The 1,153,433-nt window shown below is 37.5% G+C and overlaps 1 protein-coding gene and 1 long non-coding RNA gene across 13 annotated transcripts; both read right to left on the reverse strand.

Annotated features, from left to right (window-relative positions):
- Window positions 1–10,122: 10,122 nt before the first annotated feature.
- On the reverse strand, window positions 10,123–523,637 carry ADGRB3 (adhesion G protein-coupled receptor B3). 10 transcript variants are annotated; one of them, XM_033054195.2, is made up of 32 exons: window positions 523,254–523,624; window positions 519,748–520,516; window positions 344,824–344,934; window positions 339,513–339,674; window positions 332,327–332,491; window positions 329,347–329,511; window positions 328,334–328,498; window positions 321,662–321,763; window positions 321,009–321,115; window positions 305,156–305,350; window positions 298,668–298,736; window positions 294,288–294,396; window positions 257,539–257,685; window positions 256,907–256,982; window positions 252,048–252,150; window positions 246,130–246,173; window positions 165,049–165,175; window positions 163,321–163,424; window positions 160,544–160,646; window positions 111,265–111,415; window positions 110,634–110,703; window positions 105,780–105,846; window positions 103,560–103,645; window positions 100,017–100,115; window positions 99,529–99,700; window positions 92,097–92,192; window positions 90,708–90,747; window positions 87,554–88,197; window positions 87,285–87,398; window positions 77,948–77,983; window positions 69,645–69,749; window positions 66,892–67,711 (listed from the first exon to the last, which is right to left on the reverse strand). In XM_033054195.2, the coding sequence occupies exons 2-32, from the start codon at window positions 520,499–520,501 to the stop codon at window positions 67,523–67,525; spliced, it is 4,677 nt and encodes a 1,558-aa protein (XP_032910086.1). In that variant the 5' UTR covers window positions 520,502–520,516; window positions 523,254–523,624; the 3' UTR covers window positions 66,892–67,522. The 10 variants fall into 10 exon arrangements, 8 of the variants coding, with proteins under 8 accessions (XP_032910094.1, XP_032910086.1, XP_032910087.1 ...); XM_033054196.2 differs by lacking the exon at window positions 523,254–523,624 and adding an exon at window positions 523,003–523,216; XM_033054198.2 differs by lacking the exon at window positions 100,017–100,115 and having other exon boundaries at window positions 523,254–523,626.
- A 66,770-nt stretch (window positions 523,638–590,407) lies between these two features.
- On the reverse strand, window positions 590,408–605,049 carry LOC116993281. Of its 3 annotated transcripts, none has more exons than XR_004417250.1 (4): window positions 604,967–605,049; window positions 601,926–602,024; window positions 590,610–593,582; window positions 590,408–590,505 (listed from the first exon to the last, which is right to left on the reverse strand). It is a non-coding gene; the product is annotated as an uncharacterized LOC116993281 (long non-coding RNA). The 3 variants fall into 3 exon arrangements; XR_004417251.1 differs by lacking the exon at window positions 604,967–605,049 and adding an exon at window positions 602,989–603,142; XR_004417249.1 differs by lacking the exon at window positions 604,967–605,049 and adding an exon at window positions 602,597–602,632.
- Window positions 605,050–1,153,433: the final 548,384 nt, after the last annotated feature.

The following is a 1,153,433-nucleotide window of genomic DNA, read 5'->3' on the forward strand; positions in this document are numbered from 1 at the left end:
TTCTCTCAGAGAGAAGTAGCATTCTCTGTGAGATAACATTCCTACAGAAAAGACTACCTCTGTAGTGAAGCTAGGGAAAATTCGTTTATATCTTTGCTCTGTAGCTTGATTATAAGATGCAAAGATAACAAGATTAAAGCAAATTCAAATTAAATTTTGAATCTTCATGCATTTTAAGCCTGAAGACATATACAGTACTACCAATGCTGAATAAATTAATTGGAGCTTTTTGGGAGGATTCAAAAGCAAGATGTGCAGCATGTAGGAGGTGAGTGGTGTGGACAGAAATAGGAAATGACAGGCAATGTTAAATTGCAGAAGTAAAAATATTTAATTGAATTTTTGCGATTTAAATAACCCTTCACTGAATGTTGAGGCCTGGACTTTGGTGCAGAAAAAAAGTATTTCAGGTAGAAATGAAAGCGGATCTGTTTTTTAGGGCAAGGACCAGAACCTCAGTCCAATAAAGGGATACCTCATGCTTAAATCCATGGGTATGGGCAGCTTTTTTTATTTGGTTTTGATTTTTGTTTTCCTATTATCTTAGATTTTTTTTAAAAAAGGCAGCTAGAAAGTTCTTAAGGTAGTATTTAAAAATATCTACTCTTTTTTTTTTTTTTTCAGAACAGACATAGAAACACTACATATGACACAATTTTTTCCAACATTGGAACATTCACTTAATTTCCAAATGTGTTCTTTGTCTTTATGTTTTCCTATATTAAAAAAAAAATAGAATTGGTGCTTACAGTTTGTTTCTTTAAACTTTGCAATGACAAATCTCAGCTATATCTACTTCACAACTTTTCCCAAAGTAGTATTAATGCAAGACATTTAAATAGTCAATTTATGTATTTCATCATCTAAAGTAACATCCTAGATTTCCAGAACCCTGGGTGCAGCTATTTTTTCACACCTGTGGATTGCAATCCTGTAGCTCTGGCTGTAAATTCTCTCTTTCAGGAACATAATGTGTTGCACAGATGCCGAAATCCACCTGTAATCTTTGCAAGCGTGATTTTTTAATAACCCTTATTCCCACCATGGTAGGAAGACTAGATTCCAAAGAGAAGGTAGTTTTGGCTATGCCATGGAGATGGCCAAGAAATTCCCATGCAGGCCAGAACCTCTGAGTTGAGACACTCAAAGGCATCAACTGTATTAGTGTTTGAGTTCAAACAAGGAATAGACTTTGGTTATAAGCCCAAACATGTTAAGTTCCTACTTACCAGGCTTGGAGTTCCACTGTGGAGAAGTTTTGGCCTGTGTTGACTGAAATGAAATCTAAGGTGTGCTCCAGCCATGAGAAAGTGTTCACTCTGTTGACCACATCAGAAGCAGACTGAATCAAAACCTTCAAAATTCCAGTGCTGGGGACACATATATTCTCAGCACCAAATAACTAAAATTCTACAAATTTGAATTGTAGGGATTCTACAAATCCATCCTGTTGCACAGAACTACTTTTCAACGTAGATATAGCCTGCCAAATCTCTGTTTCTGTCTGATCTCTTTGCTTATTGCTAAAGGAGGAATGAACACAGTAGGCATGATTCCTTCCTCCAAGTCCTATTTGATTAGAACTAACCATTTTTGAGGTGCCCCATTAAGAGCAAACCACAACCTGTGCACCCCTGACTGCGTGAAAACTGCAGTAGAAGTTTAAAAGCAAAACCTTGTTTCATCATTTAGGATTTAACCTTGCCATAACCACTCAGCACTTAAGAGGAAGAGAGAAAATTGTTTACAATTAACCTCATTCAAAATACATGAAGTCATCTTTATAGTGATGCAAAGGAAACAAAAAGAAGCCAGTGTTGCAAATTTTTCTTGTTATTCACTGAAATATTTTGTCTCCTGTTGCCACTTGGCCAAGTGGCAAAATGTTACTGAGATAAATTAGTCCCTTAATGGATTTTTAGGACACTAATCAGATGTTTTAAGAGGACTTTATTGGCACAACTTTAGTGACTGAGTCCCTTAGCAAAAAGAAAATAATACAAGCATTACTTTGTTACCAAGTTTGCTTTCACTTTGCAAGCGCAGGGAAGCATTCTTCAGAAAAATTTGCCTGCTTTGTGATAGCTTTTTCAGTGATATTTCATGAACTCTGCCACACTAAGAGTGAAGCAGTTTAATTTGTTTCTAGTTCCTAATTCGAGTACTGCATATAGCAATATTGTCACTAGCAATCCATAGCACCCTGCTGTAGAAAATGGACCCTTGTTCCACTTAAAAGATGTCCTGAGGCTGGGAACCAGCATGAGACTCTAATTATTTGGGACCTCTGTGCACACCACTAGCTCCTCCTGGTGTGAGAGGTACCAGCTCTTCCCCTTTCTTTGTGTTTTCTGGTAACAGCAAAAACTCCTTTTTATTCCTCTTAAAGGAAAAAAAGAAATGAACAAACAAAAACAACCGCCCCACCCCCACCCTTGATGTACCTTGGGAAGAAAAGGGTGTTTTGCTGCTGCAACCTGTTTCAAATGGGCGCCCTAAGAAGGGAAGAGATAATACCTGTTTTTCTCCTGAACAACTTGGGCCATGCACTCAGGGAACACGCTTGGAGTGTAGGGCAGGATGGGCTGGGACAACCTACAAGACAACCCTGCATTTCTATGGTCTCCACAGAAAAATGTTGTTGGCAGGAATACACTTGTTAACAGACTTAATAAAATCTTTTATTCCTTCTCTAGATGAATTTTTACTACTAACAATTATATAATATATTTTAATTGTGTCATAATAAGGTTTTTTGTCTACAGGAGGAGCACAGTGGAATAAAGGGCATAATTTAATTGCAAGTCTTTGACCTGTTGAAGACCCTACCCTAATACTACAAAGTCCTCTCTATGTCCCCAGCCCTGAAGGAGGAAGATGGTATCTGCTTTTTTCCATCCTGCACATTTTTTGTTGGTAAAGAGAAACTTAGGCTTGGAGTTTTTGTCCTAGCTCTTGTACACATCCAGTAATAGCTGATTTTTTCTTAGAAAACAGCAGAGGATGTAAAAGACCTTTTATTGCGATAGTAACAGACTTTCCATTTCAGTTTGTGTTTTCTGAATCCCCAAACCACCAAGTCAAACAAGACTTTTGTAGCCAGAGGACAGAACGAACCACAGAAGTTATTTTTGTCTTAAGTGGTAAGTAGAAGTGAAAACACTTTGCTTATCCTGCTAACATAAGCCTTGAGTTTGTGTCAGCAGAGCAGGACTGAAGTTCACTGTACAGCACCATGGGAACCCATATGAAAACTACGAGAACTTCTTTCAAACACATCCAGACCTTGTGTGAACCTGATTCTGAGTTCCTTTGCACTGGGAGGGCTGTGATTGAACCTGTGAGGATTTACATGCGCTGCCTTTGGCTTTCTGCCTGAGCTGTTTGCCCTTTCAGTCTTTGAGTGAGAATGTGCATAAGCAGCTAAAAGATGATGGCTGTAACCTGAAGATTACAGGGGTCAGAGGGATTTAGTGCTGCCTGTAATGGGGACTTGTGCTAGAAAGTTTGTCAACAATTTCTCACTCAACTTCAACCAGAATTGTCAATTCCACTTCTCCTGCTTGAGGCTGCGTTGTCTCAAAGGGTCACAGAGATGACCCCATATGGTTGAACCAAGGTCCCAGCTCAGCCAGCACACACAGTGTTAGCCACTGAAGGTGTCTGGAAACTTTCAGAAAGCAGAATAGAACTTACCTGATTAGTACCCTGTCAAGACTCAGAAAATTATGACATGAGGTTGGTATTGAGTTACTTATGATGATGCATTTAGATGTATCAGAATACACACCCTCTGACAATACCCTTTTCACTCTTCTGCCTTTGTGGCCCATTTTCAATCTTTTCCCTGTAAGCAGAAGGATCAGGAATAGAAAGTGTGTTTCTTGGTTTTTTTTTGTTTCTCTTTTCTTTTCTTTTCTTTTCTTTTCTTTTCTTTTCTTTTCTTTTCTTTTCTTTTCTTTTCTTTTCTTGGTGTCGTTTGTTTGGGGTTTTTCGTTGGTTTTTTGTTTCTTTTGCCTTGTTTTATTTGGTTGTGGATTTTTTTGGTAGGTTTTTTTGTAGTTTTTCTTTGTTTTGTTTTGTTTTGTTTTGTTTTGTTTTGTTTTGTTTTGTTTTGTTTTGTTTTGTTTTGTTTTGTTTTGTTTTGTTTTTCCCCTGGCTTTGCTTTTAAAACTTAATTTGAATTGGTAGTAATGTTTTGGTGTCTTCAGACAGTAACAAATCTAAAGTTTTAAGATAAAGCCCCATCATTAAAATCTATGAACTGGCAACACTAAAAATTGGATACAAATGTTGTAATTTACAGTAATTTCACTACTATAAGGCGCACCCTTTCGACTAAAATTTTGGTCTGAACCCGGAAGTGCGCCTTACAGTCTGGTGCGCCTTATATAATGTACAAAGTTGCGAAATTTGCCAACCCAGAAGTGCGAGCTGCAATCCGAGTCAGGAACCACAGGAGCCTCAGTTGCCGGGCAGAGGGACGCCAGGACACGGTGCGGCTGCTGGCTGGGGGGACGCGGTGCGGGCGCCGGCCGGTGAGAAGCGGGGGGAAGCAGTGACAAGCAGCGCAGCTGCGGGGAAGCGGGGAGAAGTGGTGAGAAGCGCTGCTGCCACCCCAGGAAAGCGGCGAGAAGAGGCGCTGCCGCCGGCCCAGGGGAAGCCGGGACGCAGTATGGCTGCACGGTGGGAGCTGGGAGCCATGCCAGCCGGCGCTGGGGGTGGGGGCGTGAGTGCTGGGGCCCACTGCAGGGGAGGGTGCCTGGGACTGCGTTTAAAGGCTACACCGATCTTTGAAAAATGTTTGCAAATTGAGCACCTGCCAGAAATTCGTTACTTTGTTGCGCGCTGCACAGCTCCTCGCTGCAAAAAAATAGTACGCCTCATAGTCCGGTGAGTCTTATGTGATTACAAAGTTGCGAAATTTGCCAACTCCCAGGGGGCGCGCCTTATTGTCCAGTGCGCCTTATGGTCTTGAAATTACTGTAGTCTTATTTCAGATATAATTTATTTGGTCATCCAATGTAATTCTTATGTCTATAATCATGGTTCCTCTTAATTTACTGCTTAGCAAGTGATTATTCTATTAATTACTGGTCTTTAATATCTGTAATAAAATAATGTTTGCTTTCTCTTTTCTGAGATATTCGTTGGCTCCAGTAAGCATGGCCAAAGTTTTCTCAACAGCACAGATAAAAAGCTCTATCAGTTTAGATTTTGTACTTAAGTAGCAGACTAGTTAAAATTTAAATTATCCATTTGCAGGGTGAATTATTATTTGAATATTTATGCTTAGAGCCATACATTCAATGTTTATATCTGATGCCAAGTTGCAGGAAAATACTCCTGACAATGTTTTCCTTGTGCCCTGTACTGACTGATTGAAATTTACAGCTGACCTCCCTGACAATTATTCTGTCAGAGGATCAGTCCTTCAGGCAAATTGCCAGCTCAGACATGAAAGTCAGAAATGGAAGAATGCAGAAAGCATTTTCCTTTAAAACTGTAGAGATGTAAATTTTCCCTGACAAAGCTGGCATTGTGGCTTCTTCTGCAGCTTTTTCCTTTGTCATTTTTCTTCCAACTGAGGAGGGGAAAATGATACTTTTCTTCTTCCAGAGCATGTCCAATCGTACTAAAATGCAATTGTACTAAATGCCAAGGACTCATCACTGTTCTTGAAAATTTGTCTCTGTAATGGAAATTTGTGGCCTCTGAGAAAGTTGCAGTTAGTTCCCAATTCCAGGTATCAAAATTACTTCATAATGTCAAAGTAGAAGAGTTTCATTGTGAATTAATCTAAGGGAAAGATTGTTCTCAGTGTGGGGCTTTACTGGTTGGTCACGGCCCTAAAGAGCTTTATGGCTATCAAGTACAATGTACTGTAAAAAGTCCCAGTGATTCATTAGGACACAGTTTTTTATTAACAAATTGATATATGGGACAATTTTATAGGCATTATGCTGCTGAAGGTGCTGTTTTTTAAGCTGGAAAACACATTCAGCTATGAAACTATGTTCTGCCTTATTCACTTATAGCGCAATTAACAATTTACTTCTCTACCCTAGTTCTGTAACCAGACTGTTGCTGTGTCCTGTAGAATAACTATTGTGTATCAAAGATCAAGAAAATGAATCCAGAATTTAATGAATAATTAACACACAGATTTCATAGGTGAGGTGCCTTGGACACCCCAGGGATGAAAAGTACAGTAGTTTCACGAATACAAGCCGCACGGATTATAAGCCGCACCCCCGGTGCCTCGACAATGTTGCTGTCTTTGTCAATAGATAAGCCGCACCCCGAATATTAGCCGCACTTTCGTTCGTAGCGAGAATCCGTGTGCAGCTTTCACAAATTGGCCAATTAGCAACAGGATCGCGGCATAGCGGGCTTTACTGGCTCGGGGCGGGGCCAGGCAGGCTCGGCCCGCTCATGGTTGCCGATAGGGGTGGATGGCCCGGCTCGGCGCTACGGCTTGGCTGGGCCGGTCGGGCGGTGTTGCTGCTGCCGCCGCCGCCAGGCTCCCTGCTCCCGTCTGCACTGCCACTGCTGCGTTTGCTTGCCCTGTGGGCGGTGCTGCTGCCGCCGCCGCTGCCAGACTCCCTGGCTCCCCGCTCCCGTCTGCACCGCCGCTGCCATGTTGGCTCGCCCTGGCCGGCACTGCTGGCCGCCGCACCGCCGGGCTCCCCCACGCTGCTAGCCCTGGTTCCCGTGGGCTCCCGTGCACTGCCAGCCCTGCTTCTAGGGGGCTTTTCCCCGCCGCCGGGCAGCCCCGCGCCGCCGGGCTTCCTGCTTCTGCTATCTTCCCCTATGCAGTCGGGCTCCCCTGCACTGCCAGCCCTGCTTCTGCCGACTCCCCCGCCATGCTGGCCCAGGCTCTGCCGCCCCCCTGCCCCGCCCTGCTGGCTCAGGCTCAGCCGCCCGCCCCCCGCACTGCTGGCCCCGCCTCTGCCAGGCTTTCCCACCTCTGCCGGGGCCGGCCGGGCTCCAGCTTGGCTTGGGGCTGCCGCGGGCTCTCACTTCCGTGTTGGTAGCTTTTAGAATTTTGTTAATGTATTAGCCGCCCCGGAATATTGGCCGCACGTCCGGGTTTCCACCAAAATTTTGGTCAAATTGGTGCGGCTTGTATTCGTGAAATTACTGTACTATGGAGAAGAACTACTCTGACAGTTTGGGTGAATTTATATTGAACGCAGACATGATCTCAGTTCAATTCCTGTTTCTTTTGGACCCTTCCCAAGTAGTTGCAGGTAATTTATTTAGACTCAGGTCTTTGTGTCTGGTCCCTGTAATAGACCACTGCCCTCATGAAGGTGTTCTTCACAGAAGCAGTCAGGAAGATGAAATAGGATCCCTTAGAAAGGCCAAAAATCTAACAGAAAACTCCCCCAAGCAAGAAGCAGCAGATGATGCACTCAAATTTATTTTTCTTGTTTACCAAAAGGGAAGACATTATACATGCACATATATATATATATATATATAGGACAAAGAATTTATTGTTATTCTGTTGAATACCTTAAAAAACAACCCAAAATGCATCAAACATTTACTATTAGTCCAGTTTCATTGTCCACATTGATTGAAAAAATTAAAAAAATTGCTTTAACACACTTACATAAGAAAAGCTTACAAATACAGATCTTTTTCCTTGGGTATCATGCTTATCCTTCCAATGCAGCTTGGCCAATGCAGGCTGACAGCTTCCTACCTCCTGGAGCAGAGGGGCAGAACGTGTTGTGACAAAGCGCCAGCATCCTGCTGTCCTCAGCACGAGGAGAATGATGGTCATGGTGGGGCTTTCTTCTCCTCAGTGGTTTCCTTCTCCTGAGCTGCCAACTGCAGCCTGGCAGTGGCCCCAGCCACACACAAATGGCTATGTTTTGTCAGGCAGTGGGGGACAGGGGCTGTGTGTGTGTCCCCTCCTCCCCAGCAGAGCCATCGCCAGGGCTAGAGCTGGAGCTCGGGAGGCAGCAGTCCCTGACCCCAGCCCAGGGCTTAAACCAGCAACACTGATCAGGTTCTCCTTCCTTCTCTCTACTTTAGGTTATTCTTTTGTTAGCTTTTCACTAGTAGATTTGGAACTGAACCACAGATTTGTGATTAACTCAGGTTTTGCTGATCTAAGCTTATAGTTCTGGCCAGTCTCTTGTTTGGCAGCAGCAGTGTTTATTTCATTGTCTGATTTAAATAATGTCAAGACTTGCTTGGAAAGCATAAGCACTGCTTAGGTAGTTCAAAATATATGACAAGTGATATCCACAACATAAAAATCAAAGATTGTGTTTCTAACCTGAACAGTTCAGTTCCTGTCACTTCAAAATAAAAGTTGCTTACAGGTAATGATTATGTCCTTCCTCTAGGGGAAACTTCAGTGGAATTCAAAACTCCTCAGGAAGTTTTCATTTGACAGCTGGGTGCAATATAGGGAGTCAGGCTGGAGAGGAGGCCACTGAAATAGCTGTAGAGCTTCACCTGTGCTTGCAGCAGGTCACACAAGGAAAGGCCCTGGTTACCTTTGGGCTTTGCTGTCACAGGGCAGGAGGTGAGATACCAAGATGCTGATAAGGACACTGGGCCTGATGAGAAGCACTGGCCACTGCTGCCCCTGAGGTCTGTCCTAGGGTGACTTCAGGGACAATACACGATGGTCTTTCCAACAAGTGTTATCACCTGAGCTTACCCTCCTATTTTCTACAATAGGAATGACACAGCCCTTTATGCCATGTTAACATTCAAAATTATCTCCTTTGCCCCTTCTAGCTTAGGAAAAAACCCTTAGTTCCGTATAGAGGCTTTGCTTTCTTCTATCCTCAAGATTTTCGGTGTAATTATATGTATCTTAAATTGCTTCTCCTGGAAACTTAATTGACCTGGAAACTGTGTTCTGAAGAGAGGTGCTTGATTAACTGCTTCCAAATAATGAAAATCAAATAATTTTAAGATTTGTCTGCTTCATGGCAGAGAAAGACCTAGCTAGGTTTCTTTCTTTGTATATTTCATGTTGAATGTCAGACACTCATCCAGGATGCAGAACACTTGGTTCTACTCTCTCAAGGAAAAGGATTTCAATTCCATCTATTCCGAGTCCCATCTCCTTAGAGAATATCTCACTGCTGGACTGTTGGGGGCTGAGAAAAGGAATTCAATTCTCTGCCCTAGAAATTCTGTCACTGACATAAGTACTCAAATCCTTGTGCCTCCAAGTGTGGCATAGCTGTGTATTCTACCTGGTTTTCACAGCTCTCTCTCTCTCTCTCTCTATGTGGGAGAAAGCCTAGCTTTGAATTCTGCACCTGGGTGAATAATATTTTTATAGAACATTCATCATTAAATTAATAGAGAGACCTATAGACACATACAGAGGTCTTTATTTTTTGTATGCTTATTGGAAATATGCAATAAACATCAGAAATCACAAACCTGAATCAATGGAAATCAGTCATAGGGATATATATATGGTGTGTAAAAGAACCTCCATCCATTTTTCTTTATCTACATCATATTAAAGTCCATGTAGAAAGTACAGGTATTTTGGTATAGTCTTCAATCAACAGTTTTATGTGACCAAATATAAAGGAATTAAACTGAAAAAAGACTATTTAATTTATTGATTTATCTTCATTTAAAATCTTGCTAGAGCAGATTAGTCACTGTGGTAAGTGGTAGAATGTTCTGAGCCCCTGAATTCTGCATTTTGGGTGAAAAAAAATACACTGATGGTAAAAAAAATCAGTGGAACCTGAACAATCAAATGAGATTTAATAACAAAACTTGCTCATTTTCCTGTACAAATAGTTCTATTGACTTTTGCAAAACTACTATGAAGTGAAACTAGTAATTATAGCTGTCAATTTCTAAAGGATTAATCTCTTTCTGCAACAGAGAGCTGTCCTTTCTTCTCCTGTGAAATAAAGTTAAATAACATCCATTTCCAATAGGTTGATTTTTCTGCAAAGGATTATTTCTGACTTACTTGTACTCTTAGAAGTGTATTGTAATAATAAGGGTAGGTTTAAGCAAGATATTAGGAAGAAATTCTTTACTGGGAGGAGGGTGGGGCACTAGAACAGGTTGCCCAAAGCAGTTGTGGATGCCTCATCCCTGAAGGTGTTCAAGGCCAGGTTGGATGGGGCTTTGAGCAGCCCAGTCTAGTGGAAGTGTCCCTGCCCATAGTGGAGGGGTTGGGACTGGACAGTCTGTAAGGTCCCTTCCCACCCACAACATTCTGTCGTGCTCTGTTCACAGTGCTGATGCTCTGGGCTCACACACTGACGGTCTGTCCCAGCTTCTTAAGATAGCACCATGACAGATGTCTGAGCTCTGTAAGACTGTCCCCTTGCAAATGCTATTTCTGTCCCTTGTTGCTTACAACTATTCCATAACTATCTCTTTTGTGCTTTTGAACCTCTATTGTTAAAGAAAGGAGAAACAAATGAACCAGACAACTACAAACCCTGATGCCTGGATTCAACAGTGTGCCACACTTTAGGAGTAATTCTGATGAAAACCATAATTGAAAAGTTGGAGGTGAAAAGGGGTAAAATCAAAATTATGCAGATTAGGCAGCAGTAGGGTCTGTGTTGGGTCTCCTGTGAGGAGAGACTGGAGCTGCTGGGCACAACTAAGCCTGCAGCTGAGGTGCTGATGCCTTGAAGAAAACATATTTAAGAAAGGGCAAAAGGTGTCCCAGGGAAAGGAGGAGGGGACATAAAGTCAGAGGAAGAGGAGGTGCTCCATGGCAGAACAGTTATCCAGGCTGCAGCCCGTTGCCAAAGCAGATGAATATGGCCTAAAGCAGCTGCAACCCATGCAAAGTCCACACTGGAGCAGAGGAAAGAGTGACAAGGAAGGAGTAGCTAAGAGGAGCTGTTGGGGTCTGACCCCAAACATCATTCCCTATCCCCCTGGGTGGCTTAGGGTGAAGGAAAGGTGAAAAAATTGAGAGGGAAGGAGGTAACTGTAGGTGTGGAGTCAGCCTGGAAATTGGGGGCAGTGGGGTACAGGAAGGGTGTTTTTTTAATGTCCTTTTTTTTTCCCCCATCCCACTGACTGGAGGGGAAACAGGAGGATGAGAAGCTGGGTGCAGGTTTGGCTTAGCCAAGGCTAATTCCCCACACAGATTAATCTTATACCTTCTTTAACTTTCTTACCTTTAGTACTGGAGTCAGAACTTAAAGTCCTGCAAAAACTCTATTAATTTTACTTCTCCATCAGTTTGTCATGACTGTGTGTGCAAATCCAGTTTGTATTCTGAGCAGCAAGGGAAGAGGTTACTGAGATTTTTTTTCACAGAATCATAGGATATCTGAGGTTGAAGGGACCTCTGGAGGTCATCTGGTCCAACATCTCTGCTCAAGCAGCTTTTCCTAGAGTTACTTGCCCAGATTTGTATGCAGACAACTTTTGAACATCTCGAAGGATGAGGAGCTGCCACAACCTCACTGGGCAACCTGCTGGGTCACTCTCACAGGACAACTTTTTCCTTATGTCCAGACAGTACCTCCTGTGTTTCAGTTTGTGCCTATTGCCTCTGTCTCTGGCATCACAGAAAAGAGCCTGGTTCATCTTCTGTACACACCCCCTTCAGGCATTCATATTCATTGATGAGATTCCCTGCTGAGGCTCCTGTTCTCCAGCCTGGGCACGCACAGCTCTGTGCTTTTCCTCACAAAGCAGGTGCTCCAGTCCCTTCATTATCTTTACAACCCTTTGCTAGACTTTCTATTGTATCTCTCGCATGGAGGGCAGCCCACAACTGGACACAGCATCTCAGGTATTGCATCACCTCTGCTGGGTGGAGCGAAAGGATTGCCTCCAAGGACCAGCTGGCAGCACTCCTCCTAATGCCTCTCAGATGCTTCCAGCCTTCTTTGCCACAAGGGTGCATTGCTGGCTTGTCCTCAGTGTCCACCATGTCCTCCAGAGCCTTTTCTGCGAGGTGGTTTTCCTGCTGGTGGTTCCTCAGCATACATTGGTACCTGGGATTGTTTCTTTCCAGCTGGAGGATTTTGTGTCTCCCTTTGTTCTTTATGTGATGATCTCTGTCAGCCCATTTCTCCTGCCTGTTTAGCTCCTTCTAGATGGCATCACAAACTTATGGCACTTCTTTTAGAGAAAAAAAAGAGAATCAAAGCTGTTGGAGCATTCAAAGTAGGCAGTTTTCACTGGAGAGGGAATTCTACACCAGCCACAAATGGCACAAATCCCATTTGAAATTCAGTTCGGTAAGGTTTAGAAAGTTTTGTTAGGAATTTGTTTTGCCTTTGGAGTAACAAAGTAGTTTTTGTTCATGCTGGTTATCATAAGAATAAAATGTTCATCTGGCAAAGGGTCTATATCACAATTTGCCCAATTGAGTCAGGGAGCTAAATGAGAAACTCAAACCTTAATGTTACAGAAATGCAGCCAGGAAAAATGTAGACCTGAACCACACCTGGTGTGAGTTGCATACTAAGTATACTGAAACACAAGTCACCTTGTCTTCTAGAATAAGCTGGCAATTTTAGTTAAAGACAAATAAAACCAATATATTTGTGTTTGATTTTGTAAGAATTGTTTGATATGGGAAATTGCAAGGGGAATATTGACATGGCAACACATTAACGTGTTGACACCAGCTTGGTGAAGACAATTTCCATAATTAATCATATAATTCTTAAATTAACACATTTGGTAGACAAATTAAAATGAAAAACTATGAAAAAGATAGTGATTTTAAGGAGTTTTTCTATCATTAGTGCTCCTGGACATTGTGAATTCTTTCTGCTAGAACATGTTAAGGTAAAATAGGTAGCCACATCTAGACACTGAGCAGTAAATTAGGTTCTTAGGTTCCTGCAGTGTTTGCAATAACTTTATTCTGCACTGTCAGTGACAAATCCATCTGGTGTAATTGATGTTTTGTGAGCCCTGTCTAACCCCATTCTAGTTGGAGCACAGCAGAGGAAGAGTCTCCCCCTAATGCGAAGGAGCATCCTAGGTCTTGTAAGTGAATCTGCACAGCCAAAGAGCTACAAGGTGTTGACAGATTGGATGTGGAGGCAGCTCTGAGGGGCTGAACAGTGTAGAGGTGACTTGATCCAATCAAGCTCCTTGTTTAGGAAATTGAATGCTGCCTTAAAGGGGTGGAATGCTTGCAGGATGGACAAGTACTGTGTACTAGATAACTCTACTAACAAAGATAAATTAAAATCCTGCATAGTCATGGTTTGTGCTGATTTTGTTTTCAGAGGCAATATCGAGGTAGTTTAGCTGAGCCCTTTGTTGATGTTGACAGGATGCTTGCAAAGAATAGTTATTTCTGCTTTAACACATTCAGACCAAAGTTTCATGTGGTGAGTTAGAAATATATGGAAGAAACATGATAATCTACAGTGGTGAAAGTAGTATCATAGATCTATACACTAGGAGTGATATTTCTGGACTTACAAGCCAAATTCAGAAATGATCTGCTGAAGTATTAGTGGGGGAATTTTTATCTTCATTATATGCTCTAGTATATGATCTGTATCTCCTAGGCTAGGTATATTGCAACCTTGTTTCATGCCATTTTTTAAATTGGATCACTGCTTGAACTAGAGTTTTAGAATTTACTTGTTCAGAGTCTAGCAGAATGGTGTGAGACAATCAAAGCAGAATAGCATTAATTTAAAGAATGGTCCTGGAGTTTCTTGTGTTCTTCTTTAGCATGGGAACATATACACCAGCAGAGATAACTTTGTTATTACATGTAGTGAGCCAAATTTAAAAGGTCAGGTTTAAAGGTTGCAGTGTAAATTAATCAGATTCTGTAGGAGTAGAGAAGAAATCAATGTAATAGCAGCTCAGTCTCTCTTGCACCCATTTGCATTCACCTCTCTTTTAAGCTCGGTGAAGATGGATTTTAATGAACCATGCACTCTGGTTTTAAAACACTAATGTAAACTCTTCCAGGTTTGATTAGCAGCGACAGCAAGGTATTAATTTTTAAATGGGATGTTCTGTGTGAGGAAGATTTCTGCCAAAGTGTAAAGTCCTACTTAAGATGGAAATCTAAACAAGGTGCCAAAGGAAAAAATGAAATAGAATTGTCAGCTAAATTTTACTAGACAAGATTATATAATGAAGACTGTAATATTACATTACAGTGGAGTTCTACGCTAGGAATTACTAATAAAATGCTAAAACATTTATTAGGCTCAATTATGCATATCTGAAACCATTTTGTGGAGCTCTTCATTTGGCCATAGCATTTAAATGAGTAAGATTGAATGGATGCATTAACTCCCTTGTCCACTTCCCAAACCTTTATTCCATCATTAGGTTTGCTAAACTGAACTCTTCTGTGCTTCTACAAGCCTCCTCTCAGAGGATAGATTCAGAGTTGGATATGGGCACCTCTCAGTCTGCACAAGGGCTTAGACAGCATCAGCAGTGGCAGCATGCCACACGTTGGCTCTGCCCATGCTTTGTCTTGTGGTGCTGCTGGTTCCTCACAGGCTGTTTGCTCTGAGTCATTGTACAGTTTAAGAAATGGATGGCTGTTTAAAGCTCATTTGAAATTTAATGGCCACCATGACAGGGATGAATCTAAAGCAAATGGTAAGTTCTTGAGTGTACAGAGGGTCATATTGAGAAAGGGATTCAGTGTTTTGACAGAAAATGAATTTTTCCTCACACCTAGACAATCACATCTTGCAGTTTAAAGTTTGACCTTGTTTCAATTGTGATAAAGAATTTTCATGTTGGTTCTTTTATGAAGATCACTATGTCCGATTCAGTTTAAAACTTCCTTAACAGTTTATAATTTGGAGCCATCTGTCAGTGGCCTGGTAATGCATAATGACTATTTTCTGTTCTCAGGCATTAATACATTACTCTGAAGCATCTTTCTCCGAAGCCATATAAGTCATTATAATTTACCCTACATCCATTATGCTTTAATTACCTTATCATCTGTGCAGATTATGGTTCAGTATTAAAAATAAAAGGGAGATTCACGATGTTTGTCAGAAGCAAGTGCCCTTTTTGCATCTTCACCTGCTGTTTATGTTTGCTACAAATTAGGCTGAGGTTCATAATTGGAAAAATGAAAGAGGTTGTGTGGACTGAAAATCAATTTGGTACACAGAAACACATGGCACAAAGAATGCTTTCTTATGACACATTTTTGGGTTTTGCCTTTTTGTGTTCTTGCAATAATTTGTACTAATTATAACTAAAATATCTCTCCCTTACATGCACATGAGGCTGGCAATTAGACATGACCTCCAAACCCAGAAATTTGTAAGAAACAAGTTAGAATTAGAATGATGCATCCAGGTCTGTATTGTCCTGGAGCAAAGGCAGCGTTCTTTCTCCACTATGCAGAAGCAGAGTTCCAATTTAGAGCAAAGGAATTGGCTCTTCTAGTTATATGCTGTCCATTTATATCATCAGAGAACATGTTTTAAACCCCCTTTTGGCTGAATTTAAGCCAGATCCTTAGCTGGATAAATTGCCTTATCTCTGAATCCAGCGGTGTTGTGTTCATGTACCAGCTGAAGGTCTTGATGGATTATGAGTTATTGAAAGTATCTGATTACCTTCCCTGTTTCCTCATTCTCCTGTTCTCATCTTTGCTTGGGAAAGCATCTCATCCCAAAGATTTAGGCTATGTCCTTATCAGGTCGAAGAGTCAAGACCAACAGCATTTTAGTGCAAGGTCGTAGCAAAATTCCTGCCATGTAATTTTGAATCATGCATTAAAATATGCCCTAAGGACCTTGAAATAAAAAACCACACTTCTGAGACAATATTGGTATAGGAGGTAATATGAAATCTGTTCATTAATTGGAGGCCTCCAAGTCCAGATAAGGAAAAGTGCCTGCCCCATATAGGGCGAATATAGCTTTATAAGTTTAGGAAATTAGCATAATTGAAAAGAATTCCCAATTAGAAGCTCAAGTAATGAGGTAATTCCTGCTTCTGGTTCCATCTCTTCTGGAATGCCCCCTTTCTTGCTATTAGCTGTACTAGCTGTTCTTTGTTTATGAGAAAATATCTTGAGAAGCTGGTTTTAACCTTGGTCCTCAGAGGAGGCAAGACAGAAGAGGAGCCTTTGGAATTTGTTTTGTCCCTCTGCCTGTCAGGGTAGGAAAACTACTGGAGTTAGCCAGGAACTATATAAATATACAACAGTAATCTACAGAGCTACGAATATGTATGAAGGAAATATAAAAGCAAAAATCATTTTGGTATCACTATCAAGAAACAAAGAAGGATCTGCAGAAGTATATTCTTTACTACCTTATTTAGAAAACTAAGTCAATTAAAGCAACTACAGTAATACAGATAAAATTTTTAATTTTTTTTTTTTTTGCTTTGGGCAGTGGCAGACAGTACCAAAATTATGGTGTGTTATTCAGGACAATGCTCTGTTTGTTCAGCCTCATCAATAGTTTTCACTCAAATTTAGTTGATGGGGTAGAGATGTGCAAGAAATATGATAATGTCAAGAAGTGAAATTATTCTTTTCCCTGTAACATATGGAAGCAGCCTTTGACCTCCCAAGTCCTACACTTGAGAGGATGGAGAGGTGTTAATACTAAAATCTTGCCTGTTCCACATGCTGCTCACTTCATGCTGTGACTGTAACTGCTTTACAGGACATGCCCACTGTGTCATTGCTCACCACATTGTTGCATCTTCACCATTCTAGTCCTGTATGTTTTGACTGCTGGTTTTTTTGGTTTTTTGTTTTTTTATTCTGTCACATCAGTTCTGGTGGATTGTAGGGGCTAGATGTATCTTGATGCAAATGGGAGACAGGAAGGCCACAATCATGTCCTTTTAGACAGACACCTTGTCAAAAAAGGATTGAGGCAGGCCTGTGACATAAATCAATTTTGATTGCCAATAGAATATTTTGGAGAAGAGTAGGATTGCTTGTAGATTTTGTGAGAAATCCTACAGATGTGCATAATGACATATTTCTGATAACATTCTTGGCTACAATGCTGTTACTGTCATAAAATAATAGATTTGTAAGTACTTCAAGGTCTGAGGGCCATGTTACATGGATGAAACAGTTCCTTTGACTGTAATGATTGGAATAGTTTCATAGTCAAAAGAAATCATACTTGATAGCCTTTACTAGACTACCTAGAGTGCTTCATATTGTCATGTAAAATTGAATTTTTCTTGTAAAGATATATGGTGAGGAGAAGTATCATATGATAGGCCAGTAGCTGGAGTTATGCACTAACTTCAGACCTGCTGTACTACTGTGTCAGTTTTTCGGTTAAAATAGCAAATGTATTTGCTTAATTAAAGATTGAAGTTTGTACATACTATGGTAATGAGACATAAATGTTCTTAAAATTAGGTATTCCCCGCTATTCAAGATTATATGTATAGAGTAAACTTCTGAAGTGCAGTAAAGGCAAATCCAAATTGGCACTGCAAGAGCCAGCTGGGATCTAGAAACCCTGTCTCTCCTTTTTTGCACAATGCACATGCAAGCTGCGACTGCCTGTTGATTTGGATAAAGTGTCACATGACTTATTCTATCTTCAGCTCTTGGTTGGATGTCCATATTATATTTAAATTGTACCATATAGGATGACAGCCTTGTTCTTCCTTGGTGTGCAGAGATCTTTACATCACCCTTTACAAATGAAAGCAAGTGAAATGTTTTTTTTTTTTTAATTGAGTAGTGTTAGCCCGATGTGGATTACAAGGGAATAGATTCCAATCTCTATTAAAATGAAAAAATGCTTCTAGCTTTATCCCATTATATATATATATATCTGACTTTGATTTATATTATTTTTGAGGTATTTATGAGGTACAATGAGATGGGTCATATTGAATATTCAGAAAAAATTGTATTTTTCCTTGGATTATATTTCTCTGTATTGGATATTGGATTTTGCAGATACACTTTAGGTGAGGGACCTGTTACTGTGTGCCAGTTTGAAAGAAAGTAGACTTTAAGGAGTACTATAATAAACAGACCCAAAAAATTGTTGTAAGGGACCGAGTAACTGGCGAACAAACAGTTGTTGGAATAATAAACATATAATTAGTATAAATTAAAATTCATAATATTCCATGATAGTTCTAAAAGACCATATTCTGAGGAAAAATGAGTAAAATGAGAAGGTAAATTAATGACTAGTTGCTTGGCAAGATTAAATAAATTAACGATAAAGAATGGAAACACAACTTTTATCAATCTGACTTAGCCCTATCTCTTCTTACACAGATAAATAACCACAAAACCTCCCCCACAAACTTCCCTTTTAAAATCTTCACCAGTATCAAGAACTTGCTTCACCAATAACTTTGTGAGACTGAGTGTCCTAAACACTCAGAAAACACTGTGCTGGAGATAATAAAATAGTGACTCAATGCTTTGGCACATTCCTGAAAATGTGAACAGTTGGGACTCCAGCTATCAGCAACAGATGGGGAGTGCTCAAGCTTTGAATGTTCAGTAGGAGACCACAGTAATTCTGTAACCATGCCAAGGAAAACATCAAACTCTAAGAAACAATTATTAGATTTGTGGTCTTGTAGGCTCTTTAATCCTCAAACTTAATATTCAATGCTTTCCTTCATGTCCACCTGATTTTTGGGCCTTCATGATCTTTTCTTATGAAAAGCAGTGGCAAAACTCACACCAGATGAGAAGTACCTCTCATTTTCCTACATCCTTTAAGACTGTCAGCTTATGCTGTCTTGTTTGGAGATTGGCTGAGAACATTTCATGTGGAAGTTGTAAAGTGTATGGACAGCTTATTATTGACAATATTAAAATCATTTTACAGGGCTGGCGATACTTTTCTCACAGCACGGTTTATTAATGTCGCCAGCAGTTTCATTTCTAATTTGCCCATTTCTACCAAGCTGTGTGCTGAACATCCAATCTCTGTATTGGGCCAGAAGAACGGGTAACAATGTGGAAAAAACTGCAGCGATTTTGATGTTCTACCGACACTCAGCTTTCTATCACCATGCCAACCTAAGACACTAAACACTGAGGCCGTCATCCAGGGATGGTGGAGGCACATTTGACAGCTGGCCAGGTAGGGACCATACTGTGCTTATGCTAGCAACCTGGATAAAGCATTGGTCAGGGAGGAGAGGCTGAGATGGCACTTTTGACACCTTTTAGACAAGACTTGTGATTTCATGTTGCATGTGGCTGCAACACTGAATCCTTATTTTCTTTGGATAATCATTTTGCAGCACCCAGGGTAGGATTTTGTGGGCCTTATTCTGTTTTCTGTGTGTAGACCTTGCCCCTGAGCCATCAACCATTGAATCAACATTTTCAAGGCTTCATTAGCCCTGGAGGTGTAACTACAAGTTTAACTTTTTCAAAACATAAACAGCTATGACAGGTGCAGCTCACCCATGAAGTAGAGCCTTGCAGTGCAGCTTCTTTCAAGGCTACCCAAACTGTTTGGTGGTTTCCAGATGATTGCAAGATATCAGTTTTCACTAACAGAACACACACTATGTGTGAGTAGTCAACTGGAAATTAGAAAGGCGGGATTCAGCCCAGGTTATTGGAAACCTAATCAGTACAGACAACAAAGTTTAAAATGCAATTTATCTAACCAAATCCAGATGTCTAAGTGATTTGAACTAATCCTGAGTCCTCACCGACTCTACTGGATAGATCTTCCTTGACCACAGTAGGAATTTGGACGTGTTGTGTATTTGTAGACACTTGTGTACACATGTAAAGGTAGGTGTTTTACTCTGATGTCTAATCACACTTTGTCTTTCTGGGTCATGTACTGTTAGAGTACAGAGAGTAGGACAGAGATAAACTTTTACTGAAAAACTAAAGCCTTTTAAGCTAGAATTATTTTTCCTAAGCTTATATTTCAGTTTCAGATTTAGAATATACTGTGTCCTGTGAAATTCCATGTTTTGTAAAGACATCCCCTTTAGTGGGTACCATAAGAAGACCAAGCAAAAGTAGTATTTCTGACTAATTGTTTAACTGTTTATGTTTGTATTCTTTATCTTGGAAAATTCTGAATTTAAGCTTAGAGTAAGAAATCGTTCATTTCAACTTGTGAAATTAACAGCAAAAATAAGACTGCATTTGGGAAGTGCGTATGTATGCATAGCTAAATCTATACCTTTATGTAATTAGGCATAGCTTTCTAATAACTAATCATTGGTGGTTTTTTCCCAAGTGGTATTTTGGAAAAATATATTAGACTGACTTGTCACAATATAGAGAACAATAACTTTTCTGTGAGTCTCATCAGTTTGTTGGTTAAGTGCTCCAGCTGTCAGGAACCTGAATGGACTCAGCTCCAAAATCTACCATAACACACTGTAGTGTGCATTCTGGATATTGTGTTCCCCTTGTGGTGGGCAGAGGGAGCACTACAAGCTATATCTGCCTCCATGGCAGCTTAGTCCCTTCCTGCAGAGGGATGTGCAGAGAGCTGAAATGGTCTTTCCCTTGAAGAGCATGTGATAAATAGTCATGACAGCAGTCAAAGGAAGGAAGATATTTTTAACTTTTGTTCAGGCACACAGCTTAAGTAATCTTGTGCAAGACAACGGAGAAAATCTGTGGTGGAACAGGAAAATTACTTTTGATACCCTGAGTCACAGCTCAAGGCCTTGCCAAGAACATGCTTTCCCTTTAGGGAAAGTTTCCTCTTTTTCCATAAGAATATATGTCCTGTAAAAGTAGGATGATGTCAGTTCCCTGTTGCTTTTTAATATTCCTGCTATTATGCTACTGCTGGTCAGACAAAGAATTTCAAATAAATAAAACCACCTCCACATGTCAGTAATGTAGTCTTTTATTAACCATACTGAAGGTAATTATTTTAAATTAAATCTGAGGTGGTGCATTTTTCTAGCTTTTCAGGTTTGTGAAAGAAAAAACATTAATTCCAGCATAGAAAATAAGTTAGTAAAGGATAAAAATTATCTGAAACCTATGTATTCTACAAGGAATGAAAAAAAATAATTTGCCAGTCTGTTAATGAGGCTGTGGGAGGTGAAAAATATCAATAAAGAGTCCAAAAGAGCTGATCTAAGCAATGATCTAATGAGCTCCTAGTTCATAGCATGAAGTTTTTTCTTTTAAAGGGACATAGTCAAATAAATAATCTTAGGCACAATCTTGTTTTACGGTCATTCTGATTTTGTGGAAATGTCCCTAGTTGTGCAAGCAGCTCTTTTGTTCCTAAAATATTTTACTTTAGGAGAAATTTGATAAAATGGAAACTGCTTATAGGCTGTTATGTCCTTATTTCCCCCCAGTATTTTTGCAGGAGCCAAGTAGTCTTTCCATATGCTTCCCTAACTCTGCCCAATTAATCTTAGTAATTTTCTTGTGATGAAACCAAATCAATTGCTTGCAATCAACTGGGAATTAAATCCAATTCAAATTTCAGTAATTTAAGTGGATCTCCTTCTGAAGTTTGGCTAATAAATAAAGAGAGGAGCATTTCATCCAGATCCAGTTAGGTCCCCAAACCTTCTTGTTTCAGAAATATAATTATAAGATTGGTGATTATATTTTGATTTTCCTTTGTTTAGGGATTGTTACTGTGATATCTGCCTAATGCCTTGAGCTAAAGTTCCACTTCCTTTCCCTAATCCTTTCCCTACATCTCTCCTTTTCCCTCTTCCTCTCTCTCTTTCTTCCTCTCTTCCTCTCTCCCTCTCTCCTTCCCTCTCTTTTCTTCCTCACCCTCTCTTGTATAGCCAGTGCTTCCAAAGACCAGAATCCTATTTTGCAACAAAGGGAGGGGACAAAATAAAGTGACCTTAGAGAAAATATTGATTCCATTTCAGTTTACTGCATAAAAAAGGAATTATTATTCCTGAAATCAGCTGCTGGTACTTCCATATGCAGCTCTGTCTGCTTCCAACATCACTGCCTTATGAAAATCAGTCTGGTGCTACTTGCACACTGCCCAGTCCACAGAGTGAGTATAAGTGAGCAGCAAAAATGGCTCAGCTTCTCTTGGGGAAGGTCAGCTCCATGCTGAAAAGGAAGGAAGCAAGGAAGAACTTCTTCTTGTCCAACCAAAAGTGAGAGGTTTCTGGAAAGGAAGTAAGAAGCAAGAAGCTGGTTGGAGCTCTGTCACAGCTGAAGGAGGAGCAGTGCAAATGCAGTTCCCACATCTGTGGCAAGGCAGAATGGAAGTGATGCCACCTGAACCTTACTTGGTCTCAGCAACACCTATACCCTGCAGGCCCAAAGGTGCTCCCAGAGGTGCTCAGAGTCCAGGGGGATGGCTGAGACATGTTTTGAGTGAGAACATGAGTCCCATTTACATGAAGGGATTTAATGCACATGGTTGGTGCCCTTTCTTACACTGACAAGCTGCACCCACAGAGGCAAATAGGACATGCAGATGGTTGTCTTGAGCTACCCTAACAGATCAGCAGAAACCTGCAGAGCTTTCCTGGCAGGAATATACATAATATACCAACTTGCAAGGGGTGGCAAATCAATAGGAATCCTATCACTGTCATTCGTGTGTGAAATCTTAAATTTCATGGTACCTTAAGCCACAGTTATGTGTCACATTTAACCTACCTTTGAGAAAGCAATAAGTTTCAAAGAGTAAGAGGTGTCTTTAAATGGAAAAATCTATCTTATAGTTGGTCAGCTATTAATCTGAACAGAGTTTAAGATTTTCAGACTTGTTGATTCATATATCAAAAGCAGGGCAGCAATGTAAAGGTTTATGGCTAAAGGCAAGGTAGGTTAATTACTAACCAATGGGCTGAATCCTAAGTACTCTGCAATGTGATTTAAGATTTAAGTTTTATATAATGGTGATTAATTAATGCAAAGTGTGGACTAAGACCAGGTAAAGGAGGGAAAAATGCTAGTGGAACAATAAAGATGATAATTTACTGTGGTTATGTGGAAACGTTCTGTTCTGTTTTTCTGAAGTGCCCAATAAGTCCCTGAGACCAGGGACTTTTTGTAAGTAAACATACCATTATTTCTACTGCCATTTGATGCATATGGCATATTTTCCAAGGTGTTTCAAGATAAGTCTCAGCCTATAAACATGAACTGTCTTCTTCAACCAGCTCTTAATTATAAAGGATTTCTAACTGCAGCCTGTTAACTTACATATGTGTCTTTAGATTTCAAGGTCTTTCTTACAGAAGTATGTTACATTTGCACCAGATTCTGCACAATGATCTCTATATAAAATTAAGGCTATTCTTAGTGGAAATAAATCCTAATTTTCAGACCAAGAAGGGATTTTACTACTGGTAATGTCTTTCAAATAACTTTGTTTTTTAACATGAACTTTAAACCGAAATGCCCTTCCTCTGCTCAGATGAGGCTATGGGAAATATAAAATGGCTGTAAACTCTGATGTTTAGTATTCAGTTTTACCAGACTAATTGATTCATTATATAGATTCCCTTCCCTTCCCTTCCCTTCCCTTCCCTTCCCTTCCCTTCCCTTCCCTTCCCTTCCCTTCCCTTCCCTTCCCTTCCCTTCCCTTCCCTTCCCTTCCCTTCCCTTCCCTTCCCTTCCCTTCCCTTCCCTTCCCTTCCCTTCCCTTCCCTTCCCTTCCCTTCCCTTCCCTTCCCTTCCCTTCCCTTCCCTTCCCTTCCCTTCCCTTCCCTTCCCTTCCCTTCCCTTCCCTTCCCTTCCCACAGAAGCAAAGCAGGAGCAGGGAGAGGGAAGCCACCACCAGCCGGCAGAGACAATAGACCGTGTTTCGTGTTCCAGCCTGCTTGTGTTAGCAGAGAAGGAAGTGACCCTTGAAGACTATATTTTCTACTAAAATAATTTTTAAATTACCCTCTGTTCTTCAACAACACTTTAGAAGCTGTGTGTTTGTTCCTATTATTCCACTTTTAAATATCCTTGGGTTTTTTTCCAAACAAATGCTGACTCTAACCTGGATTCCTTATCTTGACAGCATCTGCATCAGACCATTGCCTATCGTGAGGTCTGGCTAGTGAAACTGTAGGAGCAGCACAATCAGAGGTCACTCACCCAGCAGGAAAATAATTTGCTTCATTGGCAATGGGAGAGAATAAATTGGTGAGATAGTGAGCACAGATTGTCCCTTGTGAGTGGCTGAAGCCACCCATTTCTGAAGAACTGCCAGCAGGTAGGAGGCAGTCATTTTTAAAAAATGATTGACTGACACAGCTTTAATTTATAGAAGCAACAAATGATCATTTCAATGTATGCCATAAGGAAGGTATTCTCTAGTACAGCTTTGGATTCAATGCCCACATTGTGATTTTTTTTTTTATTCTTATGAAGGCAATATCCATAAACATTGATGGAACATATCTGGTAATTTGAAAGCAATAACTGCAATCTTGGGTGAAAATTTGCATCTTTAATGCAGCTGAAATCTTAGTAGCCATCAATAAATCAATGCAAAAAAGGCTCTAAATTGCTGTAGATATCTATAACTATTTCTTTCTGACTGCAGTCTGATCTATATTGAGAATATAAATAATGGCTTTTATGGTTTATGTGAGAACCTCTCTTTTCTGAATTCAAGAAGTATGATATACAAACATAAGTTAGATGAAGCAAGGCTGTAACTCACAGGGTTGCAGGGTTGCTTTATATTGAGCAGTCATTGAAGTTTTGGTAATTTAAATTCAAAGTGAATAAAGATGGAGTGTACACCATTTTCCTTGGGATGCCATTTCCCAGCCAAATTGATGTCAGTGTCAGAGATATTTGCTGATTCCTTGATTTTTTCCCACCTAATTGGATTCAATTTCCCCTAATTATATAGACTTCTACTATTCTAAAGAATTAATTTTCTTTTAAAGAATGTATATGGGCATTATTAGCAGGCTTTTTTTCAAAAAATAAGCTATACTGTGCCAGTTTCAAGTGGTTGTTCTGTTCAGTCTATAAAGACTGACTAATTAAAAATGTCATGCCAAATAGCCACAATATTTGAAGAAAGAATTCACAGTGTTGAATATTGCAGTGGAATGTCTCACAAAACTTAAAAGAAAGAAAAAAAAAAAAAAACTCCAGATTATTAAAGGAACTCTGCTCTGTCACTCTTAATCACTGTTTCACCTCATTTTCAATCCTAAGTGCTTCAGAGCTGAAATCCTACGCAATTTCATCTGGGAACCATTTGATGTTTGTGTTTAGAGCAGGCTCAGGGGGCCCACACAGGGGACCCTTTTCTTATCTTTATGTCAATTCACAGCCTATGATGTCTCCTGAAGCCCGTTTCTTTTTTCTTATGACATGATGGTTTGTCTTGAATATTAATTTTCCTATTAGAGGTAGCATTCAGCATACCTGGTGGAATGTGTGCCTGGGGAGGTCATAGCTAGTTCCAAACGGATTTGCCACAGCTTGAAGCACCACATGGTGCCCCAAAACTGCAGCCAGCTGGAGCAGTGTGATCCTTGGATGTGTCCAAGAAAGGATGGGAGCTGACAGAGGCAGGAGATACCTGTGAATTCACCTGAGGACACATCTGAGGACACACAGAAGGAGAGGTGCAGATGGGGACACTTGCTGGGGACACAGCTGGAGTTTCACTCCTGGGAAGGAGTGTTCTGTGGCTGAGCAAGAGTGGCCCTGAGGGGACTGTGCCCATGGGCGGCCCATGCCAGAGCAGGGACAGTCCTGAGGGGTCCAGTCATGGATAAACTCTGGATGAATAGAGGAGCAGTCAGAAGAAAATAAGAAAGGAGAGGCAGAGAAGGGCCATTACATCCAGACTCCAACCTCCTGCTCCATTCATCCTCTCAGCCAAGGGCTTAGGAGGAACAGAGCGCAGGCACACTGAAAATGAGGGAGCTGGGATGAGTAAGGGCAGAGGAAGATGCTGAAGGAAGGAGAAGATTTGGGCTGAAGCTGAACCTGGGGAAAGGAGAGGAAAATAGTTTCCACTGCTGGATTTTATTTTATTTATTAATGTTCGTCTCTGAATCACTAGATACAAGTTTATGTATGTTGCTGCTAAAGTAAACTAGGTACAATTTTATGGGTTGAGATTGTTCTGCCTGCTTTGATAAGGCTCAGCAGTGCAGGGGCTGAGCCTCATCATGATCTGGGCTGGGTTTTGCTGGTTTAAACTCAGCTGGTGCTGGTGGCTGCTGTCTCCCTGCTCCAGCTTTGGCTCCAGGCTGGCCCCTCCCCAGTCCCTGCCTGGCAAACCATTGCCCTTTGTGTGTGGGACTGGGGGGCCTGGGGCCACTGCCAAACCACAGCTGGCAGCCTGGGAGCAGGAACATCAGCAAGACCAGCACTAAGGGGAAAATGCCCCACTGTGAGCGTCGTGCTCCTCCCACTGAGGATGGCAGGGGGATTTGTCACGGTGCCTCCTGCCTCTACCGCCCAAGGGGCTGGAAGCTGTCAGTCTGCAGTCACCAAAATGTGTTGGAAGGACAGCTATGACACCCACCCAGGAAAGGGGCTCTGTATTTGTAGGCTTTCCTGTACAGCAATTGTAGAGGTATTAAACGGGCTTTTTAAAAGCCAATTTGGAAAGTAAGTGTTTGTATTCCTGAAACTGGGCTAATAGTAACTGCTATATTTTTATCTGACTGTTAAAGCATTCACCAACTTAGCAATAAATTTTTAACTCCTCAAATATAGGGTTTTTTTCCTTACGCTCTTTAAATTTTTGAGAATAGCAAAGGAGAGCAGACTTCCTGCTAGTATATTTTTCAGATGGGGCTCTGAGGAGCAGAGGTCCACTTTTTCAGCTTGCATATCTCCTGCAAGTCTGGGCTTTAGTGGCAGGATTGTCCTTTGTTTCATTGGACCTTGTCCAAAGAGTGCAGTGCCACTTCTTTAAACTGCCAATAAAAGGATGTCCACGTGGAAATTCAGGACTGGAGAAGACCTCACAGGATTATCCAGCACAATCCTCTCTTCTGAAGCAGGATAAACATTAATTCAGAGATGAATATCAGCAGCATTTCAGAACTTTGACAGAAATAATTTCTACAGCTTTCCTATGTGGCATTTCATTCTCTGTGCCCATTAAAGAGTTTGTCGTAGCAGTCAGGATATTTTTTGCCTTTTAAATGTACTTTTTTATGCATTTGTCCAGGTTTTCTAGACTGTGGGCAGCTCTGACAGAGCAATAGTGCTCTGGAGCACTAGCTCCAGTACAGATCAGTTGCAAAATTCCAAACATCTTGAAAATATAGCCATTGGACAATGTTACAATGGATTTGCAGTTCACTACGGCTGCCCAAACAAAAATGCATTTATGTACACTCTAATTCCATCTGCCCTGTACAGATTTCTAACCTAGAATTCATCTCTGCCTCTCCAGCTTGGTGTTCCCTACCTGGCCTGCTTCTCTAGGTGAGTATTTAAATCCAGATCCTACCCATATTTTTCACTGCCTCAATTTCCTCTTATCACACTTTTCTTCCTGTTTCCCTTTCTTTCATTCACTTAAACCCCTCTGAACTCTGTAGCCACATCTTCTTTCTCACCCTGCTCTTGCCTGAAGTGCTAAGCCTAAAGTGCCACATCTCACACCTACTGCTTTTGATGCCCGAGCAGCTGCTGCTGAGCATCGCTTTGAAGTGGCCCACGTGGCACTGCTGTTTGTATTTACAGTGTAAGAACCATCCATCTAGGTACTATTTCTTCAGCCTTTTCAGAAGAATGTGTCTCAAGACAGTTTCTAAGTCCTTGCTAAAGCATGATACATTATATCTACTGCTTCCCTTTAATCCATTATGCCAATTATATTGGCAGACAAGGACATTAGACAGGTTTGACATCATCAGGTCTTAATACACTCAAGTGAGCTGTCTTTTATTATCTTACTGTCTTCTGCAGCTTTTGAATTGATTGTTTAAGAGTTTGTTCCAGAATCTTTCTGGGAATTGAAGTCAAATACTCTGTAATTCTCTGGATCCTTCCCTTACTCCCTCTGCCCACACACTGCACACCTTCTCATTTTCAAAGCTTACCACTTCTAGTCCTTTGGAAATTTTGTGGTTAAAACTAGGTAGATTTCTGATAATGTTCTTAAACCCAAAGGGTGAAAATGGTTTGTCATAATTCTTTTTCCCTAGTGCTTGTGGTGAATATCATAAGACCCTGCTGAATTGAATAAATTTATTTACTAAATATTGAACCTCTTTTTTTGGCTTACTTTCCTGCTGATTGTTAAATTTAATTTTGTTAAGCCTCAACAAAGTAATTTTGGGAGGAGTGAAGCCCAGAATATAAACATTTTCAGCATCACTTATTATTGTACTTTTTTCCTGGTCCTTTAACTTTTTTTAGAGCAAGGGAATTCCTTTAATATTTGTTGAAATGTATTTTTCTCATAGAAGAAATAAATCCTATTTGACAGACTGTAATCTTCTTCATCCTTCCTCCTTCTTACATACCTAAATCTAAGCAGAGAAAATGTCCCTTAGAGATGCCTAAAACCTTACATTTGAACAAGGCAAGTGTCTAAATGTCTGGATTAAGAGAGATAATTATACAAATATGGGGAGAAAACTACTGTGTTGAGATTAGGAGTAGCATCGTCTCTTAGGCATAATCACTGGCTCCATGCTTTTTTAACACTAACTTTGGATCTCCCCTGTGGTTAGATTGCTCCCATCTTGGTACCTTTCAAATTAGCATCTCTCATAAACATAAAATCCATGTACATACTTTGATTATTTCAGTCGTACACCTGGGGGAGGGCTGAAGCAGTACCAAAAATAATCTTTCAAGTATAGAGCAAAAGTGCCATGTATGAGTCAGAAAATATTTTTGTAGGAACTACTATTCCTTTAAAATACCAATTTATATTTATGTCGCACTTTCCAGTAAAAGAACTCCATATTTTTGGAAGTGCTGGTTGACTCTGCCGTGGTGAATCCTAAGAATAAGGAAGGAAACACCTAAAGTTTAGATCAGGAGAATCAAGAAAAGAGCATAAATCACTTAGCTAATGTAATATAGAAAGCCTGTGGTGGACCAAGATTAAAAACCAGATTCACAAGTCCTGGTGTTGTTAGCCTTTTTCAATATAAATAACTGTTTATAGTAAAATTGCCTTTTTTAAAATGGAGTTAACTTCTTTGATCAAATCATATTAGGAAACTAAATAATAGTAATAGTAATAGTAATAAAATGAAATCTCCTTAGTACCCATAGTTGCAACTTCCTTTCAAGGACCTGGTCTACAGAGAAGCTTCACTGGCACGCAAGATTACTTTCTTTTAGTTAGAACATTAATATTTCCACAGTTTCCTTAGCTTCTAAGGCTAATGTTAATTCTTCCCCCTCCAGTCACTTGGCAAGGAATGTGACAACAGTATCAGGACGAGGTTTTTATGCAGGGCTTTCCAAATGACAAAACTGAAGGCTGTGTTACACCTGTCAATTATTTTTTTTGTTGTACCCATGCCGACCAACTTCACCTTATCTCTGTACCACAGGGGGATTCATTTGCTTTGCTCCTTCACTCCTCTGAGCATTATTTTCCTGTATATTGAACTGAAGTGAATTATGCAATGAAAGTCTTTTTAAAATGGTTGCAATATTGCAAATGGACTGCTGGAGTCCACTGGAATTGACAAGAGAACTGCAGATGAGTGACAGAGCCACCCTAGCCGGCAGCTCTGGGAAGCATCTGGAAAAACAGATGACAAAACCCCAAAATTACTGATAGGAGAGGGTGGAATGAATTTCATGGTGAGAGTGATAATGTAATACAACAAAAGAACATAAAAGAAATAGCAGAATGTAAGGAAAAAAAATATTAGGACTCCATTCAAGCTGTTACTCGGGCCAGAAAATATGATTAATGTTCATCTGTAAACAATTACAAGAAATAATTCCATGTGGTAAATGTGAAGTGACGTGAATAGGAAGATTTGGGTATGTGCATTTGCAGAACCCAAGGTGCAGTGATCCCTGCACTTGCTCACTCACACACTTGTGTGGACTTGAGAGGGAGCTGGGAGCCATGGGGTGGATGTGCTTTAGTGACTTGTATCCCAGCTCCACTGCTTAGGATGGGAAGAGCACAGCAGGAGTGAGACAGTGTAAGGACTGTTCTTCTATGCTCTGTAAATCTGATGTGCTTAAATATTCATACTATTTGAATAAACATGAAACAGAGCCATATCAGCCATTGTCACTATGTGCACCTTTGAGATCACAAGTCAGTCATCACATGCTTTAAATTGATACATAACTACCAGATTTTCAGCTCCAGTTTAGATGGTACAGTGTGAGGGTGTATGTTAGTGTAAGTGTGGGAGTACATACACCTGGTGTATGTTAGTGCAGGTGTGGGAGTATAAAGCATGTTTTCATTCCCCAGCATTCGAACTGGCTTGTGCTATGTCTCTCACAGGATCCAGCAGCCCCTTTCCATAGTCCTTTGCAGTTTATACTCAGACTTTCTATTTATGGAAGTGTGCACATTGCTAACTGTTAATATACTTCACATTTCTTTTAATACTTCTTACCTGAGGGCTTTCAAAATGCTTTAGAGTTTGAATGTAAAGGAATATGCATGTGCCCAAATTCTGCTTACTCTAATGTCAATTCATAACTGTGTGTACTTTAAAGGTGATGCCAGATTTACACCATTGCATGAATTCAGGATGTAAGCTGCTCACCTGCACTGATAGCTTTGCATCTGCAAGAACACAACACATAGCAATGGCTTCTCTCTTTTCCCCTGAAAGATTATCACCTCAGGAGTACAATGTGGCAACTCTAACAAAAGCAGGGTAGCTATTCAAAATGCATTAATAATCTTTTGGGAAATGGTAAAAAAAACTGTGCGATGGGTTGTCTGACTTCAAGAAGCATACAAAATATGTATTTGATTTCAGATGATTAATTATAGCAATCCATTTTGTACTGCAAGGGAGAGACATTTTAAACCACATTTTTTGTAATCTCTAAAACTGAAATTGATTTAGCATTTTGACACAATTCATTATTTAGGTACCAATACAAATTTACATGTGTTTTTTTCTATTTGAGAGAGAATACCAAGTGTCTTTAGATTCATGTGTTGTTGGCTACTGCATAAATATGTGACAGTGAAAAAAAGGAGACTTTTCATTCAAAGCCACTAAATACCTCTAGGTCAATGCCATGTTCCACTAGTTATCTCAGTAAATGTGGGGCTTAACAATGCTTTCTGAAGAATTTTTTGAAATATGAACAGATATTATCGAGTAATTTCCACATTGAAAGTAGTGAAAATGCATGCAGTACCTCTCTTGAGAAACAGGAAGAGAAGATAATCTTACAAATCGCTATGCTGGTTAATCAAACTTAGATCTGTTAAACAGTGGATTCCTAAATGAGTTTCCTTTCTCTTCTGTGGCATGTTGGGTAAAATATTTGAATGTCATAGCTCATTTGTTTCCTCTGAGTATTCTCTCCTGGTAGGCTTTGGTCATGATGTTTCCATCTGTGATTAAAGCTTTCAGCTGTGCCTAGCTGGCTGGAACTGTGTGGGCTGAGGTCAGCAGGCCTTCTAAAACTATCCTATGTTTTATACTGATTGTCACCTGTGGAAATACAATGTATTTGGCATCAGTATTCAGGAATTTCTCATTGATACACAGCACTGTGTGTTCAGTAATGCATATTATCAGTGTTGGGCCTAGAGACTTCTAGTCAGGTTCAGTATCCTGTTCCCTGCTTGCCCTTGTTCTGAGCTCAGAGTTTCTAAGGTTATGTCAGCATTGCACAGCAGAACTTGGTGCTGTGGTTCCACAGCTTGCACCAAAGCACCTAGCAGAGGGCTGGAAAATAGATGTGGTAACAGGGCAGTACATCCAAAATGACAGACTTCAGGAAACCAGCAGAGGTGCCTATAGTGGCAGGGGTGCATATGAGCTCCTGCAGAGAGAGACTTCACTGCTCTGCTCAGAGAAAGTACATGGCATGTATATTTTTCTCAACAAAACAGCTTCCAAAATCTGGCAATCTCAGAGCCTATGTTTTCTGTCTCCAGCTTCAGAGAAACCAAGGGAATAGAAACTTCAAACTTTACCATCATTGGTTTTGGTTTTTTTTTTTTTGGTTTTTTTTTTTTTTTTTTACCCTGCGTAGTGGTGGCTAACTAGGTTCTGGGATAGCAAGAATGGGATAGGCACTTCTGTGGAAGCAAGCTGGAAGGCAGCTCAGCTGTGTCAAGCCTGGCTGGTTCCTGCTTGTGTATGCTGCTTCTGGGGTTGGCTTCACCACTGGTTTTATTGAGATTGATGATGAGCTGTAGGATAACTTCTGTTCTCTTGCTTAAAAACAGCTTGTGTGACATAATGTCTATGGTCATTTTACCTAGCAGTTACCAGTTTTTAAAGGGTGGCAGCTGTCATCTCATGCTAGCTAAAATGGTTTACTTCAGAGTTTACTGCATTTCTGGTCAGATTTGAAGAGATGAGAGAATAGAATGTCCTTCCTGGTTTTGGTCCTCTATTTTCTTTCCCCCTTGCTATGCCAATTTAAGTGGCAAATACCATGCCCTTCTCTTAGAATGCCAGTCTAAATTTACTGCAGCCTGGGGTTGCTGTGTGTGTTGGTCTGACACTCTTTACCTCTTTGGGCTGTGTCAGTGCCAAGAACTGTCATCTCTGCCTGTTGCATACACTGTGTTTGTTTCCCTCGAGTCTTTAAGATAAATAAATGAAAGAATTTGTGTGGGTGTTTTGCTGTTAATTTTTTTATTAGGTTGTTGGACTTTTTTTAAACTCAGCTGTCACCTCCTTGTTAGAAATGTTCTGTTCTTGCTCTTGAGGGAGCTCTTAAATCCAGATATGGTGGGTGGCCCAGATGGTGCCTCAGCTGAAGAAGGATGTCTTGAATAGAGTGGAATATAATACTCAGCAGTGTACAGACCACTGCTGTGTCTCTCAGGCGTTAAGGGTACAATGCATTAGCCACCTCAGAACAAATTAGTAGATGAACAGAATTGCTGAGGAGAGGGCAGAGAGTACATAATTGGCATCAACTGTGTTATCAGGACATGCTTCAGATAACAGTTTTCAAAAGACATATGAGAAAATGGCCTACTTAAAAAAGACATGAGAAAAAAGTCAAAACCAGGCTTGTGCCCATTTCTGGTGGTTATTCAAGTGGAAATGTAAAGATCCCTCAGTGCTTTCTGAAGAGAAAGAAAATACAGCATTTCTGCCTGCTCTCCATTAGCCAATAAAAGTGACTTTTAAGTCAAAAACTTCATGTGAGTTACTGCCAGAGCTGCAGTAGCTATTGCAGTTGCTGGAAGAGGCATTTACAATGCTGATATCTTACTTATTCCTATGAATCCCCCTGAGATGCAGACAGCACTCCACATAACCCTAGTCTTTATTGGAAATTACATTTATAGATACACAGTTTTATGAAGCAATTCAGTTCTGTCCCCGCTTTGACACTCAACCTCTCCTTGTCGTATCAGTCTCCTGTAGGAGTAGATAGAGATGTTTCTCTGCTGCCTTCTGTACTGAGAGAAATGTTGCATCTATTACCAGAGCTTCTGATAACCTGAAAACCAAACTGAAAGGAATTCTTCCATCCAAGAAATTACAGTGGCATCCCAATAGCTTAAAATGGTTGAACTCAATTTCTCCTTAAATAATACTAAGCTTACATAAATTAAGTAACATTTATAAAAAAAACAGATAAGAATTCTTTAATACATTGTGAAACAGCTAGATAGGGACACTTCTCTCTTTTCCACTCTGGGTTAAAAATGGAGTGACACAATTAAATGCTCTTGTATTTTTACATTGCTTTCAGATTATACTGGATAACCATCAGCCTGTGTACAACTATAATATACTTACATGTGAGCACACGTGAGCAGAGCAAGTGCAACTCTGTGCACCTTTCACCTTCTGACTGTTAATTTGCTAATGAAAGCATCTTCAGTGAAAATGATGAGGGTATTCTCAATATGACAGTCTGGAATTTTCCCCATTTTCATTTGAAAACTAGTGATGTCAAGAGCTGAAAATGCTCAGGTTTGTAAAGCTTTCTTTATTCCTGGTTTTATGCAGCAGATAACACTTGATGCAGTTTCCAAAGAAGCTGCTTACAGTGCTGGTATCTGGTATATGAAAATCCCATGGCTGGTTTATGATGAAGGCTGCATTGTCAGATGTGGGCAGCATTCCTGACTGGGCTTCAAGAGTTTTCACCCTGCACTTGCAGCACTCAACACAATCAGCAACCCCTCCAACCTTGCATTATGTCAGCTGTCATCACCTGGGACACTGACACTGGGGGAAGCTGGGGGTGAGCTTGAAGGTAACAGTGAAAATTGAGACTGAGCTGGGAGACTGGATTGGGAAACCCAGTGGACATGAAGTAAAAAGGAGAAATGTGAGGAAAAATGTTACTTCAGGTGGAACCCACTTCTGAAGGAAGAGCTAAATGGCTTCTCCTATATTGTTGAACAAGTGGTGGCAAGGCTACCTGGCCCAAAAGAAACTATGTCAGAGGCAATTCTAACAATTTATGGGTATGAAGCATGGTTGAAGAACTCCTAGGATGAATGTTTATTCTATTTACTGGTACAAACAAAATCTGAAATGATACTAACTGGCTACTACAATCAGTTGTCCACTTCAGGCTACATGTGTTCATGCATTACATAATAGTTTTCCTTTTGACTTATATGACAGAAAAGGTTTCATAAGGAAAGATAAAAAAATATGTTAGAGGAGTATTTTCAAGGTTGCAAAATCAACCTCTCAAATATTTGGAAATATCAAACTACCTTTAATGGATATACATTAAGATAGCCTTTGACCACATAAATGCACACTGTTTTTCTCAAGATACTTTCCTCACTCAGTGCATACAGTAGATAACCTTGGTTTTTTTAATCATGGTATCTCCTAATAAAGAGCTTCTATTACAGTCCAGGTACATCAGTTTTTTTGCTGACCATCATGAAAACCATCTGAGGATGTCATTTTGTTAGTTTGTGTAGGGAAAATTATGAAAGCTCAACCAAAGAAAGAGATTATATATTAAGGTAAGAAAGAGCAATCTAAGTTATATTCATAGAGATGTGGTAGACACTGCTGTGGTCAGTGTGGTGTTCAGCTGGGTCAGACATTAGCTGGAAGCAGCAAGGGCGGCTGGACGCAGGAGTGTTCACTGGATAATTAACCCAGAGTAGGTGTGGTTTGGTATCAGCACAGACTCACAAAGGCAATGTGAATATGAGGGTGGTTGTGGCTGTCCCCATAGAAACATTCAGAGAACTCTGGGGGAAGCTGTCAGTGTGAGCTTGTCAATTCAGCAGTACAGTCATGCTCTGCTTGTACTCCCCTCTGTTTTTCCCTCCTTGTTTCTGGGCTGCTAAAAGGATAGAACTGCATGGCATGCAAAGAGTCAGGCTGTCTTGCCTTAGACAGTCTGCTATGAAGAAGAATTGTAGATAACAGAGAGGTTTTTATTTGTTCATTTTTTTTTCTTTGTTAATGTTACTATTAATATGTATTCTTTAAGCTATGAACACATTTTATTATTATTCACAGAATCACAGAATCAACTAGGCTGGAAAAAAACTTTGATATCATTGAGTGCAACCTATGGCTGAACATCAGCTTGTCAATTAGACCATGGCTTTGAGTGCTACATCCAGTTTATCCTTAAACACCTCCACGGATGGTAGCTTCACCTTTTCCAATGCCCAGTCACCTGTTCTGTGAATAACTTCTTCCTTATGTCTAATCTAAACCTCCCCTGGTGCAGCTTAATACTGTGTCCTCTTGTCCAGTTACTGGTGGCCTGGGAAAAGAGACTGACTCCCACTTGGCTGCAGCCTCCTTTCAGGGAGTTGTAGAAAGGCATAAGGTCTCCCCTGAGCCTCCTTTTCTTCAGGCAAAACAACCCCAGATCCCTCAGCTGCTTCTCACAGAACTTACTCTCTAGACCTTTCACTAGCCTTGTTGCCTTTCCGTGGACACACTCCAGCACCTCAACATCCTTCCTAAATTGGGGGCCCAGAACTGGACACAGCACTGTGCTGAGTACAGAAGGACAATCACTGCCCTGCTCCTGCTGGCCACACTATTGCTGATCCAGACCAGGAGCCATTGGCCTTCTTGGCCACCTGGGCACACCCTGGCTCATGTTCAGCTGGCTGTCCATCAGACCCCCAGGTCCCTTTCTGCCTGGCCACTGTCCAGTCACTCTGTCCCCAGCCTGTAGCACTGCAGGGGTTTGTTGCAGCCAAGTGCAGGACCTGGAACTTGATGTTGTAAAACCTCAAATCCTTGGATTGGGCCCTGTCTTGGGTTACAATACAGGATGTGACCAAAAATATCTATTCCATCACCATCTGTTGAGACCAGGTGGGGCAGTGATCCTTATCTCAACGGCAGATATTCTGCTAAGGGGCCATCCATTGAAACCAGGTGGAGCATTGTTCTTTATCTTTTCACACCCCATCCTTCCTCCAGGAGTTATCTTCTGCTAATGGCCCATTGAGTCCCACTGTGTGACTGATGACTCCATCCTATTAGGAGATGCTCCAGCCAGGGGGAAGAGCCAAGCCTTTCTTACCAGGATAAAAACAGAGGTTTTGGGACACTACGGTAGCCCTTTTTCCATCTGAACTTCAGAAGAAAACCAGACTTCTCCACACCACCACTGGACCTCTGGAGGGAAACTGCACCTTCTACAGGAGCACTGCTCCAACTGAACCACATCTGTCACTGCAGGAGGATGCAACCACCATTTAATGGGACTGCTACAAACACCCTGCCTGACGGGGTGTCAGGTTGTACTCTGACTTTGTCAGTGTTTGGGGTTTGTTCTTTGTAGTACTATGTTAATTTTCCTAGTAAAAAGCTGTTATTCCTAATTTCCATATCTTTTCCTGAGAGCCCCTTGATTTTAAAATTCTAATAATTTGGAGGGAGGGGGTTTACATTCTCCATTTGCAAGAAAGGGTCCTGCCTTTCTTAGCAGACATCTATCCTCCAAGCCAGGAGACGCCCATCCATGCAGCCTGTCCAGGTTCCTCTGCAGAGCCCTCCTACCCTCCAGCAGATCAACACTCCCCTCCAACTTGGTGTCATCTGCAAATTTGCTAATGGTAGACTCGATCCCCTCATCCAGATCATCAAAAAAGGCGTTAAACAAGAATGGGGACAACACTAATCCCTGAGAATACCACAAGTGACTGGCTGCAAGGTTAAAGAAGAGCCTCTACTTCTAGTATTTTTTCTCAGGGGTTTCCAAATGTTACTTATGGATCGAAGTACTGTCACCTCCTGTTTCTTGGGCCGTACCAGCATTCAAAGATCATCTAGTAAATGGGGCTTATCCGTGACAGTATGGACGTTTGTTCAAACTGCCAGTGGCTAATTCACTGGTACATGCTCTTAAATCTATTGAATTTTGCTCACTCTTTTACCTGAATACTGCTTTCCAATTTAATTAATTACTGACCAGTCCTAGCAGTATCTTTTACCTTATTAAATTAATCACCTGCTCTTTCTTCAAAGTTCAGCTGGCTTTCTATAGAAATAAAGAGTTACTTAATTTAATCTGAGCCCTTTTCCAGCGCTTATCACATTCAATCTCTCTACTAGAGTATCTGTGAAGTTGACCTGGCTTCTCAGAAAAGATTTCCTCTTTCCTTGTAAGTGATTTCTTGAGTGATGCCCTATTTTCAAGGAGACAGCATAATACTCTAATGGCTCTTTAAGAAATTAGCCCTCTTCTTATGGAAGGGCTGAAGAATTCTGGGCAGCAGCTTCTTTGTCTGGCACCCTTCCATTCCCTGCAAATGGTAGTTCTCTCCTCAAGCACTGATTCCACTACTTTGATGACTGCAGTCTTGACCTTTTTATGAACTTTTCTTCCATCTCCTGGAAAGTGTGTTTGAAAATTGCTTCAATTTATGGTGCCTTGGTTGACTGTGCAAGGCTTTTTCTGACAAACACAAAGGCCAGTTAAGTACAGTGAGGGTACTTCATTTGTCCTTCAGATTTGCATAAGAGATTGCAGTTTTGAAACAGAAATGGCTTTGAAGCAATATAACAGCTTAGAATTTTCAGGTACTATTTTTTATTATAGTTCCAACAGAATGTGAGAAATGGTCTCTCTTCCTGAAAAGCATTTAGTCCTTAGCAGCCTGTTACCATAACTAGCCTTCAGTATGAATAGTCTTCTGAAGTCCTTCACAACTCTCTAAAGTTTCCCCAGTGGTGATCCTAAATTGAGGCAAGCACAGTTTTTCAAACAGCCAATGCCTTGTGTGCAAACTTCCTGACTTTAATAGTTCATACTGAGCAGCATTCAACTTAACAGTTGGTCATTTGGCTGAATAAACAACATGAGGAGGTAGCTCAGGCGGAGTAAACTAGTGTAATATTGTTTCTGTAACTAGAGTTACAGCAGGTTAGACCAGCATAGGCTTTTGTCACACATTTTTATTTAGATTTTTTTTTCATTTACTCTGGCATTCTTAACTGTAGTAGATGGCAGCTTCACAGATATAATTCGTTCATCCAGATAGTTCCCTTGGGAACTATCCCCTAACAAGTCCCTTTAGAAAGTAGGGAGGTATGGTATTCATTTTACAGATGATCAATTAAGGAACCAAGTGATGCTTTTTAAAGACATTGTCATTTCTAAAATTTCCACTGTCGTGATGCTGTAAAAATTTGCATCACAGTACTGCAGAACCAAAGAAATATTGTTTGGAAATGACCTCAAAAACGTTGAGATTTTATCCCTACCCAAAACAGAACTGGTTTGCCATACCTTTGTCCAATCAAGTCCTGAAAACCTGTAAGCACAGAGCCCATAACCTCTCCTGACAATAGGAGTCAACACTGAATTAACCTTCTCATGATCTCCCCCCCACTATTATTTTATTTGAACTTCCTAAACCATAACTTATGGTGATTGCCAAGCTTTATATAATTTTAGCTCCAGAACTTCTGTAATTGTTTAATGTAGTCATAGACAGGTAGTTGAATACCCTGTTTCCCACTTTTGGATTAAATCAGCCCAACTTCTTCCACTTGTCCTTGCAGACCATGGGCTCTCAATCTTTTACTATCTCACTAGCTCTATACTGAACCCTCTCTGGTTTCTTAATATTGGATTTATCGGTTATATTCTGCCCTTTCTCTACCCCAATGTTTCAAAAATTCATTCCAAATACAAATACTGACTAATTTTCTCAAAGTCAACCAAGATAATTATTAGTAATATTTTCTGAGAAATTTAGGAGCCAAAAGAGATAGATATGATATTAGAAATATTTTCAAAATTACCCAGACATCCATCAGCTTCTGTAAGTGTCTAAACTAATCTTGGCCTGCTTCCTACTGACTCTCAGGCTTACTTTCCCTTACTGGTCCCTGTGTAACTGCATATGAAAGAAAAAGTGGGTGGCTATAGATTAAAATCAAGATCAGAGCATTTGTGGAGCAAGGGTACATAAAAAGGTTTGTTTGGAATGGTTTACAATGATTGATGACCTCCTAAGTATTGGATTCTATTCAATCCACCAGAGATGCACTTGACTATGCTTGCAAGTATTGTTTCAGTCTGGGTATTTGTTGGTTTGCACACAGGCTTTTAACATTCTGCAACTTTAGCCCTGTAAATATCACTAGGAATAAAACAGAGGTACTGTATGATCTTTGGATATCGTTCAATCTCTAGAATGAAATTACTAAGGTTATTAACATTGTTTAATTTATTTATACTGCCATTGCCTCTAGGAGCTGTAATCCTTAACCAGAGGATCTACTTCAACTCCATGCACTGTTTAAATGCAGAACAAAGAAATAATCCCTTGTCCAGCCTATATTCAGTGTAAGCGCGAGGAAATAGGAAACAGATGGGTATAAATACAAAAGCAGGAAAATGCCATTGGTCAGAAGGAAAAGCAGGAGTGTCAGGGTACTGGAGGATACAATGAAGTTTTGTATCACAGTATTGGAAAAGGAGTGTGGTTCTCATGTGTGAGAGAAAAATGGGATTGAAGTAAGGTCTGAGAAGAAAGAAGAGCAGCTTCACATCACATATGTTGAACAAAAACTGATAGAGCACCCATCACAGGACTTCTATGTGACAGTGTAAGGTTTTAGTAAGGACACAGTAAAGAAGATAAAATTATCTTTTATGTTTCCCTGTTGGCTGGTGTAAACAGCTGTTGGAGGTGCAAATACTTCTGCTCGGAAAGGTGGAAGCTGAGGCTACCTGTGGATAACTGCTATCTCTGAAAAAGTGAATGTATTAAAACTGGTAGATAGCAAAGAGCTGGGGGTGTGAGCAAATAATCTAGGGCAGGTTTTTGTTGCCATAGGAAAAGACAGGAAGCAGTGGGGATAACTACTTGGTAGAATACTGGTTTTGTCCCTCTTCTTTAAGGTGTGGCACTACTATAATTTCTCCCCTTTGGAGTGTTTGGCTATGTCAGCTTGACATTTCTCCTTCAACATAACAGAACCACAGAATCATGCAAATCATCAATGCTGAAAGAGTGCTTCAATACCATCCAGTTCAACCATCAACCCAGCACAATCATAATCACTCCTAAACCATGTCTCCAAGTGCCACATCCAGACATCTCTTGAGCACTTCCTGAGGTGATGATACCACCACCTCCCTCAGCAAATTATTCCAATCCCAAATCACTCAGTGAAAATTATTTTTTCTAATATCACATCTGAAGCTCTCCTGGCACAACTTTAGGCCATTTTTCCTCATCCTTTCACTTGAGACGTGGCAGAAGAGACAGATCCCCACCTCACCACAACCACCTCAGGTAGTTGTAGAAAGGAATGAGGCTCCCCCGAGCTTTCTCTTCTCCAGGTTAAACATCCCTAGCTTTCTCAGCTGCTCCTCATGGACTTGTGCTGTAGACCTTTCACCAGCTTTGTTGGCTTTCTCTGAATTTTCTCCAGCACCTCAGTGTCCTTTTTGAAGTGAGAGGCTGGGTATGAGCCCCTGGTTGTCCTGCCCATGCTGTGATGGCACTCAGGACGATCTGCTCCATGGCCTTCCATGGTACTGAGGTCAGGCTGACAGTACTCTGGATATTTCCAGCCTTTCTTCTAGATGGTGTTACCTTTGCTAATTTCCAGATTTCTGGGATTTCTCTGGTTAACCAGGACTGCTGCTAGATTCTTGAAAGTGGCTCTGCTCTTCTACCAGCTCGCTCATTACTCTCAGGTGGATCCCATCTGGACCCAAAAACCTGTGGGTGTCCAGCTGGCATACCAGGCATTTTCCATTGGAATATGGGGCCTTCACTCATCTCCCCATCTCTAGCTTCCAGCTTTGGGAGCTGAATATCCTGGGGATAACTGGTTTTGGCATTAAGGACTGAGGCTAAAAAGGCATTAAATACCTCTGCCTTTTCCTCATCTGCTGACACTTAGCTTGCCTCATTGTACACATTTTGCAGGGACTTGTGAAACCTGCAGCAGGCTGCAGTGCTCTGTAGTGCTGGAGGCATGCAATGATGGCAATAATTCTCATCCCTTTTGCTGCTGACTGCTGGGATGGTACCTAGTGCTCAGGAGCTGCAGTGAAGTTTTGATCACCTGAATAAGTTTCTGTCTCATTAACCCCTTCCATTATTTCTCAGCTCTTAACATCAGGAGGTGAGCAACAGGAAAACCACAGGCAAAGCAGACATTTAATTAACATATTAGTGCACCATCTGCCATGCCTTCCTGACTCATGAGAGTAGAGCTCTGCTCTTAGTGCTCTCACTCTCCTTACTATAAACTTTATTAAGAGTTGAGAGATAGGGTATGTTAGACATGAAATGTGGAAAAAGCCAGAGAGTTTCTTGTTCATATAATGAATGGCATGAGCAGTTATGCTAAAAGTAAGAGGTAAGAGGAAGGAAGTGGAAAACCAGAGAACAGGTCTAGTGGAAGAGTGGTGGCTGTACGAGAGGGTGAGGGTTATCCGCTGAGTACAGTAGTTTCACGAATACAAGCCGCACGGATTATAAGCCGCACCCCCGGTGCCTCGACAATGTTGCTGTCTTTGTCAATAGATAAGCCGCACCCCGAATATTAGCCGCACTTTCGTTCGTCGCGAGAATCCGTGCGCAGCTTTCACAAATTGGCCAATTAGTAACAGGATCGCGGCATAGCGGGCTTTACTGGCTCGGGGCGGGGCCAGGAAGGCTCGGCCCGCTCATGGTTGCCGACGGGGCCGGGTGGCCCAGCTCAGCGCCACGGCTCGGCGGGGCTGGCCGGGTGGTGCTGCCGCCGCCGCCGCCGGGCTCGCTGGCCCCCCTCTCCCGTCAGCACCGCCCCGCTGCCGCGTTCGCTCGCCCGGCTGGCAGGGCTGCCGCCGCCGGGCTCGCCGCCCGCCCCGCTGCCGCTTTCGCTCGCCCCGCTGCCGCTTTCGCTCGCCCTGCGCCGCGCCTCGCGAGCGCCGCGCCCGCCCCGCGGCGCTTTCGCGAGCGGCGGCGGCTCGCGGCAGCGGCTCGCGGCGGCGCTTTCGCGAGCGGCGGCGGCTCGCGGCGGCGGCTCGCGGCGGCGCTTTCGCGAGCGGCGGCTCGCGGCGGCGGCTCGCGGCGGCGGCTCGCGGCGGCGCTTTCGCGAGCGGCGAGCGGCGGCGCTTTCGCGAGTGGCGCTTTCGCTCGCCGAGCGGCGCTTTCGCGAGCGGCGCTTTCGCTCGCCGAGCGGCGCTTTCGCGAGCGCCGCTTTCGCTCGCCCCGCCGGCAGGGCTGCCGCCGCCGCCACCAGGCTCGCCGGCCGCCCCCTCCCGTCTGCACCGCCGCCGCGTTTCCTCGCCCTGGCCGGCACTGCAGGCCCCCGCACTGCCGGGCTCCCCCGCGCTGCTGGCCCCGATTCTGCTGGGCTTCCCCCGCTGCCAGGCAGCCCCGCCCGCCGGCCTTCCTGCTTCTGCCATGCTCCCCTGCACTGCTAGCCCCAGTTCTCCCGGGCTCCCCCGCCATGCTGGCTCAGGCTCTGCCGCCCTCCCTGCCCCGCCCTGCTGGCTCAGGCTCTGCCGCCCGCCCCCACACTGCTGGCCCCGCCTCTGCCAGGCTTTCCCACCTCAGCCGGGGCCGGCCGGGCTCCAGCTTGGCTTGGGGCTGCCGCGGGCTCTCACTTCCGTGTTGGCAGCTTTTAGAATTTTGTTAATGTATTAGCCGCCCCGGAATATTAGCCGCACTTCCGGGTTTCCACCAAAATTTTGGTCAAATTGGTGCGGCTTGTATTCGTGAAATTACTGTAATGCCTCTCTCAGACTTATTAGAAAAAAAAAATCGTTTTTTCTTTTGATATCAACTAGCAGGGAGCTGGGTTCCAGCTGGTCCTGGTTTGCCTGTATAAAGTATCTTTGTTGACTGAACCACTGTGAGACAATGGAAGCATCTAGGTTAATCTAACACATAAACCTAGAAATGTGCAGATGAGGTAAAAAGGGTTTTGTTCCAAATTCTAAACAACCTTCTGAAACACTGTGAGATGTATCTAGAAAATTAAATATGTCTTCCTTGTCTGGGCAGCCTATACTTGAAAATTGTTCCAGTGGAAATTGAAGTATAACTGAAAAGTTTAAACTACAGCTGTGAGTGTGGACCCTGTGCTAGCTACTGTATTGAGGAAGATTTCTTTGGTATGTTTTCTCCGGGAACACCAATAGCATTTGAATCTTCGGAACTAAGTTTTATCAGAATGTGTACACTACAGAAAATGTAGTGTGAGAAAGAACAAAAATTAAGGGGCATAGAAGGAAGACCACTACCCACAGGAAAACAGGGTCAGCTATTTGGGCATTCTCTGAGGACAAGAGTCTTTCAATGATATCCTAAATGACAGTCCCCTCTGAGTTTTGTTTGTATATCTGCTCTTTGCCTTTCTGCTGGCTCTCACTACTTTTGCACTTCCTTTTTTTCCCCCCTGAGATTTCACACCTTTCCTGAGTTATAGATGTTCTTGAGGTTCTTACCCAGACGGTCACAGGTAAGACTGAACTTTCTTGTCTTCTCAGAATGTTTTGCCTGACTCAGTCAAGAAACCACTGCTGTTAAGCTCAGGCTTACTCTTTTCTATGCAAAAGAATGACACAGAAACATACTACAAAAATTAAGAAAAAGATATGACTCGCTGTAAATGTGAAATAACATTTACCTCCAAAATCCTTGTAACATATCAGAATCCTTTTTGCATAACCTCTATATTTTGTAAATAAATGTGGATGGCAAAATTAATGAACAAACACTTACAGTTAGCTTATATTATTTTAAAATAATTTTAATTTTAAAATGACATTAAATGTTTACGGTGATAAAGCTCTTTGATCTTGAATAAGATGTAAAAGATCTGAAAAGAATATACATATTAATATGTTATTCTTACAGGTTTTGTTGAACTCTTATAACTCCAGAATAAGACAAGCATTAATGGACATGTCAAGTCACCCAGAATGTTTTTCTAGCTGAATAGTTAGTGTTGAAAGGTTATAGCAGATAAAGTTTTTCTTATTGAAAGGTAACTAGTTTTCCAAGGTGTGTGACATTTCAGATAACTTTGTGGAACAAAAAAAAGGAATTCTTATAGGATTTGTGTCAATTGTGTTGCTGAGTTTGAGGCAGAACTATGTGACAAAACTCTGAAACACACTTCTATTTGTTTCTTAACCTTATCTGAAGCTCTTAAGATTTTTTTTCCCCTGCAGTTTGTCTTTCAGAAATTTCTTTCTAGTCAGCCTTTTGTTTTTCCCTTCAATGTTATGCCTCTGACCCAGGCATCTAGCACAAAGCCTTAAGTGTCAGGTTTACACATGTAATCCCTGCTCCAGATTACCCTTTGGTTTCTAGCCAGGCTCAGGTTCTCCTACTGCTCATACATAACTTGATAGGGATAATCTTTGCTTGTCTGACCCTGACTATTTTATTCTGATCCTCCAGGCATTTTGTCTGATGTCTGATACTATCAGACATGACATTCTTTCAAGTCCTTAGAACCAATGTGCAGTTTTAGATACATTGCTCTGTCATTTCATTTCACCTTACTTTGTCTAATTTCTTCTTTCTGTGTCTGAGAGCCTCTATTCTTACACTTGGACTTACCTACTAGAGGCTTATATTAGCATATTCTAATTTTCTACCTTTTTACAAAAAAGACACTGTGTACTAAAGCTACATGTTGATTATCTGACATGAGTTTCTTATATCAACAAACAAATTATATAAGGAGCAGTCCAGTATTTAGATTTAGGAGCATATATTTCTTAAGTGTATCCTAGTTCCTCCTTCATTTAAAATGTAAAGGCACATTGTCATTTACACTCATATTTTAAAGCAGAAAGGTCAAGATAAAAGTCTTTATCTTCCCACCTCATCTAAGAATGACAGGTCTGGAAGTCTTCAAGGAGTTGAAGTTGTTCTTTATTAAAGATATTTTTTCTAGGCAAAGTATGAAAAATTAGACTGGTGAGAAGATGTTGCTTTTTTATTTGCATGAAATCAGACAAAAATATAATTAAAAGTCTAGTTAGACCATCTTCCCTGCAAAGTATTAGATGCTATTACTATCGATGCAGAGAGACAATTCCTTTTATTTATTTATTTTTTTTATCAGATACTACTCCCCTCTGTGTCTTTTAAAATCTCAGTTGTTTGCTGGAGCTGTACAGAAATCACTGCAAACTGTTGTTGAATTGCTAACATTCAAAAGTACACTAATAAAACACTTTGTTACATTCTCTTAAAAGTCACCATAGCCATAAAAAGTCAAACCTTTAAGTCATGTTGCACTTTTGAAAGTCTACAGTAATACTTCAGGAAATCAGCTCACACTGTTACCAACAGCCCTGGGGATGTTTATAATCATTTATAATACAACATGTAAGAGCAGACAGACCTTGCATTACAATTTTTGCATTTGCCTACATGCAGCAAGCAGTGCATAAGACTGATACAAAAGCATGGATATATCGAAAGAATATTCATCCTTTAACTAATGATCCCTTGAAGAGGTTTTTACATTCTTTCACGTATTTTCTTGCAGAAAGTGCCAACTTGATCTATTATATCCAATTAAGAGACCTTGTTTGCATTGACAGCTTTAGTCTTGGAAACAGACAAATGGAAACTCTTGAAATGAATGTATTGATAATGTATGGTTATCTTTATACTCTTTAGTTCTACTGTGTCAGAACCAAAACCACAAATGGTTTAAACTAATCTGAAGGCAAGCAGACCTTATTTGTGTTTTATGTGGTAATACTGACATGCTCTGCATCATAGAAAAGAAGTGAGCTGTTGCAAAGGGCTGAGACACCCTCCAGACCCAGGCTGTCAACCCTCCTGTGTCCTGGGGAGCAGCTGCTCACTGCAGGAGTCTCTCTGACTTCAGCCAGTGGGGCTAGTGAGCAAAAATTGGTGCCCACAAGTGACTAAGGACATGAAGACTTAAACCAAGGACATGAACTTAAACCAAGGACATGAACTTTTGCCTGAGGAGTGGAATATTGTAAACAACTCAAAATACAATGCAAATCAGAAAGTCTCCTGACCATGACTGTGGTGTTTCATAAAACGGTTTTGAGTGGTGTTATTCTGCCCTGAGCCCAACAGCAATGTGAGATATTGAGTAAGACCCTGGAGGTTATGTGGGTTTCAGGTGTCTCTTACCTTAGATCTTGCATTGAACATATCTCTTTAGGTCAAATTTTTAAATGCTCACTTTTTAAAAAAATTGCCATTCTTTGCTTATATACCTATGAGAACTCAAATCTTTTCAGAGCAGAAACTGAGCAGACATTGTGCAGGTATTGTAGACACATGAACTGGAGATTTATTCACAGCTCCTACTGTCAGATAAGCAATAATAATTCAAATGATTCCTGATATGCTTCATTTTCACCTTAATTTAGCGCCTAGCAGATCTCTATCTGGTTAAAAAGCTGTTTAGGCTGGACAAGTACAAAGGCTTATGCACACACAGTAATTTTTGAACAATCTAAGTATGTGAGATCTATAGCTAATAATAAGTGGCTATGTGGAAAGGGATGCATAAGGTCATTACAAAATTACAGGCTGAGTCTGCCAGCTAGTTGATGGATCTGATCAGTTCAAACATTTGGTGTTTTATCTTCATTCAAATAAATGTGTTTATACTATTCATGGCTGCCAGATGTCAGCATAGATCTGAAACCTGAAGGAGGTTTTGATGCAGAAATGACTTTGGGGAGATGTGGTAGAGCGGCATGGAGAATTAATCATTGCAGTAATTAATATAAGCAGTAATGACCTCCAGGTCAGGTAGATTCTTATACTTAATGACTGCCTGAGAGTGAGCATTGCCTCAGACCATTAGCTCCTCCAGAAATTTAAGTGAGCCTTAACTGCCAGTCATTCTTGCCCAGCATTAATGGTACTCACAATGTTTCCCAAACTCCCCCTATCATTCAGTGGCACTGAGTGCTACACCTTCTTCATCCAGAGACAGTTTAAAAGTCTGCAAGTTTATATAAAATTTCCGGAAAAAGTGATTATCTGACTAATAGTTCACAACTGACTTATGCTGTAGTAGAGCGGATCAGATATTCACCATTTTCCAATACTTAATTTAATTTGATGAGAAAATGCATGCTGAGACTAAAATATTTTGTGTGGAAACAATCTTCCTGGGATATTACAGTATGGAAAACAGCTGCAAACAAACCTGCACTAGGATGATTCACATCTATTCATATTTACCTGAGTCCATAGCAACAGAGGTTTTTGTCTTACTGGTTGAAAACTAGTACTGCCTGAGCTAATTTAATTGCTGTTTTTAAAAATGGACTCAGGTACCAGTTCCTTCTACTGTGAGAGTTTAAAGAACAGCTTAGTGTAGCATTTGTTCCTCTACAATATCTCTGCACATCTTCCTAGGACTCCTGAGAAGGAGACATAAAAGAGCTGTATTCCATCCTGCAGCAAACAAATTGAACTTATTTCAAGAGACTCAAGATTGAATGGCAAGATAACATTTTCAAAAATAATTCATGTTATCTGAAATGGAAGAGTTTGCAACTCGTGGTGATATTTCTCTTTTTACTTTGCCAGTTCAGGGTCTTCTTAAGGAGATATTAGTTGTCTGTTCTCTCAGCTATACTTTCCCTTTTGTGACAGTGCTCTTGTTTTTGAAGAGATCAAGCTGGTCTTCTCATTTTTACAGAATAACTAAATAAGCCTTTGGAGATAGCATAAAATTCAGTTAGGTAGTTAGAAGGCAAATTTTCAATAGCTACTTCAAAATTTATTTTAATGGGGTCATGACCTAATGCTTTCACATCTTGATGGGGGAATGGAAATGAGAATCAAAACCAGTCATACTAACTGGATGTTCCATTTCTGTTCTGTATAGGAAAACCAGCCACTATTTTGCTTTGTGAAGAAGTCACTCTTTCTACTACTGCTTCTTTTAATTTCCAACTTCAACTCTTCATTAACTTTCATACTTAAAGAACACAACTGTGTTATTTTTTTGTACCTCTTTGTAATACACTTCTCTGTCTCTTTAAGTTTCTTGGAGTATATTTTGACTTTTCCTGAGATGATTTCCAGCTTTTGATGACACTTTTGCATTTTTCTTCTCATAGAATATGTTTTACTTTTGACTTTATAGAATTCCTTATAATTTTTTAAAACACTCAGGACTTAAAGCTTTAATCCCAAATGCTTTTCAAAACATCTTTTGATTATATTGAACATTTATTATACTCTCATCTTTATAAACTCTTGTTTATCTGTTAAAAAAAAGAAACTGTCTCCCCTGTCCTACACCGTCACAGTTTTCTCAAGAATCTCTTGCAATTCAGAAGCATCATGGATTATACTTTTGTGAGATTGGTGGGAATGCTGGTAGGATAGGATTTCTGGAGGTCATCTTCTTCCACAGAGGTAGATCATGTGCTCTAGAACTCTGAATGTCTTGGAGACTTTCTCCACTTTCTCCTAGACTTCTGAAAGTCTTAGAAACCCTCTCTACTTTCTCCATGTCCCTCTAGAACTGTGGGGGACCACAACTAGGCACTAGAAAATATTTCAGATGCATTTCCCACTGCTGAGGAGATGGAATATTGTTTTCCTTACAAGCCGTACTCCTGCAAATGTAACCTGCAATATGAACTGCTGCTATTGTGGGAAAGTGTGCTTTTCACCTTTGTGCCCCCTCTCACCTCACCTTTGCAAAGGTTTTCAAAACACAGTCTTCTAAGTTTTTGCACTCAGAAGAGAAAAAGCAAACACATGGGAAACAGATTTGGAATATAATTAAATGATGGATCTGTACTCAAGGAGTCAGCGTTCTTTCTCTTGTGGGATGTGGAAAATTTGTTAAAAATATAGTTAATTTGAAATTATGCCTTTTTCTCTGCTCTGCGTACATAAACAATTGTTGCACCAAAGGTCGGGATTTCTTTTCCTTAATTTCATGTAGATTACTTTCTTCATGTGTGTGTCTCAGCAGCAAGGCATATTTTAAAAACACTGTCTTCAGTAGTATCAACCTGTTAGCTTCATTTGTGCTCCCAAAGCATTCAAGGACACTAGTAGTCATAGCTGTCAGAAATCACATCACTTACAAATTGTGTGTAGGTTCAGCACATCCATCGAAAGTGAGTGCTGTTAAACAAACCAGCCCCAGCAGATTTATTAAACTGTATTGTCTTACTTTAAGTTTACCAAAAGTGCCTTTTTCTGCAACCTTGGACCTGGAAAAAATAGGACTGAAAAATATTATTCAGACAGGTGAACAGCAGGCTAAGCCTTCTAACCCCCTTGGTATTGGAAGATAGTTGGGGTCATCCAAAATAAGTCAATTTAACAAGAGTTCATGTGTCGTGAGTATTGGTTCTAAGGGAGCTCTTGTATCTGTTTTGCTGAAAGGGACCAATTATTGTATTGTATTGAATTGTGCTGTATTGTGCTAAGTTTCAAGTGCCTAGATTTGGTGCCCTCTGGTTCAAGAAGAATGATGCAAAACAATTGTGAGGTAAGTTATTCTCCCTACACCTGCAATTAATGTGCACACTCCAGATTATTCACAGATTATTCACAGCTCTGAGGTCCAGAGGGCAATAGAAATGTTCTTCAAGGTTGTTAATGACTTTTCTTATCTACATAACCATTCTTATCTTTCATTATCTTCATCTCCATGACTACTACAGACTTACTTCTGAAAAGTTTTGAACTAGACCAGTATTTCTGTGGCCTCATGGCAGCATATTCCTACTGCTGTGAGTTTGGGAGGCAGGTCAAGAACAGCCCTCAGCAAACAGGACTGCTTTTGATATGAGAGGCTGAAGGAAGTGACTTTACATGTATTTGTGAAATCTCATTGTGAGCTTTTTTCGCAACCTGTTTTGCTTCCAGTTGCTTTATTTGCATGACAGCAAGTTATTTCTGGACCAACCCAGCAGAATGTGAGTTATTTTATTCAGCTCTGGGGGACAGGTTGCTGTTATTGCAGGTGACCTGTGCCTGAGCATTGCCTGGGACAAGGGCTGGATATTGAAAAGGACATGACTGCTTGTCACTAAAGAGTGTATTCACAGCTACCAGGAGTGAGCAGATAAGCCTGCAGAGATTTTAGGAATCAAGGTCTTCTATTGCCCGTATGAAAGCTTTTAAGTCTTTGTACAGGGAACAACTGAACACAGCATGAACTCACAGCATGACAGCAGGCCCATAGGATGCAGTAAGTGTGGTCAGTGTGGGTACCCTTTCAACATTAGCTTGTCCAAGGTAAGTGCCCTGTGTAGCATTAGAAGCAGGAAGAAAATTCTGTAAGTGCTCAGGCTGTGAGCAGTGCATGCCTTTATAGTAATTGAATGTTGAATGACCAGAGAGTTCCTCTCTACCCTGAGATTTTGAGCTATAGGCTGAGGATCCCTCAGTGCAAACATTAGGTTGTCTCTTTCCCAATTAGCAGTCATGTAATTTCATAGCAAGTTTTGTGATTTATGTAATACAGTTACAGTAATTTCACAATTACAAGCCACACAGATTATAAGCTGCATTTCTGGGGTGTCGGCAACGTTTAGGTCCTCGTCCATATATAAACCGCAACGGATTATTAACCGCACTTTCGTTCATAGCGAGGATCCGTGTGCAACTTTTACAAATTTGCCAATTAGTAACAGGATCGCGGCATAGCGGGGTTTACTGGCTCGGGGCGGGGCCAGGCAGGCTCAGCCCGCTCATAGTTGCCGATGGGGCCGGGTGGCCCAGCTCAGCGCTACGGCTCGGCGGGACCGCTCGGGGCCGGCCGGGTGGTGCTGCCGCCGCCGCCAGGCTCACTTGCCCCCACCTGCCGCCTGCACCGCTGCTACCACGTTTGCTCGCCCTGGCCTGGCTCTGCCGGGCTCCCCCGTGCCGCTGAGCTCCCCCGCACTGCTGGCCCCAGTTCTGCTGGTCTCCCCCACACTACTAGCCCTCATTCTGTTGGGCTTCCCCACACCGCCGGGCTCCCCCACACTGCTGGCCCGGGCTCTGCCACCCCCACCCATGCCACCGACCCCGCCTCTGCCAGGCTTTCCCACCTCTGCCGGGGCTGGCCGGGCTCCAGCTCGGCTTGGGGCTGCTATGGGCTCTCACTTCCATGTTGGCAACTTTTAGAATCTTGTTCATATGTTAGCCGCTCCAGATTACAGTCCGCACTTCCGGGTGTGGACCAAAACTGTAGTCAAAATGGTGCGGCTTGTAATCGTGAAATTACTGTATATAACATTTTATTTTATTTTTATTGTAATGAAGTATTTTGTAAAAATTCATGGTTTTCTTGAAGTATCATCTGCTTTTAATAGTTTCAAGATGTGGAGAAATATGTGTTATGGGCATTTCAGGTATGAGTTGCAACAGCAACCGGTGGAACCAAGCAGTGTTGGTTATGCTGTATCCTTGTCCTTTTCAGCTCTACCTGTGACTGACAATGTCTGTACTCCTACCTCATCTCTATTATTTTTGCATCCATGTCTTGCTCTATTGTGTACCTCCTCTACTTTAACTTTTATCATGTTATCTTGCAGAGTGCCTGGCCCAGGACCACTCTCTTTTTGCTGTCTGTTGAGTCTCCCTGACAGAACCATCATTTGTTTTCTTGTCTGTGTGTGCTATTCTCACCCTACACCTTATTATATTCATCTTCACTTAGTTGTCTATTTTTTTCCTTTTTTTTCTCTTTTTTAAGAACCTCTATGCTTGTATTCCATAAGTCACTGCAGGAAGGACACACTGATTGAAAACCTCTCCAGGCAGAATGGTAAATTGCTTTTTGTTATATGATTCAGATTTCTTGACGTCTTCAATTTTGTCTAGGTCCACTTTTATTGAAAAAAACACAACAACATCCAAAGCCAAACAGACAAATCAAAAATACCTTTTGAGAACGATATTGAAAGTAAATATTTTATTTTGCATATATCAAAGTGAAATTTATTGCAGGAGTGCAAAACTGTGTTTTTTAAAGGCAGAGCAGATATGTTTATTGCTAAAAACCCCCAGATGATTTACTAGCATGGCAAAGGAAAATGCAGGAGAATTTCAGTAGTATCTTACATGGCAGCAGTGAGGATTGTGTCTTGCCTGGTGTTCACAGTTTTGCTTGCAGCACTCTCAGAGTAGCTGGTTGTGGGATGCCTCATGCTCTTTTTTATAACTTGATTTGGTGAAGAGCCAAATGAAGAGCCCTGATGTCAGTGTACAGGAATCTGACTTTCTGGAGTTATTTGTGGAGCAAAATTGCTCCTGCACAGATGCATTTCTTTTTTTAATTCCATTGGTCATGCACTAATGAATGTCTTTCAAAAGACCAAATCACTTAGAAAGGACAAAGTTGAATTTTTATTTTATAGATGAAAAGTGATGCATTTCTTAGCCATTGAAAATCAGCATCTGTTCTTTATTCATGAAGGTATGGAATAATGAAGAAAATATTGAAATTGTTGTCAGATATGGAAGAGGTAGGAAAGCACATTTTAGTATCTTCCCTAATGTCTTTCTACAAAGACATATGCTCACAAATACATGTAAAGGTCAGGGAAAGCCTCCAGCAGCTGTGGAAGTTAATTTTGTTTCATTCCATTTTTAATTTTTTATTTTAAATTTTTTAAAGTTTACTGCAATTCTTGAGCACTTGCCCTATCTGTAAGAAGTATGGAAGCTTTAGGCAGAAAATAATTTCATAGCTTGGCCCATTTCACACACCTATTGTACATTGTCTCCTGTCCTCATGCTTGTACCAATCTGTTAGGATGGCATTGTTTCAAATTGGTCAGACTTACCCTAGGAAATTAAAGAATCTGCCAAAATTAGTATGAAGCAAGGAAGATGATACTAGTGAAATTTTCCCCTCCTCAGAACACCTCACATCTGCAGTATCAGTGTACTGGAGGCTTGTTGGGTTAACTTCTGCTCTGTGATTCTTCTGCAGAACATGAGGAGCCCATTATATATTCCCTTCCAGCTTTTCAGATTATACATGCACTGATCTGGCCTCTCAATGAGAACTTCAGCTTGATCTAAAAATCATCCAAATCTGGCATATAGCAAGTTTGATTCAAAGAAAGGTGTCTCAAATACAGAGCTCAGGTGAAAAGCTGGATTTTGTCTGCCTTCGCTCTGTTCTTGAAAATCTAACCAGTTGAGCTCTCAGTGACTGTATTCAGGGTCAGACTCTCCACAGAAATTGTTCACACTTAGTACACATTCACAGGTCTTGAAAACCCTAATGCTTGACACTTAAAGTAATAGCTTTGCTAGGCAGGCAGTGCTGTTTTTCAACTTCTGGATTTTAAAGACAGACTGAATGCATACAGTGAAAGATTACACAGATGTGTACCTGTGACATAACCTATCTAGGAAACACTGCAATTATGAAAATCTAATGCCTAGTTGTTAAAACTGTCAGAACCCTAACTGCAGGTAATATAATTATTTTTTTTTATGTTGCCTGAAAGGGAAGCTCTTAGAAAAGTTCCCAAAAAACTGAAATTCTCAATGTTTCTGGAAAGTTTCATATGGCATTTGAAACATCAGTAATGATATCTGGAGTTCAACTTCTGCCTCTTGCCAATGGGCTATCCTTGCCAGAGTGTTCTTATAGAACAGGGAAAAGAAAACAAATGTATAGATGTCTTTTTCTGATTTACATGAGAGTGCAATACACATAAAGAGACATTTATAGAATGAATTTCATCCCTTTACACGGACATCAAATGTGTAAATCTCTGTTTACACTACATGGGAAAAGAGCTAACTAGAATTTTCTTGCTTTGTTTGCACTGGTGCAAATAAGAGACACCTCTGATGAGACCTATGGATTTATTGCACATTTACCTGGTAACTAACCTGTTCTAATTTACTTATCTCTTCAGGTAAGGTGATCTACCTGCAGTTCAAGTAATTTCATTTGCAATCTTTCTTTTTTTGGGTGGGCAAAATTTTTATGGGTCTTTTGTAAAAAAGAAAGATTTTCCAATACTCAGGAACAGTCAACTTATGCATCTGCAAAAATTCTCTGCTGAAGTGAAAACCTTGAACCTGTGTATTTCAGAGAGCACCACAGCAAATGACACATCCCCTGCTGACCAGAGCAGACACTGCTGCTCCCCTGATTGAGTGGGCTCCAAATTTTGATGCTTATACCTGCATCTTGCATGTGGGAATTAATCCTCAATCTGACTGTATTAGAGCTGACAGCCCTCTAGGCCCCTCCAGCTGTCACCAAAACAAATTCTTCACCAGTCTTCCTGCCTGTCCAGAATGCCTTAGGCAATAGGGCATACATTTTTCTTGTTTTCTTGTTTGTGCCCATCTATGGTGACACAGATGACAACGTGGCTGCAATAAAGCTGAAGCATTCCCTGGCAAGATGAACTCGCTGGCTTCTTTTACTCATGCAGGTTAATTCAGTTTTCATGATATTTGACTCTGATGCTGTGGATGTACCATGAAGCTGAAAAGCCTGCTGGTTTCAAAAATAGGTGCTGCTGGTTGCAGTCAGGGTTGCTGAGTGGTGTTTCATAAACATTCACATCCTGGAGAGACCTGGGGAGTGATTTTATGAGCTTTGATGTAGAAGTGGAACTAACTAGCACACCACTGTGTGTCAGTTCACAGAGAGGGCAGATAGACATCTGGGACACAAAAAACAGCTGCTGAGATGAGGCATCCCTTTGAAATGCTAGTAAACTTTGCAATAGTCACTTCCTGAACCAGGAAATCAGTGAATTGTAATAATTTGGTTTCTGATAATTGTGAAATTCCTTTGATTACCTGAGTTGCTAAAGGATTTTTCGGAGAGGCTCTTGAGGCAAAAATGCCATTTAAACAGCCTTTCTTAAGTCCTCCTGTCTTCAGTCTATTTTAGGCTCTCCTTTTTCTCTTGTAGACCCTTTAATCTTTTCGATACTTTTCTTCAGGCCAGCAAATGAGTCCACAACAAAACTCTTAGTGATTCCATCATTCTTAATTCTTTAAGAAGAAGGATGGGATATTTGACTCCCCTTTTCCACTAAATGGCTGAGACAGTTCACTTTGTTTTCCCATCCTTCTTACGTCTAGACAATCAGTACTGCTGTCAAGAAGGTATGGCAGGAAGGTCAGTGGCAGAGGTAGAACCATCAATTTGCTTCTGCACATCCCAGATGTGTGCTGCACATCCCAAATAGTGCCAGGCACAGGGTAATGTGAACCCTTCAGCAGTTTTAGGCCTGAGAGAAGGATGGAGGATTACAGCCTTCACTAATCCTGTGCTTTGTATTAAGGACTAGCACTAACAGGATCTTCATGCTGAAGTGTAGCAAGGGTATCATCTCCCATCAGGGCCAGAAGAATGAGAGTGCACTGTGGTAGGATATGCTGGTGCTGGGATTTTTTTTTCTTCTCTCATCCAAGTGTTGCTAATTGCCTCACTTCTACACGGGCCAGCAGAAGAAGGAGATAGATTTGAGCCTGTGCCCACACCAAGGGCAGGGATTTAGAGCTGGTGGTGAAAGAACTTCAGCACAGGTGGAGAAGGGCATGTTGACAATTACCTTTGGGCACACATCTGGCTGTATTCCTAGTGGAGTTTCAGTGTGGGAGGGTAGCAGTGTACAGCTTCCGAGAAACTGGGAAAAAGAATCAGTTTCTGGAAAAATGAACAACCAACTTCCTGGTGATGGACAGGTCTGTTTCTGCTGTCATCACTTCCATGTGGCAGGGCTTCTTCCTTGGCTTTCCTTCCCTGCTTGGGCCTGGCAGCCTGCTGGACACAAAAACACACTGTGTGTTGTCCTCTGCTGTCAGACAAGGGAAAGGAAGGTTGAGCAGCCAGGATGTTCCTATGCCTAACACCTAGAGAGGTTTGATGGGAGTGGTGGACAAAGCATCCCCTGAAGTGCACACCTGCTCTGTCCTGAAACAAGCTCTGGGCACCTTGAGCTAAAGCTTTCCCTGCCCAGCCTTGGCATTTCCCACAGCAGTCTAACTGCTAATAACAATATGGTTATTGTGTAAAAATAAGATTCAAAAATATTCATCATTCATATTTGAAAATTATTATATTGCCATCCTGAAATACTATTCATATAGGATTTTTATCATTTTCTTTTAATAAGAGGTTAGCATATTTTGAAAGAGATATTTTGGAAGAATGGAGAATATATTCGTATTCATTTTCAAAAATATAAAAAACATATCTTAGTCAACAGTGCAATGAATGTTAAACCCAGTCATCTATTTTGGGTGGAAATACAATCTGGAAATTTGATAAAAGTTATAACTGTATCAATATTTACCCTATAAAAGACTAGAATCAATATCTATGTCACAGTACAGGTCACAAGTAGTCAAAACATAGTGATTAAAGAGATATAAATACATCCTGTTGTCTTTGGTCTGTGTGATAAAGTTGAATGTGGACTCAAAGCTGACAAGCATTTCCTGATAGAGCATCTGGTGTGGCAGCAACTATTTAATTAGTATTTAATTACCTGAAATACATATTTGCAATCAGACAGATTTCCTCAAATAATCTTGCTTGCTCAGTATTTTTACCTATTCAGTGGGTCTTCAAGCAATGTGTGAGCTGCAGCCTGTTCAATTCTAAATATTATCTCAGGAGAGCCATCCTTGCAGAAGTAAAATTGCAGTTTGAAGATGTGACAGCTGTAGGACCTGTTCATTTTGGTCTTATTTTTGGTAGTGATTAGATTTGAGCAATCTGGCCCAGTGGAAGGTGACCTTACCCAAGGCAGGGATATTGGAACTAAGTGATCTTATGGTCCCTTCTAGACCAGGAAATTCGATGATTCTGTAATTGTGCCCAAGCTAAGATGCCAAAAGGGATGGTAGTAGATGCATGGGAAGCCAGGTGGGTAAAAAAATTGCTGAGCTCAGAGAGTTTGTGGCTTTAGAGGCAGATTATGAATGTAACACTGCTGGGCTGTCTTTTGAGACCTGTCTATTTCAACCTCTTTGTCAAAGGTGCAAGGTAAAGCATTCTTATCAGGTTGGCAGATGACATCAAACTGGGACAAGTAGTTGGTATGTCCAAGCAGGACTGCCATGCAGAGAGATAGAAGGGATGGCCAAAAGTACTGAGAAGAAATGTGCACCTGGATCCTGGGATTTTTTTGTTTCTTTTTTTTTTTTTTTTTCAGTAAGAAACCTTTGGTTGATGCCTTATATTACAAATTATTCAAAATCAGACAACATATCTTGAGAAAAAAAAATCTCTAAGCACTAGCTTTAGAAAACTACCTGTCTCCAAAATGTCATCTGCTTATGTCTTTGCTTGCTAATACAGTGCCACAGAGCTGGCCAAGACTGGAAAAAAATGTTCTGAACACAAAATTTCAAAATTGTAAAAACATAAAAAATTACCTGTGAACCAGGGTTTTATAGTCAAGTACTTACCAGCTAATAACCCATATAAAATGTGCTATTGATTTCCATACCTGTAGTAAACTCTGTGGTGTCTTCAGATGATTGAAATTTCCAAAGTTCTCAAGTGCTTTGTGATTTTAGGTGTACTAAAAACGGAAGAAATGGGTGTCTAACAGAGGTTTCAACTTCCTATCTAGATGTAAAAACTAGATTCTCTCTTGGGAACTCATTCCAAACAAGATGAATAACGGATGTTTTTTCTAACTTTTGGAGAATTTTTGCATTGAGTTCTCAAGAAGTTCTGATGCATACTTTGAAGGCTGTCATAGGGGACCTCTTGCTATGCAAATATTAGTTGCTGGTAAAAGAATCAATAAATTTCTTTACTGTCATCACAGTTTTTGAGGAACATAAGGTGTTAAGTGACCATTGCAAACTAAACAAAAAAATTACTTAAAATCTTCTTTTAATTTAACACGTTTTTGTAATGAGCTTCTTAAAAAAATAAAATCTTCAGGTCAAAATTAGTCTCTTTGCACTTTGAATATATGTACATGTTATAATACCTTTTAATTGCCTGGATAATTGTCCCTGTTGTGATTTAACACCAGCCAGCTGCCAAGCACTGCAAAGCTGCTCACTCACTCCTCCCTACACCAGCAGGATCCAGGAGAGAGTTGGTAGGGTAAAGCTACAAAAATCACGGGTTGAGATAAAGACAATTTAACAGGGGAAGTAAGAGCCATGCACACAAGAGAAACAAAACCAGGAATTAATTCAGAGCTTCCTATGGGCAGACAGGTGCTCAGCCATCCCCAGGAGAGCAGGGCCCCATCACAGGTAACAGTGACTTGGGAAAATAAACACCATCACTCTAAATATTCCCCTTCCTCCTTCTTCCCCACACTTTACATACTGAGCATGGTGTCACATGTTCTGGAGTATCCCTTTGGTCAGTTTGGGTCACCTGTCTGGGCTGTGTCTCCTCCCAGCCTCCCATGCACCCCCAACTTCCTCACCAGGCTGGCAGTGCGAAAAGCAGAAAAGGCCTTGGCTCTGTGCAAACCCTGCTCAGCAATAACAAAAACATCTCTATAATTAATCAACCCTGCGTTCAGCACAAATCCAAAACACAACCTCATGCCAGTCACTGTGAAGAAAATGAACTCTACCCCAGCCAAAACCAGAACAATGCCCAAAACACAGCCATCAGATTGTAACATGGTGCTGAGACAGATGGTTTTCAACCTTTATTTTTTTTTAAATTATGTATACTGAAAATATGCTTAGCTATTTCAGATCAAGAATTCAGCATGTGTGTTTTGAAAGTTTGTAATATTCTCTTATTTTCTTAGTTGAGATGTAATGATTTTTTTTTTTTTTTGTGTATTTTCTGTATAGAACCTGAAAATCACCATTTGTGGCACAGATTAGGGTTGGACTGTAATACAAGACACTATTCCTTCCTTTATGCAATGATAATTGGAGGGTTTTTTATGGTGTAAGAGATTATCCTTTCTACTTCTGGGTAATCTCCTTTGAGAATTGGTTGGTTATAAATTAATTTGTTAAGGGAGCCACTGAGAAACTTTCCTCATGTTTTTGCATCAATTACAGTGTGCATTTTTTTCTCAGATAGCATGGCCTGAGTCTATCCACTAACTGCTCCTGGTTTTATCTGCTCTGAGCGGGGGGATTGTCTTGCCTTCTTCACACAATTATTTGCTGGTCAGACGAAAGCATGAGGAAGATGGAAAACTTCCCCATCCCACTCATTTGAGAAGAGTTTGAACCACCACCTTCTGAGTTCCAGGATGGCATCACACAGTATCCCTGTTAAACATACTTGTCATCTCCTCAAATCTGACCTCTGTGTAAACAGAAATAGGAGCATCAGAGGGCTAGAGTCCAAAAAATGTAGCTTGACTTTGCCCAATTGTTAGGAGAATATCATGGAGTGAAAAATCAAGACTGCAGTGCCAGGCAAGCATTCATATTCTAGCAGAACATTTGTGGCTGAAATCTAACATCAGCTCAAAGCATAACACCGTAATTTTTCTGGCTCCATAACACTGTCATGCCTGCCTGACCCATATTTAATCTTCCAGAGTGTGCTTTTTTACAGTCTACTGATATTTGGCAGCTTAAATTGTCCTGAGCTGTGGTCCTTTCCCTCTCAGGAGGATGAGAATCTGGATAATCCACATACAGTATTGAGAGGTATAGCAATAAAATTATAGGGAAAGTGAATCCTCTACTTGAACTGACATAAATGTTCAAAAGAGGGGCAGGCAAGGTAGATTCTGATTAAATAGTGGCACTGTGTGATAGTGAGGGTAGCTCAGACATTCATAAGAAGTTGGGAAATCTGACAAGGCATCCATAATCCCATGCCCCTCTGGAGTAAGAGCTGGAGGCAAGATATCCTGGAGCATCTGAGAAAATCTTCCCCTGAAGCAGGATTCCTGTGTTAAAACTAGTATTATTTTTGATGTGGTGTGAAGTTTTTGTGTCAGTGTGCAGTGCCCAGTTAAATGTTTCACAAAATGTAGACCATCTCATATTAACTGCATCCTTCTTCTAGCAAAGGGAAAGCTGAATTAGCTTTTAGACTTCATTGTTTGTATTGACCTGCTCTTCAGTGATTACAATGAGAGTTTAGACTTTAACTCACAAGTTGATGTCTAAATCCTATGAAATCTGGTGCTTAATTTAGAAGAATTTTATTGCCCTCATGAGGCTTTTAAATTCTTTGTGCAATCAATCTGTATTTAGAGAACTGGCTGGGTCTAGCTGGGCTTCAGAGGTGCTTCCCTTTTTCTTTAGGTTGGAAAAATAACCTGGACAGCTATGATAGACAGAGTTAGATTGCCCTGCAGAGTTCTGTGTTTGAAATATTGAAAAGACAATGTCAATATCTAAATTAGATAGAAAGGATTCTACCTATCTGTCTTTACAAACCATAGATAATTATTGCATGATTTAAGAACCTAATTACTAAAAAGATCTCTGAAAATCTTTTCCTAATACATAGTTCTTGAGAAGAGCAGGAAATAAAGTGGTTGGGTCCAAGGAGACACCAAATAAGAAATTGAGCATACATACTAATAAATTCCAGTTTTGTTTTGTTTTTTTTTATACTGTGAGGTCCTTCAGGCATCACCTTTTGCAATTTCCTGAATCAATAATTTAGGGACATAATCCAATAAATCATTCAACTGTTAACAGGGATAAACACTAGTTTTTTTCTGTTATTAAAACTGGATTCCAAGAAACAGATTTTAAAGTATTTCAGTTCTTGAGGATTTGATCCACAAATGGACACAGATTTTTTGATGGTCAGCACTGCACTATGTAAGGTTTAGGTGCCTGTTTCCTATGCTTGCCTCCATATGTTGAACAAGGCACATTATCTGCTTATACAGTGCATACAAAGTAAACACCTCCAGCTGGGCTTCCCAATAGCTGCCCAAGATAATCAACAAGAAAACAAACACTGAGATTGGAGCTGTTCCTTTAATCCCACCTCATTGAAGACCTTAACTCTAAGTCACAGGGATGAGCAGACACAAGCAGCAGATCCCAAGCAGATCCCTTCCCCATCTTAGATGCTCATTCTATGTTTTCAAGAAGAGAGTCAGGAAGTGGCAGGCATCATTCTGAGCACACAGCTAGAGGAAGGAGGTTTACCAAAATTGAAACAAAAACTCTGAATTCAGCACACTTCCAGGGTGTGGGAAACAGCTGCTACTACATCTGAAAGGATTCACACAGTCCTTGCTCACTTTTGGACTGTAAAACTACTCAGTGGGCTATAGAGATCTCTCTCTCTCAGTCTTGGTGCAACAGTGCAACTTAAGAAAGAAAGTTAGCCTTCACATCACCAGGGAGAAGGAGAAGCAGAAAAAAAATTTCAGTGTACTCATCAAGAGAATTATTTAAGAGAAGCTGCTGGTGCCCATTTCTTGCTCCAAGCAATGGTGGTGCCTTTTCCATTAAATGGTTAGACAAAAAAGTGAAAGTTTAAGTATTTCTGAGTTTTTGTTTTCTCTTACTGAATAAAAAGGAATTTTAGAAACTTCCTCATTGAGTTTTTCCTTTTTCTACATGAAACAAACAGAATACTCTAATGAGTTATGGATTTACTGAACTCATCTAGGAACTTTAGCAGACTTGAAAAAGCTCTGAAGGACACAGGAATAGTTGAAATTAGGGAATAACTTCTGTATGGGAACTAATTGAGCATGGGTTTGTAATCCTGAAAAAAGAGGTAACTGTGGGGCCAATAGCAGTAACTTGTATAGTCGAGGGAGGAAGTTGAATTGGTTAAAGTTATTAACTGCTCCTCATAGGAAGTAATGAGGTATAAAATGACACCAGTGAAGAACAAACAAGAGGATCACTACCGTAGCAGAGTTAACTGGAGAAACTCAGTGCTACAGGATGGTCCAATGCAGCTTAAGAGGCAATTTTGTCAAAACCAGATAAATGGCTCTCACTTTATCTTACAATTGTAATTAATGGACAGAACACTTCAGTGGGAGTGCTAGGATTGGTAGTCATGCCTATCTTATCAGTAATTGAATTTCTCTTAGTGAGGCCACTTCTGCTTTCCTTGTAAAGAAAGATTTTTCTTAAAAAGTAAGTAGAAAAGATTACAGCATTGCACTGTTTGAGACCTAGCTGGAAACAAATCACAGCTCCCCAAACACATATTCAGCTGGGTACCTTTCTGGATTCCTCCCTCAGCACATGAGAAGGGGTTTTATTGCACAAGTGAGCTCTATAACCCTTTTTTGAGAGAGAGAAATAAAGTTTGCTCATACAAACTGCTTCTGGTGCTGTATCCAGAGGTGCAGCACAGCCTCGAGCTCATGCCTGAGGAACCGAGTCTGCTACCAGTACATTTCTCCATCTAGTGATTGCCAACAGAGATTTCCATATCCCCTTATACAACCCAATGGAAAGCATAGTGCTGATGCTGTGATGGGTGCCTGCTTCCAAGAGGGAAGCAGGCCCTTTTTTAAACCTGGTCTGGCAACTATGGGAAGCAGAGACAAACCAAAGCAGTAGACAACTGACATTTCTCCTGATGCAGCTTGGGGCTTGGAAGTTTTTTGTTTCATTGTTTGATCTTGTTTATTTTTAAAAGAGATTATTCCAGTTTAATCCTGTGTAGAAAAATATTAGATGATTTATGTCTTATCATCATGGATATAAATGAAAATCTCAAAGGAGGAGTGTCGGGACAACACTTCCAAGAGCACTGATACATTGATTGAGAAGAAATTCAGACTCAGCAGTCAATTAAATGGAAAAGACCTCTAGCTCTTTGTGCCTTTTGTCCTAAATCTTCATCATAAAGAGTCATTAGCATTACATATATGCCAACCTTAAATCACTGGTATTCAAAAAGTGCATCAGAATGGTAGCACTTCTACCTCTCATCTCTTGCAGCATAATTTATACTCTCCTCCCTCCTTATTTCCAAAAGATATTCTAGAGTATGAGCTGAAGTTTAATAGTGACCAATTCATAGTTTACCTCCGAGTTTCTGGGTTAAATAACATCACTTTGGCAAAGGCCCATGTAGCAAATAATTTTGGTAGCAACACAAAACCCCTTTACACAGCCTGAGATCTGAAATCCTGGACATCTTGAATTATTGTTTGAGGGATCTCTGGCTGCTCCGCTAGATTTCCTGTATGCACTGCTTCCCTTGACTGAAAAGTCCAGGCCATAATTTGTTTAGCATTAACTTTTAAAAAAAAAAGTCTTTCCTTGAATATGCATGTAAGGAGACAGAGGAACTGCATAGTGTTTTATATACGTGTTAATGTATATTTAAACTGCTGAGAAAATGAAGCCTTTAATAAAAAATATTTTTGCCTCTTGTATATACATCTAGGGAATATGTATTTTGAGGTGCTTCTGGGTAAACTCTGGGCTGAGCTCAGCTGCCTCAGCATTCCTCCAGTGCTAGTGACAGCAACATTGGCTGAGCCCTCAAACACCTGAACCACTCTCAAACACCTGAACCTTTCTGTAGCTGCAGCTGGACCCCAGCTGAGGGAGCCAGGCCATGTAGAGTGGCACTAGATGGCAGGCAGATGCAGGGCCCCCTGTCATGTCTGTGTCTAGTGTGATTTAGGGAGTCCTGACTTAATTTTTATTTGCATATAATATAATGCCAAACATCTGCTTAGTGCTTTATCAGCATTTAAGACAGTGCATAAAAGTTTGTGCTCTCCTACTGGGCTCAGTCTGACATGCATCATTTCAGAGACACTGAGCAGAAACTGCAAGTATGTGTGGCATCTTACTTAAGGGAAACAAACTGCTTTAATAGGAATCAGTCAAATCAGTAGGCAAATATACTGTGTTTCAGCATGCTGTTTCTGAATGTGAAATATGCAAGAAAACAAAAATGCCTAGCATTTTCTGCTCAGAGCAGCATAAACTCTAATTAAAGAGACACTGAATGTTGCTGCTCATACAGTGAAAGCACATCTATGACGGCCGTGTGATACATAAACACCCAGGCTAATGCTAAACCTGAACTCATTGGGTTATTTATTAATAACAGCACAACTGGATCAGCAGCATATCGAGTGTAAACTGGTTTATCATGTTTCCTGGGTAAGTTTGCAGCCTCCCCTTAGCTTTCTACAGTTGGAACTAGATCACCATTGAATGGAAGTTAGGTGATATAAAGCTTATACAAATAATTTCTGCATTACAGTTATTGAAATACCAAGGTGTTCAAATATGAATTATGTTTAGATCAGTCAAGGAGGATGCTAAGGCTTATATCTGCATTTAGGGGTTTATGCTTCTTCATTTGGGCTTAAAAATAAGAAATTTTGTAAAACATGCTCTGAGACTTGTTATCATATGGAATGAAATCCTTAAAAAATGTGTCATTTGTGTTGTATGTAGAGAGAGGTTTTTCGTGCACTATCTGATCTGAAAAGTTAGGAGGCTGCATAGCCAGCCTTGCCATCTGCCTCCTTCTGCATCAGTCTCTTGAAAAACAGCCAGTTCTGTTTGACTGATGTACCATAGTATGGACTGATAGAATCATAGAAGCATTAAGGTTGGAAAAGACCTCCAAATCATCAAGTCCAACCTTGACTGAACACCACCTTGTCAACTAAACCACAGCACTAAATGACAAGTCCAGTCATTCCTTGAACACACCAGAGATAGAGAGTCCACTACATCCATGGGCAGCTCAGTCCAATGCTTATCCAACCTTTCTGTGAAGAAATTCTTCTTGATGTTCAACTAAACCTCCCCTGATGCAAGGGAGGCCACTTCCTCATCCTGTGGCTGATTGCCTGGGAGAAGAGACCAACCCCCACCTGCTACAACCTCCTTTCAGGGAGTTGTAGAGAGGGATAAGATCTCCCCTGAGTCTCCTTTTCTCCAGGCTAAACAAGCCCAGCTCCCTCAGATGTTCCTCACAGGACTTACTCTCTAGACTGTTCACCAGCTTCATTGCCCTTACCTGGACACACTCCAGCACCTCAACATCATTCCTAAATTGGGGGCCCAGAACTGGACACAGCACTTGAGGCGCAGCCTCACCAGTGAAGAGGGACAATCACTGCCCTGCTCCTGCTGGCTACACTATCGCTGATACAGGCCAGGATGCCATTGGCCTTCTTGGCCACCTGGGCACACACTGGCTCATGTTCGGCCTCTGTCACTAGCACTCTCAAGTCCCTTTCTGCTGGGGAGTTTTTCAGCCATTCTGCCCCCAGCCTGTAGCACTGCAGGGGGTTACTGTGACCCAAGTGCAGGACTCAGCTCTTGCCCTTGATGAGCCTCAAACCATTGGCCTCTTCCCATGGATCCAGCCTGTCCAGATCCCTCTGTAGAGTTTTCCTGCCCTCCAGCAGATCAACACACCCAATTTAGTGTTGTCTGCAAACTTACTGAGGGTGATAGTACTGCATCATCTAACCTCTAGGCACCTAAGCCTGTTACTGGACCTGGTACCAGGCTGCTGGCTAGTTATTTCTTACTTGTTTAAAGATTTAGACCCTGAGGCATTAGATTAGAGAAGTCTTCATTCAGCATGAGATGCTTACTCAAAGCAGGCAGTCAGGTTCCTTTTTTTGAATTAAATACCTTATGGCCTGGAGAAAAGATTGTCAAACTTAAACACTTTCTGAAGATTGGTCCTAAGGTTGATCCTAAGTACTTTTCTGTTAACAGATGGATGCTGATCTTCCTCTTCCAATTCTCTGGGTTAAGTTCTCGCTGACAAGCCTCTATTCTTGTCTTTTTTCTTCCTAAGCAGATTGGTGGTTGTGTTTTCTTCCTCTCTAAGATCTCTCCAGGCTACAGCATATTCACTTTTGTACAGCAGAAACCAAAATAGTTTTTGAAACTTTTCTAGAACTACGACATCTAAAGATTTGAGATATCCTTCGATCTATGTCCTACAGCTATGCTGTAGATGAGATTTTTGAAGATCTGGTTTTGATTCTATGCATGGAAAGGAGACTCAGTCTTCCTACTCCTAATTGTTTAACTGCATTTTCAATACAAAGAATAATCATACTTTGCTTGTGATTTATGATGAAACCGCTTCTGTTTTTTGGGTTTGATTCATTGTTTTATTGGGTTTTTTTTAATCTAAAGTACTTAGAAACTTTTTTATCATGAGATTATTTTTTGTTATACAGCAAGAAGATCAGGCACAAGATATAATGATTCTAAGTCAGCTTTTTCTTTGAGTTCTGTGCATTGAGACTTAACTTAATTTCCATTATTTGTCTTTCTACAACTAGAAAAAAATTCTTATAAAACAGAAAAATGGTAATAGTATTCTGACAAGTCAAATTTATGTGGTATATTGTTAGAAAAAAACCCCTAAGAAAAAATGCAGAATGGCTACGAGCCTACTAATATGATTCAGAAACTTTTTGCAGAAGCTACATACAACATGCTATTAAAACTGCAAATAAATATTCAATATTTTTGTTTTATAGAAAATGTTATAAATATTCAAATTTAAGGGAAATAATATGGAATAAAATGCACTAGGAAACTGATATGTAGACAAAGGTTTATTTACACCATACAACATTTTAAATATTTTATACACAGCTGCAGCAGAGAAAGCTGTTCTGAGCTTTCCAGAGAAAACTGCAATAATAAAGATGTGAAATATATTATTCATATAAAAGTGAGATTATTACTTTATTGCATTTAAAGCAATGAAGAATGTAGCTCAACAGACATTCATTTAATGACAAAAACTTTGCTTTTATATTATAAAGTAAAAAGTGTAGTAATGGCCAAACAGACTGTTATAAACTTTAAAAACTGCATAAATATATACATTGTGCTTCATGGTGAAGTTTTTTGAAAACTAAACCAAATGAAGCTGTTACAACATGAATCGTTGCTTGAGGTTTATCTATAAAGATTACCTTACAAATCCATTCCACGGGTACTTACAACACACGATGGTAAGAATTGTACACCTGGTTTTCCACTAGCCGCACTAGTGGGAATATACTGTACGAAAAAAACCACTGACATTTGGCACAGGAAGAGCCTGACATAAAGGAGTTGCAATGTTCAGACAGGAGTGTCAGGATCGTCAGGATTCCCAAAGTCTTTTTATTGTCAGTGCAATTAATTATTTTTACTTTGTTTCTGTTTTGTTCAATTCCTTTTTGTTAAACTTCTGTTTGAAAGTCACCTTCTTGCACATCTAAAGGCAAGTTCAGACACTTCTCCCATTCTGCTGGTCTGAGTTCTAAAGCATCTTTTGCCTCTGTGTCTAATACATTTATCGTTGTGTAGTGTTGGTAGTCACCTGTGGTTTTGAAACTGTCCCATGGAGCCTTGCTCGGTCCTGAGTTCTCCTGAAGACCAAAGAAAGAAGAATTAAAATCAAGGATGAAATAATGCATTTTCCATTTACAAGGCTGGTTGCTGATGTGCTCTCATGAGACACAGAAGCTGGAGAAAGGAAATGGCATTGCAGGGAGCCAGGCTGGCGGGTGCTCGGCACTGCTGCGGCTCTTTCTCTGTCAACAATCAACACTTTGGCAGGCTCCTCACCTGAGCTGCCAGCTAAGCCCTTTCTTTCACAAGAACCCATGTGTGAGGAATGGGCTGAGAGATCCAGTACCAATAGACATCTTTCTAAGAGTGGGAGAAAAGTGTGAGAAGAGTGTAGAAAAGAGGGAGAAGAGAGAAAGGAAGGTAAATGAGAAGAGTTTGTTGCCTGAAATATGGAGTGGTTTGAAACAGAGACTGCCAGCTGGATTTTAAACTGTGGCAGGTGCATGGCAGAATGACAGAAACCTGAAAGCCCTGTGAGAGCCACCTTGCCTTACAGGCTGATGAGCTCATGTATATTAGGATTAACTGACTGAAAGGTGGTTATTTTCTACTGATTTTTTTTTTAATGCTAGATTTTATAAGATAAAAGACTTTATGCACCAGTTTAATTAGAGATTTCTGCTGTAACATGATGGGTGGTATTTAGTTGCTGTAATCCAATATTTTTGCACCATCTAGGATGCCTTTGGACTTTCTACTTGATCTCCAACTATCTTTCATGAGAGATGCAGATCTCCTTTGAGTCTTGCATCATTGCTGCCTGCATTGTGCTATAAACCAAGACCTCTGTCTAAAATAGCCTGAGATGCCTATATTAGGGTACCTGGATCACTCTCTGGCTGTCTCACAAACAGACCATTCCTCTAGACAGCTTTTATTAGCAGACCTTTCAAAAGCACAGCACCAATGTGAAAGAGTGTAAACACAACTCTTCACTGAGATTCCCTTTGAGATTTTGAATTAATTCAAGCTTTGTGTGGACAGCAAATCTCAAGTAGGGAGACAAATGAAAACGTTACATGTCAGCTGATCTCAAAAGGGGGAGTGAGTGAGAACTTTATACAAAATAACACATATAACAGAAAAAGGTTCATCAAAGAATCAGGGCTAAGTTTCTGCTGGATTAAGATGATGTAAATGATGTAAATCCATTGGCCTCACATCTGTTTGATACCTCTTCTTCATGTCTGAGGGTAGCTCTTCTGAAAAAGTTATAGAATACAATAATTCTAGCTCAGTTCCATTTAACATACAATTTTCACATTATAAAATTATATAAAAATTATTACCAATCAAAATATTACTGATAAAAAATGTCAGACTAAATTAGCTGTTTTAATTAGGCAGAATCAACTATTTCCTTGCTCTCATCATCAGATGTAGTCAGGGTGTTATGCGTGTGTGTATGCATGTGTGTGTATAAATTTGAATTATGATGATAGCAGCCTCAACTCAGGATGATTTAATTTTTGCTTTTCCCATAGTAAATATTTATAAACCTATTATGGAAAAGACATGGTATTACAGAGATCTTATTTGCTTTCTGGACACTTGCATGTATAGGTAAATCTATCTGGACTTGTTTGTAGTATCAAATTTATTATCTCCTTGCCTAGCTAGAGGAAAAGCCTTATTGGTGAAATTATGTCAGTGAGCTGCTTTCTCAGTATAAAGGCTCTTAGACACAGTAGGCACATACAGATTTGAAATGTATTCCCTCCAGCTGAATTACTTGTCATCCATAATGATGTTAGTGAGTTAGCTGTGGTCTAATTGTAGAATGAAATGAGTCTTGTCATAGGTTGGATTGCTGAAAATAGCTTTGGTTCTCATTTCTGAGGTACCTAAAGGTGAGGTCTTCTTGGGAAATGTACTGAAGTCAAAAGGCTCTTGTTTCATTGTTGTTGTTTAGGATCCACCATATTTTAAATATAAAAGAAGGACACTTACCATACTGCCTGATTTTGGTACATCCCGAAATCTGTCCAGAGTCTGAAATTTCTGATTTAACTCTTGAAACAATTCCATATGCCTCTTTCTTGTATGCATGACCTTCTGCAAAATGGAATATACTTGCTTATATTTATAATTGAGTCTGTTTTTTTTTTTTTTTTTTGTTTTTAAAGAGAAACATTACTTTTTCCAACTTAATGAAGTAAATTGAATTTGGCAGGGCGATCTTTTCCCTATATATTTGACCAATGGAAGTGAATTGTCCTGGCCCTTCTCTCTGCTGTGGTTAATGTTCCTCCTGTGTACAAGAGACTGTTTTAACCCTATGTTTATTGAGTTCCCAGAATTAGGGGTCATTGTTTTTATGCTAGCTTGGAAGTATCCGGAAAGTAATGGCAATTTCTCAGAAGAATATTTCTCCTTCATATCATATCAAGAATATTTTCTAGAACTTCTGTTTTCAGCATGGATGCTTATATTTTAATTTCTATAGGAAAGCAACAGCACTTTTTAATGGTCTCTGTTGGAACAATTTTTACGAGAATGCTGAACTCAGAAATCTTGGCTCAAAATGGAAAATCCCAAAATGTTATGTCTTTTAAATTAGACATCTTCTTGTCATTCAAGTCATCATAAGGTGCAGTTGAAATTGCTCTCATATTAAGAAAATTAGGCACATTTTTTACAATTTTACTTGCTTTCTTATTTCATGAACAAAGAAATTGGAAACCACCCTCCCTCTAGCCCATGCCAAGGACACTCTTCCACAGCAACTAATTATATGACACTCCTGTGGAAGAGGGGGAGACCACAAAGAACCCCCACAATTCTCACACCTCAGTGCCTGGGCCTCAGCCACTTGGAGAATGAAGCAGGTTTTCAAGCCTAGACTGTAAACTATGCCCATCAGAGCTGTTTTCAAAGGAATTTATGCTCAGTTATGGATTCAGAGCAGCCTCTGGAGCCAAGATGAAGGCTGCTTACAGTTTGACCAGTCTCATGGCTCTGTGGTCCGAATGGCCTGGGGATGGGAGGGTGTGAGGATGCTTCACCTCACACAGTGATGGGCTTGGCTTTCCTTTTCTTAAGCTTTGTAACTGCTTGAACTTGAATTACACCCAGGGCAGCAGCCAGGAATTCTGACAGACGAGGTGCAGGACACAGGCCTTTGTGCACGTCCTGATTTTGTGTCAAGCCTGATTTTCCCTTATGTATGATGTGCCTGAGCATGACCTTTCTATCAAGTAACACCCCTGCCAAGCCTAGGTTAGTACCTTTTAAAATGGAGTGGCAAAAGCTGGCTCTCAATATTCCTTCATCGGTGCCAACTTTATCTTTCATTTGCATTATGTCTTTAGAGATTTCAGGAAACATGGCTGCTCTTTTGGCCAGGCATTTCTACTGCTGTGCTGTAATACCCGTCTTAACCTCAATATAGCCCCACAGTAGCTTGAGAATTTGTTCACTTCTGAAAAAGGGAGTTTGGCAATATGTCTCACAAAGAGACCTGAGACATCAGCAATTAAAGATCTATTAGCTTGAGTTGTAAGGTGAATAAGGGAAAACCTTTTGCAATATTTGGCAATAAACTCCTTGGAAAAGGTAATTTAACTAGACATAGCTATCTAAATTTATGAGGGGAGTTTCACTTAAGTGACTTCCTGGGGATTCTTTTAAGATATTGCTGCTATGGTAGACAGGAGTATATAGCAGTATTTATATACATAAAATTAAAAAAAAAAAAAGGTTCTACCTCAAAGATTATTATTGGTTTAAATAAGGAGATGTGGTCAAGGGAATAAAACAATTTGGTGGGTTAAAAAGCTAGCTCTAAAAAGCAGGAGATAACATAAGGCTGTGAAACAAGTATCGCCATTTGGAAACTTTTTAGTAGAAAGCTGGGAATGTAGAGAATGCTACTTTCTGATATATTTTCCTTAATCATGTACCCAAGATGTCATTAAATAGCAAATATGAATAATGCAAATGTCTTATTCAGTTCATTACATTATTTCTGAGGAGAAGCAGGTGGGAGGAGAAATAAAATACTTGCACCGGGAAGTCTGCCAGAAAAAAAAAATCTTTACATTTTATTCTCAATAGCAGCATGACTGGTAAGAACATGTACCCATGGATCTTTTGGTTACTTTGTGTTTTCCTGGCTTCCATTCCAAAATTCCTACCCACTGACACCCACTCCCTCCCTATTGCTTATAAAGAACAATCTGAACTGAAGGTGCAGCAACTTAAATTTCTAACTTTGACTCTCAATTTCTAGACTTCTTTTAAATTTCTGGTTGGAAAGCACCAGCTTATCTCCTTCCTAGAAAATATGCTTTGTTGGGTAACTCTTTATCTTTTATGAGAAAACAACCTACAAAGTATTTTTAGGGTGTTATTCTGTCTTTATTAAATAGGCAATGTGGACAACACCCCTTTACTAATCATAGAAATACTAAGTTTTAACAATACAAAGCTCAAGATCTTGACCACTAATACTAGGATGACTGTAGTAGCATGAGGATCTGAAAAGGATGGAAACTGAACTTGCACTGCCCTTTTTTCTTTAGGTGCAGCTCTGCAGTTGCCCATTGATGCTGCATCCCTGCCAGAAGCACCAGTCAGCCACCAGGCTGCAGACACAGATCTTCTTGTGGTGTCTCCTGAAGGTTTTGTAACTCTTGTGCCCCACACCCTAAAGGTGGTCAAGCTGAATTGACACTCCTTCCACATTCCTATCCCCACTCTTAAGCCAGATAGCGTGTGTGTTTTGAAGATACTATGCCTTACTCTGATGATCACCTACTCGCAGAAAAGAATTCAGTGTGGATGGCTGACAGCAAGATGGGGAGAAGTTCCAACATAACCCTGTGCCCAGCTCCCTTTTTTATTTATGATAGGGCTTTAGCTGAACTCTAACTCAAGACAAATATACTCATGAATATTTCATGAGACCCCACCTGCAGTACTGTATTCAGCTTTGGGGTTCCCAACATAAGATCCATGTCCCATTGGAGTGATTGTAGTTCAGGGTGACAAAGATGATCAGAGGGCTGGAGGACCTCTCCTATGAATTCAGACTGAGCGAACTGGGGCTATTCAGCCTGGAGATGAGAAGACTTTGGGAAGATCTTACAGCAGCCTTATAGTACCTAAGGGGGGGCCTAGAAGAAAGCTAGAGAAGGACTTTTTAGAAGAACATAGAGTGACAGGACAAGTAGTGATGGCTTTAAGGTGAAAGAGGGTAGATTAGATATAGAAAAAAGACTTTTATGATGAAGGTGATGAGACACTGGAACAGGTTGCCAGAGAAGTTCTGGATGCCCCATTCCTGGAAGTGCTAAAGGCCAGGTTGGATAAGGCTCAGCCTGGTCTAGTGGAATGTGTTTCTGCCAGTGGCTGGGGTTTGGCTCTAGATGATCTTTAAGGCTTCTTTCAACCTAAGGCTATTCAGTTATTCTATGATTTTTGGCCAATCTCATAAATAACAATATCGTCATCATCATCACCACCACTACTACCAGGTAAGTTAATTTGCCTTGGAGATTTTCTACAGTGTCACAGTTAAAAATATTCTCTCTCAAATCTTGTACAAAGCAGCTAAGTTCAACGAACTGATAGGAGAATGCCTTCCCAGCCCTCTAATGGAAATATTTTTTTCAAGATGTTATAGGTATGATCAGTTGTCAAACTTGGTAACAGGAAATAATTTTTCCCTGAAGGCATTTTTTTACCTTTGCCTTCAAAAGATTAGTAAGATTCAGGTTAGTAAGATAATTATTTTAAAATTTTATGAGTTATAATAGTATTATAATAAATAGCTATGGCAGGTAGAATTCTGAAAGAATGCAGCTCCAGCAATCAGTGATCAATTTAGCATTATTGTTGATCTGTAATTACTGATCTGTGGAAAGCAAAGAAGACAGTCTAGTATTCACACTTGTCCTGTGTACCCTTTCTCTCCCTCAGAGCAAGAGATGACTTGAATCCTTGGGGTCAGGGCAATAAGGCATTTTCTGAATTATTTGGCATAAATGTTGTTGACAGAGTAGATCCAATGAATGGCTGATAGAAATGAGAGAGTGGGGTGCCTGGGGAAATCCTAAAGTCAGACCCTTTCATAGTATTTAAAGGTATTTGTGATCTTGAATCCTAAATCACATGCCAATAGTACTGTTTAGCTCTCCTGTACTTTTTTTGTAATTGCCAGCATACACCTATTATAAAGCCCTCCAGGGAATTTCTACAGCATCTGTATTTCTGTTCAACATAATTAGAATGAATTTTATTTGATCTGACAGCTAACTGTTAGTGCTGAGACTTAATGAAAAAGCTACCTGTCCAGCTCTAGAGAAAAAATGACAGGAGTTGGAGGGCACTTATCTGGGATTAGCACAGCCTGTGGCAGCAAGGATCCAAAATGTCCAGACCAATAATTTTGCTCATGTTTTGGACACCAGACTGATGAATGAGTCCAAACTTACCTTTATTAATAGCAAGAAAACAGCTGTAAAGTTGTTTTATGTTGACCATTTAGCAAACTTCAAAGTTCAACTAGATTAGTTGGTGTTTTACAAAATCTAACTGAGGACAGTATATAATGTAGCAGAAATACTTACTGCTGACACACTACGCCCTGATTGTTACACTCGGTCATTTTTATTGGTTTTTTGGGGTTTTTTCCCCCAGATGAATGGATAATTTAAGGATGTAATGACAAGCTGTTTAAAAAGGGAAAACAAGACACAGGTACCCAGTTTTGGAACCCCTCCTCTCTAACCAGCTTGAGATCTATGGTAAGTGCTTGCCAGTTTTGATAGCATTCTTTTCTCTCTCCCTTTCTTTTGACTTGAGACATGTTTTCCATAACAGAACCCACACAGACACAGGACTTTAATTATTTATAATCCATTGCAAAGGCCCTTAAAACAACATCTGTATTTCTGTATGTGTTGAGGATAACAGAGACAGAGAGTATTTTGCGGTATGTAGTCTTAGTCTAGCTGTGTTCACATTGCATAGCAGCTGGCTTTGTATTTCTTCTGTGGCTCTTGGAGAAAAATGGCCTTTCTTATGTTTCTTTAATGTATTTTTATTGCTTTTCTTTCAAATTATTTATATTAAGGTGAATGTTCCATTAGAAGCCTCTAGAATAGTCGTACTCTTTTTTTTTTTTTTTTTATATGAAACCATGAGTATATAGTAATAAGTCAAGCATGTCCAAGACTACTCTCTGGCAACATCTAACATGGAATATTCTCCATGAATACTAAATTCTCTTAGTGTCTCAAATAGAAAGTCTAAAACCAAATTGTCCATTGTGAATGGTACCCAGATTGAACCGAGACCCTTAATTACACTTAAGAACTTCTTGGAGAGACAATGGTGCTCCAGACTAAAATAGTGAAAGTCTTTCTAAAAATTAATCCATATAAAGTCTGGCATTTTTGGCACCCAGGAATATCCCCTCAAATGTCTAATTTATTAAGATAGACACAGCCTGAGTATTTGTCTTGAATGCATACAGAGACACGTGTAAAAAGGCAGAGGGTGTAGAGACTGCAGAGGGAGCATTAAAAGGAAAAGGACAGAGGTAGCCAAACTTGTCCCATCTTTGTCCACTCTGCATACCTAACATTTGTTATCTTCAGAACCACATCCATGTCATTCTGTGATGTGGTATCCTCAGGAATACGGAAGTGCATTATCTCAGAGAGCGCCAGCTGGCACTGGTCACAGACAAAACAGAGAAAGTGATAAACATTTAAGTAGTATGTTCAATCCTTTGGCTCGATCTTACTTCCAGACTGCATTCCATTTTGCAGTCAAGCTGCTTTGGAGTATCCAAAGAGCAACATTTTGGCCACCGCACATCATCTCAACATTTTTTGGCTTTTTTATTTCATTTTACCCTAGACAACCATGCTGTGTGTAAGGATTCAGGAAAGCCCACAGACTTAATCAGAAGAATCATAAAGCTGGGGGGTGAGATGGGGTTAGTCTGCATCAGTACTTGTAAACCACAGTAATAACTCGCACAGTATTGCTGCTTCTCTGAGTTCCTCAGTTCCAGTCACTCCCAGTGGCCCCATCCTTTCCTTTTTACAAAAAAAAAAATTCCTGCATTTTAGTAGTTATTCTAAAAATACTAGGCCATGGAACAACAATATTGCAAACAAGTTAAGAAAAAGGTGTAAATAACCAACAACACAAAACTGGGAGGAGTGGTTGATACCTCAGAGGACTGTGCAGCCCTTCAGAAGGACCAGGACAAGTTGGAGAGACAGGCAGAGAACTGTCTGAACTGAACAAAAGCAAATGCAGGGTCCTGCACCTGGGGAAGAATAATCCCCTGCATCAGGACAGGCTGGGCGCTGACCTGCTGGAAAGTAGCTCTGCGGAGAAAGACCTGCAGATCCTGGTGGACAACAAGCTCTCTGTGAGCCAGCAGTGCCCTTGTGGCCAAGAAGGCCAGTGGTGTCCTGGTGTCCTGGTGCATCACGATCATTGCCAGCAGGTTGAGGGATGTGATCCTACTCATCTGTTCATCCCTGGTGAGGCCACATCTGGATTGCTGTGTCCAGCTCTGGGCTCCTCAGGATGAGACAGACATGGAGCTCCTGGAGCAGGTCCAGGGGAGGGCAACAAAGATGACTGAGGGATTGGAGCATCTCTCTTTTGAGGAAAGATTGAGGGAATTGGGCCTGTTCAGCCTTGAAAACAGACAACTGAGTGGACCTTATCATTGATGATACTGTCTATCAGTATCTAAAAGCTGGTGTTGATGAGATTTCAAGGCTCTTCTTGGTGGTGCCAAGCAATAGGACAAGACGTAAAGTTCCATCTGAATGTGAGGAAGAATTTCTTTGCTGTGCCGGTGACCTTGCACTGGCAAAGACTGCCGAGAGAGAGTGTGGAGTCTCCCTCACTGGAGCTATTCAAGAGCCATCTGGACATAATCTTGTGCTCTAGGATGACCCTGCCTAAGCAGTGAGGTTGGACCAGATGACCCACTGCGGTCCCTTCCAACATGACCCATTCTGTGACTCTGTGAAACCATGTGAGTCAAGAGAAAATATGTAATGGGAATCCTGTTTCTTGTGACCACAATGCTTACCACATTGTTGGCATTTATTTGGTGTTGGATTATGTTCCTGAGGAACAGGAGGAATGTTTTAGTATCTGTTGCCACAGAGAATGCTCTCATTGTCATATTTCTACTTTTCAATGACAAAACCAGTAACATTTAGAAATCTTTATATCACCACAGTTGTAAAATATCTGATTGAATTTAATTTTAGAGCTGCTTGCTCATCAGAATTCTATTACTGTTTCATGTTTTTCTTCTTCCTTTCTATGCCTTTATCCTAAAGCATATTTAGGGTAATTGCAAACAGAGGAGTTTTTGATGTTATGGTTGATATGTGCTGATCACAGGCTTTCAAATTTTAGCCCACGATCCGTAGGTTCCATACAAATATAATCGTTCCGCGTCTTTGGAGATACACATAATGAATTATATCAGACTACTTCTATGCATGAAGAGTCAACCTATGTGAAAACCCCACATTATGAACAGTCCCTTGAAACCTAACTGCTGTCTTCCTTCTGGTAGAAAACAAAGGAAAAAACTTCAAACATATCTGTTAGAGACTTAATCATATGGACTGAGATAGATGGTCATTAATGTACACAATAAAATCTTCTCACTCAACAGGATCTAAGTCGGACATTATGCATATCCAACCTAAAGAACCTTATATGAACTTAATTTTTCATATAGCACGTGATCCACAAGCTTTGACACCTACAACACTACATCATTCAAAATTTGACACATTCATAATCATTACTTGGATGTGAAAGTCATATTTCAGTAAAGTAGTATTGAAGAAAGAAAAAAGAAATTATTGAAAATCTCTTGAACAAAGCAAACGTCTGCTGTGATTTAGCCTGTCCTATAAAAGTGTCACGCTTTTTCAGGAAGTAGATAGCCAGAAAAAAAAAGGAAAAAAAAATTCAAAAAAACCAAACCCAGATGAAAATGAAGAGGCAAAGAATTTAAAAACTGAAATCATGATGGTTAATATTGCAATATGACAGTTTGATCTCAGAATATTTTGCAAACAAGTTGCACCAAAGTAGTTTTAATGAATTGTTCATCATGTTCTGTACAGTACCAATTGAACAACCCTATCACATCTACTGTGCCAGAAGGCTAAAATCTGCTAAAATGAACACTTCACATTTACTTTTAGGAAAATACTTTTAATATTCAGGAATAATGCAGTAAAACTTACTTCAAAGTCAAGGTCCGAATAACGTGATTTTCTTCTCTATTAAGCAGTAAAAAAAAAGAAAAAAGAGGTTTTATTAACAAGGGGACTATTCAAATCATATTAATGAGTCTAAATAACATTCTTGTTTTCCTATCAGGTGTATATTAGGTATTTTGTAAGAAGATAGAGATTTTATCTTAATAATTTAATTGTGAGACTTTGCAAAGTTTATTAGACCAGTATTATCATATTTTCTCTGATAAAAAACAGACTGGATTTCACTGGGATGCACAATGTGCATGTTATTTGCATGCAATCGAACCTGATGGTGTATAAAATAGTTCTATACTTTTTGTGATATTTGAAAATTATCATCATATTTATACATTTTTACACAGGTGCCTATACATATCTATGATTTAGACTTTTTATAGGTTTATAGAATTTGATTATTTCCTACATCAGGCTTACATTGGTACAACTCCATTGATTTTAATGGAATAAATGACAGCAAAATCAAGCCGAAGCCATAGTTTCAGCTTGTTTGTTTGCAATGGCAATCTGAATGGAGAAAGCAATGACTTTGTTTTAAACTCATGACAAATCTGATTCAAAGCATCTGATATAAAGCAAGAATGATTTACTAGTGAAGTAATCTCTCGTATAAAATGCAACAGAATATGATTGCTTAGACATGTTACAAATAATTTAGCACAGAATTTTTTAGATTCAAAAAGAAACCAATTATAAAGTCAAATTATATAAAAAAGAAGCAGAAATATTATAAAGAAGGGATAAAAATATCTTTTTTCGTTTAAAGTTGGAAATTAAATGGCTGGCAATAGATTAAAGAGATGTAGAAAGAAGAAGCTAGGTTGTGAGAGCTGAAAAGAATGCAAAAAAACTTGAGAATGAAATAAAAAGATACATTCATCTTCAGGAAGGAAGGTTAAAGAAGAAAAAAAGTACTCCAAAACTCAAAAAGTCTTGCTGCTGAAGTTTAACCCTAATTTTAATGATAGGGTATGATGACTTTAAGTCACGGTGAAGGAACTTTTTCACACTGCACTTAATTTCTTCAGTGAAGAAAAACCAAACTCACTAAGTCAAGAGGAAGAATGTTTCTGATTTTGATTTGGTTTAACAAACCTCCAGGTTTTAGTAAGCTGCTTTGTTCTCCTGAAATTGAAAGGAATGATTTTACAAGTCTTCCAGCTGTAAAAAGCAGAAGATGTTTGGTCTCTGAGCCCTTGATTATACCACTTTGTGACATATTGTCTGGTTTTGTAGTAAAATTTTAATGCACCAATCCACAATAATATGAGGAATATTACTGCAACACTGTTGACACTTTGATGCCTAAAGGGCTCTGAGACTCTATAAAATAACAGTCTTAAAACAACCAACAAAACAAGCTTTGGAGAAGCTACCTTTAATCATCAAGGCCTGATTTAAAGAGAATCTATGCATTTGTGATGAGGAATGATCTACTTTTAAGGTACAATTAGACCATATCCACCACTGAAAAGACTCAGTGGTTACAAAATAAGAAACATGTACAACACATAATGAGGTGAAGTTTATGGGAATAACTTTGAAAAATGTTTGAAAAATCTATTTTTAAGCTATTTTTAAAGTTCAGTAATAAACTTGCTACCATTGAATCCTAAGTAAAAATATAGCTAACTTAGGTTAAAATGTGCAGTTTGCTAGGTACTGTGATTTGTAAATTTGAAACATTAATATACTGCTTGACTGCAGTGAAAATATTCCTGGCATAGCTGGATTATTAGGTTTTGCACCCAGACAACTCTATCACTGTTTACATGGTTAAAATACATATCCAACAGACTGCAAAATACTCAATTGTGCTACTGTCAGAGAGGCAAGTGTTGCTATTTTGCTGTTAGTTCACACCAGTTATGAACCAAAGGGTCATATACCACAGGTTTCTCTCAGTGAGGATTTTTCTAGGACTCAACAACAACCTATCACAGAAACATTTATTTTAAACTTATACAGTAAGGAACATCTGTTCTGCGCTTGTGTTTCAATTTTTTTGCATGGCTGCATACAATGAAATGTAGCGTATTCTCCTAAAAGATAAAATCTGTAATTGCCACAGAGGTAGCAAAGTTCTGCAAGTTTTAAAAACCAAAGGATGCTGGTTATGAATGTGATCCTGAACCACAGAAAGTTATTTGCAATATTGTCACAGACACCACTAGGTACAAAATGAGGTCCTTCTGACTGGTACATGATTGTCCTGAAATGGCAGCAGTGCTATTTTTTGAGAGAGGGAATATAAACAGAAACGTGTAGTCATTGGGAAACTTACAAGGATGCAGGAGTTTCCCTTCAGTCTCAATCGGAAGTTGAATATTTACTCAATTGTTCTAGTTTCTGGATGGTATATAAGAGCCATGAAAATAATTACACTAATTGCAACTGCATATATTCTTTCTTCTTATGTGAAGTTTGTTATGTCTCTTTTAGCTGAGGAAAATTGAGTTTTCCACACATACCTAAATGCTTTCAGAAATCAACCACCCAGCTCATTCTACACCTTAAACTGACAAAAGGCAACTGAGTGGAGTAAGGGGGAAAATTTCCTTGTGGCAAAGGAACTGCTAAACTGGTCACACCAATACGTTTCTTTTCAAAAAGCTGTTGACTTTATGAACCTGCAAAATGGAGAATTATTTTAGCAATATAAAAATTACACTGGAAGCTGGTGGGCTTTTTCCAAGGATCAGTTGGAGATTCACTTGAGTATAATGTTAAAAAAATACAAGTAACAAAAAACTGTAAAGGATATATTCTATGGTCTACCTCATTTAGTATTTTGCATTTGACCAAGTTCTGTTATAATGTTTCAGGAATGACAGAGAGAAGGGCAATGACACTTCTACTACAATACCTTTTGTAAGTCTTCAGTAGTTTAAGAATTTCCTTGGGAGAAGCATATTCTAAAATCTAAAATGTGCTGGGGTAGTGAATTCCACAATTTAAGTATGTAAAACATGACAAAGGAAATTATGATGTTTATCCCTTTGACATTTGCTTTGATGTTCCTCTTTTGGATATTATAGGAGATATGAAAAATAGTTTGCTTTTCACTCCTCACTCGTCTGTTCTCCAATCTCCAAGCCCCAAATGCTGGAGAACTGCAAGGGTAAATAATGTAGGGACTATACCAAATGGTATAAAAAACTGGAGATCCATGCAGTCAGCGGCTGGGAGTTAGCTGGTATAATTCTGAAAAAAATGAGGGGTATGGGTCAACTCCAACCCATGTACAATTACAAATGCTACAAAAAAGAGATCAATTTAAGCAGGCAAGGGTGTGATAGACCTCTTTGTCAACTCCAGTGACAGTTCTGCGTTGCTGCTCGACACTGGAAGAAGCCAAATCATGCCTGTAAACTGGGAAAAATTCAGAGAGTAGCAGAAAAAAGTGCTTTTAGGAGGAAAGGATAAAACAGTGGTGCAAAATTGTGTAACTTTGTCTCTGGAAGAAGCAAACACAGAAGCTTTTACAAAATCCGTAGAAAGATATAAACACTGATAAACAAAACTGGTATGGGAAAAACCTGGAAAAAATCAGAATTGGTATTGGGAAAAAGTAAGTTTATGTAACTATGCAGTAATTTCTAAAGGCAACAGTGGAAGCCCTTCACTCTAGTCTTGAAAGTGAAGTTTGACTATATTTCATAGAAATACATCATACAAAGTGTTCTTGCATTGATAGAAAAGATGACCTGACAAGAATTTTTCCATCTCTGATTTCTATGTCTCTTTAATCTTAATTGATAAAACCCATTTTATGTAGGAAAAAACCCCTACCCTTCATGTCAGAGCCAAAATAAAACTCTGTGAAAAGAGATTTGTGGTAGTAATTTATTATAAATCAATTTTACTTTGTGCTAATCGTGTATAGCTTCTCTATGTAATTCCAGAACAACTTTAAACTCTGCTGAGGACAAAAATAGAATTTCGAAGAATAATTTCCATACACCACCACACTAATCTGCTTGCACCAGGAAAGAGCTGCTCCTACTAAAAGACTAATAAAATCCCTCTCCATGTCTGTAAAACGAAAACTGCGTTTTTCTCCTTATTCTATTCTGCATTACACCACTATCTGATTAATTACATCAGATACTCCTGAAGATATATTGCATTGTGCAAAGCATAATTGAAACCAGAGATATGATATTATAGTGAGGGCTATTACCATGCTTCCATTTATATAAATTCTTATTATCAGCAGTTTATAATTCACTCTGAGATGAGATTTGACATACAAGATCTTAGCCTGAGGAGGATTTTTTTCCCAGAACAAAAATAAAGAAAAATCTTTTTTGGACCTCAGAGATATAATGGTGGAATGTGAGTAGATATTTTTGATTTAAAATGCCTTTCGTGTGTATATAACTGAAAAACACTCTAGTTTTTATAAAGAAGGCTGTTGGCTATTAGTCCACACCATGAGCTAGACATAAAGCCAGCAGATTTTCATGAAAAAGTGAATTTAATGTGGAAATTTTAAGTCTTTAAAACATGCTTACAAATTTAGTACACCAACACACAGCACAAACATAACTTCAAAGATCTCACTTTAAAAGCAGTCTGAACAAATTATTGTGGCCTGCTTCTCCCTGTTCTTATAGGCCAGCCTCCATATTTATTTACTCAATCAACTAGTACAAATTGTTTTGTATTTCTGAATGCTTTGAGTGAAAATGTAGCACTTGTTAAATAGACAATGATAATATGAAGCCTGCAATATACGCTGAACTTTAGAAGACTGACTAAAATTTCAGTTCGTCACATCTTCAGTTACTACAAAAAACTCTGACTCATTCTACCCCACTTCTGTAAAGTAACCTGAAAATAAGCTGCATCAATTTCTGAAGTCAGAGGACTCTGAGAACTACTCACTCAAGTGAAAGGGTTGTTATAGGGCTAGACTTGATTTTATTGAGAATCACAAAATTGGCAAGAGCTGTCTCCACAGCTTATTGAAAAATGAAATGAGGAATGGGAGGGATAGAAATCTGAGATACAGAATGCCTGAAAATAAATGCAATGTGGAAACATGATAAATAAGAAATTCTTATGGTGCTTGTCTCTCTATTTTTGTTCTTTTTTTTTACTTCTCATGTCATAAATCAAAATTACTTCACACCACTTTGCTTTTGTTCTGCCTGATGCTCTGGTACTTTATTGATGAGACTGACTATTTTAACTTTGTATTTTTTCTCTCCTTTCCTGGTTTGGGGATAATATTATTATTATTATTATTATTATTATTATTATTATTATAGACCTTGTTCCTTCTCTATTGTTTTTATTTCATTCTTCCTAATACATATTTTTCTTCCATTTCTGCCATATTTCCCACACTTTTTTAATGTCTTTTTTTCTTCTCTTTACCTATCTTTACCTTTGCACTTCACTGTCTTTAACATATCCCTCTATTTTCTCAGCTCTAACAGTATTTTCTCCCTTAAGTCTCCTATCAGTGATTTGGTCAAGGACCTACAGAGTTGACCATCTTTGAATGTATTAAGAGCTCTCATAAACGAATACAGAAGGATTATTTTGGTCACACAATCAACTTACTACACATAAAGATCTCACAGATTCTCAGTGAGTATCTGAGACAGAAAAAAGAAGAAGATATGAGGCTGGATAGAGAATTCCAATTCTTTATGTGACAAATAATTTGTGAAGTCCTTTCCTTCCTCTTCTTATAAAGCAGATGATTATTTCCCTCCTTTAATAAATACTTTCATTGCCTGTCTTTGCATGTTCTTAATTTTATAATTTTTTTTTAGTTTTTGCCTTCTTTCAGCTGGTTTCCATTTCTGCTTACACTACACTAACCATACTCCCCTTCAAAGAACCATTCAGTCTTCCACAAAGGTAACAATGCAAGCTTCTTCAAGGGTATCTACTTCTTTGTCCATTTTATTTTCCCAATAAAAAGAGATGAATTTTTTATCCTGGAGATATGTTTCCCAGACCAGCTTCTTCCTCCACATTTAAACCTCCTAACTTTTTTCTGTATTTAAGTGTCTGGGAATGCAATACTTCACTTCAAAGTAATTTCATTTTAATGAGCACAACACTTAGTGTACATTTTCAAAACAAAAACCATTTCAAAATGTATTGAGTGTTTTCTTCATTAAAATCAAAACACTTTGAACTGAAGGAACATACTCCAAGCAACTTTGATGCCAAGGTAGCAAAGCCAGTTTTAATCCATGCATATAAGGGATGTTCAGGAGATTAACCAGATGTTAGATTAGTCCTCCTCAGAAACTCCGTGATGTGCTAATACGCCTGCCTGTGCCTATAATCACATAAGTACTGTTGGGTACGCACCAAATAAAATACAAATCACTGATTTGCACATTGCAGATCTTCACATCCTTAAATTTATACTTATCTGGGTAATACTTGTATGTAAATATTATAGCATTCTCAAACTATCTTTAAAAACTAAAATTCTTCCAGACATAATAAAGCATTTATTGTTTATATCGAAGCATTGCCTTCAGGAAAAAAAAAATAGATATAAAAGTTTTAGAAGAAAGCTTGTAACACACAGTTGGACTCATCTGACTAAATTTAGGACATCAAGATTTTTGATGCCTGTGTTTGAGCTACTCATTCTGGCTTCCTCTACGGAATCTGAAAAGAGACACCTGCACTGAGGCTTGTCATTTACCTCATCCTGGAGCAGATATCTAAAAGTGGCCTAAAAATGGCTATTTGTCTCAATTGACTCTACAGGGGAGCCAAATGTGAAGAGCTCTTTTTCCATTTCAGAAGGGGAATGTCTACATTTAGGTATTTAATGGTAGGGGTGGTGGGTCCTCCCTTCAGAGTCAGAAGTCAGGATATAAGTTTTTTGTGCTGATACAGTAGTTTTGTTCCAACTACAAGCTGATAGGAGGAGGAAGCTTTCCGCTGCTCAGGATCTTCTCCTTTTGAGCTCGCCTACTGGTCTATCCTGCTCTGTCAGGATAAGGGGTGGGCAGGGAGAGCTTAAATGTCCTGTTGCAGGTTTTGCTACTCCATGTCTGACAATGCCCTGTCTTTTGAAAGTCTTCTAAAAAGCAAATCCCTTGCCCTCCCATTTTTGATTTTTTTACGGGAGCCACAGAAGTTAATCCAGCTGGTCAGTTCCAGGCAATAACATTTTGGGCTTTACCTCAACCCTTGCTTCTTACACACTGCATATGTAAAAACACAATCACACTCTTTATCTGGCTGGATCTGCTTATCAGGATCTGCTTGAGACTCTGATTTTCTTCTATATACAATTTTCTTTCATGTTCCTATCTTCAATTCAGTGCAGCACATCCTTATCTTCAATTTAGTGCAGCATATCCTCATAATAAAGTAATGTTGGGAATCACAAAGGCAGACACAAAAGCTGAAACAGTTTCTTTCATTTCTGACCTGCCCTCATATCTGTGGTTTTTCCCTAATTCATAGGATTATGCTGTGCTTGATGAGGTTTACAAACATAACTAGCTTTCTGGACCAAAATACAGCCTGCTAAACCTAGTATGCCTCCCAAGTTAGAAGAGACTACATATTTACTATCTTCCTGTACTTTATTGCAATTTCTACTACATACTTAGTAGTTTTTTCTGAGCATAAAAATGATACACAGAATGGTGACTGAGATTCTATGCCTACATCCCATCTTAGAGGTAAAGTTAAAATATGATATAAATAGAGTTAGAAAAACAAGTTTAAAGGAGCAGTACATTATACTGATAGATATTCCAAAGTGGTGTCAGTAACTATAATTTTGTGTATGATGAAGTAACTATTGACACGATTTTTATAACTTAACTAAGATCTGCTTTTTTTTTTTTTTTTTTTTTTTTTTTTTTTAGGTGTTCTACATGAACTCTGTCACCAATGGAGGAATAGGCATCACCAGATATTAATTTAGACTGGATTGTGTCATGGCATATATATCCATTTTCTCAAAGAATTATGAATCTGCCTCACATACCTGTATTTCAAATATTAACTGGACTGGATTTAAGCCTCTATATCTGACAAAAATGATCTGAAAAATGGTATTGTAGATAGGTGGGAGAGGATACTGCTGGAAGGTGACCTTAGCTATTCTGCTTCTGGGGTTGCATTAAATTTGAAAACTCCTGTGCATCACCTAAGATATATTAGCTAATATACCTGAATTGAGGGCAGTAATTTCTTTAACAATACAGACTTGTTTTGAAAGAGCCTGTCTACCTAAGCACTGAAAGGGCAAGCACTTAAACTATCTTCTAGAAATTATCCAAAACATGGATAATTTTTGACTCCTTGCAGATCCCCCCACTTCATTTTCTATTATTTTTAAAGATAAATCAAGTCTTGTAAAAACGTATGGTAGCACACACACAATACAAAAGGCATGGAAAATATTTTGATTTCAAACCTGTAAAGATATCTCTTGAAAATAAACTAAATTCAGATCTTCTGCCCAAACTCTTCATAAAACTCCACCTACATAAAACTCAACTCCATTTAAAAAGAAATATCCGAAAGTATCCACCATTTATGAAGTATCAGCTAGTTGCATCTAAAAATTGAAAAATCAGGCCAAGCCTCTGTTTCCCTACACAGATGGGTCCAGACATTGTAGAGCTAATGGTTTCAAGTTTGCACATACAGTAGACTTTTTTTTTCCATGTGTAACTTCATTCAGAGAATGAGTGAGTACCATGTTTTTCTCATTTGTCTTTCTCTGTCCCACAAAACGCCATGTTTCACAGCATTTGACATGCTGGTGAGATGTTATTCCCAGTTCTTAAGGAGATCCAAGTATGAAATTAACTCCAGCTCACTCCTGGCTTTCAAAGGTAAAAGCTAAATAGGAATGGCAGTGCTTGAAGCTTAGGTTTTAACAATTTATTTCAATAGTTTTCACTTTGAAAATACCTAAATCCCACAGACAGATTTTAGTAATAACTGAAAGTCTTTTAAAGACTTTTCTGTTCACTTTTGCAATCTGACTGAAATCTATGATACTCCACACAAAGCCCACCTGTACCTATTGCACACATCAGTTGTACCAATGCCTGCATGCACATGCAAACAAAACTAAATCAGTAAACAGTGAACTTGGAAGAATCCAAGATTTACACCAATGAGAGCAGAAGCAGATCTATCATATCTGAGACAGATATGATTGTCAGCAATAAGAAGGCAAATATTTTCAACTGCATGTGCTTGCAGGTAGGGCCAATGATTAGCACTTGTATCTTGCAGGAATAGCTTTTCTTCTCATAGCAACACAGACTTTTCCAGTGGACTTTACCTGGTAGGTCACGAAATCCTCGGCAGTCGTGTGGAATGTTAAATCTCCAGAACTATATTGTTTCATACAGACTGGCTCTGAAACTTTAGTCTTGTTTTCTAGGTATAAACACTTCTGATAATAAGAGAAATATGAACAGCAGTGTATGATCCCAAACAATAATTTATACTGAATTAAAACATTAGATTCACCCCTTAGGCACAAGACACAATTTATCGTCTTATAAAATTAGAACAACAGAGCATGCAATTTGTTTATGTACCACTGACCTCTAAAGAGCTCAATGATATTGTGGATCCAGTTTCGCTTCTCGATAATCCTGCATTGTCATCCAGCTCTGATGCAATGAAATTCTTCACTGCTGTGCGGGGCTCAAATGGCAAACTCTGCATATGTTCTTGAGTGGGAAGATGCTGGTCTAAATTGATATTAAATTGGTCCATTACAGAGGGATTCATATTGAATTCGGGATTAACTTTGTAGTGCAACAGCCTTTCATGAGGCAAGGTATCCATGCCTATATTCATTTTGCTTTCATCCTTCAGTGATGGCTGGGTATTTACGGAGCCCCGGGGCATGACTATGTAGTCGCTTTCTATCATCCGTTCTTGAGGATGGACTATGTCCATGTCTGCACCTCTCAAATTATCGTCAGTGCATAAATACACGGTCCTCCGCAGCTCACTGTTGTCTTTTTTCAAGCACTGATTGGCCAGTTCACTCATACTCATAGGCATGTGGAGACCTGTTGGTTGCTGGATGATGACTTTGGAGATGATGTTTCCAGGCAAGGTTGAATAGCTCATTCCTTCAGGGTTTGGTCCCTTTTCCTCCTCTTCATCATTTAGTGAAATTCTAGAAAGGGTTCCTGTTATAGTGGCTGCTCTGCAAGGTCCAATGTCTTTATGCAGAACTGTGGGTCAGAGGACAAGATTCTTATAGCATGAAACCGTATCAACCTAACACTGCTTTTTCTTGTGGTTTCATGTAGCAATGCTTCCACTACCAGTGCATCTTTTAAAATCTTTTATTTTGACTTATTAACTTTCATTTTATAAATATTGTTTTTGGAACAGCTTTTCTGTGGTTTTGGTTTTTTTTTGTTCTCTTAATCTACTGGGTATAACTGACACTGATCTCTGACTAGCTTCAGTCATTTATGAAATAAAAACAATTCATTTATTCCTACTGACTTACATAGATTTTAGTTGACTTACAGCTTAAGCACAAGCATGCCATGTGGAACTCATTAAGGGTTTTCCAAAAAAACACACTATAACATCTATACTGTTGTTATTAACTCCACATAACCTCTTGGAAAATGTCAAACAGATTGTAAGGCAGAATTATTTTGTCAATCCATTGTAATGACCTATCATAAGATTATAACTATGAGCATGTGTTCATAAACTTCTAAATGTTCCTTTTCACTGGCTTTTAAAAACTCCTCTCTCTTAAATTATGTTTTAAATAGAAATGATAAAGAATTACCACACTGGTAAGAAATTCCAGTGATATCAAAAATAATATTTTACTGTGTCTGGAAAGTTTATAAAGAATATAAACATGTTTTATAGCAGAGTCATAATCCACTTTTTTCCTAGGTCTAGACCTCCCTGATCAAACTTGTAGCAACAATATTCATTGGGGTGAGGTAAAAGTTACTTATCCTGTCATAAAATTCAAAATTTCCGGAAGCATTGAAGAATGGCTTCAAAAGCAAAGCATCTATTAAATCACAATTATTCATCTTAAAAATAATAAAAAAAGCAAGTCTATAATCCAACATCTGTAATGAAAGAAAAAAGGTTGATAGAAAAAAATTGAAGTAACCAATTACTGGGCTTATTCTAGCTGGCTGAAGAGATTTTCTGGTCCAGGTTGAAAATTCACACCAGTGCTATTTTTTACAACCAAACCCTGTTCATGGGCTGAGACAGAAAGAGAACTTGAAGTATCTAGGTATTGCATTTACATCTCTTCTGGTTGCCCAAGGGCTCTGATGACCCAGATCCCCTAGTACCTGCCTGTCAGTTCACTGCCTTTTTCCCCAGCAAGCAGCTCATAAGACATCTGACTCTCTTCCCTCACAATAAACTACCTCTCATTTTTTCCATTATGAAAAGAATAATTCGCTTCTAAAAAAGTGTGTACAAATACCTGAATTCAGTGGCTGTTTCATTGTTTCCAGTGACACTTGTTCAGACATTTCAGTGATCTTAAATTTTTCACTATCAGAAAGTGAGTTCAAATGCTTATTTAGTAAAGCCTGTTCATAACTGTATTCAGAGTCAATCTCCTTTAGGACACCTCTGACAAGGCCCTCTGTGCTGCAGAGCTTTGTTATCAAGGGTGAGAAGTGGGAACTGCGTGGGTCAATGCTGAATTTTATCTGCATTGGATGGTGACACACAGGCATTTGTGCTACAATGCACTATCCGGATTCCTCCAAAACACATGTGCATATTAAAACTGATCTGCAAGGAAGAACTATGTCTATATAGCAAGAAACTCAGTTGGCAGTTTGTTAAAGGTGGGTGACTGGAAACTCAAACTTCACCTTTATGAGATCAGCTTTCTTGGCTCCACATACAGCCAGTGAAGAGAGAGTGTCCTTCAGGTGGCTGGTGCAGAACAGCTAAATCAGGCTTCTGCTCTGACTCACTCTGTGGAGAGGACACACTCTCTCTTTCTCCTTCCCTTTGCTGAAAACTGAGGGTATTTAGGCAAGACTTTTTCCCAAGGAAAAAATGTCCTTTGGAAATATCTCCTAGATTAAAAAAAAATCTGTAGAATTTAAATAGTAATTTATTTTACACCGCACTATTTAAACAAGGTTGGCAAATAAAAAGCTCAAAATGTGTTGTCTTTAATAGATGAAAACAAACATAGCCAACTGATTAAAGATCACACAACTGAAATACCTTAAAAAAACCCACAACTTTTCTCATTAAAGTTGAATAAAACTTAATTTTCTTAAACTATTGTTGGTTTCACTTAGAGTCCTAAAAAATCATACCCTCTTTAAAATGAATGCAAATTGATGCATCCTTCATATACACAGCTGTCAAGATACACTATTTTAAATTTTTTTTGTTAAAATAAAATTATGTTTTCACTTTTGCTTGTGTACTGGGGAAGGAAAATGTTTTAAGAATTATCTTCATTCCACAACTATTTGCTTTCTAATAGACAGTCACACCTTTGACTACTTTCAAAATGCTGAATTCTAGTTAATGGCCTTGGTAACAAAATTAAATAAATGTATTCATACAGTGACATAAATTTTCAAATTTCTTTTATTTAAATTAAGAAATATTTCCAATAAACAGCTAACCCCCAATATTTTTTCTGGTTTTCACTTCATAAGGAACTCGTACGAGACTATTTTTTGTTGGCTAAATACTCTTTCAATGTTCTTACCTGACCGACAAGCAATGTCCACATCCTTCTCAAAATCAGTCTGTAACAAGAGACAGTGAAACAGAACAGCCATTATTCAACAAACCATAATTCCTTTTTGCCAACTAGTGCTTCCAAAATGTCCTACTTACAGGGTCATAGTCTCTTAAAAGCGGTTTCTTGCTGCTGAGAAGGTGAAGTGTATTGTTTTACAACAGCAGAGTTTTACAAAGTTTCCTAAAGTATAACTGTGTGGTTTTCAAAGTGTGCTGCCTGACCAGAAAAAAATCAAATAGGTGGAAGTAGAGTATGTAATTTTAATAAAATGATACCGTGTATAGTTTTTAATGCATATGGAAGAATAACTTCTATATTTCATCAAAGGATCTTCTTTAAGGAAGCTTTTCATGGTAATGCCATGAAAAGAAGTATGAAAACCAGCCTGCAATACAAATTACTGTGAATAAGTGTAATTAAAATAGTTCATCCTGTTTGAAACTTCATTAATTTGTTGTGAAGTGCTTATTTGTTATGAAACATTCTATCATTTCTTGCTACTAATGTAGTCATATAAAATTTTTGCGCTCCCCAAAAACAAATATTATTTGTTTCATTGTGCAAAAGTTAATTGTGAGAACTAAGAAATTTAACAGTTGGAAATCAAAGCACATCTTTCCTAGTTAAACAAAGCTATTTATTCTCTTAGAGAATTTATTTAGTTTTATATTTTTATTTTCACAAGAAGTTTATTCCATACTAAATGTTCAGTAAAACTGATCTCTTTCTTGATTTTGAAGTCAAAACATTAAATCAGGTTTTTTTTGAGTCATCATTTTGAAGGGCATCTGCTTGATGTACCTTACATTTTTGCTAAGCCTTGCATGTCTTTAGGGCCTGATTCTGACCCCATTATAGTCAATGACAAATTTTTGCTCAATGTGAAGAGACCAATATGTTGTCTTAGTAAATTACGTAAAAATATTAGCAAAATTCATTATCTCTTAATTTAACACACTAAATAGATTCCCCCTGTAAAATGCCTAGCACTTTCTCCTTATCTTGTTTGACACCATTTTTCCAGATCTCATGAAGGGAAATACATTAATACTATTTACACCAACACTAGAAAAAGTCACAATATATTATTAAATTATTTTTTATTCCCTAATATAATAATCTTTTGTCCTAAAGAACACTGGTGGAAGATACTAATTCACGGTCCTCCACAAAATAATCACATCAGTAATTTAAAACTATTTAAGATATTTAAACAAGCAGATGATAACGTAAACAGACTTTTGCTTAGGTGTTAATATTTCAGCTATGCAAACTTGCCACATATAATACAGAAAGTTTTTCTTTTTGTTAGGAATACTAAATTCATAGTCAAATAAGAAAATAAAAGCTAACCATGATTTGAGCATGTCCATTAGGAAAAGAACTTGAAGAATCTGCATTGATTGGATCCTGGCAATTTCTTAGCCGACATCTGAATGCATCTTGAACCTGTGAAAAAAATAGCTTATACTGATTCTTGTGTAACATCATAGACTCCTATTAGAGATTAAATTATATCATATGGAATACAATGCATGACCTTTCTTTACAACACTTCATAAATCAGAGGAAATAAACATAAATGCCTAGTTTTTTAATTTCATACATTTGTTATATTTTGTGGCTGCAATAAATTTGTCTATCACATGATTAGTTTTATGTATGGCCAGAATTAGCTACCAGACCGTTATTATATGTTATTTAAGCCAGTTCTGTCTTGGTGATAGCCTTTGGCTTTGTCTTATTCACTTTGGTAGACATCTGATAACAAGATTAATAGATATACTGCTAACCATAACATACTGCAAGAAAAAGTGTACCTTCTTGATAAAAGTATGATTCTTGAAAGACAGTTCTTTACAGTTATTATAATCAGACAGTTATTGAAATTGGTTCTAACAATTATTGTCATTTGTACATTAAACAATAAGTCTATTTGACAGATATACTGATTCCAATGATAATCTTTAGCTCCATGTACAGGAAATCTAATGCATCTCTTCTAGGAGTAAAACTCTTCAGATGAGATAAATATCTTCAGTGTGACACACGAAGAAAAGTGGACTTTTTGCACATAGACAGATTTTTTGAAAATACAAAAGGAAGTTAGCAGAAATTACTCTTTATTTATATGATCCATAAAGTAAATTTTAAGACTTCTCCCTAAAACACAGTATATTTGAGGAATAATTTTTTATAGGAAATGCTATCTTTGCATTCCTTTTGGACAGAGTGCATGTCTAAAGAAAAAGTATTATTCACCACTACTGTTAGAAATGCACTTCAACAGAGGGGTGCATTCAGAGAAAATGCAGTTTCTGTTTGCTGACAGTAGAATGCAAGCATATTTTACTGTTTTCTCTAAACAACAAGGATTTCAAGGCAACTTTTGGAATATAATGTTTTACAATGTGAATTTTAGTGCCAGAAATGCAAGTGTCTATACTAAATACATAATCATATTCCTGATTGCAAGATGTAACTTGGAAAACAGGAACTTGGTTGGGTGATACAATTTCTTGTTCAAATATAAAAGTACTATGAATGAAATGCCTATAAAAAACTACATTCTATTTATTATCGGTAAAAATTACTTGATGTCTCATTCAGAATAATTAAAAGGGAGAAAATTGTCTTCTACTCATGGACATTTTGAGAACAGAAGAGGATAATTCATCAATTGTTGCTGATGAGGAGCTATCCCCTTTAAATGTATCATATTCTCATGTAAGTTGTTTAGAAGCTATCACAAAAGCAAAATTGAAATTTAAAAATATTCTAATTAGAAAGCATTTTTTAAAGGGCTCAACCCCTAAACAAATAGGAGTGCTCTGCAGTCTTGATAAGTGACTGTTGAAGGTGGAGGGAGACAAAAATAGGGCAGAAAGAAGACTGAAGCAAGGTGGGAAGGTTTGGGTTGATTTCAAAACACTGAGACTTACCACATGTTGTAATTTAAAGTGTGCTCAATTGAAACTCAGATTCTGATTTTAGGTCACTACACTTGCTTTGGTTTTCCATGTGTTTGATGTTAATTTAATTTGGCATCTCCCAGTTGCTTCAAATTTAATCCAAGTCTTCTCTCACTTTATCAATGCTGAAGTTAGGTCGCACTTCAGAGTTTTATACTCTTGGATAACCACTGGCACAGTGATTTGACAAAAAATATAATAAAAAATGCCTCCTTCAAAGCATGCCCAGCTGTGCTGAATCTCATCTCAAGGCATATGATGCTTGACCCCAAAGCATTGCTACTTCAGAACACACTGTTTGTCTTACTGCACTTTATGCAGTGGCCTCCTAATTTTTGAGACTCTGTGTTCATGGAGGTTCCCCAGTTCTAATATCTCCAGAAGATCTCAAGAATCTCATGTCAGACTTTCAGTCCCCTCTACGTTAAAGCAATGAACCTTGATTTTAGGATCCTCTTAAATGTGCATGTTTCTTACAATGCTTCTGAAGTGCAAGCAGCATATGATCTGAACATGTTAACAGAATGTCAAATGTATCCATGATACTGACATATGTTGTAATTTCTAGATGTCCTCACCCAAGTGAGAATCAAAATGGTTGAACTTTCTAAATACCAGCTTGCTCTTCTAAACTGCTTGTTCAAAATTGTTATTTGAGTATGTAAAGACTGTGCTGTCTTTACACTTTTCATTGAAATATAATCTTGTTTTCCCCCCTGCCTTTTAACATCAAGTTACAAGATTTTCTTAGAGCCGGGCATAGAAGGAGAGACAGATGTGATGAACGTGCGGCTACCAGGGAAGTAGTTTCCTTAGCAACAGTAACCAGCTCCAAGCTTTTATAACTTACCCTTGCCCTACTCATGTACTTTTTATTTTTCTCCTGCAATTCTGAAATGTGGGCTATAGATGCCAATGATGAATTTAATCCAAATGCTCTCTACTCCGCAGAACACAGCTAAAGAAAATATTTCATGTGGGTTCCTCCCATCACCAGCATTAACATAAGTTACTAAGAGTGATTCAAATCAGCTTGAAAGCGCCTTGTGTTCAAGCAGATCAGGCAAACTGTTTTGCTGAGACACATAGGCTTCAATGCTGACCCCTTGTATCATTCCATGACACATTCATCACCCTCTTCCAATCTCAATTAGGTGTTTAGAGAGCAAAGTGAGGGAAAAATAGAACAACTCTAGGCTCTCTGGGCTAGCAAGGCAAAATAAAGCAATAATATCTATCTACCTTGCATTTTTCTTCCAAAACTTCCAAATAGTCTATCCTTAAAAAGTATCATATTCATTTTAGAGGTTAGGAAATAGAAGTACAGAAAAATTGAATGTCTTTCCAAAAGACACTGAATTGATGGTGGACAGAAATAGATGACACATCACTTAATTCTCTTCCAGTTAGTTGGTGAAAATCCCTGGCTTCCTAATTCAGACCCTGCCCCAAAAGGTCTTCAACACAGTGTGTTAGAGGAAGTAACAAATATTTCCATCATTTATGTTTATATCAATACAACTAAGAGAAAAAAAGGAGCTTTTACATATAATTGTAGAAGTCTGTCTCTTTTTGTGATGCAATGACAATAAAAGCATAGTAAAGCAGGGCTGTCCTCTTTGTTTGAATTTTATGGAGATATATTCCTCCCCAAATTTCTTTCCCCTGACAGTCAGAATTATTGTTTTGCCTGTGGTGGCATGCTATAAATATTAGATCACTCTTATAGGCTATAACTGAGATAGCTTTCTAGTCGTCATCAAGAGTGACAAATATGCTGGCAGGATTTCCTTGACAGGCACTGGCAGAGCTAAATGCTTTTGCAGACAACCAAAAGTACCAGACTATTCTTTCAGCTGGGAGGCACCATGTGCAGTGCACAGATGGCATTGCCCACTCTACATGATGGCCACTCCCTTGGCCTGTACTCACCTGGGGGTCTCTGGGGTTGGAAAGCCAGACTCCAGAGTCAGACAGAAACATACCTTGCTGGACTTACATGTCTTTCTGTGTAGTAGACAGCTATGACTTTGCTGCAGCAAAATGAACCAAATAATTGCAGACCATACACATTTTTGAAATTAAAAGTGATTCAACTTTTACTTCTTTGTGCTTCTTGAAGAAATTTCTATGAATGATCTTTTCTCATATGAAAAATATTGCCTTAATTAATTCCTCAAGTGTTTTGACCAGTTTGCAATTTAAATCTGGAGGACTAAAGAAAATTAAATGTGTTCTGTCAAATAGAGTTCAATCAGCAATATACCTAGGCTTTTTTGTCTTCCACAAACGTCACTACCATTGTTTTGGCTAGAGATAATCTACTGATTAGTGAATAAGTTGTCTCTGTACATTTACTTCTGCCTAAGTTGTCATGGCTGAAGAAGAAACATCCCCTCCATTTTGATAAGGCAGAACCTGGTCAAACATTGGTGCTTTTTGGGACTCACTGGGAAGTCTTCTCATGAGGTAATTTTTTAAAAATACCATGTAAATAGATTATTTAGCTGCTTTATAAAATGCCTTTCTTCTAGAATTTCCATGTTAGAACTGCGATGTGTCACTGCTAAGACTGACTCGCTGGAGCAACTTTATTAGTTGCTAAACAGAGTAATGATTCTTTGCAGTTAGATTATCTATATATCTATCAATCTCTATCTAGTTATATCTATCTATCTATCTATCTATCTATCTATCTATCTATCTATCTATCTATCTATCTATCTATCTATATCTCTATCTCATCTATATCTATATATCTATCTATATCTATCTATCTATATATCTATATCTATATCTATATCTATATCTATATCTATATCTATATCTATATCTATATCTAATCTATATCTATATCTATATCTATATCTATATCTATATCTATATCTATATCTATATCTATATCTATATCTATATCTATATCTATATCTAATCTATATCTATATCATCTATATCTATATCTATCTATATCTATATCTATATCTATATCTATCTATATCTATCTATATCTATATCTATATCTATATCATCTATATCTATATATCTATATCTATATCTATATCTATCTATCTATCTATATCTATATCTATATCATCTATATCTATATCTATATCTATATCTAATCTATCTACATCATCTATATCATCTGTATCTACATCTAATCTATCTATGTTTTGCTAAACAAGGAGTGAACAAAATAAACCGTAACTAGCTAATTAGCTGATTTCCTACACATAAACCTAAATAAAAGATTCCTATATAAACATACTTATAATGCAATATTGACTACATTAGAAGCAGTGAGCTAAAAGTGGTTACAGTCAAAGTATCCTATGAAATTGGAAATTGAGTTTACATACAGAAAAGATTAATTTCACCTCAACCACCACAGTCCTACCAGCGAGTTTGGTCAGACAATAGTGTTTCTATGAAATTTTCATCATTATTGAAACATTCCCTGGGAATGGAGCATTTGCAGAAAAGAGCTGCCATTAGAATAGGAAATTCATCTTTAATTCAAGGTTTAGTGCATTGTTGGAAGATGTCTGTTCTTAATCTTTCTTCAACAGTCAAAATACATTTTTTTCCAAATAAACTCCTGCATTACTGCACTGATGCAAACTTAACTGCTGCTTTATTATTATTTTATTTTATTTTATTTTACACTGTGCTATGTTATTTTATATTAAGAATTTCTCACAGATTTTGGTCTTTTTGCCAAAATCAATGTCTAGTAACCGGGTATATGTTTTAGCCTCTCTGGATCCTTACAAAAGACACAAGAAAATGGAACTAGGACAGAAGGAAATGGAATTAGAACATGAGGAAATGAAATTAATAGAGGAATTCAGATTGGATATTAGAAAAAGGTTCTTTGCCCTGAGGTTGGTCAGTCACTGGAACATACTTAGTCATGGCTCCAAGTCAAGGTCAGAGTTTGAGGAGTGTCTGGAAAACTCATAGTCATATGGTTTAGTTTTAGGTAGGTTAGGTAGTGAGGAGCAGGGAGTTGGACTCAATGATCCTTATGGGTCTCCTCCTACTGACAATATTCTATGACTCTGTGAAAGATAATGTTATTCATACTGCTTTAGTTTTGAACATTTCACATGCAACCTCAAGCAAGAGGTACATATTCCAAAATAAAAATGATTCTCTGGGACAGTAAGTGGGAGGCTAATTAATAAATCCCAATGGATACAAAAATTTCACACTATGAAACCACTATTCTTTCTACTGAAAATAGATGCAATGTCTTACCATTAGACTAAAAGAATATATTAAATGATTGCTTTCGGATTTCCAGATGAGCCTACCCTACCCCAGATGTAAATCATATTGGAAAAGAAATTGCTGAAGAAAATAAGGCGATTGCAAGACAGTTCTACATAAAATAGATTTTTCTTGAGTATTATCTCTTATTGTGCACATATTATCCTGAACAAAGGGAAAAGTCAAAGGAGAAAAAATAAAAGGTATTAAATGAGGTAAGGTCCCTCCAATACGAGAGCTGATAAACCAAGAAATAAAAAAGTTCATTGCCTCTAACAGTGTGATTAAAGTGAGAAGGAATCAGCACAATGTAAGGTACTAATTTCTGCAAGATATTGATTTTTTCTTTAAAAATTGAAAACTTCATTATTTGATAAGACAATCACATATGCATACTGTGAAGGATAGTGATATAAATCTCATGCAAAGTGGTACAATGCTGAAAAAATTGAATAAATTATGTCACTCAATATTATTTTTCATTAATATACTGAATTTCAGGGTTTAAAGGGTGTCAGTGGTGAAAAAGGAAACTCTTGTGTGAGATTCCTCACTCACTATTGACAATAAACCTTTTTTGAAACATCTTCCTATTTTTTGTGGGTTTTTTTCAGTCCTGAGGTTTTCAAATATCTCTTGTCCATCCCAGGGAAATATGCTGGACATTATAATCTAGTTTACTGGTGTGGTAAATATCCTGAAGTTGATAAATTACTAGCACACACGTATGCCCATGGACCAAGAACTACTCTCCAGTCCAGCTCCACCTGCTCATTTTTGATGGAGGGCCCCATTACCACAGATCTGCCAACAAAGCACTACTGCTCTGAAACCCATCTCAATAGAATGTGGGGTTAGTTAGCAGGTTAGGCAGGTTAGAGAAGCTGTCACCAGAGCCAGATTAAAGAGCACTTGTGTAGGAGCTTTGCCATCAGATTTCAGAGGTGATGAATCCTGTGGCAGGTGGCACTGAGCTGTGAAGGGCAGGCCAGGGTCCTGCTAGTCCTCACTGTTCTCACAGCACTCATGGGCTTCATCCTTGCTGTCCCCATAACTTTAGCAAGTACCTGAGTTTGTAGATCTGAAATGGAAGATCTTCACCAACATAACACATCATCTCCTTGTGTCCTCTTTCAGGGTCATTATAAGATGAAGAAATGTCGCATTTGAATCTGTTTTAGAGAGCCTAAAAATCTATAGTTTTTGGTCCTCAGAAGGACATTCATGTTCACCTTTTCCTATACTCCTTGGGAAGGACTGACATTTAGAAATCAACTTTACTTGGGACTGATTAAAAGACACCTTGAATTAAATTGGTTAAGTTTTATATGGACATTTTCCACTTGGAATTAAATTAAATTCCCTGTCTCTTTCACTTTTTCTCTTTTCCTCATTCACTTGTTCCTACACATTTCACCATAAATTATTTTTCTCTTTCCATGAAATATATTTCTGCAGAGCAAGCTGTATATAACATTAAAGAGCAGTTGAGAGATTAATAGGAGCACAGCCCTTTGGAAAACTGGGAAGCCATTCCTCACCTCCCTTCGAAGAATACAATGGACCATGACAATAACAAAGCCTTGTAATGAATCAAATACTGCAAAAAGTATCTGAAATAATATAGATCTTTTGTCTGTCATGGCCAGAACTGCAGACATCCAAGTCAGTGCTAGAAGTGGCAACACCACACAGGAGCTCCAAAGGGATGCCCTATTGAAAAAAAGAGAAAAGCAGCATTGTAATATTGAAAAAAAACAAAAAAGCTCGCTACTAAAAAAAATTATTTAAAGATGTCACTTTACGAATTTAACTTGAAAGTCATAGACAAGACTGTAACAGTTGTACTTTATGTTCTAAAGAATATCCTGTATTCAGTTAATAAACACATTTGCAATTTTTAAGAAAATATTTAAATGTGCTTAGCACTTTATACAGTGTTAGCAAACACAGTTGTCATCATCAAACTATTGTCTCACATGCACTGTATAAGATTTGTAACAAGAAGATGTAAATGATCAGGACTAACATGGCATTACTGGCGGTGGTGGCTGACAAAGCTGTTGTTGAAACTACTCCACACTTGGCACATTTGAGCGTCAAACCGCTATGAGGCTCACTCATCTGACTGCAAACAAACAGAACACCCACAAAAAGAACAAAATATTGAATTGTCACCAAAAAACGTTGCTACTGAAATTTAGCTTTTAAATATGACGTCATGCAGAAAAAGTAGACTTATTCAAGGTGAATGCTCTATATTGTTGCAAAACTGTATTTTTACTTTACATTATTGTTAGCTTTATACATTAATGCTATGGGGCTTAATTTCATGCAACTCTATTTTTTCCATTTAACCTAAAAAAGGCCCCAAATGTGATCAAAAACTGCTCAGTACACTGAAGTAAACATAAGCACGTGCTAAGGTAGACACACAAAGTGAAATCCCTCTATTCAGACCTGATGAAAGACTGTTGCATTTAAACATGTTTGAGAAATAGCTCAGGACACTTAAAAGAGGGGTGTGAAGTATGGACCATTACGGAGCATTAATAGGGAATGAAACCTGCAAAATTTATTCAAGCATCAAATCAGTATGTGCATACTGTATAGTCAGAATTGTACTAGTGACCTCAGGGCCCACTAATATCTGGAACAGTTTTATTCATGTCATATAAAGGTCTGAATACAGGGCTTGAAATGTATGGAATCAGATGAAATAAATATCAGTTGGTATTAAAAAGGGTGGCCTGTTTTGTCTTTTAATAAAACACAGTACACAAGCATTAAGCTCAAAGTGTTTTGTATAGACAATTGTACCTCTGCACCTGTCAGAAGAGTTAAAGGACAAAACCTGGAATTTAAGTTTTCCACACAGCATGCATTCAGCTTCTCGAATCAAATAAATAGATATCTTTCCTATTGTTTCTCTTTCTGCTATCAGAACTGGTAGTAACCACAGCTGAATAAGATGCGATACAGACAGGAAGGATGCTTTACCTATTCCAGCTGGAAAGTGGTCAACGTGATGAAGATAAGTAACATTTTGGGTTTTTTCCCAGTTATTTCGACCAACTTAAGTCTTTGCTATTGCCAAACCCAGCACTCACAAGACTTTTAATATACTGTCCAAAACAACATTTAACTCCAGTGTTTTTCACTTTGATAAACCAAATGATCCACTAAATTGATTTTCCACTAAAAAGTACAAACTGTATTTCTCATAAAAAGGTGGTTTCCTCCGTAAGAAAAAAGTGAGAACTGAGATCTTTTATAAGATGATTTTGGGGTGAGAAAATAACTCAGTGAATCCACATCAGTAGACACCAATTAAAAATATAGATTAAAGAATGAACTAGAAAAATGCCTTGGTTAAGTATAAACTAGGCTTATGAAAGTACTTTCTGTCTTTGCCTGGCAGTACTTCAGCATTATTAAACTGAATTATTCTCTTTACCTCTACAAAACTGCTCTGGATCTTGCAAATAAAAATAGAACTTAATGTGTGTATAAGTCAAATGTAAATTTTCAGCCTGGGCATTTTCATATGCTTCCTCTTTTACCAGGAAAAGGATCGAGGTCATGATTGAGATCCGGCAACATATTTTTTTCCTACTTGTTGATTCTCCATATGCTTATTAAGGTGATAAATCATATAGAGTTAGTATATTTTGCCCCATTCACTTGTTTTAAATCCTAGGGCCAATCCTTTCACTGAAATTTTGACAAATACAAGTTCAATGTTTGCCAGGAAGAATGAAGCTGCCTTCCTGAGCATGGCTGGCAAAAGATACTTGAGGAATGAGTGACAATCACCTTTCTAGAGGAGATCAAATGATGAACCAATTTCTATGCCCCAAAGAATGACCGAAGAGATGTCATCTGCCAAGTAGTATCAAGGAATGCTGTTGCCAAGCCACCATCTCATGTTATCACACAAGTTAAGATTGTTTCTCATTAGGGTAGCTACATCTTTTCCCCAAATAGCTGGGTTATTTCTAACAGAACAATCTCTCATTCTTTATCCATTTATTTAAAAGATGGATTATTTTAAAATAAAATATTTCTTTATTAAGTCATGCAATTAGAAAACAAGCTATTTGTTTCATCAATAAAATAAAGTATATGCAAATAGATTTATACAGCCTACAACTGAGTAGCTGGAGAAAAAAAAGCAGTTAAATCTAAGTTTGAATATCCCTACAAAATGTACAAAGACAAACCTGTGACTGTTCCAGCTCTTTATATCACTGGGATTAGAACATATGTGAATTTGAATTGGTGACTACTAAGTGATTGCTACTTTTGAAATAATCTGGGTAGTTTTATAACATTTTTTTTATTTCACTACTGTTATTACAGAGTTCAGAATGTTGATGGAAAAATGCAGGTTATGAGATTAATACTTTCTAATGAAAAAAGATGAAAATAGAAGAAATAGAATTACAGGGTTTAGTACATGTTTGTCAAAATGATGGTAGAAGAACTGAAAACCAGAAAGACTTGATTGAATTAATATGAAATGCAAATCACACCGGCTAAAGTATTTATTATAAGTGTATTCATCAAACTTATTAGGAATGCTACTGTTAGTTACATGGCAAAATAATTAAAAGTGAATCTGCAATAAATTTGCCTATAGCAGTAACACATAGAAAAATGAAGGTACCATCATTTATCATTGTTAGAAATGCAGATATTGGTGGAGTCAAACTACAACCCGGCCCAAAATATAACACTAGAAAATATAACTGTAAAAAATCATTATTCAAAGTTTAAGTACAATTTCATAAGCATTAGGAAGGTGATGATGCAGTTGTGAAACATTTTTCTCCAATACCAATGAATCTAAGTTTGCTGCTGCAGCTGTCACCCACTGCAGAACAGTTTCTGATACCACCACTGTGATAATATTTTCTTCTTATGATAATAAAGAGAATTTTAATGTAAATGCATGTAAATAATCAATAAGACACATTTACCTTTTTTTTTCTTTTTTAACCATTGAACCATGAAGATTTTTAAACTTTGATGTTCTTTTACACTAATTTAGAAAATACACCTATGTAGATGTTATGTGGATGTAAGAACAAAGACAAATTCTTAATGTAGTCAAAATGGCACAATAATATTGACCTAAGTATGGGATATATTGCTGTAAAATATATTTTATAACAATTAACAGGAATAACATTTGTTTCCATAGTAATTAATTTGACATCTAGACAAAAATAATCAGTTCCTTCAGAATATACAGATCATAAAACTGCTATCCAAACTGCAACAGCTTTACACATGTAACCATCTTGTGAAACCTCTGCTCAGATTTGTTAAATCCTTGTTCTTATTAACTTAATACTGTTGTACTTGTGTTTTATTATATTTGGTTTGTTTCGTTGCATTCCCTCAGGATAATGCAACAGCAGCTTTTGAGATTAATGGAATCTGTTAGAAACACTTACACTGATATAAAAGTTCACAGCACAATCAAAAGCATTTTTGGTGAATATCTGTAATTAAAAATTGGTGATAAAATTTTAATATGCTTTAAAATAACCCAGTTATTGCTTACCCCGCTCTGTGTTTGAGTTTTTTATCTAGGATTCCATCTCTGGAAACAAGTTTATTAAATACCAAAATGCCAATCACCATGTTGACCTGTCAAACAGAAAACAAAGAGTTGATCTTTCAGTGCCTAAAAATATTGTATCCTGGCTGTATTGTATTACAGGCCTGCAAAATGCCTCCTGTTACATGTCTGAGAATTCCTTCAAAAACTGTGTAGTAACATCCCTGAACACATCAAAAGGCTGTATTCTCAAAAAGGTGACATGTACACACACCCTGCAACAGGCTCATTTGGGAACCTTGAATTCTGCCTGGTATGAAGTTATACATGGGTGCATGTCTGATGGCCAAAAGCTTGACTAATATAATATTTTGTCAGTTTTAATTGCAACAATATATATATCCTATTCCAGGAAAACCACTGCAATTTGAGTTCTCTGCACAGCAAGAGCTAGTCAGACCACAGTTCCTTTTTAAACATTTATGGCCCATGTGGGTGTTCCCACTTATGCAGAACTAGCCTGTGGCTTTCCAGATCTTCCTGCACATAAATCATTGTCTATGCCATTCACCAAAATGTCAGTTTTGAGCCTCATTTGGCTGAAATTTGCTATTTTTGTGGACCAGATGAATTCCTGGGATGTAAGTTTAGCCCCATTAAAGCAAATGGTGTTATGATCACATACACGGACAAAAGATCTAACCTAAAAAAATAGCTGTTGGACTTTAGTACTTAATGGACATATTAATGGCATTTAATGGACAACTAAATGACTGTTATTATCCATTTGTATTATTGAACTGAACTCTATTAACCTTCCTCTGCATAGTCCTATAAATAGGTAATACTAGTTTTTGAATCTATTAAATGAATGTTCCTTTTTTTATTTATTAGAGAAGGACAATCCTTTTTTCCTTTCAAACTGTTTTATCAAAACCTGTACCAAAATACCTAATTGTCGCTAGTGTGCCCTGCCAATTCTATTTCAACTTTATTTTCAGCATTAACATTTTTCAGCTGATGTTACATAATTCCTTGGCTTCATACACTTAGGCTTAAGTGGCTGCAAGGAACAGCTCCTTTCCACAGCTACCAGCTAATGGAAGGGCAAACTGTGACTGTGAACTTCCAACATCTCCGAACAAAGACTTGCCAATTAAACAGAGAACATACAGTTACTTCCATGTGAAAATTATAACTGGCTTTTTGTAAACATCCTTGGCTCCTCTACCATGACAGGGACTGTGAGCTGTACAAAAGGATCCTGGCTTGACTCCAGGCAATGATGAGAAAAACTCCATGGGAGTAGTAAACATCCATTTCAGGAAAATTCACGTAGATGAATAGCTATATCTTTGATGACTAATAACACTGATTCTCTTTTACAAGAGAAAACCAGAAATAACCAGTGCTATAGAGTTATCACAGTATGAAATTTCTGGAATGGAAAGAGGAATTAGATTCAAAATCTGTAAGGGAAAAATGCTAAATAAATTGTTGTGAAAAATCCATACAGACTGCAAAACAGATGTTTGATAGCTGATGGCACAGGTAGGATGTAATTCATCTTACCCTGAAGTAGACATCTGAAATACTTTTGATAGTTTGATCTCTAAAAGTATGCATTTTCTTCACTGACAATGAAATATGGCTAGGAAAACAGACTTGGATGCAGAAATCTACATTGCAGATAGCTACAATTAGGCAGAAATGAATCCTGCACCTAAATGCATGTCCAGAGATGTGGAAGATTAAAATACAAACAAGTAACATTTCCCAGCTATGACAATTTTTTCTTTGCCTTCAAAAGCAGTAGCCATGGAGAACTTGCTGGCAGGTTCCAGTCCTTCTGTTGCTTTTGCTGGCACAGCAATCCACTGCCAAGCAGCACTCTATCAAGACTGTCACTGAGTTTCACAAGGCAGTGACAATTGCGTAGATGCTGCTGATAATAACTCAGTGATGCCTGTAACAAGTTTTCTGTGCCACTAATCAGTACATTATTCTTTCACAGCTTACCGTGTAAGCATGGAGAGATAATTAGTATAAAGAAGTGATATAATCATATTAATCATGCATTCAAAATACTGAAGGTATGTTAAACAACAGTGATCTCAGTATTTACAGCAAAATGCAATGTTGCTTTATATCTAAGCTTTTATAGTGGAAGCAGCACTGTCTATAATTTCATACAAAAATGGTGGGAATTATATTAATGTTTACCAAGACAACAGCAGCTGCAGGTCCAACGAAAGCATAGAGTAACCCTCCTTCCAGAGACAGCCAGCAGCTGGAAAGAACATTAGAGAAGAACTAACACAAATTAAAAATAAGTATAACACATTGTCAAGAAAGCATTAATAATTACTGCACACATTTTTATGATATATGGGATTCATATGGACACACAAAAAAGAATTGCTTTTTTGATATGATGAAGTAGAGAGCTGAAAGATATTTCTGTTACCAGTGGTTAACATTCCAAAATATTTAATGTGAGTTGTACATAAACTGAAATTGCCAAAATGTATAAAGAGCACAGTAGAAAGTAAGTTTGCAAATACTTGCTGAATCTTCTCTAACCATGTATGATGAGTTAACTGAACAGGCCTTGCCAAGTAGGTATCTAGAAACATTTCTAGTTTACCATATCTGATAGTGCTATACTTGAAAGTGATGAAATGGTCAAGTATCTGTAATATAGGACTTCAGGAAAAAAAAAAAGGTTTCTACATATACTGTCATTTAATAATAGCTATTGGAACAGCACCTTAAAGACAATATTTCCATTAGATAAAAATCATATATGATATATGCTCTGTATTCTCTCTAATATTTTGCAAACAATCTAAATGTATATTTTAAAGCATCTGAAAACTGTATTTTCTAGAGACCTCCTAATCTCAGAGAGTTTGTCACTCTGCATCAGGGCTTTCACTGAAAAGCAACAGATTTCCAAACACAGAGCACTTACAGAATCAAATTCCAAATATTTGACATACTATGATGTAAAGCTTTTCATATCTGCAAAAGAACAGTAGCTTAACACACTGAAGTAAATGCAGCTGTGCTATTTTCCCAGTGATTACACATTCAAAGAACAGCATGCTTATTTGAATGCATGATCACACCTACATATAAGGACACTCCAGTATATAGATTCAAATAACTTACTTGGATTTCATATCCAGAAACATTCACATCAGAATCACACATATCTTCTTTATTTTCCAGTAGTGCTTTTGTACTTTTTAAAACCAAGTAAAATAAATGTAAGCACACCATAATATTAATGGTCTGTTAGGGCTGGTATTCTCACCGGAAAAAATAAAAGCGTTTTCCATTGCAATGAACCCATGTGAAAACTGTCACATGAATGGCACCAGTGTGCTAAATTCTGGAATAATAAATGGATGCAAATAATTCCTATCTGCCTCAAGTTAAAAAGGTAGTACATGCCAAGCTATTGTACGTCCTACCTCAAAAACCACCTACAACACTAATGTCCAATTTATTTTTGCAGTGTCAAAGAAAAATGATTTCAAAATTTTCTGCAGTTTTTCCTACTATTTTTTCAAAAGCTAGGCTATTATTCTCAGTCTGGGAACACAGATTTCTGAGAGGAGGAAATGCATTCATAGTGCACTTCCTTACCAATATGAACTTATGAATTAGTGAAGATGACCAGTTTAAGTAATTAGGACTTGTAATTAAAATTTTCATAGTTTGGAAGACAATAGAAGCAGTTCATAAAAATAGTTGATGTATTGTAGTTTGAGCATAACTTCAGTTTCCTGTGCTGAAAAAAGGGTCAAGAACAGTTTTTACTAAATAAAAAATACAAAACAGCTTCTACTACAACACCCTTTGAGACCATAGGAAAAAAATTTCCCTCTCTTTTTCATGCTATCAAGTAAAATGGCTGCTCAAAAGAGTGATTTCCACTTAGAGGCAGAGTTGGAAAAAAATGCAGAGGTTGGCCTTTCATCACTTAACCCCTTTTTTATGCAATCTGAATTTTCAACAGTCTGGATCGTCACCAATGTGGGACATCATTATTGCAATATATTCAACTTTTCCTGGTTGATGAATAAAATCAAATTTTCGTCCATCTTCTGCTGTTGAAGACTGTCTGCAGACATATTTTTAGGTGCCTTCCTACACCACAAGGCAATTCTTTTTGATATTTTACTATTTTTTCCTTCTCCTCTTTCTTTGCTCTGACAGTTCAGGGTTTTTTTCTGTGTTTTATGGTTGTTTTTATTTTGTTCTCCTGTTCTGTCTTCTTTCTCCCCAATGTACACATAGCAGAGAGTCATATAAATTGATTAGTGTTAAGAGCAGCCACCAGTGGCTTTATGGGTCCATATTACATGGTCATAAAATTCTGCTGAGTGATGAAGCATCTGTACACTTGCTCCTGTGTCCTGTACATTTTGAGAGATGTTTGATACTCTCCAGGGGATTGGTTCCTTTGCTTAAGAAAGCATGGCAAGAGAATGACTATGACAGAATTTTAATTTTTGCTGATGCAATAAATTCCTGGAGTTTATCTGCACTGTATGTTAACATGAGCAGTTCACACACTTCATTAAATATAAGCTTAAGCAGTGATACTTGGATTGTCTGAAGAAAGATAGCAACAATGTTTATTGGATAAATGTCTGGAAGAAGTTATTAAGCTTTCAGACACACTAATGTTTTCCAGATAACCTGAAATATCTAGAAACTTGTCTCTGTGGTTTTAAAAATTATTTTTAGGAAATTCCTTCAGCCTCTGTATCTCTATCACTACAAGTGTCTGGGTGAAATATTTTTCTTGTGTAGTTTTAAAAATACAGAAATATACCTGTTTAATAATTAGGACTCAAAAAAAAAGACAGAAATCAGAGACTGATGACCACAGAAATGGCTCCAGTGGGAACAATTCAAACACCCTTATGCATATACCATAGCAAACTGAGAGGTGCTGCAAAGATTCTTGGACCTTCTCCTTTTCCATCAATATCTTCATGTGTGGGACTATGGAACTGGAATAAATTCCCTAATTTCAACTTTTAATGTTCACCATTTAACAGTTTCATTTTCAAAATGAGCATCTTAAAGTGCATGAATAGTCTGCAGTAGGGTGTGTTTCTGATAGCAGCATTTGTGCAATTGACTGCAGCCAATTAGGCAAATGGGCAAAATATAGTGTAAGCAATTAAAAAACTTACACAAGTACATTAGTTATGGTAGGAGGAGCAGGGCATGAGCTCTGCTTTTTTACACTGCCCAACAGTTGTCATATGACACAATCCTCTGCTGCCTTCTGGAGTGGGACAGCACATCAGCTGGTGACGGAGGAGGAATCTCCATTCCTTGTCTTCACTGTTTTCTTTATGTAATTCTGATGTCAAATGCCAAGAAAATATATTTGCAAATAAGATGAGAAAGCTGAGAAACCATGAGAACTATGGTTCTATTTGTCCCTTGTACGCCTTCATTTCTTCTTTTCTCACATAGTACCATGTCAGCGGCATTTGGATCCTGGGAGAAGAGCTGTTACATGCACAGAGACCAGGTCTTTTTTACTTTCCACGTTACTCTTAATGAATGATTTGTTGCTTTGTCTGAATATTTCAGAATATCCCCTTTTAAAAATGCATTCAGCCCAGAAAGGAAGCAGGAAGCCATGTTAACTAAAGCAAGTACTCACACATGAATGATTTCAGTAGAGCAAATATAATGGGATTAATCCTGCAAGGGACAGAGCTACATACCCAATGGGGGTCTGGACATCCTTATTTTGTGATTTGTAATTCTCAAAGCCTAAATGGTTTTCCAGTTGTGGTTCAAGGACTAAATAATAAAAAAAGCCAGCAAGATGAGTACATAGTTTAAAAAGAATTCAGAGGAGTAGGTTCTCAATATAACACTCAAAAGGGGGCTAAGACCACTGTTGCACTTGCCAGCTCTAAGTGCAATTAAGCATTTCAGTTACATAAGACATTTCTCATTAAAAAACTCAAGATGCACATTGTCACATTTTATAACTACAGAGTTCAGTGGTTGGAGCTGGAGCTCAAGAGGATGTTTGGTTTTGTATTCTTACCCTCCTAGAACTGGAGTGCCAAGACAGTGAGACATACAGGAGAGGGAATCCTGATCTCACTCAGTAATGATGCTAAGAAGAATAATTAAATATTCATTGAAGTGAGGACTTGACCTAACTCATCCACATCTCTGATGAATGCCCTCATTATCAGTCTACAGAGTCATATTTCCTCTTTCTGTCCAGATGCATACTCTATTTCTTAGGCAATGTGAGGAGAACTCCAAACGGGCCAACCAAAGGAAGCACACTTGCTGGTTGATGATGGTTGGAGCACTCCACTGGTAGGAAGAAGGCTCGGCTCCTTCTTCATCAGAAGATCGAAGGGCAGCCTCTCTGAGGAGTTAATTTTCTGAGGTGCTAAATACGCACTGGAACCAGTCAGCCAACTAAAAAGGAACTGTTTAGTTGAATGTAAATGAAGCGCACAAATTTCCTCCTTTCTGTCTCTCAAATACAGCACAGTCCAGGAAATGGGCTGGATCAGGGTGTCCAGGAGAGAGGGGATGGATGGGAGAGTTGTTTTTAGATGTTTGAAGGGCTTTGGCTCCAAGCTCCTCAGGGCCATTAAAGTCGAGGTACCTGTACAGTGTGCAGAAATCTGGGTGCCAAAGAGACTCTTGCCAGTACAGTTTTGGGCATGTTTAAATGTTGGCAGAGGCTACCCATAACATTTAACATTCTCTTTTGTAAATCTACATAAATGTTAGGTGTCTAAGTGGACCTATTGCTCAGTGTTTCTTAAAAGCTTGCTATTTCAAAATCCCTAACAAAATCTTGTTGAGCTCATTCCAAGATGGCTGGACTGTTGTCCAAGACATGCTGTCTTCTCTTTGTTCTTTTGTGGATCCCTCAGTGACTGTCAGGGCAATTTCAGATGTGAATGCATACCTGTAGAACCTTTAGAGTGTGCTATGCAGCTCCTGGTGAGCTTGACAATCTTGGTAATTAAAAACATAGTTTATCATTTCAGATTGACTTACTAGTGAGCTGTTCCATATCCTTTTGTCTTGGTAAAGCCTATTGATATTGCAACCACTAATGCTGGCAGACCTGAAAAAAACCAAAACAGTAATAATCAGCAGATGTTGAGTAAAATATTGCTGTTCTGCCTGGACAAAAATGACAGGGTAAGCTAATGCAAAATGGACAATTTTACACGGAATGAATAATTTAATGAAGCACGTTGCTATTGTAGGATCTGTTTTTCTGAAGCACTGGCAGGGAGGAGGACACTGTTTTCTGCCCACGGTGTACTGCTTTGATGTAGCTAAATTACTGGTACATTTGACAGGTCTTAACTAGAAAGAGGTTTCATGAATATTCAGAGAATGTTTCTTTCTTGTTTTATTTTGATTTCTTGATATTACACTACTTTGCTGAAAATCTTGTAAAATTTTGTTAAAACATACTTAGAAAAGAATTCTACAATATACACCAGCATACCTTGAGCTTGAGATACCGTGGAAGGGCTTCTAACCTAGTTTTCCTTTTAGTAACATACTGCCTACTAGCTTTCAGTTTTACTGAAGAAGATGATGACATTCTTGACATTGCCACTGCATTAAATGATTAATTCCAGTGATTCTTAGGAAATTAATTTTACTGACTTACCCCATCCAAGGCACAGGAAACGCTTCCTTATGAGCCGTGTCCTAATTTTTCCAGTAACAGCCATATATGACTGCCACGCTTCTGTCAAAACCCAACAGAATGAAGCTAAGAAGAAGAAGTGTAAAAATGCGGTGGTTGTGGTGCAGATGCCCTGCAGGGAGCAAAGAGAAGCTCATGCTGAATACTTACGGACACTCATTTCTGTTTTCAATTCAAAGAGTTGTCATATTCTATCATCTTGACCTTTATCCTTCGCATCAACTCTCCCTTTTCTCCCTTTATGATGTGGTGGCCACAAAGAGCAAGAGAAAGGGAAATGTTGATGGGGATTAGGCAGAAGAGGTTTTGACTTGTTTTCCCAAACACTCAATGTTCTGAGCAGACACAAAAACACAAAATAAACCATGCCAGTAGATTTTTCTCTACACGTTTACTTTGACCAGGGACCATCATAAAGCCATTTTGGTAAGCCATTTACAAAATTACTGATTATAAAATCACACTGAGCTGAACAGAGGAAATGTGTGGATATAAACGCTCCTAATTGCCAGCTATATTTTATTTCTCTCCATGAAGAAATAACTTGATTATAAAATTAAAATTTTATTTTTTATTTTTTAATTAAATGTTATAGAATTGTAACCTCTTGGAATATGCTGCCTTAGATATTTTTAGGCAGGCTTAAGTATCATAAGCTTAACAATTACCCTGGATATTGTTTTTATGGATATCGGTCATGTGTCTGCAATACTGAAAAGTATTTTGAGCACATGCAATTGGCTTTCCTTTGTCACTGTAGCCCTTAATTAAACTTGACATGGTAGCTTACGTAAATGAGCTTCTTGGCATAAATGATAATCTGCACTCCACTGTGTGGCTTAAAATGCCAGTAGCAGGCCATAAAATGCAGTCTGCATGATACCCCAGAACCAAGACAACACCAGTAATGTTGAGAATATCATTAGCACAATTTATCCTTAGCACAATTTAAAGTGTCAAAATTACGTTAAGATTAAAAGAAAAAACAGTTTGCACCCCTGACATCAGTGAGGTAAATTCATGAAAAAATTAAATATGTAGATATTATTTTATTATTATTTCTTTATGCATCATACACATCTAACAGCTACTTTACCCTTAGCCTTGTGTTAAGGCTAGCTAATAGTTTTAACTAAAATCCCAGCTGAGTGAATTATTTAGGGAGAGAAAATGCACATTTCTACCTATATCTAGGTACTTGCATATATTGCTGATTCAAGGCTGATAGGAAGAATATGACATATATGACACCCATGTATTACACCACCCATGCTTTTTAGTTCATTTTACATTCTTAATTACTTGCCAGTATATTTTGGGTTGAATTTTCCGTGGTGTTAATTTTCCAGATTCTTATTTGAAATCAGTTGTGCTGGTTAGCAACTCCAATAGTTATTTTAAATAAATAGCTGATAGTTGATATCAGCTGACATTAGCATTAGCTGACATCAATCTTTAAACTTTCAAAAATGTATACACTGGAAGACCCAAAATATAATGCTTTCCTGCTTTGAATTTACAGATGTGACAAACACCTTGTTTTCAAACCCTGAGTCAAATTGTCTATTTAAATTTAGAGGAAAGGGGTTCTGTATAATTACATGCAAGAGAACTGTTGTTAATTAAAAAACAAAACAAAACAAAACAAACAACAAACCAAAAAACCAGAAACAAGTAACATGAACTGGGAAAAGAAAAAAGAGATCATGAAAAAACATTAGGTATTCCATCCTAGGCTGTGTCAGTAATTCTTATGGTTAGATGTCCCTAAGGTAAATGGATTCATAAAATCTATCCAGTTAAAGCCTGACTAATAGCAGTATTTCCTGTATAGGAAAAAAAAAGAAAAACACACCCAAAACCCCACTCATTTGAAATGTAAGTTCTGTAGTGAAACACACAATAAATAAAATAGAAAATTCATAAATGTCTTTTCTTTAACTAGCTGAGAGTTCTGTCACAGCAAGAATTTGACAACAAAATTACTTTTGAGGACCAGTACAGAATCTTTTGTGGAGGAAGAGCATAGGTTAAAACACAGCCTCAAAAATGTGAATATACTATTTCCCTTTTAAATAATGCAAATACAAACAAATCCTGATCTTTTTGGTGAAAACACTGCTAACTATTATGTTTGACTTGAGTGCACACAGTAGGATTTAACACATAATTTATCCTCTATATAGAAAAAAAGAGAAGATGATAATGTGAGGCAAATGTGGACGTGGCTACTGTGAAAGAAAGAACTGTGATAAAAATGTTAATGATCATGTTGAGCAGAAAATGAGAAGACAGAAGCAAGTTTTATGAGAAATGATCTGTGCTCTAGCTGGAAGATGTGACTGCTGATTACATCTAACTCCTCTGAGCTGCAGACAGGGGTCTTTAACGAACAACAGTGGAAAACCAAGTATCACTGATATAACAGTGTATTTGCATCACATGCCATCAGAAAGATGCAAATCAGCCTCAAAACATCACCAAACAACCGCTGTGGGATTTTGATGACAGGTTCATGTGCAGGCAGGGCTTGCAGTGAACTCAGCCTGCCTCCTGGCAAGAGGAACAGTCCTGGCAAACAAAACTGCCCCCTCCTAGGCATAGCCATGGGCTCAGCACAGTTCTCCAATACCCCACTGGAAATTTGGCTTTTATGTTCTTCCCTATGCTTTCCCTTTGATAAATAAATAAGGGAACAATGCTGTTCTGTCTGAAAAAGCACGGTATCTGGGAAGTTAATTTCCATATAGAAACAAAAATTCTTTTTCACCAAAGGTTGTTATTAAATGAGCCAACTGAATATGTCTAATTTTAGAAAGTATATATTAGCATTTTTTCTTTCTCACCAGGTTATGGACTACCGCCAACCACTCCTTCCTCTCTTCTTCCTTGGCCAGGGACCACCATCTCCCCTCACCTTCCTGCACGTGCAGCAGAATCACTTAAACAGCCATCACCCACAGAAAGCTGCAGTGTGTCAGCCTGCCTGCACCAAGAGATAGTGATACACACCTTCCCCATTGCTTTAGGAGGAGATGTTTCTCATTTGATTCTAATTCTAGTTTATTAAAACTCACTGAATTAATTACCTGTGCTGAGGACCTGTCAACCTGTAACAAAATTAATTTTAACAGCCTAATTTATTCACTATTTCTTCCCCCCTCTGAAATTCAGTAAACTTTTACTCTAACCCCATCTTCTTCCCATTATTCTTGTTCTTGGCTCCCCAAATTTACTTTTAAGTGAAGGAAAGGAGTTTTTCTGTCCTCAGAATACATAGTTTCATGAACTTCAACAGAGTCTCAGGTGTTAAGCTACCTGGAATATCTAAGATCATTCATCACTTTTTAATAAACAATATACTATCAAAAGCAAGAAATGTATCAGGCATCAAATTATTTCATTGTCTCATACTGGTAGACACCTACTTCCAATGAGTGTACTGAAGTACAGCTGAAAAATCTAAAAAACAATGGAAATTCAAAGCTACATGTTCCAGTGGTGAATTTTTTTTATATAGTAATAATGATTGAAATAGAGAATACGTCAATTTTTATTGTAGTGGAGACAATAAAAAAGTAGGGCCTGCAAAAGTAGGTCATAAATGTAGCCTCAAAATAAGAATTTATCAATATTCTTTGAGCATTTGGCTGTTGTGCCTTTTTTTTTTTTTTTACGGAACAATGGTATTTTTTAAATGGAAAAATATGTTTTTAATAGCAAGGTCCTCTGATATAGATCTTCCACACAATGCAAAGAGGGTTAAGTAAGAACACCTGAATTGTGTTCTTGCCCTGGAACCTGTTCTTTTTTCCTTCAACAGAATTGTTGACTGCCTCTGGATTCTGATAAACAGTATAACAATCAAAGCTATTTGAAGCTGAAAATGAAAAATGAAATCTGTATTGGTGATATCAAAATGAACAGGGCTAAAATGCACTCAGATGATTTAATGAAGCAGAAACAAGAGGTAGTAGAAAACCATTTAAATAATAAAATTTCTTAGAGATTGGAATCTTGCCTTTGACTTATCTCTGTGGAGATAAGCTTACGGAGATAAATTAAATGGGTGCTATTCTTATGATGTTCTGATCATGCACTGAGTTCACAAAGAGCACCTAAAGACCCAAGAATAATGAATAAATGAAACAAAGAACAAACAAAACAAAGATAATGCAAAGGACACAGTAAAACGCAGAAAATTAATTCTGTGACAAAATTTGCATATTTTATTTTCTTTTAGTGATTCTGAAGCCATCGGCTCTCAAACAGGGTATCTTTCTCTTTTTAAAATCAAAAATGCAAATTCATTAAAGAAGATACTGGTTATTATACTGAATTTTATTTTTTATTATCACCTAATTTTAAACTGATTTGGGCAATATAGTATCTTTGCCTCAGGAGTAGCAAACCGTCAAAATACAAGGATAGAGTATATTGAATGTTAGATGAAATACTGATTTATAGAGTAAAGTGGCATAAAAGACAGGCATATTCAGAGACTGTGGGACAAAGAAGTAAGAAGTTTCTTTTCAGGAGTGGTTTTCTGGATGAGAGACATATTTGCAATGAGAAAAAATCTGGCAAGGGAGGCTGTCTCTTCAGTTGCAATCATATTTCAAACTCTTAGGATCTTAAACGTCTGAGAAATCATAGCTGAAGTTTTTCAGGTGTCTCTTCCAGGATCATTAATGTTGCTGACACCATAAAGCCTTGAAGATACCATTTAAAAAATCCCATGTTCCTTTCTTTGACATACTCCAGTGCTGCTAACACCACTCGTTCAAGCAAAGAACTCAGGAAATCAGATATTGAAAATAGCAATATAATAGAAATAATTCTTCTAAAATAATGTCATTTGTGTTTTCAACCAACAGCTATGAAACTGTTTATTTTAATTAACACAATGAAAAACTTTGAGATCTTCTAAAAGTCCTTTCCAGTGTCCTTAGCAGTTGAAGACTCAAGACCATATTTTGTTCTGATATCTGACATGATAGCCCAGAATAATTATTACTTGACTTGCATTTGTGCGATGAGATATGCACAGTTAATTATTATACTGAAGGATTCTATATGCAGCACAAAACAAAATGAATGTGAGCCTTTACTTGAATTTTTAAAGCAACCTGTTGTTGCAGCAGCAGTCTTTGAATAGTGAGGTGATCTGCCTTACAAAGGCAATGAGACATAACTAAGGACATTCAATTTTTTTGTCTTCTACTCATTCATTTTGCTTACCACAACAAGCAAGATGCCTTTCAAGGTTCTGATAAATAGCATATAACTGGCTGTAAATGACCCAGCTCTTTCTGCAGTTCCTTTGATTTAGTTTACAGTTACACTCCCATCTTTATCAACAGCACAGCAATTTCACAGCAAATGTTTTTCAGTATCAAATTTTATTTTTCTTTTCTTTTTGGCATCATATACAAATTATCACAATAGTTGCTAAGTTTTGGGACCATTTAATGTGCCCAGTCTCAGGATGCAATATAATTTGTTCAGCTACTTTGATTTAAGATGTTTCTTCTCTTCTGGAATCTGTCCTTTTATCTGACAGTATAACCACAGTGATCCTAATGCAACAGTACAAGCGTATCTGGAAGTAAACTTACACTTTAAAGTGTAATTTTTCTCTGCATTTCCACATACACTTTTAATATCCTTCTTAATATTTTCTCCTGAAGTTCCTTCAGATTTTACTGACAAATTCAGTTCCTGCTTCTCTTTTACCAAGATTTACCTTGAAGGTATTTCACACTTATGAAGACTACAGTAGTTTCACGAATACAAGCCGCACGGATTATAAGCCGCACCCCCGGTCCCTCAACAATGTTGCTGTCTTTGTCAATAGATAAGACGCACCCCGAATATTAGCCGCACTTTCGTTCGTCGCGAGAATCCGTGCGCAGCTTTCACAAACTGGCCAATTAGTAACAGGATCGCGGCATAGCGGGCTTTACTGGCTCGGGGCGGGGCCAGGCAGGCTCGGCCCGCTCATGGTTGCCGACGGGGCCGGCCGGGTGGTGCTGCAGCCGCCGCCGGGCTCACTGGCCCCCCTCTCCCGTCAGCACCGCCCCGCCGCTGCGTTTACGTAGTCGCCCTGCCGGCGGGCCAGGCACTGCCGCCGCTGGCAGGCATGCCGGCCGCGTCGCCGCTGCGTTGTTTACGTACTCGCCCTGCTGGCGGGCCAGCCACTGCCGCCGCTGGCAGGCATGCCGGCCGCGTCGCCGCTGCATTGTTTACGTACTCGCCCTGCCGGCGGGCCAGGCACTGCCGCCGCTGCCAGGCTCGCCGGCCGCCCCCTCCCATCTGCACCGCCGCCGCGTTTCCTCGCCCTGGCCGGCACTGCATGCCCACGCACCGCCGGGCTCCCCTACGCTGCTGGCCCCTATTCTGCTGGGCTTCCCCCGCTGCCAGGCAGCCCCACCCGCCGGCCTTCCTGCTTCTGCCATGCTCCCCTGCACTGCTAGCCCCAGTTCTCCCCGGCTCCCGCGCCCTGCTGGCCCGGGCTCTGCCGCCCCCCTGCCCCGCCCTGCTGGCTCAGGCTCTGCCGCCCGCCCCCCACACTGCTGGCCCCGCCTCTGCCAGGCTTTCCCACCTCTACCGGGGCCGGCCGGGCTCCAGCTTGGCTTGGGGCTGCCGCGGGCTCTCACTTCCGTGTTGGCAGCTTTTAGAATTTTGTTAATGTATTAGCCGCCCCGGAATATTGGCCGCACTTCCGGGTTTCCACCAAAATTTTGGTCAAATTGGTGCGGCTTGTATTCGTGAAATTACTGTAGTCAGAATGTCTCCCATTTTTCCCAGGTGCAGAGCTCAGCCATAGAAGTGTTGTTTATATGTGGTCCACTAGAAGTATATGGAGCCTTCTTTTTAACTTCTGCCCTTTGCAGTTACTTTTCTTCAAGGTTCTCCCTTGATAGCTGTCACCTTTATCACTCAAATCAACAACCTCTGCATTTAAATCTTGTGCAGTATAGTTGTACTGCAGTATCAGTTACGTCTATGGAGAACTACTGGGTTTTATTCAAAATAATTCCTCTCCTAACCACTATTCTCCTCCAGATCTTATAATACACATAGTACAAAATATTTCTATCGACTAGATGTGAAGGGATAGTCTCCTGTCTTTTGGGGTGAAAAAGAATTCATTAAAGTTTCTAGCTGCATGTGAAAATCTCACTGTCGTGTGGCAGAATGACTACACTAGCAACTGCAAAGGTATCCTTACGGCACTATCCTTACTGCACTGGCACATGCATAAATTATTAGTGAATTCATTGGCACAGTTTTGACCTAGGCCAAAAATTGTTCTCCCAGCCCAAGCCCACGCAGGGACTGAAAGACAGCCTGGGCCAGGAACCCTTCCTGATGGTTGGCTTGCACTCAACATCCTCCTGCCCTGGAGGGCTTGGGTGTAAGGGATGGAAGCTGTGTTGTGCTAATTTGCCTTGGGGCTATAGAAATATTTGTAGCTCATTTTGGTGTCTAGGCAGGATAGGGACAAGTAGTCTAGCTGGATAATTCATATTATGCTGAGCTATGACTAATGTATGAGAACAGTAAAATTCATTCCATGTTGTTTGCAGCATTCTCGGGAGATTGTCAGTACAAAGCTCAGGTTTGTATTCTTTAACTCAGAATTGCTTTCTTGGTGACATGCCTACAGTAAATTGAAAGCCAGGGGGAAGACAATTCTCATACAATTTCCTTACACTCGTACTCATTTCAGTCCTCTGCCTGGTTTGGATTGTTATTGCCAGGCTATATTTAAGCAAATGAGTTCTGCACAAGCAGCATCACAGAACAGGTTACTAAGCGGCAATTTCATTTCTTCGATTACAAAACCTGGCAACAGAATCTGTTCCCCTTCTGCCTTTGTGCTGTGAAGGTGTGCATTTTCCTGGGCAGGCAGAAAATGAAGGAATAGGACCCTCTACTTGTTAGCAGGATTAATTCAGAAGTCAGTGGAAAGACTCCCATCAATTTAAGTGGGCTTTATACTGGGTGTTACACCTATAGAATAAGGGATGAAGCGTGCATGAGCAGAGGTTTGTGATCTTGTGTCTTAAGTGCTTTAAATGTTTACAAAGTATTGGATGAGCATTTCTTCTGGTAAGTGAATATGGCCTACTTCACATCATGAATATATTGGGTTGGCTTTCATGTTAAACACTTTAAACAAGGTAAACGTCAGCTCTTTAAGGACAAAATAACTTAATATTTTAACTGTGACCTCAAATAAGTGTGTTTTGAAGTTTATGAAGCTCAGAATGAGAGGTTTACAGGCAGATAGAAGAGAAAATAAGAAACCCTTTAAAACTCTAAAGCATAAAATAAATTTATATAATTATTTTTCAATTCCTTCCTAGCTAATTAGTCTCAAATTGCTATCACAGTGCTTTAATAGTGATGTTTCCCTGTGCCAGAGAAGAAACTTCTTTTCTAATTGTCTTATTTTCCTTGGTGGTGGTTTTTTGTTTGTTTGTTTGTTTGTTTGTTTGTTTGCTTTTTGGTTTTGGTTTTTAAAAAAAAACTCTTTTGAACACAAAGTGACCATGATCAGTTTAGGTATAAAAAGTGGAAATCACTGGTAAGCTTTCTTAAAACAACTTAATTACTGAGCTATTGAGGAATAAGAATTTAAAAATTTAATTGAAATTGATCCTATCTTGAAAAATTGCTGTATAAAAATAGCTTTGTGAGGTTTTGCATTACCAAATCTGAAAGATTTATTATTTAAAGAAGGATAAAATAAAGATTTGTGGATAAAATATAGATTTGCTTTTAGATTTGATGGCAAGGAAAATCAACCTGGTCTCTGAAAACAATTGAAAATTAGTTATGTTCTTGTACATCATTGTGGGTAACCGCAGTATAGAAGCAGAAATGAAGGTGCAGTTTGAACAGAAGGGACTGGATTCATATCACTGCATGCACAGTTTGGCCTGAAAAGTCTCTGCAACTGGATGTGACTCAGAGGAGAAAAGAGAATGCCTGCTGGCTGTCAGAATTCTTCTACTGGGCTGTCAGAAAGACTTCTACTTACTTGGGAACTATACAAATTAATGTAAAGATTATGGATCAGAAATAAAAAGGCTTCACTGATGTTATTACACTTTGGTTTTCAGCACAGTTGTTTCTCAGGAACTGTTTTTAGGCTCTGAAAATTCCATATTGCTTTAATTTTAAAATATGGAATGTGTAGCATGCTCTCTTAAATGAAGACAAATGCTTTTGGCAGATTTGAAGAGATCTAATAATGAGACAACTACACTAACAGTGAAGAAAAAGCTGTTAGGTTGTAACATACGATGTGCTGTATAATCATTTCAGCTTACTAGATAAAGATACTCAGCTCTTAAAAATCTCTCTTTGGGCTGTTGCAAGTAATACTAAGTAGTAAGAAATACTTGTTTGCATTAGCTATATGGCCACACCTGTTTGGAGAAGAATGAAGAATACAAGAGCTAGTAATCAATTAGCATGATGAACAACCCATGTTCCAAAGGTTCTGAGTCTTTCTAACTTTCATTTATTTAAAAGTTCAGGATGGGGGCTGTGTGAGTAGCTAGGGGCACTGAGCCAGGATTGGTAATGAAGAGGTGGCTGAGCTAAGCACAAGGGTTACACATGAGTCAGCAATGCCAGCAAAGAGAAGAGTGGTTCAGAACACAGTTGAGAGGGATCTCCCAACGAAGTTCTGAGTAAAAGAGGAGGAGATGTCCAGGCACAGACAAAAGCAAGGAATTGAAGGAGCTTCCTACCATAAGAGGGTAATATAATGGATACTGATATGTGAGACTTCAGATTCCTACATGAGGATCTAAATGCAGGCAGTGCAAACTGACATCCTGGTGAAACAAATTACCAGGAAAAGCTGCCATTAGACAGAAAATACTGCCTTGTATTGCCACCCAGTGCAACACAGTCTTGTAAAAAATTCTTTTCTTCTAAGAAAATGTGGTTATCACTTGAGTATCTCTACTCTTAAATTAGATAATCTGTTTTCTCTATTTTAGATTTTGATGTTATTTGCTAACAATAAAATTACTGTAATTTTAGAGTGTTTCCTAAGCAGTCAAAACGATGCCTAGAATGAGAACTTCAACAACAAAGCCTGCAGTTGTCTTTCAGTTAGTCTGACTGTGATGATTATAATCCTGCCATACAAAAACAGTCCATCTTCTTCTCTGGGGTACTGCTTTCAGCAAAGATTCCTTCTCTGCATATCTGTAAGAGTTTCATCCCTTTACACGATTGATTGCTTTCATTATTTTTTCTAGGTTTTTTGTTTGTTCCTTTGTTTGTTTGTTTTTTAATAATATCTTCAAAGTATTTATGTGAGAATAATAACATGAAAATTATGATTTTGCCCCTAAGAGCATCTTCCCTTTCAAGCATGCTCAGTTTTCCTCCAAGGACAAGGTCTTTTAGGATTAGCAGTATGGAGACAGTAAAAAATGGTCTTTTTGAAAGAAGTAGTTTAAGGCCAAAATAGAAAGAATACAGGAAAGGGAGATAGTATCTACATTATTATGGCAATCCAAAGTCTTCTCATACCACATAAGTTCTGGTTATTTTTCAAAAATAAAGCAGGTTTTTTAAAGGTATGCTATGGTTGCATCTATTTTTACTTGCTAACAAAATAGGTAAGAGCAGCATTCACTCATCCTGCAGCCAGCTGGAATGGTATAGAAAACGTCTATGTTAGTAAATTTCTTTCTACTCCAAAATCAGGTGGCCACATCCAAACTGGTCCCTTGCCAGTTCCAACTGTCCTGAGCTTGGGGATTTGACTGGGAAAATGCTAGCTAGTGTGGGACAAAATCATGCCAGGAGGCATGCTAATTATTCCAAAATATAGATGACTTGCCAATGCTTGGGGTCATGCCCACCTACAGAGAACATTTTGACTTTGTTCTCTTACCCAGTAAAACATGAAGTGGGCTTGAGCAAATGTGGTGGGCTGACCTGGGCCAGCAGCTAAGCACCCACCCAGTCACTTGATCACTCCCCCAGCAACATGGGGAAGAGAATCAGAACAGCAAAAGTGAGAAAAACCTGTGGGTCGAGATTGAAGTGGTTTAATAAGTGAAAGGAAAAAAAGCCTGCACCAAGTGATGCAAAAGCAGTCACTCACCACCTCCCACCAGCAGACTGTTGCCCAGCCAGTCTCCAAGCAACATGCACCTTTAAAAGACCAAGGCTGGGTGTATTGCTGAGCATATTGTCATAGAGTCTGGGATAACCCTTGGCCACTTGGGGTAAGCTGTCGTGACTCTGTTACCTCCCAACTTCTTGTCCACCTCAGCCAACTCACTGCCAGGGGAGCTGAGAAACAGTGAAGGTCTTGATGCTGTGTAATCACTGCTCAGCAATGGCTAAAACATCAGTGTGTTAGCAACACTTTATTCTTAAATCCAAGCCACAATACCTAAGAGGATTCTGTGAGGAAAATTAGCTCCATCTCAGCCAAACCTAGGACAGAAAACTAAAAATGAACCCAAACGCAGTCTGTGTGTTCATGTGTCCCCATACATGCTTATGAACAAAGGGGAACAGATGCTTTTGAATGTGTTCATAGAATGTGTAGACATACACATACAAACAGGCATTTATAAAAATAAAATGCAAATTATTATGAAAGTTGTTTATGGGATACATATATGTATATATGTAGTTCAACAACTTTTCTTTTAGTTGAAACCCCCCTTTCTTTTTTTCAGAAATACATATTTATTCCCTGTACCCTTAAAATCAGACCACACTATGACACAAGAAAGTGTGAGTAGAGTGGAGGTAAAGTGGCCTTTGGATGGACAATGCATTGCAAACCAATATTTTCAGCAGACAGAAGACAGAGGTGACTGCTTTACAGCTCTGTATCAGATCTTGTCGACCTGTGTTTGTGAGAGTGAATGCAGAGTGAGGAGAAAAAGAATCTCTACTTTGGGCAACTGGCAGTGTCAATGCAAGCTTATACAATAGCACCACAAATCACATTAATTCCTCTTATGGTAATTATATTAATTTCTAATGCCTTTAATGCATTAGCCATGGGTTGTTTCAGAGGCCATCCATTTTTTTGTTCATGCAGAGATACACATAATGGCAATGAAGCTGCCTCATCCTCAGGATTAAATTGTATCTGGAAGACAGAAATTCCTAGGAGAGGGCTTTATTTAATACAAAATATAGCTAAAAATAGGTTATAAATTTAGAGTCTCTCTAAATACAGAAGAGAGAAAAAATGAGTACTTATGTGTTTCTAATGATATTAATGAAATATCTGTGATTTTTCACGTAGATGGAAGACTGTAGAGCTATGCACACTGAGGACCTCAAAGGAGGCAGTTTCTTGCTATCAAGATCATGAAAAATGAGATAATTCACGGAAATTGAAAGAGAAGAGCAATAGTATCCATAACCAGAGAGAAGAGACTGTGATCACACATGTATATAGAACTTTGATTGAGAATGGAAAGGAGAACAATCGGTTAAAAAGTCAGCTAATATTTTGACATCAGTTTCTATTAATTGCTTGCACAAGAAAGAAAAATGCCAAGAATTTTTTTTCTTATAAAAGGTGAAACCATTTATGCTGTTAATACCTTTGCATTGTCTTCCAGAAAGGAGGAAAATCTGTGTGGTATCACATTCATTCAATTATCTTATCTGCTATGTTAAACCAGTAGGATAAAAGGTTCAATATTTATGACAAAGCAGTGTGAAAACTTTCCTTTAGCATGATTTAAAAATTTGTAAAGTTGTGATTAAGAACACTATGGCAACCTAGCTGTTTTAAAGGAACAAAGAATGAAACGATTTTGTAGAACACTCATACGCATCATAAGGAGTTGTAACTAATAACAGCTCCTCTACCATATTACTTCAAGCCAGGATTCTTGAATAAGGGAAAAAGCAGTATTTTTATTGGTTCTGGCTTTCATGTCTGTATTCTACTTCCCTCTGCTTCTTCTCATAGAGCCATAGACAGGGTTTAGCTGAGTTCGTCCATACTTATGGTGTAATATGTCAGCACAATCTGGAGGAGGAATCTGGGACATCATTACTTTTAGGATAGCACTGGTACCTCACAGATACCAGTAGGAAGAAGGTTCTTCCTCCTTTATGTTCTAAACACATTCTCCCTATGGAAGTCACTGCAAGGAGACTTGTGAGGACCCAAAGCCCTCTGCAAGGCCTTGTATCTACTGGTTTCACTTTTGTCTAACTCCCGGGGAGTCTAAGAACATGAGCTTCTTGCTGGGAACAAAGGAGGTTTCCAAATGAGGAAGGAAAAATTTAGTGGAGAGAGTGCATAGAGATTTCAGCAAGATGATCTACAGAGAACTAGTGCCTAGCAACATGATAGCTTTCTTCAGGAGAGCATTATCTATGCTCTTAGATAATGCTTTCCAAGGAATTTGAAGAGCTTGCCACTAAAGATGCCTACTGAAATAAAAGAATTACAGTGTCTCCATATTTCAGGAAGCAGGAGGAAACCAGAAAGTCTATGTGATCAATTTGAAGTAAATTAAATCCAATATAAATTTCTGAGCAGCGGACATCAGCCAGTGTACAAATTCCCCATTATGAACATGTGTTTAAAAGATATTTTATTCTTGTATCACTTGAAAGAAGATGACCTGGGATTCCCATAGCTATTTGGGCTATTTAATCTGCTGCTCCACTCACAGCAGAATAATGGCCACCTCAACACACACAGAGGGAAGATATTAATGTTTTATAAGAAGGCAATTTATAATGTTTTATAAGAAGGTCTCTAATAACATGTATGAGATCACTGTGTGAATGAACATGTATTTTACCAGAGAGGATGGACTCACACAATCCTACACCTTTATTTCTTTCACCTCAGTGCTGTGAACTGTATATGTTCTGTGCCAGAGTCAGGCTGCAATCTCCTTGTGAGAGGAGGCCCTGGTGCTCTCCCTCTGCCTTGGTGCTGAGCCCAGCACTCCAGGACACCTGATAAACATGATTGCCAATAACATAATCCCTCAGTGCAATGCCTTGACAGAAGTTTAATTCTTGTAGTGTCTTTACCCCAAGGGATTTAATATAGCTTTCAGCATAAATACATCAGTGAAAGTCAGGTAGGAAAGAGCAAGTGCATTTCTTGAAGTCCTGTTTTACATATTAGCAAACAGAATTGCTCAGTTTACAAAACTGCCAATTTCTCTTCACATATCTGAAGAAGGTCTGATTTTACAGTGTTACTTACCCAAATCTATCACTGCTTAATAAATTACTCATGTGTGTCTAGCTGCCTCTTGTCATTGATTTTAATTCTAGTCAGCTTTAAGTGTGCTGCTATTTCCTCATTCTTTCCTTCATTAATATTACCTTCTCAATCCATGTTAGGAATGTAGTTTCTAAAGATAAATTGTTTTCAGCCCTTGAAGGTGGCAATGCTGTGATGGCTTTATAGTAAGGGCTTGCTACTAATTGCTTTAAACTACTGTTGAATAAACTTCATCCAGATGAAGTGACTATTTATTGGCACTCTTTTTCCTCTCTCCTGTAAATAATTTTGCTAATTTTAGCCATTAACGTTTTTTAAAACTATTTTTTTACTATTTTGTTCTACATTTAGTTGGTCAATTGTAAGACAGCTTGCTGTCTATATGTGGTACAAAAGGACTGGCTGATATTATTGACATTATTTAAAAAAAAAAAAAAACTTTTCTGGTGAGAACACCCATTTTAATTACTCAGTTGATCTCAGTAATACAAATACATTTCAAAACTTCCTCTTAAGAGTTTCTTATTCTAAATCAAAAACTATCCAATATTAAATTTTCAATTAAATAAATTGCAGAGTTTATAGTATTTGTAAGAAAATTGCTGGTGCTTAAAAATATAAGCACATTCTGATGAAGCTGAAATGATGACACTTTGGCTTGTATCACAGCACTCTGGGTTTTGCACGAAACATAGCCAACAGGATGCAGCCGATCATCTGCAATTTTGTCTGAGTGTTGGATACACATGAATCAGTCTCATCTGTGGTGCTTTTTAAAATTTACTTCCAGTTATTGTGAGTGACTGTAAAGACAAACAACTCTGCTCAGGATACAAATAATGTAATTTGCATTCAAATTAAATTTTAAGTGTTAGAACTAGGATGCTCAAGCTATTATTTTATTTTTATGTCATTGATACACAACAAAAAATGAAATGTGGAATCGCTGCTTTAGGATTTGAAGGTAGCCAAAGTGATAAATGAATTTAAAGTGGATTAGAGAATAGCCTGACTGATGATTGCTTTGGATGGAGTCCTGGCTCAGAAAATCTTTAAATTGCTGACTGCAAAAAAATCATGAAGTGATATCAGAGATAGGATAATTCACTCCCTGTTTCTGTAGTCTTTCCCATATGTCTGTTAGTGTAGACAGCACAGAGAATAAGCCAGATCACTGAGCTGAGCTGATACTGCTGTTCTTACATTCTAAAGCTGGCAGGTAGCAAAATTATACTAGATAATTTTAAAAATCAGGTCACTTCATAAGGGATAAGAATTCTTCCAGTGTGGATAAAATCCCTTTCATCTACACAGTGAAAACAAGCACTCCTCTGCTGTCTGTTACACCAAGGTCTAGATCCTCAGTAAAACTCTTCTGCAGGTAGCCCAAACCAGCACCAGCTGCTTTTACTCCAATACTGCTCAGGATTATCATCCCCACTTCATTACAGCCATCACTCTTCAGTTTTGGCTTTTTTCCCTCCAATAAAGAACTTATGTTTCAGACTTACTATTCTTACATGAAACTTTGGTTTATTGTAATTGTAGCTAAATAGGAATTTCAAAAGCAAATTTCCTCTACTTTCATAAAGATTTCTTTTTCTCTGTGAGTTTACTGGCCTTTTAAGGAAGTCATTTTGGCAGCTCTTTAGGTATAGTCCTATTTTCTGCTTGTTTGTGGGCATTTTTCATACAACAGCATAAGAGAGAGGCAAGAATATACTGAGCCAGATATGTAAACCTGCCAAATAAGGAGAGCTGATGTATAAAGTGCAATATCAGAAACCACTTGTTAATGTACCAAGAATGTGTAAATCTGCTACTACAGTAAGTGAAACTGCTAGCTGGCTGGATGACTTTGGAAAACTATTTTATTTTCCTGCCTGTATTTGTCTCCCTCAACTAAAAAACGGTGATGATGACACACACACTCTTTAAATAAAAACTCAAAAAATTGTATGCCTATGCATATTTGGAGTAATTGGATTGCATGTTGAATGTATCTGTCTTTTTTTCCTAGTAACTTTTGTTCAAAGAACAGGAAAGAAGTTCAGTGGGATGTCTTTGAAATATCTATTTAAGCAAAAGGTCAAATTTAAAGCAAACAAGTGCCTATTCTTCCAAACTCGACAGGTGTTTGTATATGGACATTGTGTTTATCTTTCTATCAATATTTGTCACTCAAAAGAATAATGAAAGAAGGGAAAGGAGAGACAGAAATTTCTTTTAAAACCTAAATAGGTTAAAAAATGTTGCCATAGAGACCGATTCAGACACTATAAAAATAGCTTCATGTATTGTTGATATTGTCCTTTTGCCTTCTGCTATTCTATCTGACTGAAGATGCCCAGAGTCATCAAAGGCACAGTAAGAAGTCCCTGAAGGATCTCCCAGGTTATTTTGAATTGGCATGGCTATCTGATAATTTGAGTTTAATTACTTGATTCAGAGTCTAGTAACGTACCTTCTGGAACCCAGGCCAAGAAATCTGGCTTTTTATAGCTGTTTGGTTTTATAGGAGCTTCCTGAAAATTCTATAAATTCTCTTCTTTTAAAATTAAAAACTGCATGTGCTTATATTTTGGGGTTTGGTTTACTTTTTGTGAGTTTAAAATATTAGTAGCATTCTTGAAATTGAGGACTGATGATATTTATCTCTCATAGTCTTATTGCATATTTGTGGCCAGTCAAAGCTATTTGGAGGTTTGAGTTCAGGTTTTGTTTGGTTGGTTTTTTGTTTGTTTTTTTTTTCGTTTTATTTTTAGGAAAAGAACAAACTGATGGTAAGAACATTAATTTAGGGTAAATTTTCTGTTAACAGAAATATTGGGTTCCACGCTCAATTTTGATACAAGAATCATTGCCTGGTCTTTCTTGTATGTGATAGACACACTTCTAGACACATTTTCTGCTTCAATTTTTTTTTTTTAAATTTAATTTTTAAAGTAAGTTTTAAGGAAAGGAATTCTTCAGACACTGAAACAGACGTCTTCATAAAGAAAGGCTTACACAAATAAAAAAGGATTGTATATGTTTCTAATAAGAATGCACAACTGAAAATAGTAGCTGCACTGCTTCTCACTCTTGTGGCTTAACCCAAACAGGACCAAGTGAGCCTTGCACTTGTTTAGTATATCCCAGACATTGGACTGCTTCACCTTGCTGTAACCCCATTTTCTAGTCCCTGTTTTGAAATTTGTATGACAGGCATACCTATACATAACTTTTTCCAGAGGTGAGAGATCTGAGAAATGTGCTATGATGTGTTAACAAAGCCACTAGAATTAATGGAATTATATCTGCCAAAACATGGTGATAAATTTCAAAGAAGTGATCTTTCCATGGTGTCTGAAATTGAATGGGCCAGATCTTTGCTCTCTGTGTGCCTTTTTGTACTGGCAAGGGGATTGCTCACCATAGGAAATTCCGAAGCCATAACACAGGCAGATATTTCATCCCCTTTGCCTGTGGGGTTGAAGTCTGGTGAAGGGAGGTTTGCAAGGCTCATCTGGGCCTCACAGCTGGGCCTGGGCTTGACCTCCTGCCAGGTACAGATGGGTTTGAGTCCAATGCTCACCCTGATACACAGCTGTTGCCCATACTGTCTGCTCAAGAGATTTGTTTTGACTGTTATTCTGGTGTTGGAAAATTTCAGTTTGACCACTAAAAAGGAGTTGTGTCTTTATATCAACAGATGAAACAATGGGCTGGGCAGAGGTCTATGCAATGTTTTAGAGGAGAGGACTCCAACCCGAAGAAGGATTAAGACAGTAAGCAGAAAGAATGTCCACATTTGATAATTTTTTCAGCTGAAGCTCAAATATTAGGCATCTTTATTATATGTGGCCACCCACAGTGACACAAGGAGTGGAAACAAGCATGCTGTCCAAAGGAGGAATAAAGAAAAAGAAACCTTACAACACCAGTAGCAAGGGTGAATGAACAGGAAAAGAGGAAATTTCTGAAAGAAACCCAACTCCATCTCCCTGCAGTAATGAAGCCAAGATTACAAATGTCTGTGTCATAAAGGCTACTGTGAGGGCCTTGCTCTGTCTAGAGACGTGAGCAGCATCAGGGGCTTGTAACATAATTGGCAATATCAGGCAAACATTCTGATCCATGACACAGGTGACATTGCTGAAGACCCTATATGTCACTTCCCAGAGAGTCAATGTAAGAAAAGGATACAACACAATACAAGGGACTTTTCATATGAACATGCTAGGCAAAAAAAGATTTTATAATGCCAAATCTATTGAAGGATTCCAGGAGTAAGAGAGGGGAAAAAAGGAAACAGGATTTAGCTGCTGCAGTTCAGTCTTGCTGAACCGTGCAAAAAGAGAATGTTGAAAGCAGACACTAATAAAAGACAAGATAGCTGATAGCATCAGAGATGCTAGTTTGCCAGCACAGCTTTATTTAGACCCAGATCTCACACCAGGAAAAGTGAGGTCTCACGAAACCTTAAAAAATAGCAACGCAGTTTACATGTTAGCGGCAAAAGAGGGATTTCATCAGGCAATATTGAGGAAAAGAGAAAGTCACAACTGTGAAGAATTAACTGAAGCCCATCAGAGAAGTTGTGCACTTATAAGGACACGCAGAAAAAATAATTTGCTGCCTGTAACTCACTGGGCATTAAACTGAATGTCAGTGACCAAAGTGTTCCCACAGCCAGATGTTAGTGCAGGTTCTTGGCAAATCCACCCAGCTAAAGAATTGCTGCACACCTGCAGGAAAGCCCTTGTCAGGAAGCTGTGTATCTAATGGGTGTTGGTAATGGACCTTCACCATCTGAGCACCTCTAGAATCATCACTCAGACTGTCTAATTGCCAGTGCTTGTCCACTCTCCATAAGGAGAACCAGTCATGGCTCAGACACAGCTTCATCTATAGTTCTAAGTATCCAAGCATATGACCAGAATATGTGCATTTACAGCACAGATGTTAAAAAATACAGTATATTAGTAAATACAGGTTTCAGGTCTGAGAAATGGGTATCTCTATGACTGGAAATATGAATCAGGAAATTCATAAATAAATAGGAAATTCAGACAATTTTAGAAAGACCTTTACTATCAAGAGTGTTTTTAACATAAGATGATACCTGGCTATGATGAATAAAAGGAGAAACATTTAAAAACTATTTTAAATTCTTACATTTATAGAGTGAAACATAGGACTTTAAAAAGTTACAGAAAAATATGGAATAAAAGAATCATTCTAAGATTTTATTTTTTGCAGAGTTTTTCTGTAACAACAGCAATGTTGGGTACAGCATCTGGTAATCAGCATGCCAAGAGTTATGGCCATGTGAAAAGTCTTTAGAGAAAATGACTGATAAACAGAAGTGATAAAGAAGATACTAGCAGTCTTTTCTTTTTTTCCCCATTATAATGGAAAAAAATATGAACATTCAGTGGAATTCTCTGGTTCAAAACTTTTGCATGATATTCTACATCAGACGTCAAGATTTTGACTGAATTTTTTTAGCGCTGAATGCAAAGGCAAAAATATTTAATATAGTGGCAACTATTCACTGCTTTAATTAAGCAGCTCCCAACACAAGAAGAAAAGGCTTTAAAGAAAGATTTTCAGGTCTACATTGACCTTGTCTTGGAAAAAATCCCAGTATCTGACAATTAATTTCAGCAAATTAAGAGATGAATAACTAATGGACTAGACTTGCCAGAAATCTGCCAAATTCTGTCAAAGAGGAAAGTATTAGTGAAGTCAGCATTTAACAAACATACTATTGTTTTGGAAAGACTGAATTGATTGCACAATTGATGACCAAATATTGAAGAGACAGCACTATCTAATCTATATTGTACTTCAGAAAGAGGTCTCTTCCAAAATTTGAGTGACACCAGGATACAAGCAGAGTCAGCGCAATAAGAACGATAACCTGTATGTAGCTTGTTCTGAATGAGTTCAGACACTAGGAGAATAAGGTGATAGAAATGAGCAAACAAAAAATATACCTTGTCAGATTCTAGAAAACTCTTTGGCAAGGGGTATGGAGAGTTTTAGTGTTATTTTAGACTTTGCTTTCACACTTGTTTTTTTGTTTGGGATTTTGTTTGTCTTGGTTTGTTTTTCCAAAGAAGAAAATAGAAAAATTCCTGTAGCAGTGACTCTGCTAGATATACCAACTTGATTAAAGTTTTGAGACTTCATCACATGCCCACAAATCAAGTCATTATTTCCAAAATGCAGAGCATGATTAGACTAACAAGCTAAGGAGGGATAGGCTATAGATTCCAGTACCTGGTAGGTGACAATTCATGCTGCTGGAATGCTGTGTGGTCTTGCCATGGTCTCTGCCAAGCAAAACCACTCTGTGCAATACTCATCACACTCCTCTGGACAGCACAGGCCAAAAGGCTGCATGTATACACCTTGCTTTTTCAGGAAGGCAAGAGCTTTTTTGGGTTATCTTCAGAGCCAGAGAAGAATTCCTGGCTCATTTAATTAATTGCAGATGTATAGACAAAGCCAAAGTCTCTGAAAGCCTTGTAACAAAACACGGATCTTATTTTCTCCTCTTGAAAACATTTGATTAATGCTTCTCCTACTGCCTCAAAGCTTAATTTAGAAGCCAAAATTTTCAGAAAGTTTCCTGCAATTTCTTTTTGCTCAAACATGCCTGGGTACTTATTATATGAAATATTACTGAGAGCCTCTTTCTTCCCCTGCATTTGTGAAGTGAGAAAATATTTCCCTCCAAAAGTAATGTAAGGACAAATGCAGTGATGAATGTGAAACTTCCAGACAATAAATTATGACAACTACTTACTTTCCTTTAAGTCAGAGGATTTTAGGGAATTTTAAGACAATGACCAAACTAATGATTTTATTAATTATGACTAATATCTTCATGGAAAATTTAATAAAAACAGACAGATTGCTTTGTCCTCTTCCAGATACATGCTGTCAGGAAATAATTTATATTTCACTTACACACTTAATAAATAGCTCTTATAGTGAAAGACATATTCTTTTCAGTGTTTCCAGATTCAGCAAGAGTAAATTTGTACTTCTTCCCTTACCTTGACTTTGTATTACCTGTGTGTGTTGTGTGTTTCAACTACAGCTGCAATATGTTCAAATTTCTACTACTTGAACTTCTCTGGCCATTGCATGTCATTATGAATAAGCACTAAAAGCCTCTCTCTCCCTCTCTCTCTATGTATATATATATATATATCTTAACTCTTGTTTAATATGAGTTAGAAGTGGGAATACTGTTGTTCTCATTTTGTGTCACTTAGATCCACTTTGAACAGCAATATATGGTTATGTAAAGTCTTTGGCAAGAAACAGCCAAGCCTTTTATTTAACTCTTCTAAATAACTCCAATTTTTCATAGTGTAGAACTTTCAACTAAAATGTTTTGGATGTCCACAACGTATGTGGTAGATCCCCATTTTTTAAACACAACCTTTCTTTCATCCCTGTACTGTTGTGTGAGATTAAATAGGGATTTGGAATATAGCAAACCTCACAGTCCAAATTCGTTCAGTTTATTGCTCTTCTTAACTGCTGATGCTATGGAAGATGTATTGAGGTACTAGTGCATAGCAATTAAACTGGAATATTATGCAAAAGCACTTTCGCCTTTCTTATTAAAATATTAGGTATAAATTATTCTTTTTATTCATTGTAGATGAAACAAAAAACAATATATGGAAGCAGAAAAAATTCTCTTTATCTAATAGGAAAAAACATTTAGTCATGTATTTGCATTTACATTCCAAAGACAATAACAGAAGCATAAAAATAAGCATCAAAAATAAACACTGTTTGTACAGGTGATGATTCAACACTCGTAAAGTCATTTTAGGAGCAAAATGATGGATAATATGGAGTCAAACAAAAAACTGAAGAACTGCTATTAAAGGCTTACGTTTTGCACACAAAATGGTCTTGAGTTCTGCAGTATTCTCCTTTTTTGAAAACTGTTCTTTATATTTTAAATGGATGGCGAGTTTCAATATTAGTTCAAAAAATCAAGAGGGTAAGCAAGTCAAAATAGAGATGAGAAGACCAAATCTGCATCTATAGGCTGAACTTCTCACTGATGCACCTCTAGATGCCTAAGCACCTGTAATAGTTTGGTCTTGCCTTTGGAAAACCCCTCCATTATTACACATGTAAATCCTCTTCTTTCTAGAGGATGTGTGTGTAAGGGTGTGAGTGTTTGTTTTTGCTGCAAACTCATTTCTCATACTCTGGTGGATGGATGATGGTTGTGTCAGATGGCTGTTACAGAAGAAAAACAGGAACACTGTTTCTTCCTCTTCTACAGTAGTTGGTTTTACTGGTCAAGAGACTTCACATTTCAAATTATATTGTTCTCTCTTGATACAAAAGTTTACTGTACAGTAATGGAAAGCATCCTATTATTACAAACAAGGGGCAAGATGGCTTACTTGACGCTAAAATGTACACTGGTTAAAGTCACTTGGCTATTATTGTTATTGTTACTGCTATTTTATGCAAACACCATTTCACTGCTGCTTTACTTGATATTTGTATCTCTTATGTCTAGAATTTTATATTCTCTATTATCTGCTGCATAAAAAAAACTACAGGCTTGCCTTGAAGACAATAAAGATTGATGTCTGGCTTTGGACAGTTTTGTATATTCCCAGGGGTTTAACAAAAATTTAAAGCAGTAATATAATTCTATGTGCCTTTTACATCAACATTAACTTTTTAATTGAACTTATTTTTTTTCTCTGTTTTTAATTATTTTTCATCTAACCTTTCTAGGTTTTATTTAACCATTATTGTTCTATTCTTTCCTTTATTTCTGTTACAGCTATCAATCTCCTCTGAACAGATTCTTCAGTACTAATCTTCTCCTTCTCTCTTCTATAGTCCCTTTAGCCTCATTTACCCCTGGCAAATAAAAAAAAAAAAACCTTTAGTACCCCTTATGGAAATCTCAGATTCTTAATCAGAGGGACACAGAAAAAAAAAATCATACAGGAAAGATGAATTCTGACCAGAAAAGCCTAAGGTTTGCAAATTCTGCTGCAAGCTCCTACTCGTTCTATGTGTGTCATTGTATTTTCTCCAGAAATCAGATTTCATGAATGATGGATAACACATCAGTGCACTGGGTGCCATGACAGATAGTCAATCTGTTGGCACTCTTTCTGTATTAATGGTCCACCCACTTACTTTACATCATCTTCTCCACTTTCCCTTGAAATGCCTGAGTGTCTCTCCTGCAGTCTCACTGAATAGGAGCTGTCAAGTCCCTCAATAATCAGGGTGCTGGGCAGTCACCAGCCATATGAAGTTCAACAAAAGAGAGTGCTGGATTCTGTGCCTGGGATGGACAATCCTGGGTATAAGGACAGATTTAGGAATGGGATTATGGAAAGCAGTGCCAGCGAAAGGGACCTGGACATCTTGGTCAATGACTAGTTGAATATGAGCCAGCAGTGCCCTGCAGCCAGGAGAGCCAACCCTGTCCTGGGGGCATCAGGCACAGCATGGCCAGCCAGGCAAGGGAGGGATTGTCCTGCTCTGCTCTGAGCTGGGGCAGCCTCACCTCCAGTGCTGGGGGCAGCTCTGGGCACCACAATGTGAGACAGACATTGAACTATTAGAGAGTGTCCAAAGGAGGGCACAAAGATGGGGAAGGGCCTTGAGGGGAAGCCGTGTGAGGAGCAGCTGAGGGCACTGGGTCTGTTCAGCCTGGAGGAGACTGAGGGGAGAGCTCAGTGCACTTACAACTTCCTTGTGAGGGGAACAGGAGGGGCAGGCACTGACCTCTGCTCTGTGCTGACAGTGACAGGACAGAGGGAATGGCCTGAAGTTTTATCAGGGGAGGTTTAGGCTGGATATTAGAAAAAGGTTCTTCACCCAGAGGGTGTTTGTGCTGGAACAGGCTCCCAAGGGAAGTGATCACAGCATCAAGCGTGACAGAGTTCAAGATGCATTTGGACAATGCTCCCAGGCACATGGTGTGACTCCTAGGGGCTGTGCTGTGCAGATCCAGAAGTCAGAGTCAATGATCCTTGTGCGTCCCTTCCAACTCAGTGTATTCTGGGATTGTGCCATATTAAACTTCTTTCAATTATTATAACCATGCTGCTTAGGTATGAACTTAGGACACTTCTATTCATCTGGTTTTGGTTGTCTGGTGTACCTTGTGGCTTCAATGCTAATATATGTGATGTACTGACATTGATCAAAAACAGGAAGGAAGCATAATGGAGCCCTGGCCTTGCTTCACAGTTAGAGAAATTGCATAAAATATTAGAAAACTTCACAGATATAAACAGACTTTTGTCTAATCAATTAATTATACAGTTCTGAGGTTAAGTTGCTCCTTATTCTATTTGCGCCGGTTAATTGATAAATCTATACAAATATAAGAATCAGGTTTAAATGGTTTTCCCAAAAGCCGTCCTTGTCGAACTCTTTAATTATATGGAATTATAATGAAATACTTAAAGACCTTCTTGGTCTTGAAAATGTAATAAAAGTATAGCTAATTTCTTTAAAATGTTCAAAAAAAGTTTCCTTATTGATGAGAGTTGGGTTTTTTTATAAAACAATCCATACAACATTTTGTAATAGTCTTCAGAAAACTATGTAAATCATATTCTAGAAGATAAATGGGTAAATGAGAAGTGAAAAAATTTAATGCATCACAGCAACTCAGCCAAGAAAATGTGAGAACAGGTAGAAACCTCTTGTTTTACCTTCTGTAGAGAAGGTGGGGGAATAGTGTTCAAACTTGTAAAAGAAGGATAAATAATACTTTACATGTTAAATTTTGGGTTTTGTGCTGTAAGGTCCTTCAGTTAGTCCTATCATTAAACTGATGACTCTAAGAAGTACTTAACATTACAAAAATTCAGGGGCATCTAAGATCAAGTCATTAAAATGTTAACTGATTATATCTTTTGCAAATGTAAAGAACAAAAATTTTGCTGCCTTCCTCCCTCTGAGAAAACTCACATTCACTTTTTAGTCTTTATAAATGGTGAGCTATGAGGCTTACTTTTCCCTCACCAGATTAAACCTAAGCTAGTAAGACAAGACTGGAAAATATTTTTTGTCTTAATTTTCAAAAGAGATTATGAGTTTTTATTTCTATTTTACTTATGTGAGTGACGTGAATTTTTGTAATCGCAGAGATACAAGCATGTGTGGGCAAGCAGAAAGAAAACTGAAAGCCTGAATCTTGAAACAGAAAAGCTTGTACAATATTGTCAAGATGAGGACAAAGACTGTTATAAGCAGGGATTTGTAGGTATGAGAGAGAACACAATATTCCTGGTATTGGCAGGTGTTTCTCTCTGAGCGGCAGTCATTAGTCTCTAAGTATGTGAAAATAAACTCTCATCCTCTACTTTGGAGAGGATGAGTTTGGTATATGAAAAAAACAGAGCCAAGCTGATAGTGGGATCTCATCATTAATCTATATCATGTATAATAAGTAAATTTTGAAGAAAAAATAACCTTAAGGCTTCAAGAAATTGTCAGTGCCTGGTGTTCATTCAGAGAGATTTGCTATGCAGTTTACTCCGCAAGACTCAATATGCTTTTGTTGCAATAAGTCTTCTTTCCCAGTCGATCAAAGGGAAAATTGAGAGAGTGCGTAAAAAAATTTGCCAGCAGTTGCTGGAGTGTAATTGAGTGTAGCTGATGGACTACCAGTAACTTGCTATACATTCTTCCCTTTAAACAAGACACCGCTAATGGTTCAGGCATAACAGAAAGGAGTTTCAAAATGTCATTTACCAGCAGACCTAGCCTGTAGCTTTGAAAAGCCAGTGTTCCTAGTACTCTAGTGCTAGAATGGGGACTCTTATTGCATTTGGGTTTGAAGAGGCTCCCTCTTCCGTGGAGACTCTATGGAGCAGGTTATCTCAGACAAACTGCTCTTCCTCTGCCAGGATTGTGGCCTTATCCACAGCCTACAGCTATATGTCTTCAGGGAATATTTCACACCTGGGTCTTTTCTCAATGGGGAAGACTGAAAATTGGTATTTTTGGAATGAAACTTGAAAAGGTATTTAATTGTAGCAGAGAAGCAGGGTATATACTAGCAATAAATCTGTAAATCACTGAATAGGCATTTCCACAACTGTTGTATTGCACACAAAGCTTTGTATGGTGTTTCTCTGCTCACCAGGGCAGGTCACTAAATTAGTTTCCCCTGTTTGAATTGACAAAGAATGAAAGCAGGCAAAAAGCTAAGTGAGAGAAGCTAGTTGAGATACTAAAGTCACACTTGTTGCATCATGTTCTAATTGTGTTTGGATAGGATGGAAAAGGAAGGTATCTCCTGTTGTTTTAATGTTGAATTATGCAAACTGAGAAATCTTGCTGCCTATACAGAGGTGGATAATGACAATTGCCATTGCACAGTTGCATTCTGAAATATTATGGTATCTGGCTGTGACTTTGCTATGTTCAGGTCTTCCCTTTTTTCTGAGTTAGGTAAAAATTAATAACCTCTCTCCATTATTGTGTTAACCTATATGCTAGAAGGGATGAATGCAAATAAATGCAGAAGTGTAAGCTTAATCAATTGCTGGAGACTTAGTAAAGCTTTAAAAATGTGTAGAAGATACTAAGACTGTCCTGAAAGGAACATGGTGCCATTGATCTGATTTAGTCATAAATGGCTGTAAAGATCTGCAGTAAAAACAATATTCTTCTTACAATTTCAGTAGTTTATGCTCAGACTTGTCTTCAAGATATTTTAGAATAAACTTGACATTTATGGAAAATATTCTGGCAGCAACTGAATAATTTTGATTTTGAGAAACAGATCCTTTCAGAGTTTCCCCTTTTAAATGTCAGAATGCTTTAATCTTCATTATTTTTATACCTGGAAAGGATACTTGGAACCTCAAAGAACAGTATGATTGATATTTTTACTGATCAACTTCGAGCGCAGGAAAACTTGAAATCAATGTAGAAATATAAAACAGGAGATATAATACTGTGCTACCTACAAGATGGTTTTCTAGTTTTACTTTTTTCCCCATGAACTTTAATGACTTAAAACAATTTTTTTAGTGCAACTTTTCTTGTTAATTGCTCTTGCAAGAGGCTGGCTGTTTCATTCTGCTGTAGCTCCAGGGAGACTATCTCAGATACCAACCGAGCCTTGCTGGCTCACCTTGGCAGGGAAATGGTTAGCTCTGTCCAAAGGAGGTGGGAAAAACAATTTTTCTCAGATATCTGAGATTGTAGCCAAAGAAAGGGAGATGAAATGAGCTGGAGTTCATTGTTCATTTCTGATTAATTTTGTGCCAATACAAATTTCCAGTAATGGATGAGTTCTGATCCAGAAAAGCCCGTGTTGAGACCTTAAGGACCTTCTGTTCAGAAATTATCACTGTCTTTAATATGCTTTTTTATTTTTTAAAGACTTTAAATCATATTTTCCAAATAGGTTAATTGTCTTCTCTAGGGCTTTAACTCTACAGTTTCCATCAATACTAAGAGGCACCAAAAATTCAATAATTACCATAAAATGTACTATCATTTGTTCAAAACTCAGACTCAAAATAAGATGACAAGAATGGTCCTACACACTAATGAGTTGCATGCCGTTTGTACCTGCACACTTCCATTGCTCTGCTTGTCACTACATTTTCAAAACATGATCAGTGGTTTGATCTTATGGCCAACACAATATCCTGACAATGCATGCTCTCTGCATCCTTATGCAATTACACACTTTGTAAATATTTCCCCGCATTCTTTCACAAAAGGTGGAAATCTAGCGTATGTTTTCTCTCTTTTTCAGGACTCTGTCTTGCTTTAAGAACCACAGACCAGTCTGGTCTCAGCCTATGTATCGGTTTTGAAGTCAGTGGAATGAGCTTATTCCACATAAGTGGAAACTCTAGCACTGTGTTTTAATTCCACTGGTCACTAGAGTTCTGTGAATATTTAGTAGTCTTTATTGTACATGTAGTTAGTAAACCTCAGATGTTCCAGGACGGGTCTTCATGTGTGGTGACAGTGTATAGAGCACAATTCAGGGACAGATGCAACAGATGCATGCGCACACACGCATACACACACACACACACACACACACACGTCTTTCCCCTGTAATAAGTTTGGTGCTGCTCTACACATGACTGTTGTTGAAAAATCCTGTGAATTGGTGTACCAGAAACAGGGCTGTTATGTGTCCCACCTGGAGCCCTTGGTCACTATGGGACAGGGGCAAGGGAGGAATGCAGAACAATGTCCCCTTTTTCTTATTCCTATAGCTGGTCCAGCTGTTGACTTTCAGATTGGTTTATGCTGCTGAAATAATACCACACTGGGCTGAAAGATCATACTGAAAATGAACCTGCAAGGGCTGCTAGACATAGCCTTATGGCCATTTTAACTCTGCAGCTCGATGACAGAGGAGTGTACCATTCCAAAAAAAAAACCCCAACAAACCAAACAACGCAAAAAACCCAGCATGAGCAGCCACAGTTATTTACTAACCTAAAACTGTTAAATCAAAAGCAAAGTATGTAGACTGATGGGATGTTCTTTGTCAGATGAAATTATATAAACCAAATTTGACACTACCATAAATTGGCTCAATGCTGGCAAAGTCAATGGAATTTAGCCTGCTTATTCCAATAATCTACTTGGCTCAGTGCCTTGTGGTCTTGCCTCATGAGGCACTCACAGCACTTAAAATGCTCCATTTTAAGGAGCAGTGAGCATATATAAAAAAGTAGAAGATGTGTATTGTTGAGAATATGTCATCACCAAAAGGTACAAAAACCAGAAAAAATATATTTACATTGGTTGGTAGTTGGTGAGATCAAACACAAAGAGTCAAGGCAATTAAAAGATTTCAGTGTATTAAAATGTTGTCACAGGATAACAGTCTCCCAGTGATAGAATCTGAGGATATTTACCTTCAAAATAAGAAATATTAAACAGTAAACCATCAATTATTTTCTACTGTACTAAGGAATTAATCAATTAAAAAAGAAAGGGAATAAATTATTGGTGGTGGGTTGGTGGAGTTACCAATTAAATTAAAGATGAATGATTAGGTTGAAAAATAATGTTTTGTCTAATTAGAACTCAAGACTTGCACACAGTCGTGACAAGGCAAGATGAGAGTCAGGGACCAAATAAACATGTGAGTCTTGTTCCCCCCACAAAGTGGGAGGACTGACCTGAACTTGGAAAGGGCTCTCTGTGATTTTAGAGCAAGTAGAAGCGCTAAGCTTGCAGTGGTGACCTGCAAACCTCTCCTCAATGCTTTCTCATTTTCCAGTTTAGACGCTGCTGACTCAGCACACTGGTATCTGTGCACACTTTTTTTCAGGGCTCCCAACAATTCATACACTTTGAGCAGTGGAGTCTAACCATCTTATGTAAGGGCACAGATGGCATTAACTTCTATGGCTTTTCTGGCTAGAATCTTCCATATTACTGAATTAACACCTACATTCTTGCTGCAGATCTGGGGCTGAGATAACAAAGCTGGCTCAAACACTGCTTTATAGATGTAAAAAATATGGGATTTTAGACAGTCATTTGAATAACTCAGTACAAATTAATGTATATAACATCAGGAAACATTATGCACATGACATTTGGTTTGCATATGTCTGTGGCTCTAAAACATAGTTATTTTTTAGGTTGCTCATAATTTTAAATTCTTATGCAAGACAGTTATTAAAAAGTCATATTTTAAAAGAGTATAGTATTTATAATTCACTTATGTACAAATATATTTCTCCTATATAAAGGGGATATTTATACATGGCAAATAATTTGGCAAAAATTTAAATAAAATTTTTATTTTGGGTTTTTGATAACTCAAATAACTTGTTCTAATGTAATATACACCAAAAAGAGTTTAGAATACACTTTGAAAAACTACAGAGATCTTTCTCCTCTATGTCTTCACACATTCAAGAACAGAACTATGAGTAAAGTTCATCATAAAGTTCAGAGTCAGCAAAAACTCTCTAGAGTCTATTCTCTGTGCTACTGCATTAACAATGGTACGCTCATTTAGCATTTAACAGACGATTGTACTTGACATTATGTACAAAAAGCTCTAATCCTGAAAGCTCAAGTAATCTAAAACCTATCCCTGACAAGATTTCACTGCTGGAAGTCTAATTTCAAAATGTCAGCCAAGGCTGAGGAACCATATATTGCACGCTCATTAAATGTAATAAATGCATTACTAACTTTTCAAGATCTGCTATAATCTTGTCTGCAACCCTGGAATGGGTGTGAGACCATATAAAAAATGAAAAAACGTTGCCTTTCATGATATGTGATATATGAAAATAAGGCTAAACAAGGCTAATAGCTTTAATTTGCTTAATTGTATAGTATGTTGCCAAGTTTTATCTTTCTGCGAATTAAATGATACTTCCCAGCTATTTATGTGATTGGAAATCTATCAAAGCTCTAGCTTTGAACAAAACTGTGAAAGTTCAACATCTTAAAAGTATATCAGAGTATATCATAAGTACAAGGAAAATATAGTAATGACAAAAATTTAGAAATAATTCAAATGTCAAGAGCTTTCTTTTTCATTTAAATGAAACTTGACACTGTGTTTAAGAATCTAAACAAATCCAACACATATGTTAAATGTACCATTTCAATGGTCATATTTTGTTACAAAATATGTATAGAAACCACGCAGACCAGCTGTCATGAAAAATGGGGTATATATAGTGAGCTCTTTCATGTGCCGGGGGCAGTGCTGTGCACTAATCCCAAGGCATCCCTGGATGCAGCACTCCATCACTGGGAGCAGTGGGGCTGTGGACAAATCTTGGACCAAGGACAAGCCTAACTGCTGCTGAAGGAGAGCAGCTGATGTGTATTTATGTAAGATTGAAAACTCTCTAAATACATGATTACATCCTATTACAATCAATCAACAGTACATTCCTGTTATGGAAAGATAATTAATATCAACACTTTCATGCATAAATGCTTGGTATGTTATAATCCTTGTTTAAGAAGGTGTTACTGACAGGCAGTTTGGTTTCACACAGGATCAGAAGAGAAAAACTGTTTTAAAAATTTAAATAATCTCAAGTTGGAATTTGAATTCCACAGATGCTGCTTTGTGTAAATTAGCCCCGAGTTCTATCTTCCACTGGTTTCAGAAAAGCAGGAGACTCCTAACTGTATTTTAACATAAATACCTGTAGTACAAAACTTGACAGTGGGAACATATGAATTTATCCTTTTACCAAGAGCACAGTTTCAAAAGAGAAAAAAAAATGCAGTGTTGGGTATTTTTTGTTGGGCAGTTTGTTCCATCACTGTAGTTTTGGTGTGCTTTCAGAACACAGAACAGGTTGAGCCCTTCAGAGGTGGTGCTTGGGGGAATATCTGGTTTCTGTATCATACATGTGTTTGGAGGCAAGCAAAATGCTGAGCAGTTCAGCTCCACAGAGAGGGTACCTTTTGAAGCAAGTCTGAAATGATAACCTGGAAGTCTTGAGATATAAAAAATATATTCTTTAAAAAATTTTTAATTAAAGGTGTCTGGGTCTAATTTCCAAACATAGTGCAGTAACTTCAAGTGTTTCAGTCCTTCCAGAAAGGGCATCTAGTCTAGACTACTGATGTTGAAATGATATTTCACACATATCATTGGAAATATAACCATGGAATGTGCTTAATACTTAAAATACAAACTATTTTAAAGCCCATCGTCTATGCATCTGAGGTATCTTTTATAAGTTAAGCTGCCACAACCTAAGTGGATTTCATGACTAGTGTGCTTACATATTAGTATTTTCAATAAAAGAGTAAGTTATGAATACTATCTTATTAAGAAAACGCAAGTTAAAAGCTAAATACCATCCAAACTCTCTAGCTAGATTAATAGTAAATCAATTCTTTCTACCCTAAAGGCAGAGAGGTACCGAAACCAGGCTAAAGTCCTCTATGCTACATGAACTAGTGCTTACACGTGGCAAGAGCAGTAACAGAAAAGCTGAAAACTTAAGTAAGTTCAATGTTAGATTACAAATCTATACTAATGTTTCTTCTGCTGAGATGGAGAAATCTAGAAGCATAAAGAAAGAGGCACAGTCACTTAAGAGAGCCCAACTTGTCATTTCTTTTTGTGAAAGGATTGGAACACCCATTGTCCCCTGGGAGCCTTTAGGCAAATCAGCCCCACTAGCTGCTGAAAAATGTGAATATGGCAGCCTTGTCTGTATTGTGATTGCTCACAGAAAAACTTAATAGAAAGAGTAATAAATTCATCTGGATATAATATCACGACTACTTAACATAAGACATGACTCAGTTCTCAGATCACTGAAAAGCAACTGCATCAGTCTGCAAAATAAGATCAATTCAAGTTGCTTGCCCACAGATCTGTAACATATTCACAGTTTCTTATTGCCATAAAAATTGCTGATACTTCTAACAAAAACTAAAATTCCATGAATGTGAGACAAATCACACAGGAAAACACATGATGTATAGAACCAGGTGTCAAACACGTACAAAGATATCCAGTGTGCTGTTAGAGTAAAAACTTCACCTGCCATTGTCAGCCTTATTAAAAATCTAAACATTTTGAGTTCTGAAATATTTCTGAACAAAGGAAGGATTATTATTAACTGAATTATTCTATTTGGTTGATACTAACCTCATATGAGAATGAAGGAATATATAAATGATATTATGTATTCATATGCATTAGAATACTGCAATATTTACAATTTTTTGTTATTTTGCTTTGATTTAAAAAGAAAATAGTAATTTTAATATTTTTCAAACACACCTTCAAACAAAGGAAAAAAGCAAAATAAAACACATTACCTTTTGATTCAACAGCATATATTGTAGGTTCACCATATCCCTGTGGTCAGATATTTTTGTGAATTGGTTATATGTATCTGGCACATTTCTTTGTTTTCATTATTTGCTCATGTTGGAAATGCATCAATGTTGCATTTTGAATTCAGGATTCTGTGCCTGTTTGATCTAGTAACTAATGAATTGTATTCTACTCTCGCACACACTTGTGGATCCCATCATAAACAAAGGAAATTGTGTATTTTAAAAAAATATTATATGACGGATTCCTATTTGGAAAATCCTACACTTATCAGTGTACACAGCACACATGCACACACATATACATGCACAAAGATATGTTCCATACGAATTAAGGGAGTTTTTGATTTTTAGAGTTTATTCCAAACGGCTCTGGAATTGTGTATTTTCAAGAGATGCACTGAATATTCTCTAAAAATCTAAAACAAAGATACAATGATTTTTTAAAAGAATAATGGAAATATGAAACATTTACCCTTTTGAAAGAAACATACAGGACTTTTCATAAGGGTGTTAAATATGTGGACATGAATTACTGCTCATGAACAATGACTTAAAAACTAATTGGTTCACATAGCTGGATGATGATGGTTACTTTAGCTTTTTATACCCTGCCACAATCATTGAAACAAAAGACCTATCTTAAATGGAAGTTTTGCACAGGTCCTAGAGCTTTGGTGAGACAAGAATTTACTTCAGAATTACAGCCTGATTAAACTGTAGGTGCTATTGATGATCACATTCTGTTGATTCAATGTCCTGTTTACTATAGCTTTATACAAATGGTTAGATTTTAAATTTCAAATCCACTGTAACTCAGTACACAGAAAACTCTCCCATTAGAAAAGATGTCTTGAAAAGTATTAAGAAAGAAAAGGGATTGCTATATGCATTGCAAAGAAGAGCATCCCACAGGAAAACAAGTTAATACAATGCAAATACAAATTTTGCTTCTGTGTTGGATCTGACACAATTAGGTTTTTATGACATTTTGTAAAAGTATAGTAAAGTATGTAAGTATGCTCTTATTTTGGCAGGCATAGTCAACACAAAATGCTGTTCCTTGGATGGGTCCTATCTGCAACACCTTAATCCTGTCCCAGCAATATTTGTGAAACTCCTGGGCCTTTATCCACTCTTGCTCCAACCTATTGCTGAATAAATACCCATCATTTCCAAAGCACTGCAGGGTTTTAAGCTAAATTTCAAAGCTCTGCAGGATTTCATGTTACACAGTCCCCATTATAATCTGGGGGTATTGTGCAGCTTAGAAAGCACTGTATGGAAAATCTGTCCCTAAATGAGAGCTGGGAGGGAATAAATCCCATATTTGGAATTAGAGAAACTGAAAGAACAGCACCTATTCTGTTACTCCTTGACAAGCAGTTAGAAGAAATGAAGAAGGGTATATTTGCTAGTGTATTCAAGCTACTTTGTGCTGAGCTCTTGAAATAAAGCAATTGTAAACTAACTGCTTAACTAGGCAGCAGAGGCTTTATGGCCTGTTTGCATTTTGAAAGGAATGCAAAGGAGTTGAATAAGACTTCAGAATTGATTTTCACTGTTTTCCACTTTACATAGTGATTCATATTGATGTGTGCTGATTGTGATGGTTTTCAAGTACTTCTGCTGTTTCCCTTTTCCTGCCACTTTGCAAGACTTTACTGGTTTCAGGAATAAGTCCTGTTTAATATTTTTCAACCAGCCCATAGTTTAACATTGATCTTAAAAGGTAGATTTTACTAAACAGAGAAACATGGAAATGGCATCATGTTCTGAGCATCGATCCAATGCTCTCAATCTCTCATAAGACAGAGATAAAAAAAAGGTTTAAGATCAGCCTGGAAAGTGAGTGTTTAACAAACAATCTCTTTATTTACAGAGTTAAGTTTTGTCTCTTTAAAAATTTTCATTCTGTTAAGACATAAAAAAAAACCAAAAACAAAACCACAATTTTGTAAAAGTAGATTTGATAAAAGGTAGTGTTAGCCATAAAATAAGCAAATAATGCCTTGCCTACTTCAGAATATACCACAGTACTTGAAGATTCAAGTACAGCAAGGGAGACAGTGATGGTCAGCTCACTAAAGAAAAAAATACTATATGGTGTGATTTCCCATTATAGCATAAAGCCACACAGGACAGGACAGACACGTGCCAGAATGGATGGTTTCCTGAAGAGACTTCAGAACAGGTTCTGACATAATTAGGTTGTTTAGTTCCTGTGCATGAGGCAGTTTCTCAGTCCTACTCTGTGCCATGGGGCTGCAGGAGTGTCAGCTATGCATTAGATTTCTGTCTAGCTTAGGACACAACCCCCAGCTAGGGTTACTTAACTTTGAGTGGAAGCCTCCTTAATTGATTCCACAATATGTGAAATATACTATATAACATCATTGCATACTATAATTCTATATTAAGTACATATAGTAATATAAACTATGCACCTCACAGCCTTTTAAACTATAGCTCAATAACAGAAAGAAGAACAAAATATTTCTTATGAGAAGCACTGCAATGGAGAACTCCTCGCACACAATATATGTCCCACTGGTACATCATAAGAGTCTTACTGAGCTATCACATCTCATAACCACACCGAATTTCTCATTTTTCTATCTATGAGGCAGAGCTACTGCATTCAGTTTTTATAACTGAGCCTGAAATGTTCAACTTATCCTCACTGAGAAAGGGAATTTGATAATTTGAAGGCAACAACAGAAGAGGATAGCCATTACTCTAAAGAGATTATCTGTTGAGAAGATTGACAGTAGAGTGAAAAAGTAGACAAGAAATGTAGAGGGACAAAGTGAATAGGAAGATCTCTGCCTCTTAATTTAGAAAATAAAAGAGAGGCAGAAAAAGAGGGTGGAAATAGAACATAAAAAGAACTTCTTCTAACATGTAAATCCTTAAGGAAGTTGCTTCTGTCAGTGTCCATGTTGGAGCCTCCAACAGTCCAGGAATGTGATGAGCTCCTATGTAAGAAATGATCTAGAAACAAAACATGCCCAGCTAGCCAGAGCCACTAAAGACTTGAATACTGTAGCTGGATGATGGTTTTCTTTCTTATGAGTTTCAGCTCCTTACTACCATCAGAAACATTCTCTCCAGTGAAATACAAATACTGAAGTAAACCCATAAGATTAGAAGGTAAAGTTGGTACCCTCTAAGCTGTCTTTCTACTTGAAAAGGGAGAATCCCTGTGTAGAAGTCCATGAATTTCCAAATATTGGCTTTGATCATAATGTCAGATGACAAAAAATTGGCATGAAACAATAGAACAGATCAGAAAAGCCAAACCAAAAGCTTAAGATCACAGAGCATAAAAGCAAGGAAAGCAATTAATGAAGAAAGAAGATAGAAGGGAAGAAAAGAAAAAGCAGCAACAACTGATGAAATCAGACTATGCAATGATAATTTTTATTTCTTAGTCTTTAATTTGAAAACAGATTATTTTTTCCATATGCAGGCCTGAAAGAGAAATCTCCAGTCACTATGAACACTCTTTGCAAGGAATCATTAAGAATGGAAAATGCAGCCTTTAAAACTAGGACCATGTTCCAGAGCAGGGGCAGCGTAAAATGGTGCTTGGCTCCTACCAAGACAGTCTGGCTGAAAAATTCTCTCTTCTGCTTTCTGATAGCCAGTGAAAGATATTATACACTTACTCCTGCTCAATAATCATAAAATAGAATTGTTACAGTTGGACCTCTGCGATTACCAAGTCCAATTGTCCAAGTAGCATCACCACCATGCTCATCAGTTACCTGTATTTTTCACACTAGGAGAGTAACTAACTAGGAAATAAAACACTTTTACTGTGACTCCCTTCTCTGCAGAGTCAGAAGTACCACAGCTCTGTTTTCACAAGAAGGATTTTTCCTTGATGCTCAAGAGGAGAGGAATGGGTGGCTCTCTTGTCTACTGAGCATATTGGTTGGCTCTTCTCCACCCAAACTCTCTATGGTCTGGAAGGCACTGCATACAATTAAAGACAGAGTTGCTGTATTGCTAGGAACACATTATCTTAGTTTCTAGTATTTTTCTTCCTAATTAGAAGTCATTAGCATATATAAACATTCTTTTTCTGAAATGCTTTGAGCTCTGTTCCAATTTAGATTTTGTTATTTTGAAAGGTAAATAACCATAAAAATATTAAGCAAAATGCAACATGCCCCATGAAGCTCAAAGAAACAGAGATGTTCACCATACAGCTTCAGATGGAAAGCAAATGCTTCTGTATTGTTTTGAATGTGTGTGACTTCAAATTGTTCCTAAGTAGCAAAATTATCATTGACTGAGCCCAGGCATTTTATTATATACAAATTATGACTTATTAAAGAATGCATTAGTGGACTTTTAAAGGAAATAAAATCCATTCAGTTATTTTAATTTATTAACCACATGGCTAACCACATTATCAACCCCTGACTCTATGTCTCACTTAGTCTTATATTAAAAAATTTATTTATATGGAATGCAAACAGTTCTCATCTAAAACAATATATACTAACACATTATCTTCAGAAAAAAAATAGTGCCTCAGTGGGAGGAGATGAATTTTTATCTGGCACAGAGCTATCCATGTGGAATGCACTAATATCAGAGAACATCTAAGAGCAGGGAGCATCTCAGGGAAAGTAAAAAATGTACTCCAGTCATTGTGACCACACCTGTGGCCATCTAACTTATAATTCCTAACTTTTAACTCATAAATCACCAAAGATGTTTTTTCTGTCAGATTACAGGCTGGAGAAACAGACAAACCTTAAAATAGTCCATGAACACGGTGGTTCCTCTGTAAGATATGCCCAGTTGGCCAGAGCCACTAGAGATTTGAGTAGTGTAGTTGGATGCTGCCTCTCTTTCTTATGAGTTTTCTGTGCTTTACTGTCATCACGAAATTGTTCAATAGTGAAACTGAAATGCAGAAGAATCCTACATGATCAGAAGGTAGATCTGTTATCCTGTAAGATTTCTTCTTTATTTGAAAGTGGAAAAGGCCTGTGTAGAAGCCCCTGGATTCTGAAATGCTGGTTTTTATCATAATACTGTTATTTGCACATATAAGTTTATAGAGTAGAAGTTGTGACCTTTCTTGTCTGCTAGGTGTTTCACTGCTATATCAGCTTTTGAGGCCTAAATATTTAACCACTCTAATCTGCTCTACATGTGGAGTTCTCAGCAGGTGACACTTCCAGACCAGCCGGAAGCCTCTGCTAATGCAAAAAATTTAATTAGTTCTTTGGTTCCACTCATGTATGACTGTAATCAATAAGAGCAAAGTTTGTCCCCTTCACAGCACTACTGCCTCTAGTAGAGCTCCTCCCTGTAGGTGACCCTACCCTCACTGCTGGCTGGAAATGGAGCATCTTTTTTGCTCCTTTTTATCTGTCAGTTTCACATCCAGCCTTCTTCATAACATTCACTGTTTCTGTGTACCAATCAACATTTCTATGGCCAAAATCCTCATTAACGGAGAGAAAACAGTCTTAGTATAGCTGAACGGGTCCTCACTCTGTTTTTAAAGGACAGTTGGCAGATCTCAACGTGTTGACATTGAGAAAAGAGTGCAAGACTGATACATTTACTTAAGCCTTTTCCTTTGGGAGGGGCAAGTATGAAATAAGCGGAGGTTCTAACTGGAGGGAAAAATAAAAGAAAAATGTTTATATCCATTAATAAATCAAATGGAAATTTTTTTTGCTGTTGGAAATACTCCCAGAGCCTTAATGGTAGGTTTATTTTCATCAACAATAACAATAATTAATAATTAATGCTATATGTCTCTCAGATCCATCTTGGCAACTAAAATTATCAAGTATAAAATGTTACATTTTAAATTATATTCTTAGCGAGGATGTCTCCTACAAAATCTTCCAGACTATATCCATGTCCATCACACTCTGGATGACACGATATAGCCAAATTACCTCTGGAAAATTTATTTGTATTCTCTCTGCTCCTCTCCAGGGAATTCCCTTATTGGTGCCCTGTGACCTGCACAGATCAAATAACTCTGCCTGCAGAGCCAACAACTAAAATCAGTGCCATCCTCTGAACATGAAGCAGCATCTCTAAACCAATTGGTACTTACAGGTTTAGAGCAGTCTGGGTAATGTTTTATTATAGATCTATTCTCATATTTTAGAAGCTACAGAAAACAAAAGCCCCTAGCAAACTATGCTGAGAGAACCAGACTCTCACATAGGAGTATTGTACATATGAGTCTTATAAGATGTTTGGAGAAGGAAGCTAGGGACTGCACTGGAGGGCTACTTCTTTCGTGCATTCATAATCATCCATTTTTTATTCCCTAGTTTTCAACACCATTTAAAAAAATTCCTTCCAGAAGTTTAAGCTTTTGTAGCACACTAGCAGATTTCTGCCCATTGGTTTCTAAGGGGGACAAATGAATCCAAGTGACCTAAACCAGTTCTTCTAGATGATAAATGATGACAGGTTTAAATATAGAGAACAGAAGGACCATGAGCTGAGATTAGAAAAGCCCATCTGAGTTCTTATTATTTAACACTAGGAGAATGTCACTGACAGATACCAAGGTCTAGTTGCACTGAGTGTAGCATACACATATTTTGAATGGCAATTCTGTAAAGTGCTCCTTTGGCAAAAAAAATGAAAAACAAAACCAAAAAAACCCCTGATTTTTTTCTTTGGCTCTGCTTTGCCCCTCATACCTATCCACTGAAATATTGAAACTTCAATGAACTGAGATCTCCAGAGGCTCCAACACATAATGAAGTCATCATGGCATAACGAGTGTCATATGAGCTGTATCAATAACTTGTGTGCATGCTCCTAGCCATGGCAACTGCAAGGCAACACAATTTGGCTTAGTTCTGATTCATTTCAGGCTTTGCATTTGCTACTGGAAAAATGTGTGCACTGGGATTAATGCCACAAATAGAAGTTTTGAACACTTGCTATTTGCAATTGGCAGAAAATTTCCTACATTTAAAAAGAGTATGTTTTATTGTTTGATGCCTAATGTTTAAAAAGGACAGATACATTCTTTAGGTATTCATGGACTGTGATTGAGTCTTCTCATCAACGTTTAAAAATCTCTTTAGAATATGTTTTTACTAGTGTTAGGTACTATTGTTGAGTCTCCTTTCCAAAAGAAGGAATCCTTTAGAAATGAATGGAATCAGACACTCGACCAGGTTTAAGTCTTACATATTTGTTTCTGCAGTGATTTCATCAGCTGCAGTTTCTGAATAACTAAAAGAGACAAACTGAGTCTAACAACAGTTCTTGTCCATCATTAACGCTGTCTTGATAGCTAGATCTAACAATTATTGCTAGTAAAACCATTTTTCTTCCACTGTAGTACAACTGCAATGCCTTGTTGAATCATTCAGTTCAGTAAAATTTTATTCATATTCTTTACACTTTAAAAGATAAGCAGTGTCAAAATTAAGGTTTTATAGCAATAATTAAATTGCTAACACTCAAGCATGAATTCTGATTGACTTAAGAGGATATACAGTAAAAGACAGAGACTTAAAAGACCTCTTAAATATAAGCAGAGTAAAATCTAAATGTAAATAACAACAGCTTTACAATTAATCCCATCTTTTTAAAACCTGGGTTTCAATAGTTGTGTGTTCTGACATATGAAGTTTTGTTGTCCTGTATGGCTCAGCTAAGCTTGTTAAGGAATCCATTCTCTTTCTAATATTTCACCTAACTTTAAGTGGTATTTAAAGAATAATACATTCATTTAGATTTCCAGCTTAAAGAAATTATTTAGCAAATATGTGATAGGTTGCAAATGCAATTTTTTATTAAATGGAAAGCATAGAGCACACTGCTAATTAGGGACAGATACGTAATCACTTACTAACAACACTAACAACATTTTGTGCCAACTTTATTCATACTTCCTTCCAACTGCTGGACTCCTTGTGCCAGTTATATTTCAATTTTCTTCAGGAGAGTGATACTAACATGTTTTCCATCCTGTTTTTAAACCCAGAAGTCTAGTGCATACTGAACTTTCTTGACATTACAGGAATTCTATCAGTTTTAACAGCTTGAGGCCTTTTTATTACAAACATGCATACTTCCCTGCAGGGTTCTGGAAATCTCACAATTACATTCATTAAAAATGTCCATGATTATAGCCAAATGCATGCTTTGTAGATTCACCTTTACAGTTTCTGTTCAACAGTTATTCTGAACATAATTTTCTATTAAATTCCACAAAATACCTACTTATTCATCCACAATGTCAGTTTGATATGAATTTTGACAAAATCATTAGAAGAGAAAAATACCAGAGCACATTTACTGTCAAATTTGTCAGTAACAGGCTTAATGTCTGTGGTATGACTCACTGAGATTCGACAAAATAAGCATGTATGTCCATGAAAACAAGTATAAAAAGGTCATGTTTCAGCAGCAGTCTAAAATTAGAAGCATTACATGCCTTTTACATTAGCACCAGGAGGGTCTCTAGATCCATAATTTTGGGTCCCTGGTCATACCTAGGAGTCCCTTTATTTGACAAGCTGAGCATGCCTCTCATGACAAAATCCTGCTGTGATCCAGAGAGTCTACTAGCATTGGTATTTCTCATGTCATAAAAATGCTCAGATCACGCTTCCCAAATTTTTACTTCATTGACTAGGACACACAATGACCACCATTACTTTCTCAGAAAGAAAAAGCAGGAAAGGTGAATTTGTGTGATCATCCTTATCTTTCCATTTTATTGTTAGACTTAGTCTAGAGCAGAGATTTGCATACTGCTTGTCCCACTTCCCATGAAATTTCACTTAACATCACCTTGAAGAAAAGACAGAAAGTGGAAACAGGAATGAAACTCTGATCACACCAGTCAGAGAATCAGATCAATCCAACAGTAATTTTCTGATAAAATGGTCTCATTAGCGTGATTGCAAGATATAGGGCCTAAAAACTGTGACCTAGGAGAATAAAAGGAAAAAAATGCAAAACTGTACAAATGAACTTCACAGTGCATGTCAAGGTTAAAGCATACCATATGTTCCTAAAAATATGCAGACCCAACAGGGAGTTGTAGCGATGTTTAAATAAAAATCAGTACAATAGGTAGACAATCTATTGCAAATTTACACTATTATTTGTTAAATGATAGTCCTTTAAAAGTGATTTTGTTTTCTGTTGTTTCATTCTGTTATACAGAAAGAACAATGATGTAATTATTATTGTTGTAGGGCAGAAGATTTACATAGCAATTATCTCAGAGCTGTGATTTTTGATATATTATTTTACCAGATATCTATTAAAAAAAAAATCTTACTGTGTTTCTGTCTCTATTTAGGTTTATGTGACAAAGGCTTTCTATGCCTAGATTCTTAGAAAGGGTAATTCACATATGAAAATACATTGGAAATTCAACTTTTGTATTAGAATGAAAATAATCAAGTAACTTGGTTTCAGTGTTGCTGTTGTTATCATTCTTATTTAAACCCTTTAGTCTTGTGATGTTAATTGCCATGGTAACTCCATTTAAAAATAATTTTTACTATTGCTTAGAATTGTTCATTTTTTCCTCTTTCTTAAAAGTAAGATCATGTAAGTGAAAGACATTTAACTGTTTATAGATTGTTCTATTTCTCATTGACTAACTTCCTATTCCTATTGAAATTCAAAAAATAGGTAAAAGAGAGGTGTGAAAAAGGTGTGAAGCCCAAAAATAGCTGCTTGAGTCATCAACAGATTGTCTGAAATAATTCAGAAAGGTGTTTGTTGGAGAATGAGCTATTTTCCTTAGAGCTGCATGGATGAATCCTAGAAGAGAAAAAACACTCTAAACAGATTGTGAAGATCAAGGAGGAAAAACAACACAATTTTGGGGAGAGTAGGACAACAGAGAGCTACCTCAGGAAAGTCTGGGCTAACAGCATCTCAGAGCAACCTGTCAGTGCCTATAGAAAGGTCACCAACGGGATGAAGCCAAGTTCTTCACTGTGTAGTGGGATGACAGTGGGCATAAAGAAACCAGAGGAGGCCCATACCAAATACATGGAAACACATTTTGACCATGAGGACAGTCAAGCTGTGGATCAAGTTTTCAAGGAAGGTGTGCCATTTCCATGCTTGGAGGTTTTCAGTCATATAATTATATACTTTACTATTATAGAAAGTCCTGAGCAACCAGTTTTGACCTAACTGCTGGCCCTGCCTTGAGAATGAGGTTGGATAGATTTTCCAACCTGAACAATTCTGCTATTCTAAAATAGTTCAAATAACTTTTTAAAAGGTTCTGGGGATAGGAGACAGAGAACACATGCTCCTAAAATCTAACCAATTTCTTCCCTGTAACCTGTTTACAATCAAAATGTCTGTTTTGTTTAGATATAGCAAACTGAATGATAAATATGATGTATTTTGAGAAACAGTCTGACAGGCACTTTTGAGAAGAATGTTACCTTCTCCTCTGAGGCAGGTAACAGTAACATGAATGACAATGTTTAGTGATCTTGGGTAAGAAAGATCTGCTCCCAGAGGTTCTCTTGAGAATCTAAAAGCAGGTAGTTAATTCAGCTGATGTTAACAGGTTTTGTCAGAATTTGGCATGGTAAAACAGCATTGCTTCAACAGCCCTACTCCTGTAATAGTTATTCAGCTAAATTGGCTTTTCTCCCTTTGGTTGTTTCTGAGTTTTGAAGCACATAGCAGACAGATGTGTGTGGTGCCTTGCACTCTGACTCCTGAGCAATTTACTGGTGCATTGCTGGGATGGATGACCCATACCAGAGACTCTCTGGGTCAGCTGTTCAAAATGCTGTTACGCAAAAAAAAAAAAAAAAAAAAAGAAGACAATCAGCAGGGTGGGTGTATGAAGGGACATATTTTCCTGGGCTTCAGCTTCTTAAATGGAGGCTATTGCCTTGAAGTTCTACAGAAAGACTTGAAATATGGAGTGCTACTGCTTGACATACTGAATTTCCTACTTCCTCATTGATTTTCTAACACAACCTTAATGCTGTGTTAGCATCATTTCTCTGTTCATTCCATCTGCTCTGAGGTCTCCCCCGCTGTTTCCTAGGAGATATATTGCCATGATGCTTGCATCTGTAAGTCAGTGGCAGATATGGGGCAAGAGCCACGTGGTTAGAGGCATCATTAGTATCACCTGAACATTTGCAGGTTTCTCAAGGGATACCACCACCCACCTTCTCTCAAAACCTGAGGGAGCTCTAGTTTTGCAGTGAGCTGCTTCAGAGTGTTATGGGAATGGGATGCTTGGCTTCTCAGCTTCTTTCCACTTTTACTTGTTTCTTTCAACCTAACACCTCTATTAAAAAAAATGCCAAAAGTGGGTTATTTCTGTCCACTCAGTCTATTTAGTGAAAATTCTAATCTTATTATCTACACATTTTTATGGGGTTTTGTTTGTTTACAATGTCAGGCTACTGACAGTTTATGTTATGGTGATCAGGACAGGCCTTTTGCATATCCTTTAAGGTATGGTCTAAGAGATTAATTTCAAAACACAGTAGTAAGCATAATAAACTGGATATTGTAATTAAACATGAATGACACAGAATTTCAGGGTAACTAAATCTTGCATTAACATCTTCCCTGTTCTTTCCATAGTAGGCACACAGAAACCTGACTACGGCTAACAAAATGCACTGAGTCTTACAGCATTTTAAAAAATATGTTTTAAATATATTTAAAAGCATGACACTTTCTCACAAGTGACCCAAACATCAGCAATGAACTATTAATTATAGCCAGTATCAGATTACATTGAAAATAATGAACTTTTGTCATATGTATAACAAATTCTATTGTTTATTTCATGTTGTATTTATCTTGTTTATTTCACAGGAAAAATAGATCTACAGGAATTGTTTCTATTAAAAAACAAATGTGGAGCTTTTAGGCAAAACTGTGAACAAACCAGTATATTTTCTGAATGTATACAAAAAGAAAGAGAATTTGTTCTAAAAATCAACATAATATTAATTAATAACTTATAGGAGGTAGGGAATCTATTCATTAAATGAGATCAGAACGATAGTAAAAGTTTATAGCTTAAACATTAAAGGTCCACATATAGAAGAAATATAGCCATTTTTCTTGATGGCAAGAAGAACATTAGGAAACATAATATAGCAAGTTATGATATAGTGAAAGCTACAAATCACTGATAGATATTTCCTAAAAATACCTGTCAGTCTCTTCAAAGTAAATATTTTTACTTTGAAGTAAGTGTAATCTATAAAGTAATGCTTTTGTAGATGTTAGTGACATCTCATAAGTTTTGCGAAATAACATTTGAGCAATTAGGTTATAAATGAGAACTTTTACCCTTCCTTAATTCAGGAGACTTAATTTCAGAGTTAAAACTAAATTCAGTTGTTAAAGTGTAGCAATTGTATATTGTCAAGTATAAATATGATTATGTGACTAACATTTAATAGTGCAAAGAAAATGAGACAGAAAGACATACTAAAGTAAATTAATATTCTTCTCATGCACAGTATAACACCAACTATATTTAAACAAGATACATAATTAATTTCATAATATTTTTGTAATTTCAGCCTTCAGTGACCTGTATTTCAAAGCAGGATCTGACAAAACAGAAATCTTTTACATAGTCTGAAACACTAAGAAGGCTTCCAATAAAGTTTTGTGTTTTCAAAGGCTTAGGAAAACATAATGAAAAAACCAGAACACTGCTCAGCTGTGTCCTTCAACACAATGCACAACATGTTTTGCTAAGAAGGAACAAAGGGGCAAAGCTTTTCTGTTGACAAAAGGCTTTTTGCTATCCCAATCCAAACTTTACAAGAGAAACCTTACTCCCCTCCATAATTTCCCTCATGAACTACAAAACAAGTTGAAATGACCCACGACCTACATCTCTGTTCTACTGTTGGTATCCTCAGTTTATGTAAACTGGACAAAAAAGTCACTTTTAAACAAGTAATATGAGAAGTGGAAAATATTTAGTAATTGGAAAGAATATAAATTCCTTCTACATGTCCTCAAAAAATATTTTGTCCATTTCTGCCAATGGGAGGTGATCTTTTTTACTGAAAAAAGACAGAACTTAGTTGAAACAAAGAGAATGCAATTCAAACTTACTTAGCTGTCATTAAAAAAAGTTTTTGCAAAAACATCAGTGATATACTCAGTTTTCAAAGAGCAGAGCTAAACCTAACATTCTAGAATATCTATGATTTTTTTAAACCAGAAAAATATAACAAAAAACCTGCACTTATCTAGACCAAGACACAGTATATTTTTCTATGTCATGGATGCCACTAAAACAAGCCACAGAAATTTCTAGGAGACTGAACATCACTGAAGTTAATAAAAGTAGTTTGTAAAGTGTTTAAAGCAGATAAAGGAAACCACAAACTGCAAACAAATCAACAATATGCCATTTGGTATAAATACCTATTTGGTATGCTTAATTCACATACTGTTCAACTTTAAACTGGAATTCAGCTCTGATGACATTTACAAGGATCTACTCAAAAAGGAAATAGACACAAAAATAGAGCTACAGACAATTTAAATTCAGAGCAAAACTAAAGCACAGAAAAAGGGGATATGCTTCAGCACTGTGAATATTCACATCATCATGTGGATGTTAACTAGCTGCTCCAATAATATAAGAATAATGTAAACAGAAGAACTAGAATAGAAAAGAGTAAACAAACTCAAACTTGGCATATTATGTTTCTCAAATGTTCTCCAATATATTAAAAAAAAAGGAGAGCTCATCTTCTTGCCATAAAATACTACTTCAGCCTTTATTCACCAAACAATTTTTGTTGACTTGAATATTATATTGTCTTAATAAAACATTTCCAAGATTTTCCCAAAATTTTCAGACACTAAAAACTCACATGGTTTCACTTCCAGTAAATAATAAAATCTCAGAAAAAAAATCTAAAATATTTTTAATCTTAAATCACAGGGCAGGTCCTGATTTCTGTCTACAGTTCTCATTTATGGATTTAATTTTCCAGCTCAGCAAAATGAAAACATCTTTTTCTACAGTTGCCAGTATTGCAATCTAGATGTATGGACTAAAAATCCAACACTGCCTTCTTGGGATCATATATGATTTTGAAACTGAAAATAAAGAAAAAAAAATAGAAATTGAATTCAAATACATCTGATGCCTATACACATCCCTACTTACAAACACAGTGAATTCATACCCAGATACGATTGTTTTTATTTTAATAAACTTTCACTAAATAGTGTGTTGGCTGGCCATTTTTTTATGATGCACAGGCCAGCCACTTGGAGCTGCAATATATTCATGTATCAGTCAACATTGTGATAAAAATAGTTTTGGTTTGTAATAAGGGATGTATTCCTAGACAAATGTATTTTGCCTTTGATCCATTAGAGGGGCTCCCTGGCTAGAAGCTCCTGGTTGGTACATGCATCAAAAGTAAGATGTGGACTCAAAAAGAAAACAAGTGTAGCAAGAAGTGTTATTTTACAGTAATTTTTCAGATTGCATATTAAAAATATAAACTTTGTGATGTGTTTTTTTTTCCTGTCAATTATTTCCTTTGATATCTGCATTTTTGGATCTGTTGGTCTCAGAAACATGTCAGTGTAATATCTCTGTAGTTTGAGAAGTTCAGGAGGCAGAAGGGAGGGAGCTCAAAGAGATTAAGATTAATAGAAAGGAACTGGATTAAGGGCATGCTTAGTTCAGAGTTCCCTGAGTCAAGTATCAGAGAAAGGCTACCAGCATACCTAGGAAATATGTTATCCAACACAGTTGTCCTGATGCCCCAAAATCTGATTCTACAGTGGCAATGTACACAGGAACTTGCAGCTACTGGACCATATCTATTATTGAAATGCAAAATAAAATACTATATATATGACTATGTGTGTTAGTGCTGAAATTCTAGTGAGGATTCATTCTGTACTCTGGTATTCTGAAGTTGCTACCACATTGCTTTTTCCCCCCCCCGAAATAAAAACTGTGAGAGTTGCATAGTTTCTTCTGGAAATCTGTATTTTGTTTATTTCAAAACTTTAAAAGCACACTAATAGCTTGGCTTCAATAATTTTGTTACTGCATGTGCTGGAAATTACTATGTTTGGTTTGGATATGTTTTACAAAGTACAGCTATGGGACTTACATTGAATTTATGAGAATCTGGCATCTAAACTGCTAAGCACTTATTTAAAAAGAAGTAATGATTAATTACAGGTGTATTGTAGAAATATCAGATCCTATAGCAGATGATGAACATTATTTCATTCAATATTAGAAAAATTAAGATTAGCAATGCACTAAGTAGTTTAACACAGTGGGAAAAAGATCTACTTTACCAGCACTTACTTTCTCCAAAACTTCAGAGCATTCTATCACATATTGCCCAGTTAACTAACTACACACTACTTTCTATTCCAAGCAATCCTGCAGTTATGGTTGATTTAAAGCAACCACTTACTGCCACTTGTGAAAGCTGCCTAGCATCACCAAGCACTGGGTGATTCCTCAAAACACTGGCAAGCCTGCTGTTCTACAGGAGAGGCACAAATGACAATGATGTTCAGAGAACAGATTATTAATAAATCAGCAATACGTCACTAAGTAAGGTATGCAGGGTTATTACTTTCTTATAGCTACATCAGAGATCTAACAGTTCTATGGCTTGTTATGATGTCTATTTCTGCACATTTTCAAGAACTGTACTCCAACTTCTAAGCAATTTCTACTTGCCTTTCGAGTACCAGTGTGTTAATAAAAAGACAAAAACACTGTAGCGCAATCCTATTACAACTATTATAATGAACCAGAATTTGTGCTTTTGATGTTGAGCCTTTGAACTTTTTTGCTTTGAAAGTTAGTTATAAAACACACAAGTCTACCACAGAGAACACAGCTTATCTAGAGGGAACAATACCAAAAGGGATTTTTGGAAGGGAAAAAAAGACTATGCAAGACAGTAAATATTTTCCCTTGTCTCAATATTTTACCAAAACCACGAAGTCCTATGAGTATAGGACTAAATGGATGTAATTATTTTAAGCTAAAAACAAATAAAACAATGATATTAATCTTTAAGGGAAAATTTAATACAATCCATCTCATACCTTGTTATGTGTCTGAGTTTGTCCAACCAGTATAAGGATATTGGATGAGATAATTGACAGGCAGAAATTGATTAGAATTATGGACCTCTCAGATCTGATGTACCTGTTTAAAAAAAAAAAAAAAAAAGAGAGGGGGTACAAATTTTCAAAAAGGAAAACAACTAGAGCTTTGATTTAGTTCTTGCATTAAATACTGGAGCTATTCTGAGAGAGAAGTGTTCCCTTCCATGTGCTCAGAAAGAGTATTAGGGACCATAACAATACACAAAAACTATGGTATTTTGATAGATATTCCACAATTTCCTCTTAGTATCTTGATATATTTTAAAAACAATCTACCAACGATTCTTTTGAAAACTGCTGTCAACATGGTTCTAGCACCATACTGATAATAATGGACTCAAATGCATTCATGTCAGGAGCTTCTTATGCTCTCTGCTTGTCCCTAGGAATATCCACAGCTGGCACAGACCACTCATAATTACTAACTTCAGCAAAAATATGGTGATTTACATAAACAGAAGATTTGATCCATGATGCATAACTAAGACGTAGGTTGGGGATGATACTATGGCAGTGAATTTTGAAACACCTTATTGGGATAAGAATAACATTAAACTTGATGTTCCAATAGTACTGTAATATCTTTAAAAGACTGAATGCCAAAAAATATCTAAAAGTGTACAGAAAGATTAAATTATAGCAGTGAACATCACAGGCAATCTTGCAAACTTATCAAATTCATTTTACAAATATGTTCAAGATGAAAAAGTCAAAAAGTCTTATCGCATATTTCAAGATGGAAGTGTTCTAATTTTTCTGTATACAACCCTTTGTATAGAAAGAGAATGATTACGGTTACAAGTGAAGTACTCCTCTGATGTGATTTTTAGAGCTGTTAACAGTAAATGTTGACTACTAAAATAAATGAAAGATAAGGGTTTTCAGATCCTCTGAAGACCATGCAATATCTTCATATATTCTATGATCTATACTATATGTTTATCACTGGAGTTCAGTTAATATTGCTGTCTCCTCTTGAGATGCACACCCATATCTGACTCTGAGTAATAAAAAAGGCTGTTGAACCCACAAGAAATGCTGAGCTTTGGACATGAAATTAATTATAGTCCTTTTCACTTGCATATCAAGAGATACAGCATTACATTTTTTTAGTTAGAGAGAACAACCCTAATGCCACAATCCACATTCTTCCTTAAAATACAGCAACATTCTTAAGGCTAGTTCTATGTATTTGCAAACAAACATAAAAAGTTCAGTGCCTTCGTTCACACAGAGAGCACACTACTACTTTCTAACTTGTTAACTATTGATTCACCTGGGCCAATTCCCATCACTGAGTGCCCACGGTTTAGAAAGGATTACAAAGTGGTTGAGTAAATACAGTGCAACAGGAGCTCACAGCATTGACTTAAACCATAATGCATAACATTTCATCTCCACGTAGTAGTACACAGAATCATAGAATTGCTCATGTAGGAGGAGAACTTAAAATCATCGAGTTACAACCCCTTGCCATGGGCAGGGACACTGGACCAGGTTGCTCAAAACCCCATCCAAACTGGCTTTGAACACTTCCAGGGATGGGGCATCCACAACTTCTGTGGACAACCTGTTCCAGTGCATCACTACCCTCACAGAATTTCTTCCTTGTATCTAATTTAAATAATGGAGTAGACCAGTTCCACTGAGCATGACAGTATTTCTATCCAAGTGCTAAATATATCAGGAGTGCAAAAATAACACTATAATTCTTCAGATGGGAATTATATCCTGAAATACTCTCATTCTTAGTTTTGACAGACAAGAATTGATAATTTTTATAGTCTTTTATCATAACTTATGTAACTAGATATTCTTAATAATTATATATATTTCTAATCCCAAGTCCCTGTGGTACCTAAGAGTGATAGAGAAATGGGTGTAAAATTATCTGCTTCTAAAAGCAAAACTCTATTGGTTGATTTTATATTACTCTAGAATTTATTGTTTCATCCCCTTGTTTCTTATTACTTTCATAAGAACCTATTTTAATTTAATTTTTGAAAAAATGTTAAATGAGAATCCATGTTCACTTTTTAAACATATTTATTACTTTGCATGACTTTTCATCTTGTTTTTCTGTTTCTTCTGCACTAAGACATTATGCTATTTCTCATTACTTCTCAGATTAATTTACTCCATAAGGATTTATTGCACTTTTCAGTCAACATAATATTTTAATATTGTAAACTCAGGACAGAAAGAAAATCTATCACTGGAATGTACTACCACACTATTTAAGACTTTTAAATTTTGTGGTCTTTATTCAAACTTGTAACTGATGAGAAGAAACTCAAAATCAGTTGACTGAACCTCCCTAAATGTGACACTTCAATATTATTTTATTTATAAGTTTTATTTAAAAATGTAAATGGGAGAAAAGCAGCTAAATGTATAGGCCAGAAGTCTCACCTGAAATATATAATATATCAGAATCCTACATTTAGCACTATGAATACCCCACCAAAAGAGCAATACCATTCCCACTGAAGTGAAGAAAGGGAAGAGTGGGCAATACCATCATCAGCAGGCCAAAACAGTAAAACTGATCAATCATATCAACAAATGCATCAAAGCATGCACTACATTGTCCTCTTTTTTTCCCCCCCCTCACTTTCCAAACAATGAATGTGGGCTCTAATGCTCTCTGTAAACTGCAATTCAAATAAATATAACATTGTATTTACATTTAGCTTTCTCAACCCATTACATACCTCCATAGTGCTGCATAGACAACTGCTAGAGTGATCAAGGCCAAGCAGGAAAGACCACTGCCTACTATTAAGGTCACTGAGGGTGTACCAGATGATTCCATGATCTGTAAGTTACAACAGGCAATCATGAAGAAAAAACAGCAATTAAACCAACAAGTCAAATGAAAAAAGAGCAAAAAGAGTAAAATTAAAAGCAGACAAACTATCACAGATAGTTTCAGTCATATTGATTGTGAAGAAGAAATCAACTTAATTCCAAAACTGATCCCTAAATAACTCTGAGATCTGCTTAATACATTCCTCAGAGGCCTCTGAGCTTTAAAATGCCTTGTAATACCTGCATGATACTTTGAGAAATAAACTAGTAATATTACAGTGTAACAGGAAACTATGATGTTAGCATAAATTTAAATGACTCTCCAGTTAAGATCAACTAAAATATACACTTCTCTTCAGAAGCAGCAATATTTAGAATTGTGCATTAAACATACAGCTTGGTTTCACTTTAATATATCGAAGATCATCCAGTAATTTGTGCCACAATTTGAAGCATGCTTGTTGCAGAATGACCAAACTTTCTGACTTTTAATAACTTTGACTTCAATCCACTATTCTCACATGCTTAATTTCCTTGGGCCTATGATTGCCTAGAAGGAATGGCAGAATACCTATGGCAACAGTATCATAGGCCTTTATTTAAAAAGCTACAAATTCAGAATTATTTTATTTTTACTCTGTGTATTAGCAAAAAATGAAAATAAATGAATGACCTTGAAAAAAAACTAGCTTTCCCTGCTGTAAGGGAAACTATTATCCTCAGATATCAAGTCAGTTTTATCCTCTGTATATATATGTGCTCATGTTCTGAAATAGACATAGGTTTTTCTAATAAATATGGAAAAAATTTGGATCTAAAAGTTTTAAAGGATATCATGCCTAGTTTACTTAAATGCTTTTTAAGCTTCAGGGATGTATTGTAAATTATATTTATCAAGATATCTTTTGTCACCCAAATAGGATATAAGACAGATATACTTTTAGGCCAGATCTCAGGCAGAAAGTAGTATTTTATTTCAACCACTTTTTTCCCAAATGGATTTACTTTGCTATTAAAAAGAGTCTGTTTGCATGTTTCCAAAACCAGGAAAATGAAATCATGCTTTAGCAGGATAACTTCACAAATATTTGCTTTTCAGCTATTTTTACATTCAATAATATTGGGAGTGTCTGCTCATACACCTAATGTCCCCTCTTTCTCATGAAAACTTCATTATTTTTCTTACATCATATCAACAGACTACATAGAAAAATCTGTGCTGAAAATGTCCAATGCAGATCTGCAATCTGTTTAACTACAGTATCTAGGGTTTCCTACCAAGAGCAATAACAGAGACCTGTATGTTCCCTTAATCGTTCAATACAAAAGTTTTCTACACATTTGCACCACGATTACAAGGTTTTCTCTAAAAAGAAATTATAGAGTTCGAGGGCATGCAAATTGCACTAGGATTTAGTTGTTTCACAGAATCTGGAATTCATTTATCTGAGACACTGTAGACACCGGGAGACTAACATTTGACTACCTGCAATATTAAACAATTCCTCAATGCAACGTCTGCAATATACCTGAGAGGAAAGCTGGACCAGCTCCCCCCCACCCCCCGCAGTCCCCCCCGCATTCCCTTTTGCATTAAAGCTGGATTTTTTCTCCCCCTCTTTGTTACTTACTATTTCTCTAGGTTGCTGAGCCAAAATGGCGAAGGTAGAGAGACGATCACATAAGCATTTCGTATGGGATGCATCGGTAAGCACAGTTTTACATCCCTGGGTGGACCAGGTTCCCAAAGAGTCGTTCCTGCAAAGGAGAGAGAGAGGAGGGGGTGGGGGAAATGGGGGTGATTACGGCTGACGGCCGGTTCCGTGAGGAGACAATGCAGCGGGACGGCGAGGAGCGCGCCCGGAGTGCCGGGACAGCGGCGGGGACTTGTTGTGGGGCCGGGCAGGGCCGGGCCGGGCCGGGCCGGGCCGGGCCGGGCAGGGCAGGGCGGAGGGAGCGGAGCGGAGCTGTCCGGGCGGCGGTGCTGAGCGCCCGGGCGCTGCTGCGCGGAGCCCCGCCAGCCGCGGCAGCAGCCGCCCCCTGCGCTGCCAGCCACCTCCGAGCCTCACCAGAGCACTGCGAAAAACTCATCGGGGGAAGAGGGGGAGGCTTTGTTTCTCTCTCTCTCTCTTTTTTTTTTTTTTTTTTTTTTTTCTTCCTACCGGCTCTCTTTCTGGCCTTTTGTGAGAAATGTGATGTTCTGTAGTTGCGGTGTCTTTTTTGGTCCCTTTCTTTCTCCACTCCCCACCCCCCCTTTCGTGTGCGTGGCTAGGTTAAAAGCATGTGGTTCTCAAACGTCTGTCTGGGTTATGCCAGTTGGACCGGGAGATGCCGGATCTTCTGTTCTGACTGCTATTTTTGCTGAGGATTTGGGATTTTTTTGGTTGTTGTTTTTTAGCTAGCAGCCTTAGAAATTTCACCCTGGAAACGGCAGCATCAGATGCCTCCAACTCTTGCCTTAGCTCCAGCAGAGGGGTGGATTTCAGTACAGCAGCACACATCACCAAAGAGACACACGAGTTCGCCCTCCAGACATCACTCAGTCAACTCGCCTTTCCCTGGCTCCCTCCCCCTTCTCGGCTCTTTTTCGTGGGGTGGCAGCACCAAGCTAACCCCAAGCCAAAGCAATCGTTTGGTGGCACCTCTCACCAACCACCTCTAAACAAAACACGATGATTAACACAGCCCCCGAATTCAATTAGACATTCAATATGCTAATGCGAGGTCTGAAACCCACCCCAGCAGAACAATAAAAATGGTATCAACCCACGTTTTCTTTGTGCAAGCGAAGAGAAGGAGAGGGAGAGACAAAAAATCATATCTCCTGTTTCCTGAACTGCAGTGGGGAGGGGGAGATATTTTCTACAGGAAAAAGGGGTTGTTTTCAACTAAAGCAAACATATTATCTTTACATGTGTTATATTTAGAGAACAACTGGATTTCTTTCATCTGTTTTCCCCTCCTTTCATGTCCAAGGAGCAACTGCAGTGACTCCGCTGCGAGCAGCAGCATGTGTGCTGTCAATTCCTGTCCATTTCACCTCAGGTCACTAAATGACTTTAAAAAAAGGAAAAATGAAGGTTGAAGAAACAAGAAGGGGGAATAAAAATTTCCAGACCCTGTGACCACCCTTGTTTCACCTCTTCTACCTTGACAACACACCTCTGTAAGTGATCCTATATGCCAGGGCCCTCACGCAAAGGCAATTTGTTATCCCAGGCCTGCTCCCAGAGTGCAGTTCACCCCAGGCCACCTCAGCATTTTGTGCCACTAGTTTTTGAACACACCAGATGTAACCCTTACACACTATTGTCTTCGAAACAGAATCCTGTAATAAACAAAACAAACAGCAACTGAGGGAAACAATTGAGAGAAAATCACCAATTCTTCAAGCCACTAAAGTAGTTTATTAACTTTCCCTTGCAAATTGTGTCTTTCAGAGAGCCACAGGCTAAATCAACATCCACTTTGAAAAATAGAGTTACATATTTTAAACTCAGAAGCATTATCTTCTGGAAAACTTAAACAATTTATTTTGTAAGCTTTCTTGTCTCTTCTCTTGTTGTGGCACACAGTTAAGGCCAAATGAAATGCATTTATCTTTGCTGATTAAATATTAAGGAATGATAGCTTAAGAGGAATTGACATATTTAAAAACAAAAGGATGGTATTATTCATCCTGAGAATAAGATTTAATAAATTGAATTCACCCTATGCTGAAAAGCATTGGATGCACAATACATCCAGTCAGCACTAAATCCTTGCAGATAGTGTCCAATGCACAAGAGTTAAACAAGTTCTAATTATAAAATCACAGACACCAGTTTAGTTTAAAACAAAGCATCTGTTATAATTGTAATTATATTTAAAGTACTATAAATCATGGGCAGCCCAGCAGATTTACACTGGCTCATTCAGTTCTTCAAGTCACTTGCATAAATACAAATTTCCAGTCACAGAGTAACTGAGTCATAAATACAATATACATTTTGCAAAAAATTTTCAACACCACTGAAAATTTTGTAGAATTTTCAAAAGCAGTCTGAAATGACAAAGCAGTCTAACTGGATTCCAAAATAAGACATCATGGCAGGAGCAGAGTCAGTCTAATATGAACACATTTTTAATTTTATTTTTCATTTTTTCAGTGATACACTTCAATTTCTTGCTTCACAGTATTATGTTTTTATAGGTTGCAGATCAAAATTCATTAAATAATTTCATTCCCTCTCTTCTAATCAGTGTAGTTAAAAAGACAAAAAAAGCGTTATTAATAAATATATTTGTAGTCTGTTGAAATTACAGCTAACAGAAGCTGCACAGAATGTTACACTAAATCCATGAAAGAGACTGAGTAATGAGCAGGACCAGAAGAAAAGTGTAACTGCGATTTGTTGCATGAGGCTTATGCCAGCAGAACAGCAAAGGCATGTCTACTAATTCCCTCAGAGATGCTGGTAATTTTGAACTGTTGACATAAAGTAACGATTTGGTTTTAAGTATAAGTAAATAAGGAATGGAAATATGGGATTAAAACAGATATATTGCGTTTAGTACATCTCAGTGCAACACGTTTTATGAAGTACTCCATCTATAATCTGTCCTTCTTGTGATGCAACTCTTCTGGTCTAGCCAGAATCTATCCCATACTTAGAAGCTTCATTCCTTTTTGGTGTGATTTTCTTTGACTATGTGTCTAACATTTGGGGTTATCATATGAATATGTAAAAGGGCACCTATTATTCCTGTGGATCTTTCTTGTTATGCAGAAAGCTATAAAGGAGTGACAGGTACTATTAACACGGTCTATTTATATCAAGGGAAATTATTGAATTGAAAATATCTAGCAAATATAGATGTAGGTTCATGCCCATTATTGGCAATTTTTGTACTCTTCTACTGAGTTACGCATGATTTAATCAACCTGGCAGAACTCCCATGATAGAAGCAAAGGAATTCCCAAGAAGCATAGATTCACCATTGCAGATCTTGTGTCATCCTGCAGTTGAGGCAGGGAAAAAAGCAGGGGAATCAGGGAAATATGGGAGAAAAGGTCTAAGTAGGATGTAATTTGGGCTTACAGATCTATGGCACATGAACCAAGAACCCCTTCAGCTCCAACATTTATCTGTAAGTGTGCCCTTCTCCAAGTACTCTCACAGCTAGTGGAATGCAGGAGTGTCGTTTCAGTACCCTTTCAGAGCTTAAGGTGAACTTCCTAGTTCTATGCAACAAAAGGGATGGCCAAATGATATATAGAAAATTATTTTAATAGTGCATTATATAGAAGGAAAAAAAAAGCGAGTTTTATTCACATAATGTATTACACAATATTGCATGATTACGCTTACTACTGAAAAAATGTATATTACTATCTCAGATATCAAAATGTAAAAGTAATTCATAGGGCAATCTCTGTAAAACAAAAAATTCACTCACTACACAACTGCCTATCTGACAATGACAATCAGGCCATATTTTATATTCTAGCTACTGTTTCCCTTATTTTGCAGTATTTGTCTTGGTCTCATGACATGGTTAACCATTTACTTTTTTTTTTAATAACAATTAATAGTATTCATCTTTACTAATTGCATTGGTTTGTTACTTTAACTTCCTGATGTTTAAAAAGTCAGTTTTGACTTTGTTATCAGACACACTCACTTAATAAAGGACTTCACCTCATACCATACACTGTCTATTTATTAGTGTATTTTGAAGAAATGTTTTTCAAATGAAATATTTTAACCTTTTAATGGCGATTCTATGAGACAAATGAAGCTAACAACACCTAAGCAAACACTTTTCCCCAGATTAGCAACTAGTGATCCAAGTAGTTGCCTGGATTTTAATCATCATAAACAAAGAGTTAACATCTCACAATACATCTATGACGGTAGCCTACTCTAGTAACTTCTTTACTGATTGATAAATGTGGTTAAATTAGAAGAAAGCTTTTTGTTATATTACAGAAGTTGTTATTTAAGTATTTAATTATGGCTTTGTAGAAAGCAAACTGTACAGAATTTAAGAAATTATAATATTTTTTCTGCTCAGATGATTTGAATTCTTCTTAATTCTTGTGTATGTACATGTCTATGATTTTTTTTTTGTGTTCAACTAGAAGCTGTTTTTCCTTTAGGAGAGAGATTGGCATTCCAACTCCATTCTCAGTAAAGAATTACATACAATGATAAGAAGCCCATGGAAAAATGCAGACATCAGAATTTTTAAGCTAGCAAAAGGCAAGAAAAAAGCTCGTGGCCCTTATGAATAGCAGGTTATAAATATCACTGTGCCTGTTCAGATGTGCTAGCTGGCACATTAGTGAAGATAAAGTCCTTCCCACACCTGCTTGCTTCCTTACACCCAGACCTAACATCCCAGGGAAATCATAGGGAAGGCTCAACTGCAGGAGTCTCCTTTCAGTTGTGCATGTCCATATATCTGAGACAGGACTTTACTCTTAGCATGCACAATTTCTTCTGTGATTAGTCTTATACCTATCAGCATTATATGGCAACACCTGGTGTATTGCCACAGTCTTTCCTAAAGTGAAAAAAAAAAAAAAAAAAGAAAAAGAGGAAAAACAGGACAAAGAAAATGCGGACATGAACACACTTTCCTTAATAATGTCATACATTAAATTGCATTTCAAAAAAGTATTGGTTACCTTGAAATTGTTAATAAGATTAACATTAAGTCATTAAGACTTAGGGTTTTCTTTCCCCTCACAGAATCAAAAACAAAACTAAAAAAAAAAAAAAAAAACCCAAAAAACCAAAAACCCCACGAAATTGTGGAAGAGAAAAAAAAAATAAAGTTGAAAAAAATCCCAACTGTCTTAACACAACATGTCTAAAATACTATAAATGTCCCAAAAACGATGTTAGCATTTGCTTGGCATCAGAAGAATGAGGTGGGTGATGCATATCTTGCAACTGGATTTCCAACCAGAATGCTATAGGGAGTTCATTTTCCCAAAGACTAAGGCCACTCTCCAATTCAGACATTGAATTGTTAAATTGCCCTCAAAGACATACATGTGAATATCTTTTTTGTCAAAGAAATCAGAAATCTTTGGAAATTTAATTTTTTCGCTGCTCTTTATATTAAAAGCAAATCCTATATAAATAATTGTTTTGTAAAACAAACACGCATCTGGGCTGAAAACCAAGTTTGATTTTAATATGATTTAAACTTGAGATATTAAACACTAAAAAGTAGGATTTGTAACAGAGCCACTGTAGTTATAAGCATACATTGTTAGATTAACTTTCTAATAATATCCAACTTAAAGAAACTTCCATGGGAAGGATCAAAAATTGGCTTGGTTATGTTTGGCTACTATAAATAAATGATTCATCAAAAGGAGAGTTATGGAAGTGAGTATTAATGCTTGTGGTAATATTTTATTAATTCCTATATATCCCTGTCCATACAGTTTAAGGCATGATCTAGCACACAGTATGTTTGAACTATGCTGTAATCAACAGTTGCCCTTCTAATAGCACACTGCAAGTGTATCAATGTGTAAAATGAAAATAAATTCTATATAAATTCTATTATAAAACGGATAAAACAAATGCTAGAAGTTTCCTGCCTCCTACTGCATAATTCTTGATTAGTGGTCCTCTGTACTACTGCTACTAAACAGACTTATCATTTGAGTTATGAGATTCATTCATGTTTTTGAACAACACTGGATGAACAATAATCCTTCAGCTCTATTTCTGTGTCCGAACAAGCCTAGTTGATTGCATTTGAACAAGACCATTTGCCCCCCTTTCTCAAAATTATAGAGGAAATCTCCTAAGAAGATGGGTATTGGTCATCAAAAACTTGGAGGGAAACCAATCACTTTCCACGGCTTTATCTCTGTCTGACTCTGAGATGGTCTCAGAGAAAGTACAACTGAAGTACTGGGCATTGCTCCTGTGTGCAAACTGCCAAAGGATGTTGGTATCTATTTAGAATTTTTGAGAACTATGTCTTCTTTCCTCATGGATCTCCAGAATGACTGCTGCAGACAAGAGCCCCTACCTGCCTTCCACATTACCTTGTCCCTTTCTATCTTGTCTAGGAAATCTTTTCAAGTTCTTAGAAATTATGCAAAACAAAGCTCTTATCAAACCCAGAATTATTGCGCCAAATTGACAAGCCATACTATTTGTGAACCTGTGAACTTGGTCAGACTTAGTGTTTTAAACCACATTATTTGTGAATCTGTGTTCATTAAAGTTCTTATTGACCTTGACCAGATTCATAGTGTTGAACTGGTTAACCACACAATTGATGAATCTACAATTGAGAATGACACCCACAGTACTGGTGCATCTGAGATCTCATTGAATGCAATCATACTTACAGTGCTCAGTTGGTTATAAGCAGAAATTAAGACTAGCTGCACCCATCTTAGATCTCTGAGGACTAGCTGAAAACCAAAAGGGTTTATTTTCCACACAATTTCTATACTCTTAATGCAAAACACTCCTCACAAAATTAGTAAAATCTTTCATGTTCTTTTGTTTAGACTATAAATATGTATGTACCTTTATGATGAACTAAGGAAAAATTGTCAGGTAGTGCTTTCCAATTGATCAGCCTACAAAATCTTTCATACTGTACTATAATTCACATGGACTCCTAGCAAAAAGGAGCCCTGTAAATTGTCTATGGCCAGAGGCTGGGAAAGGTTAGGGGCTCAGAAGTTGATCCTGGAAATTAAGAATGTCAACCCCTGGTATCTATTTCTAATGTTTCTTCTGAAAGACAAGCAATAAAGCACAGTATCATTAGTGCAAGTTTCAAGGCCAGTGTGACCAGCAGGGAAAGGAACAGGTGTGACAGAATTGAGAGGAAGAGAAGAGAAGAGACTGGGCTTTCATCAGTGTTGCTGTTACAACATCCTATGCCATCCAACATTATATGGGCAGACAAAACTAAAACCATTACATGTCCAATCTCCTCAAAGCATGCTTTGGATCGAGTTCCACAGATACTGATCATAATGTAGGAAAACACTTAAGACACATAATAACAATGGCAGAAGCAAATATGTTAACTGGTCAGACATTGAAATGTTGCTCACTGCTGTGGCGATGCATGTGAGACCTGAGCTCTCATTTGGATTTAGATGCTTACACACTACCTTTCAAAATCTCCAGTTAGGATCACCTCAAAGATGAACGGTGAAGAGTCCCCCTTTTATCTCGCAGCTCAATGTTTAATTGAATTCTCTTCAATTTCATGCTGTTTTTGAGGGGTGTTGAATAGATAAAGATTTGCAGCAGAAGACCTAACCCCAACCTATAGCATATTCTGGAGTAAGAGTACCCTCACCCCTTCTTGTTGAAGCAGAATTATGCATTGGGCCAGAAGATAAAGCAAAGCATGGGCTTTGTAGCCATGGTGGAAAGAGACAGGGTTTGGTATCTGCTTTCCAGTTCCTACCCCATTCAATGTTATTTACTCTGCAGACTGAGCATTCAAACTTCAGTATTACATGGTCTCTGAAGATCCTCAGGTTTCGTATTTGTTCCTTCATATCTTAGCTGTATGACTAAGAACCCTCACAGCTGTCAGCATCTCCTCCCCTGTATCTTGTGATACCACCTGCTGCTCTTACACAATCCTACTGTGTATCCCAGAACTGTTATCCAGGGGTTCTCTGAAGAACATGCTGTAGGCTATGGATGGCAATTGGAGATAAATTATTGCCTTAGTGTACAATTTTAAAGAAAGAAGTAAAGTCCTTTTTCTCTCTCCTCACATTTGGAAAACAAACTTGAGCTAGACTGAGATAAAACAATCAACCAATCAAAATATAGGACACAGTTACAAATATTTATAAGAAAAGAAAAGAAATAAAACTGACATTTGCTCTACTGACATGGTGATCATGTCTCCCCTTTTATCCAGCCATTAGTCTGCAAGATTTCTTAAGAATTCAGTTTAAAAAGAGTTCTATTTTCTCTGTATGTTAGGCCTCAGGTTATGCTCTTTTTCTTGTGTAAGACACTTGCTTTTTATAACCAATCCTTTTTTTTGTAAGTCCTTCCCAGAAGCCTAAACAGATCTAATCTGTTTTTCTTCAAATGCATTGATTTTTTTTTTCTTATTTGGGAGATTATCTGACCACCCCTTTTAATTAAAATACGTATTCCTTTTCTTCCTTAGAGATGTTACTTTTTGAGATCAGATGTTATCTTTTGTACCTGACTGGCCAATTAACAACAGCTTCAATAAGAGTAATCCTTATCTCCCTATTCTCTCTTTGGTGAGTCAGCATGCATCCTGACCAAATCAGGCTGGTTATCAGGCTGCACATTAAAACCACATTTGATACAAATATCTCAGTAGGAAAAAGGCATATAGCTTGCTATTGGCTCCTGACTGAGATTGGACACATAGCAATAAACCAGTTTGAGTAGACAAGGGGTTGCAGGGACTGATGTTTTACATCTTAGGTTAGGTATTTTCTCTTCTGTGAAAACCTTAACTACAGAAGGTAAAACAGTAGTCTTTCCCTTGCAGATAATCAATATTTAGTTATAATAGGGAAGAACAGGATTAGTGGTGAATAGAGGGAATTAGAGTAGCCTCCTTACTCCAAAATGCCCTACAGCCTAAAGATTCAATTCTTATAGCATGGAGATTTCATTCTTACAGCACAGAAATTCATTCCTCTCAAAAAGGTTCTGAATCTTGCAATGATGAGACCCCCACCCTGGGTCTCTCCGATCCTAGGTGGGCTTTCAAACCATTGAACTATCAGACCTGCAGAAAAACCAACAGACTAGGGCTTCATACACGTGCTACGTTTTATGCATCAGCCAATTCACTCAAGTAAAGGCCACAGTCAAGACTGACAGGGATAACCAGCTTAAGTACCTTGAAGAGAGTTGATGCTAAGGTTCTTCTGCACATGTCAGAACAAAGACTTGATGACCAAAACACTTTAACATAAAACTTAAAAGAACCTCTGGATTTAAGATTCTCCAGAGTTGTACAATGGCTGGAGAGGAGGTCTGGGAAAACCCATTAAGGATTGAGTGGTGGGTATCTCCTTATCTCATATAATAACTGAAACTTCATTAAAATGGGGCAATGCAACAAATCTGAGCAAGCAGTTGATATGCACTGACTTTGTATATGCCCAGCTATGAGCAAATGGAATGCTAAACACAAAGCTTTTTTATGGTTTTTATGATCTGGTTAAAAAACAAAACTAAACAATCCAGATGTTGCCAAGCTGGTAGATGTAAGATACATATTGAAAACTCTATAATTCACATGGATAACTTCTATATCAATATAAAGTAATGCATCTTTTTTGTCTTAAAAATTTTTATTTTAAGATGTAGGAAAATCACTGTGGTTAGAGTCTAAGTCAAGTACAGATTTAGGAAATGGAGATTCTCTTGTTAAAGAAAAAGAAAATGCAAGAGACACCTCCTTAGTGCATTTTTTAGCCTCCTCTAAGTTTACCTTAGTACTGAGGATCTTGTCTTTCAGTCAGTTTAATTATCTTGGGACTTATTAATGTGTCTGCTCAGCTTCCAAACTGAAAAGGGTTTGAATGCAGCTTCTTTGGACTGCAGCCATGTGAGGTACTGCTCATCTGAATCTTCTAACCAACTACCCAGAAAGGTAAATTACAGCTAACCAATTTGTTTTTACTACCTCTTCACACCTGTGTAATGGTAGCATTGCCTAAAGAACAGCCAGCTGATGGTGATTATCTCTGGAGATAACAACTGAAGTGTTTTACTGAGGTTTTGGATAGAAGCAAATGGAAGAAGGATACGTGCGTCACACTGCACAAAACATGAAAGCAGATGCTGGGGAAAGAGTGATGGTATGCACTGTGCCATATCTGAACAGCCAGCTTTATGTACCAGGGATTGTGGCCACACAACAGTTGCAGAGGAGGCCACTGTGGTCTTCAAGGCCCACAAGTGGATTCTGTGGACATGCTTCAAATTTGATCTGCACATGTACAATATATTTGATGCATTCATAATGCAACAGATATTCTGGATATTTAGTAACAATTATATATCTGGAAGTCTCAGAAAAATTTACTACACTGAACAGGATTTAAGTCCTCTTACTCCTCTGGTAAATCCATTTCAGCTAGTCACATGCCAGCTAGAATGTTTAGACAAATGTGACTGCTGGCATTAAAAACTGAATAAATTGTTTAAGAGATTGGACAAGTGCTTTTTTTTCCCAGTCTAAAAAAAGGGGATAGAGGAGGTGTTGGGGAGTATGTGCCTTAAGTAGGTGCCAAAAGAGTGACTGTCTGAACAAATGAGTAAAGATTACTAGCCTATCCACTTTCATCTCCTCAGAAATTTTTTTGTTTGTGTGTGTCTTCCTGATGGGAAACAGCACCAATACTCTACAGGTACAAGAGTTGTAACAATGGTTCTGTCTTCTGTCCACTGACAAAGTTGTTATAGTCTTCAGCCTTCAGATATGGTAGAAAAGGACTAAAAAAAGTCTCCTACAATAATAGTGTTCGTACACTAATGATTATGTAGCTTTTGTAGCCTTTCTGAAAGCCTTGAAACAGACAGACAGTGTCACACTAAATCTCAACATAAGATATACATCAGCCCTAAGATTGAAAGCCAAAACTAAAATATGAAGGTAAATTACAGTAATTTCACGACTATAAGGCGCACCTTTTTGACTAAATTTTTTCCCTGAACCCGGAAGTGCGCCTTATAGTCCGGTGCGCCTTATCTGAGGGACAAAGTTGCGAAATTTGCCAAACCGGAAGTGCAAGCCGCAATGGGGGGGCGGTGCCGCGGGAGCACCGTGTCGCAAGCGGGGGCGGGAGCGGGCGGCCACAGCCGGCAGGAGCCAAGAGGGGAGGGAGGCAGCCAACGCCAGTCCTGGCCTGGGCGGAACAAGGACCTGGGTTGCGCCACCACAGGCGCTGGGGGAACGAGAAGCCGGGCGGCGCCGGCCCTGGCCCGGGCGAGGGGGAAACGAGAACCCGGGTGGCCCTGGCCCGGTCGCGGAGGGAACAAGAAGTGCGAGCCCGCAACAACCCTGAGCAGAGCCCGCCCGGCGGCGGCATCGGAGCAGCGGCAGTGAAGCCCCTGCGGCCGCCAAAAGGCGACGCCGGCCGAGCCGCTGCGGCCGCCATAAAGCGGCGGCAGCGAAGCCCCAGCGGCCGGTGGATCGCAGCATCGGGGAAGCCCCCGCGGTCGCCAAATTGTGGCGCCTCCGGAGCCCCTGCGGTCGCCAAATCGCGGTGCCGCCGGAGCCCCCGCAGCCGCCGAATCTTGGCGCCGCCGGAGCCCCCGCGGCCGCCGAGAAGCGGCGCTGCCGGAGCCCCCGCGGCCGCCGAGAAGCGGCGGCGGCCGAGCCCCCGCGGCCGCCGAGAAGCGGCGCCACCGGAGCCCCCGCGGCCGCCGAGAAGCGGCGGCGGGGAAGCCCCTTGCGGCCGCCGAATCGCGGTGCCACCGGAGCCCCTGCGGCCGCCGAGAAGCGGCACCGCCGGAGCCCCTGCGGCCGCCGAATCGCGGTGCCGCCGGAGCCCCCGCAGCCGCCGAGAAGCGGCGGCGGGGAAGCCCCCGCGGCCGCCGAGAAGCGGCGCCGCCGGAGCCCCCGCGGCCGCCGAGAAGACAGACGCCATGGCGCCCACACCACCGTGCCCCGAGAGGACGGGCTCCAGGGAGGCTGTGCCGCCGAGCCGAGCGGGGACGGGCACTGGGGCGGCTGTGATGCCTTGCTGAACGGGGACAGGCGCCGGGGTGGTCGCGCAGCTGTGCCGAATGGGGACAGGCACCGAGACAGCTGCACCGCCTTGCCGAGCAGGGACATGCGGCCGGGTGGCTGCACCGCCGTGCTGAGCAGGGGACAGGCGCTGGGGCGGCCGCACTGCCGTGCCCGGAGAGGACAGACGCCATGGCGCCCACGCCACCGTGCCCCAAGAGGACGGGCGCTGGGGCGGCTGCACCACCGAGCCGAGCGGGGACGGGCGCTGGGGCGGTTGCACCGCCGAGCCGAGCGGGGAAGGGCGAAAGGGTGGACGCGCCGCCTTGCCAAGTGGGGACAGGCGCTGGGGCGGCCGCACTGCCGTGCCCGGAGAGGACAGACGCCATGGCGCCCACGCCACCGTGCCCCGAGAGGACGGGTGCCAGGGAGGCTGTGCCGCCGAGCCAAGCGGGGACGGGTGCTGGGGCGGCTGCGCTGCCTTGCCGAGCGGGGACAGGTGCGGGGGTGGCTCCGCGGAGCCTCGAGGGGGAACAGCACAGCAGGAGCGTCAAGCCGAGCGAAGGAACGGCACGGCAGGAGCACCGAACCGAGCGAGGGAACGGCACAGTGGCTCCGCAGAGCCGCGAGGGGAAACAGCATCGCGGCAGCACGGAGCCGTGAGGAAGAGGCGGCCCCGCGGCTGCGCCAAGCCACGCCTGCCGGCACCAGGGGCAGGCGGGAGTGCCAGGGCCCACTGCACGAGGAGGGCGCCTGGGGCTGCCTTTGAAAGCCTACACTCTGTGAAAAATGTTTCTAAATTGTGCTCCTTCCAGTAAACTCCACAATCTCGGGTTTCCGTTACTAATTCGTTACTTTGTTGCGCATGGCTCGTATCTTTGCGGCAAAAAAAAAGTGCGCCTTATAGTCCGGTGCGCCTTATCTGATCTACAAAGTTGCAAATTTTGCCGACTCCCGGGGGGTGCGCCTTATAGTCCGGTGCGCCTTATGGTCATGAAATTACTGTACTTCTAGATTCAAAAGAAATACAACCAAATACAGTGCTATACTTATTTCCTTCTCTCTCCACATAGAGGTAGAGATGCTTGCAGCGCTTTTTATGTTTATAACACTGTATCACTTAGGATATTGAAAATACATGTATCTAAAACCTGCATAGTAAAATTATTCAGGTAATGTTGCAGTTTTTTGCTCTCCTTGGTATGAAAGGCATATCTCATGATGTCTGTGTCTGTGGTGTGTCACACAGATGTGGTAAGCTTTAGTTGAAAACTCCAAATCTGAAATTCCTTTCCCTTCAGACAGACATAGTATTGCAAAGAGAAACTGCTACACAGCCTTCTTACATTTTGAAGTAATTTACATTCTGTTATGTTCTCATGCTACTTGATGTTTTAAAAGGGCAATAAATAAAGAATACAATTAATTTGAATTACACTACTTGATCTGAATTATTCACAGACTACATAGTACATGAAACTTACTAGCTGGAACATATATCCTAGAATTTACATAATGAGAGCAGTTGCAATTATTGTCTGTGCATGTGTAGTATTCAGGGAATGTCATGAATACACTTCATGTCAGTGCATGCTATATATTGATTGGACCTGTCAACTTCAATGGAATATCCTCAGTATAACTCACATCAGAACCTGGCACTATATTTTGATCTCTCAGACAGCTAAATGATATCTAAAATTACATATAAGCAAACATCCTTCTATTGACTATGCACTGGATAAAACTCATGCGTATATTTTAATCCAAAGATGCTGGAGCATGTCAAGTACATGATGTGTTCTTCAGTTATATTAGTTTTCGGCAGAGGTTTGGAAATAGCAAAACAGAAAATATGACTACGCTGCTCTAAAAAAGTCTGCGTTATGCCCACATTTTGATTGCAGTACGCAGTTCTGATCTCTTCCTAGCTCTAACAGATCTAGTGGAACTAGAGGGATCTCTGGAGAACATGAGACAGCTTCTATAAGGTAAGTCCCTCCAGTCTGGGTAGGAAATAGTTGAGGGAGGTCTGATAATGTCTCTAAGAATGCCATGGTAAAAGCGAACCAGAAATGATTGTTATTCCGTGTAATATATGATCTAAAGGCATTAAATGAAGTTACTAAGTTGTATATTTAAAACAAACAATAGGAGGCACTTTTTTTTTCTCACAGGGCATAGTTAAATGATGGAAATTGTCACCACAGGAGGTTATAAATGACAGAAGATTATGTGAATTGAAAGAGCGATTAGATAAACTCACAGGAAAAAAATCTTTTAAGGCTACAGCACACAAAGATAAAAAATCTGCCTATACATCCCAAGTCAATTGGAATTTAGGATGCATACCAGGTAAATTGCTGCTAAATAAGTACCTTGCTATTAAGTACTCTTTTAGGCATTTGTTAACAGACTCTGTAGCAGGCAGGATGCTGGGGCTAGACTAATCTTTTGCCTGTTCAGCCCAGTTTAAGCTTAAATTATTATTCCTGGCTTAAAGGATTTGCTTTCAAATGAATCACATTTCAGTTTGCTGCTCGTTTCACATTGCCTGTAAGTCTCTGAAGTGAGCATCTCCACTGCTGGCACAAATGGCGGGGGTGCTCTCTGGCACAGTGCTCAATGGGGCTTCCCAAACCAGGGGAATATCAGGGGAGCTAAGAGAGCAGCCAGGAGCCCGCAGCTTGTGTGGTGGTGGCTGACAATTCCTAGTCAGGGCCAGAAGCAACAGTGACCAAGGCACCCCACTAACCCTAAGCCTAACCCCCTCACTCCAATAAAAGAATTCCTCAGGGAGCACTACCAGTCAGGGCATGGCATGGTGGTTGGTGCAGGGTATGCAGGAAGGCACAGAAGCCCTGAAAGCTCAACCGGGAAGCAGTGGCATCCACCTGGCAGAAAGCTACAGCCTGTCTAAGCTCTGAACCCAGCATGACTGCACAGCCAGCCATGGTGCTCCAGGGGGAACATGCTGACACTCAGGAGTCAGCTGCAGGGTGTGCTCTGCAGAAGGGAGGAGTGAGCACATCCATTGGGAGGTGCACCCATGTAGAGGAACTCCTTTGCTGACAGAGCATGAAAGAGACAGAAATACCACTGGAATTTCACCCTACTTTCCCTGTGACAGGCCTGTCAGGCAGACAGAATGCACAATGTGGAGGATTCCCTGTCCAGTTTCGCCCTGGCTGGACAAACAAGTCCTTGCCTGGGACAGCAGGCACATTTTCTCTGTGACTTTTCAGGTGCCCTGGCCTAACAGTGTGAGAATTTGCATGTGGAACTGAACAACAGCAAGGACAATGGTTGATCTAGTTTGGAAGTGTCACCAAAGTGCCAAAAGGAAAAGAAGTCCAGGTAGACCAGACATTCCTCGAGAAGGAAATCTTAAAGGTGCAGGAGCAGGTCATTACCATATGCCAAAAGACAAACTGGAGGAAAGGACTGCTCTGTTTGATCGGAGAGCTTTGGCTGGAACTCAGGGTAAAAAAGGGAGTGTATTAACTTTGAAAGAAGGGGCAGGCGACTCAGGAAGACTACAAGGATGCCATGAGGTTATATAAGGAGAAAATTAGAAGGGCCGAAGCCCAAGTAGAACTTAATCTGGCAATTGTTGTAAAAGACAACTAAAAACATATCAGCCACAGATGGAATCCACTAAAGCATACTGAGGGAGCCAGTGGAAGTGTTTACTGACACACTTAGAATTATTTACCAGCATCTCTGGTTAACCAGGGTGGTGTCAACTGAATGGAAGTTGGCAAATGTGACTTCTGGCTACAAGGTGGGCCAGAAGGAGGATACAGAGAACTACAGGCCTTTTAGCATGACCTTGATGCTGAGGAAGGTCATGGAGCAAATAGATCATCCTGAGGGCCATCACACATCAGGTAGAGGGCAATCAGAGGATGAGGTCCAGCCAACACAGGTTTAGAAAAGTCAGGTCCTGCCTAACCAACCTGATCATTTGAAACCAGGGGATCCACCTAGTGGATAAGAGAAAGGCTACAGACATGGGTTTCCTGGACATTAGTAAAGCGTTTGATACTGTCTCCCACAGGATTGTCTTGAATAAATTAACTACTTATGGATAGGATACATAAAAATTGGATGGCTTGGCCCAGAGAGTGGTGGTCAATGGAGTCAAATCCTATTTGCAGATGGTCACTAGTGGAGTTTCTCAGTTCTCAGTATTGGGGCTGATTCTGTTTGAAATCTTTATCAGTGTTCTGGATGAGGGAATTTAACTCAATTAGTTCACAGACGACACCAGTTTGGGTGGGAGTGTTGATCTGCTGGAGGGTGGGAAGGCTGTGCAGAGAGATCCTGACAGACTGAATCGGCTGAGAATGACAGCATGAGGCTCAACAAGGTAAAGTTCCAGATCCTGCACTGCTACAAGCTTGGGGTAGAGTGGCTGGAAAGATGCAGCTGAACATGAGCCAGGAGAGTGCCTGGATGGCCAAGAAGGCCAATGGCATCCTGACCTGTATCAGCAATAGTGTGGCCAGCAGGACCAGGACAGTGATTGTCCCCCTGCACTTGGCACTGGTGAGGCCACACCTCAAATCCTGTGTGCAGTTCTGGACTCCTCACTACCAGAAGGACACAGAAGTGATGGGGTGAGTCCAGAGAAAGGTAACAAGGCTTATGAAAAGTCTGGTGTACAAGTCCTGTGAGGAGTGACTGAGGAAGCTGCGGTTGTTTAGCCTGGAAAAAAGAGCTACTCTTTACAACTCCCTGAAAGGAGGGTGTTGTGAAGTGAGAGTCGGTTTCTTTTCCCAACAAATGACAGGACAAGACGAAATGGCTTGAATTTGCAGAGGGGGAGGTTCAGATTTGGCATTAGGAAAGATTAGACTAGTCAAACAGTGCCCAATAGGATGCCCAATTAAGTAAGTCTCACCCTTCCTGGAGTTTTTTAAAAGACTTTTAGATGTGGCATTTAGGGACACAGTATAATGGTGGACTTGGCAGTGATGGCTTGATAATTGAATGTGATGATTTTAGAGGTCTTTTCCAGACTTACTAACTCTATGATTCCATGATTCCATAGGCATAATAAACCCAAAACATAGTGCTGAGACAGCAGTATCTTAGCTGTGTCTCAATATAAAGTTGAGGTGCTATGACATCCTAAACCTACAAATTTAATTTCTTGGCAAACATAAGTGGATATTGAACAGAATTTAATCTTTATTACTTTGAATTAATGTTTTATCTCATATGAGAGAGAATATCTTATGTCCTTAAATTTATAGCGTAAACTTGGGATTTTACAAGTACACTCACATCCTGAAATGCATTACAGTATTCTATTGAGATGTGTATTTGTGTGCTTATATATATAAGAAATACATAATAGATGCTGCAGTAGAGATATTTGTTATTGTATATCATCTGATTTCAATATACTTCATAAGGTTTACTTTTAAGATTTACCTATTGATGGCTTCACACTTTTTATTCTATGCACAAGCTTAGCTGTTAAACACTTATAAAAATATTTGCTGCTTTTCTTCACAGTGTTGCCTTTTTCTCTACAAAATTACACCTCCTCACCCTTAGAATGGTCAAGTTTTAATCCCAAGCCAGTAACATCGACTCTGTATTTAAAAATGTCACTGCTTTTTAGTCCAATATCGCCTAGTCCTGCAGGGCTAGAGGCAATATCTTGTAAAGGGAAAAAACCTCAGCTTTGCAATTGGACTCACAGACCTTGCCTCTAACCCTGCAGGCCTGTCAGCCATCAAACTTTGAAGTCATGACATTTTAAAGAAAATGTACAGAGGAGTTATTTTATAGGAACAGAAAACCCATTTTTAACTTACCTCAGAAAACTTTTATTGCTCTTTCTTGCCCTATGCGTTCAATGAGTAAGATATCTAGTTTTACAGGTGGGTGCATATGAAAATAGCACTAGTAAATGCTTTAAAGAGTAACTTTTTCTAAAGGTTATATGATAGAAACCCATGCAAATATGTTAGCACTTTTGGAAAAATGGAGGAATGAAACACCCACTCAAGGTCAGAAATACAGAAACAATGACCTCAACTGTAACATTTTTTGTGTTTTAATGTCTATTATCTTTTTATCTTTCAGGCCATCTAACATTAAAACTAATTAAAATTATTGCAGCATTAGTTGAATTAAACTATCCTTCATTTTCAATATCTTAATTAATACTACTATGTAGTACAATGCAAACTGCAATTTCCTGCAGATTCTTGTAAAAGAATTGCAAGAATACTAGTACTAGTACTCCTTGGTGAGATTTTAAAATAGTTCTGCTTCAGAAAAATATTAATTCAATCACTTTAAAATGTCAAATATTTGACAGCTCCATTTTTCTATGTTTCACAAATTTCCAGTTTTTAGCTGAATTGATTATGAAAAAAATTTAAAATTAATAGATTTTAAACAGAATTAATTCCACTTCTACTGAAATTACTGTTTTCAAAGTCTGGACTGTTTTTCATTTAATCAATTTTAAGTCTGGAATAACTTTCTGTGAGTAAAATTCAGATTTTTAGTGTAGAAAATGGAATTTTAAAATGCCATAAACTATTGCTTCTCTGAGACCATGGATCAGCATAATATTTAAATATGTATATAAATTCATATACCAGTGATTTCAGCAGATTTGCTCATATATTCAAAAGTATTAATATGGTCAAGTTTCATGTGAAATCATGGCTATGTCCAGAATCACAAAATATCAATGCATTGAAATTCAAAAGTAAGGATCAATGGTCACATATTCTAGATTGCAAAATACTATGCTGCTGTACTTGACAATCAGAGCAGATCATTATTGAATTTTAATCCTGATGACCTTTAAAAAATGTAAATTCAAATAAATTATCTTTATAGTATTGCTATAATTTCTATTAATCGTATTAATAATATAATTTATTATTCATTATTAAACCCAGAGTGCAGGAAATACTGTAAACAGATTTATGTCAATTTAATAGCGTTTTGCAACAATTTGCAGAATTAGCAATCAATTTCAACTTGATTGCAACTTGATTTTCTGTGAAAATCACAGAAACATGACTCTCTATCAAAACATGTTTTAAAGGCTCCTCTGTACATGTAATTTAATTAATCGACCTTATCAGCCCCTCCTCTTGAACTTCTAAAAGAAAAACTACTGATAATACATTCCAACCTCTAGATCATTTCCATGATCTAGAACTATTTGTCTTGATGTTTCTCAGATGCTTCAGTTCCTCAGAGAAGTCACTCGAAGTCCAGACTACCTATACAGGATTTTTACTGCACGACTTGTGTTGAATCTCCAGGAAAAGACACCCCACCTTATTTATTTGTTGACAATATAAATAGGCAATTAAATATTTGCTAGTTGTTACAAAAAATGTTTCTTTGTTAAGCAAAGTTCATGCTAACATTGTCCCACTTAATTGTCAGTCATTAGTGTTCAATGTCATCAGGAAATGGACATTTAACTGGGAGAAATGCTGGTACAAGTCCTGGCAGAAGTCAGAGGATGGCAAGAGAGATCACGCTGCTCTTCTTTCTACCTGGATACTGTAGTTCTTCCATGAGTGAAATCATGTGAAACTCGTGTAAAGTTTCACTGATGACATGAAACATGACATGGTTTGAGTAGAGAGAGTTCCATGGAGATACCTATTAGAAAATTGAATGCTTAGAGCTGAGGAAAAAATATTATCAATGTAGCTGCCCCTGTGCTACTCATAGTGTTAAGTGAGAATTGTAGCATGAAAGGGAGGACTTGACAGAGTATAGCTGGGGATGCAAGGGTGGCAATGCAACTCAAGAAAGATCATGACCTGGAGCACCTATGAGGAAAAGAAACACTGCACTGCTTGAGATGGGCGTCAGGAAGAAGCAAAGCTTATTGCATAATGCCTCTGTGCATATTCTGTCCAAGAAATTATTTTATGTCTGCACATAGCAGATGGCACTTTAATTAAAAGTTCTGTAAACTTTCCTAAAACATCTTTGTGATTTCTGTGTTCAACATGTTTATGTACCTCCCCCATCAAATTAACAGGTTTTCAAATATCTTATCCTCATTTAAAAGTGATGTATGTGAACTTCTGCTTCACAACGAAGGACAAATCCAGCATTACCTGCATGATGTTAATATGTTTTGCTCAAACTTATATGAAAAGTGTATATGAAAGCTGATGGAAAATGTCAGGAATGTGATAAGGATATGAGGGAAAATGGTCTTGGATATGAGGAATAAATATTTAAGAGTTTTTGATAAATGAATACCAATTAAATTATTGGTTAATAACAATTTATGCTTCTAATAGCATTAGAAGTTAATTAGAAAAAAAAGAAAAATTATATTAATAGGATTTGCTCTCAAATCATGAAAAAGAAGTATTTGTAAGTACATTTTCCTCAAAACACTTAATTTCTGATTTAAAAGTCAGTTGATGTAGTCTTTTAGACAACTTTGTAAAAATTACTTTAGAGGTAAATGTAAAGACTAAAAAACAAGCTGCATCATAAGATTTCATAAATGCTTCAAAAATAGTCTGCCATTAAATCTTGTTTTTCTCTTGAAATTAAATTGTTTACATAGTATTTTTGTTCCTTTGAATTGACAACGTAGACCTTGATATACAGACACATCACTGTTCATAGAACTGAGAATCTGAGCATGCACACAGCTATGCATGTAGATAGTCCCATGTCGACATTTAAGTCCATGAAGAATGTGGTTCTAATGCTACCATCTATCAATGAAACTGTTTTTGAAAGCTGAAATGCAAATGACAGCAGAAACCTGATTGTTTGCTAATTCTGTGGATTGTTTCACAGAATTTATGTATGAATTTATCGGAGTATATTCTAGTGTAGTCAGCACAGTCTGCTTCTTTATCTGTATTCATGTTTAGAGATTTCCTGTGAAATTGCTGCCAGAACCTGCAAAGGTCACATTAAGGTTTTGTGAAGGTCTTTCTGGATACGTTGCTTCTATGTCTGTGAGGCAACATATCAAACATAGGCACAAATGCATGCACTGTAAGCATTGCTTTCTGTGACAAATAAGTCATCATATTAATGAAGGGAAGAGGCCTCCAGCTATCTTATGACTCCTACATTTTTTGTTTCACCAGCTTTGGGTCCTTTCACAAATGTACACCATGCATTATACTCAGAGAACTAGAATAATTGTTTGAACTGTTCCTTTTTTCTTTTGGGTAAATGAAAGGAGGTTGCTTCATAAAAGAAAAGACAGTATATAAAAATACCAAAGCTTTATTTTGGAAAAGAAAATTCTTCACTAACTCCCAGGGGAATTGTGTGGAAAGCTCATGCACATGCAAACAGAATGTGTGTATATTTATGACTCTAGCTATGAAGTTACAGCAACATAAGGTATTTCATTTTGTGTTCACTATCAACCAAAATTGCTTCTCTTTCCAGCTAATCTTTCATCTCTGCAGTTCCTCTTTGGAATCTCATTAGATTAATAGGTCACTAAAACATTGTTTGATCATATTTCTCAACCATTTTTTCTTCAGTTTATGAGTCAACTCTGCAACATATGAAAGCCACATCATTTCTGCACTCATTTCCTCTATCATAATTTAAAAATGTAGAGCTAAGAAAAGATCTATTTCTTCCCACCTTCTCTTCTGTGTCACAAGGTAGTAGGTATTTTAATTCAAGACAAACATGAAAAATAACAAACTAAGATTTCAAACTCATCTGACTGAAAGATGTGCAAAATCCAACATCCAACAGATAATATGGTTGGAGGATACGCAGAACAAATTAACTCTTGAAAGACAAGCAACAGCAGCATGAACTGGATTACTGGAATCTTATGATGCCTAGGCAGACCTAGGCCAATAGCTGGCATTTGGTTATATATTGTTGACAAACTTTGTGATCTGATGTTTGGATTTGCTATCTTCTATTCTGTTAGGTGTCCCAAGAGATGTGAGACATAAAATAGTCTCCTTCCTATGCAAGTCCAATGAAAATAGAAATATATATATGTCTAGAGAATATTTTGATAATTTAATCCTCTACTGAAACCAAGCATTAGGGCAATGTCCAATTTAACACACGATGCTTGATGAAAAGGCAAAACAATTGGAGAGAGCACAGCAGAGGGCAACAAAGAAGATAAAAGAACCAGAAAACATAACCTATGAGAAAAACTGTAACAACTGGAATACTCAATTGAGAAAAAAAAGAAAGCCTGAGAGGAAACATGACAACAGTTTTCTCATGTGTAAGAGATTTTAGGAAGAGAAAGTACTGTCCTGCTCTTTTCTGCCAGAGACTGGAAAAAAAAGTGCTTAGATTGAAGTAGCAGTTCCTAACGAAAACTTCCCAGCTGTAGTCACAATGAACCCTTGATCACACTGCCTTGGAGAGCTGTGGAATTGCCATCATCTCAAGTTTTTAAGCCTACAGAACAGTCTACTGGGAATGGGTCAGAGGAAAAGGCAAGTAACCTTCTTGAGTAATCTCCTTCAATATGTGCTGCGAGCCAGTGATTTCTTCTCAAGGAACTTGCACGCCTGAACCTGCTGAAGTCCTTCCCACTACCAATGAGTGCAATAGGACTGTGCTGTAGCTGGTACATTAGAGAACAAAATTGGGAACTGGACAAGGTAAAACTTGGTAGTTTATCCTCATGCCTGAGAAAGGTGTATGACTTTTTTTTTAATTGTTATATGCTTGTCTCAGGATTTGCACAGATGTGACCTATTAGATTTCAGAACGGAGCAGAGCTGTTTTAAAAATGCAAATATAAGATCCAAAACGAGCTGAAGTAAGCAGAAGAGTTTCAGCTGGCTTTGATGGCTTTGGAGCAGGTCTGCAGTTTGTGTGTTCAAGGTCATATATGGGCTTCTGTGCGTGTGTGTGTGCTGGGGAGAGGAGGAAGGAAACATTTGTACAGCCACTTACCCTGCCTTTGAAGTGTTAGTTTTGTATAATTGACTCAGGGGTGTATTTAAACTGCCTAATTTAGGAATTGAAATTACCCTGGCATTCTGGCTCAGAACAGAAAAAGTGAACCAGTCTAATCTCTGGGGTGGACAGGCTCCCCATTTGTCAGTTAAGAGACTTATTCTCTATGCTTATATGAAACACTTTTTATAATCTGAATACATACTTTACAATCAAATTGAACATGTTTTTAAGCATTGGGCTTATCTTAAGTGTCTGAAGAGTGCTTCAACAGGCATATAATATGGAACATAAACCAGAGTATCATGACTCACAAAAAAGGGAAGTTTAAACCCTTAAAAGGTCATATTTCATTTTTAGATGATGCAGAAACTATTTTATGTGTTCATAACAATCAACTGGAAACAGTTGAATTTTCTTAGTAATTTGTGAAGCTAATTAGTTGACACACTGAGAAATCCAAGCTATAAAGCATACCATAGTCAAATCAATGATAATAAGAAATATTTTTTTAGTGTTTTACTGTTCTATACAGGAATACAATAATATTGCAGAAAATTGATTTTTTTATGGAAAAGTTCCCTTGTTAAACATTGTAATCATCATATTGAAAAACAAAGAGATTTGTAAAAGGGACTAATATCAAACAGTATTAGCAAAGTTCTTTCTGCCACAGAGTTAAACCCAGTCCATGAAACTGAATCATGAAGTAGATCAGTGATCAAATGCCTAATTTTCTTACACAATGACCCCCTGTGAGGTTCAATGTTCTCTGTGAATTATTTAGAGTTGACAAGCCATATCACCTCCAGGAAGGTGATATGCACATTTTATAATTCTGAAGAAAAAAACTTTTTTTTTTTTTTTGTTTTTTTTAAATCACTGACCTCTGCAAGCAACTTCTGTTGAGTTAAATAGAAACTCTATGCACCAAAGAAAATATATGCTAATACTATAGTATATTGCATATAAACAATTAAAAAAACCCCCAAAGCCAAAGTGACTGGCAATTAGAAAGGACACTTTTTAAAGGACACTTTTAGTTGTATTTTCTTAACAAGTGTCAGAGCTCTAATTTCACCAACAGGCTTTGATTATTCTGATGAATTTATAACCGTCTTTTTCTACAAACGTCTTCTGTGGCCTCTATTCCCCCACTGCTTTCCAGAGGCTTGGCTTCCTGTGCTCAAGGTCACTGCCAGGACTGTGTGTCTTTTTGTTTGCTGCGAAAACACCTATGCCACAAGACAGAAGGTGTGAAAAGCCAGGAGCTCCCAGTACACACTTCACCTGCTGTCTCAGGGATTGCGCTGAAGCCCAGGCCCTGCCCTTGGTTCATGTCTGTGCCACGCTATTATGATGTGCTTGGCCTTGCAGCACGCCAGACCTGACGTCCCCTTGCTGACTTGACTTCCCAACTTGATCTCAGACTTGTCATATCACTGCAAGCTGTCCAGTGATCAGTGGACTATGGCTGAACCTGCACCTTTCATCAGTGGTTTTGCTGTCAGCCCCACTTCCCTTGTGGACCTACCCACTCCTGATGCTCTCTGAGGTCAAGGTGCTGTACCATAAGCCAAGTACATGTAAACAAGGGACACATATAATGAAAATTATTCCTCATTTTTTGTCTTAATCCATTGAGGGCAATAAAAAAGTTTCAGCACCTTTCTGAAGAGGCTGAGATCCTTATTAACCAGTTTTAGAAAAAACTGTTTTATCCAGTACCATGAGCAAATGTTATGCAAATTAATACAATGCATTGAACAGGGAAGGACCTTGAGATGCCTTTTTCTATGGTATTGCAAGAATGGATTGCAAATGTCCGTTCATTAATTATACTAATCACAGCTTTTCTTTTTTTTTTCTATATCACAGGAAACATTCAAGCTTTGTTTGATACCTTCATACTTTCCTTGAAATATTGGCCAGACAGCAGGATAGAGTGCTGTCACTCAAGGCTGATAAAAAATCCTTACAGATTTGCATACTAAGAGCACAATGATCATTTCCCAATGGATCCTATTCTGTAAACTGACCCCGATGTAATAGAAGTTTCATTTGTACTAGTAAGATTTCTTTTTCTTCATTTGAGAAGAATTTTCTCTATCAATCATGTTTTACACATCTATCCTGTACTCTGGTTAAAGGCAGGTCCATAAACACAGAGCTCTATCGTGATCCTATATACAATGAATCCCACAGATAGCTCCAGCATTAATATAAAGAACTGCTCTCTTAATGGAGTTAAGTATGAGGAAATTTCTCCTTTCTCCCTTATAGAACATGGTGTAGATACTAGGCATCTCTGGCTTAGCCTGTTGAGCATGATTGGAGAATGCTTAGCACCCACAGTTTGCTGTGGCAGATCTAAAGCTTTTTGGTTGGGACAGGCCCTGGATGATCCAGGACTACTGGTAGGTACTGTGTATTTATCTTGTGCTGATCTCCTTAGCACAGGAGGAAAATCAGGCACAGAAAGTCATAGTTCTGGTGTGTGTGAGGGATGTGCCCTTAATATTTGCACTGGCATTAGCACAAGGGGGAAAAAAAAAAGTTTTAAAACATCTATGTGTATTATGAAGGGGAGAGAAATTTCTCAGATTTTTGCTCTATGAGGGGACTGAGTTACCTGTATCTCACCCTCCAGGATGGTGAGCTTTGCAGTACCACACTGCAAGTAGAGCCCTAGGCACATTTCAGGTTGAAATGAACCACAGATGGAACACAAGAATTATGGAACCAGTAATTAAAGTAGATTGTACTGTCTGTAGAAATACAGGTATGCCCCATTCTTGCAATGTGAAACAGTCTTGGACTGTGGCCTGCTTTCAGGGCTATGTCAGAATTACTGCTACAGAAGATACCCAGAATGCAAACATGACGCAAACATACCCAGAATCCAGAATTTCCCCCTCATTCTGTTTTCTTGGAAATCAATTTGGCTACAGAAACAGATTTTATGCAATTTGATCGCTCTACTCCTATAAGAGCTATTTTTTTTCCAGAATTATTTAACTTCATTGACAGTAAAAGTGGTTGTGGTTGAAACTCTTCTTTGAGAAGGAAGCTCCAGGCATTCAGAGGGAAAATGAGGGTAGAATTATAGCTTCAGAAGCAAACACTCTTGAAGGCCACCACAGAGTTCATCATATAAAAGGCCATAATAAAAATTCATAATATAATATATGTGTACCTCATTGATCCTCTTTAATGAAAGCAACTATTGTCCATAAATATGTAATGTCATCTACCACTGTAAAGTATTGAATTAAGCTTCATTGAGATGTCTGATTCTCCATGCCTATTTTTTCTCATGTACCCAACATTGAAAACAAAAATATTCCAGGTACCTTTCTTCAGTATTTCATATTGTCTGATGTAGCCGTCTCTCTGTCCACTGTATTTCCTATTATGAATCACATTATGAGGCAATAGTTTCTCCCCTTCTTTGTTGATTTTGGCTTGGTTTTGGCTTTTCGTTTTCTCCTGGTTTTTTTTGGTTTTGGTGTTGAGGTTTTTTTGTTTATTTTGGTTTTGTTTTGTTTCTGTTTTGTTTGACAAATTAATTTCAATTTCTGTAACTTTTGCCTAAATTCTCATGCATGAGGCACTTGCTTGGGTATTGCTCAACTGGAACAAAGCTGGTGAAGAATATTTCAAGTCTGCCTTGAAATTCCTCCTAGCAGATAAAGAATGAAAAATGGTCTGCTGATAAACTGTGGCAAGTGTTTTCCTTTCCTTTCTCTGCAAGTGTACTGCAACATTTGATATTACAAACTGTGAAATTTTGTTTTTCTGTTTCTGAGACATGTCTGGGAATTACTTGTATCACACTTGAATGCTTCTAATAGATTTAACACCCTACAGACAAGTTTTAATCATCCATGTGGAGTCAGACTTGAGGCATCCCCAGGGTTCAATAATCAGTCCTGTGTTATCTATTATCAATGTGTAACCACTGGATATTTATCAGTCATTATCCTAATTACAACATGGGAAAATGCTTTCACTTTTGGGCATACACTTACATGGATTGATTGATTCCTCTGCTACTGGTGTAAAAACTGGAAGGTAACCTGGGAATGCTTTCTAGCGCCTGTGACAAATTGCTTTGATTTTCTTAGTAACAAAGTAACATGCTCTCATATGTTCCTATTTTTTTGGCTAGGATTTGGTACTTTCTCTCTTCAAAATAGCAGGTGATCATGTCCTTATTACTCTTCATATTTTTCCTATATCTTGTACTCAAGCTGATGGTTAAACTAAACAGTGTTTCAAACCCAAGGAAATATTCACTGTCTGGTCTTACAAGAGAAAGAGTTACCAATTGATAGATCAGAAATCATGAGGTCAGCAGGACTAGAGATTAATTGTTGCCTTATACTCGGCACTGTGAGGTCAAACCTTGAGTCCTGTGTCCAGTTCTGGGCCCCTCACTGCAAAAAGGACATTTTGGTGCTGGAGTCCAGAGAAGGGCAAAAGAGCCAATGAAGGGTCTGGAACACAAGTCCAGTCTGGAGCAACTGAGAGAGCTAGGGATTTTTGCCTGGAGAAAAGGAGGCTCAGGAGGTCCTTATTGTTTTCTGCAACTGCCTGATAGGAGGGTGTAGTATGGTGGGAGCCCATGTCTTTCCCCAAGTAACAAGTGACAGAGCAAGAGAAAATGGGCCTAAATTGCATTAGGAGAGGTTTAGAGAGGATATTACATAAAAATTCCTCACAGAAAGGATTGGTAGGCATTGGTATGGGCTGCCAAGGGCAGTGGCTAAGTCAGTATCCCTGAAGTATTTAAAAGATGTGTAGATGTGGCGCTTAGGAACATGGTTTAGTGTTGGACTTCCCACTGTTACGTTAATGGACCCAATGATTTTAGAGGTCTTTTGAAATCTAAATAATTTAATGATTTTATGTGATCTGTTAATATCCTAACTTTGCTTCAGGAAAACTTATTCATAATCATGTTAGTCACTGAAAAATTTGTATAGAACCCTGAAATTAATTTTAACTTCTATTTCTCTTATAATTAGATCATTTATTTGAGAATTTTGGTTTTTTCTACTAATTTTCTTGAACTGAAAGTTGTTTTGTTTGCCTTCTGATAGGCACTTGCTCTTTTAGGATTAGTTTGGTTTCAGATCACAATAAATTACCAAGCTTTCATTACAGTCACCAGCAGTCCCTTGAGGAACTAAGCAGAATTTTTTCTAGTTAGCCTCCAACCTGTAATAGCTGTCTTTGACATAAGTAGATAGTTAGTTCTTTGTAAGAGGTGCTTTGAAGTGTTATTTCTTGGTTCTACTTAATTCTGTATAAATGAGATTATCTTACCTCCTGTGGCTTGATCAGTTCCACAAAAATTTTTCTGCAGGTGTCACACAGGTTTCTCTTCTCAAGGCCCTGATTTTTAATCTGTACCTAGTTCTCTTTAATAATCTGATCTGTCAATGTAGGCCTAAATTTCATTTGTATGCTGATGACAGACAGATTAATGTTATAAAATTAGCCCTTAATATTCCTTCTGTCACAGCTATGTTGCCTGCATGCCAAGCAGATGACAAGGTTTGGACATTTGGAAATTTTGTACAATTTAATGCCTGAGAAATATATGATGCCTAGGGGGAATAGACACCATATTAAATCCTCATTCTTTTCTACATCTGTCATTGTGGGCTCACGATAAAGAATTCTGCAGCAGTTAGGACCGAGAATACAGATCTCATAGCACTAAAATCATATGTGCCTTTTTATACATCACGAAGTGGTGGCAAGTGTGCAGCACTAGAGTTCCAAACCAATATGGTACCCACTCAATAACAATAGAATAGCCATCGGCAATTTTGAACTGAAAAAAACTGACATTAAATTCAGTAACACTTTTGACACAATTTTCAGAGTCTCTTTTAATTTTATGTAATTATAGATAGAGGCTTTTTGAGCATGTGTTTTAAAACTTGGAGATTTCCAGTGTTCTTAAAATGATTTTTACACAATTACATTAATAGCAATATTAATATAATATTAATAGATGACATCAAACTCAGTTGAAATTCCAGTGGACATACAATGGAGAGTGTCACCAAAAGATAGTTTCTGGTAGAACTCCTTGAAGAGGTTACAGTAAAATCTGAAGCCAGGTTAATGCTTTCTGGATTTGTGTTTCATCTGAATATGAAACACAAGGCAGAACAGTTGAGTTTGGCTTCCCCAGCAATCACTTAGTTTTAATAAAAAGCAGAGGCCACTTTTTCAATTAATTCATTGCTAAAAGAACCAAACCAGCCAACATCTGAGGAATTTTTGTCTAAAATTTGAAAATCAATGTTTCTGTCAATATGGTCTTCAAGGAATTCAAGGCAGACTGAAAGTTTGCATAAAATTCACACAGTCTTCATTTCCAGCTTTCTATTTCTTTACATGTGAAATAAATTTCTAAAAAGCCCCCAAACAAGTCCATAAAAGTAATCTCTTATCTCTAGATGAAAGGAGGTCAGCTGATTATAGGTTCTCATCTCATATGTCAGAATAAGAACAGTATGTTCAGACAGTCTGCTACGAATAAATGCAACATGTATTTTTCATGTAATGAGTTTTTGCCATTCTCACATAAGGTTTACTGAATATGTAAGGTTCCCCCTACGGATTTCTAGATGAGAAATTTTTAGGTATGTTAAGTGGTTTCCTCTTTGTCAGCATGACAGAGGAATTATTTTTCTTTCTTTTTCTAAAGCATGGGTATTTTAGACCTAAAATTCCTAAATATTAACTAAAATTCACCCAAAATTCTCTAGTTATGATGCTATTGATTTCCCTTAAAGTCTATAAATTTGTCTAGAAAAATGAATTTAACCAACATTCCAAAATGAAAATTTCTACCAGCATGTCTTAGGAGCAAATATTTTTTATTGTGAGTAGTTGTTCTTTTGCTCATCCGATTAATTTTGCTAATTTCTCTTTGTAAACAGAAACAGGGAAAAATGGCTGGAAAACATAGGGAAAAAAATCCTAAAATAACTATACGGCTTGCATGTAATTTCTCACATCCCATTGCCCACTGCACTGATTTTCTTTGTGTTAAAAGCAGGGTTTACTGTTCAAATAGAACTGATGGTGGCAGAGAGCTAACTTGCAGCTGGGCTGGGAACTTCCACTGGCAGGTCAGAGGAGTAGTAGACCTTAAAACAATACATCACACCACTGCCCTTCTTTTTCCTGGTGATAAGAATGGCAACGGTCTCAGGATCTCATAAGGAAGATTGTCTGGGTCAAATCCACAGCTATAATGTGATCCTTAACTGTAAGATTTCAGGTTAAAGCCAGCAGACAAAGTGAGTAATGCAGTCATTGACTGAAACTGGACTCCCCCCGTAAAGGAGGAACTAAGAAAGCTGGGAACTAATTAATTTTATCTGCTTATAGATGTCATGCAAAAACAGAGCCATCTCGACTTCCAGGATAAACTGTAAGCATTTTGGAGTCACCTTCGGTGTGAACAAATTCTACTGGGCACTAAGTATATGCAAAAAGAATTGATCCTATGTAGTCAACCTAGACCTTAAATTTTCCATGAAAACTGTACAGACATTCGTATACATGGATATACATGGAATTTATTCATAACAGGAGTCGGTACCATCATCGACATTGCAACAAATATTTTTACACCAATTTTTGTCATCCTTAGTTTTAAATTAGCCCTAGGCGGTTCAGAGCTGCTTGGAGTTTAGGCTTGAAAGGGAGGGCAGACAGCTGGAAAGGGGCTTTACCCTTTCTCTAAGATGAAAATATTTCACTACATTTTCATCACGTATTCAGATTAAAACTCTGAACTTTTGGTTTTTATGTTAACATATTCTTTTAAAGGTAATGGAAAGTATATTCCGATGCAAAAAGAGGTTTAACAGAAGAATGAAGAATCACTCTTCCAAATACTTCTAGTTAAGAGAAGACATAGAAATCCATTTTTAGGCAGGGTCAAATAAGAATCAATACCAGGATATCTGCATATCTCCTCAATTTTGATTCTAGTTACTTAGCTGTTAAACATAATGCCTTTTTAATGTTACTTGTAACACATTGACTCAGTTTCACTGCTGTGCTTTGCTTTGTTTGTTTGTACCTCTTCAGTTATGCACAGCAGGCATGAACTGAGTTTATTCAGCTGATTAAGGTGATTGGCATCAATGGAGCACTGTGAGACAGAATGTACCAGTACGTGTGGCCCTTCCTTAAAAAAACAATGTCGAGTGTTGAGATCCCTTCTACCTCTCTAACACGCTAAGGAGGAATATATTGTTCTTTATTTTAAATATAAAGAAGGTCACATACTTGTTTAGATTTTTCTGTGACAATGGTAATATGCTTGCAGTTGAATGAAATTTTAGGCAATTTGACACATTTATGGGGAAAATCCTGTGTGTATATGGCAAACTCAAATGCCAGCATATCAGTTCAACAAAGGATGCATTCAGATTTCACTCTTCTTCCCTTACATTTCTGAGCATTCAGATGGTTTTATATAAAACTATAGAAGTGCTATGCATAAATGTTTGTGGGATGCTTCTCCATACTCTGCTTTGCAAATGTCCAGAAAATTCTGGGTCAATGGTTTCACATAAAAAATATACATAATAGGGCTCAGAATCCATCAGATTCTATCTGAATAGTAGAGAAACTGTTTTCTCTGACTTTATATTTGTTTTACGTACAAACACTGGTACACTATACACTGAGTCCTTCATAACTCAGGATAGGTTGTAGATGGACAGCAAAAATCATGTACATACATGACTAAATCTTATATTGTAAAGCCTTAAAAGAAAAGCTTCAGTATACATTCTTGCTACTGTGCAAGATAAAAGGAAGAACTGGCGAAAGAGCTGGCTCTCCAAATGCTGATCAGCTGCTGCCTCTGGCTTTCCCAGCCTAGCACAGGAGATCATCACATGGTTCTGTCAATGGTAACTACAGATGAGTTTTTGTGGGCCATATATAGAAAAATGTACAGTAATTTCACGATTATAAGCCACACCATTTTAACTAAAATCTTGGTCCGAACCTGGAAGTACGGCTTATAACCAGGTGCGGCCAATATGTGGATGAAGTTCAGAAATTTGCCAACCTGGAAGTGAGAGCCCGCAGCAGCCCCGAGCTGAGCCAGAGCCTGCCCGGCCCCGGCAGTGGGACAGCGGCAGCGCTTCCTGGCACCGGTGGTGGGGCAGCGGCGAGCCGAGCCTGCACAGCCCCGAGCCGAGCCAGTAAACCCCGCGATCCCGCGATTCTGTTACTAATTGGCAACTTTGTGAAAGTTGCACGTGGATCCTTGCAGTGAACAGAAGTGCGGCTTATAATCCAGTGCAGTTTATATACGGACAAAGAACGAAAAGTTGCTGACAGCCGAAGTGTGGCTTATAATCAGGTGTGGCTTATAATCTTGAAATTACTGTAATAACCTGCAAGTAATCTGAGGTCTATATGTATTGTGTGATAGAAAATGAAGAAAAGATATTAAAGAATTCAGCTACTCCCAAAAATACTTTGACATTCATGATAATTAAAGAGAAAGTTTTTAACATGACTGTGAAAAATTCAAGAGCATCAGAAACGGAACATATGAGTTTATATTTATGTAGTTGGTTAAGATCAGGATTTTATTTAAGGAAGGATTTAAAATGAAACTAAATTGAAATTCTAGTCATGTATATGTTATTTAATTCAGAATTATTTCAGAAGTTTTATAAGGTCTTCACTTTGGAAAGTTTAGAATTTGAATCTAGAGTACACAGCAATTTAAAGTTATTGGAATGCTTCACAAATTGGAATTCTAATTTGGAAGAATGAAGGTCTCCTAAAAATATGAAGCACACCAGTAATTTTAAATTATTTTCTCATTTGCAAGCCCAGAATCCCTACCATTTAAAAGAAAGACATGTATTACAAAAAGTGAACTACTGCAATAATTTCAGATCAGTGACTATGGTGTAGAGCCAACCTGAGGCACTGAAGTGCCCCACTTTTTTTTATGGAAGACTTTCAGTCTTAAAAAAGAAGCATGTCTAAGTGTTTCTTCTTGGCAAAACCAAAGACACAGTGAGGCTGTTTGAGATAAGCAACATCCATAATATAAAGCATTGAGTAAACCTTTCAGATGCACACAAAAAACACATAGGTATCTGTGAATACATCAGATAGCTTAGTTTTCCTTATTTATAGATGTGCTCATTTATCAACATTTGTATTATATACAAAATCAGAAGATCTGCCTACTTTTTTTATTCTCCACTAGATGTTTTTCTCTCTGTGTTAAACTCACTATTCCCCTAGTTTTGGAAACCATACGTATTTGACCTCATAATCTCTAACCTCTTATGCAAAACAAATAATTATCCCTCCCTGTTCCCTGACTAGCTCTTACAGTGTAGATTCCTTGATGGTTTTTAAATTTCAATTTCAGTCCTCACTCTGCTCAGAACATTTCTTTTACAGGTCTATCATGTGATTCTGATTATAGCTTTCTGATTTTTTTTCTTCCACTGTGTGTGATCTCAATATTATTGATCCTTCTTGAGGATCTCAAAAAAGAGGTCAATGTCTACAGCTTTTTCATCTCTTTTGAGCCTCAGCTAGCTGTTCTTTAGGCAGTTTCTTTGGAGTTCCTGTTTTCATTGCCCCATCAATTATGAAAATTTTGAAAGCTCTCCTCTTTTCTGCTGCATCTGCGTATGAGTAGCTCTGAATATCACATTCATTCAGGTCACACTGACTGCAACTTTTTCAACTAAATTTCATTTCCCCTTTACTGATTTTGAGAGAAATATTTGGAAAAAGTAACAGGGACAAAGCAGGTAAAGTAGGCCAGAGAACAAAAATCATCCTGAAGAAACTGATCACTGAGTGGAGTTAGTTTGTAACAAATCAAATATCTGTTAAAGTGAATGAACACATCATCAAAGTAACTAAAAAATGAGGGAAAACTAGTGAGTTGTACTGTGTATCTGAAAATAATTTTGCAGGTGAGGTCAACATTATTTTTATGCCAGAGATTATAAAGCTTTGGTACAGAAAAAAGGTCATTTTCCCAGCATCTTTCATTATTACTGGGAATCTAAAGTGTGTTCCCAGCCAACTGACCTCTTTGCTCAGCAATTCTGCTACAAGCGCAATCTATCCATATCACCTGCAAAAGTACAAGCTTCAGAGGAAGCAGAGACAGGAATTACACACTGTGAACAAATATTCACTGCATTCAGTAGTGAATTCCTGAGATACTCAAGAACACCAAAGCGAAAGACCAAAACTGGAATGGTAATGATGGCTTCAGTTTTCATGTTGCTGGAGAAAATAGATTTGAAAAGCACTGGAGTATATTAATGAAGAACCTGATAGGCACAATGAACTATGAACTTTTCACTTCTGAGAAACTGTACAGTTCATTCACAGTTATGTTAAAAAAAAAAAATCTCTTATGTGTATGTTTTATTTTCAAAATGGCAAAGGCTTAAGTTTAGGCCAAAGTTTATAACTGTATTCTGTTTTTCCTCTTTTTCCTAATTCCATTTTCTAATTGAAATTTTCTAATTCCAGTTTTTGCCAGCAGTGGCTAACTCTGAACTTGTTTTTCTCTCCCTCTTCCATTAATTGGATTAACACTTCTTTTCCAGGCCTTTCTACATATCTCATCTCTAAGTAGGTGCTGAAGCCTTCGCTTCTACCCCACCAATCTGGAAATGCCTCTTCATTTACTCTGAATCACTATCATTTCAAAGTTATGTCTCCTGTCTATGATCCTTTGTACAACTTATACAAAGAATAAAAGTACATACTTGGAGCATCTCTTGAATATATTACCAAAGAAACTCTTGGTGCTTGAACAAGAAAAACAGTCCTGCTCTCATAATCTTACAGTATAAGAGAGAAAAAAAATACTATCAACGATTCAGTGTCTTAAAGCAATTCAATTGATACAGGTTTTTTTTTATTTGCTTGCTTTGCTTACAACATGTTAATTTAGGTGTCTAGCTACCAGAGTCTGTTTTTCCACGGAAGTTCACACTTTGAATATTTTCTTTTCCTGAATAATTCCCAGTTAATTACAGTATGAGACACTTCTCCCACAGAGACAGGTTCTCAACCTTGCCTCTAGCACTCATTATGGTGTATTTTGTTAGCATTATGTTTGTTGTTTTCCCTGCTATGCCTGGACCCTGTCCAGCCTATTGTCTTTCTCTGAGACTGCTTTCAGCCTCACCCACCTGCTCGGTTCCTTTCGTCCTGTCTGTCTGCCACTGTGAGTTGTGCTTTTACTTCTACTGACCTAAATATTGATGACTCACCTTTTCCCGAGTTGTTCCTCCTTAGCTCCCATACAAAAATACCCTTACTTTCTTTATAGCGCATGTTTTTTCTGTGTGCTTAAGATGGTTACTATCTTTCCAAGAAGCATGCAAACAACATATATTACAAACCTTGTACTAATACAATAGAATAATAACAATACTGTAGAAGTAGTCAAAAATGTAGGTACACTTTTGTCAAAGTTACAATATAACTTCAATTAATTTTCAAAGTACAAGGAGTTTGACTACAAGGACAAAACATCAGCCCAAACTATCTGAAGCCAGTGATAGTAACATCTGTTACCAGAATCAGATCTTCGATCACCAGGTTAGTCCTACAAGCAATTAGGTACTCAGACATTCACATTTCTGTTTGGCTTTTGAGTGACCTGAAACTTGTACTTCACTGTGTTGGAAACAGATTATGACTTCTTTTGTACTTCTACCCATTTGTCTAGTATTTCCAGGTGACCTAAACACAATTCTGAAGGAATAAACTAAGAATAACTTAATATTCCTCATTTTTAGTGCAGATATGCAATATGGATCTTCAAGCATTGTTCTGACTGATATTTCTGAAGTGCAAACTCAAATTCTGCCTGTCTCAAAGCTGTTGCAAATTGATCTTACAAATGCATTGTAATACAAGGCAACTGAAGATCTGAACAAGATTCAACAGCAGTCAGCAGTAACTTTTCCATTTGTGTCTGTAAATACACATTGTGTGCTGTAGTGAAAACGTGTGCTGAAATACGAACAGTTTAGTACTCATAAAAATGAGAGTTAATTTTAAAAAAATACATTCTTTTGTTTATATATATGTTTTTAATTTTTTTTTTCATTACGATTCCATTTAGCTTTTGTTTAAATGCAATTCAACTTCATTTTAAGTATCCAATTTAGCTAGAGAAGTACACGGGAGATCCTATTGAGCCACAACCAAGGAAAATTCTATTTATATAAGCAATTTTCTGTATGTGTTTTGCTACCATTTTGCTATTTAAGGGAATAATTTTCATATATTTAAAAAAAATGTCATTAAAAAAAATCCCCAAGAATTACTTGTTATTCTTCTAGACATTTTGTGTCAGAGAAGTAGGTAATGAATCTCTTTGATCTATCTTTGGAGCACTCCAGACAACTGCAAGCAGGTTGAATCAGATGTCAGACAGATCAATAGCTTATAGGTGATGGAGTCACTACACAAGCTCAGCACTAGCAGAAGGAAACAAATGCTCACAGGAAATGTTTCTGGGGAAATAGAAGTGATTTCAAAGTAGCATAACAAAAGAAAATTAAAACTGCTGTTAAGGATAGATTCTGTAGAACTACAATATACAGTCTCTCTCCAATGTAAACTAGGTTCCCATTAAAGATGCACAGTCATTTATATAAACAGGGCTGTAAGTGAGGAACAGAAATAGGTGGGCAAAATAAAAATATAATAAACTGAGAACATTTGAAAAAAATGAGAAGTTCACATGCTGTTCACCACCTTTTTTAGTATTAGTCCTCACATCTTTGTATTAACTATATTGAGGCACCCTGGATCATCTCCAGGTTAAGTATACTTTCCTAAAACTGAGCTGACCAAAAGTTATACCTAATAAAATAAAGGTCTTAGAACACTAAATATTATACAAACACTCAATTAACTTGAAGTACACTTTTCTCATGTGGCCACTACTGTACTATCAGAACAATTTTGTGAAACAATCAGAGAGATAAGTTGTGATTAATGATGCTTGGAGATATGAACTTAGATTAATATGAACTTCTTTTTCTTTCTTTTTATGTTATAGTGTCTGTGAAAATATCCTGAAACTATTTGCAAATGCAGGTTGAATTTGCTGGGCAGATGTGCCTGGAAAAAGTATTGCAGAGAAAATTCACAAAAAAATGTAGTAGAAGAGATGTAGTTCTCTTTTTTCCTGTCCCCAGGGTTAAAGCACTGCCATAGGATACAGAAGGCCTTGGGTCCCATTCCTCTGTATTTCTGGAAGAATCTGAATGCCCTACTTCTCAACAGAGTGTCTTACTCTTCTGAAAGAGAATTTTGGAGCAAAACCTCTTAGTGCCTCAGGCTGAAACAAAAGACATCAGCAGTCAATGAAACAGAGTAGACATGTTTCACCAGCACTTTTACCTAGAAGTTAGGAGGTAATTTCCCATGTTAACAGAGAGAGGTTTATAATATATTCTCCTGTGAATCTCTAATTATAGGTATGAAACAGATCCGTAGCAATACTGACACTGAGATCATCTTCTCACTTTCATTAATTCAGCTCAGTAAGAGCTGTTTATAGTTTCAAACACATCTTTTTGCCCTTTCCATTTTCATTACTATCTCTCTTCCCTTTCTCCGTCCTCAAGATACATTCATGGTCTCAATTCAATTCACCATTGTGTAATTGTGACGTAGAGCTTTTGGGAAGTAGATTGCTGGGTTAGATCACCCACCAAGTGTGGTTATCTTAAATCCAAAGGTGCTTGTTACTTCCCAGTATCATGCTTTTCTTCATGGTACTCCATTTGCAGACTTTTGTTGTTGTTGTTTTAAACCATGGTGAGACTTGTGAGCCTTTTTCCTCCACTAGAAAGACAGTATGAAACAGTGAAACAATATAACTAAATAATGATGGCCTGATCTCTTGACATTGCAGTTCAACACGCCTAAGTAGAACAGCACTGATACACAATAATTTTGTGATACATCTATGGAACATTAAGATGCATTTATCAGTAAGTTGTAATTGGGTATCATTTCACCATGACTGGCTGCAATTTCACCCATTGATAAAGTGTCTCTTTCAGCTCTTTGAGTCCGCAGAATTCAAACTCAGTGCAACAGAATCCAACTTTCTGACAATGATGTACACAAAGTGAGTACACAAAGGGTTCTTCCGTATAAAAGCAAAAAGAGCAAGCTATTTCACTTTTTGTCAACAGGGAAATAGCACAGTTTAAAGATATCCATATCTAAAGATGCAAACTTTTACTGATAAATTCATACAAGCTGTATTTTGGCCTTCTGTGATCTGTTGTTTTGTAAGAGGAAGACAGCTTTTTATGAGCATAACCTGTCTTTAATTATAGACACTGCTACTGCACTTTATCCAAATTTTTGGGCATTCAGAGTTTTTACTTCTGTGCTCAGAATATGTTTACTGTAGCATTTCCTACCTTTGAGACCATACTTAATTTACTAGTTATAACCACACTGTGACCCAAATGAATTGTTTAATCTCTCCGATGTCCTTATGAAGGGCTACATAAGAATCACTTAACAGAAATTATGAGTCTGAAACAATTTTTCTGCTCCTATGCAGCTGGACGATCTGTCATTTCCTTCTGCAGGAGCTACTGATTACTAACTTAGTTAGAAACCTACATGGGGTCAGAGAGAGCACACCAATACAAGTGTTGTAACCAGCATTCTGCCTGCTCCCTAGTACTTTGAACACCAAGGAAATGCTTTTTGCTGAAATACACTATGAACAGTTCTGCACCAAAAAATGGTTACATTCGTGAACCCCTAATTTTATGCAATAATTTAGTTATCAAAAAAGATTTACATAAATGTTTTATCCATTTCTAAATTGATACTTTGACAAATTTTTACTAGGACATGTATTTTTAAGATTGACAGAATTCAGAATGAGTTGTCTTGATTTTAGGTTAGCCTTCAATAAGTTTGGGACAATTTAAACCAGCATCAGCTGATTTCAAGGGAATTCACCATATTCTCCAGAAAAAAAAAAAAAAAAAAAAAAAAAAAACAGTTGAGGCAACTCCAGTGATGTGTGCATTTAGTGTAACTGTGCTGTCCATTGTGGAAACAACTCCAAGATGTGTCACTTCCTGGAATGCACAGGACTGGATAGCAGGAGTCCAGGCACTGTTACATGTTTTGAGGAGATAAAATTTAGCGTGATCTATTACTGAGGTCATTCGATACCTTTCAAAAGCAGAGTGGCTTCCATGCATCCCTGAGCATAAGACCAACAACTTTGCCTGGATCTGTCATGTGGAAATAAGTGTATTTCCATACTGTACTGGTTTGGAGCTGAATGCACTATCTACATTCAAAAAGCTGAAGTTGCTCTTCAGCATTTTAAAAATGCAAATGGTTGCTACTCAGGGCAAACCACATGAGATTCACTCCACCTGCTTTGCACAGATCTGACTGTGCAATGCAGCTGGGCTTACAGATGTTCTCCATTGCTAAGACAATGAAGTACAGCCAGAGCATGCCAGAGAACTGAACTCCAAAGCTACAATTAGGATAAATAGTTCATTTGGGTATAAGAAAGTATATTTTATGCTTGATAGTTATTCTCTTGTTGGAAGAAAGAACAATAATGGGGCACAACCCTTGCCTCACTCATTTTTTTAAGTCTGGAAAAACTATGGAGGACCCCTATCAATAAAACCTGCTTCACAAAAATTTAACAGGCATTTGTTACACTGGTTGTACAGACAGGGCTAAGTGGTTAAAATATTGCAGACTAGCTTCCCTCTCTCCAAATTTAAACTACCATTGTTCTGAACAATTAAATGATCAAAGAATCAGCTTTCAAAAAATGCTTTTATGTCATCAGGATCAAGTAAGAGTCACTATTACGAGTGTGAACTCCCCACTAGTGTCTGTTTATCCATTTGTTATTAAGACAAAGTACAGTAATTTCATGACTATAAGGTGCACCCTTCTGTCTAAAATTTTGATCTGAACCCAGAAATGCGCCTTATACTGCGGAACGCCTTATATATGGACAAAGTTTGGAAATTTGCCAACCCGAAAGTGTGAACTGCGAGCCGAACCACAGCTGAAACAAACCCCAAACACTGACAAAGTGTCTTGAGTTACAATACGGGATGTGATCAAAGTATCTATTCTATCACTAAGTGTTGTGACCAGGTGGGGCAGTGATCCTTATCTCCGTGGGAGATACCCTGCTAATGGGCCATCCATCGAAACCACTAGGGCATTGTGCTTTATCTTTGCACCCCCTATCCTTCCTCCAGGGAGTTATCTTCTGCTAATGGCCCATTGAGTCCCACTGTGTGACTGATAAATTTCTTTATCCCATTGCGAGTAGCTCAAACTGAAATTCTAGGACACCGAGTAGCCCTTTCTCTACTGGACTCTAGAAAAAAAAAGAGATTTCTCCACATCACTACTAGACCTCTGGAAGGAAACTGCACCTTCTACAAGACCACTGCTTCACCACATCTGTCACTGCAAGAAGACTGCAACCACTATTTAATCAAACTGCTACCAACACCCTACTTGATGGGGTGTCAGGTTGTACTCTGACTTTGTCAGGGTTTGGAGTTTGTTTCTTTGTAGTACTGTATTTCTGTTTTAATTTCCCTAGTAAAGAACTGTTATTCCTAATTCCCATAGCTTTACCTGAGAGCCTCTTGATTTCAAAATTATAATTATAAAAAATTTGCAAGGAGGGGGTTTATATTCTCCATTTCAAAGAGAGGCTCCTGCCTTTCTTAGCAGACACCTGCCCTCCAAATAAGACACAAAGTTAGAGTACAACCTGACACCCCGTCAGGGTGACACCCGTCAGTCAGGCTGTTGGTAGCAGTCCCATTAAATGGTGGCTACAGTCCTCCTGCAGTGACAGATGTTCAGTTCAGTTCAGTTGAAGCAGTTGTCTTGTAGAAGGGGGTAGCCTTCCGCCAAAGGTCCAGTAATGATATGGAAAAAAAGTTCAGGTTTTCTCTGGAGTCCAGGGAAAAGAGGGCGACTTGGTGTCCCAGAATTTCAGTTTTTATCTAGGTAGGAAAGGCTTGGCTCTCCCCCCTGTCTGGACCAACTCTCAATGGGATAAAGTAATTTTATCAGTCACACAGTGGGACTCAATGGGCCATTAGCAGAATACAATTCCCTGGAGCAAGGATGGGGGGTGTAAAGATAAAGAACAATGCCCTAGTGGTTTCAATGGATGGCCCATTAGCAGAATATCTCCTGTGGTGATAAGGATCACTGCCCCACCTGGTCACAACAGATGGTGATAGAATAGATATTTTGACCACATCCTGTATTGTAACTCAAGACAGCACAGGAGGCGCGATTGTTACTAATTCATTACTTTGTTGCGTGCAGATCCTCACCGCAAAAAAAATGTGTACCTTATTATTTGGTGCGTCTTATATATGAACAAAGTTCAGAAATTTGCCGACTCCCAGAGGTGCACCTTATAATCCGATGCACCTTATAGTCATAAAATTATTGTAATTTGAAAGTGAAAGAAAAAAGATAAAATAGCATAGACAGGAAACACTCTGAAATGAGTATTTCACATTATTTGTATGAACATGACTCTACACAGTAGAGCAGAAAAAGGTCTAGTTTAGCTCAGCATCCTTTCTGATGCAGAACACAGCACAGAAACAAGGCAAGCCTAGCGTTATATATCTCTAGATGTCCTTTGAGGTGTCAGAGACTTGGGAACTTCGTGACCTGGAGGTGCCTTTTGAACCCACTGTACTTAATAGCATTTATAGACCTGACATCAGTGAACATGCCTAGGAGGTTTTGGAATTCATTTTGATTTTTGGCTTCTAGAACATCCAGCACATTCAGCTCCACAATTTAATTACATACTAAGTGAAAAAGTGCTTTGTTTATTTTAAACCTCTTACCTGATAATTTCATTAAGTGCCTACTCATCTTCCATTATTATGTTTTCTGCCTTTGCAGTATTTCACAGTGCTCCAGAGCCACTGCCTCTCATTTGGTTAATTGACAACATAACCTTAATGTCATATTCATTCTATTCAGGCATTAAAGTTCATTTCATAGAGACCCTATGTTACATTTTGTCATAAACTTAACCCATCCTATGTTATACTTTAAGGTAATAGTGAACCCCGCTATTATATTACCATTATCATTCACTCATAAAATTTCTGATGTATTTATTATAAAGAAAGTTGCAATTCAATTATTGCATCTTACTGCTTAGGCTCCCAAAATATACAAAGAATTACTGATACCACTAGTGTTTTACTTTTTAATTTAGTATTTTTAATTTAGTATTTTAATTTTAAGTCCATGTATTTTAGTCGGTTTTAGTCTAAATGTCTTCCCAGTTTCTGTTCTTCATACAGCAAAAGTTGATGATTCTCTACATTTGATATGGTTTCCTATGTCTTGTAAAGGAAACTGGAAGCATTTCAAGCCTTTTTACAAAGGAAATCTCACCTTTTTACATTTGGGTAGCATTATACTTTTGGGTCTTTTCTTTTACCATTTTTATTTCCAACATCCTACACATCACAGTTAGTACAGTGAAGATGATATGTAAATGGATGTTTTTGGATGCTCCAGCACATTTTCATTAAGTACAGAAGTCAGTCATCAGTAAAAACTCAAACCTGTCTGTGTGTGTTACACCAACTACTATTTACCTAAAAAATGTTCCACTCTTCTTATCAGTGAAAGCAACAAATCCATTCTGAAGGTATTTGTGTGTTCTCCATCTCTTTCAAAATATTTTCAGAATGGTCACAAGCAAATGGGATATAAAAATGTCTTCAAACAGTTTTTGGACTAAGGCATTAAATTTTTATCTAGCAGCACCAAAAATGCTTTATGACAAAATATATATATATATATATTTGTAAGACTATCTTTGAAACAGAGAGACAAATGATTCTCAGATTTTCTTACACTGATATGGATTTAAAATAAATGAATTGCTTTTTTTCCTCTCTGTATGTAAGATTTTACTTTTTCATGATCAATAACTCTACTTCTTTTAATCATAGAGATGCTCAAAAAGTCCAGTGCTCTGTTTGGAGGCTTCATTATTTGATAACTAGCACTCCAATATTTGATAACTAGAAGTATTAAGCATGTAGAACAAGCAAAAAAGGTAATTATTCAAAATTTTACAAAATTCTTCAAGGAGAACACTCCTAAGAATGTTGTAAGGAAAAGGCAATATATGAATTCAATTTATGCTGAGTCTCTTAATAAAAGGTCTGATTCAGATCAAATGGATTCTGACTGAGTACAAACACAAAGGCTCTAAGTAAACAGCAGTGATGACTTCCCATGCAACTCAACCTCTTACAACCAGAAAGAAGGCTGCTAGACATAGTGTGATTGACTTTGAGGAAAAAAGTGTTTATTAGGAAGAAATTAATATTCTTAGGGCTTCTTCACTAAAAGAATATATTTGCCTACTTTTCTCCTTGTATTTTTGGTAACAATTTCTCAATTTCAGTAATTTTCATCAATGGGCTTCCTTCAATCATATAAATGTGTCTGGGAAAATGTTTACCTTTGAAAAGATCATTAGGGTTCTTTTTAGCTGAAAATTAAAACCAGAGTATTTTTCTTTATTTAAAATTTACATGGAACCATATCTGTTTATTACCCAAAATCCACGTTGTCTTGTGAAAAGATGGCACTCATACATTAAATAATTTCTAGCTATTGCCACTTGCAACTATACTACAGTAATTACAATAGTAACAAGAACGATTAATATGAATTCTAATATTAAATAAAAACCCCACAGAAATAATATATGTTCTTGAATTACTCCTTTTGATCAATGTGCATCTAGCAGTTAAAATAAATATTAAAAATTTTATAGATGTATGATGGACAAGAATGAGATGGTATATGTGGCCACTTAGCATCCTCTCTCATTTTTCTAATTCACAATTTGTATTTTAAGAATCCAAATATCCACTAGATAGTGCTAGATGTGATTCAAAAAGAGCAGTGAAGAATCAAATCCTGTGAAGCACCAGATCATAAATGATACTTACGAGTGTCAGATGAGAAAACATGGTTGTTTTCAGACTTCATGAAAGTTGTTTTCCTTTTAGATAGTACCATTAAACTGACTGAATAAGATGGCTAGAAACATCTGTACACTCATAGGGCAGTAATGTCTCAATTTTTCTTTTGCCTTTAGTATCTTTTTCCTTAATAGTGACAGCTTACTGTTCTTTATGATATGGATTTCATAAAGCACTTTTATAAAGCATCAGTTTTTTTTATATATATGAAGCAGATACATTTATGGAACTTAGTGACAGCATAATATCAGTTGTCACATCTTAATGCAAAGTTAAGAAAGTTCTCCAAGAAGTGCTGTCATTTAGTGAGTCGGGCAGAGCAAACAAGCAGTATCTACCTGGTGACCCTGGCTGCAGTGTGTTAGGCTGAAGTATGGAAGATGAAAGTTTTGTGGTGATGGTATTTTTCAGTAAATATGCCATTATTAATAAAGGCCACAAGGTTTGTGTTAACCTGAAAGTGTGAAGTCTCAGGACAGGTCTCCCTATACTGATTTGTTTCAGTTGTGAAAGCAGTTTTAGAGCAGCCTAAATGTGCTTTTGCTTAGTTTACAGTAAATGCAAGTAGTTATTTTGTGTGTAAACTGAACTTTCTGATTGCAGAATAAAAAGGGAGAGTGGAGGCACAGAATAGTACCAGAGTTCCTGAGAAACACAAACTGCAGTTAATACAACCACAAAACACAATCACAACAAATCACAGTCAATTAGTGGTCACTACATGCTTGTGGCTTTGTAATCAAGCAAAGCCAGAAGTTGAGGTAACAGAGAACTGATTGACTGGGAACCAAACAGAAGAAAGGGCATGTGAGCAGACTGTGTTAAAACACATATAAAATAAAACCAAGCATACTCAACACCAAGGAAGCAGTTGCTTCCACCCTGAACATTGCACTTTTCCTGTTGATGCCCTAGAATGCTGATACCTCACTGTAACACTTCCCCCTGTTCTGCTTGAGGAATATAGATGACATCAGCTTAGTACACAGGAATATTGTACAGGGAATCCAATACCAGACAAAAGGTGCAGATAGCATGAATTTTTTGTATATTAATTTTTTTCTGTATTACTAATTAATCTTTTCTGCATTAATTTGGTTTGTGATTGTTGGTAGCATTGTAGCTGAACTAGTGACAGATTTTTGTCTGTTGATAAGCCTGTTAAAATTTCAATTAGATTAGCCCCTTAGCTTTTCATATGGTTGTTCCCTTTTGCCTGTAACATGAGTGTTTACACTTTGAGTGTTACAATAGATACCAATATGGGAACAGAAGAAGTTTCAAAAGTTTCTCCTGGTATTATCCACAGAGTAAATTTCAGATTATTAGTAGTACTTGCAGGGGAGAGGGACGATTCAAAGTAGCTGGCTGGAGGTAATGCATACTTCTGAGTCAGTACAATTCAGCAGAAGATGCAGACGAGAGTAGGTTCATCATTTGTATGGATGGTCCTTGATGAATTTTTTTTTTTTTTTGTTTGCTGCTATGTTTCTTTCTGAGAATGGGGCAGAACAGCTGACAGAAATGTAACTGCTTGCTTTGTCTCAGCCATCAAAGTGGCAAGAGAGTGACGAGAAGGAGGATCACTTATTGTCCAGCAGCATTTGGGCATACACAGCTGTATCTTCGACAGGTGTGACAGAAAATCTGAAAGCTCGGACAACAGGCTGCCTGGAACAAGGTTTAAGAAATCTTGAAAAGACAAGAGTAGACACAGAGAGTCTGAGGTGACATCTTAGAAATAACTTTTCTATGGACCCAGCAGGAACTACAGTTTGCTGTAATGGAGCATTTGCCTTCTTAAAAATAATAATTTTTTTAAATTTCTTGAATTACCTTAGATCACGCATACTATTGTCCTCTTTTACTTTACTCCCCTTGCTGATGGGAGATACTTAAATTTATTTAAGCACAATATTCATATTTGATTATAGCTGCATCTGCCTTTTTGAGATCCCATGTTTTCTAAGAACAATAAAACAGTCCCTACAATAATAAAGCATCCCTGGCAATATCCATTCAAGGGATGCTTTCATCATTGGAAAATAAAAAAGGTGTGGTAAATTTGTCCTAAGTATGTTCTATCATCTTTTAGGTTGAAGACTCTTCAGTGAACCAGCTGTACTCTGATCTGTTTTGGTCACTGCTTGCACATTATTTGTCTAAGCTTCGTTATTTACCCTTTCCTGTGCATGCATCTCATTTACCATTACGTCTTCCAGCCTAGTTGCATCACCTGAACTGAAGCTTGTTTTCATGCACATTTGGAGAAACTATTGTTACTGTCCCATAAAATCACTGTTATAGGTACCAATGGTAATGCATTATGGAATTTTCTGAATTCACCTTCTTTTTTATAAATACCAATGTCTGCCAACATATCAATGTTTCAGAATCTTACCTCTAGGGGAACAGGCTTTCATATTTCTAAGATGAATAGCATTTTTCAGTTTTAACTCATCTCTAATTTCTCAAGTTCCTCTTAATCTTTTTTCTTTAACTGTATGCACTCTCCTTCAAATTTAATATCATCTTCAGATTTCATTACTGTGCTTTTTTCTTTTTCTTTCAGACTACTAATGTAGACATTAAACAAATATAACTCTTGCCAACTTTTGCTATCAAATGCCAACTTTTAGATTCCTTTTCCTAATATTCTACTATTTAATATTACTGCTTTATGTACTCATTTAGGCAATTTACAGCCCTCATGGTTATGATCTTATTTAAGGCAGTACTGAATCAAATTTTAAAACTGAAAACTCTGAAGATGCCATATCAAATGCCTCACTAGAATCCAAATGTATATGATCTACTTCATTACCATTGCCCATTAATTTTGTAATCGCATCAAAATAAGAAATGATGTTTGACTGATAAATTCTAATTTTTCACTGCCTACTGCTCATGGCTGTCTTTCTCCAGCTATTAATGTTGGAATCTTTATTTCATTGCTTTACAAGGCACTCAAAAAATATTTATGGCATCATAATTGTCAGCATCAATATTTTCTTTTCAGGAAATACGTACGTTTATTTTTCTCAATCTCTTCTGTACATTTTCCTTCATCTGTAAGTTTTAGAAATGAACACTTGTAGGCTTACTGAAGTCAGTAATTCTTTTGGTCTAAAAGAAAGCATGTCCTTGCTTGTGTTTGGAGTATATCATCAACATCTTCATGAACAGAGCTTTTAGAGGGCCTTCTTTCACAGACGTGGGATGTAAGGTCAGCTCTTATATACTGAACATTAATCCATGGATATTGGGTCCTGTTTACAAATATATCAACACTCTCTTGGGAATAAACATGCCAATATTCACTTAATTGCCTTAATTGCCACATAATCTCTAAAATTTGATGGTTCTTAACTAAGCATTGGACCATGTTGCTGAGAAAGGCTGTGGAGTTTCCAGCCTTGTGGCTATTCCAGATTTAACTGGACCTCAGCAACCTGCTTTAAGTGGACCCATTCAAGCACGGGGTTGAACTAGATCACCTACTGAGGTCTCTTTCAGCTAACGATTCTGTGATTTTCTGAACTTAATTTCTTGAAGGCTTAATTTTCAGTCTCATATGTTATTGAACTTCTAGTAGTCATTCATTCTTATGTCAGTGTTACTTGTGCATACAATGCTATTCCTTTTCTGGTACTTAGTTCCCATTATAAATAAAAATATTATATATATATATATATATAGGTTTCTGCACTAGTATAATTATTAGCATAAAAAATCACAGTTTATATTTTCTGTGAGAACAGGTTTTTAAAAAGGAACTTTTTGGTTTTTTTTAAGGTATTATTAACTTTGTCTTTTTACTAATGCATTATTCCCCTCAATATTTTTTCTTTTAAAAACACTGCTAATCACTTTCAGTCACTGATATAAGACTCACTACCTAGGCTAAAAAGAATACAATACAATTGTAAGCATGCATCACTCAAATGTAAATTGAAACTTGACAATATTTTATATTCCCATATATTTTTGTGCATATTATCCACTTAGACATCTAGTATGTGCAAAAATAAGATTTGAATATGCCAATTGTTTCTAAAACATGTATTTAACTATATTACACATTTCAGAAGCATGACTTTGAATAAATAGCTGACTTAGATACTTTTTTAAGGTGTGAGAACACCCAAATTTGTGGTATATTGCATGAGTTCTCAAATAAATATCTATCTAATGATTTGGTATGATTTGATTCACAAATCAAAATGATGAGCTAGAAGAAAATCCTTTTGATACTGAACACTACCCTGCCGAAGTAAAAGGCAGCTGGTCTTGTTTCCCAAGCTGATTCTAACTGTAGATGTGTAAGGCAACCAAACTCTTATGCAACAGAAACAAAGTAAGATGTCTTTACACTGCACCTTTTGTAATTAAATTTCATAATCTTAGTCAGTTTACTGTCTTATGCTGTTGTTCCTAGATAGATTGTACTACCAGACAGTGCAAAATTGTTCTAAATCTTTTCACTGGAACTGACATAGAACCAGCTCTCTACTTAGTATCTTGACCCCTTCTGTAATGACTATTATTTTTGCCTATTAACAGCTCTCAAAATCTAGACTACATTGTAATTAGAAAACTTTTCAAATGGGAGAAATTGGTTATCTCTGCCCTTTTAAATTTGTAATTAACTGATATATGTATGCTATGTTGTCAACCCAGTTCTCTCACAGCTGATCGACTATAATCTGCAGCCTGATACATCTCTAGACTTCTTAACTGAAAACATATTGTGCAAATACAGCTCTCCATTCTTTTTATTTTTTTATGGAAGAATAGAACTAAACAGTTGAAAATTGTTGGGCTTGAGATTTGTGTATTGTAAGCATGTGAAGTTGATTTGAGACACTTGCACAAATTTAAACAGAGAAGAATGTAGTTCTTCTACTATCTTCTTCAGAGAAGAAGATAGTTCCATACCATGTACTCTGAAAGCCAGACTTGCTGAAGCATACATGAATTTTGTCTTTGAAGTTTGATATCCTATTACTTCTTCCAACAAAAGCTACTTCCATTTTTCTATATTTACCACACTTCCAAATATGAATGTAGTTATTTCTTTCATTTTGTAACACATTTATGAGATGTTCAGAGTTTGAAAGTAACATTGCAATGTATGTTAAAAAAATATTTATTTGCTAATTCTTTACTACTGACTTCTAATTTGTGCCTGCAAGCATCTTTGTGACATGATATTGTGCAACATGTAAGCACAAATCATTGAATTGAGATATAAAATTGCTCAAAACACTTCTTCTGCCAGTGTTCTTCTGCCAGTCAGGTAGTTGAATAGCTCAAGTAGAGATTTGCAGACTGTTTAAAACTCAGCTATGCAACTATGGAGAAAAATATTTTAAAACAGCCCCAACTTTACTTATGTAGAGAATCTCTTTGTTTAACATTCAGACATGCACTTTCAATCAAACCTGTTTTGATTGGATATACAAATTAAAAACTAGTCCTTATAGCTAAGTGTTCACTAGAACACTTATAGAATAAAATGTGCCTTGGTTACATTCATTAGTGGCCAAATATTATTTGAAACAAAATTACACGTCCATTGCACTTACATCAAGAGTCACTTGATTAATGAGAATATCACTGGAATTACAGTTAAAAAAGGAGAAAGCATTAAAGGTATTGTAGTGACACAGAATCTCTCCAGCATGCCTTAAGAACTATGATAGCAGAACTATAGCTGAAAATTTTCCCCAGTGCAATAATTAATTAACTGAATTCTACCGAGTCCTATCTATTTTTGGAATTTTCATATGCCTTTTGCTTAACAAGAATATAAATACTTACGATATTGTACTCTGCACAAAATTTAAGATAATTAGAAATTTATCTTAAAATTAAAAGAAAATAACCACTTTCTCTATAAGAATATTTATAAGACCCTCTATTAGGCACAAGAAGTTACTGAACTTGCAAACTGAGCAAAGTTGACATGCTAGAAACAGACCTGAAACTCTACATAATTCCTTTACCTCTTTTTCACTGCTGTGCATTTTTCTGTAGCTATAACTAACAGAAGTGCTTCTCAATACATATATTTTCAATACCTGTATGTGGAAAAAAACCATACTCTTTCAAAAGCATAAAGATGCTTAAAAGAATGAAGAAGAATTTTGCCCATATTTATCAGCATATTTATTAAAAAACAAACCTGTGTTTTCTCTGGGTATACTTTCTATTATTCAACAGTTCCTCTTCTTAATTTACAATTAAACATAATTTCATTAAATCTGGGCAAAAGTACCAGTCTAACAGTTTTGCTGAACTTCTGTGGTGAAAATTTCTGAAAAATATATATTGTGAGGTACATTTCAAAGGCAATATTTCACACTAAAGAGTAATATTTCAAAGAAATTTATGCATGTAAGTAAAAAATAAATTAGGAAAGGAAATTACTAAATAAATGTACAATTAACAAAGTCCAGCTTAAAAGCAACTGATCTTTTTTAAATGAAACAAAAACTAAGTTCAGAAGCATGAACTGACATTGTAGCACATAACAATTAAAAAATGTTCCCAACACTTAATCTCTCCTCTGCAGCGTTCAAAATTCCTGAAGTGTCCACGACATGCATTCTTACAGTGACTTAGGCTATATTTAGTGCTCTCTGCAAGAAAAAATAGATACCTTAAGGTCCCAGAAGTTAAAAAAGAAGTTTTGAGACAGATTCTGGGCATGAAATTTCTGAGAAAAATCTGGGTTGAGTCTTAGTGGTGAAGGCTGTAGTATACAAACTGCCACATTTCACCTGGCTAAAGTACACAGATCCTTGAATCAGCACCTGTGCTTTGTTGTGGAGGTGTCTTTGCATAACATGATGCCTGGGCACCTTGATGATCCAGACTGGGAATCTATTGCTTGCACCACAGGTAATTTCTGGGATTCACGTGGTGTACAAAAGGCATGTGCATCTGGCTCTGGGTATGGGACACAGGCTGGAAACATGCTTGAGAAACACTCCTGGAAACAGCTGGAAGGGGTACTGCCTGCTGAAACATACCGTGCACCAAAAATGGTTAGTAAATCCTGAACAGAAGTCTGCTTAAATAAGCCTCACTACTTGGCAGTTTCCTTGGCTACAGAACAAAAACTGAGCAGGGTAATACCATTGGAATATCTTGTGATCCTCAGAACCTTTAGTTTCAACAGAGTTCATGCTGTTAAAAAGACTTGTAAATAGATGCCTGCTCCCTGCCTCTCTTGCACTAATTTCTTTCTGAGCTCTGTGAATTTGAACTTGAATTTGAATTTTAGCTGAAACTAACTGCTGCATATATGAAAGGTATGACATTCCTGGTATACGCTTCTGTTAGGAAATCAAACCAAATTAGATGGCTTGACAACAAAGAAATAAATAGGTTATTTCAAATGTATGTATGTTGATTACTAGGATTGTAATTTGTTTCTGTATTCTTTATGTAAAGGTTATTTTAATTCCTCTTAAAGATGTTTATTAATAATATTAAGAAGTGATTAAGCACAGAATGAGAAGTTAAAAAAGAAAAAAAACCTCAAGCTTTGACCTTGCCTGGTAATACCACTACATTTTAAGTGTAGGTGATAGGGTGGTTTGGAAAGGAAAAAACACTGACTTTACTCAGTCAAAACTCATGCAAATTAATAAACTGGAGGTTTGAAAAGGGAGAATTTAGTTTCTTCTACCACCTTCTTCCTGCAAGGCTCCCCCTCCCCATTTCTGATTTCTGAGACAACAGTCCTTTTAGTCTTCATACCCTGTTGACTCATTTCTTCTTAAACCTTTTGGGAAGGACTGGTACTCCTGCTTCCCCCTTCCCGTCTCTCCCCGCCACTTCTATTTACCCTTGTTCAACAGTCTCTTTTCTATTCTCAGTTTCTCTTTGTTGCCTTCCTTTTGATGCCCCTTTTTTTCTTTCTTCCTTTTCTGGATTGCACTAAGCATATAATTTTTCAGTGTTTGCTAGAGTATTTCGTGATCTCATCTGTTCCTTGTTTGCTGTAATCTGCTTCACTTATGCCAGTGAACACAGTAGAAAACCACACCACTTGGTGGGTAATGTTTACCCAAATGCTTCAGGAAGGGGGAATGCCTGAGTACTTGCAACAGAAGATGTGTAAAAGAAAAGGGGAGTGGAAAAAGAGGAATGAAACCTGTGCAGAGCTGCAATTACTGGAACTCTTTTGACTGATGTTGTTTGATGATAAATGTCTGAATCAGAGCCTTCACGGTAACAGGTGTGTAAAGCCACCTACGCAAAGTAACTCAGATTTTTTATGTCCTTCACAAATGCTCTCAAGCTGCACTGTGGTTTGAACAACACTCACATTTACCTTTTGAAAAATGGTGTGAAGAAGAAGTATTGCCGCCACATTTACATTTTTATAGTATGGCTTGCTCTGAAACTGTTAGAGGAGATTGCCTGGCTTAAAGCCTGGCTCAATGATTCCTGGAGGATATTTTTTTCTGCAGTATCCAACTACCATATGGAGTGCCAAGAAGCATAAAAGAGATTTCAGAAGCAATTCCATGATTACAGTTACTATACATTAAAGGCACAGAAGAACTGTTGTAAATTATCTATATGGTTCTTGCATAATAAATTACTTTACTCACATCACAGGTGACAGGCTTCCATTACAGATCATTTTGTTTAAATGCACGGCAATCTTTTTAAACAAATGACTTCTAGCTTCAGAACTCCTGTGTTTCTGACACTATCTCATTCCAGACCTGCCTTAAATGCCTTCTGAGTGACCTTGAGCAAATTATTCTTCACCCCACTGTCCTGGTTATCTCACCTCCTGTGGTCTTCCTGTCTTAAGTAATCAGATAGTGACAATCCCTAGAGTAGAGAGATAATTTTATGACTTTTTAAATTCTTAATGCAATGGAGCCTATACTTGTCTGTAGGAACTTCTGCAATAAATACTTAATCATAATAATAAATCACACTAATAGGATGACTTTTGGAACACGAGTGGCAAGAAAGAGTAAGAGTCAATTATTTCAAAGATTTGGACCGGAGGATGAGCTGCAATGAGCAATGGTTGTGGACCATACAAGCAGCACCACCTGTGAAGGCTTTGATTGAAATGACTCAGCACAGGGACGACAGAGGGAAGATAAGAATTGTGTTTTCCATAGCAACCTTCAAGTCTCTTAAATATGAAACTATTCTTTTCTCTGCTGAAATTGTGTGATATTTTCTATGATCACTTATTTGTCCATTGAGAGTATTTCTGGCCACAGCCATTACCCAGCTCCTGGGTAGCATTTACTACTCCTCTTGGCAATCAGCAGACTATGTTCTATATCCTCCCCAGAGCCTCTTGGGTTTCTTTGTTTTCTATTCATAGTCTTTTGGACTGTTTCATTAATTGGACTTCTAGCTCTGTAAGTTCATGAAACCTATAAGGATTTCAGAGTTTTTTCTAGGATAATCCCAGTAAAAATGAACTCTCAAATTCCTGGAAGAAGTGAAGTAATGTTCTAAACCTCTTGATTAACTTGTCGAGGATGTGTATGTACTGAGAGATGTCATACAGCAAACAAGAAGTGCAAAATCATATAATTTAAAATTGCACCAAAGCACAAAATGACTGAATTAAGATAACACAGCTTCAATACTGTCATTTTCCAACTGTCGAGAATTCAAGTGGTCACATGAATACTAGTTCTTTTACCCTAGGATTTCTTTGTTTTACAGAGGTTCTTAGGTTTAAAAGATAAACAAGCAAGACTTCTCAACCTCTCTGTTTGAAATCCTCTTATATTTTACTGGCAATCCTCTGAAGTTTAGGAATTTTGTGGTGGTTTTTTTCCCTCAAGTTCTGAGTGGAGTGCATAACAGTAGTCAGAGCCTTTTCACTTTATAGTGTATTTTCAGTGCACTTGTTTTTCATTTCTCCTTCTCCCCACTTCTGTTGCAGTCTCCCTTCCTTAAACACCTTTTACTCCCTCCCCTCTACTGTTTCAAATCTGCCCACTTGGTTTTTCTTGCCAGCATCTCTCTCTCTCCTACTCATCATGCCAGTATTCCTTCTTTACACACCCCCAAGTTTTCCTCTTCGCTCTCAGGCTTTGAAACTAGGCTGTTTTTTCCCTGTGTATCAAGACACAGGAGTTTTCCTCTGTCAATTTTATCTAGCCAAGTTCCACACTGATATTTTGGTGCTTTCAAAAATAATTTTAAGAACACCTGTTATGCTTAGGATAGAGTTGATCTTCAATAAGTTTAGCAATCAACCACTAATAAAACTCTCCATAATATAATCTGTTATTTTTTCCCAAATTCTTGGCTTCATACCACATAATGTTTTCACTGAGGTGCCTACATGCGTTTGATACTACATATCCTATGCCATAGCATGTGAGACCTAAATCTTTTCAATGAGCTAAGTTTTAGATACCAGGGGAAAAAAAACTCCTGTAAATTCTACACAGAGAAATTACTGATAATATAGCTTAAATTTTATCCCCTTTACATTTTAGACAGAGTGCAATAACTGACATACACATAATAACCAGTCCAGTCATACTTAGACAAAGTTGTAAACAAATGAAAACTTAGTATTATATCAGAAACTAGAAAATAATTTTTAAATCAATCAATTTTAAAATTATGGGGCCACCTGTGCCCCTTAATGCTTAGATGTACACTGTAAGTATAAATTGCTTCCCACATTGTGTTACTTTCTGTACTTATCTGTGTAGCTTTTTCCTCCTGCCCCTGCACAAGCACCTGAAAACTTCTAGGGAGTTGGAGGCTGAACTGGAGGTCAGCAGGCCTTTCTCCTGAGTCCCTTCTAGCTACTGCAGTTTGTTAAGATATGAATTCCCATCTCTGAAGGACTGGCTTCTCTCCTTGCTGGAAAGAAACCATACCTGAGGAAAAGATATGGTAAGAACCAGGGCCACAAGGGCAGAGCCAGGACATCATGTCCCTGCCCTGCTATAGTCCTGGGGTTCCCTGCACCTGCCCACATAATTTCCCCTGGTCCAACAGCCCCTGCTTCAGTAACACCACAGCAAAGCTGGTGCCAGCCCCTCCCAGCCCTGCCCTGCCTGGCCTTGGTCTATGATGACCTGGGCTGTCCCCCGGGTTCACCTCCTGGCCTGGTCTCGACCCATCCTTGTCCCCATGGAGGTACTGATGCCCATGGCTGGGGCTGCCCCAGTGCATCCCAGCTGCCCTGCTCCTGCCTTAGGCAGTGGGATGGGCCCTGGTTGACAGACCCTATCTTTTGGGGACCCTTTGCTGCTCCTGGACCACAGCCCCAGGGCTGCACCCTAACACCACGAGCAGAAGCCCTGCCTGTACCTTTCACCTTGATGTTGGAAGTCTGAAACCTTAGGGAGCACTGAAGCCAAACTTTAACACTGTTGGAAATCAAATCAGTTTCTCAGAAAGGTAAGCAAAGTGATAGAAATAAAAGCCTTCCTCGTGCATTTCACATGCTGAGGAATGGTTTAGGTGATGCAGAAATAATGAATTGACTAGGCTTCAGTGATGAAAGGGAAATATTAGAAACTTGTAAGTGTAAGAAGTCATTGGAAAATTTCTTATAGATAATTATTATGATGTCATTTGACATAATGATTATTTCTCTGTTCCTGACATAAATAGAACATAATAAATAATAAGGAGAAGGTCAATGTAATGCATTCTTTATGTTGGTTTTAGTATCTGGATTCAAGAAAAAAAATAGAAATTTAGAATAGAAATAATTTTAAAGCAGCCTGGATATATGTGCACTTAGTCAAAAGGGTAAAATACACCTACATATTCACACATAACACAAACACACTTTTTATAATTCCAGACTGACTTTTAAAGTACTTTCATTTTATTGGACATAAAGGGTTTGGGTATTTAATGTGATTTTTCTGTACTCCTAAAATAATTTACCTGATTTCCTTCTAGATACACGACAGCATCTTCTAAATGGTAACACAGAGTATTTATTGCTATTTGGACAGGGAGGGTAGTCATGGTCCTAGGGACCCTCAAGAGGGAAGCTGGCAGTCAGATGATGAATACACATTGAATTATTTCCTGAAAATCATGAGAACTGAAAAAAAAAAATCTTAGTTTTCAAGACTTCAGGCTTAATATGAGAAACACAAATAATCTAAGATGACTCTTCTCTGAATCACTGCAAATACTATACATCTACTTCTTGTGGCAAGGAAGATGTATTTTTCTGTCTACAGAATCTCACATGGTTATTGTGGCAGAGAGAAAGAAATAGAAACTGAGAGAAAAGAATAGCTATTTTTTTCAGCTTTCTGGGTCTGTTGTCTTAGTGTTAAGTGGTGTAAGTAACTGCGATAAAGCTGTGAATTGCATTTATAGACACGGAGGATCTGGAATCTACAGTGAGCATTTATCAGAGAAGAAGGACCAAATTAGAATGGCAGCTTGGAATATAATTTCCAAACAAGATTACAATTGCAGTTTTCAACGTCCTCATGAAAGGAAGCAAAGAGGGAGGTACTGGTCACCCTTGCAATCAGTGATAGGACTTGAGTAAATGGCATGAAGCTGAGTTAGGGGAGGTTTAGATTGGATATCAGGAAAAGTTTCTTCATCCAAAGTGGGGTTGGGCACTGGAAGAGGCTCCCCAGGGAAGTAGTCACAGCACCAAGCCTGGCAGAATTCATAAAGAATTTGGAAAATGCTGTCAGGCACATGGTGTGATTCTTCAGGTGTCCTGTGCAGGGCCAGCAGTTGGAGTCAGTGATCCTGGTGGGTCTTTCCCAACTCGACATGTGATATGATTCCATCCCATCATTCTGTGAGAACTATCAGAATACATCTCCCTTGCAACTATGAAATAGCAGTCCATGCCAGTCATTATCTTCACCTAACTAATGAATATAACATGACTGTGGTATGGTACAACTTCTCAAGTATAACCCCAGGCAGTTAAAGTGCCTCAAACTGCTACCTGCCATCACAGCCAGGTTACTGCTCGCTTTCCCAGGGCCACAGGCAAGTGAGGAATTTGCTCCCATCTCTCAGCACAGGCTGTTTTTGCTATGAGCAGCCCATGTCACACTTTCAAGCTCCTGATTTCAGTGGAAAGATGCCCATAATAAAGTAACAGTGACAAGAGCAATAGAAATGCCACTTCCCCTCTGGAGAAATTAGGAGTGGAGAACAGAGTTTTAAACCTCGCTAGGATTGATTACTACTGACTTTTCTGAGCTAATGCATAAGGAGAAAGAATTAAATATATTGTAACTCAGATAGCTTTCACCTGACAACTGAGAACCTCTAGGACACGCAGACAAACAGGCCACATATCTGTGAACTGAAGAACTATATTGTAAGGGCTTAATCTCAGCACACTGTAGTTAATAACACTCCTTCTGGTTTCAGAAAAAAACCAAAAAAACCCAAAAAACAACTTAGGGACTTTTTCCTTCTACTCCCACTCCTATTCTCCACCTCCCACTCCTGACATATTATAAGAAAAATCTCAGACACATGATGGAACAGTTGATTTTTTTTTCTATGACCCACTCAATCAGAAATAAAAGAAGTGCCACTGGTAAAGCACCACAGTGTATAAGCAGCAGAATAAGCCTGAGTGTCTTTACCACAGCTGAGGGAGACACTGTAAATGAGCCTGTATAATTCTTCTTGTCATGTTGTAGATGCTACACAAAATTCTGCATCAAGAATTTATTTTCTTGGATTTTGTGGGAAGTGGATAATAAAAAATGATAAAAGTGGCCAGGAAGTGAATTTCACTTACATGAAAAATGTAGAATATAAATGTATCTTATCAAGTAGACAAAGTTAAGCCATCTTTCTTTCTGTCACTTTCTCACAACAAATTATGCAATAGAAAACATAAAAATCTCTCTTGTAGACAGCTATGCAGAAATATTAAATAATTCACTAGATTTCTCCAGAAGATCACCAGATTATGGTAAAGAGCAAAACCTTTTCCTTTTCTCAGTGTGACTGGGAAGAAAAAGATAATATACTAAATCTGGATTTAGCTGTATTTATTTTTAAATAAGAAATGAGGAACAATAATAAGAATTACTTTAGTAGCTCTCAAATATTTTGAGTGTAGTTTATCACTTTGCTTATGTTAAAAGGCATCTATACTACTAGTGTTTCTCTAAATGAAATTTAAATCTCTATTGAACGTGAAAAAAACTGAGAAATATAAAATGTCTTGGTCAGTCTCAGTCCATATACTTTAGAATTAATTGACATTCTCCTGCAGTTTATTTAACAGTGTAGCTCTAAATAATGGAAATTACATAGGAAAAAACCCATCTATTCAATTTAATTATTAAAAAAATTTGCATATATGCTAAGGATTTAACAGGACTTTAGTTCAAGAGAAATAAGTGCTAGGAAGTGATATAAAACTGCCATAATTTCAGGAGGAGTTGCCACTGATGACTACTGAAGAAACGAGTCAATGATTGCTTAATGAATTCCTGCTTTTCTATTCAGGCCAAGCTGTTTGATTTACTGGTTTGTTTCTCCTCCAACAATATAACTTTGCTGCATAGGCAGAAACTCTTCAAGGCAGAGATCATCACACTTGTGAAACATTGGACGTGTGTTTGTACAGGTCCTACAACAAATCTCAATCCCTTCAGTTCCACCTAGAGGCACGAGTGCACAATAGCAGCAGGAATCACCCAGCTTGTGCAGGGGCGGGGGAAAAATTAAACAAGTAAACCACGAAAATACTATTTTTATGGATTTGTGACTTGTTGTCTCATTCTCAGACCCAGACGAAGTTTTCCCTGTGTTAAAAACATTTATAAGTCTGTTTTTGGGTAGATCCTCTCGTGGTGGAAGCATCAGAGCTGACCTGCAGGTGCTCCGCTCTCATTACCCGGTCACTCAGTCATGTGAAGTCCGTAAGAAGTGACCCAACCTGCTCGGGATGGGACACGTCCAAGTACATCCAGGTACATACCCGAGCAGAGAGGAAATCAGTATAATCATGAATACCATCTCCTGAGGTCAGTTTGGTCAATCTGAAAGGTCAATTTGTCACAGGAAGCAAAGATGATTATGTTAAAAGGTCTGCTAAAATACACCTTCAGATTGATCAGGTTAAAGGTACCTTTTCTTCTGTATCTACAGAGAACTCTGGATTCCCTGACTAAGCTACTGGAAAGGAAAATGTTAAAATGATAAAGCATTTCTGTGATTTTTATGCCTGTGAAAAACACTAATTTTATCTTATAATTCCTGATTTTTCTGTATTAATGGTATCCAGCCATACCATGACCACTATAATGCTCTTTTGAATGTTGTCTTAATGATATACAATTAAATGAGCTGCCAAATGTACTCAGAAATGAGTACTCAAACCACACAGTGCCGAAGTTCACATATATTTGATTACACTTCAGACATACAGAGTTTACAGGCCACACTCCCACCTGATCTGGTCTTGTGTTACTTGGCAGATTTCAAGTTACACTTTATTGTTGCAGATTAGAATGCTCCTCCATATCTATTAAAACTGATTAAACCAAGCATGATTACTGAAGACTAGTCAATAAATACAAAAAAAAATTCCTGCATAAACCCACATCGCTTATATTTGTGGTATTTCCTATCTCTTTTATTAGATATTAGTCTTCCGTAGAGTTACTTCCTGTGGAAAGTAGAAAGACAAGAGGTATTTCAATACTTTTAATACACAACTCTTTGCATTTCAGTGTTTTTACCCTCAGCAGAAGTAAAACAGATGGTCCGGAAGCTTCTCATGCAAGGTTTGTCACAGAGAAAATTTTTCACTTAAATCTGCTCAGGTGAATAATTTTTTGGATCAGGTAAAATTTTCCATATCTTCAGTTTCAGCTGGAGAAACTTTAAGAATTAACTAGTGTCGCTATTTCCTTTTCTTAAAAGTAAATTTATGATCACTAAATCCAAGTTATTTCATGTAGGTAGTTGTTTTGCAATCAGTCTGTTTATTGCTTGCCAAAACCTACTTTTGAAATGGCAACGTATAGCATTTTGTTCATGAATACAAAAATTTTTATCAGCTCTGAAGTGTTGAAATAATGAGGTCCCACCATTTGTGCAGTACAGTTCTAAGTCATATTTTTCCCCCTACTAACTTTAAAATAGCCTCATCGAAGGTCAAATCTGACATTTGTATTTAAGAAGCATATCTAATTCTATTTCATTAGAAGATGCTTTACCAGTTTTTTACAAATCAATTTTGACTCAGATAGATTACCACTTAATTCTTTGTACTCCTCCACATCATTAAAGTGCAATATTGAATCCATGTGCCCTACTTTTGTCACTCATGCTCAAGAACATGAATTCAGATTGAAAGTGCTGTGAAGAAAGGGTTACTAGATTTTTCTCTGCCCTGACTATCTATTCTGAAAGAGAAGTTTAAATAATGCTACTTTGTTGAATCTTGCAAAAGAAAGACTGAGAGATATTTGAGAACAGCAGGTATAGTCACCAGAAAACGATGGAAAAGAGTGGTTTAACCTGGATAACACTGGCACATGGAAAAGTCACAGTCTAACAGGTTTTGTCATACAGGTTTTATAACCAAATCTTGTGATGTGATTGGCTGCCAAAACTGGTTGCAGTGACCCAAGATGCCCTGTCCAATCCTGCTAGACATAGAGTGAGAAAGCACCATGATAGTGTTGCAATTAGACTCTCTATAGTACTTTGAATTTTCACTCTCTCTTGCATTGTTTTTTAAAGACAACTGTAGTGCATGTTAATTCTTTTCTGGGTTTAATTTCTTCAAATACGAAAAACTATTAATTAATGAACCATGTACAAAGGAAACTTGTTAGCAACTTACCGCAGTAAAACAAATTTTAGGTGGTTCAAAGATGTATGTGTATTTCTGAAGAACAGTTAACTGAAAGTAAACTGGATTATGCTGTTGCATATGACCTTAAAATTCAAATCAATCTGTCTTGAAGTTCCACCTGAACATAGGTAAGGTGAAAAGTTTTATATCCCCTGCAAACATTTAATGTAACAAATAAATTAAGTTTTAACTGTGGTGAAATTTCTTACATTTGAACTTAAATTTAGGAAGAAATATTGTACAATTTAAAACAAATTTATCATAGGGAAAGCCCACTATTAAAGAGATTCAGAACATCTGGATTCAAAATTATTCAAAACCATTTCAGTGCCACCCTTGCAAAAATGTATATGGTATAATTTAATATTCGTACTGTTCTAACACCTGAAGGTGTGTGGCATGCACATTTGCATAAAAGTGTATGAAGAAAATAAAAAGTGAAAGCTGAATATTTGTCCCAATGAAAAAATGTCTTTGCCTTCACTTTGGAATAGACATATATTTAATTAGAAGATATTGTATGTACTTGTAAAATTCAAAGGGTAAGTGAAAAGAAAATGGTACATGGAAGCGTAACATTGCCTGAGCAATTCTGCAGCAGACAGTGCCAGAGGCAGTGTTGTAAGTAAGCACATCCACCAGAGGAGATAGCCACAGCAATGGATGTTTTCACAAGAGCTAGAAGAGAGAAATTTTGAATTACTGCCTTTGGGTCATGAATTTTCAGTCATGTACTGCATGTGGATTTGTACACATGGAGAGGTGTTGGGGGAAGGAGGCAGTATAAAGGTCTGATGTTCAATTCAAAGGGTTACAACATATGATACAAGCAGACAAATCTTGGTTCTGTCTTTACTTGCCTGCTAGGTAGAGAAAAAAATGCCTGTGTTTGGAAATTGGTTTAAATGCACTTAGGTAGTAATGGAGAGGGGATGAGCTACATGGAGATATTATTTGACCTTCCTAGTATGCACATGTAATGCACAGGTTTTCTACAATGTAGGTGAAAGTCACCCAAGTCACAGCTTACTGATGTTCAAATGAATCTTTCCTAAGTCAAGGGTTTTCAGTACTTTTGTAAACAGACTTAGAACTAAAATTAGTAAGAAAAAAGAGAGGAGAAGGAAATTTTAGAGTAATCTAACTTTGCATTTTTCTGCTAACAATTTTCACTTTGGTAGTAAGAGTCTGCATAATGGTCTATCAAGCATGGAGAGCTGAAAATTTTTCACAGTCGCTCACATTAAAGGCTTCCATCCATTTCTTTCACCCTCCTGCTATGTAATAAATTTACATCTCTGTATCTGTGAGTTTGGCATTTGGGGAGTATGGCTGGGTGGGAATACAATAAAATATTAGGAGAAGAATAATGCTGTGGGTACATAGCTATCTGATTTAATAATTCCAGGATTTCTAAATGGTGAATATTCCTTGAGTCAAAAATATGTACTGGACACCTTAGCTATTCCATAATTTATAAAAATAGTTATATTTACTTAACTCTACCCTTCTGAGTTGGGAATTATGCACTTTCTGCCTTTATGTTAAAGATCCACTCAAGATGTTGTAAATTACAGTGACATTTCTGCAGTTGGTTCTCTTCCTGCAATGCTGTCTCAACAACAAACTCCAAGCCCACCAGAATGATGAAGTATTTTGCCTGGTCATTTTCAATTTCTATACTAAGTTTCCATATGGCGTAGTAATAGGAAAGAAAAGACATTCTGGTATGATTGACAACCCCAGAAAGTCCTAATTAGGAGAATATATTCAGCTATTGGAATCACTCTAAGAAACTTTTAGCCAAATGTTTTCATTGTGGGGTCTTTTACCAACCATAACAAAAATACATGATGTAGCCTTGCAGAAGGGAACAATGTATTTTTTTAGGTATTTATATATTTCAGGGAGAGTGAAATTCAGTTTAAATATATTGTTCATCAGCATGAAAACCTGATAGATGAATAATATAGTTTTCTCAGATAATAAATGGACAAAGTTTGCTGTAACTTCAAGAATATTTAAGAATTGAAATAACTCTTTAAATCCTTTTCAATAATAGCAAGCAGAGAATATTTGTTCTGAGCATCAAGGCACTGATATTTAGTACTGTCTGGTTGACATTGACACATGCTTAAACTAGATCAGAAACATAGTTCACTTATTTGAATTCTCACAGCACTACAAAAGAGAGACAAAGAATAAAAATAAGTATCCATATTCTGTGAGTGAATATAAGGAAGATGTAAGTTAAAAAATTGCTACAGAAAAGTTAAGAAAATGAGAAATACAAACTTTGTACAGAAAAAGAATATTACATGTAGTTACTTGAATTACAGTCTTTGCTTGGATTTTTCTGATCCTTCCTTGAATATAAAAGCAAAGAGATAAGGATTATTTTTTTCATAATCTATTAGAAAATATGGTGGCACAACCATTGTATATTTCTAATGAATGAACCAGATTTAGTCTACTCATATACAATATAGGGGAAAGAAGTGGCCTATGGCAATGCTCATTATATATATGTCTAGTTATATTTTTTTAATAGGTTATGAATTTCAGTCATACCGTGAAATTAAATTATAAAAATTGCTGGAGTATTGCAGGCTAAAATATACATCTAGAGAAATGAGCAGATCCGAGTGTATTTTATAGTAGAGAGATAACATAATTTTATTGAAATTACATGGGAAGATTTAAGAAATACAACATGAATTGAAATCTCAGGAAAAAATATTGCTTACAGGAAATTTTGCTGATCAGAAGAAGAAAAAGTATATTTAGTACTAGCAATGGACTTTAACAGATTACTTCTTACAGAACTGCTGACTCAAGAAATTTTCTGTGTTTTCCTGCCTGAAGACCCTCTCTATAAAACCTCATCTGTCCAATTCCACCTAAGGGTTACTTTAGAGATTTTTTTGGAATGTCCACAGTATGAACATAGAAATAAACTGCAATATTAAAGTAACTTTTTTTTGAACTTCCAGATTTCCCTCTGAAGTCACTGTTGATACTCTGGAAAATATATGCTCAACATTTCTACTGATTTTATGTGGAAGACAGATAAAATCTTTTGGTATACTAAATCTCTAACTTTTGGGTTCTAATTCATATCAACTTTCTATAAACTGCTTCCATTTCTGCTGCTCTGAATCAAAGACTAAAGGAAGGCAGGCCATTTCATTGACCACATGTAGCATCTGCCATTAGATTATTTCTTTGGTGAGTATCACTCCCGCATTTAAACACTGACCTGGACCACTGACTTTCTGACAGGGGGACCTCGCTCCACAACAAAAGAAAAAGCCCAAGTAGACAGATACCAAATGTCCAATGTGAGTGCAAAGTGTGTGCACATATAAGCAGATACTAAGTTATTTGATCAGTACTTAGCAAGGTAAAAGTTGCTGTTCTTTCAGTGTCAAATATTGAATGAAATTAATTTCTCAAAATGCGTACTATATATTAATCACATACCGTAGTCTTAATCTTATATCATAAGCATGTATAGTTAAGAAATTACTATGGCCCCAAAAAGCGCATTTATTTTTAATTTAGTGTAAGAAAGAATATTCCTTTGCCATGATATAGCAGTGATTTTTCTCAGAAAAAATGGCTCCTGAAATAACTTTAGTTTACAGAACCACAGAAAATGATCCTGCCCGTGGTGAGCTGTTTCTATCACAACTTGGCAGTATGAGTATCCAAACCAGCAGCTGAAGGTAGTGTAGATATATTGACTCCACACTGCAGTACACTGCAGTGACTTGGTGTAGAAGAAGTTTATAATTATTTTTTTCCCTTTGAATCTAGATGTCTTTGGAGATAGCTGGCATCTCTAGTGATACTTGAAATATTGTGATCCATGTTACAGATCACTGGATGGGAAAATCAAGGAAACTAGAAATAGCAAAATGTGGGATGCTTCTTGGTAAGTGTTGTTTTGCAGTTCATCACAAGTCCAACACTGAAATGTTGCCATTAGTCACATACACTTGTTGCTGTTTTTATGCACACAAGAAAGGCTTAAAACTGAAAAAAAATCTTACAAACTAAATAACAACACTAGTCATCTTGGTTTTAGTACTTTCCCTTCTCAAAGGGAGGGTTTTCCTCCTTACTTTCAAAACTACCCAGAACAGGAAAACAACACAATATATAAACCAAAACATTCCCTCTGGAAGTTTGCATCTCTCTGTACACATATGGGAGAATCTAGAAGGTTTGAGGATATATGATGGAAAACGTAAAACATTTTTTCTTAATACTTCTAGTGCAATTTGTAAAAAAGCATATTAAAATTTCTAATCCCCTGTTGAAGAAAACTTCAATTGTGCAGGCTTAGAGATGATCTTGAACACTGCCTCCCTGTAGAACTCAGATAAGTATTTGTGTTTAATCAGTCTTAATCTAATGCTTTGGTGAGATATGGGTCTCAATATAAACTGAAATGGGACAGTCACATATGAGAATTATTTCTTAATGAACAAAAACCATCAGAATCTCTTTCAGTTTAATCTGATTTTTAGAAGGCACCAAATGAATAGCAGGAAAATGCCTGATTTGTATCAGATTTGGACTGATTCCAGCCCAGTGAAACTGTTGCTGTGGGGTAGGCATTAAAGACCCACATGTTTAAATAACATGGTAATCATGGCATTGAAAATAAAATTTACGAACCTGAAAGTTAGGTGTTTAAGTTTCTTTTAATAGTGAGTAAGGAGAGTTAGGTGCTTGGGGACAGTATTTGGAGCAGCTTTGAATAAAATACAGATAAATGAATCAATAGAAAACTGCCAAGTGAAATGCTAAGAATTTCACTTAGTTAATGCCTACAGGGATCAACACCTGAAGCTACTTTCCATTAATAGATTACAGCAGCATACAGATAACTGGCTGATTCCCTTTTAAATAAAGCTGCCAGAAAGACGGAAGCATGTTGTCCCAAACACCTTTTACCTCCAAGAGGGGACACCTGGATATTAGGCCCTCATCAGACAGAAGGAGTTCACAAACATCTTATCTCTGGATTTGGAAATTCTAGACTGAAGATCGCTCTTTATACAATCTGTTGCAGTGTGCTGCAGTCTGCATAAATACAATATACAAATATATAATTCATAGGGCCAGAAAATGACAAATAGGCAGATTATACTAACCAAATGATGATGTCTCTTTGGAAAGATTGGGAATCCTGCTTCAGGGACTTCTTATATATTTGACACCACAGAACCTCTGAGAGTTCACATGGACTCAGAAGTTGTGGGTTCAAGTCTACCTCTGAATTCTTACCGTTTCACCACTGTTGAAGTCAAACAAGCACATCTGGGCTTCAGATTTCTAATTTGTAAAGTGGCAATTATTTTCCTTTTAAAAATTACATTGACAAGGCCTAGCATACCAGTATCATCTTAGCAACAGCAGTACTTCTTTTACCAAAGAGACCTCTTAGAGCTGAATTAAAGCAAATGTGCAGCTTCAGTACATGAGGAATCATCTTGCGGTGCCCAGCTTTGATGCATCTTTACCAGTTCTGATAGTTCATTCCAATGGGAGGAATCATTGATTGGCAGAAAGAACACCACTGGACTTCTGAATGAAGTTTTACATTGAGAATGTGCTGCTGGTTTGTTGTTAGTCATAAACCCATCCAAAGTTAAATGAAAGTCAGAGAGAAAATATGACACTTTATAATGCCATTTTGATGCAGACTCTTTTTAGAAAAATGCTGTATTTCTTTTGCCCTTATTTGGACAAAGGGTTTCAGTTTATTAAATTCTCTCCTGTATGTATTTTTTGTTCAAGGGCTTCTAGATGTCTCACCTGGAGTTTTATTGAGGAAGGAAGCACACTATTAAAACAGAAAATGAAGACTCTGGTGGTCAGATGGTCAGTAAGACTACTACAAATATTTATTTTCCTGTAAAAGCATATCTCAGTTATAATAAAATCCAAAATTAATCTATCTCTTTATAACCTGGGTCTACTCATGTCTACTTAAACTACCAAACTTTTGGATGGTATCATTGTTCTTGCCTGAGAAATACTTTTTAAGATCGGAGTACACTTGGTATAAAATGCATCTATTTTCTTTTAAAATTTAGCCACAGCTGTGCTGTGGCCTTTAACTACCTACTGAAGTTTTCTTTCAGCAGATAAATAATAAAGGAACTTTCAGTTCAACAAGGCAGGAGCTTAAATTTAGGTAGACAATCAGTGCCAATAATTTGACAGACAAGCTCATTTAATGTGCAGATCTCAAACTAAACTCACATAGATCGAAGATCATGAACCTACTTACATTAGTAATTGGAATGGGTGCTATACAGTGTTTTGCTATATTATGGTTTTGGTTTACATTTTTTCACTAAAAAATTAGCAGTAGAGGCTAATCTGCTCTTCTCACAGTTGATGGAAAAAAATTGCAAATGCCATTGACATAGTAGCTGTAAAAAATTCTAACATTTTCACTCAGCTGGAGAGCAAGTTGAAAACGCAAAGAACATTATCTGCAGGATTAAAAAATTTCTTTATATGTCACTATCCCAAAAGATAGAGGAAAAAAACCACATAGGCTAAAGTAAAAATAACTTTAGATAGATATTTCTAAGTTACCTGATTGTATGCATAAGAGCAAAATAAGTAAATATTGAATTATTTGTTGACCAGAACTTTTTTCCCTCTAGAAAGAAATATGATCCTTATGTTACTCATTGCCTTTTTACCACTCAAGTAACTGCTTGGGAGTTTTCACACGTTTCACTGATTACATTATTGTAAAGGGCAAAATATCTCTCAGACTAAAATTTCATTATTTTTGCACATCCTTCTGGAAAGAATGCATAAAATGTAATAAAGATGTGATTTAATGATGATCAGAATTTATATCCTGTACAGCATACCGAAGAAGAGACTAAAGATGAAGTTTAAGTGAGAACAGAGAGCAAGCAAAACCCAAACTTGACAGCAATTACCCAATGCATGGCACAGAAAACCAGTTCTGGAATATTTATAAGACACAATTAATGAAAGCCTTTTTATAATGCTTCTGGTAATGTTTCACTGTTAATTAGTTTTCTTGCTTTGTAGTCCTGTTTGCTGACACAGGTAATCCCTGCAACCAGGATTTTTGTACCTAAATGGGTTCTACTTGTAGGTGTGAGTGCTAACTCACTCAATTCACATGCCAAAATATCAGTGGGTAGGTGAAAGGGGAATATGGTGTCAGACATTCATTTATAGCTTCTGTGTTTTAGAGTACACCACACACTTCAATTAAGAAAGGTTAACAAGGTTATTTCTCAGCTTTTAACCTATAGGAACTGATTTGAGAGGCAATCAAAACCATTGAGATACAATTGGTATTAAAAAATCATGGAAAGTTTGTATTCTTTATTTGTGTCACTATGCAGAATCAGACTAGATTTTCTGCTTCACAGAAGTCAGACTATCTCATTATTTAGAAAATAAAACAGAGGAACCATATAGCCAGAAGTGTTAGCCTGAGTGAATGTTTGCCTGTGTAAAGGCATAAATGATGCATTGTGACTGGAATTAAAATCTGAAAAAAATCTGAGAAACTACCTAAACCACACAAAATTTTGTGTTGCAATTGAAAATATTAAAATAAAGAAAGTGTTGGTCACATATATGAAATCCTAGGCTTGTTGTTGCTTCAGTAATACAGAATATAGGATCTACACTACTTTTAAACACATACTGGAAAGTTTGTTCAATATCAATTGTGGCATTCAAAAAGTTATGCAATATTATGGTAAATATCAGACCATTTAATTTTGCAGCTGTTATGATGAGAATGGATTGACTGTTTACCACTTAACAACTTCATTGTAATCTTTGCTTATTAACTGCAATAACATGACGGAAGGCTGATAATATATTGAAGTTTCACTTCATAAATAGGTTGGTAAAGAGGGCAGAAAATGCCCTCTGTGGTGCCAAGTGTGGTAAGATGGCAAAGCATTATTTTATTGCATCCTGATTATCAGTACAAACTATGTTTTAGAAATTAGACATTATGTTTCAGAGTATGTCTTACTCCCAATGAGGACTCATTTCTTTTTTTATTCAAAAATGTCTATCAAATTGATTTCATATTTCCTTTATTAAATTTATTGAATGCATTGCCTGTCCTCTGACAAGATACGGCTATTTTGTATGTTGCCTTTGGAGGACGTTTCCTTCAAAAAGTTACTGGTTGTCACTATGTCCTTAACAATGAATTTACAAAGCTGGAAAATGTCTATCTGGAAAAGCTAATGACATAACAATTTTTTATTTCTGAACCTCTTTCTTCTATACCCCGTTTTGGGAGTTCAATGTCAATAGCATTTTTTCAATATTTTCAATTCTAATTTTTACACAGCTTTATGAGATCATTATTTGTAGTCTGATGTCCAGGGCTATCTCCTGGAAACAAAAAGCTGTGAGAACCCCTAGTACTCCACAAAGACTTTGATTGTGGTTTGTTTTAGAAAAGGTTGTCCTTATCTCTTTATTAAGTATGTGTTTACCCCAAGGACATAATTTGAAAATCCATGTGCTGTGGTAGAAATATAGTCCAGAATTCAGTCTGATATCGAAACTTTTAAATATAAGTACCTACAGGTATGTAAAATTTCCAGGTATGTACCTACAGGTATGTAAGTTTCCATTAGTCAAAGGACATATCTTGTCAGTACAGACTGTAGAGCCTGGAGGGCAGTTTGGCTGTACATGGTACAGTGGCACTTGAAGCTATACATACCTGAGTGTTTTAATTTCCTCAACTATGTAGCAATTCTGCTGTTAGCAATTGATTAAATTTTCTACATACAGTACTACAAGAGAAGTCTTCTGGTGTGTCTCTTCCTCTGCTTTGAAAGGCATATTTTCTTTTATCTTTTGTACATATATCCTGGAATTGTTCTACATGCCTGTATTAAGGTACCTAAATTGAGACATTAATGTTAAATCCTTAAATCTAAGGCCTATTAAAACACATTAACTTATCCAGAAAATACCTCCTTTTTGGAAGAAACTAAACAAAAAAGAAATCCAGAAAAGAAATTATTACAAACATCAGCTTTAAAGTTGACCACTGATGACCTCTACTTCAAAATCAAATACAAATAGTATCAAAAATTTATTCACTTCCCTGGAACATTGACCTGGGTTTTCCTTGCTTTTGTGATATGTATTTTCTCAGAAACAATTGGATTAATCAAAGTAAACTGAAAATGCAAAGGTCTAGTCAAACCAAAAAGAACATTAGTTGTATAGGTTATAAAATGACATTTGGATAATAGTTTGAGCTGGCAGGGACACGGAGAGGTTGTAACAGAAGAGTATCTCTAAAATGGAATACCCAGTATCTATAGAAACTCCATACACAGCAGAACGTGGCAGCAAATGCCTTCTCACCTCCCAGTTCTCCCCAGTTCTTCCCCACAATTGTCTCAAGAAGCAAATTCCGTGTTTTTCAGAGATGAAGATGGCTTCTGTCTGGGATTTCATCTTATATCATCATTCTTAGGTAGCTGTGTACCTACACACTAGTCTTTCACGGCTCCTTAAAAGAACACACAAGAGATGTTTCTATTTTTGCAGGCAGGTAAGGTTGAAGCCAGGATCCTGTGGTTCCTTGCACAAGTGCTATACGTTTTTTAGACTAAACAAAGATGGGTAATTTATTGGCTAGGTCACAGGGCTGTAGACCTAAAATCACCTTGTTCTCTAATTTTGGATGAAACACTGATTATGATATTTAGAAATCCATATATTTCCTTGACTGTGAGGAAAATTTTTCTATCTACTAGAAACACCTCAGAGGAAAACAATGTTGTGAGTAATCTGATTTTTCTTGTGTAAATCAATTACAAAAATATGAGAATATTCTACTTCAGATGGAAAAAGAAAATTAAAACATATTCTAGCAGTCAACTGTACAGGCAAAGTAAATAAGGAAAGATAGACTGATGATAGATGACAGACAAAGAGAGAAAACCCGGTGGTTTTGTAAATTTAGAATTGCTTTTCTCGCATTTGCAACAAAGAAGAGGCAATACGCAAGAGGTGTTTGTTATCTAATTTAAGATCAGTATATGTTCTCCAGTATGAATTGAGAGTGTGTAGAACTTGATATCAGACAAATACACATTGCTGCAGACAGAGCATGCTTTGCTGTTTAATAAAATAATAGAATAGATGTTTAGTATTTTTAATTGTACTTCTTGAGGGGATGGTGGTAAATATTTCTACATGCTTTATTCCTCAAAGATTTTAATCTCTCTGTGTACATAAAAGGAAGAAGTACGTGTGAAAGCACATGCACAAATTGTGTACCTAAAACATCAGATGTTTGACTGCCCACTTACAAGAAAAAGGGAGAGGGAGGGGAAGAATGGGCTGAGGATGTGATGTGAATAGAAAGAGATACTATCAACTTACTCCTGTGCATGCTACAACTTTAGGAGTATAAACTGCTTAAAAAGATATTAGACTGCTTCCTGAATGCTGCTGACTTGCCCTCTTTTAAGAATTTCTGTACTAGATGCAGGGCACTATATTGGCTAAATGCAATCAAAAGTTGTTAAAATGAAATATTCTTTCTTGCTTTAAGTATTTTTTGTTTCTGTTATCTTATATTTTATATATTTACCTTTAAAGCTATTTTTATGTATTAAAACCATGACTTATTTTTGTGAATAACCATTAAAACTGAGCAGATATCAAAGAAGTACACACCAACATTTTAAAAAGATATTTAATAGCTCTATATTTCAGTCAAAATAGCAATTGTGACATAGCATAAATCCAAAGAATTTAGTTTTAAGTCTGGTAAAAATAATGTACTCTTCACAGGCTAAGCATACAAATATATCAGATTCATTATAAGCAGTAATCTTATTTTCCTAGTTCTCTATTACTCTACATGTCAGTATATGCAATCCCTTAATTATTGTCATTCATGTTGATGGAATGACTCCTGGATTTGTGTCAATACCTGAGCTGTGATTCCAGTTCTACTTTCCAAATCTGTTTTAAGCCTGGGTCTTCTAAGGATCTACTGGTAAACCTGACACTAGGATCATATCCATGTTAAGTCATTAGCTCACAGTCACATGATGGAATTTTGATGCATGTTTTTTGATATATGCAGAGATGCTTTGCTTCCATGGTTATGGGTAGATAGAACAGAAAAAACAATCACTAGAAACTGCATCATTAGGATAACACGTAGCATCAAGAATTATAATTCTAGCCTGTGAAATTTAGAATTATATTATATAGTCCATTACTTTGAATAATAGCATGGTTGCAGAATGTTATTCCCAGCCCATGCACTTGAATGTATATGTATATTACATTTAGTTAACAAGAAATTTCTCTTACTCAACATTATCAGAGAAGATGATGATAACATTAAAAACCCATCACAACTACACCATGCTTTCAGCTAAAAATCTATTTAGCCATAATCTAGCAGCTATTCAACACAACAGTTTTTCTGTGAAATTGCTTTGCTTGGAGCTCTTCATCTAGCATATTACCTTCCATTTAAACTCGCTTAAATCTTGATATACATTTGTATTATTCTCATTAAGGTCTGATCACCCTGCACAGTTTAAGCTTAATAAAAGATTTTCTATTCAAATGAAGTGATAAGTTGTACAAATATTGTGCCTGCAATCTTTAAATAATTCAGAATTTTAAGTGATAAACCCACTAACCTTATTTTTATTCTCGTTTCTGGTCATTTCAGTTTTATGGCTAATTCAATTCATATTAGATATATTCCTTTAATCAAATGCCACATTTTATCAAATTGCCCTCAAGTGATTCTGTTTTAAAGGAATTAAACCAGCCTAGCTCTTGGGAGAGAATGGTAAGTTGAGTTGTATCTTCACTAAGGAGAACTGGGTTGAATTAACTATGGTAAAAATACAGTATACGGTAAACCTCCTCCAATTATAATCTGTCACAAATTGTAAGATAAATATGGGTTGATATATACACACGTTATGCTTTCTCTGTGCTGAGACAGAGTGCATGATGAAGTAGTCTTATTTAATGACTTGATGTGCTTTTGATCTGTTTATCTGGGATGTACTGAAAAACTGCTTATACAGGATGAGATTTTAAGTACCACAGGGAAAAAATGAAATGGAAGCATGGATAACTAAGGAAAAATCAACATAAACATATAAAGAAAATTGTATATTTAATCTTAGATTTTGCAACATGATGCAAGTGCATAGCTACTTTACTAATATTTCAATGCATTTTTCTGAATATTGGGACACATCAAACCTGGAAAGTCTTAAACCTGTCTCCTGCATCCACTCTTCACTGAATTTCTTGTCTAGCTTCAAATTCAGAAAACATGACTCACAAAAATAACCCTGACTGGATTTTGTCAGTGAGGACAGACACATCGATTGACGTCACGAACAGGCACGTGAAGGTCTTTGCTTCCCTCTAGTGACTGGTCTAGGAAGACATTTAACCAAATCTGCCCATCTTACTCAACTTTGGCTCAGAGAGTCAGCAAAAGAATAACTATGTGTAAAGACCCCTGAGAGGTCAGTGAGATGCTGATGCAGCATTAGAATTTGTCTATTTGTGATAGAAATTGATAACATACAGCAAATTTACACTGGACACGTTTGACTGGTTTTGATGTAGTTTTACAGTTTTATCAGGCTGAGATACAATTTCAAAGTTGATAATTTAGGAACAACTGATAAAGTTGGAAGATGACCTCTTAAGATGAATTTCAAAACATAATTTCAAATATTTATTTCAGGTCATTTCACCAAAACCACTTCTTGTATTAAGACAGACCAGACTTCAATGAATTGCCCAATGTTCAATTTATCAGATGGAATACTTATTATTCAGGAGAATTAGAACACATTTTCAAGTAAAAATAAGCAAACCTATACCCTGCAAGTGCATAAAACCTCATTGTACTGTATTTCATTATATTATCCTTACCATATTACTAAAACTAGCTATATTTATACCAGTTGTAGTTCTGCTTTTTGGGAGGCTTTTTTGTGTCATGTTTTTGTTTTTTTTTTTTACTAACTGCAAATAAATTTTAAAGTAACAAATAATATTATTTATTTACAAGCAATTTTATGCACATGACCTATACCCCTATTTTCAAAGGAATAGGTGCATAGCTCTTCTCACATGGACAAGCAAATATTCCCCAAATTATTCAACTTCTTCGGTGGCACAAACAGATTTTGTTTTTATTTAAGGATGGTATAATACAAGCTTCTGCACTACTTCAGTTGGATAAACAGAGCTAAATTCTCCAAAATATACAACAGTCATGAGATCATCAGAATGAATGAGAGAAAAAAACGAGAAATATAATTATAAAACTATTTAAACTTCAGAGATCTGCTTCATGGAAGAAGAATGATATTAGCGTTGAGAACAGCTAGGGAACATTGTCACTTAGAACCCAGAAATTTGAAACTCTAACTCTACCAGGGTTAAATGAGTGAACTTGCATGAACAGCTTTGCTTTCATCATGCTCTAGTTTCCTGTAGATGTAAACCAGGGATGATGGTATGAACCTCTGTGTTAAATTGCCTTTAAATTTGCAGGTGTAAAAAACTTTAAGAGGTACATGACATAAATGAGAAAGGTTGCTAAACTTTTGCAGTTGCAGCTGTGCTATTTTGTTCTTTTGGAAACTGTATTCTATTTGGTAAACATTGTTTTCTCCTATAAATCAGCCCAAGGCAAGTACCATGATGGATTTCCAGGTCCTTTCTGCTGCATTTCTTGGTGAAGTTTTACAAAGAAAAAAACAATTGCATTTTATTTGACTTAGTAAGATCCATGAATTTATCTGAAAACCTAGATACAAAACCAAATTATGACTGATTTTTTTCTGTAGTGAAGTTTATTCAAACTGCTCAATTATTTTTTGTCCCCATTATATACTAAAAATCTGTCAAACGTCCAATTACAATCTCTAAATTCGATTATGAAGATATGATCACTGGTTCTTTTTAGTTACATTCCAGAATTTAAATTGCCTGATATTACAAGAAACCACTATTTTTAGTTTGTGAAAATCTACATTTACATAACAGCAATAAATAGCAATTGAGTTCTCAACAAATGGAGTTGATTAATCACACAGTGAAAATTAAAAAGTGAACTTATTACCAGGAATTAATTTGATTTCTTTTTTTTTCTCTTTTAGGTCTCAGCCTGGCATGTAAGCTCTGTTCATGGCCGTGTAGGTGTTAGTGAAGAGCAGTGTTATAAAAAAAGTACTAAATTATAAATTCCTCCCATATATACTGATTCATTTTGTGTATTACTTAAGCAAAGAAAATTTTGGTCTGACTCTTCTTCAACATAAAGAAATTCCATTTATATTGTACAATACTTCAGAATTAATTTTCTGCATTACAGTATAATCTCAGCAGTTTGTGAATTTAAAAATTTTTAAATTTCGGTCTTGCACAGCTTGCATGGTTCTCCACTTGATCTGATCTGATTCAAATCATTCAAAGACTTTTAGTTGTCTGCAAAGGAGATTGGATCAGGTTTTTCATTCCATACAGTTCTAATGAAAAAGAATGTGATTCTGTAAAGTCTTCCAAGTCTTTATGCAGGACTATCAGGAATACAATGTGCAGTGTGCTGTTACACAGGTTCCACTATGTAAAGTTCTTCATAAAAATAGGCATTCTAGTAGGCATTTAAGTTCATTAATGAACATAAGCATAGAAACTAACATGGAAAGAGAATTTTCTGCCTTGAAAAAGGTGCCAGAAGTAAAGTTTGAACTGTAAAGGTGGACCAACAAGTCTGACTGCAGCCAGTGGAAGAAGCAAAGCTTTATCTGGCATGTACTGCCAAATTATATTTATTGTCACTCAATTTCCCCAATATCTTTCAGGGGACCAAATTAATATGACTGTGAAGTAATATACAGTAAGGAGAGGTTTCTATTAATATTTTCAGAAGAAAATTCTGACTTAGGATATTCTAATGATTCGATGATTAGTCTGACAGATTTTGACAAAAGTTATAAAAAGTTGTCTTAACATACTATGTTTCAAAGGCCTGCAAGGCTAGGACAAAAAAACCAACAAAAAACAACAACAACAACAAAAAAAAATCCCAAACCTTTAGTGGTCCATTGTGCTAATTTAAAAAATCAAAGCGGAGAGGAGAGAGACACAGCAGATCAGTGCTCTCTGTCAATTTTACCACCTGGCAAAAAATTGCATAAGTTGTTTGTTGGCATGCACACAAGTTCATATTGTAAAGCTGAGTTGCAGAAAATCTCAATTAGCTGGTAGACCCTTATTTATTTGTTTTGAAGAATTCTTTTAATAGACTATTTCTCTAGACTTGTATCAAAGGACAATGGTAGAAAAATAATTAAAAGCTGTAGGGAATAATTAAAAAAAAAAATTGTAAACTTTTCCAACCCTCTTTAATGGAGAACACCACAATATGTCTAGATAGTAATCGCAAAGTTATAGAAATGTACGCATTTTGTCATTTTGTATATACTGGTATTCATACTGTCATATAGCTTAAGGGTAGAAAATCTAAACCACTGCCTATGGAAATAGTATAGTAACAGGGGAGAAAAACAGAGCAGATGTACCACTTGTCCTAACCTAAAACAGAACCAGGTCAAAATTCTTGCAATATTAAAAATTTCAGCTAATTGCATTGTACTTCTTCCAACTGTATAGTCAGCAGGTTCGAACTATCATAAGCACACATATGGTAAATAAAACTCTGTCACACTGTTATAACATCCTTCTGCAGTGACTGGCAGAGAGAGCTTCAGAATACTAAAACCCTTTCCTCTGCCAGTGCTGTGAGATGATGTGTTGCACCGCATACAGATGTGGAGCACACTAGCAACCACTGACTCTGTCCTGTGGAGAACACATGTGCTCACATTATGTCCAACACACTTCTAAAAGAACAAACACCAGCTGCACTATTTTGCTAACCAGTTGGTGACTCTGGGAACTCCCATGCCAGATGTCACTTCCTCTCTGTGTCCCAACAGATCTACCCCACGTTCCCGTGCCCTCGCTGCAGTGGTGTGAGTTGAAGGTTGCATGTGAGTGGAGTACTTCCCATATTCAGTACTGTGGCACCCACCTTTCCAGCCTTCTACGGTGTTTTGAATTCTGCACCCTGGTTCAAGATTCCAGGGGCTGGGTCCTCTAAGACAAATAACTGATTTTGTCAGGCCAGACTTACATAAATGCTAGAGATCCATTGTACTCCTTTTGACTGGGATAGAATTAATGGTCTTAATTAAGTGAATTAAGTAGCTAGTATCGGGTTATGTTTTGGATTTGTGCTGAACACAGGGTTGATAATACAGAGATGTTTTTGCTTTTGCTAAACAGGGCTTACACACAGCCAAGGCTTTTTCTGCTTTTCATGCTGCCATACTGGTGAAGAGGCTGGGAGTGTTTAGAAGGCTGGGAGGAGACATAGCCAGGACAGGTGACCCAAACTGTTGGTCGAGACTATTTTTGCTGTCTCCCTATCCTTTCTTGTTTTCCTTTCCAGAAAGCTAGGAAGGACAAAAGAAAAGCTTTCAAATTTTGTTTCTGTGGGGTAAGAAAGTCAGCACTAGTACCTGATCAACTCCTTTTCTTTCTCTTTGTGGACTGAGACCACCGACAGTTCCTGACAACAAGAACTGTTTGCTAGATAATGCAAAGAGAAAAGACACAACTCTTTCTGAATTTTTTGGTTGGTTGGTTTAAGGAACCGAATTGTTTATCCTTAGAATGTTAAGTAAAAATATTCCAAGAATTTTCCTATGAACTATACAGAGAAGCATTCAGTATGCTAAGACTTTACTGAAGGCAACATCTGATTGCATTCTCTGAAATGAGTAGGTGAAGTTATCACTCATTTCCAAGGGGGAAAAAAATCACCACTTACATACAACTGATGCTACCAGCTTTGTGTAGGGAAGCTGAAAGTATCAAAGGAAGCACCAGAAATAATAAAAAAGCCTGGTTTAAATCACTACAGAGAGATGTGTTCTATACTTTGGGATAATAAACTGAAATAAACTGTTGCATTATCGGATTGAGTTTAACATACGACATATTATTTTGTTGACTGTCTTCATATTATACACACATTTGACTAGATGCCCACAGAAAGGGCACAAGGCTGCCAGCTTGATAAATGGGAAAACTTATAATCAGAGGGAAAAATCACCAAATTTCATAGAAAGAATGGATTAAAACTGCTTTTACCGAAGTTAGGATGACCAAATTCTCACAGACACCAATGGCAGTAGAATAAGTTTGATGATCTGGTGTGATTAAACAGCTTTGATATCCAGAACTTTCTTCAAGGATGGAAGCCAGAGAACTGCAATCATTGATCAATCTTCTGAAAAGCATGTCCAAAATCCAAGTAGAAAAAGCTTTCCTTGCTTCTGAAGAATTATTAAACTGACAAGATCAGTGGAGGGAGTATCATTTACCAAATGTGAATTGCCAATGCAGATAAAGGTGTGGGGGAAGTGGCTAAAAAGGTGGAAAAATCCATTAGAAGTTGCTGCTGGCTGGAAACCAATAATAAAAGCAAACACAGTTTTCATCTGAAAACCACTTAATTTAAAACACCTGACTCATGACAGACTATTGATTAGTTAAGCACCCTCAACTAAAGCAGACTACTTTTTTGTTGGGTTTATTCCAGAATGCTTGCCAAGTCCTGGTTATGCAAAAATTATCCAGTTTGGAAGGACATGGGTACATCACAGCTCTGTAGGATTTGCGATGTGAATTAGGCTATTAATCCATCAAATCCAGTTGCCTGCTGGTGACGATAACTAATTCCTGAGACTTAGAAAAAGTAGAAAAATAAAAGAAAACCAAGCCACCAAGAACCCAACAAAATCATGAGCACCTAACCAATTGTATAGTCCCCTACATATTTATTTGTTTAGATTTATAAATTATAGTAACTGAATCAGCATTATAGAGCTTTCATAACTTAAAACTCACAATGTCAGAGTACAAATTCTGAAGTACTCCTGACCAAATACAAATACAAATAAAATGGTCCAAAGGAAAAAGAAACAAAATAACAAAAAAACGAAAATAAATTTTGAATAAGCTAACAGTAGAGATATTCTTCAAAGAGATGGGAAAAAAATAAGTAGGAGTTGGCCATTGCACATTCTAATAAGAGATAATGTCACATTCTCAAAAAATATCACACATACATGTGCAAAACAAGTGACAGTGGTGTCCATGCAGACCTTGCTGCATCACATCTTATTGGGAATATTTCAGGGCTCGTATCACTATTAAAAATGGTCACATCTCAGAGAACACCCCCAGTCTTCGCATTTTCAAACGTATTCAATAGCTACTATTAAATAATATGCCTAGAAAAGATATCCTTCAGAACACAAAAGCACATGTTTCTCCCTCAAAAACCTTAGACTATTTTATGTAAGCTTTATGTAAATTTTAGATGTTTCTAAAGTTTACTTTTTGATCTAGATTCTAAAGCATATGGAAAACAGTACTTATGTGTAGCACTGAACTTCTTCATAAAAAATACTAAGAGAAATGCAAAACAAGTGGCAAGCACAAAAGGCATTTTGTTGCCACTACTTCACACATTCATTTAAAATACCTGAATAAAATATTTTAATCACATTGTTAAATATGCAGCAGGGTGTTGTTTTTTTTATTTTTTGTAGTCTAATAATACTCAAATGTGCCTTTGATATTCTGGACAGGAACAGTGAAATCAGAGCATGTGCTCTAAATGCACAGTACTGAAAGTAACCACATAAAAAATTATAGACAAACCCCTGTACCACTCCTGTATAAGCCAAATACTGTGAAAAGAAAACAAAGAACATATTCCAAATGTTTTGCTTTTTATGAGCTCCTAATAATGCATAATATGAAGTCTCTCATGTACCTCATTCCACAGATTTCATGGAAATTGAATACTACAATATTACTGGCAAATAATGGTATGATTCTTTTGCAGAGGCAAAGATTTCAGCACTCCTTGTATTTGGAAAGATTTCTAGTATCATGTCCAAAGTTTCACATTTCTGCACTATAATGTTGTTTCTCAGCCATCAGTGTGCTGATGTAAATCCAGTATCAAGGATAAAAACACACAAAATCACAAAAATAATGCAATTTCTAACAGTGTAGATCAGTCTATGTTATAAGACATGTATAATATACCTGGATAAGAAGTACAACATCATCTTTTACAAAAATAACACGGCAACCATGCAAGGATCCCTCTTGAAACACTAAATCTGCATAAATGCAAAGTTCACCTTGATTTTAATAGGAGATTTATGTGAAAGATTAATGCAGCAAATTATAACTGCATAAACTTGGGATTAATTTTAAACCACAACTAGATTTTACCAGTTTTCTTTCTTACAGCAACATTTTCTTTTTTTACTGTAGAAGGGAAAGACTAAAAAACATAGAAGAATAATAGTAAGATTTCACTGCTTAGTATACAGCTATTATTTTAATAAACTTAAATGAAAATTTGAACCAACAAAAATGAAGATTGCTGTGGGGAATCACACTTGAAAATTGTACTTTCCCCTGCAGTAACAGAAATGGGAGTCTTCCTTAGTTATTTGTCTCATCATTTACCCACTTGCTTGTTGCCCAGCAACTACCACGAAGGAACTACAGTTCATAGCCATTCTCATTTTAATCTTGAAAAAGCAGATTAAAATTACTATGTGAGTAATCTCTTTCTGGTGAGGTATTGAAATATTTCAGCTTCTATATCTGCAAAAAGGAAGCCAAATGACTGGAGGATCCAGTACTTCTGCTCTGTCAAAGGTTCACTTTCTCTGCCCTTGTATCAACTCATTTATCGACCAACAATTTAAACAGTCAGGTATTTTGTAATATTTGAGCTATAGCAATAGAAGCAAACATCTGTCACTTACATTCTTGAATCATCCCACAGCACACAGTAGGGATTCAATGTGCCCTAAGAAGAAAACAAACAGACCAATTAGTTACCCGTATGCAAAAATATTTGTCATGCTTGACCTAAAAATGTATTTGGGTCTCCTCCTACAAATGAATTGATGCCTCTGATGAATTGATGACACTGAAATGGCAAATGCTTAAGGTTAATTCTTATAGGGCATTTTGAAGGCACTTGAACCTCAAAGCAGACTATATGTGCATTCTCTGCTTAGATAAGGAGAGCATAAAGTTGTCTATTTGTATATCCTAGTGGAAGTAAAATATGAGATACTAATTAATCTGTTAAGAGACTTGACTGAACATTTCTGGTATTTTCAGAGGAAGAACTTTAGGCCCCTTAGGAGCTTGGATGTCAAAACGAGTAATGGCTTTAAAAATTTTAAGCATATGTTGTGCAAAATGTCTTGAGATTGTGATTTCAGATTTACACACCCCACATTCAGTGTCCAAAGGTTTTGTCAATTAGGTCCTAAATCAGCAGTGTTTTTTGCTCAAAGTATATATATTTTTGTTTGTGGTTGAGTTTTACAATATTGGTTCCCATCTTGTCAAAGTCCGTGGAAGATTTCTGATTTCATTTAGAACAGAACGGGAATCTAGGTTTTTATTACAGATCACCGAAGTGTGGAAAAATTTTTGGGCAATTGAAAAATCTATAAAATTATTCATGTTTATTTTGTTGCCTAGAAAGTGTAGAGACTAAATTAAAATTCACTCAAATTGACTTAGAAGTACTTAAAAGTGCTTAATTATATTCTTGTTCACTATAAGCATTAGATGTTCCCAGGAGTCAGAACTACATTAAAAAATTATATTAAATATAGAATAAAAATGTATTTTTAAAAATCATGAGTGATTCGAAGAAACAGGTGGAGTTTACCATTTTTGGATGTCAATGCTAGTGAGCAGTGCAGATGCAGTAGATACAAAGATACTTTCATATAAACAAAGTACACCTTAATATTTTACTGCCAAAAATGATTTATTTATCAAAAAACACGGCAAGTAAAAATCTATTAAAAATTTAAATTATTCCATCTACCTCTTTATCAAAGATAAAAAAAGTCCTTCTGGAGATGCTTGTGAGAGAGGCATTTAGGGAATTGTTGAGCCTCTACTTCAGTATTTTGCTGACTGCATTGAATTTTAAGAGTAGAGTATAAATATTTAAAAGCAACATATACTTATGGCACTTTATATTTACATAGCACTGTACAAACATAAATAAAGGATGCTCCATCCCTTGAAGTATTTATAATATAAAGAAGAGGAAGTGGAACAGGGCACAGAATAAAGCAGTTGATAATAGGCTAATTGAGATTCAGAGACCAGGTCCTGCATCACTTGCCAGGAGTTTTCAGATACATTGATGGACTAAGAGATAGAAGGATAAGAAATGTGAAAATAAGAATAATGGTGCAGAATCAAATTTTCTTTAAAATGTAATTTTATAAAGAGTAATAATTTGTATAGTAAGTCTAAGTGAAGAAGTTTTACTTAAAATCTGATACAGCTATATGCATATTAAAAACATGCTTCTATAACTGCATCATAATAAGGCTTTGCATCATTCAGATCTAAGACTTGTCATTCCCAGCAGCAGACATCGTACAGCTTATGCTTGCTATTCCCACAGTGCTAACAGAATGAATACAATAACACTTTCAGAAAAAAAGTCTGTTATAAAGAAATTTACAAAATAGAGGGAAATAAAAACCTTTGCAGAAAACTGAAACACGATTAAATTGCCGTCAGATCACACATTTTTCTCTCTTTGAAATCTATTTGAATGAAAAGAGTTTGGCCATTGCAGTCACTAATAAGAGATTAGGCAGAAACACAGGAAGTAGGAAAAATAATACTCCTGTTCCAGAAGAAAGTGTTGTGGGAGGGTTTGTTCCACCAGAAGTGGCAGCTTACAAGGGCACAGCATGCTTTCAGAACTTCTTCCTCTTTTGATACTTGATCAAATACTCTTCAAGCACCGCAGGGACCACAAAGAGCTTGTTTCTCTATTTGCTTCTTTGCTTTTAATCTGTTGCTCCCTTTTTCACAGCCTTTCTGGGGTACCCCTTGCTGTACTGCTGCTGTAGAGCTGCCTCCAACAGCCACGGCTCTCTGTGAGGGCAGTGCTCTTACCAGCTAATTACTCAGCTGCAGCTAAGGAAGCAGCTACTGTGTGCAATAGCATTTACAACTGCTTAGCATAGATTTATACACTACAGTACATTACTTGGATAGCTCGAAATTGGGCATATGTGTGTGAGTGTGTGTATGTATGTATGTATGTATCTCTGTCTGGGACATAAAACTGAACTTCAGAGATATGATTGGCATCTTTGACAGCTATCCAGCACAGTGCCAACTGTGTTTCGTAGCCAGGGTTTTCAGTCACACTGAAAGCTTCTTGTCCTATGCTACTGCTGGCTGGTTATTCTAGTGGCCCTGGAGTAAGCTTCTGTGCTGTCAGAAGGTGAGAGCTCATGTTTTTTCTAGAGCAAACAGGATTCTGTTTGAGTTGCTCATTTTTAAAAGATTGCTTTGATTAAAGTGTACCATTAATCAAACTACTGGAAAAAATATGGCCATTATCCTCTATATGTTCAATGTTTGTAAGACCAAATCAGTTCTCTAAATAACAGATCACAGAATATTCTGAATTGAAAAGGATCCGGAAGGACCATCAAGACCAACTCTTAAGTGAATGGCCATTTAGGGATTGAACCCACAGCCTTGGTGCTATTTGTTATTAGCTCAGTGTTCTAACCAACTGAGCAATGATGCATTGCAAGCAGCATTCCACTCTGGTCAGCTTTCTGTTATATTTTTATTTCTCTACAAATCCAAATACCATGCAATATATGTCAAACATCACACACAATTGTGATTTGCACTTCCTCCAAAAGATAATCCTCCAATTTTATTAATAAAATTTTAAAAAATGGACAAAAAAATGAAGAAATTACTATCAATTTTGAATAGATTAGTATTTTAAGCCTGATTTTAATTAGCTATATTAACTCTTTCTAAATGATTCATTTTCCCATCTTTTTTCGTAATACCTCACTTAATTTAGTCAGTAGATAAGGAGGTGAAAGAAAAAATGTGTGAGTATACTCCTATGTACTAGTAGGCATGCTCTACAAAATGCTTAAAATATCATCATTAAATCAATTGGTAAACAAGCTGTTCTGAATAAATGAACAGCATTTCTAAGAACAAAGGTTTGGAAAGAACAAATACAACACTGAGATATTAAAAAAATTAAATGAAAGAGAACGTATTTTATTTTCTCTTTAATAATTAACCTATTTAACAGACAATGTTTAATCTGTGAGCCATTAATATATAACATTAAAATATTAAAGATATATTAACCATGGTTTTATCTTGCTGTATGTACATAAAGCTATAAATGGTAATATATTACTATATATATATGGCTATATATGGTAATATATTATAATATCATTAATCCTTATTTTCAGCTGAGGAAATTATAGCAAAGAATTAGATTCAGCCTAAAGGAATGCTCAGATTTACAAAATAGTGTTTCTGTGCATCTACAACCTTATTTCTTTAAACCAAAGTCCCATTATGAAGTCTAAGTCTTGAACACAAATGACCAATGTTTAAAGATATTAAAATTATATAACTGATTAGCATTCACAGATTTTCTGGAGCAATATATTGGCATTGTATCTGCCAATCCAACTTGTATATTCAGGTGGATTGAGATCCTACTTAAGTATAGTATGTATGAAAATTTGATCCAAGCACTTGATGCTTCTCTAGATTATATTATAGGATAAAAAATTGAACAAAAAAAGGGAAATTATCTGATATGTATTGGAAAGGTTATCTTTTTGCTTTGTCAAGACATGAGCTCATACAATATTAATTAATATTCTGTTACTGAAAGGTTGCCAGAGAAGGTGAAATCAGTGTCCCTAATCTGATGTTTTGTAATAATGAAGTTTAATTTCCAAGTTCCTCAAACTTGCCAAAAACTTGCTTTGTAAATTAATCAAAAGGACTGATAAAATAAAGATGAAAAAGAAAGCCCTCTCTAAGAATTTTGTAGGATTTCATCTTCTGGGGTTAGAAGTTCAACCTTTTGTTACTTTAGTCTTGCCTGTGTTGTGCTTGTTTTATTAGCTTGTGTTTGGTGTAGAAATATGTTCAATGCTTACTAGTATTAATTTCATATATGAATTTAAAACTTCCTTTCTTGCATGTGACCAAATTAATGAGAATTTTTTTTTACCTGTTACCCCATGTGCCTCCTTACCTGTTATTTTTGCAAGTAGTGATTTTAGTTTCAAAATATAAATGTCATATTCTGCAATTTGTGTAATAGCCCCTCAATCATTGTTAAAATAATAGTTTATAAAATCTAGCATTTAAAATTACCACAAATTTTTCCTAATAATGATCATAGTAAAATAAGTATTCTATTTCATATGTGATTGGTTTTCCCTTGATATATAGGATTAATTTGTGTTTACTTCAGCAAACACTTTGTAATATTTTTAATGAAATACCTGCCAGAAACAAGTTATGTGAAACATTGATATTTTCTCATAATATATATGATTTAATTTAGGTTTTAAAGAAAATAAAACAAAACAGAACATGAAATCTACATGTCCTAAAACATCTTGTAAATAAATTGAAACAGAGAACTATAAAATCCCAAACTGACAAAAATCTTCATCAATGCACTTTTAATGTTGTTGAAAGGTAAGGAATCAGTTCATTTCATGTTCCTACGTCCCTTTTTTCTGCCAAGCTTTCACTGAGATGTTCTTTGCATTGGTATTTTTCTGGGAACTGAATGGAAGGTCATGATGACCACTGATTGCAAAATAATTTTTTTCTAACCTTGAGTAAAATGTTAATGAAGGATGTAGAGTTCAGAAAGTATTCTTCATACTTTTGGCCAGACTCACTTATTTTGCTACTGACTGAAATACATAGGTGTACTCTAGCTGAATTGTATCTATACAAACACTTGCATAACTGTTTTTAACTTAAAAATTGCAGCTTTAACGATTCTTGCATAGCAATACTATTTTCAAAAGCTTGAATAACTGTCTCTTCTAACTGACTCTTTATGACTTTATTCAAAGCAAATTCTAGCTCTTAAGAACATAAACAGAGAGAGGTTATATATTGTGACTTCACATAAATTACTCCCATGCTTGTTATTTAACATTATTTTCCCAGTATTGTACATGAAAAAAAATATACACAAAAGATATATTTTATTTTCCCTGTGAGCACTGGGAGACTGCTAAAAACAGAAAGAAAAACAATCTTTATATTTTTCATATATTTGGAATTAAAGTACTTTTTTTTCGTATTTGGGATTAGAGATTAAATTGAAAAGTTTAGAATTTAAATGATTTTACAAAATATCACAAGCATTTATGAGGACTATAAGCTAAATTGGAACCAGAACATTTTTGTAGTCTGCTCCAATGGGTTTAGTAAAAACTAGCTTTTAGAAAATAATGAAAGAACTACTGTAGATCTATGACCTACACAGGGAGCAGAAGGTTAAGTAGTCAATACAATATTACATTTTCAATTGTAACCATGAAAGCATTTAATGGAAACTATTCACTAGAAATTGCTGTTTAACAAAACCCCTCTACATTCACAAAACAGCAATTAATTTTGTTTTGTTTATATGCACGCATGAAACAAATACACATTCCTTTTTAAGATTGTTACACTCTTCCTGGGCTTAAATTTTAGAAGGTAAACTGTATTTTATTACCTTATATTTAAAATAACACCAATTCTTTTCTCCCATGTGATCTGGAAAATATTCTTGTACAAGCATATCAACTATCCTTGTACTTACATTAGACAGGTGGGCCAGTTCTATCTCCAGGAAAGAATCTGTAGTTTTAGGCTCAGGTCGTATAGTAACAACGATGATTTTTGAATTAACAACTGTAAAATTCCTGTAAGAAAATGTAAAAATGGAAAATGTAAGTGTTTATGTGGCTTAATGAGACTTCTAATATTACATTTAAAGATTTCATCTGGTATTTTCTGTGACTTTACTTGACAAATATTAAGGGAGAATATAATTTGGGTGAAAGTGGTGAAAGCACTTATTTCCAACTATACTCAACATGCTGAAGACTGAAAAGTACCAATGATGCAGAAGTGCAATTCCTTAAAGCACAGTTTATTAATTAGAAGAATGCATTGATGACACAAACAGTCTATGCATGTTTGAGTGTATCTCATCTACTTCTTTCAACATATACACTCTAGATATGTTTTATAAAAGACGGTAATTTTTCTTCCAAAGTGCGGTGCTGGGGTTTTTTCTGTCTGTTAATGGTAGGATTGTGAAGATGAATGAGTGCAATGGGAGACTCTACAGTTCTGTTGAATCTGTGCTCATTTTAAAAACATACCTGTTCCAATTCTGAAAAAATTGTATTTGGTATATGAGTGGTCAACTTCATCAGCTGAAATACTTTTTAGAATTTAAACCACAATCATGCCCTGAGTGGAATCCTGCCAAAACCAATGAATTTTTTTCTCATACATGAGATTAGATTTGGTCTTACATTATTGTACCAGGCTATGCAGAATAATAACTTTCTGTCAATTTTTCTAATTCATCATCAATTTAGTTTTTCATGTGAAATGTGGATCGCTATGTATCATAGCAACCTTTCTAGCACAGACTAGCAATGCCAAGGTTATGCTAATACAGGCATAAAGACATATTGACACGTTCATGTTGGACATCCTTGCTTGTTATGGCCCCATCAGGTTTAGAATAACCATCAGTTATCAGCCTGACAGTTTCTGGTGATCATTATGGCATTTGCTTTGTGTGTAATGCTGCTTTCCATACCTCACAGAAATGTTATCAAAGAATGTTATCAAAAGATGTTATCAAAGAAAAAACTAAAGAGTTTAGATGTAATTATAATAGACAGTATAAATATTCTTTTGCTTCTGTTGTTGTTTAATTGCTTATTTTCTCTAGGGAGTTTGTATTTAGGAGAAAATTCCATTTTGCTGGATCATTGAAACAGGAATTGCCATGGCTACAGTAATAGAAACTTAGCTTAGCAGGCATTTCATTCAACACAAGGAATGAAATTGTACTTTTGGGGCAAGATATGAGTTCTAGTCCAATTTTAATCAGCCAAATCACATAATGAAAATATAATGGAACTGACTTTCTATTTTACTTAATTCCTATTTCTTCCCTTTGGTTACACTTTTAAGTCTCACACATTTATTGACAAAAAATGTATCTATCAGGCTAAAATTCAATGTTTAGCTAATTTTCAGTGCATTCTGTAGAATTACAGTAGCTGAATATCTGTAATTATTAAAAAGAACCAACCCACTCCCCCCCCAAGCCAAAAAAACCTCCAAATAAATAAAAACCTTGATTTCTCTAAGACATCATGAAAAGTGAAAATGGCACTTACAATGTATTCAGAGATTATGTCATTTTTGGAAATTCATGCAAACTATTGTAAATACTGCTACTTCAGTACTCTTTTACAGTCAGTCTTTGTGATTGAAAAAGTTTTCCTTTCGGTCTACCTCATTTTGGTGCAGTTCTGACAGTTCTAGGGCGAGATCTGAAAGAACATCTAAGTGCCTAGTTTGTAACTTCAGTACATTCATTTTACCTTGGTCTCATTAAAACTCTACCAATCCACTTAAATTCTCAAGAGCCCCTAGCAGACTGTTTCACAAGAAAATAAATATAACTGCCTATATTACTGTGAAATGAAAACTGCATTCCTCATTGCTCTCCTGTCTGGGCTGAATATCTACTTGCATATTTCATATTTAACTGATGGACAGTCCATGGAAGAATACAATCTGTATTCTAAAGTATATTCTAAAGTATACTCGAAACTCACATAGCATATTAAGATGCCTCTAACTTAAAGCCCAAAGCTTTGTAGTCAAAACAATTTCAAAAATTTGAAAAATATCTCAAAACCAGCGATGCAGTGCCATTGCTATCTCTGTTGAAGATCTTTCTCAAACAACAGCTGAGTTCTGAGAACAATTTTCCAGGAATTTACGTAATCAGTTTTTACAAAATGCCCTTGTATGTTTTAGTTTCAGTCCCTCTTACGTTGTGAATGACATAGAATGGAAATGATCTATCTCACTTCCTGGGCAAGTGCATTATCTTACAGCTTTTTTATAGTAGAGAGTGACTTCACCATTAGCTCCTTTTCCTTCATCAAAAGTAATCTAAAATTCAACTGTAATGAGAAATAAAGTTTTACAGGATGGTGCTCTGCTGACTGTCCAGAAAAATGCTCATCATGGTTAAGTTTTGGAATAAATTATTCAAAAACAATCTATTAAATTTCTTGGAAACTACGGTTGAATAAATCCTTGAAGATTCAAGATAGCAAAGTGATGAAGTAAAAGCTCAAGAAATGCTTTCAGAGCTGCTGTGCCCTGGAGCTTTTTTCTGATCTGAGTCAATAATGACATTAATAAAAGAGAGTTATTCTATTAAGCTGTATTCCTACCAGGGTATAAATTTTAAGGGTACTCTTTTATGTAAGGGAAATCATATTGATCCTATATGGTAGGAAATTCATGTCTTCTTCTCTTTTTAGAATGAATCCATGTTACTTAGGAAAAATGAACTTATGAATTAGGCATGTTGCTCTCTCAAGACAGCATGATCGAAGTTATAGATCAATGTGTAAAAGTTGTATGCATTACGGAAAAATTACGGATGCTAAATGTGTAATGTGAAGCAATAAAAGCCTGTATGAGACACAGCCTTAGTCTAACAAAGCTGGGCCAAAGAAATTTAAGGCCCTTTTTGGTTGTACAGCACCTGAAGTTCAGGGCTAGGGAACGATGTTTCAAATGGGTAAAGAGAACATTTCAGTGAAGAAAATCTTAGCAGGAAATTTATGGTGGCTGTTTAAGTGATGGGGAAAAAAAAAAACTTGATACAGCAAAATCATTGATTCTTTATTCTTATTTCTTAAAGGAAAATTTTAAAACTATCTTACATTATGGCAATATGCAATGTATTCCTTCAGAGTGCTCAAGAGAGAAATTATAGGTAATACCTTTTAGATGAGTTTTGTACTGAGAATCAATTTTCTGTGAACCTAACAATAACATAAGTGTGCTCAGGGGTGCAAGAGCTATGGAAAAAATACTCAGTCTAAAGTTCTGAAAATATTTGATATTTCAAAGTCTGATATTAAAAAAACTGTAAGACTTTATGAGAACAGTGCTATGCAGCAAAATATATTAGGAAATAGAATCAGATGAAGCTTATTTACTTGTGCATGGAAAAAAAAAAAATCTATTTTTTTGAGGAAGAAATTTTTTGTTTTGTTTCCCCAAGCTCTTGTTTATACACTCATGGCAAAAAATCTCTAAATGAAGATCTGAAAAGCACGTGACTGTATTGATGCTTTCCTAGGACTGGCAGATTTTTCCTAAGATCTACCAAAAAGAACTAACTCTAATAAGCCAGTTGTCACTGGTTCTTTGAGTATGGGGTAAAGAAAAAGCTTTTACAAACATCTCTTCCCTCCTGGCTAATTTCAGAAACTGGTACAACAAATGTGAAGTGCTTAGTGGGACTTTGGAAGTAGGTGAGATATCATTTATATCATGCCTTAAAGACAGATGGCCTTTGTGAGCTCTTTCAGGCTTCCAGGTGTCCTCTTAGGACATCACTCTCTACCTCAGAGACATTTCTGTCCCTAATTTACAACTCCTCATTGCTCAGCACATTGAAACTTTATTAGGAAACAGTTTTTAAATTTTTTTAGGAATTAGCCTTTTTTTGTTTTCAGATAGATTGTGGCAAAAACCTCTTGCTTTTCCTTCTTTGTTTCAAATCCTGACATTTTGGCTGAGTAAAGAAAAGTGACCCGGTGGCTTCCTTATTACTATATTTTCTAATTATTGTGAATTCATTAGCACCTGTGACACAATGTGCATTTGTTTCTTTTACTGCAAAAGGGCATGAAAAGACCACGGGTGCATAGGATCATAAAAAAATAAAATAGTATTAATGGACGATGAAATTATCATAACTGCTAATTAGAAATGAAGAGGTGAAATATTTATTTCCAAATTTTCTTTTGGTAAGGAAAGGAAACAGTGAAACAAGAGGCCTTCCTATATCTTTTTGCATGTGCATGGCACTCAAAACTTATATACTCCAGCTGTTCAGCACATGCATGTCTTGTTTCTGAAACAGATACTCTCTATAACACTGCTGTCCATTCTGAATACAATTTACACTGAAAAAATATATTCAGAAAACTACTGTTAGAGACTTTTGTAGAAGTAGAGCAGACAACTTTCGTATATCAAGTTATGATGTCATTACAAGACCATTTGCACTAAGTAGACAAGGAGTAGATTGAAGCACAAGTGGCCTGAGCACTAATGTACATCACTGCATATACTTCTGATCAAACATTACTGTAATTAAGTTTAATAAGATAACATAAAATATAAATTAAGCCAATTTGATGAAAAGGCTATTTCTATCATACAAGTAATTAAGCATGAGAGAAAGATTAATACATGCATATACATTATAAATAAAATGAAAAAACTATACAGTACTAATATGCAAATAGTCTTTCTGCTTTAATTCTGATCTATAGTATATTTATTATCTTGAAATAGTTCAATTCATGTTGTATTTATGAAATTGCTTACCTCAAAGTGGGCAAAATGAGTTCTAAATTTTTGTATAGCACTGCTCCAAGTACAAATACAGTTGATTCGTCTAGTTCTGAAAAGAGTAAAGAAAACGATTTAAAAATTCTCTTTCCCAAGGTTTCATCAGCACAAAAACCTCTGAATATCATTTATCTTTGCAATACTAGTTTTATTTTAAATAAACCATCATAATTTTTAATTATCTCCTACATGTCTGTCAGATCCATATCAAAAGATTTAAACCACCGAAATTCACGTTTTCAAAAAATCCATCATTGTATGCTGACATCCATTCTAGTTCATTTACATTTATAATTAAGTATTCTCAAAGAATGTCTGTAGAGTAAATTCTCTAATGTCAGAGATCTGCACTGCGATGTCATTTATAAATTGTACCTGAAGTTAGACTAATTTGCCTGCTGAGCTTCCTTTGGTAAGAGTTATGAACACAGCAGCTTCGAGGGGTCTAACAGAGCTTCACTTCAGCTCACCTCATATCAAACAGATTAAATCTTGTGCACAATAACTAAGTAAAGCATTGTTTCTTTGGTGTAGAAAATAATGTCTAGACTTTATGCATCACCTTTTCTTCAAGGTGCTGAAATTAACATGCTGATATGTTTTTTTACCTGTTGACATAGGAGTGAAGATATTTTTTGGAATGACAACCCTGTCTTCTGAGTTTCGTGCCCAATCAACCATTCCTTTTCTTCCTTTCATGGGGAAATTGATGTCAGTTAAAACAGATGCAGCAGGAAGCTTCTGAATGCTAGCCACTAGTAAGAAAATCATAAAACCATATAAATTTTAAAATGTTTCATATGTTAAAGCATCACAGAGTGACAGCAGTACAGCAATAACAAAACTTTTAATGATAGATTCCAAGTAAAGAAGGAATTCATAGTACATTAACTATCTCTGAAAGCATAATCTTCTGTTTATTATGCAGTTCTACTATGGATTAATTGTGCGGTATTGATCATAACACTTGTCAGCCAGATTCTGATTAAGTTTCTTAACAGGGATTATTGAATGCACCAGCTTATACCCTGAAACTCACACATAAGGACATTGTTGTGTCTTCAGAGCTAATTCTAAAATGATCAAATGTGACAATAAAAGTAAGAGGATGCTTAAAATTGCTTTGGGAAACATATCTTCTAGATACAATCTAATGGAGCAATAAAATAACTTTTATCCACTAAACAGGCACAATTTCAAGATAGATCCATAAAAGAGATTAACATATTAAAAGACCTTGCTGTTTTCACACAAAGTAAAAGTAAAGTAAAGCAGTATAGCACCTAATTTCTTTTCCTTGAAAGAATAATCTCCATTCTGAATTCTTAATTATATTTTTTTCAACAAAAAAACCCAGCATCCAAACAAGATCAGTGTATATGTATTATCTATAATACATATATCAAGACAGAAGAAATAGGTGTCAAATCTAATAATAGTCAGTTTGGAATTTGGTTTACTCATTTAGTTTTTTCCCCTGTTTTCTAACTCAACTATCACCTGGAAATCAGTTTCAGCTTTGCTGGGAAATCTAAGTACAACTCCATGGCAACACGGTCAGTGTCTAGTAAGACTCAAACTACTTTAAAGGAATTGACGGAGCTGCAAGTGTTTACATACACTCAGAGAGATGACAAACACCACATTTGGAGCCTAGCTGCATTCTTAATGTAAGCAATGTTGATAGCCATTTCCTGTGCAATGCCCTTCCTAATCAATTTATGCAGAGGCTAATGTAGTTGGAAGAGTTCGGATATCAGGACTATATTTTGATCTGCATAATGATTTAACTGCAAGGACTCTGCAAGGGGGTTAAACGTAAATACAATGGGGGACAGATGTAAAACAAGCAGAACAGCAAAATTAAAGTAGAAAACCATTATGCGTCTCATCAGAAATTTTTGTTAGAAGGAAAACTGTAATTCAAATCAAAGAGAAGAGTAAAATTTAGAAGTTAACAATATTAACTCTACAAATATATTTCTTAATAACTGACTCTTATTTTCATATTAGGTTGGTTATGTATTACAGAGTCACATTAACGAGATGGTACTTGAGGTTGTTTCAGACTTCCCATTATGAAACTATCATCAGGGTTTTATAATGCTAGATACAATCCACTCCAGGCTGCAATTGGTAAATCCATTCCCAGTACTAAGGGGATGCTCAGTCTTGTGAATTTTCAGGTGGTGTGTGGACAGAATAGAGTTCAGGTGTTTCAGAATTACTGGGCCATAAAATGGATTGCATGCTTTCACATGCAATCAATGGTTGTACAGAATATATTAACAGTGCAAAAATGTATTTTTTCCATTAGTTCTTAAAATTTAAAAATAATTTTATTTTCCCCATAAATAAAATTAAACTTAATTTTAAAAAATAAATACAGCCTGTATAAGATAATACTGGGCTGTTTTTTATTTGTACAGTATTTATCTGTATATCTACCTATCTATCTATCTAATTAGACAGTAGCGCCTTAATATTTCATCCCCTTTTTGGATGACAGTTTCCTTTATTGAAGTAGGAAATCAATGTTATTCAATGGAATTCAGTCAGCAAAACAGAAAACCACTTTAGGACTGGATAAATGGTGAGGATCTAGGACAGTACTCTCTGTACTATGTCTCTCTCTGTATTTTAAATAGAGCCATTTGTCATGGAATCTAAACAATACTCAGAACAAAAAATTCCAAAATATTTGTTATTGTTTAGGTGATGAATAACAAAAGCAAAGCGTAAAACTTAAAACTCTGACTTACGGCTTATATGGAATAAATATTAATGTATGTGTTAATTGGGCACTGTTGAGTTTACAGTTGGACTCAATTATCTCGAAGCTCTTTCCCAACATAAATGATTCTATAATCTTATATATCCCCATTCTTGGTTCAGATAATTTTATTTTACTTTCAATCAAAAAAATTCTTGCTTATCAAGCCTGATCTCCATTTATGACAAGGTAACACACCTAGCTGATCAAGGGAAGCCAGTAGATGTGATTTTCTTGGATTTTAGTCAAGCTTTTGATACCGTCTTTTACAGAATCCTTCTGGACAGAATGTCCACATTCAGCTGGATAAACACATCATGTAATGGGTGAGCAACAGGCCCACAGGTCAGGCACAAAGGGTGATGGTGGTCTGCCACCAGCAGGTTCCACAGGGCTCCATCCTCAGCCCTGTTCTTGTCAACAACTTCGCAAACGACCTGGAGGCAGGAGTGGAAGAGGCACTAAGCAAGTTCAAAAATGGTACAAAACTGGTAGGACCTGTAGAAGCTCCCTCAAAGGCAGGGAGGCCTCCCCTGCAGAGACACCTAAATCAGAGGGCTGGGCAATCACCAACCATTTGAAGTTCAACATGAGAAAGTGATGGATTTGACATGTAGGATGAGGCAAACCCTGGATTTCCATACAGACTGGGGAACAAGACTCTGCGAAGCAGTGCTATGGAAAGATACCTAGGGGTCCTGGGTGATGGAAAGTTAGCTATGAGTCAGCAGTGCATATTCTACATCCTCCAAAGTTTGCCTCTTACAGATCCACACAGATTAAAAGGTCTTTTTTTTAGATACTTTGCCGAACGGTTCCATGAGGATGTGCCTAATGTGGTTCTGATGCTCCAAGGTGTAAGAATTTAATCAAATGTGATGGAGACAACTAGTTCAGGTCTATCAACACAACAGGTGGATAAACAAAATAGTTCCCAACTCTTCAGTATCACTTTAAACTGCATTTTATATTTTAAGAAAGCTAATATACTCATTAAATATTACTCTATGACTCATTTCAATTAAATTTTGGCTCATGATCAGCTGTATTTCCATTGTGAAATTGAGGCTCTCTAACTCAGTTTTAATCTGCAGCATAAAATAATTAGTCAGTGTGAACTGAAAGTTAACAAGCCTTTTAGAGGAATATGTATATAATTCATGTGTTGGGTCATTTGTACGTCAGAAACTCAAATGCAAGCTTCTTATACATAGATAGCAAGACACCATTCACTTTGCACTTTGTTGTATTCTTTTTATGTTAGGTTTGTATTAGAAAACAATGCTTCCAATTTGATTCCGTTCTACAACTGCCACACAAGGACTGTCTTCTCATTTGAAAAAACCCAAGTTTCTCACAAGTTGTTTTTTTGGTTTTTTTTTTTTAATTATTATTTTAAATTACCATACCAATCCATCATGTCCTGAACTGGTGAGATGGAACACTTGGCAAATAAGGATACTTTTAGGCACTGTGATATGAATATTTTTGCTCATTTATGCAGACACACAAATAGTATACTACTGGAAAAATAGTCAAAGAGAACACTAATATGAATGAAAATGTAAAGTGGGGGAAAATAAGATGAAAAAAATAGAAAAAAAAAAGAAAACTAAAATTAAAATTACCTAAGTGGAATCTGAGGAAAATCTTTATGTGTCATGTTAAATTAAACTCTTCCAAAATGGAAAATTCTATTTTTATTTATTAGTATCACATCAATTCCTACGAGTCCTGCCTGCTGTTTTGGACACCAAAATATAGGAAAGACATTAAGCTACTAGAGAGTGTTCAAAGGAGGGTGAAGAGGACGGTGAAGGGTAGAAGGTGAAGCCAGATGAGGATTGGCTGAGGTCACTCAGTCTGTTCAGCCTGAAGGAGACCGAAGAGAGAATGCTGAACTCTTTGTGGTGTTCACCATCCTCATGTGGGGAAGTGGAAGGGTGGGCACCGACCTCTTTACTCTGGTGACCAGTGACAGGATCCAAGAAAATGACCTGAAGCTGTGCTAGAGGAGGTTTAGGTGAACATGAAAAAAAAGGTTCCTCACCCAGAGGGTGTTTGGGCACTGAACAGGCTCCACAGCACCAAGCCTGACTGAGTTCAAGAAGCGTTTGGACAATGCACTCAGGCTCATGGTGTGATTCTTCGGGGTGTCCTGCACAGGGCCAGGAGCTGAACTCAATGTTGGATCTGTTCCAGCTCAGCATACCCTATAATTATATCATTCTGTGATTCAGTACAGGTGCTCACTGTGCACATCTGTAGTGCAAACTGCAGGTTGAGCTCGGGGTGGTGGAAGCCTGAGACAGGAGGCTTCTTTCAGTACTTTTTGATGTACTTTGGTATAACCTACAAGACAGTCATTCAATTACACATAAAAACACATACATATTTGATAATTCCATAGTTATTATTGATTGAGGAGAATCATGTAAGTAGTCTAGTCTAATCAATTTAGTGATTGTTTTGAACTTTACTGGATTAATTCTTAATATCCTTTACAAATACTTCTTTTCCCTTTATTTCATTTTCATGTTGCTATTGCAGATAATCTGTTTGATACTGCTCTACTAAAAATTTCAGAATTGGCAACTACTAACCGATAATACTAAATCAAATTAATACAAAATATTGTTGTAACTGATTAATGCCAAGCTGGTAGGAATAGACAATTTTCCATCACTATAAAAATTACCTGGTTACACACAATAATATGTGAATGATATTTAAGCAGATTATTTAGAACAGCACAAAAGTAGTTAATTAATGTGTCAAGAAAACTTGGAGTGAAAAAAATAGCGTAGTTTCTGTATGAGTAGCTCTTGTAGATCATGGCCTAGAAAAGAAAAGCTGAAATGTACTGCCTTGATCCCTGCAACCCTGAATGAGTTACAAGCTGCCTAATGCAACTTCTAGTAGCTCTCTGATCTGGGTGGCTAAACAATAACAAAAAAGCAACCAAGTAAGTGTTATGAATCATTTCCCCCTTCTTTTTATTATTCACCCTTTAGCCTCCTGTATTCAACAAAAGCTGGCAGAATTTCAGAATTAGACCCTTGAATAATCAATTTGAACAGAAAATCAGATTCACTGAAAGGTTGTTTTTCACAGAAAAACAACTGGGTTTTCTCATGGAGTAAATGCAACTTCAGCTCTTACAACAGAGATTCAGGTTTTAAAATTACAACATGCACAGGACATCTACCCCAAGAGTCACACCATGAGTCTGAGAGCATTGTCCAAGTGCTTGCTGAACTTTGTCAAGCTTGGTGCTGTGAACACTTTGCTTGGTACTGAGATGCCTTTTCTAGTGCCCAACCACACTCTGAGTAAAGAACCTTTTCCTAATATCCAACCTAAACCCCACCAACACAGTTTCAGCCATTTCCTTGAGTCCTGTCACGGTCACCAGAGAAAAGAGTGCAGTGCCTGCCCCACTTCTTCCCCGCATGGGGGAAGCTATAGATCTGATCTATGGGTTGCTACAGACATCTCTCCTCAGTTGCAATATCGGTTCTGATTTTACTTTCTTGTAAGTGATAATATTCTGGGTATGTTGTGCTCTACAGCACAGTAACCATGTTGGTCTCTAATTTGCAATAGCTCAAGATACAGAATGCATTTCGGTTACAGACTGAACGGAGAATAACTGAGTATATTAGCAGTCTTCATTTGCTATTTTCTTATCCTATTTTGACTTGCTCATTGATGGTATACTAAATGTATATTATTCAGCATTTAGTAAACATGAGTTCATCACTTAACATATTTTGATTTTTGTAACAGACTGCCCTTCTGGAACAGCTCCTGCTAAATCTATTTCTGGGTAAAATAGTATTGCAATTGCCATAGATGATTTTCACAAAGAATATGAAAGGATTTTGTGTTGAAATTCAGAATACTGAGCATTTCTGCAAAACATCTATGTTACAATGACTAAATTAAAACAATATTTATACATTCTAGAATTATTCTTTTGACCTTAAATGTAAAACCTTTGTTTTTTATAGACTAAAGAACCTTATCTAAGTCAGCCCATGTTTGATACACGGGGAACAAAGTCTTGCCTGGATCATCACCAAAGAGCCAGATGAAGATTGAAGAATATATATATAACAGACTTTTTCTATCCACTTAAATCCAATGATTTTAAACAAAATTTGCAACCAACACAAATGGTGAAACCCCCATTTAAAGGAGACTGATTTGTGCATCTACAGATTTGCTACAGAACTCTGCATGTGAGCAGGGTTGATTAAAATCCTTCTCTCAATCCAAAGATAAACTCACTTCTTACCACCTACAAGCTTATGTATAACAGAAGGATTGTGGTGAAGTGGCATCCTCTTACATGAACATGAGAAAAACAAGGCAACTTTCCTTCTGGAAGTAATATTCATGAAATCTCCTCACTGTGAACCAAAATCAAACCATGTTCAGAAAAAGGCTCCTAAGAAAATATAACTTAACAGATCTACTACTTCTCATGGACATTCACACAGAAGCAATAAATTCTTAAATTAGAACCTACTGCTCCATGGGAAGACAAGACAGAGATGTCCCTAGAAGCCTGCTGTGCACTTGCTTTCCTGAAGCTCATCAGCCCAAAGCAGCTACTGCCTCACCATTCAAGCTTTGGGTAGCAAGACAAAGTACCAATATAAGCAAAAGTAGAAGTAGACACTTAATAGATATTTCCACTAATCAAGGAAGAACTTTGCATGAATCCTTTGGTGTCAAGCACATTGTGCCTTAAATAGGTTCACTGTTTGAAGGTTGAGAATAATGCTTCGGTTAATCAAGAAGCTACCTTAACAGTGATCTCTGAATATTTCCCTTCTGTTTTCTACAGACAATGCAGTAGGAAAAAGAGTTACCCATTACCATAATATGATCAGTATGATATATAGGACAACTTAGAAAGCAGCATAGTTTTAGGCAATGATCAGGATGCATTTAATAACTCAGATTTTTCCTGCTACTTAGATAATTTTAAAAAAACCATAGGCAGTAGGCAAGTGCTTTCTTTTGGTTGTGTGTACTTTTGCTGCTCAGTACGAAATTCTGTATTTGAGGAAAAACTCAAGAATATACAAATTTGATTGACTCATGAAATATCACATATGCATAAACAGTCTCACAAGTGATTTCCGATTGTATTGTGATAACTTTGTTCCAGGTATAGAAATAAAATCTAAAAACGAAAAGTTCAAATAATAATTAGACCATTAAAAATGGTTGTTATAGACAATAAATATTTGTTAAAAATAATTATGGAAAATATTAACATTTATTCTCTGAGAAAACTAGTGCATGGAAATAGTTGTGGCATCATAGAGTTTCTATATGTTCGAGATATGATTTCTGCTTGTTCCCTAGGGACAGGGAGTTGAGGGGAGTGGAAGCTCAGCATTTTTGCAATTTTCACCAATTTTTTACTATTTACAGTCTGGAAGTTTAATATGGCTATTTGAAGCTAGGAAATGTGGAATGTAAAGAACAAAATCAATCTGCTAATCTGAATAACAAGTTTGAAGAAAACCCAGTTGGACAATGAAAATATAAACAGTTTTTTTATTGAGCAGATAGAAGAAAATGTATTCTTGCAATAAATTGAATACTTCCTGAAATATGTGATAATTTAGAAAAAACACTTTAAACATATGGTAGGAAACTAAACTTCATTAATTAGAAGACAACTCCACCTTCTGGGCATTATTTTGAAGAAGATGACGATATGAGCAGCCAAACATCCCGAGCCACATCAAAGGTACTCTGTTTCTGAAGGAGCATTGTTTCCATTCCTCTAAGTATTGCTAAATAATAATACCTACTAAAACTGTGGTCTCAGGCAGCCTCTCCTGCCTTGTCATAAAATACTTCTTAAGGAAAAGAAAGACTTGGCATAAAGCAAGACAGAAGATGGAGACTGATGCAGGAGATAGAATGAACTCGCATTTAAGTGCATGAGTTTAATGTAGAGACATAAAGTTGAAAACCATGGGCAATACTGAGGGGGCAAGGTCACCTACAACACCATTTTAGATTGACTGGGCAGGTAAGGTGCAGAAACCAAGCATTTTTCAGTCACTAAGGTAGCTTGATAAAGTGCCTGTACTGATGTTTCTAGCTGATAACAAGAGCAAAGAGAGTGAGACTGAAGGCAATGTTAAGGTAGTGAGCTCAGAAGGTGGAAATGATGAAGCAGAGAAGGGAGAAAAAAGAAAAGCTGAGACAGAGACCATTTAGGTGTTTATTTATCAAGCTTATTAATGGTTAAATATTCAATAAAAACCATTAAAGAAAGACTTGGCAGAGGACAAGAGATCAGTTAGGAGACAAACAGATGTGAAAATCATTATCAGGGAATTGATAAAAATATTCTATGAACATTACATTGCTTGGAGTGATGCAGAACAGAGTAGAATGATTGCTTCCCAGAAGCAGTAAATTGAAACAAAGAAGAGATGGGTATTGTTTTACCTCTAGGGAAATGATAACTAAACCTATCATTCAGAAATCTATAAAGATGTGAACTAAGTTATTCAGGATATTGAAAGATGATGTAAGAAGTAAATTCACTGGCATGGAGATAGAAAATTTGATGTAGAAAAGCCACATACAGAGGAAAAAAATAAATAATGGGAATCAATATATGTTTTTAATCATAGCTTTGTGTAGCAAACTAAAACCAGATCTCTACTATATCTTATTGTTGAGCAGCTTTTTCATAATCATACAGAATGGCATTGTGAAAAACTTCCAGATAACACTAAAAGAAAATTAAAACTGAAAAAAGTGTAAATTACTCTGGCATAGAAATGCAGAGATTACTAGCATGAAAGCAGCTAGTGAATCCTGAACAGGAAAGATCGATTAAAAGCCAAATCCTGCAAAACAGTGGATATGGAGGAAATACTTACAGCTGCCTCCTGTTTTTTATAGCAATCCGCCAGAAATGCGCAAGTTTCTCCATTTTCCTTTCCAGAAGCAGAAGATATTGCTTTCTTTACACTTCAGCTTCATTAAGGTTGAGGAATTAGAGAGATAAGATCCTCGAAAAGATCAAGCCTTTAGGTACATTTACTAACCAAATTAGTCCCCTCTTTATATCCACCTTCAGTTGCTTTCTATTTTAAAACCTGGCCAAGTCAGAGAAAAAACTTACTGGTCTGACATCACTTGTTAGAATACTGAGTTTATGTTTTGAGCACTTGAAGTAGAAAGAGCTGCATGCGATTAGGATCCTCTCTGAACATGGGGCCCCCATCTGAAGGCATTATAAACCATATCTTTCGTACCTTGGATGAGAATGTCTGTTAGGATTCAAGGCTATTACCATCGAAACTTATCCAGGAGCAAAGGAAGACCAAAAACCTATTTGAATATTCATTTGATAACTGGCATAATACATAAATCAAGGGTTCAGAAGGAAGGCAGGTTTGTTCAATTCATCCCAGATAACTGTGAGATATCTCAAATTAGTGCTGTACTATATTCTTGACTCTGGTAATTTAGCACACAGAATTTAGTCACAAGTATAGCACTTCCTGGTCACCATCAGACTAATTCTCTAGTGGTTATCTACCATTCTGAGTTTTCCATTTAACATGATGCCCAAGCTGTCAGTACCAGTGCACACACACACAGACGTACACACACACCTCTACAGCTTAAGATGCAGGTACTCCAAATCAGCTGTGAATTTATGCAACTTTGTAGCTTAGATCAAACTGCAGTGAAAAAGGCTGTGAGAAGTGGGGTCCCATAGCCCCTTCACTCAGGAGCTGCACATAAGCTGGATCTGCTGTGGCTGTGTATGGCTATGAATTTTGATTTTCTGAACCCTGACCTGCGAATTCCATGTCAAGATTTAATGACCTTGGATCTAGCTTATCACTATGGGCTTTCCTGAGGACCACTGGACCAGATCCTGACCCTGATGCTTTGATTTGGTTTCTTGGCTTGATGTCAGATCTGCCTCGTCATTATGGACTTGTCTGCTGATGTGGAATATTAGCTGGGTCTGGCTACCATCACAGACCTTCTCTGTTCTTCTTGTTTGGATGCTGTGGCACCTTGCCTTTGCCAGTGGAGCTACTGTGTACACCTTGCTGTCTCTGGTCTTCTCTCACAGAGCAGCTACTCTTGCTTCCCACTGAGCCCAGCAGCTAATAAGTAAATGCTGGAATACGAAATGCCTTCTAGATAGGCTTGAGCAGAGTCACACAGAAAGTATGAAACAGAACTGTTAGAAAGAGAGATCTCCTGTGTCTCAGTTTCATGTTGAGGCCATGATTTTAACCTATCTCACAGGAGTTCACAACTAGGTCTTTGTATTCTGTAGGCATGTCTATATCATCTTGAATATTCTCCATGGAGGACATAAACTGGATTAAGATTTGCTTAAGGGATTGTAAAAGACTGTCCTGGGGCTCTGTGAAATATAATTGTCAGGATAATGCACACATGCTTTATTTAGATTGTTTACATCATGCATGGCAGAACAATACCCAGTACCTCAGTGGGACATATAGACAATATCCAACATAAGTAGTAAGTAATACTAATTAGACTGAGTTTGATTTACTTGTTCACATTGTTGAATTCTAAATTAACTTTAATAACTCGGGAGAAATATCTCAGTGTTATTATGGTCATTTCAATAAAACAACCACACAAAGAGGAGATGCTTTTAAAAAGATCTAACTAGAAAATTTGGCCTATAAAGAATAACAGAGCTTGGTTATTACGAGCTGTTATAACTCCATCACATGAATCACTATGGCATGTGGACCTTGTGTTCAGCTGTTGTTATCTAATTCTGGTCATCCCATCTCCAGCACCCCTCACTTTTTCCCTCCCACTGCCCCCAAATGAGAGGCTTTTCTTCTTGTCAAAGCTGTGGGAGAGGGAATCAAAAAGGATCCAAGTGTCTAAGAAAAAAATGGAAACAAACAGTAAACTAGTCAGCTAAATCAGATGTTATATCATTACTGTTTCCCTTGTCAGAATTCAGGTGTCTACATTTCCATTCATATTGAGTGCAGTTGACAGAGAAAGACAGAGATGCCTAATCAGGGTTGCTTGTGTTGCCTTCTCAGGGTTTTAAAAAATTGTCTGAATTTTGCTGCACAGTGAACTTAAACTGCATATAGGAATACTGGATTAACCCTTACTTGTACTGATTAGTACATAAAATGCACATTATCACTGAGTTCAATGCCAAAATAAAGCACAGAATATGGTCAAAATAATCAATTCAAGATATAAAACAGCATTATACCTGCAGCAGAGAGGCTTCTAAGTCTTAAAAAAAATCTGTTTGGATTCATAGCAAATTTTCAGAGGCCCTTAGTGTGCCTTCAGTTTTGCTTTTACATGCAGTAGAGAATGAAAAGTTCGGACAGTCAATGTGTAGAAAGTACTGTGATTAAGGAAGTATCCCAGGTTTTCCTGAGGTGTGACAGTCATAAGGAGCCACCATAGTGCCTGGCTCCAAGACACTTATATTCCTAACATAAGTACCTGATAGGACTCTGCTCTCTCTTTGGAAATACATCTTACCTGCAACCTATTTTCTGTTACACAAATTTCAATACAAATTTGGGGTTTATTGCTATTGTTCTTTCTTCAATTTAATGTGCTGTTCACTGCAGTATGCTTATCAAATATTTATTCAGAGTAGGAGTCCCCCAAACTGGAACTATAATGCTTCAGTGAAATATCCCTTACTTTTTGGAAATACTGCCTGTAGGTAGAAGTTCTGTGAAGTTAAAATGTGATTCAACACTGTGCAATATTCCAGAAAATACAATTATTCCTATGAGGAAAGGAAGAGTTTGTGCATGTTATTGCATTAAAAATCATGATGAATTGTTTTAAAAAGCAATTATCACGAACACAAAATATTGAAATAAGAAGCAGGGATATAATTTTTGTTTTCTATTGATCAACAGTTTTTGTGACCCACCAATACAACAAAATGGCCACAATTAATTTCCTGTACCTGAAAGTCCTAACAAAGAGTGACTGAATGTTAATGCCTGAGAAGTTATAAATTTAGTGAAAATGTTTGCAAATTATTTTTGAAAGTAATCTATACAGTCAGTCTTGCAAAATTATTCAGTATCAAGTATTCTACACCTGAGTCTGATTCTGCTATTACTGCCATATTTTATTTGTATAGGTATGTATATATATGTATAGGGGTAAATGTAATTATCTTCACAGCTAGATCTAGGAGATAGCCAGAAAAAAAACTAAAGATTTCTTGCCTTCCAATAGTATTTGTATTATAATCTATAGTCAAGGTGGCTTTCCTACTACAAATCATACCCTGGAGAACTGGACAATCTATATGTGCAACTTACATATGATCCTTCTTCCCCACCATATCCCAATTCTAGCATTGTTACCCAACAGTATTTTACAGGATCCTAGAAAGAAAATTGACTTTTTGCTCTTTTAGTTATTTTCCTGTCTTTGCTCTGTGTTGTTTTTTCAGTGTTTTCATAGAATATCTTTTATGTACTAAATGGGTTTTCTGTGCCTAATCCCAAAACATCTAAATGGTGCTTTATTGGAAACTAAACTGACTGCACTCTGGTGGCAAAGATTAATAATAAAATTTCCAAACTGAACAAAAAATGAACAAAGTTAGGAGTCAGTGCAAGGATGCTCAGTTATTTGATAATATTTCAGAACAGTCCCTTTTTTTCAGAAGCACAGATGTGGTCAGCATAATCTGGACCCATGTTGACATGAACTGTGGCTATTAATAAAATATTTATGACTTAAAAATCTGTATTCTACAGTTACATTAAGTTTATTGCAAAGGGACATTTGCATTGCCATGAGCCATTTTCAAAAGGTGCTCAAAGTCATCATCCAGTGCATGTGCTGAGACAAAATACTGGTTCCAACACTTGGAGAAAGAAATAAATTGGACATCGAATAATTTTGTCCCCAAAACTTACACAGTCACATCTGCAAGAAGGGTTGAAAGGAGGATCCAGAGAATTACAGGCCTGTCAGCTTGACCTCCATGTCAGGTAAGGTCTTGATTGAGCAGATCCTCTTGAGTGCCAACATGAGGCGCGTGATGGACAACATGGGGATCAGGCCCAACCAGAATGGGTTGAGGAAAGACAGGCTCTGCTTGACTGATCTGGTTCCCTTCTAAGACCTGCTTAGTAGATGGGGATATTGTCTATCTAGACCTTAGTAAAGCCTTTGGCACTGTCCCCAGCATTCTCCCGGAGAAGCTGGCAGCCCATGGCTGGGACAGGGGCACTCTTCACTGGATTAAGAACTTCCTGGGTGGCCAGACCCTGAGAATGGTGGTGAATGAAGTCACATCCAGCCAGCAGCCAGTCACTAATGGAGTTCCCCAGGGCTCAGCACTGGGGCCAGTCCTGTTTCCTGTCTTTATCCATGATGTGGGTGAGGGAATTGAGTGTACCTTCAGCCAGTATGTAAGTGATACCAAATTTGGTGTGGCTGCTGGAAGCTGAAGAAAAGGAAGCCTCTGCAGAGTGATCTGGACAATCTGAACTGATGAGCAGATTAAAATGGTATGGGGTTCAATAAGAGAAAGTGCGAAGTCCTGTACTTGGGTCACAACAATCCCATGCAATGCTACAGGTTGGGGGCAGAGTGGCTGAAAAGCTGACTGGTGGAAAATTACCTGAGGATGCTGGGCAACAGTGGCTGAACATGAGCCAGAGTGTGCCCAGTTAGCCAACAAGGCCAATGGCATCCTGGCCTGTATCAGCCACAGTGTGGCCAGCAGGAGCAGACACATGACTATCCTTCTGTACTCAGCACTGGCGAGGCTTCACTTTGAGTGCTATTTCCAGTTCTGGGCCCCTCACTGCAGGAAAGACATTGAGGTGCTGGAGCAAGCCCAGAGAAGGGCAGTAGAGCTGGTGAAGGGTTTGGTGGACACTGTTTATGAGGACCAGCTGAGGGAGCTGGGGGTGCTCAGCCTGGAGAAAAGGAGGCTTGGAGGGGAACCTTATCACTCTCTACAGCTGCCTGAAAGGAGGCTGTAGCCAGGTGAAGTCATTATCATCTCTTAAGTAACAAGTTAAAAGGCAAGAGGAGATGGCCTCAATTTACACCAGGGGAGGTTTAACTTAGATATTAGGAAAAAAAATGAATGAAAGGGTTCTGAATCACTGGAACATTCTGCTCAGGGAAGTGGTGGAGTCCCCATCCCTGAAAGATATGTAGATGAGGCACTTAGAGACACAGTTTAGTGGTGAACATGGTGATGTTAACGGTTTGACTCAATGATCTTACAGGTCTTTTCCAACATCAACACTTCTATGGTTCTATACACATTAAAAATAGAGCTGATGAGAATTTAGTAGAAGTGACAAAAGAAGTAAAATCAATAAAGTGAAACAGCTCATTTAAGCACATTGGTAGGAATAAACAAGTTTTAATATTCAACAGAGGTATAAAATATTGGGAATTATACACAAGATAGGATAAGAGGGGAATGGAAGCCTTTAAATAAAATCCGCAAGTATGTTTTAATAAGCAAATCCTCGGGCTTATTAATAATGATGCACTAAATTTAGGTTATGTTTACGGAATTTTTATATTATGCCTTATTTCACTTTTAGCTCTTTCTGCAACAGATCAATTCAATGCGGGTCCAAATGATTAAACTGAGAACAAAGAAAACTCACTTGAATAGTAACTTGACTTCATTTTTCTTACATTCCTGGGAAAATCCTAGCTACCAACTACAGAATCTTCAATATATTATAGAATAATATACTATACACAAACTTCAATATATTAAAGAATGGATCTGAATGAAAAAACATTCTACCCGTTTATATACTTCTACTAGATGAACCTATTTCAACATGGAAGATTAAGACAACAACATAAATACTAAGTCCTAAAGTTCTGTGCCTCCAAGATGTTCAAATGCTGAGAAGAAACAAAACCATATTTTGGTAATTTAACAATTTCTAGCTTGTCAGACAGCCTGTGATAATTGTCTATGTGTGGTAACATAACTTTGTTTAAGATTTTTTAGTGGAAGGTCTAGCTAGATTTCCATGAAGCACTAAATAAAAGCAAAAATTTTAAAAATATTTTTAAGAAATCTTCAAGTTAAACAATCTCATTTAATGACCAAGTATAGCTAGGAAAGACTTTAAACATTTCTAAAACCACTGACAGTGCAGAATAATGCTGAATGCAGGTAAAAATGTGGATACAGCACCTAGTGGTATCAAGAAAAATTATATCTATGGGGAAAAAAGCCATTGAAAATATGCATGTAGTTCCCTAGACAGAGACTCTGTCAAACCATGTGTTAAAAAGCTCATGAGTAAATATGCTGTTAGAGAATTTAAAGAATAAAAAAATTATGAACAGAAGAAAATATTCTAACAAATGCCTACAAGAAACAAGAATTACCAAATTCCTACACATTCACTTGTCAACCCATTTTCCCATCTTTGAAAGAAAATTCTTAAATGCATTCTCTAAGTACATTCAAAGAAACAGCACATATAGTCAGCAAACTGCATCTCATATCTTGTCAAATAAAATTAAAACCAGTATATTCATAAACACTTCAAAATCCTCTGACCTTTGCTGTTGAATATAATTTCCAAGTAGTTGTCCCATATTTGAATGTCTTGCCCTATTGATGTGCAGTCTCTATGACTTAGCTTTACGAGAGTTTTGGGTATGTATAATTTTAACTTCTGAAAATTATTTCTGAGTACAACCACAAATGTAAAATAGATGATGCAGTATAAAATCACCAGCCATGTCTTCCAGTAGTGGAACTATTCATCCAAGAAACAGGTATAAGTTCAATTTGGTAAAGTTAAATGACATTCATTTTGCAGAAATTAACTTTTCTTTGTGCATTGTTGACTGTGAATGGAGACCATTATTTTTCATTGCCTAGATAGTGATGCAATTTTCAAAGCTAAATGAGCATTAAAAACATTCATTGCATGCTTCTGCAATGAACAATCTAAGATACCTAATGGCAAAATGAGACATTCTCTTTAATCTTTATGAACATATTCTATTCCCTTGAGGTTAAAATGAGAAAGGAGGGGATAAGCTTGCTGTATTTTTGATAAATGTTTCTCTCACAAACAGGAGAAGTCCTCTGTGTGCAAATGCATTCTGCCTGCCTGCCAGTCCCTGAGGATCCACTCATCCTGATGACTGTTCTACAGTTTCTTCCCCTTGGGCAAGCCAGTCTCCTTTCATTCCTCTGCTTTATTGGAGGTGAGATTTTGGTGCCAATATAGGGATGTCCCGGTTTAAAGGGACAGTATTGCCAGGAAAAGGGAATTCAGGAACTCGCAGGCACAAAAAAGGTATAGGTTGGGAATAACAGTTCTTTACTGAAATATTTACAAGACAAACAAAAACAGCATCAGCTATACGAAAGAAAAAAAAGAAAACCAGTGACAGAACAGAATGGAATTCAGTCCCAGTCCCTTTGTCAGTCACCGATGGCTCTCCGATGGAGCAGGGCGGGCGGCGTCTCAGTCGCGGCTGCTGCAGGGGCAGGGGAGGGGGCCAGGTGACCTCACCCGCCCCGGGTGGAAGAAAAGGGTGAGAGGAAGGAAACTCTGCTCACCGTGGGCGTCCCAGTTCCCAGTTGTTCAGAGCTAGCAGAAAGCTTTAGCAGTCCAAATCCAAGAAGCCTGATCCCAACAGGAGAAACGGAACCTCTCTCCTCCAGTTCGGCCGGCGAGCTGTGTGTGCTCCTACCCCCAGTGTCCTCTTACTTGCGGAACACAAAAGCAGGACTCCACCTTTCCCTAATGGGCCATCATTGCTTCAGCAGTCCTTTATCTCCAGCTCTTAACGGCTAATAGGAGAGCCATCCCGGCTAGCTTAACATAATAATGGGAAAAATTTCTAAACCTCGCCAACCCACAACATTATCCACCCCAAATTTTTTCCATGCTAACATACTACATTAAATTAGAACCTTTAAATTACATACATACATGCAGTTACAGACACAGTATCATAGGTAGTTCACCCCAGAACAAGGTCTCCTTGGGGTATGCATCGGGTTTCTCCATCCTTTTGCATCACCCACCAGGTACAACCTGGTCCTTGAGCAAAAACCACCCCACGGACAGGATTGTCTTTGCTGGAGGCAGAGTTCACCCAAACAGTTTTCCCTAGCATACCTCTCATGTGTACCACTGGAACCTTATCCCCATCTGGTGTTCCCAAGAGCTCAGATTGGGCAGGGCCTGCTCGGTTAGTGGAACCTCGGGTATTCACTAACCATGTGGCCTTTGGTAGATTACTTTCCCAGTTCTTGAAAGTCCCCCCACCCAGTGCCTTCAAGGTGGTTTTAAGCAGGCCATTGCACCGTTCGACCTTCCCAGCTGCAGGTGCATGGTAGGGAATGTGGTACACCCACTCAATGCCGTGTTCCCTAGCCCAGCTGTTTATGAGGCTGTTCTTGAAATGAGTCCCGTTGTCTGACTCAATTCTCTCAGGGGTGCCATGTCTCCAAAGGACCTGTTTCTCAAGGCCCAGGATGGTGTTCCGAGCAGTGGCATGAGGCACAGGGTAGGTCTCCAACCATCCGGTGGTGGCTTCCACCATGGTCAGCACGTAGCGCTTGCCTTGGCGGGTCTGAGGCAGTGTGATGTAGTCAATCTGCCAGGCCTCCCCATACTTATATTTGGACCAACGCCCACCATACCAGAGGGGCTTCACTCGCTTGGCCTGTTTGATGGCAGCGCACGTATCACAGTCATGGATGACTTGAGAGATACTGTCCATGGTTAGATCCACCCCTCGGTCTCGTGCCCACTTATACGTGGCATCTCTGCCCTGATGACCTGAGGCGTCATGGGCCCATCGAGCCAGGAACAATTCTCCCTTGTGTTGCCAATCCAGGTCTATTTGTGACACCTCTATCTTTGAGGCCTGATCAACCTGCTCGTTGTGTTGGTGTTCCTCATTAGCCCGACTCTTGGGGACATGGGCATCCACGTGACGAACTTTCACAGGTAGCTTCTCTACCCGGGTGGCAATGTCTTTCCACTCGTCGGCAGCCCAGATTGGTTTTCCCCTACGTTGCCAGTTTGCCTTTTTCCACCTTTCCAGCCAACCCCACAGAGCATTGGCTACCATCCACGAGTCAGTATAAAGGTAGAGCTTTGGCCACTTCTCTCTTTCAGCAATGTCCAGGGCCAGCTGAACAGCTTTGAGTTCAGCAAATTGACTTGATCCACCTTCTCCTTCAGTAGCTTGTGCAACCTGTCGTGTGGGGCTCCATACGGCTGCTTTCCACTTCCGGTTCATTCCCACGACGCGGCAGGAGCCGTCGGTGAAAAGAGCGTAGCATGTTTCATCTGCTGGCAGTTGGTTATACGGTGGGGCTTCCTCAGCGCGGCTCACTTGTTCTTGCTCCTCATCATCGGCGAGACCAAAATTTTCACCTTCTGGCCAGTTCGTAATTATCTCCAAAATCCCAGGGCGATTTGGGTTTCCGATGCGGGCGCGTTGCGTGATGAGGGCAATCCACTTGCTCCATGTGGCGTCGGTGGCGTGGTGGGTAGAGGGAACCTTTCCTTTGAACATCCACCCCAGCACTGGTAGTCGGGGTGCCAGGAGGAGTTGTGCTTCCGTCCCAATCACCTCTGAGGCAGCTTGGACTCCTTCATAGGCAGCCAAGATCTCCTTCTCTGTGGGAGTGTAGTTGGCTTCAGACCCTCTGTAGCTCCGGCTCCAGAATCCCAGAGGTCGGCCTCGAGTCTCCCCAGCCACCTTCTGCCAAAGGCTCCAGGACAAGCCATGGTTCCCGGCTGCAGAATAAAGCACATTCTTTACCTCTGGTCCCGTCCTGACTGGGCCAAGGGCCACTGCATGAGCGATCTCCTGCTTGATCTGGGCAAAGGCTTGCTGCTGCTCAGCACCCCAGTGGAAATCGTTCTTCTTACGGGTGACCAGGTAGAGAGGGCTCACAATCTGGCTGTACTCAGGAATGTGCATTCTCCAAAAGCCTATGGCACCTAGGAAAGCTTGTGTTTCCTTCTTGCTGGTTGGTGGAGACATTGCGGTGATCTTATTGATGACCTCAGTGGGGATCTGGCGCCGTCCATCTTGCCATTTTACTCCCAGGAACTGGATCTCTCGGGCAGGTCCTTTGACTTTGCTCTTTTTAATGGCAAAGCCGGCTCTCAGCAGAATCTGGATGATCTTTTCTCCTTTCTCAAATACCTCCACTGCCGTGTTCCCCCACACAATGATGTCATCTATGTATTGCAGGTGTTCTGGAGCCTCACCCTTTTCCAGTGCAGCCTGGATCAGTCCATGACAGATGGTGGGGCTGTGTTTCCACCCCTGGGGCAGACGATTCCAGGTGTACTGCACGCCCCTCCATGTAAAGGCAAACTGAGGCCTGCACTCTGCTGCCAGGGGAATGGAGAAAAATGCGTTGGCAATGTCAATGGTGGCATACCACCTTGCTGCCTTGGACTCCAGCTCGTACTGGAGTTCCAGCATGTCCGGCACGGCAGCGCTCAGTGGTGGAGTCACTTCGTTCAACGCACGATAGTCCACAGTCAATCTCCATTCTCCATCAGACTTGCGCACGGGCCAGATGGGGCTGTTGAAGGGTGAGTGGGTTTTGCTGACCACCCCTTGGCTCTCCAGCTCACGGATCATCTTGTGGATGGGGATCACAGCATCTCGATTCGTCCGGTACTGCCGGCGGTGCACTGTTGAGGTGGCAATTGGCACTCGCTGCTCTTCCACCTTCAGAAGTCCCACTGCAGATGGGTTTTCTGACAGTCCAGGCAAGGTGTTCAACTGCTTAATGCCCTCTACCGCTACAGCAGCTATTCCAAAAGCCCATCTGTATCCCTTTGGGTCTTTGTAGTAGCCACTCCTAAGAAAATCTATGCCTAGAATGGGCGGTGCCTCTGGGCCAGTTACAATCGGATGTTTCTGCCACCCCTCTCCTGTCAGGCTCACCTCAGCTTCCAGCAAAGACAATTCCTGTGATCCCCCCGTCACCCCAACAATGGAAACACGCTCTTCCCCCACATGTTCTGATGGTATTAGAGTGCATTGTGAACCAGTATCAACTAATACCCTGTATTCTTGTGGTTCTGATGTGCCAGGCCATCGGACCCACACCATCCAATAGACTCTGTTATCCCGTGCCTCTCCCTGGCTAGAGGCAGGGCCCCTCTAGCCCTGGCTATTACTCCTTTCCTGAACATACATAGTGGAGGTTCCTTCAAGTGGGTCTGACAGATCATCCTCCCTTCTGTAATGCCCAGCACCTTGGTCATGGGAGGTTGAGGCTACCTTCACTTTAGTGTAGCTCCCTCGGTTAGCATTTCCCTCCCTGAGTTGACGCACCCGTGCTGCCAAGACAGAAGTGGGTTTCCCATCCCATTTTCCCATGTCTTCCCCATGGTCACGCAGGAAAAACCATAGGTCAGCTCGTGGGGTGTACCCTCTTCCACTAGCTGAGGGGCGTGGGGCTGTAACCTTGGGGTATGAGGCTCGCACTGGTGCTGCTTTGATCTTCCTGATCTCCTCCCTCATCTCACTTATGTCACCTCTCATCCCCCTCACCTCCCTGATCTCCTCCCTCATCCCCCTCATCTCCTGGACCACGGAAGAAACCTGGGCCTGCACTACGCCATTCATCATACTGTGAAAATCCCTAAGCTTGTTAGCAACAGAGCTCACTGTTTCTCGGTGCTCATCAGCATTAATCATTGCAATGAAGGTGGTGTATTGAGATGGCCCTCGGTTTGCCAGGTTCCACAGCATGTGACCTGTGCACCTGACCTTGTCAGGGTCATTGTCATGCTGTCCATCCCTCCCAAAGAGTACCTCCAGTACCGCCACCTCTCTCAGCTGTTGAATCCCTTCCTCAACGGTTTTCCAATGCGTTCTATTATGGTACTCCTGCATTCTTTCTTTGTTGACAAACCTCTCTCTTACACTCATTAAAAGCCGCTCCCAGAGGGGAAGTGGGCCTGGCTCCCTTACGAATATTTGGTCCACACCTGAGTCCTGGGACAAGGATCCCAAATTCCTTGCCTCTGTACCATCCAAGTGCACACCTGTACCCATAAGGTCCCAGACCCGAAGTAACCAAGTTGTCAAAGCCTCCCGGCCCCGTCGTGCAATATCTTTCCGCAGATTGCGGAGATTTTCATAAGACAGGGACTCAGTGATGATTTCAACCTCTGGCTCCCCTGCTGGTTGTGAGGGCCCTCCTCTCTGGTCCTCTTTGTCTAGGTGCCTTGCTTTCATTTTAGACTTCCTAGTTTCTACAGGGGCGACTGCTGCTGGCTGTGAGTGCCCTTGCAATTCAGCTGGACCCTGGGCAGATGTAACACCTATGGGTTCCACTACAGCATCACTGGATTCTCCCCCTTTATGGCAGGGCTTGTCACCAGCTGGGGAGAGGTACTCCTTCATCATCTGGCCCATCTCACGTATCTCCTTCACTAGAAGCCCCACCCACTCCGGCTGGTTTCTTTCTGAGATGGGCTGTGGGGCAGGGTCAGGCTCTGGGGCAGAATCCCTAGTCTCTGGAGCAGGGTCAGGCTCTGTGGCAGCATCCCTAGTCTTTGGGGCAGGGTCAGGTTCTGTGGCAGCATCCCTAGTCTCTGGAGCAGGGTCAGGCTCTGTGGCAGCATCCCTAGTCTCTGGGGCAGGGTCAGGCTCTGTGGCCGCATCCCTAGTCTCTGGAGTAGGTATCAGAGTTGTTATCCAGCTCAATCCCCCGTTATCTCTTAATGTTAAATAGGACAAGCCTATCAGTAACACCAGCCACTGTACGATATCATTAGCATTCAGAGGAAATCTGAACCCCTCAAAAACTGGTGGGGTAGACCCAAAAATTTGGGTGAGGGGTTGGGAGAAAATTTCCCCTGGTGTTATTCCCTCACAGTAGGTGCCATTATTAAAGTAATCCCAAAAACATGCATTTAGTGTGTGGTATCCCTGAATCCATGTACCCGCCGTCCAAAGGAAGTTAAAAATCCATGAATTCCTCACCTTATCAACCCATAAAGCAAGTTCGATAACAGTCACAGTAGCCTTAGTTACAGGGCCCATGCTTATGTAAGGGTTTGCAAATGGGAGATATACATGTATGAACACGTGCAGCCCAAACCAGATTAAACTGGACCACATGTTGCTAGCACACACACAAAAAAAAAACAATTTCAGGCAACTGAAGAACTGTTATTCCTTAACCTCTGCCCCACGTTCAGGCGCCAAGATCTGTCCCGGTTTAAAGGGACAGTATTGCCAGGAAAAGGGAATTCAGGAACTCGCAGGCACAAAAAAGGTATAGGTTGGGAATAACAGTTCTTTACTGAAATATTTACAAGACAAACAAAAACAGCATCAGCTATACGAAAGAAAAAAAAGAAAACCAGTGACAGAACAGAATGGAATTCAGTCCCAGTCCCTTTGTCAGTCACCGATGGCTCTCCGATGGAGCAGGGCGGGCGGCGTCTCAGTCGCGGCTGCTGCAGGGGCAGGGGAGGGGGCCAGGTGACCTCACCCGCCCCGGGTGGAAGAAAAGGGTGAGAGGAAGGAAACTCTGCTCACCGTGGGCGTCCCAGTTCCCAGTTGTTCAGAGCTAGCAGAAAGCTTTAGCAGTCCAAATCCAAGAAGCCTGATCCCAACAGGAGAAACGGAACCTCTCTCCTCCAGTTCGGCCGGCGAGCTGTGTGTGCTCCTACCCCCAGTGTCCTCTTACTTGCGGAACACAAAAGCAGGACTCCACCTTTCCCTAATGGGCCATCATTGCTTCAGCAGTCCTTTATCTCCAGCTCTTAACGGCTAATAGGAGAGCCATCCCGGCTAGCTTAACATAATAATGGGAAAAATTTCTAAATCTCGCCAACCCACAACAAGGGAAGAAATATGTTTCACCAAGAGGCACAATTCATACACAAATGGATGGGTTTCCAAGTATTTGCCTTTGATATCAGCTCACATTCTAGTTATGCTCCTCCACAACAGGACCGCAGACAGGATTTTTGGAGAAGTGACTGTACTAATATAGTATTTTCCCATAGATGTTCTTGAAATCGATCTCATTTCAAAATACTTGACTACTGCCTAACAGAAGATAGTATGAGGCCATAAGATTTTACTACCAATGTGTTACAAAAAACAGCATATAGCTAACCCTACTATTAATTAAAGTAACTGGTGACCTAAGTGGATCTTATATGTTAGAAAAAAATTTCACAAAATAATAGTCATTAAATAACATCATAAACATTGAACCACAGATTATATGAAAAATCATTCAAGCAATGAAATCAAATATCTTTTCTAGAAGACCAGTTCCCAACCCATATTAATAGAAGATTTGCAAAATAATGCTACCTAGGGCTGATTACATGTCTCCATGATTGTAAAGAGTGTTTGTTTAAACAAAAAAAAAAAAAAAAAAAAAAAAGAAAAATAATCACAACAATATCAAGCTATTTGGCACCACTGTTGGTGATTTAAGTATTTGTGCATGCATCTAATGCTATTCAAACTGCAGGCCACAGAGCTGTACCACATATTTTGGGTAAGGAAATTTCTTTCTCTGTCCCCTTCCCAGTGTAACAGAGACTTAGAGCATGGAAAAAAAGCAAAACATAAAAGTTATAATAATCTATTGTGGAATGAACCTCTGATCTTTATCACAAATCTTATCAAAGATTCTTTATCTCTGCCTTCAGAGAGAGCAACAAATAGGGTCCTAAAACTCATACCTGAAGTCAAAGGAAAGAAAACCACTGTGAAACCGATGAACTTACAGGTTCAGAAATCACAAAGCCCAAAATATACATTGGAACTTTCAGGTCCTGTTCGTGATTTTAGCCACCCAAAACCCTTTGGACCTTTTCGGATGCTTTGAACTGAACTCATTGACACTTAGCTCTGTTGGCATTATACAATCTGACCTGAACAGAATGGCAGAGATATGTGCAGTATCTTAGGTTCCATATACTGAAATCCAACTCTCCATATTAAAGAAAGAAATTTAAAAATACACTTACAAAAACACAATTGCTCAGAATTATATCTGCATATGTTTACATGGCTTTGAAGCTTGACCTCAGTATCTGACAGTCTCACTGCCAAAATACAGTAATTTCACGAATACAAGCCGCTGCAATTTGACAAAAATTTTGGTGGAAACCCGGAAGTGCGGCTAATACTCGGGGGCGGCTAATATGTGAATAATTTTCTGACATTTATAACCCCAGACGTGCCAGTCAGGGCACCTGCCAGTAAAAGCTGGCATTTCACGATTGTTACAAAGTGTTACTCTGTTGCCCTGGCTCCCTGCAGGCAGCACGGGGGGCGGGGAGAGAGGCAGGAGAGCTCTCTTCTTCCCTCCTCTGCCGCAGCCCGGGGGAGAGACGGGGGGACCCTGCGCCGCCATTGCCGCGGCTTGGGGAGCCGACGGGGGCCCCGCACCACCATTGCCGCGGCTCAGGGAGGAATTGTATTCGTGAATTTACTGTAATTATTACCATAAAAATACTTTTTTCTAATATTATTAGTTCACTAACACTCTCATGAAACTGGCTTGAAAAATGAAATATTTCTATCCAGTTTGTTACCTCAATTATTATGATACCTTCAGGCTATGCAGTTTGGAAAAGGCGGATCTTTACCACTACTTGGAATTAAAATCTATCATCATCAACAAGGAAGAAATAATACAGGTTGATTTGTCTAACATGGATGGAAGTTTTCCCCCTCCTTTTTCTGTTAGTTTTATTGATTGTTTGGTTGATTTTTTAGCTTCTTTATATTTTTTTGTTGTTGTTGCTGTTTGGAGGAGGGTTGTTTTTTTGGGTTATTTTTTTTGTTTTTTGGGTTTTTTTTGTGGGGGGGAATGTTGTAGTTTTATTATTTATTTGTTCGGGGTTTTTTTTTTTTCTTGTTTAATCTTTCCTCGCCCTCAAAAGGGCAGAAAATGAAAAAGAACTTTGGTAGTACACCATATGATTAGCTCAGTATAAACCATGCTAACTCCATATTCACAATGGAGCTTTGGGTAATAGACCTGTTTCTGACACAGTGCAAGTATTAGGCAGAGCTAATAGCTGGCTTAATTCCTGTTTTAACAGACTGATAATTTTGGGGGGTTTACTTCAATCTTATTTAATTTTCCTTCTTTCATTTTCAGTTGTGAGTAACAAAATGTTGTAGAAATCATTAAAATCTGAGGCTGAACTTTGCTGTTTGCAGTACTTAGCCACACCCTCTCTAGCTGATGTACTACCAGGCTGGACACTCAACATTGCTTTCAGGGCTAAAAAATCCCAGAATTAATGATCTTTCTGTGCAGAATTGCATCTTTTTTATTGGACTGTGGTACTCCTGTTTAAGGAAGGATTGTATTGTTTGGAATATCTTGACACTACACTTCACTGAACATGTTGTTGCCACTTGGCACTTCTTTACTATGAAACTAATTCCCTTGGGTGTGCATTGACTCCATTGCTGCACTACTGCAAAATTACCACCACGGATGCTTGATTTCTATCCCCTTAAGCCTCATTCTACCTGAAAATTGTTGGAAGTCACCTAAAGGGCCACCTGTCCGAGGCAAAGGAGTGAATAAGGTCAGGTATTTAATTTCTCAGGTCAATAGTTAAATGCGCCTGTTAAAAAATGGCCTGTCATACAAATTGATTCCTTTAGAAAACAACAGCTTTTAATTGCTAATTTGAATTATAATGGAGTTTACAGAGGTGGAAATTTAGAAATGATGCAACAATATGAGATACTGGAAAAAGGAATTTCCACAAATGGGCTGTAGATACTACTTTCTGTTCCATTTGGAGGAATTTTTTTTTAATGAGACAAAAGTCTGTATGCCAGAATTTTTTGTAGCTTCCATTTATTTAGAATATTTTACTCCACTTAAGGTAAAGAAATTATTCTAGTTTCCTATAGCACCCACTTAAAAATCCTGAATGGTTAATTTATTTAGCTTTATCTTTAAGGTTGCTTAATAAACTGTATATGTGAAACTAACTACAGAATTATGACTATTACTAGGAGTATAGCTAAGGAATCAAGTTAGGTTTTTATCCACATTTGTGAAGACTGTTTGATAAAGATTCATATAGACATTCCCATGATATTTGGAATTTTCATTCTTAAATAATAGCGAGTTGTATTTTCTCAGGATCATTGAGTATGCAGGTTTAGAAAAGAGAAAAAAAATCTACTCTTTTATGCAGTGTTCACAGCAAGTTTTCAGGGAATGTGAATCATTTAATAAGCTTATTTTATACTGAGAAAGTAATATGAGCTCTCGAGCATTTACTTCAGGCATTAAGTCAGATGCTGCAATGAACCAGACCTTCAAAATGTGCATGAAGTCCTTCTCCTTTAATTAGGGGAGAAAGCTTGAATCTTCTGAAAGCCAACATATTGATCTGATCAAGGAATTGCTGAGACTGCTGCAAAGGAAATTATATGAATATATATAGAGCAGAAGTATGTAAGAGTATATGAAAATTGCAATTGACCTTTCTCTATAGTTTCCCTATTTTATCTATCTTTTCTCTTCTGGAAGCCTTTAGCTATGGATTATTATATATGGTTTGAGCAAGTAAAGAATTCAGAAACAGGAGAGTGATACTGGCAGTGTGTAAATTCTAGGACTTGAAGGATTTTTTGAGAACTTTAAAAAAAATGTGTTAGGTGCTCCCTTTCACATAAATAGAGCATCTATTCAACCAACAGCATAGAGGTTTGGGGCAGGAAAGACTAATGGGCTACATCTGAGTGCGAAACAAAGAGGATGAGAACTAAGAGCCTAAGTCATGAATGAAAAGATATGTGGCAGAAGACAGAATTTCTCTGACCACCATGTTTGCAATCCAAGAACAAGAGTGTGACCAACTGTGCACCACAGGACAAGGAGAAAAGCATTAATTATGCCTATAAGGACTGTTTCCTCACCTGACCTGTTCCTTGAATGATTCCTCGACAATGTTTGGGTAGGTGCCACAAATTAAACAGGGCGGACAAGTATAAGACCATTTTGAAGCCTGCATTTTTTTCCTTTTTTCATGTTTATAAACAGTCATAAGAGCCAGACCTTAACCTTAAACGGGAAGATGATGGCCACAGGCTCTTTTGGGTTGTTTTGAGATGAAATGGAAACAGGCAATAGTCTATGTAGAAAAACTATGTAATAAAATATAAGAAAAAAATTTACCTAATTGTTGCTTACTTTGGTGTGTAGCTTATTAGTTATTAAAAAAATATAAATATTACATTATTTAAAGAGGAATTGTGTTTCTATATCTATTAGGAAAGTATTTCATTACAAAAGCATCCAAGTTTCACTTTATTTTTTTCTTGTGAGAATTTGTTCCTGACAAAAAACACCCATAATATGTACAGTAATTTCACAATTACAAGCCGCACTGACTATAAGCCGCATCTCCGGGTGTCAGCAACATTTAGTTCTTTTTCCATACACAAGCCGCACCTGATTATAAGCCACTCTGTCGTTCGCAACAAGGACCCACGTGCAACAAAGTTGCCAAGTAGTAACAGAATCGCGGGATCACGGGGTTTACTGGCTCAGCTCGGGCTGTGCGGGCTTGGCCCGCTCGGAGCTGCCAACGAGGCCAGGTGGCCCAGCTCGGCGAGGCAGTTTGGGGCTGGCCACTGCTGCCACCAGGCTTGCTTGCCCCAGCCCAGTGCTGCCCCGTGGCAGCAGGTGGGGACGGAGCCCACCGATACCCGCGGTGGTGGCGGCAGGAGGGGAAGGAGTCTCCCCACTCCCACGGCAGCAGGACGGGCTGGGAGCCCCCCGCTTCCCCCCCGGGCCGCGGGGATGGCAGCACGGAGCCCCCGCCTCCCTCCCCACCCCGCGCTGACAGCACAGACCCCCCCGCCTTTGCCCTGGGCCATGGGGATAGTAGCATGGAGTCCCCGCCTCCCTCCTCCCTCGCACTGCCGGCACTAAGCCCACCTCCACCCGCCGCACAACAGAGTAACCAATTTGTAACAATCGCGCAATGCCTGGTTTTACTGGCAGGTGCTCGGTATTTCGGCTGCACTTCTGGGGTTGGAAACTTCAGAAAATTTTTCACATATTAGCCGCTCCTGAGTGTAAGCCGCTTTTCCAGGGTGAGAGCAAAATTTTAGTCAAAATGGTGCGGCTTATAATCGTGAAATTACTGTATACTAATTATTACAGAGGCATTTACATATGAAGTATAACACACTAAAAGGAGTGATTCCTGTTTACCTTCTTAAACCAGTAAGAGCAATTGCTACAGTTGCTTAAAGGTGAAATTTTCCTCTGTGAAAACATGGGGTACTCTGAAATAACTTGGTGGAAACAGGACAGAAATCTGAATGGCTTTTGAGGGCCACTCTACTAGATCTGAATTTTTATTTGTCTGGTAGGTGCAATTTTCTTTCTATTAGGAGAAAATGTTGAAATATTAGCAACTGAACTTTTATTAACTATAAATACCCACTTTAAAATCCACACTGTGCTTTAGCACTACACGGACCCAGAACAAGAAGTAATTTAATTACAAATGAATTTGGAGTATCCGTGTATAAATTTATTAAAATACTTGTTTCCTGGATGAAAATTTTAGACATTTTCTTTATACCTTTGTACAAGTTAATATCAAGGCTGTGCCTTTTTTCTGTTTTCTTTAACACATTTGAAAAATGATACTTTCAAAATTTTAAATAAATTCATTCTCTTGGTATATTTTAGGCCAGTATGACATTTGTGATATATGAATCAGAGGATCTCGAGTGCTGCATTGAAGACACAAATTGCTAATTCTAATACAAAATAGACAAGCAGATTAAGGCAGATGCCATTCAGATAAGTAAGCAAACCATATAATGTGAAGAACTATCTGGAAAGTATAAACAGGATTTACAATTTACAAGGTGTAGAAGTCTTACCCTGGGATCAGGTGAATGAATACACAATAACAGACAGGAATCCAGCTTGCTTATTTTCTAGTATCCCCAAATCTCAGCATGTGTACCATTGCTCATGTCTTATAGCTACAGTAGGTACATTTTCCAAAAGGTCCCTTGGTCACAAACATTTTTAAGTGTCTCTAGCTAGAATTGGAAAATTTTAAGATACATTCCATATGCCTACAGGATTAATTAGTGTTTTTCTAAAATTTCATGGACATGAACGGGGAAAGGGAGATTGAAGTTGTAACAATAAAGTATTTTCAGAGAAAGTAGACAATGGACACTTTCAAAACATTTTCTGCCATATGGCATCCTAGACTGTCTGTGAAGGCAGAAATCAGACTTTGTTTCCTGCCAATGTTTATAAAACTTATGTAAGCAGCTCAGTTTCAAGTTTTAAATGAAATGTTAATTACTGTAATAAACCAGATTACTCATTGGAGTACCAGTGTCATAGCAGCCATTTTTAAGTTGAGAGATAACAGGTTGTTAGTTAAAAGTTGATTTATGCATGGAAATATGGTTTACACCTCTTCATTTTTTCATATAATATTATAGCTAGTTGCATTTACCATGCCAACATAAATCTACTTGTTTCTATTTCATTCCTTGTAGGACCTTGGCCTCATGCTTGTTCAGAATTAAATGTGCTACAATAGAGTTAGGAATCTTCTTTTTTTCCTGTAAGCAAGATTAAACAGAGATGTCAGTCTAGTTTCACTTGGTATTCACTTTTCAGTTGTGTACATGCCGTCCCTTTTAACAATCTGTTCTCAAATATCTGTTCCAATCATTCCAACTCTCAATCTGATTTTTAATTATTATTCTTTATTTTTCATTATTTTGTTTTGGTTTTTTTGATCATTCAGCTCTGAATGTCTCAGTGTTCATAGGTATAACTGACTCACAAAAAACCACTCCTCTTTGCTTTAGATGACATGAACCGTTGAAACAAGAGCTAGTCATTAGGGTGCCTTTACAGCCAGTGGCAGAACTTCAAGGCAACCCATGCCCTTATTTTAGATGTCTGAGATGATAGAAGTTGCTCTACTGAGCAGTACTCTCCCTTGATTTTAAAGGAAACTTAGGGTGACTTTGGCAAATTTTTTGATGTTTAAAGTAAGTAAAATGAATCTAAGCCATATAATCTCAATTGAGAAGTGCATTGCGAGTGATAGCTACTGAAATGTTTTTTGAATTCAATATTTTCTTTAGATTGCTAGTTTTGCCCACTAATGCTGTTATTTTCTCTGAATTGCTTGATCTACTCCCTCTTAAATGCTCTGTCAAAACTGAATTTAATCTGCCGGTGTATATCCTTTCCTTTTCATTTTGCTGCACCTTCTGGAAATCTTCAACCTTTCCCATCTTTGACTAGTTTAAGTAATGTGATATCTGCACATTTTATAAAACCACTGATCATTGAAACATCAATATTCATAAAATGAACATTAACAGAAAGTGGCTTTTCACTTGCTGAAAATACTAATTTGTTTTTTCCTTTCAGTTCTAAACAACATACATGAAAATATATTGCGCTTCAAGACTATTTAGTTTTTAATTATTATAATCTTAGAGCTGTAAACTTGATTTTTGACAACAGAATGTCCTTTAACCATTTTTTTTTGGTTGCTGTTCTTAAGGAAATTTATTTGACAAGACCAGGAAAATTTTCCCTTACAAAAGAATTTAAACCTGCTATAGAAATACATGACCCCTAATACTGCTCCCTATTTCCAGTTCCACATTCCTGCCATATTTTTAGACAGCTATGCCTGTGGCACTTCAATCTTTCAGTTAGAAATTTTCTTCTTAGTTAAGGGTTTAATATTTCTTAATAGTAGTTCACCCACCTTTCATTACATATCTTCAAAACTCTTAATGGTTCACTGTGATGAGAACTCAAATCAGCCAAAGAACTGAGATGATCTGCTCAGGTATTTAGTGCCCAAAGAAAAATTCAAAAGGCTATTAAAAGCCAAGATTTATTCATTAATCTAAAATCATGAACTCATCTTTTAAAACAGACAAAATTGAAAGCTATTGGTTAACAGAGAATGGTAGCATGATTGAAAAGCTTTTGTCCCACTGCATGTTGTATCCTTGCAGGTAGGTCTGTGTTTTCAGTGAATTCAGGAACTCTGAGTGATAGCAAAAGCTTCTGTTTGCTCACACTATCATTTTTGTGTACCTGCTCAGCTGGTCCGGAGGAGGAGCAAGAGGAAGAAGAAGAAGAAAAAGAGCAGGATGAGGAAGGAGGCTTCTACCTCCTATCAGAGGCTTTTATTTCACCTAATCATTTCTTAACAGAATATAATACAGAGTGCAATGATAAATCAAATACCATCTGTCTCCACCATGCATGAACAAAGAAAATTGTTGCTTTTACATTTGTTATGTTTTTTATAGTGTGTTCACTATCCTTGACAGGAAAGCTAATAGAAGATGGGCCTTGCTTTAATGGAAATGCATTTGAATTGATTGAGCTTCCTCAATAACCCAATGAAGTACAAGTATTGGGTTATCAGGATTTGAAACAAGTCTTTGATGTTTCGTTCAGAAGAAATGAAAAATTTGCGTTAAAAGCCATTACAAGGAAAAGTTTAACAGGGTCATGGCAACTGTCCTTTTGGCCTTAGCTATTTTCAAATATGTTATAATGCGGCTTATGATAACCTACCGTATAGTTAATGTACCTTTCATCACTTCCCATTTGTCATGAATTGAGAATGTGCAATGGAAAGTCATTGCAGCATGGCAGTTGTGTAGTAACATTTTAAGTCACATATACTTGTTTCTGTGCCTTGAAAGAAAGAGAAAATAAAATCCCCTCTGTGGAAGCTCTCAATGGATCAGCATATCTATGAAACACAATTAGGTGCTCAAATTTTATATCAACTACTATTCAATTAGAAATGTCATTCAATTGGCAATGAACTTGTAAACTGAAATTAGTAGAAGGAAACCAATAACTCACTGCATTACTGTGAAATTTGCAACAAAATTGGACTTTTTTCTCTGACAAGAAGAAGCAGTTAATATATAGTTCATATTTAAAATAATTTTTCTGAACTTTAAAGTGATTTGAAAATGGAAACACAGCAAAAAGCTTTTAAAGTATGCGAAGATGCTGAGAGAATATTTTATGGTAAATAATTATTGATTAAATAGGAACCCTGACAGCCTCACATCTGTGCCTGGAAATCTCACAGAATCTATTCTAAGGCAAATGGAGGACAGGGAGGTGATTAAAGACAGCAACACAGCTTCACCTTGGGCAAGTCCTGCCTAACTCTGAGTGGTCTTCTGTGGTAGAGCGACTGCATTAGTGGACAAAAGAGGAGCTACGGATGCTCTCTGGACTTCTGAAAACCTTTGACATGGTGCCAACAACACCCTTCTCTCTAAATTGGAGAAATAAGGATTTGATGGGGGCATTCTTTGAGAAAATATAATTTGGTTGATCACATGCAGAGGGTAGCAGTTCATGGCTCAGTATCCTGATGGACACTGACGACAAGTGGTGTCCCTCAGGAGTTTATGCTGGGACAAGTACTGTTTAACATCTTCATAAATGACAAAGGTATCAAATGCATTGCCAGCAAGTCTCTAGAAAGCATCTAGTTGAGTGGTGTGGTTGACACACCTGAACAATGGGCTGTCATCCAGAGGGATCTGGAAAGGCTCGAGAACTGGCCCATGGGAACCTCAAGAGGTTTAACTAGTCCAAGTGCAATCAACACAGGCTGAGAGGATGAACTGATTGAGAGCAGAAGAAGGACTGAGAAAAAGGACTTGGGGATACCAGGAGATCAAAAGCTAAACCTGATCTGGCAATGTGTGCTTGCAGCCCAGACAGCCAATTAAATCCTGAGCTGAATCAAAAGCAGCAGGGCCAGAAGGATGAGGGAGGTGACCCTGCCCCTTGACTCTGGTGAGACCTCACCTGCCATGCTGCATTCAGCTCTAGGGTCCCCAGCACAAAAAGGACATGAAAGGACATGAAAGGACATGAATCTATTCAAGTGGGTTCTTCAGCCTGGAGAAGAGAGGGTTTGGGGTAAACCTTATTGCAGCCTGTCACTATCTAAAGGGGGCTAAAAGAAAGATGAACAAACTTTTTAGCACTGGCTGTTGCAATAGGACAAGGGGGGATAGTTTTAATCTGAACAGGATAAATTTAGACTAGATATAAGGAAAAGGTTTTCTACAATACGTGTAGGTAAACACTGAAACAGGTTTCCCGGAGAGGTAGCAGAAGACACCCCATCCCTGGAAACATTCAGGGTCAGACATAATAGGGCTCTGGGCAACCAGAGTGAATTGAAAATGTACCTTCTAACCCAAGACATTCTATGATTTTATTCTATGAAATATTGGACTTTTCTGTTTAAAGATGAAGTTAGGTAAAATTTGGGTCTCATTTATGCACACTATCTGATTCCTTCTTTAAATGTGTTTGTTGACTTAAAAGAATATTGTTACAAACAAGTCTTCACACATTTATAAACTCTTATTGGTATAGAATAATTATTGCTGACCAGTCAAAAACTGCATAGTTTATTCTTTTCAGTTGAGATCAACATAATTATCCCCTAAAACTCAAGTACATAGGCAGGCAGACAGTTATGCCAATGCCCTAAGGACAACTACACTAAAACTGAATTATTCCAGATACACTCCTTTCTTGTTAGTGAAAACAAGAAATTACTCCTTGCTGAAACAGCCTTTTGTCCCCATCTCAGAATGTCACCTGAGCTCAAGTACTCTGATCAATGATTTGCACCGCAGTGACCCTGTCCTTTTTTGATGTCTGACCGAGAATAGGGAGGATAAACTCATGCCAATATATCAAGGCACAGAGCTAGCTAGTCAGATTAAACCTATAAATTCATTTTCAGTTTTCATTATTCATTTCTCAGGTTTTTTCTATTGCTTTGATGATTCTAATAGTTAAGAACAGACCTCCTAAGTGCCTAAAAATATCTTATATGTGGGAAGAGGAAGATAATCAAAAGAAAGACTGTAAAGATTCTGCAGTTATCTAAACTAGCCCGTGCACAGCACAGTTTCTGATTCAACCGGAAGGTCATTGCTGTTTCCCATGTGAAGCCATGAATATGTAGAGACACAGATTATTTGAATGCACCTTCTTAATTTGAATGCATTTTCCCGTTTGATTTTTTTTCCCACATTTTTCAGAGGACAAACAGATTAGAATGTACTACAATGTGTCAAGCAGCATGGACTGTGCTCTTTAAATAAGCTCATATTTTTATTTTGTCAGAAAAATATAATGGAACAAACATTTCAGAAAAGAGACTTTCCTTTATAAATTTCTGTGGTGTCTAGCATAATGAAGGACTGACAAGAAGGAAGAAGCTTTAAGTGGCATTAGAGTGCAAAAAGTAGTACCACGAAGATAATAAACCACTGGCTAAAATACTACTGCAATGTTTTAAACATTTTAAGACTGCCAGAGTTCTTTTTGGGGAGTTCTTTGACATGTCTGCAGTACAAGGTTGTGCCTTACAGAGATTTGCATTTACAGTCCTGTCACTCCGTAATATGAACTGAAGAACAATAATAAATATTTATTGTTGTAGAGCAGCAAGCTAAATATTCAATAGGGACAATCGAACATTTTCTTTGCTTTATTCCACCAACTACAGTAATTTCACGAATACAAGCCGCAGCAAGAAGACTAAAATTTTGGTGGAAACCCGGAAATGCGGCCAATATTCCGGTGCGGTTAATCTATGGACAAAAATGTGATATCTGCCCTTACCTAGTATCATGCTGGTCCAGTCCCGAGCCAAAACAGTCTGAAATCCATGGTTTCCCATTGTTCCGATGATGAACCAATCAAAGAACAGCTTATTGCCTGCCTGTGGATGGCGGCGTTACTGAGGGGCGGGGGTTGTTATCGGGGTGAGTTACCTCGGCAGTTCGATAAAAGTGTGTGATATTTCTCTGTACTTTTTAAAGTGTTTTCAGTCTTGTGCGGCTACAGGGCTGGCTGGGCTCGCAGGGAGAGGGCTGGGGGAGCCTCTCTCCCCGCAGGGAGAGGGGTAGAACGGCCACTCGGCTTGCAGGGAGAGGGCTACAACGGCCGCTCCCCCCGCAGGCTGCGAGGGCTACAACAGCCGCTCCCCCCGCGGGCCGCGAGGGCTACAACGGCCGCTCCTGTGCCAGCACGGAGATGTGGCTCCGCTCGGAGCTCAGCTGCCTGCCCGCGCGGCTGAGCGGCTGTTTAAAGGCAACGCGGATCCATTGGGAATGCTCGCAAAATGACCACACTATTGTTCCTGTCTTTTTCGGCTTGTAAATAAAGGGTGTGTCTTTTTTCACTTGTAAACAATGTTTCCGAGGTTGGCAGTAAGCCAGTAAGCCCCGGCGATCCCGCGATTGTGTTACTAAATGACGACTTTGTGAAAGTTCGCTGCGAACTAGAGTGCGGCTAATATTCCGGGTGCGGCTTATCTATTGACAAAGACATCAATGTTGCCAACACACCGGATATGCGGCTTATACTCCATGTGGCTTGTATTCGTGAATTTACTGTAATTTCAAAATGACCATATTTTCTTACTCATTCTAATGACTTGCTGAAGAACTGGATGACACGTATGTACCGTAAGATGCTAATTTAAAAACTGAAAAAATGTACTGACACCAGAAGTTTTGCTGTCAGACAAACACATATTTTGGATTTATTCCTTACATAAAACTTCCTAATACTTTCTTGGCACTATAAAAATGCAGCTTAAGCAAGTTAATTGAATAACAAAAGTACTAAACAAAGATGAAATTATTAGAGAACAGCTTTTCAAACAAACTTTTTTAGTTCAATTTTTAAAAAAATGCTTTCATATCGCAGCTCATTTATGACAATTAATATATGTAATTGAATTGTTAGGCATTTTTATATTTGATGTTTATTATTATATGACTATTACCTGACAACTGTCCAGTAGCAAAAACAAAGTTTGAAAAATAAATCTGAATAAAAATTTGAAACACACAGAAAAACTATTATAAGAAATTTTAGGCTTTAACTATTTTGGCAACTAATGTATGTATTTTTAAATTATTGTTTATGTATGCTGATTATTATCACACCACAGCATGTGCAAAGACAGTTGGGAGAATGGGATATTAAAAGACAACGTCAACAAAATAAACACTTCCCAAGCTATTAAGTATAAGAATATTATCTTAATTATCACAGTTTTATAAATTAGCATTTGAAACACTATGTCTCCTGGAATCATTCTGACATGTACCTACAGTTCATTGTATTTTGGTGAGTATTTTCTAAATTTTGATTCTAAAACCTTGCATTTAGATCTTGAGATATGATTGTGAAGAAATCCGACGTGTAATAATAGTCCATTCTGCATGTGCTAAATCAGAGAGTGGATAACCAAGCAACAGATAATCTGTAGGAGGAGGAGCAGACCAATCTGGATTGTGATAGAAGCAGCAACTCTATAGTACATACTCGGAACTTCTGATTTTCAATAGGTCATAAATTTGATAGAAGAAATTTCTATTTCTTACCTACATTTCCAGTCATTAGGTATGAATTCTGAAAGTCCATCATTCCCATTCCAACAATGTGTATAAAATCTTCAATCACCTGCATTAACTCCACTGAGCCTGGATAGATCTAACAAAGGAAAGCCAGACATGTCATTTACTATAGTATCAAAATGTCTACAGCTGCAAATTCAAATAAAATCCAAATACCATTAAAAGCAGATTGAGAACTAACACTCAAACAGCTCTTCCTGTGCTTCAATATGAAACACTTTCCGCTACTTTGAAATAACCATTTTGCTATTAAATCCTCATATAAACAGACACTACTGCCTGCAAAGTTATTTGAAATCAACTGTGCACTGGAACTGTGGAACTGGAACTCCAGAACTCCTGATGTAAGCAGTAATGCAAATCTTACCGTGGCCTTGCCAGTATGATAACCTTTATTGCATTAATCAACATGTAAGTAACTTAAATTTTTAGTGGTAGTACTATTTTCATAGCTGATATGAAGTAGTATAATCATAGAATATCAGAGGCTAGAAGGGGTCAGTGCAAATCATCTAGTTCAACCCTCTGTGCCAAGCAAGATCAGCTCTAGCAAACTGCCCAGGAACACATTCAGTTGGATTCTGAATGTCTCCCAGGAAGATGACCCCAGAGCTTGTCTGTGCAATGTGTTCTAGCACTGAATCACTTCTACTACCAAACAGTTTTTCTTATACATGAATGGCATTTTCTGTATTTTAATTTTTGCCCCTTGCTTTTTATTCTGTCAATGGACACCATTGAGACTTGGCTCAGTCTGATTAACTCTTTTTCCCTTTCAGGACCTTTTAATATTGTCATGTTTCCAAGCAAAACAGTGTCAGCTATTTCAGCCTATCCATGCATATCTAATGCTCTAGTCCTCTAAACAACTTCATGGAGCTCTTTTTGGGGCTCATTCCATTACTTTGTATCTTGTACTGAGGAGCCCAGAACTGGACAGAGTAAACTAAGATGAATTGCAGTAGCCTTGACATTGCTAATGCAGCCTGTCAATTTAAAAATGATAAAAACACATTTCCAAGAAATAGCATTCATTTGCAAAGCTGTAAGCTACTAAGAAAAACGTCTTCTTTATTATTTAAAAATAATGATTCATCAATAAAACAGCATTAGAGATCAAAACAGTTGTCAATAAGACTAAAAGTTCTGTTCATATCATACACGTAAAAAAAAAAATCACTTGGTTTTTATTTCCTGTTATGAACAAGAAAATTTTCAGTAACAGAGTATCTTGCAATATAAAAATAATGGATGACCTGTTCATGGTGCTTTTTTGTTCGTATCACTGAAATGTCAAAATTTCACTTTTAAGCTCTATTCAATCCATTCTTTCTACTACTGGGACTGTAGAGTCTAAAAAAAGCTTACATAGACTACAAATTCCAACATGCTGCACTCCATCTTCCTCTATCTATCTAGATTCATGATTGCTTGGTTCAGGATAGAGAATTTCACCAGGTGCTTTGTTTTCTACATGGATCTTTTTATAATAGGCATGGCAGTATTACTGTTTGGAAGAAGTTGTTGTGACAATTATGACCCTACAGGTTGCAAATGCTACTTCAGGTGACAGAGACCTAATGTCCATTTTCCTAATGATGAATTACTGAGGTAGTAAGTGTGATTTTTGCATCCATCTCATTCAAAGTACATGCACTCACAGATTACGTACTGAGGAAAAATTTCAGTGAGATATTTTAAACCTTTGTTCTTATAAAATTATATAGTAATAAACTGTTGAGCACTCAGTTGAGCAGGTACTCTGCGTTTCTATGTATCTGAAGTACTGGTTAATCAATAGGATGCTAGCCGTTCTTGATGAAGAATATGCAGAATAGCTCCCATGTTTGAAAACTCCAGTATAAACTTACACATTGTGGATTGAAATGGCTTCCTGAGTGCAGTGCTTTACATCAGCTCTTAAAAAAAGGCAAGTATTACAGTGAGTGCGGCTTATCTGAATGCTATATAACCTGTAATTAATGGTTATCAACTTTTGGCATTTCTGCTAGAAAAACAGATGTGCTGAGGCATCGCAGCAGTATACTTGATTGAAAGTCAGCAATTTGCTGACAGTAAGATTTTCTTTCCAGCAAAGCAGCTAGAAAACAGGCTGAGATCTATGCTAACAGTAGCTGTGGAGTTTAAGAAAACTATGCAGACCAGCAAAAAGGTTGGGTAAACTGCACCTAGGTTTGCAATGTTCTATTACAGAAAATTAAGTGGTGTGGTTGAACCAGAAACAGGATCACCTTTATTCACTAGTGCCTGCTCACTCATCCAAGCTGTTATGAAGAGCTACTTGCTTCCAAAGTTTCTTTGAGCGTGCTTATGTAACTGCACAAGAGTAATAAGACCAGTGGCATGGGGACATATCTCGGTAGTCTAAGATTTAGTGAATCCCCTAGCTTTGCAACCAAGAACCTATGTCCCCATTAGGCCTGTGCTCACCTCATCTTGGTTCTTTCGGTTTCTGTTGTACCTAGGTCTGTAAGATGATAATTTACCAGGCAGAGAGAAGAAGCTATGGAAAAGTAGAAATAACTTGTTCTCTCTCTGTTTTTCAACACTGCTCTTTCTACGAGCAGCAATGAAAAGAGGGCACTGGAGATTTACTGTTGCCTCTTCGTGTTCACGTTCTCAGAATTTCCTCTTAGGTCAGATGGCTGACATGGCATGGGTAAGCAGGCAAGATGGAAGTAGAAGACCAGGTCGATAACACAGGAGTGGTATCATGTCTGATTATTAGTGGGACTAAAATAATTGCTTAATATTGGTTTCCTTATCTTGGTCCTGTTTATTGAAACAGCCACAAATATGTGATTTTGTTGCTTCCATCAATCACCACTAAAAAAAATTACACACTTTGTCTCTTTTTGTGTCTGGCTCTTACAGAGACGAACAGAAAAACAGCTAAATAAAAAATATGATTCCCAGATGAATTGTATTGGGTCAGCTGCAGTGTCATGCCTACTGCAAGGCTTGAATTAGTAGCATAAAGTCTTGATCTTCCCTTTCTTAGTGATATCATAAACATGAACTTACAGAACTGAGCATAAATAGCTTCAAAGATCTTTAAGCACCTTGTGATTTATTAATAATGTCACAAAAAGTGAACAAATTTCAAGTGTATGTAGAACAAAGTCACAATGGCTGCCCAAGAGTAGAGGAAAGATCTACATAAGCTGTTTTTTTGCCTTAGACAGTGGCAAAAAGCTGATGTCTAAGGAAGAGTATAAAGGGACAGGAATATAGTGATACTTGCTTGGAAAGTCTTGCCCAGGCTTTAGAAGTTTTTTTGTCAAAACACTGCCTCAAGCAAAACTACGGCTTTTCTTTCACAAATTTGCCTATTTACTTTCTCAACTTCTGTCCTTTAAGTAGCAAGAAGTTCTGCAAGGTAGCCTTCTACAGCATAAGTATCTCCGGTACTCATTCTGAATCTGCCACTATTTGATGTCCCTTAGGTATTTTACAAGTACAAGTGAGTAGATTAAGCATTCCTGCAGCACATTCTCCAAACCAGTCTTGATTTAAAAGCTTCTATTACAAGTAAGTGCACTTGACTCTTTTCCGTATTGAAATATCTTGTTTTGTTTTATCATTCTTCATAAAGGAATGTTTCCCTGCCTTTGAGCATCCTCATAATTTTCCTCTTTACATAATTATGTTCATCCCCATTGTCAGTGTTATTTGTACCTGAATAAATTTGATAGTATTATGGTCATGTTCAATAACAAAAATCTTAATATTGTCGAGTAACCTCTTGGTATAAGCATGTATAAGCATTCTCCTATCTAAGCACAAAAAAAAAACAAAAAAAAAAAAAAAAACAAACAAAGGTTTATTTTAATTTGAATTTTAAAGTCGTTTATCATACATGTATAGACTTTCCTATTTATAAATATTATCATCGTATCATAGTCCAGAAATTTTTCAGTCCTGAGGATCACACCTGTCTTCTAAATGCAACCTTATATGAAAAGTCTACATGAAGCCTTTGGGTGAGGTCTGATGTTTTGTGTTTAGCAAAAGCAGAATTGCGGCTAGTCCTTAGCAGCATTTTTCAGAGCTTTTGTACATATTTCATTACAATGTTCAAAGCAAAGACATAGTGAATAATCCTATGGAATGTCAATAAAAATCGGTTTCTATCAAGAGAAGTAACTTATATTCTAAATTTAATTTCAATATAAGGAATTAGCTAGTGGATCCTGAAATTGCTCCTTTTTGAAAAGGATTTTTTCCCCCCAAATGTTCTCTCAGTTAGGATTTCCTTTCAACTACAGCAGGGTGCATCTTTAATCTGATTTCTGAAACCATATATTGAATTCTGTCAAATCTTACCTGTTGCGCATCTTCCCATTTCTCTTTGTTTTCTTCGTCTAAGAGATTACTTATGATTTGAAAGAAGTTCTGAAAAATCAATTAAATAAAGAAACTAAGTAAAATTATTTTAAAGATATGAGCTACCACATCCTTAATCTTTTCTTTTTCTATTACAGATACAGTTCTGCAGTCTATTTTCGGTAAGTGGAAGAGATGGCGTAGCAAAATAACACATTAGACTGATAAGAGGGCACATATTTTATGGTAAATTTTTAATTTTTGTGTATATAATCAGATTCTGTAGTACCACTTTGTATGAAACATGAACCGTTTAAAACTTGCTAAACCTCTAAGTGTGATGGTGTTCTATTTGCAAATTGCTCTCATTCCAGAAACTAGACCACCATAGATTTTGCAAAAAACCAAAGTACATTTGAGAAAGCACCAGTCTCGAGTCTTTAGTTTCTATTCAGAGTGAGAAAATGATCCTTAATAACCATACATAGGGCATTCAATGACATTTCACCAGCCAATACTGTTTCAAATCAGATGCTTTTTACTTTTATATTCACACTTGCCTCTACCCTTTTAGGAATTTCAACATAAAAGGAATATGAGTTTCTGTTTCTTTGACCTTAAGCTGTTAATTTCTTTCTCTGATTCTCCTATCCATTTAAGTATAAGGGGAAAAAATGCAGGACAGTTAGATACAAACCATACATTTAAAAAATCACTTTTCTCCATATGTTTGTGGAGAAATTTCCTTTCTAATTCTGTCTGCTCGCTCTAGCAATTTGTATTCCCAACTTCTTCATCCTTAAAAGTTAAGAATTTGTGCAGTCTGTTCTCATCTCTGTATCACATTTTGTGCAAAATGTCAATTTTGTTACAGTCTGCCAATTATAATTTATCTGTTCCTTCATAAAAGATACATGTAGTTTCCAGTAACTTTAGTTGAAGAATGCAATTAAGTTCCTCAATTTCTAAAAATGTTTAACTGGATCACCATACATGTGACCCTGCTGGAACTCAGATTACTAGTCATTATCTCACCTACGTTTACTTTTTAGCCATTTTGGGGTATAAACAAGATTAAAATAAGGTTTAAATAAAAAGCAACTTTAACTCACTATTAACAAAAGTACAAAGGATTCAACTACACAATGACTAAAATTAGAAAGGAAAAACTTCTAACATTAGTCTATGGTGGGTATGCTTGAAAAGACATTAACTTCAAAATTGAGATATCACAGACATTTTAGGTGTTTCACTACTATATAAAACATTTTAGGATGCAAAATTGAAGAAAACTTGTGAAAACTGTTTTTTTTACATAACAACATTTTACCAGAGTAACCTGGTCCTAACACTAAGCACTGGACAAGCAAGGGGATCTATTTTTGCTTAACCATTAGGAAGTTAACTATGCTAACTATAAAATTCACATGTATAAAAATTCCTTTAACTTAACCAAATTTACTCTGAAGGTGACTGACATTTTGCTGAATTTGGACAAAATAATCCTGTTCATTAATGAGGCTACAACTCTTCTCTCACTGAAGTCACTAGCAAAATACCCACAAGTTTTAGTAACACAACAAACTTCATGAAAAGAAACAAAATGGCTCAGCAAGCTCCTGTGAAGTAAGCATTTGGACAAGATGGGAATTAATAATAGGACATAAAAGAAAAATTTTTTTTGATGGTTTGGTCCAATTTGCAGCAACACTAAAGAATTTCCAGTCAAGTTAAAATTAAGAAGAGTAGATATAGTTACATGCTGCTTATATACCTGGAATACATTTAATCCCTTTCAGACATTCCATAGCAAAATAAAGCCAAAGGCAAGGAAGGAGTTACATTTGCTATTTGTTACAAAGGATTGGCTAGTTTAACCCAGTTGGATAATCACAATTATGTAAATGCAACTTCAGCAATGAAAAATCTAAATCTTCACTGGTCCCCCAAGTAAAATAAACTATATTGATCAAAGCATGACAGTTTCATGGCACTATAATCACATTTACTGTAGGGTATTGTAATTTTGGTGAAGATTTCTACTAGGCAGAGTTGGCCTTATGAAGATTTTGCCTGAAGGAAAACACTTTTCTAAACATGGTAGTTCTCAACTCTTGCAGTACGATATGGTAGAAATGCAGTGGATGGAAGTTTTAACTTTAATTTGTTAGGGCATTGGTAGCAGTCTAGCTGCAGTACCGTGGAACTCAATGTGGGATAATTTATCATACTTGAGAGTTTTTTTAAGGTAGTTTTGCATTACATTGAATACATGGATTCCCTTGCAGTCTAAGCCTTAGTTGCAAAAGTATCCATGTTTGTGTAATAAGATCCATCTGAAAGTCGCCTAGATTACATGAAGAGCAGTCAGGAGTTTAAAATGTTTCTTGTAGATGATATATTACATGGGTTTGTTAATAATGTTATGTACTAATTAAATTTTATATTTATTTTAGTTACAAAAGGCATAAAAAATACCAGTAATTGACAGAAATATATGTGGAAAAATTTATAAATAATGCTAGACAAACAAAAGATGAGTAATAAATTACCTAATATATATTTTTGCACTTGCCAATAAAGTATAAATTAAGTATATGAACTTAATAATCATAATATATTTCTTCTTGAGATATTTTTTTCTCTGTTTCTAACCCTGGTTGGTGTCATATCTATGGTAGCACTGGAGGGTGAGATATGTGCAGGTTTTTCAGTCAAAGTGATTTTTCAAAGCAATACCAGTGTTTTGTGATTAAACAAAGATGAACAAATGGATTTGCTGCTTCAATAATTAATAGATATGAGATGTACTTCAAAAATGTGACAGGGGAAGAAGGGTTAAAAAGTCTTTAGCCTACTTTGAGTACTCTCTTGTTTATTGCATTAATCATGAAAGAAACAGCATTGCCCTTTAGTAAAATGATTGACAGGTGTGAAGGCTAAATTTTAGAAGGATTATGGATGTGATCTGAGGGTATTACTGCAGTAAACACTGGACCTCTCTGTAGAATCAAGCTTCTTTATTTCATAGCCAGGCTTACATATTATTGAACTGGTCACTATAGAAAATGTTGGGACAGCCAGAACCAAATGTTGAAGTCCTTTATTTTTGCCCAGGCTTTTTTGATGATCACGCCAGTTACAGCTGGGAATGGACAACTACGTTTTCCTAATTAAATTTCCTTCCTTTCAATTTTTTTCTTCTGTAATACAATGGCTGCAGTTCTCTGATCCAGTCCAAATTCTTTGACCCTCTCTGCAGGCATAAAGCTGTCATAAATCCTTTTATACAGCTAGAGAATAATTCCTCCCTAGGAAGAATTAATGGATAGCCTTAAGTCACCTCCACTTTTGGACTTCAGCATAGTGAATGTGGGAGGGGGAAAGCGGAGTGAAAAAGGATTGGACAATCCTGTTAAATCCTGACTCATAGCAATGGTCCTTGTGGCTAATATAAAAGGGATTATATTTTTTTAACTTCTTTGGGGAGAAACCTTCTTTTCTGTTGGTTGCTGCATCAGGGGATTGTACAACTCGCTTTACCATTCTGTCTTGAAATATTACTTTCCTGCCATCCTGTCCTCAGAAGGAAGTTCAAACACTTTTAGACCAGTTCTGGATAATATTCCAAAATGTTGCTTTCATTTTGGTTATTTAAAATCTGTATTTTCTTCCTGGTAGGATCATTCTCACATAAGTGCAGTGTCTGTCTCAAAGCTCCAGTACCTACAGAGGATATTTTAAAGAATTCACATATTAAATGAAAAAACTTGTTTGCAGAAGAACTGAATGACTCTTGTCTTGCAATAATTTCTGCGACTCTACTGATATTTTCAGTCACTGATGCAGGAAACCTTCTTGTTTAACTTCATCATAAATTGTTATTTTTGTTCCTGACATTGTATGTGCAAGTATACATAGCTATTGTTGCAAAAAATGGTTAAAAGATGCAAAAGTAAAAGGAGTCATGTAATAAATAACTTGGCAACTAAATATGCACCCCTTAAAAATGTTATTTCGCTCTTGGTATTGTATGCCTAAACAAGTGGCATTTTCAATGCAGCACATTAGGCAGAAGCACCTTCATTTTGGATAATTAGCTGGAAAATTTCAAATTTGATCGCACTTTTCTGTTCATTCATTTTGTTACGACGTCTCTGAATCACAATTTTTGCACTATTTATGAATATTAATACTGGATGTAAACCAGATATTGTAGGCATTTGAAGGACTATCTAGATGGATGGAATGTATAAAAAACAAATATATTCAGACATACATACTTTTTCTTTCCCAGTCATAATTCAAATGTTCTTTTTGTGTGGATCTTAAAAAATACTGTTGTCCATAATTCATCATAAATTACTCTTCTGCTATTACACAAAATGATAAATTATGGCTTTCAGGGATTTTAAACCTCACTCATGCTTTTCTCATAATTCCTTTAAAACCAACATCCATCAACTAAGAAATTCTACTCTTTATCTAGTTAAAAAAATAGACTGTTATTAGAACACCACACAAAGCTTCTACATAAAGAAGCATTTCCATGCAATTTTAGTTTTTACCATTTTGTCACTTTGATGATGAGCTAGAAGTATGAAAGTATGTCCTAATGAAAATAAAAAAAAAATGCAGTACTACAGAGTATGGTAAAATATGACATATGTTTACATATGGAAAAATCCAGATTTCTTAGAAATTACCATCAAATTTTAAACTTTTGTTGCTGAGCTGGGATTTCACTTTATATTATCAGAAGTCAGTAAGAGGAACCGTGTTTACTATATCCCCTGAGTCAAACACATGCTTTATTCTGATTTTACTTGTTTTGCTGAATACTGTGCAGTCTTTTTTTTTGTTTGTTTGTTTGTTTGTTTGTTTGTTGCTTTGGTTTTTTTTAATTTTACCGTAAATTGATGTTTGTTCTTTTTATTTTTTTTTTAATTTTAATTTTTTTTTTTCCCTGACTTGGAGTTTGAATGTCTTTTTTAACTTGGACTGAAAAACTCTGTATTTAGGCATGCAAATACAGAAATATAGTTATTTTTCTTTGCTATGAATTTTTATATTTTTTAATTTCTTAATTTCTAAATTATTAATTAAAATTCTTAAAACAATATTTAATAACATTGTTAAATTCTGCCAGAATACTATTAGAATTTTACAATTAAGCAAAACTTTTGTCACTATCATCAGTGTTAAAATAATCAAATTCTCTCTAAAGTATGTAAGCTGCAAATGACTTGATCTGCTAGGCTCATCAAAATCACTTGTATCAAGCACTGATTCTAACAAAGACTAGTGTCTGGGAACCATGAAGAAGTCACACTAGGCTGATTGTTGATTGCATGAAAAAATTTCAGTGAATAACATCATACTTAATAGTAAAACTATTAATGACTAGATACTGACTCTCATTCAATTAAAAAAGAGAATGTTTGTTCAGCAAATATACTTTTTGAAAACCATTGTTTTGAAAAAAACATTTTCAGCTGGCTATAGGCCAACACAAGAAATGTTGATTTTACTGTGGAAGTTAATTGTTCTTTGTGCATAGAAAAACTAGCAAAGTGAAAATATAATAGCAAGTCTTGAAATCTTAACTGTGAAAAAATGTCTTTTCCAAGATACCTCCCTTCATTCGCAAGCATGTATTCAAAAGTGTATTTAAAATTTATGCTTACCTTTACACGAATACATATACATGACCTGCATTAATAACTTCATTAGTAATTTATGAATGATCATTAAGCACTCTTTTTCATAAATATTATACACATCTGCCTTCTTAGTATTCTTTTTCAGTAATCTACAATCTTTGAAAAGTGTCTAAAATTTTCAGATATAAGAGGAAACCAATATCCTTAATAATATTTATTTCAATCAACAGTATGCAAAGAGTTGTGCAGCCCACTATGTATAAATAATTATAGACGTTTTAGCTCTGACAGCATTTTATTTGTCCTCTTGCACAAGAAGAGTTAATGTAACATGTGAAATAGAGAATGGATATGAAATGCACTATCCATCACTCCTATGCACTTTTAATGAGCTTTATTTATCTGAAATGAGGAAGCAATGCCAGAATTACATAACATTGTGGATAGGTTTTGAACTGAAATCAACTAGTTTTGAACTGAGATGAACTGGAACGAAGAACACTACCAAAATGCTTAGTGCCAAAAAATACTAACACCTCCTATCAATTAGACCAAACCTTGAAAGACAAAGATACTGAAATGCTACAAAGAAAGTATTTTACATTTTTCACTTGCTGCATTGGTTTGGATATTCGTGTTACTGAATGTAGTTAAGTCTTCTTCCTATTTTACACTTGGATCTCAGTTTTATGTGAAGAATGCTTATGTCTATCATGCAGAAGACTTTCTTTCCTCAGTAGGCAAGACACTTGCCATGCAGTATACTGCAATATACAGACATAAACTCCATCCATTGAAACATTACCTTTACGGTGTTCCACTTACCTGGACCCCATCAGACGCAGGGATATAACTCGCTCTTTTAAATGTGTCTGTAACATTTCTGAGAATTTCCACAGAAATTAGAAGGTCTCCAGCATAAAAATTTTTCCTTTGCGTTAAATCCAATAGTGTCTTGGTTACTTGGGACATGCCATCACCAGCCAGCATCCTCTGACCTTTGGCAAGATGCTCTTTAATCTGTACCAAAAAAACCAATCTATTATCAGACCTACTTTACTGAGAAGAATGTATGATAAATTCTAAAACCAGTCAAAATATTAAGTGTTAACACTAGTTAAAAAAAAAAAAAAAAAAAAAAAAGAAGAAGAAGAAAAAAGAAAAAGTCCTGTTAAAGATAAGAAGATAAGACAAAATTAGTAATCTATGGTGATAGAAATATAAGTCTTATCAGAGCATCATCTATTTTAGACTGAAAGCTTCTGAATTTCTTGTGTTTCACACATTTTCTTCTTGGAACTCCATGGGTTGGACTGCAGCTTTAATTTGTTGTCATGATGCAACAAGGAACTGCCCTTCCTCAGAGGAACATCTGCACAATCACAGCTGCCCCTCATTTAACAACTAAGACCTCTGAAAGGAATAAATGCTAAGGCAGTATTTGTTATAATCTAATTTACTATAGGAGTGTAGACCTTTCACCTCTGCCAGTCCAGCTTGGCTAGTAAGTGCAAGAGAGGTGCTTTAGTTGAAAGCTGGTTATGGTGTTCTTTTCCGCACCATGAGCAAAAAGGAGTTAACTTGGAACAATCCTGTTTGGTTTTTCCATGAAATGCAAATTAAATTATGAATAGCTCCTGTGTGCCAGGATAGCTTCTATCTGCCAAAAGAGCATACTGTAGCAGTAGTTCTCCCAGCAGATGTGTTCAGGGCTAGTGATCCAAAACAAATATGCTAGAAGTACCCTCCTGATAAGAACCTGAACTTGTGGATCTGGTTAATTCTCAAAGCTGACTCAGCATCTCAGGAAGAGTATAGAATATATATGTGAATAGAGTATCACAAACATAGGACAAGGCCAGACAAAGCTAAAAGAAAGAGCACATGAGTTAAACAACCTCTTTTTAAATATACATAATAATTATGTATAGAAGTGCAAGTTCTAATGATGTGGAAACTAAAATATCATAGAATCATAAAATAGCCTGAATTTTAAGGTTTTTTGATGGAAGAGAATTACCTAAGACAGACTTCACTCTAAGCAGGAGGGCTGAAAAATACTATGCAACTGACAACAGATATGTTGTCATGGTCTTTAAAAATACGCCTTCAATTGCTTTTTAACTTGTCTTATTACTGACATATATAGGAAAAATTACTAATGTAATATACAGTTTTACTAGATGATATTGAACGTCTCTTCCAGCCTTGATGACCCTGTGATAATAGGATGGTGATGTGGAAAGAAGAGCATAAAGATACTTTATGCCACTTCCAGGTCTCCCCAGACACTTTGTGTCAATATGCAGGCCTTCGTTATAACAAATAATATATAAGGATACACTATATAATAAATTGTTTAAAAGGGTTCAAAATAAGTCCCATGAAAGCAACTTTAAAAATGCAATCATCGTCTGACATACTAATTCTAAGGAGCGTGGGTTTTTTTCATGCTGTTGGTTCATATTTTGGCTACATTCTCAAATAGTTGTCAGGAAAAATGAGATATATGTAACATAGATAGTCCTGGGCAAAGTGGCTGCTTCAGGCTTCCTCCATGACCTTAAATCATCTCTAAGAGTAGCTGGGGATTTTTGTGAACCATAAGTGCCCTGACAAAAACCTAGAAATACCTAAGACTTGGGAGAATACTGACCTGCTGCATCATGGACAGGAAGTGAATCTATTCTATACCATGAGTACAGAGGCACAAGCATAATAATATTATTACTATATTGAAAAAAAAATCAGTGAAAATGAGGACCACTAATCGGTTTGTTTGGTTGGTTGCATTTTGTAGGCAAATATTTCAGCAGAAATAACTCCCTTAGTCTTCAGAATACTGAAATTCATAATCAGGCAAGAAGCTAGCTAATTTCACAATTATAAGCCGCACTGAGTATAAGCCGCACTTCTGGGTGTCAGCAACTTTTTGTTCTTTGTCCATACATAAGTTGCACCTGATTATAAGACGCACATTACAATACGGAGTGTGATAAAAGGTATCTATTCTATCACCATCTGTTGAGGGCGGGGGCAGCGATCCTTATCTCCACGGGAGATATTCTGCTAATGGCCATCCATTGAAACCAGGAGGGGCATTGTTCTTTATCTTTTCACACACCCCATCCTTCCTCCAGCGAGTCATTTTCTGCTAATGGCCATTGAGTCCCACTGTGTGACTGATAAAATTACTTCATCCCATTGGAAGTTGCTCCAGCCAGGGGGAAGAGCCCAACATTTCTTACCGAGATAAAACAGAGGTTTTGGGACACTAAGGTAGCCCCTTTCTCCACTGGACTCCAGAGGAAAACCGGATTTCTCCGCATCACCACTGGACCTTTAGAGGGAAACTGCACCTTCTGCAGGAGCACTGCTCCAACTGAATCACATCTGTCACTGCAGGAGGATGCAGTCACCATTTAATGGGACTGCTACCAACACCCTGCCTGACAGGGTGTCAGGTTGTACTCTGACTTTGTCAGGGTTTGGAGTTTCTTTGTAGTACTGTATTTCTATTTTAATTTCCCTAGAAAAGAACTGTTATTCCTAATTCCCGTATTTTTGCCTGAAAGCCCTTTGGTTTCAAAATTATAATAATTTGGAGGGAGGGGGTTTACATTCTCCATTTCAAAGAGAAGCTCCTGCCTTTCTCAGCAGACACCTGTCCTCCAAACTAAAACAGCAACTTTTCGTTCTTTGTCCATATATAAGCTGCACCTGATTATAAGCTGCACTTCTGGATTTGGACCAAAATTTTAGTCAAAATGGTGCAGCTTATAATTGTGAAATTACTGTAATTTCATGCCGCTTCTACTCTTTTTGGAAGGAGATTTTGAATATAATTGTGTAGGAAAATAATAGTGAAGAAAAAGGTGCGAGAATGGAAGGAAAGGAATTTCAGTAAATTCAGGAATCTGACACTGCACACATAACATTATGAACTACTTTCATGGGAACAAGTAAAAGCAAACACGAACTTGATTTGTGCAGTTTTGCTGAGAAAATGTTCTTGTGAAATGTTGCCATTTGTCTCATCTGCTCACAGATTGTGTCTCAGTAGCAAGTGAAAAGAGCATCAGCCAGCACAGTAACACTAAAGAGTAGAACTTTTGCTGTAACTCATCCACCTGTTTCTTACACCAGAACATATTTTCATATTCTGATGATTAACAATACTGAGTGTACCATTAGTCAAGCCCAAAAGACATACAACCAAAAAGACCGTTCATATAGCTGAAGTCCCCAAACTAATGTGTGCCTTGGAATGTACTATGGTAAAGGCATCACACAACTTGAAGGCAGGGTTTAAGAGAGAAAAAAAGATGTTATTTTAATATCAGTAATAACAGCAATTGATCAGTTCTCATAAAAACTCTGCTGTGCTGCTATGCCTGTGTAAACACTGGTGGGAAAGCCATTGAAGTATTCAGCAAGCTATTTTTGTTTGCCTCCCATTTGTTTTGCCATCCTCCTGTAAGACTAAATTCACATTTTAAGGATGGCAGCTGTGATGGTTTTGGGACATACAAGGCAGAAATCTTGGCTTCAGCTGCTTTTGGAATGCAAATAATAAATTGAAATAATCCTACTTATGACCAGTTTTTACACTTTCAAGTAAGTAAAGGTCTGGTTCTTTTGCAGATCTCTAATAGCAGAAGTGAGAACTGTAGTATGGCCTTTACTGCTTTCAGGAAGACATTTTGGTTACTTTTTGGACACAGTGATAAAGGTCTAGCAAGTGCCCACAATGTCAAGGGACTGAGTTACTACACCTGCTTCAAAAGTAGCCAGGGGTGTGATGCAGGTGGTTCAAAGTATCTCACAATTTGCTGGCTCTTAAAAATTACAGCTCAGTATGGAACTCTGGTTTTTTTTTGTTAAATTACATACCCAGAAAACTCAATTTCCCAGCCCAAGGATTCTTTCTCCCTCATACACACCACTTATACATAGTTCCAAGAGCACCTTTCTTTTCATCCTCAAGCTCCAACATGGAAGGTTATTTCTCCAATCCTTAGCTACCTCTCCAGACTCACACTGCCTCGAGTTAGATTAGCAGTATATCCTTAGAAACAGCACAGCATAACAGAATGATGCAATGTTTTTAGCTAAGAAAATGGGTGAAAATTAGAGTTAATTAAGAGAATTTTTTCTAAGATAAGAAAGCAATGTGCAGGGAAAAATTAACAGCCTCTTTAGTATCTGTTTCTTATATCATGTATTTTCTTGTAAAACAGCTTAAACACAACTTGAAAATCACAGACCGTTCACTTGGTGTAAACTGGCACAATACCATCAAAGACACTGAAGATGTTCAGATTAGTATAAACTGAAGGTAGCAAATTATTACACAGCTATCAAAATAATTTTTTGCACAAAAATACAGAATATTCTCTTCAGTAGTAAGTATAATGTCTTTCTCATCATACTGCTTATTTTCTGTGCTATGGACACTGTAATATTATGCACTGCCCAAGAAAGCTATTTTGGTCACCACTCTAGGTCCTTGTAGTTCTCTGTGTGAAGGTCATTTTTTAGTGGTCTTACAGGCAGGCTCATTAAAAATAAAGTTTATGAGCCGAGAGATAGTGAAATGAAGCAGCTGTTAAACTGACACTTCAGTCGTCAGCCCAGCCTCTATCTGCCTGCACTACATGGCTGCATACTTGAAAAATTACTAAAATGTTTAACTGGACTTTGACTCAGGGTCCAACTGCCTTTGTCCCCCGATTTATCAGAAAGTATGATATAATAAAAATGCCTCTTTACAAAGTCAGATCTCCTAGGCCACCAGCATTGGACTACAATTTATTACTGCACAGTAATTACTGCAAACTTAACTGCTAGATGTGGTTTAAAAGGACAGAAAACAATGAACCCTCAAGAAACCTATAAAAGACTGAAAAGAATTATTAATTTGAAGAGTAACTACACCATCAACCATTTTTCATTATTTTTAAGATGATGTTGGATTCATGGCCATGTATTACTAATGATGTCATAAATACATTTTATGGTTGGGGGGATTATAAGAACCCAAATTAGTAAGCCTTACACAGAAGTGTGGAAAGGTCATTTGAAATAAAAATACATCCTGAAATTGATCATAATCTGCAAACCACTTTTCTTTTTAACTTCAGAACTCAAGACTAATATTTGCAAAACATAGTGCTCTTTAGATGTAGAAATTGTAAGAATATTCACACCACACCTGTAATGTGATGCCATTGTGAGAAAGCTGTTCATATTTGATGAAATCTTCATTACAGGCTTTTTTTCCCCCGATAATCAATAGACAGTTCTTTAACTGTTTTGGCACAGAACTTTATTTCCCCTCAATATAATAAATTATTTATAATTTATTTGTCTATTTTCAGGCTGTTTCAGTGCTTGAGAATATAATTTCATCCATCTTTTAAAAGAAACAGAGTAAGGTTTAAAGATAGGGCTATGCATTTTCAGGTGTGCATTCAAATATTTGCAACTTAATGCCATGCAAGAGATGTTTCCTATATATTCAGTATTTTATGAAAGAAGTGCCTCAAGCAATACAAAGTAATTTTCCACTTTGTCATCAGTGAAATTAGTTAGTAGTCTCAAATTCAATCATGATAACACACTATTAAATAAACATTTTGTTCAAAGAAGAAGGCAATCATATATTCCCTTTGTGTATAGCAGAAAACGGAAAAGGTAATTTGTATATATTGTGTCATGGAAGATTATGGATACAAATTAAGGAAAACTTTACAGCTGTAAAGGAAATACAGCCTATGAAGATTTCCATACTGGAGGTCTTGATAAAAGGCAAGAAAAATAAAAAGCTGGAATAACACAAGTATAGCTGATTCTGATAGGATACAGGTTTGGGCTGGATGATCTCATGAATTTCCTTTCAGTTCTGTAATTCTGTAACACACCCCTGCAAATCTGAAACCCCAGCTAAAGCCTCCTATAATTCACCCCAACCAGAAAAGTCAAAGTTTAAGGAGTGCCCTGAAATTGAACTCTAGTCCTCCTGCATTTATACAATCATGGTGTGCAATCTTCTGGACCACATTTTTCAGAAACTGTGCTTCAATCTGTGCCTCTGTGCATACAGCTGAAACCACTAAAACCCAGTGCCTTAAGGAACTTATTCAAAAAGAAAAAAAAATTACAGGTGAAAAAAAATTAGGATCACTTAATTATTTTGAAACAGTTATTTTACTGTCATAAACTTCCAAATATTTTTTTAAGCAAAATGTTCCTTAAAATAGGGATTTAGTTTTAGAGAAAAGAAGATGGATTAATTACACAGAATCTTTGTTATTTTAAACATGAATGTGAAGCCAACTGAATATCTGCACAAATGAAATTGCATGTGCTCTTCCATATGTGATCAGGTTTATAGAATAATCTTTGAAAAGAAAATCTAGTATGTGTGGAGGTCAAAAATGTATTTAGACAAATGTAAACAGCTCAGAGGAATGCTTCACTCTTTCAGAACCTTTTTTTTCTCTGCCCTCTTCTACAAGAAGATTTCTATTTTGTTGTTAATGAGATTTTTTTACCACTTTAGCCCATTACATGATTCCTTTTTAAAATCAACATCATCATCATCAATATTGTCAGTTCTAATCCTTGAGCTATAGCCACTACACAGGTAACAGAGAGAAAGTAATTACACATTTTCAGTATTTTGATTTTTGCATGGATCCAACAAAACATTTTAATGGATGTTTTGAATTGATAGGACTGCTCTCAGTAGAATAACAAATAAGTCTTGGTATTAGGAATGAATAATCATTGAACAGATCACTTTGGGGTTTTTTTTCTTATACTTATTTTTGTGTTTGTTGACTAGGGCTGATATTACTACTTTATTAAGTACTGCTCTTACATGTTCCAATTATCTGTGACTAAATCCTGCTCGTATTGGCATGTTGTGTGAGAGATCTTGCTGTTGTTATTGTTGTTTCTGTTTTTAACTAGAGGGCATGTCTTCAAGATTTGTGTTATCTATGCATAATGCGACCTGACAAGAGCAAGAGTTGAGAGGAAAAAGAGAATGACGACTCTGAAAGGGTTGTTTTCATTTTATGACAGACATAACATTGCTTGGGGTAAAGTCTCCTGGTCCTCCATGCTGACTGAATGGCTGAGGCTACAGGTCACAAAGAGACATACTACAAATGAGTTGACTTTCATTTTTCATGCTACATGGTCACCCTTGTAAGTATACGTCCCTAAACCATATAATGTTTCTGATAAAGGCTTCAATTGAAATGCTTATTTGATTTTTACCAATTTCTATACTTATTTCATTTTGCTTCTATACAGTCGTTTCCATTACACTCACTTTTATTTGCAGGACAAACCAAGAAGGTTTTTTCAAGGAAATTAGCATTATTTGGAAGCCTTAATTTCTGCATGAGTGTGCTGTGTAAAATAATACGAAAGAGAAAAATCCTTTTACCCTCATATACTTAAACAATGGTGGGGGAATGCAGCAAATGAAGTAGTGGAAAATGGAAGGGAATGTTTGTGTGAGATGCTGTGACCACTTCTTTGTCTTCTGCTGCCAAGTCAAACTCTTGCAGTAATTTTGCAGCTAGTGCCACATTCAGTTGGTGTGAAGGTTCCAGCAGTTCTTTAAGGGAAAATCTTTTTTTTATTGAGCTTTTAAATGCTTTTCCATTGTTTTACCTCTGGCCATTCCCTAGCGAAGGTCATCTGTGGCTGCAGTGCTGGTTGTTTGGCTGGGAATATCAATGTGATTAGGGAACACTCAGCTGCTCACTACTGCAGAAGACACAGCAGCAGCAGCAAACACAGGAGCACATTTCATTTAACATATACATTAATCTTTGGTAACTATATGTGTTCCAGATATGGAAAAATTATTATGGACCCTGAAATGATAGTGGGGACTTTTATTTGAATTTAACAAGTAGGATTGATTGGTTGGCTATTAAAAACAGATATTCAAAAACAGAAAGGAAGAAAAGTTGAACTAAGTTGTGACGTGCTTGCGCAGAAAAGAAGACAAAGGTTTTCTCACACTGTATAGCATCTCTAAGATTGAGGTGCACATATATGTTGGAAAGATCATAAAATCACAGAATTATTTATTATTTAGAATTATTTACATGGGAAAGGATCTTTAATATCAACGAGTCCAACTGTTACCTCCTCACTGCGAAATCTACCACTAAGCCATGTCCCCAAGTGCCACATCTATACGTCTTTTAAATACCTCCAGGGTTTGGGGCTTGACAATACTTTCCAGGAAGAAGTTTTCCTAAGATCTAGAATAAAGCTTCCCTAGTGCAACTTCAGGTCATTTCTTCTTATGCTAACACTTGTTACTTGGGAGAAGAGACCTCCTTTCAGGTAGTTGCAGAACGCCCTCACCATCAAGTCAGCAGTGATACCAAAGTCATTAGCTTTACCCCCACTAAAGTTTTAATCATCTCCTGCGTAGAATGGGAAAAAGCAAGTGAGGCAGGAGAAAACTGTAGCCTGTCAAAACCTCTTGATCAGTTGCTCTCTGAGAGAGAAGTCTGTCATCCTCCAGACAGGATAACGGAAGTGACAAAACGGAGCTGCAGATTCTGGTGTTACAAGGCCAAGGGAATCAAGGAAAGGAAAGCAGATGATTTACTGATACTCCTGCCTATTAAAAGCTGTAAAGGTGAAGAGGAATAGTTGGCATATATCAATATAAGTATAGATTGAGGAAGAAAAAAAATGTTGTTTTTGAGGCCTCTGCATTCAAATCTATAAAACTAAGCCTGGCTGCTTTGCTCTGCAGCTATATAAAAAGAAATGAAGCACTAAACTAGAAAAAAAAAAAAAAAAAAAAGCAGTAAATTTTTTAGGAGGAAGCCTTTCATTCCCCAGAGTACAGCAGTCATTTCAGTGAGGAGTACATGGACAGGCTGATATGCTGCCCTTGTAATATAATTTGGAAAAACAAAATCATCTCTAATGAGCTGCAGCTGAGTAAATCATTATTCACCTCAAAGCTCTTTTTATCAAATTATATTTTAGCCAAGCACTTGCAAAATTGTGAATAACGCTGCTGTGGAAAATGTTGAAACAAAATTACAGTATGAGCAGAAGCAGCGGGAATGCATTTTTACGGCTGTAATATTAGTTTGGTATTTAAAGATTCACCTGCATAAGTTCCCATGCTCTTTTGCAAGTGTTAGTATTTTGACATCAATGTGATATTTCATATGATTTTTCTCTTCTAACTCTCAAGAGTTAAGAGATATTTTAGTTTTCCAACTTTCTGAATAAAACCAGCCCATTTTGCATGAATGCACGTTACATTAGATGTTATTTCACTAAAAGTGGCACTGAGTTCTGGGATCCTCATCACACAAAGGGCATAGACCTATGGGAGTCCAGAGAAGGAGAGAGATGAGCAACACTCCTATGAGGAATGGCTGAGAGAATTGGGATTATTCAAGTGGGGAGAAGGCTCTAGAAAGATCTGACAGAAGCCTTCCAGTACCTTTTTACAAGAACATGTAGTGACAGGACAAGGGGGAATGGTTTCAATCTGAAAAATTGTAGATTAAGATTAGATATTAGGGAGAAATTCTTTACTGTAAATGTGGTTAGGCACTGGAACAAGTCACCTGGAGAAGTTGTGGATTCCCTGTCACTGGAGGTGTTCAAGGCCAGGTTGGATGGGGCTTTGAGGGACCTGATCTTCTGAAATGTGTCCTGTCTATGGCGGGGGAATGGAACTAGATGTTTTTTACGATACTTTTCAACCCAGACCATTCTATGATTCTATTAAATTACTGCCTTATTTTTATCACAGTAACTAAATTTAGAATTCCATCATCCAGGCTAGAAAACTGTGCTACACAGGTTTATAAAATGGTCTGTATTAGTAGAAATTTTCTGATACTATTGGAGATGTCTTTCAGGAACAAAGTTTCTTAATAACAGGCTTTAGTCCTCATCACTATCTACGAGCATAGTTCAAATCTCTTCCAAACTAGAGCATCCAAAACACATGTAGAGGAAAACTCAGGGCTATTTCAGTGTGTGGTAAGACAATAATACATTACTAATACTTTTTACTGATTCCTTAAAAAATTATGCTTTTTTTTTAATTCAGTAAATCCTACTTCTTTGTATGCATGCATAACAGAGTAGAAAATAGAAATACTTTATGCATTCAAGCATTCTAGTATTTCCCCCATTTTCACAAAATAAATTTCTAATGCTCCATGGTAAGATTTTATGCATTAATGGTTTTCATTTAAAATGGTCAGAAAAACTTCAATATTCAATTCCCAAAAAGCCCATTAAATTTTAAATCTCATTGCTCTTCCACACCTCACTATTTTAATCTCATTTAAATTTTTTTCGTAAGTCCCCATTCAAGTCTTTTCTTTCCTGGTTTTTAGATTTTGGACAGCTGGGGATGAGGTGAGTGGTGTCTTGTTTCAGTTTGTTTAGATTAGTTTTGTTTTGTTTTGTTTATGTTGCTCTATTTTTTTCTAATTTAGGTGGCTATTATCCATACAATGTATTAAAAATCGATGAAGAATTCTTCGTGCTTCTTGGAAGCATGATAATGTAGGATGTTCCCAATTCTGAAGTCTTACTTCTTAGTCTTATTGCTTATAACATACCAAATTCAACAGGGTTCAAGAGCATATGAAAGCAAAATGTACTCTTATTTGAGGTAATTTAGTATTTTTTTTTTCTTGGATACCATCTGAAGTAGGCCTGCAGGGTCTTAATCACTGATTCTATTCTTGGTCCTGCAGTCACTCATATCCACAGTACAAATAAATTTCTAAGTCCCAGGAAAGATTTTACCCTGTTTATCCTATTAAAGTAAAAAAACCCTCAAACCACACCTCAGAAAACACTAGTCCAGACTAGCCAAGTGCTGGGTAAAGTAGACAATTCTATGCAAAATAATTAGGCCCATCATTTTCTGCTTCCAGATCAAAAGAAGATAATGAGCAATGAGGAACATATTTCATAATATTATACAGACTAAGTTTGGATCATTAGATCATCATCTAATCTGCCTTTCTACATATAACAGTCCATTAAGCTAGCAACAGATAGACTTTAAAGACATTAAAATATTCTAGTTGGACCGAAGTAGTTCAGTTTTCAGAAAATGAAACTATATGCCAAGGTTAGAAAGAGAGAACAGGCTTCAGCAAGGTCCGTAACTGTTGCTGTAGCAGTAATTGATTGGTAAAATGGTCTGAAAACCCAAATTATGTCTGTCCTACAGAAGGGGAAAAGCCTCCAAATTCTCAGAATTTAATATAGAATTAAAGAAAGGAAGGAAATTCCTCATTATTAATAAAACTCTGGTGATCAGTATGTGACCAAAAACTTTCCAGAAGGAACTGAAGAAAGGATATCCTGTGACACTAGAGTTTATTAAACCTTATAACTTTGCTTCATCTCCATCCACAATATAAAGACACTGGGAAGAATTTCTTGTTGTAATCTCATCTTTCTCAAGAATACATGTAACAAGTTGCACATAATTGGGCAAAATATTCTTCTCAGCTACAATGGCTGGTAACAGACTCAAGACACCATGTTTGACTAAGAACATTTTCTTAATGCAAAGCTGTAGACACTGCAAACACATTAAAAAAATTCAAGAAAACCAGAACAAAATCTGGCATATGATCTGTGATGTTTCATTTTCTGCTCACCAAGCTTTTGCTTGATCCTCTAGGTTATGATTCCAGGAGGGAAGGTATACCTATTTATCACTCTGAATTTTCCACTTATAGTGCTTCAGGAAGAATAATCCTAATTAGCTTCTTTAAATATTATTATTAGAGCTAAGCAAATAATTTCCTAAAGGTTTATTTCATGGATTTGGGCATTTTTGTCCCTTAATATGTTCAGTGAATAAATTTACTTATTAGCCTACCAGCTGTATAAGCTGGTCAAACAGTATTTATTGAAATAATTTGATGATTGATTTGGACCAAATGTAGGATAAATTTTTCATGACTAACTGGTTCTGTTACTCAAACAGATCTAATTATCATCCCTAGCTTTAAAAGGGACCTGTACTCTGTAGTGCACAAGGTAAAATAAACTAACAGAAGTACAGGCTGTACACTTGTTGCACAACTGACATGCACAATTCTCTTAACTGCTTTTCCTCAAACTCCTATCGAGTAGGACAAGATGCCTTTGAAAGACATAAACCGTGTTGATCTCCTCAAGTCAAATCATCCCCCTCTACTATTTCATCATGTTCAAGTGCATAGTCTCTTTAGAGGCCCCGTGGTTCTTGTATTTTTACTATGCCAGGAATTTCTGAGTTGTCCCATGGAGGTGTAGGAATATTAAGAAGGAACAGTGGCTAGGCACTAATTCAGAAGACTTGAGATAAATTTCTGCTGAAGTGGTCTCAGCTCTCCATCAACAAAAAGTGGAGATGTAGTACAGACTCATCTGAAAAATATATTGAGGAGATATATTAATTTAAGATTGGGAATTATTTTGAAACAATTGCAATAGAACATTAAGCATAATATTGATCTATGTATCAAAAAGTGGTCCACAAGTCCAGACAATGTAACTCAACTCAGTTTTCCCTGAGGTGCCATAACCTACATCTGAAGTGCCAGGGAATGCAGAAGAGGAAGTCTGCCTTGGCATATTCTGTAAATGATTGGAAAAAGCCATCTTGTTCATGGTGCTGGAGATTATGAACCAAGTATATTATCTTCAGCATTATGTGTGTATTTTTAGCTTTAATGACTCTCCATCTTTACAAGTAGACTTTCAAATGGATTTCAAGATTAAAATATGGCACCATTCTAGCATGATTTACAGAGCTACCACGTTGGTCTCAGTACAAATCTTGAGTCAAGCTGAAGAATACACAGCACTAGATGGGTTTCAGCTTCTTTAATACTGCTTATTAAGAGTTGAATTTTGTCCCATGTCAATTCCAGATGAGTAGCAGAAAAAACTGTAAAAATACAAGTAGTTTTGTGCATGAATCTGTGAATCTACAGAAGTTACATACAGTCTTCAGGGGTCAAACACCTGTGGTTATGTGGTAAAATTCTACACTATATATAGCAAAGAATTGTGGTTTCCCCACATTAAACTCTCTATCCTCCCTCTGTCCCAGAAAATCAAGCTTTTATTGCCTGTTGACAATGGTCTCTCTGCTATGCTATCCTCCAAAGAATGGTAGGCATTGTTTGGGAGAGTGCTCACTGGTATGGTTTGAAATAGTCAGGGAGCATGCTAACACATACACGGTCAAACAGTGCAAAGTACTACAAGGACAGCTTAAGCTTAGGTTTATTCACCAGTATAACTATAAGCTTCCAGTTCAGCATCTGTGTAGCCAGGTTATCAGGGTCTATTGCCAAGGAAATCTTCCCTGGCTCCCATCATAGTAAACACTTTTGTTTAGATAATATTTTCTTAGGTACAGCATCATGTGAATTCTAGTATGTAATTTCTGGTTCTAGATCATATGCAGCTTGTTTGGAGGGCAAAAAGACAGGAACTTGACTGTATTGTATGTTTTAATGTACGAAAGATTGTATTTAAGCATATTAACTGCTTTATATCAACTTCAGGAATATAATTTTTTGAAGACTGTGCATTTAATTTTCTTTTATATATTTCAGTTAAAAAATGAAAGGGATTCAGTTCAGATTTTACGGGAATATTCAGAGAACTGAGTGATATCCCCCTCTATTCCTGGTCTGAGTTGGTAAAATAACTTTATTGGTAAGTTAAGTACACTGAGACAACTCATGAATGCTTTCATAAGAACACATATTTATTATAGCAACACCGTCTGTCAGCAACTTCCTTATAAAGCTCTATTTTCAGGGATTTATGGAACTGACATATGTATCGTGGGGGGATAAGCCTACATTTGCAGGGCGATGACCTTATAGGTCTTTATCTCTATTTTCTCTGATTCTTTAAATATGCTGCATTGTTCACTTTGAGAAGTAGAAAGATGTAAGACAGACCAATTTTCTTTGTGAACAACTCCCAAGTGTAAAAGAAATCCAATTTTCTCATTTTGTATGCACATGAGCTAGACTTAAATTTTGCGCAGCAAAAAAATATATCTAGGTGTTTGTGTGATTTTAAAAGATTACCTATTTTTAAATGTTCTTTGGCAGAAAGGACATTTCACAGTGCAATTTACTCATAATTAATATTTCCAAAAAAGGAAATATAGAAAAAAAGGATAAATCTGCTCTAGGTTGGAAAGCTCTTTTATTTTTCAACAAGTCAGACTTGCAGCTCTTGAATAATTACCAGTGCCTACCAAAGCCAGGTAAGTCAAACCATTGAACAGCATGAAACAGCATTTTGCACAGTTGAGTTGCAAATTAGCATACACATAACAAATGAAATTGTTGCAACAGAATAAAATACCAAAAATATTAAATGCAAAAATATTACAGCCAATTTAATGTGTTGTTTGAGTACGAACAGTAAAGATAGAGATGAATGTGCAGGCAGCTGTGTAAAATAGAAGCTTCTGTGTAGTGGGGAGAATTCCTTTGACAATCTATTCTGTCCTATTTTAAAAAGAATTCTTGCTTTGGTCTACCCTGAAACTGAATCCTGTGCCTCAGATAAATTGGGTCTAACAAAACAGAAATGTAACTCAAAAGAATTAATCAAAATGTCCTCTAAGTAGCAATCCAGATCTGAGGAATGGTAGCCAGGCTATTGCTTTTCAAGCCACCAAAGAATTTCAAATATGTTACAGAAGTGTTGCACTTGGTTGAGAAGTTGGGAAGTTATGAAGCACAGAGCTGTATTAGCGTGCCTCTGCTGAATGATAAACGGAGCAGTGGCCTTTGGAAAAGGATGCAGAGTAATAAGAATGTCAGTAGAATATATCATGCAGGGAAAACCCATTGTCCATTAGAATCTTCAAAGGCTCATTTCCCACTACAGTATTAACCTGGCTGAATGCTTCAGCTAGGGACATAGAGGGTAACTAATATACCTAACATATACCATGGTAGCATATTTATAAAGCAATATATGTAATGCATTCCACCTATCCATATAAACATATTTAGGCCGTACATAATTGTATAATGCCTATGCTTAGTAAAAAAACTTTATTTAGGTTTTTTTGAAAAAAACCCACGTAGTATTTCTTCATCTAGAGTTACTCTACCTTTTCCAAGACACTGCAATAGATTTACCCTATAATCATTGCCTATTGTTACATTTGAAGGTGAAGTTCTCAATTTGATAGCAAAAAGAACTATTCCTGGCTTCCTACTCTGCAATTATAGGATTCACAGTATTATAAAATTCTCAGCAAGTTGCTCTTCCAGTAAATCTCATTTATTCGCATCTCATTTTCTAATAAACTAAAATACGTCTTGCCTCTGAGCCCTATATAAAATTTCATGCAGTGGGCATGAAAGAAGGGAATCTGATTCATTTTTCCACTTCTACAGTAAGACAAGGCTTATTTCACAAACACCAGCATTATACAAGATCAAAATAATACCCATTAACATAAATTACTCTTTCTCAGATCTGTTTTCCTCTTGGTATTGCTTAACAGAAACCTAAGAGTAAATAAGTAAGTTTCTTTTTACGCCAATGATTAGTAATGAATAAACAGAGCAAGTACTAAAGCTGACTTTGCACCTACTGAATGCTGCAAGTGTCTGTACTCGTTTGATATGCATCTAGCAAAGCTTGGTTGTTCCCAAAAGGCCACTCCATGAACACTGAGAGAGCAGCGTCTGCTAGTGGTGCCTATAAGACACAAAGAAGACAGAAAATAAGTGAGAGTAACTTGAGAGAATAAACCTTTTTAATCTATATTCCATCTTATTTGAAAGGCACACAGAGAAACAATTTCATGCAATGATCATTGATATATAGAGAGTAGTATAAGATCCTGAAACACATTTCAATGTCTACTTGATTGCTTTTTAGCCGTGCTTTCCCAATTAAAAAGATTTTATGTTTCCCCTCATTTTCATCACTTTGACTGATAGATCCAGTCAAACTGGTTTCTTGTCAGCTTTTTCTCTGTGGCTTATATGTATGTGTGTACATATGTATGTACACAGATACATGTACATACACCAAAGGTGCATGCATATATGTAAGCTGTAAGAGACAGCATATGCACATGGGTATATTTGCATGCATATGCATAAGTAAATACGTGAGCTTTATATAGATATATTCACATATAGGCATATTTTTATGAGTCTAGTAATAATTTATCTAGGACAGAAAGTAAAATATTTCTCCTCTTTTTCATCATCATAAGATTTCAAAGTAGCACTGTACCTGTAGCATTGAGAGGACATCGATTGAATGCCATGTCCCCAGCTGGGGTCCTTTTCCACACCATTGACATCAGATAATCCTCAGGACATATTTCATAAGGTGCTGTCATTTATAAATGAGAATTTAAATATAAACATTAAGGTATCTTGCATCAGAAAAATAAGTGTTAAATTCCATCCTACTTTTTCCTGAGATGTGTGCATAACTTGGGTTAATTTTAAGTTTGAAGTACAAAAATGAGAAGCCTGAAATTTTGCATATCTGTCTTTGTGATGGTATTTATTTCACATAACCCATGGCTTTATTCTCCCCAGCAAACAGGTACTTTTTATGTTGCAGTTACAATGTTAATAGGTTTGAATCTTTCCCTGTTGCTCTATTTTGATCAATAATACTAAGAAACTATCAGAAGATGATGAGACTTAAACTGTGATAAGTTATAATGCTAATCTTAAACTAAAATTTGTAATGACTTTTCTAAAATTGAGTCTTTATGTGAAAGAATCAGTTCTGAAGACAGTTGAAACATTAAATGTGCTAAAGGTGCTTAACGAGAGCTGTATATTTGGAAGGTTATTATAAAACCAGGTTATTTCTTTGAAATGTGTTTCAGTACAAGTTGGTAATTAAGAAAGTATAGTCAATAATATGGAGCTGAGTGTCTATAAAGCAAAATAACCTTTTACTGGTTATTGCAATACCATTTAAAGGGAAAAATATTGTCACAATTTTATAGTAACAGGACTGCATGGGGAAAAATAAACTTCAGCAAATGCTTCATGTTTATTTTTGTTTATGATCACAACTACAGATTCCTTTTGCTCATTGTATGTTAGTGTAGATTACAGTTTATGATTTTTGAGTAAATTAGATTACCACAGAAAACTTCTGGCTGAAGTCATCTCACAACTCACATCACTGACATATTAGTTACTGAAATCTAATTCACTCCAAGTTCAACAGAAAAAATCAGGAATTGTTTATTATTTTATGTATTTCCAGGAAAAAAAAATTAACCCTGCTGTATTACAGCAAAGTGGTTACAAAACAAGAAAAAGAAAAGAGAAAGGAAATTCATTCTAGCAGATGGTGTGATAAGGCAGAAAGCAATTCAATGATTCACTCATGGTTGCATGGGAAATCTCTAGCAGAGGCAGGAACAGACTACAGATTTTGCCCATCCCATTATCTAAGCCATAAAATCCTCCATCATCCCTGTTTTGTACCTCTGCTGACGGAAGTGTGAGCAAGGGAACGGAGTAGACTTCTGCACAAAGCTGCACCATCTCTTTGTAGAGGACAAAGAATACCTAGCAGATGGCTCAGTAATACTAATATGAATCACAGTTGGGCAGAAAAATTGCTTGCTAAATTTGCCTCACCATCAGCATTCCTGAATCATAAATCAAGACAGTTGGTGCTGCTAAAAAAGCAAGAGATCCATTAATGGCAGAACCCAAAGAAAGTCAGTTATATTCACAATCTAGAATACTAGCCCTGCTTCAGATATGCCCACAGAGTGAATTCATCAGGACAGTGTTACACTGGGAAAAACCAGATTTTGATAAACATAAGCCATCTGGTGACATAAGCAAAAGCAATTACCATTCTATTATGACCTTATAAACAAACAAAATGTTCTGTTTTGAGGATCGTAAATTAACATAATAAGGAGGTAATATTATAAATTACATAAATTTGCTAGAGCTTAGAGCTCTCTGAGAACTATATCTGCTATGCAGCTGTGGCCATTTCAAATGTGTTGTGTTCACTAATCACCACTTTAGGTGCTGATTCTCAGAACTTAAACTCTTCTTCCCTTCACATACTCAATGTTAAATGTGAGGTGTTTTGCTGGGAAAAAATATATATATGCATCCATATGCACACTTAAATACACCATATTTTCTCTTTTACATTAGCAAGACACAGGTAATATCAGATATTTCCTATATATTTGGAAGCCCGTGCTTTTAAATTAAAGTTTTCAGAACTCAAGATTGTATTGAAACTTTAACATAGTGCCAGAGATAAACAGTGCACTTGTGTGTTGTGTTCAAAGTAGAAGGCACTCCCAAGACACAGAGTTATCAGGAAAGAGGTGTGGGAGCCTCTGAAACTTGGAATAAGTTTCACTTAGCCCAGGGAAAGACCTTTTCCTGGTCTCCAGCTGACTCTTAGCCTTTTAATACCTCGAACAAGGACCAAGGAATGTTGTGGATAAAAACAAACTCCTTCTTCCCAAAGCTAAAACCTATCTGGCAGAGCTTGCTCATCAGGCATCCACCCACATTAAAGCATCTGTGAGGCTGCAACCTGTGTCACTGATAGAAGCACTATAGTCACACTGGAGTGGTCCCATATCTGAGTTAAAATCCTTGTTGAACTTGCTGGCTGAGGACCAGTTCAAGAATTTCTGTAATTATGCCACAATTAATTCATAACACACTGACAGATATATATGAATTTGCTGTACAAAATCATAGAGAACTACTAGAATTTAGAAGCAAACAGAAAATACTGAGGTAAAATTTACTATCATTGGCAAATAAAAGGTCTCTTTCAGTCATGATGTGAATCAGCAGCATCTTTCCACATAGAGCATGCATTCAAATGTACCACTTTACACACTTTTAATGAGAGGCCTGGATTCATCCCCCGTGAACACAAATATTCAACAAAGTCAATGGTCTAGAAGCATAGTCTTTTGATATGACTGGAGAGAAGATGTGCATCTCCCAGAGCCAACTGGCCCAAGCGGGATCTGTGGAAGCTCAGTACAACAAAGCGAGAGACACGCATGCCACCTCAAAGTTTGCCATCTACATGGGCAGATAACAAATATGGGAAAGGGTAACAAAAGCGTGAGGCAAGTTAGCCTACAGCTCAAATGATAGTAGAACTACAACTCCTCTCTTGAATCCTAATTCAATGCCCCTGGCAAAATTATCATAAACAAAGGCAACAGGTAAAAAGCTTTTGGATGTCTTATAGAATAGTGTTGTAATCAGAAAAAATTCCAGAGGTTTAATTTTATTATTTAGCTGAATATAATTTGAATCTTCTCCCTTCTATTAGATCTTATCTATCTAATACTGCTGAGAAAAAAAATTCTACCATCAGTGGGAAATGATTAGCTAGTCTTTGGTTGTTGTGCATTCTTGTCTTTCTTTTAACTAACAAGATAGCCTAGCATTGTTTTCAGTTATACTTTGGTCTAAAGGGTTCCCATATTAGGCTTTATGCTATTGAAAATATCCTTATGAGGAAAATGCTGAGAATCTTTTCTGAGTAAAATCCAGGTAAAGCATTAATATTGGAAACATGTATAGAGTTAATACAGATTTAACTATTAGGGAATTAGGTATTTCTGGAAACCAACACTGTATTGTTGAAACATGATATATTCTTAAAGCTGTCATAAGAACATAGTCCTATTTTCACAAAAATAAATTTACAAAAGTCTATCCTGTATACTGCTGCACTTTGATTTTGGTTCTCCCATGTCTTAATTTTTACTGACACATTTGGTGGAAATTTCTGTATTTCTCTTACATATTCTTCAAGTTTCTGATCATCTTGCCATGTAACTCCTTATCAGATGCAATTTCTTTTGTTAGCTGGCTGTCTCCATTATTCTTAGGGGACAGACACAGTCTTCATTCATCTTGTGTAAGTTTTCTGCCATGATTCCTGAGTGACCAGCCACTTACCAAATATAGAAGCTTTTTTTTACTTTCTCAGATTTGTTTCCAATTTTCTGAAGTTATCCTTCTCAGAAAAATATTTTGAGTTCAGAGTACTGTTGACCTACCAGAAGTGAAATTTAACTTTAGACATTTGGGATGCAACAAAGCAGCAATAACTGAACCCAAAATATCTTCAGATTTCTGTTTTTTATTCCCAGATTATTATTATACGATGGAAGGAAAAAACCAGCAGTTTTAAAATTCATAGCCGTGAACAAAAAGAAATCACAAAGAAAGATAGTCAAAATTGATTCAGAAACCAAAGTTTTTTAAGAAACCAAATAACCAAATTTCAGATAGTTGTTGTGTATAGGTAAAACGTTACAAGGGGAAGGTCTTGGAAAATCATGGCTCAGGCCTGCCACTTTGGCTAAGCAGAAAAGGACTATGGGAAAGTGACTCGGCTGAATTAGAGGTAGAAAAACAACTTATGTAACTATCGTATTCTCTTTGTGGTACAGGGTGGTTGATTGAACTGTGTTTGTCATGATTTAAAACTGTGTAGCTGGTAACTGGCTAATTGCTTAAAAAGGACAGACTTTTGGAATAAAGCAGCTCTCCTTTGCACCTGCCTGGGGAATCTGTGTCACTTTGGACCCCCACCTCAGACGGTGCTTCCGAGTCTGCCTCTCTTAATTGTGCTGAAAGTAGCTCAGTCCATGCCCCAGCCCATTTGAAAAGAATCACTGAGAAACTACAAAGAAAATTTTGTATAATATTCAGACAATGCAGAACTCAAATAACAGTATGTCCAGGCAAGATTTCAGTCATCAAGTAAAGAGTTCTGTTTGTGAAGTACCTTATTAACATCAGTCACCATAATGGGAAAAGGCTTTATTGGCCTTTTGCTTATACAGTTTAAAGCAGCTATGATTTAATTTTTTGAAGTCTGTATAGACCTGTGGGTGTTGCAAGCAGGTGCAGCTTCATACACTTAATAAAAATATGCTGCAGTTTTACACACCTGAGGATCTTGTTTTTGCAAAGCAATGCTAATACATGAAAAAGGATCAACACTGTAGTTTCTCACATTTTTCAGTGGCTTACATAGAACAAGAAACCAGTGAGACAAACATAGCTTTTCTGAGCTACTTTAGTGCTAGGACAAAAAAAATACAAATAATGAAATTTGTTTATACGTTGAACAACTCTGTATAGTACTTTTCAATTTTACTTCTTGTTTATAGAATGGAAATCTGTATATAGTTTTGTAAAATTTTGGTAGCTTATCCATTCTCTACATTTAAATCTGAGACTATTTCAGTAAATGTCAGTCTAGAGGCAAATAAATCTGTAATTCATGTCTAATAGTTTACACAAGCGTAGCTTGTTAAAAGGTGCTTTAGGTTATAGCTTGTATAAGCACACTAAATCTAATCTGGAATTAATCAAGTAAATAAATAAATTCACCAAATGGTAAATAAAGCTCTGTGTGCATTTGACTTGTAAATATCTTGTATCTGTAAAATATTTTATTAACAGCAGGTGGCAACCTTTGAAAATTGGACTGCAGCAGTATGGTTTTACTTTTAAATATACAAAAGCAAATTATTTCAAGAATGGTTTTATAAGCAGCATGTAGTTCATCTGACTGTTTATTGATAAGATTCATATTAATCTTTTATAGAGGAAGTCTGCGTTACCTATGGAAATTAGTTTGCTTAGGAATCCAATGCAAATACTATTTTTACTGCTTTTCAAATAATGAAGTTTTTATTAAAATTAAAGAGATCATTTAAAAAGCAAGTTAAATTCCTTGTAGAGTATAGTGTTGTAACTTTCTAACTACAAATAGTCTTTTTGTTGTTCTTCGAATGCAATGAGATTAATTGTTCTACTGTACTACAAATACCTTGAAAACTGTTTTTTGATGACTGTCAAGGGATAAACATGCTGCCTATGAAAAATAAGGGCTTGATTACATAAAATTCACATCTGATAAATTTCTCATTTCCTGACCCAAAGCATCCCTGCTATTTAAGTCTTTCTCCGACAACCAGAGAACACAGCCAGCAAAATGTCCAGAAGTCAGATTGCTAGATTGATTTTTTGCTGCTTCCTGGCTTGCAGTTCAGATTATATAATTTCCCAAGTGGATGGCTAAAACATCCTACCTGACTAACACCGTATTTTTTATCTTTCACCTATCCAATCTATCCATTCTTTTAGTTTAGGACAATGTATGTTTAAGATAAATATTATCTGATTCACCAGATATTGTTCTTTATTCATCATTTTTTAAGAAGCTCAAAAGTACACTTTCATTAACTTTTAGTGGGAAAGACTTAAATCTTTTGGGAAGGCAAAGTAAAAAGTTATACAAAGCGTTATTAAAAAATGATATTTAAGCAATATATTAATGCTTAATAATAGAAAGATGTGTCTTTCTTTTAAAATTACTTTCCTTTTTATAAAATGCTTCTCAAATATTCATTCATTCATTCTCTACACTATGGTAGTGTATCCTTTATCCTTTATTTTTACTGTACTGGAATTTACCCCAAAAGTATTAGAGATGTCACTTGTATGCTAGATAAAAGAAATTGCAAATTACAAAACCAGCTCTCATAGTCTCAGATACAGTGCATTCAAAGAGATTTTCTGCAGCAAATTGTTCATGCTCCAAGTACTATAGGCATTCCTAGGCAATCTTTTTTTTTTTAATGGCAACTATTTTTACAATGGTATTTTGTTTTATTGAAAACATGATGCATTGCTCATGTGTCTAATAGGGCTAATTTGCACCTAGCTGTATAAACAGAAATCTACTGAGAAAACCAGCAGTGACTTGTCTAAACAAGGCCAGATATGGCTCTTTATGGTTATTACTCTATAGACATTGATCTTGTCTCTCCTAAAGATGTCCATTGAAGTAAGCCATATTGCAGTGAAAATAATATCAGCAATTATAATTTCATCTCACCAGGACACCTCTGCTCACTGCACCGTCTGACTTCCTCTCCGGCTCCTTCACACTGCTGCCCAGTCACAGCAGCACCCTGACAGATCCTTATGCGCCTCTCCCAGCCACCATCACAGGATTTGGAACAGCCACTCCAGTGGCCCCACTGGTTCCATTGGCCATTTGCTGTTTGGAAAAATATAATTACAGTGGTGATATGATGACAGTAATAATGAAGAATTACTCTTTTTAAAAATTTATTTGTATAGTGCTGTCGTACAGTAACAATATAAATTTACAATATGCCTAAGTACCCTTAAAAGAAACTAAGTAAAAACATTTTTGCATGTGATATTCTAAGATCTTGATTTTTACATACTCTGACAAAGAAAATGAGGTTTAAAGGTAAGTCCATATAGAACCTACACGCCCTGGAAGGCTGCTTTTGTACTGTCAGAGGACCATGAAGTAGTCTCAGCACAAAAGGGAATCAGTTCATACATATTCACTTTCTAGGTTCATGAAAAACATAAGTTCTTTAGGCTTCAAAAATACCTGCCTAAAACTGCTGTACATCCTTCAACCAGCAAGAAAACCAAAAAGCTGATGTGCAGCCTTCATGCAGCCTTTCAGGGCACATTCTTCAGTTTTTTCTGCCCTCAGGTAAGTAAGAATGAGGTCCCAGGACTCGCAAAATTGCAGAACTCTCAGGGTTGGAAGGGACCTCTGGAGATCATCCAGTCCAGCATCCCTGCCAAGGCAGGGTCACCTAGAGCAGGTGAGGCAGGAACACCTCCAGGAGGGTTTTGGATATCTCGAGAGAGAGAGAATCCACAGCCACCCTGGGCAGCCTGTTCAGCACTCTGCCACCCTCACCGCAATCACATTCTTACTGGCGTTGACATGGAGCTTCTTGTGCTGTAGCTAATGGCGTTTCTTTCAGGCTCTGCCACAGCAGCCTGCTGAGGCCAGGCCTGTCCGCCGCTCCAGTTGGGAGTTGCCCGCCCGGCCGGAGCCCTGGCTGCTTTACTCACCCGTGCACTCGGGGTTGTGGCACTCCCGGCTCTCGGCCCAGGGCCCTCGGCACTCGGAGCCGCCGTGGGCCGCCGCCGTGCACTGCCTGCTCCGCTGCTGGGTGCCATTGGAACAGGTCACCGAGCACTGGCTCCACGGGCTCCACTCCTGCCACTGTCCGTCCACTGCCGCGGCGGTCACAAAAGAGATGGACACAGCAGAGTTACCACTGCAGCCAGGCAGGTGACCGCAGCCCCTCGGGCTGGGCCCAGCCTGGCTTCTTACGGCAATCCATTACAGAAACCAACACTATGAGCTACTTTAAACTAATACAAAACTGTTTTCCTTTTTCGTCAAGTAAAGAGCATCCCATCTCCTCTAATTGTACGCTGATATCAAAAAGGAGAAATGAGGCATGTACAGTTTGAAGGGTCTTATTAAAAACTAGGCCTTGTAAAAAGACTGGTCTGTTTAGGCAAAAGTCAGGGCCATTCTTGTATAATGTAAATGAACCCTGAGCCCTCTGGAGTGATTTATAAGAGCTGCAGTTATAGTTCAGATAGGTCAGATTATGAAGTTATTGGTCCTGACGGTGAAACTAATCTTTAGTTGAACAGGAGAAGGAAAACGGGAGTTGCTACTTTGCCTCACATGCAGTATCTCTTCTCTGTATTCACAATGTTCAATAATTTTTTATCATTCGTTCTCCCTTACTGTAAGGTAAGTGATGCCAGTTCTTCAACATTCTTTTGAGATAAAATTTAGCAGGACAGAAACCGCCTGCCTTCCTTCCTTCCTTTATTATCAGATCTGCTGTTGTGTTTGCATATTACATAATCCTCTCTGAATTTGTCAAGTTAAATGTCTGAACAAAATGGAAACGGTGGAAATGGCTTTGAATTTAGTAATTCATATTTGCCCATGCACTTGAGTTGGAATGAATATTCTCCTGAGTAAAGGTTAATGACTGTTATTAATAATTTTGTATACCAGAAAGGTTCTTGAAGTAAATGAAAATATTAAAAATCAAGACAAGGAAAAACATAAAGCAATTATGCCTCCGTACAAGTTAAAAATTATATGGTCCATAATAATAGGACTAGACAGTATGTTTAAAAACAGGCAAACATTATGAAACATGTTATGACTAATTGTGCTAATTCAGGATCCTGCATTCATAAAGATTGCGGCAATCATCAGTTCCTCATTGCCCCTGCAGTTAAATATAATCTCAAAATGTAGGTTCTAATATATTTTTGATTAATATTTGTCCTTGAAAACCTGGTTCTATAACTATTAGTGCTATATAAGCACCACAACGCCAAACAAGGAATTTCACTTGGTGCACTTGCCAAACCCTGTTTCCAGGATTCTTCTACAGGGGAGTTGGAATAGCAGCTCCCTAAGCTGATGGTGTTAATATCTAAAATAGAAAGCAGAATCTTTAAGTCAGTCAGTAAACATACTGTTCTGTATGGGTGCATCACTGTTCAGTGAAAAATGGTATTAAACTATTTTGCTAATGTCAGACATTAACAACAGAACATTTCAAAGATACTATCCATATCCTGAGCCCAGGATCTCAGTACCAGTGAATTAAAAGAAGAGATTTTTGGAAGCTTTTCCCTAAAGTTCTGTATTAAATATTCTATGTAATGCCTGGTTGTAAACCACTTCTCAATGCAGATGCCTCTGAAGCTATGAAGCTGCGCCCTGATAATTTATTCAGAAGAAAATGGAAATCTTTCCAAACATGGATGCTAGTTCCCCTCATTAATCGTAAAAGGTTTATGTGAAGAGGAAAACATTATGGAAATTACATTTCAATGCACCCTCTTCAGTTTTATTCATTGCTATATAGTATTATTTAGGGTCGGAAAGATCAAATCAATTATTACACTGTCTTTGGAGAAAACTCATTCCATGGCTTCTCATATATATTTCATACATCTTTCTTATTTATCTTTAGGAGAAAATAGCATGTGAGTTTTCTACTTCAGAAACACCCTTAAAAATATAGAATTCAACATGAAGATTCCCTTAATAAATTGAAAATGCAAATTGCAGCAAATCTTAATATTGAGCAAAGACTTAAAGTGTTATTTTAAATGTAACAGTATAGAAGTGCCCCTAAAAGTCATTTAGGTACAAATGATGGTTCAAAATCCAAAGTTTTCAAACAATTGCATATTTTGACAGATTATATGTAATATCTTTTGTTTTTCTTCACAATACTGAAGTGAATTGGATTCATTATATGTATATACATTTTGAAAAATGTCTAAATTAATCACAATCTAAAGACAAGAATTTAAAGATCAATTTTGAAAGAATATTTTTTTACTACACTTTAATTTTAGTGGATGGACAGTTTAAAATGAAGCCCATGCATTGTTTATTTGGTTAGTGGCAATTTTTTAAAATTGGTTTTAACTACCAAAAATAAGGCACTTAAAATCTGTACAAGAACTTCAAAGGATTCAAAGAATGCCCTAGCTTGTGTGAGCCTTTCTGTCTATACACATGTAAATAATATCCATTTTGAATATACTAGCAATTTAAATACTATAGTTTCACAAATACACTTGTCACATGATGAAGAAATAATTCCAGGAAACCTCTAAGCAAACTTAATTCATACAGGTATGGTGGAGGTAAACTAAGTGACATCTGAATGTCTCTCTTTAAGCCACACTCAGGAAGTTGTTTGCCTTTTCGGTTCTCTGAGACCCATCCTGAATCAAGACTTCCTACACAACATATTGTGCCCTACAGAGAGAGTACTTCAAAGAAATTGAACACTGTATGCATCTATGTTGAACAGTCACCATCCTGACTATACACTGTAACCACTACAGTCAGAATTATGAACAATATTGCTCAAACTAGTCACTTTGGATAATGGCTTTTTTTCCTATATGCAAAGGGCTATAAAAGAAATCACAAACAACCCACATTAAATGCACTGTAACAAAGCAGAGAGTTGCTGTATGAGCTCACCAGGGCAGAGTGCAATATTGCAAGGTTTGTGCTGTGTTTCAGGTCCGTCACATGATCTTCCCCCATACTGGGGAGGTATACATGACCTTGTCCTAGTTCTTTGGCCTCGACCACATGTGAATGAACACAAACTCCAAGGTGACCATTCCTCCCAAACGCCATGTACTGCAACAAACCATACAGATTTTAACCAGAAACAGACAAACAAGTAACGAAAGGATTTCAAAACAAACAAGATCAATATTTCAAATAGGAGTTATTTTGTCACCTTCAAGGAAATCAGTACAAAGGTAAGCTTTATCATATGAAAACACATACTTTTTAAAACTTAGTTAATTCTACTTTAATTATATTTTCTCTAAAGTATATTTAGAAATATACTTTGAAATAATTTCTGTAATCTTTAAACTAATCTCACTACCACAGTTTCTCTTCTTTGACTGTTTTATGCAAGATGACTTTCCTTTTCAGAAGTTAGTTATGACATCTTTCAGGAGGCTAGTTTTTGTGAAAGTCATGTATATACTTTCTGTATCAAGGCAACTCTAAAATTGAGAAGAAATCAAAATATAGCTCTCTTTTGAAATTATAGGAATAAATTCAGTAATTTATTACTATGTCAGTATCACAAATTGGGGAAGTAATCTTAAATTTTTTTCAATTATTTAAATTCTGGTGGAAATATGGTAGCAGATTATCAGATTATCATATTATGTGCTTGATCATCTTCCTCAAAAATTCCAAGACCACATAAGTAAAAGAGGTATGTACCATTTCCTTACATGAACATATTCATCGATTTAACAGACCGTAAGACATGCTTTACTCTTGGGAAAACATTCAGCAAATACCTTCAGAGTTCTCAATACATTACAAACTTATACCACAGTTTTTATATACAAATATTTTGATAATATAAGGAATCATAGAAGATTAATCTTTCTCTAATTTAAACATTTCCTACTACAGGACAAACTGATATACAACATCCATGTGAGCTTACAGACCATATGCAACTCCTTTAAAGAAAAATTCAGTGAAATTTTCAGAAAGTTCTCTACACATACATTCATAAAACAGTTCTATATAAATTGAATTATACTGCAAAGCAAACTTTACCTATTTTTCTTCTGCTTAAATAAGAGCAGTTGCACAAATTTCAATTAGGCAATGTGAGAGCAAGAATTTAGGGATGAGAATTGCACTAATGTTAAGCATTTAAGAGAAATCCAAAGATCTGGTATCCAGACTGTACATCTCACTCAGTACCACATAATTCTATTTCTGATGCCTTGTCTGTTTGAAGGGTGTCTGGAGGGGCAAACTGTGTATAACATCTGAGTGTAAGAGTGGTAATGATTCCCAACATTACAGAAGAAATAGATTTTCTGTTTTGTCCTCACTTTTTTCATCACTGTTAAAGAACTTCTTATATATAGGTTTCCTTTGCCCTGAAGGCACGTATCACCTGCCCAGTTTCTATGAATACAACCCTTTTCTTTCAGGAATCAGAATAACATTTCCTGAGGTGAAATTCAGTTGCAAGGCTATGGAAGGACATTCAGCTCCCCGGCATATTATCACAAATTCATCAGTAAGATCAAGGGGAATTCAGCAAGTAAGTTCTATTGCCTTTCATTAAAAGTAAGAAAAATTGTCATTTCAGACACTGTGTTGAGATAAAAAGTTTGTTAGTTAACTTCTGAGAAATTGTACCTGACAGAAAATGTCAAAATTTATTCAGGGAAGATTTTAACCCACTGGACAACAGCTCAGTTGATTAAAGGTTTTCATTTGGTCACGTAAAAGTCAAAAAGACCACATCCTACATTCTTATTACCTTACTCTAAATATCACATCCATCTGCATTATATTAAAAAAATAACCCTCAGGAACAGTCCAAATTAATGCTAAAGTGACAGATTTTTGTCTAGTCAGTTTAGAAACCTTGATTAATTGTGACATTTTGGTCAAAACCAGAAAGTCTAGCATGTCTAAAACCAGCAAATGTATTACTATACCTGCACATAACTCTTTTTGTTTCATCTGTTCTCAAAAAGTACTGTACTTCTACAGTTATTTTGATTCAGCTTTATAATCCAAATAATTTTTTTTCTTGTTGGCAAAGTATTAGATTACAAATCCAGATGCATCTCTAAGATTCCCAATTTTTATCATATGAGCAGAATTAAGGAGAAAACAGTTTTTCAGATCAGATTCCAAACGATAACCAGTAATAACAATGACATAATTTCATCTCCTGATACCACAATGGCTGGTTAAAATGTTCAGATGCAGCAAGAATTTTAAAAAGTAGAAAATTTAGCTAAACAAAATCCAAATTCTAAAAAAATATTCAGTAGACAAATAGTAAATTAGAAAGGTCTTGACACTATGGAGACACAGAGTGAGGCTTTTCAGGGCACATATAAGCCTAATAAAGCCTATTGCTTAATTTGGAATTTTGATTCCATGCTGTCAAAATGTTCTAAGCTGGTTATCTTTATTTGAAAATTAAAAAAAAACAAACAAAAATATGTGTTTAATGGCTCTTTAAAGGCACTGTCTTTAACCAGTGTATATTTGGATGTATATTTTTTCTGGCTAGAGTTGATCGCATGCTAGCAGCAACACTGAACAATTCTTATGTGATTTTGGAACTAAACATAAGCCAAAACAAAGCATTCCATTTTGGGTGGACTGAAAGCAGCCTCTATCTGTTCATGGTTTAAATTAGCCTGTGCCAAAAATCATCTTCCATGACAAATTTTATCTCTTTAAGTAAAAATTTCTCAGTACCTTCTTGCTTTTATAGACTTTTATATCTGAAACTAGTAGTCTGATAATAAGGTCAAGGATGGAATAGGTGTAACACTAAAACAACACATTATCAAATTGCCCAGTATTATCCAGATTATCTGTAAAAGAACATTTTAATTTAAAGTTCCTTACTGCTGAGTTTTCTTTCTGGTATTTTATTTACATCTTCTTTCTTTAACACTATTTTCTAAATGCAAAAAAATACCCTATAGCATCTGATGAATTATAGCCAGATGAGCTATGCCAAATTACACCAGATGGAGAGCTGGCCCGCAGAGGAGTTACTGTTTTCTATAACACAGTTTCAGATGCAAGATTCATTATTTGGGACAAAAATATTCAGATTATTGCCAGCTTCTCTGTCAAAAAACACTGCTAGCACAACAAGTTTGGATTACTGCAAAGCATCTTTCCCATCTCTCTGCCACTCTGTGAACCTAATCATGTTGAAGTGAACACCCACAGTGTTCACAACACACAACTGCTGTGAAGTGGAAGGAGGCGTTAGGCCATGCTGGCCTTCATCCTACAAACAGATTTTGTGAGATTTTTACTGGGGTTTAAATGCTTTTGATTTGTTCAGCTTTAAATTGAACAGATATTGCAAAAATATTTTGTCCATTGACACGATGCAGATAGGTCCAGTACTGTCTAATATCTTTGTCAATGACACAGAAATTGGGATTGAGCACACCCTCAGGAAGTCTGCAGACAGCACAAAGCTGAGTGGTGTGGCTGACAAATCTGAGGGACAGGTTGTCATCCAGAGAGGTCTGGACAAGCTGTAGAAGCAGGTCTATGTAAACACTATTAGGTCCAATAAAGTCCTACACATGACTGGGGGGCAACCTGGTTTCAACACAGGATGGGAGATAAATGGATTGAGAGAAGCCCAGCAAAGAAGGACTTCAGGTTGCTTGTGAATGAGATGTTGGACTTGAGCCAGCACTGGGCATTTGCAGCCCAGAAAGCCAAACACATCTTGGGCTGCAGCAAAAGCATCATGGTAAGCGGAGTGAAGGAGGAGATTCTGCCCCTGTACTCCACTCTGGTGTGGAGTGTTGCATCCAGCTCTGGGATCCTTATAGAAAGACATGAGCCTGTTGGGGCTGGTCCAGAGCACTGCAACAGAGATGATCAGAGGGATGGAATATCTTTCCTATGAAGACAGGATAGAAGAGTTTGGGTTGTTCAGCCTGGAAAAGAGGTCTCCATGAAGACCTAAAAGGGGGCCTCTAAGAAAGATGTAGACAAGCTTTTTTCAGGCCCTGTTGAGTAAGATAAGGGAGTGAAAATAGGGAGGTAAGTAAAAGTACCTTAGCAAATAACACCAGCCAAAGTGTGGCATTTGAGAATACAGAAGTTTGAAATGGCTTAATATGTTCCTGCTCCTGCCATGTCTTGCTTTACCCATAAGCCTGAAAATGCTAAGCTACAGCTAAATTTTGTGGCAAAAGATGTTGAAGACAATGGAGAAGGAGAAACAGAAGCTGAGACGATCTGCAGGCATGGAAATCCCATGTTCTTTCCCCTTAAGTTTTAGCTGTGTTAGAAATTATTCACTAAACTAAAATGAATCAGTAGCACTGCAGTAATGCACCTTGAGGTGTCCTCTCTCACAAAAGAACCAGTGACAATAAAAATTACTTGAGCTATGCTTTGTTGTCTATTATGCTGCACTTCTCTAGAATAGTATTAGTTGGAAATAAATACAAATAACCCCAAAATTAGGTAAAAAGTGGTTCCTTCATTATTTTGCTTTTGAACTATTAGTAATGCTATTTTGAAATTTAAAGTTCTATTCCAATACATAAATATATATGAAGCTGGTGAATCCCATTTTCCAAATTTTCCAGGACACTGAGAACACAGACAAATTTGTTCTCTGACATTCCAGTGAGTATTGTGGACAGCATATAAAATGAGTTAAAGTGTATACAAAGAATATCTAAAGGCAGTTGAAAAAAATAGCCTGAAAGCTTTGCATTAGTATTTGCAAGTGCAACAGGTTCCTCGGCAGCCTATAGATAGATGCATGCAATACAGTAGGTCATCCTGCATACTTTTTTATGTTGAAGATGCAACTTTTTGATTAGGAAACATTCCAGCTCTCACAATGCCCTCCCCCCACCCCATAAATTTACTAATCATTTTGTCAAATGTGTGTTTTAAAAACATTCATATACAGGCCATATATTTTTTATGGATGGATCAGGGATAATCCTGAACTATGCAACTTTCTGCATCAGGATAGATAATAGAATGAGGACAGAGGATATTTGGGCTAATAATTAAAGGGATGCTTGAAAAATTAACGGAGCTGTGCCTGGGAAAAGCATATTTCTAAATTGCTAATCTTGAACACTGCTACACAGGAGTGACCCTGTAGTCAGACAGAGAACAACATAAATTAATAAGGTTATTGTAACTGTACAGAACAATATGCAAGATTAACCCCAGAAGACTAATTATTTAGGAAAGGTAACTAAAGATACATTGAGATTATCAGAATCAGCTGTGGTTAGCTGAAAAAGAAAATACCTTGGCAGTGACTAAGAATTGGTAGCCTTTGCTCATGCTGGGTATCTGCAAACAAAAGCTGGATCCCAAAGTGTGAGGATATAAAGAAACATCTCCTTTGTGACATGAGAAATATTGAGCAGTGTTTTGGGATGGGTATTGTTATAAGCTTGTTTGACCATATCATATCTAAGAATTAACTTTCTTTTACTTTGTTTTTGTATGAAAACTTCATATCTCTTTCTGGAGAGAATGAAGATAAAATTCTGAAAGTTAGGTGATATAATCCTCTTTCCTCTTCTTAGTTAATACTAATTAGTAAGAAATCAGGCAGAACTCATTGTGAGAGATGGACTGTGTTTTCATGTTCATTCTTCACACAGCTTCAAATGAATATTTAAATATATCTGATTGTATGCAGTGTTTGTTCATTTCTTTTATAGTTCCCCTCTTTCACTTCCTATTTTTGTGCTTGAGAGTTCTTCTGTGGTATTTCCCACCTCTAAGCTACTTTAACTGTTTTAGAAATACCTGCCATTTTTGTATGGAAACACTTCCATGTGCAAAGTTTTACCACTTCTAAAGTATTAAAATTCAGCTCAATTTAGGCCTTTCTACTCTGAAATATTAGAAAATTTTATGTGAATTGCTTAACTTAAGCACAATATAAAAGCATTAGGTGTTGAAATCAATTCTTGTTACCATTGTGCATTATCTAGAGACAATCTTGTAAGTTGCTTTCCACTACAGAAGCTCCCTAAATACTTATAATGCTGATACACAAACACTGATGGGGTAACATGCACTTCCCATTTCAACACACAGTATGAGTTTAATTCTACTCATATTACTGCTCATTGAGATAAAGTCCAAGACTTCTCTGTGTATGACAATTTAGTTTACTTCAGAAATGTACTGAGCTTCTCCTTTCTCCAGAAGCTGAAGATGGCTCACCACCCTCTTGGGATCAAATGTTACAGAGACCTGTAACATCTGAAGGATGGTATATAGTCCTTTTTCTTTTTTATTTCTTTTCTTTTTTTTGCATTTCAGTCACAGCAGAGGAAAAATGAAGTAGGCATATGCCCTCCCTTTTGCTTCCCATCATAGATTAATCAGATCCACAGGTAGAGTCTAAAGAAAGATGTGCCCTTTCCGCAGCTAACTTGAATATGCCTGTCTCTTCTCCTTAGTGTATAAATACAGCTGAACTCCAACGATGTCCAGATCTCTCAGACAAAAGGAGTAGGAAAACTGTGATGCAAGACACTGATGACCTTTACCATGTGTCAGATGTAAAAGAGTTACTTTTGTCTGATCTTTTTTCCTTTGATAGGTAGCTGTTGCCCTTTCTTGCCAGAACAATGTAAAGGGAAGTCCATGAAGACATAACTGTGCATAGAGATTGTCTGGCCCATTGCCTAGAAGAGAGTATTCTAAATAGCAAAACAAATGCAGTGTCAAATAATATATGATAACCCTCTTAATTAGTCTCTGCTCCTTAATGTATTAATGATCTGGATTTCTTCCCTAGTTTATCTTTGTACTCATGCTACCTTCTCTCTTCTGAGTGAAAATGAGAAAATATAGACTTTTTTGAAAAAAATATGAAACTGTCAGTAAAAAATGTGCTCTTGTTCCATATCTTGACTGTTCTGAAAATAAAAATAATAACCTACATGGAAAAAATTCACAGGTGAATAGAATTACAATTCTCTGCTTTAATTGAAATGCCCCTATATAATCCATGTTATTATCAATAAAAAAAAATATATATAGTTTCAAATTCTTATCATTATACAGTTCAAAAACATCCACAGTTTTATTTATTGGCTGCTAACACTACCTGGACAGAGGGCAGTGTTATTGCAAACCCTTGATTCTCTTAAAGGGCCGCTGCAGTGTGTCCCGTAAGGTGATACACAAGTTCTGGTTCGCACCTGCGACCCTTGACCACAAGTAACAGAACACGTACTCCACTGGGCCCACTCTTCAACACCAGATTCACCTGTATTCAAGACAACAAACAAACATGAATATAGACATAAGTATTAATGACACAATATTTTTTTTATTTTGCTGAAGCTCATTATCATTTGCTCTTATAAATCAAAGGAAAAGGTACCACACCAATATAAATATTTAAAGGTTTATGGAGTAAAGCAGCTGTGAAAATGTGCAATGAATAGAAAACAAAGACACCTACAATGCTGCAATCACATAATGCCTGTCAGAGGGGAGCACTTTGATGTCTTAGCATCATTTACAACTTTATGAGAATGAGAACTACTGCCCTTCAACACTTCAGAAACAACACTATCCTCAGGATTCTGTAAGTATATAGACAACTGTTTTTATATAATAGCAAAGGATTTATCTTTGATATTTGTACTTATCCCTCTAGAATCAAGGTTCAGTAACAGTTTAAGGAAACCTACCAGTAAGGGAATTCCAACAAAAAAAAACCCAGACAAGTTAACCCCTAATGTCTTACATTTTCTTCAGCAGAGTCGTATAGCATTTGAAAGTTCCCTGACAAAGAAAAACATTTTGTTTACCAAATTTCAACCTGAAATGTGGGATGATAATTTGCTGCACAGATCTACTCCTTGCTTTTGACCTACAGGTTTGCTGAATTCTTGGGTATGTCACACTTCATTACTACATGTAATACATACTATGTTCAAAATTGTCAGATGTGATTTATTAATACTGTATATTAGAAAAGAGGATTTTTTTTAAAAAAAGTTGAGAGATAGAATGTAATATTTTTATTTTTTGAAAGCAAGTAATGCATAAAGTTTTCTTGCATGGATGCTCTGGAAAGAATGCTTGAATTTAATTCTCATGAACAACTACACACACAATTCTGGAATTCCTTTCCCAAAGGAATTCCTGTTCAGAAAAATAGATCCCTTGAGTGTTCTCAGAAAGCAAATGCAAAAATAATGTGAATATATGAATATACCTCACTGAATAATTTCACTAAACAATTGTGCATTGATGTTTAGCTTCTTCCATTAAAAATCAGCATGTAATGTTAAATGGCAGCTGAAACCCTTATTGCATGCTTTATTTTAAAGTGTAAGTCCTTTCTGAAACAGACGGGATTTCTGTTTTAAAATCAGTGGCATGATAAAATCTGTAGACTTGAAGAGCTTGCTTGAAATTTCAGTTATCTCAGTATGTTTCTAGTCTTCCAAAAGTTTTGATACTGATCACAATCAAGGGATTGTCTGCAAACCAGGAATATTCTGGTACTATCTTCCAAGAATGCAGTAAATGACATACAATTTCTTCAAACTGTGCTTTGAATCTTTGATTCTCTCCAAGCTGTCTTTCTTTTGGTTGTTTTTTATTTCCCCAGAGGTCACGCATGAAACCTTTGCAAAATGATTGTTTCTTCTAGACTTCTAAGATTCAATTCTGAGGCATTCAACACTTAAAAAAACCCCGAAAAAGTCCTTCTTATTCACTAAAAACACAGAATGTTCTCTAATTAGTACACAAATCCCTCTGTTTTTAATAGAATTATATGCAATGCTAAAAATTTCTATGGAAAAGCACAAATTTATGAGATTTCTAAACAGAAAAATTAACCAGTGACTTTTGTAGACCTTTTCTTTATTGTTAAGTGAAAAAAATGGAAAAAAATCACTGATTATTGTTTTAATAGTTCTTGTGACATGAATTTAGCACTTTGATTATACAGTTAGATGAGTTCAGATTAGATAATATAACACGTTAAATATATTTAATATGTGTATAGACATTAACAATTATAAAATACATACTATAAGCCCTATATGCATGGTAAAAAGACTTGCATTACTGTGGGTTTGCTAATATTTTTATCTTTTCCTACATGTTTGAAGTTTGACTTTGCCTTTGTTAAAACAGTTTAGATAAAAGGTCAAATAGCAGAAAAAGTCTAAACTGTGTTTCTCAAGATGTTCCTCATTATGTAAAATGATTATATAACACTCAGGGTCAATGATCCATTATTCAACACAGACATGTTGACAGTGCCCAGCTAATAAAATACAGAAATTAAAATTTTTTTTTTTTTTAATATCCTAAAGTGATAAAAATGTTACTCTTAACACTAGGAATATGATGGAAAACACCAGCAACATGATTATTAGACTATTGTCAGACTGCTGTGTGACTGCATTGAGTGAATTTTTAAATTAGTATTAATTATTAGAGATGCTGAGAATATACATAATGTTCATTCACAAAAGGCATTATCTCTTAATATACACCATCATATGTAAAGAAGGCTTAAGCATTTCCTGGAGACAGATCCTCCATATTAACATGCTGTACAATGCAAAAAGAGTAAAATGAAAACAAAATAAAGTACACACTTATCTCACCAGCTGCTTTGCTTCCTTTCATACAATGTATTATGATTTCTTGGTAATTTTTAAATTTTCAGAGTCCTTTTTATTGCTTTCGGGATGATTATTACTTATTTAAAAAGATTTTAAAGAAGGGAAATAACTTCACACATATATAGCATTATTAATTTACCATTTTAATTTAAGCACATATATTTTCTAGAATAAGTCTAGATGGAATACATAATCTGTAAATATATCTTCCATTGTTTGCTTTTCTCTTATCCATTTTTTCTTTTCTGAAATGAAAATTTTGAAAGGGCTACTTTTTATTTATCTTCTTGTTTTCTGTTATTTGAAAACTAAAAATTTTTATATTAATCATATTAAACCTACAATCTCAAATTATCTCTTAGCAAGCTATCAAACTCTCATTCTCCCCTGATGCTTGACACGTAAGAGGAAACATAACTTACTGTATGGAAGGCCTCATTGATCTGCGCAAAACTTACCTGCGTTATACTCTCTAAATCCCATAACACCTAAGGGAAGGATCAGTCCAAACATATAAAATGACAAATATAGAACAAGAAATTATTCACACAGTATATTTTAATAAATGCTTTTACTGCCTCATAACACTCTCCAAAACCAGAAAAATGCATATTTCAGTACCACATTTTGAAATTCTTCAATTTTCAGCAAAATTTGGTGGATTAAGTCCACAATATTAAATGTTTTTCATAAATTTTTCCAGGAAATTTCTCTATTCCTAGCTGTCTGCCTTTTGAAAACATACAAACATTTTGTTGCACTTTTGTATTTGTTTTACTATTACACAAAATAAAATATCAAGGCTTAAAGTATAATACCCCATAAACTCAGTAACCAATTACTATTAATATTTCTTAGAGGGTAAATTAATGAGATAGACATGTTAGAAGAAAACCTGATGGATCAGTTTAGGAAGATATCACAATCATTTTATTGCAAGAAAAATGAAGGCATTACAGGTGAAGAAAATATGCAATGATCACTACAAAGGAAAAACAAAATGAAGAGATGAAAATTAGTATGTCCAGAAAGAGCACAAGTATTACTTAAAATGTGTTAACCTGCAGCATGGAAAATATAGATTCTCCAAACTTTGGCATCTAAATTTATATGCTCATACATCTCACATGCTTTCAGAACAGGACCTTGAATACCAATCTTGTATAATTTTGAACGTTCAGCTCCCACTCCACACACACAATGTATTGGAAGGTGATGGTATAAGTGCTGCATTTGTAATGCAGTTCTCTAACACCCATAATAGATGCACTGCAATGCATGAGTAAAAATAATCAAATACAAGATTTGCATAATATTATTAAAGTTTTGGGGATTAATATGGGGAAAAAACCCAGAGAATTCTACTGATTTTTTGAGTAATTGTATGAATTCAAGAAGCAGCACAAAAGCAAAGGTGTTATTCTATGTAGTAAGCAACTAACATTATATGTCTGAGCTAGGTATGTAAGTGATAAGTTCTACTTTCCTAAACAAAAACTGCATGGAGACCTAGAGAATTCCAGGCTCCCTTTTTCCACTGCATTTGCTTACAGTAGTATCTGGGAGTTAGCCATAAAAGCAATCCTATAGATTAATATGAGGGAAATAGACTTTTTCCCATTCTAAATTTGTTACCAAACAGATCTAAACTGATTGGCTATACACGTACTTAGATTGCTTAATACATTGATTTCTGTAAATCTGTTAAGTAAAGCACCCTACCACTAAGGAAGTCAACATGCAGCATAACCAGAAGCAATTACAGACCTTTTACTGACGTGCATAAAAACTGGAAGCATTCTCTACAACTGATGCAGGCATATATTCTAGGTTAGTTACTATGGAATACAGAGAAAGTTGTTTCAAATCCATACAAAAAGTTACGGGGCACAAGATTGTCAACTCAGCAACTTACTGGAACGGATTGTGTAGGGTACCAATATAGAGTTAGCTTTTACCAACAGATACATGGATCATTATTGAAGTCAAAATGGGCAGTAGTTTTGGTTTATGAGAGCTTAATTCAACTCACCACTAACATTTTATCATTGACCTCAAAGACAGCTGTGGTAACTGTTGGTAAACAGGCTAATCAGCCTATTTTTAAATTTATTTATTTTTTAAAAAATTACTTCAGTTCCAGGTTTCCAATATCATCTTGGTATCTTTAGATAAAGATGAAGTTGCTCAAACAAAATTAGAAAACATGTTTTAGATGAAAAACTGTTAGATAATTTGCACATTCAATTAAAAACTACTTACGGCCAATTTCATTTAGCAATTACGAATCTGGAAACTATGGAACAGAGCATCGTGCTGGGCCAAAGATAGTAAATGTTGAACACATGCACATTAAAGTCACCCCAGTAATTAATTAATTTGATAAATGCCTAAATCTGGGATTAGATAGTCTATTTATAAAGAAATTCTGAAGCATGTTTTTTAACATCTTTGAAAAAAAGTTATCGTCACAGTGAGCTGTCCTGTGTTTTGTACATGTGAGACTGCTTTTACTACTAAAGAAATTCATGCTTACACAAAATTATTCAGTATTCACATTCACAGTGCATGTTTTTCCATGATCTACCTAATTCTTAGCTACTTTATTTATGGACTTTAACTGGTGAAAAAAAAATAAATGATTCAAAAAAAGTATCAGCTTAGAAAACTGACAAATATGCAGCAAAAGATTATGGAAACATGCAGTGGTCTTGCTAAAATTAACAACAGTAAATAGAAAAAATGTAACTGATGTATTACCAGTTTGTGCCATAAATTTAGCAGCATCAGCTTGTTCCTGAGGGACCCTTTTCTCATGAACAGATCGAGGTCGCTGACTTTTAATTGTATGATCTCCCATCATTCCAAATTCTAAAGACAGAATAAAGGTTTATGAAAGCTTATGTGTAGACATTTCTCAAAAGACACATACTGTCTCATGCAATATGTTCCTAAACATACCTGGAAGTTGCTGGCAAGAGTCAGGCAAGTGATCATGGCAGTTAACATCAACTTAACTTTGCTACACTCAGCCTTCAATAAATACTTAAATTTATGTCTGCAGATTTTCCAATATGATTTTATGAACCAACATTCAATAGTGACACATACTGTAAATCAGCTGCATGACATCGGACAAAAACAGTTATTCAATTGCAGACATTCTATTTCTTTATTTTAAATCAGTGCAAACCACACCAGGAAATTACTGTGACAGTGTTAGACATTGCTGTTCTGTGGCAGAGCCTGCTGCTCCTCCAGAGGACTTCTATTTCTGCACTCATCTTTCAAGCTACAACAGAGATAACAAGTCATCTTTGGGAATGGTGACAATGGGAAATTGCAATAATTTAGCAAATGAACTGTTTAATTTTTAGGCTGAATACAGCAGAACAAGTGCTTGTGATCTGTTTCCTTCCTAAAACCTCTCAGTTAAAAGAACTACAGATTGCATCTTACTCTCCACATTGCTTTTAATAGGGAAAACCTATGAAAATCAGTGACATCAAGGCCCAGAGTGTGGGAAACAAGCATGCTTTAATTGTTTATCCTGTTATCGCTGTGTTCATTTTCCCTCTCTTGTCCTGTGCAAACCTCCTAGACTTCTATCTTAGCTCCACTTTTCATTTTTGTAATGAAATGCAAAATGTCTTTTGCACTTAGAGGGGGACTGCTGTGTCTTCAGCACAGTTCCCTATGAGATCCTCCCAGGCACACACAGCTGTCTGCAGCTCAGTGCTAAATATTCTGTAAAAAATACAAACTGGGACTCTAATTCAGGAGTGGGTGCTGGGAAATGTGGGTTAACTTTGAAACTACTTCAATTACAATCACATAAAGTTTCTGATGAGGCAGAAGGTGTCTGAAACACAAGGAACAAAAGCATTAAAAAATATCTTTCTGCTGGAAGGTTACCTTGCAAATTCAAAATTCTCCCCAATTTGTAAAGGCATGAAGATAATAAAACTTACCTTTCTGCCTCAAAAACCACAAAACATTATATGAGATGTAAATATCACTAATAAATAATATTTGCAAACACATTGTCTTGATAAATCATTAAAAACATTAAAATTTCTATTTAAAGAAACAATAAAAGGTATACTTATTTTAAGGGGTCAATCAGAAGAAAGATGTTTTTTCCTTTCAAGTAAACTATTAATGTATTTATTTCGCCAAATTAGCGTTTCTGTTTGTAAATATTAATTAGTGGCACCATTTAAAATATATATTTAATTATTCATTTGAGAACAGCAATGCAGTTCCCTTTCTAAAGAGAATATTTGAAAATATAATTAATAAAATATATCTTGAAGATTAAACATTCAACATTTTAATACATCCCAGAAATAAATATAAAATATAATTAAATTATATACATATATACACATGAAAATATAAAATATATATGTATGTGTATATATACATTAGTGTGTTAAAAATTTTATGAATAAATTTTTACAAAATACACCTCTTCTACAGCTCCTCTGATTTAATAGTTTTTTTATTCTGTGGAAAATCTCTTACTACAATCAATATTCTAATGCAAATTATTATTAGAATATTTTTACCATTTTTACAAGGTGCAGTACAGATGACACATTTAAACTGTAATTAATAACATGGTAATGGCAGGAGACTGTACACAGCTTTTCTCCCGAAGAGGCTGTCACAGCAAGGCATGTGTACTCTGAGTTTGCTGCCTGCATGATCTCTGCTTGTCAGGCAATTTAGAGGGCATGACACCATTCTTGCAGAAGACTTAGTTCTACTTTTTAAGTTACAGAGTGCTAATGGGAGACTTTTGCTAGAGGAAGGCTTTCCAGAGGCATACAGGGAGGTGGTGAATGTTCTGGTCCCAGTCCTGCAGCAACTTGTGCTGGGTGCGGGCACATGCAGTGTCCTGCAGGACAGAGACTGCTGGTGAAGAGGCAGAGGGATGTCTGGGAGATCAGTTCTCTGCATAATAATAATCATAATAATACCTGATGTAGCTCCAGTCACAACGATGGAGTTACAAATACCACTGAGCATGATTATAATGCCTCATTTTTTTTCATTTTTCCACTTAAGCCACAACACATTTTCAATTCACTTCAACTATTGCTGATGGTCTTTGAGATGCACTTTTCAGCTAATCTCCCTTTGATATATTAAGCATTTATACAGTAAGTATATATTAAAGATAATTTTTTCATTACCCAGATAAAAATATTTTTTATAAGTTTTGTCAAAAAAATGGATCCAGACTTATGCAATGCTCTTATTTTCATATTCAGCTGAAGTACTTAACCAAATGCCACAAAAGAACAAAAGTGGTACCAGGAAATGCAATGTACTGGCATGGGTGAGACCTCATTAAAATTCAGGCCCCATGAGAAAAAAAAAAAAGGGGGTAAGAACATTTTTCTAATGGGATCCAAAATGTTCACTTTCTGTGAATAAGTACAAAAAATAGTCTCAAAAGTGTTTAATCTAAGAAGCTTAAGAAAAACGCATTTTTATGAAGCATTTCTAATATAATATCTTATTTAAGTTTACAATAAATACTAAATAGAATGAAACTTTCCTTTATTTTCACATCCTAGGTAATAAACATAGAAGGTGAACCCATTATACAGATTATTTCCCTTAATACTTCACAGAGAAGCAGTATCTAAATGCTTTCTGGGCTGGGAAAGCATTTTAAGTCAGCCTAGAGTGTGACTAAATGGCACAGTAATTTCAAGGATCTGTTTGTGTGGGAAAAGTGGTAAGAACCATCGTAATGTAGGCAGTATCTGGCACAGAGGTGTCATGCAAGGTCAAGTCAGCATGATTCAAGACCTGATATTTCGATATAATATTGGATATCTGAATTGACATTCTGAGTAAATTAATTCTTATCATTCTCACTCTTCTTACCTAGTTCTTGCTGCTGAAAATAAGTTTTCTAACCCAGAAGAAGGTATTTTTGTAGACATTAGTTTCTGAAGAGAATTTTTTTGGTGATGTCTGTCCTAAATTTTATTTGGGTGAAACAGGACAGTTTGTCTCTGCTTTTACCTCAAACATTGAGAGTAATCATATTGTTTCAATAAATAAAGGGGGAAAGCAAATCCTTTCAGCAACAAATAGGTGCGCGGTCTAATTCAGAAATTCACAGAGTGACTCTAAGTTAGGCCTGGAAATATGCAAGGATTTTAAGCCTTTTTTATTACATTTTTAATGCCATCATCTACACAGCATGAAGATAAAATCTACAAATACCTCAAAATGCAAATAAAAATAGCATTATGGGGACCTTGAACCATTTTAACCAGACCAAGACTTGTAACAAATCACAACACATTTCAGATATTTGCAGTAGAAAACCTGAGCTTTGATTGTCTGATAAAAGAATTTATTCTGCTATCAGTGGTCCTTTGGTGGCCATGAAAGTACAAGGGATCCCTGCAATAGGATGCCTATTTTATCACTGCTCAGCTGCTCATAATAGATCAATACTTCAAATTATTTTAGCAATGCATATATTTTAATATGGATGTGATGTATCATTTGGTTAAGCATTGGAACTGACTGCCCAGGGAGGTGGTAAAGTCACCATCTCTGGATGGTTCAAAAATGACTGCATGTGGCACCTAGTGCTGTGGTTTAGTTGGCATAGTGGTGTTTGGTCAAAGGTTGATGATCTTGGAGGGCTTTTTCAACCTAAATGTTTATCTGATTCCATTATTTCATTTTACATATAAGCTGAGACATGTAATATAGTTCCATGCCTTCTAGGACAGTAAAAAAAAAAAAAAAATTACAATTCCAAAGCTTACAGTTTGATTTTATTTACAGCTCTTAACATTAGTCCCATTAGTTTCACCTTTATTGTTATGCTATGTTATGTTATGTTATGCTATGTGAATTTTTATTCCTATTAAGTAACCTTTTTAGTTTTTAAAGGAGAAGCTAAAATCTTGCGGCCAGTGTAGGTGTACGTTTTTAGGAGAGAAGAGAGGTGCCATGTGCTCTCTGTAGGAATAAAGAAGAAAAAAGTCTGTTAACAGTGCAAAAATGCAAACTAGGACAACTGAGAAATACAAAAGAAAAATACTGGCTTTGCCATGCTCTACTCACCAATGCTAGTCTTTGCTTTTTGACAAGTGTATATTCTTTAAAATTAAGGTAAATATCAAACAAATTTTATGCCTAGGCAGTTTTATCATATTTGTAACATATATATTTGTTACATATATATCCTAGTCATCAGATGACATTATAAACCATGTTGCTTTGGCTTTTATGGCTATATTTTATCTCGTGTCACGGGAACTTCACAGTGCAGATGTATCATGATGTATCATCTACTATGAATTGTGCTATTTATGGTGCAGGACACACTGGCATTAATATAAAAAGCCTTTTTCATCATAGAAGTTGGTGATGACATCATTAATGAGCTGAAAAAAAAAAAGTGATTCTGAGACCTCTAGGGTTACCCCCTTAGGACATGTATAATGTCAGGAAACTTCTGAGAGCTGCTGAGCGTTGTCAGCTTGTACAGAACTGCCTGGAAAGTAAGAGCAGTTTCCTGAAAGCTTTTCAGAACCTTAAAAGCACAAAGAGGCAGTTGACTCCCCAAAGTGACTGTCATCTTCTTTCACCCACAGCGCTCCAGCAGTGTGATTCATACCATCCTACCCACTCCTGAACTGTAACTAGCCAAATGAGTGTTTTCATTTACTCTTGACTACGAAATGAACTGAATAGGTCTTGCAGCCAGAAAGTGCAATAATGCAAGCTGTCTCACATGCAGCAGCACGGCATCCTCTCTGTGCTAACATACAAATGTTTCCCAGAAATTATGCAAAATGCTAATGTAAGTCCCAGGTGAAGGGGGAGGAGAAGAAGGGGAAATGAAGAAAGAAGACTACAGAATTTATAAAGAATCAGTTTCCTTGAATCAAATTTTGTCTGTTTGTTTAAGTCAAATTTAGTTGCTGAAATTAACTAATTTCAGTAGATCTGAAAAATTTCTGACATTCAGGACCTTGAAAAAGTTTCCTGCATATTTGTTTTTAGCCCATTCTAGAGGTTCTCCCACAAAGATACACAGCAGTAGCAGTATTTGGGGTTTCTCATCACATTGGCAACTGGTCACTACAATTTCTTCTGGTCACTAGATGGCAGAATGTGTGTTGACTTAGAAGCACAATTTCACAATTTTGCATTGACTTGAGAAGCTGTGACTTTCTGTTTCATTTTAACTATAACATTTTCTCTCATATATATACATTAAAAATGTCACAACATTCAAACCACTGAGAGTTTTTTGTTTCCTTCTTTATTTTTAGTTCTGTTTTTTTGTAGGACTGAAGATTAATAAAACCCCATCAAACCAAAAAAAAAAAAAAAAAAAAAAAAAAAGCACGAGTTGCAGGGGTTTTTTTTTGTTTGTTTTTTTTTTTTTATTTTTCCCCCTTACAGTTAGCCCTATGACAGAAGAAAATCTGAGGAGCATTCTTTTCCCTATCTCCAGCAGTTTCACTGGGTACCAAGGCCCCACAAGGAAGCACTTGTTCTCTAATGCTGCATTGGCAGGACACAGAGCTTCAGGGCATTAGTGAATACCATCACTCTGCAGTACAGATTTAAGCTATAGCTTTCTATGGGAACCCCTTAAAATGATATTTCCTCATGAGGCAGGCAAGTTGCCAAAAGGGTAACGTTAACTATTAGCTGAATTAGATTTCCATGGGAACCTCTTCTTAGTGAATGTGGAAAATGTTCTTAAAACAGCCTTTGCTTACTTCCTATGTAGATCCTGGTCCCACAGAAAGTCCCCTTTTGGCTCTCCAAAACAGAATAGAAGAGCTTTGATCAGTTTCAAACTGAATGGCATAATTTCTTTCACTAGAATGAATTAAGATCTGAACTGAGCTGTATTCATGAACACAGTGAGAAAAATACGCTATTACTCATGCAAACATGGGAAGGATTTTATGACAATGATTTAGATAGAAAGGCAAAAGCATTTGAACTAACAGTATATTTTTAAAATTGTACTAAATTATTACATTTTCTCAAGTAAAATACAGGTAAACATTTTTAGGATATTATATGCATTATTTCCTTTCTCTTGCACACAGAGATATCCTAATACATATATGTATGCATTCTTTCATCTCTCAAAAAATTAGGGAAATTAATTATGTATTCTAAACAGTCAACATATTGTACAAAGGTAATTAGTTTATATTCATCTCTAGGGAGACCCATTTACTCCTAGGACATAACTTTGGATTTGCTGGTATTTTCAATGACATAAGAAATGAAATAAGAAATGAAATATTGCTGAATTAAAATACAAATGATAGCACAAATCCCAAGGAGCTAGACTTTCTCATGGCAATGCAATCTGCTGTCTCTCTGTGCATCTCTGCAGTGACTCTCTTGGCCAGCCATTATCTTTATTGGGATCTAAACCTGTTTATTTATGGTTACAGATTTGATCAGTAAAGAATATCATAAAGATATAATATTTCTTTAGTTTCAATGTGCAGAGAATGTTGAAACCATGCAAACTCTATTACTTGCCTTCCTGGTCCCAATTGCTAATCACATACACCTAGGCAGGAGAAACTGAGCATAAAAATCTAGTGAAGAGACTCATACCTGTTCAAAATTAATGGAAAATCTCACCATAGCAGGTATTGTATTTTCACATGTGCTTTGAAGAATTATAACTAAGCAAAGAGGAAAAGGAGGGGTGTATGGAAGCCCAAACTGCAGCTTTACCCTTTTTTATATCTACCAAATCCGACATTTGTAATAATCACGGGGCAGAAGATGCTCTGTAGTTCACATTTTTCCCATTCAAATATTTCCCTAGTAATCCATCCCAAAATAAAATTACCAATACTGATAAAAAGCACTTTACATTTTCAAGTTTAACATTTAAATCCTGTAAATTCAGTGTTACCCTGTTCTCTCATATTCCATATCATTCTCTCGAAAGATTCATGGATGTAATAATACATTAAAGAATGAAAGTACAGTGGCTTACCTTTATATATTTTTGCTTTTTAAAATGAAAGACTTTTAATGAATTCTCTTGTAGTACTCTTATCATTTTAATGTTTCTACTATAATAACTTATTCATGTGTAGCCTTTAAAAATTTAAATCATGGTATAATAATAATAATAATTCTTTAGTATCTTCATTTCTTCTTTATATTTCATACTATTTTACGTACTTCTGCATTAAGTATTTTGCATTTGTCATATATTTACTACTGGAATTGCTGATATGGTAAGCCAGTGCAGGATTTATTTCAGAATGGCATCATTTTTATATAAACACTCTCTTTCCTGCAGCAAGTTATGTAGTTATTGCACACAGGCTAGTATGTGCCTCTTTATTGTTCTGTGCAATTAAAAGTCAAGAGATGATGACTGATAATAAACTGTAATTTCCTAAGCTATTCTTGAATTCAATAATTCTTATTTTCTGTTCTAGAAAGACTGAAAAATAAGTAAACCGTAGAAAGCAGGACTCACAAGGACATCCAGACTATTTCCTAGTCCTGCAACTATTTACCACAGACATTTCTGCAGATGATTGCCTAATCTTTTCTAAATTATAGAAGCACTCATTAAAATATGAGATGAATTATCTATGAATTATTGACAGGGAAGTTTACACTCAGTGAAAGATTCTAAAGCTGTATGAAGAGAAGGAACAAGAATCAGTATTTTAAATAACAGGTACTGCAAACTGTAATCACTAAGAACGGTTAAACTGAGTGTAGATTTTTTTTTAGAATGGTAAAGCTCTTAGGTGAAACTAAGTGATATTGCATGCCTTTTTAAGAGCATTTTCTTGTCCTTTTTAAAGTCTCCTAAATTCTTTTTATGAGAAAATAATAAAAAATGGAAGAAGTGTGTTAGATGTGAATTTTGCACATTACATATTTATTGTTTGTGATACCACAAAGCTGGATGTTTTGTATACAGACACCACGGATAGCTGCTAAATTTTATGTAGCAAAGAGAAGAATAAAAGTAAAGGACAAGAGGTTTGGCTGCTGTAAAATGGCCTGCCACCCAGGCAGACTAAAGTTTGTAAGCTGAGAAGGCGCACTAGAAGCTCTTTACCAAAACCAGTGACCTACTCTGACTGAAAAGGGTTATATAACTAGTTCACAATGGTGTCTGCCCCTGCTAACTGTCATTTGCAGGTTAATGATCACACACATGCAATTTCAAACATGTTCATTGTGGGAGATCCATGGAACCTCTTAAAAGGTATCTTATGGTGCCATAAGTCCTCTTTGAACTCCTATGGGACATCTGTGGTCTCAAATGAGAGTCATAAATAACTCCTCTCTAGTCTAAAATAACCTTAATGGGAAAAGACACCACAGATGAGAGGAAACCCAGTGGTTCAAATTTAAACCTCAGATAAAATTTTCACAATCACAGAATCACAGAATTGTTAAGATCGGAAAAGGCATCTAAGAGCACCAAATCCAGCCATCATCCCAGCACCTTTATGATGTTCACCTCTAAACCACGTCCTTGAGTGCCCATATCCACACGTTTTTTAACACTTCCAAGGATGGTGACTCCATCACTTCCCTAGACAGCCTGTTCTAAAGCTAAATAACTAAAACTGAATCCTAAAAAAAATGTAAATCCTTCCTTCAGAAATGCATTCATGGGATTTTAAGCAGGAAAGCACACAAGAGAGATAACCAAAAACTATCAATGAAGATCTCTTGGACCTAGATCTTTCAGGATATTTTTGAAATATATTAGATGCTTTCACTGGCTTTAGTAAAATCACTTTTCTATGTCTCTGAAATTCTGATTTCAGAGTCAGACCCAGCAATTCATTTAATGTTTTTAAGGAGTCAAATATCTCGCTGAGGCTAGAGCCCAGTGTTCTCCTTCAATCTTACTGCATAATCCACACTTGGAAAAAGTATCTCAGTGCACCTGCTGACTTGTCCTTCCTAGCTCTATGGGCCACTGTCAGAGAGTATCATGGATTATTTTACAGGTGTCACCCATGCAATGCTTCTATAAAAGCAAGCTAACAGTTCAGCTGCAGATTGGAGCTAAACAAAGCACATTTTGTCAAACATCTTTTACAGAAGTTCATCCTGAAGCCTGCATTAAAGAACAACTGAAGTGCAGAATTTCTCACCTACTTAAGACCAGAACAAATACTGACTGCCAAAACATTAAGAAAAAAAAAAAAAAAAGCAGAAAATGGGCAAATGTATTCCACGGGCCTAATCCATCTGATCATGGTGTGCTACTCTTAACACAGGAACAGCACTTTACTGGACTGAGCAGATGAATCCATTAGAATTATTGAGATTATGATAACGATGCTTTGCAGGTCCACCAAGCACATATATTACTCTGAGACCTATCAACATAATGCTGGTTTTTGCAACGTACATAGTTTTTTAATAAACTTTTTAAAATTCTGTTTTTCAGCCTAGTCAGAGATTTCTATTCTGTCAAAGCAAAGTGCCTTCTGGGCCACTTCACTGATTAAATTAGAAAGCAATAGAAAACACAATCTAGTTGACACAACATTGATATTCATAGGAAATGATACAAAGCACAGTCATGGGGATGACACTACTGAAGTGGTATATCCTCAGAGGTGGAAAGGCATGCTTGTTTTTCATCAATAATCATCAAACTAATTGATTTTAGTATTCTTATTCTTCCTACATTCTGGTGTGATACTACAAACTTGAATCACTTAAAATTCTCATGCATGTCCTAAAAATATTACTGCAACAATCTATACCTTTTGACCTCCACAATGATTTATTGAAGTGGACGCTATAGAGTTCCTCCTACACATCTCAATAATAAGGATCTTTTATAAGTGTCTATTCCATGATGTCTACACGGGATACAACTTATATAATTCATTTCAGCTTGTCAGCAAATCATACAATGTGGCTACCTAAAAGCTGTCTTAGCTCACCATGGTCCATCATTTGGGGAAATTATGCCAATAGTCAAGATATATGAATATCTGGAGATTGCAAGCAGGGATTTTTCAGTGAAAGTGTTGAGTTCTGGACTTAGAACTATAGAGTTTGCAATACTCATTACTCTGAGAGCTCTGACTTACATAATGCATCCTCAGAATGGCCTGTAGTGTAGCTTATGGGCATAAAAAAACTAATATATTTTGGACAAGTCTGCAGTTTGTTATGTTTCACTTAGAGCAAACGGACTTTCCCTTAACAGCTAGAAACCTGTAACTCGGATGTGTATCATGGCTCTCTAAGAGAGGCTTACAACTTCCATCTCATCCAGCTGCTCCTAACTAGAAACCTCTTTTTCAATCATCTACAGTGCTACTTACACATCTGCCCACAGATTGCCTATAAATCTCTGCAAATGCCCCTACTCAGCGGCCTAGAAAGGGCTGGAAAAGAATGGGCTCACTACGGAGCTCAATAAAATAGCTTTTATACAAAGCTATTTTCAAACAAAAAATTGAATTTGGCTCAAATTAGGCCTTTGCCTCTTTTGTGTTAGCTCTCTAAAAATATCTTTATTATTTAGTTACCTGAAAGAAGTCTACTGTAGACATGTAGAGCAGAATATTACATTAAAAAAATCTGAATCTGTAAATTCAATTATGCTCACTAGAAAACTTACTTTGATTGTCCAACCAATAGCAGAACTGTAAGTATGTACTTAGATGACCATGGATCCAACACTACTACCCTAATGAACAAATTAGATCTATTTCATATTCACTCAAGTGATTAACAGGTAACTTCAAAAACATAATAAGGCAGAGGAGATCATAAGTTCAGAAATTTCAGAAAAAACCTCACTATCTTGACCACAAAAGTTATACAGCATTCAGTCAAGACCATGTCATCAACAGCATGTTAAGTAGGCTGAAAAGCTTATGTTGAAGCTCATAAGGTAGCAGTTCTCAAAAGACCAGAAAAAGAATTCTAGCTTTAGACCTAATACAGACTGCTCATTCTGCATTGATCTTGTGGAATTTTTTTTTAATATTTTCCCTGATATATTTAAGTTTGATCTATTTTTATTTAAAATGTTACTTCAACTTGATATTCATTCACATCTTAGAGTGAATAAAGGATTTCTAAAGACTAAAATCTTATGATTTTAGCAACAACTTTCAGCAAATGAAAATACATTTTTGGTTTTTAAAACTCATTATTTCATACATAAGCAGCAAACTCAACTAAAACCTGTTTAAGGAATCCTAGGTTATAAAAGTAACATGCTATTAGTTTTAATGAAGGTTTTGAAAGGAATGCAGCAATAGGTCTGCAAAGCCTGACTGGAGTGCTCTGTGCCAGAACTGGCTCTGAAGCCCCAAGGTACTTACATCTGCAGTCAGAGTAGTTTATTTCCCAGGATGACAGCAGAACCCATTGATGCAAGACATGGTTCTACAAATGCCCACATGCTAACATATGAAAAACATCTCCAAAGGATAGCCTGGGTGCACAAGGTCTACCTCTGGGAAAAGGGCTTGGTGCCATACAACTGCACATGGAAACAATCTAGACCATAGAACAGATGTTTCCATTTTGTCCTTTCATGCAAGTTATGCTTTTCAAAAATCATTAAAGGTTCCCAAAAGACATGAAGAAGCAATTTTTTATGTAACAGATTTTGTCCAAAAGTAAGTCATTACTGCTAATGTACAGACCCCTATACTGGTAATCCAAGTTAGCATATATATAATTTTGATCACCTTAGGGTGGCTTTCAATTATTTCCCACTATCAAAAGAATAGACTTGTCTATTCTATTCTACCTCATGTTGGGATTTTAATACATTAGAGTAACATCACCTACAAATTACAATACTTTGACCTCCACCAGTGTAAATCAAAAGTAATGAAATAACAGAATTAAATGTGCATATAACTGCTGTGCGAGCAGAACTGGCTCCAGACAGATTAATTTCTCTAGTTTTGAGCAGAACACAGGACTGCCAGACCCATAATAATGATTTTCCAGCTTCTAACTTTATGTTCTGTTAGATCACGAGTGTTCTTCTGCATATCCATACCATTTAATGCTTTAGATTATAGGAACAATTGCAGCTAGTTAGAGTGATTTCACTAAATCCTTACTCATTATGAGGTCAGCTTGGATTTTCCTCTAAGTAGCAGTTTTTAAAAAATGTAATCACAATAAATTATTCCCAGTATTAAAAATGAGACAGTGCAATAATCCAGGACAAAAAGTGCCAGCTGGGACAATGTTTTTCTTGTTGCTGTTCTCTTCCTTTCCCAAGGACCATCACTGTTACTGACTTGAAATGTCATGCTTGCATTCACTGGGCATGTACTAAACTGCAGTTAGGAATATCTGCCACTACATCTTTTAAGCATTTCCATGGCAGGGCCTGAGTAGTCTGATAAAAAAGCAAGAATGTATTAAAAATAATAAAACATTTGTGAAAAGTAAAATTATTATACAGGACCACTGGTGAATTGGTGCTCTTCCGAACGAACGCCTGTAGCAATAGAGAAGTACACAAATTTTAGTCTGAAAAGAAGGTGCTATTCAAAGTACATAAATAAAACTTAAAAAAACCCCCACCTTCACCCTAGAGACAACTATTTTTTTTTTTTTGTGTAAGGAAGGATGAATCCCTTATTTATACAATTTTTCTGTAAGGAAGGATGAATCCCTGGTATTTATAGTTGAAGCAAATTTTAAATCCCACACCAGTTTCAAAAACAAGCTCTGGACTTGAGACTAATAGTTGGGGAGATGCATTATTTCCATGGTTATTTAATTACCTAACTCTGATAGTCAAAACATAGCTTAGGAATTCTGAGTTAAAAGACTTATAAACTGAGAATCCAGGGAATGTTTATGACTTATTTGTAAAGAGTCTGCATAAATACTACTCTTTTAAGATGGAAATTGTTGGCATAGAGTTCTTTCTGGTTTATCTCCTTACTGCTGCAAGGAGTAGGCTCTCTGACAGGTCTCGGAACTCTTGTAAATAGAAATTTATTTGTTGGACACAAAGTTTGGTTTGCAGAAAGGAGACTTCTGCAGGCTTCAGAACATGAGGAAAAAGTAGCAGTCCTAAGCATTAACTAAACAATATCTAAAGAAGAAGATCAGCCAAGCAGAAAAATGGATGAAGAAAAAAACCTACAACCAACCAACAAAACAAACAAGCAAACAAACAAAAAAAACCACAACAAAACAACCACAAAAAAAAAAAAAAAAAAAAAAAAAAAACAAACAAAAAAACTTAAAAGCACATCTCTCCAGAAGCAAACAAATCACATATTCTTACATGTCTGATAAGGGACAGTCTGACTCTCCTCAATCCAGGAAGATTATAGGGTTGAGGAAGACAGAATAAATTAATCATCAGGGCTTCTGTTTTCATTGGTTGTTTATGAACTTAATTCAGAGCATCCTCAAGGTATATAAGATGAATGGTACCTGGTTTTAACTGCTCTGCTTTTAACTAAAACTTTAGTATGTTATATATATATATAAACATTTAATTTTATTTACATCATTGTTTACTATTATCTCTAAGCTAAATAGCATCTTTTTAAAATGTCAAGAAAATGGCATGTGATTATATTGATTCATTTTAACATGATACAGTAAAAGAACAGGCAAACACTAAATCTAATTCAGGAGAGACTGTATCAATAGGGAATTCCACTGGGCAATCAGTGAAATTTTTCATATAAAGAACTTATTTCATAAGAAAAAGCTGTTTCAAGGCCAGACTTACTGCATAATGTAAACTAAGATAAGCGTTTCAGACAAAAGGGAAGAAAGGACAAAGCATGAAAAAGAGCAATTTGAAAAAGTGAAAAAAAGCTTTATTTGTGTTATAGCTAAAATTTTAATTTTAATTTTAAAAAAAGCCCTTTCTCAGCTACACATTTAAGTCAGCGCCATATATATTTGTGTCATGAAGCAAAATATCAGTTATTCCAGAAATTATATCAGTGAATAAATTTGGAAAACATATTAGAAAAAAAAAATATTGCATCTATTCAAGCACACTAGGATTTACAGTAAAAGTAAAATATTGCTTCCTACATTAGGGTTCTTCACAATAAAAAAAATCAACTTAGTGAAAAAAGAAATAAAAGAATTATAATTATGTGGGATGTAATCCAAGAATCATAATTACATTGAGCACGTAGAGGGACAAAATGTTAAAGACAACAACCAAATGATAAGCAGCTTTGAACCTGCTCATACCATCCCCTAAGGCTGTTAAGACATTAACAATTCTAAATTTATATCAAGTAGGAAACAGCAGCTAAGAATCTTTGAAAGCTATGCATCTCTTCACAGTTCCTATTCTATATAATAATGTACTGATGGAGAAGTTGTTGATAATTTCTGCATGTGCTGAGGATGAATAAATGGAGCCACCAGGAAAGTGAGCACCTAAAACCAGTCATCTTATTCAGCTTCAGACCTGGCATTCTGTTTCATGGCTGTGAATTCTTATCATGTTCAAGCTATTGAGGCTGCTGCTTGTCAGCTGCAGTTCTCATTAGGAAAAAGGAGTTTCAGCTGACTGTAAGGTTTGTAGGAGCTCATAAATATTCTGCTGCAGTGAACTGAAGGCATACATATAGACGCATTTTTGATCCCACAAGAAATTTAAGCTATTAGCCTATAAAGCATGATCATTCAACATGTTAATTAAAGAATAAAGCCTATCAAATTAAATATGGCATATTTCTTCTGACCTGGTTGAAGGCAAAATAGTAATTCAGTTCTTGAAGTTTTTGCTTCTAATGAGATGCTCTGCATCTTCACAACCCTTTCAATGGGATTTCTCTGCATACAGTCTTTGGAATGGTTTTATAACAGAAGGTGTGAATAGTGGAGGTTTGTCTCCACTGCTACTGCTTCCTTTGGTGAGTTCAGCAGAGAGCTGACCTGTGATCCTGTGGGGCCATGGGACTTAGTGCAGTGCTCTGCATGGCAAGACTGAAGGCTGAGTGCCCTCAAGAATCTTGTTCTGAGGCCACTGACAGCCTGGTAGGACATTTTCCTTGATCATCAACATCATGTTCCCTAAGCATCTTCTGCTTGTACATCATTCTAAGGTCACTTTGATATAAATAACCAGTGACAGATGAGGCCTGCGGGGTGCTTGTTAGAGAGCCTGCGGTAGATATTTTATTCTAAGTCTGATCAATTGTGGCACAGCAAGGTTCTGGAGATCTGTGCATGCCACTGTAGAACCATAATAAGACCTTTTCTTCTTCAACCACTGAGTAGTCCACAAGCTGTGAACAAGGGCTTGTATTCTGCTTACAGAGAGTTAGGTCAATCCAGTTGTCTTCACCTTGAGACAGCAATTTATCCAAGCTTGGCAGGAGAGCACTGTCTGTCTTCCTTGTGAATAAGAACAATCTCATTTGGACCAAGATGACCAAAGTTAGGGAGGCAGATCTGACTGTGAAAATGAGAGCAATGTCCTCTCTTCTCTCAAGGCAGTCAGTTTGGCTGTCAAAGAATCCTGGATAGCTCCTGCACCAGGACAACAGAAAGGTTCACACCTGCAGAAAGCTGCCACTGCAATAGCTCTTGGATATTAGGAAGGACAAAACATAAAACTGTTCAGTGCTGTTTGCTATAAGTAACAAACACAAGGGAATATTAATTTAGAAATATGTCACATGACAGAGAAGCTGGACCTCAGAAAGACAAATAGAGATTTTTTTCAAAAATAGTGTTTTGTTTGGGTTTTTTTCTTAAAAATAGGAGGTGGCCTGTTTTCTTCTACTTATGTTTTTATTATTCACTCTTTTAGAAGACAATCATCCCAGCAGTAGTGCTTGAGATTTGTTTGTGTCATTTAGAAATCTTTCCTTTTAATAAATGTAACACATGTATTCATGTGATTGTTTCACTGGAAAATTGTTGTCCAGCCAACTCAGGCTGTGTAGACTAAATTCTGAACAGTGGAAGTTGACCTTAATTTAATATTTTAATTCCTCCATGTTACTTTCATCCTACTGACATTTATTTCATTCATTACTGTTATAGTTTTCTATAATCACTTAATTTCAGAGACTTTTTCTCTGCATCTTCTCCAGCTGTCAGTTTTCTATTATAAGTAAGAGCCTCTGAGCCATGCAGAGTTTTACTTGTTACCAGGTGTGGCCATGAAAATACCTCATGTCCTCCAGCTCAGACTCTACCAGCCCCCTAACTTGCTGTTTGTACACCTAAAATCTCTTTCTGCCCCTTCAGGTACTGGCATCACACTGTGTTCACATTAATTAACCTAAATGGCCCTATTAACCCATTATTTTCTCTGAATTCTCAGGCACATGTATTCAATTCAATTCTCAGGCACTAGATTCAATTAGTAAAGCAAAGTGCACCAAGATACTCAAGTCATCCAGAAAGACTGCTCCATTTTTAGAATTACTTGTTTTGGTCAGCTGTGGCTGTATCTTTATTCCTCCTGAAATACTGAAAAGACTCAGATGTGGTACTGAATACTGTGGATACCCAGTGTTAATCATGCTGCCTTAAGACCTGCTGACGGCTCAAGTTGAATATAATTTAATTTTAATGTATCTTTTTATCAACAACATCTAAGATAACTGAAAATGTACAACTGCAAAAGTAAAACTTTTGCATCTTATTTTCTGTTTCACAAACGGCAATAGCTCTATTCTTGCAAAGAAAACAGTATTAAAAACTCCACAGTAAAACTATACTTCTATATTTTTATGAAAATATGTATCGTATTTCAGAAATGTGTCCTGATAGACACTTTGGGTTATTAAAACTTGGGTGGCAAACTATAGAAAATGTGAAAAAAAAGGAGTCACATAAAAATCAGTTTTCTGTCAGATTTTTTTAGACATTTCCTCTAATATCAGTGTCAGCACTGTAGTATTTCATTATTTACATATTCTTTATTCTCCTTTGAAGCATTTTTTAACTGAAGATCTTTTAAACAAGCACACTTGCTAAGATATGCCAGGGTTAGAATAAAGTATTAGTTGGAAATTATGCATTAAAACTGTAATTAAGAACTCACATGAAAATTACCAAAATTACTTTAGGTAGGAGTGGTTAAGCAAAGTCTAAACATTTAAGTTATCACAGTGTGTTAAACAGTATAAACTATTCATTTTTTCTGTTAGAAGACTGCCAAAATGAAAGAAATGAGCCAGCTGGAATGCACAGGCTATCTGAAAAGAATGGGAAATGACACTGTACTACAGCAGCAAATGCAGAAAGAACAATTTCATGTTTACTGACTACTTTGATCATGTAAGGGGAGGAGGAAAAGCGATGTTCAGCATCAAAATGAGGGAAAAGGAAGGAATGAAAGTATATTATTTTTGGTGCATAGGAACATAAAATTAGTCCTCCTTGCTAGAATTCATGAAATATGACCGAAGTTACTACTTGTAACAGAAATGGTATACTAACAGTGGTAGCATTTTTTATGTAATTTCCAATGATAAATGTTTCTCATCTACCAATCTATAAAAAATATTAGGACACACCCTCATTAGACAATAAGAGAAAATTTATTCTTGGTCGGTCAGTTCCATTTCCACAAAGGCTTTCTGCAACCTCCTTCCAGGGAAAGCAGCTGATGGTTACTTGCCCACCTAACTTCATTAGGCCTCAGAAAATTAAAGAAAAGCTCCACATTTGTGTTTAGCACACAATACATAGATCTTAGTAACAGGAAATTTTCTTGTAAACTTTCAAAAGCTATATATGCACATATTTTAAGAGCCCTAGGCTTCTACTAATATCAACACATCCTGTATGTATAGCACATACTCAGGGGATTCTTTCTTGAAAACATATTTAATTTTATTTTATTTTTTTGTCTATTGAACAGTCTTGCTTATTCAATCAAGATAAATCCTTCATATGCTACAGAGTACCTGTGACACAGAAATATAGATAAAAAATACCCAGAAATAGAAAGCCACTCAGCAGAGAAAAGTTAGAGCTGTAACTTTCCTTTCAGTTGCCCAGTAAGTAGAATATACACATAATGAAGAATATACACATGGTCATAAGAAACCTATGAGAAAGAAGCACTCCTTGATGGGAAGAATTGAATTTTTGGAATATTTCCTGCTCAATTGGTATAGAGAAAAAAAAGTGAGATGACTAAAGTGGAGAACAGGAAGTTCTTATAAAGCAGGCAAGGAGCTATAAAAGGTGGTCAATGGGGATGATTTTGAAATGGTAAAAAAAAAAAGAAAATAATTTTGTATTAAATTTGCAGTGATCCTGCCCCATATAGGCCAGCTAAAGTGAATAAATGAAGTTGGTTGGAATTAAATACTGGCAGCTCTGTATCTCTTTCTCTTCTCTTTTCTCTTGCCTTAGTCATGATGATCATACCGAGATGACTAAAAGAAAAAGGAACAATGTAATGGGAGCAATACCATCAGTTTACAAAAATGACATCTATTTTTGAGTTTTCTTTAGGTTTTGTCTTCATGTGTCCCTATGTGCATTTGCTCACTCACATCTATTTGAGATTTTTATATTTGTTTATATTTGGGAAGCACATAAGTAGTTCTTATTACTTCAAGGTATATGTATTTTGTTCCTGTTTTGTAAAAATAGAGTAAATATATGAGAAATTTTCTTCTTTTTCACAATACGTTTCCTCCATGATCACAGTTCATTTTATTGTAGTATTACAGAGAAATATGCCTATGATGATATTTGGAATAAATTAAACTCCTTTTTCCAAAGGTATATCAGATCAGGACTTTGATTTTAAGAACATGATGTCACGGGTCATTAAGTACATTAATTATTTAAGACTATTCAAAATATACTAGCTGGAATGTGAGCCAGAGCTGATAGTTAAATTAATAAATACTACAGAAATGGCAGCTGTGTAGGTGATGAGCACAGAACATTCACTTGCCTCAAAAAAAAGCGAGTGATTTTTCCTTCATGTACTGCAAAAGCCTTTCACACTACTGTATCCTCCACTGAAATCATGAAAGAAACATATTTAAGACTCCCACAGCTGAATCACGGCTTTATTTACATAACTATTGCTTCAGACCTGGCAGATGTTTGCCTATAAACACATAAATTTTCAGGACAAATTCCTTAAGCCTTTTGAATAATTCTATGCTTTGCACAACTAGATTTTAGGATACTGTCTATAAAAATAATAAAAGCTAAGATACAGTAATAAACATAATGACATTAACCCATTATGCATGGCCCTGTATCACACTTGTCAGCATGGCTGACATTAATTCCAGTGATGCCACACCTGATTGACAGTGGTATAAATATGTAAGCAATCAAGAGAAATGTGAATACTGCAACTACATTCTTTAGCAACATTTACTACTTCATAGGAGAGTTTCCCATCTTTACCGCATGTTACTGTCTCTAAAATTGCCAGAGAAGTTAAGATACTGCATATTCTACATGCCAATGAAGTCATCATGTTAATCTCATTCTCTGAACATCTATCATCTAAGTTAAAGGGAAAACAACTAATATGCATATTAATATACTTTTTGTGCATCTCATGTGACCAAATGGGTAAAAAGGTTCTATATTGTCATTCCAATATGTATGTAGCTCTGATTCTTCCTTGTCTCACAACTCCTTCACATAACTCCATCTGACTTACCATACAGCTTTCTAAATATGTAATTATGTGTTCTCTTGCAGTAAAGATATATGCTGACACTGAGGATGAAATTAGAGAGAAAGTCAAGTACTGTATTTAATGGCATAAAATGTTGGGTCTTAAACCTGTAAAAATTATGTATTTGTAGATAGCAGGTTTCTCAATGAATGTTAGACTTGGTTAGTTAAGTACATATCTGAGAAATCATATATTAACCACTAGTGAGAAAAATATAATTCAGAAGAGATAACTTTTCAACTTCATTTAGATTGCTTTTTGTAGTTGCAAATGCAAATGAAAAGGACAAGTATACTCTGTCTCTTGCTGCCTACAGCCACTGCCCATTAAACAGTCTAGATGCTAGGCTTGGGTTAGCTCATGAATAACTACCAAAGCATTTCACTTAAATTGGTGGACTAAATTATTCATGCAGAATTAAAATGACCCTAATTCATTTTAGCTTACTTGGTAAATTAAGCTAAAAAGAATTAAAACCATTCTAACTCTGAATGAGACTTGTCCACGAAGTAGAGTAAGTACTTTATTTCAGGGTCACACCTTCAGCTGATGCTGAATTTTTTAACGGCATTCCCACAAAGACAAATCTGAAATCTGTCTCCGTATCTCACTGCATGCATTCCTTATTTATTCCAAGGCATCTGTGTTTTTTGGGTTTTTTTTAATGTTTTATACTAGTATATTTAGATGTGGACATCTAAATGACAGACTTAAATATCTATGATTTGCAAAGCAGTAACAGGCAGAGACATCAAGTAACTAGTGGGAAGCCTGCCTATGTCTGATTTATTTTTCTTCCATGCAACCTCATGGTTTTTTGTCACCAAACTGCTGCAGCATTTTGATATAGTTCTCAAAAGAATACAAAGCTGAATGCTTATCTTTAACATTCCCTTTGTTTCAGTATCAGGCTCTTATGTAAGATGGAAATAAAAGTTAGGAGAAAAAAAAAAAAAGAGTCAAACTTTTAGTGTATTAATCATTATTTTGTCATGGTCACAAACTTTCTTTTTTGATCCTTTTAACACAACCCTGCATAACAAAGCCACCAAGATAGAAAATATTAGTTGGGCAAAAGTTATGATGAAACCAAGTCTGTTTTTAGCTTTTCTCTTTTGAGTCAAAGTACATCAACAAAACAGATTGAAACAATACTATCTCAAAATTACCAGGTTGACGTTTTCTTTCTTTTTTATTTTATTTTTTTTCTTTTTTGATGCTAATAGATTGACCTGGATCTCATGTTCTCCTGTTCCTACAGGAAATAGACATGTAGCTCTCCTCAGAAAAGTTCTACTACTATTTGGTAAGTGACCTTCTTCGCATTGTGAAGCAGACCCTCAAAATCTTGCTAGGTTATTTTTTTTTTCTTTGTGTGTGTAGTTCAACCAGCAAATTCTAGCACAGAGACATGTAGCTCATCAACTTGTTAAAGCCTATGTAGCCTAAATTACAATTATATAGTCAGGTCTCTAACTTTCAGCATTTGAAGAATTATTTGCAAATGTGATTTATTTGAATTCTGCATGGTTATGTAGTGACCAAGAAGCAATTTAATGCATTTAAACTTAGAACAAGTCAGATTTAGGGAAGATATCAGGAAGAAGCATATATACTGAAATAGAAGTTATCTTCTACTAGTGTAAGGACACAAAATTCCTCTCTTACATTCATTAGAGATTATGTCTGTCAAATGAAATGTAGCAGTACTGATGTTCACTCTGCTCATCCCACACCTCTCCACTGCACATGAACATCCCAATCTCCAGAAAGCCAAGGATGTATCTTTTTTGACTACCTATTGCCACGAGATACAATGTGTATGAGAAATTATACATAAATCTTGTAGGTACGAGGAATACATAACACAACATGAGATACACACTGTTCATTTAGTTTTCAGTGAATTAAAAGAGAAAAAAGTTTTGTGTATGTTTTAAAAATAACTTGTTGATCAGACCATATTCAGGGAACTGCGATTTAGGCATCCTAAAGAGACTGAAAGATAACTAAAATGCAGGCTAAATTCAAGACCCTTTACTTCTCATTTCTTTCTTAGATAATAATTGCTTTTTAGGAAAAAAAATAAAAAGGAAGGAAGGAAGGAAGGAAGGAAGGAAGAAAGGAAGGAAGGAAGGGTGAGCAAGCAGCAATAGGATAAAGGATTTCACATTCAGTAAATCAGAGAAAAAATTCTATTTTGATTCAAAGCATTTTCAAATCTGTGTATGTACATGCACTGGTAGAAACACACTTCTGTACAAAAAATACATAAGTTAGAGCAGAAGTGTTAAGAACGAAATGGTAATGTACAAGTATATTTTTTAACATTTTGAATGGTTCTGTATAAGCTTTGCTGCGAATTGCATATTGAGCAGAGCACCTACATTCCTGGTCCCGTCTATTTATAATTCTTGCCCACGGGTAGCATTCTAGATGGTGGTCAGCCCACTACAACTACAACTGTTCTCAAATGCTGCCACCTAAAGGCTAAACCGAAGTACAGCTAGAAAGAAAACAACCCAAACCGGTAAAAACGAGCAAATGGGAAAAGGTTCCCGAACGTACAATATAGAAGTAATCTGCAACATAGCAGTTGCTGCCTGTATACCACATACCGAACGCATCTGTGTTTATTCCTTCGTACAGTATTACCTGAAGATAGTTTGGGAGTATACTTATAAAAATATTAAGTATATAATCACTAGGTTTTTTATGAAAGAAGAAAACTAAGCTCTGTGTTTGGAGGAAATTAATGGATGAGAAGTCTAAAAGTGCAAAGTTCATTGTATCCCTCCTGATTTTAGAATAAAAATAAAGCAAGTTCTGCAGATAGAGGTAAAATCTCTTATTACACCAAATAATGAAGCTAGAAAACATCAATACAGCTCTGAGATTTTGCACTGAAGAAACCTCCCCAACCCCTCCCAGCCCCTTTTTTATAAATTGTTTTAAACCATCCCTATAAATTCCTGACTCATCTGCTGCTGAGAATACATTTTAGACCAGAGTAGTTGACATTCACTGCAGTATTTTCCTAGTCCTGACTGATCCCTATATGTCAGTGTCCTGTTTCACAGTGGCACACTTGACTATGTGTAAGGCAAAATAAAATCTGATGGAAACCAAACAAGTGGTTGAGGTGTTTGGGTGTTTTAAAATTGCAATTATCCAGTTGCATAGGTATTGAAAACTGTGTCAAATATGTCCAATTTTACCACTCCCATTTCCAGTTTTCTGATATGTAAAAACTGAGTTTAGGAATAACAGTATCCAGATTTATTTAATTGTGGGCTAAAATGAAATTTGAATTTAATTTTGTATGAAGAAAGGCTATATATATATAGACATAAAATTTCACTGGTTATGCTTCATTATTTTCTTGATGATTTTAGCAAGTTATTTCCAATAAATACTTTGAAATCAAAAGAATAGTTAATTCTGCAAAAATGTATCATGCAGCCAACCAACGTAAAATGGAATTTAATGAAAAGTTGTGAAAACCCTTGTTCATTAGGAGAAAATGTTAATTTTTTGGTATATCTATACCTTTATTAAATCACTACAGTGATAACAGTCTCTACAGGACTGCCATTCTGTATATGAATACCCTGGTGTCCTTCATCTGTCAAGAAATATACGCTTTATTTTCATTTCAGTTCTAGCTTCCTGCTAGGGCAGTAGCCAAGCTACCACTCCTTACCAAAAGAAGCACAGCTGCAAACACATACAATAAGGAGGGTCCGGATTTAATGAAAGAAATTCTGCCTCTGGAAGACTAAGTAATTAGGGATGCTTTATGAATGCTACTCTACTGATTCTGATACTGGAGGTGCTCAGGAAGAATTACCTGGACACTTCTGCACACAGCACAGCCACAGAACACAAATTTCAGAGTGTGTGTTGCATGTAGACATATTTAATGGAAGGAATAAGAAGGTCTTAATCTCTTCTTTGTACAATTGAAATAGTTCTGACTTGATCCTTTTCATGATAACCACCGTGAGATTTGAGGTGTTTCAAGTAGCTACAGCTAACAGAGGACTGAAGAAAACAAAGCAAAACTAAAAAGTAAGTGTCCTCTGCTACACTGCAGTTAGAGATATTTTCCCACAAGCTTTTTTTCTGTAAAACCTGTATTGTTTTGATAGTATACTGTGAAAGACTGATAAGCAATCCTGTAGCCTTATTCTGAAATCCATCTTCTGGTTTCTAGAAGGGATGTCCTCTAGGTGCTTAGAAATAACTATGAGCTTCTCTCTGATTTCTGTGGATGTATTTCATACACTTCTTTCAAGTGTCATATGGTACCTTTCTAATTATGTTTTGTGGGGAACACACTTACACTGTAAATTAATTTTCTTCTACTCATTAGCCGTTTCCATCACAAAGAAGAAACAGCAGAAAGCATAGTTAATTGCATAGGAGGCCAATTCAGGACAAATGCAGTGTTTCCCCATCACATCTCATCACACAAGGTTGCCATTTCTCCACTTCTTAAATGTCTATCCCTAGCTGCTAACACACAAAATTGAACACTGCCTGTGGCATTTACTGTACCTTCATCTGCTGGATTTAATGTTGTCTCAGCTGCTCTACTCTGTCCCTCAGGGACCAAACCCGTTGCCATTCAGAATACTCATAGCAGTAGATACAGAAGAACACCAATCTCTCATCCAAACTAACAGCATAAAGGTGATAGCTCACTACAATACTAGCTTATTCACCTTTTGCCTCATTCTTTTTTGTTTTCCTCCTAGTTTATAGCCTTTTTGGTATCAAGCAGGGACCTGAAAGATTAACCACTCTTTACAATTCCTGACCACATTTTTTTAGAAATGAGACAGAACCCAGATCTGCTGCTGGGCAGAGCTGTGTCAAGGATGGAAATTTTATTTCACATAGGATTAACAGACATACAGCCTAAGAAGACAGGGCAATGGCTCAGTGATCCAGGAAATGTTTCTGGTAAGATGAAACCTTTCCATCTTACATTACTACTCTGGAGATTTCAAGTCTGACTTGATTCAAAGTCATAATGGACAGCAACAAATTTCCAAGTTGTCCATGGAGAAAAAAAAATAATGCTTTCGAGTGTTTTAGTTGAAACTGCTTCTTGTGCAATTTGATGAAAGAATCATTTGGGGAATTGGCTTTGGACATCTTTCAGTTGCCTCACTGACTTCTACCCCACATAATTCTGAGAAAAGTGACTGGATTTCATCCCAGTTAAGACAGAGGAGTTTACTTCAGTGGTATGCAACGGTGCTCAATTTTCCAGAGGAGTTTCACAAAGATACAAAAATGGAGAAAAGCTGCAGCACTTTAATAAACCAAATTAAACTCTGCAACCAGATACTGCACTGGTGCTGGGAACAACACTGAAACTCTGTGACTTGAACTTGGAACAAGCTATTTGCAACATACACAGCATCAATTTATTTCACTCCAAAATTTTTAAAGAGTAAAATTTTTTTAACTTGAAATTCCTGAACTTCATTAAACTTCAATTAATTTTTCAAAATTATCATCTGTCTTTTATCTGACTAATTTCAACCATAACCTAAAGCAAGAAAAAGAAACCATGAGGGAAGCTATGCGGATCATGGAGAACACTGGAAGCATTACAAAGAAGTCTAATCTCATTACACTTCAGTACTGTTTCAGAACCAAAACCTTGGTATGACCATCATAAAAACCTGCAATATGCAAATAACACAGGAGTCACTGAAGCACGTGGACTAACTTTTGCCTCTCCCCATTTGCTTACCTACTGATTCACATAACAGATATAAATCAACACATTCTCAGAGGAGTTCAGACCCTGATCCCCTTCATTGTGTAAATTTCTGGTTGATTTTATTTGGGTGTTTTTTCCAAAGCTGATGCAGTTGAAAACAAAAGTACAAGTGGCACGACCTTGCAAACAGTCACTCACATTTTTGGACAGGAATCCTATTATGAAGTCCTACAGCCAGTGCAGATATGTGATGTCTGCTGTCTACCTTCGTACTCATCTCAACTTCAAAGCACAGTGCTTGTTTACAAGTTCATCAAACCCTTCCCCGGGGATACAGGTGTCAAGCAATGAAAGGTGACTGCTTAGATGCCAGTGAATGATCTGTTTAGAAAGGAAACATTTCCAAAATGATGAACAAGAATTGAAGAGTTTCTCTTGTCTGTTATGTTAGTTCAAGTTAGCAATTATGACGGATCCTCAAAACATATAACCAGTTTGTAAATAAATTTTTGTTTTACGTATAGATGGTACTCAAACATTATTTAGGCATAATTTCCCAAAAGGTTTGTTGCTCTTTTGCATTTTCTCGTCAACCTTGAATAACCTTGTGTGAAGTGTACTTGCTGATTATCTTCTACTTCTGAACACCTAGTTTTGCTTTATCATCTGAGGTTCTGTTGAATTCATTACACTACCATCAGAAAAAAACCCCCTTCGCTATTATCTGTCTCACCTTTCCATTTCTCCCTTAAGTTTCTCTGTCCTTTCTCAATATTTGGTGGTTCTGAGCTTCCCTATGACATGTCACACATTATTCATTTCTTATTCTCCTCTCTCCTCCTCATTTAATATTTCCTTATGAAGCCCAGTCACCCTCACTTCTCATCCACCTTTTTTTCCTCCTGCCAGCTGGAATGTGGCTTTTTTTTTTTCACTTGTTCTGTTATGAAACTGTTCTCACTGTATTTCATGAAAATAACATCAGAGTCTTCCAGCAGTTTTCATCTTATTTTTCAGATTCTGGTTGAGTGGGAAGGGTAAGAACAGAAGGAAAAAGTCTGACTCTAACCAGAAACTACTGCTAACCATAAAATCTCTCACCCTCTTAAAAAATAGTCCTTTTAAGGACTTGTGCAAACTTTTACCCATCATCACTGCTGCTCCCTATCATGGATAATCACACCTGTTGATTGGGTACCTGCCAAAAAACAGTAGCATAAGAAAGTGAAATCTGGATTTTATACACAATTGAGAATGCCAGTATAGCAGACTGATTTACAGCAGGTGCTTCAGTGACTCATGATGGCCACCTGACTCTGCCAAAAATGTATTGAGCATGGTATCCTTTGTGGAAGCATCCCTCCTGCTGACAACAATACCAGCTGCTGACATGCACTGCAAAGGAGTAAATCTAGCTGACTTCAGTTTACAAGTTTTCGTTGTTTAAAAAAGTTCAGTAGCAGAGGAGAAGCTGGCTGCTTAGAGCTACGGTAAATTAACCAATTTCAAATGGGTCAGAATTTTGCACTTTAACAATTCTCAGGTAGGATGAAGTTGCATCTTGCAACACCACCTCTCCCCCTTCCTACAGGGCTTCAGGAAACAAGTAGATGAAGCCACACAAATTTAGACGTTCAAGTGCCAAATGTGTTGAACCTGAAAGGATGAGTACAAGGGTAAAAAGTACAACCAGTTGAATGTGGTAAAAGCTAGTTTTAAAAGGGAAAATCCATCTACAGCCTTATTGAATAACTGCACAGTGCCTTACATAATGGGCTTGAATCTCAGTTGTCCCTAGGCACTACCACAAACCACTTGATTAATAATTCATCATTAGCAATATACATGTTAGACTCACTTTATAGCTGCCTGAGTAATTCTGATTTAGTGGAGCAGTGCTGGAAATAGAAACACAAGAGTACACACTAGCCTAAGGATGCCAGTGAAACTTAGACCAGAGACCAAGCGTAGCAGGTTATCGTCTGAGATGGCATCAAACAGACCTGTTAGCTCAGAGGCAGCAGAAAGGCAACCCTGGTATTTTGTCTTTTTCATTATGATCAGCTATGGAGTTATTGTCAAAGCGACCTTTGTGTGCCTATTTTTGATGTGTTAATGTCACTGTTTTTTCAAAGTGAACTCTTGGGTCAGGCTGATTTTAATAGTATAGATGTAGTTATTGATTTGGAATTATGACCTTGTATGCCAGGATAGTTAGACTGGAGAATTCTAGACAGCTTCTGTATCTTTGAGTGTGTTTTGAATCAGCATCAATTGTGACCTCTTTGAATGTTTACGCTATTTACATTTATAGTTGTTCTACAATAATTCTTATTGTGCAAACTTCAAATCTGTGTAACTTTAAAGCTGGAAATTTAAATTACTTCTGAAAAATTCATAGAGCACCTGTCTTCTTACAGGTGTTGACTTAATAGTAACTTGAACGACCAAGAACTAACTCCTCTACTTCAGGGTTATCTTGCCAGCAATCGGCCAAAGTAATTGCTAGAACATAGCAATGTTGACCTCTTTGGTCTTCTCTTTAGATCTTTTAGTCTGATTTGGTACCATAGCACTGGATTTTTAATCAAAATCTATGGGAGGTCTGCTTGTACAGGTGCAGAACATGTGCTTGGCAACTTTTAGTATTGACAATTACCAAATGTGGATGTGCATGACAGTTCAATACCTAAGTTTGCTTTTCAAATAAAGTTCATATGAAAAAATATTTATATGAAAGAACAGTATAAAATAGTCTTCATAAAACACTAGGAGAAAAAAATAAGAGCTAAATTCTGAAGATGTTGCTTTAAAAATGCTATGAGCTTTCCCTCTCATTTGCAATATTTATAAATTAGTTGTCAAATTGTTTTTGCTATGTAAATATTGTTTACTCCTTGTCACTGTCACCCTTCAGTTCCTATCACCATGAGCTGAGCACTTAAAATCAAGCTTTGAAGCTTCTGAACAAATGTTAAAAATGTTTTCCACCCTGGAAAATCCAAGGCTCCCCACTACTAATTAGTGCTGCTAATATATTTGTGGCTTTTTTCTTTTTCAAACAGTGCTTGAAAAACACTTGGAAGTGCCTCATATATTTCACCAATCAAAATTATCATGTGTATTATCTTTTTGTATCTTTGATCAAAAGCAGCATTATACAAATAAAACCAGCACTCATCAAGTAAATTTAATTTAGAAACCAGCTGTAGCAGACACTATATCAACATGCTAAGATACAGTCAGTATTCACAAGAAATATAAAAATAAAACCAAAACCTCTGAGACAATTTTCATATTCCCCTTTTCCATTCTTACATAAATGTACTATAAACAGGAACTAGATAACTTATTCCTCTAACAAATGAATTCTGGACTAATAGAATTGCAAACTTCCTAAAACTGCTCTCTTCCTAATATGCTTCTTCTCCAGCACACTCATTTATCCACAACAAGCTCCACTGGCAGGTCTCTATACGTCCTGTGGCTTCAATTGTTTTGATTTTATGGTCACAAAAAGACCATGTGCCACCTTGAAAAATGTGCATGAATTGAGTCATAAAGTGGATATACAATGCATGAAGATGTTCTTCAATGCTCTCAGTAATGTTAGTGGTTTGTGCTTGTAATTCGGAAGCAGTCTGTTGAAGGTAGTGGATCCTCACAGGACTGATCTTTCAATAGCTTAATACTTTCTAAACTATTTCCACCTGGACAAAGTGAGCATAGAAAGCACGCAAACAAGATTTCTCTGTTCACTGCCAATTCATTCTCACTTGCCATGTTTATGAGAAAAGGATACGAGAAGCAGAACAGTGGGGAAACAGACCCAGAGTACATTTCTGTTTTCTCCTGAAACATGTACCAGCAAAAACCTGATTAGGAAGAAAAATTCATTCTGCCTAATAGGAGCTAGCAAGGAACATATGGCATGACATAGATTGTACACATTGAGACATCAGTCAACATGGCAAGAAGCTGAAGCAATATCCACAAATTACAACCTTAATTGCTAAAAATAATTAAACAGATTGGCAGACATTTTAAAAATCACACATAGGCACCCAGTAGCCATGGAAAATGAGTAGGACTTGGTGATGTAAACAATGATGTCATTTATAGTTTTAAAGTTTTACCTGTTATTTGAAATATCTGTACTCAAGAATTTGAAAAACATTCAAGTTCTATTATGCCCAACGGTGACTGGGATAATCTTCACTAATGCACAGAGTAATTTTAACTCATTCCTTTCTATCACTGTACCTCTGCATACTGTATTCTGATTTTAAATCTGTTGGGTATTTATGTTGTTCCAAGTTTTCCTAAGTATTATGCATCATAGTTACCTATAAACATGCAAAGTATTGTAATTTTTAGAGGATAGAAAAAAGAAGAATTTTTCTGAAAGGTAAAAGCAAAAGTTATTTTCATTAACTATCAGGAATTAAAACCAAAATGGATCTTCTAAGATGGATCTTGGGGTTTTTTTTTCCCAACTATAGCCTAATGAAAGCTGATTTTTAAGAAAAAGGGACAAAAAGGATCAAAAGTTTTCCTTGTATCTTTTATTGGAGAAGTGAACATGTTTAAAGAAGAAGCAACTATATGCAATTAAAAAAAAAAAAAGTTTAAATAACTGTCTCAGAGATAAAAGGAACTATGGACAATTGCACATGCTTCCCTGAAAAGACAGCATAGTGTTATACATATAACAGCTGAGTCCAGATAGAGAAACACCGATAATTTACTAAAAAAAGGTAATACCTAAGATTCAGCTTTCCAGTAAACTTTATCATTGCTGAATTAAATGTGAACATCACGATAAATGAATAAAATAGAGCTGCATGACAACAGCAATACTGAATGCCTCCCTATTTCTTTGGGAAGAAGCCCCCGCCAAATAAGACTTGTCCATATTCATGACCTCTTTTTCCTCCAGCTCTTCATGAATATTCAGTAAACAACTTTTCTTCAATAGAATATTCATGGTTACGAAAAATCTCTGCAAATCAGTATATGTAGGAGTATTTGCACTAGTATGCTGGCATATTGAGGAGCTCTTTTATTATTTGCACAATAAACTCATTAACTGATTAAGAACATTCAGTTCAATTAAAAATAGAGGGGTCCTTCACCTACTTGGAAAGCTTGGGTCATCCAACCAGAGAGTGCAACTGTGCCACATGGCTTAGAAATCAGTCTAAGAAATAAATAATACAAATTAAATGATCGGGGTTAGCACACTATCTAAAACATTTCTGTGGGATCCATCTATCGAGCCACTCAGAGCAATTTGATTAAAAAAAAAAGAAAAATTAAAAATAAAGCGCAGCCTGCCCACGGAGGATTCGGGAACAGACAAGGGCTTTCTTGGCTCCTTAGCAAGCAGCCGTCACAGCTCTACCGCAAACCTGGAGCCGCGACCGCGGGCGGAATGCAGCGTCCCCACCCCCACACCGCAGTTCCCGCTCCCGCACCGCTCCCGCTCCGCACCGCTCCCACCCCCGCACCGCTCCCGCTCCCGCACCGCTCCCACCCCCGCACCGCAGAGTTCCCGCACCCACCCCCGCACCGCCCCCACTCCCACCCCCGCAGCGCTGCCCCCGGCCCGGCCACCGCTAGTCGGAGCCGGCAGACCGCGCACGGCCGCCGCCTGCCCTGCCTCGCGGTCCGGAGGACGGTGGCATCCCTCCCTCCCACTGCTTTTGGACCACTCGTGGCTGTAACCGGAGAGAAAAAAAAAAATCCTGTTTGCTGTTTCATAATTAGAGAGTTATGGCCTGAAAAGAATCACAAGTGGATTTTTTAATATGAGATAAGTCATCATGCTCTAGTGATTTCTAGATGTTTCTCTTTCTAGCCTCGCTTCAGTTTTAGAGCATCCCAGTGCTCCAGTGTCACAACTTCAGTCTGAGTGACAGCAGGCCTAGAAAGGATTGGTTTGGTTTCTGTGGGGAGGCTCTGGTGGTGTCCTCACTGTGGAATCTGGCCCGCTGTTAATTTAACACTTCGTTGACTTTCAAAGTGTTAATAGAATGACAGCTGATGTTTACGAAGGATACTGAAAGGAAATTCAGAACTAAATGTAGTTCTTAGTATGTGCAAAAGGTTTTGTTAATTTATACTGTTCCTTGTTCCCAAAACTCTTACAAGATTTTATGGAGGTGTTGGGAAAAAACCCTCTAGCTTAAAAGCCCATATGACCACCAGACAGAGCCATCTGAGTACAATTGCTCAATAACAATTTTAATACCATTTCTGAGATAAAATCTGCACTCATAAAAATGAAAGCTGGATTTCAGGTGCCTTGTTCTAATAATGTATTTCAGAAATTTAATTTACTAACTGCAGCACTTTATGTTAGTATGTTTGTGAGAAACATAACCTACACTCATATTCAATTATTTACCTTATTATTATGGTTCCTGGAAATAAAAACACTGTTTAAAAGTAATAATGAAAGATACTTATTTACAATTTTCACATGCATATGGCTAGTAAGGAATAATTTATTATTATTATTATTACTATTACTACTACTACTACTATTACTATTATTTGAGATTCTCTTGAACGTTAAAGAATTATCAGAGCTGGGGATGAACAAAGGAATAACAGAGCTAAAACATGTCAGAAGACACACGTTCAGTACAAAGGATGTGTTGAAATGGAACTGTTGAGATTAGAAAAGAAAGCTGTCACAGACTGATAATTTTTCCCTGAGAGAAAATCAGACACCTGTGGTTTCACTGTTACCTTGTACTCCTGAAACACAGTACTGCTATCACTAGGATGAGACCATAAGCTTTGTACTGAGTCTGCAAGGCCTTGGTCTTGCCCTGTCTGAACTCTGACTTGCCTGAAGCTGGGTTTTTTCCTACAGAATTTTTTTTTTTGGTAGGAGAAGGATAGATCAGGAGCCTACAGCAAATGACAAGTTACTCCCCTTACATTGACACCCTGCTGAAGGTACTGGCTTTAAGACATGGAAGATGAGTGGAAGGACGAACATAATGCCAGGAAAAAGGGTTGAAACCGGCGACAGTGCATTTAACAATTTTAACTAGACTATGACTTTTTTAAACTTTGTCTGTATAGAATTTTTTTTTTCTGTAATGGTGTTAGGGAGACACTAGCTGATTGTGTTCCAAGAAGGGTAAGTACAAAAATCAAGTCCAGGCAAGCAGGGAACATAGAAATCTTTTGACAGGTTTCAGTGGAGGGAAAAAAGGAGGCATACAGAATAGAAAGCAACGTCAGAAGTTCTCAATTTAAAATAAGTCAGCAATACATTAGCAGTAAAGAAAGAAGAACTGTCCATAGAGATTACTTAAGAAATTATCTTGAAAATTACTGAAATATCACAGTGATTGAAATGTTTGCATTCTTGTGGTTTTAGGGTGTCTTAAACATTTCCTGTTTAAGATAAGTGCCTACAGGAGATCTCCACTGAGCTGTAACTAGTGCTTGTCCTGAAAAAGGACAAGGCATTCTGAAACTGTTGGTGAAAATGGATCTCTTACTCATATCCTCAAGGGGCAGGATTGAAATAGACTTTTTTTTCTAGAGCTCCCTGTAGCTGTGGAAAATTCAGCCCACAGTCCTTCCTTTTCCTGTTGATAACCGGGAATTTGCGCACCACGCATAGCTGAATCTGCCATATTGCTCACTGGGTCTGAGAAGTTTCCTCTAATACACGGCTTTGGTCTCACTTGTCACTTCTAGATACCCTCTAGGATAAAACTGCATCTAAAGAAACTAAGGCAAGGAATAAGTGGGATGAAAACAGTTACTCCACGACAGTAAAGTTGTTCTAGATATAAAGGTACTACCAAGATACAAATCTGTTAGTCAATGCTAAGCCAGAATTTACTGAAGGCTATCCTAATCAAGCAGAAAGGGCCAAAGCACAAGATCAAGTTCCTGTGAACTGTCCAGGCAGTGCTTGACACGTCTTTGACCAGATCATGCAATCCCAGTCCCCTCCTGGGCATGGCTGAAAGAATAACATGGGTGCCAAGGGGAAGCCAGGTACCACCTGCAGAATTTTACTTCAATTGCTAATCAACACAAATTGCTGATTACTCTTCTAAGTACTGGGAGAGAAGCACAAACAACTAGGCAAATATCTATCCTTGTCCCTCCACAAACTCAGCTTGCTGTATTTACTTCACCAGGTACATCCAGTTCTCCAAAATTCCACGGGAGAGGGGGCAGACAGTGGGGAAGGTGAGCTGATATGCATGTAATTTACTGCTGCTCTAAGCAGAATATTTTACACACAGACCCTTTGGCCTGTGGCTCTCTCCCACATATACCTGAGCAGGGCCACGAGCTTCTCAGTCTCAAAGGTTGTTTAATGCTTAGTGGGATTTCTTGCTGTTTTTTTCCATTGGTCCAAGTTTTGAAGGGAAGAGCACTTAGCCAATGAATGAAAACTCTCATGCTGTGTTCCCTCAGGGTCAGAGCAGATCCTGATCTTCAAGGTTTACTAATACAGACACAGTCATGATGACTGGCTAGTATATTCTAAATACTTTGACTACATACTCAAATCACTTGCTGCTTAAATTTATGTTAGCTGCAAAGGCTTATGTAATGGGTTTAAAACATGAGTGTTTTGCCTCTTCCGGGCATGCCCAAGGAGTTAGGTCATTGCTATAAAAATAAATATTTCTGTGTACATATAAATATACATATTACATAAGAAGAATCAAGTGTCTTGGAAACATTCATTAAGTGTTGAGACAGCTGGGTACTGATCAAGAAAACAACCATCCCAGGCAGACATCTGATAACCAGCCTTCTTTTGGGGTGTGACACAAAGATCCTTCCTCCTTGCTTGATATTTGATAGACACATGCAATAGGCTGCTTAGGTGTATGGGCTGCTTTCTCATACGCAGCTTAACCCTCATTCATAAACACTATCTCATAGCTCTGAGTAAATTGAAGTTGAAATAGACCTTTGTTTATATTTTATGTTTCCTTTATGACTCGTTCAGATTTTTATTTCTGTACAAAGTGATGTGAGATCAAACAAAATAGGATATAATCAAACTGTCAAAGGTTATACCCCTAGGGTGATGCTCAGTTTCATAATGATGAGTTGTATTTATTTTTCCCAAGATTAAAATAAAAAACCTAATTTTTTCAGCCCTAACAAATAAAATGCCCAGATATTTCAGTGAAGAGTTCAAGACTATAAATTATGAAATATTATTGTTCTCTTACCCCTGTTGCTGATGATAGTTAAGAATGCATTGCTGTGCATAATAGTACATTCACTCAGTCTTCTGCACTGTACAGTACTAGGTCTTGACCTTCATGTTGCAGACAATTTCAGTACTTTTGCTTTGTATTCACCTAATATTTTATTTTAATTTTTATTTCTCCAGGGACTACCATCCTGTTAAGATTTTTCCAAATATTTTTTTAACAAGTGGTGAATAATTGTTCTTTCTCATTATAAAGATCCTTTTGAAGTCTTTAGTTATAACTGTATCATGTTTTATGACTTTGATTCCTTTTACTTATCCTCTTAATTTTTCATTATTAGAAATTTGATTTTATCAAACATTCAATAAAAGTATCTTTCAGATTTAATGAAATGCCAGTAATTAAGTTTATATTTTTGGTATTCTAAGAACCCAGTCTGCCTTCCCAGACTTCTGGTGCATAAAGAATGACTCATTTGTGTATGGTTTTTCTCACCTTATTAACTATACAACAGACCTGACAGTTATTGTGAGATTTCTATTTGTTATTTAATGCTGTAAGTCAGGGCTATATGTATTTGTTCCTGGTGCCGAAACTGTAGTAGTTTGGTTTTTTTCCTTGGTATGTATAGCCAAAGAATCTATCAAGTGAAAAACAGAAGTCACATATCTACTTAGAGAAAAATAGAACACAGTTATAAAAAGCAACTGAAAAAGTAATTCTTCCATCTATCCTAGTGACCTAAATAATTCCTGATAGGTATTTGTCTAACCTTTTCTTAAAAGCATCCAGTAACAGAAATTCTACATCACTGCACTCTACTCAAAATCCAATCAGTCTGTCCTTTAGAATGGTTTTCCCAATGTCCCGTGCTGCCCTTGAAGACTGTTATTTGAGAGAAATGTATCTCTTTTCTCATCATAGCATCTACTTACTTATTCAAAGACTGCTATGATATCTTCTCCCCTTTTTTTTCTCAAGACTTAACAGCCTCAAATACCTTCCTCAGCAGCCATAATTTACCAGACCAGACCTATGGCCAGTTTCATTGCTTTTCTCTGGACTCTGTAATTGCTTTATGTCTTTACCGAAGCTTGATGGAGTACTTGAGCTGAAACCTTACTTTTGCATTAAGTAGGATAGAAGGATTACTCCTACAGGTTATATTCCTGTTGACAAATCCCAGTAGGATATTTGCCTTGTTTGCAGCAGCTTAATAACATTGAGTCACACAGAATTTGCCATTCGCTCTGAATCTGAGATATTTTCCTGCAGAACTTCTACCCACTTAGTTGTTTACCTTCTTGCACTAAATAGATGATGAGTCCTGCAAACATCCAGAACTTTACATTCCTCTTTGCTGAACTCTATCTACTACATCCATAAGATTTATTGACAAGAAGTATACACTTCTGATTCCAGTATCTATAGATGCTCTTTGGGGAGCAATAACAAAACATTATAATAAAATCCTATCATGGAAGCCCAGCTTTCAATTTCATTGCTTATGCTGATATCAATAAAGCTTTAAGGTATTGAAAAAACAAGAATGGGAAATCAGTTAATATATCTGGAAGGGACCACCATTAAGGCTAGAAGGCTTGGTGTCAAGGTTTTTTTGGTACCTTTTTATTTCACAAAAAATTGCTGAAGTGATAGCCTTGGGCAGCTAAGTCTTATTCATCTACAGAAAAATTCTGCCTGAGCAGTGAGAACATACATTTCTCCACTAATGTGTTTTGAGTCTTGACCCCAGAGAAACAACTCCTTGAAGTATGAAGTCAATTCATTTTCTATATGCACTCAGTTCCTGGTCAGTCTGTCAGGACAGCAAGGATTTTGGAACATGGATAATGGTTCTGTAAGGACCATGTTAAATGAACAAGACTGTGCATTTTTAAGGCTGGTGTGCACAGAAACCTTGCACTATTTTAACAATACTGATGCAGTTGAACTGTTGTGACTTTTTAGTATGGACTCACTGTATTTTTACCATCAATAGAGCCAAAATTAAAGGCAGCAGGGACACTCTCTTGATTTAATTCTACATTATTATGTTCCATATTTGCATGGTCAATATGGTTTAAGGGGTTTCAAACCCCCTACCTCTGTGAATTCCCCCAGCCCTGCTCTGCACCTCTTTGTACTTCCCCACCCTCCTTTACCATGATGTAAGCTTTTTGAAACTGCATTGCAAAGTACATCAGTGCTAAAATTAGAGGAGGTAATGGAGCCAGGTTTTGGAGGGCTCCACTGCTCCTATTTGCAGCTCAGCCATGCAAGAATTGCCAAGAAAAAAACGAAAGGGGGTAACTTGGAATGCCTGGTGAGAAACCATGGATAAAAGAGGCAAGTAGTGATAACCTTCTAAAACACATTCCCTGCTGCAGAACTTTTAATATCATGCTGCTGACTTGACTCTCTAATCCACCTGTTAAACTGCACAGCTGGGAGGATGGAAATCAGTATCAAAGTTTTACTTCAATAAATAGTTAATTGTGCAAAAAGAAACAGCAACAAAAATGACAGGGACTGAAAAAAAATTACCTCCACAGAACCTAATAGTTTAGCTGTCTGGTGGCTGCAAACCTGTTTGAAATCATACCAGTGAACCAGTTGAAAACTGGCATCTTTTACCACTGGGTACAACAGGTAGGAACTATCTCTTTCTCAGGAAAGATGTGATCTGGCTTTCATGCATAATCCAAATGCCCTGAGCAGTCACATGCCTTACTTTGACCTTCAAAGGGCAGAGTTTATCCCCATTTCCTTTCATGGTGTTTTCTATAGAGTGGTTCAATCAGGTCCTTACTCAGAACCACGTTGAGTTTCATCAGGCCCATTGTCAGTATCTGGCTTTACTGCAGAGTCTGACAGTGCTGTGTGAAGATATCAAAGTCCATTTTAAATGCTTCCTACTGCAGGGAGCCTATATTCTCAAGGCACATTACTCTGCACAACATGCTGTACAGTGGACTTTTTCAGTATCCAAGTTAGGTCTTTCTACACTGGAAATCTGAAGGACACAAACATAACATAAACATACCTTTACCCCAGGTGCCTCTCCCCTGTGAGGCATTGAGCAGGGACTCTGGACATCTAATTCAGGGGAAATGATCTGATTCTGTTAACCAGTGGGATACCTAAAAATGTAAAATTACACCAACTTTCTTGCACAATTACTTTCTTTTTATGGAACACAGTGGTATTGAAGAATTTAAGTCCTATGTTTTTCAATAAGATTTAGCATCCTAGAAACTGTGATACTTAAAGATAGAGAATTTCTTCTGAACAAGTGAGAGACTAATACTCTAACAGAGCTATACCTCTGAGATCTGGGTTTTATAGATGACATTGAAATAAGGGCATAGGCATGTAAAGTGGGACATAACCAGGATTTAGGAACTGAAATATAAAACACAGACACCTGAAATAGCTAATTTGCTGCTGCCTACTCATGTCTGAAATCTTCAGAGCTCTAAGTTTCCCATATCAAAGCTCTCATGGCACCTGAAGTTCTTCTTTGGGATTTACTAATGAGTGAAGCACTGATCTTAGACTAAGTCCTATCAGGCTTCACAAAATAGATTATTCTCTACTATGTTTGAAGAAAGGCCTCAATCTCTTAAACTTTACCAGAGCAGACCTACTGTACTCTGTTTTTTCTAATTAAGCTGATATGTGGAGTGGAATTTGAAGAGTTAAAGCACTCAGTCACATCAGAGGTTACAGAAGCTTTCCTTCCCATACCTGTCAGAGGAAATTTTAACCCTTCTATAAAAGCATTTTACACAATAGCTATACGTTAATGGGTGGTCAGGGTAGAAGGTGGGAGAGAAAAGAAAGGAATCATCCCATTACAGATGAGGCTTTTCCACTTTGCATCCAGAACACATGAAGTATGACCATAACTCTCAAACAGTGGCTTAAAAAACAGATCTTGCAAAACAGTAAAATAGAAAAATATTTAGATGAGGGAAATGAAGCTCTCCTGTATCCCAAGCCACCCTGTAACCATTAGAACACTCCATACACTAGTGAAACCATCTATGTTCAGCTTTAATGTAAAATTTATTTTACATTCATAGATTATTTACAATAAATAGTTCAATAATAATTTTTAAAAATATGAGTACTCTGAATATGGGCTCTATGGCTCCCTATAATTAAAGAGTCTGTTTTCTGCTAAGGCAAAAGGCAAAAGCAATCTGGATAATAATTAAAAATAGGCTAAAAGTTACAAAAAAGTTCCACTTCCTGCCCTCATTTTCCTGGTGCCTTCACCTCCACCTGTGCTCCCATCCACAGCTCCCAGTGGAGTTAACAGAAGGACTGAGTGTGTTCTGAACAGAGAGTGAGGAGCTAAAGGATGTGGTGAGAGGGCACCTTCCCCTTTTCTGACTGCCAGTGATAACTGGTCAGTAGTGGGAAAACCCAATTTTATTACAGTGCTCAAGCACATGATTACTTGTTGTGAAAGAGGCTAGAATTGAAACATGCCTGAAACTGACTGCATTAGCTATGTTCCTGAACAGGCCATGTTGACACCTCACATTTCATAACCAGGTCAGTAAAAAACCTGGGTTTTTTTGCTGGTTTAAACAGCAACTTTTCTTAGAGGTCTAATGCTTCAATTGGCAAAGTGAATTATTTTTTCTCACAGAATAATCTTTCAAGGGGAAGGCTAAGATACTGTATTAGAGAAGCGCATCATCATTGCTGTACAGCCTGTTGCAGGGACCAATATAAGCCTTCCATTTCCAATGCTGTCTATATCACAGCGTGCCTTGATGCTAACTTGAAAATCATGCCTTTGTATATATTAAGGATGTTTTTTTCCTTCATTGACATTCACTGTGATATGAATGAAAACTAATAAAACTAACTCTGCCCAATTTCCAAAGAAATCTCTCAGTCTGTCATTTTGAAGAGTTAAGAACAGTTTGTTTGGCTCATTACTTCCAATTATAACACACTGCTGCTGCAAATACAGTGACACACCCTTAAGCAGTTGTGTGTTGTAAGGTGAAATTCAACTTTAATGAAGCAGACAAGTTTCTTAGAAATAGTGAGCTCTACTGGAAACATGGTTGCATGCTTCATCTTTTTTTACTTAGCTATGTTTAAAAAAAAATATTAAAAAAATATAAGTTAGTTACTGCACCTGAGAGTTCCCACAAAACAAGAAGGAACAGTAAGAGACAACAAACCAAGAAAGTGATAGCAGCAAGCCATCCAAATGCAAGCATTCAAACAACTTAAACTCGTGGATTTGAACTTCTTTTCTTATTGCCTGAGCAAACATCCCAGTGATGAAAATATGTCAGATAACCCAATTGAGTATGTTGATACTTTAACCTATATGTACTAGCACAATATATTACGTTTTCATCTTGAAACAAGAGTAGGAATCATCTGATTAAATGTGGATTCCCTTTACAAAGTTGAGCTACCTAACTAGACTAATTTTATAATCAGTGAAGAGAAAATTGCACTTTTAGGGTCTGATTCACCTTGTGATTCATTTTGTGTTGAGGAAAGCAAACCACATATCATCCATAAAACCTGCTGGAGGCCTTAAGTGTAAGTCTAAATTCTAGCACATAGACAACTGACATATGTTATAGATTATTATGTTTACACAGACGTGTATGTCACTTTTACTGAAAGCATATTAGGCAGTAATAATATTTACAGTGTCACATAGCTTTTTCTACTCTGTTACTTTAATTCTGTAAAAAAACAAGATGTGTCAAAACCATTAGCAAGGAAGGAACAATTTTTCTAACCTGTAAGCTATTGAGTACAAAGAGAAGTACCAACTTCATTTGCTTGGATACCTTTTTTTTTTCCTGTTGGATATTTTCTGTGAATCACCTGTAGTTCAAAGATGACTATAAACAATACATCAATACATTTTCCAAATAAACTATTAGGAAAAAAAACAACAACCAAACAAGGCATCAGTTTAGTCTTACATAAATCAAATTGAATCTGCTCAAGATTAATTAGCATTTTATCCAAAATTAATTTTATATGCTTTGCGATTATACAGTGCTCTAAGGAACTTCAAAATAATCAATATATGAAACTACCCACTATTTCAGCATTTAAAATGTTCCAAAGTTTTCTTAAACTTTTTCATGATTCATAGATTATGTATCATGCTACAGCTTTAATGACGGTATTAAGATAATAAGTTATAATAGAATTTCAATAATTTTATAGAGAAACTTCCTGCCATTCTCTTATTTACATGCTAAGCTGTCTGGCTCCCCAAAATAAATCCAGAAGTCCTTCAGTGGTTCCTCTGACACTCACCCTCACTGACTTTGCTGCCCCAATGTGCTGTGGATGAGCACGGCCATTAGCAGCCAAAGTTGAAAGAACAGCATTTCATGCAGAGTAGCACTCTGAAGGACCAGGCTGTTTACCTAGAATGTGAGTTACATTTTACCTGCATAACAACAGTCAGATGATATTATAAATACAAATTTGTTGACCTTCCTTTCTTTCTCCTTGCTACATGAAACTTTCTACTTTCAATCTTGCCATCTTCTGAAATACTGTCATCTTTCACATTGCTAAGTAGCACCAGAAATATTGCCAGTATTCATAAAAAAAAAGGTGACAGTAAAATCTGGAGTAGCATTTGCTATTGAAAAATCCAGTCTGTGTAAAAATGTGATTTTAAGGGCTAAGCTGAAAAATGCATAGAACATTTTTGCAGATGAAAATGCTTAAGAAATGATGATTTGAATGCACATTTCCATCATAAATATTATCTCTCCAGCAGAGGTGACTAGAGCAGTGAAAACCTGCCCCCTGTTCACTACTGCTGCACTGTTCACAGCACAACAGACAACAGAAAATAAACCAATTACAGACTAGTCTGGCTGCAACATTACAGAGCTACCAGTAGCTACTCACTCATGAATAGGAAGTGCCTTCATGCAAATTGGAGACCTACCACAAAATATTAGTGACAGTCTAGTGAGTATGTTCAAGGTTCTATGAAGCAACATGTAAACATTTATGGAAATACAGATTTCTTCACCATTAAATTTTGTTAATGCATTACAAATTTTAATCCTGATTAGTTTCTTCACTCTTTTCCACACAGGACTGAACAGTGAGAGCAAAACACCCCACCAAGGTTATTACTTTATATTCCAGTCACATTTGGGGACATGGCTTCCCAGTCTTGGCATTTCAGCCTGTTGAGTCTAAAGAAGTAACTGTTATTATTCTGCACTCAAAGCCAACATTTTCCACTTGAGACACAATTCAAAAAAAATTAGTGTCAGATGAGAAAAGCATTAATTCGTTTTCCGAGTAAATTGGTTATCTATTTTTTGAGATCTTGTATTGTTTCTGTGTGCAATGCTGCAGCCAAGAAAACTCTTAAAAGGGGAAAAAAAAAAAGGGAGGAGAGATATTCTGCTGTTGAAACATGCACAGAGAGCATTATAGGCAGAGCAGGCTACTTTAAAAAAAAAAATCACTGTTCCTTTTTTGGCACTGGCCCTAGCACAAGTGGATTGTATCTGCATTTTGGATTTTATTAATAAAAAAAAAAAAAAAATCTGTATCCATCAGTTATAAGGAAGGCTTAAGTATATTTATTTAACTCCATTGAAAAGTAATTCCTGATAGATTGTGATTCTTTTGTCAACCATATGACAATTTTTTTTTCTCTCGTAAAACATTATCCTAAACTACAGCAAGACTTGAGAAGCAATGAATACAGAAGCCTTATCTGAAAATAATTCTTGCTTCATCACTTCACCTAAGTAATTTTTTTATGTATACATTTCCTTCATAAAATCTAAATATCACTTGCAACTTTTTATTGAGTGTCTTTATAAAGTGTTTTCAAGTTTTCCTTTAGTAATTGTTTAGACTACCATAATGAATCAAATTATTTATTTTGTCTCTCATATGAATATGACTATTGTGAATGTTGCACAAATAAGACATTATTAAAAAAACAAAAACAAAAAAACCAAAAAAAAAAACCCCTGGCAATTAAGAGGTCTTCACTGCTGGTTTACAATTCCAGCTATGTTTTAAATACTTTATACAGAAAGAGGAAAATTGCAACTAGTAGGCCCATTACAAAATTATCAAATATAAAATTAGCATTTAGCAATACCTTCCTGGGCTGAAAAAATAAGGCCATTTGAAAAGGAAAATTATAGTAAAATAATCATTATAGTAAAATATAATATTCTCCCACTAGAAGATATAGTTATGAAACCAGTGAATTTACCAGGTTATTCACTTTAAAAAAGCTCCCCCCAACCCCCCCAAAAAAACCCAAAAACCCAAATCTCAACATCCCCCAAAATAGCAAAAAGCAACAACAAAAAAGCTAAACTAAAACTCTTACAGTAATTATATATTACACTATTGAATTTCAGCAAATTCAGTGAAAAAATCAAGAAGACACAAGACCTAGCTGAAGATCTCTATCTGAAGTAGCCTATGCAATCTAAATAAATTTTTTATACAAATTGCTTTTATCTACATTTTCTCATTGTGTATTATGAACAATGCAACTTCAGTGCTAGGATGTGAAGAAAAAGAAATGTGTTCATATTTTTATCTGCGGATTCATATTTAATAGTACACCTAGACACCAGGATTGTGTATCATATGTGAAATGTGTATTATGTGAAATGAAGCCAAGTAATGGGAAAACAAATGTCTTTATTACAATTCCATATGCATTTTTCACAGGAATAGCAGTGTTATTCATGGAGCCTTGACTAAATTTTAATATGGAAACATCTGCAAATCTAAATTTGTCCTGCAACTTGAATAATGCAATTTTTATTTCTCTGAAGGAATTATTAAACTGTTGGAGATGGGCACAGGAGAATTCATGCTTGTGTTTCAGTATTGGCTAATTAATCACATCCCCAAACATTCCTGTAAAGTGACTATTCCAGTCTTTAGACGCAGAAACTGATATAAAGGGGTAATTGACTTATTTGAAGAGAATCAAATATTTTAATAGCAATACAGCATTAATTAAAATACAATTAAAAACTAAGCTTCCAGTTCCTCAAGTGATAAGAAACTGCTAGTTATGGCCTTTTACTAAAAGGATATTGCTGGAAGCATGTCAGAAGGAAAGTTCAATCTGAACTGTATGCTAGCGAGAGCCAATATTTTAACAGTTTGCAAAAAGAAGAAAACAACCTTTGTTATTCCCCAAAATGCAGGAAACTACCTCCCATTATAGCAGCAATTACCAACCTGGCCAGCTCATGGGCAGCTCACTGACACATGCTGCAAGCAAAATCATAATTTACTCTTCTATTTAATTTCCTGTGGATATGATAGTGTAGGAGGGTTTCATGGACAATATCTTTCATGTGAGTTGTGTGTCAGGTTTATTAGATGAGTAATACAGTTTTTTTGGGTTTTTTTCCTAGTTTATGGCCACTGTGCAATATGCTATACACAGACTTTCAATTCTGGAGTACCTGGTCATGAAGACATTTTGCAAATTGTGGCAAGTTATTGTTTCCAGCTGATCCAACATGAGATACTATTGATTGCAGACAGACAAATCCTGTGCATATTTCCCACTTCTCATATCTCTGTTGACTTCACAAGCCATGTTCCAACTAAATGATGGGATGAGACACCAGTATGCATCAATGCTCCTGCTCTCCGAGACTCTCTCAGGAAGGGAGAAACAAACTTGGAAGACAATGACAAGCACTGCCTGACCTGAATAACCAAGAAATCAGGACTACAGGGGCTGTAAAACATGTCTTCCCTAACATGTAGATATATCCACAGATGCTATCAGGGAGATAAATATATTACTTAAAATAATTTCAATAACTTTAGTCTAGAAAGAAATGAAACTGTTTAGTTTCCAAGTGTTATGAAGCATAACGACACGTAGTAACGTAGGCCTTGCATCAAAAAAGAAAAGACGTATTCTTTAAAAATAATATTAAAAAAAATCAGTTTTTGACATGATCTATACCTTTAGCAAGATTCCAAGGCAGACTTGTGTTCTCCAAAATGGAAATGTATGTATAAACTCAGTTCATGAGGTAAATGAACCTTTCAAGATCTGCTGCATTCCAGAGCCTCTTCCCAAGCACAACACTCAAGTTGATTTCATATTTGATGACCAGCAGATGATGTGAATGCCTGGGGGCAACTGTGGCCTATCCATGCTCCCCCAGCTGGCTCATAATGGATTTTCAGTCTAGTAAACATCGTTCAGTCTCAGTTCTGCAGAACTTTACTGAAGAAATACCATCCCATATTTGTCTTGGAGAACACAAGAAATTAGAAAATTAGGACTGAAAATTCCACTGTGCATCTGATTTGTCCCTTTCTAAGTAATGCAATTCTAGTCCTGGGTTCCTCTGTTCCTGGTGATGGACACATGTCATACAGGTGCATGTTTTTCTTTGAAATCTGAAACTTTGAATTTTAGTTTACAAAGGCTTAAAAGACCAGATCAAAAGCGCTTATAGTCTGATTTTAAAAGATCACAAGTAAAATTACCACTTAGTTTACCTGTAAGTATTGGTACACTAATCTAGGGCAGTGATGAGCTATATGAATTAATTATACAGAAAAGATGGCCACAGTTATTCACTGCGGTGAGACTATGCATTATTAATGAGGCTGATATGCAAATGAATCAGTCAGTAAAAAAATTATATGAACTCTTTGCCAAAAACTTGATGCAAATCAACATCTGGTTCAGTCATGGAGGAGAGACAGTCCCATCTGGCTGAAAGTAAACCATCAGATTTTAAAAAACTTAAAAATCAGAAAGGAGCCTTTAATTCCCTTCTTTCCTATAAGGAAATCAGTCCTGAGGACCAAAAAACAATGATGCTAAGGCTTGAACTACTCAAACTGAAAGACTGTTATTAAAAAAAAAAAAAAAAAAAGTTGAAAAACTCAGCTGTGTTTCCATGGATAGGTTCATTTTGATGAGCCTCTTGATCCCCGAGTTAAAAACCTTTACAGCTGATGCAAGACATGTGGATGGAAAAAAAAGCAATTACAGGGCACCCCTGCTAGAAAGGGTTATTTTTTAAAAGCATTCTGTGATTCTCAGTCCTTCTTTCCTTTTCTCAAGAACCAGATATTTGCCCAATCTAAACCCCTGAATACCCCATGTTTTCACATCAGGATTCCCTTTCACCTCACTTCCAGTTAAACAGCTCTCACAAACGTTTTGTTGCCTCCTGAGCTTGATTATGGTTCTGAGCAGACATTTAACTTTCATCAATAATGTTAGACAGAAATCCATAGTATTTTCTTCTCAGATTCCCCACAGGTTTCAATGATTCCCTTCTCCTTTACTGGGGAGACAAATCAGAGACCTGGGCTCTGGTGCTCTCAATATTCTCCTGTCGATGGGCTGGTAAATGTCTAGACAGTTGTTGTGCATCTGTACTGCATTACAACACAGACAAGATATATCTTGTGTGTGTAGATGGAAAGTGACTCATTTAGCTGAATCTTGACTCTTCTGAAAAGTGAATCATGAGGAAATTTCTCTATGTTAATATATTTAACTCTAATGTGCTTCCTATATATGAAATGGTTACTTTTAATTTCAAAAATGCGGCACTAAGGAGAAGTTACAGATTGCAATAAGGTTGCCAAGAAGCATTACAGCATTATTTACAGTAATTTTTATTATAAACTTCTTTTCTCAGTTGAAATTTCAGAAAGGTTTTAATTTATGTCTTCAAAGATGCATAACTTTAATACTTTTCTATTTAAAAATATCTTTTGGAGAAAGAATTAGTATTTTACAAACAAAAAAATGAAATTCAGAAGATCGGAAATAATACAGAATTATGTAAGAGTGTAGACTGATGCAATTTCTTTTGAAAAATCATTCTTCTAATAATTTTTCTCTAAACAATCACTGCTTCAGATAAGTGACTGGCCTCATATGTCAAGATTGAAGATGCGATGCAAAGGATAGTGTCAAAAAGGGAGTGGCTTTTCCAAAAATACTAAAATATTACTTTTAGATAGTGTGCAAATTATTTAAGGTAAATTATCTATTTCATGTAGCAAGGCTATAATCCTAGCCTGTATACACAGGTAACTTTCATTTGCTAAGTCAGAATTTGTGTTCATGCCCCTGGTGCTAGTACATCAAATATGTTCCTGTGTTATATGGATTGTTAACCTTTAGCATTGGAGGCTTAGAGAAAGTAAAAAATCTCTCCCCAATGATATCCCTTAACCAAACCTAAATGCCTAAGATCACTAAACACTGTGCAAATATGAATGCTTCCAGATTTGCTGTAGACCTCGTTATCCCATTTAAATATGGGTAGTGAAAAACAACATATCCAATTAAGTAACTTTCAGACAAAAGAAATTAATCTATATAATTTTCTATAGCACTGTCTTAAAGCCTGAGCACAAAGCGGTTATGTGGTTAAACAAAGAATATAACTCAAGCCTATGACTGAATGGATTAGAAAGTATTGGTACATAGCTGTATCAGACCAGCCACATTGATCCCACAGCTGTTGTAAGATTTAAGTACCAAATCAGCATCATTAATTTATTTTTCTCCACTAGCCCTTCCAGAAGAATTCTATCAGCAAAACAGAAATGAGAAGGCCTTGATGAAAAATAGATGATAAATTCCACTTCAAAATGCATAGAGGCAATTTCCTATACAGGTAAATCCAGACCTGAACACTTCAGCTCTGCCTGATATTTCAAAACATTTTGTGTTGATTAGCTCTAGCAATTGTTTAAGAATTGAAAACAATCAGTTAAAATTCAAATAATTTTTGCAGAAAATATATTAAATGTGTGAACTGTGCAAATCTATCTGCTTCTGTAAAAATCTGTGTAGTGAAGATTATTTTTTCTTTTGCTATGGGGAGTGTCCATTATGCTTTAGCTAAACATAAACATTTTCTATTCTACAGGAGTGTCACTAACATTTTAACATCACAAAAGAAAGGTAGGTTACTACCATACTTTACAATAAATTCTCATAACATGGAGTGATTTTTATAGGGGCATATTTAACTCATTGTCTTATCTCTAACGCACTTAAATTTTCTTTGCCCTGGACACATGAACGAATAATTTCTGATATGAAAAATTCATTTCAGAAAAGGAGAAAAGAGCCAATCCAATGTTGAAAAGCTTACCTTCTCAGCCCCTTAATTTGACATGTAATCACAAGTTTAAAGACTTCTCAGACTGTAGTATCTTTCCTTTTTAAGGAAGAAGAGAAAATCCTCATAAAATATTAGTGGATGATGGTAAAATGAATAAACTACATCATGTGGATACATTACAAACACCCCTTTTTTTCATATGGACCTCTCTTTCTGTGTATATTCCTTTTCTAGGATGCACAAAAATGCACATTCTATTGGTTATATAACTTTATGACTTAGGAATTCACATTTTTCTCTGGTATTGTTTTCTCCTAACCCATCTAAAGTGTACAATCCTGTATGTTTCTGGTTAACTACTCACCTACCCGATGTCATCATCTCTTCCCTAGTTTTGCTAATGGCTACTTATGTTTAATATATCCTCCCTATATGAATTTAATTATTCTCAGTAGAAAGAAGTCTAATCAAAGCATCACTTAAATTATTGGAATACTGATATGTCCTTAGGATAACTACATTTACATTCAGTAAATATTTTTAACCACTAAGTTTCACTGTCTTTTGACGACTGCTTTGGAAAAAAAGTTGTTTAGCCACTTTCAGAAGAGGATTTAAATTTAATTGCTTGCTATAAACTGTAAGCAAAGAGAACAAAAAGACAGTATATTGTTGTAGTTCTGGAATGAGTCTATCTACTGGATACCTATTTTGTACGCATGCAATATGTATTATATTAAACAAGCTATATATATAGATATATCTTCATTATTATTGAAAGATCTTTGTGTTCAGTCAGCTAGAACTCCCAGTCAAGGCAAATTCATAGCCCCTAATCCTGTCATCATACCTCACTCAAGAGCCAAGTGTGCAGGCCACAGGTTCATGCTTTTGTGTTTTCCAGGTAGAGATGTAGTTGCAGCGGAAGATTGATTTCTCTCCTGTTATTTCAAGCATGTATATAATTTCTTTTAAGAGTACAGTGATATTACTTCTGTGAGTTCAATTACTTTAAAATAAGTGAAACATTAATAAAACAAAGGTAATTATACAACATCTTTAACTCATTGTCTTGGCTCCCAAGCATTTATATTTACTTCGCCCTGGATCCATGAATGAGTAATTTCTGATATGAAAGATTAATTTCAGAAAAGAAGAAAAAAGACAATCAAAATAGAAAGGTTTACCTTCTTAACCCCTTAATTTGACATGTAATTACAATAAGATTAAAGATATCTTAAAATATTACAGCTTTTTAATGTTTATATCCTAACATGAAGCAGAATCTGGCAATGGTGACTTCTGACATTCTTCTCCTGGATTTAGTCTTTCATGACATATCTGGAACAAGATATCTGCTTTTCCAATTCTCATGCTGGAAAACTTCAAAATTCATTTGATTGAGAATTTTTTATGTGATGGTCTATAAGTGTCAGTTCCACTTCAATGTAAAGACACTTAAGCTACTAGAAGCAAAATTACAAACCTGAACTCTTTGGAAACTGCAGGGTAGAAAATCCAGGTATCAACCTGCCTGTAACCACAGACCTGATGGAGATAAAGGAGAAACTCATGGCCATGTTGTGTGTTAGAGAACTTCCATGGGAACCAGTGTATTAAAGACTTGTTTGGCTTGTGAAACCCCTTTTAAGGACAAGAATTTTTTTGCAACTGCAAAATCTCACAAAGGATTCCCAAGAAAGGAGAAGCATGGGAATCTCATACTATCCCTGGAAAGCAGGAATATGGCAATATTTTGTAAATCTCAAGTAAGGAATAGGCAGAAGTCAGTCAAAAGCAGATAATGCTGTTCTTAATGAAAATAGATGGAGCAAGAAAGCCTTGTCTTCCTCTGTCTCTTAAGACCTACACAGTGAAGACTCTGTGATGAATAAAAATGCAAAAAAAGAGGCTTTTAATACCCTCTTAAAAAAAAACAAATAAGGAAATCTCCATTTGCTGTTAGCTCTCAGATTTATAGCAGTTCAGCATGAAGCACTTTCTTTAAAGTCTCAGTGTAACTCTTTACAGATTATTTCTGCAAAAGGGACCTGCTGTTCTACTGTTTACCTTTCTTTAGGAGTGCCTCCACATTGGCTCTGTACTTGAGCACATTGCCTACTGTGCTAATTCTTGAAGAGGATTTTATTTCAAAAAAATAAATGTACTTCTCTATTATTCACCCAAACTGTGTTCAAAAATTGAAAACGGGACTAAAATTAATGAGTATAATAAGACCAAAGATGATGTCATCATATGAGAGTTACCTATAGATTTGTCTATCCAGCAACTGAAGATCTACCTCAATTACTGTGTATCTATTACCTTTGTACATACACTGGGCACTCTGTTTACATGAACCATCACTCCACAGCAAATCTAGGCCACATTTAAAAAACCACATTTTGTATATATATATATACACATATATATATTTATATATATATTTTTACATACCTATTTGTGCACATGTGTGCATGCATGTATGCAAAGAAAGTGCGAGTCCAGATATAGCACCTAAAGCAATGTAAAACGCAACAAAATACCTGCTTTGGCAACTGCATACATTTTATGTCTCAAGCTTGTAACCATTTTCTTATGGCCAATGTTAAGTACCTTGGTAAAACATGTGTTCATTGTTAGTAATTTAGAAAACAGAGGTTTTGTAGATCTAACCTTGACTAGAGTCATGGTTGTGCTAAGCTGTGTGCCAAAGACTAGAGCAAGTGCCAGGAATCAAAGTTTTCCTATTAGAAAACCTTCAGCAGTCAGGAGTAGGGTGCTGATGTAAAGTCATATCAGTATAGCCAAACTCAGCTTTATATAGGCCTGGCTTTTACATGTTTTCTGTTTCATAGTATTTGTAGTCATTTTATATGACTTCACTCAGTGTGCTGATGCTATAATCAATGGAAGTAAAGAGGGTATTTTCCTAACTGGACAGCAACTGGAGATGGTCCACATTTTAGAGAATATTTGTGAATGACAGTAAAAGAAAACAGAATGGAACTATAAATGTTAATTTTTATTTGTTCCATTTTGTTTAGTTTGTGCCATCTTTCTTTAAAACACAGGTATACATTATTTTACAGAAATATGAAAATAAATAATTAATTTGTTTTAATAATCTATTTTTTTTTAAATTGTGGTCGCTGTACTCCATGAGATGTCTGTAAATTTAAGCTGTGTTCGTGGTACATAGGTAGGGGTATGCTGATGGAGCTTCATCTTATTCACTGTAGAAAGCATTGGTACAAATGACCACCAGAGAAATCTGCTAGTTCAATCAGGTCATCCTTTGGAGGAATGAATCACATCAGCTTGCATTCCAGGAAACACAAAATGCATTTTACATAGAGAAGGCTATAGCAATCAAGAAGTACAAAAATGAGTACTCTGTCCAGAAATTATTTATTACTCGTCCTTTGTGACCAGATATTCAGACGATAATAAGATATGGCATCATCCAATTCCCAGAATAAGGGAGTACCGCACCTAGCAGAAGCCAGCTGTTTTTCAGGGAAGATGTGCATTTGGCAGATGCTAGAACAGAGCTTGCCCAGAATGCAGAACTTCCTATTCCTTAATGGGGAAAGCAGTATAATCATATTGAGGGATAAACAGACTGACCTGTCAGTGAATGGAAACTGTTATGTATGGAAGGTGGAATATGGAAGAAAAAGTTGAAGGAGAAATATGGAATTTTCTACAATAAGTGTATAGTGGTCTGAAATTTGAAACCTTATAAATCCTTTCAGATAATGTTTGGAAGGGGATGGTAAGAGTAATTAAATTTTACTTTTAAATTATTGTAATTTCTGTCAGTAATTGTGTTCAACTGGCAAACTGAACAGCTAGAAACAGGGAGAACAATAAACAGAAATGACTAGCAGCATCTTTCTGAAAGAGAAGTTCTGAGAAACTGAGGAGAGAATGTATGTGGTTTCCTGGCTGTATTTATTTTCTGTGAGCTTGTGCTCTCTGAAATAGTCTGCTGATCAGCAAGCCATTCAGAAGGTAGTTCAGATATTTTACTTTGAAAATGAATGATGATTTCATGCTACCTCAACAGCACAAAATCAACCTAACGTGTCCATTAGACCAGCTGTTCCATGTCACTTCTTGTCAATTGTCTGACACGGGTAATGGTCCCTTATACACTATTTCAGTTCAAACCATTCTTACCTAGCAACAGAATTTAGAGGGATAAAATAATAAAAGGAAGGATTTTTTTGTCTTTGTGCAAGAAAGGACAAGTAGTTCTGTCTTCAGACAATTTGATAGAAAGATTGCTCCCTATCCATCAGGTTTGTACCCAGCTCCCAGACAGTCTTGAACCCAGACCAGCTCATTTTTCAAGATTAGAAAAGCTTCCAATTGAGGTGTCAAGAGAACACGCTTGAAGCCCAAGAGCCATTTGGAGAAATCTTAAATTGCAAGACTCTGGGAACATGGTTTAAAGAAATGTTGGACTTGGCAGTGAAGTTTAATAAACATATTCATGTTTCTGCATTACATCCTGCCCCAATCTTCTTTTTGTGCTCCAGTGATTCAAGTTTCCTCTTCCACATTTGTACAGCTCCTTCTGGAGCCATGCCACAACCTGCATCATTAGAATGATACATGCTACAATCAACTTATTTTGGGGAGATAAATCTTTACAGTAACTTTTGTCCAATTACACTTTTCTTTTTTCCCTTTAGAAGTAGGCAAGAGATTGGGAAAGACATGACTGTGTCTCTGGGGTTAATTTGTAATTTACGCTGTCTGGAGAGGTCCCTGTGTGAGTGATGCTATATTCTAAACAGGCCTGACAATTCTTTTTGTGTAATGTCATCACATGAAATATAAAGGAAATGAGAAGTGAAGTTGCAATTTACCACTGTGAAGAGTCCTGCTTGTTGTGATAAAGTATTTACCATAAGAGAAGATAAAGACATATCTTTGCTTCTAAAGTCTGTTAAGACACATTGCAGGGATTTCTTAGCTAAAATTTAACAGATTCTATACTCAATTTCCAAAACAAGTTTTCCCCGAAGTGAACATTTCTCCCTTTCCTTCCTCCTTGAAAGTTCAGGATGTTCTAAAAAAGTTCTACACAAGTTAAAGGATAAATAAATAAATCTGTACAGCTGTGATGAGTATGAAATCTTTTTCCACAACATCTCTTAGATGCCACATCAGGAGACTAGTGTGATTTGGTCAGAAAAATGTAGCATACAGGCTAGAGAAATTTTTTTTAAATTAACCTATGAATGTTGTTACATGTATTTTTTGGTATTTTCTAACTCCTTAAGACAAGAAAAATGTTCGTTTTAATATTCTCATACTTTCTCCAGCAAAATCACATCTGACAACCCAATCTGGTAATTTTACCATATTTGCTAATGGAGTTGCAAGAACCAATATGGTACAAGATTCTGCTCACATTTATGGCTTTGGAAATAGAGAAGTAGCAGCAAGCAGATGAAGAAGAATTTATGACATCTTTTTCATAAGTAAATGGTTATAACTTTCCAATACTCAGACTGTATCCATCTTTTGTAGTACAAATTACCCATATTAAGAGGACAGCCAAAGAAAGGCAGAGAAGCACAGTTCTGTTCAATTTATCAGCTGAGGTACTCAATTACTCCTTACATGAAAAAGAAAGGTTCAGATCCATCAGCTTTCATTACTGCCTTTTTGTCTGAGTGGGCAGAGCAGCCTGAACTCTAACTTCTGTATTTCACTTTTTTACATTTTAACACTGTCATCCAAACTGAGAAAAGTGTGACTGGACTATAAACTGGCAACTGGCCGACCTAAAATAGACAGGCATTTGCCTTGACCTGTATAAAAAAGGGAGGGTAGAAACTCTGAAGAACCAAGCATGTTCTGTTTTAGAAATCAAAATTATCAGCTGCAGTTGATAGTCACACACCAGAACTGCAATGCAGAGAAAAATTGTGTCCTAAAGCCCATTAGTTAAGTTTGAGTGACCTCAGTTTACAGAACTGTACAGACAGACCTGGTCTTTTCATGGAACGTTGCTGTGGATCACTGTGGCTGTAAAACCAAATGATAAAAACTGTCACAACTTAACCCCAGACAGCAACTGAGAACCACTCAACCATTCACTCACCTCCCCCATCCGAGTGGAATGGGGAGAAGAATCAAAAGTAAAACTTTTAGGTGGGATAAGAACAGTTAAATAATTGAAACAAAAGTAAAACTAATAATAATAGGAAATAATATGATAAAGATAAAAATAATAATGATAAAGAAAAATCAAGTGAATAAAAGTGATGTACATCACAGTTGCTCAACACCTGCTGACTGATGCCAGACCCTGTCCTTGCATCCATCCCCATCAGCCCCTCTTCTGTGTTACTCCCCCACTTTTTATCCTGGGCATGGTGTTCTATGATGTGGAATATATCTTTAGCCAGTTTGGGTCACCTGTCCTGGCTTTGCTCCCTGATGGCTTTTTTTTTCTTTTTCATCTCCTCACTGGCAGAGCATGAGACAGAAAAAAAGAGTCCTTGACTTAGGACAAACACTACTTAGCAGCAACCAAAACATCAGTGTGTTATCAACATTATTGTCATACTGAATCCAAAACACAGCTACTGAAAAGAAATTAACTCTATCCCAGCCTAACCCAGGACAGAACTGCAGTGGTTATAACAAAGAGTTATTAAAAAACCCAAAAACAACGCAACCAATCAAAAAAAAAAAAAAAAAAAGCCACAAACAAAAAATCCCACAAACAGCTTTAAGAGAAAATACATTCAAAGTTAATCCATTTGTTTATTAGATAACTTATCACACATATTTTTGCCTTTGGTATTTTGTTCTTCCAAAAGCAGTGAAGGGCAAGGTCTTTTCTTTATGTGTTGAAACTAGGCTAAGTCTAGAAATGTCAAAAGTAATATTTGTCAGTAGCAGTAGAAGGCTGCTAACTGATGCTGATTATGATAATGCATCTGATTCACAAAAAGATGAATCTTTTTGTTTTAAATAAAAGCATCATCTGCCACTATTCTTTCTGAAGGTCAGTATTTTAGTGCTTTTAAACAGAGCTATTTCTTCAGTGTGCTTCTTGGCACTTACTGTTGTGCTTATTTCTTGACCTTCTGCAAAGTAAATTTTTTTCCTGAGTTTTTTTATACTTTGGACAAAGTATAATAGAACTTTTGTGCTTCATTCTAATTAAAGACATGGAGCAATACTACTTCCAACACAATTTTGCCTCAGCTTTCATTTATGGTCAATGTCATAAGGAGGTTCTGTCTTTTTGAAAAAAAAAAATCAATTTCATCAACCACTATTTACAATTGATCATACAAAAGAGAGATGACAGACAGCATGAATCCTTTTACAGCATGAATCCCTTTCCACAGGTCCAGCCTAAAATTGTGCATGTTACCTCCTACAGAAAGCACAGAGGATCACAAATGGACTTGTAAATTTCTGCTCTAAGCAGGGGGAAGAAAGCCTCAACCCCAAAAACCCCCTTTGACATTCTGAACTTGCTTTCAGTAACACTGGCACATACATATAAGTATTATATGAAGTGCAGATACATATGCATATATGACACAAAACCATTAAAAATGGCATTGAATAATCTACAGAAGAAACAAGTATCAGAATGTATTACACAGGCAATAAACTATTGGAAGATGCTAACAACATGATGCACTTGGCATAGGAATTTTCATATAAAGTGTAAAATAAGAAAAGAGATACTCAGTTACACTTTACACTTCAGTTTTATGAAATTTTATTACAAGGGTAAATTGTTCAATGTAACTTTGACTATATCTGAAAATTAAAGTAGGTTAATACTTTTCTCATAATTTCTCTTCAGCCTGTTTATGCAGAAACTGCTAGCATGAGTCATACTGCCTGAGTCTAGAAGGTAGTAGAATGCTTTATAAAAATATAGCTGCTTTTCTACATTATCATCATTTGCTATTAACACTATATTAAGGAGAGGGAAAAAAGAAAGTATGTTTTTTTTCTTATACTTTCTCTTAAAGAAAACTTAAAAGAGAGAAATTTAAAATTACATTGTTTGAAAGTAGTGCTCTTTTTTAAATCACCTACCTTATTCTAATAAAGATAAATATAACAAATCATCTTAGTCAATAGGTATGAATATTACTGCCTATGTTTTAAGTGTATCACAATGAAAATTTACTTCCCTATGAAAATGTTATTTTTTTCAGTTAAAAACACAACTAATCACAACTAATATTTTTGATACCTGAGTACCTCATTCTAGGCTTTAGTCCATCAAAAGACCCTTAGAGACAGAATTTGCCTCCCTTGGTGCACAAAGATGTATATTAGTATCTGAATAATTGTGAGCTATTCCAGGGTCTGACATACATCTGGAGAGGCTTAAAACAGATGGATCAGAGATGTTATGAAACATCTGTTCTTGAAGAATGTGGAAATTTGACAGGATAAGACCCTGAACAACCTGATGTAGCTTTGAAGCTGGCCTTGCTTGGAGACAGCAATTGAATCTGACAGTCTCAAGGTTCCTTCCAACCCTTTGTTCACACAGTGATCAGCTACTTTTTGGTTTAGTTCTCACTCATCCTGTATTTATGACTTGGGATTTCTGGGTGAACACACACTCTAAAAAGCAGGGGTTAAAGCAATTGGCTACAGCTGTACATGAGTTCTTAACCCATCTAATGGTTTTGAAAAACTGTACTAAGGTTCAGAAACAGCAAAGTAAGACATTATCTGCCTAGATATTGTTCAGAAAACAATTGTGAACAATATTCAAAAAATGTGATAAAATGTGGTAAAAAAATTTCTGAACATTCTGTTCAGAAAACAATTCTATTAAGCACGGTTTTTGGTCCTCAGACATATGGACAAAAACCTAAGAAATTTCTTTCTACCTCAGCAAATCACTGTATTGAAAAATATAAACATATCACTGTACAAGTACTTCTCTGCATCCCAGTAGGAATTTTGATCATGACAGTACTGCATACCAGACAAACAGTGCTCTGATTCTACATTTGCAATCCACACCTGAGAATCATGCACAAAAAGGTACTGTGAGAAGTTATCACTTAGGCTGTAATGCAGCTTTGTACTGTCAGGCCAATGATGGATACATTCATTTTTAAGAGAACTAGGATAGCCTTTCAGATGAAATGTATTAAATCTTCTTACATTAATTTATAATTATGGTGTTCTGAAACAGGACTTAGACAACTAATACTGTAAGGAATTGCTTTCATATCCCTGCTGGAAGGATGAAAAAGCACTGAAAAAAAGAGGAAGATAGTTATTTGCAGTTGTCCCTGCTAAAAACTCTGTGTGCCAGGAAATCCACGTCTACACTTAACCAGGGCTCAAACTCTGTAATACAGCTATCCCTGCTTTTGCATCTCCAGCACACTCTGGCACAGATGTAGCCCGGGTCATCTGGAAGAACTCTTCAGTCCAGAGTCCAGAGCAAGGCTTGAGAGTCACCCTGGGATAAGGTTCATTTCCAACAGGCAGTTTAGGTGTGACTGCTCCATTATGGGTGGTAAAACCAACTGTAGAGATTTAAGCTGTGCTTTACCAGACAGTCAGAGTTTGGTCTCTTGCCCATTTCATTTACTGGCACACACAGTCAAGGAAATGAAAATACTAAGAACAACCCACAATTCTTAAATCAGGCATTTTCCTCAATAAAATTAGCAACTAATAAAGAGTACAAGGACAAAATATTTTCTTTTGTGCACTTAAAATACACATTTGATTATTTTCTCCAAGTAGATCTTAAAATTTGCTATAATTTCTTGCTGGATCAGAAAATGTGGGCTTTTTAGTTTGTTATGTTTTGTTTTGCTCTGCTCTGTAATTTCTAAGAAAATCTCAACAGATGTAAAAGTGTTGTTTTTATTTTAAGGTAAAAATTAAGCAAATAATCAACATTTCCCCAAAATAGGATTTCTTCCTGAGTTAGAGGTAAGTTCCTGCAATTTTATTAAGGAGCCCAAGAGTACTGCTATGATGTCAGCTCCAGGAGGATCATGAGAGAAAGCTCAAGGAAGCAGAAGAAAATCACAGTTTGCTGGCAGATCAGGCTGAGATAAATCAACAGCTACCAGCTTCAAAATTTAGAAGATCACTTAATGAATCAAGCATTTGAAATAAAGAATACATGAGAGGTTTGGAGAAATAGGTACATCCTTGGAGACCAGGAATTCTAGTACGGATTAGCAATGGCATTTACAGATTAAAAACATATTAAATGAAATTTCTCATAATTTGTCATTGACTTTTCTGAGTGGGCCTTCAATAAATCTGACCAAGTTTATAGTATGTAATACACAATTTACTCCATCTGGTTTCAGCCTTTACCCTTCTCTCCTTCCCCAGTCCACCACTTTTTAAATTCCATAATAATATAATTCATACTTTGGCACCTAAGAAATGGCAACACAGAGAACAAAGTGCTCAGAAACCTGAATGTTAAGAACTGCTTTAGACCAGATAAGAGGTCCTTGTAAATTGATAGTTTGCAGCTGACAGTAGCCATTATCAGATAAGCTTTTAGAGTAGTCTCCAACTTTTGTGAAGAAAAATAGTTGCACTTACAGACGGCAGGCAACATCATACTTCCCTTTTCCTGTCAACTTCAGTTTTAAGTTTCACATCTCCAGCAGCCACAAGCAAATGTCTGTGATTATATACTCTTCTCTAAAGCACCAACCCTTCTCTTAACACTGCAGAAAATAACTTAAAACTCTATTAGCCCTTTTCTTGACCCCATGTCCCTTGGCTTCTCTTTTACCAGTATGACTTGAATCTTGGTTTAAAAAAAAAAAAGCATTGTGGAAGAAGTCCTTTCATTAAAAAAAGATTGAGGACAAGGGCTACAGAGAACCTTAACAATGCAGACTGCTTTGTGCAAAGCATGGGTTTCAGCAGTAACAGTGGAAGACAAGAGACAATGTGAATAGAGGAAAAGGAGCCACAGAGGACATAGTTGAAAGTGTGTAGATATTTACTGAAAATAAAGAGAAATTAAAACCAAAAAAATGGAAGTGATAAAAACATACGGCATAAAGGGACTAAAAAAAGAAAAGAAAAACAGCAAAGGACTTCCAAAGGTTTAAAGATTTTTTTTTTTCAAATTGAGGTAATTATCAGAGAGCAAAATTATTTTTTTTATTTATTGAAAAATTGGCTTATACATATTCCAAACATTTTGCTTACACTTTATTCTTCCATGTAACATCAGAGTGGTATGTCAGTCACATTTAACTCAAATCTGATCCTACTCTTCATGAATTATAGCTGCTTAATTTCAGCTACTACATTGTAATCTGGCTACTATAAAATGACAAGAATAATTGTCAAACTTCACAGTTGCTGCAATAATAAAATGGTTTCTATATTTTTCTAAACAATTTATTGACTGAAACCTGAAGAATGATACTTAGAATTTAATTAAAACTTTATTTCAAAGTTCTTGCCATAATTAATTTTTTTGGTTCATTAAAATTACTAGGATATTAAAAAAAGTGTAGGGTTTTTTTTCTTGTACAGATGCATCAGCATAGGCCTCAGAGGAAACAACTGGACAAGGGAATTGAGATCAGCACTTCGGTTATGCAACTGTGCAATAGCATTTTAAACTGGAAATAGGCCACAGAACATCTATCCTGCAATTTACTAATCATTGCAGGTCTCAAATCTCCTCCAAACATTTTGAAACTATTTTTAGATTTGCAGGGTAAAATAATTCCAAGTAACACAACAGCTATCTTAGAAAAGGTAAGCAAAAGAAATAACAAACTTCGGCAAGGACAAAAGTTGAATGCAGTCCAGAAAAACAAAAGGGTAAATCATACAGCATACCAGCCAGAAAAAAATTAATTACTGCCCAAACACACCCCATTCCAGCACCACCAAGAGCAGGGCAAAATACAGTTATCTTTGAAACAACATTCAGGCTGATAACCCAAGTACCAAAAGAGGTCTTCCCAATGCGATATAACGTCTGTTCTAAATTATTATGATCTGGTCAGAAGTGAGACCACTTGTAGAACTAGAACTGGTCAAAATTGCCTCAGACAGTGGAACTCCAGAGCTGGCTCCACCATCACTGGGGTTCTGACACATCAACTATATACAAACACAAAAAAACTCAACTATGTACTGGACAGACATGTGAATGGCTGCACTCAACTCAAAAGATGTTACCTGAAGAATCGGTCTTCCATTTAGCAATTACTCTGCTGAAATTTAGCTTTACTCCAGATGACAGAAATCACATATAATTTAGGTTGGAAAGGACCCCTGAAGGTCAATCCAGTCCAACCTCACAGATCAAACAGTTGCCCAGAATCATCTCCATATGGCCCACAGGGAGGGAGAATCCACAGCTTCTTTGGACAATCTGTGCCAGTGTTTAGCCGCCCTCCCAGAGAAAAAGTGCTTCCTGATTTTCACAGAGAACTCCTGTGTTTCAGTTTGTACCCATTGCCTCTGGTCCCGTCACCAGTCACCACTGAAAAATCCTGGCTCTGTCTTTTTTGCACCTTCCCTTTAGGCATATTTATAAATTAGTAATGTACTCCCTGAGCCTTCCTCAGACTGATCAGCTCCAGATGTCTCAGTCTTCCCTCATAGGAGAGATGCTTCAGGCCCTAAGTTATGTTTCTGGCCTCTCCCTGGACTAGGTGCTCACCTTTTATCTAGAGCAAATGTGTTCTCTGGAGGGGATGCAGTTGTCAGGTACTGCAGGTGGGCACCACAGTGGAGGGTTCCTGGGCAAGAGAAGGGCTTTTTCTGTGCCCCCTGTGCTCCCACCTTCTACCTTAATACATAGAGAACCTCCACCTACATGTATGTATTCTCACACAGAGATGTGTGTGGAATGTACACAGATTTATATCTGTGCACACTTATCTCTGTCACACTCCTAACCTCATTAACAGACCATGCAATGCAATGTCATGCAAGCAATGATTTTACTAATGGAGGAATAAAGGAGGATTCAATTATGGAAATGTATGGAAATTATACAAATGTTCTACACATTAGCTGGTTCATGCTGATGTAGCTTATGTATTAGCAAACTGTATTAGTAAACAGGACAAAGCTGTACTGAGAACTCCCTGCTGCAGGCTACTATGGATAGTTCAAACCCAACCTACCTCAGAACACCTGATCTTTGTGAATGGCAAATGCCACCACCTTTCTTTTGAGGTACACTTTGAAGTCTGTGGTGCAAGTTCTGCTAAAAGTTGCCAAAAGGAAACAACTTTGCTACCTGCTACTTCCATTCTGTTTGAGACTGACCGTGTGATTTTTTAACTGGGGTGTGATGAGCTTGGAAATGAAAGCACCCTTAAGAAAAAGGGAAATCTTTCTACATTAGAAACAGTTTCTTTAGAGTACCAAGGATGAAGTTCTCCATGCGAAGAGCTGAAGCCAGCAGGCTAGAAACATGTCCAAAAGCTCATGGAAGGACATCACACAACAATCATCTGGTCTACTCCACTTATTCTGAGCTTCCTTCTTGCTGAGAAATTTGCGTTAAAAATAGATGTAATGGCTACTTCTTCTACAGAAGCAAGTGAGCCAAACGGCCTGGGACCATGGAGATAGTAGGTTTAAATCTCAGGGGCTGTTAGAAAAAAATGGACAAAACATTTCTAAGCAGCCAAAATTAGCTTGAGGCAGCTGTATCTCAGTGCAAAGCTGTGGAGCCTGGAAACAACTCCTCTCTTTCCTATCAAAGAAAGCAGAGACTAGGAAAACATCTGATCTGTGCATCTCTCAAACACAGAAGTGTGAACAAAAAGTCTGCTGCCAAATAGCAAAGAAACATAGAGAGGATTCATGCTTAGATATCAGAAGTGTGCTTCACATTTAAATACAAATGTTGTTTATTTGAGAGAAAAATCTTTCATGTGAGGATTACGCCTCTGTACTTGAAGAACAACTTATTCCAGTGAAGACCTGTGAAGATTAGGCTTTTGTACACTACAGTAATACACTTTTGTGCGCTAAGAAAGATAAGTAATTTTTACAGGAAAGACTGCATTGAAATGACTTCAGTTAATGAACAGGTGTTAAAACATATTTTACAAAATGAAGTGGATGTAAATTCATCATAGGGCAAAGACCTTGGGACATTCTACAGCTACTTTCTCTGTACAGCTGCTACTAAGCAACCCTAATGTGAGAATTTACTGGTGGTCCTGGAAGACAACAAGGGTATCTGCGCAAGTCCCTTGAAATTCATGGAGCCTGAGAAAAACTATATAAGCTAATAAGGGACTTAAAAAACATAGCAGTATCTTGAAGTACCTCTTAAATGTCTATCCTCTTCCGCATGCTGTGATTCTTCCAGCTGCAGCTAAGGAGGTGAGATAACACCAATTAAGCCCCTCCCTAATCCACAGGAATGGAGATCCTTCCCACTCCTTTCTTAAATGTTCTTCCTTCAACCCTTATGGAAAACTTGGCAAACAGGTAAGGCTTTGCAGCATATCCTGAAGGTCACCAGTGAAGAGGGAAAAAAAAAGTAAAACTTGGCATTAAAACAGCTAAATAAAGGACTGACATCTTGCCACTATTATCTATTTCCATGAGAGGTAAATGAGGTCATGCCTAACTGCATTTATATCAAGCTAAGTAGCCCAGAAGAACAGCTCAAAAACCCTTTAGGCTTGCCAAGGTCCTAAACGGTCATTATCTTACATAGGACAAATTAAGGGACATTTATTGAGGGACTAGGAGAATCTTTAATTAAGGTGAAGAATAAATCCTGACTTGCATTCCTTATACTTGTTTGCTTCCAAATTGGAGTATAAGTAAAATGGGTAGGTTAAAAGAAGAAGAAAACAGTTTCTTACACAGGAACCTGCATGCCTGTGAAGCTCAAGAAGACAAAACCAGTGAAACCTTCCAAAATAACTACATTGATTTCTTAAACCAAACAAACAGAAAAGAAGAATGTCTTCTGTTTAATGTTGTCCTAATTAATTCTGCAAGCATTATTCTTGTGCTCCTGTGGAGTTAATTACAAATCAGTTTAGTATAATTAGATATTAATATCCTCAGCAATATTTTCTAATAACTCTTAACAGTATTATTGCTCGATAGAGATGTTTTGTAAGTGTAGGCCAGGTCCTACAATCCTGTAATGACCATCTGATTGCTTGCTGAAGACATATTAGACAGAATTGCAGAGTCCAGTCTTAACATTTAAAATTTTAATATTACAGCAGAATTTAACACGTTGTTTGGAAGCTGTGTGACGAATTCAGGTGCACAGTATTCCTGTAGAATAATGCCAATTTTTTTTTTTCTAAAATTCAGAGCACAGTGTGAATTTTCAACTCAGCATTTACAAATACATTGGAAAAGATGAACTATAGACTGATGTTATCTAAAGCAAGATTACTGACCAGTTACTAGACTTTATTGGGATATGTGATTGACAGGTAGATTTGTCCCAACCTTTATGGCCCTCTCTGGATGCATACAGACACTTGAAGCAAAGTATGGCCACTACCACTTCAGTTTCCTCTCAAATGCAGGATGTAAAAGAGAAATTCTGACCAGAACTCTAAAAGAATGGGAGGAAGATTATGAAAAGTTAATCAACACATTAACAAGGTGGTGAACACATGAACAGGCAGGTGAATACAATGCCTTTTCTGTCTTTTGGCCACCCATCTTTTCAGTAACTATGAAGTTTCTTATTCCATAACTACTAATTTCTTCTAATTCTTTATGATCACAACTACAGGATCAATTTACCAAGTGCTGCATCAGCTCTGTATACCATAGACAGATGTAACTCAAAGTTGAGAGAGCTCTGAATATCTACTAGACAATTACCAGTCTTTGAAACATTTTTAGGAAAGCCATAGCCATAGTTGGAAATACAAGAGATAACTAAGTTATTTTCTTACTCTATACATTTCATTGCAGACTTTAGTCCATACTTGATCGATAAATGTTATATAGACATTAAGAATCACTTTACTTTGGGCATGTGAACAACCATCTTAGCTGAAGGAGTTTAATGAAAAAATTCAGGTATGTTGACATCTTGTGACATCTTGCATAAGGTAGAATTCCAAAATCCTTCTCATGAAAAATTTTGGATGATTTTTTAAGAATTTCCTGTCTTTGGAGAACTGTTTTCAGCAAGGTTCAGGCACAGGATTGGTATTTCTGTCATCTTTTTGGCAGCAGTAACTACAACTAGAAAAGACATCATCAGTGGGAAGACTAACAAACACCAAGTATCAGCAACCCAAAAGGGAGATGCTGGGAGCTCATTTGGGAGCAGATGCTGACTGAAAACAGAGTTGCTATTGGGACAACAAGTTAACCAGTATCTTTTGACACTTCAGAATAGAAATTATAACTACAAGCTCATGACAGGTGGATATATGGAACCTTGTGAAGGGAAGAAAATCCACATTACTTCAGTGGAGAATACCAATAACTTAAGGTTGGTGTGAAAGCAGTGTGTGGGAAGATAAGGCAAAGAACATAGCTTATTTAGCCCAGTAAATGTATGACTCTTGCTGAGGCTAATAGGCACCTTTCTGCAAGAGATTGATATTCTCCCTTACTAAGATCCATCTATATATCTACATCTGTCCTGTGCTATAGAACAAGATTAATTGGGATAATGAAGTAGCCTGCATTAGAAGATGTGGGAAATCGAGCTGAGTCCCTTGACTCCTGATTGATTGTCAATGGCTCAGATAGAAAAATTCTTTCAGCTACAGAGGACTGTCTGTGCCATTTGCCAACATTCTGTGACCGGGGCCTTCTGACCCAGAGGTGTCAAAGGGAAATTAGCATTGTTTGCTTCATCACAAAGCCAGGATCACATCTGGCATGGGCTCTCAGCACTATTTTGTGTTTGAATGGCCACTAGGGTCTGAGGAAATCTCAAGTTATTTTCAAGTGCTATTTTTCAAGGTGCTACAGCTTTATCCCATGATTCCTTTGTTTGAAGACAGGGTACACTGCAGAGGAGAAATCTGGACAGAAAAAAAAAAGGCTGTAGCAGTGGATAATAAAAATAACAGAAGAACAAAGGAAAAACAGGAGGAAAGAAGAATAGCAAAGGACTGTGTAACAAGATTTTTTATGTGAAAAAGCAACTCTACCATGAAATATTTTTGGGTCCCCATAAGGACTGATCATGCAGAACTCTGCTTCAACCAAGTGCCTGATGGGATCTGTTGTTGCACTTTATGTGTTTGGCTTAAATTGTTCAGGCTGCAAGCTTGAGGAACTAAGGGCTCTTCTACATCTCTCAGAGTTAAAATAAAAAATTTTGCATTTCCATGACAAGGCAAATGAGCAGCCTCTTTGTGAATGTGTATGTGAACTTCCATGACAGAAAAACAGCAGAATTTTTCACAGCTCTAAATGGAAAAAACATCTGGGATGAAATATGGTAAAATATCAATATCTCAAATTTTCAGTCTAAATCATAGAGAAAGTTGCCAGAATCCCTCATGGAGTGTAAATAGTGTTATCCATGACCCAATATAATCATAAAAACATTTATCTAATTCACAATGCATGAAAGAATTGAGTCATGCTCCAGAGCAAGCACAAATTTTAGTTATGCCAGGAAGACAGAGATATCATTGATCTGAAATACAAGAAAAGGGCAAACAATATATGGACACAGCAACTGGAGGCACACCAGTTAGATGACTTACTGTCTGGACAAATCTTTGTAAGAATGTAAGCAATGAATATAATCATCATGGAACACCAGTGTACATAAATAATGCAATATATGAAACAATAAAATATGTGAGTGTTCCTAAGTGTAATTGCAAGAAAAGACTCAAGTAAATGATAACCACCAACCTCACCACCCTCCAGCTTTATCTTAATATCAGATGAAACCACTTAGAATAACAAAATTTAAATGGAAATATCCTAGAGTCATTTAGACTTACCTTTTACACAACACATTTCTAGTTCATAAACTTTGCACAGGGTGGGAAATACTCTACTACTTGAGTAAATACTATCAAGCTCAGCATCTTGGAGGAGCTTTAGAAATAAATTGTGTTATTGGTAAAGACTCCAAGTGATGAATTTACTACTTTATTCAATAAACCATTACAATGATTAATTACTCTCACTCTAAGAAGGCGTGATTTATTACTAATTTCTCTTCAACTAAACTCTATCATCAGACATTAGAACTCATGCTTCATTCATGCAGCTCCATCTACCATGACCAAATTTCTGCTCCTTCCCTGTAATTTTTCACAATAGTTTTTCATTTGCTATACATTACTTTTAATGTGTTCAAAGATCCTGTAGCAGCTTTCCAAAGCAAAAATAGCCATCATCAGCTTCTTTCTCACAATATAATTTAAGTATTTTACACATCACGTTGCATAGCTGTGTATTCTTGAAAAAATATTTTGCTTCACCATCAGTTTATTCCTACAGTAAAGTAGGTGATGTAGTCCTTTTGTGTGTAGGCAGCATATAAAGTATTCAGAGAAACACAGAAGTGGAAACTTGAAATAATATTTTATTTTACATACTGTATTTGAAAAACTAAGTAGGAGTAAAATTTCTGCAAAATGTAACAAAAATATTTATCATCTAACTTAAAAAAATTGTTCTGCTTTTTCTTCCCTCTTTTTACACTGGATTATGTCTACTGGTCCTCTGATTTACATCACACAGAGAGCTACAATACACTTCAGAATTTTTGTCTCTTTACAGGTTTGTACATAATTTACTCTTTTACACTCAATATCATTAAGTAAGGACTCAAAGTACTGTCTGAGATCCTACCTTGAAGGCATTTTACTACATCAATGTTTAAGCAGGAAATTTGCTCAGGGCATTTTTTCTGCCACTAAGTTCAATATAAATATTAATATCCTGCTAGCTTTATTTTTAGATTTTAATTTTTAGCTTGGAGATGTACACTTTTAAACTTTACTATCATAGCCAAGTAAAGTCCACTGTGCTATTTATCATAGTGTATTTTATGATGTTTTTATCACAATTGCAGAAACTTGAATTTCAGAGATCTAAATACTGCATTATTTTTACTTCAATCTTCTTATGGCTTAGCCACAGATATATTGTCAGTCTTATACATGTTTATGAAATCACATTTAATCTGCTCCTACTTTAAAAAACATACTCTGACACCCAGAAGGGAATTGAATTTAAAATAATGACATAATGTTTGTAACTTTTTAATAAAAAAATAAAAAATCTAAGTATCATTTTTTAGTGAAGGGTAGAGATTCTTCACAGTCAAATATTTTTTCACATTATTACTGTTCAGATTAGCTTTTAATTATCCCTTATCTGTGCAGGAATGAACAGAAATATTGTTCAGTTTGTTAAACATTTTGGGTTTATACAATGGGAGAGACACCCAAAGTATAAAATGTGAATTTAGGGGGTTTTACAATACAATTCTGTTGTATCATATAGAAATGTAATTATTATTTCAGTGTGTTGTTCCTGCTAGCAAAATGCCAATATTTCCAGAGATAGTTGCCTGCAACTTTCTAAAACATAGTAATGAGGCCGCTGAAGCCAAACTCATTTTGATGGCAGGGGGAAAATGCAGAAAAAATTGATGCCTAGGAGTCTCAGGTTGGACATATAGGAGGTAACAGACAGCCCCATGAATACACATTTACACAGAAATATGTGGAACAGCCAGCCCAGAAAGGCTGTGGAACCTTCATCTTTGGAGTTTCCCAACATGTAGTCAGATAAAGCCATAGCTCATTGACACAGGGTAGGGACACTCCTGCTCAGAGCAGACACATGAGCCCATCTTCAGAGCTCCCTTCCAAACAGCTTTTCTATGACACTGATTCTCTAGTTCCATACTGCCCCTATAATATGGGATATTGTCCCCTCAGTCTTCAAAGTAAGAAGTACATGAACTAGGAAATGGACCCAGAAATGAGAAAGAATGGGACATAATCAGAGACTTTGACAAGGATTAATCTGATGCTTTAGATGTTGGCATGCAAATGCAGAATAATTAAAATAATGATTTAATGAAATAACAGATGTTCATTAAAAAAAATGTATACAGAATATGAATAAATGAAAGTTTAATAGGAAAGAAAATAAAAAGGTAGCTGTATGGGTGAATATAAAATTGACAAAATAATCATATTCACTAAGTATCAGTGATCTGTTATGGATGTGGACAGATATGTCATACAGTTGCTGACATGCTGTGGTGTCAATTTGGGTCTACTTTTTAAAATATTTTCATTAACAACATTTATGATGAGAAATTGATAGTTCTTATTAAGACAGCAGATGGAAACCAGGTGCACAGATATTTCAGATACACTGGAAGACAGGATTAGATCTCAGGAGTATATTGAAAGTTAGAGGAATTTTTAAAAAGAGAGGAATGCATTCAAAAGAAAGAAATGAGAGATGATCTACATGGAAAAAAAATCAACTGTCACAAGACCGTAAAAGAAATTGCTAAGTAGGTCTTCCGCTGGGTAAAAAATATCTCAATTCTGTGAAGAATGTATACACCATACTGGGCCGGTTAGACAGGAATGCATCTTGCACACCACATGAATTCATCTTGTTGATAGTCTCAAGATGGTTAGGACCTCCAATGCAGGACAGTTTTAGGCACTGCAACTCAAGAAAGAGATAAATACCAGCTAAAGGATGATAATAAGAATGATCAGACCAAATGTCTTATCTGCCAGCCAAGTCTGAAACAACTGAATTTGCTCAGCTGCAGAAAGAGGAAGATAGGATAGTAATGCTCAAGGATGTAAAAAATTCTTGCCAAAAATTAGGAAATATTTTTTCCTATGTCTGTAGCTGATAGAAGAAGGAACTGCTACAATAATAAGAAATTGAGTGGCACTAAGGATTCAAACAAAAACTAGTAAAATCTTGCTGATTACAAGAGTGGTGTAGCACAGGAATATGTTGCCCACAAACAATTAAAAAGGGATTGGGCAGTGATGGTGTTGTCACAAAGGACACGTTCAGGAAACACCTGTCAAGAATAAGCAGGTCTAATAAGTCTGGGCATAGCAGGACCTAGCCTGGAGTACAGAAGTAGATTAGATGACTTCGCATGGTCTGTTCCAACCCTCATTATGCATACATGATGTCCATTGATTAATTGTTTTGGTTTGGGAGGATTTTTTTTTCTTCCTTATGTACAAAAACTTTTTGAAATGTAAGGATTTTTCCCCCAAAGCTTTATTTTTAAAGTTTGCTGGTGGGCTAAAATTGTTAATTGAATTCTTCAGCTGTAACTAAAAATAACTTCCCAGATACAAGTATGCATGCAGTTTAGAATTTCAAACTTACTTTTGTATGTTTGCTTTACTTATGCAGAGAAAATAAAAATGTAATTCTTAATTTCATTTTTTTTTTTAAGAAAGAAAGAAGGTGGAATATGGCTAAGACTGTTTCCTCTTGGAAACAATAGAAAGGACAGACATTTTCTCTGAAATCCTTCTATGATCCTTCTTTTCATTTGTCTCCTCTTCTTCCAGAAGAACTTACAGTGCTTTTACAACAGACTTCAAAATTTCTAAACCATTTAAAAACACTTTAAAATGTAATTGCCAATACACTTGGTTGATATAAGTTGCAAGAAAATACATTAATATTGACAGAAAATAATGGAAGAAAAGTTGTGTTACCAAAAAAACCTATGTTGAATGGCAAAAGTCTTGAAAAAAATGTCTGGAAGGAAGTGAAATCTCCTATGGCATGTGTTAATGATGACCAGACAAAATGCCCATATTCAAATGCTCCAGGCACACTACTATAAAAGAACTGAACTTTTCACTAAATAATTTATGCTAAAATATGTATTTTCTGACATTAGTTTTCACTGCTTGGAAAAAAATTGACCTGATTTACATAATAATCTTATGCTGAGGGTCTGACTTTTAAAAAGTCCTAGCTTAATAATTTCTTTAACACAATTTGCCATTGTATATATCAAGTTAGGTTTCATCCTAGAGTATTATTCATCAACCAGTAACTATGGACATAAGTATTAAATTATGTAAGCCCAGACAAATGTCAGCATTATGACAGCCATTTGAAATAATTAATACAAATATAATGAAAAAAAAAATATCTTTTTCTTTTCCAAATGAATTTGTCAACATTTCAAACAAGGGAATCGGGAGAACAGCTTGGATTTTACTGCCATAATTTCAGCAACTCAGTAGCAATTATTGTTTGACTGAGATAGGAAAGACTAAGAAAAAACTTCACCCAAGTGACCAAAAGCATTTCTACATTTCACAAGTCTACATTGCAGCACTGTACTTAAAACAATATTCTTAGTAAGTGCGTGACCAGTCTCATTTTCATGAGGTGAAACTGTCCTTAATAACTAGCACTTCTATGGCAGATCCAATCCACAGGCACTAAATTACTGTAGTAAATGTTTTCCAAAATTATTCTCATTTTTTAAAGATGGGAAGCTGAAATATTCAGTGCTTCAGTTCCATATCTAAAGTACCCATGTGAATAAGAGATGAAGGCAGAAATAGAAATAGAGCTTCCTGGATATTAATCCAGTACAAATGATGATACCTACTAAACACTGTTTGGAAGCCAAACAATCCACATACTATTAAAATACATTTTAAAAGTATATATAAAGAATTATGTGGTACCATAAAAGCAAGGGCTTTCTCTGCCTCACCAATATAGGGCACGTAGGCACTGGACTGACAAGAGACAAGCTAGCAGCACATAGAACAGATTATGCTTCTGCATGGTACCTACTGACAAGTTGATGGATGATAGTATCTGGCTGTTCTCTGGTTCACAATTTAATTATGCTTTTGATACATTTAGAATAGTTGAAAACCTGAGAAAGAAATCTAAGGAATAAGAAACACTTATGTTTAGTCATTTCCATACAGGCCCTGAAAAGAAAATCAGATCAACCTCAGATTTCAAAGTCGTACACAAACCTTGATAAACCTATTATATTTATGCTCATTTTTGAAAAAAAAAAAAGTGTTGAGAACAACTGGAATAAAACCACAGCAGCATAAAAATCTTAGAAGCTCGTCAGTATTCTCTAAAGTGCCTTTCTTTGTTGATCTTCAAAGAGAGCTTCTAACATCTTCCCCCAGCTGCCTGTGCATTTTGTCTGTGCACGGGCTGAAAAGGTCTGATTGCCCAGGTGTCGAAGTATATAACTTTTTCAAGTATAAAAGTCAGAAATCAGTTCTGTTGAATGAAATCTTTGTCAATACAGATAAAAGGTCAGTGCAATTTTATCTACAATGTAGGCTAAGGTTGACCCATGAAGAAATGCTGTGTTGCTTTTATGGGCTGCAAAACAGTCTTTTGACACATTAATTCCTTTCTCAGCCTTTTATCTGAAAAAACATTGATGGATGTTATAAAAATAAGGCATTCTATGCTATGTACCCCTTCTCCTAGGAAAGATCAGTCCCATCATTTATATTTTTATTGACTGGTTAACTTTCAGTTGGATGTTCTCCATTTCATAATCATCACTACTTCATGCATCTATATTAAAACTGTAAGCTGTAAAGAGGTAGGTCAGTATTATGAAATAGGAGTTACCATTTCAAATGCTTGTAATAATATGTGGAATTAATTTAAGAAGCAAAGTTTTCGGCATATTTAAATATATACATGGCCCTATGGAACACAGAATGCTAAGGTCCATGTGTGAAGTTTTTTGACAAAATGATTATTACTTTCCCCTGCGTCTAGAGCAATACATGCAATGAAGACTGCAGTCACTTATCTAAGCAAAGTTGCTGTCAAATTGCCCACATACAAAATATATGACTAAGTCTAGGCAAGCATGTCTGAAAACACTTGCCTAAAGCAGTCTCATAAATAATAGGTGACTAAGTGAGACTGTATTAGATCTGTAAGTACTCCTTCCTCTTCCAAATGGGGTAAGTGTTTTTCAAACACATAGCTGAAGGCAAGGGGATATAGATATCATACATGTATACCTCTCTGTACACACTGAGGTTTACAATTGCACTTAAAATATGTTAGTCTTTTTGTCATATGAAGCAAAATTTTAAATTATTTTAAAAGTTTAGAAAAAATTTAGGAGAAAACAGATTTTGTTGTAACAAATTAATTTGTGCTTAAGGTGAAGGAAAGGTAACCAAAGCTTTGGTACACAGTCACTTTAATCAGTCTTTACATTATCTATTTGCGGTACCTAAAGCTATAATTTAATGCCAGTCAAGGAAAAAAAATCTAAATTATATAATCTAAGGGTGAATTATTTTTAAAAGTACAGAAATTAATAGGTGTAAAGGTTTTATAGGTTTGGAGAGCATTTTGTAATTAAAGAAAGAGGAGGTTACACTAAACCCATGCCTTAAAACTAAAGAGTGTACACTAACCAGACCTGTTAATGAGAAATTAGACACACAGCTTCTATTATTGTTAATGGAATTTTCATGCTTTATTCTCTATGTGCCAAGTAAAAGACACAACCCTTAAAACATTGTTTAAAGAAGGTGATGGCAAATCATATACTGCAGAACAAGATATAACTTTTGAGAGGCTATCTGTGTTCTATAAACATCAGAAGCTTATCTCGTGTGTTATTACTTTAATGAACTTTAAAGAAATTGCATATATTTCACACGTCTTTAAACTCCTTGTGCAGTTCTTGGGTTATCTCAGCTTGTATTTTAGCATCTGGAAAGCACTGCTGCATTTAGAAGGCATTTGTGGACTTTTTTTCCTAGATGATTTTTACTGTATGAGTAGAGGAGAGATTCTTTCTTACTGGCAAGCTGAGATACTACAGTGCTTACTTTAGGCATCTAAATCACTTATGAAGATCTCCCCTCTTCCAAACAGTCCTCAAAAGGCCAGATCCTAGATTATTGTCACCCTCTTAAATTCACTGAGGGACCATTTGATCTGTCCTACAGCTACAACCCACAGTGCTCATCTGTTACTCTTTTGTCCACTGTAAAGACTGAGGTCTTACTAACAGGTACTGCAACTCCTGATAGCTGGCAAATGCTCTTTGGGCTTCTACCTATCACCTCTAAGAAATCAGAGCATAGCTCAGCAATCACATTTGCTGCATACCCTTAAATGGATTTAACATCTGTTTGTAGTCCTGTGCTGCAGCATTTAGCCGCACTGGTGTCCAGAAAAAAAATACCTTGGCAATTAATCCCAGTCTTCCTATAAGCTCTGGCTACAGAAGGGGAAAAGTAGGGTTTATTTCACCTGAGAGTCATATTTTGGGGCTTTTTACCTATGCAACATCTTTTTTATGGGTTTTTTTTTGTTTGTTTGTTTTGGTTTTTTTTTTTTTTTTCATTTTGTCTCAAACTATCATGCTGTAACACTGATTATTTTCACAGCTATAACCATTTTCTGGCCTTAAATCCAGCTCACTGTGGATTTTTCCAGTATGTATTATTGATATGCATTAACAGTTCCATGGCTATAGTTTCCCTGGTACCACAAAGTAGTAAGTATTGGAAAAAACCATTGGATTTTACATGAAAATTCATTTGTCTTTGGTATTTGCACTAACCATATATTTTATTTATCCTAAACACAGAGAGCTTCAAATCTTTCTTATTTTTTGAAGTATATTGAGGTACATATGCAATCATACTTTTTAAAAAAATACATCATTTTTTCAGCGCTTATATATAAACTGTCCAAATACAGTCTAATCTTGCAGTGAAACATTTTCACAGCTGGTAAATTAGGTGGTTTAACTCCATAGCTTCTGTGCAATACACTGCCAAACCATGCATTTAAAGAAGACAGTGCTGCTGAAAAAAAGCAGGCTTAGCACACTACAAATACCATCTCAGCAAAGAAAGGGGGTTTTGCTGACTTTATGCAGGATTTTTTCTTATACAAGCTGCTTAAGTGGGTCACTATATCTTATTGGTTTACTGGCCCAAGGGCAATTTAAAAATCTGACTGAATTTTATCAATGTATATTGTGCTTTAATCTTATTCCCACATATTTATGTTAGTCACAGAGGCAAGCTGAATAATTTCTTTGTGATTAGAAACTATTGAAATTCACAAGGAAATCAATGTACCTCTGAGAGCTCTGGCACTGAGGGTAACTTTTACAAATGGCAGATGCACTTTGTAGGAGAGCGCTCGTTGCCTCATTGGATCATGTTTTTCCATGTTTTTTTCCTCCTTCCTACTTTCCAATTACTCCTGATAATTTAACCACAGCCATTTATTCAGCATTGTCATTAGAGCAGCAAGTTAACTCCTTCTCAGTCAATAAGAGCTTTTCTGTACTTTTTCGTGACAGCAGGATCAGACCTCAAAACCAAATGTGACTAACAGACCCTCTGGCCAGCTGACACACCATTATGAATATGTAACTTTACAAAAACCTCTGTTTTCTGAAACTACAGCTGCCAGGAACAATTTGCTTTTGTCTTTCTTTTACAGTGTGCAAAGGAATAAATGCAGGATATATTTCTAGCTCCAAACTGGTGATGCAACCAACAAATGGTCTCATGCTCAATAATAGGAGCAGGGATCTGCATGAAGAGTGCAATTCTTGTAAAGGAGGAGTAAAATCTTAATGTGATGGAAATTGGTTTTAAATGAAACTAAAGAATTTTTGGATTAAACGAAAAATGCAGTGGCATACATGTAAGTAAAATTATAGCTATTACCTGACATAAACATAAAATACCTGATATGTGTTACAAAACCATTTTGTGCTTTTACTTAATAAATGAAGTGAGACATCACTATTCTAAAGGCAGATCAAATATCTCCTGAAACTGTAAGTTACCTGTAAACAGACTGCACTTGCTTGCAAAAGCATTGAGAGTACAGTTTTCTAATACTAGGTAATATGCACACATAGATTTTTGTGTTTGAAGCATAAGACAGCAGCAGAAAAATCATCAAACTCAGCTGTTTACTGAATTAAAGAGCAATATTGCATGAGGGAAAAAGAAAAGTGGAGCTGAGTTTGAGCTACAGTGTTATCTGAAAGTCTATTTGTCCATGGATGTTAACTAATCTAGACCCTTCTCTAAACTAGTGCAACTTTGGGGTTTCAACCATAATCTTTTTAATAACAGAAGGAACAGAGAACACTGGGTTTTTTTTAATTGGGAAAAAATATTTACTAAATGCAATCTTTTACACTGAGGTTGTACTATTAAAAGATCACTGCTGAAAGCTGATAGTATTTACAGTAATTTCACAATTATAAGCTGCACCATTTTGACTAAAATTTTGGTCCGAACCTGAAGTGCGGTTTATAATCAGGTGCGGCTTATATATGGACAAAGAACGAAAAGTTGCTGTTTTAGTTTGGAGGACAGGTGTCTGCTGAGAAAGGCAGGAACTTCTCATTGCAATGGAGACTGTAAACCCCCTCCCTCCAAATTATTATAATTTTGAAATCAAGGGGCTTTCAGGCAAAAATATGGGAATTAGGAATAACAGTTCTTTTCTAGGGAAATTAAAATAGAAATACAGTACTACAAAGAAACCCCAAGCCCTCACAAAGTCAGAGTACAACCTAACACCCTGTCAGGCAGGGTGCTGGTAGCAGTCCCATTAAATGGTGGCTGCATCCTCCTGCAGTGACAGATGTGGTTCAGTTGAAGCAGTGCTCCTGTAGAAGGTGCAGTTTCCCTTTGGAGGTCCAGTGGTGATGCGGAGAAATCCGGTTTTTCCTCTGGAGTCCAGTGGAGAAAGGGGCTCCCTTAGTGTCCCAAAACCTCTGTTTTATCTTGGTAAGAAATGTTGGGCTCTTCCCCCTGGCTGGAGCATCTTCCAATGGGATGCAGTAATTTTATCAGTCACACAGTGAGACTCAATGGGCCATTAGCAGAAAATGACTGGCTGGAGGGAGGATGGGGTGTGAAAAGATAAAGAACAATGCCCTACCTGGTTTCAATGGATGGCCCGTTAGCAGAATATCTGCCGTGGAGATAAGGATCACTGCCCCCACCCTCAACAGATGGTGATAGAATAGATACCTTTTATCACACTCTGTATTGTAATGTGCAGCTTATAATCAGGTGCAGCTTATGTATGGACAAATATGAAAAGTTGCCGACACCCATAAGTGTGGCTTATACTCAGCGCGGCTTATAATTGTGAAATTACTGTACTTATATTTCTCAGAAATTGTACTGATAAACAACAAAGACCAAGTAAGAACTAGTCACCAAGCTAAAGCAATATAAGGCTTCAAAATTCAAATATTTCTATTAAAAAAATATACATTGAAAACAATCCTATTCAAAACAAGAGGATTAGCAGACGGAGAAAAAGATGAAAAGCACAAAATTTTTGCATAGCAACATATATTGTTTGAACTGAGTGGAAAAAAGGAAACAATAAAGAGAAAGATACGGTGTTCAGTGGAGATGATAGTGAGATAATGAAATACATTAGAGATGATCATATCAAGACCTACATTATTACTACATGAAGGTAGGTATTTCACTTTCTGCTTGGATATTTTTAAATTGCAAGATCACCCAGTAGAGCAAGCTAAGCCCTTGTTATAGCCGCCATTCAATCTTCAAAAACTGATACTGGGATTCAGTTCTGAATTGCAACCTTTCTAAGAATTATTGAGCAAAATGTCCAAATACATTACATGGTAGGAATACACTTTAGATAGAACGTTAAATGCAAGTTCTGTCTTTTTTCACTCTTCAGGAACTAAATGATAATGTGCAGACTTAAAGGTGTCAGTAACATCTCCAAGAAATTTGTACATATTACCGTTATCCTTTTTCACTATGCTTCAATGTGCAACTGGCATTAAATGACATAAAATCCCAAGCTGGTGTCAAGGGCTTGCATTAAAAGTAACATAAATAAATTAAAAAATCTCTAGCACCAAACACTCAGCAAAATAGATAAATTTATATGAAAATTGAACAGAATTTCTGACTGAAAGCTTAAGGTTCCTACCTCTTCTATTCACTCTGAAACAAACCTCTGGGTTTATGTAATAGCACTGATTCTCTTGGGATGGAATTCATCAGGCTGAATTTAGATATCTCTAGTAATTTACAATTGAGAATATCTCCAAAAGATTCAAATACAGCTCCTCTGACTGACTGAAAAGTCCAATCATTGTGAATAGAATCCCTAATTGCTCAGATAGAGAAATGCTGCACACCCCTAGGAAGTATATTGGAAATTGGCAGTTTATGGAGGTACTCTTGATTCTAATCAATCTGTCCAAGAAACTGTTTCAAAATAAATACTTCTAGAAGTCCCGAAAGAGGCCAGTTAGGTTGCATAATTGAAGCTTGATGCAGATGCTATTCCATGCATGTGATATATATCTCTAACCTAGGATTTTCTCCAGTTTTAGACAAAATTCCTGCAATCAGAAGCCAACTTGTTTCTCATACAACTGAATATTTCAATCAGTTCAAAATTCAAGAATCTTATGAGTACAATCTTCCAATTTTACAGGAACTTAAGAGCTTGATTTATAGCCTTCTGTCTAGATTTAAGCAATTTGTGTGTTCCTATTTTCACATTTTTAAAACCATTTATGAAGCAAGAGCTATTGTGCTGTTCTTAAAGAATAAAATATCAGTCATTTCTTAATGCTGGTGGTTTTGAAACAAATTGAAAATAATTTTATCTGTAGGTATTATGATATAAAACATTGGTATTTCAGGAAGGAAAATGGATGAATGAAAACTATAAAATCAATGATTCCCCACGTATTTGACACGAATAAAACAGTTCAAAACTCATGTTTTCTGATTCTTGGTCAGTTAGCAATTTGCAGCACCCTTTCCATCGAGATCTAAAGGGATTTTTGACTTCTGGAGAATAAATATTCAGGGTAACTCATAAACATGCTGTTAAAATATAGAAAATGTGTGTACATATATGCACTAGAATCTTTGCTTTCAATCTTCTGCTAATCATTTTTGCTTTTGTATTCTTTCATGATCAAGTGTCGTGGCTTAACTCCAATTGGCAACTAAGTGTCATGCAGCTGCTTGCTCACCCCCAGCCCCCAGCAGTGTGATGGGGATAAAAATGGGAAAAAAACCTCAGACACATGGTTTGACATAAGAACAGTTTAACAATGGAAATAAGCTATAATAATAATGCATAGTAACAATGAAAGGGGGAACAACAAAGAGAAAGAAAGAAATAAAACCCAAAAAGGACAAGTGATGCACAAAACAACTGCTTATTGCCCTTTGACTGATGCTCAGACTGTCTCCAAGACAGCTCCCTCTGGCCAGCTCCCCCCAGTTTATACACTGGCATGACATTCTCAGTTCTGCAGTGTCCCTTTAGCTGGTGTGGTCAGCTGTCCAATCTCCCTCCCAGTCTCATTAAGCACTGCCTCGCTGGCAGAAAACAGGAGACGGAAAAGTCCTTGACTCAGAGCAAGCAAGACTTACCAACACCTGAAACATCAGTGTGTTATCAACATCATGGATAAAAAAGAGAGATGAAGTAACAGAAAGAAATGACAAATGCAATCTAATTGCCTAAGCACACAGGATTCTGATCATGTCTTCCAATCTCTTCCTTCCTCATCTAAAACTGTATAATCATACTAAATCCTTGTGGGAGGGTTTACAGCTACCTGTGGTAATAACTTCACATGTTAAATCTATTCTTTAGAAAAACTTGAATAATAGCTTTAGAAACATGTAAGCAATTGTGGAAACAAGTCAAAACAGTGCACTGTTATTGTCAAAATTAATGGCACTGAGTCAGTAAATTCAAGAACAGTTTTTGTTTCACATACTTTTGTTATGCTTCATTGTGTTTGTACTATATCAATATGATGACAAATTTAATAAAAATACAGAGTATAATAAATAAGCAATAACTTTGTCAGGATATCTTACTTGACTATTTATACTCCAACACAGAGTGCAAAACACTCTAGTGATGCCAAACATTTAAAACATTTTTCTAAAATATACATATATACTAGAAATCAGAGTTCCATTTTGACCAAAATAATAAACAGAAAAAATAACATGCCAGTATTATTCCTATCATGCAGCCTTTCAATACTTAAAGGAGGAGACCAGCATAAACATTTTAGTGGGGCATATTGCAATAGGACAAGGGGTAAAGGTTTTAAACTAGAAGAGAGTCAATTTAGAGTAGATGCATGAAGAAGCATTTCATAATGAAGACGATAAAACATTGGAAGAGGTTGCCCAGAGAGGAAGTTTATACCCCATCCCCAGAAATATTCATGGTTAAGCTAGACAGGGCTCTGAGCAACCTGACTAAAGTGATGACATCCCTGCTCGTGGCAGGGGGGCTGGACTAGCTGACTTTTAAAGGCCCCTTCCATCCCAAACTATTCTATGGTTCTACAATAAGTTGCTTTCCTTATTTACTTTTCAGTTTAATAGTTTTTGTGTTGCTAAGAAGAAACTGCCTTATCTCTGTGGAGTGATTTGTTAATCACTTTATTCGTAAATCTGAAGCTGTAACAGATCCAGTGATACCTATGGGAACACAGTGCACTTAGGCATTTTCAAAAGAACTGTTTATATGTGCATTAAAAATACTGAGAAGGGAGAAGAAAAAGCCTGAAGCCCTCTCCCTTGTTAAAGACAACCAAGTGAAGTCTGCTAAAACTGAAACTGCATTTTTCCAGCTTCCTTTTCATCCTTGTTTTATATAATGAACACCATTCGGATGATGATCCAAATTCACAATCTTTGCCTTGCTCCTTCTCATCTCTTCTCTCAACTTTTGCACCATCCTACATGTCTGAGGTTTAGCTGTCTGCAAACAAGAGTGCACAAGTTTGTCTTAACAAGGAAATCACTTGCTGAGAAAGTGGCTAACTGGCAGTGGGAACAATTCAGCTTACTCTTCTGCCCTTCCCCATGAACAGTGCAAAAGTTAAAGAAAGGACAGAGATCTACAGTTGGTAGTGTATGCAGGCATTTTCTTTATTATCTGTTCATAGACATCTAATGCTTTGGCAGTCTTCCAAATACGCATATATAATACTGGGAACCACTTTTCTTGTAAAAAAGAAGCACTTGCTGGCACAATTTTCAGACTTAGTTGAAAAAATCAGCAACTGAATCTCAGCCCCGTCCCCACAATCACGGATAAAGTGGTCTTTGTTAAACTGGCAGAGCTGAAAGGAAGAATTGAAACTTGCTCTCTCCTCCCCCTTGGCTTTTCTGACATCAGAACTCCCTTATTAAACTTTGTTTTCATTCTTCACATATTCTTTTCTGAATTATTAGCTTTTTCACTTTAATGATGTTAGTTTGCCTAATTTTGTGTCTGAAAAAAATAAAAACTAATGCTTCACTCAGATTTCCCAGATTTGACTTGACTAATGCTTTTGTGAGCAATAATCAAAAGTTATTGCTTATTAGAAGGCAGTTCAATTGTGAACTCTGATTGTGGTCTCAGGCCCCAGGAAGCAGGTTTTCACAAATCACATGCAAATCCTTTGCAAGTGGTACTTGTTAGCTTCCTTCAGTTGAGAGGATGAATGGATATGGAGATGATCAGGCTGAGGCAATACAGTCCTGTGCAAAGTTCATACATTTGTAAATTACCACCCAAAAATGGTCTTCCAGCCTGCCATATAGTTTCCCTGATATCAAGCTAAACAAAACACAATGCCTGTCGATCCATGAGTCACATAGATTATTAGTGCTTTTTTAATCAGGTTTCCTGTTGTTTTTTTGCATCAATTATTCTTAATTCAAATTACTCTCTAATCTAATATAAATAGCATTGTCTACCCCTGGAGTCCTCCAAATATGATAATTGTCTTTGAGAAAAGTACCTCAGGCAAAGAGTGGTTCCAGGTACCAAAGGTGACAAATGTGGAGGTCAGCTGCATAAACACATGCTCACCTCTTTAACTGCATGTAAGTTTAATTGAGGCTTGCTTTAAAACAGAACTGGCACCAAAACCAGATTGTATAATCACATTAGTTCCACTTACTATTACCTTGGCCGTGGTGAAGAGCATGCTATGGACAGCACCCTGTTGCAAACAGCAGTTTCTGCCCAGGCTGCTAAATCAGCCCTTCCTCACATCGCCTGCTCTCCAGTTAGGACCGGAGCTAATAAACAGCCTCACACAGGGCTAACAAAGGGAAGGCCCTGAGTGATGTGTTAGGGCATTGGGATAGAACCAGCTGGGATAATGAGGAAGCCTCAGCCATGAGAGCTGGGTGATGAGCACAGGGGTTGCCTGGTAACAGGCGTCTGTCAGGTGCCCGTTGTCATTTGATGGAAGCTGATCCAGGAGTTCTGCTGAAGGAGATTGCATCCTTATAAAAGAACAGTAACTCACCCTTATGCCTCAAGTTGAGGGATCTGATGCAGCAAGTGTCTACAGAGATAAGAGGCAACTTTTTTTTCTCAGTGTAGAGGGAGAAATTATCTTTTACTCTCACCTGGCAGGAAAAAGACTGTGCTAGAGTACTCTGGAGGGCTGCACTGATCCTCCAAGGGGCTGTCTGAGTGCCTCCTGGACTGCTTGAGGCATTACATTGAGGCACATTCAGTTTTCTGTGTTCTCTTCTGCTTTTTTCTCATGATTTCAGAGGCTCTGCACCATAGCTAAGACACTCAAATTAATGAAAAAGCATTACTCAAACTGCTCTCAGAACTTCACTGCAGTTCTAAGGACAGGCTTTAAAAGTGTGGGAGATGCTAGGCTGAGCTTTATACACCTAAAACTGTAGGTTCCTCTACCTAGAGATCCAACTGAGTATTTCAGAATTGAAGGCAATCTTGCTCACTCAGGAAACTCCCAGGTGACCAGTGCCTAAGTCCCCCAGCAGCTATTTAACACACAGAGTGCAGGAACTGCTCCGTCAGTTGCTAACACGAAATCCCAAATACTGCAACCTGGAAATTTATGTATTCCCTAAAACTTGTCAAGGTTGTGCAAGTAGGTATTCCTGTGCCTGGTTAAAGAGTTGAGTGACCCAACCAAACCAAGACCACAGCAGCTCTATTCTCTTCTTTGGCTGTATTTCATGGGAAAAACAAAGCTGATGCAGTAACTAAGCCCTGGACAGGTTTTGACAAAAAGGAGTGGAGGCAGCCCTACAGGGAAACTCCAGCTGTGAAAGCCAGCATTGTGTCTCTCTGCCTCACTTTGGCTGTTCCCAACACACACCAGCTTGTCTCCCTGTTCCTCCTGCTCTGCTTCTGCTCATGCTGCCAGACCTCCTCCCTCACTCTAGCCTTGGCTCTCACTAAAGTCCATCGTTTGCTACTGACTCAGTGAATTCAAGGAAAACTGTCATTCTTTTCTTGCTGGTTTAATTTTCTTGCAGAATAATGTTCTCCCAGAATCAAATTAATTCCAGAGCAGCCTGAAGAGCTACAGAGCAGATGCAAAGCGCATGTCAGGAGTGGAGAAAAGACCAGGAGAAAAGGGAAGTTTCTTTTTTGCCAGAAATGCAAGGTTTTGACTGCCTTACCTCATGACAGATAACTTTATTTTAAATAATCTGGCTAACAGACAGGACAACTCCTCAAGCTGAGTTTATGCAACTTCTGCTTTAAGTCTTCAGTAATCAGCACTGATTCCCATTCAAAAGACAGATGCCTAACTTCTAAGCATAACACTCTTTGCACCAAAGAACCTTTACTACAACTTAAAATGAATACCAGAAAGCCCCCAATAAAAATTTCTAGAGATATTCACTCATGGAATTCTGCAGTGTAGTTCAAATTTTGAGCAAATGAATTTTAGTTATAGAGATGTCAAAAAAAATTACATTAGACTTGGAACTTGAGTTGTTGCACTGAATGGTGATATATTTCATATAAGACAGAAAGCAACTTGATGACAGGGTTACCAAAAGTCCTTGATGCAGAGGCACTTAAATGAGACAGTCAAGGTTCTGCCAACACCCTTTGCAGTAAGAACCACTCACCCCCACACAATACTTTGTGTGAATGTCAAGACAGAAAATTAATTTCAAAGTTTTCATCTAGTCAGTAAGTCTTGTGGAAGCTGTTTTTCCTGAGAATGTGACTTTGGGAAAGACTTCTACACTGAAAACGGAAGAATTTAAGTTGTGCTTTTTTTCCCTGAAAATATATTTATTCCATCTTATGATGCTCTTCCAAGAATTTCAAAGACCCAGTGTGTCGTTCTATCTAATTTGAGGCGTATATCTTACTTAAATTTGAGAAAAGTATTGATTTGTCTGCTTTCTGTGAGCCAAGGGAGAGATTAAATTTTATTTGAAATATTCTTTTCATATTATTCTCTCTCTAAAAATCTTTCATTTCAGTGACTGGAATGTGTCTAGTGGGTACTTAGTAAAGTCTGGAGCAGAAATCTTCCTAAATTTCTATTTTATTAACACAATAGCTTTACTTATTCTGGAATTGGTTTTCAAAGTTATTGAGGCATTTGAAAATGAAGATCAACCACAGCAGTATTGAAAAATGTCCTTGAACATTCTGAATTTCTACACTGCAGCTGAGAAATGCCTGACAAATGTGTTTATCTGAATTCTTAAGCATCTGACGTGGGGAAAGGAGTTGAACTCAGTGATCCTGATCCTGCACAGCATATTTGGTGATTCTGTGACTTCTTTATATTTCTGTAAACTAGCCCTCTGTTTTGGACTCGAAGCACATTTTAAATGCATTTTGCTTCATGTTTTTCTCAGGTAGCTGGGCAGTGGTGAGCCCAGTGGGTGTACCATGGTACATTTTACAAATCTACTTTAAAAGGCACAAACAACAGGAAAAAAAAAATGAGCTCATGTTGACCATAGTCCTTACAGGCAGTTGTGTTCTCTTTTTGTACTGTTTCTGTACTGTTTTTAGTAGCATTAATGAAAATAATAGAATCAAATCATCCTTGGGGTTTTTTTACTTGGATATTTCACAAAAAAAAAAAAAAGGACTTTAAACAGACGGTTGATAAGATTTATGTGGAAAGACTATTCCTTTTAGGATAGAATAAAAGTTCAAACATACTTTTTGGTGCTCAAAGCTATAAGTTTAGGATCACCTGTTCCTATAAATCTTCTGATATTAAGTGGATATAGATTATGAACTGTTCAATATGATCCGGTGGTTTAACTATTTGTTGCTTCTTGAAGAAAAATATATTTGGAAGTTTTCTTTGGAAGCATGCTTTCTGTCATTAAGTCTGACTTTCCACACCCCTTAGACAATCCTATCACATCCCAGGAATACCAACCTAATGGGTTTCAAGAGGCTTCTTAAAGTGCTGTGTTCTTCAGCCATTCCTCAAGACAAGTCTCTATACATGTAGCTGAGGAAAAGGGACATTTGCACTCTTTTTTTTTTTGTCATGAGAGCTCTGTAATACACTGAAAAACTGTCAGCCAAGTTCTGCACAAGAACCTAAAGGTTTAGGCAGGTTGTTAATCAAGAGCTTCCCTTGTTTGTAAAAGTGAGATTTGTTCCTTGCGTTTGTTTGCAATACCTGTGTATCCAAAAGATGAACAAAACAACTACTGCCAACAGAAGTTTGTGCACATGCTTTATGTGCTTATCTGTTTGTGTAAAATACATCACTTTGTGTGAAATTGAAGCTAAAAGAGCTAAGGCAATAAGCAGAGAGAAAAGACTACTGTATCATGGTCATTAAGCTCATGTCTGGTATACTGTATGCTACTCTCAGGTCTGATCTGCTGAAAAATATTGGGAGATCAGTCAGGGTTTAGAGAAATGCCACAAAAATGACTTCAGATGAAAATATTGAGGAATGCCACCCAAAAGATTACTCAATCATGCTCTATAAAAGGATAAAGTAGAGGTCTTTGAAGGTCATGAGAGATAAACTTTGTCTAGAAATAAAGTGAATGCCTGCAATAGAGGTTGTAGTTTATCACCTCACCATGTGATAAAGTGGGTTTTTATATCCTGAGAGATTATTAAAGTGGTAAATTAAGATGATGTTGTATTTGTTCAGGTTTTTTGTTTTGTTTTGTTTTTTTCCCCTCCAAACCATACTCTAGTTAAGCAGCTAATTATTAGATTCTGTGGAGGAGCAACAAGTAAATACTATGCCCTTTACTCTGCAAAAGTTACGCAAAATGAACCTGTTGATACCTTCTGAATTTCTGAACTTCAGTTCAACATCAGGCGAGTAGCAGGGCATGGTGCATATATTATTACTAATATAAAGAAAATTGTATGTTGCTATCTTTGCAATAATCAAGAGACAAATTCTGTAATGATTTGTCAACATTCTTTTGAAAAAGAAAAATATTGTCCACTTTGAATTCACTGAATCATTTTTTCTATTCAGTGGCAAAAGAATTCCCTTTTCTTTAGTATTTTATAATTTTTCATGTTAGAATGGCTATAAATATGCTAATTTTAACCAGTAATGGTGGGATTTTGATTTCCATACTTTTAAGTCAGAGACAGCTAATTTTTCTGTTTTTCACACAGCTTATTGTTGATACACCGAAATATATACAGTTAAGCAATGTACAGTAATTTCACGACCATAAGGCGCACCGGATTATAAGGCGCACCCCCCAGGAAACGGTACATTTCGCAGCTTTGTAGATCATATAAGGCACACCGGACTATAAGGCACACTATTTTTTGCAGCAAGGAGCCGCATGGCACGCAACAAAGCAACGAATTGCTGGCAGGTGCTCCATTTGCAAACATTTTTCAAAGATTGGTGTAGCCTTTAAATGCAGCCCCAGGCGCCCTCCCTGTGCAGCGGGCCCTGGCACTCCCGCCCACCCCCAGCGTCGGCTCGCACGGCTCACGGCACCCGGCTCCCACCACGTGACCGCGCTGCGTCCCGGCTTCCCTGCAGCCGGTGGCGGCGCTTCCCGTTGCTTCCCCGCGGCCGTGCCACTTCTCTCCGCTTCCCCGGGACTGCGCCACTTGTCACCGCTTCTCGGCGGCCGCAAAGGGCTCCGGCGGCACCGCGATTCAGCGGCCGTGGGGGCTCCGGCGGTGCCGCAATTCGGCGATCGCGGGGGCTCGGCTAGTGCCGGGATGCGGCGGCCGTGGGGGCTTCCCCACCGCCGCTTTGCCGCCGCCACATTTCGGCGGCCACACGGGCTTCGCCGGCGCCACCTTTTGGCGGCCGCAGGGGCTTTGCCGCCGCTGCTTCGATCCCGCCGCCGGGCGGGCTCTGCTCAGGGCTGTTGCGGGCTCACACTTCTCGTTCCCTCCGCGCCCGGGCCAGGGCTGCCCGGGTTCTCGTTTCCCCCTCGCCTGGGCCAGGGCCGGCACTGCCCGGCTTCTTGTTCTGCCCGGGCCCGGGCCGGCGCTGGCTCCCTCCCTCCCCTCTTGGCTCCTGCCGGCCGTGGCCACCCGCTCCCGCCCTGCCTGGCGACTCGGCGCTCCCGTGGCACCGCCCCCCCATTGTGGCTCGCACTTCCAGTTTGGCAAATTTTGCAACTTTGTCCATCAGATAAGGCGCACTGGACTACAAGGCGCACTTCCGGTTTTGGGGAAAAAATTTAGTCAAAAGGGTGTGCCTTATAGTCGTGAAATTACTGTACATAAAAAAAGCTAAAATGCTTTACAGTAAAAAGAAAAGGAATTGGAATAGGAGAACCCACCCCCCCCCACCCCCCCACCCCCCCAAGAAACATCATCTTATCTGTCTCGTATGCTATCAAAATAGCATACTCTCAAAATACACAACTCCCTCAAGGATCTTTAGATGTGCAAGAATTTTCAGAGAGCTCAGAATTGCCTATACCTGAGGCTCTGGTCCAACAAATTCAGAGAATTTAACGTATGTTCTCTGGTACAAAGAGAATACCTCCACAGGCAGCTGCAACTTAGGGTTTTCATGAAATACAGTTTTGAATTATCCTCCTAAAGCCTGTGCTCATCCATTGGCCGAGCCATCATTTTTGGTGTCCAAAAAAATGCCTTGAACGTTATTATTTAGGAAGTGGAATCAAAAGCAGACACATGAGACATGTTCTTATTTGAGTAGATAGAACTAACTCTGAGCCATTGCAGCATCCTCCTCTGCCTGTTCAGCAATACTGCATCACAAAGCTGTGTGCTGTTAAGCCAAGGTGGCTGCATTTCAGTGATGCATGAAGTAATTCATCTACATAGCTTAAAAAGCACTTAGAGTTCCTTTGGGATAAAAAGCACTTAAAAATGTAAGGTATTAGTATTTTTTATGTGTTTAAATTGTCAAATCTTCTTACTTTCTTATCACTCAAATCAGCTTTAAAATTCACTTTTGCAGCGAAACGTACAAATGCTAATTCACTTCAATTAAAAATCTATTGACTGCACTTCATTTTTAATGGAGGCAGGTGCCTGGGAGAAATACCCCTTCAAATCTTACTCATGCAGTAGGCAGCAGAAAGCCAACTTTCCCTGGCATTTCTATCCACGTTCAGGAGAAAGCAGTTGTTTTGACTGTCTATGACATAAAAATCCTTTTGCTGGGGTCAAAAAATCATTGGGATTTGTCTACTTTCTATTTTTGAGATTTGTTAGTGGAATGGTAAGGAGCATATGCAAGGGTTTGCTACACACATAGTTTCTTTCCCTTGTTCATCTTCACTTTCCTCCACTCTGCAAGGTTTCACTAAGCACAGGAGGACACAAATGCCAGTTGCTAATCCCTCACCCAAATGTCATTTCAGTAATTCTTACATTGCTGAAGAAAGCCTGTACAAGATTTTCTAGTTAAGTGCTTTAGTGTGATGGGACTGTGCTGACATTTACATCAACACTACTGTGATTTAAAAGGGGGCAGAAGTGCTTGGGATGGGGGGACATTAGCATATGTGCCTTCACTGAAGCTGCATTGATGAAGTTGGAATGGGGCTGGATATGGGTAGAGGTTGGAGCACCACAATGAAGATTATTTTCTACGAAGTGTTGTATGATATTGAGAAATATTGTTCACTTTAAATTCTTCTGTAAAGTCAGACTTAAAGAAGCTTATTATTACACAAAAAAATGCCAAAACAAATTAAAATAATTAATTTTTTAATTTTGAAATTTGTGACATTCAAAACATTGTGTTTTAGAAAGCAAGTATTAAAGCCTAATAGCTTTTTGACTGCTAAAACTGCAAGTCACTGTGCCTTGGAAACCAGCTGTAACAGCACGATCTGAAGAAACATTTCTCAGATCTAGCCAATAATTTGCATGTAAAGCATCCTAAGAATGTGAAACCATTTGGTCAATAATCTGTTTTATTTAAGATTTATTTCTCTTTTAATTAATAGTGATGCTTTAGTTGTAGAAAATGAATGCCTAATGATGTACTCTGAGTCTTCTTAATGGACGACCATCATGGGCATTACCCCAGAATAAAAAAGTGAGCTGGCAACAGAGATTTAGCTTTAACTCTGAATTTCTTGGGTTTTTCAAGCTCAAACAAGACCCTTAATGTTGTTTTAATGTAGTTTTTGGTGGTATAATTCTTCTTAATTCTGTCCATTGCAGTCCTTTGATACTTTATGAATTACTTATCTCACATTAATAAGGCTTAACATGGAGTATTAACCTCCTATACATTCCTAATTAGTTTTTAATGAATTTTAGTTTCCTTGTTAGAAAAAGAGCTAGCTAGCTAACTACCACAAATTTAATCTCCATTACTGGAGCATAAGACAACCACCTCTGGGGATGCATGTCCTTGAGATTTTCACGTTAAACAAGAAGCTTTATAAAAGAGTCAAAGAAGCTTAATATGTGTGTCTTGGTTTACTCCTCAGCTTTGATGGTGTAACAAGTCTTGGACTATTTATAACTAGTGACACAATACACTATATAAACTTTCAGAAATTTCTATAATATGTTAAGATACTACAACAAATTTAACAGGCCAAATTGCTAGTCACCTGTCAGCTGGAGTAGGAGGGGAAGAGAAGGTGAATTAGTGTATTTTCTTTTTATTCAGTTCAACAGTAGCAACAGTCATGATATGATACATAATGGAAAAAATAATTTCCTTTTTTTTTACATAATAATCACATTTTTCCCCATGAACAGTTTTGGGTTTTTTTTATTTTGTTTTTTTCTTTTAATGTGGATGAATTTTACAAAATGCATATATGAGCTGTAATTCTTTTTTTTTTCATGTAGTACAAATAAATATGTTTTAAGTAATTATTTTGCAAGGAGCCACTGGAGAACAAGTTACAAAAGCTTTTCTTTCTTTTTGTGTAGTGCTTTAAATAAATATAATTGTGGATAAAATGTATTAACTAGTACATTGGATTCGTAAAACAAAAAGAACAGCATTTTTTTATGAGCTGCATCAGTAGGTCAGGAGTGAATTACAGAAGTTTTCACTGGCAGTGTGTAGGATGTTGCTGAAGCAGCACTCAGTGCTGGCAGAGAAGCACAAACCTCTACGCCCTTTGGCTCTGTTGGGACAGTGCTACCAAAGGAGGATGTTCTTCATCCCTTTTCTTCCATTTGGGGATTTGATTTCCTTGTTGATTTACCAAAGCCCTACAATTTTGCATTCATAATATAGTGCAGGAGCTTTGTGTCAGTCCCCCATGCATGACCTGGGGACTGGGAGAAGGAGTGGCTCTCTGGAGTTGGTGCAGGAGCTCTGCAATGGAGAGTTCGGTTTCTCACACACTTTTCTGCTCTGACATTGTTCTATTGAGTACACAGGAGTTCTTGTATGTGTGATATTTTAGAACAGGAAGGCAACTGAAGAGATGTAATAATGTGAACGCCTGTGTTAAAGAAGGCTGCATTTGCATATGTTGGACAAGTGGATATTTCCTTTTACTAACACAAATTATATTTGATTAATTTCTTTTTGTCAGCAGTCAAAAGCAAAAAAGATATGACAGCGTCCCAGACAGTGAAAACCTATGCATGCAAAAATGCACATTATTAAAACATTATTATTTAAATGCAGAATTCCAGTATGAAATGTAGAAAGCCAGTATGAAGTACAACCCAAAAATTCATTTAAACGGTATTTTTCTGAATCCTGGAATCCTTTCCATAGTGTTTTTTCCATATTTTCAATTGAAGAAAGTTTATAAATATGTAATTGTCATCATTTACTATGGGGTATAATCACCATGCTAGGAAAAAAACAGGCAAGTGTTTTAACAGCTGAATTTCCATAAATGCTTGAAACTCTGCATATGCCACAAATCTTACTGGGACTGAGGCCTGGCATTGTGTTTCTGCATCACTACTGAATTTCACTCATTAATCTTTTACTTACAAATAACAGTAATAAATACATGGTTATCATGCATTCATTAATTAGACAGCACATTGCATGTTTCATGTTGAGACCCATCACTGTGTAGCAGCTGATGGGAAACAGAACAGCTGAAAATGAAAGGCTATCCAAATCTACAAAATGCTAGAGGCAACTTAATCACTGAGCCTTGACACACAAAGTACAGGCTCCATATCCAGATGTGGTTTGGCTGAGTTCACAACCTTATTAACTTAATTCTAAGGGTTAGCAAGCAATAACTTGTGCAGAGCAAATCATCAATCCTCTCCATTAAAGACTGTCAACAGCCCACAACCCATCCACGACTGGCCTCAAATAGCATAAGCCTTTCTCGCTCTCACTTTGTGTGATGGTTCAGGGAAAAGGGAGTATCCTCTTCACTACACATAAAAAAGCAGCAGCTATTGTAAAGTGCTCTTTTTTCCTAAATCCAGCATCAGGTGACCAGAGTGTGAGAAGCAAGCCAGTGCACTAGACAGCTGATGTGGGACAGAACTATTCTTTCACTTAACTGCCTTCATCAACCCTGCAATTTTCTGGAGAATTAAAGCAGACATATCTATCTACATCCCAGTTTGAGAGAAACATCACTTTTTCCTCACACAATCTGAAGATTAATGTAGAACTTGGGCTATCAGAAGGGCTTACATGCCCTTCCTTCTGTTATGCAGAAGATTGTTCTGCTCCCTCTCTCCTCTGTTCTCCCAATGACTATATTCCTCTTCAGTTGAAGAAACCATTGTTGACATTAAAAAAAATATATTTCACCCCAGTCAGCAATACATCTTCCACTATTTTTTTTTAAATACTCAATTTCCTGCTTCAGAATACTCATGTCTTCTGTTAAAGACAGAAGATACAGACCTGCCTAGGATAAAGGTGGAAGTCAATGAACTTTTACAAACTCTCCTGTGCTAAGCCTTTTGCTCATCTCAGGTCTGTGTTGGTAGGGACAGACAATATTTTCAACTACAGTAACAATATATGGGGCAAAATCTTAACCTCTTCAAAGACACTATTTGTTTTCTCTAAAAGAAAGATATTTACACCAAGGCTGGCTTTAAATACATAAAAATACAATGGACTGAGTAGCAAAAAACATGTTTTTGACAGGAAGAATGGGAACTGCAAAAATTCTTTTCTGCAGCTGCACAGGTAGGTGTCTATTCCTGTTGCTGATCACTTTCAGGGAATTCCTCCTGGAGCTGATTACTAGCTTGATCAGTGTATGAAGATCTTGGGTTTCATTCATCATGAATATTGTATATGTATACTAACTTTTGATCTGCAACACATCATTCTACTGAGAGAAACCAGGTTGATCCACCACTCATTTTAATGTAACACTGTTGTGTTTACTCATGACTCTCGTGTATATGCTTTATTACATTTCAAATAATTCTTGGCAGGAAGTTTGACTAGTTTTAAACACACTATTTCTGTAGAGCACACAGACGCTTCTACAAAAGACTATTTTACATTCTTGCAATAACCACCACAGTGAATTCTGATACTTCTGTAATACTACTTCTTTCCTTGACTATCACAGCTGAATTGGCTAAAGGCACAACCTCTCAAGCTGTATCACATGCTCATTCTAAAATGCAGCACTACAGCTATTCACAAATTTAGGTACAACAGCACCAATAAAAATGTAAAAATTAAAAATGCAATTTAAAAAAAATGGTAGCAATAGCCTTAAGTGTTAAAATTGACACTGCACCTTTTTGTAATTCTTTCAGCAAATACGGATCTTTTAAGATTTTTACAAGCTTTGAAATATGTGATAAAATCTTTCCCATTTAGACCAAACTTTCTTATGTTGAATACATTTGTTACTGAACAACTTGAGAAATTTGTCTAATAACTGCTATATGAAACAATAAGAAGGAAAACAAATATAAGTGCACATTGCCACATAGATACTCACGCCTTTTAAACATAATAACACAATTTCATATGAGACAGGAGGGTTCAGGGTACTGCCACAGTCACTAGGTGTGGACTATCCATCAAAAATCATTTTTGAGGACAGACAATTAAAAGTTGGAGTATTGAAGCAGGGGTGTGTGCGTGTGTGTGCATGTAATGGACAACCTTCACAGGTGCTTTTTGACCAAAATAACTCCATGTTTATGAAAGATGATAGGAATAAGGAAGAAGAGAAGAAAAAGTAGAATATACAATGAGGTGGTTGGGGTAACAAGCTTCTCCATCAGAGTGAAAAGGTAGTTGGCAGGTGATAAGCATGTTCAAGGGGAATGAATAAATAAAAAAAAATAGCTTGATATCAACGATTTACAAGGTGTGTATAGCAGTTCCTTCAGTGTCTACTTCTGTTAGTGGAGCCTCAGCTTCAACCTTGCTTTCCACCCTAAATTTCTTTCTTCCTTGAGCTCTCAGTGTCTTCAGGGAATTTTTCTCTCATTGAGATGATTGCTGTTGTTTGCAGATTCTTCTCTTAACAGTTTCAGGATGACAGGAACTATATAATGTTTTGAATGTTATTCAAATGAGTTCTTGACATGACACTGAGTCCTCAGGAGATTATTGAGGTGAAGGTTAGTGATTCAATGCTAAAATCAGCAACACAGATTCTATCCTTCACACTATCTGAAGATATGATTTTACCTTTTGAAAAGTTTATGGTTTTCTTATTTTTTTCTCTGCAGCATCTTATGCCTTGACTTTCCCCATCTGGTATTTTTCTCCTCTTGATCCATACAGTCCTGTACTGAGTTTAGCTGCATATTTGTGATTATGGCCAGATTCGTGTTCTTTGGTAAATCTGAATTACTCAAAGGTGCCATGCCCATTTTTGTTTTGCTCTGTCACAATCCCAAATGCATAATTTCTGAACCACAAGTAAGAAAGGTTGTAGGTTTTGAGAAAGGTCATGACATATCCAAGATCCATAAATACTGATGTTGGTGTCAGAGGTGGAATAGATAGGTGCATACTTCCAATGGTGCTTAGTCTACTTCCCTGTTTGCAGCCTTTACACTACTATCACAACATTGTTATTTAACAGATTGGAGACAGACTTCACACTGCTGAATATTCCAGTGATCTGTTTCCAAAAGTGGTGAACGGAATGGGATGGTTGGAAAGGCATCTGTGCACAATCCCAGTGTGTACACTGCTCAGTTTTTTGCCAATTTTGCCAGTAGGCTCCTAAACTTTCACATCTACAATGTTTAAGGAAGATCTCAATTCATGTTTATTCATATGTCATTTTCAAATGGTTTTATGTAGCATGGTCTGAAGTAACAGATTCAAAACACATCTGGATGCAGAAGTTTAGAACTTCTGGACTTTGGTTTGGATTGGTTATTTCATACAGATAACAAATAAGGCAACACTAGAAATGCAAAAGCAGAACATGTGCCTAAAGAAAACAGCATGTAGATTTGTTACTAAAGCTGAATAGTTCAGTGATTGAAACCTTATAAAGACACTTGGCTACTGAAAAATCTTAAAATAAAAGAATTCCTGCTCATTTCAGAATTAAAGTGGAAGCAAACAGCATTATTAAAAAGGAAAAAGAGAGGAAGGGAGAGAGGGATCAGTACAGAAACCACTGAAAAATAATCAATAAAACTGCATTAAAAAACCCCTACAAAACCAAAACACAGAAAAACAACAGCAATAACAACAAAAGTAGAAAACTGTCTGAAAAAAAATCAGGAAAAGGCTTGTCTTTTTATTTAACATATCCAGCTTCCTGGAAAATTATTTATACAATAAGCTGCATTTAAAATACAGAAAACAAAGAAGCATCTTCCTATATTGCTATAAAGATTTCCTAAATAGAGAGGCAGTTTTCCTTCTCCCCACCCTGACCAAATAAACAAATTAAAGTTTAAGTAGCATACTCATTGTCCATGGAAACATTTTTATACTGGAAAACTACTGGACAATATATAATTGCTGCTGAAGCTTACAGTTATTTGGTTATTGAGATATTTAATATTCCAATTTACTTGAAATCTTGACATATGAGAAAAGGCTCTGACAATTTGTAGAGCAGAGCAATTTATGAATAAACTGATATTCCCAGTAACAAACAACCACTGGAATCTAATCCATATGTAGTAAATCACAGGAAAATTCTGCATGTTCCATACAGCTTTTTTATTCTGCAAACAAGGGTAATGGGTATATAAAATGTTGCTATTTATTTTTATCCAATAATAACATAAAAAAATGACATATTAAATTCTTATTCAAATCTATGGGTTGGTCTCTCTATATTTTAAACAATTCTCTTGAATATGTATCTCTTGCCTACTTGATGTTACCTGTAGTACTTATTCTCAGAGAGACCAGGAATCTGAGTCAGAGAAAAGGAATACTCCACATGACTCACTGCTTTGATAAATTTTCTTTAGCTAGTGGTCTCCACTACCGAGATACACTCAAATTAGCCTAAAAAGCTTCTTCTCCCCAAAAAATGTTTAAGTTCTTTACAAACTGTTGCCATTACACCAAAACTTGTACTGATTTTCTTCCTGTTCAGCTGTATGACAGAGTATATTTTAAGTACAATAGGTAAATTTGGGGTCCAATCCATCCCCATATTTATGGAATTTTCAGATCTTTAGTGAAAAGCTAGTTCCACATCAAGTTGACCTATTGAGTCAAACTGTCAGTATGATTCTTCAAAGGAAGGAAAAAGAAAGAATAGCTCAAAGCAAATGATTTCTATTCCATGAGATCTCATTAACTCAGCTTTTTCTACCAAGGGTGTCAGGCTGTACTGCAGTGCAGACCACAGTAGCTATTAAAACTCCTTAATTTCTGAATTGCAGGGTAATTTAAAGGTAAACCAGTATGGGCTGAATGGAACTGTAACCTAGACACTCCCTATAAATTATTACTTGAACAAATGCTCAGTCAGGCAGGAACTGTTTTCTCACCATTTTTAATTCAGAAGAAACTGAATTATTTATTAATCTCACATGAAACTATAATAATTTTAATTTTTTTTGGAATACAAAGATTTGCCTATCTTAATGTAGCAATGTCAACCTTATGGACCAAGTCTTACATTCTTCTTTTAAAACATTTCCTGAAAAAATTAGGTAATATTTAATTTAACTGGCATTTCAGCTATATCTTATATTATTTGACTTGGAGTTACAAATGGTCTAAATCTAGGCAATCAGAGAACAAATCCAAAATCTACAACTGTGGATTTTATTCAGATGCTATTCATCAGTCTCCACAGATAAGCCCATCCCACTGAAGTGAGGGGCAAGATTACTCAAGCATACAAATAATCAACATGAGGTTTTGCAGCCTTCTGAAGCCAAATCCATCTGATCCAAGCCTGAATTATGATTCTGTGCCCTGGGGTCTGCTTATAATTGTGGATTAAGCAGACATCTTCAATTTTTCTTAAGTACCTAACACAAACCCGTGGTAAAACGCAAGCTGGCTGCATCTTAATCTAGTGGTGAGAATAATCACCAAGGGAGCACACAATGTTTGTATCTTCTATTCTTGGGAAGGTTACACGTTTTGCAACATTGAATACAGAACAAAAACAGGCCTGGGAGAAGCATTTTCTCAGGGAATGGATGTATCAATCAAATCTAGGGATACATATGTCTCATAGCCCTGAAAATATGCCAGATAGGCTGATATCTTGGATTTTGAAGTTATTAGCAGTTTATCAGTAGATTGCAAGTCAGCTAATGTTAATACAAGCTGCAGGACAAGTTTGTATAATTCAAGATCATATATTCACATTAATATCACAGATTTTTAATTTATTTTTTAATGCCAAAACAAATATTCTATCTTCTGTTTTACAGACAATGAAAAAAACTACGTGCTCCCAAAGTGAACTTGATGGAGAATTGAGATAAGGATAATAGAAAGGATTAGAGAGTAACCGCATATCATTAGCTGATTAGAAAGTCAAAAGTACAGGGGAAAGTGTTTAGATTACAGGTAATGGAGAAGGAGATCAGTAAAGGGAGTAATTGTTGACCTTCATTCATAAGTAATGTGCCTTTTTTGAGGAAGAAAACACCATACAGGCATCAGTACTTGTAACTATAAAAAAGGATACTAATGCTGTTATTTTCTGCACCTGATGGTCAGCATGAACCAATAAAGCATGAAAGACTGAGTGAGACTATCTACTGAGTATCTAATTTAATACCTGTATGGCAGTAAATAGCTGAGGTTTTGATCAATGTCCCAAATGGAATAAAATTTAGAAAAGCATAATAAAAAACTTAGCCTGTCACTGTAAGTAGACTTAATTTTCATTATTTATAAACTTTTTTTTAAGAGAAAAATTTAAATCCTATGGTGTAAGAAAATAATAATACTAAGGGCAACTATGTAAACAGGTAATTTTGTATTTGAACCAATTAAAGACATAACCTACAGTCAACCCACAATTACAAATCTGGTTAATGATGCCTGGTAAGAGCACAATGTTTTTCGTGTGATTTAAGAAGAAGTTTCTAGTTGACATGATATAGCTTACACTGACATGAATCCATATTCATTACTTCCATTATTCAGGATAAGACCATGGCAATAAAAGTAAGTCTTGAGCCTGACTGTCTCATTCAGTAGGAGAAAGAAAACCTGTGCTTTGAACTTGATACTTGTTGGGCTTAATGCTGTCAGTAGCAATGATTTGCCTGGAAAGAAGCTAATCACAATAAAAAATGGTGCCACAAGTCAGCAGAGGAGTGGCCACTGCTATGTAAAGAACTGGGGCTACTTTGGACTCCTAGAGAGAATCTGAAGTAATGAACTAAACAGAAATGGTACCATCTAAAAACCACATCTCCATGATTATCCATATTGTCATGGTTATCCAAACCATCCTACTGACAGCACCAAGCCTGGCACAGTTTTGGTACAAGCCAAAGAACAGTCTGTCTTGAGTCAACAAGCATTCTCAGTGCATGGTGTTGATGCATCTGATAAGTTTTGCAGAGGAAGGGATTTACATGAACATGGGCAGTGCTCTACCAGTCAGCCTTGGGGCCAGAGAATGGCTCCTGCTACACATGGCAGGGAAACTGCCCTAGGAAGGTTGTGAAAGAAGAGCTCCAACAAGTGCTGTGAAGATGAACAAGTAGGCAGCATGGTTAGTGGAGTGTCCTCTGCATCCACTGACCCTGTTAACTTTGGTCCTTAGATACAGCAAAGCCCGATGCACCATCTCACACTTCAGTGGTTATCTTCAAGTCGCACAAGGCGCCAAATTCATATGTACTCAATACAAAGGAAAAGGCATTTGCCTCCATCCATCATGCTATAAAAATAGCACAGGAACCTCAGATAGCCACAGAAGTCTAATGAGACACTGTAATTCCTCCAGCCTGTGTTTGAGGATAATTTTGTACAGCCCTGATCTGTTCGCTGTCTGTGCGCTGAACACACTGTGGTGGAATAGCAGCTTTGCTACTTCCACTGGACATTGAGCATCCATTTCAATTGAAATTAGTATCAAGAAGAAATTTTAAGTCAGAAGATAACGTTAAAATAAAAATAATCAAGAAATCACAACAATCATCCCTTTTTACAACTTTCTTTGTCTTTAGTTTTTCTACTTTTCTTAAAATGATATAAATTATTAAAATAATTTTTAAAGAAATAATTATAATTTACGTACTTATCTCTTATTTTTAGTTCTCAACTTCTTTTAAATTTGGAGGTTATTTACAAAAGTAGTTATAAATAATCCAACATATAAAAATATTGATATTTATGTGAGCTTGTCAAAGTATAAACAATCACACAGTATTTTTAGTTTTTGCAGTTAAGGGGTATTTGCAGTTAAGCCAAAACCCTGAGTAGTTATTGCTCCAAAGTTGTTCCTGTAAATCGATCTCATAACTTAATCTGAGGAAAAATCCAATGAAGCAATGGATTTTTAACATCAGAGGCTCAGATGGATTGATTTCCCTACTGTTTAAGCATTTTTAAGAGTAAACATCTGAACTTATGCTCTGGACTAATTATCTTCTTTTCTAGCATATTGATGTGATTTGGACTGACAGTAATTTGAAAAACATTCCTTATTCCCTTATCTTTTATATTGGACATTTATTTTTCTCTTTAATTGGTTTCAAGAAAAGGTTCTATGGCATAGTTCAAATATTACTATCAATGTCTTCAGCTGTTCTTTATTTTAAGACACTTTTTTTTTCCACTAAATTTACTTCATTCTTTAAACATCCTAACAGATATTAAAGTACTATCTGTAACACCATCCTTTTCACCTCTGCTGGTCCAGCTGATGGGAACCATCAGTAATGTAGTTGTGACTCATCAAATTAACCAAGTCACACCTGAAGAACTCTGAATGAGATAGCAGCCCTCTTCATACATATTATGATGTCACTTGGCTTGTTAGTCATGCTTTAATAGTTATATTTAGGTGTTCTTGAATAACAAAAGTCTTATCTTCTTGTTTTTAATATGTATTATTCAATACTAACAATGTATTGAGCATTTTAGGTGGCTAAAAATATTCTTCCTAAATAATACAGTGAGAGAATTTGGTAGATACTAGCTGAAACAAATTTAGGAATCCAAAAGGAAACATATTAAAAAGGAAGACCCATTTCAGAAAACAGGAATGTGGAAACAGGTAGAAGAAGAAACAATTATTTTTAGCTAACAAAAAGAATATTCATTACTCCAGTCCACAATGACTCCACATAGGCACAATATAAATTTGAGTATTTCATTCACCCAAACCTCATGAGTAAGTCTCAATATCCTTTGATCCTTAATGTGCATCACTAAGGATATGATTTGAATTATTCCAGTCTAAATGGCCACACTGTAGATAGCTGCATCTCAATTCTCCAACCTGGACCTTCTTTACAACCAAGGAAGAGAATCAGGCTGTTCTAAAGTGTAATTCATCTTAACTACTGAATTAATAACATTTTAGAATTAAAGGTTGGACCAGATGATCTCTTGATGTCCTTTCCAGCCTGGGTTGTTCTACGGTTCTATAAATTTACTTTTCTTTTGTAAGACATTGACAATAAACAGGGTTCAGAAGATCAAGTCAGATCTTTGAACTGAAGACATAAATCTCATTCTGCATTCTTAAATTCCATATAATAGAAAAATTCTTTCACTTGCTTTCTTTCATACATTCTTTCCAATACTTTAAAAGTAGCCCTGCTATAGAAAGCCCACATTAATATTTCCAAATATCCATCACACTTTTTGGAAATTGTGATGACAAGCAGTTGCTATGCTCTAATGAAAATCACTATTTACTAAAAATCTACTCCCTTTATCATTCAGTGCTTTCTGAGGAGGGAGGCTGTGGCATTTTCTTTGGAGCTTTTTGTTTATTTTGTAGTTTGGGTTTTTGGTTTTTTTTTTTTTAATGACTTAGAAATCTCTTTATGTGTTTGGTACATTTCTGTATTTTCTAAGTTTACATGAAGATAGATATAACATACAGCCTAAAATTAAGTACACATCTGTTTTTTCACTCCCCCTCAACCCCACTGCAGAGGGACAGGAGAGAAATCAGAAGACTGTAAGTCAGAAGACTCAGTGGTCAAGATAGCTTAATAAATGAAGAAATAAAAAGGAAGAAAAACCAAAAGAAAACAAAGGCAATTACTCACTATCACCCACAAATAGACTGATTACCAGAGACTCTCTGAGCAATTGCTATCTCCCTAAAAAATCCTTCCCTTCAGTTTTTATTGATGAATGTAAGATGGGATATCCCACTGTTTAGGCCATTTCTCCTGGCTGTGTCCCCTCCAAACTTTCTGTGCACAACCAACTTGCTGGGGATAGAGAGTAGGGAAAGAAAAATTCTTGATTGCTGCATAAACACTGCTCAGCAATAGCCAAAACACTGGTGTACTACCAATGCTGTTTTAGTAACAAATCCAAATTACAGCAATGTGGGCCTGCTATGAGGAAAATTAACTCTGTCCCAGCCAGACCCAGTAAAATATAAAAAGTTATAATCATTACCAAAGAGACAATTACTGGCATACTTCTTCATGCCCATAATTTATTCCCAGCAAATATTTGCATGAAATTAAGTATTTGCATGAAATTAAGTTTAAAAGTGTCAATAATTTAAAGGAAAACAAAATACTGTGTTGTAACTCCAATGCCAGCCATTAAAAAGCAGAATAATGATTACCCTTACAGAAATCTAAACATATCAATACACAGAAATGCATTTTTGGAATCTTTGAAATAATTTTGACCCTGAGTCATAGTATTGTGCAGAAACTATGAGACAGTATCCAAGGAAATTTGTACATGTATTCAGATTAAACTGCGTGTATTGAAAACAAATTGCCTTTCATAATCCTTGATCTTTTGTGATTGAAAGAAAAAAATCTTTCATTTATTTGAAAGACACCAGGAATACTGTGGATATAGCTATAATAAATACTAACACAATTATGAAATCATATTTTCCTCTTTGCAAGTATGGGGAAAAAAAGAAAGTACAGTAATTTCACGAATACAAGCCGCACCAATTTGACTAAGATTTTGCTCCTAAACCGGAAATGCGGCTAATAATCAGGAGCGGCTAATATGTGAATAATTTTCTGACATTTACAACCTCAGAAGTGCCTGCCAGAATGCCGAGCCGAGCTGCTGCAAAGTCGGCATTTCGCGATTGTTACAAATTGTTACTCTGTTGCACCGCGGGTGGAGCCTGGCTGCCTGCAGGCAGCACGAGGGGCGGGGAGAGAGGCGGGAGAGCTCCCTCCTTCCCTCCTCTACCACAGCCCGGGGGAGAGACAGGGGGGCTCCGCGCCGCCATTGCCGCGGCTCTGGGAGGAGAGGGGGGACCCGGGCCGCCACTGCCGTGATGACCGAGCCCAGTGGCAGCAGCGGCTGTCCCCCAGTGGTCCCGCCGAGCGGCAGCGCCGGGCTGGGCTACCTGGCCCCATCGGCAGCCCCTAGCGGGCCGAGCCTGCACAGCCTTAGCTGAGCCAGTAAACCCCGCCCTGCCGCCGTTCTGTTACTATTTGGCAACTTTGTTGCACGCGGGTCCTCGCTGCGAACGACAGAGCGGCTTATACTCAGGTGTGGCTTATTTATGGACAAAAAACGAAATATTTGCCAACATCCAGAGATGCGGCTTATACTCAGTGCGGCTTGTATTCGTGAATTTACTGTAATGTTTTTGGGAAAGGGACAGTTTAAAGATTTTACAGTTCATATCTATCTGACTTTCAACTGAAGGGTTATACAGAGAAAAAAACAATGATGCTACATAAATACTCAAAGCTCTTAGTAGTGGATTACATCTTAATGATTTTCTTGGGAATGAGTCCCACAGACAACCACTTAACATGACCATGGAAAAGCAACAAATGCATCTGCATAATGAAACTTTTTCCCCTTAGAATTTGCTAGGTTGTTTTATTTCCACTGAAAAGATTCTTAACAAAGGCAACATAGAATTATAGAATCATAGAATAGTTTAGGAAGGAAGAGATCTTTAAGAGTCAACTAGTCTAACCTCACCCACTAGACAGGGCCATCTTCAACTAGATCAGGCTCCTGAGCCCCATCTAGGATAACCTTGAATGTTTCCAGGGAACATGTTTGGTGAAATATAAACAATGCAGTTACAAATTTATATGCATCACAGATCAATATTATGCACTATGTATTTGCACTGTCATTATTGTTGTTCATTCTCATAATCCAGATTCTTGAAAATTCAAATCAAACATCATCGCTTCTATGTAGGTATAGAAGAAGAGATTACAGGCAACCTTGCCCCTGATCAGTCACAGCTGTACTAATTACCAAAGAGTTTGATGGAGTCAGAACCTGCTGTTGGAGCCTGCAGTCATAGCTGAGCTGGGTGAAAGCTGTGCTCAGAGTCTGCAAACCAACACTTACAGTCACAGTCCAGTAGGAAACAGCCAGCACTCAGTCTGCAGTTGGACCCCACAGTAGGAGCTTGCTGTAGCCAGTCAGGATGGCAAGGCTGTAAAGAAGAATAAACTGGGACCCCTTTCATGCTGTTGAATGAGAGTCTGTGTTTTGGCTCATTTCTACCCCTAACAAGAAGTCTGCTGCAACAGCTTCTAAACACTACCAAGTTAGATCTTTTCTTCTGACAGCTATAACTAGCCATGTCACACTTATTTTTGAGGCATCCCTGATGCCTTTATTGCAACTCTTGTATTCTTGAAGCCCTGTGTGCTTGTCAGCATAGACTGACACTGCTGTCAAACTGCTACAGATGACACAAAAAACCTAAATCAAATAAACGTAACTCTGTCTATTCAGGTGTGCCTCTCAACCAGACAAAAGCAATCTTATCCATTAAATTGTATTGATAAAACACAGTAAGACACTTTGTTTTTTTCTTGTTACTTCCAATGACTGTATTTGACAATTACTTGAGCTGTGGTGAAAGACCCAGACTGGCTCATACAAGGCCAGAGGACTCAAAAGCCTTGTAGTATCAGATGTGCCTTTTCTACGCCCCCAAGTCATAAAGAGGGAGAAAGCTGATCTGGCACTGACCTGGTTCTGGACCAATGTATAGCCTTTTATACAGAATTCCATTCAATTTGTTTACCCTACTCTGAGATGGTACAACAATTTTTTCATGCTTAAAATTTCTTCTAGCTCAAGGTTAGGGTGTCATACTCGAGTGGCAATGGATCAGGGGTAGCTGAATTAGTCTTCCTTGAAAATGCCTCAAATGATGAAGAACAGATTGCCATAACCACCTGACTTTTCTAATCTTCATTTTAAGAAAATAAAAATGTTAATTAATAAATTTTTCTTTCCTTATTTAAGCTATTATTACTCTAATTCCTTCTTCAAAAATATTTCCTCATCCATTCTATCTCTAATAAATTAAAGCTGTACATAGGGAAATGGATTACTAGGTATATGGAAAAAGATGTTTGCTAGAAAGTTAGATAGAGAATGCTGTCAGCCTGGACAACAGGAAGATGAAATGGAATATGCCTCCTATCATCCATAACAGGAGCAGCCTGCAAGTAAAATGAAAGAAAATCTTTCCATGCATCATTTGTTTAACTGAGATTAGTGTATAAACATTAGCAAAATTAGAAAATTAATGATAGATCTTTACTCTGAGGCATATGTCTTCACAGTGTATTTATACTCAAACAAACAAACAACAAAAGGTATGGTGCAGCTGTTGACAGTGAGGCAAAAGAAAAATAAGGCCAGTAAAAGCAAGCCCTTCATATTTTTCCATGCTGAAATGTTTGCTCAAAGTAAAGCCAAGCTTTTTCCTTTTTAAATACTGAAGCATAGCCACTTCACTGTGCACATCTTAAGCTTAATTTCATTTTAGTCTTGAAAGGGGTCTTCTAGAATGTCACGGGAGGAGAAGCCCCACTTAATTCTTGCTTTTTCCAGCTTGGCCAGGAGTGTAATGGACCATGCATTTAGGAAAAAGCTGTTTTCATGGATTATACTGACACAAGCATTAATATTTTTTATTCCTGTTCCAGCAGCCATATATAAGGTAAAAAGCTTAGATAGATATAAAAAGACTTTCCAAATTTCAGGACTTCAGCCCAGAGAGGACTCTGATAGTGCACCACTGAACACTAACCTCTGAATGGCACACTGCAAACTGTGAGTACAGGGTGCACAACACAAGGAAAGAAAAAGTACCCCAGTGACAAATCTGTCGCCACATGGTGGTACAGATAATCTGGTAGGTAGGCAGCCTTCAATAGTTTTATCATGTAAATCCTTCTGAGTTTGTTGAACTGGTTTTACACCACTACAGTTTTACTAGCAGGACACAAAAATACATTAAGGCATACAATTCAGCCTCTGTGATTCCTGCCTTCCTTTACTGTTATTTTACTGCTATCTAATTTTAATCAGACAAATACATTTCTGAGAATTGAGCAGTATTAATTATTAAATATTAGGACAGGGAAAGAAGGGATAGTGGCATCAGACAGACAGACATAGAGTACCTTTTCTAGCACAATTAAGAAAGCTTCTGTTTTCAAATGAAGCTTTTGACTGACGCTAATAGTTCTAAACACATCAATACACATTCCATAAAATGGAACTGCCACACTGCTTCAGTGGACCCTCCCAGAAAAAAACCTACTAATTTATATTATTCAAAATGTACTGTATTTCTGCATATAGAGACCACAGAATCACAGGCCAGCCAGAGAGCTGGTATAATCTGATGCATTCAAATCATGCAAGCAGTTCTGGCCATAAAGATTTCAGTATTTCCATATTATGAGGTTCCAGAGCAGTCTGTTGAGAGATGACAGTGGCTTCAAATCACATTAATACAAAAATGGCAATAATAACTGCTACTGTCACAATTTACTAATAAATAGTGAAGTACACATAACTGTAAATAGGATGGAGAAAGGAAAGAAATCTAGGCTAGTGGAAAGAAGATTACACTTTAAAGCACTGCAATTAATTTATCATTACTGAATTCAACCTCAGATAATTTTATTCTGAAGGTAGTTTATTATGTATGTCTCTGTTACCCAATTTGAACCTCTGACATTCTCGTCTCTGGAAACTGGTGGAGAATTTTTTGCATTCATTAACCTTAATATGTTTTTATCGGTCTCACAACTACAAACAAACAAACAAAAAAGCAGCTAGATCCTAAAAAGCAAGAGGTTCAGCTGCAAAAACCAGTCACTGAAACAAGAACAAAAGGTGACAGTAAAAACCAGTTAATGAACTAGCCAGTGAAAGAAGACTTGTGTAGGAAGAAGACTGAGACTGGATTAAAGTAATCAATTACCAATGGCCAAGGGACATTTGATATTTGAAAAGAAGAGAGATTTTCTTTTTAGCTGATGTTTTTTTTTCCCCATAAGAACATACCTTCTTATATGAATTACTGTTTTTATTTTAAGGGGAAAAAACTGAACTATTACAAAACAAGCAAGCAAACAAACAAACAAAAAAAAAAACTCCATAGGAAAAACACCATGGCCAGCTGTTTTGTACCGGATAGTTTTCAAAAGGTAAATATGCTTAACAGGAAATATTATTTATTTCAAACTTGTAAGTGAAAATTTAGTTATTTCTTGCCTCATGGGGTATCCTGAGACATTAAATTCTGAGTAACATTTTTGCCATGTTTTTTGCAGGCATGAATCTTTGTTTAGAGCCCAAAGTATAACAATTCTGTTCATTTAAAAATCACAAGAGGCAAATTTTTACTAATCTCCAAGAGTTTTAAAAAATATTTAAAATTAAAATGGACATTGTGAATACACAACAGACAAAATTCTTCCTGAGCTTCAGAAAGTCTATGAAATGACTCAGTAAGGCTCTGTTAGGTGTCTCCATACTGTGAAGTTGCTCTTTACACTTCTGCAGTGGGGATTCAATGTTGCTGTCACTCACACTACAGAGATTCTTACTTGTTTGCACGTTCTGGTACAATTATTTTCGGTGGAGGAGTCTGGGTGACAGCGTTCATGCCACTACGTGGATACAAGCTAGGATGTCAAACTCGGTCCAAGCACCCTTCCTGTCATTGATAACTAGAACATTTCAGTCCTAACTTACTTTGAAATTTCATCTTATTGTAGCATCTCTCTGCCAGCTGAGTAAGACAAGGATGCCAGAACTAGGAGGAGGAGGAAAAAGGAGCAGGAAAGGCTGGTTTACACTTGAGAAGCCCTTCTGGTTACTTTCTGAGAGTATCAGGCATATGATAGCAGATGTAAACCGTATTTTATAAAGTAATCATCATTTACACTTGATTTTTCACTGAGAGAGCTCTCCATAATTCTAATTTAAGACATAAATTTTGGAACAGTGCAGATGAGGAAACTGTGAGTTAAAGAAATAACATAAATAAATACATGAATTATCAAAACTTTCATGATGTGTGGCACATCAGAATAAATGCAAGATGCTTATTGTCAAAACTATTTATCACTAAAAGACCAATTATCACACCCAGAACTCCTTTAAGAACTCAGTTCTGATCTCCATTTTCCTACTGCATGCTAGACTAAAATTATGAAAATTATACTATTAAAAAATGCTTTGTGTGCTTTGAGCTTTTAATATTTCATTACCAGTTTTGCAGTTTAGGAAAGTGTGCTTTTATTCCTTCACATGCTTTCTACCTGGTGCTGTATGTTTGGGCCACAGAAACTGCTCTAAGAAATAACCTCAGGAGAAGGAATTTTCAAATATCCTCCTTTAGGCAGAATTAAAATTATAAAACAATTTAAACATTCCTATTTTGTTTTTTATTATAAATAATGTAGATAAAAATACTAAAAGCAACTGAAGTTTGATTTTTCACTGCGAACACATTTACTTCAGTCTGTATTCAAAACAGGTGTCAGGCCTCCAAATTTGATGTCTTGAGATTTTTAAGGTCTAAGAAGAAGCAGTTTCAAAGACATCTGAATCAAAAGAGAATCTGCAGAGGTTTTCTATCACCCCTTCCCAAAAAATGCAATTTACTTGTACACTGCAAAAAAAGGAGTGCAGTCTTCCTGAGAGAGTCCTGTAATTTTACCTGCACCGTAAAATCTTAAATTTCAATACTCACACAATATCACAGGATAAAATAGTGACACTTGACTTCAGAAAGATATTTCCATCGTTATGTATTTCACCATTTAACGATTATTCTATTAAACTCTCTAATTAGTGAAAGAAATCTTCATGCTGACCCCATGTCTAAAAACACAGTTAAATCTAATGAAAGGTTCCTGCATGTTTGAAATTGCAAAATCACTCAGACACTGAAACTGTGAAGTGTGTTTGAGCTTCCAGAGCCACCTGCTGAGCATCTCCACAAGTGGTAAGGGAGAGCTAACAGCTTCACAAGGGTTTTGTTAAAAAAATCCACTGTGGAGAAGACTCTTCTGCACCAGCCAGTAAAACTGCTGACTGCAGGTGTTTGATCTCCTGCTTGTGTTCCTGCTCGTCTGTGTGCCTGACCTAGTGCTGAGAAAAGGTGTCTCTGTCTGCTCAGGAGTGAATCCATTGCATGGACTTTTCACCATGTGATTCTAAGGTTTTAGACATTCAGTAGCCTTCTTTTGTTCTCTCTCCATTTTTTTAGGGTTTTTGTGTGTTTGTTTAGTGGTTTTGTTTTGTTTGAGTTTTTTTTTTGTTTGTTTGTTTGTTTGTTTGTTTGTTTGTTTGTTAAACCTGTAGCAACATGGTGAAAGGAATATGAGATTTGTAGCAGTAGAAATGGAGACAAGGAAACAAAGTCTGTAGCCTCACACAGTAATGTGATACTCTGTCACATATACACCATTGGTCCTAAAGAAGTCAGAAGACACTTTGTAAAATTGCTACAAAGAATAAAACAAATGACATCTAAGCACATATTCCCATGTAACTGGCACATGTCACTGCCTGCAATTGGCTTTGATTAGAACAATAACAATTACCCACACGTAAACAGAAATAAATGTGGGATTTCCTAAAGAAATACTCACAGACATCAAAAGCAGCAGAAGACAAAATGGTCTGTGGATATTTCCAAACATACCCTAAATCACAAGGCACACAATCTTGTGCTTTCTCCTGTCCCTCACCTTTCAGTAATGCTGGAATCACTCTGGAAAGCAGCCTTGCTCTCTAGGGTAGGAGGAAACCACAGCAGAACAAGCTCCATGCTGCCATGATCAGGTTTCTTCTGGGATATTTCTTCAGCCCTGGAGTCCTGCAATCACTGTAAATTTTATCCTTTTGCTTCAGCATGGCCATAGTTAGCTCTACTTTCTCTCTGAATCAACTAGCAACATGAAACCAGGTGAATTTTAAGAGGGGTTCCATCACATTAGGAGGCCAAGGAGAACAGCTGTCCTCTGCCCATCCCCTGGGTGAGCCTGGGTTGGAAGGACAATGTGTGGCTGTGCCAGGCACTGATGTTTTCCCAGGAGCAGAACCAACTGCAGGGGACTTCTATCACCAAGCAGAAAAACACAAAATGACTTCTAAGCACTACCCAGGTTAGGCAGCTGCTGAGCAGGGGGTGTTTGCATTGCCTAGATACAGCCTTAAACCCAGAGTAACTGGCTCCTAACGGGAAAGCTAATTCTCTGTGATGTCTCAATGTGCCATTTGTGCTGTGCCACCAGGGAACTCAGATGTGCTGCACTTGCCTACCTGATATGAATTCTCCTTTGATAGTTACCAGATTGTCTATTAGTTAAAGCAGTATAAAAGTAATACATGTGGTTTCTATACCACCTGCATATTCACAGTTCTGCCATGAATTGAGATTCATAAAATGGGATAAAACTTTTACAAACATTGATTTTATGGCAAGCTGCCTCTGGGGAAAATCACATCTTTTGTTAAGGAACAGCCTTCTGCCAAATGGAAATCATGTCACTGAAAATCCTCTTCTGCATTGTCCATTTAATCTCTGCTTGCAATTTTTGCAGGGTTTGTTTTTTGGGTTTTTTTAAAACTTTTTTTTTATGTAAAGAATAATGCTCTCAGTATCAAAAGATAATTCTGGAAAACATCCAACAATGGGATATATACAAAACAAGAAATATGAAATACTGTTGTTTTTTTTCTATTCTATGTGTCTGCTCTGTATGTGGTACCAGTTAAACAGCCAGTGATAAAAAATAAAGTTAGGATTATCTACTGAAAACCACTGCAGTGTTTAGTATTACAGTTTGCAGGATTTTCATTTACAAATACTATTTTAATGAGGATATGTGTGACATAAGATGGTAAAATTACCTGATAGTGTCTTTATTAATGCTGATCGGTAGCATTAAAACTAAAATCAACAACTAATATATGGAATATAACTTACCTGTCTGTAAATTTTAATTTAACTGAATGCTGTATAAGAAAAAGGATAAAAAGGGTGGTTGCAGTTTTTCCTAAAGATAAATTCCCTTCCCCAAGTTCAACTGCAAAATATCTACTGTTGCTTCCTCTCCTGAAAGCAGGCGCTATACACAGACAGAATATGGACAAAAAGAACTGAAAAATTTAGATTTATGAGATCAATAGATTGTAAAAACTTTTAGATTACTGTTTTTCCATAGACACGGCCCTGACTCCGAACCCCACATTGCTGCCTCTAAGAGCTGGGGAAAAAAAGAGTAGTAAAAACTTGTTCCTCAGCTAGACATGATGAGTATGTTCAGTCTTGAGTCAGTACAGTGGGAACAATCTATAGTAAGTGACTTTCTCCTTAACTTTTCCTAAAGTCTTAGTTACTCAAGGCAGAGGGGCATCACCATGATTGTAGAAATTAAAGAGGATGAACTTTACAGCATCCTTCTTTCTCCTTTTCTATCCAGAAAGGGAGTATACAACTGAAAATCTACCTAGGAAAATAAGTAACATATTGTAAATAGTGAACAAAGTTGTCAATAAATTCTCAGACTGAAGCCTGAAAGGGCACTTTTAATCTATCAGTCGGTATGCAATATTGGTATGCAATATTGTAATCCAGTGTGACCAATGGAACAGTATTCAATACTAAAGAGCCAGCAAAGCAGCAGGTCCAAACTATCTGCATCTCATTTCAGATTTAATTATTGCAATAACATCTCATTTGCTTCAAGGTATTATAATTATCTTCTCATTTGAAATGGAGTGGTATTTTAATATGAATGTAGTTAATGAGGCAATAGGTTGAAAATGTCCATAACATTGGGCTTTAAAGTAGAACAAACTGTTTTAAAAATTGATCACTGAAAGTTAAGTGCATTTTCATTCTGCCAAATGCAGAGTATACACTCAAGTGATTTATAATAATTTTTACAAATTGCAGTGGGTTTTAGTTAAAAATTGCTAATAAATGCAGGCATTAATTAAGAGTTCTTCTGCTGCATTTGGCCATTTAGACTGTATAAGGCCATGATTTAAAATGTAAATGCTCATTTAATTTGAGGACAAAGAAAGAAGAAAAGTCTGTCACAGAAAGCTTTCAGTTCTCTTATACATTAATAAAAATATTCTGTTAAATTTCTAATTTATCTAGATGACAAAAAAACATTTCTTCAATAATGCTGTGTACAAACATTAGCATTTTATGTCTTAATTGATATCTAATGGATTATGTAGCTTCAACACATATTTTTTTTTAATAATACTTTTTAAAATATCTATAATTGATTTTGAATTATAAAGTGTTTTCTGGAAGCATTAAAATAAATTATTAGGAGGATGATGATGATGATGATGATGATGACGATGATGAATTGAGATTTAAAAATCCCCCAAAGCCCAAAGAGATGTTTCTGCATAACTATGTTATAGTCCTGACATAACCCAGGATAAAATGTTCCCTAAGAAAATATATTTTTTTTAATGTCACTGACAACATTTTGTCATTATTAAGTAACCTATGACAAACACCTCAGCATACACTAGTTATTTTCCTAAGGACTGCCTAAAGACTTTGAAACCGATCATGGCCAATATCCAAACCCTTTCTGCTGCCTTTAAAAGCCTGAAATGCTTGGTAGTTTGCAAGTTGACAATTTCTATTTGGCCATTACAGAATTTAAACATTTAAAATTTTTAAAGTTTTGGGCGGGTTTTTTTTGGTTTTTTTTTTTTTTTTGTTTGTTTGTTTGTTTGTTTTTCCAATAACATGTAAGATATCACACATGCAACACGGAGTTTTAGATGACTCAGGACTACAGCAAAAGTGCTTTGTTCCTTGAGCTTCAGGAAACAGTCACAGGTGATTCTAAATGATTGTAAAACTTTTTTCCTCCCCTGCACAAAATATGGCAAAATTATAATTAAATTATGGATTATTTTTGTTCCTGCTGTACTTATATTTTGACTTTTGACCTTCTTCCAAATACTTTCCCATCAGAAACCTGAGGGTTTTTTGATCTGACTTCCTTACTGGCATCCATTCCCCATGTTTTGTTTTCAACCCAATAAAGAAAACACAAACCAAAGAATATTTATGTTTTTTGTTTGCTTGTTTTTTACTTCAGTTTACTTTTATGTGAATTTCTGCTGTACTATTTCCATCTGCACACGACATTGCTATTTGGTAACTTCATTCTCTTCCAGAATTTACAACAAAACTAATTGAAACTGAGGAGAGAAGAAATATGGTGATGGACACGCAATGATTATTTTATCTACAATTCATATGCCAACACCTCAATATTGAACCTCAAACTTGAGGCTTTCTCTGACCCTAAAAAAACCAAATCTTGGTAGAGTGTTTGCAATAACTTCTGTGTTTCTATTGGTTATTGCCTAGATCTGGTATGCAGTTTCCTAAAACATCTAGCTGTAACAGATTGCTTTGAATCCTGATATATTTTTCCTTTCCTGATTTTCCCTTTTCCAAATCAACTATCATAAAGTTTCCTTTCTTTTTTTTTTTTTTTTTAATATATGAAAAACTGTTGCACACATCCATCCTAACCTTCTTGAATCTATTAGGAGAAACTGCAAATCCCAATGGGATATAAATTCTGTTGCAGTAGCTCCTGATTAACATGTCCCAGAAGTACAGCTCTGTGTTCCAAAAATATAATACTTTTTTTTGCATATTCTGCTCTACATGACTTATATGCCTGCTGTGCTAATCAGTCATGTCACTCACTCAATAACTATTTTGAGTTCTTATTGCTTATTTTTTAAAGATGAAAAATTGATTAAATCAGGATGATGCACAGTAACCATTTTAGCACTTTACCATTGTTCAGGACTGTTCAGACTATGGAGCAACTATTATAAAGACACATGTTATCATGATATTCTATAATTCTAAATCTCCCAGCACTGAGATATGGCAACATACTATGCCAACAGTTTGGAGGCTTTGCCCATAGTTCTCACTAATGAACATTTGTAATTTGAGAGTTCAATTTTAACAGCAGGATAACCACTGCTAAGCTGGTAGTACCACTTCATCCCTAATGATTAAGCCCAAAGCTCTTTCTATATTTGGGTACAGACACAGAAGAATTGAATCTCACTAAAAAGTGCACCCCCACAAACATCTGGCTATTCTTTTAACTGTCCTGCCATCAGTGTTCTTTCCATCTTTTTACCTGTCCAGGAGCTCAGAGCAGAAATAAAATGTGATCACCCATCTTGCAGTTTAAAATACTCCATGCTGTACTACTGGGGTCTGTTATTCTACATTCTTGCCCAGACACAGATCTACATTCTCCTACCCACAAATGAGCCCAATATTTATGGAGGTGTCATAACATCTCTATACTATTGCTTTCCACTTCCACTTCTGAAGTAGGCATTATTTCCATCTTCCCAAAACCACTAGAATCAGACTTCATTTTCTTCATTCTCATAATCAGGATACCAAATCCTAGTATCTTAGGAAGAAAGGTTCTCTAATTTTAGTTCTTTGTCCTTCCTCTTTATCAGTATTACCATACTTGGCTGTTTTCTGCCTCACTGTCACAGCTTATGACATGCACACGAAGGATGGTAGTTAAAATGTTTTCATCCCACTAAACCGCTCCTGGATGGATGTTGATATCCTCATAAAGACACCAGAATTTTTCTTCCCCTCTGTGCTTGTGCAGAGCCATCTGTAGTGACAAAATAGCATTGCAAAGACATCAGTGTACTGAACATTTCATCCAGCTCTATGTGCAAAAACTAAATGTCAGGTGCCAGATTTATGACTCCAAAGGATATAAATATTCCCTCTCTGGAAAGGTCACACAAGATTATCATCAATATATGAAGCAGACACTGACAGCCATGTCCGTTTCAGTACCTTCAGTTATTTCTAGATCTATAATTTGTTGTGCAGTTGTTTTACAACCACCGTAATGATTAGTCAATATGGGGTAACATTATTTTCTGATTCTACATTAATGGTCTTTCATGGAGGTCAAATCACAGCTTTGCCAGGACAGAAGAATTTATTCTGAAAATGCCTTCTTATATCCATTTGTATAGAGCTGATTTCTAGTACTTTACATGTGGAAGTTCATGAGTTGTCTTCAATCTCTGCTTTTTAGGATTCATTCCTAAAATGAGTTCTCTAGAATTTGTTAATTACTGCTTGGCTGTTACTCACTGTAAGAAAGCTTTTATTGTTTGATTGTTTGTTTGTTTTTCCCTTTTTAAATTTAATTGATAGAGTTAAAAAAAATGTTCCCAATTCTAATTAATTCTTGAGGATTCGCACTGGGTTGCCTTATTGATCTGATGCAGTCTTATTGCTTCTGCTTCGATTTTGATGTCATATCTAGATGTTTTCCTGTCTAGAGTATTATTTAATCTTTTTATATTCTAGGATGAGGACATTCTCTGATCCCACATCTTTTCCACATAAAATTTTGTCAAAATCCTTCCTTGACTTGTTTCAATTGCACCTGATGCTACCATAGCTCTCTGCAATGAGGCACTTTCCATACTTCCATGCCATCTGTCTCAGTAAACATAACTTCTCCCAGCATGGACTCCTGTCATTTGTACATAGTGGGAGGGAAGCTAATGCCTGACTAGTCTTGGTTACTCATCCTTCCAGGATTGTCATTCTTTCTATGTATTGTATGTTAAAACTGATTTAAGATGAGATTACTCTTTCAGATTAGTCTTTCAAATGGTGCCCCCTGCACCAGTTTCCTTAGAATGCCCACTTAATGTGACAAGAACCATTTACAATAGTATCTACTCCCTCATACTTGCTTTGGATACTTTTAAGGATCTGTAGAAGTATTTTAATATTTCCAATTAATATTTCCAATTCCCAATATTGAAGAAAAGGCAAGCTTTAGGGAAATGCATGCTTTCCCTTACAGCCTCCCATTTTTTTGCACAGTGACATCTGTGACTGCAGAATCCCATGTCCACTGAATTTTCATTCTGTTTCTGTCTCTGCTACAAAATTCAGACACCTCAGTACTTCAGATATGCCAGTACTTCAGTGCTGCAATGAAAAGTGCTGCTGTAAGCACAACTGTAAGAAACAGAGCTTTCATGTGCATACAGCAGTCTCAGACTCAGCTGTTTCCAACTACATCAAAAAAAAACTTCAATTATGCCCTCAGTCCACACTAATATATGTCCTTCATGAAAACTGTTCTTTTTTCAGTTCTGCTATAACCTTCGTTATCTTTCCCTGAGACAAAAAGAAAAAAACCACCTCTGTTACAGCTGAGAATGAATATCAAAAACTTAAGATAAAGCACATGATAGAAAAACTATAATTGTTTCAATATCCCCAAAAGTCAATGTGAAGGTTAAACTGTAAGGAAATTCAAGTATATTAAGAGAGAAATATACAGAATAATCCCCATGCAATCTGAATTCTTGTACTGTAGTAACACCACAGAGAAACCATTTGGTTTCTGTTAAGATTTTCAGAGCTTGTGATTCCAAATCTTGTGAAACTGATTTTTTGAACATATTGTCTTCTTTTTTCTTGACAGTTTCACACTAGTGAAAGATAATTCACACATTTCTTTACCTTGGCATGTCTCAGAACAGAGTGAAGAATGCCAGTGTTTTAGTGAAAGTACATATTTAACTCCTCCACCACTGCTTTCCATTAGCATTTCAAAGAATGCCTTTTGAGCAATCAAAAATGCAAGACAAAGTTTATAGGCAGATGATGATGATTATTATTATTATGCAAACTATTTTTCCCCTAAATTTAGGAGATTTGAAGGCATGTAAGCTGTGTCTGAAAGCAAAAGCTGCAAGCCTAAAACTAAAATAGATGATGGGAACAAGCTACTTAAATGCAAATTTGTATCTGTCTTACAAAGAAATTTAGTAGAAGCTAATCTATTGAACAAAATATTTGGTGCAATGGACTCAGGGTCTACACTATATGCATTTTAAAGATTACTTTGGATTCATTTTAGTAAGGTCCAGAAAATGGAAGGCCATAAGTTCCTACAGCTCATCTTCTGGTTTTCTTTTAGTCTGCAGGAATACATGGTATGAATTCTAAGATCATTCCTTGCCATGGAGTATGTACTGTAAGTGGAGATGATTTAGGGATCCTATTCAAAATTGTCCACCCAATCTACACTAAAATGATCACATAAGTGCATGCTAACTTGCCTCACTGATCGATCTAATTAGGTTGAGCTTATAGGAACACTTCCAATCTTCACTTACACGCTCTGTATGCCTGAAAGCTCATCTCCATCTTTCCCCAACTCTTTTTTTCCCCCAGCTTGTACAGTAAGACATAATCTTTTCCTACAAATCATCCAACATTTCTGTGCTTAGACCCTCACAGCTCCAGCATTGCTATTTGCTAAATGCATGCGTGTTTATTCAACCATACAGCTAAGAAAGATGGGAACCAGCTACCTACACATACTGTTCTCTCTCTATTAATTTACTGGTTCCTACTACGGCCAGAAATTAAGTGCTCTTATCTGAAAGCATTACTGGCATACTTACAATAATCAGCCTATAGGTTTGGAAGTGCATGGCCATTTTATTGCACAAACTGTTGATTGTTGGCAGCTATATAAGCAATTTTTATTTTTTTTTTTTTGTTCCTAAAAGCTTCAAATTAGAGGGCAGAAATTGATTGCATCATTTACTTCCTACATATCAAGCTTCTTTTTTTTGCCTTATTTTTCTTTCTGAATGGGTAAAAAGATTGTATTTTACATCATGGAGTATGGGAAGTTTTCCCTCATAAAGGAAACTCAATGAAACAGCAAAAAAACTCCTGCAGGACTCATTTAGTACCCTAGGCAACATGGGAACAGCTGAAAAGCACAACTAGGTAATTGTCACAAATGTTCTAATGCATGAGTAGAGTATCCTCAGAGCAGGAATGTATGGATGTTTACAGGCTGGGAAAAAGGTACTGTCCATTGTTTCTATTTGATTTTGTACACTACTTAATACTTAACATAAAGTATTTTGCTTATATTTGCTTCTTCTATTATATTGTACTAAGATACTTGTCCTTTGCATCACCATTTCCCCTCCTGGCCATAGCTGTCCCAATGGAAGGAGCAGAATGGGTGCAGCAGACTGAGTGTGGGAAGCACGTATTTGACAGAGTTCTCTTCCGGACTGCTCCAGCACTCCCCCTCACTGCATTGCTCTGGCTTTGTGGCTTGGTTTTTTTTTTGGTTTTTCTGCCTTTCATGATAAGCCAAACACTCTGTGTAGAAAGGCTGTGGGCGTATTGTGCTTGATCCGGCAGTATGAGTGTAGAATAAAAACAGTCTAAAAGGTTTTTGTACCTTTATAGGAAAGACCCATTAAATTTTGTGAATCAGTGATGATGCAAGCATAGGTTTGGGGAGGTTGCTAAATTACAAGCCTGAAGTAGCAGAACAATTTATGTACTTGTCTATAAAGCAGGTACATCTTACTCTATAAAAAAGCCTCAAAATTTATAAGATAAAATTTATGGCCTAAAAGCACAAAATAGTCATTTAAACAAAAATGTGATGTTAAATTTATTTTAAGCAGACTGTCTTTATTAGCTTGCTCTTAGAAGTACATTAGTGAAGAGCAAGTATTTTTGCTGGCCTTTGTTAGCCTAACATGGCCAGAGCAATTAATGTCTCTCCATCGTGCACTAGTAGAGTATGCAGTATCATCCCTCTCTAAAAACTGAGAACCAAAGATATTAATGTGAAAGGTGTGCACACCTCACTGCACATGATTCTCTTAAGTAGAAGTCATGAATTTAAACGGTCAAGTAATATTTTTTTTTTAAAAGAGACAGTGTCTTCTGCATTATTTTTACAGACTAGCAGTAATGCAGGAGACACCTAAACCAGCTACTCAGACTTAATTTGCTCCATTTGTGGGAATAGAGACCTGGATGAGTACTGGCTCCGCTTGGCCAACCAAATATACTCACCAATAGAGGGAGATCAATAAAACAAAAAACCTCATAAATAAATAAACAAACTTTTTTTTTTCAATTTGCAGTATTTTTGGCGTCAATCAACAACTATTCTCTGAAAGAATTTCAAATGTCATGTATGACACCATTTGACAAAAAAAGCCTACACCAGTCACAATGGGATTGAAGTTCTTGAATATGAGTCCTTAGTAGTTGAATATTATTCCCAAGATTAGATTAATTTTGTATCAGCAAGTTGAACTGAAATTGGAATCTATTAGGAGTAAAAACTGCCATCCTGTAAGAAGTACTGGCAATCCAATTTTTTTTTAATCTAAAACTTCTTTTTTTAATGGCATTTTGTATGAGTATTACAGAGTATCCCAACTGATATTTTGAATGATTTTTTTCCCAATTCAAAATATTGCATTTTACCTAGTGCAAACTCAGAACTCTCAACACCCTTAATTCTCTTTCATGCCATTAATGGTCTTCAGACTTCCTCCAACAAACAGTAAGAACCAGCAAGTTCCTAACAATGATGCAGAAGCAATCTGAGAAGAATTTTTGACTCTGATCTTAGCATGTCTAGAAAAGAAGTGCAATCATTGTGAGGCATCACAGACATAGCCTGCCACTAATGCACAGGTGTGATTCAACCAGCTCAAAAACTATGGTGGATTTTGACAGATAAAGCCCTCGACGGAAAGCACCACAGCTCTAGTTTTCATAAGATACTTGTTCAAATAAAATTAAATAACAGAACAACTGATTGAAACGAAAACCTTTCCGGTATATCAGGTCAAAAGATTTAACTTGTGTTCCATTGTGACTTGAAGAAATTTTTAAATTACTTTTTTAAAATGTAATAAAACTAAATCCATATTATTGTCTAAGAAACCTAGTTTTACCTAATCAATACTTTCTGCTTTTAATAACTACATATAAATTTTTCAACTCCTTTAGAGTTTGACAATGCCTGAGGTTGAAAAGATGACAGGAATACAGCCAAAACTCAAGAATATTCTTTCTTTCAGTCTCATTATTAGCTACAGTTTCTATTACAAGCAGACAGAAATCAAGTTAATTTTTGGCAAAATGTGAGGAGAGGAGGTTACCTGAAACCTTGAGTTTCAAGAGGGGAAACAGGCAGGGAACCAGTCACATGTTTCCAGGCTTCAGGGGCTGCCTGCTTGCTTGGCAAAGGCAAAAGAGCTTGTTTCCAAAACACTGACAAAAAACCCCAGAATCTATGCTCAGATTGTGAAGTTATGCTGGCATTTTCTTGACTATGTTTATAAGTAGTGATCACTTTACATAAAGATATGCCAAGAATCACTGGAAATTACTTGGGCAGAGTACCATAGGAGCAGCTTATAATATTTTCAGAAATGTCTTTGCATCAGTTACAAAAAGCTCACTGCAGAAAGAGAACTCTGAAGAAAACAGGGCTTCAAGTAATGCTTTTATCATGGTCTCAAATGAGAAACTGAAGGGGACTCCATTTTATGATGCCCTGAGATCCTAAGTCCAGGTGGATAAGCTACAGAGTAAGCTCTAATGAAATGTCCACAAAACGACTTAATCCTCTTCTCTCACAAGACACTTAAGTTTGTCTAACTTCAACTCCATCCAAGAGTTTGTTTTCTTAACTGTTTGTATCTGGTTTTGCCATTCTTTGGTATGTTCTTTCACAGTCTTTCATTTTCCAGCTTTTCAAGAACGGGAAAAAGCGATGATGACCATGATGCTTTGGGAGTCCTTAGAGCTGTATGATTCAGCCAAAAATGAAAGTACATTCACCTCTGAAAAAACACAGAGTGCCCTTAAGTTTATCTCCCTGAAAGGTAGGATTTGTTTAATGCATTGACAAGCAGTCTCCAAACTTCCATGAAATGACACAAAAGGCTGAGCTCAGCTGCCTGACAGCTCTGTTGTGAAATTCAGCTCCTATTATGCTTTCTGACACATGTGAAGCTATACAGGGACATGATGAAATGAATACACAAACAGATAAAAGTGTAAAGAGTATATATCAAGCAGATAGCCCCAGCACTCAGAGCTATATTGTTTTTTCTTTGTCCTCACTGTTGTTTAAGTTCTTTTCTCCATAACATTGAGCTATCTCCTCTGAATTCATCAGCACCCTGAGCAATTACAAAGAGATAAGCCCCTGAGCACTGCTCACCCCAAAAAGCCACATCTGTTTCAGTCACTATGCAGCCACAAATGAGCAACAACACAATTATAACATAGCTCATAACCAGTGAAATTCAAAATGCTGTTTACACTGCTGCTTGCAGTGATAACAAAATTACGAGAGCAACAAGAAACACTGAAACTGCTCAAGCAAAGAAAGTAGAATACATGTTAGGCTTCTGTGGCAGCCATATCCTAGTGCTTTCTCCAGGCTTTCTTCCTCCCTTGATGTAATTTTTCCCTTTGACCACATCTCACTTTACATCAAAAAAGTCATCCTTTCTTGAAAAATGTGCAAATTGGATGTATGATATGACATGAAGAAGGGTAGAGGTAACAAGAATCCCAAACTGACAAATAAAAGAAGAACTGGAAAAGGAAGTTAATCCAAATAATCTACTTGCATGTATTCAGAAATCTTTGAAGAGCTATGTGCATATTGCAAGTTGCAGCAGGCCTGCAGGCAGCTTTAATTTGCATGAATGGCTGTAGCACAGAAGTGAAGGGCTGGATGACTGGATGACCTTGGCAGCATTCTGAGGGTCACTGACATGCAGTTTCTTCAGTCAGGCTCAGAGAGGTTTCTTTGATAGGCTATATACCAGTGCTCTCTTCCAACAGATCTTTCTTTTCTTTGACAAGCATAATTAGAAATGTAGTAAAGCTGTAGTATTCTCAGTTGAATTTTGCCTATTTCAAAAATTTTATTATTTCTCTCCCTGGATTTTATTTCACTGTACTGTATTAACAGAATGTATATTGAGATTTTAACAGTATTTTGGGATAAGTAGCAGGCCATTACTACTCATCATGATGTTAGTCAACATAAGCTGTGTTTCTTACGAGATTTTGATTAATCATTGTAAAACCAGCATGCCCTTTTCCCTCCCACTTCTGAGATACAGCAGCAGAAAACATGCAGGTAGTGTGCAGGTAGGCAGCCAAAGTGGCAGCATCAACAGTTAGATACCTATTTTCTAATTAATACAAACAGTTGATGCTCACTACACCCTCATTAAGTCTGTTGCAATTTGGCTGAATACCATTAAATTGAACATAGTTCTCACCATGCTTCTACTATTGATAACGAAACCAAGCTATACATTAAAATATCCACCTAATAAAAAATAAATAAATATTTTAAAATACTAAGGGGACCGTGCATGTCTCTAAAATTTATATACAAGCTCAGTAAGCTTCAATGAAGAAAACACCTGAAATTCTATGTTAACAATGTGGAGTCATCTCTTTTCTTGGTGATAGTTCAAGTTTTCATTTAGAACAGTGTGTCTCATGGCTAGGAGGAAGAGTTGGACAAGTGCAGGAGTCAATAAAGATGATGAAATAACACAAGCTAAAATGCAAAACACACATAGAGCTATTCCACTGTTACAACATATTTCATCTTCTAAAAATACCTGAACATAACCAAAATTACATGATGCAGAGAAAAAGGCCCTTGTTATACCGAATTTCGCCTAATTTTCCTGACCCAGCAATAATAATTCACAGGCTTTTACACTCATTCTTGGTTTGTAGTTTACTGCACTTCATACCCAGAAACGGAGAAAAGCTTCTTAAAAAGATTTCATTTAGTACAAAACAGTAGAGTTTAACTGCACTACATTGTGCTTGGCAAAATGGATTGTCACAGACATGTCACTTTTGCATTCTCTTTGTGCTAGTTCCTTCTGAATTCAGAGTCCAGTTCAGGGTCTGCGTCCTGCTATTCATAGCCCTAGGAAATAAATTTTTTTTGTAAGGGGCCATTCTGTTTGAGCAATTTTAGACAGCTGAAAGCCACAAAAGTAGACTTGACAACTAATAAAATGTAACAGGAAAACCTTGATCCACATTCATTGCTAAAAAATATCTAAAAATTGGAATGGGCAAAAATCCCTTCCTCATATCCATCAGAAGGCTTTTTTTTTCCTTTAGAAGTGACTGCAAAATATGCCTGATCTAAGTCTACCACAAAGGAGATCAGCAAGGTTACGTCCCACACTGAAACAGTTAGTGTATTATAATATTTAAAAAAAAAAAAAGGAGGAGTTAGAATTTCTCAGCACTTTGTGTAGGACTCAGTTTCAAACTAGGATATGCAAATGTAAGTGTCCAGTTTTGAGTAATGCATCTAAACTCTGATGATAGCCCTTGGGAAGCTGGTACAGCCAGTGGAGCCTGGACAGAGAGTCCAACGCAATCCCGTTGATCATAATTTTGAAAAATACACATGAGCAGTCCCGTAACATATTCTCTTTAGCTCAGAAAACCCCCTAACAAATATAAAAGTGATATTAATTTTGATCAATCTTCCGATCAAAAATTAGAATTAGGCTATACATTAATCCTGATATTTCTCAAAGTCTTTCAGTTTTTCAGCATATCTCAAATAATATTTTCTCCTTAAAACTCCAGGTTTTGTATTCTCTTAAAACCATCAATGTCTTATAACTCTCTTTGAAAATAAACAACCCTAATTTAGACATGAAAAACAGCATGAAAGCATGAACAATACACAAAATATAAGAGACAGAAAACAGTCATTATGCAAAGATGTCATCAGCTTTCATAAAGTTTTCAAATATCAATATTTGCAACTACCAGTGCTGGTCCTCCTTGATCTCAAAAACTCCAGTTATTCAATGTGTTATGACCATGAAAGTCCCCTGTATTTCTGAGATACTTTAGTTTACCTTCCAAGTCCACTTGACACAGACACCTCCTCAGCATCGTCTGGTTTGAGAGAACAGCTGATCGATAATATTTTTTATAATTCCATATATAAATTCTGATGACAGACAATTCCCTGGGTGATGTGGGAGAAACATTATTTGCTCTGAGCATAAGTTACAGATTGTATCTAGCTCAGATTTCATGTTCGGCAAAAATTGGCAGCTTCTTTTCACCTACACCTTTAACACAGATGTTCTACATTTGATTAGGAAGCACTTCAGCATACATGAGCTTTGCCATCCTTTAGAAGGATTACTTATTCAACTTTTTTATCATCTCATGCATTCCTCTGTATTTTTTGATTTATATTAATTATATTTTCCACTGTGAGTAGATAAAAAAGGTACTTTTTTTCTTTTTTCTCTTTTTTTTTAAGCTTTGTAATATTTTATTTACCTGCGTTTGCTTCAAAAGGCAGTCAGGATTACCCTTGCTAATAAGTAATTCTCTTCAAAATAATCACGATTTGCAATGTTTTCCAGAAAGAAAGAGACAAACAAAAAATTCTGAAATATTCTTTCTGAAGCATTATTTTAAACCAAGATTTTCAATTTTATTCTATTTAACTTCTTCCCAGATTTTTAACCAAGGTCAAAGTATCACAGAATGTTTAAAGTTGTCAGAAGATATTTTCAGCATTTTTCTAACAGAAGATGTGGTTTTTCTTTCTGATTTCAAACAAACTTTTAAGTCAAGAGAAACTCAGAGTCACAGAATTGTAGAATATTGAGGGCTGGAAGGGACCTTAAAATCATCTAGTCCCAATTCCCCCTGCAATGGGCAGGGACACTCCCACTACACCACGTTATTCAAGGCCCTATGCAGCCTGGCCTGGAATACCTTCATGGTATTGAAGTTGTACACTCCAAAAAGATCTGCTTTGAGGTCTCTCCAAAATATTGCTTGGCTCTTATTGTAAGAGAAACTGTCATGGAAGGAATCTCTGGGTAAATAAAAATCTCCCCTATTTTTATATGCTACTCAAATGACCCCTTGCTAAAACCACAAACTAAACAAAATAGTTTTGTTTGCTATTGTATTTGGTGGCAGTTATACCATCACGAGTGAGCCACTTAATTATATAAACAGCCATGATATTTCTGGGTCAGTTGACAATTGCATTTCAAGGCACAGGAGTCCCAAGGAGTATCTGAAAGCCATAACTGGCAAAAGCTACATCTGCAGTATTTCTCTATTTAACTTAAGGGGCAATGATTCAGTCATTCAACATTTGTCCACCAAAGGCCAAGTCATTACTTTAAGCCTCTGGACTTAATATGCAGATGTGATTTTGCTCCTTCACAATCTAAGCAGCATTTTTTCAGACTATTCTCAGCATTTATTACACGACAGAAAGGCCTCTTAGAAAGAAAATAAAATCAGAAATTCAGAAATACTTTTTAAAACCTTGCCCTTACAAAATATGAGACTTGAACAAGCAAGAATAAGTACATAGTGCATGAGGGTAAGCTTTTAATGTGTATTTATTACTAAGCTGAACAGCTAAAATTCTTCCCTGTTTTCTCACAGGCATTTCTAGTTCCTTCTTCAGAATTATTTCTCATTTGTCACTGTTTAAATGAGAAGATAATTAGAACCTTTTTTTTTTTTTAATTTGAGCCCAGTGTTCTTGATTCAAAAGACCTACTGCAGAGCTAGATTAACAATTCACCTTTTTTTTTCAGAAGGGCATTGGTGTCTACAGGGCTACAGTATGGAAAGGGCCAGCTTTCACTCTACAATGCAATGTGAACAATGCAGGATATCTGTCAACAAAAACAGCTAAGGAGAGTCTGTGATCTGCTGAATCTCAAGCTGGCCTTTGTCATGCTACTCTTTCTGCAGCTACATTCTAGTGCTACAGTCTAATCCTGTCCTCAATTTCTCCCTGTTAAGTAACACTGACAGGAATTTATGGCATTATAAGAAATCAAAACCATAAGGATGGAAGATGAAATATTTTATGCAATTTTGCATTTGCATCCCAGTTTATTCTACTGTTCTTACTAGGAACTAATGGCACAAACATGAAAAATCCATTAATTTGGATACAGATAATGCAGTATTTACTCATCAATCTCACTTAAAGTTTGTTCGCTTGAGGATTAAATTTAGTCCTTACACTTCAAAACAAATAGACAACCCCCTCCCCGCTTTCTGCCCATCACTAAAAGCTTTCAGTTGTAGCACTTGAAGTAAAAGGCACATAAAGCCCATAAATGAGTCAGACCAAACTGCCACTTTAATCAAACTTGTAGTACTTGGCTGTAAAGCACTACAAAAAAAGTAAGAAAAACTGAATTGCCCTTAAGGATAATTGCACAAGCCAGGACTGCCATCACACAGAGAATAAATATTGGAAAAACAATAATCCAGAAAGGCTGATGCCGAGAGAATTAAATTAAATACCCACAGAAGTTAATTACTGGGACAAAAAAAAAAATGTATTGGAAGGAGCAAAAGAGAAGATAGACAAATAAACCTGCTACCTACTAAACCTAATTCCAACTATTCCTTCTTCTATTTCCCACATACAGCGTAAATTACAGTGGGTACTCTGACAGGAGCAGATTACTGCAAGTACTGCAAGAAGAATAAAAATTTAGCCCACACTTTGTCTACTTTATTGAATTTCATCCATGTCTGTTTATTGGAATTCTTGGTAAGCACTCCAGTGTTGCAGATTAGAAAATGACAGAACTCTTCCAATTAATTTTTTTCTCATTTCAACACTATTCCTTGGAGAAGCCATCCAGTGCACTGACACTCCTCTCTATAGGCACTAAAGTGACAAAAGCAGTTGGGGCATTCATTTGGTGCTCATTCCTTCTCCACACAGGCAAAAAAAACACCCTGTTCTGGATTATATATATTTATTTAGCATTTCACATAAGGACAGGGCAAATCTAAGATGACACAAGAGCATTATCAACGGAGAGGGCCAAAGAGTATAAATTGTCTGTACTTCAGCTGTAATTGATGCTTCTCCTGCTTTGGGAAGAGGACACCTATTTCACAGTAGTAGCTGGAAGCAGCCCAAAGAACATGAGATGGAGTATGGGAGATAAAGTGAGGTACCCAGCAGACTATTATACACTGAGGAGTTAGTGACCCATGTTCAGGTCTGTGTTTTGTTACTTTTCCTTGGCTGCAGGATAAACTTAGAGGACTGACTGTAACAGAGGAGGCTGCAGGCAGCTCAGAGTTGGTACTGGTGATTACATCACTTGTGTGACCTTATTTTTGCCTTAAAGTGAACCTGCAATTTCTTATGCAAAAGCCCATTTCTTTCATGGTAGAAGCTGTGATCAGAAGGGTTTTCCTCCAAGAAAAGGCCAGAAGACCAATAAAGACTACAATGCTGACAAATGCTGTGTGCTGTGCCCTGACCAGCAATGAATGCATCCTGTGACACTCCAGATGTTGGAATTCTCACATGGGAAGGACCATGAGGCTATCTACTGTCTTTTTCCTTACTCTATTAGCTCCAATAAGTGGGATTCTCTGAAATGCCTTATAGAGCCTGAGTCCATGTCTTACTGGGATCATGATTAACACTGACACACTAATGACCCTACTAATGGGGTCTAACACAAAAGCCACACAGACTTGGAGTGAAACTGCTCTGAACACTAAACCTCTTGCTAAAGTTCTGGTAATATGACAGATCTCAGTGCAGTAGAAATATATTTCATTCTTCTTTAAGAAGTCAGTTATAAAATTGATACATATCTCACAAATTTACAAACTTTCATTATAATTCCAATGCTCAGTTGTTCCCAGAAGCATCTGAATTAAATATCAAAATGTTATTTCTTTGAGGTCCCATTTTAAAAGAATTGAATTTTAAAAATGTGTTTTGGAGAGCTGAAATGAGCTATAAAGATTTACATAGAAAAACTTAAATTGCCTTTCACTGAAGTATTTCAGTGCAGTCCTATGCCTTCAAAACTACTGCAAGAAATACAATATTCTGTCATGCTATTGAACCCAGACTGTATCATGTGATCCATGATACATGGATGGAAGCAGAGTGCATGTCCCATGACGATATTAACAAGGCACCGTTTGACACTGTCTTCTGTAATATTGCTACAGTCAAATACTCAAATGTGGGCTAGATAAGGGAGTAAAAAGAAACTGGCTGGAATGTTGACTTCATAGGGTTGCAGTTATAAGCACCAAGTTCAGCTGGATGCATCCCTGCGATTGACAGCAGGGCAAACACCAATTGGATGGGTCAGAGTTCGCTCTTACAATCTTTTATGAGCAACACCAAAGACAGACATAGAGGTGGACAGCAGTATGAGAGACAACACTTGAAACACAGAATCATAGATTTCTAGAACGGTTTGGGTAGGCAGGGAGTTTCAAAGATCATCTGCTTCAAATCTCCTACCACACTCAAGGACATCTTTCACTAGATCAGGTTATTCAAAAGGCCCGTCCAACCTGGCCTTGAACACTTCCATGGATGGGGCATCCACAACTTCCTTAGGCAACCTGTCGCAAAGAAATCTGTCATTTATCTGTTAAATGTCCATGGACAACCAGCATGTCACCACTCTCATCATAAAAAACTTCTTCATTTTATCTGATCTAAATCCATTGTTCTTTGCCCTGCCTCTACAGGCCTTGGTAACATGACTTTCTCTATCTTTCTTGTAGGACCTTTTCATCTATTGTAAGGCTACAATAAGGTCTTCCCTGAGTCTTCTCCAAGGTGAACAACTTTCAACTCTCTCAGGTCTACTTCATAGGAAACATAGATGATTCTAACTTTATGTACAAATTCACCATGAGTGTGAGCAAACACCGTGCATCCAGATGTGAGGTAGAGATATACATCTTGAGATATTAAAAACTCAGATGTAAAAGACCCCAAGCAACTTGATATAATCTGTCTCCCTGGGTGGAAAAACAATAAATATTTAACATGTCTAAAACCTGAATCTTCCACATATTACAGTGCAACAGGAAAATGAATTCTCTTGTTATCCTGTGAATGGTTCAAGTATCTAAAATATATTTCCTGTCTTCTAACAGAATGTAAAAGAGAAAACATTTAAAATTTTCAGGAAACATTTTTTTTAATTTGGTCTAGGTCATTTGGTTATGACCTTTAAAAAAATTGTTTCACTAGGATTAGCTTATTTTTCAAAATGTCATTTGTTGGTGAAAAAAAGTGAGGTCTTTCATTCTGAAAAGGTCAAAAAGCTTTGACCTTTTCAAAACTCTTATAAGAAAAAAAACTGTCAAAAAAAGTTTGTTTTGTGAATAGTTGAAAGTAGTTCCTACAACAAAACAAGTAAAGACCCACTGTTTATGTTATAAACTTTGTAGCAAGGTTTTAAGTAAAGACACATGATCTGACTAAAAAATGTTGACTCTCACCTTTCTTCTGCCTGCTTAAAGCAAAATCTCATTTGCCTTAATGAATAGCAGTAATCTACCAGGATACTACAACTACATCTCAGCAATTAACATAGTTTTAGTTCCAACCAAAATTGAAAATAACAATTAATAATAAAAATGCATATTATTGTAAATATTTAAATACTTTTAATATTGCATATTAGGCACAAAGAAAAGAAACTAATAAGTTTCTTGCTCCACAACAGTGAGCATTCCTGTCTGACTTACAGTGTTTTTCTCAGCCTGTCAGAACTGCAGCACCTCTGGGCATGACATTTCTCTTGGATGAATGTCTCCTCCACAGTTTGTTAGACATTGCATACTGATGCATTGTTTCCCCAAAGGTGACATCATTGCAAGAGGTGTTATCTTTTCATGCTGTCAGAAACACTGTCCAGCTTTTGTTTTAAGCAATCTTCTTCTCTTATCTTTCATTTTATTTCCCTCCTTCATGTCACAGAGTATTTCTTTCAAGAATAGTGTTTTGGACATTTATTGTCCCCTTCTGCTACTTATACAAAATTTAATATATCTTCTCATTCTGAAACTACAGGAACAAATTCTCCACATTTTAACTAATTGATCTTTTTTTAATATTTTTTAAGGTAATTTTTTTTTTGTTTTCCCAAAACCAGGTTACAGCCTCTCTTTGAAATGGAGAATGTAAACCCCCTCCCTCCAAATTATTATAATTTTGACATCAAGGGGCTTTCAGGCAAAAATATGGGAATTAGGAATAACAGTTCTTTTCTAGGGAAATTAAAATAGAAATACAGTACTACAAAGAAACAAACTCCAAACCCTGACAAAGTCAGAGTACAACCTGACACCCCGTCAGGCAGGGTGTTGGTAGCAGTCCCATTAAATGGTGGCTGCAGTCCCCTTGCAGTGACAGATGTGGTTCAGTTGAAGCAGTGCTCCTGTAGAAGGTGCAGTTTCCCTCTGGAGGTCCAGTGGTGATGTGGAGGAATCCCGTTTCCCTCTGGAGTCCAGTGGAGAAAGGGGCTTCCTTAGTGTCCCAAAACCTCTGTTTTTATCTTGGTAAGAAATGTTGGGCTCTTCCCCCCGGCTGGAGCAACTTCCAATGGGATGCAGTAATTTTATCAGTCACACAGTGGGACTCAATGGGCCATTAGCAGAAAATGACTGGCTGGAGGAAGGATGGGTTGTGAAAAGATAAAGAACAATGCCCCTCCTGGTTTCAATGGATGGCCCATTAGCAGAATATCTCCCTTGAGATAAGGATCACTGCCCCCACCCTCAACAGATGGTGATAGAACAGATACCTTTTATCACACTCTGTATTGTAATGTGCGGCTTATAATCAGGTACAGCTTATGTATGGACAAAGAATGAAAAGTTGCTGTCACCCGGAAGTGCGGCTTATACTCAGTGCGGCTTATAATCGTGAAATTACTGTAATCAATGTTTAAGTAATCTCATTCTAGTTTGCAAACTGCATCTATGAAGATGAACTTTTATTCATCTGTAATCATTCCAATTCATTCTAAAGTCACTGAACTACGCATAGGCCCATAAAACTGTTTTGGACTGCAATATCAGGATTTAAAATTGTAAAGTTTTGTCATATAACAAATGAGTTTTCGATAACTTCTTTAAAAAACCAATAAAGTTTTAGCAACGTCATCTCAAAAACTCTCAAACTGCATGAATCACTCATAAAACGACAGAAAGGAGCATTCACCTGGCTCACTGGAGACTGTACTAAGAGAAATTAAGAATTTGAATTCCCTGCACCCTCATACAGCAAGAAAGAAGTGCCTGTAGGACAGCATTTCAGAATACCTAAAGTGTATATGAGGTGAATACCTTTTACTTGCTAAGCAAGCAAAGGCAGTACAATGGATCAGATATATCTACCCATAACAAAGTCTAAATTGTCCAGAGTAATAGGATCAGATACAATGGATTGGATATATCCATAACGCACAAATCCAAGCTTAAATTGCCCAGAATAATAGAATCAGAATGGGGTAAATCTGGTAAAAATGTCAAATGTCAAAACTGCAAAGAGTTGTCACACGCATTTCTCTACTTTGCTGTCAATATTCCATGGTTTTGATTTGCAATAATTTTGATTTACAGCTGTCCATCAGTATCCCTCACCTGAGCAAAAGCTGTCAATTCTATCACACTATCATGCATAATTATAGTGGTGTAGTGACTTCCTGAAAAACAACAGATCCTTGTGTCTGCAGGCTGTGACAGGGAAACATAAGAAGAGCTACAGGTGGATGCAGGGCTGGAATGTAAAGGTCTTCAGAGCTTCTCCTGGGAAAGATCTAGCTCCCTAAGGCACTCTAGCCTCCCCTCTAGCAGCACTGGTGTTTCTGACCTTGTCACCCAGAAGGACCATCAGAGCAGCACAGAGAAAGGGTAGATATCCACAAGTATAATTGTATAATAATTTTGAGAGTATTATTCCTAGTAGAGTTGTACTGTGTTGCTTGTGTACTGAACCCACTTTATTATTGTGGGAAAAAACCCTGTTTGGGGTACTTCAATGAGAATGCTCTCTTTCCAGTTAAGCTAACAATAAATTCCTGTTTCCACATACAAGGGATGCCCAAGAAAAGATGTTGAGTTTATAAATAATTAATTAATTGATGCCATTTTTTTTTTCTTTTTTTCTTGTCTCAGCATACACAGTTCTGAATGATGTAGCTATGCAGCACCCAAAGCACCAAATCATCTCCTTAATGGTTTTCTGAGGAAAACAAGCAAAAACAAACAAGCAAAAGCATCAAATGCACTGACTGGGAATTCTGCAGATGTATTACAGTGTTTTAAAAGTCTCTCCATTTGCATGAGATTTTTAACAATATTAGCAGTAATATTAACTGCCATGGAAACTGCGACTGTTGCTGCAGTGACATCAGCAGTGGCCAAAATGGTGCTTCAGACAGAGAAATACTGCAAACACAAGCAGCATTCTGCTGCTCAGGGTTTTGTTCTATTTTGTTTTTCTTGCAGAAACACACCACATGGCTCTGAGATGTTTCAGACTGGCAGAAATCAGCCACCAGCCTCCAGCCTCCAGCTGTCAGCAGGGACTTGGCACACTGTTATTTTATCATGGCTACTGCTAAAACCACTTGCAGATCAATCAGTGGGGGACAGCAGTGGTATGCACAAACCAGAACTTAGCACAGCACCTCCATTTTTTATTATAGTACCTCAGAGTGTCCTGACCCCACCTGGAGTGCTGCATCCAGGTCCTTAGCACAACAAAGATGTGGATTTGTTGGAGCAGATCCAAAGGAGGATCACGAAGAATATTCAAAGAGTGGAGCAACTATCCCACAAAGAAGGGATGAGAATGCTGAGGTTGTTCAACCCTCAGTAGTGAAAGCTTTGGGGAGACCTTATTACGGCTTCCTGTACCTTAAGATAGCTTATAAAAAGGGGGAGAGCAACTTTTTATATGGGCAGATAGTGACAGGAAAAGGGGCAATGGTTCTAAACTCAGGAGGGCAGGTTTAGATTAGATATTAGGAAGAAACTGCTTACTTGGAGGGTGGTGAGGCTTTAGAACAGTTTTCCCAGAAAGGCTGTGGATACCTCATCCCTGGAAGTGTTCAAGGCCAAGCTGGATGGGGTTTTGAGCAACTCGATCTGGTGAGAGGCATCCATGTCCATTCCAAGGGCTCTTGGAAGTAGATAATCTTTAAGGCCACTTCCAACCCTAACTATTCTATGAGTCTAGGATTTTATGAATTTTGATTGCATTTGCATTCATTGTTGCCTCTCTCTTCCTCCCTCCCTGCATCCAAAGGAAGAACTTGGAATACTTGGAGCCACCCTGCCACAACCAGGACTGAAAAGCTAGCCCTCACTTACAAGCTGGGCACACCTTTTTATTGTTTCCATCCTGTAAGTAACAGTGGTAAAAGGAAAAGCATCACTACACAGCTCACTTTAACTACACATAGAGAAATTAACATTAATAATCTGACTGCAGCTCCTCTGTTCAAGGTGAATTATTCAACCTTTGCCTTCATCTAGACCTAGAGAAGATTTAACAGGAACTAAGAGTTGTGAGAGGATAAGGAGAATTTCTACTTTTTTTTTTGTGTGTGTGTGTGTGTGTTCTATGCCATAATTTCAATAGGTAGTTAAAATTAAAAATTCTGTTAAAAAAAAAAAGAGATACATCACAAATTTCCACCTGCTTATTGTGACTGAGACCAATAATAACATTTGCCATTTGCCCTCTTTTTTTTTTTTTTTTTTTCCAAAACAATAACTCAAGTGCAACTTCCAGCTGGGGTTTTAACGCTATGCAGGAGGCCTGATTTGCAACAGCTGCTCTCTCCTCCCAGTCCTCACGGCAGGAATGGTCATTCTATAACCAGTGAGCCGTAACTCCACAAATGATGCATGAAGGTTGCTCTTACCATAGTGCTGGCAGGAGGCAGGATGCCACAAAGCCTGGTTAACGTTTCTCAGGAACATTTTTAACCTGGTGCTACCTCAGAGTCCCTGTCTGCACCAGAAGATAAAGGAAAGACATGAGAAGTTTTCAAATCCAGTGAACGACTAAGCATCGAACAGAAAGCTTAAACTAAGGTCCAGGAGTTATTGCTGCTGGAGTTTCAGTAAAGGCAGATGCAAGCAGGGATCTCATTGGATACGCATTTCCTATAAGTTATGGCCTCAGTGCAGCCCATAGAAACTATACTGTGGTTTCTGAAAAAACAACCTAACTGAATTATCAGTATTGTATTTCCCTCAGGAAAGGGCAGCTTAAAAAAAAAGTAACATCTGACTTTTTTTGGTAAGCAATGGGGGAACAATTTACAAATATATAGAAAAAGATTTACTTCTGGGACGAGCAAAATTAAATTGAAATATATTCCAAATGTTACTTTTGTCACTAATTCCATCTGTTCTACAAATTAAATCCTGAGCTGGGCATACGATAAAAAACTGAACAGGGTACAAGCCATCAGAAGCTAATTAAAAGAAGTACCTTTTAAGCACATCTTTTACAAACACTCTATATTTATGAAGTTGCTATAAACCAAAACATGAGATGTTCATGACGTGGAATCAATCCCCAGCTACTTTATGAATCAGCAAAAAAAAAAAAAAAAATGGAAGTCATATGTCAAACAAATTATTATAATCTAGCATGTATTGTTTTCTTTCTGTTAATTTGGGAGAAATAAAATTAATTTCATTATTTTTACTGATTTGCTACAGTCTGTTCTTATATAAAGATTCAGTAGCTGTTTTAGTTCTGCTCTTTTTGAAAGCACAATATATCCTAATGACTGACAGGATGACAGAAGAGGTTTGACCTGACTACCACTTTCATAATGAAGTTTCTCTACACATAGAAAAATGTAATTGAAGAGTTGTATTACTTCTTTTGAAAGGAATCTTCCATACTTTGAAACAGTGACCCCACTAGACTCTTTTTTCCCAAGACTACACACCGACAAGGACAAAAAGGAAAGAAGCTGTTTGAAAGAAATTATTTTCATGTTGTAAGATGGCTGTTTTGTCAGAACACTGAACCAGGGATGTTTCATGAAGCTAAAGAAAAAGGATTAAATTTTCAAAGTAAAAAACACTCTCTATACACTTAAAAGACAACAGAAAATAATTCTAACTTTGAGAGGACTATAAACATTACCTTGTTTGCTGGCTGAATTCTGATTGTTACTCTAATATATACTACAACATTCTATAAGCAACATATTTACAAGTCAAAATGTCTACATACCTTTTCAAAATACATTATCATTTGTAGTTAAATTCTTAATAATAAAATTATAATTGGTTGCAGTCAATAGCAGCTTCTTAAACTTTAAAACTGATGAAAAACTGATACTTCCTTTGCATAGATATATCTTATTTCTCAAATTATACAAATGTATTAAAAATCAGTGCATTTTTGTTATATGCAAGAAATTACTCATTGTACATAATTAAAATTAATGCAAAAATACTATTAGATGTAATATGTTAAAATATGTTGAACCAAGTTTTATGGGGAAAATGTGCGCTAAGTTATCAATTGCCATATGTTCCTCCAGCATTTCTTTGATTTTCTTTACTAAGTTTAGGTCTACCTAGCTCAAGGATCATCTTTCTAATATCCTAAGATTTGAGCTATTACATTGTTCAAATATCAAGGCAGGAATAAGCCACACAAACAAAAATTACATGCATGAGTTATTGCATGAGTAACACACTGAGTATCAGTAAGAGTATTTTTTCTTTAAAAATCACATTCTACATGGCTGTAACAGATATCATGTTAAAAAAAAATAAAGCTTTAAAATTAAACAGTATAGGTAATTGGTGAAAATCGTATTTCCTCAAGAAGAAAAAAAAAGGTTTTGCAAAATGGTATTTTTGAAAACCCTTGTTGTAATTTTATTCTATGAGTAGTGATCTGTCTATCAAATAGTTTTGGCTTTAAGGTAATCTCCTAAAAGATTCGCTCACTTCTTACATAGAAAAACTTCCACTAAATTTAATGGAATTTCGCCTGGGTAAGGACCCTTAAGATTTCTGCATTAGTATATTATGCCCCATTTGATAAGTGAGAAAGTAATGACACAGAAAATGGTAATAATTTTGTTTGGTCTACTCACTCCTAAATGGTTGAAAATATCTTCCATTTTAAATTATATTTTTTGTAAAACCTGTGTCTTTAGAACTATGTTTTGACCAACATTAAAAAGGGAAATAAAGCTAAATAAGGTGAAAACTTCATTTTAGGCTTGCTTATATGATGTCTTCAACTATAATTAGAAAATCATGGGTCCTTCAGATAAAAACTGCCATATCAAAGTAACAGCTCTAAGCTCTCCTTGTTTAAAGAAGCAGTAGGAAAACGCAGCAACCAAAACACAGAATATCAGTGATCTTGGCACAGCCATGACCACCAGCCAGGTGTCAGAATGATACAGCATAGCTCTCATGACCAAAAGAGCTATGTTGTTTACTATCAAGTTTTATTGCTGAGAAAAATCGAGGCTGAACTCTTCTTGTATAATAATCTTCATAATGTTAATGTTCCCAATTTTTGTATTTCTAAACTGTGGAAGAAGGACATTCATAATGGAATATGTATAAGAAAGCATATTGAGAAAGAATCTTTCATATAGAGATGATTTTTTTCCTTCTTTCTTTCTTTCTTTACAAGATCTGTTTGCGTAAGTTGCCTAGACATTGTGACCTCCTGAGAAGACAGCAATTCCTTAATTGTCTAAGCATTTATTGTTGCAGCTTTTCAGCAAGCATCCAATTTAGCAGTCAGGATGAAAAAGTTAAAAGAGTACTCAATATGTCTTTACATAGGATTTCTGTGACAGATCTATTAACTCTCGTTCTATTGCCATCAGCAGAAAACGGCTTTCCTGTGGTCATTTTGTAAACTTCTTTATGTGAGTAAATCAAAGTGGTGCTAAGAAAATCACTAAAGAAGTTTTAATTACCTACTGCTGATGCACAATACATTAAAAAAGAGGATGTTCAGAACAATTCTGCACACTTGGGATGCAAGAGATGAGCGGGTTTTATCCAAAGTCTGTAGTAAAAAGATTTGTAGTGCACTGATTAAAATAGAGAAAATGGAATATAAAATGGGTTTAGAAACATTATAGGATATTTTTTCTTCTCTAGATATTATACAGCCTTTATTATATAAAGAGTAAAAGCAGATATTGAAAAATACTGGCATTTACACTACTTCTTACACAATACAGTAATTTCATCATAGATATTTAAACCTAAAGTAATGAAATTCTGGTTCATTCAGGTGACTAAAAGGTTCTCTCAGATTGCAGATCTTTGTTAACACTATTGAAGTGTTTTCTTGAACCAACAGATCTTGAATTCCTTTATTTAAAATGCAACAGCTTATTCAGAAAGGGGTACAAAGACACAGTTCAGCCCCATCCCAGACATATCTACACCCGATCATTAGGCCATCCTCAAAAATGGGAGCATGTTTTTGAATTTCATTTTAACAATGGAACAAGCTAAACATTTCACTATTGAAGAAAAATGGGAAGTCATGAGGTTAGCTCCCAGAACGAAAGTATTAAGACCATTTATTTATGTATTTGTGTATTTAATATATTGAAGAAACACTTAGGTCAGGAAATGACTCCGGACTGAAATCCCCAGAGCACAGTAATACATCCCAATAGTGCTGAATAAGGTGCTTAAATCTCAAAGAGATATCTAATTTAAGACATATTTCTGTGTTCAGCATTTCCTACTGGCTTGTTCACCCTGCTCAGCATGATGCTTTTACCAAACCCTTTTCTGAGACACCAGATTCTGATACATTCTACAGGCATTCTTTGCATTATAGTAACACAGATTTAGATGTCAGCAAGTTACAAGTTAGGTGCTACAATGCTACACAGCTGTACAGCTGTATCTCATCCCTTTGTGACTCCACAATCCTTATAAACTCCTGAAATTTTGATTTTTCCTCTAATATAAACTTGGTCTACTGTATCAAGAGAACTATGTCAATTTAGATGAATGAAAGTCTATCCTGATCATGCATTAAAAGCATGAGCTTGTATCAGTCATAATAAGCACTCAATAACAATCCATATATGAAAGAGAAGCCAAAGTGACTATTGCCTGAAAACTGACCTAAGAACCTTAATTTCTATTCAGAAAACCTTAAACAGTGGGCAAGATGAACACCAACATGATGATATTGCTGTTTTCTAGATTACAATTTGTACACAGGGCATAAAATAGACCTAACGAGTGATTTGTACAGCTTACCTCTTAGCCCAAAGGGAAGAGGCATCCTGTGAGAACAGCTCGGTTGGTAGTTGTCCTGTTACAGAATGACAAGTGATCTGATTGTGATACACCATGTAAGTGCTTTGTTCTCATTAAAAATGAACACCCTTTGGGAGACTTTTACCACTTACTCTACAGGTACCCACTGTGAAAAGCTAAGATACAATGAATATGTAATTTGAATATGTCTTTTATAAAAAAATCTAAAGAATCCAAAATAAAACTTGGGAAGAGCCCCTAGAGTTAGATATAATTTTGTCTGTTCTATCTACAGTTTTAAATTAGGTGATTTGCTGTACCTGAGCTTTCTTCCAAATACTTACGGGATTGCCACGTCATACCATGGTATGCAGCCCTATAATAGCATAGACAAAGTATCTGTTATGTGTTATAGCTGGAATCCTATCTCTGCCACAAGAAAATTACAAAATCTATGCACACATCATATAATGTACATGGTATTTCCATGGAACATTTTTTTTTTATCCTTGGCTATCTTACCTGAAGTCTGTTTCTAGGGCAAAATCAGCCTGATACTCTAATCATCTGGGAAGGCCCTACAAATACACTACTTTAGGGAAAACAGGAGCACTGACACAGATTTTTATTTTTTTTTTCCCCTGGTTTGGAATACCAACTCTCAAATGTACAACCAAAATAAATTTTAAAATAAATTTTATAAACGCCATCACACTTCAACTAAAATGCAAAACTGGACAACATTTATTGCTTATAAAATGACAGGTTTGGAATCTTGTGATCATGGAATATCCAAGCTTCAGCATTAGTTATGCATTAGTTATACAATAGTTACTTATAGCATTAAAAATGGTTATAAATTCAACTTCTGGTCTGTGAAATACAGTATTAAAAATATTACAAAACTTCACAATATTTTTTATGCGTCCGTCTGAGATGTCTGCAGTTGTATGTTTGAAAACTAAGGCATCTGAAGCATTAGTGAGTAACAATGGACAGCAATTAATATTTTGCGGGGTTTTTTTTAATAATCCTACTTTTTTGAAGTATCATATATAGAACATATAGAATATGAGAAGTTTCAGAGTTGTCAGAAGTCTCTGAATCACATATGGCTTCCTTGGTCATTAGTTCTGTAGCCACTTCCATTCAGTTTTATACATCCATCAAACCTGCTTATCAGACAAAATGCACACAGTTTTATGCAACCTTGCTTTAAATCTGAAGCACAGCAGAAGGCTTGAGCATATTTAGAGCAAGAGGCAACATGCCATAATGCTATCACATTTTTCCAGGATCAACAACATTAATTTCCATTTCTGAAAAGGTCAGAAAAATAATTCTTCTTTTATTTTCAATCACTGAACAATATATTTGGACATGCTGAAATAGAGTCAATTAAAATATTTTGATACTCTGTTACACTTGAAATTAAACAATTTTAAAAGAAAGTAAAAGTTATTAAAGCAGCCAGATTGTCTCCTTCATGGAGCATAAAGCAAAAGTCAAAAGCAGAGCAAATCAGAGACAGAACTAATCAGACACACTAAGAAAAAATTAGTTTTGTTCTACGTTCAGTGGATATATCTTTATTTGGAAAGTTAATAGACTCTATCATGAACAGTTCACTGCATTTAATTGTTTTTAAACACCCCAAAAGTGCCTACAGTCAACAAAGCAGAAAGGTACTGGAAAACCCATGGATTTGAGCACAGGTGCCACTAAAGAAGTTCCTTTTAGGGCAAATTCTCTAACCTGTCCAGATTTTCTTCATTGGTATGTTCTACTTCCTTATGAACCAAAACATACAGTTCTAACAACTCTGCAGCAAGTTGTAACTCATAGAAAAAGGCTTAGCAGTGGTGTGGAAGGGGCTGATGTCCTACCCTGCCTGTTTTCTATTGTGCAGTGGTGTAGTACTTTGGGGCTTTCAGGTCTAATAGTCCCAATTCAACTTTGCCCTCATCTTAAATTATCACTCAGCTGAAGAAAATATGTATCCTGAATCTGAGTAAAATTAAACAGCATTTCTGTCGTATTGCAGTAAAAACGATTTCAAGCATTACACCAAATCACAAATACATGTGAAGTGTTACATGACATCTGGTCAACCTCATTAGTTAAACACTAACCACTGCTAGTTCTGTGTATCTGGAACCCAGACAACACTCAAGCAACCTCAAGTAGGAAGGGAATAAAGGAGTCTCCTCTTTTTCTAAGGCCTCTGCAAATGCAATGCAGAATTGCAGCAGTCCTAGCCAGCACACAAGGGAATATATGGATTGCTGCCAAGTTCTCTACTCAAGAGCAAAATACAAACCAGGAAAGATAAAGAAATGTGGAACAATAGCCTGCCATGCCCTTGCACTGATAGCCACCGGCCTGCCGTGCTAGAGATCACCGCTACATGCCTCCCCTTTCAAGGGAAGTTACACTGCTACCATGCAAAATGTATTCTTGTGTCACAACACAGCAGCGCTGTAAATTTAGCTCATGATGATTTATGGGAGTCCTTCCAAAAGAAAATAATGGTTTTACAGCTGGCAGAACTTTCAGTAGCTCATAAGTGCAAGCCTCAAAAGCACAGTTCTCACTGAGGTGCCTCAGTGCCACTGAAGGACCTGTGAACCTAGCTAATTAGAAGTGTAGTTAGTATGGGTACCTTTAATTTTTCTCCACCTATTCAGATGTTAAAGGGAACAATAAGATTTTTCCTTCAAATTAAAAAATGATGTCAAGACAGCTTTTAAAATTAGTTAAAAGTCCATAGAAAACCAAAATGCTGTTTATGAATTACTAAGTGGAAAGAAACCCAGACTCTCATACTGATCTTCATGGTTAAAATACACAGAATAAAACAGAAGCATCACCAGGTTGAATAAGAATGAGGAAATGGCAAATTTGACATTAGTGATCCTTGCATAGGATCAACAGTGTCACTAGGTACTATGTGAGTATAAACTGTCAGTAACTTTACTTTTTAAAAATAATTTATGCAGTTATGAAAAGTTTATGTCCAGTGCTGCTTATTAAGGAACTGTTATGAATATATTATTTTGATATTACCTTCTGAAAAACTGTATCTTTTTATATTCACAGGATTATTTCATATCCACACCAGTAATATGAACTGTATAAAAAATTCTAGTCACCATTGTAGATTTAATATGCTCAGCTTTTCATGAGACATACAGTATTAGAATTCAGAGGTCAGAAAATTTTTATTAGGATGAATAATACAAAAAAAGTTTGACAGGATATTATTTTATCTCAGTATATAATTTGCAAGTGTATAAGATCTCATCATCCATATAAGTGCAGTTATTTTTAATCATGAAGATCAAGGATTAATCTCTGATATTCTTTCATCACATAAGCTTTTATCATATGTTAATAATATAACTTTATGTAATTTTAGATGTTGTAATTCATCAACCAGCAGAAAGATTAAAGCAAGAAAAAGAAACATATGTAGGCCACACTGAGAAAAAATACATGGAAATAATTAGAAACTAGGAAAGTAAACAGACACAAAATGCTAAGAACAAACGAATGCCATCAAAAGAAATTTAAACATAAACATGAAAATCTGTCACACACAAAATTAGAATACCCCTAGAGAGCACACATTCTTAATGACTTCATAACAAAATAATCATTTCAATTATTAGTTGAGGAGGTCCTTTAAATTGATTTGCAAATGTAAAAAATTATCCTTTTTAAAAAACCCAACCTGTTTGCAAGCAGGGTTTACTAAAAAGCGTAGCACAACAATATGTTCCTTAGGGGAAAAGGCTTCGTAAATTCCTAAATTGGTGAAGGTAATGGAAGCTTTCAAATGAAGGAAAAAACAGTATAAACATGATGATTACATATCAGATGTGATATGTGATGTGAAACTGAAATGTGTTTGAAGTACCTCCTAATCATACCTTGTCTAGAAAATAATCAGTTTTAAAAAACTTACCTAATTTTATTACATAAATAAACCATTTCACATGAATTTGTTATTGAAACACTAAATATAAGGACAAGAGTATGTCTAATGGGAATATTGTGAATTTTAGAGTACCTCAATGAATGCAAACTGTGAGTCTACAAAAGGGTTTTCTGTTCCAGAAGGAGAAGGTTTCTGTCCCTGCCTGTCAGCAAGCAGCAACTGTCAACCAGAGAGAGCCCTTATCTTTTTTTTTACTGATGATGGCGATCAAAGGAGATGTAACCTCCTATTGTGAATCACAAGCATGCTGCCTTGTATTCTTGCAATTCCCCTGCTGTCTGGAGACTATCATGGCACTGCAACATCTCCTAATGTTTGATACTCTAGTTAACCCGCAGCTACTTAAAGAATTTGAGAGGAACAAATACAGAAGGAACAAACACCCTCTCTGCAGCCTCACACCATCACAGTCTGTCACATCAGGAGCGTGAAATCATAGTTTCATAGGAAGGGGTGAGACTCTGCAAAGGACCCAAAAGAGGAACATGAGGCTGTACAAGTCAGGAGCTTGCATGCATTTGACACATTCAGCTGCTTAAAACACATCACGCTATTCACCTCTGGAGCACTGACAGAGAGAGGATGATGATAATGTGGCAGGTAAGATCTTTCTGTCTGCTTACTTTTGTGAATGGACAATGGCATGCTCCTAGTAAAACAGTTCTCAGAATCTGAAGGAATCAAGGGAAAAGCGGCAAAACCGTGATCATGACTTTGAAAGTAATACCAGATGATCTGACTATAAACAGGTCACTGCGTGTCTAACAGCTTGGTGTTTCCTTGGAATAAAGTATCAGAGAGTAGGATGAAGTCTCTGGGACATGTGGCAGTATCCCTTCAGTCCAGCATTCAGAATGAAAACATTAGAAGCTCTCAATATTCACATCTTCTTGGTCTCTTGGTCCCCCTTCAAGCAGCAGTCAGACAAAGTACTAAAGCATAAAGGCTTATATCTCACTTCTTTTCATGACCCTGAAACACCTTTTTTTTTTTTTTCTTTTTTTTTTTTTTTTGGTGGTGGTGGTAACCCTTACTATAAGCTACAAGGTTTGGCAGGGATTTTTTTCTGTTCTGAGCAGATACAGATCAGAATTAGAATGCAGCAAACTAAACCAGAATTCCATAGAATCATAGCAGCGTACAGTCATAGTATCATTTGAGGTAGACAAGACCTCTAAGATCATTGAGTTTAACCACTAAGCCACCACTGCAAAGTCCATCATTAAACCACGTCCCTAAGTGTGACACCTACATGTCTTTTAAATGCCTGCAGGAATGGTGACTGAACCACTTCCCTCCACAGCCTGTTCCAGTGCTTTATAAGCTTTCCCATTTTAATTTTTTTCTAGTATCTAATTTACACCTCCCCTGATTCAACTTTAAACCATGTCCTCTTGTCCTGTCTCTTGTAACCTGAGAGAAGATACTGACCTCCATCTTGCTACAGCCTCCTTCCAGGTAGCTGTAGAGAGCAATAAGGTGTCCCCTGAGCCCACTTTTCAAGTCTTCAGATTTCTCCTCCCAAAGTGCATATTCATGTATGTACTAACTGTCAAAGTACTTATTCAACTCGTTTGGTTCTCTCTTCCTGATAAGCCAAGTTATTACATTACCTGTGCCCGCAATGGAACCACACGTTTGACATAATGGCTTCATTTGAATAGCTGAGAAAAAAGCATCATATATGTAATACCTTGAGTACCAGAGTTCAAGCCTCTGAACACAACCCATTCCTCAACCTGGTAGACAGAGATTTGTACCTAAATCTTGTCTTACAGAAAATACATTTACATTTTGAGCCAGAAGACACTCTTAAATTCCAAGCAATTATTGCATGTTTGTTTCCCAAAACCATTAATTTCCCATTTCCTCTTTGGTAAATTAAAAAAAAAAAAAAAAAGAAAATTTAGCACAGATTCATCATCACTCTCACATCAGCATGATGTCCTTTCTCTCTCAACAGCAATTATTTCAAAACTTTCCCACTGACCTTTCACTAAACCTTTTTGTAACCCATCTCCCAGTGTTGCTTTATCTTCCCCTGACTCTGGCAGAAGGACAAAGCTCCTACACTCACAGGGTTTGCAGTTTATAAACAATTAGTTGCTGTGGCCATGTATGCAGTCGAAGGAAATTTGCAGTAACAGCATTCCAGAAGTTAAAATATCCTAAGTGGTGTCTATTAGGATACTCTGATTTTCCTCCTGCCGGACACACAGAGAGTCCTTGTCACTAAATGAAAATAATTGGTATAGATGGTCTCTCTCTCCCTCCTGCCGAGAGGAAGCTCTTAATTCATCTTTCTTGTTCTAAACTGACAAGTTCTACAATAAATGAGTCTTGTGTTTATTCTTCATTCAGTGGTTCAATAGCTGATGAGTTGAGATTTATAAGGTAAGTTAGAGACCATAAGAAACTCCCATTTTTGTTACTGTACCTTCAGTCTCTGTTTTACATTATCTGTAAGTTTCCCATGCTCACTGAAGAATATGAAGCTGGCAAATACGTTTGGGAAGTCTCCTGGAGACAGTCCATCACATAAGTTTACATACAATTATTCCCTTATCTTTTCTTCATGCCTAGTAAATGATCTCAAAACATTGTAGAGCCCACTGCTAACTCATTCTTCCTTACTGTTCCTTTTCTATATACCTATTTTTGATAATATGCCTTATATTGGTCTTTGCCACTCATCTCTCAACAGGAAAGTTAAAATCCTACAGTTCTTACATAGCGCATAAAGACAACTAAGTTCAGTGACAGTTAAAGGAGAACATCTTTTTATTGTTTCTTAAATTTTATTTTACAGTCCAGGTAGATACCTTGCAGTCAAATCAACACAACCAGCCTCCACAGCCAGGATGGTAATCACATTTAAGTGGACCCATTGGCTACCTTAATGGAATCATCTTTTGTTTGATCCTCTGTATAGAGAGAAACCTCTCCTCTCAGCTCGTAGGAAAAACCCTAAAAATTCATTTATTTTAAAAGGTTACCTATGCTAAAGATAGCAGATAATTAGGATTAGAGACTTCAGTAGCAATTACTAATATCATAATACCAATAATCGTTTTTATTTATTTAATAATGGTATAGGTACACAATGTACTTTCAGATTAAATTTACTGTATATCCTGATTTGCTCTAGGCACAGTAACTACCCAGTAGATCACTCTTAACACAAATTGATTTTCTCAGTTTTCTAAGAGTGTGCTCAATCTCATTCCCAAACAAAACACTGTACTTAATCAGAAAGCAGAATTCAGAGGGAAAGCAAGCAAATGATAAATTAGCCAATGCTTTTGGAGAGACAGGAGAATGTGCAACTGCCATCAAAGGTAATGGGAGCATTTAACTCCCCTTAGGATTTTGGATGAAAGCATTTTAGTCAGGATTTCTCTCAGTGAAAAGTTGTAAATCTGATTATAAGCAATGTCTCTAATAAGGAAATGGTAACCTCAGTTAATGGAGGCATTGCCAGTAAGCTCTTGATGCAAAGTTGCCACTTCTGGTTTGGCTTTTTTTCCCTCTCATGCTTCTCCTATCTACTTCTTTGATAGAAGCTTCTTTTGTTGTGATAAAATCTAAACTATATAAATCACCCAACTATGGCCTGTTCCTCTTTAGCTCTTTCAAACTTAGCAGCCACACACTAGGAAGAATTGCCAAGAACATCACAAAAGCCACTCAACTTCTGGCATGGATCCAAGTCTTTTTCACACATCCATTTTCACTTCTACTAAAATTCAGAAGACTGTCTGCAACTCAAACTTAACAGAAATACTAGTATTAAAATACCACCTTCTGCTAGTCTTGCCACTGTTAATAGGAATAAAAAGTTCCCCAATTAAACACAGCTTTCTAATTAAGGCCACAGTATTATAAACTGCTACACTGCTTTTCCACAAGAGAAAATAGAGGATTAAAAATTATCCTGGAACAGCCTATGGTTAGTCAAAGCTGATAAAGGGAAGAAAACAACAGTACAAAAAAGGTTAAATTTTTTCACATAATTGCATTTTATTCTGTAAAGAGGACACTATTAAAAACCCAATATCTACTAACAATTACTGCAGTTCAGCATCTGATATATTACTGCTATGTCTTATTTCTTCAGTAATACAGAAAAAAATAGCCAGATTTTTACAGAACCTGAGGAGTCACACTTAGTTTAAAGCTTAGAGTATGTGAGACTAGCCTGTCTTTTCAAGGAATGGAAATTACTGAAACCACCTAAATTAATCTTAGAACAAACTGAATAGTCAGAACAATACATTTGATCATTGAACACTTTCTTTGTATGATTATACCTTACCAAATTGGGTCACATAACTAATATTCTTACCCCTCCCAAAATCTTCCATTATTTTTGCTTGGTTTCTCTACAATCTTATCTCCTGAAAGGATTTTCAAGGAAAATTTAATGAAAGTTAAGTTCTTCTATTGACTCTTGTGTTTTTAAAGAAAATTGGACTGTACCAAAACTTCCCAACTGCAGATGCTTTACTCTGAGTACATGGTAATTTATAAAAATTATTAGATGTAGTAAATATTAGATGCACTCGAAAATCTGCATAATTTTGTTATTTCTCATAACATTTCTCATAATTTGCAGATCTATCAATGAGGTTTCTAAAATGCACATTAAAGTCTGGCACTAGTTTAACTTCTGATTTCCATTTTTCATGTCTTAAAAGCTTCTTAAGAGGTAAAATGGGTCCTGTGAAAGTCACACCATTAACCTCTATTGCTCTGATGAACAAGCAAGGCAGAAATACTCATTTGTCCTCCAAAATACCTTTCTCTAGTCCAGAATGACTGGTTTTTTTGATGACCAGGTCTGAGGACTGTGTGGCAATCAGGCACAGCTTAGCTCAGAGTGACCAGTGAGGTTTCACCTCACATTTTCATGGGGTCTCCACACAGTTCAGCAGTCACATCCTGAACCTCTGGTTTACAGGCACAGCACAAAATGCCATGATGGAAGCTGTGACAGCTCCTCAGCTGACTGACAGGCAGTTCAGTATCTGTGCAGTGCAGGTGGCAAAAAGAGATGGAAGCAATAATGTCAACATCCATTAAGCTGTCCCCAGTTGTCATTCAGATCCTTAAGCAACCACTCAGCTGTCTGGATCATCCTGCACAGTATAGCCAGCATAAAGATGCCAGTTTTAATATTTATCCCAGGAAACATAAAAGAACCTTTAAGCAGCCCTCATCTAAAGTGCTCCTTTAAAATTAAATTCAGGAGTGGGGAGCAGGGATAATCTACTGAAAAATCAGGGGGACGTGAGGGTGACAGAAGTGACAATGACACAAAGTCAAAAGCTCCACTAAAACACAGCTCTGCTCACTAAGCTACTGAAGAGTAGCCCTGCTGAATACATTAAGAGATTTCACTTTTACACACAAGGTGGAGTGTATTTCATGATAGGGTTTTTGATACTTATTGTAATATTAAAGAATTTACTGAACATGTATTTTTTTAATATATAGACAAGAGAAAGAATGTGGATTTAGCTATGAAAGATATTAAGCTTGCTATTAAAGAGACAGTAAAGAAAATAAAGAGACAACACAAAACCAGATTGGAATAAGCAATGAAATAGAGTCATCTCCCTTTTATTTTGCAGATCAGGCTGGCAGTTATGTTAATGCTTGTCCCCTAACTACTGAACAGATACTCATGTAAGGTAAACTGCACCAAAACAGTATTTTAGGGCTAAAATGGGATCTTCTAAAGTTGTAAAGCAGTGCCACTGAACTTTAATGGCATTTTACACATTGATTGCTGTCTTATCATGACCTTATCCCTACTCAGCTGTGCCATGGATATTCTTGGTGAGCTGCTGACATGCCTGTCAGATCATCTGATGAGGAGACAGACTCTCCTGATGAGGCACAAGCCACCAAAGCTGGTTTTGACTTCTCCCACTAATTTTCTAATTTTTTACATAGTTTTTTTTCTGTGTATGAGTTCTTGAAAGAGTGGCAGGGTTCTTTTGTTGTTGGTGGGGTTTTATTTTTAATAAACAAAAAAAAATCTAAATTGAATTTATGAGAGGTTTATTTCTGACTTTTTTGTTTCATAAATTGATAATTCACTTTCCATAAAACCTTCAACATCCTGTAAAAACTACAAAGTAACAACACTTTAACTATGGCATTATTTTCATCAATTAGGCTGAAAAGTTTTCAGTTACTGAAAGAGGGATATTTTCAGTCCTTTCTGTAAATTCAGTGGAATGGTCTGTATATACCACCAATAATGCTACAAATATTATTTTTTTATAACTAGAAATTAATGAAGAAGTGAGCAACTTTAATAACTAATAGTTATGTTACATAAAAATCATAAGTGAGGCCTAGAAAAAAGTACATGATAGCAGATGAAAGCCATTGTATTAATTTCTTTTTGTTGACTAAATTTTTTTCCTGAGATTATGTCATGATCCCTTTTTATATTGGCTTGGTCAGACATCTTTACCCATGGCAAGGAGGACAGACACAGCTTGAAAGTATAAAGTAGTTACTTATTGCCTAACAGACATCTAAGATCAGATTTAATATGCCAGCAAACTAAGCATTAATATGCTCCCCACATCCAATAAAAAAGCCCCAAAAGTCTTGGCTGGCATGGTGGGCAACAGGAAGAAAAGCTGGTCTCAGCTGGTCTAAAGAAACAAATCTTCAATAATGTTACATTGCATCATCCATCCCATCCAGTCCCCACCAACAATATTGACTGGCCACGAGACAGATGACACAATTTCCTGCGCTTTTACTCACTGCCATGGACACGGATATCTTCCCCTAAACCAGGTTGCCCAGGGCTCCATCCAACCTGGCCTTGAACACTCCCAGGGATGAGGCATCCATAATTTTTCTAGGAAACTTATGCCAGTGTCTCACCACCCTCATGGTAAAGAAGTTCTTGTTAAAATCTAATCTAAATCTACCTTCTTTCAGTTTAAAGCCCTCCCCCTTTGTCCTAACATTACACGCCTTTCTAAAATGTCCCTCTCCATCTCTCGTAGGCTCCCTTTAGGTAATGAAAGCTGCTTTAAGGTCACCCTGAATTCTTCTCTTCTCCAGGCTGAACAGTCCCAACTCTCCCAGCCTTTCCTCATAGGAGAGGTGTTCCAGCCCTCATTGTCATGGTCCTCATCTGTAATTGTCCAACAGGTCCATGCCCTTTATGATGTGGGCCTCAGAGCTGAAGACAGTCCTCTAGAAAATAATACCAAAGTGCCTTCTAACGACTGAGTTCAGTAAGTTGCTAAATATAGTAGTTCAAAACAATAGTTCAAAACCAGTTGGCATTTGCAGTCATGGCTCAGTATCCAAACAGAGATTGATAGATATTTCAGTTGTCAGCATTGTTGACTATCCTTACTAGAACAAGGTACAGTGATGATCAAGACCATAAGTTAGAGAAATTGCTTTGTATTTGGTATCACAAGTAGGAGCACTTAAAAATACCAATATTTTCCCCTTCTTCCTCTCCTCTAGCTCATATATATATAAAGAAATCAATCCCAAACTGCTTACTTGAATAAAAAAGCAGCCAAACCCTCATCATAACCATGCCCAGGAATATCAGCGGAGTAAAAAATCTTGTTTAATTGTATTATGGATATATATGCATATTCTACTAAAAGAAGATTTTCTGACAAATATAAGCAAAAATGTATTTTTTGAGTGGAAGTGGAAAAACATCACACTGTTCTCAAGTTTCACTTTCATTCATAGGAATCAATTAACTTCTTTGTGCTCATTACAGTCCAGGAAATTATTTGCTCTGCTCCCACTTAGGTACTTGAGGTATGTGGTTCATTAGCTAAGGTCTTGTCTGTATGGATGGATGTGGACAGTACTCCATTCTTATTCCACGTAGTCATGAGCCCATTTTGGCCCAGAAGTAATTCAGTTGCATCAGAAAAATGGCACATTCCAGCAAAAGGGCTTTACAAAAATGCACAGAAATTCACTCATATGGGTATATTGGTTTTGGATCACAGCTGGGTCATATCCAGAATTTAGATTATAACTAGAGGATCTCAGGTTCCCCCTCATCCATTAGTGTGGATATGCCTGAAATCATATTATGTTGCTTCTGCTCTCTGACAGTCCCAACTGTATTTTTTCCCACAGGAGAACAACTGGGGTACAATAAAAACTCTAGCGCATCCTATACACTAACAGCTTCTAAATTATGGTATAATTTACTTAACTAAAAATGGGAATTAACTTCAAAAGCTTCAGGCAACATAAATTGCAGTATATTCAGGGCTGTAAAACTGTTAATAAATAAATCATCTATTAATTATTACCTATCAACAGGATAATATGACAGATACCCATTACATGAAAACAGACAACTAATAGGGACATTGCCCCTCTTTTAAGTTCAAATTATATTATTAAATTGCATACTGTTACTAAAAAAAAAAAAGGTATGCTGTGCATACAAGGTGCAATGGCTTTAAACTGAGAGTAGGTTTAGATTAGCTATTATGAAGAAATTCTTTACTGTGAGGGTGGTGAGGCACTGCAACAGGTTACCCAGAGAATCTGTGTATGCCCCATCCCTGCAAGTGTTCAGGGCCAGGTTGTATGGGGCCCTAAGCATGCTGTTTCAGTGGGAGGTGTCCCTGCCCACAGTATGGGGGTTGGAACTAGATTATCTTTAAGATCCCTTCCTACCCAAACCAGTCTGTGATTCTATGTATTAACAAAATTGTCTTCAACATCTACAATAACAAAACAAAGATAAAAACAAACAAACAGAAACACACAAAAACCTACCAAACAAAAAAACCCAAAACTGTGACCTTCATTCCAGGTAAGAAAATCCAATTTGGTATTCAAAACTATTTGGTATTTGCAGTCATGGCTCAATGTCCAAACGAGGATCAATAACAAGTGGTGTCTTCCCATGGTCTATAAAGGAACCAGGTGTGGTGTCTTCATTAATGACATGGCCTCTGGGACTTAATGCACTCTCAGCAAGTTTGTGGATCTCTCAGGGGTGCAATTGATTCACCAAAGGGAATCTTGGGGGATCTTGAAGGCTTGAGAAGTGGGCCTCTGTGAACTTCATTAAATTAAACAGAGCAAAGTGCAAGGTCCTGCTCCTGGGTCGAGGCAATACCCAATGTCAATACAGACTGGGGGATGACTGGACTGGGAGGAGCCCTGCACAGGAGGACTTGGTGATACTGTTGGATGAGAAATTAGATGTGAAGCAGCAGCAACCTAGGAAACCAATTATGGTTGGTTTATGCAACTCTGAGGTGTATAAACTCATGCTTGGCCAGCAGGTTGAGGGAGGCTATTTCCCCCTCTACTCTGCTCTCATAATACCCCACCCAGAGTACTGTGTCCAGCTGTGGAGCCCTCAGTACACAAAAGACAAGGCTCTGCTAAAGCACATTCAGAGGAAGGAAGGCTGTGAGAGGTGAGGCTGTTCAGCCTGAAGAATATATGGCTCTGGGGAGACCTTATTGTGGTCTTTCAATCCTTAGAGGCAGGGGCTTATAAGAAAGACAAAGGGATTTTTCACCAGGGTCTGTAGAGAGGATGCCACAAAAAGAAACCATTTTAAGTTGAAAGAATGTAGATTCAGGTTGTACATAAGGAAGAAATTTTTTATTATGAGGGTGGTGAAACACTGGAACAGGTTTCCCAGAGAGGCTGTTGATGCTGCATCCCTGCAACTGTTCAAAGCCAGGCTGGTTGGGGCTTTGAGCAGCCTGGTCTATTTGAAAGTGTCTCTGCCCATGGATTGGCGCTACATGATAGTTCACAGTTGCTTCCAACCAAAACCATTATATGATTCTGTAAATTAGCAAAAAAAAAAAAATGTCCGGATAAAACTAACATGATAAAACAAACATGATAAATCAAATGCCAAATATAATGGAAAAGGTACTTAGAAGTAGTGGTATCGCTTATAGCATCACTTCCAGAGCACAAAGATTTATTAAGCAGAATGCTGCAATGCTCTGTCTGGGCTCTGGTTCTATTAATATTTTAATAACATGCATAACTCTAAATATTACATTCAATAACTCTCAGAGGCTAGGAAACAATGAGAATTCACAAATTTCTTGGGACAAATAAGAGCAACTATAGTGCTCTTTATTTAAGCAACACCTACGAAGACATTGGAGGAACAACTTACAAGGCAGTAGTTCTTAGGAGGAAATCTGGAAGTCTTTGGAATTTTTACTAAACCAGACCCAGCAATATGCAGTAGTTCTCAACTTAATGTTATACTTGTCATCTGTGTCATCTGAAAGACATGAGGAGTAATCTGTTTGAACTAGCAGGTGGTTTAAGCCCTGCATCTTGCTTTGAGAATTGCTCTTGCAGAAAGTGGTTTATTTGGAGGCAATCCAAAAGAGAAAAACAGGAATTATAAAGCTATAGCGAGTGATCTGCATGGAAATGCTGAAGAGATTGCAGATAATTAGCCTAGAAAATGGAAGAATTATGGATGGAAGGATTTCTTTAAAAACATTTTTTTCAAGGTTCTATCTAGGATGTTTACAGTCTTCAGTTATATAAAAGGAACTTACCAAAAAGAAGGAAGTAATTTTTTCTTTATATTCAGAATGACTAATAGATGAACTGGTTAATAAGAAAAATCTTTCAAAAAACAAAACCAAGCCATAACTTTTATTAAGGACAGTTGGTAAAACAGGTCTGTGGTAGCTGACAAGTCTGAGTTCCTGTAGTGTCTAAAAATTGTGTTAGATGGACATCTCTCAGGAACATTTTAGATCAGGTTGAGATTTTTTTTGGGGTGGAAAGAGGAAAGATACAGTGACTTCCCAAGGTCCTCCTGACTTCTTTTGTACAATTCAGTTTAAACCAACTCACTAAGGTAATGAAAGAACATCAGATTATGTAACACAAAGTGCTACATTTCAGACAGAGAAGATAAACATCTTTTGTAAAAACATAAAAACTCCAGACACACTTCTCCTAGTACACAGTCTCTTCAGAGTTACCCTAAAGTGTATTGCTCTATAGTGCAGTGAGACCTCACCCATGTATAACAACAGCTGGTACATCAGAACTGCAAATATGATCATTTAAAGAATAAATAGTTTGTTCTGATATGCCATAAACATCTCTCTCCCTCAACCCCTATGAAATGTAAGTATTAAGTAGGATAGAGGGATAAAATATTTCACCTCATAACATGCCTGGATATTCTGTTTGGAAACCAACAAATTAAAAAATACAGAAATTCAGAACATAAGCATTGTAATACACTTATTATTTTCTACCCTTACTCTGAAGTCTATATACAGCATCTAAGAGTACTTGGACAATCAAGAATTCATATTGAATGTAGATTTACTGTGTCAGTTTGAACTGATTAGTTCAACTTTCTGAGAAATGTCACAATATAATCAAATCATAATCTGAATTCAGAGCATTGTGTAGACAAGGAACCAACTCAAAAGCAAAACTTCTTTTTTCTTTTTTTTTCCCCCACTTGTACACACAGCCAGGACAGACTAAAACATCCACAGATTTCCCACAAAAAGACAGGCAATACAGAAATTGCTATGTTTGATTGTAGTACTCCCAGCTAATATGGGAGATCACATTCACATCCCTAAATTGCTGATATTTTTTACTGTACTTTTCACAATTATTGGACTAGAGAGCTACTGTCTTTCCCCTTCATGTAAACTCTGTTTATAAAAGAAAACAGTTTTAAGAGCAAAAAGTGAAACAAACTTACCAGAAGTCTAGACCCTTTGAGGGACAGACCAACCTTACTCGGAATAGAATGACTAGGGGAATTTCATAGGGGCAGTAGAGACAGCAGTGCTGCATTTACTGGCACTCTAAGTTTAAAGATTTGAGATACCAAAGAAAGTAAGGCATAGGGCAATTTACTTCTACCAGACTCAAGGGTAACCTGAAGAATTTCTTCTACTACTGGCTATTTAAAAGACAGAGTCAGAGAGAGCAAAAAACAGTTGCGAAAATTAATGTCTCGGGATTTTCAAAGACAAGTTGCACAAACACAAAAATGAAGATCTGGATTGTGAAATAAAGATACACTTCTACACATACACTGCAATTCACACATTCTCACATTTGGGTTTTTAATGATTTGATTGAATGATCTGATCTTATTTATTCAACAGTTTTTAATTTTTTCCAAGTAAGGAACAGAAGAAATGATATGTTATTATGTAAGCAATCATTAATGGGAAAATGGATAAAATCAAAGATAAAAAGGTAATAAAAATAACAATATGGTATTTAGAAAATAATGCATTCAATAAAATCCTGATTTGCCTTGAGAAGAGAGGGTGAAACTCACCTACATAAATATTTATATAAGTATAACTTGTTCATTAAAAAGCATTCCCTGAATTGTGCTAATAAATATTATGTCTAAGAAGTTGTTACTTTACTTGCATTAAATCCCACTATCATCGTCTTTGCAGGGAAGAAAAAGAGTAACAAGCAGTTTACATCAGGATTGCGATTTATTTTAAAAAGGTTGTATAATACTTCTGGAGGTTGCAAAACCTTTCAGAAAAAAAAAATATTCGTAAGTTGCTGAGAATTTTACCAAAATTGCTTATTAATCAATGCAATGGTGTCATAGGATACTTATTTAACAGTAGATTTGATAAAAACTATAGCCAAAAATAAAATATGCTCGCAGTCTTAGTATTATGTAAGCTGACAATTTTTGTGCAATCTGATGACTACAGTAATTTCACGACCATAAGGCACACCGGACTATAAGGTGCACCGCTCAAGAGTCGGCAAAATTCGCAACTTTGTAGATGATATAAGGTGCACCAGACTATAGAGCGCACTTTTTTTTTGCAGCGAGGCTCCGCCCAGCTCCTCCTGTGCGGTTGCTGGCCGAGGCCCCACCTCAACCTGGCAGCCATGGATCCCCGGGCCTGCCTCCACCCGGCTGCCGCGGCACTGCCGGCACCCCCCACGGCTCACGGTTCACACTTCCGGGGGGGCAAATGTCGCAACTTTGTCCATTATGTAAGGCGCACCGGACTATAAGGTGCACTTCTGGGTTTGGGGGAAAATTTTAGTCAAAAGGGTGCACCTTATAGTCATTAAATTACTGTAATTTTATTTACTGTGTTTTAAATGTATGTTCTTCAATAAAAATGCTACAAAGCCCATCTATATTCTTTTGTATAAAACCTAATGTCAGATTTCAGCTCTGTTTCAAACTCTGCTTCTCTTGAACCAAGTATCATGAAGAGCAGTACAGACTAAAATTAGACCTTTTATAGGAGGTTTATATTCTAGATGCTGAAATTACTGTGAAAAATTAATAACTCTATTGATGTTTTCAGACTGACATACATATATATTTATACATATGTGTATATATATGTGTATTACATTTGACCTTAAGCCTATTAAAGTATGAAAGCCTTTTACTCTGTTGGTTTTATGACTCTGATGGAATCTAAAGTGAAAGGCAGGATTTTACTGCAGATAAATCATTGAAGAAATGTAACAGATACTTTTACCTCAGGAGCCCAAGGTAGGATTTTATCTGAGAATAAATCAACAATGCAGAAGTGGAATTCTACTTATGAACAACCACCATGACAAAGATGGGGAAAAATAAACTCTTATTTAATGATATTTAAGTATGGAAAAGAACAACTTTATTATTTTTTCTCAAATATAATGCTTGATTTTTAAAAATTTATATATATATATGTACCCATATTTCGTATTAAATTCCATGGATTTTTTTTTCAATTTTTCCTTTTTCTCAAAGAATAAACAAAAGCTCAACCAATGCAATGTAACTTGTCTTGTGAAAACTAAGAATATCTACAAAATGCTGTTTAAATATTTCTCTGCTAGTCTAATGAGTTATAGATGAAAATGAGGTTCTCAATATAAAGTATATTTTGGAAAAGGATTTTCAATGACATCTGCTAAAAAGATGAGATCTGACATTTATCTGCTGCAAATACTTCAGAAAGATTTATTTTCTCTTAAATTAAGAAATTTCTACATGGTTCTTCTTTAGAGAACACAGCATGTTGAGGAAAAAAAAGGGAAAAAGAAGTAATTTTCTCGACATTTTTCAAACTCTAACACATTCCTTCAGGCATAAAGTTTATTTTTATGTCTCCCCAGCAAACTACTGTGCAAAAGAGAGCAATTTTGTTTTGTTACTTCTGGTTTTTTGCATTTTTATTTTTTTTAAGGAAACTAGCAGTGTTTGTTTATTTCTTTTGTATAAGAACTGAAAAATATCCAGGTCTTTTGAATGGCTTCAAGAATAACAGAAAAGTTAAAATTTTCCACAGAAAGCAACTCTCTGTGCTCTTAAAATATGAAAGTGTTTCCAGGACTCATACTTCCATCTTTTATATCCTTTTCATTTCAGATGCCATTGTGTCTTTATAAATGGCATTTCATATTCCCTTGTGGAAAAAGTAAGTATACTTTTTAAAGCCAGATTTTTGTGAACAAATACATGACCGTAATCTATTATAATGCTTTTTCTAATAAAGATTTCTTCTCTGTTCAAACACGGCCTCTCTATAAATCTGTTCATAGGGGCCTAGGAAATACCATGTTGAATGTGAGTGCATATACCCTGAAAAGAGTATACCTAATTTAGTATTCTCTTACTAGAAGTGTCTTGCCAAGGAATTAAATCTGTTAGAGATTTGAACTTTCTATATACTAAGAAAGCAAAGATTTCAATGTAACTCAATTGACATGTCAGAATCCTAAGTTTTCTTTAGTATTGAGTTTTGGAATATATAAGAATATACCTGCTAAAGACACTTTAAATTTAAGACAAGTCTTATGACGACTGAAGAAATCCAAAGCAGACAAGTCTTTTCCAAACATCTAAAAAGTAATTTATTCTGTGCCGTAAGAAACGAATTAAACTTCTCTCTTGTATAACTGGGGATGTTCTCTTTTATTCCTCTATCTGTCTAATCCTTTTTACCAATATCTCAGTCTCAGTGAATTAATTCTTTGCTTCAGTGTGACATGCTTGGTGTATTTAGCCCTAAGACAATCTAGGGGTGACACAGAAAATCATTGCAGGCTTTCCCCAGAGTATATTCTTCTCTAGTCTTCAAGGAATTAATCCTGCAATGAGAAATTGAGAAGAAAAACAAGAAAAAGTGCTGGAGGCTGACTGAAAGACTGCCTTTACCTTAATAGCAGAGAAAAAAGTCCTGCAAAAATACCCTGGATTTCTGAATATCGTGTGATCCCCTTAAGAATGCCTCCAGGGTGATGTAAGCTGCTTTTTAAATGAGAAAACAGTGATCCTGGAAAGGTTTGTTTTGTAGGCCCAGAATGTTTTCTGGAGATATTTAGGATAGAGTTCACCTTACAACAGAGACTCTGGAAAATGCACAAGATAGGTTCCATTTCAGTCTTGCTGTAAGCACTGAAATACACAGTTCTTGAGCTGTTTTTCTATTTCGAAATAAATGACAATTTAATACTCATATAACTCAATGAACAGAAAGGCTCACCCTGAGGCAATGGTGATGGTTGGTCCAATTTGCCATCCCATGAGTAATTAAGCCTTCCCACCCACAATGAGGTTTGTGTCATTCATACCCACCGGTCCTTCTATCATTCACAGATCATCCTTATCTGTCATTAAGATGCCATTATCTGCATCCTGGGCTGCATCAAAAGAGGAGTGATCAGCAGGTTGAGAGAGATGAATCTGCCTCTCTCCTCCATTCTCATGAGATTTCACTGTTGAGTGCTGTGTCCAGCTCTGGGGTCCTCAGCACAGGATGGACACGGAGCAAGTCCAGAGGAGAGCCACAAGACGATCAGAAGAATGGAGCACCTCTTTGACTAAAACAAGCTGAGAAAACTGAAGTTGTTCAGCCTTGATAAGAGAAGGCTCCACAAAGACTCCACAAATTGTGGCCTTCCAGTACTTAAAGGGAAGAGCAACTTTTTAAATCAGCAGATAGTAATAGGACAAGTGGGAATGGCTTTAAACTAGAAGAAGAGAGATTTAGATTTTATGTTAGGAAGCAATCCTTTCCTCAGAGGGCACTCAAGCAGTGGAACATGCTGCCCAGAGAATTTGTGGATGTTCATCCTGGGAAGTGTTCAGGGTCAGGTTGGATGGAGCCCTAAGCAAGCTAGTCCAGTGTAAGGTGTCCCTGCCCACAGTGGGAGCGATGGAACCAGATGATCTTTAAGGTCTCGTTAAACCCAAGCCATTCTATGATTCTATGATGAAAAATGCCAAACAAATTGAGGAATTAAATTAGCCTACTGCGGCTACAATATTTTAATTACTTCATGTTCAGAGGACAGAAATTTCCTTTCATTAAGATATTTATTTATGAGATCATATAAATTCTTTACTATTTGATCATAGAGGTTTCAATGAAATGTATAATATATTTTATAGCCTCTCAGATGTATAACCAGATTTATATATGTATATATATATAGTGAGATAAATTAATAAGTTTATTTATTGAGTAAAAAATGTGCAACAATAATGCCTAGGATTAGGAAAAACAGAGAAGTGTTGAACTAAACTTTACTGTTCATTATTATTCTGTGATTCTATACAAATTAAAGACTTGTAATCATATATCCAGTTCACAAACAACAATAAATTTAACTAGACCTTTTCACTCTTTGCTTACATAGGGACATTTGTTATGAATTCCAAATCACTCTTGATCTCTCTTCCTCTCTGTAATTGTCTCCAAGTATCATTCACTACTAGTGTTTTCAGGATTTTCCCTTTACATTTTATTTCAATTTATGTCTAAGACAGAGTACTACGGTAGTTTACAGTATTCTAAATTATATTATCATGTCTTCCCCATGTTTTTAACAGTTATAAAGCCTTCTTTTCTCACAGTCCCCACTAGTACTTGCATTTCCTCCTAATATATTGCTAAAATTCAAATTTCATCAAGTAAATTATTTTCTTTGTTAAATCACTACTTAAGATGCAAGTTCAAATATGAATTAATGCGTATTTCAGCACACCATTGATATTAATTTGTAGTTTCCATCTAGATCCCAGCCCACTTTTAAAAGTGTTAAACCGAAACCAATAGGAATTAAGTTTTATAGAAATATGAGTAATATCCATAGCTTCTCATTTAATACTGTGTAAAGCTGTGTAACATTTGTAGTATTAGAATTAAAAAAATAAACGAACACATTATGATTAAAAACATTTTGTTACTTTTACACAGCGATATCCTTTCAGGGTCTTTTAATAGTTTTACTAATCTAGAAATTGGATTCTCAGAACACTAAAGTTAACTAATTTCTTGTTAAAAAATAAAAAATTATATTATCCTGTGGTATTTATTTAATAGTATATAATACACATTCCCTGTAACACTGTATTTCTGCATATTCAGATTTCTCATATATGACTCTATTTTTTGTTTGTCAATTCCTCCTTACTTTTTAATTGTTCTAGAATCTTAATCCTTAATTTCTAATTCCTGAAAAGAAGCTTTTAAACTCAGATATTCTAAATAAGATTATTATCATTCTTTTCAGTCTTTTCGGTATTTGTTTTTTCCCTATGATGTTGTTAGAAAATCCTTATTATCTGAACCCCTTTGGCTAGCATTAATCCATTTCTCTTTTTATTCTGCCTTATCTTTGCCCTACAAGCTTTAACTTAGAATTTTTTGTCTGGCTGCCTCTTCTCTTTCCCTTTTCCAGAGCACTATTCAATAGTGATTGCTTATCTTGTCTTTCAGTGCCAGAAGCTACCAAGAGCACAGTACAGCTGTGACATATCACAAGCAAAAGGGAAGGCACACAAACATGCCTCACTCTGTGACAATGATGCAAAATTCTGTAAGAAACAATTATGTTATTTTTTTAATGCAACCTCTTGCCATCACTGAACCTGACTTGCTAAATACCAAATGGTTTCAAGAATCTGTACATTAAGGATGACTCAGCCATAATTATTCCTGGAAAACTGTCTCTAGAGTTTTTTATTAGCTGTTTTTCAGATTTACTATTTTGGCCATTCTGCACACTGTCATTGTGGCTTAGGTAATTTTTCTAATAATTAGAATACTACAACCTGAAGCATGACAAAGAATAACTGAAAAAAACCCATGGTCCATTACAGTGACTGACAGAAATAAAATTTATTGACAACATACATACTAGATTCAGTTATGGGTCTGGTTATTTGCTGAATCCTGACATATGTACAAACTGTTAGGGATCAAAAGAAACTCACCATGAACCAAAGAGAAAATATATACAAATAAAATAAAATATACAACTCAATTAATTTCACCCTGAGCAAGGTATTTGACTACATGATCATCAGAACCTTTCAAACCTAAATTAACTTAAGAGTCTATATCAGATAATTTCAAAAGCATTTTTTAATCTATTCACAAAATAGGTCTACAAGTAAAATTTTAGCCTTAAGGTACCAACCTTAAGATCTCTTCAGTTTATTATCACATCTGGTAATATAAATGCAATGAACTACTCTCAAACATGAAAGAACCCCAAAATCTTAACATGCATTCAATATATTAAAATATCTCAGTCATAAGCTGGAAAACTCAAAGTCTTGTCTTCTGTGAGTGCTCAAAACTTGAATCCTGTGCACCATGTCACACCAGGGGAATGCTAAAATATAACAAAATCCTGAATATGGACTTAAGTGATTTTCCAGGGATTGCCATTTAGCTCTAGATGCTCACTTGCAATAAAAAATATCCAACTAACTGTTCTCACCTAGCTGATGCTGCAAATGATTCAAGCTTCCAACCTGACTTATCAATATTTTCCAGAGGTTACCCAATTCTAACTTTGCTTTATATCCATTCAAAGCAGAATCTAAATAAATCAACCAACCAAAAGTAATAATAATAATAATAATAATAATAATAATAATAATAATAATAATAATAATAATAATAATAATAATAATAATAACAACAACAAAAAACACATCCCAAAAGTCCCCCAAAATATCCGCAAACCAAACCACCCAGAAGTCCCCCCAAAAACCAGCCCCTCAACCAAATAAAACAAAACAAAACAAAAAGAAAATAATAATAATTTTTAAAAACCTCCCCAAAAAGCAAAGCTCCTACATTTATGAGCATTTTATTTTTTGAAATGGAGAAACAGAATTGCTGCAAAGAACACTTGCACTTTGTTAATTTATTTTGTAAGTGGTGAAATGGTTGAGGGTAGCCTCAGACACCATGATACTCTTGTTCTCATAAACTTCTCAGACTTACTGGTGGAGGCATAAATTGCCTTTTAATCATTGCATATCAACAATTTAGACAAAAATATAGGAAACAATCTAATGCACAAGTAAAGGAGTAAGACAGACAAAAAATTCAGGGAAAAGTAAATTTATTTTAATGGCACTAGGAAATCTGTTTAAACATTTTTACTTCATATTTCTCAGTGAGCTGGTATTGATTTTTTAACAGGTTACCATGGATTTGTATATAAATGGAACACATAATTGTTAGAACTATACAGCTGAGTCGTGTGTGGCTGTGCTTATCATGTGACTGATCAGTGGCGTACAAAGAAATTAAATTTCTTGGAAACAGATATGTGCACTCAAAGGTTGTAGAGGAGGACACCTGTGTGGACAAAGACATTTATGTATGATATCTGGCCAGAGTTCAAGATTCATGCTACTACTGGGAGAACTAAGACAACTTTACGTGTGACAATGTGTCAGAGACAGGGTGACTAAAAAAAGGGAGGAGTCATTTAGAACATTTTCTTGAATAAAAACCAAGCAGCTATTCAGTAATAAAAATGAAGATTAACTGAATAAAGGCAGCTCCAAGCACAACAGTGCTTCTGCCAGTCAAAAGCACATAGATGTAACATTGCCCTGAAAAGGTCATCGGTCCATCTGTTTCTTTGGCAGAGGTGACAACCGGCCCACATGGATTACTCTCTCCTAACAGCATTTAACATTCCATAATCCTCAAACCAAGGAGAGCCATTCCCATAAAAATCCAGGGAACAATCTAACTATTTCCCACAATGGGCTTGAAGGATCACAGATATTATTCTATGCTAAAAACCCACTGATTTCAATGGTCCCTGACCACCTAGGTGCTCCAAATGAAATTGCAAATGATGCCTCTATGTAGACATTTATTCCAATTTCTCTGAGCTTATAGTGAGTTCTATTATAAATAATTTAAAACAGAAAACGTACAACATATATTGAACTGTTTGTTTTAATTGTGTCATTTGTTGTCCATTTTTACCCACAAATGAAAGTATTCCTATGCTGTTTATAATTCATGTGATTTCAGAGACTTATATTGTTTAGACTAAGGTATTGTCAGATTTGAGTAGACACCAGAGCATTTACCCACAATAGATTAATTCAAAAATGTAGTAATTACTTGTGATAGTGAAACAACTGCACCAAGAAAAATAAAACCTTGATTAAATAACACCTGAATCTTTGACTTATGCTAATGATTAACTAGCTTGTAACTGTGCTTCTAAATCAACACAGAAATTAATGACTGCTATAAAAAAATCTAGAAATTTCACTGTGAATTTCAGTTTCAGGAAAGTGTGTGATTCTTCCTAGTAGTTATTGTGCTTAAGCTGATAAGTACCCAAAACCAAAAACATGAAAGACTCTATGACTAACCTTCTTTCCTTCAATCCTACTGACATCAGAACACATTAAATACCAACACAAGGCTTGACAAGCAACACCACTGAAATCTTCAAGGCTACTGCAAATGGATTAACTCACAATCTTGTCACATGGTCTAGATACTTGCTAAAAGTGGGTTGAGAAGAATTGAAAGCTTCATTTCAAGCAAGTGGTGCAGATGATCTAAATTAGCTCCTGAAGAGCCTACGTGGGGACATTCCTGTTCCCAGTGGCCTAAATAAAGGCTTTCAGGACTGCACGCTGAACTTTGTTCCCTCTTTGAGCTCGGTCAGGGGCCTAGGTGAACACACGAGTCTGCAGCGTGTCAGAAAAAGGTACATGACCTGCTGTTGATCAAACCTCTACATGCTCTTGGGCAATGCTATACATCTGAGAGAATATTGAGCTGATTCCAAAGACTTTTTGCTTTCTGAGAAAAATACCAGCCACAGAAAATGATGGAATACACCCTTCACATATAGGAGGAGGAGTTGCATGTTCATGGTTGTATGAAGCCTGAGGAAACTTAAGCCCGTGTTTTTTTGGGATACTGCTCTCACTAATAGGCAAGGGGCTCACATGTTAAGTTTCAGTAGTTTCTGGAATTCCTGTGAAATTACAACACTACACAACATAAGAAAGCAAGATTTTATGGGGTCTGCAGAAGCAAGGCAAAGGAAATCACACTATGTACTGGAGGTTAAAGTGATGCCTGACCTAGGCTCTTGGACACATACATGTTTAATTCACATCCCAGCTTATCCCACTGCAATTTGGTTTCCTGCCTACACTCTACCTTTAGAGCAGTAATAGGACTTGCAGAAATGAATGAGGCATGGGCTGGAAGGCATATCCTGCCTTTTGTGACTGAAACCTTTTTTGTGCATAAAAACAATGGAGAAAACCATTGAAAGCAGATGGCACAGGGCACTGGGAGAAAACAAACAGATTTGCCAAGAACACAGAGGAAATACTAGGCTGGGACACTTCAGTGACTTCAACTGGTTGTGTGGCTGGAGTGATGAGTCAAAAATCAGGGGGTTAAATACAGGGATTCTACTACTTTGTTCAAGCCTGTGCACTTCTCAGGCCAGCTGAAATAAGGCAAGTTTTTATTTTGTTTTCAGGGTTTATTCATTTGTAATTCCTGTGAAGCTTCTGTGTTTGTTTACTTCACCTATTTTACGCCCCAGATGTGATAAACTGTAAGTTTAGAGTACTAATAAGATTGGAGCTCTGTGAAAGTGCAAGCTTCTGGGAAATCTGAGGGTTTAGCTGAAAAAGTGATGTAAAGGGCTAACAACCTAGACACATACAAAGCACAGGGAGACCAAAGGGGAAAGAAAATAAAAAAACATGCTTAGAGCCAGTATAATTTCAAGGGAACCTTGAAAACCTCATGTTAGGAGCTGCAAACCAAGAAGCATGCTCACTATTTAGCTCCACTGGGGCAATGTGACAATTTCTAACAGAGAACTACAAGTTACAAACACCAAATATGCTGAAATGGACTTTGTGGCCTGAGGGTCTGTCTTATGAGAGGAACAGTGTGTGATCATCCTTCAAGTTAGCATGCACATAATGTATTCTCTGATCAACACAGCACTTTGTGTCTTCGCCAGCACATCACTGCTACCATGAGCAATGTGTGTCTGCCAAAGGAACAAAGAAGAATACCGGGAGTCTTTTTAACTGCATGCCAAAAAGATCCCTGTCCTGAAATGGCAGAATTCCCAACTATATCACCAGTACTAGACACAATCTTGGTGTCATATCGCAACAGTGTCTTTCAATAGAAGAGATTTAGCATCTCCAGTATTTTTTCGTAAAGAAATCCCCAGCCTACCCTCTGTCTATTTGCCATTGTTTCATTTATTTATGCATTTTTAATTAATCCACATAGAACAAATAATACCTTCTAAATTTTCATATTTTAATTTGAAGTCTGATTTTCTCCATGTAAATATCTGCATAGACTTCAGAATACAAAAGTGATTCTCCTTAATTTGCCAAAAAAAGATCACCTTTCATTAATAGTATTTGCCTTTAAAATGTACAAAGACCATAAGCAGTCCTGACACATAAGCTCAGCTCTTGTAATGGTAACTGAGCTGTGATGAAAGACTGGACAAGATTTCTAAAACCTTAGATGGTATCAGATATGGAACAAAAATCTATGTCAACAGAGCTATGGAATTCACAACATTCTGTACTGCTAGCAAAATAACTTGCATTTTTTGAGATTAGTCTCATCAGAATAATAGCAACTAGATCTTCGAAATTACCTACATTTATTTTCATGTAAAATTATTTTCTATTTTTTTCATATCTCTCTGTTTGAAGTGAAATACTAGGGTTAAAGTATACATGCAAGAGAAAACAAACCTTAAGATATGTAAAAAATCATTTGAAATTATGCCACAGATTACTGCAAGATACTCAGGATTTTCTAAAATGGCAGTTACTAATTTCTGAGCACTAATAATTGCTATACAATATTTCTGTAGATCACCAAAACATCTTGCATGCTTGTTTTGAAGTTCTCACCTCATGACATCCGAGCAAATTATAAATTCTGTTGTTAAGATGACCTTTCTGTTGTATTTTTTGATAACTCCTACTATGTGTCCTAACATCCTTTAGGGGCATATATTCTTCCACAGTTCATAGTGTAATAAGTATTATCTTCCAACACTTCATAATTTAATGTCCTCTTCTTAGGATGAACTCCCTGACAGTGGCTGTCATCTCAAATGACTGTCAACTTTATGTTCAGACACATATTCTAGAGATAAACACAACACCAAATTTACAGAACAACAAGAAGTAAAAAGCATCTATTTCTACAGCAGTTGTCACTCATAGACAAACATCAGCCAACTGTTCCTAAAGAAATTCTTGTTTTTATCCAGATGTGTCTAGTGTGATACCATTTGTCAAACATAAATAAAAACTGTAACACTACTTCTTCTTTTCCATCTAGCAAAAAAAAAAAAATTATGCAAGTTTTAGAATGTTAAAATTTTGCATCAAATTCCATGGCAGTTTCTGGACACATTCAAGAGAAAAGGGAAAAAAAAATACAGTGATGATAACCACTGCCATTCTTCATTATTCTAAATGTATTTTAGTTTAGCCCTGTATCACAATACATACAGCACTGCAATTGCCATTAAAAGGCCTCAGGACATGTCAAATACTGTCTGAACTTGTTTTTTTCTTCCTGGAGCTTTGTTCAGCTTGTTTAACAAGCTATTGCCTGATTTGTTTATTTTGCTTATCTTTGAAGAACCATATCCTTTTTATAGAGGGTAGCAACAAGCAGTTGTTCTGTACAGAGCGACGTACCTATTTAACCCCTGCATAACGATGCAGGGCAGAGGAGCACAGTGCTGGCAAAGAGCATGCTGTGAGAGCACAGCTGCCCAGGCAGGAGACAGTGGATGCAGTGCAGGGGAACACAGGTCTGGAGGGGCCAGTGAAAGGCAAAAGATGGTTCTGGGGATCCTACAGCTAATGAATAATACACTGAAGATCACCTAAAGCAGTGCAAATCTGGGAACTAGACAAAACTGGGTTCCAGGATAACAAAAGCAAAGAATTTTTATTGAACTTTTGTAAGGCAGTCCATATATAGTAAATTAATTGTTATTATTGATATTTACTGATATTGATTCGTTTGATTGCAATTTATTATTGTTGATGGAATTAATTTCTAATAATATTTACGGAAAATATTTTTTAATAATAAAATAATGGTTTCCTGTTCTAATATTGATTAGACATATTTCAGGAACCCACATCTCCAATTGAGAGTGTTTACCAGTAAACCTCTTTTAATTAAATCCCATTTACATTAATAATGATGTTGATTCAATGAGTTCATTTATGCACAAGTGAACACAAAAGCGGGAATACAGTAATGTCTGAAAAATATTTAGATGCTACGTCCTGGCATGCTTGGATACCCTGTCACGTCTTATTTATTCTAGAAATTCAGTTATTATAAAGTTACTGTACATGTAATGTTACCAGACTAAAACCTATTTTTTGCAACAATTCAGATTTCACATGGACAAAAATCCATTATCCAAAATCTTAAAAACATGAAATAGTAGATAAATGTTAAAGTCCTTCATTCTCTTCATCTATTTCATCTGCAAAGCAACTGATAAATTCACATGTTCACTTCAACCACCAGAAAATACTCAGGGAAAATGTGGATTTGATTTTCCTCAGAATGATGAGGGGAAAAAAAGACTTTCGGTTTAGCAGTAATGGCATAATCTATATACGCTGGGTAACAGTGTGACACTGATTGCCAAGAAAACTTGAATGTACTTATCCTCTTAATCTTACCAGAAGGCAAGGCAGTACTATTGTAACAACACCAAGGGGAAAGGAACATGAAAAACCTTTAAAAAAAAATCAAGTAAGTTCACATGCCTCATCACCACTTTCAAGAGCCACACTGAAAATGAGGACCTCCAAAATGTTCATCCCAGAGCACCCCACATCCACTGGTGTTTCAGAGCCTCGAGACAACCTGAGCACGAGGGTCTGGGTGCTGCCTCACTGTGGTAAGTAGCAAACTCCTGAGCAGAGTTATTCCAAAAGGTGGTCTTGGATCACAGCAGCTTAACCAAGCTCTGCACAAGACACAACCAGAGATGGCATCCTCGTTTTATAATCTTCTGTGTAAAAACTCTCAACCCAGACCTGAATGCCCTGTAAACAATTACAGCAATTGGAGCAGTCTGGCTCTGCTTCTCAAAAGGTTCTCTCCGATCAAGGAATAGGAATATTGTTGATTTTTCCCAATTATGCAACTGCTGCAATTTTCATGAAAATACTAAAAATTCAGTGAAAACATAATTGAAAATTCATTTACAAGACAGAAAAACACTGGTGCCAGAGCAGGCTCCAATTATTTTTAGATACATTAAACTCTCCGAGGACAATAACCATTAGACTCTTCTGAGTGTAATTCTGCTTCAAGAGGTAAAACCAGTATCTATTGCATTTATGAACATAAATAATAGCATAATCCACTGAAGCCCTATGGTCCCATACATAACTCTCACAACCTTATCAGTTGCTGGGATTGGCTAATATCCCAGCCTTGGCACATTCCTCCCTTCCAAGGAGAGTGAAACTTTCTGATAGTCTCTGTATCAACGATTTCCAAGACATTTGATGCAGACAGACCAGCTGGACAAGGCTGTGTACTCACATTACACCTGCAGTGCTGAACGTTTTCCCTCTTCTCCTTTGTCAGTGTGAAGCACATCTATCAACCTTCAAACACACCAGTATGGAGCATCTGTATGTTTGCCAGTTACTGCAGATACTGGCCAATGCCACAGAACAAACAAAACACTTCCAAGGATAAAAACACAACTTGTTACAGTTCAAGCTGAAGTGCCCAGATTTGCAGACAATTAAAATCTTCTATGTGTACAGCACAGAAGGGAATGGAAAGAATAGGACAAAGAAGCAAATACTATTTAAAAAAAAAAAGGGAACCATTTAGGATTCAAAGATATATTTCACATTAAATATTCAGACTTAAGATTTTCCAAAAGCCTTTCGGGAAAAAGTCTTAAGCAATATTATTTCTCATAACCAATAAACAGCATGAATTAGATTCTCTGATTTTCTAATCTGTAATTTAAACCTTTCCTAACTGCACTACTGAAATGAGTTACAAAGGCTTTGCCGACTTATCCCCAAGCACTCTGTGCACGCTTTCATAGCAATCTGCACCACTCTTTAACCGTCAGTGGGAAGCCCTGGATAAACACGTATCTTGGACTCTATTTTGAAGGATCTGCCAGTAATACTGTAATCAAACATGGTGCAACTGCTTAGAAACACAGTATTATGTAATTGGCTGCCATCCTGTCCAAGAGAGTAGGGAAGGGTAACATGCATCAACCACTTTTTGATAAGACTTTTTTACCTAAGCAAATTTAAACTGAGTTGAATCAGCATCACTGCTTCCCCTCAACTCTTTTTTGTGCCACTTTTAGGTTCCAATGGAAGCTAAGCTGAGCCATTATAGCATACTTGCCCAACATCAGGATCATATATCTAAGAAAGCTAAGGTGAATAATTTTCTACTTGGCTGATGTACTGACATTACTCAGCAAAGTGAGAGCAATAAAGCCACAATGGGGTCTCAGATTCTCACAAACAACTTGCTACAGCATACCTCAGCTGGTGACAATGGTCAACAAATTCCCACTCAACATAAGGAATGTATGGGTAGCCCTACATAATAATTATAGTAATAACTACATAGGTGTATCCCTACATAACTGATGAATGAGCTAGCAGTACATGGAGAGCAACAGGTATCATTCAGCTCCCAAAACGTTTCATATCTCCTGAAGAATTAAAGAGAGCAAATTAGTGAAAATTGCCCAACAGTGGGTGACATGTTCACCCCATTGACGCCAATTTTCTATCGAGCTACCAGAAAATGGATGCTGTTCAAATTTTAGATTTTTGTTATGGTTTCTGCCATTCCTACGAGATATAAATAAAATTTGGACCTAATTACTGAAAATAGCTTGCTTCCAAATTTCAGCTGCACACATTTTCAACATCATCAAAGAAATACTAATTTGAATGCATCATGTGCCTTTTTTCCCTTCCAGATAATGAAAAAGAAACTGAAATAAAGCACACAGAGACAGACTAACAGCTAAAACTGAAATAAATGCAGCAAGAAGTTGCATAAAAGAGTTTTCTTGAAAGTACATCTGCTTTGCTCCACCAAATGTCAAGAATGGTCTCAAAAGTAGAACTACAGGGGAAAAAAAACATTTATAAATAAGAATTAAGAAATAGTTTTCTTTTGGTAGTACAAACACGTTATTGCTGTGTCACACCTCTTTTCTGGGGTCTAATGTCATCTGTATTTAGATCAAATTACATTGATAGAATAGTGAATTTGTCTTGAGTAAGGACAATAACTTGGCCTTTGCAGAGCAAAGTAACAACGTGGATCTTGTACCCTGTTTTTATTGATTGTTTTTATTAATTCTGATGGTGGCTACTCCATCAGAAAACTGTGCCAGTAATTTGACAAAAACTTTATTTATAACTTCTCCAAATGATTAACAAAACTGAGAATGACTTTGAAAAATTTGACTGTCTTCCTCTTGAGATTAAACTAACATCAGAAAGGGCTGAAACTCTGAAATATTCATAAATCAGTGATGCATAATTTGTAAATTTGTATTTTATATCATGTACAACTTTCTCTGTCCTAAAGAGTGTTTTATATTTCTTGTTAACATTGAATGCAAATAATTCTCAATGGAATTCTGCAGTGACCTTTGTTTTATTACAATTACTGCATATTTATAAATGAACAACTAAACTCCAATTTGAGAGCTACAACAACTTTAAGTTGGAATCCTTTGATAAAACACAACTGAATAAACTTCATAAATTTAATTCCCTAAGAAGAGAAAAAGAAAGTCTCCTCTGAAAATTCCTCTGTGTATACCCACAGACAAAGCAGATTTTTTCATGCTTTTGCAAGCAGAAAACTAAACAAAACAGCAATATGGACAGATTTGAACAGAAGAGGATAAATTGCTTTAAGAAGAGCACAGGAGAACAGACTGAATGTAAATCATCATATAATCACTGTATTATATAAATGCATAAAATAGAAACACGTAGGTATAAACCACTGCATAATAATAAAAAATGCAGTACCTGCATTATGTCATAATATAATTTCATATCATGTCACTAAGAGTTAACAACTGAAATCCCCCTATGTAAGCAGAATCTACATCAACTTCTGCTAATGGCTGTTCTGTACTGGAATACTTCCACATTTGTCAAAAGTACGTGATCATCAGAGGGCAAGGTCCAAAATACAATAAACATATTGTGGACCTTTTCTACCCAGGCAAAGGGTAATTGGAAGAATTTGAAGACAAAAGCCACAGCTTACTGGTAGGAGGAACGCCAACAAAGAAGGCATGACTGATGTGAAATACCTGATGGTACAGCACTCAGTATTATCAAACCCTTGTTCACTGATGGCAGCAGCAAGACAGTTTGAATTCTGCTTCTCATTTGGATATTGCTATGACCTCCTTCTGAACACTTCATTTGTTTCTATACTTTGCCCATTCTTTATCACTGGTTTCTATTTATGTCTTGTGTTTCTCAGAATAGAGGTTTGTAGCAGCATTTATGCCCAGTTGAGAGCAGTCTTCCAATGTCTGAGTGGAAGCATGTACACGAACAGAGATTTAATTCAGGCAAAAATGACATGTTGAGAAACTAAATCCTGGTTTGGGTTATAACATACCATTCAACTGAAGCCATGAATGTTCTAAACAAGCAGTGAATTGATGAAAAACTGCTATTCAAATCCTATACAGGACACCTGTGATCCCTCCTAAGGTAAACATCTGACTGAAGCTGGCTGATTTTTCCCAAAAAATAATATGCCATCTCAGTGTGTGAGAAATGCTGAACAAAATACTTATAGAGTCTCTGATACCAAAGAAATTACCACCTAAAGAAAGAAAAGTACATTTACTGATAAAGTATTTAAATAACTGGAAGCAAAGCCATTTATACAGGCTTTATTGTACCATAAAGGAAATGGTCTGGGTATTTTCCTTTTTCAAAGCATCAGACAACTCTCTTAAGGATTGATCCAAATCCACTGAATTCCACATACATACATGAAGTGCTGATTACTCTTGCACACAAACTTCTAAACTTTACATCAAAACAAGAATCTTCATAGTTTACTGAAGTAAACCAGGTGGAAATAATCAATACAGCACAAACTAAAGTACAGTCATTAGTGATAATCACATATAATAATAAAAAACAAAGGTAAAGCTTATTGATTAAAGAAGGTGCTGATCATTAATGCATTTTCTACAGTGCACTGCTTCAAAAAAGAATTTGAAATCAAACTCACATGACTGTGATAAAGCACCCTATTATGAGTGGTTCAGAATGACTCAAATATGTACTAAAATTATAAAGTTTCAGGGTGATCATTTTCTTCTAGCAAAGTAAGTCAAAATTAGGCATATTATGTAAGACTTGGGAATCCACAGATTTTAAAATATTTCCTTCCATGGGGAACCATACTCAAAACATGATCTCTAACTGATTATATTAATGTCTCTATGATGTTTTTGGCCGTGAGCATTTTAGCAGAACAATATTAATGTAAAAAAATATTTAAAGTGAAATTATTTTTCCTTCTGAGAAAGAACTTATTTTTCACTTTCTGAAATATATTTCTTTCTGAAATTATTTTTCACTGAGATCAAACTGCTCATTACAGTATAATAACAAAACTGCTTAAAACTGCTCATAACCTGCAGGGTAACCACTTATTTCAGTGTATCAGTTTAAAGTTTTTAAATGATATTTTGTAAAAAAAAAAAATGAAAAATACACTTCACACAAAATTCAAAAGTGTGTTTTTCTCTTAGTGCTCCTCCTCCTTTGTCCCCTCGACCTCATGAATAAAAGGGCCACTGCAAGCAGAAGAATATACAAATTATTAAGCCTCTTTCAAGTGTGTTATTACACTCATTCAATATTTTGGATAAATGTGTTATTAATTTTTTATTTTCTATATTTTACTTTAGTCTCAAATAGTTGTTGCACACTAAACATTAAATATTCCTGTCAAAGTATATGGTTGTTAGACTCCATTTTGTAATTTTTGATCCTACTAGACAAATCACTGATATAACAGTTTTAATCCTGTGATGGAGCCATGATATGCCGTGGAATTACTGGCTATGACTTTCTAACTAGGGATGTCCAGCCCCCTCATTGAGCTAGTGACCTCTGGTTAAGTGATGAATATTATGAATTAATCTCAGATGTGTGCAACAGGAGGACAGCATTCATGGAATGGTATATAAATAAATGCATACATGTCATGAAGGTTCCACAAAACTGTCTGCATCCTACATCTTACTATTATTCAACAGTGTGACACAAATTATTATTCTGAAGACACATCTATTAAAGTAAATACTCTGTTAAGACCTCAGCATTGTTTTCAGATTTGAAATCAGGAAAAAAAAATCAGTTGTTGAATACTGAGATGTTGGTACACTGTGAGCTCTTAGAATTCCAGACAAAGTAGACCAATGCTACATTTCTAGCATAATAAAATATCCCTACTGAAATTATTTTGGACTATCTGATCATGAGATACAAGACTAAGTCTGGAACTCCAAATGCTGAGATTTAACAAATGTGAACATCCCTTCTCTTCTTCTCTTGGATGTAAATAACAGGGCAAAGAATTATTTCCATTCTTTTAGGAGGAACCCTGTCAGACTTGGCAGTAAACACAATAGGAAACTCTCTATAATTCATCTCTAAGTAACTATTACAAAACTCCACAATAATATTCTGGCAACTATAAGAAAAGAGACATTTGGAGTCTCTCTTGGATTGACTACATGCAAAGTCTTTACATGTCTACTAGACTTGGAACTGAGCCCTGTCTTATTGATAGAAGCTTCATGGCATACTTCAGTTACAGCACTGAAGATCAAGAGGACAAATTCCCCATAGCCCTTAAATTTAGGGCCCTGACAAAGTATTCATTGAGATCTATTTGCCAGTGCTTTGATTCAGGGTAAGCATCTCAATGTAAGGCCACAGAAAGGAAACTGGGTCTAAGTGAAATGGTAGCCATTTTCAATATTCTAATCAATGACACCTAAGATGATCTTCCTACAGAAGAAATGCTGAATAAACCACATATTTCCAAAGCATTTTATTAAAAATCAACAGTTACAGTTTCTACTTTTTTGACCTAGATCCTTTCATTGTTCAACACTTCAGCACATTTGGAAACACAATGATCCATTGTATACTTGTCACATCTTTTGTAAAATGCAACACTTCTTAAAAAGGAAAAATACCGACTTTCATCCATTTTTTCTAAGCCATTTATCATATTCAAAATTGTAAAAATCTTCAGAGGTTCAAAATAGAAACAGTTGGCTTTAATCTAAATGCTCTCTATTTACATAAGGGTTCTAAAAATGTGACTGAAATAGTTTTGGGAAAAGATTTTACACTTCATACAGTCAAGCTTGATGAAAGCAAATCTGATGGATGGGAAGGTTTGCATAATACTTAGAAAGCTGTCAGGTCTTTGCAATTCCTCTCCAAAAGTCACTTCTAGGCAATGTCAGTACAAAACCTCAAAATAATGCACAAACTCATTAAAACACAGTCTTACCAAATCTAGAGCACTCTCTCAACAGTAAACTCCATTTCTCTTAAAACTCAACTTACACTAGCAAAACTGCACTTTCAGTTGCCACTATGAACCCTAACAACCATTTCTTAGCTATTGATCTACCTTCTTTATGCCATCTGTGCCAATCTAGCTTGAACTAGATTGGCTGTGAAAACAAAATTTGTATTTCTTGCCTTAACGTTCGCTGACAGAAGTAACGAACCGCATCATGTAGCAAGAATATTCCACATGTTGATCCCTCAATAAGGCCTTGATCTGAACCACAGACCAGCTTCTTATATACAGATACATCTGACTGATGTGCTCAATGAATGCAACTGTATCTACAGAAAACAAAGACTGAACACACCTCTCTCGCAGATTTTTAACCTTCTGAGGAAAGGGGAAAAAATGCTTTAGACACTGAGTGGAAAACAAAAAGCTTACTGCTGAGAAGTACTGTGAGGTTTACTTTGCAAACTGGTTATAACTTTGACTAACAATATGATGAACAATTTCAAAGTGCATTAAAGCAATTAAATAAAATATTTAAATAATTCTAATACTGTAAAAATTTCCATCAATTAAAAAATGGTCCCAATAAGTAGAGTGGAAAACAAGTAAATCAAACCTTCCACCTACCAAATTAAATTTCCCTCGTCTCTAACAATGCCATTTCTCAACCTCACGCAGGAGAACCCAAGAGTAGAGGTAATAATTAAAATATGCCTGAAATTCGAAGCAGAATATGCTGGAAACATGTTTCAAAATTTAAGGGAAGGCAAAAACCAAAGAAAGCTTGCTCTAAGCTTCCTCTATCCTTTCAACTAAGTCCGTTTCTGAACCAGATGCTTTAACCTGGATTCACTCATCCCCCTGGAATTCAGTGTATTTTGGGTTAAGATGTGAGGGCTCCCGGCAGCCCGCGCACCCAGTGCGCTCCCTCGCCCGCAGCCCCTCGAGGGAGCCGGTGTCAAAGGACGGGAATCCGAGGCAGGGATGAAGGATGCGCCTCTCCCGGTGGTCCCGGTGGCTCCCGCGGCGCTGGCGCGGGGGGATGCGCTGCATCCTTCCGCAGGGTCCCGCCGGACCGAGCCGCGCTTCCTGCGGTGTGCGGTGTGCGTGTTCTCCCGGGGCCGCGGCTCCCCTGGCTCCCGGAGCCACCGCCGGGGCTGGAGCGGGCGGTGCGAGCCCCGCGCCCGCGCAGCGCCCGCCCGGCTCCGCCTGCCGCGGCCGCCTCCGCCTCCCTGGGCACTAATTAGCGCTAAGCGATGTCAAACACCATCCCTGCCACTGTTCGAGCTTCTCTAGGAGCGGTGTGCGCTCCGATCCCGGGCTGCCGGGAGCGGGAGAGCGCGGAGCCACAGGATGCTCAAAGCGTCCCAGTCGCCAGCCTTCCCCTCCCCCGGCCCTGCCCTTGGCCGCTGGCACCGCGGCAGCTGGAGCAAGTTCAGCTTTTCTTCTCCCACAGCACTGGGGCTTGGCTGCCCTTAAAGAAAATCCTCTCCTAACAACGTGTCAATGTTACATTCCTCCACAAAGCAACTTCTATTAGGGGGGCTGGGAGCTTGGCACTGCCTCGCCACAGACTGAGAGCTTTGTGGCTATGCAAAAAACAAGGAGAGAGGGAACATTTCCTGCATTAAAATGCAATACCCCAGGCTCGATGATTTATCCCCCCCTCCCCCCATCGCAGCTCTGAAGGACCCCCTCGCCGAGAGCCAGCATCCAGAGTCCCCATCTATGTTCAACCCACGCTTTCCCTGCCTCACAACCCTTCAAAGTCCTCCTAAAAATTGCCCTCCCGCCCCATGCTCCCCAAAATGCCAGGCTAAAACAGGAGGTACGTAGCAGAGGGACTAAGTGGAGGGCTGCCATGCCAACTGCTGGACCCCTGTCTTCCCACCCTTCCATAACACCCCCCCTCCCCTTTTTCCAGCGGGGACATGAAGCAGCTGCTGGGACTGGAGCAGCTGCTGGGAATGACACATCAACCCCCTCCTCGCTAATACTGCAGTGAGATTCCGAGCCTTCATCTCCGGGAGCTGAGACTGCCTGGAGAATGGGTACAGGAGCAGCCAGTGCCCCTTCACAGAGCTCCCAGGAGGTGAAACCAGCACGTCCTGCCTGCACTGTGCCTCGCCTCTCCAGGCATCTCAGGCACAGGCTGCACCCTATGGAATTGCATTTGCTCTTGGTTTGTTTGTAGGTTGCTGAGGTCTGGCCCAGGGACCAGCTGTCCTGAACATGGTAAATCTCCTGGTCTTTTGGTCAGGTTGCCTGCATGCCTTTGGAAATGTTTTCCTTGCAAAGTCGAGGGATCGTTTCAAGAAGCTGGGTAGTTGCTGTAAAAAGATGGTGAGGGGGGGAGTGATTTCTGGCTCACCACCTGTAGGTATTACTGTAAGTGAGGCCTTAAAACAGATGGATCCTACTTGTGAGGAGTTTCAACGATGCTCAGCAGAACTATAGGTTAGGCCAGTTTAGAAATGAAAATGCAGCCTTCCCTGCCTTTACGGGAGTGTGCATCTTTCCAGCCCTTTTGCCTCATGCAGAGGACTGCCAGAGTGGAGAGCAAGTGAAACGAATGTGAGTATTAAGGAGAGCTGGCAGCAGGACTCAGACACTGCCATGGCATTCAGCCCCCCCTCCAAGAAGCACCTACCTTCTTTTGGCGGCCGCTTGGCTTCTCTGGTGAGATTGCAGACCTGGGTGGTTTGCAGCTCCTGGGTCAGGCAGCCTTCTGTCTGCTCATTGAGGGGCAGCACCACGTTATTGAGCAACACCAGGGACTGGTCATCTATTCCCCATTCTCCCAAATGCTGAGGGCAGGTGCATTTTGTATACATGATCCCACAGGACTCGGTTCTCCCATTTTCAGATTTCAAGCAGCTCTCCAACCAAGTGCATAACACATGGCACCCAAACTGGCTTGGGCTCACCTTGTTCAACACCAAAAATTCAAAGAAGGATTTTTGGTCGTCTTCTTTTTTGTGTAATCCTGGGAAGTTGATAGGATAGACACGACGTATCTGAATAAAATTCTTATCATACTGCAGAAATACAAAAGCATTCTTGGAGTTGCAGAGCTGCATTATAGAATGGTTATTTTTTAAAAGATCCTTTATTTTTTCATGAGAAAAATGATCAAACTGATAAGCCAAGAGGGAAAAGTTGGAGCAGCTGAAGTCCTTTTTGGAAAATTTCAGGTAAATACTATATTTGGTTGGATCTGGATTTTCCAGCGTCCAAGTGCAGTTTGTGAAGTTTTTAGGAAACATTTCACTTACAGAATACGATCCATAAATGACCCCCTTCACCAACGTGGAACACCAGAAGTCTTGGGCAGCATTAAATCCAAACATAACCAGTAGATAGGTGGAAAATATATAAATCAGCAAATTACGAACAGCCTTCATCCTATGTCATTTGGCCTGCAGGAGATGAAATGAAATAAAAATGCAAGTAGAATTCTTCACGCATAGAAAACCAAACTCCTTCCAATATTCGAGCCAGCTGTTTTCAAGCTTGCAGTTAGAGCCCCTTTCAGAAAGAAGGGCAGGTAATTTTTATTTTATAACGCAAGGGCCGGGGTTGCCGCTGTGTGCACAGCGCCATCACGTGGCCATCGCCACACACACGTCTTCCATAGACAAATTAAAACTCAACATCTATTAGATTATTAATAGGAATGTCCTCTTCTCTCTAGGATTTAGTCATCATGGCGTGGACTAGAACTGCTCAGTTTAAGTAAAAACCTAGCTACCTTACCTGACAGACCAAGAGAAGATAAATTTATTTATTTATTTATTCCAAAAGTAAATAATTAATCGGCTATAGTTACGTATGTGCATATACAATGTGCACATGCAACATTTCACCAGAACAGAACAAGAAAGCTGGTAGAATTTTTTAGATATGATTTTTCTCTTAAGTCTGGGAAGTGAGTGAATTATTACAGTTATAATTAAAAAATGCACCCATTACTATTTGTTACAGATGGAACATTATCTCCCATATGCCTACATGTCTTCCCCCTGGCTGCCTAGTACACAGAGGTCTCTAAAAAGGCAGAAAATACTGAGATTAATGTATTAATAAAATTTTGACACTACTGAAGAAAGAAACAAAGACATGGATATAACTACTCCTGGTCTGACAGATCACTAAATGCCAGCTTTTTAAGATAATAATTTCAATGTGCTTCAGCCTCTAAGGATATATAAAATGGATCACAGTATTAGTATTACAATCAGTAGCTCTATATATCTGGCCATGCTACAGCAGTATCTCTGCACCTATTGGAGCACTCGCCCTCTTATTACAAATTACTTGTAGTGTCTGATTAGCTCCTGTGTTTTGCAGCTGTGCACTTGAACAATGAAAGAAAATATTATTTTTTCCCTGCTAGTATCTCTAAGTAAAGCTGTTTTACTGCACCTGCCAACCCTCACAGTCTCCACATGCTCTGTTCTTTTAACAGTGGCCTAGGTTCATACAGCAAACCTGAGTTACTTTTACCTCTGTAATGATACCCAAAAATTTCAGGTTGAAGGTTTTCAGCATTAACCTTTGAAAAGTTGCTTATCTCTTACAAATGAGTAGTTGTTCATCTTCTGCTCTTAAAAGCAAGCAGAAAGAAGTGATAGCAACCTAATTTCAAAACTCTCTAGGTTGCAGTCTCTTCCACTGTTGCTCTGTAAGCAGAGTTACACACACACACACACAGGCACCGTTACTGAGTTTTGATGTGTGTCTTTGCTTAGCTTTTCATCTCCTCACTAAACAGCAAGGCATCTTCTGTTTCCCATTGCGTAACACACAGCAAGTCACCGGATTAAGCTCCCTTGAAGAGATTTTCGTATCTCCTAGATTATAATGCAAACTTGCAAACTCTGAATCCTGAAATGGGCAAAAAGCCGTACCAACTCTAACCCTCTTTATAGCAGAGGTTTAAAAAAAAAAAAAAAAAAAAAAAAAAAGCAGAGCTGCTGCTGGGTCTATCCACATGGTCAGATTTTCTCCTTTCTGAGCATCCGTCTCAATGAATAACATGGTTCTCCTTCTCCAAACAGGGCTGGTACAGGATTTAAGGTTTTAAAAAAGAGAAACTTATTGGGAATTCTGGAAACAATTTCCCCTTTGCTGAAGCACTTTGCAGGCAATGCAGTTCTGCGCAGTGTTATTCAGGATGGTGTAGGCGTTGAAAGCCAATGTGACAATAAGTGTCTAAATTAAGAATTCCACCCATGAAAAAGGATTAATTTTATAATCTGGAAAGTAGAAAGGGAGCTTATTTGCTTTCCTGTTTGAAAAGGAAAAAAGCCTCTGACTTTTTTTCATTCTATGTAATATCTGCACTAGAAAAATAAAGACCTCTGCAGTGCTAGGCTGTTTTCTGTGAAGAAATGTAATCAAATGTCCCTCATTTTAGTTGTGCATTTGTTCATGCACGGCTACTGAAACAGAACGCTGTCTTAATCCGTCTCTCCCTGTGTGCATTACACACGCACACATGCACACACACACGAACTGAGTGTGCCGGCAGCATTCAGTTAGTTTGCAGCATTGCTAGATGCAGCGTGAACCTGCTCGCTGGAAGGATTAAGACACTCAGATTAAAAAGATCTTTCTTTTCCATGGAGAAGGGAGTTAAAGAATGGCCACAGAGGCTTAAGGTTGCCCATTCAGGAAGGGGGAGAATCCCCTTCTGCTGAAAAGAAACGGGCATTTAGTTTGGATATTCCCCGAACTGATTTTCTAGGTGACACTGTAGTTTAGCCGAACATAGACGGCGCCATCACTCCATTTATTTTTTTTTCCCCCAACAGAAGACCCACTGACTTCTCTTATTTTAACTTCCTATTAACCTAACAATTCCCCCCACCCCCCACACAAATTACCCCAATCGTGCACAAACCTCAGGTTTTCTCGGTCTCGCTGGAAATTACTCTCAGGGAAGCAGACCTGTCGCAAGACGGACTTCTCTAACTTTTAAACTGCAGCGCTGAAGTAAATGCGGAGATCATTTCGTATGTGCTGTCTCTCTCTCTATCCTTCAGCAACAGCCTGTCCCCCTCCTCCGCCGCCTCCTCCCCGGAATCCCAAGCTAAAAGCTCTCCAGTCGTAATCCCTGGAAATGGGAAATGGAAATGCCCCGGGCACCCTTACCTTCCACTCCGAAAGCTGTCAGGCTATTTCTCTAAAACACTAGCACCACAGGCACACGTCCCAACAACAGTGATGGAGAGATTCCCCTTCTGACGGAAGCACCGTTTCCCATTTTTCCCGGCTCAGGTTCAAAACCAAGATTTAAAAAAGCAGCAGAAGATAAAAAACGCAGCGAGAAAATCCCCGCACGCCACACGCACACCCCACCGAGGAAAAAAATCAGCTTTGGCTCCGGATCCACCAAATCCAACCACATGAAGGGAAAGAAAACAGGAAAAAAAATTGAAAAAACGAAAAACAAAAAACGAAATACAACCACCTCAAACCAGCGAGACTGCAGGGGAAAAAAATGGAAGTGGCTGAGCAAGCGAAGGTTTTTGTTTTTTTGTTTGGTTTTTTGTTGGATTTTTTTTTTTTTTACTTGAAACAAAGTCTCAGCACAGCAGCCCGATGCACGGCGATGCCAGGCAGTCGACGGTCTGAGAAGGACTAAGGCGCTAGTGCGGATTTGTTGGTGGGTTTTGTTGTTGTTGTTGTTATTACTAATAGACTTATTCCTCCTTCCTCCCTCCGGCTCCCCCCTCAGGCACTAATGGCCGGACAGCGGCGGGGGGTCCTTGGCTGCCGATGTCGGGGAGCGGTGTGAGCGCCGGGCGCGCAGGGAGCACGGCGGCAGCGGGAGCGCGTCTGTGCCGCTGCGTGCGCCTCCGCCGCTGCGTGCGCGCGCGCCCGTGTGCGCGCCCGCGCGTGCGGAGCCCGCCCGCCTCCCTGGGAGCCGGGCCCTGAGTGCGCGCATGTGCGCGCCCCCGGCCGCCCGCTGGGGGGGCGCCTGCGTGCGCGCGCGCGCCTGCGCCCCCTCCGCGCGTGTGCGCGCCCCGGCCGCCGGGCCCGCGGTGCGGTGCGGTGCGGTGCGGTGCGGTGCGGTGCGGTGCGGTGCGGTGCGGTGCGCGCCTCACGGCCCGCGGCGCCCAGCGCGCTCCAGAGGCGCCGCTCGCTGCGCCCCGCGGGTGCTCCCGGCCGCCGCTCCCCGCGCTGCGCCCCGGCGCCAGAACAACCCGCGGGCGGGGAGCGAGGGAAACGGGGACGCCGGGGCGGGGAGCTCCCACTTGATCTCCTTCCTCTTGTTTTTCTTCCAAAGCACAGCCTCCCGCTCGCCGCAGCCCCAGGAGCTGTCGGCTCGGCCCCGCGATGCAGATTAACTGATACGGGGCTCCCGGGATAAACCCTCTCAAACTGCCGCCCGCCTCTGACGAAAAACAATAGCAATTTTCTCAGCGCGGCTGCAATTAACGCCGTGTTCGTTCCCCGGCAGAGATAAGGCTGTGCCCGAGCGCAGCCGCCCGGAGTCCCTCGGCTGCGCTGGCCCCTGCTCGCCCGGGCGAGGATGGAGGGAGCCGGCGGGGCTCGCCCGGTGCGGGGCGGGAGCGGCGCTCACCCGGCCGGGAGCGCAGTTCTGGGGCCACAGCGGCTGGAGTGGCACCGTCAGCGGCGGGTGGGGGAGCTTCACGACAAGAGCTCTGCCACAAAAAAGGCACCCCTTTCTTCTTTTGTTTTTGTTTTAAATTTTCTACACCTGGGTATGGTTAGGTATGCTTCTCTTCCCTCCCCTACCGCTGTGTCCTTTCTGCTCCCCAGGTCGGGTTGGGTTGTCCTCTGGTTCTTCCCGCTGGCGTGAGATATCGGGGCAGTCTGCACGACAACACATATCCGGCGTGAAAATTAGGAGATGACATTTTAATAAATGCTGCTGTCAGTCAGCAGCTCTCAGCCTGGCTGCCGTGTGCTCCCAGTGCTGCCATTCTGCAGAGAGCACAAGGCCCTGCTGAGTTCGTGGGGCAATGCAGCCCCTCCACTAGTTCAAAGTTTATATGAAACATGCCTGTGTGGTTTTGGACACGACCTCCCACCCCGATGAAATAAAAGTTTAAATATCTGGAGAATATCCAAACCAACCAGTCCTTAAAGGAAATGGTTTTCTCCCCTATGGTTCTGTTCTAGCCCCTGCAAGGTTTGAATTCCAGTAGCACAGAGCTTTTATGATTACAATTACATGCTGCACAAATTCTGATCAGAGGTGTTGCTGGTCACAAAACATTCTCGACCAAAGTAAACCAAAACACGTTATAGCTTTTTATTGTATTTTCCATAAGCTGTAAACCACATCCTTGCTAGCTTTTACACTCATAAATATGTTATATCCCTGTTGTCAAAATAAAACAAAAAACATCTACCCCAAAGCAGGGAAAATGTGAGAGATGTTCAGGGTCTATGCCCAGCAAATGCAATACAATGAAAACTGAACTGTTATTGGCATAGAAATAATAGAATTCTCTCACATTTGGTGACATTTCATATTATCTGTGGGTGATCATCATGTTGCTTGAAGTACTTACAGGGAAGTTCTGCTCATTTACAGGGTGATATGAGCAGAACAAATCCAAGGTGTACATACAGTCCAGTATTTAAATAATGGTTTTATCTCCTTTACATTAAATGAAGAACTGTAAGGTAAGTAATAAAAAAAAAAAACGATCTGAATGAAGTCTTTTACCTCTTTTCCATGGCATTGGCAAGTTGTAGCTCCTTTAATTGTGAGTGGAAATTAAAAATAATGAATACATAATTTACGGTAAGCAATTGTCTTTAGACATCTCCTAGGTATTCCAACCCAGTGATTGACTTGAACTTTTCAATTTTGTGAAGACTTGGCAGTGCTGGAGAGGAATCTGGGATGGAAGACTCCTTAACCTCTTGTCCACAAAGTGAAGGAAAGGTTGGAAGTTGTGCAAGTCATGCTTGGGTTAACTATGACAGCTGAGGAGCAGAGGGGTGGGAGGTGATGGGACAGGGTGGGATGGGATGGCAGCACAGAGCAATCTGAAGATTTCTTTACAATATTTGTGCAAGTAAACTTGAACAATTCAGGTTTTAATGACTGGAACTAAAATAAGTTACACATTTTTCTGAGTACACAAATACCTACGATCCACTTGCAGGTGTTTTTCTACTGGAATTGAGGCCAATTTGAGAAAAAAATTTGTTTTCCAGCTATCAAGCAGCATTTGAAGATAAAAGAAAAAAATTGTTATTTTGATAGTCTAGAAGTGAGAGGATATATTTAAGTCTGCAAAATATAAATAGGTAGAAATGTGACAGTATGTTTGTTTGATTTGGGCATGTGAATCACTTGTGTTTGGAATGGTCCCATTTTGTGCGTACATTTATTCCTAAGCTACAGCCTGAAGGGCAGACACAAAGTGAACCTATGCACATAATTTGGAAATATTGAGTAGATCAATCTTGTTTGAGTACCTCTGTTTAAAAGCTAGGAATAATGTATTAATGCAATCCCACACTGTTTCATGGGAGGGCTGTCAGCCCTGCATGGTACACGTGGTGCCATCTGTACTACAAAGAAAGTATCAAGGCACTGAAAGAAGTGTTATGTCACTCAGTAGTAGTGTTGTAGGGACAGGCACAACATAGTGAATGCTAAATTTATAGTGCTGCTTTCTAGACTGAATGCAATTGTTTCAGCAAAGTTGAGCTTGATCCAAACTAGGAAAGAGGGAGGCAAATTATGTTTTTAGGTAGTTTCTGTATTAATGAGAAAAATGAGGTTTATCTGATTTAATATGTTGGGTGGAGTAAATTAAAGAGCTTGTTTAGCTGTTTTTTTTCCCCCAAATCTGCAGAAGCACTTTGAGATCTTTGGTATCTTGGTGACAGCAGCTTGATGATTTCAGTCGAGATTTTAGTGAATATAGAACAGAATTCAACACAGCTGGAATTGGAATTTCCATCAGTCACGTTTTCAGTGCAAATTTGAAAAGGAAGGCTGCAGTTTAAAGCAAGTGGCTTTGGAGGATGGACTGTTCTCTTACTCAATCACCAGTCACCCTTAGGGGAGCTCTTTTCAAGTAAAGGTCACTGTTGTAGCCTGCAGTGTCACTCCTTTGTGCAAATAAGACAGTCTATCTACAGTACTGAAGGCACACATTTGAGAAAAATTTTAACACTGTTTTCAGCAAAGATTTTATTCACCATTGTTATTTTCATCATCATCATTGTGTTTCATTGACTCCAGAGTTACAATTAGATATGTCCTTCTAGGTACACAAGAAAGGGAACTGCTGTTATAGACTAAATTTGCAGGTAAGAGTTGAGGGATAGTTACACTGAGCCTCTTGGCTTGTGCAGAAGTACGCCTGGTCTGTTCCCCACATCCCGCTTTTCAGAGATATGCAAGGCCCTTCAAAATCCCCTCTGGCAAGAGTAGACTTTCTACTCTGCATTACTTATTCTTCTGCAGAACACCAAGCTGCATTTCCCAGCTCCAAGTCAGGAAAAATGTTAAATCCAAAGCTGGTGTGACCACTTCAAGAGAAATGTTATGTAATTTGGTGTTAAGCAAAGAAATTAAATGGAAGATGCTGGCCATAATGCAGGTATTATAAAATTCACTAAATACCTAAATAAGAAGAGAATAAAAATATTTTGTCGTTCCAACAGATTGAGAACAAATGTAAATTGGAAAAAAATTCCATGAACTTGCACATGTTTTCTGGTCCAGGATGTTACAAACCATTAGGATTCAGCACATTTCTCTTACTAATTTCAGATTCTAAATGAATTTCACCAGCATTAGTTTTCTCTCTGTTATTAAGAGGAAATATTAATTTAATAAATAATAGACTATGTTCTGCCTTCTCTGTTTTAAATATACTTGGAAAGATTATATTATTCTAATTAATTTTATTAGAGAAGTGATTCATATATTCATAAATAGCTAATTAATAATGCAGTACCAGTAGATGGTGCTCAAGAATATATAGCATAACTGGAGGCATGTGTGAGTAAAATGTTCCATTTTGAAATTGAAAAATTTTGGCAAAAATACTAACTTATTTTGAGGAAGTTGATTTTTTTATCAATAATGTCACCTTCCAAATTCAATCAAACCTTTGGTTGGTTGACAATTTTCAAGTTGCAAAAGTCAGTGATTTGCTTGCTTGTTTGTTTTCATTCTTTGTATGGTTTCTTCAGCTAAGGTTTTCACAAGTAATTCTAAATTCTGCTCCTAGCTTAAAGTGTTTTGATGTTGTCATTCAATCCAATAAATTCAATAACTGGTCTAGAAGCAGTGAAATTCATGCAATAGGTGACACTAAGAGTGAGGGTAAAAGGGTTCTGAATCACATGCAATGCCTGCACAGCATAGTACCACAGATGGTGGCTCTTGAAGGCTCCTGAGGAAGGTGCAGAAAACCCAGAACATGACTGTTTTTTGACAATCTGACTTCAAAAAAATCTCACCTAGTCTCCACTATGCAGAGGTCTATTTAAGTCCTCAAATAAGTTTAAGTTCTCCTCCAATACTCATTTAGCTAGTTTAACTCCATACATTTTCCACATAAGGACCTAATTGTTTTCAATCTTACTTTTTTTCTATCGCAACATTATCAAATTATGAGTCCCACAGCATAAATACTAAGTGAAAACTGATGTTCTGTTAGATTTGCTAGCTTTTTATTTAATTCAACATATTCATACTTCACCATATTCTTGTATTAATTCAGGGAGAAGTGAGATTCTGGCTTACTTCTAGCAGTTATATCGTATTTTTGCTGTGCCTCTATGTAATATCCTTTTAAGATATTCCACTCTGTTTTGACAAAACCCTACTTCTGTAATTCTTGTCACTTTTCTCTTAAACACCCCCTAGTTTTCAGTTTTCTGATATCTGAGATGTAGAAATCAGCACTGCGCACAGCAGTTCAGATCAGGTTGCAGCTCTGATTTTTAAGACATTGGTTTTCTTTATCATCTCTTCTTGATTAATTTTAGTATCTTGCTGCTGAACTGAGGTCTTCAGTTTTCTGTCCATGTCTATTTTTACGAGTCTCCCATGAGAACTTTGTCAAGCAACTTTAAATAAATGATGTCTGTTATTTCTCCTTTGACCACTTCAGTAGTTTACTGATGTGTTGAAAACATTCTAGCAGATGAGTGAAGTATCATCGTCCTTTGCACAGATCTGTCATCTCATGGTCTTTTGTTTTGTTATTTTTAATTTGTTAGGTACAGATGTAAGATATATGAATCTTTGATTCCCTGAATAATTTTAAACTCCTTTTATGATATATGTGAAACATTTGCTATTCTCTAACCTTCCAGTAAAGAAGTTGTTTTTCAATTAGAGATTGCATAGCTCAACTACTTGTTCAGGATTTTCAGTCCTGGTGGCTTCCTGCTTTTCAAATGATTGATTTGTTCCAGCACCTCTTCATCTGATAGTACCTAATTTTTATTACCCAAGAGTAGATATCTCCCTAACATACTCTATTGTAAAGACTGATGCAAATAAATCTTCTGTGCTACTAGCAATGTCCTTCTCCTCCTTAATTACTGTCTTTATTCTCTGAAGTTCCCAGAAGAAATAGTTATACTTAAAAGTTTCTTGCTTTTGATATATTTAAGGAGGCTCTTCTAATTGTTTTTCATATTTCTAACTTTATACTTTTTATGAGTTACCTTTGCTATCCGCTTTTTCCCTTTTTACCTCTTTGCTGTTACAGTCATAGTTTCCCTCATATCCTGAAAGCTGCCTTTTCAGATTATGACAATTCCCTGCTTACCTCAAGCAGCATCTCAAATCCTTTCATTTCACTCCTCTGGTTTGCAACTTACCTTCCTTGTTTATCTCCTCCCCACCCCCATATGTACATTTATCAATGAAAATATTCTTGTTTTGGAAGGAACACAAATGCCATCGTTTGACTAACATACATTCTATTGAAGGCCTCTGTCCAAAGGTTAGTGTTGTGACATTTTTTATATATCTTATATCTTGTTAGATGCGTTTAATCTCATTATTTTAAGACCACTTTACGTATTAGTTTGGATATCCTTAATACTTGACTTCTTTCTGCTTATTGCAATTGAAGTCTAAAAATATGTCTAAACTCTGTTTTAATAATGGTGCCCAGTTTATCAAGCTGAGCTCATTGATTTAAGGCTGTCTTACATCTTCCAAGGTGACACTCATTTCTCAAAAATATCTTTCTTTCTATTATGTGCTGTTTCAAGAGCTAGTTTCCTACAGTTCTGAGAAACTATATTTTTAATCTTTCCCATTTACATATCTGATTTGTTTCTTATTGAGTTGTATAAAATTTATTATTATCCTCTTTTGTTACATATTCTTGCTTTTTTCCTTTTTCTGTGCTGCACCCTTATATCTTAGTTTTGACTTGCATTTTTCAACATGTGTCTTTCTGCACCCTAGGCTTCCATTGTCAAGTATAACTCTCTTCACTTACACGTTTTTTTTACACTGGAATTTTTAGAATCTTTTATGTACAAAGCAAAATTCCTTGCAGAACTGGTTCTGTTATTCTGGGGCAATTTGCAAGGCTTTGCAGTTTTAAAAAAAAAATGTAAAGATTTATCCAAAAATTTTCTTATGTTACTACGCTTCCATTGTGACAATAGCATAAAGCCACCTTCTACTGGAAAGCCTTCTATTTCACTTATTTTTCTTTTAATTTTTAATTTTGCATAAATATTTGAAGTTCTTTCTTTTTACCAGATGTCATTCTATGGCACATTTCCTGGATTTGTGCTTCTTCAGTTGCATTTTAAGTGGATACTCAGAAGTATTTGTATTACCAATAACACTTGTAGATTACTTGGTGTTCTTTGCATCTGTTTATTAGGTGTTTGGAAAAAAAAATTCCAGCCTTTCAACTATGAAATCAAGATTTTCAATAATTTATGCTTTGCATATATTACTGTTGTCATTTGATAACAAACTTGCTACTATTTCATGTATGCACATAGTCTAGTGGTGAGATTCTAACTGACAGTACTGGTGTATGACTGTCCCTGCATTGCAGTCTCTACATGTGGGCTGTATAAAAACTTTACAAAATCAATTGCAGAATATTTATGCAAAGATCAAAATAAAAATAAGGCCACAATTTTTATGTTAATTATCTAAATGCACTGAAATCCTCTTTATACTAGGAGGAGTACAAATATTTTAAAAATGCGCTTTCATCACTGATGTTATTAATGTACTCTGAAATATTGCCTAGTCATTAATCAAATTGAACTGTGATAAATACAGGAAAATGCACAAACCCTATGTCGTTTTGCCTTGTTCTACTAAAAGGAACAAAGTTCAGAGTTAATACTCACTTTGTCTTTAATGCTCTTTATTTTGCTTATGTAGTCTAGAGAAGAGTAATTTTACGTATTTTATGTCTCATTAACATCACTAATCACAAAGGGCGGTGTTAAAAGATGATGTGTTGCATTTTTCCTTGCATTAATGAAAATGAAAGACTGATAAACCTGTCTAGTTTGACTTTCTGGTGTCAGAGTTTAGTCTTTAAAATGGTGGTGGTTTAACCCCACCTGGCAACTAAGCCCCACATAACCACTCGCTCACTCTGGCCTCAGTCATGTTGGGGAAAGAACTGGAAGAGTAAAAGTGAGAAAGCTCATGGGTTGAGATAACAATAGATAAAGCAAAGTCTGCACATGCAGGGAAAGCAAACCCAGGAATTCATTCCCTACCTGCCATGGGCCGGCAGGTGTTCAGCTGTCTCCAGCAAAGCAGGGCTCCAATAGGTGTAATGGTTGCTTGGAAAGATAAATGCCATCGCTTCATATGTTTCCCCCATTCTTCTCCTTCCCCCAGCTTTATTTACTGAGCATGACCCGGTACGGCATGGAATGTCCCTTTGGCCAGCTGTGCTCTGCTGTCCTAGCAGTGTCCCCTCAGCTCCTTGAGCACCCCCAGGCTCCTCTTTGATGGAGTGAGGAGCAGAAAAGGCCTTGGCTGTGCACAATAATGAAAACATCCTTTCATTATCAACACTGTTTGAAGCACAAATCCAAAACACTTTACTACTACTATGAATAAAATTACAGTAATTTCACGACTATAAGGTGCTCCCTTTTGACTAAAATTTTCCCTCGAACCTGGAAGTGCGCCTTATAGTCCGGTGTGCCTTATATGATGTACAAAGTTGCAAAATTTGCCTAACCGGAAGTGTGAGCTGTGAGCTGTGGGGGGAGCCGGCAGTGCCACGGCAGCCGGCTGGAGGTGGGCTCAGGGGCCCACGGCACCGCCCCTGCTGGGTGGAGGCGGGCCTGGGGGCCCATGGCTGCCAGGTGAATGCGGCGGGGCCTCGGCCAGTAACTGCACGGGGTGAGTTGGGGGCGGAGCCTCGCTGCAAAAAAAAAGTGCGCCTTATAGTCCAGTGCGCCTTATATGATCTACAAAGTTGCGAATTTTGCCGACTCCTGGGGGGTGCGCCTTATAGTCCGGTGCGCCTTATGGACTGTGAAATTACTGTAACTCTATCCCAACCAGAACCAGCACAGAAATACATAAATTATGCTGCTTGTCCCCTACCAAGTTCAGTTGTGATCTGTTCTAAGATATTGATCAAGATACCCGTACAGAATCTTGTTTAAATAAGTTCTTAGTGGAAGACTTGGTTAAAATTAATTTTTTTTTAGGGTTTTAAACTTGAAGTTTTTCCTAGTTATAACTTTTTAAGCCAGCAAAAAGGACAGCAGCATTTGTTTAAGGCTAACAGCAGGTTTTTTTATTCCTCTTAGGCCTCATTCAGGGACATCCAGTCCACAATGTCTGTTCAGCTTGAAACACAGAAAGAATTTTCTAAACTAGGATCAGAATCCAAGTGACTCTTTATTCTCTAATGTCTTTGGTTCTAGTGAGGGGAAGTAAAGACAGTATGGTGGCACCCTTACTGCTTTACTGCTGCTCACAAAGCATGGTGTGCCCATCTCTTTAAAATAAAGTTTCTGTGAGCTTGGTTTGGGGGGAGGATTCAGAACTGTGTGTCCTGAGCATCTGGAAGCAATAGTTTGAAATGAATTTTTGGGTGGTTTCAAGCATATCCTTTGTAGCAATATCCCCAGTTATCTGGGGCTTTAAATTGCCCCTCATTAAGAATTATGTCTTTCTGAGACACATAGCTCTTCCCAAAAAACTTAGCATAACAAAAAGCTGCATCTTAGCTCAGGCCTCCAAATTCCATGCTAAAGAACAGGAATTGAAGTCTCAGAACAGTCCTCCCCTGCATGCTTCTTTGATCCAAATGCATACATTTTTAGAAAAAATTAATTAATATGATGGGTTTTTACAGATGGTATTTTCTCAAATACCCAGTATTTCCATGGAAAGGCCATTCAAGGATTAGCTGAGTCAATCAGGAAGCTTCACCCTGGGAAAGAAAAAGGGACGTGTTATGAGACTGTGGTACTACAGAGTCAAGATTGGCAAGGAAAGACAGGCTGAGGATTGATAATTTACTGTCTAGCAAAAGAACAGCAGGCATCACAAAAAGCTGGAAGGAGTCAAAACAGAAGAGTTGCTCATGCAGCAAGTAACTGATCTTTGAAACTCCTTGCCAAGGGATGTTTTGGATAATAAAAAATAAATAAAATACAAATTTTGTGGACTCAGGGGCAAACTGGACAAGCATATGAAAGACAAATCCAGTGATGGTGGGGGTTGTCAATAAGTGTGCAAAATCATATCCACTTCAGGAATTGCCCTGTGCTGAAAATAATTAGAGGTTGGGAATGTCTTAGGGGAGAATCTTGAGCCTCCTTCAGCATTTATAGTCACTTCTGAAACAGAATATGGAGCTGAATGAAACTTTAGGGTAGTACGACCATTTTGATCTTCACTCTTTTTGGATATTTTAATAGTGATGGAGAGGTAGATTTTCAGAGGTGAAAATCTGAGATTTTTTATTTTTCCAGACATCCTGGAATGAGTTGAAATTTGGAAGCAAGCACTGAACATTATTGTTCAGAATGTCAGGACATCTATTTCAGTTTTATTGGCTGAGTGCCCATAATTGCCTTAAGTGAGTGCTCACATTTAAAAATTTGAGGATATAGTCCAGATTCAGATCAAGCTGAGAGCCAGGGAGGAAATTCTCAAGGTCTTTATACTCTATCTAAACACCATTAGTTTTGTAAGCACATTATCTGCAATTCTCCACATCTTAAAGGAAGAAGAAACTAGCTCCTATTCCAAAATTGTCCAATATTTAAAATTTGGTTGAATGAGCAAGGCTTATCTTAAGCTAAACAAATGTTTTAGAATTGGGAATAAAAGATGTACTTTATAGTTTTGAAAGTGATTATTTGGGAGAAGAAAAAAATATGCTCTCTTTACCAAATAATTTCCTTGGCTGCATGATGAATGTTCAGAGTAAATTGTTGCATTGAAGCAGTCTGATTAAAAGTTTATGTATTTGTCAAACACAGTAATTTCATGATTACAAGCCACACCATTTTGACCAAAGTTTTGGTGGAAACCCGGAAGTGCGGCTAGTAATCCGGGGTGGCTAATATATTAACAAAAATGTAATATCTGCCCTTACCTGGTACTGTGCCGGTCCTGTCCTGAGCAAAAATGGTTTGAAATCCATGGTTTCCCCTTGTTCCGACGATGAACCAATCAGAGAGCAGCTTATTGCCTGCCTGTGGATGACGGCTTTACTGAGGGGCGGGGGGTGTTATCGGGGTGAGTTACATCGGCGAGTTACCTCGGCAGTTTGATAAACGTGTGAGATATTTCTCTGTACTTTTTAAAGTGTTTTCAGTCTTGTGCAGCTGCGCGGCTGGCTGTGCTCGCGCGGAAGGGGGTGGGGGGTGGCTGGGCTGGCACGGATGAGCAGAGGGGCTGGGCTGGTGCGGATCAGGGGAGGGGCCGGGCTGGGCCGTGCTCACGTGGATTGGGGGGGTGGCTGGGCTGGCGCGGAGGAGTGGCTCCGCTCGGAGCTTGGCTGCTCGCCTGCGCGGCTGAGTGGCTGTTTATAGGCAACGTGGATCCGTTGGGAATGCTCGCAAAATGACCACACTATTGTCCGTGTCTTTTTTGGCTTATAAATAAAACTTGCAGGGTACACTGCCGCAGCTATGGTCCGCGTCTTTTTTCACTTGGAAATAATGTTTCCAAGGTCGGCACCTGCAGTAAGCCCCGGTGATCCCGCGATTCTGTTACTAAATGATGACTTTGTGAAAGTTCGCCGCGAACAGAAGTGCGGCTAATAATTGGGTGCGGCTTGTTTATTGACAAAGACATGAACTTTGCCAACACACCGGAAATGCGGCTTATAATTGGTGCAGCTTGTAATCGTGATATTACTGTACACTTTTGACATCATATTGTAAAAATTATTCAAATACTTGAAAAAAGAGGAACCATCAGACAGTAACAGTCAAAGGCATGAATGACAAATGTTGCTTCCTGACACGGTGAGGACTTTTCATATGACTGTCAATAAGGGGTTCATGATCCAAAGTTCTGCAAGGAGGTGCCATGAAGCTCAACTGCTTGAGGAAAACAGATGTGAATGTATTGTTCAAATTTTAAGAAATGCAGCTTTTTGGATGTGTTAAAATATGGTTTCAGGTCATTGCATTAGTGTTCTGGCATGGAATTTAAGAGGAATAGCAAAGTTTGCTTAATATTCTAAAGAAATGTAAAACCTGAGTTAGAGAGTTGTATGTTGGCAGTAGCTCAGCTCATATCAGTGGCCTTGTATGAGTGTAAAACATATGTGAGAATGGAATCATGCTCCTGATATGTACCCTGGGCTCAAACTGAAGGGTGAGAGGAGAGAAATGCATTTATATTACTGAAGGGCAAAATATTCTGTGAAAATGTGGGATATTACTGTTAGGGGTTGCAGGTGGCTGTCTTCATTCTGAAGAGACACATTTTGATAACACTATGCAAAATACGAGAGATTGCAAGAAAAGTAGTTCCCAAATTTTCAGGCACATGAAAAGAGTATTTGGAGGATGGGTTTTTGTTGTTTTTAAGGGTGAATAACTATGGGTGAGTGAGTGAAAATAAATTACAGATATGTACTAATTTATATAGCTGTCTATCTGTATAGCTATCTATATAGCTATCTGTAGATTCTACTGAATCAAAAAAGGCCAATAAATAAAGGGAATTAACCCAAACACAGTACAGAGCATCTACACCAAATGTATTAGACCCACTGCTAAGAGCCTTAGGTTTTTGTCTTTCATAAATTCTGGCAATGTTCTCAGTCGTCTCCTGCCAATAGAGTCTGATTGCACTGAAATATTTCCCCCTCCTTTTGTCCCTTTTTTTCTCTCTTTTACCTTTCTCCCTTCTTGTATGCACACTTGAATCTGTTATTTCACTGTTGTTAATCAGTGAATCCTAGACCTTTTATTGAAGTGTTATAACTAAAAAATTCTGGTGAATGATTTATTGTTCTCTTCTTGCTGAACATTGCTGACTGTTATCACAGTAAATGTAAGTAAGTGTCACTGAAGTCAGCAGATCTATGCTGAATTAATCAGTATGGATTCTGGTCCTGAGAGTCATAATTGATAAAGTCGTTTGTGTGCTTGAAACAAATTGTGAATGGAGGTCTCAGTATAGGTTCCTTAAAACTGGCTTAACTGTAGATTTAATTAATTTTAGAGGGTGTCACCTTCACACAGAGCAACTCAGCTTCAAAATATGCTTGGTCTTGGTAAAGGTATTTATAATGCCATTATTCACAAACCTTATTTTTGTTCATTAGTATTAGATTTTACTCTGTGCTTTATATTTTTGTGTATTAAATGTCAGACTTTTAAAAATAAGCACGTTACTGTGCAGAAGGGAAGCCAACAAATGGATGTAGTTTCAAACGCTACAATGTGCTGTATATTCAAAAGTGACACAGGGTTTAAAAAACAGTAGCCTGTTTTCAGTAAAATGCTTAGATATTAACATATTTCTATTTTATAGCCATTTTAAATATGTGAGAGAAAATGACTGGGAAGTATTTAATGATGAAACTACTAAAACATAGTATTCAAATATACTGACAAGAAGCTGTTCTAATCTCTTTTCTTCCTGTCTTTTATATGCCTCCTCTGGCTTCTTCTCTCTTAGTATATTTAATACAATACTTTCATCCCATTTACACAGCCTTGCCTAACCTTTTTTCTTATACAGTTCTTGCACTCATTCTTCTCTCTCAACCACGTATTTCCATGTCTTTCTTCTCTTGTAGGTATTCAGTGTTTCTTCTCATGCTTCTCTTATTCTTGTGCTACTGGCTTTTATACTGACTGTTTTCCATATTCTAATTTTATAATCTATTATTGCTCTTTGAATTTGATCCCCAAAGTATTGTTTCAGCTATTGGAAATACAGATGAAAGTTCAAGGATATTGATTATTTAAACAACCAGTTTCTTAAGTTACCAAGAATATCTGACAGTGAAGAACAAGATTTCTTCCTTGACTGTTCCTACAAGATGGAAGCATTTCTCAGTCCCTTTCTCCCCACCATTCCTCAGAAAACTGTCCCATTAATGGGACATGGACTGGAATCCATCTACCCAATTACGGATGGACTGCTGAAATGTAGATAGATGGATGACATCTTAAAAACAGATGTGTATATCTGGGTTTATTCCTCTGGTATGGTCAACAAATAGAGACAGGTGATTCTAATAATGTTTTTCATTGAATCTTGCTGTGGATCTTAGAAGTATGTTATCTGATTCACATGCTGATAGTTTTTCTTTTCCCTGTTCTGATGTAAATTTCTGAGGCTGTGTGAGATACGCCTTATTTCTGCTATCTCCTATCATTGGTTGGTGGAGTTAATTCTCTGTTTGACTTCCCAGTTTCTTTGGGTATCCCCTTCCCTAAATCTGTTTTTGGGTCTAACTTGAATGGAAGTTAGACCTTTTATAAAATTTCTCTGCTAGATACTTGCTATTTGTAACAAGACATATTGCAGTTGTGCCTTTGAACCCATCGAGGAAGGTCTCTGACGCCAGATCCAGTCCTTTCAGTCTGGGGGGAAGGACATATCCTCCCAAGTCCTAGTAAGCAATCATAAGAGTGTCCACAGCTGTCTCCATGTCTTTTATTTCTAGCAGCATAGATTTTCTGACACTGCTTTCATCTTCACTTTCCACCTTGTATCTCGTGGTGTTTCCAGTGGTCCCACACCAAGCTGGCCTAGGGCATCACCGCAGCAGTGGGGTCACACTTTCATGCCCTCCTGCAAGCTGCTGTCTGCATGTCTGAGGGCAGTGTTCTGACTGTGTTCTGACTGTGTTCTGACTCCTCCTGCCCCCAGGAAACTGAGAGATGCAACACGGGGCTGCATGCCAGCTTTATGCCTGGCACAAACCCAGGGGAGTGCTGAGGCTCAGGCAGGATCTCTGTGTTGGTGCAGTGCTTGCAGCCCCTCTCCTCCAGCATGGCAGTGGTGCATGGCTGAAAACCACCACCCTGTTCCTGTTCCAAGCTGCTGTCAGCCACAGGCTTGGAACCATTTAGGCAAGTCCAGTCTGTGCTCTGGGCTCCTCCATGCCTGGAAACAATCTGCCACTACAACACTGCTCGTAAATCACCAAAAATCAGAAGTACAGATAACTGATCATTGATCACGTGCTTGGGAAGAGGAATTCTTACGATTTAAGGTCTTCACAAACGTTACTGAATTCAGGAGGTATGTGGCACACAAAGTCAGGAATTCACATACCAGTTCATATGAAGAGTTCTGTTACTACTCTACCAACTGTTGCTGTAGAAGGACTTGCAGAAGTCAACATCTTTTTTTTTTGTTTTGTTTTACTGCTAGTCTGTTAAAAACGGAGATGATATTCAGAGTTCTCCTTCTCTCTGCTTTTCTTCATTAATGCAGTGCTCTTCTGCCTTTCTCTTCTTTCTTGAGTTATTGTCTTCCAACATGTCTTAACAAGTTTCTTTAAAGCTCTGAACCCTTTGGGGCCTGGGACATGTCTTGTTAAAACTTAAGAAGTGGTGTAGAAGCTATTTTTACCATGCTAAAATAAAATTTAAATATAGATATGAGATGTAATAAAACTGCTCTCACACACATGGCCACAGTTGAAAATGTCCACTTGAGAGCAGAACAAGGGGCACAGTCTGCAAAGGTCGGGCTCGCTAACTATATATTCAATAATTAGTAATAATCTTCACACTTTAAATGTAACTGATAGAACTTCATCATAAATTCTTTTTTTGTTGTTTAAAAGGTTTGGTTTGTGATACAATAATGAGTACTTGTCTCAATTGCTTATTGATTAATTAACTCTTCATGAATCTGAATATGCACATTTTCTTCAATCTGATCTTTATTATGTAAAATGCCATTGAGCAGTTTACTTTAATATGGTAACTGTTGCTGAGCACTTAGAAATAAGGATGTAGGTGGCATGTCTTGTGAGTTCCAACTGGCATTAATTATGAAGTTGAACTTTTGCACTAAAGTCCTACTACCTCTGTGGTTTTAATATAGAAACTGTGTCTCTTATGAAAACATAATTTTTAAAATATTCGTGTGGATTTTTCTCTCTGTTGTATTTTTGGACACAGGATGTTAATTAGGAAACTTTAAAATTGTAGTTGGTGCAAAGAAAGAGGAATAGAGGCAAGTTCAGTATATAAGAAATCTGAACTGTTTCTAGAGGCTCAAAATGAAAATAATTTTAAAGCTCAGTTAATAATCATATGCATTTTTAAACAATAAAATTGCTAATTCTTTAAATATTAGAGGAACCTTTCACCAGACCAGGTTACTCAGAGCCCCATTTAGCCTGGCCTTGAACACTTCCAGGGATGGGGAGTCCATGACTTCTCTAGGAAACCAGTTTCAGTGTCTCACCGTCCTCTGAGTAAAGAATTTCTTTCTAACATCTACAGTAATTTCACGAATACAAGCCGCACTAACTATAAGCCGCATCGCCGGGTGTTGGCAAACATTTCGTTCTTTGTCCATAAATTAGCCGCACCCAATTATAAGCCGCTCTGTCGTTCACAGCGAGGACCTGCGTGCAACAAAGTTGCCAAATAGTAACAGAATCGCGGGATCGGGGGCGGGGATTTACTGGCTCGGCTTGGGCCGTGAGGGCTCGGCCCGCTTGGGGTAGCCCAGTTCAGCCACCACCTCTGGGCTCACTCACCCTGGCCCGGCGCTGCCCCACGGTGGCAGGGGGGGCATGGAGCCTGCCGGCACCCATGGCGGCGGCGGCAGGAGGGGAAGGAACGCCCCCACTCCCGCGGCGGCAGGCAGGAGGGAGCCCCCTGCCTCCCTCCCGAGCCACAGGGCTGGCAGCACGGAGCCCCTGCCTCCCCCGGGTTGGGGCTGCGGGAGAGGACGGAAGGAGGGAGCTCCCCTGCCTCCCTCCCCATCCTGTGCTGCCAGCAGGCATCCCGGCTCCACCCGCTGTGCAACAGAGTAACCAATGTGTAACAATCACGTAAACCCGGGTTTTACTGGCCAATGCTCGGCTCAGCACCTCGGTTTGCACTTTTGCGTTTGGAAATGTCAGAAAATTTTTCACATATTAGCCGCCCCTGAGTGTAAGCCACATTTCTGGTGTGGGAGCAAAATTTTAGTCAAAATGGTGTGGCTTGTATTCATGAAATTACTGTCATCTAAGCCTGCCCTCTTTCAGTTTAGAGGCCTTGCCCCTTGTCATGTCACTATCTGCTGTATAAGAAGGCTTTCTCCCTCCTTTTCAAGCCCCCTCAAGGTACTGGAAAGCTTTAATAAGATCTCCCCAAAGACATTTTTTCTCCACGCTGAACAACCTCAACTTTCTCAGCCTTTTCTTATTGGAATGGTGTTCCAGTCCTGCCATCAACTTAGTGTTTCTCCATGGAGTCATTCCAACAGGTCAATTACTTTCTTTTTCATTTTAAGGAAAGCATTTTCCCCGTTTTTATCTTAGCTTACTGTGTTTAAGTTAAAGCACTTGCTCACTTGCTTTTTATTCCAGCTGGTTGGTAATAAGGTGAACATAAATGTAAAATCTGAGAGTTTGGATTAACAAGATGACTGTGAAACATACACAGTTTTTATGTTTCCTGACAAATAAGATGGAGAAATAAGTGAAGAGAGAAACAGGCATGATTGCCTGAAATGAGAAGGGAAATGAAGTAGTTCAAAAATATTTCACCTAAGTAGGTGAGTCAGAATTATTTTTATTACAACAGCATTTTGCCATTGAGAACATTGCACAGTCAACCCATGACACAAAATTCTAATTATTGTCCTTCACTGTTTGACTTGATAGTTTCTACTTTGACTAAACTATAACAATGGATAAACAAATTGTTGAGCATTGGATTAATGGAGTTCTTGTAGTGAAGACATACAAGACTAAGCAGTACAGGTGTCTTTAGTCAAAAATAAAAGTAGAGATTGTTGTAGTGTATTTTATAGTAACAGTTTATAATGCACCAATGAACACACAAACATTTTTAAAGAATTTAGTACACTTACATACAATTTAATTATCTGGAAAGCACTGGATTAGAAGTCTTGGCAACTACTAAATATTTACCCTACTCTGATCACAGCAATGTTTGATTTCTTAAGTATTCCCTGCAGCTGCAGATGCCCTGTCTTATTACAATGTTTATCTCTAGCATTTTCAAATGCAGTATCAAAGATACCTGTGTAGCGCCTATGTACAGGAAAAAGAGAACCTTTTAGAAAACTCTGCAGCACCAGGATTTTGACTATTGGCCCCTCTTTCTCTTCTCCCTCAACAAATCAACCAGTCCATCCTCCAGGACAGTGGCCAGGTTCTTGTTCCAGACTTTTCCACCCTGAACACTTCCGTTGTTTATGTTGCTATAGCATGAAGGAAGGAAAATGAAACATTCTTGACTTTGCCTCAGCTTTATGTCTTCCACATAAGATGACTCTGAAGAATGGGAATTGACAAAAATTGTCTTTGGACTGAACAGTATCACAGTTAGTCTGCTACACTCTGTATTGATTAGTGAGTAGGTGGATGTTGACTGCATTCTGCCTCAGGTACACATTCCCAGTATGCACTTTTACAGACTTGTCTTGGACCGATGTCAAAGTGAACTTTTGAGTGGCCCAGCCCTATAATGGGTGAAGAGCCAAGTTACAGGACACACTGTGAGGTAAAAAAATACAAATGTAGGAAAAGAACTTTAAGCATACATGAAGGACTTTCGTTGATTGCTTGTGGTTTTTTTGGTTTTTTTTTCTTAAAGAAAGTAGGCAGCCCTGTGAAGTTCTCTTTTTGTGTGAAAACCTGAATGGACAAATCTTGGTTTTCAGCATTACCTTGTGGAGCAGATTAGTTATGACATCCTTTGGTTGATTTTCTATAAGCTTAGGGCTATATACCAGTTCTACAAATTAAATCAAGGGATTTCTGGTGAGAAATCTTGATTATGTTGACTTTCTTCCAATCTTCATCTTTCCTACTGACTTAGCAGTCAGTGCTCCAGAGCTGAAGCTGGATGAGTTGGTAGATTTCTTTGCATGATGCCTTGAGCAGCTGCTGTGAAGAACCACAGGGCACTGAGAAGCTGAACACTAAATCCTGGTAGCCTTTTGTCAGTTCTTTGGCCATGGGATCCCTGAGTCACATTGAAGATATTTTACTGTACTAGGTTTGAAATCCCTTGGGAAAAAAACCAACATACACAGTACTGTCTCCTAAACTGACACCATTAAGGAATGCCTTCTTTTAAATCTTTTGCTTCCTACATATTTAGAACCATATATGGACACACACTTAATTCACATGACCAGTCCAGAAAAGGACTTTCTGCCTCATCATTCTTTCCTCTGCATAGCCTGTGATATGTCTCTGGGGTCTGTAAATTGAGCAGCTTTGTATTCTTTGTTCAAAAGAGACGGTGATGAAGGTCAGGACGTTTTGGTGTGTCTTAGTCATGAAAGATGGGAGTTGAGGCTGAGATACAGTGTTCAAGAGCTCAGGTGAGATAAATCTATAATCTGTAGATAAAGCATATCTTCAGTTTCAGACATCACCACCAAGGGGCCTTTGGAAGACAGTGGGAAGGGAGGGCAAAATTCACCAGCCCAGGTTTCTTCCTCTGTTTCCAAATGGTGTCGAAGCTGCTGGTACAAAATTAAACAGCATCTCCCATGCAGTGATACAGGGTAAATCTCTCAGATACATCCCAGAGCAGGTTTTTACAGGTGTTCCATGAGACCTTATGGGAGAGATATAATGTCTCAAGACTCCTTGTTTTTTGAGCTCTGGATATGCTTGGGATATGCTGGTATGATCATGGAGGCCTGAATGGAACAAACCTTATGGGGTTGATTTTTGGAAGTGGTTAAAGCATACCATCATACAGTCACAGACAACCCAGCTAATGTACTGTTCTGTATAAAACCCTCTAATCAGTGGTAATACAGGGATAGGGATAAAACACAATGGACAAGGTTGCTTGAGTAATAAACATGTGCACCCTCCTTCTCTGAGACGGCTGCCATTCAGTTGGAATTTAGTGTTCTTTTGCCTCATTTTTTCTGTATTTGGCACATCTCAACCTCTGCCAATGTACATGTCACTCTGTTCTGTTTTATTTTGTGTTAAGATCATCTCTTTCATAGGAAAGAGGGATGGGGAGTGAAAGCAATTCACTGAAATTCAATTTCATGAGGGAGAAAACATTCACACACTGTGAATGAAGCAAAATGAAGCAAACTTGCCTTATTTTATATCCCCCACTCTCTTTTCATTGGAATTGTTTATTTTTAAATAATTTTTCCTTTTTTCCATTTTATTGTTCTCTCATGTAATGTATTTATGATACTACATTGAATAAGCATACGTTTTCCAATTATAGATTTGAAATGTTTCAAAAGATGTCCCAGTAACTACATTCCGTAGATACAAAGATGTTAAATTACTTTGCCGAGTTAACTAAGGAAAGAACAATAATAAAAATGAGAACAGAGAACCTTTTTCTTACTCTATTCGTCAGTGACAACCTGTGGTGCTTTTAGTGCAGAACCATGACAATAGATGCAGACAAGCTGGGGTGCATTCATAGATGACATTCAAGAAAATTAAAATTCTCTGTAATAGAAAGGGAATGGATACCCTGACCTCTTTTATACCTTTATGCACATTAAATTTTATTAATGGGAGTAATTTCTCACAACTCAATAAAGTTCTTCACTTGGTACATAAAATTAAGCGTAGGTTTAAGTGACTTTAGGATAAAAGCATTGTGAATAATATTATCAGAGTTGTTTTCTGTTTTCTTTCTGAGCCCATACTCTTGACTTTTGATTGTAATTTTTTGCTTTGATTTTTATTTTCCTTTTTGGGTTTTTTGGGATTTTTTTGTTTGTTTGTTTGTTTGTTTGTTTTTGATATTTTTTGTTATTGCCTTCCCTTCATAAGGAATTGTTATAAGGGAACAGCTAGTCCTTGTCTTCTGTACTGGGTGATTGCAATTTGATCTGAAACAGATGAAAACAGTGAGTGAGATGAAAAATAAAATGCACTATGAAAATCCATGAATATGGGAAAGTTACAGCATACAGTTAAAACAAACAAGGCATCAAAGCCTTTGTTGCCTTCTAGATAAAGAGTAAGCTTTAGTTTAAGTACACAAACACTCAGCTTTTTTACAGAGCTCTCACTCATGTCTTTTTGCTAATTTGTCTATTTGTACTACTTTAATATATTTTGCAAGCTATTTTTCAAGGTAAAATTTGATATAACTAAATTTACCTTTGAAAAGATTAAATTTAAGTGGTTTAAAATGGATAGTTTTAAGGGAACACCATCTGGTACATGGTTATTAAAAAAGCCTATGAAAATATTGCATGACAAAATTAATATACAGCTAAATTAACATTAAAACCTAAATTAACAAGCCAGTTCAAAATGCTGATTATGATTAATTTTGTATATAAGTTTGCATAATTTTGAATCTCTGTTATGACCCCTGGTGAGATGTAGAAGGGATTTTTGTAGGACACACAATATAGCAGTATTTGAGGGGATTAATAGTACTTGAGGGGATAAGAACCAGTAGAAATCACTCAGCATTTTTTCTATCAGGTTACTTTATTAATAAACATTTATAATAATGAAAGAATTGCAAAATTGGATTTTTGAGGAGGTTAAGTGGGATTTTTATAAGCTCACTTTTTATGAGAGACTTAGAAGTACACTGAAAGTTATTACAGATATGAAGTTACTATGCATTAATGTTTAATCTAAAATACTGATCAAAATTTCTTGGGCATTGCATTTTTGTTGACATTTCATATTATTCTTGCCTTGGTCACTGAAATCCCATTGCTCTATATCTGCGGTGAATTATGAACAGTCCCTGTAGTATTAGGCTGATTAACTTAATAGGAAGCTATGTGCAAAATAAGCAAAAATAAATAAATAAGTAAACAAAGTGCACAATCCATCCCTGTCAGCATTCCCAAGACATTAAGTGAAGGACAGTATTGCAATTTCTTAGTGTCAGCGGTTCTGGTTTTGACAAGGTGCAAACTTTGGTTTGACAGAGATAGTCTTCAAAGAGATACAACAGTTAGCAAATACCCTTATATGTTTTGATTTCTAGGAAATTGAAGGTCAGTTGTTGCAAACTGCTTAGGGAGACAGGCTGACAGGAAGATAAAGGGAGAACGCTCCGGGAGCCGAAAGATGGAGGCCTTCATCCGTTCTGAGAGCAGCGCATTCTGGTAGAGAGGCTAAAGGTGTGTGCAATGAGACAGGGAGCTGCTAAGGCAATGCTCATGAAACTAATACAATTTTTTCTTCTTACACGCCAACTTAACCCACTGTTGTAGCACAGGCATTGTTCAGTGGTTCAGTATTTGGGAATGTCCTGCAAAATGTCAATGTGACATTGTATAGGTAAAATTCTGATAAATGGTTGATAATAGTTTTTAAGGCAAAGTTTAATAAAATGGTAAATATTCAATGTGTTCAGAAAACATGACAATGAAACCTAGATAATAAATGATGGTAACAATATAGAGGGTGGGAACCAGCCTGGAGGACTCCAGGCAAAATTTGGTGTCTGGTGTCACCTAGCCACATTCTTTTTTCTCACCTTGTCTCCCCTACATACAAGTCCTAGCACAAGATGTCTCCCCCTTCCTTGGGCCCCTCTTTTTTTTTGCCATTCACCAGAGGGGCAGCCTATGGTGAACTACTTTGGACTGTGTTTTAGATGGCTGAAATGAGGTGAGATAAAACATGTCTAAAGTTCATCAGTTCTCTTTCCACAGTCTTCTATCCACTCTGTTTTGCTATCTATCTATCTATCTATCTATCTATCTATCTATCTATCTATCTATCCATCTATCTCTCTAATCCATATATAATTTCTATATGGACTTAAAACATGGATTTCACAGGCTTGTGGAGTGGGGGAGTGCTTTGTTTATGAACACATATACAAGCAGATTTGTCATATTTTTTAAGAATGTGATTCAGCCTTTAAAAAACAACTCTTGTTTATACATGCTATATGTCATCTGCATATATGAGAATTTGAAAAGTAGAATCACCTCTGTCCTTTCCACAAAATTTAAACATTCTATCAGCAAATATTTTAAGGGTTCCCTAAGCAGCAGCCTTCTCTCTGTTGTATCAATGATTAAATGCTCCTCAACAGCTGTAATAAAAATCTGCTTCTGTAATAAAAACTGCTGGAAGTGTTGTGATCAATACATAAAGAGTTTACTGGATCCCTAATTAGCTGAGACTGTTTTAAGTCCTGTCTTTCCCCCACTGCCTGGCTCACAAAAAAAAAAATCCCCCGAAAAATACAGCTTTTAAATTAAATACATAGGTACAATACATGAGTAGGAAAATATTTACAGTTCACAGGTAAAAATAAAACTCTTTTCCTTTTCTCCTTGCTCTTACTGTAATTGTTTTGGAGTGGAGATAGGACTAGGGTTGCCCAACCACTTTTGAGGAGGTGAACACTATTTTTAGGGTGTCCTGATGGCTGCATTGTCATTATGATTGCATAAAATGTTTAAGAGCAGGAGTGAGGTCCCCTACTTAGCACCTGGATGACATTGTTTACACAGTTAAGATGAACAACAGGTTATCTAAGATTGCAACGCCCATCCTCTGTACGTCAGTCTCATAAATCAAGGAAGGAATAGTGTCATGGTATAGTTACTTTGGAAAAAAAACCAAACAAAATACCACAAAACTCTGATCCATAATTTTTTGGGGGATAATTTTATAGCAATTTTGGCCTGGCTTAATCTAATTGTGAATTCTCTTCCAGGTTTGAAGTTAAAAAAAATAAAAGGCAGGTGTGGTTCCAAACTTAGCAGGAATTGGCTACCAATTCAGTCAGAAGGAGCTGAGAGCCAAGACATCTATTTTCACATAGGTAAAATGCTGTCTAAGAGGGAGGCATGAGGGTTGTAAATGTTGAAGTACAGTAATTTCACGATTACAAGCTGCATCTGATTATAAGCTGCACTTCCGGGGTGTCGGCAACGTTTCATTTTTCCTCCATATAGAAACCACACCAGATTGTAAGCCGCAATTTCGTTCGCAGTGAGGATCCATGTGCAACTTTCACAAAGTGGCCAATCAGTAACAGAAGCGCGGGAGCGCGGGGTTTACTGGCTTGGGGCCATGTGGGCTCGGCCCCCCCACCGCCGCCGTGGAGCTGCCCTGGCCCAGCACAGCTCCCCCCTCCCCTGCCGGCCCCGGCCCCACTCCCCCATGGCAGCCGGGGGTGGCCCTGGCCCTGCTCGGGGCAGGGCGGGCTCGGCTCAGGGCTGCTGTGTGCTCACGTTTCTGGTTGGCAAATTTCTGAACTTTTTTTCATATATTAGCCGCTCTGGAATACAAGCTGCACTTCCAGGTACGGACCAAAACTTTAGTCAAAATGGTGTGGCTTGTAATTGTGAAATTACTGTAATTGGTAGCTGGAGGCAATGAATTTCTTACTCTTACAGAAATGACATGCTCGTGTAAGAGACAGAGTTTCTGGGTCCAAGCACCTGTTGAGTTCTAAACTCCACACAAACTTACAGAAGCAATATGTTTTTCAGTTCTGTAGTTTTAATTATTCTTTCCTGGTGGCAGCAGGATGAAAATTCCTGAACTCAATATTGTTCCAGGTGAAGAGACAAATGAGTGTGATAAAACTCTTATAATATTAATACAAGGATTCATAAATAACACATTTTTGTATTTCAGGTTTCATTACTTGATCCAAATTCACAAAACATCCTACTTTTTGAAATGTGGGATTTCTGGAAAAATCGAGTTGAGTTAATCCTTCTCACCCCATCACCTCCCCATCCCCATTTCTACAGTGGCTGTGTCTGTTCCATCAGAGTTCCAATTTTAGCTGGGGCTCCGAAAATCCTTTCTCTCAGCAGCTCATCTCTAAGGAGGTTACTCATGGTCTCCTCCAGTTTCTTGGGCATGGTCACAGAGCTTGGTCTGCTCACCTGATGCTACTCAGTGTTCACTGCCCAGAGCCAGTCAATAGTTTGACTTTTACATACAAGTGAAGAAAGTTGAAACAAACAATATAATTGTCTTTTCAGTAGGTTGGAGGGCTCCATAGAGAAACTAGCTCTCATATTTTGGATACCAAAAACAACAATTTTAAGTCTTTGAGTCATTTCAGTCCCCTGTGTTTTTAAAATAGGATACATTGGATACAATTCAGTGTATTACATGTTAACATTTAACATAAGCCCTTGAAAACATCTTAATGCAAATCTGATACACGGACTGTTAAATTTGACAAAATAAGCAAGAGGATCTGGTATGCTTTACAAAATTATGGCTGGTTTCTCATTTATTGCATGACGTACTTTTGACCTGCTAAGACCTGATGGCTGCCCAAGGGAGGTGATGTTGTATTCACTAACAAGTTGAAAAGAGCTATATTTTTTCAAAACATTAGTGATTCAGATAATTATTTAGCAAGGTTTATTTATTTGCAGCATCTTAGGGCAGATCTTGCATACTTTTTTGCTGTTATTTTGGTTCTAAATATTTTTGCTGTTATTTTGGTTCTCCTTTCCTTATACTGCCTTGCCTCTTATGTTTGTTAAAATCAGTGCATACAAATCCTCACAATTAAAGTCTGTTTTTAAAAGTTCACTTTTTTTTTTTCAAAATACGTGTACTGGTGAATTAAGTTATTTTTCATCATCATATGGTTATACTTATAATCAGTGATAAACAATGCCAAATGTGGGCTACAGGGATGAACGAGGTCCATCAGTGTATTTTTAACCAGGCCTTTTTACACATAAAGCTTTTGCCTTTATATATCATGTAAGATTTTGAATTATTACAATTAGGAGACACATAATAATTCAGCAGTACAGTTTACCAGTTCTGCCTGTTACAGACTTATCATGCTATCTTACCCTGTTCTGGAAAATAAAGGGAATATTAATAAATTTTAGTGAATAACTTAAACCAAATTCTGTTAGAAATACTTATTGTCCTGGGATTTTGAAACATTGTATGGCAAATATCCATATTTTTTCTGTTACAGATGAACAAATTGCATTCATGGTTCAGTGTAATCCATTCACTGGTTCATGGATCCCAAAGTCCTTCAGGAAGTGTGACAAATCACATAATTTCCCTGAATGCTAGGTTGTGCATGTTTTGTATCTGATTAAGTTGAAAGATGTGTTAAAGAAATGTAGAAAAATCCTCATGTATAAAAATCCTCAGACAGCTCCCAATAGCTACATATCTCAGAAATCTCTGGAGCATTTTATTATTCAAAGGAAAATTGTCAGTAATTTACACTCAATAAATTGGTTCCAGATCTGCCTGTTTCAGATGATATCACAAGGACACGATTTTATGTGAGATTCCCTTACCTTTTGTCAAAGTGTGTTCTTTTTACGAAATTTGCCATGGCACATGCAGATGACAGAGACTCCCTTGCCTTGCAGAGCATGAAAGAATGTAATGGATCAATAGTTCATATACAAGCTATATTCTGATCAAATAAAATCATCCTTTTTTCCCCAGGTTTTTTGAAAAAGAAGGTTCTGGATTCATGGAAAAATCATAAAATGTATCATTCATAATGCATTGATAAAACCTCTATTTGCTACAAGCCACACAGTCTTTGCAGAGGGGTACAATAAGTTTTGGTTTATAACCAAAGAAAAGTAAAAATTAAGCCTTGTAGCAGTCAGGCTTTGACTCTGAAGAACTAGTCCTTTGTATAGTTTTAAGTTCACTGCTATTTAATAGCTTTACCATATAATAGTTTGTTACAAAACTGATTCATTTGGTTCAGGATGTTTTTAAGGCAGCTGTGAAGAAATCTGTCTGTAAGTTATAAATTCATAGAAAAACATAATTTAAAAAAATAACAGCAAGAATTATAACTAAATATGAAAGTGGGGAATTTAAAAAATGAAAATTTAGGTTGAAAGACAAGTAGTTTTCTCATGATGACATAATTTTGACTTGAAACTTTAAAACAAAAAATTTGAAACATTGAAACAAAAGACAGGAAAAAAATCACTGTCTAGCACTGAGAAAGGATATTTTAAATAATGTAATATTTCTTTTATATTTTGAACTTACCAGTTCTATGATTATGAATTGTCGTCCAATGAAATGTCTGTAAATTGTTTTTCATTATGTACACTATTGTACACTTTTTAAATCCATGATTTCCTTCAATAAATGCTCTTTCCTGCTCTTTCTTGTTCGTGTAAGAAAGTTGCCTTGGTACTGTGACTATCACCGCTCCAGGAACCACACAGGGTAACAATGAATGGCTGTAATTTTAGGAGAAAGGAAGGAAAATGTGCTTTGTTCAGATGATAGTGGTACTCTGTTGGTTGCCTGTATGTGTCTGAGAGAAAAATGCCCTTGTGAAGTTGCTCATATCTCTATACATTCTATTATTTGAAGGAAAAAAATACTTTTGGTGGAAATGCATTAAAGAGGTCCATAGACACCCATTGCTTGACTCTAGTTCAAGTTGCAGTTGCAGGATGAGGTCAACAACATCTTGTACCTCTGGTGCAAGCATACTTTGTGACTCGAAATCAATGAAGTATTGGAAGCACCAAATATCTCTCCTGTTCTTATCTCTTTCTATAAAGGAAAGCATCAGATGACTGATAAAGGTAGTGTTTTTATTATTTCTGTGAGCTTTGTGCCACTTAAGGAAATTCTGGTTTTCCTGTTGCAGTGTAAGTTTAACTGATTGTAATACTTCCACCTTTGGCCTTCATTAATTGTCTATTTTTTTTTCCCCTCAGAAAAGCTTGAGAATATGCAAGATTTCACTATATTCCTGGAGCTCAGTATTTATGTACTCTATTTCCTTGATCTAGGGAAAAATAAATGAACTTTGCACTTTTTGCCTAGTTAGTGTTAGTCAAAGATATGTTAGATATGAAGCTTTTTCTCTTTTTCCATCACAACATGTTGATAACACTTACTGCTAAGGTATAATATTCTTGTCCCTTTTTTCACTTGGAAAATATTTATTTGCATGTATTTGTCTTTTTGTTCATATTACATTGCTGCAGCTACACCTTTAATGGTTGACATGCTGCTTTATGATGCTCCTGAGAAGTACATCAATTCTATTAGACAGACCATTGTGTAATACCCCTTTATCTGAAACAAACCTGATCCTGCTGCTTCTTTATATGTGTACATAGCCACTCCATAGCTGTCTGAAGATATCAGGGGGAGTAACAGCCCAAATGGAAGACATTCTCCATCCCATGTTCATGTAAAATATAAGAATAATGCCTATTTACTTGATACTAATTTAAGTTGTATTTGAGATGTTTTGTGAAAATTATAAATTAGCTTTTTCCTGGTCCAAAAGGCATTTATATGCATGTGTTTATTGTTTTTCTTGCTTTAAATAAATAAAATAAATAACACAGAAACCCAGTTTCTAAATCAAAACATTAATATAGTAGTGAAGCATTTGTTCCCCAAAAGAAATCATAATAGATTTATGCCCTTGTTGTTCTGAAGTGCCAAAAGTTTTATATAGACTTATAAAAAAATAAAACCAAATACTAGAACTTTTGAGTGCTGAGAAAGAAACTGTTTAAAAATAGCATGCAAATATGGTCAGTTGATGAAACTTTTGGTGCACCATGACTGATTATTCTGTCATACAACTGATTATACAAATTCTTCTGGACACAGTGAAAAGAACTACTTTTTCCTAATTTTACATATTGATATGATTCTTTCTCTACAGAAAAAGTCCCAGCTTTCTTTAAACAATGTAGTGGCTTGGCAAGGCTCTGGTAGCGGGAAGATACAGGAGTGGCTCCTGTGAGAAGCTGCTAGAGGTTTGCTCCATGTCAAATAGAGCCAGTGCCAGCCAGATGCAATGTGAACTCATCACATTCCAAGGCCAAGCCCATCAGCAAAGGTATTAGCACTTCTGGGGTAATGCATTTAAGACATGGAAAAAAGTTATTGCATGGGAGCAATTGCAGCCAGAGAGAGGACTGAGAACATGTGAGAGGGACACCTCTGCAGACACCAAGGTCAGTGCAGAAGGAGGGGCAGGAGATGCTCCAGGTGCTGGAGCTGAGATTCCCCTGCAGCCCCTGGTGCAGCCCAGGGAGAGGCAGCTGAGCCCCTGCAGCCAGGGAGGGACATGGGGATGCAGAGATCCACCTGCAGCCCAAGGAGAGCCATGGGGATGCAGAGATCCACCTGCAGCCCATGGAGAACCATGGGGATGCAGAGATCCACCTGCAGTCCAGGGAGGAGACCCATGCCACAGCAGAAGGAAGCCCAACAGAGGCTCTGACCCCATGGAAAACCCATGCTGGAGCAGGCTCTTGGCAGGACCTGTGGAAAGAGGTGCTCATGCCAGTTTGCTGGAAAGACTTGTGACCCTCCAGTGGACCCACACTGGAGCAGGCTGTGCCTGAAGGACTGTACCTGGTGGAAGGGACACAGACTGGAGCAGTTTGTGGATAACTGCAGCCTACAGGGAGGACTCACACTAAAGAAGTTCACGGACTGTCTTCCGTAGGAGAAACCTCCCACTGGAGGAGGTGAAGAGTGTGAGGAGTTCTTCCTCAGAGGAGAGAGGAGAGGCAGAGACAATGTGTGATGCATTGACTACAATCCCCATTCCCTGAGAAGTCAGGAGTAAAGTTGAGCTTGGGAAGAAAGGACAGGTGGGGAGAATGTGTTTTAAGATTTGGTTTTATTCCTCATTACCCTGCCCTGATGAGACTGGTAATAAATTAATTTCCCCAAGTCAAATCTGTTTTGCCCATGACAGGAACTGCTGAGTGATCTCTTTCTACCCTTATCTCAATCTGTGAGGCTCTTTTAATTTTTTTACTCTTATTCAGTTGAGGAAGGGGAATGATAGGAGTGACTTGGGTGGGCACATGGCATCCAGCCAGGGTCTGCTCACCACAGACACTCATTTATGGGATCATGTGGTGTGGCCTTGTGGTCAGCACCAAAGCAGCAGTTTAAATATCGCTGCATTTCCATCAGTACCAGATGATTATACCTTCTTAGCTCTTGCATCCTGAGACCTTTTAGGTAATAATGTTGACTTCTTGCTACAATGTAAGAAAATTTCTCATGAGATGTTCTAGGAGGGAATCATACTTCTATTTTAAATTCATGCTCGTACACACTTTCTCATAGCTAGTACAGCATGTGTTTGTCCAGATAGTCTGTCCAACATTCAAATATTAACAGGTATGTACTGAGGTGGCCTGGACAGGATTCCTTGTGATGTCACAGAGGGTAGTGAGCATACTGAGTCATTACCATGGCTCTCAGCTTTTTTCTGTGTTGGCAGCTGTGATAGTTTTTGATATCTTTTTATATCCCTTAGGAGCTGACCTCAATTAGACTTTTTGTGTTCTCTCCGTTGTTTTATTCTCTCTGAGTCCTCTCAACCTTTAAGCATCATTTTGATTAGCTTTCCTTTCTTCTGTACATCTGTGTACCTTTTGTCTCTCTTAGTACCTTTGCCCATCCTGTTCAGAGTGTGGGCTGTCCTTAATTTTCTTCTTAATTTTATTCTCTTTAGTACTCTGCATACAGCAGTACAGAGATATTCTTAATTTTCTTACCTAGGTGCCATAAACACTGAGTTTTCAGTTTTCACATCCCTCTTTTGCTGTTTCAATATCTAGACTTTCAATATTCTTTGATTCTCCAGTATCATTTCTGTTGCAATTGTGGCTAGCGGGACATGATAACATGAGGACCTGAGAGTCTCAGCAAGGCCAAGTGACAGGTCCTGCACTTTGGCTACCACAATCCCATGCAGCACTGCAGATTGGGACAAGAGTGGCTGGTGGAAAAGCAGCTGAGGGTGCTGGTTGACAGCAGCTGAACAGGAGCCAGTGTGTGCCCAGTGGCCAGGAACACCAATGGCATCCTTGCCTGTGTCAGCAACAGTGTACTGAGATTGTCCTCTGTACTTGGCACCAGTGACACCGCAAATCCTGTGTCCAGTTCATGCCCCTCACTGCATGAAAGACATTGAGGGGTTGGAGCAAGTCCAGAGAAGGGCAGCAGAGCTGGTGAACTGTCTAGAGGGTAAGTCCTGTGGGGAGTGACTGAGGGATGTGGGATTGCTTATCCAGGATGAAATGGGGCGCCTTATTGTTCTCTACAACTACCTGTAAGGAGGGCATAGCTGAGGAGGGAGTTAGTCTCTTTCCCAAGCAATAAGTGACAGTACATAACCTCAAGCTATGCCAGGGAAGGTCCAAGCTGAACAAATTTCCTCGCCAAGAAGGTTGTTAAACAATGGAATGGGCTGCCCAGGGAGTCACCATCCCCAGAGATGTTCAGCAAACAACCAACATGGCATTTAGTGCTATGGCCTAGTTGGCAAGTTGGTGATAGGTTGAATGTGATGATCTCAGAGATCTCTTCAATCTAAATGATTTTGTGGTTCTGTGCCAACAGAATGAAGTTGCACTGTATGTTTCAGCAACTGTACTGCAGGCAATAGAGTCCATCGCTGTCTGAAGCCAAAGTCTTATTCCTTTCATTAGGGAAGGACCAGCAGAAGAAGGAGCTGACCATTTACGCAGTTTCAGTGCAATATTGCACAAAGCAGGAAAACTATACACAGAAAATATCCAGGATAATTGCTAATTTTTAAAAAGAAATAGGATTTGCAGGTTCATTGGTTTCCTGAAAAGAATTTTGGTGATTGGCAGTCTAGGCTAAATGGACACAAAAAGGACCTTTTTCCCTGACCCACTGATTTTTTCACATTTTTACATGTCAGGGAAATCAGGAGATTTATGAAAAGGACCTCATGTTTGTTAACCTTTTGTTACAGATATCCATTTATCATAGTATCCAGAAGATTTTACTAAGTTGAAAAATATATAATGCATTCTAAAAAGAGCTGAAACTGAAAAATAATTTCTGAAGTGAACTGAACCAGTGTAATATGTGAATAAGTGTAATATGATCTCTTGTGACATGCATCTTTAACCAAATATTATTGATAATAGTATGTAGGATGATATGGCATTAGTAGTAATAATTGGAAAAGCACCTCTTCATTGGAAGATGAAAACAAACAAAAAGCCTAAATATAATAGTCTACACAGTGTGTGTAATTTTTTCTTCAATCAATTCTTTAATGAATTTAAGATGTGAATATAGTCAAAGCAGTTCCATCCCTCACTTTGTAAATCCACACTGAGAGAGAGGATATGTAAAGAATACAATGTAACAATCCTTCAATGCTGTTTTGAACAAGCTGCAAATTCAATTGTAGAACTTTTGTATTTTTCAAATGACCTGGCAGTTTGTATAACTCATTTTGTGACAGTATTATGTTTGTGTTGTCCTCTTTTATCATTAATCTGAATAGTTATAATTAGAAGCTTGGCTTGATTAAGAAAAAACATAATGTTGAGCATTTACTCAAATAAGAACCAAGCCCTTGTGGTTTCTTTTAAAAAAAATCTTAATAATTCTTGATTATTTTAAAGGGTAGAAAATGGCATAAAAAATATATATTAAAAACTTTTCATAAAAACAGTAGAGTTTTACATAGGTGTTCATATCTATTCTTTCATAATTCTGCAAAATTATTTTAATGTATATAGTGATACATCATAGACAGATGAATTAGCAATTACTACTTGACTGGGAAACACTTTCCATGTTTTTGGTACCATAGAAACCACCTATTAAAAACTACCTATAAACATTAGTAAGGCTTGTAAATGAAAAAAATAATTTAACTGTGGTAATTTTTAGCACATTTCCACCCAGATGCAATTGGAATTATAGTAACAGGGTTGAAAACGTTATGGAGCTATTGTCATGGGTAAGTTCATTGCCATGACTAATAACATCAGTGGGAAAGAAATGCGAGACTTAGATCAAGTACATACACAAAACGGTAAAATGTGGAGAAAGTTGGAGAGACTAAGTGTTAAATTGTAATGGTAACGATGAGCAGCATCAGACTTGCCCTGGAGTTGGAAAATATGTTGAAAAAGATGCCTTGCTGTTTTTCATTTACCAAATTGGTTTCTAAAATGTGCATAAATTAAAATTTTTCATAGAAATCTCTTTTTTATTACTCTTCATTATCCTATGAGATTGGAAAGGAATTATAGTTAACAATTTAAAAATACTGTGCCATTTAGAATGAAATCTTGCATCTACATGTAAAAAGAAAGATGCTTGTATATTATACTTCCTTTTTGGCAATTTTTTTTCCTATATAGAATATATATAGGCAAAATATGTACAGCTTCTCAGCTCACTGCTAACTCCTTTCCAAAATTACCCATATTCCTTAAATTAAATGGCTAAGCCAGATAAATAACCACAAATATGGAAGAATTTATGCACATATTGCAATCCCTAGTATTTATTGAGTGAATGGCCTATTTAGAATCTCAAAATTATATTTAAAATTGACAATTAATAATGGGGAAAAAAACTATGCTGGACAACTACTAGAGGTTTTAATTTATAGTAAAGTGTTTTATTGTGTGACATGGGAAACATAGGGATTGTGATTAATTGGGAGAGGAATTACGCAGCATCTTTCAAGCAAGGCACAATCTCACACCATCTCTGATAAGGATTAGGTGTTTATTACAGCTCTACTTGGGTCTTTACCAAAGACAAGGACAGGTCTTGTTCCCCTAAGTCATTCCTGTGTTGACTTAGAACTGAACCAGAATTACATATGAAAGTCTGGAGAACAGTGGAATGGGTTTGAAACTTTTGAACTCCAAAATATTTTTGAATGGGCATATCTTACAGTCATAAAGTTGCAATACAGGAACAAAGTATTATATAGTTCTGTACTACTTGATTGTGTATTTTAATAGCTATGTCTATCCACATGTAAAGTAGTATAGGATACCAATAGGTTAAAGGTATCTTAATATGTTGAATTTTCAGACACTTTTTACTTTCCATATATTTCTTTATATTTTTTGATTTGGGCAAAGAAATCCTATTACTTTTACTTTAAATCTGAAAAATATGCAGGCATTGAGCTGATAATTCCTGTGGAATGAATATGAAAAATGCTTTTCTGTTTACATAGAAAGTAAATAAATAAACAAACAAACCCACATCCCCTCTTTAATTCTCTTCTTTGCTTTCATTATCTAGCCTTTGACCTACTGAAGCGACTTTCTGTAATATTTTATTACATCAGAGGCAAATCTTCATTTCCACCTGGAAACACTCGCCAACCTAGAATTGCAGTTTAGGAGTTATTAAGGTTATATGGCTCATTTCCTTGCCCTTCCAGATCAACTCCACAATTTCACAGAAAATTCCTTCACAACAGGTCTTTCAAGGAGTATTAGAGGCAGAATCCACTTGTTAGTGCGTCCCTCAAGCAGTTGCTAACACTATTGCAGTCTTGGAGTTTCAGTAGCATTTGCAGTGCAGGTTAGAATGAGGATTATTTTGACATAGGAGCCATGAATAATTTTTTTGCGCTAAACTTAGATATGCATGGACCTCATCTAATATTACTTTTTTATTGCTTTTTTCATAAAATTTTTACAGTGTAGCAAGCTCTTATAACAAACTAATTCTAGATTTTTTTTTTGTAGGAAGAATCGTGTTGTTCCTTAACTATTGTTACATTTCGACGAAACTAAATACAGAAACCAGTGGTGACTACATGTTTTGTATTGTCACAGAACACAAAAACAAACCTGAAACACTGTGTGAGGAATCTGACAGGATGTGTTCACATCAGGATTTTATTTAAGATTGGAGACGTATTTTTGAGATCAATCTTGCGGTCAGCTCCCATTCTGTGATTTTGTTGGTGTCGTAGAGGCACGTGTTGGTGTCACAGAGCAGACACCCTGTGCAGAAGTGAAGAAATTCGGCTTACTGTGTTAGGTTAGGCTCCTGGCATGCCTATCTCAGACACCCTGGCTGCTTAGAAGTATCTAAATCATGGGACCAGAGCAGCTTTAGAGTAATCACCGCTAAAACATGTATTTTATCAATATCAGGTCCACAGCCCCACCTTTAGCTCTACTCCTACAGTGTAGCACCACTTGCTAGCTGTATAAGCAGTGGACTGTCATCCAACAGTGGCTTTTGTAACAACAGAGAAATATGCACGTCTGAAGAAGCTGCCAGCCATGTTGCTGTGCAAAAGGAGAAAGCAAATGTTTATTACATGCAGACAACCCCAATACCTGGATTGCCCAAACCATGGGTCAGTGTTTCTTAGTTTTATTACAAAAATGTAGGGACTCTGATCACTGGTTAAAGTGTAACAGTTCTGTAAGTGTTTGAATGCTGCTGCTAATAAAAATAACTAACTAACTAACTAAACAATTCTCACTGGAATAATGTAGATTATATCTAGATCCTTAATTTGTAAATACAGCCCTTGAAATACTGTGAAAAACATTTCATAAGCAGAAAAGAATAAGGAAATGAATATTTGCAGGTCTGAGAGGCTGTTACTAAATATAGTAAGTAAAGTACATGTATTTGTTACAGCCCTCCAGTTATGTATACTTATCAGATGACTGCCATGCAAATTATAAAATCAAAACATCTATGGGGTCATTAAGGTAATGTTTTTCTCAGGGTATGGTTCTTTCTACAGAGTGCTGTCTAGATATTTATATAGTCCAGTTTAAAATGACTTAAGAAAAAATCTTCCAGATTTCACACCAGGACATTGCTTTGTAATTGAATGCATATCATTCTCAGATTGCTTTACAAGTGATTGGCACTCTTCAGAATATATTTATAACACAGCTCTCATAAAACAAACAAGTATACTCAAATTAGATCCTGAGGAAGCTAATTTTCTTTCCCAGCCACTGCAGTACATCTGTAATGCTCCTCACTATTGACACAGTGTTGTCATGCTCAGGCATATCTATCTCTTAAAACCTTATAATTCACCTGTAACCTGTGTTTTATTCTTCTCTTCCTCCTAACTGCCTCCATGTAAAATCTTTATATCCAATGTGTATGTGCTTCGACTCCAGACTCACCTGCATGAGATATTGACAGAGCATTACAACTGGTGAAGATATGGAAAGAGGCATGATTTTGCATTAAAGAAGAAATGAAAATGCAGCATCATTTGGGTTGCTGAGATGAGCCAAAAAACTATTAGATGTTGTCTTGCCACACAGAAGAATGCAGCAGAATTTTACTTATATTTGCAGTTTCTGCAAGGAGCAAGGATCATGAAGAGGCGTTTGAAATCTTCAGGCAATAAAATATTTTGAGGAACCTTGTAGAGGTGAGTATCAAATGAATACCTCTCTAGGGTAAGTGACCACAAGCAGTGATTATTACAATGAGATCTTGCTCCTTGGTTAACCATTCATGTTTCAAGTGTTCCAGTTTGCATATGGGAAGTAATGACATGTTCTTACTGCAAGCATGAATGAATTCTTCTTAATGATCTAGAAGCAGAAAATATTCTGTGTCTTTGTCAAAATTTTCCTACATCTGCTAACATAGCTCCTGCAGCTTGGTGTGTGCTGGAGCCAAAGACAGCAATATGCAGAGCTCAGAATGTCACAGGTGAACAGACTAAAAGTAGTGCTGTAGGAAGCCTTAGGAAAAACAAATATATTTTATCAAAATATCTCACAAAGTGACTGGATAGTTAAAATAACTGAATTCCAAAGCAGTTTCACAGTCTTTGCTGGTGCATCAGTTGTAGGTTCACCTTGATGTGTTACATGGGGTTTGCGTGGACAGGTGTTCAAAGTGTGGGGATTGCAGAGATGTCTTCTGCAAGATGCTGCCAGAAGGTTCCCTTCATGTCTAGCAGAGCCACTTCCAGCCAGGTCCAGACAGATAGATAGATAGATAGATCCTGCTCTGGCCAATGCTGAGCCAATCAGTATGATAGTAATGTCTCTGTGATAATATATTTAAGAAGGAAAAAAAAAGTATTGCACAGATGTAATTGTGGCCAGTGAAAAGTAGGATGAGAATATATGAGAGGAACAGCTCTGCAGACACCAAGGTCAGTGCAGAGGAGGGGCAGGGTATGCTCCAAGTGCCAGAGCTGAGATTCCCCTGCAGCCCCTGGTGCAGCCCAGGGTGAGACAGCTGTGCCCCTGCAGCCCAGGGAGGGACTTGGGGAGGCAGAGATCCACCTGCAAGCCACAGGGGAGACTCATGCTGGAGCAGATGAATGATTGAGAGGAGGCTGAGACCATATGGGAAACTCATGCTGGAGCAGACAACTGGCAGGGACCTGTGCACCTGTGGACAGGGAAGCCCATGATGGAGCAGGTTTCTTGGTAGAACCTGTTACCCTGTGATGGACTCGCTCTGGCCAGGCTGTGCCTGGAGGACTTCACCCCATGGAAGAGTGACCCAAGTTACAGCAGTTCTTAAAGAACTGTTGCCTGTAGGATAGGCTGATGATTGAGGAGTTTGTGCAGGACTGGATCCTGTGGGAGGCACCCCACAGTGGAGCAGGGGAAGTATTCCTCTCCCAGAACCATGGGAGGAACGGTGTGTGATGAACTGACTGTAACCCCCTTTCCCTGTCTACCTGCACCATTGGGAGGGAGAAGGCAGAGCTGGGAAGGAGAGAAGGATGGGGGGAGAATGTTTTAAAGATTTGCTTTTACTTCTCATTGTCCTGCTCTGATTTTGTTAGTAATAAATTCAATTAATATATCTGAATTGAGTCTGTTCTTTGGTGGGTGCCTGGCATTCAGTCAGCACCAACCCACTACACAGCTGCCCAGCAAACCACTCTCTCACCTCTCGCTTCTCACCTTGACGGGAGAGAAAATAACATGGAAAACAGCTCATAGCTTGAGACAAGGCAATTTACTAAAGTGAAAGAGAAAGATTGAACATCTACATGCAGACGAAAAAAAAATCCCAGACTTTTATTCTCTGTTTCCCATCAACAAGCCATGTTTAGCCACTTCCTGGGAAGCAGGGCTTCAGCACATGTAGCAGTTCCTCCAGAAGGCAAACATCAAAAATAATGAATGCCTCCCCTTCCTTCTTCTTCTCTTAGCTTTTGTATCCAAGCTGATGTCCTACAGTATGGAATATTCCTTTAGTCAGTTTGGGTCAGCTCTCTTAATTGTGTCCCTTCCCAACCTTGCCTGTCCCCAGCTCACTGATGAAGGGGAGGAATGTTGGACAGTGCTGACCCTGAGGGAGCGCTTCTCAGCAGTGTGTTATCACCACCCTTCTAGCTACTGATGCAAAGCACAGCACTGTGAGGGCTGCTGTGGAGAAAATGAACTCCTCCTTAGCCAGACACACACAGAATCTCTGTCTGGTGCTGCAGAAACCTCTGGTGAGGAGGGTGTGACCACTGCCTGAGTGTAAAGGCAAAGCCTATTGCTGTCAGACAGAGAAGGGCTGGGAAGCCCCTGCTCTCCATTAGGACCTCAGAAATCCTGGAGCAAAATCTGGGTACGTTTCAGCTGGACTAGATTCTGGAGCTGTAGAGGGTACAGGTGTCCCAGTGCTGACAGTGGGGTGTCTGTGAAGAGAAGCCAGGGCCTCCCTGTGCTGGACATAGCTTGTTCAAGCCAGCTCCCACTGCTGGACTGAGCCCACTGCTGAGCTGGGGGCAACTTGGGGAAAAGGTGTTTAGGAGAGATGAAAACTTCACAGAGGGAGAAGGAAGGAACAGAAAAAGTGAGAAACACACAGAGCAAATGCCAAAATGAGAGAATGAGAAGGAGGAGGTGGGGGTGAGGGGAAGATGGTTTAGGTATTGTCTTTGTTTCTCATTATCCTACCTTTTTGTAATGGGCAAGAAATTAAATTAGTTTTCCCCAAGTTGAGTCTGTTTTGCCTGTGATGGCAGTTGGTGAGTGATCTCCCTGTCCTTATCTCAACCCATGAGCTTTCCACCTGACTTCCTCCCCACTCTCCTGCTGAGGAGGGGAGTGATTGACAGAGAAGATGGTGGAGGTCTGCAGCCATCCAAGGTCAAACCACCACCCACTGTAGGTATTCACATGTGATCCTGGCAACTCTTGGGAGTTCAGGTCCAAGAATATACCTGGGTGTGAGTGAGCATGAAGTGTTGCAGGAAGAATAAATTGGTTTCCCTGGAAACCATACAAGCTAAATGCTGTATGCAGTCAAGGTCACAGAGGAAGTGGATGTAGATGGGGTAAAGGGCAAAGGTTTACTGTAACATTATGTGTGTACATGTTATGGCACTTCAGGATTCTTTTTAAATTCCTTTAAACATAAAAACTAAACCCTTTGAAGGCAAAAAATATAAATTCTTTAGTGAAATGAAATCTCATGCTACCTGCTGTTAGAGACTAATTGCTCACAATCAATGAACTCTTATCTTTTTCATTTCAAAATTATTAACACTACTTTGGTTATTAGTGTAATTTGCTGTTATCCTTTTTTCTTTCCAAATTAAAATGCACCATGATATGCTTTAAAATGAATAAGACGTTTAATTATTTTTCCAAGGGAAAACATTCAATTTAAGTTTATACTCAATACTCCTGTGGAATACATCAGTATTATCATAAAAAGGCAATTATGGCATGTGAATAAAATAATTGAAAAGTGTGTGGAGTGTGTATGGTTAAAATGCTCAGCTGACAGTAAATTGGTACAAAAATTCATCAGTATCTCACAGTCTACATTCTTTCTTTTAATCAACATTCCCTGTAACTCAGCTTTCCTTTTGCTAAAGCATTCCTTGCTTCTGTCTGATCCTTCAGACACTTACATAGACATCTGCTCTCTGAATCTTATTTAGTGAATCATTGATTCCCTTTTGAATAACAGACAAGGATTCCATATCTACTTTTACTTTTTTACATGTTTACTTTGACTCGTCATAAGAATCACAGATAACTAGTTATCTATTAGCTTCCTTCAAATTCCTTCTGAATGAACAATTTTGATTTTCATAATTTTTTTGACTGAGATTAGCCAACTGCTAAACTAGCCTTTTCAAGCAAGTGTGTTGAATCATTAGAGATAATGCCATTCCTTATCTTCATAGGAGCGTTGGAATGATCTTTGGGCTATTATGAACGTGGCTATTGAATTTTCATAAAACATAAGTCTGCTGAAATTTAAAGCTAATCTTACCTGTTTGTGTATTTTTAAAAGATGACAATACTTAATTTACAACTTCGAATTTTCATTTTATATTATTATTATCATTATCATGATCATTATCATTATTATGATTTTTAAAATTAATAGCAATTTTCACATTTTCTAATCTACACTACCCTACAATGCTTCCTACAGTAAAATATCTTTATTTGCTCATTTCAGTCTTGGCTGGTTTATGACAGAGAAGAACCAGTCTGTATGGAAGTCAAACATCATTACACTCAATTCTAATTAGTCTGTTCTTCCATTTTCACAGGAATGTACCTCATTCATTTTCATTGTTTGACTGCATCTCACTTTCCTATTTGGTCTTTAAGGATGAAGTCTTTCTGTGTACAAGATTAAAGGACTTTTCTTGACCTCTATATTACTTCCAGATCAGCTTTCTGATATTTAAATCTGAACTTTCTCGGTTTTGCTTGTGTAACATCCAATTTGCCACGTCTGGATCATTGTCAAAACATTGAACTTCCTATAACAGTAATTGCAACTCCCTCTATTTACCATTTTTCCAACATTTGCCTTCCATAAAATCTAAGCCAGTGAAGCACTTAAGAGCCAAGGGGTAAAATATATCACCACCATTGTGATGCTGTACAAAATCTTATGGTTATGCAGTTTCAATTATGCATTTTGGACAGTTCACTGAATTTTTCCTTCAGTACTCCCTGCAGCTATAAATTGTCTCAAAGGAGCTGGAAGGGAATCAGAAAAACTTTATTCCATAGTGGTCATGTTTGTTCAAAAATCCATAAGCTGGAAACATCATGAACCTGAAGGTCTCTCTGCCTTATGTCTGGGCCAGCATTGCTATTTCAATATGCATCTCATGATTCTGCTCCTTACCCTTTGAATCCTTGCTCTCTGACAACAATATCAAGGTGAGACTAATGACGTGAAGAAAACAGGTTATTTAAATTGTCTTGCATGTGTAAGTTTCAGCTTCCTTGTATTGAAATGTCTTTATTTCTTTAATCAACATATTTTTTTATCAGAATGGAACTAAACAGGACTGATTTTCCAAAGTGATGTTTCTTGGACCAGATAAGAATTTTTTTGCAGGTGAGAAAATGAAGACATGGCTAGATATGTGTAAAGTATAGATGAAGTTAAAAATTGTACTGACTAGGTCATTAACCATAATGAGTGTGCATAGAAAAACACAGGAGTGTACATTATCTGCATTCCAGCTGTTTCTCAGTGAAGATGGAATTTTGTTTCTTTTTTTCCTGTGATATGTTTAAAGCACATCTGTTACAAATTTAAAAAGGATGTTATGTCAGAATTGCCAGGAAGATCTGATTGTTTTTTTTAATTTTATGGTGACTGCAGGTAAAGTTAGATTCTTCAGCCTAGATGTAAATTCTTTGAGAGAAAATTATGTGCTCTGTTCCATTTGTTCAGAAGTTCTTCAGAGACCTTCTGTTATAAAAGCAACCTAGAATCACAAGTACAGTGAGAGACAGGCAAGAAATCATACTTCTTGTGACTACTATAAAGAAGATCCATAATCCAAGATCTTGCTGACTTAAGGCTATTCTGAAGGATTATCATCAGTCACAGGATACACTTGCCTATGTACAGAGGAGCTGGAAGTAGATATGGAAAATGGAAGTCTGGTTGGGATACCAGGGAGGGATATACAATGATGCTCTGAACATGCTGAAAATGCAACTGAAAGATACAAATTCAGATGGAGTTACAAATGGAGATAGGAAAGACAGTAAGTTATGAAGCAGAATACAAAAGGCTCTTAAAGCTACATCTGATACAAAAGGGGAATCAAAGAACAATTTTGGCATTTTGGATGGGGTGGTTTTTCACTACTGAAAGACACAGAAGAGTATCAGAAATCCTTACTAGCTTCTTTTTCCCTCAGTCCCTGGGACATTATTAAGAAAATTCTCTTAGAAGTCAGTTCAAGACACATAAAGGTCAAGAAGGTGGTCTGGAAAAATTAGCATTGTACCAATGACTGTGCCCTCTCTGAGAAGATGGCTGGCACTAGGGAGATGACTGAATGATATTTGCTTTAGTAGTGTCCAGGCTTTGACAATGTTGCCCACAGCATCATTGTATCCAAGCTAGGGAGATATGTTCTAGACTGGCAAATTATAAATATGAAAAACTTGTTGTACCATTAAGATTAATGGTTTGAATCCTAACTGGCAACTAATTGTGAATGGTATTTCTTGGGTAATACTGACGTTGATGCTAATTAACATTTTATTCCAGCCTGTTCAGGGGGCAGAATATTTCATCATGAGGTTGATGTGAGAGCTCAGAATGGGAGGACTGCCTGATACACTGGATGGCAGGGTTTCCTTTCACAGACCTTGACATGCTAAAGACAGAGTCCAACAGAAACTCAGTAGTTCAGGAAAGATGAAAAATCCTTCAATCTGAGATGGAATAAACTCATGGAACATGACAGCCTGCCAGGCAGGAAAATGCACTCCAGTAAAGGATTGTGTGGCCCTGGTGGGCAAAACACCTGCATCAATGAAAGCTAAATGCATACTGTGACAGTAGCAGTGGAGTCAGTGAGTCAATTATTCCTTCCTCTTTGATAATTTCAGACCATATATATGATACTTTGCCCATTATTGTTCCTTCCTATACAAAAGAGAGATTGACAAGCTTCAGAAAGTCCAATATTTGGTTAGGAAGATAATTAGGAAATGGAGCATATGATGCAGCAGGTGAAGAAAACTGGAGTTTTTCAGATTGGAGAAGATCAAGGAAATCTAATTGCAGTCTACTAAAAGTTAAACGGGTTTATAGAAAAGATATAACCAGGCTTCTGACAACCATTCACAGTGAAAGAACAAGAGGCAACAGACACAAATTGCAGCAAAAGACCTTCCAGCAGGATACATAAAGAAAAAAAGTAAAAAAATCATAGTGAGGGTGATTAAGCATTAGAGCAGTTTTCACAGAGAGGCTATGAGAACTCCATCCTTGGAGATATTCAAAGCTTGACTCAACAGGGCCCTGAACTGCCTGACCTAACTTTGTTCATGATCCTGCTTTAAGAAGCATGTAGGCAAAATGACTTAGAGAGATCCCTTGCAACCCAAAGCATTTTATGTTTCAAAAACATTTCAGGATCATTGTCTACCATTATTTGCAGTGCAGTCAGGCTGCTTGGGGTTTTTTCCTGGACTTGAACTCATTCAGCTTCCTGTCTGGCCCACACTCTGAGATACTACAAATACTATTTCCTCCCATTTGATCCACTATTGTTGCTTGCCAAATGACTTCCACAGTAGTTGTTCTTGAGATAGCTGGTAAGTCTGAGTTTTGGATCCTCAGATGTCAATTATACCCCTGCATCCCCAGGAATAAGTGGTCTGAGTGTTAGTCTTTGAGTAACATGTCTTCCCATAAATTTTCATGCTGTCAAATATCTATATATCTATGTATAGAAGCCTATACTTATAGGCTTCTATACTTACAGACTGCATCATGGTCTGGACTGAGGCTTCAAATCAGGTTACTGCACTGGATCACTCCTTACTGCACAACTGGATGAACTGGATAAAAATGTGGAATTCTGCTAACTTGTCCAGCTCTTTGCTTTCCTTCTTGCTTTCTGAAAGGCTTTTCTTGCTTACCCCCTCTAGGCCAAGCATCCCAAAGGGATACCTTCCTCTGCCTGAGGTTTTATTCTCTATGCCTTTAGAAAACTTCCTATTTGTAAATAGGAAGAGGCAACTTGCATCCCTTGCACACTGCAAAATGAGTACTGATATTTAAATGATGCTTTTATGCATTAACAATAATGCTATGAATTACTACACTTTTATATAATGGTACATACAAATGCAACCTCAGATCACTCTGAATTTTGCAACATCAGTTTAGAACAAAATAGAACTAGAAAATATAATCACTCAGTATTTATATGAGTATAAAATTATATAAAGTATTTTATTAATTAATCTGTTAATATAAATTAAAGGCAGAAGACTAAGGTTTAAATATCAGTCAGACAATAAATTCCTGTAATTCTTATATGGAAGAACAGCTCTTTAGGTTGGTAAAATTAGTGCTTTAGTGACATCGGTCATATGTTATATCATTTGCATGTGTGTTTGTATGTTAGTAACTTTAACATTGAAGATGAATTCTAGGTATGACCGTAAACTGAGGTTCCCTTTTAACAGAATCACAGAATCATAGAATCATGAAATTGTAAAATAGTTTGGTTGGAAAAGAACTTTTAAAGGCCATCCAGTCCAATGATCTTGAAATGAGCAGGGATATCTTCAACTACACCAGGTTGCTCAGATCCTTGTCCAAACCTCTCTTTGGATATTCTGGGGATGGGGCATTTACCACCTCTCTGATCAACTTGTTCAGTGTTGCACCACTCTCATCATAAGAAAATTCTTCCTTTTATCTAGTGTGAATCTACCTTGTTTTGGTTTAGAACCATTATCCTTTGTCTTATTGCAACACTCCCTGACAAAACCTGTCTCCAGTGAGCCCTGCAGCATCTCTGGAGATCACGTAATCATGGAATATCCTGAGTTGGAAGGAATCATCCAGACCAGCTCCTGAATCCGCACAGGACAGCACCAAGAGTCATACCATGTGACTAAGTATTGTCCAAATGCTTCAGGAACTCAGGCAGATTTGATGCCATGACTGTTTTCTGGGGAACCTGTTCCAATGTTCAACCTCTGGGTGTAGAATCTTTTCCTGACATTTAACCTAAACCTTCCATGACACAACTTCAGGCCATTCTCTCGACTAGGACCTCTTCAGGTTCCCAGAACTGTTCAAAAATCGTTGAGAGAGGCCTTGTAATGACATAAGCCAGAGCTTTGAGTCTTCTGAGATGAATCCCATTGGGCACCATAGACTCATAGAGATACACCTAGAGTTGTAGTTACTGCAAAAGCTCAGGATTGCCTGGGATTTTATCATTCTCACAGCCATGGCTCCCCAGCTCAGGTCTCTGGGACCCCCATAGCCCATCACTGGGGCTGAAGAGTGAAGGGAAGAAAGCATTAAACCCCTCTGCCTTGTCTGTGTTCCTGTTTCTGAGTTGACTATCCTCATCAAATAACAGGTCAATCACCTAGTCCAACCACTCCACTTACATCTACAAACAGAGCAAGATTGTTCTGTTTGTAATCAGTTGTTCTGAGTATCTGCAAGGATGGAGACCATTCAACCTCTCTGAGAAACCTATTCTGGAGTTCAATCATCTTCTAAAAAAAGGAAGAAAGAAAGAAAGAAAGAAAGAAAGAAAGAAAGAAAGAAACAAACAAACAAACAAACAAACAAACAAACAAACAAATATTAATTTCTTGTATTTTAGTCTATGCCCAGTTTCCCTTGTTCTGCCAGTGAGTACCATGAAAAATATTCTGGTTCTCTCATCTTCACTTCTTCCCAATCAGGTATTTATTAGATGAGATCCCCTAAAGACCTCTTCTGAAGGTCTGAGCTCCTTGAGTATCCACTCATACATCATACGTTTCAATCCTTGATCATATCCATGACCCTTCACTGGATTTGCTTTATTGTGTACGTATCTCTGTTGTACCAGGAACTCCAGAACTGGACCCATTACTCTAGATGTGAGTGAGGTACTGAGCAGAGGTAAAGGAATGCTGGCAATGTTCTTCCAAATGAAGCTGAGAATACTGTTGACCTTTCTTCCTTCAGAGCACATTACTGACTCATTAATTTGATTTTACACTGGGATGCTTAGTTAAGAATTTAATTTATTTAAATATGGTGTCTTACTGGTTGGTGACAAAATTCATGAACAACTTCTATTTTTCTTCCAAACTGAAATGAGGGCTCTTAAATGTATGCATTACTGTTTACAATCAGCTGTATTTTATGTTAGGGGGGTTTTTTGTGTTTTTTTAAGCTTTCAAAGGATGTCAGTGTCAGCAATTATATAACATGCATGATCTTAATGAACCATGTATGGCCCACAGGTTTTAGCTTTAATGTTTAATACAATGATCTGACAAAGTTTTTATCACTCCATCTGGCTTTTTATTGTCATATTCCTAGATAGGCACATTTACCTGCAATAATTGTGAGGGTGGTCCCATTGTAATGCCATGTCTTCCTTGCTGAACAAAGGCACATTGCAGACACATTTCAGAGAAGACGTTTTGGATAGAACAGAATGATATAAATTTCAAACTGATATCTTCACTCCTGTCACATAACACATCTTTCTTACATTAAAACATTTTTTATCCTTCACATATCTGTCTTATTCCATCACTTGGGAATTCCTTACTAACCCATTCAAGACTGAAAACTGAAGTTACTCAGCTACTTATACCAGGAAAATGTATTAAAAAAAACCCTAATGTGCCATTATCTTTCTTCACTGCATATAACCAATATGAAATGTTTCCTCTGTTTCATGAAATCTATATTTATGGATCAGATATTTATTTTATTTTGCTTTTATTTTTTTTTTAACAAGATACAAAAAAGGAAACTCTGAGCCCAGCCTTGTCAGTATTTTACTGACAGCATGAAATTGTCTTGCTGTCCCAGAGGTTAATAAGAAAAAAATCTCTTATCAGACATCAAAGAAAATGCAAAATTATCACAACAGAAAGCAATATTCTTTCATTCTCTAATAATAATCAGTGCATGTTGCTACAGGAAACAAATGTACCGAACTGAATAGATAAATCCATAAATAAGAGCTGACTTTTTGCTTTAGCCAAGAAACAAATTGAAAAATATTCCGCATGTGGCTGAAGCCAAACTGTGTTAGCAATTGTGAGATTTACTGGAAAACACGCTGCTTTTAGTAGTCCTTTAGCCCTATCCACTAACACATAGTGGAAAATTATTACAGAAAGCAAACCTCTGGTTGAAGTGCTCTCCATTTTAAGTCAAGAGTGACACTAAACACTGACAGACAGTATTTTCAGATTAACTTCATAACTACAAAGAAAGCAGAAATTATTAGGATCCAATAAAAGGGTTCATGCCCTTTCAGCAGGCCTTAAAGAGAATGCATTGCCTAAATCCAACATGGTGTTTCTGAGAAACCACTCAGTTGCTACTTAGCTCTGGAATTTCATAAACTTTGCAAGCCTCTGCTTCCTGGTAGAGGTTTCTTCTGGACATGTTTTGAAAGAAATGCGTGGGCCCTGATAGTGCTCAAGGACCAAGGTTATAGTTCATGTTTTCAGGGTAGGCTTCAATACTATGAATGCTGAGTACATCATGTGTTTTCATAAATTCAACTGGGTAGGGAGGCAATATGCTGGATGCACTCTGTTCTCAGTGTTTTCTTGGAGACCAGTCTGTTTCATATTGCATTTGGAGGGCAGCAAAATGCCTTTCCAGGGCGTGTTCAAATTTGCCAAATTTGTCCTGCTTGGGACTTTCAGGGGTTATCTTTGGGCAGATGTCTAAATGCCCACGGTTGGGGAATCCCAAGCAGCTTGGGCAAAAGGCAACTCAAAAAGAAACAACTGAATATCTATAATCTGAACCCTAAGTCTTTGTTTTATCTTGAATCATCTGAATTCTCAATGCATATAGGTCTTAAAAAGAACTGACTCTTTTTTTGTCATGAAAAGTCTAATAGATCTTCTTTTTGATTCAAAGATTCTATTTCATTTTAGATTTCTCCTTTGATAGGGCACTATTGTTTTCATTTTATTTTAGTTTGCTATCATTTTGCTTCTCAGTTCCATTTAGCATCAAAGAAAACACTAAACAAGCTACCAGGAATCCTTCCGAACTTTCAGCAATAATTGCAAAAAAAGTCTTGTAATGCCAGAAATAAGCTAGGACTTCACTTTACTAGCACTAATACTTTTTTACCTTTAATGCAAATAAAGCATCTGAGCTTTTTTATCTAGAACTGTGATATTTAACATTGTTATCACCCAAGAAATAAACAATTGTTTAAGGAAATGGGTGAGAGTGGTTCTCAGTGCTACAGTGCTGAGTCAGTCATGCAGAACTAATTTCCTGGCTGTCTCTGAATGCACATAAAGCTGCTCTGTAGCTGCTGCTGACAATGAACTAGTGACTGGAAAAAGGAATCTTAAACACAGTCACATCTCTTGACTGTTAAAATCCTTTACACAAAGCATGCTGATCTAATGTACTGTAGTAAGCAGTATCTTTTTTTTTTTGCTTGTTAGTAAAAGAAGTTTTAATACCTGAAGCTGTTGCTAAGTAACCAACTGCTTCCAAAATACATCTTTCTTGGTAATAAAACTGGTTTGTTCTTCTGCTAATTAATATAGCTACATTGGAATTTCAACATTGGTATTGCATAATGGGAAAAAGCCCTAACAATAGAAGATTGTCATGCATAACTGAGGATGTCTCATTCATGTGGGGAGCACATTACAAGTCACTTAATCAGAAAATCTGTATTTGAATACAACTGCCCAGCAGTTAAGAAGCAAAATGCAAATAGAAGTAAGGTGCCTGTATGAAAAGGGACTTCCCCATTTCTTTAGCTACATCATACGGTGCAGAAAAAAACAACTGATGCCTGTCCATAATATATGTTACTTAGAACAGACTCACAGATATTTTTGCTTTTATAAGTAATTTGAACTTGTTTGAATGGTGTTTCAATGCAAAGATGCTCAGAATAAAAAAAAAAAAAACCAAACAAAAACCAAATCCACAACCAATCCACCAAAATAAAAGAAAATGAATGCATTAATGTACATAGATTAACTAAGACTGCAAGAAAACAGATGCCCATAAGTAGCAATAATGCTTCCAGCTTAATGTAGATCTGGTGGTATTCTTCAAATAAACTTTAATGGCTCCAAGAAGAAGAAGGTGGGAGGAAAATGCACTCAGATCCAAGTTTGCAATGTAACAGCCCACACAGGGATGTAAATGAAGATTTGGACACAGGATTTGCTCAGTGAAGCAGAAGGTTTTACTGCCCTCTAGTAAAATGCAGTTACGAAACTGTCTTTTAAAATGTATGCATGCTGAGTAAACCATTTCAGTTATTGTTACTGAAAATGTGATTAGTCTTGGATTGTCATCTCATTGTTTCCATAGTCAAAGAATAAAACATTTATGTTCAATCTAGAATGCATTATTTTTGAATTAAGGAAAATAGCAATAATGAAGTACAAAAGAAAGGTCTCTGTGGCTGCATCTGCATGAACAAATCTCATGCCAAATTTTCAGCACTGTTATTAGGAAAAGACTAAGTGGCAGCACAGTGCAAAAATTCCTGAGTCCTAACTACAGGGGAACTTACGCTGTCGTTAGCATTGTATCAGTACAGAATTCAGCTCAAGAGTGAGCATGATTTGTGTCCTTCAATTTCTGCCAGCAGCAACTCTGAGAATTAAATGGCAGCAGAACTCTTTGCCTAGTGCTATACAGAACTGGAAGGTAAGTTGCAGGGAAGCTGTAGATATTTAATGGTATGACACAAAGGAATAAAATAAAATGAAATCAGTGTTGTTGCCATGCACATAGCTGTTCCATGCAGTGCTGTAGCACCGGATTATTCCTAACAAGGATGTCATGAAAGGATACGTGGGACTGTCACTGCAAAAAGCCTGACACTGATGGTGATTGTTGTCACTGTGTACTCTGTGACTTGTTACGCAGTGCAGGCTCTGCCTCTCAAACAGTAGCAGGAGTAGTGCTTGGGAAAGGACAAGTACTAACTGCAGCCTAGTACCTAGTGCATTCTTCCCTGAATCTTGCATTTCTTTTTCTTTTTCTTTTTCTTTTTCTTTTTCTTTTTCTTTTTCTTTTTCTTTTTCTTTTTCTTTTTCTTTTTCTTTTTCTTTTTCTTTTTCTTTTTCTTTTTCTTTTCTTTCTTTTCCTTCCTTCCTTCCTTCCTTCCTTCCTTCCTTCCTTCCTTCCTTCCTTCCTTCCTTCCTTCTTTCCTTTTTTCTCTTTCTTTTCCCTCTTTATTTCTTTTTCTCTCTTTCTTTTATTCCCCCTCAAATGTAAAGTATATAACTGGCAGTTTTTTCAGGAGCCACATGGGCCTTCTGGGAAAATTATATTTTCAATTTTCAACATCAGTCACTGAAAAGCACAAATATTCTGTCAATCCTACCACTGTGTTTGTATAAAGGAATATTCAATCTCCATATATTCTTGTTTATATAGCTTCATAAATATTCAAACACCTGGGGAAAATGAGGCTAGAAATGGGGATGTAGTTCTAAAGTAAATATAAATTAAAATAAACATTAAGAAATAGAAAGAGTTTATATTTATTCACAGGAAAGATCCAAGTAGTGGGTTATGTAGCTTATTTCTCCTATCTCTTGCCTCTCTCTGCCAGGGAATGGCAGGGGCAACATCTTGTGCAAAGACAGAGAAGGGATTTTCCAACCTGTGATGCTACTTTTGAATACTCTCTCAAGGCCAACCCATAACTTGAATCTAGAAACTCAGTCCTATCTTGTACATTGGTGGTGGTCTGGGATCAGATAACTGCAACTGGTTTCCTGACTTTTCTCTTGAGATCTGTTGGGATGTGGGTGAGAAATCAAGCTCCCAAGTCCTCCAGTACTTTGTTTGATGCAGGAACAGGTGCAGAAAAAAGACAGTTTTCAGCATTTGTTATGATATGAAGACTTCAGGTAATTTACAATCCAAATTCATGCATTCCTACAAAAAGAGGTCTGGAAGGGGCTGTGGGAGACAAAATAATGCAAGCTTCATACAGAAAGCAGAATAATTTGTACCCCAGTCATTGTTGACAAATGCTGACACTAACTAGCCTGTCCTTGAAAACCTCAAATAGCAGCTACTCCAGGTACTCCAAGGTCTATTCTGTCTTCATTAGGTAAGATCCCTGATGAATCTTTACTTTTAACTGCTCTCCTGTTTGCAAGCTACTTGCCTCTTTAACTCATCGACTGAGTCCTGCTCCCTTAAAGGCTGTTTTGCATTTAACTCTCCTAATGATTTATGCTCTAAAAGAATACAGGGGAAAAATATATTGTTTGAGCTTCCTGGAAATACTAAGCTTACTTTTTAAACACCCTAGTTTAATTTAAGATATATTTTTGCCCTTTCACTTAAACTTTCTTAAATAAGAGAACAGAGTCTATTGGTTTTCATTTTAAAATTATTAACTGAGCATGTATATTTACAGGGCATTTTGCATGTGGCAGGCATTGCGTTATCATCATTTGACTTTCCATTGTACATTAGTAGCATTATTTATTAAACTTTTATTGGTATATTGCTCTGGTACTGTGAGCATATTTGGGGGTTTGAGCTATGTGAGTGCATGATCAGATTTATTTCAATTGAGTTTTGTATAATCCGAAGCCCATGTTAGTGCTGTCGCATGTGTATGAAGGAAACTTACTCTTGTATTAGGTTCTTACATAAAAATACATTCCATGATTTGTAAGTGCATGTTAGACAGTTCTATAATCTTATAATTCACCTGAGTCCTGAAAGGACCAAATGTGCAATAGTGAAAAATAGATTTCACAGAGCCCTCTAGATAGGTAATCTGTCTAGCCACAGCTGTCACTATAGTCTCCTTTCACATTCATGTTAATAGCAGCAAAATATTTTCTTCATAGCTCCGCTCCAAAATATGGCCCATATGTCTATGTGTATTGTGCAGTAAAGAAAGAATTTGCATGCTTTCAATGGAAAGAAGGATAGGTATAAGCATCTTAAGTGAAAAAGTCTCAATTTGTTTTAATTTAAAGTCAGGACCTGAATAATGCACTGATAAAATGTACTGATAAGGCTTGGATGTCTTTATTTAGTTGCATTATTTTTAGAAGTTACCACCACTTTTGTATGTGGTTCCTAACCCAATCTGTATTTCTGTTCCTTTTCCCCAAAACCCAAATTCTGTAAGTATAATAAATATCTATTTTTTTTTTTTAATATGAGAATTCTAAGAAATTCCAGAAATATTTTAAATTGCATTTTGGCCACAATGTGCCCCATGTATTTCTTGTCCCTGGAGATCTCAGAGTTTCTAAGTTCTCAACAAATCAAATTGCGTGACAAGTTTGTAACCAGATCTGAATGAAAAATAGGATTCTATACACGTGTTAAGATTTTCCTGTAATGAATCATATGAAATTATTGCCTTTGGATTTTTTTAGCAAAATAAAAGTACAAGGAGCTTGCCTCCTGTTTGATGCAAAAACCACTGTTTCCTCCCTGCCCATTCAGCATTTGATTCACAATCTTGTCCTCAGAAACCAACTCCTGTGTGAACATTTGATGAGGAAAGCCCTGGAGTGTAAACAGCAAAGTGCAAACTCACATCTCTGCTATGCCTGATTTAGACCAGAACACTGATTTTCAGCCTTTGCTTCTGTAGACCCCTGTGGTTTTCAGCAAAAAAACCCCCAGCAAATAGAAAGCCATATGCTGCAGAAATCTACAGACATGTGACATTTCTGAAAGGATCCACATCTCCTTTGGGAAATTTATGCAGGTAAATAAACTGAAAAGGACTGAAACACTCTGGACTAGAAATTTCGGTTAACCACTCTCAATGGTTACTTAGTTCTCATGCTGTTCGGAAGCTCATGCATTTTTTTGGAAGAAATTGTTTCACTTCATAGGAGTGATTATGTATTCACTGAATGGGTGAGGCAAACGGTGTCTTTGAAGTCTCTGCAAAATATAGGTATGGAACTATTTAGACAAAGTTGAACAGCTTGAACAGATGTTTATCTAGAGCTTAGAGGCTGTTATATTATTTTTATTTATTTTCTTTATTTTTGCATCAGTGCTCTACAAAAATAAAAAAAAAGATGAGAGAATGATGAAAATTAAATCACTTCCAAGAAAATGGTGAGATTAAGCTTTCTGTATATTCATGAATCCTGAAAAAATGCTTGGATGAAATCAGCATCACCAATTCGCTCCTGTTGTTCTCCCTCATACTGTGAGTCTTTCCGAATCATAGGCAAAAATAGGAATGATTGAATCAGTGAAGCTATGAACATTACAAGATGCACACTCCAACAAACATAAAATGCGTGAGTGCCTGGTGAGCATTAGGAAATCTGTCACTATGAACAATTGAAGATGACAAGTTTAAATAGACCGAGGAATTCCAGTGTTAACTTACTTTCTAACAAAATACTTTTAAAATTGTTGTGATTTTTTTTTCAACTGAAGATTAGCTGGGTGAAAAATAAATTAATTTAAATTCCTTTTATGTACAAAATAAAAAAACATATTCTGGAAAAATCATTAAAAATGGACACAAGAGCATTTGTGCACTGATCACTTTCTCTTTTTTTGTTAGAACTTTCAAGAACACCTTTCCATACTCTTAGAGCTGGATGACTAACCCAATATTACAGCCTCTCATGGGGTACTGAGTGCCTTGGCTAAAAAGTCCTCAGATTTCTGTTGTTTTCTTGAAAAGAAGAGAATGCTCTATGTTTGAAAAGTCTACTGTTTTCATAAATAACTTGTGAGAGTCTTATGTGAGACTGATTCTATACTGAAAGTGTTTAAGCCCTGCAGAGACACCCCATCAGGCAGTTTCAGGAGCATCTAACAGGCTGGCTTTCACAGCAAAGCGGCAAGTACAGGGAGCAACCACTGAAAACATTAGAAGCAGTTTGCCTCGACAGTATTTTGTTCTGTGAGTTTTAGCTGGTTTAATTCTACAGAGAAGAAGATGGGAAATGATAATGAGGGCTAAGGAGAATGGAACTGTCTTGAGATAGTTAATACACCTCTCAGTAGGCAGATGGATTATCTGAAAGGAGGAATAAAAATTGCATTTTTTGAAAGCAGCTTTAAGCTTCAGGGAACCAGGGAAATTGTTTTCTGTTGTATTTGTGGGCATAGTCTCATCTGCAAGATATTTAAATATGAATACCCCTTTAGCATATAACTTCTGCTCATTTAACTGTCTAAATTGTTTTGTTGGTTTTAGTCCTTAACCTAAATTGTAAAAGCAGAATACCAAGGAAATAATCTTTGTTGTGTCTGTGAACATAATAAGGGTAAAGTGTCAGAAAGCAGGTTTCTGTCTTTCCTAAGAGTGTATTCTTGTATAAACACTTTGTAAATGACCTATGCACTTTCATATTTAAACTTTCTTACTTATACTGCATGTTAGATGGAAGTGCTAACTTTAAAATTAGTATTCCTAATGTGCAAAGCACTGCAAAAAGATAAATGTTTTGAACATAACAGGCTTTATATTAAACTCCAGCACAGATTAGATGAACTGTGGAATCAGGTCTAATACTCTTAAGGCATTTTGGTGATCAAACACACAGTAGATCCATGCTGACATTAGGTCTAGCACATCTAAAAAACACATGATAGACATCCAGCATCCCACAGACCTGTGGTCCTACTGGTTTACATTTAAATTTCTACTATGCAAAAATGTTGACTGAAAAACCCCGTATTTTTATGGTCAGCAGTAACTGCATTGGTGTTTCTGGGCAGTCCTGTCCCTGTGTATTTCACAGACTTTTATGCTGTGTGTATGCAATATTGTGTAGCCCTCTTACATGGTAAGACTGATACTTGCAAATTATACCTATGTGCTAAAAATATTTTTGCCTACACCTTAGGACATTGACATTAAATGTCTTATGATAACATATGAAGGTCTATACATTTGTAATATTCTATTTTTTTAGAGATTTAAATTAACTTGTTTTAAGATCCACTAATTTGCACTTACCACTGAGGAATGCTTTTCCCCATCCACAGGATGGATTTAATCTCAGTAATTTTTTTCTCCTAGACTATTTCATAAGATAAGGAGAGATATCTAAAGCCCATGGCATCCAAGACAGATAAACCCCTGCCTGAAATCTCCTGTCTCTGTCCAGAACTAGATTGGTCAGCTGAAGTTAAGTGAGATGAATCTCATCAACAGTATGGAGGGCAGAGCTTCAGATCCATCAAGATGGGAAGTGTTCCTCATGCTTGCAGAGGAATCTGAGAACTTTGGTTGCTGTTAGAAGTCACAATTAATAGTTATGTTTAAGTACAGTGACTAATGAAAAAGCTGGTAATTTTGAGTTGCAAACAGATCAATTTTAAGTAATGAACAAGGTGTGAGTTTTCAAAGCAAAGGATGAAATTAAATAACCATTTTTACTAGTAGTCAGGTTGCATGAAAAAACATATCACTGTATGGTATTGCCATAAATGAACATAGGTATTTTAGACATTTTTAAGACTGTTGTTGTTGTTGTTGTTTTTCTGGGGTTTTTTGGGGTTTTTTTTTGTTTGTTTGTTTTTGGTTTTTTTTATTCTACAGCCTTATTATGTAAGGTGAAACAAACTGTAAAAACAAACAGGATCTATGTGGCAAAATTTTGGTAGGTGGGGACTGTGTGAGCAGCCTTTGTGAGGAGACACCAGGAGCTGCCCTTATGACTCTCAAGAGAGATCCAGCTTGGCTCCAAGACAGACCCACCACTAGGTAAAGCTGAGCCCATGAGAAACAGCAGGAGCACCTCTGTGGTAGTGTATTTAAGGAAGAGAAAAATGCTAACCATCAGAAGCTGGGATAGAGGAGTGAGAATATGTAAGAGAAACAACTCTATAGGCCCCAAGGTCAGTGCAGAAAGAGGGAGAGGAGGTAATCCAGGCATACAACCAGAGATTCTCCTACAGCCTGAAGAGGGAATGTAGTGATAGGTTTTTCCTTGCATCCCATGGTTATCCACTGTGGAGCAAATAGCTACCTGCTGCCTGTAGACATCCCCACATCAGTGCAGGTGAGCAGACCTTAAAAGCAGTTGTGAGTCATGAAGTGTGCTTGAACTCCTGACAGGAATTGCGGCCCATGGAGAGGACACCACACAGGAGCAACTTTGCTGCCAGACCTGTGACGCTGGGAGCTAGGACAGCTCTCCACAGCAGGACCCACGCTGGACCAGTCAGCCTGTGGGAAGGGCTTATGTTGGAGAAGTTCATGAAGGACTGTCTCCAGTGGGTGAGCCCTTATGATGGAGCAAGGGAAGAGGAAGAACAGCATGAATGGAGTGTTATGAACTGACTGCTATTGACTCTTCTCCCCATCCCACTGCACCACTTGAGGTCAGGAGGTAAAAGAGTTGGGAGTGAAGTTGAGCCTGGGAAGAAAGAAAAGGTGAGGGGAATATGTTATTTTAAAATTTGTTTTTATTTCTTATTAATTTATTCTGCTTGGCAATAAATTACATTTACTTTCCCAAGTCCAGTCTGTTTTTCTTGTGACAACCGGTAAGTGATCTTGCTTATCTCAGTCCATCTTCATTCTCCCTCTGTCCCGTAAGGAGACAGAGTGCTAGAGTAGCTTGGTGGATGCCTGGCAACTAGCCAAGGCCAACCCACCATAAAATAATAAAGAATTTTTTTTTTTTTTTTTCCTGAACCTGTGACTGTGGAAAATAGATGTCAGGAAGGAAGCAGAAAAGTAACTTATGACAGATGAGAACAAAGTCCCCAAAACACTGAGGCTTTATCTGTGCCCTAGGTGATGCAGTGTAATTAGATACATGATTAATCATGGCTCAGTTACCAATCTGAATCTGTCCAAATGAAACAAGATTTAAACTTGCATTAAAATTTCTGTTCATGGGATAGGATAGTTAACTAAGGTGGAAAGATAAGAGAGTCCAAAAGGATTTGATGGCACAGATGAATTTGAGACTAATGTAAAAACAGCCCCTAAACAGTTGAAGATATGGAAGGCTTTTTTTTCTTTTAAAATTAAATTTCATAACAAATTGTTCAGTCAAAAATGACTGCATTTGTTTCTATATTTTTTTGCATTTTAAAACTTCTCATGTTTTATTACTTCTGTATTCACCTGCGTGACTCCCGAATCACTCGGTCTATGTGAGCCATGTAGACATGACTGTACATTTGAATAAAGAAATTGAAACATCTGAATTAAACTTCCCCTTGCAGAAACACTTGTCAGTTACTGAAGTGATCTGCTTCCCCTGTGAACTGATGCATAAAGGATTTTAAACATGTGCCACTGAAGTGCACTTTAAAGGCTGTTTTTTAAAAAACCTTTTGTACAGCCCTGAAATGTATTTAACTTTCTCTTAACACTGTTTTGTTGGGCACTTGCCAAAATATATTTATAATGCAACACATATTATCTGGTTTATCAGTTTGGAATTTTATCTATGTCTGCTTCCTCAGTATTGATAAACCTGAGAATTTTCTAGGAAAAGAGAAAAATTCTAAAGGCAATTTCATGGCTTTGATCTTTGTGCACCAATCCCAGTAACAGAGAGAATAACCACTATGAGAAATGAGGGTATGCTCCAACAACAACTTCATACTTTGAAACAAAATGAGGAAAAGGATTTTAAGGAAATGAAGTAAAATAGGTTGATCTCCAGAATATGCAATGAATGCAGTATCTTACATTACAGGTAATATATCACCTGAGCTTATTTTTGCCTGTTCCAGAAATGGCTCACCTGCAGCCCACAGCACCACCCAGTAACAGGAAGCATAGGATTTCCTTTGGAGGCAAGCAGGGGAGCTCTTCACACTGACATAATGGAAGCAGACACTTTAGGAATACTTCAGAAACACTGATGAGATGGATTTTATAATTTCTCAGAAAACGTTCAGATCTTTTTTGAGTAGCTTTTCTAATATGCATGTCAGAAAGAGAAGGGCTATTTCTGATCTCCATAAAAGAAATGTATGAGTTAAATCTGGCAGTTATTACTATTTCTAGACTGAATTTTGATCTTAGTACAATATTGCACTGGCTGTTTTGTAATTAGGTGCCATTAAAAGAGAATGTCTATCAAAATGTTAACAAGGATGGTGGTCAATCTATGTCAGATTTATTGAAAGCAAATACATTAACAAGTTCCATCATAAATCTTGGTCAAGTAATGAGATTCTCAACTTATTTTCCATAAAGCGGTTATTGCATTATGCAGGCAAAATGTCATGGTACACAACAGTTCAATTTCATCAGCTCTGCACATGGCAATGAAATAATAAACCAGTACTGTTCAAATTTTATTTCATTGTCATATATTATCCTAGAATACATGCATGTATGGAATATTTTGGCAGAATAGATGTTAAAAACCTTCAAGAATTCGCTTATTTCTGTTGGAATTCTAACAATAAAATGTTGATCTCTTATTTAAGAACAAATTAAGTATGAATATTTTTAATGTTTTGTTTTGAAATTATGAAATCAGTATTTGAAATTATCACTAGAGTTGGCACTAATAATGACATTAATATACGCAAGTATTGTGCAGAACCAAATGATGCAGAACTACTTCTTTAATCTCATCTTCTAGTGAGCAGTTCTAAACAAGAACTTGCTTCCTCTGCATATCTGAAATAATTAACTATTTAATGTAACTTTGAGCTCAAGGTGAATTTTCAAAATTCTGGGCTATCTATCTCAAAAATGTTTAGGCATTTTTCAAAGACCAATTTTTACTTCAATGCCTAGGGAACCCATATAATGGTAAACAGTTTCCTTGTGAGTGCACTTAATGAAGAAGTAGAATACTTGTTCATTTTTCTGCACTGATCAATGACTGACCAATCAGTTAATATTTAGGGAATTCATATAACTAGTTTGAGCTGTGGTTTTGGATTCCCTCAACTGGAAAAAGAAACTGAAATTATTTGCTACTATTCAAGGTATGCACTTTTCACAGAATAAACAAAGAACATGATGTTAGATCATTCAGCTTCAGTCCTCCAGAATGTTATAACTTCTTATTTCTTCCACCTAAAATTATGTGGGAAATTTGGGTTAAATTGACAAGTAGTTTGGGGAGAAAATAGTGGGTTGTTTAAATGAATATACTGCAGAAGAAGAAATTCTTCTCCAGTAGAAGACTGTACTTATCTGTGTGGGTCTAGTTACATCTATATTGAATGTTAGATTTAATCATAAATTTATGCTTAAGCCTATAGCTGCTGATCTTGGGTACAAAAGCCAACTTTAGTCTAGTCCCCAGCACATGGCTGTACCCCAAATTCAGCAATATGGGGAATGTCGAAGTGCAACATAGTGGTGTCTGTTCGCCCCTCCTGCTCTATTTGGAATTCATCCATATACTGAAAGTTGTAGCTGCAGAAAATCCAGAAACGGTGATTCTCCAATTTCTTGGTCCGTCCTTTCTAGGCATCTATAAACTTTTATTTCTTTCTCCTTTGCTCGTGATTAGAGCAAGTGGGGACAGAGAAGGAAGGCCCAATCCCAAAAAGATTTTGAAAAGCAGATTGTGGATCACTCCAGGGTGGGTCCAAAGTAGTGGAGGCAAAAATGTGGATTTTTTGTCTTACATCAGGCAGAGATAACCTTCAGATTAGACCCCAGGGATAGCTGTGTGCTATATTACTCGATGGATATTGCTCCTGAAAGGTGTTACTGACTGCTTTGTTCTGCTTAGATGAGCAAAACAGTCAAATCAGGATTGATGTTTATGCACTATGCATTCATTTTTTGGCATAAATTCAGTTTAGTGTTTCCATTGTATATGTATTTTCTGCTCTTTTTGCATTCTGTAAAAAGACTGCACAAAGACAATATTGTGAAATTGAGAAAGAATAGTAAATCAGTTGATTGATTTTGATATAGTTTCTGTCCAGAAAATTTTTAGACTTGAATTAAGCATCTGAATAGAAGTTGTATTTTTTCTATGTAGTTGTATGTTTGAAATGCTGGAAGTGAGCCACAATTTTCTGGATTCACAGTGAACCTCTTCAGATCAATATCACACTGTCTGAATATATGTTATATCTTGGCTCACTACACAACACAATTTGGAAGTTATCCTACAACTAGATTCAACCACAGATCCCCATTTATCATGTAAGTAAATATATCATTTGTGTTTAAATTTTTTTCCTTTTCCCTGCCCAGGAAAGAGGAATTTGATGACTTGCTGAAGGCTTCAGGAAGCCCCAGAGAAATGACTGCTGCACGTCATGATCAGTTTGGACACACAGGATTTATGTACTGTGATAAACATGATCTGGCTACTTAGAAACACCGCTGTTTGCAGTTTTAATGGCTAAAGGGCAGCAGCAACTACAGGGATCACAAAGTATATGATGGCATATTCTCAAGCATATGGTGTCCTTTCTGGGTGTTCCTCTTAAATTTTGCTGTGAAGAGGATTAAAGGAGAAGAAAATGTATTTCCTTGGCTAAAATTCTGCTCACTCATAGGGGAAAAAGTCCAGAATTATATTCCTTCCCTACTGATAGAGTACTGTAACCCTACAGTGAGAAGCTTGTGCCAGACATTTTTTCTATGAATAGTAGATTGCAGATTGGTACTGGACAGCCAACACACAATAGTTGGTGGCAACTCTGGATAGCAAGTGTTACAAAACTAAAGAGTAATTGAAAGAAGCTAGTAGTTGTAGTTGTTCTTCCAGAATTCCATACTGGGGGATGAAAACAGGAACTGGAGTCAGAAGGATCAGGGAAGTAATCAGGAATGAGGTATGAGGGGAATAAAACAGCGTCCAAGAAAGAATCCCCTATAATACCACGGCACACTGTTACCCTCTCTTTGTAGACCCCCACTGCTGGGGTTTTAGCTGCTCGAGTAGGGGGTCCAGCTTTGATACACTCCAGCTGTGTGACCTTGACTCAGACTGCTGAGCCGGAGCTGTGAGACCGTCTGCACCGGGATAAGGAAAGGAAAAAATTACAGAGAGATGTAGGACTGCTGATATGCCATTGCTAGGAGACCAAGGACTCAGCAGAGAAAACATCAACATGGAATGCTAACACATTAAGGAAAAAGAGATGAAGGTAGCTGGAGGCTGGTCTAGTCGGGTCAGCCAGGAACTGCCAGGCTGGGGTTGATCTGTCAGTGCTGATGGAGTAAGAGGGAGGAGCAGCTGTGCCCCCATGGTGGCTTTTGGGAGCCGTGGCCACCAAGCCCTCACTCCTCAGCAGCACCTGCCTGCCTGGTGAAGGCTTTCCAGCTGCTGCACTGGAGTGTGAGCACACCCATGCTTAACCACACAGTTCACTAAGTACCAGCTGCCTTTTATGCGTACTTGCCAATAAAGAATTGCTTTATACCTGTGAGTTACCCATATTTTGCTTGCAGAGTATTTTTGTGCCAGGCTAATGATGCCCAAACAAACTGACCATAAAAATATTTTGTAGAGGCTAAGAGGTGATTTTATTATTATGCTGGGAAGCCAGGGTGAGTATCTGAGAAAGTAGTAGCTTAATAGGAAAGGAACATCATCTTAGAAGAAGTGATTTACATTTCTAGAATTTAAAAAAAAAAAAAAAGTCATCTAGCAGAAGGTTCCTGGGAGGGATGAAGAATCCTTTACTGCAACCATACATCTAGAAAAGCTCTGATGCTCACAGCTATCTGACATTAAATCATGTCAAGTAGAAGCAAACAGCAATGGAAAAAAAAAAATGTTTTTAATTAGGTTGTCTTAAATGCTCATCTGCATTCTGAAAGCAAAGGGCTTATTTCAGTAAAAATCATGGCCAGCTTCTGTAGCAAGGAAACTGGCTGTACTCAAACTGAATTGGGACCTAAATTTGTTGCTTGGCAAGAGCAGGGAAATGTTTTGCTCTGGTGTCTGACTCCATTGGCAGTGGTGCTTGTTAATCACACAACCCATTACAATGCACTGTACAAGGAGGAATCTCAAAAACATCCGATTGCTGAGCTAAAGGCTATAAAGTGCAGTCTTTTCTGCTAACCAGATTTGTGCTCTGTTGTGTTTAGTGGTAGTTGTGCCAGTCTGTGATTACTCACAAGTGGTGACTAGAGACTGTGGCTGAGAACCCTGAGTGTGAGTGCAAGGAGGGGAGGACCTCAGAGCTCATGCTTTGAAGCAATATTTAGGCTAGCTTAACACTGAGCAATAAAATGAAGACAATAACATGGAAAAGGAAGGCTAAAAATGTTTAATTACTTTACCCTAATCACTCTTGTTGTTTCCAAGTTGGCAAGCAGGAACTGGAACTTGCCAAAAATGTTTTATTTTTAAATCTTTTATCCACTGGCAAATCTGCATATTGCATCAGACCTCATAAAGGTATTTTACAGTTTTGAACAGTTTCCCAGCCTGTACAAAACCATGTGTTCATGCACAAACACTTAAGAGAACTGCTGCATAGAGGGGTAACTCTGCCTGTGGGCTGTGTGAGGGTCCATCCCCCACTGAATTATGTAACTAGGCAAAATCTCAGTCATGCTTCCACCTTCTCTCAGAGCAGCAGCAACAGCAGTAGCAAAGGTAGCACCAAGATGAGCTCTGCAGCCCACTGGAGGAAGCATTGTGCACCCATGCATTCCTTTGAGGGAAGGAATTCCACTGCCCCAGCACCCTCCAACCTTCCGGCTAGAAAGGAATTATCCAAATATACAGTGGGTTTTTTGTGTGTCGGATGTTCCCTCTAAACACTGCTCCAGGATCTTGTTTAATGTATAACAGAGCATGTGAGTATCAGCAATGTTGGAATGCTGACAATAATGAGTCAATGGAGAAGGGCTTCAGTCTCATAAAAAATAGATATCTGTTAGTAGAATCATAGTCCTGGCACAGCACCGCCTGACTTCATCTGGGAGATGGGAAACGCTGCAGCTGTGTACACTTTCATTTATATTGCTCAATTCCTGTCCTCCTTTCTAGTGCACAGCTATCAAATAACTAATACTTTTTGTATATCAGCACTCTGATGGGTGTAACATTTAAATTGGGCAATTGGTTAGTAAGCAGTATCTGGCACTACCTGTTGGCTGGTAGCTCAATGGACTGTGATCTTGTTCACATTGTTAAATTACTTTCAGTTAATTTTCCATTGTTTTATTCAATGAGAAACAGAGACAGCAGCTGTTTCTCTGGGAGTATGGTACTTGAATCCCCTTTTTTGAGGTGCCACAGATGAAAGTCACTCCCTAGAAGGATTTGTGTGCACTGCATCCGTTTCATGTGTCTCTGGATATGCTCTTCCATGCAATGTAGCACGGCCCAGAGATGTCAGTAATGTTTTGTAGTACTGCTGTGACTGAAATGTGCTTTCATTATTACTATGCCCTGGCTGATCTGCAGAGAAAGTAAGAAGTGTCACAGGGTGAAAAAACACCATAACTTATAAGTAAAAACAATGCACTTAGGGAGGTATGTTTATGTAGTTTGTGTATTTTTAATTTTCACAAAAGCTAATTATTTATTACCAATGCCTGGCTCAAAATTAATCCTACAAAATTAATTGTTCCCAATCTTGAATATTTGACAATTACAAATCAAGATTAAAAAAGGGAACTTAGGGATAAAAAAATACTTGATTACCTTCAAAAGATCCCTTCCAACTTAAACTATTCTATGATTCTATGCATATAGAATCTATCTCTAATTTAGACACTATTTTTATCTTAGGTTTTAATAAAGTTCCTTTGCATTTTCCAAAAAATGACCAATGTATATTACAATCACGTCAGTTCTGTATCCAATTTATTTTTCAAATAGTCAGTGTGCTGAATCACAGTTATCTTCAAGACCACATTTCTCTTCATTACCTGTCAACCCACTGTGCTCCATGGCAGTAGTGTGGCCAACAAAGTCCAGGAAGAATGCACTTCTGTGCATTCCATAGCATATTAACAGCTTTAATTGTGTGTCTTCTTAGCTAAAAATAATCTATGTATATTCAGCCAGACCTCTTCCTTTTCTGGTAATTTTTCTTCAGTGATGAGAAGTTTCAGATAGCAATATTTATCATTAACAAATAAAATTAAATATTGGAATGAGTGTCCCAGAATGCAGAATAAAACTCTGAGATATATAAAAATCATTATTTTTTACGCTGTACAAAATAGGGTTTTCTAGATATAAAGGAAAGTGAATTGATATATATAGATTAGCTACGTATTTTGCCCTTTATGGATTTTGAAAGAGATGAATTTTCATGTAAGGAAACACAAAACCTTGTCAGGATTTTCAGTGTATTACATAGGGAACACTTGTAATCTATCAAAGCTGAGATTTCAATAAATCCCTATTCTAAAATAAATAGGTCAAAAAGACAAATTTGAAACTGCGCATGGTATCAAAGAAGATATAATTCCTTCCTGAATCTTCAGTTCTTCCAGGCTTACATCTTATTGAAACCAAGTAGAGTAAATTTAGTATTTAATAATTGCAACATAATAAAAAACAGTTTTCATTTCTCCTTCTACCAATATTTATTTTTTTAGGGGCAGTTTAGAGACAGCAGGATCTGAGGTGGTTTAAGGTGGTTCAAAATTATGTTTAAGACTTCTTTGTGAGAGACTTCTTTCAAGCTTTTTAGCTACTGGCCTAAAATTTGAGTTGGTCTTTTGTAGGGCTATGCATACCTGATGCAGGTATTTTGGAGGCCCTAGGATATTGCAAGTGGCTTTAAGAGCTGTATTTAGTCAACTGTATTGTCTTTTTTAGATAGATTTTTGTAACATTTAACTTCAGCCATCAGAAGTATAGGGGAAGGATTCAATTCAATATTGATACCTAAATTAGGTCTTCACCTCAGTCATGTGGCATATATGTAATTTGTGTGCAGATATCTCAGACAATTTAGGAAATCTAAAATGGCACTAAGTGTTGTTTTGGCAATTGAGCTTGTCAATTTATTTGCCAGTATTCTTACTGAAGCCTAGATGAAAAGAGGCTTAAGTGCAATTCAGTGCTTATTTACCTACTGGATTTGTTCTGCCCAATTTGAGTATCTGCTTTAGGCTGTTATTAAATCTTTCTGGAGTCAACAATTTATGGAGAAAGACCTATAAAATTACAAACTTTCCAAACCTTAAAAAGTTTAAGATAAATTTAAAGGTTTAAAGCAGAATACTTAGGGTTCAGATAGTTTAAGACAGTAAAGATAAAAAATAAAGTATACCACAGATGCTAAATTGGTCAGTCTCTTATCATACATTAAAATAAGAACTATCAAAAATCAAAATAAAACACTACATTTATTCTGAGTAATTCATTCTTCATTATACTAAAGTCAACAGTTGACCTCAGCTACACACAGAAAATTATAATTTCTGAGAGCTCTGACATGTTTTGCCATTTCCCACTGCTGCAGTGTATGAGGTTATTGCCCTAGCTCTCCATCCTAAGCAAGTAGTGTATCTGTTTCTTACTGCTTCAGTTAACAACCTGGTATATGAACTCAAACAGTCACTAATTGCAATTACCATCCTGGCCTGAGAACTGCAATGTTACGTAATAGAAATGTTGCCTACTCAGTGTTCCTCCAGTAGGGTAACAAACAGTTGACTAGTGTAACCTCTTTATAAATTGCAGCATAAAGGTAATAGGTCAACCCTTTGCAGATATCTCACTTATGGGGGAAAAAAAACAAAAAACACACCTACACAAAAAAACCAAAAACAACAACAAAAACAACCAAAAAATATAAGTCATGAAAGTCAAAGCAATGAAGGGCATGCATTTTTTTTTACATCAGAAGGATCACATAAATTAAGTTCAGAACTTAATTTTGGTGAAGCACAAAGCAGATAATAATAAATACCAGATTGTCTTTAGATATCTGGTGAGAAAGGCCATTCCCTACTTCAAAACATTTAGATCTGCAACTCACACAACTTTTACATACATCTAAATAACTTTATGAAATAAGGAGTTTATATTTCATTAAGACTGAGGGGAGACCTCATGGCAGTCTGTAACTTTCTCATGAGGGGAACAGGAGGGGCAGGCACTGATCTCTGCTCTGTGCTGACAGTGACAGGACTCAAGGGAATGGCCTGAAGTTGTGTCAGGGGAGGTTTAGGCTGGGTATTAGGAAAAGGTTCTTCTCCCAGAGGGTGGTTGGGCACTGAACGGGCTCCCCAGGGAAACAGTCAAGGTATCCAAGCTGCCTGAGCTCAGAAGTGTTTGGACAATGCACTCAGGCACATGGTCTGACTCTTGGGGATGGTGCAGTTCAGAGCCAGGTGTTGGACTTGATCCTTGTGGATCTCTTCCAACTCAGCTTATGCTGTGATTCTGTTGATTAATAGCTCAGTAAATTCACAGGGACTGGGTTTGCTTTTTTCAAAAGAGAATGCTTTTAAAATTTTGATTTGCAAAATATTTGAAAACTTAAACTCTTCAATCCCATTCACACTAAAGGAAATTTCAAGAAGATTTTAATTTTCTGTAAAAGAGAAAAATTAATTTTAGTCTGACTTGTTGAAACCTATACTTAAAATATAAATTATCACATTCTTGTTATTACACTAAAAATGAGGATCTCTTTTCTGTTATTAGAGTTCTGCAAGTCACATAACCTCTTAAAAATAAAAGTCTGTGCCCACAGGTTTTCCTGTCTATCCATACCATAACTAGCAATCTATCTACAGAATCTTTCAGGAATTTATCTTCCAGAAATTATATCACCAAATTAAAGTTGGGCTGTCTTGCCATTTTCTTTGAGGTCTATGCAACAACATTTTATTAATTAAAGCCAAATGGAATAAAGATGTAACCTTACGAAATACAGCCATCAGAAGACATACACAAGAAGCCAGAAAGATGGTGAGGACTTAATAAAAATGAAATATCTATCCTCTATTTAATTATAAATACTTTCTATATTAAAATAACTTCAGTTGAACAAAAGGACAAAACTATGTTACTTACCCTTCTGTTTTAGAAGGCTCTGTTATGCTGGTTATTAATTTTGGTTAGTATAATAAACATGTCCGAAAGTAGCACCTCAAATAAAGAATCAGACACATGGAAAAGAGAATTGACCTGTTTAAATGTCAAGAAATTGCACATTTAATTAGTGAGCTTGTTATTTCTCAAAAGGAAGATTATCAGATGACAGCATTCATATTTTAATTAGGAGAGAATACCTTTGCACTCCTCCTCAGGCAGAGTACAAAACTTGTCATGCAAGCTGATTTTCTTTGTGAACTGTTCTTCTCTGACTGCAGGGCCAGAGTCTCAGAGGCAAAACTGCACTGAAATAGATAGCATAGATACCTGAACAGCCTGGAGAGTCTTGGACACTTTCTTTGACATGAAGATGTGTTGAAGACTATCTAACGGCCTCTTCTAGTTGAGATGTTGTGCTGTGTTAACAGTGATAATTTTGCCCGTAAACCAATTTGACTTCAGATCTGTATAGTTTCTACATATCCCTTTTATCCTCTACTTTGATAATTTCTACTAACTAGCCATTCCCAATCAGAAAACTAATTTAACATTCATTTACGGTCATTTTTGGTCCTTATCGTTTTAGTTGTCTTTGATTCCAGCAGAATGAAATGTCTACCCACTTCCCTCACTTCAGCAGCATCTGTTCAATCTTTGGACTCTGGCTTCTGTTTTCAGCTCGCTTCTGAGCCATGTGTCTATGTTCTTCTATTCAAGCAGTTAACAAGCATTGTGGCTGTTTCTTGTGATATTCTTTGATGGGCTTCACTTTGAAGACTAACTCCACTTTGTCTTTTCAGCATGAAATTGAATGCTCTTTTCAATCTTTAACATACCTGACAGGTTTGATAACATTGCTGATAGTTTGTGCTGCTCAACGGTCAAGAGCTCTAATTAAAAAAAAATATATATATACGTATACATACATATAAATGTACATGCCATCACATTATACTGATGACAGCAGTCATAGTATCCTAGCAACAGCCTCCTTTTAAGATGAGTTTTATCAAAGGGCTACTGTCCAGCATGGTTCAAATAGGCTTAATTTTCCATGCAGGTTCTCTAGCTTCGTCATTTATTTTTTATGCAAAATCTTCTTTATAAGGCTGTTGTCACCAACACCAACACCAAAATGTGACCAAAATGTCACAAACACCACTTTATTTTGTTGTTTTTTAAAAAAAGTCTGCATTTTTATAATAGTGTCAGAACAATGAAAAATCGAAGGTCTCCTAGAAAATCCCCCATAGTAAATTGATGAAGAGTTTTCTAAAGAAATTATTTTCATGGGACGTGTGTTTTTTCTGCCTTTGTCTGCATAAAATGGATTGGTTTTTCTATTGAAAACTCTGAAAAAACTTTTGCTGCTCCTCAGGGAGAGCAGAATGCCTCCACTGTGCACTCTGTCTCTGCTCCAGGGACCTTCCATTTTGCCCAAGGCACATATTCCAACAGGACATGCACCAGATAAGTCTGGGTGCCTAATACTTGAGTTCAGACACCATTCCAACATGGGTGGTATGCTGGTGCCTAACTGGCAGATGACTGAATCAGAAATTAAGTCTAACCCTTTGACCAGCTATGGAGAGAAACAGAGCATCAGGGTGCAGGAATATCACTGCCAGTAAAAAAAATGGGGAAATGGAACAGATAGGTAGAAAGCTCTCAGGAAAAATACCTGGTTTTATTATTCCCCAGATATATGAAAAAAAAAAACAAACTATATTAATGCTATGTTAGGATACTTGTTTTAATTTTACATTCACTGTATCACATAGATTTTCTTCTAGCTTTATGTAAAATGTCAAAAATAGGTACCTCTATCAAGTCTTGAAATAACTGTTATGGTTACCATGAGATGGGACTTTGATATTTACTTACCTAGGAGTTTAAAATCTTTAGTCAATCCATTTTAGTCTCACAGAATATAATCAGTTTAGACTTTGAGCCTTATCCGAATGTTTCATAGATAAAATGAGTAATGATATAAATAGCAATTCTACAATTAAATCTTTGCCTTTTTTTCCTGTGGTGTTAATTTTTTGAGATCTCTTTAGTGAGAAAATAAATTGGCTTAGAACTTTTAAATTTATTTAGTATGTTTCTATGTGTTGATCAGCACCGTTCTTCCTGTAATACTGGTTTTGCCAGCATAATTTGGAAAGTAGTTATTTGCCCGTGTAACATGTCAGCAAGCTTGTAGAGATAACTTTAGAGAAGAACAATAGAGAAAGCCATTACATTTATCAATGACTCCCTTTTCAACAAAGTAAAAAATAGAAATAACAGGAAGATAGTGCAGTGGAATCTTTTAAATACTTTTTACTTCTTAACTCATTTTCATACTCCTTATATTGTTTCTAAGATTTTCCTCTTATTTTTCCCTTATTTGATCATTAGACTATGATATTCCTCTGGGAGATCATAACATTATAGCATTCCCTATGCTGTGGAGATATGCTAGGAAAACGAAGAAGAGCGCTGCTTTAGGAAATGTTAAGGAAGTATTCAAAACCTTATAGTTTTTATGGTCAAAAAGCCTAGTGTGATTGTTTACTCTGACCACACCACAAAACAGTCCTGGAAGCTTTTAGCCTGTTTGTTATCTGACTTAAGACCTTTATGGGAGGAAACTGCAAACACCAGTCATGAGTGGCAACTAACCCTGGGTCAAGAGAATCTGACAGACCTTAGTGAGGTTTAGCAAGAGCTGTAGGCATGGCTGAGAATGATCTCTTCTGGCTGTTTTGCAGAAAATACACTGTTTATATTCCAGCTATCTCCATTCACATTAACTCAATAAAGTGCATCAATATCTAAAGGGAGGGTGTCATAAGGGTATTTCCAGACTCTTCCTCGTGGTGCCAAACAACAGAACCAAAGGTGATGGGCAGAAGTTGATACACAGGAAGTTCAACCTGAATATGAGGAAGAGCCCCTTTACTGTGGGAGTGTTGGAGCACCGAAACAGATTGCCCATAGAGATTGTGGGGTTTCCTTCCTCTTCTGGGGCCTATTGTGTGCCATGAGCTTTAGGATGACCTGCTTGAACAAGAATGTTGGACCACATGATGCACTGAAGTACTTCCAACTCGACCAATTCTGTGATTTCCTTCATGTTTTATTCCCTTAGTTCCAGAGGTTTGAGTTTTGACATTCTCCACACCCTGTAAAGAAAGAAGAAAATGCCAGACAATTTAATCTATACAGACATACATGTTTGTGTTGCACTGGGCAGTAACAGATGTTTACACTAGGGTATCTTACTCAAAACATTTAGTATTTTATTTCTGACTGGATGCAATAGGATTTTACAGAAATAAAGGACAAAATAACAAACTTAAAACTACAGATCCTCCCTTAACTATGTTAGGAAGAGAGTTTGAAGAGAATTGAAGGTTTACCAATCTTGCAAAATTTCTGCGAATCTCTTTCTATAGTGCTTAAGGGATAACGGTTCTGGTTTCTGTGGCCCACATCTCACAATCCTTATCCAAAGACTTCATATGCTGAATTTACACACAAAAGGAATAATCAGTGGCAAACTTAAATTATGCACCATTCAGTGTAAATTCCCCAGCTTCCCTTTGATGAAATTCTTCTGCAGTTGGAAACATTAATGAAACGGAGAATGCATCTGCTGGCATCCATGATTGTAACACCCTCTTTCTCAGGATTTGTCCCTAAATGTGTCAATGGCCACGCTACTTGTCTGAAAGGCAGAAAGGTAACAACACTTTACCCACAGTGCTGTAGGACCAATGAAAATGTAACAGGTTTCTCCTGCCAAATCAGAGTTAATCTCAGGTCAAATAAAATATTTTTTTTTCTTCTTGACTTCTAATGATAAGGAATGCAAAAACTTTACAACCTGAGAAACATAATTTAGCTGTGAAATGGGTGGTAAATTAAAAGTTTAAAGACCACAGTTTCCTAAATACAGGAGCCATGCTCACCGGCATGTTTTCTGTGATAAAAGTATCCTTGGAATTAAGAAAGAACAATAGTCTCCTGAGGTCATGAGTGATAAGTCACAAATGCCTGGAAACAAAGAAGTAGATTATAGAAGGAGGGAAACAATTAAAACTACTTTGGAGGTATAAAATGTGTGCTTTTGTTTATGGTAAAAAGAAGGAAAGAACAAACCAGTTAGTACTTCCATGAAATCCTCAGTTAAAGAAAGTTAAAGAAAGTATTACTTCTGCCTAAAAAACCCTTTCATTTTGCAGATGTTTACCTCCTTATTCCCTGCCTTTCACCCATGTGAGAATAGAGTAAATGGAAACTAAATGAAAAGCAACATAATGGAAAACTAAAAAAAGCCCTTGCCACATATATTACTCTAGTTCACAGTGTATTGTTTTATAGCCAGCAAATTCTTACAAATTTAATGTGGAAAAAGGTGACACATTTATTACTATGCCACAGCTGTTGTGAGAAGCTAGAAACTTCACAGGACTGAGACACTCATGCTCTGATTTGAAAATCACCAAAAAAGGTGTGATTTAGTTACTTGTAGAATCTCTACCACTTTTCAGAGCAGCCAATTCCTCCTGCTGTAGTTGATGTGAAACCTAGCTGTTTCTAGTGGTGAGACACTGTAGAAAAAAGATCACTGCTAACTCAGACATGCACATTGTGAAACAGTCAGTTTGTGTATTAGCTGCTTAGCAAGGGTAGAAAGGTAAAGTTTCAGAAAATCTTACTCAAACTATTCCTAAGCTTCCACTCAGTAGAAAAAAATGGTGATACTATCTCTCTACTTAAGTATGTCAGCAAACTTGGATTTTGCTAATGTTCTCCAGTAGGTTGTCTCTGGTGACTTTGATCCCAAAAACTCTTGGTTCAAGCATCAATAATGACTGGTAAGAATAAGCCTGCTATGTTATTGTTGGAAGACAACATAATTTTCAATGTCTAAGAAGAAAATAAATGTTTCCAAAATAACAACTACCTGAATATTCACAGTGATACACTATTACTACTGAGAGAAGTGTGGAATGGTTCTTCCCAAAGCATACAATAGAAGCATTAAATATGGGGGTATCCTTGTGGTGAGCAAATGGCCCTCAAACACTAAACTATATCTGCAGCTAATTTATTTGCTTTAGAAGATTGAACACACTGTTCTCATGCTTAATGGAACATGTTTCACAACAGGACTCTACTGGCAACAACTTTTATGTAACATTGATGTTCCGCAAAAGTAGCATATTAGGACGTAAGTGTATTGCTAATAAACAGAAATGTAGTAAATGTTTTGTATGCACACAGAAAGAACAAATTTGTGCATAAAGAAGAACATAAATCTATGAGTGTTTTCAAATTTAATCAGGTCAACGGTCTTAGTGTGTTTGAGTTTGAGTGCATCAAAATGAAAGAGTGAGTTTAGTGGCTAGAATACAGAATTGAGAATCAATATTCCTAGGTTTTATTCTCTAACTTGTTGTGTGACTTTGGGCAAATCATTTGAGAGCTTTGTGCCTAAGGTTGTTCATCTTTCAAATAAGATATTTGCATGATTTATGAGGGTGTTGTAAGGCTCAACTCCCAGAATATTTGCAAGGAGAGGTACTAGAATTGTTAGATGTAATGACAGTAATACATTGCCATGGCCAGCTGCAAGCATTTCTTTGTCTTAATGATGGAACCAAATGGTGACTGTGGAGCATGTCTTCATGCTTCCAAAAGTTGAAAACAATCTCATGGGTTTTTACCAGTATAAAACTGGCTTCCTATGTTGAAATATAAAGCACAAATTATTTGTAATCTCTAGTGCTCTGTGGGACTGCACATGCTACCTTTTTCTGTATTGTTTTCAGCGCTCCTGCAGGATGAAGGAGCACCCAGCAGGAACACCAAGGAACAGAAAAGAAATTGAAAATAAAAACCATAAATCTATGTTACAAGTCATTGTAGCAAAAATCCATCTGCTTTAAAAAACAAAAAGAAGAAAACAAGTGCATCAATTGTGCTGATTTATGCTGAAGCTATAATTTGAGTAAATGAGAGAAGATGGATTATTTTGCAGAGGAAATGGCTATGCCCCATTAAGGGCAATCTGACTTTTTTGATTGATAGGTTGAAGAGGAACTGGCTGGAGAAGCCCAGGTGAGCCACTAGATCACTGTGTACTTGGCAAAGAGATACAGATATGTCCTGCCAAGAGCATCTTTATAGACAAAAGGGTCCATTGTTAGGACCTGGTGAGGTATTTGAGAAAGAGGAGTATGTGCTGCTTTAAATTACCAAATGACAGATGTCCAGTGAATTAGATTTTTTTTTAATGTGAAAAAGCATCTACAAAGAGTTATTTGGAAAGCCCCCAGGTATTCTACCAGCTGTCATGATCCAAGTTTGTGTCCAGGCTTGGGTCTCTGAGGTGTGAGACAGCAGTCTTACATAAATAGGTAGAATGAGTGAGGAAGGAATTATTACAGAATTACAAATTGGTTGGGGCTGGAATTACCTCTGGAAGTCATCTGGTCCAGCTACCCAGGTTGATCTAGTGGAGCCAGAGCTAGTTGCCCAGAACCATGTCCAGCCATCTTTTGAATATCTCTAAGCATGGATACTCCACAGCCTTCCTGGGCAACCTGTGCTATTGCTCAGCTACCCTGAAAAGGTATTCCCTGATGTTCAGACATCAGCTCCTGTATTCCAGTTTGTACCTAGTGCCTCTGGTTCTATCACTGGGCACCCCTGAAAAGAGCCTGGCTCCATCCCCTTTGTGCCCCCTATTTACTCATTCATACACATTGATAAGATCCTTCTGAACCTTCTCTCCCTAGACTGAATAGTGACAGCTCTCTGAGTTTTTTGTCACACATGAGAGGCTCCAGTACCTTAGCCATCTTTGTGGCCCCTTGTTTGGTCTCATACTGAAGAGCCTGGAACTGATCACAGCCCTCACCAGTTAACAGAGAGTAAGAATCACCTCCCTGTACCTGCTGCCAGTACTTTGCCTAATGCAGACCAGGATAACCTTCTTTGCTGCAAGGGCAGAGTGCTGGCTCACATTCAAATTGGTGTCTGCCAGGATCCCTAGGTCTTTTTCTAGAAGGCTGAATTCCAACTGGGTGGCAGGAAATTCTCAACCCTGGGTGCAGGATTTTGTGCTTTTTCTCATCAAAATTTATGAGGTTCCTGTCAGCCCATTTCTCCAACCTGTTGAGATTCCTCTGGATGGCAGCAGATCCCTCTGGCGTATCATCCAGTCCTCTCATTTTTTGTGTCATCTTCAGAACTGCTGAGGGCACACTGTGCTCCCTCATGCAAATAATTTAAGATATTGAAAAATAATTTGAGCCAGCATTGACCCCAGAGGTACACTGCTATTAACTGGACCCCAATGACACTTTCTGCCACTGATCACCACTCTCTGAGCTTGGTCATTCAAGCAGTTCATAACTCACCTCTCTGTCTGCTTAACCAGTCCATACAGCAATATCCTGTATATAAGGGTCTTATGGGAGATTGCATCAAAGGCCTTCCTGAAGTCCAGGCAGACAATATTCACTACTCTCCCCTTATCTACTAGGCCAGTCGTGGAAGTTCAACAAGCTGATAAAGGATGGTTTTCTCTTAGTGTACTCCTGGTACTCCTGATGGATTATCTTTAATGGACCTGGAAATCATTTTAAGGATTCATTGTTCCATCACCTTCACAAGAATTGAGATGAAACTCCCTTGTGGCTGCCTGTTGCCCTTCTTAAAGTTAGGAGTGGCATTTGCTTTCCTCCAGGTATTACTCCCAGCTGCCATAACTGATAAAAAACTATAAAGAGTGACCTTGTAATGACATCTGCCAGTTCCCCCAGTACTTGTGGGTGCATCCCATCAAGACCTGCAAGCTTAAGTATATTCAGTTTACTCAAGTATTCACTGGCATCTTTCTCACTCCAGCCTTTCCCTGTGGTCTCTTTTCATCCAGAGAGGCATTTTGACATTCTTGTCTGACCATATGTTTTAGAATAGAATACTCCAGCTTGGAAGATGTGATCCTTAAATAGTTATCTAGGTAGGTTTTTTGAGTCTCCCTTCCCTCCAGGGGCTTACCCCACAGGACTCTGCCAAGCAGATCTCTGAAGAAGCCAAAATCTGTGCTACTGAAGTTCACAGTTATGATCTTACTTTTCTGCTCCTCTCTGCCCTGAGGAACCTTATCACAGTCATTGCAGCCAAGGTTGCCTTTGATCTTCACACCCCAACAAGGTTCCTCCCTTTTGGTGATATGAGAACCACCAGATCACCTGTTCTCATTGGCTGAGCTTGGAGGAGGAGGTTATTATGACTGATGCTTTTCAGAAACCTACTAAACTGCTTCTGTCCAGCTGTGTTGTCCCTCCAGCAGATAACAGAGTGGTAAAAGTTCCCCTTTGAGAACCAGATATTTTCATCCTTAAAGAGACTGCAGCCTTCCATTGCAACACTAGTCACAGATGCCATCTCACCGTGTTTTTCCAATCCCAGTAAGATCAAAGCCCTGCATCTGTGCAAAGATCTGATCACATGTGTTCCCCATAATTGCATACAGTGATGTACAAGCACACCAGCATGCTGCGTTCTTGGACAGGGAACTACTTCCGGCATAGTCAAAAGGATAGCTTTGATAGTCCTTCTAAAATATTCAGGGTCTTGTGCTCTAGAGGGGAGAAAACCTCTCTAGATCGTTGGTTTGGTTGACAGGTTCATGTCTCTTTCCCCTGCAGCAGGAGGTCACCTGTAACAATGACACATTACTTTTTGGTAGTCCTGCATGATTTAGAGTTAGGTGAACCAGGTTCTTTACTTGCAGGCACAGTTGACATCTCTTTGGCTTTGAGGAGTGTGAACCTATTTTGCATCTGTAAACCCATAGATGAGGAAGGAGTCTTCCTTCTGGTGCCAGAAGCCACCAGATTCCCTCCTTCTTCTCCAGAGGTTGCATTTACCATGATAGTAATTGTTCTTCAAGCTACTGAGTCTCAGAGAAGATGTTGTCTATCTCCCTTTCACCTTCTTTGAAGATGAACCTTGCCACAGGAATTTCATAAGCTTCATAAGAAAGTAAAAGTCCTGGCAAAGCCCCAGTGATCTAGATGCTGCCAGTTATAGTACTAATTACTGCTTTTATTTTGCCACTTTCACCTCCCTACTATAGCAAAAAGTGACAGAAATGAAGTTATGTAGGCTGACTCTACAAATTCTTCTGACTTTCTGAAAAGCAGTCAGCACCTGGCTAACCACCACAGAACACAGCCGAGATCCTGAACATACCATAGAAATTGCTCTCAAAGCACATTTTGAACACTTTCTTTTGACACAGGGGCACTTTCAAAATTTCAGGCAGCCAAACTGTTAAGTAGCTCAAGAGAACGACTGGAAAATAAGCACGATATCAAAATACTAAGCAAGGTACATATGACACCCCTGTATAGAAAAATGACCTTAAAAAAAGAGAAGAAAGCAGCACAGAAAGAAGCTAATTTTGACCTGTGTAGAAAATGGTATTTAAAAGTCAATGCTAAAAGAATAATTTTTAAAGCTGTCATGAAGGAAGAAAAAAGGGTGACATATTCTGATGCAATCAAAGCAAAAATGAAGCCTACATGTTACACCATTTGAACAGAAAGGAATGTGATTTGCATATGTGTGTCAGAAGCAAAAAGGGCTAGTGCAAATACAGTGAGGCCTTAGCCTCCTGGTTTGATAAGGACTTCCTTTTATGCAGATAACTTTTCCTTCAGAATACATATGCCCTATTGCTTCTTCTTACTCTTGTCTACAACTCTTGATTGAATGTGCCACAGTATGTTGAAAACAGTGCTAATCAATGACAATTTTAAAATAAAAATAAAATATATTATTTCCATGCAAGTCACAGATATAATAAGCCAATAAGTGCTGTAAAATATTTATGGCTGAGGCCCTTTTCATTAAAATAGTTGAGAGTATTTTCTGCAAAGTGAAGGTCTTTGAAATTGTGTTTAAAGTTTTAGTGATCCCGATAGAAAAACCTCAAAGAGAAATGATTACTTCCTTCTCATGTCCTACAATCATTGTACTAAGAGATCCCTAAATGTCAGATAAAATATTTTCATAAATAATAGATACAACTACATATTTGCCTTAGATATTGCCTTTTAAAATTCTGGCAGTTATTCACCACTTATTGGAGAAAATCGTGTCTCTTTGAGTGGATGTTTGAAGCTGGTAGGCAGGGGTTTTCTCTGCCTACATAGTTAAACACATAGTCAAGATATTATTCATGCTTTTTCATAGTTTTTGTGTAGGTTACTGCAAAATAATTTTTAAACAAAAGATATTATTAGATGCAAAATGTGGATTTTTAAGGTGGCTATTCATTTTAAGCCGGTAAATGGCTGTACCTCTTTCGTCAGATATGTCTTTTCTTCATTTTATTGCATGTGCATTTAAAATCTCAAGACTTCTTTTACGCTATATAATGAAATCCAATGGAAGACAATAAACGTGACTTACAATTGCCAGTGATTATGATCAGTTTCTAGGCTGTAGTTTATTAAGCCATAGAAATACAATCACATTCAGTCATGTGATCATACCCATATTAGCAAAAAATATACAGCAAAACCTCTGCAGTAAGCAAAGAAAACATTCCCTGAGGAAATCCTACATTTGTAGGGTTATTTTACACTTTAAAAGTCACTGTTGAACAATTATTAACAGTTTTAAAATATGTTTTCTCCTTCTGGCATGTGGAAAATTCACGTAACTTTGCTCATTACATCTTCAACGTCACAGAGAAGCATTTGAATTTTGCTTAAATAAAATGGTGTTGTTTCTTTACCACTTAAAGGTTGCTACAGATGAATGTGCTTTCATTAAAAGTCTGTGTTATCAAATCTCCTTAAGTCTGTTTCTCTGATTCTACATCCTTTTGTGTGAAAGTTGATGACAGATGAGTAGCTAACAGTGAAAAGCAGACATAGTACACATTTTAATCAAGCTTGCCATTCCACCTGAAAAATACTTGCTACAATGCTAGTGAAGATCCTCATGTTAGCTTACACACGTGGCATAAATTTGCTACGCTGGCTGCGTAGCCCAGGGGGGCTATAGCATAAATAAACAGCCTACAGCTTGCAGAGTGCATTTTTTGTTAACAGAAGAACAAAAAATGTTAAGCTCTTGAATGAAAGAGCTTTCCTGGGAACATTTCATCTATCTAAAGCTGTCACTAATAGCCACATGAAAAAAAGATAAAACTCCTAAAACTTTTCCAAGCCCTGTTGTCCTTGGGGTTAATGGGAAGGACTTCAAAGCAAGTTGATAAGTGATAGCCATATGGAAAGGTTTCTGCATTTCAGAAATCACATGGCAACAAAGTGCATCTTGGCACCAGCCGTTCCAAATGATTAAGTTGGACATATCTTACATCAATAGGTACAAATCTATTGAAGAATGACAGGTACAGTGTGTATAGACTAAATTAAAACATTTTTGTAGTTAAAGACTTTATCAAAAGAGTATTTATATAGGAAACGTACTTTTGAAATGATGCCTCCATACCCCACCCAGAGGTATGTTCCATTGAGCTGGCAGGTGCCACATGGCTGATTTTGACAGAGGTTGATCAGTACAGAGATCTAGAAATAGAGGACAGATGTCTACAGTTACAATTACATTCACCAGACAGCAAATTCAGGCACTGAACACTTGTCTGTCCATCCTGCTTAACTTTCAGTTTGCTTCCAGTTGTCATACGGATCACTACAATTAGCTTTCCGACAGACAAGAACTAGTGGTGTCTCTGTACCTGGTCTTTAAGGAAAAAATAAAAAAAAAAAGTAAAAGGTAGCAGTAGCCTGAGCTAGTTTCATTGTTCCTTCCTTGGATACCACTGCAATGTTACCCTTGTAACACCTGCTGGAGCACCCAGCAGGTGAATTTCATTGTGCTATAAAAACATAGCTCCAGTGGCCTACAACACACTTTTTTCATGCTGTTTCAAGCAATTTGAACTGAAAAAGCATAGGAACAAAAATTGCCATAAGCAGAGTGCTCAAGTAGCATCCTGGCCTGTATCAGCAATAGTAGCTGTAGCAGTGCACTTAGTGCACTTCAACAGGTCTCTGTGAGTGAGCAGCACTCTCCCAGCCTGGAGCACGCTCACTGAACTGCCAATGAATGAAGAGAAAGGATGGGTTTTCGTACATACCTCCAAGAACAGTTTACTCCTCAAAGAGGATCCAGAGACAAAGGCAAGACGGGTTGCGGGCACAAGATTAAATACAGGGAAGAAGGGGTGGATCTGAGGGTCAAGGGCCAATGAGAGGAGGTGAAAGTGGTGCAGAGGAGGGGCAACCAACTGGGAGGACCAGTGGGGTAGCAGGGGTGGAGCACTGCAGCAAAACAGAGCCCATGGGGATCAGGGGAGGGAAGAACATTCTAGGGAAGGTACATATATGGCAAGCAGGGGCTAAGCTGGGGTCAACAGGGGTGACATCAACCATATTAACCAACAGAACTCAAGGGATTAATACTCCTTAAGGCCTATGGGAGGGAGGTACTTCCCACCATGACTTCACAGGGGTGTTTCTCCTTGCCTACCTCTGCCCATCCGGGGTTGGAGTGTGGTGGCTCTCTGAGCTTCCACAAATTGCCAACAGGACCAGGGCAGTGTTTATTTTTCTGTGTTTTGCAGTGGTGAGGTTACATTTCCTGTGTCCTGTTCTGTCCCCTCGCTGGCAGAAAAGTGTTGAGGTGCTGAAGTCCAGAGAAGAATAACAGAGCTGGGAAAAGTTTCAGAGCATAAGTCTTTTGGGGTGTGGCTGAAGAAACTGATATTTAGTCTGGAGAAAACAAGGGTTGAAAGAGTCTTTATTGTTCTCTACAACTACCTGAAGGGAGGTTGTAGGCAGCTGGGGGTCTCTTCTCCTTCTTAACAAGTGATAGGAAGAAGAAATGGCCTTAGGTTGCACCAAGGGAGGTTTAGATTTGGTTTTAGAGAAGATGTCTCCATAGATTGCTCTTGTGAACCAGTGGAAGAGGCTGCCCAGAGAAGTACTTTAGTCATCCTCTAGTATCTGGTATAAGCCATTTGGTCGATGGTCTAGGAACGGGTCCTTGAAACCTTGTATTCAAAAGTCTGGAAATTACTTTCATGACTTTATGAGACCATTCATACTGTTTCTACAGTACTTCTTAGAGGAAAGTCACAGTGTATTTCTGTGAAAGGGGCAATGAAGATTAACTGTAATTAATTTTTTTTTATCAGAAATTTTCTGGGCTTTTCTCAAACACTAAATAAAGAAGGCTTATTTTTTGCTTCCAGAAAAGAGAAGATTTCTTTTGGATTTCTCCCTTCCTTTAAGGTGTTTTTCCCCCACTCACTGGCACTAGGACATATAAAAGTAAATCTATTACAGAGTTGTTCTGAATCTCTTAAAACTCCAGTAAAAGCCCTTGATAGATAAATCAAAAGTACTGGCATTGCTCAAACCCCACTCCATCTTATTAAAATAATGTTATGGGTTAACTTTGGAAGGCAACAAAACCCCACATGGCTACTCACTCACTCCTACACAGTGTGGTGGGGAATCAAAAGGGTAAAAGTGAGAAAATTCATGAATCAAGACGAAGAAAATTTCAGAAGGAAAGAAAGTGCACTTAGGCATAACAAAAAAAGAAAATACATTGAGACTTCTCATTGGCAGGCAGAAATTCAGCCATTTTTCAGGAATGCAGGATTTTATTATACACACAGAACTCTGAATTTGCCCCTCTTCTATTTCTTCCTCCACCTTTATAAGCTGAGCTTAACTCCCAGCTTTCTCACTGGTGGGGTGTAGTGAGAAGCAGAAAAGGCCTTGATGCTTCAAGAGCACTGCTCAGCCAATACACAAAACATCTCCGTGTTATCAACACGGTTTCCAGCACGTTACAATCTGATATAAAGAAACCAAAATTAGCACAGATCATGTTTTGTTTGTTGGTTTTGGTTTTGGTTTTGGCGGTGATTTTTTTTTTTTTCATTAGTGCTACATATCCCATTCCTCGTGTACAATTTCTGGTTCAGAAAAAAAAATACACAAACTCCATATAATTCTTATAGCTGTAGAAAGACAGCACATCGCGTAAGTTAAAGGTGGCCAGTAAGTCAATTTATTAGACAATAAATGTAGAGTTACTAGGGTAGCATTGTGGGAAAAACATAGTTAGAATACACAAAGCATTGTTATCTTGCTTGAGCATTTTGAATTAAATGAAATTATACTTTATAGGGAGACAGCAGAAGAAAAAAAAATATGAGAAAGAAGAGCTGTGCTACAGCATGACAAAAGTATTTTGAGGAAACAAAGTTGAAATTACTGAAAGTATCCCAGTTGACCTGGTTATGTAAACTGTTCTGTGACTAAAATCTGAGGTCAAAGACAATATTAGAACCTGCATGCCTGAAGGAAAAGGTTGAAGTAGATTTCACCAGAATGAGGCTGTGACACAGAGACATAAAAATGTGAAAATATGCCTCGACCAGGAAGTAAAAGTTCTCCCTACAAAGTGCTGAAGTTAATTGGCAAAGCAGTACCTGTATTTTCCAGAGTTTGTTTGGCTCCTTCAGCTGTTATGAAAGGTCTTTCAATTGCTTATAGTGGTTTGAATCCATTCCAGTCTAGGGCAGACAACAGAAGAGAACTTACTCTGAAGAGGTAAAATGGAAGAATATAGGAAAAGAACAAAAAGTACAGAGATTGTAAAATCAGACTAAACTGCAGAAGTTCTACATTAACTGATAATTCAAGCTGAGAAATCATCATCTGAAGTGTTCAAATAGGAATAAGCAAAATACTAGAGAAAACACAGAGGTGTCTAAGCACTAAATTTATCCTGCCTGACCCTCAGCTGCCACCCCTGTGGAGCAGTGATCTTCCTGCAGAACTTGATTTACACCCTCTAGCACCTTTGGGAACTAAACACCTGAAATGTTTCAGATGCCTCAGTGCCTGCTAAGCACTTGTTGCTAGGTATTTACACAGCTAAGTCTCTTCCTGGGAGATGTAATTTAGAGACTAAGACTGTATTGCCAGTAAAATAAGCAGCTTAAAGTGACTTTCCCACTTGTGATTCATGGATCTGATGTTTCATTTAACCTTTTATTAAAAAAATAAAATTGATCACCAGCTTGTCTATACCCATATAAGTTAAAACTCCATCCCTTACCATATAACAAATCTTACTTGCTTGAAGTATTTTTGTATCTTTGGTATCATATTTTCTATTGTCTTCCGCCAATTTAGACTTTACTCACTTCAATTAATTATGAGAGAAATAGAGAGAGAAAATAGTGCTTGTTTATTGATCATTCTCATTCTCTTTTAATTCTGAGGATTTAGCATCTGAAAAGTCTCATTAAGTTGTCTAACTCAAGTGTTTTGTGCTATTATTAAACACTGTCTAGAATATCTTACTTAGACTTTAGTTGCAAAAGGTACCATTCATTTTGTCATTCTGGATGAATATTTTGAGTATCTTAGGTCATATTTTCATGATAGTTACGAGCTCCGAGGTTTTTGGCAGGAGACAGCCAAGAAATTTTCCAGTTTAATACATCTGAAGAAAACATCTCATCTCTATATCAATTTGTGAAAACTTTCCCAATTACATGTCTGTTTATCAGTAAGGTGGGACAAGTCAATGTATGTTCATGTCAAAATCTTGATAGCCAAGTGAACACCACTTATATTATAGAAGAAATAATACAGATAGCATGTTTCAATGAGTGGCTTGTGTTTCACTTGTCTAGCAGTTTTATAGTCAAAAAAGCTTTCAAGATTAGGCTTAATGATGAGTTCTCACAGGAACATTATGGTGTTTTTTTTCCAGGTTACTGATCAACTTTCCTTGCCCATGCCTGACAGCTGGTAGGTAACCCCAGTGAGGGTTGTTGTTTGCAAGCCAACTGGCTGTATATTTTGCAAACAATATTTTAAAGAAAGAGAATAAAATATTGATTGCTTTCAGTAAAAATGGAACTGCAGTGTCCTTGAATGCAAATTGCTCTCAAGAATTAAATTAGCAATTCACAAAACTGAAGAAATATTATTTCTGACCTCATTACAATAACAAAGCTATCTAATTCTTCTACAAGTCTGTGTGCCAGAATCTAATTTGGCTGTCTTTAATCTTCTAAGATAAAAAGGTTTAATATTTTAGTAAACAGCTTACAAATTATATCAGACAAAGAATCTGCAAGGAATTTTACAATACTCTCTGTTGATGTGTCTTCCATGTTTTCCCTCTCAGGATAAATCACTTACAGTGCTTATCACAATGTTTTTTCACTCCAGAAAATTATATTTATCTGCACTTTGCTCTGCCAGGTTTGAAAAAATTTTGAGCAAAATATGTGATTTCTTTTGAATAGATTACCCTATCAGCCCTTAGCAATAAGTTTAGGAATGCTGTTAATGATAAACAAGACAATCACGTGGTTTTTTTTGTGTTTCTGCGTTTGATCACAAAGAGGCTAATTTTGGAGTATATCATATATTCCTGGTGTGCAATCTTATTGCCTACCCAAGACAAAGTTAATTGCAATGATCAGTATCTTTACAAGGATATAAGTAGATGTAGGTTCAGAAGGACCATTTGTTTCCCTTGAGAAAGACATAAAACAATCTAGGAGTACTCACTAAAGCCAACAAACAAAAAAAGGATGTAGGTATTTTTAAAACAAAGATTAATAGTATGGAGAACTTTTCAAAGTGGTGGGCTGTCTCTACCAAAATGGAATTTTCCAAGACATATACTTCCGCTGAACATGAGATTTTCAAGAGAAAAGCAGGAACAATTGGATAACTTATAATATACATGAGCTAATAATATTTTCTGAGGTATTAGACATCAGATCCTGAGGAGCAATGGTATCTTCTCTATAATAAAATATCTTGAAGAAAATGATTGATTTTTTAAGTTAAGCATTTCAGTAAGTAAGCATTTCATTTAAATCAACAGTAGAATTCCCACTGAATGTATCCTTAAAATGATGACAAATAAATAAATAAATTGGAATATATATTGAAAATTCAAACATTCAAAAAATAGACTATTTGCTTTGAATGATATATTAGCCACTGAATAAGGAGTGTATGATCATTTATGCATCTAACACAAGTGTTTTAATTTTAGGTTTTAAAATATTTTTTTCTGAAGTAACTGATTTACAAATGAACTTCTCATATGTATTTTTGTTCAGACACAAAGGCCCAAAGTGCAAACCAGCACCCAGTGAAGGCTATTAGAAACCTTCCATTAGAACAATAGACACTGTATCAAACACATAAATTTAGTAAAGTGACAAATAATAGGGTAGGAGGAAGCAGTGGAGGAGAAAATTCAGAACAGATATACAATGGATTATGCCAGCACAATAGTACAGTACAATTACTATAGGTGTGGAAGTTTCAATGTTACTCAAAAAGGGCATTTGTGAAACACCTATTGTGAATATGACATGCATTTTGAACTTCTTTTAATACATCTCTAGAATTAGTTACTGTGTTGCACAACCTTTTACAAAGGAATTAAGTGTAATATGGCACTACAGGTGTCAGAAAGGTGTCGGAACATGCAAGTCCAACAGTTTTGCAAGGCATAAGAAAGAATTATTAAAAGTAGCTACGGAATAAATCACAACAATTATTGAGTGAATAATATTTGGTCAATGCAAATATTTAGGATTAAAATGTCAGATATGTGGCAAGTACATTAACACCTGATAAGCGTTCATTCTTTCCATCAGGAAAAACTTGATCCCAATTGCTATAGGAATCATTAAATAACAAATGTGGACCTATGAATTTCCCATTACGAATATAGATAGATTTACCATAATCCCTTTAACTTAATTTGAATGAAAACTCTCTCTTCCACTTTTCATACTCATTCCTTCTCTTTTTTTTTTTTTTGCATTGACTAAGACATAAAGTAGAAAATAGCTGTGTAAATGGATTTTGTTTATTTCCTGCTTGGAAAGAGAAAAAGAACATTTCACTGTTCATTCTTTATTTCCTTTTTTTTTTTCTTTCCCTTTCATATTATTCTCTAAAACAAGCAGGAGGAAAAGTAGGGCAGTCTTTTGTAAAATGCTCATGCCAAATTAAACAGGCTCTAGACCACTTTGATGACAATTTCCATTACTGGGCTGAATGAATGGATGAGAACAGAAAGCCAAAATCCACTGTCTAATTTTCTGGAAGTTCACCAACTTTCAGTATCTTAGTCCTTTTGCTATTTCCACTTCTTGTAATTAGGAAGAGATCTATCAACCTCAGCCATACACACCCTGTTCCACCTTCTCTATAGTGCCTGCATTCATCAGTTGTTCTTGGTTCACAGCGGGAACTGTAAGTTTAACAGACAAAAACGAAATCACCTTTCTTCAACCTATCCCTGCAAGGACAGGGGACACTGTGAGCTCAAGTTGTAAGAAGCTAAGAGTGTGAGGCAAACACAACAAAAACCTAACATTCCTTCAGAAGAATGTCTCCGATTGTATAGTCATTCCTGGGCTGTGCTTTTGCTTCTGCCATTGTGACACTTACAAGCCTGGGTTATTGCAAATAATAAACGTGCACACCAGGGAACATATACACACCTATGAATGTGGTGCTTGCAATTCCAGACCTACACTGGATGGCAGCAATAAAGTCAAAATTTAGCAAGAAAATAATGGAAAATAATACAGATGGAGGATGACTAGGGCAACAGAAGAGTAAACATGATTAGATTATAAAGAGCAAAATTCAAATGCCTGGTGCAGGGGAAATAATAACAACCCCCAATGTCCAACTAGTTACATCCAGCAGAGGTAGCAATTTCTCTAATTCATCCAGACTAACAAGCATCATTCTCTGCAACATATTCCTTTACACACTGAAGTGCTATTCAAGTGTTGCTCAGTTATAACTTATTTTCCTAGCTGATTAAAATGTTGAGTATTAAAACTGGCACTGGTTCAACCATCAGAGTTCATTAAATTACTCAGGAGATGTGGACTGCGATAGTAAGGCCCATGAGATAAAATGAAATGTTCTATTTATCAAGTCATACCCTGCTGTGCTATTCATTTGGTAATAAAAACTTTATTTTCTCCACTTGTGTCCCCTCTCATTAACGAGATAAAAAACACACTCATTTTATTGGTTTGTACAAATACCTGAACAATCAATCAAAAGCCAACAACCCTAGATAAAGCTCCTCTGGAACAAAAAATAAGAGTTTATTTTTTGAGAAATAATTATGTTCCTTTTTATAGTTGCATGAGCTTTTTGGACTAATCAGTCATCATATATACCAAAGTGATAAATATCCATTATCTGGCAAAGATTGTTCTAATGATACAAGGACAAAAGTTTCAGTTGTGCAGCTCTAATATGTTTTTTGTGCCTCTTTTCACATGATGTTAGTAGTGAGTAGGCAACAGGGGTGGCTCAGTGAGAAGCTGCTAGAAGCTTTCCCCATGTCCAACGGAGCAAATACTCCAAGATGGACCTGGTGCAGGCTGAGACCAAGCCCATCACCGATGGTGACAGCATTTCTGGGATAACATAGTCAAGAAGGGGAAAAAGCCCCTGCTGCAACACCAGCCGAAGTCAAAGGAGAGGAGCAACAATATGCAAAAGCAACAACTCTGCAAACACCAAGGTCAGTGCAGGAGAGGGACCAGGCATTCCATGTGCCAGAGCTGAGATTCCCCTGTAGCCCCTGCTGCAGCCCATGGAGAGGCAGCTGTGCCCCTGCAGCCCATGGAGGACCACAGAGATGCAGAGATCCACCTGGAGGGCTGCAGGCCAGAGCAGGTGGATGTCTGAAGGAGGCTGTGACCCCATGGGAAGCCCATGCTAGGGAAAGTTTGCTGGCAGGATTTGTGACCCCACTGGGGCCTCATGCTGGACCAGTCTGCTCCTGAGCTGCTGCATCCCACGCTGCAGCAATCTGTGAAGAGCTGCAGCCTGTGGGAAGGAGTCATGTAGAAGTTGTGGAAGACTGTCTCCTGCAGGAGGGACCTCGCATTGGAGCAGGAGAAAGAGTGTGACAAATGGCCCCCTGTGAAGGAAGGAGCAGCAGAGATTTGTGATGAACCCAAACCCATTCCCCATCTCCCTGCGCTGCCGGGGGACAGAAGGTAAAGAGGTTGTGAGTGAAGTTAAGCCACATGCTTAGTCCTGACTTCGAGGACTTACGAGGCTCACTCTGAACTAGTCTTGACCTGTCTGAAGTTTGTATTTTATATGGTTTTGCTGTAATAGCAATTTCTCTTGTGATCACGAGTCTATGTCTAAGCAGTTTTACTTTTGCCTATCTCTGTGTAATACACCATAGTTCTTATACAGATAACAGTAACAAGCAGTTATTCTAGATAAATTTAAAAAATTACTACTGTAACTTGATAATGTAGTGTGGAGAAATATATGCCTCTTATAAGAGTAGAGGCCCAGAGAAGTGGAAAGATAGGGTGCAGCATAAGGGAGTATAGGCATGGGATGCTAATACATGCTTTGTAGGCTTGATACTGGTCATACACTTCTCCTTATAAGCAATTGACCAGTGGTCAGTTAGAGAAGTTCAGACCTGGAACTAGACAAAAACAGTTTGAGGAGCAGCAAGGATAAAAAATAGGAAATAGTTTGGACCACATCTAGCATATTTGATTATAATGTGAACTTGCTGACCAATCAAGAAAGACCGAGATGTAAAAGCAGATTAGCAAATGTTAAAATGAACTAGATCCTGGAAAGGGAAAAAAAGCCCCACAAGCATCATAATCATCCTTGGTGAAGGGCAAGGGACACTGATGACTCATTGCTCGCTACCCCAACAGATGGAAGGCATCAATATTATCCCCCCAGAGAGAAGTGAAGAGTAATTTTAAAAAAACCCAAAAACAGGAGAGGCAAACTTCAGGAAGTGTGTGTAAAAAAAGTTAAATGTGTTGCTATTAATACTTAGAACTTTTCTGTAAAAGAGATTTTTTTTTTTAATTTTTTTTTTTCTTGTGATGAGTTGACTTTGGCTGGCTGTCATATTCCCACCCAGCAACTCTTACTTCCCCTCCTCAGCAGGACAGAGGAAAGAAAAAATAGGATGCAGTATATATATTATGATTTCAGATAAAGAGAGAAAATCACTTATCAAGTACCAGCATGGGCCGAAACAAGACTCAGTTTGAGAAAACTGATCTATTTTATTGTCAATTAAAATAGAGTTGTATAGTAAGATAAAAAGTCTAAACCACTCTTCCTTCAGCACACCTTTTCCCTGGCTCAACTTCACTGTTTCATTGATGACTTTACCACTTCCTTCCACCCCAAGCAGTGCAGAGGGACGAGGAGAAGAGGATTGTGGACAGTCCACAATAGGTCATCTCCAATATTGCTTTCTTTCATGCTTTTCCCCCTCTCCAACATGGTCTCTCCATGGGACACATTTCTTTCAGCAGTTACCAACAGACAATTTCCAGCTCCAGCCCACCCACTGCAGGGCACTGCTTAGCCTGGCCACCGAGGTGGGGGTGCCTTGGGGAAAATGTATTGAAGAAAGGCTAGAAAACACCACTGAGGGAGGAGTAGAGAGCAAAAAGAAACAGCAGAGTGTTCACTAAGAGGAGGGGGAAAGGAGGGGACAAAGAAGAGATTGACCCTCCAGGTGAGGGAGAAGCAATTCCCCTGCAGCCCGTGGAGAGACCATGGTTAGCAGATCTCCACTCTGCAGCCTGTGGATGACCACACACTGTAGCATGTGTGTATCTCCTGAAATGACTGTGGCCTGTGGAACCTCACACTGCAGAATGGGACAAGCATGAACAACAAAAGCATTGGAGAGCAACGTTAATGGATTGACCACAGTCCCCCTCCATCTGCACTCCTCATTCTTCCCTGAGTGGTACTTAGGTATTTCTTCTAGAGATTTCATACCTGAGTAGGAGATACAGAAAGTAGTGTTATAGGGTGTAAGGAAGAAAAGTATTTTCTATAATTAGAGATGATTTTAGCTATGAATAACTGCTATATATAAAGAGCAGTAACAGAAAAATGAATAACTTATTGGAAATCACACAAGTAGTACAGTAACAAATGAAATCAAGCGTTTCAGACATCTAGGTCAGTAGCATAAACAGAACATATTTTGCCACTTCTAGTGTACCAGTACAGTATCTGTTATAGATGCATTGCCTCCCTGAGATTACATACTACTCACTGGTTAGCACACACACACACAAAAGATTATCCATCTTTCAGTAGGAACTAGGTTACTTAGCCTGGAGCTTTAGCTTAGGTGCTGTTGGTATGACACTGTATCATGTCATCCAGAATTACACTATGTTTTGGTGTACTGAGCTGCTCTAGGATCAGGTAGACTCTGAATGATTTTGAGAATGGAAACTTCCCTGTATTTTCAAGCAATCTCGGGCATTTTGTAACATTATGGACAACATAGTTATATATATTTTAAATGTAGCAAGTTGGGAATGTCAACAGATCACTATTATCTAGTACTGGTTCTATAAATGGCAAATTTAAGCTTCCATTTCTTTGCTTAACATTGCTAATTGTTGTGCCACCTACTTCTATTTTCTACATAATTCATTTCATCTACTTATAACATTCTGTCTGGCAACAAAATGAATAATAAGTTAAAACCTCTTCTAAGCTACCCTTACTACCGAAAATGTGAGCACTTATGAAGGGGGATTGGAAGAGGAGTGTGGAGTCACAGAGGTTATCCTGAGGGAAATAGATAAGAATTTAGGTATGTATGGCTGAGATGGTTGATGCCTAGGTAGAAACATGATGGAAAGCAGAAGATTTCATTGCTTAAATACAGACTTTTAGGAACACTTTTTTTCAACATAAAATTCCCTCTAACCTTCCATTTTTGAGAAGATGTCTCATACAGGTCACACTTCATATGCAGAAATCCCTTGCAGATACCCCAGACTCCTTAAGGGTTTATGAATGGGTGCTAGAAACTGATTGTATTTGTGGGCCTGAATTGTACCTCAGGTGCTTTCATCTGGCTGTGTGCTTCAGTAAAGGATCAGGACTATTCAGAGAGCAGAGATTAGTGTTTGCCCTAAGGTATTTCTGGAGAGAATCTGATAGGTAAACTCTACAAAGTTGAGAGAGTGATATTTCTTGCTGGTGGAAGTGTAGGCAGGAGATAAAAGGGAGAATCGTAGTTGTCAGTATTTGGGTATGTGAGAGAGCAGGTGGTGATGGAGAAAGGCTCTCAGGTGAGGGAGGGATGAGGACAGGTTGCTGAAGCCTTGTCATACTAGAGAACAACAGAAAGATATGATTTTGTGGGTTTAAGATTACAAATCTATTTTTCTCTTTGTCAGGAAAACAATAGTTTTCCCCAAACGATCATTTTTTAATCTTGGCTCCATCAACCAGTCAAACAGATCTATTTTTAAGAATTCAATTATTCTAAATGTGCATTGTTTTAAAATATTCATCATCACTATCAAATGTCCTTGATTATTCCAGGGCTGGCACCAAAACTCAAAATAAGTATTCATGAGATATATTTGGGAGGCATTTTTGCTATGAAAATGCATTCTAAATCTTCCAAATTAATTTAAGAATGAGGGAGTTACAAATTTAGCCAGAGACTAAATTAGACTACATTCATATGGATTCTTATTAATAATAGGAATAGTTAGCAAATTGAAATGGGTCATTTCAGTAAGGCTCACTAATTTACAGATTTCCAGGCATATTCATCAAAATCTCACATAGTTTGAGACTGGATGTCTCTCTTATAGAAATGGATTGATGGAACGTTCTTGCAATAGGTGATGAAACAACAAATTATAAAGGAAAAAATCAGTGAATGTGCTTCATGTCTACATTAAGAACTGGTAGAAGATACTCCGAAAAAAACCAACAAAGGTAGTGAAGGGTTAACATTGTACTGAAGCATAAAACTGGAAGAACAAATATCAGGAAGGATATGTAGCACATGGCTTGATGAAGGATACCTAAAATGTATATCATCTCATATTATGCAAACCATTCTGAGCATCAAACCTCAAAAGGCAAAAATGCTGGCTAAAAATCCAACAGATTTTTCAGTGTCAAGAACGAGAAATAAAAGTGTTTGTATTTTATGAGCAACTGGACAACAAATCTTGCAAAAGAACTAATGATTTCTTATGTTTCCTGGCTAATTACTAAATTTAAACATGTACACACGCTCAGAAAAAGAAATATTCACTCTTCCCAATGCATCGAGAAGATGTGTTGCTATACATGGGGGCACATTTACAATTCTGCTAAAATGATTTCTATTGTCCAGTACTGGAGCTATTTGTGTTTAAATAAAGGTACTTGATGCATGTTTATGAACTGCCAAATAACAGAACCTCTTAAAATGTGATTGCAAAAGACTTGTAATTCATTGAGTGTAGAAATGCATTCAGTTCAGCTTGACCACTTGCCTTTGAAAGATGCTTTCTTGATGGGAAGCTATAGGATGCAGTGTTATTTAGTAGTTCATTTTAAGAGAAGATAATAGGAAAATGTTGCATGTGAAGAAGGGCTATATTGAACAAATCAATGTGGCAGCACAGCTGAGAGGGGATGGAAAGCAGTAGAGTTTAAAAAAATCTGGATGAGAAAATTTGTGGCTTCCTAAGTGAAACTTATATAAATTCTAAGATATTCTAAAAGGGAAGTAAAAGAATAAACTTAATAGTTTTTCTCTTGAACTTGAAACTGGTTCATGTTTTGTAGAGAAATGGGAATAAGCCGTCTTGTGGAAAAAATGTAATGCTCTTTTTTGACATCAAAATTGCATTCATTTCATATACTTGCTTGAGCTATTCTTTATTCAAGCTACAACCAGTAGGGCCTCGGTTCAGTTGGCTAAATATTGCTACTTGAGATGACCAAAAGGATCCCAGTATCTGTGTGTGTTGGCAGTTAAGGAAACATGCCTACGAAAGGTTATCGACAAAAAAAATCTTACTGGCATGACACATGAATGCCAGGCAGCAATGCCCACCATATTTCTAATTACAGGAAAGACCTGCCTTTAGAGAATAATTTAAGCCTTATATCATAGTTGGTTATAGTAAAAGCTGGGAGACAGTGTGCATGTAGATGTTAATGTAACTGGCATGTTTAGGCATATTAACCTCATAGTGAACCCCAGATTAACTTCCTAGAAGAGGAAGATATGACTGGAAAGAAACATGTAAAGATAATTCATTTTGTTGTGGAATTTAGGCTTATAAAATAGTCTTGGACTTCAAGCAATGAAGCCAGTTATGGTTTGCAATCTGCCAGGTCCCCTTAGGCACTTCTAAAATGTTTTGATGACGTAACTGTCAATCAGTGTGTAGATTCAACAGCCCTTACTATCTATCCTTTCACTGAGACAGGCTAAGCCCTCTTGGAGTTGTCAGGAGATCAATCATGCAATATTTGCTTCCTATTTACTGAAGTAGTTCTGGTTTTCAATCATTGGAGAGTATTACTTGTTAGAAGAATTTCGATTTAATCTCTTAACCCATATCTACATAATGAACATTTCTTCTCTTTGCCCAGGAATCACCATCCCTGGAGTGTTCAAAAAAGCACATGGATATGGAACTTGAGGACATGATTTGGTGGTGAACATGGTGGTGATGCCAGGTCGATGGTTGGACTTTATGATCTTAGAGGTCTTTTCCAACCTTAGTGATTCTGTTATTCTATGATACTATAATTCTATGTATGTGCAAAGGCCCTTCTTCCTCAAACTTCATGAATAGAATGTGGGAGTATTGCCTTCCAGGGAGATTATTTCAATTTTCACTCTAGCACAGACAAGATCTGGACCACTGCATAAATGAAGTAAATGAGAAGTATTTAAAATAATATATTAAACTGTTAAAACTGCCTCAATTTTTTTTTTCAGTTTGACCTAATTTAAAGAAAAAAGATACTTGAAAAAGGCATGTTTCACAAATCTATAAAAGAGACCATTAAATAAAATTGACTTGATAAATGAGTTCAAAAGGATAAAAAAATGTTAAGGAACAATAATATGGATGCAGAATTATGGCCTATCTCAAAATAGAAGAAGGCAAAGAAGCACAGGTAGGAGAGCAATATGACTAAGTCTTGAGCTCTTCATTTAATTCAAACCTAAACAGAAATTTTAGAGAAAGTAAGAAACACATTGCAAGTATCCATTAGGTTTATAAAAAAGTAGCACAAGCATGAAGATATTTGGGTTGGAAAGGCTAAGACAGAAAAAAGATGCAAATAGTATGAGTAATCAAAAATGGTAGTGAGCTTTGTGAGGGAATTAGTACGAAATTGTTGGTCTACTGTTCACTTGGGAAGGTGGGTTGTAAACAGATGACACCAAGGAGGATGAAATGTTTAGTGCGTCTTTTTTATTTATTCTGCATTTCCCAAAAGTTTAGCTTGAGCTGCTGACTAGAGTAGTCAGTGCCAGTGAAGACAGAATAAGAGAATCATGACAATGGTTCCATTACCAAAATATACAGTGCAATGGTTTTTAATGAACTTTAGGATATCTGTGATATCTTCATGGAGCTAGCAGTTATGACTCAAATCCTCCTGGAGAAACAACTGGTGGCCAGTCAGCACACCTAGAAATATCTTAGAAGCAGTAGACAGTGTTTAGTCTGAGCAAAGACCACATGTTTGAACTGAATCTAGGTGTCAGTAGGAAATTTATACTAGTAATGATGTACATAACTCAGCAGTTTTGAAAACATCTCAGGGCAATTAATTGTCATCTCAAGAAGGATCTATGACTGCATATCAATTTTAAATTAGAACCCTTAAATTCGGATTTGTTATGTAGGTGCTTAAAGGTATGCCAGGTACTGGATTAAAATACCCTTAAGTACCAACTTCAAATGTCCTTTTGAAACAAGGAACTTGAGTCAGGGTAAAAATACCCTGCAACATCTCAAATAGCAACAGATATTGCTAATCCTAAATTCCCGGTGTGGACAGTGGAATACAAAATGCATTTTGGTTGCTGAAATTTAAGTCTCTACTTGTGATATTCAGGCTAGCTAATGAGGACATAGGCCTCACACTGATGTGGTATTATATCCCCAGTGGCTGTCTTAGAGACACAGCATGACCTCAAATGATACCAGACACTCATATGTATAATTTAATCAGACTGGGGGTCTATTTTCTCTGTACTAAGAGCTTAGACATCTTCAAAACTTGTGGAAACTTCTATGCAGATAAGAAGTCATGCTCTTACACCCTTATAAACTTAGCAATATATATCTATTTGACATATATTCTGCCCTGAAGTACAAGGAAAGGCAGTGCAGTAGTGGTCACAGAACTTGTGGGGAAGAGGGGTGTATAGGAGAGGGATATAGATTATATTGACAAAGAAAAAAATATGAATTAATAAACTACATCAAGGTTCTGAAGGATAACATATAGATGAATTAATCTGAGTTTGAGAAAAAAAAATCTGGTCCAACTCACCTAGTTTTTTTAGATCATAAGATCAGAGGCCCAGGGGATTTAGGAATTTGGTATGCTTTTAGCTATTATAAATTTTTGTTTGTTTGTTTGTTTGTTTGAAATAATCCAGGTAAAGAAGTAGATTTTTGTTGATTCTTCTACAGAGGCCTTAAACAATGTTTGGAAAACAGTGTCCAGAGAATTATTTGTGCTTCACTTCCAGAACAAAAAGATGTACAGAGTGGAGCTTCATTTGTTTCTTCTATTAATAATGTGATGAAATCGAGAGCATATGATTAAATTTTCAGACAACACATAGCTGGGAGGGACTGTAGGCATATTGGAGGATAGGATAAGAATCAAAAATGATCTTGATAAATTGAAGAAATGGTCTGGAAAAAACCCCAGATGCAGTTCGACACAGACGAGTGCAAGGAACTACATTTAGACAGATAAAATTAACAGTGTAAGTGGGAAGAAAAAAAAAAAAAGTTGTGAAGAAATTAATTCCCTGACTTTCCAGGGATTATAGTGGATCATAAACTGAACTTGAATCTGTAAAATCATCCTGTCATAATAGAAAACAAACATCATATTCAAAATATAATCAAGAATGTAAGTGTTCAAGATGTGTTCAACCTATTTACTCATTAGTGGAGCACAGGTAGAGTACTGTCTGGGCAGGTCACCTTCAAAATGTATGTCAGCCAAAGAGAGGAATTTTAAATTCAAGCAATCTCAGATGCAGATTGGAGATCTAGAAATCAAGATCCAAAAGGAATCATTGAGTGAAGTATAGAGAATAGGACACCATGGAGAATATGCAAAAAAAAAATTTCTTTTTAAAAAAGGTTATTTTTACAGAAAAATAATCATGCTGGGTCCAACAGACCAAGAGGCTGCTGAGGCTGTTACAGCTCCATGCCATAGGTGCAACCAACAGCAAACTGAGCTTGTGGCCCCAGCAGGCACAAACACACACATACGCACACAGAGCACATGTCTATGCCACATACACACACAGAGCTGTCCACACAGACCACAGACACACAGAGCACTCCCACAAACACAGAGAGCACAAACAGCCTTATACTGCCCCCATTTCTAGCTGAGGAGGGTAGAGGTTTGCTTAGTGAAAATGTATTTGTGCACATGAATATAAATATATATCTACATATGTATAGCACAGACCTTCCTCAGAAGCTGGGCTCTGACACTCGGTTTGTCCAGTAGTTGTGCCTGGATCCCAGTCTCCTTGGTTTCTAGCACCTGGACATACCAGCCCCTGACGCTACAGCGCCTCTCCAGCTGCTGGTGCAGACCATCTCACACAATGCACACATGATCACACTCCAACACCCAGAGCTGGCTGGGACTCCCCTGGTACCCTGTAGTCAAGTTCTCCAGATTCTCACCCTTGCAGACACACACATCAGCAGATCTTACCACTAGAGAATCCAGATCCTATAGTCTCTCTGGAAACTTCTGGCATTCCTCTGGTTTCCCAAAGTCTGGGAAAGTCCCATTTCCTCCTGGGGTCTCACTCATGGACACACCTCTTCCCTCTAGATCCCTGAAGTCACCTGCTCTCTGGCTTATCTGACTGAATTTTTGCTGGTGATCACACACATTCCTACACTAAGGGTAACTCCAGGTGCTGCACTGAGGACTCATGGGCCTCTGGCTCAAGTCCCACACCAGCACTGGCACTTGGGTTTCACTCAGTTTGGTCTCTCCAGTCCAATTGCTGTCACCCAGGCCAAGGCACCCTCTGACCTGTGATCCCACACCAATTGCTGGCATTCAGACCCCATCCTAGAGACATGTACACAGAAGAGGGAATCCCTCCCACAGAAAATATTATAAAAATTGTGCTGAGCATATGCAGTGTATGGCCAGACATTATTTTGAGCAGCACGCTATTTGCATGCAAATGGCCTTTTTAAATCTCCTTATCCTTATGTTTTCCCAATCTTGTTCCTACTCAGGATTCCATTCAACACTTTTGGTTCTTCCCTAAACATCCCATTACGAATCTTGAGCAATCCCCAAATGCTCTTCCCCTGCATCCCATAAAGTGTTCTGTATACCTAGGCAATCACCCCACTCAGTCCCAAAGGTGCTCCAGCACTGATTCATTGTGATGAGTCCAAAAGTGTCACCCATCACAGTGAATCAATGCTGGACCATAGGACACATTATGGAATGCAGAAAAAGTGATAAAAACAGGTGCCTGTGGAAAGGGGTCAGAGTACCTGCAACAGGCATGGGACCATAGGCTGGTGGGTGCATGTGCCTGGGTGCCAGTATTTGGACTGGAGAGACCAGAGTACCTGAACAGTTTCTGAATGACCAACCTGGATTTTTCTTTTTTTTTTTTGATTTGGGACATTGTTTTATCATTTGTAGCAGTCTTAGGACATGTCTCCCATTGGTGAACCCTTTTCCTGAAGGATAAAGAGCAGGTGGTCATAGGAAATCTCAGGTTGCAAGCAAAGCCTAGAATATTTGATGGAGATACTAACTAAATTAACGAATGAAATGCTTGGGATTCTTCCTGAATATGAACAGTTGACCAGCAATGAGATGAAAGAAGAAGAAAATGCTAGTGGCACTCTTTTTTGTGTTCAATAATTTTGCGCAGCTAGAGCTGTAACAGATTTCAGCAGAATTAATCCCTAGATCTTCAAGATTCTTTAAGGTTACATATTATGAGGGAAACTTTCAAAAGCAAGTTCCTGAATTTACTAATGTCAGCACATAACTTTTCTTCAATAGCTTAGTGCTTATTTTCAGCTCGTTGAACAGACAGTTGTAAAAATTCTGTTTATGTAAACAATACTAACCCAGTTAACAGTCTGCTCATAATAATAACAATTTGCCCAAATTCTACATTTTCCAACTCCATGGAAAGAAATCTAGTGAAATAATTCTGATTAGGTCACTCAGTCTTTTGCTAGTACATGCAAAGTATGCATTAATAGTTGACATTAAGAGAAGATATCAGGACAACCCCCAAAAAAATCATTATCTCTGGTAGCCATTCATGCAACTATGGTGTTTTTTAACTAGTTAAAGTGGAAAAAATAATACAGTCTGGTTACATTTTGTTTGGCTTTGTTTCTTTCTTTGTTTCCTTTTTTTTTTTTTGGTATTTCACTTTTACATAATTTACATTATCCATAGTTATAAGAACAGAATAATCTTTCCTGTAACTTGTCTTTATTTTGGTTAGATGTAATATTTTTTGAATGTTAATTGTCGCATAATTTTTCTGCATATGAAGCAGAAATATTTATTGTATGAGGATGACCTACCAATTAGAGATGGAATCTTTTGACATCATTGATTTAATTTCTGAATTCTGCAGATGAATCATATTAGAACATTTGCTTCAGATTTCCTTCCTGTGATGAAAATTTATTAATATTTACCAATGTTGGTATGCAGAAAAATAATGTCATTTTTATGCAATACTTTGAGATAGTGTGCACTGTTTTAAGTGTTTTAGTTTTTAGAAGAGACAAATTACTTTTTATTGTATTTGTGAAATCTGTTCCAACAGTTTGAGATTTGTACTGGTCCACTTACAAGAACACAAGTACTGACATAGCTGTAGATTTTTATGTACATGTATTTGAAAATGGATGTGAACTTCATAAATGTTACTTTAATCAGCAACAGATGTTTCACCTGTGCTAGTGTTCTTAACATAGACCTTCATTTAATGTTCTCTAGAAACAACAGACGGCAGGGAACTGATTAATAAAGTTTCAGTTTGTGTTCCTAGACAACATAATTTAATATTTTTTTATAATCTAAATTGCTACAAGTAATTTAAAAATTCAGAGTATGTAATAAAGTGACTGTTCATTCTTATTTTCACCCCTTTCTCCAGGAAAACTATTCAGCATCAAGTTAAAGAAAGAACAGGATGTGAAATAAATAGTAAATCAGACTCTGAATGTTCAGGACAAATTAATTTTTTTAAGCTATAATGCTTGATTAATCGCTGAGTTTAGAAACACTAAGGTAATCTTAAATACATGTCATTGCTGTTTTATGCATGAAAATACTGCTGGTTTTTTGTACAAAGGACAGTCTAAAATCTAGGTACTCTAAAGGAATCACACAAGACCATTATGCACCTAAGTACTTGGAAAAATATACCATGATATAATGTTTTGTTTTACACAGTAAACCTATATATACAAAATTGGGGGAAAAAAGAAGCGACAAGGAGATAAAGAAATGAATTACAGTAATTTCAAGATTATAAGCCGCACCGTTTTGACTAAAATTTTGCTCCCACCCCGGAAATGTGGCTTACACTCAGGAGCGGCTAATATGTGAAAAATTTTCTGAAATTTCCAACCCCGGAAGTGCAACCGAGGTGCCAAGTCGAGCACCTGCCAGTAAAACCCGGGATTGCGCGATTGTTACAAATTAGTTACTCTGTTGCACGGGGGGGTGCAGGCAGGCTCCATGCTGGCAGCGCGGGGGAGGAGGGAGGCAGGGGCTCCCTCCTGCTGGCCCCGTGGCCTGGGGGAGAAGCAGGGGGGCTCCCGCCCCCTCCTGCCGCTGCAGGAGCTGGGGGGCTCCTTCCCCTCCCGCTGCCGCTGCGGGTGCGGGCGGGCTCCGTCCCTGCCTGCCACTGCGGGGCAGCGCCAGGCCAGGGAGAGCGAGCCCAGCAGCAGCCAGCCCCAAGCGGCCCGGCCGAGCTGGGCCACCCGGCCCCGTCGGCAGCCCCACGCCCGCACGGCCTGAGCTGAGCCAGTAAACCCCACCATCCCACGATTCTGTTACTATTTGGCAACTTTGTTGCATGCGGGTCCTCGCTGCGAACGACAGAGCGGCTTATAATCAGGTGCAGCTTATTTATGGACAAAGAACAAAATGTTGCCAACACTCGGAAATGCGGCTTATAGTCAGTGCGGCTTGTAATTGTGAAATTACTGTAATAATTAGTTAACAAAATTAATTTACGTTTACTATATGAGTTCACGGTAATAATGCCTATTATTAACAGAAAAAAAATTATTAGGTTTAAAAAAATTTATAAGCAACAAGAAGGAACATTTTACCTGTATCAGAACTATTTTGCTATTTATGTAAGTTAAGCATCTTGCTAAAGAAGTTCACAGGACATGAAAGCGTTGATGCAAGACACATGGGAAAAATGACCTGTCATTTTTTTCAGCAACATAATAATTTTAATGATTACAAAATATCATTAACAAAAAGTTGTTTGGTACTGGTTCCTTTTTTTGATAATTCTGCCAAAAAATTGAAAGGTAATAAATTCTCTGTGTCTACCAGCAAAAAAAAAGACTGAAAGCCATAAGCTAAAATGTCAGCTGATCCTGACTTGGAGCAGAACAGTTTGACTGAATAACCCTATGAGGTTCCTCCCAGTCATATTTCATATGAGTACATAATTAGAAATTGGCAAATGTTTTGAAAAATGCTTAGCTGAAAGTAAACAGAGCAGTCACGTATCTTCCATTGTGTGTCCCTGGAGCTGTCTGCATTTGTGATAGTTCTGTGACATAGAACAGTCTTGCACCTGCCCAGCTTTTTTTCTCTTACTGATGTCAAAGTGCATTATAAAGAGAGCCAAATATATTGTCCTGATTTCTCAGACTGTGTGACAGAGTCAATTAAAGGTTAATAGAGTTCTCCTAGGTCTGGCAGGAAGCTAGTGCCATAGGAATATAACCAAAATTTGATGATTCCCAGTTTAAACACAAGCATATCATACCTAGCAATTTTCACAGTACTTTGAAAAGTTGCATGAACCTTATGTATATAGTTAGTCACAGGAAAAAATGGAATTGACATATTGGTATGATATACTGGAATATTTAAGTTTGCCCAGTCACAGAATGGTTTAGGCTGGATGTTAAATATCATGTGCTTCCAGATTTATCCATTTTTCCAATATTTTGGAGCTATGCTGAATCAAAACAATGTCTTAAAAAGGAATAAAGATCACACCAGTATCCTCCAATATTTTTTTTCATTATATTACTCTACAGAAAGAAAGAGATAGAAAGTTCTCCATATTTAAACAAAATATGCTTATGTGTGTATGTGTTGCAATTTTTTATTATTGTGTTATTTCCATGCAGCATAACTAACCCTATCTTTTACTGTGATTTCTTTGGTTAAGTGATACAAGCTGTAGGGAAAACTTTCTCAGCAGCTGTTTCCCTCCATAAAGCAAGATTCACATCTTAAAATTTCATTTCCACAGACTAAATAGAACGAACATGTGAGGCATTTCTCATATCATTGTTATATATTTATAGATGCATTTTGGTGATATGTTTATGCCACAATATGTATACCTACATTTTTAAAGAGCATCCTTAAATAAAGAAGAAAAACAAAAACAATTCAAGATTTTTAGAAGTATTAAGATACTGTCATTGAAACACTAATCTTAAAGAAATTAGGATTTTAGTTAAAATTTAAAAGAAACTGGGCTTGAGATAGTTACCTGAAACTTAAATAATTGGTTGCCTGTCAATTTATGTTTGTTCAGCTGTGCTTGCAATGGGAAAGGATGAAACTAGTAGTTAGGTCCAAAGAACACAAACAATTGCAACCAGAAACTCATTCTTTGCAAAACTGGAGTTGCCCCAAAAGCCATTTGATTTGTCATTAATAGAAAAGGTCAGGGTGAGGAAGACTCACCTTACTTCCTCCTTTTAAGACCCCTCCCCACAAAAACCACCCCAGACTTAATTCAAGAAGCCAACCATGCATGCTTAATACCTATTCCAGCTAATTACCATAGGAAGCAGGGGATGGGAGGGACTGGTATTATGAATATGTATTTGTTTGAACCTTTCGTCAATAAATAGACTCTGTGACCACCTGTAATTTCACTGTGCGTATTAGGGGGCTACCCCACGCTGCTGCCCAGTGCTGAATAAACACACCCTTTCTAACTTTAAATTGTTGGAGAGTCTTTTGTCTGTCACAGTTGAGTATCGGTATTAGACCAATACTCATATTTTGGTAAATCAGTTGGCGACTCTGGTAGGACTCTTCTCTCTGGCCGAGGGGCCAGCGGGGTTTGGGACCCCTCTAGGGCGCCCACCTGGGATCTTCCTAGGAGGAGGGCTCCTTTTCCTCGCTAGCACCCCGGGGAGCAGAACTAGAACTGCCGGAGACATGGACAAAAAGGTATGTTTAAAAAATTAAAGATAGGTGCCTTTAAGAGAACCAAACTCATAAGACACTGCAAGACATAGTGCGCACAGTGGAAAGGCCTAAAGTGGATTTGTTTGTAAGTTTCCGCAGAGCTCGAGCTGGCTTGTGTTCCAGGTGAGGCTGGAACTTGTGCCCTGTAGTGGGGGTGTAGTGGCAAGCCAGTGGCAGCTGTCAGAGGTAGAGCTCATGCAGCAGTGGGTCGGTGGAGCTTAAGTAGCTGTAATAAGTTTTGTTTGTGGTTTAAAGGCAGTGCAGTGGTGATTTCCAGCTTGAGGCACTGGCTGCAAGCATTGGGCTGTGATGACTGCATTTTTGGTTTGCAGAATGCAGCGATCGCAGTTTGTGCGCACCGAATGTGTGTGTGTGTTTGTGTGTGCAACTTGTTTTTGTGAGCACTGTGTGCTTCAACTGTTAGTTAGTGGCGCACTGTATGTGTTTTATTTTGTGTGTTTTTGAGAGTGTGTTGGCAAAAGTTTTGTATGTGTAAGTTGTGAAATAATTTTGAAATTTACACTTGAGTAGTAGACACCTAAAAAGTGGAGGAATTTGGAGCAGTTGCATTATGTGAATTACATGAGCTGAGCTGTGTGTGTGTAATATGACTGCATGTGTGTAAGCAGCAAAATTGTGGACAGCGTATTATTGAGTGAGAGCAGCAGTTGTGTGTGATTGAGCTGTTTGTTTTGTTTTTAAAAGAAGTGAGCAGTGTGAGACAGTCTAAAAATTATGCCCAACATAGTCCAATGTAATCCCGGCAACAGACATTGGTGGGAGAATCCAAGTTTTTGCATAGACAACATCTCTGTTTCTGCTCAACCTTGAAAAGTTTTAATTTTGGCTGTTTGTTTTAACTGTGAAAAATATAGCTAGTTATTTGTGAGGTTTTAGAATTGCTGGTGTAAAGAGTTAGTTTCTAAGTGCAGAGGTGTGAGGCAGCGACATGAGTCCAAAGCTGCTGCCCACCTCGCCCCCCTCCCCCCCCCCTCCCCCACCGCAGAGAAACTGTGTCTTGGCCAAAATTTGACAGATTTTTGGTGTAGCTTTATGAATATTTAACCCAAGGTTTGGTTTACTAGCAACCTGTAATGAGCAATTTAAAGGAAAGAAAAAATAATTTTTTCTTTGTTATTTCATGTGAGTTTTGTAAGTAAAGTGTTTGAGAGTGTTTGGTTGTGATATGAGCTCACTTAGAGGTGAATAAAAAGAGTTTCTCTTTAGTTGTGCAGTGTGTGTAATGAACACTTTGAAGCAAAAACTATCACCAATTTTTGTTAAAAAAATAACCATTTGTCTTGGTCGGTGACCTGAGCTTTAAAAGAGTTATTTTAAGTGAGTTGGTTCACTGGTTTTTCATGTTAACCCTTTTTTTGTTGGTTGTTTTAGTTTCTTTCCTTTTCTCTTTGCTGATATAGTTATATGTCAAAGAATAAAAAGTTCAGAGAATGATCCCAAGCTAAAGGAACTTCCCTGTCCAAGAAAGAGCTGTGACTTTAACTCATGAGTTGTGTTTTGTTGCGCAGTTTGTTGAAAATTGTAAAATTAATAAATATATAAGTCAAGGATACCTAAAAATGGAATTTATAGTAAACACAAAAGCAACATATTTGATGTTAAAATAAAGATACCTATAACAAATGATTATGTTGTAGTAAAGGGAGCAACTGGCCAATCTGAAAAAGCATATTTTTGCAAGCCACTAAAGTATAAATTGGGGAAACAGTAGAGAATTCATCAATTTTTTTATATGCCTAAAGCTCCAGCTGCACTTTTGGGCAGGGATCTGCTGGAGCAGCTGGAAGCGAAAATAATATTTAAAGATGGGGAAATTAGTTTGGAGGTAAAAGATCAACAATATGTAAAATTGTTAAGCCTAAGGTTAATTACCAAAGAGATTGAAGCTGAAAATAAAGAAAAATTATTAAGAAAATATGAATCAGGTGTTCCTTAGAGTGTGACCCTCTAATATACCAGGGTGAGCAAAGAATGCTCTACCAGCGCAAATCTGGCTTAAAGAAGGAAAACAATCGGTAAGAGTTAAACAATATCCCTTGAAAAGGGAAGACAGAAATGGAATTCAAACAAGTTAGTACAAGATTTAAGAGATGTTAATAAAATAATTGACATTTTGTTAACTTATCTGACACCTTAATTAACCTAGTTTACTGTTTTAGATTTGACAGATGCTTTCTTTTGCCTCCCTCTCCATGAAGCCAGCCAGAAAATTTTTGCATTTGAATGGGAGAATCCCAAAACTAGATGTAAAACTCAGCTCTCATGGTGTGTAATACCCCAGGAGTTCAAGAACTCCCCTACCATATTTGGAGAACAACTGGCAAAAGATTTGGAGTCTTGGGAACCCCCACCAGGAGAAGGACAACTGTTTCAGTATGTGGATGACCTCTTAATAGCCACCCGGACACAGGAGGCTTGTGTGGATTGGACGGTAAGCCTCCTAAACTTTTGGACCTGCAGGAGTATCAGGTATCCCAAAAGAAAGCCCAGATGGTGAAACAAACAGTTATTTACCTGGGCTATGAAGTGAGTGCTGGACAAAGGACCTTGAGGCAAGCCTGCAAGGAAGCAATATGCCAAACCCCAAAACCCCAGACAGTAAGAGAACTGAGAACCTTTCTAGACATGACGGGGTGGTGCAGACTGTGGATTTATAACTATGGATTGTTTGTTAAACCCCTGTATGCCTTAATCATGGAAGGGAGCAGGGATCTTCAGTGGACAACAGAAGCAACACAAGCCTTCAACCAACTAAAGAAGGCTTTTATGTCAGCTCCAGCCCTGGGACTTCCAGACGTAAGTAAACCATTTTTCTGTTCCTCGCGAAAAACGAGAGATTGCTCTGGGAGCACTAGCACAAGACCTGGGGCCATACCGGAGGGCAGTTGCCAACCTCTCCAAACAGCTAAACACGGCAGCCAAGGGGTGGCCAGGGTGCCTCAGAGCGGTGTAGCAGTGAACATCCAAGAGGCATGCAAGTTCACCCCAGGCCAGAAGATGACCGTGCTAGTATGCCACACAATGTCTGCAGTCCTGGAGGCAAACGGGGGACACTGACTTTCCCCACAAAGATTTCCAAAGTACCAGACCATACTGGTAGAACAAAATGATGTTGAAACTGTGGCAACTAACATTGAGAACCCAGTTTCTTTCCTCAGCTAGAGTGAGGGAGAACCAGCGATCCACGACTGCCTGGAGACCATTGAAGCCACCTACTCCAGTAGCCCAGATCTGAAGAACACCCCTCTTGAAGATTCTGAGACCTGGTTCACCGATCATCAGCAGAAAAGCACATGCTGGGTATGTGGTTACCACATGCAGACCATTGCCAACAAACACCTCTGCGCAAAAAGCTGAAATAATTACCTAACCTGAGCCTTAGAGCTGGCAAAAGAAATCAACATTTATATAGACTCAAGGTATGCATTTAGAGTGGTCCATGCACACGAAACTTTTTGAGAAAAAAAAAAAAATAAAGACTGCTGAACTCACAAGGGAAAAATAGTAAACACGCACAAGAAATATTACAACTATTAGATGCAGTTCAGTTACCTGAAAAGGTAGCTATTGTGCACATCAAGGCACACCAAAAAGTGAGCTCAGAATTGGAAGAAGCAAATATGCTAGCGGACAGAGAGGCAAAAGACGCAGCCAAAGGTGAGGTACCCAGTGAAATGGTCGAGTCAACATTAATTCCAGATGGAAAGATCCCTATTGAAGGTAAGCCAATATATAACAAAAAGGATAAGAAACTTATTAAAGAAGAGGAAGCAATTTATAACCAGGAGGGGTGAGCTGTAACAAAAAGGGAAAATTGTAGTACCTTTCTACTTGTTGTGGTCATTAATGCTAAAAGAATATGAGAAAACACATTAGGAGATAGATGCCCTATGCAATTATTTAAAAGATAGAATTCTAGCTAAAAAAATATAAGGCACAGTAGTACAAGTATCTCGTCAGTGTGGTTTTTGCCTCCGAATTAATCCTAAAAACTTTCCAAAGCCTAAAGTTGGACAAATTAGGAAAAGTTGTGGACCTGGGCAGCAATGACAAATTGATTTTACGGAATTGCCCAGGAAAGGGGGGAAATGCTACCTATTAGTGTTAACAAATACCCTTTCAGGATGGCCAAAATTCTTCCCTACCCAGACAGCTGAGGTACGGGAAGTGGCCAAGGCATTGTTACAAGAAATAACACCACATTTTGGAGTCCCAGTCACTATATCTTCCGATAGAGGGCCACATTCTATCTCAAAAATTGTACAGCAAATTAGTCGATAAATTGTTAGGCTGGGGCAAGAGGCCAATTTGCCTTGGCCCCAGGCTCTTCCACTGAATAACACCCATTCAAGTAGCGGAAAAAACTCTACATAAATATATGGTGGCCCTAAATAAACAACTTAAAGAAATTGGAAAATGTGTGGCTGGGGCCCAAAGCAGATAGTAAGATGAGATGGCACATGATGTACAACCTGGAGATTAAGTATATGTTAAGTCTTTTGCAGAGAAAACTTTGGAACTACAGTGGGAAGGACCATTCCAGTCCTCGCCACCTTCATAGCAGTCAAGATCAAAGAACAGAAAGCTTGGATCCGTCACCCCTGAGTGAAGAAAGCTCCAGAAGAAATTTAGAAGATTGCACCAGCGGACGGAGACCTGAAACTGAAATTCACCAAGAACAGCGAGTAATGGACTTAAGTTATCATGGACATAATGTGAACAGTTGTGAGCCTTGTGGCCATTGCTATAACTGCAATCCCTACTCTCGTAGGGCTTTTAGCAAAATGTTAAGGGTCACAAATACAAGTATGTGGGAAAGGAAAAATGTTTAAAGTATGTGAATTTGCATTCATAAAAAATGGGTTCCATGAAGCTCACCATCCACCTATGGAACTCATCCAAGTTGGTCCTAGATGCTGTGACAAATGCTTGACCACGTGTCCTAAATTTAGACTTAAAATTGAAGGGTGCGCAGCAAAAGGGTTTAATCTTGATTTTAACATCACTGAATTGAGTTTCACAAATCAAAGCCAAACAACTTCAGCAGTGTCAAAGCAGACTGTAACAATGTAAACTCTGATTATTAAAAAAAAAAAAAAGAACAAAAATTGAGTGAAAAATGAGAATGCAAGTAAGGACTTCTGCCATTTGGCCCAAATGTGCCCCATTTCTCAAAACCCTTTTTATGGATTGTACTGATTGGACTGCTTGGCTTCAATGCTGTAGGCCTTCTAGTTTTAAGAAAAAGAGAAATTTCACTGAGATATTAAGAATGAAATTGAGAGTTTTAAATACAATAGATTCAAAAGTGTTAATGAACAAATTGGCTGTGATGGAAAGTGATTTTATTTATATATTTATTATAGCAGCCTTTGCAATATTTTTTGTTAGCATTAAGTAACAATTATTAAAATTAACCAAAATATTACCAGAATAGGAAAATATAGAAGAGCGAGACCAAGAAGTAATAATTAAAGCACTAAACACAGCTAGTGTGAACATTTCTCTAGCTCTTAAATGTACTCAAGCACAAATGTGGATGCAGTTATTTGCTGCCACAGTTATCAAAGAAGGTAAGAAAAGAGCATTCCCTGATAAAATTTGCAAATTTTTTTGGGATAATGCCTCTGAAATGAAAAAAGAGCTTCAATCTTGGTAGTCTTGGTCAATTTTACTTATGACTCTATAACAAATATGATAGCAGACTTCAATTTAGCTATACACAATGCATCTGTGAACTTGATACATCCAGTAGTCGCTCTAAGACTAAATCATGAAGGGACTGTATTGTACACTTCTGAACATAGAATGTTCAAGGCATGAGAAATTAAGGGAAAATGGCAAACCATTAACCTAGAGCCCTGTTCTATGAAGAAACAATTGAGATATATATGTGAAAGAACTTTAGATTATGACAAAATATTTACCAGAACACAAAACAAAGCATTTGCCACTTTGAAATGCATCTAACCAATCGGACAACTTCACTTGTGTATATAAGACAAGGCTGTGTCTGTCTCAGAATAGCATGTCCCACCATAATGATAGACAATCAAATAGTATCAAGAGAACCCTAATTGCTCAGCTACTAAAACACAGTTGAGTATCGGTATTAGACCAATACTCATATTTTGGTAAATCAGTCATGACTAGAAATTCAAGTGATTTTAGTGTCATAAAAATTATAATGTGCTTTACATCTTTGGACATTCATAATTTCAAAGCCTGTGCAATGCAAAACTTCAATACACTCAAAGTCAGTTCTGGCAGGCTGCACACGCTGCTGGTGTAGGTGTAGCCTCTGTGGACCAAAGTTCCTGATTCCATTTTCTGCCCCACAATGAATATCTCTAAAAGTATGTCCAAGACATATTAGAGATTTCTTAAATTCTAACTCCTAGTTCATCTGCTGAAATGGAAAAAAAAAAAAAAAGAAAAAAAGAAAAAAGGGGAACCTCTAAATAATATTAAATTTACATTATTTTGGAGGAATTGGTGGCTTTTTATCTTTTGATAGAGGCTGAGCATCTGATTGTATATTTATCCATGCATAAATAAGCATTTGGGAATCCAAGAAAATTACAAGATCAACAGAAGTTTCCCAAGAACTACAGCTGTTGAGATTTGAATCTCAGGATGACAGCCTAGAGTCCTTACCAACATCCTAGCTTGGTATGTGGTGGCAAAGTTTAATTTTATTTGAATTTATAATGAAAAAGGTTTCACAAACTGTTTTGCTTTGTACAGGAAAGAGCAAATGTAAGATAATACGAGTAGGAAATGGACCAAAAATCTTTCATTTCAGACAAGGAAAAATGCCAAGAAGGTAGGTAGACTTCAGTCAACAACAACCACAAAACTGTAGTAAACAAGCTGTGGGATCTGACAGATGGTGCAAAACATTTTGTATGCCCTGGCATGAAATAATTTCTTCCTTGAATTGATTTTAATGCTTTTATTTCTGTGGGGGAAACCTAATCATAACACAAAATATCCAATTCCTGGAATAATAATTTTGGATATAAAAGGCTCAAATTCATGTTCTTTGTCAACATTAAGCCAAAAATGAATTTAGCATTTCCCTTTTGTTTCCCTGTACTTTATCAGACTACTGCTGAATCCTCAGTACTTTGTCAGACTACTGGCTATTTTAACCCTCCTAATCTAGTTTTGTTCAGAAATTCTATTTGCAACTCTACAACTATCTTTCCCTAATTCTATTTCTGTTGAAATTAATATATTGTGTTTCAATACTGTAAAGATGCTTCTGTGAATAAAACTTTATGATTGACTCAGGTTATACGTTTATCTCCAAATACTTATTTCAATGTATTTGTCTCTTGTGTTATTCATACAAAAAGAAAGAATTAATAATTCATCTGTACAGATGAATGAATAGCATGAAAGTGGAGTTAAGACTCTTTAGTGCTGAAAACAGATGTAGTTAATGGCTTGGAACACTCATGAAACAGTGTCAAAAAAACTTCAAAAATTTAACAGGATAATCAGGTTATTATAAAAACCTGTGTTGAGAAGAGTCTTGACAATGACTGTTATGATACAAAGAACATCACAAAATTACATGCCATCATTATGTGTGTTTGCCTTTGTATGTATGCTTGTATGCAAATTATGAGAAAATAACATTACTTTGGAGACAAGAGCTGCTAAATTAAGGAAACATTGAATTAAACGATGGCCAGTCCTTCAATTTATTTTTAAAGAGAAATTGTGCCAAGTGTCAAACAACACAGTTTGAAGGTCATAACTGTAGTGGCATGTCTGTGAAAAGAACATGTTACATTTAACTTTCCCCTTCTAATAGTCTTTCTAACAGACAGTGTTGTTGCAAAGTAATATTTATGGTGTCAAACTCTGTCTCTTCTATTCCTTCATTCATTATTGCTGCTCACTGTCATTACTTTCTTTTTTCCTCCAGCAGCACTAACCTTGTCTCTGTCTGTAAATGCACAGACTACTTTAGCTTGTGGACAATAATGAGTAGTTTCAGTGCACCCTTGGAGTTGAGATCATTATCTAGCCATATTTCCCATTCTGCTGCTTTAATTTATAAGGTATTTGAGTACATTTTTCTCTGAAATTTTACTTCCAGTGCAATAGCATCCCCCACTATGGACCTCCTTCCTGAATGTACCAATGTAACTTTTTCTGAAAAACACTTTTAAAGAAATTTCAGCAAATCTAGGTTGTCAAGTCCAGATGATAGATCACTTAAAGCCTGAAACTGCATCAGTCTGTTTTCTAAGTGTTTTTTTCAGGTTTCTTATAATTTCTAATCTCTCAAGAAAGAGTATATAATTTTTCTCCAGAATGACAATCAGTTTTTCTGATCTCACATAATAAAATTTGTCCCATAACCCTTACCTTGTTTATGCACTCCTGGCATCTTACTCATTGTTATAACCTTTTCAGTTCAACTGTTTAATTGCTTTGAATTTTTTCCTTTTCTGCCACAAGACATTGAATAATTTTCTACTTTTTAAACATTAACTTCAACCTTGCCTCCTCTGGGATTTTGTTGTTCTTTATGTGTAGAACTGTTTCTTTAAATTTGTCTTATTTTTGTTTTCCCTTTTTTTCACTGTGACTGGAAGCATCTAACACAACTGGCTAAAACTGTGCCTTCTACCACAGCAGCAAATATTGGGCAAGTTTCTCACATAGCTATATCTGCATGTATTTGGCATGGAGACTAAATCTCCCTCAATTTGTTCAGCATTCTGAGACACATTCTTTTCTGTCACTACAAATTTTTGCATTTCTTCATGATGATCCTTCCAGATACCTGGATGTATTTTCCTCAGTGTCAACCATTCACTTCTCAGTATCACTTTGAAAAGTATGTCAAAGCTTGTGAAATTTATTTTTGGATCATGAGCTTCATCTTTCACTGTGGCTAAAATTTATTTAGTGATGCCAGCAGAAAATCAAACAAATAAAATGAGAAAAATATCCAGTCATGTTCAAATCACTGTAAGTTATAATTAGTTCTCACCATTTTCGTTTTTCCTTTGTATTTAATTTCTATGGATGGTTACAGATAAGAATTGTGACTAAAATTTCATATGATGGATATTCACCAGCAAGATTGTACATATAAATTCATCAAATTAAAAATAATGAATAAACACTGACTGAAAACACCTGTCAATCTTGGGTCATTTAAAGGCTAATAGTTGCCTGGAGCCAGTGCTACATCTAGATGTCAAAACAGAACAGTTGTGGTATAATGTCTCCCTTTTTTCTGGATAGCCACAACTACATGTGCAAAAATGTAAAATGATATAGTAATTGAAGATTGCATGTATTTTTTTTCCTTCTTAGGGTTATGCTTATCACAGGTAAACCAATTTACCTATTGCTGTATGCAGAGCTTGGTCCTTATTTACTACCACTCTTTATTTCAATTATATTTTTTTTACTAAAAATCTATGCCCTTCCTTATGAAAACTGACTCAATATAACTACTATTTATAAAGTTTGCCTTTGTCATCTTTTTTTCTCTCTGACTCGTTACTCTTTTAAGAAAAAAATTAAACCTTTAAAAAAATCTTTGTTCTTTGGTATCTTCATGCTCCCTAAAATTTATTTTCTCAGTGTTACTCAATTTTTTTTTAGATAATTTTATTCTGAGCTTATGATGTGCCTACTGAGATAAAAATAATCCCACTCTAGTTCTATGAATAAACATTTAGCCGATTTCTTCTACTTATCTCTTGCAATCTGTGAGAAAGATTGTGAAAAAATACCTAAATGACAGGTCTATGAAGAAAATCATCATAAAAATTAGTCTCCTCAAAGATTTATCAAAACTTTTTGTTTGCAGGGTGCTGTACTCAATTGAAACCTCACGCAGACAAGGTGAGCAAAAGCACCAGTGTCTTCAGCTGTGAAACAAAGCCCCAGAGCACTGCTTAGTTAGGATTCATTAAAGTGCTAGCAGAGATAGATTCAGTGTGGCTGAAAATATATCTGGAGGCTGAAAATCTTCAGAATTTTTTTCTGTGCACTAGTTTGCGTTATGATTTTCTTAGAACTCTTAAAATTCTATGTTTTGGGAATCACATTGTCCTCCTATTCAGACTACTCTATTTCTTGGACAGAGAGATGTGTTTTCCTTTTTGCATCTTTGAATGATTTCTCTAGGATCCAGATGGGAACGACAAGCAAGGGACACAAACATAGTTTGGCTTGTTCTTCAGCTTGCAGTATGAAAGATTCCTCAAAAATTGGAGCAGTCAATAGTATTTAATAATGTGTTTGAAGCATTTAAATTCTCCCATTCGTCTATAAAAAGGAATCCTATATAACCTTCAGTACTTTTGCCTCTGTGTAAGAAATGTGCCATGAGTTATGTGCTGTTTCAGTTGCACAGTTTCCTTTATTTCATTATAGCACAGTATATGAGAAGAGTTTTTAAACACAGTTATGAACAGTTTTATTCTCCCAGATCCCATCTTTCAGATGCATAAGAGAGAAAAGCATATTCCATTTCCACAAGGGATAGGGAGGAATATTCTTTCTCCATCTATTCCAAGCCTGATAGCTGAAATGTCTTTCCAGTAGGATTCAGGCAATTAACACATTTTTTTCTAGTGGTCTGTAGTGCTACTTCCTATTTGTTACAAGTTTCTCAAGTACTGCTTATAAGGAATTTAGTATATGAGGTTTTAAGCTGTAGTGGGTTGACCCTGGTTAGATGCCAGGCACCCACCAAAGCAGCTCTATCACTCCCCTCCACAAGTAGGCAGAGGAGAGAAAATACAACAAAAGTTTCCTGCATTGACTGAGAGAAATCACTCACTGAGTACTGTCAGGGGCAAAACAGACTCAACAGCATGAGTCCACCCCATGGGTAGTAGTTCTCCACAAACTGCTCCAGTGAGGGTCACTCTTCCATGGGGTACAGCCCTTCAAGCACAGCCTGCTCCAGTGTGAGTTCCCCACAGGGTAACAGGTCCTGCCAGCAAAACTGCTCCAGCATGGGCTCCTCTCTCCATGAGTCCACAGGTCCTGGCCAGGAGCCTGTTCCAGCACAGATCTCCAGGTTTCCAGTGTGAGGTCAGGGCCTCCTCTCAGGCATGCACCTGCTCTGGCATAGATCTCCTCCCTGGGCTGCAGGTGGATCTCAGCTCTGGCACCTGAAGCATCTCCTGCCCCTCCCTCTGCACTGACCTGGGGGTCTGCAGAGCTGTTCCTCTCACATATTTTCACCTCACACATTTTTGGCCACAATTAAATCTGTGCAATGTCTTTTTTTCTTCTAAATCATGCTATTACAGAGATGTTAACACCATTTCTAATCTGCCCAACCTTGGCCAGCAGCACATCTACCCTTGAGCTGGCTGGGATTGGCTCTGCTGGACATGGAGGAAACTTCTGGCAGCTTTTTAGAGAAGTCACCCCTGTAGTTCCCCCTGCTACCAAAGCTGGGCAAATCCAATACATAAGCCTGTTTTCCCATATATCAATGACCATGCATAATTTTTTTTAAGAAAGTAATTTCCATGTGATTTTTTTTTGTTAATTTTGGTTTTTATATTGTTTTTCATTCTCTTCTCTCTCTTGCACACTTAGTACTTTCATTTTACTTTTTCTTAATACTAAATGGGATCTTATTTCAGGAAAGCTTGTGTATAATTATCTCTGTTTCTCTGTAAGGAAGGCATAAATAAAAAAGTGGAAAAATAAAGCTGCTCAATGCATAATTATGTGTATATTATGAAGTAGATGTAATTTATGCTTCACAAGTGTGATGCTTTTATTTTCCACACTTGGGAACCTAACAGAGTGAACAGAAGCTTCTCTATTCTTTTCTTAGGATTATTTCAAGGAAAAGCAAAGGTGCATCACTAGGACCAACATAGCCCAATAGCTATGTATAGCTTATATGTTTGATTTTGAGGCAAAAATAGAAGGTTCGAATGTGGAATGCTGTGCCATGCACAAAGGAATTTTGGAAACAGGAGAATAGAAGTTTCTGGTGCTCACTCAAATCACAGCATTTGACATCCAGCTCCTCTTGCCAGTGGAAGCTATTCCTCTGTTAGGTAATGTTTGATGAGTTCTATACTGGTAAATTGTCATGTTGTTTGTTAGCCGTTTCAACAGCCTCCTTAAAGAGACTGTGTAATGTTTTCCAGGCACAGTTCAGCTTCTCATGTTATCACTGTAATGACTCATCCAGTTTTCTAATATAAAACCAATTCTGGCTTGCAACAGATCTCTACTGGATGAGGGGAAATTTAGGAGCTTACAACTAAATGAAAGTACTATTTCAAAGTTAGTATTCATGCTGCCCGACCTTTTGGCACTTCATGATTAGTAAGATAAATACATTATTATTCTGTGTCCTGCTCCCAAACTATATCACATCAAGAAGACATAATAGGTGATTTTTTAATTGCCTGTTTGCTAGTATTTACTCTGTAGAACCGATCTATTCAGTCTGTGCCTGTTTTTCGTTTTTCCTAGTGTTGGTGTGGTTAGACAGCAAAGCACCACACAGCTGCTTCATCACTCCCCCTCAGTGCAGTATAAGAAGGAAGGAGAACTAATACAAACATTCAATTAAAAAAGTTTCACTCTTGGAGGCAGACATTTCCCTCTATTCTTTTGCTCTTTCATCCTAAGATCTTAGTGACTTCCATTCTTGATTAAATACACTCTTAAATTAAATGAGTTCTCACTTTCTTTCATAATTCCCTAAGCCAGCTCAAAACAAGAGTGTTTTGTAAATGTTCCTAGATGAATCAATGATAGATATTTTCTTAATTTTTTAAAATTTTAATTTTCAGAAAAATTCAATTGAATTTTTCAAAAGCTAGTTGTACCAGTCAGTTCAAATGTATGTGATGAATCAAGGAGAGGAACACCTGTTACTGTAATTGAAACAACTGGAGAAAGGTTAAGGTACCTAAAATTAGTGAATAATTTTGTAATCATGGGTAAAAGATAATTTTCTGTTCTCACAGAGCTTCTTTTATAACTTCTTTTGTTCCCTTCCTCAGGTCCTTCCCAGATATAATAAAGCTTAAGGATCCTAAGCCCTTAATGTGTTTTATTCAGCATAACACTGATCTATGAGGGAGTAAGGATTTCCACTAAGCCTTCCAAGTCTGGTGCTCCTGCCCTCTAGACTTTATTTTCACTTAAAAATTGACAGAAAAGGCAAAAGGCCAGATTTACTGCAACTTTATTCAGAGCAGATGGAAGCAGATGAAACTATAAACAGCAAAGTAGCTGAGCATGGAAGTTAACTAAAACACTAAGTGAAGCTGTTAAATCTGACTCAGGGGCTAAAGATGCACTTCAGAAAACATTGTTGCTGAATTAAGCACTGACAGAAAGCAGGAGCTGATTTCATAGCACAGTGAAAACCAAAATCGTTTTTTAAAAAAAAGTTTAAAAAATATATTAAGAAATAATCAGTGTTAATTTAGAAAAGCGTCAGATTAGTTGGTCTAATGAGCCTCAGAAACTGCCAATACAATGTGTTCTTGATTTCTATCTTAAAAGAAAATGTGTAAATTTTGCCCTTGGTGAGTAAACTTTTGAACATGAACAAATTGTTTCCTTTTAGGGCCCATAAACCTGCATCTAATCATTTCTGCATTAAAACTATAAATCACAAAAGATCAGCTATGAGGGGAGATATTTTTGGAAGTATTTTCAATAATCACAGAATTATAGAATAATAGAATAGCTTGAGTTGGAAGCAATCTGAAAGATGATCTGGTTCCAAACCCTTTGCCATGGACAGGAACACCTTCCACTAGACCAGCCCCATCCAAACTGGCCTTAAACACTTCTGGGGTAGGACAGTCACAGTTTCTCTGGGCAGCCTGTGCCAGTGTCCCACCACACTTGGAGTAAAGCATTTTTTCCTAATATCTAATAAAAATTAACTCTCAGTTTAAAGCAATTTCCCTTGTCCTGTCACCACGTGCCCTTATGAAAAGTCCCTCTTCTTCTTTCCTGTAGTCATCCTTTAGATACTGAAAGGCTGCAATAGGATCTTCCGGGAGCATACTCTTTTCCAGGCTGAACAACCTTGTATCTCTCTAAAGGTGCTCCAGCACTCTAATCACTTGGTGGCCTTCCTCCAGGCTCACTCCAGTCCATTCTCACAAGAGCAGGGTAGTGGAACAGAATCGCCTAACCCTGTTGGCCATGCTGCTTTTGACACAGTGTTTTGCTTTCTGAGCTGCAGCTGCACATTGCCTGCTCTTGTTGAGCTTCTCATCAGCCAACACACCTAAATCCTCTCCTCAGAGCTGCTCTTAACCCATCCTATGCACAGTCTGTACTTGTGTTTGCAATTGCCCCAAACCATCTGCAGGACCTTGCACTTGATGATGTTGAACTTGACGAGACTTGCACAGAAGCACGTCTCAAGGCTGCTCCTCTGGATGGCATCCCATTCCTCTGGCATGACTGCACCACACAGCTTGGTGTCATCAGCAAACTTAATGAGGGTACACTTGATCCCACAGTACATGTCATCAGCAAAGATACTAAACAGCACCAATCCTACTACTGATCCTGTGCGTTTGGAGATTGAATCATACACCACAACCCCCCAAGTAGAACCACCCAAACAATTCCTTATCTGCTGAGATTCCATCCAGGACTCTCCAGTTTAGAGACAAGGATCTCATGTGGGACAGTGTCAAATGTTTTGCACAAGTCCAGGTAGATGGTGTTGCTCTTCCCTTATCTACCAAACATGTAATCCCGTCGTAGAAGACCACCAAATTTGTCAGATACGATTTGTCCTTATTGCAACCATCTTGGCTGTCACCCACTACCTCCTCTTTTTAGACATAACAGCATCATTTCCAGGAGGATCTGCTCCAAGATCTTGCTAAGGTCAGACTGACTTTTCGTTTACAGGGTTGCCCTTTTTTCCCCTTTTTATAAACGGGGCTTATGTTTCCCCTTTTTCAATCACTGTGAACTTCACCAGACATCCATGACCTCTCAAATACGATGGATTGTGGCTGAGTCACTTATCCATCAGTTCCTCTGCACCTGGAGAGGCATCTCATCAAATCCCATGGACTTACACACTTTCAGGTTTTTAGATGTTCTTGAAACTGATCTTCTCCTACAGCAGGCAGTTTTCCATTCTCCCAGTCCCTGCCTTTGCCTTCTGTGACCTGGGTGGTGTGATTGTAAACATGCCAGTGAAGACTGAGGCTAAAAATTTGTTGAATACCTCAGACTTCTTCATATCCCTTCTAACCACGTCTTCTGTTTCCCCCTAGAGAGGGCCAGGATTTCCCTAGTCTTCATTCTATCACAAATTTAGTTATAGAAGTTTTTCTTGTTGCCCTTCAATGTCCTGTCCAGATTTAATTACATGAATACTTTCCTTCCCTAACATGTTCTCCAGTGCTTGGACAATTGCTCTGCGTTCTTCCCAGGTTAGCTGTCCTTGTTCCTACCCTCTTTGGGCTTCATTCTGTGTTTCAGGTTGCCCAGGAACTTCTTTGTTCATCCATGCAGGCCTCCTGGCATTTTTTTCCTCTTTTCGTCTTTGTTGGCATGCATTGCTCCTGAGTTTGGAGGAGGTGATCCTTGACTATTAACTGCATTTCTTGGGTTTCTCTTCTCTCCAGGGCTTTATCCAATGGTGGTCTACCAAGCAGATCCCTGCCTGAAGCTCAAGGTAGCAAACTTGCCGTGCACTCTCTTGACTCTCTTCAAACTCCTTCCCTTTGACCAGTAGAATTGATGAAAAAAATGCTGTGCTCCAGAGATCCTTACTGCTTGTCCAAGGACTCTCTAATCCTTCTTGGTCCTCCTCAGGCTGTTTCTGTATATCACTGGTGCCCACGTGAAGCAACAGTAGCATGGAATAGCGGACTGTACAAGGCTTGCTGTTCTCTCAGGGACATCCCTGATAGGAGCTCACAGCAAGGAGCACAGCCCTCCAGAGTGTGTCAGGCCCACAGACATGTGCCCTTGTACCTCTCAGAGGGGAGCTGCTTACTGCCCCCACCCATCATCTGTTTGTTGTGTGAGCTACCAGCTCCTGGGAGGTCTCTGCACTCCCCTGGGCCTTTCTGATTTCAAGACCCACTCGGGTATGCTGAGATCCCCCACTTCACTGTGGAATGTACCTGAGGCTTATCACCTTGACAAGCAAATTCATTGCTAAGATGTCTTTTGTTTTAAGAAGTGTAGGTATTTATTAGTAGCTGTAGTAGTTACAACTGTCAACAGTCTCTGCCTTAAGTGCGTTATAACACAAAACATGGTTCAGGTACAGTTTGTTTTGCTCCTGGCATGCTAACTAAAATGGTGCAAGGCTGGCTGCTTATTTGCACATCTCTCCGCCTGCTTCTCTCTATTTCTGGTAGCCAGGTTGATTTCCTACCTGAATCAAGATTGCAGTTGGTGAAATCTTCTGTAATCTGTCATTAACCTATGGATGCCTTGAATTAGTAATGATGCCTTTAACCTCAGTAAGACAGTGGCATCCAATTTCTTTCAAATATTTCCCATTTCAAGCATAGTATGAAGAAAAATTGCCATCTCAATTGTTGTTTTAAATACTTAGTGTTTTCTATGATTTTTAAAGTGATGGCACGTGTATTTCTGACATAATTAATACTTGATTGTAATCTGTTTGCAGTAGAGTGACTTTATAATTCCTTATAGTGATCATATGTATTGGGTTTACGTGGCAAGATTAGGTAGTGAGGGCTACAAGAAGGTGCTAGAAGCTTCCCCTGTGTATGACAGGCCCAATGCCAGCTGGCTCCAAGACACACCACTGCTGGCCAATATTAAGTCCATTAAGTGATGGTGGTAGCACTTCTGGGATAACATAGTCAAGAAGGAGAAGAAAAACCCAACTGGGCAGCTGCAGGCAAAGAGAGAAGTGAGAATACAAGAGAAAATAGCTCTGCAGACCCCAAGGTCAGTGAAGGAAGAGCAGGTGTTTCAGGTGCAGAAGAGATTCCCCTGCAGGCCATGGTAAAGATCGTGGTGGGACAGGTGTGCTCCTGCAGCCCATGGAGGGCAATGGTGGAGAAATCTCTCCAGGCCCTGGAGGATTCCACATCTGAGCATGGATCCCTGAAGGACACTTTGACCCCATGTAAAGCCCATACTCGAGCAGGTTCCTGGCTGAACCTGTGGTCCTGTGGAGACACCAGCTGGTGAGAAGTTTTGACCCAGTGAGGGTCACATGCTGGAGCCTTCTGTTCCTGAAGGAATGCAGCCCATGGGAGGGATCCATACTGGAGATCTAATGAAGAACTGCAGCTTGTGGAAGGACTCCTGTTGGGGAATTTTATGCAGGACTGTCTCCTGTGGCAGGGGAAGAGTCTCAGGAATCGTCCCCCTGCAGAGGAAAGAGCAACAGAGATGATGTGTGAGGAACTGACCAGAACCCCCATTCCTGTACTACTGTGCTGCTGGCAGAGAAGGATTCAGGAGTGAGATTGAGCCTGGGAAGCAGGGAGCAAGGTAAAGTTTTTAAGATTCGGTTTTTATTTTTCCTTACCCTAGTCTGAGTGGATTAGCAATACATTAAACTAATTTCCACAAGCTGAGTCTGTGTTATCCATAATGGTAGCTGGTGAGTGGTCTCTTCGTGTCCTTGTCTTGAATTACCAGCATTCTCTTATACTATTCTCTCCCCGTCCATCTGAGGAGGGGAGTCCACTTTGGTGGACACCTGACAACCACCCAGGGTCAACCCAACACATCATATAATTTTGATAAAAATAAAACCCAGGAAAAAAATAAATAGATGTAAATTTTATGAGGACAAGAAGGGCATTCTAAATTTCAACCATTCTCTTTGAAATACTCTACATATATTTATCCAAAGATGAGGTCATTTAGAAATAAAGCGTCTTGGCTTTGGAATAGGCATACAGAGGAGGAAAAGTTAATTTGATGTGTCCCTGCAGTTTCTGTTATGAAAAAATGAGTGTGATGGGGTGACAGTAATTAACATCATCATGTGAAGAAATTTTACCATCCGTGTTCTCTTTTAGGGAATATAAAATGGATTGTTGATTGTAAAGCTAAGAGGCAGATCAGAGTATGGAGGGAATGGCACTTTTGGTGGAGAAATTTTAAATCCCATAGATCTCAAAAATAAAAGCCAGCAGAATAGAAGCTGCAGATTGTTTAGTCACAGGAACATATGGCATCATGCAAAATACTGAAACTGAATGATTAAACAGACAGACTGAACATTTATATGCACAGTACAGAGCTTGCAGTCTATTTAAAGTCAAAGATAAGTACTATTTCTAAAAGCTAATGAAATCAGAAGATCATTTCTGGAAGCAATAGGCAAAATTTCATGATGTTGAGTACCTTGATTACCTCAATTAGTTGCATAACATGGATTTACCAGAATTTGCTTGCAAGAGTAATTTTTGGTTAGCAGAATGTGTCAAGGTAGTTGATTATGTGTGTCTATGTGCACGTGGCCTTTACATTATGCCAAACACTATACTTTATATATATATATATATACACACACATACATATATGTAAGAAATATAAATTAATTTTGTTTATCCTTGAAGACTGGTGTCTGCAGTGCTGTTGTTACAATATGAAAACGGCCTGATCCCAGCAGAGCTACTATGAACTCTATATAGAAATTGGAATTTATTTATCTCCATGGTATTGAATAAATCATACAAAGATCAGTATTTTCTGCGATAATTAAATAACTGAAATACACTGCATGGGACAAGAGATGCTCTACTATTTAGCACAGACTTGTCTGGAAACTATGAATGCTTTCTAGTCTTTAACATAGTCATAATCTATGCTGGGATTAATTTTTCCTTTGTTGCCTCTAAATTTTTCTGCCACTAGGCATGGGAAGTCAAGAAAAAAGATGAGTCTGTCTGTTTCAGTATGTGTGAAATGCGTGAAAATTATTATTAATAAAAATAGATCTAATTTATTTGCTTTTAGATGAAGATCTGACTTCCCTGAAGCCAAAGAAAATTGATTTTATCCTCTTGTTTTTTTTGCTCAGGTGAAATGTTTAGTTAAGAATTTTTAAAGAATATTATTACTTGTACTGCCTTTTGGATAGTTATAAACTAAAGATATATGGACTTAGATATAGGCTGTTTGTTGCAGTGACTGCTTGCATATATACCATGTGTTTTTTATGACACAGTCCTATAAGTTAAGGGGGTTTTGTTCATGTTTTCTTTTTGATTTGCTATTCTTTATTTAGTTTGATTACACCTACAGTTTGTATAGTCATGAGTGTTCCAGAATAGTTTTACATCAGCACAAGCAAGATAACTTCTTGGGAGGTTGCTAGATAAGTGCCAAGAATAAAATAAAATGGATTTTAATATCTATTTCTATAGTAAACATTTTGATGCCTCATGTTCACATTTTAGCAATAACTGTAGGATGAGCTCCTACTGAGCTATTTATCCAACTGTAATTTTTATCTAACTGTGGTTTTCAATTTTCATAGCCAAAATTCTCATAATTTTTTCAATTAAAGTATAGGCAGAAGAATATATATATGGTGCATAAAATGGCAGGTACACATTAACCTCTAGTTAATTGAATACTTTTGCCACCGCCTATTAATTTTCTTAATTGTTGTTTTCAAACAGTAGTTATCTTAGATCCAGACATTCCAGTAAATATTTTGTGTAAAAAATTTGAGGAAATTTATCAATGAACAGTTTTCAAGAAAGAGTTGAAAATATTAAGAGAAAACAAAGACCATTAGTTAATGAGACAAATCCTATCTATACACATAAAAGTACTGGAAAATAACAGCAGTAGAAAAAAATGCCCTGTTTGCATTCCTTTATTCCAGTGTCACTCCTCTTTCCTTAAGGGTGAGTGGGATGAATTTATTGTTCCTCTAACAGTTGTACGACATGGATCTGATAGATGTAACACTTAAAGGGAAGCTTCTTTCTCCGCCAGCTGGAAATCTGTTTGAACCTCACGCTTTAGAGCTGGGCAGATGAGAAGGAATATAGCAATGGGTTGGTTTAGTGCTGCTGGCCTGTTTTGTGTCTTCTTCTACTGGTCTTGTTCCCAACCTCTATACAGTTATTGTGCTGAAATAGTTTTGCTGAAAACTGAAGCTTATACAAGTGTTAATTTAGCAGCTGAAAAGATCATATGTTAAGCTCCTTTAATTCTGATCACTGTTTTTTCTTGATACTGCTCCAAGTGGAATGCATACAAATTTATACAATTACAAGTGTATACAATTAATGAACCCATAAAGTATCTATCCAGTAGTTCACAATGATGAGATAATAATAAGTTTTTGGCCTACCATGGTGGTTGTTTTTTGTAAAGTTAATCTTTGTCAGAATCACAATGTGCTGACCAGAAAAACATATCTCATTTGCCTCCTTCTGCAATGTTGGGTCAAAATGTTAGAAGGAAAGCTGTAATTTTTTTCCATACTACTGAGTGTTTCCCTCAAGTCTGAACCGTTCTGATTCAGATTCAAATACCAGATCAAATCATAGCATAAGCAATCTCAACCTCAGTTAAATATTTCTGTAATTGTGTATTGTGATCACTATTTTCTGTGAAAAGTGAAATTTTCCTAGTGCCACTCTCACTACCAACTTTTAGTGATGGCAATGCTAGAAATGCAATTCACATGGCTAATAATTGCAAATCTTTTTATTGTTCCTATACTACTCCCCAAACACCTTTTCTGTCAGCAACTAAACTATTCTATAAAATATGAATGACAAAAAGGAAATTAATATTCTTTGTTCAAAATGTATGATTCAATCTTCTAAGTACCTATGTAGAGCCATGTGAAATTCAGCAGGGAATTGTTACTTCAAGTGATGAATTATATCCCACTCTGAATGGATTTTTTCTGTTATTTAGATCCTTGAATGTGTAGCAATATACTTGAAACACTGGGAAATTTATGCCTATTTTCCATCCCAATTTTCTACCTAGTGAAGTTCATTAAAAAAATTTGTCACTGAATCCAGTGGTAACTGGATGGAGTCCATAATACCTGGGACTACAACTACAGCAAGAAGAACTGGGAATTTGTAAGTAAACAGTTACTATCCATGTTCTTACTTGTTTATTCTACTGTCAATCCTTATGGATAAATCTATGTAGACTAACAATTAAATTAAGCAGCAATTAGGTTTTCCCGATAATTTGTAGACAAAGGTTAGTTCCTCCAAGAAGCATATCACTGGTTATCTTAGCAGGGGTGAGGTGCTCTTTAGACATGTTGTTGATCTTCACTTAGAGTTGAAGTTCTTTCAGACACGGATATAAAAAGGTAAGACACAAGCTTGAGACCAAAAGAATTTTGGAAGGAGATTAAAATTATTCAAGTTATGAATAATCAAAGTTATTAAAACTTTGTATCACTTTCAGTAAGACCAAAGTGTATCCAGGGGCAGATATAGGATGGCTAATGGCAGTGTCAGAATAGAAATGGAAATTACCACATCAGAGCAGAAAACAAAACTCAGAGTTCAATGTGCTCCAGTCAAGACATTTATTGATTGTCATTGCAGCAGAATGAAAAACGGGCACACTTTTAAATTTTGATGAGTAACTGATTTATGGCATTTGGAGTATAACTATACCTGTAAAATAATGAACATTATATTGTTATTAATATAAAGAAAAACATAATCCTGGGAAAGAGGAATCTATGTTTTAAATTGAAAAGTGCAGAAACCTTTGGAATAAATTAGGAAGTACTAATTCTAGAAAAAAAATTAATGAAAAATCAAAACCATCTTTTAAAATATTGATTATACCAAGATAACTTGGTGTCTTTATTTGATAGAATAATTCATTCTCTGGATACGAGAGAAGTAGAAAATATAACATCTTTTTATTAAGTGCTGAAAGTGTTTAACTATAGAAAATATTAAAGTGTTCAAGATACAGAATTACTTTAAAAATTGGTGTTGATAAAAAACTAAATAAGGAAATGTCTTAAGTCTGCTATCATATGTATGTTATATATTATTTTTATATTTTGTGATTGTGCTAAATTTTTTGCTTGCAAAAATAAACCCATTTCTGATCTAAAGGTCTTCACTATAAATTGTTTCAGGATAGTATTAGGAGAACCAGAAAGAACCACTTCGGTATGGCCAGTTAGAAATGATAATCATAAAACTTCAGACAAAATGCATTAGAAAGTGCAGTGCAAAAGTTAAGCATTTTAAATTCTGTTAAAACATTTTTGTTACAGGCATATCTTTGCTCCTTACCAAATTCTTGGCCCAGGCACAGTCCTATAATCATTAGGCCCTATTTATAGCCATGATAAACAGGCAAAGCTGCTCTGAAATTAGTGAACATGTATAGGTTTACAGTGGCTGAAGCCTGTCAATAATGATTCTATACCCTCATGGATAGATACGGTTCATATGCACAATACCCTTCAAATAATAACAAGCTTCTGGCTTCTTAGAAGGGACTCATTTAGAAATACTTATTATCATGTAGGAACTTTCCTTCTTTACCATGTAACAGCTTTCCTTCATTTCCCTATCAATGCATCTTACTTTTAGAGATGAAACCATGTTTTGTACATGATTATGTGTACATAATCATGTACACATACATACATGTACACATTAAAAAAAAAAGAGTTAGGAATCAGATTTCACTGTAATGGGTATGTTTTAAAAACATTGCAAATAATGCCTGTAATGGTAAAATAAAGCTTTTCTAGACTGGTACTAATTAGCAACACATTTTGTGCAAATCTTTTGTTCTCTTTATTAACCACTGTCATTACACACTCAAAGCCACCACTACCCAGCAAGCACACTCAACATTAGCTATGAGTGCTCAAAAGCACAGAGTTGACCTGTGTAATTAGCAGTGGTGGCAACAGTACTTCATGTCCTCAGTTATGACAGTGCAGATGACCAGCCCAAAAGCTCTTTAATAAAAAAAGGTTAAGTAAACATCTCCTCACTCTTAGCCATTTCCAAGTTCAAGATCTTGTTCTTTTACCAAGTGGTTGATTTCCAAATCACTTTCCAGTCCTTGGCTCCCACCCTGAGCTACACACTGCCTGAACCTGGGAAAAAAATTATTTTCCAGTCTGCAGCACATGCCTCATCCTGTTGCTTGGCTGCTGCTCCCTTGCCTAAAGGAGAAGCAGTCTTCACAGGTGCTTTTTTTCTAAGATGAGTAATGGCCCATCAGTGCATTGCTAGTAAAGCTGTTGGGTGCACAAAAGCTTTTACAGATATGCTGACATGCAATTTCATATGGGTTCATGCTATTTCTTTCTTTCTTTCAGTACTTGACTTGTCTGTCAGAATAACAAGCAAAACTATAAAGTGTCTTAAAATAGCAGTTTTAAAACACCATGAGTCTGAAAGTTTTTATTACATAAAATGATATGAAATCTGGATATTTTTATCTGAATCTTCCTAAAGTAGTGGTTTTGTAACTTTCAAAATGGCCACACTATAGCACTCCCTGGTGCAATGGGGATGAAATTTGTTTATCCAGTTCTAAATCAAATATGGTAAAATTGTTTTCTGGAACTGGAAATTTACTCTGAATCTGCCTTTATGCAGAATATTTTTCTTTTCCATTTTCATTATCCTGGGCCATGTTTTATGAATGCTGCTTTGTGACACAAATATATGATGAAATAGGTTCCCTGATCTATTGAAAGAATGCTTCTGTAAAACATATATTTCTTATTTCTGGCCTTTGGATGAATAAAAGTTGTCAAATAACTAGACTCTTTTCCCTCTGCCCACAAAGGAATTGACTAGTGATTAAGTCTTTGTCTTCTTTCATTTTATTCATAGCTTCTAGTTATGTAGCTATTTCATTCAACCCTGATAGACTTCAAACACTTTACTGCTGATTTAGCCATACACATACCTAATTGTATCAAAAGGTTGTGAAGTCCCAGTTGTTTCAAGTCTCTCATTGAAATGTGTGACTATAATATTGAGGAGAGATGTCTATTTTTCATTAGTTAATACATTTTATGGATGAATAACAGATTGTCATTCAAATTGATTGTTTCACTTAAAATGTTTAACTGCTGAGGTGGATTGCTTCTGTACACCATTACTCAAAGCAGAGAATATACTTTTAGAAAGGTTTTAAAATGGAGTAATTAAATGATATTGATGTATGGTCACTGCCCTACTAAAAGGAAGGCCAAAGCCTGCTGACCATATTTTAAAGTTATTCTATTTTTTTTTTTAAAGAATTTTCATAGAAACCAGTGTAACATGAATGTTTTCCTTGCCACAAGCTACATCAGGTAAAGGAAAGACTATGAGGTTCTGAAGGATTTTATTTTATTTTTTGTACTATTATTATGGGTACCTAATATTATGAAAAAAAAATATATATATTTGTTAGTTTTATGTAAAGGGAAAGATTTTCTCACCAAAAGCTCATATAAAATCTGAATATTTTTAATAGATACTAGGTACATTAATAGATACTATCCACTACAGGAAGCTGTTGCAAATTAAAAATTATATTTGATTTAGCTTTTGTCTGCCTGGAACCTGTCCTTCAAAGCAGTGAGGCATTCTGTAGCTCTATCTCCTTGGGACTGAAGAAAAAGAAAACAGAGAGAAGAGCAATGATGCCAAAATTAGCAATAATGGTACCAATTTTTATTGAGTCTTGAAATATAAGTACAGAGAAAACCATGACCAAAACCAGCAACAGGACAGAAGCTGATGAGCTGGTGATGATGGAGTAAGATCATTGAAACTTTTTCTTCTCTATATATTTCCTTTCCACCCCCTCCCATTTTTCTGAAAATCATATATTTAGCAATGTTTCAGTTTGTTTAGTTTTTTAGATTAAAATAGCTTTATGTTTGAACCCCGGGACTTCGTAGTTGAATGGAACCCTAAACAATAAAATATTGCAATAAATATTATAACTGTATAGGTAAAAGATTTTATATTCAGTATAAGTAATATACAGTAGTTTCACGAATACAAGCCGCACGGAGTATAAGCCGCACTTCCGGTGCCTCGACAATGTTGCTGTCTTTGTCAATAGATAAGCCACACCCCGAATATTAGCCGCACTTTCGTTCGTAGCGAGAATCCGGGCGCAGCTTTCACAAATTGGCCAATTAGTAACAGGATCGCAGCATAGCGGGGTTTACTGGCTCGGGGCGGGGCCAGGAAGGCTCGGCCCGCTCATGGTTGCCGACGGGGCCGGCCGGGTGGTGCTGCAGCCGCCGCCGGGCTCACTGGCCCCCCTCTCCCGTCAGCACCGCCTCACTACCGCGTTTGCTCGTCCTGCCGGCGGGCCAGCCACTGTCGCTGCTGCGAGGCACGCCGGCCGCCCCGCGCCATGTTTGCTCGCCCAGCCGGCACTGCAGGCCCCCGCACCGCCGGGCTCCCCCACGCTGCTGGCCCCGATTCTGCTGGGCTTCCCCCGCTGCCAAGTAGCCCCACCCGCCGGCCTTCCTGCTTCTGCCATGCTCCCCTGCACTGCTAGCCCCAGTTCTCCCAGGCTCCCCCGCCCTGCTGGCCCAGGCTCTGCCGCCCACCCGCACACTGCTGGCCCCGCCTCTGCCAGGCTTTCCCACCTCTGCCGGGGCCGGCCGGGCTCCAGCTTGGTTTGGGGCTGCCGCAGGCTCTCACTTCCGTGTTGGCAGATTTTAGAATTTTGTTCATGTATTAGCCGCCCTCGACTATTAGCCGCACTTCTGGGTTTCCACCAAACTTTTGGTCAAATTGGTGCGGCTTGTATTCGTGAAATTACTGTACATTTTGAAATGTAAAATTTTCACCCAAAGCAAATGTTACAACATCTAATGGATGGATTGCTGTCTTGGCATCCTGACTCATAGCACCTTAGCTAAACAGACAGACTCCCCGTCTCTGAAAAATAATTTTAGAGTCTCAGTGATAGGTACATCCATAGAATGATATAATACTTTCACAGACTGCACAGGGACTTGTCTAGACCCAGCAAATAACAAAGCACTAGATATTGGGTGTAGTAGAATTAGCATATGTAAGTGCGGAGTAAAATATTCCTCCATCAGAATTTACTTGCTTTGCAGAACAGATGCCTAGTAGTTTGCAATGATGTTCTATGGGCCATTACATCAGCATACAAAACCCAGAGCCTTGACTGTATATCTTTTACTCCCGTGTCAAGGAAGGATGGAGGAGAGCTAGCACTACTACTTCATTAATGAATACAGAAAACACAAAGACAGAATGAATCAACCTTTACTCTAGTGGCAGAACTTTATGACTTTTTCTAGGAAGGAAATTTGGAAAAATACTTGAAGAAACCTGATGGATACATTTTTTTGACATAAAAAAAGTACTAAGAACAAGGATTTGGCTTGATAATATCTTTATTTTGATTCTGTGCAGTCATCTGTAGTGACTGCTGCAACACCAACATGTTTCCATAACTTCTGAAAATTTGCTTACGTAAACATCTCCAAATTGTGCTAAAACCTTTCTGCAGTGGTGTTTCAGAAGACAGATATCATGTACTGAGTAACCAAATCGTTCATGGGATGATCAATGGTTTCCTTGGTTTCTTTACTATCGAAGGAAAGAGAGGAAGAAGAAAAAAGAAAAAGAAAGAAACGCCCTCAGTGTATTTTGACTGTCTCTTTGACTCTCAGAGCAGAGGGGCAGGGAGCTAGAGCAGAACCGTTATGCTGATTTGTCTTGGCTAGAAAATCCTCTAGGGAGGGTTCAGATCAGACAGGTGTAAAAGCTGCAAAATCAGGATGTGAACCACATTTAACACTGGCAGCACACAGTGACAAGATGATAAAAAGTGGTTTTATCTATGGTGTATCCAGATTCTTAACAATGAAAGAATATTCTGAGGTCATTCAGTGTCACTATTTCGTGCAGGGATAATGCTCAGCTTTCTGAATGTGCACCTTTAAATTTATTTTGAAGCTACTGATTCTACCTATTTATTTACCTACTTTTAGGCATTTCTCAGCAATTTGCTCTGTAGCGTCTGCCACATAGAAGGGCATCGTGATTTATCTACAGCTCTGAATATATTACTTGTTAACCTTTACAAACACCTAGTGTGACTCATTCCATCTTATCACAGCAGACGTCAGTGGGAGTAAGCATCACTCAACAGGACAACCAGTTTGTACAAGATATAGACGCGTGTACAAAATGTACCCAGATAAAAGAGTCAGTTAATTTTTAAACTGATAGAAAAGAATATGAATACAACAGTGCAGTCTGCCCTGGGATATGAGCCATGTGCATTGGTAGTCATAATAAGGGGATCAAGAACCTGACAACAGCCTAAATAATGAACAAGAGAAGTTCAATGTAATTGTGACCTCTATGTATCTCAAAAAAAAAAAAAACCCAAAAAAACAAAAAAACCAAAACAATAAACAAAAAAACAACACAAAACAAAACAAAACACCCAGCAGACAGCTTTAGCCCTTTATGAGTCTTTCCCTTTTCCCAGGAACTCCAGTGTTGTTAAACCAGACACTGCAGATCTCCTGAGAAGTAGCTTGTTTGCTGTATTTCTCTGTCTAATGCTACATTCTATAGACTTGGGAAGCACTGCACTTACACAGTTTAACTTTCAATGGTTTATCCATGCTACAATTCCTAAACATTTTGTGCTCATAGAGTCAAAATTTTCTAAGACATGTGCTTAAGTGTGTGTGCTGTCCCTTGGATTGATTTATATTGTTGAATTCATGCAGATCTTCAGAAAGCCAGTAATGTTCTCACAAAAACAAATTTCTGACAATTTATACAAAAATGGGCAAAATAACAAACAAAAGTATGTAATCCACATAATCTGTTGAACCAATTTAAACACATACAAGCAAGCAATCAAATTTAATAAGACTGTTGTCTCTCTCAAGTGAAGATTATTCTATGAGGATAATTGTCTTCAAATTTCACTTCCAAAGAGAGATTTTGTGAAGGTTTCCCAGGAGTTTTCTTTCCGAAACAGATAGAATTGTAAGAATGGTCCAAAGTAGGCTGTTAAACATCATGACGCGATATGGTTATGAGATCATCATAGAATCTGAATGATTTGACTTGGAAGGGACTTTAAAGGTCATCTAGTTACAGCCCTCTGCCATGAGTAGGGACATCTTCCACTAGAGCAGGTTGCTCAAAGCCCCATCCAAACTGGCCATGAACACTTCCAGAAATGGGGCTTCCACAGCTTTTCTGAACCACTTCTTCCTGTGCCTCAATATCCTCACAGGAAAAAATTTCTTTCTGATATCTAATCTATGCCTGCTCTTTTCCAGTTTGAAGCTTGGTGTCATCTGCATGTTTGCTGAGGGTACGCTCAATCCTTTAATCTATGTCTAATAATAATAAGTGTTCCAATATTAATGAGGATATTAAGTAACACCGGTTCCAATATAGATTCCCTGAGGGACCCCACTTGTCACCAATATCCATTGGGACTCTGAACCATGAGCAGCTATCCTCCAGATGTATCTAACCAATTTCCCATCCACCTGACAATCCACTGATTAAATCAGTCTCCCTCCAATTTAGAGAGAAGGATGTAGTGGGGACCCATGTCGAAGGCTTTACACAAGTCCAGATAAATGACCTCTGTAGCCCATCCCTTGTCCACCACTGCTGTCACTCCATCATAGAGGGCCACTGGGTTGTTCAGGCAGGACTTGTCATTGGTGAAGCTGTGCTGGCTGTCCCAAATCACCTTCCTGTCCTCCATGTGCCTGAGCACAACTTCTACGAGAAGCTTCTCCATAATCTTCCCCAGGCACAGGTTTTTGAGGTTTTTTTTTAAGTAAATGGATTTTGACCTGGACATATTAATTGAAAATATTAACTCTGCAATGTACTCAGCACCCAGTGTCTCAAAACAAGGTCTTTAAAGCCATACAGAAAGGCATTGTTGGAATCATGACAAATACCATGTGTTTGAATAAGATTGCTCCTATATCCTACAGTATTTCACCTTAGTAAAGTCTAGCACATTTGCTATTAGAAAGACTTCCTCCACAAACAACAGCTACAAGAGATTAGGAAGTGCTTAAACATCTACCTAGGTGGCTGTATTAGGAGCCTAAGAAAGACAGTAAGTTACTAAGATTTTAGATTTTGGATCACGAATTTTGAATGCCTTAGACACTCTTTAAACAGGTTGTAGGAACCTAAAATAGCAGCCAAAGTTAAATTCCCCAGACAAGGCTGGGTGAATCTTTTCTTGGTTTATTAATGTTAGACTGTGCACATTTGACTATTCACTATTGTTCAGTTTTAAAAGAGAAAAAAAAATCTATCTTTCCCACTGTTGCATTGTTGATCTTGAGAATTTTCCATGTATGAAAAATTTATGGTATCTCAATGTTTTATTTTACTGTCTTCTTGGAGCAAGTTTGTTTGTAAAAAGAAAATTCTACTCCATCCATTGAAGAGTAGCCCTGGGCATGACATGTAAATCTCTTACAATATTGCCCTCATGAAGCAGAGGCTTTCAAATTAGAAGAGACCTTTGCAATCCATAGCTAACATGGCTTTTCAGCATTGAAAATTTGAGATAATGAAGTTGTCATAGATTGGATTACCTTGGTAATGATGTATCTGCTTCTGACTTAGAATGTCAGGTTGCAGCATTTACTTAAACTTACTTTGTGCTTTGTACTCTGACATGGTATGACTCACATAGCTTCCCTTGATATGTCTTAAACTGACACCTTGCCATAGATATGCAAATGCTCCCATTTTCTGAAAAGAGCAATTAATATACTCTTGATAAACCAAGAGTTCTACAGAAAAATACTGACATTTTCCCACATTGCCAGGATATAAATGGAATGATACAGGATTTGCTACCACACTTTAGAATTTCTTTAAATGTACAGAAGTACAACAACAATTAAGTGATACTGTTCTGGAAACTGCATTTTGTATAAGACTTGAAACATGCTGGTAAACACTATGCTAATTGATCGTAAACATTACACATATTTTTGTAGCTCTAAGACATACAAATATAAAAATAAATCTTTAATAAATTAAGTATATTGTATTTGCTTTCCAATATCCATTTTTCTCTTCTGCTGTTGATTTCTATTGTGTATGCAGGAATGCATAGGCGGAGTTGTTGTTCAGCCTTACCAAGACCAAACACATGTTATTAAATGCCTTCTATAAATTGTAAGCATCATTTATTGACTTATTTTATTTCTATGGCTGTCCAAAGTCCTAATTTTAAAAACTCTTCAAACTTAGTGTCCTTCTTTGCCATTTTCTAAAGATTTAAGTTTCCCTTAGAAAATGTTCCAGATGAACAATATGAAAGCTGGAGGTAAAGATTGTCAGTCAAAGGGATTTGGAGGCAGAAAATATTTCCACTGGAAATGTTTTCACATAATTTAAGCTGTAGTTTAAAAAATGTTTGTGGTTTATACCTAGCAGGGTGAAGTTGATAATCCTATTTAAGTTTATAAATTATGAATGTTGTGTTTATTTCTACAGATAGAGGAAATCAACTGCTATATGTTGTGAGGCCTAAATTTTACCTGGCTGATTTTCCTTGGAATCATCAGAATGAGATCCAAATATTTGTCTCCCCAGTAAAGAAATCTGTAAAGGTTCATTTGCTCACACTTTTCAGTGAAAATGAGTAAATGCTGCTTGAGGTACATTAGGGCACCTTAAGCATTCAGGTGTCATTGGCAGACAGGAAACCTGTGTCAAAACTGTGATCTTCTGGAATAACTGAAACCAGATGGGATACCCACCCTGCTAGGGAGGGTGGGCTGCCTGAGGCTGCCAGGGTCACAGCCTGGTGAGCCAGTACATGTCTATGCATGAGTTCAGTCCCTAGATCAGTGTACACATGCAACTGTCAGAGACTATCCAGGAAGAAATAAGAGATGGTAAATTTAAAGGGAGTATTTTAAGATCAGCTTTGCCCATAAGCTCTGTCAAGTGCAGCACAGTGGTAGTATCCAGGCACATGTATGCTTGCATTTACTACTTCTTGACTATTTGATTTTTGAGTTCCTCTTGCATTGTCCTCTTTCTGCATTTCTTTTACTATTTAAAGACAGCATGAGTTTATGTAGGAATGATTGTGAGTTAAATTTCAGTGTCTGAGGGAAGATGGGAGAGGTGGGGCAGGTGACTGAGATGCTCCAATAGGTGTTTGAGATTTATCCTCAGCGTTCCTAGGACCCACAGCTCTGTAGTCTATACCATGACTCTTTTTATATCACAGAAATCCCAGCACTCCCAGGTCAACTCTGCATGGAAAAAGAGTCATAGTATGAGCCCACATTCTAGTTTTGTAGCTGTATTGCTCTTGATTTATTTTCTCTAGTACAACTACTGAAGAAGAGATCCAGTGCTACTTGAAGAGTGTTTTAAGTGTCTATGTACTCTGACACTCTCTCATTCCAACAAGAGTATCACTGCTGCTTAGTTTACATCTGAGACACATTTTTATTCCTCATACAAGATCCTATTATGTGTAAATTGAAGAATCTTTAATTCACCCTCATAATAGGTGTGGAACATATTCATCTCATAGCACTGTTATCAGTGGGCAAAGTGTTCTTTTTTGGGCAAAAATGTGATTTACTAGTACAGTGAAATTATATTTTTTTATTGAATATGTATTTCTATAATATGATCTGCTTGCTGAAACCTTTAATCAGAAGTTGGTAGACAAATACTTCTCTTACTGAAGAGCTACAAATATATAATGCATTTCATGACCGAAATACCTCTCCTAACATCTGTGTTTCTTAAGCATATAATGTGGAATAAACTCCATTTATTCCAACTGAATATGAAGCTATGTCAATATGCCACAAGAAATGCAAATACATCTTGTTAGAGAACAAACAGAAAGAACAGAAGAGAAAAATCTGTACACTACTGGTTAGGTGATACCAGTTTTGGACAGGAAAGACAATGTTACTGGATATTTGAAGGTCATCTTCTATGGCTGAATAGCTCTGTACTCCAAGAGATACTTTAGGACTGAGAAAGTAATAGCAGTGTTGAACCTGACAGTGGTTGAGTGAGAGTTCCTATGTCTTGTGCTCTGACTTAAAGGCAAATTTTGCTGTATAATGAAAATACCTCTCAGACTAGATATTTATATTGTCAATTAAGAAATCTAACTACTAAGTGAGAGAGGACACCTGTCTCAATGAAGAAACAGAAAGCATGGAGTCATCCTGTCAGTGAAAAATGCTCTTGCAAAGGTAAAAGTATGTAACTGTTGAAGCTCAATAGTGCATGAAAGAGGGTCTACTCTCTTTGCACATCGTGTTTTTATAAAATACAGACCTAACTATCTGAGTTGTTCAGTGGAAGAAAGCCTAGTTGGGGTGTTTTATGGATGATGTGTGCTACATTTTCAGCGTGGGTCTTGTGGGGGTTTTTTTGGTGAGTTTTTTTGTGAAATATGGAGATATAATTTTGTATAGGAGACTGGAATTTTTTTTTCTGTAACTAAGTAAGGTAAAGAGAAGAATGGTTACAAAATCCATTATCTGGAAAAAGGATTAAGTCTCTGGGTTTAGGCAATATAAGATCTCTAAAGTAAGACAGAAAAATATGACTGAATATTTGTAGTGGACTTTATCAATATTTTAATTTCCTTTTCTCTTTTAAAGAATAAGCCTCAATAGAAAAATCTCTGTTCCATGGATCAGTTTAAGTTTAATGGGTCAGAGTTACAATTTTAACTCTCATTGTGCTGCTTCTCGATGTGACTGTGTTTAAAAATCTCAGTTTCTTGGCAGGATTAGATATATTTGTATGCTACTTCCCTTATATCCCAAATTTTATGGAATCCAATATGTTATGAAAAAGTAAAACTTTTGCATTTTCTTCAATATTTATTAATGACAGAAATGCTGACTCTAAATTAAGATATTTGTTTAGACAAAGTCTATTTTGCTTCATGTCAAACTATCTAGATAAAGCTTTTCTCTATGCAAATTTACAGCTGCAGATGTTGGGCATAAACTCACTTTTAATAAGGTTAACACAATTTTATATTAAATACTGACAGATCATACTAATATTAAAAGGTCTTTGAAAATTAAATCATTATCCTCATTGAACTGGCAGAATTCTGAATTTACAACTCTGTTACAGTGTTTACATGTCACTGGAGAAGGATTGTATTTCTTACCAGAAGGATTGTGTAAAAAGCTCTCCTTGAATGGAGGATGCATGCAAGAGATGCTGAAGTGTCTTGGTGCTCTCAGTACAGCCGCTGGTGTAAACTCTGTATTGAGTTACAGCTCCTCTGATGGTGGGGATCCTCTCCTTTTGCAGAGGAAGAAATGAGGGCAGTGAGCGTTTATTTTCATCTCTGCTCCAGGTGCCCCAGGCAGTTCAGACATCAGAGTAGGTAGGAAGGGAAACAATCTCTGCCAGGAAAATGCCCAGCTCCCATTATTCTCTAACCTGGAACAAGGCAAAATTAAGGTTTACCTTGTTATTCCTTGAATTGAAGTTCAGTTCCTTGTCAAGTAAAATTCAGACAACAGATACTGCCTAACCCTTTATCTAGACATTTTATTAAATTCAGAGAGTGCAATAGCTCAGTATTTTCTTCAGAGAATAAGTATGTTTGTATCATTTAGGGCTCCTAACCTGCTGTTTCCCAAATTTTGAAGAAAAGAGACAAAAGCAGCAAAGTGATGGACAGAGATAAATATTCCACAGGTCCAAAACCTTCCTTCAGAAACTGGAACTGAATAAACAAACAAACAAATAAATAAAATGAGAGAAGTACAAAACACTCTTTAGTAACAACAGAAGCGCAAGATAGCCAATAAAGGAAAAATGGTTTGAAGGCCTACCTGCATAAGGAATTATTTTATAGAATTATAGTAATTTCACATCTATAAGGCGCATCGGATTATAAGGCGCACTTTCCGGATGCCAGAAAATTTCCAAACTTTTTCCATATATAAGGTGCACTGGGTTATAAGGCGCACCTTTTTTTTTGCAGCAAGCATCCACGCACAACAAAGTAACCAATAAGAAACGGAATCGCGCGAGCCCCGCCGAACCATGTGCCCCGCCCCCTCCCCCCCAGCCCCCCCAGCCCCACTGAGCTGCATGGCCCTGCCCTGGCCGAGCCACGCGACCCTGCAATGGCCCCGCTGAGCTGGGCGGCCCTACCCTGACCCCGCTGAACCACGTGGCCCAGCCCTGACCCCGCCAAGCGGCCCCACTCCGGCTGAGCCGTGCAGCCCTGCATGGCTCACCTTGCTGCTGGCACTTCCATGTTGGCAAATTTCCGAACATTGTCCATAGATAAAGCGCACCAGATTATAAGGCAAACTTCTGGGTTTAGACCAAAATTTTAGACTTTAAGGTGCACCTTATAGTCATGAAATTCCTGTAATTTTTCAAACACGGAACAAGTGATTTGATTTTAATCTCGTGAATAGTGATGCTTCTTCTGGCTGAATAAAACACTCTCTGCTAAAATAAAAACAGGCAATCATAAAAGATAATTTCCACTCTTAATTAAAGGGTCAGGACACTGAGGTATGTTGAGTTAGCATAATGATAATTTTGTTGTATAAGAAGTTACTTAAAAAATTAAATTTGGAAAAAACCTAGCTAGTGGATGGCTTCATCAATCAAGCTTTCTCTATACTGAAAGTTTAAAAAATAAAAAAGAAAGAAAAAGGAAAATAGAGTTTTCTGAGGTAAATATATTACAAATGCAAAAAACAAGCCTGATATTCTACATGTCCTCATCTTTGTATAAGATGAAGACTGAAAATTTCAATGCTTTTTTGGTTTAGTTTATTAATTAAAAATGAAAGTTCAGTGCTCATAACAATGCATATATTAGAAGATAAATTAAAAAACATAAATAAAAATTTTAAAATTAAGTCAATAGAAACTAGGGAGTTTTAACACCAAATTAAATATTTTCCTTTAAAACAATGAAAGTGAAGCATCCTAAAACCTGTCATCTGTTGAGAGTGAGTCTAAAAAAACTTTTAAAAGTCTTCAAAAAGAGTGTATTTCCCATAAATATGGCCCAAGATAAACTTGTTTCAATTAAATAGATTCATATAAATCCTTTTAATATATTCATATCCATGTAGCTGATATTTTGAATGGAACAGCAGAATAGTCACAGCTCAACAAGATGGCAAGCTGCACTTTCATTCTCTGAAAAATGATGTGCAATATTTATATTAAATAGTGTATAAATAAATTATTTAGCAGTATTTTCATTTTAAATTATAATCATATTACTAAAACTATGTGTTATACAATATAAAGTTAATTTTAATACAGCAAATGAGGTAATTGTTATTTACATTAAATTATATCTGAAAAATAATTTTATAATCTCAATTTTTAAAGTAAGAAACGGTAAGTAAAGTTTCAAGTAGGAGAAACTGTTCTTACACTAAGAAAAATCTGTAACAGATTGAACAGTCTAAAAAAAAATTGCAAATACACAACACTAATTATCTTTCAGATATATGAAACTCCCAAGATGTATTAAAAAAGATTAAAGATCACAATAGATTGGTTACCATAAAATTAAAGCTAAATTATTCCAACAGGAAAAATAAGTAGACATCCCAATTATAAGTCATTCAAAAGAATTTTGAAATATATTTTTTCTAATTGCATTTGCAGCTGAGCCCCAAATCTCAGAGTGCTTCTGGAGCAAAACCACTAAAGCTTAAAGTTGCTGAACTAGCCTTAAATATCTGCAATGCAAAATGATATCTACACCCAAGAACTGCACCCAGCTTTGAACAGACAAGGTTTGGTAAAACATCCACAGATAATTGTCAGATTGATTTGTGTTCTTTAACCTGAAGATACCATGCTTCACGTTGGAGGAGCAATATAACTGTGTAGAGTTGTGGTGGAGTTATTTTCCCTACTGGGGTTGAAAATAGAAGTAAACTTATGCTTGGGATCACTCATGCTTTATTGAGGAAAGTAACTTCCAAATAACAATCAATAAATTGATCAATATCGTTTCTTTCATGGAAGAGGGCATGATGGTTGCACAGTTCAAGGTTCCATCTGAATCTTTATCTAAAGCTTGCTTTTCCTTCTTTCTTTCAAATTTGCTTCTAAATCTTCAAAATGCTTCTGGGTACAAAAGTTTGCTGGAGTTGATATTCTAAAATGTTTACGATAATTTCTTTTTTTTCCTTTATGAGGAATGTAATATAGCCCAAAAGAAATGGAATTGAACACATTTTGGTCCACCATGGTTTTGCACCATACACATGAATCAGAAGGCATATTGTTAATCAAACTCCCTTTATTGGCTATAGAAAACAACCCAAGGACATAGGTTGGTTTCCTAATATTTGACTATATGAATAATAAAAGATTGTCCAATGAGTTCTTCCACTATATATGAGATCACTTTGCTTCAGAAAGTAGAATAATTAGCTGAAATGAAAGGCAGACCAGATTAGACTGTGCTTTGAAGATAGTTTACCTGGAAGTGATCTAGAAGAAATACATCAGCAAATACTACAGATCAATAAAATAAAAAAAGTTTCAGAAACTTGAAAACTTACAAAAGTGTGTTGACATGGAAGAAGGGTAATGAGAAACTTAATGGTACATTAGGATCTCTAAATGATCTGTAAATAAGGAGAAAGCAAGGATTAGTATGAAAGAGTAATACAGCTAGGGGTGAGAGGGGAAGACTAAAAAGACTTACAAAAGCCAAAGACATAAAAAGCAATGAAAGGGAAAAATGCACAATACAATGGTAAAATAAAAAGGGAGGACTAACCAGGCAGATGGTCTTAAGGCAGAAAAGAACTGTGTGTTTCAATGGACTGCAAACTTACTGTAATTTAGCAGCATTATTTACGATTTGCACAAATAAATGAGGAATAATTCCTTTATGGAGGAAAATGCTGCAGTGCATTACAAAAGTGCATAATGACATTATTGTAGCTGTGATAATCTAAATTACATTCACGGGGCTAATAAAACATCTTACCTTTCCCTACAACTTCTGCTTCATTAAGCGGAATAATGCTTGTAAGACACAGAAGGTAATTATGATGCTTTGTTTGGCATGGAAGACATCTGGCATACTGCCTCTAGGATTGGGCAGTGGACTTTAAAAAAAAAAAGCAACTACTGATAGGAGACACTTTAGAGGACAGGAATATAAATTATTAGGGATATGAAATAAAGACATCAAGGGCAAGAAGAAACAGAGGCAGCGGTAAGGTTTGGTTGGAAATGCTAAATGAAATGTAAAGGAAATGACAGGGTTATTAAATATATAAGTATCATAAGATTTATGACTACTAATGGTAGAACAAGAAATGATGCACTTTTTTGGGAAAAAATATTTTGTTTAGTATTAGCATGAATTTATCAAGTACCTAGATGACTAGGGAGGTTGTAGGGTCTCAACAAGAGCAAGAAATGAGATAGCGCATCTTCAAATCAAATGAAGAAGTCACACATCACAGAAAATGAGAGCATTTTCCTTGGAGCATGACTGTTCATTAGGTGTCCTGTGAGTCTGTCATCACAGCATAATTCCAGGAAGTTACTGTGACTCCCATAGCACCACACAGCTGACCTGGCATCTGCATCAACCATTCACAGCTTTTGGTATGTGTGCTGTTTTGGTGCGTTAACTGTGGCTGTCAGATGCCCACACAGCTGCTTGCTCACTCTGCCTCCTCAAACAGGACAGGAGGAGAAAATGAGATGGAAACAAGTTTTTGGTCAACCTAAGGGGAGAGACAGTACTTACCAGTTACTGTCATGGGAAAACATACTTGGGCAAAATAAATTTCATTAATTGCCTGTTCAAATATGTATCGATGAAGATATAAAATAGGAAAAGGCAAAAATCTCAAAACCTCCTCCTCATTCCCCTCTTCTCAGGCTTGTTTTTGGCTTGTCTCTCCATCCCACAGCACTGAAGGATTTGCATTGTGGTTTATGGCGAGTCCATAATAGCTCCTATCCGTCCCTCTTCTTGCTTTTCCACTGCTCCAGCAGGGGCTTTCCATCCCTACCATTGCCAGCACCTAAGCCCTAAATAGTAGACAAGACAGTCCTGGACTGTTACAACGGCCAGTCTTGTAGTATCTTAAGAGTAGGGTAGCTACAGGTCATCAGTAATGCGTGTTAAGTTGCAATAATAAAGGCAAGATTACATTGTCAGTCCCTCCTGGAGAGAAACAGGAGTTGATCCATTTCGGGTGTGAGATAGGAACTCCAAATTACATCTCTGTAAGTTTCCGTGTCTCTAAAAAGTTAATGCACCACTACAATATCCCTTTTTGGGAGTCTACTAATTATGTCTGTTCTCCTGGCATACCTGTTCCATTCTTCAGGGGTTCTTCAGCAAGTTTATGTTCTCCAGCAGGAAAATTTGTCTCAATCAGATAAAATTAAAAAAATAAATAAATAAACAAATAAACAAACAAATAAATAAATAATAAAAAATATATCTATTTTAGACAATCACAGGTAATGCAGAAAAAAAAAAAAAGAAAAAAGAAAAAATAAAGAAAGGATTATTTTCTTTGAAACAGGTATGAAAAATTTAGATGTCTGGGATATCTAGGGAAACAAATTTTGGATATTTCTCCAGGACAGTTCAGCTCCTGATTGTGTTATTCTGTGCCAGGTCTTCATGATAAGCTGATGATTTTCTGAAAACTTAGGTATTGTAGATGATTTAGTAATGTAAATGAAATTATTATAGTTTATATTTTTACCACTGTCCACATATATTCAAGTAATTATGAGGAAGTATATAATCCTTAGATATGTGCCCATAAATTATGAATAACTCTACTTTTTGCTGACTTCCCATAAAATTATATGAAGAATAATTTTTCCCTGTAATATGCATGTGTGTATACCGAGTAACATTCATGTATACATTTGTATATGTATAATATGTATATATGTATTACATATATATATAAAATAAAAGTATGAAGTATTTAATTCCTGAAAAGAAATAAGAAATTAAAAATTAAACTTAAGCTTTCAGTTAGGTCCATTTATTGTCTTTGTAAATAGACACAGTCTTTAAAAAGAAAATTAACTGATTGGTTATTCAGAATATATAGATTGGGATTATATAATTGCTTTATTTTACCTTCCTCTATATTATTTCCTCTTTTTTTGGCAAGAGCTTTTGTTTGAAAAATAATTGAATGTTGTTTATCTGTTGTGCTTAGGGTACTCCATAAACCTATACAGAGACTTTATGATGTGAAAATTTCAGCTATTTTAAACCCTATTCTTGAAAAACACTTTTTAAATATAGGCACTATAGAGAAAAGTAGCACTTTTGATCACAGTACCCAACTGTTAATTCTTACACTCTACTACACTGCAGATGATTTAAGGTGAAGGGCTCAACTCTGCTGCTATTGGTCACCTAGCAGGTTAAGCAAACAAAACTCTAGAGTAAACATATTCACATTTCTGAAAGAACAAAAGCTTTTTTTTTCTTTTTCTCTGTATCAGTACATCAATTCCTCATTTTAAATGCCTACCTGAAAAAAACACTTTACTTCATTAGTCATTTGCATTGCTATGGAGCCCTCCCTGTACTGTTATTACTTGATTTCGTAAGTCCTTTACTGAAGAGGCCTGAGCAGAGGAAGTTGCTAGGGAAAGAGTGAGAACAGCCTCTATATTTAGTATCACAATCTCTCAACACCATTGTAAACAACAGCAGATTTCATTGACCATCATAATGGGCATTTTAAAATCCATATTTGTCCTATACTCTCTGTGTTGCTCTTTCTCAGGTATTTGAGTGTGGTAGAATCAGGAAGATTGCAGTGGTGGTGAGCATGTCTTACACAACTGATCCAGCTCCTCAATGCAGGTTTAGAAAACGCAATATTTCTCATTGATATGGCAGAGATAATGGGCTTGAAGCTTCTCAATGGCTTCTCAAGTCTCTGATAGAGAGTAGCTGCTTGCTTTCATATATACTTTGCAATTTGCACCCTTCATCTGCATTGCACCTGTATGAACAACCTATACTCTGAAAATTATTTTGGAAGATGACTCATGAGGCTAAAAAGCAGTTATGGATAGTCTCCTTTAGTCTGATATTCTTTCTAGTTGTAGAGAGCAAACAGTCAGTTACGTGTCAGATGGAAGTGTGGAAATGGAAAACGTTTGCAAAACTCAACATTTTAAACTAAACCTCATAACTTTCTGAGGTTTTTTACTATCCCTTTGTCTACAATACAACTATACATCTGTAACCTAAATTTTTAATGTTGTACATGAATGCAGAATAATGACCCTATAGACAAGAATTCAAACACTTCTCTCAAGGTCAGGGGAAATGGTATGCGATTAATACTGCCAAAATAAAACTTAGTATTATTATAAACCCTTAGTCTCTTTTTTTGGTAAAGGGACAACTATTTCAAAGTAATTTCTGATGCCTTCTTGGATAAGAGTGTGTTTGATATACAGAGTATAGCAACAAGTTATATTTTTTCTTTTTTCTTTCAAAATCTGCTTAATACCTCAGACTGCCAGAGGAGTATGTATTCTGAGCTAAGATGCACTTCTTTGATTAGACAAATAACTCCATTCATTTCACTAGCACTAGGTGCCTGAAGTATAGAACAATGTAATGAAACCACAAAATTTGCACTGATTTATACCATATGCACTTCCTATTTTGAGAATAATTTTCTATTACTTCCAGGTGATATTGCAAGCAGTAACTTCAGAATAAAATATATGTCACTCAGGCTATCAAACCTGTCAGTCTTCCATCTTCATATACCTTTTGTTTTCTGGGCCCTTTTCACTTTGATTTGGTAGCATAGTTCATATTCCATTTCATTATGGATTTAATTTAATGGCAATACATTAGGAGTGAAAAATATTGTCTTCTGAAATTTGTATTCAGGAAATATTTTATTGTCATTGGGCATAAGGAATCAAATTTATGTAAATTTGAACCACCACTAAGGCTTAGAATCCGTTGATCAAGTGGTGGGTTATCGCCGGGTGCCCACCAAGAGCTCTCCATCACTCCCCATCTCAGCTGGGTAGGGGAGAGAAAATGTAACAAATGGCTCATAACCTGGCATAAGGACAGGAAAAGATCACTCACCAGTTACCATCACAGGCAAAACAGGCTCAGTTTGGAGAAGAATTTAATTAATATCATTTATTGCAAATTTGTCCCCATTTTTCCTGTAGGCCCCCTTTAAGTATTGAAAGGTTACCATGAGGTCTCCCCTCCCTTCCCCTCCCCATTTTAACAGAATTTTCCTCACCCCTTCACATAAAACTATTATGCTTTAACACTCCTAACTGGTTGATATATTCAGGAAATTTAGAACCTGTGATCTAATGAACTTTGTGAGCACAAATGTGCTTGTTTCTGCCTAACAGACAGAATGGATGTGGAGGGAAAACAGTAAAACTAGCACCTCATAAAGAAATAATGTTTCCTTAGTGGAAAATAACATCTTAAAATATTAGCTGAGTGCCAGGTTGGGCTCGTCCTTTTTCGTCCTTAGACTTAACATCCACTCTAATCTTTCTTAAGCAGCAGTGGGAAGAAATTTATGCTGTCATGAATTAATAAATATTACAAAATTAAAGTATATTTAGAGTATACATTACTTATTTTGGTAGCACATCAGCAAATGAATATGCATTGCTTCACTTTATACTCCTTTCTTTTATAATTCGTCATGAGGAAAAACAAACAAAGCACAGGATACTTCAGTTCCTTCATCTTTTTATATTTACTTTCTTTTTGCTTGAAGATTCCTTATAAATGTAAAGATCAAACCTCTTCTGCAAGAATAATATGGTAAGTACATGATTTGCTTTTTGTAAAATCAAAAAAAATATGGAAACACTGAATATTTGAATGCTTTTTGCAGAAGAAAAAGCAAAAACTTCAACTTATTTTAAGAAACACTGAGTTAAATGTACTGTATAACATATGTTCGCTGGTATTTTGGCTTCTTCAGAAGCCAGAATGCCTGTAACATAATACTTTTTTGTTAAAAGGAAAAAAAAAAAGAGATGAAAATTACTATCTAGAAAATCAGAACAGAAGGAATTTTGTTTGAGATTTCATATTCTGACTGAACTGGAAAGGAAGAAAAAGGGAATGAGCATAAAGAGAACCATATGGGAGATAGTCACTAAGCTATTGAGCAAAGAAATATAGTTCTCTGCCTTTTAAGTTTCATCCATGCATGAATTTGTCACTCTTGTTTAAGAATGAACCATTTTATTTACTGGAGACTCATTCCCCTTCTGAAACCAGTACAAAATGTGCCATGCCAAAAGCAAATTTTAGGTCTCTGAAAATCCCTTTGCTCTGTTTTTCTTTTCCATAAAGCTGTTCCTTAGACTCAGCCAGTCTCCTAAGCAGCAGATTTAGAACCTGATTAGATTCCATTACATATCAACAAAATTTTGACACTTGAGAATAGGACTAGGTCTGCAATCCTTGGGAAATTATAATTGAGAGGTCTTAGAAAACCTGCTTTCCATTGAGTATTACTGTCATCAGTTTTTAAAAGTCACTGTTTCATAACTAGTTTCTTTCATTTTTCAAAATCCAGCGTTTAATAAATAGTTAAGTGTGCAGGAAAGTTGCAATGAACTTTTGTGTATAAAGCTGTTTCCATCATGTCTTGCTGTATTACAGACTGATGCAGGAATGGGATTCCAAAGCATCAAATGTATAATAAACTGAGAAGCCAAACCCCCATAGAGTTTTGAGCCTTATATACTACATTCTCAAAGCCTCTGCAAATAGGGCATGCATTTTTGTGATCATAAATGTTGTCTACATATATTTTTATTACCATCTTAATAGAAAAATCCTTGAGCTCACATTGGAAAATGGCCACATTGGAAAATGGCATGATTTTTATCTACAAATATCTTGAAATAATAGTGGTGTTGGAATTGGAGATTTTTAGGAGCACAGGGCTGTGTATAACATGTTACTAACAAAAGACCTAATGGCAAAATTATAAAGAATATGCTCTACTGTCACACCACAGTACATAACTTGTCCTTAAAATAAGCTGCTGTTGGAATCAGTTTCAGCAGAGTTATTTTTCGGTAGTACTCAGGCTAAACCTAGGATTGGGCAGCTGTTTAAGCATGGCTTATGCATCTGAAGTAATATTTATTATTCTATTTTCTGACATTACATTCTCTTGGTATTACAGCATATCTTCAAAAACCAAATGACTGTGGCTCCTTGGGATTTAGAAGTGCAATTACAGTGAGAGCAAGGTAAACACTGTTTCAATTACCATCATTAGTGAAATATGTGGGGGGTTTTGCAATGTTGTTATAATTAAAATTTTGTCTAAGTTAGCTTTGTTTTCCTTGTTATGAGATGATTGTAACTGACTGAGAAATATCTGAACAAGTTTTCCTTTGATTCATAAACAATTTTCTACTAAAGTAAACAAATAATATTTTACCAACTCAGTTGTTTGATGTACAAATTACTTGGAAAAAAAAATTATACTTATTTTCCCTGGAAACATACCTTTTTGAAGAAAGTGAGAGAGGCAATGTCCCCTTCTTATTAAAACTTTAGAAAATAGATGGAAAAATCATTATTGTAGTATGTATAGATTCTTTTTTGGGAGGGACAAAAATATCATGTCCTACCTGCAGGACTGGGAGCTATACTTTAATGTCACCCATCCTATCTCCACTATGGCTATGAGTACTTTGCATTTGTTGAAGGTTGACTATGTGTGAGATAGGGTACAATGGAAGTTTGTGTAGATCGTGCCATCTCGGGATCACGGATGGGCAGACTCAGAGCTGTGGAAGTGGTTCAGTCTTCCAGGATGAAAAGAGGTATTCCTGGAAAGGACCTCTGAGGGAGTGCCAGTGCTTCAGAGCACCAAGTGGCATACATTAAAGCATTGCTTGAATTTCTGGAATAAGGAAATTAAGAATGTACAGTAATTTCACGATTATAAGCCGCACCATTTTGACTAAAATTTTGGTCCCAATCCGGGAGAGCGGTTTACACTCTGGACCAGCCAATATATGAATATATACTGGCAATTTTCCAACCTGGAAAGTGCGAGCTGCAGTGCTGAGACGAGCTTGTGAACTGAGTACCTGCCAGTAAAACCCGCGATTGTTACAAATTGATTACTCTGTTGTGCAGTGGGGGGAGGCGGGCTCCTGCTGGCCCCGCGGGGCAGGGGGAGGCGGGGAATTGGTCCTCACCAGCCCTGCGGGGCGGGGGGGGAGGCAGGAGCGCCGTCTCCCGCCGGCCCTGAGGCGGGGAGTGGAGCTCACAAATTGAGCACCTGCCAGTAAAACCCGCGATTGTGTGATAAAAATTGGTTACTTCGCTGCAAATGAAAGTGCGGCTTACAGTCTGGTGCGGCTTATATACGTACAAAGAACGAAACGTTGCCGACACCCGGACATGTGGCTTACAATCAGGTGCGGCTTATAATCGTGTAGTTCAATAGAGTTGTAGCACCCATAAAGTTGACATACAGTAATTTCACGAATACAAGCCGCACCAATTTGACCAAAATTTTGGTGGAAACCCGGAAGTGCCGCTAATATTCCGGGGCGGCTAATCTATTAACAAAATTCTAAAAGCTGCCAACACGGAAGTGAGAGCCTGCGGCAGCCCCAAGCCAAGCTGGAGCCCGGCCGGCCCCGGCAGAGGTGGGAAAGCCTGGCAGAGGCGGGGCCAGCAGTGTGGGGGGCAGGCGGCAGAGCCTGAGCCAGCAGGGCGGGGGAGCCCGGGAGAACTGGGGCTAGCAGTGCAGGGGAGCATGGCAGAAGCAGGAAGGCCGGCGGGTGGGGCTGCCTGGCAGCGGGGGAAGCCCAGCAGAATCGGGGCCAGCAGCGTGGGGGAGCCCGGCGGTGCGGGGGCCTGCAGTGCCGGCCAGGGCGAGGAAACGCGGCGGCGGTGCAGATGGGAGGGGGCGGCCGGCGAGCCTGGTGGCGGCGGCGGCAGCCCTGCCGGCGGGGCAAGCGAAAGCGCCGCTCGCGAAAGCGCCGCTCGCGAAAGCACCGCCGCGAGCGAAAGCGCCGTCGCGAGCGAAAACGCCGCCGCGAGCGAAAGCGGCGCGGGGCGGGCGCGGCGCGGGGCGGGCGCGGCGCTCGCGAGGCGCAGCACGGGGCGAGCGAAAGCGGCAGCGGGGCGAGCGAAAGCGGCAGCGGGGCGGGCGGCGAGCCCGGCGGCGGCAGCCCTGCCAGCCGGGCGAGCGAACGCGGCAGCGGGGCGGTGCTGACGGGAGAGGGGGGCCAGCGAGCCCGGCGGCGGCGGCAGCACCACCCGGCCAGCCCCGCCGAGCCGTGGCGCTGAGCTGGGCCACCCGGCCCCGTCGGCAACCATGAGCGGGCCGAGCCTGCCTGGCCCCGCCCCGAGCCAGTAAAGCCCGCTATGCCGCGATCCTGTTACTAATTGGCCAATTTGTGAAAGCTGCGCACGGATTCTCGCGACGAACGAAAGTGCGGCTAATATTCGGGGTGCGGCTTATCTATTGACAAAGACAGCAACATTGTCGAGGCACCGGGGGTGCGGCTTATAATCCGTGCGGCTTGTATTCGTGAAACTACTGTAACTACTCTGGCTTTATTCTGATATCACTGAATGCAGACTGTGGCCTTTTGCTCCTTCCTTGCATGTTTTCCTTTAAGTAATAAACTTTAAATTACTCCTTACAGATGTCTTTGTTTGTTTATTTGACATATTTAGTCAGTTTCAGAGATATCTTGCTAACAAGAATCTTGTCACCATGAATTTATTTTATGTGCACAGCAAAGGAATTGATTGGACTGAACTAATTTTGTGTTAATGCTGCTTCCACCTGTACCTCTTTATATCTTCTGCTTTAATCAAGAATTGGTCAGGAATTGGTAGACACTAATTTTTTTACAAAATTGTTTTAGGATTTCAAGCCACAGATGTCCTCGGGGTCACTTTAGGCAAAATTTGTGTCTTTGTGCTTAGAATTCTATCAGAGATAAATGGTAGTTTTACTATTATTAGCTATAGTGGTAATATCTATCAATGTGATAAAGATTGACTAAATGAGAAATTGTACTTTTTAAATAGTTTAGACAGACAGAGGGGGGAAGGGGGAAGAGAGGCAGATGTACCTATGTGCTACACATTAAACTTTAAGGTCCAAAAGACAGAATTTTAAAATTATCACTGAGGTGTTCTCTAGATCTAAACCATGCCAAACTGAATAGCTAGATGTTAAATTCTGAGCACCAGGGTGTTTGCCTCGATCCTGTCCACAAAGCAGCCTTGCCACTGTTTAGGCTGTCCATGTGGCAGGGACTGGGACCCATGCCTTTTTCTGCCAGCTGGCTGTTCTAAAGAAATAAGAAAGAAATAAGAAATAAATGAGAAATAGTAAATAATTCATCATTGCTCTCTTTTTGTGGCTGAAAGATTATTTAATTACTTCATGCAAAGTGGAACACATTAGTGGGCAAAATTAAAAGTATATTGATGGACTAGATGACCTTTAAAGGTCCCTTCCAACCAAAAGTATTCTATGATTCTATGGTCCAGTCAAATTTGCCACTGAATTTTGTGCATATATGTTGAATTAATTTTTTTTAAGTGGTCCGTGTACGAGCTATAGTCTTCTCTAGTAGCAAAGAACTCATCATGAGATAGTTATCAAAAAAACAAATGAGTCTCAAGTCTGCCAAATATAATTTTACTCTGCTATATTTATAGTAATTGATTCCTGGGTTATCTGTTTGAAAGTCAGCAAATATGCAAGCAAGAGCTTCATCTTGCATCCTTTTCTTTTCTAGAGACAATTGAAACAGAATTATTTGATCCATGGAAATCAAAACAGCTAGACGTAAAACTTGTCAGGAAACACACTTTCTCACCAATATTTTCTGCAGATTCACAAACTTAAAATCAAGACATTAATTTTTATGTATCACAATTCGAGATGCTATCCTTGTAAATATGTTAATCTTTTTTCTGCACTTTAAGAAAAGGCAGAAACAGACCCTAGAGTGAAAAGTTTCTGCTTGGTACCTAATGTAACTGGACACTGCTTATGCAGCCCAACAATTCAACAATTGACTCTGTGCCAGTCCACTATGAATTTTGTATATGAGACTGAAATATACTAGCAGTGCAAGTTTTATTTGATTTTCCATTATTGAGCTCCTCTACTCTAGAAATGATAATTAGCTTCATCTCTAGAGGCAGAAAAGCTAAAACATGTTTGACTTGGTTGATATGCTGTGATATATCTGACGAAAAATCTCCCTAGTATGTTGGTTTTGTGTGTGTGGCTGCCTCACACAGCTTTAACTTACAGTTCCTAATTTCTAATTTTCTTCAGTCTCCTCTACACAGACAGCAGAAGTTTAGCCAACATTTATCTTCATATATATATATATATATATATATATATATATATATAAACCCATTTCATAATACTGGAGGGTCAGTTCTGAGATATGCAGTTCAACCCTTCCCATAGCCCCATAGCCTAGGCTAGACCCACTAAGACTCAGATTTCTCATCATACTCTTTGATTTCAGAAGTCCTCATCCAACAGTATAGGGATATAAATAATAAACAGATTTTTAATGTAGTTAAGAGTTTAAACCCAGATGTCTAGTGTCATTTGAGATGCCACTGGGTATTTTCCTGGCTTCCAGCTGCTGCTCTCAAAGGATACAGTCCTCCACAAGCCCTGTGTTTCACCTTGCAGCCCTGAAAGAGCAGCAACATGTATATTTGGGGGCGCTTTAATGATGTGAAACATCCATCCTCAGGTAACTCAACCTTATTCCAAGATGAAAGATACAATCTGAGATAAAGTACTGAGTATGTAACTACCTGTGTAGCACTGGGTAGTCCTGTCTTAGTTAACTAAGCTTTCTTATCGGTAAAGGCTAAGCCAGTAGAGTGTGGAGAGCAGTTTGGCCTTTGAAAAAGATCCTAAAACAAACATCATATAACTAATTAGCTCTTGAATCCATCAGTTGCATTTACTAGATCTCCATTGTCTATGATGCAAGCCTTGACAACTCATATGTCATTAGACACTTTAACATAGAAACCTAAATATAAGTGTTTAAGTCTTGAACTCTATCATGGCCTAGATATGTAGTACTCTTGAATGCTAACAGCTGAGCTAGTCTTTTATCGTGACTGGAAATTTTAGATCCATTTCAAACTTCTGCTTGTGATTAGTTGAAGTGCATGCCAGAAGTACTTTTTTTTTTTTTTTAATTTTACTGTAAGAGACCCTGGGTGACTAGCTCAGCCATTAATATCTGCTTGTTTCTGAAATGTACCATGTTAGTGGTTCACCCAGTTTCTTTGTGACTAGGATTGCTCACAATTTTGAAATTAATATCATTCTCAAATGCACTAGTATTCTATAAAGTAAAATGTGTTTGTGACTCAACTCCATCTGTCAACTAAGTATCAAGTAGTGGCTTGCCCACTTCCCTACTCTAGTGGAATGGGGAGGAGAGTGGGAAAAAAGTAAAACCTGTGTGCTATCTAAAAACAGTAAAAAAAAAAAAAGAGAGAGAGAGAAAGAAATAAACTCAAGAAAAACAAAAACATTGCAACATGCTCACCACCCTCTGACCAATGCCCAGCCTGTCCTGAGCAGTGATTGGCCTTTCCTGGCCAACTCCCCTCAGTTTATATGCAGAACATGATGTTCTGCAGCAAGGAATAGCCCTTTAGCTTGTTCAGGTCCTGGCTGTGCTCCATCCTGGCTTCCTCTGAACATCTTTACTGGCAGAGCATTACATGCTGAAAAGTTCTTCCTTTATGGTAAGGAGTACTCTGCAAAAACCAAAACATCAGTGCTTTATCAATATTATTTTCATACTGAATTCAAAACACAGCACTGTACCAGCTACTGGAAGGAAAATTAACTCTATTCCAGCTGAAATGAGGACAAGTATGAAAAGTTAAAATACTTCTTTCTTTCTGCATTTTTAAGACCAAAAGGAGCTCCTGGCTTCATTCATGTTGCCAGACTTTTTATTAGCCAATTAAAAGAGTTTGTCAAAAATAGTAGCAATAGTAGCGATAACTGATCCCACAAAAGCAGTAAAATAAAGTATTGACAACATTGCCAACTGAAGATTGCTCTTATTTTAAAAAAAATCAAATCCCGGGAGTAATTTGTTAAAATTGTCAAAATATTTTTTTACAATTCTACAGAAAAATAACAACCATTTGTGCTGGTTTTGACTGAGATAATTTTCTTCATAGTAGCTAGAACGAGACTGTTTTAGATTTGTGCTGGAAACAGTGCTGGTAACACAGGAGTGTTTTCATTATTGCAAGCACAGGGTCAATGTCTTTTTGGTTGCTCATCCCCTCAACCAGGGGTTTGAGGGTGCACAAGGACTTGGGAGGGGACACAGCCAGGACAGGTGAACACAAATACCAAAGGGACATCCTATACAACATGGGGTCATGCTCAGCACATAAAGCTGGAAGGAAAAGAAGGAAAAGGAGGACATGCAGAGCAATTGCATTTGTCTTCACAAGTCACCATTATGTGCGATTGTGCTGAATGTAACAGCCAGCTCAGAAATAAACTTCAAATATGCTACTCCCTCCCACCCACCCCTTTCAATAATGGAGGGACATTAAGGAGAGATTGCAAATTGAAAATAAAAAATTTACTAAAATCACAAAAGGGCATTCACGACTGGGAACAGAGCAAAAATTTTCTTTAAGACCGTGCCCAGTGTGGTATCTCAACAGTGGAAATATAGTGGGGAGAACTTTCCTGGCTTAACATTTCCCCCTGACCAAAGGAAGGCTGTGACAAAACAAAACCTAGAAACTAGTTCATTCAAATAAAGAGACTCTGCAGCTGCTGGCTGAGCTCAGTCCCCTGTGATTTCTTGAGCTACCACCTCCAACTCTGCCACTTGGAGCTGTCTGCTATAACTGTAACTCCGTAGCAGTGCTCTGGAGTCAAAATGGGTAGAGGGAAAAAAGGCAGCTGGTAGAAGGGCCCAAGTTCACTGGGGTTTGAGAGGGTAGTTCCCTCTACTGCAGTGACCTAGGCAAGAAGGAGAAGTTTCCCATTCCTGGCTCCAGCATTTCCTGATGTAACCAGACTCCCCAGCAATGGGTGGAATAAACACCATTAAAAGCTCCAACTCTGTAACCGGGACAGTGATGGAGTCTTGTTTTCCTGGATGAATACCTCCCTGCCCAAGAGAAGTGGTAAATGAATTCCCTGGTTTGTTTTGCTTGTATGCAAGGCTATAGCTTTATCTGTTATACCTTTATCTCTCTCTCATCCCACCAGAGGGGCATGAGAACCACCTGTGTGGAGTTTAGTTTCCCAGTGGGGCTAAACCATGACAAAATTTAAGGCAACAATATGTCTTCAATATAGTAAGCATCTTTTAGATCTTTATATTGATGCTAGTCTGAAGATATACAGTACAATTTAGTTTCCTGCCTTATATTAAATTGAAACATGAACTTCCATTGTTTTTGACTGTGGTAATTCAGTACAGTAAAAACTCTGAAAATAATAATGATAACCAGGAAGCAATTTAATTAATGAGGAATTTTTTCTTACATTTACATAGCAAGATTTTCGTAGTGGAAGAGATACAGAGTTGCCTTCTATGAGAAGCTGCTAGTGGATTTCTCTGCATCTGATAAAGCCAATGTCAGCTGGCTTTTAGATGGACCCATTGTCAGCCAAGGCTGAGCTCATCAGTGACAGTGGTAGTGCCTCTGGGATAACATATTTAGGAAGCAGGAACAAAACCTGTGCAACTGCAGTGGGAGTGAACAGTGAGAATATATGAGAAAAACCGCTCTTCAGACACCAAGGTCAGTGAAGAGGGAGGGGGAGGAGTTACTTCAGCTACCAGAGCAGAGATTCCTCTGCAACCCATGGCGAAAACCAGAGTGAGGCAGCCCATGGAGGACTACATGCTGGAGCAGATGGATGCCCAAAGGAAATTGTGGTCCTGTGGGAAGTCTTTGTTGAAGCAGACTGGTCAGGACCCCCTGGGGGAATCATGCTGAGCAGTCTGTTCCTGAAGGAGACCACCCTGGAGAAGAGACCTGTGCTGGAGCAATGGGATGGAATCGAAAAAATAAGTCAGTTGGTCTGCAAAAATATACAAAATTTATTGTTAAATTATACACTTGTCATGGAATGTTAACTTGGTAAGTTAGCTCCTTATCTTGTAGGATGAACACATGGGGCTGGTTTTGAATAAGGGCTAGGGCACAAGAGAAGAGAGAGGAAATGGAAAGGAAAAGAGGAAGACCGGTTCTGGCTCCAGCATTTATCCAACTGATGGGGCGTCCAGGTTCCTGGGGGGCTGCCCAGGCTTTGTGAGACTGCTTTTTACACCTACATTCCTCCACCCTGAAGCTTACTTTCTCATTTTCTATGCAAATTAGTTGTCATGCAGAGCTCGTTCTAGACCTTTCTGGAAATGGGTTGGAGGGCTTTGGGGATTTTTAGTGTTTTGCCCCCTACTGGGTCTGTCTTTGCTCAAAAGTTCATGCCTGCTTCTCAACTTCATTCTTGTGCTTGGGCTTATTTCCAGGAGCCAGAAATAGGATATTTGTCCCAGAAAAATGCTTCCCTACCTCCATATGGCTCTCTTCTACAGCCACATTCAATTTTTTCTTACAGTATTTTCTTACCAACAGTCCTTGATTGGCTCCATGGCTAGCCAGTTATTGTATTGAGACATACACATTAACCCCGTATCTCCTGGGCTTCTACGCTGTGCCTCGTGCTGATGAGGTGGGGAGGAGGTAGAGTAAATCAAGACAAGTGGGGTGAGAGTGGCTTTAAGATTTGATTTTTTTTTCCTCATTGCCCTACTTGGTAATAAATACCTATTTGGCAATAAATAATTTTCCCCAAGTTTCCCCAATAACTTTCTCTTTTACCTTTGACAGGAGTTGGTGAGTGCTCTCTTCTTTCCTTCTCTTGATTAATGATGCTTTTACTCTATTTTCTCTTCTCTGTCCAGATGAGAAGAGTGATAGAGCAACTTTGGTGAGCACCTGATACCCAGCCAGAGTCAAACCACCACATATTCTGTGCCTGAAGTAAAGTGTATATTTGTAATCCATGTGAACTATTAAAATAATATGATTTGAAATTATAAGTAGGCAGTCAGAGGGCAAAATTAAAGATGCTACTGAAGATGAAGGCTAAATACTAAAATGGGAGATATGAAGAGTATTGCCGAAGAAGTTATGCAGAGTATCAAGATGCAAAACTGTATTTCACATCACTAAATAGAATTTCTTACTTTTTCCATGTCTACTAATAACATCCTGTCAATATTAACAAGAAAATGTAAAAACAGATGGAAAAATGTAAAATAATGCCTACTTTGTTTTTCATACCCAGAAAAGAGATTTCTTACTGCATTCCCCCCCCCCCCACACTGCGAATCTCTCTTTGCATGTACCATTTATGCAACTTTTCAGAATCTTAATAATTCAGGTGTCCCTGTGATTTCTCAGTTGTGTGTCTGACAATGGCAACACTTAAAACCATTAATTCACTTAAAAAATTTAGATTTTTATATTACATTATATTCTTCTTACAGTGCTTGAAAATGATCACTATAATGTTTATTAATAAGGAAGTCATTGGTGACTATGATTTGACAAAAACATTTCCATAAAATGTGAAAAATATATAGCTGCAATTTCATTGCATTTCCCTGCAGAGTTTGGAGTGAAAAACCTTTCAAAATTGTAGTATTATATCAGATGCAGAACTGTAATGCTTTTAGAAATAAACCAGTCTGATTTACCTGTCTAAGTAAAATGAAATGGGAAAAATAAACTCTATATAGCGACAAGCAATGTAGATTAAAAGAAATTATTTGGCATCTAAAATGTCATTTAAAACATAGATGAGAAGAGGTTTTTACAAACCATAGTAGTACAGAACTAGTGTGAATTGGCAGACCTCCACTGATTGTATTGGAACTTTGCCGATTATATTAGCTGAGGATCCGAGTTTATATGAGTTTTAACTTCATGGCATCCCTTAAATCATCAGGAATAAGATGCCTTAGTGACTCAGTAAATCAAGGCAAGATCAAATAATTATTAAAAAATAAATGAGAACTGTTCTTTAGTGCAATACAATTTTATTTTGAATAGCACTTCATAAAAATGCATCCCAAGACACTCTACAATAAAAGCTATAAATAATAAAATTATGTGGTTTAATAATAAATAATAGATTAAAAGCTGTTAAGGGTGTTGAAGAAACAGTTTCATCTTATGTTTAGATTAGAGCAAAGATTTTGTGGGTTGAAACAGGGCAGGGATACTAGTTTAATCAGAGAAGAAGAGATATTCAAAATATAATCAGAATGAAAGCGCAAGGGGAAGAAATAAAAAAAAAAATCATGGCTGAAATCCTATATGCAAATAAATCTATATTTCCTTACTCTCTGGAGAGTAGTCCAATCTCCAGATAACAACCTGCTCAGAAATTGGGAACATTTTCAGGCCTGCTGAAAACTGAGATATTTTGCCTTGCAGAAAAAGAGCACAGCCTGAGCAATGTGTGTCATACTGAACCTTGTACCTAGCTTTACGTGCACAAGAGATTCAGTGTCCCAGCCCTCCAGTCCCCTCCCCAGGTGAGAGGCTCTTTAAAAGGATGAGTCAGAAAATGTATTTGTTTAGTTCTGTGTTAAAAATGTAAGGTGAAGGAAGAAGTACCACAGGGGAAAGAGTGCAGCCTAATCTTCCTTTACACTTTTCCTCACTCTTGACTTCCAGCACAGCATTGTTTTTTTCTAGTTGCTATGGGCTTCATGCCCCCACAAGTGACTCAAGGCTGGTGATTCAGATGCTGAGGGAAGGCACCAGTGGTCAGATATTACAGCAGCACTGCAGTGACCAAGCCTCTAATATATATAAAGCTAAAAATTATGTCCTTTAATTCTCATATTTGTACTTTCTAATGTGTATGTGTCTGTCTTTTAACACATGTACAGTAGGAAAGTTTTCAGACATACACCTCAAACACCGAAGAAAGAAAGAAACTAATAGTGCAAGAATGACTTGCTTCCAGGTAGCACCCAGAAATCCATTGAAGATGCAATGACGAAAATATGCCGAGGACATGACAAAGGGAAGTAATTGCAGGGGGATTCAGAAAGAAGGAATCAGAGTCAAAGGGAAATTGGGGAGCAGTTACAGTGCTGTGAGACACACAACTATTCCTAAATGAGATGCAAAATTAGCAGAGCCACGTGCTGTTCCTTCTCTTGGCGTTACGCTCTTGGCCTGCAGCAACTGGCAGCATATCTAACATATCTGCTAGTTCATTTTGAAGACTATTCTGGTAATAAATTATTTCCTTTCTCCTTATTTGTAAATCCAGTATGTCCTGGAAGATGGGAGTTGTGGGTATGAGTCTGTAGCAATTCTGTGGCTTGCTACACTTTTTATAGCAATGCTTTATAAAGTATCTTAAAAGATATCTATACATAGATAAGATATATCTATATCTTATATCTAAAGTATATTATTACTAAGCATCACAATTACTTAAGAAGCCCCCATCTTTGGAAATATTCTATTAATCAGTCCAGCTACTGTGCAGGGTCACCATTTCCTTACTCCAAGGCAAGAAAACTGGGTAAAATAAAGTAACTTTTAAAATCCTTACATATGGGATTCCAGACAGCTTTTTGAAGTCTTCAAGACTAGCGTACAGTAAATTCACAAATACAAGCTGCATGGAGTATAAGCCACACTTCCAGTGCATCGACAATGTTGACATCGACAATGTTGATGTCTTTGTCAATAAATAAACCACACCCTGAATATTAGCCGCACTTTCATTCGCGGCAAACGGTGCACAAAGTCGTCATTTAGTAACACAATCACGGATCGCCGGGGCTTACTGCCGACCTTGGAAACATTGTTTCCAAGTGAAAAAAGACACAGACAATAGCTGCGGCACCGTTCCCTGCAAGTTTTATTTACAAGCCAAAAAAGACACGAACAATAGTGTGGTCAATTTGCAAGCATTCCCAACGGATCCGCGTTGCTTTTAAACAGCCGCTGAGCTGCACGGGCGGGCAGCCGAGCGGAGCCGCTCCTCCGCGCTGGCACAGCCACCCCGCTCAGCCCCACGGGCGAGCGGCTGAGCTCCGAGCTGAGTCGTATCTCCTCACGCGAGCCTGCCTCTCCTGTGAGCTCAGCGAGCGCCGCCCCGCCCCCCGTCCGCTCAGCCCCTCCCCCCCCCACACGTGCCCGGCTAGCCGCACAAGGACGGCCAACTGCACAGCCACAGAAGACTGAAAACACTTAAAAAATACACAAAAATATCACACACTTTTATTAAACTTTTAAACAGCTTCATTTTTCATTCATCAACCGCTTCATCAGTGGCTTCATCTTCCATGAAACCATCGAAGTCTTTGTCCTCTGTAGCGGAAACCAGCAGTTGTGCAATGCTGGGATCCAGCGAACGTGAGCCAGTATCGCTTGTACCTTCACCGTCAGAGTTATCACTTTTGGTACTGTCCATGGCATTGCTGATAAGTCCAGAAATGATGTCAGCTTTGGCGAACCCTCAGCTGATAGTTCGGGTAGTTACTTTATCCCAGGAATCTAGTGTCCACTGGCACACTGTAGCGTAACTTGCCCTGTGCAGCCTCCCGGTGTCGGAATGCTCGCCTTCCAACATCCACTCTTCCCACAGAGATCGCACTTTAGCCTTGAAGGAACGGATAATACCTATGTCCAGAGGCTGCAGTTCTTTGGTCAAGTCACCCGGTATTACAGCAAGCTCCGTCTTCTTTGTTCTCACGATTTCTTTCACGGGTTTCATCATGTGGGCATGCATGGAATCCAAAATTAGTAGTCTCAGCAACTGATTAAAGAACCTATGCAGTGTGCCACCATAAACTTCCTTTAGCCAAATTTTCATTGCCTCTTCATCCATCCAGCCTTTTGAATTAACGTGAACCTTTATTCCATTTGGAAATCTATCTTTAGGGAGGGTTTTTCTTTCAAAAATTACCATGGGGCGTAATTTCTGCCCAGTTAGTGAAACGCCGAGGACGACCGTAAACGACGTCTTTTCGTTCCCCGTGGTTCTTTACCGGTACCGTCGGTGTTCCGGTGTGCTCCCCGGTCCTCGTCAACGGCATATCGAATGTGAGGGGGACTTTGTCCACGTTAATTATACAATGCGGCTGTATATTTTTTTCAGAGATCTTGTTTTTGCAGTAACTCCGGAAGCTGGCTACCTTTTCCTTGTAGTCCACCGGCAACTGCTGACACACCGTGGTCCGTGTACGAATGGAGAGCTGCTGTCACTTCATAAAACAGAAGCACCAAGACGCTCCTGCTTTAAATTCTTCTATATGCAATTGATTTGCAATTGCTTTGGTTTTTACCTGAATGGTGACAGTAGATACACTTCGGCCAGCTGCCCTTCGCTCAGAAATCCAGTGGTAAAGTCTGTCTTCCAGCTCTGGTCATCGTGCTTTACGGCCACAGAAACTTTTCTTTGTCTTGTAAGACGAAGTTTGTCCTCCTGCTGTCTCCATCTGCGTACCATGCATTCATTAACATGGAATGCTCTAGCTGTAGGTCTATTCCCATGTTCTTTTGCATAGTTAATCACTTTCACTTTAAACTCTGCGTCGTACGCTACTCTCTTCTCTGCAGCCATGCTGAGGGAAGAAGTCACCAAGGGCAGAACACGCCGAGAGAAGAACGGGCTGCGGGAACTCACCCTGCTAAAATATCCCCCCCACCCCTCAGTAAAGCCATCATCCACAGGCAGGCAATAAGCTGTTCTCTGATTGGTTCATCGTCAGAACAACGGGAAACCATGGATTTCAAACTATTTTGGCTCGGGACTGGACCAGCATGATACTAGGTAAGGGCAGATATCACTTTTTTGTTCATAAATTAGCCGCACCCGAATATTAGCCGCATTTCCGGGTTTCCACCAAAATTTTAGTCTACTTGCTGTGGCTTGTATTTGTGAAATTACTGTAATTTATTAGGTAACAATATCAAAGACAATAAGCTTTCTATGACTAGAATAAAGTAAACATTATATGTGTGCACATATTTTGGTAATGGTTGCACACATTCACATCACAAACAACATGCATTTTACATATAGCTATATACTATGGATACATACATGTCAGGTCTCATGATGGGCCTTTTCATTTTCATCCATGTTGTTCCACAAAAAGGTCAGAATGGAACTGTTCAAAAGATAACATTAATCAGATATGGTGCCACAGTTAAACCAAGATAGACAGGGCTGGCATTCCCACCAATCCTTTATTCACAAACTCCACATGCCTTCTTTTACAGACCTTTTTCCCATGCAACTCTTCTCTCTGATAACTCTGACTTCTCTCCTTATTGGCAGCTTCACACTGTACTGATTCCTTTTCTTACAGGCAGCTCCACATAGCTCTGACTCCTTCCTTCATTCCACATGGCTGGCTAACCCCAAGGTGTCCCTTACACAGCATCTCCTTACTTTGCCCATCCCTTACACCACCATAAGTCCCTTACCACCTCACAGCACAGGCAGCAGCCACTTGTTCTAACTACAAGTACCTGTAACTATGGTCACCTAACCGGCTCCTTTATAGCCCTCAAACTGATTGGTCAGACACAGATGTTTCCACTCCCTGGTAATCAATACAGCTGCAAGCCATTGGGAAAGATTCCCTCCTGCACTATCCTTTCAGCCTAGCTCTCCACAGTATGGTAGTTTTGCACTTGGGCTCTAAAAGCTTAAGGATGTCTTAGCCTCATGTTGAACAAATTGCACAGCTACATTAGAAATCATGATCTTCTGCTACCTTTGAGAGCTCAATTGCCCTTCAAAACACTCTCCATGGCACTTCTGTCTTCTTTATATGTATTTTTATTTATAATCAAATTTAATTTTGAAATTTTTAATGATATATCGTTGGATAGAATACTCTGGCAGGCCCTGACAAAGGATTTTATTATTGTTTATACCCTTTAATGCAAAATTTGTAATAATTATGTCTTCTTGGTCTTTGGAATTCTTTTTCTTTTTAAAAGTGCAAAAGCCAGCAATAGAAAAATGCACTTTTAATGCTAAAATACTATACAAAGGGATTTTACCTGTAACTACAGTGGCAAAAGATTTTTTCCTGGTGTTAAATACCTATTTCCCTCACCTGACAAACATCACTTCTATGTACTTGTTATTCCTGCACTCGTTATTCCAGTGATTAGTTGGGTGACTGTGAGAGTTATTTGCATCTTTCTTCTCTGCTACAGTATTGTTGCCTGGGGAGAGTAGGAAACCTTGGTTAATATTAATGAAATATTCTGGGACATAGAGCAGAGCACTAACTTGTGCTGCCTGGGCAGTAATATTACTCCTCATTAAAGCTTGTGGATGTTCATCTCACATTCAATTACAGACGCCTGAAAACTGTTTTCCAGGCAATCTATGCTCCTTAGACAAGAGAAAAGGGAGAGGAAAGGATCTGTTTCCCTCTGGGATTTGCTGCTCTCTTTACACATACTACTGCTGACCAGCTGGAAGATTTTGTTAAGTGACTCGTTGGTCAGAGAGATGTCGTATTCACGGATGATGAATGACTCTGGGCCTCTGCTCTAAGACCTAGCAGAAATAATACAGTAATCTCAAAGGAATATTGGAAGTTTAATCTGTAACAGCTTCAGAAAAGCAGCTGCATTTATGGTATTCTAAATTCTAGATAAGTCAAAGCCCTGCTGTTTTGGTTTTTGGGGTTTTTTTGGAGCACAACATTTTGTACACTGTTAACCCTTTTGAATATGAGTCTAATGGGGTTGCCTTTGTTCAGTAAAAGACTGCAGAGGCTGGAAGTCCAAGAGGAAGAGAAGAAGCACTTTCTGGTTTTTGCCTTTGTTTTTTTTCTGTTATGAGCTTTTTTCCTAATCAGTATAAAAATGCATGATTTTTTTGTAAATATGCAGTTCAGAACCACATCACACAGTGAATTCTTATGAGGTAAAAAAGGAGGAGACAGCTAATGGAAATTATGAACTATTCTAAAGTTGAATTTGAATTGTGTTTTGGCTGAGGTACTTTATTTTTCAAAATATCAAAATTATATCTTTTTCCCTAAATCTCTATTTCAGCCTCATTGAAGACAGTACAGTCAGTCTTAAGGGGATGGCTGGAAGGTCACACTCAAAGGCTTTAGGTCACTGGCTTGATGTCCAAGTAGAGATAAGAGAAAAGCATCCTTCCTCGGGGCTGACTTTGGGACCAGCACTTCCTATCATTTTCGTTGGTAGCATGGACAGTGGGAGAATATCCACAGCAAATTTGCCTGGAATGCCCAGCTGAATGGTGTGGTTGGCACTCCAAAGGAAAGGGATATTATCCAGGGGGGCCTTGGCAGCCTTGAGAGATAGGTTTGTGTGAACTTCATGATGTTCGACAAAGTCAGGTACAAGGTCCTGCATGTGGACAGGGGAAATTCCAAGAACAGCTGCAGGCTGCGTCTCCACAACGGATTTAGAGCAGCTCTGAGGAGAAGGACTTGGGTGTGTCAGCTCATGAGAAGCTCAACATGAGCCAACAATGTGCAGTTGTGGTTCAGAAAGCCAGACACATCCTGGGCTGCATCAAAAGTGGCATGGCCAGAGGGTTGAGGGAGGTGATTCTGTCCCTCTACTCCACTCTGGTGAGACCACACCTGTAATACTGCTTCCACTTCTGTCACCCACAATGTAAGAAGAACATGGACATTTTAGAGTACTTCATAGCAGGGCAACAAAGATAAGATGACACTTTAGAATATTAATCAAAATTCTGGACTGTAGTTAATTTTTCTGGCAAAACAAGAAATTTGCTAGGCTGTGATATTTGATGATTTGCTAGACTGTGAAAACTTAGACCAGTTTCCCCTTGGAAAATTTTGTTGAAATAGATGTTTCAAAAGAGGAACCTGAAATCTGAAATTGGAAATTATCATTATGTGGAACATGATTTATATATCTATTGTTTTCCTATTTTAGACTGAAATATCTTCTTTGGAGGACATCCTTCACTGCTTTAAAGTGGAGCATTATTTCTACTTGAAATACTGTTTGGTTCCTTTTTTTAAGATTTCCCAAATGCTGATCAACTCTAAGGCCTCTCTCATGTACTTTAAGCTTCCTCTGTTGAATCTGATCCTGACTTTATTTTCAGGTTTAGGAAACAGTACAGTGTTATAGTGTGCTCAGCATGTTAATGACAACTGACTCCATAGCCACAAATCCTGGCAAAGTCTGTAGTCTGTGTTTCTATTTTGGTAGTATTTTTTAAATTTTTTTTAAATTAATAAAAATTTTAAAAGGATTCTAGATTATTTTTGTTTTACTTGTAGAGGGTTTTTTTTTTAATTATACCATTATTTTAGTTTTTAGGACATACATTTTTAACAGTTCATTTACAACATGTTCTCATCCTTATGATACTTAAATAGTAAGTAACTATTAGATGAAAGTTTAAAAACAATATGCTCAGCACACAGACAATGATTTCAATGACATTTTTGGTGGAGTTGGAACAGAGAGGCTGCATACACACACTCTTTGGTTGGAGCGAAATGACGTACCATAATGGTTCCACGGGAGCTGTTACAATCTTCCCAGTCAATGATCCATGAACAAAGAAAGATTTAGTCAATTTGAAACCAATACCTTCTAACATGTTAAAAATAAACAAGCAAACGGTCCTATGCTCTGCTGGTCCACACAGAAATTTCCTCCTTTACTCACAGGTAATGTACCTATCTTCTGCCTCATCCTTATAGTTCTCCCTACTCTGTATTCTGAAGTATTTGAAGGACTAAAAATGAGAAAATGTTTCATAGTCTTCTTTGATATTACTGTCAATGGTATTTTCAAGTCTTGGGAAGAAGAGTGGAAGATTTGCAAATCAATATATTGTTGCAGTTTTACCCCAGCCTGCAACTAAGCCCCACACAAGTGCTCACTCATCCTCCCCCCACCCAGTGGGATGAGGGAGAGAATCAGAACGTGGGAAGTGAGAAAAATGAGAAAACTTGATGACTTTACAGTTTAAATGCAAAAACTTTGCATGGAAGCAAAACAAAACAAGGAATTAATTCACCACTTCCCATCAGCAGGCAGGTGTTCAGCCATCTCCAAGAAAGCAGGGCTCCCTCACATATAACAATGACTTGGGGAGACAAGCACCCAGAAAATTGTTTAAACACTGCTCAGCAATAACTAAAACATCCCTGCTATTAACAGTTTCCAGTAAAATCCCAAACATGGCCCCATACCAGTTACTCTGAAAAAAATAACTCTATCCCACCCTAAACCAACACAAATAGGTTTTACTAGTGACTTCAGGAAAATGAGTTTTCATACCCAGCATAACCACAGACATGAATGCAGCTAATTATCTATTTTACCCAGTATTTTAGCTCACTGTTTGAATATGTGGATTTATTAACTGCTACTTGTTTAAACAGCTGTTCAATTCTATCATCGATAGAGATGATAAAGTGATACTTGATAAAGATGAGACAGGGGCAGTGATAAGTAGCAGAGACATTTGTGTATAGAACTTATGGAAAACAATCCTGTGAAAAATCCCTAGGACTCCAACATACTCCATGTAAATGGATAATAATAGACTTACAGTTTTTTCACTATGTTAAGTCTGTCTTCCTCTTTGTTTTAATGGCATGACACTGTGAATTTTCTAAAATAGCTAATCGGGCATGATATCACTACTTATCATTAAGAGTTCATTGTCTGAATAGTAACAACCTCAAAGGATGCCAAGTTTTTTGAAACTAATTTAACCTGCACATGGAATTCCCACTACCTAGAGGTGAGAGGGTGAGTAATCTAGACTTAATGCCTACATTTTATGTGATAAAATGTAGATGTTACACCTAAAAAACCTGAAGTGCCTCAGATTCTTTTTGTTAAATTTTTTATATCAATTAAGTTTCTAACTGTCTAATAGTCCAAATCATTTGTACAGTTATAATAAAAAAGTACATTTTAGATCTGAGTTACACTGCATGTCAAAGGGGATTTGGAATGCCTAATTAACCTATAGAGTAAACAAGGGTATATATGTATTTTGGAGGGGAAAAAATGCTAAAATACAAAAATTGGTGATATTTGTACAATCTCCACAAACATATGGATGTTGGCAAAACATTGCATAATCACCGTCAGAAAACACATGTTCTTCCTATAAATACTTGATAAATGCAATAGAACTCTAGGATCATTGAAACATCAAAGTTGGAAGAGACCTTTTTAAGTTCATGCAGTGCAACCAGCCACCCAGCAGTGCCACTGTGACCCCTAAACCTCTAAACCTCATCACCTGATCTGGACACCTCTTGTTCACCTCCAGGGATGAGGGATGGGGAGTCCACCACCACGCTTGGCAACCTATTCCAATGTCTGACCACCCTAACAGTGAATTTGTTTGTTTGTTTTCTTGGAGGACATTGAAGAGGTAAGAAGTTGACATAAGAAATTGATAAATGCTTAGGAGCCCTAATTATTATGCATTAAAAAATTACCAGCTGAGAAATACGGTTATGGAAGAGAGAATGTCATTACTCTAGCATTTCTTCTAGTTCTTAAGTTTTAAAATAAAAATAAAAATAAAAATAAAAATAAAAATAAAAATAAAAATAAAAATAAAAATAAAAATAAAAATAAAAATAATGTATAAATAGTTATTAAACCAAACATGTGGAACTGCAATACATATAGTAGTAGTCCATAGTTCTTTAGAAATATACTTATTTTCTTCTACTATGTCTTAAATCTTTAAACCTTGTTTTTGGACATGTTACACAGAGACAACTGAGAGGAATATAAAAATTATTCTAGCTCATAAGTTGTCTGATGTTTGTTCACTAAAATCTGGAGTTAAACTATTACTCATTCCTGAATAGGTTGACAGTTTCAATGAAGTACTTGGCTTAAGATGAACTTCTAAAACCTATGATGAACTTTATTTCCATCATGCATAAAAAGGAGAAAGGTAAGATCAATTTACCATAGTTTCTTCAGATCTAACTAGTTTTTGAATTCAGATATGACTTTATTAAAAAAAAATGAGCATATTTATTAAAATATACACAGCACCAAATACTGGCATTCTCCCTAAAAAAGAAAAAAAGAATTCCAGTACATTTTCATTAAAGGTATGTTCACTGTTATGAATTATTTATTCCTAAAAATTAATACTGCTTTTTATTAAGTATTATAAAGATCCACAGAAATTCCATATGCTGCTTAAAATCTAAGCAAAATTAATTTCAAATTGTTTCAATGTGTTTTCAAATATGATCACACTTTTTCAATTTTTAACTAAAAATAACACAAGACTGGTAAATTTTAAAAGGACCTATTTGTTTTTTTTTTTGTCAGAGCCCCATTTACTGAGTTGAATATAATTCTTAAATAATACCCTCTTTCATATGTAACTTTCAAATATACCATGTTAAGGGAACCTTTCTGTTGCAAGACTTGTATTATGTTTTACTTTATGAAAACACACACATCTGCACACAGAAGTCTACATCTACCTGTTCATCTGCCTGTGTATTAAAGAAATTAATTTACTAAGCATGTATTCATTAAAAGTGATGGAAATTCTACACTAAACTAAGGAAAAATAACAGGTATGTGTTCTCTGCTCTAATCATTATTCTGCATTGGAAAAAAATATAATTCTCATTATAAACAATATCAATCAAATATAGGAAAGATCACATCTGATGCAAGTTGTCATAGACCTAGTGAGTTCAAAATAATGCCTCTGCTTTGCACATTTGTGAATCTTTGCAAGTATTTTAATATATATGAACATTCACTCATTCTGTGCACTTTTTATCTGGTCTTGGGATTTTAGAGCTCACAGATTTGTTTATTTTGTAGATTCTGAAATCAAATATCTCAGTTTTTTATTGTGATGTATTCTACCTAACCTAAAATACAGTAATATCCATTTCTACGCTTCTCTAAGAAACTCTTGTAATTTCAATAGAGGATGTAGATTTTCAGCTCCATTTATTTTCCGAGTGTTTGATACTAGACTTCCGTTAAAGCTTAGTTTTTCCTGCATTGATTGAGGGTTTTTTAAGCCACTCTTCTGCCACTCTTACATACTCAGCTGGATTTTATGACTTTAGATTGAGGTAAACCAAAGTCAGTGCATTTCTCGATGTTGGTATAGAACAACTCCTGCTCTGAACTTCTGTTTTACTTAAATTTTATAATTCTAACAATCATAAGAATTTTTCAGCTTGTCAGAAGATTCTTCAGAAGATTTCTTCAAGTACTGTAGATAAAGGTGAGGTTATCTTTGTACTTTCCATAGGTAAAACAAACCATAGGAAGCTTCTTGAAGATCAGCAATTTTTTTTTACTGTAGATGTACACAATTACAGCATGGTATAACTCTTCATATAGTAATTCAATAATAGGGATAAATAAGGGCAGTATCAACAGCATAAAAATAAACTTTACACAGCAATTTAGTTGCCATAGTATTAGACTTTTCTGTGTCTTCTGCAGAAAGTGTGAAAGCTCATTAAATTTCCTATATTTTTAAAAGAAGTAGGCAATAGCTGTGTAATCTTGGCTTCACATATATTTGGTTCAGTTTCTTTCTTAATATCAGGTGACTTTGCTCAGAGAATCATTAAGGCTGTAAAAGACCCTTAAGATCATCAAGTTCAATCATTCTACCAGCACTGCCAGCTCTAGCACTAAACCAAGTTCCTAAGTGTTATGTCTGTACCTCCAGGGATGGTGACTCACAGCACCTTATCTGACTTGTGTGCACATGACATGAGCAGTGAGATAAGCACTTAGGTTAAATGAGTGTAATATTAATAAACAATTATGAGAATAAAGTACACTGAAACTAGCTGTTACAGCAGTGAAAGGCCATGAAGTTGCCTTGTACGTATGCAGCTCATTAAATTTTAGGTAAAAATGAACTCATATTCAAAACGGTCCAAGAGAAATCTGAGATGCAAAATACTGTTTGAAAAGGTAATTAGCCTTTAGTGTTTATACAGAGTAGGCAGGAAAATGTTCATAATTTTTCAAAGATTTTTTCTCTCAAATTATATAATCCCTGAGGTAAAATAAATACCTTGTTGCTTTGTAATTGCATTTGAAACTGACCCGACGGACATTTTCAAAATGTCTTGCAAAAAGGAACACTGGTTTTTTTTAGCAGTTAAAATTCTATATTTATGTGAAATTGTATGTATGTATGATAGAGGTATATATAGATTCTGTGTGGAAAAGGTGCTATTAAAGATAAAATTGGCAATCATTCATTTATGTTGCTGAGTGTAGATTTCAAAATTCTTGCAAGAATTTACCAGATGCCACTGAGTTTTACAGGAAAGTCTGTAAACATATCAGCATGAACTGCAGTATGTTCTCAAATTCTAAAAACAAGTTAGTGTTCAGCATTTCAATGTCTTTTTTCTATTTATTTTGTTCTTGTTGTTTTTTTTTCCTATTTTTATGTAAATGTACAACTTTAAACTTAAACATATTATGATTTTCTTACATTTATTAAAATTGAAATAATGCAGAAATTCCACTACAATGAACTTTAAAATCATGTTTGGGGGCTTATGAAAAAAGTGGTATGACAAAATGATACAAGAATGCTGTTCCAAGGAATCATGACAGAGCAACAGAGAGAGGACAGTTTAGCTTGCAAACTGGTTTCCTAAACTCTTGGGTTTAATAATGCTATTTGTGCTATAGTATAAAAATACTTTGCATGCTTTTATAAATGACTACTCCCAAAACAGAAAAGTAGTAGAGCTAAGACTTTCTTTGATGCCTTTACTGCTGTGAAGGAGATTTCCTAAACCAACTCAAAGAGGCAGAAAACCAAGCATATAAGTGTTTCATGACTATAAAAGGAGATGGCATAAGGTGTCCCACTTTTTGACTTTGAAAATCTGTTCCCTATGCAGCTGATGGCACGGTGACTCTTCTGTTACATGGTGACTTCTGAGATTCTGAAATTTGCTTTTGTTCTCTGCTGGAAGGAAAACTGAAGTCTTTGTGGAGCACTATATTGGATTGGTATTCAGGGCAAATACAGGACTTTCAGTGTGAGGTGAGTGCTCTTGTCCCCTTGTATCTGAGGGGTTTTGAATTGTTTTGAATTAAGTAGGATAAGAACTTGATCCTCAGTCTTCCATGTGTTTGTACCTTAGGCATCCAACATGAGAGTCTTGTTACTTCTCTTTTCCCACTGACACTGTACCTTAGCCTAGTGAAACCTTTACTATGAAAAAGTGCGTTTCTGGGAAATACACTAGAGATGTTAAAACTGATATTCAACACAACTCTTCTGGTGAATTCTGGTGTTTGCTTCATTGAAGGAAAATAAACACAAATATTTTGGGAACCTCTTCTTGGTTTTCAACCCAAATTCAAGCAGAGAAAGGATATACAGTAGAGAAAAATGGATTAATAATTTCACACATATGAAATTATTTCTCTTTAATTGTCTTTTGAAAAGTACCTAACGTGTTTCTTTCCATTATGAGCAGTAGGATGGCATATAGTTTAGTTCTGAAATGATTAATTTTTTATTATATACTGTTTTGTTATGCACTTTCCTTATATGCTGGATTTTCTTTGTCACATTTCTTTTGTGGAAAAGCAAATGAAGAAGTATCAGTCTTGCCATTCCATAGAAAATCAATATAATTTCTGGTTTCTTCTTCTGTGTACTTTGACTTTGTCAAATGTATAATATGCACCTGAAAGCCCTTCTGGTGTTCAATTATTGTTTTACTGCAAGCACAATAGAAAATATAATATGCTTTTATTTAGCAAATGAAAAATGAGAACTTGGACATTTAATTATAGTGCACTGAAAATGTGAATGCTGAGACAGTTTATCAGTATTTCTGGGATTTTTCCTTTTTAATTTTTTTTTTAAGAAAAACATACAATAGAACCAATATGTCTGTTTAAAGGCAAAGAAGGGATGCTTTCTCCATTAAGTAAAAGCATGCCTAGTGAAAATGCTTGTTCACCGCAATCTTTAAATACTAGAAAATTAAATACTAACTCTAAAGAATAGTATCAAATTTCTAAATAAGAAAATACTTCTAAAAACCAACAAGAGTAGTGCTCCAATTCTACCAGTTAGGTTCATTGCGCTAAATACTCAGTTTTAGAGCTGGTTTTTTTCTGTCTCCTTACTCAATTTACTGCCTTTTGAGTTGTAACACCATATGGTTATGGAAAGCTACTTTGAGGTAAGGAAACGAAAAAAATTCTGACCTTGTGCAAAAGCAAATTTAAGTTGTCCTAAGCCAGTATAAAAGTACTTATATGGCATTTTGAAATAAAAACAAATAATATTTTAATGTTATTACTCTACAACTCATAAAAAAATGAGATTGTTTATTTTATGTATACAGTGGAAGATGACAGTACTGCTACACAAAATAATAAAAATACAGAGAGCCAAATTGGATATTTATTCTTGCAGAGTAGGAACAAAGGAGTACTCTCAAAGGAAATGAAAAGCAATTAATACAAAATTTATAAAATAAAACAGGATTTTTGCCAGTTTCTTGTTTTTCACAAAGTATCTAATCAGCCTTTGGAAGTCATTTGATCAAGTAAGCCACTATCAATATCAGCCTTTCTTTCTTTTTGTTTTAATCTGAGTGCTTATAACAGTGCTGAAAATTCTTACATAAGATTGGATAAGCTTCTGATCCTACTTTTCTTACTTTAAAACATTGAAAAAATAGCAATTTTGCATCATAATGAGAAATTCCTGTGGGATTTTTTTAAATGTTTTTGTATCATAAATAAACAGAAAACTTGATTAGTTGGTCATTTTTATCCTCTAGTATATTTTTTCTTATGGTGTTATAAAAAAGATCTTATTTTTCTCCCCTTTTTAGCATTCTGTTTCCAGAAAACAACACAAAAGTTTATTGAAAATATATTAACATAATCTGAATTCAATGGGAATGTAATTTAACAAAACCAATTTTTTTTTATTCCCATTCACTAAATAAAACTGACCTTTACCAATATCTATGATTTTAGTAGTGAAAGATAATTGGGAAAAGAAATATTTGCACATGCATTAGAGAAACAAAACCAACAAACAAAACAGGCCTATTTCAGCATTTTGCTGCAAAATTTTAATCCAGACTAGATCATCAAGATTTAAAATTAGATGTTTGGTTTTAATTTGTAGATTTTGTAATTGTTCTGAAGGAAAAACACTGCAAGTAATCAGAAAAATCATAAGAATGTTCAACAAGATGTTTCATAGTCTGAGTTTATTGGACATAATTAATCTGATTTGACTTTCTTGTTTTTCACAAGTCACACTGATACGCAAGAAATGTATTAGAGTCACAGCATGAATTTTTCGAACTTCAGTCAAATTATTTTCCACAGTACTGTTTATGTTACAAATTTTCTTAGACATTCAAAGGAATTACTAATATCTTATGTATTTTTGTTGATAAAAGCTGTAAACATGGAGCATGAGTTCCCTTTTCTTTGCCTGGGTCTCACAAAAGGCTACTTGTGGATGTCAGCAAATCACAGATAAGACTAGTTCATAGAAAAATAGGTTTAGAAGGGATCGTAAATTGCTATACAACCCCTCCCCATATCACAATGTGAGTAAAAGATAACTTTTCTTATCATATAGCCATAAAAATCTTCATTCATGGAGAGTCATGGCCTTTTCAGGCAATCTATTCTAGCAGATTTTGGAGCAGAGAGCTTAGCTAGGCTCACAGACATTTTTATATGCTAAGTCTGAAGTGCTACTCCATTGGTTTACTTATGAAATCTCAAACATAACTGACTCTGAGGGCAACACTGTGACAGTGAAATACTATTCTGCTGGTTTCTTGGCTTCTATAGCTGAGAAAAACCTCAGAGATCTGTGCATGTCAGTTTGGAAGATAACCATGATCTCAGATATATCTTCAGTATCTACTTTCCTAATTTCTATTTTTTGAGTGCAACTTCTGCTTTTAATTGTACAATTAAACCAAAATCTCTGCTTTGGTAAAGTAAAAAGTGTTGGTTGCATTTAATTATTTTTCTGGCATTACTAATGCGTTGCCCATGCCTTAGAAATCATTATTTATTTCACTGTAATATTGAAACAAAATAGGGTAGAGTGGAAGACAAATCCTTTGGTAACAACAAATTTGAGTATTTTATTGATCATGTATTCCACAGAGCTGCAATTTTGATCAGAGGTTGATAGTAACACGTGCCAGAAAAATGGAAGAAAATTTTTCTAAGTTATTCTCCAAGGCCTGTTTGGCAAAGGGCAAGCAAAGAGGACACAACTCACATATTTTCATCTCACTATCTTTATTCCAGCCACAAAATTTGTCCCCTCATTTTAATAGATGACATTTCAAGAAGCTACCAGATACATTCTATCATATATTCCTGGGTCTGACAGTGACTTGTGTTCTTGAGACTTGTGAAATGATTACAGGAACATTGATAATTCTCACATTGCCCATCAACTTGTAGCTCAGGGGGTTTCTGAGCTGATGTTCTGATGCAATATAACATTAAAATCTTTAATTTATTTTGTTGTTCTTACATGTAATTCCAATAAAGTAATTTTTATATATGTATTTTTATCCTTTATATTTTATGCTGATGTTTTTGTCAATCAGGTGTGAATAAAGGGTCTCTTTTTTTTTCTTTTTAAATATCCTCCTTCCTTAGGATATCCTTAGAGAATAAATAGTTAGTCTCTCTTCATGTTTTTTTAGTTGTGTCCATGATGTTATGTTTACATTTAATTAATACCTTTCAAACATTCTTTTACAGAACAATGTATCCTAGTTTATTTAGTCAAAACATTGATCATTTGTGTGATCATTCTCTGAGTTTTGTTTTGGGATAGAAAGAATACATACAAGGTATTGTTATAAAAAGAGCTAAACCAGTGAAGTACAGCTTAATATTCTGCATTTTTTTTCTCTCGGTTAAAACTCTTAGTATATTTTGTTTGCTGCCTTAACTGCTGTAGATCACAAAGGCAATGATTTCAGACAATTCAGGTTTTAGGGTTAAGGGCAGTAGGTTTAGATTAGATATTAGGAAGAAGTTTTTTAATATGAGGTTGGTAAGGCACTGAAACAGGTTGCCCCATACTTGGAAATTTTCAAGACTGAGTTGGGTGGGACTCTCAGTAAGCTGGTCTAGTAAAAAATGTGCCTGCCCATGGCAGGGAGGTCGAAAATAGATGATTTTTAAGGTCCCTTCCAACCCTAACATTTCTATGATTCTACTATTCTAAGAGGAAAAAAAATTTTTTTGAAGGCAGATTAGATAAAATGTTCATAATCTTAAACAAAACTGCTGATTTGGCAACAGGGTGAAATGGTTTTTTACATTTAGTACGACTGAGATAGGGTCAGCATCCCACCCCTTGTTTGCTATTTACTGCTGAGCTATGCAAATCTGTCTAGCATTTTAAGCATTTCTAGTACAGGTAAGTTTAAAATAGGATGGCTGAGTGGAAGTTTAAAAAACAACTTATAACTCACCTCTACTTCCCTGTTGCCTTGCACCTGAGATATATGTTTGGTGATACAACAGATAGATTTAGCTACAGCAAGTCAGGAGATTACTGAGATCACGTGCACACTTGGGACTGGGACCAGAATAACATCAGGAGGGAGAAGTGGCCATTGTATTATGGCTGTAGTGGGACTCACAGGTACTTGGTTCTTTATTTTCTAGGGATGCAAACATTCTGAGATAATTATACAGTAGAACAGGGGAACTGCTGAGCAGATCTCAGATGCTTCAAGGACTGTGGAAGAAACAGCTTCAGCTGATGAGAAGAAAATTATGAAATTTTACCTTAATGATTCAATTTAAATTTTCTAGTCTTAAACAAGCCCAATATTTTTTATTATTTTTTTTTTACTGAAATATAATAGGCAGAATACAGAGAAAGATTGGGAAGGCCTGCGTAGAGACATGAGTTTTCTAGGTGACTCCAACAACTTCATGTTTATTTGGTTTATTTGCAATGTATTTGGTCCTATTTTTCATCTGCCTGGATTTTTTTTTTTTTTTACAGTTAATGAAAAAAATATATATCTAAGTTGATGCTGAAAACTTCTGCTATGGGGAAGCTCTACAAGGGAAGCAGTAGAGGCGTCCAAATCGAGTACATACCCTACTGGGACACCCATTTATAAGAGTGTCGCCTGTGGATTGAAGGAGGTGATCCTTTACCTCTGCTCAGGACTTGTGAGACACATCTGGAGTGCTGTGTCCAATTCTGAACCCACCAGTACAAGGGAAGTATGCAATGAGAGTCCAGGAGAGTAGAACTAATCCTGCGAACTGGTGCTAAAATATTGAAGGGCTGGAACCTGACATAGGAGGGTAGAAATGGGACTATTCATTCTGGAGAAAAGAGCGTTTAGGGGAACATTATAAATGTGTAAAAATAACTGGTAGGAAGAATAAAAAAGACAGAGATAAACTCTCCTCACATGTGTCCAGTGGCTACAGACTAAAATATAGAAACTCCAATTAAACATGAGAAAAAAAGTTTTCCATAACCATGGCTGAACAGGTCCTCCTGAAAGGCTGAGGGGTCACCATCTGTGTACATTCTCAAAACCCAACCATACGTGATCCTGGGCAAGCTGCTGTACCTGTACACTTGAGCAAAAAGCTTGGATTAGATGTTCTCCAGAGATGGTCTCCAACTTCAGCTATTCAGTGAGTCTCCTTCCCATCGTAGGACACGCCCTCAGAAACGTTATTTCCATTGTGTTCATCTGTGCTGTGTTGAAAATGACTGACTGCTTCAGTTCTTGTGAACATGTCAAAATCTCTTTATAGTCTCAATGTTTTACAGAAGTACTGTGTCAGTTGTGGTTGATTGGGGCTATAATGCACGGAGGGGTTGAGATTTTTCATGTTAATATATGATATAAGTGTAACAAATATGACTGAACCTTCAGAAGGAGAGCAGACTAAATTGGTTTAAAGTTATGATGAAGCATACTGAATTTATTCAGTATATGAGAAGTATTGAGCATTTCTACTTTTTCATAGCTCTTCAACCATAATGTTGCAAATAAATATGCCAGTGAAAATCCTGAAAAATTTTAAGGTGACTGTTTTCCATTTCTGCTTTGGATTTCTATGTGGCCTGAACAAAACTGCTGAAGAATGAATCTGTGCTAAATACAGTGGTTTATTTTACTTAAAAATATCTAATAAATTTACAGAAAAGTTGAATTTGCAGGTGTAGATTACTCTTATCTTTGATAAAAGAGATCAGGAGAATTATTTTGAAGGTGAGAATTTTTTCTTTTATTAGTTTTTTCCTTTTTGGTACTTGACTTTTTTTTTAATTAGGAAGAGAAAATATCTATTAAAACTTATGAATACTGAGTGGACAGCCTAGGTAGTTCATGTTTGGATAAGCTTATTTGGGCAGTGTTTCCTGAGAGTAACATTTATAGCCATCAGCACATAGATTCCACTTTCAAGCCAAACTGAGTGTCAGTAATTGGTGTGCCATACTCCCATGTAGTAGTTCGTAAAGCAGAGCTGGCTAAAAAGCAGCATTACACTTTCCAGATTTTTTTAAAGGGTTTTTGTTCTGAATCAATCCAAAATGAACAAATAAGAAAAAAATCTAGAATTTCCTGTGAGCTGGAAGCTTCCCAAATTTTGCAGCTGCTCAGAGAAATGAGCTCTGAGCTGTGATACTGGCAAAAATGCAAAACCTGTCAAGCTGCATGCACATGATTGTTAGATGCACAGTGTTGAGTCCCTTCTCATAATTACCTCATGTATTTCTAGCGGTGTACCTTGGCCTTTCTTCTTTTTCATGACTTCACATGCCAGTCAGTTTGTTGGTGGTGTGTTAATGTGGTAACCAGCTGCTCCTTACACACGGGTCAAGGGATGGACAAGAAACCAGGGCTTTGCACAACAGCTGGGGCACTGCTTTTCAGGGAAACCTTTATGCTGAAAAGATTCCTGTAGAAGAAATATTATTTGGTTACCATGTGCCTTTTAAAAACATCTCTTATCATGTAGCCCCATGTGGCTCTCCAGTTGTAGTACATCACCTGCTATTCTAATTGCTTTCTCAGCACATAACTTGATACAGCATATCCTCATAAGTTAAGGAAAATGAAATTTAAGCAGATGAAAATACATTTTTAGCTGGGGAGGTGAAGGAGGTCCTCTTTTTGAGTTATTCTTATCTGCTGTATTAAACTTTGAAGGTGGGGATAGTTTCTGAGGCTGAGGTATTCTCACTGTAATATAGCAATAAATTAATTTTTTCCGGTCAAATTTTGTTTGCTTGGAAAAAATATTAATATCTACACTGTTGAAATCGAAGTCGATTCAAAGAAAGAAGATGCTATTATTGTCAGTGATACATGTAGGAAGATATCAGTCTGTCTGAAAGAAGAATCAGTATTCAGAGATTTTGGAACCACAGGGAAAAGACAAGCAGCATCTATAAGACAGCACAATCTCACATATATAGCATGTACATATCTTGATCACAAAATTAAAATTAATTCTATTATTTTACAGTTTTTAACTGAAGAAGTATTTAGAAAGCCATCTTTAGGAGCACTTTTATCAAGAAAATATACTGGCTAGGGGAACTAAAATTTAGGTACTATGAAATACTAGAACCATGACCTAAAAACCACAGTGAACTTATTAATGTAAAAGAAATGGAGTAGAAATCAAGCCTGACTTCATGGGAAAAGAAGGAGGAGAAAAACACATTGAAACACATCAGACAGCCTGAGGTAGCCTGGTGGGGTGATCTGAATGAAAGGGGAGAAAAAATTGAGCTTGATACGAAGGGCAGAGGAAGCACAGAAGGAACTAAGGGACAGAGAGAACAACAAAAGGCATGAAAGCACTTCCCTTTATTCTGTTAAGCCACATATAGATTTTTGTAAAAGTTAGTATCAGTTGCAGAGCTGAAAAATACACCGTAGTTAAGTGGCAAATGTAAGAGTCACAAATTTAATTTCTGTATTGCTCAATTTTTCTCTTCTATTACACACATATAAACACATGGTGTTTTTAAAATACTGTGGGAAAATTAAACCCACTCAAGATGTCCACCCCTTCTGATAGTGAGGAAACACTAGGAGAGACTGTAAGATTGAATAAAATTTATGGAAAAATCACAAAAAACACAGCTATATTTACGAAAGAGAGTGTTTTACCCAAAAAAGAACCTTCACCACTCAAGAAAGGAAAACATTTTCCAAAGACAACTCTGGGTGTGGTTTTCCCAGACAAAGGCAGAATAGCGACTGGCTTCAGGCCATATTGTATATAGGAAAGCAGAGGCAGTAAGCCAGGGAGGTTCATAGTTTAACTTCCCTTCCCCAGCCCAAACACAACGGAAGAACAGGGACAAGACAAAACTTGGTGGGACCTGACATGCAACAAATAGTCCCATTTCTGATATGCGAGACTGAAACTCTCACCTTTCAAAATGCAATCTTGCACCTTTAATATCCTTAATATCTCCCTTATTGTCCATTCGTCATAGTCTTGACAGAAAGTTTTGGATGAAAGCATTGCAGACTGAGACAATAATTTAACGTAAATATTATTTTTTATTTTGATATCAGATGTGGCCTATGTTTTACAATCTGTTGTTAAAATTCAGAAATGTTATTCCAGAAAGATTTATTAAACTCTGAAGACTTTTGTTGTAAGTCTGGGATATACCATGGTGCTCTTAAATGGCACAGAGACAAAATGCATACCCAAAGAAATCTTGTCCTGTTGTTCAGCTATCTGACTTGAACCTGCTTCTAATAGGAAATATTTTTTGCTGCTCTAAAATATTCTATTAACTTGTGAGGTCTAGCTTCAAAATCCCTATCATTCCCTGTTTTTTTTCCCCTGAGGTAGCAAAAAAAATCCATGAAATTATATCACCTAAAGAACAGCAACAAGGTGTCTGAGAGACATCCATAATTTCCAAGTCAGTTGTATGCAATTTAAAATTGTCAGATTTGCAGCTCAAATCAGCGCAACAGATACTGGATACCCAGAATAGTCAAACATACACAAGATACGCTTTCTGAAATTATTTCTGTATCATACAAAGCTGTCAATCTGTTTGCATAATCAGAAATAAGATTTTGGCATTGCCTCATGGAGCCTTATTCTTAAATGCAGAGTCTAAGTCCACTCGTTACAGATTCAAAACATTATAAATGTAAGACCCTAGTTAAAATTGCAATCATTAATTTTATCCTTATGCCTATTGTGCCTTGTAGCTTTGATTCTTGTTTACTGTTTTGATCTTGGATAGAACATCAGTTTTTGGATTGAAGATACACTAAGCCTTGATAGAATCCTTTCACTTGCAGTTCCTTGCAGTCTGTAGTGATCATGAGGACATCGGCAATCACTTATCACTATATTTTCTCATTTTTACTAATTTGTATTTGTATAACCGCTTTTAATCAGTACTTAAATGTGTCTTTGGTAGATGGAATTAGCTACTAAAGCCAGTTTAAAATAATCAATATGGAAAACACAAACAAACCCAAACCCAAGACAAAAAACCAAACCCCAACAACAATAAACCCTCTGAATAAGAACAGTGGGATTTATCCTCAATAATTATTATGTCTACATTCAAGGGGTAACCTTCACCCCTGGTACTTCCAATTGCTTCTGTTTTGTGAAGAAATTACTAGAAGTAGGTAGGTTTTTGATGCTTGTTATATTTAAAAAAAAAATCAACAAAATCCAGTTTATTTTTGCATAAAAAGAATTGAACATCTGGAGACTATTTCTTTGCTCAGATTCCAAGACATTTTCTTGCCAGCACTTACCCCAAAGGTCTTTTCTCAGAATATTATTCAAATCCACATGTGTTCATATCCAGCATGTCTGTCAATGTGTGTCTTTTGTTCTTATGTCATTATTTTTACAAAGAGGAACAGTTTCAGCAGATAGCATTCAACATTTCAAGGCTAACCATCTTTTCCATAAGCTTTCCCCTCTGGTTTTAGCCTCAGTGACAGACAGTCAGTACTCTCACCAGTTTCAATATGTATAAAATCCAGCTTCAAGCATCAGAGAAAGAAAATACACTTATATATGCAGGTTGCTTTCTATGAGGAAAATATCAACAAGAATATATGATTAATAGCCATGTATTTAGCAGAACAAGAGGGATGATGTCAAAATAAATAACTGCAGTCTTTAAGAGACACAGTCAAACTTAAGGTAATTGCAGTCAGTTGAGAGACAAATTACAACCATTTCCTGAAAACACAAAGTTAGCTTGCACAGATAAGAAACTATAGGAAGAAATGCAGAGTTTTCTCTCTGAAAAGTCTTCAGGAACAGTTTTAATATAAATTCCTCATCAATTTTACTTAGAAACAAATTATTAGGGCGGAGCATGGCTAGAAACACATAAAAAGAACAGGGATGTTTTATGAAGATCTATTGGTAAACAGCCGTTAATCAGGTGCCCCTACAGGAGCAATCCAAGCCTATTTCTCAATTTACTCTGTCTTCTAGTGAGATATTTTTTCTGAGCAGTGTTGAACAATCTTTCCTAAATCAGATTCCATCCACCCTGTTGTAGAAACACATAAAGTAGCAAGAAGTGACAGGAATGGAATGATCCTCTCAAAAGCATACAAATTCAGAAATATCTGCTCCTTTAATCTGGTGTTTTAGACAATGTTTTAGACAATTTCAGTGGAATGTTTAATTCTAGTGCCTAGGTCAAACATATATATATAAAATAAATTCTGAACACAGTGTCGTCACCAGCATCTAACAAATGTCTTTGTTATGGCTTTTCTTCCTTCAGACTTCTTACTTACTGACATACTTAAAAAAACAATATGAAAATTAATAAATTTTAAAGGAAATATTATTAATAATAATAATCATCATCATCACCATCATCCACCCTAGAACAACAGCAACAATAATAACCCCGAACTAAGCCCTCTACCACCTAAAATTATTGATAGTTTAGGTCTCTATCTGACACCTTATCCTCTTTTGTTTTGTTCAACAGTGCATGCATGGTAACACAATCTGGAAGACCCTCACGGTAGTGATGCATTCAAGAATACCATCATAATCCTGATATGATATAAATTGAACTTGATCCAATGTTGCACTATAAGAAATTGTTTTTTCTCTGGCCTTAACACTACTTAGTGAAGACTATCAGTCAAGGAGCAAGGAATAGCCCAAATTAGATTGAGATCTAAAACACTGGAGAACAAAAGTAACTGAAGCTTGAATATCAAACAACTCTGATTAGGAAAGAAAAAATGTTCTGTTCTCAGTAAATTTGAAACCAATTGCTCTTAATGTGATGTCCTTGAATCTTCTTTCTGTATAGGTATAAATATGTAGAATGAACAACACCATATACACCACAACTGCTTATTAATCGTAGTTTACAATCAAAGGAGAAGTTGGAGAAAGCACTACCTTTGAGAGGGAACTAAACAAAAGAAATGTATTTTCCTATTAATTTTCTTTTGAGACTCTCCAGAACTACAGCAACATCTCTGTAAGACTCAGAAGATTTCTTTGTCTTTCTGTTTACTTCTCTCCAGAAGAGTGTCTAAAAGTAGCTTCAGTCCTTGTTCATGTAACAAGTGAACTTTTTTTTGAACAGGTTTCTTTCGCCAGTGATGGGAGTTATCTAAATATGTCATTGTTATACCATGAGTTTGGACAGTGAAGATTCTTCTTGCAGAAAATAATTTATGCTTTTGACTAGGAAGGAGAACAAAGGAGGATTAAAATGATCCTAAAGGCAAACTCAGTGATTCAGAAGTCAAAGAGAAGGCTGTGAGTGGAGATGGGTATTTGGAATGCACCTGTCTGTGCCTATAGGTATGTGAGGATTCACAGGTATTTAAACATACTAGTTTCCTTTGCATGTCCAGTAATTGAAAATGACCTTGTGTGAAAGAGAATTTAATAGTTTCTACCCTCAATGATCTATCCTTTGTCCTGCACATGTGCCACATATATGATTCTACTGTTTCATAATATTCAGCATGAGAGGAAAATGGATTAGTTATTATTAGTTATTATGCTCAGTCTTTTCTGCTCAAATCACAGATATTATTCACAGTATTAATTTAATCATTTCAGGTTTTACTTTATTTTGAACCCCTCTTTTAATCTTATGGTGGTATACATGCTTTTACAATAAAAATGTGGACACAATGATATACAGAACACAGAAGACATGCAGGCAAACCAAAATAATAGGGGAAAATTAAGAAACCATGCCAAGATTCTTCAAATTATGGCACACAGTGTTAAGAGATGCCTTGAGACATTCTCAACAAATAGCAATCATATTTCATTTTATTTCACGTCAGTGAGGGAGACCAAGCCTGAAAGTGGAACACACACATTTTGTCAGACAAACACATCTGATATCTTGACTAAGAACATAAACAAATTTTTCACCGTTTAGCAGTTGCTGCTAGACATACAGTAGACACAGTGTCTGTAGTTTGCAGATTTTTTTCATATGAATTGTCTTTAAACACAATTTTTTCCTCCTCTCAATTTCTTTCCTTTACCAATAATTGTTTGGATTTCTAGGAGCCTAGAAGAGTTTGTTTCATTTTATATTTTTGCAGTAGGTGTTAAAGACTTTGCAACAATTTATTTGGTTATTATTACAGTAATTTAACGACTACAAGGTGCACCCTTTTGACTAAAATTTTGGTCCAAACCCAGAAGTGCACCTTATACTCCAGAGCGCCTTATATACGGACAAAGTTCGGAAATTTGCCAACCTGGAAGTGTGAGCTGCAAGCTGCTACAAAGAAACAAACCCCAAACACTGACAAAGTGTCTTGGGTTACAATACAGGATGTGATCAAAGTATCTATTCTATCACCATCTGTTGTGACCAGGAGGGGCAGTGATCTTTATCTCCATGGGAGATACTCTGCTAATGGACCATCCATTGAAACCAGTAGGGCATTGTTCTTTATCTTTGCACCCCCTCTTCTTCCTCCAGGGAGTTATCTTCTGCTAATGGCCCATTGAGTCCCACTGTGTGACTGATAAAATTACTTTATCCCATTGAGAGTTGCTCTAGACAGCGGGGAGAGCCAAGCCCTTGCCTAGATAAAAACTGAAATTCTGGGACACCAAGTAGCCCTTTCTCTACTGGACTCTAGAAAAAAAATGAGATTTCTCCACATCACTACTAGACCTCTGGAAGGAAACTACAACTTCTACAAGACCACTGCTTCACCACATCTGTCACTGTAAGAAGACCGCAACCACTATTTAATCAAACTTCTACCAACACCCTGCCTGACGGGGTGTCAGGTTGTACTCTGACTTTTTCAGGGTTTGGAGTTTGTTTCTTTGTAGTACTGTATTTCTATTTTAATTTCCCTAGTAAAAGAACTGTTATTCCTAATTCCCATATCTTTACCTGAGAACCCCTGGTTTTCAAAATTATAATAATTTGGAGGGAGGGGGTTTACATTCTCCATTTCAAAGAGAGTTTCCTGCCTTTCTTAGCAGACACCTGTCCTCTAAACTAAGACACAAAGTCAGAGTACAACCTGACACCCCGTCAGGGTGACATCCGTCAGTCAGGGTGTTGGTAGCAGTCCCGTTAAATGGTGGTTGCAGTCCTCCTGCAGTGACAGATGTCGTTCAGTTGAAGCAGTGCTCCTGTAGAAGGGTGCAGCCTCCCTCCGAAGGTCCAGGTATGATATGGAAAAAAAGTCCGGTTTTCCTCTGGAGTCCAAGGAAAAGAGGCTGACTTGGTGTCCCAGAATTTCAGTTTTTATCTAGGTAGGAAAGGCTAGGCTCTCTCCCCTGTCTGGACAAACTCTCAATGGGATAAAGTAATGTTATCATTCACACAGTGGGACTCAGTGGGCCATTAGCAGAAGATAATTCCCTGGAGCAAGGATGGGGGGTGCAAAGATAAAGAACAATGCCCTACTGGTTTCAATGGATGGCCCATTAGCAGAATATCTGCCGTTGAGATAAGGATCACTGCCCCACCTGGTCACAACAGATGGTGATAGAATAGATATTCTGATCACATCTTTTATTGTAACCCAGGACAGCACGGTTGGCATGATTGTTACTAATTCCTTATTTTGTTGTGTGCGGATCCTCCCTGCAAAAAATAAAGTGTGCCTTATAGTCTGGTGCACCTTATATATGGACAAAGTTCAGAGATTTGCCAACTCCTGGAGGTGCACTTTATAATCTGGTGCGCCTTATAGTCGTGAAAATACTGTACATTGCATAAAGCCCTGAAAAAAAAAAATTAGCATCTGCCTGTTAGATCTGCAGAGTCAATGGCAAATTGAACATTGGAAAATATATCACCTGAACTGAAAGAAAATCAGTATGTGAACTGTGGTGGGCCATGATCAAGAGGAATTAAGGCAGTCTGTGGCTCTCCCCCATCACAGAGAAAGTTAAGATATAAAGTCTTCCTTATGATTCATATGATAATACAAAAAAATGTGTTCAATTTTACACACATTTTCTATTTTCTAAAATAAAAAAAACCACACAGAAATCCTCCAAAGCCAAGAAAATAAAATACAGTGCAATGAGCTATGAAATGGCTTTTGCAGATGAAAGAAAATTATGCTAAAAATGGTGTTTAGAAATCCAGACTTTAATTTATCATTTTCCATCCAAACAAAGGGTTTGGACAGATGTGTTGAGGCAGCATTATGTTTGGCATTTGAGGAAGATAAGTATCTTGTTTATAATAGTAAGAAAGAAGCAGTCAACAGATAAGAAAATTCTGTTACTGTGGAAGGAATGAGATGTCCTAAAATGGTCCTTATAACAACTAAATTATTATTTACCAGGTGAAGTCATAAATGATCATGTGTCTTAGCCATAGTCATTTCCTATAAAACAAAAAGAAAACAAAGACGAAAACAGAATTCTGAATTTTTTATGTTGCAGATAACACCTTATGTGAGAAAAAGGTTAATGATATGCATGGGGAGGTCGAATAAGTTGTTATCAGCAGTTGGTCATGGATAAAACCTGTATAGCATGAAATGTTTATCTTAAGCCAGAGGAAGACATGACTATAATATAAAAAATATGGAGTTTTTTATTTCCTTTTGAATGATCTGTTTAGATAGTTGTGAGAAATCTGTAAGAGTATGTGTTTTAAGCTATCTTGTAGTCAGTATATCTAAAGCTTAATATACAAAGCTGTTCATAGATTTTTCTGCTTAAATGCTCTTTTGCTTGAAGGTGCAGGTTTTGTTCTTGTTTTTAAGACAAATAACAAAACCTGGAACAGTGATATAAAATACAAGAATTTTGGATAATGTTCACAAACAAGAACTCAACATCTCTCCCCTAATTCTGTTAAGTACTTCCCTCAACCTATTTGATTTTCAGATTTTTTTTTCTCCTAGCACTGGAAAAATGGCAAGGTCCTGTGGAATTTTTGTTAGAGTTGATCTTTTTAGTCTTCTCTTTGAGTGGAACTTTCTGAACATAATTTAGTAGATTATTATTTTAAATCTCAAAAGGCAAGCATAGGGAATTTCTGCATAAATAAAATTGAACCAAGAATTTTTTGGTTTTCATGTGAAGATGTCTGAAAGTCTCTGAAGCCTTTACAAGAGCTATATTTAATTCAGGCTCTGAGTGCTTATTTGAATGTTTAAAAAGAGGTTATAAATAAGTTTAAGTAGTTTAGTGGTGCACATTTTTCTTAGTAAATATATTTTTAAAAGTGTTTTATTGACTTCAGTAAGTGTGAAATGATTGAAGCAATAATGAAAAGTTTATGCTTGAGCATACAAGGACCCTAGGTATTTATAAATGACAGGTCTACAGAATACCTATGAATGAAAATGACCCCAGGTAACTGAACACTGCTTTTGCAGTAGGTATATACACAGCCAAATAATGAAATGAAACCCACAGAGGACTCTCAAGATATTTGACATGGAGTAATTTATGATTACTGCTGGAGTAAAGAAAGTGACATTCAGGTTTCCTACAAATCTGTTACAAGCTACAACAAAACTTGTATGTAAAGCAAGGCAATAGAATGCTATCTTTAATGTATAACATATAATATGTACATAGTAAAATTAGGTATGTACAGCAATGAGAGTATTAGGCTGTTTACTAGGTTCATGAGTTTATATTACACAGAGCACAGTACCATATAACACAAAACTTTTTTCTACTATAAATATTCAGACACACTGATAAATAGTCATGACTCATTCATGTGACCTGACATCAGATGGATTGTTTTTCAGAGACTGTATTATATATGTGTGCTCAACCTGTCAGCCTGCTAGGCAAAATCACTACTATAAGAAGGATTACATTTGCTTTTTAATAACTCAGCACTGTAACATTGTCCAAAGGCAGAAAATGGTCTCTTCTCTCCCCACAAAGAAAGCTTTAAACAGAATGTAGAAAGTAAAAAGCCTTCCCTTTAGGCTTCACCTATCTAGATTTCTCTACTCATTTCCCATTATGAGAATTCTTTCGTACTTTCTCTTTTTTAGACTGAACATGGTGCTGATTTCACTCTCACTGAACTTGCTGTGACTGGCAAGTCACAGGCACAGATCTCAGCTAAATGGAGACTAATGTCCAGATTCAGGCTAAATAGCTCAGGTCAGTATGCTGGCAGAAGACCTACAAGTGGAAAGTCTTTGTGCTCACAGAGAACTGCAGAGAATTCCCTGAGAATTAAATAGTTGTATACAGCTGGATCAAGGACACAGCCATAATGAAACAATTCAGCCAATGAGTGTTCTACACTTACACACTTATTTTTCTTGTTTTGTTTTTTTTCCTTTTGTTTTTTTCCTCAAAAAAAGATTTTTCTTTTTCTGTTTTCATTTAAATTCTCTAATCACAAGCTCTTCAATACTCCAAGTGTTGGGGTTGCCAAAATCTCATTTTTTTTCTAAATGTGATATAAGTGCATGATGCAGAATGTGCTGTACATAGAAACATATGACCTTTCTAATATAAAAGTTGTTGCTGCTCCTTTCAACATCTTGCAAGGACCTCTGTTTGCTTACTAGTCCAGAGCTCAGCTGTTCACAGACTGGTCAATGGCAAATGATTCTGGGGTCCTTCTAATCTCTTCCAGGGACCCCAAAGTATTCAGTCACCAGATCACTTTCCATGTTGGCCTCATCACTCAGGCTTCTTTGTTTAGGTAGCAAGTAGAAAATGAAGCAAAATCAGGTGAAACCAATCCAACCCCTTTCCTGCTGACCAGGCAGCCACCCATCACAGAGTAGGCACAGAGGAGTTCAAGCCATCTAGTGCTCTCCATATATTAGACAGGGTTATTTTTATTGTGTTTATTTATTATTAACCTTCCACCTGGCATTTATAGGACATTTGTGCTCTCTAAGTGGTTGCACTTGCTAATCAGCTATTACAGCTGCCAGGATGCAGCAAGAGCAGGCAGCTTGTGCCAGGGTAGGTGATGGGGTGGCAGGCAGTAGCAGCAGTGCAGGGGACACATGGAATGAACACAGGGAAGGAGGTCTGCAGTGATCATTTAGTTCAGAACATCAGGTGGATCCATAGTAATTAGGCAAGTCAAGCTAAAATGTCACAAAGTCACCTGCAAGTTGGGCTCTGGGTCAGAGTCAAGGGGGCACAGGACTGGGATAGCAGAAAGATAGCAAGGGTGAGAGCCTAAGGTCAAAAACCTCTTCCAGGTGTGGTGTGGTAAGTCAGTGCTGGGATTCCTCACGGCTAGAGAGAAGCATCATCAGTTTTCCCTATGTCCAAGCAGCTGAGCCCTGGGGGCTGTAGAGAAGGCACTCAGGGCCCCGAAAACATCTAATGCTTTCAAGAACTGGGTAAAAGAGAGCATTAAAACAGATCAGATAAAAGTAGGTCAACCATGCTTGGCTCTTTTTTCTTAGTTGTATGTGTCCCTTGTATTTGGCAGGCCACTGAGCTGCAGCCTCCCTCTTTCTTTTTTGCTCCACTAACAGCTAAACCTAAACTTGTTCACAGACTCACAGTAGGGTTCTTTACACATACTGCTGTCATTGCTGATAAGTCACTTAAGACTCACATCCACCTGTAAACCTGTTTTTTTCTTCCTTCCATGACAAAATGTAAGAGTTTCTTCAGAAAACAGGAGTAGTCAGGTAAGTGAAAGGAATGGGTATATGAATGTACACACTTTTGTGGCTATGTGGGCATGTGCCTATCTGTGTCCCATTACTTTAAACTCCCCAGGAAATTCTTATATCTGAGGAACTGAACTTTCTTAAGAGTGCAGGCTGTGTTGGTAAGTTATAGTGCTGAAATAACAATCTTTATTCTATACACAACTTCTACAAATTATAATTAATGGTAGTACTTATTCTTAATTTTGAAGTTATTTGATATATGTGTTTAAGTTTTTCTGAAGAACTCTCAGTTTTTTTCTTTTTTTTTTTCATTTTTGGAAGGAAATAGAGAACTATCTTATACTGGATTTCTGTAAAGATTTCTCCATAGTCCATGGGCTCTTCATCTCCATTGGGTCCCCTGTAGCTTATTGCAACGCAGGGAGGCAGCAAGGGCAACGTTTGATGATATGAGCTCATGGTAAAAGAGGTGTGCGAAACTGAGGACTGAAGATTTGCCTGTTCCCTCTTCAACTTCCGATTACATTCCCATATGTAATTTCTTATCAAGGCTGGACACAAACCTCATGATGGAAGAAGAAAGAAAACTGAGTGTGGACAGGATATATTTCTGCATCCACAGATTTGAGCGAAGTGTCATGGAGTGACAGTTTACAGTTACCTGAAGAAACTGGCGTATATTTTGTTTTTACTTTCTCTTAGCCATCAGAATTAAGAGTGGTACTACTTTCCTTTGTTTATGCCTTGTTTGCTTCTTCATTCAGATTGTATTGTGAAATTTAAATGAAAAAAATACTATCAAAGACACTCAAAGACACTTCATACTTATTTATATCTCAAGTAAAGGTCATAAGCTCTGGACTTTTCTTTGATTTGAGCTTTTATTTTTTTTTTTGTTTAATCCTGTTATGTTTGGATATTTAAAAGAATGAGTGGAATCTTTGTATAAATATTGACATAAAGTAGATGGGGGAGGCACAGATAAATACTGTATATCATAATTAGATTCAAAGCTTACAAAATAGCCAAATAAATGAGGAAAAATATCACAGAGGAAAACCTGAGAGAAATAAATTATTCTATAAGAAGATAAGCATCTCTTTAGACAGGGACAGGATTGGAGAACAGGGGAGAAATTTCAAGTGTGTGAATTAGAAAAGATTCTAAAGCCTAGAACTAAAATTTGTGGACCAACAGAACTTCACATTAGACAGAAAAAAACAAGAATGATTTTTGAGGGTAACTCATTCAAGATGATCTTCTAAAACAAATGTTGGGGAGAAGCTGAGAAAAGAAAGGGTGAATCTGAAGACTAAGTCTCTCTTTACATCTGCGTGCACTAAAGACAGAAACTGGAGCTCAGGAAAAAATCATGTCTTCATCAGTGTAGTGGACCTTCCTGAGGACTTAGCAGTGGTTTAATTTACAGTCTTTGCTTTGCCAAGGGTTCTCCCAATATGTAATTATCTTAAAATGCCTAATTGGAACATGTGATGATATTTTATAGGACCCAAGACAGTGAAATAAAGTGAACTGAATTATTATGAATCAAAAAATTCTGTGATGTTTTTTGCGCTTAACATCTTATCTTTTCTTAGCAATTACAGAACATTCAATTTAAAAAATATTATATTTGTCTACCTTATGCTAATTATCCTTTTTTTTCTTGAAGTACCTGGGACAACATACTTGGCTTATATTTGTTCCTTGTGTAATCTTGTAAGCTGTAATACTTAAGAATAAATAAATCTATAATCATACATTAACCAGACCTTTTTAAAGAGCGAGATCTACTACACAGAGCAGCCTCTGGGCTAAAATACGGGCAGCTTCTGGCCATAGAGATCCTGAAATATTACAAACCAAATTAAAAAGGAGCTGCGATCTAATTGACATGCTCTATAATTGAAGTGCAGTTATGTATCAGTGGATAAATGAAGCTTAAAAATAATCAAGCAAACAATAAGCGAGGGAAAAAAATCTGTAAAATCCATTTGCGTTGCTTGGAAGAGTGAATCGCTGATGATAATGGCTTGTGTTACAGAAGGTCCAAGGTGCCAGGATGAGGAGAACCTGTTGGCTGCTAAACATGCCCTGGGATAGCTTATTTTCCCAAGATGTCTGCCACAGTTTGAATCTCTAGAGGCTGAAATTTTAAATTAAATATTTACTCTGTGTGGTTCTTTCATTCCTATTGCTGACATTGGATAACATGTTACATTAACAATTCTCAGGGTAGCAGCAGGAATTTTTGGATGCAGGGATGAAATCCACTGCACTATACTGTCAGGTTCCAAACCTAAAAATGCCTCTCAATAGTGTTGCTTTTTAAGAAGGAATGGTTAAGTGTGAAAAACTGGCTGAAAGGGAGTCACTGTTATCTTTTATGTTCCTGTGTACGCTACACATTACATATGCAATATAGTACTACAAACATCTCACGAGTGAAAAAAACAAAAACAAATACTGTGGAGGGTTTTATTTGGTCTCACAAATAAAAATTGTAGCAATCATCTAGAGCACAGGAAAAAAGCCTTTGGGTGAAGTTTAGAAGATACAAGAATAGTTTGTCAGAACGCAGACAATTGGATATTTAGAGAAGTTGCTCATTTTCCCAAGAGCTAAAGTAGGTGGAACCAAAAAAAAAAAGCCCTTTCTGTGTCTTTTATGAAGAAATTTCATTCACAGATACAGTATTTACTTACAAGGAAAATAAACTGAGCTTGTAGCTAGCAGCTATAAGGATACTCAAGTGAAAGCAATCCTTCTTTCCTGTAGCAGCCCTAAAAATTCTCTTTGACATTGATTGGACATGGCACCTTGCACAGTAAACAATGCTACAATTACTTATCTTTTCTTGAAAAAACAAACCCTAATCCCTATGGTATTTTTAAGGTAACCTTAGGCCCAGTCTGCTTACACAGTAATAGCTGTTTTGTGGGGCAGACTTCACTTACCAATGTTTGAAGGCTGCAGAAGAGGAAACAACCTGATCATGACAATGGAGACAATTTGGAAAGAATGAGTATAAGAAAGGGAGATATTGATTCCTTTCCTGTCTTCCAGGAATTTTCAAAAGAATGAAACAAAAGAATTTTGTAGCCAGTAGAAGATATATCTTCTGTAAGATTTTGACATTTTTTGGACAATGCATTAAAGATTAACCTGCCACTGCTGTATGGAACTTCAAAACAAAAGCATGTAATTTCTGCTGCTTCACTACATTGCCTATTAAACTTGGTCATTTCAGTGCTTACTAAAATCATATCTGGTGGTGTGGGGGAAAATCGTTTTGCACATATCTAAGTTTTAGTCTGTGTTAAGAGCTTAAGTGATGCATCAGCTTCATCTGAACATAATTTTCTTTGAAGCCAAATCTTAAATCCCTGCTGATAGAATCTGAGAGAGAAGTTTAGTCCTTGAGACTATGCGTGGTGAGAAAGGCACAAAGGTGAAAAAAGACATGGCAGAAAATCACAGCATCAAAGACAGAGAGTCTGCCACAAAAGATGAGGGTGAGTAGTTGAGAGAAACAGTTAAGCATTGAGGATAATCAGTGAACAGCTGGAAAGGCCAAGAGAGACCCTGGAAGTCAGGGAGCATTAGAGAGAGTTTAAGTCTGTCAAAGCCCAGGATACTGCTTCTTGGGATTCACAGAAAAAAGGTCTGAGCCAAGATTTTCTCAAATTATTTATAGCTTTAGGGGAGTTTTACTCTCCAAAAATCTCAGAAATCCAGATTTCCCACTGGTGCATCTTCTGGATATTTTTTTTTTTTTAGTTGGACCTAAAAGTTGTGCCCATCTGTCCTACAGGAGCTATTTTAAAAATGCTTCTGGGTCTGCAGACAAATGATAAGTTTTCTGTGTGAGCATAGAAGCACTGTCACTGCAATGTCAGGGAGAAACACCTGGAGGGTGTTCATCCTGAACACCTGTGCATGTTTGGTGAATAACCTACAGTGAGAGGCACTCCCCAGCTCCCACAGCAGTAAATTGCATAGCACTTAAGGGGCAATTATATGTCCTCATGCTGTATTCCAGCACTGACAAAGTTATGTATGCTGCATGACTTTATCCCTGTGATAAGCAGACACAGTTTTTTTTGTTTTCCAGGGTTCAGACCCAGTAGGAGCAGGCCCATAGACTTCCCAGGCAGTTTGCCACCCTTGCCACAGCAGAATGTACTTTCACCAGGACAGCACTAAAAGACTACGACTATAGCACCCATCCTTTCTGTGGTTCTTAATTTAGAAAAATGTTTTACTCTCCCTCAGCAAAAATCCAGTTTTTGTTGGAGATCAGTGCTGCTGTGCTGCAGAAGTCCTCCTAGGAAGTAGAAGATTTGGTAAAAGATGACACTAGCTACTCATAGCTTGACTTTCTACCTCCAAGCCTTAGGTTTTGAGGTTCATCATTCACAATGAATGAGTTCAGAGAGAAGCATACACATTTCTCTCTGGAAAGTGAAACTAGGAGATATTGATAGAATCAACTCAACTTTAGTGACCAGTGGGGAAAATTTATAAATGCTCTTCTAAGGTTTTCCTTCATAAATTTTTTTTTTGGGAAAAACTATTTGCTAAAAATGAATCTTATGTTTTTGCAGCTTATTCTGCAACCAACCATTTCTAGCATCAGTTCTGAAATTCTGAATATTGTTAATAAATATTTATTCCCATAGAAATAGTTTTTTCAATCAGCCACTTACTGTTTTTAATCTATTAAATGCAGGCTGTGAAAATTTTATAGCAGATCATCCATTTGTAGGTTTTTTCCCTTCTGTTTCATTCTCCAGTTTATAGGACTGCACACCCTTTGAACTGAATCTCCTTATGCCTTTCTGCAACAATTATCATGACTGAAATGTTTGAGCTTTGCCTTTAAAAAACTTAAATAATAACTAAAGAATATTTGCAAAAAGTAAAGAGGGAAATAAACCCAGTCTTACAACATGCTTTATAATATGTTAATTGGTGGCAACTGAAGATTAGTCTGCCCCACTTATTTTCTGAACAAGTTCCTGCTTGTGTTGTAAAATTGTTCTCCCCTTGTCTATTAGAGAAAATAGAATTGCCCTTTCTGGCCCCAGTCTTGCAGACAGCTATATCATCCACTAACAGTTCCATTAACTTCATTTAAACTACCTGAGCAAACTGACTTAACTTGGTATGCAAGTGACTGGGAAATTGAAACCTTTGTCCTTAGGGAGTTTCTACATGATTTTTCTGTCTAGATTTTACTTCTCTCCAAACCATCAGTCATTATTGGATCATGCAGCTATTTAACAAAATGGTTTGCATTGCTTATTCTGTCTAATTTGATGTTGCCACTGCTAATAATTTCTCGTACTATTAAACTTACTTTTGCTGATAGCTGCAGACATTCTAGAAATGCAAATTATTTAAAAGTTGAGCTTTATGTAGAAAGAAATAGGAAAAAATTTCTTGGTGTCCTGGATAGGGAAAAAGTAAGAAAAATAGGAAGATAAAATTTTTTGAGGACAATTCAAAATATTTGAAAGTTATTATTATCATTAAGTCTTATGTTTTTAGACAATACTGTTTTAATCAAAAATTAATCTCATGATTTCTTGAAATTTGAAGACTGGTGTGGAACCTCTAGAGGGTTGAGGAGTGTACCCATGTAAACCTCATGAATTTTGACATGGCCAAATGCAAGGTTCTGCCTCTGGGCTGGGGCAACCCCCAGTGTCAATACAAACTGAGTTCTGAACAGATTGAGGGCATCCCTGTAGAGAACTTGGGGATACTGATGGATGAATATCTGGCTGATATGCCATGCAGCCCAGCCAGCCAGCTGTATCCTGAGCTGCATCAAAGGAAGTGAGACCAGCAGATTCAGGGAGTGCACTCTTCCTCTGAACTCAACTGAGGAATCCTTGGTACAAGAATGACATAAACTTGTGAAAGTGGGTCTAGATGAGGGCCACAGAAACTGCCAAAGATTGGAATACATCTCCTATGAGGAAAGTCACAGCTGATGTTGTTCAACCTCCATAAGAGAAGGTTATGGGGAGACCTTACTGTGATCTTTTAATACATACTGGACAATAAGAAAGAATGAGAGAGTGTTTTTACCAAGTAGTAACAGGACAAGCGGCAAAGGTTTTAAATTGAAGCAGGATATATTTAGATATATTTAGATGGGAAGAAATTTTTTATGGCAGGGTGAGGCACTGGAACACATTGTCCAGAGAAGTTGTGGATGCCCCATCCCTGCAAGTGTTCATAGCTGGGTTGGATAGGGAATTGAACAACCTGGTCTAGTGTAATACATTCCTGTCCATGACATAGAGATTGTACTACCCATGATCTTTGAAAGTCCCTTCCAACCCAAACTGTTCTGTGATTCTGTCGTATTACAATTATTGAAATTATTGTACATAATTTATTGAGAATTCCTCAGAACTTCTAGAAAATTTGCTAAAAAGAAATCCCATAAATAGTTATAACGAAAGAGATCAAAATCAATCATTGAAACTTTTTTGAAACAAAGATGATCTACTTACTTATTTACTATTCTCAAACATATTTAAAGTTATGAGTAAGACAACAATTTTCCTTACTCTGTTATCTATTTATGTTCCACCTTCTGTATTCACAGAGTCTGTGACCTGCTTTTGAAGTTTGCAGAGATCAGCAGCACACTGCTGTGGAAAGTTGCAACCAGGAGCACCTATTAGGATCAGGGAGAATGAGCTGTCGCACCTGGAGAGGAAAGGTGGTCAAATATTTTAAACTGATTCCTGAAAGCACTCTTGGATCTAGATATGTAGAAACTACAGGTTTTTGGTCAAGGGAGGACATACTATTCTGACCAGAAGCAGACATTTCCATGTATGAACTAGAAACACAAAGCTCCTATTATGTCAGTGAAGAGAGAGCCAGCAGAAAAAAATCAAGAGAAAACCCATTTATTCAAAAGAAGAGATTAAACTATTCTTTCACAACTTTTGTTGTTATTGTGTTTGTTTGTTTGTTTACTAACTAGGAAAGGATTCTAACAAGGCTAATTTTGAAATATGACCTTACAGTATAAACATATACAGTTAGATGGGAGAAATCTCATTTCTAATGCCTCTGGGGAGAGAGAGGAAATTCATAGGAACCTGGCATCTTGGAATGGTAAATTGCCATCAAACTCTTCTTCCAATACCTGGTTTGTATCTCTGGTTGTAAAATGATGGTGTTCAAGAACTACTTCTGCTGTCTTGCCAGATATATTGGTTTTGTTTTCTTAATAATTAAGCTAAGGAGAATAAAAACTTTATAATTCTGAAAAGGTGTTTCTACCTATTGTAGCATTAAGAAAGCTGCTCATCAGAAATGCTGTAATTCAGGAATTCTTTCTAATTCTTTCTGGTTGTAAAAAATATACTGAAAATAGTAATTTAAAAAGTAAAAAAATTGATGGAATACCATTGGTTAAAATACATGCAATTTACTCATGGAATACTTAGTTTATTTTAGTTATTTGTTGTAAAATGTTGGCTAGAAATAATTTTTTTTTTTCAAAAAAAGTTGAAAAAAATTGGCATATGGGAATTTATTATTTATTATTTATTATTTATTATTTATTATTTATTATTTAAATACTATTATTAAAAAGTCTTGGCAAGCCAGTACTGTCAATTGCTGCTGGTTGTTTTGAGAATACTGTTTGGAAAACACAATCATAATTTTGTAAAATCCATAATGAGTCTACTCCCTTGTCAGATTTTCAGTTGTCAAGCTTTCAAAAAGCTTTCTCATCCTATTCTTCCCTGCCAATATGAAACATATAGACTAGTAGACTGTAAATATGAATTATAATCAACAAACTGTAAACATGAAGTGAATAAAAATATAATGAATTGAATGTCAAAAGAAATGGCTTGGTTCTATATTTGTTGTATCAAACCATTGCACAGCAGATTTATTAAAACATCAGACAACCCCTAACCTTCTTCTCTCCTCTTTTTAAAAGAAAATACCTAGTTGGAAGCCTGTCACTAGTAGTGTCTCCTAAGATTCAGTACTGGGCCCAGTATTGCTTCAGTTATTTCTGAATGATTTAGATGAAGGAGCAAAGACCTCCTCAGCAAGTTCACTGATGACACAAAACTGGGAGCAGTGGCCAATGCCCCAGGAGGCTGTGCAGCTCTTCAGAAGGACCAGGACAGGTTGGAGAGATGGGCAGAGAACTGGCTGAAACTTAACAGGGGAAAGTGCAGGATCCTGCCCATGGGAAGGAATAACCCCATGCGCCAGCACAGGCTGGTACTTTGTGGAGAAGGCCCCAGGTCTTGTACTGGTGGACAACAAGCTCTCCGTGAGCCAGCAGTGCCATTGTGGCCAAGAAGGCCAATGGTGTCCTGGTGTCCTGGGGTGCATTGAGAAGAACACTACCAGCAGGTTGAGGGAGATGATCCTGCCCCTCTCCTCAACCCTGGTGAGGCCACATCTGGATTGCTGTGTCCAGCTCTGGGCTCCTCAGGATGAGAAAGACATGGAGCTCCTGGAGTGAGTCCAGGGCAACAAAGATATTTAGATATTTATATTTAGAGATTGGAGCATCTGTTTTATGAGGAAAGATTGAGGGAGCTGGGTCTGGTCAGCCTTGAGAAGAGATTCCTGAGAGAGGACCTCATCACTCTCTATCAGTACCTGCTGGGAGGGTGATCTGAAGGGAGGATGTTAAGAAGATGTTTCCAGGCTTCTTGGTGATAACCAATAGGGTGAGAGGTAAAGGGCAGCAACTGATGCACAGGAAGTTCCACCTGAATATGGGGAAGAACTTCTTTAGTGTGTGGGTGACTGAGTACTGGCACAGGCTGCCCAGAGAGGATGTGGAGTCTCCCTCACTGGAGATACTCAAGAACTCTCTGGACATTATCGTGCCGTGTGCTCTGGGGTGATCCTGCTTAAGCAGGGAAGTTGGATCACATGATACGCTGTGGTCCCTTCCAGCCTTACCAGTTCTTGATTTTGTGAATCTGTGATTCTGTGAATTTGACAAGATCTTTCATAAGTGTTAACTTCCACAGCAATTTTTAATATTCCAACGTCAATCATATTCAGTGACATTTAATATCAGATAACCATCACTAGGCTCTCAACAGACCTATGTTCCATGTCCATGGTTCACTGAATCATGTCAAGAGGTCTCTGGTATCTTATTACCACACACATTGCAGTTCATGATGTTTTTCAGTGACCTATAGCTAAACCATGGTGTCAAGAACACTATACTTTTATGAACTGGCATACCATTTCCCAAAAAGATGCAATTCAGTCAGTATAATGTAACTCCACATCAGTGTTTAGGAGCAAGTGCATAGAAAGTTTCAGCTGCTTTTCTGCCAAGTAAATGGTAGGTAGATTTGAAGACAAAAATCACAGAAATTCTTTATAGATTTGGGGAAGTTATAATTTAAATTCAAATATGGGCAAGAGAATCAAGTAGCATAAGATCAACTGAGTTTCTCAGTGGTACAAGAATACTCTGCACATGGATATGCTTTTCCATATTATTGCTTTCATTTAGAATTATTCCTAATCACCACGTTACTGTTTTGTAGACAGCTGCCTCTGAAATACATGGAGACATATTTTTCCATGCAGTAGTATATATTAAGAAAAGAAGACAACTCTACAATTTTTGTACTATCTTTTCTACTGAAAACCCATTTTGTTTTGGACTGTTTGAATTAAGATGGACAAACAATGGGAAAACGTTATTCCCTGGGGTTGAGGGCTAGAGTTAATTTAAAATATCTTTTCCATATTTGGATTCTTTCATTAATACTTCAGAATATGACAAACTTGAAATAATAATTCTTCCTTATTCAGCTTATGGTATGTAATGCAGAAAAAACTTTGAAAGTTAAAACCATGTCTTTTAATTTGTTTGCAGTGTGAACACCCTCTCAGGTAAGGTGAAATAATCAAAAGAAGATTAACTACTCCCTGTCTCTGAATATGTTATAAACTATTAAAATAAGAGGTATTATTATGAGAGGGCATATGAAAAACAAACAAGTGGAAAAGGCCTTGCAGAGACTACAGCTGGTTTTTTTTTGTTTGTGTTTTTTTGGTTTTTTTGTTTTTTTTTTTTTAAAAAGAAAACTGCATTGATTTGTATTCCTTCTGGTTTTGTTCTGTTTGAAGAATAAATTGGATCTTGAAACAAAGGCCCCGAAGATTCTAGAATAATACTGTTTCTATCTTGAGGTGCTGAAAAAGCCCAAAAGCATACATATAGGCTAGTACATTATTTGAGGTATTAAGAGAAAAAAAATATATTGTTTCTTTCTCATTTACAAATTTTGACTTACTTAGCAAAATAAACCACAATGAGGAGGCCTATTCTTGGATAAAACCTTGCTTTTGAATATGTGCCATTTGACCAAGCTTGATTTTGATACACATGACTTCTAATGTTCCCTGTTAAAACTTAATTCTATTGTTGCAGACATATTTTTACAGAATCACTTTCTATGCAGAAATGAAAAATTAAAAATTCTTCAAAGTTATTAATTATTCTCATTATAATTTTTTAATATGTGAAAAATTCCTTGGTATGGAGATATGAAGGGGGATGTTTGATGCACTTATTTTCCAATTCTTAATTCAACATTTGGTGAATTAGGCTCAGATATGATGGAGTTGAAATCCCTATATGGCAACATCAGGTATTATGACAGAGAGTCAAGTTCTCCATTTATGTTCTTTTCTTCTTTAGCTTTTCTTATTGACATTTAGAGTCTTAGTATTATTGCATTGTGCTTGCATCTGACTCAACTTTTCATAAAACTGGCAGATTGAGTTTGTTGCTTTGCACAGTGTGTGATGACGTATTTGAGAGAATATCAGTTTCCACTGCTTTCAAGTCTTTGTGCTTCCTGAAAATACCTCAGCTACATCACACATAGGATCTTTAAGGTCCTTTTACACTTTCTTTGACATTTATAAAATCATGAGGTTTTTAAGGTTGGAGGACAATTGGAATATCTAGTCTGATATCCTCTGTACTAAGGGCAATAGTCCATTTCTTGCAATATTGTTCTTTATCACAGCATCTGTAATTAGTTTTTACTTATTTGTCATTATTTAATTTGATTGTGAAGTTTTAAAAGGGTAACCGTCTTTTAAGATAAGTATAGAAACCTGACAGAAAAATAATTCTATATTGAGTAGAATTTAATATAATTTGCTTCAAAATGTAGTTTTCTGTAATATTTTTGCACTGTAAAGCTTCCTTTTGGGTAGAAATTCATATTAAAATGTGTAGTTTGTCTTTCTTGCTTAGCTGTTGACATTTTAACAAGATGATATTTACTGAAACTGCTTGCTTATCACATTAATTTCTAATGTCATCACAATATTTCTTTTGAAAACCTTTAACACTTTAGAAAGCAACTGACATTTCATCTGTCTGAGTGGAGTAAGATATTTCTGAATTCAAAATAAACTAAACTGGCAGTGATTTCATATGTGAATTTTTTTTCTAGGGTTTAGTTATCATAATGTGTATTTGGTTACTGATAGAATTATTCTTGCCAATGTAAAAGTAACATTACTGAGTTCAATGAACTCTTAATGAACACTTGTTATCACCTACTTGGCAAAGAATGATTCTTTTCTGATACATGCATTCCATCTAATTTTCAAGAAATATCCCTGACAATGTAAAGAGGATAGCTTCTGTATTTTAATTCTGACAAAGTTCGCTTGTGAATTTTTATTTGCTTTTTGCCAGTGACTTTGACATGTCAGGGACATATTCTATTTATTAATAAATCAGTTAAAAAAACTCTGTCGCCTCTATTTGAAGAACTACTTTTGTTTGCCTAGTGCAAGTGTTTTAAAGAGCCAGTTGATATTCAGCCAATAGGCTACAACTCTTAAATTTTTGCTATAACTATCCTGTTGTCTTTTTTCTTGGATTAAAACATCACCAGAGATTTGTGTGATTCTTAAGAAATTTATCTTTTTTACATCACTATGTAAAAGTATTTTTTACTGCTCAAATTCAGCTCAGCCTTCCTGAGTTGGCTTTGAAAGCTGCTGTGTGTTGATCCCAGTTACCAGCTAAGGCCACACAGAGTAGTCCATACACCTCTACCCCGGCAGGATGGGGAAGAGAATCAGAAGAAAAAAAGTGAAAAAGTCTTGTGTCTTGTTATAATGACAATTTAAAAGGAAAAGTAAAAGCTGTATGTGCAAACAAAGCAAAATAAAGAATTCATTCAATAGTTGCCCTTAGGATGCTTCAGAAAAGCAGGGCTTCAACATGTATAACAGTATTTTGGGAAGACAAAAGCTATCATTCCTATTAGCACTCCCTTCCTCCTTTCCCTCAGCTTTAATTGTAGTGCTTGATACTGTATGTGATACACCTTTCATCAGTTGGGGTCAGCTGTCCCATCTGTCTCCTCCCAAGTCTGCCAGTTCTCCCTCCCCAGTCCACTACAGAGTGAGAAAAAGGAGGCAAAAACGTATCCTGAGTGGGTTCTATTGGAGGGGTGGGGGCACTGTGAGAAGCAAAAACAGCCTTGATGCTGTGAAGCTGCTCAGCAGTAGCCGAAGCACTGGTATGTTAACAACATTTGGCCACAGATTCAAACCACAGCACTATAAGGGCTTCCATGAAGAAAATTAACTCCTTCCTAGCTAGATTCAGCATAAAAGTCAGTTTCCTTCATGTTTTTACTGGGCCTGATTATTAGAGACGTTAATCCATATCATTCCATCTCCAGTAGAAAAAGTAGAATGTAGCTGCAACTACCAGCTGAGTTTTTAAGCAGTTAATGACATTGAACTTAATTGACCCAAGAAGATTATGGATTTCAGTTCTCACACATCTCAGGCAAGTATTGTACCATGTAAATGGTGGCCTCTTCTTTCCCTCTCAGAGCTTTTCAGAGGTAGATTTGCCCTTTTATGTTTTTGGACTTGGTTCTTGTTCTTCTTTCTCATTGCATCAACACTCTGCATCTGGCAGGCTGAGACGCTTAGGAAGCCAACTTGATTTTTGTAGGGCTTTGGCTGTGGATTCATGATAGACTTGAGTGTAGCAAGTACAAGGTTTCAGCACAGTTTCTCAGTGATCAGAGTATTTGTCCAAGACCTGATTTCTGTGTTTTCTTCAGCCTCTGCCTTTCCAGGATCAGAAGCCCTGCCTTTTCAAGATATGAACAGTCCTGTAGTTGATGACAGGCTTATGTTCCTCTTTCTTGAACCAATATGAAACAGTGCAGCAGGAGAAATATGTTGCACATGGCAGAATACTTCACATCAGAAAAGCCAGAGAAAAGAAAGAACCCTTATGCAGTGAAAATAAACCTGTGTTGTGGCAAACGCACTATTATCCAGTGACATTTCAAACTACAGCAACTATATTATTTAGAAATTTTATTCATGAGCTCTTGTTTTAGAATTCCCAAATTTCCTTGCCCTTGTGTAAAAACAACAAAATAAAAGAGTCTGACTGGCACCATGATTAAATTAATTTTGCTAGGATGAACTACCTAATAAGCTGGAATTGGAAGACGATATTTTTTTCTTTAAATACATTTATTTCTTTAAATAATTACAGTAATTTCACGAATACAAGCCACACGGACTATAAGCCGCATCTCTGGGTGTTGGCAAATATTTCGGTTTTTGTCCATAAATAAGCCACACCTGAGTATAAGCCGCTCTGTCGTTCACAGCGAGGACCCGCGTGCAACAAAGTTGCCAAATAGTAACAGAACCGCGGCATGGCGGGGTTTAGTGCCTCGGCTCGGACTGTGCAGGCTCGGCCCACTAGGGGCTGCTGACGGGGCCAGGTGGCCCAGCCCGGTGCTGCCACTTGGCGGGGCCGCTTGGGGCCAGCCGCCGCTGCCACTGAGCTCGGTCACCACGGCCTGGCGCTGCCCCGTGGTGGCAGGCAGGGATGGAGCCCCCCCTACTCCCGCGGTGGCGGGTGGGGACGGAGCACCCCGCCTCCTCCCCAGGCCACGGCAATGGCGGCACGGGGCCCTCCCCGTCTCTCCCCCGGGCTGTGGCACAGGAGGGAAGGAGAGAGCTCTCCGACCTCTCTCCCCGCCCCCCGTGCTGCCTGCAGGCAGCCAGGCTCCACCCGCGGAGCAACAGAGTAACAATTTGTAACAATCGCGAAATGCTGACTTTGCAGCTGCTCGGCTCGGCACTCTGGCTGGCACATCTGGGGTTGTAAATGTCAGAAAATTATTCACATATTAGCCGCTCCTGAGTATTAGCCGCATTTCCGGTTTGGGAGTCAAATCTTAGTCAAAATGATGAGGCTTGTATTCCTGAAATTACTGTACTTCTGAAATACAATTTTTAGTTAGTGTGTCTAGAGTTCCACTGATTCCTGTCTTTTTCACAGACTTTAGGGTATCATTAGATTGATTGGTTACCTTACAGGTCTAAAAGGACTTTCTTACATTGACATTTTTAATGCATTTTATTATTAAGTAGGAAGGCAGAAAAGGCTGAGAGATAGAAGCCATCCTGTTCTGGAGCTTCATTAGCCCAAATAAATCCTGTTGCATTCAAATTATCTGAGCAACTCTGAGCAATTAGCTTTTCATTTTAACTTGAGTGTTTTAGTGCAGATTGGTAGCTAATCAAGCTGGGAAATTTTAATAGAGTATGTAAAAAAATGTTTATGAGTAATACTGTAAACAAGCATTGCAGATAGGCCTGTACCTGCTTTAGTGCTATAATAAAATAAGCAGTGAAATCAGCTTTGCATCCATTTAGGTGTAATTGTACAAATTGCTAGCTAATCAGAGTGAGAAAATTGAGCCACAACTCAGGAGAACAATGCTGTTTGCTATTAACTTGGTGTGCAACTATGTATTTAAAGCATTTGGAGATGAAGTATTTTTTTAAAAATAAGTATAGATTTATTTTGTTGCAAAAAGCATGCATGATTCTAAGTTGGTTTCATTAGTGTAATCAAGAAGAAATTCCACTGACATTTGTGAAGTTAATTCAAACACGAACTGATGTAAGCAGTATGAGAATCAGCACCATTTACTTTATTGTTTTCTCCTGTGTTAAGCCATGGACATTTCATTAAAAATTCAAAACTGGTCAAATGCATAAAATTCCCAGAAATAAACAGCTCAGTACATCAAGCCAGCTGCAGTCAGCCTTTCAATGGATTTTGACATGCACAACACAGCAGGGACTTAACTGGAGCCATGGAAGCCTGGCTCAAAGGCTTCTGGAGTTTTCAACAAGTTCAAAAAAGCTTGAGAATTCACAGTATAGGGAAGGATTGACTTGATGCTTCTTTCCTGTAAATTCTATTTTGTTTAAAGTTTTACATGCTAGAGGTGTGCCTCAAGTTGTGAACTATCCAGCCTTCTGAATGCAATCTGATGGTTTTGATTTTTAAGAGCTATGACACAAAGTAAAGCTCACACGTATTGATCTGTCAAAAACATCTAAATACTGCTGTCATTTACTCATCCCACAGCAGTACTTTTGGAAGGTTCTGCTGCTCTAGTTAAAAATATCTCTATATGTTATATCTACTTCATAAACAGAATCTTATAATAATGTATTCATAATGCTGGGATGAACTTCAGTAGGTCATCTAGTATTTTAAAAATCCCAGACAGGAGCAACATTCCCTCAATTATTTCTAACAGATGTTAGTTCAGATCACAAGGCAAAAAAGTGATGCAATACCACAGTTGCATAGGAAGCTTCACTATTATTGCTATGAAATACATTTTTCCTTAATGTAAATTTATACATTTTTGAGACTGAAACCAATTGTTATTTATGCTATCCCCTGACATAAAAAATAGAATATTCCTTTCTTTCTAACAGCAGCCTTTTATGTTTTTCAACACTATCTCTATCCACCTCAGTCTTTTTCTGGCTAAACAATTCCAATTTTTCAATTTTTTCTCATATGTCATGCTTTCTAGACCTCATATAGACTAATATTCTAGACCAAGAATTCTCATTGCTCTCCGCTATACTCTCTGCACCTAATGTTTCTGCCTTGGGGCCTTAGAGGTAATAGAGGGAAAATATATGGAATGCATTTTACAGAAATACTCCTTTCTCTATATCTATGATAATCTCTGGTGTTTGGCTTTTATTTGGTTGGTTCGTTGGGTGTTTTTGTTTGGTTGATTTTCTTTGGGTTTTATTTTTTTGGGTTTGGGGTTTGTTTTTGTTTTTGTTTAATTTTGTTTTGGGTGTTTTTTTCCATTTTTGTTTGTTTGCTTGTTTGTTAGGTTAGGGTTTCTCTGGCAGAATTTTGACTCATGTTCAGGTCATGATCTACTACAACCTCTACATGCTTTATTACAGAACTGTTAACTAGTCAGATATTTTCGAAACAAGTTTATGCAATCAATTAATCATTTGGAACTTGCTTGTTTTTAATTTCATGCAATTGTTTGAATTTTCAAAACAATTTTTAATTTTCTTTCAATCTGGGAACATACTGGTACCCATGTCTTAAATTTTGTGGAATGATTAATAAGAACAGTCTGCATTTACTCTACCAGATTACTGGTGAAAATATTAACTGATGCCTCACTCAAGGCAAGAGGAATTTAACTTGATAAAGGAAACATATTGAAGCACATAGGTTTTCTCAATATACACATGCACACACTCAAAGAAAGATGTCTAAGTGTGTATGTATATTTAATAAAGTTATTTTCAGGTTTTATACATGAAAATTCCAAGATAAAATTCAATACAAGAATAATTAGGAAATAACAGAAATACAGGTTGAGTTGTGCCTAAGTTTCCTCACTATTTGGATACTTAGTTAAGATTTAGTAAGTCTGACTTATGTTGCTCATTTACCTCTTCATAATCGCCCCTTCCATTTCATTACTGCCATAGTCTAAATTACTTCAATTCCCATTTCAATCTAAGAAATCTGCAGGGAGAAATGCAGTAACATGGATTGTGTAACACTGTGACATCCACATTATTGTAATGGGCAAAAAGTTATTAATAAGAACTAGCTAATGATTGGCAATGGAATAACAGATCAGTAATTGTACAGCCTTGGGGTAAGTCAGACAGAACAAAAATTAAAAAAAAGAAGGAAGAGAAGGCTGCTGTCAGTAATCAGACACCATCACAATTCTTTAATTATGTTGTGGGCATCATTATGAAACTAGACTATAGACATACCTTATCAGCTTTGCTTTGTATTAGCCCATCTATATAATCCTAGTCTGTCACTTTTACACAAGTCACTCTTTAAATCAAAATTGAATCCCTAATTTGTATAAATATATAGTTTATGAAATTGTATTTTTACAAAAAATACCCCAAAGGCTGTATTGCCTAAGCAAGGAAGAAAATGGATTGCACAAATACAATAATAACATTTCTCTCCTATAACTGAATGACAAGTTAACAGAAATATAATTGGGTCAGTGGATTCTTGTGAATGGCTTAAAAGAGAAATAAGAAATTGGTTTGCATGCTTAAAGATTGGAGTACAGTATTCATTACTGAAATTCTTAACATAATAAGTCTGTGATATTTTAAGAAGATGATTGTCATTTTGTAGATCTCCCATAGGACTTGCTTTTTAGGACATTATTTTCCTGCCTTTAGAAATTGTCTTTGTAGAGTGACTGAAATAAAACTCAAATCAAATTAAAACAGGATCTTTTGAGGGAATATGGGAATGGTTGGGAAAAAGTAAGATACAGGGATAATGGCATAAATAAAAACCTCTTAGGGTAAAAAAAATTAGAAGCAGAATTTCTATGGAATCAGATACAACAAGAAGAGGTTTAAGATGAAGATTATTCTTTTCAAATGATGAGAGTTTGAAATGATGAAATACAAACATATATTCATACCATAAATAGAAAGTATAAAAAATGGGGCTATAAAACAGGGATCTCTTCTGCAAGTAGAATGGTTTAATGTAGAATCATCACAATGGAAACATATAAAATAAATAGCAAACAATCCCTGCAGGAGGACTTACACTTTTTTGTTTGCAATATGCAAGGAAAAAAGGAAACTGATTCAAATATAAGATTTCATTGTCCAACACATAACTGCACTGACAGATTTTTTTTAAATTATTTTAACACCATAAATCAACCCTGGAAAGTAAAACTTGTTCTACTGCTTTTCTCAGCAGTAGAGCTTGCTCTCAGTTTTCTCAGCAGTTCCTGCAACATGAAAATAGAATGCAACGTGTAGTAAATGTGAATAAAAATGAGCTTAAATGGTGCTCCTATCTACTTCCTTACTGATTCTTTATCATTTGATAGTCAGAAGGGTATCTTATGAGAGCCATTAGTCATCAATAGGCTGAGGTAGTCTTAACCAGACTGAAGCCCAGAGAATGCTCTGAGTATTCAAATGGAAAACTACCATGGTGTGGTCATGTTGGGAACCTACATCCATTTATTAGTCAATCAGAAGTGGACTGGAGAAGATAATAAACCAGACCCACCAGGCAATAAATATAACTACCTGTGAATGCAGGGCTTCAGTGCCCAGGCTTGTTGGCTGTATGCATAGCCCAACTCAAATACAAGCAGTAATAGCTAGATCATCCTGTGCCACTTGACATGACTGGCAGTTTATGACCTAAAATTCTAGATACTCTCCTTTCTGCCTAAACTCTTAAATACTTTCTATTAATCAACCTCAGTTTCTCTTAACAGTAGGAAAGTGCAAAGACCAACAGAAAATGACCAACAAAGCCAGTGAAAAAAAGTCACCTTCTCATTTAGAACCCATTAGCACTTGGTCTTGCCCCAGCTATTGTAAAGGATAATTGAATTGTTTAAACTGCAGCTGGATTGTTTCAGCAAAATTTTCCCTTACTGTCATTATTGAGTGATACTTAACTCCCATAAGGGTAATTTAAAATGAAAGTTTGCCTTTGCTTTCCATAAAACCGAGACCAGTTGCTTTTTAGTGAGTAAATAAACGATGGAGCGCTTTAATCATTGATGTTTTACACCTGAAATCTGCTACATAAACTGCATAAATACTTCTATGGTGTGCTACATATGCCACTTATATTTTCTACATTAAGTGTTTAATTAGATTGGCATCTGAGAAGCTAACTGAAATCCATTTATTTTCATCTAGTGTGAACTAAACATTGACACTAGATCTCTGTGAATACTAAAAAGACTGTGATTATATCCAGGATTAAAACTATTACCTGTGCTGAGCACTATCATTCCTCCTCTTAAACTTCTGACTTCTCTCCTGAACTCCAACACTAAATCAAGATAATTTTTATACACATGAGATTAACAAAATCAGACTAATTGCTTTCCAAGGTATGTTATTTAGAGGAGACTATAGATAAGATAGTAAGATATCCCTGTTAGCACTTAATAGGAGACAATAATGATGGACTATCCATTGATCAGCAAAAGAAAACATGCAACATACCATTCTTTGATTACTGGGAAGACTGCTTGCAGCATGTTCTTTCTGAAAGCTCTTCTTACATTTACTGTGATCATGTATCTTGTTTAATGATATAATTAATAAAATAAGCACCCCCTATTTCTATATTTAGTATTGTAATGTCAACCCACCAGCTCAGTCAGGTAAAATGATGAAATAAAGTGAAGCCCTGGTATGTTGGATGGAGACAACTTTTTGTATCCAAAAAGATCTTTTAAGAACTTAATTGTCCCTCTCGATATGTAAACTTCCCAGGGAAACCAAGACCACTAGATCAAGGTGTGATTGAATTCAGAGAAAGTGGATTCTAGATCCTGAACTCTTGGCTTAAAAGTTACCAGACAATAATTTTTGTCTATTGGGAAGTCAGCAAGGGGTAAATTTTCTTCTGAAGACAAATCCTTAATTCAGTAAACTCCTATGCCCTTTGTAAAACCAAGAAAAATAAAGTATTATATACAGTAGTTCAGTGATGAGGCAATTGAGTCTGTGTCTTAAAAATGTTCTCAAACTTGGGTATGAAAGACATTTTGCTGGAATGTAGAAATCAGATGAGAGAGAAAGGGTTTATAAGCAAGCAAGAAGAAAGAGTTCAAGAGCCTGGTTTCCAATACATACTTTGTGTCTGGCTGATCAGATGAGGGAATTTAAATTAACCTGCAGAGGGGAATTTCTGTTGCCTTCAGGGTTACATAGCTGCTGTACTGTGGGGTTTCTAGTACTTTGTAATTAGGTACATTTAAATGCTTATTTTTAGAACCCTAAATAGATGTTTTGGATTTTTTTCCTAAGCAGCTGCACACTGTTAAGCCATTCCACAGAGTTTTAAATATATGAGGCTGAGAAAAGCTTGGATACAACCAGTGAATACTTGAAAATTAGGTGACATAACTGTCATGCAGTATATGTAGCTCAAAATCCAAGAATAGCAGCTTATTACTCTCTTCTTCAATAGCTACTGACAGTCTCAGTCACAAAAAGGTATATAAAGTATGAACCCTGGATACGGCACTGAATTGTAGCAGAGGAGTCAAGGGTGTTCATTGAAGCCAAGTGATGGGTACAAAGATGACTGTGGTGGCTCCTCTGCCTAACAGGACATAACAGGAGAGGCAGAAGGCAGTTGTAGCTGCTTAATAGAAGTTTAGCAGAACCTAGAGGAGAATGTTAGGTTTTGGATCAAATTTTTTTTGAGGATTTTCTATAAGCATATGAAATTAGATCAACTTTTTTCCAAAGCCGGTCTGGTTAACACTGAGAAAATGTCATCAATATATATAAGGGATCCCCTGCTGGTAAACAGGGTCAAGCTACTCCTTTTCCTAAGGGAGCTCATCCAGCTATAAATTTAACAAAACTGTCTGGCCCTATGTAGTTTTCAGTCCCTTGATGCTGCAGTTATATTAGTTCATAAAACAGCTGTAGCTAAAGCAGATGCATACTACCCCATAAATATAGAAGCACACAAAACAGACTTTAATTGTAGCTTCTTTTGAACCTAATCAGGAACGCGTTAATGTAGCACAACTGCGTGAACGTTTGTTACCTAATAATCTAGTAAAAAGTCACCATTGCTGCTGGTGGGCCTTATTGTGCCTGATGTAAACAGTGTGCAGCTCTAGTTCTGGCCTGTGACGGTGAATATCAAATTGCTGTGAGAAATGGTTGACATGGACTTGATGCCAGGTGTCTCTTGTTATGATGCACAGTTTAAGTTCCCGTTAATAAGCAAAAGCCTTGAAAACATGAACACTGGTTGAGGGCAGCATCCCCAGAGCTATTAACAACACACCAAGGAATATAAGTGCTCATTGAAAAAATGCAACCTCCTGAACTGCGAGAATATTTCTCTTGCTCTAGTAGCAGATGAACAGCAGGATAAGGTACCACAACCTGGAAAATTAATATTCCCCAAGGATCAGGCATGAAATAGAATGGAGTTGAGGGGGAGGGGTGAGAAATCACTAGGCTTATGAAAGATCCAGAATTTGGTGGGAGTGGAGAAGACTGAAGATGAGTATCACCTTTACTGTGGAGAACATCCAGGACTGCTGCCATTAGTGCTAATTAGGTGGCATCAAGTCCTTGGTATTACATTTTTGCAGCTGTTGCCAGCTGTGATTGCTATGGACTGACTACTTTGAACACAAACTGATAATTATAATGACTGATAGTAAGAACTAGCCACTAGCCAGAAGGGTGCTATTAATGACTTCTAGTTCAGGAAAGCTTAAAATTGGACTAATTTATCAGTCTTATAAAAATTCGCTTTCTTTAATTTTTACTTCTGTATATATTCAGCTGTTAAATAGTCTCTGGGACGGTTCTGTTGTATTGATTCCTGCAAGTGATACCTCATATGAAAGATTGTTCTCAACAATCAGCTTAGATCCACTTTCTTTGCAGAGATAGACAACAGAGATCACTGTGGGGACAGGCACAGCATTCAAATTTAGAATTCAAAACTGCTTCCAGGCTGGGGAAAAAAAAAAAACAGAAGAGAGAATTCCTTACCTATAATCTAAGAGTTCTTCATGCTAAGAAAGAGAATTCAATTGTTTGTTCCATACTTTATGTATTTATTTACCTGGTTAGCACCGGGACTAAAATTTCTCAAAATGATTTTCAGTATGCAGCACCTCTGTTGGGTCAAAGAACTAACCTAAAGACCTGCAGCGATGTGACCATGTTCCTGTAGAAATACGTGCATCTACCAAGTTTTCTGGGAGTAAAGTATGAGGTAAAGCTGTTTTCACATCCATTGTTCTTTGCAAAGTCTCCTCCGTGTGTGTTTTTAAGTCTGCAAGAGCTTCTGTTGAGGTACTTCTTTGGGGTATTTTAGGAATTTTCTATAATTGGAAGCTAAATTCTTCTAGGAGATGGAATAGAGAAATAATTCTTAACATCCTTGTTTCTATTTCTGCTTGAGAAGTAGTTATAATCTAGTTTATAAAACAACTTAAAATATGTATACTATTTCAAGTCTATATTATGAGGTATTGCAAATATGGCAAACACTACAGAATTTAAGTTAGAAGTATAAAATACAGTTTATGTGGTATAGTTGCTGCATTGCTGGGTGTCAGAGTGGTACCTCTTACACATCCAGTTAACTTGGATCATTATTTCCTTTATTTCCTTGGGGAGTGAGAAATTTCCCCTGGCACTCTTCTGCAGAGGCAACTCATTGAACATGAGGGAAGTTGAATGACTGAGATATCACATCTTTCACAACAAAGTATTTGAGCAAATGTTGCAAAAGATTTCAAAGTGGCTTCAAGAAGGCTTTTGGAGTATTTCCCTCAGGCAGTTTCTACTCTGTCTGTACTAATTTCATCTGCTCAAACATGTTGATTAAAAACCCAAGCGGAGAATCTGGCCCGTTGAGAACTTCCCTTGGGTGTTTCCTGCTGTAGATTTATCAAAATTGTACCTAGATAAGGCACTTTAAAATGGTCAATAGAGACTGTTGCAGCAGATGTAGAAATAGTCATGAAGACCAGCCTTTTGTATATAGCAAAGAGAGTTAAGAGAGATTTTATGTGTAGTTAAGATGGCAAATAACTGGAGCAGCCATGTAGAACCAGGGACCAGCTGGAATTTACAAGCTGAGCAGAATAAAAATATTGGAAGATTTATGTGATGCAGCTGAAGATACTATTGGTAGGATGCATGCCACAGATTCCTGTTTCCATCTGTAGAGCAACCTACTGTACTGTTTTTGACTCTCATTCTTCATGCAAAAGTCACCTGGTGTCCAGAACACAAAAATTATTTTTTTAACACTGTCTCTTTATGTCTGTGCCATAGTCCAGATCATCTGACAGCCCATTTCCCCATAAAATTTGCCATACAAATAACTAAATGTTTCCTAGCAAAAAATGAGCCAAGCCTTCCAGCTTCAAAAGAGCAATTATAAGTGGTTGAGCCTATCCAGCATCAAGGACTATGGCAGTTTGTTGCATTATTCTGCAGGTACAGATCAATTATTTTTTAAATGGAAAGATGACTGTATCTGAAGGTTTAACTAGCTCACCTAGATAATTATACAGTTTTTTGTTCTGACTGAAACTACCTGTAACTGCCCTGTCTCCCCAAGTTGGAGGTACTTCTCTAAGAATACATGGGTTAAAATATTTATAATCAATTTATTTTTAATGAGTGTTTTGTGATTTCTACTGTTATAAAATAATAAAGTTCATCCAAAACAATTCAGACTTTCTTTTGCAATCTACTATATGAGATGTTGTTCATTATTGCTCCGCAATACAAGATATACATCCAGTAAAGCAATGACATACTATACTGTTTAAATAGATAGAAGCATAGATAGTCCAAGGAGTGTCATCATATACTCCAGTGGCACTTTCAATATAGAGGTTAGCTCACACTGTTGGGAAAAGTATATCCCTTTTGTCTAGTATTTGAGACAGTTGAAATATTTTCCTATATTTTGTCTCTGATTAAAGCCATAAAGCATAATGAAGACTTGTCAGAAGACGAAAATACTTGTAGGGACCATGTGATTGTCCAGTTGTACTTAAAATATTTCTTCATCTCTGATGACAGGTCAACATTATACTTTATGTTTGTAATAAAAAAATGGCATGTAATGATCCATTTTTAGAATTAATCAGCAAAACCAAGAACTTTCCAATTAGTCTGTGTATCTAAGGGATTCACACCATTCCCTGACTTCATCTTCTCAACCACAGTTATGACTTGGCTGATGGGATGAAGGACTTTGATAAATCAGGTGTCCATTGAGATACTTGCAGGAAAGATGCATGGTTTCATGTGATGTCTTTGCTGACTGTAGTGAACATAAAGCTTTTTTTGTGGTAGTCAAAATCTAAGTAGCTTTTATGAAGCAGCTTTGTGTGCAGATTTAAGTGCATAAGTTCGCCTTAATTTCAGTGAGATTCCCAGCAGACTCTCTGATGTTTCTTTTTAACTAAGAGTCTTTAAAAAAAAAATGAATCTCCTCATATTAGAAGAAATTGGTCAAGTTTTTGGGGGCTAGACTGGGTGCAGGTCCCTTAGTGGGAGACACAGCCAGTTCCAGGCAGCTCCAACCCACAGTACAGGGCACAGCTGAACCCACAGCCAGGTTGGGGCATCTTGGCAGAAAGATTTGAAGAAAGGGAAAAATAATGCCATACTGAAGGCTGTGTGAGAGAGGGCACTGAGAATGTACAAGAGCAACAGCTCTGTAAACACTGAGGTCACCGAAGCAAAAGAGGGAGGATGTGCTTCAGGCACTGGAGCAGAGATTCCCCGGCAGCATGGGAAGAAGACCACGGACAGCAGACGTCCACACTGCAGCCGGTGGAGGACCCCATGCTGGAGCACACAGAGATCTTCTAAGGAGCTGTGGCCCATGAAGGGCCCAGTCAGAGCTGGGAGAGACTGTGAGAGGGAAGCAGCAGTGAGGGAAGCAGTTATGAACTGAGCCCAGAGCCATTCTCTATCCCCCTGCACTGCTCAGAGGTGGAGAGTTAGGTGCGAAGTGCGTGAAGCCAAGGCTGGGGAGAAGGAAGGGGAGGTTAGGGTGTTTTAGTTTTTGTTTTATTTCTCACCATCCTATGAGCATAAGCAGCATAAGCATTTTTCAAATAAATAGCAATATCAGAATAATCTTAAAGCAAATTTAGATGTTTGCAGTAACTAAGTTATTTAGTTATTTTAATAATTATAAATTATTTTACATTCAATATTATATATCCTACTAGAACTTTAATATTTCAATTCAAATTCTTGAATCCTGTCCTTTGTTTGGCACAAGCTGCATTTCTCACAGCCATATTTAAACTTCAAGAGAGCAACTCTCTATAGAGCAGGTAGCTGTTCTTCAATTATTCAATGGCCTTTTTCTATCTTTTGATAACTTGCTACTTTTCAGTTTTGGAGGAACCTTTGATATTCCTATTAGATTTGACTTCCCTCTTGTATCACCAAAAATGGCCAGTAGAAAAATTACACTTCTTTTACAATAAAACTTCATATCTGATCTGTTTCTTTTATAAACAAATCTCCAAAGGTTAGTCTTTGTACATGTCACATTCCATGTAATATTTTGGATATTTTTATTGTGTTGTCTCCTCACTTCTAAGCTCTTTGCGACTCTAAAAATGAGTCAGGAGTGTGGGTTCAACTGTAGTGCTAAAAGCTTTCTCTCATGGAGAAACCACAAAATCCTTCCACCTCTAAATGCAGGCTGAATGCTCTGCCTTTGTCCTGGTTTCACGCAGGAAGATTTGAAAGCATCTGCACTGTGTCACTGAGCAAAATGCTGTTCTTTGTGCCACCACAGTATGTGCAGCAAAAATCTATTAAATTAAGAGAAGTTAAACTCAATTCATGCTGGGAAAACAGAAAATGTTGCCTTTTAATTGTATATGAATTAAGATATATACATATATATATATATAAATATAAATGAGCATTAATTTAAAAGGGAAGAAAAAGTAATTTCTTTCTTTACTATAAGCGCTAAGATAGTACAGAAAGAAAGCACAGTCCTTATGTATCTAGTAAGACAGAGTTATAAAGGTCTTCATAATGAGTTCAATGATTAAATATATCTAAGTTTAGTGCAATAACTGGACTTGGAACAGGGCTGATAGACACATCATTAATTCTCAGTTCTCATGTTGTAATTTTTTTATCAGACTTCACCTCTCACACCCTTAAAAAATAAAAAATATATAAGGTTTAAAGAGAGTCTGTGTACCATTAGGAGAGCTAGAGAAATTATTCCAGTCTGAAACTAGATTACAGTAATTTCATGATTATAAGCCACACCATTTGGACTAAAATTTTGCTCCTAACCCAGAAGTGTGGTTTACACTCAGGAGTGGCTTATATATGAACAAATTTTGGAGATTTCCCGACTTGGAAGTCCAAGCCCACAGCAGCCCCAAGCCGAGGCGGATCCCACCTGGCCCTGAGCGGCGGGGCAGCGGTGGCGCTCCCTGGCGGCCGCCCCGAGCAGGGCTGAGCCAGTAAACCCCGTGATCACGCAATTCTGTTATTAATTGGCAACATCGTGAAAGTTGCATGTGGATCCTCGCTGCGAATGAAAGTGTGGCTTATAATCCAGTGTGGCTTATATATGGACAAAACCTAAACGTTGCCGACACCTGGAGCTGTGGCTTATAATCAGGTGCGGCTTGTAATCGTGAAATTAATGTATATTCTTTTCCTTTAGTTAGTTTCTTTCTAAAGGTATCACAGTCTGTATAAAATTAGAGTTGGAGTATAGATAACAAACTGGAGTATAAATACTAAGTATTTGATAGAGTATTTTATAGTTAAGTGGTTTAGAGTTGGCAAGATAAATGGAGTGTATTACGTTTGTTCCATAGGAGGGATGAAATACATTCAGATTCTGTGTACACTGTGGGATGAAACAGTTACGTAGTTGTGAAAAAAGTGGAAGCATCCAGGAAACAGAAATTCCCAAAAGCATCAGCTCTGTTTTTATTTTCAGTGAGAAATTTGGGATTGTCTAGTTTATCAAGTCTAGAATTCACTTTCATTAGTCAAACTGTTTCAAAATCAGATATTTACCTAAAGGAATAGTGGAATTGATTTATTTGTATTATGATGCCTATAACCTATAAAGACACATTTCAGGTACAGTAATTTCACGATTATAAGCTGCACCATTTTGACTAAAATTGTGGTCCAAACCTGGAAGTGCGGCTTATAATCAGGTATGGCCAATATATTGATGAGGTTCAGAAATCTGCCAACTTGGAAGTGCGAGCCCGCACAGCCCCAAACCGATCCGAGCCCACACAGCCCCGGCAGGGGAAAAGCGGGGCCGATCCGAGTTCGCCCAGCCCCGGCAGAGAGGGGAGGCAGGACCGATCCGAGCCTGCCCAGCCCCGGCGGGGAGGCAGCCGGGCTGATCTGAGTCTGAATGGCCCCGAGCCAAGCCAGTAAACTCTGTTACTGTTTGGCAACTTTGTGAAAGTTGTGCAAGCATTCTCGCTGAGAACGAAAGTGCGGCTTTTAATCAGGTGTGGCTTATAATCGTGAAATTGCTGTAATTGTACAGAATTATTTCAAATTTTAAAATGGGTATATGTATAACAGAATTTATGAGAACAGGAGGTTGTCCAGGCATTGCACATGCCTTGTACTTCATTCAAGTGTTTACATGTGGATATCTAGTGCCCAGGGCAGGCAGCCCAGGTGACTTTCAGCAGCCACTTTTAAAAAGGTATGGATCATCCACGCAGTATTATGTCTGTTATTGTATCAATGGGGATACTTTGGATACCCAGGAACTTCCCTAAAACTTTGTTCACCTATCTTTTACAAATAAATCCTGTCCGTGCAGCATGCGTGGTCCTGCAGCTTGTATTTTTGTCACAATGGAGTGCACAAGATTTTGAGGTTCATTATAGAGCTGTGTGACTGTAATAGTCACATAGTATAGCTTCCTCAGATAAAGTTATATTTCCTCATGGTAATTTTTTGAATTAAAAATTTCACGCTTTCCATTAAATTCACCAACATTATTTGATGTACAAATAACCAGTAAGAATGTGCTTGCTCTTTGCTTGATTTATATTCTCATTCAGTGGAAATAGTAGAAATTAGTTAGCTATGTATATTTCTGAGCAATATATTAAGATTATATATCAAAGAACATACATGTTGTGAGTCCTATTCAGATGTAGAAAATAATGAGAATGCAAGAAATTCCGAAGAAATTATTAGGTCAAGCTAACAGTTGTGAAGTTTTCTTCCTTTACCTGACTCAATTAGTGCAATGTTTCTATATATAGCATTATGGTCAGCATAAACCTATAGAGAATTATTGCATTGTTACTCTGATAGTATTTAGTGTCACTATGGTTGATGGAAATCCAGAAATCTGTTTATCTGCACACTTTGAATGATGACAAGTATATCAGAAGGGATTTAAAATGTTTTAATTTAGTGGAGAAAACAATGTTAGTGGGACAATTTACTACTTATCAGTAAAAGATCCAATGATGCTGGCCTGAAACATGTGCTGATATGTGCATTCTCATTTCTGATGGAAATGCACAATGCGCCAAACTGAAGGACAGATATTTTCTTGGCGGCAGTTAACCTATCTTCATTACAAATGAGAAAGTAAAAAAAAAAATTCTGCAGGTTTTTTTGCATTTTACATAAGTATATAAGAATTCACCTTGAAAGTATCACAAAATGACTAGGTTGGAAGAGACCTCCAAAATCAATGAGTCCAACCCAAGCCCTAATACCTCAACTAGACCACGGCACCGAGTGCCACATACAATGTTTTTTTTAAACACATCCAGGGATGGTGACTCTACCACCTCCTTGGGCAGACAACTCTGCCAACTCTGAAAGAGACCAACCCTCACCTGACTACAAACATCTTTCAAGAAGCTGCAGAGAGTGATAAGGTCACCTCTGAGTCTCCTTTTCTCCAGGCTAAACAACCCCATCTCCCTCAGCCGTTCCTCACAGGGTTTGTGTTCTAAGCCCCTCCCCAGCCTCGTTGCCTCCTCTGGACGCGCTCAAGCATCTCAACATCCTTCCTAAACTGAGGGGCCAGAACTGGACACAGCACTCCAGGTGTGGCCTCACCTGTGCAGAATACAGGGGAAGAGTGACCTCCCTGCTCCTGCTGGCCACACCATTCCTGATCCAGGCCAGGGGCCATTGGCCTTCTTGGCCACCAGGGCACACTCTGGCTCATGTTCAGTCAGCTGTCAGTCAGTACCCCCAGGTCCCTTTCTGCCTGGGCACTGTCCAGCCACACTGTCCCCATATACAATCATATACAGATTTTTATAATCACCTATGGATTTTTTATAAACACGTGACGATTTTTATAATCAAGTATCTATCTCCTTTCTTTTTTTTACAGAGAAATATAAATTATATTTTGAAATTGTTACCTACATGTCTCTGTAAAAATCACTTTCCATGACTCTTTGCATGATTCACACATAAATTCAGACTTATCTACTGCATTGCAAATATAAAAATTTTACCAATGTGGCTAGTAAAGATTTAACAAATTTGAAAAACAAGACATGTTAAAATTCTCAGACTGGTTAGATATACCAGATGGGATTCCACCATATGTTTATGAGAAAAATTAGTTCCTATTTTTGTTTTAGTTGCTGATACAGTGTCTGAAATCTTATGTTGTATTCCTATATGATCTCCTTGACATACTTTGGAAACAGAGAAGTATATTTACAAGTTTTTTACAATTACATTGCAATGTAATCATTATTTATATCTTCTATAAGAGACTATTCTTGCATTATTAACACATCAAAACAATCTGTTAAAAAAATTGAAATTTAATCTGAACATACCCCTTTCTGAAGGTACTTAGAAATTAGTTCAAGGCACAAAGTGAGATTTCAAAGGCAATTTTTCAGCTGATAAATTAATGAATAGGTTGCTTGCAACTTAAGGTCTCAAATTTGGTGTTACAAAATGGGAGTCTTAAAAAACTGCCTTGGTTTAAGTTTAGAATTCTTTTCTGGTGTGGAATAATAAGATCTCCTTATTTATTCCCTTCTCAACACATCTGAAGAAGCCCACAGAAAAGCATAAGTTTAAATTCCAACCGGAAACTAACGGGAAATTACATGTAAACATGCAAATTTTATGACAGCTAAGTATGGGAAACAGTACTTGCATATTATGTAGTATTTGCAGTATTGCAATATACTGTTTCACAATCTATTCAGTATTTTGATGACAAGACTCTAAAATCATTCACTTCTATAAGGAGACATCCTCTTGATAGCAGTGAGTACAGTCCATTAATTAATTCTGCACATAACCCATAAAAGAACAGTACTGTGCCTAAAGTGATATAGGGAAAATCAAGATTTTTTGGAAGGTGTTTGACAGCAAAAGTATCAAGCTAAAATTTCATTGGTAGTGTTACATTTAAAGTAAGTGCAGAACCTGGATTGAATGTTCTGAATTTATAGTTGATCTAAATCCATAAAAAGATTTCAAGGTATGGTGAATTTGCTCTTGTAGCAACTGAATTTCTTGATGCCATGCTTACATTTTGAGTAAGAAAATTGGTCAAGGAGGAAAGTGACTGTTCTTCAAGAAGTCTATAGTCTTTTAACATAACTATGGTGTTACTACTGCTCCAGGATGAGAAAGACCAAAACTATGATGTACATCTGCATGTGAATGTTTTTTTCTCTTCAGAAGGACAATGATAATAAAATTGTTACTTTGACTTTCATAGCTAGGTTACCGGTAATCTACAGGTAGATAATTATTATTTGAACTGATAAAAGCTCAATATTGTGTTATTTTGTATAGTTTACTGAAATAATCATGAAAACCTTTGCAGCATGAAATACAATGGTAGAATTTTGATTGGGTTTTGTAGGCGTAGAAGAGATTACAGGTGACCTGATAAGTTACAGTCGTTCTAATTACCAAAGAAAATGAACAGCCTTGCCCTTAATGGGTTGCAGCTGTGACTAATAAAGGTAAGTGTGATAAAAGGGGTGGGTTGGGTAGGTGTGGAGGATCTTGAAGGAGGGGGACCTGAGGGAGGTAGGGGAGTCTTGAGGAAGAAGGAATGATCAAGAGGGATATAAAGGAGAGCAAAACAAAGAAGAGAGTTGTTGCAGTAAAAGATTTGCTGTGAGGTCAGACTGTGTTTGATGGAGTCAGAGTCTGCTGTTGGACCCTGCGGTCACAGCTGAGCTGGGTGAAAGCTGTGCTCAGAGTCTGCAAACCAATACTTACAGTCACAGTCCAGCAGGAAATAGCTACAGTCAGAGTCTGCAGTTGGACCCTACAGTGGGAGTTTGCTGTAGTCAGTCAGGGTGGCTAAGATGTAAATAAGAATAAGCTGGGATCCTTTTAATGTTGTTGAATGAGAGTCTGTGTCTTGGATCATTTTAAGAGGTGTGCTGCAACTGGGTTTGGTTTAGAAGCACAATTGTATGCAGAATATCTACAGTCTCTTAACAAAGCTTATTAAACAGGGATAAAAGTAATAGCTTGGATCACAGAGTAGGAAGCCAAATACTGACTTGAGAAGCAATCTGAAAGGAATTAGCAAGAGATGTATACAGTTCCTGAAAATTCTCTCACCACTAAGTAAAGGTAAGAGAGGACCAGCTAAACCTCAGACGTCCCAGGTTCTGTCAAGTTCTAACACTAATTAGCAAGCAGTTCTCTGTACTGCCCATTTTAATATTTGCCTCCATTTACATGCTGCATTTTCAAAGGTGATGTTAACAATAAAATTTAGATATAAAAATGTATGAAACATTGATACTTCAATAAAAGTTGATCCCATCTAAATGGAAAAACCTTTTAAAACTATGCATTCCACAGAGTGTTTTTACAAGATATATTGAATAGTTTTGGGCCTTTTCCCACACTTTAATAGGTTTTTGCTTAGAGCCATGTCATAATTCTGGCCAGAAAAATTATCCAGTGCATAATGCCTAAATGGTTTCACTACTGCTACTATCCTCTTTGCCCTATTAGAGGGAAAAAAAGATGTTCTAGACTCATTAGCAGATGCACTGATAATACTGATTATGTATTTCTTACTAAACAGGTTGTTCTTGAAGCTGGTCTGTTTATATTCATTATCATCTGTGGCAGCATGAGGAATTTTTTTTATTCTTATTATATTACCTATGAGGTATATTAATCTAGAAAGGGGCAAATACCTTTAAAAAGACTATATGTGGGTTGCGAAGCCCTTCTAGGAACCCATAGGGGTCTCTGTGGGACAATCCATGTAGCTGTGACTTCTGTGTAGCAGCAGGCATAAAACAGCATCCCTGTCTTTGAAACGGACAGAGCAATTGAAATGAAATGACAGAGATGGAAATACTGCTAAAAAAGAAGTGGGAAATACTGTGGCTAGAGGAAGAATCAACTGTTACTGTGCATTTTGCTGTTCATGCAAGGGGTTGATTTTGGGGTTTTTATCACCTCTAGTTTCATTTTGATTTGGTTATTTTCAGAACACTGGAGTGTATAAATATTATCTTTAAAATACTTCTTTAATTTAAAAAAGATAAATAATAATGATGATTATTCATGTGATTTAGAATACAATATAAATTCTCCTGAACAAAGCTTCTATGCTATACATTTTTTTACAATGCTTAGAACATGAGGGAAAATAAGATTAAGCTTTCACACAGGAAATTTACTTGAAACTGAATTTAAATTAACTCCTTTTTGCCAAAACAAACCATCATGGATTTGACATGATCTTGGCCCGATGAAAGGTCTGTTCTACAAGGATCATGGTCCAATGAAGGGTCTGGTCTGCAGTGTTCTGTTTTATATGGGTGAGACCTCAATCTCAGTCTGGTTGCTTCTTCCACAGGATTTCAGTGACAGCTCTTTAGTCATGCCTGCGGTCTATTTTAAATCTCATTTTTCACAGATTTCACATGAGAATTTGTATGCACGTAATGTAAAGGGAACCAAAGCAATATTGTGGACAATGAAAGCATAATCTTAATTTTTCCTTGAATCCTATGCACAGAAACTACAGTAACTGCCTCTGGGTGTTCTTGGTTCTGTTTCACCACTTTGCCACCTGGGGAAACATGAGAGAATCAATACTCAGATTCTGGAGGTTATGCTTTAGAGGTTATTTCTTTTTAACAGATGAATTGTTTTCCACCTTTTCCTCATAAATATAATCAGGGGAAAATATCTAGTGGCAACTGAGGTAGCTAAATACTGTGGCTTTTCTTAGCTACAGATAAAAAGGTTGTAAACCTTGCTTGACAGTGTCCAGTCACACCATGAAGGACAAATTTTTCATGGACTTCGCATTAGTGTGATGTATGGTTCTCTTTGCCCCCTCCCCCACAATAAATTAACTTCATCCAGGATAAATGTAAATACAAGAGCAAGCAGTAACATTACTTGATAATTTAATTCTTCACTGTGTCCTTGAAACTTTTCAAAAAGTACTGTAATCTTTTAGAGTGACTTAATGCATAAGGTAACAAAGTACTGGGAGATCCCAATAGTTTCACAAAATTAGACAGTCATCGATTTTAAACTGGGAGGCTTTTTTTTTTCTTTTTTATTAACATCTTTCCTTGTACACTAAAAGGAAATTTGATGGAATACATCTGTCTCCGGTCTTTAAAATTATAATGCCAATTGAGATGTTTATTATTAAATAGTTGGCATTATTGCACGTTATAAATTTTAAGATTACAGAGTTATTACATTTTGCCAATAAAATAAAGAATGCATGCACTGATTTATTTTCAGTTAAGCATGAACAGAAATGTTTTAACTTCTTGATCCTGTGAGAATATGCTACCTGAAGGCCTTCATCTGTAGAAATGTCTCAAACATGTGTGAACATGACTGAATGAATTATTTTTCTGAATGTGTAATGCTGAATAATTCTTGCTTGCATAATTTATCTTGTCGTATAGTCTTCATTACAGAGATAAAGCTCCTTCGATTTTCAGAGGTCTGAATACAGAGTAGGCCTGCCTCAACAATATAATTTCATACTAAGTCATATCTTATATTGCATCTGGAGACTTAAGAATCCTGGGCTTCTGGCTGTGACTATCCTTTTCATAATGGTAGAAAATACTGGAGCCTTCATCATTCAGCTGAAGGAATTAACTCCCAGGGATGAGCCCTGATCCTCTATGCCTTTTCTCCATCTTGCCCTATGCTCTCAGTATATATGATCACCTGGTGGCCTAAATTAATCATAACAACTTCATTTTAACAGACCTTTGGTGATGCTGGCTTTGTCCTCCTTCTGTCAGAGATATGGGATCTCTCATCTCAACTCTATTGATAGGGAGATGTCATGTCATTTTTCTTCAGCTAATCAAGTACAAAACCCAGGAGTTTCACCACTATTCCTTTTTGAAGAGTTGAGTTTAAATTCAGAAATTAAACCAAGGAAACTGTCAGCCTAAAAACAGAAAGTCTTTAAGCTTTGTTAGTATTGGAAAGGTGCAGGGCATGACGATCATGCAGTCTAGTTCACAGCTTGGAATGCCTGACTTCATTTTATTGAAGTCTGTGTTCTCATTAGGCAGCATCGCTCCGACTTCTGATTTTTTTGATTTTATAACACAGCACATGAAGTAAAAATATATATGAGAAAATAAGTGGAAAGCTGAAAAACTTGGTTAGTACAATACTTTTTTTAGACACAATGCTTTTCAGAGACCATTAATATTAAATTGATAGTTATTAACTAGTAAAGTCTCTCTAGTCCTTTTACTTCCCTGTTGGATTTCCATTTGGTTTTCTTTTTGTCAATACCATTATTCTACAGTTGTTGTGAACAATTAAAACGGTATTTAAAGCACTGTTACCCCAAATTCTCCTTGCAGTAACACAGTGTTGTATTAATGGAATATACAAGCTTAATTTTCAGTTGGCAATTATCCTTGGAAATATCACTGTACATTATACTAGGTCTTATCTGATATAAACAGATGTAGTTCCACAGATATATTTTATATTTTGGAATGCTCTTGTCCATAATTTCCATGGGTTTGTGTTACTCAGAAATATGTTTCCTTCATCTAGATAAAGTGTCTGAGCTGTAAGTGTAAACATGTGATATGGAGATGTGAAAGACCTGGTGAAATCTAATGCCCATTAACCAATATTTGGGAGAACAGACGGTTCTGTTTAATTTTGGCAGGAAACTTAGGACTCCTGATGATAAATGCAGGAGCTCTGTTTTCTCCTGCAATAAGTGACTGTTATGCCTTCGGCAAAATTGATTTCACCCAACACACCCAAAAAGTTTAATGTCTTCAATAAGAAAGTTTGTACATGGAAAGAAAAGAACATGAACTTTCACTGTATATATTTTTCTACTCTTATCTACATTTGCTCTTTGTGGAAAGCTAATTTGTACTCCAATAGGATCTGAGGTCTATCTACTGTGTGGATCACCTGCAACAGCCGTAATGATAGCTTTTGCTTAGTTTACAGTATCTGATTTTTCAAAGATAAAATTTTAACCAGATTTTTAAAATTTAAGATTGTGGGCAGACTTTGAACAAATTGTATCTAGCTGTTAACAGAACTAGTGAGAGAACAATCAAAATGTTGTCTGTTACACATCTGGGACTCAGGGACTAACCTTTGTACTACACTTAAGAAAAGCATCTTGGACTCTTTTGTTCTCCTATCATATATTTATGTTATTACTTCCATTCTTTGAAAGTGGGGTCTTTGGTACATTTAATATCTTTGCAAATGAAACCCGCTTCAATAAAAAAGTATTACCTGTTAGGTATTGTGATAGAGACTCTGTTTCATATAGGCAGTTTTAAATAAGTGTACCCTACCTTGAATTTTAAAAAAATGCTAAAAATTGACCTGATAGAGGAGTATCCTTGGCAGTGAGAAAGAAAATTATTAAAGTAGTAGTTATTGATACGGTTCTGGTGAGACATAAAAGAACTCTCTTAGCCAGCCATATCAGGATATGTTTTATTGTAATCATAGTTTATCATCCAGTGGCCATGAGTATACTAGATCAATCAAAACCAGAAATCTGAATTCATCTTTTTTCCTCTATGGTGCTTGGATAATGCTCTATAGCGATGTGTATCAAAGAGAGAGATAACACTACAATACATGTCTTGCATAGCTTAAATTATTACAAAGTGCAAGAACAAATTGTCTGTCTTTTTCTAATTGTTTCTAGATATTACTTTATATGAAATGTTCAACTCAGTGATGATAGTTATGTCAATGTCCAAGACAAGAATACAAGTATGAGTTTGCAGTGAAGATTTTTCTTGCAAAATTTATCTGACCATTTTCTTAAAATAATAAGGGTTAGTAAAAATATGCTGATTTTTAAAGAAGTCAACTTATAGTATGTAAGAACTTCTGTTCCATTTGGCTATTAAAGCTGTATTTCATATTACATAATCTATAAGATAAACAGTGACTATGTGACAAGCTTAAGTATACCATAAAGCCTGAAAAAGAAACAAATATTTAGTACCTCCAAAATATATGTGCTAGAAAATGAGATCGATCCAAACAGCTCTGCAACAGGTTTCCATATCAATAACTTAGTCTTCTGATTTTAATAGCTTCAGTGATCTAGGGAAATAGACTATATCCAACAAAATGCAAGTTTATAGCTCAGTGGATGGAGATTCAGGCTTCCATTATAAATAAATGGCATTGCATTAAATTGCCCTAGCCTCTTACTGCACAGCACCATCTGACACTAGTAAAATATTACTGTATTACCTTGCCCTTTGTACCAACAGCTGCAGGACATATTGCCAACAACAACTAATTTGCCCCAGGGAACACTGGGTTCTTTCTAAACTGCAGTACTCATGAATAGAGGTGGGTTGATCATCTGCTCCCTCCATTAATTTCCAATGCAAGAAATGCTAGCTTTTGTGGCAAAAGGATGGTAATTCAAATGACTGAAAGATTGCCTTATTGAAACATTTTTACTTCTTTGCTCTAATCATTCCTGTATGATTATTGCATAATAGGTGTTGATTTACAACATACAGCTTATACTGAGCATATAATGTTTTATTTTATTTTCTGACTAAAATATGAAAAAAGTAGCACTAAAGACATTAATTTTTAAAAGTAAAGAATCTTAGTGACAAAAAAATATATGCTCCCTAATTTAGTAAATATTTTGCAGAAGATTATGAAATAAGATAGAGATTTTCTCTTCACTGGTAGATTGCAGATGGGTAGACATACACATTACACAACTATTCAGCGTCTTGGACTTACAGCAATTGGAACAGAACTTGGTAAAACTATAAAGGATGAACTTAATGTATCACAGGCATATGCTGATCAATGTTCTAGCATCAATGTGTGTTTGAATTATAATTAACATAGAAAGACACACCATTCCCATTATTGTCATGTAATAAATGTGTTATTTGACTTGGTTTACTTAGTTGCCAAGTTAAAATCCTGTGTGTGCATATTTGTGATGAGGAAAAATACTGCAGCTCTTAAATCTCTTGAAACTTCAAAATACACTACGCAATTATTGCAAAGTTTGTCCTTTGTTAGGTCCAAAAGCCTTGGTGACTTTACAGGCAATGTGCTTTCAAAAACCATGCCTAGAAAAACTTCCTCTATGAGTTGCTTCTGCCTACTGGAGTGAGTTTGATATAAACTAAGATTATGTTACAAATTGTTGGCCCTTGGGGTTGGGACACCTTGTCTGTTTCACAGTGTTATATCTGAACTATAAGAAGTTAGGTAAGCACCAGATGACTACATGACCAGTCTGATAATGTAAGATTATTACATAGATAGACTAGTTGCTCAAAGAGTTTTGTAGTTCAAAATTTAATTATTTAATGGCATTTCTAACCACAGGATGTTATGATTGGTATGTGAAAAATGAGGGAATTTTTGTACTTGTGCTCCATCATTTTCTCCCCATGGCATCTGTTACTGGTCACTTCCAGAAAGAAGACTTCGGGTAAACACACTCTTTGGCATTGAGGAAGTACATAAATTACCTTTAATCCACTTAAGAAAACTATTGAATTACTTCTGTAACCTTCTAAATATACTGAAATATAAATTTCAAAGATTACAGTTTGTCTAAACAGTGAAATAGTACATTGCATGACCGAAAACAATTTTTTCTCCTGTTCTGACCCTTTCCCCCTTATAGCACTCTGCTGTTGTTGGGCTGCCCTTTACTAGAAATACAGTGCAAGACACTAGTGTGTGATCTAACCAAAGTAATCTCTTATTATAGACAAAGCTCTATCAAGAAATCTGCAATTTGCCCTGTAATTGTTAGTTCTACCACTTCAAAGAAAAACAAGCTCTCTTTACGAAGTGCAATTGGGCAATAAGTGATCATGCAAAGATCACCCTTTATCCTTCTTTAGATCAGCACTGTTGTCATGGTTGTAAAAAAAATAAAACAAAATACTGCAATTCTAAATTTTCAGCCTAATTGATGCAATATTCAGAAGGATCTACTAATGTGGATGATTGGCTGATATTTTCTCAGTAAGTTTTTGCTCAGCCCTTTAATGGCTGGTATTTTCTCAGTAAGATTTTTGCTCAACCCTTTAATGATGCATAGTTTGAACTCAGTAACCCAACTATCACAAAAAGAAAGATATTTATATGACAAAAATGGTCATGCATACTCTTACTGCAGTGAGGGTAATAGAATCAATGTAACACCAACTTAACAGTGCTGAACTGAAGCCACATGTCTTGGTAACCTCTAAAATTATGCATACAGCATTAGGGGACTGGGCATGATCTACTCACTATGCAGCCAGGTTTTGCCACCTTTACTGACCTCAGTTCAGTTACAGCTGTAGTTATCCTGATATCTGTGCTGGGTAGTCTACTGCCTTTCTGCTCTGAACTAGGTAAGGTAAATCTCTTGGTGTCTGGAAATGCCACTGTCAGTTCCTAGTGTTTGTTGTGCAAGGAAGACTTATTCTCTTTGTTGCAATTAACTTGGCTTCCTGTTTTATGAGTTTCTCTCTGTTGGTGCTCTAAGTCTTGGAGAAAAATCTTCATAAATATGATCAAAACTACTTTATTCACAATTATAGTTCATCTGCTGAACTTTCTTTATCATAAGTTCTCTTGTTCAGAAAAAAAATAGAGCTGTACACCCAGAATCACTTCTTCTCTTCAGAAGAAATCATATCTACTTCTTTACCTAGTCACTGAGAAAACTCACCCCATGCTGTTAGGAACTGTAAATTGAATTGCAATACAGAATATAAAATATAAAACCTCAGATAACAAAACCTGGCTGAAATTATAATCACACACACAAAATAAAAAAAAAAAAAAAAACACAAAGAGAGAATTTTAATGCTGAGTACCAGATAAGCAAAATAAAACAAACAAAAAAACCCACAAAGGTAATCCACTTAGAAATAAAACATCTAATATGTCTTCTTGCTCATAAGTTTCTTTAGACACATTATGAAATATGTTAATGTGGAAGTCTGTTGTGTTTAAATATTGGTTGAACTGATGGTATTTTGAAGTGATGATATTTTCATTTTGCTTGTAACTTTTTATCATTTTATCTTTCAATTGCAGGAAATTTGGGTATGTGGGACAATATAGGCTTGGTGAAGCATAAATAGGTCTTGAGTACTAATTCTCCACCTGTTACCTACTGTGTGAGCAATTTTTTGTGGTCTGTATCAAGTGGGAATAATACAGGTATTTTATGGATTAATTATCTGAAAATTCTGAGGTATGCTTTCTGAATATGTAGAATGTGATGTAAAAAAGTTAAGACTCAGATCCACACAAGTTTTTAAGCACTTAACACCAGATTTTGCTAATCTGACCCTTTTGCGCTTGTTTGAAACTTTTGCATTTCCTTTAATCATGCAGTTGTTGCTTGTAGAGTTTGTTAGGGAACAAATTCACGTGATGGCAAGAATTTTTCAACTATTGCAGTTCATTGTAACTATACTTTCAATTTTGTAGAATGCATTTGCTATTCTAAGGCTTTTTGTAACTTTCTGCTAACGTAAGTAAAAATCAATAAGGAAATGGAAGCCTTTCTTTCCAAAGTTGCATTGCTGTTTTGGTGTACATGTTTAATTGCAATTACAGTAAATTCACGAATACAAGCTGCACTGAGTATAAGCCGCATCTCTGGGTGTTGGCAAATATTTCGTTCTTTGTCCATAAATAAACTGCACCCGAGTATAAGCCACTCTGTCGTTCACAGCGAGGACCCGCGTGCAACAAAGTTGCCAAATAGTAACAGAACGGCGGCAGGGCGGGTTTACTGGCTCGGCTCAGGCTATGCAGGCTCGGCCCGCTCGGGGCTGCCAACGGGGTCAGGTGGCCCAGCCCGGCGCTGCTGCTCGGGGCCGGCTGCCGCTGCCACTGGGCTCGGTCACCACGGCCCGGCGCTGCCCCATTGTGGCAGGCAGGGACGGAGCCTCCCCCGCTCCCGCAGCGGCGGCGGCGGGTGGGGATGGAGCACCCCGCCGCCTTCCTGAGCCACAGCAATGGCGGCACAGGGCCCCCGTCTCTCCCCCGGGCTGCGGCAGAGGAGGGAAGGAGAGAGCTCTCCCGCCTCTCTCCCCGCCCCCCGTGCTGCCTGCAGGGATCCAGGCTCCACCCGCGGTGCAACAGAGTAACAATTTGCAACAATCATGAAATGCCGGCTTTTACTGGCAGCTGCTCGGCTCGGCACTCTGGCTGGCACCTCTGACGTTGTAAATGTCAGAAAATTATTCACATATTAGCCACTTCTGAGTATAAGCCGCATTTCTGGTTTGGGAGAAAAATCTTAGTCAAAATGGTGCGGCTTGCATTAGTGAAATTACTGTATTACTCTAGGGAGCACTAAGTTTGCAAGGATTTTGGTTTTGGGGGGTCCTGTTGTTGCTTTTTGTTGTTGTTGTTTTGGTTGTGATTTTTTTTCCTCAAAAGGACAATGTAATTAATCTGTTTTTAGTCTTCAGAAGCAATTACTAGTGCCAAAGGACTGGGGTCCATCATGAGTCCTACGAATAGAAGAGATCACTTTGTAACTGCATAGAAGGAAAGAATATGAGACAGTAAGGCTTGGTGAGAGAAATGTTTGATGTTGCAACCATACCTTGGGTGTTTTTACTCCATTTCTATGCAGAGGTTTAATTTAGCTGCCAGCTGCACAGGCCTTTGTCCATTGTCCAGTCTCACATGTGAACCAAATATGTGTGTAATATACTGTTGTGATTGAGGGATCAAGCCATTAAATAAAAATTAATTCCCAAAATCTTTCACAGATAAACAGCATGCTGAAGGCATTAATGATGTTTTTGTTATCTCTAACACAGAAAATAACCTCCAAAAATGACATCATCTCAATTTGGAAGGTAAAATAAAGTTATTTGCTGTCCAGTGATTAGTTTGCATCTTGGAAGGATTAATCTAATTTTCACAAGTCACAGGAAACAAATAAACAATAAAAAGGCAAGAAATGGAAGAATAGAGATGAAAAAGAATCATAAAGATAAAAATATTTTTGGACTTCTGGTTCTTCATTATTGCAATCAATTACATTTTACCAAATAATGAGTGGCTATTGAACTTCATGTTGCAGTCCTGGATTGTTTCTTAAACATGCATATTTGGGATTAACAATCTTTTAACAATCATGAAAGTACGGCTGAGGTTTATACCCCACAAGAATGTAATGAGTACAATGTTGAAGGATTTTAGTGGGTATATTGATGTTTTTATAAGAAACCAATTTATCTCTATAACAACTTAGTTTGGGTCTTGTCCAACCCATAGGGAACAGGAGACACATGTTTTTTTCTCACTAACTTTCTAAACATTGTAGGGTTTTTCTTTTTATCAAACTTTTGTAATTGTTAAGTGCAAAAGAATCAGTTTAAAGGTTTTGGCCTAAGACATCATAAAACCACCAGGGAAATTCATGGGTCCTAGAGAAGCCTCTTGATCCACATAATACAGTCTATAAGGCTGAGACTCCCAAGGGAGGTCTTAAGGTCCTTGTTTTTAGCTTTGTGCCTGTGATGCCTTTTGGACTACTACCATGTGTTTCAGAAGCTCCTGAAATCATAAGGGACTTGGCATCACAGAAGAAGTTCCTTCATAAAAAATTAGTGGAGGCTCATTTGATTCCAGGATATAAAGCTGATAGTATCTGAGGGTTTCTGATCTCACATATATTTTTAATAGGAACTGAAGAAGAACTGCTTGCAAAGCTCTCTTACTGTAACTGTTCTGTGGAGGTTTTAAAAATAATTTTAAAAAAAAGGATGAAATGATAAATTATTTTAGAAGTCTGAAATTTAAGACAAATAACAAACTATTTTTTTAAGTAAAGCTAAGGTACTATGAAGCAGTATTTTTTCTTACATAAATATATTTTAATTCAGAACCAGTGTCTATTTTTTTACTTGCTCAAACTTGCTGCATTGCAGTGCTGTGCACATTTGTAATTTAATGTTGGTAAATCTTTTCAAATGCTAACTTTGTCATTTAAACACAGATATGCATTTCAGTTTGAAAATGTAATGATCACAAAACCCAGGAGGATCTCATTTAGATGAAACAACAGAGTAGAAATCAGGCACAATTATTTGCATAATCAAATAGAATTCATTATTTTCGCATGTGTTTGTTTACCCACTGAACAGTTCTGACAACATACCAACCATGTGCAGATACCTGATTTCAGTGCAACTGTCTTCTCATGGATCTACCATCTTCAACTCTACTGCTGGAGCTTCTGTAGAGTGTAACAGAAATGCTGTTACAGGTTCAAAGACATGCAGTCAGGGAACAAAACCAAGACAGCTAAGACTCATGGTTATGGTCTGTGAAAGAGGTTTCTCTTTCATAGGTGTTTTCAAACTTAACGCTTCTGACAAAATGTAGTTCATGATGTATCACAAAATACATCTCGGATGACTCAAATATGTCCATGAGCACAGAAGGGGTTACTATTTCCTTCTAAAATAGTTCCAGGAGTGCTTGGCACAGGATGTTCTCAGACTGCTTCCAAATCACTGATTAGCTGTGCAATCTGTAGTTTTTTTCAGTTTCTGACTGCCTTAGTGCTAGAAAGGAAGTCTTTGTTTCCAGACCTGTATTTTTTACTCCAGGATAGCCTGTCACAACTGTAGTTAAATGAAACTTGAAAGTATTTTAAATGTAGACCTGCTGTCTCATTAGATGTCTCATCCCCAACATTCTCCATTTTCAAAGTAATTTTTCTGAATCAAGGGTCCTCCCCAGATTATAGGATGGCTACAGAGTTTGTCCTGAAGAATATTCACCTGGGGATCATTTTGCAAGTGTTACAGCTCATTTCTTTTGCTTAATCTGTATTCTAATTGTCAGTGTTTCATTATATAAAAACTATCCATTTAGTAAGTATTTTTAGGCTCCTTTTGATTTGTTTCAGTGCACCAACAAGAACATCTCTACAAAATATGTTTTTGTTATGGTTTGTACTTGCTACCCTACAATGTCTGTGAAGAGAAATGCTGGTTTTGTTCCTTTTAAATAAGTTTTGTTTTGTTTTGTTTTTCAGTAAATAGACCATATATTTTAAGTAGACAATTTCTTTTTCCAAAGAGGAAGTGTTTTCTGTATTATCTAGAAGTGTCTTAATTAGTGCAATGCAGTCTGTTCATAAACAGCTTTCTCTCTTACCAATGGAATAGATAAACACTTAAAATTTTAATGTAACCTAAAAGTGTCTTTATATTTGTACTAATATCTGGTAAGGATAATGTTCTTGTAGTAAATTAGCGTTATGAAATTAAAAATTATATGCAATTGTTCAACATTTTCTTATTTCCTCTTAACTGTTAGAACATTAAATCTGTATTTGACAAGTAGGTAGAACACAGTAATTAAATTTTTCTTTAGTAAAAGGAAACAGGAGATTATTAAAGATTAGACTAATTCCTGTAAGTACAAACATTTATCAAAGCATTGCAAGTAGGAGAGATCTTTTGTTTCTAATCCAGACCAGATTTGGTCTCTGTTCTCCCTTTCTTAACAGGGCAATTTTACATTTTTCCAAGTGTTAAGAATTACTTAATTGTAGATTACTAATAAGAAAAGGAGTCACAATAGATCAACTTGTGTAGGGGGTGATATGAATCTTTACAGCTGAAGAATCTGATTTCTGTGCAAGATCTTGATCCATCATAAAACCTAACCTTGCTACAGCAGTTTTACTCATCATACTGGAGTTACACGGGGAGAAGCAAGGTGCAGAAGGGAGGATGCAGCACATTCCTTAATTAATTAGCATTAGTCATTTTGCAAGGAAATAATGGAATTACATTACAGACACTTAATGCAACAATCTCAAACTTCCCTGCTGAGACCACATTGAAATGTTTGACAGTGCTTATTTTTTCACAGAACATCCGAATGAAATAACTTTACAGATAATCCTGCTTCAAAATGTGTATCATGATGGGACAACAAGCTATTGCTTTATAGCTCAGAGTAGTTACCAGGTTAAATTTACCCATGGATTAAAGGTGGATTAATACACAATTTCAAATTACTTCATTTTTAATTCTGGTTTCCTCAAAGGTGAGAAATCTCTGAACACAGGAGTTCACAATGCCTTATGCAAAACTGAAAATACAAGCCTGGCTGTCACAGCATTAAGCTTCTGAATGCTTGACCTATCAGCAGATAATTTTACAGGAAGCACAAGGAAAGTGTCCTAGATAGCAAATGTGAGTGACCAATTATAAGTAAAGTGCAGACTGAGAGCTTTGTAAATGCAAGTAAATTACACAGATAGGAGTCCTAACTTTGTTACCTTCCCAGCTGCAATGTCTCTAATATTATTCTAAATTATATTATTTTCAATAGGATAATTTAAATACAAAGCATTAAATATGTTTCACTGGATTATTTCCATGTGCTCAGATATTAATATAATGTTTCTAATCCATTGGTTGTTTTGTGGGTATTTTCCTCTCTTAGCCTAGCCTTTGATATCAGTAGGATGACAATCTTTGTCCACAATGAATTGCATTGTTCAGAGGTGTTGATCATTTCTAGTAAAATGTAAAAAGGATTTTGCTGGCTTATTGATGCTGGTTTCCCTATTAACCTCTTTTTGAATTAATGAGTTGGGACAGCTCTCTTGACAAAAGATTTCAGACGCATAGAGAAGCTATGAACCAGATATGCCTGGTTTCGGATTTTTTATTTGTATTTCATATAATATACAATTTCATAAGGCATTTGGGGAATATATTGGAATAATTAATAAATCCAAAGAACTGTGATCTGAAAATATACTGCATAGATAGAAAAATGACTACATGTATCAAGCTAAATATTTGATTTATTTGATTTATTCCTTCAGCTGAAGTATGCATATTAACATTTTTCTGTTTTTGAAAGTAGTGCTGCTGATTTACAATTCCTAATGAGCTCATCCAACTGTCAGCAAGTTTTAACATTCTATATTGCATATATAAAGTTGTGCTTTAAACTTTAGAAAGTTTAAGTTCAAATATTTTTGTGTAGTTAAAATAAAACAAAGCAATTATTCCTTGTGGCCATTGAATCAATGCCATTTTTGTCTGTACTGCAGTCCTGACTGCTTCTCTTGGTTTGCTGGTTGCTTTTTGCTTTTTATACTCTTTGGTATAATCAGAGAGAATCATATGGCTTACAATCAGAAACCTGTCTTGTGCCAGTTTGCCTTAATCATGTGTTGTGTAGGGTGCCAGCCCTTAGAGTGCACACAAAGGGGACACAGCAGGGACAGATGAACCCAGCCGACCAAAGGGACATTCCACACCATGTGGGATCATGCTCAAAGAGAGATGAACCCTTGCAGTGATGTCATTTGTCTGCCAAATTCATGATTGTGTGTGATGGAGCCCTGCTTCCCTGGAGATGGCTGAACATCTACCTGCCTGTCCATGGGATGTGGTGAATGAATTCCTTGTTTGGCTTTGCTTTGGGCATACAGCTTGTACTTTCCCTACTACAGTGTCTTTGTCTCAGTTTCCTCATTTTACCCTTCTAATTTTCTTCCCCATCATCCTATGGGAGAGTGAACAAGCAGCTGGGTGGTGTCTAGGTGCCAAATGGATTAAACCATGACATCAAGCTAAATATTTTTACCTCATGAACATGAAAGCTTAATGTTTTTTAGAATCCCAAAGAATTCCTTTCATTCCAAATTTCTCCTTATGTCATCACCCACAACTGGTGAGGACTTCATGACTTCACCTGATAAGCTCTTGCTATTGATATGATTGTTAATAAGCAAACTTCAGATCATTTTGTGAAAAAATAAATTTGGCTACAATAAATGTTAATTGCTCTTTTATGAGGCAAATTTGAAATATATAGACTTTAGTGGAATCTGCTAGTTACATAAGGTACTGCTGCATTGTTCTATGGATAAATTTTTCTGTATATATGTATTGCTAATACCTAATTGTCAAGAAAAAGTCTTGTTCAAGAAAAATTCAACTTGAAATATTTGAATGTATTGAGAAATAGCATCACCTGAGAATCTCCTTGCATTAAACACTGTTACTTACCAAAGTTTGGGTATAGTATTTTCCACATTGTAATCAGTTGTGGTTTTTTCTCCCTATTTCAATCAAAATGCTGTTATGGTGATTCTGTGAGATGTGACAGTACATAGATCTTACATTTGCACTTTTTTTTAAATAAAAGGTCTCGTCTTTGGGAAGCTTCTATTCTCTTTAGGCCATTGAAGCAGATCTATGTTTACTGATTCCCTAGATGAAGCAGGATGAATTACAAATAGGAGAGTGAAGAAAACACTCTATAAATACACTGAATTCCTTTGGGTAACTCAGTCCATTCTCTTCAGTTTAGCACATTGTCTGCAAACATCAAAGAGGTGCTGTACATTTCCAAGTCTGCTGGATGATTAGGGAATTGTAACTTTACAGTTTTGCTTGCATGTTGGCCTTCAGTATTCTTGAACGAAAAACCTACTGCAGATTTTTGGAAGTTTTCCTCCATAAACATTGGATGGAGACAGTCTCTAAACTTTTGAAAGGTGATAGAAGTCTGATAAAGATATTAATCATAATTGTGGATATCTTGGTGGTGAGCCACAAATAGCTTAAGGAAACAGAACAGGACCAGAGCAGACTTCTTTGTTGCAGAGTTGTTTTATTCACTTAGACAGCTTTATCTACCATTGTTCCTGTTGGTTTTCCCCTTTGGGCTGAGCAAACAATGAGTACAGGAGGACAAAAGTAAGCTGTCATTCCTCTGTCAAAAAGCAGGTTATATATGGGGGATTAGGCAGAGACCCTGGACAGTCTGACTACAATGACCAGAGTTCTTACTCATGCCAATCAGCAACACAAAATAATCTTACTGAAAATATTTAAATATCTTCTGTTCCCAAATGAAGAACATAGAGTTGAGAGAAACAAAATCATCTTAAGGGACAGTAAATGAAAAAAAAAAGGAAGAGATTGAGTGTTGTACTACTGGAGATGGTAAATATAGGAAAGCCAATGTGTGGCAAGAAGAGACCATTCCTAGTGCGGCAATTAGTATCAGCCAGTACAAAAGACGGTGTCAAGATGGGTCTTTGTTCTGACACAGTACAGCTGCTCTAACTAGAGTTTCCCTTTGGATAATGAAACTTGACTCTGGGACATAAACACTTTTCAGTAACTAGCCACCATCCTCTAAAAATCTGCTGATAGAAGTACGTGTGGGCCAAGACTAAAACAAAGTTCAAATATGGGTCAATTGAGAGAGGAACTTTCACAATCTGAAAGAGATAAATTGCATCTTGGTGACAGAACTGCTTTGCTTTACTCATCCAAACCAAAAGTCCAAATTATTTAGACTGGGAGAAAAAGAAAACCATGTAGAATCCTTAGAATTCGGTACATTTTAAATTGTGGAATATTGAAATATTCTTCATCTTGTCATATTTGTCTCATCAGCAGAAATTATACCATCACCAATTTATCTTTGATATATTTTCCTCCTTGAACTCTAAGCCTCTCATTATATTTCTGACTTCAAATGTAAACCTACTTAAAAATTCAATGTTTTTTTCTTGGCTATTTTTCTCTATACCCATAGTATGCTTCTTCTGAATGCCCTTGTGCTAAACACAGAGTATTGAATAAGCAATTATTTTTATATTCAAGCCTGTACATGAGAATGACCCAGAAACTAAGAATCCACCTTAATTTTTCCCACTTCCTCTAAAACAGCTTTCACTAGATCTAATAATTTAAATTTTGCTACCTTCATTCCATCTTTGCCTATTTCTTTTTCACACAAATCTTCAGCATCAGATTAAAAAAAATAATTCTCTCTTTAGATCCATTTTACCTTTACTAATTAACATTATTCTAGTTTGTTGTGTTTCAGAGGAGATCTCAAGAGCTGCATATTCTTTCCACCTTGGAAAACTACTACAATGCTCAGATGCAATTAATATACCAGCCTTGAGGCAGGACAACTTGCTCATGGAAAACCAATGTCCCACAAACCATCCATCTGACCTACTTCCTGTTTTAAAAATATAATTCTAGTAGATTGATTTGCAAGATTTTCTAGAGCTTATTATTAAATAATTAGTAACAATCCAGACTAATTATGAATTCATCCACTACCTTTAATACGTAGGAGTTTTGCTTTAGATTCAGAGGCTGAATTTTGAAACATAAATCTTTCTTCCTCTCCCTGCACCCACCCTCCATGGCAACCAGTTCCTCCTTGTTTCATCCCAAATAAACTGTTCATATTTACTAATATTTTTAGCCTGGAAAGGCAAACAAATGTCAGCTCGAATTAATAACCAGTACTCATGGATATCATCATGTACTTTGGTTCTGCAGATGTGCTTTCAAGCAAAATACTAGCACGTTATGTAGGTTCTTTGGTAAAATAGGTTCTATCTATTTGTAAAGTGTTAAGTTACTTTTTGCCACCACACAACTGTAGGTAAAAAGGATAGATGCATCCTTGGAAAATTCATCTAAGGATATATAAATAATTAATATTTATTTACTAATAAATTTACTAAATTTACTAATCTGTTGTTCTGGGGGGGGGGTGGGGATTTGGTTTTCTTTTCGATCGAACTATTCTGGTTCTATGCATTTTTGAGACTATACCTGATATAGACTGAGGTTAACAGAGAAATTAATATGATTTCAGAGGAGAGAGATCAATTCCATACAGTTTCAAACCTAAAATACCCATTTTAATTGAGAAGTATTAGTCATTACTTTAAACTTTGGAACTCTTTTTTAAGTATGAGCAGATTTTTTCGTTGGTTTGGTTTTCAATATCTTCCTATATGGAGTTAATGTTTGACCTTTCTTTTGTATTTGTGTTCTTTTAATTTTTCTCCCTTTTGTTATCTTTGCTAGGCTTAATTTTCCATTTGTTTAACTGGTTTAATTCTTCTGTATTATTTTTTTTCTTCTCCATTCCAGTTTGTTCTCAGATATTTAAAAGCCCAGTACTTGAGTTTCTGACAACTATAGTTAGTGTCAGCTCTCTTTTTCTTCTTGTGCTGAACCAGCTTTTAAAAGCCACACCAGCTCTCTCAGCAGGTGACTGCTGACTTGTACTGCTGGAAAATCATGTCTTTCCAGACAGTAAATGCCAGAGGAGGAAAGCTGCCTTGTGGCAGTTTTAATGACCTAAATTGAACTGGTACAATTGGGTGAGGAAGGCTTGTGCATTACACAGCTGATTAAGAATTGCATAATCTATAATTCTATTGCACCAGAGACTGCCAAGTGACTCTTCATGTCAGAAAATGAGGACAATATATTTAGTAGCATGGAAATTCACACTTGAGGCTGTTTTTCAATGTTTTATAGTTACCATATTTTTTACCAAAGCTTACTATATCTGAAAAAATAAAAGGATGTAAAAATGTATATTTTAAAGTCAGGAGAGCAGCAAGTTACCATTTATCTTTATTTTCTGGCAATAAATCATTGACATTTTATTCCCATGGTACTAATTATGACTGTTCTAAAGAAGTGACTTAAGTCATGACAGTGGCTCTCAAAGAAGTCTGCTGGGGAATATCCTCTGATTTCAAAATATGTTGTAGACTTTTTTTACTTTTCTGCTAAGAAGAAAGATTTTTAAAGATTTTTAAACTTTATCAGAGTACTTAGGTAACATTAGGTCATGTTGTTAGTGCATTTAGGTTCTTCCTTATTCTCTTTTGACCATGATAAAGTTTCTTTGATGGGAAAGCTCACTTATACAAAAGTGGGCATGATACTGGAAGAGATGTACAGGGATAGGGATGAGGGATTTTGGCTAAGTTGTTTATATGTTTACAGAGGAGTAAGAGAGAAAAGAATGTGCTTCTCAAAAACATTAACAAACTTTATTCCAATTCCACAGAAAAGGAATACAGTGTTTTTTAACTTAGTGACTGTTTGTTCTTCCTTTGCTAGTCCTTTCCTGCCATGTAGGGCAGATTGTTAAGTTACATGCTCATAGTACTGAAATCCCTATCCAGCTCTTCTTATTCAAGCAGAGCTGTCACTGATTTCAATGGCAACTCTGCCTGATTAAAGAGAATTGAATAGAGCCCTGAAGCAACGGTGTTTTGTCCTTGTCTTTGCACTTCTGGCCCTTAACCACTAGTTTTAAAGAGCTTGAAGCAATACTGGCACCAGCAGTGTTTCAGGTGAAAAAGCAAAAGGATAAAAAAAAATATCATGAGCTGTTTCAAGTAAGTGATACTACAAGAAAAACCAGTGTGTATCATATTGAAATAATGGAAAAAAAGAAAAATGCATAGAAATATTTTTCAACTTTCTGTAGTGTCTTAAATACATAAATCATCAACGTATTATAAAAATGTGTAAGCTTAGTTACTGCTTCTATTTATATGCATACAAATAAATATGTTAAGTGGAACAACAGGCATATGCTTATTCCAAGGTTATAACCATTGCATTGCTGAATCTATTCCAATATTGGCACATATTAAAAATATTGCCACACCAGAATTACTAAATAAAATGTCAATTATACTGTTTTATATAAAGAGCTGGAATTCTTAGATTTAAGAGTGAAACTCTTCACAGTATTAACTGAGAAATATGATTGAATAAAAATTTGAATTTAAATTCTTAATATTTGAACACACTGGTCCACAGCAGTGGAACTGATATGGCTAAATATAAATAACTTATATTGGACTCCAGCACCCTATAGTCCTTTTGTAGTCAAGAAAAAATAACTTATTTTACAATTGGATTTATACAATTTAGGTCTCTGCTTTCAGGTAGAAATATCTCTATATGTACAGAAGGGAGACTACCCTGATTATTACAGAGATGAACCATGTACAGTAATTTCACGAATACAAGCCGCACCAATTTGACCAAAATTTTGGTGGAAACCCGCAAGTGCGGCCAATATTCCGGGGCGGCTAATACATTAACAAAATTCTAAAAGCTGCCAACACGGAAGTGAGAGCCCGCGGCAGCCCCAAGCCAAGCTGGAGCCCGGCCAGCCCCCGCAGAGGTGGGAAAGCCTGGCAGAGGCGGGGCCAGCAGTGTGGGGGCGGACGGCTGAGCCTGAGCCAGCAGGGCGGGGCAGGGGGGGCGGCAGAGCCCGGGCCAGCAGGGCGGGGGAGCCCGGGAGAACTGGGGCTAGCAGTGCAGGGGAGCATGGCAGAAGCAGGAAGGCCGGCGGGTGGGGCTGCCTGGCAGCGGGGGAAGCCCAGCAGAATCGGGGCCAGCAGCGTGGGGGAGCCCGGCGGTGCGGGGGCCTGCAGTGCCGGCCAGGGCGAGGAAACGCGGCGGCGGTGCAGACGGGAGGGGGCGGCCGGCGAGCCTGGTGGCGGCGGCGGCAGCCCTGCCGGCGGCGCTCGCGAAAGCGGCGCTCGGCGAGCGAAAGCGGCGCTCGCGAAAACGGCGCTCGGCGAGCGAAAGCGGCGCTCGCGAAAGCAGCGCTCGCGAAAGCGGCGCGGGGCGGGCGCGGGGCGGGCGCGGCGCTCGCGAAAGCGGCGCGGCGCTCGCGAACGCGGCGCTCGCGAGGCGCGGCGCTCGCGAGGCGCGGCGCAGGGCGAGCGAAAGCGGCAGCGGGGCGGGCGGCGAGCCCGGTGGCGGCAGCCCTGCCAGCCGGGCGAGCGAACGCGGCAGCGGGGCGGTGCTGACGGGAGAGGGGGGCCAGCGAGCCCGGCGGCGGCGGCAGCACCAGCCGGCCAGCCCCGCCGAGCCGTGGCGCTGAGCTGGGCCACCCGGCCCCGTCGGCAACCATGAGCGGGCCGAGCCTTCCTGGCCCCGCCCCGAGCCAGTAAAGCCCGCTATGCCGCGATCCTGTTACTAATTGGCCAATTTGTGAAAGCTGCGCACGGATTCTCGCGACGAACGAAAGTGCGGCTAATATTCGGGGTGCGGCTTATCTATTGACAAAGACAGCAACATTGTCGAGGCACCGGGAGTGCGGCTTATAATCCGTGCGGCTTGTATTCGTGAAACTACTGTACTTTAAATCAGACAGACATTAAAAATGCATGTGTTACTACATGTAAGTGCAGAATCTTAACTACTGGATATGATTTCATCTTGGGCAGTAAGACTATTAAAAAAACCTCTAACATGCTTATTCCTCCTCTTCTGTTATTCCACTTCCAAACAACTCAAGCTCAGTCGTAGAAATCCCTGGTAGAGGAGCTTCCATGTCCCCGAAGGAGCTTCCATGTCCCAGATTTTACCTTACACTGAACTCCCTCAGGCCACGTCTTATTTATTGGTCAAAGTACTGTTCTTATCATCTGCTTTATTCATTAAAATTATGTGTTAAAAATGTGTATTAGTGTTTTCAAAACAAATCTATGTCTATTATATAACTCAAAAGATAGAGAAGACATAAAACAAAGGGTCAAATCAACAGAATACTATGCACATTCTTCTTCCTGTTTTTTTGATTTTTTAAATTTTTTTTTTTTATTTGTTTGTTTGTTTTTTAATATGTTTAAAATAATCTCCTTGGTAACATATATGCTTGGGGACCTCAAGACAACTGTATCATTTTTTTTTTTCCAATTCCAGCCTATTTCCTTTAATATACATTCAGCTTTAGCTTGAATACTTTGTTCCATGCTCTCATTCTGTTTAGGCCAGAAGGATAGACCAAAGGTCCTGATTCTGGAAGCTGATATAGAGCTATTTTGACAAAATGGAACTAAATAGAAATAAATTTCCCACTGGAATACCTTATTGCCTCAACAGTTTTCCCTTGTTTTAAGAATCTAAAGAGAGAAAACAGCACCTAAGTAAGCTGGATGTGCTCCATACGTTCAATCAGGAGACTATCACTTTAATCTACCTGGTTATCCAATAAAACCTGCACTGAGACTAGCTGACTTTTTCTAGCATTTGGAAGATTTAGCAAAATACTTAATTCTGTATTTGTGTTCTTCTCCCATAAGGTTTTTTGGGTTTTTTGATGCCTTGATGATCCCATCAGATTAAGCTATTCCCGACTCAAGTTATTTCTGCCTTTATTTTTAATGCAGTAGTTTTTTAGCAAATCCAGGACAAGAAAATTATAACTCACTCATTGCAACATGGATTCATGTTTCCCCAATCATTTAACTATTCACAAAGCTGGTTGCAATTTACAGGTTGGTGTGTTGTGGCTAACAATATTTCTACTAGAAGAATGTTTTTATGTAGCACCCAGCAGAATGCAGTTAATAATGCATTGCTTAACATTTTGAATAATTTTAGCAGAGGAATAATTTAAGCACTATAAACTTACTTGAGATCAGTTTTTCCCAACAGATCTTCTTTATGGCTCTGCTCATAAAATCATAAACTCATTACCTATCTTATTGACATACCTCTTCAGCTTTCTTTTCATAGTAAATATAAAGCAAAATGAAGTAAATGAAAAAGGTGCTTTTCTAAGTGAAAACTTGGAGGTGTTTACAGAATAAATTCTAAAAAGCTCATTCAATTGAAGCTTATTTAATACACCTGGTTTGACTGGAATTAATTTTAGAGATTTGGTAAAAACCTGTGCATTTCTGATCTTCTACTTACATTCACCTCATGATTACATTGTCTTTCCTCTGCTTGATTCCTTTTGACTTCTTTTCTCTCCAACCTGGTTTACCAAGACTGTATCCTGATGAATACACTTGATAGAAGTAATATTTCCTGAATTACACTGAAAAATTTATCAACTGATGCACCTTACACCTGTATTCTCTTTCACAGATAAAAAACGCTGGCAGCTCTAGACATCCCATATTAAAACTCTTGTACTCTTCAATTTTCAGTTGACAATTCTACTGACAAAAAGTTTTGTGTTTTAATCACACAGTGTGTGACTTTATATCTGTACTACCCATATTTAATTTAATTTCTATGACTGTGATTCTCAAGGTCATCAGGTTCTTTCTATATTATTTCTAAACATTACTTGATGACGTTTCCAGCATACTTTGTTACTATGTTTCTAATGTCCATGCCAATATTGCTAATGAAATTATTAAATAACAGTGATCTCTGATCTTTGACTTTTTGGTAGCCAGTCTGATACTTCTCTGTTTTATTTTTCCTATTTGCATCCTCTCTGTTGCAAGCTGTTTATTCACCTTATAATTCCTCTGATTATCCCTGGATTTCCCCCTTGTAATATTTCCAGTGTTCTACCACATTAAACTCTTGACTGAATCACCAAATCACAGAACTGTTAGGGATGGAAGGGATCTATGGAGATCATCTGGTCCAGCACCCCTGCCAAAGCAGAGTCACCTAGAGCAGATGACACCTCCAGTGCTTTTTTAACATTTCCAGACTCCACAACCTCCCTGGGCAGCCTGTTCAGTGCTGTGCCACCCTGTAAAGTAGGTGTAAAAGTAAAGTTCTTCCTCATGTTGAGGTGGAATTTCTTGTATTTGCTTTATGGCCTAGAATTCCTACCCTGTTGCTGGGCACCACTTAAAAGAGTTTGGCACCTTCCTCTTGGCACCTGCTTTTGAGATATTTGTATGTATTGATGAAATCTGCTTTCAGTCTTCCAGACTAAATAGGTCCAGGACCCAAAATATTTCCCCATGAGAAAGATGCTCCAGACTTGTTGTCACCTTTATGGTGCTCCAGTGGACACTCTGCAATAGCTCCTTGTTTTTGTTCAACTGTGAAGACTGAAATTGATACGACCTCCAGATGTGGCCTCACTAGGTCCAATTAAAAGGAGAAGATCACCTCCCTTGACCTGCTGGCCACACTCTTCCTGATGCACCTCACAAAACCATTGACTCTCCTGGCCACAAGGGCACACTGCCAGTTCAATTTCATTCTGAAATTCAGGTGGGTTTGGTTGATCACCTGCTTTTCCCCCCCACACCCCATATAACAATGACTTTATGGAAGAATGGTGTTATATTAAAGTCATAATTCACATTTTCAAACTTGAGTTACACATTTTCTCGATTTCTGTATTCCACTGTGTATTAACCTCTTCTTCAAAGTCTTCTTAACAGTCCAGGAGTTTAATTCTTACTAAGATCTAACATACAGACATCTAATGGCTCATTTCATAATTTTCTTGATTGAAAGAGAAGCTACAAAGTTTTCAGGGTCTCCATCTAATGACACCTTCCCAAGATCATGAAATTGTGAAAATCATCTGCTATTAAGACTTAAATTCCAGTTTTCTATCACCTTTATGACTTTAGTGCCCTTTCTCTGCTCCTCTTAGCAATCTCTGTGTTTGCAAGTGACTTGCTTTTGCTATTGGTGTAATCCTTTCCCTTAGCAGTATCTTGCTAGTTTGCGTAATTTTTTCCCCTGGGACATGTTTTTTTTTCCAGCAGAATCAATCTCTCCTTGCCTCTGAAGAGCTTCACTTTGTCTAGTAGCTTCCACTTTTAAAATCATGGGACATAGAAACTGATGAAAAAGAAATAAGAAAAACCCATCCGTCCTTCTGCAATACAAACCCTTGCTAATATTATAACATTTGTCTTCAGGAAACTCCAGGCATCCCTGAAAACTCAAGAAGTGTTGTGGGAATACAACTAGAGAGCAGAACCACACCCTCCAAGATTTTTATTTACATTTTATCTTTTAAGTTTGAACATTTTGGATTTGGCTTCTGTTTATTTTAATTTGTCTGTATTCTTAATAAAAGTTTATTTTCAATTATTAGCCTTTCAACTCTGTACTGCCCCTAAAATAAAGACAGTTGGTTTTTTTTGTTCCTTTGATTTACTGAAGGAATGTGTAAACTTTTTTTGCTGAGAATATCTGGGCAATTATTGAAAATATTTCTCAATTTGAAGCTTAAATTAAAGGAAGATTAAATTTACAAGCAACTTATTAAGCTTAACAGGGAAATTTCTCCAGCTTTTCCCAGAGTTTTCCAGATAGATTTCTCTCTGTTCCATACTATTGTGTATTTTGTGTCTGCCCATGTCTCCTATTTTAAGCAACCACATTATGGTGGCATTCCTTTCTCTTTTTTTATTTGCTAGTTAGATCAATCATCTTGTCCTGTATTGCTGTCCTTAAGTGAGCATGAATGTTTTAACTTGATAAAGCTTATTTGGCTTTAGAATGCTGTTGGATAGCTGTGCTCACAAAATAAAAGAGCACTCATAACAATATGAATTAAGTGTTTGTTTTGATGTAGTTACATAAAATGTTCCTAATGTAGAACAGGTGTATTTTAAAGGGTATGTTAGTATGATATCAGTGTTACAGAAACTTGTGCTTGGAAGACAAGAAACATGCTTTAAATTTTTGTCAAGGTTAAAAAAAAAAAAAAAGAATTAAATGTTGTTCTGTAGCAGTCTGTGAAACATGAGGTCTTTATGCTGCTAGGCCAGGACTGACAAATACAGTGAATTCCTTTAACAGCTCATCCATTCAACCAACCAGGTGCTTGCAAATAGAATCTTAAAAACAACAAATTATGATAAGGGTAAGGAGTTTCCCAGATATTAACTGCAGAAAGATGGTGGAAGACAGATGATAAATACTAAAATTTGTGGTAAAAATCTCATCTAAGAAGATATGTATGGCATTAATTATATATAAGGAAAACCACTGAAAGTAATCTTTAGATTCAAGCTGCTTGGTGACTGAACTCTTTATCTTTCCATTTAATTACTTGCATGCCAGTACTTTTATTTGTAGTTTGTTTAAATAAAGAGTGAGTCTTCTTTCAAGGTGTGTGAACATTTTGAAGAGGCAGATGCAGTTTGGAGAAGCCAAGTGTGACTAGGAGATGACGAGCCAAATTTTTGAGCTGCTCAATTAGAGCATGAGTAGAAAGGCTTGAAACAGACAACAGTTCTATCTGCAGCTTCCTCTGTCATTCACATCTGACATGTAAAATATTCACTCTGGGATATTCAGCTTCACATTGAGATGATGAGCTGGCCATGTACATGTTCTTCAGGGTTACTTAAGCAGAGTTCAAAGGCATGCTGAAGATAATATTTATGAAAGTCCATAAGAGAGGTGATAACAGCAATAGAAGCAGTAAGAAGAAAAAATAAATTTTTGGAAAAAATCATACTTTAGTGAAATGACTGCAGGAACACTTTTAGCTGTATAAAACTCAGTTATTAGAGACTAAACAAGGTCTTGGAACAAAATTAAGTCTACCTATACATGGGCTATAAATACTTATGACTGTTTGGGTTTTAGGAAAGTTATTTCCTTTTTTTTTTTTGTACTTTATTGTTATGTAGGAAGTGCTTATTTTGTAAGAATATTATGAATATCAATGTACTTTTAACATAGGACATCACCACTATTATTAGACATTTTAAAAAGTGCAACAATGGATTTTATACATAAATTACATTCTGTGTGTTGTTACATGGTCTTCCTGTAGTCCAATCTTTTGAGGCTAACTTTTAGAGCTTTGAATTTATTTTCTTGTGTGTAAATAAAGAAGGAATTGGTTCATGGCTTCTCTAGAGACAAGATTAATAAAAATATTTAATGGTTTGTAGAACATCTTATAGGCTTTTTGAGTTTTGTTTTCAATGTGAGTGCCATAGGTCTTTAGTTGCTTCCTGAAACAAGGATTAGATCAATTTATTTTCCAATAATTCCTGAATAAAAAACATCCCCAGAAACATAATGCTCAGCCAGCTGCTGACCTACCTGGATATCCTAATTGCCTCATGGGGTGTTCTAACTCTTCATGGAAGATAATAGGATACAGAACTTCTTTACGGTGCACATGGACATTTACTTTGGTGTAGAATGATCCTTATACCTGCCATTGAAAAAAACCCAAGAAAGTAAAACTCCAACTGAAAACATTCTGGGACACAGTGAGGCTAAAAGAAGTCTGCACTTTAAGACTGAAAAGGAGTTGAAAAAATTGCTGTTAAAAGCTTATCTTTATTCAGGAGTCTCTCTAATTGTTCTGGCTGGAGAATTTTTGGCAAATCTGTGCTAGTGTTCATCAATATTCTTCAAAGAAAATAAATGGGAACATTAAAATTCTTCCTGTTTTCATATTAGGAAAAGGCTAAGTGAGAAATAACCTTGAGGTGCAGCTTTCAAATTCTACTTGAAAAAGGAAAGAGAAAACACCCCCACCAGTCTTGAATCTAGGTATCTTCTGCATCCTTTAAAATCTAAGATTACTATCCATTAATAATAAGGACAATGCAAAACAAAACAGACCAAAAAAAAAGAATTGTCGCATATTGAACTGCTGACAGTAATACTTAAAAGTGCTTTTATTTTAATATATCTCAATACAATTTATAAGTTATTAAAAATTTGCAATGTTGTTTTATCTTCTAATAAGTCCCTTTACTGGTTCTTCTTAAGTATTTCAACAACACAGTATTTTACCTATTTTTTCTTTCACAGCTGAAATCAAAATAAAATGAATACCTGACATAAATTCCTGTGGTACTTACTTTCTTCTAATTCCTTATTTCAGACCACTACTTCCTTTCAATAAAGATGATATCATTAGGCCATTACTTAGATTTTAATATTCAATATCTTATCAAAATTAAAAGTCAGTACAATTTTCCCACGGGCAATAATTCTGTAGAGTACATGTACGTGAAGTTCAGACACATTTTCAAGCATCAAGCAATGAAACAGTACCATTTGGGTATTAATGATTTACTACATATATATATATGCATATATATATATGGCTGAAAAGAAGGTTTCCCTTGCTGCATTTGTTTGGGTTTTTGGGGCTCCTTTTTTTCTGTATGCACAGTTCATGTTTATGAATGAGTTTTAAACAGATATTATTAGTACATTGAAGAAAAAATGAAAAGAAGGAAGTTGCTGTTATTCTAGCTCTTTGGGGCTAAATACCTCAAATACCTTTCAATAGAAATGTGTTTTTTAGTAGTCGGACCCTCGAAGCTGTGGGCATCAGTGATGAAGTACACTGTGGAAAATGGTTTCTTTGAAAGTCATCTTCATTTCTTTCAATGTATTTATTTTTGTACTGTGATAGTACTGAGTAAGGATTTTCTATTAGTAAAGTTCACGGCTGAGGAATTGATCTTCAGGGGAGTACTGGATACAAAAGACAGGGCCATGTCTGTTATTAGAATGAAGGAGGTAGATATCATACCTGCAGATCAGAACTTATTACAAATGATCCCCTGAGGAAGCCTTTTAATGGAATGATGGGCTAAAAAGTAAAATAACATAACTTTCTTTATGGTCTTTCTCATTTAGATTTGTCTGTTGGAACACTGATGGACAATACATAAATCACTACACGGGTAGTGCCACAAGACTCCTAAAATACAGGTGTTTAGTGAGACAAGTTAATGACAAAGACAGACAGAAATAGATGTGCACTTGCATTTTCTATTTTAAACTGAATCCCCAGTTTTACTGCCACATGATTTCCAGTATTTGACATCTCTCCAGTGGAAACAGCAGAAGCTGCTCTTATTTCAAAGCAGTTGCTTGCTGCCTGTTAGCTTTTAGGTGCTGACCCAGATTCACAAAAGTCTTGTATGTTGCATATGTTCTCTGACTGAAGATGTCTTATCTGATGGTTTATTACTTTTAACATGTCTCAGTTCAATACCTATCACACTTTTCTTAATTAACTTAATCTGATGATGTTTGTCAGATATAGGAAAATAGCACCATATCTAATCAGGTAAATGTGAAACACTTTATTTTTAGCAATTTGTTTCCTTTCTAACTTTTGTTTTGCCGTCCACAACAGAATTCGTCTCACCTAATCTTAGACTTGATAAATTGATTGTTTAATCTTAGCTCCATCTAGAGACAATGAAAAGAGATAGAAATGTTTCAGTCATTTCTTCTGCCTATTTATGTAGCTAGAGTTGCTTCTTTAGGTAAAGGAAGATTCTTTTAAGCTACATAGGTATGTTGTAGGCCAACCTTGACTACATCCAGCTGCTGTCTTATAGAGTGCTGGGGAGAAAATAAGATGCAAAAACTTGGGATAAGGATAGGAAGATCACTCCGTTCAGGAGTATGTAACTTCTCTGGTGTAGGGTGCTCCATGTTTGTGGATATCTACTCCACCATGGACTTCCCTACAGGCTGCAGGTGACCCCTTATTCTCTTACTTCTCTGACCTTGGTGTGTGCAGGGTTGTTTTTAACCCTTTTCTTTTTTCCATCCTCCCTCTGTTAAATGTTTTAAACCTTTTCTTAAATACGTTTTCCCTGAGGTGTCCCCAGGTCAGCTGTGCCTTGAGGTGGGTGGGTTGGATCTGGCTTGAACCGTCTGTGTCCAGCACAGGGCAGCCCTGGCATCTCCTCAGAGGGCCCCTCTGCAGTCCCTTCTGCCAGCAGCTGGCCAACTATGTCCCATATATCACAATATCTTGATGGTTAAAGATAGATAAAAATGTTTTAAAGAACAAAAATTTCTGAGAGATAGAATACTTAAAAATGTAGGAGACAGGCCAATTTTGTGGAGGACACTTTTAATGACCATAGAACTTCCTTGGGTATAGCACATGCAAAGCCCCACTGAACTGATTCAACCTAATTTAGAAATTCTGGTCAATACACTTATTTCGCACATAGGTGATTTTTCATATTCAGTTTAGATGTGTATTTTCTTTTCTTTTCTTTATTTGAATATTACTAGTACTATATATTATAAACGGTCCTTTTAAGGAGATTATTAATCAGTTTCAGAAGCTCAGAACTCAATTTTAAGTTCCACAACATGGACCTTAGACAAAATTTTAGTATAGAGACTTGCTTTTTTTGGGTGCCAAATGAATAGCTGAATTATTAAATATGCTAGTTAAAAATTCTTTACTGTGAAGTAGATGATGCACTAAAACAGGTTGCCCAGAGTAGCAGAAAGGATCAAGGTCAGGTTGGATGGGGCTTTGAGCAACCAAATCTAATTAAGCATGTCCCTGGTGATGACAGGGGGGCTTGGAACTACAGCATAGAATCATACAATTTTTAATGTTGAAAAAGACCTCTAGATCATTGAGTCCAGCTATTAGCCTAGCACCACTGTTGCTGTTGACCACTAAACCAATATGCCCAAGTGCTGCAGTCATATACCTTTTGAATGCTTTTCTTCCTAATAATTAATCTAAACCTCACCTGTTGCAACTTGAGGACATCCTCTGATCTTCAAGGTCCCTTTCAGCCCAAATAATTCTTTGACTCCATGATTCTACGATCTCTGCAGATGAGCAGATCTGATGCCAGTAATATTGTTTCTTCAAATGGAACAGGAAAACATATAAATTATCTTTAAAAAGGGAATTAATATATATCATATAGTTGCTTGATTTTTAAGAGTTTTGATATAAGGACAATGTTAAAAATCACTAAATTGTTGATAGTACATTTGAAGTTATAATATAATCTTTTCCCTGTTTAAGGAGACCTGCACTAATACATGATTCTCTAAGTAGTTTCCTCACTCTCAAGAAGGATGTTTCCAGAATAAAGCCATCTTAAACCACAAATCCAGCTAAATATTTAAAATAACTTAGAAAAATAAAATGTCTGTGGGAAAGAAGACACTGCTGATGATAGCCTCCACTTACTCATGAAAATAAAACTTAAAAAAAAAAATCCTAATTATTTATAAATATGTCTTACTCCTTTTGGACTGTATTAACCTCATAAAATATCCCCAACTCATTCCCATGTTAATATCGAAACTGATAAGGAATACTTAATACAATAATTCATCAATGTTATGGAAAACATTGAATAAATAACATCCAGAAGACTGGTGATGCCAACTCAAGCTATAAAAGCTTTTGATAAAACCCTGTGCAGTTTTTTTCTTCCATATTTAAAAGCAGTATAGAAACATAAATAACAATCATAGGATTGGATGGCTCAGGGAATTACTAATCAGGATTCAAGCCAGTTCTTGCTTTCCTACAAATAGAAATCTATCTTGATTTGCTACCAAAGGTTGTGACTGTGTAACAATTCAATGGAATATGCTTATTTGTTACACTTGTGATCTCAGCCCGTGGCACAGCCCTCACATATAAGATTGTTCCATTGCTAGTAATATCAATAAAGTTGTCATGGACTGAATGGTATAGACACAGACTTGATGTTTTTTCCCCTCCATCCCACAGGACAGTGTGGGAACTCAGTGCATATAAGAATAATTTTTTTTTGAGGATAACAGGAAAAGGTTTTCATGAACATGAAAATTCACCTGTGTTAAAGTGAAGAAGGGCAGTAGGCTGGAGGAAGGTCTGACAGCAGAGGGTAGTACAATAATATTATAACCATGTCATACTTCTAAGGACCTACATTAATGAGTCAATCTCAAGCAAGATGCCTCCTTTGGAAAGACTCTGGAAGGAGGAGTGCAGTTAGCAGTCTAACTGTGTCACATCTCATTTATACATCTGTTATTTAAGCAGCTGACTTGATCAAAAATGTCCTCATTAACTTTATTTTCTGCTTTCAGCATGCATTTATTATAGCTGATTTACTCCATTCAATCTAATACGACTGTTATTAATTAGTTTCTTGACTTTGCAACTGAGACTATCTACAACACAGAATTTTGCTGAGCTCTTTCTGAAAGTTCATGTGATGTGCATATCTCCTTTGTGTAGATTGACAGCCATATCCTCTGAGAATTCCAATGGCTTAGTGAGTCTTTACCTCCCTTGTCTCTCCTTAGGCCATTTAAAATAATGGCATTATGCTGACTGCTCTCCAGTCATCTCAGATTTCACTTGATCTATTTTGAAGAGCAGAAGTACATAAAAATGTCTGCCAAAGCTTCTTCAATTTCTCAGCTTATTTCCTTAACCCTTTTGGACATATGCTATTTGGTCATGGCCCAATCAATTTTAGAAGCCGTTTCACCTTATAATAACCATATTTGACACACTCTGTACATATCCTAATTCCTAATCATCCATCTCCATAAATATGATTTCAGTGATAGCGAAATATCTACTCTGATCCTTTATAAGGCCTTATAGAACCATTATATAGTGTATCCTCAATCCCCTTATACTCTTCCTAGGGGATAGATTGAGACATGAACATTTCTTTCAAGAATAAGGACATGTCCAGAGTTCAGGACTGGGCTATTGGATTTGTTTTCATTTAGAATTTCAATAATTTTGTGTTTCTTTCCTGCTGTAGGGAGGAAGAATCCTGCAATTGAACTCCAGCTGATAGTTATTTGCTTTTTATGACAATTTGATGACCAAGAGACATTGTTTTCCTCAATGACCCACAGACGGATGGTTTGCAGCACTATCAGGGAAGGAAGAAGTACTTTGCTTCTCTGGATAGACGTGTCACAATCATCATGATTTTGTCTTGAAAGAACCTCAAGAAGTTATGTAATCTGTCCTCCTACTCCAGAATAAAATTGTTTGTGTTTTCTACTCTTAATATCCCTCAGTTATGGAGATCCCATAACCACCTTGAGCAATCTGTTCAGTGCTTATTTAAACTTTAGATTTTCAACATTTCCTTATTTTTTTATATATATAATTCTTGGAAACAAGATTTTAAAATAATGTATGCTACTGCACACATTACAGCAGTTGAAAAACCTCTTAATGTTTCTGTGTGTGAGACACTGATTATGCCTAACAAAAGTTTAGAGACAGAGCCTGGGGCAGATCCTAAACACTTACAAGATCTATTTGATGTGAGTTGTCCCACTGAAATCAAGATGACAGCTGATTATGAATATTTTATATTGTCATCTACCAATGTTTTTTAGCTGTAAAAGCTCTCAATATTGAGCAGTATGCTAATTCTGAGGCACTTTTATGAATACAACACTGATCCTAGCTGGATCTTGAGCGGGAAGTGAAACTAGAGCCTTTGAATTTAACAGAAAAGGCTGTTACTGTGTCACATTCTGAGTTATATCCACTAGAAAGCATTATTACATTTGGAAATCTCTGTACATATCTTCTCTTCCTGATCACTGGACAAAACCTAAAATTATGTTGGCAGGACTGTTTCAACCTAATAATAGATCCTGAAAAAATCAAAGGAATAAATTCTTTGGTCCAGACAGGAGTTGGTATCATGTAATGACCTATATCAAATAATGATCCAATGCAAAACATTGGAGTAATGGAATCTTACACTGGAACAAAGGCTTACTTCAGTAACTCCCCTGAGACCACAGGCCAAGACTGAACACTTGTGCATGTAAAACAGGTCATCTGGTTAAATGCTGACTCATTATTCTCCTCTAACTTTTGTCATTATTTTTTGAAGAAATTCTACTTGGATTTAATTAGGCAAAATAAAGATTTTGGCATTTAAAACCACAGAATCCAGAAACATTAGGTTGGAAGAGACCTCCAAGATTATTGAGTCCAACCCATGCCCTAACACCTCAACTAAACCACAGCACCAGGTGCCATATCCAGCCTTTTTTTAAACACAGTGATGGTGACTCCACCACCTCCTTGGGCAGACAATTCCAGTACTTGATCATTTTTTCCATAAAAAACTTTTTCCTAATATACAACCTATATCTTCCTTGGTGCAGCTTGAGACTGTGTCCTCTGGTTCTGTCAGTGCTGCCTGGAGAAAGAGACCAACCCCACCTGACCACAGTCACCTTTCAGGGAGCTGTAGAGTGTGATAAGGTCATCCCTGAGTCTCCTTTTCTCCAGGCTGAACAAGCCCAGCTCCCTCAGCCGTTCCTCACAGGGTAGCCCCTCCCCAGCCTTTTTACCTCCTCTGGATGCGCTTAAGGGTCTCCACATCCTCCCTGAACTGAGGGGCCCAGAATTGGGCACAGCACTCAAGGTGTGGCCTCACCAGTGCTGAGTACAGGGGAAGAATGACATCCCTTTAAAGAGTGGAATTCAGGTACTGATTGCGGAGATCCACTTCTCCACTTCTTCATGCTTGAGTATTGTTGGTCACACTTCAGTACATCATAATTTTAAAGACCATTTTAAAGATAATTTTTAATTGCAGAAAAGGTACCCTGGAATTCCACACTTTCTAAAGACACTAGCCTTTTATAAATTTTGCCTCTGCCTCTAACAGTGTAGATTCTAATAGTTACTGAGCAGCTGATAAAAGTATTCTTTTTCTAATTTTTACCCTGTTTTTATATGTTCATGTCTTGTGCTATATTACTCTTCAGAGAAGAGGACCACAACAGCATGTTCTTTTTTCCTATGTTGTTCCTATTATAACTTTAATTGTATAAGTTTGTATAACTGACTTTTTTTATTCCATTGTATTGCATTGCAAATTGCATCCTAATTAATTGTTATGCTTCCCAATTATATGCTGGAAATCCATTGTCATACTTTAAGAAAAATGCTTCCAGGACATCAGAGCCCTATCAGAGATCACAGGAAGGCTAGACATATTGTCATTTGTTATATTAAAATTTTAACATTTGTCTAAAAGACAAGGGTTTCAGTCCAAACACGACAAGAAATGTATATGATCACACACACCATGTGTCTACAGTCAGGGTGATCTTTTCTATAACTTTCCCTGGCACTGAAGGTAGGTGACCACCTGTAGCCTGTAGTTCCCCAGATCCTCCTTCCAATCCTTTATGAGGATGGACATTGTATTTGGTAACCTCCAGTCAACTTGGATTTACCATCTCAGTCAGGAGCTAATAAGCATTTCAAACTGGCTTGTTGAGCACTTCTACCAGCTCCCTCAGTACCCTTGGGTGGATCCCATCTGACCCCATAGACTTATTTGTGTCTAAGTAGCAGCTCACTGACCTTTTGCCTTCTGATGTGGGGGATTCATTCTGTTCTTCATCCCTGTTTTCCAGTTTAAGGGCCGACCTAGAAAACTGGTCTTATTATTATAGACTGAGGCATAAAAAACATGAAGTGCTTCTGACATCCTTTGTCATTCTGTCTCCCTCTGCATCCAGTAAAGGGTGGAGTTTCTCCTTAACCCTCCTTTTCTTGCTGTTGTATTTACAGAAACATTTTTATTGTCTTTTATGGCAGAGCCAGATTAAATTCTACGTGGGCATTGGTGTTTCTAATTATTTTCTCCCTGTATAACCTCACAACATCCTTCTGAGCTGCCTGCTCCTTCTTCAAAAGATCATAAACTCTCTTTTTCCCCACTGAGTTCCAGCCAAAGCTCTCTGCTCAGCTAGGCTGGTGTGTCCCACTGACTATTAGGACCATGTCTACCATATCTATCAGGACGTGGTAGTGACCTATTCTTCCACCTTCAGGATTTTCTTCTTGAAGAATGTCCAGCTTTCCTGCACTCCTTTGCCCTCCAGGACTGTCTTCCAGGGGCTCTGTTGGCCAGGCTCCTAAACAAGCCAAAGATTGCCCCTCAGAAGTCCAAGGTGGCAGTTATGCTGACTCCCCTCCTCAGTTCTCTGAGAACTGAAAAGCCTATAATTTCATGAATGGTATGTCCACGATGTCCTCTTATCCATCCAAGATCACCACTTAGGACTAAGCAGTTGCTGCTGGATTTGATAGAGAGTGTGTTATTATGCTTCTTCGCTATTTGATGGGGTCATCAACATCACCTGTTTGGTCACGTGCCTAGGACCTTCAAGGCTGGTAGGGAAGGGAGTAATTGGTGTGTCAAACAGGAATCTTGAGACTAGTACCACGTAGAAGTAGGAATATGTTTTGTTTTACTTTATTTTTTTTAATTGGTTTATAGGATCTTCAGCCCTAATAGTAACAGGACAGGAAATGAAGACTGACACAATTGGTCACAGAGAATGGCTGCTTGCTTTATAAACTAGTGTAAATTACACTAACCACATTACCAGAGGTGGGGAGCAGGGGAATACTGGTCACATATGGGCTACCCTTGGATCCTAGGCTTGATGAGAAGAATTTTCTTCAGGAAGAAGACAGGCACAGCAAATTACCATCTCAAGCTCTTACGCAGGACGAATCTTATACTTAAGATAATGATTTCTTAGTACAGTAGTTTCACGAATACAAGCCGCACGGATTATAAGCCGCACCCCCGGTGCCTGGACAATGTTGCTGTCTTTGTCAATAGATAAGCCGCACCCCGAATATTAGCCGCACTTTCGTTCGTCGCGAGAATCCGTGCGCAGCTTTCACAAATTGGCCAATTAGTAACAGGATCGTGGCATAGCGGGCTTTACTGGCTCGGGGCGGGGCCAGGAAGGCTCGGCCCGCTCATGGTTGCCGACGGGGCCGGGTGGCCCAGCTCAGCGCCACGGCTCGGCGGGGCTGGCCGGCTGGTGCTGCCGCCGCCGCCGGGCTCGCTGGCCCCCCTCTCCCGTCAGCACCGCCCCGCTGCCGCTTTCGCTCGCCCTGCGCCGCGCCTCGCGAGCGCCGCGCCTCGTGAGCGCCGCGCCCGCCCCGCGGCGCTTTCGCGAGCGGCGGCGGCGCTTCGCGAGCGGCGGCGCTTCCGTGAGCGGCGGCGTTTTCGCGAGCGGCGGCGCTTCGCGAGCGGCGGCGGCGCTTCGCGAGCGCCGCTTTCGCTCGCCCCGCCGGCAGGGCTGCCGCCGCCGCCACCAGGCTCGCCGGCCACCCCCTCCCGTCTGCACCGCCGCCGCGTTTCCTCGCCCTGGCCGGCACTGCAGGCCCCCGCACCGCCGGGCTCCCCCACGCTGCTGGCCCCGATTCTGCTGGGCTTCCCCCGCTGCCAGGCAGCCCCACCCACCGGCCTTCCTGCTTCTGCCATGCTCCCCTGCACTGCTAGCCCCAGTTCTCCCGGGCTCCCCCGCCATGCTGGCTCAGGCTCTGCCGCCCTCCCTGCCCCGCCCTGCTGGCTCAGGCTCTGCCGCCCGCCCCCACACTGCTGGCCCCGCCTCTGCCAGGCTTTCCCACCTCTGCCGGGGCCGGCCGGGCTCCAGCTTGGCTTGGGGCTGCCGCGGGCTCTCACTTCCGTGTTGGCAGCTTTTAGAATTTTGTTAATAGATTAGCCACCCCGGAATATTAGCCGCACTTCCGGGTTTCCACCAAAATTTTGGTCAAATTGGTGCGGCTTGTATTCGTGAAATTACTGTAATTTCAATTACAATGTGATAATTTTTATACTTTTTCAATAGTAGAATTTGTTTATTTGTTATTTTCTTTGTTGGCTTGCAATTTGATATAATATCTGAATTTACTGTGTGTGTTCTTTAAATGCATTGGGTATTTGTTCTTTGCTGTCTTTCTTCTCTCTGTAACAGGTTTTTTTTTTAACCAAAAATCAGATTATCAAAAATTATCACATTATCTTGTCTTGGACCACTGAATGTTGTGGACTGATAACTGCTGCTCACTTCTTAATATGAAGTAGTCATAACCATAGATGATATAAATAAAGATTTTGCCAGTAAATTTGGCAAGACATTTGGATGTCTTCCCTTTTTACAGTAGATTGAGACATAAATTAAATTTTGTAGTGTTTGTACATAATTGATAGCAAGCTAACTGATGGCATGCAGTAAAGCTTTTGGTTTGGTTTGGTTTGGTTTGATTTGGTTTGGTTTGTTCTCTGAAAGAATAAATAGGTGATCATCCTCACCAGAATCTGAAATTAATTTGGAAACTAACTTACTGAGGAAGTTGTTGTAATTCCTGGATTAGCTGCTATTCTTTAAAGAAAAGTTAAACAAAAAACAGACCAACCATGGGAAGAGTTTAAAGATTGTTGGGACAAGGTGGTAGAAAGACAAGATTAAGAATAGTAGTGGACATTATTTTTGTCTTATTCATTTATTCACTTATTCGCTATGATTGATTCTTATTCAATCTCTAAAATGATTCAAATATCTCATGAGAGACTCAGTACAATATCGTGACTGAGAACCTATGTACTATTTTTACTACCTTCACTGAATGAGGAAATCTTAAAACATAAAATTTCCTCCTTCAACCTTTGTGTTGAAAATACTGAAAGGATTATGTCCGAAGGAGGACTCCAGACTTCTGCAATTTCAGCAGTTATTTAACAGTGTTGGGTACTTTATCCTGTCTCTGACTCCTGCTAAGATGATGTGCATTTGGTTTGTTCCTATTAGGCTCATGAACAGTATAGGAAAAATGTCAAATTTACAACAATAAGATTCATTTAGTTGGGTACACAATCATTCATCTTAATTATGTCTGACACCTTCAGCATTATAAAATCAGTTCCCCAGAAGAAGAGAAACACACATTCTGTCTCCTTTAGGAATCCTTCATTGAAGGAGACTAGTTGTTTCAGTCGTCTGAGGAAGCTAGTAGTGTAGTCAAAACACCAGGGGAAAAAGGGAATATTCATCAAGAGCAGGGAAATACTACACTGTCATGCCTGATAACCATAATTCCTAACCAAAGTGCTTTTGTTGGAGGGTTGCTGTTACGATCGGGTTTAAACAGCAAAGAAAATTAAGTCTCTGTGTATAAAACAGAAAGAACTCTGAAGATTCAAAATATACACAAAAGATGCGATTAAAACAAAACAACACTACATGCTGATGTCAAAAATCTGATATATTTAATAGTAAATGAGACAAAGAAAAAGAAAGAAATAGAGAAAGGAGTGTGTATGGGGGATGAGGGGACAGGGGAAAGTGAGAGGGCTAGGTGGAAGCACATCACCCATCCAAGGGTCCCAGTGATGTCTCGTTGCTCCCCTCCACCTGCTTTTCCTGATTGTGAGGGTCCCCCATCGCTGCCTTGCAGCACCACACTGCGCCACACCACACCGCAGAGTACAGACTTTCCTGGAATTAACACATTTTGGGCAGGTATTCCCACCTCCCTTGCAGAGGGCCTGTTTGACACTGTCCCTTGAAACACTGAAGAATTGTCCCATCATCTACAGTGCTCTGGTGCAGGGTCTGGCGACCCCTTTGGGGACTCTGATGGTCTGTGACACCCCCTCTGCTGTGGATAAGCTTTTCCCAGGGTACAGAGCCCCTCAGCTGGGCTTCTCTGTACAGTGGAGGACAGGCATTCATGAGTCTCTCACCAGAGATTTTTCCAACACACACCCAAAACCTCTCTCCACCCTTTGGTGCGAGGGTCTGTGCTAGCCTGGCAGCCCTGGGGCTGTCATCTCTCTGAAGGTGCTAAACTTGTCCTTTGTGAATGTCCCCAGCCCTGAGTTGTTACTTTATCTTATCCTCATCAGCAAATGGTGTAAGGCCTCAGGCAGGAGGCCTATCCAGGGTATGGTGATCTCTGCAGCTTTTGCAAATACAATTTTAGAGAGCCTTCATAAAAATGTTTTAGTCATAAAATACAATGTTTCAGTCCCTGACAGTATTAGACTGTAGTAAATAAGATTTTGAAGCAGGAGATACATAAAATTTAACAAAAGACAATGCTTTACACCTTTTGCCTTCATGAAATGAAAATAACTTGTCAGTGAACTCAGTGAAAAACTATATTAGATAATTATTTATTTTCTGAGGCATATTTTATTCATATTATGCAAGGACAAAAAGATAATAAAGATAAACCACTAAAAAAAAGCCCTCTAAGCATTTTGATCACCTTAGTAGAATACTAGTTATAACCAAATTAAGACACATCACCACATACATAATATGAAATTAAAACAACTTTTACCTAGATAAACAAATAATGAAATAAAACCATTATTATTATTACAACTACCATTGATGTAGAATTGTCACATTGTAGCACTTACATAATGAATATTTTGCTATTCTCAAAAGGATAAGTAAAACTGCTAAGTCAGATGCCAAATCAGATGGGGCACTAAATATGACCCCTGTCTTTCAAACAGTCTTTCCTCCTCAAAGATAGTAATACAGGAGGATGGAAGATCTTAATTTTAAAATCTGGCAATTTGGGGAGGATGGAAGATCTAATGCAATTTTGAATCTTAGTAAGTGCTGTAATACAGCTACATATATAGTATTTATAAACATTAAACTACAAAATCTCTGTAAATATATTGCCTCCCTCAATACTTTTAAGCATTTACAACAAGAAAACAACATTCAGAAGAGTACTAGGATTAGGGAATAAGATTTTTACTGGTATTGTACTGTCCTCATGTCAGCGGTGATAATCGTTAAATCTTTATCTTACAATCTCAAACTAAAAGACAAATATCTCCTGCTTTTGTCTTTCTCTGTTTGACATTTTTGCAGAATAAAAGTCTCCTTTAACTAATTTATTGAGGGAGACAAGTGAAAATAATCTGCAAATTATTTTGATTATTAAGAGATGGAGTGGTTCTGCAATGACAGGAAGTTGAAGCTGAATATGCCTCAGTATGCCATCAGTAGATTAACTATTTTTCATTCTGTCCTTTACCTCTGTGCTTTTTGAGGTAAAGACCATCTATTGACATGTAAGTAACGTAAAGTTTCATAACTCGAGCAAAAAACTTCGCAGTAGTATTGGGAATGATGATGATGATAAGACAGAGGCTTGGAAAAAATTCAGTGCCCTAATATGGACAACTGTAATGAGAGGACTGGGCTACATTTCAGTAACAATGCTGGTGTAGTAGTTGCCAGTGAGCTCGTAACTGCTTCATTACCCATGCTTGACCCCTTGTGATGAATATGTTGAACCATTACAGACTGAGATGGCAAGGGAACAAGCAAATTAATTACTTTACCAAATTAAATTTTTCATCAGAATTGTAATGAAAAATAAAAAATGCCACTTGGGTTTCAAAGTGCCCAAACTAAGTGCCAAATTCCGATCTACTGTCAATTGAATTGCTCCAGCTTCATAGTGAACTGAAATGTAATTTTTTTCCTCGGGCATAGAGAAATATATTTGACTTTCTTCACATATGATCATTCTAGTCAATAGCTCTAGTATGATGTGCAAGATATTATTTCTGAGGATAGGCCTACTTTATGAGTACTTACCTGGGCTTTTTTTTTTTTAAGTCAAATGAGAACTTCATTCAAGAAGTGCCAAAACATTTAGATACCTTTGAATTTAATTTTACATTTTCTTTTTAAAATGGCCTAACTAATAAAACAGATATTTTTTAAATACTCCCCAAATTAAATGAAATTTACATTTCATGGAAATAATACTTTAATTTTGTCTTTCCATTAGTGGATAACATGGTGTATTTATTTCAGTTCTTCTATCAAACCGAAAATGTCAACTATTGCACCTGTTTCCAGAGGTCACTTGATACTTTGAATGGCTAACAAGCAAACTAACAGGAAGTAATCTTATCCTTAGGTTGATCAAGAAAATAAAAACAAGAACAAAAGCAAAACAAACAAACAAACAAATAAACAATCAATAACCAAACCAAATGAACATATCAAACAAAAAAACAACCAAAACCAAAAACCCACAAACCAAACCAGAATATAATCAGAAAATTTGTGGTAAGAATTTGTCTTATCAGAAAGAGCAACTTCAGGAAGCTATGGACAGGTAAGATGGAGTTTTTAGGACAAATCACGGAACTCCAATAATAAATAAATTAAATTTGCAGTGGTAGTCTATAAACTGTTGGAATCTAGAATATTATCTAGCTAAATCTAAAAGTATTCTGCATTCATGTCTGGATCTAATCATGTTCTGACCCTGCAATTGGAATTCATAAATTCCATTTCACCTGCTTCTGTTATATGGGCAAACCTCAGTTCCTATGAAAGGAAAAACCTGATGGAAAGGCTGTTCTGGTATATCCAGCCTACCTCAAAATAAATAACCAGGTAAGTAGCAGTCAGAGGCAAACAACAGTGCAGATAGTAAGTTTAACTTTCTTCAGGGGCATCACATGGATTCTGGGCAGCTACTTTAGATGACTTCAGTGACACTAAAGCCAAGTGGAATGTATTGCATATAGGTGCTTGGTTTGTATCTAGCTAAAGAGAGAGAAATTAAAAGCTTCTCTTCACTTCTTTAAGATTCAGTTTCCCATCTCTATACTGTCTTTCATCTTTATATGACCACCTGTTTGAGATAAAGTGCATTTAGTTGCATATTAACATAATACATGGAAGAATCAGGTTTCAATCTTGATAAGGACCTTAGCACACAACAGTTCCAAGAGTGATTAACCAAATGTAAAAGAATATTAACAAAGTTTAGATTTTGAATGACCACATAGCCCACCCAAAATTTCATCTTCAAAATGTAAGTTTCTATTACCAAGAAATTCAACAACACACCAGACAGGTGAATTCTTGTTCTGTCATTTTGTATAAAATTGAACCTGCCAAGACTTAATTACATTCATAGCTGAAAACCTCCTGGAGACTGTATTTCTTTCTAACTGTCAGAGGACACTTAACATATGCTACCCTATGTATCAAGACCGGTCTCTTTTTTTTCCTTCTTATGCTGGTAGAGTACAGATTAAGTTGACTTTGCCCTCTAAAAGACTAGGGCAAAACTGATCCAGGGTTGTGGTCTGGGATTTACTTTGACATCAGAGAAGAAAATGTGCATTTTTAAGTGTACTAGTGATGATTCATTTATCTTTAGATTAATATTGCATATTGCATATTTGAAATATCTGTGAAAAAATTGTCCACTAGAAAATAAAATCTTTCAAATGTAACTTGGAGTCTTTCTAACCATTCAAATTATGTTTCTGCACTGAGGCTCCTGAAGGGTCCATCAAGGTTCTGCTTCATGCTATGTATTAAACTTTGTTTAATTCTAGCTCTTTTGCAGTTTGCCTGCTGCAGTTGTGGTATTAAAAGTATCTCTTTCTTTACGTGCAGGAAACATACTATACAAATACAAGTGCAATTCCTGTGAGAAGAAGTTTGATAAGACATGAAATGACGTACAGTTCTGTAAAACTAATATGTACTAGGCAACTTGGCAGACGAAGAACAGAAGTAGTTATTCTGTGTGCAAATACAGAATAGTGGAAGAAATCAGCATGGCTTTTGGAAAATTATTTCTTGCCTTATATACCTTGTCAAACAGTCAACAAGTTTGTGAATAGGGGTCAATCCCACTGATTAACAAAAAGTCTTTTGACAGGGAAATAGAAAAACTTGAGATGCAAATAAAAGTTCTTGTATGATTAAGAGATAAAATTTAAAGATAAATTATCAATTTTCATAATGGTCAGAGTTCACAAGGGAGATTCCCAAAATACCGTGCCAGATATGCTGATGTGACCTTTGACAACAGTGAAATTACAAATTTTCTGATGCTATTGTATTATTCATTTTAGCAAGTACAAAGATAGTCTATGAATAATCATGAAAAACTCTTACAATACTGGTGGGCAATAAATCCATTAAACTAAAACATGTAAATAAATAAACATATCACATGGCATAAAAATTATGTGTTCTGAGCTGATCATTGTGACTCCATCTGAAATCTGGGGCTTAAGGTTAATTTTTTCATAGGAACATCTGCTCAGTATTTAGTTGCAGCAGATAACAAGCAGATGATCATACTCTTAAGAATTGTTTGAAAGTAATAGACAACTACTATACTAGACTGTAAAGAATAAGGTCACAATATGAATGCATATACTAGACTTCTAAATTTAAAAAAAATGTGTACTTAAAGGGAAAGCTTCAGAAAAACAGTAATAAAGACATTGCATGAAATTGGTCTGAGGAGAAATGACTAAGTCACAATTAAATAAATTTGGACTCTTTATTATGAGTAAAATATGTGCAAAGGAGAACCTGACAGAGGTTTATAGGGTCAGGAATGGTGTGGAGATTATGGGCAAGGAGGATAGGGATTAATTTTCCATTATTTTTTCCAATACAAGATTGAAGGTACGTTAGAACAAGTCAGGAGGAGACTGGATTGAAACAGAAGGACACAGTCTTTCAAGCAATGGGTTGTCAACCTTGTCTTTACTCTAGGAAACTGTATCAGTTAAAAGTTCAACAAGTTTGACAGAGACTGATGATTAATGGAAGAAAAATCACAGAACTTCTAAGTTTGGGAAGAATCCCTGGGTACGATCCAGTTTAACATCCCTGTTCAGTGATGGTCAACTACTGTAGGTTGCTCAGGACTATGTCTCCATTGATAAAGCCTCCACAACCTGTTTGGGCAATCTGATCTCATGTTTGATCCTCCTCACAGTATTTTGTTTTTCCTATGCTTAAATGGAATTACCTGTATTTCTATATATGTGACCATTGTGTGTTGTCCTATCACTGAACAACTCTGGATACGTCTTTTTTACCTCCTCCCATCACATATTTACACCCATTGATAAGAAGACATACAGATGGCATCTCTCTTAGGACAATTGAGCACATGAGGGAAAAACAGCCATATGACTTATGTTACTGATGCACAATGGTCACATAACGCTAACAGGAAGTCAAAAGTTCATTTAGCACTCTGCCCAAGAATTTCTATGCAGACTACAAAACAAGCTTGACTCAGTAACCCAAACATCAATGTTAATAGGCATTCTGAATATTATAGGATATTAGAGATGTAAGGAAATCTAACAAATGTGACTTGGAATTGATGGGAGAGCTCTTCCCTTGTGAAGCAGAACCTGAAAGCCAGACAGTGTTTTGGGTATTTTGAATGTGATTAGACAACTGTGTGTGGGCTGCCAAGTCATCACAGATGAGTTCATCCCCAATTTATGTGTTTTCTGGCATCCATCCTTGTCTTTAATAATTTTTTTTAATATTACATATTTTACATATTATAAAATAAAATATATACCAAGAGTTAAAAAAGATCCTGTTTATTATCTTGACTGTTGAAATGACATGCTCATTGGTAACAGAAAACTGCCTAATTGAAGACTTCTAAATTCTTTGGAGTAATATTTGCTTCTTTCTGGATAAAAATGTCCAGAAAAAGAATTTGTATTATTGTAAAGGTCTTTCTTCTCTCTTAGACTGGCACAGAAATTTCAATCTGTACTTCTATGAGTGTTAATTAATAAAAAACAATTCAATAGTTCAATACTTTTGTCGCCAATGCAGACTTCAACAGTTATCAGTCAGACTCATGAAATGACAAACTGTCAGACCCACGGAATGACAAGCTGTCCACTGCAACACTGATAGATCAGATTGCAACTTCTTTTTTTTAACAAGAGTGACTTTTATTTTGGTAAGGACTGCTAGATTTGATGTGTCATTACTAGTACTTTGTTTTTCTTTTATCTTCAAGTACATATTTTTAATCCAGACATTAAAAATACCAACATTCTGCATATTTTCATTTCACACTTTTCAAATATAACATGTGAATGTAGTACAATTTGTTAAGATCTCTAGGTACTCCTAACAGCAAGAATATTGCAAATAAAATACTAATAATATATTAATATTATGTTTATTTAATTTCCTCTTCTTCTGCTTTACCTCAATACCTCTCTGCACATAACCTTTCATTTTTAGGAACAGCAAAATAGTTTTATGAAGTGCTATAGGGCCACAGTGTTTAACAGAAACACCTTAGTTTGCAGATTAATGGAAAATTCCATTCTGCTTTGTAAAGACTAATCTGGATATCCTTGAATTCAGTGCCAACTCCTGACCTTGTCTTTATGGATAAATTAAGTTTACATTTACTTGCTCTGAGTCAGTTCATAAAATAGCTCAGACTCACCACAGATTATTTCAGTTACATTAGTTATTCTTTCTGTATCACAGTGAGAATATATAAGAACAAAAAAAAAAAAAAAAAGAACAACAAAGAAACAACCCCCCTCTATATGCTAAAGTTTAGAAATCTTAGTTTTGTTTGGAAAGGTACATACACGTTCTGACATTATTATACCACTGTGGAAGCTCTGTATAATGGATGAAGCAAGACTGGCATGTAATTGAAGGCCATAAACATGACAGTGGGAAAGAGAAAAAATTGTTTACCAGTAACATCAGAAAGATGGAGAAGATAATTAGAAGTCAGAAAACTGGTACTTGGTTAGTTCCAATGCTGATACAATCCAAATGAAAACGATCATAATGAGAGAGTACAATAAAAAAGAATATATGGGAGAGGAACCTCAACTGTTATGTTACTGTGTCAAGAATTGCTATACCAATGCAAAACCATGTCCTGCAGAAAAAAAATCAGAAAGTCTTGATTTCAGTTGTTCCACCACTATTCCATACATTATCGCGTTCTACAACTGACACTGAAGTTAATGTGAAAAAAAGAAAGGAAAAACGCCCCCACCCAAGGAGAAACAAAAAAAGTCAAACACTCATTGGTTTTGCATATCTTATATCCTTGCCGTGATGCCTGAACAGCAAAACACACCTGCACTTCTTTTCTGTTGATTTCAGTGATCTGACTTTTGAGTTTAAAGTTAGCTGCCCATCATTATTTAAATACATTTATCATTGCCATTTCAATCATATTAAAATAATCTTGCTGACTGGATATTTTGATATTATTTAGTACAAGTCTCCTGGGATACCATAAGTAGGAGTGGGAGTGCAAATTCTATATTTGGAGTGCATTTTCTCATGAGTTCCTTCACTTTGTGTCACTCTATTTATAAATTACCATTAATGAAAGTTTCCTAATTTTGAGGAGGTCTAAATCTAAGAACTTCATGACACACCATGTTACTTTAAAAGTATTAGATTTACTTAGATAATATGATTCCTTTCTTCTTTTATTACATCTAAATAAAAAAAAAACCAAACTAAACTTTTTATTATAATCATTAAAAATGCTTTACTTGTATTAAGCTGTTTCTGCCTGTTATAAACCAAACCGAAGCAGAAATGACAAGTTGTAGGCAAATTATACCATTCAACAATTTAGTAAGAAAATCGTCAGTTATTTTATTAAGAAGAAATGGTGAATATGGTGTTAGTTTGGAGATTATCACTCTATCATATAATCACACACTCACGTTTCTTGTTTCCAATTACTCATTAGGCAAAAAATGTTTCTTGCTTACCTCAATCTTTTGTTAGGATTGTGCAATCCAGTGTTCGATTTTGAAACCTGTGGTCAAAACCAGGCTAATATAAATCAATTTATAACTTTAAATATGTACAAACCGTCATTATTTTCTTTATGTATATAATCTAGTTTACTGTATAGAAGACATGATAATATTTTTTCTAATTATATCAATCTTAAAGAAGATAAATATAAAATATGTTTAAATGTTAGACTTAAAAACTTTAGGGATGGAAATATAAATATCACTATGGAGACAATTTCTGATAAAATATGAAGATTTTTTAATGCAGTTTCAACATTAATTTCAATGTTTACTTGTATTCAGAGAAAATGTAATGACACTTTCAAATAGATGGAAGAAAAAGAATTCTTAACTGGTGATCAGTGACATATACTTACTGGCCACTATGACAATGTTAGGTTATTATCATTGTTAGAATTGATTTTATAACACTAAAAATGCAACAGTATAGAACGAGGCTTTTCATATAGAGCGTTTATTGAAACAACTTTCTCTTATGTGGATTTTAAGCATTAAGAAAATTAAAAAATCACTTTGACTATACAGTCACAGAATCACAGAACTGTTAGGGTCAGAAGAGACCTCTGTAGATCGTCCAGGGCAGGGTCACCTAAAGCAGGTGACACAGGAACACCTCCAGGAGGGTTTTGAATGTCTCCAGAGAGGGAAAATTCCTCTGTCTCCCTGGGCAGCCTGTTCAGCACTCTGCCCCCCTCAATGCAAAGAAGTTCTTCCTCATGTTGAGTTGAGTCCTCTTGTGTTTCAGTTTATCATCTTATCACTGGGTGCCACTGAAAAGGGTCTGGCAACATCCTCTTGACACCTGCCTTGGAGATATTTATGAATGATGATGAGATCCCCTCTTAGTCTTTTCTTTCAAGGCTGAAAAAAACCCACAGTAGTGATGACTTAGATTCTAAGAAACAATTCCTATCTGGACTGAAAACCTGTGAGCCAAGTTTTAGCTTAGTGCTATTTTAACTGTAGTATAAAAGAGGGCTTCTGTGAAGAATGTTGACCTTACTTTTATCTAAATCTCAGGAGAAGGAACAAGATGCACAAGAATGTATACCAAATTTATATTTAAACCAGCTAAGATTAGGGATTTTAATTAAATGTCTAAGTGGAACAATTAAATTTAGGAGAATTGAATTCAGTTCCTGTATTTTTAAATTATGAGGATATGTAACTTTCACAATAACACTATTCAGCTAGAGAAAGAACAGGCATTTTTAAATTTATTTCAAGCAACAAACTTTTCTGGTTTAATTCTATGGTAAGAATTGTGAGGCTGTTTCATAAATAGCAGTCTCTCTTTTTGTTTTGTGGGGTTTTTTTTGGTTTTTTTTGTTTTTTTTTTTTTTTTTTTTTTGTGGAGTTAAATGGATTGACCAATTTTCTCCTTCCAATTCCATTTGTACTGAATTAGTCACTTTATCGTAACAAAGTGAGGCCTTTCACTACTAAAGCTTTACCTATTGTTACCCTTCCAAAGTTTGAAAACACAGCTTTTGAGATGAAAGCATTTTTCATCGTCATTTGGCAATTGATAGGCTAGACTACCTCTCTCTCTAAAGCAGGGTATTGCTGATTCATAAAACAGATAATGAAACAAAAGAAAAGTATTTTCACCATTGAAATTACCTTATTATTTCTTTCTACATATCTAAGTGATTTTCAATTCCTGAGGCCATTACATTTTCTTTGAATTGGCTTTTGAAGATAGGCTTTTTCTTTTTCTGTACCTTATTGAAGTTTGGTAGTGATACAAAATCCTATCAAATAAATAAATAAATGAATATTAAAATTTTCCTCTACAGAGATGTCTTTTCCAACTAGAAATATAGCACCAATGCTAATATTCAAGTGCATTAATTTGGCTTATAAAAGGGCTTTGAAAAAGAAATGATAACCAGAAGACTTATAGCCACTTGTGGAGTTGCTTTAATATATGTGAAAGGTTGGTCCAGCAAAGTATGCTCCACCATCCAAGGGTTTTAACAGCAGTCCAATCAGTTTTAAGGTTTGCTTAGTCAATAAAAAAAGTATTGATTAAAAGTTGGATTTCCTGTTTTGTGGAGCAATGCATTAATTGGATAATAACAAGTTTCCCTTGTAAGATTTTTATGAGGATGCCACTTTATCCTTAAGCTGAATTCCCTTAATATGGGTGCTTTAAACTCAGGGTAATTTTAAATCTTCTGTATAATTGTAACAATAAACTGTTGGGCATAAATGTGTATCCAAACACAATCATAGTAGATGTAAAATGTTTTACCGTCAACGACCCATGGACAAATACCAACGAGCTCAATGAGCTGTAAGTCAATATTGGCTTTATATTCATTAGATGATAGCATTCTACAGACATTGTGTTGAGCACTAAACTGTGATACTTGCTGAATAACATTAATGGCTTATACTTAAAGATTATATGACATAGCTCCTATTTAAAATTGAGCTTTGGTACATCATAGACACAAAGTAAGTTTTGTGTTACTGAAACACAGTAAAATGTATAGAGCCATAAGACTGTATTGCATCATTTTAATGTTGGTTGCTCATATTTCACTTATCCAGAAGGAACTTTATTTTGTGTCTTCTTCTTGATCAGGAAAAAGTTAAAAATTGAGTGTGGATGGTGTAATGTCACTAGGCTTTAGTGCAACCAAAACTTCAATATGAATATCAAGACTGAACAGAGATAGTTATTTTTTAACAAACATATCTCATGAAGTATAAGACTCAGTATTACATATGTTGTTTGGAAAAACAGTGGGTTGCCCTGTGTCCTTTACAGTCAAGGAAATATAATAGAAGAGGACAAAGCAGTATTCTGCAGTATGCAAGTACAAGCAAATTATCTTCATTAATTTAAAATAAAGTTTAGCAAGCTTAGGACAGAAATTTTATTTAAAAAAAGAAGTATTCTTAAATTTAGATATTAAGCAATCCAGTACATCAGTACTGAATGCTGCTCTGTGCTCTTCTATTGTATTGTATTTTGAACTGGTAGCAAATGAAATTGAGTTTTTCAAGAAGGACTTTCCCCTTCTGAACTCATGCCAGCTGTGACCGATGGCTAGTATTTTACAGAAAGTGAAAACTGTCTATAAGGTAGATTAAATTATCCTTTGCCTTGCCCACAGATAAGTGAATAATTTTTTCCTCTTGTGCAGGTCTCTGTACTTCGTGTCCAATTGCAAGCTTGTGTCACTGCCTCTGAAAGCTGAACTTAATGTGCACTACTACCCAATCTAGAAACTTTAAACTTAGACAGATTTTTATCTCTTTAGAAGTTGATCTTTTATTTGAACATAGATATATGATGTCAAAATGTTAATAGACTGAAGAAATATCTACACCTCATTTCTTTTAATGATGTGATTGTTTCAGTAGGGACGTACACATTATGAAAATAACAGCAACAGAACAACTTTATTAATATATTTTCTTCTTGACCACTCCAGCCTATATGTTGGAATATTTCTTTGCTTTTTTAGACCAAAAAATGGAAATCAAAGCTGAAAATAATTGAAATTTTAGGTGTTATTTTATTAATGGCATAATAATATATTAATGATTCTAAGACAAGTAATTGATACACTGTAATAAAGAGTAGTGTAAATTTGATAATGAAGGACTGTTTAACTAAGTATATGGAGAAAATTATGTCTTCTTTAAGTATTTGTGAAAGAATTAACATAAAAGAGGACAAAGTCAGAATAAGTAGTTCAATTACAAATTCAAAGTGGTTATCATATTACAGCATTTCTCTGAATTTTTTCAGTACTTTCCCAATTGCTGTATCACCTGCTCCTTTTCCTTGTATTGGATATTCCTCAACTGAATCAGATTGTCTTTCTAGAATTCCTTACACATTCTTAATTTCTGTTGCTAGATAAGATCTGAATCTGTTCAGGGACTGGATGTAGCAGGGAATCTCACTCCCCACAAGAGTTTATCTTTTGTTACTTAACCCATCAGATAACTCAAGCAGGACAAGCTGTCTTGTAGTGAGTTACTTTGGTGCCATGGGGTTAACGCTGGTCTGACTTCTCCTATCTCTCATCTGCCAATGAACATCTTAATGTTGAAGTGAGATCTGGGAAGATAAGCCAGATTTCTGGCTGACAGACACCTCAATTTATAACTATATAATTCACATCAAACTTTCACAAAGCAGAAACCTGTACATTTTCCTGGAAATGTGTGGAGTTTCTCCCATGAGTAGGGATGCTTCACCATTACTCCCAGGGATTTAGTGAAGAAATCTGTGCACATTATCATCATTTCAGTGGTAAATTACATTTGACTCCTAATCAATACCATTTCTTTTACTGGCTTTAATATAGCTATATCCCTTGATATACTGCACTGTTTTATGTTATGTTGCAATCCACTAGAAGTTCTTTAGTTCTATACTGAGTAGTAAGTAGTTCTGATTAAGATCTTTCACCTTTTGCCTCTTGTCTGTTTAAGAAGTAATTATTTTTATAAACTGACATGATCTGTCATTATTAGAACCTATGGATCTCTGAAATTCCTGAAATTTAAACTGTTGCCAAAAACCTGAGGCTAAGGTAGGGCTTTTCTGAAACTTCCACTTATCTCATGATACCAAAAACACCTCACATGGGCTGGATTCTTTTAAACTCTATTTCATTTGTTTAGGAGCAGATCTTGCTTTTAGAGATAATATATATGAGGTTCAGTACTATACAGTAACAAGTCAGTGCATTATGCACCTCACTGTTTAGAATAATTTTGCTGATATATCTTAGAGATGAGAAAAAAATAAATATTTGATTTTTTGAAATATCATACAAGGTTTTTTTAGATTGTTAACTCTGAGACATCTGTGCTGTGGTTCATTTATCTTTTCCCTTTATCTCCTTTATTATGCCTATCTTCCTGCTTGAAGTATTTTACTTGCTTAAAATGAGATTTTAAAAAATAATCTCAGTGTTGCATTATTATTTTTGATTCAGATCATCTGTTCTGGTGTTACATGAGCACATTTTAAAAAGACAGTGTTTCATCTTAATTAGTTAAGCAGTGCAAAGACTTGGGACAAGGCTGAATCTTAATCATCAAGTTGTTTCTGGGTTTGTGGGTCAGAATATAGTCTTAGCAGTGTTTGTGAGAGCATATTTTATCCCATCTCCCTTTCTTCCCCACATGCCCGAACTACAGGATATACCTCAAAGATGCTTCCTAAAAGAAGTACCCATATTTTTCCAGGGACATCTAAGTTCCTCTGAAAGGTATGTACATTTCCTTCTCCTATTTTACCTCTGAAGCCTTACTAAAACTTACTTAATCACACACAATACAGAGGTGCATGAACACAATTCTTTCTCTATCCCTGGTCAAGTCTTTCATTAACTTTTCATGAGAACATTTGACTGAGGTCACATTCCATTTCCCAAGCAAATAAATTCACTTGTCTGAGGAGTTCTACCTCAAATTCCACTAGATGGTTATTAGATCTCCCCAGAAGAAGAATGAAAGTCTTCTGGTATTACTGGTATTATAAAACATGCAATGGAGTAAATACTGTACTGAAATACAGAATATGTCTCTCAACTGGTGATTTTAAAATGTTCTGTGAAGTCATTGTCTTTCTTTTCATTGTTTACACAATAAGCAACTAAATCTTTTTGTGTGTTTGTTTATTCATTCTTGAAACCAGAGATTCAAGTTTGGTGTGCCATAGACTGGATCCACTTTCTTTTTCAGAAAGAAATACCTGCCAAGAATGACAGAATCAGGAATCTTTTTTTTTTTTAAATTAGAATTCTGTGAAACACAATGCATTTTCCATGTAAAGCTGTTGCCAGGCAATAATGTCTAGCATTACTGAGTTTAAAAACACTGTAATTTTGTTTACTGTAGAAGTCAAGAAAAAGCAGTCTATATTTTCTATATATTTTTAGGGTGGAGTAACTTTTTGTAATCCTTACCACACCAAAGAATTGATACCAATATATAGAGTGCAAAGACAAAAAATGATACCTCAGTGTAAGAATCTGATACAGAAAAACTGTTCCATTTTTACTGATGAGAACTTTATTTTTTCTCTCTTCAGAAAAGCAACTGCAACATTATTCTTCTGCTTTCTTTTTATTTTTCTACTGTTCGTGTTAAATTATGATACTTATTTTATTTAAATTTATTTATTTATATTAGATTACAGATGAGAAGGTGGGAGACATGATGCTATGCTCTACAGCCTGACAATTTTTTGAGGATACAGGAAACTACCAGAATATCTTCCAAAAGGGGATTAGTCACGTTGTAAAGTCCTATGCAAATTTCACAGAAAGGAACAGATTATTCATCGAAAGAACACAATTAGTTGGAGACAGGTTGATGTACCTCTCATACAGGAACATTGCAGGTTCTGCTCTAATTTCTTCTTTCCAACTATGCTTCAATTCTCTAGTCCTGTTTATATGGTTTTTTGGGTTTTTTTTTAGCAAATGAAAGAGGAAAAGGGGCTTTCCAGGCTACAGCATTCTGTCCATTTTGTTTTATTTCTTAAAATAATCCAAGATTATCAGTTTTTCCTGGTACATCTGGAACTCTTTCAAACACTCTGTTCTCGTCTCTCTTCTGTTTTATGATGGTAATAATGGTCATGCCTTGGTGACCCAATCTCAACCAACCAAATGTTCACTTTCTTTTTAAACCAACCATTACTCTATCAAAAAATATATACTGTATAGCAGATGTAATGGTAGAATACAGAGAGAGGAGAAACTATAAAAAAAGTCTTGCTTTTGGACTAAGTCTGCTCATCATCTGTTGGAGAAAGCTAGGATTGACAGTGATGCTAAATATACATTTAAAGACTACCCCTTTGGAGGACGACTGTAACAGATTTGAATCGCTCCACAACAGTGCACCTGCCAGTGCCTGTAGTGTTGGTACTCACAGTAAGGCCTAATGGCCATTTGTTATCTTTGGAAGGATGGACTGTTCTTTTGTATAGGACAATGAAGTTGAAACCAGTCTTCTTTTAGCAAGGACAATGAACCATGAAATTGGGCAGAGACAGCAGTGAATCACTGTAGCTCATACAGAAACAAAGAACCCAGTATTGGACAGCAAAAGCGTTTGTTATTTTTTTTCTTCATCCTTTCTGCTGCCTGCTCTGCCTGTGGGCATTGTTATCTTTCAGATGTTTTGCATGTGTTATATAAAAATCCTAGTTACTTTTATGTCTGAAATCTTGACTGATATCTGCATTAAAATTGTTCTTAAGAAACCAATGTAAAGAAACATCATGTCATTCCCACAAGATCTTGGACCCCATGCCTATTTGGGCAGTACTTTAACCTTTAATATTTTGCTCCCTTTTGTCTTGTGCATCTGTTTTTGTTCTTATGTATTCTCCATATCATCTTCTTGAGAAATATAGCTCCCAGTTCAAACAATCCCAAATGTTTGTTTTCTGCTGGAAAATATAAGATTAAGTGTTTTTCAGAATCTGGAAATGGAGAAACCAGATGGCCATCTGAGCAGAGAGAGCATCTGATGGCTACCTGCCTATCTGCTAGCTGTAGATAGTGACTCTAGTGTGCTGTACTGGATACTCAGTGGAGCAGAGGCAAGAACAGGGCTCTGAGACCAGAATGAGGTACCAGATGAGAAGCTGACAAAAACAATAACAACAGGCATTTATCCAATATGTCCTATTTCCTCAAGTGAAAATAAAAATTCAGAAAAGGTTTACCGTTTGTGGAGATATTCAGCCAGTATGCATTCTGCTTTTGTCTTATTACTAGTTCTACTATCCAGGTTTATCAGTAGGCTTCTCACATGTATCTGCTTTTGCTTGTTTTTTGTATTCTTGGGGTTGATTTAATTTTCAAATGAACTAAAATAAAAAGAAACTACATTCCTAGCATTAATCAGATTTTATGGAATGTACAGGTTGACTGAAAACCATCAGAGATGAAGACAAAGAATCTATCTTCAAAAACCGAAATAGACTTTCCCATTAAAAATAATGAATTATACTTAGAAGTAGTACCCAGTAAAACTCAGTATGCGACTTTACTCCTATGAGAAAATGTCTGTCCTTCACTGTGCAATTGATATCTAAGGTAAATCTAGTACATCTTTTCCATCTTGACTATTTTTTATTTTTTTTTTGTGATATGCCTAATTTTGCACAAGTTTAAAAGCATTGACTTTCTGGCTCCTTCAAAGTTTTGTTCTTTGTGTTTAGTTTTGGGGTTTTTTTTAATTTTCTTTGTTAAATTTTAAGTATCATTGATAATATATATTGAAAACAAATCAGTTTTGCTTTTTTGCTTAACACTCTTGATGGCTTAAGGCATTACTGAGATTTCTGAAACCCAAAGAGATAAAATTGGCATGATTCAGTGTTTTTCACTTAAATATATCACTAAAGGTATTACTTTCATCCAGTTATTAAATGTTTGCATAATTCTTGTACCAGGAACAAAACATTTGCACATAACTGAGGAGACAATCTTTCTGGACATGTTATCACTCCTGACAATGGAAGAAGGGGAGTATTTTCTTCTTGAACCAGAAGAATAAAATTCTTCACAAAATTTATCTGGAGTTTCTTCATTAAGTATTCCTTCTGGTAGGTCTTGAGGAAAACAGGAGATAAATCTTTGAAGAAATTAAACAAAAGAAAACCATGCTGTAGGTTCAGAGTGAGCAGTGTGAACATAGTAGTGAATTAAGCTAAATTAGGTTTAATTTGCTGTCTGACATAAATATAGTTTTACACTTATCATTAATGGGGACACCATCTGTTTTAACAGAAGATGGTGTGTTTAACACTGCTACATATATATTTGGGAGACAGAAAATACCAGTGTGGAGAAAGGTTCCATCTTACTGTTATCTGTCAGAATTTCTGTATGTGATAATTAAGAAAACCTTTAATATGGTTAGTGAACGTTGCATTCAAATTCAGAACAGCTGTATAAATAAAGTAAATTATGGCAGACTGCTCTACATCTTCACTTTTCATCCTTCTAGTTGTACTTGGTAAGGCCTTTGATTTAGCACACATTAACAACATTGTTTTATTTTTATCTCTTTATCTTGGTAAATGTCCGTGCTGCTCATCAATTACAAGATCTGCATAGATCCTCAGTGTGTGTGGTGGGTTGACCTTAGCTGGCTACCAGGTGCCCCACCAAGCTGCTTTCTCACTCTCACACCCTTCAATGGGACACAGGGAGGAAATATGATGAAAGACCTCATGAGCTGAGATAAAGACAGGGAGATCATTTGCCAGTTACTGTCATGGGCAAAACAAATTAGACTCAGGGGAAAAAGTTTAATTTACTGGCAGCTATTTGTACTAGAATTAGACAGTGAGAAATAAAAACAACCTCCCTCTCCCCTCCCACCTCTACTCTTGTTTTTGCCAGGTTCAGCTTCACTCTTGACTATTCTACCTCCCCCTGATCATGCATGCAAGGGGGAGAGAAAATGGAACTGTAGTTGGTTCATAATGCTTTCTGTCTGTCACTCCTTCCTTCTTGCACCCTTCCTCTGCTCCAGTGTCAGGTTCCTCCCACAGGATGCTGTCCTTCATGAACTGCTTCAATATGGGTCTTTTCCATGAAACAGTTTCTGCCAGAAAATCTGCTCCGGCATGGGCTTCTTTGCATATGCTGCACATGGAGAAACCATGACTTCAATAAACTGTTTTTGAAAAGAACTGTCTCGATGTTTTTCAGGGTTTTTCAATTATTGAAGGGGAAGATTTTTGCTTCATAATATTTGTTACAGTAGATTGTCTTATAATTATTAATAAGGATTAGAATTATCAGATTAACACAGCTCATAGAATGTCAGGAAGCACTTCTGCTTTTAGAAATTGAAGAATTTAGATAATGTGTACTTCCATGTTGCTAATACTACAGATTCAAAACAGTTGCATCTCCTGTGATTGTTAAATATTGACTATAGAAAGCAAATAATGAGCTACAAAACAAATGTAATTTAGAATGCTGTACTGGTTTTGCTGGAATAGAGTTAATTTTCTTCATTGTAGTTATTAAAATGCTGTTTTATATTTGTGACTAAAATAGTGTTGATAACACAGGGATGTTTTAGCAGCTGTTGTACATCACCGAGGTTTTTCTGTTCCTCACATGAACCCAAAAGCAAGCAACTAAAAGAATTTAGGAGGCAACCCATCTTGACAGGTAGCCTAAACTGACCAAAGGGGTATTCCATGTCATATAATGTCATACATGGTAATAAAGGCTGGTCAAAAGAAGCAGGAAGGGGGACATTTGTGATGATGGTGTTTGTCTTCTCAAGTCACTGTTACATGCCATGAAACCCTGCTTTCCTGGAGATAGATGAACACCTGTCTGCCCGTGGGAAGGGGTGAATTAATTCCTTATTTGCCTTTGCTTACATGCATGACTTTTGCTTTCCCGGTTAAACTGTATTAATCTCAACCCAAGGGGTTTTGCACTTTTACCGTTCCAATTCTCTTCCTCTTCCCCCCTGAGAAGTGGAGGTGAGAAAGTGGCTGTGTGACACTTAGGTGCCCTACTGGGGTATTCCACAACAGATACCAACCCAAATATACACATGCTCAGCCTATTCACATATATAAATACATATCTGTAAAAAACGGCCTGTTTCTGATTACTGTTCTATAAGACTAAATGTTTAAATCATCAGAAGTTAAGCAGATTGTGTCTAAAGTTCTCTTTTCTTAATGCTTGTTCTTCACTAAAATTCCCATCTTAGCTTCCAACAAAAACTTAATTATTTCGCAAGACAACATGCTTCAAGGCATCCCTGCTCAAAAATTGTGGAAGTTATGTTTTTATAAAAATGCTGAAAATATACCCCCTTGCAAACAATGACTGCTAAAGGAGAAGTAATATTGAATCCCAAAATCTGTGCATTCCATGATACATGGTTATGAAAAATTCAGATGAACCAAACATTTATTTTAAAATGAATTATTTAATTCAAAGCACACTGGAATAACAATTACAAAAGAAACCATAAGAACCCCTCAAAAGACCCAAAACATTCATACTGAATGAATCGCTTCACTGACAGATGGTGTCTGAGAAAAGAACATGTCCCAAAAATTTCATTTTTGTAGCTTTCTGGCACACTGAAATGGAGTACAGCTTACAGAATTTAAAGAAGATCTATAACAAAATCTGATTTGGTAATAATATGGAATATCAGGTGCAAGTATTTCCCCCAGATATGTACATTACAAACGTTCTAAATCTAATTTTCTGAATTTTAAAAAGAACATATCATAGAACATTTTTGTTTTGACTGAGATATTAGAAGATATTATCTTACAGGTTGTAAAATAAGCTCAGAAGAGTGATTATCACTGCCTAGTGAGTACCAGTGCTTATCAATCACTTCTAATTCATGTAAATGGGACATAATTTAGCTTTCTCTAACCTTTTTTTAGGATTGTTTTTAAAGAGTTTGTCAAAGAAGCTATTTAAAGCTGGTTTAAACATATCCTGATGGTTTTTCTTTTTTCCCTTTTCAGTATGACTTTGGATGACATGATTGCCTAACATATTTATATTTATAATCACAGGTTTTAACATATCCAAGATCTACAGGATAATCTATTTTTTTAAAATAAATTTTAGCAAGGCTTTTGACCCTGAAAACTAGCTTGGTCCAGAGGGTTGTGATTAGTCACACAAACTCCATCTGGAGGCCAGTCACCAGTGGTGTACTCCATGCGTCGATACTGACTGCAATACATCTTGCTGAATGACCAAGAAGTTTGGATCTAGTGCATCCTCAGCAGGTTTGCAGATGATACAAAATTGGGAAATACAATTGATGTACCAGACAGATCAGTCTGGACAGGCTGGGCGATTGGGCTGCCAGTAATCTCACGAAATTCAACAAAGGAAAACTCTTAATCCTGCAGAGGGATAACCCAAGGCACTAATGCAGATCAGAGACTAACTGGCTAGAAAGCAGCTCTGCAGAAAAGAACTTGGGAGTCTTGGTAAACAACCAGCTGACCATGAGCCAGCAATGTGCCTTTCATGGCAAAGGAGGTCAAAAGCATGGTGGGTTGCATAAGGGTAAACTGTGCCTGAAGGCTGAAAGTTGTACTCATCCTCCTCTGCTCAGCATTGTTAAGACACATCTGGAGGTCTTAGTCCATGTCTGGTCTCCCAAGTGTAAGAGACTCATGTAATGACTGTAATAAGGTCATGGAAAAGATACTAAAGTTATGAAGTGACTGAAGCATTTTTTAGTTGAATATAGGCTGAGGAAGCTGGAAATGCTCAGCCTGGAGAAGGCTTGAGAGGATTTCATCAATGGGCAAAATTAAAATACATGGAATTCAGTCTAAAGACAGGAAAATACTCTTTTTTTTTTTTTTTTTTTTTTTTTTTTTTTTTTAATTGTAGGAGTAGCCAAACTCTGGGACCAACCACCCAGAGAATTTGCAGTGTCTACACTTAAGACCGTGATGATACACAGCCCTGGGTAACCTGTTGGAGCTAATTGTTTAAGCACTGTTTTTGGACTAGAGAATCTCCAGAGGTTCCTTGCAATCTCAGGGATTCTATGATTCTGCAAATGTGTGAAATAGATTTCATGTAATAAGTTTTTTTAATCTAATAAATTTATATTAAAACTGGAACCTAGGTAGCATCAGACAGTGGCAAATATAAATACATGTATTAAAATACTATTTTTTTTAAAATGGCAGGCAAGTTAATACCTTTTTTTTACTATTTTGTTTCCTATTTTTATTTTTTTTTAAAGTTAGGAATTACTGAACAGAAAAAGAGCATTTAGCTTTGGTAATATCAAATATCTGTATAAAGTATAGGGCACACTTTAATTTGAGATAGTTTTCAGTCATGTATATAGTACAGTAGTTTCACGAATATAAGCCGCACCATTTTGACTAAAATTTTGCTCCCGCACTGGAAATGCGGCTAATACTCAGGAGTGGCTAATATATGAATAATTTTCTGACATTTACAACCTCAGAAGCGCCAGCCAGGGCGCCGAGCTGAGCACCTGTTAGCAAAAGCTGGCGATTGTTACAAATTGTTACTCTGTTGCACTGCGGGTGGAGCCTGGCTGCCTGCAGGCAGCACGAGGGGCGGGGAGAGAGGCAGGAGAGCTCTCTCCTTCCCTCTGCCGCAGCCCAGGGGAGAGACGGGGGGCCCCGCGCTGCCATTGCCGCGGCTCGGGGAGGCAGCGGGGGGCTCCGTCCCCACCCGCCTCCGCCGCCGCGGAAGTGGGGGGGGGCTCCGTCCCTGCCTGCCACCACAGGGCAACTCCGGGCCAGGGTGAGCGAGCCCAGAGGCGGTGGTGGCCGGCCACGAGCGGCTGTGCCGAGCGGCAGCGCCGGGCTGGGCTACCTGGCCCCGTCGGCAGCCCTGAGCGGGCCGAGCCTGCACAGCCCGAGCTGAGCCAATAAACCCTGCCCTGCCACGGTTCTGTTACTATTTGGCAACTTTGTTGCACACGGGTCCTCGCTGTGAACGACAGAGCGGCTTATACTCAGGTGCGGCTTATTTATGGACAAAAAGCAAAATGTTTGCCAACACCCAGTGATGAGGCTTATACTCAGTGCGGCTTATTTATGGACAAAAAGCAAAATGTTTACCAACACCCAGTGATGCGGCTTATACTCAGTGCGGCTTGTATTCGTGAATTTACTGTAATAGTGAAATTGCAGTGATGCATAGACAATGGCGCATTTTGACTAGTGTGAAAAGAGTGAATAGGATCCCTTGTGACCCTAGACTTTTAATTTTTTTGTAGTGGTTTCTAAAGAGCATCTTAAAGAGCACATTCAGTGCCTCAAATGGATTCCTGTAAAACATGATTAAATTAGTCCTTTATGATTTACTATCCACAAACTATCCTCTATATTTAGCTATGAAGAGTGAAAAATGTTACTTTTAAATGAAGTGTATTATTTTTGAACACATTATGATACTTTGGCTCGCAATGAATAATCCTATATAATCAGAGTTTTTTGACCAAGTCAGCCTGTTTGCAAAATGCTTTTCATCACAGCCTATTCCAGTCATTATAGTTCTCCGTCTTTCATTATCTTCTCCATATCTTTAATTTTAGAGCATGTCAGAATGCCTGAAGAGGTTCACTAGGTTTAACAATCACATTAATGTTTGCTGTTTGCAAAGAGTTTAGCACATATGAAGTCTCAGGCACTCAGTGTCTCAGACTTCATAAGTCTATGTGTTTTCTTATGATAGTAAGAAATATATTGTTAGAAGGGGCTGATGGCAACAAAAAAAAAGAAAACAAACAAAAAAGCGCCCACAACAAAACAACAACAACAAAAAAAACCCAAAACAAACAAACAAAAAACCCCCAAAACAAACAAACAACAACAAAAAAAACAACTAAGTGGCAGTAAGATCTTGAATTATCAATAGATGGACATGATTTATGCTACTAAGGCTGCAGTAGTGTTATTCAAGAAAATGGGAAAGTAAGACTTTGATTTATTTTTTTCCCATGTTAATCTAGAAGATAGCTTTGCTATCATTCAGAAAGGTTTTGTAACCTGGTTGAATATTAAAAAAAATATTCCAGAAAACCCTGGTTCATAAAAATTCTCTATAGAAGAAAACTATCAAGAATTATACTGATCAAAACTCAAGTTTTACTGAGAATGATGATGTAACTATTTTCCTCCTTAATGAAAAATGAAGTGATTGATAATTTGAAATAATTCAACTTTCTTAACTTTCTTATTTTAACCTAATTTAGGTTATAATGCAATGTCATGCAGAAAATTTAAAGGGTACTATCCTTCACGACTCACAACTACTGCATTTTTTAGACATTCTGTTACTTGCCACAGAACAGTGCAGAGGTCTTCACCTCTTCCGTTAATCCTTTCCCTGTGTCTGTAGTCAGAGGCTGGTTCTGGTCTGAAATCTAGTGAGGGTCTCTGAGGGGTTTACCAAATAAATGTCCATTTTTTACTATAAAGCAGGCAATAACACTTCCCCCCCCCCCCACCCCTAGCTTCCCTGCACATAGTTAATTTTTTCCCCCAATAGCTTGTATGGGGCTAAGCTTTGTATTATCACTAAACACAAGGTTGGTAATACAGAGATGTTTTGTTATTGCTGAGCAGGGTTTAAACATAGTCAAGGCCTTTTCTGCTTCTCCAACTGCCATGCAGATGAGGAGGCTGGGGGTACACAGGAGTTTGGGAGGAGGCGCAGGCAGGACAGGTGACCCAAACTGACCAAAAAGATATTCCAGACCCCGTGAAATCATGCTCAGTATGTAAAGAGGGGAAGGAGGAGGAAGGGAAGGGAAAGGAAAAGAGGACATTTGGAATGATGGTGTTTGTCTTCCCAAGTCACTGTTATGTGTGAAGGGGTCCTGTTCTACACAGAGTGGAACAATCACCTCCCTCAACTAGCTGGAGATGCTGTGCTTTATGCATTCCTGGATATGGTTGGCCTTTTTTGGGTGGCAGGGCATAGAGCTGGCCACTACTGAACTTGCCATCCATTGAAAACCCCAAATTTTTTTTTTCTGCAAAGCTGTTCTTCAGCCTCTAATACTAAAATTTGCACATATAATTAGAATTACCTCATCCCAGGTGGAAAATCTCTTGTTCTTGTTAAATTTCATATGTTTACTGGAGGCTTATCTCTCTAGTCTACGCAGATCTCCCTCTAAGACCTCACTTAACCCCACTCAATCCATGAGGGATTCCACAGCTCCCCCAAACGTAGTTTCATCAGCAGGCTTATGTACTGTATATTCAATCCCTGTCTCCACGTGACTTACAAAAAACTTCAAAGGGCACTAGCCCTAAAACTTACCCCTGGGGAACCACTTTGGTAACTGGTTGCCTGCCTGATCCAACGTAATTTACTATAACCCTTTGAGCCTGACCCATCAGCCAATTTCTCACCCAACACGCTACAGGTTTGTTTAATGATGAGCTGGACATTTTGCCCAGAAGCATATTTTGAGAGACAACATCAAAAGCTATGTTAAAACAAATAACCCTCCCTCCTCGAATACATCTACTGGTTTCCTTTGGTTAACTTTATCCTAAAAGGAAATTAAGTAGGTTAAGCAGTCTGTGACCAATTGCTGTGTTGTTTCTCAAGTGGTTTTTAATTCACGGAATGACCTCCTCCATAATTTTACCAGAGACTGAAGTGAGACTGATAGGCCTGTAATTACCATAGTCTTCCTTCTTAGAACTGGGACACCATTTCCCAGCTTCCAGTCAACTGGGGACTGCTCCAGATTCCCAAGACTATAGAAAAACAATGACAAGAGGTCCCACGATGACATCAGCCAGCCCTTTTGGAACCCTGGGATGAATCCCATTGGGCCCCATAGATTTATATGCATCCAACTGGAATAGCAAATCTCAAACAATTTCAGAATTGACTGAGTTCCTTTTCCCCTCAGTCATGGTCTTTCAACACCAGGCTTTCAGAGTCCCAGGGACAATCACTGGTGCTAATACAGAGGTGAAGAAGAAATGAAACTTCTCTACTTTATCTAGGTCCTTTTTTGTGAGGTAACGGACCTCACAAAATAACAGATCTATTTAATTTTTGATCTTTTGTTGTTAACATATTTTTAAAAAGCCCTTTTTGTTGTTCCTCACTTTGCTGCCTAACTTGAACTCTAATCATGCTCTGGCCACACAAATTTTCTTCCTACAGTGGTAAAATTTGTTGAAAAATCTTTGAAAATTTGATGAATGACATTTTTCTTATCAAGTATTAAGATTTATTGTTTTATGAAGCATGACCTTTTGGCATAAATCTGAATGTAATGTTTCAATTATCTCTTTTCTTGTAAAGTATACTAAATAAATCCCCATTTGTGTGAAATAGTATCTACTGTTTGCTTGGTTAGTCACTTACTGCACAAAATAGAATTATTAAACCATAAGGTAAAGAATTCTAATATTTGTCTTACCCTTTTCCTCCCTGCCCCATCCCAAATGAGACTTAAACAAATTGATTCAACAACTTCAGTGCAATCTGAAGAAGTTACATTAGTGAAGTGATTCAGAATAATTTTGAGAAAATGGAGAAACTTTCAGAAAAAAAGATGTCATTCTACAAGGACATTTGCGAGGTGGAAATAATCAGCTGTATGAAGTGAGGACAGAGAATAATTGGCTAAGTTTTTGAAGAAATTGGGTTATTTTATCTAGACAAAAGGAGAAAGAAAGATCAAATAATAGCCTTTATATATAGAATATACTCACCAAGAGTAAGGTAATAAGCTGTTTTCTCCAAGTCACCTGTAAATTGGGTAAGAAGTGAGCACTACTTATGTCAGGAATTTTTTTTAACTATAAAAATAGTTAAGCATTAGAACACATTTGCCAGAGAAACTGCATGACCTATCACTGCAAGCATTTTGGCATCATGCGGCTGCTTGCCTCTCTCCTCACTTCAGCCATACTAGGAGTGGGAGCTGAGATGTTGCATCCAGGTTATGCCAGACTTTGGAAGATGAATTATCAACGTATTTTAGGAGATGAATGACAACGCGACAACGTGGTAGCCAAGAGCTGTGTGGAATAGGGAACGCAGATCTCTTGTGTCAAATATGGCTATAATTCAATCACAGAATCATAGAAACAGAGTGATTTGAGATGGAAGGGACCTTAAAGTTCATCTAATTCCAATCCCCTGTCATAGCTACTGACACCTCCAACAAGACCAGTTTGCCCCATCCAAACTGGCCTTGAATGCAGGAATGGGGCATCCACAACTTCTCTGGGCAATCCAGTCCAGTACCTAAAAAAAGGCACTACCATCGTTATAAACAGTGGACACAGGGCTCGTTGAGCTTTCCTGCCCACCAGGATCTCGTCTTGAGCAGACACACCTCTCGAAACTGCTCCTCAAGACTGAGACATTTCTTGCTGCAACAGCAAGTGACTAATAGCACACTAAAGTTTGAAGTTGCGGTGAGCGATGTGGGAGATGGTGAATGTGTTCTTTTAGACATAAATGTTGACCATGCCTGGGACTAAGCCGCATGTAAACTCTTCTCTGATTTGGAATTTAGAGTATACAGAGGGACATTTCTGAATCTCATGACTCAGTGTGTGTGGGATGTTTCTCTGACAGTTTTGTCTTACCCTCTCCTCTATGAGGTAAATAATCAAGTGTACCTTGCCATTGAATCTTGATAAACCACTGTTTCATTTCCTATCACACTTTGTTAAATCACTTTTTATATCAATAAACATATTTTTACTTGTCTCCTACAAGGGAAGTGAGTCACTCTATCGACTACAATATATTTTTAAAGAAAATAGGAATAGTCTAGCCAATCTTTCCATACTAATGGGGTGGATGAGCTGATATATTACTGATGCTTTTGGACAAACCTGTTTTGTGGGATTATATGTATGTGTATATATATATGTACACTTGAAGCTCCATGCTTCATTGTAGTGAAGCTTTGCTTAACAAATTGATTTCTTTTATTAGAAACAGCATCATGAATCTTTTTAAGCCATGAACCTTTTTTCCAGTTAAAGCCCAGATGTCTACCTGCGCTAGTGTAATGTAAGAGTTACTTGTCAGCTACACTACATTATATAGTGTACACAATGATCATAGGGAAAAGGATATTGCCAGTTGTTCTGATTTTTATTTCAATTTATGTTCCTCTCTGTCTCATGTCACTCCAGAACTGGGGAGAAAAATAGATCAGAATCATGTCCAGGACATATTAACTGCTTAGAACCCTCTTAAAACTGCTTAATTAGAAGCACATCCTTAGGTTTTTTGTAGAAATTCTATAGTTTGAAGTCTACTGTAGTGCACATAAAGAAAGAGACAGACTGATGTATCATACAGAGTTTCATGGCATATATAAAATATTTTGATTGGAATGGTTTGCTATTTACCCCTAATACCTATAGAGAAAAAGGTGTTGCTGAGAAAGAGCTGCCAGTGAAAAGGGGTAATCTTTGTCAGTGTCTGCAAATGTGGTCCCTTCCATTGCTCAGAAAATTTTAGCAGCTAAAAATAGTTCAGATAAATAGACTGTCCAGTCTGTGTGACTAGATTCTATTTTTCATCCTTTTATCTTAGTAAGTTTGTGACAGATACTTTCTTTGCAATGAATTATAGATGACACACATGCAGAAATTTCAGTTGTTAGTTTAATGGCATTCTGGAATATAATATGAGGTTATATACATATGTAATATGAAACTATACTAATCTGATACATCAATAGATTAGTTATAATGCTTTGATATCTATATCACTGTTTCACTCTGGCTTTCTAAAAAGAGCTCAGAGCACAGGAGAACACATATATTTTATCTTACCTTAGTGCCTACATGGAAAGCAAGGGTTGGCAGTTTGGTGCAAACACAGCAGTTGAAAGCAGCTGCAAAGTATTCTCAGAAGAAATTTGGAGCTGTATGGAAGTAGTTACTGGGAATGGATCATCCATAAAATGATGTATTCTCAACACTAACAGAAGGATTTGACACAGACAAATGTGAATCTATGCTGCAGGGAGGACACAGTGCCTCTATCAGTTTCAGAATAGTGACATTGATATTGACATTTTCCCAGGGATTGAAGAGGTAACAATTCCTAGAAGACTGAAATATCATTATCAATATTTCACATAGGTGAAAATCCTATGTAATTTCTGTAATCATGCATCAGTTATCAATGAAGACAGAGTCTAGATATTCTCTGTCAGTATCAGAAGAAATTCTGAAAGTGTATAAGTAAAATTGTTAATAAATAAATAATTAAGTAAATAAATAGGGATTTTTCCTCTCAGTAGAAGAATTTTCTGCTTATTTAACAACTATTGTTCTGGGGATTGTGTATAGTTTTTTGTGTATAGCTAGCCTGAGCTAATAAATTACCATCTACCTTTTTTTTTTTAATCTGTCAAAATGCATCCCCAATGCCTTATTGCAACAATGTCAAGTATAATATTGAAAGATGTATAGAGACCATATTTTCCCCAATAATTTTTAAATTTGGTTCAGTACCCTGAGTGCACCAAAACTTAGGATTTATATCTGTATCTTCATTGATTCTTTCCCTATGAGTGTGTCACCCAATTATTTTTCCTTAATCTGAGACCAACAATCATCTATTCTACAATTTTACCCCCTTTACTGCATAATCCTCTTGTGAAATGTCAACTGACTGTAATTAGTGGCTTTTGCTATATCTTATTCACATCTCATATTTTCCAGCCTCTCAGACAGAAACTGTAGAATTTAACAGAACACAGGTAGGTCTCTCTACCCTTCTAAAATTCCAGGAAATAAATTTTTTTACACATTTGACGCTATTTGATGAACTACATTCTTCTACAAATCAAAATCTGGCCATGAAATACAATAACAACGTTTCTGAGCTCAGAAAGTGCCACTCATTAAATGATTTGGAGAACAATATAGTGTAAATTGCTCGTGATAAGAATACTTCAGTGGATAGCAAGCATATAATCCTTTAGTCCACTTTCATATTCTAATGCAGGCTAGGATTTATATATAATAGCAGGAAATCTGTCCCTTGGCTGATCAAAAGCCCTAATTCTTACTGTTTCAAGCACCTGAGGATTATATTTCGGATGTATTAAACACCCAGCTCATTCTGATCATAGCTACCTTGATAATTTCATGACACTGTGTTAATTATGCCTCAGTAATCATGAATAAAAAGTGTCAGGAATAATATTACTATGACATTTGTCATATCTTTCCTTTTCATGGTGTTGTTAAGAATTTTACAAAACAAAGAGCTTATGGAATCCAGAGGAAAAAGGAAACCCAGGACACAATATTTTAGATGCTTAGAAACAGAAGGAAATCATTAGTGTGCGAATTGGATGTGGAACAGAGAATAATCTTATAGCAAAGAGGTAACAGAAAAGCTATGAACTAGGTCACAGGTATATAAAAAGTAAAGTAAAATAGACTTGGGGTGAGGCTATAGGGTTCACTTATTTTGTGCTGGTTATATAATTGCATGGGCTAGCCCTATTCTGAGTCAAAAAAGCTCAGATGTGGCAAAAAGAGCTCTTGGTTCAACAGTTCAAAAAGTTTTATCTGGCTATTCTACAGAATACTATAACAAGAAAAGGCAGGATAAAAACTGTTGACAAGGAAGTAGACCAAAGGGAATTAACAATGAGAAGTGAAAAATTTAAGGAACCGGAGTAATGAATCTGAATTAATTAACATAAATACCTTTCAAGTATGTATTACTAAATTTAAAAAAAAATTAGAGTGTTATATTTATGCATTTCAGAAATCACAATGCAGAAAATAATGAAATTTACAGTTAACACTATTGATGGATAGTAGAAAAGTGGAAGGCGGAAATGGAAAACAAATTAGACCTCCAAATCAGTTAGGACAACCAAATGAATATTTTTACAGCTGGAAATTATTCAAAAGATGATGATGCGGAAATGATTCACCTTTGGAAACAAAACCTTAAAATTACAAATTTGAAAGGTCATAAATTTTAACCTTTGATAAGAGTTTCACTTAGAACTATTAAAGAGTAAATCAGTCACAGGTTTCAATGGGAAAGTAGTCAACTGCAAATTATGGTAATATTGTTAGTATACTAAACATGGAGATTATAATTTTTTTTTAAGATAAGCCATCTGGCACAGTCTGAGACCATTAATATTTTTAAGGGTCATATGTATGTACTTATGATGTTTCAGAGTGAAACAACTAATAAATACTATGTTTAAATGATACAACAACAGATATTGGTAATGAAGTTCTGATATAATGAACATTTATTTGAAATGCACTTAAACCAAGACAATTGACTTTGCATTGTGTTTGCTTCATAAATTTAGAAAATGTACAGCAACAAAGTCCTAAACTTGGCTTCTGTTTATCTCAAACACTTGTTCAGTCTCCCCTTAAACTTACATAGTTTTTCAATCTACAGCATTCTTTGTCAAGGAGTACTACTGCTCTGCTTGCTGTGATGTGGAGAATCAGTTGCACTTGATTTATACAAATCTGTATTCTAGTAGCTTCAAATTAAGGTCAAAGTCTGAAAAATGGAACAGAGAATAAACAGCTGAATGTTCCTCCATGCCCACAATGCCCCTCACAGGTTGGTAGACTTTTGCTATATTCCTTTCATATCATCATCTCCTTTTAGTTGTCTATAGAGACAGTTAAGTCTGCTTGACAAGCTCCCAGTGACAGGTGTTTTCTGTTTACCACCAAAGTCCAATCCTAGAGAAGACAAAAAGGAAAAATCTCCAAGTAACAGACCCTTTATGCTGATGTTAGCAAAAAAGTCTAAGAATATACCATGTTTTATACCTGTCATTTTCACATTGAAGAAGGGAGTTAATTATTTCCTATGTTTTAAAATGCAAGTTGAAACTTACATACAATGATAAGGAAAATGCAACCAGGATTGGTTCTTAAATTTTATGTTTTAATACAATTTGAGCAAAAATCAACAAGGACGATAGAAAACCTTAGAGCCAAATGTCTGGTGATAGGTTTTAACTTGAACTGATTTTGTCTATCTGACTCATAATTGTTGCAAAGAATTTTGGCTTAGGACAGTATCATGACACATGGGAAATGGCAGCACTAATGGATACCAAAGTGATAAAGACAGCATTTTGTGGAGATTAACTCCTTAGAAGAAAACTTTAAAACCTGTAATTAGCAAAGAGCGTGATATATTGTAATATGCTCAATTTTACCCTGGGAAGTACTATATAAAGTAATATATTGATTAACATAAATCTTGACTAAGGGTTTGACTTATGTATAACAATGATTTGTATTACACATGTACATTTTACACTGTTTCTATCACTGCATCTCATAATTAATAGTAATTCTCTCATTGGGATATTAAAAAGAATATTAAGTGGGAGGACAATTTGATTTCTGTATTGAGAAAAAATAATAACCTTAAAGACCTTATCTTCCACAAACCTTATCTTTAATGATCACTTTAGCTGCTGGCAATAGGCCTGTTGGTGCAAATGGATGTAATGTAAAAATGCAATCAGACTAATTCTTAGTTTAGACAAATGGTGGATGGTAAATATTTTAAAATGGGATAATTATTGGAGGGAAAGTACTGCATGAAAATAATGTAGGCAGAAGAACATAAGGTCTTGGTTCTGCTAAAAAAGGTATCCATCAATGCATAGGACTTCTCACAATTTCAGCACTCGGTTAATACAGAACTCCTGGCAGGATTAGGGTCTAGGAATATGTTTCATAATTTCCTAGCATTTATAACTTGCTGTTTGGCATCTTGGAAAAGCAACAGTGGAGATATTTTCTACAAGATCATCTGTATACCCTGTCTTTGTCCTCAGAATCTCAATGTGTGAAGGCTGTCTTTCAGTCAAAGGGGGTTATATACACCCTTTTAACTTGGAGAACTAGTTCTCATATTGAGTCTGTATTACAATACTGTGAACATAAGCTACAATATAGGGAGTAGAACAGTGAACACACAGTAAGTAGAATCAATATATTGAGAGAAAGTGAGAATTTTGTGAGCTATTTCATGCAGTTATAGAATTGTTTGGGTTAGAAATGGTGTTTAAATTTCATCTAATCTTAATTCCCCTGCAATGAGCAGCAGCATCTTTAACTCAGTCAGGTTGGTCAGAGCCCTGTCCAGCCTGACCTTGAATGTGACCAGGGATGTGGCATCTACCTCCTCTCTAAGAAACCTGTTCCACTGTTTCATCATCCTTACTAAAAAAAAAAAAATCACCATCCAGTAAAGATACAATGAGAATAAAACACTGCACAAAACTCTGCTGGTCTACTGTACTAATAAAAATTATGATGCTCAGCTTCGAATAATGAAGGAAAATGCATAACATCAGCATTTTCACTGATCTTATGAGCTATTCTTTTGGATTTTCTGATGAAAGACTCTTATAGCTTGAGTCAGCCAGGTCCTCAGAGAGTGATACAACATGAAAGACTTATTTATGATAAGAATTGTTCAAAAAAGAGATGTGGACAATGGTAACATTCTTCATAGCGAAACCCGGATGTTTTTACTTGAAGCAGTGGAGACAGACAGGAGGCTTCAGCTGGGCAGTGAAATGCTGTACTTTGTCTGTGTCACTGGTAGACATACATATATATATATATATATGTACTCATATATATATATATATATGCAAAGTTTATGTTGCTGTTACTTGTGGGTAACACCCATCTTCCAACTGCTCATAATTAAATTAGTAACTGGTGATATACTAACAGTGCTTCCTGTTCTCATTATTTCCTATATCTCGTTAGTATGTTATTGAACCTGAAGGATTTTCACAGTCCATGTAAAAAATACTGGGGCTTCATAAATTTTTTGTGCAGTCTAGTAGCTGTTTACTCATGAGAAGCTGGATCTCAGTAAATTTCATTTGTGTTTTGTATAACTTCTCCTCCATCATGTAAAGCCTTATTAGATGGGTTCATTTATTTCTATTCTTTACCATTAAGAAGACTTTGATCAGTATAAGTAGCCAGGAAAGATACTTTCTCCCCAGTCAGTCCCATTTTCTTTGTGTTTTATAGCTGAATTTGTTTCAGCAAGGGTGAAAATAGAAAGTTTTTCACATTTTCTTTTTAAATGACAGTTACTCTAAAATAAAATTTTACTCAGTGGTGTGTTGGCACTGGTTGGCAGCCAAAGGCCCATCCAGCTGCTTGCTTACTTCCCCCTCATCAGGACAGGAGGAGAAAAAAGGAAGAATGGGAGCAAGATAAAGAAGGGGAGACTCAGGAGATTACAGACATTGTTGCAGGCAAACCAGGTTTGACTTGGAACAATTTACTTAACTTATTGCCAATTAAAATAAATATTTAATTACTGATTCAAGTAGTGGGAAATAAAACAAAATGAAAAAACCCCAGAATCAACAATTTACACCCTAAGGGTAAATAGTTTTTCCTCCTCCTTTCCCAGGCTCAGCTTCAGCCAGACACCACCCTCTAACTGCTTCTTCTTGCTGCAGGTTGCACTCAAGTGCTTTCAGTGAGGCAGCAGATAGTGAGGCTACAGCCAGGACATAAGGGTGCTCCATTGTTCATGTTCTGTTCTTCTTCTCTTGTGTGGGTTCTTCATGGGCTGCACTGCCTTGAAGGGGAAGGGACTGTGCCTGATCAACCATAGAACCTGTCCCTTCCTTTCCCCCAGCCTTCCTTTCTCCAGGCTCAACTTCACTCCTCCATTCACTCTTCTAGCTCTTCCCACCCCTGTAGCAGCACAGTGGGATGAGGAATGTGGGTAAGAGCCCATGAAAGCTGTAGTTCTGTAGTTCTGCAATTCTTGTAAAAATAGGTAGAGACCTGCAGAGTTAATAGAATGTAAGAGGGCACAGGACAGATCTGTGAGCTAAGGGCTTTGTGTGTCTCACAGGAAAACCCAGATATTACAATGGAAAAGATAAAAAAATATATAATTGAGGAAGCAGCTGTTTTAATTTTTAGACATTTTAATAAAATAAATGGTTCTTCCTAAATGTTCATTATTTATCAAGAACCATAAAACTGATTTTTTGCAGTAAGTAATGTTGTCAAGGTACATAGTCTTTTAATCAAGTGTTTCCAGGATTGGGAAGAAATCAGAATTTTCCTGAACTGTCTTAAGCTGAATATATTTTCCTACTGTTCTCCTGAAAACAAACAGTGGGAACCTGAGGTGTTTATTTGTTCTTGCTATCAGCACACCTTATCTGGCCAGGAAAAACTTTTGTCATTAAAGCGTGTGTGACCAGTATCCTTGCTTAGTAAGCCCTCACTGCCAGAGACACTTTATGCTTCTTAATATTTCTGGAATGCTGTGAGAAGTTATAATGGTTTTTCACAACTTCATACCTGTTAGGTCTAAAAGCTGATACTCTGCAGATACTGAGTAGGGATGCAAGAAATACTATATTGGAAGACGAACCTATAATTTAAGCAACTATCACAGCATGGTTTTCTCCTTCTCTTAGACTGTACTGGAACTACATAAACTCTTTATATCATCAAACTTGCAGTAGAATTACAAATGTATTAACAGATTGGCTATTATCCAAATACATTAGATTTCAAGAATGTGGTTTTTACCTTTCTCTTGCTTTCCTGGAATATTTTATGGAGTGATTCAAAGGAAGAGTGTTCTCGCCTCCCAACATCAATACATGTTTGTTCAGTAAAATTCCTGTTTTCACTACAAGAGTGCTATAAACACTGGTGAAACAATATGTTATTTCAGAAGCAAATATCCATGACTGACTTGAGCTATACTGGTGGACATCAAACCCAAGAGCATACTCCATGCATGAATATTTACAGATACTGCTAGAGGTCTCTTTTGTAGCAACTATTAGGCTACAACAGCTAAATAAACTGCTTGGTATTACTACTATAAATGGTAAATTGGATTGATAAATATTAAACAAATTATGAAGAGAGAATTTTTTTGCATCTGCTGTGAAAAGTAAGTGGAGACTGCTGCTGTTCTAATTTACCACCATGTAAAAACCACATCACTTTCTGGTTTTATTGATGTAAATAACTACAGGATGTTTAGAATTTTGAAATCAACTTAAAATTGTTACTTATAGGAAAAACCAGGAAAAGTAATTTTCTTCATATACTTTATGTTATACATAATACATATAATTCTGAAGAAGAAATAACCTATATTAATTAAAAGTGCTTATATTAAGATGCAAAAGTTGCAGCATCTCTTTTAAAGTTTGATGCATAAAAATTCCTTAGAATTGGAATATGTGAGTGACTGGCCTCTGGATGCCAGGGCTGCCTAATTGCTGAGTCTTGTGGTCACAAGGTTTACAGAACCAGTCCAGTTTCAGACTCCTTTCAACCACACACAAACAGCTATGCACAGGAACATTCTGGATCCTCCAAAGGAATTCTCCTAAGCTACCTGCAGTATTTAGGATGTGTTTTTTCATATAATGTTAAAATGGAATTTCTGTTTTAGGGATAGGAGAAAGAACATTGCAAAGAGCATGAGAAAAACTCAGTTAAAAAAGAAAAAATCTTCAAGAAATGAAGACAGATATTCAACAAAGTGAGTTGCTCAGGGTATGTGGAAGTGAAATATACCACTGAGGACTTAGCAATGATCTTCATATAAAGTAATTTTCTCTGATTTTTATGCTCCTTATTGATGCACATGTATTTCCACCTGGGAAACTAAGTACATAGAATCTGCTGAATCATGTATTTCAATACTAAATGAATTATAATTGCAATTCCAAATTTTTCCCTCATATGCATACGTATATTCATGAAATAACATTTGGGTCAAATTGGCACACAGATGCAACAGTGATTCATTAGATGAATGTTCTGCTCCAAGACACATGCTGAAGCTTCTGTTTGGCCCTTTTTTCAGATTTAATTCTATTGATTTCAATGCAGTTACATAAGCAGAAATATGCCTCACTGACTTCAACAGAACTAATATTCATGAACTTAAAATCAGAGTTTTGAGCTTACAAACAGTTTGGGAAGGATTGAAAACAACATGAGACACTACCATATTTCAGATTCCCTTTCCTTTCCTTTGTATTCTTATGAAGAATATGTTATGTTGAGAAAAACTTTCCTAGGCTCAGGATCTGTCCCAGTTTCATGAAATTAATAATATAGATAAAAGATAGCTGTGATGGACTTGATGATAATCAAGATGGCTGATAATTTCTGTAGACAGTCTAGTACATTAGCTGGTATATTTCCCTCAGTAGTTGATTAATGAATCTTAACGTCAAACTACACTAAATTTAGAGCTGCCTTGCAAATAAAGTTAGAATCATGCATTTTGAGATATGATTGTTATCGACGCACTATGGAAATATTTAGTGTCCTTAAATTATGTTCTCTATCAAGGACTTCATAAAAGATTGCTAACATTTTTAGGAGATATTTGTATGCACCAAGGAGAGACTATATTCTTTAAAAAGACATTGAGCTTTGAAGAAAGCTATTTTTAGACTTATCACTGAATGATGTGGTGTCAGCTATCAAAGTAACATATAACAACCATGAGATTAGAACTATCAAATGGAAAACTACAATAAGATAATAATTTTTAGGCAAGATAATGTTGGCAAAATATATTGCCTACAAAAACCTGAGATAATTTAGAGAGTTTATAAGAAAAGATAACAACTGGTTTTAATGTGTTGTTATTATTAATAGCAACATTTACTGTACTGACATTGCTACAGTTCTACTGTACTGGCATTTTCCTTATGTAAATATATTTTTCCATCTGAAATTTTCAAGTGCAGTATAAATATGCATACGGTATTTAAACAGAATATGAGACTATGAAGGACTAAATTTTTGCTTTCTAGTCAGCCCAACAGACATAGAAAGGGCAAGGAAAATAACAATTATATTAAATTAGTATAGTCTGCATTTGAGGCTACCACAATTCCATAGGATACCAGAAGGTTGCAGAAGCCTGGTGGCTACATTTTGAAAATACATCCAAAACATTACTGTTTCCAAAATGAAGTTTTAAAATTTCTTTTCTCTATTCTTCATGAAAAAGATGTGGTGCTATGTACGCCTTTTCCAGCTGTTTCTCATTTGACATATTTTAAAAATATGGCTTCAGCTTGTCTGGCTATTTATTGAATGAGAAAAAGGGTTCTTTTTACTTCATTGTTTTCCTCATAACTGAACATTGGTGTGTGCGTTTGCCTAGTTCAAAGATGCTCGTTAGCAAAAGCAACAGTCAATCCCCAATCCTCTGGAAACTGTGAAGTTGTCTAATGAGACTTTATAGAGAAATTATCAGTCAGGTTTGGCCTCCAAAGAAATTAGTAATTGGAGATTAAGGGTAAAAATTTGAATTGTCAATAATCTTGCCACTTCAAATAAAATATGTTTTGCATGCAAATGTTTTTGCTTCCATTTGTATGATGGACAAGAGAGACAATTGAAGAGTTGTGTGTGAACCCATTTATGTTTATATCATTAAAAAGAGACAAAGATGATGATGATGATGACGTATGCTCCACGGCAATTAATTGCATTTTGTGTAAAAAACTGTGTGACTTGTAAAAACTGTGTCACAAAGAGAAAGAGGCAATGGTTCTCAATAAACTTCTTTGAAGGCAGTTCACACAATTTTTCTAGAGTGATATGCCACATGCTTGTAAAAAAAAAAAAAATAATGCAAAGGATTTTTTCCTATTTTTCTTATGCTTTGTAAAGAAAGTGTTCTTTTGAAAGAAAGTAGAAGAACTAGCACCAGTACTTTACGGATATTTGCTTTATGAGCAGCTTTCAGAAAGAGATCTTTCAAAACTGAAATAACCTTTGCAATGCAAAACACAATTATCTGAAAACTCAAAATATTGCTAAACAATTGAAACCATGAGTTTTTCTAAGACTGATTCAATAGAATCGGCACCAACATTCAGAAATAAGGAGTGTGAATTTTGTTGTTGCTTCTTTAACTAAACCATCACATACACACTGAGATTAAATATTATTTCTCTGACTAACTTAGTTCATACTTCCAACAGGACAGTTCATTTAAAATGTTAATATTCTGAAGATAGAATTTTTCTTCCTTCACTTTTGGAAAAAAAAAAATAATGTCATCACTTTCAATAACTTTTTTAAAAGTTTGTGTTTTTGACAATATATGAAAAATGTAACTTTTGAATTCTCATTTTCAGTAAAGTTCCACTATTCAAATACTTAAATTCAGTTCCTAAGAACAGTACCTGAATTTATATTTCACACACTTTCAAGTTCTAGAAATTCATTCGTTTTTTTAAATTTTCACAGCTTACTATACATGGGCATAATCATAGCCAAAGTCTGCGAATGACCTTGTTGTTGATTCTTGTAAGCTCTGGGGAACAAAACTGACAAGTACCCAAAAGACATGCTAAGAACCTAGGTTCTTAGCATCAAAAATTTAAGTTACAATTGATGTACATACTTACACCTGAAGCTGATAACCTAAGTGCCATTTGTAATCAGTGAAGCAAAAGCAGAATTGCTGAGGTATAGTCCAACACGTCCAAATCCAGGTATTAGATGTGTTGTGTCATAAACTGTCTCTCTTACTGTATATGGAAGCCAGGATCAACACTCAAATGTGACTGGCTACTCCTGAAGAACTAGAAGGAGAATGGGGTGTGCCATATAAAAAGTGGTAGACAGGAATTATGGAAAGTCCACATATTTCCAGGGGTTTTTGTTGAGATCAAAATCAATATAAATGAACTAAAGGTAATGATAGCCAATGTATTATCTACATTAGTATGGTAATTAAAAATTATTAATGTGAACAGAAAATATTCCAAGTACCTTAATTATAAACTAATTTGAAACTCAAAAAGAATTATTTTTTACAGAACAGAGAAACAGCCAGAAGACATGATAAAATCTTTGGTTTGTCAATATTTTCAAACAAACAGTTAAAATTGCTTCTTTTCAAGAAGTACTTGACTTTGTCTGAAGTTTTAATGCAAAATTAAATGACTGTGGAATTTAAATTACTCAATATCAATAGTGTCTCTCCTACACTTTCGTAAGTATTTCAATTTCTCATTATGCAGGGCAGATGATCTGACCTAAGAGGAGGACAGAAATATTAAGAAAATAGAAAAGAATTTATTTTAAGTCTCATTGAACTCCCACTGGAGTTGATGAGAAAATGCCTAGCTACTTCAGTGGGAGTAGTACTAGACCTATGATAAGCAGTTTGTATTTTGTAATTTACAGTATATAGTGGTCCTACAAAATAAGATTCAGAAAAGAATTGACCTGCAGGTTGCTTCTTCTAGAAAGCAAGAATTTTTTCAGCAAATACCTGTAGGCTTTCATAACCTTAGAAGGACTGGTGCATATTTTTAAGAAAAATTAATGGCTCATGAAGTTTATGGTCACTTCTGTCACGAAAAAAAATATAGACATGAAAAAAAAGAAACAGAAGTTTTGAGTTCAGTTATGTGATTTAACTGCACATATTTCTTAAAATTTCTTATACTCATCAGATAACCCAGTGCCTATCCTGGGTGTTTTTGGGTAATCCTGTAGCTAAAATAAAATCAATATAAAATCAATCTATTGTTTTATTTCCTATTTTTATTATTTTTTTTCCCAGAGATTTTTTTTTTTTTTAGCATTAAAAGGTAAAGATTTAACTGTTATTGACTTGTCATGTACTATTTGTTTTTTTGGCTCTAAATGAGCATAAGTATTTGAGAATGGAGAGACAGCATCTTTGGACATTAATTGTATAGCATTAAAAATGCTAGCTCACACCATTAGGATTATTATAATTTCATTCACTGGTACTGTGAATTCAGTATTTTATTATTTTTAATAAAGGCTGCTGGGAAAATAAAATGAATTTAAGTGAATAGCTTTGATTATTGCCATTAAAAGTATTGTAATTACATATCAATAATAAGTAGTCAAGAAAGAGCTACAGCTGCGTATAAAAGTAAGTTTAGAAATCTCCAGAGTGTAGAATGGAACTAGAATCAGAATCCAGAATAAGAATACATGTGAAAGTGAACCATCTCAAGACTGCAGTGGAGGAGCCAGCATGTAAAACAGCAGAGGCATTGCAAGAACTCAGGCACAGGATGGTGTCAGAGGTCTCAGGACTATACATAAAGGGGTTGGTTCTTGATACCGAATGGTGCAACAACCCAGTGAAGCTGCCTATAGCTGACAGTATAATTGAAAATACTTAAGAAAACAAAATCAACAATTAATTGTACAGGGATAACTACTCCAGAACTGGTTATGTGAAATTAATGACCCCTATATCCTGCAACATCATGTATTTAATTGCCATTAAAGGAAAATAATGTCTGTGTTTTGTTTAATATTCCACCCTTGAGGTCTGACTGCATTTAAAATGCAGCACAGCATGTCATAAATATATTAAATAAATAAAATATAATATTTGGTAAGAGTTTTTTTTATATTATTGATGCAAGTTGAGGTAAACAGGTCATAGGACTGAAGTGAATTCTGTCCTCTTACAACTAAGATTAAAAATTTTGTAATTTTGTTTTCAAGATGAGAAGCAAAATATTTTCCAAACTTCATCACTCAGAACTATTTCCACACATACTGTTAATATATAATGATACTGAAACCGCATAAATCACAGCACACTGTTTTTTAGGAACATCTCACTCTCGTGCAATCTAACTTAAAGGAAAAAAAGGTGTGCTCTTCAGAGGTATTTTTATTTGATGCATTTTTAGCAGCTAACAGAGGAATTCATATCATCCATCAAGGAAGAACTTCATATGATCAGGAAAAGAAGCTTCAACACTCCTGTAAAATTAATGATGATGCCTAAATAAAGTGTTACTTTTTGACTCATAAAGCATATTACTGCCTAGATTCTTTATTCCTAAATTGTCTATTGTTCCGACTATAAATTTATTTTACTAAGGGTTTTTAAAACATTCTGCAATCTGTTTTTTTCATCATCAGATTTTGTATGCTGTTTTGTCTTGGTATTTGATGGTCTTCTAAGCAAAATGCTGACAAATAATAGAGGGATTGATTTTGACCTTTTGCAGCTTTGAATCTACAGATGTTTATGCAGATGCTTGGCTTTCGAAAAGAATGGTCATACTGACGTCAGTGTGGCCACTTCTGTTAAACTTAGAAATTTTTACAGGGTCAGGATTCAGTTCTGCTGAAATCCAAATGCAAACAGAAGAGGAGATGACTCAGCGAGTTTTTCTCATTGGTATTAATAAAGATTCAAACGCAAATAACCTATATCTACAAGTACTTGGCAGATCCTAGGAACATTCAGTCTTTATTTGCAAAGGGGGACTTAAAAGTGAAATAATTCTCTTCTTTTAATTAAATTTTCTCTTACAGTCAGTGCTTTTCTTTGCATGCATCAGTGGAATTTCTATATTTTTGGGGTACTAGTAATTTAATATTAAATTGTTAATCATTTAACCAGACAATACATCTGATAATTTTAAAGCTAGAATGATATTATGCTTACATTAGTTGCAAAGAATATTAGTGGTTAGAATTACAACTAACAATTGAAGATAGAAATAAAATAAATAAAATAAAATTGTATTTAGCATTGCTTATTCTACTTCATTTAGTTTCAAACTGCTTACAAACTTCTGAAATTTGCAACAAAGTTGTGCAACTTAATGGTTTATGCCTTACAGAGCTGATCATTGAATTCAACCACAATCTCTATAGTCTGTGATTTAAAATTCACACTATTTTAATTCCTTGTTTACCTTTTGCTTGTGGCTAAGTAAATCAATTATCCTATCAAGTTTCAGGTTAGGACAAAAGAGGTTGAAACAAAAAATTAATTAGTTATAATTTAAGGTATTTATAAAAACTGTGAGGGTAAAAAGAAATTACAAAATTCTAAGGTCTTTCATGTAAATTTCATCTTAAATAAAGGTCAAGGTATTAGATCATGTTGAATAAAAAGTGGGTTTACTACTCTCACTTGTGGAGCCTCATATGGAATTGTAATATATAATATTACCAACTTCTGCTTCCTGTGAGGCAATTAACTCCAATCCAAGTGACCATGGATAAAGCTGTTCTTTAGGGAATAAGATGGCACCTATTTTCTTATCCTGTTTGTCAGCATATCGACTGGACTTGAGCAAAAGACAGTTTTACAGCCTGCTTGGCACAGGTGTTGGACATTAATCAATGTGACAATGGAAAAATTTTAGCTGGATTCTTTACAAGAGTACTTCTAGCCAGTTTGCTCATATTAGTCCAATTTGTACAGAACATGATTTTCTTTTTGTAGTTGCTTTGCATAAAAATAAGAAATAACAAAGAGTCTTTTTTTTTTCATTAACATCTTCTATACAAAGGATGAGCTATAACATTTGATCTTTCCTGTAGATAACATGATTTTCTCTGGTCTTTTTAAGAGAGCTTTTCAACATGCTGATACTTTCTGATATCAAATTAATATGGGAGCAGTGTGATGTGTGGGGTACAGTCAGATCAAAGAAGAATGTGGCCATTCTCATTAAAGGACAAAGTTTGCTTTGGGGGAAGAAAACCCAACTTATTCCTAGTGGTGAATGATGTGTTTATTTCTTCAGTGTCTTGTAGCTACAGTTCATTAGATATTATTTCCATCACAATACATTTTGGTGTATAATAGCTCTTATTTCTTGAGTTTACATGGGTAAGAAAGAGAGCAGCTGACTGGGAACCATGACTGGCTGACAACATTGCTTCACCTGTGTCAGCAGTTGTCTGAACCAAACATGCAGGTATCCGAATAAGAGAAATGCTTTTCACGTTTATGCCTCGTTGCTGCAACACAGCATCTAAAAGCAAAGACATTCTATAATGAAATATTATATCATCTGTCATGGTACAAAAATCTGTCTTTTCCTAAAGTTTGTTGCAACCAAAGGAGAGTTTGTTGGCTCGTTTGTTTTTTTTCAGTTTGGTTTTCCTTCCATTAGTTCTGTAGGTTGGTAGGATTTTAGAAAGGTTATTAGTTTATTTTCATCAAGTTAGTGGCAAATGGCAGACTTTTTTTTTTTTAATATAATGTTTAGGTACTTAGATTGAAACTGCTATGAAAAGTAGATACTCTGGCAAATTTCTTATGCTCATCAATCTCATTCAGAACTGTGGGGTTCTCATAACATGTACTTTTAATGACAGAATATTTCTTAATTTGAGGTGAAATTAACTTATTTGGAAAGCCCCAAGATATACATGGTAATATTCAGTTCAGTGCAAGGATGAAAGATTCCTATCAGTTTTCTGACCCATACAGGAATGTAAGCTGTAACCAAGACAATAATGGTACTTAAAATAGATAAAGGTCAATATGTTTTTGGACAATGAATTTGTACTGCTGACAGTAATGCAGGTATACACAGATTAGAGAAGAATTTCTGTTTGTTATGATTTGTTTCCTTGTGATTGGTTCTGCTTTGTTTCATTTCAAAGTGAAGAGGTATCATTACAGGGTAAGACAAAAGAGTAGTAAAAATTCTGATGTCTTTGTACTTCGATGTTAGAAATTTGTTGTTGAATCAGGTCCATACACATGAAAATGGAATTTTCCATTGCTAATTTTTCTAAGCAACAGAAGGTGGGTTATTGTATGTATAAATCATAGTTTGTATGTATTATAGTGCTTTTGTTTTGGAAAATGCAGTCTAATAAATTATATTCAAAAGTATCTCCATATAGATATTTTTCATTAGATTTGTATGAAATACCTCTGAAAACAGAAAATGCTGCTCATATACTACATGTGTAATTCCTATCCATGAGCTTCTTCAGTACTCCATTTTTTGGGGAAGAGTGTTTCAGAAATAATGTTTTGTTCAAAACCTGTGAATTGCCTCTTTGAAATTACCTTTTTTTTTAATATATGTATAAGGACAAAGCTTAGGGAAAGTACTAAATCTTTAATAGACATATAGTTTTGATAATCTAGCTAGGCTTAAAACCACAGAATAACTGCTGTGATTCTACTATAGTATTGCTTATCTTGGACCCACAATTTTACTTGTCATTTTTGCAAATTTTTTCTTATATTCTAAAGATGATAAACCACTTGGAGCTTTTGACTCTTTTAAGTAATAGTAAAGACTACTGCCTGCATGTTGTGGCTCTGATTTAAAATTGTATGTTTTCAGTATACTATTAGCATACTTCGAGTGGGTGTGCAAATATATGACATTGAATGTATATTACTATAATTTCTGTGTAACCTGTAACACAGTATATTTTTATCTTAATAAGTGTGCATTTGTTTATTTAGTAGTCATTCATAAAATGTTACAAAGAAAGTGATATGAAGTAGAAGCATTTTACTGTCTCCTGAGCTAATGGTCCAAGTCTTATCACCTGGCAACACCGGCTCAGCTGTGATTCATGATATATAGATAAAATATAAGGCTACAGGCAGTAATCATAAAGACTAACTGGCCTCGTGAGACTAATTTCCCATGACTTCCTCAGTAATCCATGCACAAGGATAGGTCCTTGGAAGAGTGATTCAGAGGAGGTGTCTAAATCAACCACTATGAATTGTCCTCTAGAAAATATATCTTTTCCCCTTGCTAGCTGAAGAAATCCAGGGAGATTCGCCTTAAGAGGTCAGTATTTGCCTCTGTGAATAATCTTCAGCGATGAGGGCCTACAGGATTCTACTATACAAAATTATAATTTGGTGCAGAGGCCTTCTAAGAACAAAATTACCACTAGTTTAAAACTGCATATTCTGAAAGGGAACTTTATAGAAAGGTCAATTAGCTGCATGTCCCCTGTTTGCTCGGCCTAGGAAGCATAACCATGCAGTGAGTAACTGAACATGTAGATAAACAGATAAAAAACTCATCTTCATTATAATTCAAAAAGCAAAATTTTGATTGGTCTTTCAGCACAAAGATCTGTCACTGTAATTCGCTGTTGAATGTGAAACTGCTGAAATTTCTCTACTGAGCCACAGAACTTGAGGTTTTGATCCAATAAAGCACCTAGAGACATGCCTGACATGCTAACATCTGTGGTTCTACTTGTGCTTACATCCAGAACATGCTAAATTCTTGAAATGTCAGTTCAACACTTTAAATCAACAAAAGGTAAAAAATAATTTCTCAACCTATTCACACTGGATAACACTGACAAACTGATGCTGTTTGGACTCAACACTACATATGGGGGTTTTTTTGCTTGTTTGTTTGTTTAATAGCAACATGTAGTGTCTGGTTGTTTATTTGTTCTGGAATATTTTCACATTTTAATTGTTTTTGCTTCTCAATTTTATTTTTCTCTTCTTGCAGCAGTCACTATGTATTGATGATTTTTTTCCACAGGATAAAGAGAGGCTTCTGTTTTGTTTTGTTTTCTCTTAGGAATTTCTCAGCTGACACAAAACTCTCAAACAGTTTTTGTTGTGCCTGTAGTTCCTGTGCCATGGCTGTGCAATATTGTCAAATGAGGTGATTTTGAACTCTTGCCTGCTGTTGAATATCATATGGTCTGGAAGACACAGCACTGTAGCCAGAGCCAACGCCCTTCCAGAGAGAGAGGGAGACAAATAGGGTGTGTAAAGAGCAGATGTCCCCAGATCTGCAAAGATATACAACTTGTTTCACATCAATCTCCAAGCACCAGAGGTTGAGAGGTTAGGCTTTCTGGTCTTTTCTCCATATCACTTGATATCAGTGTGAAGCCAATTTCAATGGTATTATTATTTCCTCCTCCTACACATTCATACACCTTGACTATTTTTCTTCTTTTTTTTCTGCTATATTTGCATACAGTAATACAGTTGGCATGCTAATTTTTTAAAAGAACGAGAAAGCTTCTGCATTTCTAAGGGACAAAAAGGATGAGGAAAGGACAGTGGTAATTCTGGTTTTCATAGGCCTATTTTATGGGTTCATATTGGACATAGTGACACTGTAAAATATATTTTACTAAGAATATTTGTGATAACAATATTCCAAAAATGTTATTTCATAAGTAACATCAATGCACTTCACAACTTTATATATGGAGAAATGCAAATTAGGATCTACATTGTTGAGATTTTCATTAAAATAAAATGAAAACAAAGATCAATTATGACAAGCTGATAAATTATTAATCATGAAATAGGATTTTATACAAAGTAAAAGATATATCCACTTTTCATCCATGAAAAATACATTCTCGGTAAGTTAAAATGATTATCTCATTTCCTCTATTAGCAAATGTATATCAGTAATAAGAGTGAACACTGACACAATCAGAATGCAAAAACTAATTTTATTGGTGTCCTCTCTGTTTGCTAATAGAGATATGGAAACTTTGTCATTTCTAACTTCCCCTTTGTTATTGCTTTCAAGTAGCATCTCAGTACACTGATTTGCTGAATGATATTAAAAACACTGCTTGGTTAAAATTGTAGTGGTAGATTTCAGTATTTAAAATTTTATTAAGGTAGAATCATTCATGTTATCACTCTGGAGGTCAGACACTGCCTAAGAAAACCTCAAAGGCTTTGGAATAATAGGTAGGGCATTTATTAAAAATACCTAAGTAGTAGCCTTAGAAACACAGGCATCTGTTTTTTCATCTAGCTCTTTATTGTTTCTTTGATTTGTACCTGAGGATATTTTTTACTGAAAAATATAACTCATGCCAGGAACAAGATTGTTTACTAGAATTTGCTTTAATTTTCACCCTTCCCCCTAGGTTAGGATACTGATGTAATAAAGAAAAAAAACACTGAAGATAGATTATAAGAAATTTTTACTCATTAATGAAGATATATAAGCATGATCAATCTCACCAAGTTCCGTAGTATGAACACTGGAATAAAGGTTCTTATGTGTATAGGTAGCTTTTGTGCTGAACTGTAAGTCCAGGTTCATATGAGGAAAAAAAGTTCCTTGCACAGATATGATTTTACAATTAGATTAAAAATCCTTGGCCTTTATGAACGCAGTTTATAATAGCAGAGGTGTTTATCTACTCACCTAGAACTTACACAAAATAACTTATACCAGTTGCTTGAAATACTTTTTTGTCATTTGTTATTTTGTGTTCTGAATGACCATACATGATAAATATTTGTTTAGGGAATTTTGCCATTATAAAATTATAATTTTTAAAGGTCTTGAACTAGCTCAGATGTTTCAGGTTCATATGTAAATGACTGAAATTACAACAATATAGGAAAAATATGTCCCGTATCAAAGCTTGAAGAGCCATATTAATCCTTCAGGCTTTCAGGAAACTTCTACTCATCTGAATTTAAATGAACAAGAGATATCTTTTCCAGCTTATACCAGAGAGATATTAATAATAGTGCATATAAAAAGATCTATTAAAATTGGCATTAGACAAGCACAGCTTAATAATTTCCATATATTGATTTTGATAGGAGACATATTTTCAAGTGTTAGATCATCTACTGGCAATCTTGATTCTGCTTCATTTAATGATTTGTGAACTACGAGTACAAATGTATGGAGCAACACAGATGATTATTCTCATAAGTGAGATGCTCAATATTTACCACTATGCCAGAAAAGTTGTCTGTAGGATCACTGGCAGTTAATATTAAATGTGTGTACAAGCTCATTGGAAGAAAATTTAAAGTTTGTACAGCATGCTTCTTTGTCTGATGGCCTAAAACCAATTTTGTCAGTTTGCCATACTGATAAGCAGATGCAGCAAAAGGGTAAAAGAGGAGGTTGAGTGATGTAAACATCACCATGATCATGTCACACGATGGAGAAGCATCTCTATCCTCTTCCAGAAATGCACATGGTTGTGGACGCAGATGGTTGGAAGGGAGATCAACCACCTCTGCCATGTCCACTTGAGGTGCCAAAGAGTAGCCATGGAGATCCACAGAACATAAAAATATTGTTGTGTCTACAGCTGAAAAATGGGAAACAGTAATTATTTTTGTAAATCTAAATTTTCAACACGAGGATTCTTAGTTACATATTTGTATTTGCTTGTTTGTTGTGCTTGTTTGGTTGCTTTTGTTTCTGAGTCAATGGAACAGAGAAAGCTTGTTTACTCACTAATGAAGTTTAAAAATATCCTAAAATACACATTTACTTCCAAAACAAAGCAAAATTACCATGAGTATATCAGGAGGCACTTTGGTATGATTTGATTGCCCTTTAGATTTTTGTGCTATTCCAGATCTTTTTTTCAATAAAAAATTCAATAGAATTGCTTCAGTAGTTGTTTATCTTTCCATATTTTCCTGGAAGCTATTCTAGATTGAAGTGTGGAGAGGCATCCTAACAGTTTATTTGAAAGGATATATTTCAAGTGACCAATTAAGATGGGGGTTTGATATAATGCAAAAATTCTGCACTTCAAATAAAATTGCCAACATTCATTCTTACCCTCTAAGCATTATGTTCAATCCCTAAAAAACATAGGTCAGACTGCAAGAGTTTGGATCTAAGCAAGCTGATAAACCCATAAACTTCAGCAAATTAGTTTATAAGATTTTTAAAGTATTATCTGAACAAAGTGTTTGGTTTAAAGTTGACTGTAGGGTAAGAGTTCGAATTGGGTAATTTTGTGGTTTGTAAGTCATTATCAAAACATGAGTAAAGATATATATATAGCCTCACATTAAAAAGTAAGCATTTTTTTCTGGGAAAATTTTGATTAGATTCAAATCATCATGCAGGTACATATCTGCTCTTTTCATTTGACCTCTCTCTCTTCACTTACCACTTCATAAGAATTGCAGGTTTGACTGGTACTTTTGTAGATGATTTACTGAATAACTGAATTTACCCCAAACAGGACTACAGGATAGCTTCAAACATCTCAGCGTATGTTGGTTTAAACTGCACACTCCCTGTCCCTCCCCTTTTATGCATCTCAAGTTCAAGTTTTAAAAGCTGTATGTGTATTACAGCACTTAGGGGCCTGCAGGCTGTCTATGAGCTACAACATGTACTATTCAGATTTGATTTGAGGTGGAGTGTATCTACCATTAGGCCATTGTTTTCTCTAACACGAGGGCTCAGACATACCAATCTTCCAGTTTAGGCTTTAAAATGGAAGCTTAATTTATTTTTTTCTCTACCAAACAAATAGTAGTAATATTACATTGGAGCCCAGCGGTACTTTAACTTAAGTGTGAATTAAAAAGTGTAAGAAAAACATAGAAACAATACTTCCCTTCCAGTTTTCTCTGTGTTCTTACTATTCTGGTCTTGCTGCAAAAGATGGAATAAGACTCAAAAAGAAAATTTCTATATGTTAAGAGGAAAAATTTTGCTTCTTAGTTAATTTTTAACACAGTGGAAGGCAAAACTGGTGTGCTCATGAAAAAAAAATCAGAAAAATAGTTAATTAATTCATTGTCACATGGTCGTTTATAAAGATAAGCAAATTCTTTAAAATGCTTTGCATTTCTTGCATAAAAAGTCAACCACTTCACAAACGAATAGTGTTCATGCAGGTGAGGGATTTAATGGACCTTAAAGCCTATATATCTTACATGTTGTTTAGAAACTTATATTTTTTCATGTGAATAATTTATTTGGTAAGTGACTGATGAGTAACTGTTAACTGTTATATACTATACTCTCCTCCCTGTGTGGAGACCTTCTCTTGTGTAGTCATAAAAAACCTTAAAAAATCTTTCAACCTGGTAAACTTCCTCGAACTTAACTGCTCAACTTTAAATATTAGTGTTCTGAAATAAACTTGATCTGTTTCTGAAATAATTTTTTGTTTAATTGCTACAATTCTGTAATGGCCAAACTAATACACAGTGACTCTATTTTATCTGAATTCTCTTTTTCTGGCCTGGGGCATCGCTTGACTTCATACAGCAAACCTGCCCAAATCTACAGTATGGGAGCCAGAACAACACATGTAAACACTGTGCTGGCTTTACACTGACTCCCGGAAAAAAGAGAGGTCTTCTAGATGTGCTTAGCTACAAAGCTTTGATAGAGGAGTCATTTGTGAATAGCATACTTTTCCACCATGAAATTAGTTTTCAGATTTTTAATATCACTGATTCATGAACTGAAGCAACCGAATATTATTTTTCCATAGCAAAATATTTCATCACAGCCAAAGAATATATTTGCTGAAGAAACCAGAATGAAATGCCACAAAATATCAGAAGATTTGCACATAGAATAGCAATAAAAAAATTTTAAAGATTAAAACTGTGATACAATATGTAAATATAGTAATTCAAAATAAACCTTCACCTTCTCATCATTCTATAGAGACCAGATAACTAAGGAACAAGCTCTCACTATACTTACTTGAAGTCTTTTTAATGTGATTAAATTATTTTCATTATCAAGGAAGTTTGAAGAGTTTAAAACCTTACTGAGACCTCCTTGACAAATGTGCTGGCAAATAGTAAAGGAATAAAACCAGCTACAGGCACAGTATTTAAATGTTCATGGGGAGACAAAGACTGTTCAACCAGCTGATGATATTAACTCGCACTGTTTGCTTCAGAAAATGTGTTTTCAGTGAAAGGCTCCTTATTATTTCAGAATGCTGTTTTGGCTGAGCTGCTGTATACATATCCATTTTACATTCTTTGTGTCTTCTTCTTAGAAAATTACAAAAGGACTTTATTTTGTTCTGATGTAAAATGAAAGCAAGCAACAAAATCAGCCAGGAAATGAGACTTCTGTTTTCCAGGTAGCCTTAGGTCTCAGGAATACACTGTAAGTTATATTATGTGTCTTAAAGTCAAGAGGAAAGTATATGTGCTAGAAAAGGAACCAAGAAACTTCTACCGGAATCTCCTCTCATTTTATTACTGCTAAATTAAATTCCTTTGAAATTAAACTCTGTCTTAAATACTATCAGCACAAGAGAAAAGAGAATCAGGACCTACTGTTACAGAGGCTGAAGCATCTATAATTAATTACTCCATAAAACTTTTTATATTTGCCAATGTCTGGAATGTGTTGGATGTCATTTGGTAGATTTTAAATTTAATGAGGCTTTCACCTACTCATAGCACAAAATTTCGTAAAACAAAAATGGTAACTGCCTAGGCATGAGGATATAGACATCTCCTTTAAACAATTTTAGTGGATGCGTTGGAATAAATAATAGTAAGGAATAAATAATAAATAATTTTACTTGTGATGCAATAGTGCTGATACAACAACGTTAGAACAATTTGTTCTATCTTCCTTAGGTGATATTTGTCCATCAAGTGAAAAGCAAAACATGTTAGTGAGTCACCAATCAGTAAGAAGTATAAATTATAGTATCAAAGAGCACTGTAGTGGTATATCTTAAAGAGGTATAACTCTATAGGTAGATAAAAAGAGATCACAAGACTTTGGTAGTAAGATATGTATCAATGGTAGTTGTTCGTGGATAGAACCTCTTTTTTTCTTTTTTCTGTTAATGGGTGGATAGTCACTGGTGCAAAGTTAAATGTGGGATTGTCATTTAATAGTGGGGACAATTGACAAAGCTGAAATCAGTCCAACAGTAATCGCTCTGGAGCTTGGACCAGTACAGCCATATTGCAGTCCCTACACCAATATGGTCTTCTCTAAATACAGTGTTGTAAGAATCTGGCTGGCGTATCTAAAATCTGAGGGTATGTGAAAATTATTAAATTTTGTGAGGTTCTCATATAAAATGGTGATGGACCACAGAAGAAACATTTATTTTCTCACTCAGTAATATTCTTCAACATCCATTCTCTGCATATCTACATAGTCATACTGTCAGCATGTTTTTTTCCATGGCTGGAGTTAGATATTCTTAAATTTCTTGCACAACATTGATCTCTTATGCCTAAAACATTGAGAATGAGGTATTATTTCCTCAAAGAAAATTAACAAACAAACAAACAAACAAACAAACAAAGGCATAATTCCATTAATATAAATCATTCAAATATTAAAATGTCAACAAAAATTGCCTGTTGTGTATTTATTAATAAAATTTTGACTTTGTCCAAGCAACTGCAGGTTTTGGGGCTTTTCTTTTTTACTTGGTTTTGGTTTTAGTATATAACTAATAAGCATAGGTGAATGCATATTGCAACATGCTGTTTGTATCTTCAAATAAATTACTTGTAAACGTGCTGATATATGGGTCAAACTATGCATTTAACATAATATTCCCTTGTATTTGATGTCGTTATGCAAAATTAACCATTATTTCTTCACCTGTAGAGTATTAGCTTTTAATGTTCTCAAAATCACATATTAGCATCTGCTAACTGAGACTTGAATTACCCCTGTGGATTGGATAAAGAATACCTAAGTTTCTCTTTGCTTGCAGTTGAAGTCTAGCCAAGTGTAGGTTAAGTGTGTCAGACTTCTGCTCAAATGAATCAGAGGACATATAATCAAGAAGATATGTGGTGTTACTCTGATTGAGAACATTCTTAGAACAGATGAGAAATACATTCTCTCCTAGGCAAAACACCAAGAATACCAAGCTTCTCTGAGATTATTCCAAAATAAATTATCTGCAGGGTGATAGTTGCTAATAACCCAAAGCTGAGATGTTATACAGATCAGTATTGATTCAGATCATGGCATAGGTATCTATAACTTTTGCTTACTATCTCTACTTTCCAAAGTAATATCCAAAGTGCCACTGGTCTCTTTAGTCACTGAACCAGTCTGGGAATTTGTTTTGAAAGCTATAACAAAATAACAGAAGAGATAATTTCTTAGATTTTGCTCTTGTAGGCTAACATAAGCAAAACTAGGTATTTCAGCTCTGTGCTTTAATGTATTCTTATTAAACTCTGCATTGGCACAGCTTCATCTTGAGCCCTGCATGAAGTTTTGGGTGTCACAATATAAAAAGATACAGTAGGTTATTAGACAGTATCGAAAGAAGGGACACAAGGATGGTGAAGGGTCTGAAGGTGAAGCTGTGTGAGGAATGACTGAGGTCACTTGGTCTTTACAGCCTGGAGGAGACTGAGGGGAGACTAACTGCAGTTACAGCTTCTTGTGAGGGGAAGAGCAGGGGCAGGCTCTGATCTCTTCACTCTTTTGACCAGTGACAGACCTCAAGGAAATTACATTAAGCTAAATCAGGGGAGGTTTAGGTTGGATATCAGGAAAAGGTTTATTATCCAGAGGGTGTTTGGGCACTGGAACAGGCTCTCCAGTGAAGTGGTCACACCACCAAACCTGACTTCAATAAGCATTTGGATGGTTCTCTTAGGCACAGGGTGTGACTCTTGGGGTGTCCTGTGCAGGGCCAGGAGTTGGACTTGATGATCCTGATGGGTCCCTTCCAACTCAGCATATTCTATCACCAGTATCAAATCAACAGTGCTTAACCCTGAATTAAATTATTGCCTTTGTATATGCTTGGCTTTAAAACACAGTAGCTTTTTAAAGTATGGAGGTACAGACTGTGCAATAGAAATTATGTGTAATTTTTGATTTCATACTGCATACTCCATACCCTTGCATAACTCATAATTTCCTAGCTTTTCTGGAAAATTTCCTAGTGTATGATAGACATGCAAATAAACAGCTTTTATCTCTGAATTGGTTTGTTTTATATTCAGACTATGTGTATGTGTACACATTTATAGTATGTATTTTATGGTTATGGGTTTATTTATATATATTTACATTTATACTCATATTATTTATAAAAACACATCACTATTTGTGTCTTAAATGGTCTAAAAATGAAAGGGAAGGATAGCAGGAATTAATTCTTATTTTTACTGTTAAGATCTTATATAGGCTATACAAAATCAATTAAACAGTTAGAACTATTTTAGGAGGTTAGTTTACCTCAAATGTAAATGATTAACCTGCAGTTAAGGCGTGCTTATTAGCACTGTGAATAATACCATTTTCAGTATTTTTGCTATGTAAGAATTAGAGCTAAACCATATGACTTGTAATGAAAGATAAATGGGGTTGATGAAAATCCTCTCTTCTGAGATAAGGGTGACAGTAAATTTTTGAACTAAAACACTCAGGCTTTCATGTCTAGCTAAACAAACTCTAATTCTCTGTCCGCCACTTTCCCTGTATGAAGCATGGGGATATTAATCTAGTTCAAAGGATTGACAGGAGAATTAATTACTTAGTATCTGAATGCCTGAAGGTGGAGGAACCTGCAATAATGTTGTAAATAATGCCTTTTGCAATACTTTCACTAGAATTGTTAATTATCATCTTTGGTTTGGCCAAGACATTTTTCATCTCTTAATCTGAGATGTCTTATTTGCAGACTTTACAGAACTTTTACCATGATCTCAATTGCTATGCTAACTGAAGCGGCCAGTTTAATAGAACCAGTTTTTTTTCAGCATAAACAAAATTCATTATCTTTGTGTACTATCTCAGCCCTTTGATTCCACTCCAATAGTCTTAGAATTTGGAATCCAACTCTGCAGGTCAATGCGCCACAGGGGCAGGCAGATTTTCCTTACAAGACTGTCAAATACAGGATAGGACCAGACTCATGAGCTGACTGGTAGCTGTTGATAAAATTAGCAGAGGATGGAAAATCACTTGCTTGTAGCTGTTTGTAGGAATGATGGATTTATTCATAGTATCAGTTTCTGCTTCCTTGCTGTTTTGCTTGTGCCTTGCTTAAATAAGCATAGGGCTACTTAAATGAGATCACACAAACTAACTTTGGAAGATGTAGCAAGATTTCCTTCAGCTAGCATTTCCTTATAATGTCCTAGCTAGCTGTTCCTTTGCAAAAAGCAGATGTTTAAAATCTCACCCATATGCACTTTTTGGAAATTATTTAGTACTGCCAGGCGACAGTCCCTGCAGTTCATTTACAGATTCTACTAAACAAGGTTGATGGGATCTGTTTTGTCTTTTTCATGGTTCTTGAACATTCAGGTTCTGAGAAAAAGTTAATATAAGATACTGAACATCAGTATTTAGAGCTGAACCACTGCTGAGCATGAAATATATGTGAAGCAGACAAAGAAATCAGCACAGACTTTTACAGGTTGAAGATGAGGATTCTGCAAGATTATCTCTCAGAATATCTTAGAAAATTTAAAAAATTTTTCCTTTCAGGAAGTGATTGAATAGGCAATATTTTAAAGATCTCTTTCAGTTATTGTTGACTGTGTCACCAGAGTAAGCAATGTTTTTATATTATTATTACTTAATATTATTTTCCTCTATACAGGGACTATATACCAGTTTTAATTAGTGTGTGCGTTGCTAAGAAGCCACTTAAATCCTAGTAGAAATAATGTATGGGCTTCTTTTTTTTCCATAGTATCTCAGATATTTTTGGATTAATATAGTATTTTGACTCTGCATTCTAACAAATAAAATTTTTGAAACCTGACAGAATATTTTTTCCAGTTATAGTTGTTATTTAACAGTATTTATGGTGATTGAGGACTTGGAGGCTCACATTTGGAGAGGATTTTTGACGCTAGTCAAATTCAGCAACATATTGTCTACAAAATATGTGTCAGTTAATAAAAGATGAACTCAACTGAAAATATTTTTCTTAAAAGTAATGTGATAAGATTGATTACAGGCATTCTACTTATGGAACAAAGCAATTTCCAGAGGAACAATCAACAATTTAGTTCTATGTAAATAAAATTAAAGAAGTTTTACATTAATTGATGGGAAAATGCAATTCTTTGTTTTGGAAGCTAATAAGAAAGGATTTTACACTATAAGACACATTTTCAAAGCACTGTCTTAAAAAATGTACGTAACTTTCTCCATGTAATTTCTGTCTCATTTTTTCTTCTGTGTCCATCTTCCTTTTCTGTTCCTTGGTAGTTTTCTTCTCTTTATTCTGATAAGACCTTGCTTTTCTCAATTATTTTTTTATCATTCCTTTTTTCCCCACCTCGTTGTTATTTATCCTTTAAATTGCAGTATTTCCTAGAACAGCGGCTCTCAAACTCCAGGAGTCATGATCCCTCTTAGGCTAATTAGTATAGTCATGTAAACCAAAATGTGGTTGCAAGTCTGGAAATGACCCCAGAAATGAGAATGGAAATGGGGATTATAAGCCCTGAAGTGGAGCCAGAAGCAGAAGAGTTTTCAGAACATTAGCCAAAGGGCAAAGTAATATCTATACAACCCTATTCTGCAAAGTGCTGAGGATTCTACAGGGAAATAATTATCAGAACAAGACAAAACTGAGAGGTGATACAAACAAATAGTAACAAAGGAGGCAATTTGGAGAACAAAAAGTATAAAAAGTATAATAAGTGAAAGATTCTTGGCCAGTTAAGGTTTTTTTTTTTTTGCCTCCACTTTCTTCTTGAACTCTTGCTCCCTCTTAAAATTGTCACTAAGTACTTCAAGCTTTCAAATGTTCTTCTCTCTGCCCTCTCAGGTTGCAGCTTTTCTCCATGCCTTTGTGAAGAAAAACAAGGCTGGATGGTGTGGGAGGGAGCTTGCCTTTCAAACAGTGCAGTGTCTTCTGCTGATGCACTGGCAGCTATTAAACTGCCTACCCAATTCTCTACTAAGCCATGTTTTCATAGGGCAATACAGGCCATCTCAGGTCAGGCACCACACTGCCCTGCAGTAACAAAACTCACTTCAAAGAAAGAGAAAAAGGATGCCGACAGCTGACACTGTGGCTCTTTTATGGGAAAAGGCAAGATAAGGGATCTTGGAGTTCTATAAGAAATGGCAGAAACTTTGGATCCACCACTGAGTTAAATATAAGAGGTTAGACTACTTTTGCCAAAGTATTTGATGGGTTTTTTTGTCTAGTAGGCATGTCATAGAACTTTCACGACTGTAATCTTAATTTCTTTCCTAACTGGAATTTGCACCATCACCTGGACAAAATACTGAGTAGATTGTTTACAGTTCAGTGACTATTTCAAGATGAAATTTGCTAATCAGTTCTTTAAGAAGAGACATGAGGCAAGGTTTAGGGTTTTGATCATAAATTCTTTATCTGTTTCACATTTGAAATTGCTATCTTAAGGAATATGAGAGAACGATATAAAAAATAAGAGATTTCCAGCAGAGAGTAGTGCATGTACTTTTATCTTATGTATTATGTATATGGTTTTTCTATTTGTCTGTGTTAAATTTTGATCAGGTTAATGTTATTTGAATCAGTAAAACTGACACATCTAAGAGCAAAATGGGATGAGAGAAGTGTTTTTCCTTGAAGAAAGCTCAGAGTGGTTTGCTCAGGATCTCATAGCTGTGCTGTTGATTTTTCTCTCTTCAGTTTCACTTGCTTTTCTTCACATTATTTATTTATATAACTAAAAAAATAAAAGGTTAATTTGGGAGAAATCAGTACAAGCTTTCAAATCAATACACTGAGATGAAAGACACAGCAGCAAACATGTCGTGTAGTTTACTTCCATTTGTGTGCCTGTCTGGAATGAAATGAATTATTTCCCAATAAATGCAACAGCTTCAAGGATAGAAACACACTGGGTCTAAGTGACTTACTGAAGTGTATGCGCTGTGGAAAAACTAATGGAGCACCATACAAATTAGGTGGGTAAAAGTAAGTTTTGTAGTCTGCAGGTATACCTTCTTTGCAGGACGAGATGAGGAGCACACCCATCCTCAGTCTATCCACTGTCACAGTTGAAGTGAACTGTGAACACTGGAAGGGAAAAGGTCTTGTGTAAACAGGAGAGAATGACTGTGAGGACTATTTTATTGGACCTTCTAGGACTTCACACTCTGTTAGCAAATACAGTTTCAGAGCATTTAATCTGGGAGCTGTTCCAGTCCGTTAACAAATCCCTTGCAAGGCTGTGAGAGATTCATTGTTGTATCCTGACATATGACGTACGGCTTCAATAACTGTACTGGACACACAGGGTGATGATCTCTCACCTTTCTGAGCAATGACACTGCTACACTAGTATTTCTCTTCAAGAAAAGCTCATAAGTAAAATTCCCGGTGGAGCAAGAAGTTACATTAATCACACATTTGCAAACAGAGTCATAGTGGTACCTCATCACAAACATGGTATTTTCTCCCTCTATGTTCCTTTTGGCCTTGACATCTAGCACTGTAATTAGTCTGACTACACAGTTTTTATTGCTGCTCATTCCATGCCTTATCAAGGAGCTGCTTCTGAGATTCATGTGCATTTAACAAGTAAAACTTGTGGATTTTGCCTGTTAGTCTCTAGCCCTGGTGCTTTTTACCATTAACTAGCAGAGTCTGGAGTGGCTCACTGGGTCAGGCAGTCAAGAATTACCAGGTTGAGAAGAAAACACTGAAATTGTCAACAGGAGAAACATGGTAGCTCCATATCCCTGGGAGCTGGGGCAATTTCCCTATACTCACTGATGCCTGTACAGGTGTCACTGAGCATCATGCCAGAATGAAGAATCACAGCACATTAGATCCCATTTCTGTGTATGAACCAACAGCTCCAACTGCTTTATAATTACAGACTGTATATATCCTACTCAGAGAGTGTGTTTATACCTGTCTAAAGATGCCCAAGCAAGCTGGCTTGGGAGAAGGGTGGAAGATAGGGGAAGAGAGCAGCAATAAAAACTCAAACATGCAGTGAAACCACATACAACCACACACAGTTGTATGTTTACATCAGTTTACTGATTTTAAGATGTCAAAGCATTTCATATTATGCTAAGACTATTTATGTAGATAGCTATAAATAGGGTAGATGCAAAAGTTGTTACAGTTTCACATCGAAGTTGTTTAGGTTCCAGAAAAAGTTTCTACATATATAAATAACTTGGTCTTGACACTAGAGAGCAACTTGACTGTATCAAAAGTAAGTTCTGCTAGACTCTTTTAAACTAAACATTTCTCTTTATTTCTTGAAGGATAAGCAAATCTTTTCCCTTGTGATTTAAATTTAAACCTGTCTTTTCAAAAGAAGGATATAGAGATTTCCATTTTATTCTGTGATCAGATAAGAAACATGAGATAAATTTATATCTGTGGACAGGAGTTCAAATTTTCATGTTTGACATCCAAATGTCTTATTCTAAGGTGGTAGTACTATAAAACTAACATTAAAAAAAAAAAAATCTCATATGTCATAAGAAAGAGCATATTGAAAGCAAAAGCAATGTATAAAAGCCTGGCCATCAGGTCTAATGAATGTTCGCTGTGCTCATCTGAGGACTGATGGGTTCCAGTTCATTTCATATGTTTGTATTTTATCAGTGCCTTTGTAAGGTAAAATAGGTAAGCGACCCTTAAACTCAGCACCAAAAATTAAGCCCCTCCTTGCAATTTATTTAGATATATTCCAAAGGAAGTTCAAAGAAGTACACTAGTCAAAGAGTTATTGGGATTGAATCCAATGAGATAAAGATAGGTATTAAGTTCATGTATTTTCATGGTCTGACTTTTCTGCTGCTATGTGGGGAAAATGTCAGCTCTGCCTACCACTCTACTTCTGTAGTAAATGCTGTTTGGTTTCATTTGAAAGAAATGTTAAAAACACCTTATAGGAGATGGCTCTACTCTGAAATCCAAGTGGTGGGAAATGTTCAGACTCTGGAAACTATCTAGATGAACTCCCTGGTGAGTCTTCAACTCGCTACTTTCTTACATTGTTTTCAGATTGCTAATTTAAATCTGTGATTATGTAATCTAATTCCTGTTTGGGGATTTTTTCTCAGTTTTGTGAAATATGTTCATATTTCTCAGGTGCCCAAACTTTCTTGGAACTTTACTAAAAAAGTTGTCAAGTCTTATTCTACAGTGGGATCTTGCCCAGTCAGCAGCCCATAGGCACTTATAAGGATGAATTTTGGCCAAGGAAGTGATTTATCAACATCAGCAGTGCTGACTGATTCATTAATTGCATCAACATCATGATTAGAAATGAATGAAAATGTCCCAAAGTAAATATTTTTTGCTGATTCAGTGTTTAGTAGTGCCCTCATTTTTTTACCTATGAAAAATAATTCCAGGTATTACATTTTTCCAACACCATCTTCTCTCTAGCGCTCCTGCATTTTCCTTACTAATTTTTCTGCCTCAGAGCCTAAGTGAATAGTAACTCTTTTGAGAGCCTGTTAGGTGAACATAGTATCATTTATATTAGAAATAACAAAATATATGGTTTTTTTTCAATTATTTTGTTGGTGATTCACATCAGCTAAGTTTAAATGTCTGCAGTCATGACACCTACATCTGATCTGATCACCTTTGACTCAGTAAAGAGCTAAACCACCTGAAGTACTTTACATATGTGGGGTAATTATAAAATGAATGTTACTTGAAAGTACCAATTTCTTCTCTCTCACTACAAATAGAATATAAGGTGACAACTTCAAATACAGAAATCTACTTTATCCCAGAAATATTTCATTTTCTGTGCCCTAGACAAGAAGGTTTAGTGTTTAGGAACAGTATAGCCCTAAATTGATCATTATAACTCTCAACCGTTTCCATATTCTCTTGTTTAGTTAAGGGGATGAAGTAATTTAGCAAGTGAATTTAGAACAAGCAAAAATTCTCAGATGCTGATTAACCAGCCTGCCTATTATACAGAAAAAAAAGCCAAGTAAAAAAATATAGTTTTCTTGCTAGTTTCTACCCTATTCTTTACTCATAAATTAATTTATTAGGAATATCACATCACTGGGGTTTATATTAATGATAAAGACAATATTTATTACATGTCTGACCCATTCTTCTCCTGCATATCTTCCTGTTTACTGTCCAAGGTGCAAAATTAATGTTTAATTTTATTCTTGGGTAATTAATTATCATAGTAGGGAGCTTAGGTACTTGATTCAAGGCTGTGGATTTCAGTGTCCTAGAACCAGAGTTGAATATGCATTCCCAAACTGTTAACTGGGCTAATTATATTTCCCTTTTCAGAAAATGGGTAGATAAACATTTTCTGAGGCTGAGGGAGTCCCATGTACTGTTGTGGAGACTACATACGTAATTTAACTAGAACAAAATTTTTATGATTCTGTCAATAAAGGACTTTCATATCATATTACAAATGCCTCAGTGATCTAAGATAGTGACTCCAGACAGCCATATTTCACCTTTTAAATAAACTTTGCATCAACTATATGAGAAATAAACACTGTGTATTGCTGTTGATTATCCCTTCCAAGACATGAATGGCACTAATGAGGTCTGGAAGAAGTTACCTCTGGCTGTAGCTAAATTATCTCAGCTAGTCTGTTGTTTTGTAAAAGAGAATATGCAGTAAGAAGAATTATGTTGGGTTTTATCCACTTTTACCATGCCTACAGGAACAACAAATATAATTTGGGAAAGGGAATTTTTTTGTATTAAGAAAAGATATTTTTTTGTTTCTGTTTACCCTGTAGTAATTTACTAGGGACTATGTAATAAATCATGGTGGGACCATGTCAATAATAATAATAATTTTAAAAATAGTGTTAGATTTTAATTTTTTCATTTGTTTGTTTGTTTAATTTAATTTAGCCTAATTTTTGTACCTTTTTATTTTGTTTGTTTGCTTGGGGATTGCAAGGAATTTAGGTTTGTTTTCTTTTTATTTCTGGAGTGAACTGGCACTGAATGAGTTCCTGCAAAGAGAATACCAGCATACACAGTTCACACAATTCACATGCTGCAGAAAAGGAAAGATGGGAATTCAAAGACTTTTTTGAATGCTCCTAAAAATCACTGGACTAAAAGTCACAAAGTCTGTTAGGAGCAAAGACAAGGACTCCCAAGTGCCCCCTAAAAGCTTTTTAATCTTTAGGCTATGGCATGCTCATCTGTTTTTCTCTCTGGTTGAATGAAGCATTACTGGTAACCCATTTGTCCCACTCAGAAAAAAATCCACTTGGAATCTTCAGCAGTGTCTTGGTTAAGACCACAGGTAAACATATGGCTGAAGGGTTTTAGTACTTTAGTGTCAGCACAGACTCGAGCACTTAGTTTCAAGTTGCCAATCAAATAATTTAATCTTTAGTTTAATATGCAAAGTGACACAGTATATAGCCAATATATACTTTTATAAAGAAAACACTAAGAAAGCTCTTCACTATCAAAGGGCAAACAGCTTGCTATGTGTGAAAAGGTCACCAGACCCCTATTTAACACTTCGGACTTACTGAGCTAAGTGCTGACTCAAGTCATTGCATGCTACATTTTGATGAGATAATAAACGTGGTTTTAGAGTGCCTACTACTGGATCAAAATACTTTGGCCACATGACCATTTTGTCAAGCTGGTTTACAAGCTTTTGAAGGAAGAACTTTTCTCTTTGCTGGCCTTATGCTGGATAAAATATCACCTGTCTGTACCACTCTATTTTTATGCTGCTTCAGGTGTCATCTACCGACTTACAGCAAACATAAACCTTGGTTAAAAGTATGAAGTCAGCATAAAATTCCCATCATCTGCTCTGATTACTTGAACAGAAATACACTCCTGTGCTCCAAGATGATCTGCAGTGCTTTGTGATCCAGCAATAGATGTAGTATGAAATTATTATGAAATGCCATAACACAGATGACTACAAGACTACACCTTCATAGAACTGCCTCTTTTGAATCATATTCTCAGGTGTGGGTTCAGGAACATATTTTGTCTAGCAGGTCAGAAAGTAAAAATACCATACATCCTGAAAACATAGTTCACTGTCATGTCAGATGATAGAATTTGTGGGGCTGTATTATAAATGGGATCACTGTGATCACAAGTGATCTGCATGAGTTTAAAAAAAAATCCTCTTTACTGTTGCTGTTGTTGTAAAGCTCTTTTTTATTTCTGTTTTTTTTTTTTTTTTAAATCCAGTGAACCCATTTAAAATGTTCTCTGCACACAGCTGCATCAGAACAGATTGAGAAAACTGCATACTGCTTTGTAGGCTAAAAATAAATAACTGTGAGAGACGAGGGAGCAGAAAGTTCTTACAGGTTTTACCGCTAGAGGAAAGCATCAGTGAACACCACCCTTAGGCTCTTAATTCAGGTTTATAGATTTCACTTTCTAGGTTTGATGTCTAACTTTCAGAGTTTCCAGCACTTAACATGATATATGTTAAAGTCTTTTAACTTTTTTATTATCTCCAACTCTTGTTCCCTGTATCTCTAGCATAATTTTTAATTGTTTTTAATTTAACATACCTATGGTTAGCTGCCTTTGGTACCTATGGAGAGAAGAAGATTAGAAGGAAATAGCTTAGATACCCACTTAGGGTAACAAAGGTTTCAAAAGTGTAAGAACATGCTATATATTTTCACTGGAAAGTTTACAAAAGAAAGTAGAATTCTTCCTTTGTTTATTTGTTCTGTATATCAATCCCTTTTAAAGATGATTATAGGTTGGACCTGCCAATTCATTCCTCTTCTACCATTATTCATGTACCGAAGCTGAAAAAAAATACTAATACATGTTACCTCAGGCCCAAATATAATATTTTTGAAAGGATTTCTTTGGTAAATTGATTAAGTACTCAGTGTACTCCAACTCTGCAAGAGTGATTGAGCGACTGCTTACACTTCAGATACTGACATACTTTAGTATCCTGCATATTTTTATTAAAAAATAAATTCAGAAACTTAGGTGAGATAGCTAATATTCTATTTTTGATATTTGGTATAATAAATCATGTGCTTATAATTTGAATTAAGGTATGAGACAGATACAGGCAACTTTTAAAAATCTACATCATTCATTTTGTCTATATCTATTGAAATGACACCTGACATGTTGACACCTGAAAAGGTGCTAGTTTCAGTCCCACTAAACAATGGAATTTTCCTTGTATTTTCTGGGTGGCAAAAAATGTTTGGCAGTAAGTATTAAGATTGCCTCTTCATCACACCAGTCTAACCAATATTATAAAAATTTACAGTGTTTTGATTAGAGAAAAAGGGTGCTGGGTTTGAATCCCTTTAGACACAAGAGGGGCTTGAGCTCTTGTACACTGCATCCTAAAGAAGCACTCTGACCACTGGGAAAACAGGGTGCTGTGGCCAATATCACGTTAAAAGAATGGGCATATATAGCTTTTGAAAAATTATGAACTCCACTTAGGTGATTACAAACCTTTACCAAGGACAGGATAATTCTTGTCACTTAAATAGACTGGGGCACCTAAATGCTGAAAGGAAGGTCTTTAAGCTTGTTCTTCCGGCAACCTCTAAAAAGCTTTCTCTTCTTAAGGCCAGGTGAGTTACAGTGCATCATGCTCTCCTACTTTACAAATTTCAATCTATATCTGAAATTTAACAAAAGAGAAAATTTTAAGGGAATTATAATAGGCCCCAGATGGTAACACAGAAGAGATGGCAATCTCTTCTGGCATCCACAGTTTTCTAAATTAACTCTAGAAGGTTGTCCCTTTGCTCAGTATTTTTAAGCTCATAGTTTCTGCATTTTCAAGCACATAAAACAACATATCTGTTCTAATTGTTATTTTTTGTTTAGTTATAGATTGGGTTGGAGTATAAGAATATTTGAAGAGAAGAAGTCTACTCTTCAGCTGTATGGCAAATTCATGTCTACAGTATGAGGGTTTAGTTAGACACTTTTTGTTGTTAGCTATTGTTTTGCTAAGTTATATGTTTAATGAAATATTTGCATAAAGGCTTAGAGGATCAGGATAACCTGTTCCCACATTTTCTCCACAATTTTAAAGAAAAACTATTTAATCTAAAAAGCAAATTGATAAATTATTTTATATATTTTTTAAACTCTCTCTAATATAATGCCTACCTTCTTCTGCAGGTAGAACACAACCAGAGACAGCAAGCTGTGATTATTTCTCCCATTTCATGCTTGTATTTTTTTTTTATTTACTTCCATAGTCCTGCCATTTCCTATATTTGACCTCTACTTCTATACTCCTATTTGAACAGAAAAGTGAAGAAAGCATTCAGTTAACAAAGCTCTGTTAATCAGCATTGCTTTCATTTGTTCCAATGCTATGTCTCCACTGCCACCCTTCAAACTCTTTGTGCCTTTCAGATCATAAACTGTGCTGGGTGAGCTATTTATCTGTGTTTGTACAGCACACAGCACTATCCCCACTGAGGCCTTTGGGTACTACCATCCTACAGTAAACTAATGTTCATTAGGAAGAACAAAGACAAGTTTGTCTTGGAAAAATTAAAGGAATGCACGATACAGGTCAGGTTTGGTCCTCTGAGCCATCCTTTCTGTAAAAGATTGATAGTTTTTACTTTATAAATTTTGAATAGTTTTTGAGCATTTGGGTGCTAAAGGGGCTTACATCAGTAATTTAAACACCTCTGCTTCTCAACACAGATTTGTTCTGGTTTTTCAACAGCAATTATATATTTAAAAGAGAAAAGCAATATTTCACCATCTCTTTTTTTACTGAAGCTTCCTGTACTAGCTTGCTATACTTAGCTGACAATGATCTGGAGTGCAATGCTCAGGCTCAGGTAGTTTAAGGGATGAAGAAGGCTGACATGGCCTCAGCTACATCGAGGTGTGATATGGTCAGGGAATTAATTCTAAAGCAATACAGAAGCCTCAAGATAAAATCATATTTAAACAGAGTCAAACTTAAAAGTTATTCAGTAGGTGGTCTACTAATTACTCCAGGCAGGAGGGAAAATGGTTCAGGCAGGAGGCCAGGAGGAAGCACTACCGTTCTCACACTGAAAACACTCAGAGAGCTATCTAGTTCTGGTCTCTGTTTAGATATCATATGAAATTTAAAAAAAGGCAACAACAAAATCAGCAAGCAGAGTGCTTGCTCAGCACAAATTTCCCCCGTTCTGAGGTACTGCTCTTCTTGTTAAAATAGTGAACTCATGTACACAGCAGTACTGTCCACTACTGAATAATGATCATTTAAGTGGGCATGTTCAGTACAGATTTTGATGTTCTGAACCTGTACTGAATGGAACATCTTGCAGTTTGACAAGATGCTGACAAGTGCTTCTGTGTTTTCTGTTGATTTCTTCCAAGTGGCTCCTCTCAGTATTGGGAAATTAACATTTTACATCAGTACTGCTAGGACTAAGTTCTACAACATGCTACATATTAGTGCTAAATATCACATTGGTTCATGAGGATAACACATGAAGGCTTGCGTCAACTTCCCGAAATCGTATCTATTGCTGTAATATTTCTGTCCTTATGTTCTTCATAGAGAGAAAAATTAGTTGAGTGTTCTGAAATGGTGCGTGAGGCAGACACCTTCACCAAATTGAAAACTGAAGGAGGCAACCTGAATTGGGACCTCAATTACACGTTTTTTTAATGCTCAATAATGGAAAAATCTTCTGCTGTTAATTATGCTCACTGATAAATCCTGTGTTTTCTCATGTATTTGTGTTTGTCTGGCTTCAGTTTCCTGCCCTTGGTTCATGTCATATTTTTTTCTGTTTCATTAATAAAAGCTTTAGTGCTTTCTACTCACAAAAATAGTTATAATAGTTATGCCTCGAGAGAAACTGTTTTCTTATCTAACAGAAGCTGTTGTCTTTTTGAAAAATTCAGGAGAATAATTTAATTGAAGTGTCTGAAATGTAGACCAAACCCAAATGAAATTTGACTTCATAATAGAAGAAAAAATATTGAAATATTGTGTGCAGATTTTTGACTGATGGAATTTTTGTATTCTTTTATTAATGCAGTCACAATACTTCTAAATCTTCAGTTCATAAACAAAAATGTTTAATCTTGTGGACCAACTGGCTAAAAGCCTCTCTAATATTCTTTGCTGATTCTCCTAGGAAGACCTTAACCTTACCATTATTTGTTTCTCTCATGAGGTATAGTCTCAGACATTTCCCTTCAGCTAAATACCAATTCATATCAGAATATCAGAATTTACTACAGAATTTTCACTGACTTTAGCTGGTTTTGCTGGTTTTGCCATTCTCAATAAAATTTTATTGATACATGTTGGAGAAAACAGGAAGAAGAGGCTTTAGCAGAACAAAAATCTGTTCTAGCTCTTGTCTTTATTAAAATACTTGTTGCAATATATTCAATAATCTTCATCCTTTCAACATGGTTTTCCATCATCTGAAATATTCTGACATTACAACTTGAAGTGTTACCAAGAGATTTCTTGAAAGAAGAAGGAAGACATAGAAAGAATGGTGAAGCCACCTATTAAGATTTTTTTTTGTCATTCTGCTCCTGTATTCAATTTACCTCCTCTTACCAAGTTTAACTGTAAATAACAATCTCATGGATCCACAATCTCCCGTGAGCAACAATTAGATATATTTATTAAAGCAAAAAGCATCATAATTTACAACTATAAAAATAAAGTCTGGAGAAGATAAGGAAGATGACTGAAGCACCTGAGTGATGACAGGAAGAGAGTTCGTTTTTCATATTTCCTTTAGGTTTCTCCTTTCTGTCATGTCTCTACTACATAGATATATGCATAGTTTCCCTTAACTAATGCAGTCGTATCAGAAAACTTACATTATTTTTTTTGTACTATTATCTAAGTGTTTCCATGCAAATGTTATTCCCAAATATTTTTTTTACACTCAGAGGACTTTAGAATCACATCAAATTATTTATCTGTTTGCAAAATGTGTATTTTAATGCAATACATGTTTTAAAAAGTTAAACCTCTGCTCACAAAAAAATGCAATTTTCTTGCACAGTACGTGACTATAGAGGCATTTAACTGTACAATGGAAGACTTTCAAGAAAACTGGGTGAGAAAATTATTTTTTCATCCATGTTTTCCTGCTAAGAGGATATTAAAACAACTCACAAAGAGATTTTATGAGAGGTTAGTTGCAAGGAAGCTCCCATCATTAAATGGATGAGCACAAGTCATAGCAAAACAAAAATGATATCAATAAGAAAAAATGACAATACATTGAATATGGGAGCAAGAGGAACTAATCAGAAGCATATCTACATGACAATGCAAGTGACAACACCAAAGCTGCCAGCCCAAATGCTTAAAAATTCTTTCAGAGAGCCAAAAGCATTTGCTGGGGTAAAAATATCTGCACAGTCTGACATCTCTGCTGCAAAAATGAGGAGGATGAGCACTATAATGAGCTGAGAATAGTGTATGGCCTATACCCCCCAAAAAAGGCATATATTTTTTCTTTTATTTCCAATTGACAGAAAGCACTTGTGGGAAGATATTAGAAAAAAAATGACACTCCCACCATTCCACTTCCTATCTTGAATAATACATTGAACTACTGCAGAATTGTTTTTTATTCTAGTAGTTACTCACCAAGAACACAGGTATGTTTTGGGCAAGAAAGTATCATATACAAAATAAGTGAAGAGTTTTATGCTGAGTGGTTTTCTTTGTTTCACTCTAAATCATGCTCAATCTTACTTTCCACAGTAACATTTATTATTCCATTTTTTATGTCTTAATGATTCTAAAGCATGAAACACATAGACTCGAAAAAACACTGTCTCAGAATAAAGCTTTTGAAGTGATAATGCTCACATGTCAATTCAAAAACTACTTTATCTTGCTCTTAGCATAATGGCCTCCCTTCAACAAAAAGTCAGTATGGTGTTCCCTTACTGTCTGAAAAATTGACAAGTCAGTGCAATTATTTCTTGTATATCTAGTTGTATAATGGCAATTTAAAGTGAAAACCTACTTTTTCCATTGAGATTTAGAATGAGTCAGTGATATTAGAATAATCAAATGTCAATGGAATTATTTCAGTCCCATTCTGATTTATTATAGCCATTAAAACAGAAGTTAAAGCATAATAAAGGTATCTGCTTGGTATGCCCAGCAGCTATTTTTCTACGGTAAGTAACAACTGTCTTAATTCTTTTCTCCTGTAAAAATAAGAGGTTCAGAAGAAATTACTGAAATCCAAAAATAATCTTTTCTTTATAAAAGTTTCAAACTATTAGAAAAGGTTTCTTAGTGCCCTTTGCCTATGGAATTATCCCACTGATTTACACCTACTCTTGAAGGTAGCTGACACTGTGAGAAACCAGGGGAAATAAGCTGGCTCATAAATTAAAGAAAAACTGGCATCATGACAGGAATAGATAGCTGACCTTTAATAGCAGCACTAATGAGAATCACTTTAATAATTACTGTAACCAGACCTTGGAAAACAAATTTTCTGTGGCAATTCATGTTTTAGAATACTTAGATGCATTAATGTCCAACATAATTCAAGATCCTTAGTGTTTTAGTGGGTTGATTAGGGTTTTCAATATCCTTAAATTGATTCTCTGTGAAACAACTAAACAAAGTTAGTTGAGGGTTTGTAATCTGAAAAGAAAATAAGACAATTAATAAACCAACACTTGAACATCTTTCATACAGGAAAATCGTGTAAAGTATTTTAGCTTTGGGACTCAATAACACATACAGCTAGATACTTTCAAAGTTGTGCAAAAATTATTCCATCATATCAAATGGACACTTCAAGAAACATAAGGAGAATTTAGCTACCACTCTGTTTTTATTATTCATTCTACATGATAACAATTGCTCATGCTGAACTATTTAAGGTAAGACTGCTATCATGGAAACCACAGAAATCCAAAGAAGTTTCCACAGCTGCAAACATTTTGCAAATAAGGCAGCAAGCCTTAAGGAGTCCATTCATTATATATCGTGGCAGGAAAGTTACATTAAAGAACATAAAGAAGTGATGGCAAAACAGACACAGCAGTAACACAGAATTAGTTGTTGTACAGTGCTTCCAAAACCATATAGAAAATAAGTAGCACCATGAGTAACAGAACCAAAGTTCAGTTTCCTGTAGATTTGTGTTTTACTTGGAGGATTCCCTGACGTCAAATAAGATTTGAAAGGACACAGAAGTATTTTCTTCAGAATTGAAACAACAGGATCTTTCTCTTTCAGCCAATTAACTATTTTTCCTATTTTTTTCAAGAATTTAATATCTATCTAGACTTTTAAAACAATCTAAGCAGGTTAAAATCTTAATAGGATGATTTCTGAAAGACAGATACACACATAAAGCAGGTTTTAATTCTGTGTAAGAGTTTAGACATGCATAGGTGTCTAAGATACTGTAGTGGTCAGAAGAGATCTGGTCAATAAACTCGGGGGAGTTCAGACAGTATTTCAGCTAGCCCTCAATAACAGAGATTCTTTTGTCATGTATGGGTGATACATTTTAAATTCTTTAGGCATGTTGCCTGACCTTTGGTAGAGCTAAGAAGGGCATGAGTCTCTCACAGGTCTTGTGTCATATCTGACCCTCCTATGTGATATCCCAGGCAGTATCTAGATATCACTGCATGAGCACTTGAATCAAACATATGCAGGCTACACAGAAGAATAAATCTTTCTAAATTGTTGACTTGCTGATTGTGCTGACAAGGGCTTCGGTGCTGACTTCAGCTGCTCACCCTTGGGGGCCTAGGGACATTTAAGATGGCATTGAACATGGTGTTTAGCCTCCAGCTGTGGCCCTGGGATGGCACAGGCTTTCCATTGTATCACACAAGCCCATGTGTAAGGTTTTGACTAAAACAGGGCATTTATAATGTCACTGATCACTTATGTGTAGGTATCTCCCCTGAGACTCAGGGACAGTAACGGAAGCACAGATAACTATGATACATAGAGGTACTTCTATCTGTACACTTTAATTTGTCCGCATAAATTTAAAATTTGAGTTCTCACCAGAAATGTATTTACATGTTAATTGGGTAGTAAGGTGAGACTTGTTTACTTCAGATGCTAGCCAGGCTTCATCAATATGGAATTTGCTAGCTCTATACTTATAACAATAATATTACAAGAATTTTTGCTGAAGAAAAATAAACCAACAAATAAACAAAAACCAGCAACAAATCAACAAGTTATTTCAAGTTAATATTTCACTTACATCCCCTTATTGTTTATTATATACAGAATACAGCATGGGCATTGTGTACTAGATGTTCTTTTCCAGGCAAATAGATTCTGTAAAATACATGTGTTAAGGAAAAAAAAAAAAGCTGAATAATGATAAAAATAATCAAAATGAAAAGTTATCTTATTTTTTCATTTGCATACTTCTGGAGCTGAAGCCTGATCACCTCACAGAAAAATTTTTGCTATGAAGATTCACAAGTTTTATCAATCTTAAAAAAAAAAAAAAAAAGGAAAAAAGTCACCCTAGATGACTTTTAAGGTCACCTGAATGCTTAAAATACTTGAATCTAAAATAGAACAAGTTCTTGATAGTGCTGGCCAGATTATTACTATTGTCTGCTCCAAAACAAGGATATGGTATTTGTTGCCAAATATCACACTTTCTGACTGTAAGCCTTACAGGGAAACGCAAGCAGGGTTTAAGTAATAAGGCATGTGACAAGAACCAGCATAAGACCAAGGACTCTAATTACTGCAGGAATCCGTATGATACTGCATTATATAAAGATGACAGTTCATAAAATTTTATTCTGGGCAGAATAGGAACATGTGAAGAAATAAAAACGAAGAAGACTGACAGAGACCAAAGTACAGAAATTAGTAAGTAGAGCAACACAAGCAAGTAAGTGCAAGAAAATCAATACAAACTCGGAGTATCACATTTATTGGATCCCTGCCACATCATAATGATTCATCATCCTTTCCACTAAAGCTCAAACTTTTTCTAGTTGTCAGAAGTTTGATGGGAGAAAGTTAATCTAGCAACATGAATAAATCAACATGTCATTTTTAGTATGATTCTGATTCTCATGCTTAAAGATATAGAAGTCCAAAGGCATCTGTTGCTAATGACATACACACTACTCAAGCATATTCCAGAAGTCCTGCACTGATTTAAAAGGTAGCACTGAGAATCATTCTTCTTGAGAAAGTGATCTGGATACTGATGGTGACACTAAAGAAGCAAAACACCAGAACACTGACAGAATACTGGCATTCAGTTCAATGAAACAGAAAAGTGGGGAAAAAGCTAACCAAAAGTGATCTTTTTATGTTTTCAGAGTATTTTGTATTCTGTATCACACTTTTTCTCATCCACATATTAATCCAAATTATGAGAGCTTAAGATGTTACTTTTTGTTTTCTGCCTATCACCAGCATAAGGGGCTGCTCAATGACTTGGTCACTGTACTCTTAATATAAAAATAAAACCAGAAATAGAACAGACAATTTCCAAAGTATATAATTACTTGTGCAAGCCTATGGCATAAAAGAGAAATACTATGGAGACTGAAAATCACTTCATTCATTCTTATAATATCTTGTGTTATACTGAGAATTTAATAAATGTCTTACTGTACTTAGTACTGCTTCTTTTCTGTAAACACAGTACTCAAAAAAGCTGTATGTGAACAAATGTGAGAAGAGATGCTGGTATAACCATGATAGAACAGATGATATTGCTGACATATATTTAGGGAAACACAGTATATAATGGGGGATAAATCCAACAGAGGGAACAGAGAACTTTAAAGTAGAAACATTAAGACTTAAAGAGGAGGAATTTAAGATACTACAAGACATCTGGTGACAATTAACCCTATCTTCACTTCAAGCAGTTGAAAAAGGTGCTTGAGATGGAAAGAAGTAAAAGTAGTTTGCTGTTCCTTCATGGTCCTTTATGTATTTCAAAATTACTCAGTCCAATGTAAACGAGGAGGCACAATTCCTCCAGGCCTTTGAATGCAATCCAACTAATTTAATGTTGAAATATTAAAACTTAAATTTTAGAGTTTTGACTGAGAGAAACTTCTGCTGATAGTTTTCCTGAAAAAAGGTAACACTGGATTTAAAAATAAACATTGGAATCTATTTAAATTCAAAATGTGAACAATAGTTAATAAAAACATCTGCAGATCTTTTTTTTTAATTTTTACTTTTCCTTATTGCAATATTCTTTACATCCTCAGGGAAAATGAAAATGCCATTCACAAGAACTCCAAGATGATTTCCTACTGTAATGAAAATCAATGCTGGAATCTGACAAATTATTCTCTGAAGGAACTTTCTGGAAAAATATGCAAATTATTCTGATAGCATGATCTGGTTGTTTTTCATTGCTTACCCTCCTATTCTAAATATTTTTTTTTATAATACATGCAATGTGAATTTTGGGTTTTTTTGTTTGTTTGTTTATTTTAATTTTGAAGAAGAAAACAAATTTTTCTTATCTTTTGTCAAAATGTTTAGACATTTTCACTATCTGCATGGAAACCTATGGAGCTTTTTGGTTTTGATCTGCTGTAGAGAAAAAAGACCGTTGAACCTTTAGTATCCTTTAATTAGATGCATGACATAGGCTACGAAGAGTCTGGAACTTCAGAAACACTTTATTTCTGTAGAGTAATTTTTACTGTGGGCCCATAATGTTCAAGTTTCTGTCAGTTAAGTGCATTTCCTGAACTTTGCTTGAGGGCTAGTTCTAAACAACTGTGATGTAAGCTGAATTACAGCCACTCTTGAAAATATATTTGTTTTACTAGAATGCACATTAAATGCTTAACCTAATGAACCTACTTAGAATGAGTTCTGAGAATCATATCTACAACAGAATGATGTATTTAGAAAAATCATAGTCAATGAAGATAGTTGTTTTAATCACCCAGCTTGACTGCAAGCCACTGACATAGACAATTGATTATACACAATTGATCATATATCAGTTTTAAATTATTAATATTTATTTATGTGAGCAATCCCCTTTCTATGGCTAAAAGTACTGTGTGCAGTTTTGGACAATCCAATATAAGAAGGATATAGACATATTAGAAAGCATCCAAGAAAGGCCACAAAGTTGGGGAAGGGCTTTGAGGGGAAGTCATACAAGGACTGGCTGAAGGCACTGGGTCTGTTCAGGCTGGAGGAGACTGAGGGGAGACCTCACTGCAGTTACAACTTCTTGTGAGGGGAACAGGAGGGGCAGGCTCTGATCTCTGCTCTGTGCTGACAGTGACAGGACAGAGGGAATGGCCTGAAGCTGTGTCAGGGGAGGTTTAGGTTGGATATCAGGAAAAGATTCTTGACCCAGAGGGTGGTTGGGCACTGGAACAGGCTCCACCGGGAAGTGGTCAAAGCACCAAGCCTGACAGAGTTCAAGAAGCATTTGGAAAACACTCTCAGGCACGTGGTGTGATTCTTGGGGTGTCCTGTGCAGGGGCTGAGTTGGACTGGATCACCCTTTTGGATTTCTTCCAACTCAGGATATTCTATTTTATTACAGTAATTTCACTAATACAAGCCACACCATTTTGACTAAGATTTTTCTCCCAAACCGGAAATGCGGCTTATACTCAGGAGTGGCTAATATGTGAATAATTTTCTGACATTTACAACCTCAAAAGTGCCAGCCAGGGTGCCGAGCCGAGCACCTGCTAGTAAAAGCTGGCATTTCGCGATTGTTACAAATTGTTACTCTGCTGTGCCGCAGGTGGAGCCCGGTCCCTGCAGGCAGCACGGGGGGCGGGGAGAGAGGAGGGAGAGCTCTCTCCTTCCCTCCTGTTCTGCAGCCCGGGAGAGAGATGGGGGGGCCCTGTGCCACCATCGCTGCGGCTCGGGGAGGCGGCGGGGGCCTTGTGCCACCATCGCCGTGGCCCCGGGGGAAGGCGGGGGCCCCGTGCTGCCATCGCCACAGCTCGAGGAGGAGGCGGGGTGCTCTGTCCCCGCCCGCCTCCACCGCCGCGGGTGCGGAGGGGGCTCTGTCCCTGCCTGCCACCACGGGGCAGCCCCGTCGGCAGCCCCGAGTGGGCCGAGCCTGCACAGCCTTAACTGAGCCAGTAAACCCTGCCCTGCCGTCGTTCTGTTACTAATTGGCAACTTTGTTGCACGTGGGTCCTCGCTGCGAACGACAGAGCGGCTTATACTCGGGTGCGGCTTATTTATGGACAAAGAACGAAATATTTGCCAACACCCAGAGATGCGGCTTATACTCAGTGCGGCTTGTATGCGTGAAATTACTGTATTTTTAAAAATTAATTCAAAATTTTGTTCTGAAGGCATTGGCAAAGCACAAGGCAAAAAAATACCCACCAGCAGCTACGGTTTGCTAATCTGCATTTTATTTTCCAGGTAGAACACATATTAAGAGGCAAAGAAAAAAAAATCTATAAATAGTTCTATTTCAGCAAAACCAGTATTAAGTCTATAGTAATGTCATGAATGGACCACCTTCCTTCGACATTCCTATGTTAAATCATTCTATGGGACTTATGAACCATAATAAACTTTCTGACCCTTTTATTCTTATTTTCAAAAGTAATGACACAGAAATAGAAATTTCATCAATAACTTTGTAACTTTGTCTAGTTTTCTGATATTTTGTTCAAAGCACTATAAAACCTCTTACACAAAAGTTTTTTAAAATTGTGATTTAGAATTCTGTATTTTTGAATTGGAAAGCAGTCAGTGCTCATTTTGGATGGACAGAACCACAAATTGTTACCTTAAATACCATCCTCTTCTAAGTTCATTTTATCGTAAAAGGAATTAAATTGACCTTTGGTAATGCTGATCAGATGGTTTCCATGACCTTTCAACATATCCTGTTTGGAATTAGGATAAAAAAGAAAAATTCAAGCCTGTAATGAGAACTGGCATATTACAATGTTTAACAACTGAGTAGAGACCAATGTAAAAACTTTGATGATAATTAAAGCTAAAGTTTTGTTCATTTGACTGAGTTCAACATATTTTTCAGTCAATATTAAAAATTCTTTGCAAAACATATTTCCCATTAGACCAAGAGAATTCATATTAAACATAATCATATTTATATCTTTGAATAACATCACAAAATTAGACTTTGTAGTCAGAAATTTGTGCTTGTCATCTTCAGTTCTGGGAAATACCTGCTCTTTTCTTAATTACAAACATCAAAGAAACAAGTACTTTCATTTCCCAGGCCAATAAACAAACAATTATTATTTATTTAAAATGTTTCATTTTCTGTTATGTATCTGGAACGTGGCAAAATAGATATTTTATAATCAATGCACATGAAAACATAAATAAATGCATGGCATAATACTCAAATGTAAATACTCATCTTGCTAGTTTTAAATAGATTATCAGTTGCTCTTCTCAAACAGAAATTAATCAATTACTTGACACTTTTATGTTTAGAGAAAGTGAACTCATGTGAAAGGGAATCAAGTACAGCTGAAATTAATATTTTGCTTTACTTCATGAGTATTCAGAAACATTAAATGACAGTGTTCAGTGAATTATATTTAAAAAAAAAAACGTATATGGAATATCCTTGGGGACCTTTGTAATACAGACCATCAGATGAGTTACTTCAAGATGAGCCATAGGAACCTGAAGCTTAAAAATCATAGAAACACTGAATCATGAAATGGCCTGTGTCAGAAAGGAAACAGAGAGGATAGGGTCAGACCATAGGTATTACAGGGGTCACAGGAGTCAAGAGACATACCATTCTTAATACATCTTGGATAGTGGATTACAACATCTCACCATTTTTTTGTTTAATAAAGGAGGGATATTAGGTTCATCTTGATCCAAATTATGATCTTTCCCACCATTGCAGTTAGTGGGAGAGTTAGATTGCTTTAGTGTTTTCATCTCTATGTGATTAACTACTGAGGTAGAAGGAATGAGACCATTAATGGCCTTGAAAACTAAGTGACGAAGGATTCCAAATGCCATTATTACGAGGAAAAGAATAACAAAGAATAACAAAATAATTTTAATTATAGAAGTCCACCACCCTGAGAGTCCCCAGCCTTTGAATAATTTGTTGAACCAATCTTCAGATTCTTGCTTCACTTGTCCGATCAAGCGGTTCATGTCTCGGAGGGCAGCATGGACGTTAGGAGCTTTCGAGGTCAGGTTCATGCAGCAAAGTCCTTCAAATTCCTGGCACTCATGTCCATGCAGCAGCAGGAGAAAATCTATGGCAGCACGGTTTTGGAGTGTGGCCTGCCTGGTAACTTCCTCGTCTTCTAGGAAGGAACTGATGGAAATGGATGTAAAATTTGCCTGTTTGACTACCCAACACTCTAGGTGGCCCAATTCACCCAGAGCTTTGGCTGCTGCAACCCATGGAAGAAACAGGGATACAGCAATTCTTTTTGACTTAGCCCAATGAAAAAATTCAGAATCACAATCTCTGTCCAAATTGCCTGCACTTCTTTTTTGGATTTTATCAACCGATTTGTTTTTATGAGTCCAATCACTAATTAAGGTTTCATTGGGTGCAAACAGGGACAACCACCCAAAGGTACATGGTCCTCATAATAACCGAGAGGGAATCCCTGCCCATGCCCGATCTCCACAAATCAAGAACAACCCTTTAGGGAGGCTCTTGGGACTTCATAGAGATGGGGTGTCTGCTGCAGTATGACTTAGAATATTTCACCACCTTTCGGCCATGAATTCCTGTCTGTATTGCTTTCTGTTGTGGAACTCTTTGGTGTCAGAAGGTTTTGGGAAAATTATAAAATGAGTGCAGTATTGTGCTGGACAGGAACCCAACAACTCTAATTCCTGGGGTTCTTGATGTGCTTTGGGCAGACTTGGCAGAAGTTCCTCCATAGGATTCTTACTCATTATAGCTTACTGCCGACGAGGTTTGTATAATGAAATGGTATGTGCCTCGGGAAGTTCATTTGGTATCTGTGTGTCAAAGCTGGCTGAATATTCTCCAACCTTCAAGGGAACTCCTACCAGGGAGGTGGACATGGGCTTTTCTGCTGCTGCCGAGGACAGGCATATGTTTTCCTGTTGGAGTGTCATTGCCAGGGTCACCCAGATGTTTTGACACGGCCGAGGGACGATCCATGCAGCCGCTTGACTGTTCAACATTAACAGGATGACAACTTGGATAGGGTTCATCACGGGATTGAGTGGAAGGAAGGTATTCTCTACAAAGAAAACAAACATTTTCAAAACATGTTAAAAGTCTCTGAGTCTGCCGGAAGGTTGTCTTCTGTGTTGGTTCTCTCTCCTCTCCGGCGGCGTCTTCTTTTCGAAGCAACTGCGACTTGCTTCTCTTCCTCTTCAGCTGGAGTTGGCTGTTTGGGGACAAAAGGCTTCACCCATTTCTGGGGAATCCATCGAGGGCCTGAGGGAGTGGATACGCACGCATAACCACGTCCCCAGGTAACAAGCTCATAGGGACCTTTGGTTTCCCATGTTTCTGGATCCCTAATGAAAACTGGTGGATGCTGAGACAACTTGAACTGTTTACCACTGTTAAAATGATGAACCACAGGAGGACTCATGTTTTCAAATGAACTGTTCAGAAAATTGATAGTGAACAGGGCTTTGCAGAGCTTCTGCTGTGGAGACATCCACAGAATCGAACTGCTCTGTCTAGCCAGAACCTGCTTGAGCATCTGGTGTGCACGCTCAATCACAGCTTGGCCTGTGGGGGAGTGGGGGATGCCGGTCTTATGTTCCACTCCCCACTGCTGGACAATTTCTAGGAACTCCTTGGACACATACACTGGGCCATTATCTGTTTTGATTTCCTTAGGGATCCCCAATACTGAAAAAGCTTGCACTAGGTGTTGTTTGGCATGCACAGCTCTTTCTCCTGCGTGGGCAGAGGCATAAACCACACCTGAATATGTGTCAATGCTTACATGAACGTATTTGAGGTGACCGAAACTGGGAATGTGTGTGATGTCTGTCTGCCACACCTCACAGCTGCCAAGGCCTCGGGGGTTGACCCCTGCACCTAGCGATGGCATGGCCTGGAGCTGGCAGCTGGGACAGGTGGCCACAATGGCTCGAGCCTGACTCCATGTTAGCTTGAACTGACGGATCAGACCTGGCACATTCTGATGGTATTGCTGGTGGCTCAGCTTTGCCTGTTGGAAGATGTCTGGGAGGCGTGCTTGTTCAGCTGGGATGGCAAGGGTGTCTGCCTGACGATTCCCTTCTGCGATCTCACCTGGCAAATTGGTGTGTGACCTCACATGCATTACATAGAACGGATGTTCTCTATGAGAAATCAGATAGATTAGTTTTGACAGCAACCTGAAAAGCTGCTCATTGTCGACCTCTTTGAGCACTGCCTGCTCCGCCCTGGATGCTACTCCCACTACATAGGCCGAGTTGGTCACCAAATTAATTGGTTCTGAGAATTTCTCAAAAGCTCTCACCACTGCAGCCAGTTCAGCTACCTGAGGCGATCCCTCCACAAACTCAACATCAGCTTCCCAATGCCGAATCAGAGGATTTCTCCAAGTCATCACCGACTTGTGGGAAGCCCCAAAAGCATCTGTGAACACTGTGAGAGCTTTGAGTGGTCTCCGACTCCTCTTCTCACGAGGAATGAGGTGGAATTCCTCATTGAACAGCTTGTGAGATGGGGCATGGACTGATATTTGTCCACTGTAGCTGTCCAGAGACAACTGGAGACTGGCATTGCTCTGGAGCAAGTGCTCGAACATCTCCTTTGTCAGCCTCTCAGGAGAGTTCCTTCCCTCCTCAGAGAGTTTGACTGGAAGGTGGATACATGTAAAGTCACAACCAGCCAACTCATGCAGCCTCATCCTCACTTTCCAAATCAGCTGAGTTATGAGCTCTTGTGGCTTTGTGATGGTCTTGGATCTTTGGTGGGAAAGGACGACCCACTCTATGATTAAGAGTGAATCTCTCTGCCCCTCAATCCATTGGAATATCAAACCGTGTAAGTGTGGTAGTTTTCCCAGAATTATGAATTTGAAAGGCAGTTCAGGCTTGTAGCGATGAGCCTGCCTCTCTGCCAGAGCTTTCAGTACCTTTTTGATTGCAGCTTTTGCCTCTGGGGTCAGTTCCCTGGGAGAAATCAGCTCTCTCTCCCCCTTCAATAAATTGAAAAGGGGCTCTAGGTCCTCATTAGTGAGGCCCAGCCAGGACCTAACCCAATTTAATGACCCACACAAGGAATGGAGATTTGCTAAGGTCTTTGGGTTACAATTAATGTCCAATTTCTGAGGAACAATGATCCTTGCAGTGATTTCCAAGCCCAGGTACTTCCAAGGTGGCATCCTTTGAACTTTATCATCCTGCAATTGAAATCCAGCAGAGGTTAAAACCTTAACCACTAGGTCAAGCGTGTGTTGGAGTATAGAGTCATCGGGGGCACATGCAAGAGTATAATCTATAAAATGCTAGATGATAGCTTCCTTTCTCTGAGCACGCACTGGGGACAGCAATGAGGCCACGTACCACTGGCATATGAAAGGACTACACTTCATCCCTTGAGGGAGCACTTTCCAGTGGTAGCGCTTCATTGGGGCTTCTCTGTTGATAGTGGGAACAGAGAAGGCAAACCGTGGAGCATCCTCTGGATGTAAAGGAATTTGAAAGAAACAGTCCTTAATATCTAAACCAACCAATTTCCAATTTTGAGGAAGCATCACTGGGGAGGGCATCCCAGGTTGAAGTGATCCCATGTCTGCTACAATCTCTGCGAGATCATGTAACAACCTCCGTTTATCCTTCCCTGGTTTCTTTATTACAGACACTGGGGAATTCCAAGGGCTTGTAGTTTCTTCTATGTGACCATTTGGCAATTGCTCTGCTACAAGCTCCTCTAGCGCCTTGAGTTTCTCCTTACTTATCGACCACAAAACATTAGGAAAAAAGAAAAGATTAAAACAAGTTTATCTGTAACACAGACCATGCTCTTCCCACTTCCCTGACAAAATGTGATTTAGGAATGGTATTCCCCAGCTGAGTTCTCAGACCAAGACTCCAAACCACACTGGTATTCACCTGGTTCCCCTTCCCTCCTCTCCCCCTTTCTTTCCCCAGGAGGACAACTGGAGGTGAAGATCCTGGGCTAAGATAAGAAAATTTTACAAACAGCAATGAAATAAGAAAATGAACAATAACAGCAACAATATTATAACAAAAATGTACAAAAGAAAGATGATTTACATGCAGATGCTCATCGAACCTGACCCAAAGTATTGTGACTGGAGCTGGTGGCATCCCACCCCAACAGCTCATCCTCCACACTCTCTACCAACCAGATGCCATCCCTTTCTTCTCAGAAGCCAGAGCTTCTTGCCCCTCCCCACCTCCTTTCACTGAGATAAGCTACTATCCAGTAACATCTTGGTCCTGGCCAGAGCCCTCAAACACACACCCTCTCAGCTAGTGCAAAAATTAACACTGCCCTTGGCTGAAACCAGCACACAAAATAATACTGAAAAAGGGCTGTGAAACAGTCCAACAGCGAATTCATCTGATCCCACTGTATGAAGTGTCTGATATGAAAAATCATAGTACTGGTCATTTTTTAAAGATTTTATGTTAGAATTGGCTGAATATCAATAAAGACATTTTTTAAGTGAAAGGTGAACTGTAGGTATAAAATGCAAATACATATTGAAGTTATGCAAGACACTTCTGAGAAACTAGGACATGCTCCATTAACTTAATCTCTTTGTGAAGACAGACAACCAATTTCAGATCAAATAAAAAATGCAGCTTGCCAGTATCAGGTGTGTTTTGATAATGTGAGTGCAGGTACTTTATTTTTACCCATTTTCACAGATCTCTTTGAATATCCATTTTTTATCACTAGTGTAGTTTTTCCTACAATTAAATGAAAATGGATTTTTACACCCAATAAAACTTTCTCCCATAAATAAATAAATATATAAATAAATAATTTTAAAAACAGATATTTCACATAGCACTCTTTCAAAATCTTAGCATCCTTAATCTTTGTGACACTTAGTTCCAACTGATAAAAGTAAGTGTGAACCACAATAATATCTTATTATTACAGAAATATGATATAAACAAGAAAATAAATCGAAGGACAATATAGATATTGCTAGGCTGTTTACCTGATATATACTTGAAGTTCCCAACCTGGAAGTAAATTTCCAAGCCTATCACCAGGCTACCCCGACAAGAACAATATTAAATTTGCCCAAGATTATTAGACTTTTTTTTTTTTTTTAATCAGAATGGGTCAGAAAAGTGTTAGGCAGGAGATGCAACACCAGGACACAAAAAAAAGAGACAAAAGATAACTAGAGTACACTAAATTTGTCATGATTTTTAGAAGCCTGCCTTTTTCCACTGCTGTAAGTTACACCTATCCATGTTACTCACATTTTTTCTTTAGTTACTCACATTTAAAGGCTAAATCTTATGGAGTTTCCAAAGATGAAAACACTTCTGGCCTAATTTTCTAATGTGCTGACACCCAGAGCCACCTGTGAAATCGGTGCAGGTTTTGAGTGCTCAGATTTTTGAAAATCAGGCCAGTTATTTTTAATTAAAAGATAGATAAAGGAAAGTGGAGAAAGAAGACGTATAACTATACCTAGTCAGTTGGAGTTTTTTGACCTCTGCTTCTTACACTCCTCATAATTGTCATGCTGTTACCCCATGCTCTCCTTGTCTATTTCTTGTGTCTGCCCAGTTTTACAGTTTTAGTTCATAACTTTTTGAGGCAAGATGAATATTTTAATGACAAGGAAATACAGGGTGTAGCACAAACAGGCTTTGAAGTCTTGCTAAATGCTTTCATTATTTCCATAACATTAATTAGTAACAGTAATAATCAGACAGAGACTTCATTGCTTCAAAATCTGAAGCAATTTACACAGGTATTGAGCGAAACTAAAAAGGTAATCTCCATAGATTTAACAGAGTAAAAGTGTAGCAGTGACAATACACAGCATAGGTTGTCATCCACTGATGTTGGTGTCCCAACAGTTGAACTGTATGACTTGGTAAAATTTGCTGTTGCTAGAATGGACTTTTTAAGGGCAGTAGACTTCACAGGTATGATTCTAAACTGTCTCTGTGTTTACATTCACTCTTTTTATTTATTACACAGCTGTTATTTATATATATGTATATACATGTTTTGTGAAAAAAAAACAAAAAAAAAGTTTGATAGAGTTTTCAAATTACCTCTCACTTTCATTGATTGCCTCTTGACATAACTGCATTTTATTATTCCTTAGATAGGTATGACAAACATGGAAGTATTTTTATGTAATTTGTCTTCCATTCCACATTCACAGGCAAAGTATCCTGTAAACAGAAAAAACTGTGTTGTGAAATCCTTCCCTCAGGTTTTGGAACCTATTTTTAAATTTTGCGCATTTGGCTCACACATTTCTCATTCTGTATTTAGAAGTCACTGTATATATAGGACCTTAGATCTTATTGTAAATTTTTTTTCTGCTTGTGAAGTTCATAAAAACTGTTGTGTTGACAGGTATTATAATTTACAATGAAGTTGTATAGTTGTATACACTCACAGAGTCTTTCCAGGTAAAACAGATTGAAAGGCCTGAAGTCATGTAATTACAGTCAACAGATAATTTGAAAGTCATGAAAAATTTAGAAGAGAGAGAAATAAAAATGAAGTGGAAAAAAAAGGGGTTGAAAGAAGTCTAAGAAAAGCCTGAGGCATCTGAAGACAGTCATTACTGATGCAAGACAAGGGATATACTAAAGATAGGTAATGTCAAGAGGGAACTGTAATGAGCCAAAGCATGGCTGCCTGCCTACTGACAGACAAATAAACTACTGCAGTCCAGCTTAAGCCTTTTATTTTGCTGATGGTTATCTTTTGCAGGAACAAAAGATTCCTCTTATATACACAGTTGATAAAGTGGGTTGTTCTTTGGAAAAATTCTAGCAACAACTGTCATTAGTTCTAAATGGTTCTTTTAGGAAATGAGAAGGAAAAGTTGATGCATAATTCCCAATGCATAATGATTTATTAATAACCGCTTATATTTCTTCTGGAATTATTAGCACAGGGAGTTAAAACATATCAGTCAGCCTAAACACTCGTTTTTAAACTAAGAACTCATGGATGAACAAGTAGGAAGAATTAATTGTGTTAATTGTTCATTAGAATATTCCTAGTATGTCTCTTGATCCCAAACTCAGCTTAGTTATTCTAAGTTATGCTATTGGCACTAGGAATGGTCTAGAGATGGATCAGTAGCGGCACACAGAGTTGTGCTTTACTTGTATAAAACTGTTTAAGTTTTTTTGCACGGATGAATTTTCAAGTAAGAACTGATGCAGACAGAAATAGTCATGACTATAGGCAGCAGATGCAATGTTTCTTCCCAATAAGGACCTGAACAGTCAAGCCAAGGATGCTGCTCTTTCTCTCTCCTTATACATGAATTACCTTCAGATTCCCTTCTATTATTCACAACTGGGGACTTTTAGAGAAAAGACTAGGATACCTTAAAACTGATGGACACAGATGGCAACGCTAGCTATGCATTGGTTTTGGGGTTTTTTTTTTTGTTGGGGTTTGTTGTCTTTTTTTGGTCATGCAAGAAATATGAGTCTTTTTATGTTCATCCAATTATGTAAGAAGAAGGGGGGAGAAATACTTCATTTTTAATTACAATATTTTATCATAAAATTTGTTACCTCAACATAAAGTTCAGAAATGTTGAAGCAAATTCTTTCAAATAGTAATAACAACAATAAAGGTGTTAGGATGAAGCATTGATTTTATCTCCATGCTGTATCATTGTGTTTAGATCACTCAGCATTGCCGAGAATACTTCTTATGTTGCCACCCATTCTTAATTTTAAAATAAAAACCTATAATCCTTCCACTTTAACCAAGCAAAGCTCTTTCACTCCATTCTATGCAATAACTGAAGCAGAAATTTCTCCTGTGATGTCAAACTTACATTTATCTGAGAATTCAGATTCAGTCTAAATTTGACTTCTTGCTCAAGTATTATTTTTATTTAATAAAAGACAATATTTTAAATATTCTTCTATTATCCCACTCATTATTACACCTCAGAAAAATATAGTGCTTATTTCTAAGTTGTGTCATTGTGACTCTCTGAGAATCTCCGTGGTACACAAAGCTGCTAACTGAGCTATAGAGCAGTGATTGGTGAATCTGTTCCTATAAATGTCATGTGTCTTAATTTCATTAAAAAGATTTTTGTATACAACAACAACAGGTTCTGAAGGAGAAAGAAACAGCATCATAACAACATTAATAACATAAATTTTAAAAATTAACAATGTATGCATATCATTTTGGGATTTATCTGTATAAAAAAGTTTTACATGTACATAAGAGTAATAATTTTTCAATTTTTAATATATCAAATTAATTAATGTGATTAAATTTAACATTTTCATACATGAGAAAACTAATTAATTTAGAATCTAGAACTAGAAAAGTAAGTATAAAAATATTCGTAACAGTCAGGAATTTAAGAGTCTAAATTTCTTTATTGCATATTCTAATTCTCAACTGATTAATTTTGACCTCATAATTTTCCCTGGTAGGTTCCTAGATAGATAGATAGATACATAGGTAAAAATTAGATTTTCTTAGCTACATAAACACGGACCTGGCATAATTGCAATGACACCAAGTATTTTTACCTCTCTTTGGCTGTTTCACATTACAATAACAAGAAGGATAGAATTTTGCCTAAAATTTCACCTTCTCTGTCCTGGATTTATTGTTTATAGCTTTGGGGTCTTTATTGAAATGTGTCAGTTAGGTACCCAGTTGCTGCACTCAGAGCACAGAGAGAAAGATGTGGGTGACCTTCTAGGAGCTGAGTCATATTCAAGAGAATTTCTCTTTCTGTGTTGATTCCTGGTGAGCTCTAGGTCATCTCCTTAGATTAGGCATTTATGTCTGTTTCCAAGGTAAAATGACAGAAATGCTGAAATGCCACGAAATTGAGATGTTATTTGCAGAACTGTTGCCCATGACCTAAAGAGGTGCATGGAAAGAGAAAGAAGCAGGCAGATATCCACATTTTTAGGGCTGCTAATCTATGTGTTCCTGAAAGGGACCCTCCTGTGTCATGTAAACTACTTGGTTTGAAGGTCAGACCTCTGCAACACACAAAAAAATCCCCAAAAACTCCCCCCTTCAAAGCCAAAAACCCTCCCACCCCCAAAAAATAAACAAAGAAAACCCATTAACTCCTTCCTCCAAGAAATAAACAAGTCAACAAACAAAACAAAAAAAACCAACGAAAAACCCAAAAAAAACCAACAGCAAAAACAATAGTCCAGATATATTAAAACTTAAATATGCATTAAAATTTCTGGGAAAACTATTAATTGCTGTTTTAATTCTTGTTTGCTCTGACAATGCCAGTAAAAATGGCATTGACTGTGTTAAATCTACAAAAGGGTAAACTGCTGTTTTTCCAGCAGCAGAATGTAATTAAGAATGTACCTTCTCTATATAAAGAATGAGCTTACATTTTTTAAAAAAAATATCTGTAGTGAATTATACTACTTAAACAATTCCAGGCTGCTCTAGCCATCCTACTGCTGAGAGTGTTTAACTAAAGTCAACAAAATGAACTTAGTGATACTGTTTGTTGAAACATTAATTCAAATTTCAGATGGAAAACCATGAATATCTTTAGAAAGTAGCTCTATTCTCTCTCAAAGTTTATGCAGTACTGTTCTGTGCAAACTGAAGCATGTAAATATAAACAAGCAACAAATAATTATTAAAAAATAATCAAGCTGGAAATACCAGTTGAAATTTCTCAATTTTCATGTTTTAAGTAGCGTTGTTTAAACTGAAATTTATTTTGAATATAGGTTGGTTTTGCTTTTGGGTTTTTTTTTGCACACGTCTATTCTTAGAGTCAACCAAGCAGATACAAGTGTGACAAAAAGGCTGAAAATATTAAACTGGGCTGTGCTCAGCTTGGATTATGGAACCAGTGGGCACTAAGTGCTTGCCAAGGAGATGCTGTACCATTCCCTGTATATATGCTGATAATCAAAGCTTTGTATGAAGTGAATGCCACTTCAGTTTTATGAGCTTTTTATGTGACGTGGCATATCAAATCTGCCAAGCAGAGGACCATCTGGAAACAGGTCATCAGAATGGATTCTGACACCCTCTGACAGGCATGAGTGAAGGCAAAGAACAGAATGGGTGGTGGGGGGAAAACACCCCACCCCCCCAAAATCCCTGGACATAAACAAATAGAGATTAAGTAAAATGAAATCAGTATCATTCCAGAATATTACTTAATAAAAAAACCCAGATCTGCCTAACTGGATTTAAAAGCATGTTTTAAAATTTACATCATTTTGGTAAAGCTGTTCTTTTCCTTCTTTTTTTTCTATCAGTTACAAAAGCACAAATCTTCCTGGGCAGAACAGAAGTGTTATTCTTTTTGCCTCTTCTTTTTCTGCATCTAGGGAATAAAAATGTTTTTTAAAAGCTTCACAGCCTGATGTTCAACACACATTGTAGAAACCCTCACAGGCAGATTTTTGATAAGGGCTCTGAAACCATTAAGCTACTGTAGTTCAGCTGAGAAGATATTAGACAATCATATATCACTGCACAAGCAAACCTGTGCTCTAAATGTCATTCAGTTATTAAAATACCACAGACCCTGAGAGTTTGACCAAAATGAAGACCTACGAAGAGTGGTTATTTTCCCTTGTTTCCTGGATTCTTAAGGCAAATTTATCACTTACATAGACATTCTTATCAGGAGGGGATTATAAATGAAAAGTCGTCTTGGAGGAACTGAAGGGTTAAAATACTCCTTCAGTTTTAAGTGTTTGAGCACTGAAAACATGGTTTGCACTTTGTATGACAGACAAATGTACACAGAACCTCACTGAAGACAGTCACAGTGTCAAAACCTGAACAAAACAGACCACATAGTGGTTTAATGTTACACCACGGTTCTTCAAATAAATCAATTTAAGAAAACATTTCCACCACCTCTTTGTTGAACTGAAATCACTCAGGTGGACATGATTATAGTTTCACTCTCAAGACTCAGTCCCAGGGACTATTATAAATCTCATTCTCTCTTTTTCTCTCTCATTTGTTTTCTTCCTGTTATTTTTTGAACACTGCTTGGAACACTTTGAACATTGCCCTTGAAAACAAGAGATGCTTGAGTGAGTTTCAAGGCAGAAATGTTGGAGAGTGGCAAGAGAGGAAGTAAGGATTGCTGCTGATTGGCCTAGCAATAAATGGAAAAGAAGTATTTTTAATTCTCTGGAACTAGTTATTGCAGAAAGGAAAAGTTCTAAACCCAGTTATTTTTCATTTTCCTATAAAAAAAGTTGATATTTTAAAAGGAAAATGATACCCCTAGGAAATCCAAGACCTTATTTTTTTTTTTTCCTAATGCAATTCAGGTTTCTTCTTGAAGCAGCAGGTGTTAGTGTGATTTATGTGGATATACCAGTGCTGAAAAGTAGTGAGTGTTACGTCATATACTGGTAACTCTAGGAATGTTTTCCTTCATCCAATAGCATACTGAATGTATTTTGTTGGTTTTTCTTACAAAATTTGTTGAATATTGTAACTAATAATTTAAATTTTTGAAAACGGTGACTAAACTCATTCATCTTTAATGATGACTAAGGACAGGAGGAAGTAGAAATTTGCTATATATGCAGCCAGACTGCAAAGGCCGAGTGTCAGAATAATTATATAAAATATTGAGGTGAAAAATCTGGGGGAAATAACTTATTCAGGAATTTTGCTCAGGTATTCTTGGAGAAATACTATTATGAAATACAAAAGAGGCAGTGCTGAGAAGCTCCTTGGTAAGGGCAAGCAGACAGAAACTCCACTGCACAGAAAAGCGGAATTCCATAATAATTAACAGATCTATTCCTTTCTCTACTCCTTTAACTCCATCTAGTCCAACAGGACTGTTAGAACAGTTCATTAGGACATGAGAGACTGACTGAGATTTCATCTCTAGTTTAATTAATAAACTAATGGTTAATCCAGGGTGATCCAAATGATCTCTAAAGGGCCATTTGCTAATTTGTAAATGAGTTTCTCTTTCTAAAATGTATTCTTGATAAATATTTAATTGCTATATTCTCATAAAAGGACAAGAGTTAGTAAATAATTTTTTTCCAAATAGGAAACAAGGGGATAGAAGGTGAAATCTCAAGTGGGGTTCTTTTATTTTACACATCTCATCCTCCTCTATAGAACTGAAGATTAATGGATGGCATGCTGCTATTTTCTACTTCGAAATACAGCAATATAGGATTTAATCTTTTTGTTGCCATGACACCGACCAAAAAATGGGTCAGATGTGGTGTTAAGGAAAGATTTTAACGGAAATTTTAATGCATCCATAAGGCCTATTTTATGATGTCTGTACATTTTAGTTTATCTATAATATGTGCATATAGATCTAGGTATTCTGATCCATTTATTCTGTAAATATATTTTTAATACAGAGGAAAAATCTAATTTCTCCTTTGTAGATGTTGAACCAAAAAACAAATAAATAGCTCCTCAGGTTAGAGATGGGGGGATGTTAGTGCAGCTACTAGCTAGTACCATGGTCTAGATGATCAGCAACCCATTAGTGTTCAGCATGAGATATTTTTACTCCATACTAACTGCAAATTTGGTACTTATTTGAAGAAAAGGGCCACCAGAGTATTGGTGCTATGTTCCCTGAAGAGCAAATAACATGCAATACGCAAGCAAAAATGGCAGAGTGGCTTGGACAGAAGAAGACAGAGTTACACACTGAAAATTCATCTCTGGAATCTTTAGATTGTGGATTGCTGTGAAGGAGAAGTCAGTGAATGGATTTAAAAAGTGTGCTGACTTATTTAGACTGGTACATTGGAAAATTCCTCCCAGTGCATAAAGATAATATACAATGAGTCTGAAGAAAGACACAGTGGAGACATTCATCTGCAGTAGATATGAACCTTGAAAAGAGCATAAAGAAATCAAAGGAGAGCAAAGAAAAAAGACAAGACCTTTTAGACAAACCATGTGTGCAAAGAGAGGGGACAAAGAGACGAAATACTGGATTTGGACCAATCAGCTGAAAGACCATTCTTAACAGGAAAAATGTGTTCCAAACAAATGCTAATGATGAAGACAAGTGTCCTAATGTCTAATTTGTGAAGTACTGTATGGTTCTGTGTAGGGTCTCCTATATTTACATAGAAAATAAGCAAATTAATAAATTCCATTGACTTTGTTTCTAATTCTGTCATGTAATAACTTGCTATATAATACATCAGGCAGAAAAAAAAAAGTGTTTAAATCTTAGCCAAAGTAATACTCTGTTAAGGAATAAAACCAGAGATTGCTAGGCACTCCTAGATGACTTTCCCCACACTCTTTATTTGATAGTGTAAAAGCATGGAGAACCTGGGCTCCAGCTTAACTAGAATCAGTCCACTGCTTAGTTTTGATTGGTATAGCTTTTAAATCTCTGTGCTAACGTAATTTAAAAACAGGAGTAATAAATAAACTGATTACCTTGCTCCTTTTCTGCGGAACTTCTTCCTAAAAAGATCTCTACAATATTTTATTACTTAACAAGAAACAAGCTTTTAAACTTTCATATGAAGCAATTGAAATTAGAGTGTTAGATGATGCTAAATGGGAATCAGGTAACAGCAAAAGAAAAGTGATTTTCCACTCTCTATTGCATTCAATCTGAAGCAGCAAAGGAAAAATTACTGGTGCAAACTTGGTGAAAGAAAACTTCACTTCTGATAAAAACTCAACAGTGGGATTCCAAACTGCCACTCAACACCTTCTGTTAACTAAAAATTTTGTTCTGACTGGTTATTAAAGGGCAATTAATATCTTTAATTTATGTGTATGTCTGCATTGATGATATGACATTATACCTTTGCATTTTTATTTATGTCGAAGGTAAATGTATTTTGACAACAGATATAATTTGCCTTAAATGAAGTGAGAAGCTACTGCAGGCTGACTGGGATGATCTCTAAATGTACAGTGCCACTATATTCTGTAAGCATTTAATTATGAGTTTTTGGTAAATAATCTTTTAACAAGGTCTAAATTTTGACTCATTAAGCCTATATTTTGATTCCTGCATTTATCAGAGTGCACAAAATAGTTGTCTTCAACACTAAGGTAAATCATGTGCTCTCTGCTTAAATTCAATGCTTAAGATTGAAAGATATAAAAAATGGATAAAGTTTTCTCTCCCACATGAAGCATGTAGGCGTGCAGGAAAGATGGGGTAGGTGAAGAGATTTGACAAAAGTTGGTTACATAGGTTGCTGCAGCCTGAAGCTGAAGTAACTAATCTCTTGGTGACTTATGTGGGGGATTTTATTCTGTCTTGCCTAGCAAGTCATTAAAAAATCATAGCTAAACTGTTCTAGCCAGCTGCCACATTTATGAGTAAGGTCTTATTCTAAGAAACTACAGATGGGCATGTCTATACCTGGTATAGAGATACCAATTTCTGTACAGCAGACAGTAAATATTTATTCACAGCTGGCAGGTCAATTCCAATTACCCACAGAAAAACATCCACTTCTGCCATTTCTTTGGCCAAGGGAAAAAAGAAAAAATGAAGAAGAAGAAAGAAAGTAAACATACCAAAGCAAAGAGAGAATAAATGACACTGAGGAAAAATTAAAAAGTAGAAAGATAAAAGTCAGTGCATCATGCCTCAGTCAGGCCTTATCCTGAAAGATGTTTGGTGAGTTAATTGACTGCTATTTGGTTTAAAATTTACATTTCAATTACATGAATTTAAGTAGTGCACATAATCCATACAATCAAAACAATGAGAAAGAAATAGAAAACTGAATCTGTATTGCATTTTCTAAGACCATGAATTTTGTATTAAGTGATTATTAATTGTTTGCAAGTCTGAAAATATTATGCCATACATGTAATAATTACTAAAAATTATCATGTTTAAGAATCCTGCATTTTTTATCACTAGAAGCCACTTAAATACCAGTTAAGAGCAGGACAGTGTCAAAAGATATTTCTGTACACCTTGTGTAGGATATCAATATGCAAATGGCACGTGAGGAGGACTGGAAATGTTAGCTTGAGTGTTCCTTGTAATCTTTCCTGATTTTTGTTTCTGTACACTACTGAGTGTAAAGCATATTCCTGCTACCATTTCATTTTATCTTAAGACATTAAGATGTAGAGATTCACCTGTAGTCCGTGGTGAAGACCATGTCGAGGCAGATCTCCTTTGCAGCCCATGGAGGTCCATCCTGCAGCCCATGGAAAAAGCTAAATATTAGGATATCTAGTTTAAAAATTGTGAATGTTTTTTGTGTGCTGAAGATGATTTCCATACATTACAAGTTGGGCAAATATTAGGTAAAATCAGATAGAATGCATAACACGGGTGTGAGATGCACTCTTTCTCAAAAAGACTTTTTATACTGCAAAACTGGGCTCTTGTTTGCTGTAGCTGGCTTTCCTATTAAACCTATTTCAGAAATTGCTTCTGCTCACAAGGCAGGAAGACCTATGCCATAAGGATGTCTGTCCCTACTTTTGAATAAAATAGATTGTGACTTGCATTTTCTGCTGAACTCAGTGTTGTCAATATACGTTAGCTTTGCTCCGAGCACGCCTAGTGAATGTGCCCATGAGAGAACACAGTGCTAACAATACCTAAACCATGAGCCTCTAACAGCTCTATGAAGAAGACAACAGTTGCATCAATTGGTGCAGTATGTTTTTTGCTGATGCAGAGTTTTGACACCTAACAAGATTGCTTCTTAGGAACAGGTGACCTGCTTGGCACCATGGGAGACTCTAGGTAATTACGTTCTGCCCAGGGAATTTAGCTGCTGAGTTTGTATCTTAATCTGTACATTTGTCTCTTCCACAGAGAGTCCTAACAAAAAACCACTAGCATCTCTATGCAAAATTCCACACTGGGTAAAGGATGAACACTCACTATACCCCAAGGAGTTTCAGAAAGCATCTGATATCTCAAGCCTGTGATATTTTACTATCCACAGCCATAAACAGACGTCACTTTTTCCTGAGCTCCTCCCAAAGTTACGTATTTATATTCCATTTCCAAAGCCTTTATTCAAAATTAGGTGTTTAAACATTTCTTCTCAGCTCTTCTAAATAAGTAGAAGGGGCTAAATTCAGTGGGTCAATTATTAATATCAAATTCTTCATTCAGCTCCTTCTGAGCCCTGACTGAACAATTTTCCACAATAGTTTTGTTATTGTCTGAGTTCCTGTCCAAGAGTTTGTCATTGTCTAAGTTGCAGGGGATGATGGGTCTTGCACAGCTCTGTACAGCTTCTGAGTAGGGAAGGAAGTTAGAGAATTTTTGCCTAGTATACAAATTATCCAGCTGGGTGGTTTTTCAGTCTGCCTGATCTAATTACCTTTATTACCATCTCCTCTGCAAATAAAGAGTTCAGCGTGGTTTTTTGTGGATTTGAGAATGCAGGCATTTGATGGCTGCATGGAATACTTTCATTTCAGTGTTTGAAGTATGGAACCATGAATTTATTGAGAGTCACGCAGACACCACAACTATCTGATTGTGGGCTTTGGAGTGATTAGAGTGGATTTGCTGCAACCTGCTTCTGATGAGAAAGATGTGGGTGCATATTTACTTCTCTCAGTCTCTGTCTCTGTCTCAGTCTCTGTGCAGAACAGGACTTTTTTTCCATTTTTCCCCAGTGCATCATATCTCTGCTTGGTGTATCTAATTGATTTTTTCTATTTCAGAGGATTGGAGCTTTGCCAGTCTTGTAGGGTCTGCCTGAAGCTTTTTATAGACTCCTGCTTCCTGCTCCCTTTGCTTTCCTTGTGAGTCTTTTCCTATTGTCGGATTTTCTGTATTTAAGTAGTTTTTTATTTAATTTTTGTCTTGTTTAAGCAGGAGATGAAAGGAACTACTTCCTTCAGGTTGCTGCTTTGGTAGGCTTTACAGGATAGGAGGGTGGATCTCTAGTCTTTCTTAGAGCAAGAGATAAAGACAAGATCACGGGCCCGCTCTGCTTATGTTACAAGGAAGTCACAGGTAATTAAAGAGAAATTGAAGATGTATTAATGTGCAACAGAAAGAAATAAATAAAAAAAATAAAGCAGTTTATAATAATGTTACTGTAATGAGATTATAGTTTTTAACTTGACTTATGCCCTGTGTTAAAAACAAGACAATCCTGAAGATTTGATAAGATGCCTTAGCAAGGCAAAGGCTGCTGAGGTTGCCAAGGGTGTAAAGAAAGTGATTCTTGGTGTTTTCCTTCTATAAATCCCTGCTGGTGTTTTCAGAAGAGCTGTGTTCTAACATGTATTATGTGTCTCTTCCTAGGACCACTGTATACTTTGATTACTATACAGAAAGAAAGGAAAGGTGAACAAATGAAAGAAGAAAAAAATCAGAAACTATTTTTCTTTTTCTCCCAGGTATTCCAGACAAAAAGAAGGGTTTAAGTGCATCCATGTTCATCCAGGAGTTTCAACAGCTTCACAATCTCAGCCGAATTTTTACTCAAGTTTTAATGTGTGTAATAAAATCAAATTAATCTCAGGTCACAGGAGGGGTGAAGAAAGTTTTTCCCCAATTAAATTTCATTTTAATTTTAATTGACCAAGTCCATAGTTCAGTACTGATAAGTGAAAACTAAAATAAAAGTGGTATTTTAAACCTTATACACGTTCTTAACAATGAAAGCCTAGAGAATTTATATTGTACTAGTTAGATTGTTTTTCTTTAAGGTAGATAAGGAAAAAAAATAAATATGAAGCTAAACTATGTGTGCATAAAACTTTTGCAGTGTGGAATGTGATTTAATAGGTTACTGGAAATGAAATGAAGATATTAACTGATCAGAAATTAATATCGTAAGAAGCTGCAAAAATGAGGGACTTTTGTATTATTTACAAAATAGGTTGTAGTTCCATGAGCTCTTAAGCTAATTTTAGAATGTATTCAGTCATGGCACCAGGCTATTTGATCAAAGCACTGATGCAAAAGCAAAATGGGTAAGAGTATTCTCTCAGTCAAAACTGATCTTAACTTTCTGACGGGTTGACTTGTTCAACATGTTTTCCATTATGCACTTATCATTTATACTTAGTACCTGGCATGCCACAGGCCTTTTGCATCGTAATTTCCTTGTATTTTGTCAAAAAATCTAGTCGTCTGATGTCAACAAGAAGCTGCTGTCCTCATTTAAGGAAGAATATATCCCTTCTGTAAATTCATTCACTTAGGTTCAATTGTTTCTTTCTGTTACAGATTTTTCTTCCTCAAGCTGTCTCAATGCCTGCTTCTTCAGAGCTCGAGACATATCCATCTCTATAGTCAAAAGAGAAAATATTACTTTTGATTTCCCAGTATTTCCCAGAATCAGCCAGAGGAGAACTTGTCCACTTAATGATTTGTCCACCCTTATAATTCCAGCTAGAGTCAAGTGTTAGATCTTTTCAAGTACTGGAAGGAAACCTCATTAAAGAGAAAACTTCTGAAGGTTTGAAGAATGAGATAATATATTATGTCACATCTATACTCTGGACTGCTACTATGAACAGACTGGGAGCAGCCCTGCTGAGAAGGACTTAGGGTGCTGGTGGATGAGAGGCTAGACATGACCCAGCCATGCGCACTCACAGCAGAGAGCCAAATGTGTCCTGGACCACATCAAAAGCAATGTGGTCAGCAGGGCTAGGGAGGTGATCCTGCCCTTCTGCTCTGCTCTGGTGAGACCCCACCTGCACTGCTATATCCAGCTCTGGGGTCCCCAGTGCAGGAAAAACATCACCTTGTTGGAGTGAGCTCAGAGGAAGCCACCAAGTTGATTAGAGAGACAGAGCACCTCTCCTATGAGGAAAGGCTGAGAGAATTGTGATTCTTATTCTGCATGGAGAAGAGAAGGCTTGGAGATGATTTACAGTAATTTCACGATTATAAGCCGCACTGAGTATAAGCCGCACTTCTGGTTGCCAGCAACTTTTCATTCTTTGTCCATATATAAGCCGCACCTGATTATAAGCCGCACATTACAATACAGAGTGTGATAAAAGGTATCTATTCTATCACCATCTGTTGAAGGTGGGGGCAGTGATCCTTATCTCAACGGGAGATACTCTGCTAATGGGCCATCCATTGAAACCAGGCAGGGCATTGTTCTTTATCTTTTCACAACCCATCCTTCCTCCAGCGAGTCATTGTCTGCTAATGGCCCATTGAGTCCCACTGTGGGACTGATAAAATTACTGCATCCCATTGGAAGTTGCTCCAGCCTGGGAGAAGAACCTGACATTTCTTACCAAGACAAAAACAGAGGTTTTGGGACACTAAGGGAGCCCCTTTCTCCACTGGACTCCAGAAGAAAACCAGATTTCTCCACATCACCACTGGACCTCCAGGGGGAAACTGCACCTTCTACAGGAGCACTGCTCCAACTGAATCACATCTGTCACTGCAGGAGGATGCAGCCACCATTTAATGGGACTGCTACCAACACCCTGCCTGACAGGGTGTCAGGTTGTGCTCTGACTTTGTCAGGATTTGGAGTTTGTTTCTTTGTAGTACTGTTTTTCTATATTAATTTCCCTAGTAAAGAACTGTTATTCCTAATTCCCATATTTTTGCCTGAAAGCCCCTTGATTTCAAGATTATAATAATTTGGAGGGAGAGGGTTTACATTCTCCATTTCAAAGAGAAGCTCCTGCCTTTCTCAGCAGACACTTGTCCTCCAAACTAAAACAGCAACTTTTTGTTCTTTGTCCGTATATAAGCCGCACCTGATTATAAGCTGCACTTTGGGTTCGGACCAAAATTTTAGTCAAAATGGTGCGGCTTATAATCGTGAAATTACTGTAATTGCTCTTTTCCAGAAGGACGTCTATAAGAAAGATGGAGAGAGTTTATTCACAGGAATATGCCCTATGACAGGGAAAAAAGGAATAGTTTCAAACTAAATGACAGCAGGTTTAGATTAGTTAATAGGAAGAAATTCTTCATTGTGAGGGTGGTGAGGCACTGGAGCAGGTTGTTCAGAGAAGCTGTGGATATCCCAACCCTAGAACTGTTCAAGGCCACATTGGATGGAGCTCTGAGCAATCTCTTCCAGTTAAAGGTGTCCCTGCCCTTTGCTGGTGAGTTGGAACTAGATGAACATTAAAGTCCTTTCCAATCCAGGCCTTTCTATGATTCATGTGTCATGTCTGCATGGCAAGGATAAACCTGTTAGCATGCAAACTGCTGACCCTCTGACCTGAGCCAGGAAACAAAGAGCTTGAGAGGAATTATTTACTTAACGAAAAACAAAAACAAAAAACCAAACCAAAACAAAACAAAAAATTAAAAATAATTGTATGGACCATATTTATACTGTAATTAATTTAGCCACTAGCAAGAGATATTGTATTAAATTCTTCTTTGATTTTTGGTTTTTTTTTTTTTTGAATGCTTCAATTTTCTAGTAACAGATCTTTGTCTTTGAATTCTGTTAAAGTTGAATTCTGTTAAAGTTGCACCTTTGTGCAGCTAAAGTTGCACAAATTTGAAATAAAACCCACTTTTCTCCAATATATTTGGTGGTGGTTCTTTAAGCTGCGTGACCACTCTCTGTGACAAATACCAGGTGAAATATTTAGGGCATGTAGATGGAACCAGGTAAGATTTGAGGAGCAACTGGATGGAACCTTGAATAATCTGAACAGTCCCAAAAACTGAATTCCTCTGTATTCCTTCCTGTAACTTTGGGTTGCTCCACAAGGATGGTTTCTTTTCCAGTACACTTTTCTCCCTGACATTACATCTGGTATTGTGCCTTAGATTTGATATGACTATTCTAACCTATCTAGGGGATACATAGCATCAAAGAATGAGCAGAGTAGGCCACAGCAAACAGAAACAAAGTGGAAGTCTTCAGATACCTCAGTGGACTTAATGCATGCTGGTATTTAGCATAAGAAAAAAATACAGGAGCTAATGTAGATGATAGCGGGTGATGGGCAAACTTCACATGTTCCTATGCGATTTGACTTCAAACATCCTGCTCCCCAGTCCCCAGGGATTTTTAATTCTTAGTACATTTATATCTATCTGCAAATACTTTTTTTTTCCTTTTGTCCAGCAGATAAATTTCCTTCAGCATGTCTAAGTGAATGGAAGGGATATGGGGCTGCTCTGTTGTGCAGAGAAGAGGCTTATATGGGCAGGAAAGTAACAACTACAGATGTCCAGAGACCTGCAAAGACCCGAAAAGACCTGCAAACAGAAAGCAGTCAAAAACCAAGACTCATGAAACATCTTTTTTCCCCTTAAATATCAACAAAATACATAGCAATAGTCATGGATCATGAATGGAATAGTCTGCCAGAGCCGTAAGTACAATGTGGCCCTGGTGGTCCTCTACACCACAAATGTGTGGCAGCGGGCTCTGGTTGTTTCAGATCAAGTTCCTGCACCCAGATTTTTTGCCATTTGCTCCCCTTTGTTTTGCAAGGCAGCATTAATTGAAGAAATTCTGGTTAAAGTCAATGCTCCCAGAGAATGACTTTATCTGCCCTAGCTTCATGAAATAGGTATGATCACTGTTGGCACAGTGGAGACAATGCAGAAGTGTCTAAAGTAATTTACTACAGGGGCCATGGAAAAGACAGGGTAGATAATAGTTAAACTGACAACTTGGGAAAGACAGTGATAAATCCTTTTCCATGGGCATGCATTTGCCTTTGTATATTCTTTGGGTGGGTAACAGATATAAAAATGAGCATGAGAAACCTGGCACAAATATTAAAGACAGCAATAAGATGTCATGCTGATCCCCAATGGCTTGAAATATAACAGGGAAATCTCCTTTCTTATTGTAAAATTGTAAGATGGGAAGAAAAGACATTACTGAGACAGGCAGAGAGAGAAATCTCTTTAAATTTCTTCTTTTACCACAAAAAATAGGTGTAAAGCATTATGAATAGCACCACCCAAATTATCTCACCAGTTATATTCGCAGTGGCTAACTGGTTAGTAATGCATTTAGGTGAGATAGGAATAAAAATTATTTACTTTAAAATAATGATGGAAAATTACTTTTTTTCCACGCATTTTCATGTTTGTCACCTTCTTGCTACTTATTATATACATCACTTTTCCCATCAGAAAAGAAACAGAGTGAGATTACAAGATTAAAGACTGCTCTCTACAAACACCAGGTGGCAAGCAGCACAACCTCAGGTAGGGGAACCTGAATTATTTTTACTGAGATTCTTCTAAGCAGATATCTGAACAGGCCAAAGTCCATCTCTTCACATTTGAAGATGTTATTAATCTTTTTACCTTGTTTCCTCCACAGAATTCTCAATGCCACTCTCTGATGATCACTGTCATATATACACTGTCTTTCATATTCACAACCCTGAACAGTTTTTCTGATTTGTAAGTATGAGGTTCAGCAGGTAGTCCTCCCTTTTCATCCCCTCTATCACCTGTATTAGGAACTTGCCACCAATGTACACTAGAAACATCTTGTGCCCTGATGTGCTGTCCTTTGAGAAGGCATTACAGTGATCTTATATCCCCATGAGAACCACCACCTATGAGAGGCTTCTCCCACTTGTCTGAAGAAGTTGTTATCCAGTTCTTTCTGCCCAGGAGGTCTGTAGCAGACACATACACCTCGGTTAGCCCTTTATTTCTCACCTGTAACCCTAAGTTGGATCATCATGTGCCTCTGGGCAAAGGTCCACACGCTCTCACTGATTTCTTACATAAAGGGCAACTTCCTTGACCTCCTGGCCTCTCCTGCCTGCAAAACTCATAGTTACCCATGGTAGCTCTCCAACCATGTGAACTGTACTACTCCATTCTCATGGTTCCAGGAATTGGTAGCTTTGACCACAGCACTCTGACCGCTGATTGCTCACAGTTCTGCACATTTGCTCCCCATGCTGCATGTGCCAGCGTATACACACTCCAGAGAGGTCCACAGTTCTATTTCCCAGAAAAGGTAGAACCCAGATGGCCCCACTCTGACAAAATAAACATAATAGACATCAATTTACTCCAGTGAATGTGTTTTTAAAAGGAATTTCTCAAACATAGAACTATCTATGGAGACTTAATTCTCTCTCTATTTTTTTTCCTCAACTCAGTTCTTAAGATAGCAGAACAATGTCCTTCAGAAAAATCTTGCAGAAATGTAGCATATTTGTGCAGCATGTTCATATATCAAAGAAATTTTTTTAAAAAATCATGTACCAATTAACAAATATGTTCTGTATGCCAGGTATCATTTAAACTACAGATGATAGGAACAAAAAACTTAACAAAGCACCCATCTAACTGGCTGAAAGGAGCTGTGAAAAAAGTTTCATTCAAGTCTACCTTGAGTATTATAAAATGGAAGAATAATTGAATTTATTGAATTTATTTTATACATACATTTCTTCAGTAAGTTGTGCTGTTTGCTATTTCTTTTTTTTTTTTAATGAAGGATAATAGAAAATTCTCTGTATTAAAAAAGAGGTTCAAGTACAAATGGACAGCTACTTTTTGGTGTGTTTAATTTCCTTTTCCTTTAGCTGAGTTTATAATTCTCAATGAAATTTAGTCACCTTTTTTCCATCTATACTACATATTAAATGCTTTTCTTAAAAGAAAAGAAGTTTAAAACTTCAATAAGTTGTATTATTTTTCTGGTCTATAAATAAATCAGAGTTGGTAGACAGTTGATTGCAATATGTCACTAAAATGTACAAATTTTAAATTCATATAATTTCAAATAATCATTTTACATGTAGTATATTAGCAATAACATATGAAAAAAATTGATGTCCGGACCAAAATTCACACATTATTATTACAGTAAATTCACGAATACAAGCCGCACTGACTATAAGCCGCATCTCTGGGTGTTGGCAAATATTTCGGTTTTTGTCCATAGATAAGCCGCACACGAATATAAGCCGCTCTGTCGTTCGCAGCGAGGACCCGCGTGCAATTAGTAACAGAACCGCGGGAGGGCGGGGTTTACTGGTTGAGCTAAGGCTGTGCAGGCTCGGCCCGCTAGGGGCCGCTGACGGGGTCAGGTGGCCCAGCCCGGTACTGCCGCTCGGGGCCGGCCGCCGCTGCCACTGGGTTCGGTCACCCCGGGTCGGCGCTGCCCCGCGGTGGCAGGCAGGGACGGAGCTTCCCCTGCTCCTACGGCAGCGGCGGCGGGTGGGGACGGAGCTTTCCTGCGCCCGTGGCGCCGGCGCCGGGCGCAGACAAAGCACCCCGCCTCCTCCCCGAGCCGCGGCAATGGCGGTGCGCACTTCCTGCCCCCCCCCGGGCCGCGGCAATGGCGGCGCGGGGCTCCCGCCGGCTCCCTGAGACGCGGCAATGGCGGCGCGCACTTCCCCCCCCTCCCCGGGCTGCGGCAATGGCTGCGCAGGGCTCCCGTCGGCTCCCGGAGCCGCGGCAATGGCGGCGCCCCCCCCCCCGTCGGCTCCCCGAGACGCGGCAATGGCGGCGCGGCCCCCCCGCGTCCTCCCCGGGCCGCGGCAATGGCGGTGCCCCCCCCCATCGGCTCCCCGGGCCGCGGCAATGGCGGCGCCCCCCCCCCCCGTCGGCTCCCCGGGCCGCGGCAATGGCGGCGGCCCCCCCCTCCTCCCCTGGGCCGTGGCAGAGGAGGGAAGAAGAGAGCTCTCCCGCCTCTCTCCCCGCCCCCCGTGCTGCCTGCAGGGAGCCAGGGCAATACGGTATCACTGTAACAATTGCGAAATGGCTGCTTTTAGTGGCCGGTGCTTGGCTCGGCACTCTGGCTGGCACGTCTGGGGTTGTAAATGTCAGAAAATTATTAATATATTAGCCGCACCCGACTATTAGCCGCACTTCCGGGTTTCCACCAAAATTTTTGTCAAATTGCTGCGGCTTGTATTCGTGAAATTACTGTAATCAAGAAAATGTATGTACAATTTAGAATACATCTACTTTTGCAGATGAATAATGAGGTAGATTGGTCATAATTGACAGGATGTATTTCTCTGTGTAAAATGAATCATGGCTATATGGATTTTCAAAACCATATAAAGAGTTTTTACTTGTGTCACAAATGAGATTAATTTCTTGTTGCTATGTAACTCACTTGGTTAAGGGGGAAAAAAAAAAATTGTTCTGGAGTTCTAAGTTTTATGACTCACTTATTAAGTAGTCCTATGTGCACAAATTTTCAGTATCTACTGAAGAAGAGGCTTTCCAGCAGACCTTTCTACAACTCCAACTGTACTGAATTGCCAGGGCATGTTTTAGAGACATTACCCTGCACTTTTGTTTGGTTCCTGTTTGGTTTTGTGGTTTGTTTATGGTTTGGTTTTTTTAACACTGCCTGCAAATGTTAGCTGGAGAAATGTAGAGTGAATCATTTGGATAATTTATATAAACTCAATTCACATCTATATAGAATAAATTGGATTAAAAAGGCTACTCAGTCTGAGAGGCCAAGGAAGCTTTTTTCCTACTGAAATTTGAACATATGGTCATCATATTCTACTCACATCATCAAATTTGAATGGAAATTACCATGTTGCTCACCTGTGTTTAAAGTTAAACTTATCGCCCCTTCATAAACTCATCAGAAATTCCTATGCCTGTCAGTTTGAATGATACTATTTTCTATTAAAACTTCTCTGCTAGTCTCTAATCTGACATTATATTGTATTTAACTCTCTGTAACGCTCTATTTTCATTCATAGTAGTGATGTATTTTATTTCTTTAGTATATTCAGATTTTCATCTCTATCTGAAAAACAAAATTATTTTATGGCTTTTTTTCTGATACAGCCCACTTGACTGATTCAAAATTTCTCATCAGTATACACATTGTCCTGGTGCGCAGTTAGGTTTTTCATAAGATATAGATTTCTGGATTCTGCTAACAATGAACTGAGAAAAGCATCACTTTCTTCCTCAACCTCCCAGTGTTTGTCTTTGCAGATAATGTTCCTTCCTTTATAACTGAAATGAATCTATGGAGCGCTAATTACTACAGTCAATTTATGTTACATGATTTAATAATGAGAAAAGAATCTGGATAATTATTTACTTCTGTATAATTCCACATATATCAACTGATGTCAGAAGAACAGATTCCTCTTACTATTTTTCTCTCTTGTATTTCTCACAGAGAAATTGCATATTCACATTCTCTTGTATGTTAGCTCACAGACAGAGCTATAAAACAGTGCTGCTGGATCTAATCCCAATATGTGAGAATAGTGCCCTAGTATAAGGGGCGAAAAAAAGGCAAAGAAAATGACCCCAAACATTTAGACTTAATTTCTATACAGTGGAGGGCTGAGCTGAGAATAAAAATTTCAGATGATGTTTCATACAAGATTGGACTGTCACAAAAATCAGTTGTTGCATGGAACTTTAAATGCAAACCTTAGAGACACAAACAGACTTGTCTTTGCAGAGCTCAGCTATTTCTAAGAAATATTAAAGTCAGCAGAATTATAAGATAGACACCCCACAGTATCCATTACTTATAAATATAACTTGCCATGGACATGTTTTGTTCAAAAGTTGCTAATGTCACTCAACATTAAACTGGACTTTAAATTATTTACAATTTGCATCTAGCAGAATAAACAATACTATTTATTTATAGGATAATGATGGATAATAAAACAGTGCTAATTTGGGTAAACTGTGCCCAGTTTTTATTGGGATTGTGTTAATTTTTATCATAGTTGCTAGTATGGGGCTGGGGTTTTGACTCATGCTGGTATCAATATTAATAACATAGGGAATAGGGCTCACATAGAGGTAAGGTCTTTTCCTTACCCCCACCCCACCAGAAAGCAGAGGGCATCTGGGAAGTGACACAGCTGGGACAGTTGACCCCAACTGACCAAAAGGATACAATATACCATAGGGTATCATGCTCAGTACAGAAAGGTGGGGAAGAAAAGAGGACATTTAGAGTGATGATGTTTTGTCTTCCCAAGTCACTGATAATGTGTTATAAAGGCCTGCTTTCCTGCAGATGGCTGAACACCTGCCTCCCCATGGAAAGTGGTGAATTAATTCCTGGTTTAAATTTGCTTTAGTGCCCAGCTTTTGCGTTATCTATTATACTTTATATTAACACAAGTGTTTTCCCACTTTTACCCTTCCAATTCTCTTCCACGTTCCATTGTGGTGGGAAGGTAGGGGAGAGAAAGTGAGCTTAGTTACCAACTGGGATTAACCAACAACAATAGCCTTGAATAAGATTATAAGAAAGCCACCAGGTAAACCAGTGAATCTAGTGATTACTTCATACTTGGTACACCTGTGGAAAAAATCTTGTGGGTTGATGGCTGCACAGAAATGATAAAACAATGAGTTGAATCTCTTTTTCCAGTAGTTACATTGTTATGATACCTAGTCCTGAACATTTCCCTCACTCTAGCATATATTTATATTAACAGTATTGTGTTTAACTATATATATTATACATTATACATATTATATAATTATGATATTATATTTACACTCTTTTTTGTGCCTTTCTTGTTAGCTTATTATGCATTTATTTACTTGATATTATGTCCGTTTCACAAAACAAAATCTACAGAACTCACTGGACGTTGCCCCATAATTATTTGATAAGTACTTTCACTACAATTTACAGTACTGTTTAAATAATTATCATTTGATCTTCTATTTTAATATTAAGGGAAGTAATCTCAGCAGTTTTCAAGCAATATTCCTCAGTGTTTTCTTATAGTCACATGTGAGACACAGACACTCATGCACATACACTTGTCACTGAGGAGTTTCATGGAGCCCCATTCCATTTTGAATTCTGTCTGCTTTGTGGAAAATGTCACTGTTCCTTTTAGGACAAGATGTTTCCCAAAAGACTGCATTTCCCCTTATGGGAACAGCTTAGGCAAGGTAAATAAGGCACCTTGAATTCAGCTCTGACAGCCAAGAACTTGTCTCATAGAGCAGTCAGGCTAGCATTTAAAAATAGTATCAAGAACAATTTACATGTTGCAATAAAATTTAAATTGAAAAGTAGTTGTAATAATCAAATTCCAAGGTTCCATGATTGATGTGTGCCAGAAAGTGGAAGAAACTTTATATTTCCAGAGGGGAAAAAAATATTAAAACCGAAAAATGGCCCGAAGAAATCTCTTGTTTTTCAATAAATTTAGCCCAAATAAATTCAGACTAAAACATAAGGCTTTACATAAATAAGCAAATAATATAAATAAATTAGCAATATGTAAATGAAATTCTGGATTTCTCTTTATATCTTCTGAGAGTAGGCCTTAAGACAAATCCAGTCAGGCTTCTGGTTAGATATCAAGAAACCTTAAATATTCCCCATTCCCGCACCCAGGGGATAGCTTCAGCAACCGCAATTATCAATAATAACAGAATTGGAGACACATTCAACAGGGAAGAGAACATTATTTTATCTTTTATCTAATTTTTTATATCAGGGTTTTTTCACATGGTCTTAGCAACAGAAAATACTTCATGCTGACTGAGGTTAGCTGCCAGAGAGAATATTAAGGGATAAATCATGTGCACTTTCTAAGATCGTATTTTACTTAATTGACTATCTGAATTACAATGGGAAAAAATTACACATCTGTTTTGAAAAATATTGAGAAATGGCAAAAGAGTGAGCAGAAAAGTACTAACACAAACAAATTTGCAGTTATAAGCAGTATTATAGTAAGAAAAAGAAAGTTGGAAAATGATACTCTATTAATTTCTTATTAATGATAATTAATTTATAATGATAATTTATTATTTATATAATAGTATAATTTAGAAAAACTCTCACAGTACATAATATTAAAAAATAAAATTTTGTTAATAAAAGAAGAAACGAGAAACAACACATGGCTTTATAAACTGTATTTCTGCATTTGAAAAGATAATTTTTACTATGCATTCTGCACAGAATCAAGAACATCATACTTAGTTTCACAATTAAAATATATATTAAAAATAATATTAACTTTAGGTGCATTTGGACACAATTTTTTAAAATTAGCAAGGCTAAATTGTCTTCAGTGCTTCATGGAAATAAATGCAGTAAGAGCAGAAGAATCAAAACTACATGAGTAACAATCCCAGCATGCAGTGTCAAGTCATTACAAACCCCATTGAGATCCCACCTGGTGGCACTGCTAAACCTAAAACTACATGGAATATATGAAATAATTGACTCTTGGTTAGTTATCGACTTATAGCATAAGTTTTCTTCTGAATACCTTTTAAAAAAGTGATGGATTCATTTGGATAATGGAAAATGTCTGAACCCAAAATCTTCCAATTAAAAAAAACCAAAAAACCCTAGAAACAGGTCTAAAGGATGGTGGCATTTAATACTCGAAGGAAGAAATTCTTAAACAAAATACAGAAAAAAATGTTCCCAGTTTTAACTGGACTATTAAAATAAACTGGAATTGCTTTACGTATGTATGGCACAGAATAAGCTTTGAAATAAACTTTCTTTAAACACCTCCAGGGACAATCACTGGGCAGCCCATTCCAAGACCCCATCACCCTTCCTGTGAACAATTTCTTCCTTATGTCCAGCCTACACCTCCCCTGGTGTATCCTCTTGTCCTGTCTCGTGGCCTGGGAGAAGAGGCTGAATCCCACCTGGCTACATCCTCCTTTCAGGGAGCTGTAGAGAGGGATGAGGTCTCCCCCAAGACTCCTTTTCTCCCTCAGCTCCCTCAGATGTTCTGGACCCTTCCCTCGACACACTCCAGCACCTCAAAACCCCTCCTAAACTGGGGGCCCAGAACTGGACACAGCACTGTGCTGAGTACAGAAGGACAATCACTGCCCTGCTCCTGCTGGCCACACTATTGCTGATCCAGGCCAGGAGCCATTGGCCTTCTTGGCCACCTGGGCACACACTGGCTGATGTTCAGCTGGCTGTCCATCAGACCCCAGGTCTCTTTCTGCCTGGCCACTGTCCAGTCCCCAGCCTGTAGCACTGCAGGGGTTTGTTGCAGCCAAGTGCAGGACCTGGAACTTGATGTTGTAAAACCTCAAATCCTTGGATTGGGCCCATCCATGCAGCCTGTCCAGGTCCCTCTGCAGAGCCCTCCTACCCTCCAGCAGATCAACACTCCCCTCCAACTTGGTGTCATCTGCAAATTTGCTAATGGTAGACTTGCTCCCTTCACCCAGATCATCAATAAAGGCATTAAACAAGAATGGGGATGACACTGATCACTGGGGGACACCACTGGTGACCAGCCATCACATGGATGTGGCACCATTCACCACCACTCTCTGGGCCCGACCATCCAGCCAGTTCTTAACCCAGCACTGAGTGCTCCTGTCAAAGCCACGGGCTGCCAGCTTTTCCAGGAGTATGCTGTGGGACACAGTCCAAAGCTTTGCTGAAATTCAGGTGGCCAACATCCACAGCCTTTCCCTCATCCACCAGGAGAGTCACCTGGTCATACAAGAAAATTAAGCAGGACCAACCCTTCTAAATTCATGCTGCTGGTTGGGCCTGATCCCTCAGCTGTCCCGTAGGTGCTGTGTGACAGCACTCCAGATGATTCCATACCTTGCTGGGCACTGAGGTCAGGCTGACAGGCCTGTGTTTTCCTGGATCCTTCTTCCAGCCCACTTATGGATGGTCATCACATGGGCCAGCTTCCAGTCTGTGGTCCATAGACTTGTGACTAAGTGGCTAAGGAAGTCACTAACTGGTTCCTCCTGGGTTGCAGAGGAGCTATTCTGCCCCCTGACCCCATCTACCAGCTCAGAAGGCCAGCTGTCCGGTGGATGACATATCTTATTGTTAAAAACTGAGGCAAAGAAGTGCTAAGTACCTCAGCCTTTTCCTCATCTTTGCTAACTGTATTTGCCCCTTCCCATCCAATAAAGCATGGAGATTTTCCTTGAATCCTCTTTGTTATTAAAGTACAGTAATTTCACGAATACAAGCCGCACCAATTTGACCAAAATTTTGGTGGAAACCCGGAAGTGCGGCCAATATTCTGGGGCGGCTAATACATTAACAAAATTCTAAAAGCTGCCAACACGGAAGTGAGAGCCCGCGGCAGCCCCAAGCCAAGCTGGAGCCCGGCCAGCCCCAGCTGAGGTGGGAAAGCCTGGCAGAGGCGGGGCCAGCAGTGTGGGGGGCGGGCGGCAGAGCCTGAGCCAGCAGGGCGGGGCAGGGGGGCGGCAGAGCCCGGGCCAGCAGGGCGGGGGAGCCCGGGAGAACTGGGGCTAGCAGTGCAGGGGAGCATGACAGAAGCAGGAAGGCCAGTGGGTGGGGCTGCCTGGCAGCGGGGGAAGCCCAGCAGAATCGGGGCCAGCAGCGTGGGGGAGCCCGGCGGTGCGGGGGCCTGCAGTGCCGGCCAGGGCGAGGAAATGCGGCAGCGGTGCAGACGGGAGGGGGCGGCCGGCGAGCCTGGTGGCGGCGGCAGCCCTGCCGGCAGGGCGAGCGAACGCGGCGCGGGGCGGGCAGCGAGCCCGGCGGCGGCGGCGGCAGCCCACCAGCCGGGCTCGCGAACGCGGCACGGGGTGGCCGGCGAGCCCGGCGGCGGCGGCGGCAGCCCGCCGGCCGGGCAAGCGAACGCGGCAGCGGGGCGGTGCTGACGGGAGAGGGGGGCCAGTGAGCCCGGCGGCGGCGGCAGCACCACCCGGCCAGCCCCGCCGAGCCGTGGCGTTGAGCTGGGCCACCCGGCCCCGTCGGCAACCATGAGCGGGCCGAGCCTACCTGGCCCCGCCCCGAGCCAGTAAAGCCCGCTATGCCGCGATCCTGTTACTAATTGGCCAATTTGTGAAAGCTGCGCACGGATTCTCGCGACGAACGAAAGTGCGGCTAATATTCGGGGTGCGGCTTATCTATTGACAAAGACAGCAACATAGTCGAGGCACTGGAAGTGCGGCTTATAATCCGTGCGGCTTGTATTCGTGAAACTACTGTATTTATAAAAACATTTATTATCCTTTACAGAAGTTGCCAGATTAAGTACCCTTTTTATCAACCTCACCACCGTCACCCCGGACAACCAGTAGTGGGTAATAATCAGAGGGCTGAATTGGTCCATGCAGTCTCCTGGTAATATCCCATACCTGGGCCCCAAGGAGGCAGCAGGTGAGGATATTCCCCATGGGGTGGGTCCTGTAGACATACAGCTCCCCTCAGAAGGGAGTCACCTGCTACAACTACCCTTCATTTCTTCTTAATAACTGAGGTTATAATCCGTCTGATAAAGTGCAAATGGGAGACCCTCCAGACAGATTTTTAAATTTAGTACCATCTGCCTGACCTTCTGTTGGGGTATCTGGGGGTCTGGAGTGGATTCTTTAATCTCCCTTTCCAGGGACCCATCTCCCTTCCCCCCATCCACCTGCTTCTGCCTGATGGTAAGAGGGTCAGGACTCCTTGGACTTCTGCAGAGCTTCTCTCAGGGTTGGAAGGGCACAACTCCATCAGTCTCTTTTTCCTTTGCTCTGATACTCCTTAGCCTTTCCACTTCCTTAAGTTCTTCGACCAGACAAAGACCATTCGCCAGTTCACACTGCCACAGGTGCCTTTTGCACTGTCCCCAGGTACTAACACCAAGCTCAGACTCTCCCCGCAGACACTCAGTGACAGCTGGGTCCTTTGGGTCAGTCTGTCAGGGTTAGCACAGTCTTGGTAGCAGCAGTAGCAATGGTTTCTGGCTTCTTATAAACCATTGCTGGATCTATCGAGTAGGGGAGAAAAAAGCAAAAGAGGACAAAATCCAACCAAAACGCCACATTCACCCAACACAAAACCCACCACCAAGAGTCAGAAGGGTGCCTGCACCCTTCCTGTAGGCCCTATCTACATCATCTGCCATGCCACACCCTTGTTCACCTCAGTCCTTAGAATTATTTATGTCTCCTGCAAATGGTCCTAGCGCTGCACATTGCTTGCCTGGTAAGACGGCAAGTGCTGCTTAGTCAGTTCCTTTAAATCTGCTGCAAACGGTGCTGGCACTGCCCCTTTCTTGTCTGATTGGTTGAAAAGAGGGGGAAAAAAAAAAATCTGGCCCTCTGATCTGTAGGAAGAAACCTAGCTGACTGCTTCCTGCATCTCAGTCGTTTGGGTTTCCTGTGAGCTACAGACTCTCCATCCTTGTTGTGAACCCCTCACTAATGACATCCCAGAAATAGTGTAATCTGGAAGCATTTCCCTGCTAGAGAGATACAGTCACTCCCTGCTAACTCGGCACAATCTGGCACCTGTTACCAGTGTTTACCAAACGATAAAATACTCAGCTAAGAAGTCATACAGTCCATTTTACCCAGACTGAAGATTTGCAAGTAGGAATTACATCATCTCAGATGATGAATCAAGTGATATTTTAAGCAATGAGTACAAAAACCAGTAAAATAGGTGCCATAAAATATTCTTCATATTTCCAAATTTCTAAATCAAGGTTTGATATTCTTTATATTGTTAAAAGAAAAGAATTATTCAACCTGTATTATGCAGAAGTGCAAATGAATATAATTGAAATATCCAACTATTTAAAATGTGAATGTTTGTGATAGTTTTTTTATTTATACTATCTCATGATTTGCTATTGTCAGCAGTGCTTGTGAACACTGGCAAAATCTTAATATTCCCCCTGTGAAAAACTTTTCCATTTTCTGTAACCATTTAGACAAGTTTGTTCTGAAAGTTATAGGCTACTGTACTTATTGCTAGTCGTGTTTATTCTGAAATCGTGAGGTGGGTAGATGGAAACCAGTAGAGAATTCATCCCATAGCTCTAACAATAGGCTATATCACATCCTTATATATTTTCTACATTTGACAGTGAATCTGCTCTGTGAAACATTTGTTACTGACTTGTCTGTCTGATTAAAATCTACTCCTAAAATATTTAATTGTTCAAAGCATGAACAAGACAGAACTGTACTACATTTTCTCCCACCAAACAAGCTTATTAAAAGAATGTGGGTTTTTTTTTCCCAATCTGAAAGTATTTTTCTCTAATTGTGATTCATTACCTTACTGTTTAGGTAACAAAAATCGCTGAACAGTGATCAACAAAGTTGAAGTAAATTTCGTGGTGACAAAATTTGGCAGCATTTTTTCAGCTGCTAATTTCTTCACAAGCAGAGAAACTCTCATTTCTTATTTGCAAAAGCATTCATATTGTAGGGGTGTACGTGCTTTGTGGAGTTCCTAATTATCAGACCAAAATATTGTCCAAATAGATAATTTTAAAGAAACTCCTTGACAGTCAGGGTTGTGGTCAATACCTCCTGGTCAGTTACTGAAAGAAAAAGAGAAATAAGCAATGATGTATAATTTTATATTTTCATTGTATGATTCCTACTGGAATTTTAAAGAAATGGAAAAAAACCCCATCAATAATATGAGCAATTGTATGATTTTTATTAAAGTTTATTAATAAAAAGTATCTATTTCAGATTTTTTCTCCAAAACATGTGATATCTTTTTTATTATCTACATTTTCCATGTGTTTTTGTGCTTTTAGTTAAAAATATTATCAAAAGTTTTGAAAATTTTATATTTAGCAGAGTTTCGTGTTCACTTACATTGCCAGTGTATTCACTAACACAAGATGTTAATTTAGAAATAAGTAATGAAAAGAAAATATCTGATTCAATTCACTGATGTTTGATATTATCATTTCTTACAGGAATTGACTTTTTTTTTTTTTTTTAGGTGATGAAAACAAAATGAGGTAGATCTTTGCAGCTACTGTTAATATAAATAAAATGAATAATAGTTATTTCTATTATTCTGGCTTTCAAACAGGTACACTTTGTTTCCTTACTAGTGCTCACTGTCTCCTAGGAGATGGATCACGTTGTGAAAGGGTAAGTGAAACTAAAAATCAAGATAAAATTTATTGACTGAATTGTTGTGTTTTTTTTTGTTTTTCTTTTATATGTAGCTCCTCTCGAGCAAAACAAGGAATCTGGATTATAAGAGCAACATAGACATGGATATAAAAAAATTATTAGTCCGACCATCTGTTTTGCATTTAACTGAATGAAAGAATACCAGGATAGCAGGAAGTTCAAGAGGAAGAAGGGGGAGAACAGACAAACAAACAGAAAACCCCCCACAAAAAAACTTCATAAAGTTAAATCAATTAATGATTAAGAACACCATTTACCAAACTGCAGTTAGTACCATGGGGTAAGTGAATATCACCTAGAAGAAGTAACGCTGCAACAGCAGGAATCTTGTGACCTCAGCACAGTCCAGTTGCTGCAGATGTGTTCCCCAGCATCAAACACCTGCATTCAGATCTCTTGCAACTGTGGCCTCCCTATCCACCCACCTTTCTCTGGGCTAGGAAATTTTCAGGATGGCTTGTCAAGGGAAAGAACATGCTTGTAGGGAGGAGATGAAAAAGCTATGATTCTCAAGGACTAGCATCCCAAGAAAACTGCTTGAAAAACATCAAAGAGAGCAGGATAGGTTATTTTAATTTTTTTTGTTTTTACAGAAGTCAGTGGACTCCAGAGCATTCTCACACCACATTTCTGTTTGCAGATCAATGTTTTACTGTGAAAAATGTCTTCATTTAGGGAATTCCTGGCTAGGATTATATAAGAAAAAGAGACACTTTAAGTATTAGCTGCTCCACTCACTTTCTGTTAAAAAATATTTTGAGATGCCCAAAGAATGAAGAGAAGCAGTTACCAACTACAGTGATGTATTTTTATTGTCATTATTATGTCTTTGAAAAAGTTTATGCAAAGAAATAAGATTTTTTTTCTTTTTGCGCCAAAGTAAATTTTTGCTAAATATATTTTTCCTCCTGAAGAATGATGTTTTGTAAAACATGATATTTTTCCTCTGGTGTTTGTGTTGTGCCCTCTTTTCCTCTCTGACTCACACATGCACAAGCAGAGCCATGTGCACATACATGCTCATGTATACTCTTGAATGCTCTTCCAGAGGTTTAAATGACAGCCAGTCTTGCTCCAAAATCCACCATTTTATAAGAACAATAAATTTTGTTTTCCCGAGCTGCACTAAATGACTCAGAGAGGGCGTGCTTCAACACAGCTGTCATTGCACTGCCTTGCATTTCTGCCCATTTTCCTCGCTCGCAAAGGGGAGGGTGACAAGAACTCAGGAATGATGACTGGGTGGTGGTAGTTGGTTTCTATTTGGAGGAAACTATTTGGGAAACTGTAGAGTTCTTTTATCTGTCAATGATATAACAGAGTCTGACATGCCTAGCAGAAGGCAGAAGCAGCTGTCAGTAGTAGTATAATTTATTAGTATCTCTTCTTGAGTAAGAGGGCTGACAGACTAACATGGGAGCGGAGGGGAAATATGCCAAGTTACCGTCTTGCACCTCAGGCTCATACTGCCTATAGCCCACTGTGGAGTGTACACAGCATTAAATACGTGTTGACTAATTCTGTGGCACAGTCCATTGATAAGGAAAATGGCTGAGTGGCTGAGGCATTGCTCCATCTTCTAGCTGAAAGTCCCATGCCCAACATGCTGTCTTCCAGAATCCTCACCATGAATAGCTAGAGCTGTCCACAAACAAGATGGCCTGGAAGAAGAAAAGAAAAAAGGGCATGTTGTGTAAAGAAAAATTGAGAATTAAAAATAAAACTTTAAATATGTGTGGTGAATAAAAAAGTGTTTTAAAAATCAGGAACTAGCAATTGTTACTTAGTAATTATACAGTGAGAAAATCAATTTGGTTGATGATGCACTGCTGATGTTGAAGGTGACAAAAAGAAGAAATCAGTTGTCTGTGCTTATTAGATGAATATTAGTAAGTGGTAGTGAACAGAAAACACTTTTTTAGTTCTTACTACTGCTTTGGGAAGTGCTAGAAGGAAGGTGACTCATGGGCACTCATCAGAGTGCTCCCACTCTTGGGGCCCAATTCAATATGGACTTCAATATGACAGCTACTAAATACTGGTTTTAAATGTCAACTTTACAGGCACTTTTAAAAAACCAACATTTCCTTACCTTAGCTCCTGCAACATATAAGTTGCCTCCATGGCTGGCTTCTTTGAGGGGAGGTTTTTCAGGGATTTTTGTGGGTTATTTTTCTTTAGTAGCTCATGAACAAAAAGTGACTATAGTAATTCCATGGTAACAACTGGTAAATAAAAATAATGTCTTATTGGTGAATTCTGTGTTATACTAAGGTACAATCAAAATACAAAATTCAGGCAGTTTTTAAAAACTTATACTTCCAAGTATCATGATAATGATTACAGGCAAGAGCTGCTTCACTACTTCAGGTTCATTATCTTTAAGAGTTTATTGTGAACCTTTTAAAAGTCTTTGCCATGCAACAGGGAAATAGAAACTGAATTAACAATTGCCTCAGCTTGATAATGAAGCCAAAGAACAATTCCTAATTCAATCTATTGTTAATTGATACTGTCCTATAAATGTTGGAGAGAAAGGTAGCAGTGATTTAAGGGAAGGCTTAAGCAGTAATGGTGTTGTTCAGATTCTCCATAATCCTAAAAAAAATGAAGTCTTCTCCTGAAGTTATTTTTAAAAAATTTCTCTTTTTAATCCTCTCAGCTGGTGGAAATTATGCATCTTTAATAAGAACTGCACAAATAATTATTTAATGCAGCTAAGATCTGAAAAATATATTTCAGTTTATTGCTTGTAAAGATTATGTTGGATTTAATAGACAAGTAACTACAGCTTGCACTTGCTGGACTTGTAGAAATAAGCATATATGTTAACATTTCTGCACTGGATTCAGTCTTCCCCTCTACATTTTCCTAGTGATAGAAAGACAAAGGTACTGTTTAAACTTGCCAGTTGAATAAATGGGTAAACCTGTTTATAATTTAATTATATTTTTTTTCCCCAAACAACAAAAATGTGAGTAATGTTGAACGTTATGCTTGTATTTTAGACTTAAGCTTCATATTTTTGTAAACTTTGGAGATTACATTAAACTTTCCTGGGAACATATTATTCCATAAGTAATAATTTTACTGTTTTGCAGCTTCCTTTGGAGTAGTCTGTACTGGTGACCACCTCAATTCTTTTGGTAGCAGGGAAGAATACCAGAAAGAACAGGAGAGCCTACATGGTCAACATGTGTCTGGTGTTATGAGTGGAATTTTGGTGTTTTCAGTCATGGGGTGGTTTATGGGACACCAAGCCTGCTGGAGACAGATGGGTTTCACCTAAAAGGGGGAAAGGAACTCTAGCCCATGAGTTGGTATGGCTGATTGAAAGAGCTTTTAACTAGATTCAGAGGAGGATGAGGTTAAGAAAGGCTTTCTAGAGAGGAGCCTGGGAGTGGCATGCTGGTGTTGGGAGGTGAAATAAACTGATACATGGAAAAGACTCTATAACTTGTGAGAAATGAGAGTTATAAAGTAGATATGCTTTTATTTAGCACTGAGGTGCATGGGGGATAGCTCCTCTCAAAGCATGCACACCAAAACTTCAAACTACTGCTCTATTTATTCCCTAAAAGTTTAGGATTACACAATATGCTTAATACATATTCATGTCCTAGCCCTGCCTAGTCCCACTTACCCTCGCTTCATATTACAATTAACCAAAAGTCCTTTTGTGCTTGTACCTCCCCAGTTCAAGGGTCGTTGGGGGTCTCTGACAAAACCTTCCAAACTCTTAATTGTATTTGAACTTTTCAACTTTGTCTCCAGAGCATGCATCTTAACCTTTTGGACACATTCTAGGCCTTGAGATTAGTCCTCATTGGTTTACGGTTTTGGATTTATCACTTATCACTGGTAGCCTTACACATCTCACCCTGTTTGCAAGTTCTGGCTCTCACAAACCAGTCTGCCTCTCCTCAAGATATTTTGTAAGCATAGTAAATGTCAGGCATTCCTCATTTTCCTGATTTTGGATGACCTATTTCTTACTCTTCAATTCCCTGTCTCAAACAACCCAGCTGAAGTGCGCCTACACCAAGGAATGCAGTATGGAGAACAAACAGGAGGAGGTGGAAGCCATTGTGCAGCAAGAAAATTATGACATTGTTACCAGTACAGAAACTGGAGTGCTGCAGTGAATGGCTCTGAACTCTTCCGAAGGGACTGGGGAGGTGGGATTGGGGTTGGAGTGACTCTGTACATTAGGGAGTGTTTCAACTGTACAGAGCTCCAGGACAATGCTGATAAGGTTGAGTGCCTACAGGTAAGAATCAGGGAAAGCTTAACAAGGTCACTGTCCTGGTGGAAATCTGTTGTAGAGCACCCGTCCAGGATGAGGAAGCAGATGTATTCTAAGAGTAGCTATCTGACATTTCACTGTTGCAAGCCCTTGTTCTTGTGGAAGACTTTAACTTGACAGATATAGCTGGAAACTCAACACACTGGCGTGTGGGTGAGGGAAAGGCTGTGAATGTAGTCTACCTGGACTTTAGCAAATCCTTTGATACTGACTCCCACAGCATTCTTCTGGAAAAGCTGTCAGCCCATGGCTTAGACAGGTGCACTCTTCACTGGGTTAAGAACTGGATGGATGGGTGAGCCCAGAGAGTGTTGGTGAACAATGCCACATCCACCTGATGACTGTCAGTAGTGGGATTTCCTAGGGCTCAATGCTGGGGCTGGTGAATGGTCTAGGGAGTAAGTCCTGTGAGGAATGTCTGAGGGAGCTGGGGTTGTTTAGCCTGGAGAAAAGGAAGCTCAGGGCAAACCTTATTGCTTTCTACAACTACCTGAAAGGAAGTTATATTAAGGTAGAGACCGTCCCCATTTGTTATGCAACCAGCCACAGGACAAGAAGTGGGCTCAAGCTGCACCAGGGGAGGTTCAGGTTGGGCATCAGGAAGAATTTCTTCCCTGAAAGGGTGGTTAAAGCATTGGAACAGGCTACCCAGGGAAATGCTGGCTTCACAATCCCTGGAAGTTTTCAAGAAATGACTTGACATGGCATTTAGTACTATGGTCGAGTTATGTGGTGCTGATCAGTCAATGGTTGGACTTGATAATCTTAGATTATTTTGTGATTCAACAGGGTTGTAATTCAACTTGCTGCTGAACCTTTGATCTGATCTATTCTCTCAGTTCCTGTACTGAGAGATTTACATAGGATGTTCTCTAAATATGCTGCAGAGACCAGAAGGTACACTTGCTGGCTGCTGGACCAGGGGTTTTAATCCAGTGAGTCCCTGGGGTCTAGGGTTCACTCTTGGTATGGCCTAGGTCTGAGCCAGGTAATAGAAAGACCTATTTACATGTGTGCCTGCAACATTGTATCTATTTATATATATGCATGTATACATATATGTGTGTGTGTATGTATGTGTGTATATGTATGTATATTCTGCTAATGGCCTTTTTTGAAGAGAGAAAGGAACAGGTGAGGCTGTTGGTAGTGTCTTCATTTGAGCAAGAGCTGTATTTTCTGTCTGTGTTGACCTATGCAGCCAAACAGATGCGTATGATACATACTGTATGTATGTGTATATGTGTTGGGAACACACACTCAGCTTCATTCCTAACTAGGCCTGGGGACATGGAGCTGTGGTAGCCTTGCCTCTGTTGGTGTACCAGGTTCAGCAGCTTCTAAAAGTTAAGACCCATGGGACAAATGTACAATTTAAATGCCATTACCTTCCTTCAAGGAAAAAGCAAAAGTGTTTCTTGCAAATTGGTTTTACATGGATGCTGAGAAATGTTTGCTTAACCAGAAAATCTTTTTGTAAATAATGACTTCAGAGACCTTGAGGCAATTTATAGCTGGCTGAAATGCACATAAAAACAGGGAAAAGGGTTTTACATTTAAAGCATGATGCTAACTCTCCAGGAACCCAGTCTATAAAGGTATTTACCAATGAAGTTTTCCTCAGGGATGTCAGTGTAGACATCAGTTATTGGGAAAGACAGAGTGTATATGTTCTACCATTGATAAGACTGATTCCTTAGGGTGAGTAGGTATTTGTCTTGGGAAGACTCATTTTTGAAGACAGCATTTAAACAGTCAGCTAAAATGAGGTCTCATTGCTGCAGTGTCTACCTACTGCCCAATTTAATTTCTCAGAGTTTCTTATGGAGCTTACAATCAGCAGCTGTTTGACCTCAGAGTTAAAACAACTGGCCTTTGTAAGAGCATGCTCACCTGTTTGATCCATTTTCTGTCATTGTCATGATAACTAAGTTTAATATAGTCTTCCTGGTAAGGTCTCCCTGTGCAGTTCAAGAATCAATGTGTATGCAAACACTCCTTTCTTGTATATCCTTCCTGTTGTTTCACCACCTCTGTAAATAATTCACACTTGAACTGCTCATTGTATATAAAGAAAATTTAAGAGAAAATTCCAAGCTTTCAGAGATGCTTTGATGCTCAAGGGATTCCTTAATCGCCATCTGATCCCTCTGAGATACAGGCAAATAACCTACATCTCAAGTACAATACACCATCATTCCCAATTGTATATATTATTTTATGAACTTGCACCAAGTGTGACAGTTTCAGTGCATATAAAAAAGTCATGATTGAGTAGCCCTTGAGACCCACTCTACATTTTCCTTTCATGAAATTATTGCAATGAGAATACACAGCAATATTCTCTTCAGGCTTTCCAAAAAAAGGATTTTTTAAGGATGATTTCAACCACAGAAAGTCTCTGCACAGCACTACTTTATTAGTTCTCTAGCACACTTTCATCAGCTTCCTCCTGAGAGCAACTCTATTACCATTTCTCTTTGGAGAAGCAGAACCTTTCCTTATAATCCTAAGGTCACATAGCACAGCTAAGTGCTCAGCTGTTAGGTGGTGTGTCTCTTTGAGCTGAGTCAATACCTTGGTTATGAAATAGTGATTGGCTTTAGTGATTGGCTGGCTTGAAAAGGGTCCCTTTTCCAGTCAGTTTTGAGTACATCCCCATAAATGTAGGGAAGCTTGTAAAATTATTCTCATACTTAGTTGCAGATAATGTGCAATTTGTTTCAGTAGGACGGGGATTTCCAAAGTGGAAGAAAGGGCTAAGTATGTGTAAGGGTGAGCACCTGAAGTGACATGCCTTGTGTGCCCCCTCTCTTGCTGTCTGCTCACATAGCTGCTACCAGAGGTGGGATATATTTCCACTTGGTACTCTTGCCATCGTTCCTTTCCATGGATGTTGTTATACCACTGTTGGATTTTATTGCCTTTGTCCATAGACTGTGCTGTCTTTGTCATTGGCTCTAGACTTTATGTAGTCTCTTGGCTATCTAATTACCTTTAGGCCACGTATATTTCTCCCTTGTTGCTTTTGATTAGGTTACTTTTACTGTTCTGTTGCTATTGTTGGCAATGCACTAAACTGAAGATGTCATTCCGATGGGGACAGAGAAGGAAAGAGAGGAAATTCTAAACTTTAAATTGTGGGAATGTACCTTAAAATTTGTGTTTAGGATTCAGAATATTTTTAACCTTCTAGTACCTTTTGAGGAATTAAAAACAATCTCAGTCCTCCTTCTGCTACTGCAGTATACTTACCCTGTAGTGAATGTCTGGAATTTCAACAAATTCTTTGATCCTCACATTTTTCCTTCTTTATTTCTCAGAAAAAGAATATTTCATTTGAGATACACTATCTTCATCACCTCAATATATTGTAATATGGTTGAATGCTTCCAGATTAAAATTAACATTTTTCCTACTTCTCTATGCTTTTAAATTCAAGGTATTTGTTAATCTATTTGTTAGACAGTTCTCAATCTTTTTCAGGGTACTTCTCCTAAATTTCTCTAAATCAGAGAGATTAATTTAAACTCGTTTTTTTTTTCTTCCTTCTAGAGGGTCTGAACTGAAGTTTGCAGCTCTTGATAAAATAATTCGCTATCCTCTTCACTTTTGCAATCCAGAAGCTGCACGTAAATTACAGTTTAGATAACTGTGTTTAAATCCTGTGCTTGAAGTAATGCCTGTATTTTCTGTAATGAGTCATTCCAGATTTTCTCCCTAACAGCTCCATGAGGTAAAGTGATACAGTTCTGTACCAATTTGTGTGCACCATTTCCTCTTCATTTTCACTATTTCTTAAGTAATAATATGCAAGTTTGCTTCAATAGCCCCAAATATATATATATATGAGAACCCTCATTTTAAAAGATCTCTTATTGATAATATTTATGAGCAGCAATTTTATGAAGCTCTATTTTCTATTTTCACTTGAATGCTTTGATGTTTTTTACATTTTTCACATTGTTTGTAACAGCGCTAACAGAACACTTCAAACTCCATGAAGAGTAAGCCTGAGGGCCTAGTGGCAGCAAGCCTGTGAACTAAAATTAGCACACTGTGAAGTGCATGCTTGCCATCTTTTAAAACTATTGGTGAACTATTAAAAGTCAATGTCAATACATAAGACATTTGTAAAGGCATCACTACATTTTAGATCAAACCCAGTAAAATATTTCTGGCATAATTATACAGTCTTTTAAGACTTGAAAGTTCATTTCAAAAGAAATTCTTAGTAAATCCTAAAAATCATGCTTAAATCTAGATTAATTATCATTTAATTGGTGGGGCTTTTTTCCCAATTATAGTTCCCGTCCTTCACTAATATCTAAAATAAAATAAAATTAAACAATATTTTAACCAATGTAGTCAGACATTTTTTCATTGTTTCTTTGTATAATTTTGCTATCAGAAATATATGCATTTTTATTCTTTCAGTGCACAACATATAAAATCATTGTACTAATGTTGAGTCTTCACCAATTTATATTTTTAATCTTTAATCCATTCAAGCAGTATAATTTGTATATCAAACTGATAAAACTAAATTTTAAGTGTTCATGGTTCATAAAAATTCATTACAAAGCATTTTTAGATCACCTAAGCTGATGTTTTATATATCAAAGTCCCATTGACCTCCTATATACAAAGGTCCCCAACCTGTTCACATTTATCATACACTTTATATTCCTTTTAGAAAACAAAAGTATCAGCAGTATTCTGTAGATCAGCCAAATGAAAGATCAAGGTTACACTAATCAGCCAAAATCTATGGTATGGGGTTTTTTTTGTATGAGATATGCCAAAATGAACACAATCTCTATTGCAGAGAACTTCTTAATAACAACTAAAAGATTGTTTCAGAACCATAAACTAACTGGTTAATGTGAGCCTTAGTATGTTAGCATGATTAAGTTTCTGAGAACCTGGATTGTCTAAAAAATATCATGTGTTAAATACCTCTGGCAAATATTTTCTCTCTTGTTGTGACTATCTCTGATATTAAAGAGGATGAAGAAAAATATTAAATAAGATCTATTCGATCAACTTTTCATTGAGAAGAAAAGTATTTCTCAAGCTAACAGATAGATACAGAAAGCCTTTAAATAGAAAATTTATTTACAATAATTGTATTTTTGCAAATCGGTGAATATCTGATTCATCAGTACAAATATAAACAACTGAAGATAAGAGAGTGATCACAACCACGGACTCAAATCCTTTTGACCTTTAAATATTTTAATTCCCAGACTGCAGTGCAACTTAAATAAAGAAGTTTAGTCTTTTTGGACAATTTCAGCTGAATGTAACACCAGTTCCAAGCACTCTATTTCATATCTAATTACCCCACAGCTAGGAAATTACATCTTATTTCAAGGTTGAGTTTGTCTAATTTTAATTTTTAGCCCCTGGAAGTTGTTACATGTTTATCATCAGCTCTGAAGAACTCCTGTTCGTTAATGTTTTGTAGCCACGTGTTCCTTTGTTTAGGGATTGGGTCCTGTCTTTAAGTTCTGTTTGGTAATGTGAAATATTTTAAAACATACCAGATTTATTTTTCAGCCCAAGGACCCTATGAATCATTCTGGTAGTCCGTATTTCCTTTAAAGAATAGATACAAAAATTAGATACAGCATGGTATTTCCCATGGGTGCAATTGCTTTGGTACAAAATGACCAAAGTAGGAGCACATTTTACTCCTACTTTTCGGTATTCAGGAATCTCATTAATCCTCACAACATTAAAGTAGAAACTTATGCTGAGATTCTTGGGTCTCTTAGCCACTGCCTTCCAAGACAGTCTTTCATGTTTTCCTTATTTGATTTTCCTCAGAGGAACAGTTTTTATTTAGTTATTATATTATATGAAAATATGATATTATTACATATTTTCTTGGAACATAATCAATCTACTGCATCTGAGAACCTGAATGGTAAGTCAAATGGTATCACATTGATCTGATGGAAAAGCATGAGTTTCCTGAACTATCGTAAGCAAGTAGAAGATGGTAACTCCTGGAAAACGAGATCTTCCTTTCATATTCTCCACCATGGTAAATATATATATATATATATATTTGAAATTCTATATACAATGCATGGAAAGAGCTGGGTCCATACTAAAGTAATAATGGGTCCAGTAAATTTATCAGAGAGCCTTGTAATCATAGAAACACAGAAACACAGAATGATTGAGGTTGGAAGGAATGTCTGGAGTTCATCTGGTCTAACCCTTCTGCAATGGGCTCACCTCAAGTTGGTTGCCCAGATCATTGGCAAATGGATTTTTAATATGTCTACAGATTAATACATTACAACCTCCCTTGGCAACTTGTTCCAGTGCTCAGTCACCATCACAGTGAAAAAAGTATTGCTTGATGTTCAGGTAGGACTTTCTGTATTTCACTTTATGTGCATGGCTTCTGTCACTGGGTGCTATTGAAAAAAGTCCAACTCTGTCTTGTTTGCATCATGCCTTCACGTATTTATATCCATTGATAAAATTCCCACTGAGCCTTCTTTTCTCCAGGTTCAACACTCCCAGCTTTCTCAGTCTTTTGTCATAGAGGCATGCCTCAGTCCCTTCATCATTTCAATGGTCCTTTGTTAACCTCTATTCAGTATGGCTATATCTTTCTTGTGCTGTGGAGTCCAGAACTGGCCACAGCACTCCAGGTGCAGCCTCACCAGTTCTGAGTAGAAGGGAAGGATCAGCTCTCTCAATCTGATGGTAAAACTCCCTCTAATGCATCCCAGGAGAGTCTTTTTTTGCAGTAGGAGCACATTGCTGGCTTGTGGATTGCTGGATCCCTTGTCTGAAAAGGTGTTTCCAGACAGTTGGCCCCCAACATATGTTGTGCCCAGGGTTCTTCCTTTGCAAGTGCAAGACTATGTAATTCCCCTTTCTTGAATTTCTTGAACTTCCTATCAGCCATTTCTCCAGCCTGTCAAGGTCCCACCTCATAGCAGCACAGCCCTATGGTGTGTTAGCCACGCCTCAGTTTCATACTAATTAAATAATAGGAAACATCAAGGAGATGGCTGGTTTTAAATGTCACAACTCTACAAGCCTTAGCTACCAAACTGGTGAAAAGCACTGTCTGAGGGATAAAGAGGTCCACAGTTGTGTGGAAAACCTGTCTTGAAATTAGTTATCTATGTCAGATGAATTCTTAATTATTTTTAAAAAAATGGATGTAGAAGTGCCACTTTCTCCCATCTTTGTCCTTCAGAGTTGCAAGAAAAGCCATTTACTTATGGTACTTAATGAATGTGAGGTGTTGAAAAATGAAGAACTTATGAGTGCTAATTCTTCCTTTCCTTTCCACCCCCCCCGCCAGTGTACGACCTAAGCCAAAACTTAGGGATAGTCAAATCCATGGATAGAAATGTCCTTTCCCATTAAAGAGTAATCAAAAGAACTTCAGAAAGAAAACCGTTAGGGACAAGGCCAAAGAGCAAGAATTAATCTAATGACACACACAAAAATCTTCTGTATTAAATTTAGACCGTCTCTTACTGTTGTTCCATGGTCTCAGAGCCTAATGAAACTCTGAATTTTAACTGGGCATAAATACGTACTTATAAATATGTATGTATGGGGTTCTGCTATCTCTGGTGGTTACTTTAAATGAATTTCCAACTTGGATTCCATAAAGAAGCAAACTAAACATTACTATTTGCTCATGTTTGGGGGATACTAAACCATGGCTTTTAACAGGACAAACATGATATAAAATATAGACACATCTTTTGCAAGGTTTTATTACATCAGCTGTTATTTAACAATACTGATTGTAACTTACAGTTTCCCTATTGTTTCCTCATTACTTAAAATTAGGAATGATTTTTTAATTTATTTTTTTTTTTAGTTCAGGATAATTCTCAACTACTAATTGATTTTCAAAAACAAAAGGGATGGCTAGGAGAAATGTATCAACAAGCAAATAGTGACCAAGTTCTCTGAATTTCAGCTTCCGAACCGGTGTCTACCCAAACCCTAAATACTCTGATGTCAATAAAACTATTGAATCCTTTCTGGAAATTGCTGCAGTGAAAAGCAAAGCTACTGGTACATTTGTGTATAATAAGGGAGCAAAACACCAGCATTATGACATTTTGCAATTAAAACAATAAGCCACAGTGACCTTTCTTCTTGGTCACTCGTTTCTTTTTCAACCTGGTTGAATTTAAAATGAGAGAAGCATGTGGAAATGAGGCAGGATGGACCTGCTTTTGAAGATGGTTCTTTGTATTGATCTGTTCATAAGAGATCTGAAAGAGAAAATCTATATCCTAAGAGAGTTACTCTTTTGTATCCTAAAAAAATGTTGTAGTGATTGCAAAATGTAGATATTTTGCACTGATATTTAAAGTATTATGTAGTCTAACTGACATTTTTGGCTAAGTATATATATAAATTCTCTAATTAAATTACATGAGTAGTTGAAGAGTGATTTTGAGTGAAAAACACAACTGACAGCTTGTGGAGAAATCATGAGGTCCAGTCAAAGTTAGTAACACTTGGTAACAAACATCTAATAAAATTGAATATAGATTTAAATAAAGTCTATTTATACACATATTTTTGTATGGATATAAGTGTATTGATCTGTGTTAAAAAAATTAATGGCAATAATTTTTAAAATATTATATATATCCACATGTAATGTGAAAAATAATTCTTTGCTAACAACATACCTTGAAACTGATGCAAACACCAAGAAAATATTGTTCTTCACAATATAAGCATGAACTCCATTGCTTAATCAATAGCTCTAGGTATTTACCACTGTGATTCCACTTAATTATTCTCAATCTGAATTAACTATAACTGAAATATGATTCAAGTTTAAAAGAAGTATTTTTAATATTTCATCAAATATTGGTATACCTGATTAAAGTAATGGAAAGTATTTCTTGTTTTAATGTAATTTAACTGAGAAAGTGTTATGTACTCACTATCTCTGAAAAACCAAGCAATTAATGTGACCAGTTCAGGGTTTTCTGTTTGTCTGTTTTTTAATAACAGTGATATTAATCTGGCAGCAAACTACCTTTCTGCAAACAGCAACAGATGCCATCATTGTCTTGGAAAAATTAAAGAGTAAAGATGACTTTTTAAAAAAATTAGAAAATAAAAATGTAGCATAACTTTGAGAACAAGTATGACAGAAAAATTAAAGGTTTTTTTCCTGTGCCTTCATCTCACATTTTTCGGTTCTTGTTCATTTCTTTATTTACAAGGCCATACACACAGAGTTATTCTCATGAATCTGCCTACAATACCTGATTTTTTAGCTACTGAGTAGGCATAGATGCTATTTACTTCAGTGTTGCTATTCAACATTTCTGAAATGACATCCTTGTTAAATTACTGGGAATTTTAGATTGCATATATTGTGCAAGTGTGGCCTTCATAGATACATCTTCTCTACTAAGAAATGTCAGAAGCAGGCAAAGTGAATGATGGTTGGGAAAGCATTTGTGTAGTGAAACAAGTTAAATGAAAGAAAAAACAAACCAGAAACCCTGAGTCAGTGTATCCAAATAGCAAATGGCAGAGAGAAGCTAAAATGAGGGAAGATGAGAGTGATAATCAAGGTCATAGAGAGATATGTGGGGCACCCCACAGTTAAGTATGAATTAGACAAAGACAGTGGAAATCATGTGAATAACATCCACTAAAGACAGGTTGATATCACCTACCTCCACATAAACATGATACCTAAAGCCCTAAGCTGGTATAATACAAAATATGTATAATGGATTTTACATGTAGTGGAGAAGGAATATGGAACTCCTCTGGGTTACTGGTATGTAGTTATAAGCCAGAAATTAAATACAAGGATTTTCCTCTGTCTTAGAGATGTAGGCAGGGCAGAGGATGCTGCCAGAGGTGTGGGAGGAGTGGAAGAAACAGCAGTCTGGTTTATTTTTTCACAAAATTTTGTTGCTTTGGCAATATCATATTCTGTCAAGTTCCTGTTCCTTCCAGAGTGGATTTGAACTCTTTTCCCCAGTCAAATAAGAATACAGTAATTTCACGACTATAAGGCGCACCCTTTTGGCTAAAATTTTCCCCTGAACCCGGAAGTGCGCCTTATAGTCCGGTGCACCTTATATAATGGACAAAGTTGCGAAATTTGCAAACCCAAAAGTGCGAGCCCGCAACAGTCCCGAGCCACGCAGAGCCCGCCCGGCAGCGGCATCAGGACAGTGCCGGCCTGGGGCGAGCCTGGCAGCATCAGGGCAGCGCTGGTGTGGGGGAAAGCTGACGTTGGCGGAGCAGCCCGGATGTGGGGGCGAAAGCCTGGTAGTGCAGCCCAGGTGGCGGGGGGAAAGCCAGCCGCATCAGGGCAGTGGCGGTGTGGCACGAGCCCACCGGCATGGGGGCAGTGGCAGCGCGGGGCGAGCCCACCAGCATTTGGGCTGCACCGGTGCAGGGGAAAAGCCCAGGGGGGTGCAGGGCTCCTGGTGCGTCACAGGGCATCCGGCACGCTGGGGCAGTGCGGGGCTCCCGGAGCGCCAGGGGAGTGTGGGGCTCCCAGAGCTGCATGGGGCTACCAGAGCACTGGGGCAGTGCAGAGAGGGAGGGAGCGGGCTGCCGTAGAAGCCATGAGCTGTGGGTGCTCTGAGCCACCGCGAGCCACCGCGAGCCGCGGGCGCTCTGAGCCACCGCAAGCCGCGATGCCGCGGGAGCCCCTTGCTGCGAGGGGGAGGCGGCACCACGGCACCGTGTAACCGCGAGGGGCAACAGTGTGGCGGTACCACAGAGCCGCAAAGGGGTACGGCACGGTGGCAGCGCCGAGCTGTGGGGGACAGGCGGCATGCCGGGAGCGTCGAGCTGAGTGAGGGACAGGTGGGACGGTGGGAGTGCCAAACCAAGCAAGGGACAGGTGGGATGGCGGGAGTGCCGAGCTGAGCGAGGGACAGGCGGCAGGGCAGAGCCGTGAGGGGGAACAGCATGACGGCACAACGGAGCTGCGAGGGGGAGGCGGTTCTGCAGGTGTGCCGAGCCGTGGCAGCCGGCAACGGGGGCGGGCGGGAGTGCCAGGGCCCACTGCACGGGGAGGGTGCCTGGGGCTGCCTTTGAAAGCCTGCGCCAATCTGTGAAAAATATTTGCAAATTGAGCACCTGCCAGTAAATGCCACGATTGTGCGATTCCGTTACTGATTCATTATTTTGTTGCGCGGTGCAGCTCCTCCCTGAAAAAAAAAAGTGTGCCTTATATTCCAGTGCGCCTTTTATAATGTACAAAGTTGTGAAATTTGCCGACTCCCAGAGGTGCACCTTATAGTCCTGTGCACCTTATGGTCATGAAGTTACTGTATTTTAAATTTCTTTCCTTACCAAATATCCCTCTGAGCTGTTTTTGATTAGTACTTCCAGAAACAGGTTTTCCAGATTGTTAAGATAAATGGAGGTCTTTCACAATGTAGCCCTGGATTAATTTGTCCTTAAATTTTCAAACTAAACGTTTAGGAAACACATATTGAAAATGAAACTACTGAAGGAGTATGAAAAGTTATCTCAAGGGACATGTAGACAGATGTGTGACAGATGATTTCATTTATTTATAAAATACCTTTTGTATAAACCAAATGTCAACCCTTATTAGTTGTAATTTCATCACAAATAGAATTTTGTTTGGTTGTTTTTTTTTTGTTGGCAAGGTTTGGGCTTTTGTTTATTTGTTTATAATTTTTTAATTTATGTCAGAATGAATCTGTTTGCTAGAGAACAGAAAATTCATGTGAGATACTTCTTTAATTTGTTAACTGGAGGCTTCTTGCAAGATAGTCTGAATACCTGTAGTTGCAGTAGCTGTGCAAGAGCTTATGCCCCAACTTGAAAGCTAATGGGTTTGAAAGTTGATGGGTTTGAAGGCACCTTTCAAGGTCATCTAGTCCTGCCCCTCTGCAATGAACAGGTGAGTCTGTTTATGCTAATACCGCCTTACCCACCTTTCTAGGAAAAAAAGAACAAGTAATCTAAGCCTTTGACATAATTATTTAAACATATTTAAAATAGATCCTGCTATTTCCATAAATTTAAATATTTATTTATATTTTTAATAAATAAGTAAATCCAAATCTATTTACAAGAATCACTACTTACCTAATTATTTATTTTTCAGTCATTTTCCCTCTTATATTACCCTTTCTTTGTGTTTCTCAGTGTTCATCTTTCTGCCATGTAGCTATGTCAATTGTATTGCATAAAAGTACAGTTACTGAAGAATTTTCCTTTGATCCTTTTAACACAGTGGAAAAATGTACATTCCTTCTGAGCAGCATAATTGCCTTATTTTTTTTTTTCTTCTCAGCTCAATATGAAAAGTAAAGCTCCTGTAGTTTGAGCAGTTGACAAAATAAAGATGAAAAGTCTATACATCTTTTTCATTTTTCATAACAATACGAGTATTATTAGCTGAGGAGATCATATAACAAGCCCTGCAACTGCCGAGTAAACTAGATCCCTCTTAAACAGCATATCCCAGTGGAAGCAGAATGTGCCAATTAAATGATCATCCCAATTACAAGAGGCTCATGGGGATACATTGTGCTGGTGTGGTTTATAATCTCTTTCATTTCATGGATTGATTAAAACAAGAACAGTATCAGCTTCTCATCTTGATTACCTAATAGAGATAATTTATTTTTTTATCCATACAGGGATTCTTTCCTGTATCTGTGGCAAAAATAGTGGAACTGTTTGTACAGTATGTGCCAAAATAAAAAATAACATTTTTATTCCTTTGTGGCTCAGCTGAATTGTTTATGGTTTGATGATGAAAAGTCCATTGTCTGAGTAATGTGTTTTACTATCAGGGAAAGAATTAGATATTGAACTATTGAGCTCTATCTTCATCCCAGAGGAATCAACTGGAATTACTGACTCTTGAACTGAGAGCAAAGCTCAACACATGTTTTAAACACAGAAGGTGAAATCAATGAGCTGAAATTATCAGACTTCAGTGGAAACAGAATTTTATTTATCGAAAGGAAAAAAAAAAAAAAAGAAGAAGGAAGGAACTTTTCACCTAAAACTAGAAATCTAGAAATAAATCAATCCATCTTGTCCTTGAATCAGGCACCTGCCTTTGGAAAAACTTAGGAGAACTGGACACTCTTAGGGAAAAGATAATTCTTTTCACTGTTAAAAAAGTGGTAAAGAGGAGGATATTCACATGAACATAATGCTGTTTTACTGGATTTTACCTTTTAAAACCCAAAGAGTTCCTCCCCCCCCCAAAAAACCAACCCAAAACAAACCAAACAAAAAAAACCTCGCAACACACACCCTTTCATGTATTTTCACAATTAAGCTAATTCAAAGAGCAAATTTTGTCACAGAACAAACAAGTGTAGCTATGTTCTTGAGTGCTTCTGGTGGTATGCCACTGATTTTTTAAAATTGGATGAATCAAGCAAAAGGGTGGTTATTTTTATCACTTACTTCAGGTGTTTCATTAGAGTGTGATGAAGAATATCTGAAAGAAATCCTTGGTTCTTTTATAGAGTCAGTAGGTGACTTCAGGCAGCTAAATTAGATGACTTAAATTTCAGGATGTGATTACCCTGCTGAGAAACAACAGGGAGGTATGCGTCTGTATTTTTTACTGATTGTACACTAGATACAGAATTCCAGACACTCAAATCCATACATCAGAGGAAACTTTAAAAGAAAACCGGTATGGTGTCGATCTCATGTCTCTACCTTCAAAATTAGCCAAGAGCTATTCAGAATTTTCTACAGTCACAACTTGACATTTTTATTTTGTTTTAATGGAATACATAATTTCAATTTCAGGCAGTTTTTATTCTAAATGACCTTTAATCTAGTCATTAGGACCCGTATTAAATCTACCATTAATTCCAAGATCTTTAAGATTTAAAGCAAGAACATATTTTATTAGGTTAAACATGGATCTCGGACCTTAAATTTATGTTTAGATGAATAAGTTATGTCAATGTATACATATGAATATCTATACATATTGTGATAGTAACTTTCAGATGATTATACATTAAAAAAAACAACTTTAAAGGATATATACAGTACATATAAACCCATATAAATAAAACAGAACACACCACTAATGCCTAAAGAAAAAATATTTCCAGGTCCATTTTAAATGAGGAAAACTCATTAAATTGTTGCAATAAGATAGAAGTGACACATTAAAGGATAAGTTCTGCAAAGGAGAGGTTCTTGTGCTGACATGTCTGTTGATGTGCAGGCTGAATGTGCAGTGACCATGTAGACAAAAGAAAGATGTCAATGAAATTTTGGGATTCAATTCTGCCAACAAATTGTCTTTTCATTAATACAGGACTAGTATTCTATCCAAATTCTGCAAAAGCAGATTTCCTATTACCCATCCTCACATATTTACTTGCAGATAAATGTAAGTTCTTCACTTTATCCTTCCTACATATACCTATAATAGATTGGCAGGAGCAATTTATCTTTCTCCTTTTTCTGGATCACCATTAAATGCTGCTGTACCTCCTTACCTAGCTTTCTATCTTTTCCTTGGCTTTTTAAAAGTAAGTTCCTTTAGGAGACCCTCCTGTTATGAGTAGGAATCCAAGAATAACTGCTCTTGTGTTTAGCCATCAGCAATTTAATGTTCCTTTCTAGTCCCAGGGGTAACAACCTGTTTCTTTTATCTTTTATATTTTATCTTTCTGTACAACCACTGCTTCTAGCATCATTTTTCTAACATTGCTACTTATCCTTGTATAGCCTTCTTTGGAATGTAGTATGTTATCAGTTAAATACAGCTCTTGCAATTTCATTTTCTTTTCTCTTCAGGTATCAAAATCTAGTTAAGTAGTCCATTACAAGGGTTTCACCCCCACGGTAAGTTTCTTGGCTTTCATGACTCTTGATGGGGAAATATCCAGTGTGATCAATGAAGAATTAAAAGTGCTACTGCTATTGCTGTTAATGGGAATAGTGAGATGCTTTCCCACACTTCACATTGTCAGCTCACCCTTTGATGTCTAGGACATGCTTCAGGGCAAAACTTAAGTTGTAAAGCATTATAATTGACTATAACATTTGAAATAAATACATTTAGGTTTTCTTAAATTCAGCTTACAGTAATTGATTTCTTTAGATATACAAGAAAGCTGAAAAAAATATAATTGGAAGGTTACCAGAGACAAACTTTCCAATATCTACTTCTAACAAAATGCAATTTCTAGGAGTAACTAATGGCTTCCAAATTCCGAGGTCAGTACGCCTGGTGCAAACTTTTCTAAAGATTATTATATTTCTGTAAATGTAGATCCAGCATACTAATATGCAAAGCTGTAATTAATTACTCAATATTTCACAGAATCCAATCTATTTTCATTACAATTTTCAATTGCAAACATTTCTGTTTCAGAAAGGAATAACATTGCCTTTTGTTCCTTAGAAGCTAGAGTTTACAAAAATTAGGTCCCTTGCTTAAAGAATGGTGCTGGTAACACCAAGATCATGGTTTTGATTCCATATGGGCCATTCACTGAAATTTGACTGGATGATCCTTGTGGGTCTCTTTGAACTCAGAATATTCTATGAAAACAGTTTAAAACAAAATATTTTACAGTATTGAATGGACACAGATGTGGTTTGTTTTATTTTTCTGAGAAGAAACAAAACTGGAAAAAGTAGTTCTAATTACTTTCAGAGTACAACTGCAGAAGGTCTGACAACCAGCTCCAGAAATGCTCTCAAACATATGCTTAATATTAAGCATATGATTTCTCAAATTCTCAAAATTAGACTCTTGTTAAAAGTTATTGTGACTCAAGCTCTGCTAAATTATCAGCAAATTATTAGCAAAATATCTGTTGTCTCTCTATATGCCCACTTATGTAAGAGCATTCAGTGCCAGCAAATATGCATGGTATTGCCAGATATGTAAATGGTATTTTTCAATTCAAAATGCAAATAGAAAGTCATGACTGTAAGGCAGAAAACTGTAAAACTTTTGGAGAATTTATAAACTAATGCACCATCATTTTGCGTACTTAGGTGACAAAAATACATACATTTATTACATTAAAAGTGCTTACTGAGAAAAAAAAAAAACCTACAGTATTTTTATTTTGGAAACTACCTTATATTCTCCTACTTGCTATTTCCTTACTACAGTAACAACTGTTCAAATCCATGACATTTCTGAAAAGAAAAAGAAAGAGAAAAATATGACATCATTTAAAAAACACTGTCTACCCTTTTTCTGTACAACAATTTGCTTTTTAGCTAGAGGTAGATGAAGACCTCATGGAAATTGTTTACTTGTAAGAGAAATTCACGGCTTAATGTAATGGTTTAGGAATGGTACTCACAATTTAGGTCTTCCACTGAGACCTTTCAAGTTACACTTGGGGTATGTACTGATCACTCACTCATCACCCACCCTACCCTGCTTCTTCCTCCACCTCTATCAGTAGCCAGAGAGGAAAATTGGAGGCACAAAAGGCAAAGATCATGGGTTGAGATAAGAACAATTTTCTGGAAACAGCAATGAGACGAGAAAATGAGCAGTAAAACCAATATTAATAACAAACATATTAAAAAAGAGGGAAAAGCAGCTTTTTGATTTTCTAACCTTCTATTTAGTACAAAATTAAGGAAGTATGTTCAAATGCATTCCATTATTACATTCTCTAATATACTTGGATACAGGCTTTATATAGTCCTGTATCACTAGAAAATGCACATACCAAGAGCACTGGGGATATTTATAGGAACTGGAATGAATTCATCCAGAATGGGAAAACCCTATAGCTGATGCAAATACTCCTGCTGAATGAGAAGACAGAGGGAAAAATACATGGAAGAGCATCTCACAGCTTGGTGATTAATAGTTAAAACAGGAGAACAAGGCCTTTTCCATTGTGGCTGTCTGTCAGAATGTTAAAAATATTGCACAATGCTCCTTTTGTGTTGCCCACTGGGGGGAATGAATGCTATTCAGTTTTGTGATTGTGACTGTTCATGTGAGAAAAAAAAAAAGTTGCATACAGGAATACTTATAAAAATTAACTTTAAAATTTTCATCTGATAAAAACCCTTGAGGGGTGATTGATAACACCAAAGGATTATGCTGCCAGTCAGGAGAACCTGAATAGGCTGGAGAAATGGACTGATAGGAGCATTATGGAGTTCAGTAGGTGAAAGTGCTGAAGTTTTGCACCTGGGCAGAAATAACCCCATGCACCAAAATAGGCTGCTGAATGCCCATCTGGAAAACAGCCTCTAGAAAAAGAGACCTGGTGGTCATCATGGACAACAGGTTAAATATAAGCCAGCAACCTTGTGGTATCCTGGGCTGTATTAGTAAGAGCACTGCCAGCACTTCAAGAGAGATGATTCTTCCCTTCTGGGTCAAGCCTGGTGAGAAATGTCTGGAGTGTCAGGTCCAAGTTTTGGTTGCCTAGTAAGGGAGAGATGCAGATGTACTGGAGCAAGTCCAGCAAAGAGGATAAAGTAGTTGGAACACTTCTCATATGAGGAAGGATTGACAGACATGAGACTGTTTAAGCTCAAGCAGAGAAGGCTCAAGGAGCATTTTATCAGTGTATATAAATACCTGATGGAGTCAGTAAAAGAGATAGGGCCAGGTTTTTCTCAGTGGTTCCTCGTGAAAGAACAAAAAGCAATGGGCTTAACAGAAATACAGGAAATGCCATTTAAATTAAAGAAAACTCTCTTTGATGAGGATGGTTAAATACCAGCATAGGTTGTCCAGAGAGGATGTGTGCATCTATTCTTTGAGCTATTCAAAACCCATAAGGACATGTCCTAAGCAATCTGGTCTAGGTGGGCCAGCTTTCACAGGGGAGTTGGACTACCTGACCTCTAGAGGTTGCTTCTGACCTCAACTAATCTGTCATTCTGTTATTGTGTGGACAGGTAACAAGGTCTGAAGTGTTGCTGAAACCACTTGGGCCATGGAAGTTAAAGTTTTGAAGAACACAAACAAGCAGTTGGAGCTAAAAAGTGATTGCAGAGGTAAAAATAAAACCAAAACCAAAACCAAAACAAACAAACAAACAAAAACAACCAAAAAACCCAAAAAACGCTTACAAGTCTGAGTTAAAATTACCATATCTCCAAACAATATATTTCAGCTTAAAATAACATCCATCTTGGATATTCCAACCAAGAAGAGACTAATGTTGTTAGTAAACATTGGTGTTATTGGTTTGGAGAAATTCTTTATCAAAAAAATGTATGCTAATGATTTTCTGCTACTTTGAAGACAAATATTCATGAGAAGTTGCAGCTTACTATATCTGTTCTCCCATGCTCATTTTTTTCTTTTTCCTGACTCCCATAATGCCTACTGCATGGTGGTGAAGCTGGAATTTAAGTTCAAACAGGTGTGCTGGCAACCTGTCTCACTATCACCTGCTCCTGACAGACTAAGAGATGAAAGTGATTTATACAGATTTATAATACAACAAAAAATACAACTACCACAGAAATTGTGCCATGGTTTTTCTATACTTCACCCACCTGCTCAGTAAGTGGGAGATAATGCTTTAAGAATTTGATGAATGGAAACCAGGTTCTATTTTAGTCAGACAGTGCTTTTGGGCACCAAATCTATGTCATTCCCAACTGTACACCGTCTGGATGATGGATAATGCCAAACTACTGGGCACATTTTATTCCCCCAGTGTTACAAAACAGCGATGAGACAATTAGGAAAATGCCCAGAGATTCAACTTTCAGGTTTCGCTTTGAGGACTACCCATGCACAAGGAGACAAAGCTGCCACTTCACGTTGCTAACTTTATCATTTCACAGGTATCAACAGATTTATCCCAGATGTTGTGCTGATCTCAGCATGACTGCCATGTCTATTCTCTGCCATGTCTCATGAGGCACATTGATACAGGATTCTATAATTTATATATAGTTATGAAGACAGTACAAGGGCTGTTTTTGAACTCATGTCAGAGTCTAAATTAATAATCTTTATAAATTCAGTTAGTAAAAGGCTTTAAAAATATGTCTACTTTCTTTTACCTACCATCTCTGCCTATTTTGATGAGGGGAGGGTGTTTTTATTTTAAAGACTATGAGACAGTCAAATCCACTCTACTTTAACATACAAAAGTAAAATATTTTTCAGTAAGAAAAAGACATTGCAGAATGAAACTATGCATCTTTTTCTAAGTGCCAGGAATATTAGAAATGGTATAACAACAAAGAAGCTATTCGATACTTTTCATTGTGTAGTTAAAATTTCCAAATTAAGATGAAACTACAATGTACAAGAATGTGTCAAAACAGACATTGTTTAGCACACGCACTAAAAAGACTTCTTCCGAAAGAAAACTAAAGTTTCAATGAGATAGAGAAAAATAAGATATTGAATCAGAATCATAGAATCATTAAGATAGCAAAAGACCTCCATTTGAGTAAACACTACACCACTAACTAAATCATAGCACTAAGAGTCACACCTGGTCATTTCTTGTACACTTCCAAGAATTGTGACTCCAACACTTCCCTGGGCAGCCTATTCTAATACTTAACCACCCTTTCAGTGAAGAAATTCTTGCTATTGACCATCCTGAACCTGCCTGGCGCAGCTTGTTTCCTCTTGTCCTGTTTTTGGTTGCCAGAGAGAAGAGGTTGACCTCTACCTTGCTACAAAATCCTTTCAGGTAGTTATAACCAGTGATAAGGTCTGCCCTGAGTATCCTTTTCTCCAGGCTAAACATCCCCATCTCCCTCAGCTGCCCGTCACAAGACTTGTTCTCCAGACCTTTCACCAGCTCCATTGCCCTTCTCTGGACTCACTCCAGCCCTTCAATGTCCTTCTTTTAGTGAGGGGCACAGAATTGGCAACAGCACTGGAGCTGTGGCCTCCAGTGCCAAACACAGATGGTCAAACCCTGTCCTGGTCCTGCTGGCCACTCTATTGCTGGTACAGGCCAGGATGCCGTTGGCTTTCATGGACACCTGGGCCCATGCTGGCTCATGTTCAGCCGGCTGTTGACCAGCACCCCCAGGGCTTTTTCCACTGAGCCCTTTTCTAGGCAGTTTGTTCCCAACCTGTATTGCTGCCTGGGGCTATTGTGGCCCAAGTGCAGGACCCAGCACTTGGCTTTGTTGAACTTTATACCACTGGCCTAGAGTCACCAATCCAGCTTGTCCAGATTGCCTGTCCAGATGTCTCTGCGCAGCTTTCCTGCCCTGCCTCAGAACAACACTGCAGCACAACTTAGTGTTGTCTCTGACCTTACTGAGGGTGCACTTGATCCCCTCATCCAGATAATCAAGAAAGGTATTAAACAGGTCTCACTGTGTTAGTAGGCCCTGGGGAACCCCAGTAGTGAGCAGTGACTGTCTGCCAGCTGGATATGACTGCACTCACCTCCACTCTCTGGCCCGGCCATCCAGCCAGTTCTTAACTCAGCAGAGTGCCCCTGTTCAAGCCATGGGCTGCCAGCATCTCCAGGAGTGTGCTGTGAGAGACTGTGTCAAAGGCTTTGCTAAAATTCAGGTAGCCAACATCCACACCCTTTCCCGCCTCCACCAGGAGAGTCACCAGCTCATAAATAACATTGTGATATTTTTCGCATAAAAGTGCAAGATAATTCAAAATCTGCTTACTTATATTTACTTGGATTCTCAATGGGGCAGAAAAGTAAATACTGTCTTTTCTGTCAGTTGTCACCTCATGTTCAACATCAAAAAATATAGCTTTTTCTGTAGAGTTCAAGACTTTCTCAGTGACTAGCATTGTTAGGGTGTATTTTAATTGTATGTTATATGAATAATATGTAAAAACCCATAAAATGGTGAAAAATAACCCAAAGTTCACCTCAGGCATACAGTCTTATAGAAAAAAATAGATCTCACTGTTTCAAAAATATGTGGGCTTTACCTAAAAAGAAGAAGAAGGAAAAAAGGAATATTGCCTTTTTGAATAAAAAAAAAAGTGCATATTTTGTGAAGAGATGATGAAAACTACACAGTCATATGAAAAAAATGGCTTTTAAATTTTTCAGGATGCTAATTGAGGTTTTTGATATATAAAGGATTTTGATATAGAAGCAGAATGGAACCAGTGATTTAAAATATGTCTTGTTCCAATTGAAAAAAAAAGGAAAGCTTAATACATCTGATATCTTGGTAGACCATAAATGTCAGCCTGGCAGATAATTAGGAACAATTTCTCGCATTTTCACTGAAGATAAACCATCTATATTATACTTCACAATATTGTGACTACACTTTTATTCTATGGATTGATACCTTTAGATTCCAGTCTCTGTGTGTTAAAATGTGGCTAATATCTGGCATTCTATTGAACAGTCAGCAGAGTACTTGATCCAGGTTTCCTCTAGGGTCTGTGCGCTATTACCCAAAATGTGATTGCTATTCTGTATAGTAGTTTACCTGAAAAATGTGGAAAAAGACTAATGTTCACAAGAGTAATACTTCTGTAGCTTATAAAGACATGTATGTTGCATCCCTTATGCTGAAAGATTAGAGTAGACAGAGAGAAGGTTGGCATGATAGTTTGCGTTTCTGTAATGAGTGCTAACTGACCCACTACCATACAATATTTTCATTGTGTAAGGAACTCATTAAATCATTCCAAAAGTCTTCTTTTCGTAAATGAAAATACTTGATTTTAAAAAATTGGAGACGCAGGAGTGACCCAAGAAACCAAGTTATTTTACAGATATAGATAGAACATACTTAAAATAAAATATGCTCTATTAAATACTAGAAGTCAATACTACATTAGTATGGGGCTTTCAGTCAGTAAATTTATGATGCTGATATCCACTTAAATAGTAATGTTTATTTGACGTGAGTTATATGACAGACAAATTGGGGATAGATACGTAAATGCTTAGATTGGTATACTTTGACTAAATACAGATACATATGCCACATTCTCCCTCTGAAAAATAGAAAACTCATCTTTCATTTTCAATATGCTGTTTTGAATGTGTTCATTAAAACTAAACAAATTGCTGGTAAAGTTTAGAGCTCAAAACATTTTTGTATTCCTTTAATTATTCAAACCTCATTTAAACGAGGAAGGGGGGAAATGTCTTCAGGAGTTTTCTCAGTCTTTTCAGGAGATTAGTTTCAGAGGATGCTTGTTTTTGTTTTTTTTTTATCATGCATAGAAAAAAAAATTCTCCCTTTCCTTTTGCATTCTTCCCGTGCGACATTTATATTGGCATTTTAGATCTCTCTAATCATTTATGGGTGCTGAAGACTAACCTAGTATTCCACAGACTCCTCTGAAACAAGAGGGGAGGCAGCTCCAGGTTTTCCTGGACAGTGTAAGCAGTTTCACATGTCAGTTGAACGAGACTGAATGATGAGGCACTTCTTGTTGGAGACCATATGGCTGTTGTTCTACTTGTAGATTAAACAGTGCCTGAAATACTCCTGGGTGCTGAAACTCAATCATCTCTGCGGCTCAACTGCAAAGGACGTCTCATGTTTTCAATCTGTGCAAACCAGAGGTCTCAAAAATGATTTCTGGATGAAATTTGGGAACTACAAGACTATTGACCATTTCCAATGCATTTAGCTTCAGCCATGCTCTTCTGGAGGCTAAAACATTTTACTAACATAGATAAGGCTGATTTTTACCAGTTGCACTCAGTGCCTGGGGACACAGAAAGGAACATATAAGTTACTACTGTAAAGGTAGTCTGTGGCCCACTTGAGGAAAAGAGGTTTTAGTTTGGGAGTTCTTGTACTTTAAGATTTGAAAAAATAGATTATGAGAAAACTGATCTCAAGAGACACAGGTTAGAGAAATGTGAGTGAAAAAAATACTCAGTATATAGAACTGAACAGTGTGAGTTGAGATGGGTTGGTGGAAAATTGGCTTCAAGGACTGATGTTCATATAAATACAGTGTGATTCAGAATTAAATTTGCACAAAACCATTTGAATCTCTGTAGTATAGGAAGCCTTTCAGGACTCCAATTTTGTTCACTCCCTGAGTATTTTTAGATGTTGAGTATGCCAGAGACTTTCAAATAATGTTGCAAAGGGTAAGATTCAATTTGAGAGAAAGAGACCAAGTGGTGATGGCAACATTAGTCCTCTTTTATAATCAGTGCAAACTCTATCATACCAAAACAGTCAATTGGCAGTTCAGGCATCAGGTCCTAGGGATGAGGTTTCAGCCCCTGATTTAGATCTCTTCATGTTTGTGTGCTGAGGTTCAAACAAATGTAAAGACCAAGAGAAACCACTGGATTTGGAGTAAGAAACTGCTGGGCATAGTAGGGTTAGAAGCTAAAGCAAGCTGTAGATAGTGCCATGAGGTATGGCTGATTTCACAGATGATTCAGGGGGATTATAAGTGATGGCAAAATTTCACAGATAATTTAATGGAATACTAAGAACATTTTGGAGAGGAGAATCTGATAATACCAGAATTATCTATTAGCAAAATCATGAAAGTGGAATATTACCTAGGTAGTCACAACAAATATACTAAAGTCAGTTTCCTCTGGTACCAAAACTGAGACCAATGGCAAACAAGTGAGGAGTACTTAGGAGTAGCTTCCACATTTAGGAAAGGATGAGGGTGGAGAACAGCAAGAATAAAGGTGGGATGGAGAAAGAATGGGAGGCGGGCTGGGCTGTAAAAAGGGCTACTTGAGTATAACCAGGCTGCTTGTCTTATCTGTCTCATTACTGCAGTCTGTCCTGTGACAATCTGTTGAAGGAAGTTTCCCAATCTGATTTCCCAGATAAGGAATATAAAAGTAGAATTATCAAAGTTTATGGTTTTAAGTAAGAACTTTTTAAGAACTTTCCTTTGAAAGTTCTTTACATCACTTTTGGAAAATACAAAATTTTAAAAGAATATATTAGGGTTTTTTCAGCATTTAATTAATAAATTTAATTTATTGGAAGTGTAAATAATCTCTACTATTTTATTGTCTTCTTAGAAGTTCTTAGAAGCTTCAGAATAGTAAATTTAAAGTTTCACCTGTTTAAAGAAATAGTTGAAGTACTAAATTTTTTTGAAGTTTTTTATCTCCAAAATTTATTTAAGGGCACCTGTAAACCAAGAAACAAAAACCCTGAATTTGAACTTCCTGACTGATTTTTTTCTTTTTTTTACTTTGCAATTCCAATTTTACTTTCTTGCTGTTACTTCACTGGTTCACTAGTTGCCTAACTATGAAAGCCATGATTTTCTAATTTAAAAGTCAAATAGCAGGTAAGAATATGCCTGCAATTTTCTGTTATTCTGTATAAAGAAGCTAAGAAAGAAAAAGATGTAATCTATTCCCTTCAGATATCACCTTCCTAAATACTCATTTACTATGTTCAGATTAACTTTGCAAAGAAATATGCACACTTGTTTGTGGAACTAAACCAGACCTCTAAACCTTTAAAAATATACACGACTAATTTTTTCCACCAGTTGCTGAAGTAAGGATGATGAAGACATCATTTGACTTTGTGGTTGGAAGGTTTGGTGACCAAATGAACTAGGTATGATGTTTAGCAATACCAGAAAAAAGTATCAGCCTGATGTAGTTTCTCACAATTGTTTAGTGAGCTTATTGCAGTGGCCTTGATAGATCAATTCAGAGTAAGCAAGACACTTAACTCTCTCAGGGGACTGTCTCAGGAGCCTGCACTTTCAGCCACTTAACTCAGTCAACACAAAACGCAAGGAACACAGATATACTTGAATGTACCAGGTGCTCACTGCATACATGGGATTTTAGAATGTCCAATCTTGTCCCAGCAGGAGGTGCCTCCCTAATATGGAAGAAATCCCTCTTGAATACAAAAGCTGAAGTGATGGGGGCACCTCCATTAGCAGAGGGTGGCCTGAGTTCCTCCATCCCTTCCCTGCAAGCTACTGTGTGTATTACCTTAAATCCTGACCTGATCTGCCTACTGAATGACAAAGAAAAGAATTTCTGCCTAAATGTATTTTCATCTTCAGAAGCAACAAATATCTCCCTGAAAGTGGCTCCTGGCTGCGTACTAAATAAATGTTACCACTTCAAGAAGTGACTACTAAGGCCAGTCTCGGAGAGATTTCAGCAGTGCTTCCATGAGCTCCTTGTAGGTTGTAAAGACATCTCTGAGCAGAAGACCTTAGAAGAAAGGTAGTGAGAACTACAAACAACTCCAAAGCTTTAATAAATCCACAGCGCAGAAATGTACTCTACAGAATTATATTTGTCTCCAATTTCTTTTTTCTCTTTTTCCCCCCATGGAACTTGAGAATTTATATTTTATCCATTTCCTAATTTCACAAGTAAGTATGGATTCATTTTTCCATTCCATTTGTTCAATAAAGCTAGAAAAATAAGTCCTTGCTTTAGAATCAATTTAACCTTTTCATCATTTTCTATGTCTGCTAGTGTTAGCTTAAAATCTGAAATTTTCTCTGGCTACGTGACTTACAGTGAAAATACTGGAATCCAACAGATTTCAGGTTTCTCTCAGGAGACACCTGCGTGACAGGGCTTTTGTTGCTAAAGGTAGAATTTAAATGTCTGACTGCTCTCTGCATGTAGCTTTGCTGATTGCATTTTGAAACCCTTTTATAAAGGGAAAGTACTTGCAAAAATGTGTTCCTCTTCCCTCCTCATACACACATTCCTTGAAATACGTGTAGTGTTGGGAAAGACATAAATACTGATGGGGAAAAATAACTCAAACAACTACAAAATTATGGCTTTAGATAATAAATGGCTACATAATAATTTAGAAGTTAATTTTGGATAGGGTTTGGGGTTTTTTTCTGTTGTGATGAAAGGAGTTGACATATTGCATTTCAATCACACAAGTCCAATATTTGCAGATTATGCCTGTGTTATCTCTGAAGATGTCTCTGTGCTTTTGAGGACTGAGAACGTCAGGTAAAAAAGCCTGAGGTTGGCAGAAAAGTCAGTCTGAAGCATTTTGGATTTTTTCCCAGATCTGCTGTATCTCTTTCATGCTTTATAGTGACATCAGCATTTTATACCTCAATATTTATTCCAGAGAGGAAATAATTCTCAAAGCAAAATAAACAATGATATCATTAAACTAGTAGTTTTGCCAAGGAAGACAAATAAGAAGTCTCTATATATAGTACATATAGCATGGGCTGAAAGAAATATCTGTTAATCAGAAGACATTTCCTTTTTTTCTTTTATTGAGGGGGAGGGGGTAAAGGAGAACCTTGTGAGAATTTTTTTTTTTTTTTTAATACAAGGTTTCACACTGTGCTTACTGAGTTCTGATAAGAAATTCCCAAATATGTTGCAAGCTGGCAAAATGTAAAGCAGTGAGTTCCCATCTTGTTCAAAGGCTGATATTTTCTGGTAATGCATATATCAAACCTCCTGCTGGCATTCAAGAACCTAACCACCAAAAAAGTGAGAGATAAAACTAGAGTGTCACAAGCTTCAGTGTCTTTATAGATGTGCATCATGGAAGTATTGTCAGTAAAGCAGCTGAAATAGAATTCAGTTCAGTGAATATCTGACAAGTTTTGCCAATGAGAAACATGAGCTGCACAAACTGGGTGTGTCCTGTATTTATACCAGAGTCCTCAGAAGCAGAATATATGAGTCAGCAGTCCTACATCTTCCTTGAGGATTTCACTGGTCCTGCAGTGTGATGATGAATTGTTTGACGTCCTATCTAAAATATGACAAAACCAAATTCCTGATGATCTCAAAATTCTCTGTGTTAGTGCACTTGTACTGCAGATGCTTCTTTTGATGTTGTATATATTTCTAAGGGGTTGAATAATCTCAGTTTGGAGTTTCAGTTTCTCCTTCTATTTTATCAGCTCCTTAGTAATTTTTTAGTCCTAATATATTTAAATCACAATACCTGTTATAGACAATTTTGTGTGTGCGTTTTCACTTCTGCTTTTATTTTGAAAAATATGTATAACTGTCTTTTTATTCAACCTTGAAAGCATTAACACAGCAACTATGGAAGGGCAACCCAGCTTCCATTTAATAGTAAATTCAAAGATACATCAGGGCAGATATTTTGTTCCTATACAGAACAAAACTATGGATATACAGGAAAAAAATACTAAGATATGTAATTTTTATGATTTATAAACCCACTAACAGTTCCAGTTCTTATTCCAACATATAAGTTTCTCTGTATTTCTTTCTTTCTCTTCCTTTAAAATATATATTGTTAAAGAACTTAAATTGTTACTGAACTGGGAGGTAGTAAATTTAGATTGCAAAAGAAGATATGAGAAAAAAATACATGGCTTCAGACTGCTTTGAAGTCGACATATGTTCACAAAAATAATTTCACACGCTTCTGTACCCTTACAAAGACTTCATCCCAGAAAACCTAGGTAGTCTCATAGACTGGTTAAGTGAAATCATGCCTCAGAATTTTACCAAGGCCTTTAATATGATTATTCTGCTCAATATCTGAGATAGCTGTATTTCTGTGACTATAGAGAGGGTGCTTCAATTCAGTGTCTCAAATTTAAAGGTAAAGATCCAATCGTTATTGCTCAACATAAGCATACAATTAAAACCATTTGGAGGCTATGCTACCTCTATGAATGCTGGAAATCGTGCAGCAATATAAAGCTTACTTTAATTACTTATATTTCTTTTTATATAATTTTGATCTTAACTAAAAAATACTTATTTTTCACTCTGTCTTCTGATCGTGCTGTTTTGAAACCCTAGTTTTCCTTATACCTGTCTGGACTGTGATATTCCACATTATTGAAACAACTCTTCCATATTCAAATTATATCACTTTCCTAGTGTCCTTCAGTAGCAATTTAGAATACAGTTCAGAAAACACATCTGTGTAGTAATATTGGACAAGTCTGGGCCTTGGACATGTCTAAGTCCAGGCCATGTTCGTGTTGTGTGCACCAGCCAAACTATATTTAGCTACTGCTTCTCACATTTTGCTGTTTAGATGCTTTTCTCTGTACTTTGTTGTACTTTGCCATGCTTGGCTGTTTTTGTATATTTCTTAGTTTAGAACCATGTTTATAACAGGCGCAAAGGGGAGCAACTTTGGGGATTTCTCTGTAACTTGTTTTGAAACCCTTCAAGGTTGCTGAAACATAAACTGTGCTAAATTGGGAGAGAAGAGAGTGCAAAACAGGATGCCGAGATTAGAAGACCTGAGGTAAAGGTGGGCGGCGAAGATCTGGACAGTGACCAATCGGCATACCTGGGGGGCCTCAAGCATGACACGTGGACAAGGGGATTCTCCAATCAACTAATGTGTGACCATGTGGGGAGTAGTTCTAGAGTGCATAATTAGGACTAAAGGTAAACAGTGAATCAGCTTCTGCATAATCATATTGATTTGGTGTTCAGAAGTCTTTTACTCTCTCCAGCATATCTGTCCTTTTAAAAGGGGAAGGAGATTTTGTTTATCATTAAACTACATAGTCCTGTAGATCCAAGAAGGAGTCCAGAGTGAAAATTAATGCACAATATTCCCAAAATACATGAATTGTCTATACTGGAATGAGAGCAGCCAGCATGGGGCAACCAAAGGAAGTCGTGCCTGAATAATCAGATTTCTTCCCATGGCAGCTCTGTGGTCAGACAAAGGGCAACCTTTTGAAGGGTTTTTAATAAGGGTATTTATTTGCGATGAGAGTTCCTTGGAATTACATTAACAAATTAAAAAGGACAATTATTTCTATGTTTGGTTACATTTATTTGGTTTGGCAGTCTTGTTATTTTCCTGGTTAAAATATTTTCTTCAAGCTGTTCAGGTGACTGAAAACAAATCCTAAGCTATTTTGAAGTCATCATTGTAAAGTTACCTAGACCACAAAATTATCATGACAGCATAGAAACAGTCATTAAACTTGAAACTCAGACAGATACAGCTGACAGTGCTGAAATTAATACATAAACCAGAAGTAATATGAAGTACTGAAAAAGGTAATGAGGAAGAAGAAAATAAAGACAGAGCATGGCTTCCATGATTTTGAATGCAAATGCCCTACAGACACATATATATATAATGCTAACACATTTTACTCTTAATTTATCAGAAGTGTTCAACATAGCTTTACACACTGGCTTATCATTGTATGCATTCTTTTTAACTGAAGAGATATACTCCAGCCTCATGGAAAAAAAAACACAAAAAAACCCAAAAACAAAACCAAAACCGAACAAAAGAAAACACAAACCAACAAACCCACCCAAAGCATTCTCTTATATATTCAAATCTATGTTTTGTTTTGAAGCTGTTTCAAGTGGCCACCCCAGTTGCAGTATTTAGAGATTTGTCTTGATTCACAGAGTTCTTATGAAGAAATCCAGATTCTTTTGATCTTCTGATTTGTGTGAAATGTACCATTAGTCCTTCACTGAACAGTCGAAAGAACTGAATCAATTCATAGTGAAATGAAGTCTTTCACTGAGTGCAAAACATTCATGTGAACTACAGATAACTGTCTGTGTGCTATAGCTGCCAGCTATGCTTCCAGGCAACAGTTGCTGGTCCCTATGCACAGAAGCCAGAATAAGATCTAGAAGGTTGGCTCAGACATGAGGGCAGACCTCTGTCCTGTCCATTCAATGACTCTCCTCTTCTTGCCTTCCAGACATGTTGTGTAGGGTTCAAGCTGAAGTGGGAAAAAACAATGCTGCAAAAGGGTCCCAAGTGTTTCATCCTGACAGGGGCCTTTTCTTCTCTGTCACAATCTTAGAAACCTAAATTTGACTTTAGCATTCAAAGTCCCTTCTTGCCATCTGCAAAATTGTCACAGATGTAGAAAAACTACTTTTCCATAAAGTAATTGTCTATTTTTATCCTCATACAAAAGGCAGTTTAAGATGACCAGAATGAGTTCAACCATGGTATTCTCCAAGAATCCATTATTCCCCTAACAGTGATCTCTTCATATGGGTGTTGACAAGCTCAAAATGAGGAGTAGGTTCAGGGAACAAATAGGATTACTGTTTTCTCAGCTTGTATGATGGACATTACAAGGCTGGTGGGGGTAAAACACAATAGGTTCATAATGGGTGTCCTTTCTTGTGGTGCTCACAGCCCTGTAGGTGAGGAAGTACAGTAATTTCATGAATACAAGCCGCACCATTTTGACTAAAATTTTGCTCCCACACCAGAAATGCAGCTTACACTCAGGAGCGGCTAACATGTGAATAATTTTCTGACATTTACAACCCCAGAAGTGCCAGCCAGGGTGCCGAGCCGAGCACCTGCCAGTAAAACCTAGGATTTCACGATTGTTACAAATTAGTTACTGTGTTGCGCGGCGGGTGGGGCCAGCTCAGTGCCGGCAGCGCAGGGGTAGGGAGGGAGGCAGGAGAGTTCCCTCCTTCAGGCGGGGGAGAGGCGGGGGGCTCTGTGCTGACATCCCCGCGGCCCGTGGTGTAAGTGGGGGGCTCCTGTCCCCGCCTGCCGTGGTAGGGGCAGGCAGGCTCCGCCCCCGCCTGCCGCCATTGCCACGGCGGGAGCGGGGGTGCTCCTTCCCCTCCTGCCTTCGCTGCTGTGGGAGTGGGGGGGCTCCATCCCTGCCCGCCGCTGCGGGTGCCGGCGGGCTCCATCCCTGCCTGCCACCATGGGGCAACGCCGGGCCAGGGTGAGCGAGCCCAGTGGCAGCGGCGGCCAGCCCCGAGCGGCTCCGCCGAGCGGTGCCACCAAGCTGGGCCACCTGGCCGCGCCGGCAGCCCCGAGCGGGCCGAGCCTGCACAGCCCGAGCCGAGCCAGTAAACCCTGCCATGCCGCGATTCTATTACTATTTGGCAACTTTGTTGCACCCGGGTCCTCGCTGTGAATGACAGAGCGGCTTATAATCAGGTGCGGCTTATTTATGGACAAAGAACGAAATGTTTACCAACACCCAGAGATGCGGCTTATAGTCCGTGCGGCTTGTATTCATGAAATTACTGTACATGTGCTGGAAAACCAACCTTCTGAGAGCTTTGAATCACATGCATGATAAGGACATTTAGAACTCTTTGTTCTGATTGCCTCTGTATCCTTGCATGACAGAAAATAACACTGAAGAGTAAGGATACCTTGGTATTACCCGCTGTCTTGCTTAGATGGAAAAACATATTAATGAGTTAAAAAACAGCTGAGGCAAAACATCAATAGTTATCTGATGGAAATGTAGTCTCGTTTGATTTTTATTTTCTATTGCTGTCCTAATTGATTTAGCATAAACAACAGATTTATTTTCCATGCACAGTCATATCAGACATAAATATTTCTTCAAATGCTGATATATAGATTATTTATGGATAAGGCAAGCATAAAATCTTCACAGGTGCTTTTCTGTCTTTCTCAGCTAAGAAGCTCTCTCCTTAGGATATGTCTTTAAAGTACTTCAGAAGCAGATAAACTGATAGTGAAACTCTCTTTTGGTTAAGCATTTAAAATAATATAAATGTAAAGCTGCCGTCACTTTAGTCACAATGGTTCTTGATTAAAAATTTTTGACAATGACAATCATAAAGTTAAAATCCATAAAGGAGTCTCAGGATAAATGTTCTTAATTATTTGTTGGGTTTTTTTGTTTGTTTGTTTTCCCTCAACCAAAATTAAATTAGAATTTCTATTTTATTGTATTTTACATCGCTATGATTTTTCTCTTACACATGATTGAGAAAATTTATGAAGGCTTAATTTTACCAGACTCTATAGACTGCTGTTCTGTAAGATTTTGCAGGACAATAGTACATTCCAAGACATCAGATGCATATTTGCTTTCATTAAGGGTAGCTGAAAAGTTGAGGTTTCAAACAACCTATCATTTAGTTGAATAAATTATATTGGTTTAATATCCAGAGTTACAAGTAATTTTGTTCTGGGAAATTAATCCTCTGTGTCTGAAGCACTTGAGTTCTAATTGTAATTCTTCTGTGTGGGATGAGATTTGGACTAAAATGACATTTTATACTGATATTACAAACTCTCAGCTAGTAGTGATGAGGTAAAGAAAAGTGTGATTCTCCTGAGGGGAAATTTGCTTCACAAATCTTAGGAGGACTTTGGACTTGCAGACAAGATCAAGGCAGAATTTCATCTGGAGCTTGGACACCAAGGTAACAGATTTATCTGTTGGAAAGTGGGACTGACAAGTCCAGGTTTCTTGGGCTGGATTTCTTTATTTATTTACTTTGTCTGATGGCAAGAAATATTCACTGCTATTTTCACTGCTACGAAGATGTTGAAAAAGCCAGGACAGCTTGCGCTGTTTGTAGAGGTTTTTGCTAACATTAAGGAAGTCCCTAGTAGTCAAATGGTCTTGGAGCTGAAGTGTTAACCAGAAAAAATCTTTACATTACTGTACAGTGTTTAGACACATAGAGTCATAGAATCAAAATCATGATGCATTCTGCAAAGAAGAGGAACCGGCTATTATGGGGGGGGGGGGGGGAAACAATAACTAAAAGCTACAGGAAGGAAATGAAATGAAACCAAATGAAATGACTATGTTTAAACCATTAGAGAAGTCAGTCTCACAAGTTAACAAGCTATGTGAAGGCTTCTTTGACAGGTGGCTGAGTTGACTACAGCACAGAACAATTTCACCAGGTATTTGCTTTACCCTTTGTGCTGCCATCAGTTTAACAGAATAATATCTTACACATCAAGATGAGTATTGAGTAATTTGGCACTTAAAGACGAAGAAGATGAGAAATAAGAGTGTACAGATTTTAAGTCCACTGTCTACAGTTATCTGTGCTATGGAAGAGCAAGGCACAGATGCAAACTTTACCTGCACACTCACAGGGAAGGCTCCCATGGCTTTTTCCTTTCAGGCAAAGTGTCTCGCCCCACTTTTGTTTTTATTTCACAGAGAGAGCAGGAAGAAAGTTCACAGCTGTCATCCTCCCTATTGATGTCAGGAGCTTGAGTGTATTAAATTGGCATTAAAAAGGAACTTAATACAGAAGACTGTATTTAAAAAAAAAAAAAGTTATGTTAAGGTCTGAAGTATATAGAAATAAAAGCTTTCAACTCCATCAGTAGAAATTAATTCTAACTTAGGCATCTGAATCTGAGAACATCAGAACTTAGATGGGCATTTTCAACAGGAGTAAATATATAGAATCATAGAAAAGTTTGTGTGGGAAGAGACAGTAAAAATAATCTATTCTAATCTCCCTGCCTTGGGCAGAAAATCTTCTGCCAGACTGGATTGCTTAAAGCCCCATCCAGCCTGAATACTTAAAGGGATGGGGCACAACTTGTCTGAGCAACCTTGTTCTAGTGCCTCACAAAGCCCACAGCAAAGATTTGCTTCCTAAAACAATCCTTTCAGCTTAAAGCCACTCCTCCTTGTCCTATCACTACATGCCCTTGTAAAAAGTCCCTCTCCAGCTTTTGTTTAGGTCCCCTATAGGTGTTTGGTAGAATGAAGGCAGGATGGTTCCCCAAGGCAGACAGGCTATAGTAAACTCCATCCAAGAACTCCACCCCTCGGGAGACCTTCACAACATCAACAGTTATATGAGCAACCTATAGTGTTTGATGAAACTCAAAAAGCTGGAATGGCTTTTTTAATATACATATATTACCAATCTTCCACCTACAGACTAGAGTGCTCATCCCAAGAGTGCAGTATTTAGCTTAAAAAGTCTACCCGCATACTGCTAGAAAATATTAAAAAAATTGCTACAAATCATTCCATGCTCCTTTTCTCAGCACATCTCTTTGACATGGTTTAGGACTGGCATTCCCCAGTTTAGTGTTTCCACTGAAACACTCCAAACCATGTGCTTGCTCCCTTCCCCCTCCCCACTCCCCTAACCCAATTCACTGCACTGGAAAGGAGAATTTAAGGCAGAAGAAGTAAAGATCACATATTGATATGAAAAGAGTTTTATCTTGGCAGCTTGCTCTGCCTGTCTGTTATTGTGGTGCTCTTCAGCAGCCCAGCCCTTGGGTCCACTTTTATAACCAGATTCTTTACCTGGGAAGTGATGTCTTGCCACAATTTAGCAGCGCAGGGGGTTTTACCTCTGTGATAACAATTGGTCTTTTTCCCTTGGTTCACCCACAGCCACAGAGCATTTGCTACCATCCACAAGTCAGTGTAGAGGTAGAGTGTTGGCCATTTCTCTCATTCAGTCATGTCTAAAGCCAGCTGGAATGCTTTCAGCTCTGTGAGCTAACTGGATCCACTTTGTGCCCCAACAGCTTCTGAGACTCACCAAGAGGGACTCCGTAGAGCTTGTACATAGCCCTACAGTGTAGCTGCAACTGGCAGTAAAGGGAGCATATCACTTCTCATTTTCTGGTAGCTGATTATATGGTGAAGCCTCCTCAGCAAATTCTCCTCTTCTGATGATAGTCCAAATATTTTGTCTTCAGGCCAGCTCTTGATGACTCCCAAGATTCCTGGGCAATTGGGTTTTAATATTCAAGCTTGCAGGGTGATCAAGTGAGACACTCTATGTAGCATCAGTGACATGACATGTGGAAGGGATTTTCCCTTTTGACTACCAGCATTGGTAGTCAAGGTGTCAGGAGAGGCTGTGCTTTGGTGCCAATCACTTCTGAAGCAGCCCAAACCCCTTCATAAGCTTACAATATCTCTTTTTACATTGGAGGTTAACAGGCCTTAGATCCTTTATATCTCTAACTCCAAAACCACAGGAGCTGTCCTCAAGTCTCCCTGCCAAAAATTCCATGAAGGACCATTTTTCTCAGCTGCAGCATAGAGCACATTTTTCGCATCTTGTCTTGTGCTGACTGGTCCAAGGGCATCTGCAAAAATTATCTCCTGTTTTATTTGTTCAAAAGCTTGTTATTTTTCAGCATTCTGCTTAATATCATTCATCTTCTGGTTCACTTGACGGAAAGTCATATAGTTTGCCTGTATTTTGGAATATGCATTCTTCAAAAAAACACAACACCTAGGAAAGCCTGTGATTCCTTCTTGTTGGTTGGTGGGGACATAGCTGCTATTTTATTGTTTCTTAAGTTTCATTTTATTTTTGTATTTTTTCAGGATTTTTGTCTTTTTCAGGATTTTTCAGTCAATTGCTTCCCAGAGATACAACTACAGCTGTAGATGCATTTATTGAAGATGATGTAAGCAAGGGAAAGACTACTGTGTCTTTTTTTAAACTGTGGTCAGTTTCTTATCCCTGATGTCTATAATAGGACAGTTGTGTTTCATAGATCTGAAGAATTTGTCCTTTTTTCTAAGGAAAAAACTTCATAAAAACTCAGTAATACTCCACCTCCTTCAACATATCTTGAAGAAAAAAATTGCCATATTACATTACTAGTTCTGTATTCAGTTATTCTGATTGAATGTTGTGTCATAGAAAATACTGTACAGACTGATTAAATCCACATATATGTACTCTGACATTTGTTCCTCTAGAAAAGACAAATTACAGTATTTTGATTATACTTAATAAAAAAAGTATTTGTTGGTGAGACTTTAAATCATCAGAAATTGAGGCACTGGTAACCTCAGGAGAATGATAGTGTCTGTTCAATTGGTGGCTGTAGGATTGGCAGTGGAGGAATAATATTTTCTTACAACTTTAATCAAGACCACTGGGATGGTGAAAAAGTTCTGTGATTTGAGGGGTACAAGAGACTGAGATGGTGAAAAGGACTACAAAGACAAATGCTTCAAGAGGAAATTGGGTGATAGCAGTGATGTTTGGAGGAAGGAAGAAGGAATTATTCTTACACTGAAAAGAAACCTGAGTAATGCTGTATTGATTCTACAAGTCAGTCTGAAACCATTGAACTCACAGATCTGATTTAAAAAAAAAATATTGAGGTATTCAAGGCCAGGTTGAATGGGACTCTGAACAACCTGATGTAGTGGGTGGCATTCCTCCCCCTGACAGAGGGCTTGGAACTAGATGGTATATATAGTTCTTTCCAATTCAAACCATTCTATGATCCTACAGTTTTACAGAAAAATATTCCTGCATATTTAACAAAATGTTTTCAAAATGTGCTAGCAGTAATATAATTTATTCATGCTCTATGCTATGAGCATACAAAAAATATACTGTAAGAATCAGATCTCATTAAATTAAACCTTCAAATCTAGTAACCAAAATAAGTAAAAGAGACCTAAAGCTAAATTATTTTAAATGCTTTATCAGAAAAATGTTCACACTGTAGCTTCTTGTGGTTTTAGGAATACCATACTGTGGGAGAATAGTCTATAAGGATAGTGCAGAAGGCAATCTTTCCTGATGAATTCCAGTTGTACTGATTACGGAGGAGTGAAAACAGCCTTGCCTGCCCAATGAGGATGGGGCTATAAAAGAGTGGGTCAGTTAGTTCAGAGTAAGTTGTAGATGGAGCTTGAGATCTGGAGCTGGCAATGGCTTGGGATGGACTCTGCTTGCTGTGCTGAGAGAAGGTAAGGGACATGCAGTCATGGAAGGGGCAGATAAGTTAAGAAGATGTTGTGTGAGAGGTAGACAAGATTAGGTGGCTGGGTAAGGGACGATTTGGGGTTTAGCCGGGCATGCAGAGAGGAAAGAAGGAGTCAGTGCTGTGGGGAGCTGCCTATGGAGGAAGGAGTCAGAGTTGCCTGAGACAAGGCACAAAAAGTTTTTAATATAGGACTCATGATGGTGCCAGTCTGTCTCAACCTAATTGCAACATTACACTTTTATGAAAACTGCTTTTCTGGTGGTTAAAGCAGACCTTGTTGTGTGTCTGTATCACACAAAGGGCTGCATAAGCAGGTTCTTTCACATTAGCTGATCATAACAAAATGCCTGATTTTCCATATGTGTATTCTTTACTGAACATGGAAAAATCATAATTATTTCATCAGGATTATAGAATGAATAGTGTTATGCATTATGATATAGAAGCACAGAATATGTTGAATTGGAAGGAACCCACAAGGTTCATCACAGTCCAACTCATGTCCTATTGCACCATGTGTCTCAGTGCATTTTTCAAATGCTTCTAGAGTTCTGTCGGGCTTGGGGCTGGGACCACTTCCCTGTAGAGCCTGTTCCAGTGCCCAACCACCCTCTGGGTGATGAAGTTTTTCCTAAAAAACCGATCTTAACCTCCCGTGACACAACTTTGGACTATTCCCTTGAGTCCTGTCACTGTCAGCACGGAGCAGAGATCAGTGCCTGCCCCTCCTGTTCCTCTCACAAGGAAGTTGTAACTGCACTGAGCTCTCCCCTCAGTCTTCTCCAGGCTGAACAGACCCAGTGCCCTCAGCTGCTCCTCACACGGCTTCCCCTCAAGGCCCTTCCCCATCTTTGTGCCCTCCTCTGGACACTCTCTAATAGTTCAATGTCTGTCTCACATTGTGGTGCCCAGAGCTGCCCCCAGCACTGGAGGTGAGGCTGCCCCAGCTCAGAGCAGAGCAGGACAATCCCTCCCTTGCCTGGCTGGCCATGTTGTGCCTGATGCCCCCAGGACAGGGTTGGCTCTCCTGGCTGCCAGGGCACTGCTGGCTCCTGTTCAGCTTTCTGTCAACCAGGTACCTTAGATTCCTTTCCATAGCACTGCTTTTCAGCATCTCATTCCCCAGTCTATACTTTCATCCAGGGTTGCCCATCTCAAGTGCAGAATCTGGTACTTTCCCTTGTTGAACCTCGTATGGTTGGTGATTGTCCAACCCTCTAACTTGTAGAGGCCTCTCTGTAGGGTCTCCCTGTCTTTGAGGGAATTAACAGCTCCTCCCAGATTGGTATCTTCTGCAAACTTGCTTATTATCCCTTCAAGTCCATTTATGAAGCTGTTGAAGAGCGTAGGGCCCAAGATGGAACCCTGGTAGTGACAGTTTGCCAGTCTTATGTCAGCCTGTTCTCCACAAATCTTTGCTCCTGAGTCGGTTGCTCACCCATGACACAATGTGTTTATCCAGGTGAATGCTGGACATTTTGTCCAGAAGGATCCTGTAAGAGACATTTTGAGGAAGCAATCTTTGTAAAAGTAAACCAGCAGTATATATTGTTTAACTTAAATTTGTCTGTAGGTACTTTAAATAAATTGAAAAACAGATGACTGCAAAAGTTGCATTAAAAGCCCAAAATGTTTCTTTCCTAAAGAGTCTTAATTTATATGACCAAGAATCTACAGGCACCAGCTAAAGTCCTAGGCACTGGATACCACATTGCAGACAGGTTCAAGGGGAGTTTCCTTGTCACTTGATAATTGCTGTCTATTGAATCTTTCTATAGTGGTTAAAGCATGGATGTTTTGTTTTGTTCACCCTGGGCTCATCTTCTTGGTGATGCACCAGAAAAGCTGGTATGACAAATTCTTTTCTTTTATGGCCTTCCTAGTATTACTAGGTGAAGGATAGTGGTTGATCATCAACTTCAAGTATATCATTACAAAGAAGTATTGCTAAATTACTTTTTACCACAAAATTTGAGTGACTTCATGCATAACATATCCTACTCGGAACTCACGCTGACAGAAAGTCCCCTACTTACTCACCTGATCTTTTCTATACATATCATAGCTTTTAATATTTGAGAAGGGACATGAGAAATCCAGTCCTGTGGCCAGCTCTGAAATTCTGTTAATGAAGTAAAAGGGATTTCTTACTCTGGCATGAACAGGATGAATAAACCTTGGATTACTTTGAATGTAACTGGTTTCTCTAAGAGGAACTTAGTGAAATAAAAATAACTATCTGAAACCCCCTGTTTACAGCCTGAACAAGGGATCATTCCTATAGCACCTTTATTTTGCTGACATGTATTCTTCTAATCTCCTGGAACACACAGTTAATTCTTACGAACATCTTACAATAGTCAGCAACATGCATAAATAAAGAATTGCTCAGTATTTGTCTAAAGTGTTCCAAAGCCAGTTATTCTTTGTGAATTACTTGTGCTAATGCTTGAACACCAGCCTTATAATCTACCAATGCCATATATTGCATTTTAAACCTTCCAAGTTTTATGTGAAATTTTGATTTATAAGCCTGAGTACTTCTTTGAAATATATGATGCTATCACTAAAACATCTGTCTAAAAAAGTTAATAGATGTATGGATATCTGAAACAGCTAGACAATGTTGGACTCCAGTGCTTGCTAACATACCATAAATTTTGAGGTTTTAGTAGTGATTCAGGGAAATATTTGTTGGGAATTCAACAGAAAGAGCTTTGGTAGCTGAGTGATTAGGAATTTCCTTTTACTGAACCACCTATTTCTTCATAAAATAGTTTTTTCTCTCTAGAAAAAAGTTCTATAGCTAATGTCTATCTAATTTAAAGACTTTCACATATCCAAAGTGTACAAAAGGTTTTCACATCCTGAGGAATATGCATTTCAATGGGATGCAACGGTGATTTAACACCTCAAACTTCATAGATCTTATGGAAGGGAAAATGTACAAATCTAAATATGCAGGCAAAGGAATAACAAATTCCATACAGTAAATACAAGCACTTTTGCAGAGAAATAGCATAGAGGAAACTCTTCAAAGAACCAGAATATTTGAGATAAATCCCATTGCTTACTACATCAGCAAGGCTTCCAGCTGCAAGCAATTATATAGCACCAGTTCCCCTTACAGGCTATTGAGGGACACAATTTTTTATGGATATCCATTTGGATATTGAGCCATTGACTGCTACTCTTTGGACATGGTTATCCAGACAATTTCTTATCCAATGAATAGTCCATCCATCAAACCCATATCCCTCCAATTTAGCAACTCAAATGGTATGTGGGAATCATGTCAAAGGCCTTGTAGAAATCAAGGTAGATGTCATTAGTTGCTTAATGACCAATGCAGTCAGTGCATCACAGAAGGATGATCAGATTAATCAGGCTCCATTTGCCTTTTTTGTAGCCCTGTTGGCTATTTCTAATCACTTTCCTGTCCCACACATGATTTGACAGGCTTCCAGGAGGAAATTTTCCATGTTCTTTCAGGCAAAGAGTGAGTCTTTACTGGTCAGTAGTGTTCAGGGTCCTCCTTTCTTCCTTTTTAAAAAATGGGCGTGATATTTCTTTTTTCCCATCACTGGTGTCTTTCCTAACTGTTGTTTTGAATACAGTGGTGAGCAGCATAGCAACTATGTCGCCCACTTCACTCAAGACCTTGTGATACATCTCATCAGGTCTTATTGAGTTGTGCATGTGCAGGTTCCTCAGAAAGAGATAAATATGGATGAAAAAATGCACAAATGAAATACAGTTGCAGATAAAATAAATATACACACTAAAATAAAGAAACCATTTAACAATTATTTTTAATATCTTTAGTAAATCAATGCACTGATTTAAAAGTAAATTTAAAAAGTAGTATTGTTGCAAATATGTATTTCTGGCCCATATTATACTATGAAGTAGCTTTATTTTGGAAATGTTTGAATACATAGAAATACCAGAGGCTGCCAGTTATGTAAGAAACTCCAAAAAAATTCATTCAAACTTGCAGAATCTCTGGAATTTCTTTCAAAATTAGAGTTGTTTAGATGCTTGTTCAAGGGTTAAAATTTGTTCAGACGTTATTTTTTGACCTTAGTGCCATGTTTGAGACCCCACTGAAAAATAGTTGTCTAGAGAAGAGTGGCATTCATGGTCTCATCCATCCATGACATTCTTCTACTGTCTAGGTTTCAAATTTAATGGCTTGTGACAGGTCAATTAAAGTTATGGAACTCAAGGTTTGTATGACAGATTGGTTGTTTATGAAGTGAATTTATATGTGTACATAATATAATAATTTGCATAGTTAATTTATAGTTGTTGTGAGTATTGCATTTGCTTGTGTAAATTATACCAGTTTGCTGTTCAGATAAAAATGGATATTGATGGATTTGTTTTGACTATGCACAGGTTGGCTTTGACTAGAAATTCATCTGGATGCAATTCCTAGCTGTCTGGTGTCAGATGGCAGAGTGCATCTGCACATCAGTCTGAGGACCAAAGTCAGTGAAAGCAGGCAAAGCTGCTCAGATGTTGGTGCTAGCAGAGTTCAAACTTCTGTTCGTTGTTTGGGAAGAATGAGTAAGAGAAGTTTGACTGACGACCTCCACAGCTCAGGGATGTCACCAATAGATGTTGGGCAGTTAGCATGGGCATATATTCATTCAAGTTTTATAAATGCATATTTCAGGTAAAAGTTTCCTCAGAGAATGTTTAAAGCAGTCTAGGCCAAAACGCTGATGTTTAGTGCAATTTCCTGGAATGTGGGAAATTGAAATGTGTTTTACAAAGGACAGTTTTCAAGTAACTCTTTGTTCTGTAGCCATCATAGTCACTACATCACTGGACAAATAGGGGAATGCATCTTGATATTTTGTTTTCTTTCTTTTATTCCTGTAATAAATAGCTATCTAAGTTTATATATTTAATGTTGATATGGGATTATCTATTTTTCTGTTCAAGAATTAGATTTCTGTGGTCCTTTTAGGTGTAATTTTCAGTATTTATATTTAGATATCTTAGATAATTCTTTATTTAACTTAGCTGAGGTACTTATGAACTTCTGTAAGACCTATAAATCCCTTGTGAAACAAAGGAGAGATTGTGAGGGGTAGCTTTGGAAAAACAGGTAGAAAAGTTGGTAGATTTTTAATGATGTTGGTTTGCAATTGGTTTAAGCTAAATTAACTCTGCTGCTGAAAGGGACTCTTAACTGTTCTCATCTTTGCACTTGCAATTGGGTGAGTCAGATCATTTATCTTTGGTGTTGGTTTTTCCCCCATGATTAGTTTCCACTCATAGATAATCTTGACTTGCTGTAGGGCCTCATGGTGCTGGCATTGGCTGAAGGGAGGCGGCAGAAACTGTAGCTGAGAAAGGTAAGAACGTTATTTTGGAAAAAAGACCACTTTAATTTGGCTGAAACAGATCATGATTTAGTACCCTAGGGGTACTAGTCCTACAGGACTTCTCTTTCATGCCCAAAAGCTCTAGCTAAGTCCAAAATTCTAATCTGTGTACAAGAAGAGTTTATCCTGTTCACTTGAGACACAATTTAATGTTCCCAAGTGTTTGTTTTTGCTTTATTATGCAGGTATAATGAAATATACATTGGTCACCACCTCGAGGCTCCTCAGAGAATGAAGCAATGCAATGTGTGGATCATGCTTGTTAACTGCCGTTTTCATGTTGTGACTACATCACATCACTTGCTGAAAAGTAATGGCTTTCGAAAAGCTTCTGCAGGCTATTGTATTAACCTGTAATATACCTATTATGTCTCAGCTCCTCTGTTTTGCTCACTCTCTCATGAACATAATCTTGCAGACTATGCCAGTGGCAACTTCTGAGCTGGTGTTTCTTTTTTAAAGTGGGAGGCAATTACTGACAGGATGTAATCTGTTGGATTTCATTCCTTACTGTGATTCATTAAAGTGTACTTTACCTTCTGTGAATACCAGAAAGGCTAGCTCTTTTCCCCACATGCCCTTTAGAAAAAAAATTAAATATTTGCAGTGACTAGATGGCAAGTAACGCAAGGTAAACAGCTATTTCTAACTCATCTCACTGTACATTTTAATTAATGAGGTTGTGCTAGACAGATGAGGGTCTGGAAGACTTAGCACTTGCATGAAAAAATACATAGTCTATTTGCTTTAAGATTAAGAAAAAACAATTATATTTGGCTCATATTTTTCTGTAATAAAAAGAAAATTATATATGTTTAAATATAAGCCTGGTTGTTTTCCATCTCTTAAAATATCTTCTGCTCTTATTTGTACAAATGCAAATAGACAGTAACTTCTGTGAAGAGAGGGTGATAGGTAAGAGTCTGCCTATCTGTAGTAAACTTGCATACATTTCCTAATGTGTTTAAATAAGTGCATGTCAACAAAAGCAGTATATTGCACTTCAGGTAAATGAAATGCAAAGCAACAGATTTCAAAATGGCACCTTCAAAATGCTGCAATCAATTTAATGGATTCTTTAACTTTGCCAAACGTGAAAAATAATGTCCTAGTTTGGAGGACAGGTGTCTAAGAAAGGCAAGAGCCTCTCTTTGAACTGGAGAATGCAAACCCCTCCCTCAAAATTATTATAATTTTGAAATCAAGGGGCTCTCAGGGAAAGATATGGGAATTAGGAATAACAGTTCTTTTCTAAGGAAATTAAAATAGAAATACAGTACTACAAAAGAACAAACCACAAATCCTGACAAAGTCAGAGCACAACCTGACACCCCATCAGGCAGGGTGTTGGTAGCAGTCCCATTAAATGGTGGCTGCATCCTCCTGCAGTGACAGATGTAATTCAGTTGAAGCAGTGCTCCTGCAGAAGGTGCAGTTTCCCTCTGGAGGTCCAGTGGTGATGTGGAGAAAATCCAGTTTCCCGCTGGAGTCCAGTGGAGAAAGGGGCTCCCTTAGTGTCCCAAAACCTCTGTTTTTATCTTGGTAAGAAATGTTGGGCTCTTCCCCCTGGCTGGAGCAACTTCCAATGGGATGCAGTAATTTTATCAGTCCCACAGTGGGACTCAATGGGCCATTAGCAGAAAATGACTCGCTGGAGGAAGGATGGGTTGTGAAAAGATAAAGAACAATGGCCTGCCTGGTTTCAATGGATGGCCCATTAGCAGAATATCTGCTGTTGAGATAAGGATCACTGCCCCCACCGTCAACAGATGGTGATAGAATAGATACCTTTTATCACACTCTGTATTGTAACCCAAGACAAATAATTATATATTTTTTAAAATCCTATAGATTTTAATAAACTGTCACTCATCTTCTCCTTACTGTTTTTAAAAGCTGATCTGTATAATTGAAATAGCAAAATATAAAAATACTTTCAAAATTAATGGAAAAAAAAAGGTGTTTCAAACTGCATGTGGGGTTTTCAGCAATACATGGCAGTGACTTTTCACAGAACTTTCTTTTTGTTATTATAATTATGTCAAACATTTGATCAACTAAAGCAATGAAATGTACATTAATACATAGCAAGTATATAAATAGCCATTCAATGAAGAGTCTATAGGTTTTAATCCTGGGACCAGTATAACTTTCTCATTGCACTTGGTAAATGTTATAAATGCTCCCTAAACTCAAAAGGAGAGAGTTGTTTAAATGGACAATATGGTATTTCTATAAAATAACAACAAAATAGCACCTAGTAACAAGGTTCCTAAATTGTATTTTAGATTAGGAAGGGATTTAGAGAAGCCTGGAGAAATGTATGTAAATACCTGATTGGAGGGTAAAGAAGGTGGAGTCAAACTCTTCTCAGTGGTATTCAGTGACAGGACAAGAGGTGATGGGCACAAACTGAAGCACAAGAAAGTCCACTTAAATGAAGAGGGTACTTTCTTGCTGTAAGATTGATTGAGCACTGGAGCAGGTTGCTCAGGAACATGCCGCTGAGCCCTCATCCTTGGAGATATTCAAAATCCAACTGAGCATGCTTCTGAGCAGGCTCTCTAGGATTTTTGGCATGAGGGTATTGAAATACAGGGTGTTAATAAAACTTCTTGAGTTTCTACTATTCTGTGATGCTGTGCATTTTTGTGCTCTGCAAAGAGAAATTGTGGCCATCGTGCAAAACAGATGCAGAAGTTTACATCGAAGGATTTAGGGAGAGATATTCTGTAGCATTAATTGTTTCCACTTTTCACCATTTACCTCACCGACACACAGCTAAATATCTTAAGGAAACATATGCAATTATAGTCGCAAACCCATCCAGTGATGCTACTAGCTCTGCGGTGTAACTCTTGTGTTCATTAATGTAACACTGATTTAATTGATTTTGTACATGACTGCATTTCCTTTTTTCTACTTTAAATATTGGTCTTTTAGTAGCCTTGTTCTACCATGACTTTAGTAAAGAAACATGATGCCTGTAATGAGCATCATGAAATGTCACAGCATGTTTTAACAGAGAAATATTCTACTGCAATAACAACAGATATTCTAAAATAACATTTTTAAAATTTAAGTTTAAATATATATTTAAAAAGAAAGCAACAATAACAACAAAAATCTCTAAAAATGTCAGGCAATTTCAGGGAATTATGAAAAGGTTGCTGGGCAAATGTACAGGAAAAGAGATTTCTGTGATATTCACAATCCACTAAGTGCTGAAGGTGAGGAAACTTTCTGGTGAAATACCACATTTCTGCCTTTTATAGGATTCTCCAACTGATCTCAGTTGTAATTGTCAGAGATATATTGTTCACTATGGACATAATATTGGGTGTGCTGCATTCTTTGTCTCCTATAACTGATACATCATTTTAAGCCAAACAGCTTATGTCTTGTATTGATAAATTAAGTCTTAAATATCTAGTCTTTCTTTACAGTACTCTGTTCAACTATTTTCCAAACATTTAGCTTTCATTTCCTGGGTCTGAACTTAGTATTTACTGAATGCAAATTCTTAATATACTAGCTTACTGGCAAAAATAATTAAATTAATAAAATCTTAAGACCTCTTCCAGAAGTCTTGTTTGAGCCTAAAGATTAAAAGGATGGTTGGGTATGTACAGAGGCTCTGAAAGTCCATATAGTTTCACACCTTACTGATGGCAGAATGCAATAGATTCCTCATCCATAAAATAATTTGAAGTGGGAGATATACAGACAGGCAGTGAATAACAGGTTTATCAGTATCATTTATGTTCATATTTGTAAATAATGTGCACCTAGACATTTTCCAAGGGAACAGTGCAGCACAATATAGGAGCCATTCCTTAATAAAACATTGAATTTGCATTATTTTGGAAATCCTAAGTGGAATTAACAGTCTTAATTATCCAGCTAAATGAAAGTATGAAAAAATTATTTATTCATGATTATGTAACTTACAAAGCATGAAATGCTAAGGTCAAAAATCTTGAGATTATTGCAAATATAAATCTAGAGCTTTTTATACAAAACTGTTTATTCCTGAATCACTCTTATTTTCAGGACAGACAACTTTATTCTGTGGCTGAGTTAAATTTTGTTTCTTGAAGTCAATTATGAGAATGTAATGATATATAACTGTAGGAAAAAAGTTTAAGTGATACATGATTTTTTTATCTGATTTGGAGATTAGCTTTCATATGGTCTGTAATTTGTCAAGAATAAAAAGGATACTAATTGCAATGATAGAATTGAAGCTATGATAGTAAGAGACAGAAAATCAAGTGTAATTCAGCTTTAAAGGACTATTTCTGAGATGCCAGCATACAACTTTTATTTCTCCAATAAATTTTCTGTGCGCAGAATAAGATAAACTATTATCCCTAATGATTAATTTCTTACTATAGTCCACAGATTAAAAGACATGGAAGAAGACATGGGATGGATAACTCATTCTGTCTGGCTAGTAAAAATTTTATGTGTATTTGCAAATCTAAATATGTGATCCCTTCACTGTAAGACTATGTTAAAAACTTCCATTTTAGCTCACATAGGTAGCTGTTACCAGAAACCTGAAAATTCAAGGTGAATTGTGAGGAAAGTCAAGTTTGATTAGCCTGAATTTCAGTTCCAAGTACTTACAGAAATTTCACGAATACAAGCCGCAGCAATTTGACCAAAATTTTGGTGGAAACCCGGAAGTGCAGCTAATACTCGGGGGCGGCTAATATGTGAATAATTTTCTGACATTTACAACCCCAGAAGTGCCAGCCAGGGCGCCGAGCCAAGCACCTGCCAGTAAAAGCCGGCATTTCGCGATTGTTACAAATTGTTACTCTGTTGCACCGCAGGTGGAGCCTGGCTGCTTGCAGGCAGCACAGGGGGCGGGGAGAGAGTCAGGAGAGCTCTCTCCTTCCCTCCTCTGCTGCAGCCTGGAGGAGAGACGGGAGGGCCCTGCACCGCCATTGCCGCGGCTCGGGGAGCTGGCGGGGGCCCTGTACCGCCATTGCCGTGGCTCGGGGAGGAGGAAGGGGGCTCTGCCCCTGCCCTCCGCCGCCATGGTGGGAGCAGGGGGTGCTCCGTGCCCGGCCGGCGCTGCGGCGGGAGCGGGGCGCGCTCTCCGTGCCCGGCCGGCGCCGCGGCAGGAGCGGGGCGCGCTCTCCGTGCCCGGCTGGTGCTGTGGCGGGAACGGGGCCAGGGTGAGCGACCCCAGAGGCGGCGACCGGCCCCGAGCGGCCCCACCAAGCTGGGCCACCTGGCCCCGTCAGCAGCCCCGAGCGGGCCGAGCCTGCACAGCCTTAGTTGAGCCAGTAAACCCCCGCCATGCCATGGTTCTGTTACTAATTGGCAACTTTGTTGCACGCGGGTCCTCGCTGCGAACGACAGAGCGGCTTAGACTCAGGGTGCGGCTTATTTATAGACAAAAAACGAAATATTTGCCAACACCCAGAGATTCGGCTTATACTCAGTGCGGCTTGTATTCGTGAATTTACTGTAATATGTCCTTAATTCTCCAAACCCACTCAAATAATACACACAAGAGTGTTTCAGAGATCTGCTAGTCTTCTGCACTATCTGTGTGAAAAAGTATGCCATAAAATGCTCTGTGAGTGTGGGCTATCTAGTTCTTTCCATCTTTTATTTTTCCCATAGACTTTACTGATTAACCAAAAAATTGCATATCAAAGGATTAATTAGTATTAGAAGTTGTAGCTCTGTAGTCCAAGAAATATATAATTCATATGAGTAATAAGAGATACAGACTTCTGCCACCATCAAAGCCTGAAAAATAGTGTAGACTTGGTGTGAGCTAAGTTTAGGTTGTTTAAGCTGTCATAATAACTCCTTAACTGTTGGATAATGATTGAGTGTCTTGGGAGTTTGATCATGAATATGATCTATGATAAATGTTTAACAAATCTGTGCAGAGAATCGGTGAAAGAGCAAGTATGACTTGCATTAGCAAATATACGAAAGTCACACTAAGCATATCAAAGAGAGAGAAGAAATCTCCATCAAACCTGGTGTCTCTCAGTGAAGAACATCTGTCATTACCAACTCTTTGGAACCCCCAGTATCCATCTGGAATAAGGTGGGTACCATCAGTCTCGGCACTCAGGCAGTGTAAGACTGAAGATAACACCTGAGAAAAAAGGGTAAATAGAGGTAAAGGATTTTTTTGTGTATGACAGTGATAAACTTTGCTGAAATAGACATTAGTTCATTTGTTATGCAGTTAGCATTAGTTTTACAGTTAAGTTTATTGGTACTCACATGAGGCCATCCTCTCATACCCATAGTATAATTTTGAATGCAATATTATAGGTAGGAAATATAACACTATGTCAATGCTGAATGTTGTCATCTAACACACTGGATCACCTCAGGTAAATTCTTTACCTAATATGATTTTGTTTACTAGCCTGCTGGCATTATTTTTTCCTTTTGATCCAGAGCTATATTAAAAGATTGTTTATAACTAAACAGTCAGAAATCTATTTATGTATATGCATAACAATGATAATGCCCTAACCCCCAAGACCTCCTCCTTAAAACATAACTCTTGTGTAAATAGCACATTCATATTTTCTTTGTATCTGTTAATATACTAATATTTTCTTTTATTATATTAATTAACTTTTTTTATAACTTACCTGTATTATCCTGATTCAGCTTTGTCTTGGTGGATATGGTCAAAAAATGTTACACAAAGGTAAGCAATTTATACGGGCTATATTCCTAGATTTGTATGTACTTTGTTAAACATTCACTGGAATGTGTTTAACACATTCATTGGAAATATAAGCACAAGTAAGTTTTAGTTAATATTAACCCAGGTTATTTTTCTTTTAGTTCAGTATGAAGCAGTGCTTGGATTTCAGTACTGTGTTTAATGTAAGGTCTGCTATTTAGAAAGTTACTGCAATTAAATACATTTATAATGTGGTCTGTGATTCTATTGTGCCTACATATTGTATGTATTTTTGTTGTATGGCTTTGATTCTAATCCACATTTAGAACGTTTTTAATATGACTATAGGGTCACAGGGACGGAAAGAAAATGATAGAAACCTTACAGTTTAGTGATTGACTGAATTTTTTTCTTCTCCTCAAGTTTAGTAAAAAGCTTATTCAGACTGGTTTGGAGCTCTTTATGAATATTTAAAGCTTACTGATCCTGTTCTCTTCTCTCTTGCACTCTCCAAGGGTGCTTTATGCTTACTTTTATAATTGACAAGGTGCCTGTGTTTAATTAACAAGGTTCTTTGATTCTGTTAGTCTTACAATTTAAAGTTATAAATATGTTTGCTTCTCTTTGGAGACTCAACATTTAGTGTCAAATTAATGAAGATTAAAGACCTACTGATAACAATAATTGTGGTTTATTTAAGAACATTTGCAAGTAAGTAATCTCTAAATTCTTGTTCTAATTTCAGACCAGGATGTGAGGGGACAGAGCCTGGATCCACATGGGTGTGTCTAGGTCATTATTCTATACCACAGGCATCATTCCTGGGGTGCAGAAGTAAGGCATTCTCACTTCTGAGAGGAAGGGATCCACAGCCACTTGGTCCTTTTCCAGGGAGCAAGATGTGAATGGAGCAGTGAGGTAACGATGGTCCTGACTGAAGGGCTTGTCTGGAATTGTCTTTCATTATCTTGGGCTTGGGGAAAAAGTGATACACAGAGGGTCCAACAGGTCATTTTGTTCTTTGATGTGCTGTGGTCACATCAGGCCAGACTTGGTGAGCATTTTGCATGTAATCACTCTTTTATACACTGTTATTTACATTGTCACTGTTATTGTTTGTTTTCTTATCTAATTGCTGTTTCTGGTAAGTTATCTCAAGCAATAATATTTCTACCTCATAATGTCTCCACCTATTGCCTTTCTCACCTGAAGAGGTAGCAGGAGCACTTAATTTTCAGCTGGGTGTTTTTCCATAACTTGTTACTTCATTAACTTTTTTTAATAGGTGCTTTTAGCACTCAGAGAATAGAGTTTTTATTTGTTCTTCAAGTCAGTATATCGGTTCAGAATTGAAAATAAAACATTGGTATTTTTTGTAAAAAATTCTTTGCAATTTCAAATTTCTAGGGAAAAACATAGTCCATTTATATAGAATTCCTAGGAAAGAAATAATAATTTAGTATGCGTTTGAACTGAGTTTTTGTATCTAAGGTCAGCTTTTATGTATTATGGTCCATTCATCTTAAAATTACAGTTATTTACCTCAGTGTTAATGGTTCCTGTTTCTTGGGAGAATTAGGAAGTAAACAAAGTGGATAACTGCAATTTTTCTACTGCTCTTAGTTTTCCAGAGCTTCAAGTAGTGAAAATAGATTACAGTCTTGCGTACATTGCTCTTGCCTTTGTTTTCAGCACAGAAACTGAAATATTTAAATTTACTGACTCTTAAGCAGAAAGAGAAAACAATTTAATGGTATATGTATATTGAGAAGGAAAACAAAACTAGACACTGGAGAAGTAAAAAAAAAAGGACTCAAGTTGCGACTACCTGATGCAGCTAATATTACACTGTGATAATGTTTGTTAACTAATGGAAAAAAGGTATCTAGAAGCTGAACTCTGAAGTAACACTAAAGTCACTGGATATAAAGGAAAAAAATGCAAATTATTTTGCAGGTCTCTTTTAAAGAGATAGAGACAAAAGGAAACAAAGGAAAGGAATAGGTTTCTGGTACTTAAGAAAAAAATGGAAACAAAGAGGAGAAAGCAAAAGAAATGAACATGGATAATATGAAATGGTAAGTCTGAATAATAGAATCATTTACTTTAAAAGACATCCTTAAGATTATCAAATGCAACTGTTGAGCTAACATTACTGAGTCCAAATGCCCCTAAATGCCACATCTGTTTTTTTAAATATTCCCAGGGATGGAGACTTGTCCTTTTCCCTGGGCAGCCAATCTAGGACAACCCTTTCAGGAAAGAAGCTTTTCCTTGATCTTATACAAAAATTCTGTGGGAAAGAAAAATGAAGTGAATTGTGTATGTTAACTTTCAGATGAGCATATTCCACTGTGTTTAGTTAGTTCCTAATTTTTGATAAAACTCATCCATATTAGCTGAAAAAAATAATCTGGTTTATAGTTAACTGGTGCTAACAAATCTGTTGCAGGACACACAGAAAGATAGAGAAGTGAAACTGCACCCTTTGGGCCTGCCTGCTCCCCAATTACCTGCAGAGCTGGCCTGGGATGCTGTTTCATGTAGAACAGAAGGGTATTAGAGGCTCTATCTCCCAGGGTTGGTATTCTGCTTTATTCTTAGGCTTCCATGTGGTCAGAGTGAGAGATGGGGATAAAGAGAGGGTCCACACGTGGGCTCAGGGTTTTCTATGGGTCAGGAAAGGGGAGGGGTCAGCCTTGGCTTCAGGCCAATCCCATCGCAGGGGTCAATCCATTGGTCTTGTAGGGGTTACAGGGTTAAAGGGATGTACCATTCTTAAAGCAGTAGGGTATTGGGTTACAACATCTCACCCTTTTTTTGTTTAAAAGAAGAGAGAAGGTTATTCTGGATACAACTTAAGATCTTTCCCACCACTTGGGGTTAGTAGGGGCTTTAGATTGTTTCAGGGTTTTCATCTCTATGTGATTTACCATAGCAACAGAGGGCATGAGACCACTAATGGCCTTGAGAACCAAGTGACGAAGGATTCCAAATGCCAGTATTACAAGGAAAAGAATAACAAAGAGTAACAAAATAGTTTTGACTATTGAAGTCCACCACCCCATGAATCCCCAGCCCTTGAACAGTTCGTTGAACCAGTCTTCAGATTCTTGCTTCACTTGTCCGATCAAGGTTTTCATGTCTCGGAGGGCAGCATGGACGTTAGGAGCTTTCGAGGTCAGGTTCATGCAGCAAAGTCCTTCAAATTCCTGGCACTCATGTCCATGTAGCAGCAGGAGAAAATCTATGGCAGCACGATTTTGGAGTGTGGCCTGCCTGGTAATTTGTTCGTCTTCTAGGAGGGAGCTGATGGCAGTGGATGTCAAATTTGCCTGTTTGACTACCCAACACTCTAGGTGGCCCAATTCACCCAGAGCCTTGGCTGCTGCTGCCCATGGAAGAAACAGGGATACAGCAACTCTTTTGGATTTGGCCCAATGAAAAATTTCAGAGTCACAATCTTTGTCCACATTGTTCGCACTTCTCTTTTGGATTTTATTTACTGATTTGTTTTTATGAGTCCAATCTTTAATTAAGGTTTCATTGGGTGCAAACAGGGACAACCGCCCAAAGGTACATGGTCCTCCTAAAAGCTTAGAGGGAATTCCTGCCCATGCCCGATCTCCACAAATCAAGAACAAACCCTTAGGGAGGCTTTTGGGACTTGTGAGAGATGGGGAGTTTGCTGCAAGGTGACTTAAAACCCCGCACCACTTTTTGGCCGTGAATTCCTCTCTATATTGTATTACATTGTGGACCTACCAGGCAGGTGGACATAGGATTTTCTGCTGCTGCCGAGGACAGGCATATGTTTTCCTGTTGGAGTGTCTTTGCCAGGGTCACCCAGATGTTTTGACATGGCTGAGGGACGATCCATGCAGCTGCCTGACTGTTCAGTGTTAACAGGATGACAACTTGGATAGGGTTCATCACGAGTTGAGTGGAAGGGAGGTATTCTCTAAAAAGAAAACAAACATTTTAAAACATGTTAAAAGTCTCTAAGTCTGCCGGGAGGTTGTCTTCTGTGTCAGTTCTCTCTCCTCTCCGGCAGCGTCTTCTTTTCGAAGCAACTGCAACTTGCTTCTCTTCCTCTTCAACTGGAGCTGGCTGTTTAGGGACATAAGGCTTCACCCATTTCTGGGGAATCCACCGAGGGCCTGAGGGAGTGGATACGCACGCATAACCACGTCCCCAGGTAACAAGCTCATAGGGACCTTTGGTTTCCCAGGTTTCTGGATCCCTAATCAAAACTGGTGGATGCTCAGACAGCTTGAACTGTTTGCCACTGTTAAAATGACGAACCACAGGAGGATTCATGTTTTCAAATGAACAGTTCAAGAAATTGATAGTGAACAGGGCTTTACACAGCTTCTGCTGTGGAGACATCCACACAGTTGAATTGCTCTGTCTAGCCAGAACATGCTTGAGCGTCTGATGTGCACGCTCAATCCCAGCTTGGCCTGTGGGGGAGTGGGGGATGCCTGTCTTATGTTCCACTCCCCACTGCTGGACAAATTCCAGGAACTCCTTGGACACATACACTGGGCCATTATCTGTTTTGATTTCCTTAGGGATCCCCAATACTGAAAAAGCTTGCACTAGGTGTTGTTTGGCATGCACAGCTCTTTCTCCTGCATGGGCAGAGGCATAAACTGCACCTGAATATGTGTCAATGCTTACATGAACATATTTGAGGCGACCAAAACTGGGAATGTGTGTGATGTCAGTCTGCCACACCTCACAGCTGCCAAGGCCTCGGGGGTTAACCCCTGCACCTAGCGATGGCATGGCCTGGAGCTGGCAGCTGGGACAGGTGGCCACAATGGCTCGAGCCTGACTCCGTGTTAGCTTGAACTGACGGATCAGACCTGGCACATTCTGATGGTATTGCTGGTGGCTCAGCTTTGCCTGTTGGAAGATGTCTGGGAGGCGTGCTTGTTCTGCTGGGGTGGCAAGGGTGTCTGCCTGACAATTCCCTTCTGCGATCTCACCTGGCAAATCGGTGTGTGACCTCACATGCATCACATAGAACAGATATTCTCTATGAGAAATCAGATAGATTAGTTTTGACAGCAACCTGAAAAGCTGCTCATTGTCAACCTCTTTGAGCACTGCCTGCTCCGCCCTGGACACTACTCCCGCTACATAAGCTGAGTCTGTTACCAAGTTGATTGGCTCTGAGAACTTCTCAAAAGCTCTTACCACTGCAGCCAGTTCAGCTACCTGAGGCGAACCCTCCACAAACTCAACATCAGCTTCCCAATGCTGAGTCTGAGGATTTCTCCAAGTCATCACCGACTTGTGGGAAGCCCCAGAAGCGTCTGTGAACACTGTGAGAGCTTTGAGTGGTCTCCGACTCCTCTTCTCGCGAGGAATGAGGTGGAATTCCTCATTGAACAGCTTGTGAGACGGGGCATGGACTGATATTTGTCCACTGTAGTTGTCCAGAGACAACTGGAGACTGGCATTGCTCTGGAGCAAGTGCTCGAACATCTCCTTTGTCAGCCTCTCAGGAGAGTTCCTTCCCTCCTCAGAGAGTTTGACTGGAAGGTGAATACATGTAAAGTCACAACCTGCCAGCTCATACAGTCTCATCCTTGCCTTATGAATCAGCTGAGCTATGAGTTCTTGTGGCTTAGTGATGGTTTTGGATCTTTGGTGGGAGAGGAAGACCCACTCTATGATTAAGAGCGAATCTCTCTGCCCCTCGATCCACTGGAATATCAAACCGTGTAAGTGTGGTAGTTTTCCCAGAATTATGAATTTGAAAGGCAGTTCAGGCTTGTAGCGATGAGCCTGTCTCTCTGCTAGAGCTTTCTGTACCTTTTTGATTGCAGCTTTTGCCTCTGGGGTCAGTTCCCTGGGAGAAATCAGCTCTCTCTCCCCCTTCAATAAATTGAAAAGGGGCTCTAGGTCCTCATTTGTGAGGCCTAGCCAGGGCCTAACCCAATTCAAAGACCCACACAAGGAATGGAGATCTGCTAAGGTCTTTGGATTACAATTAATGTCCAGTTTCTGAGGAACAATGGTCTTTGCAGTGATTTCCAGGCCCAGGTATTTCCAAGGTGGCATCCTTTGGACTTTATCCTCCTGCAATTGAAATCCAGCAGAGGTTAAAACCTTAACCACTAGGTCAAGCATGTGTTGGAGTATAGAGTCATCGGGGCCACACACAAGCAAGTCATCTACATAATGTAGGATGATAGCTTCCTTTCTCTGAGCACGCACTGGAGACAGCAATGAGGCCACGTACCACTGGCATATGAAAGGACTACACTTCATCCCTTGAGGGAGCACTTTCCAGTGGTAGCGCTTCATTGGGGCTTCTCTGTTGATGGTAGGAACAGAGAAGGCAAACCGTGGAGCATCTGCTGGGTGTAAAGGGATTTGAAAGAAACAGTCCTTAATATCTAAAACTGCCAATTTCCAATTTTGAGGGAGCATCGTTGGAGAGGGCATCCCTGGTTGAAGTGATCCCATGTCTGCTATAATTTTGTTTATTTCCCGGAGATCGTGTAACAATCTCCATTTGTCCTTCCCTGGTTTCTTAATTACAAATACCCGGGAATTCCAAGGACTTGTAGTTTCTTCTATGTGTCCTTTTGCCAATTTTCTGCTACAAGCTCCTCCAGCGCCTTAAGTTTTTCTTTACTCATCGACCACTGAGCTGTCCAGATTGGAGAATCATCTAACCATGTCAATCTGTGGGCAGGGCGCTCCTCAGTGGCCGCCTTTAAAAATCCTGAGAATTTTTGGGGATTACCATTTTCATTCCCCACTGAGACATGGTATCTCTTCCCCACAGGGGGCACTTATAGTCTGTAACAAATGGACGGACACTAGCTATTTTTCCATCCGGTCCCTCAATTTGCACGATGCTTTTTGATATTTTTGCCAATTTGATTCCCCCTATACCTTGGATTTTGCCTGCCACGGGTTGCAATTCCTATTGTGACGGCCACATCCTTTCGGGTATGATCGTCACATCTGCCCCTGTGTCCAACACTCCCTCCACATGGAGATGGTCTGAACCATGGGTCAGATTGCATGCCACAGAGAGTTTTTCCTCACCCACCACCTCTGCCCAATAGACTTCAGGTGATTTCCCTTCTGCTGTGATTTCCTTTGGAACAGGGATGGCCTGGGCGAGGATTTGCCCCTCGTTCAGGTAATAAGGTGGTTGTGAGCAGCGTGCTAAGAGAACGAAACCTGAGACATTTTCTTTCTTGGATAATGGAAGTAATTCCATCTCCAAGGGTGTGTGTGCTGTGTCCCCCATAACTAAATACTCACAGCGCAGTTCCAAATGCAACAACGTCAGGTCCAGTGAAGTGCTAGACAGATCCACTGTAATTGCTGTCCACTCTGTTGACATAAAAGAAACACCTTTAGTGGTCTTAAGATTGAGACGACCAAAAGGTGTCCAACCCTTGCTAATTGAATATTTAACATTAATGCTATCATTAACCCCCACACCATTTGTCCCGTCCTCCCCCTTAGTTTTAAAGAGAGAGGTTTTTTCCCGTGTGGAACCCGCCGTATTTATATCTTTGCGCGTTATGGTATTTATGGCGGGTACGCGCTGTACACCTAGTTTTTTTGTTTGTTGGTCTTCTTCTGTTTCTGGTTGTGTGGGCAATCCCTTGCATAGTGTCCTGTTTTCTTGCGCTGGAAGCAGGTGATGTGCTGCAGCTGCTGTGGTGGTACCGGTTGCTTCCCTGGTCCTGGTGTCATAGCTGCTGCAGATCGTGAGTGTGCTGGTCCTGGATTCCTCTCTGGTGCACTGAACAGTTCTGCTTTTCTGGTGCAGGCTTCTATCATCTGTGCTAAGCTAGGTGGTGGGTCGAGGGGAAGACTAAGTATGACCCTGCGACATGATTCATTAGCGTTTTTCTGAGCCATCTCCTTCAATAGCTCTGCCTGCACCTTTGGGTCCGAGACTTGTCTCTCCACCTGTGCACGGAGGCGATCCAGAAACTGCAAGAAACTTTCTGAAGGAAACTGTTTAATATTAACATAACTACCTGTAACTTCAGCAGTAGGTAATTGATGGAAAGCTTTTTCTGCTGCTAGAGAGATCTTATCCAAAACAAATTTAGTTAATAAACGTGCCTGTTTATCAGGGTTCTCAAATTGTCCCTCTCCTGTTAGGTGTTCCTGTGTAATATCATTATCATCCTCATCTTTTGCACTTTCTGGGCTTTGTTGTAGTTCCTGCAAAAGTACTCTTAAAGATCTTTTCCAAATACTTTCCCACAATTCGAATTCCGAAGCTGAAAGTAAACATCTGAATAAATCCTTAATATCATTAGGTACCATCTCATGAGAACTAAATGTTGCTCTTAAAAATCCTTTAAACATTTCACTGTGTCTGCCAAATTCTCTTTGAATCTTACAAATTTCCTTTTTATCTTGGTATGGTAGTGGCTGATATGTTCTCCTGCCATTTCTCTTACCCATATAAATGACAGGAGCCACAGACGGTATCTGAGTTTCCAGAATCGGGGTTTTAGGGATGGGCTGTATTCTGGGCTGTGTTATCTGTTGATAATGTGCCTCCACAGAGACAGTGTCCTGAGCGATGGGCGGTGCCGAGGCCGAGGCCCTTATCTCAGAAGGAGGTTGTGTAAAACCTGTAGAACCAGTTCTTCCACACCCACCCCCACCCCCCTCTGTGCTAGCCTGATAGCTTGGGGGAGGGGATGGCAAAGCTCGGGTAGAGGGAGAACAGTCCTGAATACCCAGAGGCGAGGATGAGTTTGGAGAGAGGTCTGAGGGTGTTATCAAGGGAGAAGGAGTATTATGGGAAGAAGAAGAGTTTAATGCCATGTGGCTGGAGCCATTTTGGTGTCTGCTTTCAGCCTCAGTAGTAAAAGACACGTGGCTGTCAGCATGAGTTAGAGAGACAGAGGAGACAGATTTCTTAGGTGAAGAGGGAATAACACATGTAGAGGGACAGATACAAGAACTGGTTGACTCTGAAGCAGTTTGCTGTGGCTGCCTGTTATTTCCTGTTTGAAGTAACAGTTTTCTAATTTGCAAAAATATTGGGATGAACATTAAGGCTTTTTTATCCCCATGTTCGACTTTTAAAGTTAATAAATCTCCAATTTCATTCCAAAAGAAAACCGAATTCATATCTGCCAAATTAAGATCTGGTTTTTCTACAGACAGCCACCTAGCAAACCTATCAAGTTCTCTGTTAGTAATAATCACATTTGCAATTTTTAAAAGTTCTCTAATTTGTGAAGCCACGCTCTGTTGCAAAGTAGATTGCTGTGTACCCATATTTTTCACAGCAATTTACTCTAATATCTCACTACAAAGCACAGTTAAAACACAGTAAGAGAAGGCTGCTAACTGCCGGCAAAACTGGCACCTCCCCCACAGAGAATCACAGGCTGCAGCAAAAACGGCGCCTCTCTTTGAAATCAGCTGTCTGGCGTGATACTGAACACACGGCAGAAACTGTTTCAAGGCTACCTTCGCTACCCCCACCAGTGTCTCCGGCTGCATACAGCTCCAAACCCCCAGGGAGGACGCTGTGCAGCCCAGCTCCCGGCACCTCGATGCTACAGAGAAAGCACTTCAAAATCCCCCTCCCCACGGAGGAAAATTTATACTTACCACTCTCTGCGAAGTACCAAGGAGCTGAAAAACTGTACTTTGTAACTGTTCCTGAAACCAACTTCCCTTGGGCTGAATGGTTTACCGGTTTCGTCCCCTTAAGCTAGACCTGCTAGAAAGCAAGTTTCGCCTGCAGGGTAGTTGGGCTTCCCGTCGGCTTTTTAACCCTCTAAGGGCACAGCCTCTCACGTGGATTTTAATTAAAAAAAGACCACGTTCCGGGCGGCAACTGAAACTGCACCCTTTGGGCCTGCCTGCTCCCCAATTACCTGCAGAGCTGGCCTGGGATGCTGTTTCATGTAGAACAGAAGGATATTAGAGGCTCTATCTCCCAGGGTTGGTATTCTGCTTTATTCTTAGGCTTCCATGTGGTCAGAGCGAGAGATGGGGATAAAGAGAGCGAGTCCACATGTGGGCTCAGGGTTTTCTATGGGTCAGGAAAGGGGAGGGGTCAGCCTTGGCTTCAGGCCAATCCCATCGCAGGGGTCAATCCATTGGTCTTGTAGGGGTTACAGGGTTAAAGGGATGTACCATTCTTAAAGCAGTAGGGTATTGGGTTACAACAGAGAAGTGGAGAAGGTAAGGAATTATCTTTTAATTGTTACACAAACATATGTTAGTAGTTTTTACCTCTCTCACTATCACTTTAAATACTTTTTTTGTAAGTATTTTTCCTATACCACAGAACCTTGTTTTTCTTTTCTTCATTTCAAAGACAGGAAAGGTAACATCAGCTCCTCTGCAGCTTAAGAAGACGGAATGACCCAGAAAACGGAAGGATCTAGGATGGAATAATTTATGCCATATCACACAGGAGTTACACGTTTAACTGTGGACTGGGACCTGGGGTTTCTTAGCTCCGTATTATAATGCAGATTATTGCACCATTTTTGGTTTCTAGTGTATCTTCTGATGAAGCATATCTCAATCAATGTGTTAATTATTTAAGATGTATATTTAAAGTATTTCACCAGCCATGATTGAAAATGATCCATGTAGAACATCAAAGAAGTGCTATTCAAGAAGAAGAACAGAAGTGAGCTGTAAATTCAGCCTTTGAATTGGTGGTTGATTTTCAACTTAGATGCACAATGGAGTATTTTCTTGAATCAGGATTTAAATATTTCAATTTTAAATAAAGCTGAAATTTTTCAACTTTTGTTTAGAGGCCAAAGATGTCTTTTTAAATGATTGGCAGAACAGTAAAAGATCAAAAATCATTCAAAAATAATTTTGAAATTATTAACAGGAAGTAAAAAAATAAAGAAAAGGAGTGGACAATGCTCCTTGCCTAACAATATATCACTGGACTTTGAGAGGTACAGTAATTTCACGATTACAAGCTGCACCTGATTACAAGCCGCACGTCTGGGTGTTGGCACTGTTCAGGTCTTCATCCATATGTAAACTGCACCCAATTATGTGCTGCACTTCCATTTGCAGTGAGGATGTTTGCACAACTTTCACAAAGGTGCCAATTAGCAACAGAATTGTGGGATCGCAGAGTTTACTGGCTAGGCTCGGGGCCGTACGGACTCAGATCAGCCCCGCTTTTCCCCTGCCAGGGGCAGGATCGGCCCTGCCACCCCCCTGCTGGGGCCGGGCGGGCTTGGATTAGCCCCGCCTTTCCCCTGCTGGGACCATACAGGCTCGGATCGGCCCCGCCGCCTCCCTGCTGGGGCCGGGCGGGCTTGGATCGGCCCCGCTTTTCCCCCTCTGGGGCCGGGCGGGCTTGGGTCAGCCCTGCCGCCCCCCCCACTGGAGCTGGGCGGGCTTGCACTTCCAGGTTGGCAAATTTCTGAACCTCATCAATATATTGGCTGCACCTGATTATAAGCTGCACTTCTGGTTCTGGACCAAAATTTTAGTCAAAATGGTGCGACTTGTAATCGTGAAATTACTGTAATTTGAATTATTTAATGACAGTGTTTGAATTTTTATTCTTCCGCTTTTTTAAAATTTTACAGTTGCATTAGTGGTCATGTTCTGTACATACTTAACTGTCTTCTACCTAAACAATTAGAAGTTTGATTATGATATATAATATATTGGAGGCTAGGTTTGGAACTGAAGAAGCAGTAAATAATACAATACATTTTTTGACCTTTTCTTTCTGTTTCTAAAAATATTAAATATCAGGCTCAGTGGACTGGAATAATTTTTATTATTATTCTCTGGGGAAGGTATCCTTTTATAGGATAACATGAAAGATGTTTTGTGAAGTTTTATTTAATATTTATTAAGATTTGCTTCTTAAATTGTTTCTATTTTCTCTTTATGATTGGCAATAGTTGTAGGCATGATTAAAAGTAAAATGATAACTTCAAATCCTAGTCATAATATCGTACGTTAGAGGTTTTTTTCATAAAATCACATTATTTTTTCCCCCAGGTACCATTGTGATCTGGTTGAGATTTTCTGCATGCTTCTTTGAATTTCTGCCCAATGTTACATCTGTAAACTTAAAAACAGAAAACCCACATAATTTTTCAAAGTTAATGTTTTACATATTTTGTTTCAGGACATTTTTTTCCTTCAACTTACCGCATAAACATTTTATTCCTATCCAGTATCTTTTAGTAGTACAAGTTTAATTTTGTTACCCACAATTGCCAAGTGTATTAATTGCAGCACTTGGAAATTTAAGTTCTGGACTCAAATGTGGCAGGCAGACAGCTATGGACAGGGCTGTAAGAGTGAAGCAGTAAATTACAAGAGAAAATTCTACCTTTGCCAAAGGAAAATGATGCTGAAATTTACTTTGTAATGTATATTTGAACACCAAAGGAAGTTATTGACTTTGCTGGTCACTTTTCATTGACCTGATACTACTGTAAATGCATTGATTCCAGGAAAGCTAATTCTGATAAGCTCAATTTTACAAAAGATAGTAAAACAGCAATTTTACCAAGTCAATGAACTAATGCTGTGAAAATGCTTCCTTGTAATCTGATTTTTATTCTACAGTTTCATCCTCTGTCTTAGCTGTTTCATTCATTCCTCTTTTTTTCAGTTTGCTTTATTTTTTTGAGAACTAGTTTTAATATGCTTTGCTGTTGTCGACTGCTATGATTCTCTAATGCAAAAAAAAATTGGATAATGTTTTCTACACTGTAGTCCTAACTTTGAACTTTCAAATCAGAAGCTAGAAGTTAACAAAAGTTAACTTTTGTTTGAAATTTTAAGTCTTCCACTTAATTTCAGACTGTTATATCAGTCTTTTACTCATACTAGATGAAGTGACTGCTCAGAAGAGTGAATTTTTTTTAGTTATATAAATCACTGCTCAGAAATACTCAAGCAATGATTTGCTACCTGGTTTTCCTCTATGTACATTAGGGTATATATACTAAAATGTTAATATCTTTAATTTCCACTTGATTTATTTTCAGTTACCTTGAATTATTTCATTTTATTTTTCCAGTCCCAGTGAATGCTGGTTTTCCAGTCTAGAAGAATAACTTGTGTACCAGATTTCTGTTTGCTCTAGAACTTGCAAACTTGGGTTAAAAGCTCTTAATTAGCTCTTTCATTTCTGGTATTTAACCTTGGTATACTGTTAATAATTCTTGTCCTTCTAATGATTTTTATTTTCCTCTAGAGTTCCATTACTGGCCAGTAGCAATGACTTCCCTCATTCTTTGTGATTCTGGTGAAAGAGGAAATGGTTCTGTATACTACAAGCACCCAGAAATCATTCAAAGTGTTTTATTCTCTCCTTTTAGAGGGCTCTCCAGAGAGAATATAATTTCCTCCATCCTTGTTGGTTTTCCTTGCTGTGTGCAGCACGGGCTCAGTGGGTCCCAGCAGCAGACTGGGATGGGGGCCAGGAGCAGTGGGGGCTCATCAGGCGTCTATCAGTAACTCCAGCCAGGGGCACCAGGGCTGGCTTGGGAATCAGGCACATCCCTGGGGAGGGGGTCAGGTTGGGATTTTGACTCACAGGCTGACTGGGATATGGTGGGGCTGTAGCTGAAGCTGGGCCATGTATTTCAGTGCTTGCCAATGCTCTTCATAAATAAATTTAATGTTCTGGAAAACAAATGAAAAAAGTTGTTCATAACATTAAGAATGTTTTCTGTATCCTTTTTTTGTTCCATACTTGTCACACTTGGACAGTTGTGTTTTCAGTACAGTATTTTTGTATAACATCATAAGATTATGTTACAAAGATTTTGTGTAGAGGCCTTCATAAATGAAGGAAATTTCTGGTTAGAAATTTCTGGAACAAATTTCATCATGCCATCCTGCTTATGGAACCTGTGGACACGGGTCTATTTGGGCATTAAAATAAGGGCTGAGGACCATTGCATTTTTTTACTGAAGGAATGTTCTGTCCAATCTAAATAATACAGTACATTTCGTTCTAATAAAACACTTTTTGTAAGTTGTTTTCAATGGCCAACAGCTTCTAGTTTTTGGGTTTTTAAATTTTTTTATGAAGAAACCCTGAACCCAGTAGTCATCTTCCACAAATCTGGTCGTATAAAAGCAAGTCTTGTAGTGCAAACTACAAAAAAGTCTGTCTGGCTTTGCTCTGCCACCATACAAAGTGTCAGGCTGTGAAGTGAAGAACTTTGTTACAGGAGAGAGCCTATCCCGGAGCAGCTAAAAAGGAGAAGGGGGAATAAAAAGACAATATGATATAAGCTGATTGAAATCACCTTTCTGCATCCACCTTTTAATGGAAGGAAGCAGAAGACATGGGAATAAGGATGAGCTTAGGAAGATGGGAAGAGTGGCAGGAAATACCTGGGACTTTGGGGGGCTTGTTATTTCTCATCATCCTACTCTGTTGATTTGGCAAGAAATTATATTAATTTCCCCAAGTCAAATCTGTTTAGCCTGTAATTGTAATTTCTGTGTGATCACCATGTCCTGATCTCAACTCCAAAATTTTTTGTCATATTTTCCCTCTGTGTCATGTTGAGAAGGGTGAAAGATAGAGCAATTAGTTTGGCGGGCACCTGGCAGCTTGCAAAGGTCAACTCACTACAACTATTAATTACAGTAATTTCACGAATACAAGCCGCACAGTTTTGACTAAAATTTTGCTCCCACACTGGAAATGCGGCTTACACTCAGGACCGGCTAATATGTGAATAATTTTCTGACTTTTCCAACCCCAGAAGTGGAAACTGAGGTGCTAAGTCAAGCAACCTGCCAGTAAAAGCCAGCATTTCGCGATTGTTACAAATTGTTACTCTGTTGCGCCACAGGTGGAGCCTGGCTCCCTGCAGGCAGCACGGGGTGGGGAGAGGCGGGAGAGCTCTCTCCTACCCTCCTCTCCCGCAGCCTGGGGGAGAGACGGGGGGGCCCTGTGCTGCCATCCCTGCGGCCTGGGGGGGAAGGCAGGGGGCTCCGTGCTGCCATCCCCGCAGCCCGTGGGGTAAGCGGGGGGCTGCTGCCCCCACCTGCTGCGGCAGGAGCAGGCAGGTTCCGTCCCCACCTGCCGCCGCGGGTGCTGGCGGGCTTCATCCCTGCCTGCCACCACGGGGCAGCGCTGGGGCGAGCGAGTCCAGTGGCAGCGGCGGCTGGCCCTGAGCGGCCCCACCAAGCTGGGCCACCTGGCCCCATCAGCAGCCCCGAGTGGACCGAGCCTGCACAGCCCGAGCCGAGCCAGTAAACCCCACCCTGCCACAGTTCTGTTACTACTTGGCAACTTTGTTGCACGCGAGTCCTCGCTGCGAACGACAGAGCGGCTTATACTCAGGTTTGGCTTATTTATGGACAAAGAACAAAATGTTTGCCAACACCCAGAGATGCGGCTTACAGTCCGTGAGGCTTGTATTCATGAAATTACTGTAGTTCTAATTTTGGGGCTTATCAGTAAAGAAGTCATTAAAAGAAACCTTAAGAAATTTTTACTGATTGCTAAAAAATAATTTTATATTTTTTTCTGGCAACTTCTAGGCTACACAAAAACATGACTTCACCCTTAAGCTTAAATTGAAGGTATTCTATCCAAATAAACAGCACAAAAAAAGACTTCTTGCACCTATTGTGAAGGCCACTTAATGAATAATTTAAAAGTTGTTAAAAGAAGAAAGAAATCATAACTTTTTATCTGTCAGTTGAGTGAAACATAATTAATATATTTTTCTGGAACTGTTATTGCTGAAAGAACAAAGCATGACAGTTCACAGTATGGTTCAATGTCATGATAATGGCTGCAATGATGGCAATATGGAAAATGGTGTAAAAAATCTAAAGTTCTGCATTACAGTAAAAAATAGAGCAACTCCAAATGTAGCACAAAAATCCTAAAAACAGTTTTAGCAGAGCTGTTTTATGATGTATTCTTTTTGGACCACTGTGTTCCTAAACACTGTCTCTGTCTTACTTTACACCACTGATGGGTCTTGATTGTTTATTCATGGTTATATCTAATTTTGGATATTTCTATGATTACAAGATGTGTTATAAATCATAGCTGCTTACTTTTTGGTCCTTCTTTCTCACTTTTTGAAATTATTTCTATTCTCTTTGCAGTACCTAATGGGTAATACCTGTCTAGAGTCTCTGTACTTTCAGTAAAATTACTTTGCAAGATAGAAAAGATTAATATCTTCCTGAAGAGATCATCTTACTTATGTCCTCAAATCATCTAGAGCTTTCCTAATTTATTTATTTTTCATGTATTCTTTTTATACAAATAACTGAAGTCAAAAGCAGATAATCAGGAAATTTCAGGAACAAAAACAGATAAAAGATCAAAGCCCAAGTAAGGGAAATTTAGGTAGGTAGTTTCATAATGTATTTGAATAAATGTGACTTTTAACAAATATTTTAAAGAATGCATATATTGAAGAATGAAATCACAGAAAAAAAAATGTTAAATGAGTTAAGATCTGGTTTTCAGTCCTTTTGGAAGCTAATGGAAAAATTACTTGCTTATAAGCACAAGTACCCAAAAAATAAACATGTATATGTGTGTGTAATGTCTAAAAGGACTCTTAGTTTACCTGGGAACAGGAGGGCCATGTGTATTGAGTTGATGTGGCGAGGTTTTGGTAACAGGGGCATTTAGGGAGGGACTCTGTAAAGCTACTAGAAGTTGCCCCAACATCTGCTGGAGCCAATGCCAGACACCTCCAATTACAGACCCACCTCTGGCTGAGGCTGAGCCTACCAATGATGATGGTAGTGCATCCGGGATAACATAATTTAGAAGGGAAAAAAATATTCCATGCAACCAATTACAGCCTTAGAAGAGAGGAGTGAGAATTTTGAGATTAACAACTCTGCAGGCACCAAGGTCAGTGCAGAAGGTGCAGGAAGACATGATTCAGGCACTGGGGACAAGATACCTCTGCAGCCTGGTGAACACAAAGGTGAGGCAGCTCTGGTCCATGAAAGTCCACAGGGCAGCAGAGACCCACTTGCAGCCCCTGGAGGATCCCACAAAAGAGCAGATGGGTGCCCAAAGGTGGAGGCTGTGATCCTGTGGGAAGCCCATGCTGGAGCAAGCTCCTGGTGGGAGCTGTGATCCTGTGGAGAGAGGAACACTAGAGCAGGTTTGCTGGCAGGATTTGTGACTCCATGGAAGGCACCCTGCTGAAGCAGTTTATGAGAATTGAAGTCCCTGGCAAGGATTCAGAGGAACGCACGGAAAATTGTTTCCCATGCGAGGGATGCCACACTTGAGCAGGGGAAGAGTACAAGGAGAATACACTCAGGGAGTGTATCTCCTGAAGAGAAAGAAGTGGCAGAGACAGCATGTGTTGAACTGACTGCAACCCACATTTATTGTGCAGCTAGGGACAAGAAGTTGGAGAATTTAGTGAGTGAAGTTAAGCCGAGGAATATGGTGGGCTTTGGAAGAATAAATGTTTTAAACATTTGATTTTCTCATTATCCTACTCTGATTTGCTTGGCAATAAACTAAATTAACTCCCAAATCAAGTCTCGTTTGCCCATTATAGTAACTGATAAGTGATTGTTCCCTGCACTTTTCTTAACCCCTGAGTCTTTTGTTTTTATTTTCTCTCCCCTGACCAGCTGAGGATGGGAGCAATGGAATAGTTTTGATGGGCGCCTTGTGTCCAGCCAGGGCCAACCTACTACATCATACAACATATTTAATTGGATGTTGTCATACTGACAGGACTTTGTCTGTGGTAAATTTAAGGTCCAATACAGGAAGACTTTGGAGATTGAAACCCATTAGATATATTATTATGAATTTGATTCCTGACAGACTCTTCAACGATGCATATTTCCTGATCTGTAAGTACCTGATGCAGATTTTATCATTTACATAGAAACAGAAGCTAAATAGAATATAAGTAAAAGTATTATGAAGTATTTCTTGTTTTATTGCTATCTACAGCTCTTTAATATCTTGTATTATTTTCCCCTTTCACACAGATGATGCAGTTCTGTTTTCTTTATCTCCACTAGGCCTGCAATGGTTTGCAATTTTTCTTCTAAGCTTATAGCTTAGATTCACTGAGAAATATAAGAACACCAAAGATACTGTCATTTAACTTTTCAAGACCTAGTCATATGTATATGCGCCTTACTCAACAATAAGGTGCAAATGAGAGCTGAGGAAAAGGTACATTAACTGAAGTAAACAGATATTTCTTTTTTTCTTTGTCAAGGAATACATGCCCCTTCGTTTATAGAGATGAATTCATAACTTTGCCATCTCCACAAGTTCTAATATTTCCTTTTGCATGTATTACAAACATGCAGATAATAGAGAGGTGATGCCTTTTAAAATTTTAACTTGTGTAGTCATAATTAATACTATATTCTTCCGCCTTATGTTTCGGTTTAGTGCTATTTATTCAACTAACATGGAGTAATTTCAATTTGAAAAAAGCTAATTTTGCATTTTATTATGTACTCTCATAAACTTGTTACTATTTTAGGATGTAGAGTATATTTATCAAAATAAAATATTATCCAAATTACTTGATGGTGTTAGCATGTTAAAATAGCTTCATTAAAAGCTAGTTTGCATTATCTGGTTCCTGAATATTTTATTATTTCAATTATATTTGACAATTTTTCTGTTTCATTTTTCTGTTTCCTTCCTATGTCAAAAAATATTCCTCATAATTTTTATCAAAAAAAGCTTCAGTGCTTTAAGGGGACAATGACTAACAAACCTAACTACCTGCAACCTCCCTTTTATCAGTATCCTGACAAACACTAAACCAGCAAATTAAAAATAAACATAGCTTTTCCACTACCAGATAATTACTGAATATTCTAGGATTTCATATACTACTATAGGAAGAAATAAAAACAGAGTTGCAGACTCTTTTTATGGAGGATTTCCTTGTTTATGCTCATCAAAATCCCCTGTGAAGAGCTGAGAAAATACCCGTATTCAATTTTAATGAATATTATCTGTGACCTTTTTTGCTCAGTTTTATATTTCTGCTTGTCTGAAAGCATAAAATTAAGTCAAAGGAAGCCCCATATGTGTTTAAATCAAGAAAAGCAAAAGCTATCAACAAAGTAGAAGAAAAGTGTGAAGCGATGGGCTGTGTAGCTTCTGGCTATGAAAAGAATCCTTCTAGCTCCCATCCTCGAAGAGCATTGTGCTGCAAATACTGAGATGTGAGATCAAAACTTATCAGTCTCTTGAAAGGCTGATGTGCTAGAGAAAAACTGAGTACACTGCAAATCAGGCTAGGCTATTTCCCCAGCAAAAAGTCTAGGACACCTGAAAGAATTAAGCATAAGAAAATTAAGGTTAACTAAAGAAATAATCTTGGGGGATGTTTTATGTTAAAAAATTAATATTTTTCACCTTTTTTTTCTAGATATTACCATTTTAAGAAGTTAATTTATGGGGTAGGGAAGAAGTTGGAAACAAGAAAAGGAGCTACAAAGGAATAAAAGGAGAATGGAAGAGAGAGAGCAGTTATTTAATTACTTTCTACTATAGTGTCACCCAAAGATATAAACCCTCTTTGAGATTAATCTTACTTGAGCATCCTGAGACATTTATATCAGCACTACCAAAATGAAGGCTAGATCCACAATTTCAATTCTAAGAAAACTTGCATAAGGACTCATTTACTATGATGTAGCTGAGAGAATATCAGTGAAAGAATACCCTTAGATATGATGGTAAAATTCCAAATTAGAGAAGACTATGGAGACAGTATGCAAGAAACACCACAAAACTACCAAAAAACCCCCCCACACACACAAACCACCACCAAAAACCTGAAAAAGGCACAGAATTATTCATATCTTAGTTTGATAAACACATGCAATTTTGTCTAAATTTAGTTGTACATTTTCTAGAGAAAGAATTACAACTCTATTCTGTATATTCTATAAAAATTCTTGTTCATTTTATTCAAGTGTTTAGATCCCAACTGGTTTCTTTAGAGACACAACTACTCTTTGTAACCCACCCAGGATTCCTTGATTGGCTCCCATCATCCATATAAGAAAAATCTTTGAGGTCATGACCACAATCTTTATCACACCTATATTATGTGGTTCTGAAATGAGGTGGAATTCCTTCTTCAAGGGTGAATTGTGATAATATTTTCAAGGTAAATTATAAAAAACAGAAAAACAAGTTTATAAGATGTTTTTCACAGAGGAATTACATGCCATTGTTGCTAAAGAAAAGCTGTCTGTGTACATTTAGAGTTAGTTAAATGCATTGTTAAGATTTTACCCCTACACATATTTAAAGAGAAATATGGAAATGAAGCCAGACAACAATTTAGGCATTTAATGAGTTATGTGACAAAAACTAATTGTGATCCAGTAGATATTGGCTGTTAATATTCAATTAAGAAAGGGATTTTCATCAGCTTTAATTGATTTACCCATTACTTGACTTAACAGTTTCTCAAATTGACTAGATGTCTGTGGCTAGTTTGATTTACATTTTTTCTCTTTTTGTGGCACAACCATAATTTTGTATAGGGGAGGGGAGGGGAGGGGAGAGGAGGGGAGGGGAGGGGAGAGGAGAGGAGAGGAGAGGAGAGGAGAGGAGAGGAGAGGAGAGGAGAGGAGAGGAGAGGAGAGGAGAGGAGAGGAGAGGAGAGGAGAGGAGAGGAGAGGAGAGGAGAGGAGAGGAGAGGAGAGGAGAGGAGAGGAGAGGAGAGGAGAGGAGAGGAGAGGAGAGGAGAGGAGAGGAGAGGAGAGGAGAGGAGAGGAGAGGAGAGGAGAGGAGAGGAGAGGAGAGGAGAGGAGAGGAGAGGAGAGGAGAGGAGAGGAGAGGAGAGGAGAGGAGGAGAGGAGAGGAGAGGAGTAAAAGAAAAGAACCTCATGTCCACGAATGTCTTTCCAAACTTTAAAAAATGTGTGATAGTAGTTTAATGACTTGAAGAATTATCTGAATCTCCAAAAATACAGCCATACTTAGTTCTAGTGAAGGTAAAGAAATGTATTTTGGTATTCCTTGGTTGTCTGGAGCTGCTGAGAGAGAAATTATTCTTTTAATTCCATCCTCTGATGATGCGTAACAGTGTTTGGAAATTTTGATATGCTATCTTTGGACATTTTTTCACACTCTACTAGAATAAGCTTATTTTCATGTTTGGGAACAGACTGGTAGAAATGAAGTAAGTTCTTGTGTGGCAAAAAAATAGCAGAGAGGGATGGGAAAAAGAAGCAACATAGGATGGGTCATGATATAAAAAAGGACATCTCAGACATACAGTACCACTGACCTAAAGAAAGGAGACGTGTGTACACTTGATGAGGAAAAAAAAATCTAATATTTATCATTTTTGGTCTTGAATATTTTTTTCCTGGTAGAAAATTTAAATGGAAACATAGACGTAAAATTGTCAGCTTTAAAAATAAAAAATCACATTCCTTAACAATAACTACATACTGTTAATTACAAACCAAACATTTTCCACCTGCTGAGATTTCTACTCCCTGGAAAATATCTATGGTGATGCCATTACATCCTCTGTAAACTTCTGAATTTAATTGGGAAATACTTTTCACTAATGCTTTGCAGAAAATGTTAACAGATGCATTTCCCCCAAAGATTAAATATCAATCTATTTTATGAATGTATGAGAGTATTCAGAACCAGTGATTTCCAGAAAAAAACCAAGCTATTTTGTGGAAACTTAAGAAAACAAACCAGCACGAATCTTTTATTCCAAAGAAGTCAATGAAAATTCAATTTGTTCAGTCATTGCAAAGATAATTTCTATTTCATACATACTCTTTCGTGCTGGCCACTGCAAATCTAGGTATTCCTCCACCACCTAAAATATCTTTGTCTCTTATATTAAGGATAAATTCAAACTGGATTTTATCATTAAAAATGTCATCATATCTTAGTTTCATTCTGTGTCTATGTTCAGTTTAATTTTGTTTCTCTTGTTAATTACTCAGATTTTCCAGATATGTAAAAGGCATGCAGGCTTGTCACTGGAGTATATTTTGACTTCAAAGACTGGACCTGCTTTTTACTAGATGTGGTGGGTTAACCTTGTCCAGTGGGTTTCTCACTCCTCCACCTCAGCAGGGCAGTGGGAGAAAATAAGATGAAAAATTGGTGGGTTGAGATAAAGGCAGTTTAAGCAAAGAAAGAAAATGTGCAAAGAAGAAAAACAAAACATGATTCTTTCTCTACTTCATCACCAGGTAATGCCCAGTGACTTCTGGGCAAGTGTAGTCTCAGTACATGTAGCAGTTACTTTGGAGACCATCACCTTAAAACAAACACTGCTCCCCTTCCTCGCCTTTCCTCAGAGCTTTTATTGCTGAGCACAAAGTCATATGGTATGAGACATCCCTTTGGACAGTTTGTGTTATCTGTCCCAGCTGTGTGTCCTCTCAAACTCTTGCCTGGACCAAGCCTACTGGCTATTGTGTGGGAGTTTGGCAAAAATAGCCCTAATGCTGTAGGAGTATTGCTAAGCAACAGTCAAAATATTATCAACACTCTTCCAACTACAAGCAAAAGCAAAGTGCTACATAGGATGCTCTCAGGAAAGTTAACTCCATCCCAGCCAAATCCAGTACAATCTCTAGCCCTTATTACATACAATTTGCAAAATGCATGGGGTCCTACATATCCTCTGACCATTCCATTGTATGTTTCTTATTCCTGAAATCCCCCTTTAACAACTCTTATAAATTATACTACATCCTTAAACCATCTTTATGATTTGCAGATTTTCATTAACTACCCTGTGCCTTAATGGTGGTCTCTTAATTTGAGAGAGCTAATTTGCCCACTCTGTGGGTCTCTGTCACTCCACAAAATGTCCAGGAGACCAGACTGTGATCTGGGACTCCTACATCGTGGTGGTTGCTCAGGACAACAGAAGCAATGCCTGCTAACTGCCAACACAAACTTGATTTTGGTCATCACTGCACTCACCCAGTTCATTGTGCAGCTCACTCTTCATCAGTTGAGGTAGTTTCTGCTACATTACTTCCTGTGACTGCAACTCACATCATTGGTTATTTCTTCCCAAGGAAGAAAATTCACCAGAAAGCAGGCACTGGATCTCCTCATCCTTCTGCATTATTTACCAGATCCTTGAGTGAAGACAATTGTTGTAACCCTATACCCTGCTACTTTAAGAATGGTATGTCCCTTTAACCCTGTAACCCCTGCAAGACCTACGGAACTGACCTCCTGAATTCTTAGTGGAAAGAAGCCAAGAAATGACCCCTCCCCTTTCCTGACCCTTGAAAAACCTGAGCCCCCTTTTGCACTTGCTCTTTACTCTCTTTCTCTCTTTTGCTCTTTCCCTGCTCTGCCCACATGGAAGCCTAAGAATTAAACCATCCCTGAGATAAAGAGCCTCTAATATCTCATCTGTTCTACATGATATGCACCTCAGGCCAGCTCTGCAGGATATTTGAGGAGCGGGGCGAGGCTGGGTGTTGTATCAGACAATCCCACAGTTGCTTTCCTTTTCACGAGCAAGGAATAATCCACACTGCCTTTCCCAGTCTCTCACTACAGGAGCTTTATCTCCTCCCAGACTATGTAGGGACTCTGTTTGGGCAGGACTAGGACAATTAGGAGTTCCTCTGGTGTTAACCAACCAAGTACCCTCAGGAAAGACTACTTTAAGGACCCAAAGGGTCCAAACTGACTTCTGGTGTAGCCACCAGAAATACAGAGATCAAAACTGTTGCCTACTTTGCCTGCTCTCTCTATTTGAAATATTGACCCTTAGAATGGTGGATGTTTTAAATAATGACTTTTCCATGCACCATAAATTTATCTCTATTACTTCAACATCTGAAAGTTGATGAACATATATTTTGGACACTTGGCTCTGAAAACATATGGAATTCACAGTCCCTGATCTGGCACCTACTTCCTCTGTACCACAAATGGAGACTGTTAGAGAGAATATGGACAGTCAGAGCATGAAATGAGGAGACACTCAGTCCCCTAAGTGGTATGTAGGCAAACTCTGAAAATTGTCATGTGAGAATGTGAATATCAATAGTCATCATTCTGATTAGAATTTATAATACATACCATGAATATTCAAATTTAAAATTAAACTAAGGAAGTTGTTAAAATCATATTATATGCTAATGACAGACTTACAAAAATGAACAATAATGAAACATAAGATCAGTGAAATTTCAACAATTTGAAATACAGCTACAGCAGGAATAAATCATGTTCCTTTGTGTATAGAATTTACAAAACCATTCTTAACAGCTGCTAATTTAAATTTTGTGAAGTCAAGATGAGCTATATAAGGTGCATTTAAAATCACACAAATATATGAACCTAAGATGTCTAACCACAATTTTGTCTCTCCTACACTTTCAGGTTTAACAATATGAGCAAGTATTCAGATGCTCACATGTTTTTGCTGCTTTCGTTCATAATGAAACACCAATTATTCCAACTAGGAGCATGTTTTGATTTTTCTAGAATTTAAAAATTACTAATGATATTTTTCTAACAGAAGTTCTTTTCACTGGGGTATCATAGTTTCCTCCTTAAGATGTTCTATACTAGTGAATCTGGGACCACAGTCCCGTGAATCAGTCACTCAGTACCTCAGTACTGGTTCCTATAAAACATGAGTGCAGTTTTAGTTGTACCATTCATCTGCAATATCTCGTGCAATTCCATAGAGCAATACTAGGGTGGTATAATCATCTCTACTGGAAATCAGTGAGTGCTACGCTCATTAAGGAAGATCAGAGGGCATAGAAGTAAGCACAAATACAAAATATTTTTAATCTAATTTCAATTTTGTTTCCACTTTGGAATTTTAATATTGCCTGAACAGGTGAAAGAGTCTACAAGATACACACCTACATTTAATTTAGTTGGCTAGACTTTTCACACTTAGGAGGGAAAAGTTGGTTATATGTTGTTATTATAGCACGTTATATCACGTTATTCTTCCCATTCAAGACCAAATGTTTCAAGTGAGATCGCTAATGCATTCAAAAGTGCTGGCTTCTCTTCTGTGCAATGACAACACTGACATTTATCACAGAAGATAGACTTGAAGCAAAATAAGCCCTATTCTTAGAGACTGAATTCATTATTTGCAAACAATCTTCTAACAATATATTCTGTTAATGGCATGGAATTTGCTGTGTGCTTCCATTTTAATTGGGGAATCTAAAATGATGGGTTGAGTTGCATTTTTGACTGGGTAAGCACAATTCCACAAACAGTTGTGCTGTCTCTAGATGTAAGATTTCCATAGAATCATAGAATATTGATGAGTTTTAAAGTACCCATCAAGATTATTGAAGTCCAACTCCTGGCCAAGCACAGGACACCCCAGAAGGCACACCATGTGTATGAGAGCATTATCCAAATACCTCTTGAGCTCTGTCAGGCTTGGTGCTGTGACCACTTTCCTGTGGAGCCTGTTCCAGTGCCCAACTCCCTGGGTGAAGAACCTTTCCCTAGTATATAACCTACCTACATACATAATTTACTATCTTTTATAGTAGCTCTTATTGCCATCTGTAGATAGCAAAATATGTCACAAGGGTGACAAAATCTTCATCACTTTAGATGTTATAAAATTATGCAGGGGAAATAGTTTTTTTAAAAAGGAATGAAAATAGAGGCAATAAATTGGAATTTATGAAGTAGATTTCCTAAAAATGTCTCTAATTGTATATTCCTGTAGGTGTTTCCTTTGAATGCTACTAGGGGGAGCCTCTGACAGCATTCTGTTAACAGGAGAATCCAATTATTGCATCCATATACAGAAGATATATATAGATATATAGAAGATATGTAGAAGATATATATAGATATATACACATGGAGAGATATAAATACATAATTTATAATTACATTAAACTGTAGGAAAAAAACCCCACAAGACATCACAGGTTTCTAAGGACAAGGAAGACCTTTTGTGACATATTTCTAGTATGGAAACTGAACCACTAGCAATCTGTAGCTCAGCAAAATCCTAAAATGGAAAAATGGAACTTGTATATTTAGTTTATGTATTTTTTTCCTGTTTTCTTTTTTTGTGAGTTTTAATGAACAGATACAAAATCACTCTACCTATGATTCAAGCGCAGAAATAAATACAACAACAAGAAAAAGCACATCAGGTGTAGAGGGCTGACATGAATGCCAGGTTGTGATGAGGAGGAGATATTTACATAAGCTTGTTATGACAAACTGGAACCTAGAGATGTACGTCTGCTTATCCATCATGGTACATGACGAGGTGAAAGTGGAACTTGCATAGTCAAAGGTTAGTGTTTTTAGAAGAGTCAAAAGTCTGAGGAATTTATTTATGAAACTTTGGAATCACAGAAAGGAGGAATTTTGAAGGATCTCTGGAAATTATCTAGTTCATCATTCTATACATAGAAAGGTCTAGATTAGCTTGCACAAGACTTTGACATGACTGTGATCATTATACTGTGCTTGCAATTGTCTACATTAAAATTCCTTTACTATTTCGGTCAATCTCTGCCAGAATATGCTTTGTAGTCATGTATACCTGACTTAATTTTCTCTTGCTTAGTGATATTTTTTATTGTTGTTTATATCATCATTATATCTGGAAGAACATTTACTTTCTGGGAATGTGAATAAGAAAAATGATTTTTTTTTTACTCAGTAATAATTTTAAAATTAATTCTGTGGGTGACTTGATTGGAAAGTTGTTGCAATCTGTTTTATTTACTCATAAATGACTAATTAACAAATCAGTGGGACATTATTCTTGAATTTCTTTTCTTTATGTGTTTGTGTGTGTCTTGTGATTAGTTTATAATCCAGAAATCTGTCAGTTTTGTCTAATGGAATCAGAATTTGTACAAGGGTCAGACAGATGCTAGAATGAGGCTGTTCCACAGGGACACACAAGCCAGAAGCCAAGCGTGATCCCCCAGCACAGCCTAGGGAAAGTCACCCAAGGCCAATCCCACTGTCTTTCTAACCTGTATGTGGTCTAGCACAGTCCCAAAAGTGCAAGATAGTGAGTCAGGAGTGGTAACCATCCCAAAAGTCCATTCAGTACAGGAGCAAGGCTGTGGTGTAGCTCGGGGATGTGCATCCCTGATGAGGCTGCTCAAGGTGGCAAAGGTCTGGTAGTGTCCTCTGGCCCTACATTTACAAATGCTGTAAATAAAAATAATTTAGCAATATCTGTAAAAATAAATTCTGTACTAGGACAAAAAAAGCCCAACCAAACAAAGCCCCTGCAAAACAAACCAACAACTTCCATTGCGTTTGTTTAGGCAGGCAAATTTCTGGTTTGTGTAATTGTCAATACCTGTAAAATTGTCCAAATATGTGAAAAACTGAAGCAGTCAAATGCAAATTCTCCTTCTCATTGGAATATTATTTAAGCCAAAGCCTTTTTTATTTTTTTTTCATAGCTGTAATTGCACCTATATGCATTTAAATGTAAATTTTCCCTCATATTACTCAGGAAAAAAAACAGGATTTATGCATCATTTATAAATAATCTCATGATACATTCAAATAGTGTACTGGTAGGCAGCAAGAAAAAAATCTTGGAAAGGCAGCTAAGTGGCTGGACAGATGGATTATGGGTTCAAAAAGTATCTGAAATGCTAAAAGGAAGCTTGACCTTAGTAAAAATGAAGAAAAAATATGAATAACACTGCTTATATATCATATACATGTATAGTGCCAAACATAATTCTAGAAAGGTATCACCTGGTGGTTAATGAAGGATATTATAGACAGAACTAGGATTGCATAGTTTAGGACCAAGGATCCCAAACTACAGTCCATGCACTACTGGGAAAAGCAAGACTTGAAAGTCCTGTACAACTAAGAACTGCTTGTACTCCTAAATATCACTTCTTGCAACTACCCTGCAGCTACAGATGCTGCTGATGGATGTACAGTAATTTCACAATTATAAGCCGCACCATTTTGACTAAAATTTTGGTCTGAACCTGAACTGCGGTTTATAATCAGGTGCGGCTTATATGTGGACAAAGAATAAAAACTTGCTGTTTTAGTTTAGAGGACAGGTGTCTGCTGAGAAAGGCAGGAACTTCTCTTTGAAATGGAGAATGTAAACCCCCTCCCTCCAAATTATTGTAATTTTGAAATCAAGGGGCTTTTAGGCAAAAATAAGGGGATTAGGAATAACAGTTCTTTTCTAGGGAAATTAAAATAGAAATACAGTACTACAAAGAAACAAACTCCAAGCCCTGACAAAGTCAAAGTACAGCCTGACACCCTGTCAGGCAGGGTGTTGGTAGCAGTTTGATTAAGTGGTGGTTGCAGTGTTCCTGCAGTGACAGATGTGATTCAATTGAAGCAGTGCTCCTGTACAAGGTGCGGTTTCTCTCTGGAGGTCCAGTGGTGATGTGGAGAAATCCGGTTTCCCTCTGGAGTCCAGTGGAGAAAGGGGCTCCCTTAGTGTCCCAAAACCTCTGTTTTTATCTTGGTAAGAAATGTTGGGCTCTTCCCCCTGGCTGGAGCAACTTCCAATGGGATGAAGTAATTTTATCAGTCACACAGTGGGAGTTAATGGGCGATTAGCAGAAAATGCCTCGCTGGAGGAAGGATGGGTTGTGAAAAGATAAAGAACAATGCCCTGCCTGGTTTCAATGGATGGCCCATTAGCAGAATATCTGCCGTTGAGATAAGGATCACTGCCCCCATCCTCAACAGATGGTGATAGAATAGATACCTTTTATCACACTCTGTATTGTAACATGCGGCTTATAATCAGGTGCGGCTTATGTATGGACAAAGAATGAAAAGTTGCTGTCACCCGGAAGTGCGGCTTATATTCAGTGCGGCTTATAATCATGAAATTACTGTACTTGACAAGAAAAATTTTGCAGATGACGAGTTCAATACATTATTTTTATGTGACTGTAACAAAACATTCTAGAGAAAAATGGTAGAACTTTGTCTTATTTCAGATAAATAAAATGCCACCATTACTTTTGCCAGTTCTGCAGTAATTTCATTTATGAAGGACATCTGTACATAAATGTTAGATACTTATGCTCACATTATTCTTGCACTTTTCTTCTGTACATAAGATATCTCTGAGCACAAAGGAGGAGCTTATATAAAAATGTTAAAAATATTTAGTAATGTATTCATAAACTGTATTTAATTTTCTGTTATATATGGGCTATTTGTGCTCATAATATTGTCTTTATTTCTTAACCTGTCCAAAATCTGAAAGGCTTGTGTGGCTGAAAGCAGGGAGTTTTTGTTATTTTCAGCCATTGGTCTAGGACTCTTCAAACTCTTAGTTGCTACACCCTTAAACCATCACAGTTACAACCACAGAAGGACATGAAAAAGACATTGAATTTAAGGTATTTTATTTCATCTGGAAAATCCCTTTTCTCGTCTTTTAAACTCAAGCATGGAGCTGTAGACTAAATTTAACCTTTCTGTTTTGTAAGAGCTTCCTTCTGCAGTATCATATGCATTAAACTTCCTTTTTCAACAGTGGAAAGTCTTATCAATTTTTAAATAAGCTTTCTCCCTCTGAAAATTCTCATGTCTCCTTCCAGTTCCACAGATCTATCAGCACTGCTGATTGTGACAGTACTGGTGATGCCATTCCCATCACAACTGCTGGCTCTAACAGATGACAAAGGCAGCAACTTTTTTGCTCTGTCACTGCAGCAGCAGCAGCAGCAGCAGCAGCAGCAGCAGCAGCAGCTTATTTCTCCATCTGTGAGGAAGGTTTATTATATATTTAAAGCATATATTCACTGCCCTGTGAAGAGCTTTCATAAATTTGGCTCTGACAGTTCTATTCCAGTTCCTATCATCTACACCAAAGAGACTTTATTTAGGTGTGCTGAACATCTTTATAATTTCAATTTCTAATATACTGATGATATTTGTAAGATGTCTATCACCTAGAAGTTTCCAGGAATTGATAAATCATATCCTACATAAAGAAAACATATAAATAATGCCCCAGCAATTTGTTACAGGCGTAAACAAGCTTAAAATAAAAACATTTTAATATAGACATAATTTTAATCTATTCCAAGTAAAGGCTATGAATATTCCAATTATCTGGTTGGTATTGTAGTTTGTTTAATGGGTAATATGTGACTTTACATTTAAAGTAGCTGGACAATTTTTTTCTCCTAATCAGAAAACTGCATACAGTGGGAATTCTAGAAATAGCAACTTCTACAAATAGAGGCATCTGCAAACAGCCACAATTAGTGGTCTTTCCATTCATTTGCAAAATTTTATTTCTAAACATATTTAGGCAAGTATGCAGAAATTACTGGAATTACACATAATTTCCGTTTGAAGGTTCAGGATCTGTCGGGCTGGTCAATATTTTAGCTGCAAATTTGGCTAACAGCCCGTGTTTTAGAAATCAAAAAGGAAACAATATGGAGTCATTCTGTTTTAAAGACAGCATAGAAGTAAATACTAGGATGCATGATGGGGGCCCTGCTCTCCTGTGGATGGCTGAACACCTGACTGTCTGTGGGAAGCAGTGAATTAATTCCTTGCTTTGCCTTGTTTGTGTGTGCTGCTTTTCTTTTCTGTAATAAACTGTTTTTATCTCAACCCACTAGTTTTCTGCCTTTTGCCCCTACAGTTCACTCTGCCATCCTGCTGGTGGGGGATTAAGCAAGCAGGTGCGTAGGGCTTGGCTGCAGGCTATGGTTAAGCCAGGACAGGGAGATGAACAAAACATTAATGAACTACACAGAACATCAGTAGTGTTACAGGGATTGGGGTGACTGGACCCTTTTGTTTTCAGTTTTTTGTTACTTCGGATCACTACTAAAAGTCACTCTATGATTTTGACTTTGACAGCGGAATTTGTCCCTGAGAACCTTAGGATAGAACTGAAACTGATGTGAGAATATGTTTTCCTTTGGAAGATATTTGGCACTTTTCTGAGGAACTACAGGATATTATGGAGCAGTACTTAATATATAGCTTGCTTTTATGCCTCAAATACAAAGCACATACATTTCTATTGCAGGAGAAAATATTCATTCAGAAAGCCTAGGTGTATATTTTCCTATAGCTTTGATGTAAAGCAATGGGAGGTAAACAGAACATCCAAGTTTGTATTTTCCATGCAAATTTATTAACTCTGAGGTTGCTGTTTGAAGAGAGATGGGAGAGATCAATTTCTGTCCCTGTGTTTAAGGTGAGTTACTGCACAGTAAACAGCTTGAATCCGCAGGTCAAGGACAGTAATCCTAGGAAGCATCTTAATACAAGCCTATCGGCTCAGGAACCTGCTGGTTGAGAGATTCCTTATTTCCAGATTCTGAGCCTGTCATGTAGCTTTCTGTTTTTTGAATAAGATGATGTGTTTTCTGAGCACTGGCAGCACTCAGATGAGGCTTTTCCCTTGGTAGGCAGAAATTCACATCTTGAAAAGGAATTAATATCTTGAAAATAACAATGAGCCCAGGTAAACAATCCCTGCCGAAATGCTTCTGACACCTACTACATGAAATGCAAAATATCATCAACAGTATGTTTTAAAATCAGGTCCTGAAAGAGCTGCCTAAATTCCAACCCAGATCCTGGACTGAAGTGGAAGTTCTGCAACAGTTTGTTTTTGGTGTTACTTACCAACTGCTTGTTCAGCATGCTGTTTTTGACCCTACTCTGAGACACATAAATCTTCCCTAATTCTGTCCAGGGAACACAGGCCCCTGATTCACTGCCAGATACAGTGGCAGCCATGCATAAAATTCATTCCCCTTTGGGAGTCATGCATTTAAAAGCAGCATGGCTGTGCCTGTTAGTGGATATACCTTTTGGCTGGATAGAACTGTGAGAGGCAGGAAATGAATTGTAGGGAAGTTCATTCTGACAGTTCATTCAAGCTAGATTTTTTCTCTTTTATTTTTTACAGGCTATAGACCTTGAAGAAAAACAAAAAGAGAACTACTATGAGATCTTGTATTCTTTTTTTAGGATGCCACTTTGTTTTGGGGGAGTTAGCATTTCTGTCTAATCCTTCACTGTATTATTGGTCAGTTGGCTTGGTGCTGGCATCTGTTAAGTTTGGGAGTTTCCTTTGTGTCATCAGGTTTTTTTTATGTGGTATTTGTTCGGAATGTCCTTAGTTTTTGTTTATTCTATCTCTTTAGTGGCTGATCCTTTTCTAGAGGCTATAGGGGATTGACATGCAGTAGGGTAATTACTAGAATCATAGATCCAGGCAAAAGAAGGCAGCACAGAGAAGGATGAATCCCATGACTGGAGTGCAGTTGTTGATAGTACCTCTATTCCTAAGAGCCTGGCAAGGAAGGAGGGGTGGAGGTGTTGCCTTCTACATCAAGAATTGGATTGAGCATGAAGAGCTGTCTCAGAAGAGCAGCCAATAAGAAGGTTGAAAGCTTGTGGGTAAGAATCCTACACCAAGGCAACAAAAGGAGCCTATTGGTCTGTGTCTCCTATGGGCTTCCCTTGATCAGGCAGCATGATGTTCACAGGGTCTTGTCTTCCCAGGGGGCTTCAACCACCCCAACATCTGTCTACTGGGAAAGTAGCATAACAAGCTGTAGGCAATCCAGGGGATTTTTATAATGCATGGAGGAGAACTTTCTGACCTAGGTAATAGCCCTACCAGAGGTGTGTTACTGGACCTGATGGTCATCAATGCAAGTGAGCTCATTGGTGGCATCAAAACTGATAACAGCCTAGGCTGCAGTGATCGTTCACTGATGGAATTTGCAGTCCTGAGCGATATGGGTCAGGTGAAGAAAAAAGTACCCTGAATTTAAAAAAAGCAATTATTTCTGCTCTTCAAAAGAGTTTGTCAGTAGGACCCTGTGGGAAACTGTCTTCAGGGAGAAGAGAGCAGAATGGAGCTTGCAAATCTTTCCACAGAGCAGGAGAGCTCTTGTTCATCAGATGTAAGAAATCTGGAAAGGAAGGCAAGAACTCAGTTTGGCTGAGTAGGAAACCAAAGGGCAAGAAGCATATACACAGGGAAGAAGAGGCAGGTGCTGCTGACACATCTGAGGATTGAGATACCATCCAGAGGGACCTATACAGTCTTGAGAGCTAAAGATTCAACAAGGCCAAGTGCAATGTCCTGTACATGGGTTAGCACAACCCAGACATGAGTACAGACTGGGAGAAGAGTGAGAAGGACTTGAGAGATGAATGAAAAACTGGATATGAGCCACAGTGTGCACTGACAGTCCTGAAGGCCCACCAAATGGCCTTCAAAAGAATGGCTAGAAGGCTGAGGGAGATGATTCTCCACCTCTACTCTGCCCTTGTGAAACCCCACCTGGAGCACTGCTTCCAGGTGTGAGGATTTCAACACAGGAAGGACACAAAGAGCAAGTCCAGAGTAGGTTCACAAAGATGGTGAGTGGGCTGGTGCACCTCTCCTATAAGGAAAGACCAAGAGAGCTGGGGTTGTTCAGCCTGGAGAAGAGAAGGCTCCAGGAAGACCTCATTGAAACCTTAAGGGGGCTTTTAAGAAAGATAGTGACAGACCTTACAAAGGAATGTTACGATAGAAGCGGTAATGGTTTTAAACTAAAAAAAGCACAGATTTAGACTAGGTAAAAGGGTGGTGAGACACTGGAGCAGGTTGCCCGGAGAAGTGGTGGATGCTTTATCCCTGTAATCACCCAAGGTCAGGTTGGATGGAGCAACCTGAGTGAATTGAAGATGTCTGTGGTTTTTTAAGGGAGGATTGGACCAGACGACATCTGAAGGTCCTTTCCAACATAAACTATTCTGTGATTCTAAGGCAAAGAGCTGTTTAAAAATAAAACTGAAGCAAATTTTTAACATCAAGAAATAAAGGAATTTTGCAAGTCTGGATGTTACCATTTTGATGGCAGTCTTTCAAACTGATTTAGGAGGGAACTCTTCTAATCAACGCTACAAAAATCCTTTCCCAGTAGTAGTGACATTAGAGTTTTAAGTACTTCTTTGCCCAGACATAGAAAATAAAAAAGGTTGATAACTGCTGAGGTTACTGCTATACAGAGATATCGATAGCCCCAATCAGATGGATTAGGTTTAGCTTACTCTATAGAAAATAGACTGCAAAAGAATTATTGCTGAGCTAGAGATAAAACTTTTGCTTATGCAGTAGAAATTTAGGAAGAGACAATGAATGAACAACTAAAGATTTGAAAACTCACACAACTAAGTCACTATTCTATTTTGCAGTGGATATTAAAAATACCATCTTGTGCGGAAATCTCTGGTTGTGAAAAAATTTTCCATTGCCATATCCTTCAGAACATAGTATGCCTTGTAAGGGGCGAGACCTGAAACACTACTTCAAGACTGAAGACAGAGATTGAATATATTACACAGATTAATGGACCTTCTGCTTAAGACTTCAAAAAAATACAAATAGAGGATCAGCTTTACAAAGAAAGGAGGATAATGAGCATTTCTGGAGCTATTTGACCAAAGGATAAAAGAAGAGATAGACATAGGTGCTGTCATTAAATGTAGAGTTTGGATTCAGCTCCTAGCAGGCTGACATATTTTCATTTTCAGAAATACATTAAAGTCATCCAAAAGAACTAGAGTAATGTAATTGGCTTGAAAATGTGATTGATATAGCACTTTATACTCAAGAGCTGATAAGAAGAAAGGAAAGAGAAGGCAGTTGCCAGAACATGAATCTCAGTTCACTAGTAGTTCCAATAAAGACTAAGAACTAAAATATTAATATAAAGACCTTAAAGAAAAATGTGATGCTTCACTAATCAATGGGAAGCACAGAATGTCTTAGAGAAACAAAGCCTGACACTAGGTGTCTAGCTCATATAGAATACTATCCAGAGTGTTTGAATTTGTCACCATAGTGCAAAATTATTCAAGATCTGTCATAAATGCATCTTCTCTAAAATATAAATATCCATATATGGCCTTTTCGTTAATGCTTCAGTTTAATATTATGAAATACCTTCATAGTACTGGGCAAAACCAGGGATTTTTGGTTGTATGCCAGCAATGCCATAACCTTGGCAATCAATTTGAAATACATCTAGTTAACTTTACTTGACAAAAATCTGCTGTGCATCTGTAATAATCCCTCTCCACATCCATTCAGACACAGTGGTGTTCTGATGCTGTACTTATAAAACATGCAGATCTTTATTAATGGCACTCCAGTAACAGATACTTACAGGAAATTAAGAAAAAAAACCCCACCCACTCCTCTTAATTCTCTCTGTAAATAATATTCTTTATAAACATGAAGGAAATTATAAAGGAACAAATATGTTTCTCAATGTATTTCCCATAGAATGTTATATTTCTAACAATTTCATATGAAATTTAAAGACCAATTGAGAAAGTTATCTCTGTTTTAATGGATGTGATACTGGCTTCTAAAGTGCTCTTGTCACAACAAATTCTCAAAAAGCTATTAATGTCAGTATATCCACTTTTCATCATATGTCTTGAAAAGGACATTGTTTTTTCCCCAGTAAGATGAAAGCCTGTTTTTTATCTGGCTCTGAGTTTGGTAAGCACTGGTTATTAGATTGATAACTGTTGTCCTAAAAGATAACACTTGCTGTGCTGACTGATTGCCAAAGAACAAAGTGACAAAAGAAAACACAAAACAAACCAAAGAAACCTACCAAAGAGGTCAACAAAGAAACCATTCCTCTATTAATGTAGGTATCATCAAATGCTTCAAATTACCTGAGCAATCATTGGTATGGCTGCCAAGTTGAGAAAGAGTGAATGGCTTCATTTTTATTGCTCAGATTTTCCAGAGACTTCTGAATATTCAATTGTCATTTCCCATAGTGAAAATTACTATAGTAATTTCCTGCCTATAGTGAATGCGCCCTCATATTAGGCACTGCAGAGTTCTGTTTTATTTTCCCTTTGTTAATCAGTTAATGAAGTTACAAGAATAGCAGGGGAAGAAGCAGAAATTATAGTTTCTTCAATACAAGGAAGACAAAGTAGAAAAAGCTTTTGAGAAAACAAAATGTCTGAAATCAGTGTGTGGCTTAGGCAATAATACTAAGTGCCTGTTGTTACAATTATTCCGTTTGCTTTAAGTCCTGTTTGGACAACAACGACATAAGTGAAGGTTTATCTTCAGGTCAAGCAGAATGTTAGTTATAGGTGAGAAGAATTAAAGAATTTTAATAATACCAGAATTTTCTTTCAAAATTCTTTAACTTATGCTTACAGTATTACAAATGTTATCAACACCTAGTCTGACCATGAATCTCATCTTACTTCTAAATAAATGCTGTAGCCCTGTACAGAGCCTATTAATGTAGTAGGCAACAGGCCAAAACTGAAGAATAGTGGCTGGGAGTAGAAGCAGACCTTTCACTTGGAAACAGATGGGGATCATGTTGAAAGAAATATAGGAAGAATGACACACCAAAACCAAACCAAACCAAACCAAACCAAACCAAACCAAACAACTACCCCTCCCCCCAAAAAAAAAAGAAACCAAAAAAAAACAAACAAAAAACCTAGGGATATGAGATAAAGGTAAAAAGGTAAGAAAAATAATCCTTCAAAAAACCCCCAAAACCACAAAACCAAACCCCAAGACTCAAACCTAATTAAATATTTCTTTACCTTTATTTTCTGATATACCTTTAAACTTAAACAATGTCATGATCCTTCACGCTAAATAGATTGACTAGACATTCAATTTTACATGAAAGTAATTTGTCTCTAGCTTAGATCTAGCCATGAAATATTTTGAAATTGTTGTAGCTTTTGCACTCATGTTTGATTAAATGTAATTAAAATCCAATCGCATTCAGCTGATGGGCTTTGAAATATTAAACATAACTAGCATATGATTGCACAATGGAATAAATTTGAAAAGCAAATTTAGTAAGTTTTTCAAGCAAAGATGAATAATTCTGATTTGTTTTCCTGTTCTGTCACTGATATTTTTAGATCTATTTACTATAATTAGTGGCCTAGATACCTTGTTAAACCAGGGTGAAGTTTATCTGATTTAGCTTCAGCATTGGTACATCCTTACTTGAGACAATGCGTTGTCATTCTGCTTTGCTGTTTCTTGTATTAAAAAGAAAATGTGGACTTTAGAAAATATCTGTTGATACAAATCACAATTAATAGTGAAATGTGCAACAGATGGTGAAACTTATAATCATTCTATCAGACAAATAGTACTGCCTTCATTTTGGAACTTGCTTTTCCCAAAAGATGCTGTTGGGCTGAAGCCATATTGACAGCTGGTGTGTTCCTAATGCAGTTAGTTTGATATACCTCATCTATTAAATTCTGTGCATTTTCCAAAATAACAGATGACAAGTGCAATTGACCACCTGGGAAAATTCATCTTCAGTAGAAAGCTTAAAATGATCTTTATTTGTGTGGGATTGTAGCGCTATGTAATGCTTTGCCATTTTGGGTGACATCATAAACTACTAGCATTCTATCTGCCTTCCAAAAGTACAGTAGTTTTTGTACACACACACAGTGATCAAAAATTATCTCAGGACAACTAACAGATGCTATAACTATCAGGCTTTTGGAAAATCATGACATGCTTATCAGCTCCTCTCTTCAAATGTGGTATTTAAGAATCATATGGCAGAGACTGAATTATCAGTCTCAAGCAGTAGTGCTGTAAAGTGAGTAAAGAATGTATCCTGCAGAAAGCTGTGTAACAGATTGTCATTTAAAAGAAGCAATAATTATTCTCTCAGGTAATGTACATTAATATATTTACTGGAAAGCATTGTATTGGTTTGTTGTAGGTTTTTTCATTTGTTTTTGTTTGTTTTTTAATGAATGCACCACAGCATTTTATTGATCCCATTATTAAAATAAGGAATCAAAAATTTTTATAGATTTGAAAACATGTAAAGTAAAATTTCTATACATTATACATAATTTAGATTTAGTCATATTCAAAATCCTCAGACTTTTGAAAATAAATTATTTTTAGGGGTTTTTCAGTCAGTTTAATGATGATACATTTATAAATATTTATATTCTATCTATCTATGCAATAAACTTATGTAATTATTCATTCAAAAGGCTAGTCCCACCAGGAAAGCCTCTACTATTCAGCTTCCTCAGCTTTTCCCATTTTATATCCAGGATAGGGATGTTTTGGAGAAGGATTTAGAAAAATACACAAGGTATTGGACTGGTATCATATGTTGGGAAAAAAAACCTATTGGTTCACCAAGGCAATGCCTACTGAGCTGTTGACTTTTGTACAAGGTGGTGGACCCATGACTGAGGTACACACTTTTTCAGTCCCAAAGTAAGATGCTGATCCTACTCATTCATCAGGGAGTCACCTGAAGATTAGAGAAGTGTGCTGGGAAGGCCAGTGGCAGGACACACTGCCAAGGTAGGAGTGTGAGCTGCTACTGAACATGGGTAGGGAAAGATGACTTGGATTATGGGAGTAGAGTAGCTAGTGATTTTTAAAAGCTGAAAAGCTGCTTGAGTAGCTGGAGCCTGGGAGTTCTGGGACAACAAGGTAAAGAAAGGCTGTGCATTAACTAATGTATCACTCCTGTAGGGGGATGTTTGTTTTGACACCCGAGGGTCAATCACACTTAGTGCAGGTGAAATGGAAAGATTGTCTGGTGCATCCTGCTTGAATTTTAGAACTCGATGTTATGCTAAGGAAGTACAAAGTCTGTAATAAAGGATTCAAGTTTTGTGGGCATGAGGGGGTTTTGTTTTGCTATTTAGAGCTCAGTTTCATTATTGTGTTTCAAGGTGGATTGTGTAATGGATAATAAAAGAAGAGAGGTGCAGGTGGGGGGAGAGAAGGAAAGAAGATTAGTACTGGAAAAATCTAGTAACACAGAATATAAATCAAACAATCAGTAAATTGATGAAATCAAAGGCCTTTTACATAACTAAATTACCAAGAAGGCATTCTAGAGGAATTATTATTAAAATTAATGTCAGCAAAATCACAGAGTCAGTGAATGAGTAAGGTTGGAAGAGAGTAGAGTGAGTCATTTGGTCCAACCTCCCTGTTTAAGTAAGTTACTATGGAACTATTGCCAAATATAGCAATAAAATATAAAGAGTCTGATACTTAAGCTCTTATGTTATCCAAAGTTTACCATGAAAGTAGTTTTCTATGAGGACAATTTACTCAAGTAAATACCAATAGGAGTTAGAACTGAATAATGTGGTCCTGAGTAACTGCTTATTATTGAAAGAAAAAACAAAAGAGCGAGTGTTCCCTTTTGTTAATATAACCTAAACCTTCTGCTCAAGATATTTTAACAGACACAGAACTCATATGACAGTCTCATTATTTGATGGATGTTGAATGGATATGCTTATTTATTTTGCATTTCCCTTGACAAAGGCTGTGGCAAGACTGCATGACTAGTTCCTCATTGCCATGCTTTCTTCTCTTAGTTCTCAGCAGCTCTATACAGCACTCTTACACTAAAGCAATAGTTTGAAGTACCATTTTTCTCCCAAAGGATATTTAAAGGTAGAAATCTGTTTTACTACTTCATATTGTTATCTGAACAGCTAATACAATGAAGCAGTCTGGAAGATAGGGATGACATGGGGTGCTTCAGGTCAAATGTTTCATATAATTTTCCTTTAATTTCAGTCCTTCAAAATTTTGTTACAGAGAGTAAAGATATCTAAATAATACCTGAAAAAGCTTTTGAATTATCATTATACTGCTTTCATATTTAACATTTTAGGAAATATAGCTGTTATCTTCTGAACAAAGGATAATTCTGTCATAACCACATATTTTATTAATCAAATAATACTTTAAATATTAAAAATAATTTTTCAATATATTTTTTCATTCCTGCATTTTTTTAAACTTTATCTACTGTCTTCATAGGACATATATCTCCAAAGATTCCATTTATGAAAATAACATTTTTAGCATTTATTTTGAAATTTTTTGTAGGTAAATAAAAAATCAGAGTGCAATATTGCATGGGTGTAATCAAAATTATACTGAATGGCATGCTTGTGTTTTCCCTTGTATCCATCCAGTATTAGGAGCTTATTACAGTGGAAAGAAATGCAAGTTAAGAACAATTAGAGCTGCAAAATTAAAACACCTATAAAGAAGAAAGGTTGAAATCTAATCCACAGTCTCTTAGGATTAATAACCTAAATGGTAAGCAGTGCTCAGACATTATGGAGGCACTCAGATACTATGCTGAAGACTGCCAATATGTGAACCTGTGTAGATGAATGATAGGAAAAACTGAGTCATTAGATCTGTCATCTCCCTAAGTTTAAACAGTATTCAACAGTTTTATGAGTAGAGTGTCTAATAAGTTCTTTATTCACAGCCATCTAGCAAAATGAATCAAAATGGCAAGGATATTATTGCATTGAAGTGACTATGCAAAGAGATGGCTTTCAGATACTTTAATGAGGAACTTAGGATACAAACTTGGATGGATGGTTTGTTAGATCAACTGCTATTCATCCCTGTGTGAAACATAGCTTATTGTGATGGAGATTAAAGTGCATATGTTCTCCCACTGGGTGAATTTTAGCAAAGTATAAGTACTCAACCAAGCATAAAAAATAAAACAAAAGTGGTTTATTTTACTATTTAAAAACTGTGTCTTTTTCCTCTGGCATAATGACACCCTGAAAGTGGGTACAATATAAATGTGCATATATTACAAAAACACCATTGGAAATTTTATTTAAATCCTAATATAGTTATTTTTTTATGAACAAAAATCTGGGCTTAATAGTTCACTGCATTGTTCCAGGTTTTTGGATTTTGTCTTTCTGGGTCACCAGAGTATTTCTTTTTTTGTTTGTTTTATATTGGTATTGGTTTACACGTGTTTTTTGTTTCTTTGCTTTCCATAGGAAAGATTCACAAATGATCTTCGCTGCAATTGAAAGGACTGCATCAGGTAAAAAGACAGAGTACTACAGAATAATGTTATTTCAATGTCCTTTCAAATGGAAGTAGACAAAAATTAATGATGTTGGACACCCCTCTACATATAGTAGGAAGGATCTAACTGCAGTTTTAATGCAGAGTTACTTAGGCAAATATCAAAATTTGCTTTCCTACCTCTTAAAATCTTTGCCTAGGGTTCTGGTCCTGGCCATTGTCAGTGACTGATTTTCACCACACTATAGCAAGGGAACTGCTCTAACATAAATAAAGCCCAAATTTGTGCAGTAAGTATTATGTTCTTCATGACACAAAATGGGCTTCATCCATTCTGCCTGTGTCCAGTCCCTACTAATTACCAGATGTTGCTAATATCAGACACAATGCTGTATTTAAAGGCATCCTTATTTTAAAAATAGAAGCAGCTGAGGGGGAAGTGCACTCAGCTACCTGAAGGGGGAATAAAATCATAATTGCCTAGCCATGGGTAACTTGTGGCCAAGGAAAGATCTGGCTGGAAGCAGAGAAGCCAGAGACAACACAATTACCTGTAAGGGAGTGATGTTTACCTTGGTGGTAAGAAATCATGACAGCATTGTCTTGTAGCCTTCCTGGTATGCAAACACTCAGGGGCCACGTTTGAGCAGAAGGTGTGTTGATAAGGGATGGACATATGCCAAACTGAGGCATCCTGTGTTATCGCTTAGAGGATTGATGCTGGTGCAAGAGTGTATAAGGAACTGGCTTGTGACTTAAGTTTGCAGGCTCCTTATAGAAGTGAGGCTCTAACCAGTGCATTGTTCATTAATATATTTTAAAACATTTATTTAAGCAAAAAACTATCTTTACTTTGCCTCATAGATTAATTTATGACTGTAGTCACAACTATAAAGAGACTCAAACTCTTTTTTTTTCCCCAGTAAATAACCGGAAGCTGAGTTTTTTCTCCAGCTCTACTTTTACTTACTATGGCTTCTCTGCCAGAGGTTATTCTGATGACAACAGAATCAGCAGAGCAGATTTGGGCTTTTCCTACAGAACTGAGTCTGCAGCCTGTATAGAAAAAGAAGCAGTTGCATAACATTCTCATTTAATATCCCTCACAGGAGCTACATATGCCTTTTGCAAAAAAGAGAGAAAATTTACATTTATTTCAGAATAAATACTGTCAGCTGATAAGGAAACAAATTTTTTTTTCCTAAGTAACTGAACACAGAAAATTTCCACTAACTAGCAATAGGCATAGTCACAAACAAATAAGAAGAAATATTTTATGATTTTGTAGATCTTCTAACCAATACTTTATGTATGTTACCTGCCTTCCTTGCACATCCTTCCACAATACATTATTTTTTCTTCCATTTAATGTACAGCTTAGGTCCTCACCAATTTTTGAGCAAGGAATCGAAACCCAGAAATAGAAAGAAAATAAGTAGTTGGATATTAAAAAACAAAACAAAAGAAAAAACGAAAACAAAAAAAATCAACAAAACCAACCAACCAAACAACAGCAACAAAAAAAAAACCCCAAAACAACCTAAGAATAAAAAGGAAGGAAAAATTCCTCACCTGTCAGCATGGTTTTGTGGGAGAGATATGTTTCATTTGATATGCCACACATACAACTCACACATACACAAATAGTGACAAAAATGATTCATAGGTACTGAGTAGCTTAATCCATATACATATGTGTATACATAAGGAAGGAAAAAAATCAAGAATATCAGTAAGATCATGACCTGAATTTTCCATCAGTTATCAAAGAATATAAAATGAGTGCAAAGACATTTTTTAATGACTGCAATAAAGAATTTTAAGAGGACAAAAAGCTCTCTACATCCAGTAGAAAGTCCTATTGCTTCAGCACCATATGAATATTTCATTTGTTAAATTATACACAGAAAAAAACCAAGAAACCACCATACAAAAAAAGTGGACTAGAGTAATTTTAAAATCTTTAAATCTCAGTATTTTACTTACTTTCTATTCCTTCTTTTGAGCCCTGACTGCAGTTTAAGAATAGCTTACTGCTGCTCAGTCTGAACATTTGGATTGTGAAGTATCAAAAACGAAAGTGTTTCATTTGGCATAGTGAAAAACTTAGAGGTACCAATTTACTATGCTCAGAAGTGACTGGAGAAAAATTTCTTATCTTCTTATTTTTATTCTACTGCTCTCTCTTCTTTAATCCTCCCTAATCCACTCAAAAAATTATCAGCTAGGATTTTTCCCATGTCAAGTTTTTGAACTGAGGGTGGTTTTACTCTAGCTTTGTTCTCAGAAGCGTGACGGAACTTGGATCACTTTTGCAGCAGGAATAGAATTTTTTTCCCCACTCTCATAACTCAGAGAGAATTGCAAAAGGATTTTGGATTAAAGCCACAGAAGGACTTTATCAACCAAATCTTACCTTACCCTTTCATGAAGATTTCCCACTCAGGTGCTGTCTCACCCATAGATGCGGATACCTATAAAACTTAAAATTACCTACATAGTTAAAGGCTTGCTGGCAGGACCCAAACTGCCTAATCCCAAGCAGGTGATCAAGCATTGCTGCAGTACAGAAAGTAGATCTCAAATAGAAATAACAAGATATACTATTGCTTTTGGTACTGTAAAGATCATATCTAAAAATCCCATAAGTATTGGACATTTAATTTGAACGAATTTCTTTAAATGCTAAAACCAGATTTCTCCTGCCATAGTCAATTATCTGATATATAAACACAATTTTAAATAAGCTAGTTTTATTCCTGCCACTTCCTCAACTCTCACTTGCTGGTGATTAGGAGCCTTTGTTTAATTTCCTGTGTTTCTTCTTAATGAATTTACACCTGCTTGTTTATTTGCCACCATGAATAAGCTCCTTGGTGTCCTTGTACATTTGCAAATAGTAACTTTGTGTTTTTTTTCTTCTTTTCAATAAAATCTGTTCCTAAAGTGTGTATTTGACTGAGGTCTGAACCCAAGATCTACACTCCCCAACATAAAGCCCTTAGAGGCCTGAGGTGCTGATTATACTATGGTGTGTTGTAGCCTCCTCTGTGCCAAGCTGGGGATCATATTGATAAACACCGTAGCTAGAATGGTGAATAATTTTAAAAGCTATGATTGAGGACTGTTTAAAGAACTTTTTGTTCTCTAACCATCTGTTTAGGCAGCTGCTAACTGTCCCAATACCATGCCATTCACTATCAAAAAGCCTCAATGAAAAGACAGTACAGCTTAGGCTCAGTATTGGAACTGGGAATATTTTAACATGTTTGTCATGGCATGAACAGTGCGACTGAGTGTGCCCTCACTATGTTTGATGACACCAAGTGCAGTGCAGGCCAGAATCTGAAGGAAGGGGCTGCTATCCAGAGCTGATTGTGCAGGCTTGAGCAGTGCATCTGCATGAACATTATGAAGTCCAAGGCCACATGCAAGGTCCTGCAATGGGTTGGAGCAATCCCAAGCAGAAATACGGGCTGTGCAGAGAATTGAGAGCAACCCCAAGGAAATGACTTTGGGGTGTTTGTTGGTTGCTGAGAAGAACAATGTGACCAGGTGATGTGCATTTGTAGCCCAGAAAGCCAAACACGTTTCTGGATTGCATCAAAATAAGTGGGATCAACAAGTTGAGGGAGGTGATACTTCCTCTCCATTCTTGTGAGACCCCACCTGGAGCACTGCATCCAGTTCTTGGGGCCTTAGCATAAGAAGGATGTGGACCTGTCCAGGTGAGTGACACAAAAATGATCTGAGGACTGGAGCACCTCTGCTTTGAAGACAGATGAAGAATTGTAGTTGTTGAGCATAGAGAAGAGAAGGCTCCAGGAAGAGCTGCCTTTCAATATCTAAAAGGGGTCTACAAGAAATCTGAAGAGAGGCCTCCATTGGGGCATGTAGTGTTTGGACAAAGAGGAATGGGTTCAAACTGAAAGAGAGCGTGTTTAGACTAATCATTAGGAAGAAATTTTTTTTTATTAGAGTTGAGATATAGGAACAGGTTGCCCAAAGAAACTGTGGATACCTCATTCCTGTAAGTATTCATGTGGGATGCAGCTTGGAGCGTCTTGCTCAAATGTAATGTGGCCCTGCACATGGTAGGGGAACTGGAACCAGATGATCTTTAAGGTCCCTTCCAGTTCAAATCATTCTGTGATTCTCTGATCCCTACTGGGTGGAGGGGATGAGAGGAACATTCCCACAGCATCTTATTTTAGAAGTTTCTATTAATCTTTTATTTCAGGTTGAGATTGATGACCACTAGCATAGTCAGCTTTGCTATAGTCAGGTGGAATTTGATGCTGATGGCTGGCTTCAACAAACAACATCTCTCTGCTGAAGGGTAATGAGAAGTGGTCTCAGCTTTGGGAAACAGCTGCAAACAACTCCTGCATACAAACAGGTGGCCTTTAATTGCACACAGACTAGGGAGAATGAAGCGTGGTCTCACAGGTGTTCACTGGGAGTAAGCAGCGATTATTGCTGCCTTCAGGTGGGTGGTGAGAGGCCCTAAGTCTACTGTTTGTCATTGAGTGCTTCTCCCCTGGAGTTAGCCCATCTGACTGCAGATCAAAGAGGCTGCTGCCTTTTAGGGAGCTTTGCAACAGACACCTCCCTGCCCACCTGGGTACTCAATGTGTTCTCATTTATATTCAAAGACAGTTGCCCAGAAACTTTAGAAATTCAACATCTTGGGCTCATTTCTTGATCACTGCAGATGTGAAACTTTCTTACCCTTGTTCCAATCTGCAGGTATATTCACAAGCTATTTGGTGGGCCAAAAAATGAATATAGTGTCACAGAAAAGATCCTTATTACGTATAATGAAATAATGAATAATGAAATGAATAATTCCTTTATTCAGTAAGTAAAACCTAGTCTGACAAATTATAGGATTATTTTTCCACTTTTATTATGTCACAGTGGCATTCTGTAGATTTTCAATGACTAATATATGCAAACTTTTCTGTTTCTCAGCAGTTTTCAGCTAATGAGAAGATAACTTCTTGAAGAATTTCTTCTCATTAGTTCCTAAATGAAAGATATTTTAGTCTCCAATGTTTATTCCATTTCTATTGCTATATTTCTCAGCTAAAAAAAAATTTTCTCCCAGTGTAACCTATCTGAAAAATTTATCAACACATACATAAATGTTGTGCCAAGAAAATTAAAAAGAAACCTGTATTGCATTACCCCATGGATATTTCTTGAGGGGTTCCATAGCTAGGACAGATAATGTTGCAATTACTGATTAAAAACACTTGACCATGACCTCTCAACAACAGATTTAAGCCTACCCATAGTCTGAGCTGGGTGACACTGGTTTAACCCCTGTGCCATGGGCAGTGACTGCAGGCCGCCCTGCTCCAGCTTCAGCTCTGGACACACACACCCTCCCCAGCCCCCAAGTCATTGTCTGACAAACAATATCCCTCTGTGTGCATGGGGCTGTGAGACACTGTCAGGCTGCAGTGGGAGAGGAAAGTGACCTGTGATTTAAAAAAATAAGAAAACTAAACAAAAAAAACCCCTCACATTCAAGCAGGAGGAAACCTCTCCACATAGGCCTCCCTGCAGAAACTTCACAATGCTAAAAATTTGATGCATGCCTCCTACACCACCTAAAACCATCCTTCTTAGAATGCAGAGGAATATTAGAATTATGAGTACACTACCTGGGGAAAAGGATAGGTAATGGCAGGTTTGCCATATATAACTTCTACCTTTAATATTACTAGTAAAATCTATATTATATCGATTAGATAATTTAGAAAGTGAGTGTTAGTATTATTGTAGCTGGAATAATAACGTTTATTGCATTTTTCTACACAGGTAAAAATTTAAGAAGACTGAAAGTGAATTTGCAGCTTCACATTTATGTTATACTCTTCTTTTTCTTTTGTTCATAAAATGTTTTAATTGTTAAAAGCTTCAATAGGTGTTCATTTTCAGTAGCCCAATTTCGGTATTATGTATCCATGAGTACTCTTCAGTTAATTCTCTCTCTATACTCAGGTTTTTTTCAGTTCCTTTTTCCACTTTCACTCACCTTTTCCTATTTGGCACCTTTGCAAGTATATATCTGAAATCCAGACAGCTTAGATCTACTGCCTTCTTTTATTTAATAGAAGGCCAGCAGTGCCCTCAAAACATGAACGAAATTGGTCAGGTGTGATCCACATTCACTAATCTTTATGCCGTTTTTCATCAATGTCTCCAACCTTTTGTTCAAACCTTTTCTAAAGCAGGAGAATACAACTCAAGTGAGTGGTCAAGCTCCAAAGAACTTTGACTTATTAGACTGGATATGTCTGTAGTGATGTCCTTCAATCTTTCCTAGATATTGTTATGTCTATATATCTCAGTTCCTTTCAGGAATCACTCTACTTGGCCTTCATACTTTCTTTTCTGCATGAAAGACAGAAAATAGTGAAAATTGGAAAATGGAGATGGAAAGGCAAGCAACATATGCAACATTTGGAAGTCATACTAAAGCATTTGATGTCACTTGACTTGTTCAACCTGGAAAAGAGGAGACTGAGGGAAGACTTACAGTAATTTCATGATTACAAGCCGCACTGACTATAAGCCGCATCTCGGGGTGTCGGCAATATTTAGTTCTTTGTCCATAAATTAGCTGCACCTGATTATAAGCCGCTCTGTCATTCGCAGCGAGGACCCGTGTGCAACAAAGTTGCCAAATAGTAACAGAATTGTGGGATCACAGGGTTTACTGGCTCGGCCCGCTCTGGGCTGGCGACAGGGCCAGGTGGCCAAGCTTGGTGCTGTCGCTCGGCGGGGCCACTCGGGGCTGGCCGCTGCTGCCGCCGGGCTTACTCACCCCGGCCCTGCCCCGCAGTGGCAGGTGGGGACGGAGCACCCGTGGCGGCAGTGCTAGACAAGGAAGAAGCCCCCCAGCTCCCGCGGCAGCAGCACGCGGAGACGGAGTCTGCCTGCTCCTGCGGCAGTAGGTGGGAGCGGGAGCCCCCTGCTTCCCCCATAGGCCGTGGGGCCGGCAGGAGAAAGCCTCTGCCTTCCCCCTGAGGCATGGGGATGGCAGCACAGAGCCCCCCGCCTCTGCCCCAGGCTGCGCTGCCTGAAGGAGGGAGCCCCTGCCTCCACCCCCCACGCTGCTGGCACGGAGCCCTCCTGCACCCGCCGCTCAACAGAGTAACCAATTTGTAACAATCGCGCAATCCCGGGTTTTACTGGCAGGTGCTCAGCTTGGCACCTCGGCTGCACTTCCGGGGCTGGAAATTTCAGAAAATTTTTCACATATTAGCCGTTCCTGAGTGTAAGCCGCATTTCCGGGGTGGGATCAAAATTTTAGTCAAAATGGTGCGGCTTATAATCGTGAAATTACTGTGATTGCAGCATACAATTCCTCATAAGGGGAAGAGGAGGGGCAGGCTCCTGATCTCTTCTATGTGATGACCAGTGACAGGATCTGAGGGTGTGGCCTGAAGCTGTGTCAGAAGAGTTTTAGATTAAATGTCAGAAAAATCTGTTTCTTCTTGGACACTGGGACAGGTTCCTGTGCAGTCTGTGTTCACAGCACCAAGCCTGACACAAGTTCATGAAGCGTTTGAGCAATGCTCTCAGGCATATGGTGTGAATCTTGGAGATGTTCTGTGCAGGGACAGGAGTTAGACTTTGATAATTCTTGTGGGTTCATTCCAACTTAGCATATTCTGTGATTCTAGATTTTTTTTCATTAATTTACTGGTCTAATGGGAAAACTGAGCTGACTCATAGTTTAGTCTAACCAGCATAGAAGCAATTTTTCAATGTATTAACGTTAACTCTCGCAATATAAGCAGAACAAAAGATACACTACAATATTTGACACATAAAATGTTATCAAACACCTACACTTTTATAACAATTCTTCTATAGCTCATCCCTGAAAAAAACCAATCACACACTGGCTGAAATGTAACCCACCTAGTGTGTAGGTGAGGGTCCACCACATGCAGATTGTTCTGTGAAGATGTGGGTGCACTTGCTGAGCAGGTACCCCTGCCACTGCTGGCATCTCACTAAGGCACCATGTGTGGGCAGGACTCCCACATACACTCGCAGCAGAGGTGGCCCCACACGGTTCCTGTAGTACAGGCAAGCTGTAAATTGTTTCTGTGTCCTAAAGGAAGTACTGAGGCTGGTCAAGGTAGGGCTGGGGGTGCCACAGCTGATGCCCTGCAGGACCAAGCTAGAGTCAGTGCTCCTCATCCTGCTCCAAGGCCTCTGCCCCCACCTTTTACAAATTTCTATGTTTCTTTTGCATTTCTTTCATATTGAATCTTTTGTACATCTGTGTTAGTATTGTACCTCTGTCAGTTTGTACCTCTGTCTAGTATTTAAAACCTCTTCTCAGACAGTTTTTCATATTTGATTTATACACACATTCTTGCACTTACGTTTCTATCTTAAAGAATGGACTTCACATTCTTGTCATATACAAATGGAAAATACGTAGTTTTGTTTAAAGCAGTAGACTGCAGGCCATATTTCGCCTGCTTTACTACCAAGGGCATACTGAGTTGTCTGATGTTACTTAAATGTAAGTGGCATATTTGCTATTCTAAAATCACACAGCACTAGCCCTGGTTCAGCAGACAAATTAAAGATCATCGCTTGCTATAACTGTGATTGTGTGTTGCCAATTCTTACAATACTATAGGGCTGACATTGTCAGGCTCCTCGACTAACTTCTATTCCCCTTGCATATTGTGATAGTTTTCTTTTTTCTTTTGTACATGAACTCAATATCCCACTTGCCTTTGCTATGCAGCTCTCCTCACTAAAATAGGATACAAAGGTTTTGAGACATCTTTAGATAACTGAGGGACATAAGATCATTACTCTCAGGTTTATCCTTGTAACTATCCACCCCCATTAGATAGCAAACCAAATAATTTTATCCTTATTTTTGTAGGAGAATAAATAACAAAAATTTGCAATGTTATTTCTTTTGCAAACAGCTATTTTTATTCTTGCCAAGTCTGTCTTTATTTCTATTTTTGAAGTCTCTAAAAGTATTTTTAGACAAATCCTTTTTTCTAATTTCTTTAGTCTCAGCTTATTCCTGATACTTCTTTTGTCTTAATAATATTTTGTGTCTTTGAGTGAAGATAAAATTTGGAAAACATTCTAGAAGGCTTTTACAAGTTATATATTTATTTCTAATGATGAAGTAATAAGGAGAAAAATGGCCTTATATTATTCACTGCCTAATACATTTTAAAAATTCTCACCATATCTGCCTTGTTGGCTTTCCCCACCCAATTCTTACTCATAAGTACTCAACTCTGTCATCATCACCATTAAATTTCAGACAACCAAAATATTCTCTAACATACAGGACTACCCTATCACCTCTCCTTCCTCGCCTGTCCCATCTGAAGACTTTATAGCCATCTGTTGCAACATGTCACTTTTGATAGATGTCCCTCCATGTTTCCATGATGGCAGTTTTTTTCGTAGTTTTCTTGCTACCTGATGGCTTCCAGCTCCTCCTATTTATAGCTCATGCATTGGTATAGATGCACTTCACTTGGGCTATTGGATCCATCACCTTTTTGGGGGACTGGCTAATTCCTGTGTGATCATTCTCAAGTGTTTTTGTGGTTTCATATCACACTAATAAACCTTGGATGTTTTCCACTGGATAGATCTATATCCCCTACTTACAATGAAATAGCAGACTGAAGGATCTCAAGCACTGCTGTACTGCTCCCAGGTTTACTTATCTATAGCATCCTGGGTTTATACCCTTCCTCATTCAAATCTAGTTTAAAGCTCCCTACTAACTCCTGCGCAAGGATCCTTTTCCCCCTTTGAGCAGAAGCCCTTATTTACTACTCAGGCTCCATCCAAAAACCTTAAACAGATATTGCTTGCACACCAATCACATCACTGATTTAGAGCCTTTACTGATTCATGGTTTACATTCCTTCAATCTTTAAATTCAGCTCTTGAATCTTTGATTGTAGCAGTAAAATGAAAAATTTGGAGCTCTGTAGAACTTTATGGGTCTAATCAGTGAGATGGGGAAAAAGAAAAAAAATATGGCTTCCACACAATGGTTTCCTACTCTTCTTTGAGAAATTTAATGAAAACTAGATACCCTCTAGTGCAAATCCTCTTTGAAGTTCTTTCAGTCAGAACATCATGACTCTTCAATTGATAAGCCCTTTTAAAATTCAATCATGAAGTTTCATAACCCAATGCTAAAACTTTTCTGATTTTTCATAGCCTATATTCTTAATTATTATTACTGTAATCTATCATGACTTATTTGAAAAATGTATACAATTTCAGGTTACGCACCAGATATTCCAGATATCTTCATAGGTGCATCACCATTTTTTTCGTTAATCTACCTCATGTTTTCTTGTATCCTTTTGATGATGGGTTTCTAGAAGCGTGTCTATAATATCATAGAAACTTAAGGATCAAGCATGTCCTCCAGCACAGACTTCTTGGTGTTTTTTCTGTGCCAATTTTTATCAAGGTGGCAGGATGGAGGTGGACAACTTTTTTTATAGATAGATAAATTAGGCTGAGAAATTAAGGCAAAAGTAAATAGTTCACACTTGAGTTATGCCAATAAGCTGAGTGTGGTCTGTGCCACTGTAGCCTAGAAAATAAGTCTTTTGCCACTGCTTGCATAAGGTCCCCAGCTGTGCACTGATCTTAGAGTACAGGGGCTCCACTTTGTTATGACCTGGACTGGGTGTTGCTTGTTTAACCCCTGTGCAAGCGGTGGTGGCTGCTGCCTCCTCTGCTCCAGCTTGAGTTCTCGGGGTATCCCTGTTGGGGTCAGACATCCCTTTCTGTCACAGTCTGACAAACCCTTGGGGCACAGAAGGAAGGGTGGCTCTGGAGGTCAGCGCCAGGCTTTAGCTCTCTGTGTGGAGGAAGCAAGTGAGCTGTCACAGTGAAACATAAACCCAGTCATACTGCAAACTTGAACTGGAAGAAATTATCATCCCCATACTTCTCCTGCCAAAGAGTAGGATGAAAACCCTAACAGACAAATCATCCTCTTCCCTTCAAAGCCATCAGGGTGCTGACAGCTCATTGCAGCCTGCCCTCATTCTCCTTTCTTCTAGACTGACGATATTAGGATGTCAGTGGTAGGGAAAGGAGAGCACAGCACTACGACAAGTGGTTTGGTTTGTTTTTTCTCTTTCCTGCAGTACAACCTGATAGCTGTATTAATGAGGTTTCTCCGAGTTAATTTTGATTGTTAGTGAACATTAGTGTAACTGAACTAACACTTTGAGCTATTATGTTTAAACATTAATTGAGCTTTTTTTTGTGGTTTGTACCTTTTTGTTTATAGCAAACCCATGACCACAGCACCATTTAGTTCCGAGAATGTGAACCTCATCTTGACCACAAATGCTATAGCAGTCTAAATAATCTGAGTGCAAGTTGATGAACATAAGGATAGGGTGGCAGGATTGGATTGTCTCTACTCAGTTGTATATCATGCTGTTTGAAGGGGTCTACAATTCAATTTTAAAGCAGTATCAGACTAGCTGACTCAGTAATTTGGTTAGGATTTTTGCCCTGTTTTATTTCCCTTGGCATTGCAAAGTTGTTGGGTTTTTTCTCTTGCTCATGTGCATTCATGTATTATATTATGCATGTAAGTCTGAGACTGTAGCTATTTTTATCTATTATTTATCTTTTCTTTTCTTTGTTGTATTACTTCATCCAATGCCTTCAAAGTTAAAAGTGCATGTTTTTTTGCTGTAACATAAAAGCATGTATTTCATACATGAGTGCACTGAACAACAGTTAATGGCATTCTGATTTAGTCTTACATTTTAGTAAGTTTAATTGTATTCTTATTTTATTTAAGCAACTTGCTGTATTAGGGAAAGTCATTAAGTTTGTACTTGCTTCTTCCTCAGGGAAGGCTGAGCCATATTTCTCCAATTACAATATTCAGCATGACAGAAATGCTAAATATCTACTTCGCATGGTGTCATTGTCTTCCCATAAAATGGGTCACAAAAACTAAAATATGTAGGGAAGTTGTTCTTTGGATAACTTCTAGATGTACCAGAACTGGCTTTTATTTTTAATTGGAGAATGTGATACTTGAAAGCTGTCAGTGTGGCACCTCCCACAGTCTGAAGTTTTCTCCTTATGAATATTAAATGTGTAATGCTCCAAGTAGGTGCTCACAATTTTGTAGTCTTCAAATCTCAGCCATGGAGAAACCACCTTCAGATCTCAGAACTATGAATTGGATCTATATATCTTTCAAAGAGAAAAGCTTAAAAATTATACAGACTAGCTAATTTATTTCAAATGTGGGTTTTGATCATTCCAAAGGAGCCTGATATTTAAGCCCTTCTGTTCTCAGTATGGCAAAATCTAAAAGACTTGGTGAATCTGATCTTCTGAATCTATTCCTCATCAAATGCAGAACTCTAATGTTCTTTGAGTATGACCATTTAAGTCTTTGCATATCTTAGTATTTCCCAATATTATAATAGTTTTAAACTTAAAGTCAGCTCTAAACAGCTCCCTTCAAGTGCCCAGATACCTGTATTATCCAAGTGATTCTGCTCACACAGATTGCTTAAGCTTAGCCCACTGCACAAAGAGAAGCATTTTCCTCAGCTTTATGTTCTTGCAACATACACTGTCAAAATGTCAAAAGAAGAAACAGAATAAATTTCTGTTCATAATCTGTTTTGAGATTCTCATTTTAAAATTTTAGCAAAAGAGAAAATTTTGCTTATTTCAAAGGAGCAACATCCCCATGCTGGTTTTGTGAAAATTATATGCATCTCTCTAAGTATTTTGTCAGTTGAGACTCTAACCTTCACAAAATGGAAGAGGTTTCTCTTTTAATATCTTTTTTCAAGCAAGCTTATGGTCAGTTTTGCCAGACTGTTTTTTTTTCCCCTTTGCCTAGTAATGACCAGAGAAATAGCAAAGACTAGCAAAAAAATTGTTTTAAGACCAAATTTTTGTCAATTTAAGTTTGCAGTGAAGACAGCTTAAAAGAGCCAAGAGCTTGACTCCTAAACAATCCCACTCACATAGAGCAACACATATTTTTTAATTGCACTATAACTCAAGCAATTGAATATATTAATATTGATTACATAAGGAGAGCAAAATCAGTAAAGAAGAGACTATAGAGCTTATTGTTTGTGCTATTGGTTTCATTATCTGTAGTTACAATTCTTTTCACTGGACTTCTCTGAAGAGATAAAACAAGTAGTGTTGGTCGGGGTATGGAAATCTGTGGGAAAACAGTGATGTGGGCATAAATGCTAGTCTAATAAGCTTGTTTTGAAATGAATATACACCTGGTTGGGAGAGCGTATCATTAGTTGATTCAATGACAATAAGGTACCAATAATTTTTATCACAAAAATGAAAAAAAACCCCCAAAAGTATATGATACTGAGGCTACATATCAATCACAATGTAATTAGAAGAACTGTTAAATTTATTGCAGTCCTTTATAATAGTCTGAAGGTTTTAAATAAATATAGACAGATTTCCATAATGAGCTGGGTTTTTTTGTTGCTGTTTTTGTTGTTGTTCTTCTTCTCCTCTGTATTTGCATTTTTCTTTTCCTTTGAAATAATCTGGGTTTCTAATGCTAGCTTTTAAAATAAATTAATAAGTAAATAAAGTCAAACTATACACTTCTTGTTGGGTAGAAATTTCTGGAAAACAACATAATGCTCCTTATCTTCCCTGATATTTGTATGTTGTTCAGTACAATAGTCACCTGAATTATAATTATCAATTTGAGATATATATATATATTCCTGTATTTGTTTCAATTTTTAAAGAAATATTATTGGCAAGAAAGTTGAGGAGCAGATTGAAGTAAACCAAAGAAATTTTTTTTTATATGTATTGCTTTTACTTTGTAATGAAGGATTTAATTTTTTTTTAATATAATTTTGATGTTGATAGCATTGGTTGGTAATCTTGTTAAGGTGCCAATTAATTTAGAATATTTAGATATTGCACGGGCACTTATTCTAGTCTCAGTTTTACTGACATTTTTATTGAAAACCACTTCAAAGCTTCATCTCATACTGGAGGAGCTACATGCCCATCTATGAATATTTTTGTTCTAGTCCAAAACTACTATAGCTACCAGCTTAGTTCTTAATAAAGTTAAATTATAATATAAGGTCAATTTCATTATATATTTAAAATTACATACTATTTATTAAATTCCATTGTATGTACACATTTACCCACTCAGGTTAATGCCAATTGTGATCCCACTGGCCTCACTGTTGGTATCATCTGCATTTGAGGTTTGAGGTTGGCTCTTCATGAAAACACTTGCTTTCATTTACTTCTGTGCTTGCCTTATCCATCAGTTGGGGTCCTCTTTTGCTAAGTCTTATGGCCACATCATAAATATGTAACAATATTCACTCCTTGCTTTGCACACAAGGCAGCATATCTGAACAATGTTCTGTTTATAAATTCATTCCACTGAAAAGGCTGACCACTGAAGAGGAAGGAGCAAGCTATAATATTTTTATCTTGTGAGAAACAATGGGTCAAAACTCCAGAGATCATTTCTTATGTGCTATGCTTCAGCAGTGTTTCTATTCACAAGCAATCTACTGATTATATTCTGTGGGTTAGGAAAAACCAAGAGAGTTCTCCAAGGGAGTTATAGTGTGCTCAATAGCTGTAATTAATAAATACTGTGCACATACACCATAAAACAGGGACTGGATCACCAACCAAGGCTGATTGCTGAATAGATATCTGCTTTTATTTTCTGTTGGTGTGCAATGTGCAACATGAGGCATACTTTTGTAATCTTTTTACCATTTTTTCATTAAATCACCTTCTAATTTTTTTTCTTTACTATTAAAAGAATATCAGTGAACAGGGTCTTCGTTCATCTTGTTTCATTTTTGACTTTGTACTGTCTTACAGGAATTCTAATGAGTGTGTAAGCAAGTTCTGATGAGTATTCTTTGACATTTTCTTTTCAAATACTGCCACTTTATTTTCCTTCTCTGTTGGCAGATGAAATTTATTTGATTGGTATGATAATCATTTAATATCTTTCTTTTCCTGACAAAACTGGAGCTGGATTATGCTAATGCATAGTTTATTAGTAAGAGGCTTGAATACAATTAATTTTTTTGCCTATATTCCCCAAGTCCTAGACTTTCAACACTGAAGCCATTCAGGTAAAGTCAAGGAGAATCTGGCTGTACCAGCTGGGCATCTAAAGTGCATACTTCATTTCTGTGCATGAAGTTCAGGTCAAGCAAGTAAGAAGCTCAATTTTTCTGTCTGTTAAACTCATCTGCACCTTAAGGAATGTAATCATAAAAAATGGATTGTTATGTTAAACTGTGGCTGTCCTAAAAACACCTTAAACTTACATAGCTCAAGGGAAGCATTCTTAATTCCGATTACCTTGTCAGGATAGTCATTAGCTCCTCAATTATTTGAGAAAGAACTCACCTGGGTTTGATGCATAGTATGGTAACTTTCTCTGCCAGAAACGAAATATTTAAGACTTCTGCTTACTTCTAGCACTTCTAGATGGTGATTCTCCTAATTTTAGAAAATCTCACTCTTTGACATTGCCTCGTTTTATTGAGTATAGAGCTTAAGTACTTAGAACAATAATGAGGAAAATAAAGTTGAATATTAAAATAGTGTTATAGATCTAGACACTGTGGCTCTAATAGTCTATATCTAGATCTTAAAAATAAACATATAGTATTAATTTTGGAGGATTTATTTTAATTTTTGCAAAGGTGCTATCTAGTAACTTTGGTTAACCATGATACAATATAAACATATTTATAGAAACATAAAACTGTTCACTCTCTCTACCTCTTAAATATTGTGCTTCCACATCTTTAAACTATGGTAGGTATTTTTTGCTTCAAATCAGCCTCAATAAGAAAAAGAAAATTTGATCATGTTTTCTATTTTCTGGCACTGTGACCATTAGGGAAAGATGGATCTCAATGATCTGTACATTTTCCTCTCAATCACCAGAATAGATTCATCGACATTTATATCTTAAACAGTGCACATTTTTTGTCAAGCATTATTTGGCTGTACAAATATTTATCAGCCATAATACTGACCATATTAGTATAATCTGACAAATTATCAATTATTATCTGAAGCTCTAGAGTCCTGAGAGCTAATCCTAAATACTATAATTGGATGGAGAATGATGGAGAAGATTTATATGATATTTGACCTACTTCCCAAATTCTGTATGTATTCTACAGGGTTTCCAAGACTGACAAGTTCAAATTAACTCTTAGAATTCCAGAATTTCATCTAAAACAAAATTTCCTCAAGTGGAAGGTGTAGTTATATTGTATTTATAAAAACAGGATTTTGCATAAGAATTTCAATAAAAGGAGTTCTTATTTTAAGAACACTTTGGGGATAAGGATGTTAAAGAAAATAGTCTTTTTTATAAAATTAGAAATATTTTGAAACATTTATTATTTTTAACAAAAAAACTTTTACATAAAGAAGGAAATGCAAAAAGGGATAAGAGGAGGGAGAAGTGGAAAATGAGAAGAGGGAAAGAAATGGAAGAGATAGTAAATTTTTTTTAAAAGTAATATTTAACCAAATAGATAGGGAAGTCACTTAAAATGATGTAGAACAATATCTTTCTCTCTAATTTTAAGGTGCAAGTCCATTCAAATAAACTTGTTAATAAAATTATCAGATTTCTCAGATTTTTTTGTAATTGTTTAGCAAAAGAGATTTCTTGTATTTATTAAAGTATATCAACCTTTCATATTTGGAATGATAAATTTATCTTGAAATCAATATCTGAACAGTTCCGAAATATTGTGGACTCTGCTCCTGCACTAGCAGGAAGTAAGCTCTTACTTCTTTTAACTGTTGAGCTAAGGCGTTTTTAAATGTTACTTGAGGAAGAGATTTGAAATTTACATCTCTGGATGTTCCTTGCTGGAAATAGATGTAGTTTACTATTGTGGGTTAAATCTTATCCAGTGGTAATTTACTATTCTTTTGTAGCTACTAGAAATGCTTAATTTAAAAAATCCCCCTAAGTCTCAACCTAGAAAATAGTTGAAATTGAGCCAGAATGAGTCTTATTTATTGTGCATATGTGTGATACTTCTGGGCCTAATGGCTGTTCCATAAATTATTTTCCTATATCTTGTAAAAGTAAATGTCAGAGATTAAAAACTGAATAACAAACTTGTATGCACGTTTATAGGATTTAGCAGACACAGCCATACCTGAATTTATATAACCTTAATCTTAAATTCACTTCCTCTATACTTAACCTAATCTAGTTTTTATTCACTTGAATGCTTAAGTATTTTGTTATTTTAATCAAGATAAACCAAAATAGCATTGTGAGTTATATCAGGTTATATTTTTTAAAATCCTTCCTTGAAGAATCCTGTTGGTTTTGTATCAGTAGCTTTTCGCCAAGAGGAAGCAAACTAAAATTTGTCCACTATTGATTAAAACTTTAAACTAGTCCATCATGTGAGATAAACTGCTCTTGATAAAGAAATTATCAATATATTCAGTAGTACCCAGTAGCTCTTATTTTTCAAGTAAAAGTTCCTAGTATTTTTATATCTGTTAGAGTGATATTTCATCCACTTGGGTCCCAAAAACCCAATGCAGTTTTACAGGCTGAGGACAAAGTGTCTGGAAAGCTGCCCAGCAGAAAAGGGTCTGGGAGTGCTGGACAACAGCAGCTGAACATGATCTAGTGTGTTCCCAGGTGGCCAAGAAGGCCAATGGCATCCTGGCCTGTGTCAGCAATAGTGTGGCCAGCAGGAGCAGGGCAGGGATTGTCCCTCTGTAGTCAGCATTGGTGAGGCCACAGCTCAAATCCTGCGTCCAGTTCTGAGCTACTCGATACAAGAAGGACATTGAGGTGCTGGAGCGAGTCCATGGAAAGGCAGTGGAGCTCTTGAAGGGTCTGGAGAGTAAACCCTATGAGAAGGGGTTGGGGTTGTTCAGACTGAGGGAAAAAGGGGCTTGAGGAGACCTTATCACTCTCTATAACTACCTGAAAGGAGATTGTAGCCAGGTGAGAGCTGGCCTTTTCTCCCAGAGTCAGTGAAAGGACGAGAGGATACAGCCTCAGGATGCACCAGGAGAGGTTCAGGTTGGACATCAGGAAGAATTTATTCATGGAGAGGATTGCTAGGAATTGGGACAGGGAGGTGGAGAAGTCACCATTCCTGGAGTTGTTCAAGAAATAACCTGACCTGGCACTTACTGCTGTGGTCTATTTGTCAAACTGATGATCAAAGGCTGGACACAATGATCTTGGAGGTCTTCTCCAACTTAAATGATTCTCTGATTCCAAACCACAGTATCTTAGCAGAGGTGGATATGAATCAAATATTCAAATGGTGACACCTTCATTTTGAAAATTTTATCACAATTGTTGTCATTAACTCTAAATTTTGCACCCGAGTTCTATACTTTTTGTAAGCTCAGAGGAAGATAAAAACACCTAAACAAAACTCTTTGAAACTATAGCAGCTCCTCAAAGGGGCCCAGCTCAAAGCTCTAACTCCTCAAATTTACCATACACTTTACTTAATGTGACTGACACATTAAGTTCAAGGCCAGTAACTTCAGGCAAAAGTTTACTAAAACTCATAATTCTGGACTATTTTGTAGTACATGTCATAGACATCTCCAGTTAATACAGTGAATCTACATGTCTTGTAAACCAGTGCAGTATTTTTACTCTCTGCCTATTTTAGTGCCTAATAAAATGTCTTAGCCATATGTAAGTCTGTCTTTCCTAAGGTATTTAGTGAAACTTAGGTTAATTCTCTCAATAATGCAGGAATAAGGTTCTTTCATTATTATTTCTCCATTTAGTTAGTATTTTCTATTATTTTCTATGTCAGGTAAGTCCCTTGTTGTACCCTGCAAGTTAGATGATGTGATGGTAGTTACCTTGCTACTTACTGTGAAATGTTTAAGGAATTTAACAGTGCATTTTGAGGCATATAATATGACAGAAGAAAATTGTCTAGGAGACTGTCTATGCCCATTTGTCTATTAATATGGGATTTAAAATAAAGATATATCGTAAAGAGAGTCTGAAATTTGTACGGTCTATGAGATGTCTACCACTCAGTCTTTGAGTAATATATATTATTAATTAAAAAAATACTAACAGCATCAAAAAATATGAATTATAAAAATAAAATTGTGATCTTCTGTTGAATATAAGCAGATGGTGTGGCTGATCTGTACAACAAACTGGTGTGTCTTCTCTTGACTATAATATCCTCCAAACTGATGGAAGAACAGATATAAAAGGAAAATTTTTATATCAATTTAATTTTTAAATAGACAGTGAGGGTTTATAACTAGACTTTTTGTCAAGACATATTTAAATACAGACCCAAGTTTATGCAGTAGAACAGTAATTTTGACATCCAAGGGGCCAGCATTTCCCCAGTCTATTAAAAAGATCTAGAGGACCCATGCTAAGAAGCAATCTAGTGTAAAAGAAAGTTGCTGTTTTTACAGTAGTTATGTAGTAGCTCTTTTACACAATTATTTTAAAATTTGTCTGGGAACTAAAAATTTGTCTCCCCATTCAAAAAAGTGGAAAGACGGTAAAAAAAATTGCACCTTGGTACAATGTGTTAGCAGCACCCTTCTAGTGAAATCACAAGAAAATTGAGTTTATGTATGCTCATAGACACAGAAATAGGTTTCTGCAGTGATCTGGTGCAATGAAAATTGGAATGAGCTGTTTACAGTCTGTACAAGATAAGGATAACTGAAGTCCAACAATAGTCTGCAAATGATAATATAAAATATTGAGCAGGTATCAAATGTAATGTTCAAAATTTAATTCAGATTTTCCATATAAATCAGGTTCCTTACTGTGATCATAGGAATAATTCATCAATATCTAGAAGTCATTTAATATCCAACTTTACATTCACATTCTTCTAAAAATTAATCCAAAGTAGCATGGAAAGAGTGCCATTTTTCAGTTATAGTTAATATAGCTGATAAACAGTTTTACTGAATAACTACTCCTGTCTTTGGCTAACAAGGAAAGCCTATTTGAGAGTTTTAGCTGTTACTCTAACTGATCATGCTTTTAAATTGCCAGGACAAAATTAAACCCCTTCTATTCTTATATTGATGCAAAGCAGGTTCATTTACCAGACTGAGAATATACCATTCTTATCACTCAGGACATGTTGGTTATATAAGCTTAGCCCCGAGTATATGGAGTAATTTGTCTTCCTGAAGCCTGTGAAAGCAGCTGAAAACTGAACTTCAGTTTAATTTTTCTACATGTGTCTTCTGCTAATTCATTCACTGGGTGGCAAGTTTTACTGTCAGAGAAAGCTGTTACGATAATCTTGCATGACCTCATGAGTAATTTTAAATAGCTGTTTAAAACTTGCTAATTTCCAGCCCAGAATTACTTTTTAAACTGGAACATACAAGTATTTGGCTATAGTACGGCCTTTTAGGCTAAAAAATAGCTGTTCAGCAGTAAAAGATGGTCTCAGAAGATTGCAATTGCCTCCATCTCTTGACAAAACTAATAGCAAAAATCTTAAATTTTAATTTTTATTGCTCACAGATCTCTTTTCAATTATTTAACTTCCATTACAAAATAAGGACACTAGAACAAAGCCTAATATTCTAGCAAGAGACTCACTAGGTCATGCAGAGAATTAGTACTAATATCTTATTTCTACTTAATATTTATGGTTTGTACATCCAGCCATGCCTTGAAAATAAGTAGAATCATACTTTACAAAATCTTGTGTTGCCATACAATAGTATTATCTTGCGGGTTGAAAAGGGAGCTGGTTCATACTGAATTGAATTTTTTTTAAGTTCTGTGATGCACTGAGTTGATTTTTGTTCCTGGTTTTTGTTATACATTATCTCTGGTATTGACTGATTTGCCTTTGGGTGTAACTGCACGATTATTTCATGCATTAGAGAGCTGTTGTGTTAGATACTTTGTTCCACTCAAAGTATTTGAAATATATGACCAATATGCAAATTAGGATATTGGGTTACAAACTGTAAAACTGCATCAAACTTCAGGCTTCAGCATCTGAAGCTGAAAATCTGAAAATAATCTTAGACTTCCAGCATCTCAGAAAAATAAACTTTGTTTTTAAATTGCAGGAACTGGCATTTCACACTAAATTCTGGAGTTTAGTTATAAGTTCCAGCTTTTATTCCACTTAAAAAGTTTGTACAAAACTGGTGCAATTAGAATATAAGTATATAACAAGTACGAATATTTTTTGTAGCTGACATAATGTGATTTCAATAAGACAATTATCCAGTAGCAACCTGGGGATGTACTCTTGGTAGTTTTTACTTATAGATAAGTTGAGATGAATGAACATGACATAAATCACTATGGATAAAAAGCATATTTTGAACTTGCTTTCATCACATTTTATTTGGTGATACAGACAGGACACTGCTGCATATAATTCAGTTACAATGCACAGTAAACACTGTATCTCAACATAGAAGCTAAAGTATATTTTTCATGGATATGTAAGTATTGATAAATTATGTTAGCAATCTCTGTGAGGATTTATTTGCATTCTTTACAGTTAATCTTGCTACAATTTACTGTCATTATTTTTCTATGGGGATCATTATACCTGAGTTTAAACACCTAGGCACAAATACCTCAGTTTTGCTCCAGTAAATTCTTCTTAACCAATCTTCTTAGTCGACAGGTATCTGATACTGCCAGCACCAATTTGCACCTAACACTGTACTTAGCACAGACAGGCAGTAAGAGGATGGTTTGTGCATGTTTTGGGTCATGAATTTAAACCCACTGGTTTCTGATTAAGTTTACAAGTCATATTTTGTGATTAGCTGATGAATTCTTCCAGAAGATGACTTCACCATGTTCTGGCCTGTGCTTTTAAGATATGAATGCACCTAGTTAAACCTGCAGTATTCTGCATTGTTCTTCATTAAAGAACAGTAGTTCATGTTTCAATGTATTAAGAGGAGCTGTACCATAAACCCCTGCCATGGTTTAGAAATGGTATTTTCCAATGTAGTGCTCCCACTAAAACCATGCACCGCTCCTCTTCCCTGCTACACCTGAAGGCACAAAAGGCAAAGACCACGAGTTGAGTTAAGAACAATTTCCTGGAAACTGCAATGGGATAAAATGAACAATAACAGCAATAATACCAATGACAGAGGGTATAAGTCAGAACTAATTCATGTGCACATCCTGCCCTCCCCCCACCCCCAAATAACAAACAATAACAAACAATACCAGAAGGGTCCCTCCATCACATTTTCTCAACCAGAATGCACCCCTTCTCCCCTTATTAGAAAAATAAGTTAGAAAATAACCTCTGTGTACTAACCATGTCCCCTCACGGCTACTGCAGAAATTAACCTTGCCTTGGCTGGAATCTGGACAACCCAATTCTGTTTCTCAGGTTGACACACCTCCATCTTTTTCAGTGTCAAATCTGTATTTGATTTGCTCACTATTCTCTTTATCTTCTTTTTCCATTTTTTTCCCTTAGCTTTCTCATTTTCATTTCCCGAATACATGGTCAAAACAGAACAAAAGCTGTGAAAAGTTCCTGTCTCATTGTGCTATACAAGTGCTTTTCTTGGCAGTGATACATATTTATATCTCACACCTTTATCATGGGCCATTGCCAGTAATGCACTGTTTATGATGAAACTGGTCACTATTCTCCTCCATGGAATTCTGAGCAGTCATCTGACTCTTTCCTGAATGTCTGTACTTCAAAAATACTTGTCTGAGGACACAACAGCAGCAAAACAGTGCTGTTTAGAGAAGGGTGTATTTGCCTCTAGGAGGTTCACTTTACAAAGTCGCTTTATATATAAACATGACCTAAATTTGCATATATTTAGGAAAAATAAACCTCCAAGGAGTTGACTAATCATAAGAATAATTCTGAACAGCTTTTCTGAGTCACCGATAAAAAAAAAAAAAGATTAGCTGGGGTTTTGTTTAATGATTTGAAGTGGATAACATGCACAGGCACTGAAAGAACCAAGGGCATTCTACCACTTTTGTTCTTGGACTAGATTCCCAAGTTTTCTGGTGGAAATCTGACTGGAACAGTGTTTCTTGAATATGAAAGTATGCTCCTTTTGTGCAAACTCTCAGTGTGTTGCATTTTTGCACTTTTTATTTCTCTTCTGTGAACCTGAGTGGATTTTTTTACATTAAGACACTGTAAAGGTGTGGTTATATTGTCTACATAGCCGTGATTTTTGGTAAGGGCCTTCATAATGGACTTAATGATCTCAAAGGTCTTTTCCAATCTTGTTTGTTCTGTGATTCTATTATAATTGCACACTTTTCAGTAGCTGCTGAAAACAGAATATTTTATTGTGATATTCTACTTCATATCCTGTAGATTTCTTGTAACCTCACTTAAAATCATTAGTATTTTATATCTGACCCAGTGATAATATTTGTTTGAGTGTACAGATGTAAACAGATAGTTAAGCCTTTTGAATGTGCAGGGCAAATTTCAAAACACAATTGTTAAGTGGAGAAAACATAAATTACCTAAACAAAAAATGAAACATGGACAGAACAGGAAAATGACCTGCTATATCTGTCTGTTCAACAAGGTTTCAGATAAGTCACCAATGGTTTTATTGTTCCAGAGCAGTACTCGATTTTATGGTTTGGAAAAAAAAGGAAAAAAGAAGTCTAATGAGCTATTCCAGCAGTACAAGTAGTTGTTTTTATAACTAATACAAATTAAGTTCTACTGGATGCAGAAGAATTTGAATTGTATTATATCAACTAAAAATTCATAGTTAAAGGGAAACTGCAGCTGAAGCTTTTCTGACATCATTGATAGGGTTTGGACTTTTTTAGGTTTTGGTCCAAGAGTTTGCTATATTCTTCTTTTGGTTCTTTTTCTAGGTAAAAATAAACTAAAATGAGGTTATTGGTAAAAAAGAAATGCATAGTCAATGGTTCTCACTTTAGTATTACATTTTTATATTTTTCATGGGCTTTCTATTCCTATAAAATACTGTAATTAATTTCTCAGCTCTTTAACTCATATTATTTGGAATTAATAGAATAATATCAATAAAAACTTTGTTTTATGTGGTACTAAGTATATGATTTTGGCAAATTCATACTTCCTGACACATTCTGAAATGGAATTCTAAAATAATTTGTTTTCTTTCCTTGCTTGAAAGATGAAAACGTCATACATGGACATTTAGTCTCAGAATGTAGAATAAGTGTCTGACCTGTCATTATTGGGATGGACTGGCGTTATATTGAAGTACACCACTGGAATTCAACACAGTTTTAAAAACTGTGATGGGATGTTTGTAAAGACAGATTGAATTTAAATAGTATAGTAGAGTTTGGAGTACTTGTTTGTATAAAAACAAAGACAGGGAGAATTAAAAGATATCTCTATAAAATGATTGAAGTTATCCTGAGCATCTGTGGTCTTGCATTACTAAAGTGAACCTATTGTAAAACATTGAAATGGTCGGCATAGAGGTCCATGACTGAAATAGCTGCAGGATTTTAGTCTAAAGACCTTCAAAGCGAGAGCATATGGTAGTCTTCATAAGATAAATGACTGGTACAAAGAGGAAAACCTGTTTACCATGTCTACAGCAGAGTACTGTGCTCAGCTCTGCAGACCCCAACACAGCAAGGACACGAACCTCTTGGAGCAAGTGCAGAGGAGGGCTAAAGATGATATGAGAGGGATGGAACACCTCTCCTTTGAGGAAAGGCTGACAGAGTTGGGATGATTCAGGTGGAGAGAAGGTTCCAGAGTGACCTAATTGCAGCCTTTGAATACTTGAAGAGAGTATACAAAAAGGATGAAGATGGACTTTTTGCAGGAGTGTGTGATGAAAGGGCAAGGGGGAATGGATTCAGACTGAAAGACAGTAGGTTTAGATGAGATATTAGGAAACATACCTTCACTATGTGGGAGGCAAGGCACTGGAACAGGTTGTCTAGAGAAGTTGTGGATGACCCATTCCAGGAAGGGTTCAAGGCCAGGTTGGATGTGACTTTGGGCAACTTGATGTAGTGGGTGGCATCCCTGCCCATGGTGAGGGGGGTAGAAATAGATCTTTACGGTTCTTTCCAATCCAAACCATTCTATGATTCTATGGAGAAGTGCTGAAAATTAAATTCAGCAAGAAAGTTTCCAGTTAGGCATTTAGAAAAAATTACAAAACTAATGGTAATTCAGTGCTGGCATACGCTCCTTGGAGGAAGATTGTGGCATCCATCAGTGAATGGGTCTTTAAAAACATATTAAACAAGTATAAATCAGGGATTATCTCTCCTTGGGTTAGAGAGATAAACTGCAAGCCTTCTCAAGGTCCTTCCCAGATGAGTTTTTGTAAGAAATCAGAATGACTAGTTGGTTAAAATTACCTTATTGTTCTCAAGTGGAGAATTTTCAAAATTAGGGAAAATAAGTAAGAAACAGATGGGAAATATGATTTTTGCCTAGAGATGGAATTAGAAATCCTTGTTTTATAGGTTTAATTTGAGGGATAAACTTTTTCTATGATTCACTGAGTTTTTATGTGTGAATGTCTGTACTTTTTACTTTTCTTGTTCTAATTCTATATGTTGGAATGATATATTTTTAAATCACAGTGCATTTTTTCATCTTGCGTCTGCTATGCATTCATTGCCATTTCTAACTGAAATGACCTGAGTTTGAGTTTCCATTGTATTAACTCACAGATGCCGGGGAAATATTAAAACATGTTCTTAACTAGCAGTCTGTCCTTGCAGTAGGGTAAAGGATATAGGTATAATTACCATCTCAGCAACACAAACAAATTAAATTATACAAGTTTAGTGATAGCAAGTTGCAAAGACTGAAACTTCATGCATCCTGTCATGATTTTTGTCTCTGAGTTAATGTGAGAGTGCCTGCATGGTCCACCCTTGAAAAGCATCATGGATGACAACACTTGTTATGTTGTGGGTGTAAATAATATGTGCACATCCAATATACTGTCTGGAGGGTGTTTGGCCAAAACCTTTTGTCTTTGAGTGAAAAAAGCACTCTGATCACCTCAAATGATCATGTTTAACATGGAAGTGGCCACAAGCTTTTTTTTCTGCTGTCTGTGTCCAAGCATTCACAGTGCTTAAGAAGGCACAGGAAATACCAAAGAGGAAAAAGGAGTGAGAAAAAACAAAAAACAAAACCCAAAATTTACAGAATACAACCATGAACACCAAGAGAAAGAAGAAGGGGAAATGGTGCTTTAGGTACCTGAGCAGGTATCTGCAATGTAGCACATTGAGGACCTGACACCTGAGAAGGAAACTAAAGCCCATGCACAGCCCATGATTAAACAGGAGGAAAAATAGAGGAGGAAATGATAAATTTATAGACTAACCATAACTCCCTCCTTCCCCCCTCCCCCTGTACTGCTTGGGGAGTGGGGAAGGAGGAGGAGTCAGGAATGGAGAAACTAATTTAAGTCTTGAGAAAGGGAGAATGGAAGAAGGTATTCTTTAAATTTTGTCTTTGCTTCTCAACATCCAAGGATTTTAATTTTTTTCCCAAAATACATTGTGTCCATGACTGTAATTTGGTAAATAATTTCCATGTTTTATCTTAATTCAGGAGTTTTTCCACCCTATTTTATCTCCCTGCTCTGCTACTGAAGAAGAGAGAGAAAGGCTGGGAGCTTGGCACACAGTCAAGGTCAAACACAGAATTACAGGAAGACACTAAAAATGAGTGAAACTGAAGGCAAAATCGAAGTTTTTTTACAGGTGGGAAAGAAGTCTTGAAGTGGGATTAGGAGCAGTAACCCTGCTTGGGCACTCCCAGGTATCACCCTGTGGCACTTGAATTCCTGCCTGGGCCAGGCCCAGCACCTCCCAGCTGGACTGAGGAGCAGCCGTGACCAGAGTGCAGGAGCAGCATGGGTGCACAGCTTCCCAGGATGGCATTTCCTTTAGCTGGACATGGGCAGTGGCAAGCATACATGCTCAGCTGCAGCACTCACATCTCCACAGGAGAGTTTGTGCTTGGGAAACCTGCCCCCATACTCTGGGATGGAGGTATGTGTAAGCCACACTGGCCAGGATTGCATATAAATGTGTGTGTGTGTGTGACTGATCTGTGATTAGATATATCTGTTAGTTTAGCAAAAAAACAGGTCTTTACTAGCATTTTGTAACTGAGTGTATTGCTGATTATTATTATTACATAGTTCATTGACTGCCAGTTAATTAAATGCCTTTAATAAATGGATTAATCAATCCTGATTGGATTAAAACTCCATAAAGTGAGTTTAAATTGAACTGCTCAGCAGTTTTCCCCAGCAACAACTTGCTACTGGTCTTTTGGTAAGGCTAACATTTGGATCTGTATAGTCAAACTCTATTCACAGAAATTACACTTTGTCGTTAAGTACGTTTTCCCCAAAATTTCCTTCAACACTTACAGTTTTTAAGTAAATGTGTTCATTAGGGTGGATTTTTATTGCCTAAAAATAAATATTTGCCAACAGATTTTGATGTCATTCTAGGTGACTAAACTTCTCTTATACACTGTAAAATCTAATCAACATAGTCAATAGCGACAAAATTTCTAAAAAAAACAAAAAAAAATTTCAATTATTCTGACTAATCACCAGATACGGGATTATGTGGGTATACCAATAATGTTTGAAGTGACCTTTGATTTCCCAGCTGTCTTAAAGGTGTCTACTTGCTTGTCTATATTCTCACATGGGCTTTCTGGCACTCCTACTAGAGCTGTATTAATGCCCTAACTGTCCTACTGAGTTCTGTTTAGGAATAGATTCAGCTTAACAACTCTCTTTGCCAAAGGCAATTTAGTATGCTGAAAATCAGACACATATAAGTGACATGTTTTTTCTTCAGTCCGCTTGTAAACATAAACTTTGTAATCAGAGGTCTTCAAGTAGACCATTTCAAGTCCCACAATTTCAAATTCATAGGAGCTATCTAAACTTACCTGACATCCAAATAAAAAAATATCCTCATTGGTGGACTGCATTATCAGAATGTCTATTATTCAATTTCAACTCCTATGAATTCGGCATCTCTGGTTGCAGTGTTGAATATCAACTAAGATGGAGGAACAAAATTTTATTCTTATTTCGGCTTGCATCAGGTCACAGTGCTGGCCATCAGTCCAAATCTCTTCAGATTAAGATTTACTTAGGTTTTTACTTCCCAGACACATTCTGTAATCCAGAGGCTGTTTTGAAAAATGGCAGCTGCTCCCTGCAGGGATAGAGTTCAGGCAATGTCAGACAATTCCCTTGTCCTGTCAATTTGATTACTATTTGCAATTTGCATCTTCTCACTTTCATTCTGTGTTTTGTGAATCTCATTCCAGCTTTTCCCTACAGGTTTCTAATTATGTATTTTGAAATACCCTTTCAGAACTACATACTTAATTCATACATACTGTAGCCTTGTATGTCATAATTCCCACAATCATTTGACAGTCTGACTCTTCATCTTTTCTGCCAAATTAACCTTTGTGTAAGTTGCTGCAGTTTCAGCAAACTAAGCTACTTGATTCCAAGTACAGAATCAATTTCTAATTCCTGAGATTACTTAGAAGATTAATTAGTTATTGTTGTTGCAATCCTCCTAAGATTAAAATACTACATGGAACTATTATCATATAAATGTTCTTCCTGAAAACACAAGCTACAATTTGTTGGCTAAATGTGGATACTTTGTTTTTTGTTTGTTGGTTTGTTTTTCTTTTATTTTATTTTAACCTGTTTCAGGGTTTTGGGGGGTTTTTTTTGGTTTATTTTTGTTGGTTTTTTTGGGTTTTTTTTTTGTTTGGTTTTGTTTTTTCTGGGTTTGGGTTTTTTTCTTTTCATCCTTCTCATTCTTTTTTGAGAGTAGGAAATGTTTAACAGCAAAATTAAAATTGCCATTGTCTGGAACATACAGGATTCTAGGTAAACAAATGTCATTTTTAGTTTTGTTTGTTTTTTTTCCCTTAAGCCATATTGAATTCATCATTGGAATTTGCCTTGTTACAATGACTTTTATTGTAGGTAGAGGGAAAACGTCGTCTCTTGTTCACGAGTTTGAGGATGTTTCTTGAGAGATTCATTTGCATGCAGAAGCTGTGTCCTTACTGCTTTGTGAAATGAATTTTCAGACAAGCATGGTTCCCACTAAATAAATGACATTTTACAAAATCACAAAATGTACCTAAAACAGGTTAATGGCTTTAAAGCATTTTAATTAGCTTTGGCAAATCAACAGATTTTTAGGTGGTCATAAGACTGTCTTTTATTTTTGCTTTCATACACCACTGATTGCAACCCTAACACAGTTTGCAAGAACTTTAAACACAAAACTCTCAGAACAGTGAAATTCTAAATAAAATAATGTATTCAGATCTATACTAGCTATATAATATCTTCCATTTTACTATCCACACTTAAGAAGCTTCAAAGGAACTATATTGTTAATATCAGATTTATTTATTCTGTAATGTTTAAAAATTTTATAAACTATTTAAATATTATGATCACAGTTCAACATCTTTTGTCTGAGAGAAAGTAGCACATCAGGAACTCTGCAAATCCTAGAGCACCTCCTGGAACTACTAGGATGACTAACATAATGATACTCAAACCATTATTATTTGACACTATTTTGTATTTCTTATTAATATGTTTATTACCAGTATTTGCTTTGGAGTCACCTATAACTACTTTCCTTTTATTTTCCTTTTCTTTTTTATTCCTGTAAGAGGTTAAAGATATAGAGATAGGCTGGCATCTGTTTCCTAAATATCTAGTATTCTTCGTACACTGAAAAGTGTCTAAGAACCATGAGACAATGAGAGATGTGACACAGATCCTAATCAGATAAATTTTTTTCTGAATTGGTGAAAGGAAGCTAGACATGATACTGAAATGGCACTTCAAGTTTGTTTTTAGGCAGATGAATCACATCCAGTTTTGATTCAGTTCAAGATTTAACTACCCACGTTTATATTTCCAACTGACTTTACTGATTATACTTACTAATTTACAAGTTTACACAAATTTTCAGACACAATATTAAATGTCCTAACCTGGAGTTGGAGTCATTCTGTTAGAAGTCATTTGATTGTTTTAAGACAGCCCTCTAGTTTGTAGCCTATAACTCAAAAGGGTCACCACTGATTAATTCCTTTCTACCATGACTAAAACTCAGTTTACTAATTACTTTTCTGTCTGTCTTTTCAGTTTCTGATATGCAATTTTATACTCTCTGCAACCTCCATTTTGCCATAGATTTAGGTTTCATGAAAGTTATCTACCCCATTCTGAGTTCTAGGAATTTGCTGTGTCTGAGAACATACAAGGAAATACTCTGTTGCATCTGCATGAGTTCTGCTCTGTTCCTCAGCTGGAAAGCTGCTACTCATTTTACAGAGAAAGCTGCTTCTATTGAAATCTGTCATTTCTCTTGGTTAGTATTTGGTACTTAAAATGAGGAGCTGGGCTCAGAGTTTGGTATTGCAGTAAAAAAACTCTGATTTCTTTCTATTAGCTGATTTTGAAAGCCTGAAATTAGTAGTAGCATTTGTCTTGCAGAAGGCCAACAAGAATAATAAACCTGCTACAGATGTGTTCTATTAGTATATTTATTGAATGGTTGACAGAACAACACAATGATGCAAAGGAAAGACCAGAGGATATCAGAAAGTTACAGGAAAATATTTTGTACTAAGAGGAAAGATTATAGATTGAAAATAATAGTATGCTCCCTTAATATATTTCCCCTACTCTTCCAGTTTTGAGGATTTACCAAGTAAAAACTTCCAGCAGCAGTGTATCAAAAAAGGAAAACCACTGTAAACCAAGAAATTCTCTTCATCAGAACCCTGGAATCTGTAGCAAAATCTTCATTCATTAAGGTAGTTGACAGTGTGAGCTGAAGGTCTAAGATATCCTGCTTTTCTCCTGGGACTGAAAAGACCTTCTCACAAGGGAAGAAGACGAACATAAATTATAAAAACATACATATGTATGTATATGAGAGCTAGGAAGGAAGAAATGTGTTGAATTCAGTCACAAGCACATCTACGAAATAATCCTCAGATGGCACCCTCTGATATGTCATCAGGTTGTATTTGCATGAAACAATTATGAATCAGAAATGGCTTTTTTTTATACAGTATAATACCAAAAGTATTAAAAACAGTAAGAAAAAAAAAATGTTTAGATGACGTATTTGTCTGTAAATCTGCATTTAATGGCAAAATCGTTTTCCAGCTATTCATTCAAAGGAAAACTCCTACTAAGGGTATGCATGTGAGTTCCCATGCAGGCATGCTATGGCAAATGAACTTGCATCTGTGATATGTATGTGTTTATGTAGCTTACAGATAAAGCCCTTTACATCAGCTTATTTAGCATTATACTTGAGTTTACACGTGTACACATTTGTGTCTGAGGTTGGGGAACTATACATCCTATGGTAATTAGATAACAGTGGAAAACATAAACTGCTGATGCCTATATTAATTATGTTATATTTGGGGAAAATAACTTAAAAATTTACTGAGTCAATTGCAGGTATGTTTTTAATTTTCAAGGTTACAGAAAATAAATGGTTCTGCTGTCAATTGTCATATATACAATAAAAAAGTCTTATCTTTCTCTACAATTCAAATCCTGAGATGCCAGAATGACAGTTTCTCTGTGTATTTTAATCACATTGGGAATTCTTCTTTTGCTGTTGTTGTTGTTTTCTTTATCTTGTTTTTATTTTTTTTTTCTAACTTGTGGATTTTTTTGTGCATCATTTGGTTTGTGAAGACTTTTAACTCAAGCCTGGGATAGCTAATAACTTACAGTTTATATCTTAAATTTTTTTTTTAAATTTAATTTTCATACAAAGAAAGTATGAATAATTTGTGTTCTTTCATTAATATTGAAATTGATATGGAAATAGCCCTCTATTCATTTGTGCTTTAAAACAAAAATACTAAACATTTTTTCAATTAAAAATTAATAGGAAAGAAGAAAGATTTTAATGATTCTAGTTATTGTGAATTCAATCTAGGCCATGATTCAAGAAAATAATTTAAAATACTACTATTTCCATAAAGTAAAAAGTTTTCTCAAGGGTTTTGCAAGATCAAAGTAACAAAAACGCTTCTATAAAGGATATATCAATCATCTAATATCTTTAATAAAGTGGAAATTTTTCTGAGCTTGTAGATTTACATTTTTATGCAAATCCATTCATAAGTACATGTAATAATATTTAATCTAATTAATTTGCTATTAGGGATATTACACTTAGATGTGTTCATAAAGGATCAAAACCCAGTGCCTTTTATTCAGGTGAATTAATTTCCTTTAGTCAAAGAATTTGAAAGTGTTGACAAAAATTACAGTTCTGTGCAAAAAAAAAGGTGATACCATTTAGCAGTTTTTCTCATATTATGGCCTAATTCAACTGTTGCTGATATAAATAAAAAACCTTTCATGGATTCAGAATTGGCTAGAATATTCAGGAAACTAAGCTGTAGGCATAGTTTGTATTTATTTATTGTTCTTCCAATGCTTTCTGTAGTCTAAAAAATTCTCAAATCTAAAACAATAGGGAAAGGATTGTATGTAGAAAAGGAGCATTATCAAGTAACAGAAATCGTTCATCTAAAAATGTTATACATATGGTTTACATATGTATATATGTATATTCAGAAAAGCATACTTCAGTGTACAGGATCCTCCAGGTGCCAGAGCTGAGATTCCCCTGCAGCCCCTGGTGCAGCACAGGGTGAGGCAGCTGTGCCCCTGAAGCCCAGGGAGAACAACAGGGATGCAGAGATCCACCTGCAGCCCGGAGGGGACCCTACTCCAGAGCAGGTGGATGCCTGACAGGAGGCTGTGACCCCATGGGAGCCTGTGCAGAGAGGATCCCATGCTGGATCAGCCTGTCCTTCAAGGACTGCACACTGTGGAAGTGATCCACATTGCAGTAGTTTGGGAAGGCCTGCTGCCCATGGGAATGGACTCAGGTTGAAGCAGAACTATCTCCTGTGGGAAGGACCTCCCTGTGGAGTGGGGAAGAACCTCTCCTTGAGCAGTGGGAGAAACAAAGGGTGATGAACTGACCATAGCCCCCATTCCCTGTCTCATTAGGCCCCTGGGGCAGGTGGTAAAGCTGGGAAGGAGGGAGGGGTGAGGGGGAAGGTGTTTTGAACATTTTATTTTACTTCTCATTATACTGCTCTGATTTTTTAGCAATGAATTCAATTAATATCTCTAATTTGAGTCTGTTTTGCCCATGAAAGTATTTGGTGAGTGATCTCTCTCTGTCCTTATCTCAACTTATGAACCTATTGTTGTATATTCTCTCTCCTGTCCAGCTGCAGAGGGAAGTGATAGGCTGTGGTGGATGCCTGGCATCCAGCCAGGGTCAACCCATTACAGTTTCTAACTTGGAGGCCTCAAAAACTTAACATGAATAAATATTTTTAAGGGTTTCCAGTCTCCTTCTTTCTGATCTGTACAATTACATATCATTGAAATAATTTAACACAAAGGATGCATAAGATAGGTTTTACCTAAATCAACCTGAAAACCAAATCGTGTTTCTGTTGTCAGAAAGAATATATTTTAGATCTTCACTTGTAGAAAAGACCTTTGGGAAGAATAATTCAGCAGAGAATACAGTTAACATTTTTAAGTGTTGAAAAAACTCATTTATTGAAATCAAAGTGTTTCAACTGTAAAAACTTCTATTCAAAGGGACAACCAGAGTGTGGAATGTGCTCATCAGAAACAGAGAACAGATGGTCATGTGATGAAAAGACCTTTAAAGAATTACATAGTTTATGTAAAGACAATAACTTTATGCTTTTAAAGTAAAAAATTGTGACAATAAAATCCAATTATATTCATTGCATTAAAATTAATTTTAAAAGGTGGATCAAGTAAGCAGTTTTAAGTTTTACAATGGACATGCCAGAAGTAACATGCCATACATGAGATAGCCCAGGCACTCAAATTCATTCGTGATATGTAAAGAATCTAAAATAGTAGTACCTTCAGACTCTTTGTCGATGCTCATCAGCCTTCTCATGGATGCTTTAGCATTTTTTAAAGAGTTTCTTAAGGATGCATTCATTAAGCAGAATACTTTGGTATTGTCTCAAGCACGTTTTGTTACTGAACTCAAACTAGAGACTGTCTTGTATTCATGACATCTAGCTTTTGAAAAGGCAGCAGTTTTTTTGAATGTTATTTATATATCCCTTTTCAGATGCTTACATGGTATCTAGTTGTTTGAATAATCAAAGAGGGGAGAAATATACTTTTAAAGGACAATTCACCTGATCTATCCAACTCATATATTTTAGAAGGAGGTTTAGCAGCCTATTAAAGTTGCTCCGTAAGTAGATATTTCTCTCGATTGGTACCAAGAAAATCTGTGCTAAATGGCTTAGAATTAAATATCTGTTTTTTAGATGACCCAATTAGGTGTTTGGAATCATACCATTAGTCTTAATTTTATTCACACTGAAGTGCTACAGCCAGCCATCCAGTGGCCTTAGATATTCCAGAAAAGTAAAAAAAGTTATCCAATTCAAGTGGGATAAATTCCTCAGTGTTTTAAATGTATCCATTTGCTGTAAATTTCAGTAGAGTTTATACAATATTTCTATATATATTTTGAGATATCATTTTCCACGAAATGTTCCAATTTGAAACAGAAAATGCTCACCAAAATTCTGAAAACTATACACACCAACCTGAGAAGCATACTAACAAGAATGAACACATCAACTATTATTTGTAGTCTTCAGCTGTATTATCTCATATTTTATGTTAGAAGTGTTAGAGTCATAGTTTTCCTCATAAACTTTGTTTCCTAAAAATGGAGGTATCTGTGATATATGCCATAAACCTTTTCTAACTGGCGAAATACTAAGAACTGTGCAGTGTTTTAGCTGAGTTATGACAACCTATACCAGTCCTGAAGGCCATTTGTACTGTTCTTGGTGTCTAAATTTCTGACAAAAGAGGCAACACATCTGTGCTGGCTTACAAAGCTGCTGGTTTGCTCAAGGATAGGAGGCACAGAAAATTATGAATAAATGGCAATCTTTCAAGAAAAGTTATAGAAAATTTATCCACACTAAAAAACTATAAGAGCACCCATTTCCTTGAAAAGAATACTAAAATAGTTCCAAGTGTATTCCTGAAGACAACAGGAGTATATCTAGTTGTTGAAGAGATGTAAATTGGTAGGTATAATTTTTCTGATGCTGTTGACACATAAATGAAGAGATGTTTCAAGTCTAAACTTCAAGCTGTGAAGCAAATACTCTCTAACTGCAGACAGATGTTTTGGTTTACTGATTACGTACTTTCTGAGTGTTTCTTCCAAAATCATAGTAGAAAAAAAGAGAAAAATGAAATAAAAGTATTCTGAAGAAAGCTGTCAGTGTCCTTGGGCAAATCTGCTGAAAATGAATTCCTCACAGATTCAATGCATTCTTGTCTTTGATAAACAGCTCATAGACTCATACTTTTATTTTTCCTTGGATAAGAAAGAACAACTTAATTGTGGCCATTCTTACATACATTTCCTACCAATTTCACAGAATAACAGAATCCCAGAATCACTAGGTTGGAAGAGACCTCCAAGATCATCAAGTCCAATCTATGCCCTAACACCTCAACTAGACCATGGCACCAAGAGCCACATCCAGACTTTTTTAAAAATACATCCAGGGATGATGTCTCCACCAGCTCCCCAGAAAAAGCATTCAATTTCTTTATTATTCTTTCTGTGAAAAACTTCTTCCTAATATCCAACCTGTATTTCCCTTGGTGCAGATTGAGACTGTGTCCTCTGGTACTGTCAGTGCTGCCTGGTGAAAGAGACCACCCCCTACCTGACTACAAACACCTTTCAGGAAGTTGTAGAAAGCGATAAGGTCATCCCTGAGTCTCCTTTTCTCCAGACTGAACAAGCCCAGCTCCCTCAGCCATTCCTCACAGGGTTTGTGTTCCAAGCCCCTCACCAGCCTCGTTGCCTCCTCTGGATGTGCTCAAGCATCTCCATGTCCTTCCTAAACTGAGGGGCCAGAACTGGACACAGCACTCGAGGTACAACCTCACCAGTGCTGAGTAAAGGGGCAGAATGACCTCCCTGCTCCTACTGGCCACACTATTCCTGACACAGGCCAGGAGCCATTGGCCTTCTTGGCCACCAGGGCACACTGCTGGCTCATGTTCAGCTGGCTGTCTGTCAGCACCCCAGGTCCCTTTCTGCCTGGGCACTGTCCAGTCACCAGTCTCCAGGCTGTAACACTGCAGGGGGTTATTGTGGCCGAAATGCAAGAGTCAGCACTTGGACTTATTAAACTTCATCTTATTAGACTCTGCCCATCCATCCAACCATTCCAGGTCTCTGTGCAGAGCCCTCCTGCCTTCCGAGACAGTGTCAAAGGCCTTGCTGAAGTCCAAATAGACAACATCCACAGCCCTTCCCGCATCCACCAGGTGGGTCACCTGGTCTTAAAAGAAGATCTGGTTTTGTGAACATTTATGAATTTTTGAATTTGTGTAAACACAAATGATAGTATGCCACTAACTGGTTTCCTTCTGGCTCTTTTTTCTAACTTAGTTCACTCTCCTGCTTTAAACTCTGTAGTACTAGTTCAGGTTCACTAGAAGGCTTTTCAAATTAGTTATCAAAGACTGGTTATCTATTTATGCTATCCATATCTGCATGTTCCTATGAGTGAAATGAACATGTGAGTGCTTATTACTATGGTATAAGCAAGTTCTTATTACTGTGGTATAAGCATTTGGCCCAAGAGAGGGGCATTGAAACACGTTGCTTAGATTAAACTAGATTTAATATAGTCCTTGAACATTTTGCTCACATCTGATACAGTACTTCTAAAGGCACCAAGTCTGTCTGCACAAAACCTCAGACTAAGCAAATGTACTCTGAGTGAGAGCTGTTGGAGGATTCAGTAACAAACCACACTGCTCTGAATAAAATACTCATGTAGATAAAATCTATATATTATTTATTTTGTCTCGCTGAAAATCTGCTTTTACATAGCTGAAAAATGCTTATGAATTGAAACAGGGAATGAATTGAAAAGATAAGAGCTTTCCTTTAAGGGTAGTCTCACTGCATCCACAAGAGATATTGCGTATAGGTGTGTTCCCAAATATTGGCAGAAAAGTACCTTCTTTAGAATAATGAGAAAATACGGACATAATTTTACTTGGGAAGAGTATCTGAGAAGGAAGTTCTATGATTCTGGTTTTGAATTTCAATTGTCCATACACTCTTTGACAAACTTTTGACAAACTCTTGTCAGTTTTAAACAGATCTAGAAAAGGTTTAGCATTCTTCAGTAGAATTTAACATTTTCCTATAGAATTGAAGATATTAACAATTATAGCATGAGTGTTAATATCACAACTTTAGAGTGTCAGCCATTTATTTTTTTTAATGTTGAATTGAATAGAAAATCACAAAAATTCTCACTATTTAACTACTTAAATATTTGGTTGAGCTGTTGTTCTTATATGTTTAGGAACTTTACAAATAAATCTAATTGAAAATATAACTCCTAAAAATGTGTTTTAAAAAAGGTTTTAGGATGTTTTTGAAAGCAGAAACTGCATTATTCTCCTTTTCAATCTTTAGAATGATTTCTTATGCCAGGAAGTACTTCTATCCTCAGACTGCAAAGTTGGCAGCTTCTTAGTCAGCTGTTAATTCATCTTTTTATTAATTGCAGACTACATTTATCAGTTTACAGCTCTTCAGAATTAAATGCAGAGATAAGAATATGTTTTAAATCACACTGCTGAATTGTTCAGTATTCATGAATTAGATGTTTACTCAAAAGTAAAAGGAACACTGGACTCGATTTGTCTATGATATTCTGAAACTTCAGCTTAATTGAAACTAGAACTTTTTTTTCCCTTCATTCAGGTCTGATGATTTAAAGTGGTCCCTAGAAATAAAACACTTGAAAAGAGAGGTGTGATAAAAAAATGTGATTAAAAAGAACTCTTAATGTAAGATCACTGAGATAAATTTTGTTTCTATTTTTTGATATCTGATAACTCTGAGGACTTTGTTTCTTTTGGGAAACTCCTAAATCGACTTCATCTTTTGCTGCTTCAGCTTTCTGCAGACAATTAAGCTATGTTTTCTACAATATTGCCCTAATATTTTGCTCTCTTAAAAATGATTCTAGAGGAACAGAGAAATTTTGTTTGATGTTAAGTCATTTAAGTAATAGTTTTAATCTTCTTGAAATGCAAGGGCAGTCTCTCAGATACCACTTGAACTAATTAACAGTCCAGCCATTAACTTTAATAAAGGTATGGCTACAATGCGTATACATAAAAATGTATACAAAGCTAAAAGACTTGCTAGATTTAGGCCACTTATTATAGTACAACAGTGAGTGAGAATTTTACTGACATTTTTGATAATTTTCTCACTGGCAGTAGTGTTAATGTCAACATTGACTTATTGTCAATAAAGTAAATGCTTTTTCACAGAGGGCTTATACATACATGTTGGATTCTCAATAGTAAAATCATTAAATTCTAAATTGAAACACTGATATTTATAATTCTAAGTATGGCATGTTTATATAAGAAATACTGGAACTAGGACATAACTTAATACTTATCTTCAGTATCTTTATGTTATATTTGTCACTGATCTGTCTCAGGCTAGTCCAATGACCAACGTAAACTAAATAAAAAGCACATATGAAACTTCATCTACGTTTTTTCCTTTTCTTCATCACTGCTAGTTCAGTGTAAAATTTCACAGGAATTAGGAAAAAAATCTATGGTGCTGAATGTGATAATTTTAGGAGTAAAAAAATCTCATTGGCCATTAAAGTAAAAATAAAATCAATTTCCTAAATTAGACTGTGATTGAACATTTCTTCATATAGATATAAACTTTATACACACAAGAGCAGTCAGGCAACCAAACCTTTACTTATAGTCACAAAGCTTCTTTTACTGTCTTACCTCAAATGAAAATTATGTTTCCAACTTAAATAGAGTTGTGCTAAGCAGATAAAAACAGTTCAAGGATTTAAACCATTCATGAGTTATTCAGAAGATTCACTTCCACCTGAAAAATATTTGGATTATTTATTGTCTATTTACAGTCACAGAATGTACCCAGAATGATTCTGTTGCAGAACACCTAATGCCTGACATTACATTATTGTAACACTCAGTATTGAATTAGCCTGAAAGGAATATATTGATGTCCTAGCCTAATGGTTTTCAGATCAGACACCATTTTTCAACTGCTTAGCTAATATCCACTCTTAAATTCAAAGAGTGGATGGAAGTGAAGGGTAGACACCAAAGTCTGCCATGCTTATCACTTTCGATTGTATGGTTGGCCAGCCATCTGTATTTGATTTGGCTAGTTCAGTATGTCTTTTTTTTTTTTTTCCTCTGCTAATGAATACAAATTCACTATGCAATTCTGGATGCAGTAAATTAAGCTATGATGACTGATACTGTCAGTGAAATGCTAGGCATTGAGTCTAATAATTAAAGAATGACATTTAACGGAATAGCATATCTGGAACTGAATGAGGTTTGCTGAAAAATGAACATGAAGGCCAAACAGAGGTTCTTGTTATTTTTAAAAAGAATGTTGGCAGAAAGAATGGTCAGAGGAGATATGCTGATATCTCTGAATTAGTTGATGAGATAGTATTGCATGGCAGATTTAATAACTAATAATATTTTGTAATATAAAATTCACAGTTACCTTGAATACAGGTTCACTTTTGGCACTACAACTTCAAGAAATGCAAACAGTATTGTATTTCCTTTGCATGTTTTACCATACAGTACATAATTTAGGAGCTCAAACTTTGTCATAATTTTTACTGACATTGTGACTATTAGAAGAAGCAACGTGCTTGAAGTATGCATAAGGGTCTGTTGATTAGAAGCACAGAAACAAATCTTCAATTCCAAACTTACCATAATATCTGATTTTCCTGCTGCTCCCAACTGGCATTTATAAGATCCCATTTACAGCTGTGGTCAAAAATTTAAGCTACAATCTGTTTAGAGCAATAAAAACTATCATGGACTAATGTTGTTTGAGTTTAGATCTATAGAGCAAAATAACTACTCCTTTTATAGTTTTTGTTTACCTTATGTTTTAATTCAACTCATCTACTCGATGGACAAAGACAATTAAGTGAATGCAAAAATAATTTTTATTTTGCTCAAAATATCTAACTTTTTTGTATCTAAAAATCTTATTTCTATGTTATTAAAGGCTTTTACACTTGCTCAGAATATATACTACCAAAATCACTGAAATAAAGCTGAGAAAAGGAATTCTGTCAAATGTTCTTTGTTTTCTTGTGTTAGAAAGTTCCATTAGTTTGAATTTTCAGAAAAATATGTGACTGCTTAATGGAAGAAGAGATTAAAAACCTGGTGTTATTATATTACACCTACATCAGTTTATCAAGAATAGTATTTCCTCAGTAATATTGAATCTGTCTTCATGTTCTACAGAGAAGATATTTAGCCTCTGGTTGAAATAATAAAGACATCAAAATCTATTAAAAAGTATATTTAAAAACTTTTAAATTTATTTATCTCTTTATATAGAGATAAATAAATTTCAAAAGAGATGGAACATTTTATAAGGATAACATTGTTTTGCTTGCAAGTTTCTGATAGCTATTTCTTCGCAAATGAATCTTTATATTTTGTAGTATTATATTTAAATACAACGCTGATTCAATTTAATAATATATTGAAATACAATTATATAATTACTTATTTTTTTTAGGCATTCACAGGGCAAAACCTAATAGCTTGGACTTTTTCACAGGTGAGACACAATACAAATAATCTTTAATACAGAATATTACAAAAGTAGAACATCACTCGTCTTTGGAAAACTGAACTCTTTTGTGTGATTTTAAATAAAGGTCAGATTGCAAAATTTACCCTTTGCATTCAAATTTATTTATTTTCTAAATAATAGAATCATAAAGGTTGAAAAAAAACCCCCCTCCAAGATCTAGTCCAATCAGTAATGCAATACTGACTGGTCCACTAAACAAACTGTATGACCTTATGCCAAGTTCTTATCACATTAAATGAGAGAACATTTTTGATATGCAATGCTTGCATAAAGCCTAAATCTCTTAGTTTAAATAGTATCATGGTAGAAAAACATTTCCAGTTACCTGTCATAAAAAATAAGATATCAGAATGAAACTGATGTGAAACAGTTCTCATTTATGTTCTGATTCTATTAAAGTTTGCTGTTAATAGGAGAAAATCTTTCATTAGCAGTTAAGGCTAGTACAAAGATATGTTGAAAGCCGCTTCAGAAAAATATTATCTGAAATTCGCTGTTTTATGTATTCACCCTGTGAGTGAGAAATCTGGAATGATAGAGGGCTGAAACTTTGGTAAGGCTTGTATCATGATCCTCAGCTGGGACAACCATGCAGATTGGATGCAGAATGGCATCACTGACACTGTGTTAGCAGATGATGTTCAAATTCACACATTTCAAAGTAATACTGTGTAAGGGAATGAGAATCATGGAGTGAAGCCAGCGTGCAAGACTGTATGGTGTCCAGGCATGTCTTGGATACCTTTATAGCTTGACCATTTCTAACAGGCATGATTTATTTCTGTGTGTACCCTCAGAGGTGAATAACCATGTGCAGTGTGTGAAACTAATAAATTTTCCCTTACTGTAGCACGGAATCATAGAATCAGAGAATTATAGAATCAAAAAATGATTTGGGTTGGATGGGACCTTAAAGTTCACCTAGGTCCAACCCTCCTGCAATAGGCAGGAAGATCTCTGGATGCAATGCTTTCTAGATATTTTCTTAATATTTGTACATTTTTCTTACTGAATTCTGTAAACAGGATTTCTTAGAACATGAGTAGAAGAAAACAAAAAGCAAAAAACAAAACAAACATAATCCCCACCCAGGATTAATAGTTTCATAACATTATAACAGATTTCATTTACAGTAGTTTCACGAATACAAGCCGCACGGATTATAAGCCGCACCCCCGGTGCCTCGACAATGTTGCTGTCTTTGTCAATAGATAAGCCGCACCCCGAATATTAGCCGCACTTTCGTTCGTCGCGAGAATCCATGCGCAGCTTTCACAAATTGGCCAATTAGTAACAGGATCGCGGCATAGCGGGCTTTACTGGCTCGGGGCGGGGCCAGGCAGGCTCGGCCCACTCATGGTTGCCGACGGGGCCGGGTGGCCCAGCTCAGCGCCACGGCTCGGCGGGGCTGGCCGGGTGGTGCTGCCGCCGCCGCCGGGCTCGCTGGCCCCCCTCTCCCGTCAGCACCGCCCCGCTGCCGCGTTCGCTCGCCCGGCTGGCAGGGCTGCTGCCGCCGGGCTCGCCGCCCACCCCGCTGCCGCTTTCGCTCGCCCCGCTGCCGCTTTCGCTCGCCCTGCGCCGCGCCTCGCGAGCGCCGCGCCTCGCGAGCGCCGCGCCCGCCCCGCGCCGCGCCCGCCCCGCGCCGCTTTCGCGAGCGGCGCTTTCGTGAGCGGCGCTTTCGCTCGCCGAGCGCCGCTTTCGCGAGCGCCGCTTTCGCTCGCCCCGCCGGCAGGGCTGCCGCTGCCACCACCAGGCTCGCCGGCCGCCCCCTCCCGTCTGCACCGCCGCCGCGTTTCCTCGCCCTGACCGGCACTGCAGGCCCCCGCACCGCCGGGCTCCCCCACGCTGCTGGCCCCGATTCTGCTGGGCTTCCCCCGCTGCCAGGCAGCCCCACCCGCCGGCCTTCCTGCTTCTGCCATGCTCCCCTGCACTGCTAGCCCCAGTTCTCCCGGGCTCCCCCGCCATGCTGGCTCAGGCTCTGCCGCCCTCCCTGCCCCGCCCTGCTGGCTCAGGCTCTGCCGCCCGCCCCCCACACTGCTGGCCCCGCCTCTGCCAGGCTTTCCCACCTCAGCTGGGGCCGGCCGGGCTCCAGCTTGGCTTGGGGCTGCCGCGGGCTCTCACTTCCGTGTTGGCAGCTTTTAGAATTTTGTTAATAGATTAGCCGCCCTGGAATATTAGCCGCACTTCCGGGTTTCCACCAAAATTTTGGTCAAATTGGTGCGGCTTGTATTCGTGAAATTACTGTATTTTAGAACAGAGGTGAATAAAGAGATTATGTCATAACCACGCAATGCTTTCACATATGGGAAATGAAAATATAGTGCCCTCCTGTGCCTTAGGAGTTTCAAACAGACTATCAGACAAGAGACTGTCTGAATTGGAAAGTGGTGAAGAGTATACAACATTTCCCCAGATGGATAAAGTGATAGCATTTTCTGTAGGAAAAAACTTGTGATGGACAGAAAAAGAATAGGAAGAGTCTCTCACAGTAATTGTATAGAGTGCTCATCTGGGAAACAGGCTAATCATCTGTATTTCAAATTGCTCTAGGAGCAATACACATTATTAAATATTTTTTCTAAGCAAATCTGTTTCAAGATGGAGACAATGCCTATGATTACTTTGGAGTGTTGAGGGCTGTTTTTAAATGTGTTATAAATAATAGACTTCCTTTTGTGATGGAAATTAGCACTCTTCATTCCTCCTAGGTACTATTTCCCCTTTGAGATGAAAATTTATAAAACATAGGAATCAGTAAAAAGGAGTGCTCGAGAAGGTCTCGTGTTATTTTATTTTAACACCTGAATGGTAAGGCTGGTTGGCTGGACCTAGATAAAAATCTCACAAACTTTTTGAATGGACTTTTGGACACCTTGGTATGTGTCCCTCTGACTGAAGTGTCCTGACAACGCCTCTCTTTTATCTACCGTGTGGTAATGATGTAATGATTATTTTGCTTTCTTCTGGATATGTGGTCACAGCAATGTTTTTATGTTCAAAAGTCTCTCCAATTTTCATTGCAATATGATTATCCTATTGTTTTTATATATTTACTAACCCATTCAGGGAAATTATAAATTAAATTTGTTTGTAAATAAAGGGCATTATCAAGGACTTATTTTCATTCTGTTTTTCAGGCTTTATTTTTGACTGAGACTTTGGTTGAGTGGAGTGCAATACAGATGTTTGTCTACTGAACAGAAGAGTAGGAGATTCAAATACATATTGGTAAAGGATATAAAATCATTACGATAATAAAAGAATGGAAAAAAATTTCTCTCCTACATCAATGCATGAATGCATTTCAAATATAAATGCATTGCAAATATCCAGAGAATTTAAAGGCAGTAATCTTGCACGTGTAGGTTTTATGTGTTTCATATTTTGAAGATAGGTAGCATTTCCTGCTCATAAATAACTTTTTAGTGAAATTAACTTTGAACATGAGCCAAGTATCATCTCAATTGGAATTATTATTAAAAAGAGAACAACAATCTGAGTTCTATATAGAAACTAGAGGTGCTTTGTCAGTGTGGTACCCTATGAAAAGAACTACTAATTTCTTCTGATTGGTTTGTGAACTAAGGAGGACCCAGCTGAGATTGAACTGCTGTATTTGAGGCCTGTAAGAAAACTGTTACTGAAAAATGGTTATCTAGGCTGTATAAATGGAAATACAGGATTTCAGTTCAGAGAGACATGCCTCCTTTGTTATAAGGAGCAATACTTACAGAAGAAAAAGTGCTACTGAAGGATGCATTATGTGAGTAATTGCAACCAATAAACACCTGATCTCTCAAGTACCTTTATATGAGAATAAAGATGAGTTCACTGTGTACCTATTTTTTGCAACCCTGTTGCCTTTTAAAACAGTTTGTTCCTGAAGTTGAGTGTAAAGCTATGTGGAATGAAAAAAAAATAAAAATAAAGACAAAGAGAAATGAATATTCATTTACCTGTGACATGGAAAATAAAAAGATATGCTTCTATGTTATTCTATTTTAACTTTCAAGAGAGTCTTTTGTGAGATTTTGGTTGAAAGAATTATGCTGAGGTGGAAGAGTGTAGGATCCAATCAAAAGAAGATCAGGAGGAAATTGAAGTATTATGGGAACATGAATGAACATTGATTTTTAAAAGAAATGTTTTCACATTGAAATGGAGCAACAGTTTTAAAAATCCATTAATAACTCTAAAGTTAAAAGTAGCTGGCAAATATCTTAGAATATGAGATTCGTATCAAAAGAAATTTGCTAAATTAACTTCTCAGTTATACTGAGACAAAGAGTTAGAGATTCTTTGACATGAAGTTCTACTTTTGAGCAGCAAACCAAATTTTGAGGAAAACAAGAGTTTCAGGATCTGGTGAACTTTAGTTCAGATTTTGAAACAAAAATTACATTTGGTGAAATTTGTTTGTTATTCAATGCTTATTTTTAAATACTGACCAGTCTATTTTGTATGATAGCTGTCCATTAACGTACATGGACATTTTAATCAAACATCTATTAGCTTGCCTCTCCCTCTCCATCCACACCCTTGTTACTAAGTCCATCCTACTCAAGAATATCACTGCACTAATATTTCGTACTTTAAACTTCTAATTCCACTGAAATTCTGAGTGCAATGTAACAATTAGTTTAATGTACACTTTACCATCCCGTTTTTCCATTCATATGTCATTTGGTTGCACCTATTTAATTTATCAGTATGTTAAAAGAAATAGTATTACTACAAAAAATAATTACCCTCTGGGTTTAAATTGTGCAGGCATGTTTCAGAGGCCTTATAAAGATATTTTTAAATTTTTAAATTGTGTTTTTCCTTTTCTTTTTTTTTTTTTTTTTTCAGATTTAGGTTTTTTCGCAAGTGCACAGATATTATTAAAATAAATATGGATATTAGGAAATAAAATTGGATTACACTGTACAAAACACTTGTAACTTCAAACATTACTAACCCTCGGTATAGCAGCTATATTTTCTAGTTAATAAATACGTTTTATTTTCTTATATATGTGTAAATTATCACTTCAGTGTAGCTTGGTCCATCCAGGGAAAGCTCCCATTGAGCCAAGAATATTTGAAGAATAATATACTGAGTCACATACTTCATATATATGCTTACAAATAAGTCTTAACCACAGGTTGAATCCTTCACTGCAAAATTTCCGAGTAAAGCCTCCAAAATATTTCACAATATTAGGAGAATTCTAATGAAGTATGAAGGTGTTTAACTTATCATAAATCACAGTTCAGTTCTGGCATATAACTTTCCCTAAAGCTCTGAATGCAGTATTGCATGTTCTATGAACTGATTAAACTAGCATTTTTGTCCTATGGGCAAAATTAGAAGCAATTCTTCTAATTTGTGGCATACAAATCCATTCAGTATTTCTGACACTTGTAAGAGAAATAAAGGTCAAGCTGTACCCTGTAGTATCTGTATTCATTCAATTTTGCCACTTGAAAAGTACATTTAATCAAACTTTTCAAAGTTATGGCTTTATAGGTGGCTATTTATTTCTGGCCTTTGATTTACAATTTACATTACTTTTTTTGCCCACTTCATCATGTGCATAATTATCTATCCAATTCAAAAATTATGAACATTTTTTTAAGAAGTTCAGGTCTTAACTAGAATTGAGGTCTTGTTGGTTTTTCTTCTATGCTTTTTCCAATACTTGAGTAAAAGATCAAGGTTTATCTCTACCTTGAAATTCTTCCTGGAGGATTAGTTACCATGCAACAAACACACACACATGAAAAAAACCCTCAGTATTGTCTTCTGACCTCAGAGTGTTTAGCTATCTGAGAAAAGCATGCATGAGTAGGGAATTTAAAGCTGACCTTTGAACACTGAAGCCACTTCTAGTTGAGGTATAATCTGCTAATAATAGTTTATGCACTGCAGTAAAATGCAGATGATAGGCAGAGAAGCAGAGCAACAAACAGAAGCAAGGAGAGATTACTTGAAATATAATGACTGTTAAGAACAATTAATGAGTGGTGTTGCTCACAGACAAAATTATAGAGCAGAATATTATTTAGAAAAGAAAAAAATTATAAAAGGATGTAGAAAATAGAAGCTAAAAGTTAGATAAATCTTCATGGCCAGCTGACCTTAAGGTTAAATTATCAAACATTTCCAGAATGGTTTAGAAAGTTCTGAAGTTTGACAAAATAGAATAAAAAATAAATAATATATTGTTTGAAAAAATATTATAGCAAAAGATATTATCAAATTGGGACTTTTTTTTTATTAAAAATATTTAAAATTATTATTTGGATGGAGGAAATATCCATTTGGGTGGATAAATAAAACAGGATGTTGAAATTGTGGACTACACATTGTAGACTACATGTGAATCTTGAAGTCAGAATGAGAATCTTGGAACTGTTTAGCTCTTTCCCAATTAGACAAAAAATAATGACATTCTGGCCCTCTGCGGAATATGCCTTGCAAATATTTACCTTTATTTATGTTGTTATGTTGGGGATACTCTCTCTTATTTATGATATATCCAGATTATGTTCCATGTAACTTTATCCTTTTGTGGTATACTCTGTCATATACACTCTGGAAATGCATATTTCCTACATTTTTTAGGGAACTTTTTAAGCTTTACATGGTGTCAAGATGACCATCCCGAAACAATTTGTCCTCATACAAAGAAAAAGAAATCAAACATCCTAATAACTGAAGAAAAAGGTCTGCCTTCAAAGCTATAGACTTGGGACCTCCATGTGCATGAGAATGAGGATACTCTTGGACAAGTTTTATTGAGACTTTAGCCTTATGATAGTGAGGATAAGTAAATAAACTTCAGCAAAGTTCATTTGTCCATAAGCCTGAGTAAGTGAGTATTCAAGTCCTACTGGTAAAGTCTGTCAAAATTTCTGAATCTGCCAGTATCTAGAAGTCCAATACTTCTGACTGCAGGTCATCAACATGGAGATATGATGTTGGTTCCAGCAGCCTGAACAAGCAACTACAGCTACTTCTGCAACAAACCTGCACTTCATCACATTCAACAGAGCAAAAAAGCACTGAGTGGAGAGCAACATCCTAACAGTATAACATGACTGCATACATGGTTACCCAGATCAGTAAAAATAAACCTCAGATCAAATAAACCTCAATCCTACTTACACTACCTTGAAAGTCGTGGATGTTTTCAGGACCAACAAAAAATCTATCATGAAGTAATCTTATCACTACCCCAAAAACTTGAAAAGTACAGGAGAGCTAGACAGCGATTCAATGGTTAGAATGTCAGCACTGAAATTAGTCATTCAGCACTTAGAAATGATAGGCCATTCAGATCGTATTTTGGAGATGTTGCGAACAGCAAAGAGCACAGAAACTTTACCAGGAGAGACAGCACCTATGCTATCGTTTGTTATACTGCTAGGATGAAGAAAATGTTAAAGGAAGATGAGAAAATTGCAATGAGCTACTGTGCATATGGCTGCAAGGATCACGATTTGTTTGGGTTTTATTGTTTAGCTTTAGTGCATATTCCAGGTTGTATTTGTCATTGAAAACAATTTGAAAACAGTACTTGCAATTGGGAGAATTTTGTTCAGCCATAATTTTCTAGGTAGCCCTCTGAATTATTTTTTATGTATACAAAATGAAGTCTTTCTTGTTTAGAAAATGGGGGTGCTAATAACAAGAAAAAATCCTTGTTTTATAATAACTCTATACTTCAGGCCTTGCTGTGCTTGAATATTATGACTGCTTTCTGCCTGTACCTCTGTATGTACCTGTGGTGATGAAATATAATTTTAAGTTATGGAATTCAGGCTTTTCTTACATTCAGATAAGATCACTGCAAAGTAGTCTCTTTCTTTCATCTCCAAATATCCCTTCTATCTGAACCTTCTTTCCAAGCATCAAGAAAGAATTTATTAAGAACTGAGAGTTCTAATTTTATTATAAAAAATTTCATTAATGAAGCTTCTACTACTATTTTTAATGTTTATTGGTTTGCTGTGATTGCAGCAAAATATAGTTGAGTCTTTGGGTGCATGTAGTGTTGTGCCATGTAACCCCCAGAAATCAGGTTTGGCAATTTCTCTTTACAGAAAGAATAAACCAAACTTCAGGAGGGAGATACTGAGAAGTATTTCTATACCAATAATATCAGGAAACAAGTATTCACACCCCTTGGGTGATCAAATAGTTATTCTTTTTGCTGCTAGAAGAGGGTGAATCTGACTCAGTGACAGAGCAGTAACATCCCAAATTCCTCTGTTCATCTGAAAGAGAAGTCTGGTTCACTGACATAAAAATTTTTCTGCTACGTCTCAGCTGTTCTAGGCTCTAATTTCCTATTTATATATACTTTGAGGGATTATGTTATAATGTGCACAGGTAGACAAAGGTATTATATTCTACAAAGCCTTCTTCCCTGGTAAATATTCCTCTTTTTCAGAAACTTATGTGCAATGATTATCTTATAGAAAGGTGGATTCTTTTCTTACAGAGAAATTTCATTTGTCAGAAATGATAATAATCATTATTGACTTAAATCTTTACCAATTCCATACCTCAGTCATGCAGCAAGTACATATCATTATAGACCTACATTTTTTCATGTTTGCCTTAGTAATTCTTTTTCCCTGAGATTAGAATAAAATATTGAAATGGAAAAGAAAATTTTGGTGAACACAAGTGATTTAATATAATTTTAAAACATTTTTAAGTATAGGTAGTATAAAAAAAACAAAAGAAGCTGGATGTTGCTTAAAATGGTTAAAAGTAAAAACAAGATTAAATATTTATAGTGGACTAAAGTTTCTAAAGGGCTTGAATTTTTTTATATTTTTAAAAAGTCATCTAGAAAATAACCACATTTCAAAGGTTTAAAAGGTTTTAATTTTACTTTAAAATCTGCTTTTTCTCTTTTTTTAAAAGGTGAAAAATTAAACATCTTACTTAAATTTGTATATTTTTATCTACAAACTATTTTCTATATTCTCTAATCCTGAACTGCATAGGAAGGTGTAAACTCTTCCTAATCAAATAAGTGTAATTATAAGTAAATAGTATTTTCAGAGAAGAAAACTGAGATGAAGTGGGATATGTGAGATTTTATGTGATAGCTTGAAGAACTGTTTAAGGTAGCTATTCAGAGAAAAGTATTAAATAAAACACTGGAGAAAAAGTTATTGAAATGTATGTTACAGGGCAATGACTTGTATGTCAGCAGAACAGATGCCTGATCTAGTGACAATGACATGCAGAATTTTGATAAAATTTAGTGAAAAAATTACTTAGAACGTATCAGCTGATGCTAAAATAAAAATACTAAGGATATTTTCCAGAAATGCATTCCATAAAATTTCATGAGATTAGGAACCAATTTTTTAAACACTGAAGAGCATCTTTGCAAAAAACATGTATCTATCTGACAAGCAGAATAAAATAAACATTCATAGTACCTTTATGCCAAGATAAGGCGGGAGGCAACCTTAATATACCATCCTTAGAATGTACAATGTGTATTTTTTTAAGCTGTAGCTACTCTGTTTCCTTTTCTAAATCAATACACATAATGTTTAAAAGGAGGAATAAGAAGAGAGGAGGAAATGGAAGAAAAATTCAACACAGTAATTCAAGTCTTTCTGGGATGAAGTTAGATTAGCTGTTGGCCTCAGTCATGTTTTCTTTGGCCCATATTCTTCCTGAGGTGTTCTATCTATGTTCTACGTTCTGTTTATGTGGCATTGTGGTCTGGATTTATCTACCTTCTTTGAGAGAAAGACTCAGAACTTTGTTGTTTTAAACTCCTTTTACATACCACGTAGGGGGCATATTTATTTGTGAGAATTCAGCCTTTTCTTAGCAGACTAAAGGTTGTTTGTAAAGGTTCTGTGTAATTTTTAAGGTATTTTCAACAGACTTAGCCTATTGCCTTGTTTACAGGGTAGCAATTCTTAATTTTCCCTTTAAATAGAGGTAAACTCTTCAATTTTTCAATTAAAAAAAAAATCTTTCTCATGTTATAGAAGATCATGTTTTATTTGATTGAGATCTTATTTGTCCTAAGACATAACCCAAGGAAAAAAGTGAATGTTACAAAGAATTCGGGAAATGAAAAACTGAACAAGAACTTCGTTGGAAATTCCCCTCTGTCTACATAGAGGGGAAAATTTTTCCCCAGGTAGGTTTTAGAAAAGGTGATAAATTCAGAGTATTTTCCCTTTATGTAGATTTACAGCTATATTTTCAGCTTACATTTCAACTTTTTTCCAAATGAGACTAGAAATTGCCAAGATATTAATCATACTTCAAATATTTATTGTATAACAGCCAATTCAACTTCAACTGTAGAATTGCCGCTCCTATCCCTAATGTAACTCAATTATACTTATTTTGTATTACATGATGTAATGCACCAGTCTAAGAGCATAATGACATAATAAATAAAAGCTGAGAGAAAAAGGAGACCTGAAATAATTAATGAAATAGGCTTTGCAAGAGATGAAGAGAGACTGAAAGAATCCACTAAAATAGTATTTTCAAGAGATGGAGAGACTTTCAGCAAAATTTTGGGCTTCATTCCAAAAATATCTTCCATGTATCCTTATCACATTAGAGGCAATCATAAACTTCTTGCACTCTCAAGATATATCAGTGTAAAAGGAGTGTACCGCAAATGATGCATTATGCAACTGCTCACCATCCAATGACTGATGCACAGCCCCTTCCCGTCTAACTCTGTCCTGTTTATATACTGAGCATGGTGTTAGGGGGTGTGAAATATCCCTTTGGCTATTTTGGGTCAACTGCTCCAGCTCTACTTCCTCCCAACTACAGTAATTTCACGAATACAAGCCGCACCAATTTGACCAAAATTTTGGTGGAAACCCGGAAGTGCGGCTAATATTCTGGGGCGGCTAATCTATTAACAAAATTCTAAAAGCTGCCAACACGGAAGTGAGAGCCCGCGGCAGCCCCAAGCCAAGCTGGAGCCCGGCCGGCCCCGGCTGAGGTGGGAAAGCCTGGCAGAGGCGGGGCCAGCAGTGTGGGGGGCGGGCGGCAGAGCCTGAGCCAGCAGGGCGGGGCAGGGGGGGCGGCAGAGCCCGGGCCAGCATGGCGGGGGAGCCCGGGAGAACTGGGGCTAGCAGTGCAGGGGAGCATGGCAGAAGCAGGAAGGCCGGCGGGTGGGGCTGCCTGGCAGCGGGGGAAGCCCAGCAGAATCGGGGCCAGCAGCGTGGGGGAGCCCGGCGGTGCGGGGGCCTGCAGTGCCGGCCAGGGCGAGGAAACGCGGCGGCGGTGCAGACGGGAGGGGGCGGCCAGCGAGCCTGGCAGGGGCGGCAGCGGCTGGCCCGCCGGCACGGCGAGTACGTGAACGCAGCAGCGAGGCGGCCGGCATGCCTGCCAGCGGCGGAGGCGGCAGGCCGCCGGCAGGGCTAGGGAACGCGGCGCGGCGCGGCCGCCGAGCCGGGCGGCGGCGGCGGCAGCCCGCCGGCAGGGCTAGGGAACGCGGCGCGGCCAGCGAGCCGGACGGCGGCGGCGGCAGGCCGCCGGCAGGGCTAGGGAACGCGGCGCGGCCAGCGAGCCGGGCGGCGGCAGGCCGCCGGCAGGGCTAGGGAACGCGGCGGCGGCCAGCGAGCCGGGCGGCGGCAGGCCGCCGGCAGGGCTAGGGAACGCGGCGGCGGCCAGCGAGCCGGGCGGCGGCAGGCCGCCGGCAGGGCTAGGGAACGCGGCGGCGGCCAGCGAGCCGGGCGGCGGCAGGCCGCCGGCAGGGCTAGGGAACGCGGCGGCGGCCAGCGAGCCGGGCGGCGGCAGGCCGCCGACAGGGCTAGGGAACGCGGCGGCGGCCAGCGAGTCGGGCGGCGGCAGGCCGCCGGCAGGGCTAGGGAACGCGGCGGCGGCCAGCGAGCCGGGCGGCGGCAGGCCGCCGGCAGGGCTAGGGAACGCGGCGGCGGCCAGCGAGCCGGGCGGCGGCAGGCCGCCGGCAGGGCTAGGGAACGCGGCGGCGGCCAGCGAGCCGGGCGGCGGCAGGCCGCCGACAGGGCTAGGGAACGCGGCGGCGGCCAGCGAGCCGGGCGGCGGCAGGCCGCCGGCAGGGCTAGGGAACGCGGCAGCGGGGCGGTGCTGACGGGAGAGGGGGGCCAGCGAGCCCGGCGGCGGCGGCAGCACCACCCGGCCAGCCCCGCCGAGCCGTGGCGCTGAGCTGGGCCACCCGGCCCCGTCGGCAACCATGAGCGGGCCGAGCCTGCCTGGCCCCGCCCCGAGCCAGTAAAGCCCGCTATGCCGCGATCCTGTTACTAATTGGCCAATTTGTGAAAGCTGCGCCCTGATTCTCGCGACGAACGAAATTGCGGCTAATATTCGGGGTGCGGCTTATCTATTGACAAAGACAGCAACATTGTCGAGGCACCGGAAGTGCGGCTTATAATCCGTGCGGCTTGTATTCGTGAAACTACTGTACTTTGTGCACCTACTCCTTGATTTAGAATTAAAAATCAGTGTTTTATCAACATTATTCTTACACTAAATCCAAAACAGCACTGTACCAGCTGCTTAGAAGACAACTAACTCTATCCCAGCTGAAACCAGGACAGTCAATTAAAAAAGGAACTTGAAATTGTGCACAGACTAATCTGTAGGTGGAAAGAGAGAAGAAATAATTAGATTGCAGTAAGATGAATACTACCAGTCAGGTAATCAAGTACGTGAAGTACTCATTACAGCACCAGAAAGGTAGGCCAAAAAATAGCTGTAAAGACAGCAAATATTCCTTTATAATTTTTTTCAAGAAGGCATGTATGTTAGCTTATCTTCCAAGATACTATACTACGAAATAGATTTTGTCTTCACTCCCTTTTCACTGGAACTATTTTTTAAAGTGGTTTCCTTTCTCCATAGGTGCTACGTGTACTCTGTGACTAGTAGCAGGAAAAGGTAAACAATTGTTTAACATTTGTGAACCAACAATTCTAAACACAGTCCCTGTGTTTGTTTTATTAACATTCAAGCACCAATAAAAAGACCTGATATTTTCCAGTTCCTTCAGGCCAAAATCCCACCAACGCCTCTCAGCATGAATTCAATGTGTTTCCAATGTGACCAATTAATTTTGCAAATGAAAAGCATCTGTGCAGGGTGCATGTCTCAGATTTGAATTCATTTCACACTAGATATATAGCTTTATGCCTGGAAACATTTCTCTTTAGATAATGCCAGACAGAAGTATGAGAAGGAGGAAGTTAAAGAAAAGAACAGTTTTCTGGGGGGAAAAGCCCAAAACCAACTGTAAAGCTAAATTTAATTTTAGTACTTTATGTCTAACATTTCTTTCTTTTGGACTGTTTTCTAAATAGCTGAGAATCAGTGCAGCTACACAAAGAGCAACTATTACATTTTCTGTGAGCAAGGAGACAAATTTTTAAAGGAACTGAAATAACAGAATAGACTTGGATGGGAATTAACTTTCTGAAATCCCAGATGGTGACTGGGGGGAAGGAGGGGGCAAGAAAAGAAACAAAACAAAACCAAAAAAGAATCCCAAACCCAACCATGCACACAGAAACCCCAAACCCAAAACCAAGCAACATAACCCAAAAACCCACAAAGAAACAAACATATTCAGTTGTCAGTAACTAGTAAGTAAAATAGAATTGGGAAGGGAAGTTTTCCAATTCACTAGGTCAGTGTGACCATGAAGAAGTAGTAAGTAAGATTTCATCTTTGAAAGGTAGCTGTGTTTTAGGGAAGGGATTGAAGAGGATTTTGGACTTACCTTCAAAAGAAGCCTTCTGGTTATTAACCCTATGAGGAATTAAGTGGTTCTGTATAACTAATAGAATGTGATTAAGTAAATAGAGACAAGTTTAGACCCTTTTGCACTCCTCCACACTGTTACACCTTATACATCTCACTAAGACCTTGCAAGACTGAGACTAAGGAATTTCTGTTGATTGACATTCAGGAAACATCTTACCCAATCAGTACATTCATTGCAGTGTCTACTAATAGTCTATTGTAGTGCCTTCTCTTAGTAAAGAAAAATAAATGCTTCCTATCAAGGAGTCATCTAGTCCACACATTTGATCAAACAGAGAAATTCTCTACTTTGGAGTGAAGCTTTATGAGATAAACTACAAAAATTGGTGGTTTTTACACCTACAGAAACTTTTTTTGAGATGATGTACAGAAGTTCTGTAGTTTCTTCTTATATTTTGCTTTTAATGTACTTCTGTGGTTGCTGCTGTAAATATTGTTCAAGGAAGATTAGGCTTTTTTTCTTGTCCTTTCTTTTTCATTTCGGGCATCTACCATCAATTTCACCTCATTGCAATATGTCCCACAGGTTGATTAGGCATTGTATAAATGTTTCTATTTATCATTTTTTTAATTTGCTGCATAGCTATGCATGTTGTTAGTCAAGTAGTGAATATTTAGCTGTTTGTGACCTTTCTTCTTAAATGGATTTCTCAAGCAATCTAATCATGTTACCTGCTCTTCTCTGATCTTCATTCAGCTTGTTCCTTTTCCCTTTCCAATCAAGTATCAGGATGATGAGAAATATATAAAGTATTCCAGACACAGTCTTAACAGACCTGATAGACAGTGACTAATACTTTCATGATTGATTACTTAATGTTTTGGCATATGATACCAAAATCTCCATTGACCTTGGATTATTTTTTCCCCTGAAATATCACATTTAGAGCTGGAAGAGAAATGGCAATACTGCCAGAAATTTTTCAAAAACTAAACGTTCTCTTATTTTTCTAAGAACTGAGGGAAATAGTTAAAAAAAAAAAAAGGCAGCCTATAATCCCCCATATTAAAGTCAGTTAGAATATTTAATTCTGACATTTTCTAAATGTTGCAATTTTATCCTTCTAAATGATGTCATCAATAATTAACTAACATTTTTGCATAAAAAGCTAATAATTTTATAATGTTGAAGGTCAAAATAGGATATTTTTAAGAATTCTGAGTGATTTTATATGAAATGAGATGGAGAAAATGACTTTTTCCATGGATGCTCATAGCATAAACAATTTGACACATCTAAAAAAAATAAACTCAGTAAAAATGTTCTAACTATTTTTAATCACAGTGACTATTTGTTTTCAATTATTGCTATTTTAGCAATATCACACATGTGTTATCTTCCTTTATAATACTTATTTCAATTTTTTTCCAAATTAAAATATTTTTGAAGTTTTTTTCTTCAAATACTTCTGTACTTTCTGGTCACATTTGTATTCTTTCTCATGAATGCTCACTGCACTTTCAATTACAAGTTTCATTAATATGCTCTTTACTCTCACTTTCAGGTTGTTAATGAAGATGTCTAATAGGACAAGAGATGATTCTGACCCCTGGGGCAGTATATGACACTTCATTTCATCTTGAAATGTTGTTCCGATTATTTTCTGCGTTGCCTCAGTCAATCTTCATCCACAGGACTTCATGCCTATTTAGATTTGAACTAAATGTCTAAAATTTCTTTGGATGTAATGTCAAATATTAAATTTAAAAAAAAGAAAAAAACCCAAAACTCCCCAGTCCAAATCCCTATGTCTAGTTTGTTCTCTCTAATTCTTTCTACAGTTCTGTAAAAGATAAAATGGGTTTATCATAGAATAGAGTGAGTTTCTCCCGTATATGTTGCTTGTTGTTCATGATTGCACTGCAATCTTAATGCACTGCATGTGTAAGCAATGCAATATCATGAATTTTGCATGACCCAGGGAACTAAGAGAAAGACACTTTCTTGAAAAGTTGTTGCCTAAATTTGACGTGATTAGAAGAAAGCAACAGTGCTGCAGTGACAGATCTCCTTCCTCAGCAGTTTCTCAGCCACCTGAAATATCTTTGTCAGACACTGTCTGCAGCTCCTCTTCTGGAATAGATGCAGACCCAAAACACCTGGTCTGAATGTTCTGTTTGTGTTTTTGTTAGACCTTGACTACAACTAAAGAAAGGTGTCAGACAGATAACAGGGGAGCCCAGCTCCTCTGAAAGGCACAGTTTGGCAGCTGCTTTTAGCACTATCCTAGTACATACAGACCAGGACAAGCCTCCCTGAGAAGATAGCTTTTTTACATTTTATTTTTAAGTTGAAGGATGTAATCAGGAGGTTATAAAGATCTTTTGTTATAAAAAAAATAATAGATATGTTTGGTAGTTAGGAAATCTGAATTAATTGCTGTCTTTGTCTAGACTTCCAAGTACTAAAAGTAGCTTTCTCACAGAATATGCAGCAATGCATGCTTTAGCAGAAGGATGGCTTAATCACAAGAAATTACTTAAGTCCAGAACACTCTTGTGTCATCTGAGGACACTGACCAGTATTCTTTTGTTCTCCTTTCCTCAGAGTAGATAAGGTTTTACGCTAGTCTAAGGATTCATAAGGAATCTTTATGAGAAGTGGCAGTTTGCTATCTGTCAGGTAAAACTTTAATTGACTCAGTCTTGAGGAATGTTTGGAATTACCTTCAGAAAGGGACCAATGATTATGAATCTCAAGCAGATGAAGGTATACAAAACAAATAAATTTGAATTGCACAATTCACCACAGATTTAACCTTAAGGTTTTATGTTTTGTTTAGTTTTATTTGCAGAACTGATGAAACACCTGACTTCAGACAGTTCTTCAGAACTTATCTGTCAGATCTTCATCTGTTGCAAGTCAGCCATGGATAATTTGGTTCCACTTTGAATCTGTAAGCAAACTTATTTAGACCAACAAAACATCTCAAGGTCCGTACCTTTTTTTTTTTAATGATGGTTCTGAAAATTTGATAGTGATTCAGAAGACTGTGAGTCAGAAAGTAAGACTGATTCATATTAAAAACAGCTCAGTGCTCTTTTCAGCAAGAAAGGAACAAAGTATTTTCTGCTTATAAATCTGATTCAAAATTTCCTTTAATTTCATTTTTTTCCAGCTTCTACTGGCTTGGTTTGTAGGAGTTGTTTTTGTGTTTTGTTTAGATTTTTTGGTTTTGTTTTGGTTTTTTGTGTTTATGTTTTGTTTTAGATTTAATGTATTTGTTTTACAGCAGGGTTTTGGTAGCAGAGGCAGGGCTTGTGAAGAAACACCAAGAGCCGCCCCAGTGCTGGACACAGACAGTTCCAACCATCTCCAAGGGCCTGTCACTGATCTTAGGCCACCAGTGATGCTAGTGTTATCTCATTCATAAGAAAGGGAAAAAATTGCTGAAGTTATGAGACAATGTGAGAATATGTAAGAACAAAAAATATGCTGACTCCAAGGTCAGTGAAAGAGGGGAAGAAGCTATTCCAAGTGCCAGAGCAAAGATTCCCCTGCAGCAGTAATTAATACCTACTTGCATATTAGAACAACAAAAATTTCTGCAGATTAATATTTTCCAACTTATGATTTTTGCAGTTTCATCAGCTTTTTGAAGAAAATTTTGCACAAGAAGTAGGAAAATGCATTAATTTCCTTGGTGTAGTCAGCCTTTTTAAACATGGAAAATGCTTTATAATAAGACATTTGAAAGAATATTGAACAAAAAATTATCTTTTCTAGAAAAATAATTATGTGCTTGAGATTTACAGATTGTAGGATAAAGAAATAAATCAAAAAAACCCCCACCAAATTCTGGACAAATATCAAGGGTCATTTCTTCTTGCAGAGAATTCGAACTATGTTAGTGTTACATAATGGTTTTCAACTCAATTGGGTTGGAAAAAATAGAGAGGAAAGGCAGTGAATAATCATTAGAGTGCTCCCTGTGGAGGAATAGAATTTGAAGAGGGAAAGGACCAATACTTCTGCACCTTCTTGGTGTGAACCTTTAAAGTAATGTCTAATTTATTACATTTATCTGCCTTCTTGCCCAATAGCTCTTTGGTCAAAGTCCCTACCTTCAGTGTGAAAACTAAGAATAAAATTTAGCATATGAAGAACATCACATAAATGAAAACTAGAAATGTTTAAGGTCATGGCAAGTATTTAGTGCATGTGTGGGACCTAAAAACAAAGTTCAGCAAGAAGGTTTGGGCACAGTATAGGTACAGTATATTGGCTACAGTATAGCAGTGACAAACTGCATGCTGTAGGAGCAGGAGCACTGAGGGAGCTTGGTGTACTGTCTGATGAAGACATGAAACAAAGGATTGAGGCATACAGGTGCTTACAGTGGTGCTCTGTTGAAATCAGTGCGGATGTGAAACAAAGATGGAGCATCACAGTATTGTGGTTGTGCTCTGTCAAAAACCATATAACCAAGAGGAACTAGATCAAAGGAATGATCAGAAGATAACAGAAAGCCAAACTACTTCATTAACTTGAAAATACATATTACTTTTTATGCCCCTACATATGCTAATGATTAAAGTCACTTCAACTCCATCCAGATATGAAATAGCATAAACTGTAACTTCATCATTTTCTCTTCCTCAAAGAAAATAATATAAATGTAGCTTAACTGGGACAAAGAAGACTTCATTGTAACTTCTGGGATTGGTTAGTGGGATAAACTTGTCTTTTCTTCCGTATGGATGCCTACTGGGTAAGAACCATGCTTTATGTGTGCTAAATGATGACCTCGAGCTATCTTTAATTAGTGATTACAGTTTGTCTGTATAGTGCTTCAGGTTCATCTCTGCAGTCAGTTACAATTAATGACTGTTACCATGTAGGTGGAACCTCCATTTGTTACCGTGTGAGGTTCCTGGAGCAGTGATAGTCACAATAACAAGGCAACTTTCTTACATAAGCAAGAAGGAGCAACAAAGAGCAAGAGCATTTATTGAAAGAAATTATCGATTTAAATAGTGTACATCATGGAAAACAATTTACAGACATTTCATTGGACAGAGGAGAAGACCCCCCTAGAAATACAGTCCGTGAGGCTAGTCACGTACACCACAGGTTTTTGTTTTGGGTTTGGTCCTTGAAGAGCCTGAGAGCCAGGCTCCAGCAGCCTGAGAAGCTGGGCTGCTTTCTTGGTTTCCAGTTGTATTGTAATGACAAACAACAATCTCTGAACTTTGTCACTAATCTTTTCTGTTATCTGTGTTTGTTAAGAAAGGGTGTTGTTCCATAAACTGCTAGTGTGAGCCCTTCAAGGACACCAGCAGCAGCCAGCAGTGGAAAACATCCCAAGAATATGCATACTGTCACTGTGTGACCCTGAGTAGGTTAGTCAGACCACCCTCTGATACAGTGGGCTGTTCAGTATGATGCCTAAAGATTTTGGTTTTGTATGTATTTTTCATATATTCATAGCTCTGTATATTAATTATGCAGCTCATTATATTTTCCCTACCCTATCTGTTAGATTTTAGAGTAATAAGCTAACCTTCTAACATATTACTGAAATATTATACTATTATATTATTTCCAAGTAGGGGAAAGAAGACATAACAAGAAGTGAGGCAAAAAAGACCTTGGACCAGCTCCAAGGGGCTGACCCTGGGGTGGGTTATTGGGGCAACTGATTTCCTATTGGTATACCTGTTAGATATCCTAATTACTTAACCTTATAAAATTGCAGAAATGACCGCGTGCCCATCACCACCAGGACACCAGGAAGCTTCCAAATAAAGGCCTGCTTTTTACTTTACTGTTTTAACACTGTTGCAAGAGTTTTTGCTCTTTTGATTTTAGGCAACAAGTGGGGTCCCTAAAAAAGGACTCTGACAGACTGCCAGAGCCCAAGGATCTTGTTTATCCTGGGGCACTGATAGTTCCATCAAATATAAAGAGTTCAAGAAAATCTGCCTGTTTCATATGACAACATGTCATGTCTATACCTGCCTTATGAATATAATTTTGATGGTAACAGGTCCAGTAAGTCTCTAACAGACAAGAATTATTTAAATACACTATTTTAATTGAGAGTGCAGCTAAATTATTGATTTTCACCCCATCCAGGAACAAACTCCTGAACAAGTGAAAAAACACTTTTTGTTTTGATAGGTTACTGTTATTGTTTGGTTGGTTAGTTTGTTTTTCCTGTGATGCCTATTACTTCGCTATATCTTTCTAGCTTTAAATCTTCAGGACACAGGCTCTTCATATATGCAGTGTTGTATAAATGGCTGTGTTACAAACCAGATGCACAAAGGAGGTAAATTAGCACTGTGTCATTGAAGTTCAGCTTTGGATTGCCAATTAACCAAAGGTAATTAAGGAGTCTAAATAACAGTCTGAAACTTCTTTTTGATTGAGAAATACTAATAGGTGGTTTTTTTTTCCCCTACAGTTGAATCACACTGTTTATTTGAATTCAGTTGTTCTTTGAGTAAGGAATTCATGAACATCCTGAAGAAATGCATCGTTTGTACCTAACCTACCTAACAGTTTGAAAGAAGCTTTTTTTTGTTGCCCACAGCTAGGATCCACAGTCTTTGTCATCCTCATGACAGCCAAGTTGTAGACAAATGAAGACAAGGACTTCAGTGGATGTTTTAAATTATAATACCAGAGATTCATGCATAGACAAACAATACTATGAAATCAAATGAACCACAATCAATACAAAATCTGGTGTGAATGTACTAATAAACGGGTAAAAGAATTTGATATTATCTTCCCACATGAAACTGAGCTATATCATTATTACCCCAATGAGAGAGTTATGTTGTTTTAATTGCAATGTAACAGACTAAAGGATATTTTTTCTGTTAAGTCAGAGTTTCACAGCAGCGTTGAAAATCTAAATTACAAACCAACACTGTGCAAGCTGCACCAAATTCTCAGTTAAGATTCAGAATGATCAAGTCCTAGACAAGTGCTCAGATTCAGTATACATATAGTACCAAAATTGCAACACCAAAATCTATGTTATATTCAGAAGTGTCTGTCATGAACTTTTATAGAGCCTTTCTTTTCATGCTTGCAAGAAATGAGTCATTAAGTTACTACCTTAAACTTCTGAATTGTTCAATGGAAAGGATTGGGATTTAGGGCACTATCATATTTTCTGCCAGTTCATTTTACCATTCTGTCTTCAAGAGAGGAGTAGTAGTGAGATGACGTCTATCTTGCCTTTTATTCCTGGTTCCCGTCATGGGTTTCTATTTAAGTCATCTAGTGTATAAACCATCCAACCATGACTACTGGATGTACCCGAATAACAGTAGTTTCACGAATACAAGCCGCACGGATTATAAGCCGCACCCCCGGTGCCTCGACAATGTTGCTGTCTTTGTCAATAGATAAGCCGCACCCCGAATATTAGCCGCACTTTCGTTCGTCGCGAGAATCCGTGCGCAGCTTTCACAAATTGGCCAATTAGTAACAGGATCGCGGCATAGCGGGCTTTACTGGCTCGGGGCGGGGCCAGGAAGGCTCGGCCCGCTCATGGTTGCCGACGGGGCCGGGTGGCCCAGCTCAGCGCCACGGCTCGGCGGGGCTGGCCGGGTGGTGCTGCCGCCGCCGCCGGGCTCGCTGGCCCCCCTCTCCCGTCAGCACCGCCCCGCTGCCGCGTTCGCTCACCCGGCTGCCGCTTTCGCTCGCCCCGCTGCCGCTTTTGCTCGCCCTGCGCCGCGCCTCGCGAGCGCCGCGCCTCGCGAGCGCCGCGCCCGCCCCGCCCCGCGGCGCTTTCGCGGCGAGCGGCGGCGCTTTCACTCGGCGAGCGGCGGCACTTTGGCGAGCGGCGGCACTTTGGCTCGGTGAGCGGCGGTGCTTTGGCGAGCGGCGGCGCTTTGGCGAGCGGCGGCGCTTTCGCTCGGCGAGCGGCGGCGCTTTGGCGAGCGGCGGCGCTTTCGCTCGGCGAGCGGCGGCGCTTTGGCGAGCGGCGGCGCTTTGGCTCGGCGAGCGGCGGCGCTTTGGTGAGCGGCGGCGCTTTGGCGAGCGGCGGCGCTTTCGCTCGGCGAGCGGCGGCGCTTTGGCGAGCGGCGGCGCTTTCGCTCGGCGAGCGGCGGCGCTTTGGCGAGCGGCGGCGCTTTGGCTCGGCGAGCGGCGGCGCTTTCGCGAGCGCCGCTTTCGCGAGCGCCGCTTTCGCTCGCCCCGCCGGCAGGGCTGCCGCCGCCGCCACCAGGCTCGCCGGCCGCCCCCTCCCGTCTGCACCGCCGCCGCGTTTCCTCGCCCTGGCCGGCACTGCAGGCCCCCGCACCGCCGGGCTCCCCCACGCTGCTGGCCCCGATTATACTGGGCTTCCCCCGCTGCCAGGCAGCCCCACCCGCCGGCCTTCCTGCTTCTGCCATGCTCCCCTGCACTGCTAGCCCCAGTTCTCCCGGGCTCCCCCGCCATGCTGGCTCAGGCTCTGCCGCCCTCCCTGCCCTGCCCTGCTGTCTCAGGCTCTGCCGCCCGCCCCCCACACTGCTGGCCCCGCCTCTGCCAGGCTTTCCCACCTCTGCCGGGGCCGGCCGGGCTCCAGCTTGGCTTGGGGCTGCCGCGGGCTCTCACTTCCGTGTTGGCAGCTTTTAGAATTTTGTTAATAGATTAGCCGCCCCGGAATATTAGCCGCACTTCCGGGTTTCCACCAAAATTTTGGTCAAATTGGTGCGGCTTGTATTCGTGAAATTACTGTAATATTAAAACATGCAAAGTACGTATATAGCCTGAATTAGTAAGATTGATCTATTTAAAACTATTTAAGGGATTTAGCTAAACAGCTCTAATGTAAATTGTTGTGAAATATTCTCACTACATTGAGAAATTTCTGTTTTTGTTGTTATCTTATCCCTGATGATCAACAGATGCCATTGTACATACTATAAATTACCTTTTCCAAAGATATTTCAAGATAGTCATCTGTAAAGAATATGGTTCTTTAAGGACTTAAAGAGCACAGTTGCCTGTCTCAAACACTGTTAAGGACACAAAAGGACTTTGCCATGAGATAAGCACAGAATAGAGAGACAGGACTGCACTACCTCCAGGTCTGGCAGAGAAAAGATCCAGTTAGTACATACTGCGTAATGCATCCAGACAAAAATTCCCACTGTGGCAAACTCTGTATAGAAGCAACTGCTTATACACTTATCACCAGTCAAACAAAGATCACCCCAAGTTCTGTGACAGATGGCACCTGTGACCACCAACAGCCACTAAATCCCCCCTTGAAGATCCTTCCATGGATACTGGGACCTGTGGTTAAGCCACCACAGCAGGAACTCAAAGAAAGGCAGTACTGTCATCTTATTTCAGACTTTGTGTGAGGTTAACAAAGCTGAGGGACAAGAATTTATCGCTAATAATGGATGAAAATAATGCAGATTTTAAGGGCCACAAAGAAAGGTAACTCAGCAACTGTGCTGAAATCAGCTCTGACTAGGTAAAAGGTAATTCTGGACAGGGGAGATCATGGCCACCAACTTATGTCCCACCAACCCAAGAAGAGAAATACTAAGCATATGAACTAATTTGCCTTAGAAGTGAGGGAATCATTTGAGCAATAGAATAAGAGAAATATGTTGCTGATGAGAATTGCTTACTCGGTTTGTTAAAAAGTATAAACAGTGAAAATTTTGAATGCCCTCAGAACCTCCAACAATGAGAAGCCCAGAGTGAAGACAGACCAAAGGGATGCTGCTAGATGCGTGACTGGTAACTATCTTCTGCTTGATATGTTGATCTCTCTTTCCCCTGCCCCTTCCTATTTCTTTCAATCTCTCTACCTCACATTTTAGTGTTAAATAAAACCCCTTTTATTGACTTCAGCACATGGTCTCTTTTTCACCTTTATTCAGGTAGAGGCATCTCTCAATAATCATATTTAATGGATTCAAATATTTTTTGATGCAACAGGAAGAGATGATTTACACATGCTCAACTGCAGTTGGGAATTTGATTTTCTAATGCGGATAGAGCAGGTATTCCTTTCATGTGTCTCAATGCTTTGGGGTAAGTTTGTAAGACTTTGCCGTGCAACATGTCATATTCATGTGAAAGCACTTCAAATGATTCTTTAAAATTTCCACTCTCCTCATGCTCACTACTCTTTTTCTGATCATTCACAGCTGTACAGCACTACAGTCCAAAAATTATGTGCTCTGAATTGTGATAGAACACTTCCAGACTAGAATTACTCCTTTACTGTTTAGCCCTTCAGTAACTGATTACACACATCAGAACACTATTTCCAGTATCCACAAATGTATTAATCTGTTAGATGTTATTGATCTGAGAGTTGTTATGCTTTGTCTTTGAACAGTCAAATATTTTACCACATGCTAATAAATTTAAATTATCATTTAAGAAAATTACAGATTTCTTTCATCACATAAAACTAGGATAATGTTTGGCTTTGTTGGCCTTTATCATATAAAAACATAGTAGAAAAAAATTTATGTTTCAGAATTGATATTAGTATTAAGATATTTTATTGATATCAAATTGTGTTTCTACCAACATAGGAGTTCTAAATACAAGTAAGTTTTTGTCAGTTAATCTTCCAGCTGAAGCACAAATGGACAATAAATCCACTTAGTTTCCTAAATTAATTTTATTATTCATGTATGAATATAAGTATCTAAACCATCAAAGCAAAACAGGCTTGACATTCTCTAAAGTCTGTGTGTTCTTCAGCTCTAGCAGGAAAAGCATTCTGTTTCATGTTAGAGACATCCTTTGAATTTCTCATGATCTTTCAACAGCTTTTTATCAGCACCTACATATCAATTTCTGCTACAGCAAGGTGAGTTACTTCTCTGTGTTCTTTGTGTTCTTAAGTGGACACTTTTTTGGTCTTCTACTTAACCAGGGTCAATAAAATACTGAAGCATAAGGGAATTAATTCAAAGAAAATATTTCTGTAGAGGGTAGTTTTAGTTGTATTTGCCACCAGTTTAGAGGATAAATCTAAACGCTTCAATAAGCATGGTAATTTTTTTTTAATTTCTTTGGCATGATTTTTTTTATTCTTTCATATGATATTCTGGAGGGTTTTGTGGGGTTTTGTTTGTTTTTGCTTTTGTTTTGTGCCTTTTTAAAAAGTGAACACACCTATATAATGTATAACTTCATTAATCTATTTTCTAATATAACTGTTTGAACTTGGAATCTCTACCTGCTTTGAAGAATTAAATATTTTTTTCAATAAAGCATTTGAAAGAATAGTTGGACTAAATTTATGTGTCACCTGTATCTATACAAGCCACTAAATTTCTGAATGTTCGATGTTTTTTTAGGTTTTCATTGTCCAGTTTTTATGTTAGAATAAAAGATTGGAACCCAATAACAGAGATACATGTGTCTTGTGAATGCTTTAAGAATAAAAAATCAGAACAAAGGAAAAAGATTTTATTTGCTATATCCTTATTCACTGCTCACGCTATTTGCTTCCTAGTAAGACCCCATATTCTCTCAGTTCTCTGCATTAGTGGTGATATGCTTAGCATGTTTAAACATCAAGGGACTTCTATCACTCAGCCTTCAGCAGATGTGTTCCAATTTTTGTCATATGAAAGGTGTTTTCTCACAACTGTAAAGTAAAAAAGAAAGAATGGAATGCATTGATCTGGAATAAATCACATCTATCAGTCATGTTACCCTAAAAACTGCTGTTCAATATAAGAAATTTAATTCTTGATTTTTCCATTAACTCTGTCAATTGGCAAGTCATGGTAGACAAAACATAGGCAGAAAACAAACCATGAAGTAAACGTAATAGTGAATTTCAAACAGTGATTAGATTTTGTAACTAGGTTCTATAACATTTAAGTCTACACTCTCTGTTGAAAATACCTGATATTTGAAAAAAGAGGCTTAGAGAACTAAAACTTGCAACCTGCTTAATCAAATATAAACCAAACAAAATTAGATATTTAGTTCCTAGAAATAGGCCAACTAAAAATCTGTGATCTTACAGAGCTATACATTTTATTGAAATAAAATTGAATTTGAGTTTAAAGAATTGGTTTTAGATTGCTTTGAATCATTTTTTTTGCATCTTCTACACAGACCTAGCTTATACATGAGGAAACCATGCAATCAAGGAGGTGTTTCTTATGAGAAAGCATGTGTTAACACAGACATAATCTTTACTTTTCAATCTTGGCAGCAAAATGCACTAAATCCTCCTAGGGAATTACATCACTTATTCCACCTACAGGAGTTTTGCTCCCAGTTATTATTGTGAATTACTTTCCTACTTTCGAGTGTCCAATATTGACAACTGTTTTGTAAAATGAGAATCTGAGATATACAACCATAATACAAGGCCTTAGACTAAGAGTGTTATTAAGAATGGGAATTAAGATGAGGAGCTAGGTTATGATTAGTTTACACCAACTCTTGAACTAGCAGACTACAAGAAAGAGAAAAAAATAGGCACCTGTAGCGTTTGACACACCTATTTAAAGATGAGCTAAACTTCAAAAGTATTTCCACTGACTATGAAGGGAGTCAAATGTATCTAAATCAATTGTGTTTTCTCCAGTGTAGGCATCTGTATTTCATGAGTTGATCCCTAGCCCTAACACCCCACTTTTGCAGAAATGCACACCTCCCATTACATCTGAAATAAATGAGATTTATGTTTTGAATAAATTAAAATTACAAAATTTGACATTTCTCTGTGGAAGCAAATCTCAGAAATCTCAAAATGTTCATAAGTTTCAGCATTCATATCTCTGCCTGAGCTCCCCACCTTTTAAACAGGAATAATACCCTCTCACTTCACAGGAGTTCTGTTGAAGCAAATTACCATTTGTGAAGCATTAGATGCTATAATGATCATTGCCATCAAATAAAACATGAGGAGATTAATAATTCTGTCTCCCTAGAGGCACTTGAATAGTGGCCTAAGGCTGCACAGTGAATAATAATAAGAAAACAAAATATTGAATAGCTACCTATTTACTGAATGCTATTAATCATGTGTGCTGAATGATGCAAGGGTCCCATGGACACAACAGTACATGAGCATTGAATTAAAAGCTGTATTATAATGCTTAGGCACAAGAACACAGGATTCTGCAGATTACCTCATTATAACCAGTTCTGACTCTGGAACGCTTTGCTTTCAATATATAATATAAAAGTATTATTAAAGTTGAAAATGAAAAGTACTTTCATAATTTATCAAAGTTTTTGATGTTGTTCCAAAGACCTGCAAATGAAGTTATATCCATCTATCCAGAACTATATTTTAAGTACAGTAAAAGCTAATGTTAAGTACTACATATTGTTCAATTACCTTGCCATTTTAACAGTAAATAAGCTTAGGAACAATTTACATGGATCAGCTTGCAAATTCAGGGACACAATCCACACAGAAAAAAAACCGCTGAAAAATCATGGCATATTTTTTAATTTGATAAATAACATAAACAATAGGTGAAATATTTGTTTTATTGGTCTTATATGTCTAATTTGTGGAAAAATATAAAGAAAAGCAATCCAGAGTTTAATTAACTGCTGGTTAAGTAGATCTTGAGAGACAAAATGAATCTACCAGAAAATAATTCTGAAAAAAACCAACATTCACTTTTGACCCACTACCAAATTGCCTTTCTCAAATTGTACAAGGTTCCTGTGCTCTAGTACCTTGTGCACCTCTTTCTGATATATCTGAGACATGTATTTTCTTCAAACCAACAGTTCTCATATGTGAATAATAATTTCAGCATTCTTGGTACTTACTATTATCAGAAATTATTGAATTGTGAAAATTACTCCCTTGCATTTTGTCTTTTGCATTTGCTTTGTCTTGCATAAATACAAACAGTGTCATAATAAAATAGCATTTTATTTCCTTTCACATTTAAAGAAACCACTTTACCTCTGAGTTGATTGACCCATGTTCAGAATACAGTGTTTGTTTTCATAAAGGAAAGCTATTTTATCACTCAGAAACAAGTTTCCATATTTTTTCTGTCTTTCATGTAACTGTAGCCGAATTTTGCTAAAAGGCACCATAGAAATTTAATTATACTAGACATTGTGTTTTATATCTATTTTTTACTTTAGTTTAAAAAAAGTAAATGTGTGTCAGATGCGTGGCACATTGTGGTCTTTTACATTTGATGAATATTTGTATTAGAAAAAAGTTACAATATTTGCAAATGTTTCAAAACATTTCTAACATCAAAATTAAAATTATTTCATTCAAATGCTTTCTTCATTGTAGCTACTAAAATTACCTCTAATGTCTCTCTTATTGTGATTTTAAAGCAAATTGAAATTAAAACTGAATAGCAAAACATGAGTCAATATCAGTCTGCGAAAGCAATAGGGTTGCTAATGTCTTTGACAATCTTCATCTTCCCCAGAAACTGAGCAAAGGAAGTTGAATCAGAATGAGCAGAAAGCACCAATTTCTTGAAGGGCTTCTTAATTCTGCTGGTCATATAGTTTAAAGGCATTCATCATAATATTTCATCTGTAATTGCCATTTTTGCTCTTTGTCACCTTTATAATATGTGCTTTTCTTCCCAAACTACAGTTCAAATTTAAACAGAAAATATTGCACTAAAGACAAAATATTTTTTTACTGTTTTTAGCAATTTGAAAGAACCTGTCAGTTTTGAAAGAGCTGGAAAAAAACTTTTAAAAATTAAAAAGTGCAAAATTTGGTTAACAAAATTTGAATGAGTGATTTTATGAGTGATTTGTTATCAATAAATTATAGGTAAGAATAAACCACTACATGTAATAATGAATAGTACCCAGAGCAGGTTCAAAAGGGCTATAAGAAATTTAAGTGTTTTGTGCTATTTCATACTTAACACAGAAAACTAAAAAAAAACCTCTGGCAGCAGAAGTCATGCTTGCTTTGCAGTTGAAGGCACTGCCCAGTGTATTTGAGCTGTGGATCTTGTTACAGTTCCTATGAATCTTGCTTTCATTCAATGGCTCAGCTGAGACAGCAAAAAGATGTGATGATTTTCCTTTAAAAGAAGTGTTGTTCATTCATCATCCCTAAATTTTAAGAATTATTGAACCTCAAGTGTCCACCTTTCCTTGGGAATTCATTCGCCATCTACCTCTTCTACAGAAGTAGATTCTGCAACTATTTCCTTTCATGCCTAATTAGAAACTATAGATCCTGTGCATGGTCAGGAATTGGACTCAAATAATCCTTGTGGGTCCCTTCCAACTCAGCATATTCTGTGATTCTGTAAAATTCCAGAGGAAGTCAGTGGGAACATTTTATTTTGTACTTAATATTTTGCCTAAAGTGAGTCCATGCTTAGACACCTCTGTATTTTCAGATGAGAATAAAGATCACAAATTATATAATTGCAGAGAAAAGCATAACTTAGTGCTGAGCATCAATGTTCATGTATATTTTTGGACATTTACCATCACACTTTGCATCAAAGGACTGTTAAAAGTAGAAAATGTACTTCCTAAAGCAGTAAACATACAGATTTATTCCAGGAACAACTTTTCTTTTTCTAAGAAGCTAATTCTCATATCCACTTTTCTATTACTACACAAAAGTTACCTTCACCTCCTATGGGAATCAGCTGAAGCTTTTCTAATTGCTTTAGTGGCAGTGAACAAGACTGTATGTATCAGACAGCATTAAACAAAAAAATGATATTTTCATTTCTCATGGTTGTAAGCATATATTTTTTTTTTTCTTTTAGTGGCAATATGTTCATCCTCTGGTGTAAGGTTTTCTCGCAACTTTTAAGGTCCTGTTTTCAAAACAGAATGTTTTTTTACATTCTCAGAACTATCTCTGGGATGTGAAAAGCCACAATAAACTCAGTATTTGCAGACATTTTCAGACCTCAGCTGAGGTTTTTCTTCCACGATTTAAAACATTAGCATTGAAGGTAAAAGTCTGCCCTTGTTGTATCTGAGAACACTATTTAATTAAGTACAGGCCAGGAAAGACTGGCATTTTTAAGGTGGATTTGGAGGAATTCCTCTGTCTTTTTTTCCCCATAGGATAAATGTGGAACCTCTCAGAGCTGTCACATGACCTGGATGAAAACTGTATAAAAGGTGCAAAATTGTATCACTGGTACAACTGTGGCAAATATATCAATTACAGAAGAGGCAAAACTGGCAGTGGAATGAGCACTGTGTCACTTCACATTGTTGGCAGAGAGATGACTTTTAACACTCTAGGTAAGTTGTGTCATTGCACATGTCATCAAGAGTCATAACAATGTCATATATTTAACTGACAAACCTCCAACTCCTTACTGAGCATTTAAGGAGGGTGAATGCAACTATATCAGCTCGGAAAGCAGCTGTCATCGTACAAACTGACTTTCCTACCTGAAAAAGACATATGAAATGTATCAAAACGACAGTTTCTTGCAGATACCTTCCGGTTCTCCGAGACAGGTATAAAATGTGACCATATCATCCTGCAGCCTTCCTTCTTTTTATGTCTCCACACCTAGAGCAGGGGTCACTTGCCTTTCCCAGATGGCACACCAACCTGTATTTTTCTTCCCTCAATTAGAATTTAAATGCATCAGCAGCAACTCAACATGACCTTGAAGAGCCTGACTCTGAGTCAATTATACTCAAGTATTTTTTTCTAGATGTGATGCAAGATCTCCTGAATAACAACTCCTGAACACTCAACTTCAGTGAATGACTTTAATAGGTTTGAGACTGTGCTATCTGTGTATTTTAAATGTAAAAGAAGAAAATAAGATTTTCAAAGCAAGAGCATTAAGATATGGAGAGGGAGACAGATAACTTCTTATAAAGAGTCCTAAGAGAGAGTCTCTAGACAAAAAGGTTTTGATTTTTGCATACCACTGTACTATAAAAAAAGACCCAATTGAAAAAAAAATACTAAAAATAAATACTAAAAATACTAAAAATACTAAAAATCCCCCATATTTTATATACATATATATATATATTTCTACATATATCTTATAGATGTATTTCTGTGTATATCTTTGTATACAATTTTCTAACAGTGCATTCAAAGGATAGAATCTGAAATAAAATTTGCTTTACCCTATTTATGCCTATATTTCAGTCATCTTGAAATATAATTCTAATGTTTTGTTTACAAAATGAGCAGTAGTATTTACTAAAGCAGTACATTAAGCATGTATTCTAGTTGTGTATTAATTCTTTTTACTGAAAGTTTCAAAGAATAATATTTCTAATTCATGTGTAAGCAAAATTAAATTTAAGCCCTTGGAGATGAACCTAGGAACTATTCTGCATACTAACTTGCTTTAGTCATTTGTGGTATGTACATAGGACAGCAGCAGAGAAGAAAGGAAAAAGAATGTGCTGCAAGACCACTCTTGTAAAAACTATTAAGATTCGTTGTAACCTTTAAATTACTTAGGAAGCTTGGTTTTAAATTGTTCATTATTAAGCATTATGACATAATAACTGCCCACTACCTGAGCTGCCCATAAAAAGACTATATAGAAACTTGACAGTTAGGTAAACATAGAAAACTACATTTGTATAATAAACCAGTGGCAAAGCATATTGCTTGACATTGTTTGTCATTGTTTCTAAAAGAACACCTATTAATAGTGTATAAAGAATTAGCTTTTCTCCTAGTGGCATAATCTGTCTGACTGAATTTTAGAAGATAAAATCAGATACCCAGAATGAGGAAGGAAGCAAGCTACTATAGATTCAAGAAAGTTTACGGTTCTTCAACTCAAAAAGAAAAAAAAGCAAACTGATTTTATAATATCAGCTGAAACAGGTATATTATAGGTTGATTATATATAGGTCTGAGAGCTGTTTTCAATTTCAGTTTTAGGACGCGATTTTACGTTCAGTCTAAAATTGGGCTGCAAACAATTGACAGCAGGAGCCCATAGTTGCAGTTTATATAGTGGAAGCTTTTAAGGCCCTAGAAGGCACTCACCAATGTCCTTTAAAGGGGCTTACAGTTGTTTTTTTATGTTCCTTGAGTTAGATGCAAGAGAGAAACACTGACAAGATATTTTCAAAAGGTCAAAACAACAAAAATTTTACTGGAAAACTTCAGAAAATCATGGAGCTTTGGAAAAGTTTACAACAACATTCAATCAATAGAAAGCATTTTACAAAGCATTACCTTAGCAAACTCTAAGTCCACTCAACTTAGCAAACTCCAGCCCATATGATATAAGTTACTCAAACTTCAAGAAGAGGAAATTATAGGAAAAGGAAAGAGCTAAGATATATAGAAAAGAACAAATATAGTTACCACTCCTGGTTCTAGTGGTGTTTTAGTTGACATACAATCCAGGGGAAGGTAAAGACATACTCATGTGATGCTTTGACTTAAGTACAATTTGGCTTTCCTGGGCCCTTCCTCTAGATGAGACTTGTGGTCATTTGGCCACTCATGATCTGGGTTAGGGACTCCAGGATGGGGGTGTGGAGCATTGCCTCCCACATGCCAGGGTTTGGCCCCACTGCAGGGCTGGGATGCAGCCCCTGGGGGTGCAGGGTGTGTGAAGCAGGGCATTGTCTCACCAGAGCAAGGCATGACCTACACCTTTCCCCACACATGTGCCTGAAAGGTTTCAAATCAGCAATTTCCTCCAGTCTTGCACAAAGCCTGAGACCATTACATGTTGTAAAGCACAGGTCTTTCCAAATACATCTCTACACACCATAGTTCATACTGCTTAGGATTATGACTGATAACTTTCATGGACAAATAATCATTGATTAGCTCTAGGTGGCCACAACAGATTTTAGAATGAAAACTGAATTGAAGAATATTTCATATACCTGTCTCATGTTCCATGGGAAAAAAATAACACTTTCCAGAGCTCATGACCTTAGATTTTTTTTCATTGAACCATGTGTAATTAAAACTTGAAAATTTAAGTTTCTGTATTTTCTCCAGCTGATTACATTCGCTATTTTAACTTCTCATTTTTGCCACTTAGAAAGAGAAGCAGACCACTTCTTATGAGAGAAAATATTTCTAGTTCTGGAAACAAAATATATTCTTTTAATGGAAGAAGCATATATCTTTAGTCACAAACTGTCACTCACAGGTGGAAGAAGTACTGGTTTCATAAACTAAAAATCACTTGCATAGATGTGAAAAGTGAACCTTCTAGCAGAGTGACAGATTGCCTTTAAACAGAAGACAATTAAGGAGAGATGTATTCTTTGCATGTTTTGCTTAGCTAGTTTCTTCTAAAACTGCATGCATGAGTATAAAAAGTCTGCAATATACATTTGAACTCATAAATTTTCATTTCAAATTAACATTTTTTGATTTTTTGCCCAATAAGGAATTTGTGTCTGTCCATACTGCTTCCCTGCATTTCTGCAATCTTTCTGTAGAAATTACAATGAAAACGGAAATGGACTGGATACATTCATACCTGAATACATGGAACGTGCACCATTTCAAGACAGATATATGCAATTTTACTACCACTGTATTATATTCTAATGTAAATATTGTGTGATGCGCATGAAACTTTATTTGAGAGTATATAAAGAAATTAAAGTAAAATAGGTCAGATTTTCGTCCTATCTGCAAATGTATCAAACACTAATATGGCTGATAGATTCTTGTCAAAAATGTTACCTGTACTTAAAGACTCTCATTAATCTCTTATGTGATTGGTGCCATATTAAAGAACATGATAATCATCACCTGAAATACACAGTTTTTATTGCTATATATTCACTCCTCTCCCCTACAATGTATACTGAACAACTATTGATCTTAAACTTATCATGTCATACTCGACAATTTTCTTCCAAGAGGTTTTGTAACTGATCTTTCTAGGTGAAAAAAGAAGCATAATAAATTTCACACTTGAAAACTGTACATGTTGAAATGCAGTTGGCATTTTGTTATTTTGGTTATCCTTCCCTGCTTAAAGATTAGAGAAGGAAAATCTATTCTATGTTCTCTTTTAGTCTGATGTACAAGAATTTGACAATTCTGAACCTGATCCACCTCTGCTTAAACTGGGTGTATAGACAACCACTGATTTAAAAGTTGGACTGATGAAGTATTTGCAATGTAAAATTATGGATGTAATTCCAAGCTTCCAAATAGGAATATTTACCGCTTAAATCTGATTTAAATTAGATGAATTTTTTTCCCACAAAAATGTGAAGCATAATAACTGCCAAAGTTTTGTATTAATTTAACAGAAAGTATATTAGATGATACAATTACTAAACATATGTAAGGAGGGGGAAAATAAAATAGTTACAGTAATTTCACAACTATAAGGCGCACCCTTTTGACTAAAATCTTCCCCTGAAACCAGAAGTGCGCCTTATAGTCCGGTGCGCCTTATCTGATGTACAAAGTTGCGACATTTGCCACACAGGAAAGGGCGAGCCCGCGGGCATTGAGGCGGGCGCCGTCATCGGGGAGGTGGAAAGCCGCCGGAATCAAGGCAGCGGCAGCACAGGGTAAACCTGCTGGCATCGGGTCACCCGGAGTGCCAGGGGACTCCCGGAGCGCGCTGGCAGTGTGGGGTTCCTGGTGTGCCAGGGGGACGCATGACACCTGGAGCGCCAACGAACTCCTGGAGCAGTGGGGCTCCGGGGACGCTGCACGGAGTGGTGGTGGGCATAGCCCGGTCCTGCTGGGTACAGGCAGGACCAGGGGCCAATGGCTTCCAGGTTGAGGCGGGGCCTCGGCCAGCAAGGGCACGGGGGGAGCTGGGGGCGGAGCCTCACTGCAAAAAAAAAGGTGTGCCTTATGGTCTAGTGTGCCTTATCTGATCTACAAAGTTGCGAAATGTGCCGGCTCCTGGGGGGTACGCCTTATACTCTGGTGTGCCTTTTGGTCGTGAAATTACTGTAAGTGAAATTAGCTAGGAGTAGGGATGATGATTTTAAGCAGACTCATTTTACAGTTTCACTCAGCATCAAGTCAATATCTGTCAGAAAATGGTAGGTACACAGAAATAGCTCATCTAAAGAATTTGTACCTTAGAAATATCAGAGATTCTTCTAATATTAAGGTTATTGGAATAAGCCCTACATATACGATGCTGTAGAATTTTGCACTCTTTCTTTCCTTTTTCATAAATTCTGTTCTTTATTTTTGCATGGACTTCCATGGTCTTCCAACCTTGTGTAGTTAATGGAGCTTTATTCATCAGGAAATAATTTAGTTCCCAAATCCTCAGCATGATTTATAAGGGAATACTTCAGAAAATACTAATCTAACATGGTTTCCTATCTTTTTCTCTCAAATGTCTTTCTTCCAGTTTTGTACAGGTCGCTAATAAAATATTGACTCTAGCCATGGAAATCAATCTGAAGAAAAAAATGCTGCAAATACAGCCCATTTATATTTTGCTATTAAACTTTGTGAGTTGTAAAAGAGTTACTAGATAATTTATTGAGGAGTGATGGAAACTAGAAGAGGCAATAAGCAGAAAGAATTATTCAATTTGTAAGTTTATGATAAAGGATCTGCAATTCAACTGCTCTTCTGTTCCGAGTTGATACTGACTTACTGACAATGTATTATTAGTACAGAATGCTGATATATGGAGATCAGTCACGTGAAAAATAATGTATCTATTGTGATCATTGGGAATGTCATTAATTATAGTAAACAGAGGATACATTATGCTTAGTAGTGGTCCATTCAAGAGAGTAAATGTTTTGGTACTCAGCTTTATCTCACCATTAGAAGTCAGGTAAGTTTAGAAGAAAATAGGTTAATCATTCCACTTTAACTCTCTCATCACTAAAGTAGTTTAAAGTGACAAAAATCTGTATCATACTTCCTAGGTAAACTGTAATAAATATTAGAACCTTTATTTAATTTTTTTTTAATGGAATGTATACCTATATTCAAGCATATATAAACAAATCTTAAAAATATATACATGCATATGAACATTTACAGTAGTACATAGCAATACCTATTTCTGAGTCTGCTATTTCTTAAAATAATTAAACACAGTATGATTGAGCAGCTAACAAAAAGCAACACTCTTCAAATAGCTTAATAGCAATGAGTCCAGTAACACTAAGGATGACTGACCACATGCTCTTCCCTCCTGTGCCCTTGCACATTCCACAAATAGCATTAAGTAGTTGTTCATTCAAACAGTCTATCCAAACTAAAACATAATCAAAGTTAGGTAAAGCTATGATTGCCTGTCTTGGGAATTTATAGAAATGTGCTCTCTGCCAGTATTAAACAGTGTAGTGCTCAGTTCCTCAAACCCAAATCCACAAAGCTTGTGAAATTAATCAGCCTGAAAGCCAAATGAATCCCTTGGTTTGATTCTTTCCATGTTGAAGATCCTTGATTTGATTCATGTCAGATTTTCATTTAATGGTTTGAAGGAATAAAAGAGGGAGATGTGCCAGACAACGGCTATCATTCACTGCTCTGACAAATTTAATTCCTGGAATGAATGAAGAGCTTTGACATTGAACCTTGAAGAACCTGGCTGTATTTTGACTTTGCATTGCCCTCCTGATGTTTAACAATGAAATATTTCTGTCTTTCTTAGAAGGTTCATATTTTAAAATAAAAATACAAAAACCAATATGACACTGTACCCCTTGTTTATTTTTTCTTTTCCTCTTTTGGTATCTTCTCTTAGCTCCATAAGGGCAGCTCTGGAAGTGTTTTATTTTGCATGTGTTAATCAAGCACTGGAATGCAGCACAAGTATCATAAACAAAAAATTAATTACCGAGTACATTTTATCCTTTTCAGAAGTGTTTTTGTTATGTAAAACACTCAATTACATTTGCATTTTTTACAGAATGCTCAGCTGTTGTGTAGCAAATTCTTTGGTTGTTTAGTGATATAATTTCCTAACAGCTAATAAAGGAACATTCAACAACTGAACCACGCACTCAATTTAGATAGGAGCATCCCAATTATTTGCACTTTTTTGGCAGGTAGGCAGCTGTGTAGGCTGGTTGTTGCCTTCTGGCTTTCATATTTATTTAAAACCTTTTGTTAGTCCCTCCCTTTCCTGGTAGTTCATTGTCTTTTTCTCTCCACTCATGCGTGATGAGCACCAGTGATAAACACTAAGCCTGTTAAAATCCAAGCTTAAAAGAAAAAAAAAAAATCCTCTTGTTAGTTTGCTTTACGTGCCTGTTTTTTACCCTTTAGTTATTTCCATTCAAAACTATAGCTTTTCTAAATGTCATATCCAAATTGCTGAAACAGGATACTCCTGCAGCTCTTGTTTTTGCAATTTCTCTCTTTCCTTGCTAATAAGGGGCCCAACATTCCTGATTCTATGTGTGTGACGAATGTTATTGATTTTCTTATCGAAATATTTCATATTTGTCATTGGGCATTTAAATAATGGACATCAAAAGTTTTATTATCTGTCTTTTCACCATTTTCAGCAGCAAGATACATTCCTTTTCAGTTCGATGAAGAAGACATATGAGCAACTTGGATTTCTGTTCACTGTAATTTTCCATTTTTTCACACATATCATTGCTTAATATTAGTTTTCTTATTATTCTAGATGCATTATAAACGCTAAATGAGATGGGCAAGACTTGTATTACTTAAAAGACCTGTCTGCTAAATACAGTATTTACAAGGAAGAAGATACAGATTTGTCACAGAACAAAGAAATCTGTAAAAAAGCCTTGTTTCCACAAAGAACCTAGCTTAATATATTGTAAAAGACACCACAGTAGTTAAAATCACTTATCATCCAAACATTCGAGAAATATTTATATCCATTTTGCCTGTAGTTAAGACACCTTACCGAGATTCTGAAATTCATATGTAGCTTTCCTTGTGTAGTGGAGAGAAACACACATTTCTAGAAAGCTTTCTACAGCTAGATTTGTTTTTCAAAACACCTCTTCACATTTAGGAATTAAGTATTGACTATGGTGGTGCACTACAAGATAAAGATTCAAGAGTTTTATATGTATTTTATTATCTTCTTCAAATTCGTACTTGTTATTTTAACATGATGTCTAAACCACTAAAGATAATGTGAGCATTTGATATAAGATATATCTATTTTTATTTAGAGTAATTATCCTGAAATGAGAAACTAATTGACAGTATAAATAAGAATTAATCTCTTGCACGTGATAAAGCAATCATAACATAGTTGTTAAGTAATACATTCGAAAGAGACCTAGTAGGAAACACTTATTTCTGCTTTCTGAATATTCTCAAATCTTTCGTTACGAAAGAAGCATAAATAAAGGAAATATAATCCAATGCTAAAATACAGTAAATTCACGAATACAAGCCGCACTGATTATAAGCCGCATCTCTGGGTCTTGCCAAATATTTCGGTTTTTGTCCATAGATAAGCCGCACACGAATATAAGCCGCTTTGTCGTTCGCAGCGAGGACTCGCGTGCAATTAGTAACAGAACCGCGGGAGGGCGGCGTTTACTGGCTGAGCTAAGGCTGTGCAGGCTCGGCCCGCTAGGGGCCGCTGACGGGGCCAGGTGGGTCAGCACGGTGCTGCAGCTCAGGGCCGGCCGCCGCTGCCACTGGGCTCGGTCACCCCGGGTCGGCGCTGCAATGCGGTGGCAGGCAGGGACGGAGCTTCCCCCGCTCCTACGGCAGCGGCGGCGGGCGGGGACGGAGCTTTCCCGCGCCCGTGGCGCCGGCGGCGGGCAGGGACGGAGTTTCCCTGCTCCTGCCGCGGCGGTGGCGGGCGGGGACAAAGCACCCCGTCGGCTCCCCGAGCCACGGCAATGGCTTGCGCGGGGCTCCCGTCGGCTCCCCGGGCCACAGCAATGGCTTGCGCGGGGCTCCTGTCGGCTCCCCGAGCCGCAGCAATGGCGGCGCGCGCTTCCCCCCCCCCCCCCGGGCCACAGCAATGACGGCGCGGGCTTCCCCCCCCCCTCCCCGGGCCGTGGCAATGGCTGCGCGGGGCTCCCGTCGGCTCCCCGGGCCACAGCAATGGCTTGCGCGGGGCTCCTGTCGGCTCCCCGAGCCGCAGCAATGGCGGCGCGGGCTTCTCCCCCCCTCCCCGGGCCGCAGCAATGGCGGCGCGGGCTTCTCCCCGCCTCCCCGGGCCACAGCAATGGCGGTGCGGGCTTCCCCCTCCCTCCCCGGGCCGCGGTAGGGGCGGCCCGGGTCCCCCCTCTCCTCCCCGAGCCGCGGCAATGGCGGCGCCCCCCGCCCCCCCCCCCCACCTCTCCTCCCCGAGCTGCAGCAATGGCGGTGCCCCCCCCCCCCGTCTCTCCCCTGGGCTGTGGCAGAGGAGGAAAGAGAGCTCTCCCGCCTCTCTCCCCGCCCCCCGTGCTGCCTACAGGGAGCCAGGCTCCACCCTCGGTGCAACAGAGTAGCGATTTGTAACAATCGCAAAATGCCGACTTTGCAGCTGCTCGGCTCAGCACTCTGGCAGGCACTTCTGAGGTTGTATTAGCCGCTCCTGATTATTAGCCGCATTTCCGGTTTAGGAGCAAAATCTTAGTCAAATTGGTGCGGCTTGTATTCGTGAAATTACTGTAATCCAATTGTACTTTAAAATATATGGGATAAATACTTAACTCTTGCTCGGATTTGACTCCGCTGCAATAAATGCCATACCAAAGGCAAATACTTGCTATAAACTCAGGTTGAGTGAGTTTACTTTGGATTAGTTCTTGTTTAGCTGAGAAAATTTAACAAAACAGTATAACAGGATTCGTCTTCTACACAAAATAAATGCTGCAAGTATTTTGAAATTTTCTCTTAAATATTTTCATATAATAGTACATTTTCAAGGTATCAACTTCATAAATATATATCATTTTATTATTTCATATTGATGAATATATTGGAATTAACCTTCAGATGAGAAAGAAAATAGAGGTCTTAACAGACTTCTGACTGACTTTCATGGAAGTATTTCAGCCTTGCAAAGGGTGCATGTTCTATTTTTAGCAACAGCAGTGCAGTATTATGTTAGCTGGATAGAGTCTTTTCATCAGTAGGTACAATTACCCAAAATAGCATAGTGTGCTGGGTCTAGGGTGGAGAGAGTTAATTTTCTTGCCAATGGCTGGCATGGGGCTGTTTCGGATTTGTGCTTAACAAATAATAAATAATATAAATATAATAAATAATGGTTGATAATAAATAGATGGTTTTTGTTATTGCTGGGCAGGGCTTGCACAGAGCCAAGGCCTTTTCTGCTTTTCATGCAGCCAGCCTGGTGACCAGGTTGGGGTTGCATGGGAGGCTGGGAGGAGACACAGCTCAGACAGGTGACCCAAACTGACCTAAGGGATACTCCAGATGAAATGTCATCATGCTCAGTAAGTAAAGTGGGGGTAGAAGGAGGAAGGGGGATATTTAGAGTGATGGTGTTTGTTTTCCCAAGTCGCTGTTACCTGTGATGGAGCCCTCTCTCCTGGGGATGGTTGAGCACCTGCCTGCCCATGGGCAGTACTGAACTAATTCCCTGTTTTGCCTTGCTTGTGTGCACAGGTTTTGCTTTCCCTAGTAAACTGTCTTTGCCTCAATCCAGGAGTTTTCCAGCTTTCATCCTTCTGATTCTCTCCCCGGTCCTGCTGGAGTGGGAGTGAGTGGCTGTGTGGGGTTTGGGCTGGGGTTATACCATGACATTTGCAAGGAAACATAAAAAACTGTGTCAAGTACTGTCACCTTCAGATATTGCTGTATATATTTTAGTGATGTGGATAATGTACTCTGAATCCAGATTATGGACATACTTCAGCAACCTGTGTACAGACCGTCGCAATATGAGCTTTTTCAGAAATTAATTTAACCATGCTCTTTATGTTATTAAAAATGGGAGTTTCACATTACTCCTGATCAAAAAGGGTGCACTTCTGTTATCCCCAAGGCAAAACCTCTGTATTTAAAATCATGCATTTTGTTACTTAAATGAATTTATTGAATATAAAATGTTATTTCATACTGCCTTGTTGAGCTTCCATTTCCTAACATTTTTATGGGATTTAACTTATAGGCATTATTCTTAGAGACTGTGGAAGAAGCACATGCATGATTTGGTATAACCTCTCTTAGTAAAAGTAACAAAAGAAATTGTTTTAAATAGATCTAGCTCCTCAGAAAAATAATGGAAAAATTACGTAAGAACCCAAATTCAAGCAGTCTTTAAAAATTAGCTTTCTTTGTATATTTTTTCTGATTTTTCCCAGTGTTGTTTTGTAGCTCCTTTTCAGAATAGAGAAAAAAAATAAACAAACAAAACCTGAACCCCCTACAGTATAGTAAATTATAAAGCTTATGGAAGCAGTGATTGAAAAGTGTTGTCTGTATTCTCTCTGTGCTTTGGACAGTGAGCTTTCATTTCATACATCATTTATAAGCAGCTTCAGTGACTTCACCAAGTCAGTAAAAACCTTTTAGACAAAGAAAGTCAGATTTATATATTTGTTCTGAATGTTAAAACTCCACTTTATTTTTAATTGAAGAATTTTCATTAAAAAGCTTGGTTTTCAGATTAAAACCTTAAATAGGTTAAGACTACCTTGCTTCCCTCAGGATTAGTCATTGCCTTAAAATGCGGGTGTATATTTAGTTTTCAGGAAGTGGGGAAAAATCCACTTTCCCTTTTTTTTTAGCTTAGTGCCAGAAAGTGACAGGCTGTTCTCCATTTGGGGAAGAAAGAAAAAAAATGTATGGAGGAATGATTTAAAGCATTTTTTAAATGTAGACCCACATAAAAACAAGCTACTCTTTGCAATTTTCAGAAGCACTAGCCTAGACTGCCACCTACATAGCAATATAAGAAATATTTTCCCTCTCAAAAATACCAGAAATTGTCCCCAAATTAATTTTTAACTTACAGTCACTTCAAGGTTATGTTTTGGTTTTTCACATTCACTCCTGACTTGAGCCTTGCATACCATGCAGGATTACCATGTCTCTCCCTGTTCCAGTTTCAGCAACATTAATTAGAGGTTTGTCACTTCTCCATACCTACTCTCTTGGCTCTAAACATTTGTTAAATATTTTCCTAGCTATTATCTCACAAATCCCTTTGGTTTTTTGTGTTTTAAATTCTACTGTAAAACTGATTTATCACACAGATATAACCTGATCATGCCACGCAGGCTTAAATCTGGACTAGGGACACTGTCAGATCCAGAGCATGAGGTGGAGTACTGAAGCAGCATAGCACTGAATTGTTAGCATGATCCCCAGCACCATTTTAGCTCCATCCAACCAGTGATCTCTCATGCAATGCATAGGCTCAGCTTGGAGGTTGGTGTCTGTAGAAAACCAGGTATAAGCATGTTTTGTCTCAAATGGAGAAGAGATGGTCCCACAAAGTTGGAGCAGGAGTTTTGAGCCAACTGCCTGTTTCACCTGGAGACTGAAGCTCAGTCATGCCCCACCTCAGACTCACTTTCTGGAGGAGGGCTCAAAAGGGCTGGCTGCACATGCATGACTGAAATGGCCCAAAAAAGTCTTCTTTGTATAAGAGGCATGCACCAGGCTAACTTTAATAAATGAAGCAGATCAGTCCCCCTCTGTTTCTTTTGCCTTTCTTCCACTGTTTTTGTTTTTCTAATCCCTATCTGGACCATCCACATGGGGATCTAAGGACTAGCAGTCTTTGTCCTCTTTCTCTCTTTTCCACATTTATTTCTCTCCTGCTTTGCTTTGGGCAAATCATGTCTGTCATACTCTACTCCATACTCCATACTGATGTTTACTGTGGGAGTGGGGAGCTTTAGAAGGTGTGTTGTGACTTCTAAGCCAGAACCTTTTGACCCAGCACCTTTCAGAAGTTTATTGTGGGAATGAGAATGTACTCTAAAAATTTAAGAGTTGTAAAAAAAATAAGAGCTGGTCGGCCACCACTTTTGAGAAGTGGTTTGAGGAAGATTTGGGGGCATTAGCCAACACTTTTTGAGTCTAAACAGTGGGTTGGTTGCCAAAGTTAAGACAACTATACAATAAAAGCACAAACACTCCCTGATATGGGGTCTGGTGTAATTTTCAGCTTGAGGAGAGTTTATAATAAATATCACATCTCTTATCAGTGGGTTCATGACAGCATTATCCCTGGAATCACTCAGAGGTGTGGTAGTAGTACCATAGAAAACAGGGCCGGAAGGGGCCATAAAGGGGGACCTTCTCCATCTGCTATGTCAAATAAGGTTCAATTAAGCTCAAAATGAAACAATGGTGTGCCTTGGCTGCTAAAAGTACTGATAATATCCTTTTAAGCACAGCACAGAAAACTGGTCAAAGGAGATGATTGCTGCACTACACTTGGTACTGGTACAGTCTTACCTCAAGTAATGTAAAGAGTTTTGAGCTTCACAGTATAAGAGGAACATAAAAGTATTAGGATGTGTCCTAAGGAGGACAATAGAAATGGTGAAAGTACTAGAGGCATCATGACTTATGAGAAGTATCTAAGAATACTCTTTGTTCAGTTTCTGAGGTGTGACCTCATTGCTCTCTACAACTTATATTAATTAAATGGTATTAATAAAGCCAAATTTGTTGGTTTGAGCCCTCTATGGGCCATTCACTCAAGAGTTGAACTCTATGATCCTTGTGAGTCCCTTCCAACTGAGAATATTCTCCAAGTTTGTGTCTATCTCTTTAATTTCTTATCACAGAGCATATATAAATGGTGGAAAGCTGTCCTTGGGGAAGTTCAGATTAGATAGCAGGGAAAAGTTCTTTACTGAGAGGGTGATCAAGCACTGGAACAAGGTCCCTGGGGAAGTGGTTATGACCTCTCCATGTTCAACTAGTGTTAAGGCAATGTTCTTACATGTATTGGTGAACTTTAATGTTGCCTTATGTGCAGTCAGCAATTGCACTTGGTGATCTTTAATGAGTCTCTCCCAACACAGGACATTCTATTTTAATTCTACTTAAATTGAACTATTTTTTTTTTTCTAATATATTTCTAAAAATCTTTTGCTATCTTATTTACATAGACTGCCTAAGTGACTCACTTAGGTATTTAGCTCTCTCCCCACCAGGAAGCCTTTATTTATGCTCAGGCTTAATCTTTCCTGCAAAATAGACCAGTTATTTCTTGTGTTGTTCATAGTGTAGAGTGTAAGTATTTGCTTCTTTGCCACAATCTTTCATAGAATGCTATTATTGTATACTTCTGAAATCTTTTCTACTTACTGTCATATTACCAGCTCTTTCAAGATTTTGTTTGGGACACATTTTCTAGAACACAGGTTTCTACCCTAACTAATCCAACGTATGCTTTGGAGTGTGGTGCCCAGATGTGGGCAGGGTAAAAATGCAGAACTGCATTATAAAAAGTCTAACAAGAATCAGAGCTTATTCCATGGCACTGAAGTGAACAGTCTAAGTATCCAAATAATTTAGTTCCTAAAGTTTCATACCCAGGGTATTTTATCCAGATTGCCTATTGGGAACAGTGCCTGACTCATACTAGCCATAAAATTGTGGCTGGTAATTTCCTGGACGCACACAAGTTGAACCATTTCAAAGAAAGCTATTGATGGTGGCATTAATTAACGTTAGAGGTTACTGAGTTACAGTGATCACATCTGTGATCTGATCACTTGACAGAGCAATTTGGGTTTTCTGGCTATGCCCAGAATTATACAACACTTTGTAACACCAGTTTACCTCCAGTCAGGTACATATCATACCTTTCTATGGTAAAGGTATGTATCATTTATCTTGCAAAACCATGGACAAGATTCCAACATAAGAATTTGTAGATTGGTTTTAGAAAAGTCTCTACAAAACAAGCCTTGGATGTTCCAAAAGTTAAGTTGTAGCATAACCTGAATAATGCTAATTTTATTAGCCCTTAGCTCCCTCCTAGAAAACCAATGATCAAAAGACCAAGACAGCTTTGGTAATGATTATCTGAAGCACCTCAAACTGTTATACAGCGTCATTAGTAACCCAGAAAGACCAAAAAAACCTTGTTTGTTGTCTTGCAGAAAAGACTTTCAAGTATAAAGTATAGAAGTTTGGAAGGATATAACCATCTTTGTTTTCTAGTTGGACTTCAGAGGGGCTGGATGTGTCGTGTGTGAAAATGGGATTTGTCACCCAGTGTGCTATAAGCCAATCTCACACACAGAGCAGAGGTCTTTGTTTATTTCTCATTTTGTGAAGATGGGTGCTAGGTAGTAAATCCACTAAGCCAGCCCACTGATTCTCAAAAATTTACTCTATGTAAGCATTTTAATATACAAAAGAATTATGGTTCCTTCACTACAAGTTACATAGTTCTCATTAATTGGTATTCTACTTTCCATTGGTTAAACTATTCTCTTGCTTCTCATGCTTACCAGTCCACATACTCAGTCTTTCTCTTCTTTGGAGCTGGATGCTTTCTCAAGTTAGTGGGTTATGCGTTGCAATCTCCTCCTGCTGGAATTATCCTTTACCTTGTTCAGACTGATTTCAGCACAGCTGCTAAGCTGGCTTTTTAAATTTCTCATCTCTGCCAAATGTCTCTGAGGTCTGTCCACTAACAGTAGCACATCACACCCAAGCTCTGCTATAAAACTGTAGGCCTAAACAAACTAAGCAAAACAGTACATCGTTCCCCATCTTTGAGCTTATGAGGCTTGTTTTTCACTTAACTGGTAAGGCAAGACCCTGTTTCAGAACCCACTTCACTTTGCTTGTAACTCCCTGAGCTTATTATTAACTGTCTCTGACTTTTAAGGTATCAGGTGTAGCTATACTTCTGAGTCTAGCCATTTTGGCATTGTAAGAGACTGCACAAGTTCAACAAGAACTTTTACAATCACAGATTCACAGCTTGTTGAAACTACAGATGCAAATTCAGAATTGCCATTCATAAATGTAGTAATTCAGTCAGGCTAATTTTACCATCAGTCAAGCTTAATTTCACCTGAGGATCATTCAATGCAACCAGAGGTGCAAATATTACCGAAGACCAATTACCCTGTATTCTTCCATGGAGTATTACAAATGACAAAAATTATATTTTGGGAGAAGTGGAGGCAAAACCATGGCCAAAAAACCTGTTGCTGCCCTCATAAAGAGGAGTAGGGCAAGAAAGAAAGGTAGCCACTTTATATGCTAAGCAGGAAAGGTATGTTTTGTCTATATGTTCTTAACTGGTTGCAAAATAAAAAAAACAAAACCTATGTTCTGTATCCTCACAATAGAAAAGGAAAAAAAAAATAGATTATATTGCAGTTAAACAAAAAGGTTCAAACATTAGATAAGCTGCTATAAAAAGTAGGAGAATAAATCATAAGAGTAGATTCTCCACAGACCTTAGGCATCCTTTACTACTCAAAGTCCCTGAGGGTAAACTAGACAACCACTGGTCAAGGATGACACAGAATATTCTTTGTAATGAATCAGAGAGAGAACAGACAAACACTTGAGGCTCTTCACACCTTATTTTTTTGGGATAACATCTTTTGTGACCCACTGCAATTCTTTAGTTACATTCTGCAGTGAAATTTGATTTAGCCCACTATTTATCATTTTGAATATATATACTGATTAGTATTCCTACCCAGATGAAATATTTTGTACTTCCCTCTTTGGTACTTTATTTCAAACTATTTATTTAACTTGTCAACAGCACTGTGTGTTTGTAGTCCTGTATTCCAGACTTCTTACTAAATTTCCTAGCTCACTGATATAAAGAAATTTGTTATTTCATCTTTCAGGTTGTATTTTTGTATGATGTTAAAGCCAAGCATGTTATTCTTACTGTATCCAACACATATCAAATGCATACATCCTCTCAGCAAGCACCAAAGTTGAAAATTGCCCAGACTGAGCTGAGTGTCATTGTTTTAAGCCCTGCTCCAGAGTCAGTTACTTCTGCTACTCCTGTTCCAGCTTCAGCTCTGAGGTTACCAGAGGTGACACCCCTCTCCACTGCAGTTACTGTCTGAAAAACCACAGCTCTTTGTATGCCTCTGGTCCCTTTGGGATGATAGGGGCCACTGCCAGGCTGCAGCTGGTAGCGCAGGAGAAGTGGAAAGTGACAGGGAAGCCTATAAATATAGCACCAGCCAGAGCCCAAGCCTGAGGAGAAGGAAAACATCAATGTCACACTTCTCTTGGCAGACACCTGCACATGCTGACAAGTAACTGTGACCCCTGTCTCCCATACTTTTTGAGAAGGGCTGAAGCATCAACCTTAGGACCCAGCGGGACATTGCAAAGATAACCATAACATCAAAGAAAATACACATATACTAGGAAAACTTTAAAAAAACAATCCCCACAATTTAACTGCATTATTAATGAGACTATGGCCTATAACAAGACTTTGAGTGTAAGAACATGCCTTCAAATAATTCATCTATTACATATCTTCCCCAGATCATAAATATTTAAATTAAATCAAGCAAGAATAACATTTCAAAACTGAAGATCTTTTTCTGGATCACTTTCAGTAGTATCACTAAAAAAATTGCATTTTTTTTCATGTGCAGCTCTTCATGTTGTTGTTAGGTACACGCCAAACAAAAATTCCAAAACATCCCTGGTTACTGTAGCAGTGCCCATTGCCTTATGCATTAGGGAGCCCTGAACTCCAGAAATCTGTGACCACCACTGATGCTTTAACAGGTAAAACACCTACTGTAAATTGATTCTTTTCCTTTCTTCTGTAAGTGTTTAAAGACAGATGGAGGCCAGATGCTTGAATGCAGTCTGGAGCACAGATCAAAAGGTAAAAGAAACATATTTTCCAACTTATGATTGCAATATTTATTCCAGTTTTAGTTCCATGTTGTTTCAGTGTCCATACTGCCCATAAAATGCATCACTTAATTGTGTTTTCATCTATATATATATGTATAATGACTTCCAAGTCCATTTAAAAGATGCTAGAAGAGCCTATGAATAAATGCTTCAGCAAAGACCGTTTCCTTTACCAAATCTTGATAGCCGTATCTAGATACTACAGATTCATAGAAGTTGGAATTCACCTAGTACAACGTCTTGCATAATGCAAGATTAAATTTGAAGTAATACCATTTTGTTCAAGGCCAGTTTAGTTTCATACATCTCTAGATATAGAAAATTCACTGCTTCTCTCTGAAAACTGCTTCCATGGTTGCTCACATCCATGCTGCAAATGTTTTCCTTCAATACTAATTATACTTTTTTCTTACTTAAACTCCTCTCCATTGTTCCTATTCCTCACACTGTTCACCTCAAAAAAAGCCTGAGTCTGCTTTCTCCACACCCAGCCATCCTGTGGTCAGCCCCTAACCTTGAATACTGCATCCAGCTCTAAGGATCCCAATACAAGAAGGACACAGACCTGTTGGAGTGAGTCCACAGGAGGGCCACAACGATGATTAGAGGGATGGACAGCCTCTGCTATGAGGAAAGACTGGAAGAACTGGGATTTTTCAGCCTGAAGAAGAGAAGACTTTGGGGAGAGGGACTTTTTAAAAGAGCATGTCGTGACAGGACTAGGGAGAATGGATCCAAACTCAGAGAGTGCAGGTTTCAGCTAGAGATTAGCAAAAAAAAAAAACAAAAAAAAAAAATTACTGGGAAGGCAGTGAGACAATGGAGTAGGTTGTCCAGAGAATTTCTGGATGCTCCAACCTTGGAAGTGTTTACAGTCAGGGTGGATGGAGTTCTGAGCAGCCTGGTCTAATGAAAGATGTGCCTACCCAAAGCAGAGGAATTGGAACTAAATGGTCTTTAAGGTCTCTTCCAGCTTAGACTATTCAATGATTCTATGATTAGGTAATTGTACATAGAAATTTCTTCCTTCCTGATCACCTTCTTCAAACAATAGAGCAAACTGTTCTGTAGCCTCACTATTCCCTCTGAGCTCCAGCCTGTCACTCATCTTCGCAGCAATTCTTGGAACTTTCTCCAGCCTTTCAAAAAATTTCCGGCACTTCAAAGCCCCAAACTAGACACAGAGCCATACATTAGGTCTCAAACATACTGGACAGATTTGAGTAACCCCATAATTCTGTCAGCTTAGTTTTCATTTATGCAGACCACACATTTTGTCTTCATCCCTGCATGGTGATTCATGATCAACAGGATGCCCATCAGGAAAAAAAGTCTCTTTCTGCTCTTCTCAATTACCAGCTTCTCTTTTTGATGCCTCATTCTATCCCAAGTGCAAGACTGACCATTTTCTTCTCCTGAATGTCATGGTTTTTCTTTCTATCCACTTCTCAAATTTGTTGAGGACTCTTTGAATAGCTCTCCTTCAGAATACTGTTTGCTTATTGTACTAAATAAAGTACTTTGCTACCTTCACATGAAACAAATTACATTTATAATTAAAGGTCATACACATAGTGAGTACAAACCTATGCTTAATTTTACATCTTAATTCTAAACCACAGTAATTTCACGAATACAAGCCGCACGGAGTATAAGTCGCACTTCCAGTGCATCGACAATGTTGATGTCTTTGTCAATAAAAAAACCGCACCTGAATATTAGCCACACTTTTGTTCGTAGCGAGGATCCATGTGTAACTTTCACAAATTTGCCAATTAGTCACAGAATCGCGGCATAGCGGGGTTTACTGGCTCGGGGCAGGGCCAGGCAGGCTCGGCCCGCCTATGGTTGCCGACAGGGCTGGGTGGCCCAGCTAGGCGCTACGGCTCGGCGGGGCCAGCAGGGCGATGCTGCTGCTGCTGCCGCCAGGCTTGTTGGCCCCCCACTCCCGTCTGCACCGCCGCCGCCCTGTTTGCTCGCCCTGGCCGGCACTTCAGGCCCCCACACCGCCGGGCTCCCCCACACTGCTAGGCCCAGTTCTTCTGGGCTTCCCCGTGCTGCTGGCTCGGGCTCTTCCACCCCCCCAGCCCTGCATTGCTGGTCCGGGCTCTGCCAGGCTTTCCCACCTCTGCCAGGGCTGGCCAGGCTCCAGTTTGGCTTGGAGCTGCCGTGGACTCTCACTTCCATGTTGGCAGCTTTTAGAATATTGTTAATATATTAGCCACCCCGGAGTACTAGCCATACTTCCGGGTTTCCACCAAAATTTTGGTGAAAATGGTGCGGTTTGTATTCGTGAAATTACCGTACATTAAAATTGTTAGTACATCACAGAGAAAAAGAGAAAGGAATATACATGCAGGTAGAAAGCAAAATTTTATTCAAACTATGCTGAAATTTTTGAGTCATAAAGTCATCTCTAACAAGTAATCCCAAATATTTTACATTGTGTGAGGTTTTTTTCAGTTAAGGTCTATTATAGTGAAGAAGAATTTTAATTGTTCTGAAAGTTTTCTTCAGGTATATTGTGTATATTCTGCACTTGGTTAGAGACAGTAAATTATCTCTGGGATAATTTACCAACATAGGCAAGTTCATTTCAAGTTTCTATGAACTTGTTGCATATTTTATTTTTCACTGAAGTTTTACTCTCCTAAGAATGTGGCTGGCCATCAACAGCAATAATGTGTCTCACAATGTCAAACATAATGAAAAAAAACAAAGTAACACCTAAAAAAGCTGATGCTAGAAATTCCTATGTGTTCTACTTGTATAAAAACCATGAGTTCTTAGTGTATGAAGTAAATCTAAATTTGACAGGGTTGCAGTTTTTTACTGTATTGTGGAATATTATCTGTCAAAACATGGCCCATGAAAAAGAATACTACCAATGCAGGCTGCTAGCCTGACAAAGTCATTTCAGCTATGACACTGAGTGCCATGGAAAACCTACTGTTCATCACTTTTTTAATCTTCTGCTACCAAATAAAATACCATTGAAAATCTAAGGTTTCTTGCTGGGGAAAAAAAAATGAAACCACTTTAATAGTTTTCATTCCCTTGCAGCATGAACTGGCTAGAAAAAAAAAAAAAAATCACAAAATACAAGCAGTGTAGTGATGGTGAATATATACTGATCTCAAAAAAGTCCTTAAACAAAACAAGAATTATAAATATCTCCAGAGAAAAGATGGTATACCGTGAACAGAACACTATTTGTGGCAACTTTGAATTCTAATAGAGAAGTTGGACTATCTTTTTCTGCACTGGAGTCACAAAACCTAAACGCTATGTTGAGCTGAATTTGTAAATAATAGTTTTAAATCTCCAAATATCAGGCATTGTAGTAAGAGAGTTTTAATTTTCTCAGTTCTGCTGAGAACCAGTGTCTGTGGAAGGCATTGGAGTCTTATCATTGTGGGCACTACCTGTTACAAAAAGTCATAAACTAAGAGGAAAATTAGATAAGTATCTGTTGAACTTTCAGGGCACTAGGTAAGAGGTGATTGGAGCCATGAACCATGTCAGGTTTTTTGAAGCTTTGATAGCTTCACTTTCAACAGCTCTCTAGTACAGTAATTTCACGATTATAAGCCGCACCATTTTGACTAAAATTTTGGTCCAAACCCAAAGTGCGGCTTATAATCAGGTGCGGCTTATATATGGACAAAGAACAAAAAGTTGCTGTTTTAGTTTGGAGGACAGGTGTCTGCTGAGAAAGGCAGGAACTTCTCTTTGAAATGGAGAATGTAAACCCCCTCCCTCCAAATTATTATAATTTGGAAATCAAGGGGCTTTCAGGCAAAAATATAGGAATTAGGAATAACAGTTCTTTACTAGGGAAATTAAAATAGAAATACAGTACTACAAAGAAACAAACTCCAAACCCTGACAAAGTCAGAGTACAACCTGACACCCCATCAGGCAGGGTGTTGGTAGCAGTCCCATTAAATGGTGGCTGCATCCTCCTGCCATGACAGATGTGGCTCAGTTGGAACAGTGCTCCTGTACAAGGTGCAGTTTCCCTCTGGAGGTCCAGTGGTGATGCGGAGAAATCCGGTTTCCCTCTGGAGTCCAGTGGAGAAAGGGGCTCCCTTAGTGTCCCAAAGCCTCTGTTTTTATCTTGGTAAGAAATGTTGGGCTCTTCCCCCTGGCTGGAGCAACTTTCAGTGGGATGCAGTAATTTTATCAGCCACACAGTGGGACTCAATGGGCCATTAGCAGACAATGACTCACTGGAGGAAGGATGGGTTGTGAAAAGATAAAGAACAATGCCCAACCTGGTTTCAATGGATGGCCCATTAGCAGATTATCTACCATTGAGATAAGGATCACTGCCCCCACCCTCAACAGATGGTGATAGAACAGATACCTTTTATCACACTCTGTATTGTAACGTGCGGTTTATAATCAGGTGCGGTTTATATATGGACAAAAAACCAAAAAGTTGCTGAAACCCAGAAGTGCGGTTTATACTCAGTGCGGCTTATAATCATGAAATTACTGTAGTTGCTACAAGTTATTGAATAATCAAAATATATTTAATACTTATGATGCTTCTTTTTTATATTAATAATAAGAAACCCATTAAAAATATTTCATTAAATGACCGTATGTTCTTGGTTTTGGTTTGTAGAAAGAAATCTGTATTGATTGTAACTGATGATTTAATTTATAAACTTTCCAGTGTCATAAGCTAACAAACTGATATATAAATTGAAATAAGAAAAAAATGAGCTCTTATAGGTATTTAAGATAGAATTCCACATAGGATAATTTGAAAATTTTGGTAGTTTTCTTTGTCTTTCTCTTGCTCTCTTTTTTTTCTTATCTCTCCTATAAGCATAAACAAAATCTGCAACTAGTGAATTTTCAAAAACTTAAAACACGAATATGTATCTTTAATGGATTATAGAGCTGCGTTTAAAACACTTTCACTTTTTGCTTTTTCTTCTTTTAACCCAGTTACTCATTTTTCTAGGTCTTATAATCTGCTCCATTACTGAGTGATTAAAACTACCTAGATTCAAAACTGGACATATTTCAACACATTGAAAAATGGGTTTCAACAGGAAATCAAAATATTTCTCACTAATTAATGAACAGATTGTCATTTTTAACACTTCTTTTCACCTCGTTTTTGTTTCTCCCACAAGAATTCTAAACATTGTAGAGATGATACAGAGGTGTGGTTTGAAGGAAGTGTTTTGGGTACTTTTGGTATATTATTTACCATCAAGAAGCCTGATTAAGAAGCACACTGCTCTTACGATATACACTGTAGGTTTTGTGATTTGCACACAAGCAGATAAGTCTAGACACCCTACTCTGGTTTAATTTACTAATGGACAATCTATTTACTTATGATGTGCAACCAGAGATCATGCTGTTTTTACAACTACAGCATCTGACCCAGACTTACATACTTTGTTACCTAAACGGGTATGATTTTCAGTAATTCATAGCTTTTCTTTCAAGAACATCAAGGCTGATGAAAGGCCAGTGGCATAGTAAAAATGTCACTGGCTGCTTGTCTGCATTCTTAAACAGCTAACTATCTTCTGAAATCAAGTTCATTCTTCTTTGTATTTCCCATCAGTGTTTTATGACTCTGTATTTTTATTTCAATTCTCTTCAGGCTGACTGTTCAAAAATTTCACCATCACACACAAAATCCAGGACAAAGATGGAGTTATTGCAATCACAGCCACCTGTATGCCCAGCAACACTGTCTGAGTACTTGCTTAACATGTGGAAGTATCACAATCAATTCTCCTCGCTGCTTGATTCACACAAGTAGCAGCACTTCAGCCGAAATATGCTAAGACATCGTCATTTCTCTCATGGTACTATAGTTAGGATTTTTTTTCCTCTGTATGAAGTTATAACAGATAGGGGAAAGGATACTGGGCCCTTATCTGTAACATCTTTAGCAAGTACTATAGTCTTGTTAAACTGCAAAGTCAATTCATGTGGCATTGTCCCATTGGTCTGATTAAAGTTTCATAAGACAATTAAAGGTAGAAGACTCTAAAAGATGAGACTAAAACAAAGAAGTAACTTTAGCCAGCATCCACATTATGAAAGAAGGCTTTGTTGAAGTCCCTGCCAAAATTTACATTCAATATTACATAAAAGAGGAGAGTGCAGGAATAATTACTACCTAGGATAATATATCAGAAATAAATACTTTTTATTTAAATGAAATAAACAGAGGTGTCTAAAAATTACAGTAATTTCACGACCATAAGGTGCACTGGACTATAGGCCACACGTGTTTTTTGCAGCGAGACCCCGTCCCCAGCTCCCCCCGTGTGGTTGTTGGCCGAGGCTCTGCCTCAACCTGGCAGCCATTGGCCCCCGGGCCCGCCTGTACCCGGCAGGAGGGGTGCCTGTATCTGGCGGGGCCGGGGCATGCCCGCCGCCCCTCCGTGCCGCCTCTCTGGGGCCAGGCTGTGGCCACTGCCCCTCCGTGCAGCCTCCACAGGACCAGGGGGTGCCTCTGGAGGGGCAGCTCTGCCTCCACGGGGCTGGGGTGTGTCTGTGGAGGGGCGGCTCTGCCTCCACAGGGCCGGGGCGTACCTGCTGCTGCTCCACCCTGCCTCTACCTGGCAGCCATGGCCCTGCTGGCTCCCCCCGTGGCTCGCAGTTCTCACTTCCGGGTAGGCAAATTTTTTGAAGTTTGTCCATCAGATAAGGCGCACCGGACTATAAGGCGCACTTCTGGATTCCGGGGAAAATTTTAGTCAAAAGGGTGCGCCTTATAGTCGTGAAATTACTGTACCTTTTCTCCTAGAGAAAAAATAAATGCATTGCCAAAAGTTGTTGGCTATTTTGAGTGGCATTATATAGTTACGTAAGAAAGACTTCTGACATAATACCAAGAACATTTTTATAAACTCATCTATGCCAAGCCATTTCTCAAGGCGACTTGAGATGGCTACCTGATTGTCACATAGCCACACTCTCACTCCCCCTTCTCAGCTGAACGGGGTGGGGAGGGGAGGAAGATGAAAAATCTTTGTGGGTCAAAATAATGACAGGAAAATCACTCACCAAATGCCGTCATAAGCAAAACAGCCTTGACTATGGAAGATTATTTCAATTTGTTGCAAATTAAAAGTGCAGTGGGATGGTGAGAAACATCCCAGCCTCAACTTCACTCCTTCACACTTGAAACCTCTCCTTCCCTGCCCTGAGCTGTGCAGGCAGATGGAAGGGGGTGTTGTGATCAGTTCATGACAGCTGCTCTCTGCCACTGCTCCTCTCACACCTTTTCTCTGCTCCAAGGTGTGCTCCTCTTCATGGTCATCAGCTTTCTTCAGGGCATATCCATCTGTTCCAACGAGAGGTCCTCCATAGCTGTGGGTGGATATCTGCTCCACAGAGACCTCCATGAGCTAATGGCGGATAGACTGCTCCCCCATGGTCTTTTCCAGAGGTTGCAGGACAATCTCTGCTCCAGCTCCTGAAGAACCTTGACCCCCTCCTTCTTTAATGACCTTGGTGTCTGCAGAGTTGTTGCTGTTACAGATTCTCACACACAACTCCAGGTTTTTTTGTGTTTATTTTTTTCCCCTCCTTAAATACATTTCCCCTGAGGTGCTCCCCCCTCAGCTGTGCCCTGTGGTGGGTGGACTGGAGCCAGCTGGAGCCATCTGTGTCCTCCATGGACACCTGAGCTTCTCCACACAGACACTCCCCGCCACCCCCGCTGAGGTCAGCACCAGGGCATCCTCACTCTGTACACTGTCTACCTTCATTTTCCCTAAATAAACAGTAACTGGAATCAGGGAAACCTTGCATCAGGAAATCATGCCTGCTCCTGTCCTCCTCTGCTCTCTAATTTTAGCTCAGTTCTGAAAGATACTGTTGACTATAAAAAGTGAAAGTATCTCAAAGTCAGGTATAACCTAAAGATACACTGATCTGCAGATTTCAAAAAGAGAATTTATTGGTGCTCCATTAATGCTGGCAAGTAAGAACAGATCTAATAACATTTTATTCTTTTCTGCTTAGTGAAATACAGAAATACTGCTAAAAACCTACTGAAATTCTTTCAAATATAGGGATCTGCAAGGATAGACAGCTGTGTCCAGAATTTCCATTTAATTTTATTGAGCTTCAAAATTATTATTTCAGGTTTTGTTGTTTGTTTTTTATTCTAACTTCCATCTGTAAGTCCTTAGTCCTAAAACCTCATTCATGTCATGCTTCCATAAAAATGAGTAAATAAGGATTTGTTTTTTTTTTTAAATATCACTGATACCTTACAGAGCTGTAGCTAGTGGCTGTGCAGGATTAAAAATGTTAAGCACTATCCTTTGACCTTAAAACATGAAGTGTTGAGACTCAAATAAGTCTCAAGTATTGGTTTCTCAATTTTTAAAGTATACCAGAGTTTCTCCTAGAAATTAAAGGGTTAAATTCTCAGCCATCCTCAGCATTAAGCAGGATGAGAACTTTTCTTTCACACACAGATCAAAGAAGTGATTTTCATGAATATATTTTTTCATTTTCTACTGAAATTCTAAAGCATGAAAGCAGAGACTCATGAGGAACAGGTGGAAGATAGGCTATTTCTAATCTCAAAGGTTATTTTCACTTTCTTTCCCCTCCCTTTTTCTTTTTTTTTTTTTTTTTTTTTTTTCCTGGTTATGTTTTAATGGAATGTCCAGGAATATAGGCTTCTTATCATGTTTTAGTATTTCTTCAACTGGCCTGAAAAATCCAACAAAGCCATTGTCTAAGCAAAAGTGGCTCATTGATTAACAGGCTGGTTTTTGTCAATCTTCTTTGAGCTGCATAACTTTTCTTCCCAAAGCTCAGGTGTCAGAAAACCAATAGGCTCTGTAACATTTTGGATATAAAATGAAGGATGTTTTTATACAATGTAATCCAGCCCCATAAAGGCATGTCAGAATTAACTTCAGCATATCAAACCAAGTACAGTACTTTCCTTTCTATAGGACCAGAAATAACTTGCATACATCTGCTGAGAAGTATCTTGGGTCATAAAATGAGTGGATGTTGCCTGATCTGCAGGAGAGTGCCTTCTCAGAGTTACTACACTGGTTATATTAATGAAGAAACTCCAGCCATGCTCTCCTCTTTCCCATGTGGCAATTAGCAAGAAGATATTTTCTTTGGGGCAGTTGATAGGAGACAGAGAAAAGGGGAGAGAAGAAATTCAGTAGGGAAGATGAAGAGCTATCAGATCTTAGATCCTTGATGTGGACATTTACTCATGAAGGGAGTTACCCTAGCCAGAGATTTCCTGAACTTCCTTACTTATCCAAGTTCATCAAGCTTAAAGAGAAGAAGGCTTTGGGGTCACCCAATTGCAGCCTTCGAGTACCTGAAAGGAGACTACAAGGAAGATGGAGAGGGACTTTTTATGAGGGTATGTAGTGACAGAACAAGGAGGAATGGATTCTACCAGAAAGAGAATAAATTTAGATTAGATATTAGGGAAAAAATATTTACTGAAGGGGTACTAAGGCACTGGAGCAGGTTGCCCAGAGAAGTTGTGGATGCTCCATCCCTGGAAGTGCTTAATACCAGGTTGATGGAGCAACCTGGTCAGTGAAAAGTGTCCTTGTCTATGGCAGGGATGATTAGCACTAGATGGTCTTTTTAAGTCTCTTCCAATTCAGACCATTCTATGATTTTTTAATTAAATAAATGGTATAAGGAAAATTCTAAATATTAGTAACCTATAAAATAAAACCATTCTAAATTAAACTACAATGAAAATGAATTTGATAACATTTAAAATTTTCATAAAACCACCTGAGCAGAACTAAACAAATGCAAATTCTATTGCTCTCTGCTGAAAAAAAAAAAAAAAAAGCTGTGGAAATATAATATTAGGACCTGTTTGTTATCAGTATAGAATAGAAAACAAGCAGGTGAAACAGTATCTGAATGAAATCAGTCCTGAATTCAGATTGCTGGAGTCTTTTGATCAGTCTCCTCATGTCAGGGTAAAGAATTGCACACTAATTGTGGGGAAAGATGAATGTAGGAACTACAGTGGATTGAATACACTAACTATCAAGATATTAATATATTAATTTACTTTATAGTATCATAGGTTATGTGTAAGCAAAATTTATTGAAATATTATTTCCTGCAGGTATTTAAACTTTATTCAACATACAGGAGCAAATTTAGTTACATGGGCATTCATCTTGTAGCAAAGTTCTCGTGCATTGTATGGCTGACTAAATGATGAAAGTTTTTCTTAAGTCAATTTCAAAACTATAGTTTATAATAAGGGAAAAAAATGCACGAGTTTTTTTTCTATGTGTGTTGCTGGATTTATTTTATTGTCTCTTTATTAATTTAGGCTTTATAACAAACATTCTGAGGACCCACCTGCTCCTCTCTGTCTTGCTGCATGCTGCAGACATTTTTTATTTAACCACATCTACGGCAAAATACTCTTTATTCTCCTTCATACTGTCTATCAAGATAGCTTCTTCAATATTTTTTCGAGCATGAGATTCTTTTATTTGGATACATTCCCACAATGAAGAGGCCCAGTTCTTCATTCCACTCTTTAACCTGGGATTGGCAAATGCTTTATTTATTAAAATTTATGGAAAATTAGGAAAACTGCAAATCCAAGCTTTTATTCATACTTAAGAAGAAATGAAACAATTTTTAAGTTTTTCATAACAAAAAAAAGCCTGAAAATCTTCTTTGAGAAATCCTGAATTTATGGTAAATATTTTCTTGAAGTGGAATTTTCAGGAACTTCATCTTACTAGAATCGTTCTAGTTGGAAGCTAATGACAGTAATTGTCTTGTCCAACTGTGTTTCCGCATGTGTTGAATTTCAAGTTTAATTATCTAAAGATAACTGTCTCTTTTGGAAAAATTATGTTTGGTTCTGTATTTCTCTAGGAAATCCTTGCAAATTAAACCTTCTCTCTCTCTCTCTCTCTCTCTCCTTGTGAAAATAATAATAATAATAAAAGGTAAAACTGTATTTCCCTCACATGAATTCAAGTTTGATGATCTGTAACCAAATAACCAAATTAAGGATTTCCTCACTTCTTTGGAACAGCATAAGTCACAATTGTAAAAATAAAAATTGTCCTGTCAGTTATAATTGATTCAATGATTTCTGTTTACTGGAAGTTTAAGTATAGTGTTTCCCCCTATTGAACTGTGTATTTTTTTTTGATTTACAGACTAACAGATTAATAAGTGAACCTGGTAAAAGTACTTTATTTTAAATGTTTACAACTCATAATTATAAATTATATAGCAGTATTATATAATTTTGGAATGACTTTAGGATTCAGATGATCGATTGACTTTCAATGCCTTCCATCTATGTATACAATAGGGGTTGTTTTTTGGATGTTTTTGAAAGACATGCTGCAAACAGCAGAGTTAAAAATAATGTTTCACACTTTCTCCAGAGATTCACTGCCGTATGGTTAAGTAACAAAATAAAAAAGCAAAAATGGAGTGATACCAGAAGCTCACAACTTTACGGCAATAAATCCTTCCTCATGTTGTTTCGACATTTAGGTTGATGAGTGGACTGGGAAATGCAATCAGTGTACAAGGTGTCTGCCATCCTCCCTTTAAATTATGGATAGGACTGTAGTGATCTATTTTGCTACAGCAAGTTCAGATTTGAAATTTTAGAAACATTAGAAACCATGACAGTGGTAAAATTAATTTTGGTTTTATCTCTTTTAATTTTACCTGCATTGTGTTTGGAGATTAACTTTGTTCCATTATTCATCAAATATGACCAATTTGGTTGTGGTTGTAAGAACCATAGTATTACCTTACCCCAGCAGGATGTTTCCCTATTTATCTCAAAAGATAATTCTCAGAATGATTGGATGCTCAATGCCTGTGGTAGCTGCAATTTCCTGAATGAGATGTTGCTGCATTGTTAGAAACTGTCAGGATCAAAACTAATCTTGTAAAAGCTTCTTAGCCTTTTTTGAATGCTCATTTATTTATATGGAAAACATATTACTACACCAATGTTGATAAGGAATCAACCTCAAAAGATAATAAATAAACAAAATGCAAGAATTTTTATTTTTCTGTTGCCTCAGCTTACCAGTTCTTTCTTTACTGTGTATATTACTATTAGAAGATAATATTATAGAGAACACAATCAGGTCCTATTTATTTAAATATTCAAGGAAGCCTTCTGAATTTTCTTCTGAATTTATGTTTCTGGTGATATAATCTTGCATGTTTGGTTGCCAAAATAGACATCTTCTAAAACTATACAGCATTTAAAAAAAATCCTGATTTTCAAACTATATTTCTTTTATATCTTCAGTCTCTTTAGTGGGATGAAAAAAAATAAGAGTTTGACTATCACTTACAAACACACCATTTATGCAGGTGAATTATGAAGTTTGTGAAGAGAACTTTGTTCCTAACTCTTCCTTTTCAATGGGAATTCATAAAAGCATTTTATTGTACTTAAATTCTAAAGATATAAGTAACTTGATTGATCTATTCCCCTGTTTAAAACGAACACTTCTCAAGCACTTTGCTGAATTGAGTCCTAACAGCCCAGCAAATCAGTAATGTCAGCACTGAGGCTGATGCAACAATCGAGAATAAAGATGATTAAAAACAAGAATCACAGAGTATTTATGATCAAAAGTATGTTGCTCATCACAGCTAAGTTCTCTTGGTAGATTCATAAGCTGAAATAAAATGATGCTGTATTTTTCTTTTATAGGTCCTTCAAACATTGAGGAAAACTCAATGAGGAAAGATTGTACTTACTGGATTTAATACTGTTAATTCTGGGCCAAAATGCTCTTTTGTATTGACAGTTAAATAAAATAGTGAATTCACAGTTCTTCATATAATTATTTTTAGATTGCAATTGCCTCATAAAACTGTGTAAATAGTAAAAAACCAACATAACAGATTTAAATAAACCATTAATTCTTCTCTTTTGCTTCAGAAAAAAAAGGTAGCAGAAGAGGAAAAAAATCAAGATTAATTTTTTGTTGCAGCCTAACTGAATCTCCTTATTTGTATGACATTGCCAATTCATGAGCTGTTTGAGATATAAAAAAATAGAGAAAACCAAAACCTCAAAGAAAGCAAAAGACTCATAAATGTATGACACAGCTAGATTTAAAACAGGAAATCAAAATAATTATGTCTTATAAACACAAAAATGCTGACATGGCTAACACAGAGATAGGTAAATTAAATAAAACTAGTATCACATGTTTTATCAGGTAATAATATATATGATTTGTCATACTGAAAACATTCCACCCTGAGATCCAGCAGTAGTACTTGTTTCTTTACCAAAAGCATCAATTCCAAAACTAAATATCCCATTATTGTGTGACAAACGTATATTTGAGATTCATACTAGGCACTAAAATCTGGATAAATTTCATAATTAACCAAGAGAGTGTTGTTTTTCCTCCATATGTTCGAGGACAGAATGACACACAGCATAAGAATATTTGAAGGAGTCCTTAGAGGAATATAAAAGTTTTCCATGGCAACAATATCTAAAAAATGATGAAACTCACACTGCAGAGATGGTGCCTGAGGACATCCATTTTAAGATTATAACATACTTAACCCTCATCAATAGAGAGAAACATGGCTCCTTGTGCAGTATAATGTCAGCCAAATTTAGGATCTAGCCCAGAGCTCATTAGCTGGGATGAATGGATAAATCTCATTTAATAATTTGAGAAATTTACTTCTTCACACTTTCCTCAGAAAGTAGAGTTTTAAAAGATGCACTTCCCAATGGAGAAAGACTGCTCTCCTTACAGCTGTCTGAGCATAAAAAGTAAGTGTTTTCTCATATTTCAAAAAGATTGAAATCATATAATGATATATGAGAAAAAGGAGGCCTAGAATTTTGCAATAGTATGCTGAGAATTGACAAAACTGTTGTCTTGAAAAATTAATAGTAACATTAAAAAAATATTACTTTTTTTTATTTTGTTAAAATATTTACTTCATGATTTTAAATACCACAGAATAAACTTCAAGGCTAATTGCTGTTGGAAGCTGTTCGTTCTCTGTAGCAACCAAGAATTTTGTGCGCGAACTCTGGTGAACACATTCACTCTGTTCATCCCAGCTACTTCAGACTAAGAGAAGAGATGAAGTCAATGAAAAGAAATAGCTCCTTCAGGGAAATGCAGAACATGTAAATACAGTGTATTTTTGGAAGAGCTTCTCTCTCTGTGAACTATGTAGGTTATGAAGAATATTTCTGACATTTTCAACAGTTATACAACAGATGTGTACTCTTCTCTTATCTTTTACTGTTAATAGATTATTAACCATGCATACCGGCTCTGGCTGGTAGATAAAATATAAAAATGAAGGGGTATATTGAGAAGAATTTAATACCTCCTTCTGCCCTTTGGAGTCTTTTAGTGTACCTGTATGTATCAGCAGCAGTGTATCTGCCCACTGGCACAGTTCCTCTTTTATGTGATGACCTGAGTAGGACTTTAAAGTATTATTTCCACAAAAAAAAGAGAATTTGGAACATGTACCAGAAAGTTAATTTCATGCACTTCACTAGAATGCCAGATATAAAGCACTTCTTATATGAGAAGCCAGTTTATTTTAACAAGGTCAATTCCATAGCAATTCCTTACCTGCAGTACATGAAAACATGGAATAGTAAAAAACTCTGGAAGAGAGAGGCTGATCATCACGTCTGCTGCTCAAGAACCAGATAACATTAAAAAGAATCAGTATGATGCCCTCTACTACAAGCAGATGTCTATTTATGTTGTGGACCTCTTAAAAACCTTAAAATTGTTACTGCATTTCACCATATCAGCCATACTTAGAAGAAGGATGAAGGAAGAACCTAGAAGGAATACCTTTTGATAAAATTATTATACAGTAATGATCCATTTTTACACCTTTCTCTTATGTCAGCTACTTGCATGTCATGCAGTTGGCCATTCTATATCATAGATTGTGATGAAGAGGATAGACTGGAGATTTTCCATATATTTTCAATAAGTTAAAAATAATTTAAAATATTTTAAAAAATAGTTTTCCTATGTGCACCCTGGTTTCCTGTCAGCATTGTAAAAATATGTACATGGTATTTCATAAGTTCAAAACGCACCTGACTAATTGAGAACCCTTGTTTTTTGACAGCATAAGTGTTCCCATCTGGCATTCAGTCAAGAAGGTTTTTTTCATTGGTGTTTTCAGCATGAATAAATAAACAAATAACTTCCTGTTATCCCAAAGATGCTTAGAGAAAAAATGTAACTAGCAGCTTTTACAGAGCTTAATTTCTAAGGTTGTTTTGCTACAGTTTTTGACATTTTAAGCACTGCATGTTGATTATTCTTATAAAAATTCCACTGTTGCTGTTACTACTTTAGAAAAAGATGGCAGGGAAAAGATTCAAAGTGTTGCAAATACCCATGATTATTTCCAGTGCTGAAAGACTTATGGGGTCACTATGTCACTTTCTCTTAGACAGCTGGGTGACAGGACAGCACTGCTGTTCCACTGGTCTGCAGTCACACTCAGAGGACCAGAGCAAAAGTGCAGACTTTGTCTTTGTAAGATGAGGCACAGTTACAGGAGGGCCCACGAGACTGCACTACTGCAGGAGCATCTACTACACTGACTCAACAGAGGTAGCTGAATCTCACTAACCTGTCCACAGGACTGTACTATACATCACTGGTGGAGCAGAGATACAATTACAGATATCGAGATCTGGGTATAAGGTTTAGAGAGGGATATGTCAGTAAAAAAAGTCTGTTTTAAAAATTAGTCAATTTAAACCAAAACAAAACCTGATAAGTGGACAATATCCCTTTAAGTGGAAACAGCAGCAGTATTCAAGCACAACTATTTCATTCTAAAAGTAATAAACGTGAGGAATATGTTGTCAGGTAAGCCCACTGAAGCACATACTATAAATGAATTTAAAAGACAGTTAGAAGTTTTTATAGAGCTAGAGGGGAAATTAAAGACAGAGACAAAGCAGGAAAACTACACTGAACTAACATATAAAAGATAAGTTTTCTGGTTCTTCCCTCCAACATTTCTTTATGTTCATTACAAAGTGTATCTGATACTTGTTATTAATGTTAGAGAAAGACAGAAAAAAATGAAGCTGTTTCAAGTGCATTATCCCAAAGGTCCCAGAAACTTCACCTTCACTCCACTTATGGACAGGAAAACTGAAAAAAAAAAAAAGATGGTAAAGCTGAGACCTTGCCTTTACTTGATTTGACATGCTGTGAAGCTAACAATGCACGAAGAACCACTGGTAGGTCATAGGGGAGAAAACACAAAGGATGTGGCTGAACTTACATCTTTCTTCTGTTGGGTCATATTCCTGTATTAGTTTTTGTTCTGCTGGATTGTAAGAGTCCTAGAACTCCATAAATAGCTCTTCCCATTGGGTCTCATCCATCTCCCATTGAAGGTGGGAAAACTGTAATTGATTCACCTCTGAGCTGGACAACTTTGAGAATATGGTCCATCCTGTTCAGGGGGAAAAAAAAGCCCATACTGCAGCTGGTTGAAATGCATTCAGCAGAAATATGTTAGGATTTTATCTTTTTTTTTTTTTTTTTTTTTAACTGAAATTTTCAATATTTTCCATTTGTCTTACCAGTTGGGCATTGTTTTTCCCAATTATTAATGAAAATATATAGCAGGAATTATTAAATTATTTCATTTACGAGCTATGAAAAAGGTTCAGAAATTTCAATTTTAAATACTGCTTAGTTTTTTTTAACAAAATATTTTCTGGACTAAAAAGTCTAAAAATATTTCTGATCAGCATTTGTGTTTTCATTGTACTGGGAAATAAAAAGGGAACTTTGAAAATTAAGCTTCACAGTTATTCATGTCTAACAAAACCAGCTTTTCTTAACTGACAGTTTCAGGATTAGAATATAATGATAATTCCATCCTTGTCAGGTTTTCCTGCTGGAACTTGACACCTGCAAAGAATTTGAGTGCGATTTATATATCCACACAAGTGACTTCTAGTGAAATGACTCACCTGTATATAGATATACTGAACCCAATATCTTAATAATTTTACCATTTCTATCTCAAGCTTGCTACCAATAAAGTACAGGTACTTGCTTGTATGTATTGTAACTCATATATTACATTCAGTAGTAATTAGTCTCTGCAAAATACAAAGCTACTGTTTCTCCATATGGAATTTAAATTGCGACTGTTGGACTGCATTTTGTTGAACATTTAAGTGAAGCATTCCACTAAATATACAAAACAAATTAATTGGTATAATGAATGTTTATCTGTTAAGAAGCAGCAAAATTATACCTTAGTTTATGAACAGAAAGAAAACTAAAAAGAAGCAAAAATGTGAGCCCTGCATTTGAGTTTTTATCATCCAGATTCGGTAGATCTGCTTTCAGGTCTATGGTCCAAAGCACAAGATGTAAGAGCTGTAATAGTCATTTATAGCTGGGTATTGCACATCTCTAATCCTCATGATGCTACTTGATAGCTGTCTAACAGTATTTTGATGATGCAGTGTGATGCTCAAACTTAGGATGGCTTGAGATAGTGGCAGAAGGGTCTAAAATGTCAAATGGGGATTGGCATAATTATGGGCCCTCCAAGCACTTCTGCAGATAATAAATCCACAGTGACAAGAAATGTGGAAATTGGCCTTTGGAGACTGCAATCCAGCTGCTGTCGTAAGTCTTCATCTTACTAAAGGACATAACACAAAACAAAAATTACTGGCTGCAACTTTAACAGAAAAATAATGCTGCAAAGAATTAGATTCTAAATATTTCAAAGTTATACCAAAATTATACAAAAATATTGGAATATTGATGTGTATTTCTTGTTTAAAGTTTAGCTTCAGGATATATTATCTAATTTTCATATTTTGAGGGTTCTGAGTCTAGCTGGTGATAACCATTTAATTTTGTGAGTTTATAAATATTACACAATTCACCTGTAAAAGTGGTTATAGAATTATATGTGCAATATTCTATTACTTGTAATTTTATTTTTCAGTGTATATAAATAAACACACATTTTTGTAATGATAAATTACCTATTTAATAGTAAAAATATTTTAATCTGATTTTTAGAATATGTGCAGGACAAATACATATATGAGATTTTGAATTGCTTAAATCACAATTTATGGGGAATGAGATGCAAAAAAATACCAGGGAAAGGATTAAAGGACAAATACTATAGATATATTTATCAGATTAGTTAGAATGTAGGAGACAGATTCATTATACTTAGTTCTTGCTTAAGGTAAGAGTTTTGTCTTACCAGAAATCATCTCAAATCTCTGAAAGAAAGGGAACAATTCACTTTTCAGTGCTGTAGTAGTAATTTTGGGAAGTTGGAAAAGAACAAGTCGAGAGGAGGTAAGAGCAGGTGGCCCTGTTATCTCCAGAGAGTTATTCAAATAATTTAAAATCTTCCTCAGAAGTTTTTCTTCTCTGCCTCTGGTGATGAAGGAAGCTAAGGACCTTAAGCTACCACAGTGACTATAGGCTTCAACATTCATTGTGTATAAGAATATTAGACCATTTTCTAAATATTATATAAAATCTTATCCAAATATGTGAAGATTCTTTTCTTAGGTTGTTTGGGGGTTTTTGTTTTGGCTTGGTTTGGTTTCCTGTTTTGTTTTAATTTGGGGTTTTTTGTTGTTGTTTAGTTTCGGGGTTTTTTGGTTGGTTGGTTTTGGAGAGGGTCTTCATATTTGATTTAAACAGAATTTGAGAACACAGTAAATGAGATGGTCTGAGGGTTATGTTAGCCTCTTTGAAAACTTGAAAAAATTCAGGTTAAAGCATTAAAAAAAAATGTTTAAAAAGAAAAAAAGACAATTTTTTAACAAAAATCTTCTGGATATGAATAATTTTTGCATCCACATGCTGCATATTCCAGTTGAGTGAAAAACAGCCACATATGTCCTTATCCAGCTGCAACCTTGAAATGAACTTTTACTATCTCTGTTGAATGTTGTTTCATCTTTAGGGGCTCACTTTTGTCCTTACATAAGGATTTCTCAAATACAAATATAAATTATTCTGAAATAATTTTTCTTTTTCACCATGTAAGATACAATGTCCCTATCTTGATAGGTATAAATTCCAGTAGTCATTGAATTATGTTCTCATCTCTAATAAATCATTCAAACCTAAGCATTTTATCTACACAGTTTATTTGAGCTGCTACATATATATATATTTGATTTCTTATATCTTTCCTTCTTTTTTAAACCCTGGAAGCAGTGCAGGTTCACCTCATTTTGTTTTAAACCAGAACTAAAAAATATGAACAAAATTAAAATTGTACTCACATGATAATTATTTTGTTAGATTTATCTGTGGATTCTTTTCTGCACATTTTCATTTCAAATAATATTATAACTTCAATGTTTGTGATTGCTGCTATCCACTTTAAGTTCATTTTGAATGCGGACTGAAACAAAGGTACTAGAAATTCTGAATATGTGAAAATACACTGCTGACATTGAGTTAACTTGACATAAACGTCCTAAAACTTTATATACCCACTGTGGACACAAATTATTGTCTCTTTCAATTAGGAGCAATGGATTATTAACATCTTCGAAGTATTTTACTTAGAAATTGATTTTATAGTAAGTGAAATAAATGCAGTAAGCCTAGCCAACAATAACACATCTTTAATGGAAGAAAATATATTTACTTTTATATTTAAACTCATATAACTAAATGACTATTCACATTCAAAAAAGAGTGTAATATCAAGTTAATAATAAATTAAAGAAGGAAAATTGTATGAAGAAATCATATGAAGCCTCTCCTGGAAGTGGTCATGTTTCATGGTGTTGTCAAATATAATTTTTGTAATGGGCATAAAGTCTGTGACACACACATAATTCTTTGCTAGCAAATAAAATTGTCACTTTTAATAGCTATTATTTAAAGTAACATGACAAAAAATTGCTCCTACAATACCTGTGTAGAGAGGTGTTTCCTATTTCATTCCTGGAAAACATCACCTAAATAAAGCAGTAATGAAGGGGAAAAAGAGAAGAGAATTTTCTAAAATATCCTGTCTTTTACCATTGGTTTTAATGTAGATTTTTACGTAGGTAGAAAGAATAGCTTTCCAGAACACTGTTGTACTTTGTCTTTTGCACAGCTGCACCTGAATTTTCATTTAATGTGCAGGAAAAAAAAGCAAAAAATGCCTCCAATCAGACAGGGTGCACAGTCACGTGGAGGAAAGCAACTCAGCATTGACATAATCAAAGGGATCCCCAAGCAGGGTGGTACTTCACGTATCTCTGGCCATCTAACAGATAAATGTCATGCCACAGTTATTTCTCGCATTTTCTCCCCAGTGTGAAGAGAACAGATGCCTGCAGCGATGATTCACTCTATCTGCACCAGGGACTGGGACATTGAGAATAAATCTCTCTGCAGGTGCTTTTTTGTAACCATTTCATAGGGAGACACTCTGAAGACTTATCAGAGCACTAACCAGTTCTGCGATCCCAGAGATCTAAATCACATTAGTTGTCTAATTTAACTGAAGAAAATAAGATTATTTTCACCCTAAATTATCACTACCTACTGGGGAGGAAAAAAATATTTGAAAAAGAAGCCTGAGATTCCCCAATCCTACTAATATTTTTTGAAATATAAATCCAAAATATAATAATATTATCATAGAGAGAAAGTTCTGGGGTCAAGTCTACCGACACTTTTGAAGGAAGAGTCAATAAACCTATCTATATATAAATATCTACCCTCTCTTTAACACAGCTGTGAATCTGAAAGTGAATACTTGTGGTTTTCAGTGCAAGAAGATTCTCAACACTTGCTTAAAATAACTCAAAACAGAGCAAGAGCCATTGTTTTGAAAAGTTACAAAGCAGCTTAGTGTTATCATATAGAGGTATAGTGATTCGCTCCATGAAATACGATTACAAGTGAGTTTTGCTACTTACATGTGCCTTCCTTTCTGCTTTGTGTCTGCTCAGTTTTAAAGCATCTGTCAAGCCAGTAATGTAATGAAGCAATAATAGCTTCACATATACTGAAGCCACCAGGAAGTTATATAAGGGACTGAAAGCAGGACTCACCAAAACCACTTCAAAAGAATGTTAATTACTATTACATTATTTCTATTTTGCCCAAGGGATAAAAGTTATGAGATGTTACTCTGTTACAGTCTACTCCTATGAGTCAGAAAAATCTTTTTTAAACGGACTACTTTGTATAGTTTTTTGTATATATACATAATATATGTTGTTCATAATACCTTAGACTTTTGGATGGATTTAAATGTGCTTTGCAGTCACGTTCAATCTCCAAAGGCGATATTTTGAACAGCAGTTTGGAAATTATTATTTTTTTTTTTTTAAGATTTAATCTTCCATCAAAGACCCTGTACTCAAATTCTTCATAATAGCTACTCTGGTGTCAATTAGAAGTCATTTGATTTGCAATGGATTACCATTTTTATATTTCACTTCCTTAAATATCTCCATGTATTTTAAAAACTTCTTTGAGTAATTTGGACCGTCTTTTGTGCCTACAGTTGAGTAATTACTAAGTTACATTCAGATGCATGTACACAAATAAAGCCAGCCGCGTCACAGGAATCTTAGATCATGTGAGAGCCCACAGCTTGTTGAGAGAGAAGCCTGCAGGAAAAATTATGAGACATTTGAAGTTACATTATTATTCTTAGCTGATTGAAGTATTCATCACAAGTCTTGTATTTGCTGACTGTAGCCCTTTATTCTGTCTCTCTGAACAGATGGAAATTTGTATACTTTTGTTTCTCAGGACTGCTCCACTAGTTACTGCAAATATATTTGAGCTTTGGGATTTTTTATGAACTTTAGCAGAATATTCAGTTACTGGTATATTATTTGCAATTCACTATTTAAGATTTGATTGGTCTCTAAATCAATGCAATTCTTGCACTCCTAAATTTTCAGACTAGAGGGACTGTAATGTTTAAGCTTACCTCCTGCTCACAACAGGGACATTCTTTACCCAGGGCAGCATTAGAGCTGAGCTCAGAATGAGGAGAATGCATATGAAGTTTTAGTAAATTGCAACTTTTTTCTCTTATGTGTTTAATTTGCCTCTCTCAAAACAATCTGTTCTTTTTTAAAGAACGATGGTAAATGATGGAGAGGCTGTAATACCTTCTCTCTGTGCTCTTGCTAAGATTGGCATCCAAAGACAAACAGATCTATCCATCCCCCACTGCACATGTATAAGAGACTCAAATTTTACAATTACCTTAAACACTGTCAAGGCCACAGAAAAAACTTGTAAGATGAACCACCACAGTGGGAACTTGAGATAAGAACAGAAGGGAGAAATTTGCAACAGCAAGACATTAGTTTCAGGTCTGGCAAGGTAGACCTGGGTAGCATCCTTGTTAATTCATTCAGACAAAAATTGCCACTGTGGTAGACTGTGGAAAAGAAAGTAAGAAGTTACGCACATGCCATCCCAAGTTGAGAGAAAAGCATCTGTGCCCTGTGTATTCTTGGAACTTGGACTGTATGAAGCTGATACCCAAGAAGAACAACTTGGGGATCCCCACCATTGACAAGACTGAAAGAAGGACCATTAGAACACCCTCTGGATCCATGGGGTAATGATAGAATTCTACTTAATCTGTCTTTCCTCACTCTCTTTCTCTTCCTCCCACTCTCTTTTCTATTTCTTTCTATTTGTCTCTACCTGACATTGTTAAATGAAATCTGTATTGTTGACTTTGGCCTATGGTCTTTGTACCTTAATTCAGGCAGAGGCATCTTACAATAATTGGATCATGACAGCATGTCATTGTAGGAGATCCATTTATGTGTATGGTATGTGAGTGAAGCAACAACCATCTATGGTCCACTTTGCAGCTTAACCCAGACACTTGGGGATATCTGAATCAAACATGTACATTAGGCAGGCACAAATTAACCTGACTTTGGCAGGGTACTTCGAGACATTGACCCTTCTCTGCAACTATGAGGATAAATTTACCATCATGTGATCCAACGTGCACCATATGTTTTTCCTTCTATTAATTTTTTTATTGTCACTTTTTAGAAGCATTATCTGTGGGGAAAACTATATGACTTTTGCAGCAACTACCATAGGAAGACTATATTTTTAACACTTTATACTACTGATAGCTATAGGTAGATTTTCATTTCCCTTAACTGTTGTATTCCTTTTGAATGAATGCTCTGGTAGCCTAATCTGCATTAAATAATATCATGCATTTCAGCAGTTTTGTTTCTCCAACAAATTAATTCTCAGATTTAATATTAGGACTGTGCACTTTTGATATGTCAATTAAAATATATAATATACTACAAAACAATAATTTAAAAAAAAAGAGAAAAATAAAGAGATTTTAGGCTTTGGAGAATATATCATATACCTAATTTCTAAGTCTACGGGCAGATTTTCATTATCATAACAGTATCTAAGAAAACCGAGCAATGTCATAGCTACATTTTGCTAAGTACTACAGGAATATAAGGAGACACTATAGGAAAACTGGCAGTCTAAGAGACATCTGAATGATAAAAAACAGGTTTATTTTCTTACCTGTTTTTCAAGTTTTTCATAAAGCATAAGATGATGCTAAGTACTTATAGATAAAGACTAATCAAAACTAGTAACGAATATTGCTAAATTTTGGGACAAACTTTTTGCCTCTTTGTTATTTTAATGTCTTGATTATAAGCCATTCCTTGGTCTACCTTCAATAGTAAAATTTCTATTATAGTTAATGAATCACAGCTCATTTCTTCTGAGTTCAGTGCTAGTGAAAGACGGACATTTGTAAAATATATATAAGGTTGCTGTAGCCCCATTTGTACAACAGACATTTCAGATTCTGAGGAAATAAAGGCATTTTATTCAAGAAGTGTGAGCCATTCATAGCCTTTTATCACAACTTTTACACCCTAGAAAGTGAAAACTGATGTCCTTGAAAGTTTTCTTGGAAGCCTAAAATGCCTTTCTATATTCAGATACTGACAGGGATTGTTTCAGTGTATCTATTTTTCTGAAACCAAGATTGGAGACCTTGCAAGAAATGATAAGGAAAGCTGCCATTCAGATGTGTTCATTTAAAGATTTTTACTACTTCACAGTTCTATTTATCTTTGAGGTTATGTCAAAAATATTTCGTTAACTACTAGCATTCTAGTCCAGAGGGCTTCTTTCTTGTCATTTTGAGCATCAGCTGGGTCTCATGTAGGCATGCAGAGAATAAACTGAAGGATGTTTTTGTTGTGGATCTTCAAAAATTGAACATTGCTACTATATTTTCTCTTCTTCCAAAGTGTGATGACTGCTTTTAATGATAACTACAGCTCTGTGTGCTTCATTAATCATGAACTGTTATGTAATTTTTCCTTATGTGGAAGTACAGTAATTTCACGAATACAAGCCGCACCAATTTGACTAAGATTTTGCTCCTAAACCGGAAATGCGGCTAATAATCAGGAGCGGCTAATACAACCTCAGAAGTGCCTGCCAGAGTCCTGAACCGAGCAGCTGCAAAGTCGGCATTTTGCGATTGTTACAAATCGCTACTTTGTTGCACTGCGGGTGGAGCCTGGCTCCCTGTAGGCAGCACGGGGGGCGGGGAGAGAGGCGGGAGAGCTCTCTTTCCTCCTCTGCCACAGCCCAGGGGAGAGACGGGGGGGGGCCCGGCACCGCCATTGCCGCGGCCCGGGGAGGAGAGGGGGGACCCGGGCCGCCCCTACCGCGGCCCGGGGAGGGGGGGGGAAGCCCGCGCCGCCATTGCTGCGGCCCGGGGAGGGGGGGGGAAGCCGGCGCCGCCATTGCCGCGGCCCAGGGAGGGGGGGGGGGAAGCGCCCGCCGCCATTGCTGCGGCTCGGGAAGCCGACGGGGTGCTTTGTCCCCGCCCGCCGCCGCCGCGGCAGGAGCGGGGAAACTCCGTCCCTGCCCACCGCCGGCGCCACGGGCGCGGGAAAGCTCCGTCCCCGCCCGCCGCCGCTGCCGTAGGAGCGGGGGAAGCTCCGTCCCTGCCTGCCACCGCAGGGCAGCGACGACCCGGGGTGACCGAGCCCAGTGGCAGCGCCGGCCGGCCCCGAGCGGCAGCGCCGGGCTGGACCACCTGGCCCCGTCAGCGGCCCCTAGCGGGCCGAGCCTGCACAGCCTTAGCTCAGCCAGTAAACCCCGCCCTCCCGCGGTTCAGTTACTAATTGCACGCGGGTCCTCGCTGCGAACGACAGAGCGGCTTATATTCGTGTGCGGCTTATCTGTGGACAAAAACCAAAATATTTGCCAACACCCAGAGATGCGGCTTATAGTCAGTGCGGCTTGTATTCGTGAATTTACTGTAATTAAACTGATAAAAAATTCCTAACTTTCCCTTTTTGGTTTTAATGGTTATATCTCTCTCATATTTTGAAATTTTAATGCATTTTTATAAATTATAAGAGTGAATATCAATACTCTTTTCTAAATGATATAAATAATACATAAATAAAGATTTTCTAGAAAATAAAACCAAAAAACTCCAGAAATAAGTAATGTTGACCTCAACAAAAACCGAGTAAGCAAACAAAGAAAAAACAAACCACAAAAATACCCCTAAGGATATAAATAATAGATGAAGTAAAAAATTAAAAGAGAAAGTGTTTCTTAAGCACACTGACCACAACATTTGACCACAGTCTCAGCATGGCAAGATGTTTCAGTCCATTATTAAACACTGTTGTGGGGAGCTGCTGGCCAGATGTCAGGCACCAGAGACACTCACTCACTCCCCTCTGCAGTTGGGCAGAGGAGAAAAAATTTAACAAAGGGTACATGAGTTAAGAAAAGGGCTGGGAGAGATAACTCATTAAATACTATCAAAGGCAAAACAGGCTCAACTTAGAGATATTTGAATTTATTATTCACAAAATCAGAGCAGGTTAAGGACAAATAAGCCCTTAAAAACACCTTCCCCCCACCACTCACCCCATCCCAGTGGCACAAGGAGACAGGGCATGGGGGTTTTGGTCAGTTCATCACCCAAGGCTTTTCCCACTCAGGGAGAGGAGTCCTTTCCATGTTGCATGGTAGGGTCCCTTCCATGGCACACAGTTGTCCATGAACTTTTCCAACGTGGCTCCATTTCATGGGCAAAAGTCCCCCCATATGCTGCAGCATGAGTCCATCCCACAGGCAATATTGTCTCTCACACTGTTGTGGCATGGGTCACTCTTCCATGGGGGGATGACCTTCAAGGACAGGTTGCTCCAGCCTGAGAGCAGGGTCTGTCTCCCACAGCCTCCTCCAGGCATCCACCCACTCCAGCATGGGCACCTCCCCCACGTGCTATGCATGGATCTCTGCATCCCCCATGGATCCTCATGGGCTGCGGGTGGATCTCTGCATCCCCCGTGGATCCCAATGGGCTGTGGGTGGATCTCTGCATCCCCCATGGATCCCATGGGCTGTGGAGGGATCTCTGCATCCCTCATGGATCCCCATGGGCTGTGGGTAGATCTCTGCATCCCCCATGGATCCCCATGGGCTGTGGGTAGTTCTCTGCATCCCCCATGGATCCCAATGGGCTGTGGGTGGATCTCTGCATCCCACATGGATCCCCATGGGCTGCAGGGGCACAGCTGACTCACCACGGTCTCACCACAGACTGCAGAGGAATCTTGGCTTTGGCACCTGGAGCATTTCCTGCCCTCCTTCTGCACTAACCTTGGTGTCTGCAGAGCTGTTCCTATCATGTGTTCTCACCCTGCTCTTGTCTGATTGGAATTACAACTGCCCCACAACCTTTCTTTTGATTTCTTCTTAAATCTGTTATCACAGAGGAGTAACCACCATTTCTGATTGGCCCAGTTTTGGCCAGCAGCATGTCCATCTTTGGAATCATCAAGGAATGGCTATGTTGGATATGGCAGAAGCTTCCAGCAGCTTCTTACCGAATCCACCTCCGTGCCCCCATGCTACCAAAAACCAGGTCATGCAAACCCAATACAAACCCATTAATATTTTTTTAAAGCTAGATGATTGAGGACAGGTAGTTTTCTTTGTTTTAAATAGAAAACTTTTATTTAATTAGTTACCAAGAGCCTATATTCCTTATTGTTGGTAAAAGTTTTTAATAGTAGAATTATTCCCAAAATGTTTATGTGTAGTAAAGAATTTGGAACAATACAGGATGGGAAAATTGTCATATTCTCATATTTATAAATCTTGAAATTACCTGGGCTACTTCTTTTCATTTCTCTTTTTCTGCAAAAGACTCAGTTCAGATATGTTAGTATTTATGGCCCATTTAGTATCTGATCTGGCTGATAAGACTGCCACAGACATGAACATTTTAATGTGGACAATTTCCCAGCAGGAACCAGAATTCCAAATAACTTCTTGTCGCTAATGGAGAGGTCAATGGATAGTGCTAATGTAGTGCAAAAAGGCTCTATAGACCATTAGCAGTTCCTAGAAGCAGTCTTATGAAGAGATAGAGCTTTTGAAATCAGATGAAGATTCTTAATCTGTTAAAGGAAAAGGAGAAATAGGTATCATCTTTTATGTAGATAAGTAATTTTCATTCTTCACTTTAGTCTCCTAATCAAAAAGATGTATCAGTATGCAAATTATTTTCACCATATTAGTGATCTCATTTATATAATTCTAACCTTATGAATGTTATTTGCTAAACAAAAACATTCACAGAAATTGGAATTACACTGCAGAGACTGGTACTCAGAATAAAATGCAAATTCTCTGAAAAAGCTTGGCATAAATAGACACTTAGGTGTGTTATATTTATGCAGATCATTCTATAATTATAACACTACTTTTATAAGTTAGGACTTGCTTTCTTAAAACACTGCAGATGTCCATCTACTTCTTCCTATTTAATCTGTGTCCTTCCAGCCCTGCTACTATGGGTGCTTGTAATTCTAAGAGGAACAAGAAGGATACAGAAGTGGCTAAGACAGCAGGAACTGTGCATAAAGTGAATGCACTTTAAGACAAAACTAAGGTAAGTTTATTTGAAATGTGTCTTGCAAATTAGCATAAAGCAGACTGATGTTCTAACATTGCTCTATTTCAGGAAGTTCCTAATGTCACTTTGCCATCACTTCTTCAGCAGATGATCCCCCTTTTCTTCAGTAAATTAAAAAAAAAAAAAAGAAATAAAAATATATTTTTTGTCTTATTTAGTATAAGTAATCAAATTTGGTATTTGAATATCAATAATATTCATACTGTTGGTACTTCAATATTTCAATATTATTACTACTATTTTGTTTATGCACATTCAGTGACAAATAATATGCTTCATCACTCACAAAAACAAGCAGTTTTCTCAGTTAAAGACTAAATTAAATATAATACATATTCTCCACGACATTAAAAAGTATACAAGATAAAGTTTGAAAATAGATGGAAGGCAAAATATTTTTTAAAAAATATTTTTTTAAAAAAAGACAAAATATTAATCCAAATATTTCTTGCTCAAATTAAATATTTTAGTAAAAATGGACACATCATCTCTTTCGCATGTGGCATTCCTGTGGCACAGAGCAGAGAAAGGCTTCCAGTAAGCATAGGGAGTGTCTTGGAGCAGACAATATGACTCCAAAGTAGCCTTTGAGTGAATTCTTTGACTCACAGAAGAAAATAATGATAGGCTGCATAAGAGCAGTTTCAATTTTATTCATGTTATTTTATAAATTTTGATCGAAGTACAGAGGTAAAAAGACATTCTGTAATCATTTGCCCTGAAGCCACAGTAGCATCTTCCTCTGTTTGTTAACTTGACAGCAACAGCGAGAAAAGGACAAACTGGGATAAAGCTCAGGGTTAAATGAATATGAGCTGATAGATGGGCCTTTTCATTTACTGGCTGTGAATGAAGGAATCTGTTGCTATCATCTGTGCAGCAACAAAGAATGAACTCTCAAGGAATCAATGTTCAGCATTTTTACAATTATTTAATTACTGTACCATTTCCAAACAGCTTTCCTCTGGGCCATATATTTTGCCCTTAGTAACTAAGCTTGTTTGTTCTATATATTGGAAATTAGACCGTCATTACATTTTTATGACACTTTTATCTAGTCATGTTGTTAATACTAACAGCATTTTTAAAGGCATAAGGAGTATCTTTGCATCTTTCTCTAATAAAGCCTAGGAGAAAATGCATTTTTAAATTGATAATGTTTCTGTCTTTAATTTAAATACATTTGATTCTAATTCACCCTTGGGAGTGCAGATAGTGGATATGTGGTGGCTAAGTAGTATTAACACAGTGTATGTTGCCATAATAATTTCTGGGGAAGGAAGAGCTTTAAAAGGAAATGGTCTCCTCATATTTAGTTACGTGCTTGAGAGGCTGCATGCTTTTCAGCAGCCACTCTCAAAGGCTTACAAACTGCATCTTGAACACTGCATCACAGACATAGTCTGCAGGCCATCACTGGAAATGTTATCCCATGTATTAAAGTTATCCTCCAAAGCAGGCAGGCTGAAACATTGCTGCAAAGAATTAGCATTATAACCACTCAAAGTAGTTAAACTTTTAGCAGGCTTGTAAAAGCACTGCAACATGAAGGCCTACACATGGGATCAGGAGGTTTATTTTTCCAAAAACTCCAAAAAAAGGTGATAAAACTAATGAAAGTGGAGTTACAGCAAAAATGTTTATGTAGAAAGTTATCAGTCTGTTCACAAAAAAGTCAGGTCGATATCATTTTGCTGGAATGATCAGTCAGTTTTAGAAAATTCTTACTAATGCAACTTCCATGATGCTTAGAGAACAACATAATTTCTTTGGTTCAAAATAGCTTATTTATTAAATTAGGTATCTAGCATAACTGGAAGAATTTTGTTGCTGTTGTTAAAAAATAAAACTCCTATTCATCTGAGAAATGAATACTAACTTGTTATATACTCTCTTTGTCCTTCCACATGCTATGTGACTTAACTGCTCGCAAGGAACCCACTTGTTTTCCTGTTTTTGTATTCATTGCTCATTCTTCTCTTCCCTGATGGCTACAATAAGTATTTTTCTGTTGCTTCAGCTGTCAAGGATGCTTGATATCAATGGGAAATTCCATTTTAACACAAATTTCTAACTTATTTGCACTTCATGCTAGGGATTTTCTGTAGCTCCAGTCCTATCTCTAGCACATAGAGAAAATAATATCATTCTTTATATTAAATTTATTTTGTTGCAGTGAGTGGGAACCCTTTCATTAACAAATCCTACATTGTTGTTGTATGTCACCAATGAAATCTATATGCTTACATGAGACATTCTTAAGTTTCATAATATGTGAAAGAACATGAAGAGACAACTGTTCATTAAAATCAGCTAGAATTTATGCAGTTTCACCAGTTCACTTTTTATTTTCTATGATGTCAGTCATACTCCACCCTCACAATCTGTCTCCCGAAGTCCAGATGATGTGCTTTTTTCCTCATGTACTGCACATGTAATCTGTTAAAATAGTGATCAATTTGAAGCAGCCAAGTCACAATTCTTTAATTGACTTTGCCATTTGTCAGTGTTTCTCCTTTTGAGTCCTAGACTCTGTTAATGGCGGTGGAGCTCTGTGTGTGCACCCGTAACTCCCTGTGGAAATGAGCTTGCCATCTCCATTTTTTAAGTACCTCAGTACATGTCCATTGTACTGTGCATGCTAGGTGGGTTACTGGTGCTGAAACACTGAAGCTACTGCTTAAAGTAAAATGCATTCTAATTTAATTAAGTATCAACAGTGCCATGTTATTGCTTTGCTTTTTGATCTTTTAGCTGCAAATTACATTTCCATCCTAGCAACTCATTTACTTTTAGAAATACACTTAGTTCACCAACTGTATTTCACAAATAATATGAACACTCTTTACAAAGAATTCCACAATTTATCAGTGTTTTACACTTCATTAAACAGAAAAATGAAACAAATTATATTGAAGACAGGATATGGTTTTAATGCTGAAAATTTTATATAGTCATTTAAAATGTACTCATACACATCTGCCAAAGATTTTAAGTAGCTAATTATAATTTTCCCCATATACAATAATGAGGTGATAAAATGTCTCTTCAGAAGCAACTGTAGGACGCAGTCCACAGCAAACAAAAAAGTTGAAAGGACTGAATTTCTCAGATTGTATTTCTTTATTTCTTTCTTAATGGAAAAGGAAAAGTATAAGGTTGTGATGTTGGTTTTAGTTTTTCTTGTTTTTTTCTTTTGTCAAGGTCATAAAGCTTGCACTTAAAATTGTCAATCCTTTCATGCTACCTTTTTAAGTATTTCCTTGATAGACTTTGTGTCACAGAGGTTTTAACTGGCTTCTATTTCAGCCTCTCTTTTTTACCTTATGTAGATAATACACACATATAATGAAGAACTTCTGGAGAAATGTTGTATCTTCTTTTTTTAGAGTAGCAATTCTGAGTTTGAATAAGCTAGTAGCTGGTTCTGTCTAAACAATTTTTATAGTAGACAAAAATAAACATATTAAACTTTAATTCATTTACTTAATAGAGCAGAATAATAAATCTGACACTTGTGAAAATATAATAAATTGGGGAAAAAGAAAATAAAAGAAAAAAAGTGCAAAACAAGGAAGAAAGTAATTCAGGAAGCTAAATAGTAACTAGTCCTTGGGCAAAAATCATATATCTCTAATCAGCACGAACAGACATAAAAATAGTATAATTATTTTGGAACATTAATCATATAATCATATTTATACATATATATAGTATTACCATGTGTTTCCAGTAATAACTGCAACTTGGACTTGGCCAAGAAATTTAATAACAGGTTTTCAAATAGGCATTTCAGAAGCTATTGTTATTTTCCTGATATTATCATTAAAAGCCCCTCTACACATACTGGCTTTGCTGTGCATGCCAGCCTAACATGCTGTATTGTACTAAATATGCCACTCAGGTTCATGGAATGTTAGAAATTTGCATGCACTGCCATGAACACCTTGGTCCATCCCTTCAACACCTGATGCTTGTCAGCATCAGGAACACCTGTCAGGTTCTCCCAGGGGTGTCTTCTCCACAGGCTCTCCCCACAAGGCAAGTGCTCCTGATCCTGTACATTCTGGTTTTCCTTCAACAGATTTCTTCAGTTTATTGGTAATTTTTCTGTTGTTGAGCAGCCCAAAAGAGGTATTCAACAGAGGACGTCAAGAAAGAATTTCCCCAGTCAGGTGAAGGCAAAGTCACATGGTAACTCAGCTAAGTTTTTGAGCAAGACCATTTTTGGAAGGTGTTGGAAATGTTAAGACTTTTTGCTTATTTTCTGCCATTGAACTACAATGACTTCAGCAACGTTCAAACTCACATTTGGAATTCTAAATTACAAAGTAATAAGAATACAGTTCATGCCATCTCCCTCTAAATAATAAAATACATTCTGTGAGAAAAAATAAATTTAGGTAAATTTCAAATGGTTTAATAGATGTTATTTTTATATCACCTAATGTAGATTTATTGTTAAACAGAGTGAAGTGCAATTCTTAAAGTTTGAGATCGCTCACTTGCTGGATGACTTGAAAGATCTCTTACATCCATTTTTAATCTGACCATAAAGGAAATTCAGGTGCTAAAGATATCTGCATATAGAATTCTCTTAGAAATTCAAAACTAGGATTCACTGATCAATTGAAGATAAAGAAAGAGAAATCTATTAGGTGTTTTACATGCGTCATTATTCACTGCCATCTTACACATTCTGGTGTACTATTACAACATTTGGAATGGTATTTTCAATTCCAGTAGATGTTTCACTATATTCCACACACATTGACTGAAAAAGCAACATCAGAATAATATAGTTAGTGGTAGAGCACCACCATGACATATGCTGGCACAAATGGGCTGAAAAATATAAGATAATTACTCTGGAATTGGCTATACTGTATTACATTAATGCTCTGCTAAACTTGGCATAGAGACAATGGTAGTGACTAAGCAGCAAAAGAAATATGTCAGACATATATAGAATGCTGTTGATAGTTTGGCTTTTACAATCAAGAACATATAGAATATACAAATATATTAGAAAAATGTAACTATTTCCCAGGTTGCCTAAGTCAAATCAGTGTTGGAGATTAGGAGAGAGAAGTATATTAAAGATCAACTTTGAGCTCAGTATTTGCTGCCTCTGTTCCAGTTATACAACTTGTCTTGGAAAAATATGTCAGGATAGAATCTCACTCTTTGCATATGGCCCACAAATTCCCTGAAACTATAATACTCAGTATTTTCTTTATCCAGCATAACTGAAGTAGTTGGACTGGAAGCATATTGTGCCATTCAGAGTCAGGTGACCTACAAAGTAAAGAAGAGCTTAATTTATTCTAGAGAAGCTTAAAGCTTATCAGCATGATGAATAAAAGCTAAAAATAGCAGAGGGTATTTTAGGGACCTGAGTTAAGCTTTTCAAGATAGCATCACTGAATATAAAATATCACTAAACAAACTGTGTCACTTACTTTTCTGTAAGTACAGAATGACCCCACTAGATACCCTTATCAGGTTTTCTGCCTTTTCTATGTTTTTTTTTTTCTTTTCATTGGGCAAAAAGGTATGTGGTCATTGTAGTGGCATCATTTTTAATATCTTTTATTTATTGTTTATGGATGGACTTGACTGTGCATTTGAATTATGGTTTGTGTCAGCGATAGGTATGAGTGTAAAATATAAAACGTGCAAGCTCTGCAATTCCTGTACTGAATCTTATCTTAAAGAAACTCAACCTCCAAGATCACAGACCTTGCACACATAAAAAAGAAAATTATTATGTAGCTTCCTGAAATATATTTCACAGTAACAGATCAGTACAGCTGAAAAAAAAAAAAAGAGTAAAGGAGTCCAAGGAATGAAAGTAAATAATTTTACTCTATTTTTTATCTCAAATAATACTGAACTTATGCAGAGCTTTGGCCTAACAAATTATTACTCATGATAGAAGCTTAGCGTTACAAAATATGCCCATTGAAATAAAATTACAAAGACCTGCCAATATTTTACTGGCATAGAGTCCAGGAATACTCATTTATGTTTGGACTTCATGATCTTAAAAATCTTTTTCAAGCTAAATAATAGTATTATTCTGTGATTCAGGGGGGAAACTTCTAATATGGAAAAATGCCTTTTTGAACCAGGAGAGTAGGAAAGTTCTGGGTAGGATGAGGATTTGTGAGAGGATGAGCACTTCTTTAGGACATGCACAGAAGGCATTCTAGAAAAAGTTTTGAAGAGTGAGCAACACCATGAAAGAGATGCTCTTGTCTTACAAAGTCTCTGCTTGAAGGCTTACTAAGACAGAAATATGTCAGAAACAAAGGGGAGAAAAACTCCTATGATGGCAGGGAAGCTAGTACTTTACCCTTACAGTTCAAAGCTTTCTTTGGAAATCACACAAAAATAAAGCTAATAGAGTAAGAAATTATTCTGTTTCATGTAAAACAAAAGGATTTCTTTCAGCAGATATAATCCATAGACATATAATGTAACCATTTTATATAGTAAAAGGAAATGCAAAATGTGTAAGGTCCTATTCAGAATAATGGGCAGGGAATTTTGGCATATATAATGTTAATTAGAATTGCTTTTTCAAAATTGAATTTCTCTTAATGTGATTCTTTTTCAGCCCATAATAATCTGTGATCAAAACACCCCTCCCCCCCACCCCAATCTGCATACTAAATTAAAGTTAAAATTATTTAACTTATTAATTAAATAGGTCTGGATTGAACTTCATATTTTGAAATATGAAATAAGATATATAGTCCTTTCTGATTAATATGATTTTAATGTGGGTTAGATGAAGTACAGAATATCATATGAGAGCCTCATTAATCTTAATAGATTGCTGATTATGCAGATGGCAATCATTAGACAGACCTATCTGACCTATTTCACTGTCTGTCATTGGCTGCTAGAAAATGAGCCACATTCCGCAAACGTCCATGCTTAAAACTTCTGCAATTGTAGTGCTGTGATATCAGATCCTCAGTTAAATCACATAAAGAATAAGGACTGCATTGTACACAACTTTAAGCCAAGATTTTCAAAACAGTTGACTCTAGTAAGCTTTTAATTTGATTCTAGCCTACTCTCTCAGTGTTCCCAGGTTTGTAAAAGATAAGTTACCTATTTAAGTCAATGGCATTTTAGGGGAAGAAATTATTTTCTGAAAATCTGACTTTTCAGTCACAACTGTAGTCATCCATCAACTTGAAAAAAACAAAAAAAAACTAACTCAAAGCCTGTCATAAGACAGACAAACACAAATTTGTTGAATTATTTCTATTATCTTCATCCTTTGGTGGCTAAATGCTGTTCTCCCCACATGCTGCCCTCCCTTAACAGCTCAGGAAACAGAGACCAGGTGAACTCCCCAGCCCTGCAAAGAGCTGAGGGGGCTTTGCCAGCTGCTTCCTTCAACTTACTAGAGTAAAATGCAACACATAGCCACATGGCATGCAAAGCTACAGAGAGATGTCAAGAACATGGCTTGCTTCCCATTCTTTCACTTCCTTCCCAGCTGCCCAGGGGAGATCACTGTGCACTCAGAATTTCAGAAATCAATTAAGCAGTGAGGCATGAATACACTTTCCAAAGCTGAATGGATAATTTTGTCCTGGGTCTCTCTTCAAAGACAGGGCTTGGAGGAACTTTTGCTATTTGCAAGAGTGAGAGTACAGCAATTAATAGAACAACTCTGTCATTTATGGCTGAAGTTTTGTTATCCCTTCACTAGTTGCCTCTACAAAGAGTGGCCAATTTGTTTCATTTTATGTAGTCACTGCCCTGTGCTCTGCAACTTTAGATGAAAACCTCAGGTCTAGTATCTGCATCAGAATAGTTTAGCTAGGCAATTATTTGTGTGTTTTGATATTCTGGAAAAAGAAGTTCCTTTAAACTTCCAATTAATGTGAGCTGACTGTCTTCTGCCTTTTAGATGAAGTTGCTTTTTTATGTCCAGTTTCAGATATTATATAGCTTCACTGCTCTGTTCTTCAGTGTGGGAAAATATGTGGCTCTGGGCAATGTTTTGAGAGGAAGCAGCACCACAATAAGTTCACATTTTTATGAAACATTTCCCAATAGCAATTGATATGCACAGAAGGCAATAAAGCCGATTGCTGAATGTGAACGGTACTCCAAAGAGCTTTTCTGATTAAACCTGTGATGTGCATAAAATAAGGGATACCTGAAGAACAGAAACGGGAAAACCTGATGATATTGATTATTGGCACCTTAGGTCTAACAACCATAGACATATTACATTGTATGCTGTATTGTCAGAGCACAACAGACATGAGAAAGGAAATCAAAGAATCTTGCCCTCATTGTATGCGAGCATGAAAGAAATAGTTTGAATGTATTTCTGAGAGTAATCCAGAACTACTTCTAAACTCACTGCTGACTCCAGAGCATGGGACCATGAATCAGGGCTACAGAGAGTGGTGTATATTTGTCAATATACTAATAGCTCTTTGGTGTAGCTCTTTGCCATACAATACCAAATATTACCTATTTCCCCTTTTTATAGTTTATTAACCAAAGTCCATCATGTTATTGGGCACAGATGCATTAATTTGCTTTTTAAAGGAAATCAAAAGTTTTTACATACAGTGATATTCCCAAAACATTTTTTAAACTAATTTCCAGTCTTAGATTTAACATTTAAAGTGTCCTGCCAAATTAGTCATTACAAGAAGGTTGTAAAAACATTTACCCTTTGATAAAGAACTCAGAAGTTTTAGGAATAAATGCTGTAAATTTTTTCCTGCTGATGCTTATTTCACGGGTTTTAACTTGTTTCCTTCCTAAATAAGAATTTCATGACAATATTGTGGATAAAATTTAAAAAGAAAATTGCAGGCTTGCTGATGAAGAGAAAGAAATATCTATATACCAAACCAGTAGCAGGGAGGTGATGACTCGCATGCTCTTAAATGATCTTACATTTTTAACCAAGAATTGCTGACAATTTCATTAAATATGAAATATTATATTAATGGATTCAGAATCTTAAAGATTTTCTATAGCAATTATCCTTAATCTATAGCCTAATTGGACAATCATAAATCAGGATAGGTCTATTTTCTAATATAGATGACTTTTTATTCTAGTCATAAAGTGTTAATACTTGTTAAAACCATATATTAGTTTGTATTAATTTGTACTAATTGTTTGTGCTGTGACTAAAATTATTCTATCATTTTTACTACCTACAGAAACACATGTACTGTTGAGCCATTTGCAGTCTAAAATTAGACATAAAATTCACATATTAAGCTGATGAAGTAATGGTAGGTGAAAGGATAAAATGCTTCAGAGCTGAGATCATAAGTTCATCTAGTTCCAACCACCCTGCCATAGACAGGGACAACTTCCCCTAGATCATGTTACACAGAGCCTCCTCCAGCCTGGCCTCTAACTTGTTTCCAGGGATGCAGCATCCGCTTCTCTGGCTAACCTGCTCCAATGCCTCACCATCCTCACAGTAAAGAATTGTTTCTTGACATCTAATATATAGCTCTCCTCTTAGAGTTCAAAACCATTCCCTCTTGTCCTATCACTAAAAAATGAAAAATATCTCTCTCTTTTTTATAAGCCCCCTTTAAATACTGGAAAGATGCAATAAGGTTTCCTAAGAGTTGAGTCCTCTTCATGCTGAATAATTTAAACTCTCTCAGCCTGTCTTCTCGAGGGAGGTACTCCAGCCCTCGGATCACCTTTGCGGACTCCTCTGGAACCATTCTAACATGTCTACATCTTTCTTGTGCTTCAAGCACTTCTGTGGCTCATGTTGAGCTTTTCATTCACCAGAACCAAGACATTCTCAATGAGCTCATCTCCCACTCAAGTATGGGATTGGCTGGGTCCAGGTACAGCACCTTGCCCGTAGAAAAACTTCATATCATGCTCTTGTGATCATTTCCAAATCTTGTCCATATCTCTTTGAAAGGCATCCCTTCCTTCCATTACATCAACTGCACTGGTCAGCTTTGTGTTATCTGCAGTCTTGCTAGTGATATAGCCATAAAGTAAGGGGGAAAGTCATGAACAAGATGTATGATACTGAAGTATACATGCAGAGGAAGAAATAGAGGGACGAAAGTGAACATTTCATAGTATCTCACAGGAAATCTTCTTTTAAGGTATGTCCTTCTTTTAAGGTGTGTAAGATTACTGAATATTTATATAGGACTTTTATGTTCACATAGAAAATATTATTGCTAAATATACCAAAAAGTAGTAGAATTGAAAATTCTGTAAGATGGTGAGAAAAAAAAAATCAATATAATTTAAAAATTAAAAATTCTTTATAACATTTATAAGAAAAGGGAAACAACTAGGTAAAAGTTCTATCAAGAAGATTCTTAGGGTCATTACTTCAGATCATAAGATGAACTTGAGTAATATTGTCACATTCTGAAAAAAGAAAGTCACAACATCAGTATGAATGAACAAGAATATATCTTTCTTACATATTAGATGAGTTCACTTTCCCACTGTTGCTGGGACTCTAGCAATGTCTTAACTGAATCCTCTTGTGGAAAAAGTGGGCATAAATATTATGGGAGATCCAACTAGCCAGATAACAGCCTAAGAACATCAATAATAATAAAAGATTCATAAGAAAAGATTAACCTAACTTATTAAAGAGGTGACTGGGAAGAGACACACTAAAGCATTCAAATATGCAAAATGTACTATAAAATAATTTATGTTTGTGAAAAGGAAGATGAAGAATAACAGGTTTAATTTTTATCAGATTTCACCTCAACAAGAAATTAGAAAAATAAAAAGCTTTATAAAAACCATCTATGGATTTCGTAATCGTGAACCATTGAAATATTGCACCCATAACAGTGAAACATTGAAATGATTGAAAGAAGTTGTGATGTGTCTGCTACCGACTACTTTGTGAAATTCTAGAGAATATGTCTCAGGAATGAGATTTATTAGTTTAAGACACAGATTAGGGTGGGAACAAATGATCTTTCAACCTCCTTTCTTCTAATTTTAAGATTTCTGTGTTTTTCCGCCTAAAAACAATATTCCATTAAATTACATTCAAATAATAATAGCAAAAATTGTTTTTTTAAATACAATAATTCCATGACCATAAGGCGCACTGGACTATAAGGCGCACCGCGGCCCCGCCGGCCCCTATTGGCTGTGGCCCATCGGCACAGGGCGCCGTGCACAACAAAGTAATGAAGTAGTAACGCCTCCCTGCCCGCGCTGCTCCCGGTGCCTGGGGCTGCCCGGGGACCCACCCTGCCTTCCTGCCCGCGCTGCTCCCGGTGCTTGGGGCTGCCCGCGGCTGCCCTCCCATGGCTACTCGGCGGTCCCACGGCGCCGCCCCCCTTCACAGCTCTCACTTCCGGGGGGGCAAATGTCGCAACTTCGTACATCATATAAGGTGCACCGGACTATAAGGTGCACTTCCGGGTTCGGGGAAAAATTTTAGTCAAAAGGGTACGCCTTATAGTCTTGAAATTACTGCAATCAGAGTAAGTTTCAGGAATGGACTTACAGTAGTTTCACGAATACAAGCCGCACGGAGTATAAGCCGCACTTCCGGTGCCTCGACAATGTTGCTGTCTTTGTCAATAGATAAGCCGCACCCCGAATATTAGCCGCACTTTCGTTCGTAGCGAGAATCCGTGTGCAGCTTTCACAAATTGGCCAATTAGTAACAGGATCGCGGCATAGCGGGGTTTACTGGCTCGAGGCGGGGCCAGGAAGCCTCGGCCCGCTCATGGTTGCCGATGGGGCCGGCCGGATGGTGCTGCAGCCGCCGCCGGGCTCACTGGCCCCCCCTCTCCCGTCAGCACCGCCTCGCTACCGCGTTTGCTCGCCCTGCCGGCGGGCCAGCCGCCGCCGCTGCCAGGTATGCCGGCCGCCCCGTTGCTGGGTTTACTCGCCCTGCCGGCGGGCCTGCAGCCGCCGCCACTGCCAGGCACGCCGGTCGCCCCGCGCCATGTTTGCTCGGCTGGCCGGCAGGGCTGCCACTGCTGCCAGGCTCTGCCGGCGGGGCGGCTACCACCAGGCTCGCCGGCCACCCTCTCCCATCTGCACCGCAGCCGCGTTTGCTCGCCCTGGCCGGCACTGCAGGCCCCCGCACCGCCGGGCTCCCCCACGCTGCTGGCCCCGATTCTGCTGGGCTTCCCCCGCTGCGAGGCAGCCCCACCTGCCGGGCTTCCTGCTTCTGCCATACTCCCCTGCACTGCTAGCCCCAGTTCTCCCAGGCTCCCCCGCCCTGCTGGCCCGGGCTCTGCCGCCCCCCCTGCCCTGCCCTGCTGGCCCAGGCTCTGCCGCCTGCCCCCCACACTGCTGGCCCCGCCTCTGCCAGGCTTTCCCACCTCAGCCGGGGCCGGCCGGGCTCCAGCTTGGCTTGGGGCTGCCGCGGGCTCTCACTTCCGTGTTGGTAGCTTTTAGAATGTTGTTCATGTATTAGCTGCCCTCGAATATTAGCCGCACTTCCGGGTTTCCACCAAACTTTTGGTCAAATTGGTGCGGCTTGTATTCATGAAATTACTGTAAATAGGAAAAATTGCAATAAAAAGTGTTAAGAGACTTGTGATTCTAAGATAGTAGAAAACTCCATAAGAAATCAAAACACTTATATAAACATATCTATCAGGGGATTCTGGGTTGATCCAAGGAGTAACATAATTGATTCTCTCCAGAGTTCATTTTGTATATAATAAAGTACATTATGAAAAAGTATAAAAGTATTATCACTAGGCATTAGTCACAATTCAGTGTTCAGAAGTTTCATGTTAAGTTTGAAAATAATCTCAAGTCCATTTTAGAGGGTTGGAAACTATTTCCCTATGCATCATTAACTGTTAATTGAATATTGGGTTGCTCACTTAATAGGAATACTATTTATAACTCATTTAATAGTTAAAAGAGTTAGAGGTGAAATTTTCATCCTGTGGTCATCAGTAGTAATTGAACATTGGTTTCATCATTGTTGGAAGGTCACTTAGAAGCTTCTACAGTAACATTAATGGCACTGGATCTATATGTTAAATGTTATTTTTTTTTAATGATGGACATTTTTACAGTGAGTAAATTACCTACTGTTTTCAAAAATTCTGGGCATATCTTATGTTGGACATATTGATTTGAGTTTACTTACCTATGCTTTCATTTTCTTTCAAAAATTTCTTTCTTGCTGATCTACATTGGTAAAATTCTGTTGTAATATCTATTAAAACTATCTTTCTTCAGCTTCATAGATGTTTAAAATTATTAATGATTGCATCATTGAATTCTTACTTGGAAAAAATAGTTTTATATTCAAAGCAACCATTTCTATTTGTGCTGTTTAATCTATAGTTGTAATTTCGAAAACATACTTATTTTTCCGCTCAGCTTCTTAAGGAAACACATTATTCAGGAAGAATAATCATAAAACCATTTGGAATAGAAAAGACCTTTAGGATGATCATATTCATCAAGCAATAAAAAAGCCCCAAACAGGTCTATTTAATCTGTACATCTCTACTGAATTTTCTGTCTTGTTATTCTATAAAGTTAATTCATGTTATAAATACTCAAACTTTCTCCAGTAACTTGTAGGAAATACAATTTTAAAACAGTCCTTAGTGTATGTATGTGTGTGTGTGTGTGTGTGTGTATGTGTGTTCTGCTGAAATCAATATATACAAATACCTGACATGAAGTGAGAAGTATACAATGTGAAGCCAGACTCTTCATAGAATTGTTCAGTAAAAGGACAAGAAGCAATGGGCAAAGTCTGAAATACAGAATAAAAAATTCATTAAAGTTAGAAAAGACCTCAGAGATCATCAAATCCAACCTTTGACCAAACACCACTTTGTCAACTAGACAATGGTACTAAGTGCCCCATCCAGTCATTTTTTGAACATTTTCAGGGGTGGCAACTCTACCGCTTCTCTAGGCAGTCCATGCCAATGTTTAACCACTCTTTCAATGAAAAAAGTGTTCCTGATGTCCAAACTGAACTTTTCCTGGCACAACTTTTGGCCATTTCCTCTTATCTTGTCACTGGTTGCCTGGGAGAAGAGATTGACTCCCACCTTGCTGCAGCCTCCTTTCATTTGTACAGAGCAATAAAGTGCCCCTTGGGCCTCCTTTTCTCCAAGCTATAAATAGAATTTCCCATGGGAAATTAATTTCATCAAAGGTGGAAAAGACCTTTAAGATCAAGATCATCCAGTCCAACTCTCAACCTGGCACTGCCCCTGTAATCACATAAGCACTAAACCACATCACCCAGTGCCAGATCCACATATCTCTTGAGCATATTTCCTGTATGGGAAATAGTGGGGAGGGGTGTGTTGTTTCTTTTGTGAACACTGAAGGTGCTGAAACAGTGGTACAGTTTGTGTTGTCTGGAGTGGTTGTAGAATTTGCATTCCTGAAGAAATTTTGAACTTAACTGTACTCAGCCCTGAGCAACTTGCTCCAGCTGACCTTGCTACAACAGGTAGATGGACATCTCCCTAGGTTCCTGAAACATCATTTATTCTGTGATTCTGTGTAATCTGTGCAAATAATTCTGAAGTTTTATTAACTTTCAAAAATATTTGGATTGAGAGAATTCATGCACAACTTAAAAAATAATATTTTATTCTCTTTTGTGCTCTGGGTATGCTAGGTTTATTCTATTATTCTTTGAAATCGATTTTATTAACATAAGCCCGCAAACTTTGTTTTCTAAATTTAAAGGGTTTGAAAACTTATGATAGTGAAATATTAACTTGATGAATAATTCAGAGTGGAAAGAAGTGGTAGGAGTCATACAGTCACATTTTGAACTGTAGCTTTGTGGTTGAATAACATGACCTTTCACATTCGAAACCATGACTTATGTTTAATCTGTAGTCCTCTAGGAAATTAATTTGGCCCATAGTCTGTACCAGGGACCTGTTTCATAATCTTAAAAGATATTAACTGTAGAACATCCTATGCTATTGAGACAAGCTTTTCATACAAAATCCACTGTGCTGCAATTTTCTTTATGGGGTAGAAATAGCAATTATAATATTATTGGCAAAACATTTGGAGGGCAATAGAAATTAGAGACATTGGACACAACTGATAGCTGGCTAAGTTTATGTAATTAAATTAGTCCTTGACAAGTCGCTAAGTAGGTTATAAGGCAGTAGAGGATGAAGGACTACCTATGCAACTAATTCATGGCCTCTGACCTACTAACACAGGAACTTCTGCTCCATATTGCTCTCCCTGGACCCTGACAGACAATAAAAGAGAAATTGATGCCTTTCTCTATTCACATGAGAAATAATTGTATGCAGCTGTAACTCTTGGGACCCATGGAAAAGTTCTAGCTTCCTCTGGAAACAGGATGAGCACGCAGGAAGTTAGTTCAGACCTTCCACCTCAGGTCCTATAGCTAGTGTTGGCTATGCTGGTTATTAACTATTCAGTATTCAGTAATTAATTTGCCAGGATGGTGGTGGAATTCAGAGGTGGAAGCACTGACACACAAAGTTACTAAGGTTATCTAGTGAATAAAGTACGATGAGCAATGACTTTAAAATAAATTATGAAGTAACTGGAAATTTCATTAACTACCTTTTTTTAAATAAAATAAACTAAACCAGTTACAAGATAAGACATCAGGTCAATTTCTAGAATAGACAAAATTTGGAGATAACTGTCTGTATTAACGGTACAGGTAATTTAAACTAATTCACCTTAAATGATAAGATTTCAAACATATTAAAGATATTCAGGAAGAATCTGGATGGCTATAACATATTCAACTCTAATTTTTAGGTAAAATATAAGGGGGCAGGGGGGGTGGTGGGGGCATTTGTCTGGTTTTGCTTGTTTAAGATGAAGGGGGAAAAAATAGTTCGGTAAGAGTCACAGATGTCCTCTTTGAAGTGAAGGCCCAGAAGGTCTAAAATGAAAGCTGTTTTACAGAGTCAAAGAATCATTTAGGTTGGAAAAGATCACTGGGGACACCAAGTCCAATCTTTGCTCACCACCTTGTCAACTAGACCATGGCACTAAGTGCCACATCCAGTAATTTCTTCTAGGGATGTGTTCCACTCCACAACTTCCATGGGCAGTCCATTCCAACATTTAACAGCCCTTTCTATGAAGAAATTCCTCCTGATGTCCAGCCTGAACATTCTCTATCACAGCTTGAGGCTATGTCCTCTCACGTCTTATTGGTTACCTGGTAGAAGAGGCTGATCCCCCCCATCTTACTGCCCCCTCCTTTCAGAGAGTTTCAGAGACTGATAATGTTACTCCTGAGCCTCCTTTTCTCCAGGCTAAGCACCCCCAGATTCCTCAGTTGTTCCTAATAGGTCTTGTGTTCCAGACCCTTCATCAGCTCCATTGCCCTTCTCTAGACTTCTCCAGCCCTTCAGTGTCCTTCTTGGTGAAGGGCCCAGCACTACGCACAGGATTTGAGCTGTGGCCTCACCAGTGCTGAGTTCAGAGGGTTAGTTCCTGCCCTGCTCCTGCTGGCCACACTATTGCTGATCTAGGCCAGGATGCCATTGGCCTTCTTGGCCACCTGGGCACACACTGGGTCATGTTCAGCTCCAATTGCCCAGCACCCCCAGGTCCTCTTCAGCTGGTTCCCTTTCCAGCCACTGCCCCAGCCTGTAGCACTGCCTGGATTTGTTGTGAACCAAGTGCTTGACCCAGCACTTGGTTATGTTAAATCTCCTACAATGGGCCTTGGCCCATCAGTCCAGCCTGTCCAGATGCTTCTGTAGAGCCTTCCTCCTTCGCGGCAGATCAACACTCCTGCCCAACTTAGTGTCACCAGCAAACTGACTGAAAGTGTACTCAGTTCCATTCTCAATAAAGATATTAAACAGGTCTGTTTTCAATACTGAGCCCTGGAGAACACCACACCACTTTGGCTGGCATTGCCTGGATTTAACTCAACACACCACCACCCTCTGGGCCTGGCCAACCATCCATTTTTTAACTTACTTAGTCAAGATTAAAGAACAAAACATAGAACTCTTGAGAATAAACTCTTTGCAACGTACCCACCAATCTTAATTTAACACAACTAAGAACTACTTTGCTTCTACTGAAATGAATAACATTTTGCAAAATATAGGAGTAAATAGCATTTTTTATTGTTTTAACAAGTACATTCTTATTTTTTAATATAATTTAAATTGTTAACCTCAATGCAGTGAGTTATAACATAGTACAAGGGCAAATAAAGCTATTTGGAGTGAGTGGTTTCCTGCTTTGATATACCAGCTATTAGCTAAACATTTAGATTCAGAATAAAAACCAAAATGAATTGCTTTCAGCTTAGAATTTTAAAAATCATATCTTTCTCAGAATTAATATCTGGGGTTATTTTCGGATGTCACCTCTTTCCTATTCATCCAAAGAACATTGTACCTACTCTTTGCTTTACTAATGGATATTTAGAATCCAAAAGGAAAACATAAAAAAGTAATGATGATGATTCTTTGAATGATGATTTGAATGATTCTTTGAATCATCAAATCTAGAAAGACCATATTGAGCCATTTGACAGAGTCCTGGAGTAGATGCCTAAATTGAGTGAATCACTGTTCTTTAACCCCAATTATAATATTGCAGGAGAAAGTGGGACTGTAAGATGAGGAAGGAAATTAAAAAGAAAAAAAAATGTTTAAAAATTGAAAGAAAATAAATCAAGCAAATATTACAGTAATTTCACGAATACAAACCGCATTGTTTTGACCAAAATTTTGCTCCCATACTGTGAAAGCGGCTAATATTCAGGTGCGGCCAATGCGTGAATAATTTTCTGACATTTTCAACCCTGGCAGTGCAAACCAAGTCAGTGCAAACTGCAAAGTCGAGCACCTGCCAGTAAAACCCTGCATTTACGCGGTTGTTACAAACTGGTTACTTTGTTGCGCGGTGGGTGGAGCTGCTCTGTGCAGGCAGCACAGGGGGTGGGGAAGGTGGGGCAGCTCTCTCCTGCTGGCCCCGCAGCTCGGGGGAAGCAGGGGCTCTCTCCTGCTTGGCCCCGTGGCTCGGGGGAAGCAGGGGCTCTCTCCTGCTTGGCCCCGTGGCTTGGGGGAAGCAGGGGCTCTCTCCTGCTTGGCCCTGTGGCTCGGGGTGCTCCCGTCCCCGCATGCCACCGCCGCAGGAACAGGCAGGCTCCATCCCCGCCTCCCATCGCCGCCACAGGTGCCGGCGGGCTCTGTGCCCCCCCTGCCACCGAGCGGCAGCGCTGAGCTGGGCCACCCAGCCCTGTCGGCAGCCCCGAGTCCTCACAGCCCAAGCCCAGCCAGTAAACCCCGCCCTGCCGTCGTTCTGTTACTAATTGGCAACTTTGTTGCACACGGGTCCTCGCTGCGAACACAGAGCGGCTTATACTCGGGTGCGGCTTATTTATGGACAAAAAACAAAATGTTTGCCAACACCCGGCCATGCGGCTTATACTCAGTGCGGCTTGTATTCATGAATTTACTGTATGCCTTGCTTCTAGAACTCTAAGTGTTAATAAGCACTACTGTTTTCTACTCATTTTCTAATCCTGAATTTTCCATTCATTGAAGTGATTAGGTTCTCAGTAAATTAGTTACTCTAGTCCTTCACTGTGTATTTGATCAATTAGCAGGTACCATGTTCTTTTATTTATTTTGATAGAATCCAGTTCAATATGATAGAGTAATATTTGACCCCTATATGTAATGTTACAATAAATTAAAATCATGAAAAAAGGACAACTATTTACATGCTCATGGTCAGATATTTTCTAAATGTGTGTGTTGTCAATCCAAGTTCTTTCACTGATGAGATACGGTATATGTCTCCTCTGATTTTGCTGCAAATTAATTCAGCTTCTTGTGCTGAAAAGAGGACTCTAGGGCTTTTCTCTGATCTGTATTATTTCATACCTTGAGTATAGAAAACTCAAAGAAACTTTCTGCTTTGGAAGTTTGGGATTGTGTTACTTTGTTTCTCTGTTAACAGCTATTGGTTTTTAGTATCATTCACAAACAGTATTTTAGTTACTTCTGAGTACACCTAACCTGAGACTGCACAGAAAAAATGATCTATAATACAAAACAGACTAACCATGCACAAATAAAAAAGCACACAGCTTGTCTCACTCCTACACTAGCATTTCCTATTCATATACACCTGCAGATTCATACAGGCATTCTAAAAGTTGTGAATACTGTAGAAAGTTTGAGAAGAAAAAAAAAATCCAAATATACCACTTGCTTTCAGAAAAACAATATTAATTTCAGAATTAATGGACAATGTTTATAAAGCAGTCATACATCTTCACAGTACTTATTGATCCCCTGTAAGAATCTGTTGCAAACGAAGTTCTGATTCCTAGGAAGTCATAAGACAGTGCAGACTGCTGAATTCTGTGTCTATTAGACTAAATGGTTATGCTGAGGTAAATGCAGAATAGACTCATACAAAACCTCCCATTTGAATTTCACCACTTGTTTGACTTGATCTTGTGAAAACGATGCGATCAATCTATTTGCATGTACAGCTGTAATTTATTGTACTTGATGTTTTCACACTTTTAAAAGCCAAAAGCCTCTGTGTTCTTGTATGTAGCATTTCAACAGAAGACTTGATTTCATTTATATGTTCCTATCTGAGGTATTATTTTATAGGGTAGTTGTAGACAGACATAAAATTTACTAAGGAGTTTAATTACATAGAAATTTTAAATTAAGGAAAACATTTTTCCTACAGATAAATGTCTATTTGTCTAAAAAGCACCCTTGCAAGAAGAAAAAACACTCGCTATCTCTTGTAAGCATATTCAAAATTGAATGTGTTTTCTGTGTTAACTGTTCACAGAAAGAGTAAAATATAATCTGAATAGAACACAAGACAATATTTCTTTTGTATGATGGTGGTAATACAACCACAATTCTGTTTTTAAAAAGGTGGCATTGCACTACTGTAGAAGCAGGGCTCTATTTTTTTAATAGGCACTCTAAAAACTTACATTATTCTCTTCCAAATTGAAACATTCAGGGAACTTGTTGCAACTAGATCACATCATTTTTTCAGTAAAAACTAAGCCCTGTATGCAATTACTGAGGGCAATAAAATGTACTATTGTAAGATCAACAAGATTTGAGATGACTATATTCTCATAAGCTAAAGAAGACAATCAGTGTGATAATTAGAGCATGTTAATTACTCTCCACTAGCAACAAAAAATGCAAATTATATACAGCAGGAAATTAACAGCAGTTACTGCTCAATACTGCATAACTTTTCCATTAAGTATAAAAGAAAATAAGAATAATGAAACTGTAATATTAGAGAAGCTTAGGTTTTCAGTCTGGCTGTGGAGGGAATCATTGGGAAGTTTTCTGAAGACGTGATACTGTCCATACAGGTTAGGCACACTTCAGCATTACACTGGGGAAATCTTGGTGCATTGTCTTATATTCACTAGGTGGAACAAGACTGGATATTCCAGCTCAGCTGGAAGCAGTACAATAACCTGTTCTGAATAATAGCTGTCCTGTAAAACAGTTCAAAAATTTCATCCCTCCTCCCTTTTTTTTTAGTTTTAAACAAAGATTGAAGTTAGGATGGAGCTTTTTCTGAGAACAGACAAGTGAACAAACTAAAAAGAGCTAATAAAATTCTGACCCTTGAAAATTGTTTAAAATCAAAGATTGGAGTCTCTTTTAGACTGAGAACTGACATTAGCATAAAGAAAAAAGGTCATGGTAGAAGCGTACAATTGATTTTTAAAGAATATTTTGAGGACTACAGACAATCATATTGAAACAGTGACACAGCTTTTATTATCAACTACTCATAAGCAACAGATAAAGAAATACTGACTTTTTAATCAGTTAGGTGATTTACTTTTTTTTAAACATGAGGGACAGTCCCCCATGCCTATTACAGGCATGTTTTATGAAGCATTAAATCAATTCACATTTCCCAAAGAATTCAACAAACTTTTGATTATGATCACTGAAATATTAATTTAGGTTCATGAGACCAATCCAAAACATATCCATCATTGACGCAAAGTAAGACAAATGGGCATTTTACAAGTGCTTAAAATATGGATACAAAAACATAGATTTTGATAAATATTTAAAAATTATTTCTTCTGTTTGACCAAAAAAACCCTCTACACAGTTTGAGTTTTCATTCCATTGGATTATGTTTTTTCTAAATAATGGATTTCCTAGTGCCTTAATATTCTCAGATAGCTATCGGCATTCAGTAAATTGTAAGATTTAAGACATTTACAGTGCTTTCAGCATGAGTAGTTTTTAGAGTTTTATGTATGCAATAAGTGTCTTAAAGTCCCACAATCACAGAAGTAATGTAACTGAAATTTTTAGAAAGCATTTTGTTTCTAGATTACAACAGAACTTGTGCCTGCTCTGTTGTTTTCTTTTTTCATGTTATCATGAATAATTGTTTGAGTTGGATAAGAGATTAAAAAAGGGTGGTAGTGTATGTGTTTTGCTTTCATATGTATTTATTTGGTTGAGTTGATTTACCCCCTTCCCCCCATTTTTCCAGAAAAATAGCCCACTTCAGGTGGACTCCTGATAAAAGCAGAACAAATCATCATGGTAGATGGGCTGACATGGCCAAAGAGAACTGAAAATAATAATGGTAAAGGAATTTGACACAAAATCAAGATATCAAAATTAATTAGCACACATTATAGAATAAAATATTTAACTATTAGTTGATCTAAAGTGTTAAGCAGGAATAATTAAACAAAGAATTTTCATAAACATCAGTTCAGCTGAACTACAATTTGAAACTAAACTTAATGTAAGTGGAATGATTAAGCATTTTATAATTCTATCTACACTGACATGAAAAAAATATGTTTGTAATAGATTGATGTAATACACCAAAAGTAGTAAAGACAAGCAAAAAAATCAAGGTTTATAACACGCAATGGAAACCAACATAACTAAAATACTTCTGCAGTATAGTTGAAGACCACAAGTAGTGAGTGGAAGCTGGCCAGCAGTTAAGCTCCACAGAGATGCTGCCTTACTCCCTCACCCCACCAAGATGGGAAAGATAATAGGAAGAGCAAAGGAGAGATATATGTCATGGAATATCCCTCTGGTCAACTCAGATCACCTCTCCTGTCCGTGTCCCCTCCTAGCTTCTTAATGACTCCAGCCTGCTTACTGGGGAGGCCGTCTGAGAAACAGAAATCTTGACACTGAGCAAATGTTGCTCAGAAACAGCCAAAACACTGGTGTGTTATCAGCACTGTTTATGTCACAAATCCAAACCCAGATGTATATGGCCAGCTAGGAAAAAAATAACTCCATCCCAGCCAGAGCCAGCCAACTCCATCCCAGCCAACTAAAGCAGAATTTAATAAATATTTTTTTTAAAAATCACAATCATAAATGTTCATTTTTTTTTACCAGAGGAAAATGGTAGAGATTTAAATGTCAATGACAACAGACTTTCAAAAGTTCTATTAAAGGAAAATTTCGGTTCACTTTGGTAAACTTTTAGTTTTTCTGGAACCACCATCAAATATTCAGAGGAAAAATAAACAATGGTCTGTATATCAGGAAAAGTTGTGCACTCAGCAAGTGTTCAGACAACATGAAATGTGTTAATGGAAGGTGTTGTTGGTGCATTGGGAGGCAGGACAGCAACTGAGAGAGACTAGTTGAAACTGACTGACAGAAACTTCAGGAAATCTAACAAAAGCAAATGAAAAAAAATGCACCTGAGAACAATTAAACTCACATACAGATGACCATCTGGAAGTCAGCTTTTCAGAACAGAACCTAGAGGTCCTGACAGACACCAGGGTGACCATAAACCAGCAACGCGTACTGGTGTATTGTGCGCTGCACTAGTAAGAGTTCTGCAAACAGATCAAAGAAAGTGAACCTTGTCCTTGGCTCAACACCAGTGAGACCACGACTGCAGTGTTGTGTTTCCACAGAACTGGGCTGCCCCTTACAAAAATACATTAACCAGTAATTGTCTCCTCTTTCTTGTCTGATTTGGGTGTTATTTAACATCTATAAACAACGTTGCAGCAATATTGGAATCTTGTTCAACATTCCGTAACTGAAATTATTCAACCACAAAATTATTGGCACAATTTAGAGCATTTGCAGATGTTCCCAACACAAGCTGTTGCCGACTACACAGTAGAATTTGTGGTTTCTGCTTTGTAACATCATTACATTTCAGGTAGGCAATTCTTCTTAAGAAAAAATTATTGCCACAAACTAAAAAAAAATATTTTCCACTATACATACATTTCAAGTACTAGTATCCTAAGTTCTTTGGCATTGTATCCAGTTATAATTTACTTGTTCATACTGAAACCATATAGATTGAATTTTAGAGTTAGGCTACTGTGAGAGACTGGAGTAGGATCCTGACTTAAAATCTTTCAGGCTCACGTGTGGCAAAAGGGTCAAGTCGAGTCTTGCTCTGGTGAGACAATGCCCTGCTCCACACACCCTGCACCCCCAGGGGCTGCATCCCAGTCCTGCAGTGGGGCCAGACCCTGGCATGTGGGAGGCAATGTTCCACACCCCCATCCTGGGGCCCCTAACCCAAATCCTCCAAATCCTGAGTGGCTGAATGACCACAAGTCCCACATGGGGGAAGGATCTAGGAAAGCCAAAGTGTACTTAAGCCAGAGCACGAGTCACACACAAGTCTTGATCCTACCTCCTCTTGGGTTTTAAATCAGCTAAACACTACTGGAGCCATGGGTGGTAGCTATATTTGTTCTTTTCTGTATCTCTCCTTCTTCTCAAAGTTTGAATAACTTAAAGTTGGATGAATTGGAGTTTGCTAGGTGAGTGGTTTGTGAAATGCTTTATTTTGATTGAATGTTGCTTTAAACTTTTGCTAAAGTTCCCTTATTTTCTGAATTTTGCCTTTAAAGTTTTTGTTGTTTTGACCTCTTAAGGATTATCTTGTTGAGTACATAAAAGAAACTCAAGCCTTTTTAAGACCCTTGTTCAGCAAGCGTTGGGTCTTACAGTTATCCATCCACATTAATCACAGTTTTCTGGTAGTTATTTTAAAGGGTACAGATGCAGCACACAGATTTTGGCAAATCTCACATGCTCCATACAAAGAACTTTCCTTTAAGTAAGTGCATCTACTTGGAGTACACTTGAAAAATACAAATATGAATGATGTTTGGATGCCTTAAGCATAAATTTATTTTGTAATTTAAAACTCTGTTTAGGGAGATAAAAATAAATTCCAAAGAGGTCTTACATCACAAAAAATCCTTCTTACTGAATGACTGCTGTTGATTTACCAATTAAAGACTAGGAATACTGTAGAATGAAAAGAAAATGATTGAAAAGAAAAACTCATATGGTTGCATTTTGTTACTTTGTAGGGGAGAAAAAAGCATATTAATCAGAGAAATGGCAGAGAAATACAAATGTTTCACCAAATAAGACTGAAATCACACTTTTGTTATAATTACACAATTTCTTTATACCTAACACATGCAGCTGGAAAAGAAAAGCAAGAAAAGAGAGAGGATAAGAATGTGGTTAAGAAGAGATCTAAGAATGAATAGAAATCAGACATTTAAAGAATACTCCTTTTTTTCAGTCAGTGAGAAATGATCTTTCCATACATTGTTTTGCTTCTGTTGTACTGAATATTAATGTTTGAGCTTCAGCAGAATTTTCTAAACATTCAGATCAAACTTAATATTCTATTTGATATTTATTTGGAAAGTATATTTAATTCATGTTTTCTACCGTCATCAGTTTTCTTTCAAAGACACTTACCTAAGTACAGCCAGGATTTCCAAACTATCATAAAACAATACAATGACAGAAATTATTTTGACAATGAAGAAATGAAGAATTGACGTGTGTGTCTACACAGCAATCACCATTAAGGATTTTAAAAGACATGCAATAATTCAATACCATACTGGCTGTTTAAAAAGTAAATATAATGATATTACAGCTGTCAATAACTAGGCACTCTTTATTCTTCAGCTATAACATACTATTGTTAATGACAGTTTGGGTACCTAGAAATACATAAAAAGATACTGATTTTCAGATTTAACTAATAATATTTCCTGATTCATCCATAGTTCCAATTATTCATTTTCAGCTGCCAATCTATCATCTGGTGGTTTGTTGTCTCTCTATCTCAAAGAAGGACTTATAGATGAATCATCTTTTATTTATTATTGTACATATGCTCCTATTAATACTGGAGGAAAAAGGGTTAGTCTCCATCGAAATGGGATTTATGTCACTTTTTGTTATATTTAATTAATTTTATTTAATTTCCTAGAGTCAATAAAGGAATGCTATAGATATGTTGTGTTATAAGACTACAATGAGATATAGCCATAAATCCTGTCTCTGTCTGCACTTACAGAATTGTCCAGGTCTGGGTAAACATTCTGAATGTAGAAGCACAGAATAGCTCAAGTGAGAAGGGAATTCAGGAGGTCTCTAGCCCAACCTCCTACTCCACACTGAGTCGGCTATGGGGTCAAACCAGGCAGCTCAGGGCTTTATCCAATTGAATGTAGAAAAAATCCAGAGATGGATGCTGCAGAATATCTCTGGACAACTTTCTCCACTGTTGGGCCATGCTCATGGGGAAAAAAAAGAGGTTTTCTTTTAAGTCTGTCTGAATAGCTCCTGTTTAATATTAAAATTCTTCTCTTGTCTTTCAGTTATGTAATTCTATTAAGAGCCCATCTACCCTGTCCCATATGCATCAGGTGTTTCTCTAACATACCCTGAAAGCCTCTTCTTTCCCAGACAGAACAAGCTCATCTTCCTCAGCATTCCCTCACAGGTCAAGTGCTCCAATACACAAGCACCCTGGTGGCCTCTGCTAAAGTCACTCAAGTATATTAATGTCTTGATTGTATTGGGGAAAGCAGAATATTTCCAACTGTATTGGAAAGAGTAGCCTAGGTGTGGTCTATTGATTGCCTAATAATAAATGTGATAAAACCCACATCTCAATTCTTTGTGTGAGTTGTGTAATATTTTTCTTGAAGCTAAATATTCCCCAATGACTCTACACAGAATCTCTGCAAAGAAAACCAAAAGCCTACTTCTAATAGAAATAGGAAAGCATCAGGAGTTTTTAAGATTCTTTAATTTTACTTTTAATTATGTCAGTAAATTCTTCTCAAAGTCTTATTGCAAGCAGGCCAAAAGTAGGGAAAAGGAGACAGGATTTGATCATACCTAATAACCTGCTTTCATTTCACTTCATATGTGGAAATCTTCACTTCTGGTGAAACTCCAAAGCTAACTTAGAAGGTATTAATGTAGATATTAACATAAATCTTTCTCAGGATCTTACCTCTATTCTGCAGGCAGCCTGCTCCCACTTAGTCTCAAAAAAGAGCAAGGAATGAATTGTGAAATAGGAATTTAAAGACTGTTCATGGGATGATTAACTGTATGAAATAGAGCTTCAAATGATACTGCTGAAAAGCACTTCTTTCTGTGTGATTAGGTATGACATTTTATGCTCCAAACGTTGTTATATGCTAAAAATAGAAAACAGTATACAGTAATTTCACAACTATAAGGCGCACCCTTTTGACTACCATTTTGGTCCAAACCCAGAAGTGCGCCTTATAGTCCGGTGCACCTTATGTAATGTACAAAGTTTGGAAATTTGCCAACACGGAAGTGTGAGCTGCGAGCCGTGGGGGGAGCCGGCATGGCCATGGCAGCCAGGTGAAGGTGGGGCTGCAGTGCCGGGGCTGCCAGGTGAAGGCAGGCCCACGGGGCCACGGTTCTGTGGCAGCTGGGTGGAGGCGGGCCTGAGGGCCCACGGTGCCCCTCCTGCCAGGTACAGGCGGGCCCGAGGGCCCACAGCACCCCTCCTGCCGAGTACAGGCCGTCCCGGAGCCCCATGGCTGCCAGGTTGAGGCGGGGCCTCGGCCAGCAACAGTATGGGGGGAGCTGGGGGCGGATCCTCGCTGCAAAAAAAAAAAGTGCGCCTTATAGTCCGGTGGGCCTTATATAATGTACAGAGTTGCGAAATTTGCCGGCTCCCGAAGGTGCGCCTTATAGTCCAGTGTGTCTTATGGTCGTGAAATTACTGTATATACATTGAACAAATAATTTATTAACCTAATTATTATCTTAACAACTCAATGAAAATACAGACTTTTTTGCAGTTCAGTTACAGTAATACTATGAAACTGGGATCCTTTTGGGTTTAAGGTTGTTGCACTCAATGATCTCAAAGGTCTATTTCAACACAGTTAATGCTGTGATTCTGTGTGCTTCTGTTGACAATGTCAGAAAAAAAGGTGAGGGTGGCACATGGAGCTGCCAGCATCCTGCCTTCTTCAGTGGGAGGGGCATGATGGTGGGTGGAACCTTCGCCTCTGGCCTTGGTTATTCTTAGGTTTATCTTTATAAATGTTCTTGTCCATTTGGCACCCTTTTCCTGGTCTATCAGCTGAAGTTCTTCCAGCCCCATGCACACAAAGGGCTATGCATTGTCAGGCAGTGACAGGCAGGGGGTGTCACCCCTTCCTCAGTGGGGCCACCACAGGGCTGAAGCTGGAGCAGGGGAGGCAGCAGCCACTGGCCCCAGCACAGGGCTGCAGAAGAAACATGTGGGAATTTGATAATGTTAAATGCATACATGTGTCTCCATACTGCTAATCCTTGTTTGTCTGTCAACTGCGTAATGATTCACAGCTATATTTGTATAGAAAACAAAGTCAACTGCAAATAAACTGTTTTTTCTCTCCTCCTTCACACTTATTTCCAAACTTTTACTTGAAAACTGAAAGCCAGAATTTATGTCCTTTCCCAATAGCTGATTAGGGAGCGGAAAATGCTTTACTCTTCCTTTCATTTCATGCAGTCTAATAGCTCTTTACTTTCCACTGGTTACGCCACTTTAATTAAAGTGGTTTGTGCAAAATAAATCAGCAATACAAAGAACTTTATTTTCCTCTGACTGAATAAACCAAATTTGGTCACAAAACTGGAATAATAGAATTAAGTCACTTGCTTGGAATGTTTTTGATGACAATGACATGAAAAGATGTCTCTCATTTTCGGTTGATGCAATATAAATAATGCCTATATATCTTGTTACTGCTTAATAGAGGAGTTTATTTTAGATTCTTTTTTTTATTTGTTTGCATATAAACGTTTAGAAAATATGTTTGAGTAATGTAAGGCCTACCAAAAACATGTGATAATTTATATGAATGACTGAAAGAATAAGATTTAAAAACAAAGTTTTCAAATAAATACACTAAAAAGCCTGAAAAATGTGGTGAGCAGTTGATATACTTGGGAATATCATAAGAAAAAAAAAATAGAGAAAGTAATGGAACAGTAGCATGACATAAAAGCTGAGCTCTTTAAATGCTTGGGAATAGTTTAAAGATGAACTGAAAAATATATTTTCTGTCATTGTCAAAATTTTGACAGGTAGGAAATTCCCATTTAGATAGAACTTCCCCTTTTACTTGGGAGGACTAAAAGATGGTTGTGGGAAGGTTAGCAACATAGACTTCTCATTTCTGGTTTTTAAATATGAGACAATTCCACATAGACAAACCTGTATGTCCAAATGCAATGTATCCATGGCTATCAGAGTAGCTGGCTGATGTTGCTGAGGGGCCAACCTGATAATTTTCAAAATCAAATGGAAATTGTGAAAGGTTTCTGATGGCTGGAAAAAGGCAAACATCACATCCATCTTCTAGGAGAAACATCCAAGTAAAGGTCTCACCTCATCTGTTATGGGGTAAATTCTATCAGAAGCTATTTCTCAAGACACAATAGACAATTTAAGTAACCGGAACAAGTTAGCCTACATGGACCAAGGGTAGCTTGTACCTGGGCAACCTAACTGCTTTCGGCAATAAAGTGATAAATGCTGATGCTTTACACTTTGACATTAGGAAGGTCTTTGACGCAGTCTCTCATAATCTCCTTACTACTGAAATTTTGAGATATGCGTGGACAGGTAGACAGTAAGGTGCACAGAAAACTGACTGAACTGCTGGACTCAAAGACCAGTGGCTAATGCTGGAAAGAGCAGATGCTGGATTGGTGTTTGCTAATGTTGTGGCATCTTTCAGGAACCAGTCTTGGAAAAAATGCATCTTAGTGTCTTTATAACAACCTAGATGGTGGGACAGAGCATTCTCTCAGCAAATTTGAGAACAACCCCAGAGTGTGAAGTGTACATAGAGGCAGGACTGAGAGGGAGAGGTGGGACAAATGGGCTAAGAGGAACCTCAGGATGGTCACTAAAAGCAGATGCGAAAGTCTGCACCTGGAGAGTAGTAAACCCAAATACTAGTGCATACTGAGGGTTGCCCAGCTGGAAAGCAGCTTTGCAGGAGCTGGTAGACTCTAAGCAGATGATGAGCCAGAAGTGCTCCTTGCAGCAGAGGCCAATTGCCTTCTGGGCTGCACAAGCAGGACTGCAGCCAGCAGACTGAGGAACAAGACTGCAGGGTTTTGCTTTTTCACAGGATCTGGGCTACCCCTTGCAAAATGACATGGACATCCTGGGGGCTGTTCAGCACAGCCACTATGTCTGCCATGGACTGGAGCACGTGGTAGACTAGGGAAAGCTGAAAGAACTGGGTTGACTCAGCCTGGAGAAAAGGAAGCTCAGGGAGACCATATTGCTGTCTGCAACCACCTGATCTGAGGATATAGAGGACGTGGAATAACCTCACAGAAGTGCCTGGTGATTGGCAAAGGACACTAGCCAGAACATGGGAAATTCTGATTGAATATTGGGATTCTTTTTTAACAGTGTAGATGGCAAAACCTTGAAGCAAGTTACCCAGAGAAGAGTGCAGTGAGTTGAACCCTGGAGGTATTCAATCCTTGTGGACAAAGACCTGCACAGCCTGACTGAATTGGTCCTGCTTTGAGCAGGATGTTGTACTAAACTACAAGAAGTCCCTCCTGGCTGTAATATTTTTTGATTCTGTGATTCCATGGCATTACTTTATTGTTTGTTGAAAATAGTAGTTTTTTGATTATTTTGACTGAAATGTTCTAAATGGCAGGGAAATCAAGTCCATTTCCCCAACTAGCCTACCCAGACTTCATTTATTTTAAGAGGTCTTGAGTGTGACAGCAGCTATCTTTAGATACTAAGTAAGTCCTGTTTTAGACAAAACTTCAGTTCCACAAAGTATGGGTTAGAATACACATACTTAATAATGATTTCTGAATTTTTATTTAAGGTTAACAAAACGTAGTGAGTAAGACTGAAACAAAATCCAGAAATGAACAATTTTAGGAATAAAGATATCATACTAGGCTGAAAAATCACACTTTTATCCTTTGTTTTTTTTTCTTGCCTTACATTTTGTTTTCTTCATTTTCTAATGCACATCTAGGAGGAAGCATGGAGAGAAAAAAAAATCAGAGTTGTTTACAGTCAGGTAATTAAGGAATTATTTAGAAATATGGGTATCAACTCTCATAGATATAGGACCTTGATCTCCTGTGCTTTGGAGGAACAATCTGTAAGAAGCTTAGTCTCTGTGATTTTGGGCACCTTTTCTGCTGGGCAGACAAGAGCCTACATTTAAAATTAAAAAATATTTTAATTTTTTAAAAATAAAAATATATTAAAATATGAAGGAAGAAAAAAAGCATTTGAAATCTCTATTAATTACTTTTGTGATTTTGGAAAACATGTGAATGGAGGGACTTAAAAATTTTAGACAGATGGACTGAATGCTCTGTCATTTTAGCAAAATCTTTGCTCTTAATAATTCATGTGTCTTGATTTCATTGCCAGTATTTAAAGCTGAAATAGAGGCTGTAAAACATTAAAGACTTATGAAAGCATAGGATGCATATATTTAGTGAGGCTCATGCCACATGATATAGGATATTTTATCACTAGCATGAGTAGAAGTTAAAAAAAAAATCTTACTCCACTGTGAATTAATATCCTGTTTTTACTCATCAATAATTCATCTAGTTTTTGTGGCTACTACACAGTGTGAGTTCTGTGTCCTAGATCTGAATAAAGTAGAATTTCTGCCCCAATTTTCACAAAGAATTATATAATTTCTTGACCAATAGATCTTTAGGCGCATATAGAAACTGAAAATGGAATAACTTCAATTTTTTTATTTTAATTTTTTGCTTTGTTTTGCAAATTATTACTCTTTGGAGGTATGTTGCATTCTGACACTGGCTTTAACTGTAAAACTGTGAGGAGGTATTGCAATAACACCTGTAAAAGCACACTTTTTATAAGTCAAATAAAATATACTATTATTTCAGGCAGTTCGGATTTTGGTTGCACTCATGGAATTAGATGGCTGAGAGTGTCAGCTGTTCATACCTTGGGGGAGGAGAATCAAAACTGAGGCCCTGAATAACTTTGTAACTCATAGCAGAAGTGAGCAGAATTATAGACAATGTCATCTGAGCACTGATAGCCCATCAGTGAATAACTCAAGCAGTGAAGTAGCAATCTGTTGGTTGACAGGGCAACACAGGCACAGAAGTTACTGTTGAGTGCAGTTGCAGCTAGGTGGGTTAACAGGCCATATGCTCCTGGAAATTAGGGAGCAAACTTGTAAGGAAATAATGTTTATTCTCCTTCTTGAGAGAATGAGTTAGGAGCTTTCAGATATAATGTATATAATTGGAAAGACTTCTTTTTTTTATCTTTGAACCTAAACTCTTTGTCAGAAAATTTAAACTAAGTTCATTCCACTTAGCTTCTGGCACCTTCCTGAGGAGTCTAACCTAGGCACAAAAATGGCATAAGCTATTTCTGTACTTAACAGAATGACACCTCAAGACAGAAATCTAAATAAGTTCTGAATCATCCTGTGGAGAGCCTACTTCTCTCCAACACACATAGACACAAATATCTGTTTGAAGACTAAAGTGAGATTGAATAAATCTAGATTTTTTGATGTTTGAAGCAAATGGAGGCTTAAAACCATTCAGACCCATGTCAAGTTAATTAGGAAGGTACTAGCAGAGTTACATAAGAATATAAGCAATGCGTTTTCTGTTTGGTTGTCTTTCTGGTTCTACACAGTAAAATAAAAATTTCATCTTTCCTGTGAAAAAAAACCAAAAACTAAAACAAAAACAAAACACTAAAAAGTAAAAATCTACTCATAACCTCTGAAAAGAAAATAAATTTAAAATGTGGTCTAACAAGTAATACAGCAATGTTTCCCTGAGCAGGCAAGCAGACTAAAAATCTCACAAGGATATGAACTGTGTAGCAAAGCACTTCTACCAGATGAGAAGATGTGGATATGAAAGTACAAAAGATCCCACATTGACTGGCTGACTGCATTGATTGTTTTATCTGTTCACAACACTGCTAAGGCTGCTCTAAGGATCAGAGGTACCTAACTCCTATATTACCAACCTGAAAGTTCACCTCTGGAGAGTGATTGCACTCCTTCTGAAGTAGTGTCCTGGTCCAACCTTCCCTTACTGTACCACAATTTCTCCTGGAATATTTTGCGCTGCACAAAGAGACCTTGAAGGCAAGATGCACATTCCCACAGGCACCCAGAAAGTATTTACTGTCTGATAGACACAGATGAGAAGTAGAACTTGCAAAATATAGGGCTAATCATTAATGTTCTGCCTAATCTAACCTCAAGCTAACTTGGGTCTCTTCAGTCATCTGGGAAAGAGTTGGCTTTCATTGCTTCTTGGAGCAGCATAACCCTCGATATTGTTAAATTGAAATCTCCCATCTCACTTCTCTTTCTTTTGCTTAGTTTTTTTAATGTGTTCTACTGCTTCTAGATCCCCATGTTGATATTACCATCTGAACACTTCAATTTCTCTGTTTTCGCTTTATTTATCTTGTCTGGTTTTGCCTTCTGTAGTCTGTCCCAGCTCAGCAATAGTGTTTGTGATAAAAGTTGGTGAATGTCATACAGGCATTCTGCAAAGAGCAGAGCTTTAAATTCTAGGTGGCTCAAGCCCTGGTCATTGATCACCTGAGGGCTTCATTCTGAAAACTAAATCTAGACCTTTAACTACCATTAAGGGTAACTTAGGATGTAGTTGTCATTAAAGAACAATATCAGTCTCCCCTATGTTTTTTCCAAGAAGGCATTTTTTTGTCCTGTCTGGAAAAGGTCTTCTTACATGGGTCACTACTCTTCCTAGCTGTGATGGGAAGTAATAAAAAGCCTGCTTCTCTGAAAGTGTTGACTTGCCTCAATCTCTTTGAAAACAGCTATTTCTCCTCTTTGTTTATTTAGGAAGTCTTTTAGTACAAGATATTTTAGGCTGGAGAATGCCTCAGCTGGAGATTCAGATATTCTTGTGCTGATTTTGGCTGGAATAGGGTTAATTTTCTTCACAATGGCTGTGTTTTGGATTTGGTCTTAACACAGTGATGGTAATAGAAATGTTTTTTGCTATTGCTGAGTGGGGCTTATAACAGCCAAGGCCTTTTCTGCTTTTTGTACTGCCACACTGGTGAGGAAGTTGGTGGCTGAATAGGAAAGTTGAAAGGAGACACAGCCGGGGCAGCTGACTCCAAGTGGCCAAAGGATAGTCCAGGCTACATGAGATCATGCTCAACATTAAAGTGAGGGAAAGAAGGAGGAAGTGGGGAACATTTGGAGTGATAGCATCTGCCTTCCCAAAGAACCATTTACACGTGATGTGTTCCAGCTCCCCTGGGGGAAGGCTGAACATTTGCCTGCCCGTGGTATGCAGTGAATTAGTTGCTTGTTTTGCTTTGCTTGTTTATGTGGTTTTTGCTCTCCCTATAAAAACTGTTTTTATCTCAATGCAGAATTTTTCGAGCTTTTACTCTTCCAATTGTCTCCCCAATGCTTCTGCTGGAGGAGTGAGTCAAGCTTGGGACTTGCTTGTTGGTTGTTGTTAAACCAAGACTTATACTCAGGTACACTGTAACACAAGAGTCATACAAGTAAATATCTTTCCTCAGTTGGCAGACTCTCTTCATATCTTCATATTACAAACTGTCAAACAGAAAGCATTCCTTTCTTTTTTTTTTTTTTTTTTTTTTTAGGTAAAATTACCAGAATCACTCCTTATGCTTCTCCAGATGGAAATCATGTAAATGGAGGTTTTTAACAGACCAAATTTGAACTTGGCTGTCCTAATCACAGACAGTGTGAGACTCCACCTAAAGTACAGTGGCCAGGTCTGAGTCCTCAGCATGGGACAGACATGGATGTGTTAAAGTGGGTCCAGACGAGGGCCACAAAGATTGTTCGAGGCCTGGGGCACCTTTTCTAGAAAGACAGGCTGAGGGGGATGGGGTTGTTCAGCCTGGAGATGAGAAGGCACTGGGGAAACATTATTCCAGCCTTTGAGTACTTAAAGGAAGTTTAAAAAAAAGAGGGAAAGTGACTTGATACAGGGGCAGACAGCGATAGAACAAAGGGTAACTATTTTAAACTGAAAGACTAGAGATTTAAATTAAGTTTTAAGCAGAAATTCTTTATTCAGAGGGGAGTGAGGCACTAGAACAGTTTACTCAGAGAAATTGTGGATATCCAGTCTGTGACAGTGTTCAAAGTCAAGTTGGACAGGTCCCTGAGCAACCTGATCTAGTGGAAGTTGTCCCTGCCCACGGCAGTGAATGGGGATATTGGAATAAATTATCATTAAGGTGTTTTCCTACCCAAACCATTCTTTGATTTTATGATTACGCAGCTTCTTGATTAAACAAGTCAGGTACAGTCTTATTTCTGTTATATATCAAAGCGTGGAACTACATCTATTGATGAACTATCTCTTCACTATATCATCACTATAAATTAACTCCTGCCAATTGCACTACAAATCATGTGGGATATGTAAATTTTATTAATAACAAAAATTTTTCTTTTTAAAGTCCATTTTTTTCTTAGCCTGGTCAAAATTTCAAATCACAAGATTTTGCTTCCATAGGGATTAATTACAAAAACAACCACTCTGGCAGTCCTCTGCCTTCTGCAATACAAACTTTTGAAGACATTTGGTGCTTAATGTAGAAATGAGTAGGCTGAATCCAACTGTTTGGGTGCTCTGAGGTGGACAGAAAAGAATCAGTTGGGCTATGAACAACAAACAGAACTTCTCTGGTGATGAGATTAAGCATTTTGCCAAATAAGGATATTGTAACTGAGCTGCTCTGGCGTGTGGGATTCATAGGTATGAAAGTGCATGGAATTCCACCCTAAAAGGAAGTATCTTTAGGCAACATAGAACTTTGCCTTGAAAAAAGCATGAAAAAAGCATCTCCTGATAATGGATTTACTCACCAGTCACTTCGGTGGCTTTTCCAGCCTCCATAATGAACGCAAGCAGCACTGAACACTCTCAGTATCAAATTGTAATCAGATTGGACTAATTTTCTACACGTTACAAAACAGACTATTGTCTTAGTAATTGTGAGGCTTATCAGAAAAATAATTACTGGCAGGAAATTTCAGTAAGGTCTGTTGCAGATTTTGTCTAACATCTGAGAAGACTTTATCTCCCATTGTTTTTGCATTCTAAAATATAATTAAGGGAATGAAATTACAGAGATGTCATGAGGTGAACAGGCCCGGGGAAACACTCAGCTGCAGAGAGCTATAAACTTCAAATACATCTCTAAAATGTTTATAAAAATATCATGTAAATGAAAAAAAGAAATTCCTGGTAAAGTTTTGGAAATTTGGAAAGGAGACATAAAGTTGAAATGATCTAAGGACAGCAACAACAAAAATTTTCTGTGGGATGAAAATTATAACCAAGAAAACAGGAAATGAGAAGTATTGCATGGAGAATAAGAAGATTGCACACAACTAAGTATAAAGGTTGTATAAAAGGGCAGTCCACAGGGAGTGAAAGTGCCATTGCCCTAGGAAACAATGCTCTGAGAAGATAGGAAATTATTTAAGGTGTTTTGTTAGTTTTTTGTTTGTTTTTTTTTCTTTGTTTTCTTGTTTGTTTGTTTTTGTGTTTGTTTTTTTGTTTTTTGTTTTTTTTTATTTACATAGCTGCTAGTAGGTAAAGAAAAGAGACACTGTATGCTTAAAAACCCTTGCCTTCTAGCTGGGTTTTCTACAGTTCTTGTCAAGATGGAATAAGAATAAACCAATGACAGCAAACAAGGTTTTTATTTTATCCACACAAATCTCTAAGCAGACAAGGATTATGGCAAAGAAATAAATAGAAGCCAGAAACAAAGCAAATAAAGGAAGGGAGAGAAAAATCAACAAATTTTGCCTGAACTAATATAACAGGCCTCAGTTTTATTAGATCTCAAACAAGTTAAGTGCTCACTATATTGTATGCATAAGAATATTATAAATAAATGCAATAATGCAATCGTCCTGTAGCCTTATTCTTTTATCTGTTGCAGGGGAAATTAATGTAAAAACATGTCAGCAAAAATAAATCTCAGTAGAACAGACAGCCAAAAAGTAAGGAAAACTTTTTTTACTTTTAGTACTAAGAAATGCTTAGTTGTCCGTTTACATCCTCCCAAATGCTGTTTTAGCAGCACATCATGTATGCTGTATTTTGTGCTCAGATGCCAAACAGCATGAACAACAACAAAAAATCCATCATGACAAGGGTGAAGAAAAATGTTAGCCTACACAACAGATTTTCTGGGAGTGTGGTTTTATAATACAAGATAGATAGAACCAGAAGCAATGTTCAAATCTGCATGCATGTTTTGAGATTTTCTGCACTTACATATATATACCGACCCTGCTTGCAAGTGATAAGGAAATCCTTCTCTTCTACAGAATAAAAAAACCCGAACATAATCATGCCCTATTCTTCCTTCAATCATATTTTCCTTGGATTTGTATATTTATTTTTTAACCTTGTATATACCAAAGCATTTCACTGATCTATTTTGTGGCAAATGCTAAGAATCTTAGTTATTAGTAAGCTACAAGCTGAAATACCAGTCTGCCGTTTAGTTGAAACTGTGATGTGGATAGATATCAGGGTGGTGATGCTAATTTCCAGGTTGTTCAGGAACTCCCCAGCCAGCCATCTGCATACATGAGATAACTGATGGCAGACAAAGAACTTTTAACCAGTAGACTGACTGCACCACCTTCATCCTCAAGCATTTTGTACAGGCTACTGTGAGAGACAGTATCAAAAGTTCTGCTGAAGTCCAAATTCTACTGGCTTTCCTAGATCACCTAAGTGGATCACCCTGTAATAGAAGGAAGGGCTCAACAAGCAGGATTTTCCCCTCATGAAGCTACACCCTCGGATACCAAGGACTATGTTGTTCTCCAGGTGTTTTTCAGTACTTTACAGAATAATCTTTTCCTTTATTTTACCAGACAGTGAAGTGAGACTGGTGGGCCTGAAGTTTCCAGAATCTTCCTTCTTTCTCTTCTTGAAAACTGGGACATTTGTCAGCTTCCAGTCATCTGGGATCTGGATCCCCAAACCTGCTCAAAAATCAAGTTATCCTTAAATCTGCAGATTTATATCCCATGTGAATTATCCCAACGATCTCAAGGCAGCTTCTGTTTCAGAACTGATCAATCTATACATAGAATAAATATTTATAAAGAGCCAATACAGAACTGCTCATAGAAATACAAAAAGGGTCACGCAGAGCAACATTTTGTACATTGTTGAGATATTTGTGAGATGTTTTATGTGGTGTTAGGATAATTGATAGCAGTGGGTTATTCATATGCTGGAGTGGTCACACAGGATCACGAAGCAGCTGGAATTTTACCCAACTCTGCTGAAAATGCCGCTGCAGTGATTATTGCAGTGGAGACTCCCATTGCCATTAGACAGCAATTGATCATGCTGTTCAAGAGGCTTGATTTCCCATATGAGTGTTATTATTTGCCAAGATCCCGATAAATTAGTTTTGCCTTTTAACAAACACTTTGTTCATGAGACTGTGAGTGCCTCCCTAAAAATTCACATACACATAATTACTATAGTAGGATTAATGTGTCTGGAAAAGTGCAGACAATTTTATTTATATTTCAGGTCAAGAGTGCATTTGAAGCTTAGCTGCAAGGGAATTACAAATCTCAGGGACAAAACCTAGACCTGAAGAAAAAATGGCCTAGTCAAATGCAGTCCTTTTTGAAATAGGATAGCAAAATTTGAAAAAACAAGTGATATATCAGGAAGTCATTAAAAATATCCAGCTATGCATACTTTCCAATTAATTAACCACCACTTTATGAAAGAAGACAAAGCATAAAAGAACTGAAAATATGTGGATCTTAAAATACGTAGGTTTAGCTAAATATTCCAGTTCTGTGGATCATAGGAAAATCATGAATGTGGCAAGGGGAGTCTCCTTAAAAAGAATATTTGGTGCAATCAAAGAGGTACCTTACCCAAACATGATGGACATTCTAACACGCTTGATAAAAGATCTGTCCCTGAACTTTAGTAACAGAATTGTTAAAATGCTTTATTATATATATTACCACTATTAGTGAAAGAATCTGATTTTCAAAAATAACACCTGTACATTGTCATTTCCATTGATGGGCACACGGGGCAGAGGACTGCAGTGTGCAGTGGGGTGGGGGATACTCCTTCAAGTACTTTGATAAAATCAAGTCATATACCTGAAACAAAAGCAGAAAAATGCATTTAGACCCAGTAACACAAATGTAGCCAGTAAGAGCTGGCCTTCCTATTTTTGCATAAACCTTTTAATTTTAAGATAATGAGTTTTATATTTTGTTTCAAACTACATGTCTCATGGTGCTAAAGAATTCAGATCAGCATAATTGCCTTTATCAACCAGATTCATAATCTTTCCAAATAATACTAGTCAGGTACTTACTTAAGCACTAAACATAGCTAACTAGTTGCTATCCTTCACAAGGAGGGTGGTTTAAATTCTTTTACACTTCTTTTCATGCTTCTAAAACCTATGTCAAAAATCTCATTAGTTTCTGAGAGTCAATCTCTACTTGATACCACACTCTATAACTGAGTGAAATGCTTCATGCTGTTTTCATCTTCATTCTTCTCTTTCACACATTTTATCTAGTTTATCATATTTAATCTCATCTACATTTGAATCACTTTGTGAAAAAAAGAGTTTTTTAATTAAAAAAAAACCTGATCATTGGTGTGATTAGAGATCACACCAGTACTGGAGATCTATTGCACGGGGAGGAAAAAAGAAGATGACTGTTATCTTTTTTTAAAAAAAACCAATGTTTTTTAACACTTTTCAAATTAAAAAACGCAGATTTGACACGAGTGAATAAAAAAAATTTAAACTATATCTGGGATTTAATTTTTACTGGTATAGTTCTCTTTTCTAGGCCAGTCAATACAATGACACTGTTTGAATGTTGTGCTAAACCTCTCTGAAAATATTTTTTACAGAGTATAGTTTTTTTCCTCTTTTCTATTGAGAAGGTGAAAATTAAAATCTTGACTAATATTTCTTAGCAATCTTGATTTCAAAACCAAGGTAAATTTGAAAAATGGGATTTCATTTGTTTCAAAAGAGTCAAAAAGTTAAAGATAAATATTTAACCTTTTTTAGAATGTCACAAAGACATTAAAAACATGTAGGAAGGAAGTAGCCCTCAGTAGATCTAATCATCTGGGATACTTCAGAGACGTGCCTTCACCTGATTAGTGTGGCCTCTCTTGCAGTGGTATTTAAGCAGGAAAAATCCTTTTGTGTATTGAAATAACCTTGAAACTCCAATTCTATGATACATAGTCATGTAGCCTATTTTTAAATGTTCACTACATCCCACACTTTTGAATTAGCATAAATAGTGTCATTCAGGGTTTCTTTGTACTCAAATACAAAAGCATCCAATTAAGCCAAAGCTTCCAGATATATGTGACAGCACATAACCTTTGTGGAAAAATCAATGCCAAAATCAAAATATACACAATAGTTAGAGTCAGTCCTTCACTTAAGTATGAACTATCCATTAGTATTGACTGAATTCTCAGCACATTGTATATCAATGTTTGCTTATTTTAGGTGAAAGAGAAACTGCAGTTCCAGTTAACTGGACCCACTGCGAACAATACAGTTTGATTTGAAAACTAATACTTTGTATGACTTTGTACTTGGGTAACAAGAGAGGATTGTGGCATTACAAGAAGACAGTAACAAGGACAGGTCAGTTTGTACCCATTGCCCTTTACCTTGCAAGGTTTGTCACAAGGATGGATTAATGTTGTACTATTTTCTGTTCTCATTATGCTCCACCTAAAGGAGAATGAGGCATTAGAATTTCAATTCCTCCTGTTTCTAATACTTCAAATCTTCTGTAGTTTCTAGTAGAATTGTAGTTTTTCTTTCTTCATTCAGTGCTTTGAGTAACTTAATTGTTTGAGACACTGTGATAGTGATTAAGTTCTGTTGTGCATATTCTGATTCTCATAGATATCTTTCTGACCACTGTGAACTAGAAAAAGAATAAACACATACAATACTGACATGCAGTTATGAAAACACCATACTCCATGTTTTATTTTGAACTTGATTTTGGAAAGCAGTCTCCATTTTCTGCTCATGGTAATTTCCAGGCATAATTAGTGAGGTACATTATTATCTGGCTGGCTCTTTGCAACACTGATGGAGTCAACATCGCAGTCAACACACAATGGATTACTTCCAGCAGTCCTTTTTGCCAAACACAGGCAAAAAAAAAAAGACCAAACAAACACCTTATTATAAAAAATACAATATTAAGCCAGTTGTAGAGATTTTATTGTTGTTTGTAATTTTGGCAGCTTCAATCCAGATAAATCTCTTTACAAGCAAATTATTTTATCTGACTATTTACAGATGTCAACCTCTTTATATTGACTATAAAAGGAATTTATATATCTGAGCTCCATTTTTTTTCTTTTTTTCCTAAAAAGCACATTTTAAATAGCCCACACAATAGTATATGAACATACATATCATAACACTTGTCTGGGACATATTAAAAAGCATCCATGTCTACTGTTGACTACAGCTGAAGCAATTAGTCCCAAAAATAAAAAGTATTGAAGTTTTGAGGTGTTCACAAGTCTACATTAACATTTTTTTCTCTCCAATTAGAATGTTTATTTCTGACTACATTCTTTCCTTCGAAAGAGAGTTTATCTTCCAGCATGGATATAGATCAGTCACTTTGTCTTTCACTTCAGATTGATTACAATTGAATTACTCACAGATTTCACAGAATATTCTGGATTGGAAGTGACCTACAAAGATCATCAAGTCCAGATCCTAAGTGAATGGTGAATTATACAGCCTGCAAATTCAGTGGTGCCTTGAATATTTTTTTGTTTGTGATTTTTTAGAAAACACAAGATGCCATAAACCTTATTCCTTGGTAGCTTGTATTTAATTTTGTCCTTTTTTTGGTAGATTTCAAGTTCCAAACTAAAGACGATTTGAGGGTTTATAACCAGAGGAATAAAAGTAAATATTTCAAGGGCAATAAAAACCAAAATAAATTTTAATAAGTATTTTCCATATGGTCTGTAATGAATCATTATTTTTCAATATAAGAAAAAAGCAAAGGTTTAGTTAGACTCAAGAATGACAAAATTCACCTTAATGGATGCACATTTGTTCTGATGTTGTATGAGAGCATAACAAAGATGTCTTGTAAAACATTAAACAGGAGCATTATATCTCAGGTGTGTGATAACATCCCTTGAATTTGTATTTTGTCATATTGGGCAACTTTCTTAATTTGACCACATTTATTAAATTAAAAAGAATAGATTTCATGTTTATGCTTTCCTTTCTAATTTATGGCCAGAACAAATTATTTCTCTACTATTAATCCAGGATTCCAAATAACTGAGTCATTCACTAATTATAGTTTTTTATCAGTTGTGTAGAGTCTTCAATAAGGCCTTTCAGAGCTGTATAAATTTACATTTCACAACAAAAAATAAGACAGAGGCTTGAAGAAAGGTTTTGCAGTGCTCCATTTTTTTTTTTTGTGAATGTCTCAAGTTGTCTTTGTGGGTTTGTTTTTAATTATCCCTATTATTGTTTATTTTCCGTATTATGACCACCAGGTTCTTCTATGAAGCCAAGTCAGATGATGCTGTCCAAATGAATCCCCGCTGAGCCACTGTTGTGTGAAACCATCAGAGCAGTCCCTTTGTGGTTACCTCTACACTTCAGAAACCCCAGTGATGTTACATGAGCTGTAACTCTGTCCTTACCATTCGTGTTACCATACATTTGAGGGAGAGAGAGAGAGCATCTAACACCAGGCGCCTCCTGACTTTGCTGAACATAGGGAATCGTGGCAGCACAAGGTACAGGTTCCTGTGCTGCAGCTGTTTTTAGTCATCTGATCTGAACACATTTCTCTAACAAAAAGACCACATGAAGATTCCTGGTTTTTCAAACATAAAATGTAACAAAGGGAGGGGAAAAATGCAACAAATCAAATTTAAACCAAACAAATCCAAAGTCAGCCTGTCATTTGACAGTACAGAAAATCACCTGACACTATGAAAGCAATACAAAATTTCATCACTTGTGAATTAGAACTTGGGCATTTTCCTGGGCACTCTTTTCCATTATGCTAGTGCAGTATAAAAGGAAAGAGCTCTTTTTTCTTTCAAAATCCTCAGATGACATCAAATTACTGGTTAAATGCTAACATACTCCCACTGAAAGCAAATCAAAGTGACTGTCAAGAAAACTGGAAACTTACGAGAGAAAATTTTACACCACAGGGCACTTACAAATATGGATTTTGGAGCAGTGATGTTGATTGGATGGCATAAACTTCTGGTTCATATTTGATATTGAAAATTCACCATCATCCATAGGCACATTATAGAAATTTCTCTCTTGAGGCATAATTTGGCTTTAATAAAAAATCTTAAGATGAATAATTAAGATGGGAGAATTTACGGCATTATGATTACTGTGAACTCCAAAACAGTTCCATATTGTTCTCATTAAATAAGATCTGGGTGATAAAAATGGCAGCTGCTGGCATCTTTTTTGTTTCTCCAGGACCTCTTTCTAGAGGTCTGTAGTAATTTTTAGATATTTGAGATGTGTTTAGAGCCTACTTTGTACCTGCAACAAAACTGTACTTGGGACAAAACTATAAAATTCTGCAGGTCCTATCATAAAAATAAGATATGATAATATAAAAAGACACCTTTTAATAGACACAAACAGCCCTGTAGTCAAATTCCTGTTGCAGACTTTGCATATAACCATGGACCTTCTTTTAAAAGCAGTATATACAAAATAATGTTATAGACAAGGATGGAATTTATCTTAATGTAGATCTGCCAGTTTAGCCGTAGAAATACTAAGCATGAATTTCAGGTCTTTGCTCTTCAGATTTAGTTAAAGGAGGTCACTAGGCAGATTCTAGGGGAAAATTTCCATATATACTGCGCTCATCTATGGGCATATAGTTTCTGTGGAGGAAAGTTGTCACCATGGAAGGCTATGATTGCTGACTAAGAGTGGGCTAATCATGTGACTGACTGGAAAGGTCTTCACATTTTTTATCCTTATTTGTAATCAAACTTCATTGTTTGCGTATGTTTACCACAATAATAGTTTATATATTTAGGGTAAAATCAATGTCAACTAATTTAAGTGACAGAAAGATGATCTACATTTAAATTCAAAACTCAGAATCCTGTTAAGTCTAAGAAGTGCAATACATGACTGATCATGTTCTGGAATTTTTCAGATATCCAAACCCTTCAAAGATGAATTCTGCTCTGCATTGTCTCAATAAAAGGTTTCTAGGACTTTATTAATTATAATGCAGAACACCAATGTTATGAATACTGAGGAAAAACACTATTTTGTCTATGTAATACATTTCATGGTTATTGTAGAGCATTTTTATCGACTGAACCTGAACTTATTATTTTGGTTTTCTGGTCAAAGTTGCTGAAAAATAAACACCTTCACTAAATCAAGTTGAGACATAAGATTAGTTCAATAAATCTCTTTCTTTTTAGCTTTATTTCTGTACTTTTACATAGCCAGAAATCATGTAAGGTTTGCAAATAGTATTGCACCTTCCAAGGAATACATTCAGTAAAACTGTCTTTGGGAGCAACTAGTCAAATTCCAAACATCTGACTGATTTGGTTTTTATACCTCTTCCTCATTTATTGTGTGAAAACATTCACAAGGAAAGGCTTTAGTGTTCTGATATGTTGGAGAATTGCTTTTTCTTCATGGAACTAAAAGTATTTCCAACCATTAAAGAATTATTTCTGCCAAAAGGACAACATCTGCTACTGTGATCTCTGCAATGGGTGATTCTGCAGAAATCCCCCTTGACCTTGGAATCCCTTTCTCTTATGTGATTTAGAGGTACTTAATCAATTTTCAAGAGAAAATGGATCTTTTAAAAAAACACTATGTGGCTGCTTGCCATGGGAGAAGATTCCCCTTTTGTTAGAGGGCTCAAGGTTCTTGAATTTTTTTCCCTTCTCTCTTTTTTTGGCTCATTTGACCAATATATAACATTAAGCATCTCCCTGGCTGACAGACAAGGCCATCTCATCATATGGTAAATGGTAATATGCTCCATTACCCAGTAAGTTTAAAATCACAGCCACAATGAGAAGGCTGTGTTCTGAAATTAAGTGCCTCTCCTGGAAGGAATCAGCCACCAGCTAAATACATTAATAGGGCAGAGCCCACCTAGCCCAGCAGAGGTTTCAGAGGAACTTCTCGCACATCCTCCATGGAGTGTTCTCATTTTCATGATTACACTTTTTTGTGTTCCTTCTCTACCATTCCATAATTGCAGTAATTTCACAATTATAAGCCGCACCATTTTGATTAAAATTTTTCTCCCACACTGGAAATGCGGCTTACACTCAGGAGCGGCTAATATGTGAAAAATTTTCTGAAATTTCCAACCCCGGAAGTGCAGCCGAGGTGCCGAGCCGAGCACCTGCCAGTAAAACCAGAGATTGCGCGATTGTTACAAATTGGTTACCCTGTTGCTCGACAGATGCAGGTGGGCTCTGTGCTGGCAGCACGGGGGGAGGGAAGCGAGGGCTCCCTCTTTCAGGCAGTGCAGCCCGGGGGAGAGGCAGGGGCTCCGTGCTGCCATCCCTGTGGCCTGGGGGGGAAGAGGGGGGCTCCCACCCCCACCTGCCGCCATAGGAACAGGCAGGCTCTGCCCCTGCCTACCACCACCGCGGGAATGGGGGGCTCCTTCCCCTCCTGCCACCACTACCATGGGTGCCGGCAGGCTCCGTCCCCGCCTGCCACCATGGGGCAGCGCTGGGCCGGGGCGAGTGAGCCCGGTAGCAGTGGTGGCCGGCCCCGAGTGGCCCCACTGAGCTGGGCCACCCAGCCCCATCGGCAACCCCGAGTGGGCCGAGCCTGCATGGCCCAAACTGAGCAAGTAAACCCCGCGATCTCGCGATTCTGTTACTATTTGGCAACTTTGTTGCACGCGGGTCCTCACTGTCAACAACAGAGAGGCTTATAATCAGGTGCGACTTATGTATGGACAAAGAACAAAATGTTGCAAACACCCAGAGATGCAGTTTATAGTCAGTGCGGCTTGTAATCATGAAATTACTGTACTTCTCACCCCACAGATGGTGTTTTTTTCTCCCTTTCCCAGCATACATACACTTGCAGTTTGTATGTGGAAAACTACAATTTTTTACCATGAAAATGTCAGAGTTTGGTGGAAATGTTTTATTTTCTTGATCTATATTTGTTCCTCTCTTCTACCTAATATTTCCCTCTCCCACAGTATCAGCATCTAGGGCTAAATTTATATAAACCATCACACTGTTGCTCATAGTTGGCCACGGAGGATGCCAGTCTCAAAGTTTGGAGGATAGCATAGAAGAGTCAGAGATTACATAAAGTAAATTTAATCTTTCTACAGGTATAGCATATGATAGTTCTTCTCAGGAAACAGTATATCTAAATCAGGGAAACATTGCCTGCAACACATTCAGATTATGTATATGTATATATATTTAGTACCTCACAGAGCCTACACTTTATGAAATGCACTAGGAATGAAAATTAAGTCTGGCACCCTTTGATGATTACACCTACTCAGAAGTAAAAACAGAGTGGATTCAAAGGTAAGAATACTTTAGGAAATATAAAATCCCATGGGCATTATAGGGAGATTTTATTGGCAGGGGAGGTATGGAAAAAGAGGTAAAATATACAGTATAGTTCACATTATACTAAATAATTTCAATGTTATTTTCTAGGTAATATTATTTTTTAAGTAGTTATGTGTTATATGCATGAAAATTGAATTTACGTTGAAAAACAGAAGGATTGGATGCACTGACAAACCACTGTATATTCCATAGCTATATTATTCTGTCATTGTAGTGTAATTTCATATACTAAGCAAAAGCTCCAATTTTTGTAACAAAAGTTGTTAATAGTCACCATAATATCAAAATATTAATGAATTTAAAGAGAACACAGGCAAAAAAAAAAAAAAAGGTCAAAATACCTTATAGGAAGAATTAATCGTGTCATATTGAGACTAAATAAAGTTATCTTTAATGTAATAACATGAGCTTTATACTTTCTGTTATAAAAAGAATGTCTCTATAAGTTAGTATCCTATTGGAAGATGTATCATCTTTATATATGAAAAGTCTAATCACACCATTGTGTATAGGACTAATGAGTTATAATTAATAATCGTGGCCATTGGTTTCATCATCTTCGCTGAAGAATAAAATTTGCAGGCATATATGGTAGAGGGAAGCTAAGAGATAGACAGACATGTTAAGTGAGGGCCTAGACCACAATATCATTGCACTCCAGTAAGAGCCCACATTAAATGTGAAATATTGAAGAGCTTTGGACAAAATAAAGGTATATTTAAATATTTTCATGAAACTCTTGAGAATTTACAAAATAAAATTGTTTTTTCCAAATGCAAACTACAACTATACTTTGCAAGTCTGCTAGGAAGAGTTAACAGGAAAATGGAAAATCATAATTTCTCAGGCACATTGTCAAAATTAAAATTCAAACTTTATTGGCAATAAATAGACAAACTCATAATCTGACATTTTATTTATTGATTGGCTTGATTGACAAAGTTATAAAACTCAGTCATATTCAGGATATTCCTGACATTTTGAGTAACTATGATTTGAGAAGGTTGTTTCAGCTTCACAATTACAGCCAGATTTTGAGAAGACCTCAAGGCCATATTTTCAAGTACTGTTCATCTAAAACTGGAAATAATTATTATAAAATAATATTTTTTCTTCTAAAGGCAAAAAAAAAAAAAAGCAAAATACTTTTCTAATGCAAACTCTTTTGGCAATCTGGCCAATTAATTTGAGTCCTAAAGGGGAGCTGATTCTTTAGAAAACATGACCTCAATTTGAGATGCTGAGTTTTTATTAGCTTTTGCCAATTTGACCTTCATGAAATTCAGACCCTACAATTTTTACATCTAAAGAAGAAAAGCAAAAAAAAAATGTATGATCAGTTGTATCCTTTAATACTATATGATACAGCAATATGTATATATACATAAGAGATGTAGATATATGAAGATATGTATATATACATAAACACATCTGTTGACTGGTCAGTCACACCTGAAATTTCTGAAGGCTTTTTTTAAACTTAAGGACATAAGGATTATAAGCAACTGCAATGTAATCTAACACAATGGACTCCAAACTGGGATTGAAATTTCCTTCATGTGTTAGAACATCATTACCACTTATTGGATATTTTTAAACTCAGATTTTTTAGTAACTCATGTGTTCATTAAAAAAAGAGAGAAAAAAAAAGGTTTGCTCACATTTTACTATGTTACATCAGAATTCAAACAAGGTGTATATGTTCAGCATCTCTTTCCACATTTGCACAAATATAAACAAACAAATAAGTAACTTTCAGACTAGTGACCATGGATTGACTGTTTGCAAGGACGGTACTGGACCATAAGGAATTTGATCTAGAAGGAAAAGAATAATTGACTAGGGTCTTATATAAGACCTCCACTTACATAAAAAAGCAATCTTTAATATAAGATCAAAACTCAGAATGCTCAAAAACTTAACACAGTGGATAAAACACAATTTTTAATTAGCATGTGAAAGAAAATATCCATTAGTTATTAGATAAAGAGAACTAATAAAGAAGTTCAAGTGTCCACTGTGGATTCATGAAAGTCATTAATCTCTCAGAAAATCTGTTTGATGAAGCTGTCAGTTCTAAAACTGAAATTAAAGAGAAAGTCTATTAGTTCATGTGCCTGAAGAAAAATAAAATCTGAACAAAAAACAATGTCTTAAGCAAGTTTTTGGGAGGGAATCAAGACACATAAGCAATAACAAACTGAGAATAGAAGGAGCTGCTGTTTCTTTGCTTTCAATTATATATGCTAATGCATATTTAAGTAGTTCGAGTACTGATAGAAATCCATCTCTGACATTTACATGATGGGCTGGTGTAGAATTCCTTATATTTAAGCCTAAAGATGTTTCTTTCATAAATGCAATTGCAGGGCACTGCCAGACCATATATTGCAGATGGTATAATTTAAGTCTAATATAGAAGGGCTTTTGATACTTGACAATGACTATTCGGGGGTTTTTTGGTTTTTTTTTTTGTTTGTTTGTTTGCTTTTTAAAATAAGTACATGTCAAACATTTAATGCAGTCACTTAGTAACAGAACGTTCACACAAATTCTCTACAATACACCAAAGCCTCTCTCAGGTTTTAATTTTTAATACATTTCAGTATTTTCTTCCATGTTATTTTCTTAAATGCTGCCAGGAAAATTCCTTGGAATTACATCCCTAAATAACAAGTAACATCACATTATTGAGAGCTAAGGCAGACCAAGTTACAAGAGGTGAAGAAAGGAGGATGAACACAGCTGAAACACAAAAGGCAGAGGATGAAATGAAAACAGTTGGTAGCAACTTTAGGTTGCTCTTTACAAACCTTGTTCAGACTGGTCAAGAGCAATGAAAATTGTACATGGTTATGAAACAAAAACACACTACGTGAATGCAGACTTAATTTTAATTTGATAAAGTGAACCATAATTGATAGAAAGTCTCAGTAGAATTGTAACAGTTTTAGAAATGCCTTCTGAATAACTAGTATGGCTTGTAAGTTTAAACCTCATACTATCTCCCAGGTTGATTTTCTTTGCACATTTTCTAGCTGGACTATATTTGCTGCGATGAATGTAGACGAGTAGGAAACTGCAATAATTATGGGCCATGTTTCATTCTCTTAATCCATCTGAATATTTAATTTAAATCGAGAATGAAAATCAAATTACATGGACAGGAGGAAATACAATTGCTATTGTTTGAGACACTCCACCATGGTAATAAAATTTACAGTAATTTCACGATTATAAGCCGCACCATTTTGACTAAAATTTTGGTCCGAACCCGAAGTGCAGCTTATAATCAGGTGCGGTTTATATATGGACAAAGAATAAAAAGTTGCTGTTTTAGTTTGGAGGACAGGTGTCTGCTGAGAAAGGCAGGAGCTTCTCTTTGAAATGGAGAATGTAAACCCTCTCGCTCCAAATTATTATAATTTGAAATCAAGGGGCTTTCAGGCAAAAATATGGGAATTAGGAATAACAGTTATTTTTTAGGGAAATCAAAATAGAAATACAGTATTACAAAGAAACAAACTCCAAACTCTGACAAAGTCAGAGTACAACCTGACACCTTGTCAGGCAGGGTGTTGGTAGCAGTCCCATTAAATGGTGGCTGTAGGCCTTTTGTAGTGACAGATGTGGCTCAGTTGGAGCAGTGCTCCTGTAGAAGGTGCAGTTTCCCTCTGGAGGTCCAGTGGTTACGTGGAGAAATCCGGTTTTCCTCTGGAGTCCAGTAGAGAAAGGGGCTACCTTAGTGTCCCCAAAACCTCTGTTTTTATTTTGGTAAGAAATGTTGGGCTCTTCCCCCTGGTTGAAACAACTTCCAATGGGATGAAGTAATTCGGGACTCAATGGGCCATTAGCAGAAAATGACTCTTTGGAGGAAGGATAGGTTGTGAAAAGATAAAGAACAATGCCCTGCCTGGTTTCAGTGGATGGCCCATTAGCAGAATATTTGCCGTGGAGATAAGGATCACTGCCCCCACCCTCAACAGATGGTGATAGAACAGATACCTTTTATCGCACTCTATATTGTAAAGTGCAGCTTATAATCAGGTTTGGCTTATATATGGACAAAGAACGAAAAGTTGCCGACACCTGGAAGTGCGGCTTATAATCAGGTGCCACTTATAATCGTGAAATTGCTGTAAATAATTTCAGGTTAAATATTTTAGGGTCTTGAATGTTCAGTTCCTCCTCAACATAAATACATGGAAAACAGAAAAAAATCACCAATATGTTAGTCTTCTGCCTAATATTATTTATATATTTACCCACAAATTTGCATGCTCTCTAGACTTATGAATGTACAGCTGTAGTCTCTTGGCCCACAATATATATACACACAGTTGTTTTACTGGCATCGTGAAAATAGTGAAAAACAGTTCTATTTCCCAGGCTGTGTCTTATATTTTTAATTTGGTATGTGACTTCCCTCACCAGACATCAGTTTTTCTTCTTTTTTTTTCTGTCTTTTTTTTTTTATTTTTTTTTAATATAAAGCAAAACAAAACCAAAAAAACCCATGCATTTTTATTCAAATGTTTCTATCTGCATCTGGAATGACATTTCTAGTTCATTAGCCACAATCACAAACACTCTGAAACCAAACTTAAATCTATGTTCTGTCAAAGCCAACTGTAAATATATGGGTTTTTTTGGAGGACCGTGTCTGAATTGCAATTCTCTGGTCCCCTCAAAGTAATGAAAATAATACCAGAAGCTGGTATCCTACTTGGTAAGTGAGAATCTGTCTAAGAAATTCATTTAATAAGGTAAAATCAGCATAGGTTTTGAAGACATTAGGGAACTTAACAAGTGTAGGTGGTGTTACCATAGCAAAACCCACTTTCTGCAAGCTAGTTCCATAACTGCCTGGAGTACCTTCATATCTTTTAAAGAAGTTACTGATTCTTCTTACTGATTTCCTAGGTGTGCATCATTGTGTGAATTTGTAAGAAAATAGGTTTTGTGGTTGAGAGTTTTCAAGTTTCTCCTTTTAAACTACATTCAAAGAAAAAATCTGAGGGTGTTTTTACACTTTTTTATACCGACAATTCATCTGGTTCCTCTAAATGTAAGGCTGATGCCTTGAACACTGGATTATGACTTCAGGCTGAGAATAAGCAGCAGCAGCAGATGGACTCCCGAAAAACAAAGATCCCGTTTTCATGCAAATACTCCTAGTAGTAAAGAACAATGGAAGATAAATATTGAAAAATTTATAATATGGGAACAGAATGCCTTGTAAATAGTATGCTTTCAGAGTCAGCTGTTCTTTAAGCAAACTAGGATAGAGTAGCTCTAGAGACACATTACATGATTCAGTCTAATTACTAGCTTGTTCAAGTAAGTGTGTTTTATCTGATTCTAATCTGAATCTTTCAATTCAGCTATATGGCACAATGATCTACTTTGCATTTTGGAAAATGCACCATACAGTAACACAGAAAATACATCTTCACAATTTTATGCAATATTAGATGCTATGACAGAAAAATGAAATACAGAAGGGATTTTCAGCAAAAGTAATGTTTTCAGAGTGAGGAGGAGAGTTTGGAGACACTAAAATTCTAATGAAGATCTCCAACTCCTTTATTTTAGGATTTCTGCAGAGCCTTAGTGAATATAAAAAGTACAGAAAAAGAGTAAGTTTAAAATACATATATCTGTTGATTGCACTGTACAATTACAAGCTACTTTGCTGTAATAATTTGCTATCTATTTGCTAAGAAAGGAATTACAGTAATTTCACGACCATAAGGTGCACCGGACTATAAGGCGCACCCCCCAGGAGTCGGTAAAATTTTCAACTTTGTAGATCAGATAAGGCGCACTGGACTATAAGGCGCACATTTTTTGCAGGGAGGTTCCGCCCCCAGCTCCCTCCACACGGTTTCTGGCCGAGGCCCCGCCTCAACCCGGCAGCCATTGGCCCCCGGGCCCGCCTGTACCCGGCAGGGGTGGTGCCGCAGGTCCCCAGGCCCGCCTGTATCTAGCGGGGCCGGGGCATGCCCACCGCTGCTCCATGCCGCCTCCACAGGGCCGGGGGGTGCCTGTGTAGGGGCCGTGTTGCCTCCACGGGGCCAGGGGGCGTCTCTGGAGGGGCCGTGCCACCCCCACAAGGCTGGGGCGTGCCTGTGTAGGGGCGGCTCTGCCTGCACGGGGCTGGGGGGTACCTGCCGCCACTCTGCCCCGCCTCCA

This window comes from Catharus ustulatus, chromosome 3 (genome assembly GCF_009819885.2).
Source record: "Catharus ustulatus isolate bCatUst1 chromosome 3, bCatUst1.pri.v2, whole genome shotgun sequence".
NCBI classification, from domain to species: Eukaryota; Metazoa; Chordata; class Aves; order Passeriformes; family Turdidae; genus Catharus; species Catharus ustulatus.

Bases quoted from the DNA above. Each gene is read 5' to 3' on its own strand.
- ADGRB3 (XM_033054195.2), bottom strand. From the start codon at position 520,501: ATGAAGGCTGTTCGTAATTTGCTGATTTATATATTTTCCACCTATCTA. The intron at 99,701-100,016 runs GTTAGTCCTGAT...TTTTTTCAATAG, and splicing joins ACCACCGCCAGTAATGCCAT to GGCATCCCTTTGGAGCTCCT. The intron at 69,750-77,947 runs GTAAGTTTTACT...TCCATTTTGCAG, and splicing joins ATTCGGACCTTGACTTTGAA to AAGGTCATGCATACAAGAAA.